This window comes from Capra hircus, chromosome 23, assembly GCF_001704415.2.
Source record: "Capra hircus breed San Clemente chromosome 23, ASM170441v1, whole genome shotgun sequence".
Lineage (NCBI taxonomy): Eukaryota > Metazoa > Chordata > Mammalia > Artiodactyla > Bovidae > Capra > Capra hircus.
This window is the reverse complement of record NC_030830.1, coordinates 29,849,656-30,920,651: the sequence shown is the minus strand read 5'-3', so window position 1 is coordinate 30,920,651 and position 1,070,996 is coordinate 29,849,656. Positions and strand designations below refer to the sequence as shown.

Here is a 1,070,996-nt window from a genome sequence, read left to right as displayed (position 1 = left end):
TGGCATGTTCCATCTGTCATGATTGCGTGTTTGCCAGCCAACACCCTTATGCCCAGCGCTGGGCTGTTGGCAAGGACTTTGAGGTGGCCAGTGTCTGGCCAAGGATAAACACATGCCTGGTTGAAGTGGAACCATCCAGAACAGTCCAACCTGAGCTCCATTCCTCGCCCCTGGAGCTCTGAGCAGGGAAGGTTGGGGGAGGTGGGAATGCAGGCAGACTTCTTGAGGGAGGTGACCCTCCTTCTCCATCTCTTCCATCAAGCTCACTGAATTTTTTCTTTTTGTTTGTTTATTTTTTGTATGTTTTGGCTATAAACCAAAGTGACTATAAAACAACCATTTCCCAACCAGGGATAGAATCTGTGCCCCCTGCAGTGGAAGCACAAAGTCTTAACTGCTGGACCACCAGGGAAGTCTCAAGCTCACTGAATTCTATAAGCAGTTCCCCAAATGCAGCACTTTACTTATTGTTGGCGATTATCCCTTTTATCTTTGGCTGCTGCTGTTGCTGCTTAGTAGCTAAGTTGTGTCTGACTCTTGAAACTCCATGGACTGTAGCTCCTCTAGGCTCTTCTGTCCATGGGATTTCCCAGGCAAGAATACTGGAGCAGGTTGCCAGTTCCTTTCCAGAGGATCTTCCCAACCCAGGGATTGAACTTGCATCTCCTGCTTGGCAGGCAGATTCTTTACCACTGAGCCACCTGGGAAGCCCTTTATATATGGCAGTTTTGTTATAAATCCAGATACAGCAACGTAGGAAGTAAAAGGTCAAAATGTCATTTCCCCTACTTCCTGGAATTCCAGCTCCCTCCCCCTGTAATGAACCCTCTTAACACTTTATCATGTTGCTGGGTATTCTTTTGGACATTTTCACATGTGTTCAACCTGTGTGAGTCTCTTCCTGGGTGCTCCCCCAGACCCGCTCCCCCCTGCCCTGATGGATGCTCTGCCTCTGCAGGGGATGGGTATGGCCACTGGGATGTTTATCCCCTGGCTGGCTCTCTCTCTCTGGCAGGTCAAACACTGGCTGCAGCCCTCGGCTGGCTGCACTGTGGGGCAGAACTCCCACCAGGAGCGTCTCCCCTCGGATTCCCATACCTGCCTCCTCCCTCACCCTTCATCCCTGGAAGTGGCTACTGGCTCCTGTATGCTTCATCATCCTTTACACCCATCAGTTCAGTTCAGTTCAGTTCAGTTCAGTCGCTCAGTTGTGTCCGACTCTTTGTGACCCCATGGACTGCAGTACGCCAGGCCTTCCTGTCCATCACCAACTCCTGGAGTTAACCCAAACTCATGTTACATCCCATAAAGAAGCTCTTTTATTATTATTATTTTTAAGACTCTTTGAGACCCTATGGACTGTAGCCCGCCAGGCTCCTCTGTCTGTGGAATTCTCTAGGCAAGAATACCGGAGTGGGTTGCCATTTCCTTCTCCATGGGATCTTCCCAACCCAGGGATCCAACCTGGGTCTCCTGGGTCTTGAACATTGCAGGCAGAGTCTTTACTGTCTGAACCACCAGGGAAGCTGGGAATAAGTATCCCATTGGCCATGACCCATCAGTTCAGCTCAATTCAGTCGCTTAGTCGTGTCCGACTCCTTGCAGCACACCAGGCCTCCCTGTCCATCACCAACTCCTGGAGTTCACTCAAACTGACGTCCATGGAGTCAGTGATGCCATCCAGCCATCTCATCCTCTGTTGCTCCCTTCTCCTCCTGCCCCCAATCTTTCCCAGCATCAGAGTCTTTTCCAATGAGTCAACTCTTTGCATCAGATGGCCAAAGTACTGGAGTTTCAGCTTTAGCATCATTCCTTCCAAAGAATACCCAGGGCTGATCTCCTTTAGAATGGACTAGTTGGATCTCCTTGCGGTCCAAGGGACTCTCAAGAGTCTTCTCCAACACCACAGTTCAAAAGCATCAATTCTTCGGCTCTCAGCTTTCTTCACAGTCCAACTCTCACATCCATACATGACTACTGGAAAAACCATAGCCTTGACTAGACAGACCTTTGTTGGCAAAGTAATGTCTCTGCTTTTCAATATGGTATCTCGGTTGGTCATAACTTTCCTTCCAAGGAGTAAGCATCTTTTAATTTCATGGCTTCAATCACCATCTGCAGTGATTTTGGAGCCCGAAAAAATAAAGTCTGACACTGTTTCCACTGTTTCCCCATCTATTTGCCATGAAGTGATGGGACCAGATGCCATGATCTTCGTTTTCTGAATGTCGAGCTTTAAGCCAACCTTTTCACTCTCCTGTTTCACTTTCATCAAGAGGCTTTTTAGTTCCTCTTCACTTTCTAAAGAAACTCTTTTATTAAACACCCCCCTCTGGTTTTGCAGGACTTTGACTGATAATAATATATTGTTTTGTGATCTGCATATATATGTGTATGTGTGTGTGCATAAAAAGTAGTAGCGTAAATTTATGTAAATCTACTTGCGGAATCTCAGTTCTTTGACCAGGGACTGAACCCAAGCCATGGCAGTGAAGTGTTGGGTCCTAACCACTGGACCACCAGGAAATTCTCTAAGTCTGCTTTTGAAGATGAGCATAGTATTCTATAGTATCCCATCATGGGATATGGATGTGCATTATTTATGTAGCTACCCCGCTACTGATGAATATTTAAAGCTGTGCTCAGCTTTTCTTTCTGATGTCTTGGCATTCCGAGTCGTATCTATGACTTCTTCCAGGAGCGTGAAGCATAGCATTGAACAGTGGAAATGAGCTGTGAGGTCCTGGGCTAGGCGCGTCACTGTCCTAAGCCTCAGTTTCCCCATCTGTCCAATGGGAATAGCATTCTCTATCGATCATTCACCTCAGAGGCACAGGATGGCCTGTGATATTGCTGAGGCCTCACCTTTAAAAAAATGTTTATTTATTTTTGGCTGTGCTAGGTCTTTGTTGCTGCGTGTGGGCTTTCTCTAGTTGCAGAGAGTGGGGGCTACTCTTCGTCATGGTGCATGGGCTTCTTATTGCGGTGGCTTCCCGTTGCGGAGCACAGCGGGCTTCAGTGGTTGCAGCTTGCGGGCTCAGCAGTTGCGGCTGGCAGGCTCCAGAGCACTGGCTCAGTAGTTGTGGCGCACAGGCTTAGTTGCCCCACAGCATGTGGAATCTTCCCAGCCCAGGGACTGAGCCTGTGTCTCCCACACTGGCAGGCAGATTCCTGTCCACTGTACCACCAGCGAAGCCCGAGGCCTCATCTTTGAACAGCTGATGTTGGGAGGCTGGAGTGCAGGCAGTGGCTAGCTAGCCACCTGGGGAGGCAGCGGATGGCCAGTGTCCCCACCTCAACACGGCCTAGTGATTGCACACTGGGAGGCCCCCTCCTGGCCACTCATGAACAGCCAAAATGATAATTTCTGGAGGAAGCCCTGAGAAGAAAACCAGCTATGAGGGCTAGAACTGAGACACAGAGAAAATGAAGATTCAGGGACAGTGCAGGTTCTTTGTCACAGGAAGTGTCCTGGGAGAAATGACAGGGTCTAGGGTCACTGGGAGAGCTTTGAAGAGGAAATGGGTGAATAGAGGGGAGGGTGTTTGTGGTTGCGAGGCTGTGGGAGACCCAGCCCCCTAGAGCTGGATTCCCCAGACCCCTGGTCCTTCCCTCCCCCAAGGCTGCAAGGCCGGGGCTCTGTAAGCATCTGCAGCCCAGTTGCCTGGCCGGGGCGCCCTTACCCCAGGGGCCGCGGGCCCTGACGTTGTCCCAGGGCTGGCACTCAGGTGAGCTCGGCCTCCCCTCTGCGGCCAGCGAGGGTCCAAGGGAGGCTCACTGGGACAACAAACAGCGGCCCTCAGAAAACTCCGAGAGGGCTCCATCCGGCTGACCCAGCCGGCAGCCACTGCGGCCCCGGCCAGTAGGTGTCGCTGCTGCCCCAGCGGAGGGCTGGGTGCGCAGGCTCTAGCCGTTCTGTGCCCGCCGCACAGGGTTTGCTTCTAAAAGGACCGGGTTAGAAACCTGTGCCCCACCGCTCGCATTCCCAGTCCCACCACCACGGTTTCTGCCTAAGCAAAGGAGGGAAACGCCCTCTCCTCTTTCCCTTGAAAGGCTGGGAAGGTGCCGGTAGAGGAGGGCTTCATGCAGACTGGTCAGCGCGTGCGGCATCACTCCAGGGCTGGTCCCCGGGGCGCCTCTGCCTGCTCTGCCCTGGGAGCCACTGGGGCGGGTGCCCAGAAGAAGGGGCATGGGGCACCACTCTTCTGGACTTGATAATCCAGCAGGCAGATGGATAAGGAAGGGGAGTTAGCAAGCGTAACAAAGAAAGGGCCCAGCCAAGGTCTGGTGGGTAGAGTCCATCTCCTTCACAGTCTCCCGAGGTGGTTCCCAGGGTCTTGCTCAGGTTTTCAGTCATTCCTCTGAATATTAGGAGAAAAGGAAGCGGCTCACCTGAATGGGGTTATAGGGTGACCACCTGTCCCATTTGCCCAGTACGGGAGGGGTTCCTAGGATGCAAGACTTTGGCGCTAAAACCCGGAAACCCCAGGGCAGCAGGAACAACTCCATCATCCTAACTGGGTACCAGCTACTTTTCAGGCATTGTCTCTTTTACTCTACATCAGTGGTCGTATTATCATCCCCACTGTACAGAAGAAGATACTGAGGGTCAGAGAGGCCAAACAAGCTGCCCCAAGCCTCAGATGGGAAGGGAGCAACTGGTGTTTGAAGGCGGGTCCACTTGATGGGCGTGTTTCTCTGCACCCCCTGCTTCCTGATGCCTCTGAGGTGGGTAGCTGAGCAGCGGCTTTCACTGGCCAGTCTGTGAGGCCCAGACGGTAGGCAGCTGTGTGTCGTGGGCACAGATAATTACACCGTGTGCTACGGTGATTGCCTGAGCCGGGGCGGCAGCCCAGGAGCTCCTCAAGGGCCTGGAGTTCTGGGGAGGCAGCCTGTTTGGAACCTGGCTGGAGACGGGACTTGGGTGGTTCTGGAAGGCAGGGCACAGGCAGCAGAAAAGTGTACGTGGAGCCAGGCTGAGGAAGCACGTTTGGGTTGACAAGGCTTGATACCACCAGATGGAGAGAGGCCAGGCCACACCGCTGAGAAGGCCCTGGTCACTTCCTCTACCCTCCCTGGAGCCCAGACATTTATCTAGAATATCTTCTAGTACAAGAATAAAAGCCCCAAGCCCGGTGAGCTCAGGCCCCAGGCAGGGGAACCCAGGGGCTCCGGCACCCCCTGTCCAGCTGTGCTGGGCAAGGGCTGAGTGGGCAGGAAGGAGCAGACCTGATGGAAGCTCACTGTGGTCTCCCTTTCTGGGCAGACTGGGGTGGCCTCGGCCACCTTCACAGCTCATCTTGAAATGTCATCAGATTCTGACAGAGAAGCTGCAGAAACACTCAGTCTGAGCATGAAAACCCAAATGAAGTGATTTACACAGTCCTAGATTGATTTGGTAGAACCGACTCTTGTGAGCCAGGCTGGATGCAGGGTTCAGGACAGTGTTACACAGACACGACCTAGCTCTCTTGTCCTCTCGCAAATCACTGCACCCAGGATGAGCGACAAGCTTATCAAGCCAGTTGCTCAAGGTGTCAACTCTCCACTCCTGGGATCTGCACGTGTCTGCTGAGCAGAGCTGCTGCTGCTTTTTCAGACAAGAGTTAGAGAAAAGCGTCCCCTCTGAGTTGGCACAGCTCTCAGCAGCACAGTTTGCAAGCGGAGTTAAGTCCCCACTAGCTCCTGCCACTGAATCCCTTTGTGCAGTGCACAAACTGTGCAACTGTAAATGGCAGTCTTGCCAACAGAAGCCTGTTTGTGTCAGGGATGGAGAAGCCCTTTGGGAGAGAATTCATCAGAAAGGAAGAGAGTGCCGGGCATGAGTGGGCCTAGGAGTGAAGCTGGAAGTATCAGAGACCTGGTGATGCTCTCTGCATCTGGCTCCCCTCTGTGTACAGAGTGGATCAGCTTTGCCTGGGAAGCACCCAGGAGAAGTTAGTTACTCAGGAAGATAAAGAGGAGGAAGGGCCTACTGGACAAAGGAATAGCAAATGCACAGAGGCATGAAAGCCCCAGGCTGCCTGGGGAGTAGTGAGCAAGGTGCAGACAGTGGGGGATGAGGTGAGCAGGGGCTAGAAGGTAGAAGGTAGGGGCCTGGGCTTCTGGGCTTTGTTCTGTGGTTGGAGCCTGGATGGGATGAGCCGAGCAGGGGCTAGAAGGTAGAAGGTAGGGGCCTGGGCTTCTGGGCTTTGTTCTGTGGTTGGAGCCTGGATGGGATGAGCCAGGTTGGAGAAAAGAGGGCAGGTGGAGAGATGGCCCTTGTCTTTGCAGGCTCCCCTGATGTTTACTCCTGTAGCACTGACAAGCATCCCTGGAGACCTCCACCAGTGTTGTGAGCTCTGTCTTCTGCTTATTGTGTTTGTTCCTGCTGAGCACCTTGGAAATAGAAGCTGGGAGCCTTCCTCTCAAGCAAAAAATGCTAAGTCTGGAGAAGCAAGCCCTGACCCCACGTGTGCGTCTATTGGGACTTACGGAATTCAGAGGGTGTGGTGGGGGTTTTGGAAGGAGCCAGTCCCCGTGGTTGGGGTGATCTGGCAGGCTTCTCCTACCTGCTTGCTGTGTGTGTGGACCTGAGGGAGCCACACACCCTGCCCTGGGTTCTGCCACCTGCAAGAAGGCACAACAGCTCCTACCCAGCCAGAGGACATAAACTACTCAGCTTCCTCCGGCTGGGTGGCAGTGTCTCAGGGGCCAGCTCCCACCTCTTGCCCATGTTTGCATGTGTACCGGAGTGTGGACCAAGGTTGATTTTACAGAGCCAACAAATTTTGCTATTTTCTTTTTCTCTTCAGTTCTAGTTTCACTTTTTTGGAAGGCTCAGCAAGGAGGCTGGAAAGGACTTCTTTGACTGATGCTGATCTGGAAAGGCTGAAGTTGTGTGGACAATGGCTAGTGGGCCAGGCTGGCCATGTCCCAGGGGCTGAGCCCCACGCTGGGCTGTTCCAACAAGAACTTCAACTGAACCGAACCATGACCCCGAATTGGAAAAACACTGCCTTGATTCACCGAACCCAAATTCGAATCCAAATATTATTATTTTTTGACTGAACTCTGAATTGAACTAATGTTTCTTTTTTTCTTAAATACCGACCAAGCCAGTTGGAACTAGACACAAACATATGTGTTTTCTGAAACTATTGAACCTGAACTTCAAAATAAGCTATCCGAGGGCGAAGTGAGACCTTATTTGCTTGAGACTGTCCTGTTCACAGCAGGCTAGTAGTGTTCCCTTGATGGTAGCTTCCATTTGTCCAGTTTTGCTTCTCATCTTGAAAAACTGGTGTATAATTTACATGTAGCAGGATGCACAGATCTTCAATGTACATTTTGATCAATTTTGACAAATGCATGTACTCAGGGAGCTCCCCTGATCCATCAAAATACAGGGCATTTGTCCCACAGACTTCCCTCTGTCCCTTCCCAACCCATCCCCATCCTCCTCCCCCACGACCACCGTTCTTATATCTGTTCCCTTTTGCTTCTTGCTTGAGGTTTCTAAACAGCCCTCCTCCCCGACTCTGGAAAGAAGGACAAATATGATAATACCCATTCTGTGGATGAGAGAACTCAGGATCAGAGAAATGCACATACTTTCTTGAACTCATAGAGCCAAGCAGTCACCGGGTTAGAACAACCCAGCTTTCTCGTCTCCCGGCCAGGTGCTCAACAATAGATTTAACGTCTCCCTAGGCTTCCTTAGGGAATGTACCCACCTATGGCTTCCAGGGCCCAGTGGGATTTGCTCACCCCACAAGCACGGCGGTTGCACCTATGTTTAAAGACTTGGCAACGAGGGTGTGTCTGGGTCCCAGGCCCCTGCAAGGGGCACCCTCTCTTGGGGCCTCTGTGCACCCCACGGTGGCAGCCTGCACCCGGGTGCCTGTCCCCTGTCTCCGGCCCGCCTTGTGTGTGGCTGTCTGTTGGTGTCTCTGGCTGCCTGTGTGTAGACCAACTGCGTCTGAGCCCCGTGGAGCAGTGTCTGTCCCCCTGAGCAGCCCAGCTAGAGAACATTGACCAGGTTCCCAAGCTGGCTCTCCTGGGGAAACATTTTCCAGGGCCTACAACAATGTTGCATTTGATTTGATTTCTTTCCCCCCTTTGCAGGCGATTGTGTGGTTTGGGGTGTTTTGCTCCTAGTTATAATCCAATAAAGGCCAGCTGCTGAGATTTTTCCAAGAGTGCCGCTTTCAACCGCCCTCGTTGAAAACGCTCTAATTTATTTCAGTCGCTTGTGGGAAAACCAGCCTCAGCTCAAAACAAAGGCGTCCTGTGCTGATGTAATTGCCCCCTGAGTCGCTCCTCAGGGCTCCGGGTCTGCTGGTGTTCGCAGAGGCGGGCCCTCGAAGCAGCATCCTTTCTTAATGGCGGAAGTCATTCTGAAGGACTTCACTGTCTTCCCAGCCTCTCAGGGGGACATGGGCGTCTCGACTCCCAGCGAGGATGGGGAGCCAAGACGTTCCCCGTGGCTTGTGCATTTCCTGTGGCTACAGGGGTCATCTGACCACGTTCTGTCCGTTTAGTAGGTAGTTGAGTCCTTCCCATTGAGGGGCTAGAAGTTTGGGTGACAAGAGGGAATTTTGGACTTGCCTGGTGGTCCAGTGGTTAAGAATCTGCCTGCCAGCGCAGGGGATGTTTGTTGGACCCCTGGTCCAGAAAGATCCCACATGTTGAGGAGCAACGAAACCCTGGAGCTGCAGCTACTGAGCCTGTGCTCTCGAGTCCGTGGTCCACAACAAGAGAAGAGAATGCAACGAGAAGTCTGAGCACCCGAACTAGAGAAGGCCTGCGTGGAGCAACGAAGACCCAGCACAGCCCAAAGCAAGTGCACGCATAAAATTAAAAAAAGAAAGAGAGGGCACAAAGCAAGTGCACACATAAAATTAAAAAAAAAAAAAAGAGAGAGGGCACAAAGCAAGTGCACACATAAAATTAAAAAAAAAAACAGAGAGGGCACAAAGCAAGTGCACGCATAAAATTAAAAAAAGAAAGAGAGGGCTCAAAGCAAGTGCACACATAAAATTAAAAAAAAAAAAAGAGAGAGGGCACAAAGCAAGTGCACACATAAAATTAAAAAAAAAAAGAGAGAGGGCATTTGACTAAAACAGATCTTCAATGGGGCCCAGATGTGGTGGAACCTTCAGGAGGAGGTTCTGGGCACTTTGGGGAAGGGGAAGAGGGAGAGAGAGAGGCAGGGAAGAGACACCAAGGTGGGAGGAGACCTACCGGGTCAAACCTGCTTTCAGCCATCCAAGCTGGTCTCTTCCGCCTCCCGTTCAGTCTGTGTGCCACTAGACCCCTGGCTAACGTGATTCCTGACCTAATCATCGACTTGGTATCATGGTGTCCAAGCGGCTTTCCTCTTCTGAAGCACAAGGACTTCCTGGACTGACGTCCAAAATCCAAAATGGTGGCCCTATGACTGAACGACGTGTGAATTGTAGAGAAGATTCTGATTGAGTTACAAGACGGGTGGTGCCACCTGTTTGGCTATAATTGTGTTTCCAAATGAGGGGCTCCAGGGAAGTGCTGTGGGGCTGGCTGCCTCCAAGGCCTTGTTTTTCATTTCATTTGCAAAGTGATTTCCATAGGGCCACAGAGCTCTGTTTTCTTTCAAGTCAGAGGAGGTCACATGCTGGTGAGCATTTGCCTGAGGTGCACTTCCTTGCTCTCGGGCTCCCGTCTCTGCCCAGCCATTCCTTCCTTAGAACCACCTGGAGGTGGCTGGAGTCAGGTGGCTGGAGTCTTGCACGGGTAGGAGCGGGACCTTGTCTGGCCTGGGTTGTTCAGTTGAGTTCATTGCTCAGTCATGTCCAGCTCTTTGTGACCCCATGGACTACAGCTTGCCAGGCTTTCCTGTCCATCACCAACTCCTGGAGCTTGCTCAAACTCATGTCCATCGAGTAGATAATGCCATCCAACCGTCTCATCCTCTGCTGTCCCCTTCTCCTCCTGCCTTCAATCTTTCCCGGAATCAGGGTCTTTTCCAGTGAGTCAGTTCTTCACATTAGGTGGACAAAGTACTGAAGCTTGAGCTTCAGCATCAGTCCTTCCAATGAATATTCAGGACTGATTTCCTTTAGGATGGACTGGTTGGATCTCCTTACTGTCTGTTAGTGAAGATTTAAAGTACTGGTGCGGTGTAGGCACGGAGGACACCCAAACGCTTTAGAAGTCTGGATTTCTGGGATTCACTGCCTTCAGAGATTCTGGTTCAGTCTGAGGTGGGATTCAAGTATCTTTTTTTCTTCTTAGCCTCACCACGAGGCATATGGGGTCTTCGTTCCCTGACCAGGGATTGAACCTATGCCCCCTGCATTGGAAGCTGTGAGTCTTATACCTCTGGATCGCTAGGGAAGTCCCAACAAGCATATTTATTTTTATTTCAAAAAATCTTGAAGGCTGCGTGTTCATTGAGAACGTTTAGAGAATTAAGAAAGTGTCAACCGTAATGGTTTCTTTCTCCCCACATCACACGGAACATTTCTGCACAACTCTAATCTTTAGTATTATACACACATTCCTTTCTGGAACAGGAACAGTAACACACACTCACTTTGGTGTCCTTTTCCTTTGGAGCATCATGAGCATTTTCTCGTGACATTCAATATTTTTTGAAAGCACGGTTTGTACCGGCTGTACGTAAAGGAATCTTTGTCTGCATGTCTGATTGCTTCCTTGAGCTGGGTTCCCGGGTGTGTGAAAAAGCTCCAGAGGAGACGTTGAAATAGTTCATTCCCTCGTGCTGGGTTCCACTCCCCCAGACCCACCCACCTCCTGCCCCTGACTAGGTGGAGAGCATTTGCTCATTTATTTCCTTTGTTTTATTTATTTTTTTAATATAAATTTATTTATTTTCATTGGAGGTTAATTAAAACCACAAAAGTGGGACTTCCCTGGCCATCCAGTGATTGAGACTCTGCACTGCCAATGCAGGGGTAAGGGTTGATCCCTGGTCGGGGAACTAAGGTTCCCATGTGCCCCACGGCACAGACAAAAAGCAGAAAAATAAAAGAAAATCACAGAAGCAGGGCATTCCCAAGGAGAACCAGTCAGACAATTTGAAGGTGTGTGAGACAAAAACACAGCCTTCCTGTTTCCCTTTAAGGCCCCACCATTGGTTTGGGTGCATCCCTGTCTCATCTCACTCTTATTTTTAGTAAGTTCTGTGCTGGGGCAGATGAGGAGCTGTTGGTGTAGGGAAAGAACAGGCTGGAATCTGAAACCCAGGTCCTGTCCCAACTCCGTCACTCACCGGCTCTGGGAGTGTGGGCGCAGTGGAAAGTCCCAGACTTCTCTTTCCTCTCGGCAGAGTAGGGATAATGACATATTCACTGCTTGCTCATCCAAATGCTGTTCTGGGTTTAGATTAGCCAGATTTAGCAAGCAAACAAACAAAACGACATAAAACCAAACAGGATGCCTGGTTACATTTGTGTTTCAAATGAACATCTTCATGGCAGCCTCCTCCTGGGATCACAGTGCCCAAGACCCCACTTCTTCGTGTGTGCATGTGCCGTGGGGATTGTGTTAAAATGGGGGCGTCCTATCTAGTCGGTCTGGGGTGGGTACCTGAGATTCTGCATTTCTAACGAGCTCTCAGGTGGTGCCCATGCTATGGTTTGGACCACGCCGGAGCAGCAAGATTTCCTTAGTTAGCATCGTGAGTGTCCGGAGGCTTTTTAAGGGGAATGGGAGGAGTCAAGGGGTCACAGTTGCAGTGTGTCCATCACTGACCTCCAGTCTGGTGGGCACTTTGACCATAATCACTGTAAGCATCAGACATGCCCACAGCACACCCAATGTCAGAGCTAGGAGGGCTCCCAGAGGCCGGCTGGTTCAGGACACTGAGGCTCAGAGCGGGAACCAGGGTGAGCCAGATGCCACGATGCTGCAGCCCACTCAGGCCTTTCCACGTGGGTGGGTCCAGGGAGGCTGGGGCCTGGCTGTCCCAGGAGGCCAGTGGCTGCTGAACCCCCGTCCCCACCCCGTCTGAGTTCCTTCTTCCTATGTCTTCCTGTGTCTCACCATTGTGACTGCAGAGCTTGATTCGAAGAGCTGACTGGGAAAGATGACTGAGGCCTCAGACAGCAAAGGTGCCCCTTACTGTGCAAAGAGGCCTTGGGAAATAGATTGATATGGATTTAATGGCAAATATTCATATTGGTTTCCAAACAGATTGCTGATCAAAGATTTTATCTGGGTTCAACTGCCAGGCCTTGTCTGATGTGGGCCTGACTAGTCATTGGCTTTGGCAGTCAGTGCTTCTTTGTCTTCTGCCTGGCAGCATGCCTGGTGCAGTCTCCCAGCCGAGGGGCCACTGACTCACTCCCTCATCCATCCATCCATCCACCCACCCGTTCATCCACCCACCCGTCCATCTATCCATCCATCCAGCAAATAGCTTTTGGAATGGCCCTAGAAGCTGTAGGGGGATGCAAGGATGAAGGAATAAGGAGGGTCCTTACCCTGAAGAGGAAGAGCTAGCTCAAGATGCCAGGCATGTTCACATCTTCCATTTCATCTGGTCTTCAAAGTCAGAGACTGGACTCTTGGGAGAGATGGTAGTTGAGCTGAGCGACCTGCATCCAGGTGACCACTTTGCTCTCCTCCATCATTTCCTGGGAGTGGTCTGTGAGGGGAGATGTTAAAGGCATTGAGTGGATGGGTACCTGGGAGGCCCTGGAAGCCACGTCAGAGCTCCCATGGGGAGCTCACATAGCGGGAGGCTCAGAGCCTAGGTGATTCAGGATCTGAGATGTGTGGGGCTGGCGGGAGAACAGCCTCTCAGCAACCTGCTAGTCCCTCCCGGGCAAGGAAAGGAGCCTGGGGCTCACACTGGGGAGATACTTGCCCAAAGTCCTGCTGCCACTGAGGGCAAGGCTGGGGCTGGGGCCTGCTTTTCCTTGAAGGCCACTTCCCTGTCCCGTTCAGAGCCTGAGTACTGACCTCCAGCTGTGGGTTGCTGTCCCTGCTGGATCCTGCCTGCTCCACCTGCCTCTCCTGCTGGCCTCCCACTGTCCAGCTCTCCATCTAGAGCTGAAATGCTTTTTTAAAGTTGTGACTTTGGGGTAATAACCTTGAATGAGGCAGGTAAAAGGTCATTCCCTTACTAAGCTGGAGCTTACTCTAGCCACTGATGGATTGTGAGGGCTGCTGAGTGCCCCATGAAGTGCAGGTGGGTGTCCAGGCAGCTGGGGGGCCTGGAGGTTCTGGACGGGCATGTTGAGGGGAAGAGCAGCTGTTTAAATGGAGTGTGAGATGTGTGGGCACGAAGGGAGTGAGGGCCAACCTCATTCACCTCACGGGTGCCCCCCATGACCTTTGCATCTGAGCTTGATCGTGTGGGCTCTTCCAGCGGCTTCGGTGGGAGCTGGTGGTGGGGAGTGGTTTCGTTGGCATCAATGCCTCACCTCCCACTCCAACCTGCGGGAGCTGGGGTGGCTGTGAGGGTTATGGCTGTGCTCCTGTGCCTCTGATTCTTGGAAGTGAGGCTTCCTGGAAAAACTTTGAGACCTAGAGCACTATTTAATAAAAATCAACACTCAGCAGACCCCAGCCTTGAGTTGCAGAGGAGTCTGAAATATTTCTGCTTTGCCAACAGCCCCTTGGGAGCATCTCCTGGGTCCACACACACACAGACACATGTGCTGAGGCCTTCACTTTACCTACCCTCTGATGCTCCTATTTCACAAATGAGGCAGGTGAGTGAGGCCAGGGGAGGCCAAGGAATGCATGTGCTTCCACAACCAGAAGAGGCTGACAGGGACCCAGCAGATCTGCTGACCCCAGAATTCAGCTTCCTCCACTTTGAATTTGCAGGATTTAGGTTAGATGTGAATTTGAGCAAGCTCCGGGAGATAGTGAAGGACAGGGAAGCCTGGTGTGCTGCAGTCCATGGGGTCACAAAGAGTTGGACATGACTGAGTGACTGACTGAACAATAGCAATAAGGGCAGTCATTGGAAGAATATTTTCCTACACTGATGGGTCTGATTCTGTGCTGGCCTTGGCAGCTGTTGTTTGGTGTAGACTGAGATTCTATCACTTGTCAATCACTTGGGTCAAGGAGGAAAGTGGGAGATGCAAAGTTGGGGGTCTCTGGGCTCTGCCTCTGCTTCTGTCTCAGTATCTCTTGTTTTACTGAACCAGCAATCCCCAACCTTTTTGGCACCAGGGACCAATTTCAGGGAAGACAATTTTGCCATGGACTGGGGGTGGGAAAGTTGGTTTTGGGATGATTCAAGTGCGTTACATTTATTGTGTATTTTATTTCTAATCTAATGCCATCACTGATCTGACAGGAGGTAGCAGTCCGAGGCCTGGAGTTTGGGGACCCCTGCACTAAACCTCAGATTCCTGGGAGGGAGGAAAGAGGAAGCCACCTTGAATCACTTCCTCCTGCTGCCTTTTTACACTGGGAAAACTGGGGCGTGGAAGGGGGCATTGGCCCCCAGGCAACTTCCAGGAGGGGGTTCCCTGGTGGCTTAGTGGTAAAGAATCTGCCTGCAATGCAGGAGACTTGGGTTCGATACTTGGGTTGCAACGATCCCCTGAAGAAGGAAATGGCAAGCCTTTGTAAATGGGAATAATTATACACATGTGTGTATGGCACCTGGGGCCTCCGCCATCCTGACTTGAGGCATGCGTATCTTTTGGGGCAGGTGATAGGCCTTGGGAATGAACAGTTCTTGGGGACAAGAACCAAGCTCTGAAGTTTTTCGGTCTCTGTCATGGTCTGAAAACAGGAGCATGTGCTGTACTCCATAGGGGCATCAGAGCATGTGTGCGATATTAGGTTTTCTGAATGCCCATAACTTAGTGCACTTGGAGAACAGGGATGTGAGACTTCAACTCCAGACCTCCAGGTGCCCCTGCAAAGTGAATGTTTTAGGGAAAGAAGAAGGTGAAAGTGTTAGGTGCTTAGTTATGTCCAACTCTTTGAGACCCCGCCAGGGTCGCAAAGCCTGCCAGCTTCTACAGGCCATGGGATTATCCCAGCAAGACTACCGGAGTGGGTAGCCATTCCCTTTTCCAGGGGATCTTCCCCACCCAGGGATCAAACCTGCGTCTTTTGCATTGCAGGCAGATTCTTTACCGTCTGATCCACCAGGGAAGCCCATGTTTTAGGGGACAGACCTCTAAAGTGACCTCTGAAGGAGACATCTGAAAACTGCTTATCTTAAAATGAGAGGCACCTCGACAACAATAGAGCTTCTCATTACTGGGGGAGGCGTGGACTGCAGTGAATCAGGGGTCCTGGGTCTAGGGCTGTGACAGTCTTTAACTTGGATGAGCCATGTCACTGTGGGCCTCAGGCACCTCCTCTGACATGAGGAGTGAGGCTACTCCATCTCAGATTTTGCTGTGCATACAGATCCCTTTGGTGTCTTGACGAAGTGCTGGTTCTGATTCAGTAGGTTCGAGGAGATGCTTCAGAGTCTGTGTTTCTGACCAGCAACAGGTGATGCCAATGCTGGTCCACGGACCACACCTGGAGGAGCAAAGTTCTAGGAATTACCGAGAGCCCTTTTAATAAGAACGTCATGGGCTGCAGTTTTCCTAAAAAACATTTATTTGTCTGTGCCAGCTCTTAGCTGTGGCACACTTGAGATCTTTGTTGCAGCATGCGGGGTTTTTAGTTGCAGCTTGTGAACGCCTAGTTGCGGCATCTGGGAGTTAGTTCCCCGACCAGGGTTCAAACCTGGGCCCCCTGCTTTGGGAGCGCAGAGTCTTCTTAGCCATTGGACTGCCAGGGATGTCCCCGGGCTGCAGTTTTGAAAGGAGAACATGGAAACTGGGCTTCCTCAAACTAACAGCCCTGGGCCCAGAGTTCACATACATATCCCACCAGGGTAGGCAGAGAAAGCAGAGGGTGGGTACCATTCAGCCAGGAACAGACACAGTGAGGGATGCTGTGAATGGGGGAAAAGACAGGAGGAGAGGCCTGGGGACAGAGAGGGAGGCAGGGAGACAGCTGAGGAGAGGAGGGAGGAATAATGGAGGCAAAGGGAAAAAGGGGGGTCCCAACCCTGCCTCCATCGGGATGGAGTGTGCAGAGGGTAGCCCTGCCTTCTTGGCGTCTTGGTCCCCCCAGGAGGGGGCGGTGACTCTGCCTCCAGCTTTAATCAGGTCTGCTTCAAGCCCTGAGGGGTCCCATTATTTTATTTCTCATGTTTATATTCGAAAAAAAAGAATCTCCCCTTCCCTCCCTCTCCCCTTCGCGTCCTTTCCCCTCCCCATCACTGGACTCTCACCAGCATCCCTGCCCCGACAGGAAGGACAGACTCCCCGCCCCCGTTAATCAGAGCCAGCGAATGATGGCAGTGAGTGAGGGGCGGGAAGCTACTGTCTGATTGAACATTAGTCATGCTGCACGCTATAGTCTCTAATGAGAAAATTACTCCAAATTGCCCCAAGGGATGGTTGTGATTAAACTATTTGCCTTAACTTCCTTTGCTAAATTGAACATGTGTGTATGTGCATGGACACACACACACACTCACAGTCATCCCCACCTAAGCCGCTCACCCAAAGCCTTGGAACATACTCTCCGTTCCAAGGTTTGGTTCAGCCTCAGAATTCCAGACAGTTTATTCCCAACCTGTTCACAGCTTGCCTTTCCCTGCTTCATTTTGAAGTCATCTAGGCCCTGAGGAGGGAGGGAGAAGCTGTCAGCATAGCCATAGGAAGCCCTGTCAAGCTACCCACCCACCTTCCCAAGACCTTAATTCTATATTCCCAAGGGGGCTCAGCTTCTATGGATGAATGTCTCCTGGGTGTCAGATGTCTGTCTTTTAAAAGGAGATTTGTTTTGCAGGCAACAATCTGGAACTCTTTTCAGATCCCTCTGTTTTCTCGGCTCTGAAACTCCACTTTTATTTGGACCTTCTTGCCCTGCCTGGGTTGGACCAAGCCATTCATACACTGCCCCTGTTTGTGGTTACAGGTTTTTGAAGTGTATTTCAAGAGAGAACCAAAGCATACTATAAAGCAAGGATTTGTAGGAACTGAAAAGCTTTTCTGCACAAGTTATAACATAAAAAAAGAACCCAGGTATCCGTGGTCTTGATTACTAGGACATTTTCACCCCACATCCCCCCATGCCTCTTCCTTCATTATTTATTAAAATTATTAAAAATTATTTATTTATTTGGTGAGTTGGGCCTTAGTTTCAGCACATGGGATCTTTCATTGCAGCATATGGGTGCACAGGCTTAGTTGCCCCAAGGCATGTGGAAGCTTAGTTCCCCTGCCAGGCACTGAACCCGCGTTCCCTGCATTACAAGTCAGATTCTTAACCACTGGTCCACCAGGGAAGTCCTGCTGCTTCTTTAAATTCTGGCCAGACTTCAAGGTTTAGAACAAATGTTTCCTTCTCAGGGGCTCCTTTCTGACCATCACCTCAAACGTACTTGGAAAAAAAAAAAGTGTTAGTTGTTCATTCGTGTCCCACTCTTTGCGACCCCATTGACTGCAGCTCACCAGGCTCCTCTGTTCATGGAATTCTCCAGGCAAGCGTACTGGAGTGGTTAGCCATTTTCTTCTCCAGGGGATCTTCCCCACTCAGGGATCAAAAGCAGTGTCCTGTTTTGGGAGGCAGATTGTTTACCATCTGAGCCACCAATTGAATCCTATCAACTTGAGAGAAATTGATGAGAGCCCAGGATTTGGGGTGCTTACGTATGCTCACACCTCCAATTGATGAGAGCCCAGAATTGGGGGTGTAATTGTACTTAAGCACTCCCAATTCTGGGCTCTCATCAATTTGTCTCAAGTTGGTAGGATTCAGTGACCATTCATTCAGTCTCCTCTCAGTCAGCTTTTGCCAGGTTATGCTACGTTAACGAACACCCACCATCCCAGTGGCTTACAGTAATAGCCTCCATGTCTGCTGCAGGTTGGCTCTGACACTGTCTATTCCTCCGGGATCCAGGCTGAAGGAGCAGCTTTTGTGTGAGACCTGCTCTTCTCACTGTGTGGGGGGTGGGAAGAGAGCACTGGGGACCCCCTTGTGGCTCTCACACTTTTGCTCAGATGTGGCACACACGACTCTCTCTACATCCTATTGGCCAAAGCCGGTCAGGAGCCTGATGGTCAATGGAGTGGGGAAGAACAATCCTATTGCCAGAAGGTTCAGTCTCAGCATCTCCACTCACGCGTGTGACATGTCCCGGGTGTGTATACAAACTGCCTTCAGGCTCACCAGCCAGAGCCGTTGGGTGTCTTTTCTTCTCACTCTGCCTTAAGGCTCTCAACATGTTCACTGGGGTCTTGGCAGTCACCACGTCTAATAATTCTTTTTTTTTTTTTTTTAAAGGCACACTGCATGCAGCTTAATATCTTGGCAGCATAAGATTCTGTCAACAGCTCTCTCCTCTCGGCTTCTAGAACAGAGATTTCCTATGGTGCTTTCTACTCAAGTCACCTTATTTCATGTCTTTGGGTCCATCTTTACTTTTTTTTTAAGAAAACATAATTCATTTAAAAATTTTTATTCATTTTGTTTTTGGCTGCACTGGATCTTCATTGCTGTGTGTGGGTCTTCTCTAGCTGTGGCGAGCAGGGGCTGCTCTCCAGCCTTGGTATGCAGGCTTCTGGTTGCAGTGGTCGTGGGCTGTGGTATGTGGACTCCACAGTTGCAGCTCGCCGGCTCTAGAGCACAGCCTCAGTAGCAGTGGCGCATGGGCTTAGCTGCTCCACAGCATGTGGGATCTTCCCAGACCAGGGATCGAACTGGTGTCCCCTGAATTGCAAGGAGGATTCTCAACCCCTGGACCACCAGAGAGGCCCTTCTATCTATCTTTTCAATTCCTTTAAGTGTTGTGGTTCCCTTTGGGTTGGGAGTTCTCTTCCTCTGAGTTAATTTTAATTTCTCTTCTATTCTCTATGATCATAAGCTTGTTTTCTCTGCTAAACTTGCCCCCCGCCCCCCTTTTTACAGTAGATTCGGTATGGCCACACCTCCTTTGCAGCTTCTATCCAGGGTGGAATCTAGCTCCCCTTCCCCGAATCTGGGCTGCCCTTGGGGCTTGCTGTGATGGATAGAATGTGACAGAGTTGACTGTGAGAGTCCTGAAGCCTAGGCTTTAAGAAAAGCCAGCTGCCACGAGAGGAAGCCAGTCCAGCCTGTTGGAAGATGAGAGGGGCTGAGAACTGAGGTGCCCTGACTGAAAGCCAGTGCCCATTGCCAGGCTTACAAGTGAGGCCAGCTTGAATGTGCCAGCCCAACTGACCCTCCAGCTGAAGGCAGCCCAGCCAGTGAGCCCAGATCCAGGCAGCAAAGGAAGCATCCAGCTAACCCTCCAAATCCTGAGCAATAATGAATCTGTGCTGTTTTAAGTCACTAAGTTTTGGGATGGTTTATGAGTGATAGATAACTGAAGTATCCTATGTATCTGGAAGTGGTTAATGGCACCACCATCTCACCAGTCTGCTGCTGCTACTGCTGCTAAGTCGCTTCAGTCGTGTCCGACTCTGTGTGACCCCATAGACGGCAGCTGGGAGTCACCCCTTGCTCCTCCCTCCTCCTTAGCCCCGCAGTCTGGTAAATCAACAAGTCTTAGCAAAGTGATCTGAGGGAGGAATGGGGAGTTGTCATTCAACTGGGTATTTGTTGTTCAGTCACTAAGTTTGTGTCCAGCTCTTTGTGACCTCATGGACCGAAGCACTCCAGGCTTCCCTGTTCTTCATTGTCTCCCAGAGTTTGCTCAAACTCATGTCCATTGAATCAGTGATGCCATCTAACTATCTCATCATTTGTCTCCCCCCTTTTCTCCTGCCTTCAATCTTTCCCAGCATCAGGGTCTTTTCCAATGGGTTGGCTCTTCACGTCAGGTGGCCAAAAGTATTGGAATTTCAGCATCAGTCCTTCCAATGAATATTGGAAAGGTTGATTTCCTTTAGGATTGACTGGTTGATCAATGGGTATAGAGCTTTAGTTTTTCAAGATGAAAAAGTTCTGGAGCTGTGTTGTACAATAATGTGAATAGACCAACTGCACTGCACTGAACCAATACTGAACTGCACACGAAAAATACCTAAGACAGTAAATTTTATACGCCTATGTTACCACATAAAAAAAGTGACTTAAGCGCCTCCTGATCCTGCCCCCTGCTCAGTCTTCACCCACCACCCTGTTTTCTTTCTGAGATGCAGCTCTGGTCCTCACACTTATTTGAAAACCCAGAATCTCTCCCACTGCCTTCAGGGGAAAATCCAAACTCTGTACCAGGAAATCAACCCTGAATATTCATTGGAAGGACTGCTGCTGAAGTGAAAGTGAAAGTCAAGTCGCTCAGTTGTGTCCGACTCTTTGTGACGCTGTGGACTGTAGCCCACCAGGCTCCTCCGTCCATGGGATTCTCCAGGCAAGAATACTGGAGTGGGGTGCTATTTCCTTCTCCAAGGCTCCAATACTTTGGCCACCTGATTCGAAGAACCAACTCATTGGAAAAGACCCTGATGCTGGGAGAGATTGAAGGCAAAAGGAGGAGGGGGTGGCAGAAGATGAGATAGTTAAATAGTATCACTGACTCAATGGACATGATTTTGAGCAAACTCTGGGAGATAGTGAAAGACAGAGGAGCCTGGCGTGCTGCAGCCCATGGGGTTGCAAGGAGTTGGACGTGACTTAGCAACTGAACAACACCGCCTATCCACCCTTGTGTCCATCAGCTTCTGCTCTGACTAATGTTCTTCCTCTGTCTCTGTGTGTTTCAGGCCCTTTATTGCCTCCATGTCTCCAAGCCCTTGCAAAATAAATTCTTTTTTTTTTTGGCCATGCCTTGAGGCATGTGAGATCTTAGTTCCTCTGACTGAGGATGGTTCTTATGCCTCCAGCGGTGGAAGCATGGAATCTTAACCACTGGACTTGTAGGGAAGTCCCTACACAAGAAATTCTTTCCACTGGAATATCCCCACTGCTTCCTTTGTTTTCTTTGCATTAAAATTATTGGAATATAGTTGATTTAGTTGATATAATGTTGTATTTCCTGCTACACAGCAAAGTGAATCAGTTATATCTATATCCACCCTTTCTCACTGTTTTTTTATTCAACATTGGCAACATCCACTGGGTTTTCAAAGGTTCCTATTTTTTAATACAATTTAACCAATATGTTCAAACCCTTATTTTTTTCCTTCATCCCTAATAATTGGCCTACTGATTTTAATTCTGAAAATCTAACCCCAATAATAATTGTTAGTGTTCACTTGCTTAGTCATGTCCCACTCCTTGCAACCCCAGGAACTGTAGCATGCCAGGCTTCCCAGTCCTTCACTGGGAGATGAGATCAGTTGACACTCATGTGCTTCCAGATATCAAGTAGCATGCTGCTGCTGCTGCTGCTGCTGCTGCTGCTAAGTCACTTCAATCATGTCTGACTCTGTGAGACCCCATAGACGGCAGCCCATCAGGCTCCCCCGTCCCTGGGATTATCCAGGCAAGAATACTGGAGTGGGTTGCCATTTCCTTCTCCAATGCATGAAAGTGAAAAGTCAAAGTGAAGTCGCTCAGTCGTGTCCGACTCTTAGCGACCTCATGGACTGCAGCCTACCAGGCTCCTCTGTCCATGGGATTTTCCAGGCAAGAGGACTGGAGTGGGGTGCCATTGCCTTCTCCAAAGTAGCATGCTACTTGTCTAAAAATAACTGAGTCACTAGATTTGATTGAAAATCTTGATAGATTAGCACAAAGTGAACACCTCTGACGACCACCACCCAGAAGATATGGAACATCATCAGTGCCCCAGGAATGCCCCCTCATGCCCCTTCTGCACACTGCCCCACCCTCCTTCCCCAAGCTAATCATAATCCTGGCTTCTAACAAACAGGTGAGGCAGTTTGCCTGAAGTTACATCTTGGGTGGGCTTTCCTGGTGGCTTAGTGATAAAGAATCTGCCTGCCAAAGCAGGAGACAAGGGTTGGATCCCTGAGTAAGGAAGATGCCCTGGAGAAGGAAATGCCAACCCACTCCAATTCTTGCCTGGGAAATCCCATGGACAAAGGAGCCTGGTGGACTACAGTCCATGGGGTCACAAAGGAGTCGGACACAACTTAGCGACTTAACAGCAACAACAACACATTCTGGGTAAAGGGACTGATGCTTTCTCTACCACTGGAATATGAGCCCCTAGAAAGGGTAGTGTTTCTCTGAAGGCAGTGACAGGAAAGCTGGGGCTGACTTCATAATTTGCCTCTGTCCTGGCCCTGACTTCACTAAGGGTAGGCTGGACATCTGTGTGTCTGGGGCTATGCGTTCTCAGTAAATGGAGAAAAGGCCTTTCAAGGAACCAATTCTCTTTTTATCTATCTCAGCCAGGCCTTAAGGCATGTGGATGCATTCATACACACACACACACACACCCCCTTCTCCCCATGATCCATCTACCATTTAAAGTCTGGTTATAACTGCAAGCTTCCTAATAAATCTCCCATCTCTCCCAGAAAGCTGTTGTGAATTCGGTGGAAGGAAAGCTTTTAAAGTGACCCTCCATTTAAGCCTGGTGTCAAAGCCTTGTGTGTTTTCCTTCCTTTTCTTAACTGGAAGGTTATGTGTTTCTTAGCTACTGGTCAGACTGGATGAGACTGCCAAAAAGCTTTCAGGGAATTTCCTCACCATGTAACAAATTTATGAGTCATATGAGAAACTGGGAAATGCTTCAACCAGCTGCCTCTCATTGACTCTGAGCCTCTTTTTTTTTTTTTTTTTTTTACAACACCTTGGTGCTGGGGCCTTGGATGGAGCCAGCAGAAAGGTTTATTATAACTGCGAAGGGCCTGACATTGCCTGGGAAGAAGCTGTCTTGGTCTCTCTTTTCATCTCCATCTCTTCTCCTCCCCAGCAGAAAGTTCTGTGAAATTGCTCAAGCACTGAAATGTCAAAAATTGTTCTCCAAAGGACTGCAGATGGATGGGCGGCTGGCTGGGTGGGTAAAAGCAGGTTTGGGGCTTTAGCCTCCATCTCTGCCTAGCTAACCAAGGGGAACCTCAAACTCAACGTGTCTGAAGCTGAGCTGTTGTGTCCTCATCTGTATGGGCTTCTCTGGTGGATCAGTGGGTGAAGAATCTGCCTGCTAATGCAGGAGGTGAGGGTTCTATCCTTGGGTTGGGAAGATCCCCTAGAGAAGGAAATGGCAACCCACTCCAGTATTCTTTCCTGGGGAATCCCATAGACAGCAGAGTCTGGTGAGCTACAGTCCATGGAGTCGCGAAAGAGTTGGACATGACTTAGCGACTAAATGGCAACAAATCCTCACCTGTACTTCCCTCCTTGTCTTAGAGAGTGCGAACGTCATCTGTGCCAGATTATATTTTCCAAAGATGATCGCAGTGATATCACATTCCATGTGTTCATCTGCAGTGTGATCTTCATTAAGAAGTAGAGTTAGAGACTTCCCTAATGGTCCAGAGATTAAGACTCTGTGCTGCCAATGCAGGAAGGGCGGGTTTGATCCCTGGCTGGGAGTCACACATGCTGCCTGCCTCCCAAAAAACTACAGTTTATTTTTCACCTGCTTGAAATGGACCAGGCCCTGTGACCCCTTTGAGTAATAGAATAGGGTGGGAGGGACAGTGTGCCAGTTTGGGACAGAGCCGTTAATTAGCTCACAACCCATGGAAGGGAGCTGCCATGTAAGAAGTGTGACTCCTCAGGGTCTACCATGCTCTGTGTGTGTGTACGTGTGACAGAGAAATAGACAGACAGACAGACAGACAGCCCAAGGAGCGGTCAGCATGAGTGAAGCAGCCATCTGAGGTGTGGTGCCATTTCCCAGCCTCCCAGCTGGACTGCATGGAGCAGAGACAAACCACCCAACCAGCTTTTTCCTAATTCCTGACTCACAAACCCACAAGCAACACAAGTGGTTGTTTCATGCCACTGAGATTTGGGGTTGTTTGTCTCATAGCAGTGGGTAGCTGAGACACCCTCTTCCCAATTGCCAGACCAAAGCCTCCTCACTCGTTCTTGACTTTGCTCTTTCTCTCACGATCACATCCAGTCTGTATGCATGTCCTGCTGCATCTGTCTTTAGACTGCATCCAGCATCCGACCACTTTGCATTGCTTCCCCCGCTGTCACTCAGCCCCGTCAGCACCTTCATTTCTCTCCCGGGTTACTGCAGCAGCCTCCTAGGTGCTCCCTTCCATCCACTCTCTGCAGAGCCGCCCAGGGATCCTGAAAAGGCCAAGCTGGATCTTGTTAGACCCAGTGGCTCCTCAGCTCTGGGACCCTCCGAGGGCGCCACCCTGCTCTGGCCCCTGACCTCATTTCCTAGTTCCCTCCTTTGCTCGCTCTGGCCCGGACACACTGACTTCCCTGTGGCTCCTCCGCCGGCTTCAGGCCCTGCATTTCTGGCTCCTGTTTGCTGGGATGCTCTTGCTCAGAGGGCTGCATGGCTTGCACGCTCACCTCCGCACAATCTGGATTCAGTCGGCACTACTGAAGCCCTTCTCTTGCTGCACCCACCCCACTCCGGGCACATCCAGTCCATGCCCCTTGCTTGCCGCTCCGGATGCCTTTCCATAACAGGCACCAGCCAAGGGGGCCACGCTGTCCAGCTGTTTAGTCCTTGCCCCTCATTCACTGCAGTGTGGATTCCATGGGGGCGGGGCTTGGTCAGCTTTGCCCACAGACATAAAGAACCACGCTGGCCACACCGGAGGAGCTCAACAACCTCTTGCAGCCTCCCCTCTCTCTGAGCCTCAGACTCTGGACTCCAAAATGAGGGAGATTATTGTCACTTTCAGGGGGTTGTGAAGACTAAATAATAACACTTACAACATGTGGCATCAAACCTGGAGCAGAGCAGTGCTTGGTAAACCTGAGGGTTTTCCCATACACCCACTCACTTCTAGCAACTGGCTACTTGGAGAATCTATTCTGGAAAGTCTGGGGACAAATTATATAGATTATATATATCAGTTATATACATAAATAGAATTATATAATGCAGAAAATATTAACATATTAAAATATAATGTATTTAAAAATTATATACGTATTTTATTCTTTATAAAAGGACATGGGTAAAATCCCACCTATTTCTAGTAAGTGATCCTGGCTCTATCTAACATTTTGTCTTGCATTGTAGTTTTTGTCTTTTTTTGGAGTTATTTATTTAAAATTTCATTTATTTTTACATTTTTAAAGAAATTGCAGTATAGTGGATTACACTGTCATGTTAATTTCTGCTGTGCAGCAAAGTGATTCATTTATATGTATATATGCATTCTTTTTCATATTTTTTCCATTATAGTTTATCCTAGGATATTGAATATAGTTTCCTATGCTACATAGTGGGACCTTGTTGTCTATCCATTCTTTATGTAACAGTTTGCATCTGCTAATCCCTAACTTCCAACACATCCCTCCTCCTGTGTTTTTGGTCTTTATTCCCTTCCAGAGTGATCATTTTAATAAGTTTACAACTGAGGTGATAGAGTGCATCCTATCAGATCTGTCGGTTACTGCCTGTCTCATCAGCTGTGTCTCCAATTCCTAGTTGGAGATGGAGTAAATACAACTGGCCCCCTTGGGTCAGTTGTCCATGCCTGGTCCAGGGGTGGCGGTGATGGTGGGAGGGCAGGGTCGCACAGCCAGACGTGCCCCCTCAGGCCATCTGCAGCTGATGTCACGGGGAGGGGCAGCTCCGAGGGCAGGGGCCTGTCTGCATGACCTTTCCTCACATTGGTCACAGACCCATGTTCTGCTGATGGAAACTTTCCCCTTGATCTCATGGTTCAGGGTCTAGGGAGCAGGTCTGACCCCCAGGATCAGCTCTTTCTAGCTCAGCAGCCCCTCACGATGTCTCCCACCTGCCTCTCTAACCCCTTCGCCCCTGGCCGGGAGGCCTTCCTCTTTAGTCCCTCTGCATCATGGTGTGGCCTTTCCCCACATTCCCACAGGAAACCGGCGGCACACTAAGAATAGGACAGGAGAGGAGGGTTTCTGTGCGGAGGTGTGGGTGTAGGGGATTGTGTTAGGACAGCCCAGCTGTTGCCACTGGGGGGCCCCAAGCCTCGCTCTCTCCTGTGCTCTGAGCGCCCGCCCGGGGCCTCTCATGGCTGGACCCAACCAGAGGCCAGAGGGCACGTGGGCATGGAGGTAGCCCAGGGGTGGTTCCCTGGGTCCTGGGGCAGGGGGAGGGGGCAGAGTGCATGGGATGCAGTAAAGGAAGGCCCGGGGCCCTCCTCTGATTGCTTTCCAGCTCCCTCCAAGCACATCCCCGCCGGGCGCTTGGGCCAGGAGAGCTTAAATTTCCAGTATCCCTTCAAATGAAGTCTGCCTTTTGGGGCAAAGAACATATTGACCACTATTGTTGGGAATTCTTGAGTCATAACTGACGGTTAATATAGAATCTGCAAGACACAGAGTTTGGACATTTTCCCCAAATACAGATCCTTATACTTGCTCCTCTGAAAACCCAACTGTGTACTCATCTGGTGGCTTCTTCCTGATTGTGGATGGTTGCGGATTGACATTAGCGTTAGGACTTGTTTCCTAAAGACGTTTTTTTTTTTTGTCTGTACCATGTGGCATGTGGGATCTTAATTCCCTGACCAGGGATTGGGCCTCTGCCCCCTGCATTGGAAGTGTGGAGTCTTAACCACTTGACCACCAGGCTTTTTTCTGATAGTCCGGCTCTATCAGTCTACTGTTAAGAAAGCAGAAGCCTGGGGAAGGGAAGCCATTTATTTTAAGGAGAAAGGCGTCTTCCTTTACTCTCTGCTACTGTGCTCAGTTGCTAAGTCGTGTCCAACTCTCTGTGACCCCATGGACTATAGCCTGACAGGCTCGTCTGTGATGGGATTCTCCAGGCAAGAACACTGGAATGGGTGGCCATTTCTCCCTCCAGGGGATCCTCCCGACCCAGGGATTGAACCCACATCTCCTGCATTGGCAGGCGGATTTTTTTACCGCTGAGCCAGCAGGGAAGTACTGACACTTCTGCTCACCAAATGTGTGGATGTTTCCTTCCCCAGTCTCTAAACCTCTGACTCCAGCCAAGTGTCCCACCTTTCTGTTCAGGGCTAACATATTCTCCCTGGAGTTAGCATCCAAACCCACAAGCAAGGGCTCAGTCCCACAGCCCTGGCCTCACTTCAGACTCCAGTCGAGGTCCAGGTTGTCACCTGTTCTTCTGACCAATTGATTATAAATCAGGGTTCCCACGGCCCCTTCCTTGGGTTCAATCATTTGCTAGAACAGCTCACTGAATTTAGGGAAACACTTATGTTTATCAGTTTATTGTATAATAGAGGATATGATAAAGGCTCTCAAGGATGAGATACACGGGGTGGAGGGGGGAGTATGGGAGGGGCTTGGAGCCCCACCTGCACCTTCATGGGTTCAGCAACCCGGAAGCTCTCTAAACTCTATACTTCTGGAACTTTAATGGAAGTTTCACCACATTGACTATTAATTAAATTTCCAGCCCCCTCCCCAGTCCAGAAGATGAGAAGTGGACCTGTAAGTTCCAACCATCAAATGAGTTGGTCTTCCTGGGTTCAGCCCCCATCCAGGAGACTGCTAACAGTCACCTCATTAGAACAAAAGATGCTCCTATGGCTCAGAAAACTACAAGGGTTTTAGGAGCTCTGTTCCAGGAGCCAGGGGCAGAGACCAATATATTTATTTTTATTACTTCACGCCTGTCCAGAGCCACACAGCCCAGCTGACGGCAGAGCTGGGACACCACCGCAGCAGCGCTAACCCTGTGCCCAGTGGGCTCTCCACTCCTTTTTTGTTTAGTTTCTACTTTTTGGCCTCCCTGAGCATCATGTGGAATCTTAGTCCCCTGTTCAGGGACAGAACCTGTGCTCCCAGCAGTGGAAGGGCGGAGTCTGAAATGCTGGACCGCCAGGGAAGTCCCGTCTCTCTACTCCTTGCTGCCGAGGGACTAAATGACACCGGGGAGGCAGAGGGGAGCCAGGCCCATCCTTCCCGCCTGCCCTGAGTCCCTTTCTTATTTCGTCTCATTCGTTCACTCCTCCACATGTTCCAGCAGTGAGTGAGTGATTTCTGCCTCCGTTATTAGGACTCCATTGTGTCTTCCCTCCTTCTAGACTCCTTCTCTCCTCCTCCTGTGTCCCGCTGAGGAAGGATCGAGGAGGGAGGGACAAGCTTGTAGGTGTTCACGGCCCTGAGATTTTGGTACCACAGAGTAAGCCTATGCTGACTAACACACAGCTCCAAATTGCCAGTTTGAGCCCCGGAGTCAGTGATGTAGGAGGCCTGGGGTGAGGCCTGAGACTTTGCCTGTCTAGCTGCTGGTCTGGGGGCCACATTTTGAGAATCACGACCCTGGAGAGCTTTGAATGGCCCCAGATCCTCTCGAGGGAGGCTGGGGAGATTCAGGGGTGGCCGGACTGGCGCTGCTTGTCTTCCTCCTGTTCCCTGTGCTGGCTGCTCCGGCTGCTGCCGAGTCTCCCTCGGTGGCTTCTGAGCCCGGAGACCTTTGTCTGCTTTATGGGACTTGGCGGAGCCTCAGAGGCTGAGGGTGGATGGAAAACTCCTAACATAGAGCACATCTGACTCTCGTGTTGGGGCGTTTTTTATTACTCATGGGGGAGAGAGCTCCACGTGGAAGGCCTACTCCCTGGCCTGCCGTAAAACTCGGTAATGAAGTGCAATGGTGTGGTTATGATTTCTCTGGGAGCTGCGCCCTTGCCCACCCTGGAGCCTGCTGGGGGTCTTTCTGAAAAGTGCTGGAGCTGGTGCTCGATGGCCCTGGTGGGGATCTTTATGCCCTGGGGCTCCCCATCCTGTGGGCCATTAGGGCTGGCCCCTGCCGGAAATGCCCTTTGAAGCTGTATCTCGTCAGGCTGACTCCTCTCCCCATGGGCTAAGTGACCAGGACGCCCACCTCGGAAGAAAACGTGTCCAGGTACAGCTCCCCGTGTCTGAGTAATGCGACATCACCTTTCTGGGTGCTGAATGTGGAAACAGCTTCCGTTCCCTGGTTGCCTGCCAGCTGCATCATCCCATTCTGTCTCCGCCATGACCCCAGGGGACCCTAAAGCACAGCATGTGCTCACTGCGTGCTCTCAGTCAACAGTTGTTCATTAGGAAGGTGGGAGTCAAACCCCGGCTCTTTCCTGTGCTAAGAAGCAGGGAGTGCCCTGTCCTCTGTCACGTCTGCCTCATGGCGGCAGGCTTGTTTCTCTCATTGCAAAGGTACCAAGAGCCAGGGCTTCAGCCTTTCAGGTTTGGTTGAGTGTGAGCCGGAAACCTAGCATGCGAGTGAAGGAGACACTGCTGTGTGTCTCGGTGGAGTCTTCCTTGTGGTGTGCACATAGCAACAGAACCTTCCAGAATTCCTCTTGCTGGGTGTTGGGGCCGCACTCTATCAGGGATGATATTAATATTCTTTCTTTCATAAAACTGGCACAACCAGCTTGAGGTGGTGAGGAAACCAGCCTCCAAATAGTCACCCTGCTCTCTGAGGACCAAGGAGGAGACTGTCCCTGTCCCTTCCTTTTGGGTTTCTCCAGATCTCTGCACCCTGAATCACACTGCAGACCACCCTCTTTTATCCTCTGGACATAATGCAGAAAGAGTCCTTTTTCTGTTTTCTTCCCTTAGCTGAGAGTGTCGAGACTCACCTATAGGAATTTACCAAGAAACTGAGGGTGGGGTCTTCCCTGGTGGTTCATTGGCTAAGACTCCATGCTCCCAATGCAGCGGGCCCAGGTTTGACCCCTGCTCAGGGAAGTAGATCTCACATGCCACAGCTAAAAGATCCTGCCTGCCACAACGAAGACCTGGCACAGCCAAATATATAACTATATAAATATTTAAAAGCCCAATGATCTGTTTTGAGACATAACCCATTCAATGAGCTCCAGAAGGGCCACATTTGGAATCAGTACCTAAAAATGAATAAACAGATTTCTAACGACTGGTTTAATAGAATTGGGGGATTTTGTAGTTACGAGGGAACTTAGAAGTCATTTATCTCTACACTCCCATTTTACAGAGGAGGAAATTGTTTCCAGAGAGACAGAATGGCTTATTTTTGGCTAGAGGGCGAGCTTGTGATGGAATAAAGATCAAAGAGCCAGTCTCCTACCTCGTGGGTCTGCAGTGCTTGGGACAGGGATAGAACCCCAGATTTGGAGTCCAGACATTTGGCCTGAGGTCTCTGAATGAATGACCCATTCCCCAGAGTCTGCCTTCTGAGCTTAATCATTGTCTAGACAAAAATATCATCCATTTGGGACACTGTTTATGTACAGTGTTAAATATTCTCAATAAAACTCAACGCTATTCCTTAAAACCTTGAGTTGGTGATGCTTTATAGCTTTATTCATTTCATTAATTTTGCCCCAGTAAACAGCTCTGGGGGATTTAAAGCCATGTGACTCTGTTTATTTCAGCTCCATGGAACTCTCAGATGCTCTGTCCATGGAACAACAAACTGGGGCACCCATGGAGCACTAAGCTTGTCATTCTGTTAGTCAAGCTTTTTTGATGTTTTGGTTGCATGGTGCAGAAACTCCCTTTGACTAGCTTAAGCAAAGAAGAATGATAATTGTGTAGAGGGACTATGGGGTACCTCACAAGTCAAGGGAAGACTTGAACAGTTAAGATCTGGAATGAAACTGGGCTGCCCTCAATGGCTCAGCAGCTGGAGTTCCTGGCTCTTCTCTTCGGTAGGCTCCCATTAAGACCACCCAGCCTCAAAGATTTCTGGCCAGTGTGTGCTGATACAGGCTCAAATTTTGGGGAAGCAGATTGTCTCTGACCCACTTTGGGTCATGCATCCTTCCACGGCTGTGACCAGCAGGCAGATCATGTAACGGAGCCATGACCTTTGGGGTTCGCTTTGAAATGTCTGGCCGTGCCCGCCTCTGAAGGGGCTTTCCAGGGAGTCACCCAAAAGGTGTCTATGGTGCTCTGTGAAATTCCGCCACATCAGCCAGGCTTGACCTTGGATAATGTACAAAGTCATTCCTACCACTTTACTACACAGGAAACCAGCATCCTTAACACCACTATTAACTCACTTGTTTTTACTTATTTTAAGCATGGAGCTTTGGGATGCTGGCCAAGACCTTTGCCTTCTTGGGATTTAGCTTCTCATCTGTCTAGTGAGGGATCATCCCTTTAAATTGTAATTTAACTTGTTGGCAGCTCAACAACCCCCTTTCTCCTGCCTGGCTTTGAAGATCCCATGCTGTGCATGTGAATACACACAAATATATGTGTGTGAATATGGTCTCTAGGAAGACATCATCGACGCCTTCTAAATTGCCAGAGTGTATATTCTTTTAATGTGAATGAACTAGCTCTGGGCTGAGCTGGTCATGTGATAGGGGTGGGGGTCATATGGATGGATTGTTAAAATTTCCAGGCAGGAAATTCAAAGGCTGGTGAATCTCTCTTCATGATGTATAATTGTTGGTGTAATTTAGGCTCAGACTGGAATTAACGGTTCTTCCAGGGTACAAACTGTAGCAGTAAATAGGGGATGAAGAGGGGTAGATGGGTTTCAGATAGAGAAGGCGGGATGAATGAGAGTGAGACTTCAGTTAATCTCAGAGGCTCCTTAAGCATCAATAGATATTGATACATGGGCTTAGATGAACAAAATATTTTCGAGGCTTGGAGGAACCCTCTAAACATCAACGGTTGTTTGGTTGCTAAGATGTGTCTAATTCTTTTGCGACCCCACGGACTGTGTAGCCTGCCAGGCTTCTCTGTCCAGAGGAATTCCCAGGCAAAAATACTGGAGTGGGTTGACATTTCCTTCTCCAGGGGATCTTCCCAACCAGGGATTGAAACCAGGTCTCTTGCTTAGTGGGCAGATTCTTTACCACTGAGCCAACTGGGAAATCCCATCAACAATTGGGAAAATGAAAATCTACCATACTTTATGTTACATCTAGGGTTGTGGGGGAGGTGATGGAAATGGAGGTGAGGAATGTGTCAGTGGAAAGGACCCATCTCAAGCTGGGAAACACCTATCACTAGACTCTCAAACATGACTTTGGTTCCCACCTATGAGGTGTAGTCCAACTCAAAGCTGAGTTTTGAACCATTCTAACCTGACTTGGGATCCCAGGTCAAAATCATGTAGTCAGACAATGATAACCAGACAGGTCCACAGAGACAGCACAACTTATTCCCAACACTTTCTCCCCAAGTTCTCCAAACTCCCAAAGTCATGTCTTTGGTAGTTCCACACAAGGAGGAAAGTTTTCTCTCTATGGTCACTAGTTTTTCACTATACTGGCTGCTGCAGAGACAAGCATCTCACCCTCATACACCCAACTACATTCAGGGTTCATAATTTTTTTTATCATGGAAGAGAATCTTTCCCAGAAACTTTCACAGACCTCTCCTTTTGTCTAATTGGCCAGAAGAAGTGGGTTAAACGTCACCTTAAAGCCAATCAGTATCAAAGGGCCCTGGATTGCCACTCCCGGTTCAGACTAATCCTACTTCATCTTCTGGAGCTGGGGGCAGGCAGCCCTCTCCTGAGCCCAAGGCTGCCCACTAGGTGTGTACACAGCAATATTGTGATCCATGTGTGCAAGATGAGGACATGAATGAGGAGGGCCAGTGGCTGACACAACTATTATGGCACGCAGTTTAGCTATCTCATTCATCCCTGGCCTGCCTGTGATTGCAAATAAACAGTTCATGCTGCTGCTGCTGCTGCTAAATTGCTTCAGCCGTGTCCGACTCTGTGCAACCCCATAGATGGCAGCCCACCAGGCTCCCCTGTCCCTGGGATTCTCAAGGCAAACAGTCCATAAAAGGTTCTGAAAAACATTTGTGTATGTATGTGTGTGTGTATGTGCGTGTGTGTGTGTGTAGCAGATGTGCACATATGACAGAAAGAGACTTATGACCCAAGGCCTTATAATGTTCCTTCCTTAATTAGACATGCGGAAATGCACCGTTTTTGCTTTAAAAGAAGTGTAATGAAGATGGATTATAGTTCAGGGTCTGATTGGAAAGAGCCAGGAACTAAGATTAATTAGCAGCAGCATGTGGTTTATTTTCAAGGTCGTTTTCACTTGGCTTCAGAAATCCTGGCGTAATATCGTCAAACTCTCACTGAACTTCTCATGCGTCACAGGGTGGAGGACTCCATATTCTTGGTTGTTGGGGAGCAGCATTAGCATTAGCCCTCCTGCATGACTGTCTGGGCCACCCAGTCCCTATCGTTTGCCTTGTCCGGTGTCTGTGGATGGCTATCCAAGCTCAGCTGACCCTCCCATTCTTACTCAGGTATGGCTTCAATAAGAATTGTTTTCCAGCAGACATTTATCAGGAAGTGTGTGGGTGTTGGGTTTGAGGGTGGATTTTAACTGCGCAAGCTATTTCAAGTCTCCTAAAATTCCGCAGGATCTATTCTTTTATTAGTGCTTAAAATTTCCAAGGATTTTCTGGAACATACACTGCTGCTGCTGCTGCTAAGTCGCTTCAGTCGTGTCCGACTCTGTGTGACCCCATAGACGGCAGCCCACCAGGCTCCCCCAACCCTGGGATTCTCCAGGCAAGAACACTGGAGTGGGTTGCCATTTCCTTCTCCAATGCATGAAAGTGAAAAGTGAAAGTGAAGTCGCTCAGTCATGTCTGACTCTTAGCGACCCCATGGACTGCAGCCTACCAGGCTCCTCCATCCATGGGATTTTCCAGGCAAGAGTACCAGAGTGGGGTGCCATTGCAACCACTCTCCGGAACATACATACACATACACAAAGACACAGACACAGACATACACGGCTTTAAAATAGCCCAGTCATTACAGTTCCTGTGTCCTTTGGAAGATTTAAACACTTTATGAATAACTCCTTAGTTAACACCCATGAGACAATCCCATATAGTCTTTTAGCTTTTATTTTCTCTCTTGACAGCTTTGCCTTTTCCTGAAAAAGACCATCTCTTCTCCTTTCCACCCAAAGGCTGGCTGTCAGCAGTCTGGTAAGCCCACTGGTAGATTCTTGCTGCTCTTGGGAGAAAAGCTGACCTCCTCACCATGGCCCACAGGGCTCTCTGCCTGCTCTGGCCCTCAGCTTTCTCCTTTCCTTCCCATGCTTCAGGCACACTGGCTTTCTCTGGATTCCTTAAATAAACGAAGGGCTTCTCTTGTGGCTCAGCTGGTAAAGAATCTGCCTGCAATGTGGGAGACCTGGGTTTGATCCCTGAGTTGGGAAGATCCCCTGGAGAAGGAAAAGGCTACCTACTCCAGTATTCTGGCCTGGAGAATTCCATGGACTGTATAGTCCCTGGGGTCACAAAGAGTTGGACATGACTGAGAGACTTTCACTTCACTAAATAAATGAATCTTTTTCCCACTTCAGAACCTGTTACACAAATGGTTCCTTGTGCCTACAACATTCTCCCCATTTGGTCATTGGCTAATTCCTTCTCACCTTCCAGGTCTCAGTTTAAATGTGACCTCATGGCTGTCTTCCTTGACTCTTCCAAGTGAGATCTCTTCTTTAAATATCTACCACACCATCCTGCATGGGTCCTCCATAGCACTCAATGCAATTTGCCATTATTTTGCCATTTTCCCCATGCTGCACCAGTCTTGGGGGGATCTACCCACCATCCATCCCCGTTTCCTCCAGATGATGAGCCCAGTTTTATTCAGGTGACAGCATGTTAAGTTCTCAGAGACAAAAACTGTTTTAACTGAAACCAGCTCTTCACGGCCACCCCACTTCCATTTGCGGGGTTGGTGTGGGAACGCTGTGAGACCCTTTTCCGGTCAATGAGATGTAAGAGGAACTCTCCAGGTGCTTCAGGAAGAGGTTTTCCTTCCTGGCAAAAGTGAAGGTAGCATGAGGAAAAGTCTTGTGTCCTCCAGCCACAGCTGCTCCGGGAGCTGTTGGGCAGTGGAGAGAGGCATGGAACTATGGTAGCCTTGAGGGGAAGGCTAAGGGAATCGCAGAGACTGACTCAGCACCCTGATGTTCCTGAGCTCCTGTCTAACTCAGAACCCAGACCTCAACCTCTACCAGCAGGAAAGAGTAGAGCCTGTGACCACACCACCTTGGAACAAGTCGAGTCCTGGCTCTATCACTCCCTCGAACTTGGGCAAAGTGCTTAACTCTTCTGAAGCTCAGTTTCCTCATCTGGAATTTGGGGACCATACAGCACTTCCCTTGTAGGAAGGATGTTAGGACTAAACTTCTGAAGAAAACATAGAACACATGCTGGTAGGCAGTAAGGATTGCATAATGGTTTGCTATTATGATGTGAGATCATTAAAATTGTATTATTTAAATCTCCAAGTAGGACTTCTATTACTTGCAGCCAAATGTATCCTAATTGATACACATGGCTAACAGCTATTACTTTTAAAAATATAATTTTATTTATTTATTTATTTCTGGCTACGCTGGGTCTTCATTGCTCTGCACGGGCCCTGTCCAGCTGCGGTGAGTGGGAGGCACTCTTTGCTGCGGTGCGAGAGCTTCTCACTGCGGTGGCTTCTCTTGTTGCAGAGCACACGCTCTAGAGCAGAGGCTCAGCAGTTGCGGCACACGGGCTTAGTTGCGCTGAAGCATGCGGGATCTTCCTCGACCAGGGATGGAACCCATGTCCCCTGCACTGGCAGGTGGATTCTTAATCACTGGACCACCAGGGAAGTCCCCCAGCTATTACTTTTTATGTCATGTCATAGTGGTCTTGTCTTTATCATCGGTATAGCATCAATGTCGCCATCGTTGTCATCACCAACGTCATTATCCATCTCATCATAATCACGGACACAAGCTTCTTTATCTCCTTCTCCTCCTTTTCTTCCTTTCCCTTCACCTCCTTCTTCATTGTCATCATCATCATCATCTCAGGTGATTTTGAAAACCACAGTCCAGATGATCACTAAGGTTTACCCACCACTGAGGTTTTAGGTGTCTCTGATCATTCTCTTTTCTTCCTACTGAGGAGTCTGCAGGGAAGGTTGGCAGAACACCTCAGCAGGAAGTGAGGGGAATTGAAAAGGTTCAATGCAAGCCAGCCCTAGGGAAAATCAGGCTGTGACCCAGGAAGGCTGCAGCCAAGAAATCCTACTGGGAACATAGGACTTGGGTCTTGAGGACCATCATCATGTCTCTCAACATTATGGCCATCTCTGCTGACTGTGGGGCATTTTAGAGAGAAAAATGATTTTCCTCATTGTCTCTCCCTTGAAAGCAAAGGCAATTGTTGTCTTAGGGGTGAATTTAGAAAGAACAGTTCATTCCATTCTGAAACACACACAACCTTAAAGCTCGTTTTATCCAAGACTTATTTTATAGTGAGGAAACTGAGACCCAGAGGAGGATAGTGTTGTGGTCAACTTACTATCCATTGGAAAGTCCTACTTGCTGTCCTGGAGAATAAACCCCATCAGGCTTCTTGCTATGAGGACTTTATAAAAAGCCAGTTCAATATGCTTACTATCATTTTTGTTCATCTTTTTGAAAGATGCAATGTGCCAGCAAAGTCCACTGTCAATATTTTTATGAACTCTGTGGAAAATATGATGTTAAAGGCTTTTGGTAACCACTTCATTAAGCTTGGCTTTTTCTAGGCCACCACAAAAGGTAAATAAACCCTAATGAGTAATATGCCCAGACTGAGATCCTGTAAATTATACAAAGAGTCAGTGCCTCAAAACATACTTATCCCCTCCACCCCATGCCCCAGGGGAGTCTGAGAAAGGTGATCCTAGTCCTGCATTGTACACCAAGACCTTCAGACAAAGACTATTAACCCGCAAATTAGATACTAACTAAATGAAGACAGAGTTTCCATAGACTGAAAAGAACTACATAGCATCAGTAATGCTGTAAAGTTAGCACTCGGCCAGTTGGCCTCCTATCAAAGCAGAATTCCCTGGTAACCAGTACACAGTGATTAGTGTGGGCTGCTGGGCCTAACACTGACACCCGCTTACTCTTTTTGCTCCTCCCACAAATTCTATGCTAGATGTTGGGGATATAGCAGTAATTAAGACAAAGTCCCAGCCCTCCAGTAAAGTGAAAGTTGCTCAGTTGTGTCCAACTTTTTGCAACCCCATGGACTGTAGCCAACCAGGCTCCTCTGTCCATGGAATTCTCCAGGCAAGAATACTGGAGTGGGTAGCCGTTCCCTCCTCCAGGGAAACTTCCCAACCTAGGGACTGAACCCAGATTCTTTACCACCTGAGCCACCAGCCCTCCAGGAACTCGTCTTTTGGGGAGAAATTGCAATATAAGTGAATGGACTATAATCCTGGGGTGCAGTGGGGATTGGTAGGAGAACGAACTAGTCCATATTGGAGAAGCAGAGCCAAGAATACATCCTCGAAAGGACTGTAGAGTTGAAAGAAAGAGCTCCTTTTAAAACAGGAAGAATTTGAGAGATACAAGATAATGGGAAGGAGCCACTGGAAAAGAGAAAGGATTAAGGGCAGTTATTGGTCTGAGGTTCCTTAGAAAGGGGAGGGGAGGGGAGGTGGAGCCAGGTGGAAGGAAGTGCCTTAGGAGGAAGGAGACTCTTGCCTGTGACACAGATAAGAAGGAGACAAGGGCGGACTTGGATGCAGAGGAGCTACAAGACAGGGAACCAGAGGTGGAGAAATGGGAAGATGTGACTGCCTTGGGTGAACCAGGAGGTGTGAGCATCTTTGAGGAGGGGGGCTGGTGAGAAAGTGAAGGGCTTTCTGTGAGGGGAAAGTTTAACAAAGCTGTTGGGAAAAATGGTCATGGCAGCCGATTGTGTCACAGAGGATATCTACTGGATGGTGATGGGGGCACTGCTGTTGTTATGGACCAGAGGGAAGAGTGGCACCAAAGTGAGTGGTTTGGTGGGTTTCACTGTATTCAGCAGTGTGAGTATAGAAGCAAAGAAACCTGGCCCTTCCCTGGTGGTAGAGTGGCTAAGACTTCATGTTCCCAATGCAGGGGGGCCCAGGTTCAATCCCTGGTCAGGGAACTAGATACCATATCACAACTAAAAGTTGTCACGCTGCAACTAAAGATCCTGTGGGCTGCAACTAAGATGCAGCACAGCCAAAAACATAAATAAATAAGTAACAATAAATATTAGAAAAAGATAAAAGCAGGGCAGCTTGCCTCAACCTAGGATTAGCTTTTTCCAGGTGGATCTAAGGGAAGGAAAAAGTGGGGCAAAGGGATTAAGAGTTTTTGTAAGACAGAGGCTGGTGATGAATCATGATATAAAGAAGGGAACAGAAACAGAGGGTCTGATGTATTAGAAGAAATGAAGGAGCTAGAGATCCAGGGGTCTCAATACAGTTAAAAACAGATGCTGTGAGATTAGTGGAGGAGAACAGGTGTTTTCCTCCTAGAAGAAATAGGTCTTTGTTGACAGAGAATGGGCTATTAAGAACTTAGGTTCCAGGTAATGGTGAGTTAGGTTTTTTGGGACTCTTGCCTGCTGAAAACAACCACGAATGCTGGATAAAATATAAAGTCAAGTCATCTTCTTAAAAGTAAGATCAGGATCAGTAAAAAGTACAAGATAGTAAGGAATTACCAGGTCAACATTTAAGGAAAGAAAGAAGCCAGAGAGGTAAGGGAACAAAGAATCTGCTTTTGCCCTGAGGGAATTTGACATTTTAGCAAATCCGAACCTCTGTTTTATCTGATAAAGTTAAGTCAAAGGCCAGTAAAAATGTATCGAGTCTAACAGAAAGCTCTCCCCATTATGAGTGGGCCTCCTAAGAAGCTTTAAAGCAAGTTAACTGAATTAAACCATCTCTTACACAGTCTTGCAGCTCAGATTTGTACTACATGAGTAGTCCAGGGAAATTCAAACCTTGACCTTGCGTTAAATCTCAGTTCTAAACTAAGTTTACCAGATATATATCCTCTACAAATAATTTTTCAAGTATTATATAATGACTAGCACACAGTCAAAGATAGCTAAATAACATAAAAATATATACCAGGAGCAACCCACAGATGTAACAGATTTCAGATATTATTATCAGACACAGATTTTGAAAAAACTCTGCTCATTTTGTTTAAAGAAGTAGAAAACCAGCTGAAAAGTATCTATGGGGAATGGTAAACCATTAATTAAAAAGGACACACATTTGAAAATCAAATAGAATTCTTAGAATTAAAAAATACAATAACCAAATTTCAGCATGATCTCTTTGATCAGAATAGAGTAATCAAAATACAGAATGATCCACCTTCTGAGCTGAGTGGTTACTAGTGTTGACATTGTTCAAAATGTGGCCAGTGAGAGCTTGTGGCTAAGAGGGAATGGAGAAGTCATTCAGAGCAGCTGAGGTGATAAAGGAACTGAGAGGGGAGGAGGGTGGGTGGATTGTTCATGTGACCTGTGAACTCATCCAGAATCAATGGCAAGACTTGGGGTGAGGAGACAGGTGCCGCTGGATGAGAGAATAGCTATTAGATGACAGTGAAGAGAGCTAGAGTGGCCTTGCCAAGTGAGATGGAAACCCATCAAGGAATTCAAACAGGGGTGGAGAGGGAGTGATCAGGAAGTGGTGTTGCTGAGCGAGGAGATAGATCTCATTTCTGTGTCAGGAACTATGTCTGCTAAGTCGCTTCAGTCGTGTCCGACTCTCTGTGACCCCATAGAGGGCAGCCCACCAGGCTCCCCCATCCCTGGGATTCTCCAGGCAAGAACACTGGAGTGGGTTGCCATTTCCTTCTCCAATGCATGAAAGTGAAAAGCGAAAGTGAAGTCGCTCAGTCGTGCCTGACTCTTAGCGACCCCATGGACTGCAGCCCACCAGGCTCCTCCGTCCATGGGATTTTCCAGGCAAGAGTACTGCAGTGGGGTGCCATTGCCTTCTCCCAGGAACTATGTAGTGTCTGCAATTTCACCTACTTATAAACTGTTAAGACTGACACAGCTTCATGGATGCTGGCAGAACATTTGAAATTCCTGGGTCAAAGACAGGATAGTTTATTACTCACAGCAATATCAGTAATCAGAGGATTATCACTTGCATTGATTCTTTGAGCCCCAGTTCCTACAGGGTGATGCAAAGACTGTCAAGTGATACATATATGTGAAGAAAGTTATGTTTCAGGAGAGGAATGCTGAGTTCAAAGGTCAAATCTTTTATAATAAGCCATAGCTTGGCCTTACTTCTTCTTTGGAGGCAGACACAGTCTCTATTGTCAGATTCTGGTCACCACACAAACATCTTGAAAAGAAAGTTCAGAAGGAAGGAAGTCAGTGACACTGCTGGAAAGATGTTCTGTAAGATGAAAGATCCGTGGAGGACTATCACATATACAAGCCTCTGGTCCACCAGGTATGAGGAAGAATGGCTTTTACTTTACAAGACTCAAAGGAAGTGATGTTCTCAGAGGCCAGCAGGATTTTAGGTAAGGCCAGGAGAGGAAGGATATTATGAACGTCTATGAGAAAATTAAGAATTTATGGAATGTGTTCTACCCATTAAATAAATCCTTAAAAGCAGAATTAAATAAAATCTTAAAAATAGAGGTGCTTATTGGATCATTAAAAATAAAATTTTGCACCAGAACTGTGTTTGGTATAACATAACATAATACAACATTGTGTTGCAGTGTGTTCCAGAAAAGACAGAGTGAGAGAGGGGCTGGCCACTGGACCAGAAACAAGGCAACCTGGACAGTGGCCCAGCTCTCCACCAACTGGCTGTGGGAAATCGCTTTCCCTCCCTGGTCATCATTTGTTCATATAAAATGAGAAGGAAGGAGATATTCAATACTTTTGAGATCTACCCCCCCCTCCTTTTTTTTTGAAATCTCTCTCTCTCTCTCTTTTTTTTTAACACTAACAATCTATGTTGTAGCAACCGACTTCAGTATTTTTGCTTGGAGAATCCCATGGACAGTGGAGCCTGGCAGGCTAAAGTCTATGGGGTTGCAAGAGTTGGACATGACTGAGTGACTAAGCGCACGTGTGCACACACACAACACACACACACATCTATGTTGTCCATACTCAGAAAATCAGGACTCTAAACACAATACCTAAAGAAATTCTCTATTTACCAGAAAACCTCACTTTTCATCCAGGCTGAGGAAGAGTTTAGTAAAATTTAAAAAGATGGTTTAAATAAAGTAATCACAGAGGTAGTGATAACCATGACTATGAAACAGAAGTTGGACAATATGGCTCCCAGTCTGGTGCTGCCCTTCATTTGGCTTTGGATGCCAAAAGTATCCATGGCTATTATTGCCTAGACAGTACATTTATTTTAACTTTCTGGAGAGTCAGACTGACCAACTCTGATTTCCTAATATAGGAGTGCACATTTAGCGCCTCAGAGAGGCAGCATGCGTCAGAGAATGAATGTGGGCTTTGGAACCCAACAAACCTGGGCGTAAATCCAGACTCTTCCACTTACTGGCGAGGTAACTACAGTCCGCTACTACTTTGTGGTGTGCTCCACACCCCTCTCCTTTGGGAGCCGTTCTGGAGGCTGCTCCCGTGGCTTAGTGGGAAGCTGCATATCTCATATGGTCACGCCTTTCTGGTCACAGCTGATTGGTTAAGGGACGGGTATCCGGCCCAAGCTGAGCCAATCAGAGTCTTTCCCTGGGATTTCTGAAACTGAAACTGAGTAATGGAGTCAGTCTTCTGCTAACCAATGCTGTGGATGACAGCCAGGAGGGAATGTAGGCAGATGCTAACTGCCACGTGCATTGGAGCAAAGACGGGAGGTGGAGAGAGAGGCCCAGGGTATCTGAAGCCCTGCTTCTGGTCACTCTCAGGCTGCCACCCCTTGCATGGTTTGCTTCTTAAACACGTGATTGTACAGGTATCCCTTACTTTTTGAAAGTTCACTTTACAGTACTTTGATTTTATGAAAGCACAGCGTTAGTACTTGTAATTGCTAACCAAGAGAAATCTGAAGAGGATATTTACTATTATGAAAAAGGGGGAAAGCAAAAATAGCGTTCAGTGTTTGTTTTGCAGAGGCAAATTGTAGAGGCAGCGTGTACCGATGAGAGTGGCTCCACCAAGCTCCTTCCCTGGGAACTACGCTCAGCTTCTCAGCAGCATATCGCCATAGCTTTGAACTGTGTCTGTGAGCGTCTGTGCTTTATATCGATTTATTCTGTGCATCCCTAAAGAAGATGAGCCCCAAGGTAATTGCCTCTTTGCGTTAGCACTAATTTTGGACAGTGAGGGGAACTTGTGTCTTTGGAAACATTGAGTCCCTTTGGTGTAAAGTTGGCTGAGTTGGCTTTAATCATTTGCATTTCAAAGAAGACTGACTTGTTTAGAAATCCTGAGCAAGGAACTTCATTCACAGTTCTTCAGTTTTCTGATTTATAAAATGGTAAAATTGGGATAAAAATGTATAGTAGGGGTAGACAAGCTGATGAACTGACATAGCTTATGAGAACACTTGGCACCATGTCTTGCCAGTAGGTAAGCTCAAGAAATATTAATATTCTTTCCTTTTTGGCCTTTCAGGCATCTGGGGTGCTGTTTCTTTCTTCTTTTTAAAAAAGTTTATTAAGCAGAAGATTTACCTATTTTTTTGACTGTACGACTTGCAGGAACTTAGTTCCCTGACTAGGATCAAACCCGGGCTCCCTGCAGTAGAAGCATGGAGTCCTAACCGCTGGACTGCCAGGGAATTCCCTGTTTTAAGTTAACATTTATTGAGCACTGATTCCAAGCCAGGCATTATGCTTGGTGCTTAGAATGCCTACTCTCAGTTAGCCCCACAATCATCCTAAGATGTAGCTACTATTAACATTTAGCTCCCCACCCCACCTGTCTTGTGCCCAAGATTGGTGGCTGTCCTTTGAGGCATCCAGCAGTGTCTCAGCACCAATAAGAATGCATGCCTCCTGCCCTCCTTGCACTCTGGGACAAGGCTGTGCACATCTCCATCTTACAGATGTGGAAGTGATCATGAAGGGAATGGATAGGGGGCTATGAACTTGTTCACTGGAGTTAAGGACCTTCAACTCCACCCAGTCCTACACTGCCTAAATTTCAGAGTAGGTGGGTTTGGACAGTTTTAACACAGATGTGAGAGTAAATATTCAGAACTTACTACCTTGACAAGACCTTTAGGCTGGAAACAGGAGACAGTTCCAAGAAGGCTCTGTTGAGATAACACAAGCGTACTATAAGGGGTATTAAGGGGTGCTATGGGGAGGGAGGTGCCTACACCTCTTGAATTTAGCATCCAGGAGGAGACCCTCCTTCACCTGGTAGAATCCCCTGCTCCCCTTACAGAGTACAGCCTTGTCCCAGAGTGTGAGGAGGGCAGGAGGCATACATTCTTACTGGTATTTAGACACTGCTGGCGGAGAAGGCAATGGCACCCGACTCCAGTACTCTTGCCTGGAAAATCCATGGACAGAGGAGCCTGGTGGGCTGCAGTCCATGGGTTTGCTGAGTCAGATGTGACTGAGCGACTTCACTTTCACTTTTTACTTTCATGCATTGGAGAAGTTAATGGTAACCCACTCCAGTGTTCTTGCCTGGAGAATGCCAGGGACGGGGAAGCCTGGTGGGCTGTTGTCTATGGGGTTGCACAGAGTCGGACACGACTGAAGCGAATTAGCAGCAACAGCAGCAGCAGCAGACACTGCTGGATGCTTCAAGGGACAGCCACCAATCTTGGGCACAGGATAGGCAGGGTGGGGATCCATGAAAGACACTGGAGTGAGTTCCTAGGGAACACGAGGAATCGAACTGGGGCAGCTACCAGGATGTGGTGAGGGATGGGGGAAAGCTATTTTTTAAGATTTTCTTGAATTTGGTGATCAGCTGGACACAGGAAGTAAAAGAACGTGAGGATCACAAAGTTATCAGTTTGTAGATAGGTGGTTTTTTGGAAAGACAGAGAAAAATTCCTGAATTTTACTACTGTTAAAAGTAATAATAATAAAGAAATCAAGAAAAAGCAAACCATCAAACCACAGCGATCAATCAGTGGTGTGTGGCTAAGAACCGATTGTCATGGGACTTCCCTGGTGGTCCTGCGGTTAAGACTTTGTCTTCCAGTGCAGGGGGTTCAAGCCCTGCTCCGGGAGCTAAGAAAAAAATCAAAACATATTGTAACAAAATTCAATAATGACTTTAAAAATGGTCCACATCAAAAAAAAAAAACTTTTTTAAAAAAGAGAAATTATTGTCATTTCTGGTTTTGGAGGCACAGTGCACCATACACTTCTGTACTCACCATTTTCCACCTCCTTTCTGTTTACAGCTGGTCCTTTCTGGATGCTCCATGGTTCTTCAGACCCCAAGGAACAAAGCAGCATGACATGACTTTTCAGCGGCCTGGTTTAGAGCTTGGGTGGTAGAAACAACAGAGTTTGAGGGTCCTGCGTCTGTGTTCTTGGGTTGCTATGAGCCGGCTGTGGGATCACCGCCAATTCAGTCTTCTCTCTGACCCGCGCAGGAAAGTGTCACCCAGACTCCTTAGTGGCTGCCTCTGGGCCTGCTGAGTGGGAGTGGAACCTACCTGTGTCCCCCCCCCCCCCCCCCCCCCCCCGAAGAGGGCCTCCACTTCTGTCTTTAAAAAAAAATTATTTATTTATTATTTTTGGCCATGCTGGGTCTTTGTTGCTGCATGCAGGCTTTCTCTAGTCGTGGTAAGTGGGGGTTACTCTGCATTGCAGTGAGTGGACTTATTGTTGTGGCTTCTCTTATTGCGGAGCACGGGCTCTGGGTACACAGGCTCTGTGGGCTTCGGTAGTTGTGGCACGTGGCCCTAGTTGCCCCACTTACAGCATGTGAACTCTTCCCAGACCGGGGATCAAACCAGTGTCCCCTGCATTGGCAGGTGGATTCTTATTGACTGTACCGCTAGGGAAGTCCCTCCCTTTCTGTCTTATACCCTGCAGACTGTAAATAACATTAATTTTTTTTTAAAAACAAGTCTCTTTTAACCCATGGATGAGACTGTATACTTAGAGTAGTGTCTTGCAGAGCTCACATTCATGGGTCCTCTGGCCTTGAAGGATTGTAGCAGCAGTTAAGCGTGACTTCACCATGTGCGCAACCGGAGGCTCCTTAGGCCCCAACTCTCCTCGTGTGAATTAAGCGCCCTTAGGTACATGCAGGTGGACGTCAGAGCAGATGGGGCGCGGGGGGTGCTGACCTGGCCAGGCGGGCGGTTTGTACCTGCATCTGGTAACCATTTCCTGTGCACTCCCTGGGAAGCATCTGCTTGCTGCTGGAAAGGACTGAATTTCGCTTTCAGCATAAAAAGACAGACATCATAAGGTGTAGGGTTACCTGCAGGCGTAAATGCGGATGCATGGCATGTGAAATACAGATTCTAATCATCTTCAGTGGGTTTTTGATGTGCTGGTTGGAGCCTGGCTGTGGGCCCAGCCAGAGTCCCTGGGGCCACCCCTGCCCAGAGGTGTATGAAGGGGAGAGCTGGAAGGAGCTGGTATTGGGGCTCATGGCTGGATTGGGAGAAACAGTCCCTTCCAGAGAGCAGGAGGGGTCCCTCACACATCTCTCATGGCTGGTTCAGGCTGTCCTTCCTGCCCGGTCTGATGTCCCTGCTCCCGAAACACACCTTGCTGAGTCTTGGTTGGCTTCCTTACTCAATGGGTGTGATGAGTGCTCCCTGGAGGCCGCTCCTCCCTGCCCCGCCCCCATTCTCAGCCACTCAGTCGGCTCCCATCGGGACTGTCTAGAATATCCGGGGCTGGGGTGGGGAAGGACCTTCCCCTGTAGGTCAACCTTCCCCAGCACGTGATCCCAGAGTGCTGCCATCTCCACCTCTGCTTGTGCCCTCCTTCCTGCCCTGGCCTGGCTTCCACTGGAGATAAATCTCTCCTTACCCCCACTGACCAGTTGAGGAGGAAGCCATTCAAGGTCTAGAGCTCCCTAAGCAATACCCCATGTCTCTGAGTCTATTTTGCCTGTTTTAACAACCCTCCCCAGACAAGCCCTTCAACTTCTCCCAGTTTTCTAATGAATTACACGCATGCTACTTCATCTGGAGTTCCAGACTCTTTGCAAGCTGGACTTATCCACTCTGCCAGCCTCCCTTCCACATTGCCTCTGCTCCCACCGCTGCTTCAAGGCAACTTGCTGATTCCTGAAGGTGCCCCAAACCCTGCTTCTACCACCATGCCCACTGGTCCTGTGTCTGAGCTGCAAGTGCTGGGAATAGACCATCCTCCCAGTTCATCTCTGGGGCCGAACTCTGGGAAGCTTCACGATCCCTCACACGCATCCTCTCCACTTTTGTGGCATCTCATCATCTCCAGCTTCCTGCTCTGCATCCTGGGGCTGCATCCCTGTATTCCTAATGGTGCCTGGTACATAGAAGGGGGAACCTGAGTTTATCCACTGAGTAGAAATGGGAGGGGTGAACCGTGGTTCTGTGAATGGAGCATGAATTGTCTTTCCTATGGCAGTCGTACACATTCCACCATTGGTCCAGGCCTTTTAAAAAGTGATGGTCACTCTTCTTTAGGAATTTCTTCTCCCACATCTCTGGCATCTGCATGTCTTCCATCAGCTCAGATTCCTCTGCAGCAACCCCCGACCCCTGACCCTCTCATGGGTGGTAATGAGAGCTGAATTTCTCTTTGCTTGCCTCTGTAGGGGACACAATCTGTGCCCTGTCCCCCACCCCCGCCACTCACCATTCCCATGCACTGGGGGCCAGCTGCAGCATCTATCCACAACTTGCTGCCTGAGGGTTGGGCTGGAGATGCTGGGGCATCTGTACTCCAAGGAGCAGTCTGGAGTGTGTAGCCATTCCCTCCTCCAGGACATCTTCCTGACCCAGGGATTGAACCCAGGTCTCCCAATTGCAGGCAGATTCTTTACCATCTGAGCCACCAGAGAAGCCCTGTTGATGCCAGTGGTGTATAAGTACCCCAGCTCCCTTGCCCCTCAGTGGGACAATTCTGAGACCTGTCCTACTCAGGGTCTTTGAGGTTCCAGTGGCATCAAGCCCCAGATGCCTCCAGAAGCCACCTCTCATTGCTATACCCCTTCCTTTCCCTGCCTCACTTCCCTACTCCCTGACTCCCGCTTCCTGGGATCACCTCTCAAGTAAACCACTTGCACCCAAATCCTCATCTCAAGCTTCACTTCCAGGAGAACTCAGCCCAAGGCAGTGTCTTATTCTCATTGCCAGTAAGATGGAGACCCAAATCTTTTGCCTGGCACAACTCCATTTCCAGACTGGTGGTTTGGCTCCTTTTGCAAGGGTGAACTGGCTAAAGATCTCTTTGCTCTGGCCTGCTCTCTGACCACCAGCCTGTAATTAGCGCTGGCTCCACCATCCCCATCAACATGCAATCTAGTTCCCTGGCCTCTTTACGAGAGTTGCTCAGTCTTCCCAGAACAACGTGACCACCCACCCCCACCCCCGGCCTCTCCTCCTCTGGCCAGAACATCCCACAGCACCCAGCATGACCAGCAGCTCTTCCAGGATGGTGCTCACGGCTGCAGTCATAGTTGGAGATGCCCTTTTGCCCCTCACAATGCATTGAGGTCTCACCACCCCAGTGGTTATGGACACGTAGTCACCGTCTGCACCTGGCTTGTGTGCATAAGAGACTACCCATCTCACCTGGACACCAGCTCTGGAGAGACGGGGCCCAGATCCCTAATTCTCTGTGTTCCCTAGAGGCACCTGCTCAGTCTGAACAAATTGGGGTCCAGAAAATGCCCATTGATGACTCAGCACCCCCTTAACCAACCAAAGCTATTGGGTCAGCTAAAAAGACTATTTGAGTTTTTCTGTAAGATGTTATGGTTTCCCAGGAAAGTGGATTCCAGAGAAGGAAGACCAGAATAGAGCAGGAAGGTGGAGGTTGGAGGAGGGAAGAAACAGAAAAAATGTGTGAGTCATAAAGTAGCAGGGAGCTCTGCAAACCATTAAGTAATTAACCAAAGTGAAATATCAGAGCGCCCAGCTTTGGCTGCTGTTACAGGGTTGCAGCTGCTTTCAGAGTTTGATTGAATAAAGTATTTTTATTAACTTCACATTTTGCTTCTAATTTTTCCCCTTGTTCTTTCTCATTGTGGGACCCTCCTGTTCCTTGGCTCCTCGACTTGGTGATAGGCAGTGGCAGGGGCCGCCCTCCCCCGCCTTCCCCACCCTCCTCCCCGGCCCTGCCCTGGTTCTTCTTTCTCTGTGTTCCGAATACCTGTGCCCATAAACTTTCCCATCAATGCACACTTTGGGGCTACAGATCAGGCTAGAAGGCAACTCCTGGGGTGTGATTGAACTGACTGTATTCTGGAGCCCACTGGACCCTGACCTCTGGCTGTGAGGCAGACATTCAAGGAGGAGGGAAAAAATGTAGAATCAAAGAGGTCATAAGATGTCCAAGTTCACAGAACAATTAAAAAGGGGCAGGGCTCCTACTCAGGCTTCCAATTTCTAAAACCTACCAACCAGCAGTCACTGTAGACCCCAAACCCTTCCCCACTGCTGAGTTCCGCTGCTTTGGTTCTCTCTCAGGTCCTCAGACGATGGGGTCCTCACCTTCCAGGTATCTCTGCCACCTTAGTTATTTTCCCTGGAAACAAACCTGATGTTCATGTTCTGTTGCTTGAAACTCCTCAAAGCCTCCCTAGTGTCCAGAAACTCAAGTCCAGATAAGACCCTGGTGGTCTTAGGTGCTTCTGGAAACATCTCCTTGATCATCTCACGGTTTCCTGAACAAGCCTCCTTTCTTCATGCATCCGTGATGATGCAAACATGCGGGGTAGGAGACCCCACCCTGCCCTCCCTCTCTGATCTGCCTGTGGACTCTTCCTCCTTCTTCAAGGCCGAGTTCAACATCAGCTCCGTGGAAGCTCCCCCTCACCCCTTTGAACAAACACATCCCTCTGTGCTCCCAAGAGCATGTATATTGTTGCCCTTTAAACCCTGGCCACTCACGAGACACTGCTCTGAGAAAGCAGGGACCACTTCTCATTCAGCCCAGGGCTGCCAGCTGCTCACAGGAACAGCCAACATACCAGACACAAAATGCTGCCACCTCTTTGGGGAAAGTTGCTGTAGGCTGTGCTCCCGGGGAAGCAGATTCTGAAAAGATGTTTGAGCGCAGGATGTAGAGTGAGGAGGGCCCTGAGTGCCTGGGATGGGAGGAGAAGAGGGAAGCAGGCATGGGCAGGGGGAGAAGGTAAGTGGCCCCATGGCGGGCTCTGCAGCAGCATGGCCCGGGTTGGTGTAGACTTGCTTTTGGCTGAAGTTGTCTCACTTCCCAGGACTTCAAATGGGTCACTCATGGATGCAGGCTGCGTGGAAGGAGGCTCAACTTCCGGGAGAAAGCTTCCAGCAACTGAGGGCTGCCTGCTGTCCCCACCCCCAGTAGCTGAGGATGTAAGTCTGTGGACAGAGGTGCCTTTTTCTGGGGGAATCAGATATGAAGCAAAGGGTCCTTTTGTAGCGATCCCATGGATGCTTCTCAGAACACTGTTTTCAAAAGCATAAGATAAAATAGTAAAGGATTACCAAAAAAGCCAATTGTACTGAAATAGTTATATGCATGGTGCTGAAGCTGTTTGTGTCATTACAGACACATAAAGTGGCAAACACACCTGTTCCTGCCTTTATGGTTTCATCTGAGTATTTTATGCCCCCTGATTTCTCTCTTTCCCAGGTCCTCCTAAAGCCCGTCCTTCAAGGTCACACTCAAATGCCACCTCCTGCATGAAGTCCACCTAGACTGCTCCAGTGTGGCCTATACTAGTTTTGGCAGAGCACAATGTTTGCTCTTGTTTCAAGACATGTTCATCTTTTGCCCAGAGATTATAATTCTTCATGTAAGAATAGCATGATAATAAAGGCAGTAATGGCTAGCTGAGGTCCAGAGAGGTTAAATAACTTGCTTAAGGTTACATAGTGACAAAGTGGCAGAGCTGAGCTGGATTGGAGCTGCCTGGCTCTGAGCACTGTGCTCAGATCAGCTGTGTCTTCTCCCTGGGTCTCTTGCACTCCTTTGAGTCTTCTATTAGAAACTACTCCACTGGTCGTTCAGGTTGGAGAGTGGATGCGAGGGCAGATGAAGGGGTATCTTTAAAGAGGGGCAGAGGGGGCTTGGTACCACTCAGATCTCAGCTTCTCATGCCAAGGAGACTTGGGTGCCAGGCACCTGAGGTCAGATCCACATCCCCCTCCTCCCCCCACCAACCCCCGCTCTTCTCTTTAGTTCTGCAGCCCCGAGAACTTGCTTCGTATCTTGTTCTGAGCTCAGACATTCGTCCAACTGTTTCTAACGGCTTGCTGCTTCACATGAAACCCCATCCAGGTAATTTTCCATTTCACACTGCAAAGAATAATAGCCCGGGGGCTCTTTTTATAGGAAAAACTCCTCCAAGTAGAGCAAGCCTCCACTCCCAGGCAGACAGCAGAAGTCTGCCGGGCAGCGGTATCTGCAGGAGCTGGAAAACATTAACTCCGCGTATAGATTTCCACTCCTCCCTGGCTACTCCTCGCGGTGATGAGTTTTGATATTTCCTGGCCATCTGAATCCACTTCTGTCTCTTTAATCACAGGGCCCTGCATCTCTTTGGGCCCTGCCTGCCTGGCCTCCCCGGGAACTTGGCATGTGCTGTTGCTGAGGCTCTCCAATCCTGCTGGAGAGATTCAACTCAAACTGCCTCCAGAAAGCCTTCTGTTTCTTTCTTACAGTGCAGCGGGGGGCGAGGGGGTGGGGTTGGAGGGGTGGGTGGGCAGGAGGGTGAGGGTAAGGAGGAGAGTGATGTTTCTGAGCATTTACTATGTGTTAGATGACAGTGACGGGTGTTTTGGGGTCATAAATTATAATTCACATACTCTGTAACAGGTTGGTTTCTCAGAAGTGGATGTAGAGTTGGAGTTTGGGGAACAAGATGTTTAGGAGGGATTAGGATTAATGGGTAGGGAAGCAGAATGTGCAGAGGAAGTAGGTGAATTGTGACCCAGGTCTGGTGGAAGCACAGAGCAATATTTCCCCCCTAGGAGTGTCCAGTGGAGAAGGCAATGGCACCCCACTGCAGTACTCTTGCCTGGAAAATCCCATGGATGGAGGAGCCTGGTAGGCTACATGGGGTCGCTAAGAGTCGGAGACGACTGAGCGACTTCACTTTGACTCTTCACTTTCATGCATTGGAGAAGGAAATGGCAACCCACTCTAGTATTCTTGCCTGGAGAATCCCAGGGACGGCGGAGCCTGGTGGGCTGCCATCTATGGGGTCGCACAGAGTTGGACACGACTGAAGCGACTTAGTAGTAGTAGTAGGAGGAGTGTCCAGTGTTGGACCAAAGTGGGCCAGTACTGTGCGGGCCCAGAGCCCCCACATCTGCTTCATAATTGGATGCAGGCTGTCCTGGGAGGGGTGCAACTTTGGGGAAGGGGGACAGCTCTCTGCAGGGAGCCAGATCCTGAGGAACTGACAGCTGGGGGCTATCTGCTGACTACCCCCAGAATCAAGGGCAGTATGTGTTCCTGAAGGGGGAGCTGGGAGTTGTATCTTTGTGTCTGCAGTTTACAAATGCAGTCTTCATATCCTTATTTTACAGATGAGGCTCGCAGATGGCACGACAATCACCAAGGTCACACAGCTAGCAAGAAGCAGAACTCAAGGCTGTTTGAAGCTACACCTCATGCCTTTCCCATGATATTGTGCCCCAGGGGCCTGGGGGAGGAAAAAGGAGAATAGTGTGAAGATGTTTAACGTTTGTTTCCTTTTTAAAAATTTTTTTAAAAATTGAAGTATAGTTGACTTACAGTGTTGTATTAATTTCTGCTCTACAGCAAAGTGACTCAGTTATGCACATATATATTAATACATTCTTCTATATATTCTTTCCCATTATGGTTTCTTCTAGGATGTTGAATATATTTTGTTGGCCAGAAATTTTGTTCGGGTTTTTCTGTAAATGAAATCCAGCTTCTGTAATTACAGAGAAACTCAAACTTTTTGGCCAACCCCATAGTTCCCTGTGCTATGCAGCACCTTGTTGCTTATCCATTCTATGGATCTACTAACTCCAAACTCCCAGCTCATCGCTCCCATAGCCCCCCCGCCTTGGCAACCACAAGCCTGTTCTCTATGTCTGTGAGTCTGCTTCTGTTTTGCAGATAAGTTCATTTGCGTCATATTTTAGATTCCACTTATAAGTGATATCACATGGATTCGTCCTTCTCTTTCAGACTTACTTCACTTAGCACGGTCGTCTCTAGTTGCATTCCTGTTGCTGCTAACAATTGTTTCTAGAGTTGTCCATCAGCATTGTTCCTATGCAGAGGGGGCAGAAAATCTGCTTTGATAAGCAGATAGCAACCCGTATAAGCCCATGACTGGGATGGAGCTTCACGACTCCAGAGGCTGGCACAGTTGTGGAGGTGGTAGGCATTACACTGATCTTCCAAATGTGTCTGGAATTTGCCTACATGGAGGAAGGGGAAAAGTTCTAGGTAGCAGGTACAATGAGCAAAGTGATGGGAGTTAGAACTGAGAAAGTCTCACAGGGAAACTGGGCAGCATAGCTTCATTTGAGTGGAGCAGTAGGATCCCTCAAATACATGAAAGGCAAGTGGGGAAAATGAAATTCAGCTTCCTTCTATTGAATTCCACAGGCTTTTCTTGAGTATCTACTAAATGCTAGGCAGCTCTCAACTCAGCCAGCCCCAGTGGACTGGAGGGCCCTCTTCCCCACTTGGTTGACGAGGCCTCAGACATCAACCTACTGTCTGCGCTTTGGAGCTGGGAGGCCCACGTCCCCTGTGGGATGTGGTCCTGCCTGCAAGGAGTCACTGCAGGAAGGCTGATGAGGTCAGCTGCTTGAGTCCCCGAAGAGCCTCTTCCTTCAGGGAGGGGACCTTGGAATGGATGCTGAGGGCAGCCATTCCATCCTCAGCACCAACTGTCTGAACCTGTCAGAGGAGGGTAAGGGGCTGCTTTTGCCTTGGGGCTCCCGGGAGAACGCAGTGAGGCAGAAACCAGCCCTCACTCCTGTGAGGAGCCCTCAGGGAGAGGCCTGGGTGGGGGCCCAGCCAAGGTCGGGTGGGGAGGTGGGAGAGTGGATACCAAGGAACATGTCCCCTCCTAAAGCTTCCAGGCAGTGAGATTTCACTCACCTGTAAAACAACAAGAAAAATGAACAGAAAGCACAATTTAGCTTGAGGACTTCCAACTTTTTCTTTTTCCCAGTAAGAACATGGGGAAAAAAACCCCACTGTAATGGATTGAATTGTCACTCCGCCTCCCACTTCCTCCTGCCCCCAATATATTGATATCTTAGCTCTTGGTACCTGTGAATATGACCTTTTTTTGAAATAGGGTCATTGCAGATGTAAGTAGTTAAGATAAGGTCGTGCTGGGATAGAACGGGCCTCTAATCCAATATGACTGATGTGTTTATAAAAAGGGGAAACTTGCACTCAGGAAAGGGAAATGATGTGGAGACCCAGGGCAGAAGGACATGTGAGGACAGAACAGAGATTGGACTGATGCAGCTGCAAGTCAGGAACGCCAAGGATTGCTGGTCAGCAGCAGCAACCGGAAAGAGGCAAGGAAGAATTCTACCCAGAGCCTCAGAGGAAGCCTGGCCTCGCTGGCACCTTGATTTTAGACTCCTGGCCTCCACAACTGTGAGACAATAAATTTGTGTAGTTTAAGCCAGCAAGTTTGTGGTATTTTGTTATGGCTGCTGCTGCTGCTAAGTCACTTCAGTCATGTCCGACTCTGTGTGACCCCATAGACGGCAGCCCACCAGGCTCCCCTGTCCCTGGGATTCTCCAGGCAAGAACACTGGAGTGGGTTGCCATTTCTTTCTCCAATGCGCGAAAGTGAAAAGTGAAGTGAAGTCTCTCAGTCGTGTTTGACTCTTAGCGACCCCATGGACTGCAGCCTACCAGGCTCCTCCATCCATGGGATTTTCCAGGCAAGAGTACTAGAGTGGGGTGCCATCGCCTTCAGCCCTAGGAAATTAACATGTGTGCATGCGTGCTCAGTTGCTAAATTGTGTCTGATTCTTTGCTACTCCATGGACTGCAACCCGCCAGGCTCCTCTGTCTATGGAGTTTTCCAGGCAAGAATACTGGAGTGGATTGCCATTTCCTTCTCTAGGGGATCTTCCCCACCCAGGGATTGAACCCATGTCTCCTGCATTGGCAGGTGGGTTCTTTACCACTGAGTCCCCAGGGAATCCCTAGGAACCCAATACCTCCAGAGGAGGATTCACACTGGTGTCCCTTAAATGCCTCTTGCACCATTTAAAGCTTTTAAAGCTACACTTCTCAAAGTGTGTTCCGTGGAACGAGAGTTCCTTGTGATGTTAATGGACGTTAGGTGGAAACATGACTTTGTGGTAAAATATACTTGAGAAATACTGGGTCAAACAGTCTTAAACAGAGTCCTCCTCTGCAGGACTTTTCAGAAGCTTTAATATGCAAAAGTGCATTGTCAATATGGTAGCACTTCCCGAATTCAGTTGGTAGTGGAATTTGTTTTTTCCCTCTAAAATATGCTCAGTCTCCTGGGATTATTTTCTGAAGAATACTCTTTGGGGACCACTCTTCTAGAAACCAGGATTCTCAAATTTTCCATGAAGTACCTAGCAGAGTACCTTGTGTAACTTCATAATTAACAGTTCTGCTGAGGCTGATGGTCCAGGTGCTGTGGGCATCGATGGTGCTGGTGGTGATCATGAGGATCCAGGTCATGGTTATGATGGCGACACTGGTGAGAAGGACATTGGTAATGAGGGTGGGTGGTAAGGCATACCTCGAGTAAATCCCTAGGGAGAAAGGGCTTCCAGCTCAGAGAGGTCTTCTGTATGTGAATGACACCACTAGGCTTTGCAGAGTTAAAGACCTGGGCTTAGTGGGAGATGGTCCTGGAAAAGCAACGGTGCAACCCAGGGAGGTTGATGGGCCTGGAGCCAATAGAAGATCTTAGCAACATGGGAGACCCACTGAAGGTGTACAGCCTTGATTCCTGGAGCCTTTCTCAACATGAATAAAAATAAAAAGAATATCTTTTCCAAGACTGGAAGATTCCTGCTATGGTGAATTGTAACGTAGTAGGGGATGCTGTCAAGGCTTGTGAATCTGTTAGGAAATGAAGTGGAAACACGTGTGTTTGCCTCTTTGGGCTGTGTTGTTTGGAATGGCCCGTTCTTAGCTCAGTCACACTGGAGAAGGTCAGATGAGTTACAGCCCTCCAGAGGGACCGAGGGAATTGTGAAGGCAGCAATGGAGGTGGAGGTTTTTTCTTTCTTTTTTAAAAAAATTCATTAATTAATTAGGCTGCTCCGGGTCTTAGTTGTAGCATATGAATTCTTAGTTGTGGCATGTGGGATCTAGTTCCCTGACCAGGGATTGAACCTGGTCCACTGTGTTGGAAGTGTGGAATCTTAGCCACAGACCTCCAGGGAAGTCCCATGTGATGGAGATTTTGAAAAGACAACAGTATTGCCAGTATTCATGGAGGGTGGATGTAAAGGATGCTGGTGGTGACAGGGTCACAGTGAAGGTGAGGACAATGCTCCTGGTGACCGGAGTGCTGATGGGAGTGACAGAGGCAACGGTGGAGGTGGGTGATGGGGACAATGATAGGGACATCCCCAGTGTGATGTTGGCAACAGTTTTCGAGGAATCACTGCATGCACCGTGCACCGACCAGAGTCTAAAGTGACTCTGTGGTCACCTGCTTCCTTCCTTTACAGGTAGGACAGGACCCAGGAGATGCAAGCTGGCCTGATAAGCGCAAGACTTTGCCTTGGAGGTACTGAGTTATCTTCTGTGTAGAAAGCTGGCCCTTCACTTTCTCCATAAGTTAACTCCATAAACTTTCTGCTTTGCCAATTGTAGGTCATCAGCCCCACAAGCCATTCCCGCCTGGAATATGGAACTTGAACAAATAAATCACTCTTATTATTCACATCGGCAGCAATGTCATCATTGCACGGGAGTCCAGACCTGGGCTGACCTACCCAGGGGACGCGGACGGCCCCCCTCTATATTGTTCAAAGCCCAGCACACCATGATTCAATAGTGAACTTTTAGACAGAGGCCCCTATATCAAAGTGACATAATTTAATAGCACTCTCCTCTCTCATCAGAATGGGGCTTCTCTAGGGGTGGTAGACATACGGCTTCCTGGGGAGAGGGGGATGACTCTCAGAGGCAGGTTCATGCCCTTCCCCTACGAGAAGCCGGCTGTCAGGTCCCCCGCCTGTAAATTCACCAGGCCAGCTACTGACAGCTCTGCTCCCCTCCTCTTTTACATGTCGGCTCTGCCTGACTTTAAGGAGGAAATAGAAGCTCAATCTGGATCTGTGTCTGCTGGCAAGATGGCTGCCTCTAGGCAGATTTTTAGCATCTTGAGTAATGCATTCTGGCAAGGGCTGCCCATTTATTGCACTGGCCAAAAAAGTCGTTCGGATTTTAAACATCTGATGGAAAACCCGAACAAATTTTTTGGTCAACCAGTACTTATCACAGGCTTGTGATTTGTGGGTCCTTGTTCTTCCTTGAGGGACACAAATGCTTGGCCAAGGCCTCACTGACCATTTATGGACATTCACCATACGTCCGCAGCTTCCTCGGCACAAATCTGAAATCAGGGCATGTAATTAAAGCCATTGCCCTGCGTTTCTTCATGTTTTTATGCAGGGGATGCAAAGTGATAGTGGGGTTGCCCTTTTTGATCTTTTCTGGAAGGAATTATTCATTTCATTTTTTGTGTGTTTTTCCCCCCCTCTGGGAATGAAATAACAATTCCAGCAACTTCTGGAAAACATCTGAGCTAGTTAGTAGAATGTTAAAGCAGGCTGAACATCTCATTCATAGATGTATCAGGTATTTTCCTATGACTTTAAGTGGCTGTGGATGTCCTTTTGGAATTCTAGTTAGCTGAGGGATAGGGGTCTAATTCTAGTTAGCTGAGGGATAGGGGTCTACGGAAGGCTTCTGTTTCAATGTTCTAGGAATGAAAGTCTTGGGGGGAAGTTGCTGTGGCTTAGTAAGTTAAAGGGACTTTCCAGGTGGCGCTAGTGGGTAAGGAACCTGCCTGCCAATGCAGAAGACAGGGTGGCATGCTGTACTAAGTACTTTGGATTTCCCTGGTGGCTCAGATGGTAAAGAATCTGCCTGCAGTGTGGGAGACCTGGGTTCAATCCCTGCTTTGGGAAGATCCCCTGGAGGAGAGCATGGCAGCCTACTCCAGTATTCCTGCCTGGAGAATCCCACGGTCAGAGGAGCCTGGTGGGCTATGGTCTATAGGGTCGCAGAGGCAAACATGACTGAAGCGACTTAGCATGCATGTAGTAAGTTAAAAGTTCTAGAATACATTGGAATTAGGTATTTTGGGTTTGGAATGCAAATGTGTAATATAAGAAGAATGTATGTTTTGGGGTCATTTTAGGTGTAACTCTGGAAGGCAGAGCCCGCATATTTTGGGGAATCAAGGGACTAAATGAATGTGTACAACGGTTTCAATAACACCGGGTAACACAAAAAATACGCCACCATCCTTACAGTAATTAAACTCCAATCTTGCTTTGTTTCTAAAATATCTCAAAACATAGTATACTGGGACATGAAGGGGTGCCAAGACGATTTTTGCAGTTTCAGTTGTAGGAACCCTGTGGTTGATTCCGCAACATCTATTCACCCAGACAATTAGGCAGTCTCAGTGGGTCATGCTCATTCCATTCCACTTCCTGGGGATTGGCTCGGGGCAGGTGTGAGCCGTTTGAAATGAAATGAATGGGTCAATGAGACAACGGGGGAGAAGCTCGGGGCTTCTGGAAAAGAGCAGTCGGTCACACCGCCCCTCTCCTTTCACCTTGCTGGATGTGAACAAGGGTGTATTTTGTGCCGGGTGCTGTTGGCAGCCGTTTTGAGACCATGAGGGGAAATAGTATTGGGATGCAGCCAGCTCTACTGCCGAGAGAGCAGAGAAGGGAAAAGAGCTTGGGTTGAGGGGCTGAATCTGTCTCCACTGACCTCTTCCCTACCTCTGGACTTCCTTCTGTGAAACATAATGCCGTGATTATGTAAGTGAGTCTGAGAAAGTGTTTCTGTTACCTGAGAGGAAAGCGTTCTGACCCACCTATTTAATGATTGTGTGCTTATCATTAACGTCAGTAAGCTAAGCTCTGAGGAGAGAGAAACAATGGAGTCCATGTGTTGTCCCTGATGTTCAGAGCTCTCAAGTGCTTATTGGAGAGGTGATATAACTACACGGAAAGCCACAATGTATTAAGTGTTAAATTGCGACAGAAGATACTCCCAAGGCAGGGCTTGGACAACTCTTCCCATAAAGGGTCAGATAGAAAATATTTTTATTTTTGTGGGCTGTATGGGCTCTGCTGTGACTGCTCAGCTCTGCCATTGTAGCACAAAAGCAGCCAGAAACAATGGCTACAAATGAGTGTAACTGTGTTACAATAAAACTTTATTTAAAAGAGTAGGTGGTGGGCCAGGTTTTGCCTACACCTGCTCTAAGGGAATTCATAATCAGCAGGGGATTGGGGTCATGGGATGATTCCTGGAGGATGTGGGTGCTGGACAGACAGAGTGGACATGTACAGCAGTCTGTCTAGCGCTGGACAGACAGCAGTAGACCACGCCATTCTACAGTCTACAGATGGAATTCAGAAAGGAAAGAGCCAGCGTGTATATCATAACCACACCTGACTGTCTCCCTGGTGATCAAGCCAATTCTGCAGTCCTTCTTCCTCCACTTAGCAATGATCAGGCAAGAAAAGAGGAAATACCCAGGGGCCACACACAGGAAGAGTCCCTCCCAGATCTGTCTCCTGCCCAGAGGACCAAAGGTGAGTCTAGGCACGCAGAAGCACAGAGCAGGCAGCCCCAGCGGGACAGACATGAGACTCTTCAATTCAGAAAGTTGAATTGTCTTGGGGGGACAGGGCTGGTTCAGAGAGCTACCTCCTCAGGATGACCTTGAGGATGGCTGGGCTTTGAATAAGAGGCAGGTAACATGGGCAGGTGGGAATAATGCTGAGCAGAGACGTGGAAGGGACCCCTCTGTGGTGTGAATGCACCTCTATAGGGTGACACCCCATAGGATACTCTGGATGACACCCTCTTAGGCTACACTGGGAAGTTGTTCCCCTGATCCCTTGAGACAAGAGCCTAAAGTTTCCTTTGAGGAAGTATCTAGACAATGACACCCATCAATACTGACCGACAGGTAGAGTTGTCATTGTTTAGTTGCTAAGTTGTGTCTGTCTCTTTTGCAACCCCATGGCCTGTAGCCTGCCAGGCTTCTCTGTCCATGAGATATCCTAGGCAAGAATACTGGAGAGGGTTGCCATTTCCCTCTCCCAGGCATCTTCCCAACCCAGGAATTGAACCTACATCTCCTTCTTTGGGAGGCGGATACTTTATCACCGAGCTACCAGGGAAGCCCTATAGGCAGAGACTGGGAGCTATTAAATCTGAAGAACATCAGTGGGGTTTATGGGTCCTGCGGATGAGTTGGTAGGGGCAAAAACCTACCTTGTCTAAGTGTGGACCAAGAAGGGTGATGAGAACATCACAGGAGGAGGATGGGGAGGAATGGGAGGGGAGAGAAAGGCTTAGCGTGAGAAGGAAGGTGCCTCGTTCTTTAGGACTGAGTGCAAGTCCATCCAGAGAGCCCAGGGTCACACTTTGAGGAGTCGGGGAGGGTGTGCATTCCTGCTGCTGGGAAGGGGCTCTGAGAGGAGGCTGGAGTTTGCTGAGGGGGAAGGATAGCCTTATCTGAGATGGACAGCATCTTTCAGAATGGTGAGACCCAGCATGCTCCCCACCCTCAAAGGCTACAACTTAGGGATATAAAAATATTCTACCCCTGTTTTCCTACTTTGATGTGTAAACACGGGGCAATCAAGTTGGAGAGAGGAGAAAGAGAAACCACACTGTGGAGTAATATCCTTTTGCAAAGAAATACATATTTTGGAAAAGGGCTGAAACTTGTGGAAGCTTTAGAAGGGTGTTTTCTTTTCTTATTTTTAAGAACTCAAGGGTTTTGGTGAAATCAGTGTTGTTTTCTCAGGCGCCCAAATGAATGAATATAGGCACAGCTTCAGAGAGACAAAGGAAACCATAAAAATAGCTTTCTAATTATTGTCTCCTGTCCCCAAACATGGCTGTCGAGGGCTGGGTGATGCCAGCTCCCTTTCCCTAACTGGGGTCCGCTCTGCCTGTCCCCAGCTGTCGTTCCCTGGCTCTGCCACTGCTGCTCTGGTTTCGTGGTGCCCTTTGCTTCTCTCTCTTTTTGTCTTTGTTGACTTTCACGAGGAGGTGGTTGTTTCTCCTAACCCTCCTCTGCTTTCTTTAGGTTTTGCATGGTTTTCATCTCCTGTTCAGCTGTCTCTGTCGGTTCCCTTACTTTCATTCTGCGGGGCTGTCGGTGACCTGGTTCCAATGAGGCAGTTGGGTTTTGTCCAGCTCCTGCTTCAAGCAGGCCCTCAGACTTATGTGGCTGCCATCTCTCCCTGTGAAGGTTTTTAGATTTGTTTTGTTCTTCGTCTCTTCTATATGTGTTTCTCCAGGCAGGAATATTGGCTGTTTATAAATTTTCAGGAGTGCTTTTCCTTTTAAGGTGAGAGACAGGCTTCTGAACTTCTTGGGCTGAGACCCATTATCTGTGAAATTCTTGCTTTGATGACTGGCAGATTTCTGAGCCATAGGGCTGGATTTCCAAACCTGGCTGGCCCCTCAAGCTGTGGTATCACCCTCTGCTTGTGGCTCTTTCTAGACCAGAACCTTCACAAAACAACCACTTCGTTTGTGCAATACTTTGCCTCGTTATGCCTGCATCTTTCAAACTGATCAAGAAATAACACAACCTGGATCACAACCCGGAAGAAATAAAATTCTCCATTATAACACAAACAGTTCTTCATTGAGTTATTAAAATATAGCAGCTGTGTGACACAGATGGAAAACACGTACTGCACGTCATCCTTATTATTTAATACTAACCCCTTCAACCTTCACTATTCAAAACAGCATCCCTTGGTGGGGGGTCTTCCCTGGTGGTCCAGTGGTTAAGACTCGGTGCTTCCACTGCCGGGTATATGGGCTTCGACCCCTGGTCGGGGAACTAAGATCCTGTGTGGTCACATGGTGCACTGCAAACAAACAAACAAGAAAAATGCAAGTATGAAATATACACCTGGATTTGAGAGACTTGGCATCCCCCCCAAAAAAGGTTAAAATGACCAGAAATGCATATTTCTGGTCAGAAATGCATATTTCTATCTTTAGAAGTCAACTTCAGCAGATGGAGATCCATGACACCTTCCAGAAAATCCAGTTGTGGCTCCTGAGAGTTGAGAACGTTTTTGACTTCTCCCAGACCCATTCTGAGCTTCCCAGATGGTGTTAGTAGTGAAGAATCTGCTTGCCAATGGAAGAGACGCAAAAGAGATGTGGACTCGATCCCAGGGTCGGGAAGCTCCCCTGGAGCAGGACATGGCAACCCACCCCAGTATTCTTGCCTGGAGATTCCCCTGGACAGAGGAGCCTGGTGGGCTACAGTCCATGGGGTCACAAAGAGTTAGACACGACTGAGGTGACTTAGCAGCAGCAGACCCATTTTAACCTGGCTCTCGCCATCTTCAGCTTCCTCATGGTTTCAGTAAAGATAAAAAAGCATTTACTCTGTTGTGTTACAAAGATTTCTTTGAGACTCGCTGTCAAAGTTGATGAGGAGGAGTTAATTCCACGAGGAGGGGGCTTCATAAAGCACTATGGCTCTGGCTATTCCCTGAGTGAGCCTCTGAGGGTGGAGCTGGCTATTTTGGACACGCTGCACTGGGATCTCTCTACTGGGACACCGCTGGACTTCTCGGCCCCATTCCACTCCCTGGTGGCCCTGGGCTGGCCCCGTGTACAGGGCTCGCCCTGGAGGCATCCTTCTCTCCAGGCCGCCTCCCTGACCAGGCAGCTGAAGCCCCGAGTCCCTGGCCACCAGCTTGTTAAAGTTCAAGGGCTCCACACTGACCTCGGTCATCATCACTTTAGAATTGGGCAGGCTCACGCCCGATGCTATGCTCCTGCGTCTGGTCTGCTAAAGAAGGCGCTTTAGGCATCAAGCATTAGGCAGTTGAACCACTACAAGGAACTGGTAAAACAGCAGCTGACAAGTGTTCAGTTCTCCTCCTGCACAGACAACTTTCCGTTTCCCCTGCAAGTCTTGGTGCCCTTTAGAGCATAACGGCAGTCCCCCCTGCCAAGCCTTCTCTGTCCTGTATGCTTCCTGGCTCCCACAGCAAGAAAGAAAAAAGGCACTGAAAGAACAGCTGAGAACACACCTTAGGTCTTATCGTCATATTGCCTCGAGACCTACCGAATTAGAATCTGCATTCTGCTTGAGAGAATAGCATTGAAACACATACATTACCGTATGTAAAACAGGTGACCAGTGTGAGTGTGATGTGTGACGCAAGGCACCCAAAGCCCGTGCTCTCTGACAACCTGGAGGGATGGGGTAGGGAGGGAGGTGGAACGGGGGAATCAGGATGGAGGGGACACACGTATACCTATGGCCGGTTCATGTTGATGTACGGCAAAAACCGTCATAATATTATAAAGTAATTGTCCTCCAATTAAAATAAATAAAATTAAAAGAAAAAGAGAAAACATCCCTAGGTGATTCCTATGTAAGTTTGAGATGTCCTGCTTTTGTAACCATTAAAAACTTTAAATGGAGCCAGATGCCAAACAAAAATGAGTGAGGAAACAGAGTATGGTGGATGGCACTTACAAATGCCCCATTAGTGGCAGCAACAATGAACAATGTGTCTATTTTTGTTTCAGCTTGATGGAGCCCCATACCGCGATGATTGAATGACAAGGTGGGGCTCCTACTAATTCCTGGGCAGCTGGTCATCTTTCCTTCTCCATGGAAAGGTCTCTGGAGGCTCTTCTCTGGCCTTGGTCAGAGGCCAGCTCTGTGTCCTGGTCTTCTAAACTCAATGCTAAGATCCAGCTTATCTTCTTTCTTGTCAGCAAAACCTAGGGTGACAGATTCCCAGACTTCTTCCAACATTCATCCAGTTTGCCCATCGGCCATCTACTCCAGGGGCTTCCCAGGTGGCGTAGGGTTGTAAAGAATCTGCCTGCCAATGCAGGAGACACAGGAGATGTGGGTTCAATCCCTGGGTTGGGAAGATGCCCTGGAGGAGGAAATGGCAACCCATTCCAGTATTCTTGCCTGGAGAATCCCATGGACAGAGGAACCTGGAGGCCTACAGTCCATGAGGTCACAAAGAGTCGGACACGACTGAGCAACTAAGCACACAGCACGCAGCCTTCTACCCCAGAGGTGTTTAGGATGACTCTCAACTTCTTTGCTGACTTGTTGAGGTGGGTCACCAAGTTCCCCCTGCTACCCTGCTCCCTGAAACAGGACCTAAAACAGATTTCATCAAGGCCATTGTTTTTTGCTTATGGTCAATGCCAACCTGAGGGATCCTACTAGGAACCTGGTAGGAAAATCTGTGTGATTAACGTTCTTCCTTAGTTAGCCATGTCAAAATCTGTCACCGATAGCCTTATTTCCCCTGCCTCATTTATTTCCTTCCAGGGCCATATGGTGGTGATTATCAATCTTTGGGGAGTTGAAATACCTTGTCATTATTTCTTTGATTCCAAGATGTGCCTCCCTCCAGCAAAAAGGAAAAAAAAAAAAGATCACAGTATGGCATTTATTTTCAAAATGGAAGCAAATGAAAATTAATTTCACATTGAAATCAAGAATTCAGGTTGTCTCTTGAAATGGTGACATCCTGACACTGAGAAACATGCCATAAAAACTCCAAACTGTGCGAAAGGAAACTGCTGGGGTTCATCATTTATTTCTTCCTTGTAAATTGCAGTTTTATGCTGATAAATTTATTTACTTACTCATTATATATGTTATATTATATATTGCATATATATATATGGCTTTGTCAGGTCTTAGCTGCAGCATGCAGGATCTTTTTTACGTAATGTGGGGGGACGGTTTCTGTTGTGGCACACGGGCTTATTTTCTCCCTGGGTTGTGGGATTTTAGTTCCCCGACCAGGGATTGAAGCCAAGTCCCCTGCATTGCAAGGTGGATTCTTAACCACTGGACCACCAGGGAAGTCCCAGGTATTTATTCAACCTCTGACTTACCGCTCTTCCTCAGCCCAACCTGTGTCTTGTTCAAGAGGCGCATTAAAAACTGTGATCCTTCTGTGCCCTTGCATTTGCCTGTCTTCATCTGCCTTTCCTTTAAGTAATCCTATGTCACATCCTCCCTTTGCAAAATGGAAAGGTACCAGTGCAACATGTCTCACCTTTCCGCTCATGTTAAAATGTTTAGCTGTAAAAAACCTAGACAACCTGTGCCCCAGGGAAACTCCTGAGCATGATGAGCACCAGAAACCTTGTTCGTGACAGTACTGCTGTCATAGCAGAAGCCTGGAAACTCCAGTATTCCTATAAGAGGATGCACAAAACATCAAGATCTGTTATTTGCACCATGGAATATTAGACACCAGTGAAAATGAAAGACAATACAGCTACCTGCAATAACATGGAGAAATCATAGAGATGTATGTGTTGCTAAATGGTTGTGTTGCTAAATGGTTGTGTTGCTAAATGCTAAATTAGCATGTGTCGCTAAATTGCTTCAGTTGTGTCTGACTCTTTGTGACCCTATGTGTAACGTGTGACATTACACATAGGGTCACCCTGTCACCCTGTCACCTGCCAGGCTCCTCTGTCCATGGGATTCTCCAGGCAAGAAGCTGGAGTAGGTTACCATGCCCTCCTCCAGGGGATCTTCCCCACCCAGGGATTGAAGCCGCATCTCCTACGTCTCCTGCATTGGTAGGCAGGTTCTTTACTGCTACTGCAACCTGGGAACCCTAGAGACATGATAATGAATGAGAAAAGCAGATTGCAGAGTACTGTATATCATATGTAAAAATACATATAATTTATAATTATATATATATTTCTTTTTTATACAGCAACTCAAAGACTAAGAGAACCCCAAGTATAAGGTAAACCATATGTTGCTTGGGGGTAATATGGACATCTCTAGAGCTGACCCCTGTCCTGTTATCCTCTCCTGCCTGGCACATGGGAGCATCCCCTTGCAGTGGAATTAGCCCACGTGACTAGTTCTGTCAATGGGCCATGAGTCACAGAGGCTTCACTTGCAGCTGAAGTAATCCTGGGGGAGCCTCCTGTTTTGATGGAGTCCTGCAGAATAAGGCATCCTGGACTGTGGAGGACATGTGACACTTGTTCTGGAAAGCCAGCTGCATCTGCAGTGGATTTTGCTTGACGCAGAGACAAACTGTGGCTGACGTTTCAAGTAGCTGAAGTGTTAGGCTGCTTCATGACTGCAGTGGGACGTGGCCGGTCCTGGCTGGTCCAGATGCACACAAGAGCTGTGAGAAAGGTGAGGATGATGATCAGCCCCCAGTGGAGGATGTGGCTGGCTCCTGGGGGAAGGCAAAGGGATGGGGGCCCGGGAAGAACACACAGGGATGACAGAGGGAAGGCGACGTTTGGTTCTTAAGCCGGGTGATGGGGTTTTAGATGTTCATTTTATTAATTAAAAAATTTTTAAAAGAGAATGGACTTGTGGACATAGTAGGGGAAGGAGGAGGGGATGAATTGGGAGAGTAGGCATTGAAACATATACGCTATCATGTGTAAAATAGCTAGTTACTGGGAAGCTGCTGTATAACAAAAGGAGCGCAGCCTGGTACTGTGTGACAACCTAGAAAAGTGGGAGAGGTGGTGGGAGGGAGGGAAGTTCAAGAGGGAAGGGACATATGTATTCAGTTCAGTTCAGTTCAGTAGCTCAATTGTGTCCGCCTCTTTGTGACCCCATGAATTGCAGCACGCCAGGCCTCCCTGTCCATCACCAACTCCCGGAGTTCACCCAAACTCATGTCCATCAAGTCGGTGATGCCATCCAGCCATCTTATCCAGTCATCCCCTTCTCCTGCCCCCAGTCCCTCCCAGCATCAGAGTCTTTTCCAGTGAGTCAACTCTTTGCATCAGGTGGCCAAAGTATTGGAGTTTCAGCTTTAGCATCAGTCCTTCCAAAGAACACCCAGCCAGGACCGATCTCCTTCGGAATGGACTGGTTGGATCTCCTTGCAGTCCAAGGGATTCTCAAGAGTCTTCTCCAACACCACATCTCAAAAGCATCAATTCTTCGGCTCTCAGCTTTCTTCACAGTCCAACTCTCACATCCATACATGACCACTGGAATAACCATAGCCTTGACTAGATGGACCTTTGTTGGCAAAGTAATATCTCTGCTTTTGAATATGGTATCTCGGTTGGTCATAACTTTCCTTCCAAGGAGTAAGCATCTTTTAATTTCATGGCTGCAGTCGCCATCTGCAGTCAGTTTGGAGCCCCCCAAAATAAAGTCTGTCACTGTTTCCACTGTTTCCCCATCTATTTGTCATGAAGTGATGGGACCAGATGCCATGATCTTAGTTTTCTGAATGTTGAGCTCTAAGCCCACTTTTTCACTCTCCTCTTTCACTTTCATCAAGAGGCTTTTTAGTTCCTCTTCACTTTCTGCCATAAGTGTGGTGTCATCTGCATATCTGAGGTTATTGATATTTCTCCCAGCAATCTTGATTCCAGCTTGTGCTTCCTCCAGTCCAGCATTTCTCATGATGTACTCTGCATATAAGTTAAATAAGCAGGGTGACAATATACAGCCTTGACGTACTCCTTTTCCTATTTGGAACCAGTTTGTTGTTCCATGTCCAGTTCTAACTGTTACTTCTTGACCTGCCTACAGATTTCTCAGGAGGCAGGTCAGGTGGTCTGGTATTCCCATCTCTTTCAGAATTTTCCACAGTTTATTGTGATCTACACAGTCAAAAGCTTTGGCATAGTCAGTAAAGCAGAAATAGATGTTTTTCCGGAACTCTCTTGCTTTTTCAATGATCCAGCAGATGTTGGCAATTGGATCTCTGGTTCCTCTGCCTTTTCTAAAACGAGCTTGAACATCTGGAAGTTCATGGTTCATGTATTGCCAAAGCCTGGCTTGGAGAATTTTGAGCATTACTTTACTAGCGTGTGAGATGAGTGCAATTGTGTGGTAGTTTGAGCATTCTTTGGCATTGCCTTTCTTTGGAATTGGAATGAAAACTGACCTTTTCCAGTCCTGTGGCCACTGCTGAGTTTTCCAAATTTGCTGGCATATTGAGTGCAGCGCTTTCACAGCATAATCTTTCAGGATTTGAAATAGCTCAACTGGAATTCCATCACCTCCACTAGCTTTTATTGTAATGATGCTTTCTAAGGCCCACCTGACTTCACATTCCAGGATATCTGGCTCTAGGTGAGACATATGTATACTTATGGCTAAATCACACTGTTGTATGGCAGAAACCAACATAACATTGTAAAACAATTATCTTCCAATTAAAAATACATTTTTTAAATTTAAAAATATTAAAATTAATTTTTATTGGAGTATAGTTGCTTTACAATGTTACGTTAGTTTCTACTGTACAGCAAAGTGAATCAGCTAATGTATACATATGTCCCCTCTTTTTTGGATTTCCTTCCCATTTGGGTCTCCACAGTTCCCTGAGCTATACAGTAGGTTCTCACAAGTTATCTGTTTTATACATAGTATCGATGGTGTATATATGTCAATCACAATCTGCAAATTCATCCTCCCCCTTCCCCACTTGGCGTCCATACATTTGTTTTTTACGTCTGTGTCTTTATTTGTTTTGCAAATAAGATCATCTATACTGTAGGTGTTCATTTTATAATTAGGCTTTATAACTGATATATGTTAATATAAGCGCCAAATATCACACAATAGAAAACAATTTAAATAGTTTAAAAATTGAGCAGCATGAAAGCCAAAATCTCTGTGGCAGGTAAATGGGGATTCACTGTAAAATTCTCTCCACTTTGCTGTAAACTTGAATATTGTCATAATAAAGTGTTGGCTGAAATCCCTAAATGGCTAACAGTTACATTAAGAACTTACAAAAAATCTTACCTATAATTCAACTACCCCAACACAGCAACTATTTTGACTTTTTAAGGCCCTTATCTCTGTGAATACAATGTTATCATAGTTGTGGTCACTATGTATTCATAGTATTTTATGGCTTGCTTTCTTCATTTAGTATTTTATTATCAACATTTCTCTAGCACTCATGCTGTTTCGGTGAGTGCATTCATGCTTGTGGAATCCCTTCTGTTCCATGCAAATGTGGGTATCCCATAAGCCTTAGTTAGACTCCAGAAGCCAGACACTTTTAAACTTGATGAAAAGAGTTGTCAGAATCTCTAAAGTACTCTGCTCCTTCTGAAGTTTCCTCGGAAGATGTTGTGTCTGTCTGCCACTATTGTTCTCTTCAGATAAAGGGAAGCTTTTGTGTTTAAGAGATACAAGTTAATTATTTACAAAACAGATACAGACTCACAGACTTAGAGAAGGAACAGATGGTTGTCAGCGGGGCAGGGTGGGGGCGCGCGGTGCGGAGGGGTGCGGGGATGAAGAAAAGGGATAGTTAGAGAGTTTGGAATGAACATGTACACACTGTTATATTTAAAGTGGATAACCAACAAGGACCTACTGTATAACACAGGGAACTCTACTCAATGTTATGTGGCCGTCTGGATGGGAAGGGAGTTTGGGGGAGAATGGGTATATGTATATATATGGCTGAGTCCCTTTGCTGTCGACCTGAAAACTTCCAACATTGTTAATCGCCTATACTCCAGTATAAAATAAAAAGTTAAACAAAACAAACAAACAAAAAGACATATCAGGCAAGTGATAAGTTAATCACTCAGTCATGTCCAACTCCTTGTGATCCTATGGACTGTAGCCTGCTGGGCTCCTCTGTTCATGGAATTCTCCAGGCAAGCATACTGGAGTGGGTTGCCATTTCCTTCTCCAGGGTATCTTCCCTACTCAGGGATTGAACCCAGGTCTCCTGCATTGCAGGCAGATTCTTTGCCAACTGAGCCACTGGGGAAGCCCCAGGCAGGTAATGGCCTTCCTTCAAATCATTGTTGCATGCCCACTATGTGTTTGCCTGAAGAATTTGCTGCCTTTCCTTCTAGACTTATCTCCTTTAATTTCTCTGCTAGTTCTATCTCATCACCATCTCAAAAACAGCCCTGAATTAAAATCTCCACAGGTATAAGCTAACAGCCTGCTCAAAAAATTCATGCGTGTTTGGGAGCATACATTGTTTCTCTTTTCCAGGTTGTAAAAATTATTCATACTCTTGGTAGGTATTTCAGGAAATGAAATGAAATCCGCCTATCTTTCTACCACCTCAAGTTAGACTGCTGCTAATATTTTAGTCTTTTCAAGAAATGTACTTTTTTTTTTTTCTTTTAAACAGCATCTCTGCCTGAAGACAAAGTGTTAAAAACCAAACCATTCCTCTTGTTTGGTCTCTGCCCTGTGCCCACATGTCCACAGCCCTGATGAAATTAACACCAGTGCCATATGGACCATCACTTTTTATCCATGCAGTAGCTGTAACAAGAAGTCTTCCCAGCCATCATTAAGATATGATTTAATATGTCGTCAAGCATATAAAAGTCTCCTCCACTCAGAATAGCAAACAGCTGTTCACCATCTCCAGTGAGCCTGGAGCCAGAGGAGGGAGACTGAGCGATTGGCTTTCTGGGCAACTTCTGGGCTTCTGGCCCTTCACCGGGAGGGCAGACGGTTCCTGGAGGGTCCTGGCTGAAACCACGAGCTGTGCATTTACCTGAGGCTTGGGCATTTTGGCTTGGAACTAGAGAGCAGTTGCTTCTCTCTCTCTCTCTGCCTGACTTTTCATGACAGCGTGGCTGGTAATTTACAATGGAAGGGTCAGGGATTGTCTAGTTCTTTGTAGGTTTTTAAAAGTAGCCTGTGTTCTCCTCTGAAGGGCATAATGCAATTAAAAAAAAATATATATATATATCTCAGAGAAGGCAATGGCAATCCACTCAAGTACTCTTGCCTGGAAAATCCCATGGGCGGAGGAGCCTGCTAGGCTGCAGTCTATGGGGTCTTGGAGAGTGGGGCACGACTGAGTGACTTCACTTTCACTTTTCACTTTCATGCATTGGAGAAGGAAATGGCAACCCACTCCAGTGTTCTTGCCTGGAGAATCCCAGGGATGGGGGAGCCTGGTGGGCTGCCATCCGTGGGGTCGCACAGAGTCGGACATGACTGAAGTGACTCAGCAGCAGCAGTGTATATATACACATATATTTGACTGCGCCAGGTCTTAGTTATGGTATGCATGCTCTTTAGTTGAGGGATTCATGCTCCTAGTTGCAGCATGTGGGATCTAGTTCCCCGACCAGGGATTGAACCTGCATCCTCTGCATTGGAGGGTGGATTCTTAACCACCTGACCACCAGGGAAGACCCCATAATGCAGTCTTAAGTGGGGTGGATTTTGTGACTCTGGGGGTTTCATCCACAAAGATCTGGCTTTGCCTTTTCTGCCCCAGCTTCATTCCCCCAAGTTCAGTTCTCTGCCATTCCACTCCTACTGGCTGTCATCTTGCCCTCTAATCCTCGGCTGCCCTCTGGGAGGCCAGCTGGGTCTCTTGATCTACCAGTCGGAGGACTGGATAGAGCCTCTGGCTTGGAGCAGTGCGTGTCGTTTCATCCACCAACCTTTGGGAACGCCTGCCAGGGGCTTCGGATGGTAGCAGAGAGCATACAAATCATGGAGCAGGGGACTGAAGCTGTCATAGCAACTCCTGACATGATAGTTGAAGAAACCCAAAGCTGCCCCTGTCGAGGGCAAGAGTGGGTGGGTAGGGAGCATTTACTGAGCACCTTTTCTATGCACGGCTGAGTGGGGCAGCAGCCTGCATCAGCCCTGTGAGGCCGATACTCACTGTTAACCCCATTTTACAGCTGGGAAAAGTGAGGCTAAGTGACTTGCTGGACACTTCCAGCAATTGTTAGCCCTGGCATCTGAATCTAGTGCTGTCTGACTCTAAACCTGGTGTTTTCTATGCTCTCATACCACAGCCCAGAGCTCATACATATTCTCCCTGGACCTGGGGTGTCCTGCTGTGGCCGTGGCATTCTTAACCATATAATTCACCCAGAAATACAGCTCCCCTTCTGCTTCCAAAACACAATACCCCTTGACCGTGACCCTGTTCTTCCTGTTTCACACATGTGTGCCTTTTTGCGGCTCATTTTCCTCTGTTTCACTTCAACCTCATGGATCTCTGCGCAAATATTCTAGAGTGGGAAGTGATGCTGGCGTGGTGGTGGTGGTAGTGGAGGCGAAGGGTCCCAAGCTTTCCTTGGGGAGGGGGGACACTGGTCAGCCTTTGGTTGCCTCCATACATGCCTGTGGTGTGACTGTGGGTGTGCGATGGGTTGTGTCAGCCCTGCTGGTCAGGGAGTGGGTCTGTGGCTGTACCCTGGCTGACCTGGCTTTCCACACGTTTTCCCTGCAGTCACATCTGTCTCTCGCTGTGGCAAAGTGGCCTGAGTCTCATTTCCTTTCAGATTCCTGAGGGCAGTGTCCGAGTCTACTTCACTTGGGTGCCACCAGCGAATCAGGAACATTCATCCCATTAGCAACAGTAGACATTTACAAAATGTATTTAAATTTTATTTTTTAATTGGAGGATAATTGCTTCACGGTGTTCTGTTGGTTTCTGCTGTACATGAAGTGCATCAGCTATGAGTACACACACATCGCCTCCCCCTGGAGCCTCCCTCCCACCGCATCCCACCCCTCTGGGTCATCACAGAGCGCTGAGCTGACCCCTGTGCTGTGCGGCAGCTCCCCACTAGCTGTCTGTTTCGCACATGGTAGTGTATGTCGGTGCTGGTCTCAGTTTGTCTCCCCATTTCCTTCCCCTGCTGTGTAAGTTTGTTCTCAACCTATGCATCTCTATTCCTGCCCTGCAGATACGTCCATCAGTACCACTGTTTTCTAGATTGCAGGCAGATTCTTTACTGCCTGAACCACCAGGGACGTCTATAGATATGCATTAAAGTATATTTGTTTTTTTCTCTTTCTGACTTACTTCACTCTGTATAACAGGCTCTAGGTTCCTCTACCTTACTACAACTGACTCAAATTTGTTCCTTTTCATGGCTGAGTAATATTCCATTGTATATGTATACCACAACTTTTTTATCCACTCATCTGTCGATGGACATCTAGGTTGCTTCCATGTCCTGGCTATTGTGAATAGTGCTTCTATGAACATTGCAGTACATGTGTCTTTAACAATAGACATTTAGTGAATGAATGAGGTGGCTGTTTTCTACAACCAAGCTTCATGGGTGTATACTTTTTTAGGGATAAACTATAGGTTCTTATTAACTTTTTGGACTATATTTTAGGAAAAAGTTCAAGGTAGCAGAAGAATAAAATGAATCATTTTGACTATAACGAAGAGTGAAATGAATGCTCTTGTACTCATCGCCTAGATTTAACAAATATTAATAGCATTTGCTCTAGTTGGTGTAGCTCCCAGAACCCAGGTTTCTTATCTGTCCAATGGCAACAATGATACCATCTTGTCCAGGGACATCTCATCCAGAACTTCAGAGAGATTGTGTCCACATACAAGCTGAGCCTCAGCACCTTTATAGTTGACTCTTCACCCAATCCTGTGAGACCTACAGAGGGACCCCTGTGTGCCAGGCCACATGGAGGGCACCCATCCTTTTCAGGTGAGGAAGTCTTGGTCTCCTTCCTGGAGGCATTCACCCCCAGCCTAGAGAGGGAAGAGACATGTAAGGAGATAATTGCATTGTGATGCGTTAAATCTAACACTCCATATAATTGATGGACAAAGTGAGAAACTTTGGGGCTTCCCTGGGGCCCCGGGGCCTGAGACTCTGCACTCCCAATGCAGGGGGCCTGGGTTTGATCCCTGGTCCGTGAACTAGATCCCACAGGCCGCAGTTAAGAGTCTGCATGCCACAACTACAAGATGTGCTGCAAAGAAGAGTGAAGATACCATGTGCTTCAACTAAGACCTGGGGAAGTCAAGTAAATTTTTGTATAAAAGGGAGGTGGACCTTGGAAACCTACAGTCTCATCTCTAGGGAACTTGACCAGCTCAAACCTGGGAAACTATGGCCACAGGGGGCCCCGAATTCCAGCTTTATCATTACTTAGCTGTGTGATCCTTAGCAAGTCCTTGCCCAGTTCTTGACAGTTTTCCCTTCAGTAGATCAAGGGGTCAGGCTGGAATATTTCAAAGGCCCCTCCAGTTCCAAGTTTTTAGAACTTTTCACCATAAAGTATTTAACCAGCTTCCTTTCTGCTCTCTTATTTGCTTGTAACTTCCTCTCCAAGCCCAGGACCTGGAGGAATTTCCAGCCCTGTCCCATGCCAGGGACAATTCCCCCCCAGTCAGGAATCCCTCTGGTGGAGCAAACCCATGTCCCCACGGCAGCCGTTTCCATTAATTTCCTTTGACCTGTCCTTGGGGGAAGCTCATGATGACTGGTAATTCTAGCTAATCCTTTAACTAGAAAAAGGAAACTAACCATCTAATAGGCAGAATGAGAGAACGACTTGGCACACTGTCTGCAAAATGTAAACCAAAAATCTTCCAGAACGTTCTCTGGGAGGCCGCAGCCATTAATGCCCAGGAGCTGGCTACTGCAAAGCCCGTCTCCTAGCGGTGGGCACACTTGAGCGGAGCCAGGGGTGGGCACTGGCGGCAGCAGCCCCCGCTGAGTTTCCCTCTCTGCATGTTTCTTGCAGAATTGTTTTACTTGGTGAGGCTGAACAGCTCCAGGCCCGTAAAAGGCTTTCTGACATTTCTCTGAGCAGCTGGCCTCCCCCCTGTTTCAGGAGATGTCATGGTTTATTAATTCCTTGCAGAAGCAATAAGAACTGGGTATTGGCTTAATTTGGGGCCAATTTACTGTTATGGTAGAAAAATTGGCTCTGTCTCCTTTTATTCAACATGGGCCCTATAGTTTCTCCCTTTACGCCTCCTGTGCAGGGCTCTCCCCTCCGCCCCCTTCGAAATGTGTGACCTCAGGCCATGAGTTAATCTTTCTGTGCCTCTGTATCCTCAATATAAAACCTGGATAGTCACAGCATATATTTCATTGTTTTGAGTGACTATTAAGTTACCGAGTTATTTTAGGATATCTCTCTACCAGAGGCTTTAAGAGTCAACTATATACATATATTTTTTTAAATCTGGAAGTTTCACACCAAAATGCAGATTTTCAGTTTCTTGTAAAAGAGAGGAAACCATGACAACCTCAGTTGATGATCCCACGTAGATCGACTATCAGGAGCTGATTAGAGATGGTTCCCCTTAGAAGCGGTGCCCGGTGTCTGACCAGGGCCCACCCTTCCTTCACGTACTGTCTGGCCCCCAGGCCTTGAGTCTACAGTCTGGGGTTCCTCTGTTCTCTCAGGCTGGTCTGGGCATGCGTGCTAAGTCGCTTCAGTTATGTCCTACTCTCTGCAACCCCATGGACTGTAGCCCACTGGGATTCTCGGTCCATGGGATTCTCCAGGCAAGAATACTGGAAGGGGTTGCCATGCCCTCCTCCAGGGGATCTTCCCAACCCAGGGATCGAACTGTACCTTTTATGTCTCCTGCATCAGCAGGCAGGTTCTTTACCACTAGCTCCACCTGAGAAGCCCAGGCCAGGCATAGATCCACATAAATAAACTCTCTTTAACCCCCAAAGTGGCCCAGAAATGTCCTTCCGGCTTCACCTGTCAATGGTGGCAGGCAGTTATGATCGCTGAAGAGGAAAATCCAAGCCAAAAAGAATATCTCCTGGGGCAAATCTACTTTTTTGGATTGAAGATGAAGTTGTAATTTGGAGGCAGAAAATAAGAACAGAATAACACTTAATCGTATCAGGTCTTCCCTTTTCTTATCTATTACACCATTGTTGAGTCCAAGCAGAAGATGTTTTATGGGCATCCCATTTAATCTATTATCATCCTGCCAACTAGGCAGGAAGGATTGTTCCTATCTTGCAGATGAGAAATGTGAGACTCTGAGAGGCTGGGGAACTGGTACAGGGTTGCATCATCAGGAAGTGGGGATGGCACAATGACACGGCCCTCAACTGTGAACTGGGCTGGACAAACATTCTTACCTGGCTGGGGCCGGGGTGGAGGCAGGACGGGTAGGGTTCCCAAGGCATTTAGCATCCCTGCCGACACTGTGCAGGTGAGGATGGGGGAGATTTGGGAGGAGGGTGGGAGTACTCAAGGCTCAGAGCGCCTATGGGCAGTGGTTCTCATCCAAGAGTGACCGTGCACCCCCAACCCCGGGCACACGCGGCAATGCCTGGAGACATATTCAGCTGTCACGACCTGGGGGTGCTACCAGCACCCGGTGGGTGGAGGCCAGGGATGCTAGGAATCATCCTAGTCTGCCCTTGATCCTCTTTCACATCTACCAGTCTGATTCTAAGATGAATTGGAGGGTCATTAGAAGACCGTCTGCCTTGAAACATGGTCTATAATCATCTCATCACAGCCTGAAGCCCAGAGGCTCCTGTGAAGGGTACACTGCCTGGAGGAGGATTTATGGAACAAAGAAAGAATGTCACACTGGAAGGGACCTTAAAGGGCGTCTAAGTAAATCAAAAAATGCTTGCTCCTTGGAAGAAAAGCTATGACAAATCTAGATGGCATATTAAAAAGCAGAGACATCACAGCTAACAAAGGTCTGTCTAGTCAAAGCTATGATTTTTCCAGTAGTTCTGTACGGATGTGAGAGTTGGACCACAAAGAAGGCTGAGCACCGAAGAACTGATGCTTTCAAACTGAGGTGCTGGAGAAGACTCTTGAGAGTCTTTGGTTAGCAAGGAGATCAAACTGGTCAATCCTAAAGGAAATCAACTCTCAACATTCATTGGAAGGACTGATGCTGAAGCTCCAGTATTTGGTTACCTGATGCGAAGAGCCAGCTCTTTGGAAAAGATCCTAATGCTGGGAAAGATTGAGGGCAGGAGAAGAGGGCGACAGAGGTTGAGATGGCTGGATGGACGTGAGTTTGAGTAAATTCCGGGAGATGGTGAAAGACAGGGAGGCCTGGCATGCCGCAGTCCATGGAGCTGCAAAGGGTCAGACACGACTGAGTGACTGAACAACGGCAAGCAAATACTTCCGTTGTTTTGATGAGGAATCTGAGGCCCAAAGGAGAAAGTGTCTTTCTAGGGTGACAGTCAGCTCAGCTGATCAGAGGGACACCTAATGTCCGAGGGACTGAAATGCAGGTGGTCAGATGCTATTCAGGAGAGGTGCAGGCAGCGCTGTGTGGGCATTCAGGCTGCAGCATTGCTTCCACCGCCCCCAGCGTCTCCATCTGTAACGGAAGTGGAGGAGACACAGGCCTGAGGAATTTCCAGGTCAGTTCTCACCTTGCCTAGGGCAGCAGTCCTCATTCTCCTTTCAGTGCCTGCATCTTCTGGAGGGTCTGTTAAAACCCACATTGCTGGGCCCCACCCTGAACCCCTCATCTAATAGACCTGGGGACCCTGAATTTCTAGCAAGTTCCCAGAGGATGCTGATGCTGGTCTGGGGACCACACGTTGAGAACTCTGTTCCAGGAGAATGTGTAAATTTGAGATACTGATTCCTGGGAAGGGTATGAAACACTGCCTTGGATTGGGCTGCTGCAAATTAGGTGGGGGATCCCAGAAGACCCTAACCCCTACAGAGGTCCTCACATTTTGATCAAGAGTGGGTCTGTGTGCCCACACTTGGTGTAGTAAGTTCTGAACTCAAGTCTGGGAAGGCCGCTCTACCTCAGGGGCAGCGTCACCGGATATTTATCTTCCGAAGTGGGTCACACTTGAGTGTGCAGTGAGGCAGTGCTAATAACTAGGTGGAAACAGAAGGCTTACCTGGGGCCCGTGAAAGCAAATCAAGCCGTGGGAGGTCAGGTGGGCAGCTGGACCTCTGGGGTGATGGCGGGGCCCAGGTGTGTGTGTGTGTGTTAGCCACGCAGTCATGTCCCACTCTTTGTGACCTCATGGACTATAGCCTGCCAGGCTCCTCTGTCCATGGGATTTCCCAGGCAAGAACAGTGAAGTGGGTTGCCATTTCCTCCTCCAGGGGATCTTCCCAACCCAGGGACTGAACCCACATCTTCACATTGGCAGGTGGATTCTTTACCACTGAGCCACCTGGGAAGCCCAGCCAGGCCCACCTGAAGCCTTAAATCTCCCCCAAAAGCCTTTCAAAGGACTTCTTTGGTGGTCAAGTGGTTAAGACTTCACCTTCCAATGCAGGGAATGTGGGCTGGATCCCTAATTGGAGACTCAAGATGCCACAAGGCTTGCATTCAAAAAACCAAAACAGAAAAACAGAAGCAACATTGTAACAAATTCAATAAAGACTTAAAAAATGGTCCACATCAAAAAAAAGAAAATCTTAAAAAAAAGCTTTTTGATGTGGCTAAGTCATTTCCATGGGGATCAGAGGAAGGGTTGGGGCTATGCTGGCTATCCCAGAGATTTCCAGGGAGGCCTCAAAATATGCAGAAGAGAAGCCAGCCGGGCCCTGAGCCTTGCCACCATGCCATCCAGCAGTGACTGGTCAGCACCTTGGAGGCAGGCGGGGCCACTGCTCCATGTCACCAGAGCCAGCCTCACCTGCAGTCCTGGACATCCCAGGAGTCAGGGCTAGAAGGGCCTTGGAGATCCACGCAGGGAGGATGTTGGAAGTGGGCTCTCCCAGCGTGTAAAGGAGACTCTGAGGCCCTGAGGGGTTGGGATGAGCTCAAAGTCACCAGTTGGTCAGGAGAGGGAACTGAAGCAGGTTTTCCAGGTCAGAGATCTTTCTATTGACTTTTATATATAGATATCTTGAACTTGGGCAGGTACGTGCATTCAAAGGGACACACTGCTAAATGTTCAGTGCTGTTGCTTAATCGCTCAGTCATGTTCGATGCTTTGCGACCCCATGAGCTGTAGCCCGCCAGGCTCCTCTGTCCATGGGAATTCTCCAGGCAAGAATACTAGAGTGGGTTGCTGCGCCCTCTTCCAGGGGATCTTCCTGACTCAGGGATTGAACCCAAGTCTCCCGCATTGCAGGTGGATTCTTTACCATCTGAGCCACCAGGGAAGCCCAAGAATACTGGAGTGGTTAGTCTATCCCTTCTCTGGAGGAACTTCCTGACCCAGGAATCAAACCGAGGTCTCCTGCATTGTAGGTAGATTCTTTACCAGCTGAGCTACAAGGGAAGCCCAGACTGCTAAATATTAGGGGGGCAAATATCAGCTCAGAGCAGGCGACCCTTCTGTCTAATGCAAATATGGAAATCGGGCTGATGTCAAGCTGAAACTGGCATGTAGTTCAGTGAAGATCTGTGTTGTGGTTGGGTGCCCGTCTACCTCTACCTTTGACACATACTTCCTTCAGATGTGAGTGTTTTGGATCTTCTTTGTACTGCTTTTCACCTCTGTCATTTTGTGTGAGGTGATGGCAACAGCAAGGAGGCTAGGGAGGAGGGCAGGCCACATCCCTCACCTTCTGGAAAGGCTGTGTGCTCTAGACCCAGGCCAGCAGGAAAGCCAGCCCTGCCACCAGGGTCCCCAGCGGGGACAAGTGTGTAGGGGTGGGAGGTGTCATGGGGGCGAACCCTAGGCCCAGGCAGCACATGGCAGGGCATGGGGGATAGACCTGGGCTAGAAGGGGGTCGGCTCACGGGACCAAGCTGGGGGGAAGCGTGGGAGTCCTACAGATCAACTTGTCATGATGCGGATGGAAAAGCTGAAGCCCAGAGAGGGGAAGGGATTTGCTCAAAGTCACCCAGAGAGTTATGAGCCTGGACTGTAGTCCTCTTCCCTGATGTCTGAAAGAAAAAAAGAAAGTGAAAGTGAAGTCTCTCAGTCATGTCCAACTCTTTGCCACCCCATGGACTGTAGCCTGCCAGGTTCCTCCGTCCATGGGACTTTCCAGGCAAGAATACTGGAGTGGGTTGCCATTTCCCTCTCCATTCCTGACTTCTGGCCCAGGCTTATTTCCAGCGCATTTCACTAGCCAGGCAGGAGTCTGGGGTGGGTCTGTAGGTCTCCGAAACATTCAGAAAGTAGAAGGTGTAAGGAACATACGGGGCTTTGTTTCAAGCTGTGTCAGGAGGGTGAGTCACCACCTCCACGCCACCACAAGATGGCGCCTTGCCCAACATAGGCAAGGTGGTCAGTATATGGTTGTCAGTTAAACTGTGTAATAGCACTATTTCCAAAAGGTTTGTCTAAATGGAATTGTTGTAACTTTAACCTGCCTTATAAGGCATCTGAGTGCAAAGAAAGGAAAGGAACTAGGGGGTCTTATGTGCTCTATACGTGAGTTTTCTTTTCTTTTTTAATTTAATTTAATTTTTGGGTTGAGCTGGGTCTTTGTTGCTGTACTCGGGCTTTCTCTCGTTGTGGTGAGCAGGGGCTACTCATTGCGGTGGCTTCTCTTGTTGGGTTCTAGCCCCAAAGCTTCAGTAGTTTGGGCACATGGGCTTAGTTGCCCCAAGGCATGTGGGATCTTCCCGGACCAGGGACTGAACCAGAGTCCCCTGCACTGCAAGGCGGATTCTTAACCACTGTACCACCAGGGAAGCCCAAGAGTTTTCTTTTAAAAACATTATATTGTTTTGTACATTATCCATATTTGTATGTTTATAAATATAGTGCACATTTACTGCAGAAAAAACAAGTCAGCAAGAAAAAAAATTTTTTTTTTTTAAACAATAACATGATGGGACTGTGAGGTTGCTTTTTGAGCTGGAATATTCTTGAAACCTTAACTCCCTTCCTCTGGCAGCCGACCTCATTTTGGTGTTCCCATCCCCATTCTCTGTCTCCTTGGCATTTTCTTTGAAGAAAGGAGCCCATGAAGAGAACAAGTGCCAGCATCTGATCTTGTTTCTGATACGAGTCCAGCTTAGGGTAGGGCTGCAGCGTGCCCGTTGTTGGGCTCAGATGTGTGTTCCCATCTTCTAGAGAGTGAAACCAGGGTGTCCCGGGAGACCACCCCTGAGCCTGACCTGCTCACAGATGTGCCTAGTTTGATCCTTGCCAGCGCTCCCCACTACATGGCATCTAGGGCTTACAGGAGGGCTTCCCTGGTGGCTCAGATGGTAAAGAATCTGCACAAAGCGGGAGACCCAGGTTCGACTCCTGGGTCAGGAAGGTCCCCTGGAGGAGGGCATGGCAACCCGCTCCAGTACTCTTGCCTGGAGAATCCCATGGACAGAGGAGCCTGGCGGGTGACAGTCCATGGAGTTGTGTAGTCAGTCACGACCGAGAAACTAACACAACAACAATAGGGCTTAGAGGAAGGAAGCAGGTTGTCTGGGGGTCTGGGGGGCACCCAAACCATCCCAGACACTGGGACTCACTCCTATGGATCCACCCTACGTCATAAGCCACAGAAGTGAGAGCATTCTCCACGCACTGGTCACATCCTTTCTTGCAGTGCTATTAAGGAGAGGTCCCAAAACAGAGCACACACCAGCCCTTGCAAGCTGTAACTCTATGAGCTGTGCTGACATGGCTGACCCAGAGAGTGATAAGGCTCTGGCAGAGGTGGGTTGGAGGACTGGATTCACCAGCCTTTCAGCATGACCTACAACAGGCCGCAGCTTTACTTTTCCTGGGCCACACTGTCCCTCTGCAATGCGGGACAATACCCTGGCTTTCCATGATCCATTCTCTGGGACACTGCTGGTCCCACAGTAATGAGAGTTGAAGGTTGCAACGGAGGGGCCATGCCACACAAGAAGATTTCCTTTCCATAAGCTTGAATTAGCATGAGTTGTTCTAGGATAGATGGTTTTTCTTCCCTTCCTTAGCCTCCTGTATCTTGCTGGCATTTCCCCCCACCCCCAGTTAGCGGCAGCATCACTGGCTCCTCAGGACCCCCACCCCCCGCTGCAGCTCCCCAACTGTCAGCATTCACTTCTGCAGAAAACATAGGTGACAAACTGCTCACGGAGAGTCCCACCATCAGATAAGTCAATGTGGGAAAGTAAGTTCTTCTGGAAGAGAAACAGATTGTACTTGGGAAATTAAATATTCCTTAGAGGAGAACAGGAAACTTAAAATTCCAGCCACGGATTTCCGAGGAAGGCTCACCCGAGAGGTGACATACATCCCCTCTTTTTTTGGATTTCCTTCCCATTTAGGTGACCGTGGCTTCCCCGGTAGCTCAAACGGTAAAGAATCTGCCTGCAAAGCAGGAGACCTGGGTTTGATCCCTGGGTCGGGAAGATCCCCTGGAGGAGGGAATGGTTACCCATTCCAGCATCCTTGCTGGAGAATTCCATGGACAGAGGAGCCTGGGGAGCTACCTACAGTCCATGGGGTGACAAATAGTTGGACATGACTGAGCAACTAACACTTCACTTAGACCACCGCAGAGCATTGAGCTATACAGTAGGTTCTCATCAGTTACGTTTCATGCATAGTATCAATAGTGTATAAGTGTCAACCCCAGTCTCCCAATTCATCCCACTCCCTTTCCCTCCAGCCTAGTTAGTATCTGCATGCCCCCCATTTTGGGGGAAACTGAGGCACCACAGGGTGAGCAGTTGTGAGCCTGACATTCTGAATAGGGCTCCAAATGTGCTCTTCTTTGCTTGCCTTGCAGGCACATGCTCGTGCGCGTGTGCGTACACACACACACACACACACACACACACACACACACACACACTCTGAGTTTTACAGCTCTCTAAAATTTATGAGGAAGTCGAGTACCCGGAGATCTCTTAATTAAGCGGCCTTCCCCTAGGAGAAAGGAAATGGGCTTCCATATTCTCAGCTCCGACATCAGATCGCATGATTTACTACCCAAGGCCTGCGTTTCTCCCCAAATCAGCTCCTCTATAGCACAAACATCTATCACTTTGAAGGCGGTTCAAACACCACTTTCCCCTTCTCCTCCCCCTTTCGCAGTGCCCTCTGGGCCTTAGCACTTCCTCTGATCTGCCCCCTTGCCCCAGAGGTTCAGGATCAGGCTGCAGTGCTGAACAGACACCCTACTGTAGCCGCCCAGGAGAGAGGGGAAGCCCGAGCCCAGGGCTGGCACCAAGGGTCTGCCCTCATCCATGGAGGAATGGGGGTGTGTGTGTGTGGGGGGTGGGCTGGTGCCCAGTCCTTCCTCACAGCCCCCCGATGGCTGCCGATGGCTGCCATGAAGATATATGGGTTTAATCAGGCCCCTGACAGGTAAAGACCTTAACAACCAGGACAGTTTGTTCTCCCAAACTTTGAGTATCTAAGCCCAATGTTTACTTTGGAATTGAATGAATAACATTGTTCTGGGAAAGGAAATTAAAAAAAGCAGGCTTGTAATTTACAGTAGAGAAGAGAGAGACCTGGAGGTCTTGTCACCCCCCCTTCCCCGCCCCCCAGACCTAGACCCCACCTCCCGCAAACCGGCGCTCTGTGTTTTTTGCTGTTTTAAACTTCTAAACACACCACAACCAACGAGCTCATCTTCTCAGCGCTGCCAGGAAAGGTCTCAACATTGCCAGGCTCCCTAGAGCTGCCAAGAGAACGCATTGCTTCAAGGCAAAGTTTTTTTTTCCCCCTCCTGTTAAAAATCAAAACCAAATGCCACTTCAATTCCAGATTCTGTGAGATCCATTCAAAATGCAGAGTGAAGGGGGATGACCAGGGTGGGCCAGAGGTTCACCTGCCCCCTGCACCCTGGTCAGGAGAGAGTGACTGCCGATAAAGAAAGAAGATGGGGAAGGAGACCAAAAAGCCAACCCTAGCAAAGGGCACCCCTCTCCTGGGGTCGAGGAATCTTTTCACTGAGGAAAGTCGATTTATTTTGAAATTCTTGGTGTGAGAGTAAGGCAGATCTCCTTGGTATCTAGCGTCTAGAAAACTCCCAGGGCCTTTCTTTGAAGAGAGACGGCGCGAGCACCTCTTTCCGGTGCTAAGACTCGGAATAGTGGTTAGCCGCAGTGGACATCAACAGCAGCTAGGGGGCGCTCGAGACCAGCCTGTTTCCTTCAAACAGCCGGTTCATTTCCAAGTGAAGCCCTGCTCTGATAGAGACCAGCTCAAAGCCCTGAGATTTCCCCCTCTCTGTGGAGTTGCCCCCGAAAGTAAGACAGGAGGAAGGGGTCTGGGCACACAGGCTGCTGATCTGGGGAAGGGGGGCCCTCCAGCTCCTGGCCTGGCCTCGGACAGGGCCATCTCCCTCTCCTGTCCGCCTCCAGACACCAGGGCCTCGCTGGGCTGCCCGCCTGCCCTGCCCACCTCGGATGCCTAGGCTTAGCTAATTGATGGGGGGAGACCACTTTGAACATTTCAAGGCCTGGTCAGGGGCCAAGTCTCATTACTTAGCTTCAAAGTCAGAAACTCCATAAAAAGTTCATTGGTGGGGCTGACTGTCCAACATTGTCCCAACGGAACGGAACCCACCACGGCACCCTGGGCCTCCTGTTTTAATGTGGGGTGAGAACACGTGTGTGGTACTGGGGTGGGGGGTCTGGCGGGGAGCAGGGACCCCAAACTGAACTACATTTTCTTTTCTCTTTTCAAACACCAGTTACGAAAGAAGTACAACCACATTACACAAAATTTGGAAAACAGAAAAGAGAAAAAGAAAATATTTCAGAAGCCCACACCTTAATACAACAATAATATTTCTCTCTGGGCATTTTTCTTATGTACAATTTTATACACTACCCATTAGCACATGCGTACAAAAATGGCCTGTTTTTGCCTTTTTTTTCTTTCCTCTAAGCATTAAATCTTAAGCATTTCCTCACTTCTTGAAAACCAGTATTTTAAGTGGCTGTGTGATGTTCTGTTCTGGTAATGTGGAATAATGGTTACATATTTAGGTTGTTTATAGTTTTACTTTTAAAAAAATAAATAACACGAACATATTTATATTTCTCCATGATTTGTTCTTGAGTTTACTTGTTTAAAAAGTAACATTTTTCTGATTAGGAAAGTTGCAGAAATTAATATTTTTTTAAATGTGGAAAACCTGGGAAAGTATAATGAAGTTAATAAAAATTCCCTGTAATTGTTCTGCCCAGAGAGCATCCCTGTTAACCTTTGGGTGTATTTCCTTCATACAGGTATATATGAGAAACAGGGTCATGCTGTACAGAAGTTTTGTAGGTCCCTAGGGCCGGGAAAATAAAATTGGCAGAGGAAATATTATTTCCAGGAGAGATTCAATGTGTGATATGTGCGAATTTGAAACTGGACGATGTTTTCATTCAGAACGCTCAAGCTGGGACAGACCTGTGTACCGTGAGGCTGAGAGGACGCCCTCGAGGGAGGGCGGCCCGTGGTGGGGCTGTGTCCAGCCCCAGGGGGCCTTGCCAGGGGCTGGGGTCGACGGCAAGGCCAAGGCAGGCGTGAGCAAACGCACTTTCCTCGTTTCTTTTGACAAGCGCTGCTGAGCCCCTGATTTATGGGCACACTTCACGGGACACTAGTAAACGTCCCATAGTATATTTTGTAAGAGTAATGAAGTCTCGGTAACCCCAGCCCTCCCCGCAGCCTCGGCTCATAAATTTCGTCCTGCGAGAGGGCTGAGCCTGCCGGGTGCTGGGCGAGGGAGTGGTCGGCAGTGGGTCAGCAGAGGGGGCCCCAGGTCTGCTGCCCCCTCGCCTCCAACTTTGTCAGGAGGAGGTGGAGGGTCTTGCTGGGCCCCCACCCCAGCCCCCGCTAGGCTGCAGGCAGGTCTAGCTCAACTCTGAGCTCTCCAAAGGCCGGAGAAAGATGAAAAGTTGAGTCAGGGAGCTGGAAAAGGAGGGGGAGAAATCCCAAACCATAATTGTGCCTTTCCTTCTGCAGCTCAGATTACTGGCCCGGGGGCTGAGGGGCGGAGGGCTGGTTCTTTTTTGACTACTGTTTCCCTTGAGTTTGAAGATGAACCGTGCATGAGATGAAAGGAGATGGAGGGGCCATGGAGGTGGGCTGAGTTGGGGGAGTGGGGTTGTATGGGGACCACCACCACAGACAGGGAGTCAGAAGCCAGGCTTTCCCTGGGCTCCAGAAGTGCAGTGGGGGTGGGGAGGGGCTGGGGTCCTTACATTCCACCCCCAACCGTGAGGACACGGACAGTGCAAAGGGCCAGGGCCAGGGAATCTGTTTGTTGCTCCACCGAACAGCTCCCCGTACTGAGCCCACCTCTCGCGTGTTTGGTTTAGAGCTCTGAGTTGTCTCTTGCATTTGTTTAGCTCCTTTCCCCAGGTATTGAGGGCACAAAGATGAGTGAGACGCAACCCTTGTCAAAGTCACCGAAGTACAAGCTAATCCTTTGTGCCTGTCGTGTGCCAAGCACCGGGATTGATTCATTGACTCCTTGCAATGCCCAAAGAAGTAGGCATTTTATTACCATCCTTTCAGTGTTACCCAGACCCTGAGAGGTTAAGCGGTCCACCCAAGACGTCCTGAGTCAATGCTCTCCGGGATCCTGGAGTCTTATGAACCCGGACTAGGCAGGCCCCTCAGACTTGACCGCCAAAAGGCAGGTTAAGCTATAAACTAGGAAACTGAAGCTCAGTAAGGAGAAGTAACTTGCCCAAGGCCACACGGTGAGGTAGCAAGGTTGAGCATTAGAGCCCAGTGGCCAGACCCCAAGGCTCTACTGCCTAGCTGCCTGTAAGCCCATCTGGATACCCCTCACCCATAGTCTAAGAAGACAGTAAAGTAAGAACAAATTTTTGACGTCTGGGAACTTCTTGTTTGTGATGAACTGCACTAGGTTCCCACCCTGAAGACCTAGAAGAAAGCGTAAAGAAGGTGGTTTAAGGAAAGGATAGGAACTCCCAACCAGCAAGCTGGGAAACATTCTTGAAACAGCGGGGTGGGGAATGAGTTTTGCAAGGGAAACAGTCAGATTTTAGTAACTGGAAATTTCCCGCATCTATCATAGGGAGTTTACCAGTTTGCTCACATAGACTCACAGCCCTGGCATAACTACCTGGAGCAGCACGCCCTGTGTGACCCTCTGGGGCCAGCAGGCACTCTGGTGCACAAGTGACCAACGACCTGAGAGCTGGTGTCAGAGCCTGAACTGCTTTGCCTGCAGGACACTTGCTTCCAGGATTATTCTGGGGCCCCAGTAGAATTCTCAACCCTAAAAGCTGTTGCAAGAGCCTGAGACAGACCTCGATGACTCAGAAGTGAACTCACAAATAAAATCTGATTTTGAAAGGAAAATGCCTGGCCTGAACCAACAGTGGTTGCTTTCCAAGTTGGCGAGTGTGGGGGTGCTGGGGCTCTGTTTCCTATTAGGATCGTCCTGTGCTTTCACACTGGAGAAGGGCATGGCAACCCACTCCAGGATTCTTGCCTGGAGATTCCTCTGGACAGAGGAGCCTGGTGGGCTACAGTCCATATGATCGCAGAGTTGGATGCGACTGAAGCGACTTAGCAGCATGCATGTGCTCTCACAGAGGGAAAACCTGGCTCATGCGGGCTGGTCCCCCAGCAGCACCAGATGAGGGCCCTCTGTTGGGAGTCGAGGACCTCCGTATCACCACCAGCGGTGGCATGCCCCAGCTCTGCGATTCAGATGCAAGATAAGGGTGAGGAGACATCTTGCAGCCCATGAGGGGAGGGTGGGTATTTAAGACCTGAGGCCACCTATCCTCACTGCAACCTTGGACAAGCACACGGGGTTATGGCCGTTTAAAGATGAAGAGCCCAGGCAGGGGTTCTGAGACTCGCAGTGCTTGGAAGGTGGGATGAACGACTCGCCGACAGGAATTGCTGAGTCAGTACAGTAAGTCCCCTCAGATGAGTGAGTTCTGTTCCGAGAGCGGGTTTGCAGGTCCAATTTCTTTGTAAGTCCAACAAAGTTAGCCTGGGTACCCAACGAACACAATTGGCTGTATGGTACTGTACTGTAACAGGTTTATAATACTCTTCACACAAATAATACATAACGCACATGAAAAATAAAGAAAACATTTTTAATCTTATGGTACAGGACCTTGATAAGTACAGTAGTACAGTACAACAGCTGGCACACAGGGGCTGGCATCGAGCGAACAGGCAAGAAGAGTTACTGACTGGAGGAGGGAGGCGCTGGAGCTGAAGGATCGTCAGCAATAGGAGACGGAGGGCAAGCTGCCGTTTCACCTACACCTGACTTTGATGGCACAGGTTCTGGCTCCTTGTTGGAACCAGAAGCAAGTGTGCCTCTTTGAAAGTTCTCGTCTTGAAGGCTTGTATGTAGGGGGCTTACTGTGAAGAAATGCAAAGACCGGGGTGAGAAGCTGTCTCCAGGGGATCCGTGTTGGTTTCCTCCTTTGTTCCTCCCCCTGCCTCCCCTCTAGCGTGGGGGGCCCATGGAGGGGCCATGAGATGTGGTGACGGAACCTGGATGGTGAAGGTTTGGGGGACCTGGGTTCTGGTCTCAGCTTCAGCATTAACTGGGTGACAGAGAACAGCCTGCTTCCCGCTCTGGGCCTCATTTCTTCACCTGGAAAGGGAGAGGCCCCAAGAACACCTTTGAGACTCGCAGTTAGAAACTCCGGATCTCTTAGGGCCCAGTGTCCTCGTCTGCTGAGCGCCATGCCTCTTAGGTTCGCCTTCAGTGAATATTTGTAGAATTCAGTGGTGCTCCCACCCATCTCGCAGAGATCTCACAAGGATCACACAAAATGAGGAAGATGAAAGTGATTTTCTCACGCAGCTGGAGGGCTATTTGTTACCCTCGCAAGGAGAACGGCGAGGAAAGGAAACCCCAGCTCACCCCTTCTGCATTCTTTTTGGGGACACAAGGGAGTGGGGAGCGTGCCCCCGGCAGAAGCAGACACATTTGTGGGATGTCTCAGTCTTTCAAACTTGCACCCCCTCCTGACGCACAATCTTGTGCCCCCTCTTGATGTTTTTTGAAATTTCAGAATAAATGACATAGGGACTTAAAAAAAAAAAAAAAACCAATGGTAATTTTAGATCATGCTTTTTTCCAGGCTTCTCATGACCCCTTGGGGAGTCTGATGAACACGAAGCAGGCTCTGAAAAATGCTATTTTTCATTCAAGGCAGGTGTGGAAATTGAGTTTTTCGGGCATTGCCAGTGATTCTCCCTGGCCAGCTGTCCTTGGTCATAATAGAGAGGGTCTGAGACAAAGCTGTGTGCCATTCCACATACATTTCTTGATATTAATAATGAATGTGACTATCATTCTTTATGATTCTGTGCTTTTCCACTAGACCACACTGCTTTTTTTTTTTTTTTAAAAAAAAAACAACCTTGTTTTATTTTATTGAAGCATAGTTGAGGTACAATATCATGTGAGGTACAATATCATGTAAGTTACAGGTGTATAACATAGAGATTCACAATTTTTAAAGGTTATATTCCATTTATAGTTATTGTAAAATATTGGCTATAGTCCCTGTGTTGTACAAAATGTTCTTGTAGCGCATTCTATACCTAACAGTTTGTACTGTTTAATCCTCTCCCCCTGTATGGCCCCTCCTCGCTTCCTTCTCCCCATTTCCCTCTCCCCAGTGTTTGTTTTCGGTTGCCCCTCATAGCATGTGGGATCTTAGTTCCCTGACCAAGGACCAAACCTGTGCCCCCTGCAGTGGAAGCCCAGAGTCGTCGCAACGACTGGATCGTCAGGGAAGTCCCATTCTCTCCCCACTAGGTAACCACTGGTTTGTTCTATCTGTAGACCACACTGTTGTTTTTTTTTTTTTAAATTAATTTATTTATTTTAGTTGGAGGCTAATTACTTTACCGTATTGTAGTGGTTTTTGCCATACATTGACATGAATCAGCCATGGGTGTACATGTGTTCCTAATTTTGCTTTGACGTCTCAGCAAGAGTGAGTTGCAGGCGCCTTAGGAGGTGTCTCTGCTCATCATTTATTCCGTTCATTGCCTGGGATTCATCTGCTCTTCTTTGCCCCTCTGTTCACCTATGTGAGCCAGCGCTTCCTTGGTGTCTGTGACGTAAGAGCATCTCAGAAACGGCCCGCCCTTCAGGCACTTAGACTTGTTTAGAGGAAACCAGATGGAGACCGATCATAGGTAAGTGATTAGGTGTCATTATATGGTTGAGTGCCTTAAAACACAGGCTCTCTGTCCAAGGTAACTATTTTTTCAACTTTCTCTTCCATTCTCTAAGGCCAGAACAAGTCTGGTTTAATTACCAACATGGGCAATTTGTCTAACCTCTTTGAACAACAGTTGATTTGAAACCAAGGTTGGGTGAGATGGTGTTTGAAGCCTCTTCCAGGTCTGGTCTGGGGGTTCTGGGGTGTTCCTGTCTGCACCAGTGGGGCTGAAGTCCTTTGTCTCTGAAGCCTGCTGCTCCCAGCCTGTCTGGTTAATTCTGATGGCGCCTCCCTGCTGACTACCTGACCCTTTGCTTTTCCAACTTCTTGTCACTTTTTTTTCTTCTGTCTTTAGGGAAAAAGTGAAAATAGAAGAGCTGACATTTGGAGGACACTGTGGGTGGCCTGTAAGGGGGATGATGAGGTGGAGGACTCCGGGGGGAGGGGCACACCAGTGACTCACGGGTCGCCCGGTGGAGCCATGTTACATCACCACGGCCCTGCCCATGGCCAAGAGACCTTCGCCATACCTGCTGTGACTCTGCTGCCAGCTGGCTGGATCCAGTCACTTGCAGAAGGCCTCCCGAGAGCTCAGGGCGATGTTGGCTGTGAGCAGACGGGGACGGGCTGTAGAGACCCTTCATCTGGCAGATGATGAAGAACTCCTCAGGGGCTGTGGTTCTCACCACCCTCAGGCAACCAGCCCAGAAAACCCTCCTTTCTCCAGGTCCCCTCCTCCTGGCCCTGCAGATTGAGAACCTTCCGACCCTGAGCCTCACAGGGCACGCCCAGGCACACCCTCGGCAGAGTGAGTAGCTGCTGCCTAGCACGGCGCCTGACCACACGATTGGTAAGTGGCCAGCAAAGGTCCGCTTAATGAATGACTGCTTCAAACCCACACATAATAAGCTAAGATGGTTATAAATGAATAGCAATCGACAAAGCACTTTTTACATGTCATTTCTTATTAAGATATCTTTACTTCTTTCTGTCCAGGGCTCAGTGTTTGAAGACCCAAGGATGAGGAGTGCTCTTGCCCTGGGGACAGGAGAGCCTGGAAGCCACATCACCTCCCTGCGCCTCTGTCACCTCACTGCGCAGGCTGCGGAGGAAACCCCTGCAACCTGGCTTCTCTTTCAAGCCCATTGGCAGAGGGGAAGTGTCTGGGGTGGTCAGCGTGGAGGGCCTCCTGCTGAGATGTCCCACACAACCAGCGACATCCCATTCTCTCTGGGATTCAGGCCCCCCAGCCCCACGGTCCTGGGATCATCCAGGAAAGCTTTTGTTCGCTCTACTACTACTAATCCTGCCAAGGGGCGACCTGAAACAATGAGGCCAATCTCCCAAATTCCTCCAAGATGGCAAATTTCTTGGTTTTTCTTTAGGGTCTCAGCTTAAATGCCTTTTCATCAGGAAGCCTTTTTAAACAAAACAAAACAAAACAAAACAAAACAGTAAGTTAATTTGGCTGTATAGGGCCTTGGTTGCAACACGCAGAATCTGTTGCACTGCTTGGACTCTCCATTTGTGGCCCGTGGGCTTGTTTCATGGAATCTTACTTCCCTGACTAGGGATCAAACCCGTGTCCCCTGTATTGTGGGTTCTTAACCACTGAACCCCCAGGGAAGTCCCCAGGAAGCCTTTTCTGAAGACACTGAAAGAGAGAGCGGAACAAACAGACGACTGGCAGGAGGAGAAATCCAGACAGCGAGGCTAACAAGGGACTGTCTGGCCGGGGCTGAGTGAGCCAGGAGAATGAAGAGCTTAGTGAGCAGCCACAGACTGGGCCACACTGGGCCACTGGACCATGGGAGGACACCGGGTTTTATCCTCAGTGCTGTTAGGATTCGTTGGTGGCTTTTGAGTGAGAGTGATATGATTTGGCTGCCATGTGGAGAGAGGTGCCCCTGTGGCACACATCCCTCACTCCTCAGAGCTGTTTTCTCCAAATCCTATTTCACTGTCTTTGTCTAGCCACTATACATTTTCTGCCTTGGACCCTGGGAGATTTCTTCTGCTCATTACTTCCTGCCTAGAAGCAAAGCTTATGGACAGAATCCTCCCTCCCACTTGCTTAGATCAGCATCATTTGTCCATGTGTTTGTTCCTCGCAGTTCAAATTTGTACTCTGCAGCAGTCAGACTATGTCTTACTCTTTTGTGATACATATACAAATACAGTGTGTGACCCATAGTTGATTTCTATTTAGCTCACTGTTCAGTATGAACAAGTGAGTTTCAGGTAAAGCAAAAGAAAAGTTCAAGGAGGTCATCCTACTCGCAGGATGGATTCCAAGGTCTAACAATCCTTTCAGGTGATCTAGTTTGGGTCATCTGTGCCTAGCTTCCCCTCCACTGGGAAACTGTTCAACTGTTCTTGCAAGAGTATCTGTTGCCTCTAAGAAATCCCACGAGACAGGAAGGGCATAACTGCACCTACTTTGTAGATGCAGACGGAGACCCAGGGAGGTTAAGTGTCAGGGCCACAGCCAGATGGCTAGTGGAGCCGGGCTTAGCTCTGTCCAGCCCAGTACAGATTTACTGATGCCTCTCATGGTTCAGGGCCTGAGTCTTCACATAGAGAAGTAAGGAGTCCTTGTCCTCAGACGCTCACAGTCTTACAGCGGAGACTGATACTTGAACAGAGTATTTGCTCTCAGTGGGGAAATCCCTGACACACTTTTCTGATCCCATGAGCTGCCTCTGACCTGATTCAAGCAGTAAAAACAGTGTCAGGCCACAGCAGTGGACCCCAAACCTGATGGATCTTTGGAACCATCTGGACAGCTTTTAAAAAACACAGATTCTAATTTATGGGTCTAAAATGGAGCCCAGGAACCTGTGCTATTGAAAACCAGATAATAGGGGACTTCCCTGGTGGTCCAGTGGCTAAGACTCCGTGTTCCCAAAGCAGGGACCCCAGGTTTCCATCCCTGGTCAGGGAACTAGATCCCGCATGCTGCAACTAAAGATCCTGCGTGGCCCAGTGAAGACCTGGCACAGCCAAATAAATGAACATTAGTGCCGTTCAGTCGCTTGGTTGTGTCAGACTCTTTGGGACACCACGAACTGCAGCATGCCAGGCTTCCCTGCCCTTCACTGTTTTGGGGAGTTTGCTCAAACTCATGTCCATTGAGTCAGTGGAAAAAAGAGAAAACAGGTACTACTGATGGGCAGGCAGGTTTGAGGCCCTGTGGTGCAGTGGATTTGGTTTCAGGACAATAATAATCAGATCTGCAGGTGTTCCGAGGGGGAAGAAGGCACATCTCCCACGGCCTCCGCTTGCTAAACCTCCCCGGGAACTTATCTTCCCCGGACTGCCCCAGCCTTGGGATAGGCCCGCCGGCTCTCTCGGATGTCCCCTCCTCTGCTCTCTTGGGCCCCACTTACATGCTTTCCTCATATTACTGGTCACACCCACTAGTCTTAGGCTCCTTTCCCAGGTTGCAAGCAATGAAGTGCTTTTGGGGAGCCGTTCCAAGGGTAGAGTCACGCCCCTTCTTGGGTGACAGCAGGTTCTAATCATTTCCTCCTCTGAATGTCCACCACCCCTCTGTCTGGGGTTTCAAGAGGCTTCCACTCTTAGGATGTTTGTGAACAAGTCTGCTCTCCCGTGGAGCCAGTAAACACCTGGAAGGCACATCAGTTGGGGGTTTAGGTTTGGACCCTTTACCTCCTCCAAGTCTTGGTTCCAGTGTTACCTTCCCAGTGAGGCTTTCCCTGACAACCTGTTTAAACCTCACCCCTGCCTCCTACATGCTCCACCCCCCTGACTCTGCCCAAATCCCCCCATAGCACCTACCACCTTCTATGTCACTACATCACTTGTTTATTCTGGTCCTCCTCTCTTTCCTGACGATCGGGTATAAGCTCCCAGGAGGCTTCCTAGTGCCTCTGTCTGTGGACGTAAACATAGCAGGGTACTTCACACCAAGTAGGTGCTGTAGGAAGACGTGTGGGATGAATGGATCCTGAGTAGGCCCTCGCATGAAGTGGTGCTCTCTAAATGCTGTATGGTTGGTTGGCTGGCTGATAAAGCCAGCCAAGTTAATAGAACAAATCCATCTCCTCTTCTGGAAGAGGCCCTGGACAGACAGCCGAGGCTGGCAGACACTCATTTCTCAAGGCTGATAGAGGGAGCCTTGTTGAGATTGTCACAGCCTTCCCAACTGGACTGAAAAATGCCTTTGGAATCAGATGCTGGGGAGCAAGACTCCAGCTCCAAGACTTCCCAAGGAGCTGGAGTCAGGGCTGGCTCCCCAGCCCGTTCATCAGCCTCGGCGCACAGAGGAGAGGCCTTCGGCTGCCAAAGACTTTGTTTTATTGTCACGGCAGTTGGCTCCTGTCTGCGTGGGAGCTGCCAGGGCAGCAGCCATCAAGCCCAGGACGCCGGGCTGGGGTAATAATAGCAATTCCATAATTCTCGCTCGCTCCGCAGCTGAAAGGAGGGATGGCTGGAAATGGCTGGGAAAACAGGAGCCCGGCGGCGGCAGCAGGAAGGGGAGCTGGTACAGGCTGTTCCCTCTCCCTTGCAGACCTGGCCTTGGGACGTGGCTCACGGACCTGCTTCCAGCTCACTCTCAGTTCAGTTTTTCCAAAGCTTGTCACAGAAAGAGGGCTGGGATGTTATTCTTAAGTCTTGGGGATAGTGGTGGGCTCTCAGGTAGGAAATTCTGATATCATCTTGCAGACCCCGCCACAGACAGCCTGCATCCCAGGCAAGAGGGTTTGCTGCTGAGGATGCATCTGAAACCCTGCTTCTCTTATGTGTCCCTTTTGGCCATTGCGCTGAGAAATTCCCCCAGAACATTTCTTGCCATCCCTGGGCTCCGAAGCTCCCACATGTGTCTGAGATACCCCTGGGGTCTAGCTTTGGAGTTGGCAGGCCTATTATACCGCCTGGCTCTCTGGGAGTTGCTGAGCTGTTACTCTAGCTCCTGGGTTAGGAAGAGGAAGTAACTAATGTCCTAAAACCTGTCTTGTCAAAAATCTCCCTGCGGCACCTGGGGGTAAAGCCAGAATTGAGAGCCCAGAAGATTTTCCAGCTAAAGTGTCTGTCCCAGGTGCTGGACAGGAAGGCGAAGATGAGTGAAAACGGGTCTGCAGAGAACGAAGCAGGTGGCTCGAGTGAATGTCAGTAGCTGTGGAGCCTCAGTGCCTAGACTGATTTATCCATTCATGCTTTGTTCTGATGTCTCCAGGCTCTGCTCCATGGCCTTGCATCTGGCTCTGGCTCTGTGCTCAGCCCTCTGGAGTGACATGACTTTTCCTGATCTCCCTAGGCAACACCTTCTCAGCCTACATGTCCAGGAGACCGAGTTCAGGTCAGCAAAAGTTTGAGAAGTGAAACTTCCCTAAGAGAGAAGGAAGGAAGGCAACTCTACGAGGAGAAGATGCTGCTTAGACTAGCAGACATCCTCTCATCACCACTTAGATGGAATCTGAGGTCAGGCTCTTAGAATCTTTTCTTGATTTTTGACCATGTTTGGGTATTTGCAGAATTCTTGCCTGATAGACTTGAACTCTTATGGAAAGGAAGGCTCTTGTCCAAACTTATCTCACTAGCTTGCAGATTTGCCTACGAGCCTCCTCTACATGGATCTGGTCACACCTAATTAAGGCAGATGGCCAGGGAGACCATCCTGAGCTCAGAGGAAGGAACACTCTAGGACAGCTGGGATGCTGCATAAGGATGTTGTTATTGTGGCAGCTAAATTCCACATCTTCATAGTTGCTAACAGAGACTACCATTTGTTCACCAAAACGTTTCCTTTGTCTCCTGGCCACAGGAGGCCTTGTTCTTCCAGCCTCTTTCGAGTTAAGTGTGTCCCTGTGACTGAGTTCTGGCCAATATGGCTAAATCGTACCGCTCAGGTCTGGCCCATAAACGTCACTGTAAGTCCATCACCTCTCTTTCTTATCTGCTTGCTGGCTGGAAAGGGCCCAGCAGAGGACTTAGAGTCCTAAGCGTATGGCAGAGACACAAGGTGGAAGGACCCTGGGGTACTGCATGGCTGCGTAGAAGGCTGCCCACTGGCTAGGAACGTTTGCACTGGACTTTGTGGGAGAGAGAAATGACCTTTTATCTACTTATATTTATTTATTTGCTGCATCAGGCCTTAGTTCTGGCACGTGGAATCATCATTGCAGCACGCGGGATCTTTTTTATAGTTGCAGCGTGTTGGATCTAGTTCTTCAACCAGGGGTTGAACCTGTGCTTCCTGCATTGGGAGTGTGGAGTCTTAGCCATTGTACCACCAGGGAAGTTTCTGAAATGACCTTTTACTGAGTTAAGCAGTTTTAATTTCAGGGATCGTTTGTTACAGCAACTAGTGTTATTTCCCCTGACTTATACAAACCCTTCAGGGAGTGAGGAACTGGCTCATGATGAAAGTGGAAGAAAGGAAAGAAAACCCGACAGAAGTTCTTCAAGGCAGAATGATTGGAGCTTGACCGCTTCTAAGTGAGTCCTGTGTAATATGAAGTCTTCCTCATATGGTACTACCCCTGCCCCAAAGGAATCACTTCTGAAAGCCATGGCTCTCTGAGTTATCTGAGCACCCCCCTGTGAGGTGCTCTTTTGAGAGAAGAGGTAATGAATCACTAACTGGATAATGTCAGGGATCCTTCTGAGGCTGAAGAGATGTTTGTAAAGAGGGCAGAGTGATAGAATCACAGCTTCTCTATCCTGGGAGTGGCTAGGAAATGGGGACCCTACGTTACTGATGGGACAGAATTTGGCACAGATAATGGGCAAGAAGTTATTACATTAAGAGCTGTGACAAAGATGGAAATAATGCTAAGATTTGAGAAGGACCTGATAGAATGTATCACAGGGTATTCTCTGATGGTCCAGTGGTTGAGACTCCATGCTTCCAACGCAGGGGACCTGGGTTTGAGCCCTAGTCAGAGAACTAGGGAGAAGGCAATGGCACCCCGCTCCAGTACTCTTGCCTGGAAAATCCCATGGATGGAGGAGTCTGGTGGGCCGCAGTCCATGGGGTCGCTAAGAGTCGGATACGACTGAGTAACTTCACTTTCACTTTTCACTTTCATGCATTGGAGAAGGAAATGGCAACCCACTCCAGTGTTCTTGCCTGGAGAATCCCAGGGACGGGGGAGCCTGGTGGGCTGCCATCTATGGGGTCGCACAGAGTTGGACACGACTGAAGTGACTCAGCAGCAGCAGAGAACTAGATCTCACATGCTGCAACCAAAAAGATCCCACACGCTGCACCCCAGAACCTGGTGTGATCAAATAAATTTTAAAAAGAGAGACATCATTACAGATCTGAAATCCCAGTCTCGTTATCTGACTCTATATGTTCATTCATCTCTGCCTTGGGCTGAGAACACTCGATTCCACACAAGAGGTGCCCAGAGGATGTCTGCCCCTCTGGGTACCATCTTCTCATGGAGTTGTCTTTCTTCCTCCTTCCTTGGGAGAGCTTCATTTCTCAGACTCTTATTACTAAGACCCTCTCACCTTTCCAGTGATATTTCAGCCTTTGGAGGACAGATGGATACTCTGGTCTTGGCCTTATTTAATCATCTTTACCCTTCAGACTTTCAACCATTTGTTGATTTATGTTCAGGAGAGACCAGTATTTTAGGTCACTGCTTTGGATAGTTCCTGCTGCTTTTTGTTACACACACACACACACACACACAGGTGTTCATCCTCTAAAATATTTCGATATAGTAGTTAAGAGAGAGTCCTCTGGGATGTAGTAACCATTCAATGAAAGAAGAAATAGTGTTTTCAACAAATGATGCTGGGACAACTGGATACTTACATGCAAAAGAATAAATCTGGACCCCTAGCTCACACTATATCAAGACCTAAATACATACAAAACCTAAAACTTTTAAACTCTTTGAACAAAACCAAAAGGCAAATCTTTATGTGCTTGGGTTGGGCAAAGCCTTCTTAGATACTATATCAAATGCACAAGCAACAAAATAATAGATAAATTGGACTTTCTGAAATCTAAAACTTTTGTGCTTCAAAGCACAGCATCAAGAAAGTAAAGAGAAAACCTACAGAAGAGAAAATATTTTCAAATGATTTATCTGATGAGGGGCTTGTATCCACAGAATGTATAAAGAACTCTTACAATTCAACCCATTTTTTAAATGAGTAAAGCATTTGAATAGGCATTTCTCCAAGGAAACAAATATATATATAATCAATAAGCACATGAAAAGATGCTCAACATCATTAATCTTTAGGGAAATGCAAACCAAAACCACAGTAAGATGCTATTTCACATCTACTATGTTGGCCATAATCAAAACAGTGGAAAATAATAAGTGTTCATGAGGATATGCAGAAATTGTAATCATCATACATAGCTAGCAAAAATTTTAAATGGCTAAAAACTTAAAAATGGTACTGATACTTTGGAATTTGCAGTTCCTCAAAAAACAAACAAACAAACAAAAACAAACCACCAGCACATAGTCAACACATGACTCTATGATTCCATTCCTAGGTATACCCAAGAGAAAAGGAAACACACCTCCACACAAAAACCTGTACACAAATGCCGGTAGCAATATTATCTGTATCAGCCTCCAAATGGAAACCCAAAGTCCATCAACTGGTGAATGGATAAACAAAAGTGGTATATCTATACAATGGAACATTAGTTGGTCACTAAAAAGGAATGGGGGTACTGATACATGCTAAAACATGGATGAATTCTGAAAACATGCTAAGAGAAAAAAGCCAGTCATAAAAGGTCATATTTCATGATTTCATTTATATAAAATGTACAGAACAGGTAAATCCATTGAGACATAGTATAGATTAATAGCGCCCGAGGGGCTGGGAGATGGAAGAAATTAGGAACCATCTGCTAATGAATACAGGGTTTCTTTGCGGGTAACAAAAATGTTCTGGAATTAGATAGTGATGATATTATGCACTATAAGAGGGTTAACTGTATGGCATATGAATTGCATTTCTTTATATCACTGCAGATGGTGACTGCAGCCATGAAATTAAAAGATGCTTACTCCTTGGAAGAAAAGCTATGACCAACCTAGAGAGTATATTCAAAAGCAGAGACATTACTTTGCCGACCAGGGTCCATCTAGTCAAGGCTATGGTTTCTCCTGTGGTCATGTATGGATGTGAGAGTTGGACTGTGAGGAAGGCTGAGTGCCGAAGAATTGATGCTCTTGAACTGTGGTGTTGGAGAAGACTCTTGAGAGTCCCTTGGACTGCAAGGAGATCCAACCAGTCCATTCTGAAGGAGATCAGCCCTGGGTGTTCTTTGGAGGGAATGATGCTAAAGCTGAAACTCCAGGACTTTGGCCACCTCATGCGAAGAGTTGACTCATTGGAAAAGACTCTGATGCTGGGAGGGATTGGGGGCAGGAGGAGAAGGGGACAATAGAAGATGAGATGGCTGGATGGCATCACGGACTCGATGGACGTGAGTCTGAGTGAACTCCGGGAGATGGTGATGGACAGGGAGGCCTGGCGTGCTGCGATTTATGGGGTCGCAAAGAGTCGGACACGACTGAGCGACTGAACTGAACTGAAAGCTGTTTGGAAAAGAGAGAGGGGAGAAGTCTTTGGAGCCATACTACTTGAGTTCAGACCCTCGTTCCTCTGATTACTCCCTGGTGAATGATCATTTATCCCCGCTGTGCTTCACTTTCTTCCTGTGTAAAATGAAAATAATAGCAATACCAGCCTCATAGCATTGTGAGGGTTACATGAATTAATGGAACAACTCCTGGCCCAGAGCAAGCACTCCATAAAGCGTTAACTGCTATTATTATCATGGCTATTTTATTATTATTATTTTTGGGCCACCACGCAGCATCTGGGATCCTAGTTCCTTGACCAGGGATTGAATCTGTGCCCCCTGCCATGGAAGTGCAGAGTCTTAACCACAGGGCAGACAAGGAAGTCAATGTTGTTTTTATTATTAAGGACCTATGCCCTTATGTGTAATGATGCTGGTCATCTGTGCATAAATCGAGAGCCAAAGAAGACTTATGAGCAGGGAAGGCTTGGTTCAGAGCGATGTCCACAGGCAGAACCAAGGCTTGGAGATCTGAGTAGCTCCCATATTGAAAGAACGACTCATGGACTTGTAGAGCACTTAGTACATCCAAATACACATAAATACAGAGTCTGGCTCCAGATTTTTGGCTGGAGTCCATCGAGAGTTATGAATCCCTCTTTGAACAATGGCAGCTATTATTAAAATCTAGAGGCTTTGAATTGGATGCTTTCTCCAGCCCAGACACTGATTCAGAGCTGCAACACTCTAAATGGCGAGGCTAGAAATTGATGCTGCTTTTGAGCTGATTTATGGAGAGGTTTCTTGATCTGGGTCAAGTTCCTGCAACATTTGGAAAGTGACGACTATAGTATCATTATTTCCCCCAAATGACCAAAATTATAGCCGGTAACTTGAGGCCAGTAAATTTCCCTGCAGCAGATGTTAAACTCTTTTAAAAAGATGATTAACAATGGGAGACTTGGGCTGTATGGCAGAGCAACCAATAGGGTGGTGTGGCTGAAGTCAACGTGTGAGGTAAGAAGCACATCCAGACCCCCATGGCGTGGTGGGGAGCCCAGGCTGAGACTGTGAGAGCCCACAGGTTGTGATGTCAATCAAGCCTGTGGTCCTGGGTGGCTCGACATGTGGTGCTGTGACCAGAGGCCCAGACTGGGTGTTGGGAGACCCCGGGCTCGAGGCTTCCTTCTGCCAGCAGTGTGACTCAGGGCTAACTATTTCCCTTCTCTGGGATAGAGTTTCCCCTTGCTTTAAAATGAGAAGGGACCACATTCAGTGATCTCTAGGGTATTTCGTGAGTTTTAGACTGATTTGTTTGATTACTTAAGAAGAAAGCAAATAAATCATTTGTTAGCTGCCTAAGAATCTGTGCCTTTTTTTAGATGAAGTGACGGCAAAAGAACCAAATGAGTTAGTTGTACAATTATGATGATGCTTGTTTCACATCACCACTGCCAGAAAGTATGGGAGTGAAAATATGAGTGTACTCATATGTATTCTCAGGAAGTATGAGTATACTCACCCATGCCACCGGTGAGTATGCCAGAAAGCATAGGGACGGGTTTCCCTGGTGGTCCCATAGTTAAGAATCTGTCTGCCAATGCACGGGACATGGATTCGATCCCTGGTCTGGGAAGATCCACATAATACGGAGCAACTAAGTCCATGTACCACAACTACCGAAGTCCCCACACGTAGAGCTCCGCAACAAGAGGCGCCGACTCACTGCAGCTAGAGAAAGCCCCTGCTCACTGCAGCAAGAGAAAGCCTGTGTGCAGCAGCGAAGACCCAGCACAGCCCCCAAATACATTTTTAAAAAAGACATAAGGATGGATCCAAAGAGATCACCCTGGGATACCCAAACCAGGTTTCTGGGTTCGGACACAAATGTTTGCTGGTTGAGGACAAGGCTCCATCCAACATTCCTTGAGAAATGTTATGTAGCTTTTACTCATTTTTCCAGTAGATAAGTTCTCTACCTGTTCATCTCTCCTCCCCTTTCCTGAAGGTTTGTCATCTACCCAGGAGATTCGTGGATCAACTACTTGATATGTATACCCATCCATATACACATTTGTTGGTGAGAGTTGAGTGGTCTTCTAACGAAATTCTCCAATGAGGGCATCTTGAGACCCCCTTCTTCAGCATTCCAAGCTCTCTAACCACGCTCCCAGCTTGAGTCCACCAGGGAATGAAAAGGAATTAACCCAATGGATAGGATCATTGAGACCCTTTAGAAAAGTTTCAGAGGATCTTTTCTTTTTTATCCCTTGTCTCTTCCCCCAGCACTAAGGGGGAAATGGCCCAGATCCTATATCTCATAGCATTTCAGACACAGGGCTCTGGGGAGTAGACTTGAGTTGGTCCAAACTCCTTCTACTTAAGCATTAAGGAAAGGGCTTTGTTTGACTGAAGCTTCTGAATAGCAAAAACACTTTTTTTTTTTTCAATCTTAGGACCGAAAATCCCAACAGAATTTATCAGCTCTGTGCCTGTCTCATAAGAGGGCTTCTATAGAGAGGCAGCTTCGGAAGCAGCAAGGTCTTAGGCAGAAATCAGGTAGAAAGCCACTGTCTCTTTCTGAAATTCATCTCTTGTCTATTTTTCATATAACCTAGTCCAACAATGTCTGCTTTGTCATCATCAACTCCTTCTTGACATTTTCGTAAACGGGGAAACTTTATGATAATCGTTAGTGACTAGACACAAGGAGTTCACTTTTCCTGTGGATCCTTGCTGCTTCCAAGGGGCTACATCTGCAGTTGCTTTAGCTTTGCCCTGGGTTTGCTTTCGCGGCTGACTAATGAGTGACTCTGGGGGTGTGAAGTAGAGAGAGAGAGGGCGGAGCTCTACTGAATCCTGATTGGCTGAAACCTGGCTGCGCTCTGACGGGCAAATGTCCATCAGCCTCACACATTCAAGGCAGCTCATTGCGGGGTGACAGCTCCAGAAGGGAAATAAAGCTGTGCTTAATTTATCTTTTACATAGCATAAAGAAGCTCTTAAAACTGTTCTAAGCACAGAGCCAAAAATGTCTGGTTCAATAGATTCTGCACTTGTGCATTCCGCAAAACACAATGTCTCTCCTTAAAAGAAGACACAAATATAAAGGATACCTAGATCGTGCAGTTCGTGCAAACTGCCCTTTGTGGATGCTGTGGAGGACGATGCCCGCGAAGGGTGGACACTCCCCATCCCTATGCTGGCAGAGCTGGGACCGGGTTTACCGAGGCCTGAGGTCTGCAGTCGCCTTGCACACCTTACAAAGGGTATAGCCTCTGATCGTGAATACAGCTGAGTCTTCATTGAATGACTGAGTTACTCAGAGATAGAATTGTGAACAGAAATAATCACTTAAAGGAGTTATTGAATTTGGGCTGAAGGTGAACTGACCCCAGGGTTTATTCTGGAAGCTGAGCTTTTAAAGGAAATGCAGACCATTTCTCTCGAGAGTGGAGATGTCTATCATCTTGATTTCTAGCTACCTGAGGGTTTTATTACATTGAAGACTTGGAATGGGTGGGAGTGGGTGGTTGTAGAGCTAGAAACACAGGCAAAAGTCAAGTGTAGACATAACTAAGAGTAGCCTTGGAGATGTATGGTAGGGAATTTCTCTTGTGGTCCAGTGGTTAAGACTTTGCTTCCGAATGCAGGGAACTAAGATCTCACATGCCCTGTGGCCAAAAGACCAAAACATAAAGCAGAAACAATATTGTAATAAATTCCATAAAGACTTAAAAATAAATGAGAAGAGTGTTAGAATTATAGATCAATTTGCAGGGTAGGCTTACCATAATAACATAAACAATAAAACAAACAAAAAAAGATGTATGATAAGCTCAGCCTCCTCTGGCATGGCCCTCTCCCTGTCACCCCATCCTTGGTTGCACTGGGGGGATGTAACATTCAGAAGAATTTACCAGCTGAATGTACCACAGTGCCTACCTGCACCCCAAATACAGAGAAGAACTTCCTTCAGAGAAACTAAATAGGAAAGGGCCCTCCTATTCCATTAGGGTCCTATATCTCTTAGACAGTTTCTGCATCTTGTTTTTTCTTTCCTTCTGGAACTCTGATTAGAAATGTTCGTCCTCTTTATTCTTTTGTTGTTGTTGCACTGTGAGGTATGTGGGATCCTAGTTCCCTGACCAGGGATGGAACCATGTCCCTGTGTATTGGAAGCATGGAGTCTCCCAATACAGGGACCGCTAGGAAAGTCCCGGCCCTCTTCGTTCTATCCTCCATGTCTCTTAATGGTCTCTGGTCCCCAGAGGTGTTCCTTTGCTCCAGACTCCTCTGCAACTTCTGCTTTATGCTATGAAGTGGAATACAGACATTTCTTCTTGCACGTTTTAGTTTTGACTCCCTAACTTGACTGCAAGTCCCTTGAGCAAGTCCCTTGAGGACAGAAAACCCATCTTATGTGCCATTTGTATTCCCATGGCACTTGGGTCAGTGCTTGATATAGTAAGTGCTCAATAAATGCCTTGTTGATACAGGCCCATTTGTTCATGCTCCCCAATTGTCCCTAGCCTGAACTTACACATGTGACCGCATGGGATCCAGATGGGACTACTGGACCAGGGCACACCCATCCTTTCTCCATCAGCCCTTGGAGGGTACAGTACTCTGCTCCACTGGCTTCAACTGACTTCTTTTTTCTTTAAATATTTATCTGGCTGTGTTGGGTCTTAGTAGTGGCACACGGGATATTCGATCTTTGTTGCAGCACATGGGGTGTTTGGTTGTGGCATGTGAACTCCTAGTTGCAGCGTGAGAGTTTCAGTGTTCCTGACCAGGAATTGAACCTGGGTCCCCTGCACTGGGAGCGTGGAGTCAACCACTGGACCACCGGGGAAGTCCCAGCTGACTTCCTTTGCCTTGCACCTTTACCTTCACAATCTTTCCAGCCCTGGGAACTTACCTCTGTCATGGGAACTCAGCCTCTTGTCGCCTCAAGCCAGCTCTGTTTGGCTGCCGCCCAGTCTTAGAAATACGATCCCCAGGGCACACCTTAGAACGGTGAACAGCTGAGAACTACTTCTGAACATCAAGTTAGAGTTTGACATGTGACTCTACTGGCTGTGAGACCGTGGGCTCAGAGCCTTAGTTTCCTTATCTGTAAAACGGGAAGGATGCGGTGAAAAATAATAGAGGTAATGAAGGTGAAAGTCCTTGTCAAATGTTGGGTACAATTATTGTCTGCAAAGCAATGTTAAATGATGGCTGTAACCATTAGACACAGGAAACAGAAACTAGTTTGTACCTCAGCTTTGGAAAAATAAAGTTAAACTGTATTTTCAGTCTGTCTTTTAAAAGATTACTTTAAAAAAACTCTATCAGTCTGACTTTGATCAAAAAGTGCTGAAAGGAGAAAAACCAGATTTTTTTTCTGAGCTGCAAAATAAAAATTTTTAAAAAGAGAATTGAGTGGTCTATTTAAAACTGAGCACCTTGAACCTATTTGAACCCCCATGTTCCCTTTAAATCACATTGCTCCCAAGTTAATAGGTAAGATTACAGTCAGGAAGAATAGAGTAACAGGAAATAAGGGAGAGGATTTAAAACATAAAAAGTGTCAGGCTTCAGAACTTCAAGAATGCTGAATTCCATCTCAGGTCCCAGCATCCTGCCCCCTAAGCCTTTGGTGAGGCCACTGCCCTTGCGAGGATCATCTTCTCTCACATGCTTGAAATCAAAGCCACATGCAGACCTTGCTGCTCCACCTCGTGCCCTCCTCCAGCTCTGCAAGCCAGTTCCCACTCTCCTTGGGGGCGGGGACACCCGAATCTCAAAGCTTTTGCAAGAAACAAGTTCATCCTTGGACACTTAGAAACTCTTATGGGAGCAGAGATAGAAAAAGTGATGTCATTACAATGGATGCCCTTTGCCTTTTTAAAAAATGAGTCTTTGTTACAGATTCAGGCTCATTTCTTCCCAACCACCTAGTGCTCTGGGAGGTGAATAGGAGAGATTAACTTCCCATTTTACAGATGAGGAAACAGAGACTGAGTCCCAGTGCTGGTAAGGACCTGATGTGGAATGATGGCTCAGGTTTCCGTCTCTTATTCTCCTGGGATTATTCGGAGTGCAGTCACAGCACCACCACTCATGAAAAAATGACCCTAAGAGCATTAAAAATGCCTGTAAGAGAAACAGCTGCAAATCCCATTTTGTTGATAGGAACACTGAGGCCCAGGACTTGCTTGGTGGTCCAGTGGTTAAGACTCTGCTCTTCCAAAGCAGGGGGCCTGGGTTTGATCCCTGGGCAGGGGACTAGAATCCACATGCTGCAACTAAGAGTTCGCAGGCCACAACTAAGACCTGGTGCAGCAAAATAGATAAACAAATAAATATTTTTAAAAATGTCTGTAAGAGAACCACATGTATATTCCATTTCACTAATAGGAACTGAGGCCTAAGCACTTACTCATGGACCCACCCCACAGAGCGTCATTTTCAAATCTGGATTTCATGACTTTTTTCCCACTCTCAAAATGGATTTAATGTTATGGATACCAATTCTTCTAAAAAGTAGAAACCCAGGCTTGATATTTCTGTGAACTAGAAGAGTTAATTAGCAATTGAAATTGTAGCTTTCAGTCACCGAGTTCTCCCCATTCTACAAAGCCCTTTCGAATCTTTTGTCTTATTTGGTCCAGACACCCCAGTGCCGGTGATGTCAACTAACCTGGATGTCACCTAGCTTCACGGAAACTGGTGATCTATGGTGTTTTCTACAAATGCTCACATTTCACAGACTGAGAGGCTGGAAATAACAGAAATTTATTCTCTCACAGTTCTGGATACAGGAAGTCAGAACTCGTGTTGGTTGGGCACTCTCCTCCCCCCGCAAAAGCTCTAATGGGAGAGTCCTTCCTGGCTTCCTCCAGCTTCTGGCAGCTCCAGGCACTCTTTGCCTCATGGCTGTATCACTCCAGTCTCTGTCTCTGTCTTCCCATGGCCCCTTCTCTGTACGTCTCTTAAGGATGCTTGTCATTGGCTTCAGAGTCCACTCTGATAATGCAGGATGGTCTTGAGATCCTTAACTTAATTTCATCTGCAAAGGCCCACTTTCTATACAAATCCACGTTCACAGATTCTGCGGATTAGCACGTAGGCACATCTTTCAAACCCTTGCAGAGGTTTATGTGTGTTACACCATCCAATCCTCAAAGGGTGGTCACCCTGTGGGATAAGTAATAGCAGTGTCCTGGTTTTACAGACGAGGAAGCAGGCTGAGAAAGGTCTGTAAGTGTCAGAGTCCTATGGCCAGTCAGAGGCAGCGCTGGCACATGAAACCCAGCAGGCGACCCAGGCTCTGCCTGCTACTCAGTACCGCACAATTCTTTTTTAAAAATTATTTTCAATTGGAGGATAATTGCTTTTCAATATTGTGTTGGTTTCTGCCATACAACAACATGAATCAGCCATGGGTACACATATGTCCCCTCCCTCGTGAACCTCCCTTCCACCTCCCATCCCATCCCACCCCCTCTAGGTTGTTATGGAGCACTGACCGCCACGCGATTCTGCCTGTTTGTGATGCCTGCCAGAAAGTCACTTCTGATAAAGAAACCAGGAATTTGGAAACTGTCCTTGGCCGGTGGTGGTGGTGGGGGGTGTCCTAGAAAGGAGAGACGGTTTGGCCATGGAGGCAGGGCTCTGACAAAAGGGAGGACCAGGCCTTGGGGGGATGATGCTTGTTCTGACTGTGAGTATGTGTGTGTGTGAGTGTGTGTGTGTGGGTGACTGGCTGGGCACACACTGCCCTCTGGAGCAGTGAGGTCTCACCCTGGCTTGTGTGGGTTTCTGGCTTGATCTCCTCCCTGCCATCTGCCACAAGAGCAGGTGTGGATCTGTGGTGCCCTGGGGAAGGGAGGGTGAGCCACGGGGGTCACATGAGGGCAAAGCCACCCTTCCATGCTCATGTGGGATGAGACTGGAGCCCTCCATGAGGCCTTTAGGGGAGGGCCCGGTGGTTTCAGGCCTCAGGAGGTTGGAGAAGGTCACCTGGGATGTGGAGGGGCCCCTCTCCTGCACGGCTGACTGAGGGGACCGCCCTCCTGGGAGTGTGGGGAGGACATGCCCACAGGAGAGGAAGCAGCCCTCACAGCTGGCCATCCTGGGGCCACCGGCAGCTGCAGGGGGTCCGGGAGGATGCCTTTCTCTGCCCTTCCCTTTCCTCCGCCCCTGGGCTCTTCTGGGAAGGAGAGGATGTGAGGGCTGGAGCTGGGCAGTGAGAGCTGGCTTTGGTTTTCTTGGCTTCGTCCCCCTGATGTGCTGATCTCCTGTTTTCACCCTTACTGCCACGTTGCCCTCTAAATGGGAATGTGACCTTCCCAGAGAAAGGTGAGGACACCCCAAAGAAAGCCTCCCAGGCCCCTAAACCTCTCCTGGCTCCTCTGGCTGGGTTCTCACTAAAGGCTGCAGGAGGTCACCTACAATGGGAGTTTTGTGGAAAAGAGAGTAAGTTTTGTGACAGCCCCTCGTAGACCCCATGGTCCTACATACACACCAAGTGTTGCTGATAAGTCACTTCAGTCGTGTCCGACTCTGTGGGACCCCATAGATGGCAGCCCACCAGGCTCCCCCAACCCTGGGATTCTCCAGGCAAGAACACTGGAGTGGGTTGCCATTTCCTTCTCCAATGCATGAAAGTGAAAAGTGAAGTGAAGTCGCTCAGTCATATCCGACTCCCAGCGACCCCATGGACTGCAGCCTACTCCTCCATCCATGGGATTTTCCAGGCAAGAGTACTGGAGTGGGGTGCCATTGCCTTCTCCAACACACCAAGTGTTGAGGTGTCTCTAATAGCTGGGCACCTGGCGCAGTTACCCTGGGAGCTGGGCTCAGTGGTAGCAGGGGAAGTCAGGGCCAAAGGTCAAAGAGACCCAGTGGCTCCATCTCACTCTGGTCTCCATGACATTGTCCCTGCGGACCTGGATCCTGATGCCACTTGTCTGGCCATGTGGCTTTCCTCTCTGGTGATGCCTTTTCCCAGATGGAGCAAGCTAAGGGGCTCACCTGGCCCCATGCTAAGCTGGGAATTTTGACTGCTGCCCGCTCCCTGCTCGCCCTAGCAAGGCTGCCTGGCTCCTGTGTGGGAGGTGGGTGGAGGAAAAGCAGCTGATGAGTTGACATCCTGAGAGTTGGCAAATAGGGCAGAGATGAGATGGTTTTTCCAAAGGCTATCGCAATTCTGGAGAGCACATAGTCCAGGTGGGCTAACTGTGAGATGGACAAAGGCTGGCTAACTGGACTGAAAAGTTCCTGAGGGAGAAATAAGCCTTTTTTTGTGCTAAGTCATTGAGACTTGGAGGTTTACTGTGTGGCTGCTAGCATTTATTGCCTTGATGAATATAATCATTTACATCAAAATAGTCCTTTCAGTTACATAGTATCACTTGCTTTTCAGAAGAACCCTAGGAAGTTTAGTTTCCATTCTTCTCATTTTACAGATAAGCAAACTGTAACAGAGACTTGCCCAAGGTAATAGAAAATAAGCAGATGGGACTGTTGAAAGTTAAGCGAGCACGTGCAGGGGGTGATAAGACTGATATGAAGGAGTTACCCGCTTCTTAGAGATCTAGGTAGGGGGCCAGGTTGATGGTGAGGTAGAAGAAAGGAAAGAAGGGGAGTTTCAAGAAGAATTTTGGCTTCTTCTTCCATAGCTTTAGCCTCATGGCCAACTTGGGACCCTTGGAAGGCAAGGGTGAGCCTTGGGAAAGACCCCCCAGTACCAGGGAGGTAGGACCATAAAAGTGAGTCTCTGGGAACTCATATGCCTGGTTCTCCGAATAGGAAGATGAGTGGCAACAAAACCACTGAGACTTTGCACAAAACAAAACGCGGCGGAATGAAGCGTGCAAGGGATGTACTGTCCTGGTGGTGCTCCCCGTTCTAACCAGGCTGTCATTGCTCAACCTGCTTTGGGCCCTCTTTGGGGTGTGCCTGTTTGCAGCCACATCCTTTATAGGGAAGCCACGTAAGTGCTGGTTCTGTTTTTCTCTTTCTGTACTGTTTTAAATTTATTGTTAAAATAGATTACATTTATAAGGTTCAAACTGATGGCTCATGGTAAAGAATCTGCCTGTGCAATGCAGGAGATACGGGAAGACGCTGGCTCAATCCCTGGGTGGGGAAGATCCCCTGGAGAAGGAAATGGCAACCCACTCCAGGATTCTTGCCTGGGGAATCCCATGGACAGAGAAGCCTGCTGGGCTACAGTCCATGGGGTCACAAAGAGTTGCCCATGACTGAGTGACAAAATGACAGAATAGGGTCCAAACATTAAGAAAGATTTAAAGGTAGAGAATAAAAAGACATCTTCCGCCAATGATCCCACCCTTCGATCTGACAGGTCACCACTGTGGCTAGTTCATTATTCCCACTTAGATTTTATTTTGGAAACTTGTGGGATAATTGAAATCCATATTATTTTTATCCTTGCTTTTCTTGTGAATACTGTGACACTATGCCACATCTTGCTTTTTTTCACTTCTTACATCTTGGAAGTATTTCCCATTCAATAACAACGAGCATAAAGATCGCTGCCTCTTTTTTCAACAGATGTATATGTTGTAAGAGGGCCACAGTTTGTTTAACTAGTTCCCTACTGACTCACGTTTAGTTTGTTTCAATCTTTGGCTATTACAAATCTTCAGGCAATGAGCATCTTCCACATATGTCATCTTGCAGGTATTCAAGTACACTTGGAGGGTAAGTCCCTAAAAGTGGAATTGCCGCGTCAAAGGATATATGCATTTTGTATTTTGACAGATACTAAATTGCCTTCTCTAGGGGTTTATTGTGACAATTTTTATTCCCATCAGCTGTATGTGAGAGGGCCATTTCCTGCACAATTCTACCAACAGAACAGGTATTCAAACTTTCAGACTTTGGTCATTCTGATAGGACAAAAGTGAAATGGTGTTGATTATAATACGTTTCTTTTATTATGAGTGAGGTTTTAATGTATTTTCAAATGCTTAAGAGAGATTTGTAGTTCTCTAAAGAAATTTTTTCCTGTTTCTATCCTTTACTTATTTTTATACTATGTTATTTGTCTTTTTCTTAATAATTTGAAGGAGCTCTTTACTTATTAGAGATTAGCTCTTTGTCAATACTACCTGGGGATCGAACCCACATCTTCTGCGTTGGCAGGAGGATTCTTTACCACTGAGCCACCACAGAAGTTCAGTTTCTTCCTAGTTTGACTTAAAAATATTCTTCTTGCTTAGAATCTGTTTTTGTCTTTTTGCCACACAGAAGCTTTGATTTTTATATAATCAAATCACACTTTCTTTTTATAATATGGATATTCTAATAAAGTTAGAAAGGCCTTCTCTAACTCCCAGGTTTTTAAAGAATTCTCCCACGTCTTTTCCTCACAGTTTTATAGATTTATTATCTTTTAAGTTTTGGATCAATTTTGAAATTTTCTAATTGAGGGAGTCCAAGTTCACTTTTATCCAACTTACTAGCAAAATATTCCAATGCCATTTATTGAATAATCTAGCTTCTTCACCAATGATTTGAAATACCACTTTTATCATAACAAATTCTATGTTATTTGGACCCATTTGTGACCTTTCTATTCTGTTCTATTGGTTTATCTATTTATGTGCCAGTACCTCAGTCATTTGAAACACTGAATATGTTTTAACATCTGGTAGAGTAGAACCTTCTCGTTTCTCTCCTTTTCAGCTATGTTGATGTTATTCCTACTTGTTTATTTCTTCACATGAAATTTAGAATCATATAATTGGTTCAAATTGTCAGCATTTTTGGGGGGAATGCATTAAATTAAAACAGTAATTGAGAGATTGACATTGCATTTTGATACTGAATCTTCCTCTCCAAGACTGTCTTGTGAGTTTCATTTATCTGAGTCATCCTTTTGCCTCTCTCAGTTCTAGTCCTATTTACAGAGGGAAGGCCTTTAGGAGAGGAAAACATTTTTCAAATCCACAAGTAGGTCTGATCGGTTCATCATGACAGCAATGGCTAAGGGCCTGGCTAGATCTCCGTTCATCTCTCTCTGGGCCAAAGCTCACTGGCTTCTCCCTCCTGTGGTGTTGGGTTGGGGTTTTGCGGGGAGAGAGGAGGGTCTGTCAGCAACAGATAGAAAAAAATGCAAGGGAGAGGGTGATGGAAGTGGGGAGAGAGACACCATCTGGGTACCCAGAACTGAAAGTCAGCAATGTCGGACAAAGATAGAAAGAAAGGGCAGGCATGGGGGTTGCGGGTTACCGGTGATATCTGCAGGAAGGTGGGGAGGAAGAGAAACTAGAAGGGCAGCAACAGCAGAGGATGGGTGAGGAGGGGGAAGAGGAGAGGGAGGAGGGGGCAGGAGAGGGCATGGAGGTGGGGGAAAGAGGAAAGGACATCTGGTCAGGAGCACACGCCTGTGAGGCCCTAAGTTCACCACAGCCCTTCCAGGACTGGGGTGGTGTCTTCAAGTCAACATCTTTTCTTATATGCAGTAATTAACGTACATATAGAAAAGTGCATTGGACTTCCCTCATGGTCCAATGGTTACGATTTCACCTAGCAATGCGTGAGGCGCAGGTTCAATCCCTGGTCCAGGAAGATCCTACATGCAGCAGGGCAGGTAAGCCCATGAGCTTCAGCTACTGAAGCACAAGCCTGGAGCCTGTGTTTTGCAACAGGGGAAGCCACTGCAATGAGAAGCCTGTGCACCGCAATGAAGAGCAGCCCCCATCACCACAACTAGAGAAAGCCTGTGCGCAGCAGCGAAGACCCAGCGCAGTCAGAAATAAATACGTAAATAAAATTTAAAAATTAACCTTTATAAAAAAGGTTTAAAATGTAAATACACTGTTTACTGAATGAATATGAAGTCAGCTTCCTTTCAGCTACCACCAGGTCAAGAAATGGAACATTTACCAGCATCCCAGAACCTCCCTTTATATGTGATCACTGTCCTGAATTTTTATGATCAGCAGACAACTGCTGTTATAATAAAGAAAAAAAATGTTGAAAAATTCAAGACCAGGATTGAAATGCACTAGAGAGGGGACTGGAACCCAGGCTATGAAGGGACACTGTTTCCAGGACTTTTTCCAGCTCCGGATCCCTCATGTGCTCCAAGCCTTGTCTCCCTTCCCCAGAGAGAGATATCTGAGAGCTCTCCCTTTGTGGGTTTCATTCCAGGCCATTGAGCAGTGCCCCTGGGCCCAGACAGCCCACCTGATCCCTGGAGGCAGGGACCGCGAGTAGAGCTTTTGGCAAATTATCCAACACAAAGGGCACAAGGCAAGGCCCCTGGTGTTTGTGGGCAGAGCATTGGTGTGTGTGTGTGTGTGTGTGTGTGTTAGCCATGCAGTTGCGTCCGACTCTTTGCTACCCCATGGACTAGAGCCCACCAGGCTCCTCTATCCATAGAATTCTCCAGGCAAGAATACTGGAGTGGATTGCCATTTCCTTCTCCAAGAGCATTGGTAGTTCTGAAGTTTGACTGGTCCAGGGAAGTAACTGGAAAATTGCTGAGGCTCAGTTTGAGTCACTTCTGCCATGGGGAGCATGTGGGAGGGGGGGTCACATGAGCAGCCAGCATCCCTGTTCTCCTTTCAAGGATCTATCTTTCGACTTCGTTTCTTGTTGAAAGAAAACCTTCCAAAGAGAAAGCGTGGCTTGTAATCTACAAGGTGGTGACCTGGGAGTGGGAAATAGGTGCAGAAAACTCCTGGTTCATAAAGCCTGGGGCCTGTAAAGACACTTAGGCTTTTTGGAGTTGGAGCATTTGCATCTGTGCTTGACCAGTCAGGAAGAAAAAAGGATGTGGCCCCGCTGTTGGAGTCGTAGGAACCTAGAGAGAGGTGCCAGGCTGGGTAAGGTCAAGGCAACAGGGACAGACTGAGGATGCTGAGAGTGCAGCCGGGGCAGGGAGGTGGCTCTGGAACAAGAGTGTGCCCGGGGCCAGTCTGCCTGGGTGTAGCTGGCCTCATGGTGAAGGGGCTGGCCTCTTGGCCTAAAGATACCACCAGGGACAAGGTTGAGGCCCGTACTCTCCCCCATGAGGACATTTAGGAAGGAACCCTCATTTCTTTTTAGGTAACGAAAGGACCAAAGTCATTCAGTTCCTTCATGTTTCCATGCTGACCTGAACTGAGGACAGTCTGTGCCTATGCAGTGGTCTGTGAAGAATCTTTGTGGGGTTCTAAAAAGCGCCCCCTCCCAGGCTCCTTAACATCTCCTCATCACCCTTTCAAAATCTGAAAATGCCCACCCAAAGTGAAATCTTTGGCTTGGCAATGTTTCTGGAAAGCTTGTAATCAATCAATCCCGTGCTCAAAGCCACATCACAATGAGGTCCACCTGACCACCGTGTTCAAAGCTGAGTCCAGTCGCTGGAAACTTCCAATTCCCCTTATCCTGCCCTATTATTTTTAGGCACTTAACATATAATACGGGAGAAGGCAATGGCACCCCACTCCAGTACTCTTACCTGGAAAATCCCATGGATGGAGGAGCCTGGTAGGCTGCAATCCATGGGGTCACGAAGAGTTGGACACGACTGAGCGACTTCACTCTCACTTTTCACTTTCATGCATTGGAGAAGGAAATGGCAACCCACTCCAGTGTTCTTGCTTGGAGAATCCCAGGGACAGGGGAGCCTGATGGGCTGCTGTCTATGGGGTCGCATAGAGTTGAACACGACTGAAGCAACTTAGCAGCAGCAACATATAATACCCTTTGCCTGTTTATTATTTTTTCTCTCCTCCTACCAGAATATATGCTCCAGGAAGGCAGAGGTTTTTGTCTACCATATTCATGGATACCGCTGCAGCACCTAGTAAAGAATCTGGCATGTGGTAGGCATCCAGCAAACCTCTGTTGAATGAGCTGAAGATCTAGAAACTGAGGATGCTGAGGTTGGGATGGAGCTTTTGTAGTATTATAATCCACAAAACCTAAACATTTTTTTTTTTTATAGGTTTCTCTGGTGGCTCAAATGGTAAAGAATCTGCCTGCAATGCAGGAGATGTGGGTTCGATCCCTGGGTTGGGAATATCCCCTGGAGAAGGGAATGGCAACTCACTCCAGTTTCTTGCCTGGAAAATTTCATGGACAGAGGAGCCTGGTGGGCTACAGCCCGTGGGGTTGCAAAGAGTCGGATACGACTGAGCGATTAACATGCACACATAACCTTTTTTAAGTAGGAAGGCTTCTTTTAAGCTCAAAACATTTCATAGATACCTATATGACAGTAGCTATGCTTGAAAAGTACAAAGTACTTTTAAATGAATTTCTCCTTTATTAATCTATAGACATTTGAGAAATTGTATGTTATATTCTCTATTTATGTCCATTTATGTGACATACCAACATTACCTGACATATGGATTCACAAACTGTTTGCAACAACTCCGAGGGCACAAAGGGCATGTAAACCAGAGATAAGACACATGTTTACAGAGGGAAGGCCTTTGGGAGATGGAAACATCTCCAAATCCATGGTAGGTTTGATCTGTTTAACATGACAGCAAGAGCTAAGGGCCAGGCTTGGTCTCCATGTGTCTCCCTCTGGACCAGAGCTCACTGACTTCTCCCTCATATGGTGCTGGGCTGGGATCTGTGGGGAGAGGGGAGGGTCTGGCAGCAACAGATAAAGAGACCAGGGATGGGGTGGAGGTGGGGAGAGAGACACCATCTGGATATCCAGAACTGAAAGTCAGCTGTCTCGGACTAAGCTAGGAAGAAAGCGGCAGGCATTGAAACTGTCAGAAACTGTGAACAATTGAGCACTTTCTGGCTCTTAAGCTATCAGAGAGCTAGACACCAAAGGTTTAGAAAGGCTGACAATTATGTTTTGAGTGGAGGGATGAGCCTGGGCTTTGGAGCTGTCAAGAGTGGTTCAGATTTTCACTCTGACAAGGACATTTACGTGATCAGGGAGATCCTTCTGTCTTTGCGTTTGGATCAGAGAGAGGAAATGTGATGGTGGGGTCAGGTGCCGAGCAGAATACCTGGGATGTCCAGATACTCAGCAAGTATTCCTTCTCCCTAAATGGTCTGAGGGAGGAGCAGTGTCCAGGGAGGCCCCCACTGAAGCAGGGATGAGGAGGTGCTGAACGATGGGCTGAGAGTGTCTTTTCCCGGGCAGATGGGGTGAGCTTCAGTGGTTCAGGGGATTGGGGCTCTTGGGGTAGGGGGTGCAGGAGAGAGTTTTTGCCTGGTTCTGGAAGTATCAACTTTGGGCGGAGAAGCCGAGTCCCTGGATGCATTTGCAGTGGGTGAGGGACGCAGCAGTCCCCACAAGTGGGAACCATGTGTGCCATGCTGAGTAGCTGATGAGACTCAGTCCCCTAATTAGAGAGAGAGAGTCCTGTTTGAAGCCTCAAACTGAGACTCTAATTCTAATCAGTATTTTAATTCCAGTACATTTGGCAAAATAAAAACAGCTGTGAAGAGAGCCAGGGAAAAAAGACAAGCGAGCTCTCTTCCTTGCCTTTCAACCCTCCAGCTTTCAGAGTCTTTTGGGCATTTGGGCTGCTTGCTTCTCCCCCCTTCTCTTCTAGACTTGTCAGGGAACATGATACCTGCCCACAGGCCTGTGCTCCCATCCCTTGACCTCCAAGAAACCCTCCGGATTCCCGACTGGGGCCGGTCCTCTTACGTTGCTCTGTACGAGTGTCTGTCATTTCAGATGGGCTCTGTGTCAGGTCCAGTCACACAGGCGTGAGCCACAGGGATGGCAGCAGGTCTGTTTTCAAGAGCTTGGGCTGTGAGTGAGTCACAAACAAAACCAGAGAACATGGCCCATCGCCTCAGAGCACCACTTTCCAGCTACTGATGGGTTTGGCCTTGGTCCTCTCTGTTTTTGTGGGTCAGGCGAGAAGTGTCCACTTACATAGGATGTGATTTTAAAGAGCTCAGAGATGTTCAGCTATGCCTTGGTCTGAAGTAGAAATTCTCCTTCTAGGAGACATGCCTTCAGGTCAAGAAGGCTCTTGTCAATTAGGGAACGAACTTATGGTTATGGGGGTGAGGGATGAAGGGGGAAACTGGGGGAAGTGATAGGGAGTTGGGGATGGACATGTACATATTGCTATAGAAAAATAAAAATGTGAAAAACAACAACCGAAAAAAGAAAAAAGACTCTGGTCGAAAAGGAATAGCTGTTTTATCATGAGGAGGAAGCAACCTCTGAGCAGGCTTTTATATTTTTGGAGGGGGAGGGTCCATGGTAAAGGGCAGATAACACAGGACAGGAGCCTTTTGATATGCAGGTGAGCAGAGGAAAATCCCTGCCGGTGGAGGAAGTTCCTACTGAGAGGAGCAGCTTGGGGACCTGGTAACTAGCAAAACTGTGTTCAGAATTAATTACAATACACTTTTGGAGGAGGAGGGGATGACAGAGGATGAGATGGTTGGATGGCATCACTGACTCAATGGACATGGGTTTGGGTGGACTCTGGGAGTTGGTGATGGACAGGGAGGCCTGGTGTGCTGCAGTTCATGGGGTCGCTAAGAGTCAGACATGACTGAGCGACTGAACTGATACTGATTGAGAATTACAGAGAAGCAGTAAGTCCCGATTTTACCAGCTTCACTGTGTTGGTCGGCTGATTGGATTCAGGGCCATGCACTGGTCCAAAAGTTCATGGAGCCGAACCTTGATGACTCTGCCAAAGCTCTCCTATTGTTCTACTGTGTTCTATCAGGGAAGTGGAAATCCCCTTTCTGTCTCCCCCAAATTCAACCTAAACATCAGTACTTAATCCTTCCTCAAGGCTCCATGTTAGAGGGAGGGGTGATGATTTTTCCCCTTGACCATCCCTGCAGGGTAGGGGCAAAAGTGGTATGCATGCCACTTTGGTATGTTCTCAAGTGGGCGAAACCTGGTGGTCTACAGTCTCTGGGGTCGCAAAAAGTCAAACATGACTGAGCGACTAACATTTCCACTTTTTCAAGTCAGTGAATCTGCAATCTGGTTTTGCTCTACCAGGGACATGGGGTTTTCCTGGTTGCTCAGGTGGTAAAGAATCTGCTTGCAGTGCAGGAGACCTGGGTTCAATCCTTGGGTCGGGAAGATCCCCTGGAGAAGGGAATGGCAATCCACTCCAATATTCATACCTGGAGAATTCCATGGACAGAGGAGCTTGGAGGGCTACAGTCCATTGGGTTGCAAAGAGTTGGACAAGACTGAACGACTAACACACACCAGGGAAATTAATTCAACACAGAAAGCTTGAGCTGGCTCCTGCTTTTTGATGATATAAAGTAGGACTCTCTCAAAATGAGGGCTTCTGTGATGGCTCAGCTGGTAAAGAATCTGCGTGCAATGCGGGAGACCTGGATTCAGTTCCTGGGTTGGGAAGATCCCTTGGAGAAGGAAACAGCTACCCATTCCAGCATTCTGGCCTGGAGAATTCCGTGGACTGTATAGTCCATGGGGCCGCAAAGAGTTGGGCACAACTGAGAGACTTTCACTTCTCAAAACAAAGTGTGTACTTTTTCAGCTGCTAAGAGGGAAGTAAATCCATCAAGGAAAGAATATTTAAATATTCTCAGCATTTCTCCTGTGCAAAGCTCTATGCCAGCCCTGAGGGGGATATAGGAGGAATAGTAGTTGTGGGTGGGTGGAACAGGGGGGCACACTTCCTATTGCTTGCAGTGGTCCTGGCTTCTACCAGTAGTTGTGATGTAATTTTATTTTTTTTCCTTTGGTTTCAAGTTTCTGTGTTTTGGGATAACTGGTCACATAGCAGTAGATAACTAATATAGGAAGTGAATGGTAAAAGGAGAAAAACATGTAACAGAATCTGATGTAATTATTATTATTTTTTTTAAAACCGATTGATTAATTTCTTTGGCTGTGCAGGGTCTTCCTTGCTGCACACGGGCTTTCTCTAGTTGCAGTGAGCAGGGGCTACTCTTGGGAGGTGAATTTTTAACCCTGGACCACCAGCGGAGTCTTGATGTCATTCTTATTAGCTCCTTGTTTTAACCTCAGGGGCTCCCTGGCTTGGACCATAAATTGTATGTTCATCTCTAGTGTGAACATGCTGCTGGGAGCTCACAATCTAGTGAGCTCGTGTTCCTGGAACGAGTAAAGTGAGATAAAGCTGGACTGTGGGTGGGGAGTGGCTTATTGGGAATCCGTGTGTGTCCAAAGAGGGCACCAGCATTCTGCCTCCATTAGCTACTCAGATTCCCGCAGGACCTCCAGGTGGCATGGCTGCAGGGCTTCCTAAGCATCTATTCCATGTTGGTAGCACCCTCTGGAGACATCTCTAGCATCTGTGGTGTGAAGGGTGCCTCCTACAGTTGTGTGTTGCGGTGCCCTGGGTCTTGGGTTTGGGAGATGCTGAGAGGTCATTGTCTTGTTCCAGGTGTTCACTCTCATCTGGGAGCCTGCCCTGTGCATCTTCACATATCATGACACAGGGTCATGCAACAGAGCAGTTTTCCATTAAAGGGGGATTGAATAGAACCATATTTAACCCTAATATGAGCCCTTGAAAGACCTTCGTGGTCTGACCCAGTGGTTCTCAACCATGGCTGCTGCTGCTGCTGCTAAGTCGCTTCAGTCGTGTCTGACTCTGGGCGACCCCATAGACGGCAGCCCACCAGGCTCCCCCGTCCCTGGGATTCTCCAGGCAAGAACACTGGTGTGGGTTGCCATTGCCTTCTCCAGTGCATGGAAGTGAAAAGTGAGAGTCAAGTCGCTCAGTCGTGTCCAACTCTTAGCGAATCCATAGACGGCAGCCCACCAGGCTCCTCTATCCATTGGATTTTCCAGGCAAGAGTACTGGAGTGGGCTGCCATTGCCTTCTCCGCAACCATGGCTGGGGAGACATTAAGGTGATTCCTGTTCCTTTCAAACTTATATTGAGTTATATTAGCTGTTACATATTATGAATACTAACACACTATTGGTCATGTCTTTGGCTGATGTGATTTCTATCTCTATCTATCTATCTGTCTATATGTCTATCCATCTATCATCTATCTATCTATTGGTCTATCGACAATGGAATACTTCATGCTCAGATGCTCAGTCATGTCTGACTCTTAGCAATCCCACGGACTGTAGCCTGCCAGGCTCCCCTGTCCATGGAACTTTCCAGACAAGAGTACTGGAGTAAGTCGCCATTTCCTACTTCAGGCGAGCTTCTTGGCTGGGATTGAACCCTCGTCTCCCTCATCTCCTGCACTGGCAGGTGACTTCTTTACCACTACACCACCTGGGAAGCCTGACAATGGAATACTAGTCAGCCATAAAAAGGAAGGAAATCCTACCATGTGAACTCAAGCACGCAGGCTCCAGAACCCATGCTTCGCTTCTGCCCAAAGGCAGAGTTTATATCAAGGCTAGAAAAGAACTGTACAACTTGGGACATGGACACGGTTTGCCATGGAGCCCGTCTTCTCCCCCACGGCTGTCCCTTCCCTTTGTGATGGTCCAGAGACCCAGAACTCTTCAACTTCTCCATGTTCCCACCCCTCGGCTCTGCTGTGGCTGGTGTGGTTATAGGCACTCTCAATACATCTTCTCATCAAATCCTCCTGGTGATTCGTGAAGGTGACCATCCTCTCTCTCAGTTGACAGATGAAAAACAGCCCTTTTCGGGTCACGCAGTATGGATTTCTTTCCCTCAATGGTCATGTTTTCTGGTGGGGGATGGTGGCAAATGATGTTCTATGTCAGAGAGCAATGTGACCAGAAACTCAGAGGCATCATCGCCCTTTGGGGAATCTGCAAGTGTTACAAGGCTGGCGTGTGGTCAGAGGAGACCTTGGGGAGAGACATGGCCCAGCCTGTCCTCTCTTTGCTCATTTCAAGCCCAGAAGGCTGTGGTGACCCTGCGGGTCCTGTACCAGCTTCCCAATAGTACCTCATGTACCTGCCCTGCTTCTGCAGTCTTCCCGTTTACCTCTGGGTCTGCATTCAGAGTGGGTTAGGGAGACTAGTGGGCCCGAGAGTGGCGATGGGGGTTTTCTAGGCCTGAATTTCCAGCCCCTCCTCTGGGCTACAGTGAGATGTCACCCAGTCTCTAGTGACGCTGTGTCACTAGAGGTCAGGGTGTGAAGGTACCTCTGTTTGGTGAAGAAGCAGCTCTTGGGAGGGGTTGTTAGATCCAGGTACCTTCTAGGAGGGGGCTGGGCTACCTGGGGGCAGGATGGAGATGCTCAGAGACACATGGAGGCAGAAGATGGAGTAGTAGGTTGTCTCTAAAGGGGAGGAGGTTGGAGGAAAATGCAAGTGGTCATGGCTCCCTCTTCATTCCTAATCTAAAGGTTCTTAAGTTGAGTGAGGCCTAACCAGCCAGGGCATCCTTGCTAGCTCCCGTTTTCTCTCTCTCTCTCTTTTTTTTTAGTGTATTTTTATTTATTTATTTGGCTGTGCCAGGTCTTAGATGTAGAACATGGGATTTTCGATCTTTGCTGCATCACGCAGAATCTTTAGTTGCAGCATGTGGGATCTAGTTCTCTGATCAGGGATCGAACCCAGGCCCCCTGCATTGGGAGCACAGAGTCTTAGCCACTCGACCACCAGGGAAGTCCCCCTAGCTTCTCTTTGAACTCACTTCTGTGGTTTCCTTCCTGGCTCTCTAGGGAGAATCCACATGATCATTATGAGGCTTTTACCTTCCAATTCTCTGAGAGTCTTTGCCTCAGTGAAGCAGAATCTCGGAACCCAAAGACCCAAAATTTCCAGCCGATTTCTGATCGCCTGATCTCTGCTCTGAGGTGGAAAACCTATGGATTTCATTATTTCCAAAATGTCCACATTCTTCCTCCCTCTTTCCTAAAGAACACGAGAGTCACAGGTGGTGGCTCTGGTCCTTGCATCTTGGCTAGGCAAAGCCTTCATCTTCAATTCAGAGGGACCCTGGGGCAGCCAGTCCTCATCCCAGAATTTCCAAGAAGTCTCGATTTCAGTCTGCTCTGTTGGGAGGCCACATGTCAGGCCAGGGCCAGATGAATGTGTCCTGATTTTTGTGTCAGAAAATATGCTCAGGGTAACTGGAGAGAGAGAAATTGGAAAGGACAGTAGTTGGAGCCCAGTCCTGGGCATGAGGTGGAAACCACGGAGAGGCTCCATTTCAGTTTGCTTAAGCAACGGTAGCTATCACAGCCTATCAGGGTGGAGGGGCCGTCAACGTCAAGGTCGTCTGGTTCAGCCTCGGTCTTTCCATAAACACGTCCTGGTGGCTTTAAGCACGGCTGAAAGTCAGGCAGAGGCAAAGCTACACACTGGCTGTGCCATCTCCTAACTGTGACCTCGGACAGGACACTTAGCTTCCAGGTCCACAGTGTGTAAACCTGGAAGGATAACGACACCTATGCTGCAGGGTTGGTTTGAGGGCTAAACAAACAAAGGAATGGAAATGGGTTAGCCCGGCACCATCTTCTTCCTTCTCTTCCTTGCTGTGTGCCCAGCACTGTGGAGACACCCGAGTGAACAGGGTGTGCGGTAAACACTGCTCATTGCCTGCTCTTTATCCACGCTTTCTCCCATTTCCCCTTCTCTGCTTCCTCTCTTTCTTCCATAATGGACCCTGGTTTATTCAGGGTGGCAAAGTATTCCTCCAAAGACCACTATGTCTCAGTTTTTTAATTGACTCTTCGGGGTGGTCACGTGACATGTAGGTGGAAGTCAGTGGGTGGGATCTAGCAAGATTCTTTAAAAGGCGATGATGGAGTAGCCACAGGTGGAGTAGCCACCTGTGCCAATGACGTGGCAAGCACGATGACAAAAGCCACATGCTAAAGCAGAGCAGGAGGAGGGAGAAGGATCTGGGCCCTTGACAGCAGAGTTGGACAAGTAGGAACCATACGTCAAACCTGGTCTGCCACCTGTTTTTGTCAATAAAGCTTTATTAAAACACAGCCACGCCCATTCCTTTATGTATTATCTGTGGCTGTTTCCACATTACAATGCAGGATGGAGCAATGGTGCCAGAGTCTGTGTGACTGGCAAAGCCTAAGCTATTTATGGCCTAATTTTCTCAGAAAAAGTTCTTTTTAATGGCACTAATGCATCTTGAGCCAATTCTGGATTGCTTATCTCCGAGTGTCTTAGTGGTGGCAATATAAATCCTTGCATATATCATTTAATTTAGTGGGTATTTTGCTTTCTGACTCTGAGATGAAATAGGAAAAAGTGTACCACCCACAGGATTGCTTTCAGTTCTGCCAAGATGTTGCAAACTTCTGCTAGAAGATTCAGAATAAGTGTATCTGTGAGGTTACAAGTAACAGAAAGGTGGCAAGTAACAGAAACCCCCTCTAACTGATCAAAGCAGAAAAGATATTTTTAGACAGACTAGTAAAGGTTTGAGAACTGGTGTGAAAGAGGGCAGGTACTAGGCAGTTCAGGGCGGGGGTACCAGGAATCACTCTCTCCCTGAGGCGGGAGGTAGAGTGATTGATGGAGCTCTTGGCTATGGTAGGGAAGCACCTCTGTTAATGGTCCCTTTGCATAGTTCCATGGGAGAAAAGTTCATTTCCCAAAAAGGAATTAGGATGCTACTGGAATGCCAAACCAGTGAGGGGCCAGCACAGGGAGGATAATCTCTGCCTCCAAAATCACCCTGTCATCCTTATGCCAGAGCCAGTTGGTTCCCTCTTCTCTCCTCTCCCATGATCACAAAATTTCCAATTTCTCAGCAGGTTGCATGGCCACCCAGAATAAGGATGAATTTCCCAGTTTCTTTTGTAGCCAGAAGAGGGCATAAGACTATGTTGCCCAGTAAAAACATAGTATAGTGTTAGTTTTCTATGGATGCTGTAACGAATTACTAGAAAACGTGTCAACACAAATTTATGCTTCCACAGGTCTGGAGGTTTGAAGTATGACATAGATCTTACTGGGGGAAGAAGGTGACAGACAGAAAGACTGCGTCCTGGGGGCTCCAGAGGAAAAACCTATTCCTTGCCCCTTCCAGTTTTGGCCACATATCTTGCCACCTGCATTCCTTGGCTTGTGACCCTCTTCTTCCATCTTTAAAGCCAGCGACATTGGGCCAGGGCTTTTCATGCTGCCATTTCTCTGGTTCTGACTCTTTTGCCTCTCTCTTCCACCTTGAAGGATCCTTATGATCACATAAGGAGCTAATCCAGGAAAATCTTCCCATTTTAAGGTCAGCTGATTGGCGACCCTGATTCTGTCTGCAACCTTTACGTCTTTCTACCATGTAGCATAACATGTTCACAGGTCCCAAGGGTGTCTTTGGGGGCGGGGAGGTCATTATTTTGCCTACTGTTCATATTGATGGTGGTGACTATGGCAACCACTTGTAGAAGCTTTCTGCATGCCAGGTGCAGAGATAAACACTTGACATGAAGTGTCTTATTTAATCTCACACCACTTTGGTAGGTAGACTTCTAAGATGGCCCCAGAGATCAACCTCCTTGTGCACACATCCTACATCCCTCTTCTTTTATTTATTTGGCTGTGCTGGGTCTTAACTGCTGCATGAGGGATCTTCACTATTGAATGTAGAATCTTGCTCCCTGGTCAGGGATCGAACCCAGGCCCCCAGGACTGGGGGTGCAGAGTCTTAGCCACTGGCCCACCAGGGAAGTCCCTCCCTCTTAACTGTGGGCAGAACTGTGAACATGACAGAATGTTAGTCCTGTGATTAGGTTACATAATAAGGCAGAAGGGATGGGCTTGCTGATCCCATGACCAGGTTTTATAAGACTTTGACAGGGAGAGAGTCTCTCTTGCTGGCCTTGAAGCAGTGAGCTGTCATGTTGAGAAGGGCCAGTGGGGGACGCAACATTGGCAAGAAGCTGATGGCAACTTTCAGGAGCCAAGAGCAGTCAGGCCCGAGAGCCAGCAAGAATACAGGGACCTCAGCACATAGCTGCTGGGCGCTGGGTCTGCCAACACCTGAATGAACTTGGAAGAACATTCTTCCTCAGAACCTCCAGAGGAGAACTCAGACTGGCCAACACCTTGATTTCAGTCTTGAGACTCCCTGAGCAGAGGACCCTGCCTGGATCCTGATCTACAGAGACTGTGAGATGAGGAATATCTGTTCGAGGCCACTGTGTGTGGCCATTCCTTTTGCACTGATATAGAATGAATACATCTCATATGGAGAGAACCAAAGCTCAGAGAGAGCTAATGGACATGAGTCTGAGCAAACTCCAGGAGATAGTGAAAGACAGGGAAGCCTGGTGTGCTGCAGTCCATGGAGTCACAAAGAGGAAGACACAACTGAGTGACTGAACAATAGCAACAAAGCCCAGAGAATTTAAGGAACTTGTCAAGGTCAGAGTGCTAATAAGATGCAGAGCTGGTATTCAAACTAAGGTCTGTCCCCAAATCTGAATGTTTAACTTCTGCTGCTTCCTGACTGACAAACATGAGTAATAGTTTTGGTGGTATTTTTTGTTTGTTTGTTTGTTTGTTCAGCTCTGTATGGCATGTGGGATCTTAGTTCCGTGACCGAGGGATAGAACCTGTACCTTCTACACTGGAACCACTGGACCACCAGGGAAGTCCCAAGCGGTTAAAAAAAATAATTTTTTTTAAAAAATTCTACAATTTAATTGTTAAGCTCTTCACTTGTGCCTGATAGAAACAATTTCTTTTCTGGCTTTTGAAAATGAAATAATGACTTTTTAAAAATTTCTGTAATGAGATAGTTCACCCATTGTGTACCACTTGAGCATTTCTGAGCTTCTGCTGGGCTTCCCATTGTAAAGTGATGCTCTTGTTTTGAACACCATGGCACCAACATTTAAATCCTGAAACAAGCTGGATGTGTGGCCAGATTTAGGGTAGAAACTTTCATTCTTTCAACCAAACTTCACATTGACAAAAGCTACAAAGCCGCGCCAGTGAGTTCACTCAGTAAGTCCATACAGTAGGCAAGCCAATGTCTTGATCTAGACTTAGAGAAATATTGACATTGCACAGAGTACATGACAGATGTGGGTCCTTTGGAAGGAGCCAGACACAAATCAGTTGAAAAATGTTACTGAATTTTCAGTAATTTTTCATTGGGAGGAATTTTCTCTACCACAGATGGGAAAAACATGACCACTATCAACAACTTCTATGTTAACAAGAGGCCCTCCTGTTGGAAAGTTGGGACTCCTGCTCCTTGGGGGTGGGAGTCATGGAAGCCCACCTCTGCCCCCACAGCCAACAGCTGATCAGAAAAGTACAGGTGTTCTTTGTCCTGGATTCTTTGCTCTGCGGCCTATGTCTTTCCTCTTTGCAAGATGTGCCCATCAGCCCTTCTGATATCAATACCACCTCACAGTTTTCTGAAGGGACGTTTGAAGGAAGTCATTGGGTCCTCCTGAGTGATTTGTGGCTTATCTGTTGGGGTGATTGGGAAGCGTGTGAGAGAGCAAAGCTTCTCAGTTGATGGCTGTTAAGCCCTGTTAGGCGCATAGTAAGTGCTTGGTAACGCCCAACCTGGCTTCCGAGTGGCTCAGAGGTAAAGAATCTGCCTGCAATGCAAGAGATGCAGGTTCGATCTCTGGGTCAGGAAGATCCCCGGGAGGAGGGAATGGTAACCCACTGCAGTGTTCTTGGGATTACTCCTGGGAAATCTCATGGACAGAGGAGCCTGGCAGGTACAGTCCACAGGGTCCGAAAGAGTTGGACTTGACTGACACGACTGAGCATGTAGGCAGGCACTCACAACCCCCAACCCAGGGGAGTGACTTTCAGATGGCTAACCCGTCTGAAGCACAATAGGCCTGGTCTTTCCCCCTACAATGACTTGTTCCTTTAGGGCTTGGAGACACTAATGATAATTAAGGGACCCACCCCAGCTGACTCTCTTTAAGTTCCTCTGTTTAGAAATACCACATTTGTGGCTTCAAATATATCAAGAGAACCTGAAAAATAGGCAATTTGGCCAGATTTCAAACCCACTTAGAACTCTGGCTGTAAATTTAGCTGTGATCTGGAAACTTGAGTTTCAAGTTCCCCTTGTGTTGGGCAAAGGTTGAATTTCAAGCTATTGAACATTTTATCTGTCCTCATCTTTCTGACCTGCCTAAACTTCTTGCTCCCTTTTCCCAGATGGTCCCCTGGCTGTTGCATCTTTCATTTGGCCACTGCTGTGACTTCTCTAGAATTCTTGCCTGTTTTTCCTGACTCAGACCTTGCAGTGTGTGTCACACACAGTCACCCTTGTAGTGTGTATCACTGAGTGTCACTCAGGCTTACCTCCTTGGCTAGGCGGCAGACCCCTGTGGGTGGGAGCTGTCCTCAGGCCGCCTTCTTTTCCCTCAGTGAAGCTTGCCCAGGGTCCAGCCCATCGGGGTCCCAGTTAAGGCTGGAGGGTTGTCCTGTTGTAAAACTAGACACTTGGAGAAGGTGTGTTTCAATCAGATTTCCAGAACCTTGGTTTTCTGATTTGGTAAGTTAAATCATCAAAAGTAAACAAGTACACAAGCAATGCCAAGCTCTGGAGAACAGTGGTTTGAATGAAGAAGAAGTTTACACAATCTAATACAAGTTCGATGAAAACCAAGCCAAAATGAAATCCATTCAAAAAAGCCTCCCCTCAGTCCTGCCATGCCAGTACTGACTGACCTGTTTGTCTCCATTCTGTGGGAGGTAAGGGACCTATATGTTAGAATTTGGTGCATGGGCAGGTCTAGGCTTCAGTTCCCATGTACTTTTCACCCCTTGAATCAGCTTTTTCTTTATTTATTTGGCTGCCCTCGGAGAAGGCGATGGCACCCCACTCCAGTACTCTTGCCTGGAAAATCCCATGGACGGGGGAGCCTGGTGGGCTGCAGTCCATGGGGTCAGTAAGAGTCGGACATGACTGAGCGACTTCCCTTTCAATTTTCACTTTCATGCATTGGAGAAGGAAATGGCAACCCACTCCAGTGTTCTTGCCCGGAGAATCCCAGGGACGGGGGAGCCTGGTGGGCTGCCATCTATGGGGTCACACAGAGTTGGACACGACTGAAGTGACTTAGCAGCAGCAGTAGCAGCCCCACGCCTTAGTTGCAGCACGTGTGTATTCTCTGGTCTTTGTTGTAGCGGGATATGTAGTTGTGGTGTGTGAACTCTTAGTTGAGTTGCAGCATGTGGGATCTAGTTCCCTGACCAGGGACTGAACCTGGGCCCCCTGCATTCGGAGCATGGAGTCGTAGCCTCTGGACCCCCAGGGTAGACTTCTTCACTCTGCTTTTGAAGACAGAGAGGGTATGCGTTTCCTACGGTTGCCATCACAAAGCACCACAAAGTGGGTGGTGGGGGGTGCTTTAACAACAGAAATGCATCATCTCCCAGTCCTGAGGCTGGACTGGATCAAGATGTCTGCAAGGTGGGCTACTTCTGAGGGCTGGGCGGGACCGTCTGTCCCCGGCCTCTCCCTTCGCTGCTGGTGGTTTCCTGGTGATCACTGGTGTTTATTGGCTTGCAGAGTGCTGCCTTCATCTTCACGTGGTGTCCTCCGTGTCTGCGTCCACATTTCCCCCTTTTCGTACAGATGCTAGTCATATTCGATCAGAGGTTCATCCTAGCCTAGTATGAGCCCATCTTCACTGATCCTGCTCATGGCAAGCCTGCTTCCAAATAAGGCCACGCTCTGAGGTACGCTTGCCATCACAGGAGCACTACTTGGGGTCTTATTTGCATGCGTCCTCTGACCCACCTCAGAGGAGTCAGGTCTGGGTTCAGAATGCAGCCTTGCCATTACCAGCCCAAGGCCCCAGTGACTGCCTCCTTTTTGAGCTTTGGTTTCTTCGTTTGTAATGGAGCAAACACTAGAGCAGAGCCTGGCACCCAAAAGACCCTTGAAAAATGGTGACAGTTATTAATGTTGTTACTTGTGAGTGAGGTGTGGAGAGAGGGAGAAGCTGTGGAGCTATGACCTCTCTGCTGACTTCCAGGAGCTCAACACGAGACACTCCCCAAGTGGGATTCCAGACTGTCTAATAAACATCATGTCTTTTGGTCTGTCCTCATGGCACCTGTGGTGCTAATGAAGACTCTGGAGAGTCCCTTGAGCAGCAAGGAGACCAAACTAGTCAATCTTAAAGGAAATCAACTCTCAGTATTCATTGAAAGGACTGATGCTGAAGCTGAAGCTCCAATACTTGGGCCACCTGATGTGAAGACTCACTGCAAAGACCCTGATGCTGGGAAAGACTGAGGGCAGAAGAAGGGGGTGATAGAGGATCAGATGGTTGGATAGCAACACCAACTCAGTGGATGTGAGTTTGAGCAAACACCAGGAGATAATGAGAGACAGCAAAGGCTGGCATGCTGCAGTCCATGGTGTTGCAAAGAACTGGACACAACTGAGCAACTGAACAACAGCACAGCAACCTTGGAGCTATGATTCTTGGAAACTGGATCCCTCTGAGAAGCTAACTGAAGCTGTGGACTCTCTTTCCCAAACAGCATACATTCATGGACTGCATAAAGTTAAAGATGATTTCAAAAGGTTTATGGTTCCTCTTCAGCTCATCCATGGAGGCTAAAACCCCTTACTGGAGAGGCAGCAACCTTAGAAATACCTTTGTTCACTTAGTAAACATTTGCTGTGTGATTGCTGGGTGCTGTGGGAGGGGAGTCAGGGAAAGGGCAGGCAGGAGACGTTTCCCCAGGTTGCTCATGGGCATCTAGAACCATAATAAGGAGTAGAAACGACTCACCCTTTGGGGAGAAGTGTAGCTATACTTATGTGAGAGTTCAGAGCACAGAAATCGCTTCCAGTGTGGGGGCGTGTGAAATAAACAAGTGTGCTCAGTGATGGGAAGGACATTGTATTGGAAAGTGAAAGAAGAATAAGAGGTTGACCTCAAATGATATGTTGGCTTTCCCAAGGTACACGCTCTGACAGTTCACACAAGGGCACATGTGTTGTTTGCTTTCACCTCGGTGTAACAAGTTGGCAGATTCTCTCTGATGGGAAGCCAGATACAATTCATGGTGGCTTCTTCGCATATAGTCTTCTAACTCAGTATCACCTCCATTACTGAAAGCACACGTCATCTTCTTGCACAAAACACACAGGACATTGAATTTCCTTCTGTCTTCAGGCTTCACCTCTGTTAGGAGGGAGTGTCTCACCAGCCCCTCCTCTCCCCAGGGTCAATGTCACGGAGGAGCAGAGAGCTCAGCTTTCTGTCCCCATTGTAATCAAAGGTCTCAGATGCCCTTAGATGGCTTGGACCTGGGAAGGGCACTAACCCCAGTAGCTGAGAATCACCTTCCATTTCTCTCTACCGGGAGAAGAGTTTTCTTCCTACCCTGACCTCCTCTCTTCTTTATCCACATCCCACGAGTGGCCCAGAGCTGGATTCTTGGGGTCAGAGATCATTCTGACATGCTGGGTTTTTGGAGGCCCATTCTGGTCTGGGCTTTATAGAGTGGTCGTTGGCAAGATCTTTATCTCAAGTCATCCCAGAGTGAAAGGACAGGAGGATGTGGTCGGGGAACCCACTTCACAGAGAATTTGGAGACGAACACAGCAGCAGCAAGCTGGCTTTAAATAGAAACTACAGTGTTAGGTTCCCACTGTCAAAATGAGTTTGGGGCAGCAATAAGTTAGGACAATGATTTCTGCTTCGGGCTTGGCCACGGATTTACAATGTGATCCTGGGTAGGTCAATTCCCTCTCTGGGACTCCATGTCCTTATGTGTAAAAGAAACCAGATGAAGGTACCTTTCAGAGCTAAAACATTATGATGCTATGAAAAGGAATTTATTTTAAATTAACTACGAATCTAAGGAAAAGACTCAAAACCTCCCTTCCCCAGGCACACTCAGTTCTTCCTTCACTGAAGTTGATCTCTTCCGTGTCCCACTCCCGAACACGACGCTCATTAGAAAGCTGACTTAGTGGCTCAAGCAGCCTTCCTGGATCCCATTTCTGTTTTAGCGGAGGCCTTGGATATCATTACCCGAGGTCCCTTCAGTAACCGGGGTTGTGTAACTGAGTTGCAGGCAGGCTCCTGGGTCACAGAACGGTCCTCCCTTCTCCCTCCTTTTTTGGCCCTTCTTTCCTTTCAGCAGATCTCAAATTGAAAGCTTCCTTTGCAGGAAGCCCTGTGTTATGCCTGGGCTTCCCAGGTGGCTCTAGTGGTAAAGAACCTGCCTACCAATGCAGGCGATGACATAAGAGGGGTGGGTTAGATCCCTGAATTGGGAAGGTCCCTGGAGGAAGGCATGGCAACCCACTCCAGTGTTCTTGCCTGCAGAATCCCATGGACAGAGGAGCCTGGAGGGCCACAGTCCATGGGGTCACAGAGTCAGACACGACTCAAGCAACTTAGTACAAGCAGAAGGGAAGATACACCTTCAGGGTACTAGAAGGCAGGACCCCTTTCCAGCAGGAAAGAGTGGAGCCCTCTGAGTCCTGCTGTGGTCCTGCTGGGTGTGGGGGCCGGAGGAGTTCTAGGGAACTTCACCTGGAGTCCCCGGGTATTCCCTACCAAGCCACAAGGTAAGCTAGGCAAGTGTTTCTCACTCTTGAAACTCCCCCTTGAACGAATAAAAGGCTCTATTCAATTTCGATATTTTAAATGAGAATCTATCTACTTTTGGTTTCTTACTTTTAGACCTTCTTAGCTGGATACTGTGAACAGAATCAAACCTTCACCCTAATGCATAGTAACTGCATGCCTCAGGTTTTCAAGGGTAAACTGAGGAAAGGCAGAGCTCCCTCTCATGGTGCACCTGAGGTCCAGTGATTTTTTTTAAGTAAATGGCTTGCCTGGAAAGAGCTTGGTTAATAACAGTTATTATTCTATAAATCACCAGTTGATTGTATCATTGATATTTTCAAGGCGATTGCTTTATGGAGAGCAATTGCCCTTCCAGGAAGTGGTGCCAAGACTGTCAGGCATCCTAATTTCCTGGATGTGAATTAAATAATTTCTCTTCCTCTGGTTTATCACTGGTGGCAGGGCTTGTACCTGATTGGGGTGGTCTTCGCCCCATCCTCCTACCCCCATCCTCCCTTGACTTTCTTCCTTCCTCTTTCCCTATTTCTCTTTTTTGAAGTTTGTTGGGAGTTATTTCAGTATTAAAAGACTACACACACATTACAGATAACTTGAAAGAATAAAAAAAAGGTTTTAAAAAGTAGAAATTAAAAAAAAACAAACACCCATGGCATCCAAAGAAAAATGCATTTTGGTATACTCCCGCTTTCTATTTTTTCATTGTTTTGAGTTTTGCCATTTTCTTCTCCAGGGAATATCATCTATATTGGCTATAAAGATAGCCAGTTGGAGAAGGGCATGGCAACCCACTCCAGTATTCTTGTCTGGAGAATCCCCATGGACAGAGGAGGCTGGTGAGCTACAGTCCATGGGGTTGCAGAGAGTCGGACAAGCCTAAGCGCCTAAGCACATAGCCAGTTGACGGGGCACAATGCTGTGGTTTAACACGCCTCCCTTTAAGGCTGATTTTACCTTCTTTCTAATTTGTTGTTTCTAGTAGGCGGTGGCTGGGCAACCCGGCCTGTTAGAATTGCATGTAAAGTAAGAATTAATCAGACTTGCTACCTTTTGGGAAGGCCTGAGGGGCTTTCCTCAGGAACTTTGGGTTTGACTTCTGTGACACATTCTTCAGCCTCTCAGAGGTCCCCTTTACTTTTACGTTTTCAGTTCTTGATTGAGATCTGTATGGTTGAGATGATCAAATAATTGACCGATGGAATATTACTGTACTAGTGAAAATGCTAAAATCTGCCTTTCTCCCTTTAGAGAAATTGTTTCCGTAGAGAGATGGAAGAATGCAGTTATTAGGATCTGCCTGTGTCCAAAGCCCAGCCCGTCTGCATCCTGGCCAGGTAACCTCAAGGACCGAAAGCAAGCTTCAGCCTCTTTGTGCCTTGGCACTCCTCACATGAGATGGCAGTAGCATCTATCTCACAGGTTCTGGGTGGTGAATGAATTAATCCAGGTAAAGCACTTAGGAGAATGCCCAGAGCTCAGTAAACTCCAGTAAGGGTTTGCTATTATTTTGTATTTATCTGCAGACAGCATTTTAAAGTTTCTTATTAACATCTCTGATCTTACATTTAGGTCTTTAATCCCGGTGTTCACTGCAGCATTATTTACAACAGCCAAGACATGGAGGCAACCTCAACGTCCACCGATGGATGAACGGATAAAGAAGATGTGGTACGTCTATACAATGGACAGTTACTCAGCCATGAGAAAGAATGAGATAATGCCACTTGCAGTAACATGGATGGATCTGGAGATTATCATACTAAGTGAAGTAAGTCAGACAGAGAAAGACAAAAATCACATGATATAGCTTATGCAGGAAATAGAAAATAAAAAAGTGATACAGAGGAACTTGTTTACAACACAGAAACAGATTCACAGACTTAAAGAATTAATTTATGCTTACTGAGGGGAGAAGTGGTGGGGAGGCACAGATTGGGAGTTCATGACTGACATTTATACACTGCTAGATTTGAAAAAGATAACCAACAAGATTTTTTTAAAAACCCAAAGTCAGAATATGAGTCATTTCTTCATATCGTATTGTGACTTACTATGCTTATATACTATGCTAAGTATTTTCTATACACAAAAATTGAAAGAGACTAGTTTACAGAAAAGATACTTTTGAAGGTAGTTGTTCTTTCCCTTATTGTTTATATTCACATATTAAAAGAATACGTATTTTCAAAAACATTTTTCCATTGTCTGTATAGGCTTTTTCTTTTTTTTTTTTCATATTTTTAAAATTGGGGTATAATTGCTTTACAATGCTGTGTTAGTTTCTGCTGTGCCTCAGAGTGACCCAGCTATATGTATACACATATCCTCTCTGTTTGAGCCTCCCTCCCACCCTCCCATCGCACCCCCTAGGTCACCACAGAGCACAGAGCTAAACCCCCTGTGTGATACAGTAGCTTCCTACTAGCTATCTACTTTACATATGGTAATGTATAATATCAATGCTAATCTCCCAACACATCCCATCCTCCCCTCCCCCTCATGCGTCCGCATGTCCTCCTCTGTGTCTGTGACTCTATTCTTGTGGGTTTTTAAAAGAGTCTCAGGAGCAGAAGGAAGAGGCAGATTCAAGGGCAAGGCCTACAAAGAGAAGGAGCAAGGTGGGGAGAGCAGGGCAGTGGGCCCAAGGTTGACATGGGGGCACCTCGGCCCCCGAGGCTGGGGAATGGGTGGTGCTCTCAGGGCTCTCTAGACACCACCCAAATTGGGCCAGAAAGTGAGAGTCAAGGCCCAACAAGGGATAGGGGACGAGATCTGAAAGTCAGAACCTGAAGGAGGAAGGGGCTGGGGTCTGCCCTCCCCCTACAGGGTCACCGCCTAGGAGGTCGGGCAGTGCAGCATCTCAGGGGGGTGGGTGGGGGAAGTCTAACTATAGAATTTGCAGCTTTCCTTACAAGAGATCCAGCACAGTTGCACTCTGGTAATGGAAGCAAAATTTAAAATATGAGCAGGAAATAAAATTAATTTTAAAATATCTGAAAACATGTATTTTGTGACTCCATCCAACTGGCCGAGCTCAGCTGGCTTGTTTTTTCCCCAGACCGACTGATTAATAGGACAGAAATGAGGAGGTGTGAATTTATTTTGGACCCGGGTGGAGAGCCAGGGGGGCGCTGGCGTCAGCCCACTCAGGCTAAATCTGCATTTTCAAGTCCAGGAGGGGTGCCCTGCCCACCTACTGGATATCCTGGGGAGGAGGGGGGTGGGGGAGTTGGAAGGGCAGTGTGTCGGACTAAGCTCCTTCTCAGCAAGCTTCTAGAAGCAGTCTGTCCTCTCCCTCTCTTCTGAAAGTAGAGTCGTGCAGGCCCAGAGGCAGCCGGGAGACCGGTGTACCCTGGGGGCCTTTCCCTGGCCAGGCCATGGACATGGAGCTGCCTCAGGAAGGGAGGTGCAGACTGTCAAGCCTAAAATGCTCCCTGGGATGAGGTGGGAGGACAGGCAGGCACTCAGGGAAATAAAATAAAACCCCTCTGGGCTGTTTTCTTCACTGAGCATGGAGAATCATTTAGCAGCATGAAAGGTGGTTGGGAAAAAGTAAATAACCTTCCAATGGGGAAAGGCCGCTGTCTGGGAGGTGGAGAGTCAGGCTGCAGCACACAGCATTTGATCTGAGTCGAAACTCTGAGGAGAGGTTGATTGCGCCGACATGCATAATTAAAAACAAAGACATCTTTAAGACAGATCTAAGTCGGCCTCCCTGTCCCTCTCCTTCACCCTGGAAGTCCCCATGTCCACCACCCTCCCCCCGCCCCCCCGCCCCCCCCCCCCCCCCCCCCGCCCCGTCTCCTTTTGCTGGAAAAGGCCGGGAAAACACCTTCCAAAGTAAAATCATTCTAATGAGAGAAGACCTGTTCTTCAAGAAGCCTTGGCTTAGAGTTCATAGCTCCATAAGACGTCCCACACTCGGGCACCAAGTCGAGGGCACAGAGTTGCACTGCGAGCTTGGTCTTCTGTGTGATTAGTTTTACAACATCCTCAACGAAAGGCAGATTTTCTGCTGCCTGATTCTGAATGGACGCGGGGCTCTAGTGCTTCTGGATCTTTCGGCACACACACCCGGGTGCAGGGAGGGATCATGATTGAGCAGGACACACCCCACCTGCAGAACGTGCCGGAGTGGCCGCTGCACAGGGCACATGTGTGCCCCCAGGAGAGCTGCCTCTGCCAGAAACTTCTTCGTGAGAGACAGATGTGCTCTGCTTCTCTGTTACTTCATTTTTAATATTACGTATTTATTTGGCTGCTTCGGGCCTTAGCTGCAGTATGCAGGTGCTTTCATTGTGGCACTTGACCTCTCTAGTTGCAGGGCACAGCTTCAGTAGTTGCACAGTGTGGGGTTACTTGCCCCAGGACATGTGGGATCTTAGTTCTCTGACCAGGAATCGAACCCACACCCCCTGTTGCAAGGTGGATTCTTAACCACTCGACCACCAGGGAAGTCCTTATTAACTTCATTTGGATGATTGAAATTTTCCTCAACCCAAAGGGTAGGGACAGTGGTCTTTTTTGGGATATTCCAGAAATCTGGAAGAAAATACGATGGTATAAGTTCATTTATTTTGGGCTCCAGAGAAACTGATTGTTGTGCATGTATGTCTCTGTGTGTGAATATCTGTGTGTGTCTGCATGTGCAGGCATGTGTATGTGCGTTTGCATGTATGCTGGGAGGATGGGGAATGCTGAGAACTTCCAGAAGCTCCATTGCCCTTTGTCCCAGAATGGCCAGGGCTGCCCAGCATTGACTGGGAGCCATTCGCAGGAGAAAAGGGCTGGTTGTTTGGTCTGTAATGACCAGCCCCTGCCCCATCCAGCATACGGTGGGCTCCAATTAGGGGAGCTGTTATTTGCTTCCCCAGGTTAGTTTAAGAGGCAGTAAGGAAAGGCAGAGCTCACCTCACCTAAGAGGCAAGCAGGGTAGGTAGCACAACAATCCAGGCCTCAAGGGGTATAAACCCAGACTTGAATGCCACCGGCCACTTTTCTGGCAGTGAAATCCTGGAAAAGTTCCCTGGCCTCTCTCAGCCTCAGTGTTCTCATCTGTAAATTGGGCCAATGACTTCCATGCTATGAATTCGTGTAAGTGCAGAGTAGGAGAGAGCGTGCTGCTCAAGGGAGGAGACCACATTCCCCTCTTCCACCAAGTCCTCCAGGCTGCTGCTGCTAGGAATGGATTTGGCAGAAGGAAGACTTAATTCCCTTTTAGGAAGCCTCTCTCCTAGACCCTGGTTGCCTCCCTGGCCTTCCACCCAGCACTGGGAGCTGGTGGAGTCTGTCACTCAGGTCCAGGAAGGATCCGGAGTAGGTGTCCAGTAGGACAAGAGGCGTGTGAAAGCTCCACCTGGCGGGGCACCTGGTGGGGCATCACTTTGTAGCCTGAGGGGGTGGGCTGCCCCAGAGACAGACTCCCACCCACGTCTCAGCACTGCTTAGAGCCAGCCCTGGGTCAGTGGAGTTCGCCCACCTCCAACACAGATGTTCTCAGCTCTCCACACCCCCACGCGGACTCCCTCATCCTCTGGAGAACTTCCTTTGCTCCAATCTGATGCTGTGACTGCCCTGAGCAGCCCCCACGGGGACAGTTCTGACACTGTCCCTTAGCGGCTGGCATTTTTAGATGCCAGCACTGTTTGTTCTTGGAACTGCCCTTTTGCATTTTGTCTGATTTCCCCTGGAGCCCCTGGGACCTTGACACCCAGATAAGGCTGTGCCACCCTGGAAGAAGGAAGCCAAAAACAGGAGTCCCTAAACTCCAGTACTTTGGCCACCTCATGAGAAGAGTTGACTCATTGGAAAAGACTCTGATGCTGGGAGGGATTGGGGGCAGGAGGAGAAGGGGATGACAGAGGATGAGATGGCTAGATGGCATCACCGACTCGATGGACGTGAGTCTGAGTGAACTCCGGGAGTTGGTGATGGACAGGGAGGCCTGGTATGCTGCAATTCATGGGGTTGCAAAGAGTCAGACATGACTGAGCGACTGAACTGAACTGAACTGACCCAGAAATGGTGGAAAGTCACACACAGTTGCTTGGGTGAGGTCTGCAGGGTTAGCGTTGATGGTTTGAAGTCCAAACCTGGACCTTAGGATATTGAAGCTTAGTCCATTGTCAAGTATTTTCAACCTGTATTTCTTCACAGAAAACGAATTGGATGTAAAACTTCCCTCCCACCCCTCACCCAAACTTCTCTGAAGTTGGGCATTTGACATTGATTTCCCCAGCTCAGTATCAACTATAGCATCGCTGAAGAGCACCAAACTGCTATTTAGACATTTTAAAGATGCAATTTGAGTTCCAGGCAGGGGAAAGGGGTGGATAAAAAGGGATTATATGATAATGATATGGCGGTGGAAGCCTGTCAAATAAAGTGCATTTTCTCTGGTGGGCAGGCTATTTCTGGAGCCGGGCATGGGTCGCTCTGCTGAAGGATGTGTTTATCCTAATGGGAAGCAGGGCTGAGCTAGGCCGCAGCTCCCTGCACAGTTCTTAAAGTCTTAAGATACCGCAAAGACATCTGTGGTATCCAGAAGACGCATTTAGTCTGCCCTGGCCCTTTCAATGTGTGCTGGCTTGGCTCTGACAGGAGCCAGAGGAAGGCAGGGGGACGTCTGACAGCAGAAGTGGGAGAACGTGGGTCCGTTCAGACCTGCCGATTAAGGTGCTTTTGGATACAAGGAACAATGCAGTTTCCTATAGGATCTAACAGGTAGCCCAGAGCCAGGGCTCCAGGCAGGGCTTTATCAGGGCACTGACTCCTGTAATGCTGCCTGCTCTGCCCTCTTGTAATTCTTTTCTTTAGGCTGACTCACCTCATGGCTGCAAGGTGGCTGCCGGCAGCAGCTCTGGCACTTGCTTCGTTGGTCACATCCAGAGGAAAAAGACAGGAAACCTTTTTCCTTCAGTTTGTGGTCAATTTAAGCCACACCCTGGACTTATAGCAGCTAGTAGGCTGACATCCTGAGTTAATTGGCCCCGGGGTTCTGAACCCCATACTTACAAAGAGACTTAAGTCTTTGTTAACCCTGACTGCTGGGATCAGATTCCCCTGAGGCTCAGGCACTACATGAGGGTGGGGTAGGGATGGGGGAGGCTTAACTAGACTCTGTAAGGAAGGCGGGGGAAAAATGGCGAGTTGATAATGAAAGCAGTTAAGCAATGGACAGTATTCCCAAGCAGAGAGGCAGAAGACTTGTTCTAACAGAGACCTGGTCTGGTCTGGCCTTCTGTCTCACAGAGCTGTCAGAATCAAGAAGATGCTGGCGGGACTTCTCTGGCAGTCCAGTGGTTAAGACTCCGTGCTTCCACTGCAGAGGTCTTGAGTTTGCTCCTTGGTCAGGAAACTAAGATCCCGCATACGGCACAAAGCAGCCTAAAGAAAAAAAAGAAAAAAATTCCAAATAAACTCTTTTCAAATTCTGTTGAAAAAAAGAAAAGACAGAAAATAAAAATGTGAAATAGATGTAAATAATGTGTGTTATATAGATAAGGTACACTAAAGTATAAAATATATATATATGAACTTCATGGATCAATCACCTCATACCTCAGTTTTTTGTTCTGTAAAATGGACACAGTAATACTGACTTATCATCCTTTGCAAAGGGTACAAAATTTCATGGATTAATTCCAGCCTTTCTAGGGACCTGTGAGACGACTCTGACCGACGCTTGTTTTCCCCCACAGTGGGATGGTGATCACTCCAATCCCATGGTACCATCTCCACATCCCACCCCAACCCAGCTGGTCTCAGCAACACTCCCTTTGAAACATATGAAAATCTGACTTCTCAGAGTTGTCAATCACTGTCCCAACTACCACACTGGGAGTTTGGCCTCGTGGATCTAAAACATGGAGGCCTTAGACTCACAGGGAGGACCCGCCTCTTCCCAAGAGTTCCAGGTGGGCACTGCTCAGGACCAGTCACAGTGATGAAGCTTGGCTGTGAGCCTGAGATGCTATGGATGGGACGGGCTGGAGCCTGCTGGCTGAGTCCCAGGATAGAGCAGAACAGGTGTCAGACAGAGGGATGGAGGAGAGGTGTTTTAGAGTGTGAGGCCCAGTGTTGGCTGGGGGGCCTGGGAAGGCACAGGTGGGTATTCCCACCCTGCAGCAGGACACTCTGCTACTGTTGTCAAGGCAAGGCTCATCCCAAGCTGAAGTAATGGCCACAAAGCTGCAGACTTCCTGTCCCGAGGGCCACCCCTGGAAGTGGAACTGGTTGCTCTGCAAGGCACAGCCTCCGTTCTCATGGGAGAAAGCCAGCGTTTTTGTTTCCCCAGAGGCCCGCAGGCCAGCTCCTCTGTACCTTTCCACTTCTTCCAGGGCTGGTCTCTTCTCATAAGGGAGTAGGCACTATAACATGCACACACGCGTGTGCGCACACAAACACCCCCTCTCCCAGGTCTTACCTGCCCTGCCCCCCTGGCCCCCGCACATGGAGAGACTGCACTCCACTGTGGACGTGGAGGGGCAGACCCAAAGGACACGTGTTCCCCTTCTCTACCTACAAAGAGACACTGACCGTGGGAATTCTCAAAAGGAAGAGCAGTAAGGCTCTTCCGCCTCAGGCCCATTCAGGGTATAGTCTCTCGGCAGCTCCAGCCGGGGGCTGAGAGCTTTTGGGGGAGCTCTTAGAGCTTCTGGGCCCCCGTGGTGTCTGGTACAAAACAGTGACTGTAGAAACTGGAAGGAACCGGGGGAGCCTGTGAAGCCAGGACAACCGGCGGCTCGGCAGAGAGGGACGGGGCCCACAGAGGAGTCTCCTCCGCCACGCGGCCTGTCCCCTGGAGCCTGCTCCAGGGTGCACTCTGGGGCTGGGGTAGGGTCGCTGAAGCCCCAGGGAAAGAGACAGTACCTGAGAGGAGCCTGGAGAAGCCCGAGGGCTCCGAGCCCCACCTCTGCTCCCCACAAGGTGGCAACAGCGCTTTGCAGGAGCCCTGGCTTGGGGTGGGGGTGATGTCCAAGCACACTCTGAGGACCAGATCTCACGTCCTGTGCCCTGGTGGTCTGAGGAGTCCTTCGAGGTCTTCAGGTCATTTCACCTGGGCCTGAGTGTGCCTCTCCTTCCTGAGTTAGTGCCTTAACTCCATCGGACTGGGCCCTGCCGACAGGTTCTGACCTCCCCACTCCCCTTCAGCTCTTCCATAACCTCAGTGGGAGTGGGGGCAACACCAGGACACAGGCCTACTCTCTGAAAGGGCCAGTGGGAAGACGAGCCAGAGATCAGCTCCCCACTAGACCACAGATGAAAACATGTAAGTTAGTACCTCTGGCTGGCCTGACCGTGTGTGCCCAGGACACAGCTGTTCACGGATGTCCAAGAAGCCGCCCCTGCAATGTGGCAAACTCCCATGAGGAGCCTTAACATGTCCTCTGCCTTGTGCTGTCTCTGCTCTATGGGGGTCCTGGTGAAAGGTGGGCTCTCTTATGTGAAAATGAGCGTCTCTACTCATCAAAGGCATGGCAAGGGACCCTCTGCTTGCTGCCCAAGAGATAGACTTTGGGGGCAGCTCTGTGGTCAAAGGCAAACAGCAAACATGTTTTTTGTTTAACTTCAAAAGCAATACATATGTTGTTATTTTTTACTCACTATTTGCATTGTGTCGACTCTTTGCCACCCCATCGACTGCAGCGCACCAGGCTTCTCTGTCCTCCACTATCTCCCAGAATTTGCTCAAATTTATGTCCATTGAGTCAGCGATGCCATCTAATCATCTCATCCTCTGCCGTCCTCTTCTTCCTTTGCCTTCAATCTTTCACAGCATCAGAGTCTTTTCCAATGAGTCCAATGTGATCCCCTTCATGGATCGTAATCTTGTTGTGGCAAAGTGGCTTGTGTAACTCAATGAAGCTATGAGCCATGCCGTGCATGGGGAGTTCTGACAAAATGTGGTTCACTGGAGGAGGAAATGGCAAACCACTCGAGTATTCTTGCCGCGAGAACCCCACAAACAGTATGAAATACATATGTGTGTGTGTGTATATATATACATATATACATATCTGATTTTATTTATTCACCAATTCCGTTATGTGAATTTGCCTACTCATTAAAATTTATTTGTAACCCACAAGTTAATAGACGTAGTACTTTTGTAGCCATTTGAGGACATGGGCAGAGGGGCAAAAAGATTTGAGTCACTCACGGGCACGTCCCCAGCTGAGGTCAAATTAGGTGACATTGTTTCATACTGTTAACAAGGATCCTCCTCCATTTAACATTTTTGTGTTTTTTTTGTTTGTTTGTTTTGTTGGTGATTTTGTTGTTTAAAATGGCTCCCAAACGTAGTGCTGAAAAATCTGCCTAGTGTTCCTAAGTCAAAGAGGGCTGTGATGTGCCTTTCTGAAAAAAGGAAAAAAAACATGTGTTAGGTGAGTTTCATTCAGGTCTGAGTTACAGAGCTGTTGGCTGTGAGTTCAGTGTTAATGAATCAACAAAATATGTTAAGTAAGGTGTCTTTATACAGAAACACTCATAAAACAAGGTTATGGATTGATTGGTTGATGAAAATATTGTGACGAGAAACCTGACCCCACATTTCCCCTCGAGGCAATGCTCACTGTTCTGTGTTCCAGTGTTTGCATTTTGTAGAACATAACTACTGCAAATAATAAGAATTAATAAGAATTACCTGGAGATAAATTTATTCATTCATATATTCAGCATAAAGATGAAAATAATATAAATACATATATAAATATAAAGTAATAAAATACGTAATCTCCCCTTATCCACTTTTCTTCTCTCATCCTGTTCCTGTCTCATAGGAAACCATTATTAACCATTTGGGATATACCCTTCCATACCTTTCTCTATTAAATTACATGCTGAAATATATGTATTATGTATAAATTTATAAGTCTATTTTATGAAAGGAATTATGCATGGATACATGACCCGCCTTTTATCAATTAGGTGATGGTCAGCAAATTTTTTTCTGTAAAAGGCCAGATAGTAAATATCTTCTGCTTTGTGAACCAGATGGTCTCCGACACCTGTACTCAACTTGGCCACTGCATTTCAAGAAGTCAGCTGTAGACAGTATGAAAGTGAACAGGGGTGACCGTGTTCCCATAAAACTTTATTTATGGACACTGAAGTTTGAATTTCATATAATTTTCATGTATCACAAAATATTGCTCTTCTTTTGATTGTATTTCAACCATTTAAAAATGTAAAAACCATTCTTAGTTTGCGGGCAGTACAGTCACAGACAGGGGCTGGATTTGGTTTATGGGACTCACTTTACTGACCCCTGATATAGATTATATGTTGAAGATCTCTTCCTGTCAATACAGGGCAATATACCTCATTGTTTTAATGGCTGCCTTGTATTTCCATTCCATGAATTTGTTTCGATTTATGTAGCTATTTTCCTTATTGATGAGCATGCAGATTATCCCCAATATTGTGCTATAACAGAATATCCTTGTGCATACATCTTGAGGCATATGTGAGTGTTTCTACGCAGTAGAATTCTAGGATTGGAGCTCCCAGTCCATTCTTCTCCATTCTACCTCCCCCTTGGCAACGGCCCATCTGTGCTCTTTGTCTGTGAATCTGTTTCTGTTTCATAGATAAGTCCATTGGCTACCCTAGCTTTAAGTAGGAGAGCGATATGGTTGAATTTGCTTCATTCTGGCATAATTTGTTGTTACAAGAATAATTTTAGATTCAGAGAAAAGTTGCAAACATAGTACAGAGGTTTCAGTTTACCCAGTTCCCCCTATTATTAAGGACTTAGATGGGTTTGTCAACACTATGAGAGTCACATAGATATATTATTATTAATTATGCTTCAGACTCTATTCAGACTTTCCCAGTTTCTCTACTGATGTTCGTCTTAAAAAGAAAAACGTGTTCATTTTTGGTTGTGCTGGGTCTTCATTGCTGCATGAACTTCCTCTGGTTGCAGCAAGCGAAAGCTACTCTTCCTTGTGACACGTGGGCTTCTCATTGCAGTGGCCTCTCTTGTTGCAGAGCACACGCTCTAGGCACACAGGCTTCCGTAGTTGCAGTCTGCAGGCTCTAGAGCTCAGGCTCAGCAGTGGTACTCTGAGCTAGTTGCTCCGCAGCATGTGGGATCTTTCCAGACCTGGGATTGAACTCGTGTCCCCTGAGTTGGCAGGCAGATTTGCACCCACTGCACCACCAGGGACATCCCCAGTGCTCTTTCTCTGTTCCAGGGTCCCATCCAGGATCCCACATTTAGTAGGTCTGTTTTTAGGAAGATAAGCAGTAGTTGTGGTCTGCAGAGTGGACTGGAGAGGCCCAGGTCTGGAGGCCAGGGGACCTGGGAGGAAGTTGGGCAAGAGCCTGGTGTGGGGGTGTGGAGGTTGAGGCCAGGCTTTCCAGTTGTTGCAGAAGGGAGCCGGGAGGGGAGATACAGACCTGAAAGGTTAGTGATTAGGTCACGAGGTTGACTCAGTGGGACAATCGATGTAATAAAGTGAAGTTGAAGTATCACCATGTGTGGCTTCCTGCTAAATCTCATCCGGCAGACGATCATTGAGCCCCTATTAGGTGGCGGGCCCTGATGTTCTCCAGACACGGGGCTCTGGGTTCCACCTGCCACCCTCATACATCTCCATCTTTAGCCTGGTTTTCCCATTTCACTGCCTGGGAGTACACTAAAACCAAACTCTACTCCTTAAAAGAAGTCCAACGCTACAAGAATTTTCACAGCCTGTTCTTGCTGCTGCCAAGAATATATATTACCAATTTCCAGTGGAAGCTCAAATGTCCCTTTGCAATAACCTGGCCTCCAGGCACGAAGTTCAAGGGGTCACTACAAGTTGGGACTATGCCTGGGGGACTGATGGCCATGGTGCCTGGTGAGAGCTGTGGAGGGGAGATGGGTACCAGGCAGGGATGGACCCTGAGACCCAGGGAGTCCTGGGTGCTCACTGCCTTGGGTTGCAGCCTGGGGTTAAGGAAAAAAATCCAGAGAAATCCTGGTTGGCATGTTTCTAGCCCAGATGGAAGAGAAATAGGACAAACTGCTAAAAAGGTTCCAAAACCAACACATGAGAAGTGCCTGCTGCCAGCAAATTCGAGGTATGTTGGCACACACAGCAGAAGAGAAATGTATTCACCCTGTTGGAAAGGGGAAGACAGAAGACGGAGGGCTGTTGAGAGAAGGCGGGTGCTCCTTGCCAACCACCAAACGCCAGCTCTGGGAGAAAGCTGCTGCTTCCAAATGATCGAGCAGGACTGGGGCGAGCCAGAAGGAAGGGGCGCAGACAGCCAGGCGACAGGCATCTCGCGAAGTGGGGCTCGTGGCTTGTCAGCCCCACTCCCCTCGGTGGTGCCCTCAGCCACTCAGTCCGTCTCTCCCCCACAGTTCAGGAGGCGTCCTCTTCCCATTTTCTTCCTGGCCTGGCCCTACCCTCTCAGGGGCGCTAATGGTAAAGAACCTGCCTGCCAATGTAGGAGACCCTGGAAACTCGGGTTTGATCCCTGAGTTGGGAAGATCTCTGGGAAGAGGAAATGGCACCCCGCTCCAGTGTTCTTGCCTGGAAAATTCCATGGACAGAGGAGCCTGGCAGGCTATAGTCCATGGGATTGTAAAGAGCTGGACAAGACTGAGTGGCTGAGAATGCATGCCCTTCCTCAAAAGGGCTACCTCTCTTCCATCTTCTGATTCACACTCTGCCCAGCTTTGAGGGCACGTCTCTATAGACTATCCATACATGTAGGATATCTCCAGCATTACAAATCTCATGTTATCAAGGGGACTTCCTTGGTGGCTGAGACGGTAAAAGCGTCTGCCTACAATGCAGGAGACCTGGGTTCAATCCCTGGGTCGGGAAGATCCCCTGGAAAAGGAAATGGCAACCCACTCCAGTATTCTTGCCTGGAAAATCCCATGGACGGAGGAGCCTGGTAGGCTACAGTCCGTGGGGCTACAAAAAGTCGGACACGACTGAGACTTCACTTCTCTTTACATCAAGGGAGAAGCTAGAAAAACATCTCTAGATGCCAGTCGCTTGTGTTGTGCTTGACGGGTCCACGTGCACACCAGTCCTAACCCTGGAGTCACCCAGTGTCACTTCCACCGCACACTGTACCTCAGTGAGTTAGGAGTGAATTACAGAGCTGGCTGGATTCAAAGGGAGGGGAATGAGGCGTCATCTCTTAATAGGGAGGGAGTAAAGAATGTGAGGATATGTTTTAGAATCACCGCCGACTCCAAATTCCAGAGAGTGAAGTGATTTCCCCAACTTACATGGCTAATGGGTCAATGAGCAGGACCAGGATTGGAGCAGGGCAGCCAGTGGCTCACTGCCTTCCTAATGCCCAGTGTTAAAATACTGAGAGAGGGACCTCTCTGGTAGTCCAGTGGTTAAGACTCCATGCTTCCTAGGTAGAAGATAGGAAGTTAGTTTCCTTCAGGTCAGGGAGCTGAGATCCCACATGCCCCATGGTGTGGCTGGAAAAAAAAAAAAAAAGCTATGTTAAAAAATATTGAGGGAGAGCCAGATAAGGGGGTCTGATTTGGAGGGTTTTCTTTAGAGGGTTACCTCATTTTTAATCTACCATAGATCCTTTGGACAGGAAGATACCCAAGGATAGCTAAACAAACAAGCAAACAAGTGAACAAATCAGTAGACAAACATACACTTAATGAATCATTGCTAGTGATAACGCCTTTTTACATTTGCATAACACATGGTCTAGGCCCACGTTGAATGGCTTGTCCACGATCCTAAAGCAAGTCAGTTCAAAAACAGAATTAGAGCCAGAACTAGGGGTCCAAATTCTTTTTTACGTTTTATTTTTGATTTATCTTTGCTCTGCTGTGTTGGCAACACCACTTGGGTAGCCCACTTACTGCTTTATGAAGATATTCTTATAAATATTTTGTCTTTTCTTGAAATAGCAGCAGAGGTACCCATCACGGACTCCTGGGCAACTGCAAACAGGATAAGCGCTGGGTAGCATGGCTCTGGCTGTTACCAGGCAGAGGAAGGGTTGGCAAGGTTAGGGGAACTGCAAGTAGTGCTGGAGCTATTAATAGCTCCCCAGTCTCATAGACTCAGAAACTAAGGCTGGGTGCGCTGATGGGCTATTGCTTAAGTCCTTTGATGATTTAGAGAAGGCTAGCATTCAAATTCAGGTTTCTTAATGTAAAATCTGGATTCTACCCCATCCCCTCTGCTCATATCTTGGATTCCTGTGTGTTTCTGAAGTGAAAAGCAAACTGGTTTTGAAAAAGCTAATCATCATTCCTCTTTGCAGAGACCCTGGAGGAGGTATTACTTTGGTAACTTACCAAATCAATCAGTCAATATGTAATTGTTGACCACTGTCTTTGTTGTGTTGATGCTATGTACAAAATAGATACCTGGAGGAGGGCATGGCAACCCACTCCAGTATTCGTGCCTGTAGAATTCCATGGACAGAGGAGCCTGACTGGTTGTGGTCCACACGGTCACAAAGAGTTGAACACAACTGAAGCAGCTTAGCACTCATGCACACACACGTAAAATAGATAACTAATGAGAACCTACTGTATAGCACAGGGCACTCTACCTAATGCTCTGTGGCGACGTGCATGGTAAGAAAACACAAACAAGAGGGGATGTATGTGTATGTGCAGCTGATTCACTCTGCTGTACAGGAGAAACTAACACAGCGGTATAAAGCAACTACACTCCAATAGAAATTTTTAAAAATAAACACTATTTTATTCTTTATTTTATTCATTTTAAAACATTTCTTGGCCTTTCTGCATGGCATGTGTGATCTTAGTTCCCTGACCAGGGATCAAACCTGTACCCTTTGCAATGAAAGTATTGGACCACCAGGGAAGTCCCTGACCATTGTCTGTTGACCCAGTTTGTGCTAGGTATGGGTGATCCTGCATGTAAGATCTTGGTTTTTACCACTTTTATAGTGATGCTTCCTGGTGTCAAAGCACTTTATGAATCCAACCTCACAGAACATGCCATTCTGTATTGATCACGCAGATGACCCAAAATAGCCCAATTTCGCAGAAATCACACCTCCACCAGTACTTTCTAGGAAAAATAAATAATTAATAGCGGCTTACTTTTCTAAAACACACACATACATATGACGGCAGTGAACTGAAGCACTATTGGAAAATCCGAAATGTGTGGAGGCTTTCTAATTAACAAGATTATTTCCTGCAAACTCAGATGGAATATCCTTTCCTGCTTCTTCTTTTTTTTTTTCCCTGTAAAATAAACTCTCTGCAAGAAATGTGAAATTTATTATGAGAGGGAACGTGCTAACTATCCAAACATCCTAGTCAGTCTGAGGAAACGAGGCCATGATGACTTGGAAAACATGTCCCTTTACACACACACAGCCATTCACACGTGGCCAGGCTCAACCCATCACCCTGGCCAGAGTCAGCCCCTCAGCAGACTCAGTCAGCAGGGGGCATGTCTGCTGAATCAGAGCAATGCCGAGGTAAATCACCTCCTGGATCTCTTGCTCCCACCACCAGACTAATCCAAACTGCAGCTCTGTCTATAGTACATCCTCCATGACTTTTCCCAGCCAAGCTTTCAGTGACTCAAGTTCCACCATGTTCCCTGGAGGGGTTACGCTGTAGCCAAATAGAACGAACTCACCATTTGGAATTTTTTCCCCTTTGATTGAATCTAATTTTTCCTTTCCTTCTTTTCCTACTGTCATGTTCTTGCTGGATCCCTTTGGACCACCCACTGTGCCTGCGCTTTAAATGTGTAGACTGGAATTTCCCAAAGTTAGTTGGTCTCTGACACACTTTTTGAATTGTCAGCAGTTTATGGCTGTGGCACTGGCGTCCCCTCCCTCAGATTCAGACAGGTTCCAGGCTCAGCCCTCTGTCTGCCCACACTGTTGACCCTCTAATATGTACACATGCAAACATTACCTCTTTGTGCCATCAGCTCTCCTCTCAATCCTTGAGCCAAATTTAGCGTGGCGCAGTTAAAAAAAAAAAGTGCAGAATGTGGCAAAACAGGAAGAATGTCTTTTGAAATCCAGAAATGGTTAGGCTGTCCCAGGTGAGAATCACTGTCAAATATGAACCTAAAGAAAGCTAAACTCTAATTTACCTAATTTTTTCCCCTGAGGCATTTTTTATTCTTTCTTTAGACATCCTGCTTAGCACATTTTGAAATTGAATGACAAGTTTCTAAGTCTTCCTTCCAAACTTGAACCCCAAATAAACTCTGTCTGGGCTCAGATAGTAAAGAATCTGCCTGCAAGGCAGAAGACCCAGGTTCTACCCCTGGGTTGGGAAGATCCTTTGGAGAAGGGAATGGCAATCCACTCCAGTATTCTTGCCTGGAGAATTCCATGGACAGAGGAGCCTGGCAAGTTATAGTCCATAGGGTTACAAAGAGTCAGGCATGACTGAGCGACTAACACACACTATAATCATAGGAGAATAGAATCTTTGGCTGCTTAACTTAATCATAATATGGGAAATAAGCCCGATAAATGACCAAAATATAATGGTGGTGGTTGTTGTTTAATCACTCAGTTGTGTCCAACTCTTTGTGACTCCACGGACTATAGCCCACAAGGCTCCTCTGTCCATGGGATTTCCCATGCAACAAGCATACTGGAGTGGGTTGCTATTTCCTCCTCCAAAACATATATAGTCTGGTTTAATTCCAAGACATAATACAAAGCCCCTTATACAGTTGAGAAAACTGATGCTTAAAGATGTTAAGTAACTTGTGACAGTCATAGACTTGGAATTAGAGTTCAGATAACTGGAAAACATAACTGCTACCAAGAGAAACAAAACCATCTTGGAATGGAGAAGGTAAAGATGGAGGTCGGGGAGGAACCAGGCACACCCTCTCAGTTCAGCAGGTCTGCATTTCTGTCTGCTGTTCCCCCACGCTACACACAGAACCATGTGTGTCAGACACATTTTCAGGACCCAGGGACAGCTGTTGGGTCCAGATGTACTCATCTGCATGTCACTCACATAGATGTCAACACTGCCTCACAATTGGCTGGTCCAAGTCATCAGGTGTAGGCGGTCATGGGTAATTAGGACTTTGTCTAAAGGGAAGACATCCAGACCCGGGCCCCAGAGTGGTTTTGACTTTGCTTTTAATTTTGAAAGTCTCATCAGGGCTGGAAAGGATGCCAGTGGCTCCATCCATCACTGAACTTGATATACCAAACACATAGTGAGCATGAATGACTGGAGGTGCCTGCCTTGAGATAGACAGAAAGAGTTCCAATTCCGGGGCTGCCACTTAACTTTGGTAAAACTCTGTTTTCAGAATCTGTTCTCTGTGCTTCAATCCCCCAATCTATACAATGGATCAGGATCAAAACTATCTCTTCTATTCCTTTCTCAAAAGTATATTGCCCCCAAAGAACAAAATGGAGCTGTCCTGCTGTTTTTGCTATGTCATCTGGGAGCAGGCATGTTTCCCATTGATTCTCCAGTGGAGGAATGAAGAGGTTTTGGGCTTCAAAGCCTCCCTGAAGCTCTGAACCTCCTTTCAGTCCCAGGAGACTAGTGCTCAGGGTGCCTGCCCCATCAGCATCCTCTGAGGTCCTGCTGCTTATGACATGCCTCATCTCTGAGCATCCAAATTCCTCACTTTTTATCTTTGCAGCTCAGCTCACATTCTGAATCTGTGGCTTGGTGTCAGTCCTAAGCTGTGGTGCATTCTCAGCTATTATGCCCCTGCCCCGTTTCCTCTTTCCCTACCTTTTGAGACTCTGATTAGACACATCTGGGTCCTTTTCACTCTATCTTCTATGGCTTTTAATTTCTTTTACACTTTCCACCTCTTTATCTCCTAAGGTTGCCTTCTGGATAATTTCTCCAGTTCACGTGGCCTTCCAGATCTCGAAGTCTCTCTTTGTGTGCTGGTCTGCTGTTTCATTGTCTCCACTGAGTTTTTGGTTTCTATTTTATTTCATTTCTCGACTTTCATTTTCTAGAAGTTCTCTCTTATTCTTTTACAAATCTAAGGACCCTGAACTTATATTTTAAAGGTTCTCTGCCATTTATTGAAAATCAGTTCTATTTCGTTTGATAATTCTCAAACCAGAAGGGTTTGCAGCCTGATTCCACTGTCTGTCGCTGCTGACTCTCCATCTTGGTACCTTGTTTCCTCATACTGGGGCTGAATTTTAGTTGCAAGCTTCTCATCTTCTGTAGAAACTGCTGGAAATACTTGGCAGCCTTGGGAAAACGTGAACACCTTCAGAAAGGATTTCTGTTCGCTTCCTCTTTAGTCGTCTAGTCTGGGATCCCCTGGAAAAGAAAATGACAATTCACTCCAGTATTCTTGCCTGGAGAATCCCATGAACAGAGGAGCCTGGTGGGTCACAAAGAGTTGGACACGGCTTAACGATTAAACAACAACAGCAATGTAGAATGAATTCAGGCTACACAAGATGTTTGGCTTGTAGCTCTCAGGAGAGGTATTTCCTCCTTTGCTCCAATACCAAACTTCAAGATAAGCAATTTTCCTTGCAGGTATTTCCTGCTCCCCAAATCTGGGGAGGAGGTTGGATTTTTTCCCAGTTCTTCTTGACACTAAATGTATGGCCCTTGGCTGTTCTACTTCTATGAGATGTCTCCTACTAGACTGCCTACCTTGGACAGACCTAGGTTTGGTCTCCTACCCACCAAACCTCATAAGGCTCCAAACATCAACTTTCAAGTTCACCAGGTCCAGAAAATTCCTTCAAGGCAAATGCTGGCTTCAGTCCTCATCTCACCTTCTGAGTTTCGCTTTCATTTATTTACTTTTATAAGCCGGAGTATTCCATACTTTCTTGCTAACTCATGGAAAATTTGAAAATAGTAAAAAGGAAAAAAAAAAAAAATTTCCCTGCCTGTGTTTTGAGCAGGAGGGCTAGCCTGAACACCTGATCTACCTTATTGCTAGAAGCAGCAGTCTCAGTTTAAATCCTACCTTTTCTAGGAAGCATTCCACAACCCAGGATTTATCTCAAGGATTCAAGGATGATTCGATATCTGCAAATCAATTAATATGGGTAGCATATTTAGATACTGACATGATAAGAATTGTGGTCAGAGTGGAGGCTTCTGTGTTTAAGTACAAACCAATGCCAAATTCTAAATGTAAAGAAAGAAAAGTGAATTGAATGAATCTTAGCTCTCTATGACGTGGATTACTGTGCTCTGTAAAAAGCTGCCATTTGATTAGACACATGAAAGAGCTTTGTCTGAAGTCTTTCCAGGATCTTCAACATTTATTCATTTTAAAAAATCCATTGTGCACCCTCTACATGCCAGGCGTTGTGCTAGTCAGGGGGTCCAGTGGTGAACAAAACAGACACGATCTTTGCTCTTGTATGGCATGCAGTGTGTGTGCGCGTGTATTCATGATGGGGACTGGGACCCGAGACTGGGCAAGGGCGGGGGATGGCCAGGGAGTGGGTATGGGGTGAGTGGCTGAGTCATCAGCAAGAATAGCAGGAAGCCAGTGCCTTCTCAAAAATACCTAAGCCAAGCCCCACTCCCGGAGAGTATGGGTGGCCTAGGCACAGGCATTTTTTAAAACTCCCCAGATGATTCTAGTGACTAGCCAAATTCAGGAACTGCTGATGAATTGGTAATTCAGGGCAGAATTTCCAACAAGGGGTCCTGGGAATGGGTCACAGAGTACAAGTGCTTGGTCCTCTCAACCTCATTGCTGAGCCCGGTGTGGGATTGCCAGAGCCCCCAGAGCCCACCTCAACAAGCAGCCTCATCTATTTGCCTCCCTGCACCATGCCAATGTGGCACTTCCTATGTGTGCCATCACATGAGAAAGGGTCTGAGCTGGAATGTCTGTACGGTAGGATTTGGCTGAGATTGGCAGAATGATCTGGTGAAAAAAAATTAAGAATTCTGGGTCAACCACCCAAGAACTGTGTGAGCTTGAACAAGTTATTTAGCTTCTCTTGGCCTCAATTTCCACATCTGTAAAATGTGTCTGACACCTACCCTGCATGCTTCTTATAAGGATTAGAAATAATACCTGCAAAGCACTTAGCCCAGGAGTTGGTTCATACAGGCCTGTGTTTAATGTGGTAGCCATAGTCATTGATATGCTTACTATGGTTGGAGAGTTCTATGCAAACTTCCACCAAGGCCAGAGGCAAAAAAATAAGACTGAAAGAGGAAAAGATGGAGCTGGGTAGGCATATGGGAAATGGGTTCCTTGGGTCGCACAGTTACAGGCTGTCCCGGGTGTCTCTCTCTAGGGTCCTTGTGGGGTCCAAGATGAATGCGACAATAGGAGAATTTGTGGGACATTTCTGCCCAAGCCTGCCACTCCTCTGCGGTTTCTAGCATGTTCTTATTTCAAAGTCACTGGAGGAAACCTGAGGTTTCTCTGGGATGAGTCTGCGGGCTGTGGAAATCACCTAGGGTCTTCTGAGTCAGGCTTCCTAGCATCAGGAGAAGTTGGATGAGAATCTGGGCAGAAGCTGCAGGTCCTGAACAGGATCTGGTTCTTCTCTCTGGGACAGGAGAGAAGGAAGGAGACTTGGGCCTGGGGCTGAAGCTATGGGCTCCACGGCAGATCCAGCCTTGGGGCAATTTCTGGAGGAATGGCCGCAGTGAGACTGCAGGCTTCCCAGGTAATCAAGTCTCCCACCCAGACACTGACTGCAGTGTCCTAGGGCAATGACGGCCTGAGAAGCAGAGGTGATCGGGAATGCCAGGACACCTGCCCTGATCCTGAAGGACTGCCGGGGGTGTTCCCAAGGGGATGATGGCTGCTTGCTTTGCAGAAGGCACTGGTCACATCACAACCAGATTCGTGTCCGTGGCAAGTTGGGCCTCTGAGGTTCATCTAGAGAGTTATTCATGGGTTGTCTTCGTCTTTCCATCCCTGATGAACCACCCATCTCCAAGGCCTCCATTTCTTCTCTTGACACGTCCTTTGCATCTTTCTTGGTCTCTTTTTTTTAAGATTTTGTTTTTTGATGTGGACCATTTTTTAAATCTTTATTGAATTTGTCACAATATTGCTTCCGTTTTCCTTTTTGGTTTTTTGGCGATCAAGCATGTGGAATCTTAGCTCCCCGACCAGGGATTGAACCTGTAGCCCCTACATTGGAAGGCGAAATCTTAACCACTGGACCACCAGAAAAGTCCCTTGGTCTGTTTCTCCATCTGTTATATGAGGGAGATAATCATGACAAGGTCTGTGTAGGTGCTCACCCCATACAGGGTCCTGCTGAGGCTCCAGTCCTCACTTGACTCCCAGCCTGTGCTCCTTCCTAGACCAGACTTGTCTCTTCAGGAAGACCGTGAGCTTCTCGAGGGCAGAGGCTGCATCTCCCATGTCCTGGGCAGCCCCAGCACCGTCTCCTGTTGGAAACAGAATCAGCCACGAGTGTTTCCTGTGCTCCTGCCAGAGATGACAGCCAGCGGCCTCCCCGCCTTCACAGAAACCTGCTCTTTCTCGAAATAAGTCTGCTAGACAGCGGGAGTCTCGCCAGCTGGGGGTGACCAGGCTGGGGTCCCTTCTGGAGACACTGGTCACGAGAGGGGACCACCATACTTGGCCGAGCTGAGCTAAGCCCCCTCCCGTGCTTGGGCGCATCTTCCCGTTTCCATGGCACTTACTTGGTGGGGTTTCTGGGAGCCCTCCGGTGGACAGTGTAATCACATCCCAGCCTCGTCAAGGGCTTTCTCATCCCTTCTCCTCTTGCTCTTTGATAGTTCTGGGACCCATGTATGTTTTTTTTTTTAATTAAAAAAAAAAATTTCCTGGCCAGAGCTTTCTGTCTTCCAGGAAGGCTCTCCCATGGTGCGTGGGAGTGGGAAGCTGCCCGGGGGGGCCTGCCTGTGGTCAGTCTGCTCTCTCTCCTCCTGGAAGCCATCCTCTTTGACTCACCTCTCCCTCCAGGGTGACTTATACTTGCCTTGACCAGCCAGACCCCATGGGAAGAAGTCTTGAAGAAGCCCATGGCTTCCAGTAAGCTAAAAAGATACCTCAAGAGGGCCTTGGCCAAGACTCCCTCCATCCCTGGCCTGGCCCCTCACCTGCTCAGACCTGGGAGTGGGACCAGGCTGGAACCTCCACTCTCCACCTGGAACCCATTTCTCCTTCTGATTAATATTAAAATCCCAGGGCTTCTCCCCATAGTCCGAAAGGGTTTGCTGAATGGCTCTTGTTAAGAATGGGGATTTTTTGTACATGGGTGGCTTCCTCTGGCCCAGCAGACGGGCCCCCTCTAGTCCAGGCCCTCAGCCAAGAAGATTCTGTGTCTGCGTTTGTGAAAACCATAGTTTCTTACTCTTCCTATAGGATGCCTAACAAGAATTTGGAAGAGGATAGTTGACCCTCTCTCCCTCCTGGAGAAATGCATGGAGGAGGCTGGGGCAGGGGCCTGCGAGATGGGGCTCTAGGCAGGGAGGAGTCCCAGAACCTGAGGTCCCCCAGGGCTGCACTGGGAGAGGCCAGATTGACTCGGGAAGGCTGAGCTCCACCAGGGGGTCAGCTCACAGGATCCAAGTTCCGCCCCCCTCCTTGCCCTGTCCTCAGACCAGTGGGGCCAGAATGACCAGAGAGGGTTTGAGACCCCACATGGGAGGCCAGGAAAAGGAAGAGATGGGACCCTGAGGGAGAGACAGCAAAAAGCCCAGGCACAGAGAGGCCGCAGAGGGAAGACAGAGGGCCTCCCACAGCCCTGCAGACTCTTGATGCGACTGGAGCTGGAACTCAGCCTTGGAGTCAAGATGGTGAGGCCCAATGGAGCTTCCAGTTCAAGCTTGACTAATGGCAGCAAGGTTGCTACACTCCCTCGAACGTCGGAGCCTGTGATTCCATGTCTGTACTCCACGTTGTATTCCCCACTCCCGCCCTGGGGAGTCCAGCAGGCCTGCGTCCCCTTCCCGCAGAGAACACACAGCCTACAGCTCTGACAGACTTTGTTCTTTGATCCCTGAGAAAGTCTCAGGTTTCCACAGTGTCTTTCTCAACCTCACCGTGGCCTTGGTTTCCTGGGATTTTGTAGATGGGACGTGCCCTGATATCACACAGTTGGGACCCTTGTCTACGTCCCTCACCCTTGAAGCTCTCCCCCTCCCCAGTCACACTGGCAGCGGCTTTGCCACCAGCCACACAGCCTCTGTTCTTTCTGCTTTCCCACCGACCATGGCCTTCACGGAGGCCAATCCAAACCAAAGACCCTGCTCTGCGTCTGTAACTCGTGATCCATCTCCCTGTTGGCACCCCTTGATCTACAAATCAGCACCCCCACCCCCACCCCCAACCCAATTTAGGGCTTCTCCACTGTTGAAAATGAAGTGGGTATTTGAACAAAAAAATAAATATCACTGTATTAGATTACAAACCGAAGTCTAAAATAAATCTCCATGAGTCCATACTTGTATAAATAAATGACTGAGTGAGTAAATAGATGGGGCAAAGAGACAAATCTTCCTACAGAAAAACTCCAAATACAACCTAGACGTTCCCTCCTCCTGGAGGAGGAGCTTAATCTGTCCCCTCTTGGAGTGTGGGTGGCTCAGAGTGTCAGTGAGGAGCGGGAGGGGGCCGCTTTCTGGTGGAAGAATGTAGCAGACACCACGGTGGTCGAGGTGAGGTCAGCCTCACCAGTGGCGGTCATGGTGGCAGCATGTGGGCCTGGGGTGATGGCTTGAGGAGGCCGCCTTACCTCTGTGGTTTTCTCCCACACCCAGAGCCCCCGTCTAGTCATGAGAAAACATCAGACAGACCCAAATTAGGGGGCCTGCTATAAAAGGCCTCCCACCACTCTTCAGAAGTGTGAAGGTCACGAAACACAAAGTCAAGACAGAGCAACCAGCCCGGCCCGGAGGAGTCGAAGGAGACAGGATGACTAAACGCACTGTGCTGTCTTGGATGGGATCCTGGAACAGAAAAAGGACATTTGTGAAATATCTGGTGCAATCCAAGTGGAGTCTAGAGTTTGGTTAATAGGGATGCACCAGTGTTTCTCAGTTTTGACAATTGCACCATGGAAATGTAAGATGATAACCCAACACCCAGTGAGAAGCACGAGGGAACACTCTGTGCTATTTTGCAACCTTTTTTTTTTTTTTCCCCCCAGCAAGTCTAAAATATTCCAAAATAAAAAGTTTATTTAAAAAGACGGGGTGGACTAAACAAGAGCATTTCTTTCTTTCGTGTGTGTGTTTGCTTTCTTACACAATTATAGAAACACAATCTCATTAGACAGGATTCAAACAGGCAGCAGTTTACAAAACAGGACCTGAAGGTCTCCCTCTTCATTATCCAGCCTTCCATTTACATCCTCAGAGCTGATACAGTCAGCCATGGCTCAAACCCGGGAACTGACTACACGTAGTCTTTACAACAACCCTTTGAGGTAGGCACTGCAAGTCCCATTTTTAAAGATGGAGAAGCTGAGGCACCTGTCCTGGAGATTAAGGACCTTGGTCAGGGTAGGTAATAGGTGATAGAACAGGGATTGGAGCCCAGGTAATCGAGCACCAGCACCCATGCTTTAAGCACTTAGAGAGGAGACACCACTTCCACTGTCTGCACCCAACCCTTGGACACACACACACACACACACACACACACACACACACCTTGCTATTGGGACTAACATCCATGTTGTTGACGACTTACTTTTTAGAAGGCATAACTTTACTTCCGTTGCTGTGCACCTTCTGAGTACGTGTCCACACCTACCACCATCTTCCCTAATTGCTCTATGCTAATGGTTTTCAGCCAGGGGCAATTGTGCCCCCAGGGCTCACCTGTCAAAGTCTGGAGACATTTTGGGTGCGGATGCTACTGGCACACAGAGGGATGCTGATGAACATCCTGTAATGCACAGGACCGTTTCCACGTTGTTATTTTGGTCCGGGATTATCTGGCCCCAAATGTCGATGTTGCTGAGGTTGAAAAACCCTGCTCTATGGCATTCTGTGGAAAAATCAGACAATTCCTAGGTCCCTCCCAGCTCTAACATACCATGTGAATGCGTATCCTGTCATATGCACTCGCTCTCTGCTTCCATCATTTGCTGCAGTGGACTCACCCGCTCAACATTCTTCACAGAACCAGGGCGCTTCTCAAAGCCACGCACCTCTTGCTATGCATCTCACTTTATCCTCAACCGAACCGCAAGCTCTTGAACAGCACTCGTTGTGTCCCTTCCTGGATCCATCTTGGGGTCCAGCACGCTATGCATGGTGGAAGAATCAGGAACTTACATCACTCTGCTTCCGGAAGAAATCTCACTATTCAAGGCGATATTTTACCACAGGACCTCCCAGTCCTGGCTCCAAGGTAAAGTCACCTGGAACTCGAAGTAAATAAGATCCAAGCCCCTTCCCAGCCATCAGTAGAATTACCATCTCTTGGGTTGGGTCTGCACTTCCTCATTTTCAAAAAGTTCCCTCAGTGATTCCAAGGCGCAAGCATGGAAGAGAACCAGTGGGCTGGTGAGTTCCCATTGCAGTTATCACAAACATCTGACCTGGATTCTTGTGGTGCTTAAGATAATGCCTGGTGATAAATTCGTGTCAAGGAAGGGGTCATGCCCAGTGTCTTTTCTCTAACCCAGGGCTTCTCACTCTGTAATGTGCCCATGAATCACTTGGCATCATGTTAAAATGCAGACTTAGACTTCAAAGGTCTGGGGTGGGGCCTGAGACCCTGCATTTCTAACAAGTTCCCAGGGGAGGCTGATGCTGCTGGTCCAGGGACCACACTTTAAATAGCAAGACTTTACTTGTAGTGTCAGTGGCTAGGAGGCCTTCAGGCTGCTTCCCAAACTTAGGCTATGAAATGTTTGCTCGTTCCTTGGCCAAGCACCCGGCCACCCTCTTGGAAAACTCCACTCAAGCACAGCTGAACTGGAACAAGACTGAGGAGGAATGGCAAATGTTTACCGAGAGTTAGAAAATAAAACCGAGGAATAAAGCAGGAATGTGACAACTCCTAACGCTTTAAAAACAAACAAAAAAAACCCCTGAGCAACCCAACCAGAAACTTCAGGGGCCCTTCCAGTTTTAACAGCCTCGCCTCCATGTCCATTAGAATGTCAGCTAAGATCCATCAAGAGCGCAATTTCCTCTCGCAGACCGGGGACCTCGTCTCTGCTGCCCCAGCCACACTCTGTTCTCCATCAGTGGGATTTACGCATATGGAACCAAGTGTGGAATTGGGCCCATTACATTTCACTTCCTACATCTGACATATTTAATACCTACTTTTCAAATAAATGAAATCCCTGCTTAGCGCTCGTCTGGAAAGGTGCAACCGGTTAACGGGGTTTTCATGGGCAGTTCTGGCCATACATGGTGGTTCTGGCCATATGAGGTGGTTCTGCCAGACCCAGTGGTCTCTTGAAGAGTGTGCAGTAACAGCCTTCTGGAATTCGAGGGATAAGGTTATAGTGGAACAACTTTTATGGGCCAAGGACTTCCCTGGTGGTGCAGTGGTAAAGAATCTGCCTGTCAATGAAGGAGACGCAGAAGTGGATTCTGTCCCTGGATCAGGAAGATCCCTGGAGGAGGGCATGGCAACCTACTCCAGAATTCTTGCCTGGAGAATCCCCTGGACAGAGGAGCCTGGCGAGCTACAGTCCATGGGGTCATAAAGAGTCGGACACGACTGAACACGCACGCCGATGCCGCATTTTTTAAAATTATTTACTTATTTCATTTCTGGCTATGCTGGGTCTTTGTTTGCAGTGAGTGGGCAATACTCTCTAGTTGTGGTGCACAGGCTTCTCACTGAGGTGGTTTCTCTTGTTGTGGGGCAAGGGCTTTAGAGCACCTGGGCTCCAGTAGTTGCAGCTCACAGCCTTAGTTGCTCTGAGGCATGTGGTTTCTTCCCAGAACAGATATCGAACCTGTGTCTCCTGCATTGAAAGACAGATTCTTAACCATTGGACCACCAGGGAAGTTCCACAAATGCATTATTTTAATAAAGTTTCACTATAAAAAGAGCTGCTCTGTGTCAGAAATACCATTGCTTATGCTGAGACACGTATGTGTTTCGAAACTGCTCCGAGAGAAGTTGCTAGAAGACACTGGGTGTACACACCTACTTTCATGATCACTTGCCTTCCAGACCCAGAAAGACTCCAGGATCTTGAGCTTGCAGAATGTAACAGTGATGGCTTCCCCGGTGGCTCAGAGGTTAAAGCCTGCCTGGAATGAGGGAGACCCGGATTCGATCCCTGGGTCGGGAAAATACCCTGGAGAAGGAAATGGCCCACCCCAGTACTCTTGCCTGGACAATCCAATGGAGGGAGGAGCCTGGGCTACAGTCAGTCCATGGGGTCGCAAAGAGTGGGACACGACTGAGCAACTTCACCTTCACTTTCACTTTCATAGTTGGCTTAGCCTGAGTTGATCCTTCAGGTCTTCACAGCTGTTCTGAACTGATCCTCAGTGAATGACTTAGCTCAGGGGACTGGGGCTTGGACGTAGGTGGCCAAGGGCAGAGTTCATCACCCTCACTCATTCCACCCTTGCTGACAGGCTACTGCACCACCCTGGGTTGAGGTAGATGTTCCACAGGGTGTTTGGGCTGGGCCAGCCTGGCACTGCAGAAACTGGAGCTTTTGGGAAGAAGAGTGAGGCAACCCCACTCCCTGTCCTCCACCCCAAGGACCTGTGGGCAAGAGCTTATTTGTGTAGAGTCTCAGTTTGGGGCTGATAAGGAAGTGACATGTGGTCAAGTCAAGGAGGAGAGAAAAGTAGACAGTGGAGGGGATACTGTGCATTTCCTACTCTTGATTTCCTAGAGAAGCCGAGAAGCTCTTTTCAAGACCTGCTCTGTGAGCTCCCAGGACTCAAGACCTGCTGCCTTTTAGCCAGGAGATAGGACGGGAGAAGGCAGCGTTCACCATACCGCCCTTTTATCTCTAATTCCAGACATTTCTAGCCAGAGCCGCTTCTGCAGTGGCAGAGGCTATGTCCTGGCCAAGCCTGTCTTTAAACCCAGTGTCTAGGCTTTGGGTCCTGGAATGGGCCAAGTGAAGGTGAGGTGGTGGTGGGGTGTCCCATGGGTGGGCAGGGGGAACTCTGTGAAAAACCTGGTTCTCTGCTTTGGAATATTTCCTTTTGGCTGTGCATATAGGCTAAGGACACACCAGAGTTTCTAAGAACAGCATACTTAGAAAAATGAAAAGAAAAACCTGGAGAAAAAGTCATCGTTGTGATGCTGTTGCTGTAAAAGTCCTCGAAACCTCATTTCAAGTTCAGGGCTCCCCTCACCCACCTGCAAGCTTCCCATCACCTGGCTGCACTGGTCCGGTTCCTATTCCTTCTGCAGCTGGAGGTGCTGGAACCATCTGAGCGGCTCCCGACTAGAAGACAGATGGATGGACCGCCCCGCCCCATCCCAGCCCCGACACAATAACAAACAGCCCTGTAAAAAGCACTTACATTTATGAACTGTTTATAAATTTACCGACATTGATTTATGACCCTTGGCTGGACCTGACATTAGACTCTTCAGGGGTATTTCTTTCTTTCTGCCTTTCTCTTTGGGATTTTTTTTTTTTAAGTGTTAATGTTACAGTTCACATTCTTAATATAGCCGCACGCCTGGAACTAGGCGGAAGACAGCTGGGAGCCCAACCAATGAGCCATGGGCAGGAACCGAGATGTGATTTATGCCCAGGGCTGGGGCTGGGGCAGAAAGCCGCTGCTGGTTGGTTCAGAGACCAGCCGCTGCTCCAGGAGGAGATCCCTGGGTTCAAGGGATATTGGGAGAAGCAAGAAAGGACACACTGAATCTAGAGCTGTGTGGACCTCATCGCTTCCTAGATATGTGACCTTAGGCAAGTGACCTGACCACCCTGAGCCCCAGTTTCCTCATCTATGTAGTGGGGGCAGTAATTCTGACCTGGCATGGTTGTTACAAGAGTACAGGAGGTGATGCCACTCAAAGTCCTGGCTATGCCTCCCCTATTAAGGGGCTCAGTAAATGGGGATGAGCATTAGGGGGCAAAACTCATTTGAGCTGGGCACACTGGCCTCTGGAAAACTCTTCAAACAAGGCTTAGTCCACAATGACTTAGCTTATTATTTATCAGCCAGTTGGTGTAAAGTTGGGAGTGAAGCATGCCTTTAATCTTTCCAATGGAGATGTGATCAGAGTCACTACTCACAGTTTGGATTCCTCTTCCCAGACCTGCAAAGGCTGAGAAGCTTGGAGGAAAGTGAGAATGAAGACTTCCCTCCACCCCCCACCCCCACTATAGCTCTGCCCAACACCCCACACACACTAAGAAAAAAGCAAATATTACTTTCATTGTGTCCTAAACTTTATTACTTATGTAATCATCTCTATCTCCCTATGTCTGTTGAGGAAGGGAGGAAATGACATTTATTGAGCACCCTCAGTGATCCAGAACCTGGCAGGACTTTTGATTTATCTCATGGACCCTCTTAAGTGGGTATGCTGCTGCTGCTGCTGCTGAGTCACTTCAGTCGTGTCCGACTCTGTGCAACCCCATAGACGGCAGCCCACCAGACTCCCCCGTCCCTGGGATTCTCCAGGCAAGAACACTGGAGTGGGTTGCCATTTCCTTCTCCAACGCATGAAAGTGAAAAGTGAAAGTGAAGTCGCTCAATCGTGTGCGATTCTTCGCGACGCCATGGACTACAGCCTACCAGGCTCCTCTGCCCATGGAATTCTCCGGGCAAGAGTTGCCTTCTCCACTTAAGTGGGTATAGTTTTCCCTTTTTTCTGAGAAAGAAACTGAGGTTCAGAGAGGTGAGAATAACTTATTCATGATCACACAGCTTGTAAGTGGCTGAGACGAGAGGGAAACCCAGTCTGGCTCCTGTTAATCCTTTAGCCCCAGATTTCCTTTCTCTCTCTCTCCACATATATATATATATATATATATATATATATATCTTTAAAACAAAAGAAGCATTGACTAGGGGGGTGCTTGGCTTCCCGGGTGGCACTAATTGTAAAGAACCCACCTGCCAATGCAGGAGACGTAAAAGACTCGGGTTTGATCCCTGGGTCGGGAAGATCCCCTGGAGGAGGACATGGTAATCCACTCCAGTATTCTTGTCTGGAGAACCCCATGGACAGAGGAGCCTGGTGGGCTACAGTCCATGGGGTCACAAAGAGCTGGACATGACTGAAGTGACTTAGTACACACAGGGGGACTCTGAAAGTTCCCTCTGCCCTGTGAGAAGCAGCCCAGGGCACAGAGTGTCCGCTGGGGCAGGAATGTCCTGTGAACAGGCTGTGCCTGTTCCCCTGCTGCAATCCAGGCCGACTCCACCTCTCACCACAGAACCTAAAAGAAGAGCAGGAAAAACAAAGACAAAAACAAAAAGCAAAAACCTCCTGTTCTTTCCACTCGGCCAGAACCCACCGGCAGTGAGGCTCTTGGACACCAGGTGGCGCCCAAGTAAGGCCGAACGAGGAGCTTCAGGACAGGCTGAAAGAAACAGGGAAAACAGCGACCGCAAACTCAGATGGAGAGGATCAAGGTGACGGATGGCCAGAGACGTGTCCTGGCTCAGGTAGGGTGACCCTTTGGTGAGGGACTACGTGAGAGAGCGCTGTCTCAGCATCAAGCCCACGAGGCCACTCTCCTGCTGTCCCAGGCAGAGTGACCGGGCAGGAGGGGTGGCCACAGGGGCCCTCCAAGGCAGGTGAGGTGGACGGGACACTGAAGGTGCGTGGTGCGAAGCAGTCCTATGGTTTACCTAAGACATCTCATTCCCGGTCCTTTCTGCTCTGGGTGACCCTCCATGGTGCCCTGGGTAGACACCAGCAGATAGATGCATGTGCTTACATCCGAGAGGTCCTCCTTAGACCACAAGCCTCTCATCGCAGTCCAGGGAGGTCAGGGGAGGGGGCTGCCCCTCTGGAGCAAGGCTTTTCTATCCACCTCCCCCTCCCCTCTCCCACTGTCCACGGAGCCTTGATTTCTTGACTTCCGTGTGGTACCATGTTTGGGTGCAAACATGGACATCTTGGGTCCAAGGGACATAATAGCCCCCCAAACATAGCAATGTAGCTCAAGTGGAGAAAGGACAACTTGGTGTGTCCATATTCCCCCCTCTTTTCCCCATCACCCCATTACTGGCACTACTTCAGCCCTTCCAAGACATGTTAATTTATCACTGAAAATAGTCTAGAAAACGTGATAGTCAAGACGATGTTTCCCAAACAACTTCTCCTGGCCAGAAATGGGACAGAACTCCTCTGTCAGCCTACGTGTTCTAGGGTTTGGTTTAGATGATAAGATCCCCCCAGGTGCATCTTAACTTCCTAGGGGTTGGGGGCGGGAGTGGTAGCTCTCTTCCACCCATGGCATGCCCAAAAGGACAGGCCCCTGCCACCTAAGTGTCCCCATTCCTCTCCATCTTCACGCTGTGGCTTCTAGAACCAGAGTCTTCTAGTCTCAAAGAGAGACTGAGTTTGTTTAGAGACTTGTTAATTACACAGCCAAGAGAAGGAAAGGGAAGGAGAAAAACTCATGAAAATGTTCATTTAAAGGTAATTGCTGCCCATACTCTTACTAATTGAAGTCGCTCCACCGGTTTTCACTTATGTACCTGTGTGTATGTAAGATGGGATACTGCGCAGTATGAACTGAGCCACATCACAACCTAACGATCTGGAAAATCTCGGTTTAATAAACAAAGCTGGCTTTGAGTTACTCAGGAGAAACACCCATGCGTGCACGCACACACACACTCAGGCACACACACACACTCACACTCCCAAAGCACCAGGATCTCAAACCTTCTGTACATGTCTTTCCCTCCCTCATTCAAATTACACACAGTCTCCGTCCCTTGCTCGCTCTCTTCCACTCTCTTTCTCTTATTAAATTTATTTTTAACAGTACCTTAAAAAAATAAACACACCCCTCTGTGCCACTCCTATGCCAGGTGCAGCCAGGGGCAAATTTTTACAGCTGAATTACATGACCTGAAATACGGAGCACATAATGAGGACATTGAGAGACATCCATCCATAGCGCGGGGCCAACGGCTGGTGTATTAACATTCCTGGATGGAGCAGTAGCTGGGGCAGCAGTGGAGTCAGGCCTGGAGCCCTTACTCAGCATGAGGAATTATATATATCTTGGAACTCTTTCCTGAACCTAAACATTATTGCTGAGAACGGCATAACAGTGTGAGCTGCCACTGCTCTCCAGCCGGGGCTTGCTTACTGCCGCAGATGTGAATTTGCACGTGAAGCTGAAGGGAAGCCACCAGACCCAGCTCTGGTCAGGACAGGGGCAAGGATGCAGCGGAAGTCCTTGGCTCTGGAGTGGGGTTGACATGGCAGTGGATGAAGCTTGGCCCCCTGCAAGCCCAGGCTCCGTTACCCAAGACCCCTTGAAAGTGTGATGGGTTTCTGGCATCTTGTGAGCCTGCTCACTGTAATGACCAGGCATTGCCCTGGAACCTCTCGTTATCTGGAGTTCAGATCAGAGACCCCTTGAACTCAGCCATCTGTGACCACCGCAAGAGCTGGGAGAGACGGAAACCATCAAGCTACAGGAATTACAGAAATAACAAAGATGGCTTTTAGTGTGTGGCCCTTCCTAGATAGACATTATTTATTCGACCTAAAATTTACAGGTGTGTGTGTCAGTCATTCAGTCATGTCCGACTCTTCGTGACCCCATCTCTGTCCATGGAGTTTTCCAGGAAAGAATACTTGACTGAATTGCCCTTTCTTACTCTGGGGGATCTTGCCAACCCAGGGATCAAACCCACGTCTTTTGTGTCTCCCGCACTGGCAGACTGACTCACTCCCACTCTATCATCATAGCATGAAATTCATCGCTAACCACTTTAGAATGAACAATTCAGTGGCATTCAGTGCACTCAAAAGATTGTACCGCCATCGCTTCTGTCTAGTCCCAAGACATTTTGATTTCCCCCAAAGGAAGCCTCTTACCCATTGAACAGTCACTCCCCACCCTCTGCCCCAGTCCCTGACAGCTTCTGTTCTATTTTTTGTCTCCAGACTTACCTGTGCCATGTTTCCAACGTATGGAATCGTACACTGTGCAACTTCTTATGTAACATACAGATTTTCAAAACCTTCTCTGGATGTATAACATGCATACAGCCATGGATTCTAACTGTACAGCTTGGCAAATTTTCATAAACAGCACACCTAAGCAACCACCACCCAAATCAAGAAACAGAATGTTATCAGCCCCCAGGAGCCCTCCATTCTACCCGCCAGCCCTAACTCCTCAGGGAGAACCATCCTCTTGACTTCTGTGTCCTGGATTACTCCTGCCAGTTTTTGTGCTGATGTGTGTGGGGTGGAAGATTTCCCATCTTCATGGCTGTGTAGTATTTCACCATGTGGCTACATCAAGATTTATAGATCTGTTCAACTGCTGATGAACATTTGGGTACTTTGAGCTTCCAAGCTTTTTTTTTTTTTCCCTTGGCTGCAGTGCACAGCATGCGGGAATCTTAGTTCCTGGATCAGGGATCAAACCCGTGCCCCCTGCAGTGGAAGCATGGAGTCCTAACCACAGGACCACCAGGGAATTCTCCCAAGCTGCGTATTTTTAATTGACATTCAAGTCCAAAAGCATGTTGAGTGGATTTCTCAGACAGTGGCAGTTGAAAAGCATCAAATCAGAGGAGGTGGGGATGTGTTGGTAGAGGGGGATGGACTAACTGGTCCCTGAGGTTTCCGTGGCTTGGACACAGTATGGTCTGAGGCACAGTAAGAGAATGCAGAGTAGAAGCAAAGCACCTCTGAGCATCCTCTCTCTCAGTAAACTGGGGACCTTTATGGGGAAAGGGTGGTGGAGTTAGCAAAGCTCAGACCAGTTTCCCGGCTCCAGTCACCGTCCTCCCAGCCCTTCTGGACCCCGGATAGACACTGCGTCCTCTGTCCGCAAGGGCAGATCTCCAGCCTGCCTGCCCGTCCTGTCCTCTGTAATCTATGTCGTGCTAAGGGACAGAGAGCTGGGCGCACAGTGGGAAGGAGCTCTGACTGATTGGATAAATAGCAGTCTGGGGGCTGCTAGAGGCAGTGTGCTGTGAATCTGGGTCTGCCCCAGGCTCACAGTCCTTGGAGAGAAGACATGCTGTGAGTCTGCTGTCCATTTGGCCTTGGCCAGACCCAGGGAGACACAGAAGGTGATCTCCAATACATCCCCTTACAGTGTGGCTAAGACACATTCTCAAATTACCCCACTTTAGAAATTAATAGCACACCAATATACATATATTTATATATACATGTATATACACTATACACATATATGGCATTGAATTGTGCCTTTTCCTGTTATGTAGTCTGTTCTGTTAGCTACACAGCTAAGGCAGGCTTTGCATTTGCAGGTTCTGCCTGGTCCAACTCTATTTCTGGAATGAAGGTTTGGGGCAGCCACTTTGAAAACAAACAAAAGATTCAGGTGAAAGAATCCTAGCCTGCAGGCATTCAGACCCCTCACCTCCCATGTCTATGCAGTTGGGATCAGGGACCCCTGGCTCTTTCACGTCCATCCTCGGTACTAAACACAGTATGTATGGGGAAGTGGATTAAATGCCCCCTGACCCGAAAATTTCTTCCAGGTATTATTCCCTTTGTGGGGAGGGAAGATGACTTTGGGTGTAGATTTCCCAAGACTAATTTCCTTTCCCATTATGGATGCTGTAGGATGACCTCACTGCCTACCAGCCCTGCGGACGTTACATCTTATCTCTCTAGGGAGCACAGGGAGAGCCCAGAGCAGGGGCCCGGTTTCTGGGTGACCTTGGCTCTTCTCACTGTTTTGTCTACTCTGCTCATCCTTCAAGGTACAACTTGTCTCCGTTTCCTGGGAAACCTGTTCCATTCCACCTCCTGCAGCCTGGCTATCCCCGGTCACTCCCCTGGCCCTTGGAGTTGCGCTATGGTTTGTCTTCCCTCTGTATTTCCTTTCTCCCTCCCCAAACCATAAGCCCCTTAAGTTGTAGGAGGAGGGGTGAGTGGGCCACATCTTCTGCTGGTAACTCAGCTCCCATCACAACCCTCAGCAAGCCACAGGGCCTCAGCTAACCTTTCTGTAAAAAATTAATTTTTTAATTTGGCTATACTGGGTCTTGGTTGCAACACTTGGGATCTTTAGATGCAGCATGCAAACTCTTATTTGTGGCATGTGGGATCTAGTTCCCCGAGCAGGGATTGAACCTGGGCCCTCTGCATTGGGAGCATGGAATCTTAGCCACGGTACCACCAGGGAAGTCCCTCAGTAGACTTTTTGGTTGTTTATAACAACGGCACAAAGTAATGGTGTGCTTGGGGTTTTCTACGGTGATACGTTTTTAAAATTTATTTATTTTTAATTGAAGGATAATTATTTTACAATATTGTGTTGGTTTCTGCCATACATCAACATGAATCAGCCATAGGTATACATATTGCTGGTCGAGGCTTTTAAATTCAGCATTCTGGGAAACTGAAGGCCAGAGATGGTAAGGAGTTTTGAGGCCAGTATCATTTCCTCTGATGGTTTATGCGGGCCTGGGACCCTCTGTTGAGTACCCCTGGTGTGGCTGTGTCCCAGTGGGGAAGGATGCTTGGATCAATTAGCAATGTCTGCTGTGGGCAGAGCGGTAGGGAGTAGAAAGTATGCCACAAATTTGCCATGCTTGATCTCATCCAACTGCTTCATCTTACAGTGGAAGAGACGGAGGTGCAGAGAGGGGAAGTGACTTTATCCAAGGAAAATCAATTTCCTAAAAGGACTTTGCGCTCTGGGCGATGAGCTAACACGTTGGCACCGTTCACATGCGGCTGTCTTGAGCGCGGTCTCCCTAAGACCGTCTTCCGCTTCCCTTTGAGGTGGTGGATTTTGACACGGGAAGACATATTAGGAAAAGGCATGACTCAGATCTTCTGAAGCCGCTGAAGAGCATATTAAGCCATCGACAGCTTTTTCTGATTTTCGGTTTTCTTGCAGTAGTCGAACTGAATTTTTTTTTTCTTTTTAATGTAAACAGATTTTCCCCTCTGCAGCCAGCCAAGCACCCCCCAGTGAATCTGTTGGAGTATGGCGGCTTTTATGACTTCAAAACCCAAAGACTTGAAAAAGGCAGCTAGATGTCATAAGAATTTGTGCTGCTTCTGCTGAGATCAGTCCCTAAGGTATCAGCTTGGATTTTGCTCCCTTCGTTCCTCGAAATTGGCCATGCCCTGTCACCTTGCCTTGAGTCTACTTAGCCTTGACTTTATTCTGAATTATTTTCACAACGATTATCTGAACATCTCCTGCCCCAGTGGACAGTGAACTTCTCAAGAGCGTAGATCGTGATCTATTTATTTCCATGTTTTCCCCACAGCCCAGCAGACTGCCTTGAACTCTGCCCGTTCATGAATTTATTCCTTCATGGATGCCCACATGCAGAAACCATTTGTGGAGCGCCTACCTTGCACTGATTAGATTTTCTATGGAAAGAACTGCTGGGATGAGATGGGCCATGCAGACACCATTGACTGTTAAAATTCGCATGGAGCAAGGGCTCAACTGAATGTGATGTCTCTTCACATAACTTGATGCCTTTTACGGTGGTGAGCTCATGAACACAGGGTCCCAGAGGGATCTGATTCAAGGGCAGATTTGGAAAAGCTGGGGAGAAAGTGACAATAGTTCTTTGAGGCAAATAATAATAATCATAGTAATCCCAGCTACTATTTGCCTTCTTTTTCTGCTTTTGTTCTTTTACCTATTTTTATGGGAAAACTTTCAAACACACGCAGAATAGAGAGAAGAGTATAATGAACTCTGTGGCTCTATCAGACGTCAGTGGGCTTTGGCTTCCCTGGTGGTCCATGGGTTAAGACTCTGTGCTCCCACTGCAGGGGAGGTGGGTTCAGTCCCTGCTCAGGGAGGTTCTGCATGTGCTCAGTCACTCAGTCGTGTCTCACTCTTTGCAACCCCATGAACTATAGCCTGCCAGGCTCCTTTGTCCATGGGATTTTGCTGGCAAGAGTACCGGACGGTGTCACCATTTCCTTCTCCAGGGGATCTTCCTGATCTAGGGATCGAATCAGGGTCTTCTGCATTGGCAGGCAGAGTCTTTCCCAGTGAACTACCAGGGAAGCCCCTGTATGCTGTGAGGTGAGCCCCCCCCCAAATTACTTAATTAAAAAAAAAAAAGAGATCAGTGATCTTTAGCTCATGACCAATCCTATTTCATCTTTGTCTTACTCTCTATCCCCTGCTCTGGATTATTTTGAAGCAAGGCCTGGACACCCTAGCATTTGATTAGTATGTTTCAATAAACACTGATAAAAGAAAAGGGATATTAAAGATACTTGTAATGCCATTACATGGAAAACTTAGCAATGATTCCTTAATAACCTCAAATATATAGATCTGTACTGTCTCATGAATGTTTCCTTTTTATTTTTCAACAGTTGAATTTTTACTTGCTTGACTTGGTATCCAATTAAGGTCCATATATTGTGACTGGTCCATGTTTTTCAAGCCTCTTTTACTTCATAGCAATAGTTCTCAGCTAAGGGAAACTTCCACAACAAACTGTGGAAAATTCTTAAAGAGATGGGAATACCAGACCACCTGACCTGCCTCCTAAGAAATCTGTATGCAGGTCAAGAAGCAACAGAACTGGACATGGAAAAACAGACTGGTTCCAAATCGGGAAAGGAGTATGTCAAGGCTGTATATTGTCACCCTGCTTATTTAACTTCTATGCAGAGTACATCATGAGAAATGCTGGACTGAATGAAGCACAAGCTGGAATCAAGATTGCCAGGAAAAATATCAATAACCTCAGATATGCAGATGATACCACGTTTATGGCAGAAAGCGAAGAAGAACTAAAGAACCTCTTGATGAAAGTGAAAGAGGAGAGTGGAAAAGTTGACTTAAAACTCAGGAAACTAAGATCATGGCATCTGGTCCCATCACTTCATGGCAAATAGATGGATAAACAGTGGAAATAGTGACAGACTTTATTTTGGGGGGCTCCAAAATCACTGCAGATGGTGACTGCAGCCATGAAATTAAAAGATGCTTGTTCCTCGGGAGAAAAGTTATGACCAACCTAGACAGCATATTAAAAAGCAGAGACATTACTTTGCCAACAAAGGTCCATCTAGTGAAAGCTTTTGTTTTTCCAGTAGTCATGTATGGATGTGAGAGTTGGACTATTAAGAAAGCTAAGCACTGAAGAATTGATGCTTTTGAACTGTGGTGTTGGAGAAGACTCTTGAGAGTCCCTTGGACTGCAAGGAGATCCAGCTATTCAATCCCAAAGGAAATCAGACCTGAATATTCATTGGAAGGACTGATGCTGAAGCTGAAACTCCAATACTTTGGCCACCTGATATGAAGAACTGACTCATTTGAAAAGACCCTGATGCTGGGAAAAAGTGAAGGCGGGAGGAGAAGGGGATGGACGACAGAGGATGAGATGGTTGGATGGCATCACTGACTCAATGGACATGAGTTTGAGTAAACTCCGGGAGTTGGCGATGGACAGGGAGGCCTGGCATACTGCAGTCCATGGGGTCACAAAGAGTCAGACACGACAGAGTGACTGAGTGGAACTGAAGGGAAACTGCATCCAAGGGGTACTTGGCCATGTCTGGAGGCATTGTTGGTTGTTGTCACTGGTTGGGGTTAGGGGGACGCTACTGCCCTCTAGTGGATGGAGGCCAGGGCTGCTGCTCACATTCTGCAATGCTCAGGATGGCTCCTGCGGGCAAGAATTATCTGGAACCAATGTCGAGAGCATTGACACTGAGAAACTCTGACCTGAAGGTTCCACCTCTCTCTCTTTTTTCTTGTGATTTCTTGGTTGAGGAAAGCAGTCTGTGGAGGCCTTGCAGGGACCGTCGCTCTGTATCTGCTTGATGTAGTCCAATATATCCTTCTGAACTCTGAATGTCCTACAGCCTGATTCAGTCTCCTCACATCTTCTCAGGGTGGATTCTGTGCCCTGGCCCCTCCCACTCAGAGACATGGTCCCCAGTGGTACCTCGGTGGTAGAACCCTTTGCCCGCATCCTGCTGGGTCTTTGTGCTGTTGGCTGTCCTGCCCCGCACGCGGGGTCTGCCTGTGGACGCCACCGCAGGAAACCTCTGGTCACAGGAGATGCACTGACGGTGGGCTCGGGCTCTCCGCGTGGCCCCATTTGACTTCCCCGTGCATCCTTCTCCCAAGAGGCCAAGTCATCCTCCAGCTTAAGCAAAACATCTGTCCTTTTGCGGTTTTGAATTTGACACTAAGAAACTTGACATTTCAAAGCAGGTTCCAGGAATTTAAGTTATTCTTCATCAAATTAGCCCTTAAAACAACCTGGAAGGTCTGGTTTCTGCAGTGGGCACTCTGTTCGTCGGTCCCCAGATCTAAACCAGGCATTTCGCGTACACCTCACCCTGCATCCCCCACCACTTGTCCAAAAGCTAGCTTCCAGCCACACCAACACTTGAGGACAAAGCCACGGAGACAAAAGGGGAGAACAAGACTCCTGCATTGTGAGCAAAACAGCTCAGGGCTCTACAATTTAGTTTTTAAGATGGGAGAGGCCCTCGCCCAATAATTGGACATGAAGTAAGACAGTCAACAACAGTGAGAGGTGAGAATTAACAGCAGAAGAACAAACAGGACTATTTTAAAACCCCAATGGTCTGAGCCTATTGAGGGTGGAGATAAGTAGCCTTACTCATGTAGCCCCAGGGTTGTAATTACTACCACCCATCATCAGAACTGAGGGCGCTTTTTCAGGTGAAAGAGTAAGAAAGGAAGGGAGATGGAGCTTACAGGATGGAGGGCTGACTGGTCTTCACTGCTCTGGGTGCTGAGGAGCAGAGAGAAAGAATAGCCTTGGCCCTTAAAAAGTTCCACTGGGCGCACAGGCAGAATTCTAGTAGATAGCGATGAATTTCTTTAATGAGGAAGCCCCCAAGCAGGTGAACTGAATGTAATCTCAGAAAGCTTCCTGGAGGAGGTTGAAGAGGAGCAGCCAATACTTTGGCCACCGGATGTGAAGAGTCGACTCGTTGGAAAAGACCCTGATGCCAGGAAAGACTGAAGGCAGGAGGAGAAGGGACTACAGAGGATGAGATGGGTGGATGGCACCACCGACTCAGTGGACATGAGTTTGAGCAGGCTCCAGGAGATGGTGAAGGACAGGGAAGCCTGGCGTGCTGCAGTCCATGGGGTCACACAGAGTCAGACACAACTGAGCAACTGAGCAACAACAAGCCAAGTAAAAGAGAGATGAAAGGACCCAGTCACTCTGACCTGCTGGGAGTGTGGCCTGGAGGGAAGGGTCAGGGGGAGGGGAGCTGAGCTAGGATGCTCTTTGCAGCTCATTAAGCACTCAAAACTGGTCCTCGAAGCGAGAGGGAACTGTGAAGACTTGAAGCAGGGGAGAGACGGAGGGTGATTTACATTTTGGAAAAGTTATTTTGGCGGAAAGCATCAGGGAGAGAAGAGGAACAAAACAGAGGTTTACTTAGCGGTTGGCGGTGACCCACGCCAGCAAGGGAGAGTATGCTCGCAGCGGGTGGAAACCCAGTGGAGGGAGAGGGGATGACAGGATTATCTCATATCATCTTCCCCACACCCCCGGAGGTCAGAACCTTCCCTCTGTGAGGAGGCAGACTCCTGGAACTGTCAAGGTCGGAGATAGTAAAGGACACAGTCTGGATCTGGACCCAGCTCTGACTCCCAGCCCTAAGTCTGCCCCAGGCCACCAGGGCCATACTTCATTTTATGCCTTTGAGTTAAATTGTGCTCAACACAATCAGTATGCAGGAAATAAGGCAGAAACACAGTCTGTTTTAGAAAGATTTCCATAAAGCAAAATTTCTAAGGGCATTGTGAGAGGACTCAGGAAGCTGGTGTTTTCAGGCTCAGTGGGGAGGGTAGAAGCTAGATTCCAGCCACTGGGAGCACGGGTGACAGAGGAATGACAAAGCCTGTCATTCCTGGGGCAGGACCGGGGTGGGGGGTGGGGGGTGGGGGGGGGCGTCAATGCGCAGTGAGCTGATCCCCACCCCCACTAGAAGGCTTGTCCCTGACCTAGAGACTCATGGAAAGCCGAAAATCCTTTGGGAGAGAAAGGCTGGTGTGGGGTGGCCTTCATGGAAAGCACAGACTTGGGTCCTGCTGTCCCAGAAGTGGTTTCCCTGGCAAAATCTGCCTCCATCAAACCCACCACCCAAGGGGCTCTTATTGGAAAGCATGGCAGTGCTGTGGGCAGAGAAGAATGGAATGTTTCTGCCTCTCTCTCTCTCTCTCTGTCTGTCTCTCTCACACACACACAAGTGTACACACACACACACACACACACACACAATCTTTGAAAATGTAAAAAGCAAAGGGAAACTGTCTCTTTGCACCATCTGGCTTGTTCTTTAAATAGCTCATTCCAAGAAAGAACTCTGCTCTCCTTGCCTTAATTTATGTTTCTACCTTTCCCTTCCAATAGGCCTGCAGAAGGGAAGGGGGAGGAGGGGGCAGGTCTGATGCCGTGCGAGGATTCGGCAATGGCTTTGGTATGCTGCTGCCTACACAGCAGTATTTAACCCAATTACAGGATAATAAGGGCTCAGACAAATTATCTGCAAATAGATATGTCTATATGTAAACCCTCACATTTGAAACATGCGTCTGGGGCCAAAGAAAAGTTAAGCGCTTAGCCAGAGAGGGACTGAGCTGAGCTCACAGCTTTTTTTCCTCTCCCCCAAGCCCTGTATATGGAGATATTTGAGTTAGATAAATAAGAAATCCCAGGTACAGACTAGACGGTCCAGCCTTGATGCTGTCCAGATGAACAGTTTGGCTCTGTTTGGCTCTGAGACTGTTGGTATGGCGGGTGAAGGGGGGTTGTCAGTGCCTGCCCAGTGACCCAGGGGACCGAGGGGCTCTGCCGCTTGGCCCACTGTGGCTCTCACATGGACTGCAAGCCCTCTCCCCACCAAGGCTGCCCGCCCCCTCCCAGAGCCACTAGATGGGCCTCCCCAGAGAAATGCTCACGAGCTGTCCCCAGTGGACTGGCTTCAAGCCTCATAAGCAATGGCAGTGGGCTGGACTGGGAGGGCATGGGGGCAAAAGTGGAAAGTGCAAAGCAGCTGAAGTTTGCATTTTATGGTTTTAAACAATCAACCAATGTTGCAAGAGCTTTAGAATTTCACTTTACAGTAGAGCAGGAAACTGAGGTCCAGAGAGAACTGACTCACTCAGGCCACCCAGCTGGCGAGTGGGGAAGCTGAGACAGAACCCAGGCTCCTGGGCCCCAGTGCCAGGCCCTCTGTAGGACCCATGCTGCCCTTGAAACATGGTTGGGATGGTTGAAAACAGTTCCGGGCAACATGACTCTCTTCTGAGAACACAATTTAAATGAGAAACTGAAATACACTTTCTTTTATTTTTTCCTAATCATTTACACCTAGAGGAAAAAGATTTTAAATATGAGGTATATGACGTGTGGGCTTCCCTGGGGCTCAGTAGTAATGAATCTGACTGCCAGTGCAGGAGATGTGGGTTCAATCCCTGGGATGGGAAGATCCCCTGGAGAAGGAAACGGTAACCCATTCCAGTATTCTTGCCTGAGAAATCCCAAAGACAGAGGAGCCCGGTGGGCTACAGTCCATGGGGTCGCAAAAAGAGTTGGACACGACTTAGCAACTAAACAACATATGTACAAAAAAGTGGAGATTGCATGAGGCAAAATTCTTTGTTACCATGTCAGGGGCATGTTTGCATATGTGTGTGTGTGTGTGTGTGTGTGTGTGTGTGTGTGTGATTGCATGTGTGTGTGGTTGCATGTGTGTATATGTGTGTGATTGCATGTGTGTGTGGTTGCATATGTGTTTGTGTGTGTGTGTGTGTGTAGGTCTGTGTGTGTGTGTATGAATGGGTGTTCCCCTTCCACCCAGCGTTGTGATGTGTGAACCATCCTGTGGGTGTAACAGTTCACACCTCCAGCACGTGTCTCCATCTGCCCCACTGCGGCTTGCCTGCCCAGAGTTCTCTCCATTATGATATATTCTGCTGCACCTTAAAAACTGTTTTCTTTAGACGGGCTGTTTGCTGTTTTATATGGGGCAATTGACACCAGCCCACATCTAGGCCTTGGAAAATAGTTTTGGTTCCCAGAGAGAGGGAGGCAGGGCAGCTTTAACAGTCCTCCCAGCAGTCGGGCTTCTCCTGCTAAAGACACCTTGACAGTTTCCCCTGTCATTTCCAGGAATGTCTTAGATCAGTTTGAACATCTGTCAGGCTTTGAGGATGGTCGTGGCAGGGTCTGGGGGTAGGCTGGAGAAGGTGGGGGATGGCGGTGGAGAGGAGGAGAGGAGGGAACAAATCCAGAGGCCCAGGCTCAAAAGTCCCTCAACCTGAACTCTTGCAAGATGACCCCCCTCCCCCCACCAAATCTGCCCAGGCCTCCTCTTGCTGGCTTCTACCACCTGCTTTTAGTCCCAGAGTTTTCAGTGCATTTCAGTTTCCAGAGAGCAGGCCCTCAGCTGAGCACGGAGCAGGCCGGAATGGTAGAAAGACCTGGGTGCTGTGTTTGTAGACAGGAGGCCTGGTTTTTGTCGGGCGTGAGGAGGTGCCCAGGTGTTTTCATGTAGCCCCCAGTGCAGGCCTGGCTGGCTGGAGTGGATTTCAATTCTCCTTTGCCAAACTACACTTCTGAGAGGTGTCAGATATCGAAAACCTCTCCCCCAAGCCAAAGCAAGCATTTGGGGGAGGAGAGACCCAGGAGGGGGGCAGGGACGGTAAGAGAAGATGCCGGTTTAAAAAAATAAAAAGGAAAAAGCAAAAGCAGAAAGAAAAGTCTCTTCACATAGTGTTCCAAGTTGGCTGTTTCTTTTTAAAATAATTGGTTAAGCCGTGCATAAAGCCAGGTAAGTCTGCTCTGCATTGCAAAGGAGCCTGGGCGGACCGTTCTTCCTGGCATGGCTGGGGTTTGGGGAACCAGAGCTCTGCAGGACAAGGGAAGGGGCTGTGCCTGGTGACCCAAGGTGACCCGTCCCTTAAGGGACAACCAGGGGGAGAGAAGTGGCAAGAGAAGGTGTAAGGAGAGGGAGGGAGGGAAGGATGCAGAGGGGAGGAAAGGAAGGGGAGAGAGAGATAAAGGAAGAGGGGGTAAAGGCGAGGGTGGGGACAGGTCTCAGGCCCCTGCCTACAGGGACCCCAGCTAGATCTCATGCGTGCAAGCCTCCTCCAAGCCTCAGTCCTTAAAAATCACTAACTGTTGACTGCTGCCCTTTCCATAGGGTTCAGAATTCTTCCCTCTAATGACTCATGAAAGCATAAAATTAAGACATTCTGGGAAGCCAAAGGAATCTGGTTTAAAATGTGTGTTTGGGGAATGGAAGGCATTAAAAGAATGCTCGTGTCTGGACCATTCTGTTGTTTTCTTCTCTTGTTTTCTCTTCAAATTAATGAATGAGTCACGGTCGTCTTTAGGCCCGTAAAATGCTGCAGAAGGGAGCCGACCGTCTCATTTTCTCTGGCTTTTCCGACTCTTCAGACCCGCTGCTGTTTCCCTTTTCCTCTTTCTCTGTCTCCTGAGAAAGTCTCCTTCCCATTAATAAGCAAGACTACTCAAGCCCCCTTCTCCTCCCTCCTCCCGGCCCCAGGACCAGACCGCCCACCTTGAATAAAATCCAGCCAAGTTACGGGGATGTGCAGCCGGGTTCTCCCAGGCCAAACCCAGACCTCACCAGGGAGGGTCTCGCTGGAGCCCAAATTCTCACAACCAGCTCTGCTTCCTCCCCTGGGTTCTGCCTTCCAGCAGCTCCCCAAACCAAGGGCATCCCTTGGAGGGGGGCGGGAGCAGGACTGGCCCTACTCCATCAGGGGGTTAAAGAACAATCCCTTAGCTTCCAGAAAGTGCAGAAAATGTCTCTCTCCTGTATCTTAAAGAACTTCCACCCAAGCCCACTCTCTGGACCTCTTCTCCCAGCTACCAAGACTGCCCCCTGCCCCAGGCATCACTCAGCCACTGGGCAGTTTAGAAATAGTCCCCATGGACTGTAGCTCGCCAGGCTCCTCTGTCCATGGGATTTTCCAGGCAGGAACACTGGAGTGGGTTGTCATTTCCTTCTCCAAGGGATCTTCCCAGCCCAGGGATCGAACTGACATCATTGCGTCTCTTGCGTTACACAGATTCTTTTCCACCTAGCCACCAGGGAAGCCCCAGAAATACTCCACATTCCATAATTATTTCTCGAGGGAGCCTCTTCTTTCCTCTGCCTCCACAAAAACACCTCTTCCCTTATGGCTGGCATCAAGAATGACTCTGATAACCTGAGGGGAAGAGGCAGGTCTCACACCTAAACAGCCCCATAGAGGACTCCTCAGCAGAGCTTCCCCAAAGCCCTGTGTCGTTACTGCTGATGGCATCCTGGGCCTGCCTCCTGCATGGGTTTCTGCAGCCTCTTAGCTTCTCTGGGGATAGGAGGGTGAGGGGACCACAGACTTATTTTATGGAACACCCACCATGCGCCCAGATTTACATCTTTTTTTTTTTTTTTGACATTAATACAATTTGGTAATGAGTTTGAGGTCCTTTTAATTTAATTTTTTGGCTACACCCTGTGGCATGTGGGATCTTCATTCCCCGACCAGGGATTGAACCCATGCCCCCTGCCTCGGAAGCTCAGAGTTTTAACCATCAGGAAAGTCCCCAGATTTTACGCCCCCACAGACCCTGAAATTGCATCACGGAGGCCTGTAAGCCGTGTGGAGGTTGATGGGGAGCCCAAGCAAGGTCACCTGCCTGGTTCACACCTGGCCTCGTCAGCCTGCAGGGCAGAGCTGCCTGCCCTCTGGGAGCTCAGAAGCATCTTCCCAAACTCTGACTCATTGTTCTTGTTCAGAAGACAGAACTGGTAGCATCCAGAGCCCACTGTCCTCAGGGACCCGACCCACAAACTTGGCCCAAGGAGAGCATCTTGGAGCTGAAATTGGGCCTCTGTACACTGGTACCAAACTGAATCTTGGAGACAGTCTTGGGTGAACTGGAAGAGACCCCCATAGAAACCTGCTCAGTTTCAATCTTAGCTCAAGGCTAGGCAGCCTCCTTTGCTAAGATCAGACCTGCTGGGGAGGGATGTTGGGGGAGAGGACGTGGGGGGGCCAAAACCCTCCCCCTTCTCTCTCTCACTCTCCCTATTCCAGCAGATCTCCAAAACCCTTGGTGTTGGTGTGCCCAACATTTACAAAGAACATTTATGCCTTATTACCAAGTTGCCCTGCAACAACTATGTAATGATTAAATATGTATCAGATTCCCCGCGCTGTAAGTTTGATCTAATTACAACGCTGCAATTCTACATACATCTATTCTGTTTTTGTAGGTTCTTGCCTGTTGAGTATAGTCATTTGCTCAAAATAAATTGAGGGAACACTGTTTACATATGCCAGTTGCAGAGCCAGGAGAGAAAAGCTGATGTTTATGCAAGTTGTGATTATAAAATAATGACTGTGTTTTTTCAGCAAACAGACTAGGACTCTAAAGACATTCCACTGGAAAGCTCCCTCTTGTTCCAGGGAGGCTGCCATTGCTCAAGTACCGGTGGCATCGCTTTTGGAATGGCCTTCAGAGTCCATTTGTGTGGGCCACGTGGAAAAAAAATAAACCACTCCGCCCTACCTCGTTATTGACCGAAAAATTCTATTAGCCTGTTTGATTACTCACCTAATTCCCTGGGATGGGCCTCAAATGGCTTTCAATTGCTTCTAAATATCAGATCAAGCCTCAAATAATGAGAACTAGCAATCTTTGGAGGACATTTCCAAGAATGCTGAGCAGACTCCGGGAGCCATTCCAAAGAACTGCAATCCCAACAGCGGGGTTGGAGGGTGAGGCCAGTGCTGAGCTGAGTCCTGAAGGGCAGGGAAGCTTTGAGTGACGATGCAAGCCCTCAGCAATTTACCAAGTGCTTTCCCCCCAATTCTTTCTTTGCAGTCTCACAATCAGGGCAAGTGTTATGATGATCACTCTGTGACAGATGAGGACTTTAAAGCCCAGAGGAAATCATATGTCTTAGTTACAAAACTTGCAAATAAATAATAGAATCAGGACTTGAAATCAAGGCTTTTTGTGCCTGCATGCACAGCACCCACCGTCCTCCTATGCCCAAAAGCATCTCAGGAAGCAGAAGCTAGTCAGCTGGGCCACTTGGAGGAGAGGGTTCCTACAGGAGGAGAGCTAAAATGCAGGCCAAGGCAGCAGGCTGAGCTGGCTTCTGGGAGGTCTTCAGAACAGAACAACAAGCATGGCAGACACTCTAGCTACTGGCTAGAGACCAGTGCTGGGGACCACACAGGTCCTGCAGCCTGACATGTTTTCTCCAGACTCGGATGCCAACCCCGCAGGCTGGCTCACTAAACATCTGCTCCCCAGCCTTCCTGAATCCTAGGATCTGACCTGTTATAGCCAGGGTTTCTGATGATGGCTGAGGTATGCCAAGTGGTGGTTCATATATAAGGCATGGAAGACGGCTGTGAACAAGGTGAGGTGGCTGCTGGATGTGGGGACATCAGATTCCCCGGAGGAGGCATTTGTTGTTTTTTTTTTTTTTTTTTTTCTGCAACCATTTTGAGTAGTCCCTAACGTCACAGGTGTGGAGTTTCCACAGAAATTGTCCTGTGGCGTGGGTGAGTGTTGCCTCAGTCTGCATTGTTCCCAGCTTGGTTCCCTGGCCTTCCAACACATTTTATAAACTCTCCAATATTCTCGAATACATCCTTTTTCTTGAAAGTTTTTTTAATTAAAAAATTTCTTATTGGAGTATTGGGAGGCTTTATTGGAGTATAGTTGATTTACAATGTTGTGTTAGCTTCAGATGCAATGCAAAGTAAGTCAGTTATACATATTCACGTGCTGTGCATGCTCAATCACTCAGTTGTGTCTAAATCTTTGTGACTCTATGGACTGTAGCCCGCCAGGCTCCTCTGTCCGTGGGATTCTCCAGGCAAGAATACTGGAGTGGGTTGCCACGCTCTCCTCCAGGGAATCTTCCCGACCCAGGGATTGAACCTGTGTCTCCTGAATCTCTTGCATTGCAGGCAGATTCTTTATGCACTGAGCCACCTGAGAGGCCTGTACATATTCACATATTCACTCTAATAAATCCTTTTTCATGTGAATCAGCTAAAGTGGACTCTGTTGTTTGCAACCAAAACCAACTAAGCCCTCAGATCAATCCATCCTCCTGTTCATGGCACAGATTTTTCTTCAAACGATTTATTCAGCATTTACTGCATTGGCAGGTGGAGTCTTTACCACTGGCACCACGTGGGAAGCTTGTGCTTTGCTGTACATGTTTATTTGATATGACAATTGCCTTGTGATATAATTACTCCCACTTAGAGAAGAACAAACTAAAGCTCAGAGAGGGTAAGAAACAGAGCTCAGGCCACACAGTCAGATGTGGACAAGATTTTTGATTTGTCTATCATGCCATGACCTAAAACTTGCAGGGTAGCTTTGAAGGACTGGTGGGTTGGTGATGGAATGAAGGCATGTGTATCTTTTAGAGAGAAGAGGTCCAGTATGCCAGTCTGGGAGCATTTAAGGGGTCCTGGCCGCACAGCTTTTAGAGGCCAAGGAGGTTAGAGGCCAAGGAACTGAGGGAGGGACTGGAGAAGAGGCTAAGGCCACTCTCCTGGGGAAGTCTTTCGACATGTGCTGTCTTTGGGTATGCCTTGTTTTCTAATCAGTGATCAATTTTGTAAAAAGGGGACCAGATTCCTGCAAATTGAGACCTATTTATTTTTTGATAATGCTGAGTGGCATGTAGGATCTTAATTCCCCAACCAGCGATCAAACCTGCGCCCCCTGCAGTGGAAGCAAGGAGTCCTAACCACTGGACCACCAGGGACGTCCTGAGACCTACTTTAAAGACCCTGGGAGGGCTCATTATTCCCAGGACAGTGGTATAACTCTTCTCTTTGTTACAGAGAGTCTTCTGTAATCATGCTGGCCCCTGAGTTCTCCTTTGCATTGGTAATTCCAGATTTTCACAACCAGCGACCACATGGGGCCCCTTTCCTCCTCTGGAGTCTTGCCCAAGCCCTTTCCTTTGCTCTCTGGAAAAAAGACTGAGGCTAGAGGTGCGTTAGCATTTTCATTCCAAAACTTGCCTTGTCCTTGAAGCGGGTGAATTCTCATGTTTCTGGAACAAGGATCTTGAAAACCCAGGGCTTGCTTCTTCTGATTAAGTGACGAGGAACTGAAAATATGGAAAGCAAAGATTTATGTCAACAGGCTGTGTGTTCTCACTCCCGGTTTCTTCCCCAAGAGCCCCTGCCCAGCAGGTGTGGGGCTGGCCCACAGTCAGAGGGGCACTTCCGGCAGCCGGCTGACCTGGGGTAGCCCTTGGGAGGGCACTTCCCCCCTTCCTCACCTTCTTGGTTCCTCACCCTCTTCACTCCATTGCCCCCTCACCTCTTTCGTGGGCTTTCCTTCCCTCATTCCCTTACTCTCTCACCCCTCACTTTCTGAGTCTCTTTAGCTCTGCTCTCTTGTTCCTCCCTCGCAAAATTCTCATCCCCATCACATCCCTTGCTCTTCTAATGACTCCCTTCCTCCTTGGGCCCTCCACCCCCTCAGCCTCTGTATCCTTCACCTCCCTCGCTCATCCTGCACTGCTCACACCAGCTCCCTCGGCCTCCCTGCACCTTGGGCCCTCCCCTGGGCTACTTCTCCCCTTCATCTGTAATCTTCTGTTAGAAACAATACACTAAAGCCAACTTCTTGAAGATTTTGGCTATGATCATTTCTACAGCAATTTTTAGAAAACCCAGCTGAAAAAACGACCTGTGAACGCTCAGTCAGGTCCGACTCTTTGCGACCCTATAGACTGTGGCCCGCCAGGCTCCTCTGTCCATGGGATTCTCCAGGCAAGAGCACTGGAGTGGGTTGCCATTCCATTCTCCAGGGAATCTTCCCAACCCAGGGATCGAACCCAGGTTTCCTGCATTGCAGGCAGACTCTTTACCATCTGAGCCAAGGAAGTCCAAAAAATGACCTGAAGAGTAAGGAAATAGTACATTAAGGAGTGTAAGGTCTGAATTGGTCAGCCTTCAGGAGTGGTTTGATCAGGGTTATGTTTCCATTTCCCTGTGATCCTCTTGGCTTAGCCCTTTTGGATGGCTTGGCTTCACTGAAGCATGATTTTCCAGATGCTGGCAAAACAGTTGCAACATTTCCAGGCTTCACATCCACATACCACACCATGGAGAGCAATAGATATAGCTCTCCTGCCCCACCTCACCCCTAGATATTCAACATGAGTCCTGTACTTCACTCTAATTGGGCCAACCTGAGCCAGTCACTGTGGCCAGGAGGAGAAGGTTGCACTCTCCTTGGCTTAGGCCTAGGTTCCTTCCCACCCCTGAACAAATCACTGTGGTGAGGAGGATGAGACTGTGGTGCTTGGTTTATGGATGTGGGAGATGGAATACTTCCCCAAACAGGGTTGCCCCATGTGGGAGAAGGCTGGAAGACCATCACATTGTCCACCTCCCGAGGGAGCTGATCTTAGATATAATCTGATCCAGAGAACATGGGTTTTAGGTCCTGACAGACCTGATTTGAAGTTCAAATCACTGAAGTTTGAAACATTTGGTCAATTACTCTCAGGTTAAGGAAGGTTTAATAAGTCACTTAACTATAATGAGCCTTAGTTTTTTCAGCTGCAAAATGGGCATAATTCTACCTACTTTCCAGAGAAGCAATATATGCAGATCTGTATGATGTCTGGACACCACAGGCATCTGTATGTGGTAGTAATAACACAGATGTTTTAAGCTCCTGAGCTCAGGCGCAGTCTCTGTCCCCTGCCCACCCCGCTATTGCCCCTGCTGGAAGGAAGAAGCCCTTTGAGTTGCATTTGAGCCAGTGAAAGTGAAAGTCACTCAGTTCTGTCTGACTCTTTGCGACCCCATGGACTGTAGTCAGCCAGGCTCCTCTGTCTATGGGGATTCTCCAGGCAATAATACTGGAGAGGGTTGCCATGCCCTCCACCAGGGGATCTTCCCAACCCAGAGATCGAACCCAGGTCTCCTGCATTGCAGGTAGATTCTTTACCAGCTGAACCAACAGGGAAGCCCAAGAATACTGGAGCGGGTGCCCTATCCCTTCTCCAGCGGATCTTCCCAACTTGGGAATTGAATCGGGGTCTCCGACATTGCAGGCGAATTCTTTACCAACTGGGCTACCATGGAAGCCAGAGACCAATACAAAAAGCCTCAGGGAACCCCCTGAACCTTCCCAGTCCTTCTGGCATCCGGTGAGGCAGGGACCATGGAGACAGAGCTGATCGCCTCATCTGCTACCTCAGGGCATCAGAGAGAGGTGATTCCATGGGACACAGCCACAAGACTGGCAGCCACGAGACTTTGAAAACCATGCTTGCTTCCAAAGTACCAAGGAGGTTCTGGGAAGAAATAAAGGAGCAGTCTTGAGCCTGGACATGGATGTCATGCTTCAGTAATGAGATGGGCGTTGGGCTTGGACAACCCTGGTTCCAGTTCCTACATGGGTTTGTTGTGAAGACTGAGTACAGTAAAGCATGAAATTAACCTATGACTATGTCAAGGAATAAAAGATTACAGATAAATGTTATTTTTAATTATGAACAAATTCAAACAAAATATTTGTATTTGAAGGGTCTCTCTTCATTACATCTCTAATATTCTAGGATCTTTTTTTATTATTAAATCTGGAGTTCACTGAGATTTATAAAATGCTCATACTATCTTTTCAGTTCATTGATGTTCCATCAGGATGTATTCGTTCAACCAATATTTACTGAGCACTTACCAGTGACAGGTGCTCTGCCAGGAGCTGGAAATACCGTGAGCTGCCATGTATGGTTGTGTACCTTGTGCCCTGTACCATTTCAAGTGTCCAGTCACACCCTAATGTTTGTAAGTGAGCCCCCACTCCAGGAATTGTGCTGTGCATAACCTGTACAGCTGCACCAAGTGCTCTACACTCTCTATTCAAATCATCCGCCGTTGTATAACTGAAAACTCAGATTCCTGCAGCAATGAAAAAGTAAGGAGTACGATGAGATTTTTCATCAAAGGAGGGCTTGGAGTAAGGGCCACACCAAGCAGGACCTTATTGATTGGGTTAAAAAAGCTGGGTTAAAAACTCAAAGCCTGAGTTTTTATTCCTAAAGCAATGAGAAACCACTGGAGGATTCTTTAAAGGGGAGCAACACGATCAGATTTGCATTAAAAAAAAACAAACCCCGCTGATTGCCATGGAGAGAATGCATTATCGAAAGTGCAGAAACAGAATCGTCTGTGAGGCTTTTATTGGGGAGACATGGTCATGGCTTAGATTAGGATGGCAGGAAAAACAGAAAGGAGGCGTACATTCAAAAGTTGACAAGTGCTAGGTTGGGAGGGGACAGGGAGGACTCAGTGAAGAATGGTGAGGAGTTTTTCTGAGAGGAGAAACCTGGGAGGAAGCTCATGTTTGCCAGACTTCCTAATAAGATCTGTGAAGGTCTTTACGCCCATCCTTGCGTTCCCATGCAGCTGAAGGTTGTTGTTCAGTCACTCAGTCGTGTCCAGCTCTTTGCAGCCCATGGACTGCAGCACATCAGGGATCCCTGTCCTTCACCATCTCCTGGAGCTTGCTCAAACTCACGTCCATTGAGTCGGTGATGCCATGCAAGCATCCTATCCTCTGTCGTCCCCTGCCTTCAGTCTTTCCCAGCATCAGGGTCTTTTCTAATGCGTTGGCTCTTCACATCAGGTGCCAAAGTATTGCACCTTTAGCTTTAGCATCAGTCCTTCCAATGAATATTCAGGACTGATTTCCTCTAGGATGGACTGGTATGATCTCCTTGCAGTCCAAGGGACTCTCAAGAGTCTTCTCCAACACCATAGTTCAAAAGCATCAATTCTTAGGCTTTCAACCTTCTTTATGGTCCAACTCTGACCTCCATACATGACTACTGGAAAAGCCGTAGCTTTGACTATATGGACCTTTGTCGGCAACATAATTTCTCTGCTTTTTAATGCACAGCTGAGATACCTGAGGTCTAATGGGCGAGCAGACTGAGAGGAGTATGGAAGGATGCTTGGGGACAGAACCCCAACCCAACAGCCCTGCTCAGAAGGACGCTGTGATCTCAGTGAGGTCAAGATCATGCCGCTGTCATGATCTGTGCTGAGAGCCTCAAACTGAGCAGCAATCCTCACCCACAGGTGACAGCAAAGCCAGCATCTGAATCCCCCAAAGTGCCTTAATGGAATCCTGCCCAGGGTGATGGAAAGATGAGTCAACCCCAGGCACCAGAAGTCTGGGAGGATTGAACCAGCCTCAGGAGTTTACCTGTTGGAAAGCCTGTTATTAGACTCCTAAAGGGCCTTAATCCAGCCCGCAGAGGCGCACCCTACCTATATGCAAATCTCCTTTCCACCCTTTACTGTGGGGCCATTAGTCACTCGTGTCTCCTGGCTTCCAAATGTAGTTGTGCTCTGCAGAAATGACCTGCGGTGGAGCTGGCACCTCCGAGGACAAAGGTCACATACAGATCAACTGCTCTGCTTTTCTACCCACGAGATTTGACAGAGGACCGCTGCTCAGGACCCGGCAGACAGGCCACCTTCTCCTGGACAAAGGCTGGACCTCTGAGCACCTCTCTTTCTAAAGCTTGGCTGTGGAGATGCAGACTTAAGCTTAAGAGCTGGGCTGGGTAGAGGGGGCCTGCTGGATGCTAGATAACCCAATGGATGATATTTCCAAAATGGCCTGCACTCTGGCACCTCCGGGGGAAAAAAAAAACTCCAACTGTCAGAGCCATGCCTTACCAACAAGTTCAGTCTCTAGAAAAGAATGACAGTAGGATGTAGGCTTTCAATGAAAGAGTCCAAAGCACTTGCCTTTTATTGTGTATTATTTCTCAGTTCGTTTGCTCATTCACTTACTCGATCATTCAGAAAACATGATGGAGCACCAAGTATGTGCTGTGTAGCGTGCTGGAGAGAATGGGTGAGTGGAGGCAGCAGGGTTTGTATCCCAGCACACTGAAAGCAAACAGCGTCTCTGCCCAAGGTCTGTAAATTTTCACCTGCTGGCCAGATGTGTCCCTGTTCCCAGCCTTGAGGAAAGGTGCTTTTGATGTTTTAAATGAACAGTACAGTCCTTACTATAATAAATAGCCACCCGGCAGGAATAAGGGATGCTTTTGGAATATGTAGCCAAATAAAATATCAATGACGAACTCAAGCCCCTGCAGCTAGGGACTTCCCTGGTGGACCAGGGCCTAAGAATCCGCCTTCCAATGCCAGGGACATAGGTTCGATCCCTCGTCAGGAAACCAAGATCCCATATGCTGGAGGACAACTAAGCTGGTGCGTCACAACTACTGAAGCCGATACACCACAGCTAGAGAGTCCCTGTGCCAAAACAAAGGATCCTGCACTATGCAATGAGCACCCTGCATGCTGCAACTGACACCCAACACAGTGAAAGAAATACACATATCTTTTAAAGAGACCCTGTGACCAGGTTTCTAGAATGGGTTATTAAGGGAGGGCTTTGCCTACACCTAGAGAAAGTGAAATAAAAGTGAAAGGGTTAGTCACTCAGTTGTGTCAGACTTTTTGTCACCCCCATGGGCTGTAGCCTGCCAGGCTCCTCTGTCCCTGGGATTCTTCAGGCAAGAATGCTGGAGTGGATAACCATGCCCTCCTCCAGGATCTTCCCAACCCAGGGAATGAACCCATATGGCCCATATTGCAGGCAGGCTCTTTACCATTTGAGTCCCCAGGGAAGTCCCATGTCTAGAGAAGCAAGTAGTAAAAATAATAGCTCATACTTGGGCTTTCCGTGCTCCATCAAGCCTCATAACCACCCTATGAAATGGGCACCATGGTTACTTCAACTCTGCAAGTGAGGTTCAGTGGGGCAAAGAGAGGTTAAACAGCTTGCCCAGCGAGTGATTAAAACATACAGCCCAACCCACTCTGAGGGGGCCCAGCAGCAGGGCCTGGGCCTTAACCACTGTACCATACTCTCTCCCCGCAAGTGCTTCCTGGAAGGAGCCTGACCCTCTAGAAGCAAGTATGTCAGTCCATTCACACTGTCTTCCTTGGCTGAGTTCCAAAATGAGCACATCAGTAGGAGAAGAGACTGTTTCAGGATGAGACTGAGAACTCTATCCATGTGCTGGTACAGTTGGGTGGGAGGGTGACTGTTTGAACCACTGTTTTCATGGGGATGCAGTGACTGGATGGGTGTCAACCCAGAGGGCACTTTCTGGAGGAGAGCCACACTCTAGAACGTTGGGACCAAGCATTCTGGCAAAGTTGCCCCCAGCTCCGTCCTGCTGAGCGTTTCTGTTGGTGGCTTGGATGACAAGTGGAGTGGCTGTCCCTATGCGCCAGTAGAGGCCAGATGGAGAGCCAGGGGGCCGCGGAGATCTCTGGTCTTTCAACTTGGTGGTCTCCCTGAAGGAGGAGGAAGAGAGGAGGTGATTAGAAGCTTTGATGAGACAACTTTCGGAAACAAAGGCGGTCACCACTTAGCATAAGGGGGCATTTACTGGAAGGTTGACCCTGGCTGGATCCATGAGGATGCTGGATTTGCGGTCTTCTGTCCACGTCCTAGACACTCTGGAGCCTGGGTTCAAATCCCATAAGACCTGACTGAGTCAGCGGAAAGGGTGTCTCACTCAGCCTGTGGGCGATTTCCGGTGATTGGATCTCTCAGCAGTGATGCAGACGTGAGATCTGTAAGCAGAGGCGAGGTTGGGGCAGGGGGTCAGCCTGGATGGCTTGCTTGCACCACCACCCTTACTGCTGAGAACGCCTGCCAGCCTGCTGCTCAATCCGCTCCAAAGCCTTGGCCCAAAGGCAACTGGGTCACTGCCATTTGCAGATTAGCAGGAATTAGTTTACGGTTCCCAGGCTATAGAAGTGTAGAATGGAGAGCAGGTAGTGTATTTTTTTCTATAAGGTTAAGGAACTAACCAGGGCGCTGGCTGCCATCAGGGTCGTGCAAGCCAGCTGGGAGGATGTATCAGTTCCCGGTGCTGCTGTGACCAAACACCATCAACCCTGTGGCTCAAAGCAACACCAGTGATCACCTCCAGTTCCCTAGGTCAGAGGTCCAACACGACATGGCTCATCTGAGAGCCTCAAGGCCAAAGTCAAGGTGTCTGTTGATCTAGGCTCTATGTGGACCTTGGGGGGAGGTTCACTTCCAGGGTCATTTAGGTTGTTGGCAGAATCCATTTCCTTGCTGGATGCCAGCTGGGAAACTTTCTCAGCTTCTGAAAGCCACACTTTCCCCGTCATCATGTCCTCTCCACCTACAAGTGACAACAGTGGGCCAAGTTCTTTTCATGCTTCGAATCTTTGCCTTTTTCTGCCGCATTTCTTTGACTCCAGTCAGAGCAAGTTCTCTGCTTTTGAGAACTTGTGACTAGAATGGGTCACTCTGATAATCCAGACTCATTTCTCTGTTTTAAGGTCCCTGACCTTAATTACATCTGCAAAATTCCTTTTGCTATGTAACAAAGAACATTCACACGTGTAACATTAAGAGTGAAGGTCATAGGGGCCAAAGTCCTGCTCCCCTGCTCTCCAAATTCTTACTTCTTTTGTGACCAGTTCATGGTTCAAGCCTCTCAGAATGTAGGCTTCTTGCTTATTTAACAGTTGGGTATACTGTATCTGTCAAAATGCCCTTTTAAAATCCACCTCCTCCAGGAAGCCTTCCCCGATTGCTCCAGCTCTACCTTGTTGCCCTATTATTTGGTGTCCTTTAGCAGAGAGGCTTTCACTTTCTACCTGTGGGGTTGGTTGCTCTGTAAGCAGCCTCAGGTTAACTCACAGATGTGCAATCAGACTTGCCAAAATAAGCTTCTCAAGGTCAGAGAGTACATCTCAATATAACTATTATTATTATCATTATGATTTGTAGCTCTTTAAAAAGGATAAAATGAAGTTGGGCACTTGGTGACAAGACCTAAATGCTTAGTCAATTACTGTAAAGATGTGACAGTGAATTCTAAAAAGGAGGCAGAAGAGGGGTGGTGTGAACCTGGTTATTTTTATCTCCCTATCCGAAGTGAGGGCTTCCCTGGTGGCTCAGATGGTGAAGAATCTGCCTGCAATGCAGGAGACCTGGGTTTGATCCCCAGGTTGGGAAGATCCCCTGGAGGAGGGCATGGCAACTCCCTCCAGTATTCTCGCCTGGAGAATTCCCATGGACAGAGGTGCCTCGCGGGCTACAGTCCATGGGGTTGCAAAGAGTCAGACATGACTGAGTGACCAAGCACAGCACATCCAAAGTGGGGATGCTGGGGGTAGAGTTGTTAAACTCAGGTCCAGCCTTGGCTTCCCAGATCTTTCAGTGACCTGCTGTGTGGCCTTGAGCATTTTATCCTAATCTCTCTCTTTCTCTGAGCTTCATCTTTCTCTTCCCTGAATGAGGACACCAAACCCACCTCAATGAAATGAGAGCCCCCAGGGGTGGCGCCCAGCAAGCACAAGGCTGCTCCGAGGCTCTGCCTGTGGCCCTGTCTTCTCCACATTGTTCTTGGACTTTGTTTTGCTCGTGGTTGCTTCCCCAACATCGAGACCAGGCTCTGCACACAGTAGGTGCTTAATTTTTGCTGAATGGAGAGACCTGTGGTGCATCCAGCTGTCAGAAAGTGATTGCTTCCTTTCACAAAAGCAGTGAGTTTGCCAGGGGCCTGTCCCACCCCCTCCCTGCGCCTGCAGCCCCACATCCAGCCGGGGCCCCTCATTCATTCCCCAGCGTGGGCTCTTCCCCACATGACCCAGGAGCTGCTGGCATCCCGGACCAGGATTTACGCCCCGCCGCCTGTCCCCCTGCCGGGCAGGCTGCTCTTTCAAGTCCATGCACAGTCTCTGATCCAGCTTGTCCCTGTGCTCTGCTCCCAGCGCTGCGGTCGCTGGGTCATCCTGTGGTTTGCTGAAGGTCAAGCCTGGAGCAGTCTACATTTTCTTAAGCAGAATCCAAATGCTACCAGCTGAGAGGCCTCCTGGAGGGCACTGGCAGTGAGTCCTTCCTTCAGCTGGGGCCCACCCCTACCCCACCCGCATACCCGCAGGCACCCAGTGTGGAAGGGCCCCTCTCCTTTTATTTCTTACGCTGCAACTCACTTGCGTGTCAGCTGCTCTCCTGACTCTGGAGAGGCAGGCTGGGCCAGCAGACCTGGGTTCACTGGGGGTCCTACATCTTTCCGGAAAGAGTCAGGCGGGGCACCTTCTAGTTCCCCAGGAGGAGAAGGGGAGCCCTCAGCCGAGGTCGGCCCTTTCCTCACAAGCTCGATGGCAGCATCCTTGGCGGCTACCGCCAGCTCTGTCCATCCTGGGGAGATGACTGGGAGAGCTCCTCGGCCGGAAGTCAGCGACGCCCCCCGCCCACAGCCTTCAGATCCACTGCGCCTCTGGGCTTGCCTCTCCAGCGGACAGCTGTCACCCTTTGAAGGCCATCAACAGCGGCTCCGGGAATGGGAGCCAAGAGGCCAGGCCCAAGCTCTATCCAGGTTCCTGTGTGTCAGTTCCTGCCCCTCCGCCTTCTCGTCTCTCCCTCCCGCCCTCTGGCTTGCAGAGCCAAGGCTGGACTCCAGCCACGACAGACTTGTGACCGGAGGGCCAAGCAGCTGAGGTGAACTCCAGTCAGTTGTGACATCACCCTTGTTCTAAAAACCTCCGCTTTGGCTCCTCTGACGAGTTCACATCCACTTTAGGGTTTGGCTCCAGAGCCACTGGTCTTACTTACTCCATATTACCTAAAAAGAGCTACTTAAGTTCTGCAAACCTCCCCAGCCGCTGAGGTCAACTGCAGCTCGTGTAACGACCATTCCAGCATTCTGGGGGAAAGGACAGGGCCCGTGATGCTTTTGGCTCCTTGGAGCCCTTCTGCGGAAATCCCTGCAACCACCAACCAAGTATGTCTCAAATCTTCTTTAAATATGTTCGTATTTTCAAAACATAGAAAGCAAGAGCGGAGCTTGGCTGCTCGCAGGCCACACCGGGAGGAGAGAGGCAGAACTCACCCCTTGCCACTTGCATCCCTCCTGTCCACAGGATCTCGTTTTCTGCCTGGAGCCACTTATTGCTGTGCGTGTAATGAGCTTCATATGATCAGGTACTTGGCTAGTGAAGGTTTGATTCTTATCTTTGGGGAGGGGCCAGTAAGGCTACAGTAATGGCAATAAAGCAATATTTCTGTAGCTCAGAACTGTGACAACCCAGTCCCAGGTCTCTCCCTCAGCTCCTTTATTGCAGTTATCCTGGCCATTCCGTGACATCTTTTTTCTTTTTTTTAATTTACTTATTTGGCTGTGCTGGGTCTTCGTTGCAGCATGCGGAAACTGTGATCTTCATTGCGCCATGTGGGATCTTTAGTAGCAGGATTCAGACTCTTAGTCGCAGCCTGTGGGATCTAGATCTGTGACCAGGGATTGAACCCTGACCCCCTGCTTCGGGATCGCGGTATCTCAGCCCCTAGACCACCAGGGAAGTCCCTCAGTGACATCTTGTGTCTTGGCCATGTGGGTCTCTGGCTCCACGGCTGGAGACTGAGGTGACTCAGTGTCTTTTTCACGCACGGCTCTTCTCGTGACATCAGCCAGGAGCTCCCAGATTGCTACCCTCTGTCCCAGCCCTGTCTCTGTCCTGAGTGCTGATGGACTAAAGTGAGCAAGCATCCTTTCCCCCCTTGACAGCCCCAAGGTGACCAGTCTTGACCCAGTGACACCATCCTTTTTCTCTCCCAACCTCCTTTCTGTGGAACTCTGGTCTGGGGTGCAGATAACTTGTGTAACAGGGCTGTGTTGGAAGGCTTTGGGTAAAGGAGCATGAAAGGAGAGGATGATCTGAGTTACACACATTCTAATTATTTTAAGAATTTCCCTGCTCCTCTGGACATAAACCATTGTCTTTGCACCAAGCACATACATTTGTATCTCACTTCCCTTGCAGAAATGAAGTGAAGTGAAAGTTGCTCAGTCGTGTCCAACTCGTTGGGACCCCCATGGACTATACAGTCCATGGAATTCTCCAGGCCAGAATACTGGAGTGAGTAGCCTTTCCCTTCTCCAGGGGATCTCCCCAACCCAGGAATCCAACCCAGATCTCTCACATTGCAGGCAGATTCTTTACCAGCTGAGCCATCAGGGAACTTGTAGAAGTGACACTCAAAAGTGACCCAGTAGTAAGAGCACCTGGGGGGATTTTCAGCTCTTCCATGCTCACATGGAGTCTGACACCTGCACTCTGGATGAGTGTGAGAAACAGTCCTATTGCCTATGGTGCTAAATGAACTCTTGGTATTCAGCACTGCTCAGGCCCGCATCTCTGGAAAGCAGGGCTGTGAACTACATTTCCCAGAATCCGCTGTCAGCAGGCATCCCATTTATATTCCGCAATGACACACTCCTCTGAGAACTGGAAGAGAGAGGGGAGGCACTGACCACATGCTTCCTCCAGCCGTGGTGGGCAGTCACATTGGTTTGGGCAGATGTGGGGTTTTGCAGCCACCTCCGGTTTTTCCCCTGTGATTCACCTGCCTGCCTGCTATGGGTAGTCCTAGTAGCCAGAGCTCTAGAATCAGTAGTGGTTTCCTGTGGTAGTAAATTCCTGATGTCCTAAAAGCTGGCAGTGCATGTAGAGCCAGTGCCAGCCTTCCCGTCCCTGCTCATCTTTTCAACTGTGTTATGCACACTCAGCTCCCTGTATCCCCGTATCAAATCCCTGTTTCCGCTTGAATTACATAAATCGGATTCTGGTTTTCTGACAGATACGCATATTCTATATCCTTCACACCTTTTCTGTGAATAGAGTCCCGATCTTAGCAGGGCAGCCATGTCCAAATGTTATTCTGACCAATTGTTGTTGTTTAGTTGCTAAGTCATGTCTGACTCTTTTGCGACCCCATGGACTGCAGCCAGGCTCATCTGTCAACGGCATTTCCCAGATAAGCATACTGAAATGGATAGCCATTCCCTTCCCCAGGGGATCTTCCCAACCAAGGGATGGGACCCACATCTCCTGCATTGAGAATTCTTTCCCAACTGAGCTACCTAGGAAGCCCATTTGGACTGATAAACCACAGCAAAAGTCTACTGGAGATATGGAGGAAACATTTTGCTTTTCTGATACCAGTATTGCCTCTTTTTATTTGATCTTTATTCCTATTTTCTACTTTCTGGTTATAATTTGAACTTCGTGGCTGTCGGTTCAGTAGCAATGTTGTGATCAGCAGGGAAAGGCCAAGGAAATTGCTGAGCCCTCGGCCTTGGAATCCTTAACCCCTGAACTAATACTAGGAAATTTTTTTTTTCTGGACTTCTTGTTTTGAGAGGAAAAAAAATTCTCTTTAGTTTATGTTAGTCACCGTTGACTCATGATTTCTGTTACTTTTAGCTAAGCTCAGTCTTCGCTAACACTGTGTAGGAGGTGCCCAGCTACTTCATCTCTTCGGGAATCACTGTCAGACTGGGCCTTGTTACTTCAGGCGTGTTGTGATAGAACTTTACAGAAAATTCCTTCCAGAGGCTTCTTGGCTTCTCATCTGAATAAGCCCTCTCAAGCTGCTTCAACCCAGGCATGTCCAGGCAGGTTTGCACCCACAGGATGTGGGCTTCCTAGACAAACTTTCCAGCATTACAGCATGTATGGGACTTATCTAGAATCTCTTAATCAAACAAACTGAACTCTAAAATAGAACTTGTCTTACTTTCATCACTCCAAGGCCAAGGTCTACCTAACAATCAGAATAATCTGTTATATAAAACCAGGGGCAGAAATCTACACAAATAGACAAAATAACAACAACAAACCAAATCCCCCACCCTGCGCCCAAAAGGCACTCTTTCAGGTCTTATCATAAAAAAGAACCGGCCTACTTTGGAAAAAGTTCTAATTTATGTGGGTGATTAATATAGGAGTAATAATGACAGAGAAGTATGTATGCTTTTGCAAGTTGATGATTCTGCTTATTAAGGGAAAAAAGTAATTTCGTCCTAAAATGCAGAGTTTGATGGTTCCCAACATAAAAGAAGATGGTGGAAGGAGAAGACCTCTATGAATGGAGGAATTAGTAGAACTTTTGTGAAAAGAGAATTTTATTTGCCTTGAATTATAATACCTACAAATAATGAGTATCAAAATAGGCAATGAAAAGTAAAATGTAAAATTTTGCTAATACTGGCTAAGTTTTATGAGCTTATTCATAAGATGTTTTTAAGATACAGAAACCTGTTATGCATTTACTGTGAATATAATATTAATGCAAAAGTCAAAATTTTGTTTTCTTTTAGCCGTGGTGACAAATTGGTCTTGGAGTACCCAGTCTGCTTTTAACATGTGGTATAAAATTTTTTTCTTTACCTAGAGAGCAAAGATTTCATATTTTAGAATGACTTTGTGTACTTAGTGCTTCCCCGATCCCCTAAGCTTTTGATTGTTTTTAAACAGAGTAAACTACAAGACTTTCTTATTTTTCAACAGAGCTAAGTTCTCAAGACTATCTTCAAGTTTGCTGGTTTGTTAGAGCTCACAAAACTAAGAGCAGGTTATAATCACAGCTAAGGTTTCTTACTGAAAAAGGAAACAGAAGGTTTCCCTGGTGGTTCAGTGGTTGAGAGTCTGCCTGCCAATGCAGGGGACATAGGTTTGATCCCTGGTCCTGGAAGATTTCACATGCCAAGGGGCAGCTTAGTCTGTGCAGCACAGCTATTGAGCCCACACACCCTACAGCCCATGCTCCACAACAAGAGAAGCCAGCACCCAGCAACCAGGGCCCAGCACAGCCAAAAATAAATAACAAACAAATACATAATTTTAAAAAAGGAAATAGAGCAAGACAATAGGAAAAAGACTACTTACTGCTTACTGTTGACTTAGAATATTTTACAGACCCAGAAAGACAAGCGTTAACCTGTATAAAATTAAGATTGACCCAAATGATTATTGTCAAATAGCAGTGTAAATGAATTTGGTCCAGAGGAGATATAACTGTTTCTATCTTGTAGAAAAGAAAACTCCAAACGTTACAATGTTTTTCTGCTCTGTGGGTTATTAAGCAGTTATGTTTCTAAATTAGTCGGTATAAATAGTTTGCTCACTCCAGTTTTCTTTGAATCAGTCTTACTGTCTTACTGGTTCTGCTGATATGTGCTCACTTGAAAGCAAACAAAACCCTGAAGACTCAGAATGAAAACACATCAAAGCTGAGATAAGTTTTTTAATGCTCCTTTGAAAAATATCATACATGTGAATCTTCTGACTCTGCAGGAAAACAAAGAAGATAGGATATTAATCATCAGCTGTAACCTGGAACATCTCCCAACCCCATGCAACAAATCCAAACAGAATGTCTTATGAATACTCGTGAAATATTAATACAAAATCAACCAGATAATTTATATTGCTAGAGTGGGAAACAATTTACAATTTATTTCAACAAAAATGTGACTAGCTCATTTAGCTAGTATTGGAAATGGGGGATGTTAAGAGTGCTCAGAAATTGCACCATTAAAAACTGAAAGTGCTAAACACTTAACCATATAATCAGAATGGCAATTCTCTTCCATTCAAGTTCAAGATCCCAATAAAGAAAATTTGAGATCATCAGGAAGAAAGTAAGAGATTATCAGGGGTCAATTTTATATAAAAAAAGCATTTGAAATCATCAAAATTTGTGGAAAAAAGTTTATCAATGACTGTCAATAAAGAAGTAAAAAATTAGGAATGACTATTAATTAGAGGTGGTAGCAATATCAAGTGGTTATTTAAAATATACCCAGAATTTTCAGATATAAAATATCTAATAGACTTCAGAAACAGTATTTTCAATAAGGTCATATTATTATAGTCTAGTTTATGGTCATGCTTGTTATAAAACATTTGCCTACTAAAATACGTAACTGCTTTTTGGAAAACTTACACATCAAAGCAATAAAATGTCAATCATGGTTGACAAAGCTTCAGCTCTTTCACACTGAAGTATTGTTAAAAATTTACTTAAATATGTGAAATTTAGGACTTTGAAATTAGTTTAATAGATTTTATCTATCTGATGGAACTTAAAATAATGATGTTTGAAGTAATATATCTAACTTTATCATCAGTGTTTGAGAAGAATAATTTTTCACTGAACAATAGTTATATGAAAATCTCATTGGATTTCGTACAGAGTACCAGTATAATGCTATGGAAAGTTTGTGATATTTCAACCAAGATTTTAGGAGAATTTCCAGTCTGATTTAAGTTGGTAAGTCACTGTGTTCAATTATCTTTGAAAGATGCAATGGAAGATGTAAGTGGGATAAATCACTTTAAATCTTTCTACCATAAACTTTTATTCTTCAAAAAAAAATACGGTTAGGGATTGAATAATACATTCAAAGAGCTTAAAACTTAGAAAGTAAAAACTGGAGGAAAACTCGAGGGGCCTTCTACAGTTTAAGAGCTACAAAAGCAGATTGAAAATTGTGTCCAGATTTGGATTTTTTTAAACAGAAATTATGGAGAGCAATAGTGGAACATTTTGAAAATAATTTTTTAGAGATTCAGATTTAATAAGTGATATCCTAACAGAAAAGCCAACATTTGGCCTCTCTACACGGCTTGCAGGATCTTAGTTCACTAGCCAGGGACTGAACTCCTGCCCCCTATTGTGGAAGCCGAGAGTCCTAACCACTGGGCTGTGAGGGAATTCCCATACCAATTCTTTTTTGAGCTTTATAAGAAAAAAAAAAGTTTCTGTGATGGTTAATTTGGGGATAGTATATTCAGATAAATACGAGAAACTAGGGGAGCAAAGCGGAAGCTGTCACGAAGTGGGTGACCCTCTGGTTTGTCCCCAGAGACCCTCCTTCCTTCTCTGCTCTGCTCTCTGTTTTGGCAAAGCTGACCCTATGGGCTCGTCCTGCTTCTGGGTACTCAGCCTGCCCCTGGGGTTTGGCAAGTTGGAGAATCAGTAAGAGATCTGAGAAAGGGAGGGTCGGAGTCCAGGTGATCATAGCGGGTTCCTTCCCGGCCTGGGGGGCGGCAGGGGTTGGTGGTGGAGGGGAGAGTCTCACTAAGGCCAGCAGCTGCTCCTCCTGCCCAGTTCTCTCCTGAGATGCTGGCGTCTGCTCACGCCTCCTCTGGCCTGGGCTGGGTGTCTCCCCACTGTGACCAGCTCTTGGGTGCTGCACTCTTTCTTCCTGGCCACACTTCTAAGAGTCACTTCATTTAACTCTCCCCCAATCACCCAGTTTGCATGTGCCATCTGTTTCCTGCTGAGACCCTAACTGATTTGTATCCATTTGAAGCAACAAAAAAAGAGAGTATCTATTCCAAGGGAGAATGAAAAACTATTAGATTTTTTAAAATTATTTATTTTTTCTTTGGAAGGACTGATGCTGGAGCTCCAATACTTTGGCCATGAAGAGCTGTCTCTTTGGAAAAGACCCTGATGCTGGGAAAGATAGAAGGCAGAAGAAGAAGGGGGTGACAGAGGATGAGGTGGTTGGATGGCATCACTGACTCAATGGACATGAGTTTGAGCAAGTTCCAGGAGTTGGTGATGGGCAAGGAAGCCTGGCATGCTGCAGTCCACGGGGTTGCAGAGTCGGAAATGACTGAGCAACTGAACAACAATTAAAATTTTTACTTTTTATACCACTTGAAATGTTACTTTCCCTTTACAGTTATTACAGATTTTGGCTATATTCCCCATATTCTTGAGCCTGTCTTACACCCCATACTTTGTACCTCCCACTCTCCCACCTCTTTATCTCCCCCACGACGGTGATCACCGGGTTGCTCTCTGTGAGTCTGCTGCTTTTCATTTATCTCCGCTAGTTGGTTCTATTATTTTAGATTCCACAAATAAGTAATATCATAGTGTGTTTGTCTTTGTCTGACTTATTTCACTTAGCATAATGCCCTCAGAATCCATCCATGTTGCTTCAAATGGCAAAGTTTTCTTTTTTTATGTCTGAGTGGTGTTCCATTGAATATGTATACCGCATCTTCTTTGTTTATCTGTTTATGGACCCTTTAGGTTGTTTACCTGTCTTGGCAATTGTAAATATTACTGCTATGAATGTCGGGGTGCAGGTATCTTTCTGAATTAGTGTTTTTGTTCTTCTCAAGATATATACCCAAAAGTGGAATTGCTGGGTCATATGGTAGTTTTGATTTTAACTTTTTGAGAAGCCTCCATACTGTTTTCCAAATGGCTGCACCAATGCACATTCTCATCAACAGTGTACAAGGGTTCCCTTTTCTCCATACTCTCATCAACATTTGTTACTTGTGTTAGATTTTTTTTAAAGTAAAACTGTTAGACTGTTTTTAAAAGGAAGAAAAATATCTATTGTTTGACAACAAAAAGTGAAAAATGTAATTAATGTTTATGTTCTTTCAATTGATCGAATCCTGAAGTATGACCAAATAATATTTGGGTGGATGACAAGCAAAACTAAAAAGATGAGGCCAATTAATTAAATATGACATTCCAATGAATGATTTCATATGATTCTTTCAATAATAGAGATGTAAAATGCATAACAGTCAGCACTACAGTTATAATATATAATGACTGGTTGTATATTTTTAATAGTGTCCAGGCATCTACCATAACCATCCCATCCCATATTAGAGGGTGTTCCTAATATAATAATAAACGATAGATAGCAGAAGCCAAGTTAAGTAGGGGAGTACATGTGCTTAGTCCCTCAGTCATGTCTGACTCTTTGTGACCCCATGGACTGTAGCCCACCAGGCTCCTCTAGTATCCATGGGGATTCTCCGGACAAGAATGCTGGAGCGGGTTGCTATGTCTTCCTTCAGGGAAATCTTCCCAACCCAGGGGTTGAATGCAGTCTCCCACACTGCAGATGGATTCGTTACCATCTGAGACACCAGGGAAGCTTAAATTAAATAATACAATCCATATTTTTTTTTTTTACAAAACAATATTCCAGTTTCTTTTAGTCATTGTCCGGTGTTGACACATAACCACGTTCATAAAACGTAGGAAACAGTCAAGGGAACAGGATCCATGATTTCTTCCAGGCATAGGTCGCCAGGGGTAGAAATGGACTCGCCATCTTTGCTGGAAATGGAGACCCTGGACTTCAAGCCCAGGGTACTGTACACGGCTGTAGGGGCAGCAGGCCTCGTGGGATGGCAGAGAGTGGACCTGGAGAGAATCTGCTCCCTAGGTCTCTAGGAATGGGCTTCCCTGGTGGCTCAGTTGGTAAAGAATCCGCCTGCAATGCAGGAGACCCCAGTTCGATTCCTGGGTCGGGAAGATCCGTTGGAGAACGGATAGGCTACCCACGTTAGTATACTTGGGCTTCCCTAGTGTCTCAGCTGGTAAAGAATCTGCCTGCAATGCGGGAGACCTGGGAAGATTCCCCTGGAGAAGGGAACGGCTACCCACTCCAGATTCTGGCCTGGAGAATTCCATGGACTGTATTGTCCATAAGGTCGCCAAGAGTGGGACACAGAGTGTGTCTTGAGAGTGTGTGTGGCTGTAGGGGCAGCAGGCCTCCTGGGATGGCAGAGAGAGGGCCCCTAAGAGAATCTGCTCCTTAGGTCTCTAGAAATGAAAACACCTCAAAATCGGTGATACCCTGCCTCACCACCTTGCTCCTCCCGGGAGACCCACGTTCCAAGTCTGGGAGAGCTGTCACGGGCCACAGGGATGCTGCCTGCTCTGTCAGATGGGAACCTCACTCACACTTCTTGGTGGGTTGACTCCGAGCCCCACCAACTCATGGGGAACACTGCACAATCCTGGAGTGCGACCTGGAGGGACATGGCCCGCCCTGGCCTCCCCGGGGGCAGCGCACTCCGGATGCTTGCCTGTAGCATAGGCTCCACCAGACCTGCCGGGTCTGATGAAGTATCTGAATGACAGGGGCTCCCAACACATGGGAGCTTCTGATGCACACACAGTGCAGGAGGCGTGGCAGGGGGGCACGAGGGCGGGGGGGGGGTGTGTGCCCGGCGGTGCAGGCACGCTGGCTGTGTTGTGCCTGCGAGGCTGGTCTCCAGCTATTCCTTTCCTGATGGCCACTCCTGGACCCCATAGGGATTCCTTTCATGCTGGAGTGTCGGAAATGGGATCTCGAGAAATGAAAAGCTCATCACAGCCAGGACCAAGAGGAGGACAGGACCCTAAGGAGAGTTCGCACATTGCTTCAACTCTGTCTCCTACCCTGGGAGGCTGGAGGGATGTATTCCATGTATTTATGACTTAGAGTCTCCCTCCTCTCTGCTCCCCCACCCCACATACACATCAGTCACGCTCCTGTTTTAAGAATGTTGCTTACAAGTTGTTTGAATGTTGCTGTGATGATGACATCCTCGCACACTGGGAGGGGATTCTCTGGGGGGCCCAGGCAGCTGGAGTGGGTAATAGGAGGGGGCCGACAGTTGTAATCCTCCTGTGACTGCCGAGCACGAAGAAGCTGTCAGCTCTTCAGGAACCATGGTGACAGACAGCGGCCACCCCACGAGGAGGCTCAGAGACAGTTCAGGCAGGGCGGCCCAGGCCCGTGGTTTGGAGATGCGTCTTGGCCTAGCCTGCTGTTGGTGCCCAGCCCTGGCATCAAACCCCCTCGGAGGTGGGCCAGGGCTCCTCTCCTCAGGTTGCTAATTCTTGCATCACCTCTGGAAAGAAAGGCAGACATGGGCAGTGGGGCAGTGAGCTCCCCAGGGTGACTCTGCTGGGCATGCGTGACTCCTCTCCCAGGGGAGGGAAGTGGAGGGGGGGACAAGGCATCACCTCCACTCTCGGGTGACAACCACACACACGAACATGACTGCCTGGCTTGGTGGGCGTGGAGGAAGGGAGTAGAGGAAAACAGCCGCCTTTTCCAGCCATGTCCGCTGTTCCAGAAACCTGTCCCCTGTCTGTGGTGGCAGCTTGGCTGTCTCACCCTCCCCCATCTTCCCCAGGACCACAGTATCCTTTTCCTCATAATAAGGACCACAGCCTCCACCCTGCACCAGGAAATACCAGGAACCACCAGGAACCACCGATTCACATCTCTCTCCTCAGCCTTGTCTGCTCTCACTCCACCCACGCATTTACTCAGCATACTCTTTGAGCACCTACTGTGTACCAGACTCAGCACACTTATTGAGCACCTACTGCATACTAGACCCAGGAGGACTAAACCTTGAAAACTCATGAATTCCGACTGATCTAGGTCCAGATTCCAGCTTGGCTGCTTACAAGTGGTATGACTCTCAGTACTGCTTAACTTTCCTGAGCCTCAGATTTCATAAAAGGGGGACCATCACACATGCCTTAGGACGCAGTTGAGAGAATCAAGAGAGATGATACTTGTGGGGTTCTTAGCAGAGCCAGCAGCTACTCTTTCTTCCTCAGTTCTCTTTTTCTTCCTCGAAAGAAGATGAGGTGAGACCCCAGATGCTGCCTGGTGATGAGCTGGGATAAAGGAACCTATGTGCCTCATGCAGGAGGATCTCGCTGCACCTTGATTGTGACCCTTAGGGTTGGAGATGTCTTTAGACACTGTTACTGTTGTTGTTTTTTTTTCTTTTTCTTCTCTCTCTTGTTTGCAAATGAGCCAATCAGGACACAGGGAGGTGGCAGCTTGCCAAGCAGTAGAGCAGGGAGCCTGCTGAACGGGGCCAGACAATCTGGTTCAAATCACAGATAGTGCATGGGTTGCAAGGGTGCTGGTGCTCAGGGTCTTACCCCGTCAATGTTCACCCAACTCCTCTGAAGCCTGGTGCTCATCTCTGTGCTGTCTGAGCGGTGAGATTGCCGGCAGGGGACAGGGCACCAAAGGCACAGGACTGAAATGCCATGGAGTTTGGCAGTGGGGTCTGTCACTGTGATTCCTCCTTGTTAAACCATGGGCACCTTTGTGCTGACCGAGACGACTGTCACATTGGAGAGAACAGGAAAGAGGATGTTGACAAAACTAGTGACTTACCGAGTGGCCCAGGGCACCTCCTCTCCTCCTCTTGGAGCCCAGAAGCTGTGCCTGGCAGTCATCACATTGCTCCGGGATTTGAAGGGGATAATATTGAAACCAGGCAAACCCACTTCAACTCTAGACCATCTGTTGGCATTGCACTCCTTGGTTGCTTTAGGCCAGACTCTCTCGGTGGTTACCCTGGGGGTGCCTGGCAGGTGAGGGGTGGCTCAGGCCCTTGCTACAGCCCACATGCAAGGCAGCTGTGGGGGTTGAAAGCACATTTTTGAGAGGAAAATCATTTTCCTTCGACACAGTCTGGCAGCTGGAGGAGATGGAGGTCTCTGACCCAGGGGTTTTCCAAGCCGGCTCAGACTTCTGACTCCTACGCAGTGTATTTCTGCACCCAAAAGGCAGTGAGGGAAACCTAATTCACCCACTCACTGTTCTCAGTTGGGGCTCTTGACAAACCGCCAAGTTACCCATCTTTCCGACCTCTCCCTGGTGTTTTATGCTGTTTTGCCTGTCAGTGGTCCCACATCACATCCCAACCCTATAAGTCATCCCAGAAAATCAGGGGGCTAGTGAGCCTCTGCACTGGAAAAATCAAGAAGCTTGATTCCACTGGTCTTTAGCTTTTTTTCAGTAGTTTTGTCAAAAGAAAACGAAATAACCAGGAACAGTACTTTTAAAGTTCAATTTTATACCATTGGTGTATTATACAGCCCATAAATGAGCATAGGGGTTCCATTTTGATGGACTTGAGAACTGAAAATTCAGGATTACAGCTGACGGTTATAATCACATTGACATCAGCATTCAATTTCATTCCCAACTGTTGTTGTTGTAGGCGATTAAGAAGATAAGTAGTTGCAAATAGTAATTGTTTTTAATTAGCTTCAATCTTAGGGTACCCTTCAATTAAACAGAGATGGCTAAGAAGCATCATTTGAGGTCTGTTTAAAAACAAGTTCACCTGTCTCTCTGAGAGTTTGGGTGAATTGGCAAGTTTAGAAACCACAGACAAGTTTACTTAGAGTCATAAACATGCTTTTCATGTCTGTATATCTCAGTGCCCAGCACAGCACCTGGCTTGTAGTAGGAGCTCAATAAATGTTTGTTGAATGAATGAACAAATGGTCAGTTTGTTTGATGTTTTAATCCCTAGTCTGTCTTCCTACCAAGCTTTCCACTATGTCCTCAGTGAAGATGATGATATTGATAGATAGATAAAAGGCAGATAGATAATTGATTGATAGACAAAATAGAGGATAGATGGATTGATCGATGATAGGTAGATAGTGTTTGATTGATAGGTGATAGGTAGATGATTGATAGATAAATAGGTGAGTGATGATTGACTGATGATACATAGGTAGACAGATGACTGATTGATGATGGACAGATAGATAGATAGGGATGGCAGGTGGTACTAGTGATAAAGAAACTGCCTGTCAATGCAGTTAGATGCCAGAGACAAGGGTTCAGAAAGATCCCCTGGAGGAGGGCATAGCAACCCACTGCAGTATTTTTCCCTGGAGAATCCAATGGACAGAGAAGCCTGACTGGTGGGCTATGGTCCATAGGGTCACAAAGAGTCAGACGCAACTAAAGTGACTTTGCATGCACACACGCTAGGAGTGTCTCAGAGTCATCCTTGGAAGAATGAACTCTCACCATCTAGTGCTGTCAATGAAGAGCCCATATGTACATGTTCATACAAAACCTTAACCTCTGCAATTGACCTTCATCTTATTAGAAACCACATTGCCCAGCCTCCCTTGCGGCTACATGTGGCCACGTAACTAAGTTCTTTGGTAGAATATGAGCAGAACTGAGGTGTGTAACTTCTGCATCACTTGCTTACATGAAAATGAATTGCCCCCCACTTCTACTATGACAATAAGTTGCCTTGTTCCCTGTGAGTAAGAGCTCTAACCACCTGAATGAAGACAACTCTCCAGAGGATGGCAGAGCAAAGCAACAAGACAAGGAACCTGGGAGCCAAGTGACTGTGTGGAGCAGAGCTTCCCTGCTGGCCTGGACCCTTCACCTCCAGGCTGTCAGGAGACAAATAGCCTTCAGTCCAATTAGGCTCCTGGTTCCAGCAGTTTACACAGCCTCCATCCTATCTACTACCCCAGTCCAGGATATACTCCTTAATTACAATTACTTTTTGCACAGGGTATATTTTGCTAAAACTATGAAAGGCAAAGTCGGGATATGGTATGTGGCACCTAAGAGGAAAGGGCTTCCCTCCTAGCTCAGCTGATGAAGAATCTGCCTGCAATGCAGGAGACATGGGTTTGATTCCTGGATTGGGAAGATCCCCTGGAGAAGGAAATGGCAACCCACTCCAGTATTCTTGCCTGGGAAATCCCATGGACAGAGGAATCTGGCGGGCTACAGTCCACGGGGTTGCAAGAGTCGGACACGACTGAGTGACTTTCACTACTACTACTACTACCCACCCAGTCATCCTAAAGGAGATCAGCCCTGGGATTTCTTTGGAAGGACTGATGCTGAAGCTGAAACTCCAATACTTTGGCCACCTCATGCGAAGAGTTGACTCATTGGAAAAGACCCTGATGCTGGCAAGGTTTGGGGGCAGGAGGAGAAGGGGATAACAGAGGATGAGATGGCTGGATGGCATCACCGACTCGATGGACATGAGTTTGAGTGAACTCCAGGAGTTGGTGATGGACAGGGAGGCCTGGCGTGCTGTGATTCATGGGGTCGCAAAGAGTTGAACACGATTGAGCGACTGAAATGAACTGAACTGAACTGAACTACTACCCAAGAGGAAAAATTAGACCCCTCTCTCCCAGGATTCAATCTTTCCAGAGATGTGTAGAAAGGACCAAGGTGGTGAAATGCCAGCAGAAGAGCAGGTGGTCTTCAGGGATAAGGAAGAAAAACACCCTGGCGGTGGGGGTGGGGGGCAATCCTCATAGGTCTTCCATAACCCATAGCTCTGACTACTCCCCTCAGTCCCAACTAAGTTGTAACCTCAAACAGGACAGGACAGCCTTTCAAAGAAGCAGTATCTTTAAGTCCTTGTCATCCCAGAACTCCCCTCTGAAAGAATTTCCAAGCATTCTCTCTTTATGCAGAGACAGAGTGTGGGGGCCGTGTATGTGTGTGTGCGCATGTGAATTGGTACATGTGTGTTTGCGCATGTGTGGTGCTGTAAGCGCTAGCTAGAGAGGACTGAGGTAGAGGTTCTAAGAGGCCGCCCTATGGAAGCTGTGTTCTAACCTCCGTGCTCTAAGTGTGCCAGTGGCCCAGCTATTCTGAATGGTGACTCTCACACCAGACTTGGCTTTTCCCCAGACCTCAGCAGACAGCACCACTGGGTAATGCCCCCAGGGTGCAGGTCCCCTCTGCCCAGCAGGCAGCCCCTTCTTGGCCTCAATGTTCTATCTCCAACATAAAAGACCGTGGAGCTGGTAGCGCAGTTCCCTCGCAGGTCCTCATGATTGTCCCCTTCCAAGGGCCTAAGCTTTCCCCTTTGATCTTTCTGAAGCTGACACAAAACCCTGGGACTTCCACCCGAGTAATAGAATCAGGCGGAAGGAGACAGTACCAGACATGCTGACAAGCCTTTTCGGCTGGCTTTGGGGTTGGATGTTCAATGAGAGCAAATGCTGGAAAAGCTGGGAAATAAAAACGGAAAGATGCAAATAGGCAGAGATTATCGCTGAATTCTTGTAATTGCCTTACAAGTGCCTCTGGAGGGGTAGACAGTGACTAAGGAGGGACTCTGCCATGGGATGACGATTAAGCCTTGGCAGGCGGAGGTGCGGTTTAGAGTTGGTCCTGAACGAATAAATGTTCCAATCCATTTTTTTTTCCTATCGCTGGTTTTGTCAGTTTTCCTTCTCCAGCCCCCACCCCACAAGCTTGTCAGGCGTGAGTCAGAAAGAGGGTGCTGTGGATCCGGGGAAGCGGGCTGGGTCCCTTTCGCTTGGCTGATCCCCAGGTGGAAGCGCTGGGTTGGTCCCAGATCTGCCCTAACCAGTCACAGGAAGGGACAAAGCTTTCCTCCCACCTCTGTAGGCCTCTCTGTCCTCGTGGGAAGGGTGATTCCAGTCACCTCTCACCATCCCTGTTTGCTTGTTTTTCCTTTTACATGTGTGCCTGCCCCAAGGTTGACCCCAGCTATGAAGCTCACACAAAGGGTCATCGCAAGGGTCCTGCTGAGGCTATGAGACCTCCTGCAACCCAGGGAGCAGTGTCCGCCTCTTATCTGGGGTTGACCTGACTTGTCTGTCTGGGTGAACTTGGACATGGTACTGAGCTTTAGTGTTTTAATCTATAAAATGGGAGTTGTGAGTACTAACATTTACAGCACTGTGGATGGACCTTGAGGGCATCATGCTAAATGAAATGTCAGAGAAGGACAAATACTGCAAGGGATCACTTACATGTGGAATTTTTTATTTTATTTTTTGGTGTGGACCGTATTTAAAGTCTTTATTGAATTTATTACTATATCGCTTCTGTTTTATGTTTTGGTTTTTTGGCTGAGAGGCCTGTGGGATCATTGCTCCCTGACCAGGGATGGAACCCATGCCCCCTGCATTGGATGGTCAAGTCTTAACCACTGGGCCACCAGGGAAGTTCCTGGAATTTTTATTTTTAAGTCAAATTCACAGAAACAGAGAGTAGAAGTGATCGCCAGGGAATGGGGGTGAAGGAAATAGGGAGAGGTTGATAAAAGGGTACACATTTTCAGCTGTATGATGAATAATGTGTAGCATGGTGGCTGTAGTTGATAACACTGATTATGTAACTGAAATTTGCTTAGAGAGTAGAACTTAAATGTTCTCAACCCCTAAATTAAAAAAAAAAAAACAACAGTGATGATGTGTTAATTAACTAGATGGGAGGAATCCTTTCACAATGTGTATATATATATATATATATACATATATATATATATATAAAATCATCTCAATGTACACTTTAAATATCTCACAATTTTATTATATCTCAATAAAGCTGAAAAAAGGGGGTTGGAAAATTAAATAGAATGTTCCACATAAAATGCGTAGCATAGTGCTTGGTTCAGAGTGAGTGCTCAATTAACACTTGATACTACAGCTGTTTTTTCCTGACTTCTTCCCTCTTGACAGCCAGATACAGCCTCTGGCTTCTTTAACATCCCCTTGGCCTCTGACTCTGAAACTTAGAGTTGATTTTGGTGAAGATGGCGTGTCACATCTCTGAAAGATTTCCCTCCCATGTGTAGCTGCCGAGCATTGCAGTAGCCACTCTGCACCCTTATTCGCAACTATTTCAGCATTCTTACAGGCAAGGCATTCAGTTCAGTTCAGTTCAGTGGCTCAGTCGTGTCCGACTCTTTGTGACCCCATGGACTGCAGCACGCCAGGCCTCCCTGTCCATCACCAACTCCTGGAGTTTACCCAAACTCATGTCCATCGAGTCGGTGATGTCATCCAGCCATCTCATCCTCTGTGATCCCCTTCTCCTCCTGCCCCCAATCTTTCCCAGCATCAGGGTCTTTTCAAATGAGTCCGTTCTTCACAACAGGAGGCCAAAGTATTGGAGTTTCAGCTTCAACATCAGTCCTTTCAATGTACACTCAGGACGAATCTCCTTTAGGATGGACTGGTTGGATCTCGTTGTAGTCCAAGGGACTCTCAAAAGTTTTCTCCAACACCACAGCTCAAAAGCATCAATTCTTCGGTGCTCAGTAAGGCATTCGTTTTTTTCACTTTACAGAAAAGGAGACTGAGTCTCAATGAGAATAACTGAGCTGACCAAGGCCACACACTTAGAACATGCTGGAGCCAGGATTTGTACCAGTTGGGTCTGGTGCCAAAGCGCACAGAACACCATTGTCCTCCATGGGTACCAAGTGGGCCCTTCCAACTTCACTATGCCCTCTGAGACCAAGTGTGCAATGGCCGACTTGGGTCAAGTGCATAGGACGGGGCTTATGAGTTTGAGGGGACCCAGCAGGCCAAATGCCTGACTCTGGGCCTATGGACCTCACGCTCCAGGCAATGGAGCCAGCCTGCAGGCTGGAGTCCTCCCAGGAACACTTGGAGAAGAAATAAAGACATGATTGGTGACATCAAGCCACAGACTCACAGAAAGATGATGGAGCTTCATTAAGGTGGAATTTTTAATTTGGACAGACGCTGGCAAGGAACTGTATCTTATTGCTGTCTAGAAACTTGCCAAGCAAATTAATAATGTAAACAGGATTTCCCCAAAGAACCTTTAATCCATGTAATCCTTTCCAATTCAATAAACATTTCATAAGTGTGTTGGAGATACAAAACTGAATGAATCTTTCCCTTTCAAAAGGAGCTCACAGTCTAGCCCAGACACAAGCATCTAAGTGTTCATACACAGACACACACAGACACTCTCTCTCTCACATACACACACACACACACACACACACACACACAAACACTACATTAAAAAATTTTTTTTAATGAAAAAAATCAAGCTGTACATGAGCACAGTGATGAGAAGGAGGAACTGGGTTTGGCAAGGTCGGAAAAAACTTAAGCATCAGTCAACTATTTTAGAACACACTCCCTTAAAAAAAAATCCCTTTAATTTGAAAGATTAACTTAGCAATTAGAATTATTCTCATCAAGTTGGATATCAAAGCAGGAGATCAAAAGGCTGATACCACCTCAACTTTAGTAAGCTTAGTAGAAATTATTCCATCAGTTTCAAATAATACGACTTCCCTCTCCTAGGGTTATTCTAGAATGTAGATCCCTATTTAGTTCAAACACATGGTCCCCTCAGTCCAAGTTAGTCCAGCTTTTCTGTGGGCCATGAGTGAAAAGCTTCTGTTTTCCATTTCTCAGGGGGTCCCAGAGAACTCTTTTGCAATGAACATTTCCCAGGAAAATGTGGAGAATATGGTACAGAGGGATTCAGGGTTAGGATCAATTGGAGGGACTTCCTTGAGGTCCAGTGACTGAGACTCTGTGTTCCCAAAGCAAGGGGGCTGAGTTCAATCCCTGGTCAGGGAACTAGATTTCACATGCTGCAACTAAAGGTCCTGTGTGTTGCAGCGAAGATAGGGGATCCTGCATGCCACAACTAAGACCTGGTGCAGTCAAATAAATAAATATTTTTTAAAACAAGGATCAAATGGAGAGCATATTGGATTGTACCAAAAGGATGGGAACTGGACCACAAACTTGGCATTTAACCAGATTTCCTGGAGGACAGAAGGGGAAGAAGCTGGGTGAGGATGTTAGTCAACAGTTGTCCATGTCTGGAGGCAGGGTTGGCAAGAGGCAAGACCAACAGAGCAGGAAGAGGCTTTGGGTCTGAGGGATCTACTTTGGAAGGTTGTTGGGTGGCCATGAATCCTCCATGACAGGATATTGGAGCCACTGGAGGTCAACGCAACCAGTGGGCTCCCTTAGTGGTTACCACTCTCCCCTCCCCCCGCTCAGCCCCACATGCCTGCTCCACACACCCCCTCTCTCAAAACCCAACATCCCTCCTTGAAAGTTCACCCGAACCCTACTCCACTGACTCAGCAGGCTGCAAAGCACGGAGAAACCCTTTGGGGGAAATCCAAGGGCCAAAGCTTCTTATTCTGAGAACCTCCCACCACCGGACGGAAGCAGAGATCATGACACTCAGCACTTTTCAGCCACCATTCCTCTCTCCCGAGGTGGCACCCGTGGGGGTTGGCGACTCTGCAGCTATTTTTACCCTCAGATTTCCGGAATTGCCGACTAATCTTGGTTACAGGCCACCACAGTCAACGCCACTCCATCCACAGCAATCACAAGAAACCTCAGGCACAATGTGCAGCTGTGCACGGCCACACTCATCCTTCCTCCGGACGTCCGACCCCGGCTATGGAGCCAAGCGCCAAGGCCTCTGCTGGATGGAGAGTGGGAGTGGCGGGGCTGGGCAGCTCCCTCGGGGCAATCTAGCATCAGACGTGATATGACACACGTCGTAGCCAACAAACCCTGTCAGTCGGAGGAGGACCCCAGAGTCCAGGATTGATGTTTTCAGCTTTCAAAGGACCTCTAGGTTGAGTGTTCCCATGGTCTGCGGTGGAGCCAGTTCAGTAGCCACAAAGAGTCACTTTCTTGCTCTAATCCTGTGTTAGTAATCACCAACTGGACAAAGGTTCCTTGCCCTCCTTGACCTCTCACTTGTGAACCTCCAAGCATATTACCTTTTGTTTTCCATCTTCGTGTCTTTCAGTCTACAGACCCTCTCAGAGGTTCCAGAGGCTGGTGTATTTTAAGAAAGAACTACTTTCTCGGTGTAGATGGAAAAATAATGTTAAAGCTGGAGAAAAGTTTGAAACCAAGATAGGATTTTCCTTCTGCCTGTGAAAGAATCCTATGAGTTATAAACTCCCACTCAAAGTACTTTGGGGCTGGCAGTGAGGAGGTGTTGAAGGATAATGAGAATCAACATTGTAATCTCTTCTCCAACGGCAGCTGAGTGCTAATGGCTAGAAAACAGGCGAAGAATAATTTCCTATAATTGTTAATAATGGCAATTATTATTGTAATAAGGATAATCCTGTCTGAGGCCAAAAGCTGGCCCTGCTGTGTTCTCAGCCTTCTCCTGGGAGGAGGGCCTCATACAGAAAATTTCTCTTACTCTTCATGATCAAAATATTGTCAACCAAAAGCCACTGAATACCCAAACCACCATCTTCTCCTTCTGCTATTGACCAGTGTTGTTTGTTTAAGTCTCAAAACACCCCTAAATTACAAGGCCTTTCCCCATCAGATTTCCCACAGAAAATTAACTTGGATCAAGAAGGATTCGGAGTGGGTCGGACTTGAAATCCGCCTGGCTCGGACTCGAAATCCGCCTGGCTCAGGGAGCTCAGATGTTGGCCCATGGCCCCACTTTCCCAGGTCCACTTCCGGTGACCGTTCATTGCGGGATTTGCCGGGCAGACGTTCGTCATTGCAGTTACTGAGCTGGGACACACTGGCTACAGAGATATACCAACCCACCCAGCAAGGGCATAGCAGGGCTGGGAAGGCCTGGCCAAGGTGGGGAGAGAGTTGGAAGGAAGAGAGAAAAGAAAGTTACCAAAAAAAAAAAAACCAAACAGACTTGATATACTCACTATTTCATCATGCAATATTCAAATATTAGAACCTTGGCCCAAAATAGCTGCTCACTTACTGCCTTTTCCCTTTGCCTTGGCTCCAAGAAACACGAAACGAGAGGTAGCTGAACAAAATGCCTCATTCATGAGAGTCTGGCGGATGCAAGCGAGTTCATGACTTGATAATCCCCGACAGCCCTCATTAAATCAGGGAGCCGCAGGTGTGAAGGCCACTGGGGGCGGGAGCTGGAATCCGGGCCAGAGCCCCGGGACGCTGTCAGTTGAGGGACCTTGTCAGGCTGGGGCAGCTTTCCAAGTTGATAAGGGAACAGTGCCAATTCAGAATGAATGCTTAAGGCAGAAGTCTCTTTCCACGGCAAGAAGTCAGAGGCTGTTCTCTTAATCTGATGTGTGTGCATAAAGGCTGGGTTTCTTCAGCGAAACTGAACTCCAGACACCCTAAAACTGGTGAAAAGGGGGAAAAAATCTCCTGGTGGGCAGGGGTTCATACCTCTTCCAGGCTTTACCCTCATCATTCAGAACTTACCTTCCTCTTAGGGATCAATGTCAACTGCTGCTTTCTGCACACCCGCTTCAGGAGACAGCCTTCTGCTCTGGCCAGCGAGAGAACACCTCCACCCGGGGAGGAGGGCCTCCCCCAGGGACCCTCCCTCCTCATCCATCTCAGACAGAGTTTTATTAGGGAAGGGAGTGCACTTCAGGGCATGTTTGTCTGACAAAGGAACAGGTTTATGGGGTGAGTTGGGTGGACAGGATTAACTGCCACCATTGTAGTGTGATTTTAGGAATGCCTTTAGGAAAATTTGAGGTCAAAACCATTTCTCCCACACTGCCTTTTTGTCACAGATCCCTAAAACCCCTCAGCTGAGGATTTTGGTAAATTACAAGTACTAGTGAGAATTGAAACGCCCAAGGCTATTTCTAATATTACAAGGTACCAAGAGGGAACATCAAGGAGTGAAAGAAACCAGGTCCCCCACTGCAAGCTTTGATTGACAAGGCACAATCACAAAAGAGAACTGACATCTAAGACAGCTTTTGACAACCTCTTTGAGCCTTAGTTTCTTTATCTGTAGAATGGGGATGATGACAACAAAAATAGGACCTAGCTCCAGAGGACTGTCAAGAAAATGTAATGATGTCCAGAAATCTGCATGACTGCTTCAACATTATATTAGTCAAGTGGAAACTTCCTATGACACCATTTTCCAGGGCAGTACAACCTTCCAAGTGGTTTTGGTTATTGACCTATATCGACCCAGCAGAGGATGGGCCCCAAAGATTTGACTTTTGGGAGGTCTCAGAGTCAGTTGCTCCAGAGAGGAAATCCTGGCCTCTGGGTCTCTTGGTACACAAATTGTCTTGTATCTACGGGAACATCAGATTTGCAACTTCAAAATATACTTTTATACCTACACTTAGTGAAAATGCCTATTACTAATTAACTTATTCACCTGGTTACCTAAGATAGCAACCAGTATTTGAGGAACTGGGAGCAAAAACACAGGAGTCATTCAAAACAATCCAAACCATTGAAATTCAACCACCATGGCAACACACTTTGCGAGCAGACAAGAAAAATGTAAAACTGAAGCTCTTTCTAATGGCTTTAGCTAAACAAAATAAACCTAGAGGGGAAAATAAAATGATTTCTCCCAACTAGAGTTTTTACAAGGGGAGAAAAATCAAATGCTTTCCTAAAACTCTACAAAGCAAACACAACCCTTCAAAAGTCCATGAGAAATGGCAGGTATTTCAGTGATTAAGTTCGAGTGGACAAGCAAGAAATGTTTCTGGAAAACTGTGGGGCAACAGGCATGGACAGCCCTCGTCAGAATCATCAGGGTTTGACAGTATTAGAAATGCAAGCCTGGAGCTACAAACTTGAAACCCAGGACTTGAAAACGGAATCCATTCTTGCCCCTACTCTCACCTCCCAACAGAATAAAACCCTAATGTCCTCAGAAAGCTATAATGTTGAGAAATAACAGGCAAAATATTTGAAATCATTAACATTTACTGGGCTTTCCCTCTCTGTTTTTCTAATTGGTCTTTGTGTCATTTGCTAGGGCTGCCATAACAAAATACCACAGACTGGGTGGCTTAAGCAACAAGAATTTATTTATTTTTCTCACAATTCTGGAGGCCGGAAGTCCAAGATCAAGGTGTTGGCAGGTCTGGTTTCTCCTGAGGCCTCTCTCCTTGGCTTGCAGACAGTTGCCTTCTTCCTGTGTCTGCTGCTGCGGCTAAGTCGCTTCAGTCGTGTCCAACTCTGTGCGACCCCATAGACAGCAGCCCACCAGGCTCCCCCGTCCCTGGGATTCTCCAGGCAAGAACACTGGAGTGGGTTGCCATTTCCTTCTCCAATGCATGAAAGTGAAAAGTGAAAGGGAAGTCGCTCAGTCATGTCTGACTCTTTGCAACCCCATGGACTGTAGCCCACCAGGCTCCTCCGTCCTGGGATTCTCCAGGCAAGAGTACTGGAGTGGGGTGCCATCGCCTTCTCCCTTTCTGTGTCTGCACATGGTCATCTTTCTGTGGATGCTCATCCTTGGAGTTTCTTTGTGTGTCCAAACTTCCTCTTCTTACATTGACACCAGTTAGATTGGACTAGGGCCAACCCCGACAGCCTCATTTGAACTTAATTACTTCTTTAAAGGCCCCATCTTCAAATACAGTCACATTCTGAGGCACTGGGGGTTAAGACTTTAACACATGAACTCGGAGGGACACAATTCAGCCCCAAATACCCTGTTCTTAATCTCTCTACACCTTTGCACTGGGAAGGTTCTGCTGGGGGCTCTCTTGCCTATTCTCAAATATCTAATAAGTAACTTCTATGCGTCTGTTTTAAGCGATGGCAACAGAAGAATACTATTCTTGCCCTCAAGGGGTTTTTATTCTAGAAGTTGGAAGGATATATGACCTCAAATGCACATAATTTAAAGGCAATCTGTGATAAACACCATAAAAGACTAGGGCAGAGACTGACAAACTTCAGCCTGAAGTCCAAATCTGGCCTGCCACCCGTTTTTATAAGTTTCTACTGAAACACAGCCATGCCCACTTATGCTTATGTTCTTTTTGCAAAGTTATGTAGAGGGTGTGATAACCCACTCTAATATTCTTGTCTGGAGAATCCCATGGACAGAGAAGCCTGGCAGCTACAGTCCTTAGGATTTCACAGAGTCGGACACAACTGAAGTGACTTCACATGCATGCATGTAGTTGTGACACAAAGATATTTATTATCTGGCCCTTAACAGAAGCAGCTTGCTGAGCCCTGGACTAGCATAAAATCTGATCTGAGATGAGAGACAGAAGGAAGCCCATCTGACTGTTGTCCCCAGAATGTGTGATTTAAGCTGAGCTTGGAGGGATGAATAAGTTCAAGCAGTTGAGGTGGGAAGGGAGTTTCAAGCAATGCGAAGAGCATGAGCAAATGGTGAGGGGGGTGGGAATTCAAGGCACAGTTGATGTCTGAAGGTCTTCACCCTTAGACATCAAGATAGGAGCCTGGACCCCTCTCAGACGGCTCTGGAGCACCTTGGAGGGTTTTGGCTAAGGGGCTGACATGCAGCTAACACACCATGTGAGAGGCCTGGTGTGAAATGCACAAATGAATTAGACCCAGTTCCTGCAATAAAGTTATGACTCTAATAAAGGGAATAAGGCAAGTACCGGAACAATGACAGGACTGGGCAGAATACTGCCTCCACGCTGCTGCTGCTGCTGCTGCTAAGTCGCTTCAGTCCGACTCTGTGCGACCCCATAGACGGCAGCCCACCAGGCTCAGCCATCCCTGGGATTCTCCAGGCAAGAACACTGGAGTGGGTTGCCATTTCCTTCTCCAATGCATGAAAGTGAAAAGTGAAATTGAAGTCGCTCAGTCGCCTCCATGGGGTGAGCTTAAATTCAGAAAGCGAGGTTCAAGCAAAGTCAAAGTTGATGATCATGTTGAGGACGGATTATTGATGATAGTAATGATAGTTCAGGGACGTCCCTGGTGGTCCAGTGGCTAAGACTCTGTGCTCCCAATGCAGGGAGCGTGGGTTCGATCCCTGGTCAGGGAACTAGATTCCACATGTGGCAGCTTTAAAGAAAAAATCCTGCATGTTAAAACAAAGACCTGGTGCAGCCAAATAAATTAATTAAAAAATAAATATTAAAAAAATAACGATAGTTCAGGTTCATTCAGCCTGTCGGGTAAGTCAGGTCCTCTGTCGCCTGGTCTGCACTCACTGCAAGGAGCTCCTCGTATTATTCCAATTAAGTGATGAGGAAACAGAGGCTCAACTGAGAAGGATTCACACCCAAGGTAGCTGTTGCTGCTGCTAAGTCGCTTCAGTTGTGTCCAACTTTGTGTGACCCCATAGACGGCAGCCCACCAGGCTTCCCCATCCCTGGGATTCTCCAGGCGAGAACACTGGAGTGGGTTGCCATTTCCTTCTCCAATGCATGAAAGTAAAAAGCAAAAGTGAAGTCGCTCAGTCGTGTCCGACTCTTTGCGACCCCACGGACCGCAGCCTACCAGGCTCCTCCGCCCATGGGATTTTCCAGGCAAGAGTACTGGAGTAGGGTGCCATTGCCTTCTCCACCCAAGGTAGAGAGAGAGCCAAATCACTGTAGTAAGAGGGGAGGAAGGGAGGCCCTGATAAAAGACTTTTACAAAAGTCCATGTTTGCAGGGCTTCCCTGGTGGTTCACTGGTTCGGAATCCACTTGCCAAAGCAAGGGACATGGGTTCCATCCCTGGTCCAGGAGGATATACCACATGCCGCAGAGCAACTATGCCCAAGTGCTGCAGCTCCTGAAGCCCATGCTCTAGAGACTGCAAGCCACAACAAATGGAGCTCCTGTGTCCTAGGGCCTGTCCTGCGCCACAGCTGAAGCCACAGTAGTGAGAAGCTTGAGCCCCACAGACAGAGAGTAGCCCCCGCTCGCTGCGACTAGAGAAAGCCTTTGAGAAGCAACAACGACCCCGCATAGCCAAAAATAAATATAAAAAATTTTAAAAAGTCTATGGTTTGCAGAGAAGCAAACAGAAAGATTTAGGATTCATGGTTTATAGTTAGTATCTGAGTAGTCTCCAGTTCTTGAAAAAATATTTCCAAGTGTAGAAGAATGATCGATATGACTCAGTGTGTGTCCTTGGCTCCGACATGTGGTTTGTGAAGAATGGATTCCCTGCTGTTCCTGTGGGTGTGACATGTGCCTCCACTCTACACAGGGCCACAGTGCTTCCGGGAGAGACGGGCAGAAGGAAAAGCTAGTCCTTCCAGGGAGAGTTCAAAAGAGATGCAGTCTTCAATTCCATGCCAGTAGTGTGTGCTCAGGCCAAAATACCTTCTGCTTATGTTTAAATGGAAAAGTCCCTCTGACCCCTCCCATCATCACTGGGGCTACCCTGGAGGCTGCCATGGCTCCTAGAGATGCTTCCAGAAGCTTGTGCTGGGGTCCAGCGCATCAGGGAGGAGGTCCCCCTCTGGGCAGTGACTCCAGTTGGCATTAGAATAGATGCCGCACGGTCCAGATAAGAGGAGGAAGACAGCAGGGCCACTTGGCTCCACCAGGGTCCTGATCGGACGGTCGGGAGCTCCCCCCATGGCCCGAAGGGACACAGAGAGAGGACCAAATGCGGGAACTGAGTAGCTCTTGGCTTCCCGCCACCTCCTGGGTTCCTCACATACCACCAGGTCCTAAATGACAAGCTACAATTACAGGAAAGCGCTAAAGTTACAAGTTGTTCTAAACACTCTTCAACAAAGAATATTCAGTGAAAAGGAACCCCAGGCAGTTATAAACCTTTTTAGCTGTGTTGAAACCATAAGGTTTGCATCCAAGAATGTGTTGTCTGTTTGAGGCCAGCCTTTATTCTTTCCGTCGGGTGCCAGTGGCATGCATTTCAAATGAGCGGTTGTCTGTGGCCCCAGAGTCTGTGGCCGAGGCATATCTAATCGGGTTGAGCAGCCGTTCATCCCAGCTGTCAGCTCACTGGAAATCAGAACACTATCTGCAACCACACACAACTCGAGGAGAAGGTTGGAGCTCGGAGCCCCGAGCCTCCAACTCCCCCCTGGCCCGACTGGGGCGGCCCCTGGTTTTTCCTTTTCTTACGTGACTATGTACAACAGTAGCAAAGCTATTTTAGGGATTAAAACAGCTAATTGCAGATTTCCATCAGGGCCAGCCGCTCAGAACCCAGGTTTGGAGAGCACGTTGGTGGTCTTTGCCTGTGGGATGGTTTTTTCGGTTTGTTTGCTCGAGAGGTCGTTGGTCCACACCCCAGACCCACAAAGCTGTTAATTGGAGGCTCTTCCATGTGAGCTGCTTGGTTCTGGAAGTAAGGAATTTGCTGGAATTTAGTGTGAAATAGCGTGTGATGTTTTTTTGGCCCTAAAAGCATGGTTGGAAGGGCCTTTAAAAGTCATCTACTCAGCCTGCTTGTTGGATAGATGAAGAAACAGCGGTTCAGGGAGGCCCACAGCCAGTCAGGGGGCAGAAGTGGGAGGAGGCTTCAGCTTGGAGAACTTCCTTTCTGGTGCCCTCTCTTCTGAGTTGTCTGCACAATTCTTACAGGTCACTTAAAAGCTTCAGAAAGGTAGTGAAACAGGCTGGTTTACATCCAGGCCTTTCCGTGTACAGCAAACAGCACGACCTGGGGCGAGTTATTTAACCTTGCAGAGCTGTGCTTGCACCCTTTATAAAAAGGGCATCATATCAGGTTGGTCAGGTACTTACATGAGATCTTGATACTTAGTGGTCCTTTGACAGTGCTCAGTAGCCCTATTACAAGTGTCGCTCTGTGTGGCTGCTTTTGCTGAGATTGACTGCAGATTCTTCTCCTGGAGAGGACGCACTGGGAGTTGGTTTTCCTGCCGTGACCCCCTCCAGCTTCCAAAGCTCTTCCTGTCTTTTCTGAGAGGTGATCTCCACAGGGTCAAGGAACCCAGTCCTGAGAAAGCTGGGGGCCCTGGGGGTATCAGAGAAATTCAGGAGAAAAATATATTATTTTCCACCAAGAGATGATGAAGGTCTCATTTATTTTTTATTTTTTAAAGTAATTAACTAGAATTTAGAAAGATGGTAATGATGACCCTGTATGTGAGACAGCAAAAGAGACACAGATGTGTAGAGCGGACTTTTGGACTCTGAGGGAGAGGGAGAGGGTGGGATAATTTGGGAGAATGGCATTGAAACATGTATACTATCATGTAAGAAACGAATCGCCAGTCTATGTTCGATGCAGGATACAGGATGCTTGGAGCTGGTGCACGGGGATGATCCAGAGAGATGATATGTGGTGGGAGGAGGGAGGGGAGTTCATGTTTGGGAACTCATGTACACTCGTGGCGGATTCATGTCAATGTATGGCAACACCAATACGGTATTGTAAAGTAAAATAAAGTAAAAATAAAAATAAAAATAAAAACTTCTAAAATTAATTATTATTATTATTTTTTGGCCATGCCGTGTGGCTTACAGGATCTTAGTTCCCCGACCAGGGATTGAACTCAGGCCCAAGGGAATGAAAGCACCGAGTCCTAACCTTTCAACTGCCAGGGAGTTCACTGAACTGAAGGTCTCATATATATTCCAATGAAAGTTAGGCCTGTGACTTCCGGGCCTGTCTTTTCTGTAGAGCAGTGTAGATGTGCAGGATAACGTGCTTACCTCCTGTTTAAAGTCCACGGCCTCTCAGAGGAAGCAGTTTGCATCTCTCCCTTATCAGCCTGGGGATATACTTCAGAGTGCAGCAGGCAGTAGCCTGGGAGGGCTTCCCTCCTCCAGAAAAAAGCATTGCTTTCTCAGGAGAGGTAAGAACAGCTTCCTGCTTTGCTCTCTCCATCCTCCCCCGCCGTCTGGGGACCCAGGAGGACTCAGCAGGTCCGAGGAGCCTGGAAAACCAGGGCAAATACAGGACACGGTGGAGACCACTTGCCCCTTCCACTGCATGAGGACAAGGTGAGAAGTCAGCTACCTGCAATCCGGAAGAAGGTCTTAACCAGAACCCAGTCGCGCTGGCACACTATTGTTGAATTTCCAGCCTTCAGAACTGTGAGAAATATACTTCTGTTTTTCATAAGCCACCTAGTCTATGCTCTTCCGTTACAGTAGCCTGAAAAAAATGAAGATAACCTCTTATAAACTAGAAAGAGATGGGTACTCCCTCAACCTGATAAACGTCACATACATCAAATAGCTATAGTAAACATCATATTTAATGAAGAAACTTTAGTGATCCCCTTTAATACTGGAACAAAACAGGGATCCCACTATTGGTGCTATGACTTAGCAAAGTATGGGAAAAACTGCAACTACCCCCACCCACCCAAAAAACATGCACAGTGGAACAAGTCAACAGTAAGAAAATAGCTATCCTTACATGAGAAAAAATAAAAATCAACACACAAAACTGATAAGGATGGTTCGCAAAGTTGCTAGATTAAAAGTTTAACTTACAAAAAAAATCAACTAAATAGCATTTTATGCTAATAGACAACTAAAATATAAGAGAAGATTAAACATGATTGTTACTAACAGAAAAATTGAAGTATCCAGGACTTAATTTAAAAAATATGCCATGGAAGAAAGTTAAAGTTCTTTTAAGAGATACCAAAGAAAATCTAAATAACTGGGAACATTACTCCATACGCTTGGTTGGGATGGCATAATATTATAAGGTTGAAATATCTCTTCCAAATGATCTATAAATGAAATATGATCATAATATATAAAAATCTGTTGTATTTTTAAAAAACTCAATATATGTATTCCAAAATTTTCTTGGAGACAGAGACATCCACAGATAATTATGTCAACAGAAGATGAACAAAATAGAGAGACTTGCCTGACCCAGCATCAATATGTATTACAAAGGAAACCCAAATAGAAAAAAAAAATAGACAAAAGACGAGAATGAGCAATTTACAGAAAAGGGACACCCAAATGACTAAAGAAACATGGTGGGTAGGAAATGCTCAAACATCAGAAATGAGAGAAATTCAAGCTGAATCAATGATAGTGTATCACTTTACACACCCTGGGATGTCAAAACTGAAGAGCTAGTTGATGCCCAAGTTGCATGGATCTGGGGAAACAGGAAGTTTGTGGACTCCTGGTGGAAGTGTGGATAGGTATACTCATGCTGGAAAACAACCAGCAACACTTAGCCCGTGAAGTGTGTTCATGCCCCATGTCTCAGTGGTCCCACTCCTGCATGCGTCCCCAGGGAACTCATCCTCCAAGTCCATAAGGGAATATGTACGAGAATGTTCACCTCAGATTGTCATGGAAGCAGGAGGTGGAGGTAACCTTGGTGCAGACGAGCAAAGTGGGTGGACACATGCTCTGAAGTACTGCGTAGCAGGCAAGCGTAGTCTGGTGCGGCCATGTCTTAACAGCATGGTGTTTAATGGGGGCAAATGCTGGGAAACAGAATGAGGTTCTCAGACCACATTATTTATATAAATAAATATTGGCATGCTTAAATGCAGGACTGTGGGTTTAGAAGTGTGCATACAAGTGCACGGATGCACATGACACACGTTCGAGAGTTGCCTCTGGAAGAATGAGCTGGGGGCAAGCAATGGACCAAGGGCTAGACCTTGCATATGTGCCAATGACAAGTGCTGTGAACTGGGTGTGATGCTCTGCACTTGAAGTCTCTAACAAATTCTAAAATGATTTCTGTTCTTAGATCTTTGAGTGAGGGTCTCTGAGTTATAAAATTCTCCTAATCTCTGGATTATTGGAAAAAATCTCTATTTTCCCTCTTTGAATGACAGCTTTTCTGTACATAGAATTTTAGGTGGAATTATTTCCCATCAACAGGTTTAGGTGTTGTTGCATGTTTTCTAGCCTTTATTGTTGCTTAAGGAAGTCTACCATCAGTCTGTTATTTCTTTAAAGGTATTTCCTTTCTAGTTGCTTTTGTTATACTTCCATTGTCTTTGGTGTTCTGCATGGTGATTTATTTTTTATCTAGCTTGTTTGGAACTCTGGTCCATTTCAGGGACATAATGCAGACACCCTGATAAAACCTGGGACCTGAAACAAGATCCCCCCTTCTTGACCCGGGCTGGGACAATGCTGGATGGTGGGGGTCATGGTATGTACTATATGCATGCACCATGGTGTAGGTGTGGTGTGGGTACCAAGGAAGGAGCTTCCATGCGAGAGCTGAGAACCAGGGTCATGTGAGTGCCTGGACTAAACTGTCCTCTGCAGGAAAGCCTGTGACAGGGCTCCTTGGTGCCTGCAGAAATGGACTCCTGGCTGCTGCTCAGGCTTGACCATCCTCGTTTTTTTAAATGACAATCCGAGTGGCAAATTGTCCGTCCATGACTGTTAGAGCTGTGGTGGGTGTGTGTGCACTCTGGCCTCACTGCCCACATTCAGGTCCTGGTCCCACCCCCTCCTGGTGGTCTGTCTCAAAAGGCTTAGTGAGGGCTAATGGACTTAAGCCACAGAAGACATGTAGAATGGGGTCACGCCCAAGAGCTATTTGCGCTTATTATCGGGCAGAAGAAAACAGTGGTGGTCATGAGCCTTTGCTTTAGAATCAGGCCATCTAAGTTTGAGTCTCAAATTTTAATGCTCAAAAAGGAATCTAACCTCCTAGACCCTCAGTTTTTACGTCTGTAAAATGGAGATTAAAAACACCTATGCTTAGGGTTGTTACAAGGAAGAAGGAAGGGGAAGTGAGTAAAGAGCTTAAGGCTGAGTTGGGCAGGACGACATCCACACACAGAAGGTACAGTAATAACAAAGATGGTGATGACCACCCTTAAGGAAACTGAGGCTTTGAGAGGTAAAGTGGCCTGTCCAAGGTCACTCAGTCAGGAAATGACAGAACTAGCTCTGGAACCAGGCTCTTCTGAACTTCCCTCAGGAACTTCTGCCCCAGAGGCCACTGCAGCCTTTGATGTCCCACGTCCAGGAGATTTGTCTTTGCGATGGAGTAAGGGGCAGACCTGTTTTGAATCCTGAAGACCTTTCACTTTGGGCCCATAGAAGCCATCCCATCTCAGGAAGCAGCATCTTGAGCTAAATTTAGAAAAGTGAATTTCCAGTTTGGGGACACCTTGAAGGAGAAGTGGATGTTTAAGAGGGGAAACTCTTTTGGAAAGACAATTTAACTAGAAAGAGAAAGGAGGGAGCTGGGAGAGCAGGAGAAACACAGCAGAGCCTCTGGGCAACGGACTGAACCAGGAGGACCTTAGGGCTGAGCTGGGGCAAAGATCTCAGGGAGACCATCTCCCTGCCCAGGGAAGCCAGCCGAAAGTTCCACCTGGTTTATGCTACTCGGACTTTTTCCAATTGCCATGTGGAACTGCCAACATTTTCCACATTAAGAACAAATCAAAAGAGATTTTTCACTAAGCGTGAGTTAGGGGGAGGGAACGAGAACAAATCAAATTCATGCAAAAATAGAGGAAATTAATTTTTAAAAACTCCAACCAAACACCCTGTAATTTTTAGTGATTTCCTTTCAGGGAAACTGACCACTGTCACTATAAACAAAACAGAGAATAAATAAATAGAAAGGGAAAGAAGGTTGTGTGTGTGTGTTTTTTTTTTTTTTTCCTCCTGGCCTCCCTGATGGATGGTTTATAGAGGCCTCAGGATAAAAGTCAGCCTTTAATTGTTCCCAGATGGTGCCTGCTTTTGCCTGCTTTGGTGTTTCCCCGAGTCTCAGCCCCAGCCTGGCAGACACGCTGGTGGTGACGGCTGCCGGACCCTCGTCCCTTGGCGGTGACTGCAGCCAGAGGCAGAGGGGCAGCAGAAGGTCGGGGCCCTTGGTGGGAGGGGCAGATGGCCACAGAAACCCTGTTAACATCATGGAAACGACAAGCCACGAGCCAGTGCCCTTCAGAGTGGCTGGGCTCCTGCCTCTGTCCCTCCGAGGGGCAGTGTGCCTCCTTCCTCATGGGGTCGCCTTTCTTACTTGCTCTTCACCATGCTCTAGGGGTCCACGAGGTATGGCCACTGAGGAGGGGCATGGTCAGGCAGAAATCCTCTCCTGACTTGGGAGAATTTTGCCTTCTTTTTTAATGCTCAAAAAGCAATCTAACCTCCTAGACCCTCAGTTTTCATGTCTGTAAAATGGGGATTAAAAACATCTACCCTTAGGATTCCAAGGAAAAAGGAAGGTGAAGTGAGTAAACAGTGGTGGCCTCTATGGTGGCCTCTGGACTGGTTATTATGAGCAGCCTCCAACCCTTTCTGAAATAAGGCAAGGTATTTGTCGTAATTCGAGGAACCATCCCGTATCATCTTTGGTCCTGTGGCATTGGGGCTGGAAGTCTCCATGAATCACCCTCAGCTGGTACCATCCCACCTTCTAGGAGCCTCTCATCCCCGGCTGCACCCCCTGTATCTCTGCTGCCTTTAGCACGTAACTCCTGGGTGGTCACTTGGGACGTGTCTGCTGTCTCCCTCTGCACTCCTGACCCTGCCTCCCAGGAATGCAGCCCAGAACCCCGCGTGAGCCGGTCCCCTCCTGATTCCTTGATGACTGGGACTTAGTAAGAATGGGGGGTTAGGCACACAGTCAGGGTCTGAACCTCTATTCTCACCATCTCGGCTCCTCTCCTGACTGTGTGTTAGGGATTCGGGTGTTTTGACAAGATCAGACGCTCTTCTTTGCCTAGGAAGAATTTGAAAATAACTTCTTAGTTGTTGAATATCTCTTGCAAAACAAATAGCATGATGAGTTGGGGTAAATGAATCAGAAACAGATGGATAACATTTATCTGAAATACACAGAATTTCAACCCAGAGGGAAGGGGTGAGGAGGGGTAGCGTTTGGGGTTTCCATGAGCCCAGATACAAGGAAAGGGGTTCGAGCCACATGAGGGATCCAACCGGCTCATCCAGGAGCCTCCAACACAGGGCCTACAGAGGCTGTGCATGCAGACCTCCGAGGAACGTGGTTATCAAGGACCAGAGCTGCTATCAAGTTTCTAAGACATGGCTTCTGAAAATAAGCTGTTCTAATTTACAGTATACCTTCTCCTAACAACGCCCCTGCAGCACATGGCCCCGTGGGAGATGGAAATCATTTTGGAGATAGCCAGTTGCTGAGTTTGGCATCCGATCTGCAGCATTACATGTGTGGAAAGAGACCATGATTGGTGGGATTGGGAGTGCTGGGGGGCAGGGGCGGGGGCGGACGCATCAGTGGTTTCAGCAAGAATGCGAAAATACTATATTTTGTGACAAAGTTGCTCCAGGGCAGGCAGATTGCTCACAAATCGGTTACAGATTTCCCTGAAATATGTATGGACTTCCACGCAGAAGGAAGGGAGTTTGGGGCCCAAATGCATTTGGGGTTTTGTTGGGCTCAAAACTGGGAGTGGAGTTGGAGACAATGACTCGGCCCAGCAGTGGTCCCTGGGCCAGCCCTCACCCTTCCTGCAAGCGGGGCCGTGCTGGTCCCATATCCTCAAGAGAAGCTATTGCCCTCTTGGGTCTCCATTCCTCCAGGGTGTTGTTTAGTACTCAGTCGTATCCAACTCTGTGCCCCCATGGACTGCAGCATGCCAGGCTTCCCTGTCCTTCACCATCTCCCGGAGTTTGCTCAAACTCATGTTCATTAAGTCAGTGATGCCATCCACCCATCTCATTCTGTCATCCCTTTCTCCTGCCCTCAATCTTTCCCAGCATCAGGGTCTTTCCATGAGTCAGCTCTTTGCATCACGTGGCCAAAGTATTGGTGCGTCCTTTCAGTGACTATTCAGGGTGAGTCTCTCCCAAATCCACCCAAGTCTGTGACTACTGCCACCATGCCACCTTCATCAGAGGAGAAGCCTGCTTTCCAGTTTGGGATGTGATGTTTTGGAAAGGATGGCAGAATGGAAAGTGCCTGGAGGATCACTCAGAATCTGTCCTGAAGTTAACGTTCTACTGAAAATTTTAGACGCTCCTTCATAGGCCGAACTGTGGTCCTTCCTAGAATGTCAGAAGTATTCATCAATTGATTGATTCACACTGAACACATCTAAACTGGGGCTCTACTTTCTGCTACTGTCTTACCTTTTTATCTAAGAGTTTTCTTTTTTTATTTTGTCATAACCTATGCACATTCTCTCATATACTTTATTTTGTTTCATTTTTTTGGCTGCACTAGGCCTTTGTTTCAGTGCTTGGGCTCAGTAGTTGCAGTCCTAGAGCTTAGTTGCCTCTTTCCATGTGAGATCTCAGTTCCCCAACCAGGGATTGAACCTACCTCTCCTGCATTGGAAGGTGGATTCTTAACCACTGAACTTCCAAGGAAGTCCCTCAGATTCCTCCTTGATTGTTCCCTCTTGCTCATTCCTCAGATCCAGTCTATCAGGGAAGCCCCAGAAGTGTAACTCCCAGACCCCCAGGGTTCTTGAATCCTCCAGGTCACCAGCATCTTCTGCCTGGGCAACCTCCATCCCCTCCAAGATGGCCTCCACCATCTCCACCCGCTGTTTTGCCTGCCTTTCTGCCACACAGCTGCCCCAGGGGCTGCTTCTCTTCTCAAAACATAATTCAGATCATGATGCATTTTATGCATTTCTCTGCACAAAATTGCTTAACGGCTTCCCATTGTAGTTAGAATTAAATCCAAACTTCTCACTGTGATGGTTAAACCTCGTATGACCTAGCTTCTGCTGGGAAGAGTTCCCCTCTGTGCTTCACCCTGGCTTCCCTGGGACCCAGCTACACCCCTCTCCTTCCATCCGAAGCCCTCTCAGACACACATCACTGGTTCTTCCCACTTCTTTTGAGTCTCAGCTTAAAGGATTTCTCCTATTTGTTCATCGCAAATAATAATGATCCAAAGTCCCAAGACCTTGATGGAAGTCAGCCACTAATTAGAGTAGAAAATAGGAAAGTTTTCTGGCTGTTGATCTTAATTTCTGTTTAGTTTTTGATACTTCTTAGCACAAGGATGTGTTTGTATGCACACCCATATGCATGGACACACAACATCAACTCATGACACATACATTACCTGCTGCCCCCGGTGAGGACTGCATTGCTGAAGAGGGGCTGGTGAGAGCAGGGCTGGGGCTGGTGAACAAGTACTCACAACGGAAGCAACTGTAACCCCGGACCCTCCTAGTCCAGGAACCCCTGCCATGGTGGTCTTGTGAGTGAGGGCTTCTCTGCTCTTCCCGATAGTGGATGATCAGGTCCTGGGACCCTGGCTGGTCACTGGTAAGTGAATTGGGAAGCATGTACACTCCGCTGCACCCGGGGGAACAGGACCATGTTGTCCAATCTGGATCAACCCTCTGGAGCATGAAGGGGAGAAAGGACGGGAGGAAGGCTGACCTAGGACAGATGAGGAGCAGGGAGCCAACAGGGCATTTGACTCTTTCCTCTATGACCGCTCCCCATTATAAAACAATACACACTCCCTTGGACACTTTTAAACACTACAGAAAACTAACATCTTTGGGGAACAAATCTCCTAGAGCCCTTATCCAGACTTGTGGGACTTCCCTCGTGGTTCAGGGGCTAAGAGACCACACTCTGAATGCAGAGGGCCTGGGTTCAGTCCCTGGTTGGGGAATTAGATTCTATATGCTGAAACTGAAGATCCTGCATGCTGCAAATAAATAAATACACAAAAACTAAAGAAAACCATTTTGTCTTTCATTTTGATGCATTTATTCTCACCTTTTCTCTGTGCAGCATTTTTTTTCCATAGTATTATACAGCAGCCATTACACTGCGTATAAAACTTTCTGTCCTATTTTTTTTTCATTTACCCTAAAAAATGTTACTGTCACCAAGAATATCATGATTAAAGGGGTAGATTCAGTTTATCTTTCCCCACGATTGTGAATTTATCTCTCATAGTCAATTATCACACACCATTACACAGTGATTAACAAATTTTGCATGAAAGATTTAGGACTACTTTCTCAGGATAGATTAGATGGATTCTTTCGATTAAGCTAGTTATTTTAACCTGTAATTTCACATTTGTTTAGTTCATTGTGGTCAGTAATGATTTTTAAGCCTCTTTTTCTTTTGATCTCCTTTTGTTTTCCCTTGATTCTTTATAAAGCAACTTCCAAATGGTTGCAGGAGGTCTCAGCAAGATGTAGCTGCTCAGCAAAGTCTTTCTCTCCTTCTTCCGGGACACAACTAGGCCCATTTCCCAGCTTGCCTCACAGGGAAGGTGTGTCACTTGGTTGAGTTTTAGCCCATGCAGTTCAGAGGAAGTGAGGCCTCACACTTCGAGGCCTGATCGTAAAGTCTCCTATGTATGATTCACCATAGTTTTCTCCTTCTATGAGACAGAAGGACCCTGGGCCCCTGAAGGACATGGAAGAGAATCACACTGCCTTTCTGAACAGTTGTATTTATGTGATCAAGAAATCAGCGTGGAGACTTGCCTGGTGGTTCAGCAGTTAAGACTTCGAGCTTCCATTGCAGAGGGTATGGTTCAATCTAGGCAAGATCCCACATGCCAAGTGGCCAATAAATAAATAAATAAAGCAATGATGAGTCAAATTTAAGGAGAAAGAATTTTCATTTAAAAAAAGAAATAAGCTTGTATTTTGTTGAGACAGTATATGTGAAGGAAGTGTTAGTCACTCAGTCATGTCTGACTCTTTGAACCCCATGGACTATAGCCCACCAGGCTCCTCTGTCCATGAAGTTCTCCAGGCAATACTAGACTGGGTTGCCATTTCTTTCTCCCGGGGACTTTCCTGACCCAGGGATAGAACTCAGGCCTCCCACATTGCAGGCAGATTCTTTACCTTCTTAGCCCCTGGGGAAGCCCTGAGACAGTGTGTGTTAGTCACTTAGTCACGTCTGACTCTTTGTGACCCTATGGACTGTGGCCTGCCAGGCTGCTCTGTCCATAGAATTCTCTAGGCAAGAATACCGGAGTGGGTAGACATTCCCTTCTCCAAGGATTGAACCCGGTCTCCTGCACTGCAGGAAGATCCTTTGCCACCTGAGCCACCAGTGAAGCACTGTTTGGGTCTAATCATCACAATTTAGCCCAAACTCACCAATATACATCTGCCAACATTAATGTCCAATGTTCGATGGTTCCAAGCCCCTATTTATGTGAGTGGAGGACCTTACCCTCCTCACTCAGGTGTTTCTGGAGGTCTGATCTCATGCACAGGAATGATTCTGCTCACCCTTAACCACCTACCTCTCCAAGGAATCCTCTCTCCTTCTTTAAGGTTAATAAAGCATACTTGTTATCAACCACCCAGGGGTGTGTGTGACCTTGGAGGTGAGAGAGTCTGGCACATGCTTTGATTTCCTCAGGGATAGGTATTGTTGGAGGCTCTACCTGGCCAAAGGTTTAGGCACCTCTCCTGAACTGCCCCCTGGGAGGGGCTCCATGGGCCCAGAATGGACCCAGAGACTGCTGGACAGAGCCAGGCAGTTCTCAACAGCATTGCCCAAAGCAAACACTAGGCCGCCTTGGGCTTTCCTGATGGCTCAGCAGTAAAGAAACCACCTGCAATGCAAGGGACAAGGTTTGATCCCTGGGTTGGGAAGATCCCCTGGAAGAAGAAACAGCAACCTACTCATATTCTTGCCTGAAAAATCCCATGGACAGAGAAGCCTGGTGGGCTATAGTCCACGGGGTCTCAAAGAACTAGACGCTACTGAGCAGGAGCCCTAAATAAAACCAAGCCTCCTTAAGCCTCCTTACGGAGAAGCAGGTGCAGGGAGGCAATGAGAGCCAGAGATGCAGCAGGGGAGGGCGATGAGCAGAGGAAGGCAGCATCCTCAAAGTTTCCAGGAGCTCCGGAGTGGGGCCTGGGGCCTTGCTCATGGGAGCTGAGGGGTCTTCCAAGGTGCCAAATCTGTTTAAACATGTGCTACAAAATTATAAGCTGCTATTTCCTGAGCTGCCTCATTTAAAAGCCCACATCAATGAGTGGGTAATAAAAATATCATTTCATATTCCACATATGATGAAAGCGTCCTCAGTGCCAATGTTTCCGCTGAGAAGCCTCTTGCCCTGTCCGACTTATGCAGCTTCCCAGTCCACCCCTGTCACGGAGGGAGGCGCGCTGAGCTGTCAGATCCAGCTCCGGCGGCTCAACAAGTCACAGGCGAATTCATCTGTCACCTCCCCGCATCCCAGTTTCCTCTTCCATAAGATGGGGACAAAAGTGGAACCCATCTCATAGACATTAGGAGGGCTGAATGAATAAAATCATCCTAATGCCCTGAAAGACAGCTCCTATTCTAAGAAATAGGCTTTCTCTGGCTGAATTCTCCAGTTTAACACAGACTCTGACCTTATACTTACCAGATACCTGAACCAAGCAAAATAACCGTCCGATTTGGAGAGCACTTTTAGGCTTTGTTTTTGTTCCAGTTCAGGTTTTTTATTTTCATTTAAAAAAATTTAGACAGGTCCAATTATTTTCTCTTTTTCAGAGTAGGTTCGCTGGGCTGCTGGAAAATCTTTGGTTTGGTTAGCGGGCAAACTCTGCAAACTAGCTTTCGGGTTTGGTTTGGCTTTCAGCTGAAGGGAGCAGCTTGGGCGGGTTCGGGGGCCCACAGTTTGGTTCAGCTTAAAGCCTGAACATAGGATTTTTGATCCTCTTTCTCTGCTGCTCACTGGAGTGTGCCCAAGAAGAAGGCAAAGCGATGCTCTAGAGAGAGAGGTTGGCTTGTCTGCAGAGCCTGCTGGCTTTGCATCAGAAAGTTCCTTGAAAATCATGGCTCCTTGACATCTTGAAACACGGCAGCCTTAGAGGCGTCAGAATATCGTGTCCACGGCTATGGAAGGACCATGGCAGAGGCAGTTTCGGTTTTGCCTTTTATATATATCTGCAGCATAAAAGCTTTACTCCCAAACCCACAGGCATCTGGAAGGACCTGCAGCAGAACCAGGTCCTAACCTGAAAGTTCAGCAGATGTTTGCTCTACATTCATGTCCATAGATGTAATTGAACTTCCAACCTCACGCTCTGTGAAAACTGCTGAATTGATAGGAAATGTTGGCATCATGCACTAAAAAAAAATTGCTTCTAGACATATTTTCCCAACTACTTTGAACCAGAGAGGTTAAGTGAGTTTCTAAGTCATCATGCAGCGCGTGAAGGCAGGAGGCATACCTGCCGAGTTCCTCCGGTCTGCTCTGACCTCCGCCGTTTCCTTGTCTTCAGGAGGGTGGATGCTGGTCTTCCTAGGATCCCTTAGTTCCTTGGTAAGTCCATGACTCAAGAGAGAGTTTTCAAACTTTCTTTTTGGGTTATCTCAAAAACTGAACAGAGATTTAGGTCCCCAGCAGAACAGCAATTAGTAAATGAATGTGCTGTGGTTTTATTTATATCATGTTCCCAGGGCTGATTCTTCTCCCCAGGGATTCCTGTGTCCCCCAGGCTGTAAGCACAGAGAGGGGAAGGCCAATGAAAGGTAAGAACCCAGTTCTACTGGCACTCAACTGTTTGTCAGGAAGGACCCCCTCCTAAGTGTTTCTGGGAGTCGTCCCCACAGACACAGCCCATGCCCTACAGGGCAGCGGTTCCCTCTCCTGTGAGACCATCGAAGGCTCCCCCTCACTATGCTGCCTCCAGATTTTGTTGGTGATACATCTTCTGTTTGTCTTTAGCCTTCTATCTTCTCAGGTCCCGGAAGTGAGTCGGTGTGTATTTCACTGGTGACAAACCAGAGTCACAGATTTCAAGCTCATGCTCATTCAGAACCGTGGCTTCCCTCTGACTCCGGCAGGTGTTTTGTTAACTGGGTCACATTGGTCCCCAGGAGCTGCCTTGTCTCTTGGGCTGTGTCCCTTCAGGTGTTCCCTGTGGTCACAACACCCAAAAGATTCCCAGTTGCTCCTGAGGCCACCTCTGTGTGTCCTGATAAACGGCGGAGTGGAATGTTAGTCGCTCAGTCATGTCCGACTCTTTGCGAACCCACGGACTGTAGCCTGCCAGGCTCCTCTGTCCACGGGATTCTCCAGGCAAGGATACTGGAGTGGGTTGCCATTATGGTTGTGGGTAAATAAAAATACCATACACTTACAGCCTGAGCTATCAGCTTATGAGGTGGATTTCTATCTACCGTATGAAATAAGTGATGACAGAACACACTGTAAACTAGCCATGCTCTGCCAATCACAGACCGACTGGCCAGAAATCCACCTGCCACATACTCTCCTGGCCGGCATTTCCCACCTTGCTGTGGTCCTTATTTGGAAGGTGTTGGAGGGTCTCTGGCCCCTCCTGCCTTTCATCAGCCTGAATTATCTACTGACAAAAATCAGGTTTCTTTTAACTACTTATACATACATACATACATATGTTGCTCAGTCGTATCTGGCTCTTTGCAACCTCATGGGTTCCAGCCTTTCCCTTCAGGGTCTCTCCTGCCCCACAGCTGCTCCCGTGTCCCACCCTCACCCACACCCGGGAGCAGCCCTCAGATCCTCCTCTCATGCTATCATGGATCCTGCCAGTTTGGGGTGTAATTGTCATTTCTAGAATGTTGTCCAGGGGTGAGACTTATTCTTTTTTAAAAAACTGTTAAATTGCATAAGAAAACACTAATACCAGTATTTTTAATATGTAGTTGTTTTACAAGAGCTTTGAAATTTTCAGTTGAAAAATGACTACAAAGTATGGCTGTGTGTCTGTCTTAGTTATGAACGAATCTGGTCCTGGGGTGCACGTGGGGTCTTATAAGATTATAATCATCAGAAGTGGTCCTGAAGCACATTAGTTCGAGGATATTAAAGCCAAAACGTGCAAATATTTGGATATTAGATTTCTTTCCTCTCTGTATTTCTTTTTAAAAAGAGATTTATTCTGATTAGGGTAGATTGTCTACAAATACAAACAATAACAACTCTTTCCACATGGATGGGCAGTGAACACACGTGCTCAGGCTCTTCAGTCATGTCTGACTCTTTGCAACCCCATGGACTGTAGCCCACTGGGCTCCTCTGTCCATGGGATTCTCCAGGCAAGAATACTGGAGTGGGTTGCCATGCCCTCCTCCAAGGGATCTTCCCCACCCAGGGATCGAACCCACATCTCCTGAATCTCTTGCACTGCAGGAGGATTCTTTACCGCTGAGCCACCAGGGAAGCCTGTGAGTGGTAAGACGGAGGGTCTATTCTTTCTCTCTTGAATCTGGGCTGACCTTGTGGAAGTGACATTCCGGGACTTCTGAGCTGAGGCTTCAAGCAGCCTGACAGCGTCTGCTGTCCTGAAACTCTGGACCACTCATGTAAACTGCCCATCAGAGAGAAAGGTTCCTTCAGCCCTGGGGCTTTTCCAGCTACAGTGCCTGAAGGGTCCGGCACGTGAATGAAACTTTGATGATTTATTCAGCTTCAGCGCAGCTTCTGAACTGTAGAGTCAGAAGCAAATCAGTGCTTCTTGTTTTAAGCCACTAAAACATGGGGTAGCTCGTTATGTAGTCAAAGATATGGACACACCATCTGTAGCAGGCTGATTGCCCTGGCAGCTTGCCTATGACTTAAAATTTACCAGGATGTTGTGAGAAAATTTGCATAAGGAATTCAGGAGCTTGCTGGGTGAAATCAGAAGGAAACCTCAGTCCCTCTATGCAGAGATGTCAAGTTGTGGACATTAGTCAGGATGGACTTAAACCCCAGGCTATAATCCAGGGACACGGGAGTGTGTAGCCTCCAGAATTAAAACCAGTGGAGAGGCTGTGAACAGGGCTCAGGACCCTCATTAACAGCCACAGTGCTTCCTGCACGAAGGCAGTGGCCACATCACAGGGAGTCTCTCAATCCCTGCATAGCTAGGATGTGGCTATGGGAGCAGCCAGACTGACATACTGGAGTTTCCTTGGCATACAGGGCAGGGAGGTGAGAGAGGGAGGGGCTTGAGAGGCAGACTTAACATGCTTCAGTCTCAAGCACTGCCTTGGAGACACTCTTGGAGGGGTGGTTGTATTTTGACTCCCAAACTGTGAAGTCAACTATTCCAGGTGTATTCCTATGACAATTTTCAGGTTAATATTTCATCTTGAGATACTTCATCGTGAGGAGGAAAAATCTATTAAAAAAAAAAAACAGAACAGTAGCAAGTTGTAAAGGAATATCCTCCTGTTCACAAACAATGTCACTCTTTCTTCCCAAATACAGAGTGTGTGGAACGGAGCACAAAGAAATAATTTTTACTATATGAGGAAAATTGTTTATACTGTCCCACAGCCTAGTGTTTGAAAATTGCCCTCACTGAATACATGAATGGTTAAATTATTTATTTTTTTCTAAAAAACAAAGACTCCAAAAGATGAGTGATTTAGGCTTTTCCTCTTCTTTACTTTCTCCCCACCTCCCCACCCCCAACCCAAATCAGCAAATCAGAACACACCTCCACCTGGCTAAACTTGAACTCCATCGTGCTTAAAGGAGACAGGGCTGACAGCCCAGGGACTTGAGGGTCCCATTAGCAGTCATCCACACCCATTACCCTGTCTCTCTGGATTTCCTTTCATGCCACAGTTCCAACACTCCTTGCAAAGGCAGGATCTGAAATTTGCATGCAGATCCTTCTTGATAGTAAAAATGCTTCAAGATGTGGTTGGGAGGACTGAGTGGTTGACTTTTGAAGTTTTGAAAGGCCCTTCCTGGTCTTGGCTTCATTTCCCACAGTGGAGAGGTATCCATGGTCTGTCCTTCAGAAGAGCAACCCTTCACCTCCTCTACAGTGAGGGATTCCCGGAAATGACCATGTGACCCGGAAGGTGATGTTCTCCGGAGTACTTGGAGGTCAAAACTCACAGAAGGGGGTGGGGAACAAGGGACAGCAGAGCGCGGAGTGTGTGAACCCTATAAATTCTTGTCCATGTCTTTCATCCTGGCTTGAGTTTATCCAATGACCAAAGATGGACTCAGGGTAATGGGGAGGACATTTACCTGCCACACCATCAGCGTGACTGGAAGGTGGGCTCACATATGTTAGATCTTTTCCTTTAGCCTCAACCGGGCAAGCTTCTAGGATTCTCTCCAACAGGGATGCTTCTCCAGCACAGGTCTTCTTAACCTGCAGTTAAGATTTCAAGGGGCCCCCAGTTTTTGGATAAGAAGAAAAAACATTTTTTCATTTTCTCACCTCAAATGGAAGTTTAGCATTCTTTTTCTTTTTTTAATTGAGATATAATTGACACAGTATATTAGTTTCAGGTGCATAATATGATAATTTCATATTTGTATGGATCATTTGAAATGATTGCCACAGTAAGTCTAGTCAACAGCCATCAAACACATATTAATACATGCAAAACTGTTTTCCTTGTGAGTAAGAAATTTTAAGATCTGATCTCTTAGCAACTTTCAAATACACAATATAGTATTATTAACTATAATCACTATGCTGTCTATTACACCTCCAAGGACTGTCTAATCCAAAAAGAGGGTGTCCAATTTCTTCTGAAGGCGTCCCATACAAAAGAAGGTCACTCCTGCAGTCAGCCTGGTTTATAAATTGGTCTACAGCTACAGGAGACATGAGATGTTGGGGTGTTGGGGCTGGGGCAGAGGTGGAGGACCACCTGAGAGACAAAGGTGGGGGCAGGGACACGATCAGGTACCACTATGTCTGTTTCAGAAAATCGTAGTGATGTCCTGGCAAGTCCCATAGGTCCTTAACCTTGTGATGCCCAGTGTCCCTACCTCCTTGCCTCCCAAAGTCAAGGACAAAGAAGAGACTTCAGCTATTCTTTTTTTTTTTTTTTAATACAGAGACTACAGGTTAGTGCAGCCAACCTCAAAGGCTTGTTGCTTTTTTAAAAAGAAATTATTTTTTAATTGATTTTTGGCTACACTGGGTCTTCATTGCTATGTGTGGGCTTTCTCGAGTTGTGGCGACTGGGGCTACTCTCTAGTTGTGGTGCTCAGGCTTCTCATTGCAGAGGCCTCTCTCACTTCGGAGCACGGGCTCTAGGGAGTGCAAGTTTCCGCACTTGCGGCGCTGGTGCACAGGTTTAGTTGCTCCATGGCACGTGGGATCTTCCTGGACCAGGGGTCGAACCTGGGATCGAACCTGTGTCCTCTGCGATGGCAGGTGGATTCTTTACCGTTAGATCACCAGGGTTGTCTTACTTTGGCCATTCTGAACAGGGTGGTTCTGCCAGCCAGGGGTTCATGACTGGCACTTAGCAGGTGGTGGCCACAGAATGTCTGGCGCCTGCCATTCCTGAGACTGCCCCATAGAATGAATTGGTCCTTGGCCTGCACGACTGTCAAGCATCCAGCTTGGACAGTGATTCCTGGAGGTGAAAACCCTGCTTTTCTCATCTTATTCCAGAACCCAAGAAATTATTTTTGCATGGCTTCAGAGCACATTAAATGTTTTTCAGGAATGTGAGCAGTACCTAAGATTGTATTTCAGCAATGTTTAGGATTAATTAAAATTTGTCCCTGATAGAAATGCAGCTGGGAGGTTTTGAACCCCAGGACAACCCACTCGCATACCCGTGCACCAGTATTGTACCTGGCTCAGTGTGGTGGGGTTTGAGGGACCAGGCACGAGTGCCGCCGTGTTCCATCTGGGCTTCCAGGATAGTCTCGCCTGGGCATTCGCATGTGGCAACCCACATTGATTTGTCATAAATTGCTTTCTTTCTTTTTTTCTTTCACAGTAGAGATGCTGACCTTTTGCAATTTTGTGTGTAGATACAACTACCTTTTCCCTCCCTTTTGGGGCAGTAAAGGAACATTATGAAATGTTCGTAATAGGGAAGAAGCATTGCATCTGAGAAGGTTGAGAAGCCTTACTCTGAGAAAATGGCAGTTTCCTTCTTTTCCTATGAATTGCTGGATTGCAGCGTTGGAAGAGAACTTGGTCACCTGGTCCTGCCCCCGCCTCCATCAAGTGCTCAAATCTGGGTGGCTGGAGTGAGGAGTGGGAGCCTTCCCATCATCTCTGCTTCCTTCCTCCTCTGATGCAGCCAGGATAAAGCAGATCCTGAGATGCCCCAGAAGGACCAAGGACCCAAACTCCAAAAGTCTTACAGTGTCTCAGAAGGAGGTGTTACGGCTACTTGGGTCCAAGAGCCACTTCAGATGTCCAGTGGAATCTCCAGGCACCAGTGGGAGAACCCAAGCCTGCTTGCCAAGTGGAAATACTCAATTCTCCAAGGCTCAGTTCTTATCAAGGATCCCAGAAATCCAAGCTGTGGACAAAAACCCCATGGCTCAGCATGGCTCCTGGTAACCAAGTCTGATTCTCAAGAAGCACTGGGCTGGGTGGAGCTGAGTGGACAGATGGGCTGAGGTCAGTGCCAGCTAGAGAGCAACTAAGCAAAGGTGTCAACTCTTGGTAGTTTAATCTAGAGTCAAGCAACTCCAACTTCATATTCTAGGATAAAGGGACTGTGTCAGAAGGAGGGCTTCTGCCAAGGCTTAGCCCCATGTTCTGCTGACACAGTGACCCCAAAGCTGCCTGGACAGGAGGAAGACACTGGGAGAAAACACACCTTCTGCAGTCTGACCGTGTCAGCTCGCTGCACGCTGGTCCACACTCCATCCTCCCCCATCCTTTCTCCCCCTGCCCCCTCCACCCCACGAGTTTGCAACTCCCTCGTCCTGCCCCACTCCCTGTGTGCTTTCCACGGAGGCTGGACAGCCTTCTTCCACCCCTTCCCGTCACCCCCGGGCTGACACAGAGCCCTCTGTCTTCCTGTGGAATGCAGTAGCGATTCTGAGCCTGGTGTCGAACAAGGAGTCCAGCTCCCGCTATAAACTTTTTATAGCTTAGGAAAATAAACATGTGGTTTAAGGTCTTTGCATAGGCAGTGCTCGCTGAGTTTGAGCTTGCTTTACAGAACTACGAAAGAAAATACTGGTAGAGCTAATAAATTTCCGAGCCAGCCAAGGGACAGTAGTCCAGAAATCTCGGGGAAGGTTGATGGTTTAAGAGATAAAAGGAGGAATTATCTCTGCAGCTGTTCATCTCGTCCACTCCTGCTCAGAATCTGCCTGCCTGAGTGATGGGACCAGGCTCCCGTGTTCCCTGGGGCTGGGAGCCAGTGAAGGGATGGGGAGTCACAGCATTTCCCGGCTGCTGCCAGAGCCCGGGGAGATAACTTTACAAATGGGGAAGGAGGCTCCAGAGAGAGGAAGCGGAGGAAGTGATCTGCGAGTCACACAGCTTATTAGAGCCGGGAAGGGACTACTTCTCCCTCAAGCAGCTTTCCAGGCATCTGGTGTGTGTGTGTGTGTGTGTGTGTGTGTGTGTGTGTGTGTGTGTGTGTGTGAGCAGGTAGCACTCTGAATGCACATGCACGGAGCTGGGCAGCAGGGCTCTTTCTGAGGTTTACTTCCCAGGTGTGTGGAGGATCAGAGGCCCTAGGAAGAGGATGAGTGACCAGGAGGTTTCCAATTCCAGCCTTGGGTAGTAAGGACAAAAATAATAATAAACCTTACTCCCATTGCCATGTATTAAGCATTGACTCTGTGTCAGGATCCGAAGTCACTTCCTTGAACCCTCACAGCCCTGAGAGGCCAGGATGACCACCCCTCTTCAGCAGCTGAGCAACCCTGGAAGTCACTTTCCCACCATCGTCTGGCTGGAAAATGGCAGAGCCAGGGGTCAAATCCAGGCTACCAGACTCCAATGTCTGGGCCTCAGTTTACACAGCCAGTAGGAGCAGCCCAAGGGGAAGACAAGGAGGTCAGGTTATCAGGTTAGACCCAAGACGATGCACCCTTCTCTGGGACAGCCAGGCAGAGGTGAAGGTCCAGAAGGGAGCTGGGCATCAAAGCTGGGCAAGTGGATTTGGGGTTACCTGTTACAGAGTGGGAACGCCTGGTGTGTAGGCTGCTGGAGGTCAGGTGGAAACCTGGGCACATCAGCAGTCACAGGCAGGCGGAAGGCTCCTGGGGCTTTGGAGGGGACTTGGCTTTTGCTTACTTCCTGGGGGAGATGGGGGAGGCCACACCCAGAGGATACATACGGAGGGTATCCAGGCTCTCAAGGCCAACACCATTGCTCTCCAGGAAGGATTCTAGGCCATCCCTGTGGCCCATGAAGACATGGGAGGGCATATATTTGTCCCTCTGCTCCTGTGCCTTCTAGGGACACTCATTCTACCCAGGTCAGTCCAGGAACATCTGAACCTCTGTGTGTGTGCGCGTTTAGTTGCTTAGTCATCTTCGACTTTTTGCGGCCCCATGGACTGTAGCCCGCCAGGTTCCTCTGTCCATAGAATTTTCCAGGTAAGAATACTGGGAGTGGGTTGCCATTCCCTTCTCCACGGGATCGTCCCAACTCAGGGATTGAACCTGTGTTTCTTACACTGGCAGGAGGATTCTTTACCACTGAGCCAATTGGGAAGCTATATCTGAACAAACAACCCTAACACTGGGCCTGCCCTCTGCACCTGGCATGTCCACTTCTAAGAGTTTGTTCAGAGGACATAATCAGGGACAGGGAGGATATTCATCACAGGAGAATAGATGCATGAAAAATTCCAAATCCTATAAACGTTTCATGATAAGGGATCCTTCAAAGAATGAAATACATGTAGCCTCTAAGATAAATGATAGAATGCATATGACCAATATTTTTGTCACAGTGTTAAGTTTTATTGGACAGACTGTGAACAGTATGAATAGCTTGAGACAATTTTTTGGGCGGAGGAGAATGGACATGTGTGGAATTTCAGTGTCCTCGCCAGGCAGTTAATAGACTTCTCTTTGGATGCTGGGACTGTAGAAAGTGAGGTTTCTCTTTTTCTCTTTATCAGATTTTGCAAGGTTCATTTGTTTCTTTTTTATATCTAGTAGATTTTATTTTTTGTAGCTTCCCAGGTGGCTCAGTTGTAAAGCAGGAGACATAGGTTTGATCCCTGGGTGGGGAAGATCCCCTGGAGGAGGAAATGGCAACCCACTCCAGGATTGTGCCTGGGAAATCCCATGGACAGAGGAGCCTGGTGGGTTACAGTACACTGGGTTGCAAAGAGTTGGATACAGTTGAGCAACTGAGCACTCACAACACATATATTATTTTTGTAAGTTGGAAAAAGTTCTTTCTGTGAGGATTCATCATAAATAATATTAGCACATGCTTGCCTGGTGCTTATTTCTGACCAGGGCTATTTTGAGTGCTGTACAGAGATTCAACCCTCAAGACAATTCAGATGGTGGACTTGGGGCTCAGGAAGCCCGGGCAGGTGCCTGGGCAAGTTCACAGAGCTGGTGCACAGCAGAGCTGGAGACTGAAGACAAGCCATTGGTCAGCTAGGTGCAGGCTCTTGACCTCGGCACGATCCTCCAGCTTCCTAAGGACCGCAGAGTGTGGGAGGACCTGCACAGGCTGCTGGTGGTAGTGCTCCTGAACGCTCAGCCTCTGTACACCGGTGCCAAATCAAGTCCTGGAGACAGAGTTTTGGGTGAAGTAGAAAAGGATAGCTTTATTGCTTTGCCAAGCAAAGGGAGACACACCAGGCTTCTGCCCCCCAAAAACAGTGTGTCTCATCCCCAGAGAACTTGATGAGGGTTTTTATAACCTGGGTCAAAGGTGGGGTCTCTGACAAGATTAGGGTGTGAGCAGGGTTTGCACTCCCTTTGTCGCGTCTCAGGTGATTGGTCTCCTAGTCTTGCTGAGCTTCTCTTTGTTCCTTTCAGAGGTAAAGAATCTGCCTGCAATGCAGGAGACCTGAGTTCAATCCCTGAGTGACTCAGAGATCACAAAGGCTCGTGTCACTGTAGAGAGGACGGAATTGAGGCCCAGAGCTGAGAGGGCTTGTTGGAGGGCACATGGGTTTTGGTTCATTACTGGGGCCAAGAAGCCCCAGTTCCCACCTCAGTCTCTTCCTGACCCCCAGTGGGGCACTCCAGCTCAGAGCTGCTTTGGTGGCCAAGCCAAGCTGGGTGGAAGGGGACAGCTCCTAGCAGGACTAAGAAAGTGCACATAGCTGAAGCAATGCTATACACATTAATCTCTGCCTCAGAGGACACACAGGCTGCTGCGTGAGTGTGGACATCAATCCCGCTTGAAGCAAACCATGTAAAGCCATCCTAGGCTGGGTAGAGGGGGAGGGGAGTTCTTTCTGAAAGTAGTCAGCCCATCATTTCCTCTCCTTCTTGGTTGATTTTTAAAAATTTATTTATTTTCGGCTGTGCTGGATCTTCATTCCTGCACCCCAGTTTCCTCTAGTTGTGAACAATGGGGGCTACTGTCTAGCTGCGGTGCGCAGGCTTCTCATTGTGGTGGCTTCTCTTGTTGTGGAGCACAGGCTCTAGGGAGCCCGGCTTCAGCAGCTGTGGCTCACAGGCTCAGCAGTTGAGGCTCCTGGGCTCTCGAGTTGCAGTTGCAGTTCAAGTTGCACTTGAACAGCAGTTGAGTTGCTCCAGGGCATGTGGGATCTTTCTGGACCAGAGATTAAAACCCGTGTCTCCTGCATTGGCAGGCAGACACCAGGGAAGTCCTCCTAGGAGATTTTTAATCTGAGTATGTCTTCCAGGGAGCCTTCCCTTCAGCACACATTTGAGGAAATGTGTGTTGTGCACAGACTTACGCATTTACAGGTGGCCTTTTCCCCATCTGGCTCAGCCAAATCTGGAGGGGGTAGAGGGACCCCCTGGCCTGGGACCTCATTACAGACACTGGGCCCACATGTCCTCCCTGAACCCATCAGTCACTTCTCTCCGTTTTCCAATTTCCTTCCTGGGACCAAGTGAGGAGAGCCAAGACTGTGGGAAATCCTGTGAATCCAAGACACATCTGGAACAGGCTGGGGGGCCTGGGAGGCCATGGAGCCCAGCGTCATCACGTCACACGTGCAGGAGTGGAAGGGCAGGGTTTTCTCAAGGCCTGGAGCTGGTGGGCTCCCTGCCAGGAGATGCTCCTGGCAGGTGGGTGGGATGAGTTGCGCCCCGAGGTATTTTCCTCACGCAAGGTTTCAGTTCTCAGGTCGGGATCTTGGCTCCCGAAGGGAAAGTCTGGTCCAGGCTGCTAGAAAACCCTCAGCAGCTGCAGCCTTGCCCTCGGATCGGGCGTGGCTGGTAGGAAAGCAGGCTGCCAATAAATGATTTACAGCCTGTTCCCTCATGTTTTACAGTTTCATCATTTCGTGTCGCAGCCCAGTCTCCAGTAATGGGATCTGCAGAGGCATCCGGCTCCCCAGACTGCTGCCCCAGGGAGAAGCCCGGGGGGATGTTCACTGTGGCCCTGTCATGTCTCAAAACTGTGTCCCAGAACTTCTATCATGACTGCCTTCCTACACCACCCTCCCGCCTGGAGGGGGTAGAGGGAACCCCTGGCCTCTGGGACCTCACTGCAGACACTGAGCCCACATATCCTCCCTGAACCCGTCAGTCAGGGAGGCTTCCTTCTCACCTTGGACTCTGGGGGGCCTCTGAGCTCACACTGTTCTGGGCACTGAAGGCAAGGAACTTGGGAGTCCTGGGAACATCGCGCAGGAGCCCCGTCTCACTCTTTCGCATATCATGCAAAACCCCCAGAGGAGTCCTCCTCTACCGTCCGCCTGAGGATTCTCAGAACCTTTCCATGGTGGGCACATAAATGACGCAGACCCTGTGGAAAACATTTCAGGACTCCTTCAGAAAGTTAGACACAGTGATCCCTGGTGGCCCAGTGGTTAGGATGCTGCACTTTCAAAGCAGGGGGCACAGGTCCAATCCCTGGAGAGTGAACTAAGAGTTTACATGCTGCATGGCACAGCCAAAAAAAAGAGTTAAATATAGAATTATTGTTGGACTGCCCTGGTGGTATGATGGATAAGAATCTGCCTGCCAATGCAGGGGACGTGGGTTCTATCCCTGGTCTGAGAAGATTCCATACGCTGTGGGCAGCAAAAGCCCATGAGCCGCAACAACTGAAGCCCGTGTGCCTACAGACTGTGCTCCACAACAAGAGAAGCCACCGCAATGAGAAGCCTGTGCACCACATCAAAGGGGGTCCCCGAGCACCCCAGCTACAGAAAACCCATGCAGCAGCAAAGACCCAGCACAAACAAACAAACCAACAAGAAGTGACTTTTTTCATTAAAAAAAAGAATGACTATGTGACCCAACAATTCCACTCCCAGGTATTTAAGAATTGAAAGCAGAGACTCAAACAAATGCTTGTACAGGCATACAGCATAATTCACAGCAGCCAAAGGCTGGGGGAAAATGTTCAATAGACAATGGATAGACAAACTCTGGTATCTACATACAAAGAGATATGAGTCAGCCTTAAGAAGGGATGAAGTACCGGCATGTGCTGCCACATGGATGAGCCTCAAAAACATTACGCTCCGTGAAAGAAGCCAGACACTAAAGCCCACGTATTGTAGGACTACCTTTATACGAAACGTCCAGAATACGTAAGTCCACAGAGACAGAAAGCAGACCAGTGACGGCTGGGGGCTGGGGGGCGAGGGGCAGGGGGTGACTGCTTAAAGGCTGCAGGGTTTCCTTTCGGGGTGATGGAAATGTTGTTCTGGAACAACAGATAGAAGTAATGGACGCAGGAGAGTGTGAATCCAGTAAATGCCACTGGACTGCACCCTTTAAAACGGCTCATTTTACGTTATGTGAATTTCACTGTAAGAAATTTTTAATCAGAAAACTTCTCCCACTGCCTCCAAACCTCACTGCACCCTGGCGTGTACGTATGCCGTCGTTCATACCTCCAGTTGCTCACCCAGAACTCCAGATTCATGACAGGAGGTGGCTGCGGAGGCTGTCAGGGAAAGAATTCGGACATGGGCCCATAATGGGGCCGGGGAAGGGGGCACAGCGCTGTTCTTAGGCAATGAGGGCAGCTCCCGCCCCGCCGGCTTCTCTCTCCGAGTCCCCGGGCCCACTGTCACCTGGCTGTTTTGTGTTTGTGGTTGTTGGTTCTTGCTGTGCCGGTGGTCGGCATGTGGGACTTTAGTTCCTTGACCGGGGATGGAACCCACACCTCTGGCCGTGGGAGTGCAGAGTCTTAATCGCTGGACCCCCAGGGAAGTCCATCACTGTGTTTTGAGGGATAGTTAGCACATGTAATGCTGGTGGCTGAGAACTAGCGGAACAGAGAAGGCCTCAGGCACATTCTCTGTGGCTCACAGCAGGAGTATTTGAAGCTAGACATTTGGCTTGGGCTTCCAAGCTCAACGGCTGGGTCCCCTAACTCCCTAATAATCACCCACCTCTTTCAGGAGGACACTCCCCTTGTCACTCCCTTGTCACTCCCTTGCTCCTCCCCTTGTCACTCTCCTGAACTTCTCAGGGTTGTTACTATGCCCCTGGTGGCACCTCCTCCTCCCTGACAGGCCCTTTCCTCATTTTACAAAGAACCACTTCCTCTGGAAAGACCGCCTTCCAGCCTGGGCCTCCTTCTTGGTATTTACTCTACCCAGATGGGAATGGAGGTTGGTCATCTGATTTGAAAACTCCAGGATCAGACATGCTTTGCATTTGCTCCTTGAGAACGTCAACTTCATCTTTTTCATTTATTATATCTTTTGCGCTTGGTTGGTATTCAATAAATAATAGTTGGTATTTAAATGCAGACCTTCATGTCAATGTATGGCAGAAACCACTACAATATTGTAATTATCCTCCAATTAAAACAAATAAATTTTTTAAAAATAATAAAAATAAATAAATACAGACCTGCAGTTTGTAGCTCACTCATCTGACAGGGTTTCACATTGAGCTTGTCAAATGGGTGATATGACCTGGGCCTGTCCTTGGACTGGTGAATACCACTTCTTTAGGAGGAAAGCATCTCCCTGCAGGGCCATGATGGCAAGAAAGATGGAGCAGGGAGGCTCCATGGGGCAGGGGCTGTGCCAGGGACACCCCTATCCAATCTCAAGGTGAGCCATTCTTGGCAGGGCTCTCAGCCTCCCCAGAAGAAACCCCCAAAGAAAAGTACTGCTTTGGGGACTTCCCTGGTGGTCCAGTGGTGAAGAATCCACCTTGCAGTGTGGGGAACTCAGATTCGATCCCTGATCAGGGAACTAAGATCCCACGTGCCAACGAGCAGCTAGGCCCACACACCACAGCTAGAAGGTCTATATGCTGCAGCGAAAGATTCCAAATGCTGCAGCTAAGACCCAATGCCCAGTGCAGCCAAATAAATAAATAGAAAGTACTATTTCCCAGGAGGGCTGAGAGCAGAGGGCTGAGCTGCTGTGGAAGGTTCACATATTTCCCTCTTTAGATTCTTAGTTATGCTTCCTATGACATCAGACTTTGGATTTGGAAAAAGATGGCCTCCACGTGAAGTTGAACAAGGAGGCAGGTGGGCCCTGGCAGAAGGTGGCACACCAGAGCACTAGAGACAGCCAGACTCTGGGATATCCTCTCTCATGCAGTGGTTTTGAAACTGGTTTTCCACTTAGGAGGAAAAAGTCCTTTGGCTGCACTTTAAACTAATGCAGAAGATTCATTTTGTGGGGAGAAAGGTTAAGACATGCAGCTCTGTCTCTCTTCAGCTTCACGTGTTGGGGGAAGGAGTTTGGACTTGGGGTGGGGGGTTGGGGAGAGCAGGCAGGCGGTGGGGACAGAGGAGGTCGGCCCAGGCTTAAGGCTGCTGCTGAAACAGGGGTTACTGCCTGGGGGAGAAACACAGAGATGCAGAGAACGAGGTGGGAGGGGAGGAGAGAAAAAGGAAGAGGATGTGGGCAGGGTGAGAACCAGGAGGCCTACCCCCTCTCCCCCGACTCTGTCCTCCAGACACTAACTCTTGGGCTTCCCTCTCACATATGGGCCTAATTCAGGTAGAGTGAAAACTTGCATTGCTCTGGTTAAAAATTATTGCTTCGGATAATGAAATCTTCGTCATTGGAAACTCCAAAAGAAAAAGAAATTAAAAAGGCCTTTGGAGCTGTGACTTATGGGCAGCGTGGTGATGGCAATGAATTCATCATCCCATTTTCCCGCATCTGACCTGGAGGACAAACTTGATTCATACCCGGGCGGTGTGTGTGGGTCCCCAGGGGCAGGGTGGCGGCAGGGTTGGCAGGGAGCCGGCGTGGAGGAGCTCCCGGGGCCACATTGGGGGCTGGAGAGCCAGCGATAAGCATCACCTTGGCATGCTCAGGCCCCAGGTTTCCCTGAGGATTTGCCCGGGCTGTCAAAACATTTCAGGGAGGTGCAGAGGTTGTCTGCTCCTACGGAGAAAATCCCATAATAGCTCCATGAAACGGCTGTTTTCCCTTTAAACCGTCAACCTCACACCCACATAGAAATCTCCCAGACAAAGCAATGGTGACCTGCAGGGGCGAACAGTCTGGCTGGGACTGGTCCTCTGACTGTGGTGCTTTTCATCTGAGATACACAGTGCTTACAATTTCTTTTTATTTTCATTGATCCCCGCCTCCCTGCAGGCAGATGAAGGATCCCTGAGATGAGAAGCTTGTGGAGAGTTAAGGTCTCCCTGCCAACCCTCCCAGGCCTGCTTGCTTTCCTTCCTCCTGATTCCTCCACCCTGAATCCTGTTGCTTGAGGGCCATGCCTGGCCTTCTGTGCCAGCCCCTCACCCCAGGACTGGGCCGGGTGGCCTTGGCCTAGACACCCACCGTCAGCTCTCTAGATCTCAGGATTGCCTGTTCCCTCCCAGGTTCCCTGGGTCATGCAGACTGCTTCCAGGATCCACCTATTCCTCCTGCTGCCCTTTATTCCTCCAGAGTAAAGCCTCAGCCAGGTGTCAGCCCAGGAGGAAACGTAACTCTGTGTGAAGACAGATCCCCATGGGATCCCAGCTCTGTTTCTTGTCTGCTGTGTGACCTTAACTAAGTTGCTTAGCTTGTCTTAGCCAGCCGAAATGTCCTCATCTCTAAAGAATGGTATTTTAAGGGACTTCCCTGGTGGTCGAGTGGCTCCATGCTCCCAATGCAGGGGGACTGGGTTCAATCCCTGGATCCCACATGCTGCAACTAAGACTTGGTGCACCTAAATAAATAAATAAATATTTTGAAAATTAGTTAAAAAAAAAAAAAAAAGAATGGTACTTTAGAGGAAGAAAAGAGCCATTTCACCACAACCGTCTTCATTTTCACTTAGGAAAGGAACAATCTTAGTTTGGGAAGACGCAAAGATGGGACATTAAGGGTGGGGGCTCCCCAGGGGAGGCTGAGGGAAAAGGATGGCTAGAGAACATCTCAGTCTATATAACAAAGGACCAGGAGGTGGTGATGGGCATAGGTGAGAGAGGGCTGCAGCCATGAGGACCTGAAGCTGAAGGGGAGGACAGATTTCAGGGACTTCTTAAGCACTTTAAATTCCACTGTTTATTTTCTTGGCAGTTTTGAGTGAGATACATGGTTCTTTCTATTGCCCCTGAGTCTTCAGAAAAATCTTTACACCCAATTTCCATGCCTGGTTGTATGCAGAGACTTGGGGTTCAGGGGAAAGGGTCTTTCCACTTCTGGGTCAGTACAGGGGAGACATCCTGGGAAGAGCAACAAAATGCAGAGAGGAGGACATTGCAGCCGAAGCTCAGAATCAGAATCAGAGGAGGCAGAATAAACATGAATCTCCAAGAACTCCCAAAGGCTTGGGATGGAGTGGGTGGTGGGCTGGCACTGGACAAGCCTACCAGGTCTGCATCATAAGGGGCCAGTGGCCCCAGGGGACATCAGGGTTATGCCACCTTGCAAATCTTGGCGGGGATTCATGGGTAACAGTCAGTCCTAAAGGAAATCAACCCTGAATATTCATTGGAAAGATTGATGCTCAAGCTGAAGCTCCAATACTTTGGCCACCTGATGCAAAAAGATGACTCATTGGAAAAGACCCTGATGTTGGGAAAGATTGAAGGCAGGAGGAGAAGGGGACGACAGATGATGAGATAGTTGGATGGCATCACCAACTCAATGAACATGAGTTTGAGTAAGCTCCAGGAGTTGGTGATGGATAGGGAAGCCTGGAACACTGAAGTCCATGGGGTCGCGGAGTCGGACATGACTGAGCGACTGAACTAAATAGAGGATGAGATGGTTGGATGATATCATTGACACAATGGACATGAGTTTGAGCAAACTCTGGGAAATAGTGAAGGATAGGAAAGCCTGGTGTGCTGCAGTCCATAGGGTCACAAAGAGTCGGACTCGACTTAGTGACTGAACAACAACATGGGAATTTGTATTTAACTGCACAGCCATTGTCCCAGATGGGACTCTGGCGGTCGAGTCCGTTCGTTGTCTCCCCTGCCTGGCCTTGGCTGGACAGTGGGGGTTCTGGCAACTTCTATGAGGGACAGACAGCTGTGTGGGCGGCTTCCCCAGAGCTGGGGATTCTGGCTGGTGCATTAATGCCTCCTGACAGTGCAGTCCCCCCACTGCGGCTGGTGAGTGTCAGGCCAAGTCTCAGAAAACAAATGGAAGTGATTTCCGCTCATTCCTGCTGAGGGCTGGCACTTCAGGACCTGCCGGTTATCTGAGCAAGCGAGAGCTGCCAAGGAATTCCCTCCTATCTGAGTGTTTGTCAGGCAAGGCCCCTAGGAGGGGCTGAGCAGCCAGCTCCTGAGAGGGAGCTGAATCCCCCACTCCAGCTGCTAGGGGGGGCAGGGGGCTTCCCCTTGCCCTGGAGGATGGGGTAGAAAGGGCGGTCCCTCTTGGACACAAATATCCTGGGTCCAGATTCGGGGCTAGGAGGGAAGCCGGGTGCTCAGGCCCTCCCCTCGCCCATGGCCCTGAGCCTCTAGGAGGTCTCATTTGGTCTAATGCACAGACAGGACAGAGGCGAGGAGGGCTTGACATAGAGACAGAAAGAGACAGCAGGCAGCTCTTGGCATAGAAGGACCATCAAACCCCATTTGATCTGTTGTAAATCAAATTGAGTCTGACCCTTAATCCCCACTGTGACTTGGATAGGGGGATGAGTTTCTATTGAGCTGACACAAGGATCAGAGAGTTTATAGAGCAGAAAGTGGGGCAGGGTCCTCTGTAGCTCCTTGATTGTGGCTCAGAATAGGAGGCGCTCACATCAGGGTCAGCTGGGACGTCTGCTCCACCCAGGGTGACTAACTTGTCCTGGTTTACCCAAGAATTTCCCAGTTTAAGCTGTGAAAGCCCTTTGTCCAGGGAATCCCTTCAGTTCTGGGCAAACCGGGATGGTGGGTCACCCTCTGCCCATCTCCATCTCCTAGATGCGCTGGGTGACTGTCTCTTTGGGCGGTCCTGTCACCTCCGTGGGGTGGGGGTGGCAGGCTACAGGTCCTCCTGCCTAGACGAAATCCACAGGCTCCCTGTATGGGCCCCCCTCCCACTGCCTGATCCCCTTAAGTTTCTCCAGCTTCTAGAAGGCAAAGGCCCAGAAGATGGGTTGCTCCCAAACAAGCTACACCCCCAGCCTGCATGGTCACCCTCTCCAGAGGGGCAGGAACAGAGAGGCTGCCTACCTGCCACCAAGAGGAATAAGCACGACACATGTGAATGTCCCAGCAGCTTCCCCTTGCATACACCGCTTCAAATGGCTCAGACCAGATTGTTCAGTTCAGTTCAGTTCAGTCGCTGAGTCATGTCTGACTCTTTGCACCCCATGGACTGCAGCACGCCAGGCCTCCCTGTCCATCACCAACTTCTGGAGTTTACTCAAACTCATGTCCATTGAGTTGGTGATGCCATCCAACCATCTCATCCTCTGTCATCCCCTTCTCCTCCTGTCTTCTATCTTTCCCAGTATCAGGGTCTTTTCCATCGAGTCACTTCTTTGCAACAAGTGGCCAAAGTACTAGAGTTTCAGCTTCAGCACCAGTCCCTCCAATGAATATTCAGGACTGATTTCCTTTAGGATGGACTGGTTGGATCTCCTTGCAGTCCAAGGGACTCTCAAGAGTCTTCTCCAACATCACAGTTCAAAAGCATCAATTCTTTGGCGCTCAGCTTTCTTTATAGTCCAACTCTCACAATCATACGTGACTACTGGAAAAACCATAGCTTTGACTAGACAGACCTTTATCGGCAAAGTAATGTCTCTGCTTTTTAATATGCTGTCTATGTTGGTCGTAACTTTCCCTCCAAGGAGTAAGTGTCTTTTAATTTCATGGCTGCAGTCACCATCTGCAGTGACTTTGGAGCTCCCCAAAATAAAGTCTCTCTCACTGTTTCTCCATTTATTTGCCATGAAGTGATTGGACCAGATGCCATGATCTTAGTTTCCTGAATATTGAGTTTTAAGCCAACTTTTTCACTCTCCTCTTTCACTTTCATTAAGAGGCTCTTTAGTTCCTCTTCACTTTCTGCCATAAGGGTGGTGTCATCTGCATATCTGAGGTTGTTGATATTTCTCCCGGCAATCTTAATTCCAGCTTGTGCTTCTTCCAGCCCAGCGTTTCTCATGATGTACTCTGCATTGAAGTTAAATAAACAGGGTGACAATATACAGCCTTGACATGCTTCTTTTCCTATTTGGAACCAGTCTGTTTTTCCATGTCCAGTTCTAACTGTCGCTTCCTGACCTGCATACCGATTTCTCAAGAGGCAGTTCAGGTGGTCTGGTATTCCCATCTCTTTCAGAATTTTCCACAGTTTGTTGTGGTCCACACAGTCAAAGGCTTTGGCATAGTCAATAAAGCAGAAGTAGATGTTTTTCTGGAACTCTCTTGCTTTTTTGATGATCCAATGGATGTCAGCAGTTTGATCTCTGGTTCCTCTGATTTTCCTAAATCCAGCTTGAACATCTGAAAGTTCTTGGTTCACGTACTACTGAAGCCTGGTTTGGAGAATTTTGAGCATTACTTTACTAGTGTGTGATGAGTGCAGTTGTGCAGTAGTCTGAGCATTCTTTGGCATTGTCTTTCTTTGGGATTGGAGTGAAAACTGACCTTTTCCAGTCCTGTGGCCACTGCTGAGTTTTCCAAATTTGCTGGCATATTGAGTGCAGCACTTTCACAGCATCATCTTTTAGGTTTTGAAATAGCTCAGCTGAAATGCCATCACCTCCATTAGCTTTTTTCGTAGCGATGCTTCCTAAGGCCCACTTGACTTCACATTCTATGATGTTTGGCTCTAGGTGAGTGATCACACCATCGTGATTATCTGGGTGGTGAAGATCTTTTTTGTATAGTTCTTCTGTGTATTCTTGCCACCTCTTCTTAATATCTTCTGCTTCTGTTAGGTCCATACTATATCTGTCCTTTATTGAGCCCATCTTTGTATGAAATGTTCCCTTGGTATCTTTTTCTTGAAGAGATCTCTAATCTTTCCCATTCTATTGTTTTCCTCTATTTCTTTGCACTGATCACTGAGGAAGGCTTTCTTATCTCTCCTTGCTATTCTTTGGACCTCTGCATCCAAATGGGTATATCTTTCCTTTTCTCCTTTGCCTTTAGCTTCTCTTCTATTCACAGCTATTCGTAATGACTCCTCAGACAACCATTTTGCCTTTTTGCATTTTTTTCCCTTGGGGATGGTCTTGATCCCTGCCTCCTGTACAATGTCAGGAACCTCCATCCATAGTTCTTCAGGCACTCTGTCTATTAGATCTAATCCCTTGAATTTATTTCTCCCTTCCACTGTATAATCATAAAGGATTTGATTTAGGTCATACCTGAATGGTCTAGTGGTTTTCCCTACTTTCTTCAATTTGTCTGAATTTGGCAATAAGGAGTTCATGGTCTGTGCCATAGTCAGCTCCTGGTCTTGTTTTTGCTGACTCTATAGAACTTCTCTATCTTTGGCTGCAAAGAATATAATCAATCTGATTTTGGTATTGACCGTCTGGTGATGTCCATCTGCAGAGACTTCTCTCGAGTTATTGGAAGAGGGTGTTTGCTATGACCAGTGAGCTCTCTTGGCAAAACTCTATTAGTCTCTGCCCTGCTTCATTTAGTACTCCAAGGCCAAATTTGCCTGTTACTCCAGGTATTTCTTGACTTCCTGCTTTTGCATTCCAGTCCCCTAGAATGAAAAGGACATCTTTTTTGTGTGTTAGTTCTAGAAGGTCTTGTAGATCTTCCTAGAATCATTCAACTTCAGCTTCTTCAGCATTACTGGTTGGGACATAGACTTGGATTACTGTCTATAGACCAGATGGAGTGTGCGCTAAATCACTTCAGTCATGTCTGACTCTTTGCAACTCCAAGGACTGGGGCCCGCCAGGCTCCTCTGTCCACGGGAATTTCTAGGCAAGAACACTAGAGTGGGTTGCCATTTCCTCCTCCAAGGGCTCTTCCCTACCCAGGGATTGAATCTGCGTCCCTTAGTTCTCCTGCATTGGCAGGGGGGTTCTTTACCACCAGCACTACCTGGGGTGGCTGCAATTTAGTGTTGTCACAAAAAGGGTTTCTTGGGATCTGTGGGGGCATGGCTCTTTGAACCCAGAGCTTAGAGAAGGCTCTTAAGCTGCAAAAATGTCACCTCAGGGGACTCCAGCCTTCTCCCTCAACACTCCACCTGTGAGTGGTGTTTCTCACTCTCTGCCTCTCCCCTGATCGCATGGACACAGTGCTTTAAAGCTGTCAGAATCAAGACCAGGAACCTCAGTCACGTGTGTTTTATTACTGATTAGAGGAATAATCCACGATATAAGACAGTTCTGGACAAGGTTCGGAAGCCAGCCAGAGAGAATGATGCTTGTTAGCAGAGTAACATCATGGCTAGTGAGAGCCCACAGGCAGCGGGGAAGGGGCAAGAGTGGGCCAAGGGGCCAGGCCAGGCCTTGCCTGTCCACTGACAGCAGACAGATGTAAGGGGGGAAAAGCTGGAGGGGAGCTGTTTAACGCACTTAAGAGAACATATAGCTTTTAAGCTCTTTAGACACGTTGTTGCCCTGTGATCAATGGATGTGTTCATTCCACCTCGGTCTTTACTGTTGCACCAAAGGCAGCACTAGGCTGTCCTCTGGCCGAAGGCCTGTGTCAGGCTCCTTTCTGTCCTCAGAGCCAACAAGCTGTGTCTCTTTAGACAGTGTGTGATTGCTTTAAGAACAGTCTGTAATTGAGCGTCTTTACACATTCATATCCAGTAGTTCACAGGCAGTAGGCCCATCACCATGGCCACCCAGGAGCCCCCAGGGCCCCTCTGGTTTCCAGCGCCACGGAAGGGTGAGGGGGACATGCTGGAAGATGTGGTGACATCACCCTCAAGGGGTGAGGGACGTTTCTGCGCACCTATAGCTTCCTGACCGTCGGGCTTGCAGGCATCACCTAAGAGGTGACGGGATCCTCTATGAGTCCCCGGCTGGGAGAACCTGGTCCCCCTCCTCTGTGGAGGAGATGTCCTTCCTTTTACTTTCTGAACTTAACTCCGCAGTCCCCACTGCAGAACTTCTCCTACTAGACTCTTGGGGGTGCTGCGGGGTATAATGCAGGTGCCGGCCTGCCCTCCCTAGTCCTCACCCCACTCAGCGTCATCTCTGGAGGGACTGGGCCCCAGGCTTCCTGTCCTCTCCTCCCACTCTTCTTGCTTAGAGCTGCCCTTCTCTAAATGAACCACAGGCCAGTTCTCTGGAACCCGATAAAAATCACTCAGCACACTGGCTGGGATTCCCAATTCTCCTTCCAGGTGCCTGGGAGGGTTGCATGTCCCGGCCCCGCAAAGCCAGATTTGGGAGGTGATGCTGAGTGAACTCAAGAGGAACCTGTCACTTGGGGCAGAAGCATTGACGGCCAAGTGGTGCGATTCCCATGCCCGAGTGTCCCCTCTGCTGTGGTGGCCACCACGATGAGAGCAGGAGCTGGGGAAAGCCGCTCAGCCCCCCCCCGGGCACAGGGTCTCTGAAGCTCACTCGTGACCCGGATGAAGAAAACAATGAGAGACAAAGAGTCTCCCAGAGAGCCGATCCAGTGCTCTCAGAGAGCAAGGTGAGCTTCTCCAGAGAGTGAACTTGGGACCTAAAGGGGACATGACCCGTCAGAGGGGCGGTGCCCTCAGGCTGGGGCCCCGGCATCCGCTCGGGTCTCCCCTCAGGGTTGCAGCGCCATTGTGCCCCAGGCCCGTGGGTACCTTGGGGATGTGGGGCAGACAACTCATCAGGTTATCAGGAAAAGCCACACAGAGCCCTGGCCAGGGGCTCCCATGCATCACCACCAGACGCCTGTAGGGGACCTCCCGTCTGTCTCCCCAGGGAGGAGGGGACTTGATTTCTCACGCGATGGGGAGGGTGGGTCAAACATGCTGTGAGCAGAAATCAGACTATCCATGACGAGTGCTTCCCCACCTCCTTCTGAGCACCTGAGGGTTGTTCTCTCCTGGCAGCGCAGCCTCATGGCTTGCTCCGGTCAACAATGCGTGAACGGAGGTGAGGAGGGACCCTTCTGGGCAGCACATGCTCACCGTTCTCCAGCTGTTCCTGTGTGGTGATGGCAGGCGCTGGTCCAGATGATGGCTGCTCCATCAGCCCGAGTCCAGTGTGGTGACAGTCTAGAGCTTCTGGCCCATTGTTTTATGAGCAAGAAATAGTTGTGCAGTGCAGCTTGTGGGATTTTAGTGCCCTGACCAGGAATCTAAACCAGGGCCCTTAGCAGTGAAGGCATCGACTCCTAACCACTGGACCACCAGGGAATTCCCTGGGTTTGTTCTAAGCCACTGAGATTTTGGTTTTACTGGTTACTATGGCATGATCTATTCCATTTTGACTAATACTAACACGTACATGTCGGAGAAGGCAATGGCAACCCACTCCAGTACTCACTGGAAAATCCCAAGGACAGAGGAGCCTGGTACGCTGTAGTCCACGGGGTCGTGAAGAGTTGGACATGACTGAGCGACTTCACTTTCACTTTTCACTTTCATGCATTGCAGAAGGAAATGGCAGCCCACTCCAGTGTTCTTGCCTGCAGAATCCCAGGGACGGGGGAGCCTGGTGGGCTGTCCGTCAATGGGGTTGCACAGAGTTGGACATGACTGAAGTGACTTAGCAGCAGCAGCAGCAGCAGCAACACATACATGTATTGCTTTATTGAACAAGTGCTGATTTACTATGTGCCATCCTGAGTCCAGAGGACATGGAGATTAATAAAACACAGTCCACTGCCTTTCAGTTGTGCAGTACACACACTTTCAGGGGCTCACCATTGGGTAAAGGAAACAGGGCAGAAGACAAACATTTTCCGTTATTCTTCCACCTGAGACATATCTGCAGTAGACATATCTGCAGTAGGCACTTTTCTGACTATATTCTGGTGATCTCTGCCATCACCCTTCCATCCAGACTCAAAGATCCTGGAGGATGGGGAGAGGTTAGAGGATGCGTAGATGGATGGATGGAACCAGAAGGAGCTGGTCTGATTGAAGAGGCATCTTCTCAGGGCCCATTCTGTATCCTTTCTCCACCCTCTATCAAACTCTGCAGCAATAGGGACAGTGGTGTGGTCTTTCTCAGGCATTAGCAAGCCTGATGTTATTGAGGCAATGTGTGTTGTGCGTGGCCTCATACATTCACAGGCAACCTGTTTCCCTCCCGGCCCAGACAACACGGAGGGGGTGGCGGGACACCCGGCCTCAGGGACCTCACTGCAGACACTGGCCCCACACATCCTCCCTGGGGCAGTTCCAGGAAGCCTTGAATCTCTCTTCTCTCCACAGTTGCTTCTGACAGGATGGGAAAGTCTTTTAGGTTGGACAAGCATATCAGCATGCAATTTTTAAATGTTTTGTTTGCTTCTGAACACAGTTCAAAGCCATTCACTATAACAGTATGTTCTGTGGTAGATGTTACAGTAAGAACAAAATGTTGAGGGATTTTTGAGAGTCTGGTAGGATAATTTCAGGTGAGACTGAAAGAAAGTGAAAGTGTTACTCATTTCAATTATGTCCGACTCTTTGTGATGCCATGGATGGTATAGCCTGCCAGGTTCCTCTGTCCGTGGAATCCTCCAGGTAAGATCCCTTCTCCAGAGGATCTTCCAGACCCAGAGATCAAACTCTGGTCTCCCTCACCGCAGACAGATTCTTTACACCGTCTGAGCCACCAGGGAAGCCTTGGGTGGGCCTGGATCTCAGGTAAATTGTGGAGTCTGAACCATGGTCTGCCCTTTTATAACGGTTTCCCCGATCCATGCTGGGTGCTGGAAATGATACTGGGTGGGAGATCAGGAAGTCTGGATTCTTTCAGGACCCACTAGGGATTAGCTGGGTGTCACCATGTGACCCTTGACCTTGATCTCCTCCTCTGTGGGAGTCCAGGGTCATAAATGATGCCCTCTCATGGACAGGCCCAGAAGTCTAAAGTTTTGTGATTCATACAAGAGTAATATTTTAAATTTCAAATTGAATGTTACTTAAAGATTGAGCAGATAACACAGTCATGTGGTTCAAAACAGAATAATATTGGACTTGCTTGGTGGTCCAGTGGTTAAGAATCTGCCCGGCAATGCAGATGACATGGGTTCAGTTCCTGGTCCAGGAAGATTCCATATGCCATAAGGCAACTAAGCCTGAGAGCCACAATTACTGAGCTTGTGCGCCCTAGAGCCCATGCTCCGCAACAAGGGAAGCTACCGTGAATGAGAAGCCTGTGGACCGCAATGAAGACCAGCACAGCTACACGTAAACAAAGTAAATAAAATTCATCTATTAAAAAAACAGAGTAATATGAAAAGATAAGCCATAAGAAGCCTCATCCTATTCCATCCTCATATATCACATTCCCTTCTTCCCCATCAAGAACTGTGGAGGGTCTTAGATTTTACTCTACTTGTGAGCTAACAAGTAACTCTGCCACTTTTTTTTTTTTTTTTAACACAAACCAAATTTATTTATTTATTCATTTATTTACTTGGCCACCCAGCACCCACATGGGATCCTAGTTCCCTGACCAGGGATCAAACCTGCGCCCCCTGCCTTGGAAGCAAGGAGTCTCAACCACTGGATTGCCAGGGAAGTCCCACTTCTGCCACTTTTCAATAGCAGAAGACCTGTGACAACTGGGGTGAAGGAGGCAGCGAGCCTGCTGCTCACACTGGTCCTCCACAGCCCCCAGGTGGGTGCTGCACACGCAGTGGGTTTGCCTCACAGTTGAGGAACCCCAATCTCTGATTCTGGGCTGAGAATAACACACCTGCCCAATCTTTGCCCTGCTGGGAGACTTTATCTTAATATTATTAATATCAGATAGCAAACAAACTGCTCTGGAGAGGGACACCACCTCTATCTTCTGAGGCTATTTCTACACAAACATCTTTGAAAAAATAATTCACGGCGAAACTGTGTCCAACCTCTGGTTAGAAGATAAGCAGAAATTTGTCTTTCAACACCTTCACTCCAACCATCTGGGTAACGTCTCTTCCTAGTTTCTCTTTTTTAAAGATATTTTTGATGTGGGCCATTTAAAAAGTTTATTGAATTGGTTACACTATTGTTCCCGTTTTATGTTTTGTGTGTGTGTGTTTTTTTTTTTTTTTTGGCTCTGAGGCATGTGGGATCTTAGCAACTCGACCAGGGATTGAACCTGAACCCTCAGCACTGGAAGGAGAAGTCTTAATCAAGGGACCACCAGGGAAGTCCCTCTTGCTAGTTTCTTTTGTTTCTTCTCAGGGTGTCTATAGGCAACTGTAAGCAAATATGTATGTTTTTAAATCTTAACCTGTTTGCTGCATAAAAGCAGATCACTGTACCCATCATTATGCACTTTGCTTTTTTAAATTTACCAATCCGAGTTTTTCCTCATTCTTTTTTACTTATGTAGAGTAGCCACTGTATGCATATTACTTAGCCAGTCCTCTATAAATGGACAATTTTTGCTGTTTCAAAAGAGGCTAGAAAAGGTGATCCTGAACACATGCCGTTTAGAATTAAAGAAGGGTTGACTAGTAGGCCAAATGGTCACTGTATTGTAGTTTAGTTAGGTATTTTTAAATTGCTCTACATAGGCATTGTACCATCTTGTGCTTTCACCAGCTGGGTCAGTCAACAGCCAGGGCAGTCCTCTCAAGAACAATAAACAAGCAGGAAGCAATGGGGGGCAGAAGGAGAAGGGGACCACAGAGGATGAGATGGTTGGATGGCATCATTGACTCAATGGACATGAGTCTGAGTAAACTGTGGGTCTTAGTGAAGGACAGGGAAGCCTGGCGTGCTGCAGTCCATGGGGTTGCAAAGAGTTGGCTGCTACTGAACAACAACAACACAGTTTCTCCTCCCTCTTCCAATCTTGCAGGCTTCTTCTAGTGCCCCTAATGGCAGAGGCTGAGAGGGAGTGGCTGGCAAAGCCCAGTGTCAACAAAGTGGAAGAGAGAAGGGGTGTTTGGAGCTGAATAACTTAATAACTGGCTGACCTCAAGGCGTGTTGTCAAACATTTGCCTCTTTGCCAACCTGATAGGTGAGAAATGGTATCTCAATGGACATTCCTCTTACAATGAGTGAGACTGACCATTTCCTTATATATGTTGTAGTTACTGTTTCAGTCGCTCAGTCCTGTCCAACTCTACAACCCCATGAATTGCATGGGGTTGTAGGACAGGCTTAAAGGACAGGCTTCCTTGTCCTTCACCATCTCCCAAAGTTTGCTCAAATCCATGTCCATTGAGTCAATGATGCCATCCAACCATCTCATCCTCCGTCATCGCCTCCTCCTTCTGTCCTCAATCTTTCCCAGCATCAGGGACTTTTCCAATAAATCGGCTCTTTGCATCAGGAGGACAAAGTATTGGAGCTTCAGCTTCAGCATCAGTATTCCAATGAATATTCAAGGTTGATCCTTTAGGATTGACTGGTTGGACATCCTTGCTGTCCAAGGGACTCTCAAGAGTCTTGTCCAGCAACACAGTTCGAAAGAATCAATTCTTCGGCACTCAGCCTTCTTTATATCCATAGAGACTCTTTATATTCTCTTTCTGTGAATTTGCTGTTCATACTCTTTGGCCACGCTTCAGTTGGTAACCTCTTAGTTCAGGTATGCATGGGTGGCTGAGCAATTCCCCACCTAGAGTGTGTTCATGTCAAAGAGGGAGAGGGCGACTTCTGTTGGTGCAGTGGTTAAGACTTCACCTTCCAACATAGGGGGTGCAGGTTTGATTCCTGACCAGGGAGCTAGAATCCCCAAAGCCAAAACCTAAAACAGAAGCAATATTATGACAAATTCAATAAAGACTTTTAAAAATGTTACACATCAAAAAAAAAAAGAAAAATACAGGGACAGGAACCTAGGGGAATGAAACACTTCTGGGGTAATTTTGGACATGGTGAAACCCAGCCTGGGAGGCCATAAAGGCCTCCAAGTGGTCCCCACTGTTCACTCTCTTAGTTCAAGACTTTGTTCCTTGTGTCAACAGGCCCTGACCTGGAAACTGCCTGTGACTGCCCCCTTCCCCCACTGGAGTGGTCCCCTACCACCTTGGTCTGTGGCTTGCATGGTGGTTTGCACGCCTGTGGTCTCCTAGGTGAGCCCTTCCAAGACACACGCCAGCCCCCTTTTTGGATGTGAAGTACAGGTGGTCTTGGCCAATGCTGCTTCCTCAACTGACTCACCAGGGTGGGAAATTCTTTCACAAAGCAGGTTTTTTTTTTTTTTTTTTTTTTTTTTAACCTGGAAAGTCCTGGAGAGTTTTACTCAAATTCAGGGCTTGTGGGCTTGGAGGTGAAACACACTTTCCCAAGGGGAACAGAAACCTGCACAAAACGGTTAAGTCACACAACAAGCTGGGAAGCCCCGGGACTACTCACAGCTGGGAACCAGGGTGGGGGCAGACAGCCCGCGAGCCTCCGAGAGCCCATGCATGCCCCTCACACAGGGAACCTCAGGCCTCCAGTCACAGCCTGCTCACTCTCCGGTAGAAGAGCTGCCCCTCACTGAGTGACCACAGTGAGCGCTGTGCAGCCCCATGGAATCAGGTGATCCATGCAGGAAGCCTGCAGCCAAGTCCATTGCTTGGGATGAAGGCTGAGGGGTAGATGAGCGTGCTGAGGTAGGAGTGGGGTGGTGCTCACTGAAGGAAGAGACTAGGGCCTCACTCAGGCAACCCCAGGGGACTTCCCAAAGGCAGTAAGGCTTAAGCGTGGCCTGCATCAGGGAACGGGGGAGAAGATGGACAGGTGAGCCCTTGGGGTGAAGGTGAGAAACTTCCGGATGAGGAGGTCACGTACCATCTGTGTGGGGACAGGCCTGGTGCTGCCCACGGGGTCTCCACCATGGCCGGAATTAGCACTGCATGGAGGGGCTCAGCACCACGCAGTCAGAACAGGAACCGAGGGGACTGACCTCCCGACCCAGAGCTGGCCAGAGCTTCAGCCAGGGATGGGTGGCCTGAAGCCCTCTGACCTCGGGTGTGAGGAAGGGCGTTTTATCCCCATTTCATTGTTGGGGAAACTGAGGCTCTGGGAGAATAAGTTAGGCTGCCCAGGTGATGTGAATGTGGACCTTGAGCCCTTAGTCATTCTGATAGGCTGTTTTTGGTCAGACATAGATACACCTCTGTGATCCATATACGGTCTTTATCTGATGTGTCTCCCTTTATCGCATCTTGCTTTCTCATTTGACAATACAAGATGCCTATTTTCCTGTATTAGTAAGTTTTAACGTTAGCAATTGGATGCGTGATTTACTAACCAGTTTCCTGTCATTGTTTCCAACTGTTTTCTCATATAAATGAAGCTGCTGGAAACACAAAAAGCCCTGTGCACATCCAGAACAATTGCTTTAAAGCAGCCCTGTTCAAAGGCTTTTGATATAAACTGCCAAACTGCTGGGGTTCCCTGGTAGCTCAGCTGGTAAAGAATCCACCTGCAATGCAGGAGGCCCTGGTTCGATGCCTGGGTCAGGAAGATCCCCTGGAGGAGGAACAGGCTGCCCACTCCAGTATTCTTGGGCTTCCCTGGTGGCTCAGCTGGTACAGAATCCCCTGCAATGCGCGAGACCTGGGTGAGCCCTGGGTTGGAAGATCCCCTGGAGAAGGGACAGGCTGCCCACTCCAGTATTCTTGGGCTTCCCTAGTGGCTCAGCTGGTACAGAATCCCCTGCAATTCGTGAGACCTGGGTGTGAGCCCTGGGTTGGAAGATCCCCTGGAGGAGGGACAGGCTGCCCACCCCAGTATTCTTGGGCTTCCCTGGCGGCTCCTACTAGGGCTGTAAGAGTTTATGTTCCTGCTCCCACAGGAACAGCTATTTTACAACACCCTAGCCCATAATGGATTTGTATTTCAAAATAAGCCCAGTGATTTGCTGGGTGAAAATCAGTGACTTGTTTTAACTGGGTGTATTCCACTCCCAGCGAGGCAGGACATGGTCCTATAGATCTGTCATCTCCACTTGGGTGGGGGTGGGGTTCTCTCTGAGTCTCTGTGTTTCCTACTTGAAATGATAAAGTGGTGACACCAGATACATTCTCGGGTCAACAGAAGACTCCAAGGTCCCCACACTCTAAATGCCCCAAGAAAACTCTCCTAATTGGGCCCCAGGTGGAACCACTGAAATGTTCTTTGCTTGGCCCCTCTGAATTTTTTTTTCTTTAACACAGGATGAAGAAAATTCACTGTTTCTCTTGGGGCTTATCCACAAATTGTCACCAGGTACATAAAGCATCCATTGCATACTCTCCTGTAGGAAAGAAGGAAAAGAAAAAGAAAATGGAAAACATGTTTTGCTCTCAAAACTGTAAGAGATTCTTGAGCAAGGACAAAGTGAACGGGGAACGTTTGGAAATGAGGTCCTTTCCTCCCTAGGGAGGGCACTCGGAATTTTCCTCCTCCTCCTCAGGAACTGGATTGTGGCCTAGGAGGTGAGGATGGAAACTGAGTTAACAGTAGAAAATGCTGGGCTCTGCCTCCTCTGGCAGGCCCACTGTGGGCAGCTGCAGAAATTACTGTCCCAGGGCCCCCGCCGAATGATCCAGGCTCTGCGCTCAGGATCTCCTAGGGCAGAGCTGGCCCTGGTGGCAGATTCCTAAAGTGGTGCTAACATCCTCCGGCTGGAAAGGACGCAGTCTGGTGGCACAAGGGGGACAGGTCTCCCTTGACCTTCTCTCTGTGGTGTTGCGTGCCTCTCTGGAAGCTTCCACATCCGTCTGGCTCACATTCATCACCATGCCCTGGATGGGTCCCAGGATAGCAGGGGCACAGGCAGTGAGTTAATGGAGGGGGGACTCTCCTGCTCTGCCCCTGCCCCACGGCTGAGCCAGCTACCCAGAAGCAATGTGGGCATCTGCCAGCTGCTCTTAGTGAAGGATGTTGACAACCGACTCCATCTAGTAATATTCCTGGCTCAGCAGACAATAGTGTACAGTAGTTGAGAAAGAGCTACATCACTTACTACCTGGGAGCTTTTCAGCAAGCGACTTAAACTCTCAAAATCTCACTTTGCTCACTTGTAAAAGTGTGGATAGTGAAGATTCTCACATTCTATGCAGGCTGGCCATCTCGGTCAGTGGTAACTTCATTCCTCCAGTTTGCCTGGATCAAAACCTTATTGATCCGGACTTCCCTGGTAGTCCAGTGGTTAACAATTCACCTTGTGATGCTAGGGACTCAGGTTTTATCCCTAGACAGGGAACTCAGATCCCAGAGGCTGTGGAGCAGCTAAGCCCGCACGCCACAACTAGAGAGCCCGAGTGACGCAGCTCCTGAGCTCATGCGCTACGACAAATGAGCATACAAGATGCAACCAAGATCCTGCCTGCAGCCACTGAGGGCTGACACAGCCGAATAGATGGATAAATAATTTTAAAAACAGCTTAGAAACTTTATATACATCTTCTAGACCCTTCTCTAGGATTCCTTACCCAATATATCTTCTCATCAGTCCTCTTATCAAATGTAGCCAGGGTCTGCTGGCTTCCTTTCTGGTCCAAACCAACATCATCTCTCGCTCACATCACTTTATTAGCTTCCTAATAAGGCCCCCATTTCTGCCCTTGGCTCCCCACCCAACAACCAGAATGATCCCTGTTAAAGGGTAAAGTTAGCCTCTCTCTTGTGTCACTTGTTCTGGGGGAAGCCAGCTGCCATGTTAAGATGACACTTAAGCAGGCTGAGGTGAAGGCCAAGAGGTGAGGAAGGCAGACTGCCTGCCAACACCCACGTGGGTGAGTCATCTTGGAAACAAGTCCTGCCATCCCAGGCACTCCTTCTAATGACTTCTACTTCTGCTAATATCCTGACCAAAACTACACGTGAGGTACTGAGCCAGAACCTCTCAGCTAAGCTCCTCCTGAATTCCTGAACCCCAGAAACTGTGTGATAATAAATGTTGGACTCATGGAAATCAATAACTAATACTGATTTGGGGTACCTGGAAGAGGGGGCGGCTGCTATAACAAATACATACAAATCTGGGCATGGCTTTGGAACCAGGAAGTGAGGAGAAGCTAGGAGGACATTGATAAGGGTGTAAATAAAAGCCTGAAGTGCTTGGAATAGTCTGGATGTTGAGGAGGCTACTGGTGAGAGCTTAACGGGAAACGAGGAGCATGTTATTAGAAACTGGATAAAGGAGGATCCCTGATATATAGAGGCAGAAAGTTTAGCAACAGTGTCGCCTGTAGTTATTTGGTAATAGAGATGCACCTGATGAGCTGGGTGAGCTAACCATTTCCAGCTGAAGTGATAAAGTTTCCCTGATTCTTCCTGTTTGTACTAAAATACACAAGGAAGCAGATGCACCAGAGGAAAGATTAACTAAACCACAAGGAACTAAGATTTGATGATTTAGAAGTTTTCAAGAAACTCCAGCAGGGAATTCCTGCTGTTAGGACCTGTGGTTAGGACCCGGCACTTTCATTGCTGAGGGTCCGAGTGCAATCTCTGGTCTGGAAGCTGAGATCCCACAGACTGTGTGGTGTGGCCAAAACAACAACAAAAACTTCAGCATCCAAATGATTATAAAGTTAAGATATATCTTTCAACTAAGGAGCAAATTGGACTTCCCTGGTGGCTCAGATGGTAAAGAATCTTCCTGCAGTGCGGGAGACCTGGGTTCGATCTCTAGGTCGGGAAGATCCCATGGAGAAGGGAATGGCAACCTGCTCCAGTATTCTCACCTGGAGAATTTCATGGATGGAGGAACCTGTGGGTACAGTCCGCCGAGTCTCAAAGAGCCGGACAAGACTGAGCAACTAACAAAGAGCAAAGTGTGCCAGAAAAGCATGGTCAAAAAACAAAGCCGTGAATGTGGCTGTAAAGTCCTCTGGGAAAATGTCAGAAAAATCGACGAGAGTGCCTTAGAGTACCATTCAGCTAGACCAAAGGTGTTCTAAAGTGTTTAAGGATCTGTCTCACAGATCCTTTCCATCAAACAATGGGGGTTCTAAGAAGCTTACATGCAAACTTATTTATTGCAGTAGAAGAAGCTAGAGAAGAGCTTATCTCAAAGGGATTTTTGTATTTGGCTTTTGTCTATGGAGAAAAATCTCAAGATCATTCATAGGAAAGCCACAAATTTTAAAGGATAATTACATCACAAAAGTATCTTCAGGTTGGACTGAAATGGACAGAGACGGTACAAAATAAATAGAGGTTTGGACCACTAAAGTTCTACTGGCAAGAAAGAAAAAAGATAAAGGATGACTCAGAAGACAAAGCCGAGAGCTCCAGAGAGTAGAACTAAGAGCCTAGACAGTAAGAACTGAGGAGAATCATTTCCTGGCAGAACTTGGACTGAATTCTTATCAGGAAAATTTCTTTATTCATTTTTTTTTTCTTTTTGGCCATGCTGTGCATGACCAGGAATAGAACCATCATCATCTGTGTTAGAAACTCAGGGTCTCAACCACTGGAAGTCCCTCAGGAAAATTTCAAAAATTTCTCCACTGGATTTCAGAATTGCTATGGGCCAGTGACTTCTTGGTACCTCCCATGTCCCTCCTTTTGAACAGGAATGCCTGTAGTTATTCCTACCATGTTCCAACATTGTACGTTGTGGGGAATAACTCGACTATCCTGTTTGGAGATCTTAAAATAGAAAGGTATTGCGTTCAAGGAGCTTACCTAAGGAATTACATTCAGAAGTCTCATTTGTACTTAGCCCTCATTTAGATGATGAGATTCTAGACTTTAACCTGATGCTTTCTCGGGCATGAGATGTGTAGGAATCTTGGGAGGGGATGTGGATTTGGGGGGAGGGCAAAGGGAAGGTTGTAGTCATCAGTTTCAAAGATGCCCGCCCTGTTAGGAGGCACATTGCCTGAAAATGCCTGGAATGTTTGTTACACCTGCCCCTAGTGGGACTCATAGTACCCCTGACTGATACTGTGATACAGAATGATCATTTCTTTGCCTCTAAGAGGCATAAATAACCTTTCTGTGTCACTCATACTCCAGAGTTCTTCATGGGATCAGAGTGAGGCTGGACTTCAGCTGAACCCATCTTTCTGCTGAGCTTCTTCCCCTGTCCTAGCCGGCATTATTCATTCCCTCAAGAAAACACATCTGCATAGAATCCTTGTCTCATGTTTTGCTTTGATGAAATCCAATTTACAGTACCTAATAATTATAAAATGGGGCTGATCAAGATATACTCACTCTGTGATGGGATTTTGGAACATTTTGTGAGGTCATCATGGATACTAAGAAGAAGAATGAAACAGCCCTGAATGTCAAGTTCAGGGAATTCTCATTGAGGTAACATTGGCAGTCTTTGTTGGTTTTGTTTTCCTTGTTAGACTTCAGGAGTGGGACAGAGGTAATCATGAGCTCTAGTTCACAGTGCACCATCTTCACCAACCTGAGCAAGGCCCTTCTCATTGTATTTCATTCCATGTCCACCTTCTCTCTGACTCACATTTTCATTCATTTCCAATAGGTACTCACTCCAATGTGTTGGATCAGTTCAGTTCAGTCGCTCAGTCGTGCCTGACTCTTTGCAATCCCATGGATTGCAGCGTGCCAGGCTTCCCAGTCCATCACCAACTCCCAGAGCTTGCTCAAACTCATGTCCATTGAGTTGGTGATGCCATCCAGCCATCTCATTCTCTGTCATCCCCTTCTCCTCTCGCGTTCAATATCTTTCCCAGCATCAGCGTCTTTTCCAATGAGCAGTTCTTCGCATCAGGTGGCCAAAGTATTGGAGTTTCAGCTTCAGCATCAGTCCTTCCAATGAATATTCAGGACTGATTTCTTGGATATCCTTAAATGTGCTTGTTTTTCTGATCTGAATGGGAGGGCTTCTGGGATTTTTTGAAAAAACAACAACAACAACAACAACAACAACAAACCTCCCTGCTGAGGGACTTCTGCAGCTTCTTTGTAGATGTTCTTTGTCAGACTTAAGAGTTCTATTCCTAGTTTGCAAAGAGCTGTTGCCTTGTCATTATGAATTTTTGAATTCCCTAATGCTTCATAAAGAGTTCATCTTCCTAGTCTCCTCAAAAAATTGGAGCAGAAGGAATAAATTTCTCTTACTCTATTCCTTGGTTTATACTAGAGAGACTGATTCTTTAAATGACTTACTGAACTCACCATAAAGCCTTCTGGACTGACGTTTCTTTTTGAAAATTAAACTAGTGATTCAATTTCTTAACTAGTTAGAGGTTTACCCAGATTCTTAAACTCTAAATCATTTTTATCTATTTTATCTGAATTTTAAAATTTGGACATAAAATGCTTCTTGATATCCTCCTATCTGTTTAATCTCTACACTATCTGCAGGTGTCTTGTTTTTCCCTCCCAAATAAGACTAGTGAGCTTTCAGATAGCAACAGAAAGCCTCCACACTCTTTCCACTACACGATAATGGCATCTTCGTGGAGACAGGCTGATCCTGGGACCTGCCCCACAGCTGACTGCTGGCCCGGGTGCAAGGCTGGGATGGAGCAAGGATAGAGCAGCTTGAGCAGAGTCAGCTTGAAAATTGTTAATCCAAGCATGAGGCCACACAGTCTCTGTGGATAGCCTGCAGCCTTGGTTTGGGGGTGGGGAGGGCTTGTCTGGGGTGGAGAGGAAACTCAAGTCCCAGGCACAGGCCTCCATCCTCTTGTTTGGTGCCACCTAATATTCTGTGCAGGGCCTAATCTTCCCCTCTCATAGTCCCCCTTTTGCATCACTGACCCTCAACTGACCCATCTCATTCCCACCCCCGCCCTGCTCAGGCCCCCTCCAATTTCCCAACATCACTGATGACTCAGCTCATGCCCAGATGCCCACTGTAGGGCCACCAGGGGTCCAGCATGAGCAGAGGGATGGGCAGGATGACAGGGCAGCCCCAGGGGCAGCTTCCTGGAAGATGTTTGAAAGACAGAGCCCGACTCCCAAGCCGGGTCTCCTGTGATCTTAATTTGTGGCTTTGTCTGATGGGATTCGCTTCCCTCTGCATCTTCGTCTGGTTTTTTATTTGGGTAAAGGATATTCTCCGCCCTTTCATGTCTGAGTGGTTTCCTCCTGCATATGTGTTCACTGTGGGGTCTTCTGCACGCCTGGCCCTGGCAGGGAGGGGTTGGGTGGGTGCTTCTTCCGAGAAGGGAGACCTCGAGGGGCGGAGAGGTCAGACAGACCGTCCCTGGGGCTGCCTCCTGGGGGGCCGCCCCTGCCCTGTGGACCAGCCCCACACATGAGTGAAACTCTCGCAGATTTCCTTGGACTTGGGCTAATAAGATTTTTCCTTTGAAAGGAACTTTCCATTGTTTGTTTTAAAAGTGAAATGAGCATTTTTTCCAACCACAGAGGCGATGCTGAAGGAGCCTGTAATTTCTAGGATCCAAGACTGGAACTTAAAAACAAGAAGAAGAAGAAAGGGAAAATTAAGAGAGTTTTCCAATTAAAATGGGTCTCTCCCTTCCCCGCCTCAGGCACTCCCTCGTCTTCCGTCTCTTTCAGGACATCAGCAGGGCTGGTGCTTCGCTCCTTCTGCCCCAAACTCGAATGAGCTCCGTCTTCCATTCTCTTTGTACTGCCATGCCCTTCTCCAGGGGATCGTCTCAACCCAGGGATTGAGCCCGGGGCTCCTGCATTGCAGGCAGATTCTTTACCACCTGGGCCACCGGGGAAGCTCAATAAAGAGGCACCTGTGACTAACTAGACATAGGGAATGGAGTTGAGTCTGAAACTGACATATCAATGCCACCCAGTTCAATGCACACCAACTAAGTGCCTTTCGGTTCCCACTGGACACTTGTCCACCACAGGGCCCCTGCTCTCCAGCAATGTACAGCCCAGTAGGGTAACTCGATTCTCTTTTTTCATTTGCTACAAACACTGTAGCAGATATTCACCACATGGAGCGACTCGAGCAACAGCACAGAATGGGACTAAATGGAGGAGCAGGAAGAGAGCCCGGTAACAGTTGTTTGGTGTTTTTGTCTATTTCTTTCTTCCTCCCAGAGCAAACCAGTGGGTGCTCACTGGGCAGTGTACCAGGGTGAGGAAGATGCAATCCCTGCCTTCGGGGGATGACAGGCTTTGGGGATGATAGATCCACCCACAAGTTTGGGTCACGGCAGCCAACGAAGCTCTAAGCACCGTGACAGAGATGAACACGGAGGCCGAGCAGAGGGAGGCTGAGCAGGATTCGGAGGAGCCCAGGGGTCTCCTTTGTGGGGAGAGGGGCAGAGGACACAGAGTTGGTATCGGGAAGGCTGGCAGGGCATCAGAGTGGCTTGGTTGGGGAAAGAAGTGAGGACCTTCCCCAGAGCTGAGGGCGCTGCCAGTCACTGTTCAAAAGAGCCCCAAGCCGCCCTGAGCTGAGTGCTCAAGTTCATTACCAGGCTCGGTTCTACCTTCCAGAGTCTGCCGTTTGGCTGGAAAGTTTATGAGAACTGGCTTATTCTCTGGTGTCTTGGCACTTTCCCTTCATGTCCTGATTGGAACCAGGGAGGCTGTAAGTGCAAACGTTTTTGTACCTTAGAGTAAATTCTATCTGCGTTCCTGGAGGAGGCCGCGGTGAAAGTGTCTCTTGTTTCCAGTGGCCTGGCTCTCCCCCCCTCAGGAGACCTGAATTCCAGGCCGGCACTACTATAAAGCTGATGAATGCGTGCCAGGCCCTCATCCAACCAGCAGCTCCCCATCTCTCCTCCTCTCCTTTCTTCAGGGAAAGGAAGCTGGATTTTTTTTAATAAGGTAATAGCACCTCTTTTTATATTTTCCTTTCATAAATTAGAAAGAATTGAAAGCAGAATAAGGCAGCAGCTTGGCATAATGGATAAATTACTGAGCAGGGTGGGAGTGTAAATTGGTACAACCACTTTTGGAGAGCGAATTGGCAAAAGCTAGCAGAGTTGAAGCCATGCCTATCCCAGAGCCCAGCGATTCCTCCCAGGAGAAGTCCTGGGAGAAACTCTGGGCCACGTGTCCAGGAGATATTATAGCACTGGTGGGGATAGCAAGACATTGGGAAAAAAGCATGGATGGGGGATGGAAAAATTGTGTCCCCCGAATGCTTACTGCAACATTATTTATAACAGTAAAAAAAAAAAAAAAAAAAAAGAGCTTAAATGTCCATCAACAAAGAGATAAATAAATCATGTGTCTGAGTAGTTATAGTGTTTGAACCAGCCTGGCATTTATCATCATGGTTCAGTCTCAAGCCCATAACAGCAAGATGCAGGATGTGTGCAGTGTTACACTGTTTATACCAAGTTTAAAAACATACAGCATGAATCTATGTACTGTTTATAGACCTATACGTGGGTTGCAAAAGTATAAAAACTCATGGGAATGAGAAACATAAAATTCAGGCCACGTGGCTCCAGCCCTCCAACCACAGGAGAAGGTAGGCTCTTGACCAAAGCTGAGCCAGTTGGACTGTCCACCCCGAGCCTGAGGACTCAATGCAGTGACTCAAGCTGATGGATCTGTCCATGCCTTTGGGTCCGGAGTGGCTGCTTTTGTCTAAGTGTAAGAGGGGTGTGTTTCATCACTGTCTTCACGTAGGGAAAGCTCCTGGACCGTTCAGTCCCATGTAAAGGGAGGTACCGGGGGCCTTCAGTCCAACACTACCTTCAGTGTGTCACTTCTGTTTGGGGAACTCCGGCATGTCTGGCACCATTAGATCCATGTAGGATGGGGCTGAGCAGTGACTTGGAGCTGGAAAGCTGCTACCCATGGAGACACTTGACTTGAATGAGACTCCCCACTGGGCTTCCGGGCAGGCGATGGGGACCCAGGCGTCTTGGGAGCTAGTTTGGCTGGCCCTAGGTAATGGGCTTGCCTCCATCTTCTCACTCTGGACCCTGCCAACTTCGCCTTATTTGTCCCATCCATTTCCCAGCCTGTGGATCAGCTGATCTCTGGGATCTGGTGGTCTCTCCCTCTCCTAATCATCTGGGCCATCCATCTAGGCTTATAGGATTAAGAGCTCTTCAGGATTTTGCCCTTTGTGTTTCCAAAATCTGGTTTTTGGAGACCAGTGGACTCTTTTGCCCCCACAAGAGCTTGACTCTCACCAATCAAAAACCCTGCCTTTCAGCACCAATGTTTTTGTTGTTAATGTCAGAAATCTCTTTTCCCAAAACAGGCCTTGATGATTTCTGTCTGTTTCCCTTCCTTTTGATGAACAGCCCCAGTATTTTCTGAGACAATGGATGCCACCTACTGAATAGCATCCAGTCCAAGGACAGCAACTTGTCCAGCATGTTATCACACCACACAAGGGAGGGAGCGCTGGGGCTCTCCCTTGCGGACTGGCAGCAGGAACTTGCTGTGCTCTTCCGGTTAACTTGGCCCCGGCGGCATCCCTCGTGAGGTCTGTGCCGGTTACTGCCCTGACTCCTTATCCCCAAACTGCCCCTTTTCTTTCAGCTAGTTTGAGTGAACAGTTACTTTTTCCCCTCACCTGAGGTGGTGTGAAGGGTCCAGGTGGCTCAGTTAACTGGAATGGGTGCCAGCCAGGCTGGTGACCACACAAATACTTTTCTTGGGGTGAGGTGCGGCCACTGCTGGATGGATACAAATTGTTCTCCCTCTCAGAGACAAGTCAGACTTCACAGTGACCTCCACACCAAAGACATGTGTGATATCAACGAGCGGGGCTTGAATTCTGCCATCTTTCTGCTACTGTTTCAGTTTCTTTAGCCAAGAAGACAAGGCCTGGGGCTTCCCTGTTGGTTCAGTGGCAAAGACTCCGCACTCCTAACGCAGGTGTTCCGGGTTTGATCCCTGGTCAGGGAACTAGACCCCACAGGCCACACAGCTAAGAGCCCACATGCTGCAAATAAAGGCATAAGCTCCTGAGTGCCGCCACCAAGAAACAGCACAGCCAAGTAAATACAGATACATACTGAAAAGGAAGAGAACACAAGAGCTGCATCTAGGGCTCAGTACCACAGCAGAGGCTCAAGAAACATTCTGTCAATGAGTGATTTACTTACTTTTTCTAGAGAGAGCCCTTTACTCCTGGTTTGGTCCATACAGAGTGCGTTCAGTACCACCCTGGTGACTGGGAGCACTTCTCCAGTCCACGTAACGGTGGTCTTCGGTGAGAGACCTCCGATCTCGTGCTATACCAGTAGACCACCCTGTCCTTGGAACTCTTCCTCCTCTCACCCACTCCCCACCCTTCAGTCATTTTTAAGAATCCTTTTATTGTGGAAATCTTCAAATGTAGAAATAAAATAGTATGATGAATCTCAAAGTATCTGTCAACTTCAACAGTTATTATTATTTTTCTAACCTTTCATCTATTCTTCACCACCATTTTTGTCCCCCTAAAACATTTTAAAACGGATCTGATACACATTTGTTTTCATTTACTGTTGCAACAAATGACCAAAACCTTAGGGCTTAAGACAGATTAATTGATTATTTTATAGATGTTGGCAGGGCTGAGTTTCCTTCTGGAGGCTTTCAGGGAAGATCTGTTTCCCCGCCTTTTCCGGCTTCTAGAAGCTGTGCACATCCTCCAGTTCTGGCCTTCTTCCTCCATCACTTATGTGATTAGACTGGACCCACTCAGCCTATTCTTCTATCTAAAGATTCTTCACTTAGTCATCCCAGCAAAATCCTCTTTGCCATGTAAACGGATTAGAATCTAAACATTTTGGGGGACTATTATTCTACCTGTCAAATAGGGACATCATTTAATTTCATCCTAAATAATTCAATGTCCATCTCTAACTCTTAAAGTATATCTCTGTGACATCATCACATTTTAAAAGTTTTAAATTAATTCTTTAATATCGCTAACAGCGAGCCCATATTCAAAGTTCCCTGATTTGTTAGAGTTGATTTGTTCAAAACCAACCAAGAACTACACATTGCACTTGGTTTTCATATCTCCCAATTTTTTTATTCCCCCATTCTTTAAAACCTCCACTGTCTATCACCACCCCACCTTTTAATTTTTATAATTACTGGTGGGACTCCACCCATAATCATGTGAGCCAATTCTCATAGCATTATAAATCTCCTCTTATATATCTACATGTATATCCTATTAATTTTGTTTCTGTGGACAATCTTGACTCGTAATACACATATAACATACCTAGGTGTAGAATTTTTTATATTTACCTTGAATTGGATTCTCTGAGCTTTTGGATCTGGATCTGGATCTGTGGTTTTGTGTTGTCATTGATTTTTCAAAAATTTTGGCCATTGTTACTTCAAAAATATTTCTGTTCTGTTCTTGCTTTGTTCTCCTTCTTATATTCCAATCACACATATGCTATACCTCTTGAAGTTTACCTCCAGTCCACAGATATTTTATTCACCTCATTTTCTTTTTTTTTTTTTCCATTCAACTTAAAAAACCAAAAGTATAAACAAAAACAGTTCACCTCTTTCTCCCAGCCCCACTCCTACCTCTGGCAACCACAGATTTGTACCTTTGATGTCTACAAGTGTTTTTCATTTTGGCCACATTGCATGGCACATGGGAACTTAGTTCTTCAACCAGGGATTGAACTTGTGCCCCTGCAATGAAAGCTCAGAGTCTTAACCACTGGACCACAAGGGAAATCCCTCTATAAGCTTATTTTTAAGTATTTCATACAGATATAAGAGATATCATATGGTATTTTTCTTACTAATCTTGTCTTCTCTGATTTATTATTATGCTTATTCCACTTAATGCCTTTGAGGTCCATCCATGATGTTGCAAATGGCAAGATTTTGTTTTTTGAATAGTATTTCTTTCTCTCTCCATATCGCAGTTTCTTTATTCATTCACTCACCAAAGGCCACTTAGGTTGTCTCCCTCCCTGCCTTCTTAATGCCATCTGTTTGATGGAGAAACCAGGTTGTTTGACCTGAAGCCCACGTTTTCGATGTGGCTGATTACTCTAATTTTTCCCTCTGTCTCCTGAGTTTCCTGTACACTGGTAATTAGAGCTACAAACTCAGATTCTAACTTGTCTGGTGACACTTCACACGGGCACATCGCATTGGGAAACCCACCATGTGCAGCTGCTCCACCTGTAGGGATGCGAGGATTGACTAGGGGGTTAAGGTGGTGCCAGCCTGACTCTTCCATCATAAAGTTCCCCATCAACTTTTATATTTGATGTATTTGATCTTTTTGATGTTCATATTATCCTTAGGCCAACAGACACCCTTTCAAGTAGACTGTCTTATGTTCTGTATTCTACTGAATAGACACATTAAAATTAGTCTTTGGTGGTTTCCTTGCTTTCTCATGCAAGATATCCAAAGCTCATCTTGTATATTTCTTGCCTGAGACCTGGAATTAACCATTTTGTCATGAATTTTTGGCTCCCTTATTGTGCGTCTCTAAATCAGACATAGAGACCACAAAAGTAGGAACTTATTGCTACTGGGTTATCAGCCTCTAAGCCTTTTCAATGGTTGTGGTTAGTTGCTCAGTTATGTCCAAGTCTTTGTGACCCCATGGACTGTGGCCCACCAGGCTCCTCTGTCCATGGTATTCACTAGGCAAGAATACTGGAGTGGGTTGCCATGTCCTCCTCCAGGGGATCTTCCCAACCCAGGGATCAAACCCAGGTCTCCTGCACTGCAGATGGATTCTCTACCATCTGAGCCACCAGGGAAACCCTTTCAATGGTTAGAGCTAGGAAATATGTTATTTCTTAAGAGAAAAAAAGAATTAAGGACTCATTAATTTTCCAATGTAACTTTCAAATTATAAGAAACCTACTAAATACACATTAAGATTTCTTTACAGTTCTTATTGTCCTGTGCATATATCTTACAAGGGATGTACAATCAGAATACTAGATTTAAAAAATGACCTGAAGCAATTCTTTTCTCTGCATAACTGTTTCACCATACAACATACAATTAAGTTTATTTGTTTCAGTTTGATTAAAGTATTCATTTATATGTTCAATCATGTATCTCCACAGTAGCTATTACTTTTGGGGACTTATCTACTTCATTGTTAGTTAAATTATCATTGATACTCCCCCTTTAGCAGGTAAGCTCCGCAAGAGGAAGGTCTCCTGTCTGTTCACTGCTTATATCCAGTACCTAGAATAATTCCTAGCACATAACGCACTGTCATAAGATGCGTGAGTGTAGTAATTGTCCACATATGAGAGTTCATCATCCCAACAATGAGAAGTAGGTACTTTTCTATTTTTAAATTCTTCTGGCCATGTGCCAAATGTGATCTTAGTTCCCTAATCAGGGATTGAACTCTTGCAGCGGAAGCTCGGGGACTTAACCACTGGGCTGCCAGGGAAGTCTCACAGAAGTAGGTATTCATATCCCCAGTTCATTAAAAGATGAGGAAACTAAGGCTCAAATAGGGTAATCACTCATTCAAGCCTTCTCATGAAGTAACAAGTGGAGATTTTAGTGGGGCTGGGCTGGTGGATGAGATCTTGGACTTGCAGTGATTCCAGATGGGGATGAATTCCACTACTGAATATAGAAACAGAGGCCCTAACTCTTTGTGTTTCTGGAAAAGGAAGCAGTTGCAAAAGCCTTGCAAATGATTACAGGAGGCAAGGCAGGCTTGCTGCCCCACTCCCATATCCTGGGCCAAAGTCAGAAAGCTTCCCTCTTGGATTTGCAACCAGAAAGAGGAATTCTCCCAGAAGTTCCTTGCGAAAGAAGGAGCACTGATGTGGAGTTGGAGACCTGCTTTAGAGATCTGGCTTCATGGATCGGCTGTGCACTCTGGGTGAGCCATGCAATCTCTGTGCACCTTGGCTTCCTCATTTGTAAGATGGGCTGAGGGGTCTCAGCTCTGAGCACCTCCCAGGGCTGCTGGGGGCTGAGCTGAGGCTGCAGGTGAGGAAGCACTGCATCTGGGAAAAGGGAAAGGCTCTCTAGGTAGAAGGAGTGTATTGTCCCTCCCTCCCTTCTCTTCCCTGCCAGCATTTAGTAGAAGTATGCTCCCCTCTGCCAAAGGTTTTCAAAGAAGTTAGTAGGGATACACTCACCCGGGAGAAGAAATCATCAAACAAAAAAACAAATAAGAAACAGGGAGTGGAACAGAACATTTGGTTTTTGGTGATGACTGACTGAAGTGGGAAGAAAAGAATCTTCAGAATAAACCAGGGAGTTAGAGAGACGCTGCTGAAGGCTGGAGGTGGGGTCACAGTGGCACCACCTCAAATCCTGCGAGGTAGGAATTAGCACCTCCACTTGACAGGTGAGGAAACTGAAGCTCCAGGAGGTAATGAGATGTGCCCAAGTGCGGAGAGTTGACCAGGACCAGAGCCAGAATGTAAAGCCTGGAGGGAGGCTCTCACTACTTCACCTTGCTTCCACGTCCAGGGGCATTCCGCCGACTCCATTAGGCTGTAGGGCTGAGAGAGTCACAGAGTAGTCAGTCTACGTCGAGGTCAGCTTCACTTGACTTGACTGAGCAAACACTGCAGAAACTGCATCCTTCCTGTGCTGTGTGCCATGGTACTTGGTGCATCGAGGGCTCGAGGAATAGAAGAGAAAAGGTTTCAGAGGGCTTTGGATGATCTGCAGGAAGATGGAGTGATGGCCACGCTTGCAGATACTGGTAACAGCCACAGGAGCTTGTCTGGGGCCAGTGGTTATATTCGGCTTCATGGCCTGAAGGCCAGAGAGGATTCACAGTTTCAGAAGAAAGAGGAGAAGCCTAGAGAGAGTCCACGAAAGGCTACCCGGATACACTCTGGGAGGTGTGGTAACAAAGGCTGCTATTTTACTTCCCTATCCTTGGACCAGGTGAAAGACTGACGCTCCTCCTCCTGGTTCCGTCACATCCAATTTCATGAGAGCTGGACCAGCTTGACAGGGGAGACTTGCTACAGGTTCAGCTTCAGCACAAATTTATGATAGTGCCCCCAGGCAAACCCACAACCCAGTGCAACTACAGCCAGATGCAAGATCACGGCTGAGCGCTTTCTAAGCTCCCTTGGAGAAGGTTGAGCGCTGCGGCCAGGTTCTATTATTTATTTGCTTTTTGGCCATCTGACAGTAGAAGGATTTGCTGCTGTTATTGTTTTTAACCTCTAGCTTTGCCTACATGATTCCTTGGAGTCCCTTTTCTGTCCGAATCCCATGCGGATCTCCAACTATTTCATGGTTCAATCTGTGTGGTCTAAAACCTCCCCCGACCACTGCACCCCAGACTTTCATCTGTAAAGTAACTATCAATCTCAGAGGCTTGTTGTAAAGATCAAGAAACAAATACATATATTTGTGTGGGTTGATATTTTAGATAACATTATGTACAATAGATGAGTTCTTTTAGACAGCCTTCTCTCTTCACTGGAGAGAATTCTGTCCCATTTTGATTCCCTTTTTCCCACTGTTATCAGAACACAAGATGACGAGAGTCAGGTGGTACCTGGAACTTCTACATCAAAAATCTGAACCTGCAACAACAATAAGGAGAAATGTTTTCCTCCAGTTTGAGAGAAAAACAACGATGAGTGCAAGTGACTGGGGTTTAATCATTATGTTTAATTATCTATTCGTTACATACAAATACTTGCATAACTTTAGTTTTGCCCTTGTTATTGTTCAGTCACTCAGATGTGTCCGACTCTTTATAACCCCACAGACTGCAGCAGGTCAGGCTTCCCTCTGGTTTGAGCAACCATCTCCTGGAGCTTGCTCAAACTCAAGGCCATTGAGTCGGTAATGGCATCCAACCATCTCATCCTCTGTCATCCCCTTCTCCTCCTGCCCTCAGTCTTTCCCAGCATCAGGGTCTTTCCAGTGAGTTGGCTCTTCACATCAGGTGGCCAAAGTTTTGGAGCTTCCGCTTCAGTCCTGCCAATGAATATTCAGGGCTGATTTCCTTTAGGATGGACTGGTTGGATCTCCTTGCAGTCCAAGGGACTCTTGAGGGTCTTCTCCAACACCACAGTTCAAAAGCATCAATTCTTCATCGCCCAGTCTTCTTTATGGTCCAACTCTCACATCCATACATGACTACTGGAAAAACCATAGCTTTGACTCAACAGACCTTTGTCGGCAAAGTAATGTCTCTGCTTTTTAATATGCTGTCTATGTTTGTCATAGCCTTTCTTCCAAGGAGCAAGGGAGGGCAAGGAAGTTTTTTCTTAGAGGAGAATAAGTGACTTGCATCTCTTTCCATCTTTTTCCTGATTGAGAGTTTAGCTCAGTTGACCTCCCTGTATAGTTCTCTCTTACATATCTCAGGTGATGAAACCTGGGGGCGGAGTGAACAGCTTGGGGAAGTTTGGGGCTTCTGTGGAGAGCAGCAAGCTGTTGCTAGGGAGGCTGGAGGGAGTGTATTTGTTTAACATCCTTCCTCCTGCCTTGTCGAGTCCAGTGGCATGTTATTTCCACTGGGTGGGAGCCAATGCCGAGTTCCTCCCTGTTGTGTCCAGCCTTGAACACTGCTCTGTGATTATGTTTCATCCAGGGATTAGCAAAACGCAGAGGGGAAAAAACCTGAGAAGGTGTTTGGCACAGGGCTCCGTGCTGTGTTAGCACAATCCTCGGGCATCCTTGGCTAATTGCAGAATGGCAACAAGCAGACGGGCTCAGACGCTTGTAGGAGCGCTTCGCCTTGGATTATTACCATCAATGGTTTATTTATCGAGTGTCAGGCTTTTGTGTGTGTGTTTTTGTTGTTTGTTTTTTATAGCCCCCTGAGGAAATGCCAAATAAACAAGCAGTTTGCACCGCCTCACCCTGTCCACACCATTTTTGAGCGATCAGAAAATCTGGGAGCAGGGAGCAGGCTGCTAAGGAGTCTTCCTTTGTGACTTGCCAAGGGTCATTATTCAGTCTTGAGCAAATCTGGAAGCAGTATTTTCTTTTTTTTAAGGGGATACTGCTTTGCTTAGCTGGTAAAAGCAGAAGACACAGCAATTCGTAGAGACTCCTGAAAGGTCAAGTTCTGCTACCAAAGACTTGCTTTTTTTCTGGCGAAAGAAGTGCAAAGGGAACATTGCTTCTTATTATTATTTATACATATTTTTAAGTCTTTACTGAACTTGTTACAATATTGCTCCTGTTTCATGTTTTGGTCCTCTGGCCAGGAGGCACGTGGGATCTTAGTTCCCCGATCAGGGATTGAATCCTGTCTCATGTTTTGGGCCTCTGGCCAGGAGGCACGTGGGATCTTAGTTCCCGGATCAGGGATTGAACCCTGTCTCATGTTTTGGTCCTCTGGCCAGGAGGCATGTGGGATCTTAGTTCCCCGATCAGGGATTGAACCCTGTCTCATGTTTTGGTTTCCTCCTGCACTGGAAGGCGAAATCTTAACTACAGGACTGCCAAGGAAGTCCTAAAAGGGACATTTCTGAATCAGCCTTGGTCTGCCCGAGGCCATCTCTTCACAGCTTCAGAAGGTTGGGCTGAGGGCAGTGGATGATGTATGAGGGGATGGCCAGTGTGCAGGGCAACTGAAGATGCTTCAGATTATTAGCAGAGGAGAGTCTGCAGACCCCTCCTCCTGTGGGCCTTGATTCATGGTAGGGATGCAAAGAAAGGCCTTACCCATTGCAAGAAAGTTTATTAATGATAAGGGAAGAAAGAAGAGAGAGATCACCTCAAGAGAGAGGTGGGCCACATCAAGGGAGGCAATGGCCCTGGAGGGCTACTGTACAGTTTTTAAGGCAAGGTCATTTGCATAATCCATAATTGTTGACTGACAATCTAGATTCACAGCTGCAGGTTATGTAACAAGATGCTCTACTGTGCATGTCTTTCCCTTAATTCAGTCTATCATAATTAGATACAGATATTCATGGAATCTTTATGTGCAGTTAATGAGTCTAGTTAAGAAGAGGTGACATGAATACACAGAAGAACTATACAAAAAAGATCTTCATGACCCAGATAACCACAATGGTATGATCACCCACCTAGAACCAGACATCCTGGAGTGCAAAAGTCAAGTGGGCCTTAGGAAGCATCATTACGATAAAAGCTAGTGGCGGGGATGGAATTCCAGCTGAGCTATTTCAAATCCTGAAACATGATGCTGTGAACGTGCTGCACTCAATATGCCAGCAAATCTGGAAAACTCAGCAGTGGCCACAGGGCTGGAAAAGGTCAGTTTTCACTCCAATCCCAAAGAAAGGCAATGCCGAAGAATGTTCAAACTACTGCACAATTGCACTCATCTTACATGCTAGCAAAGTAATGCTGAAAATTCTCCAAGCAAGGCTTCAACTGTATGTGAACCAAGAATTTTCAGAAGTTCAAGCTGGATTTAGAGAAGGCAGAGGAACCAGAGATCAAACTGCCAACACCCACTGGATCACAGAAAAAGCAAGAGAGTTCCAGAAAAACATCTGCTTCTGCTTCATTGACTACGCTAAGGCCATTGACTGTATGGATCACAACAAACTGGAAAATTCTTAAAGAGATGGGAATACCAGACCACCTTACCTGCCTCCTGAGAAATCTGTATGCAGGTCAAGAAGCAACAGTTAGAACTGGACATGGAACAACAGACTGGTTCCAAATTGGGAAAGGAGTACGTCAAGGTTCTATATTGTCACTCTGCTTATTTAACTTTTATGCAGAGTTTATTGAAATGCCAGGCTGGATGAAGCACAAGCTGGAATCATGATTGCCGGAAGAAATATCAATAACCTCAGATATGCAGATGACACCACCCTTATGGCAGAAAGCGAAGAACTAAAGAGCCTCTTGATGAAAGTAAAAGAGGAGAATAAAAAAGCTGACTTAAGACTCAATATTCAAAAAACCTAAGATCATGGCATCTGGTCCCATCACCTCATGGCAAATAGATGGAGAAACAAAGGAAACAGTGAGAGACTTTATTTTCTTGGACTCCAAAATCACTGCAGATGGTGACTGCCACCATGAGATTAAAAGACGCTTGCTCCTTGGAAGAAAAGTTATGACCAACCTAGACAGCATATTAAAAAGCAGAGACGTTACTTTGCCAACAAAGGTCCATATAGTCAAAGCTATAGTTTTTCCAGTAGTCATGTATGGATGTGAGAGTTGGACTATCAAGAAAGCTGAGCGCCAAAGAATTGATGCTTTTGAACTGTGGTGTTGGAGAAGACTCTGGAGAGTCCCTTGGACTGCAAGGAGATCCAACCAGTCCATCCTAAAGGAAATCAGTCCTGAATATTCATTGGAGGGACTGATGCTGAAGCTGAAGTCCCAATACTTTGGCCACCTGATGCAAAGAACTGATTCATTTGAAAAGACCCTGATGCTAGGAAGGATAGAAGGCAGGAGAAGGGGACGACAGAAGATGAGATGGTTGGATTGTATCACTGACTCAATGGACATGAGTTTGAGTAACCTCCGGGAGTTGGTGATGGACAGGTAGGCCTGGCATGCAGCAGTCCATGGGGTTGCAAAGAGTCTGACATGACTGAGCGACTGAACTGAACTGAATGAGTCCAATGGCCATCAAAAGTTACTTTAGCACACGATGGCAGATGTGCATGTGCTAGAGTAGGGCAAGTCCAACAGTCAGTGGTGGGAGTTTTTTCCCACTCCCTGACTATTTTGGCATACTGATGGGGAGGGGTGTTACAGGTGGGGCTGGTAAATTGCTTGTTGGGATTAGGCAGCCTTGGGACCTTTAGCTGAAGGGGTTGCCTCTCATTGCTCTCAGCTAACCTCATGACTAATAAGACTCTTACTTCACCCCAGACCTGGCCCTGCTTGCTGCGTGGCTGCTGGTCTTACATACACATTCACACACGGTGCTTAGGGAAGGAGGCTTCAGAACAAACACATGGCAGGGAGGAGGAGGGAGGGGGCCATCCTCTGTGGGCCCAGGAACCTGTGTGCAACAGCTTCTGCCCACCTCTCAGAACTCTAACTTTTACAGCCCTTCTGAGGGGCATGGGTGGGGTGGGGGAAGCAACACTTTAGCAGGTACTCATCTGCCCCCAAGCTGTTCCAGACCCAGGAGCTCCAGGGCAAATTCTCATTAAAACTCCGAGGCTGGTGGTTGTATTGAAATGGTTTGCAGCACAGCTGAGGGGTGTGTGAGGTCACCAGCTGGTCCCGTAAACACTGGATGGGGGTCACAGGCCTGAGAAAACACACCGACAACCCTGAGATGCTGAGACAACATGAGGAGAAGTGGGGAAGCCTTCGAGGTGCCCGGGACAGGCCTGGGATTGGAACATGTAGCCGGAGGTAGGGAATGTGACTGTGGAAGGCTTTGGTTGTTTGTCTTTGCAAGAAGGATGTGAGTTTGGCAGGTTAATTTGGTGAATCTATAAATCAAGAATGGTATTTGACTTGTAACCATTCTATTTACTGCATGTTAGTTTAACAGATTTCATAGAAAGAATTCACCTGTTTTTATAAATGTCAAAGAAACATCGGCTTTCCTTTCAGAGGCCACCTCTCATGCACTAATATTTTATTATTCTTGTAATATTACAAACTCACTGAGGACCGGACCAGGGCACCATCTGATGTGCCATGGTGTCCTCTGCCCCAGAGTGTGGCCCAGGATTCAAACTGGGTGACAAGGAGGTCTGATCACTCTCTCTTGTCCTGATAAGACTTCTCTGAACTTCTTGTCACTTGCTAATTAAGTGACTGAGGGCATGCAAGTGAACCCCCGTCTTTTGCCAACAGCTGAACAAGGTGGTTATTTCCTAAGACAAATGTGGGTAATGAACAGAGGAAAGGCCAGTGGGCCAATCAAGTTCTATAAGAACCGCATGCCAAGAGCATACCTTTCCATGACACATGCTCAAGGGGATGACAAACTGAGTGTGTCAGATGTGTCCTTGGAGTGGCGGTGGGTGGCGCAGTTCAGCACAAACTGCATCTCAGACGAGTTTCATTCCCCTCCGGTGCATCTCCAGAGTGTGCTGGTGAACTAGCCCGTCTACTTGTTTCTGGCTTCTCAGCACCAGTGACATCACCACTTAGTAAGTTAGGGAATCACAGCCACATTTCCAAGAATCATTCAGTTTTCTCATGAAGATTCTATAGGATTCCCACCGCCCCCGGCCCCCTGCCCCGCAGCAACAGCCTTGCCATAACAATGTTAAAAACAGACCTGGTAATACTTTTCACATTTGTAGGCAGTCAGGGCTGGATGGCATCACCAACTCGGTGAACTCCGGGAGTTGGTGATGGACAGGTAGGCCTGGCGTGCTGTGATTCATGGGGTTGCAAAGAGTTGGACACGACTGAGCGACTGAATTGAACTGATGAATGTTTAACAGTGTATATGTCCAGCAGATGTACATAACTTTAGAATTAGGCACTGAATTTTACAGAGTAATACCGAGGACATATACTTGTGAAAAGGATTTTTCAGAAAATGAAGCAAAAGACAAACCTTAGGTTTGGTTTACCTATGGGAAGTGAAACTTGTTAGCCGCTTGATTTTCTTGTAGGAAAGTGTTTGTTCAATGCATAGACCATTTAGGGGTAAATATATATGTAAAATGGAGAAGGGCATGGCAACTCACTCTAGTATTCTTGCCTGGAGAGTCCCATGGACAGAGGGGCCTGGTGGGCTAGGGTCCATAGGGTTGCAAAGAGTCAGACATGACTGAAGTGGCTTAGCATGCATGCATGGAAGCACTATGGTAATTTTCTGACCAGCCCTGACTAGAACTTTTTGATCTCTAGGAGTCCATCTGCCAGTGAAAGTTTTCTTGCTTTGGGGGTAACCATAGAGATGGAGATTAACCCTCTTCATCCCCCAGGCTCTAAAAATTATTTTGAACAAAATGTTTAAGTCAGGGGTTTCGTGTAGCTTAAATGAGTCATTCAGAATTTTATTGGTTAAAGTAGGCATATTTTTTCCTAGTAGACATAATGACATAACAGTAATAAAAATGTAATATTCAAGTAATTGCTGTAATGTAATTATAGTTTGGGTTATAAAGTAAGATTAGAGGTCTGGGATGGCTATTTTGTGGGTGTGTGTTTTAATGTCTGAATGTTGTCTTCGAGGGGCCTGTCCTGTCTCCTGGAATGCTGGTGCAGTCCATCACAGAACCAGGTGGCCAGGAGCCCGGCTGAGCCAGCAATATCTAGGGGTTCTGCTCACCCTGCCTGCCCTCTCTGGACATTGGCCTTCTGCCTGTCGCAAACACCTAACCATCATAGTAACTGAAAGCAGTGTTTCTGATCTTACGTAGACAGCAAAAGGCCAAGTAAAGAAGGGCAGAATCCTCACTAGGGGGACAAGATGCAGTTCAGGGGCCAACCTGGAACAGCCACCACTTTGCCCACCCAGTGCTGTAGCTCTCGGGTTCCCTCTCTTATCCAAGAGTTTGGTGGGGGTGGTTCTGCTGCTCTATGTCTCTGCTGTGCTGCAGGGTTAGCCTGATCTGGCTGTTGGAGGGGAGAACAATTTCATTAGGTCTCAACAAAAAGAGCTTGATTAGGTGTTTACCCAAAGTATATCTTACCAAAGGATTTGTCATCATTGGAGGCAGTCTTTGAATGGTTATAAGTGAATTTGTCTGCATTTCTTATTTAATGGCATGACCTTGAGAAAAATAAAACTCCAGACAAAGAAGTGCTTAACTATTTGTGAATCAAAACAATGAAAAATTTAATTAACAATACTTACAATGAACCATTGAAAGAACATCAGATTTTCTTGTTGTTACTAGTTTTCCTTTGTAACTAATAAGGAATTTGTGGGAAAATAACCTGAGACATTATTTTCCTGACAAAGGTCCATATAGTCAAAGCTATGGTTTTTCCAGTAGTCATGTAAAAAGAGTTGGACCATAAAGAAAGCTGAGTGCCGAAGAATTGATGCTTTCAAACTGTGGTATTGGAGAAGACTCTTTTGAGTCCCTTGGACTGCAAGGACATCAAATCAGTCAATCCTAAAGGAAATCAACTCTGAATATTCACTGGAAGAACTGATGCTGAAGCTAAAGCTCCAATACTTTGGCCACTTGATGTGAAGAGCTGACTCATTGGAAAAGACCCTAATGCTGGGAAAGATCGAAGGCAGGAGGAGAAGGGGACGACAGAGGATGAGATGGTTGGTTGAATGGCATCGCTAACACAATGGACGTGAGCGACTGAACAACAACTTGAGACTATGTAAATTTCTACTCCTTATCAGTCTTTCTCCCCCAGTGACGATCTTTTAATGTCATGATTCCACCCATACTTATTAGTTGGTGATTGATGGCAAAAAAGAGCTTTCACTTTCTTCCCTATTTATGTATGTTGTATGGACTCAAAACTATTTCTTTTATTCTACGGGTGATAACCCATTACTATAGTCAGATTTTCCCAGATTCAGCCAGTGGTAGTCTCTTGAAGTTCCCATTTTTGACATGTCCCTCTGGTTCTTTGAGCAATTCTTTGTTTTCTGGTGAGTTAAGATGTTTCAGGCTAATTTGTCAGGGCATCTTTCCTTGCCTCACTCCTGGAATCAGCTATTTCTCCAAAAAGCCTGAATATCAATGGGGAATGCTTAGAAACTAAGATCTGGGTACTAGACACGAAAGAACATCACTTGTGAAATGTGTAAAATTTACTCTTCAGTCTCAAAGAATTTAGGGTGCCTATAAAAAACCAAGTATCCAGAGGTAAAGGCTACCTTAGGATCTTGAAAGTTGGAATTCTAAAAGGAAATTAGCCTCTCATCTCCATATTACAGACCTGTGACCCGGGATGCCAATTACAGTCTCAGCAAACTGATAACATCTTTAGGCTTTTCTCCCTCTGAGCAAATACTGTTCTGTTGGGACTTCCTAGGTGGTGCCAGTGGAAAAGAATCCCCCTACAAATGCAGGAGACATGAGAGACTGTGGGTTTGATCCCTGGGCCAGGAAGATCTCCTGGAGAAGGGCATGGCAACCCACTCCAATATTCTTGCCTGGAGAATCACGTGGACAGGAGTCTGGCGGGTTAGTCCACGGGGTCGCAAAGAGTCAGACACAACTGAAGCGAACGAAGCAAGCTTCTAATAGCTCTGCTGCTGCCGCTAAGTCGCTTCAGTCCTGTCTGACTCTGTGCGACCCCAGAGGCAGCAGCTCTAGACATCTGTTAACTCACGGTTGAATCACAAATCAACTATGTAGACTATTTCACAAATTTAACGTCTTGTTAACACCTGTGACTTTAAATACCCGTGGTCTCTAAATGTTCTCTCTTAGGCATGAATCTCACACTGACAAAGGCTGGCTGTGAACACAGGCAGCTACCTGCGCGTGCTCGCGCCTCTCGGCAGTGCGTGCGGTCCTCTCAGTAAACAGTGCGGAGAGTCCTGTTCTGCACCCTGAGTCTGTGGTCCTGTGTTCTGCAGTGGTGACCCCTGAGCCGGGGCCTCGGGGAAAGTGGAGGGCCAGAGAGTTGGGCGTACAGCATTTCCTAACTCCTTTGAGGGAAGTTGAGGGCGGGCAAAGCGTGGGATCTGACTGATCCAGGAAGAGTTGCTGGCTTTTACTTGGCATCTACACCCTCAGTGCTTGAAAAATGTTATTTTTTCCCTAAACTTCTATCTCATTAATCTTGCCTTAGGAGTGATCTAACCCTGTTCGTTGGGTATGCTGCTTCTATTCCAATTAGCATATATTTCCATAAGTGTTGAGAGGAGAAGGGGATGGAAGAGGCAGAATTTCTAAACTATTGACCTTGGAAGGACTTGTACGAAGGTGTGTCTGACATGAGTGTAATACAACTGAAAAGCGTAATACAACTGAAAACGCTCTCGTAAATGGTAAGTTATGGTTGGCTCTGATGATTTATGCTAAGCAGAATAAACTATGATGGAAACATAAAATATTTCTAAGCTTATACTTTAGTCACTCAATACACATAACACTCAATTTTCCTCTTTAAAAAATAGATATTTAGAGCAGCAAGAATCTCCAGAGGAAACAGGGTTATTTACTATCTTTGTGTTTGCCATGTCACACATTCCAAGTTGAAGAGCTGGAAATGCTTTCATATTCTCAAATGAAAGGGCCTGTGTGATGCCCCCATTTAAATATAAATCCTACTATTATTAATATATGATCCCTACCATTACATTAAGTGACTTTCCACTGACAATTTGAAGGGGGAATGTCAGAAAAGGGTTTCAGCAGCCAAATTGTTCCATTGTTTAAGTATTGACAGGCCAGTTGCCTAACCAGAAAATGCAGAATTAAACCAAGGAAGCTTATTTTGAGAGCAGGTCTGTCGCCATCTACAATATGTAGGACCAGGAGGTAAACAGGAAGTACTGAGCTGTCTTGGTTTACTTCTACAGGCACAGAGTGAAATAAAATCAGTGTTTACCCAATGGGAAAGCACAAAGCTGGTACAGAGAGAAATGCTATTTTCATGCTTCTAAAAAGGTATTATAAATAACACAAAGTTTCAAACCTATAATTAAAAACTTATTTTTAAAAAGCTTTGATTAGGCTCCTTTCAAAAATAGAATTCTAGGTGGAAATACATTTCTTAAAGGTTGACTTCCATGCTGGTTTCCCTTAATCCATTCTAATGCCCTCTTTAAACGACAGACTTCAACAGTAAAAAGTATGTCTCAGAATCACTGAGTAGAAGTTCAGTGCTCCCACTTAATAGATGGGGAATCCAAGGCCCCAAAGTTAAAGTAATTTATAAAATGTCAAACAGCCAAGTAGGGGTAAGGGGGAATTTAGGATCTGAGTTACTCATGAGAAAAATTAAGGACAGACTTAATTGCTCAGTGTCAGACACAAGGACACAATCCTGTGGTAAAGGGGCTAAATGTATTGTTGGTGTCCTTTTGGCCAGAAGACAAAAGAGTGGTCCTGTGGATTCAAACTGAGTAGGCACTCCCACCCACCTTCAGAAAGGACAAGACCCTTTCTTCTTTTGGTGTCAAAAGCCTCAACTGAAAAATGAGGTGGTTCTGCAGTTCTAATATTGTGAAGTTGAGAAAACAAAGAACTGGAAAAGGTGACAGGACTCAGGGAAACACAGAATAAAGGAATGGAAATTCAGATATTATTTTGGGTGAGAGTAATTCATAATATTTAAAAGTCTAGTAGGGTTGTTTGAGGTCAACTAAACTTTTAATAATCCAGTTTTCGGACAAACATCAACATGCAAACCAGGAATAGCCTACGAGAAAAAGGGGTAAAGTACAAGGTCACGCAATTCAAAAACAACATGGATGCATGGCCAATCAGCTCAGTTCAGTCGCTCAATCATGTCTGATTCTTTGTGACCCTGTGAACTGCAGCATGCCAAGCTTCCCTGTCCATCACCAACTCCCGGAGCTTGCCATCCAACCATCTCATCTTCTGTCATCCCCTTCTCCTTCTGCCTTCAATCTTTCCCAGCATCACGGTCTTTTCCAATGAGTCAGTTCTTTGCATCAGGTGGCCTAAGTATTGGGACTTCAGCTTCAGCATCAGTCCTTCCAATGAAAATTTAGGACTGATTTCCTTTAGGATGGACTGGTTGGATCTCTTGCAGTCCAAGGGATTCTCAAGAGTCTTCTCCAACACCACAGTTCAAAAGCATCAATTCTTTGGCACTCAGCTTTCTTGATAGTCCAACTCTCACATCCAAACATGACTACTGAAAAACCATAGCTTTGACTAGATGGACTTTTGTTGGCAAAGTAATGCCTCTGCTTTTTAATATGCTGTCTAGGTTGGTCATTGCTTTTCTTCCAAAGAGCAAGTGTCTTTTAATTTCATGGCTGCAGTCACCATCCGCAGTGATTATGGAGCCAAAGAAAATGAAGTCTGTCACTGTTTCCATTGCTTCCTCATCATTTGCCATAAAGTGATGTGACCGGATGCCATGATCTTAGTTTTTTGAATGTTGAGTTTTAAGTCAACTTTTTCACTTTCCTCTTTCACTTTCTTGAACAGTATGAAAAGGCATGGCCAATAAACACATTCAAAATGTTCAACCTCAGTGGTATTAAAAATGCAAATAAATGCAGTGGTCAGACTTCCCCTTCTTCAAATTAGAAAAGATTATAAAGGGTAATAATACTTGGTGCAGGCACAAGGAAACTGACTTTCAAACATTGTTAATGAGAATATAAACTGGGAAAACATGACTGGAAGACCATTTGGCAAGCCACAAAGTCAAGAAGTTCTACAAACTGCAAGAAAGGTAAATTGAGAAAACAAAAACACTAATTCAAAAAAATATATATACCCTAGTGATAATTTTGCAATGTAAATAAACATCAAATCACTATGTTGTACACTTGAAACTAATATAATGTTGTATGTCAATTATATTAAATAAAAAAAAATCAATGCAATGTATCACCCCCTCAACCTTGTATTATCTCTAAGTATGCAGAAAGTCCAGTTGATAAAATTTAACACCCATTCATTATAAAAACACTCAGGAAACTAAGAACAGAAAGGGACTTCATTCAGTATGATAAAGAGCAAAGAAAATCTTAAGAGCTAATTTAATGGTTAAAGACTAAAGGTTTTTCCCATAAATTCAGGAAAAAGGTAAGGATGTCTGTTCTCAACATGCCTATTCAACAGTATACTGAAGATCCTGCTGCTGCTAAGTCACTCCAGTCGTGTCCGACTCTGTGCGACCCCACAGACGGCAGCCCACCAGGCTCCCCCGCCCCTGGGATTCTCCAGGCAAGAACACTGGAGTGGGTTGCCATTTCCTTCTCCAATGCAGGAAAGTAAAAAGTGAAAGTGAAGTCGCTCAGTCGTGTCCGACTCCTAGCGACCCCATGGACTGCAGCCTACCAGATCGTAGTCACTGCAATAAGGCAAGAGGGAAAAACAAAAAGGGTACTGATTAGAGGGCTTCCCAGGTGGCACTAGTGGTAAAGAACCCGCCTATCAATGTAGGAGACATAAGAGACAAAAATTCAATCCCTGGGTCGGGAAGATCCCCTGGAGGAGAGCATGGCAACTCACTCCAGTATTCTTGCCTAGAGAATTCCATGGACAGAGGAGCCTGGCAGGCTACAGTCCATGGGGTCAAAGAGTTGGGCACAACTGAAGTGATTTAGCATGCACACACACACACATACAGATTAGGAAGAAATAAAGCTGTCTTTATCTGCAAATAACATAATCATCTATGTAGAAAATTCCAAATAATATACAAACAAAAACCAAAACAACCCCCCTCCCCCAACTATTATAGTTAATAAGTGAGATCAATAAGGTTATAGGAGAAAAGGTTCACATAAAAATTGATTTTATTTCTATATATTAGTAATGAACCAGAAAGTAAAAAAATTTAATCTTTCTTATAACATCATATATGAAATATCTATGGATAAATCTAATAAAGTATGTACTGGATTTACATTCTGAAAAACTATAAAACATTGATGAGAGAAATTAGAAAAGACCTAAGGAAATGAAAAGTTATTCCATATTCACTGATTAGAAGACCTAGGATTAGAAAGCTAAAGGATTCATAAGACCTGATTACATGACTTAGTAATCAAGACAGTGAGGTACTGTTTAAGGAAAAGCATATAGATTATAGGAACAAAACAGAATTCAAATGGACCCACACATATATGGACAATTGGTTTCAGACAAAGGTGTCAAGATAATTCAGTGAAGAATGAATAGTCTTCAAACAAATGGTGTTGGAAAAATCAGATATCCCATGTGCAGGGAGAAAGAAAAAAATCTTAAACCTTACTTTGTACCATATACAAAAATAAACTCAAAATGAACCAGATACCTAAAAGTAAAAGCTGAAATTTAAAATATCAAGAAGGAAACATCAGAGAAAACCTTTGTGAGCTTGGGTTAGATCAAGATTTCTTAGATAAGACACAAAAAAGTATGATCCATAAAAGGACAGAAACTGATAAATCAAACTTCTTCAAAATTAAAAACTTCAAATCTTCCAAAGACACTTTAAAGAAAAGTCAAGACCCAGAGAAAACATGTGAAAACCACATTTCTATATCTAGACTATAAGAAGAACTCTAATGCTGTAATAAGGAAACAAGCAATTAAAAAAAAAAAAAAGGACCAAAGGTTTGAACAAATACTTCAACAAGGAAAAGAAAAAGATGATAAGTGAATACATGCAAATACTTAGTTATCATTAGTCATCAGAGAAAAGCAAAGTAAAACCCCAATGAGTTACCACTCTTTGTTTATTAGGATGGCTAAAATTGAAACAAAAGAACAGAATAGATCACAGCAAATGCCAGCAAAGATAGGGAGCAACTGACAACGCCAAGGGAAGGCAAACGGTTGAGGCATGGAGTCAGACAACAAGCCAACAGGACAGAAGTGAGACGAACCAGAGGACAATGACATGGGCATATTGTTGCAAGAATCTGCAGAATTAAGGGCTGATCAATCATTCATGCGGTTTGGAAAATACTGATGGGACGTGTATTAATGTCAGGCCCTTGCTCTAAGCGCTGAGGACACAACAGTGGGAAACACCGACCATAATCCTAAATCTTGGACAGTTTACACTCTAGAGGGAGAAGATAATAAGCAAAACAGTAAGTCTGTCAAACGGTATGGAAGTATTAGTGAAAAAAGAAAGCAAGGAAGCAGATAGGGTGTGTAAGGCAGAGGCTGGGGCTTCAGTATTTAAAAGAGGTGGGGGTTAGAAAAGGCCTTACTGAGAAATCGGTGCTTGATGCAGGGAGGGAGCCAAGAGGAGAGCTTTTACAGGCGAGTGCTATTAACACTGAGTTCTCACAGGGTACTCAGCTAACACCCATCCACTTTGTTGAGACCCATTTAGTTTCCACAATAATGACATAAAAAGATGCCATTTAATGTGATAACTGGTTATGACAGTTTATAAAAATGATTTATGGGGTAAATATAATCTTCATTTCAACTGAACAAGAAACATTAGAAATTCAACTGAAAGAAAACCACACACTTCAATTTACTCTGAACTATTACTTACCCCTCCTGTCTCAAACCTGCCCCTCTTTCAATTTTCATTATATGTGACTCTAAGAAAGCTGAGTGGCACAGTTTAATATTAATAAATTTTGGAGTATTAGCTGGGAAAGTGGGTTAGAAAAAAACAGGAGGAAATAGCCTATTCATATGAAAATAATAATCACATAGTATTTATTGTCTGGGATTGAAATGTTTCAAATATGCAAAGCAATAAAATGTCAGGAAAAGCAAAACTTCCTAATGTTAAAAAGATCATAAATTTTCCCCAAAATAAGACATGTGAAAAAAGTTCAGGTGATACTTTATGTCAAAAGAGAAAAAAAAAAAAAACAAAAAACCCTCAAATCCAAGCTAAACAAGTTTAAAACCTTCAGAAGCACAACTTACCACTGAAGGGCTATGGAGACAACGGCAGTTACTGTCAAAGCACAGAAAGCAGCAGTTATCTTTTTTTTTTTTGAGCTTGAGAATGACTTTTTAACAGGAACAAAGTCCCTGACCTAGGCATTCTGTAACATGTACTTCTGCTATATCTTGAGTGAAAAAAAGATATGTAATGTCAAAGAGCTACCAGGATTTCAGTGTCACTTACAAAGAAAAATTTTTTAAACATTTATTTACTTGTCTACACTGGGTCTTTGTTGCAGCACTTGGGAATGTGATCTATGTTTCCGCAGTGGCAGCCCGTGGGGTCTAATTCCCTGAACAGGGATTGAACCCAGGCCCCAGCATTAAGGGTATGGAGTCTTAGCTACTGGACCAGCAGGGAAGTCCTAGTGTCAATTTTAAATGAATTTGTATTTTATAGATCACAGTGGCATGTATGCAAATGTCTAAAGTAGAGTGATCCCTATGTTGGCAAAACACGTAACATATTTAGTCTATAGATAATTTAATCCAAGTGTCTCTTGCTCCTTTAAATCAAATCCCTTTTGTAATTCCTTGGTTTCCCCCAGATCCTTGTCTCACTCTTTGGGAACTGTCAATCCATGTTGGTTGCTTTGGATTTCATAGGTGCTAAAATTTGCTTTTGAATCAATGAATGAATGAATAGAGATCAAGAAAGCAGACATTCTAACTGCCAGCTCCTTTTGGGTGAAAAACTGTTGCTTCCAGTTCACAAAATCTCATTATTTCCAATCTAAATAGATCTTCATATTTACTTGAAGTTCAGTGGACATGTTACCTTAGGGAAACCTCATCCTAAAATGGCTCACTGTCTTTGCAGTAAACCAGTGGGAGGCCCAGCAGGCTTTTAAGGATAGTGCTACAAACAAAAATGGCAAGTGAGCCTGTAAGTCTAGACTCAAGCCGGCATGAAGGTTCTGAGGTCTTTAGTAGTATACAAGTGTGACTGAGGTTCCCTTCCTGTCTGAGGTCATTAACCCCTTCAGATCGAACTGTAGTCTGACTGTGTGTTCAGTCGATCAGTTGTGTGCAACTCTTTGCAACCTCATGGACCATACACAGCCCGCCAGGATTTTTCCAGGCAAGAATACTGGAGTGGGTTGCCGTTTCCTTCTCCAGGAGATCTTTTTGACTTAGGGATTGAACCCACATCTCTTCCATGTTCTGCGTTGGCAGGCAGATTCTTTACCACTGAGCCACTTGGGAAGCCTGTAGTCAGACCCTAAAAGCCACAAGAAACCTGACTCATGGCCTGCTTTGAAGTGATTTCTCTTGAGATACTGTGTTACTGTCATTACGAAAAAGGCTGGGATCATCTATAGTTCTTGAGATTTGAAGCCAAAAGCAAACAAGTATCCATAGAAGATTAAACATAGACTTAACCAAAAAAAGAAAAAAATGATGTTTAAATGCCTATTTTCTTTTCTGTCAACCAACCAGTAGATGTTTATTGAATACCTAATATGTGCATGTGGTGATTACCAAGAGGTATAGATTTAAGACTTGCGCTCAAGAAATTCTTAATCTGGGGCAGGCTACAAAATACATGGAGAGATGATTAGGGACAGAAAACAGAAAGTATAGAGACCAACAGGAGCATAAAAAGCTCAGAAGACGCATAAGGCACCGTGCCCTAAGGCAGGCAGGAAGTTTTATGGGAAGGAGGCCACCTTGCAAATCCAGGAAAAGGCAGACGGATTTTCCATACGGTTCACAGACACGTGACTGCATATTTCAGGGGAAGGTACCCTAAGACCTTTCACGTTTCCACATGGGCCATGTGGCAAGGTTCTACCTCACTCGGCAATCGTCCCAGGGACATGACAAGATAGCCAGTCTAGGGAGGGGCTGTCACAAGGAATCATCTGCCTCCCTGGTTCTGGAGACACATGAGATTTTCTACCTTGACCTCCTTTTGGGTATGGATAAAAGCTGGAAAACTGCCTGGTGGTTTAATTAGAGTTGGCATTCCATGACTCGGTGACCCACCACTCTTATTTTCTGTCATCTGGCCCCTAGATCTGGTATCTTCCTGTGGGATTAGGACCATGGAAAGTCTTGTTTGGTTTTTCCACTGTGCCAGGTCTTAGCTGTGGCACATGGGATCCAGTTCCCTGACCAGGGATTGTACCTGAGCCCCCTGCATTGGGAGCACGGAGTCGTAACCACTGGACCGCCAGGAAAGTCCCAGGACAGTGGAAAGCTGACACCATGCTGATCTTGCTGAGGCTGCCACGTAAGTCCCAACTTCCAGCACCATCTGGGCTCACTGTCTCTTTCCAGGCCAAACCTATGGAAGTGTGGCCAGCCAACCTGCAGGAGTCACTGCTGCTTAAGCACTGCTCAACGGATTGGCACATACAGTCTGGAAGGAGTGATGGGAAGAGGCCAATGTACTGGCAGGTGAACTAACTTCTCCCAAGTAAAGTGGTTAGCAGAAGAAGCCTGCGGGTACCTAGTACCACAGGCTGCTGCACTGCTAGAGGACAGCTTAACAAATAGAAATTTGAAAGTGACTTGTTCTGAGGCAAAACAGACCTAGGGCTGAATTAAAGAAGCTGCTAATGAGAGAGGAAAACCATCATTTCTAATGCAAATTGTGTTCAGCAACTTTTTTTCCACTTCCTTCCTTATCTCTGTCCACCACTATCCCACGCACAAAATTACACATCCTGGGCTGGGAGAAACAAGACTGTATCACAATTAACAGGCAAATACCTAAAAGGGGCATTTGTATAAAGTTACAAGGGGTTGCTGCGTGTACTTCTGGATCGGCCACTGCAAACACATGTAAACATGATGGGGATTGTTTTATAACATGAAATAGCTTGTATGAAAGCATAAAATAGTAGCCTGTGTAATGAGAGCCTTCTAGAGAAATCTGGTTCCACAAAGGAGAGGCTTTGTATACACGGATCTTTGGGAAGTTTTCCTCATAATTTGTACAGGGATTCTTAGTATGTGTATTGATCCTATGTATTTATCTTAAGGTTCAAGACATCACAGAGGACTTGGCATCATTCTATATAATTATAGTCTGTTATACATTATATGATATTCTATTATATACATAATACTTGGCCTCAGGGAAGGAATGTTAAGTTAAAATAGAATTTTCTTGTAATCAAGTTGTTTGGTATTGAAAATACTTCTAAGTTCAGGGCAATTCTGTTATCAGAAATCTTTAGTACAATACACGTGGTATAACACTGGTTCAGACCATGAGCTTTGGGGTCAGAGTGTTGGGTACTAAAGCTAGCTCCGTCCTGGGCACTTCTGCCTAAGGCACTGAACCATTCTTTTTTTTTAATTATTTACTTTTGGTGGCACTGGGTCTTTGTTGCTGTGCGTGGGCCTTCTCTAGTGGTGCGTGTGGGCTTCTCATGTTGCAGAGCATGGGCTCAGCAGTTGTGACACATGGGTTTAGCATGTGGAATCTCCCCGGACCAGGGTTCAAATCTGGGACTCCTGCACTAGCAGGCAGGCTCTTAACCACGGGACCACCAGGCAAGTTCAAACCTTCAGTTCTTAAATTTGCTTTCTACGGGCAACACAGAGAATGACAATGCATCTCTCATAGTGGGGTTGTGAGGATTTAATCAGATAATCACATAAAGTGCTTAGGATACAGGGTGGCACATGGTGTCCTACGATTATTATGTAAAACGACGATTATTATGTGAAACACTATTAAAATGCTGATACAATAAATTATTTTTGATAGCAAGTTAACTGTTAAACAGTTATATAAGTAAACATCTTGCTTCTTGATTTTTCCTGTATCTTTTTCTAGTTTTATACTCTTTGGGAAAAAAAAAAAAAAAGGAACAGTGAAGATTGGGTGGTGATGAGCAGAAAAGAGAACATGAATATAATACCCTATACAGAGTTACAGTGGTTTCCAACAATGAAATATTGTATCTGGGTTTCTCATGACTTTGTAGGAATTGATTGTTTTAAAATATGCTTCAATTGCCAAAACTCTCATGACTTACGACAGCCTGAATATTTGATATTTTCTTCCAGAAAAAAAATGTAAGTCTCTTTCTTTTTTTTTTCTTAAGTGCTATGGTATCACTATCCTAGCCCTGACACTAGAAACTTACTTTAAGAGATATGACTTTTTTAATATTTGAGCTTTTAAAACCATCTGGCCCTTATTTAACCATCACATTTACATCCAATTCCTGCAGGCAGAGATTTGTTGTTTAAGCTTGGCTTGACGCCCTCTGCAGAAAGCCTTTCCTTTAATGAACACGACTCCACTAAAACTGCTAGAGTCCTCTGTCTGCCCTTGTTCCCCATCCCCCACCAACTATACAATAAGAGCACAGAAAGTTTCATCTTGTCTTTCAAACAAGAAGATAAAAATAAGAAAATAAATTGATGAAGAATCAGCTTAATGTGGCCGCCACTGCTATGACATATTCAACTTGATGCCCTTATATTATTTGCAGAAGTGTTTATGTACTATGAAATGTTCAGCCAGAGCATACAGGAAACTGTAAAATATTTTATAAGATGTATACATGGTTGATGGTAGAATTTTAAATGCAACTTGGGAAGGGTCTATCTAAATTCCAGGAGGGCAGATGAGGGACTGTTTTCTCTGTAGTGACTCAGTTTTACATAAGGGGTTATATGAACTGGAAAGAAATGCCTGATTTGGGAACTATATAAATTTTTTTTCATAAAATTAAATTTTATTATTTTTACACTCTCAGACCAAGAATTACCAGTTATGTTTATCTGTCTTCTACATGGTAAAAGCATTAAAAATAGATTGTTTATTATTTTATAGGAACAAAGAACATAGAGTAAGAAATAAGGAATTCGTCCCAAATACAGAAATTATATACACCATTAAAAATAGTTATGCTTCTGATGGTTTTTAAATAACAACTCTTGCCTCTAAAACTGGAACATTATTTTTGAATCTCAACTATTGCAATATGTGCAGACAGAAGGTTAATGACATATCCTCAAAATGGCATGTTTAGAAAGTTGCATTTCCAAATTCAGGTGAAGGGAGAAATATTTATTTTTTTTTAAATTTATTTTTAATTGTGGGATAACTGCTTCACAATACTGTGTTGGTTTCTGCCATACATCAACATGAATCAGCCATAGGTATACATGCATCTCCTCCCTCTTGAACTTCCCTTCCGCCTGCCACCCAATCCCACTCTTCTAGGTTGTTACAGAGCTCTGGTTTGAGTCCCCTGAATTATACAGCAAATTCACATTGGCTGTCTATGTTGCACAGTAGTGTATATGTTTCCACGTTACTCTCTCCATTTGTCCCACCCTCTCCTTCCTCCCTGTACCCTCCCCCAGGTCCGTAAGTCTGTTTTCTATGTTTACATTCCATTGAAGTGGTCGCTCAGTTGTGTCCGACTTTTTGTGACCTCATGGACTATATAGTCTGCCAGGCTCCTCTGCCTATGGATTTTCCAGGCAAGAATACTGGAGTGGGTTGCCATTTCCTTCTCCAGGGGATCTTCCCAACCAGGGATGAAACCCGGGTCTCCCGCATTGCAGGCAGACGCTTTACCCTCTGAGCCACCAAGGAAGCCCCTAATTGCTGCCTTGCATATAGGTTCATCAGTAGGTCTTTCTAGAGTCCATATATATGTGTTACTATATAATATGTTTTTCTCTTTCTGACTAACTTCACTTTGTATAACAGGCTCTAAGTTCATCCACCTCATTAGACCTGACTCAAATATGTTTCCTTTCATGGCTGAGCAATATTCCATTGTGTATATGTACCACAGCTTTCTTATCCACTCATCTGTTGATGGACATCTAGGTTGCTTCCATGTCCTGGCTATTGTAAATAGTGCTACAGAGAACACTGGGGTACATATGTCTGTTTCAATTTTGGTTTCCTTGGGGTATATGCCTAGTAATAAGATTGCTGGGTTATATGGTAGTTTTATTCCTAGTTTTCTAAGGGATCCAAGGGAGAAATACTTCTATTTCTTTTATCCTCATGTCTATAAGGCAGCATCAATTTCTCATAAGAGAAGTTATTTACTTACCTGATTTATTTCTTTTCAAATTTCATCTCCTAAGCACAGAGCTACAAAAATAGAAACTATTTTGTATATTCCCATTTGATTTAGAATTGAGCCTGACTTTTTATTTTGTTTAGCTTTAACTTTTCATTTTATGTTGTAGCATAGTTAATTTACAATATTGTATTAATTTCAGGTATATAGCAAAGTTAATTAGTTATACATATACATATATCTATTCTTTTTCAGATTCTTTTCCCACATAGGTCATTAGAGAGTGTTGAGTCGAGTTTCCTGCGCTATACAGTAGGTTCTTGCTGATTATATTTATTTTGTATACTGGAGTGTGTATATGTTAATCCCAACCTCTTAATTTATCCACTACCCTCCATCTTTCCCTTTTGGTAACCATAAGTCTGTTTTTCTGAGAGTCCGTTTTGCAAACACATTCATTTGTATGATTTTTTAAATTCCACATATAAATGATATCATATGATATTTGTCTACTAAGTGACTTATTTCACTTAGTATCCTCCTGCACTGCACGAGTCCTGGCTTTGATCCCTGGGTTGGGACGATCCCCTGGAGGAGGGCATGGCAGCCCACCTCAGTATTCCTTCCTGGAGAATCCCCACGGACAGAGGAGCCTGGCAGGACACAACTGAGCGACTAAGCACAGCGCACAGGATAATCCCTGGGTCCATCCAATGTTGCTGCAAATGGCATCATTTTGTTCTTTTTTATGGCTGAGTAATACTCCATTGTCTATACGCACCACATCTCCTTCATCCATTCATCTGCTGATGGACATTTAGGCTGCCTCCATGTCCTGGTTATTGTGAACAGTGCTGCAATGAACACTAGGGTGCAGGACCTTTTTGAAGCAGGTCTTCTTCAGATACAGGCCCCAGAGTCGGATTGATGGGTCATAGGGTAGCTCTATTTTTGGTTTTTTAAGGAACCTCCAGAGTGTTCTCCCTAGTGGCTGTACTAATTTACATTCCCACCAACAGTGTATGAAGGTTCTCTTTGCTCCACATCCTCTCCAGCATTTATTGTTTGTAGACATTTTGATGACGGCCATTCTGACCAGTGTGAGGCGATACCTCATTGTAGTTCTGATTTGTATTTCTCCAATAATTAGTGATGCTGAACATCTTTTCATGTGCCTGACTTCTTTTTAAAAATTGATGTACAACTGACATATAACACATTAGTTAATTAATATCACAGCCCATCTGAAGATTTTAATCTAACGCTTGTGCTTTAGAATATGTCCATAACCAGAATCATTTAAAAAATAAGAGTTTCGGGGCTTCCCTGATGACTCAGAATCTGCCCGAGATGCAAAGACAGATCACAGGTTCAATCCCTGAATTAGGAAGATTCCCCGGAGATGGAAATGGCAATGCACTCCAGTATTCTTCTCTGGGAAATTCCATGGACAGAGGAGCCTGGTGGGCTACAGTTTATGGGGTTGCAGAGTCAGACACGGCTGAGTGACTAACACTTTCACTTTCACCAAATAAGTTTAGGCTATTGTCTAAGACAAACATGCCATAAAACCCTGACATGTGTTGGTGACATCTAAGGCAGATCCAGAATGGGAGGGTATAAGACTAAACTGAGAATAAGGGACAATGAGTCTGGCCTCTGGTCTGTCACAGCCGCTGTTGAGTGACCTGGGGAAAGTCAGTTTCCCTCTCCAAGCCATCACTTTCCATCTGTAAAATGAGTGGATGTAGTCAATGGTCTTTAAGACCATCTTCTACTCTGACATTTTAGGATTCCACATATTTTAATCTTGAAAGAACAATTTATTTAAGTCACGATTTCTGAAACTTTCCTTTCATAAATCTTTTTTTCCCCTATACTCACTGCTTAAGGAAATTTTATTTCACTTCAAATTTAGCGTTGTGGAAAGAGTCAGAAAAAGAACCTAAGTGTAGACAAGAAAAAAAAGAATTACAAATATTAATATTGAGCAATTACGGGGACATCTAGGCTGGTTCAGGACAGACATAAATGACCTTGTTTTATTCTAAATTCAGCTCATTGGCTTATGATGAAAAGTGAAAGGTTATTATATGGACTTACTGGGCAAAACCAGATTTTATAAATAATTACCTGTCAGACTGTTCAAGATAGACAAACATACGCCAGACCAACAAAAACATAGACCTGTCATATTTCTGAGAGAAATGTACGTTGAGTCTTCCTTCTCTGGGACTATAAGGAGATCAGGTAGAATAAAATGAAGGGGAAAAAACCTAAACCTTATATTTTCTGCCTTGTGCATACTTTAAAATGTATAATGTGGGAGAGGAGGAATTTTGATGTGAAAAATCAGCTCCTGAAGATTTTATACATCTATGAGCGTGGCACAGAAACCAAATACAATAAATGCTGTCATTTAAAAAAGTTAGGATGTTTACTGCAAGCTTATAATTTTCTGTGATTAGGGACGCCAAGAAAAATAAGAATGATGATAAAAAGAAAAGTTTAATCATACATTTCACCAATCACAGATGGAACATCAAAACCCTTTGGCAATTTTTTGATATTATATATCTGTGTTTTGTTGTTGTTGTTCTTGACATGAAGATTTTTTCCAGAAGGACTAACACAGAACAGGTAAATGATAGTTCACAAATGTGAATGAAAAAGTGAAAGTGAAGTCGCTCAGTCGTGTTCGATTCTTTGCGACCCTACGGACTGCAGCCTATCAGGCTCCTCCATCCATGGGATTTCCAGGCAAGAGTGCTGCAGTGGATTGCCATTTCCTTCTCCAGGGGATCTTCCCGACCCAGGAATTGAACCCGGCTCTCCTGCATTGCAGGCAGATGCTTTACCGTCTGAGCCACCAGGGAAGCTATTGTGGCACAATCCCATTAGCTGGGTCTCACTGTGATCTGGTCATAGCAGGAAAATCCTTCACGCTTCTCATTTCTATTTTTATTAATTCTTGACAAAGGTTGTCTCAGTGCGTGTAGAAACTACAATAAAAGTAAAATTACGCAAAACTCATCAAGTATGAAAGAGATAACTTCCTTTTTTTGCAATTCAAGTTGAATCAAGATCTGTATATTACTTCTATATTCGAGTTTGTTTCCAAGAGTGACAGTTCCTCATTTGTTGGAGAGAGTATAGATGACAGAAGGATGAGTCAGCTGCTAGAGCAGCGAAGTGCCCAGCCCACACTCAGTCTAGGAAGAATAAGAGAGTGAGAAAACCGATCACTCAGCTGCCCTTCCACTGATTCTAACTGCTTGGCTTCTAAACGGGTATGGTGTATGTGAGGGGTGGGCCTGGGGATCCAAGGGACAGGGAAAGGAGAGAAATGAAGACGGGAAGAGTTCTATGAGGGAAAAAACACACCACAGGCAGATACTTGGAAAGCTGGGCAGACGCCGTAAGAAGGACAGATGTACAATACGTGGGGTGAAGGGAAGAAAAGACAGGAACAGACAGTTCATCGGGCCTATCGGGTCTTTGATTAGTCTGAGTTCACAAGGTGGACAAGTATCTGTAAAATACATGAAGATCTAGTCACCAAATGTCAGAAAGTAGAGTTGGTGGGACAGTGCAAAGGGAAATGTGACTGTCCTTTTAATTGTGTTTCCTTTGTCCCAAACCTGGATTACAAAATGCATCAAATAAAACACAGACTAAACACTGAGAAAAAAAAAAAAAGACCCTGCTTTTAAGTTATGTGAGCTGAGAGCAGCTCTATTCCAAATTCAAATTGCAAAATTGCATTCTTGTCCACCTACACACCACCCTGAACATCCTGCCATTAATTGGCTAAATGGCCCATCCAGTAAACAAGACTAAGCGTTGAGGGGGTTGGAGAAGGGCTGGAGTCAGTCAGTTGATAGTCACAACAAACCAACCCACTCCCAAGGCTGTGGAGAGGGTAAACTTGTATTTTATTTTGCCCAAGGAGGGGAACAGAAATCACCTTAATATAACATTGCCTTTCCTGTTGCCGCAGTCGCAGTCACATCAGCAGGCCAGAAAAGCCATCCCATTCCTGCGGTAGGCACTCTGTAAAGAAGAAGAAATCTGCAGTGAATTATCACATCAAGTCAAACCAGGAAAGGGGGCAAAAGAGCAGGCAGCACTTTCTTCCTGTTTTGGGGCTTGGCTGGCTACAATCTAGTAGGGTGCTTCATCTGAACACTGCTGGTGGCCAAGCATTAGCAACTGCTCTGTTAAAAAGTCAGTGTGGTTAACAAGTGGTTAGTGATTCTATTTTGGGGGAGTGGGAGAAATGTGAAATAAGACATCCCATTTTGTTAATTGATTGGGCTTGGTTAGGCCAAAGACATGTTGTGTTGAATCTGTTTGTCCTTTAGAAACATGTGTTCTCTATTGGACATGCCCAAGAATCACTTCTAACTAAGTATCTTAATAGTCTATAAATTACTGACTCATTATATCCATCCCAGGCCTAATTTATAGTCTCAGTAAAAAGCTATGGGAACAGATAGTAATAGAGGACCCCTTACCCAATATGGTGCTAAGGAGTTCTGTACATTATAGGCATTACAGAAAATTTGAATCTTACATAATTTTATTATGCATATATATATATAGATAGATATTCATGATGGGATAAAAATATACCCATAAAAGAAAAATGTAATAATTTTTGTAATTGTAATAATGTAATATATTCCAGTAAAGAAAGTAACACAGCATAATAATATAATATACTCCATAAAGAAAGCAACATTTCCCCTCAAGAGATATATTTTGTATTTCAGAACTGGAAGAATCGGGCCATACAGGGCCTTTCACAATGAGACATACAGTGAAGCAGAACTGAAATCCAGGATTTAGGAATAAAATTCCTCTCTTCACCACCATAGTTTTCATTAGTTAAACTTGGACCAGCCACCTTCAGAGAATTTGTAAACTTCAATTAGATGAAAATTTTCTATAATTTATTTTCAGAAAAAGGGAAAAAAGACAAATCCTCATAACATCATGAATTTTTTGTTCTTTTAAGCTAATAATTCTGGGGTTGTTCTGGAGTATATAAACTTTCAGTCCAATAAATTTACCTTCAGCAGCCATCTTACAGGAAATACAGAATAAGCTTTTATGATTAAGATAATGTTAGGAATGTGCAGAAGAGTTTAATTCTAAAAAATGATTATTTTTAATTATACAGAAAAAAAAAGAAAGGTAAAACCCAAGTTTTTGACAAAGACTTCTACCAACATGAGGTGAAACAAAAACGGTTTTCTGAATAACTTTCTCTTAATCATAAAATTCAATTAGCTTCAAAACCTTCCCTCCAAATCTCCTGCATATACAGGATTTACTATGGTTGTCAGGCTTGGAAGCCCTGGTTGAAATTTCATTAGTGGGCTGTTACACAGTTCACTCTGGATCAGCGTATCAAGGATGAGAAAACAGATCCCATAGAACTCTTTGGGGCTCGCTCTGTGAGCTCCATCTTACCACTGGGCTCTCTGCGTCATAGGGCACTTTTGGACTGAAGCACACGTGCAAACAAAGGCTAGAAAATTCTAACTCGAGCTCCTAAGACCATGCACGGGAGAACAGTGGAAAATGAGCTCCTTGGAGAGCCACAAATAACTTGCAGGAACGGATAGGGTGTCTTCCCACAACCACAGGCAGGGGAGCCTCAGGCCCTGAAATAGCCCCTTCCACCACGGCCGCCTTCGAGAGGCTCACACCAAAGTAATACTTTCTGCTTCTTACCCTTGATATTTCACGTTTTACAACCACTGTGACAACCTTCAACATAAGATAATATTTAAAGCCCAGGGATGGTTTACATGGAGATAAACAGACCTGGGAGTAAAGCTGGATTCCTCTTCAACATAAATGGCTGAGGTGAGTCTTGCTTGAAAAAGTAATCTTGGCTCAGGAGAAGACCAAGTTTTGGCTGAGCCCACCTGAGAAATTACCAAGTTTAATCTTTCCAGGGTGGGTGATATGAAATGGTTTACTCCAGTGTTGAAAAGGTCTCTTTTCACCTTCATAGGTGAGTTAATTAATGCTGTTTGCAAACAACTAAAAGATGACAGGCTTACTGAATAACAGAGGCCCTCAAGTTTAATAAGAAAACCAAAGTTTAGAGCTGACCCGGATTTCTGGAATAAGTTCTTCCTATTCTAATTCTAAAATAAAGAAGGACCAAACAGGCATGTGTAATTAGTGAAGCGCAGTTTCAGCAAACCAGTCCCCTAGGGTCCTCCACCCCGAGTCACTGCTTTTTCCTTTTGATGTATAAAGGATGTATGTTGTCTGTCTGTGTAGGGCAATTATGGGAATGTCCCAAATTTGGCATCCCTTCCAGAGTAAGCAACTTGAAAGGAAGATGGATGGAGACAACTCATCTTTGTGTCAACTGTGAATTTCTCTCTATTTGTGCTGCGAATGCTGAAACTAAATTTAAACATTGCTTGGTGTGAGGGCCTTCCAGAGGCCATGTTCTCATGAAACACTCTGCGTCCCACTCACTCTCTATTGTTAGATATTGTGAACAATTCACAGACACTCTTCGTAAAACCCAGACCTTGAGCAGAAAAAGCCAGGACCTCCCCAACTACTGAAAAGTATAAATTAATTAATAACACAGACTCCCTCTCCTCAAACCAGCTCTGACTTGCTATATACCACTTAAGCTTCATTTCTGATTTTAGAGTTCTGTTCTCAACTATTATTTACTTCCATGTAAATGTATTGAAAAGTTCAGGTATTTTAGTATCTCTCAAAGTACCAGCAAAGAATATATGTATACATGTATGTGTGTGTGTGTATGTATGTGGCCTCCCTGGTGGCTCAGATGGGGTCTGCTGGCAATGCAGGAGACCCCGGGTTCAATCCAGGAAGATCCCCTGCAGAAGGGAATAGCAACCCCCTCCAGTATTCTTGCCTGGAGAATTCCATGGACAGGAGCCTGGCAGGCTACAGTCCATGGGGACACAAAGAGCTGGACACGATGGAGCGGTGTAACACTTCCACATATATATATATATATATATATATATATATATATATAATATGTATTTTAATTTTTTAAGGACCAATTGTAGTTCTTAAGTCTTTTTTCCTAAAATTGGGTATCACGTTATCCCCCATTTTTGACACTCTTTTTTATTGATTCAGCTCCAAATTATGACCTGTTACTGGAAGCTCAATCTACCTGGATAAGCAGACACAGATTCTACCTGCTGCACTGGACACTGGTGGGGTATTAACTCATAAGTGTGTACCTTTAATATAGGAATTTAAAAAGTCTGTGTGCGCAGGGGCAATGAACACACTAGGGAAAACATTTAAATCCCAAACTGGTTTACTTTTGCTTATATGGTTCATCATAATTGCACATTTTAAGGAATACAAATTAACATTAAAAAGGAAAAGGTTAATAAATATCTTAAACAAAAAGAAGATAAATATGCTACAAAGCATACCCTGCAGTTCCAAGTTGAATATGATTGTGTGTATATGTGTTGTTTGTGCCAGTAGTCTGATTAGTAAGACTTTAATTACAGATAAAACTATCCCCTTCAGTTCAGACCTACACTTTATTTTCACTACTGCACTTCCTGATTTATTCTGCTTTTTAAAGTAAAATAAAACAAGAATTTCATTGTAGGGACAAGCATCAGCAAGACGGCAAACTAGGAGGTCCCAAAGCTTGTCTCCCCAACAAAACAATAAACAACTACAAACAGTCAAAAAATAGCTCTGAATTACAACAAAAAAAGTATGACTATACAGAAAAGTGTAGGAAGCATTTTATTTGCATTATTCACCCATCCCAGTCCAGAGGCGCTCAGTACAAAGAGTGACCCACCTTGGAGGGATATCATCCCAGAGGACAAGGAAAGCAGGAGATTCCCGGCAAACTTCCCTTCCCCAGTGCTGTGGACGTTTGCAGTGTTTGCTACCAAGCACCCCCACAGGCATTACCAACAAAGAACCCAGTCATTGAGCTGCATGGAGTCCCCACTGCTGTGTTTCCTTATTGGGGCTGGAGCTGTCTCTGCGGTGAGACTTGCTCCCCTGTGCCTCACTCTCTGGGACCATGATGCCATAGCATCTCACCGTTGATGGGAGTGAAGCTACTGCTGCTCTCTGTACCCTGCCTCCAGGGTTCTGCAGCTACTATCAGCGGGGCCCAGATGCTGCTTTCTGTTCCGCTCCTGGGTCCTAAGTCATGGCATTGCTTGCCATCACTGGGCTACACTGATACAGCTCTGCGTTCTACCCTTTGGGTCCTGAGTCATGGCTTTGACCTGGCATTGCTGAGGCTAAGCTGCGGCTGCTCCGTACCCTGTGCCCTGGAGCCAGAGGCAGGACTGGAACCCACCATCCCCAGGGTGTGCCATTGCTGCCACCCCACAGTTTGTGCCACTACTGTATCTCCCCATCCTGGGGCCACGAATCGCTGTGGCGAGTCCCAGGGACTCAGACCCTGGCTCTGCGGAAGAGGCGCACATGCCTACCCTCAGGCACTGGTACTAGCATCACGGCAACAGCACTGGCGCACCGGGACCAAGGAACTGCCCCGTGTGCCTGACGCCAAAACCCCGGCTCCACTGCCACTGAGTGCCAGTGTGCTCAGTCTGGTGCCAAGAAGGATCCCTTTGGCTAGGAATTCCTCCCACAGGCAAAAAAAGAAGACCCCCAGCAGCCTCTGTCATTGAGGACCCCAACAGCTGTAGATTCCACTGCCACTGGCAGGACCTCTGTGGTCTGGGCCACTGAAGAGCCCCGCAGTCTTTGCCAAAGTTGACCTCAGCTGCCGATGGAGCTGCCTGGAGACTATGCCACTGTGCTTTCCCCAGCATCAGAGCTGCTGAATTCCATCCAGCCAGAGATCTCACAGACACTTTCAGGTGAAAATCCTTCTCTTCCAGAGTCAGTCTGAAAAGGCGGAAAGAGATGACTGCCCCCTCAAATGCGCAAACATCAATGCAAAGCTACCAGAAACAGGAAAAAGCAAGGAACCGTACTACCACCAAAGGAGCTCAGTACTTTTCCTGTGACTAAGACCAAAGAAACAGGCATCTGTGAGTTACTTGAAAAAGAACTCAAAATGATTATCTTAAGAAAGCACAGTAAGATTTGTCTGTCAGAAAGCTGACTGACTGAGTTGTCTGAGTTAGTGAACTCAAGAAAACAATGCATGAGCAAAATGAGAAGTTCAGTAATGAGACAGAAATCATAAAGAGTGAAACGAAAATTCTGGAGCTGAAGGGTGAAAAATGCAGGAGAGAGCTTCAAAAACAGACTCAATCAAACAGAAGAAAGAATGTGCCAACTTGAAGAGACATTTTTTGATATCCATTAAGAGGAGAAAAGAAATAAGAATGAAAAAAGGGTGATAAAAGTCTATGTAAATTAGGGGATATCATTTAAGTGAAACAATATAGTCAGCTCTCATATGTTAGTCACAAAACAAGGTTTAACAAACTTAAGAACACTGAAATCCTATCAAGCATATTTCCCAAACACAATGAAACTAGAAATCAATGATAGGAGGGAAGCTCGAAAATTCACAAATATGTAGAAATTTAAAAAACCCACCTGCATGGATAAACAATGGGTCAACAAAACAGTCAAAAGGGAAATACAAAAATTTCAAGAAAAACAACAAAAAAAACCCCTACAGCATACCAAAACGGGGCTGCAGCAGAACTTCTAAGAGGTAAGTTTATAGTGATAAATGCCTACATTAAGACAAAAGGAAGATTTTAAATAAATCTAGCCTTATATGTTATATAACCTTATATGTTTCAATTATCCCTCAATAAAGCTGGAAAAAAATGGGGAAAAAATCTCATTATAGCAGGCCTCAAATTCACTTTTAAATACTTCATTTCTCAAAGGTCTAAGACAGAAGAGTTTTGTTCTATTATCTGAATTCTTATAAATTTGCAGAATCTGATTTCAGCAACTCTTTATTGAGTTCCAACTCTGTGTAAGCCACTACGTGCTTGGTGGTACAGAGGACTCGAAGATGAGTGACACAGTCCTGCAGCCACTAGAGCTTCCAACTGAATGTTAATGGTTTAACCACCACAAGTAAAATGCATTGAGGGGTCACTCTCAAGAGTGGGGGAAAAAAATAAGGCAGGCTTTTTGCTTGCTCTTCTACTTTTAATCACAATATTTAATTTCAGGTAAAAGGCATGAGATTTGTATATTTCTTAAAGTGGAGGGGGCAAATATTAAAAAAAATACTGTACTTTTAAAAATTGGCTTATGAAGTATTCAGTAATTTCATGTCCATGTCTAATTTAGCATTACCACAACTATTAAAAAGAAAGGTCTTATTATTCTCCTTTTTAAAGTGATATGTCTAGGATTCAAAATCCAAGACCTGTATTCTTTTCATTATACCATCATCTTATACTAAACAAAAGAAAACAACTCCTCCTCTCCAAATCTAGCTTAATTTATTCCATCTAGATTACTGTAGACATATCTATTCTCCTAGTCCTAACAAACTCAAGTCTTGCTAAAGGTCACTTAAATTAAAACTGTACTTCAAAGATTTAAACTAGATTAGCTTGGCACAATCCTTGGAGTGCAGAGATGGGACCTGAATCTAAATCGTCTTCAGTTTGGAGGCACTCTCAACTAGTGCTTATTTTCCAGACTAATTTAAAGGTTAATATATAAAAATAATAATAAAAATAAAACACTGTGCATCCAAATAACTTGGGGGAGCTTTACAAAAATAACAGATACTCTGGCTTCACTTCTTTAAAGTCCATTGGTCTGAGCGGAGTTCGGGTTTGGAATGTTTTAAAAGCAATCCAGGGACTTTCCTGGTGGTCCAGTGGTTAAGAATCCACCTAGCGATGCAGGGGAACGTGGGTTCAATCCCTGGTGAAGGAACAAAGATCCCACACGCCCTGGTGCAACTAAGGCCACAGGCCCCAACTACGGAGCCTGTATACCACAACAAAAGATCCCACATGTTGCAACTAAGACCTGAGGCAACCAAGTAAATAAATACATTTTGAAAAAAAATTCTTCACTTTGACCTGGATGCACAGCGAGGGCTGAGAACAACAGTGCAGTGGGTGAGCGCACCATGAACAGGACTCCAAAATGCTTCTGTCAACAAATACAGAACTCTTTCAGTCTGTCACGATTACACATTAGACAGTGTTTCATAATGGGAATCCTAATCTTAACATTCAATACAGAAGAAATAGAAACTAAGGTTTCCAACTGCTACATTTAAAGCGGATAAGCAGCACGGACCTACTGTAGAGCGCAGGGAACCCTGCTCAGTGCCCTGCTGCGGCCTGGATGGGAGGGGAGTTCGGGGGAGAGTGGGTCAAGTCTGCACATGGCTGAGTCCCTTCACTGTTCACCTGAAACTATCACAACCTTGTTTGCTAATCAAGTATACCGCAATACAAAATAAAAAGGTTTTAAAATTCAGGTTTTCAGACGTGCCTTTTATGAAGAGAGCAGACAGGCTACCTGCGGCCCTCTCACTTCTGACTGTGGGCCACGTGCAGACCAGTCATTGTTCTTCTCCTTCCCAGGAGCCGGGATGCTGCTGTGAGGGAGCGCAGCCCTGCAGCCCGCCACACCACGTTTAATTCCATAATGGCAGAGGGATTTGGAAACTAAGCCTACTAAACCATGTTGAACAAATCTTTTGCTTACATCTAAAATCAAGGAACAATAAAACTTTGGAATTGCAAAGTGTCTTTGAGAACTCCTCTAGTCCAGTTCCTAATCTAACAGATGAAAAAACTACTGCCCAGAGAGAGACACACAGATCTGTGGTCAGGGGGCAGACAACCTAGGATGGTCCTCATTCTGCCCAAAGCTGTATGTTCAGCTTTTCTGACCTTAACGGGGAAAACAGATGTCAGGGGAAAAATTGTTTTTCCAGATAAAGAATCCTTGGGAGCTGAACAAAAGTGAAGGGGCTGGAGGGAGGGAAGGACTTCATTGTCCAAAACAGGACAGCTAAGTAGTTAGAACAATACACGCCATGATGAGCTTTTAGTTCTATGCCTGCCTCTTCGGCTATCTGATTAGCTCTCCCTTGGAAAATCACTTAATATCCCCCAGTGCCCCGGTACTAGTTTTTAAAAAGAGACAAACTCTCAAAATAATTAAGATCAACCTGGCTGAAAAGTTCTGTGGCAAAAGCACACACCTTTAGAAGCTTCACGGGAATGACACACCATTTATTTGCGCTCAAGTCTTTCTAATAAGTCTGTGCTCAGTGTCTGATTTAGGGTCAAGCATACAATGTGGCCTGCCTGGGTCGGTTTGGAGTTGGCCAATTTGGGCTAAATCCAGGAGAGAAAGGACAATAAAAAGATTTGGAGCCTACATTCACCCTTTCCCAAACTACTGTTAACTCCCAATTAACTAAATGTAGGGTAGACTCTGCATTTTGGATGATTTGCGGGCCACAGGAGCCACCCTGGTTACCGAGGGCCTGGTGGTTTCTCAAGAGCTCTCTTCTGCTCCATGGGGATGCAGAGGGTACCGAGGGCAGAGGTTCTATGACTACTGGCTTGGCTTTGCTGGAGGATGTGGTGGGGGAGGCAGTGGGGTGAACTGAAAGCAACAGGCTTTCCCCGCATGCCTGCTAAGTTGCTTCAGTCACGTCTGACTCTCTGTGATTGGGCTCCTCTGTCCATGGGATTCTCCAGGCAAGGATACTGGAGTGGGTTGCCATTTCCTCCTCCAGGGGATCTTCCCCACCCAGGGATCGAACCTGTGTCTCCTGAGGCCCCTGCATTACAGGTGGATTCTTTATTACTCAACCACCAGGGAAGCCCACAGGCTTTCCCTAGTCTTTTACTAATGAAGTTAACCTAAGTGTTCCATTTATTGGACTATTCAGTTGAGTGGGGGATGAGGGTATGTATGTCTCTGAATTTCATGTATAAAAATGTTAATTTCATGTCTAAAAATGCTGTTTCACAAGACAGCTACATTAATTAGCCCACCTCACTCCCAAGTTACTGTCAAGACCAACTGTGTTTTTATCTCCCTTTTTCTATCTCTTCTGGCAGCAACATCGGAGTCTACATCAGTTTGTTTCAAATTCCAAGGCCCCCATCAGCCCCAATTCAGCCCTGCCCTCTGTGGGGTCACTGGATTCAGAGTCCAAGCCCCCTCCCAGCTCCTCCATTTGCTGAAGGAGGTGACTGTGCCCTGAGAGGCATCTTGTTTCGCTTTAATACTATAAATCTTTGAACCCCTGGAGCTTCATATCAAAGCTATGTAATAGCTCTTTAAAAGATAAAATATGCCCCCTTTTCTTGCTACCCTTGTGTCTGCGTGTGGGCAAGAGATTTAATTATAATGAATAAAACTGAATGGTGGTCTGAGACTCTTAAAATCAAAGTGGGGATCATGGCTGAATTTCATTAGCAAACATAAATACAAATAGGCACATCTTGTTTGTACCAATGCCATGTGACTTTCCCCCTTTTGATAATTTCATTCTAACTCTGATAAATTTCAGAGAATCTAAATTGAACCATATGATGTATAGCACTGTAATATGCAAAGCTCTTCATTAAACATGTTCCTTTTTTGAGTACTTCCCCATGTTATAAATATCCTGTGAAAATCATGGAGGGCAGTTTGTCAGACAGCAGAGCCTTGATTTAAGACAGTGAAGGGAGCCCTGCCCTCTAAATAAGAGGTCTTCTCTGGCTGGCAGAATGGGAAAAAGACATAGCATTAACTCCCATTCTATTCCAAGTAACTGTGAGCCTATAAATCTTATGGAACGTGTCATTTTATGCATGTTTTTCTCTCAGTCTGTATCATATTCTTCTTAAAAGTTATTCAAGCATTCTGGATATAAACATCTCTCAATTAAAATTAATGATTAAAAATTACCATTTCTAATTGCCCAAGTCATCTCAATCAAATTATATGAGATGTGTTAATTTCTTTGCTGTCACTGAGCAAAGTAATTACATGGTTGATGCAAACAGCACTGTATTTTAGAGATAAGTTTTTTGTGAATGTTATTTTTAGCAATTTTATGAGTCTAAATAGAAGTGTACCATTTCTATGCTTAAACTAGTCTTTCCATGATATTGTATGCACTTAAATACATTTATGGTAGTAATAATTTAATCGCAATAATATTAAGGTTTTTTTTCCTTCCACCTAAATTATAAACAATTAAAACACAAATTTCCAAACTATTCCAAGCTGCAGACACATGTTATGTATAAACAGTATCAAATTGGCAGAAGTTAGTCATCAAAATCCCCAAGGCAGGCAGCGTGGGCAGGCAGGGTGGGGGAGAGAGGTGCTCAGTATAACAACAGTTAATTCTTGTTTTTCTTGTTTGATTCAAAGCTCTCCAGGAGGCAGGAAGTTGCTATTTTATTTGTCTCTGTATGTCCAGGGTACAATCCAAGGTACAACGTATAAGTAGGTGCTCAATAGGTAAGCATCTAATGCATTTGATTTGCAAATAGCTTAGTTTCCTCTGGACAATGGGAAATGCTAACATGTATTCACCATGACAGCAGGGGCTGAGATATTGTCAGCTCCAAAAAAATCAGGCTTAGACTAAATGCTTATCATTTCACCAGATAATCGTCAGCAGCAATTAGTAGGAAAAATAAATTAGTGACCTTGATAATTCAGTCATAAGCAATGCTGCAGAGAGTTACTCTGATGTTAGTTCTCAGTTCCCACTGGGAGCATTTCTGGGCTTCTCATTACTGTTATCTGCCAGGAGTAAAAACTTTTGCAGCAATGGAGCCAACTGCCTTGTGTGCCAGAAAGAAAGAATCCAAGTCATCTAAAACAACACTATTGAATTGTTTTGTTGCATCTAAACATTTTAAGTTCCAACATTCTGTTACTGAAAAGCTTACGGTAGTATAAAATAACGTTTTAACAGTCTTGGTTAGGTGGCAATGTTACTCAATTGTATTTTCCATTTTCAAAGTTGTCAACAATGACATAATAAAAAGTAAAAGAACACTGCCTCAGTGGCCTTTGCTATGTCAAAACATACAACATGAGGAATAAGTACATGAATAGCAACAGCTGTTTACCAATGGTCAAGGCCCCAATTTAGAACAGTAAACAAATTATAATTAAAGTTCTCAAGAATTTTTAGAAGAAAATGAATAATAAAATTACAACATAGAACTATCAGGACACAGTCGCTAACAATGAAAATCACTGTGGTAGCCACCTGAGAAGGTATATTTTTGTATGAACCTGTTGTCATTCATTCATTTAATAACATAGGTTGCAAGATGCAGTGGATACAGCAGTGATCTTAGAAGTGGTTCCTGCCCTTCAACGGTGAACAGTCTAATGGGGGAGACATAGTGAATGAAAAATGACAAAGGTAATGGGAATCACGAAATGAGAGTAGAGTGTGATGGGACCAGTAGAGGTGGGTGGTGATCAACCATGCTTCTTGAAGGAAAAGACATTCAGCTGAGGCCAAGCTGGGGATGGGGATGAGTGGCGAAAGGGCCAGACAGAAAAATGTTCTAGGTTAAGACCCAGAGGAGAGAGAGTCTGACTTATTTTCAAATGCCAGTCTATAGGCTATGCTTGTCACAATAAATATTAAGCCTAAGACTCTAACCCACACCACCTACCACTGAAGGGTTTATCAAAATTCAGGGAAGAAACGCTCATGTTATATAAACGTTCAACCGATTCTTTTGAATCACCGCTTTAGAGCCTGATATAATCTCTTTAACTGGAAGAATTGGAGGACTTCTGGTCTCTGATCCGGCACAGAAGTCTGGAAGTTGCCCTCTGTCCTTGTTTACTCAAGTGAAAGTTGAACAAAGTGAAAAATCAAGTACTCTTAGATCCAAAGGACAAGTGAAGTCACAGGGCAAACCACTGCCCTTAAAACAGAGAGAAAGACAAAGAGTCACGACTTAATGGAACAGAGATCTATAAGCAAAAACCTCTGTGGGAACCAGTGCTGGGGTAGGGGAAACCGAACTGTAACTGACAAACTGCTAAAGCTCAGTGTGGACAAACCTGGGCGCTAAAACTCCAGGGGGACTCAGACACGGGTGGGGTGGGGGATGGGGAAGGGAACCACACTTGTGAGTTTTAGCTCCTGGAGGTCAGCTAGGTTCTCACAGTGACTATCACAGAAAAACCTCTTCATGCTTCCAGCGGAGGGAGGGTTAAAAACATTCTGAAATACACCAAAGCATTACGTTCTTCTTAATAAGGTCTAAGCACAAGAGAAATAATTTAATCAGAGCTTAACCTGCCTAAGGTTTATAAGAGCGTAACTGACCTGGGCAAAGGGAAATACCAACTGTGCACCGTGGTCATTCTAATAGTCTGGTGGGTGCGTGGGGCACTAAAAAGCACCCGTGAAGCTACAGTTCAGAGGCACAGGCTCTGTAAGACTAAGACCTACTCACAGCTGCATAGCATGTCTCCCCTCCATCCACATTTTACCATCACAATAATAAAGGCCTATTTTTCCAGCAGTTCCTTTAACCCAGTACATCATGTCTGTCTAACTAAGACAAAATTACAAGGTATAATGAAAGGTAAAAAAACAGTTTGAAGAACACAGCAAGCATCAGAACCAGACCCATTTATGACTGGCATGTTGGAATTAACAGACTGGGAACTTATAACAACTATGATTGAGACGGTTGGATGGTGTCACTGATTCAGTGGGCACAAATCTGAGCAAACTTCAGGAGACAGTGAAGGACAGGGAAGCCTAGTGTGCTACAGTCCATGGGGTTGCAAAGAGTTGGACATGACTCTTAGCAACTGAACAACAACAGCAACAATGATTAGGATGCTAAAGGCTCTAACGGATAAGGTAGACACCATGTCAGAACAGAAGAGCAATGCAAGCAAAGTGACGGAGATTTTAAGAAAAAGTAAGAAAGAAATGCTAGATATAAAAACTCCATTGTAAAGGAAATGATGAATGCCTCTGATGGGTTTATTAGTAGACTGAATAAGACTGAGGAAATAAGCTCTGAATTTGAGGATACTGTACGAGAAACCTCCAAAACTGAAAAAGCAAAGAGTGAAAAAAACCAGAAAACACAGAATAAAATATCCCAAAACTATAAGACAGCTACAAATGGTATAACATATGCACAGCAGGAATATTAGAAGAAGAAGAAAAAAAGAGAAGAACAGAAGGAATATTTTTTAAAATGATGACCTAGGATTTTCCCAAATTAATGTTGACATCAGACCATAGACCCACGGAGCTTAGGGAACACCAAGAAGTATAAATAAAGATAAATAAAAGAGAAATAAAGATCTTCTCATACACACAAAAACTGAGGGGATTATTTTCTAGTACTTCCGTGCTTATAGGAAAATGTTATGAGGAAGTTTCCAGATACAGTTCAGAAACTTGGGTATAAAGAAAGAAAGAACAGTGGAGAAGGAGTAAGCAGATCGGTGCAGTCACTGTGGAGAACAGCGTGGAGGCTCCTTAAAAACTAAAAACAGAGTTACCATGTGATTTAGCAATCCTACTCCAGGGCATACATCCGGAAAAGATAAAAACTAACTGGAAAAGATCCATGCACCCCAGTGTTCACAGCAGCACTATTCATAGCAAACAAGACAGGGAAGCAAGCTAAACGTCCAGCAACAGATGAACAGATAAAAAAGACGTGTGTGTGTGTATACATACACACAACAGAATACTACGCGGTCATAAAAAGAATGAAATGATGCCATTTGTAGCAATATGGATGAATCTAGAGATTATCATACTCTGTGAAATAAGCCAAAGACAAATATCATGTATCACCTATATGTAGAATCTAAAGAAATGATACAGATGAACTTATTTACAAAGCAGAAGTGGACTCACAGGCATAGGAAACACACTTAGGGTTACTAAAGGAGAAAGTGGGGAGGGTTCCACTAGGAATTTGAGAGTAATGGACACAGCACTATATATAAGATAAACATAAGGATTTACTGTACCGCACAGGGAAATACATTCAAATATCTTAACCTATAGTGGAAAAGAATCTGAAAAAGAAAATAACTGAATCACTTTGTTGTACACTTGAAAACACTGTAAATCAACTATACATCAAAAAATATAAAAAAACTTTAACTGCTGGGTACTGACTTCTCAGCGACAGGCATGCCTTCTCCATGCCTTTGTGTCTCCTTCCCTAATTGAGTGTGGAAGGCACTATGAACATACTTTTGTCATATTAATTGCCATATTTCTATAATGGAGTTGTGTTAATGGAATTTGCCACAGACATTTACAATCTACCTCAGCCATCAAAAAAAAAAATCACCTTCAAGTATCATAAATAACCAGTGTGTTCTCTAGTGTGAAAGATTAATTTGAAGAGAGCTAGCATATTAAATGATTAAATCCCTGAGGATGGAATCATTCCAAATCAGATACATAATCTCTATAGCACCGACAGTGCTCGTGTTATTAGGCATTATTCTAATAAACCTTAAAAGGTAAGCTTTTTGGGGATTCCCAGGGGGCACCAGTGGTAAAGAACCTGCCTGCCAATGCAGGAGGCATAACAGATTCAGGTTCGATTCCTGGCTCAGGAAGATCCCCTGGAGTAGGAAATGGCAACCCACCCCCGTGTTCCTGCCTGGAAAATTCGAAGGACAGGGTAGCCTGGCAGGCTATAATCCATAGAGCCACAGAGAGTCAGACATAACTGAGTGCCATAAAGGGCAGGCTATTTGGGTCATAGTAACGAGAATACTGTGCTGGCCCAGACCAGTCCTATTCCACCATTGTTCGACTCTGCTGTTTACTGGTCATATTGTTAAAAATACTGAGAAGGTGTAGGTTTAGCACATTAAAAAAATGTTCTTAATTTCACTTTAAACAGTTATTACCGTAAAAAATACTTTACATAGAACATTTTGTTTTATTACTCACCAGATAAATTAAAAAACAGGCCTTCAGAAGGCCTATGAAAAATTCAGCACCAATCCTGGACCAGGAAATGAAGACAGAGATTCTTGTTGGCGAAAGTTGAGATCAGAAACATCCTTCCAAAAGACTGTGGCTGTCATTATTTCAAGAACTCTTAACCATGATTTCTTTAGGAAAGGCTGAATGAATTCTACCTTTATGTATTCTATTCATCGAGCACTCCAATGGAATGCAAGAAGGCATTCTATAAAGTAGAGCCTTGGGATATATACATTGAAATTAATTCCATGAATCATTTCAACCAGGATTTAGGAGAAGGAAGGGAAGGCTCTTTTGCACATGAGTTTCTGTCCGTCCGTCTAGTCCATGTGGTGGTATCAACGACCGAATGGGCAGGTCCCACCACTCCCAGGGTCCACTGGCCTCCAGTGTGTGCGGCTGGCCTCTTCTCGTTCCCCACAGCCGTGGGAGGTGAGGGGAGGTAAGCTAATGCATGAATAGCTGCCAGGAGAAAAGATGGGAGGGAAAAAAAGCTAAAGAAATATAGTATTTCAATCAAAGTCTGAAATTTGTAGAAGTGGTTTTGGTCTCCATATAGTAAAAATATTTATCCAAGAAACTCCTACTCGGGTGTGAACATCCTACTTCTAGTGGGATTTTGCTTGGCAAAGGGCTGTGAAAGAGTGGAAGCTAATACAGAACATGTCTATAAACAAATTTATTTAGTTAGTACAGACTGACACATTCGCTAGAGGATTTCAGCAATTACATGTGTAAAACTATTTCCTACAGTGGTTTCCTTTTGTGATTTTGCTAATTTATTCAATCTAGGCCATTTTCACGCACTGACTCTTATAAGCCATTTAGCCACACAGGCCGAAATGAACATATGGAGACTATGCCTTCTTTCCAGTTTTTCATGTAAACATAATTACATGGTGATATTAAAGAGTCAAACTTATAATGAAAAAAGAGTCAAGCAAGGTTGTAATACCTTAAAACATAACGTTGTAATCTAACTTTGGAGAAGAGAGACTTGGAAATTTTGGCTATGGTAATATATATCAAAGTGTCCAGTAAAATGTGAAGCCTTATGTAAGGGTAAGGGTGTTTACATTTATGTTCAACATGTATTATTATTCCAGTTATAGCTAACAGTTCAGTTCATTTCAGTCTCTCAATCGTGTCTGACTCTTTGTGACCCCATGAAGTACAGCACACCAGGCCTCCCTGTCCATCACCAACTCCCGGAGTTTACTCAAACTCAATGGCAACCCACTCCAGTATTCTTGCCTAGAGAATCCTGTGGACAGTGGAGCCTGGTGGGGTGCTGTCCATGGGGTCACACAGAGTTGGACACAACTGAAACGACTTATCATGCATGCATGCATGCATTGGAGAAACAAATGGCAACCCACTCCAGTATTCTTGCCTGGAGAATCCCAGGGACAGAGGAGCCTGATGGGCTGCCATCTATGGTGTTGCACAGAGCTGGACATGACTGAAGCGACTTAGCAGGGGCAGGGGCAGCAGCAGCAGCAGCAGCAGCAGCAGCATGTCCATTGAGTCAGTGATGCCATCCAACCATCTCATCCTCTGTCATACCCTTCTCTTCCCAACTTCAATCTTTCCCAGCATTAGGGTCTTTTCAAATGATTCAGTTCTTTGCACCAGGTGGCCAAAGTATTAGAGTTTCAGCTTCAGCATCAGTCCCTCCAATGAATATTCAGGACTGATTTCCTTTAGGATGGACTGGTTGGATTTCCTTGCAGTCCAAGGGACTCTCAAGTCTTCTCCATCACCACAGTTCAAAAGCATCAATTCTTTGGCACTCAGCATTCTTTATAGTCCAACTCTCACATCCATACATGACTACTGAAAAAACCATAGCTTTGATTAGATGGACCTAACTGTTGGCAAAGTAAAAAGGCAAAAAAATAGGACACTGAAAGATGAACTCCCCAAGTCAGTAGTGCCCAACATGCTACTGGAGAACAGTGGAGAAATAATTCCAGAAAGAATGAAGAGACGAAGCCAAAGCAAAAACAACACCCAGTTGTGGATGTGACTGGTGATAAAAGCAAAGTCCAATGCTGTAAAGAGCAATATTGCATAGGATCCTGGAATGTTAGATCCATGAATCAAGGCAAACTGGAAGTGGTCAAAGAGGAGATGGCAAGAGTGAACGTCGCCATTCTAGGAATCAGCGAACTGAAATGGACTGGAAGGGGTGAATTTAACTCAGATGACCATTGTATCTACTCCTGTGGGCAAGAATCCCTTAGAAGATATGGGAGTAGCCATCATAGTCAACGAAAGAGTCCAAAATGCAGTACTTGGATACAATTTCAAAAATGACAGAATGATCTCTGTTCATTTCCAAGGCAAACCATTCAATATCACAGTAATCCAAGTCTATGCCCTGACGAGTAATGCTGAAGAAGGTGAATTTGAATGGTTCTGTGAAGACCTATAAGACCTTCTAGAATTAACACCCCCAAAAGATGTCCTTTTCAATATAGGGGACTGGAATGCAAAAGTAGAAAGTCAAGAAACACCTGGAGTAAGAGGCAAATTTGGCCTTGGAGTACAGAATGAATCAGGGCAAAGGCTAACAGAATTTTGCCAAGAGAATGCACTGGTCATAGCAAACACCCTCTTTCAACAACACACGAGAAGACTCTACACATGGACATCACCAGATGGTCAGTACCGAAATTAGATTATAAGATGGAGAAGCTCTATACAGTCAGCAAAACAAGGGCAGGAGCTGACTATGGCTCAGATCATGAACTCCTTATTGTCAAAGTCAGACTAAAATTGAACAAAGTAGGGAAAACCAGTAGACCATTCAGGTATGACCTAAATCAAATTCCTTACGATTATATAGTGGAAGTGAGAAACAGATTTAGATCTGATAGACAGAGTGCCTGAAGAACTATGGACGGAGGTTTGTGACATTATACAGGAGACCATCCCCAAGAAAAAGTTATAGCTAAAACAACATGAAATCATATGCTTGGAGAATTTTAATTTTTAACAAATGTATGTTCATTGAAATGCATATTCTCAACTCTAGAAGCACTTGGATTATAATTCTCTAATTATACATATTTCTATTTGAGAATGTTAATTTAATTCATTATATTAATTAATAACTCCTACCTTTCAAACTGTGTTTTGGTCATTATTATTGTAGATCCCATAATGTCTTACATTTAGAAGCTCAATAAATATTTGGTAAATAAGTAAACCCCATGTAAACTTGGGTAGTCCTCATGTAAAGAAAACCAATACAGATGGACACTTATGAATTAATTTCACACTAATTATTTTACAGATTGAGAATTTTTATTTCTCATATATATATGATAATATATTTGTGATTAATTAAAAAAAAGGCAGAGTAAATTTTCTTAAATACAGGAAGGGTACCATGTGAAGGCAGAAGTGGAGACTGGCGACATCTATAATCCAAGCACCAAGGATTACTGGTCATCACACAAAGCTAGGAGACGCCGGGAACAGACTCGCCCCTCTGAAGGAACCTGCCCTGCTGACTCGATTCCAGACTTCTAGCCTGGAGAACTGGGAGATGACACACGGCTGTTGTTTCAAGCTGCCTAGTTTGTGGTACTTTGTCAACAGCACTCTTAAAAAAACAAAGGCAACTCTCTTACATTAACTATGTTACTTTTATTGATCTGTATGGTTTTAACCAAATGGCCTGGAAACTAAGGTCATTGCTGAAATCTTTAAAAACCTGTCAGTCTAATTGGTAGGAACAGCTGCTTTGTGGAAAAACGCCACTACTTTTCTGGCCTGAGAGCATCAAATGAGATGAGCTCTGCTTCTACTGGGACAGAACTTTTCCCTTCTGGTTTTCACAGCAGGTATGGAGTGGGAGTGCTGTAGGCACCTGAAACAAAGTATACGCTTAAGCAAGGCTTTCCTAAATGATAGATCTAGGGCAGAAAGAACTTAAAGTGATATTTTTCAAGACAGTGGCATTTTTACCTCAAACACTGCATAAAAGTATAAGACGAGAGAATATTAAGGTACTGGCCCTCAAAGGAAAAAGTTGAGATATTTTTAAAGTGAAGTTCCTGATAATGGCCATCCATCACACCACAGTCCTTTGCTTCAAGGCTAACCTAATAACTGAGATCAAGTTACTTTATTTTTGGCCTACTGAAGCCTAGGATCAGTAATTCTCATCTTTATAATGTGTAAGGGAATACTAAAAACATATATTATGGTGAAAAAATTTGTGTATGGGGAGATATTTGAAAAAATTTAAAACACATATGGAAATTATACTTCTGGTAGCCACTGACTGAGAAAATAGGTACTGATCAAAATCCTGCAATGACGGGTTTAGATGAATGTTATTTACCACAACAGTACCTACAACAGTTGAAAACACATTAAGACGTATCAGTTATCCTTTCTATAGACAGTGCTTATGTGTCTTTAGGTCTGGGGATGACTATAAGGCTGACTATAAGGCTCTTGGGGAATGCAGATTCACAGGTTTGAAAATGCCTCCCCCAACCCCCTCCCACAAAGAGGGGAGGATGAACTGAGAGAGTAGCGTTGCCATATATATATACATATATACATGTTGACATATATATACATACACTACCCCATGTAAAACAGACAGCTAGTGGGAAGCTGCTGCATAGCACAGGGGGCTCAGCTCTCAGTGCTCTGTGACGACCAAGAGGGGTGGGAGGGAGGCTCAAGAGGGATGGGCTATATGTATACTTATATACATATAGGGGATATATGAATACTTATGGATCACAATAAACTGTGGCAAATTCTGAAAGAGATGGGAATACCAGACCACCTGACCTGCCTCTTGAGAAATCTGTATGCAGGCTAGGAAGCAACAGTTAGAACTGGACATGGAACAACAGACTGGTTCCAAACAGGAAAAGGAGTACGTCAAGGCTGTATATTGTCACCCTGCTTATTGAACTTATATGCAGAGTACATCATGAGAAATGCTGGACTGGAAGAAACACAAGCTGGAATCAAGATTGCCAGGAGAAATATCAATAACCTCAGATACGCAGATGACACCACCCTTATGGCAGAAAGTGAAGAGGAACTAAAAAACCTCTTGATGAAAGTAAAAGAGGAGAGTGAAAAAGTTGGCTTAAAGCTCAACATTCAGAAAACGAAGATCATGGCATCCAGTCCCATCACTTCATGGGAAATAGATGAGGAAACAGTGGAAACAGTGTCAGACTTTATTTTGGGGGGCTCCAAAATCACTGCAGATGGTGACCGTAGCCATGAAGTTAAAAGACGCTTACTCCTTGGAAGAAAAGTTATGACCAACCTAGATAGCATATGCAAAAGCAGAGACATTACTTTGCCGACTGAGGTCTGTCTAGTCAAGGCTATGGTTTTTCCAGTAGTCATGTATGGATGTGAGAGTTGGACTGTGAAGAAGGCTGAGCGCCGAAGAACTGACGCGTTTGAACTGTGGTGTTGGAGAAGACTCTTGAGAGTCCCTTGGACTGCAAGAAGATCCAACCAGTCCATTCTTAAGGAGATCAGCCCTGGGATTTCTTTGGAAGGAATGATGCTGAAGCTGAAACTCCAGGACTTTGGCCACCTCATGTGAAGAGTTGACTCATTGGAAAAGACTCTGATGCTGGGAGGGATTGGGGGCAGGAGGAGAAGGGGACAACAGAGGATGAGATGGCTGGATGGCATCACTGACTCGATGGACGTGAGTCTGAGTGAACTCCGGGAGATGGTGACGGACAGTGAGGCCTGGTGTGCTGCGATTCATGGGGTTGCAAAGAGTCAGACGTGACTGAGTAACTGAACTGAACTGAACTGATGATAAACATTGTTGTACAGCAGAAACCAATGTACACTTAGAGCAATATCCTCCAATTAAAAACAAATTAAAAAAATATAGAAAGAAAATGCCCCGCAGCTTACATCTGTTTATTCATTAGCTCACAAGTATTTACTGAGTGCCTATGATGGCTCAAGTAGTTACTGTTCTATGTGCTGGGGGCTCATCATGAATATACTAAATCTGACTTTCTTGTGGGTAAGACAGTCAATAAGTAAATACATAAACATAATGACAGTTGTGTTAAGTACTATGAGAACAAACAAGGTAGGGTGGGGGGACAGACAGCAATGGGATGGGAGCAATGTCACCGTATCTTTGATCTAGTGACATTCACAGGCCTGAATGAAGTAGAGGAGGGAAGCCACGCAGATACCAAAGTTGGACAGCTTATGGATTGCAGGAGCAGTGAGGGGTCGGGCAGAACTGAAATTGTATTTGGAAGGGAAAGCCCTGTAAGACAGTGGCAACACTGAGAATATCTTATCCTCTTTCCTGCATTTTCTGTGCATGTGCTGAATGAAAGGTACCCAGTAGGCTCTGAGGACCTGGAGCAGTGATCCAGTCACAGTTCTAGTCACCAGGATCTTGCTTTGGGTCAGGGGGAGGGAGCGGGGAGGAGTCACTTAAGACGTACCCATGTATGCCTGTATACGAATGCGCATACACGTACACATAAACTATCCAACGTGACATTTTCTAGAAGGATGGTCACAGTCCAGCTTAGTCCCAGGTGAGTGACAGATCCATAGTTTACAAAAAAAAAAAAAAGCTGTTTTCTGGAGTCTGTCCTAATGCTCATGCAAGGGCTGACTGTGAGCTCTCTAATAACACATTTGCAAATAAAAAAGACACTATCTCCCAATGAATTTCCAATTAAAAAAAAAAGTCCCTCAATACAATTCAATCCGTTAACGTATCTTTCTTCAGAGAAGGTCAGATTTTGGTGATGCATTTTCCTCACAAAGTCCCTTAAACCTACCAGTGCCACGTGGCGTGGGAAAACGTGCACTGATCTCATCTCCATGGTGAAGTCATCCGGGAGGAAGAGATGCTGTATATCTGGGGCACTTATCTGAAACTCTGACTTAGAGCAGCATACAAAACTCACTTTTATGAGGAACTCAAACCTGCCACTTTAACTGAGGTCTCAGAGCACTCACTGATCTATAGCAACGAATACAAACTCAACAAGAGGCACTGGGGGCTTCAGCAACTGTTGAGCATGCTAAAGCATCTAAGTCAGAAAGTCCTATCTAAAGTAGCTTGGGTTAAGTAATAAATGTGGAAGTTCTGCTTCCTCTAGGAAAATGGGTAACTGGTATCAGTTTAATAAGAAACCTGTGAGGACATGAGATCATGAGGCTGCTCAGTGCTCCCCAACTGGAACTATTTCAGTATAAGGAAATGACTGGAAAGAGAGTGAGAGAGAGATCACCAGCCATAAATCAATCAAAGGCTTCTCATGCCTTCATATACCCATTTAAAAATTATATATATGCGTATGTAAAGATTAGAAAAAGTTTTAAATGTGAAAAATGCTAGCCATATAAGAGCAGTCTGATGGTCAAGGAGATTTGATTACTGCGTGGTGACAGACAGGCCTGCTTATCCAGTTTCTTGTAAGATACAAGGGGCCCATGTATCACATTACCACACAGCAACAAGAAAGGTTATTATGGTAGTGACTATGAATAAATGCTCATATCAGAATGAATCATATTAAATGTACAATGATGTCACTTGTTTTTGGTGTGATCAGAGAGACAAAGCTCAATGAAAAAGACCCAAGCTCACTGACTTTTGAAAAGAAACATGCTTGTGGAAGAGTACTGTTACCTGGGCACATTGTGGCCACTGAGATGACAAGATGAATTAGGTAAGAAAGTACCCAATATTGCTAGAAACTTTAGAAATATTAACAAATAAAAGTCTGGTTTCAGGACAGTTATACTTTGGCATGCTAACAAAATACTTCTTGGTGGCAGAAACTATTTTAAGTTAGCATCCTAATGATACACATAGAAAGCCTTAGAAATTCCAAGAAGGCATATACACATAAACAGAAATAGAATGAAAACAATAGTGTTTTCTAATCTGATAAAGAACATCTTACAGCTAACATCATAGAAAAATCCACAGCTAACATAAATTTTAATTGTGCAAATTAGAACACATTTCTCATAAGACCAGAAACAAAGCATGATATCTACTCTCAACATTCCTCTTCACAATCAATACCAGTGAAATAAGAGGCATACAAACTGGAAATGCTTCAATACAGCTGCCTCTATTTACAGACAGTACAGCTGTCTACGCAGAGAACAGCAAAGAACCTAAAAAACAAAAAAAAAAAAAACAAAAAAAAACCATAGATACTAGAACTACTGATTTTAGCAGGATTTCAGAATATAAAGTCAATATAAAAATGAATTTTATTTATGTATTTTAGCTATGAACAAGTAGAAATTGAAATCAAAAACAGTGAAAAAACATGAAATACACAGGGAAAATTTTAATAAAATACATGTAAGACCTGTACAATGAAAATTACCAAATACTGACAAGAAAAATTAAAAAAAAAGCAACACTACATAAATGAAGAGATATACATGTTCATGGATCACAAGGCAAGGCAATATTGTTAAGATACTCTCCACAAAGGTATCTACAGATTCAGTATAATTTGCTTCTGAACTCCACCAGGCTTTTCTGTAGAAAGTGACAAGCTGATTCTAAATGAAAAAGCAAAGAAACTATTAACTTTTAATAACTTTTTAGTTAACTATTAACTTTAAACAGCCAAAAAATCTTGAAAAAGAATGAAATTGGAAGACATGTACCACCTGATCTCAAAACAAGTAGAAAGCTAAATTAGTTAAGTCAGGGTGGCAATAGCACACATACAAAGATGTAGCAGAACAGATGCAAGAGTGTCAGAAAGAGTCACATGTATGCGGTGCATTTATTTTCATCAAAGATAACTCAGTGAAGGAAAGGATAATCTTTTCAAAGCTCAAACAACTGAACATTCATATGCAATACCCCCAACCCCAAACCCTTAACCCTACCTTATACCAAATACAAACAGTCATCCCTTGATATAAGTGGGAGATTTACCAGGAACCCCTAAGTATGCCCAAATTCGACCATGCTCAAGTCCTGTAGCTGAACCTCAGTATCCATCGGCAGAGTCAACCAACCTCAGATGGAAATTTAGATCTTTGGTATGCTGACTCCTCAGATATGAAAACTACACAAGGCCAGCTGTATACTATTGAAAAAAACTGCATATAAATGGACCCACATAGTTCAAAATCCTATTATTCAAGGGTCAAGTGTATTAACCAGGAATGAATCACAGACCTAAGCATTAGAAACTATAAAACTTCCAGAAGAACAAAGGAAAAAATCTCTATGACCTTATGATAAGCCAAGATTTCTTAGCTAACACACTCATACACAAAGACAAAAACTGACAACTTGAACTTATGGACAAGTTTTGAACTTCAAAACTTATAGACACAAGAGAAATGAGAACACGCCCACATAAAGACTTATAGTGTATGCTTATATATTTTAATGTAAACTTTATTTATAATTGCCCCAAATTGGAATTATCCAAAATATCTATTAACATAGATAAAGAATGATTATGGTTCACAAACAACACGGATGGGTTTCAAATGCATTGTGATACATGAAAGAAGTCAGACTCAAACTGGTACAAATGTAGGATTCCATATTTATATGACATTCTAAAGGCAAAACTATAGGGTCAGAAAACACACCAGTAGTTGACAGGGTTGGGGATGGGAGGGGAAAAGATTAAGACTTTTTTCCTGCAGCAATGGAAATTCTCTATATCTTAATTATGATGGTTATATGACTATATATATAGTTGTCAAAACACATCAAACTATATACTTTTAAACAATGTATTTTATTGTATGTAAATTATACTTCAGTAAAATAAACCAAAAAAAACCCACCCCAAATAAATATGCTTTTCTGGGGATGGTCAGGATTTCTACATCACAAGCAGGAAGAATATTTGAACCTGAACAGTGTCAGGAAATGAAAGATGACACTTAGTAAGCTTCCAAGTTTATGACATGGCAGCATTCTGTTTTCATTAGAAGGGTGTAGTTGAACAGAAAAAAATATGTGGCTACAATTATTAAAACCAAAGTTAAATGTGTACATATTTATAAAGTCGACTCAATTTGGCAAAAATTAATTGAATGCCTACTATGTATCAGGTACTGGCCGAGGCACCACGTGGGAGGAAAACAGATGTGGCGTAAAACAGCATGTCCAGGGACACAAGTGTAGTCGACTGAAGCCATCCACTCACATTCTATCACTGGAAACTATTAACAGCCAGTAAAAAGCCCTGAAACTGCATCGCTTGGTGGAATGCCTGAAATCTAATTCTGGATAACTGTCCTTTGATACAAAATACATGAAACACCAGGTTTTGAAAAATTGTTCTGGACCATCTCTGACTCTTGCTGCTTTTCACCAATCTGCTCTCCAACTTTGCTCCTTTCTGCACGATAATTTTTGACATGCCAATCATGAACTTTTCCTCAACTTAATGCAAAAGGCTAGTTATTAATAAAAATACAGCAGCTGGGTTCACTGATCTCTTCAAAAGGCAGACTTAAATATTCCAAGTGAACCACAGATGACAGTGACAAGATGCTCAATAGTATAGACACTGGTGAGGAACTTTAGAGCCCAACAATAAACCATGTGGAGCAGACAGCAAAAGAAACAGAGAGCTTTTAGAATCCAAGAAAACTGGGGGAAGGAGGTAGGAAGATGGAGAGAAGCATATATATACTGCTGGGAAACAAGAAAGGTCTTTGCAAAGAACACGGGAAGCCTGGCTTTTCTGAATATTTTGTCTTTCCCCAATCGAGAATATTTTTTAAGGAGTAAAGAAGAATAACTTTACATACCAGGAATGGAGTTTTTAGCATTACAGTTTCTTTGACTTTCTTGGCTTTTTCTGTGTTTAAAAACAGAACTTTAAAACACATAAATGTGACTTTTTCCTGGTAACTGATGTTAAGGATCAGACTGAACCTCTGGGCGTAAATCAGGACAATGCTCTGGGAACTGGACCCGGAGCACAATGAAAGGCAAATACTTTGTTTCTTGTATTTTATTTTGGGACTGTGCTAACTACTATATACTTTTCCAAATGCTGATACAGTTATTTTGCTAAGCATAAAATGCCACTGTCTTTCTTGTGGAAAGATTTTTTTTTGGCATTTCTGTAAATGACCTGAGACTACAAGTCTGGTCACAATCATAGTGTCTGCACATTAAAGGGAAACCGGCCATGATTAGTTATAACAACTCAGATTAGCCGTTAGATAAATATTTACTAGAGGGAACAAGAATTGTGAAAATAACACTTAATGCTCATGTTTATGTATACCTATTGCCACTTGACTCACTCGACAGCTATCATATTACTGGCTGAAAACTCACTTTTCAAGTGGAAACTTAATCTGAGAAGAGTTTTGTCACTCCCCTCTGCTTTTTCTTCTCCTGCTCTGATTTTCCACCTGGTGAGATGTCAGCTAAGCTCCTATAAGATGATGCTTGGAGGCCTGTCGGTCCCACCCATCTTCATTAGACACATAGACGCTTCTACTGTTGATAGTTATCTCTTTGGGTCCATAATTTCCACCATTGTACCTAGACTTTTGGAGATCTTCTTTTTTAAATCTCTCTAGCATAGTGATTTTTCTCACTAGCAGCTGATGGTGCCTTAGAACCACTTGGGAATCTTATAAAATCCTATGGCCCAGATGGCACCCCTAGATAACAGATTTCTGGAAGTGAGGCTGGGGCATCAATTACAACATTGAATCCAAATGGAGAACCACTGATACGGGAGGGGAAAGAAAAAATCAAACCCTCTTATGTCTTTCAGGATCATTCTGAGTTTTAATTCCCTGCTGTCTGCATCCCTTGTGATTCAACAAAAATATTAAAACACTACAGTTATATTCTGTGTACACGGGGGCTTCAGTTGGTAAAGAATCTGCCTGCAATGCAGGCGACCTGGGTTTGATCCCTGGGTTGGGAAGATCCTCTGGAGAAGGGACTGGCAACCCACTCCACTACTCTTGCCTTGAGAATTCCATGGACAAGAGGACCTGGTGGGCTACAATCCACGGGCTCACAATGAGTCAGATGCAACTGTGAGACTTTCCTTTCCTTTCCTTCTGTGTACACTGTTGTGTGAATATCTGCAACTGGCTTTTTCTCACCAGGGTTTTTCTGTCAGTTGGCTTAGAACCTTTTCCATTATATATTAAAGCAGTCCAAACTGCTTGCTCTCGAGACGTTTTCCTTGATCGGCGCTCATCATTTAGTTTGGACTGGCACCAGTGGGTTTTACGTGCATCTTTGCACATCTTTGGTCTATGATTGACAAGGTCTTCCTAGTAGCACTCCCTCACCACAATTCTGGAGAGCGGGTGGGATTATTACGCCCATTTTAGATGAGATAACTGGTGGAGGGAGGTTAAATGACTTGTCTAAGCCTCAGAGTTCAGGAAGGACCGGGACGCAGACACAGGCAGGACTGGCAGCCAGCACATTTAACTCCCCGCCCGGTACAACTTCTGCTTTCACTCCACTCGGCCTTCCTCTGAAGAAGAACCGAGGTGAGTCAGAGACAGCTTTCTTGTTATCCTCTGACTCATTTCAATTCAAATGTGACATCAGGAGCTAAGTTATAGCTGAAGCACTGGGTGCCATATATGGAATCAGTCTAATGTAATTTAATGAGGTGCCCGGAATATAGTATGTGGTCAACAAATACCTGTTGAGTGAATAAATACACAAAATCCTACTTACTTGTGGCAAGGTATATCACCTTTCTATAGAGAACAGCTCTGGAGATAAGCACTCCAAATGAATCCCGGTTTTCATCTTGGTTTGATCTGCCTATAACCCTAAAGATATGGAGGCAGGGTCAGAAAAAGGAATTCAGCATTCAGGCTGAAGTAGTCTTGGAGGAAGACAGAGGCAGACTAATGGACAATAAGACACACAGACACGGTTCTCTATTCTTCCTATCTGGAAGAAGAATCTCAGGAAGTAACTAAATATATGCAGGAGAAAATATTAACAACAGCATATAAAAAGCTACATATTAAATGAAACTCACAGTGCAGGAAGAGTCAGGGAGAGCTATTATGGCAGGTCAACCAGATATATGATGTGAAGCACAACTGCAGAGACTGCATGCTCATGTATTTATGAAAGCGATTTCATAGTGTTGGTGATGTATTTAACTGGGAAAAAGATAGTATGTATTTGTGATAATGCCCCCAACACACCTGGCCAGAGGACCACCACTGACTGACATTTAGAGGCATGCCCAAATGCCACTTCCTCTTCAGACATTTCCATTGAGAAGTTGCAAAGTGGATATGAGGCTAAGAACTGGCCAGAGATGATGTGAGCATCAAAATGCTAGTAATGATGGGGCAACTTCTAAGAAACTGAGTCAACAATTTTGAAAAATTATTAAAGTAAGATGTATGAGCTTCCCAGGCCAGGTGGCGCTAATAGTAAAGGACACGCCTGCCAATGCAGGAGTCTTAAGAGACTCGGGTTTGATCCCTGGGTCGGGAAGATCCCCTGGAGGTGGGCATGGAAACCCACGTTAGTATTCTTGCCTGGAGAATCCCACAGAGGAGCCTGACGGTACAGTCCATGGGGTTGCAAAACGACCATGGCCACAACTAAAGTGACTTAGCTTGCAAGATGCATGAATGTTCAGATTGGATAGTAACAAAGCAAAAAGTGATTTAAAGGGGCCTAAGGGTTGATCTCATTACTGAAAAAATAAAACAAACTAAACAGAAAATTGTTTGACTCATAGTCTCCCCACTTCTCCTTGTTCGTTTTTCTTGCTTTTCAGTTTTGTTTTTTTTAAAGTCTTTCAGAGTTCCTGGTGGGGCTTTGGAGACACACACACTTCTTGAAATATATTAGGCAGGTCCAATCCAGATGTATGTTTTTTGAATTAAGACGGCTTATTTAAAGCAATAAGAAGCTGCCACAGAGTAGCCAAAATTATAGATATTAGGGATGGAAAGGACCTATTAGATCATCACATCTGTCTCCAAGGGCCAGCGCTGGAGAAGCAATCGAAAGAAAATGACCCAGTTGCTCCAACTGCTCTCTGTGGTTAGCAAGACAAAAAAACATTTTCAAATAGAAATAAGTCTTGGAAATTTATGACTGAAATGCTGAATGCTCTTTCTTTTTAAAAAAATTATCTTGTCAATCAAAGTCTGGAGAAGCTGGGCTTTTTTGTTATTGGTTTTATATACTATCCATCCACTTACCTAAATGCATCTGTATTTGTGTGTATACAGAACACATACAGGCACTGTGGAGTCACCACTTATGGCTTTCAGTCACCTTTTGCGTAGTCACAGATATATTCCTAATCAGCTACTGACTCATCTAGAAGTACAGATTCAGATTATGTTCCAGATTTGCTAGTGCATGAATCACTCCCGTAGACTAAGTCTTCTCTTTTCTGGGAACTCAAGATTTAAGGAGGGGTCTGACCACTGGCAGATGATGCACACAAACCCTGAACACAGATCCTGGGATAGAATTCTAATAGATACCAACGTCAAGGTCATGAGGACTTCTCCATGGGCAGAAAGACCGGAGCAAGGAAGAGCTTTTAGCTTTCCTTGCTGGAACACTTCCAATCATTTTGAATGACACCTTTCCACGGGACTTTTCAGATATAATATTTTTGAAGAATTTGCATAAAAAATTTATATAAATACAAGAGTAGGATAAAGCAACGTAATTATATAAGGATTAAAGAGAGTCTCCCACACTGGCTGGGATGAGTAGAATGTGGGGACACATGAGATCCTTTTTCACTGGGAAACAGGAAGTCTTGAAAGGACACAGATGTGACTCAGGGCAGTGAGTAGGCCTGTGTTAGTATCTACCCCAGTATGGCTGGCAGCAAAGAAAGACAAAAGGCAATTATGGGGAAATGAATCCAACCTCAAACTGTTCTACCAAAACACTCATTCTCTAAAACCTGTGCTGGCTATAATTGAATTATCAGTGAGAAAAGTGTGATTTCTTTATTAAGGAACCATTGCTGAGTGGCTCAACATCTCATTGAGGAAACTTGTCAAAATATTCTCTAAAGAGTCTTTTAAATTTCCATCCTAAGGCAGACATATTGTCGCCTTCTAGGTCCTTAAAATAAAAATGTGATAGAAATAAGTTTTTAAAAAGATTCCGTATGGTTTACTATGCCCTTGTAGTAAAAATACATAAAAGTCTTAAATTATGAAACACTACAGCCCCTTCTCTAATTAATTCAGTTGATGAAATCTTGGTGTCTGGAGTTATTTCTATAAAAAGCTGGGCATCAAGCCCTTAGTCAAGAATATAAACTCCTACTGAACACTGTCTATGGGAAAGTTTAATACTGACTCACATCATTTTGACTTGTCAGGTCTTTTCCAGGAACTTAACCTGCCAAAGCGATGCAGACTGACTTCTTGTTAAAAGAAGAGGGGCGCACAGGCATCTCCTATGAATCTGGACGCCAAAGGAAGTGGGAAACCCATCGTCATCGGACATTTGAAGACCAATCCATGGTAATGATACCACATCTCCTATTCTCCAGCCTTGGGAAACTCGGAAGGCCTTTGCTTCTAGTTTTTATTGTATTCAAGTGAGGAAGGAAGAGGCTCAGAATCAACTACTTAGAAGCAGCTAAGCCAGAAGAGGAAATGGGCACCTGAGGAAAAGCAGTTATTGGTGACACCAGACAAACTCCCCACTACAGTCACTCTTTCCATTCTGATTTCTTTTACCTGTCGACTAGTTCCACTCTTCTGTTTTTCCCCTAATTATGCACGAGGCATGGCTGCGACATGCTCAGACTCTGGTCAGCTTCATTAACCTTCCTGAAAGCTACACTGTGGAGCTATGAGTCTATACATGGCAGCCATCTTAAAATGGCTTTAGAGGTCGAGTTTTAGCAAGGCTTTAATTCTGCATTTTTAACTTAACTTTTGATTGTAAGGCTGTTAAAGGACTGAATCCTTTGAAAAAAACTGAATGGAGAAGGAACCCTCTCGTCTCCCATGCCTCGGCTTCCTCTCTCTACACTCCCTTTCCACAAGAAATAGTATTTATGAACATCAGAAGAGAATAAAGACATTTAAAAAGTGATGCTATGTTTACCCATTCTTCTAGTTTGAAGAACACATTATTTTCACAGAAGAACAGCTATGATAAATTCTCTATTTTTTTTAACCTTTTAGTGTTTTATTAAACAAAAGGATGATTAGCACACAAATAGTCTTGTTCACCCACAAAACTCACAATTAATTTGCATAAAGTAAATGCTGCCTCCTAGAATTTTCCTTGGTGAGCTGACCTTCAAGGAGGCAGAGGGAACGGATGCTGGAGCATTACTGCTCTACCTGACAATGTGATTTCACCCTTTATCTTTGGGAGGTTCCCTTCCACTAACTGGTTCAAAATTATCCTGAACAGAAAGCTTTAAGTTGATATCCTAAACATTTCTAAATAATGTCCCAGTGGCTGTAGAAAGTATTTTACCCAGTGGTTGCCTTGCTCTTCTGGAGACGAGAGAAATCCGCTTTGTTTCTTTAGATAATTATAAAGGCTAGCATACTGCGTTTCCTCTGTGCCAGGCACTGCTCTGAGCACCTTACTCATACGAACACACTTGATTCTGACAATAATCCTATGTGCTGGGTGTTACCAGTAAGGCTATATAAGGTGCCCAAGGCCACTTATCCACTGAGCAGGGGAGCCATGATGTGAACCTAGGCAGCTGCTCCGGAGTCCATATTCTCAAACTGGATGTCATCCTGGCCTTGAATCACTGACACCTCGGGAAGCTCTAAAATCATCACAGAAACACGTACTCACTGAATGCACGCATGTCACGAGCACATGCTGAGTGCTGACTCCATCCCTAACCTCGGGCTGTGCTCCAGAGGCAGAAGAGTGAACACAACTCCGACGCCACTGGCATGGTGTCCGGTCGTCTCAACCAGTGGACAGTCGCACCATGCTTGGGGCTGGGATCTGCATGTGGGGCGAACTATCGGGTTGGCCAAAAGGTTCACTTGGTTTTTCTGTAAGATGTTATGGAAAAACATGAATGAACTTTTTGGTCAACTCAAAACAAAAGTCAAAACAGAGGCGGCCCCAAGTAGGGGAATAAAAATGAATGCAGAGATGGCAATAACAGGCCAAAAAAGAACTGGCTGAAATCAACTTTCCCAAAGCAAAATACACTGTGCAACAACTCTCTGCAGACTCTCAGAGTAGCCTTTGAACTTGTCTCCCTTGTGCGCTTGCTTCTGGCCTAGGGGACCTCTCTTCACAGCAGATGATCCTTTATCATCTTCCTGGAGTAGGTGAGAGTCAGTGAGTGACTGTCACTACTGACCTGACTGATTCCAGTCCCAAGTCAGGAAAAGCTAACACCAAAGAGTAGATACCATGAGTCATTCAGTTTCTCGGATGAACCTGGTTACTACGTGGTGGGACTGTGCAGGGGGGCTGACATCACTGAACAGCTTCCTCTGCAGAGGATCTTCCCCCATCCCCATCTGCTACCTCCCCTGGCCAGGGTGCTCCTTTCTTCTCTTTCTACCTCTGTAGATCTGGTTCCCACTGCCAGCCTCTCTTTGCACCTTGTCCCTACCCCTGTACAGGACCAAAAACTACAAGTGTAGGCATTTAAAGTATACCTAAAGAGTGATTTAGAAAAATATTATTTATAGAAAAGATAAAAAGAAACATTTACCATTTAGATAATTCTTTTATCTCAGAGATTTTTCTAACAGAATCTGGGAACAGGATCAGTTCAGTTCAGTTCAGTCACTCAGGATAGCTCTCTTTAAATATCTGAAGGTCTAGCTTATGAAAGAGGATTAGCTGTCTCCCTGAAGTTCCAAGAACCACGCCCCCCCGCCCCGAGATGAAAACAGTATTTCCTTATCTGAAAGATAAAAAATGAACAAGAGGAAGCACAAAATGTGTTCTTGATGGGGAACGTGTTAGAATGAAAACCACCACGGAGTGCATTCTCTTCCATCCAGCTCCACAACCCGCAGTTCTTGGGTTATCAAAGCACACTCAGGCCTGAAGGAGAAACTCAGGCTTTGTGATTTCAACACTGACGCTCCTTCCATCACGTGGAATTGCACATAAACATGCTGCACTTTCTCGAGAGGGTCAGAGGACACTGCATGCTGAACCCTGCCCGCTTTTGCCTGGATCGCTCTACCGTGGAGGAGGGAGCTGGGTGGTCTGCAGCCCCATCTCTCGGGCTGGCCGGTTCTGATTGGCAGATGCTTCTTTCTATCGAGATGGTCAGTTTTCATCTCTTAGGCTTGATGGCACACACTGTAACAGATAAGGGGCAGCAGACATCCTGTCTCTGGGGCACTCAGAAATGAATGCAAACTAATGCAAAACAGAATCAGAAGGCTTTTTCCCCCCTTATTTTGCTCTCCTAATGAAACTGTCACTTTTAGTCACAGAATGGTTTCTTCATATCTTTCCGCTACTCCTACTGTGCAGCCATAGGTACTGACTTGAAATGCGTTGTATTTGACTCTTCGTCAGTTCCAGTTTCTCAACTATTGCACGGAATCAAAAATTAATATACAGCAAAGGCCGCTATGACAAGAGATGGTGTATGGTTTTGTCAGCATATGTACATAAGGCAGATAGATGTCAAATATTTTCATACATCATATACACCCCTTATAGAAGTGTTCACATTTCCCCCCATTTTGGTTTAAGGACCGCCTTTAGGTCCCTACCCACTGTGCTTCCTCTGATCGGGGACATTTATGATTGTCTAAAAGGCAGTCATTTATATGTCCACTACACTTAATGAAGATTGAAGAGCGTCTACTGTCTCTCACCTGGCCTACTCAAGCTGACTGGCTTTTTAATAACGTCAGTGAAAGTTGTGTGAGGAAATAATATTCTACAGTTCGTGGGTCCCTGGGGAGGAATATGGTCATTCCCAGAAGAGATTCGGACTTTGCTGAATCTGCTACTTTAAGAGTAAAACAGGAAGTTCAGTCCTCTTTTATTGTACCTTTTTCGTTTTTGAAAAGCTGCCCAAATAGTTCCAAGTCGACTTGAAGCAAAGTTATTCATGTCAAGAAGCCAAGATCTTTCTCCATGGTTTGCTGAATGAGGAAGGAAGAAAATGGTTTGCACTCAGCTGTCCTTGGCTTCTTTGGCTTGGGCCAAAGCACCAGGAAGGAGAAGGAATGAATAAGTGAAAGAGCTGGTGTTTATCTTTTAACGAAATCATGATGTTCTGTGCTCAGCTCCGGCAGTCAGATGTGGCCGTTGCATCTTTAAGACAGGGAGTCTCTCCTCACAGAGACGACACCCTAATTATAGTGCTGCTGCCGGAGGGAGCTCACACATGCAAACCATTATGTAAAATATAATTTCTTTTTCTTTAGGAACACTCAAGATCATTAGACATGGTTTCTTCAATGCTAGAAAATCAGGCCAAAAATGAAAACAAACAGTTTCAAGTATTTGCAACATAATTCCCGCATGCATTTATGGAAATAGAGTAAAAGTGCCCTAAAATGTGGTTTGACATTTCATGCTGCCCTGGTATTTCTATTTTGCCAATTCCCTACCATGTGTTCTCTTATCCTATATCACTTTAGTTTCACTGTATTTCAAATATTCATTGAGCAACAGCCACAGTTATTACCAACTAGCTGTGCTTGGAGGGAGCTAGTGAACAACAGGAAGCAGCCCAGAAGCTTGTTGTAAATTAAACAAACTCCTTGTAAATTAAACACAGTAACATATGAACACAAATGCAGGGCATGACAACATGACATAACTTTTAAAAACAGCAATTAAATGCATAGCACTGCTTTCCCTAATGATGTGCTATGCTAATTCAAGGCTAAGGTGATGATTCTGTTGATTTAACAGTTTAACATGGAACTCATAAATGAGAATAAAATCTGTAATAAAGAAATCTTGGAGACTATAGCATTTATGAGTATAGAATTAGGTATGTTATTATATAGGAGAAAGATATACATTTCAATTCAATCCATTTTCTATATCATAAACTAACCCGAAACATTTCAATTTTCTATATCATAAACTATCCCAAAACATTTAGGCTGAACAGTAAGCAGTCTTTTCAGGCTGAAACAAATATATCCCTTTCTTAAATATTCAGGTTCTCAATGGGATATTGATTGGCAAATGATCTTTTTCGTTTTTCTGGTCTGTTTTGCTTCTTTCACACTATTTACCTTTTTAATCTTTTAAAAATAGATATTCTGAAAATACAATAGAAAAGACATCACTTATAATATCTGTATCAAACATAAAGTACCTTAGGCACTTGCAAGTTTGAGCTGAGTAAGAGGACACAAGCAGGAAGAAAAACATATTCTCTGAACACAGATGGGTTTGCTGAAGGAAAGGAAGGTTCCGTTTGGGGGAACAGCCTTGCTGGAAGGGAAGGGATTGCCTACAGCAATCTTTTGCATTTACTGGTTTACTCTGTCCTAGATGAAAAAAATATCCAGGTCAGTTGGGTTGATGTCCATGTTTTTAAAGTCCATGCTCAGTTCAATATTAACTGCCTTTTTTTTTTTTTTTGTGCCCGTTGATTTATTCAGATAAATATGTCATCAAGCTTCTACCATCACAATGCTATAGCTATTATTATGTGGCATTCTGAACAGATTTTGTTTCCAAGTTTTTTACTTTATTCCACAGGTCAGTTTTCTTTAGTTCATTTTTCCTACCTAGGACTTTTGATGTATAAAAACACCTTTACGCATGAAGCCACTTCTGTACAGGACAAAAAGCATTATAGTTAAAATTCCTTGATAGTTCAGTTCAGTTCAGTTCAGTCACTCAGTCATGTCCGACTCTTTGCGACCCCATGAATCGCAGCACGCCAGGCCTCCCTGTCCATCATCAACTCCCGGAGTTCACTCAGACTCATGTCCATCGAATCAGTGATGCCATCCAGCCATCTCATCCTCTGTCGTCCCCTTCTTCTCTTGCCCCCAATACCTCCCAGCATCAAAGTCTTTTCCAGTGAGTCAACTGTTGGCATGAGGTGGCAAAGTACTGGAGTTTCAGCTTTAGCATCAGTCCTTCCAAAGAAATCCCATGGCTGATCTTCAGAATGGACTGGTTGGACCTCCTTGCAGTCCAAGGGACTCTCAAGAGTCTTCTCCAACATCACAGTTCAAACACATCAATTCTTATAGTGCTCAGCTTTCTTCACAGTCCAACTCTCACATCCATACATGACCACTGGAAAAACCATAGCCTTGACTAGACGGACCTTAGTCGGCAAAGTAATGTCTCTGCTTTTGAATATACTATCTAGGTTGGTCATAACTTTTCTTCTAAGGAGTAAGCGTCTTTGATTTCATGGCTGCAATCACCATCTGCAGTGATTTTGGAGCCCCCCCAAATGAATCTGACACTGTTTCCACTGTTTCCCCATCTATTTCCCATGGAGTGATGGGACCAGATGCCATGATCTTCGTTTTCTGAATGTTGAGCTTTAAGCCAACTTTTTCACTCTCCTCTTTTACTTTCATCAAGAGGCTTTTTAGTTTCTCTTCACTTTCTGCCATAAGGGTGATGTCATCTGCATATCTGAGGTGATTGATATCTCTCCCGGCAATCTTGATTCCAGCTTGTGTTTCTTCCAGTCCAGCGTTTCTCATGATGTACTCTGCATAGAAGTTAAATAAGCAGGGTGACAATATATAGCCTTGACGTACTCCTTTTCCTATTTGGAACCAGTCTGTTGTTCCATGTCCAGTTCTAACTGTTGCTTCCTGGCCTGCATACAGATTTCTCAAGAGGCAGGTTAGGTGGTCTGGTATTCCCATCTCTTCGACCCGGATAATCACGATGGTGTGATCATTCATCTAGAACCAGATATCTTGGAATGTGAAGTCAAGTGGGCCTTAGAAAGCATCACTACGAACAAAGCTAGTGGAGGTGATGGAATTCCAGTTGAGCTATTTCAAATCCTGAAAGATGATGCTGTGAAAGTGCTGCACTCAATATGCCAGCAAATTTGGAAAACTCAGCAGTGGCCACAGGACTGGAAAAGGTCAGTTTTCATTCCAATCCCAAAGAAAGGCAATGCCAAAAAATGCTCAAACTACCGCACAATTGCACTCATATCACACGCTAGTAAAGTAATGCTCAAAATTCTCCAAGCCAGGCTTCAGCAATATGTGAACCGTGAACTCCCTGATGTTCAAGCTGGTTTTAGAAAAGGCAGAGGAACCAGAGATCAAATTGCCAACATCCGCTGGATCATAGAAAAAGCAAGAGAATTCCAGAAAAACATCTACTTCTGCTTTATTGACTATGCCAAAGCCTTTGACTGTGTGGATCACAATAAACTCTGGAAAATTCTAAAAGAGATGGGAATACCAGAGCACCTGACCTGCCTCTTGAGAAATCTGCATGCAGGCCAGGAAGCAACAGTTAGAACTGGACATGGAACAACAGACTGGTTCCAAATAGGAAAAGGAGTACGTCAAGGCTATATATTGTCACCCTGCTTATTTAACTTCTATGCAGAGTACATCATGAGAAACGCTGGACTGGAAGAAACACAAGCTGGAATCAAGATTGCCGGGAGAAATATCAATAACCTCAGATATGCCGATGACACCACCCTTTTGGCAGAAAGTGAAGAGGAGCTAAAAAGCCTCTTGATGAAAGTGAAAGAGAGCGAAAAAGTTGGCTTAAAGCCCAACATTCAGAAAACGAAGATCATGGCATCTGGTCCCATCACTTCATGGGAAATAGATGGGGAAACAGTAGAAACTGTCAGACTTTATTTTTTTGGGCTCCAAAATCACTGCAGATGGTGACTGCAGCCATGAAATTAAAAGACACTTACTCCTTGGAAGAAAAGTTATGACCAACCTAGATAGTATATTCAAAAGCAGAGACATTACTTTGCCGACTAAGGTCCATCTAGTCAAGGCTATGGTTTTTCCAGTGGTCATGTATGGATGTGAGAGTTGGACTATGAAGAAGGCTGAGCGCCGAAGAATTGACGCATTTAAACTGTGGTGTTGGAGAAGACTCCTGAGAGTCCCTTGGACTGCAAGGAGATCCAACGAGTCCATTCTGAAGGAGATCAGCTGTGGGATTTCTTTGGAAGGAATGATGCTAAAGCTGAAGCTCCAGTACTTTGGCCACCTCATGCGAAGAGTTGACTCATTGGAAAAGACCCTGATGCTGGGAGGGATTGGGGGCAGGAGGAGAAGGGGACGACCGAGGATGAGATGGCTGGATGGCATCATGGACTCGATGGACGTGAGTCTGAGTGAACTCCGGGAGTTGGTGATGGATAGGGAGGCCTGGCGTGCTGCGATTCATGGGGTCGCAAAGAGTCGGACACGACTGAGCGACTGAACTGAACTGAACTGAACTGAACAGTGACATTGGTTGTAACATATTCTGCCTATGTAGACAAAGTCAAGGGCCCCAGAAGAGGTAAAATCAGTAACATGTTTTCCCCTAGTTTTAGGTCATATATGATGACATAAAGCCAAAGGTAAAAGAAGAAAAAATAGAATCTGCAGTTGAAAATGATTTAAATTTGCTAGTTTCCAGCACTTTTGGAATATAGCCAGGGTTAATTTGGATTAGGCCTGCATTGCTCTAACCTGAAGTGGCCTAAAAAAAATAGACTTGATAGAACGAGGTTAAAAAAAATTAGAAAAAAGTCCACCTTTTTTTGAGTTGTGTGTAACTCAACACAACTGACAGTCTGTTCTCCAGTGGCCTAGCCCTGAATCAGAATGTTTTATTTGTGTCACTCTAGAAAAGCGTGATACTGTGTCTCAGTGAAAGGTATTTGTGATGAAAATAACTTATAGGCTAATCCCAGACTCCGTAAGGCAAATGCTCACAGGAGGGAATAGACCTGTTTTCAGGGAGAAACATTTTTAGAGTTTGCTGGAGATTTTTATTTCAAAATCTCCAAATTCAACAATTCTTCAGCCTCTGTAAACTTTCAGATGGAAAGCTCCAATATTTAGAGTAAATAATGTCTAAGCTTCCCCTTCACAGCAAGTTTTCTTTTTCTCCCCTGTCATAAGAGTGTTATATCCTGGCAACTGAAATACAGAACCCCTTTGTAGTAAAGCTATCACACTATACCACTCAGAATGTGTTGCTAATGAGGTTATTGCTTAATAGAACCATAGAAGGACATTGAAAAAAATACCCTGACAAATGTGTTGACCAAAGGATGCCAACAACTCTCCCAGGGTTCTGTTCGAAATTCAGGGATTTTTTTTTTTTTAAGTAAAAATGAACTTTAGTGTATGTGAAAAATCATAACATTAAAACATAAGTCCATTTATCTTTTAACTATTTTTCTAGTTCTCTTCCAAAATTTTACTGGTTATTAAAACACTGCTGTGTAAATAAAAATGTTCTGCTTTATAACTCACCCCCTATTTCTTGTCCTTACAATATAATAATGTCATTGTTTGTTATATCACACTTCTCCTTAAAGTAGTAAGGCTTGATGTGAAGGGCTTTAAATAGCAAGCTGAGGAAGGGCTTGTGTAGGAAAATGAGACTGGGGGATCAGATACAGAAGGGGAGTTCAGAGAAGGACTCTGAAAGACTTCTACAATTCTGAGCCTGGAAAGAGTTTCTATATCATGATTTTCACAGAGATAAGCAGAGCTCTTCATAAACATCCTCCTATCTGCTAGGTGGGCTGTCCAAGGTTGAGCTGTCCATTAATAAGGTCATGGGGAATGCATTACCAGAATATCAGTGAAGCCATTCCAATTCCCAAATTGGGAATATAGCTGCAAATAATTTAACCCATTTCATTAGCATATATCTTTTGCCTAGATGAGTAAAAATGCCCACTTCTCTTTCGAGAGATTCACAAGCAGTTTCTTCCTGTACCCAACTATTTGGAGTCTTTAGGACCACCAAAAATGAGAGCTCATGGCAGTCTATAAAATGTCAGCACTCTCAAAGATAAAACACATGCATTATAATTAGAATCACAGACTGTAGGAGCTGGAATGGGCCTTTGAGGTAATTTAGTTCAATCTTCTCATTGTACAGTTGAGCTTGAGTGACTTATCCTAATGTTACCCAGCCAGTTAATGGCTGGACTGGGAGTAGAACCAGGTCTCCTGACTCCTACTCCACTGCTTTTGCCATTAGGACAGGCTTCAGCCATGATATACTATTTAGACAAGGTCAGTAAACCCAGGCACTATCAAGACTTAATGGGAAGGGATTCTAGTAACAAGGGCCCTTAACAGAAAACTCCCTGTATCTAATTCCTACATGTTCAAGTTGAGGGGTAACTTGGTACTCTTTCAGCATGAAAAGGCAAAGGTAACTGTATAAACTGGATCTGAAATGTAAAAAAGAATCTGAAATGTTAAAAAAAAAAACTTGCATAAAAATTAATTTAGCATGTGGTAAATGGAGAAAATGGACTCTGCCTTGGACATTTTCTTTGTCTCATATATTGCCCCTGTGTTAACAGGAGTGAGGAATTTCTCTTGCATGAAGTAGTCTTTCTCCAATGAATGTATGTTATAAACCAAACTCTTTCCACTGATGGCTAACTTGGGAATCAACAGACTTGGTTCCGTTCTGGGCTTTTCCAAGAATTAGTTTAGATACTCTTACTTCCTGAGTCCCAGTTTTCCAGTCCACAGACTGAAAAGGTTGTTTTTTTATTTAAGTGTGAGGTTCTATGACAGTCTCTCAGGAGTTGACAAAGAAGCCAGGGGAAGAGTGCAGGGGAGGCCAAGCAAGGAAGTTCTGAGTTTTCTACCCCAACCTCAACTGGGCAGTTCTGCTTTGATCTGCTCTTAATATTAAGTTAATATGGAAGATTTTGTTTGAAGAACAAGTTAAGTGGTAAAGTTTCAAAACTACCAAAAAGTTGAGTACAATATTCCTTCTAACTCTGTTGGTCACTCTCCAGCTTAAAAGTCCTGCAACTGCACCCCATCAAAGATTAAGTCTAAGTTCCCAAAGAGCATTTCTCCCTGCCTCAGTCCCCACCTCCCCTCTTCTCCTCATCTCCAGTCATTCCCACCACATGCTTCATGTGTTAATGTTTCCAAGTTGCTGGTCATTTTATGACCATGCAGCGCTGTTTCACGTCTCCTTGGATCTCTGTTTTTGCTCCTGTTCATTCTGCATCTCTCCCCTCTGCTTGACTAAACTCCTCTTACCCTTCAAATCTCAGCTCAGGAAATCTTCCTTTGTGAAGGCTTCTCTGAAATGGGACCAAACTTGCTTCTTAAATGGGACCAAACTTGCTCCCATTTGGTCTTATGAAAGATTATCAGAGCAATTAAACATTATAATGAAATTATATAATTCTACCCTGTCTCTTTCAACTGGGCTGTAAACACCTCATGAGCAAGGTCTTTTTCTTGTACATTTGTTAAAATTGGAAGAAGAAATAAAATAACTTGATCAAAAATTTTACTTTCAAAAATTCTGCAAAAGGCCTTGATGATGCACAGCTTATTCTCTTGTTAAAAAACCTATCCAAGCTAATGAAGAACTGAGTCTCCAAAAGGATATGACTGTTGATAAGAAGCAGTAGGAAGGTTCAGCCAGAGATAACAGCACTCTATTTAGTAATAAAAAGTGTTTCAAAAACTTTCCTCAAAGGAAAAAAAAAAAAAAACACTGGAAAAAATCATTAATTAAAAACAAAACTTACTTGGTTAGAAAGCCTACTTGGTCTTAGATCTCTTTCTTTTTTCCTTTTAAAAAGCAAAACAGAACACCCACCTGAGAGTCCTGAGGGCAAACCTGGGGGCTTGGGAAGAGTTGTCAGTTTGGTATAGTTCCCACTGAGGATGCTGCTGCTGCTGCTGCTGCTAGGTCACTTCAGTCGTGTCCGACTCTGTGCGACCCCGTGCGACCCCATAGACGGCAGCCCAGCAGGCTCCCCCGTCCCTGGGATTCTCCAGGCAGGAGTACTGGAGTGGGTTGCCATTTCCTTCTCTAAAGAATGAAAGTGAAAAGTGAAAGTGAAGTCGCTCAGTCGTGTCCGACCCTCAGCGACCCCATGGACTGCAGCCTACCAGGCTCCTCCGTCCATGGGATTTTCCAGGCAGGAGTACTGGAGTGGGGTGCCATTGTCTTCTCCAACTGAGGATGCTAATGACACATAAACCTTTCATATGTCCTCACTTCCTCACCCTTGATTTAAGGGGTGCTGTGGTGTGCTTAGCTGCTCAGTTATATCTGACTCTTTGCTACCCCATGGACTGTAGCCCACCAGGCTCCTCCGTCCATGGGGATTCTTCAGGCAAGAAAACTGGAGTGGGTTGCCATGCCCTCCTCAAGGGGATCTTCCCAACTCAGGGATCAAACCCAGGTCTCCCACATTGCAAGGGGATTCTTTACTATCTGAGCCACGAGGGAAGCCCAAGAATACTGGAGTGGGTAGCCTATCCCTTCTCCAGGGGACTTCCTGACCCAGGAATCGAGCCAGGGTCTCCTGCATTGTAGGTGGATTCTTTACCAGCTGAGCTACCAGGGAAGCCCGATTTAAGGGGAGTTGGCACAAAAAGTCTGCATGAATCATGTTTTATTGTTGAACTGGGCAGTTAGGAAGAAAGAAAAGATTAACAATGACGAAAGCAGAAGGTTTCAGTGTGAATCACAGGAAGTTCAGTCTTTTTCTGTACCAGCTGAGGTGACAACTCCATTTATGGTCCAGAGGAAGCACGAGAAGACTTGAAACCATTTGTTCGACTCATGTCCTAAAACAGTGCTCTGGCCTCATGTACTTATTATTCCCCGCAGCCTTCAGGGGTTGCTTGAGTGGAAGTTCTAAATTATTCCTCAGTTGGTAAAACATTAGCTCCCAGTCAGGCAAGTAGGAAGGAGTGATTAAAATCAGTATAGACACAAATCATTACCTGGGGCTGCTCTTGAGTCAGAGGAATAACACGTTTAGTCAAGAGAAATTCCTCAGTTACAAAGAATATCCAAACACCTAGGTATTCTTAGATATTATGGAGAGGACAGTCAAAGGAAGCATTATTGAGGTCCTTTAACCACAGTTACTAAACAGTAGCAACTTGAAGATTCTATTTCTCAAATAAAATGAGTTAAAAGTCACTATAATTACTGAAATTCAGGCCACAGATGATTAATCTTCAAAGAACCTTTTAGCTTGTTTCTTATAAAGGAAGATGCAACTTTTATTTTTAGTAAAATACACAAGATAAGTATCTACTAAATGGCCCATCTTCAGCTCAGAAAAAATTAAACCTCTTCCACTACAAGATGATTCAGCTAGTCTGAATTCTAACTTCCCTTGCTATCTCTTCTCACAAGTACCTTTTATTTCTTAAGAGGTAATAAGCAATCCCACCCCAATGCTGATCTATAGTCTCAGCTTGCCTGCGCAAGCCTGTGTCACACACGTGTGTGACACATGGTGGAATCTCATCGGTTCACAGTCCTGCAAAAACCACAACCCCTCAACTTTCGAGAAAGCAAAGGCCTCTTAACCTAAGTGCACATTAGCTGCTGGCTCGGGCAGGCTGGATGATATGGAGGCCTCCGCAGCGGGCAGGCGCACCACGGCCAGGCCCTCATTAAGCTATTGAATTTCATTCCAGTAACTGTTCAAGTACATTCTTCATTGTACCAGAAAGTGTGTTTGTTTGATTCTGGTACTTTGATGTCCCCCCATCTACTCTTCCTCCATACTCCCTCATCCCTCACCCCTGTTCTGGTACTTGTTCCTATGCTAACACACAAAATATCAGTAATTCTCAATGGGTCTCCTGGTCATTAGTGCAAATTAGTGAGGTTTTACTGAATATGGTCAGGTTTGATTTGCCAAGTTCTTTTCCCGTTAAGGTTTTAAACCCATGTGTATTTCAAGGGAAATCTAATTTGTAGGTTTCGGATTCATTTACACTCAACTCACAAACGTGGTTCTGTGAGTGCCTCCATAGCCAGTGGACAAGAAGCCACAGGAGCTGGTTTCCCTTCCTTTTAACAAGTTCTTGTTAGAATGTTTGCTTTGAAGTAGGTATTTGGATCATGCTGGAAGCAAATAGAACTAAACCCCAAGAAAATGTAGAGTAAAATTTAAAAACCAAGTTCAAAATGGGTGTCTCTTGCCCCCAATTACATGTTTTAAAGACAAAATTCTTAAGCATAGAACCATCCATTTCAGCCTTTTAAGGATGATGTCACCACCTGCCTGCCCAGAGGAGGCCGCACTTCATGATGCTTCCGTCTTGCAGGATGACAAGGGAATCGTCTATGAGTAGGTGACTTTCTCTGCTCAGTCTCTGCCCCATGAACTCTGGGCAGCCCCTGGGCAGCTGCTGGGCCACCCGCTCTGCTCCACCATCCCACTGGGACTTCACTGGTGGCATCTTCTCAGCTGCCATTTCTGCCCATGGGCATTCCCACACCTACTGACTCCTGCCTGTCTCCCCTTCTTAGCTAGCTCCTTAGTTCTTTCTTAGCTCCTTAGTTCTTGTACTTCACCCCAGCCACAGCTTCTTGTGCCCCACTTCCCAAGAGGACAGAGTCCTTGTCATCCGGTCATAGATCCCTAATCTGCTTTTTGTCTGAGGTCCTCAACTGTGGACCAATTGCTGCAATCCTGGACCCTTATTCTTTGGCTTCCCGGCTGGGCTTCTGTGATGATGGCTTCCTTTCTATCTATCTATATCACCCCATGGTAGACCCACTGCTGATTTGGGTTCCTGTGTGTCACTCTGATTTGCTCTGAATAAAAGGGCCAAATCTCACCGATGTTTCTACTACCCATATCCATCGGCAGTAGGATGGGAGTCTTCAGGAGACCTCTTATCCTTGCAGATGGCAACAACAGTGCTTAAAAAGGCAGACCCTCTCTAGCTGTGTCAGCTCTTGTCCAAACATCAAAAGTAAACAATTCTCCACACTGAGAATATGTTGGTTTGCCTCCCCCAACCCCCCACTCCAAGAGTGTCTGCCTGGAATAGCATATCACACCCCAAGAAGTGCAGCAATTCCAAAAAAGTCCTCTACCAGCTGTCTCCTGTACAAACAATTCCTTCCAGGCCTTGGGAGTTCACTCCAAGTGACTTTGGAGAAAAATTGCCCTGGATGCTGCTAAATACTGGGATGACTCATTAAGACAGTGGTGAGCTCTGAGTGGTGAACAAAGAGCTGAGATATGAACCACTAAGAGCAACTAAGACTCCAGCAGATTCAGACAGACTTTAAATTGCAACTGCTCTGAGAAATCTACAAGTAATTCAGGGACTAGAAAATGAGGCCCGTGGATATATAACTACAAATATATATATAAAACATATAGCTGTATTATATAGTTGTGTTATATTATTACTATAAATAAAAGCAAAAAAAAAAACCAAAACCCCCAAACTAAGCCAATTATGGATGCCTATGAATGAGCAGGGCTTCCTCAGGTGTCTCAGTGGGTAAAGAATCTGCTTGCAATGCAGGAGCCACAGGAGATGCAGGTTTGATCTCTGGGTTGGGAAGATCCCTGGAGGAGGGCATGGCAACCCACTCCAGTATTCTTGCCTGAAAAATCTGATGCACAGAGGAACCTGGTGGGCTATAGTCCAACCAGGGCTGCAAAGAGTCAGACATCACTGAAACTATTGAGCGCAGGCACATATGAATGAACAAGCCCTTTACAAACCTGCCTGGAACCCTTTACGCCCACACTTTAGAGAAGGCAGTGCATGATCCATCAGAAGATAATCATTCTCTCACAGCCACCAGTCAGAGTCTCTAGAAAGGACTTTCGGATGCTAATGCTAGTCATTCGTTCATCTCCACTCATTCACTTCCTCATTTATCCATCTTTACAAGGTGACAACCACATGTTAGGAGACACTTAATGTTCTCTCTTGGTTGAGAAAGAATTTCTAGGGATAAGAGTAGAGAAGAGAAGCATCTTTTTCCATTTCTCAACCCTCACATTTACAAATCAAAGCAAAAGTAGAAAGCAAATTATTTTGAAGTCCATATATGTATATGCTGCTGCTGCTGCTAAGTCGCTTCAGTCGTGTCTGACTCGGTGCGATCCCACAGATGGCAGCCCACCAGGCTCCCCCATCCCTGGGATTCTCCAGACAAGAACACTGGAGTGGGGTGCCATTGCCTTCTCCCATATATGTATATAAAAGTACTCAAATGCCTATAACCTGTTTTTTTCTAATCTTCTGCCAAATTTGCTTTTTAAAAAAGAATTGTGACATTTTTCATTCTCTTATTTCTCAACTCTTTTTATTGATTTAAATAATGATGCTTTCACAAAGTATATGTTATAACTAGCCTCTACTAATGGAGCAATGCCCCTTTTCTCACAACATAACTCTTTCAATTTAACATATATAGAACACAGCATGATTTAAAATGATGATCTAAAAGAAAAAAACATTAAACATTAGTAAATAAGATGAATGCTTAGGTACTGGTGTTTGGAACATAGTTTGAAAAGCTTCAAACAAAAAAGAGGTGGTTGATGAATGGAGAGTGGACAGATCTGTAAGAAAATAAGAGGAGTAAAAATATTAATTGTGGATACAGGTGGTGGGTATATGGGTGCTCACCATAAAATCCTATCAACTTGTCTATACGCCTGTGTGTTTTATGCTACAGTTTCCATAATAAAATACTGGGTGAACGGTTCATCAAGAAGTCATTTCCACTTCTATTTCTTTTACACATTTGTTGAGGGTACATTTATTATTTCTCTAATTTTGGAAGCTTGTGAAATTTAACATTGTTTTCTTTATAACCTAAAAAGGAGGATAGTGAGTTCAGACCACTTGAAATGAAGAGAGGTTCTAGAGTGAAATATCCAGAGGAACTTCTATGGATTAAATTGTGTTTCCCTCTCAGAAATCCTATGTTGAAGCCCTATTGCCCAATGTGACTGGTTTTGGAGGCAGAACTTTTAGGAAGTAATTAAGGTTAAATGAGGTCATAAGGGTGGGGTCCTAACCCCTAGGATGTGTGGTTTTATAAGAGGAGGGGAGTGGGAAAGACCATGTGAGGTTATACCCGGCGAGTAGCTACATGCAAGCCAGACAGAGAGCTCTCACCAGGGGCCAAGCTGGCCAGCACTTGGATCTTGGACTCCAGAACTGTCAGAAAAGAGGCATCTGTTATTTAAGCCACTCCGTCTATGGTATTCTGTAATGGCAGTCTGAGCTGACTAATACAGAGCCTGGAAGTTAAACATCTGTGGATGTTTAAGAAGTCTGCATGCAGTTAACACAGAGGGAGAAGAAGATCTGAATCAGTTCATTCAGAACTAGAATGATGGAATGTTAGAGCTGGAGGAGGTTTTAGCAACTATGTCATCAAAATGCTCATACAGATGAGGGAACAGAAGCTCACAGAGGTCAAGTGATTTGTCTGAGATCCTTCAGGGAGATTAGTGGCACAGCCAAAGAGTTTAAGCCCAAGCCTCTTGACTCCTGCTCTTTTCGCCACATGACACAGCTTCAGTAAATCAACACCCCTTGAGCCAACTGTTAGCAGCCAAAAATCTAATTTCTTTTCTCCTACTGAAATCTACTTCAAGAATTTAGCCCCATTTTTTTTGGACTTTGTACTTTTTTTCTCTCCTCTTACATTACAAATTCCCTGGTGGCTCAGATGGTAACGAATCTGCCTGCAGTGAAGTAGACCTGGGTTTGATCCTGGGGTTGGGAAGATACCCTGAGAAGGGAATGGCAACCTACTTCAGCATTCTTGCTTGGATAATTCCATGGACTGAGGAGCCTGGCGGCCTATAGTCCATGGCATTGCAAAGGGTCAGACACAACTGAGCAGCTAACTCAATATACCCTACAGTAGTCCATATCAATTTACTCATACAGACTTCTACAGAGAAGTCTTCTGAACAAATACAAAATATGTATGGTTTTCCAGTAGTCACATATAGATATGAGAGCTGGACCATAAGGAAGGCTAAGCACCAAAGAACTGATGCTTTCAAATTGTGGTGCTGGAGAAGACTCTTGAGAGTCTCTTGGACAGCAAGGAGATCAAACCAGTCAATCCTAAAGGAAATCAACCCTGAATATTCATTGAAGGATTGATGCTGAAGCTCTAATACTTTGGCCATCTGATGCAAAGAGCCACTTCACCAGAAAAGACTCTGATGCTGGGAAAGATTGAGGGCAGGAGGAGAAGGGGGTGACAGAGGATGAGATGGTTAGACAGCATCACCGAATCAATGGACATGAATTTGAGCAAACTCTGGGAGATACTGAAGGACAGGGGAGCGGGGCATGCTGCAGTCCATAGGGTACAGCAAATAGTTAGACACAACTTAGCGAAACAACAACAAATACAAAAGTATACACACAAAAACCAACATTTAAATTGAGACAAATGGTGACTCAATTATTCATCTGCAGGAGAGGCCTGTGTGCCCAAAGATAGCATAGGTGTACATTGGAAGGAATCTTACTTCCTAATAGTCGCCTATTATAACACATAAAGACATTCTAGAAAAATAATAAAAAGTATTTGTTTTCCAAATTAATCATTTATAGTCTAATTTAGCATAGTATTATATCTTTATAACATTTAAAATATCCATTTTGATAAAACATTCTCATAAACAGGCCAAGAAAACCAGGTTAATAAGCCTGTGTGTTTTATAGGGCAATAAAATAATACATTTTTATAACATTTAAAAATAATATAAATATAAAATTGAACAATATAATAAGTGAGCATTATTTTGTTAAAAAAGTTATTATAGAACATTTTATTTAACTTTCCACTAGGTAAACGAGAGTATGGAAGATAAATACTCTTAATGATGTGGATACAATGGAAATATGGCAATGACGTCCAGAAATGGTAATAACCTATTAGTACCAGTTGATATTTAAAAATTTTTAACAATTTTTAAATTTTCTGCATCAACTTAGCTTCAGCTACTGAACTGGGCCACAAAACAATCCATTCCATAATTTTTCTTTTTATATTTATGTCTACAACTGTATGGTGTATTTGTGAAGTAACTTGATTCATCACCACTGAGTCTTTTCAAAAGACTGTGTTGCAAGCTCTGAAGATAATTACCAGAGAGTAATTTCAAAAATATTTTGAGTAAAGACAGCATTGTTTAAAATTGGAGAGCTACTCAAGGACATTTTGTTTTCAAAGACACAGCCTTTGAGAAATAACGCCTTGGTTATATTTGAAAACAAAACAGGAAGAATAATAAAACTAGTCAAATCACTTCTAGTTTCTTTTTAACATGGCTAAGATAACGCTGGGGCTTCCCTGGTGGCTCAGAGGTTAAAGCGTCTGCCTGCAATGCGGGAGACGTGGGTTCGATTCCTGGGTTGGGAAGATCCCCTGGAGAAGGAAAAGGCAACCCACTCCAGTATTCTTGCCTGGAGAACCCCATGGACGGAGGAGCCTGGTAGGCTACAGTCTAAGGGGTCGCAAAGAGTTGGACACAACTGAGCGACTTCACTTCACTTCACTTCAAGATGATGCTGGCATTGGCTGGGAGTGTGGTGTATTCCTAACGCAGTAACTGCATAGAAGACAATGAGATCTTGCTTTTCGAGCATTCACCCAAAGCAGAACAACACTTAGTGGAAAAGACTAGAGAACAAAGACTCTACTGTAATCTTTGCACTGTGCGGCATGTGGAATCTTAGTTCCCTGACCAGGGATCGAACCTGCAGCCCCTGCATTGGAAGCACTGAGTCTTAACCACTCGACCACCAGGGAAGTCCCCAAAGAATCTATTTTAAAACCGAACCATTACTTACTGCTTTAACAGCCTATACAATAAACAATGGAATTCATGCCTCTTATCCAAATAAGTGAGAAATGAGAAGATGTAACTGAGGTAGGGTAAAGTGAGTGATTATCTCACAGGCAGTGTCAGCGCAAGTGAGGCAGCTCAAAGAGTTCCTGGGAATTAAGTAGGATTCTCTTCCACCCTCCTAGGTGGTGACGCCCTGGTGGGACCTAGGTTTGAAGGAAGTGTTGCCATATGTCCCACAGACTCAAAATCCTAGGGGCAAATACCACCCCATCTTTCCCATTCCTCACTTTTTTCTGTAAGACAGTCTTGGCAGCACTGTTTAGATGCTGTGAGAATCAACTCTACATTTAAAAAATAGACAATGTCTGAAAGATATACGCACGAACAATGTGGTTTAGTAGAAGACCTGAATTCAAGCTTCAGCTCTCCTACTGTGTGATCTCAGAAAAAAAAATGATGACCTTTGATGAATCACAGCTTCCTCATCGGCAAAATCATCATCATCATAAACATTGTCAACACCATTGCTAAGACTTATGGAGTTCTGACTGCATTCCAGGCAATGCTGAAAGGGCTTTCACATATTTTAACTCACTTAATCCCTAACAAGTCCATGAGAAGGTACTACTACTAGTCACATTTTCTACATGAGGAAGCTGAGTCATGGAAGTAAACTGCCCAAAGAGAGCTCTTATTCCATAGGGTGGCTCTGAGATCAAATACAAAATTACTAAGATGATGGATGAAAGGGATCTTTAAGATCATCTAGCCTTAGAAAGGAAAAGGGGGCGACAGAGGATGAGATGGTAGCATGGCATCACTGACTCAATGGACAGGAGTCTGAGCAAACTCCAGGAGATAGTGAAGGACAGGGGAGCCTGGCATGCTGCAATCCATGGGGTCACAAAGAGTTAGACATGACTGAGCGACTAGACAACAACAAAAAGCCTTAAACTCTAACTAAATATGAGGCCTCTGAGGTTCACAAAAGAGCTTGTTAACTGAAGCCATCAAGCCTCTTCTAGATTTTATTCTAATGGCCTTTTAAAAGTACTTCTCTCCTTTTCTCTAAGTAATTTTCATGCATTCTTTCACTTACATGTATAACATTTCTCTAGGGTAGAAAAGTCAGAACGAGTTGTCTTCTGCTTTTTAAAAAACAGGTTAGAAGACTCAGCGTACCTCAAAGTCAGCATGGAGTACAGCTGGACAGGTCAAGGTCAGATGTATGACAGTGGAAACGACAGCACGATTAGGATGACTCTGATTACCACCTCATTAACTGCACCCTGATTCTCGTTAGGTCACTGTGCCAAAGCCTCTTATGCACATTCTCTCATTTACTGCTAAATGTGCCTTTGAAAGTAGAACTTGACATGTTACTAGTTTTAAAATCAGAGAATGGCTGAGCCTGAGGTTGAAAAAACACAGACTTTCTGGAGTCAAGATTCCAAATCCCAGTTGTGTTGACTCAACCCAAGGTCCTACTACAGAGGAGAAACTGAAGGCTAGGCTGATGACGTGGTTTGGGGTTTGGGCTGGACGTGGAGAACAGAAACCTCCTCTCTGTGGAGGAGACGCACACAGGTCCTAACTCTTTCAGCAGCATATCAGCTTTATTTGTCAAAACGGATTTTTAAAAACAATGGCTGGATTACCCTACAGTTCATTAGTCATCATACAGAAATCCACTGTGATGAAAATGTTCACTTAAGATTTAGTGGAGGGGAAACGAACTTGTTCAGCAATTCTTGGCTATAGAAATGCCCTCCTTTAATATCACCAGCTATTGGAAGCAATGTGCCCTAATCTTCAGTGTTGATACTTTTGGAGATGAGATGAAGTTTCTGACTTGGTGTCGTGTTTTTGTTGTTGTTTGTTTTTTAACTGAGTCCAAATTGCTCTTTTCCCAAAGACTGTATCCTGCATGGGTTGCTGTGCAGCCAGCTTCCAGGACAGTCCCTGGTAATTCTTGCCCCTTGGTATTCCTGCCCTTGCATGGCTCCTCCCACACTGAATCAGGATTGGTAAAGCTATTAGCATGACCCTTAGGTAGGGTGCAGAAGGCCCTTGTGATTTTCTCCATGCTCTCTTGGGTTTCCAGCTCTGGAATAAGCCAGTTGCCATGCAATGAGGACATGTAATCTCACAGAGAACTGAGATCTCCAGGCAACGGCCAGCACTAACCGTGACAGCCATGTAATAAGCGAGCCACCTTAGAAGGAACCATCTGACTTCAGTCAGCACCTGGCTGACAGCTGACTATAATCTCATGGGAAATCACAAAAGCCAGGCTCAACCCTACTGCTCCCAAATTCCGGGCCCATAGTAATTATGCGACATCAAATGATAACTGTTGTTTTAAGACACTGAGTTCTGGGATTGTTACAGACATCACAGATATGACACAGTAGATAATGAGTACTGTTGCCAACCTTGAGAGCAAGCAATGGCTTACTGTGATTCTCTTATCATCCATAAACCACTATCATTCCATCAGTTATTACAGACCCAACTACTATTAACAATCACAGCTGGTAAAGGTCAGCAGTTACATCATTACATTCTGATTTATATTTGGTTGTAACAGGCATTATTTTTTGGGGAGGTGGTATTTTTCAAGGTGATCATATGCAAGATATGGCTGTCTCCATTTTCTGAGATGCTGACTTCATCAGCAAAATCCCCAATTTGATACAATTACTGGTAATATATGTTTACTGTGCTTTCTCCAATGTTAAGTTTGAAAAAAAGAGAAAAATTGCTTAGTTTCTAACTTTTTTGAAGATAAACTCTGACATAGTGGCTCTGACTGTGGGCAGTGAGGAAGGACCAAAAAGAAGAGACTTGGAAAGAGCAGCAAGAAACAAAACTCTGCCATAATGCGTTCAGCAGTGACTTCCCAAAGCAAGACATTTAAACAACTCCCCATGTGTTCAAAAGGCTTCATTTCAACCAGTGCAGAAATGTAGCAAGAATTTCAGAAAGATAATTTAAAACTAAGCACGGGGCAGTGGATCTCAATTCTAGACGGTAAAGAAATGGTACACGTGAATTCATGGAACTCACCTGGCTGCCAAAAGTTTGATATTTCACCTTGGTACTATGGGGAAAGTATTTAAGAGGACTGCCAACTCGGCCGTCCTGCTTCTTAAATTAGACCCATTTGATAGTCAAGGAAAGCTACCTTCACACTCCAGAAACTCTTCACCACAAGTCAGTTCTGTGCCTGGGACTGGGCAAAGAATTGCATTGCAAAAAGGTAGGTTTATATAACTCCTGATACATTAGATGGCAGTGCATTAAAATACCTGAGTAAAACCTTAAAAATTCATCAAGATACTTTATTTGTAAAAGTTCCCACTGGCCTGGCTTTTACTCTGAGCTTCTATTTTCTTTAAAATATTTTAAAATAGGTAATACTTGCAATTGGTTTAAAACTTCAAACTATGGCAAACGTTGACATTAACTAGTATGCCTCCCTCTCATCACTGAACTCGTCAACAACTACAGTCACCTTCCAGACGATTCTCTCCATATAGAAGCATCCAGTCCAGTCCAGTGTTAGTTGCTCACTTGTGTCTGACTCTTTCCGACCTCATGGACTGTGTAGCCTGTCAGGCTCCTCTCTCCATGGAATTCTCCAGACAAGAGTACTGGAGTGGGTTGCCATTTCATTCTCCAGGGGATCTTCCTGACCCAGGGATCAAACCCAGGTCTCTGGCACTGCAGGCAGATTCTTTACCAGCTGAGCCACCAGGGAAGCCTATTATATACAAGCATCAGTTCAGTTCAGTTCAGTTCAGTCGCTCAGTCGTGTCCGACTCTTTGCGAGCCCATGAATCGTGGCACGCCAGGCCTCCCTGTCCATCACCAACTCCTGGAGTACACTCAGACTCACATCCATCGAGTCAGTGATGCCATCCAGCCATCTCATCCTCTGTCGTCCCCTTCTCCTCCTGCCCCCAATCCCTCCCAGCATCAGAGTCTTTTCCAATGAGTCAACTCTTGGCATGAGGTGGCCAAAGTCTGGAGTTTCAGCTTCAACATCATTCCTGCCAAAGAAATCCCAGGGTTGATCTCCTTCAGAATGGACTGGTTGGATCTTGCAGTCCAAGGGACTCTCAAGAATCTTCTCCAACACCACAGTTCAAAAGCATCAATTCTTCGGCGCTCAGCTTTCTTCACAGTCCAACTCTCACATCCATACGTGACCACTGGAAAAACCATAGCCTTGACTAGACGGACCTTAGTTGGCAAAGTAATGTCTCTGCTTTTGAATATACTATCTAGGTTGGTCATAACTTTTCTTCCAAGGAGTAAGCGTCTTTTGATTTCATGGCTGCAATCACCATCTGCAGTGATTTTGGAGCCCCCCCCCCCAAATGAAGTCTGACACTGTTTCCACTGTTTCCCCATCTATTTCCCATGAAGTGATGGGACCAGATGCCATGATCTTCATTTTCTGAATGTTGAGCTTTAAGCCAACTTTTTCACTCTCCTCTTTTACTTTCATCAAGAGGTTTTTTAGTTTCTCTTCACTTTCTGCCATAAAGGTGGTGTCATCTGCATATCTGAGGTTATTGATATTTCTCTCCTGGCAATCTTGATTCCAGCTTGTGTTTCTTCCAGTCCAGCGTTTCCCATGATGTACTCTGCATAGAAGTTAAATAAGCAGGGTGACAATATACAGCCTTGACATACTCCTTTTCCTATTTGGAACCAGTCTGTTGTTCCATGTTCAGTTCTAACTGTTGCTTCCTGACCTGCATACAGATTTCTCAAGAGGCAGGTTAGGTGGTCTGGTATTCCCATCTCTCTCAGAATTTTCCAGAGTTTATTGTGATCCACACAGTCAAAGGCTTTGGCATAGTCAATAAAGCAGAAGTAGATGTTTTTCTGGAACTTTCTTGCTTTTTCCATGATCCAGTGGATGTTGGCAATTTGATCTCTGGTTCCTCTGCCTTTTCTAAAACCAGCTTGAACATCAGGAAGTTCACGGTTCATGTATTGCTGGAGCCTGGCTTGGAGAATGTTGAGCATTACTTTACTAGCATGTGAGATGAGTGCAATTGTGTGGTAGTTTGAGCATTCTTTGGCATTGCCTTTCTTTGGGACTGGAATGAAAACTGACCTTTTCCAGTCCTGTGGCCACTGCTGAGTTTTCCAAATTTGCTGGCATATTGAGTGCCCCACTTTCACAGCATCATCTTTCAGGATTTGAAATAGCTCTACAAGCATATGCATACATAAACACATATAGATAGAGACAGATACTTTCCTCGATTACTCCTTTTAAGTAATAACAGAATATACCTTCTTGTTGCTTTATATATTAGGTGTTTTTGGTGGTTGTTTTCATTTGGTTACAAACATAATTTTGGAGATTATTTTTCTATTTTTATTGTATGTTAAATTCACCATCCATTATTTGGGTATATTTTTGGTCATTTGAGGATTCTCAATCTATTTATATACCAACATTGAACTGTGAGTTACTAAAGCTTTGTGCTATGTCTTAATATTTGGCCTACCTGATTAATACTCCTTCTCCCAATTATAAGGGGTTTCTCTGGTGGTTTAAAGGTAAAAGAATCCAACTGCAACACAGGAGATGCAGGTTTGGGTCAATAAGATCCCTGGAGAAGGAAATGGCAACCCACTCTGGTATTCTTGCATGGGAAATGCCATAGACAGAGGAGCCTGGCAGGGCTCTAGTCCATGGACACGGGGTCGCAAAGAGTTGGTCATGACTGAGGGACACAACAACAGCAACCCCAAATTTTTTTTTTTGAGAATTTTCCTGGCTATTCTTAGATATTTCACTTCTAACCCAGTTATATCACTTCTATACATATACCCCAGATATATCACCTCTAACCCCAGTTTTTAAAATCAAAATTTGAAGTAGGATTGGTTATTCAGTCCATCCTCTACTTCAAATTTTGATTTTAAAAACTGGGGTTAGAAGTGGTATAGCTTAATATAAGTCTCACACAATCTTATGAAGTAGGTACTCAAGGTTATGTCTTACCATGTGAGTTAACATATAGACCAACTATCTTGAGTTTACATTTATCTAGCTCACAATTACAAATGTTCAGTGTTATCATCTCCTTTCTTCTTCTTAACTGCTCTGGGACTCAGAAAGTCCTGTTATGACTCACATTACGGATGGAGAGAGGCTCATGGACTTGTCATGGCTGGGGGCAAGGGTTCTTCCCACTATACCAAAGGCAGACAGCACTGGGATTCTCCAAGGAATATTTTACAAACAGGGATGGTTTTCGTTTTAGTGCCATGCCACATTTTAGAAATGTTGGCAGACCATCAAATTATTAAACTTTTAATGACGTTTAAAACTTAATAATACTGGCATGAACACAGCAAAACCTGAACTCTCATGAACTGCCGGTGGTAGAGTAACCTGGCACAGCCCTTTTAGAGTGCACCTGGGCAACACAGACTAGAGGTTTTAAAAGTGTTACAGAGGAAGAAGCCTGCTGTTGCAATTCTGGGCCAAAGCCTACACCTCCCTCCACCGTGAACGCGGATCCTTTCTGCAGCTGGGCCTACGCCCCCCTGGCTTCTGAGTGCCTGTGGCCATGGCTCATCCCTCCCCCGTCTGCTGAACCTCTCTTCCTCTCCCTCCTCCTGGCTCTTTTCTCCTAGACCCTGACCTCAATGAAGTCTCACTTCTCCTCTTTCCCAGCCTTTCACATTAGTTTCTAATTTTTATGTGCTTCTCTCCCTGCTTCCCAATCTGACAGCTTCTTCCAAAGTTTCTCCACTACATGTCCTGCTGGACACAACTGCTTACCCTATGTAGTTTATATGTCAACTGAATAAACACTGTTCCCCAAGTTAAAATTAAGTGAGAAGCTTTTTCAGACAATGCTTATCCCCTTCCTCACCCCAGAGAATTTACATAGCTTTTCTAGAAATAACAACAAAACAAATAAGAGATTCATTGAAATGATTTTCTTGTAATAATAACCCTGATCTATAATAAACAGAAAATATTTTCTACAGAAATCAGTTTTAAGATGATTTGTGAAAATTCTCCTTCATAATCAGGTGAGTATTTTTATTCCTTTGTTCAAATTTGCTTTTGATTTAGAAAACAATTTTCTCTTAAAAAAATAACTTTTTAAAATAAGTGAATCAGCCAAATTTAGATATAACTTTTGCATAAGCTTTGGCTAGCATTATTCACAGTAGTCAACAGTTCATACCGAGTAACTTGTGGACAGTGCAATTTAAAATTGATTTTATTTTCCTCCAAAGACCTTGGTTTATTCTTGATCTGAGAAACTTGTGTTGGTCTCTTTATGGTTCATCTTATACCTGCTCAAAATTAAGTCAAATCACTTCACCTGTTCTTAGTCAGCATTCCCACCATATGTTTGACAGTGATTGCAAGGTCAAATTTGATATCCATTTCATCAAGATGTTCTTTCTTTGGGTACATCCAGAAAAAATCATAAGTAACCTTCAAATTGTTCCAAAGAATGTCACTGTTTTTGACAGAGTTGTGACCACAACTTATAGTAACAAATTCGAAAAACTTTGCATTGTACAAAGCATAAAAAATACACCACTGGCATTTTCTCTGAATTCTAGCCTGTATATCTTTTCCTTTACCAGTTGTGTGAATACCATTATGATGGGCCTTACCCTTGATATGTTTTTAAAGTATTTAAATAAAATTAAAATTTCTATTTTAGTTTTGAAAATTTAATGGAATCATATCATATATTTTATTAAAATAAATATATTTGCAATTTGAATATTTAATGCCCATCTAATTAGTTGCTAATAAACAGAAAAAACTAATATGTTTCATGCATTTATTATCTGGATCTATAAGACATATACACCAGCAAATTTAAGAGTAATATGAGTCATACTGTTTCTAAGTTTATTTATTTGTACAGGCTCTAGGGCACTAGGCTTCGTAGCTGCAGCTTCCAGGCTCTAGAGCAGAGGCCCGACAGCTGTGGTGCAAGGGCTTAGCTGTGCCATGGCATGTGGGTCTTCCCAGACCAGGGATCAAACCCATGCCTCCTGTGTTGGCAGGTGAACTCTTCACCACGAGCTGCCCGGGAAGCCCCAGTCATACTCTTTTTCAGCCAGCACATGCAACCACTGTGGACACTGTGTCAGTTTATGAGTATATACTGAATCTTGAATTAGAACATGAAGAGAAGAAGGATTTGATGAGCGAATCTGCCTTTTCTCTTACTTAAAAACTTATGCAGCTCAAATCCTCCTCCAACTCAGACTTACATAACACCCACCTAAGACTCTGGCTAGAGCACAATCCATAGACCTTCATGTCATTTGGCAGCAGCTGCTTTTTTGGGGGGTGAGGACAGTGAAAAAGAAATACATATATATATATGTAACAAAACATTCGCCACTGTAACCATTTTAAGTGCATAATTCAGTGGCATTATGTTTACAAAACTAAACAACTATCACCACTGTTTCCCCAAAGTTTTCATCACTCCGAACAAAAGGTCTGTACCCATTAAACAATAATTCTCCCTCTCCTCCACCCCTGGAAACTTCAAATCCACTTTCTGTCTCTGTGAATTTGTCTTTTTGAGCTATTTCACAAAAGTGAAGCCATGTAATATCTGTCCTTTCGTGTCTGATTTATTTCACTTAGCATGTTTCCAAGGTTTGCCCATGTGGTAGCAAGAATCAGCACTTCATTCCTTCATGGGCTGAACAACAGGCCATTGTCTGCATAGACCACATCTGCTTACTCATCCGTTAGTGCCTGCCTTTTGGCTCAGGGCGTGGCGGTGAACGGGGCCTGAGCAGTGTTTGTGATAGGAGGTTCTGCACACAACGTGGGGTCGAGGGCAGGAGGCCTTCCCACCAGGCCTACAAGAGCACCAAGACGCACAAGAATCACTGAGGGAGACTCTTGATGAATCCAGCCATACAGTTCCCTCTGAATTCCAAAAGCACTTGCAATCGATGAGGTAAAGTGACCATTTATCTGAAGAGGGAGTTCCTGTTGCCCTCCCTACAACTGAACTTCAAGCTCTCTTTCTAGTCCCAGGCATTGGTGCTGGTAGTTGGCAGAGGTGCAAATAAAGACTGGCTCTCAGTGCCCATTCCTGTGAGAGGTGCCGGCACTCAGCAGGTGTTCATTTTTTTCCTTCCTCTCTTCTCCTGTGTCTAACATGGCACTAACCACATACCAGGAGTTCAAAACTATAGCTGCTTAATTAATTAACTGGAACATGATTTCTTCTGAATAAAATATGAGAATTACTCATGAACTTGATTCTTCCTTGTTCATCAGGGGAATTGATTTCCCTGCCCAGTGAGAAGAGGCAGACCAAACACAGCCCTCAGGAAAAAGACAGAGGCTGCAGAGAAGTGGTTTCCTAATTACACACGGGAGGGTGATTTCTTCTGTCTTCCTTCCTGATCTTATCTCCGTCTGCCTCTGGAGAGGAACCACCATCCTTTTAGCTGGCAGCAGGACGTCAGGACATACTCATTTGTGCTATTCTTCCTTTGTTACTATCCTTTAGTTGTTTACTTTCTAAGTCGTATCTGATTCTTTGCAACCCCATGATCTGTAGCCGGCCAGGCTCCTCGATCCATGGGATCTCCCAGGCAAGAATACTTCAGGGGGTTGCCATTTCTTCCTCCAGGGGATCTTCTCAACCCATGGATCAAACCTGTTGATTAGCTCGACTGGCAGGCAGATTCTTTAACACTGAGCCACCAAGTTAGTCCAATCCTGAGAATTCTTTTATTTCTCTCAAAGCAGAATTGCAGTATCCCTGTGGATGTCTGCTTTTCTTTGGCATAAAAAGAAAGACGACTTCTCCTTCAGTGAGGTAATATGAAGCTGCATCTTTATACCGCAGGTGACCAGAGATTTTATTTAGCCTTATAGCACAAAATACTATCTGCTGGGAATGAATTTCTTAACGGGGCAAGAGAAAGGTTCCCCACTAAGAATGCAGACAACTACAGTCTGTGTGGGAACCTGACATATTTCATGACAGCATGTGAAGCTGTTATCCAATGAGAAAACAGTTCTTCCAAATTTGAAAACAAGATGTCTAGACTCTTTTCCTAATTGATGGCCATGCATAAAAATGTATCATAAAAATGTGTCTGAAACTGTACAGCAGCATACCACTAACAAAGGCACTTTTATCAGAAAAGTTAGGCTGTGTCTCTGGGAATTCATAATCATCTCAGTAATAGCCGTGTCTTAATCTCCAAATAATTCGGCTATTTTGGGTTCTTCAAATCTTGTTTTCTAAGTGGTTATTTCTGGTGCCTATAATTTTTCAGTCAAAAGCTTCCTGAATGGATAGTGATAATTCAGTGCCACCTCTATCAGGGGATAGTTTCATATTTATAATTCCTGTCATTAAAAAACCTATCTATTGACTATCAACTGTAGCCTACCTTAAATGTTATCAGTTTAATTGCTCATAAAATAGCCATACCAGTAAAATCTGACTTCACCCATGAAGAAGGATTTTCTCTAACAAGGCCAACTCCAAAGCCCAAGAATTAGACAATGCTTTCTTGGATTTAAACAAAACAAAACAAAACAAAAAATACCCCCAGAGCAAGAAACTTGTCAGGACTTCCCTGGTGGTCCAGTGGTTAAAAATCTGCTTTTCAATGCAGGGGATGAGGGTTTGATCCCTGGTTGGGGAACTAAGATCCCACATGCCACTAAGCAGCTAAGACCATATGCTGCAACTGCTGAACTCACACACCACGAGTACAGAGTCTGTGCGCTACAGCCAAAGATTCAGAGTCAGCTCCCATGATGGCTCCAGCATGATGCAAGGAGCTAAGCTTCATACTCTCTCAGTGCCCAAGGATTCTTCAAAACATCTGGTATATAATTACCCGCTGAAAATATTCATTTTAAAATAGATACTGCTCATGAGGTGACCTGGGCATGATTTTGCCTGAGATTCCAGGGGAATCAATGATTAATGCTGGATACTAATAATGAAGCAACCATATCATTTTTATGGCTCTGCAGTGATCTATATACTGTTTAATATCCATGTTTTTCTAGTGGTCATGTATGGACATGAGAGTTGGACTATAAAGAAAGCTGAGTGCCAAAGAACTGATGCTTTTGAACTGCGGTGTTGGAGAAGACTCTTGAGAGTCCCTTGGACTGCAAGGAGATCCAACCAGTCCATCCTAAAAGAAATCAGTCCTGGGTGTTCATCGGAAGGACGGATGTTGAAACTGAAACCCCAATACTTTGGCCACCTGATGCGAAGAGCTGACTCATTTGAAAAGACCGTGATGCTGGGAAAGATTGAGGGCAGGAGGAGAAGGGGACGACAGAGGATGAGACAGTTGGATGGCATCACCGACTCGATGGACGTGGGTTTGGTTGGACTCCAGGAGTTGGTGATGGACAGGGAGGCCTGGTATGCTGCGATTCATGGGGTCGCAAAGAGTCAGACACGACTGAGTGACTGAACTGAACTGATCCAGTTCAGGATATACCAAGTTCAGGGGCCTAAACCTGACCAGGGAGATTAAGATTGGACTTTGTCCATTGGAAGGCTGTTCTCTCTTCAGACCATCATTTCGCTCATCTGTCCATTCACTCATCCATCTTTTATGATGAGCTCCAAATAAGCAAAGGCCATTGTAATTCACTAAGGGAGATACAAAATTATTAAAACACAGTCCCTTGGTCTATCTAGGGGTAGGCAGACCACAAAATACAAAATATCTTGGGGAAAGTGGGTCAAGGTTCAAAATTTGTCTCTGAAGGAGAAAACAGTTCAGAGAGAGTCAAAGAAATAAGGAAGTGGAGGGATTTGACACTTCCTACCATACCCTGAATCACCAGGAGCTCCCTGGGCCTAGATCTATCCAAGTGTGAAAAGGTTTCCTTCTCTAGACCTTGACCCCTAAAAGAAGTATGGGCGTACACAGAAGCTGTCTCAAGATTAAAGTGGAGACAGTGACAAAATTCTTCCAAGCAACTGTGAGAAACACTGCTACCAAAATTAGAAAGGGCCTCAGAGAGTTTGTTCATATAATATTATAGTATTTTTCTTTCCACAAAGGAGAAATAGAGAAAAATTCTCAGTTTAGGTTGGAAGAAAAGAGTGTAAGGGCTGGATGCTGAAATAACCTGGGAACAGTGATTTCACAGTTAAATTCTTAGAAGGTTGTAGAAAAACAGTATAAATTCTCATTTATCTTGAAAAACTAAAGGAGGCAGGTCCTACTAAGATGGACTGAGAGAACGGACCAGGACTACAACTTAAAGTATCATCACCAAATGATTTTGTTGAATTATGAATCCTTTCACCCAGATACTTGAAATTAAATTTTCACATGGGTACAAGACATATTTTAAGAGAGGTCAGTGACTGCTATCTGAAGTTTAGGATTTAGGAATCAGTGAAAGCAGGAATAGGAACCTTTCTAGGTAAAGGTCCTTTCTTGATCCTCAAGCTGGAAACTTGCAATTAAAGCCAGTTTGCGATGTACTATATCTTGCATTCTTTCAATCTAGAGCTTCCAACTTCTCTAAGCTCTCATTCCTGGAAAAGCTTTTGGCAGTCACTTTTTGCAACCCACAATTTCTGTAGCTTTTCATCTTTTTACCATACCCTTTTTGCATCTAAGCCTCACTTCCCATATGTGGTCAGTAATGCCACCACCACCGGAAGTAAAATGGTCCTCAACATGGGCCTGTTTGCCCACACGGGGGCAGAAATGTGGGGCAGGAAAGGAGTCCAGCGGTCATGGAGCTCAAGATACTCTGAAACTATAAAGAGCACATTATTACCCACTTTGTACACGTGAATATAGACATGAAAACAGCAGGGAATTCTCTGAAGGTTACAAAGAAAGACAATCAGTGGGTCTGGGTCTCTGCCTCATAGTCACATGTCAGACTGGATCTCCTCTGCACCTTTCAGAAGGGCACACTAGCCGTGCCATTTCTACTTCTGTGTTCTACGAGGATGACAATGATTTAAACAAAAAAACCTGTGTTTGCTTTGGGGAGCATGTTCTCTGTTTTAGGCATAGTGCTAGGAACTTTCAAGTGTTACTACTAAATATTTGCTAAAAAACCAGTTATTTTCATAACTGATTAAACTGGGGTTCAGGCCAGTCATCTGACTCCAACTATCAAAGACAGTAGAATGTCAACTGGTGACTTAACATGAAATAGTGTCAGTGAAATTTGGTTCATTTAAGATATTCTTTTAATGTTTATTTATTTAGGATAGTCTAAATTCTACTATCTTTTAGGCTGTTGGAATGATGAAATGGTATTATACATTTAAAACCCTTAGAAGACAATGTTTTAAAATGAGGCTACTTACGTGTATACATGCACATACACATAAATTCTACCTGTCAAAAAGACTACATAAACACACATATACATTTTGAATAGAAGTGACAGTTTAATGCAAATACTGGGCTCACATACCTGGCACTGATTTCCCATGCAGTCCCCCACATCTCTGAAAAGCACACCAGAAGAAGGGCTGACTAGGCTGTGCCAGCGTGACTGACTGGTGAGCTCCTGAGATGTCTTTCGCCTCAGCAGGACACAGGGAGTGCCACATAAACTCTCAGGAGGACAAATGAAGCCTCTTGAGTGTTTCAGAATAAACACCTCCAGGCTTGCTGGGACCACAAGTAAAGGTGCCTAGAAGCTCGATCCTTTGCTTCCAACAATTTGTGAGCTATGACACTGAGATCTGTGTAATCCAAGCATTTGAAATGCTTCCGTGCCATTTCAAGTATAATCATGAAATTTAAAAATACTCCCCTATCACCATATAGAACAGAAAAAAGTCATTCTTTGCAAAGCGTTTTTAAGTTAGATATTTGTATATCTGGAGATCAACCCTGGGATTTCTTTGGAAGGAATGATGCTAAAGCTGAAGCTCCAGTACTTTGGCCACCTCATGCAAAGAGTTGACTCATTGGAAAAGACTCTGATGCTGGGAGGGATTGGGGGCAGGAGGAGAAGGGGACGACAGAGGATGAGATGGCTGGATATCATCACTGACTCGATGGACGTGAGTCTGAGTGAACTCCGGGAGATGGTGATGGACAGGGAGGCCTGGCGTGCTGCGATTCATGGGGTCGCAAAGAGTCGGACACGACTGAGCGACTGAACTGAACTGAAAAGCTATTTTTAAATTCTATCAGTATTGCTTTACTCTGTCAGCATACTAACCTTCCCAGTTATTTAATATTAAGTGATTAAGATTACCCTCTAAAGTATTAAGATTACCCCCATGGAGAGAGCTGGTAACCTGCAAGATCAAGTTAAATGGCATATTCAGTGACCAGTGAACTCCTAGAAAATTAGTTTAAAATGATGCATCACTTTGTCAAACTGTCTTAGGAACTAGCTTTTTAGGATCTCTCTTTAGAAATATGAAACCCCTCAAAACCATTACCACAAATAGCCAATATCCAAAATAACTGCCAAGCCACCTGCCTTTCTCCAGGAAACACCATAAAACTCACAAGTTAGTAAAGCTTTGTAGAGCCTACAAAGTCTCGATCTTTCTGATGAAGTTTACTTATTGTTTGAGAGACTTTATTTCCCCTTTTCTGAGCCATGAAAAGTCCCCACATCAGGTTCAGTTCAAGATACAGGCTTACGTGTACAAGAAGGTCTCTGAGCAGAAGGGGATGCTGAAGAACACCTCTTTGTCACTTTGGTCTTGGCACAGTGTTTCAGATGGTATTCATCTGGAATAAAGAGATCGATGACATAACACGTCCAACCCTCCTAAGTGGCTGGCTTTACTAGAAGTGGGTAAGGGCAAAAAGATATAAATTCATCTGTCTGTATGCAACCCAAAACATATCAGCTCGTCTTGGAGTAATTTAACCAATAAGATGATTTAGAGGACAGTTCAGTGGCACCATTTTTGGAAAGTAAAAGCTTAGCAGAAGGAACGTAAATCAAAGGTGACTGGCAGGTAAAGGATATATGCAGCAATCAGCCAAACCATGTGCATACTGGCACCAATTCAATAAGATCATTTATAAAATTTTTAAGGCAGGAGTATACAAAAGGGGGTCTGGTGCTAACTAAATCCACAGATAGCTTACATGCCACTGAAATAAACACTTCCAGATGCGGGTGTACAAAAACCTTTCACAGAAAGAAATGTTTTCTTTCATAAAGCTGAAGGAGGGACTCATAGCGGGGAAGGGCAGAGAAGCCTGAGACTGAGCTTCTTACAGATGGTTGTGTCGGTGAGCAGGGAGTGTAGGGTGAGGATGAACTGAGCATGGCACGTCTCCACTTAGAAGCATCGCTATCATCGCTAACATTGGATTTAGGTAAAGGTAAAAAGGCTAACAGTACCGTATTCCAGCATCCTCCAAAATCTGCTGTCTGAGTCAGCGCTGCTCCCATTACTTCCCTGAGCCTTTATTTTGGGGGAGGTGATGGAGACAACAGGTTCACACAGAGATGGAAGCCACTAACCAACATTTAGAAAAAAGATGCTCTGGTTATTTGCACCAGCACAAAGCTATTGGGGGCATGGCTTTAATGATGAAAACATCTCCAAAATCTGGCCAGATTATAGTCATCTTTCAGGAATGCATGACCAAATTCATTAATGGCTTAGAGAGTCAATTTGTCCACCCAAACAGCATAACAATACATGGGACTTTCTGGTTATATATCTAAACACTCCCGGAAGTTCAAACAAAGTTAGAATGCCTGTGTATTTTTATTTTTTAAAGGTTCAGGTGAGCCATGCATTGAGCTCTCCCTCCTTCCCCTAAGGACAACCCCTTGAAATTAGTTTTCTTGTTGAATCTTTACGCTAATGCAAATTCTCTGTAAGCATCTGGGTAGAGAGCTTATTCTTGAGACTATTTCTAATTATCTGCTTTACGCACTGACCTAAATCACAAACTTGTCATCTGTCATTCTTCTTTCATTCCATCATTCTACTTGTGCTTTATGGCAAAAATCTCTTGAATAGAGCCCCGTCTTCTCTGCTCTCGGTGTCACTGTCTCGACAGAGGCTGTTCTGTCTTCTGGCCTGTAATACTGTGGTGGCCATCTGATCAGTCTCTTTGCCAATTACATCTCCTAACTCCAATCCCTCCTCCATCCCATAGCTGGGTTACTTTCTTTTTTTTTACCCAGAATTCATGTTTGTTCATATGAATGCCTTGCTCAAAAACTCTAAAATCGCTCTCTGCTGACCATACCTGTTGTTTACAAACAAATTTTTCCAATAAAATCTTCCCGAAAACTCAATGTATATGACAGATATAAGCTGATGTGTACTATTTAGGGAAAACGCTTTATTATTCTGCAGAAGACCTGTAAACTAACCTGGGGTTTCTGTAGAGCATGATTAGATAACCGCTGGCCTGAGTGATGAAGTCCATATAAACTGGCCTGGGATTCAAAATCCCCCTCAGACTGTCGTCAGCCGACCTTCAGCGCTTCACCTGCTCTCAGTGCGCTTCAGACTCAGCTCCTTGCCCTGGTCCAAACAGCCATTCTGCCTTCCTACAATGTATTTTCCCTCATTTTATTCCTGCTGTTCTTTCTGCCTGAGCTGTCTTTTCACAGTTCTCACTCATTTCCTTTACCTCCGTCTCATAAACTCAGTTCAAATGTTAGTGGCTCAATGAAGCTTCCCTGACTTCCTCAGGCAGACAGTGGCCTCTTCAGTGTGTTCCTCCCCCCAACCCTACCCCCGCAACACCAACCACAGGGCACGGCTTACACGCGCAGCTGAGCATCTCCTTCACTACATGGAACATCCAGCTACTCATCTCCATACAGTATAGCCCCCTTTCAACAGATTTTTAATACACGTTTAGCAACTTTTACTGAACTATTAAATGGAGATCCCAGAGCTATAAGGATCTCAGGCCATGTGGGGATGTTAACCAGCAGCACTTCCACTTCTAAATCATGGTTCAATTGTACCAATGAGGATTCTATCAGATGAATGGTTACTATCTAAACCAAACCAAGAAAGCAAGTGCTATCCTTTGCATGTGAAGGGTAGCTCATGCTATCAGGAAGGCATATACCTCGAGCTGCTTTTCCAGCGCTGGCAGATGACAGAGTGACTTGTAGCAGTGCAGTCTTGCCTCCTTATTCATTCTGCCTTTATCCACTTGTGAACCGGTTGTGTGGGTGCAAGATGCTGCTGTCACCAAAACCGGAAGTGAGGTTCATTCACTCACATGAGGATCAATTCCTAATACCATCTTTAGACAGTGGCTTCAGAGAAAAGCACAGTATGGAACTCGGGCCTGCTTCTTCCTCCTCTCCTCTCTCTTCTTTTCTCTCCTCTTCTCCACACCCCCTGTCTTTTCGTTAAACACCAAAAGCTTGCTTCAAGGAGGAATGCTTGTCAACTACAACTTATTTACTTATTACGCTCTTAACCTAATTAGTCCAGCATATGAGAATGGGTGTTTCAGGTTAGATCAGGAATGCAGAATTAAATCAGGGCCAGAAAAATAGTCCTTAACTTCTCTCCTGGAAACTATAAAATCGGCATGAGTGTTTGAATTGGAATTGACAGGAACCTGCAGGTCGGGCTGTGAACTTCCGAAGCCAGAGAGGCAACTCAGATACTCCTTCCCTGGTCTTTCCAGCAGGGGCACAGTTGCCCAACTGCCACCTTGAATGCACCTGGGCAAATTCAGAACCTGACCCTGGGCTCTGCCCTCGTGACCTCTGCCAACTCATCAGCCAAAATACTTCCAGATCTGGAGAGCCTACTCCATATCTTGGGTATACGCCCAGAACTGCAAACGCACTCCAGTCAGGTGGGAGAGCCTCTCCAGGTGCCAGGGCAAGAATTAACATCTGACTGACATATGGGCTATGAATTTTCTCTTCTCACAGCTTGGGGTCATGCAGAGGCGGTGTGTGGGAGTGGAATATTTGATCTGTGCATACACAGCCTGGGGGATTTGGTTTAAATCAAATCATAATTAAAACACCAGTCAGGAAAACAAGGCAAAATTATTTTTTTCCTGCATTTTTTTTCCTACCTTGCATACAGCCTTAAATATATGTTGGGCACAATAAGACCCAGGTATCAGTTTCATTTTTGGAAGGTGTAAATTTTCCACTAAAAACAATCCACTTATTATGTTGTAGGAATTAACTCTGCAACGACATCAGTAAATTAAGTGACAGTTCAATGATTGTATTTGGGTGACTAAAGTATGTAACCCTATTTAAGAAATCATCAAAAAGTAAATCATCTCCACTTCAACAGGCTCTCATCATGGTTGTCTGGAGGGAATTTTTGTCACACTATCAATAAAACAGTACACGAATGTTTTACTTAAACCAAACACGCTATGACTGTTAGATGTTTCTGGCAATGGTTAATAAAGAATCTATCCCAATAAAACTAATGTGTTCTTCTCTAATATTCATCTACTTTAGATATAAAATATTAACTGAAAAATTTAAATGATATTTTTGCTAGGTGAACCTTGGCAATTTAATATATTGAGTTTATGTCTAACTCAATGTTTACAATCTTATTTATAGACTTAAAAGGAAAATTTCTTGCCATTTTAGGCCATACTTTTTAAGCTCAGAAATATCTCAGCTTAGTTTAGTTCCTCCCAACTAATATTTTTGCTGCTTTCATGAATTTATGAGTTGAAAGAATCCTGCGAATTTTTAAAAGAAAAAATAATTTCCTGTCGGGAGTCACTCAAAATATTTTTCTATTCTCTCTCCATTCTCTCAGAAGATTGCAAAAACCTAGGAACTACAATAACACATTCAAATCTCAAGATGCGGTCCTTTTAGAATATTCTGCTCAAAAAGCTTCTTAGTTGTCAATTACTGCTTCTTCCTTGCACTCATTTCAAACTCTTCCTCTAGTCTCCACCATACAGCCTGCCTTTTACAATGAATAGAGATAAGTTAACTTCTTAAACTACTTCAAATCCATGACCCCCACTAGAGAACTCTGATTGTCTCCTTTTCAAATTATTTTCTTGAAAATTCTAGGATTCTCTGCAGGATTTCTAGGGGCCTCTTAGATGTTTGATGTGAATGCCCATTTACAATTTTTTGTGCTACTCAAAATAAAGGTTCTGTCATCTTGTGTTTTATATTTGAACTTCTTGTAAATGTTTTGTTGTTTAGGAAGCTATGTCTTGGAATTCTGGCCTTTCAGGTTTTTGTTTTGATATTCAAAGCAGTCCAAGTATAAGGAAAATTGCACAAGTCAGTATGCCACCTTTGGCATACAGTGTATACAGCCCATGCTGAATAAGTGTGAGGTTCTTACTGCTGATATTAAGGCAGATAAAAAGCAAAATGTCCCTGTTTACTGAAGAGACAAACCAGCTGTTAATAACACCAGAATTTTTCAAAATGGAACTGGGTAACTCTTTGTAGACAAATTCATGGGCTGTCCCAATGTTAAGTTATTACTGCAGAATGCTCAGATGACATAAGACCTCTTGTCCCTTCTCCCTGAATGCTATCTGATGACTAAGAAACATTAAGTAAACATATAACATGATTATGCCAACTCTACTTAGCAATATAGAATAAGACGCTGTGACAACAGCAGAAAAAGTATTGGTAATGAATTCACCAAATCTGGCTTCAAGAGACAAAGACAAACAAATCCGACCCTGAAACTTTGAACCCCTGGAGAAGAGAAAGGTGACCCACTCCAGTATTCTGGCCTAGAGAATTCCATGGATTGTATAGCCTATGGGGTTGCAAAGAGTCAGACACAACTGAGTGAGTTGCACTTTCACTTTAAATAGCTTATACATAAGTTTTAAGACACCTTAAAAATATTTCCAGAAAACCATGAAGAGTTATGCTTGAATAAGAAATCCATATATTGATTCCCTTTAAACATAATCAGTTTAAAAATGTCACCACTTATTAGATATTGTTAGTGAAACAATTTTTGAGCAAAAAAAAATTTCTTAGTATTTCTCTTTTGAGGCAAGATGATTATAGGTTTGTGTTGATCATTATTAAAAACTGTTATATTTGTGAAATTTCTTAATGCTTAATGTAAATAAAATAAAATGTGGAAATAAAGTAGATACTGTGATGAATATAATGTTACAACATAACTTTGATTTTGAAACATCTTCTCTATTCCTATTGAATGAGATTTTCAGAGTGGATCTTCTACGTATAACAATCAGATTTCTGGAATATTTGATTAAGAAACCCTTCTCTTATGGAGCATCTTTTAATTCCTCTTGGAACACTTGTCTTCTATGCAATGTAGTTGAGGAAATGCTATTTCACATTTTCACAATAAGACCACTTAAATAGTTAAGAATAGAGGCCAATATGCAAAAAGAGAGTTAATGAGGAAGATTAGTGAGGATTCATTGAAGCCTGTGATCCCTGTGAGCCACAGAGTATTTCTATTTAGCTCTTGTCATGATGTAATCTTAAGCTGGTTACCTAATTTTTCTCTAAATATCAATTTTCTTACCTATAAAGTGGGGAAAACAACACTCATCTTGCTGTGTTGTAAGAATAACACAAAGTAAATGAAAAGTTCCTAACAAATATTGTATGTTATTAATCAACTAATACTTTTCTGATTCTAATGACTACCTCTCAAGAAGCTTTCTAGTATTCTCACTACTCCATTTCAAACGTTCTCTCCCTAAGTAACCCTCAAGTGAATACTGTGTTAGTTGAATCATTAGATTTCTAATATTCAACTGCTTATGACCTAAAGAAACCATTATTTCACATAATTTGACATAATAAATCTTGTAATTAACATTTCTGCCCCACTTTATTTTAAAATTAAAAACTAAATTTAAAAATTTACCCCCTTTCTAAACAATGCTCAATTTTAGGTTATTCTTATATGATAAATATGTGTGTGTGTGCGCTCAGATGCTCAGTCATGTCAACTCTTTGCGACCCAATGGACTGTAGCCCACCAGGCTCCTCTGTCCATGGGATTTTCCAGGCAAGAAGGCTGGAGTGGGGTGCCATGTCCTCCTCCAGGGGATCTTCCCCACCCAGGGATCGCACCTGCGTCTCCTGCACTGCAGGCAGATTCTTATTTACCACTAGCGCCACCTGGGAAGCCCCAGATGATGATAAATATGCCACACATCAAATTTTCTTTCTGAGAACCAGTGGCCCATACCTATGAAAACGTACTTGGCTCCAACCTAGTGACAGATTTAGTACTTACACAAAATATACTGAGAAATTTTTACTTCCAGTTAAAAAATATTCTTAAAAAAATATTTATGAATTCATCCCCAATTTCTACTTGGTATTTACATTTAAAAATTAATATTTTATAACATTTTATTTTCCAGGTTGAACACATAAGATGCAGACAAATTTTATGTGCTCAAGACATAAGAATTATTCACGAATGTGAAATTCCAGATCAAAATAGTCAAAGCAATCTGCTATGCCACTTCTGTTTTTAAAAGTTTAACATGAGGAATTCTTAAAGGAAATTTCTTGTTTTTGACTTTTATTTGTCTATTGTGAATATTTCTGAAGAACCAATGATATGAGAGCATCTCCAGCATCCCTAATAGACATAACACATCAAAGTAAATGGCCACAAGGGAAGAGTAGTCAGCTTAGAGACGAGAGGCTGGATGCCAGAGCCAGCCGGGTCATTCACTTACAAGGTGCCACTGGGTACAAGGCAAAGCTTCTCTGAGACTGAATTAAATGACTTTCTCAAGTCTTTGTTGCTGTTTAGTCATTAAGTCGTCTCTGACTCTTGTGACTCCATGGACTATAGCCCACCAAGCTCCTCTGTCCATGGGATTTCTCAGGCAAGAACACTGGAGTGGGTTTGCCAATTACTTCTCCAGAGCATCTTCCCAATCCAGGGATTGAACCCTCATCTCCTGCATTGGGTGGCAGGTTCTTTATCACTGAGCCACCTGGGGAGCCCTTTTCTTAGCCAGTTTTAAAATGTTCAGCCAAATGTCTCACAATTTAAGACAGCCGAGTGGGTTTTGAAGCCACTCACTTCTAGGGACACACTTAGGTACCATTCATATAAATGACCATGCTTAAATGAGAAATTTTAGTTTTACTATTTTGCTTCAGTGGAGAGCCACCCGGTAATGTGTAAGTTCAGGGTGAGGGGTGAGATAGTTTTCCACTGTGAATATCATTCAGGAGAAACTAACATATATAGGCATTACACATGGGATTATGTCATCCCCTTGGTGTACATACTTTGCTTTCTCTGGCTTTCAAAATTACAGACCCGGTTTTCTGTCAGCCATTTCCAGCACTTCTCACTGAGCACTGGGACTGTGCTTCAGAGGCGGTAACCAAGGGCACCACCCACTGCTTGTACACAGCCAGGATCTAGAAAACACACGTCTGACCATCTTTTTAGTGACAGATAACACAGTCCACTGAGTTATTCTTTGCAGGTATTTTCTTTAAGAGAAAAAACCAAAATGCTCTAATTGTAAAATCTACTTCATTCACAAAATTTTAAAATGCTTTCTTGTCCTTTGACCTGAAAAAGAATATTCTAAGGTTAAAAAAAAAAAAAAAACCATTACCAAAAGCATTTGAATCTTTAAGGCTGCAAGGAAATACTCTTCTGTTACACAATTAAATTCAATTAAAACAATTAAGTACCAATTAACTGTCTGATAGAAAAACTCCTTTAAAGCTTTTGCTATACTGTTTTTTTTAAGGCCCTAAAAGTTTCTTAATATAAGTTTTATTTTATCCTTTACTTTTTTATATTTTAATTTTCTAACATACTAGCATTATTTGCATAATTGGTAAACTGAGGAAATTTTTAAAAGTGAGAAAAATGAGACTAGTAATAATTTATGCTTAAAAATTATACCAACTGTGATATATACAACAGCCTCTGAAAACCTTTTTACAATAATTTACACAAATATATAAATTCATATAAACTGAATTTGATGAAGCTTTATAAATCTGAGGCTGTGCCATTTGTTCCATAGATTTCTATTTCACAGGAGCTAGGAAGCAAAACCTAACTTGTAAGCAAAAATCAAGTGGAAACTATGGACACTCAGTTGCTGAGACCTTGTCTTTCAATATGAGAGTGGTGGTAAAAAAAAAAAAACAAACTATTATTGTTCTTCAAGCATGATTAACTCAAAAAGTGAAAATGAACATTCATTTATTCCCAGGGACAATAATCTTTAAGTAGCGTTTACATCTTGATGGTAAAAACTATAAGTCTGTAAAGAAGTCACATTATAATTCAAATTTTAGTTTCTTCTAGGATTACAAAGTGAGGCTTCTGTGTGTGTGTATCTGTGTTTGGTGGTGGGGGAAATGGTTTCTACTTTACTCCATTTGTATTTTTACCTGATTCTTTTTTAGCAAATATACTCCAGCTATTACTGCTACTTCCACTATTATTAATGAAATACATTAAGAGCTTGTCACTTGTCAAGTTCACAGTGCCCCTTAGATTCTATCATGAAGTATGTTCTATTATTAAGCCCATTTTACAGATGAGGTAACTGAGCCATAGAGAGGTTAAGGAACTTCCTTAAGGCTACTTTGCTAGTAGGTGCAGAGCTGGGATCTTAATCTTGGCCGTTTGGTTCTAGGGTCAATCACCATGCAATATAACTTCACATAATGCCAACTACAATGAGTCAAAGGATAAGATGACAAGCATCAAAATGTCTCAGGATACCCCAGTTTGCTAAGTACTGTAATGACTACAAATTGCAGGCTCTGAAGTGATTTTCAGAATCATTTAGGAAAAATCAATAATTTAAAAAGGTAAACTAGTCCTTTTAAATGTTCTTTAGTATTTCAGATAGATACAGAAGCTAAGTTACCACCAGAGAAGATCAGGCATACAGCCATGGGAAAAGTTGCAAAAAAAAAAAAAAACACCTAACTTAAATTAACCTCAACTTAATCTCAGTTAATCTTTTAGCTTCTAGGTACGATACTCTCTTCTGATCATCTGCAAAGGATTGAGAATAAATGAAAACACTGAAAAGAAAGAAGTCACCGAGGAAAACCAACATGCCAAAGGCAATATAGCTGTAATTGGCTGCGTGGGGACTGGAGGAGTGTCTCCACAGCCCTCGTATGAATGGCAGGAAACTGCTGTTTCGGTCACACTGTCCCCTCCCTCTCCAACCCAGCGGCTCCTCAGTGCAAAGCACTGCTGTACTCCTTTCTCCCCTCCACCATACACGGCTTTAATCACTCCTTTCTTCTACCATTTCAGCCAACTATTCCCAAGGGGAAGAATTCACTTTCAATTCTTCGTATAATGAACTGTATTCCTGAAATCTGTAATGGTGTAAATTTGTACAATCATTTCACAAGTCACACAGTAGAGGACAGAATGATGCCACATCAAAAGCAGAATGCTTTTGGCTTTACTGGTTGACACTGGAATTCAGTTTCCAAGTAACCCACTGGCTGTCATTTTAATTCTCCAAATTAGTCTCATAGTTTTAGGAATTAGCTATACATCAGTCAAGTTATGGGTAGTCTAAATGAGGTATCTCATTTATATACATCATTAGACAAGCACTTTATGTGCAGAATGACATGCTGCAAAGACAGAATCTCTATGTTTCATAAATATAAACTAGCTGTTAATGCGATTTTAGTTTACAAAGGAAATTTCATACTGGAGGTAAGTTAGCTCAGTCTTTCTGCATAATTTAGGTCCAGTCTAAGCTTGCTAAAGACGCAGCCCACATGCCTCCTCTCCTTTTAGGAGCCACAGCCCAAAGCCCAGGAAGCAAAGTGTCCCTAAAGCAGCATCATATATCATCTCAGGGAGTGGACATCAGGGAACTCAGCATCAGCATCCTCCCAGCATCAGGAGAGTCTCCTCTTAACAGTTGAAAGTATGAGGGAACCAGGACTGGTGTTCACACTGTTGGCATATGTAGTCTGCAAATCTATTCTACTTTAAAGAGAATTTTTAACTTTAAAAGGCAGACTTATGTATTGTAATACATAATACTGCCTGGTCCTACTATTCATGATAGACAATGGAGTGGATATATCGCCCTGTGGGCTGGGCAGATCCTTACAGTCCCCGTAATGGAGTAGACCATTCAAGGCCTGAGGCGTGAAGAAGACTCAGTGTCTGCCTGTGCTGCCTTCTCTCCCATCTCTGTTGACACCGTTCATCTGCTCTGGCAGTGGTTAAGCGGGCCTTCAAGATCATGGCTTATTTGTTCTATTTTCCAGATCTATTTACACTAAGCACTTTTACATTGAATTATTAGTTTAAAAAACCATACTGATTATATGTTTATTAGACAAAAATCAGCTTAAACTATATCTGAATATATATATATATATATTCTGAATATTCCAAGTATATTTCCTGCCATATACTACAATCTTGGATTATAAAAGCAACAATACATGACCATCAGATTGAGATACAGAGGAATGAATATATATTTATACACAGACACACAGACACACAGTGTCATCAGCCAAGATGGTTCTCATGTGATCTGACCAGTGGTTTTAAAAACAAAAAAACCTGAAGAATTAAGGAGCTTACCACCACCACCACTTTCGTTTGAAGAAACATCACAGACCTTATGATCAGATTTCCCCTTATAGTAGATACATTTTCCTTTATGTAATTTTACCCATTACTTTTAGTAACCATTTTAGGTTATTTCTCAAAATCCCTGAAGCTCTTTGCTACCCTTTAATTAGTTCTAGATTATTATCAACTCTGCCTTTTTCTTCTCTCTCTATTCCATTGCCTCAGACTATTAGTCATTATTTGGCTCTTATCTATGCATCTGAAAATTTTAATCCTTTGTTATAAATTGGTTCTTTCAATTTCAGTTGGTTTTTAAATTCTTCCAATCAACTCATATTTCTCTAAATCTCATCTTCCTTTTGGCTAATCACTTAAAATAGTCTCACTTGTCATGTAGGAAAAAAAATAAAACAAGAGATACAGACTTCATTCTTTCAATTGTAAATAACCTAGAAACTCTCATGCAAAAGGATATACTGCTTTTTATATTAATATAAATATGAATCACATATATGACATATTTAATACATTAACCAGAAGTGGAAATAACTGTCACCATTATAGAAAGCTTCTAGAGACAAAGAAGCTCTGATACATTCTTGCAGTCATATTGATAATGCATATGATTAACAATAATCAATGAAAACAAAGAATGCTAAGAAAGCATTCTCTTTAACTGAAACACAAGAAAAAAGATGATGAGATAATTTAGAAGAAATTATGACTTCTATCAACAAATAATAGCAAAATCCACTCAGGAAAAAACATATGCTATGTACGTATATATGTGTAATGTTACACATACATATTCTGCTTTAGAATGTTAAAGCAGATGTGAATACAAAAAAGTGAAATAAATGGTGAATTCTACTGTGCTTTAGTCATAAATCAAACCTAGCTTTCTGAAAATCAAACCAATGCCTTATAAACAGAGAAGGACTTGGAGAAAGTTATATTAACCTGAATAAAGATTTTTCTTAAAAGAGCCATAAGATGAGCATTTAATTAACACACATACACACACTCTTTCTTTAGGCTGTTGAAATATAAAGTCTTTAATTCTCCATTAAAAAAAAAAACAAACCTTGATTATAAGCTTTAAAACCATTTGAAGATGTGGAAGACTGTCTGCCTTTCAGCCTACTTCAAAGCCAGTAGCGAAATCATTTCTTCTTCTTCCAACTCAAAGTATGTTTAGGAGCAGAACATCTGATAGAAGTGGTATTGCCAATCTAACCAATTTTAAAATATAAAGCGCTTCTAGCAATATTTGGATACATATAATTTGACAAAAAAAGTTTTATAAACCTAAGCTTTGAAAAATAGAAAATATAAGCCCCAAGGAAAAAAAAAGCATAATTTGTAATTGAAAGAAAATAATATTTTGTAGAGAAAAAAACTGTTCTTCCAAAAAGAGACAAAAATGACTAACTCTTATTTCCCAAGAGAATTATGCCACTTTTATACAACAAAATTACAGCTACCACAAATTGCTTTCAACAATTCCACTGCTGCTTCATTTGACCACTTGAAAATCAAAATTCTTTCAGATTATAAATATAACTTTTTATAACTCTGTTATTACGTACTGTGAATGGGGAAAGGGGGCCAATCTTGTGGCCATAGCGTCGGATGGCCTCTCTGATGTGGCTGGGCTGGATGGCATCGCTGTGAGCCTCAACACCACAGGCCGCAGTGCTCTGCGACAGAAAAACACATAAATTGTTACTAAATCAAAAACACACAACACAACTACAGTGTATAAAATATGAAAATAAACTTTTATAAAATGGACGGTTTTTTCCCTTAGGATGCACATCAGTGCTGCCATATACTACATCTAACAAAAAAAATTCCATTAGCAAATCAAAGATGACTTTTACATGACCCCTTCCAAGCAGACCAACCAAATGCAATTTTTATGCCCCCAATATTTCACCTAGGCCTGCATGTCAAGGTACAGGAGAATAGAGCCAGTTGTGAGCGGTTGAAAAGTGTCATGTGAGCTTGCTGAAAGAACTACAGGAAGCTATTTTTTTAAACAAACATTTATTACTATAAATGTTTCTTGGGAGCTTGTTGGATGTATTTCTGAAATAACCTGAAAGTCATCAATTTTAAAATAAAAAATGTAAAATTGCTATATATTTATTTATAATACAGGGGATGGTCATAGAAAATCATTTCAACTTGGCTCCTAGTTTTCTAAGTGTCCTCTGTGCAAAAACAAAATAAAATAGAAACTATTACTTTAATCTGCCTCATCTGTAAAAGATAGGTTTGAAAGTACACAAAGACACAAGAATGAAAAAGATTATTTGCAATAAGAGTATGGATCTCAACTCAAGAAATGGATGTAACATGATTTTAAACAAATGAAACAGAGGTATTATGTTTGTGATTTAGTTGTAGGCTCTGGCTTCTCAAATACCTTGGTCTAGATCCCAGCCATCTCAGTTACCAGTTCTGTTAAGTCATGTACGATACTTGTATTTTAGTTTCCTTATCTATAAACAGGATAATAATTTTAACTGTTCTATAGGGTTGCTGTGAAAATTAAATGAGTTGATATGTTTGAACTCTTAGAACAATGCCTGACATATGTTAGCTATCAACAGCAGTAGGTTATTATTTAAATTAAAAACAGCACATCCGTGTTCTTGAAATGATAAGCTAATTTACTTAAAAGTGCAGTAGGTACCAGATGCCAAGTCATCAACATTAAAGAATCAAGGGAAAGAAATAGTAGCCCATGTATTACTTATCACTCTCATTGCAGAAGTACCATTCTCAGAATTCCTTATAGAGGTATATTCAGCATGACCTCTATTGAGAGTGAAATGGCAAATCTCATCAAAATGAAAAAATACAACCATGTTTGATCCAACAATTTCATGATTTCTAAGGATTTATCCTGCAGATATATATTATACAGGCAAAAAATAATATAGATAGCTAGATAGATAGTCACTGCTGTACTATCTGAATTAATGAAGCAAATGTTCATCAAGGAGAGAACCATAAAATCAATTATGATACATTCATTCAATGCAACAGAAACCACAGCAACCACCATAATGAAGGAGGCAGCTCCATATAGATTCCTATGGAGCTATCTATAAGACACACTGTTTGAGAAAATGCCAGGTGTACAACTGGATAACCATGTTATCAGCTTTTTTTTTTTTTTAAAGGCTGAACAGTATATGCTCATTTAAGCATAGGTTATCTCTGCAAAGACACCCTGAAAATTAGTAACAGTGCAGAATTTCTTTCTCTTGGAGTACAGATGGGTATCTGGAGCATACGGGTTAGAAGAAACATTTTTCACTGTATATCCTTCTGTGACCTTTAAATATATTTTTTGTGCCCTTTGCGTGTTGTTTTTTTTTTACTATTATGAACTAGTAAAGTAATTAAAACATTCCTACAAAGAGCATCTGCTAATTATTCAAGCTGAACCTGAAATAAGACTAAAATATAAAACGAGAGCTTGATTATTTTTAATTATTTTTAACAAGATTTGAAATAAGCCAAATAGGAATATACTCTAGAGTATCTTTCTCAATTTCATTCCAACAATACCCTAAATAACATAACTGCTGTGCCCACAATAACAAGGATTAAATTATCTTAACCCCTCACTTTGGCACTCATATAAAAGTGCACACACAGTTTTTCTTTAAAAAGAAAAAATGCTTTCTTGATTCTATCCCAAGTACTTTGTTCCAACTGGAGTATATTAGAATAAATGCAATTACCAAGTACCTGGTAAGGCTAAAGACTCTTCTGTGAGTTGGGCTGGCCAAAAAGTTTGATCAGGATCTTATAGACAAGCCAGAATGGACATTTTGGCCAACCCCATACAACACGGGGACATTAAGAGGGCAATATCCTGCAGACTAAGGGGGTAAGGGGTTCTTCCAGCACTCTTCTCTGTGAAAGCTCCTTTCTCCCTGAAAAGTGGATTTATTTCTTTGCTACATGGCCACTGAAGAGGGACTCTTCCTTTATTTTCCCAAGTAAGTTTGATTTTGGTATAGAATATGTTGGTCAAAATCTCCCAGAACTTCTGGCATGGAGATCCAATCGACTTCAGAACACTGAAGAAGGAAGTGTAAGTTAGAAACCACTTGTGGCTGCTATTTGTAAGATGGCAGCAAGTAAGCCATCCTGTTTGAATCATGTTATTGCTAAAAAGAAGAAGTTACCTTATATAAAGGACTTCCCTGGTGGCTCAGATGGTAAAGTGTCTGTCTACAATGAGGGAGACCCGGGTTCGATCCCTGGGTTGGGAAGATCCCCTAGAGAAGGAAATGGCAATCCACTCCAGGATTATTGCCTGGAAAATCCCATGGACAGAGGAGCCTGGTAGGCTACAGTCCACGGGGTCGCAAAGAGTTGGACAAGACTGAGCGACTTCACTTCACTTCACTTCACTTCACTTCACCTTATATAAAAATAAGAATATTCAATTTTGTGAAAAATGTCATTAAAGTTTCTATTTTGCCAGTTTCTGGCTTATCTGCTATAATTAAGCCACTGCAAACACCAGCATAAGTTACCACATGCACTTCTGCACCCTCCTGATTTTCCCATTGAGTTCTTTGCAAGGAAATCTTTAAATCTCAAATGTTGTGTCTGCAGTATTGTTTTCACCTCAAAAAATACCTTCTCATTTCTGTAAACATCCCTTCCCTCACCAAAGTACTAGTAATCTAAGTTCAAAATTCATATCAAGTTTAGAATTTTTACTTCAGCACTGACTTCATAAATTTTCTAACAGTCTTCAAAACTGTTTCAGGAGGATTAGCATTAAATTTATGTATTTGCTACACTAATAAAAATATTATGTTATAAATACATATGAAGACTGTTAGATTTATATCTCAATTTAGCTTTCTCATTCTGCTTGAGCCCACATCTTGGAATATTCTTTAAATTTTCAAAAATGAAACCCACATGTTGGACAAAATACTGAATCTTGTTGTCTATAGGGTATTTGTCAGAATTTCTGTGGGGACTAAACTAATTTCCTAAAGTCAAGAACGAGGTGCTTGGTAAAGTTCTTCTTCATACATCAGGTGCCCCTCCCCCGGCTGTATTCATATTCCATTCTTGGAGTCTTCCATTTCGTTTTCAGTTATGTCTTTTTATTCAGAAGCTGCTGCTCAACACTGGAAGCTGAAGTATCGCATGGAGTTCTCCATACTTCCTGTATCTGAGCATTGTCCCTCTTCCTTCCTTGCTGGCTTGAACTGAATAAAATTCTTTAACAGTTTCAACTCTCAACTGCCGTACAAGAAGTTACACTGAAACTTCGGTTGCCTCAGAATCTCTTATCTGACTCTTTTCTTCCCAACATAAAACCTGTTGGGAAGAAACAACTTAAAAAAAAAAAATCCTTTCTCAGCTTTCCCCTTGCCAGGTAATGTAATATTTAAGAAGGACCTGGGATCTCAGATAACTCTCTTACTCTTTTCACAACTACGTCTTCTGTTAAACTTGATACATTAGATTCTACAGAGGTGTAACAGAGGAGTAATATGTATCTCCGATCAGAGCAAGTGAAAGGTTCAGTTCAGTTCAGTCACTCAATCGTGTCTAACTCTTCCCGACCCCATGAATCGCAGCACGCCAGGCCTCCCTGTCCATCACAATCTCCTGGAGTTCACTCAAACTCATGTCCATCGAGTCAGTGATGCCATCCAGCCATCTAATCCTCTGTCGTCCCCTTCTCCTCCTGCCCCCAATCCCTCCCAGCATCAGAGTCTTTTCCAATGAGTCAACTCTTGGCATGAGGTGGCCAAAGTACTGGAGTTTCAGCTTTAGCATCAGTCCTTCCAAAGAAATCTCAGGGCTGATCTCCTTCAGAATGGACTGGTTAGATCTCCTTGCAGTCCAAGGGACTCTCAAGAGTCTTCTCCAACACCACAGTTCAAAAGCATCAGTTCTTCGGCACTCAGCTTTCTTCACAGTCCAACTCTCACATCCATACATGACCACTGGAAAAATCACAGCATTGACTAGACGGACCTTTGTTGGCAAAGTAATGTCTCTGCTTTTCAACATGCTATCTAGGTTGGTCATAATTTTCCTTCCAAGGAGTAAGCATCTTTTAATTTCATGGCTGCAGTCACCATCTGCAGTGATTTTGGAGCCCAAAAAATAAAGTCTGATACTGTTTCTACTGTTTCCCCATCTATTTCCCATGAAGTGATGGGACCAGATGCCATCATCTTCGTTTTCTGAATGTTGAGCTTTAAGCCAATTTTTTTCACTCTCCTCTTTCACTTTCATTAAGAGGCTTTTTAGTTCTTCTTCACTTTCTGCCATAAGGGTGGTGTCATCTGCATATCTGAGGTTATTGATATTTCTCCCGGCAATCTTGATTTCAGCTTGTATTTCTTCCAGCCCAGCGTTTCTCATGATGTACTCTGCATATAAGTTCAATAAGCAGGGTGACAATATACAGCCTTGACGTACTCCTTTTCCTGTTTGGAACCAGTCTGTTGTTCCATGTTCAGTTCTAACTGTTGTTTCCTGACCTGCATACAGGTTTCTCAAGAGGCAGGTCAGGAGGTCTGGTATTCCCATCTCTTTCAGAATTTTGCACAGTTTATTGTGATCCACACAGTCAAAGGCTTTGGCATAGCCAATAAAACAGAAATAGATGTTTTTCTGGAACTTTCTTGCTTTTTCCATGATCCAGTGGATGTTGGCAATTTGATCTCTGGTTCCTCTGCCTTTTCTAGCCTTAATACCGACTTCTGTCCCTCACTGACCACATGGATTGATGTATGATCAGAGTGGGCAGGCAAGTGTCTTCTTTCTCCTCACTCTTGTACACAGAGCTCTCTCAGTTCTTCAAGTTTATAGAGGATTTCTTTTCATATGAAGCTGGGCTACTCCTTGGCAAAGGCTATATAGTATTATACAGTTAAATACAGTTAATTTTCTCATTCCAAAATTTAACTGAGATGTTGCATAATCTGTCATTCTATGTAAGTAGGAAGTGATTTTTTTTAAACTAAAGAAATTAACTAGAAAAGGTATTTGAAAAGAAAACAATAAAGAATCACCAAATTCAAAGATTCATATATTATAAAATTTGGAAAAAACATAAGATATTACCTATTCTAAACTTTCCCAACTCCCCACATTATAGGTGATACAGTGAAGATAAGGGACACTCCCAAGATTAAAATGACAGTATTAAGATATGATTATACATCAAGTCCCTTGGCTTTTAGTACCATCACAGCTGAGGTTTCCAGTGAGCAAAAAATCAAAATATAGCAAGAGCTTGAATATGGAGTAGGAAATGGTAACCCACTCCAGTATTCTTGCCTGGAGAATTCCATGGACAGAGAAGCCTGGTGGGCTATAGTCCACGGGGTCGCAAAGAGTTGGATATAACCGAGCAACTAACACTTTCACTTTCTTGAATGTAGAAGATGTGGATAAGTAAATTAAAAAAATAAATGATTTTATATATGCATAATTACCAGGTTAATTATAAATTTCTACGTAGTTTGTAAAGCAAATCCACTGAAGATGTCCTTAAGTAATATCTTATACTCTAGTTTTAGTTACTGAATGAGTTGGGGAGCACTATAGCCGAAATTCTTTAGAACTACTTTACAATACAGAAGTTCCTTATTGTTTGGAGTTTCTCTTAATAAATAAGCACTGAGATCTGTCACTTTGAAAATAAAAGGGGGAATGCAGATATGAGGATGAAATTTAAACCTGCTTTCCATCAATTCTAAGATTATATCTTGGCGCAGTTCCATTAGTAGTAGTGGCAAACAGTTTCTATTGTGCCAACCAACTTGTAGAGAAAAGTATAAATTTTGGACAAATTATAAAAAACAAGTACCTGAAAGCAATAGAGTGATCTAACCAGGACAAAACCTGAAAGGGCGCGCACTATATATAGGAGAAGGGAATGGGTAGGGGTTGGTTTTCTGTTTTTCTGTTTTAGCCTAAGGGTAGGCCCTAGTCAGTACAGGGTCACGGGACCTTAGAGGCATGAAGTACTATAGCTCAGAGTTCAGGGCAACCACAGTAGGTGTAAAGAGAAAAAGAAAATCCCAAAAAAGGTCAGAATCATGTATACTATCATGTAAGAATTGAATCGCCAGTCTATGTCTGATGCAGAATACAGCATGCTTGGAGCTGGTGCATGGGGATGACCCAGAGAGATGTTATGGGGAGGGAGGTGGGAGGGGGGTTCATGTTTGGGAACGCATGTAAGAATTAAAGATTTTTAAATTAAAAAAAAAAATAAAAAAAAAAAATAAAAAAAAAAAAAAAAAAAAAAGGTCAGAATCAAAGAAAGGAAGACAAATATGCAGTGTATAAATTTTACCCAAATCTTTGACTAACTTCTAAGCTATTCCTTTGTGGGACTGAATCCAAGAAACCAAGGTAAAACTAAATAATGGAAGAGAGGGTCTAGCTGCTGAAGAGGCATTTGAGTTTGGAGTTTACAGAGTTCCATCTAGAAGAGTAAACAGTCTGCTTAACATACATATGAACACACCACCACCAACTCTTCTCATAGGAATACTACGGAACCTGAAATCTCTACAATATACTACTCACAATGTCCAGCATATAATTTAAAATTACTAGACATGCAACAACACAAGAAAGTGTGACTTATACTCAATGGAGATCAAAACAATCCAGATATTCATCATATGAGAATTTTAAAACAGCTATTATGAAATAAAGGAAGTTAGAATAAAAAATAACAATAAACTATAAAAAGAAATCGGAAGGAAATTATAAAACTCTAAACAAAATATCAGAAACAAGACATTAATGGATGAGTGTTAAGACTGAACTGACAGTAGATAGAGTTTGGAAGGGAAGATCAACAGAAGTTATTCAACCTGAAGAACAGAGAGAAAAGATTGAAAAGGAAATTAAACAGAGCTTCAGGCACATGTTGAACAATATCAAAGTAACTAACAAAAATATACCTGGAATCTCAGAAGGGGAGAAGAGAGAACATGAGGCAGGCAAGATATCTTAAGAAATAATAGCTGATAATTCCCCCCTCAATTTAAAAGTATTCAATTTTCAAGAGGCCCAGAGGATTCTAAACAGAAAAAATACAAAAGAAAACCATATCTATGGATATCATGGTCAAACTGCTGAAAATCAAAAATAAAGATATTATTTGGAAAACATCCGGAGAAAAATAGAACATTACAAATACCAAAAAAGGCTACAAAATCTTCTGACATGTGATTAAAAGCAGTGGCTGCAAATATTTTCTCCCATTCTGTGGGCTGTCTTTTCATTTTGTTCATGGTTTCCTTCGCTGTGCAAAAGCTTTTATGTTTAAGTGGGTCCCATTTGTTTATTTTTATTTTCATTACCCTATGAGGTAGGTCAAAATAGATCTTGTTTATATCAGACAGTGTTCTACCTAGTGTTTCCCCTAAGAATTTTATATATCTGGTCTTACATTTAGTTCTTTAATTCATTTTGAGTTTTTGTGTATAGTGTTAGACAGTGTTCTAATTTCATGCTTTTACACATAGTTATCCAGTTTTCCCAACATCACTTACTGAAGAGACTGTCTTTTCTCCATTGTATTATATATTTTTGCCTCCTCTGTCAGAGATTAGTTAAGCATAGGCATAGTTAAGCATAAGCGGGTTTATCTCTGGGCTTTCTATCTTGTTCTATTGATCTATATTTCTGTTTTGGGGCCAGTACTATACTGTTGTGATTACTGTAGCTTTGGATAAAATGATATGATCATTTGGGAAAAAGTTCTTGTAGTTTCTTTAAAAACTGAACACATAGCTACTCTATGATCCAATAATTTCATTTCTAGCTAGTAATTTCATTTCACTTACCTATGAAAAATGAAAGCATTTGTCCATAAAGATTTGTACAATAATGCTCATAACAGGTTTATTCATAATACCCCCAAAACTGGAAATAGCCTAACCACCAAAATGAGAATGAGTAAACTGATACGAAGCAACTTACTCATCAATAAGGAAGAATGAATTACACTTGTACTTAAAAACACAAACTTTAAAAACACCCTGAGTGAAAGAGATTTCACACACAAGAGTATACACATTATATTCTCTTTGTATGAGGCTCCAGAAGAGAGAAAACTAAAAAGTCAGAACAGTGTTTGCTTTTCTGGGGATGGTGATGAGATTGCCTGGAAGAGGTGTGAAAGAATTTTCTGAACTGATTGTAATGTTATTTTTTTATCTTGAGAGGGTATATAAACAATGAATTTATATATCTGTCAAAATTCAGCAAATGGTATACTTAAGAATTGAGTGGTATACTGTATATAAACTTTACCTTTAAAAAAAAGTATAATGTATACATTATAAATTTCTTTATAATTATAAAGAATTATAATTTCTTTATAAATTTCTTTATAATGTATACATTATACAAAATTATGTGTTTTGGCATGAATTATACTGATGCCTGCAGCTTACCTTTTAATGTATTAAAAAAAAGAACTGGTGGATGGATAAAAGAATAATCAGATGTACACATAAAGTAAATGTAAATATAGTAAATATATTAAGTACAGTAAAATTTTAATTACAGAATCAGATGATAGATATATGGTATTCACTCTACATTCTTTTAACTTTTTTGTATGTTTGAAAATTTTTTAAATAAAATATTAGAAAATATCAATATCTTGCTGTAAACTGGCTGTCTCTAAAATCTGATTAGTGAGAAACAGAACACATTTCCCGTACCTGTGAGCTCAGTTAAGATTTCCCCGTGCTGTGCTGTGCCTAGTCACTCAGTCACGTCTGCCTCTTGGTGACCCCATGGACCATACCCTGCCAAGCTCCTCTGTCCATGGGGATTCTCCAGGCAAGAAGAATGGAGTGGATTGCCATGCCCTCCTCCAGGGATTTCCTGATGCAGGGATCAAACTCAAGTCACCCAGATTGCAGGTGGATTCTTTACCATCTGAGCCATCAGGGAAGCTCCAGAATACTGGAGTGGGTAGTCTATCCCTACTCTAGGTGATCTTCTCAATCTAGGAATTGAACTAGGATGTCCTACATTGCAGGCTGATTCTCTACCAGCTGAGCTACCAGGGAAGCCCCAAGATCTCTCTTTGCACCAAAAAGAAAAAGGAAAGAAAAAGAAATAGAAAAATATCACTAACCTTTTTTCTTTTCCTTTGTTTGGTCTTAGCTGAGTCCTGTCCAGCACTCCCATTCCCTAGGGATCCTGATGTGGTCTTCCCCGAGTGCTGTGAGCCCATGGATGGAGCCGTTGGTGTAGGAGGAGGTGTGTTCTCAGGAGAGTCTGGATAGGGCTTCATGCAAGACCCCTGTTCAAAAACATGTGGCTCTGGAGTCAGGCAACCAGAACTTCCACTAACATTTAATTTAGATAGCTCATTAATTCAACAGTATTTAAAAGTTACAAATACAAAAGCCCAATTTATTATTATCCAGTCCACAGAAATGATGCCATCATCTTACCCCTAAGGGTCTAAATATATTAATTTCTAATATATTAATTTCTAATCTGTCTGATCATTCAGATAAAAAATAGGATTCCTCGGATACAGCTTCCAAAATTTCTGCTGATTCAGTCAGATACAGATATTTTTACTGAGAAGTTTTGTCAGTATTTCAGAAGTACTCAAAAGGAAGTTCTAAACTTCCCCCCTAAACAGGATGCCTTTCAGACATTCTCTGTATCATGGTGACCAGCCTTCACTTCAAGGCGAAATAACTCAAACTCAGTGCTTTAGGGTCACTGTAGATTTATCTCTAGCTCCTCCAACACCTTCTTCCTTCCTTCAGAATATCCCTCATACCTACCTGCTTTCTTTGACTATGCCTGCAAGTCTGCTCTCTCTCCCTTGTGGAGGTCCTTCAAATATTTGGAAACTGTCTATCTCACAGTCTCTTCCCTTCTACAGGTCAAACACCTCAAGTTCCTTCTACCACTTATTATGAGACATGCTTTCAGGGTCCTCCTCCCACCCCTACTGCTCTCCTTTAGATAGCCTCCACTTTGTCAACGTCCATCCTCTAGGATGGTGCCTAGACGCTGAAACAAAACAAAAGATATTGTGATGTTTCCTTTTCAGTACAATATTTATCATTATAAGAAACTTTTAGGCAAATAAGTCTTTTTCATATATGGTATTTTAAATCTATATTTTCCTGATCCTATCAAGTGTAATAACCATGCTATCTACAGACCTATAGTTCTTTATAATGTATTTTAAAAATTATGCTAACCTTTGTAAAACATTTTGCTGAAATTCAGATACTGTTTTCAAGAGTATTTCTTTGATCTGCTTGCCTAGAAACATCAAACGAGAAGGAATAAACCTAATGTGGCATGAGTTGCTCTTAGGAAAAACAAGGTAATTCCTAGAGATCATTCCTTCCAGAATATAAACCATATGTTTGAAAAAAAACTCTGAAAAATTAACTCAAATTAATATTAACCTTGATAATCTGAGAAACCTAAGCTTAACTAGCTCAGTTCTTTATATGGCTAGTGTTCAAGAATGACAATTATTAAAATAGAATGCATGTGATTAATTCCATGCCTTGTGTTTCTAATCCAATTGACTGTACACAGCACCTCCATTTGGATCTTCTTAAAATACCCTTTTGAACTCATCACTCCTTAGCCAAGAAACTTTGAATTCTTCCTTCCCTAAGCGTCTAAGGCCTTTATTTTCTAACTTCCTACTTCCCTTCTCAATGACTCCTTGGCTTGAATATTTTAATCAGGTTTTTTCCTCCCTGTGCACTTATGCTGCCTCCAAAGCCTACAGTGTCTTCCCCACTTTTACCATCTCATCAAATTTTTATCTTTTCTTCAACACTTAACTTCTTTGCTGAAGTTTTCTTTCATTATCATTAGGGAGCTGCTTTTATCTTTGAACTTTCTATGACACTCATTTAGAAATCAGTACATAAAATCTTGAATTGTCTGTTCATTTATTGCTTTGCTTGTTTTGCAGAATGTTTTATCTCCCTGAATACAGATCATATTAGTCTCCAGAGCCCCCATGGGTTCCTAACCTGGTAAAGTCCCTAAACCAGCCCCTTAATTGTGTTTGCTGACCTGCAATGCTGATGAATAGGAATTCCTGGCCTAGAGTGGTCATTTCTGTGTGTTGAATCAGGTAATAAAGGGCAGAAAGACTTCCAGTTCCTCCAAATGTTCATTTTGACCACTAGTCACATTGGAGGAGGAGTGTCTGGCAGGCCAGGGAAATGCTGGAGGCTTGTATCGACATATTTAGCCAGGATGCTTTCTGAAACGCCTGCTCCCACCTCCCAGAGAGCCCAGGAAGTTCAACACATACAAGCCATCTCTCTTAACTGCTGGGTAGCTGGGAGCAGCAGCTGTGGTTGCTGAGCATTGCCCAGGGCAGCTTGGCCACCCTGGAGAATCAAGAAAGTGGGGGGGGGGGGCGTGGGAAATACAGTTTTCCTAGCCACGTAAGCAATCCCTGAATGTTAAGGGAAAACTAGGCTTGTTACGTTCACTGTAAATTTCTTTAATTAGAAATGTTACAACAAATTTGTCTGATGTTAATGAAAAGCATACTTATACACATATTCATAAAGTGAACACGTACCAAAGACAGTTTAAAGGGTGTTCTTTGACATCATAATTTGGGTTTGTAACATAACATAAAGAAAACAAATACTGTTTAATCAACTGAGTGTGCTTTAGGGACTTTTAAATCATGTTCACTGATGATGATGTATAACCTTTTTCAAGAAAAAAAATGGATTTTTAATGGGCATAAACATTTTGATTTCTACTTTAGTTCTAAGCCAATCTGGTTCCACAAGGGGCATAAAAAGATGTCATACTTTTGGCTTGTAGTAAGATACAGGCATATATCTTTATATATCTCATAAGTATTTCAGAGCAGAGACACTTAAACATGGAGTCCAGTGGGTTCACAGATCCTTTATATTCATGGAATGGTTTCAGAGAGTCTCTGAATGCCCTGAAGTTGTATACAAAATGTGCAAATGTATTTACAGAGAAAGGATTTACAGTTTTCTTCAGATTCTCAAAGGGGCTTAGTAGCCATTTTCAGGTTATAGGTTTCACCTAACTTGATCTGAGGCTCACTTCATATTATACATGTGAATGTTAACCAAACCTCCTTGCTGCCCTCTTTATGGTCATTAGGTTGAATTATATGAGACTGATGTTTATGTTAGTATAAAAAAAAAAAAGATTGTTTGCAAATTCATTAACTAGATGTTACATTTCTGGTTTTTAGGCACATGCTGTTTATAACAATTATTTTTTATGCCAAAAATGATACATACTTATTATACAAAGCCTTAAAAGTTGGAAAGAAAACTTCACAGTTCCCACAGGTGGGGATCCCAGCAACAGTAACTGAATATAGAAAGGATGTGATTTTTTACATGATTGGATCAATCAAACCACAAAGGATACATGGAGCCATATTTCTTTAAATCATGTTTAGAGATGGATCCATAACTGGAAAGTCCAACTATCAATAATGCCAGGAATTATCATTACATGAATAAAATAATCCTTTCATCTTTGAAGCAAAAATTAAATACATAACTTTTCTCCATGTTATTCAGTTAACTAAACCAAGTGTTCATCTCCCATGGAAATGAGAGATACTCTTTCACTGAAGGGTCAGGAATGCTAAATAAGGCTAAAAGAAGGTGATAAGATCACTGCATTAAGTGGACTGTTAGGGCCTGAAACATAGTAGGTATTTGTTTGAATGCTGAATGTATTAAGATTCTGTGACTGAATCTTTTTTCTTAGAACTACTAACATAAATATCAGACATGAGGAAAAAAAAAATCCACAGACCTGTCAAAGCCAGATTTTTTAATACTCACCTCCACAGAGTTGTGGTACTGAATGAAGGTGGCAGAAATGGCATGGCTGAAGGGGTCTCCTGCCTTGGTTACCATGTCCTGCCTCACAAGAAGGGCCAGATCCACTAACTAGAAGATCAGAATAAGCAAGTCACAGAGCTGGAAATAATCACCAAGGTGACCGAAACGGTAAAACTACATACAAGCAACTATATCCCAATGTTAGTCAGATGGTCTGCCTAAAAAAATCTGTATTGTGGACATAAATGTATGCTTTCATGGCTGGTAAGCGGACCTACTCATGAACATAAAGGATACAGTCTAACCTCCTAGTGGAGTGGTTCTCAAAGCTTATAATCTCCAGCGAAACATTTTAAAATACCGATTTCTGGGTTCCATGCTCTGAGAGTCAATAATAATTCGGTATGGCTGCTCTAGGATGTAGCTTAGAAATTTACATTTTAGACAAGAACCAAGGGGAAGCTGATGCTTGCAGTCTGAGAACCAGGCTCTGAGAAACTACTAGAGGACAGTGATTCCAGACTCAGGTTTTGGTAAGCACTCAGTGGATGGTACATTTCTAGAGAGGTATTTTTCAAAGTCCAAAAGTAATCTCTAAGCAAGAGAGATGTATACTTGGAATTCAATGTTGACGAAAACAAGTTGTAAGAAACAGCAGTCACTTTTGCCTAACACCCACTGGAGCTGAGGATGCAGAGAAACGTAACTGGCCTAAATTTCAGCAAATAGTGAGATTATCATAGAAGAGAACTCATGGCTGTTTTCAGTCCTGGTAGAGCAGCAGGCAGAAGAGGAATTGATCAGGGACAGGAATAAGGGGAAAGCAGCTACATATAGCTTGATATGACAGATTCAAGTTCTTACCTGTGCCACAGTTTCATACGCTAAATATGCTAAAATTTCCATAGCAATAACATTGGGCTTTATCTCCATACTACCGCAGTCCAACCAGTCTCGAAATTTGGACCCTTTTTTGGCTAGTCATTAAAAAAAAAGTAGAGAATATTTAGTTTTTGAAGTGTTTTAGTACTGCATATTACTATCACAAAATGAAAAATATATCTATTGAAAACAATGTGTATAAAATGCAATTAAAAAAATCTTATTAGTGTTTAGATATATTCTAGTCCCAAGAATGCCTTTACACACTTGCGTCTTTCATATCTCTGCTGCCTAAAAGTATGCTAAACCACTGAATGCTTAGCACTTCTTACAGTGTGTTAGAATAGGTTATCACTGACCATAGATTCTGTTCAAACAATAGTCAGAAGAATCACTTGCTTGATGTAACTTTATTCTTATGGAAAGAAAATCCTGCAAGAAAGAACCTGTGATGAAAAAAGGAACACACGGAAATGTATTTTTACTACCTTTCAAATTAGGTCTATTTCTTGAGTAGGCTCGAAGTTGTGAATTTAGAATTAAGTGGAACAAACTGATATCTGGCCTGATCTAAGTCTGTGCTTACATTTTTTTGATGAAAAACGTGTCCAAATCCTTGAGTGTGATTCTCAAAACCACCCAGAATGATTCCAACCTGCCTTTATATTATTCCCTAATTAAAATGTCACCTAGGCTTGAGTTAATCTTCTTTGTGTTGACCCTTGCACGGGATACTCTCCTATCACTTGGCTTCATTCATATGAATCCTGCCCAGGGCCACAGACACACGATCCCCATTCTAATCATTTACTGAACTCATATCAGAGATCCTTCTGTGTCTGCTTGTGATTTCACAAGCCACATTACAAGTTTTGTGGGTCAATACCATGCATCTCGTCTCTCTGCATACCTAACAGTACTGAAAACACAAGGAATCTTCTGGTAGGTATCTCGAAACCACCACAACACTAAGCAGTCTAATGTGACATAGGGCCTTCATTAGATAATACTAACTTAACTAGTAATCTAGAGGAAAAGATTGATAGTGAAGATTTTATCACATCTATAACGTAATCATCTTAAAAAAATCCACTGATTATTCTTTTGATTAATCTGGTCCCACAAGTCTGTGAAACACTTAATGGTAACTCCAAGCATGATGTTTTGATCCTGAGAGATACAGTTCTCTTGGATTCCACATACAGAGAGTTTTCTGTGAAATAAATCACAGGAGATATTAAGTCCTGCTATTGAAGCACGTATCCAAAGCTGTCAGCTGTGGCCGAGTTACAGTGATCCCCACCAAAGCTATCTCCCTAAAGGAACCAATCTTCCCAGTGCTCTCTGACAGGTAACATTCCATCTAACTAGGAAGCTGCAATAGCTCACAAACACTTGGTTCACATCTGTGGAATACTTCTGAAGTTAACAGGCAGCAATTTGGCACGATCAATAAAATGTACCTTATTCATTTCTCTCTTTGACAGACAGTAACAGGGAACCTGGTTGGGGCATAGACTTGGATTACCATGATACTGAATGGTTTGCCTTAGAAAGGAACAGAGATCATTCTTTTATTTTTGAGATTGCATGCAAGTACTGCATTTCAGACCCTTGTTGACTATGATGGCTACTCCATTTCTTCTAAGGGGTTCTTGCCCACAGTAGTAGATATAATGGTCATCTGAGTTAAATTCTGGTCCATTTTAGTTCGCTGATTCCTAGAATGTCGATGTTCACTCTTGCCATCTCCTGTTTGACCACTTTCAATCTGCCTTGACTCACGGACCTAACATTCTAGGTTTCTATGCAGTATTGCTCCTTACAGCATCAGACCTTGCTTCCATCACCAGTCACATCCACAGCTGGGTGTTGTTTTGCTTTGGCTCTGTCTCTTCATTCTTTCAGGAATTATTTCTCCACTGATCTCCAATAGCATATTGGGCACCTACTGACTTGGGGAGTTTATCTTTTGGTGTCCTATCTTTTTGCCTTTTCATACTGTTCATAGCATTCTCAAGGCAAGAATACTGAAGTGGCTTGCCATTCCCTTCTCCAGTGGACCACATTTTGTCAGAACTCTCCACCATGACCTGTCTGTCTTGGGTAGCCCTACACAGCAGGTCTCAAAGTTTCACTGAGTCAGACAAGGCTGTGGTCCATGTGATTAGATTGGTTAGTTTTCTGTGATTCTGGTTTTCAGTCTGTCTGCCCTCTGATGGATGATGGTGAAGGAAAAGACCCTGATGCTGGCAAAGATTGAAGGCGGGAGGAGAAGGGGATGACAGAGGATGAGATGGTTGGATGCCATCACTGACTCAATGGGCATGAGTTTGAGTAGACTTCGGGAGCTGGTGATGGACAGGGAGGCTTGGTGTGCTGCAGTCCATGGGGTTGCAAAGAGTCAGATATGACTGAGTGACTGAACTGAACTGAACAGGGAGACAGGTATTTTGTGTCTTTGCTCTAAACACTCGATTTTACAAGTGAGGGAAAGGAGAGCTCTTGGTCAGATCTGTCCATCTATGCAACAGAATGGGCAGCTTCCTTGTTAGCTCTTCCGCACTGAGAAGGCAGAGGTGAGGACCCTGGGTGTGTCGTGGTATCCTAGCACCCAGAAGAGTGCCTGGCATTAGTGTACTCACCATAAATATTTCTAGAAGAAATGAGTGAGTGAATGAATGAAAGAATAAACAAATGATAGACAGTTCTTTAATAAAAGGACAGGATCCAAACTTCTCCATACATCAAAAAAAGATGCACAGAGGTCCCATAAGACTACTTGGTGTCACTAAGTTGCATCTGACTCTTGCGACCCCATGAACTGTATAGCACACCAGGCTCCTCTGTCCATGGGATTTTCCAGGCAAGAATACTGGAATGGGGTGCCATTTCCTTCTCCAAAACCGCTTGGGTTACTCCTATTCCTCCAACAGGTAAAGATTCTTAGGTAATTCTGACCCTGATACATGGGAAGGACTGTTTCAGAGATGGATCCTTCCAGGGTAAAAGTGGGTCCAACACAAGAGGCATAGATACCTCCAGTCATGATGGTTTGTTTTTACCAGATCTGAGGGGGCTTCAGACTCAATGAGTTCCTTTTCCTTCGTCCCTCTTCTCACTGTATCAGGATTAAGGGTAATCCTAGAAATTTATCAACTTATTCAGATAAGTTGATATCAACTTATTCAGAATAATAATGATCAATAATAATAATAATGATCAATAAATGTATCAATTTATTCAGAACCTTGACCAAAGGTCAAAAGTTCCTAGGATCATCCTCTTTCTGATACTCCCTGGTTTTTAGCCTGTGTTGGAAATAAACTTTACATAATAATTTCATCTGGAAATGTAAGGTTAGTTAATTCTCATATACTTTGTCTTTCTCGTCAGTAATCGTGGCAAAATTCATTCCATTCTCACCTCTCACCCCTCCATGTTATTTCATTATTTCTGCCATATCCCTTTTCACCAGCCTTTAAGTCCTGACCCTTCCCTCAGGGCTCTCTGTGATGCTCACTGTACTCCAAAGAAAGCCTTCTGCAACTTCTCTCTCTGCAAAATCACTGTTATTTGGGTGAATCAAAAATAGCCTTCCTAAGAGGGCATGGTTTTCTCTGGAATTTTTTCTTTCCCTAAGATTTTTTTTTTTTTTTTTGATGTGGACCATTTTTAAACTCTTTAGTGAATCTGTTACAATACTGCTTTTGTTTTATGCTTTGTTTTTTTGGCTATGAGGCATGTGAGATCTCAGCTCCCTGACCAGGGATCAAACCCACACCCTCTGTGTTGGAAGGTGAAGTCTTAACCACTGGACTGCCAGGGAAGTTCCTTCCCTGGAAACTTCTAGAGTAGGGGTTCCTTCTTTCTTTCCTTTTATACCTATTTATTGATCAGCTATAAATAGGGATGGTGTCATAGCTCAGTTGGTAAAGAATCTGCCTGCAATGCAGGAGACCTGGGTTCGGTTCCTGGGTCAGGAAGATCCCCTGGAGAAGGAAATGGCAACCCACTCCAGTATTCTTGCTTGGAGAATCCCATGGAGAGAGGAGCCTGGCAGACTACAGTCTATGGGGTCACAATAGTCGGACACGTCTTAGTGACTAAAGAGAGAGAGAGATTGATCAGCTGCTGCTTGCCAGCCTGTTAATTTCCCCATATATTGTACGGCCTGGCAGCAACATCTTCATTCTTTTCTTTTCTCCCACAGGGAAACCATAAAACAAGTAGACATCAGATTTCTAACCAACAACAGAGGCAAAAAGACAATGGAATCATGTTTTAACCAATAACTATTAGTCTACAATTTCCTACTTAACTAAACTATCAGTTAAATATGAGGACAAAATAAAGTCATTTTTTTAAGACAAAAAGGAGTGCTTTAAAGTACTTTCAGAGGCTTGGGAAAAACAAAATTAGGCTGAGATGAAAAGTTCAGATACAAGTATACCTTGGAGATACTGTGGGTTTGATTCCAGACCACCACAATAAATCATATATTGCAACAAGGCACATTACATGAAATTTTTGGTTTTCCAGTACATATAAAAAGCTATGTTTAAACTATACTGCAGTCTATTAAGTGTAAAATAACATCATATCTAAAAAAATATACATAGCTTAATTAAAAATAATCTTGTTTGAAAAATGGCACCAATAAGACTTGCTTGACACAGGGCAGGGCTGCCACAAACATTCAACTTGTCAAAAGAAACACACTATCAATGAAGCACAATAAAGCAAAGACCGATAAAACAAGGTATGCCTGTACTTACCAACTTAGAGACATTTTAGGCCAGGAATGTGCTTTAGAAAAATTAAGGATCGCAACTAACAGCAATAGAATAAGTAATATACAAAATAGTTTGTGAAAAATGGAATCAAGAAAAGCCCATCAATCCGAATAAAAGGAGGAAAACCAAATAAAAAAGCACAGTAAATTAAAAACACAAATAAGATAGCATATATAAGCCCCAATGTATCAGTAATTGAATATGTAAATTAAACTCATCAATTACAATACAAAGAGACTCTCATTGATTAAAAAGAAAATTTAGGTATCTGTTTACAAAAACCACACATGAAACAATGGGGTTGAAAGGACTGGAAATAGGTTTATCAAATTATAACTAAATTAGAGCTTTGTGAATTAATATCAGATTTTAAAAGACTTTTAAAGGGAAATGATGATCTGACTTTTATAAATATAAAAACAAAACACTGGTGAATGGGATCAGGGTCCTAATGGTAAAGCTCACCCTCAGCCTTTATAAGTTACAGACAGGTCATTTTTAAATGCACCAGTAGCCTCAGCTAGTGAGTACTACGATTAAATATTTAAAAAGACACAAATGGCTGGATCACAATTCCTGAACCTTGGTCATGTATCAGCAAACGCATGAAGAGTCTAGTTGTGGAACTGCTGACCCCCTAGGACTGAGCATTCTCAAAGACAGTACTGTGGCACAGAAAACAGATTCTCCCACTAAGGCTTCATGATGAAGTACTGTGGGCACTATATGAAGAAATATTTTTCAATGCCCAAATCCCTCTTCTTTAAAGAAAAAAGAATTGAGCATAAGATACTCCTTATACTATAATTATTTTATACAGAAATGGAAAATATTAATTTTTAATCTACTGCAGTTTATTATTGTTATGAAGCAAAAAACTCAGTTATGAAAAATCAGATTTTTAAACAAAAGAGGTATTAGGACACTACATGTTTTAGTGTGAAATACCACTTGTTTCTTTAAGTAAATTAAGAATGATCCAAAAAAATAGTTCAATAGCACTGAATGTTACTTTATAAAATGGAGATTTATACTTATAAAAGACTTGAATGCCATTTTTAAACCTAAAATTTACAATACAAAAACCTCTCATTTGCTGAAATTGCCATGATCTGAAGTGTCATTTACTTAATGCTTCACAGATGTATGATGCCAAATTGTTAGTCAGACTGCAAAGTATATTTAGTCAGGAGGAAAAAAAAAACCCTTCCCAAACATGTTTTCCTATATTTTCCTGACATTTACATGGGGTGCTATTTGAAATGTGTCATTTATTTGCACTTTATGATCTATAAATGAAGCTCTCATTTTCTTTTTCCAAATTGAATATGCTGTTATTGTGACCACATAATAGCTTGTCGTTTAAAGACACCATTGTGTCTATGATTTCTCAGACAAGGGTCATGCGCTACTTTGTCATATTTTTAACTGGACTTTTCATCACACTTACTCTTTGACCTTTACCCTCAAAGCCTTAGTCATCACTGAACTGTTGCTGTAAGGATGTTTTTCCTACACAATCTAGCCCACTATTTATCACAAGCCTTTGTGTCCTCTTAATAAGCTGTGTGCAGGGGTGGGACGGCACTAATTTTACCATCGGTACAAGGTGTGGACTAATGAACTTGGCTAACAGGGAACACGCACTACGGCAGGAGGTTATAGGCGAAGACAGAAGAGGCTGTTGACGTATCCTATTGTGGTAACAGGAGTATGCACGCGTGAAGGGGAAGCTGCGCATTTATTAACATTAAGGGCTTTTAAATGTCGTGAGTGTACCACCACAGCCCACCATGGGTCAAGCACAATCAGCCAATACCAGTGCAAACAGGACTAAGAAACCGAAAAAGAAATTTAAACGGGAATATTAAGGAAAATGGAATTTTTCTGACTAAAAGTAATGTGAATAATTAACATGGGTCTTTGTGTATTACCAGCACTCTTTAAAACCTCTTAATACTTAGAACTGCAAAACAGCAGAGTGGGTTAAAACCTTTTATGGGTTCCCCTACAATGCAGAGGCTGTTTCCATAACAGTTATAACTTTGCATGTATGTATTAAATTCACCAATTTCTAAGGAACAGAGATTGTGTTGTACTTTCGTGTATCTGTAACACATAATCTCTTAAACATATAATGAAGCCAAGTTAAATGCTTACTTACAGAAACTTAAGTGTCGACTTTCACAGAATTCTGCATATTGAGCTGAATCCATAACTCGAGTTTGTCTTTCTGCTCTCTGATAGATGAAAATAAAAAGACACACACCCAAATTTAAATCAAGCAGACTATTATATGTTTTCACAGCTTAAACTCAAGAGCATAAATTTCATTTCCTTTCCTTACTTTAGGTGAATACTTTAGTACCACTTTAAACACCACGATACACAAAATTTTGATAAGTAACAGTAGTTTTGAAGCTTGCTTGTTTTTTAAGTAAGGTTTAAAAAGCCATTTTCCAGTCCTCTGTTACTTTTACTATATTGGAAGAAAAAAATACTAAAGGACCTGACTTAGACTGTGCACTTCTGAATTTTCTTTAACTGTACCAGTACCACCCTCTTAAAGAAAAAGAAAACTGTGAGGTGATAACAAATTAAACAGAAAATTTGTTATTAACTTTTACTGCCCATCTGCCTTAAAGCTGGGGTTTTTCAACATTAACATAGGAGTCAGCAAATGGAACCCATATAGTTCCCCATAGAACATGGAGCCAGAGCTAAAAAATCCATATTTTAAATTGCAAAGAAAATCAAGAAAAAGGTAAACACAACACAGATCCTTTAATCTGCGTCCAGGTATGATTCACAGTTTGATGTAGTTTCATTCGTGGGTTTTTGGATTCAGTATAGCAGATGTTTGCTGCTTCACTGTCCCACCAGAGGTAGGATAATTATAATTCATCCACAGTTTGGTGGGAAAGAATATGACCGCTTCCGCTTCCTTGGCAAAGGAAGCATTTTGAAATGAGACAGGCTGGTACTTCTTGGAATGAGTTTCTGGCTAGTAAAGGAAAAAAAATTCCCTGAGATTTAAGAAAAAAATTTTTTCTGCATTGGAAGGACTTTTAGCAAGTTTTCTTTATCACAGTTGGTAGACTACATTAAGTACCACTTCTGATGTCTGTGGATATTTTTAAGGAACTGAAATTATTCTTTTTTGCATTTTGTTAGATTTGGGTGGTTGGACAACTTAATTCCAACAATCCAACAGTTAATGGAATGAATAATGGTGTGCTAGCTGCAGCGCCATACAGAAAAGATTGTGTCTGTGTGTGTCGGGGGGGGGGATGTTAAGGCAAAATCTACTGATTACTGTGGTTCCTTCTAAGACTACCAATTATTGTTTCCCTTCCTTCTCTTCCTCTTCTCCCTCCTTCTCGTCTTTCCTTCCTAATCTCCTTGATACATACTCACAAACATATATATGTGCTGACACAAACCCAGGCTTCTCTATTTATCCTCTTGGTTCAAGTATTCTTTTCGGACACTTGCAAGTAAATATTACACCCACACCTGTGCATGTATGTGTACATGTACCCTGGTGTGCATGTATCTGAAACATCATGTTTCTGGAAGGGTATATTACTGAATTTTTATGCACTCAGAAGTATTTTTTTGATACGATTTAGTTTTGTCCTTTTTAATGTATCTGATACATGACTCAATAAACATTTACTAATGGAAAATGGGAAGCAAGGAAAGGATGATTTATGTGCTTTGAACAGTTCAAATTAGTTACTAATGTGTTTATTACAAAAAACCCTCCCTCTGAGACTGATATCTTTAATTTATGTATATATTATGTATGCAAGTCGGTATATGCATCTGACTGTTTGTGTCTGACTATAGCAGGAACCTCTCAGGTTTGAATTTACAGCTCCTAGAAAATATCTGCAGAGAAGGCCCTGGCACCCCACACCAGTACTCTTGCCTGGAAAATCCCATGGACGGAGGAGCCTGGTGGGCTGCAGTCCATGGGGTCGCGAAGAGTTGGACACGACTGAGCGACTTCACTTTCACTTTTCAGTTTCATTCATTGGAGAAGGAAATGGCAACCCACTCCAGTGTTCTTGCCTGGAGAATCCCAGGGACGGGGGAGCCTGGTGGGCTGCTGTCTATGGGGTCGCACAGAGCTGGACACGACTGAAGCGACTTAGCAGCAGCAGCAGCAGCAGAAAATATCTGACACGTGGTAAATGAGAATAAAACACTTGTGGAATAAACAAATGCTACCATAACTGGTCTACCTTGTGGGCAAATTACCATAATGCCGCCAGTCCTTGATTATCCAGGTGTTCTCCAGGTCTCCTCTGCTACCCACCAGCTAGACAGCCTCACCCACCAAACACACACTAGACAGAAAGGACTCAGACAACTACATAAAAAGCTCCTGACGAGACTTTTAATATTAACTTTTCTGGTGGCTCAGAGGTTAAAGCATCTGCCTGCAATGCGGGAGACCTGGGATCGATCCCTGGGTTGGGAAGATCCCCTAGAGACGGAAATGGCAGGAGAATCCCATGGACGAAGGAGCCTGGTGGGCTATACAGTCCACAGGGTCGCAAAGAGTCGGGCACGACTGAGTGACTTCACTTTTGCTTTTCTTTCTTTCTTCCATAAGTTGAATATTTAAGACCTGTCACCTACATACAGGCAGGCCTAGAGAGTGACAGCTGATGTATGTTATTAACAATTCCTTTAGCATCAATGCAGAAACTTTCGATTGGGAGCCCACGAAGCTACTAGATCATGTACAGAAATTGCTTACCGAGTGCTTAGCATACAGCAAACACTCAATGTGAAGCAGTTGACTCAACAGTGAAGATTTATAGGCAGTACGAAATCCTGGCACGTTAGAGCTAGAGAGCAGCTTGAAACTCATCTTTTTCAGTCTCCCTCATCTTATACTTGATCTTAGCCAAAAAGGCAACAAAGCTCTCTCATTTCAAAGGTAAAGAAGCTGAGGTTCAGAGAGCAATGATTTGCCAAAGGTGATCAAGTGAGAATTGAAGTCCAGGACTCTCAATTCCTTGAAGAAGCCTATTTTTTTTTTTTATTATTATAAAGAGTTGCCTCAAACCTACAGTAGTTTTTAATCCAATATTTTTCTTTGGGATCATCCTCTATACATTATCTTACTAAAATGTATCACAGAGTCACTGTCACTAACATGCCCAAACTGTTCTTAAGAAAATGAAATTATGAGGCCCTGAGCGGCTAAACCACCATCACCACAGTCGCTCAGTCATGTCCAACTCTTTGTGACCCCGTGGACTGTAGCCCGCCAGGCTCCACTGTCCATGGGATTCTGCAGGCAAAACTCCTGGAGTGAGTGGCTGCTTCCTTCTCCAAGGGATCTTCCCAACCCAGAGATGGAACCCGCGTCTCCTGCATTACAGGCAGCTTCTTTACCGCTGAGCCACCAAGGAAATCTGTACTTACCTTGGTTGGCATATCTCTTTAAAATGCTACCACTTTGTACGTGCCTCACAACATGAAAGGGGTTGGGAAGCCCTCCTGCTAACATCCTCAGAATACACGTGATGGGACACTGGCATTCATGCTTTTTACAGCATGGTCCAGTGTGATCAACAGGAAATTAGAGATGTTTACTGGGAGCTGAGGATGAAGAAGATGATTCAGATTCGCCCCTCATGCTAATTTTTCTTTACTTGTCTCTCTTCCCAAGGAATTGTTTCAAATAACCAAAAAAGGGGGACAAATCTGACCTCATGAAAGCATCCAAATGATTTAGCATCTGATTATACTATCTCCTAATCTGACACTATCACCTTAAACACTGAGAAAGTCAGAAGGTATCTAACCTTCACGGACTACATATTCTTTGCTTCCTTAATCTCAGTGTTGGCCACTGCTTAGCTTGGACTCACCTGGGCCTCAGTAAACATTTGCTGGCTGGCTGAACAACTGGGCAGATGGACGGGTGAACTGAGGCAAAAGAAATGCATATAAATCCTTGCTGGCTGATCTACAAACAGGAACTATAATATTTGTGATCCAACTGTACAAATTTCAGAAAGAGTAGGCAACTTTTTTGAAGCCAAAGACCCATGAAAAACAAGATGTTGGCCAACAATGAACTAAGGCTGGCTCTTGTTTTCTGTGTTATCTTAATTCCACTTTCCCTTCTGCTTCTCTTCAGAGCACTCTCTGTAATCCACACTAAAGTGCACGTTGGCAGTCCCTTTTCTTTTCCTGGAACTTTAAGAAATCTCTGGAAAAAGATGCAAGGGGGGAAAAATCATAAGCCTAATAAATAACATGACCAAACAAAAAAAACAATGCCTGCTCTTTAGACAGAGCAGCACGATAACCTTTAGGATAAACAGTTTTCATAGCTCCATTTTACAAGCTGAGCACACTGAGATGTAGACAAGTTAAAAAAATTAAAGCATAATGTTAATAAACAGGCAATGCTGCCGCTGCTAAGTCACGTCAGTCGTGTCCGACTCTGTGCGACCCCATAGGTGGCAGCCCACCAGGCTCCCCCGTCCCTGGGATTCTCCAGGCAAGAACACTGGAGTGGGTTGCCATTTCCCTCTCCAAAGCATGAAACTGAAAAGTGAAAGTGAAGTCGCTCAGTTGTGTCCGACTCTTCGCGACCCCATGGACTGCAGCCTACCAGGCTCCTCCGTCCATGGGATTTTCCAGGCAAGAGTAGTGGAGTGGGGTGCCATCGCCTTGGTAAATCTTGGGTGGGTCCTGAATGACCTACTGCGGGGTAGTATCACTAAATAATCATAGCAGACTAATCACAGCTTTTTTTCATCCTGCTGCTAAGTCACTTCAGTCATGTCCGACTCTGTGTGACCACAAAGACAGCAGCCCATCAAGCTCCCCTGTCCCTGGGATTCTCCAGGCAAGAACTGAACATCCTCAAATGACACACATTCTCCTATCTCAAGACTCTCATATGAATGTCAGGTCAAGTCTGCATTACTCATGCTTTTGTATCTACAAGTCCAGTTCGTCTTCCGCTTAATCTGGCTCTTCTACCCAATCCTCCCTTTCTCTAGGAATCAGCAGTGCTCCGAACATTCATAACAATATGCTTCATACTCAGAGGCTTTTCTGCAATTGAACCTTACTAGTACTACAACATAGCAAAGCACTACCGGGTAGGGGCATACATTTGAAAGAATTATTACCTTGAAAGAATTACTTCTAAAATCTTCAAATGCCCAACAATGTTTTAAAATCTACATGAAATCACTTTTTAAAAAGGTAAAAGAGAAGAGTAATGCTAACAATCATTCACCTCATTATCAAGCTTGTTGGTCTTTCTGGTTATTGTACAACAAAAGGCAGAATTGCAAGGCAGGTAAATTTACTTTCTGGGTCCTACTTGAATGAAAACAGGGGAGCAAATATCCCTACAAATGTGTATGTAGTATAATTTGTTCAATACCTGAATGCAACAGACTCTCGGTATATATTTGTTAATGCAAAGTTTCAGTGTTTGAAACTTTGAAACTTTGTTTCAAAGTTTTTACTTCAGTTGATGTGAAATTGCTTGCATCTTTGAAAAACACTTTCAGTGACAGCAACGACAATCACCATTTGCCCTGCATGTTTCAGTTTGAGGTATGAGGCTGGATTCCTTCTGTAGCATGCAGTTTCATTTAAATTCTCTCATGCTTTCACTGAAGCATACGTAAATGTTACAGAAGCTGTGCACTGGCGTATCTCTCGGCGGCTTCTCAAGACACATGACTTTCTTCAGCAACACAGAATCATAGAACATAACATTTAAACCAAGATGAAAGCTTATCTGCTTTCACTTCTACCTTGAATTAAAAAAAAAAAATCTTATTTTGATGACACTTAGAAGTCTTACAAGTGAATTGCAAAGTCCTTTCTGGATGGAAAACGCTAAATGCCAATGGTAACCTACCAAATACCTTATGTTAGACAGGAATAGGTTGCTGAACTTGAAAGCTACATACAGAGCAATTGCAGCAGCATCCAGCAACATGACAACACGTTAACTGTGGAATGCTGATGGTGTTCATGTTTGCTGTGGTCCACAGCAGAAGGATACTCAAAGATCAGTAAACAGCACGGCATCCTGAAGAATCTCAGAAACCACATACATTCCCAACTCACTGTAAAGAAGAAAGCTGAGGTCCAGAAAGGTTATGGGGCTTTATCTGGATTACTGCAGAGGCAACCTGGTGCCCAGGTGAGTGCTGGCTCTGCTTGCTGGGTCAGTTTGTAATTTATTGGATTCCCCTCCCAAGAGTTGAGCATGTTTCCTGCAAAACATCTTGTAGATTCCCCTGCTTTTAATTGCCCACTGCAATGCTCGTCAGTTTGGGCCTGGAGGACCGCAACCGGGTTCTGCTGGTGCCTTCCAAATATTTTAACTCTCCCAACCCACCTGGGCACAATCACTTTAAACAAAAACAAGGAGAAAAGACCTAGGCACAGAGGTCATCCTTTGTCACATCTGCCATGTTCAGCTATCCCCTGCCCCTCCCTCATGACTGTGCTGGACATCCCCTCTCCCATCCCCATGGCAACTTAGCTCCTTTTCTTTCAGCATAATCGTCTACCAAGTTTGCCAACAAGATCTATCACCTCTTTTAGCAAGTTTTCCCTCAAGATCCCAGGCCACATTGCTTCCTCTCTTCTAAACCATACACGCTCTTCTGGCTAGTATCATACCCCATGCACTTCTCTGTGTGTGCTGCTTCTGCCTCCAGGGATTATAGCTGCAAGAATGTACCATTAACTGAAAAAATCAAGCTGAGAATTAGAATGCTGTGTGTCTTGATCCCATTTATGTTGAAACACAGAAGTGTCTGCACACAACATACATACATGTTTGCAAACATCTGGAAGTATACGCATTACGCTTTTAATAGTATTCATCTCTGGGAGCAACATTAGAGGGAACTTTTACTTTTTCAGATACACATTTCAGTAATTAAAAATTTTTTTCTTAACTGAATTACAATTAGGGAAAAAAGAGATTTTGGAAAGTAGTGAAATCTTGAGTTACAGAAGGTCATTAAATAAAAGTCCATGTGCTAAACCATTATCAAAGCGATGACTCAAGAGGCAGAAAGTCACAGAGAGACAGCATTAGTTGGGATATATGTTCTCAGAGAAAGTGAAGGAGGGTGAAAAAGGAGAATGTCACTGTGATGTTAAGGGAGCCAGTTCAGAATTCTGGTTGGTGTAACCTTGAAATCAAAAGTTCATTTAAGCCTGACCCAGAACTTTCTCTGAATTATATAACTAGTAAAGTGAAAGTGAAAGTCACTCAGTCATGTCCGGCTCTTTGTGACCCCAGGACTGGAGTGGGTAGTCCTTCCCTTCTCCAGGTGATCTTCCCAACCCATGGATCAAACCCAGGTCTCCCACACTGCAGGCAGATTCTTTGCCAGCTGAGCCACAACAGAAGCCCAAGAATAACTGAGTAAAGATACAATATATTTCCTAGCCTAAAAATAAAGGTTTCCATTGGTATTGATTTCTTCCCCCAAAGTGATTTTTATAATCCACCAATTTTATATGCCCAAGGTATTAAGAATGTATTATCCTAGTTAAATGAAGTTTCCTGAAGAAACAGCTATAGATTCTAGGAGAACATTCAAGGAATTTGAAAAGAATTTTTGTGCTCAAAATAAGTTAGTAATTCTCAGTAAATATAAAGCATCAGTGATTGAGAAATACTCAGAAGGATATTTGTGATATTATTTCATAATAGAGTTGTTTCAAAATATTGGATTTTTTGGTCTGTACTCTGGGTTTAAACATATTACTGTTAATATAGGATTTTTTTCTTTTTCCTATATTTTAAACTACAAAGAATGAGCATGAATGATTATATAAGGAAAATATAGTTGTTATCAAAATCAAAATACTACATTTTAAATTGGGGTAATTTCTGCTTCACATTTTAAAATCTGAATTTATTAGCTAGTAGTGGAGAAAATTATTCTCAATAAAACATTTCCTGTCTTGGGATAAAATGAGTGCTAGGAAAAGTATCAATTAAAAAAAAAAGGAATATAATTGCTTTACAATGTTGTGTTAGTTTCTGCTGTGCAAACAACTGTATCATTTTTTCCCATTAACTTAGTACCAAACAACCTAATCCCATGTTTAGTTGTAGACCCTCATGTAGTATTAGTACTAATGTTTACTGATGTTTTCCTGAAATTGTAAACAGGCTTTGTAATAACTAAGCTGGCAAATAATATAAAAAGCTATGTGAATTTCTGTTCAAACTAGCTCTTTAAAGTGACAGAAGATGGACCTCTTTTTGATTTTCCTGATTGAGAGTTCTATAACCTTTTTTGTGGTTTCTATTTGGCTGTATATCCAAAAGTGAGCATATTAGATTAATATATGTAAGCTCTTTAGGTATTCTGAATAATTCTTCTAAAAATTCTCATAGGTTTATGTAATATCCAGATGAGTTGACATGACTTTTTAGAGTCTAGCAAATACACGAGGACATAGTGAAATATGTTGGTTGTTTAGGGCAAAAATTCACAACTGGAAAATATGTATGTTTGTTCCAACGATTGCACAAAATTTACTTCATGCTTTCTCTTTCACCCTGAGTTAGATCAAATTCTTGAGCAGTCCAACATATGTACTGAACTCAGGCCAGCTTCACTTACATATTTTTAAAAATAAAATCCTGCGAAGCAGGGAGACTGACATTGCAGCATAGGCCTCACATCCTTGTCAAGGATATAGGGAACTCTGTAAGAGCAAGAGAGCCTTCCTTGAATTTCCCTGTTGTTACTATGTGATACATCTGAGTATTTTCAATGAAGATTTCTTTAATATGTGAAAAATTTTTTTTAGCTTACTTAATTCCTTCTAAGCAAGTTCCAGGAGTTTTGCCTTTAACATATACCTGGAATGACTTTTCATCACCTTCCACTTTCACTCCTACTTCTCTGGTCCAAGCCATCGTCCTCATCTCTCCCTTGGACTACTGCAATAATCTCCTTGTGGGTCTTCCTGCTTCCACTCTGCCTCTGCTCCTATCCCCAACCCTGAGTCTTGACTGTGCACTAGCTAGAGTGATCGAGTTTTCAGTTTCAGAGTTTCAGAGTTTTCAGTTTTCAAAAACTGAAAATCAGATCATGCACTTCCATGCAGCTATTCTTCCCAATATAAAGTAAAATTTAAAACAAAAAACAGCTTCTTATCACATACAAAATAAAAACCAAAATCCTCAGAATGGCCCATAAAGCCCCTACACAATCTGGTTCCCTATTACTCTCCGACCTCACCTTCTACCACTGTCCTCACTCCAGTTACTTTGGCCTATCCTGAACTTTCTTGAAAATGTCAAATAACATTTCCATACCAGGGTCTTTGCACCTACTACACTCTGTCCAGAACGTTTTAACCCCATATCATTGTCTGGCTTGCTCCCTCAATTCCTTCGGTCTCTGTTCCAAAGTCACTTTATACAAACTGTTTATGGCCACTTAATACAAACTAGCAGCTCCCTCAGGTCACTCTCTGTCCATTACTATGCTTCATGTTTCTTCCTAGCTCTTACTACCATCTGCCACAGTAATATTACTCTCTTATTTTCTTGTCTATTTCTTTCCAACTAGAATGTGAGGCACCTGATGGCAGAGATGTCTACTTAACTCAGTACTAAGTTCCCAGTTTCTACAGAGCTTGACATACAGTAGTGTTTCATAAATATTGGTGGAACAAACCCATATATACTTTTTTTCTACATTCTTTTATAATTATTAAAAAAAAAAAATTTGGCTGTGCCATGAAGCATGTGGGATCTTAGTTCCCCAAACCAGGAATGGAACCTGAGCCCCTTGCAGTGAAGATGTGGAGTCTTAACCACTGGACTGCCAGGGAAGTTCCTTTCTACAGTCTTTATAGAGAAAAGTTAATACTAAGGCAAGGGTTCTCAGTCTTGGTAGTACTGACATTTTGAGCTGAGTAATTCTTTGTTGTGAGTCTGTTCTGTGCCCTGAAGGATGTTTAGCAGCATCCTTGACCTCTACCCACTAGATGCTGATACCATCTGCCCACCACTTTGTGGGCTGTGAAAACGAAAACCCAAACATTGCCAAGTGTCCCGCTGGGAGCAAAATCACACCAGATGAGGACCACTAGTCTAAGGGGAAGCGGACTAACACTGGTTGACTCACTACTATGTGTGTGTGGGTGTCACACTTGGTCTTTTCATTATCTCTTTTAATTTTTCCAATAATCTCAATGGGCAGATACGATTCCTGTTTTTAAAATGAAGCATCTATGATCAGATATATTAGGTAACCTCATCTAAGTTTGCTAAGCAGGTAAGAGGCGTGTACATTCTGAAGCCAGGTCTGTCTTATCCCAAAGTCTATGCTGATTTTTTTCCTACCTTAAAAGAATTCTTTCATTGGAGTATGGCTGCATTACAAAGTTGTGTTATGTCTGCTGTGCAGCAAAGTGCATCAGTTACACTAATGCACAAATTCCCTCATTTTGGGATTTCGTTCCCATTTAGGTTACCACGGAGCTCCGAGCAGAGTTTCCTGAGCTATATGGTAGGTTCTCATTAGTTGTCTCTTTTATATATACCAATAATTGGATTATAGGCTTTTAGTATTTGCTCTGTTCCATAAATTTGGTCCTCCTCTTTGGGGGGTTTCAGTATACAGCTGCAGGAATTTCTCTGACTGACTTCTATGCTTGTCACTTTCTCTTAAATCCTTTTCACCTCTTTCTTCATTTCTTTTAGAATTCTGACATTTCCACCTTGTAATATTCTATTCCTGTTGAGATAGGATTTTTACTCTGAAGCCTCAGTAATGAAACTGCTAAAGCAGAGGTGACAGAGGGGAGGGAAGGAGTCTGAAGAGTCAAGTTGCTTTCTTCTCTACAAGGTATGTTTCAATCAGACACCAGAACCGCAGGGCAGAACTTGGAAAGCATTGGGCTCTCCCATGCTGCCTGCCCTTCAAGGGATGAGCACTGTGCCTCCACCCTATGATTTCAAAACAGGGGCCACACCATGCCTGGGACTCACAGGATGACCACGATACTAAAGGAACAACTCACCCCACACATCAGTCAGTGACCTTTTAAAAATGTAATCATGTTGTCGTTTCTATCTAACTCCTCTTTAGTTCTGACATCACTGTGAGGTACTGCATGCTAAGACACTTCTTCATGTCCGACTCTTTGTGACCCTGTGGACAGCAGCCCATTAGGCTCCTCTGTTCATGGGATTCTCCAGGCAAAAATACTGGAGTGGATTACCATGCCCTCCTCCAGGGGATCTTCCTGACCCAGAAATCAAACCTGAGTCTCCTGTGTCTCCTGGATTAGCAGGCGGGTCCTTTACCACTAGAGCTCTGTTAGAAAAACGGCAGGCTTACTTGTGAGGATAGACAACATAGAGCTCCTAAAGCAAGGACCAGGATAAATGCTACTCCTTTCAATCCTTCTGAACAAATACTCCAGGACCTACCCTTGCCCCCCATCACCACTCCCTACTGCAAAGCTACACTATTGCTGCCAGAAACAGCAGGGATAACTGGCTCAGTGGTGGATCAGAATAACCAGTTCACAGTCTCTGCCTCCTACAATTTATGCTGATGCTTTCAATCTCTTAGTTTATAAAATAATTTAAAATTTGGCACTTCATATAGTAAACCTTAAGTACTCTAGCTAAGAAGGTATTCTAATAAAATGGTTAAAATTTTCATTTAGTAATTTTCATCTGAAGGAAAACAGTGCTGTAAAAAACTGATAAATAGGGGTGTAAAAACCCATGTATAACAATAAATTTGAATCACACATGCTTTACAAAAATTCAAAAGAAGAAACTATGAAAAGAGGAATAATGAAGTCTACTAGGCACCAGTGAAGAAACGAAGTTATCAGCCTAGGAAAAATTCTCAAGGGACTATGTGACAGAAGAAAAAACAGGCTTTTACAACTGGACGCCATCTGAGTTAAGATTAGAAACAAGACAAACCAAACTAAGTTGTTTATTTCCCTAAAGAGAATGCTCTTAACCATTTTCAAGCTGACGTTTCTTTTCTCATAATTGGCTGAGCTGTTTTCGTGAGTCAGAAATGAGCAAGTTCATCAACAGAAATCTGCCACAAAGACTGATGTAGCTGCAAGCATGAGTTAACCCCAAACAAAAAGAAGAAAAGGATTTCCTGACGATGCCAAGGTTTAATCACTGAAAAAACCCAGAAACAGACTTGACCAAATATGACTCTGATGAGAATTCAAGGGCATTTTGGCTATCCCAACTGCTTTGGTTTCAAACATAATAAAAGAAAAATTCTTAAATTATTAACAGGAAAAAGCAGAAATATCTACACATTCAAAAAATTGTCTATTTTTACTTCTACCTTAAAAACTCTTACCTAATTAAAAAAAATTTAAAAAAAAAACAAAAATAACTTTAAATATACTTTAAAATAACTGCAGGTTCAAAATCTTAGAAAGATAGAGTCCCGTAGGGCCTTATCTTCTGAAGAAGCCTTGGATGTATTTAAATTAGTATTTCAAGCAGCCTGAAAACTATGATAGCCTCTTGGGCTTCAAAGAATGCAGAACAGCAAAATCCCCTAGAATCATAAATGTAAAACCTGTAATTATGGTTATTTAACAAAATGGTTTCTATTAAGATATTTGATGATGAAATTCCCATCCTCAGATGTCGGTGCCCAAATTTTAATCAGCCTTTACTCATGAGTAAATGTATCGTTACTGTTATTTGATTAAATGTCAGTGGCCATTAGGCTGGGTTTTTCAGAAAGAAGGCTTAACGAAGGCATGCCACAGAGGGTGTGGAACGGATTACAAAGGAAGGAAGAAAGGAGAATTGTTTTGGTAACTGGTGATGTTTAGCAGTGCTTTACCTTACGTGAAGTAACCACAAAGACTTTAAGAAGCAAAGATAACCTTGGCAGCAAGAAGAACGGGAAGACCGGAGGTGGTGAAACGGTGATGTCAAGTAAGGAAGACTCAGCCCAGAAGGGCACCAGTTTTGAGCTCTATGTGTATTGCTTTACTTGTTGATTCTCCTGACAACTGTCTGGGGTCAGAAGGTCAGCTATTATTACCATCTCCATTTGACCGATGAAGACACTGGTGTCACTGAACCTCTGTGGCTTCAAAAAAACAAACCAACTAACTTCATATTTTGAAATCATTTTAATTTACAGAAAACTTACAAAAGCAGGACAGAAAGTTCCTGTGTACTTTTCCCCCAGCCTCACCAGCCCAAAGACTCCTTGTCCCTTCTGACCTCAGAAGCCAAGTGGGGTTAGGGTGCGTTCACTACTTGGATGAGAGTGTTGCGGCTTTTCCTTAAGGTAAAGGCATACTGCTAGGGAGTTAAGACTCCTTCTTCAAAACCAGGACTTTTTCCACTATGATACTGATTGCTAGAACAAAACTTGTCCCTCAAACATTCTCTGTCCAAATATGGATAGAATTCTCCAAGTAAATTTTACCCAAGTAACATTACCCAAAGAATGCAACTGGACATTAGTGCCGCTCCAACTTGAGCTCTGTGTAGCTTTGAGAAGACTTAGAAAAGCCTTCTAATGCGAGCAAGACATTTAACAAGATACAAGGGGACAAATGTTATGGAACTGTCTCGTATAGTCCCTTCTGAAGATACATGCTACATTTCTAGAGTCATTCTACTGGGTGACAGCAGGCACTGTCAGAAAATAGCCCAATAATTTAATCTTTCATATGTGTTGCAAACTCTTTGACTGGTTCTGTCTCCGGTCACTGTGAAAGGAAGACTGTACCTAAACTATATTCCATTTGTATGCATGTGCACAGGAACTTAGCCTTATTGTACATTTTTATAAAGATTTTGTCAAAGACAGATACCGTTTTTTAGACACACATGTGCTGGGCACTGAACTAGGTACGTTACATGTGTTTTCACACATCCTCCTCAACAGTTCTAAGATGTGGCTTCAGTTACGGAATCTGAGAGTCAGAAACATTAAGCAACTTGCCTAGGATACTAACAAAGATACCTGGGGCAAGACAAGGCATGGAACCGTGACTTGAGTACCAAGGTCTGTCTGACCTCAAAGCTGATGCTCTGGTCGTAATACCATGCAGTATGAAGAGAATCTCGGAAGGAAGACAGGTGCACTGCAAACAGCTCGGTGAAAGATTTTTTAAAACACTGTCATTCTGTGATAAAGGCTTTTTACTCGTTGGTGATGACTGACATCACTGACTCAGAAAATGATGCCAAGGAAACAAACACATTGATAAGCACCTTGAGAATAAATAGTGTGTGTGTGTTTGTGTGTGTTTAGTGTAGATTTTAAGTGGGAAACATACTACAGTGACCTAAGCATGTTCTCATCTGTCTTGGAAGGTCAACCCTTTTCCAAAGAGTAAGAAGCAACAAGAAAGCTCAGGGTGAAGGTGAGGTAGGGAGAGCAGAATTTAATTAGCTGGTCAGAGAAGTCCAATAACCCTGATGGTTAGGGGGCAACAAGTTTCATAACCAGATTGCCCAAATGATAGAGGTGAATTAAAAACACAACCAACAACACATAGACAATGTTGAAATGAATGATGACAAGCCACACAATGAAAATATGACCTTAACAAAACAATATATTAAGGTTCTTCATAGGACAAAAGTAATCCTCTAGAGTTGTTTATATGGTTGCTTTCTTGGTACATTTACAATAAGATAAAATAAACAATCTGATTTGTATATAATTTTTTTTAACTTTATTGTAGTATATGGCCAATTTACAATGTTGATTTCTTCTGTACAGCAAAGCGACACAGTTTAAAAACATGTATATACACATACACATTCTTTTCCAGTATACTGTGTCACAGGATATTGAATATAGTTCCCTGTGCTGTATGGTTGGACCTTGTTGTTCATAAATTTTTTATGGGGGGTTTCCTGGTGGCTCAGTGGTAAAAAATCTGCCTGCCAATGCAGGAGATGTGGGTTTGATCCCTGGGTCGGGAAGATACTCTGGAGAAGGATAAGACAACCCTCTCCAGGTTTCTTGCCTGGGAAATCCCATGGACAGAGAAGCCTGGCAGGCTGCAATGAGGCTGCAAAACAGTCAGATACAACTGAGTGACTAAAGAACAACAATACCAATTTCTAAGTAATACTCCTATAGTACCACCTCAGGTATCCTGTAAGTATAGTTAAATGAAGCGTGCCTTTGCATAACCTCTTTTGCATAATGTTCTTTAGAGGACGTAGAAAAACACACAGCCCAGATGGTACTTATTTTCTATAGCACAGTATTTTAATTTCTTAAGTAGCAGGATGGATATTTTGATTAACAAACAAAAAATATAAAATCAAATCCTTTCCTATATTTTCCTCTGGAATTTAAGCAGCAGGAAACATAGTACTAAATGTTGAATGACTTCTTCAACCTTCTGATGTTGATAAGTTTTGATAAACAAAACTGTAATTAACATTAGACTTATGCCGAAACACTTTTGTCATGGTGTTAAAGTATTAACACTCATCGCATGGCTATGGCAATTCTTTGAAAATCACAGGCTGCATGACAGAATATTCCTTCAATATGAAAAACAGATTTAATCACTTTCTAGAAGTATATTCTCAATTTTATCAAAGTCTCATTCACAGGTACTACTAGCTAAGTGTTTTTGGCTGAATATAATACAATTACAAATTATAGATGTTTAAACAAGACAGAAATTTATTTTTCCTCACATAAGTGAATTCTAGAGACAAGTAATTCAGGCTTAACATAACTGCTTGCTGATGCTGTGAGAGCCCCAGTTACTTCCAACATTGGCTCTGACATTTTCAAGCTGTAGCTTTTTATTTTTTTCCATGCTTTAAAAGTTATTTATTTACATATTTATGCATTCAGTCATTCGTACATTCATTTCCCACCACCTCATCCCTGCTTCACTGAGATATAATTGATGTATAAAATTGTGCAGGCTTTAGCTTTATCTTCATGATACAGAATAACTCCAGATAATCACATCTGGATCAAGTAATCAAACATAGGAAGATAAGAAAAGAGGTATACCCCTCTGCCCCTTCTATTTAAGAAAACCAAGAGAAGTCCAAATAGAAATTTATGCTTACATTTCACTGGCCACAGCCCAACGGTATGACCCAACCTAGCTGCAAAGTAAGAAGAGGGGTGTGGTACTCTGGATGCCAACAGCTAGAAACCAGGTCCATAAAGGATGATGGATACAGCATGGTGAGCAGCTGTCTCCACCGTGCTGGTGTATATAGTTATTACACATTTATGTGATCTATTATATTGATTTCTAGACCTGATTTTTAGCAGTCATAGTGGCCATGAATGAGCTTAAGAGTCAGTATTCTCTCTCATCACAATACTCACCAACACTTTTTTTTAATGCAATTTATATACATTTTTAACTTCAGGGAATGCTTTCGAGGACAACACAGAGTCAAACAAGTAACTAATAATATTATCTTAACTCCAAAAAGACTGAGATACTCCAGTTTAAAAAGAAATAGATTTACCTGCATTTATCTATTTGCACATGACAGACAGCATAAAACAAGTCAAATGAAGGTGAATGACTTAACAAGGGGCTTGACAAACGATTCACTATAATGGGTGCTTCTTCAATACTTACCATTTTTAATCTACACATTCTACATAAATGTTGACTGGCAGGTAACAAAAGCAAAAAACTTTGCTTTTTTACCTGTCCTGTCCTAACAATTTACTGGAATCTTAGCTACAGCCAATGAAAAGCCATCCATCTCAAACTTCATCAATGAGAGAAAAGACAACTGAAGCAGACTTGGGGGTGGGATGATGGCTGAAGTGACCTTGAGAACAATGAAACTTGAAAGTAATAAAGAGTATCTTGAGAGACGGATATAAGCAAATGTAGGATGGATTTTAATGAAGACACTTCGCATCTTAATGAAAAACTTAAAATTGAAAAAAAAAATAGTGCATACTTCTTAGGCAGTTCTCCATTTATGCACTGTTTTATTTTGATGATAAAGATATAAACAGAAAGCAAATAAGACAACATTCGAGGAGGTGTATTTGAAAAGGAATGGATAGGGTATATTATAGGGTTAATACAATTCCAATCCAATCTCTATATCCGCTAAGTCAGTAATTTTGAGTGGTAACAGCTTTTAATCATAATCTAAAGCTCTGATATATCTTCTTATATGACCCTGAGATACATTCTATTCCATCAGAAAAATTCTAGAGTGGCCAGAGAAGAGAATGCTGACCCATGAATCAGAAGACCTGTATTCCAGGTCTTGTTTTGTCTCGAACACGACATGGGAATCTCCAGGTTAAGCTGCTTCATCTCACTGTGACTGAGTTCTGTCTCCTCTGTATTGTGCTGATGTTCTGTAATTCCATGTGTATCCTGTACCTTAGTGAAGTCCTGAAATCTTTAGAAATACTTCAGAGCTATAGATTCTAAGATTTAAGAGAGCAGACAACCTGTGCAAGTCCATACTAGAAAATAGCCTCAGTGTATTTGCAGTGATTCTAATATAGAAGAAACATCACTGGAAGAAACCAAGAGGTTCCTAACTCCTGGGAAATAGCCAGGCATTTCAAAACAGAAAACGTGTGTCAAGTCACTTCTCCTGCAGCACTGATATAGCTATTTACGGCATCAACTTTTGTTATGCCTCCCTTGACTCAAACAGAAGGGCAATGGACTTAGGAAACCAGCAGGTCTTGTGATATGGATAGCTGAAGAGAGACTGTGGCATTCATAATGATCTGTACTTTCATTATAGATGGAGAAAAGAAAAGAATTCAAGGTACATCTTTTCAGGGAAGTTAAAGGTTAGGAAGATCACTACCACTATGGCTTCAAATACCTCCCCCTCAAGATGCTCCTTTCTGTAGTGAATTAGGTCTAATACTCATGAAATTTGCAAAAAGTACAAACCACTATGCAATTCACGTGGAATTCATATGCCTATTAATTTAAAGAAAAAAATAAGTACACAGTGAAAGCTATTAGTTCTTTTAAGAAAATTATGTATAAAAGACTATAATATTCAAAGATATACACATGTTCCAGCTGGTTTTAGAAAAGGCAGAGGAACCAGAGGTCAAATTGCCAACATCCGCTCGATCATAGAAAAAGCAAGAGAGTTCCAGAAAAACATCTATTTCTGCTTTATTGACTATGCCAAAGCCTTTGACTGTGTAGATCACAATAAACTGTGCAAAATTCTGAAAGAGATGGGCATACCAGACCACCTGACCTGCCTCTTGAGAAACCTGTATGCAGGTCAGGAAACAACAGTTAGAACTGGACATGGAACAACAGACTGGTTCCAAATAGGAAAAGGAGTACGTCAAGGCTGTATATTGTCACCCTGCTTATTTAACTTCTATGCAGAGTACATCATGAGAAATATTGGGCTGGAAGAAGCACAAACTGGAATCAAGATTGCCAGGAGAAATATCAATAACCTCAGATATGCAGATGACACCACCCTTATGGCAGAAAGTGAAGAGGAACTAAAAAGCCTCTTGATGAAAGTGAAAGAGGAAAGTGAAAAAGTTGGTTTAAAGCTCAACATTCAGAAAACAAAGATCATGGCATCTGGTCCCATCACTTCATGGGAAATAGATGGGGAAACAGTGTCAGACTTTATTTTGGGGGGCTCCAAAATCACTGCAGATGGTGACTGCAGCCATGGAATTAAAAGACGCTTACTCCTTGGAAGAAAAGTTATGACCAACCTAGATAGCATATTCAAAAGCAGAGACATTACTTTGCCGACTAAGGCCCGTCTAGTCAAGGCTATGGTTTTTCCTGTGGTCATGTATGGATGTGAGAGTTGGACTGTGAAGAAAGCTAAGCGCCAAAGAATTGATGCTTTTCAACTGTGGTGTTGGAGAAGACTCTTGAGAGTCCCTCCCTTGGACTGCAAGGAGGTCCAACCAGTCCATTCTGAAGGAGATCAGCCCTGGGATTTCTTTGGAAGGAATGATGCTAAAGCTGAAACTCCAGTACTTTGGCCACCTCATGCCAAGAGTTGACTCATTGGAAAAGACTCTGATGCTGGGAGGGATTAGGGGCAGGAGGAGAAGGGGACGACAGAGGATGAGATGGCTGGATATCATCACGAACTCGATGGACGTGAGTCTGAGTGAACTTCGGGAGTTGGTGATGGACAGGGAGGCCTGGCGTGCTGCGATTCATGGGGTCGCAAAGAGTCAGACACGACTGAGCGACTGAACTGAACTGATACACGTGTTCTTTGAAAATAAGAACAACATTTTCAAATGGGTATCTGATCACATAAACAGATGAGCATAAAGGGAAACCCGTGATCAAATAAATTAGTGTAGTGTGACACTTTTTCCTTGTACTAGTCTATACAACGTCGCTTGTTATATTAAACTGGACACTCTATGAGAAAGGTCATTGATAATTTGATTATAAGGAAATAAAAGTGAGGCTTCAAAAATGTAGGCAAATACAATGGACATGTTTTAAACTTCCTTTAAGAAAGTTAATGTTTATTTCCCAACATTAACAAAGGCAGTAGATGCTTTCTGTAGACAGGGAATGTGAATATACCTTTGCATATTCCTTAAGAGAAGCATATCCTTTACCATTAACTGAAGAAAAAATAAAATCCCTACCAAGTCCTTATTAAAAAGAAGTCAGAGTTGGTATGTCTGTGACAGTTTAAAGAGCATATTATGTGGGAAAACAAAATAAACATTTAACCTGGCCAATGAAAATGGTTTTGGAGTTTCAACATTTGGCAGACAGGTGGAATTAAATTCAAGTCAAGTATTCAGAGAAACTAATATAGTATTTAAATATTTGCTTAAGTAATATAGTATTTAAAATAACATATTTGAAGAAATGTTTTTGTTGAAATGTTTTACAGTTTTAAGTGAGGATATTTTTAAGAGAAAAGGCTTGACTGAAGAATATTTTACTTTCTTTGTCATTCTGGGAACTTTAGTGGGATTTTTATATTTACTCTTTTATTAGCCATGTTCTTTTAAGTCTAAGATAACTGGAGAGTATCCGTTGTAGCTTTTAAAAGGAAATTAGATTTAGATTAAAATTATATAATCATTTTTGAAGGAAGACACTGAGAGTCTCAAAGTTGGATCTAGCGAATGTGTGTGCAGGCTAGAAATGATGAGTGGACGAGTGGAGGGCTGCCTGGAGGTAGTGAGCGTCCACGGCACTGGCTGCCTCCATTGCTACAAGGTTGCCCTACAAGCCTCCACAGCTGAGTGGTTACTGTGCGGCCCTGCCTTCCAGCCATGTGGCCAGCTACCTGCCTGGTCACCCAAAACGAACCAGGTCAATCAGAGGCCATGTACTGAGATTTGAGATTCCTATCCCAGAGGGTTGGGTCTGCCTCTCTCCAGGTGAAAAAGCTAACTTGGGAGTACGTGCTCGCAGAGCGTTACCCAGGCGGTAAAAAATGTCAATCAACTCGAAAAGAAAAATGAAGCCTGTGCAGAGAGAGAAGCAGGAGATCAGAAGCTGTGAACAGAACGCTGATTTCATTGGTACCTGCTTTGCAGTTCCTGAGGCCCAGCTATATTTCCTTTGTTGGGTTGCTTAGAAGATACAGATACTCTCACGATAAAATTTGTCTGTATGCAGAGCTCAATATTTTTCTAAACAACGTATCATATGGGTTATAAGTGAATTTATAAATTTAGCTTGTCATTGCCTGCCTCTGAATGAATCCATGGTGTCTATACACTCTGTACACCAATTACAGAAAGAAGAGTGGCAACTCTTATTGACGTGTAACTCCCAGAATAACTTTGTACTGTCATCTTGAAAAAAAAAAAAAAAAGGATCTCTTTGCTGTGCGTAACCAACACTTCTTTTATTTAATAGCACAGTAAATTAATATACATCTTTAATTTACCACCAGAACATTGCCAGCAGCTTGGACATAAATTATGTAAAGTCTTGAATGGAATCATTAAGTCCTTTACTCAGTAGGGAGTATGATCATCCTAAATAACCTTATAAAAACAACTTAGGTGGAGGTGCCAAAATTTTTTACTGGCCTCTGATACTAGTAGTTTTGTTACCAGAGAAAACAAGCTGGATAAAACAGTTTCTAGAGATCCGAAGCAGTTCTATTGTACTGAAAATTCGTGAACACATAAAACTTAACTTTTAAAACAAAAATACGAAATCTTCCAACTTAAATCCTAAAAGTGTGTTCTGAATTCAGGCTGCACCTTCTCATAGAAATATTGTTTTAAATGGTGCGTAGGTTCTGAAGTAATCTTACAAAAACCTCTTTAACCCATATGTATCTGGACTGTATCCAGTTTATGTAAGGATCAGAAGAGGCATAATTAATTAAGAGAATTTGGTCCTTGTCCAGAATTATGCAAAATTATAAAAACACAAAGCTGACATCTTATTTTATTTCTGAAACATCAACCTCCTAGAATATCTCTCTTGAATCTTCTCTTTCCCAAAGAAATAGAACATAGCACATCACGTAATGTTCTCTACCCTTAAATTTCTCTAAAATTCAAGGGGTAAATACCTTTACCCCTCGCTGACCAAAAGTCTTTAAAGAAATCCCTTTCAGCAGATGATTAAGAGGTAAGCAATGTAATTCACATCAATATGTAAATAACCAAGTGTCCTTGGCCCTGCAAGTATTTTTAAACATTTTGAAAGAAGAAACAGTGCTCTCTCATATCAACCATGGTTTTGAAAATCGTGGATTTAAGATAACAAAGATTCACATTTGTAAAACAAATATGATAAATCTCTTATCTTTTAAAATATGTGATTTTTTTCAGCCATTACCTGAAATAGCCAAAGAAAAGCAAAAGTAAAGCAAATAAGCTTCTTTGCCTTGAAGCTCGGGAGGCTAGTAACCATATACAACTCAAGGAACTGCTTCCAGATCAATTTTTCCAAGATGGAAGAAATAGGACACTTTTCTGCTATTTTCCTTTTCCAGAACAGTGCTTGCACCCATGAGTTTTCCTTCCTAGCATTTTTACCTTTTAACTGTGATCTTCAGCAAGTACTTTAGGGTCCTCATTTGCAAACAGAGGATAATAACAGAACTGATCCCAAGGGCAGACAGGAGCTGATGTCTGTGACAAGGTTTAGAACACTGTGTGGTGTGTACTAAGTCTACACAGGATTCTGTAGTTATCACTACTATATCTGTTTCTCTGGTGTATTACATGTTTTGTCAAGGAAACAACTGTATTGGGAATACCATGTCCCCACGATCTAGTACAGGGGCTGGCACACACACAAAGTAAAAAAATGCTACTTCATTTTTAAGGGCCATAAACTGAGACGTACAGATTTATGCTTCCTCAGAATTTAAAAATAACCACTGAAAGAATTACGTACAGGTTAACTCTGAAATTACAAATAAAAAAGAATTAATGAGAACAGGTGAGGAAGCAAAACACTGAGGAAGAATAAAAGAAGATACAAATGCATGTGCTATGTAAATAAGGGTAATATCATCAATTGAAAGAAATTAAGGGAAAAAATATTAATATACTGTTTAAGACAATTATACCAAACTAACTGGTTCAGAAAGACTAACATTAAAGACAGGCAAAGTTGTAACAAACTTAGGTGTTCACTGGAACAAGAGATCCAGACCTGGACATGCTGAAGGCTCTATCAACAAGATGTGATAGAGCAAATGTGGAGATGCAAGATTTCCATGCCACAAGAAATTAAACAGTAACTTAAAAGGCATCTACAAATTCAAACTATTTTCTAAGTAGAAATCAGCCAATAACTAACAGAACTGTCCAGAGAAGTTATTTAATGGATCAGAGGAGTGAACAAGTATATGCTATCATTTGAAGATGCTAAACTGTAAAATCTTATAATAGCAAATACACAAGAAGTGCATAGCATTTATTGCCAAATGTTCTGAACTGACAACTAGAGGGAATAAACCAGTGGTCACAGATGGTATTGGTTCATCTGAAAAAAAATCTGTTCATTAAAATTAAAACTGATGCTCAGGATCAGCCTGTAGACATATCTGAACACTGCAGGTAAATACTGAGGCAGTGTGGTTAGGAGAACTTCTACAGCTAGAGCTGTGGAAAAGCCACTACTCTAAATTAAACAGGAGATTATTCAAACAATGAAAACTATTTGCAACTGGAAGGCACCTTAAAAGGTGTGTTGAAGAATTCCTGGTACAAAACCTTCATAAAGGTATACAGCTTTTTTTGTAATCCTATGTAAATGAGAAGAAAAGACTAATTTTATATACCTGGAAACTGCATTCTTTTAGCAGAAGAGAAAAAATTCAGGTTGTCCAAAGGATAGACTAATAATATTTACATATGTCACCTATTAATTCCCCTTATTTGGACAAATAGTTAATGAAAGTTTATAATGTTCAAGCCACTGTGCTGGGTACAGACGATATGAAAGTACAGTATGCCCATGCTCTCAAGGACCTTATTTAGTAAGTCAAACTAAGCAAAAAACAACTAGTTATAATCTTTCACATACTAAAATATCAGAACTCAGATGCGGCCAGATGGAGAAAGATTAACGGAAGGGAAGAAAAGATGAATGCCTATTTAGGGAACTGCAAGTTCAAGGGGCTCCTTAAATAGTGTGGGGTGGTGATGGCAGTGTGCGTGTGTTTGTGTGTGTGTATACATGTGTGTTTCGGGAAGTAATATGGGCAAAGAGGAGGAGCAGGAATGGTGCGAGATGAACATGAAAAAGTTTGTTGGGGCCATATTATTAAAGATGCATGAATAATGTGCTAGGGAGTTAAGACTTTTCTACAGAAAACGGAGTCAGGAACAGCAGAAGCCTGGCAGGATCTGATCTGCCCGTTGAACCAATCCTTAATAAACAGGAGAATTCCTAACAGCCATCCACATGCACCAGATTACATTGATCACTAAATATTTATAGCTTACTCCAAAATTCCTATTTCTAAATGAGGAATACAATGATCTAAGGGTAAGTCTAATTGCTAATGCAGCTTGATTTGCATGATTTACCATAAGGTGGTGGCAACAATAAGAACTGATCTTAAGGCAGCTCCTTAGCAAGGATGCAAATAAAGGAACAGAAGGAAATTACCTAACCACACAATCAATGATAGTCTAATTCCACTCAATAAATGATGGCATTGAAAAGACAAAACTCTTTCCACAGAATACATTTATTTTCATATTTAGAAGGACTGACTTGTTGAGATTAAACCAGAAAAGATAAATAAAAGCCAGGCTACGTAACAAAAATCTGCCCACCTACTGTGGGGAATTCGGGTGAAGGAGAAAGAATAGGGAAACATAATCTACAAAATATTCAGGACAAAAATATTTTGGTTATTACAACAGCCACAATTTGAGAACTATAAACATTAAATGTAAATTAGTGGTAAGTCCTGTGGTGTTCTTAAACTCGATGATATTTTAAAACTCTTCTCTGCCAAGGTGTTTTATAAACAAGCTAGCAGACTGATCTCTAAGGAAATCCTTGAAATGTATCTTTTAAAAGTAAAGGATTTCATTTTCAAAAGGGTAAGGTGAAATTATTTGAGAAAGAAAATATTGATTGATTCTATTAAAAACTTAATTGGACAGTGTCATCAGAGGTGTTAGGAGGAAAATCAAGACTGAACAGTGCAGCCTACAAAGTGCACTTAACAAGACTCAACAGTGTGGTGCAGCAAAGCCGGGGAGATACGGATGGTCGGTTTGCATCACTGCTGTGCATCTTTCCCCCCAGCAAATGATGCTCTACTTTACTGAAGCTGAAACTTCTGGTGAGGAAGGTGGAAGTGGATGGCCATCACTGTTTCTGTATTTTACTACCAAGGCCAGATTTAAAATACATACACTGTCTCCGAAACAAAAGATACCAATGGACGTCGGATGGCAAGTCCTGATTTGGGTTAAGGGAAATATGACTACTATGAATACTGCTTCAATGCTGTCACCGTGTATTTTGCTCCTTAATAGACTAGGCAGGGAAGATATATTTTTTTTTTCAATTTTACCCAGACATTAAATAGTAAAAAATCCTCAATGACTCTGAAGGTGGAAGATGATACTTGGAATGTGATACTGAATTTTTTTAATCATAGAGACGGTAGTTGTTTATTTGACTGATTTTGCTCTAAAATTTTTCTACAGTTCAGCTTAATCCAAGAGATTAAGCATCTTAAATGTGAGAGAATGATCAAAACACTGCTATCATCACCCAACCACTTCTGGTTTCACAGCTGGTACGTGGGGCACTCTGAGCAAAACAGAAGTCTGACTTTACCCTAGTTCACAGCTCATAGTTCACATGGATAAGAAAAGCCTGAATGAATTCTTTGAGGAACATCTGTCAAATCTGATGTATTAACCTACAGGATGATAAGGACGTGGGTAAGAGTTAGGGAATATTCTATTGTTATGAGACTTGTAATCTACTCTTCATGTCATTGATTGAAATATGTCTTCTCCAGATGTTTTACTGCAATGAATATACAGGTCTCTACCATTCCATAATCAGTGTTAGTCCCTCAGCTGTGTCCAACTCTTTGTGACCTCGTGGACTATAGCCACCAGGCTCCCCTGTCCCTAGGATTCTCCAGGCAAGAATATTGGAGTGGGTTGCTGTTTCCTTCTCCAGGGGATCTTCCTGACCCAGAGATCAAGCCCAGGTCCTGCACTGCAGGAATATTCTTTACTATCTGAGCCACAAGGGAAGCCCAATAATCTGAAGGTGGGGATAAAAAGTAGTTTGACAGAGCTGGAAATTAGTTTCAGAGTTATATATCATACCAACCTTTGGGTTCTCCTAAAGTCATGTAACGCTCCCTGGTCTGCAGTTTCTAGGCCAGAAAAATATACACTAAGTTACATTAATTCTGCTCTGTGCTAGCTAGAATTACCAAAGATTTTGGGGGTATTTCTATTAGTATTCCCCGAAGAACAATTTCACAGAGTATTTTTAGATTATCTGAACAAAAGTTACCTTGAAATGAATAAAAAAGACACAGTGATGTGTTCTTTTGATGAATCTCTTTCAGAAACGGATCCTGACTATCACACTATTTTACGTTTCAAAATGGACCCTAGTACTATTATTCTGTTTTGTGTCCTCTTCAACAAACCACACTGAAGCTAGTTGTATAAACCACTCTGAAGTTAATCACAAAATATTTCTTGAAGAAGACATGTGCTTTACTTCAGAATAAACAAAATTTCAAATAATACAGCAAGTGAAATAGAATATACATGTCTTCATCACACAACAAATAATCTACTAAGAAGGTTCAAAATTCAAGACCAAATACAGAAATAGTCATAAAAATGCCAAACATTTATTGAGCCTGTACTCCCCTTACCAGTGTACTCAGCTAGCTTTTGATTTGCCAGTTATTACTAAAGGCCTGTGAGGGCAGAAACCATATTTTGTCTTTTTTATAGTTGTAACTTCAGGACCTAGTACAGTGACTGATTTACAAAAGAAGCTCAGACAAATGCTGAATGAATTAAAGAGTGGAAGGACGGATGGATGGATGGTTTGCCTAAAACCAAAGAAAATGATTTCCACTCATTCTAACATGCTGTCTCTAAGGGAAAAAGTCCCAGAGATTTGAGCAGAGAGTCAAGATTATGACATATCTCCTCTGCCAATTCTTACACATAATGAGAGGTCCTTTATCCTTAAGGACCTTTGTGTCTGCCTTTTCAGCACCTATTCCTTCTTCTTAAAGCTGCAGGGACTCATGCTTTTACAGAGGTTAACTGCCCCCTCTTTGGAGATGGAGCATATGACTTAGGCTAAGCCAATCAGAGCATGGTCATCCTATCAGTACAATTCAGATGGCACATGAGGTCTTATTCAACTTTCAGTCAGTTTTAAACAATCTTTAAGCTGCCTCAAATTTTACGTATTCCATTCTACTTTCTTTCTAGATTCCAGGATTAGGCCTCTGAGTTAAAAACAAACAATAAACAGTCACTGGGGATTTTCAGCACCCTAAGCTGTTTAAAGGCTGCCCTTTGGTGAGCTCTGAACTTTGGTCCCCTGTTTATTTTACCTTTTTGAGGATTAGTCAGAAAGTAGAGAATTTACTCAATTTTCTTTTTAGTGTTCCTTATTTACACCTCCTTCACAAACCCTAGCAGCTCATTAGACAGGATATTTTACTTGGTTAATGAGTAGAGCAGCAGGGTCTTAGCTGAGGCTCATATGTGAGGCTCTTATGTGAGTCACCACAGGTCCTTTGTTAAGAAAATGCAAAGCTACCTGCAGGCTTTAGTGATCCTTTCTTGGCCTTGGTTGATAGTCACATTTAGTTGATTAGATCTCAGAAGACTGGGATGCAAGAAACAGGATCAACAGTCAAGCACACCTGGGTCTTTCTGGCGGTGGGTAGAGGGGGTCTGAAAGGTGCTTGGAGGGGAGTTGTATTTATATGTATTATGCTTATTATTTCCCTGCTTCTCTTTCCTAGTCTCTCAAATATACTAAAGCAATTCTGAACATTGTTTAATCTACACTTGATAATTTAAGAGGGGTCTTCAGAGGTCATGGGTCATAGATCTCTACTATTCATTCACCAAAGTGTTGGTGATGGGGAAAGATAAATGGAGTATGAGTTAGTTAACTTAATATGATGATGGACTAGCAAGCAGATATAAAAAATGGACATAAAAATTTAGACTTTTTTATATTTCAAATATATAATACTTAACGAAGCAAATGATGAGTAAAACACAAAGCCAAGCACACACACAAATCAGCTGAAAAGAACAGGAAAGAACTCAGTTTTTCATACGCTTCCTCAATGTTTTGAGAAAAAGCTAGGGTCCCAAGAGAGTTTTTATGTCTATATATTTCTTTTTCTCTTCTCAATTACAGTTAAATGAAACAAAAAAGAAAAAAAACAATAATAAGCTTTGTTGGTAGGTCTATACCATTTTCATACGTTCTAGGGGAGAAGGTAGTAAACAAAGTTTCTACAACTGTAAGTGATGCTTAGAGGAAAATTGAATCACTGAGTGATGCCAGGACTGATTACTCTACTGCACTTTAAAAGCCAGGGATTGCAGTCTGTGAGTCCAAAGTGGTTTCATATGGACTGCCACAGTTGTGGTTTACGCTTGAAACTATAACCTGTCAAATTAGAAGCAGGCAAGGACTATGCTCTTAACGGTTCCACTTTCTACTGTCTACAGTTTTGTCTACAAGTTCAGCATTTTTTATCCAGTTTAAGTTCTGTTATTTGGATGAATAGAATCTCAAAACTACTCTTTGTTATTTTGGTTAGAGATTTTAGTTATGATTCAAGGCTTGGAGAAGCTGGCAATCTTAACTTTTCTTGTATAGATGAAGCTGACTTTGACTGCAATTGTTTGTATCAACTATTGATATTTTATTATCCTGGTCACCACTATGCAATATATAATATAACTATAGGGAAGAGAAATTTAAACCGTATGAGCTCCTAAGCTTTTTCTGCCCTACATTTCCAAATATTTGATTCATTTGAACTTGTACCTTACTGACTCATCAGTTTTCCAGGCCCACAGTAGCCTGCTATTATGAGCTTACTGTTACAACATGCTCCATTTCTCTTCTTCTCCTTGATTGTGGAATGCCCTTCTGGGCAATAGACTTGGTTGACAGAGATTTTCCTGTCAAAATTGAAAGAGCTACTTGTTCAATTTCACTAATGTTTTCTGTATAGTCCTTTCTTAATAAATTTTTCTTAATGCCCATTTGTATAATGTAAAAATGTTTAAAACAATAAAGCATAAACAATATTTGCTCTCTGCATAATGCATCATAAGTAAAACCATGCCACTAAACAATCATATCCTGTTTAGGCCATAATGACATCAGAAATATATGTTTATCATCTGCTTTGGACAACTGAGCATGTTTTTTGCCCAAGGCAAAGCTGAACTAAAATCATTTGCAGTTGCCTCAAACCAAGATAACCACACATTTCTAAGGTAATTGATACCTAAGAAGAACACTGCCTTTAGATCACAGCTCATGATCTAAGCATACTAATTCTTGAAAGAAGGCTGTTAAATTTTATAAAGCATGGATGTCTACTGGACTTCCTCCAAAATTTAACATGAAATAATTATATTTTTAGCATGCATAGAGACTATGATAAAGTCAGCACTTAGCACAATCTTTCAGAACTCTGGAATTACCTCTCTTGCCCAATTTAAAGAGAAGGGGAAAAATGGAGGGTTTTTTTTTTTTTTTTAAAAGCATGTAAAAGCATATAAGAATGATAAGAATAACGCCTTATATATTGAAAGGCACTCAAATGAAATCAGTCACTACTTTTGTTTTTCCAAAGTATAATATTTAAGGAAACAATTTTATGAATAAATAGCTAGGGTACATAGAAGGCATACAATTTTTCTTATCCATTGTTAAAACATGCCCAGGGAATCCAAGCACTTGTCACTGACATTGCTTTACAGCAATATAAAGCATGTAATTGCCCTGGATACTACCTTAGCCGGTGAGGCCAACCATAGCCTGCAACTACATGCTGGAAAATATAGCTCTTCATACCATATGTCAACACAAAAGCAGTAAGAATTAGTTTTGCCCACAAAGATAACTGGACGGTTTGGTACAAAAACTAAGTAAATTATTTAATTATAAACTAGCTTTTATGGAAGAAAATAATATCAGTAAAAGTAAAATCCAGAAGGAAGCTTAGGGAAATCTACTCATATTCAAAGGTGGAAACAAAGAAACAGGGGACTGAAGCTGTTTCCCAAAGTCAGCTATGAAGGCAGAGTTTGACATCCTTCCCAGGACTACTTCACTGCACAATGCTGCTTCAGACATGAAACCACTGATCTGGACAATTCAGACAAACATTTAAGGGACATAAGAACAGAATAATCCAGTATTACACACATTGCAATGGTTCTTCTGTTACTCTAACAAGGGAAGCATGTACTATACCTCCATTCTTTCTTGTTTAACTTCATCAATTTCATCATCTTCAAACATTGCCAAGAGTTCTCCTGTTTGGTCAATAGAGTTGAGAAAGTCTTGAGCGATTTTCTGTCTTTTGTTTACATTATTGCTGCCACTCAATTTGTCTTCATGAAGATAAAGGAAGGAAAAACAAAATATTCTTAAATAGGTTTACATCAGTCCTAACCATTAAGTATGGAATACTGCATATAAAATTCAAAATTGGAATTCTCTCAAAATAATCTTCCAAAGGAGAACCCTTGTATCCAAAAAAAAGCATAATGTCTTACAGAACTGAATCACCTACTTATGTCATGAATAAGATTGAGAGAATAATACCAAATAATCAATTGCTACAGTAAGTATTTATAGATTGATTAAAATTTCTTACCAAAAAAAAAAAAAAAAGCCTGTCAGATTTGGAAAAAGAATCCTGCTATGGCAAGCCCAATTGAGAAAATAAAAACAAAGACATAAATAAAAGGCATTAGGATTGCAACTTGAAATTAAAAGAAGAAAATACTAGGTACATTACTATGACAATCTATGTAAAATCTATGGGATGAGATTTTACTCTTTTTCTCATAAGAGATAAAACTATCATACTTAAAAGCAAAACAAAACTCTAAGAAGGTAACTGCAAAAAGTCAGGAAGGAATGTAACATATAATACGTAATTAGTACAGTTTAATACACAAAGGTATCAGTGTGACTTAGTAAGAACTGGATTATTTTTTAATGTGACAAATTACGTACTCATATACCAAATAAAGACAACCCTAACATTTTAGAGTGAGAATAAAAACTGTCATTCCCTGCTCCAATACAACTTTGTTATCACCCACCTATGTTGCTACTATCAAATATACTACATATCTGTATGCTACAGACTTGACAGTACAGTTATATATATTAATATAATTGCTAACACAGTCATATTTTCTATTTACCTACATAATTACATTTATAGATACCCTCTGGGATGTGTGTGTGTATGCATGTGGATTTAATTTCTACTTGTTTCTATTAATATAATTTCTATTTCTTAATTGGTATCCTCTATTTTGTGAGACACTGTAACCATACCTTTCTTTTGTTATATTTACAAATGGTTTCCTTAAGTCTTTTGAACATATTTATCAGTTCAGTTCAGTCACTCAGTCATGTCTGACTCTTTGCAATCCCATGGACTGCAGCATGCCAGGCTTCCCTGTCCATCACCAACTCCCGGAGCTTACTCAAACTCATGTCCATCGAGTTGCTGATGCCATCCAACCATCTCATCCTTTGATGTCCCCTTCTCCTCCTGCCTTCAATCTTTCCCAGCATCAGGGTCTTTTCCAATACGTCAGTTCCTTGTATCAGGTGGCCAAAGTATTGGAGTTTTTTATACTCCAAAAAATTGAATGTATTTATAATAGCTATTTAAAGTTTTTGTCTGTGAAGCCCAACATCTGGACCTCCTCAAAGGTACTTTGTCTTATCTGCTTTTTCTTGTCCTTTTTATGGATCATATATATCTGTTTTTTTGCATGTCTAGTATTTTGTTGTTGTTGCTGTTGATGAAAATGGATATTTTAGGAAATATACTAGAGCAACTCTAGATAATAATTCCCTTTCCATCCTGGGGCTTGTTGTCATCATTTGCTTGTTTTTTTTTTTTGTTTGTTTGTTTGTTTGTTTAGTGACTTGGCTGGACTAGTGCAAATAAGTCTCTTTTTTAGCCTTCAGTGTTGCTCTTCAGATAGCACAGCCTCGAGCATGTGAAGAGCTTACTCCACCACCAGGAATGATTGCGGTTTTTAAGCAGGTTCTCTTTTGCTGTCACTTTTCTCTCCATTAAGTTTCTGGCTGGTCTGACTCTATTTGTATCATACACAGCTGTTAGCTTCCACTAACTGCTGGCTGAGAGTTCTGCTGTTTCAATAATACTATTGAGCACAAATTGCTCCACAGACTGATCTAAATAATTTGGGTCACTCTGCAGAGTCAAGGCTGACCAGGCTGTAAGTTTTGCTCTGACCCCAGGAGGGGGTCTTCTTAGCTATTGCTCTTCTTAGCTACTGCTTTCTTTTGTCAAAACTTTAAGCTGGTGCACTGTCTTCTGTGTTGTTATTAGTATCAGAGTGACCAGCTTCCTCTTATTGGTTCACCACCAGGATCTCCATTGTTTTAAAACACTCTTAGTCAAGACCTTCCAAATGCTCTTTTCCAAAGAGTCAGTCCCTGCAGGAAGAGCTGTAGAGCTCTCTGCTATTAAGGCTCTCTCTTACTGGCTGAATCTCTGCACTTCTGTACTAAAGCTGGAGTTGGGAAGAGCAGTACTCCAAGAAAGCCTGTCCTGGATCTAAGAGGGGGGACCTCGTTAGAGATTCAGACTCCTGTCTTCAAGGCTTGTCTCTTCTGGTGTGAAGTTTACTCCCTGTGAGCAAGTCAAGATGTGAAGAAAGCAATGGCAACCCACTCCAGTACACTTGCCTGGAAAATCCCATGGACAGAGAAGCCTAATAGGCTGCAGTCCCTGAGGTCACTGAGAGTTGGGCACGACTGAGTGGCTTCGCTTTCACTTTTCACTTACATGCATTAGAGAAGGAAATGGCAACCCACTCCAGTGTTCTTGCCTGGAGAATCCCAGGGACTGGGGAGCCTGGTGGGCTGCCGTCTATGGGTTGCACAGAGTTGGACACGACTGAAGGTGAACTCCGGGAGTTGGTGATGGACAGGGAGGCCTGGCGTGCTGCGACTCATGGGGTCGCAAAGAGTCGGACACGACTGAGCAACTAAACTGAACTGAACTGAACTGAAGAGACTTAGCAACAGCAGCAGCAAGTCAAGATGGGGCAACCTGAGAGCTTCCCTATTACTAGAGGATGAGTGACAGTCACAGTCCTTGTAGCTGTGCTTGCCTACACAGTTGAAGTTCTGCAACACAGAGCTGAAGAAGACAAGAGAGGCTGACCTCCTGCCCTTCCTGGGGTGAAACTGTCACCCTAGATTAGGGGGTAGAGAAGCAGGGGCCCAGTGTTCTTGGACGCATGTACCCAGAGTAAAGCCTGTATCACTTTGAGCTGGGGCACCAGGGTAGGAAGGGAGGAGAGAGGTGATGAGAGCAGACTGTGGCTCAAAGGCAACAGATTCTCACTGTTCTTAATGAGATTTAGTAGACTGTTTCTGAATATGTTTCTCCATTTGCTGTCTGCCCTTAAGAACAGTTACTAGAGATTTTATTTTTTATTTTATTTATTTTTTTTAACTATTATTTTTCTTCATTCTCATGAGTTAAATGTGTTTCTTTGGGCAAAGAGTCTACCACAGTCCTCACTTGGCCATTCCAGAAGACCCACTTCAGTATTAAATGTATTTTACCCGAGCATTTTATTTTATAAACTGTATCAACTACAGTGTACCCTTGAAGAACACAAGTTTGAAACACGTGTATCCACTTAAACCTGGATTTTTTTTTCCACTAGATGCATACTACATGGCTCTACGTGGCTGGAGAGTATGGGGACTCAGAACAGTGTATATGAGGGCCAATTGTAAAGTTTTTGGCAAATTTAACTGTAGAGACAGCTGGCACCCCTAACCTCCATGTTGCATAAGGCACACGAAATTACAAAATTTAAATGATAAAGTGGAGAGGTTTGAAATAAATTGAGGAGGAGAGGGCATCAAACTGACATATGACAGTGTGAGTAAAACTGAATACTAGTCTGAGGTTCTTGGTGTTCAAAGCATCGTATTAACAGCCATCATTGATTCAGCGGCAGGAGTGTATCAGGTGCTTCTCATATATCATATTGAACTGTAATGGCCAGTAATATAATTTCTGGCTTTCAAATGAGAAAAGTGACCCTCAATGATGCTTCTAGAAGGAAAGCAGAGAACCGGGATTAACAGGAATTTAGGTCTGTTTGCTCCAAGTCTGTGTTCTTCATGCTCACCATAAATGAAAGCATTTAAATTCATTTGGAGAACTATTTTGCAGGAGTTAAATTGTATGAGAACTGTAGGAATATGAAGTAGACAATACTAATTAAATGTTTGATCAGTATTTTTTTTTTTTTTGACACAGCTATTACTCTTGCGGATCTGTTGAGGATTAATGAAAGTAACTGGTCCTCTTTCAAAGTCAGTTAACTCTTTAGTTGGTTCTGAGCAATTTTCTGGAATTGTCCTTAATACAGTAGAGTTTGTTTAGCTACTTTATCACTAGCAAAGGATACCACTATACAGTGACCATATTCAATACAAAGTAGATGTGTTATTTCTAAAAACACAAACATTTATTTTGATTAGTATTATTTAGTAATTATCTGTTTTCAGCTTATCAGTATTTGATTTTTGCAACATAAATATTTTTTCTAAATATCCTAAAACAGGGAATTAAGTTGGAAAGTCAGCTAAGGAAAAATTCCCACTTTGTGTCAGATTTCTGGTTAGATTTCAAACAGCCCGAAAATAATAACATTAAAATGATGTGACTTTACAGTATAAAATATATCAGATACTTTCTATAATAAATTAACAAAAAACCATATGTGTCAATTTCAAAGATATAATAGTTCAGGCTCCCTACATTCACAACAGAAAAATTATATTTGCTAAAATCAATTATGTTTTAAATCGGCACAATTTTCTCAGTTTCATGATATTTTGAAGTAAAGCAGGTTATTTTATTAAAAGAAGAATAAAATAACAGATTACTCTGAAGTCACACAATTGGAAAAATCACAAGATTTAAGTACTGACTATATAAATACTTGGACAGTTACTAAACTACATATTTAACAGAAGGACATACATTGAACTCTGATGGGAGTTATCTAAGCTAACTCTGTATAAATGTGTCATCGGCATACAGGTGTCACATAAGTTTTAGTTTAGTGCTTTAAGTTACCTTCCAGAAGATCATCCTCATCAATGCCTTTGACAATCTTTGATTTGTAGTCTCGGAAAAACATGTATTTTAGCAGTCTTCTAAGTTTTTTCTATTAAAAATATGAAATAAGTAAAGAAGAGACTTTACACATATATTCATTTTAATGATTAAAATCTACTATGATAACTAAATCCCCTTCATGGATCACAGCCTTGTCGTGGTGAAAGGGCTTGTGTAGCTCAGTGAAGCCATGCCATGTAGGGCCATACAAGATGTAGAGGTCACAGTGGAGAGTTCTGACAAAATGTGGTCCACTGGAGGAGGGAATAGCAACCCATTCCAGTATTCTTGCCAAGAGAACCCCATGAACAGTATGAAAAGGCAAAAAGATATGACACCGGGAGATGAGCCTCCCAGGTCAGAAGGTATCCACTATGCTACTGGGGAAGAATGAAGGGCAATTACTAATAGTTCCAGAAAGAATGAAGCAGCTGGGTCAAAGTGGAAATGATGTCCAGTTGTGGATGTGTCTGGGGGTGAAAGTAAAATCTGATGCTATAAAGAAAAGGTCAGGGGAGCGTGGCGTGCTGCAGTCAGTGGGGTTGCAAAGAGTCAGACACAACTTAGTGAATCAACAACAGCAACAAGAACACTGATAACTAAATAGAATAAACTTGTACCCGAGGACCACTGGAAAAATACAGCAATTCTCAGCATAGTACTATGAATATAAAGTTTAGTCATCAAATTCAACATAAAAGCTACAACACAAGCATTTTTAAAAGCACATTTGATTTGAAGGTATTCAGATACTCCAGAATCACAATTAATTTTATTTTTTGTTTTTTTTTTTGTTGTTGTTAAATTCCTTCTGAAGATTGCGATAAATATCACATTCTCCACAGTAAGCTGACAATACTGTCTTTGTGGAATTTTGTACACCGTCAAGACCAAATTTCATTTTTTAAAATGATTTATAAACACCTATACAAAAGTTTGCAACAACTGTTTGAAGAAGTCAAGCACTTTCCTTTTTTATTTATTTTTTTTAATTCCCTGAGAATCTTTTATTTAGAAGAGTTGGCTTATGTTTTATATTTCTGGAAAACATCCTGTAATCTGAGAAACGTATTTTTTATGAAACTCAAAGCTGATGAATGATAGTTGAGGCTTTTTTAGGTTTATTAGAAGACTACAATACCGCTTAACTTTAAAAGTAACTGATGTGTGTGCTCAGTCGTGTCTGACTATTTGTGGCCCCATGGACTGTAGTCTACCAGGCTCCTCTATCCATGGGATTTTCCAGGCAAGAACACAGAACTGGTTGCCAGTTGTATGCTTACACTTAGAGTAGATGATTACTGGGTTCTGGTCTTCAGGTTTAAGATTCCTAATGGCAGCTGAAACATATTTTACAAAGCTCTTTTACATGCATTTTATTTGATATTTTTGATAGCCCTGAGATACAGACAAACATCATCATCTTTTTTTATATATAGGGAAACTGAGGTTCAGGATAGTCTCACAATTAGAGCCAAGCAGGGCCAGAAGGAACACATAACCTTTGAACCTCAATCTCCTTATTTACAAGGTAAGTAAAGTACTTACCTGAGAGGAATATTGTCAGAAATAAATCAGAAAATGAGTGAAGCTGTCTAGTGCAGTATGTAAACTACAGTGGGCAGTCAACAACTTCTACTTGAATATAAACTGGAATTATTAAGAGAAAAAACATATACCTGGATCCAGGTCTTTGCTATCCCTCCTTTCTCTTTGCTCTGATTCCATTCAGTACTTTAGATTTGATTCTGTCTTATATTACAGTTGTGTAAACTACTTTAAATTCTGTTTGGAACATGTCAGCATATAAAGAAAATTATTATTTGGAGGAGAAAGATGAGAACACTGGCAACTATCATATTACAGCTATGTTCCTGGTTGCTTAAAAGATTCTGATTAAGAGTCCTTCTGGCCAGTTAGAAGGGCTTTGACAATTGGTATATGTCCCTGAAGGGTCCATAGGATTTAAAACGTTGACTCCTCCAAGAGGTAGGAAAAAGTGTTGACGTGGACTACTTTTTGTGCTGGCCTGATTACCTCTGTTGATGAAAAAGAAAAACCTACGGGAGGTATTCTGCAAAGGACTGATGCTAACTCCACTGTTACCCAGCTGTCTTCATAAAGAACTTGGCTCACAGTCTCTGCTTCTCCAAGGGCACATTCAGGCTCCTTCCTCTCAGCACCACTTCCTGTATGGTGCCTACTTCTATGTCTTCCTAGTGAAGTTACTAGCTCCTGAATAGCCTTACTCTTCACTATCTCACTAAAACCTTCCTTCCTATTCACTTCCAGAGCCATCATACTAATCATGGTTTGCCTTGATTACTAAGCCTGCATCCTAGTTAGTTCCATTCTAATATAATTGCATGAGTTTCAACCTAGGCAGAAAACCTCCATTCCACCATATTTTACAGACTCTCCCTCTAATCGCACAACCTTAAAACACTGTGTCTCAAAATGCTTCTTCAACTCAATGATACAGATTTCTTAAACCAGATTATAGCTTCTTGATAGTAAAGACATTTCTTTCCTCTTTGTAGTCCTCATACCACATAAGAGTCAATGAACTAAAAATTCATAAAATTTCATGGTAGATTGGTGGAGGTGCAGTTTGTATATCCCACTGCATAAAGAAGAGAAAATCCTTCATCCAAGTTTAGTCAATCTTCAATCAATTAGAAGGAAAGGTTTTTATGAATATTAAGTAATGGGTATCAGAAAGACAGGATATCCTGAAGGTCAGATGGGATGCCTTCGGATAAAAACCTGAGCCACAAACATACAAAAATGGTGAAAGAAAAATCAGTAAGTGTAATTAAAAGACCAGGGGAAAACAACGGAGAAATGAAAGATGGAGCATTAGGAACTAAGCCCTGGGTGCTCATCTGGGTTAGCAGCTACTATAACATGCTGTGGTTACTCAGCTCGTTTCTCCACATGTAAGGACCTTCTAGATGAAAACTGTACTAAAAACATGCGGAAAGTCAAAATGTTTTCAACTAGCTACTCATGGAAGACAGTTATGACAAAATTATATGCTTAAATAGTTTAATATCAGAGTTCAAAGACAGATCTCTAGCAAATAAAAAAAACCTAAGTAATAAGAGTATATATTTTATGCTATTGCAATTCATCTTGATTGATTTGCCTTTTCCTATTAACCAGTGTCACAGAAAAAACTTTGTATTTCAAGTGAAAAACTACTCTATGAACATCTACAATCCTGTATAAAATTAGAAAAATAAATATGCCATTTAGTTATATCCCAGTTACCAGAACAAAGTACCCAGTCAAGATCTAGTGAATTTTATGTAGCAATGAAAATGTCTAAATAGATATGTTAAGGATAAGTGAGAATTAGTTGTCAGCAGTTTTATATAAGTGCCCTTGTCCATGTAAAAAAAAAAAAAAATCAATTCTGTTGTAGTAAACCATTTTGTTGTTGTGCAAACTATGATTTCCAAACATGAGTTCAACACTTATGATTCCAATATGGAAGCCATATAACAAGGGTAGCTTCCTTACATAAGTGTAATTAAACACAAAGTATGGCATTTCAATACAGTGAAATTCTTTTACATTACCTTATCCTTGCGCATCAGAAACAGAAGATCTTCGGCAGAGATTACTCTTGCTCCCCGAAGCTGAGAAACTTCAGCAGCTTGCTGTAACTAACAACAAAGGAAATTTTTCTTAATAATCTAAATTAAATATACTACAGTCATGATGTCTCAAGAGAGATAAATACACTAAGAGTTAAAAATCTTTGGGGATCACTCAACAATCACATTACTGCTTTAAAAAGCAAAATGTCTTATGTTTAAAGGTATAAAAAAATGCAATTAACTTATATGCCCACCTGTAACAGAAATCCTTGATTTCTTTCATGCAAAAGAAAAATCAAGTGCAGCTTCCAGAAATGCATTAATGCACCTGAAAATAATTTTATGAAATTTTATCCTCATATCCATGTGAGCAATGGTTTTGCTCAGTATCACTAGTTGAATAACTATATTATTAATCTGAGCTCCCATGCTGGTATGATTTGAAATAGGCCCATTCAGAACTTTAAAAGATCAACAAAAACAGTAGCTGTTTCTAATATCCAAAGGAAAAAAAAATAGTTTTAGTTTTGGCAAGTCTTCAGTGGGCAAAGGATTCAGTCCATAAATCATAATACTGGACTGCATTAATTTCTTTCCACACTAATCACATACACACAAAAAGTTAACTGTATCTGGAATGCACAACACAAAACATACTGCATGAAAAGTTAGATTCCCCCTGAAATGTTCATTTGGGCTGTTCTATCTACAAAGTTGAGAGTTTTCTGGAATTCAGAAGTCCCAGAAACACAATCTTACTTGAAAATGACCTGGAAAATAAAAGAATGTGAAAAATGATAGTTCTATTTTTTTGGCACAGGCAAAACCAGTTTCTTATTTTGATTAGTTAGGAGGAATATAAAATACATCCAGCTGAAAAAAATAAAGATGCTGGAGAAAAAGGTACAAAAATGTGCCTGTAACTTCTTCCAAATTTGATCAATGGTGATTGCAGCAAACCAACTCTATCCAATATTATAAAAATATTTACATATAAAAGCTGTTCCTGAATGCATCTTTCTTTGAAAGGAATAAATCTAACACATATTCCTAAGAACTAATCTTTAAAAAGTGACACACTGTTATCTTAACAATTACAAAGAAATCAAATAGTGCATTTGTACTAAAGAAATTCTGGATGTTCAAGCAATTTTGCTAAGTAAGCTTCCAACCTCGTCTAAATACACAGACTATGAAACAGACTATAAACTCCCTATGTGTCAGCCTTACCGCTGAATTTCCTGGATACTGGTGGTTGGTATATAAACATAATTCTACCTAAATATAGAAATTTAAATTTAACTGTGAACCATTTAAAAAGAAATCTTGGGGGAAAGGTTTTTAAAAAGATGATATATCTGCCCAGAAAGAAACTAAGTTTTCAGTAGGAAAAATGTGAACATATTTTTCTAAAAATTGGAAGAATGTCAGGGAAATACGTGTGCATGTGTTTTTTTCAAACAAAAACATTTCTGTCACAGCATAAAACACACACAATCAATGTGGAGCAGAATATGGACTCAGCATCCATTTGTCTGGACACATACAGAGAACTGGAAGGCCACACTATCAGGTAACATTTTTATTTTCTCAGACGAAGGATGGTATTGATTTGAAAACTTGAAAATACTACACAGATATAAGCAATTTTTTCTCACGTTAAGGAAAGCTCAGGATAAGTATACATCCCTAAGTAGTCTTCCCAATAAATCAACTATTTATCTACTCTACATATAAATAATCTGTATTTATAACACTCTCCAAAATGTTAGTTTAAAAACACACTCAACTAGGGAAAATAAAAAGAAAATGGAAAATAAAGACTTAGAAGAGTCAGCCATTTTAAACATCCTTTCAAAACCAGTACACAACTATCATGGGATCCGGAATTTATGTCTCAGTTATGTTGTCATAATTTAGCAGGAAAACTTTATCTTTAGGTGTTGTCTACGTTATTTACTTATTTCCCTCATCTAACCTGTATCCTTACTAGCACTGGCTCTACTGGTCACCTAACCTGTATCCTCACTAGCAGTGGCTCTGCTGGTCACCTAAACTAGTATCCTCACAAGCACTGGCTCTGCTGGTCACCTAAACTAGTATCTTCACTAGCACTGGCTCTGCTGGTCACCTAACCTAGTATCTTCACTAGCACTGGCTCTCTGCTGGTCACCTAACTGCTGGGAGCCAGCGTGAGGAATCCCGCCAGTGGCAAAGGTCATGAGGAAGGAAGCCCGACAAAACGCAAAGGCGTGACCTGACTTCAGGGGTTCCTCCTGGGTTTTCCTGAACATCTACCCCCCAAAACCAGAGTCTGCCTGCCTTATTGTACTGTGCTTTCCACTCTTCTGACATTCTCTGGAAAAAGTTAACTCAGGGCTTCAGTTAACAGTCTCCTGCATATGAAAAGAATGTTTCAGCTCAAACCCCTTTGATGGCTCTCTAACTTGCCTAATAGTTGGGGACTTTTACGACTTGTGGATTGTTTACAGCCCCCAACCATGAGAGGCACAAAGCTTAAAACATCTTAAAGATATAGAGCCTTTTGGAGCTAAGAATTAGTTTGGTGAAGAGTTTGTTGAGTTAATGTTTGCCACCAGGCCTCCATATCCTTTATCTTTTAGGCACCTGGGAGGATAGTAATCAATGTAAACGGGATGCAGAAATAGGAATATAGTAGTTTTTGATGTTAGCAATACTAGACTTGTGAGTTAATTAACTTTCTCTTTGTTATAAATCACTGTACTTCTTTCACTGTTATAAATTGCTGTATCCTTGCTATGTAAGAATGTAACTTTATTTAGTGCTTTCTGAGAGTGGCACCAGACTTTGGGAAGAACACCACAAACAAGTCTTCTGGTTGACAAACCTTTATCAGAAAAGGGCTGTAAAATGTTAATTGGCCTTCTGGCCAGAAGATGATGTAAATCACCTAAGACTTGTGTATACAACTAGGTATGCAGAGAGAAAGCCTGGTCTCAATAAGAGTCAGGGCTGCTGACGCTGCATAATTTTATATTATCCATTGATCTCAATGTACAAAAAAAGGTATAAAAAGACTTTACAACAATAGAGGATGGGCCAGTCACTGGAAAGACTGGATTCCCCGGTGTCTTCTTTACTCTATTTTCAGGCTGAATCCCCATCTGGAGCGGGGAGGCTCACCACGTCTACTTACTTGCCCTGGCTTCTAAGATCCGTGAGAGAGGGAGCCTAAGGTGGGGCACCCTCCGCTGTACAAATGGGCACCGGTGGCCCAACGTAGATGGTACAGATCTCTTGTCCTGAGGTTTTATTAGCTTTCCCCGTAAACCAAGTTATTCAGCCTCGTTTCTCCACTGAATTTTCCTACTATACTATTTCTTCCAAATCTCTTTTATATTTCTAAAGAAATAAGTTTTCCTCACCTATGCGATCCCTGCTTCAAATTACCCTGGATCCACCGGGGCAGGACCCTGGCACCTAAACTAGTATCCTCACTAGCACTGGCTCTGCTGGTCACCTAAACTAGTATCCTCACAAGCACTGGCTCTGCTGGTCGCCTAAACTAGTATCCTCACAAGCACTGGCTCTGCTGGTCGCCTAACCTAGTATCTTCACTAGCACTGGCTCTGCTGATCACCTAAACTAGTATCCTCACAAGCACTGGCTCTGCTGGTCGCCTAACCTAGTATCTTCACTAGCACTGGCTCTGCTGATCACCTAAACTAGTATCCTCACAAGCACTGGCTCTGCTGGTCGCCTAACCTAGTATCTTCACTAGCACTGGCAATGCTGGGCACCTAACCTGCTACCCTCACTAGCACTGACAATGCTGGTCACCTAACCTAGTACCTTCGCTAGCACAGGCACTGCTGGTCACCTAACCTAGTTCCCTCACTAGCACTTGCCCTACTGGTGCTCTACAAGAAGCCTTGAACCTCATGAAGTGAGTCCTCCAGCTGAAAGTTATCACAGTGTCACTGCAACAAGCCCATCTGACCCTGACATGTCCCATGCTCCAAAACAACCTCGGCCACAGTTTCACCTCCTTTTCTCTGCTGACGAAGGAGAGCAAGCTTGTTAACTAATGACAGTGTTCACACTCAAGTGTGCACTGCCCATTGGCTAATTTCAAGACATTTTATGAGAGAGTAAAGCTCCTCTTCAACAACACAAGCTTAAAAAGCAAGTCAGCAGGAGGCTGGTTCAGTTCCACTGGACACTAAGCTCAGGATCAAGTGCATTTAGTGTGAAAACAATACTAGAAACAGAAAACCAAGTCACAAAATATTTCTAATACCTTCAGCGTCAAAAAAGAAAAAAAAAGCTGATTCTATATGGTAAGAATCCCTTAATTTTTTTCCTTGAAAATAAATGAAGTTGTACTTCATCATTCACTGTGGCAAGGCAAATATTTCTGGCAGTATTAAAAATGACATGATAGTCCATTTTATGATTTTTTATTACAATGGAAGTGGCATACATTTAATTGTATTATAGAATATACAAGAACTGACAGGACAGAGGAATATTTTAAGACCAGTAACTAGTTGAAAGAGTATACAGAATAAACTTTATACAGATAAAGGGATGGTGACAGGAATCTTATAGAGATTTATTTGTAACTCAGTAAAATATTTTGCTAAAAGATATTATTCTGCAATAGCAACTCATTTAAAGCACTGATTTTTTTCTTGATAAATATTATTTCCGTTCTTTAGTGTAAACTAAAAATACTACTATACTTAATGGTTTAAAAGAAAAATATTTTCCCTGGCATATTAACACTTATCATGTTTGCATTTTAAATATTTTGCAATGGTTTATTTACAGGCTGTGCATAAAGTTTAAACTTTACATGACATCTTAAATGTCTCATCTTTGATCCCACAAATAAATCTCTTCTCAATTTCGCACTGCCATCAATGATGCTAACATTGGAAAATTCTTTCTCACTCTATTTTATTTTCACTGATTTCCGTTGATTTTATTGTTTTAATTGGCTCGGGATCTTGAATTTGCTGTCTGTTTCCACAGTATTCATCTGAACCTAGGCCTCTGGGTTTTTGCTTTGTTGTTATCAAGTCATGTTCAACTCTTTGCAACCCCACAGAATGTAGCCTTACAGGGTCCTTTGTCCATAGGATTTCCCAAGCAAGAAGACTGGAGGGCATTGCCATTTCCTTCTCCAGGGGATCTTCCTGACCCATGTCTCCTGCATTGCAGGCAAATTCTTTACCATTGAGCCACCAGGAAAACCCTGGAGCTTTTGCTTACTGCTTTCTAAACTTCAATGTCTCCAAATGGTGATGTATCTTACTTAGACTAAGTGTTGATCTTCCTCAAATATAATGTCCATAACTCTTGTTCTAGGATCTGTGATAGTCCACTGTTACCTGACTTCAGTGTGGTTTATAAAGATCAACTCATAGATATTCCCTATACTTCATTCTTATTATTTTGTTTTTCTGTCATATTTTTCTACATTTATTCTACCGTAAGTTCTATTCTGTCTTTATGTCCTTGTGCACTTGTGCCAGTTCATTCTATGTGTCAACCTAACTGGGCTACCATGTGTCCAGACATCTGGGCAAACATTCTGAGTGTGACTGCGAGGTATTTCGGAATGAGAGTAATATTTGAATTCCTAGGCTGAGGAAAGCAGATTGCCACTCCTCTCCACCAGCCCCTGCTAATGTTCAGTTCAGTTCAGTTCAGTTGCTCAGTCGTGTCTGACTCTGTGCTACCCCACGAACTGCAGCACGCCAGGCCTCCCTGTATATCACCATCTCCGGGAGTTCACTCAGACTCATGTCCATCGAGTCCGTGATGCCATCCAGCCAACTCATCCTCGGCCGTCCCCTTCTCCTCCTCCCCCCAATCCCTCCCAGCATCAGAGTATTTTCCAATGAGTCAACTCTTTGCATGAGGTGGGCAAAGTACTGGAGCTTCAGCTTTAGCATCATTCCTTCCAAAGAAATCCCAGGGTAGATCTCCTTCAGATTGGACTGGTTGGATCTCCCCACAGTCCAAGGGACTCTCAAGAGTCTTCTCCAACACCAGAGTTCAAAAGCATCAATTCTTCGGTGCTCAGCTTTCTTCACAGTCCAACTCTCACATCCATACATGACCACAGGGAAAACCATAGCTTTGACTAGATGGACTTTAGTCAGCAAAGTAATGTCTCTGCTTTTGAATATACTATCTAGGTTGGTCATAACTTTTCTTCCAAGGAGTAAGTGTCTTTTAATTTCATGGCTGAAGTCCACCATCTGTAGTGATTTTCAAGCCCAAAAAAGTAAAGTCTGACACTGTTTCTACTGTTTCTGCATCTATTTCCCATGAAGTGATGAGACAAGATGCCATCATCTTCGTTTTCTGAATGATGAGCTTTAGGCCAACTTTTTCGCTATCCTGTTTCACTTTCATCAAGAGGATTTTTAGCTCCTCTTCACTTTCTGCCATAAGGGTGGTGTCATCTGCATATCTGAGGTGATTGATATTTCTCCGAGCAATCTTGATTCCAGCTTGTGTTTCTTCCAGTCCAGCGTTTCTCATGATGTACACTGTGTAGAAGTTAAATAAGTAGGGTGACAATATACAGCCTTGACATACTCCTTTTCCTATTTGGAACCACTCTGTTGCTCCATGTCCAGTTCTAACTGCTTCCTGACATGCATACAGATTTCTCAAGAGGCAGGTCAGGTGTTCTGGTATTCCCATCTCTTTCTGAATTTTCCACAGTTTATTGTGATCCACACAGTCAAAGGCTTTGGCATAGTCAATAAAGCAGAAATAGATGTTTTTCTGGAACTCTCTTGCTTTTTCCATGATCCAGCGGATGTTGCCAATTTGATCTCTGGTTCCTCTGCTTTTTTGAAAACCAGCTTGAACATCAGGAAGTCCATGGTTCATGTATTGCTGAAGCCTGCCTTAGAGAATTTTGAGCATTACTTTACTAGCATGTGAGATGAGTGCAATTGTGTGGTAGTTTGAGCATTCTTTGGCATTGCCTTTCTTTGGAATTGGAATGAGAGCTGACCTTTTCCAGTCCTGTGGCCACTGCTGAGTTTTCCAAATTTGCTGGCATATTGAGTGCAGCACTTTCACAGCATCATCTTTCAGGATTTGAAATAGCTCCACTGGAATTCCACCACCTCCACTAGCTTTGTTCGTAGTGATGCTTTCTAAGGCCCACTTGACTTCACATTCCAAGATGTCTGCCTCTAGATTAGAGATCACATCATCATGATTATCTGGGTTGTGAAGATCTTTTTTGTACAGTTCTTCTGTGTATTCTTGCCACCTCTTCTTAATATCTTCTGCTTCTGTTAGGTCCATGCCATTTCTGTCCTTTATCGAGCCCATCTTTGCATGAAATGGTCTCTTGCTATCTCTAATTTTCTTGAAGAGATCTCTAGTCTTTCCCATTCTGTTCTTTTCCTGTATTTTTTGCATTGATCGCTGAAGAAGGCTTTCTTATCTCTTCTTGCTATTCTCTGGAACTCTGCATTCAGATGCTTATATCTTTCCTTTTCTCCTTTGCTTTTCGCCTCTCTTCTTTTCATAGCTATTTGTAAGGCCTCCCCAGACAGCCATTTTGCTTGTTTGCATTTCTTTTCCATGGGGATGGACTTGATCCCTGTCTCCTGGACAATGTCACGAACCTCATTCCATAGTTCATCAGGCACTCTATCTATCAGATCTAGGCCCTTAAATCTATTTCTCACTTCCACTGTATAATCATAAGGGATTTGATTTAGGTCATACCTGAATGGTCTAGCGGTTTTCCCTACTTTCTTCAATTTGAGTCTGAATTTGGTAATAAGGAGTTCATGATCTGAGCCACAGTCAGCTCCTGGTCTTGTTTTTGTTGACTGTATAGAGCTTCTCCATCTTTGGCTGCAAAGAATATAATCAATCTGATTTTGGTGTTGACCATCTGGTGATGTCCACGTGTAGAGTCTTCTCTTGTGTTGTTGGAAGAGGGTGTTTGCTATGACCAGTGCATTTTCTTGGCAAAACTCTATTAGTCTTTGCCCTGCTTCATTCCACATTCCAAGGCCAAATTTGCCTGTTACTCCAGGTGTTTCTTGACTTCCTACTTTTGCATTCCAGTCCCCTAGAATGAAAAGGACATCCTTTTGGGGTGTTAGTTCTAAAAGGTCTTGTAGGTCTTCATAAAACTGTTCAACTTCAGCTTCTTCAGCGTTACTGATTGGGGCATAGACTTGGATAACTGTGATATTAAATGGTTTGCCTTGGAGATGAACAGAGATCATTCCGTCATTTTTGAGACTGCATCCAAGTACTGCATTTCGGACTCTCTTGTTGACCATGATGGCTACTCCATTTCTTCTGAGGGATTCCTGCCCACAGTAGTAGATATAGTGGTCATCTGAGTTAAATTCACCCATTCCAGTCCATTTTAGTTTGCTGATTCCTAGAGTGTCAACGTTCACTCTTGCCATCTGTTGTTTGACCACTTCCAATTTGCCTTGATTCATGGACCTGGCATTCCAGGTTCCTATGCAATATTGCTCTTTACAGCATCGGATCTTGCTTCTATCACGAGTCACATCCACAGCTGGGTAATGTTTTTGCTTTGGCTCCATCCCTTCATTCTTTCTGGAGTTATTTCTCCACTGATCCCCAGTAGCATACTGGGCACCTAATGACCTGGGGAGTTCCTCTTTCGGTATCCTATCATTTTTCCTTTTCATACTGCTCATGGGGTTCTCAAGGCAAGAATACTGAAGTGGCTTGCCATTCCCTTCTCCAGTGGACCACATTCTGTCAGACCTCTCCATCATGACCCGCCTGTCTTGGGTTGTCCCTCAGGCATGGCTTGGTTTCATTGAGTTAGAGGGCCGGCGGCAGGGAGGAGCAACCTGAGGAGCGGTGGCTGCGCAGGCACAGGAGGGCCTAGAGGAGCTATCTCATGTTGAAGGTCAGGAATGGCGGCGGTAAGGAGATAGATACCCCTCGTCCTAGGTAAGGAGCAGCGGCTGCGCTTTGCTGGCGCGGCCGTGAAGAGATACCCCACGCTCAAGGTAAGAGAAACCTGAGGAAGATGGTAGGTGTTGCAAGAGGCCATCAGAGGGCAGACACACTGAAACCATACTCACAGAAAACTAGTCAATCTAATCACACTAGGACCACAGCCTCCTCTAAATGCTAATGTTAGTGAGCCTCAACCAATCAGCTGAAGAGGGATCTCCTTCTGCTTACCTGCCTTAAACTGGGACTTAGATCTTTTCTAGCCTTTTGACTTGGACTAAAATATCTCCTGTTTCTCAGGCTTTTGGACTTGATCTACAGCCTGCTTCCCCTGGGTCTCTGGCTTGCCAACAATGGAACTTGGGATTCTTAGCCTCCACAGTCATGTGAGCCAATTCCTTATAATAAATCTATGTACAAATACACACACACACACATATACATGTAACCTATTAGGCTATGGTTTTCCCTGTGCTCATGTATGGATGTGAGAGTTGGACTGTGAAGAAGGCTGAGCACCGAAGAATTGATGCTTTTGAACTGTGGTGCTGGAGAAGACTCTTGAGAGTTCCTTGGACTGGAAGGAGATCCAACCAGTCCATCCTAAAGGAGATCAGCCCTGAGTGTTCTTTGGAAGGAATGATGCTGAAGCTGCAACTCCAGTACTTTGGCCACCTCACGCGGAGTTGACTCATTGGAAAAGACTCTGATGCTGGGAGGGATTGGGGGGAGGAGGAGAAGGGGACGACAGAGGATGAGATTGCTGGATGGCATCACCGACTCGATGGACATGAGTGTGAGTGAACTCCAGGAGTTGGTGATGGACAGGGAGGCCTGGCATGCTGTGATTCATGGGGTCAGAAAGAGTTGGACACGACTGAATGACTGAACTGAACTGAACTGAACGTATTGGTTCTGTTTTTTCTGGAGAATCCTAGTATAATACTATACTCAAGTTATAAGGAATTCTTGAATATTTATGGGATACAATTTCATTGTTTTTGTTTTTCCTCAGAGACTCATCTGGGGTCTGACAGATTCTCTTTAACAGTTCCATTCTGGATTATTGTTCTCTTGATCTCTTTTGTTCTCACTTAATTTACATTCTTTCTTTCAGTAGAGCACATTTCTGGAAGTTTCTCTCTTTTGTTTTTAAGCATATTTGTAATAGCTGCTTTATAAAATCCCTGTCTGCTGTTTCAACATCTGGGCCATCTTGTAGTCAGTCACAGTGTTGTCTTTACTCTTGGCTATGGATCATGTTTCCCTGTTACTTTGTATTTTAAGGATACTCTGTGATTTTATCTGAGCTATTGTAAATGATACATTGTAAGGACTCTGGGTTCGGTTATGTTCCTCTAAAGAATAATGGTAACTTTTTTTTTTTTTTTTGTAATGACACATTGTAAGGACGCTGCCAAAGCCTTTGACTGTGTGGATCATAACAAACTGTGGAAAATTCTTCGAGAGGTGGGAATACTAGAACACCTGACTTGCTTCTTGAGAAACCTATATGCAGGTCAGGAAGCAACATTTAGAACTGGACATGGAACAGACTGGTTCCAAATAGGAAAAGGAGTACGTCAAGGCTGCATATTGTCACCCTGCTTATTTAACTTCTATGCAGAGTACATCATGAGAAACTCTGGGCTGGAAGAATCACAGCTGGAATCATAGATCACCTCAGATATGCAGATGACACCACCCTTAGGGCAGAAAGTGAAGAAGAACTAAATAGCCTCTTGATGAAAGTGAAAGAGGAGAGTGAAAAAGTTGGCTTAAAGCTCAACATTCAGAAAGCGAAGATCATGGCATCTGGTCCCACCACTTCATGGGAAATAGATGGGGACACAGTGGAAACAGTGTCAGACTTTATTTTTGGGGGCTCCAAAATCACTGCAGATGGTGATTGCAGCCATGAAATTAAAAGATGCTTACTCCTTGGAAGAAAAGTTATGACCAACCTAGACGGCATATTGAAAAGCAGAGACATTACTTTGCCAACAAAGGTCCGTCTCATCAAGGCTATAGTTTTTCCAGTAGTTATGTATGGATGTGAGAGTTGGACTGTGAAGAAAGCTGAGTGCCGAAGAATTGATGCTTTTGAACTGTGGTGTTGGAGAAAACTCTTAAGAATCCCCTGGACTGCAAGGAGATCCAACCAGTCCATTCTAAAGGAGATCAGTCCTGGGATTTCTTTGGCAGGAATGATGCTAAAGCTGAAACTCCAGTACTTTGGCTACCTCATGCCAAGAGTTGACTCATGGAAAAGACTTTGATGCTGGGAGGGATTGGGGGAAGGAGGGATAGGGGACAACAGAGGATGCGATGGCTGGATGGCATCACCAACTCGATGGACGTGAGTTTGAGTGAACTCCGGGAGTTGGTGATGGACAGGGAGGCCTGTCGTGCTGCGATTCGTGGGGTCACAGAGTCAGACACGACTGAGCGACTGAACTGAACTGAACTGAAAGACTGGTAACTTTTTTAAACAGGCAGCTAACTAAAATGAATTCAATTTGTAGTATTTACAGTCTTCCTCCAGTGGTGGGATACAGCTGAAAAACACCTCTTATAGCTTCCTAAGAAAAGATGTGTGGAAAACAAAAGTTTTAAAGATTCTATATGTCCAAAAATCATTTATGCTACCCTGATATTCAATTTATAATCTACCCAGGTGTAGGATTTGAGATTTAAAATAATTTTTCCTCAGAAATTTAAAAACACTGTTCCATCATCTTCAAACTTAAAATGTTACTGCTGAGAAATTCAGTTTGTTTGTTTGATTCTGAAACTCTTCTGTGATTCCCCTTCCTGAGAAACTTTTGCTATTTTCCTCTTTGTACCAGAATTTAAAATTTCATGCTGTTATGCTTTGATGAGGCTCTTTCTTCACATATTCTCCTGGACACAGGGATATTTTAACTCATATATTCTTGTCCTCCAAGTCTGGAAAATTTTCTTAGATTACTGTGAAAATTTCCTTTGTTTTCTGGATTCTTTCCAGAATATCTATTAATTGCATGCTGGTGGTCTTTGTGTGGGGGGTCTCTGAATTCCTTCTATTCAGTCTCTCTGGAGGTGAACCTACACTGTTTTGTCTGAACGGCAACGGGGCAGTTGACTGCCTGTGTGGTTGTGTCCGGGCATGGGAATAAAACTGCTCCATGACTTTCTACCGATTATGCTCTCGTGTTTCCAGAGGGATCTGAGTCCTGATTTGTCCCCCCACGTTCCAAGCTTTCATCTTCTTCAAATATGTTAAACATTTAGCATTTCTATCCACTTTTAAGAGTCCATAATTACTTGATATATCTCATCTGCTATTTAATATCCCATTTTCTTGATCTTGATAGATTTATACTTTTAAAAATTATTTCGCTGGCATTCAGTTGGGTTTTTGAGAAGGTTTGGAGACAAGCAATGTTTCACCCATGTTTAAATGGAAGCTGATGTTCTCTTTATATGCTGACATTTACTAATTGTACTATCCCATGCTTCCTGCCTTTTATATATCATCTCATTTAATCCTCAAAACAAACCTAAGAGAGACGTCCAGGTACATAAAACTGGGACTAACTAATAAATGGTCAACATTAAGCCATTCATCTCTCTGTCCAAGATTAATTTCTTATTCAGAACACAGGAAGGTATGATCACTAAATAGTCTTACATTGCATAGAAAATCTACCCACAAAAACATTTATTTGCCTTTGAAAACATTTTCACTGCTGGCAAATAAATGGTTGCCAGAAAGAGGTTTGGATGAAAACATTCAAGTCAGTTGCTTCATGGAGACACAGCTTAAGGACTGAGAACTCAGCAAGTGTTAGAAAGGAAATGGATTTGTAACTAAATGCAGTCAACATTCAGACTATTATAAATGTAAGATATTTGGCTTAATCCATTCCTATCATATAATCTCCTTGTTCTATTTTGGTAACTAGTCTTCCACTGCCTTAGACATTTGAAACACAAACAAGTACATAAACTGGTTAAAAGATGTGCCAAATGTTTTAGAATTTCATTTTAACTCTTCTTTTTAGAAGATAAGTCAAACACAGTCAAGTGTTTAAAAAATATGAACAGGCTATAATTATCGGTATCTCATGATTCAAATAATTCATTTTTATTTATATATGCATTTCAAAGAATGACCAATGACAATCAATACAAGCTTGGAAAGCTTAAAAAATGTCCAAAAAGAACAGCAATTCTGACAAGAAACTAATTCTTTGGTTATTCTTATTTAAATGTGAAAGTGGTAGAAAAACAATCATTTGAAAGTTTTCTTTTAAACTATTTTGCATGTAAGTTATTTGTAAGTAAATTTCAAGTTTAAACAAATCAAGTTTTGAGGGCAAAAAAGATATTTTGAAAAATTTTTAAGTTGAAATTAAACTATTAAAATAGACTATACTTTAAATATATGATGAAAAATTATACCATACTATACTTTAAATATGGAACAACAGACTGGTTCCAAATAGGAAAAAGAGTATGTCAAGGCTGTATATTGTCACCCAGCTTATTTAAGTTCTATGCAGAGTACATTATGAGAAATGCTGGGCTGGAAGAAGCACAAGCTGGAATCAAGATTGCCCGGAGAAACAGCAATCACCTCAGATGTGCAGATGACACCACCCTTATGGCAGAAAGTGAAGAGGAACTAAAAAGCCTCTTGATGAAAGTGAAAGAGGAAAGTGAAAAAGTTGGCTTAAAGCTCAACATTCAGAAAACGAAGATCATGGCATCCGGTCCCACCACTTCATGGGAAATAGATGGGGAAACAGTGGAAACAGTGTCAGACTTTACTTTTGGGGGCTCCAAAATCATTGCAGATGGTGATTGCAGCCATGAAATTAAAAGACGCTTACCCCTTGGAAGCAAAGTTATGACCAACCTAGACGGCATATTGAAAAGCAGAGACATTACTTTGCCAACAAAGGTCCGTCTAGTCAAGGCTATGGTTTTTCCAGTGGTCAAGTATGGATGGATGTGAGAGTTGGACTGTGAAGAAAGCTGAGTGCCGAAGAATTGATGCTTTTGAACTGTGGTGTTGGAGAAGACTCTTGAGAGTCTCCTGGACTGCAAGGAGATCCAACCAGTCCATTCTGAAGGAGATCAGCCCTGGGTGTTCTTTGGCAGGAATGATGCTGAAGCTGAAACTTCAGTACTTTGGCTACCTCATGTGAAGAGCTGACTCATTGGAAAAGACTCTGATGCTGGGAAACTTTGGGGGCAGGAGGAGAAGGGGATGACTGAGGATGAGATGGCTGGATGGCATCACGGACTCGATGGACGTGAGTCTGAGTGAACTCCGGGAGTTGGTGATGGACAGGGAGGCCTGGCGCGCTGCGATTCATGGGGTCACAAAGAGTCGGACACGACTGAGCGACTGAACTGAACTGACACTTTAAATACTATACTATACTAGATTATAGTTAAATACTATATTATTAACTAACTATAGTAATGTTATTTAAAATTTAACTATTCACTATTTAACTATTAAAACTGAAATACTCTCTACTTAAACTAAAATATCATTAGAATTGTACAAATATGGCAGGAGATCTTGAGCTTGTTCAGTATTATATACAACTATCTTTTGGTTAGTTGATAACTAAAAAATAGTACTGGTACAAATATGTTTCATTTGCATTTCTTAAAATTCTAGAAGCATAAAACTTTTGGTAGCCTATAAAATGTATACTTTCCTGGTCTACATTTCATAATGTCTCGTTTTTTCCCCTCTGCTTATTTCCTGCCATCTTAGTGCCTCCTTCTGTTCACACTTTTGAAAACGGCATCTACCAAAAGAACTATAGTTATTTCTTATTTCCCCAAAGGAGAGAATAATAACAGATATAAGACTCAGTTAATTACTTTTCTGCAGAACACCACCTAATTTTTCACGATAACTTGGTTTCATTTTACCCTAGAATGTTTAGGAATAAACATAGGTCTTGTCCTAAATCTTCATGTTTAGGCCAGGGTATTAAAAGCACTGAATTACACCAGACCACACACAGACCAACATAATGACCGGAAAAACTACCAAATGGAAAGAATAATGCTACAGAATAATCATGAGGAATGAGAAAAACTGATTTCTAATTTTATTTCTATTGCTATCAGCATTGTTTTCACAAAAGCAATTTTACCATTTTGTCTCTGTTGAGAAAATATATGGACAAAGTGCCAACTTTAGAATTTCAGAACTGCAGCTTTTCACACTGGGTCTCAGAACTTAAGCAATGAACAAGGAGGGCAAGGGTGTGCTATGAAATTCAGTTAAAGTTTGGTTTTCTCTGTCAGTACAGTGTATCTTGAAGAGAGTTCCAGAGAATTCAGACTACTGCCTCCATTTTAAATCTCACTAACTCAGCAGATTGTCTCCACACAAGGCACTATACACACTGACTCCACAAGTAGTTTAATTAAGAAGCTTTAGAAAATCATTACTTCAAAGAAGTTTGCAAAGCCTCCTTAAGTTTTTTCCTTTCATAAGAAATTTTAAAATGCTTATGGTTTGATGTTTAAGGGAGGTAATAACGTGCAGTATACAGTAAGCCCTTAGTAATGGCTATCTCCACTTATTTAGAAAGAAGAAATTAAATTTCGGTGTCATCGTAAGAAAATTTGTAACTTTCAGGCTACCACTGGACCATTACTTAGCACTTATGACTTATTTTACCATAAACAAATTTAGGATGTAAATATTTATGTGGATAAATTATATGTATATTACTTATATACATATAACTTATATATACACAGGCATATACACATAGATTTATATTTGTATGTATTAACACTCTCATATATATGTGCGTATATATCATTAGAACCACTTCTTTACAAGTTTTAAGAAAGTAATTCTACCTAGAGTTCAAGTGGAAAACTAGATGGACTTCTTTTGATAGATAACTAGTAGTTTCTCTAATAAATTCTCTTGAATCAACTCACCATGAAATACACTGTATGTGTCAGTGTGCATACGTTCTGAAGCTATAGTTTTGAACGGAATAGCTGATCATTCTAATTCTCAAGTTCTTCAAGTGGGAACTGAACAGATGTGAACAACAAATGAGCTCCAAAGAGCCTCTGGCTTTTCCTTTCTCATTTTAGTATTTAACACTAGGTATACTGTACTTTTGGCTCCATGATTAAGCACTTGCATCAATGCGAGAAGAAACAAAAAAGAAGAATCACAAGGAGAAATAGTACAACTTAGTGAGAGGCACATGGGAGTCGGTTTGCAAAAAAAAATCCTCTTAGTCATACCAGTGGAAAGGACAACCCATCCAATTAACTGAGTGTGGCAGGAAGCAGGAGGCTGGACTATTATTTAACATTAATGACCTATTTTACCAGAATGTTTGCCATGGTACACAAATAAGCAGGTGATATAATTATTCCAGCATCCTACGCAATAGTCCCAGATACATTTGAAAGCCAAAGCCAATTGCAAAATGGGATTAAAGCAATGCAATTACTAATGTGTAGAAGAGACTCCTCTCTATCCATTTCCAGTGTGCGCTATGCCTTTATCATGTGGTGAGCAGAGGTAATTTGTATACGCTTCCCCCTTGGTCTCTAAGAGAAAGTAGCTCTTATTCAAATTTTGTATTCGAACACTGCTTGCATAGGAAAACCCATCAAAGTTGTATATAGTATTTATCAAATTAGCTGTAGGAGATGCAAACTAAATGAAAAGTCAAGTTTCCTAGGCTCAGATGTCAGTCCTGTGTTCCACTCAAGAATTTTAAAAGTTACTAAAAAGGGCTCAAGAAGGTGATACACTACAGATCTTGTTACACTCCCAGAACACTGTGAAGATTAGATGAAAAGATGTGGAGCACATGCTTAGAGAGGGCTTCCCAGTTGGTGACTTGGGAAGAACCCCTGGAGGAGGGCACGGCAGCCCACTCCAGTATTCTGCGATGGAGAGTCCCATGGACAGAGAAGCCTGGTGCTCCATGGCCAGTCCATAGGGTCACAAAGAGTCAGACACAACTGAAGCAACTCAGCACACATGCACATTCTTAGAGACCAATTAAGTACTCTACGAGCATAAGATACGGCGTGGGGGTGAATAATGTGGAACAGCAGTCTATACAAGAAAAGAAAAAATTTCACTGTTAATTCAGCAGGCACAGAAAATTGTTTCAGATTTGCGGCAAAAACCCAAACCAAGATATTCTCAAAGGACTCATTCATATCAGACAAAAAATGGTACAAACTTCAACAATACTCACACCATCACATCCTGAGAAAGCAGACAGCATAGAGAAGACAGAACCCTCGTCCTTCAGAAATGCAAGGTAGGTGCCCCACCTCAAAGGTCTCCTCTAACTCAAGCAAAGACCTAACCACTCCCTTCCCACTGTGCTTCCTGGGGACCTTGTAGGACTTCAGCTGGCTTACTCCTTATCATCCTACTTGGTAAAGATCTCTTCACAAGACAAAGGCTTTCCTTCCAGAAGTGGAAGGAAACGTTCCATTAAAAGGTAAGCTTTTCATTAAAACATATTAGAAACAAGTGAAAGAACAGTGAAGCAATTTGGCAAAAGTCACGTGAAAGGAAAAGGTGCATGACGGGCGCGTGGAAACTGGCACAGGGACTAGGGGCTGAAGGCCGCTGACCCTGAGGTGAGCTCTCAGTGAACGTGGCCGGCAGCCAAACATCACGGAGACCCCGCTAACCAAAACACACACGCCTAGGAATGATACCCGTTCTCTTGTAGGGATGTTAAAAGGAACCAGTAAGGAAGACAAAGTAAACGCAGAAAAGATAATGCCTAAAACAATTATCAGGCCCCCAAATACTAGTCTTTTATTTCCTTCTGTGGATTCACAAGGCAGTGATATTACTAAAAGAGAAGTCATGGAAGGGTAACCCTTCAAACTGTAGTCACACAGATGAGGTTAAAATGAAGTAAGCATGGAGGTTAAAACCCTATGAGTTAATCAAATACTAGGCCCTGGTTTGTTCAAGATGTATTTATTGAGCACCTGAAAGTGAAAGTCATTCAGTTGTGTCTGACTCTTTGAGACCCCATGGACTATCAGTCCATGGAATTCTCCAGGCCAGAATACTGGAGTGGGTAGCCTTTCCCTCCTCCAAGGGATCTTCCCAACCAAGGGATCGAACCCAGGTCTCCTGCATTGCAGGCAAATTCTTTACCACTTGAGCCACAAGGGAAGCCCACGAATACTGGAGTGGGTAGCCTAGCCCTTTCTCCAGTGTACTTGACCCAGGAATTGAATTGAGGTCTCCTGCATTGCAGGGGGATTCTTTACCAACTGAACTATCAGAGAAGCCATTAAGCACCTAGTATATACCAACCACTGGGCTTGGAAGTGTATATTATGCTAATTAGAAGGAAAGCAAGCAAGCAAACAAGAAAAAAAAATGGTTCCTAAACTCATGGATTTACAGATCATGCTTATTTTTTTTTTAGTAAAGATGCATAATAAATAACAGCAGATGTTACAAAATTTTGATTTAAAATAAGTTAAACAAGTTAATGCTGAAAATCAGAGCTGAGTGATAGGTACCATAACTCATACCCTGTGTTGAAAAGCACGTCCAGCTAACACCTTGGCAAAGGCTACACAAGGAAGCCACACACTACACTGAGGTTACTCACTGGGAAAGAGTCCCAAGACACTGCTACGGATCATGCAAAATATAAGAAAGAAATCTAAAGAAAATATCCCAACTAGTTCTGTCAGATATTAGCCATGATTAATTTCCAGCCTAAAGGCAAATCAAATTGCCTCCTAGTCTCTAAATCAGGACTTGGAGAAAAGCTCACGTTTCAGAACTTACCTGGCAGAGTCTCAGCTAACATATGTGTGCTTGCAGCATCTCTGGGGATGACCCATATGGGATCATTGATATTTACTTGAATATGCGTTTATCAGTCAGGGGGTTGGAATGAAAAAGATTGGCAAGTTAAACTGGGTAACTGGAGAAGAGAGGAACTGCTATGAAGTAATTTTTAGCAAGAGAAACAAGATGCAGCAATGTATAATATAGACTCATTTTTTATTTTAAAAAAAGCAACAATAGGGACAAACCTTGTATATGTTAAAGTTTCTATATATTTATACATACATAACCTAAGTATACATAAGTATATAAGTTATAATGTACATATATAACTTAAATAAGTGTAGCATCTAAGATAAAAATATAATTTGAAGAGGCATGATTTTTACAAGTTTTAAATATCTATTTCTCTTGTTATAAAAGCTGAAACTTACTTGATAAGGATTAAGTTGGCAACTAAATTACACCTCACTGTAATTTTTTCAATGTTATTTTAAACATTTTTAAATGTTATTAAAAATTGTAGCATTATTTTCAGTGTAGCATTTAACTTAGATTTAACCACTAGATATTTCCAGAAAAAAATTATGTTTCTGTTCTTTAAAGTGTATTTTAATTAACATTCATTTTCCAAGAACACTGATTTGAAAGGGCTATTTCACTTCCCTCTAGTGCAGAGAAAGGATCCCATTTAAACTTTTGAAGGGCACAGAAAAAAATAAACAAGTCTGCTGAACATAATTTCCTTTTTATTCCTTCTGAAAAGTTATGAAATAAAATCTATTATTTAATTACACTGGATCAAGAAACAGGAAGAAAAAGATGCATTTAAGTCACAATACTCCTAAAAGAATAAATTACTATACTTCCTCTGGGAAGAAAAGTGTTTTAATATATGGATAGGCATTGCCTAAATATTTCAAATCTACTTTCCTAAGGTGTGAAAGGCTTTCAACAAAAGTCAACAATAAAACAGCCATGTAAAAATTGAAGGAAGAAATTTTTAAAAACCTGCTTGCTAGGATTATTTATAAGTGTCCTGTAGTATTAAAGAATTTAGGTTTTGCTCTGAAATGTTTCTGTCAGTTTACTTAAAAAAACAAAAACACTCTGATATGCACAGCTAGAAAAAATTTTATTAGACAAGTAGGATTAATCTTTGCTGTGCTTGAGTAAAATTTACAAGAGGTCCCAAATTTACTACAATGGCTATAGAAATAAGAATAAAGGCGTTCAGTTTTTTTTAACATGCAGCAGGATTTTGGAGTTGGTCAGACTCTAGCAGGGCACCAGGCATATGAGCAGAGATGCACAGATCAGACAGGATCACTGCCTTCATATATGATCTGCAGCAGAGATCAACAAGCTCTTTGTGTAAAGCGTCAAATAGTAAATATTTTCAGCTTTGAAGGCCACTCTGTTGCATCTACCCAACTTTGCCCAACTTAGCACACAGCTAGCTACATGTTCTATGAATGAGCATGGCTGTGTTCCATGGAAATACCATTTACAAAAACAGGCAAAGGGCCAGTTTCATCCATGTGTCTTGGTTTGCTGGCCCCCAGTCTAAAGCATTATGGAGAAAATATAAAAATGATACTGTGTTACAAAAACAACGCTATTCTATAAAGTAAAACAAAATAAAAGTAGCACTCAAAACCCAACAAAAACTTGAGTTTAAACACATGCTTCATATATGGAAATGCAGATACAGAATAGCTGGGAAAACACATGATTAGTTATATTAGCTATTCACAAGTTTCGATGTGATCTTATAAACTATTTTATTAAAAAAGCTTTTAGAGCTTTTGATCTTTACTTGCAAAGTGTATACCTGTAAAATCCTATCTTCTAACACTTTTACACAGACTATAAGCACCTAAAACAAAAACCTTTTTCAAATAGATATTTGTACTCTTGAGCAACACACTAAATGCTGTATTTCTACTATATTCTCCTGATATGATCAATAATTCTGCCGAATTATGGAGAATCACAACTTTAAGATGTATAATTAATTAAATATATTGACAGTGAGAAGGAATCCAGAATACAAATCCACAAAGAGCCAACAGCTTTAGATTTGTTACACTGATATTAATTAGCCCTCCTCCCTTGAGAGATTTTCCCTTCCTTTGTATGTGTGGTCAAAAAGTTAGATGTCAATCTCTTGATGTGTTATTTATTTCTTCCATTCCAAAAGTGAGTTAATTTTAGCCAAGTCAATTTTAGCCAAGAAATCTCAACAGAGAACAGGTAGTGATTTCGTGTCACGTCTTACAGAAGCAAGACTAAAGCAAGCTCTGGCCTTCAATTTGTCTTCACTCATTCATTCTCTCAACAAATATTGATCGAGTGCCTCCTAGACATTGTACTCTGTGCTAGGAACTAGGTTGCCATATTGAAAAAAATAGCCATGGTCTCTGTCTTCAAGGAACTTCCATTATGACCAGGAATGAAGAAATCTATACGTTAAAGATTTATAAGTCATAATGATATAAGGGAAAATTGGATTGTTGACACGGGAGACCCCTATATTACACAGAGGTGTCAAGGAATGCCTCTCAAACATTTTAGACATTCAAGCTGTGAACTGAGACCCAAGGATGACAGGAATCTAGTCCACAGAGCACTCGCTGGTGAGAGAGTGGTGAAGAGCAGCATGCAGGCAGGGGAAAACATGCTCAAAGACCCTTCGACAGCAAAGAACTTGGCTTGAATGAGAAACTGAGACATGACGACAGTGAGTTAAAGAAGAATAAAAATGAACAAATGAGGACATGGAAGGGCAGCAGTCAACTCATGCTGGCCATTGTAAGACGTGTGAATTTATTCTAAGTGTAATGGACACCACTCAAGAACTTTATGCTGGGTGACCACATTGATTTATCCAAATTGGGACCTTTTGTTACCATGAGGGCATTATGAATAATTGCACCTGGATAACTGACTCAAATGATATTGTCCTACACAGAACAGCTACCAGGTCTGCCTGCATCTGAAGAACTCTTGCTGCTGTGAGGAGAAGGGATGGCAGGGGGGCAGAGGTGAAGCCAGGAGGCCCTGGCTCCAGCCAACCCTCTAAGGGAGGGTGGGGCGTGACGTCGGCACCAGGACTGGAAGCAGCAGATGGGTATTTTGGAGGAAGACTCAACAGAACTTCTTGATGTTTCATCAATAAGTTTATTCAAGGATAAAACTGGCAAAATGTGAAGTACTGCTGATAGGGATGAAGTATACCAATGACTAAACAATACTTTAGAACTTTTAAAGATACAATGAGTCTACCACATAATATAAAACATTATAAAACTATAATCCAATATGTGCATACTATCTTCAGTAATTTTCCTTTTAACTATCCCCTTGTATACCCAAAGTAAACATTTATGCAAAGTACTAGCAAATGTTGATATTAAAAACAATTTTAAGAAAAAGTGATATCCTTATGTAAAGCTAAACTCAGGTTTCCGGATATCTGCTTCCTTAATCTACAAAGATAAATGTGCTCAAAAACAGATAGGTTTTCTTAGATTTGGAATACTTCATTAATTTACAAGTCTGTAAGTTCAAAGTTTAACTCAGATGCATTTCTTTATAAAACTTAAAAAATAATAAATTAAAAATGACAAACTTTCCAAAACAGAAAGATGCTTATGAAATGGAAATTTCAGAGAACACAAAATGCAAAGAGAAAACACTGTCCTTTCACTATTAAAAGACTTTTAAAAAGTCAAACTTACTTCAAAATTCATTTAGTCTAAGTCACCCTTATGGCAGTAACACAAGTAGAATGCCTAGGACATGGTTACTGCTTCTTATCTGCCGAGACTAGGGAAGGCACTCTATGTAAGGTATTATTAGGGAAAACTTGCCTTTAGTGCTTAAGAAACTACTAGGACTAAGTTATATACATGTAACTATTTTTATTAAAGAATTATCCCATAGTCAACATTTTGTGCTAAAAAGGACTTTACGAAACGGCATTATTCACCTTATCCTCTTACGTATCTCTACCATTTAATATTAGAATATACCTTCAAAATATTTTTGCTGAATGAATGAATGAATGAATGTATACAGCATTATTCTAGAATTATTTCAACATGGTATAATAAATACGTCAACATTTTACAAGTAATTTCAGAGTTGGAAAATAACTTGGTTACAGTCTCACAGTTACTAGGTGATGGCATCAGTGATAAATCCAGGCCTGCTGCTGGGTTGTAGGCCAGATTATCCTACACTGTCAAGTGAAAGTATTAGCTTAGGTTCTCAGACGTGATTTCTCCAGTATGAAAACAGAGGCACCACCCTCTAACCAGATGGAGAGTTCTTATAAGGCATGCAAATTGGCGTTTCACTTAAAAAAATTATTTTAGTGTTTCAAATGGGTAATGAAGGATTTCTCAAAGGATTTCTTGCTATTTCTAAGGTAGCCATCCTCAGTTTCACTCGGTGGATTATTTCATGAGAGGAAAAAAGAATGCATGGGCCACCAACCCTACCTATACTCACTTGCCACTGAAAAAAAACCTCATCATTACTCATGGGAAGAATGGCATCTGAGAAAATACTTTAGAAATGTCATTAAGTAAATTATTAATCCAGGCCATAAAACAGACTAGAGACACTGTCATATTACAAGCCTTAGAAGAAACCAGCTGGCAGACCACCCAGAGACTCCGAGGAGCCCATCAGCGGTCTGTGGGGACCACACTTTGAGAACCAGTGTTACAAGAAATGAAACTGCTTCCTCTTCAGTAATTCAGGAACTCAATTCCCCCCCTCCCCTTAGGGGAACACACTGTCCTTGTACGCCAAAAACATCAAAGTATTAAAGACCTCTAAATTCTTCTAAAATACTGTCATAACCCCAAACTACCTTGTTTATGGGATGTAGTTATACAGTTGTAATTAATAAGGCAGTGAACTTCTGTGTGAACATGTGTATCTGTATAGAATACACACACATAAATGCAGTTCTTACTTAGCTTTTTAGATTTCTGCTTTAACAGTGGAACCATCATCATTCTGAAAAAATAGAACTTACTATATAATACATGAATTTTATTAGATATACCTAACAGAGTGTTTTTCAGGATATACTGCTAAATATTAAAAAACAACAACAAAAAGGGGCCAAAGGTATATAAGAATACTATCTTTGTGGAGATAGCTGTATTATTTATATAATATACATACATATGTATGTGTGTGTATATACACACATATATATCCGTCTATGAATATGTGCATATGCACGTGTTATATACAGGCTTCTCAGGCGGCTCAGTGGTAAAGAATCTGCCTGCCAATGCAGGAGACACAGGTTCCATCCCTGGGTTGGAAAGATCCCCGGAGGACAAAATCGCAACCCACTTCAGTATTCTTGCCTGGAAAATCCCACGGACAGAGGCGCCTGGCAGGCTACAGTCCATGGGGGTCACAAAGAGTTACCACTGAGTGATTAAGGACACACATACAGTAGAGATGTATCAGTATCACATTATATTTTTAATTTGCATTTCCCTAATGACTAATGATGTTGAGTATCTTTGCATGTGCTTACTGGTCCTTCACAAATACAAGCGTTCTTTCGTGAAATGTCTTCATGAGTTTTCTGGTCCATTTTTCACTGGATTGTTTGAATTTGTTTGAAGAAAACGAAAATGTCTTAGGTAGAACACAAAGGGGAATTAACACACATGCAAGGAAATGATTACTGTGAAATCTAAAAACAGGTCAGGGATAAAGGCAGGTGTTTACTGGAGAGCGGAAGAGTTTAAAGTGAAATCGTAGAGGGGGTTCAGTTATTGTTGACAAGGTCCCAGGTACGACCATGGGAATTCTGGCTGAAGCAGGCTGGAGGACAATATCATCAGAGGAGAGGAAATGAAAGTGAAAGACAGGGTATTGCAAGGATCATGTATATAACTACTGAAACGACCAAGAATTAAAAGGGGAGTATGATGGACAGAAGGAAAATGAACCAGATCTTTTAATATATCAGAGGGAAGAACCTAGGTACTTTTTATGGAATAATATTTTAGTCATAATAAGGAGGTGAAAAAAAGGTTTTTTGAGGTGAGTCAGTGAGAGAAGATTTAAAACACATTTTCTGAAATGGGATAATTAATAGGGTGGGAGAATTATGTCATTGTGGAATTCTGAGTTTTAAAAAGTGTACTTAAAATAAGGTTGTTATGTTTTTCTTTGTCATATTTGATTCAATCAGAAATTCAAATTAATATTTTAAAAGATTTGGTTTCTCAGAGGTGTTAAGAGCTAAGAAAGATTGTTAAACAGATAGATGTTCATACCAAGTTTCCCTGAAAGGTTGTCTAGAAACGTGCTGAATCTAATTCCCAAATTATGGCATGAATATACTTCAGTGGCTCTGCAAAAATTCAGTCATCCAAATGGCAGAATTCTGTACAGACTGCATTTCTCAGGAGATGATGACTGTCAATATAATTAAACACCGTTGACGCAGACACTCTTATTTAACCAAGTTTAAAGCAATAGCAAAACAAAAACCTCTACATAAATACAGCTCTTAGAAAATGCCCCATTATTACTAACAGACATTACCTTAGTCCTGCTGTCAGGAGAAACAGACCCATAGACTGGCTGTACTTACCTCATGCTCCTGAGGAGATCTCCAGCGCACTGGACACTACACCAGAGGCTGGGAATGCAGAGGCGATTAAAATGTGGTCCTCATCCTTCGGGAGGTCATGTTTTGATGTGCAAGACAGACCAGAAAGGAGGGGTGGGAGAAGAGTACGAAGAAGAAGAATGCTCTAGGCAGAAGAAAGTATAAGCAAGGCACAAGACCTAAGTGTGTGTGGGTGAGTGAGTGAGTGAGTGAGTGAGGTGCAGGCAGAGAAAGTTGGGAGTAGGAGGGAGGGGAACGGGGAGAGGGCGGCAGAGAAAATAAGTCAAGGATGACTTTATGGTTTGCAGTTTTATTGACTTGCTAAGAGGCAGTATCCTCACATGAGAAATTAAACATCTATAGGCAAAGAGGAATTTGAAGGATAAGCTAAGGAATTTGGTTTCAGATGCATATGTGAAGTGCTCATAAGCGTCTAAGACTAGAGAGCGGACCCAGACACATAACATAGTTGGTAACAAGAGCAGTGCCTGACATCAAGCATTTAGGGCCTATACAGTGCTCGACCTTAGGGAGCAAATATATCTGAAAGGCCATGTTAGAAGCACCTGCAGAGATCTTTGAAACCTCACACATACATATACATTTCTTTTATTTAACCCTAAGGTCCAAACCCTTCGGACTAAAAGAAGGGCCTAACTGTCACTGAGAAACATGGAGAAGCGTAGAGCACGACTCCAGCTGCTCTCCAGTTTCTTCACCCTTTTCCCCCTCATTGTTCTTAGCTCCAGCCAAACTCTTTATTCACCGCTTACTAATTTGTAAAGTTGTTCAAATGCACATATTCACACCTATCTATTTCTCTTGGCCTTGAATGTTTGCCCTCTTCACTTATCCATCTTTTCGCTTGAAATCTTATTCAAAACTCACCCCCAATTTCCTACCCGTTATAAAGATGTTTTTGATCTTGTAAGAACATCTGCTCTCTCCCTCTGCTGAGTATCTAGCTACCTTGAATTCTTCTCTTGTACTTCGTTTATTGCTATAATGTTTCATAGAAACGAGATGAGAAGCATCAGGCAGGCAGGGTCTGTGTTGTGCTCATCTGTGCTTTGTTTTCCTTCAACATTTAGCACAAGTTTTAGAAGATTGAACTGGAACACATTCTATTCAGAAATTAGAAATTAGTGATACTTTTAAAACTAGCATTTATTACAATGTAAATCCATAATTTTTATTATTTTAAGTTTTTGCAATGTCATATGTGTCGAGCAGTTAAAAAAATCCAATATATATGAGTATACAAATCTATATTAGACCAATATTTTAAATAATATCCACATCTAAAAGAATTCTAGCCATGCTTTTATTCACTATTCTGAGTTGCTAAATTCTGAGTTACATTTCAACAGTATAACATTCTGAGCAGGGGGAGAGGGTGGCTGGGCTGACACGTTAAAGGCTGTGTTTATATATTAACAGCATGCATTAGAAGGGGAGCTAGAATTGAAATCCAGGTATCACCACATGGACTAATTTTACAGTTGCAGGAAGGGACTGAGAAAAAAGGATGGATCTGTGGTCCTAATACTACTTAGATTTATAGACCCTTGTAAATTGGCACAGCATATTTGGCTTGGTTTAGGAAGCTTGGGAGGCAGAAAATGTAAGTATGATTCATATAAGTATATGTAAACTATTGGAAGGAAACAGTATACTCGAAGTTGCCTCTGTATTTCCTAGAAAGTTCCTGTTATTTTTTTAAGAGTAACTGTTTCAGCATTATACCAAAAGAATCTGAGATATATGAGTAAAGTGGGAGGAAACCACAAAAAAATCCACAGTTTAACAATATTATATTTTGTAGAGAACCCTTTAAAAAAGTCACTGAATTGGTTTTATTTTTTGAATAATATCTGAACGGTAATATTGAGCCACCTTCTCCTCTGAAGGTTTTAGGTAACTTTGTTTTCATGGTTTAGTCACTCAGTCCTGTCCGACTCTTCATGACCCCATGGACTGTAGCCTGCCAGGCTCCGCTGTCCGTAGGATTTCCCAGGCAAGAATACTGGAGTGGGCTGCCATTCCCTTCTCCAGGGGATCTTCTTGACCCAGGGACAGAACCTGGCTCTTCTGCATTGGCAGGCTGATTCTTTACCACTGAGCCACCAGGGAAGCTCTACTCCAACACAAAGGGACAACACAGTGACTCCATTTCTCCTGCTTAATCATGCCTAGAGAGGAGACTACCAGTAGCTGCTGGCGGCAGTATTTGTTAACTGCTGGGAGAGGGAACTTGTTCAGTTTCCTTCAGCAAAGTCATTCAACAAAGTAGTCACATGTCAAAGAGCCATCAGATTAATGCCATGTACCAATACACCATGTTCTGCTGGTACTAACAGTTTCCAAAAAGGACTTCTAACAGGTTTTTAGGTTACTGAATGCATACAAGAAAAAATCTGCTCATTTTCCTTGGCTATTAATCTACTAGCATATCATTATTTATTTCATATAATCTGGAAATTTAAGAGGAAAAAGATCACTGCTTATCCAACAAACCCATTGTATCCAAGGAACAGTCATTATCCAGACAGGAGTTAAAACATGTTGAAATTTATGAGAATTTATAGAGCTTCCAGATCAAAAAGTAGATTTCTCATCTTTTCAGACCACCCCAAAGCCAGTCTGTAAACTACAGGATCAATCTATTCTAATTCAGTGTTCAGAGACATAAGTTTCTGCTGAAGGGGTTGCATGCATGGACAACAGCTGGGAAAACGAAATCCTTTCATCTCAAAATGGAAGCAATTTCTTTTTACAAACTGGAGTGATGACATGGAAGAACTGTCACAACCAGTGTACAGCAGGACGCCCATAAGTTCAAAACCACCAATGAAATCACAGGAAATGAAGCAGATGTATAAACAGCAAACATCTGAGCCACACAACAAATTTCCTATTCCTATGTCTTCTCTTGCCATTTATTCTTAACATAATTAGTATGTTCACTATACTTAAACATGATAAAGAGTAGTAAACTCATGATTGAAAAAGAAGTTCTCAGTATTTTATTTCTGCTACTCTTCTAGAAAATGAAATGAAGAAACGTGGATAAAGTAATAGAAAGATATGTATCTTTATTTCAGGCAGGTTCTTATTTGGCAAGAGTTTCAAGTTTTATTGAATGACAGGAATAACAAAGCCCTGGTTAGAAGACATATGGGAAATCCACATTTTTCTTTATTTTGTAGGACAGTGAACTGAGGATTCTGGAGGTCAACATCAAGAAGCTCTAATCTACATTTTTAAATCGTTGTTCAAAAACATTTAGAAAAAGCTACAAATGTCACAAGTGAGGAAACTACCTAACTGAATAACATTATTTGCCTGTTTTTGCTTTGCCCAATGGTATCCATTAAAGACTGTTAACCTGCAAACTCAGTCCTTCCTAGGCATGGAGCCAATGCTATCTTCTTAGGCATCGGCCAGAAAGGGTAAAAGAGAGGTAAAAGAGATTACCTCTCTTTATAGAGCTGGCTATCAAGCACCAATAAATTCAGGCTTAATTCAGGGAATACCAACAGCCTCTGAATTTCTTCTGTAGGTCTAGGCATCAGGCATCTTTGTCCGATTAAGCAATATATACTAAATATTAAGCAATATATACCATATTAAGCAATATAGGCCAAACATCTAACACTGCAAGTAAGATCACCATTATTTGAGCACTAAGAAAAAATATACACTGCCAATTAAACTGATACAATGCTTTCTTATTGGTGCTACTCAAAATTCGGGCCCTGATCAGCACCAGACCACAAACTGCTGTCAGTATTCAGCAAAATAAGAGAAAATGAGTGTTTAGAAACTTTTATAATATTGTGACATCACTATGATTTTTTTAGTATATTTTATAAATGTGGGAAAGGTAAAAAAATACCAACAATAAAAATAAAAACCAGACTTTTCCTCCAAATAGTTTAAGAAGCACGGACTTAGAACTTTGACTCTTCTGAATCTATGTTTGATGCCGAGTCATTTGGAATCATGTTCCTCTGTTATCAAGGCTGCTCCACAATCAGCTCCTGGGTTTTAATCTCAGACAGGGAAAAGCACTCTTCAAACTCGGATCCCCTCTCCATCTTACCAGAAGGATTCAGACAATGACATCTGTGTCACTATACATCACTAACCATTCAAACATCAGAAAGCTCAAGGTTCAAGAAAATAATCGCAGAGTTCAGAAAACAATGGTATCATTTATTACTCTGTCATCTTTAAAATTTCTTGATGCTCTCAACTCTTCATTTTTCCCAATACAAGTTTGCAAAAAATTACTTTCCCCCATGTCTGTTTTTGTCCCTTGTAAACAACATTCTGGCTGACACCTCAGCAGACACTCTTCATTATCTACATAGAAGATGTGTGGAGAGTCCACAAGCAGCGTTATTTAAACATTCAGATCTTTGGAGCCCAAACAATGTAATTAATCACATGAACTCAACGCACTCTAGAAGCTCAATTTTCTCCATCTTCTATTTATATTGATTTGAAAAATTCATTAACCAAATTATCCTAATATCTAAATATGTTCTATTCATTAATTAGGCATTGCCAAAAGTTTAGAGCACATAGTCTACTCTTGGACATTATTAATGGCTACTTTTTGTTTCCAAGTTATATAAAAAAGCCATACACGTTTATCATGGAATGTTTGGAAACTATAGAGAAGAACAATAAGGATAAAAATCACCCTTAATCTGAAGATCAAATTAATTATAATTAGTTTATAAATTGGGTAAGTCTAGGGTGAAAATAGACTACTCAATAAAACAATTATTTTATTTGAAAAACTAGAAATCAATGTTTTCCTAACTTTACTTATGAGAGTCATTAAAATGTTTCTAAAATGAACACAGAATTCTAAGAAATCTTAGAAAAGCAACTGGGCTTCAATCATCACATTATACTCCCACACCTAAGATACATCGGGGCATCATGTTATAACAACTCAGCTAAATAATTTTAGAAAATATCTAAGATCTTACAGCTTGTGGGGTTTGTGTCTTTACACTTAATTTTGAGAAGAGCAGGAAAAACAGATTAACTGAGATTCTGAGGAGAACTTTAAGACAGCAGTTAGATACAAATTCACCAAAAGTCACTCCATATTGACAAACAGGAGTAACTGGTCTAAGAGTACACAGATGGAAGAGAACAGAAAAGTAGGCTGCACGATGACACGCTTGCTGAAACGATACGGGCAGGTCCAGTTTAATGAATTCACTAGTGGACAAAGTGCAATTAAACTCAAAGGAGCTAATAGAAATGGCATATTGATGACTTACACAAAATAGTTTAAAAATCATATGGTCTTTTATCCAGCACCCAAAATGTTGGTGAAATATGGCTAACAAATGTGCATGAGAAAAGCAAGCTCCAATATTTACCTTATTCTACAAATAAAAATCAATTCAATGTACATCACAGATTTAAGCATAAAGTCAATAACCATAAAAATATCAGAAGAAAAACCTAAGAGAGAATTTTTATGACTGTGGGATACACAAAGTTCATCGGAAAAGCATGAGAAGTACAAATAATCCAATAAAAACGGGCAGAAAACTGAAAAGATATGTCACAAAGTGAGACACAGGAATGGCCAACAAACATATTAAAAGATGCTGAATATCATTCAACATGAAGGAATTAGAAATAAAAATCACAGTGAGATAACATTACATATCCACTAGAACATATAAAATAAAAAGACTAACAAACCCCAAAAGAGTTAGATGCAAGAGTACATTCTGTATAATTCCACTTATATGAAATTTAAGAAAACACAAGTTGATCTATGGTGACAGATTGCCTGGGGGCAGCAGGCAGGTTGTGACTGGAAATGGGAATTTCCTTCAGTTCAGTTCAGTTCAGTCGCTCAGTCGTGTCCGACTCTTTCTGACCCCATGAATCACAGCATGCCAGGCCTCCCTGTCCATCACCAACTCCCGCAGTTCACTCAGACTCACGTCCATCGAGTCAGTGATGCCATCCAGCCATCTCATCCTATGTTATCCTCTTCTCCTCCTGCCCCCAATGCCTCCCAGCATCAGAGTCTTTTCCAATGAGTCAACTCTTGGCATGAGGTGGCCAAAGTACTGGAGTTTCAGCTTTAGCATCATTCCTTCCAAACAAATCCCAGGGATGATCTCCTTTAGAATGGACTGGTTGGATCTCCTTGCAGTCCAAGGGACTCTCAAGAGTCACCTCCAACACCACAGTTCAAAAGCATCAATTCTTCGGCACTCAGCTTTCTTCACAGTCCAACTCTCACATCCATTCATGACCACAGGAAAAACCATAGCCTTGATGAGATGGACCTTTGTTGGCAAAGTAATGTCTCTGCTTTTGAATATGCTATCTAGGTTGGTCATAACTTTTCTTCCATGGAGTAAGCATCTTTTAATTTCATGGCTGCAATCACCATCTGCAGTGATTTTGGAGCCCCCCAAAATAAAGTCTGACACTGTTTCCACTGTTTCCCCATCTATTTCCCATGAAGTGGTGGGACCGGATGCCATGATCTTCATTTTCTGAATGTTGAGCTTTAAGCCAACTTTCTTACTCTCCACTTTCACTTTCATCAAGAGGCTTTTTAGCTCCTCTTCACTTTCTGCCATAAGGGTGGTGTCATCGGCATATCTGAGGTTATTGATATTTCTCCTGGCAATCTTGATTCCAGCTTGTGTTTCTTCCAGTCCAGCGTTTCTCATGATGTACTCTGCATAGAAGTTAAATAAGCAGGGTGACAATATACAGCCTTGACGTCCTCCTTTTCCTATTTGGAACCACTCTGTTGCTCCATGTCCGGTTCTAAGTGCTGCTCCTGACCTGCATACAGATTTCTCAAGAGGCAGGTCAGGCGGTCTGGTATTCCCATCTCTCTCAGAATTTTCCACAGTTCGTTGTGATCCACACAGTCAAAAGCTTTGGCATAGTCAATAAAGCAGAAATAGATGTTTTTCTGGAACTCTCTTGCTTTTTCCATGATCCAGCGGATGTTGCCAATTTGATCTCTGGTTCCTCTGCCTTTTTGAAAACCAGCTTGAACATCAGGGAGTTCACGGTTCACATACTGCTGAAGCCTGGCTTGGAGAATTTTGAGCATTACTTTACTAGCGTGTGAGATGAGTGCAATTGTGCGGTAGTTTGAGCATTCTTTGGCATTGCCTTTCTTTGGAATTGGAATGAAAGCTGACCTTTTCCAGTCCTGTGGCCACTGCTGAGTTTTCCAAATTTGCTGGCACATTGAGTGCAGCACTTTCACAGCATCATCTTTCAGGATTTGAAGCAGCTCAACTGGAATTTCATCACCTCCACTAGCTTTGTTCATAGCGATGCTTTCCAAGGCCCACTTGACTTCACATTCCAAGATGTCTGCCTCTAGATTAGTGATCACACCATCATGATTATCTGGGTCGTGAAGATCTTTTTTGTACAGTTCTGTGTATTCTTGCCACCTCTTCTTAATATCTTCTGCTTCTGTTAGGTCCATGCCATTTCTGTCCTTTATCGAGCCCATCTTTGCATGAAATGTTCTCTTGCTATCTCTAATTTTCTTGAAGAGATCTCTAGTCTTTCCCATTCTGTTCTTTTCCTGTACTTTTTGCACTGATCGCTGAAGAAGGCTTTATCTCTTCTTGCTGTTCTCTGGAACTCCGCATTCAGATGCTTATATCTTTCCTTTTCTCCTTTGCTTTTCACCTCTCTTCCTTTCATAGCTATTTGTAAGGCCTCCCCAGACAGCCATTTTGCTTGTTTGCATTTCTTTTCCATGGGGATGGACTTGATCCCTGTCTCCTGGACAATGTCACGAACCTCATTCCATAGTTCATCGGGCACTCTATCTATCAGATCTAGGCCCTTAAATCTATTTCTCACTTCCACTGTATAATCATAAGGGATTTGATTTAGGTCATACCTGAATGGTCTAGCGGTTTTCCCTACTTTCTTCAATTTGAGTCTGAATTTGGCAATAAGGAGTTCATGATCTGAGCCACAGTCAGCTCCTGGTCTTGTTTTTGTTGACTGTATAGAGCTTCTCCATCTTTGGCTGCAAAGAATATAATCAATCTGATTTCGGTGTTGACCATCTGGTGATGTCCACGTGTAGAGTCTTCTCTTGTGTTGTTGGAAGAGGGTGTTTGCTATGACCAGTGCATTTTCTCGGCAAAACTCTATTAGTCTTTGCCCTGCTTCATTCTGCATTCCAAGGCCAAATTTGCCTGTTACTCCAGGTGTTCTTTGACTTCCTACCTTTGCATTCCAGTCCCCTAGAATGAAAAGGACATCTTTTTGGGGTGTTAGTTCTAAAAGGTCTTGTAGGTCTTCATAAAACTGTTCAACTTCAGCTTCTTCAGCGTTACTGGTTAGGGCATAGACTTGGATAACTGTGATACTGAATGGTTTGCCTTGGAGATGAACAGAGATCATTCTGTCGTTTTTGAGATTGCATCCAAGTACTACATTTTGGACTCTTTTGTTGACCATGATGGCTACTCCATTTCTTCTGAGGGATTCCTGCCCACAGTAGTAGATATAGTGGTCATCTGAGTTAAATTCACCCATTCCAGTCCATTTTAGCTTGCTGATTCCTAGAATGTCGACGTTCACTCTTGCCATCTGTTGTTTGACCACTTCCAATTTGCCTTGATTCATGGACCTGGCATTCCAGGTTCCTATGCAATATTGCTCTTTACAGCATTGGACCTTGCTTCTATCACCAGTCACATCCACAGCTGGGTAATGTTTTTGCTTTGGCTCCATCCCTTCATTCTTTCTGGAGTTATTTCTCCACTGATCCCCAGTAGCATATTGGGCACCTACTGACCTGGGGAGTTCCTCTTTCGGTATCCTATCATTTTGCCTTTTCATACTGCTCATGGGGTTCTCAAGGCAAGAATACTGAAGTGGCTTGCCATTCCCTTCTCCAGTGGATCACATTCTGTCAGACCTCTCCACCATGACTCGCCCGTCTTGGATTGCCCTGCGGGCATGGCTTGGTTTCATTGAGTTAGACAAGGCTGTGGTCCTAGTGTGATTAGATTGACTAGTTTTCTGTGAGTATGGTTTCAGTGTGTCTGCCCTCTGATGCCGTCTTGCAACACCATCTTACTTGGGTTTCTCTTACCTTGGGCTGGGGTATTTCTTCATGGCCGCCCCAGCAAAGCACAGCCGCTGCAACTTACCTTGGACAAGGGGTATCTCCTTACTGCCGCCCTTCCTGACCTTCAACATGGGATACCTCCTCTAGGCCCTCCTGCACCCGCGCGCAGCCACCACTTCTCAGCTCTGTGGGCACAGAGGGCCTAGAGGAGCTATCCCACGTTGAAGGTGGAATTTCCTTGAGGAATGCAAATGTCAGTCTGAGTTTGGGGTGACAGTTACATGGTAATGCAGAATTGCCTAAGGTCCCTGAACTGAGGAACTAAAATGTACATTGCCTTGTGCTAATTTTATATTCACAAATATGTATATTAACATATCACATACATATATGCATTTATATACACTCTCTACATATAACATATATATAGTCTAAGAGAAAGACTGAATTTAACTAAGTCTTCTTTGCACAGAGTAATTTAATCAACAAACATACACTGAGTTCCTAGCAGATGCGACGTTACTTGTTTTTGTGTTAAACATGAACATATCTTAACCTGACTTAAATGTTCCAATACAAATACTATGTTTAAAGTAAAACACTCTGTAAATCTCCCTCCTAAGGAATGGTAACTTGTCAGTTCTCTGATGACAACATTGTTCAGTGCTTTTTCTGCATCCAAGATATCCCATATCTTTTAAAAACAGAATAAATTCCTATCTGCAAAAATGAAAACTACAAGTATAATACTTTAATAATTATTAATGTTTGCTGTCAATATTACTCTCTATTTATGTACTTATATATTTTCAAATACTTTTCTAAAGCTAGATAGTTAACCAAGGTCTGAGAAAACAACTTGTAGAACAGATTGTCGAATCTTGGTCACAACTGAAATGGTGGTATACTTGGATGGTTAGAATTGACCTTGGCTTCCCTGCCTAAATGAGGTTTGTGAGCAATACTTAGGTTTCCACAGACTAGAACATTTTCAACAAAACAGTGCTAATCACTTGCAAGAGAACCACTGAATTTCAAAATTTTTCTTTGGTAGAGAAATGCTTACTGTCTCCCACCTAGACTGTAATGCTTGAGTCATTTCATTATCTGCTGCATTTTCTTGATAGGAAATTCCATTTCATGATCGCAAAAATCCTCAATGCTGTTGTTAAAGACATTTCAAAATTATGTGCTATGACAAACTCCTGTGCTTCTTTTGTCATTTCGAAATATCTATGCATAAAACAACTGCAAGTTCCAGGCAGAAGAAAATATTACTAAACATACACGACATACCAAAAGTAGGCAAAATATGGTCCAGAATGTTCTGATTTTTCTAAATTTCTTAGTTCTTCAGAATTTAATTAAAGGAAAAAGTCATCTTGATTTAAAGTTCTCTGAATCATTTCTTATCATAAATAATAATGATCTAAAGTTACTGTGCTCCCATGTACCTAGAATTATAATAAATGCCATGTGTCAAAGAGGGTATTACTAGAGTAATTTTCATTATCTATAGAATTAGTTCCCACAATACATTTAATGGCCTGTTATATGTTTAGCTGGCTAGTATCTACATCTACTAACCCATAATTTTATATTAGAAAATTATAGATCAACCTACTGTTTTTATTTTGACTACATCCAAAATATATTAATTGTGGCACATACAGTCAATAAATGAACCATTATTTCTCCAAGGTGTATAAAATACATACATAATGATGCCAACTGCATTAAATTTCCCTGCCAAACAGGAAAACAATTAAAGTTGTGTTAACTATAAAATCAGGATTACATTTATTTTAATAAAAGCAAAAGATTTACCTTATTATTTTTTTCAGCTTCAGATATGCAGTTATGTGAATGGTAACCTAATGCTGACTGTATAAAATATGAACTACGCAGAGGTTTTACAGCTGGTTTTGATCAGCTTCCTTTGTTTAACATTAAAAGTTAACTTCCAGAAGATACATACAAGCTACAGGTAATGGTTACCAGATGGAGATGTTCTTCCTGTTACTGTGTCTGATATCATAAAGAATACGCCATAAGAAGGGGAAAAAAAAAACGTGGGCAGAGATTCTGATGTTTTCTGTGATAAAAATAGACTCTTCCCAACTAACGCTGGCCAGCAAAGTCAAAGACTCTTTACCATCAGAATGCTGTTGTACTTTTATAAGAGTACAATAAGGTTATATTCAGCATATGTGGCAAAACTTTTACAAAATTTACATAAACACTGTTAATTACTAGCTCTTCTTTCCCGTCAAAATACTTAAGTTGCAGCCTATTGAGTAACATTAATGTTTTATTACTCACAATCAGTTCTGAACAAAAGGTTTGCTCCCCACTGCATATGCCAGGCACCCACGCCATGTCCTGCAACCAGCTAACTTACCGTCAAGCCCTGGGAGTCTAAACGCCCTGTTTCCTGCCAGGGGCCCCAGGCAAGAGTCTCTCGGCCCCAAGCTATTGCATGTACTGATATTAGGCTATTATCTGAAAACAGAATGAAAAATAAGGTCAAAACTTGAAGAGACTCTCAATTTCTTTTAAATGTGATCTCATAGTTTAGGTTTTTAAATTTCATTTCCTTTCGCTTCAAGGATGCTTATTTTCCTCAAAATGGAATACTCATTTTTCTCCTATCTATAACTTCCACTATCTAACTCCAAAATTATTTCCAGTCTCTATGAGATCAGATATCACTAATTCCTAAGCCAGCACAAAAATTATTTCCTTTTAAGGCTTTTCCTGATTCTTAGAGGAAAAATTAATTTTTCCCTCATTGAACAACTATAACATCTCATATATTACATCTTCATTAGTAGTATATTCATCCCATAATGTATCATATCCCCTGCTGGACTATATATAACCTCTCTAGTAAGGCAGAAGGCATCCTATATGGTACTTTTCGAAGGTTTTAGCCCTCACTGTACCTCTAAAGCTCAATATAAGACATTCTGATGAACTCAATACAGTTGAGCAAAGGAAAGACTTAAAATAAGGTATTACTTTGCTTTTTGAGACTGTCTAAATTATAAAATGAAATAAACATTAAATCATTTTGTAGTATACTAACATGTTGAGTATCAGAAAAGTAAATCATACTATATTAAAATTCTTATCCTAAGTATATCCAACAAAAATATGCTCATCAAAACACCTGTACAAAAGTAATATTAATAATAGCTCTAATTGGATTAACCCAAATATTTACTAAAATTAAAACTGATAAGTTAATTGTGCTGAATTTGTACAATGGATGCAGCACTATTTTACAATAGCTAGGACATGGAAGCAAGCAACCTAGATATTCATCTACAGATGAATGGATAAAGAAGTTGTGGTACATAATACACAATGGGATATTACTCAGCTACAGAAAGGAGTGCATTTGAGTCGGTTCTAATGAGGTGGATGAACCTAGAGCCTATTATACAAAGTGAAGTAAGTCAGAGAAAAACAAATACTGTATATTAACCCATATATATGGAATCTAGAAAGATGGTACTGATGAACCTATTTGCAGGGCAGCAGTGGAGATGCAGACAGAGAGAATGGACTCATGGACAAAGAAGAGGGTGGGATGAACGGAAAGAGTAGAATGGAAACATATGCATTCAGCTCAGTTCAGTCACTCAGTCATGCCCAACTCTTTGCAACCCCATGGACTGCAGCACGCCAGGCTTCCCAGTCCACCACCAACTCCTAGAGCTTGCTCATACTCATGTCCATTGAGTCGGTGATGTCATCCATTATGATATGCAAAATAGATAGCCGATGGGAATTTGCTGTATGACTCAAAGCTCAAACCAGTGCTCTGTGACAACCTAGAAGAGTGGGATGGGGTGGGTCGGAGGGAGGTTCAAGAGGGAAGGGACATATGTACACCTATGGCTGATTCATACTGATGCATGGCAGAAACCAACACAGGATTGTAAAGCAATTATCCTACCATTAAAATAAATTAAAAAAATTATACAATGGAATGCCATTGAGCACAAGAATAAATAACAATTGATCACAACTATTGTGATGAATCTCACATGATGAGTAAAAGCAGCTAGATTCAGAAGAATATACACTGTAAGCTTTCATTTATATTATTAGATCCATTAGAATAATACTTATCAGGTTCAATAAACTCCTCCCTTGATACCAAACCCTCCCTCAGTCTTTGACAGTAAAGAGAATGCTGATAACAGTTATGCTGGGATGATGGGCACCAACTAGGGCTTCCTGAGCAAGCCAGGATGTGTTCACATTTTACAGCAAAAATCCTCTCTAGCTTAAGTATCACATCTGCCTTCACTTTCTCATCTTCAATTCTCTGGGTAATTATTTTGAAAAGGACTTTTTTTCTCCCACCATTGAATTGGACCTATTCTTGTCACATCTTATCAAATGCAACAATCAAGTTTCCAGTTGGCTCAAGGAGTAAAGAATCAGCCTGCAATGCAGGGGAAACAAGACACTTGGGTTCAATCCCTAAGTCAGGTACATTTCCAGGAGAAGGAGATGGCAACCCAATCCAGTTATTCCTGCTGGGAAAATCCCATGAACAGAGAAAGCTTGAGGGCTACAGTCCACTGGGTCGCAAAGAGTCGGACAGACGCATGACTAAGCAGACGCGTGCACTTATGACTTAGACTTAAGTCTTCATTTTAGTCAACTTCTCAGCAGGATCTGAAACGTCTTCTCCTTTGGCTACCAGGATGCCATACAGCTCGGGCGTGTGGGCCACCTGGCTCTGTCTTTATGGCTTTAACCTGTGAATGTTGGGATACCTCCCGCGGCCACTCTCCAGTCATCTCTCTTTTTTCTCTTCTCTTCCTAAGTGATCTCATACTATCTTATGACTTTAAGTATCATTTATACGCCAATGACTCCAAAATTTTTATCTTTAGCGCCAATCTCTCTCATGAATTCAAGTCCTCTATTAAACTGCCTACTGGAGTCCTTCACTTAACTGTCAACGACACTACTATACAAAGGTTCATATAGTCAAACCTATGTTTTTTCCAGTAGTCATGTATGGATGTGAGAGTAGGATCATAAAGAAGCCAGAGCACTGAGAACTGATGCTTTTGAACTGTGGTGTTGGAGAAGACTCTTGGGAGTCCCTTGGGTGGCAAGGAGATCAAATTAGTCAATCCCTAAAGGGACTCAACCCTGAATATTCACTGGAAGCACTGAAGCTGAAATTCCAATACTCTGGCCACCAGATGTGAAGAGCCAATTCATTAGAAGACTCTGATGCTGGAAAAGACTGAAGGCAGGAGGAGAAGGGAACAACAGAGGATGAGATGGTTGGATGGCATCACAGACTCAATAGACATGAGTTTGAACAAGCTCTGGGAGAAGGTGAAGGAAAGGGAAGCCTGGCGTGCTGCAGTCACAAAGAGTTGGACACGACTAGGCGACTGAAGAACAGCTACTTAACTTTAACACAATCAGTGAATTTAACATATAAATGCTAAATTTTGGCCCCAAACAACTATTCATCTAGCTACTCAGACAAACATTCTAGACATCACTTTGATTTCTTTCTTATCTTCACATCTAATAATCCTGTCTGTGAGCAAGTCCTGCTCATGACCATACCTTCAAAACAAAGCCAGACTGGATCACTTTTCACCACCAGTGTGAGCTACCACAAACCACATGAGAAGCTTCTTAACTAGTTAGTCTCCCTGCTTCCACTCCTACAGCCAGCTACAGTGATCTTCTAAAAACCTTAAATCATCAAGAAGGTTCTGGGGATTCATTGTACACCAATGTACATGTGGTTGAAAATACTGTACTTCAAATTCAGAAATTGTTGGAATGATGAAGTGAAAGAATTAGTGAATTTACTTCCCTGGACAAAAATACTTATGAAACCCATGTGCTTAGTTTTAAAGTCAAATTCTAGAAGATCAATAAAATACCTATACCTGGGAGCACAAATCCATTCCCTATTTATAAACTTCAGTAGTTTCCCATTAGACTCTGAACAAAATGCAACTCCTTAGCAAGATTTATCAAAGTAATTCAAACCTTTTAAAAGCTTCTGTCCTACACAAAGTTGAAAAGTGAAAGTGACACAGAGAAACACAATGCCTACATAATCATGACCCTGCCTACATTTTACATCTCCTCTTCTAGCATTTGACCCCACTTCCTCCACTCCAAACACCCTGAGATTTCTGTTTCTGAAACACATTTCAGTCTTAGGAACTTTATACCTCCTGTTCACTCTGTCTGGAATGATCTTCTCCTAAACTGCTGTATGGTACTCTATTTAACATTATTTACTTTTTTGCTCAAATTTCACCTCCCTCAAAGTAATCTAACTTTCCCTTTCCCTTTTCTTATCCTTCATGATTTTCTTTATAGCAGTTAACATTATCTATTCATTTACTGACATTATGTATTCATTTAGTATCTTTCTTGAACACCAAAGAAATTATCTTTATTATTTATTGATTTATTTATTATTTCATATTATTTATTCATGTATTATCTTTCTTTAACACCAAAATACAAGCTCTATGAGGGCAGAGGCTTTGTGTGCCATTATATCCCCAGTGCCTGAAACAGTGCTTTCGCAAGTTTCATTGGTAAACCTTCGATGAATCACTGAATGATGGAACCCCTGTGAAGCCAACAATTCCATCCAGTCTAACTCTACCTTGTTATACACAGCATAATTGAGGAGACCGGATTTTACTTATATCAGAATCCACATAATTATACACTATTTTTAACAGAGTTCTACCTTAGGAGTAGCAATATAAAATTGCAGTAGTTGTAGAATATTTTACTCTTGGGCCTGATAAAACATTAAACCAGAAACTATTCTAACATAACTGCCTGTCCCAGCCGTTTCAGCCAATTTTTGCACCTGGAACAGAAAGGGAAAAAAACCAGGTGAACTTTCACTCTGTTACATGTAAGTGTGATGCCTTTCTTTTAATTTTATTTGAGCTTCTGAATGAAGCAAGTGATTTGAATAAAAGTGGTGCCAATGAGCTTACACAATAGAAAAGCACAACATGCATTGTCTTTAAGCTCCTGGAAAAAAGTATAATTTGAAACTTTACTGTCCTGATTTAAAAGAGAAAAACTGAAATATTTCATTAAGCATTCTGAAGTATCTCTACACAGAGAATCACTATATTTATGGACATAATTTACTACTGCTCCAGTTTTCATTCAACTTAATGTATGCTAATATTCTGAATTAAAATTTTCATGCCATTTAAATCAAAGGAAAACTATGTGCTCCACAACGGTTACCGACTTCATTACTCATTTTTGCTTTATCTGACAAGGTCCTTTCATGTCACATGTGTTAGAGTACAATTAAAGGGACTGGGCACCACTTTTCTAAGAACCTGGTTGATCTGGAGCTGAACTTGATAACCCTGAAAACACAACTTGAGAAATGTACTGTATATCTTTAGTCTTATCATTTCTGTTAACCAAAACATTACTAAGACCTCATTAAACACCTTTTTCCTGCATCAAAAATAGTGTCTATCAAATAGCAGATGATAAATAAATTTAAGTTATGAATATTAATTATATAATAAAGATGTGTTGTGCTATGTATAAAAAATAGCTTATGAGACAGAGTTCCCCTTTCAAAGTTCTTCAGTTCAGTTCAGTTGCTCAGTCGTGTCCGACTCTTTGCAACCCCATGAACCCCAGCACGCCAGACCTCCCTGTCCATCACCAACTCCCGGAGCAAAGTTCTTACATTACCTAAAAACATGATTATTATTAACAATAAATCTAATTCAATTATGATTACCTCCTATGTTTAAAATGTTTGATTTTTACTTATGAGAAAAATCACAGTTCACTGAAAGATACATTTGTGTTACTCAAACACTCTGAAATCTGTAGCAAATTAGGAATGACTTGAAATTTACTCTTTGTCACTGACTTTGTAGATACTTAAGCAAATTAAATGTTCAAATTTATTTAAAATTTTCAACTTAACCAATAATATCATTCCCTACATTCATGAAATATATAAAAAACAAAATGAATAAATTTCACTATTTGCACTGACCACCTGGATTTCTGGTTTAACAATTGCTTACTACATAAATAAATTTTCCCCAACTTATATACACGTTTACTTAACTGCAGATAATTTGATACTAATCTTCTAGATCTTTAAACTTTATTACCAGAAAGACTGGAGTACTTAAATCATCCTTAGGACTTCACAGGAAATAGTAAACATATAATACCACAAGGTCACTCAGCATGGTAACTATAGTTAATAATACTGTATTGCAAGCTTGAAAGTTGCTAATAGAGTAGATCTTAAAAGTTCTCATCACGAGAAATAGAAAAAAAATTTTTAACTATGTATGGTGACAAATGTTAACTGGACTTAACTGTAGTGATCATTTTGCTATTATTATGTTGTACATGTGAAACTAATATAATGTATGCCAAATAAACCTCAATAAGAAAATCAGAAACAACTCAATCTTGCTTCATTCCTGTCCAACGAATAATATCAAATCTTCAATACTTACATAATTAAATGTGATTTGTTACCTCTATTGCCTAGGAACCAAACTCACATAAACAAAATCATCCCCTTGGACTTGAAGGAACTGTGTACATAACAAAGCACTGGGGTCTTAAGAATTTTGGTTTTAAAATCCACCTAAGTTCCTCTCACCTTTAAAACTCTATCCTTCACTGAGTTTTGCTGTGGTCAAAACAGCCTCAGCAATTGAGTCATGTATATAACTAAGAAAAACTATCTCACTGGTGTTGAAAATAGGAGTTATTGATTTGTGAACAGGTGCACTGCTTAAAAACATGTTTTTTATAATTCTAATTCCAGAGCTATTAATAATTAAATAGTTCCAGAGCTATTAATAACTACATTTTGATATTTAAGATATCAGAAAGAGTGAACACTAGGTGTCAGTGTAAGAAATGGAAAAATATTTTTAAAAACTTGTTTCCAATCAGGTGTATAACAAAGAAATCAAAAACAGCTGTAACCACATTTACTTATAATTGCATAATTCATTTAACAAGCCAATCTTTCTTTCAAACAAAAATTCCTGTTCCAAAACTATCAAGAGTTTAATATCAGATTAAGCTGATTATTAGAAGTTACAAGTCTTTTTGTAACTTCAGTTACATAAAGCACAGCAAGTAATTTTACTTTTATGGATACATATTTTGAAAAATGGTGTTAAATACAGGTATAAGCCTAGAAGTATTATGTTGCACGATTTCAGTTGGTGAAAAAATATTTTAAAAAATAATAAAGCTGGATGATTAATTTTAAAATACTGAATTTTAACTTTTTCTCTGAAATCTCCTATATAAATGCCAAGGTGTTAGAAGGTAAAACGCATAAGGGTTGATTCACAGAAAATAGAACACGGGAAGGATGTCTGACTCTCCCCTAATCTTGGCACCGAGAGGTTATAACTTAACTCTGAAGGCGAATTTGTTGCTACTGTTTAATCGCACAGTCATGCCCTCCTCTTTTGAGACCCCATGGACTGTAGCCTGTCAGGCTCCTCTGAGCATGGGTTTTTCCCGGCAAGAATACTGGAGAGGGTTGCCATTTCCTTCTCCAGAGGATCTTCTCCACCCAGGGATTGAACCCACATCTCCTGCATTAGCAGGTAGATTCTTTACCACTGTGGCACCCAGGAAGCCCATGAATGCTAATACTGATAATAAAAATTGCATCTATTAATTCTAACAATATTTCAGATAAAAAGCTCTATATTTGGTAAAAAGCTTACTCTTCAGAGTAAAGACTTTCAAAACAGGTTTTGAAAGATCATTATTAGCAATAAAAGTAATAAATATAGTGCCTCATATTTTAAAAGGTATATTCATATTAAATAACTGATTCTGGCTCAATAATAATTATACAATAAATTAGCACAGTGCTCATTTTGGGGGCTTGGACTTTCGTTTCTGTCCTCTGAACCCTCTCTCACTGACCCATTTATGCATTTCTCTGTACTATCTCTCCATGTTGCTACTTACTTCATAAATCTTTCCATGTGTTTTTCAGGCATGTTGGGTAACTTTTTCATACAGTATTCTGCAAGTTACTCACTTGTGGGAAAGGGAAAAAACTAAACATAGTAGTCACGATAAAATACAAAATGCTGGGACCTGAAAAATCATTTAGGAGAGCATTCACGGATTTGATGGAGAAAAATAAATGCTTTCAGTCAACACTGTGCTCCTGTTTTCACTTTCACTTCTAGTTAGGTTACGATTTCGAATTGCAGTCATAAGATGAGAAAGCATGAAGTTTATGGAAGTCTTCTATGCCCCAGGATTCAAACAAAGGCAACTTAGACCACTTTGTATCTAACAGTTTCTTCTCAGGGATATAATGTTAGATGGGAATAGACAAGGAAGGAACCGGGAAATCCACATATAACAAATTATCAAAACTGATACCTAAGAATTTTAAGATATTTAAGTATACCAGAAGAGAGAGGTAGGAGAAATCAAGACAGAACTGTATGTAGCAAGACATTCAAAGTCAGGAAAGTGGCCCCAGAAATACACCCAAGCTCTCTTTTGGCTCTTTAGTGCCTCTGCCTTCAACACTGTGTTATTCCCATTGTATAGATTTATGATTAAATTTATGGCTGGCATTAATGAAATCATGTTTTCATCAGCAGTTGAAATCATTTATATAAATCATTTTATATAACGCCTATCAAGTAGGTACATTCCTACAGATGAGTAAACCAAGTTTCAGAAAGACTAATGCTCAAGGTTGCACAACTAGCAAGTTAGGAAGCCAAAATTCAAACCCAGGGATATGTCTCCAAAAGCTTTCCACCCTACCAGCATTTCCCAACTGAAGGTTCAAAAACTCTTGTGGGTTTTGCGAACGTAACCAGGAGAGTCACACTTAGAACAGTGATTAGTAAGAGAATATGTCAAATTGGTACATCTGAATGTACTAAGAACTCATACTTCTATTAATTTTTTATTCAGATAAACACTGATATCGGTCATAACAGATTTGATCAATATTTTGTGTTGAATTTGTTTATTCTTACAGATATGGGATTTAATTTATAGACAAAATAGATTACTGTTTACAGATAGCAAATATAGTACAGAAACCTGTCACCATCGAGGTGGTAACATTCCTGCCTAAATATTAATATTTCAACATTCTTCTCCAAACAAACCTTTCTGGAAATGTCATCTTGAGTCCTTCACTGTCCTATATAAAACAGCCTGGTTATTCTATCCACTTTAGTGACTATGCTGCTTTCTGAAATTTGCAGTGCCCCAGCAACCAAGAGAATTACATAAAAATTTCTCAGTTTGAAATTTAATGACTTTGAATATCTTAGTCCCAACCTTTTCATTCCTTTCACCAGTACACATTTAAAGAAACATTTATATTCCAACTAGAAATCCACATAGCTTGATCAAGCAGATTTCATATAAACCAATGGCTAAATTTGAGTTCTAGGCAATTTATCTGACATTTAAAAATCGGAATCCTACTCCTGAAGACATCTAGAACTTAATTTCTTAAAGCCAATGATCAACAAGCAGCAAATGGTAAATTCCCAGAAAAGTTCACATTTTAAATATCTTTTTTGAGTATGTTTTAATCTCCTCTTTCTTAACATTTAATTACCTTTGTCCAGAGATCTATCAAATGATGCCACTTTCACATTACAAAATTATTCATCGTGCTGAGAATTTTTTACTGGTTATAATGACCATTTCTCATGTTGAAGAATGTTACTTTTTCTCTTTACAGATTTAAAATATGGGATATCTTTAACGGAGACTTGATACTGAAGTTTTATTTTCCACAAGGAAAGAAGACTCTGCTTTCTTATCTTGGGGCTCCTCTCTGCTAACCATTTCTTTTTGTTCACTATTCTCCACAAACCTTCTGCAGAATATGAATCTATTCTGGAAACAATACTCTTCACTTCACAGAATCACAGAATACTCAAAATTAGAAAGGACCTTAGAGATACACAGCAAATTCAACCACTAAGTATCCATAAAAGAATCAGAATTTTTCATCCTCCCCAAACTCTCTGAAGAAGAAATCATTTGAATTTCATATCTCCTACTTTATAACCTATGTGACTTCTGTCAAGTTACTTAATCTTTCTGTTCTCCAGTTTCCATGCCTACAAAATGAAGATATTTTTTAACTCCCCAGGTTTATTGTAAATATTAAGTAAAATGTTGATTTTAACAGATGTCATTTTGTCAATGTGTGCACAGATTGAAACTTTAAAAAGAAAATATATTTTTAAAATTTCATTAAGGAATTGCTAAATCAAGGAATTCGTATACAAAGTTTGGGGGGGGGGGAAAGTTTTTTGATCTTTTAAGAAATATATGCTGTATTATATATAACTAAATTTCCAGATTAAAAAAATAAACTTTTATTATTGAGAGGCATCTTTATAAGTGTATCACATGCTATCTTTACTTTCTAAAGAGTATTCTGAATGTACCAACTTTTCTACTTGTTGCAAGCCTTAATTTTGAGTATTAATCATCACGCTTGTTATATGTAAGAGTGGTTGTCTCTGCAATCAATGAACTTTATTAGCAGATGTTAGGTATTTCAATACATACTTTCTGTAACATAATTTATAAACTGTATTCTTACACCAAATAGATTCCTATAATTTTGTTTTTAAAGCAATCATTTTCTCTTAGCTCCAACACTTTCACAACCTCTTGCTGCTGCTTATTGGTACCTGTCTTAGTAACTAATTGCCTTGATCCTCACCATTTCTGCTGCATCTACTCTACTGGAAAAAAGAAAAATCTATAAACTTCTAAATTAAAACCACGAAAAAATGAGCATGATTTTAGTGAAGTCTACTGCCCTTCTGTTCTCCACTGTCAGATTTTTAGCTGGATTAGAAGTGCAAAGTTGTGAGAGTGGGCACCCTTGTCTTGTTCCTGACTTTAGGGGAAATGCTTTCAATTTTTCACCTTTGAGGATAATGTTTGCTGTGGGTTTGTCATATATAGCTTTTACTATGTTGAGGAATGTTCCATCTATTCCTGCTTTCTGGGGAGTTTTTATCATAAATGGATGTTGAATTTTGTCAGAGAAGAAAAAGAAATAAAAGGAATCCAAATTGGAAAAGAAGAAGTAAAACTCACTGTTTGCAGATGACAGGATCCTCTACATAGAAAACCCTAAAGACTCCACCAGAAAATTTCTAGAACTAATTGATGAATATAGTAAAGTTGCAGGATATAAAATCAACACACAGAAATCCCTTGCATTCCCATACACTAATAATGAGAAAATAGAAAGCGAAATTAAGGAAACAATTCCATTCACCATTGCAATGAAAAGAATAAAATACTTAGTAATATATCTAGTTAAAGAAACTAAAGACCTATATATAGAAAACTATAAAACACTGGTGAAAGAAATCAAAGAGATAGATAGAGAAATATACCAGGTTCATGGATCAGAAGAACCAATATAGTGAAAATGAGTATACTACTCAAAGCAATCTATAGATTCAATGCAATCCCTATCAAGCTACCAGTGGTATTTTTTCACAAAGCTAGAACAAATAATTTCACAATTTGTATGGAAATACAAAAAACCTTGAATAGCCAAAGCAATCTTGAGAAAGAAGAACTGAACTAGAGGAATCAACCTGCCTGACTTCATGCTCTACTACAAAGCCACAGTCATCAAGACAGTATGGTACTGGCACAAACACAGAAATATAGATCAATGGAACAAAATAGAAAGCCCAGAGATAAATCTACACACCTATGGACATCTTATCTTTGACAAAGGAGGCAAGAATATACAATGGAGAAAAGACAATCTCTTTAACAAGCAGTTCTGGGAAAACTCGTCAACCACTTGTAAAAGAATGAAACTAGATCACTTTCTAACACCATACACAAAAATAAACTCAAAACGGATTAAAGATCTAAATGTAAGACCAGAAACTATAAAACTCCTAGAGGAGAACATAGGCAAAACACTCTCTGACACAAATCACAGCAGGATCCTCTATGACCCACCTCCTAGAATACTGGAAATAAAAGCAAAAATAAGTAAATGGGACCTAATTAAAATTAAAAGCTTCTGTACAACAAAGGAAACTATAAGCAAGGTGAAAAAACAGCCTTCAGAATGGGAGAAAATAATAGCAAATGAAGCAACTGTCAAACAAGTAACCTCAAAAATATACAAGCAACTCCTGCACCTCAATTCCAGAAAAACAAACAACCCAATCAAAAAATGGGCCAAAGGACTAAACACACATTTCTCCAAAGAAAACATACAGATGGCTAACAAACATATGAAAAGATGCTCAACATCACTCATTATCAGAGAAATGTGAATCAAAACCAGAATGAGGTACCATTTCACGCCAGTCAGAACGGCTACGATCCAAAAGTCTACAAGCAATAAATGCTGGAGAGGGTGTGGAGAAAAGGGAACCCTCTTACACTGTTGGTGGGAATGCAAACTAGTATAGCCACTATGGAGAACACTGTGGAGATTCCTTAAAATACTGGAAACAGAACTGCCTTGAAAGTGTGAAAGTGAAGTCGCTCAGTCGTGCCCGACTCTTAGCGACCCCATGGACTGAAGCCTACCAGGCTCCTCCATCCATGGGATTTTCCAGGCAAGAGTACTGGAGTGGGTTGCCATTGCCTTCTCCGAGAACTGCCTTATGACCCAGCAATCCCACTGCTGGGCATACACACCGAGGAAACCAGAATTGAAAGAGACATGTGTTCCCCAATGTTCATCGCAGCACTGTTTATAATAGCCAGGACATAGAAGCAACCTAGATGTCCATCAGCAGATGAATGGATAAGAAAGCTGTGGTACATATACACAACGGAGTATTACTCAGCCATTAAAAAGAATACATTTGAATCAGTTCTAATGAAGTGGATGAAACTGGAGCCGATTATAGAGTGAAGTAAGCCAGAAAGAAAAACACCAATACAGTATCAGTTCAGTTCAGTTGCTCAGTCGTGTCTGACTCTTTGACACCCCATGAATCGCAGCATGCCAGGCCTCCCTATCCATCATTAACTCCCGGAGTTCACTCAGACTCACGTCCATCGAGTCCGTGATGCCATCCAGCCATCTCATCCTCGGTCGTCCCCTTCTCCTCCTGCCCCCAATCCCTCATAGCATCAGAGTCTTTTCCAGTGAGTCAACTCTTCACATGAGGTGGCCAAAGTACTGGAGTTTCAGCTTCAACATCATTCCTTCCAAAGAAATCCCAGGGCTGATCTCCTTTAGAATGGACTGGTTGGATCTCCTTGCAGTCCAAGGGACTCTCAAGAGTCTTCTCCAACACCACAGTTCAAAAGGATCAATTCTTTGGCGCTCAGCCTTTTTCACAGTCCAACTCTCACATTACTTTGTTGACAAAGTAACGTCTCTGCTTTTGAATATGCTATCTAGGTTGGTCATAACTTTTCTTCCAAGGAGTAAGCGTCTTTTAATTTCATGGCTGCAATCACCATCTGCAGTGATTTTGGAGCCCAAAAAAATAAAGTCTGACACTGTTTCCACTGTTGCCCCATTTATTTCCCATGTGTGATGGGACCAGATGCCATGATCTTCATTTTCTGAATGTTGAGCTTTAGGCCAACTTCTTCACTCTCCACTTTCACTTTTATCAAGAAGCTTTTTAGTTCCTCTTCACTCTCTGCCATAAGGGTGGTGTCATCTGCATATCTGAGGTAATTGATACTCCTCCCAGCAATCTTGATTCCAGCTTGTGTTTCTTCCAGTCCAGCGTTTCTCATGATGTACTCTGCATAGAAGTTAAATAAGCAGGGTGACAAAATACAGGGTGACTTGATGTACTCCTTTTCCTATTTGGAACCAGTCTGTTGTTCCATGTCCAGTTCTAATTGCTGCTTCCTGACCTGCATACAGGTTTCTCAAGAGGCAGGTCAGGTGGTCTGGTATTCCCATCTCTTTAAGAATTTTCCACAGTTTATTGTGATCCACATAGTCAAAGGCTTTGGCATAGTCAATAAAGCAGAAATAGATGTTTTTCTGGAACTCTCTTGCTTTTTCCATGACCCAGCGGATGTTGGCAATTTGATCTCTGGTTCCTCTGCCTTTTCTAAAACCAGTTTGAACATCAGTAACATGTATATATGAAATTTAGAAAGATGGTAACGATAACCCTGTATGCGAGACAGCAAAAGAGACACAGATGTACAAAGCAGTCTTTTGGACTCTGTGGGAGAGGGAGAGGGTGGGATGATTTGGGAGAATGGCACTGAAACGTATAATATCATATACGAAACGAATCGCCAGTCCAGGTTCAATGCATGATACAGGATGCTTAAGGCTGGTGCACTGGGATGACCCAGAGGGATGGTACGGGGAGGGAGGTGGGAGGGGGGTTCAGGATGGGCAACACGTGTATACCCGTGGCGGATTCATGTTGAAGTATGGCAAAACCAATACAATATAGTAACTAGCCTCCAATTAAAATAAATAAATTTATACAATTTTTTAAAAAGTGCAAAGTCAGTAAGATTTTATTGAAAATAAAACATTTTCTTCAAAATTAGTCTCAAAATATTCTTAATATGTTCTCTTAAGCCTTTTCTAATTGAAACATTTATTTGGAAGACCTTATTTCTCTTTCCATTCTTTTTAAAAATTTAAAATCAATTTTTTATCAATCTTCAAACTTAACTAACATCTTTTGAGTTTCACATTATCTATGTGACTTAGAATTTCAACTTACTCTAGAGATGTACCTAAGATAGTTCATTCCTAAGAAACAGAATGTGATATATAAATTCATTAAGAGACATAAAAATGACTAGAAACATTTGAAACTATCAGCATAAACAAACTGCTCCATATCACAATTGGTAAAATAATATTCCTAATAAAAATGAGGATGAATGTGAGTATCTGAAGGGATAAAAACATTTTAAAAAATGAACTATATTTTTATGTGTAGACTAATATATAATACTAGAATCTGAGAAATTATATCTAATTATATCTATATATAACATAGTTATATAAATTATATCTAATTATACCTATATAACACATAAGGCAGAGTTAAATTGTGTTAAACTAAGTTAAAAAGCTATACAGAAATAATAATGTGATTTTTTTTTAACCCTGGAAAATGGACTATATATCTACAACAAAATAATATATAAAAAAAATTATAGGGTATTGGTTGGCACACAGTAGATGTTAACTAATTTTTATTTCCTTTTTCTCTGGGTAATTTTCCATTTATCAAGAGAAACAGCAACTCCATTAAAAGATCTAGGGTTACAAATAAATAAAAGACTTTCAAAGACCTTGGGAAAGATACTGGAGGATAGGAGTCTGAAAACAATTTCTTGGTTCAGATACAGAAGAGAACACAAAATCTGATGGGTGAGAATAGAGCAGCTGGGAGATATTTGCCAACGTAAAAGGCATTACAAGTAGAAACAGATAGAGAAGGAGAGCTCACTGTCTGCTCATCCAGATGGGAGGTTAGTCAGTCACTCTTCATACCAGCAAAGCTTATTCTTATCTAATTTACATAATTAAAGATTATTAGACTAACTCTGTGCAGAAGGCAATGGCACGCCACTCCAGTACTCCTGCCTGAAGAACCCCATGGACGGAGGAGCCTGGTGGACTGCAGTCCATGGGGTCGCTAAGAGTTGGAGACGACTGAGCAACTTCACTTTCACTTTTCACTTTCATGCATTGGAGAAGAAAATGGCAACCTACTCCAGTGTTCTTGCCTGGAGAATCCCACAGACGGGGGAGCCTGGTGGGCTGCCATCTATGGGGTCGCCCAGAGTCAGACATGACTGAAGTGACTTAGCAGCAGCAGCAGCAGCAGAATAACTCTGAAAACCAATTCATCAGTTCAGTTCAGTTCAGTTCAGTTCAGTCGCTCAGTCGTGTCCGACTCTTTGCGACCCCATGAATCGCAGCACGCCAGGCCTCCCTGTCCATCACCAACTCCTGGAGTTCACTCAGACTCACATCCATCGAGTCAGTGATGCCATCCAACCATCTCATCCTCTGTCGTCCCCTACTCCTCTTGCCCCCAATCCCTCTCAGCATCAGAGTCTTTTAAACATATTTCAACAGACTACATCATTTACTAGTTGGCTGATAAATTTATATAGTGAAAATCTAGTATGACTTTTAAATGGAATGCTAGATAATTATATTCTATGTATAAAACAAAAAGCCCTTTATGATATTTAACTGTGGGTAAACAGGGAATTAAAAGTAGCTATACAGTCATCAAAAAACGTGGGTTTTCTTTTTGAAATGCACTCAAAATGGATACTATCAAAAGCATATTATTGACAGCATAAAATATCAAGTCAGTCACACAATTTCTAGTTGGCACAAATCTGTACCTATTTTAATTCAGTGATGCAAATCAATCTGGAGAGAGGATATTTTATGAAGGAGCTGCCTGTCTTTGGTAAATCTGAAATTCTTGGAAACTATGCACTAGGCATTTAATAGGAATTTCAGCCAGAACTGAAACTTCAAGCACAGGTCAGAAATCCAAACTTGGCACAGGAGCCAAGAAGCCAAGCAGAGCTTAGCCTGAGCTAGATAACAGGATTCTAGCTGACCAGCAGGAAATAAATGAAGAACACCAAAGGAAAAGCCTTGACACTCATGGAAAGGAGGCAAGGTACTGTTTTATAACTCCGCTAAGAAAACCATGTAATATGAAACGGTGCTTTAAACTAACTGGAACTGTAAACAGTGTATATTCTGAGATTCTCTTACCTTGAATTCAATAATTGACTATTAGCAGAATAATATATTCTAGTAGTAGAATGAATACGTCAAGGCTGTATATGGTGACCCTGCTTATTTAACTTATATGCAGAGTACATCATGCAAAATGCTGGGCTAGATGAATCACAAGCTGGAATCAAGATTACGGGGAGAAATATCAACAACCTCAGATATGCAGATGACACCGCCCTAATAGTAGAAAGCCAAGGGGAACTAAAGCGCATCTTGATGAAGCTGAAAGAGGAGAGTGAAAAACCTGGCTTAAAACTCAACATTCAAAAAACTAATATCATGGCACCTGGTCCCATCACTTCAGGGCAAACAGATGAGGAAACAATGGAAACAGTGACAGACTTTATTTTCTTGGGCTCCAAAAATCACTATGGGTGGCGACTGCAGCCATGAAATGAACAGATGTTTGGTCCTTGGAAGAAAAGCTATGACAAATATAGACAGCATATTAAAAAGCAGAGATATCACTTTGCCAACAAATGTCCAAATATTCATAGCTATGGTTTTTCCAGTAGTCATGTATGGATGTGAGAGCTGGAGAGTAAAGAAGGCTGAGCGCTGAAGACTTTATGTTTTAGAACTGAGGTGTCAGAGAAGACTCTTGACAGTCTCTTGGACAGGAAGGAAATCAAACCAGCCACTCCTAAAGGAAATTGACCCTGATTATTGAACTGATTATTATTGAATGATTTATTATTGAAAGGACTAAAGCTGAAATTCCAATACTTTGGTCACCTGATGAGAAAAGCCGACTCATTGGAAAAGTCCTTGATGCTGGGAAAGATTGAGGGCAGGAGGAGACGGGGACGACAGAGGATGAGATGGTTGGATGGCATCACCGACTCAACGGACTGAATCTGAGCAAGCTCCAGGAGATGATGAAGGACAGGGAAGTCGGGTGCTCTGCAGTCCATGCAGTTGCAAAGAATACGACACAATCGAGCGACTGAACAACAACAACAAGAAGTAGAGTGAATATACTACAGGAGGAAGAAGAAGATATGTTGAGAGCAGAGAAAGGACTGGAAATTCTTTCCTTGTTGGGGGTCCTCTAGGTTATGCTGTGGCAAACTACCCAGGCGAACTGATGGGAAAGTGGAGCTAAACAGGCAGTCCACTGAGAATATGCCCATTTTGTGTAGCAGATTAAAAATTAAATATCTGTCAACTGCAATATTATTAAATAATTTTATTTAATATTATTAAATGTTATTAAATATATTATTAAATATATTTAATTATATGTAATATATTATTAAATATCTGTCAACTGCAATGTTATTTTTTTTAAAAGAGGAAATATAATACTATATCTGAAGGCATGAGGTAGTAATATATGAGAGAAAATAGGATTCATTAAATAGAAAACATTAAGAACAATCAGAAACAAGTAATGTTCAAAACAATTAGTAAACTTTCTACAGTACATTCTTTGAAAAGAAAGAACAGAGAAGTCAATCACTTTTTCATAACATAGCATGTTGTGTATTGTGAGCCACTCTGTGTGTATGTGTGCACATGTTATGTGCATCCCACAAAAGAGGTGTGCTTTCAGCATGTTTATGCTAAATAAGCGGTGCTTCATTTCCTCAACAGTAGAAACAGACAAATAAGCCAAGAATTTTTTTTCCCAGAGGGTATTTGTGAATTTCTCTGTCCCATCCATGTAAACACAGATGGTTTTCCAGTGTGCTGAGCTACATCTCCACGCTCTGACTTAGCACAAAGTCTGAATGTTTAGTCAGCGAGAAGACTGTTTCCACTTTGTGATTCATTAGGTCCCCATGGTACCTCTACTTCCTTTATTTTATGCAATCACAAATTATATTAGTTTGTCCTATTTTGATAACCCTACTAATTGAAGTCCTGCACAGGAAACTGTTATTACTATTTTAAAACACACTCATAAACCATGGCTGAGGTGACATAAGGGACAGCCCCACAGAAGTGGTGATGAGAACTGAGCAAGTGCCCTGCGTTTATCTACCAGGAAGATAAACCGTCCAGTGAGGAAGCATTACACGCAAGTAGAGTGAGGAAGGCACGACTCGGTGAATGCTAACACAGATGGGAGGTGTAAGCGATCACTGTGGACACACAAATTTGCTATTAGTTTTCGTAACTAAAGACCTTTAGAATAACCCTGAGAAACTGGTTCTGATGTGGAAACACAGGCCAACAGACTGAAGAACTTCCTGGCTGCCTGGTAGATTGAGTAGTGGAAATCCAATGTGATTCTGAAGTGGAATGGTAGATAGTTATATTTTATGTATAAAATGTAAAGGGCCCCCTGATATTTACCTTTGAATGAATTTTTAAAAAATGAAAGCAGCTACGTAGTCATCAGACATCATGACAGTTTGGGAACTTGCAAACATCTTATTATTGACAGCAATCATAAGAGCAAGTCTGTCACACAATTTCAAGTTGGCATAAATCTCTACCTACTTCAAACAGAAGTGTAGACGACCCTGTGGAGTGGGAGAAGATGGAAGATTAGGATATGAAAATGTCTGCATCTTTCTGGAAAATCTAGAAGAACATTTCAATGAATTTTTCAATGTATTTCTAATCTAAATCCTGGTATTAAATAGCCCTGTTACCTTATCATAATCCATTATAATAGTGACCATTTACTATTACTAACTTACAGAAAGTTAGTAATACTAAAATTACTAGCACCACTGAGTGATTAAGCACACATGTGTAAAATCTATAACTAACTGAGAACCTACTGCACAGCACAGGGAGCTGTGCTCTCTGCGGTGACCTAAACCAGGAGGAAATCTAACGAAGAGCGGACATATGGATACGTGTGACTGATTCACTAGCTGTACAGCAAGAAACTAACTAAATACTGTAAAGCAACTGTGTGTGTCTGTGTGTGCACGCGCGTGATCAGTCGTGTCTGACTCTTTGAGATCCATGGGCTGTAGCCTGCCAGGCTCCTCTGTCAATGCGATTTTCCAGACAAGAATACTGGAGGGGGTTGCTATTTCCTATTCCAGAGGAGCTTCCAGACCCAGGGATCAAATCCACACCCTCTTGAATCTCCTGCATTGGGAGGCAGGTTCTTTATGACTGTGCCATTCTATTCCAATAAAAATTAATAGAGAAAAATCCTGTGGCTTTAATAATCTAACATGCTCTCTAACACAGTCAGAAGTTTTATACAGATTTTAAACTATATGCTTTGGATTTTCTTCCCCTTTAAGTTTCAGATATGACCTAAATCAAATCCCTTACGATTATACCATGGAAGTGACAAACAGATTCAAGGGATTAGATCTGATAGAGTGCCTGAAGAACTATGGACAGAGGTCTGTGATGGAGGCAGTGATCAAGACCATCCCCAGGAAAAAGATGCAAAAAGGCAAAACGGTTGTCTGATGAGGCCTTACAAATAGCTGAGAAAAGAAGAGAAGTTAAAGGCAAAGGAGAAAAGGAAAGATATACCCATCTGAATGCAGAAGTCCAAAGAATAGCAAGGAGAGATAAGAAAGCCTTCCTCAGCGATCAATGCAAACAGAGGAAAACAACAGAATGGGAAAGACTAGAGATCTCTTCAATAAAATTAGAGATACTAAAGGAACATTTCATGCAAAGATGAGCATAATAAAGGACAGAAATGGTATGGACCTAACAAAACCAGAAGATATTAAGAAGAGTGGCAAGAATACACAGAAGAACTATACAAAAAAGATCTTCGTAACCCAGATAACCATGATGATGTGATCACTCACCTATAGCCAGAAGTCCTGGAATGCAAAGTCAAGTGGGCCTTAGGAAGCATCACTACAAACAAAGCTAGTGGAGGTGATCAGAGAAGGCAATGGCACCCCACTCCAGTACTCTTGCCTGGAGAAATGCATGGACAGAGGAGCCTGGTAGGCTGCAGTCCATGGGGTTGCTAAGAGTCAGACACGACTCAGCAACTTCACTTTCACTTTTCACTTTTCTGCATTGGAGAAGGAAATGGCAACCCACTCCAGTGTTCTTGCCTGGAGAATCCCAGGGATGGGGGAGCCTGGTGGGCTGCTGTCTATGGGGTCGCACAGAGTGGGACACGACTGAAGCGACTTAGCAGCAGCAGCAGTACTGGACATGATGGAATTCCAGTTGACCTATTTCAAATCCTAAAAGATGATGCTGTGAAAGTACTGCACTCAATATGCCAGCTAATCTGGAAAACTCAGCAGTGGCCACAGGACTGGAAAAGGTCAACTTTCATTCCAATCCCAAAGAAAGGCAATGCCAAAGAATGTTCAAACTACCACACAACTGCACTTATCTCACATGCTAGCAAAGTAATGCTCAAAATTCTCCAACCTAGGTTTTGCCAGTATGTGAACCGTGAACTTCCAGATGTTCAAGCTAGATTTAGAAAGGCAGGGGAACCAGAGATCAAAGTGTCAACATCCACTGGATCATCAAAAAAGCAAGAGAGTTCCAGAAAAACATCTATTTCTGCTTTACTGACTATGCCAAAGCCTTTGACTATGTGGATGACAACAAACTGCAAAATTCTGAAAGAGATGGGAATACCAGACCATCTGACCTGCCTCCTGAGAAATCTGTAGGCAGGTCAAGAAGTAACAGTTAGAACTGGACATGGACTACAGACTGGTTCCAAATTGGGAAAGGAGCGTGTTAAGGGTGTATATTGTCACCCTGCTTATTTAACTTATATGCAGAGTGCATCATGTGAAATGCCAGGCTGGATAAAGCACAAACTGGAATCAAGTTTGCAGGGAGAAATATGACCTCAGATATGCAGATGACAACACCCTTATGGCAGAAATCAAAGAAGAACTAAAGAGCCTCTTGATAAAAGTGAAAGAGGAGAGTGAAAAAGTTGGCTTAAAACTCAACATTCAGAAAACGAAGATCATGGTATCTGGTCCCATCACTTCATGGCAAATAGATGGGGAAATAATGGAGACAGTGACAGACTTTACTTTTGGGGGCTCCAAAATCACTGCAGACCGTGACTGTAGCCATGAAATTAAAAGACACTTGCTTGTTGGAAGAAAAGTTATGACCAATCTAGACAGCATATTAAAAAGCAGAGACATTACTTTGCCAACAAAGGTCCATCTAGGCAAAGCTATGATTTTTCCAGTAGTCATGTCTGGATGTGACAGATGGACTATAATGAAAACTGAGCACCAAAGAATTGATGCTTTTGTACTCTGGTGTTGAGAATCCCTTGGACTGCAAGGAAATCCAACCAGTCAATCCTAAAGGAAATCAGGCCTGAATATTCACTAGAATGACTGATGCTGAAGCTGAAACTCCAATATTCTGGCCACCTGATTTGCAGAACCAACTCACTGGAAAAGACCTTGATGGTGGGAAAGACTGAAGGCAGGAGGAAAAGGGGACGACAGAGGATGAGATGGTTGGATGGCATCACTGACTCAATGGACATGAGTTTGAGTAGGCTCCAGGAGTTGGTGATGGACAGGGAAGCCTGGTGTGCTGCAGTCCATGGGGACACAAAGAGTCAGACAGGACTAAGCAACTCAGCTGAACTGAAAGTTTCAGATTAAGGTATTAAGTAAGGGCCTTCAGGAAAGGAGTACAAGTTTCTTCTGGTTTCTTCTATATTATATATTACCTTTGACAGTACACTATCAAAGCATTTGATAGATCACTCTTGCATTAACAGCACTAAGTCATAGGAGAAAAAAAGCATATAACATAAAAAACTTCTTTATTATTTTTCTCTATGAACATCAGAGATGTATATAATACTGTTCTCACAGTTTTTTAATTCCTTTAAAAAACATCATTTTCTTCCAACATTAAAAACTGAAACTGGAGATGGGAAATATGTCAACAATATGCTGTATAACTCCATCAATGCTGAATACTTTTCTGGTTAAGTATTTTCTGGTTTTTGCTGGTTAAAAAGCAGTCTGTGAAAAGACTACAGGTAGAAGTGGCTCCTTAGCTCAGATTTCCATTTCAAAATTCATACCTATGTTGTCAACCATTCCAATTTTAATGTTTCAAGAGAAGCCAGAAATCCTAAGTTTTTGTATAAAGGTGATCTAATTTTAAAATGTTGGCAACTAAATTTGTATCTTAATATACTGCAAGTGAAATCTGTAAAGATTCTACGCTATATCTTTGTACAGCTCAAGAGCGTATTACCTCTATCTTGATGCTTACTTTCCTCAGTTAAGTTTAATAAATATATGTTGACTCCTATGAAAGATTTAAAGTATGTTTTTTATAGAGATGAGTATATACAAAAGCATGAAGAACTCTAGAGTTGTACAAATTTGTATCTGTGTGAATACTACCATTATCAGTTATGATAATGTTTTAAAAATTAGTTTATTTTTAAAATAAAAAACATCAGTTTATTTAAACTAAAACAAAAACTTCATTCCAGTCCACTCCCTGACACTGTCAGCCACCAATCTGTTTCTCTGTATCTACGAGCTTGATTATTTTTATTTTAGATTCCAGTCAGAAGAGAGCTGTTATGGTACTCGTCTTTCTATGCCTGCCTTATTTCACTTAGCATAACAACCGTGAGGTCCATTCACAGTACTGCAAATGGCAAGATTTCATTATTTTTTGTGGCTCAATAATATTCCATTGTGTAGCTACACCATAATTTCTTTACCCATTCATCCACCTATGAATACACACCTTGTTTCCATATCCTGGCTACTACAGATAAACCTGGATGTGCATATGTCTTTTTGAGTTAGTGTTTTCATTTCTTTGGATAAATACTCAGGACTGGAATTGCTGGATGATTATGGTATTTCTGTTTTAAATTTTCTGAGTAACCTCCATACTGTTTTCCATAGTGGCTGCACCAATTTACAGTCCCACTAACAATGCACAAGGCTTCCCTTTTCTCCACCTCCTTATCAACATTTGTTGTTTATAGTCTTTTTTGACAACAGCCATTCTAACAGGTATAAGGTGAAATGTCATTGGTTTAGATTTGCATTGTCCTGATGGTTAATAATGGTGAGTATCTTTTCAGGTACATGTTGGCCATTTTGATGTCTTCTTTGGAAAAGTGTCTATTTAGATTTCTTTCCATTTTATTAATCAGACTTTTTTTTTTGGCCACTGACTTACATAAATTCTTTGTATTTTTTAAATATTAGTCCTTTATCAGATATATGATTTGCAAACAGTTTCTCCCATTTAGTAGGTTATCTTTTCATTTTATTGAGAGTTTCCTTTCCTGTGCACAAGCTTTTTAGTTTGATGTAGTCCCACTTGCCTTTATTTTTGCTTTTGTTTTTGTTGTCAGATTTAAAAGATCATCACCAAGTCCAACGTCAAGGTACTGGTCTGTTCTCTTCTGGGCATTTCATGGTTTCATTTGACTCTTTAATCCATTCTGAGCTAACGTTTATGTACAGTGTAAACGAGTACCCAACTTCACTCTTTTGCATGCAGTTCTCCAATTCTGGCTTTTTGTTAGTTTGTTTTCATCACTAAGTCGTGCCCAACTCTTGCAACCCCATGGACTGTAGGCCACCAGGCTCCTCTGTCCGCGGGATTTTCCAGGCAAGAACACTGGAGTGGGTTGCCATTTCCTTCTCCAGGGGATCTTCCCGACCCAGGGATCAAACTCGAGGCTGCTGCATGTCTCCTGTACTGAAGGCAGATTCTTTACCACTGAGCCACCAGAGAAGCCCCAAAGGAAACAAACAAAAACTCCAATTTTGTTTACTTTTCTTGTGCATTAATTGACTATGTACATGTAGAATATTTCAGGACTCTAATTCTGTTCCATTGAGCGATGTGTCTGTTTTATGTCAATACCTGGGTAGGGCTATTTTGAAAAAGATATGAAATAACAAGTGCTGGTGAGGATGTGGAGAATATGGAAACTAGTACTTTAAATCTGTTGTGCTATTTCCTCCTAGTCTTTGTATTTTCATAAAAATTCTCTGATCCTTCAAATCATTGTTCCCCTATCGTAATAAATCTGGGTGCTTTTAAGATTTATGTCTCTCACAGTCAGCAGTTTGAACATACATTTCTTTGGGCTTATCCTTTTTTTGGAGTTTGCTCAGCTTCTTAAGACTACAGATTTATATATTTCAGTAAATTCCAGATGCTTTCAGCCATTATGTAATTATAGATAAAGCCTATTTCCAATAGCAAATAAGAAGATTAAATACTTAGGAATATATCTAGTAAGAAATACATGAAGCCTATAGATGAAAAAGATCAAAACACTCATGAAAGACACAAAAATAGTCTTGGCAAAATGTAGACATTCCCTTTCCTTAGAATGATTCAACATTAAGATACAATTCTCTTTAACTTGATTTAAAAGTTCACACAATCTCTATAAAAATACCAACAAGCTATTTTACAGAGCTAGAAATTTTAAAACTAAAGTTCATATGGAAAAATAAACATATAAGAATAATCAAGAACATACTGAGATAACATTAAAAGGGGTATCTAGTCATGAGAATCTTTAAGATATATCACAAAACTTCTACAATTAAAAATGTTATATTAGCACATGCATAGACAAATAAACCACTGGTATAGCTCAGTTGGTAAAGAATCTGCCTGCAATGCATGAGATCTGGGTTCGATTCCTGGGTAGGGAAGATCCCCTGGAAAAGGAAATGGCAATCCACTCCAGTATTCTTGCCTGGAGAATCCCATAGACAGAGGCGCCTGGTGGGCTGCAGTCAATGGGGTCGCAAAGAGTCGGGCATGACTGAGCAACTAACACTTCAACACACAGAACATGAAATCAGAAATAGATCCCCCCAAAAAAACCAAACAAACAATAAAAAAGAAATAGATCCCAATATATATGCTAATTTAATAAAGACAGAGGCATTTCAAATCATGAAAGTAGGTGCTTTCTAATAAATGATGATGGTTAGGAAACTAAATGTTAAAAATGAAACCACACAGGTACTAAAAGACAGTATGGATGAAATTTCTCTAAAAACTCAGCATAAGAAAGATGTTACTAACTATAATTCAAAATACAAAGGAAATAAAAGATTGATGCGTTTGACTACATTAAAATAAAAATACTTGTATGCCCCCCAAAAAACATGTTTTATGTTTTTTGTCATAAAAACAAAGTCAAAAGAAAACTGCACAGCAGAAGAATATACCTGTAGCATATGCCCCAAGCAAAGGACTGACATGCCTAACATTTATGAGATACAGGACCGGAAGACTTGATAGGAAAATGAGGAAAGGACGTGAAATCATTTCTAATGGCCAATGCTGGAATAAGAACTGAGCAATAAACATAAATTAAAATATTACATAATGATTATGAGTAAAACTTAAATATACATTAGTCCATACATATGTACATTAAACATTTATATGTAATGGTGATAAAGGATAGCTATTCCTTTCAGAATAACTGCAACTTAAAAAGATAAAAGGAGAGAAGGAAAAGTATACCCACTGATGAATGTTAAATAAGCAATTTTTTTTCAGAGAAAGAATATTTGCATAGTCACAAAATATCTCCCACAAGATACTTATTAACAAAAAAAGGGGGGGAAAAAAAGTAACCTCATCATAGTGGAAAAACTCAGCACATATCACCTTATCCAAGTTATCAAGGTTAAAACTGTAATAAACATCAACAACATGAATCCACTGACACGATACACAGAGAAGTCCATCATTTCTGTGGTATTACCACCAAAAGGCGCAGTCGCATTCCAACCATAAGAAAGTATCAGACCAACTGACAAAGAAGAGCATTCTACAAAATAACTGTCTTGTAATTTTCAAAAACCTGTACGTCATGAAACACTCTAAGAAAAGACTGATCGCAGACAGAAGACCACGAAGACCTGACAGATCTCTGCAGTGAGTTACCCTGGATTGGATCCTGGAACAGAACAGGGACATTAATGGGAAAACTGATGAAACTTAAGTAAGCTTGGTAATTTTATTACAGTATGATAGCACTGCTACTCCTGGTTTCGATAACTGTAGCACAGTTATACAAGATGTTAACAGAGGAAGCTGAATGCTCCCTGAGAATTACCTGTACTATTTGCGCAATTCTTCATACATCTCAAATACAGGGCAAAAGATCATTTTTAAGTTCTAAAAAAACTACACTGATATAAAGATTTAAAAACAGACCAGTGTTATCAGGAGTGGGAGAAAAGACTGATGACACAGGGGTACAAAGGAATGTTTTTGGATGATGGAAATATTTCTATATAATGACTGCACTGCTAGTCACATGACAATACTCAGTCGACAAAACTCACTGAATCATGCACTGGTGAAATTCCGTTACAGGAAAATTATATTTCAATAGAGATGACGAAAGAATTTGAAATGTTTTTTAAAAAGACATTTAAAAAAAAAGTTGGGTTGCAATGCCAATCTAAGTAGAACACAGAGCAGAGCTACCAAATAAGACTACATGCTCTTACCAGGTTAATTAACTGAGTGTGCACTACATCTTCTACCAAAACTGCTGTTTCATGAAGAGGCCTCCGAGCATCACCTAAAGAAAACCTGCAAAGAAAATCAATATGCCATCATTAAGAACTGTAAAACTACAAAAGGCAAAAGTGAAAAATATCAATGATAATACTCTGCTTAATAAAGTACAAACTGTTCTCTCAAATGACAGAGTAGGTTCATAATTTTCTATGACAAAGAATTACATCTTTCCTACATAAGCTGAAACTTCCAGAGAAAAGAACAGAGTCATCAGTGTTATTTGTTGATTCGTGTGGGCATCTTTGAGGGCGTTTACTATTTCAAAATGCAAAATTTTAACAACCAATTCATTATATTGGTAACCAGAAAATTATGTTACCGTACTCAAACAACTAATATAGTTGGCCCTTCATATCTTCACATTCTGCATCCTCAGATCAACTAACCATGAAACAAAAATACTTGAATTAAAAAAAAAAATCCAGAAAGTTCCAAATAGCAAAGCTTGATTTTGCCATGTATTGGCAACTGTTCACATATCACTGACACTGTATTTACAATTATTTACATAACATCTACTTTGTACTAGGTGTTATAAAGTAATCTAGAGATGATTCAAAGTATACAGGAAGATATTGCAGGTTAAATAGAACTCACTATTCTTAACATAAGGGCTTCTCAAGTGGCACAGTTGGTAACGAACCTGCCTGCTGATGTTAAGAGATGCAGGATCGATACCTGAGTCAGGAAGATGCCCTGGAGTAGGGAATGGCAACCTACCCCAGTATTATTGCCTGGAAAGTTCCATGGGCAGAGGAGCCTGGGGAGTTACACTCCATGGGGTCTCCAAGAGTCAGACATGTCTGAACGCACGCACATGCATACACACACACACACACACACACTTAACATGTTCTCTACCATTATGAAACAGCTGGTCTGACAGAATGATGAAATGGCCTTTTGAAGGCTGAGCGACAGTGCCAGGAAGGTGGTAATACCTTGTAGAGCAGAGGTAAGGTTTTCCAGAAGACTATACAGCCTATGAATCAGCATCCAATATATGGTGCAGTTTCTCCCACGCACAGAATTCACAGGTCTAGGAATTAAGGGGTGGTAGAGAGAGGCACCACTCATCATTACTTCTAAAGACCCACTAGCAAAATTGTTGCTTCCTGTTCCCATGGTCTTATGAGTTGCTAGCCTAGAGGTCTTAATTCCAGAGGGAGGAATGCTTTCTCATTTATTCCATTGACACAACAATTATTCCATTGAATGAAACTTAAGACTGCAGCTGAGTCACCCTGGGTTCCACATGCTTCTGAATCAACAGGCAAAGAAGGAGTTACTGGGTTGGCAGGGGTGAGCGATACTGACTCCCCAGTGGAAACTTGACTGGTACTCCACAGTGGAGGTAAGAAAGAGTAAGTCTGGAATACAGGAGATCATTCAGGATGTCTCATAGAATTTCCATGCCCTGTGATTAATGTCAATGGAAAACTACAACCCAGTCCTGGAAGGACTACTAATACCTCAGATCCTTCAAGAATGATGGTTTGGGTTTCCACCAGTTAAAGAACCACAGCTAGCTGAGGTGCTTGCTAACGGCAGGGGAATACGGAATAGGAAATGGGAGAAGGCAGCCATTAATGCAAGCTACAATCATCTAACCAGTTACATAAAAGGCATTGTAACGATCATTTTGTTATGAATACTTTTTTGTGTGTGAATAATTCTTTGTGTGGTTGTTAGGGAAATATCTTGTTTCCTTCCCTCTCTTACTCCCTCATCATGTAACATAGAATGTGTTGGACTTACAGTATTTATATCATAGTATTTAAGCTAGGAATATTAAGGAGAAGTATTAATGTCACTCATGGACTTAACCTCATCTTCTAGGAAAGGGGTTAGTGCAATTTCAACTGTGTGCTGGAAACTGTATCATCTTAGGCACAATTGTGACCCTGTTATTATCTTTATTTGGAGACTAAGTATATTTTAAGGAGATATGGGTGCCAAGTTGATATGGGTGATGGTTAATTTTACGTTTCAGTTTAACTGGACCATTAAGTGCCCAGATATTTGGTTAACATTAGTTTGATATGTATTTGCAGTTATTTATGCATGAGGTTAATTAACATATGAGTCAGTAAACTGAGTAAGGCAGACGGCTTCTCCAATGTGGGCAGGCATCATCCACTCTGTTAAGGACTGAATACAACAGGAGAGGAGTAACGAAGAACTCAACTTCTCTGTCTGCCTTCAAGCTGAGACACTGGTCTTTGACTGCCTTTGAACACACTGGGACACCATCAGTTCTACTGTTTCTCAGGTCTTCATACTGTAGTTTTACCCTCCCCTCATCACATTCTGGGGCTTCCCCAGTGGCTTAGATGGTAAAGAATCTGCCTGCAATGTAGGAGACTCAGGTTCATTAGATCCCTAGGTCGGGAAGATCCCATGGAGGAGGGAATAGCTACCCACTCCCGTATTCTTGCCTGGAGAATTTCATGGATAGAGGAGCATGGCAGGCTACAGTCCATGGGGTCGCAAAGAGTGGGACACAACTTAGTGACTAACACTTTCACGCTTTCATCACGTTTTATGTTTTTGGTTTCACAGTATACATTTTTTTAGTTTGTGTATCATTAACAAATTACTGTAGTTATTATTTCTACTACTTTGGTCTTATAACCTTCATACTAGATGTTTAACTGATTTACCCACCATTAAAACATTTGTGTATTCTGAATTTAACCAGTAGAATTTGTACTTTTATATATTTTACTACTACTAACTAGTATCCTTTCCTTTAGTATCAATGAAGTTGCTTTGACATTTCTTATAGGCTAGTTTAGTGGTTATGAACTCCTTCAACTTTTACTTCCCTGGAAATTCTTCATCTCTCCTTCAATTCTGAAGGATTGCTTTGTTGAGCAGAGTTCTTTTGGTTGTCAGGAAAACAAGAGTAAACCATAAATTTTTTAATACAATTAACTATATAAAATCTGAAAACAGAAAATCTAAATGATCATCTCAATAAATGTGGGAAAATCACTAAACAATTCTTTATGATAAAGATTTTAACAAATGAGGAATACAAAGAATTTTCTCAATCTGATGAAGAGAATCTACCAAAAACCAGATAGGAAATAACATACTCAGAAGCATTCAAACATTCTGAAATTCAGGCCAACATAAGGATTCCCACTATTACCACTTTTAGTCTATATAATACTAAGATTACAATTACAACATAAGGCAAGAAAAAATTTAAACTATATGAGCACTGCAAAGAAAAAACTAAATTGTTTTTATTCATATAATCTGAATATCTACAAAGAAAACTCAAAATAATGGGGAGACAAATTATTTCAATAAATACAAGCCAGCAAGTTTTTCAATTATAAGAGCATCTACATAGCATAATTAACACAAAGGCAGAATGAACTCACTGAAGCAAATAATGTAGTGTTGGGAGCGAGGGAGATAGGGAAATGATCCTTAAAGGGTATAAACTTCCAGTTATAAAATGAATAAGTTCTTAGAATGTAACATACAACATATGACCCAGTATTATATTGCATGCTTAAAAGTTAAAAGAGAGTGAGTCTTAAATATTCTTACCACAAAAATGAAATAGTAATTGTGTGATGTGATGGAGGTGTGAGCTAAAGCTATGGTGGTAATCATTTTGTAATAAACAAGTGTATCAAATCAACATAAACTCAAACCTACATATCAATCATATCTTAATAAAGCTGAGGGAAACAGCACACAAAATGCAATTAAAATATATATAAATCGACTAAACTTTCTGTGAGAGAGTCAAGAGACAAGAATAGTCAAGAGATATATATATCTATTTTATGTGGACTATTTTAAAGTCTTTATTGAGTTTATTAGAATATTGCTTGTTTTATGTTTTTTGTTTTTTTGGTCACGAGGCATGTGCAATCTTAGCTCGCCAACCAGGGATCAAACCTACAACCCCTCCACCGGAAAGTGAACTCTTAACCACTGGACCACCAGGGAAGTCCCAGGACGCTTCTGAAGTATAAAGCGGGAGGAGACAGCCTACAGGACTTACTAGAAAGCCAGAGGAACTAGTGATGGTGTGCTACTGGTAAAAGGACAAACAAACCAGCAGCAGAGGAAGAGCGTGAAAAGCCCCCGTTAGAGGATAAGCTCCACAAAGGCAAAAGGCGTCTTCTATGTTCACTGACATATTCAATATTTAATTGTTTGGACTGCCCAAACAAAGTTTCTCTTTGGTTATTTTAGGTTAACTGAAATCTCACACAAAAGTACAAAGTTATCAAAACATCTGCTTCTGCTTTATTGACTATGCCAAAACTTCTGACTGTGTGCATCACAGAAAACAGTGGGAAATTCTTAGAGATGGGAATACCAGACCACCTGACCTGAGAAATCTGTATGCAGGTCAAGAAGCAACAGTTAGAACCAGACATGGAACAACAGACTGGTTTCAAATTGGGAAAGGAGTATTTCAAGGGTGTATATTGTCACCCTGATTATTTAACTTCTATGCAGAGAACATCATAAGAAATGCCAGGCTGGATGAAGCACAAGCTGGAATCAAGTTTGCAGGGAGAAATATCAATAAACCTCAGATATGCAGATGACACCACCCTTATGGCAGAAAACGAAGACAAACTAAAGAGCCTCTTGATGAAAGTGAAAGAGGAGAGTGAAAAAGTTGGCCTAAAACTCAACATTTAGAAAACTAAGATCATGACATCCTGTTCCATCACTCATGGCAAATAGATGGGGAAACAATGAAAACAGTGACAGACTTTATTCTCTTGGGCTCCAAAATCACTGCAGATGGTGACCACAGCCATGAAATTAAAAGACACTTGCTCCTTTCAAGAAAAGCTATGACCAAACTAGATAGTTTATTAAAAAGCAGAGACATTATTTTGCCAAAAAAGGTCCATCTAGTCAAGGCTACGGTTTTTCCAGTAGTCATGTATGGATATGACAGCTGGACTATAAAGAAAGCTGAGCACCAAAGAATTGATGCTTTTGAACTGTGGTGTTGGAAAAGACTCTTGAGAGTCCCTTGGACTGCAAGGAGATCCAACCAGTCCATCCTAAAGGAAATCAGTCCTGAATATTCATTGGAAGGACTGATGCTGGAGCTGAAACTCCAATATTTTGGCCACCTGATGCGAAGGACTGACTCACTGGATAAACTCTGATGCTGGGAAAGACTGAAAGTAGGAGGAGAAGGGGATGACAGAGGATGAGATGGCTGGATGGACTCGATGGACAGGAGTTTGGGTAAACTCCAAGAGTTGGAGATGGACAGGGAAGCCTGGCACGCTGCATCATGGGGTTGCAAAGAGCCAGACATAACTGAGCAACTGAACTGAACTATCAAAAGGAAATAATTAACTCAAAGATAAAACGATGAATTCAATTCACATCTCTAGTAAAAAGAATATTTTTAAACTACTTTTTATATTATTAAAATGTATAAATAATTACCAAAGTTTTATCTCATGGTTTTATAAACTTTTCTTCTAAAAATGATCATCATTAGTATAAACATGTGAAGTATCTAAAATCAGCCAAAGATATAACTAGGGATGCGACTTTGATGAGTATATTATTTTAATTTTCAGGGTTGTTAGTTCTCCAGCTTTAATTTACTTGTTTTCTCATATTACTTCTGCCCACTTCTTTTCCCCACAAATAGAAAGCTAGATATTGTCCTAATGGTTTTTGTAAGACAGAAATGAAAGCCATTGTACCTAGCCATGCTGCTGCTGATGCTAAGTCACTTCAGTCATGTCTGACTCTTCACAACCCCATGGACTGTAGCCTACCAGGCTCCCCGTTAATGGGATTTTCCAGGTAAGAGTACTGGAGTGGGTTGCCATTGCCTTCTCCAGTACCTAGCCATAGTCACCTCTTTTTGCACAGTACATATAATATTTTTCAATCACTTAAAGACAGAATCCAAGTAACTGGTAAACTTACACAAATCTTTTTACTTTCTACCCCCATTATATCGTACTACTCACTGATGCCTTGACTGACTTGTCTTGGGACTATTCCCAAGCAAAAGGGTCTGATGCTCAATTGCTTCACATACTGCCTAGATGCCTATAACACCACCAATATTGCTGGTGAAGCTTCCACTAAGGGTCTTTCAGGAAACTTTCCTGAAAAAGTTGTCTCTCCCTTGGTCTTCTACAGCAACTTCACTGCTATAACACACAAGCTTCTATTTTAGTTTTCATGTAACTTTGATAACTATGGTCACAACAAGCAAGACAGTGGCTTGCCTTCTCACCCAAACAGGTCTGGTTTTTATTCAATCCCAGAATACAGTGTCTCAGTGGGCAGCTGGACTTGGGCAGCAGATTCTGTAATTCCCACTGCATAATGAAAGTATGAAAGAAGCATGACTATCCACGAGGTGAATTTATACTTCTTATTCTGTACACTTAGCCAGAGGAGGGCATATGCTGAACAAAACCACGCGACACCTTTCCAAAAAGTCTGCAGAACTTACCACTAAGCCTTTCAGTACTTTTGTGTGTCATGTGTAACCCTAACATAGTCTAAAATGGGAGATATTCTTTATATAGACATCTATTAAAGTAAAAAAAAAAAAAAAACTATTATTAGACAGTGCCGAGTAAAACAGAGTAAGAACTAGTTACAGAAACATCTCCAAAATACGGAAAACAAAGTTTTAAAAATATACACCGAATATTACTCCAGTCACTATGTGTTTCCAAAAACACAACAAAATCTTATTTCGGTAGTTTCTAACCTCAGTTTAAAAAAAATTATGTGTTTTTTTAAAAGGAAGGAAGATGCCAGATATTTGCTATCTTACTCTATGTTAACCCCTATTGGACATCTTTGATTAGTAACTTATGCCAACATTTTCCCAAGTGTATTGGTGATACACTCTCAATGTGTCTGAAATTTCTAATACATTATTATTTATCATAATCTTGGGCTAACTTCCAGATCCTATGCAAATGTATACATCTGATGATGTATCTATCTACAGACCCATTCTCCTAACATCCACTTATTACCAACTGCTGAAAACTAATCAACTCTAAATTCTGTTTTTTAAAATAATTATAGCAGACTTCAGCTTTTAGAGCAGCTAAAGAAAAACAAACTGGAAACTACAGAGAGTTTTCTTTTATCCCCTCATCTCTCCCTGCATCCAGTTTCCCCTGTTATTTGCATTTTGTATTAGTGAGCCAGTATTGACTGATAAGTTGTTATTAGCTTGAGTTTACAGTTTACCTTAGGGGTAACTCTGCATGAGATTCTCTATTAGTTTTGACAGATGTATAATGATACGTATGCACTATTACACTATCGTACAAATGGTTTCACTACGAAGCCACTGGGGTTGGCCTATTCATCCCTTTTCTTCTGTAATCCCTGGCAATAACTGATCTTTTCACTGTCTCTGTAGTTTTGTCTTTTCCAAAATGTCATATAGTTGCAAACACAGAGTATGTGATCCCTCAGATTGGCTTCTTTCACGTAACATTATGAATTTAACATTCCTTCATGCCTTCATGGCCTGATAACTCTTTATTTATTAGTAAATAACATTTCATTATTTGGATATAGCATGATTTGTTTATACACTTATCTACTAAAGGACATCTTAGTAGCTTCCAAGTTTTAGCAATTCTGAATAAAACTGCTATAAACATTCATTCAAGTTTTGTGTCGATATAACGTTTTCAAGATCTTTGGGTAAATAACAAAGAGCATGTTTACTGGACCATATGATCAGAGCATGTTTAGTTTTGTAAGAAACTGCCAAGGTGTCTTCCAAAGTGTCTGTACCACTTTGCATTCCTATCAGCAATGAATACAAGTTCTTGTTGCTCCAGATCCTGTCTGGTATTCGGTGTTTTGGACTTCTGTCATGCTAATAGCTATCTAGTGGTGCTTAATTATTGTTTTAAGTTATAATTAATTCATTAACAATGTATGATGTGGAGCATTAACACCAAATTAATTTAACAGCTGTAACTGTAAGAAAAACAAACTTTTTCAGCAAGCATATACAATGCGTGTATTTATCCTTTTTAAGTCATACAAACATACATGTGATATTAGTACAGTGACACAGCATAACACAAACACAAAAGAGAGATTTCAAAGAGGTAAAAACGGATCAAACAGTATTTTTTAAGTAAGTATCATTTTATTTGGGCTTCTCTGTGGCTCAGTGGTAAAGAATCCACCTGCCAATGCAGGAGACGCAAGAGACGTGGCTTCAGTTTCTGGGTCAGGAAGATCCCCTGGAGAAGAAAAGGGCAATGCACTCCAGAATTCTTGCCTAGCAAATTCCACTGAGAGAGGAGCCTGGCAGACTACAGTCCATGGGATCGCAAAGGAGTCAGTAACAACTTAGCAACTAAACAACAACAATTATTTTATTTATTAAAATGAGAAAAAAATTTGCTCTGATTAAAAACAGATATAAATAGAGAATGAACTTATGGTTGCTGATATGAAGTATGAGGGTAAGAGATAGGGAGTCTGGGATGGACATGTACACACTGCTATATTTAAAATGGATAACCAACAAAGACCTACTGTATAGCACAGGGAACTCTCCTCACTGTTATGCGGCAGCCTGGATAGGAGGGGCGGGGGGGGGGTGGGGGGAGATTGGATACATGTATACGTATGGTTGAGTCCCTCTGCTGTTCACTTGAAACCACCACAATGCTGTTAATCGGCTATACCTCAATACAAAATGAAAAGTTTAAAAAAACATATAAATTATTAGCTTTACCAACACTTCCAGTTTGCCTGAGACAGGGATTTTGCAATTTATTTTCTACCAAATAAATCAGCTTAATTAATACTAAAAGCCAGAAAATTTTATTTTTTAAGGCAATGAATGAATAATACATAAAGTTTGTATACTATTGACTTTCAAACAATTATCTTGTTATTTTAGTTCTAGAGTCCCAAAAAAAGCACATGGGGAATTTACCCCCTCATTTGGAGATTAAGTTTTTCCATGTTGTGGAGCTGAAGACTAAGTTCATGTAGTCAGTGGGGGAGGAGTAGAGACCCAGAATGAATGTCACTGTAGTCACTGCCTCCACTCAAAGAAGAAACAGCACCCAGCTGAATGAGGGGCCAGAGACGTGAGCCGAGAAAACACAGATACAATTCATATGGCCAGTACCCAATTAGGAAGATTACAATAATGAAGCTAAAAGTCCCACTACATCCTGGTCATCAGCTACAAAGAAGAGGCAATCAGTTATGATGAAAAGAAATTAGACTGAAAGTTAGATGACCTGGTTCTGGTTCCTACTCTGTGGCTAAGAAGTACTGTAACCTCGGGCAAGTAACATTTCTGGGGACCTCGGTTCCTCAACAATGAAAGGAGGGGACTGGATTCAATGATTTTTAAGATGCGTTTTCAGATATTTACTTTGGACTATGAAAGTCGCTATAAGCCTTAAATCCCTCAAACTTCTTTAAGAATTGAAAGAAAACTATATTTTAAGAAAATCACTTTTATAACTCTTGTAAGAAAGTTAAATCTTACTAAACTGAGTAAACTGGGCAAAAATCATGAAATTAAGAAAAGAAGAAAAAAATTTGAATGGGCAACAGAATGAAATAAACAAATAAAAGGGAAGAGCAATAAAGCTACAATTTATTCTTGTCCTATAAGTGGAAATAATTTCCAAGAAGCATTCCACTGCCCCCTTAAAAGAGAATAAAACCAAAACAAAGGAGTGCCTATATTAAGGGAAAGTATCACAGAGTTTTATATTATTCACTTTTAGTATATCTGACAGGGTCAGCTTTTGAGTCTAAAATACTTGTTTTCAAATTTTCAAGCCCTGATTAAGAACAGGACTGAGTAAGTTCTAATTAAAGAGATTCTTCGATTAAAGAGATCCTTTCCCAATTTGTATGTCTGTCAAGGCATTACACTGGACACTTTAGCTTACAATTTTGTCAATTATACTTCAGTAAAGCTGGGGGTTGGGAGGAGGGTCTGAAAAAGAAGCCAAGGAGGTAAGTTTAGTAAAAATCTGTGACAGAGAGCCTGCTAGAGCAGTCCAGAAGAACACCAGGCCCACAGGCAGATCTGCTCATAAAGATCCAGGAACCAAACTTAAAAGGACAAAGAGACATTTCTTCACTGCCTTGCGTGCGTCTTTTTGGATGCTGAGTTGCTTTCAGTGCTTACCACTGGCTACAAACTCTAATGTGGTTAAATTATTCTGGATACTGTGGTTAAGTAATTGCTGTGGTCTTGGGAGCTAGATGCTTTTTTTTTTTTTTTTTTTTTAAATTACTTCTGGTTTTCTGAACGTTTTCTACCTCAGGTAATCGACATTACTTTGGAATGGACCACTGTGACTACTGCTCGGTATTAGAAGGCCCTGGGTGACTTTCTGTCCCCAAAAGAAAGTTTCCTTTTTCTCTTCAAACCACTTATTTGATTATACTTTTATAGGCTAGGTATTACTATAATACCCAGGAATTTCTCCTAACTGGAATTAGAGTGAATAGCAGGCTAGAGCCCGAGCATACACTCCAGTCAGCTAACCTGGCACCAGACAGCACATGCAAACACAGACATCATACTGTTATGTCATTCTTACCCAATATTTGTTGAGACTGATTTATCCTCTGTCCAAACGGGGGAAAAAAAGTACAGAAGTTTGACCATGAGCAGTCATTTAAGGCAATCAGACAGTCATAAACACACGCTAATTCTCCTTACTCTTCAATTTTTAATACCACTAACCTTTATAACTCTATGAGATTATCTACCTGTTTTCCAACAGAAGAAATGAATCCAATTAGCAATGGCTCTGAGAAAGCCAAAGTGACAAATAAATTAAAATAATCAAACAGCTAAGACAACAGTTTTTCTAGATATGATCTTTTTTCATTCCTTGCTTGATTTTCAATATCCATGCTCTTGTCCTTTAGTTTAGCATATATTCACATGTAACTAAAATGAACTTTGAGAATTATTTTTAGGATTTTATAACCTTCCATGAAGTAAGTATAAATATCTTAAGACAAATGGGCTTCTCTGGTAGCTCAGTGGTAAAGAGCTAATGTAGGAGACGTGGGTTTGATCTCTAGGTTGAGAAGATCTCCTTGAGAGGGAAATGGCAACCCACTCCAGTATTCTTGCCTGGGAAATTCCATGGACAGAGGAGCCTGGTGGGCTATACAGTCCAAGGCACTGCGAAGGGTCAGACACGACTTAGCAACTAAACAAAAACATCTTAAGAAATAAGAAAAGCAAAGATTATGAAATTTTCATTATGATATGAAATTTACAATACTGATGGGGAAAAAGATATACAAATACATACATTTGTTTAAAGTAAAAGTTAACACAGGCTAAACCTTTGAAAAAGCATTTAAATAACCTACAAGTATTCATTACTATAGGCATTAATACCCAATCAACAAGTATTTACTGAGTGCCTTGAATGTAACAGGCACTGTTCCACCTGCTTAGGATACATCGATGAACAAAATAGGTTAAAAAAATGAGCAGAGTTTGCATTCCAATGAGGAAGGGATACCAAACAATATACATGATAAATTACTAAGTAAATGGCTTATATGATAAAAAGATGACAAAGGAAAAAAGAAAGCATAGAACAGAATGAGGAAATGGGACATGTAGACACCAGAAGGGAGACAGGAAATATCAAAATGGACATTTATTAGTTTCTGACATGTGAAAGAAATGGCTTTTAAGAAATAGGAAAGAGAAAAAAATCAGAAACCTAGGTTAAAACCAAATGCTCACCTAGGAAAGCTCCTCTAGAGTTATGAGGGCATGAGGCATAGAATTGTGCCTCCGAGGAAGTTTATGAAAATGGCCTCATATCTGTATGAATTTCTTCTAACAATCCACAGAGCAGTTTCTCTCACATATCCTGCATTCTGAAGAAGCAAATAGCCCTGTATTCAAACTCAAATGCACAACAGCATAAAGCGACAGATTTTAAGCACTCCTTATTCCAGGACAAAAAAGAGAATGAATGAGAAGTATACCAATCTTTGCATGTTAGGTCAGCGAAGGACCTAAAAGATTGAGTCCATCTTTTCTAAAGAGAGGGAAAATAAAGGTCAGAGAGGTTAAATAACCATCTCAGGGTCACAAATCCACTTACAGGTTATTTCGTCCAAAATTCTTTTTCTGCAATACCATGTTAAATGTATAAAAACTGTAACAAATTAGACAACTTAACCTTCAATGCTCATTTATCGAAGATTATGATTAACAAAAATAATATAAAGGAAATTTAGGTCAATTACTTTATAAAACTAATTTTCTGAAGCTTTTAGAGAGATATATAATAACTTCAAGCAAGTTATTTTTAGTCCCTTAGGCTCTTGAAACATTAAATCACACAAGGATTTAACTATCTTATAATTGCCGAAATGTAACAGTAAAAATTAACTTTCTATAAGATTGGATATAGACACAGCATAATAACAAATTTCACCCAAATTTTCAAGCATATTTCATGGACTGGGTATCAGAGATTTAAGAAAGTTAAAGAGATTTTGCCTATGGCATTAGCCATAGTAAACTTGAGAATTACATGCTCTAAGATGGTCACTTAAAGATAAGAGAATTTTGCACCATACAGATATTAAAATAACTAGCAAAATGTGGCACACTATTTCTAGCATCTCCCAAATTGATGTTGCCCAGAAAAATAGTAATCTGTAGTTAAATAAATTTATGAAATAACTTGTATTTTATTCTTCTCTAGATTTGCAATGCATGTTCCTATTTTAGATACTCTGAAGAGTTCTGGAAGAAAGAAACTTTTGGTTTTTAATGTATTTACTGTGTATGTAATCATTTTTCTAAGCCCACTTAGTAATAAAGCATTGAAAATCAATTCAGGCAACACTGACATGAGCAGAAAGAGTCTAGTATGACTTAAGAACTTCAGTGATGGGATCCAAATATGCTGCAGGCTAAGGTGCTAGAACTGCAAGGCTGCTCAATTTTAAACAAGGAAGTCATGGTGCTGATAATAACAAGTAGTTGGGTTTGTCTCATTTAATCCCTTATTCGATAGATGCCCACTGCGGTTCTCTATGTTAGGCACTGTGTGGTACACAACTGTGGTGCTGGAGAAGACTCTTGACAGTCCCTTGGGCTGCAAGGATTTCCAACCAGTCAATCCTAAAGGAAATCAACCCTGAATATTCATTGGAAGGATTGTTGCTGAAGCTCCAATACTTTGGTCACCTAAGGTGAAGAGCCGACTGGAAAGGACACTGATGCTGGGAAAGACCCAGCAAAAGGAGAATGGGCGGGCAGAGGATGAGGTGGTTAGATAGAATCACCAACTCAATGGACGACAGGGGAGGACAGAAGAGCCTGGTGTGCTACAGTCCATAAGGTTGCAATAGGGGAGGACAGAGGAGCCTGGTGTGCTACAGTCCATGAGGTCGCCAAGATTAGGACATGACTTAGCGACTGAACAACAACAACATTAGGCACTGAAATTTACACCAGCTGAGAATTTTTAAAGTTGCCACAAACTAAGGATTTCTCTGTAGCTATGGTAAGGAGCCACCAGAATCAGATTAAAACTCACCAGATCACCTAACAGTGGCAGGTCTTCACTTCTCAAAGTCAATTAGGAATAGACTCAACTTGCCTCTAATGTGCCAACCAATGCATATCAGTCTCATCTGAGCAACCTCGTCTACAGATGACGTCAGCCTCCAGGACAACACTGATCCCTGAACTTCGTGCGTCCCCAAAACTCTACATAAGGTCAGCCATCTTCCCTGCTGAGGACTGTGCTGGACCAGCATATATACCTCTCTCCACTGTGGTCATAAAAATAAATCTAGTTTTCTCTATTTCAGATACTGAATTTGAACAGTGGTCTCATAACACTATCACACAGTGTTGAGAAAGACTGCTTTATGACCATGTGAGCCTGACCCCGTATGCTCTCTTTTTTCCCACTTTTTATTTGGAAAGATTTCAAGTCAACAGCAAAACTGAAATGAAAGTACAGTGGACACCTAAAACTCCAGCTAGTATTATCACTGTTAACACGTTAGCACATTTGCTTTCTCACACATGGTTATACAAATGCACACAAATGCACATTACACACTACACACATATGTACTTGAATCTATTTTTCTTTGAACAGTAAACATCTCCTGAGTGCTTTACCTGTGCCTGACATGAATGATGCCATTGAAACCTCTGAAAGATGCAACAACCCCCTATCACTATGCCGGTCCCTCCCCATCTTGGAGAGACATTTCTTACAGTAAGTGTGGTTCTATTTGCTCACTTCCATACACGGGGCTTAGTTTTGCAATCAAGAACTAGATAAAATATCCAATCTATCTTTTATATAACAGGTTTTTCAAAAATATGACAAAAGTTTACTTAAAAATTTTTTTCAGGTAAGTAGAATTTTTTTAAATAGTTTAATTGAGATACCATTTTTATACCATAAAATTCACATATAAAGTGTACGATTCAATGATTTTTAGTAAATCTGCAGAGTTGTACTACCATCATCATAATTCAGTCTTAGAACATTTCCATCTTTCCAAAAAGATGCCTCCTGCCGAATTACAGTTAATCCCCACTCCCACCCCTGGCCCCAGGCAACCACTAATCTACCCAAAGAAACCTCGAACCCCCTTCTACTGTTCTTCAAGGTTAAGGATTCCCCATTTCTTATCATTTAGGTCTCTACTTAAGGGGCATATCCTTGGAAAGGCTTTTCCCAATTACCAGCACTTCCAATCCTCACTTGAATCAGAGCAATTAGGCATTTATGTGACTGATACATGGAGGTCCTATCCAAGATGATTTCATTTGATTGAAAAGGTTCCAAAATTTTTAAATAAACAAAAGGAATGAAAACCTCTAAGTGTTTAACAAGTCATAAGCCAAATATCAAGTCCTGTAATCTAAGAGATATCCCTGAGACAAAAGATTCACTAAAGAATGCCTTGTGAGCCAGCAAGAGTTGAACCAACGACCAAGCTGCCTTTGTCTGGACTATAATTCTCCATCTTATCCATAAGAACATCTTCTTGAAATTTTGTACTCTACTGCCATGGCATTACTCTATCAGGAAGGGAAATTATTTTTACTCCAGTATGAATTGTTAATTCATGTAGGTTCCTACTCATTACAGATCCCAGAATTTTTACTGAGATTGATGTCAAATTCGCAAGGGTGTAATGACTAGAAATCTCCCTGCCCCCTTCATATTTTTAAATGAAGTAAACTTGTGCCAAAATTATAACTTAATTACACTTCCTTAAATAGCATTCTAGAAAAACCACCTGGTAGTAATTAATACCACTGTTGTAAATAATCTCACTCCTAATGTACTTTTATTTCCAGGATTTAATTTATCGCCCCAAACAATAGCTTCAGTCTCATATACTATAATACTGACTAAATAAATCTGTAAATTAAAAAAATACAGAAAACAGTACAAAATTGTTATATTACCAATTAAGCAACTCAGAAATTAATTGTGCAAATATTCATGACTGCCAACAGGAAAATACATAATATATTCCAGTTGCAGTGCATAATACATTCCATTTGCTCCCTCACAAAGGGCTTCAGTTTCAATCAGGAAGTGTACAAGACAACTGACTTTCTTAAATATGTAAACTGGCCAATGATCAGTCACTTTTGTTCTGACAAAATTAAGAAAAAGTTTATCTCTATTTTCCACAATTTTCCTCAAATCAAAATGAACTGAGTATGCCCAGAAGAAACATATTTTAAGTCTGTTTTCAAGAATATTGATAAAAAAGTGATAGTGAAAATTGTTAGGACAATTATATATAACAATTTTAGCGGGAATAAATAAATAGGATATAATAAAAGATCTTTTGGCTTCACCTTAACATTTTGGCATGTATAAAGAAGATCCTTTTTTATAGATATTTACACACATTATCAGTGAAAGTTATTCTTTAAATAAATAACATTATGAAAATCTTAGTCCATATTTCTAGTAGCTTACAATAAATAATGTGCAGTCTTCTAAATGTGTGAAAAATATTAATGAAAACGTACCAACTATCAGCCAATATATTATTAAGTATCTTCACGAGGAGTAGTTCCATAGAAGCAAATAAAAATAGTTAAGGCTTCTCCGATGCCTCAGAAGGTTAAGAATCTGCCTGCAATGCAGGAGACCTAGGTTCAGTCCCTGGGTTGGAAAGATCCCTTGGAGAAGGTTATGGCAACCCACTCCAGTACTCTTGCCTGGAGAATCCTATGGACAGAAGTGCCCAGCAGGTTACAGTCATGGGGTCGCAAAAAGTCAGACACAACTGAGCGACTAACACACACACACAATAACAATATCAATAAAATACAACTTACCACCTAGGGTTAAACCACCATAGAATCCTACAACTTTCAAAATTCTTTGCTTTGTATGTAAAAACCTTTGAAATCTGACTCTGCCTTTTGTTCTGGCCTTACTTCCAGCCATGTATTCTTTGTTCCCATGTGACATATCAAAACTATTTGAAGAGAGCTGACCATACAATGAGCTTCACATCTTCTGGCCCAGTAAGTGATGTTCTCTCTGGCCTCTGATTCTTCTTTCATTCAAATAATTATTCCAGAATGTAGTTCAAGGGGTACCATCCTTGGAAAGTTCTCCCTAATCCCCATGTAATTTAGATGCTCCTCTGTGGTATATTGCATTGATAGCCCTATCTTTACCACACACTATATCCATTCCCATTGCTAAGAAACTTCGAGTACTTTTATACTAGAACTCTGAGCTCAATCACGTTGTATGCTTTGGCCAACAGGATATTAGCCAGCAGAGGTTAAGAAGCATTAAACATTTCAAGTTGTGCTCTTTGTACACTGCCAGTGCTATGAACATGTGCCCAGGCTAGTTAGCGTGCTGGCAGACTAGAGAAAAAGGGAGCAGAGCTGAGTCCGTCCAGGTCTCCCAGCAGAGGCACCTGAGACCAGTCAGATGGCAGGAACCAGTCAAGACTAGGGGAGCTGCATAATCTACTGTCCCAGACATAAACACGTGTGCTGAGGTTTTACTACTGACGTTCTGTGGCTTTTTGTCATGCAGCACTACTGTGGCAGCAAATAACAGGTCCACCCTCCTAAACGTTGCCACAGCACTTATCATAGCACAATTACATCACACGTTCATAGTGACTCACTCACCTTTCTCCTCTAGACTTTAGAGGAGAGTAAGTCTTATTTAAACCTGTATTCTCAGTACCTAACACAAGGCCAGATGCATGTGGACATGAAATACTAGTTTGGGAAAATATGGGGGGAAAGGCAAAGTAAAAGGAGGGAAGCAAAAAGGAAGGAAGAGAGAGTAAGAAGGCAAAAGAAATCATCAAGAGGATTATTGCGTTGAAGAGGAAAAGCTTCATATGGAAAAGCATAGAGGTGATGAAGGACAGCTGTTGAGATGGGGTTTACCTCCCATCTGATTACACTGAGATCTCAGATTCCCAAGAATCTTCTCCTCCATTCTCCACACTAAACACTGGTCAATTCAGTTCAGTTCAGTCACTCAGTCATGTCTAACTCTGCGTCCCCATGGACTGCAGCACACCAGGCCTCCCTGTCCATCACCAACTCCTGGAGACTACTCAAACTCATGTCCATTGAGTCGGTGATGCCATCCAACCATCTCATCCTCTGTCATCCCCTTTCCCTCCCACCTTCAATCATTCCCAGCATCAGGGTCTTTTCAAATGAGTCAGTTCTTTGCATCAGGTGGCCAAAGTATTGGAGTTTTAACTTCAGCATCAGTCCTTCAAACAAATATTCAGGACTGATCTCCTTTAGGATGGACCAGTTGAATCTCCTTGCTGTTCAAGGGACTCTCAAGAGTCTTCTCCAACACCACAGTTCAAAAGCATTAATTCTTCGGCACTCAGTTTTTTTTATAGTCCAACTCTCACATCCATACATGACCACTGGAAAAAACGAAAGCTTTGACTAAAAGACCTTTGTTGGCAAAGTAATGTCCCCTCTGCTTTTTGATATGCTGTCTAGGTTGGTCATAACTTTTCGTCCAAGGAGCAAGCATCTTTTAATTTCATGGCTGCAGTCACCATCTGCAGTGATTTTGGAGCCCAAGAAAATAAAATCTGTCACTGTTTCCCCATCTATTTGCCATGAAGTGATAGGACCAGATGCCATGATCTTAGTTTTCTAAATATTGAGCTTTAAGCCAACTTTTTCACTCCCCTCTTTAACTTTCATCAAGAGGCCCTTTACTTCTTATTTGCTGGTAGAACAGATCAAAACTGGAAGGCACATAGGTAGCTGCCTCTTAGATGAAATAACTATAATTCATATGACTTGTGAATATGATGTTGGCAGGAAAAAGCCAATAACTTTAGTATTCTGGCCAAGAGCATGGAGTGGTTTTACATATGTAGTAAAAGATACCAGGGCAGAGAATCAAAGGGTGTATGTTTGAAATCTTAACGTTTTCACATGTAGACGTAGTAGGCAGAACTGCAAAGATGCCAGAGGAAAAGGGCCCCCATTTTTCATTTTCTCCTGTAATCCCACATACTAGTTCTTCCACACCTTTTTCTAGAGGGGTTTGGTTGTACTCCCTCAATTCGCCACCACTTTTTATCACCTGTTTAATACCATTGTATCTTTTAAGGTCTTGATCAAATGTTTCCCCTTCTATGAAATTATCTCTAACACCTACCCAAGGAACAACTAATTATACTCTTTGAATTTATACACGCATATTTATAGCATAAGAACATTATATTAGCGGTAATGGCAAGATAATGGAGACTTGATCTTTCTCATCAGTATGAAATGAAAGAGCATATACTGGAAACTCAATAATGTTTACTGAATAAATTAGCACAAAGAAAAAACATTAAAAACTGCATTATAGTTGGTATGCTTTGGGAAATAGGTAAAAATTATTCAAAAAAGTGTTAGATAATATAATTTTCTCACAGCAGCAGATATAAAAAAGAAAAAAAAATCAATGCGTCTGAAAGGACATAGGATTTATAGTTACCATAATAATAGAAATGAGGAAAAGAACAGTGAAAGAAATCTGTAATACACACTGAGGATTCACTATTTGTTAGACACTATTAGGGCTTTTCTGGTGGCTCAGTGGTAAAGAATCCACCTGCAGTGCAGGAGACTCGGGTTAGACCTCTGGGTTGGGATGATGCCCTGGGGAAGGAAACGGCAACCTACTCCAGTATTCTTGCTTCAGGCTTCTCTGGTGGCTCAGATGCTAAAGAATCCGCCTGCAATGTGGAAGACCTGAGTTCGATCCCTGGGTTGGGAAGATGCCCTGGAGAAGGGAACGGCTACCCACTCCAATATTCTTGCCTGGAGAATTCCATGGACAGAGGAGTCTGGCAGGCTACAGTCCATGGGGTCCCAAAGAGCCAAGACACGACTGAGCGACTTTCACTTCAGACACTACTGAACTGACTTAACTGTCAAAAAGGCCCATGGGGTAGGTACTGTTATTTCCATTTCTATACTTGAAGAATGTAACTAGGTTATCCAAGGTCATACATTTAATGTATGGCAGAAATAGGTTTCCAGTTCTTACCAGTCTAACTGCAAACTTTAAAAATCAGCCCATGGACTGTAACACTGTCTTCCACAGGAACTGAAGGGACCTGATATGTCATTTATTTAGGGCTTCCATAACAATAAAAAATAAAATAAATAATTTTATATAACTTCAGTTCTTCGCTTTCTGCCATAAGTGTGGTGTCATCTGCATATCTGAGGTTATTGATATTTCTCCCAGCAATCTTGATTCCAGCTTGTGCTTCATCCAACCCAACATTTCATATGATGTACTTTGCATATAAGTTAAATAAGCAGGGTGACAATATACAGCCTTGGCATACTCCTTTCTCAGTTTGGAACCAGTCTGTTATACCACTCATGTAACACACACACAGAGTTTGACAAACAGAGTAATATCCCAAAAAACCTCAAACCATAAGAACTTGGCTTCCCCAAATAACTCGAGGTTCCCATAGAAGAATTCACGCTTCTTTTGTCATACACAAATTTCATATCTCAAACCCCTTGGCAAATCTCTGCTTAGCCTTTACAGACAGAATTCTTAGGCAACTCTGAGAGGGAAAAACGGAAAGTGTTCTGCTCTAGGGGCTCCCCAGTGGCTCAGCGATACAGAATCCACCTGTAATGCAGAAGACACAGGAGACTCAGTTTGATCCCTGGGTCAGGAAGATACCCTGCAGTAGGAAATGGCAACCCATTCCAGCATTATTGCCTGCAGAATCCCACGGACAGAGGAACTTGGTAAGCTACAGTCCCTAAAGCCGCACAGAGGTCAGCCAAGACTGAGTGAGTGAGCACACACGTGATGCTCTATGCCCTGGAGCTCAGAGACTCCCAAGATTGAAACAAGTGTACCATCTGTCTCCCTCAGTAGAATAAGGAATCAGAATACTGGATGACACAAGCTGAGTTCTCTCAGCTTCAGGAAGTCCCCTCCGCATCCAAAAGATAAAAGCTAAGAAATTATGCTTAGGTGATTGTCAAAATGTATTTCACAGGTGGGTGACTCAAAATAATACTAAACATTTCAAATTAAATTCTTCATACTGTACTATTCAATTCTTCATTAAATTCAGGGAGCTAGTTTCTACTTAGGGATCTGTTCTTAAAACCCTAAGTGGAAAAAATTAAGTGAAAAAGAGAGATTTCATTTTTTAAAGATGAAAGAGATTTCATTTTTTAAAGATGAAAGAGTGCCAGAGTACGAAAACACTACTTTCTGTATACACAAACTTTAAAAGGAAAATGCCAAATTAATCTGGTTACTCCTACTATATTTTCATATAGGTATATTCACTATATTTCACATCTTTATTACACTGTTAAAATGCAACAGCCTACAACAATCTGTTCCAGATTGGGGTGAAAGATGGGAATTGGTGAGGAAGTAGGAAACGAACAAGGTTGTCTGTAGCACTTTTAGTAAATGTTACAGAAATAACACATAACAGAAAAAACCATGGTTCAATTTAGTATAACTACCTCAATTTTCTTAAACTGACATACACTTTACAGCTAAAGGTCTTACACATTTTCTCTCTAAAACACTTAATTTAAGAACAATTTGGCAGCACTTTTGGAGTAAAAATTATATTTATATTTATAAAAATATATATGTATTTAAATGTATAAAATACTGGTATTTAAAATGTCTCTTTTTTATCAATTTGCCAAGAAAACAAAACAAAAAATTTTGAAAGGGCACTAAAAAAACCAGCATTATTCTAGCAACTAAACTTCCTCCTAATGTCTTAAGGCTAAATCACCACGCAGATAATTAAAACAGCAAAGACAGAGGAGACGGTCGCTCTTATCCTCATAAAGGAGTTTTGCTTTTAATTTTTGTGAAAAATAAACAAAATGGGTGTAATGTTGGAGAGGAGTCCCATCAGAAGGAGGGATTTTTCAAATTTAGACGAGGAGGAGCACTTCATGTGTACTTTCTAGGTTTAAACCACACTGAACACTAAACTCCTGGATCCGGTCAACAGAATGACGATCCTGAGAACCTCACTAAATTCTTTCATTTTGGATTGCATACTGAAGATGAAAGGAGGAAATTTAAGGGCCTATATGCGCTCTTCTTTCAGCTTTCTCATTAATATGTTGGAAGAACTGGCGTAAATTTATTTACATCAGCGAAATATTCTAGGTATGCTACTTCGTTGTTCAACACACACACAGAAACATCTTCATTTACAGATAAATTTAATTGCTTAACAATATTCAATGAACTATAATCATTCTCCCACTAAAAGCAGAGAAATAAATGTGAATAACACCGAGTCCTTATGAACTCTAAAAATATATATAGCAACTGGCATATGAACATAAAAATACACGAGTACCACTATCCCTTTTAGTCAAACGTAAAATTATATTATCTACTTTTTCTTTCATAGGTGAAGTAGACTAATAAACTATTGAGAATAAAGTACTGGTAAACAGAGGGCCAGCGAGCTTTTTCTGTATAAGGCCAGGCTGTAAATGTTTTCACCTTTGTGAGCCTTGGGGTCCCTCTTGCGATCACACAACTGTCACTGTAGCACCAAAGCAGCCACCGACAGTCCATGAATGACGGAAGGAGCACAGCTATATTCCAGTCAGACTCAGCAGTCATTAAAACCTGAAAGTCACATAATTGTTAACGTGCCACAAGATACTATTATTCTTCAGGCTTTTTCCCAACGGTTTAAAAATGTAAACAGCATTCTTAGGTATACATGATACACAAAAACAAGCAGCCGCCAAGCATGCGGCCCGCAGGCTTAGTCTGCCAACTCTTGTATAACCAAGCACCAATACCAAATATTAATAATACATGATTTTAGAGTGACTCCAGTAGGTACTGACTATAATTGTTACTGGTGTTGAGAGAGGAGAAAAGAATACAATTGAACAATCAAGAAATACTCCTTTGAGTAAGAAGAATTTGAACTAGGACTTGAGCTGATCTAAAGATGGTGAGAATTCATTTACTGCAGCTCCAATCTAGTTTACATGTGCAAGAAAGCCGTTTCACTCTCTGGGGAAAAAAAAAAAAAATCACTGTTTACTCAAAACATGCAGAAAACAATAAGCAATTAAGCACAATACTGTCCAAGCTGTATTTAGAGCTTACCAACTTTTTAAATATTGTACATTCAGATTTAAAATGGCAAAAAAATAAACAGTCAGGGGTTATCAAAAAAGATATGTGGAAAAAAAGAAAATTAAAAAATTAAAAAGATAGGTGTAGGTCCTCAATCCCAGCACCTCAGGATACGATCGTTTTTGGAAATAGGGTTTTTACAGAAGTAATGAAGTCAGAATAAGTTCACTAGGTAGGCCCTAATTCAGCATCCTTATAAACGGGAGAAATCTGGACAGAGCGACAGACACACGGAGGGAAGACCACATGAAGACATGGAAAAGACAGCACCGTGACCGGATTACTACGTCTGCGTCCTAAGGCACGCCAAGGACGGCGGGCAAACACCAGCAGCCACAGGGACAAGGAGAGATCCTCCCTGAGAACCTCCAGAGAGAGAGCACGGTCTCATTGAGACCTGAATTTTGGAGTTTTAGCCTCCAGAACTGGGGAACAATGAGTTTCTGTGCTTTTCAGCCCCCTAGTTTCTGATTTGTTAAAGAAGCTCTACAAAACTAAAATACAAACATAACAAAGTATTAAGGACATTTTTCAATTTTTAAGACTATCATTACAGTACTCAAAACACATCATCACATAATGAACAAATAAAATATTAAGTCTGAAATAAAATAAATGCTACATTAAAACTGTCACGTTAAAAGTAAATTGACTTTTTACTATACAGCATGTGGAACTCTGCTCAATGTTATGTTACAGCCTGAACAGGAAGGGAGTTTGGGGGAGAATGGATATATGTATATGTATGGCTGAGTCCCTTCACTGTTCACTTGAAACTATCACAACATTGTTAATCAGCTACACCCCAAACAAAAAGTTTAAAAACAAATTAAATGGACTTTCTTTGCATGATACAGATACTAAACAAAGCATTCCTTATTTTGTTTTTCCCTCAGTACCTCAAACCAGATGTTCTTTGGCTAAGGTGGACAGCTAACAAGCAGACAGAAAATCAGAGTCATACTTATTTAGCTTGCTGCCTCCAGATGTCAGGTGAAAGCTTCCTGAATGAAGCAGCTGAGTAATTCAGCTGCTGCAATTAAGGGCCTTGGTGTCCTCAACATCCAAATGGTATATTTCTCATTAGGCACGGGGTGCTCCTGAGTAATTCAAGAAATGACCGCTAATACCACCTTCTTTTCAAATGGGGGTAACATAAGCAACCAGGAAATTCATTTGGATCCAAGTCAATATTTCTCTTTTTCAAGATAGGGCTTCACATTAATGAATAAAAGAAACCTTTTCCTCAAGCAAACAGAAGCATAGCTACCTTGCCCAGGAGCTCTTTCTTGCAGAAGTTACGCTATAACATTTTCATTAAGTGGTCTGTTACTGCTTTAAACATGAGCACCGTCATACTTCTTTAGGAAAAAAAAATAATAATCAGGGTATTGTCTTGGATCAAGGCCACTCAGTAAAAATAAAGTTGGTCAGCAACATCAAGGCTACCACAGAATTGTTAGACTGCCTTTTTGTTATTTAAGAGTATACATTAATCATTTAACTTTGGCCTATACAATGTAGAATATTTTAAGAGTATTAATAAGAACTCAAATTATAAGATACCACTTCTCATCTTTACCCTATGTTTTAACAGAACATCTCTGAAAATATGAGTTTATGAGGAATGTTAAAGAGAAAGCTGATGGATCTAGGCCAGATTTAGCTGTTAAAACTCCTCATTCTGTTTTTCCTTCTCAGGTTTCCCATTTATACCAACACTTTATGAGGAATCTTTTCTAATCTGTTTTCCCAATGTACTATTTTCTATAATGTGTAGAATTAAAACAATGTGGTAGGTTCTCTCCAAGCCATTAACCATGGTCCCAAGATTATAATGACCTGTAATGTACTAAGATAAGAAAAACTTCTCAGGGCAAATATTAGAGTTGGGAAAATATATAGAAAGACCCTAGTGGTGGTAAATTAGTAGAGGGATACAAATTCGGAGACAGAGATTCTGTTTCTATTTAAAGTAGAAGTGAGGGTTTCTATAATCCATCAATAAAACTTATACTTGAGTTCAACAGGATTATCTTAAGATGTGGTCAGGGAGAATTCTACCCTGAGACTCAATGTCACAAACACAACTACATCAATACTCATCACAGGCACATAAACCAAATCATCCACTCTCCTGAATAACACCATTCAGCCCTGAGGGGAAAACTTCTCCACATTTCTGAAAACAGAAGCCTACTGCAACAGAATGCCATGAAAGTTTGCGGGTTGTGTTACTACTGATAAGGGAAATGCACACTGCCCTGGGGAGTCAGGGGGATTAATTGGTAGAAATGCTGAAGTTCTCAAATCTTCTTAGACAGCATGAATGTAAAAGATTCTGGCACTACAACGTACTATTTTCACAAAGTGCCAAGGATTCATTTTCTCGCTTCTCTTCCTGTTCTGATTTGTGATTTTAGGTATATTTATGATGACACGTGGTACACGGGCCTTCATTTAAATTCTTACACTATGCCCTACACATTTTGGGGGGCAAGTTTGAACAAAACCTGAATCAGACACATGATGGTTCAAATAAGGTACAATTTCTATCTCATTTCTAGCACAGATTCACTGTCTGGTAAGTAAAAAGAATGAAGTATGTTTAGAAATTTGGGGTAAAAAACATTAAGAACTACTGACCCTAATCTATTCCAAAAAAAGGGATATCTTTCCTGTTTTTAAAGATTTCCAGTAAGAGGTAGTCCAAAGCTGTATTATTATTTATGACAAAGTTTTCATTTCCAGTTTATTTGTATTTCATCCATTAAAAAAAAAAAAAAGTTTGAAAAAGCAGATTTGCACAGAATGTTGGCCAAATTTTCAGAGAGACCCAAACATGATCTCCCAAATATGATCTTACAAACTTTCTTAGTGTCTCTGAAGTCAGATTTATGCATTTCAATGTCATTTAGGAGACCAAATTTAAATTTCTGGAATGCTTATCAAGCATGGTAACTGAAAACTTGAACTAAATTCACAAGTGTGCAAAGAAGTAAATATCCATTGGAAAAAAAATCCTGATTTACAGGGTGGCCCATTTAAAACAGTTCCTATTTAATAATGTGGCTGTGTACAGGGCCTCTTTTAAATGGGCCACCCTGTATGAAGCTTAAGTCCAAGATAAAAAATGTCCTCCCTTGAGAATTTTTAAAAACCAAAAACACTGTAGGTTTAGTGGTTATTTTTAAGGTTTTAGATGGTTTCTTTGGACTCCTTTAGAACTGAAAAAAGATGGATACACATTTTAAAAATGAAATGTTACAACCACACATCTGTAATGAGAACCAGTGCCAGTGGATATTTTTAAAGCAAATTAAAATGGTCAACTTTTTTTTTAAACTTAGGCAAACAGCTGCTACACATACAGTGCACAGTAACTACTTTTCAGCAAAAGTTCAGAAGGAATTTCCTAATGAAGATTTATAGGATGTTCTGGGATTGATAATTAAAGGTTCCCCAAAAAAGATATGAATGACAGCATCAGAAATGTGAGGGTTAAGGGCATTGAGCATGCCTGTCCTCTAAGGGAAGGGCCTGGATAAAAAATGCACAGTAGTCATCGCAAAGGGAAATTAGGATGAAATAGACGTGGAACAAAGTTCTACTGTATATCTTTTCTCTACTGAATTCAAAATGTTTCTGTAAAATTCTACAGTGATCTCTAGTGTTTAAATACCTCTGTAATTTAATTTTGTCTCTTAAAAAGGGGAGAGGAGAAAGAAAAGGCTGGCCTGAAAGAAACTAGATAAAAGAAGTTGTGGGCTCTAAAGATTCTGACTTCCACTCTGTACCTGATTTTAGTAATGCTTTTCCCTCCAAATCAATAATAATAATAATAACACAAAGCCTGCCATCATACTAAGTGCCAAGCACTCTTCCTACACACCTGACATCATTAAGTTATTTGATCCCTACACCCTACAACAATACTGTGCTATGAGGTTAATACTGTTATCTCCATTTACAGGTAATCTCACTAAGCAATTAAGTGATTTGCTCAGAGTCACAAACACAGTAAAACTGCCTGTTATGATGCAGGTTCCAGGGTCAGTGTTAAGTATTAGGCTATTCTGGATCTTCAAATAGAACAGAAGTTGCACAGTTCCTTGAAATTATCATGTTGGCAGAATCGTATTCTGAACATGACATACTATGCCTCCTTAGAAGGGAAGCAGCCACCACATTCAATTTCATTCTCAGAGGTAGCTCATTTATTCAACAAATATTTATTGAACATCCTATTGTCATAAGGCAGAACACAATGAATGAATGAAACAGGAACTTACCCTGATAATCGTAAGAGTACTCAGGTTGTACCTAATTGGGATGAATGCTTAACCTTAAAGGCAGGTATCTATTGACAAGCCAGCAGATAATATGGTGGACGCACATATCAGCTTTGCCATACATAATAAAGTACTACCCGGTTATATTTATTCTCTTGGAAAGTTGACAAAGTCAACAGGAAGTAGAATAGGCAAAGTAAAGAAACACAAGAGTGAAAGCAATTCAATCCAAGTAAGCAAAAAACTGCAAGACAGAAAAGAGGACAGTGAAGAGGAGGACCACAGCCAGAGAGAGAAACCACAGCAAGCACACGGAGAACCAGAGTGGAAAGAAGCTCGAGGATCCTGAGCTGCTACAAGGTGCACACAGTGGTACCCCACTATACTTTTAATCTACATTTTCCTGGAGATTAATGGTGTTCAGTAGTTTTCACGTGCTAATTGGCATGCCTTCCTTTGTACAATGACAAGTCTTTTGCCAATTTTTTTTTTGGTTTGCTTATTTTTTTTTTAATTGAAGTGTGATAATTAGATACTCTGAATACAATTCCTTTGTCAAACATAAGAACTGCAAGTCTTCATTTCCTCTCAGTCAGTGACCCACCTATTCATTTTCTTCAGAATGTGTTTTCAACAGATCCAGCACAATTTGTTAAAAGGGTATCCTTTCATGGTTGAACTACCCTGGAATCTTTGCAGAAAGTCAACTGGCCATCTATATGCCATTATTTCTGGACTCTCCATTCTGTACCACTGAGGTACATATATATCTTTCTGCCACTACACACTGTCCGGATTACTCTAGCATTTCACTTTTTAGTGAGTCCAGAATTAGAGAGTGCAAAGCCACCAACATTATTGTTTTCAAAAACTATCCTGGCTGTTTTCTGCGGACATAGAATTTTAGAATAGTCACGTCAATTTCTATTTGTAACAAAGCCAACTGTGATTTTGACTGACATGACATTCAACTATAAATCAACTTGGGGAGAAGTGACAATAAATTGAAGGGGTGTAAGTCTTCATTACTTTGCCTTTTTTCCGCTCAGAAATATTTTGTAATTGTAACTGTATTGATCTGTCATATTTTGAATTTATTTCTATCGTATTATCTTAATGCTATTATAAATGGGCTATATTTTGAACTTTACTTTTAAAACCACTTTACTGAGATATGACTTATATTTAAAAATCTATACATATTTAATTCATTCAACTGGATGAACTGGAGATAAGTATATATCCATGCCAGGGAAACCATTCCCACAATCTATGCCATAAACATACACATCATGTCTGAAAGTTTCCTCCTGTCTTTTTCTTACTTTTTTTGATGACAAGAACACATAAAATAAGATCTATCCTTTTAGAAAAAATTTAAGCATACAATGCAGGATAGGTACTATGCTATATAGTAGATCTCTAAAAATTATTTTTATAATAAAAATTCTGTACTATTTGATAATACCTCCATGTTTTTATCTCCTGCCAGTCCCTGGCAATCACTTTCAACTTTCTAGGTCTATGAGTCCAACTGTTCTAGATTCTTCATATAAGTAGTATAATGTAGTATTTCCCTTTCTGTGCCTGGATTATTCACACAGCATAATGTCCTCCAGATTCAACCATATTGTTGCAAATGGAAGGATTTCCTTTGTTTTTAAGACTGAATACTAGTATAACTGTATGTATGTCCTTATCCATTCATCCATCAATGGTCATTCCGATTGTTTCCACATTTTGGCTATTATAAACAATAAATTTCATTTACTGATTCTATACTGCTTGGTTATAAAAATATATGAATTTTCATTTCTTAACTGTATACCCTGTGATCTTAATACATCCTTTTCTTAGTTTCCAGTAGTCTTTAAACTATTATTATTACAATCATTCTTTAGCATTTTCTATATATAAGATTATATAATCTGTGAATAAAAACAATTTTACTTTCTTCTCAATTAGAATGTTTCTTTTATCTTCAGTTGCCTTCCTGCACTAAGACATTCAGTATTACATCAAATAGAAGTAGCAAGAGAAAAACATCATGCTTGTGTTCTTGATCTTATAGGGAAAATGTTCTAATATATTAACTATGATACATGCAGTTTTCATAGATAATCTTTATCAGTTTAAGCATATTTCCATTTATATTATCTTTTTTCTATATCTATTAAAATAATTATGGTTTTTATCATATGTAGTATTAATATAGAGAAATATACGAATATATTTTCTTAATGTTGCAACAAATATACATTGCTGGGATAAATTCTTTACAGTCTTTACATATATATTGCTGGATTGGATATGCTGACACTTACCTAATAATCTTTGCATCTCATGTTCAGGAGAGACAATAATTTCTAGTTTTCTTAACATATTCTGGTTTGGGTATCAGGATAATGGAGTAGGCAACAAAAACAATGCTAAAAGGCAAACTCATAGCTATAAATGCCTATACTAAAAACAAGTAAGATCTCAAATCAATAGCCTCCCTTTACAACTTCAGTAACTGGGAAAAGGACAAACTAAACCTCAAACCAGCAGAAAGAGGGAGATAACAAAATCAAAGCAGAGAATAATGAAACAGAGAAAACAGAAGCAAGTGTAAAGAGTCAGGGGGCTTCCCTGGTGGCTCCACTTGCCAGTGCAGAGGTGGGCTCGACCTGTGATCCTGGAAGACCTCACATGCTGTGGAGGGACTAAGCCAGTGCACCACAACTACTGAGCATGTGCCCTAGAGCCCATGAGCCACCACTGCTGAGTCACACGTGCCGCAACTACTGAGGCCCATGTGCCCTGGGGCCTGGACTCCGCCAGAGAAGCCACTGCGGTGAGAAGTCCCCATACCGCAACGAGAGAATAGGACCCGCTCCCATAACTAAGGAAAAAGCCCTGGAGCGATGAAGACTCAGCATACTCAAAAATAAAATAATTTTTTTAAAAAAGTCAATGAAACCAAAAGTTGGTTCTTAAAAAAAAAAAGTCAAGAAAACTGAAAGCCCTGAAAGTAGACAGACTCAGAAGAGAGAGAGAAGACTGAAATTACTAAAATCAGAAGAAAAAAGTGGAGACACTGCTACAAATTCCAAAGAAATAACAAGGATTGTAAGAAAGTACTAAGAATAGTATGCCAATAAATTGGATAATGTAAATGAAATGAAAAACTTCCTAAAAACATAAAACCTATGCAGGGTGAATCATGATGAAAAAGGAAATGTGAAGAGACCTGTAACTAGTAAGGATATTGAAAAATTAATAAAAAATCTTCCAACAAAGAAAAGTCCTCATGAGTTCTACCGAACATATAAGGAACTAATGCTAAACCTTATCACAACTTTTCCAAAAATTTAAAGAAAAAGAAACACTTTTTAACTTGTTTTATGAGGCAAGCACTATCCTGATAAAGACACTACAAAAAAAGGAAACTACAGACCAATATCCCATATGAACATTGTTTGCAAAAATCTTCCTCCCCAAAATAGAAGCAAACAGATTTCAGCAGCATATAAAGAATTATATACATCATGACCAAGTGGGATTTATTCCTGGAATACAATAAAGTTCACCAAAGAAAATTCAATCAATGTATTATGCTGTACTGACAGTATGAAAGGAAAAGTAAAAACATATGACAATCTCAAAGGACGCAAAAAGAAAAAAAGTACTTGACAAAATTCACTAACAGGATAAAAACACTCAATATAATAAAATACAATATAAAAAAACACACAACAAGCATCATACTCAATGGTGAAAGACTGAAAGCATTTACTCAAAGACCAAGAATAAGGCAAGGATGTCACTTTCACCATTTCGATTCAACATAGTACTAGAAGTTCTAGTAAGAGCTACAAAGCAAGAAAAAGACAGGAAAGGCACCCTAATTGGAAAGGGAGAAATAAATCTGTATTTTTTTTTTACAAATGGTATGAGTTTATGTATAGAAAACCCTAAAGACTTCAAAAAGAACCTGTTAGAACTAATAAATGAATTCAGTGAAGTAACAAGACACAAAGTCAGTGTACAAAAATCAGGTGCATTTCCGTGTGTGTGTGTGTATGTGTGTGTGTGTGTGTGTGTGTTAGCTGCTCAGTCATGTCTGACTCTTTGTGACCCCACTGAGTGCAGCCTGCCAGGCTCCTCTCTCCACTGAATTCTTCAGGTGAGAATACTGGAGAGGTAGTCACTCACTTCTCAAGGGGATCTTCCTGACTCAGGGATCAAACCTGGGTCTCCTAAATTATAGACAGATTCTTTACCATCTGAACCATGAGGGCATTTCTATACATAAAGAAAAATAATCTGAAAAGGAAATTATAAAATCACTTCCATTTATAACAGTCTCAAAAAGAATAAAACACTTAAGAATTATCTTAAGGCAGCAAATTAAAGACTTGCACAATGAAAACACCCACCGTGAGTAACTCCTTTTGCCTCTTCACTTGATACAAGTCCCTGTATGCCAGCTATTGCACTAGACTACTGTACTTTTCAAGGTACTGTACTAAAAGGTTTAAAATGTTTTTGTTTTTACACATTATTGTGTGAAAAGTATTATAAACTCATTACAGTATAGTACCATATTGCCAACTGTGTTACTTTGGTACCTAGGCTAACTTTGTTGGAATTAGGAACAAATTGGACTTACGAACACCCTCTTGGAATGGAACTCATTACTTAGTGTATTATTAAAATGTCAATAACACCTAAAATGACCTACTTTAAATACAATCCCTATAAAATTCTAACGTTTTTATGTAGAAATAGAAAAACCTGTTCTAAAAATTGTATGGAATCTCCAGAGGCCCTAAACCATCAAAATAATCTTGAAAAAGAATAAAAGGGGAGGACTCCTGATCTCAAAACTTATTGCAAAGCTGCAGTAATCAAAGCAGTGTGGAACTAGCATAGGAAAAAACACATTAGACCAATGGAATAGACTAGACAATCTAGAAATAAAGCCTCACATGTACCCTAAATTCAATAAAGGTACCAAGACCACTCTATGGGGAAAGAGCAGTCTTTCAACAAACAATACTGGAAAAGCTGGATATTCATATGGTAAAGCATAAAGGCAGATCCTAAACTATATACAAAAAAATTAACTAAAAAATGGATCAAGAGCTTAAACATAAGATTTAAAACCATGTACACCATTGGCAGATATGTAAAATGGAAAACACTATGGAAAACAGAATCGTGTTCCTCAAAAAACTAAAAACAGAATTATTACATAATTGGGCAATTCCACTTCTGGGTATAATCCCGAAAGAACTGAAAGCAGGGTCTCAAACAGATATTTGTATGCCTATGTTCATAAAAGCATTATCTACGATAGCTGAAATATGGAAACAAACCAACTGTCCATCTACAAATGAATGGATAAAGTGAAATACGGTATATACGTAACAATGGAATGCTATCCAACTTTTTAAAAAGGCAGGAAAATTCTGTAGTAAGCTAACATGAATTAACTTTAAGGACATCATGCTAATGAAACAAGTCAGATGTAAAAAAGACAAATACTACAAATATTTTTATGAACAACTTAGTAGTCAAAATCATCATAAACACAGAAAAGTATAATGGTAGATAGCAGAGTGGGGGAAGGGGAGAATGGAGCTGTCACTTTGTGGGTACAGAGTTACAGTTTTACAAAATGAAAAGAGAGATGTGGGTAGATGGTGGTGATGGTTACACAATAATGTGAATGTATTTAATACCACTGAACTGCATACTTAAAAATGGCTAAAATGGCAAACTTTATGTTATATGTATTTTACCACAGTAACAAATTAAAGATGCATATGCAGGAAAATAGGAGAAATGCAAAACATATACTTTCAGATATAAAGGCTATTTATTATAAAGATGTTGATTTTCACAAGGTTAATCCATGAATTCAATATAATTTCAAATGGAAGCAAAATGTATAAAACTACCCTAGGAGACTTTGAAATAGATCAATGAGGAAAGGACTATCTTATATCAAAATACAGTATACTTAAAACAGTATAACATTCAGAAATATATAAATGTTTTGTAGTAACCTTTCATGGCATTAAACATGTCTCTCCTTTGCCCCACTTGTAACACTGGCAACTTTACATTTACTGAATGGCTGTCTCAACTGCAAAGGTATTCCTACTTTGCAACATATCATCTGATACACAGTAGGTACTCAAGACCTATTTGCTCAGTGAATGAATGAATAAATAAATGAAAGGAAATGGAATACAACAATATCACCAGGTATATATAAGAATAATACAGGTATTCTCAAGTCAATGAGGAAAGAATGGATTATTCAATTAGTGGTACTAATAAACTGACTAGCAACTTAGAAAAAAAAGAGTTAGCTCATAAGCATACATCATTTATAAAAATATTTTCAGATTGTTGGAAGATCTAAATGTCAAGATAAAACTATGGGCAAAGAACAAAATCAAATACCATTCTTAACTCATTACTTTTTAACAATTGTAATTTAGCTAAACATACAGAATAAATATAATTCCCAAGAAGCAATGTGAAATAGAGAAGAACAAGTAAATTACAGCTTTAGTTAAGTATTATTTCATCGTAATTACAGTGACCAGACATTTCAGGCTGGTTGGAACAATGTTCGATTTATTTTCCAGTCCTAGGTACTGGCAATTTCAAATCTCCTCTAAAATTGGATCTCTGTATTCTATGGAAGCAGCCCAAACTGAGAGGTAGGAAGTTTAGACTCTTCAGACTGTTTGCAAACCTCTCATTAACTCTGATACACAGACTGTCAGATAATAGTAAGGCCTTTTTCAATTCTATTTTCCCATTCAAAATTGCTTCAAAAGATGACTTCAAATGGCTCCATGTCTGTCTCCATACTAAACAGGAACAAAAGCAGAAAAAAAGCCATGGAGCTCATCTACTTCAAATGTTTTCCCTACTGCCTGATAACCTACTCCAAAGTCCAACCAAGGAAATAAGTGACAGAACAGAACAGGACAGAAAAAGAACCCTCTTTTTTTCTTCTTTCTTACATTTCTCTTTGACCGCTGGACCTTTCCTGAGACCAATAGACTTTATATATATTACATTATCTGAAAAAAAGTGTTGATTGAAAATTGCTGTAATTCTACAAAAGACTTATCAGATTAGCATTTCGTCATTGGTGACTGTTCATGGGGGAGAAAGAAAACAAATCCAAATGTACTGGCATCCTATGCTTTGGAACACCCTGATACCTGATGCAAACAGCCAACTCATTGCAAAAGTCCCTGATGCTGGGAAAGATTGAGGGCAGAAGGAGAAGAAGGCATCAGGGGATGAGATGGCTGGATGGCAATACTGATGCAATGGACACGAACTTGGCCAAACTCTAGGAGATGGTGAGGGACAGGAATGCCTGGGCATGACAGGGCGACTGGACAACAACAACGCAGAGTGACTCATCTGAATTCACAAAAATAAACTTTAGGATGGAATTTAAATGATGCACCTGAATCCATACAAGTAAATTTAGGAAACAATTCCTTTCTTACAGGAATTTTCTTTGCTTTTCAAAATTATTTAACACTGCCTAGAGAAGTATCACTTAAGAAATTAATAAAACTATAGCAATAGAAATACCGTAATTCAATCCTAAGAAAATATGAAAAAAAAATGGTATGACTGTTATCATCTCTTTTCAAAAAAGAAAAGTAAGACTTAGAAACAGAAGTCTCATGAATAATAGAAGGGTGAGAGGGAGCAGCCTCCTAAAAGTACACACATACACACAGTTAGTGGTTATAATCTTCATCTGCTTACTTTCAGCACTTCACTGCTCAGCCTGCAAGACTCGCTTAAATTGAGGAGGCAGTGCAGAAGTTCTAAACCTGAGGAACAAACGATTTGAAATAAATTCATTCTTTTCTTGCTAATACTCCATATAACTTGTTCAGATCCTCAACCCAGATAGTGTCCTGCAGTCCTAACTTCAAAAAGTGTTTTGAAACGTAAATTAATAGTCTTTTCTTTCCCTAGTGGAAATTTTCCTTCCAATATAGAATATTCAGAGCAGGAGAGGACAGCCTCACAAACTTGAATTTCTGATTATCTCTCATATTTGAATCATTTTCAGTGTGAAAATGAACTGCACCACATACTTAGTTAAAATGCTCATGGAGATTCACTCCTGCATGATAGCAGAGCAACAAGTTCTTCTGCCATCTCCCCCACCTATACAGCTTAACAGAAGTGTCAAAACAACCATTTCAGCATTCAAAAAATAAACCACAGGCTTACAACAGACTGAGAAGTGGCTGTTCATAAAAATCACTGCACTGTGAGTAAGAATGGAGAAGGCAATGGCAACCCACTCCAGTACTCTTGCCTGGAAAATCCCATGGACAGAGGAGCCTGGTGGGCTGCAGTCCATGGGGTCGCGAAGAGTCGGGCACGACTGAGCGACTTCACTTTCACTTTTCACTTTCATGCATTGGAGAAGGAAATGGCAACCCACTCCAGTGTTCTTACCTGGAGAATCCCAGGGATGGCGGAGCCTGGTGGGCTGCCATCTATGGGGTCACACAGAGTCGGACACGACTGAAGCGACTTAGCAGTGAGTAAGAAAAGCACGAGGTGATCTTCCCGAGGCTTCTGACAAGCTCTCAGCTCTGTACATGCAGTAGTTCAACTAGGGCAAAACAAGGTAAGTAATTGGAAATTCACCTGCTGCTACTGAAGAGGATATCACTTGATCTAAAACGTTGTCAGTGAAAATGGTGACCTTAGTGGCACACGAAGGCCACTCTCCCCTAGTTGTTTTTCAGGTAATCAATCAACAGACTGGCAGGCAAGCAAGGAATTTAATAGGTAAGTCTGGGATGTGAGACAGCCACAAGGGGCTAGATGAGATCAACAAGTATCCTGCACTGACTGAGGCTGATATATGCACAGCAGAGAGTGGAGTGGGGTAAGCCACTCATACATCTTTAGTAAACAGAACCTGAGGTAAGGCACAGAGAAGACACAAAAGAACCCAACAGAATATAAGAGCCAGGAGAAACTTAAAAACATCAAGAACACTGAATGTACCCTCTAAATTACACAAAGATCCAAAACTAGACAGAGGAAGCCTTACTAGCTCAAACTATTTGAGTACAGTTTCTGACCAGGAGCTGCCTGAAGAAGCTAAGTAGAAACAGAGGAAAACATTTAGGTAGCCACGCTTAAAAATGAAGAGAGTTGGGGAAGAAAAGTAAAACAGAGAGATCAGTGGCCACACAGTTTGGGTGGAGATTCAGTCTAAATAATTACCAAGTGAAGTGAAGTCGCTCAGTCGTGTCCAACTCTTTGCGACCCCGCGGACTGTAGCCTACCAGGCTCCTCCGTCCATTGGATTCTCCAGGCAAGAATACTGGAGTGGGTTGCCATTTCCTTCTCCAGGGGATCTTCCCAGCCCAAAGACTGAACCTGGGTCTCCCACACTGGAGGCAGACGCTTTAACCTCTGAGCCACCAGGGAAGCCCTAATAATTACCAAACACACAAGCAAAGAGAACAACAAATCTCAGGAGAAAACCCAGGTTCTAAAACTGCTATGAAATATTATCTAAAATGTACAGTATTCAACAAAAAGAAATTATAAGGCACACAAACATGAAACAAGGAAGCATAACCTATTGACTCAGGAAAAAAAAAATCAATTGAAGCTACCTCTAAATGTTGGGTTTAAGAGATAAAGATTTCAAAGCACCTCTTTTAAATACATTCACAGAACTAAACATTGTCACCATGATTAAAGAAATAAAGAAAAGTAAGACAACAATGATTTACTAAATAGAAATCATAAGAAAATATTACTTAATAAACAATGGAAATTCTGGTGCAGCTAAGTATAATAACTGAAATGAAGAAGACACCAGAAGGATACCATAGCAAATCTGACCATTCAAAGGAAAAAAAATCAGTGACTCTGAACTGGTCCTACAGAAATTACCCATTCTGAAAAACAAAGGAAACAATGATTGATAAAAAATGAACAGACTCTCAGAGAACATAAAGTATACTAGTACAAGTCTTCAAAAGAGTATCAGAAGTTGTCAGAGAAAAAGAAAACAAAAATATTTAAAGAAATAATGGCTGAAAACAAAATTTGATGAAAAACATTAACCAATACAACCAATCTCAACAAACTCCACACAGGATAAACCCAGAGATTCATAGCTATACATTTTATATGTCAAAGACAGAGAAAATCTTAAAATACCAAAAGATAAATGACTAGTTCCATATGATATTAAGAGCTGATTTCTCAATAAAAAGAAAACAAACAAACAAAAATGATGCCAGGAAGCAATGGAATGCCATGTTGAAAGTTCTAAAAGAAAAATCAATCAAGAATTCTATAGCCAGTAAAACCATTTTTCATAAATAAATCTCCAGATAAACAAAAACTGAGAGAATGTGTTGCTACCAAATCTGTCTTGTAAGAAATAATAGAAGTAAAAAAGTGAAAAGGAAACCTACAGAATGAAAGAAAATACTTACAAATCATGTATCACATAAGGGGTTAATATCCAGATAGACGGATATAAAGAATGTGTGCAATTCAAAAAAAAAAAAAACATCCCATGCTGGTTTCTATAAAGAACAAAGAAACAATAAATTTTGGCCCCAGAGAAGACACACAAATGGCCAACAGGTACACACCAAGATGCTTAACATTAGTAATGATCAAAGACTTGCAAATCAAAGCCATAATGAGATATCACCTCACACCTGTTAGAATGGCATCATCAAGCAGACAGGAGATTAAAAAGTGTCGGCGGAAGTATACGGAAAAAAGAATCTAGTACACCGATGGTGAGTATGTAAACTGGTACAGCCACCGTGCAATACAGTATAAAGATTCCTCCAAAGTCAAAAACAGAACCAGCATATCATCCATTACTCTCATGTTTGGATATACATCCAAAGGAAATGAAGACAGGATCTTGAAGAGATATCCGTACTCCCGTGTTTACTCTTTATTATTCACAACAGCCAAGACATGAAAATAAAACTGTCTTTTAAAGGATGAATGAATAAAGATATAGTACATATATCACAAAGGAATATTATCCAGCTATGAGAAAGCACTGGCCACAGGACTGGAAAAGATCAGTTTTCATTCCAATCCCAAAGAAAGGCAATGCCAAAGAATGCTCAAACTACCGCACAATTGCACTCATCTCACATGCTAGTAAAGTAATGCTCAAAATTCCCCAAGCCAGGCTTCAGCAATACATGCACCGCGAACTCCCTGATGTTCAAGCTGGTTTTAGAAAAGGCAGAGGAACCAGAGATCAAATTGCCAACATCTGCTGGATCATGGAAAAAGCAAGAGAGTTCCAGAAAAACATCTACTTCTGCTTTATTGACTATGCCAAAGCCTTTGACTGTGTGGATCACAATAAACTCTGGAAAATTCTAAAAGAGATGGGAATACCAGAGCACCTGACCTGCCTCTTAAGAAACCTATATGCAGGTCAGGAAGCAACAGTTAGAACTGGACATGGAACAACAGACTGGTTCCAAATAGGAAAAGGAGTATGTCGAGGCTGTATATTGTCACCCTGCTTATTTAACTTCTATGCAGAGTACATCATGAGAAACGCTGGGCTGGAAGAAACACAAGCTGGAATCAAGATTGCTGGGAGAAATCTCAAAAACCTCAGATATGCAGATGACACCACCCTTATGGCAGAAAGTGAAGAGGAACTAAAAAGCCTCTTGATGAAAGTGAAAGAGGAGAGCGAAAAAGTTGGCTTAAAGCTCAACATTCAGAAAACGAAGATCATGGCATCTGGTCCCATCACTTCATGGGAAATAGATGGGGAAACAGTGGAAAGTGTCAGACTTTATTTTTTGGGGCTCCAAAATCACTGCAGATGGTGACTGCAGCCATGAAATTAAAAGACGCTTACTCCTTGGAAGAAAAGTTATGACCAACCTAGATAGCATATTCAAAAGCAGAGACATTACTTTGCCGACTAAGGTCCGTCTAGTCAAGGCTATGATTTTTTCAGTAGTCATGTATGGATGTGAGAGTTGGACTATGAAGAAGGCTGAGTGCCGAAGAATTGATGCTTTTGAACTGTGGTGTTGGAGAAGACTCTTGAGAGTCCCCTGGACTGCAAAGAGATCCATCCAGTCCATTCTGAAGGAGATCAACCCTGGGTGTTCTTTGGAAGGAATGATGCTAAAGCTGAAACTCCAGTACTTTGGCCACCTCATGAGAAGAGCTGACTCATTGGAAAAGACTCTGATGCTGGGAGGGGTTGGGGGCAGGAGAAGAAGGGGATGACAGAGGATGAGATGGCTGGACGGCATCACTGACTTGATGGACGCTAGTCTGAGTGAGCTCCGGGAGTTGGTGGTGGACAGGGAGGCCTGGCGTGCTGTGATTCATGGGTTCGCAAAGAGTCGGACACGACTGAGCGACTGAACTGAACTGAACTGAACTGAACACTATAGATGAAAGATTAAGGCTCAACCAAGACAATGGAGGTAAAGGACAAAAGATGAAATAAATAATGTCAGTTAGCTAACAGAAAGATACACTGTTTTAATGAAGACATTTATCATTATAGAGAAAATTAAGCAATAATCCACCTACAATGAGGGAAACCTGGGTTCGATGCCTGGGTTGGGAAGATCCCCTGGAGGAGGGCATGGCAACCCACTCCAGTATTCCTTCCTGGACAATCCCCATGGACAGAGGAGCCTGGAAGGTTACAGTCCATGGGGTCACGAAGAGTCGGACACGACTGAGTGACTAAGCACAATGCAGCAAGCAATGATCACACACAAACTTTCTACCATGTACTCCCACAGCAAAGCAAGGCACTGCTGTTGATAGCAACTGGAATTACCAGCATAGGCTTCAGTCACCTTGCTTGCTTGTTCTTGTGCTCAGTTGAGACTCCATGGACTGCAGGCTGCCAGGTTCTTCTGTCCATGGAACTTTCCCAGGCAAGAATACTGGAGGGGGTTACCATTTCCTACTTCAGGAGATCTTCTAGACCCAGGGATTGAACCAGCATTTCTTGCATCTCCTTCATTGACGGAGGGATCCTTTACCACTGCCCTTGAGTCACCTATAAACAGCTAAATCTATACTCCTATGGCTATGCATAACTAGACAATAACATCAATTCGTATATTTTCACTTTCCTCAGGACAATTTCTGCAGAGGATATAGGAAAGTGCTTCATTTTTAACAAACATATATCATATTCTAAACTTAGATGCACACATTCACTTAATCCTCTCCCTAACCCTGTAAAAGTTCAACACTATTATCCCCTATTTTGAGCTAAGCCATTTCAGTTGTGTCCAACTCTTTGCGACCCCATGGACTATACAGGCCACAAGGCTTCTCTATCCATGGGCTTCTCCAGGCAAGGGTACTGGAGTGGACTGCCATGCCCTCCTCTGGGGGGTCTTTCCAACCCAGGGGTCAAATTCGTGTCTCATATCTGCTGCATTGGCAGTTGGGTTCCTTACCGCTAGGGCCACCTGGGAAGCCCCACAGGAAATCAAGGCTCTGAGAGGTTATGCAATGAGTCAAAGGTCACTAGACAACACAGTTCGTTCTGCTTTAACCCTTATTTTGAGAATGTAAATGTGTTTCAATGCAACCGAAATAGCAAGGAACAATGTGAGCATAACTCACATTTCGTATTTGCTTACAAGCGAGTTCATTCAGAAGAAACATACGGTAAATACAGAAAACTGCACCCCATTTTCTTTCACCCCCATGGCACAGAGCCATGCTGGAATACACCAAAAGCACACACCACAAACATCTCTGTACCAGCTACCAGTCTACCATGTGAGATGTGAAGCACATCCACTCACATCTGGTGTTACCACTTTCCTTTAGATTTCAGTCAGCTTCCTTCCATTACTCACAGGAACTCACAGTGCTGCAACCACTTCCACAAGGGAGTAACGTATTTCGCAATATTAAGTGTCAAATGTACTGCAATATTTGTTTGTTAATCTTTTAACATTTATAACTTTTTTATTATCACTGACAAGTCTCTGAGTATTGTGCTATAATCTCATTTTCTTATAAATCCAATGGCTTTCCGTGTGTGATTTTGCATAGCATGATGATTCTTTTTAGCAACGAATATGTTGCATTATAGCGAAACTCTGCATTACAGCAGAAACTCAGTGGCATCTAAGTTTGCTCATATCAAAGTCAATGATCTTAAGTCACAGGGTCACCCACCTTTATTTATACACTCACTCCAAACTGTTAGCACGTGATGCGCTTTGTGGACATCTTAAATGTCCAATTCTCTTTTACATGAACTGCTGTGACTATACACATTCATTCATCAAATTCTTCAAACCAAAGGCCTCAGAACCAATTCTGACTTTTTTCTTATGGTCCACTTCTGATATGTTAGTAAATATTGCCAAATACCTTCAAAACATTTCTAGAAATTGGTCACTTTTCACATCTCCAAATGCTACTGCCCTAGTCCAAGCTACCGTCATCTCCAGCCTTGGCTGCTACAATAGCCTTCTATCCGGCTTTTCTGCTTACACCTTTGTCCCATCTCATGTCTTCCCTTCACAGCTGTGTGTGCTTAGTCACTCAGTCGTGTCTGATTCTTTGTGATCCTATGGACTGTAACCCGCCAGGCTTCTCTGTCCATGGGGATTCTTCAGGCAAGAATACTGGAGTGGGTTGCCATGCCTTCCTCCAGGGAACCTTCCCAACCCAGGGATCAAACCCAGGTCTCCCTCACTGCAGGCAGATTCTCTACCATCTCAGCCACCAGGGAAACCCTCCTCCACAGCTAGAGTGAGCCTTTTAAGAAGAAACACATTCCTCCCTAATCAAAGTCCTCCAATTACAAAATAATAATAATTATATATATATTTAAATAAAATCACTACTCCTGGCCATGGTCCACAAGGTCTGGCCTCTTGGCTCTTATCCACTTTTATTCCTTCTCTCTTACCTAACAGTCTTCTTACTGTTCCTTGAACAGTCAAAACATGTTCCTACCTAAAGGCTTTTATATTCCCTATTCCCTCAGACGGGAGCTGCTCCTTCCCCAAATATTGGCATAACTTCATTCAGATTTCTGCTCAAATATCACTTTTCAAGTTGGTCTTTCTTGGCCACCATACTGAAAGTAGTCACTTCCATCATATTGTATCCCTTTGACCTGCTTCACTGTTCTTCCTAGTACGCAGCACTATCAGATATATCATATATATACTTATTTGCTAAATACCTCTATGACTAGAAGGTAAGCTTCACGAAGACAGAAACTTTACCATGCTCACAACTGTAGCCCCAGTGGCATGGAAGGTATACAGTAAAATTTATTGAATGCATTAGCTCTTAATTAGGACATTAATAGAGACAAAAGAACTAGTCAGAACTAGTCACTTAACAGGGACCAAGAGACAGACATCATACTGTATTTCTCACGTTCATTAAACAACTTTAAAAAAGTATACTAAGTAATAGAATATAGAGAGACTGGTGATTAAACCTTCATAGGAACTATATCTATATTATTCACTATTAAATGGAAAATGACTGTGCATATTTGTATTACAATAAAGACAGGTCAAAATTGATTGATAAACATTTAGAAAGTACTATATTGTATGAGTTGCCAAGTCCATACCTTCATAATTAAAAGTTTCAAAAACTCACTCACTCCATTAGACTTAGTTCTTTCCTTACTAACATGAGACGGGGATTTTTCTATAACCCCACCCTGTCTAACCATGTATTTCCATGAATCATCCCTCAGCATACAAAATGTACTCAGACAATAACTTGTAAACATGAATATTCTTTATATAATTCATCTACTTGTTGTTGACAAGTTGATATAGAAGAGTATATCCATCACATAATTGAAATTTCTAGAAAATTCAATTTGATTTCGTCTTCATATTTAGAATCATCTTAGAATAACAGATTCTTTATTATGAGGAAATTATGAAAAAGAGAGGAAAAGAAAAGACTATAAAGATTATCCAGCTCAGTGATTTTTCCTTTTTAAGCAGCTGGAATCCTGTCCTTAACTGGAATCTTACATGAAAAGCCCAGTATGTAAAACTTAAACCGATACATTTCAGGCATGGGATGGAGGGAAAAGGATGAGTTGAGAACGCAGAGGGACTTTGAAATCCTGACTGTTTATTCCCCTAGGATTCAATATCCATTCTATTTACTATGAGTATCTCTAGGAAACTCCACAGGACAAAACACCTCGTCTAGTCAAAGTGCTGGTTTACAAGCAGATAAGGAAAAGGAGGTGATGAGGAGAGGACATTAATTTCTCATAAAGAGTAAGTAGATTTTGTGTTACAAACAAGTGGTTGAGAATGCTGTTTTTCAATGAATAAAAGAAAGACTAATGGACAAGACTGAGATCCCAGGATCAACCACGCATTAGGGCAACAAAGTTAGATAGTGGATAGTATGAAGCATTCTGCTGAAGAGCATCAGGAAAAATTGCCTTCAATACCCATCAGAGGCCATTCTACCCTGAAGTGGTCAATTTTCACTTTTAAAATATTCATTATAGCAAATAATTCATCTCACATTGAAACAATAAAAGTAAAACCAAACAATATTTCTGAGAGTAACAAAATATTCCTAATTCTTCAGCATGACAGAACATAGCTTGTCACAAAATGGTCAAGAGAACAGATCTCATGACCAATAATTATTCCACCAAGCTACATGGACCATAAAAAACCAGCTCCTTTTGCATATGTAACTTGTTTCCCTCAGCGCTCCAGACTAGCTCAGCCGAAGAAACCCACATCCTAAGCCACAGAATAGAGCCACCTGGCCTTGTTCTTATCACAGGATGACAAAATGCTTTCAGTCCCTAATGTCACGCAGACATCCTCAACATTTGTATAAAGTTTTTTAACTAACAAAACTGTTGCATCCTTCCTGAGCTCAAGAATGGTCAAAAGGCTCGATGCAAACACTTCTTTGGACATTCATCACCACATTTAAAGGCACAGGCTCAACGACTGACAGACATTTCAAAACACTATCTCCATTTTTTCCCCCCTTTTCTGTTCGGCTTCTCGCATGAGAAAGCATGAGTTCAAAAAGTTTCTGGGATCTCTCTGCTTCTAAAAATGTTTAAATCAATGCAGCTTTGCCGTACTCATTCATCACTCCAAATAAAATATTAGCAATTTTATGAGCATGACAAGAAGCAAGTTTTTTTTTAATGCTCCACTTCCATGACAGGGTCAGAAACAAGTATGAGAAAATAAGATACACAGCATGAGAAAGTATCCAGGGCTTCTTCAATATATATGATAGAATGTGAGTTCTTTGACTTTTGATGAGAAAGATGTTTGGAATAACTAACTTGAAAGAACAATATGCAACTTTCTTGGTTAAAAAGTGTGAGTAATTCTGTGGCTTTCTTTTTTACCTACTCCACATGGTTTGAAACCTCTTAGTCTCCCGACCAAGGAGGGAACCCGGGCCCATGGCAGTGAAAGCGCTGGGTCCTGACCACTGGACTGCCAGAGAATTCCCCACTGTGACTCTGTAATACCCTAATTTCTACAGTACTATGAAAAGAAAACACAGGAGTCAAAATATGTACAAGTCGAGATACAAGTACAAAGAATTTAACAGCCATCATCATATATCCTGGCCTCTGCTGTTTTGGTCAGAGAATACTAATAAGTAAATGGAATTTCATTTTTAATAATTTTCAATGAAAATGCAATTAGCTGGTTTGATCCCTAGTCAGGGAACTAGATCGTGTGTGTGTGTGTGTGTGTGTGTGCGCGCGTGTGTGTGTGTGTGTCTGTGTGTGTGTGTGTGTGTGTGTGTGTGTGCGCGCGCGCGTTAGTCACTCAGTCATGTCCCACTCTGTGACCTCACACTCTATAGACTGTCAGGCTCTTTGTCCATGAAATTCTCCAACCCACTGAAGTGGGTTGCCATTCCCTTCTGCAGAGGATCTTCCCAACCCAGGGATCAAATCCTGGTTTCCTGCTGCAGGCAGATACTTTACCATCTGAGCTACCAAATCCTGGGGGCCTAGGTTTTATCCCTGGTCAAGGAACTAGATCCTACATGTTGCACTTAAAGATCCTGCATGGCCAAATAAATAAATAAAATATTTTTTAAAAATGATGAAATTTTCATTTTTCCTTCTTTCAACTTCAAAGGATTATTATTCACTTCTATTACATTTATAGATACCACTGTTTTTAGAAAGGAGTTTTAGTAATATCATAATAATTTAGAAGGTTTTACAATTAATATAACTCAAAGTGTGGAAGTTGCTCAGTTGTGTACAACTCTGTGCACCCCCATGGACTGTAGCCCACCAGGCTCCCCTGTCAATGGGATTCCCCAGGCAAGAATACTGGTGTAGTTTGCCATTTCCTTCTTCAGGGATCTTCCCAACCCAGGGATCACACCGGAGTCTCCTGCATTGCAGGCAGATTTGGCAACCCACTCCAGTACTCTTGCTTGGAAAACCCCATGGATGGAGAAGCCTGGTAGGCTACGGTCCATGGGGTTGCAAAGAGTCGGAGACAACTAAGCGGCTTCACTTCACTTCACTTCTTTATCATCTGAGCTGCCTGGGAAGCCTTGGTAGCCTTAACTAAAAAAAACGAATGTTTGTATTGGTTTTGCCATACATTGAAAAAAAAAAAGAAAAAGGAATGTCAATTTTTATGTTTTAAAATGTCATACTATTTTTATTTTTTTATGCAGTTTCCAAAAATAAATGTATGATTGAACATTTAACTTATAATGTAAGTAAAATTTTCTCATTCTGGATGAGTCATTCTCAAACCTTAAAGCACATCAAAATCACCTAAAGATCCAGAAAACATATAAGTGCCAGAACTCCAACCCTAGGACATTCTGATTCAGTTGATCTGGGTGGAGTTCAGGCATCAATATTCTTAAAAAACTTTTTTAGGTAAATCTAATATTTAGTCAGTCATGAGAATCACTGTTGTAGATCCTGACCAGCATTCTAAAATTTAGCTTTCTAAAATTGTAACCTTTGAAAACTACTTAATATATTTATTTTATAATCTCAATCTGTAACGCCATCACACCTCCCAAACTTTGATCTACATTCATTTCTTAACCTCTACATTCGTTGTTATTAAATAAAGTAAAATGGATTATTTAATAAGGAATCTTCAAATATCCTTTTTTGATTATACAGTATACACATTTATTTATCTGTAACTGTTACACAAAATTCTTTCTAAAAAATTATCTAAGCCATAACACCATTAAAACTTTCATTACTAATTCTTCCTTTTAAAATTGAAGTACAGTTGATTTATAATATTGCGTTAGTTGCATGTGTAGAGCAAAGTGATTCTGTTATATATCTATTTTTTCAGACTGTTTTCCATTTTACATTATTATAAAATGTTGAATATATTTCCCTGTGCTATATAGTAAATCCTTGTTGTTTATCTATTTTATGTATAGTAGTTTTTTAATCCCATACTCCTAATTTAGCTCAGCCCCCTCTTCCTCTTTGGTAGTAATAAGTTTGTTTTCTGCATCTCTGAGTATATTTCTGGTTTGTATGTAGGCTCATTTGTATTTTTTTTTTAGATTCCATCTATAAGTGATATAACATTTGTATTTCTCTGTCTCACTTAGTATGGTACTTTCTAGGTCAATCCATGTTGCTGCAAATGGCAATATTTCATTCTGTTTTATGACTGAATATGAATCCATTTTGTGTGTGTGTATATCTCATATCTTCTTAAACCAATTGTCTGTTGTTGGACTTGCATTGTTTCCATGCCCTGGCTATGATAAATAGGGGCAAAAGACCTAAAGAGACATTTTTCCAATGACTGCCAGCATCACCAGAAGCTAGAAGAGAAGCATGGGATAGATTCTCCCTCCCAGAGCTTGCAGAAAAAAAAAAAAACAACCCTGCTGACACCTTGATTTAAGACTTCAAGCCTCAAGAACTATGAGACAATAAATTAATCTTCTTTTAAGCCACCCAGTTTCTGGTACTTTGTTACCAGCTGCCCCAGGAAACAAACATAGTACAATTACAGTTTATGAAACCAAGTAGTATAAGAAGTATTTCATATTTACAAAAAGAGGGAATTTTTTTTAATTAAGAAAAAGAGACAAAAAGGCAAATAATAGGGATCCTGATGAAGTTCCAAGATTTATTGTTGATTCCGTTTCTGCAGCTATAAAAATACCAACTTCTTTCAGGATAGCTCAGACTTGTGAGAGCTGCTGTGAGGACAATTTGATTCTCACACACAACACACACAGTTATTAGGTATAGTTATCATAATGTTGAGAATTGCTCTTAAATTATTCCGTGTGAGTCTATTACTCCAAAAAGAAGTATAAATTTCCCAAAGACAAGAATTATATTTGTAATCCCTACAGAAACCCAATATAAGGCTGAGTAAAGACTCAATATAAAATAAATACTTGATTTAAATTAAATAATCAAGTCAGAGCACTTAACATAGCTTATCCAGCAAACTATATATGGTGGTGGTTTAGACACTAAGTCATGTCTGACTCTTGTGACCCCATGAACTGTAGCCCGCCAGGCTCCTCTGTCCATGGGATTCTCCAGGCAAGAATACTGGAGTGGGCTGCCATCTCCTTCTCCAAAGAATCTTACCAACCCAGGAATCAAACCCAAGTCTCCCACACTGCAGGCAGATTCTTTACCGAGCTATGAGGGAAGCCCGATCTGTGTGTGTGTGTGTCTGTGTGTGTACACACAAGGGAAGCCCCAACTGTGTGTGTGTGTGTGAGTGTGTATGTGTGTGTACACAAGGGAAGCCCCAACTGTATGTGTGTATACACAGAGTGAAAAACAGCTCTTACAATACTGTATCAATAAACTCACTGTGTTCTATCTGCATTGCATCTTTTTGATCTTGCAATAATGTTCAAGTTTATCTGACACACACACTTAACAAAAACAAACACAAGTTTTACCATGAAATTAATGAAATTAAGCTTCATGTCGCCTCATTTGCATTCACTCTTTCCATGGGCCTGGTGAGATCTAAGATACACGGTTATATGGTTTCATTTAAAAATCAACATAAGTAAAGCATTTTCATTATAGTCAGTTAAGAAAGTTGTCACCTTCCATATTAACTTCCCTCCATGACAGTTCCCTCTTGTTAGTGACTCTGAAGTGGCCACAGGCAGTTTTAAGAATCTAGCTAAGGGAAGGATGAAATGGGGGTACCCTTTGTTTGGGTTAGTGTGATACATTTAGTGGCTAACAGTCACTTCCTTGTATGGTTACTGTAGTTGTCAGTATATAACAATGGCTTCTAGAAATAGCCCTGTATCCCACTGTACTGATTCATGTATGAAGGTACGAAGCCAGAAGTCATATCATGGCATAAACACGCGGAATAGCTCCTGGCACCACTATGTAGACAATGTGAGAATGGCGACACACATCCCACCACTGCCAGGCACCTGGAGGCAGACCCGACTAGTTACCGGGGCTCTCACTGGGGACCATGGCTTCAATCTCCAAGGAATAAGAGCTCGCAGAGGGGTTCAAATCCAAGTGGTAAGTAGTGTGGCTCTCGACTTGACTTGGTGTCCATCTCTAATGCCACATTTCACAATCCATAATGGAGTATGTAAAAAACTCTCTGCAACTGTGCCGAAGTCCTGCTTCCACACCCCTACCCTCCCATTCCCACAGAAGGGTAGACCAAGCTGTCCCGTTCTCCAGTCTTTTGGCAGGTGGCCAAGCCTCTGCCATTCAAGGTCAGTATGCCATCCAATCTGACAGCACGCCAGATCTGCTCAAGCTTGTTGGCGCCGTAACAGACCCACTTTCCTAGGATGCACGGCAGCACTGAATCTGGGGAAGCCGTCCTTCCTTGTGGTGAAAGAATCCTGGGACTGTTTGAATGTACTGGCTCAGAGGACGTCTTATGAAGTCACCATCCAAATACTTAATTGGCTGCCTGCCAGTGGAGCACCTAAACCTCCATAGTCAATGAGATCTTTCAGATATCTGCAGATCAAAACTGTCATCCCACAGAAGGGATCTACAGAGAGGCGGTCACCATCACTGGATCTACTGTCATCTATAGCCTCACCCAGTGTCTGAACATCAAACCTTCTTCAGAGACAGGCGTCACGGAGACTAGTGAGACCCACACAGATTCTCCCATAAACCCACAATTCCCATACTTTCCAATCAGTTAGCAATTCCATGTTTGTTTAAACAGACTAAACATTTTTAGTTTCCACATAACTCTACCAGAAATTTACAATTTTTAAATGAAAGTATTTTAATTCTTCTCTTTGTTTCACTAATAACACTGAGATCTATATTTAGCTGTTGTTGTTCAGTTACTCAGTCATGTCTGACTCTTTGTGACCCCATGGACTACAGCAAGCCAGGCTTCCCTGTCCTTCACTATCTCCCGGAGTTTGCTCAAAATCAGGTCCATTGAGTCAGTGATGCCATCCAACCATCTCATCCTCTGTCACCTTCTTCTTTTGCCTTTGATCTTTCCCAGCATCAGGGTCTTTTCTAACCAGTTGGCTCTTTGCATTGTGTTGCCAAAGTTTTTGAGCTTCAGCTTCAGCATCAGTCCTTTCAGTGAATATTCAGAGTTGATTTCCTTTAGGATTGACTGGTTAGAAACAGTTTTATTCTAAGCTTGCTTCAGAAATTGTAAGATAGAAATACTCATACATTTCCTTTTGGTTCAGAAAGGTCAGGAATTTTTTAAAAAACAATGATTACTCTAAGCCTGTTCCTAGAAAGTAGAAACAGTAGTGACAGTTTAAAACATACATACACACACAAAAGTACAAGAAGGTCCGGTTCAGTTCAGTTCAGTTGCTCAGTCGTGTCCGACTCTTTGTGACCCCATGCATCGCGGCACGCCAGGCCTCCCTGTCCATCATCAACTCCCAGAGTCCACCCAGACTCATGTCCATCGAGTCAGTGATGCCATCCAGCCATCTCATCCTCTGTCGTCCCCTTCTCCTCCTGCCCCCAATCCCTCCCAGCATCAGGATCTTTTCCAATTAGTCAACTCTTTGCATGAGGTGGCCAAAGTACTGGAGTTTCAGTCTCAGCATCAGTCCTTCCAATGAACACCCAAGACTGCTTTCCTTTAGGATGGACTGGTTGGATCTCCTTGCAGTCCAAGAAACTCACAAGAGTCTTCTCCAACACCACAGTTCAAATGCATCAATTCTTTGGCGCTCAGCCTTCTTCACAGTCCAACTCTCACATCCATACATGACCACTGGAAAAACCATAGCCTTGACTAGACGGACCTTTGTTGACAAAGTAATGTCTGCTTTTTAACATGCTATCTAGGTTGGTCATAACTTTCCTTCCAAGGAGTAAGCGTCTTTTAATTTCATGGCTGCAGTCACCATCTGCAGTGATTTTGGAGCCCCAAAAAATAAAGTCTGACACTGTTTCCACTGTTTCCCCATCTATTTCCCATGAAGTGATGGGACATGATGCCATGATCTTTGTTTTATGAATGTTGAGCTTTAAGCCAACTTTTTCACTCTCCTCTTCCACTTTCATCAAGAGGCTTTTTAGTTCCTCTTCACTTTCTGCCATAAGGGTGGTGTCATCTGCATATCTGAGGTTATTGATATTTCTTCTGGCAATCTTAATTCCAGCTTGTGCTTCCTCCAGCCCAGCGTTTCTCATGATGTACTCTGCATAGAAGTTAAATAAGCAGGTGACGATATACAGCCTTGCTGTACTCCTTTTCCTATCTGGAACCAGTCTGTTGTTCCATGTCCAGTTCTAACTGTTGCTTCCTGACCTGCATACAGATTTCTTGAGAGGCAGGTCAGGTGGTCTGGTATTCCCATCTCTTTCAGAATTTTCCACAGTTTATTGTGATCCACACAGTCAAAGGCTTTGGCATAGTCAATAAAGCAGAAATAGATGTTTTTCTGGAACTCTCTTGCTTTTTCTATGATCCAGCGGATGTTGCCAATTTGATCTCTGGTTCCTCTGCCTTTTCTAAAACCAGCTTGAACATCTGGAAGTTCACACGTCACGTATTGTTGAAGCCTGGCTTGGAGAATGTTGAGCATTACTTTACTAGCATGTGAGATGAGTGCAATTGTGCGGTAGTCTGAGCATTTTTTGGCATTGCCTTTCTTTGGGATTGGAATGAAAACTCACCTTCTCCAGTCCTGTGGCCACTGCTGAGTTTTCCAGATTTGCTGGCATATTGAGTGCAGCACGTTCACAGCATCATCTTTCAGGATTTGAAACAGCTCAACTGGAATTCCATCACCTCCACTAGCTTTGTTCGTAGTGATGCTTTCTAAGGCCCACTTGACTTCACCTTCCAGGATGCCTGGCTCTAGGTGAGTGATCACACCATCATGATTATCTGGGTCATGAAGCTCTTTTTTGTACACTTCTTCTGTGTATTCTTGCCACCTCTTCTTAATATCAGAAGACGGTCCACATCCCTCAAATTAGGTATACGTTCATAAGTAACAAAAGAAATATGGGTCCGAATGATTCATTTATGTTCCAGTCATCAGAGAAGTGAAATAGAATTGGAAAATATTCTTTGAAATGTAGGGACTCTAACAGCTATTATCAAGCATGGCAGGTTACTTCTGAAATGGTTAAAACCGAGGTCATTAATGAAGACACTTAATGTGTTTCTCTTAAACAACCATCTGGCAGGCTGAGATGTGTCTTTATGTTCTTGTCAATTAAAATACAAACTTACTGATTGCTTATTTTGAAAAATTGTTAGCATTTTAGAGGTAGGTCTCCAAACAAGGGAATTAAACCTTTCTGGAATGTTAAAAGGGGCTTTAACAGAAAGATAGATCTGTGGCAAGTATTTGAAGGAATAGCACAACAGTAGGGCTTTGGAGCAGAAGAGAAAACATTTTAAATGCATGACCAAATGTTTTCTTGAAAATTGGTCTAAAATTAGATGACCAAAAATATAAGTACTATGTCTACAGTCTAGAGATATAAAGATTTTCCATAAAAATGAATGAGCACAACACACATAGATTCTGCAAGCCTAGCAAAATCTGAAACTAAAAATATTGTTTTAGCTGGTAAAAACATTTTTTATATGTAAGTGAATTATGGTGAGTTTCCTAACTGCCTGAAATGAATACTGAATTGAAACAAAAATAAAATTCTGTAAAATTTGTATGTTTAAATGAGAAGAGTAGAATAAGAAATTCAAGTAACTACAAAAGAAAAAAAAATGAAGACAGTAAAACTACTCACATACACAAAGGAGGTATAATTCATAGGAAAGACGATGCTTTTGTTATACAAGGAAAAATCTAGATAAGTAAAGATTCTAGTCTAGGTCTTGATGAGAAACACTTTCTACAAACAAAATCCTTTAACCAGTCCACAAATTTTCCTGCCTCTGAAATAGGGTCATGTTTAACTAATAAGTTATGGAGTCAAGAAGGAAGCATTACCTGGGCCTGGCTTGATAAACATGACTCAGGCCACAGAAAAGGAATCCTGGTTCATAACCACATTATAAATTCTGCATTAACTCCACCCACCTCAGGAGACCTGACAACTAAGCAGGGCGGTACTTTTCTACAAGCTCACACACCAGTGATATCTCCCTGCTGTGAGGATGGGGTTAGCTGCTCACCAGGGACCACCTTAAAGTTTTGCTCTTCAGCCCCATGCTTGTCACCAAGTTGTCAGAGGACTACTGCCACACTCTGCAACTCAGGGCAACACTCACTTCAGAAGAAAAAGAGGGATGTGGCCCTGGACACTGCGCTACCTTTATCGCATACAGCAAAAGCCCTACAGGAGACTTTCACTTACTACTTATTAGCTAGAACTCAGTCACCTACCCACCTCTGACTATTAGGGTAATTGGAAAAGTAAACACAGTTGATCCTCATATTTCACGGATTCTGTATTTGTGAATTCATCTACTCACTGAAATCTGTTTATAATTCCAAAATCAATACTTGCCGTGTTTTCACAATCATTCACGGACATGTGCAGAAAAATCTGAGTTGCCGATACATGACACCCTGGCTGAGGTCTGACAAGGTGAACCTGTGCCTTCCCTTTCAGCTCCTGCACAGAGGTGACCACAGGAGGGGGATGGAGCGGGGCCGAGGAAAGCAGGGCGAGCTGAGGAGGGTGTGAATCCTAACTCTGGGGCCTTCAGTGGGGAAGCCTTGGGGAACTGAGTTAACACTCGGAGCCTCATTTTCTTTTTTATAAAATAAAGAAATTCGACTCAAGATGAGTTGTTTTTAGGACTTAAGATTACAGTCTGTGTGAGGGGTGTGCGTTCATGTGTGTATTTCCCTAGGAGCAACAGCTGAAGGTTTCTGACAAATTTATAGAACCCTCCTTTTGCCAATAACAAGAATCAACTGCACGTACCTTTCCCAGCCACTTCTCTATAGAGGTAGGCAGCAAAGGGCTTTGGAAGCGAGTGCAACCTAAAAGTGTCTACGTCACTGATGACTCAAGAATGCTTTAAGGTGAATTTTTCTGCCTCTGTTGTTTGCTTGGCTTATGATTCACTGCTTCTCAAACTTTCCACAGAAGCCCCCTCCCACTCCCACAACGTCAGGGGAGAAGAACATGCATGCTGGGCAGTTTGAGGAGTATGCCACAAAACAGCTTGCCATCAACAGATTATTTCTCTGGAGATTCATATTTTATCATAAAAATTCACCCCAACATATAAAATTTATTTTGGAATTCTGCTTCTGCTTTAGGATGCAGAGAACCACAAGAGAATGTTATTCCAAACTTAAGAATGAGAAATCTCCAAATAACCTATAAAATCATAACTTTTCTTGAGCCCATTAGAGAACTGAGGTTACAAGGCACCAAGTAAACAAATTCCAAAGAGTAACCAGAGCCTCTCAGGAAAGACAGGATGCACACTGTCTCACCCCTGATGGAGCACAGGAGAAAGCGGTAGCCCCATAAAAGTCAGGAAAAAGAAAACAGGTCAAACTGTCATCAATTTTAAAGGGTGAGTATGGGCCTCAGCGGGCTTCCCAGGTGGTGCTGGTGGTAAAGAACTTGCCTGCCAATGAGGAGACCTAAAGAGACCTAGGTTTGACCCCTAGCTGGGGAAGCTCTCCTGGAGGAGGGCATTCTCGTGAAGAATCCCCACGGATAGAGGAACCTGGTGGGCCGTAGTCCCTAGAATCACAGAGTTGGACACAACTAAAGTGACTTGGCACGCACACACGCACACACATTGGCCTAAGTGGTACATATAGAAAATCCCAACCACCTCCTCAGACCATTATCTTAAACCAAACAAAAACTCACACTACTAGGGAGAAGCAGAAAACCCTCTTGGGCCAGACTTCAGTGTCTGCTAAAGCCCAACACCGCACAGATACAAACAATGCAAAGTCTGATTCCACAGGAGGGTGCGCCGGTACACAGAGAAGGCCACATCCTCAGGTCGATGTGCACAGGGCCACCTAAGATTAAGGCTGCACAAGAAGAACTGAGAAACTTCCATCCTGTCCCTACCACAAGCCCCACAGCCAGTAACAAGAAAAGGCATGCTACTGCAGGGAGAAAACAACAGAGAGAGATGTCTCCTCTGTGATGCAGGCATCTCTGTGTTGAAAGAAAAACCCACCAGCACCACCGGCCCCACCATAAGCACAAGGAAGCACCAGCTCCCAGTGGAGGAAATCAAAGGCTGGGGACCTAAACGTGGTATACTCAGTTATGTCTGACTCTTCTCTGCTTCTCTCTCTGACTTCAAGTCATTCAATCAATTGTGTGATTTGAGAACCTTACTGTGGTCTGTAAGCCATTTTTTGTTGTTGTTTAGTTGCTAAGTTGTGTTTGACTCTTTTGCGACCCCACAAACTGCAGCCCATCAGATTCTTTTGTCCGTGGGATTTTTCTCTGCAAGAGTACTGGAGTGGGTTGCCATTTCCTCCTCCAGGGGATCTTCTTGACCCAGGGATTGAACCCGCATCTCCTATGTCTCTTGAGCTACAGGCAGATTCTTTACTGCTGATCCAATGCATAAGCCCAAAGGTGGCACAGCCACAACAAAATCCAAACTCTGCTCAATGGCTGGTTGACTCAAGCACCCACTCATAACAGCAGAAGAGGTGTGCCCATTTCTAGGAGCAAATACCTATTTAGCAAAATACTACTGTTCTTCTATAAGCAGTATACAGTATTCACTCACAATTATGAAACACACAATAAAGCAATTACACAATAAGCAATTGTCAAACAATAAAGCAGACAACAAACCCAGGATCAGAGATGATACAGATGTGGGGAACACTACATAGAAACTTTAATACCTATACCTATATGTTAAAGGTTCTGGTGGAAAAGAGCACAACATGCATAAACAGATGGGGAATTGCAAGAGAGGGAGGGAACCTACAAAAACAACAAAAAAAGTCAGGTTGGAGAGCTAAAAAACAGAATATCACAGATTAATTCCTTAGTTGGGTTCATCAGCAGTAAGGATAAGAAGAATAGCTAAGGTAAGAATCAATAAACTTGAAAAGGTGAACAGAAATTAGCCAAGCTGGAAGACAAAGGGGGAAAACAAAAAAAAGAGAACAGAGAACCCTAGAGCCATGGGATACTATTATACGGTCTCACATACATAGAAGTGGAATGAGAGAGAAGAAGAAATAAGTTTGATACTGAAGGAAAACAGTTGCAAAACACATATACGATAAAGAAAGAAAACTCTCTTCCCCAAACACACACACAAATAAAACCAATAAAAACTGACCAAAGGATGTGACACTTGACGGAAAAAGATATTCACACGGCCAGTAAGCACACGAAATAATGCACATTATCATTACTCATTAGGGAAATGAAAATGAATACCATGATTATATGCCATTACATATCCACTAGAATGGCTAAAATTCAAAAGCCATAATACCAAGCACTGGCAAGAATGTGAAATAAGTAGAACTCTCATGCCCTCTTGGTGGGGAAGTGAAATTATATGACCCCTTCCTTTGGAAACTACGTTGGCAGATTTTTTTATATAGTTAAACACACGTTGCTTGGCCAAACAATGCCACTCCTAGGTTATTTAACCAACAGGATAACCAAGGCTGTTAAAAAACAGCCTTAAATTGGAATCGTCAAGAGTACACTAAGATCTCCGAGAAGATACAAGCCTGTCACCTAAGACAGCGCCTGGGCAAGATTCTCCAAATGGGTTAAGAGCTTTGAATGAATAGGAATTGCAGGCACTCTTGAAAGTTATGACCAACCTAGACAGCATATTAAAATACAGAGACATTACTTTGCCAACAAAGGTCCGTCTATTCAAAGTTATGGTTTTTCCAGTGGTCCTGTATAGATGTGAGAGTTGAACTATAAAGAAAGCTGAGCACCAAAGAATTGATGCTTTTGAACTGTGGTGTTGGAGAAGATTCTTGAGAGTCCCTTGGACTGCAAGAAGATCCAACCAGTCCATCCTAAAGGAAATCAGTCCTGAATATTCATTGGAAGGACTGATGTTAAAGCTGAAACCCCAATACTTTGGCCACCTGATGCGAAGAACTGACTTACTGGAAAAGACCCTGATGCTGGGAAAGACTGAAGGCAGGAGGAGAAGGGGATAACAGAGGGTGAGATGGTTGGATGGCATCACCAACTCAATGGACATGAGTTTAAGTAAACTCCAGGAGTTGGTGATGGACAGGGAGGCCTGGTGTGCAGCAGTCCACGGGGTCGCAAAGAGTCGGACACGACTGAGTGACTGAACTGAACTGAAACCTTCCTTTCCACCTTTAACCTCACGCTATGGCAGGGAAGGAGAGAGAAGGAAGTGACGACCACAAAAAGTGTGTGTCTCAGGTATACCAAAGTGTGACGCTCTCTTGGCATATCCCTTGGACCTTTACATCTGGCCCCACTGCTCTCAGTGGGCTTGCTAAGTGATAACTAAGCACTTCAGTTCAGTTCAGTTCAGTCGCTCAGTCGTGTCCGACTCTTTGCGACCCCATGAATCGCAGCACGACAGGCCTCCCTATCCATCACCAACTCCCAGAGTTCACTCAGACTCACGTCCATCGAGTCCGCGATGCCATCCAGCCATCTAATCCTCGGTCGTCCTCTTCTCCTCCTGCCCCCAATGCCTCCCAGCATCAGAGTATTTTCCAATGAGTCAACTCTTCGCATGAGGTGCCCAAAGTACTGGAGTTTCAGCTTCAGCATCATTCCTTCCAAAGAAATCCCAGGGTTGATCTCCTTCAGAATGGACTGGTTAGATCTCCTTGCAGTCCAAGGGACTCTCAAGAGTCTTCTCCAACACCACAGTTCAAACGCATCAATTCTTCGGTGCTCAGCCCTCTTCACAGTCCAACTCTCACATCCATACATGACCACAGGAAAAACCATAGCCTTGACTAGATGGACCTTAGTCGGCAAAGTAATGTCTCTGCTTTTGAATATGCTATCTAGGTTGGTCATAACTTTTCTTCCAAGGAGTAAGCGTCTTTTAATTTCATGGCTGCAGTCACCATCTGCAGTGATTTTGGAGCCCCCAAAAATAAACTAAGCACTTATCTTCCCTGTAAAGCTGCTAAAATCTGTTAAGAAACTTTATAAGGGTCAGTTTTGGTAGTGTGGCCAAAAAAGCAGCGGGTAGGGCCTGATGAATTTTGTTTTACTAATCTTTTCTGCCTGTGCTCATGTGCTAAATTAGCTGCTTTATTTTTCTAAAGTCTTAATCATTTGCATCTTTTGGTCAGACTCAACATTTATTACTTTAGGGATTTTGGCATAGAATTTAAAATCCTAGGAAGGAAGAGACTGGTGATTTTGGCTGATTTTTTTCCTTTCTGGCTGGAATAAGGAAAATTTAGATGATGGTGAAAACACTGAGAGAAATGTTTACTGAACTTTTTGATGAAACATAGCAATAGCCTGACTAAGGTCTTGATTCTGACACAATTGAAGCTCCCTTCTCCCATCATATGAAACTGTATCCCTGATCATAGTATTAACAATACCTTTGGTATTAGTTTGTGATTAGAGCATTGTTTCCCTGTGTTCCTCAAGATACTACTGCTTTCTAGGACTTCCACAATTTATGCTAAGAAGTACTTCAGTAGAGCTGAAATTGCTCATAAATTTGCTATCGTAAGTATTAACAGCATGATTAACTATCTGTGAGAATTTTCTTAGTCCCATGCTTCTCAAACTGGAATAGAGGTACTTCTATCTCCCATGACAACAGAAAGTCATAAAGCAGAAATGGCATACCTTCAGTGGGCCTCAGGTTTACTCATTATGTAATTTACAAGGAATTTTTTAAAGCCAGATTTAGTGAGGTATAATTTCCATGCAGTAAAATTCACCTTTTTAAATGTACAGATTGAGTTCTGACAACTGAATACTGATGTATAAATGCCACCACAATCAAGACAGAAAATATTTCCATCATTCCCACAAGCTTTTTGTGCCTTTTATAGAAAATTCTGGCCCCCATATTTGCTGACCCCTGATCTGTTCTCTGTTCCTAGAGTTTTGCCTTTTCTAGAATGTCATAATAACAAAATCACAAACTATTCTTCTATGGCTACATTTTTTCATGGAGCATAATGTCTTTGAGATATATTCATGTTGTGGTTATCCATAATTGGTTGCTAACCTGTATACAGATTCCACTGTATACAGGTACTTTGTTTATTCTTTTATCAGTTGATGAACACTGAACTCTTTCCAGTTCTGACAAATTATGATGAAGTTGTTATAAAGATACACTTCCCTCTGCCCCTAGGATATCCTTATGTCTCACTCCCTTACTCTTTTCAAAACTCTGCTCTAGTGTCGTCTATTCAAAAAGGTTTTCTCCGACTCCTCTATTTGAAACAGCAGTTCTCACCACTCTCTGCTCCCTTATCTCCTGTTCCACCACATCTAAGTGCTCAGCAATACCACCATTTGCATTACACTTCTTACAAAAAAGAAAGACAGAGATCGTATTAGTCAGGGGTCTCCGGAGAAACAGAGACAATAGGATTTGTCTTTCCACAGATATAGAGAAACAGAGCCAACAGAATATAGTTACGTAATTTTAGCCCTGAAATCTAGCCTAACTCATTCATTTACAGAGAAAAACTAAGCCTAAGATAGTGATGTCATCTAACATTAAGTCCACTACCCTTTTAACTACTCAAATGTGATCTTACTATATGAAATAACAACTACACACAAAAAGCAAAACAAAACAATTATTCTGAGAAGACAAAAATCATTCTAAATTATAAAATTATTCTAAATTATGCAGAAATTATGTAGAAAAGGATATTCATAGCCAATATTATAAGAAAACTCCCTGAAGACTGATTTTTATTCAATAAATATTCTTGAACACTGGCTAGAACCAAAGGTGTTACATATTACAATGTTTAGAGTATAACTGGATGTTACATTATTCCAAATACTAAGCATTTATAATTAAGTGAATCACTAGTCATTTAATAGGCACCTATCAAGTGCTTATAATTGCTCAGAGGTTAAAAAAATGTTACTATCTTCAGTCTCTGTTTTGAAGTTACTTAAAAGTTTTTGATATTGGAGCAAAAATCTTTAAGCATTTGACATGACCACAGTCTCACAAGTTTGAAACAAGTGAGAAAAAAAGAGGATTTTCCAGTATTAGTGTAAACATCCAAACTCGGAAGTAACTATGATAAAGTAGGAAACAACAACAACAACAATAACAACAACACGGGGCCTGAGGCAGGAGACCAGAATCCGGTCTGGGCTCTGCCATCAACAGTCTCTGGGCAAACCAGTTCACATGTCTGGGCCTTGATTAAAACAATACAATAAAGAAGCTCTTTACTATGTGTGTTAATCACAATCATCTCCTCAGAAGCTTTATAAAAACGTGCCCTGTGCAACAGCCACCTCAAAACCACTCAATCAAATGACCTGGAGAAATCTGTGGAAAAGCCCTTCAGATTATTCTGCTATGGCCCCCTGGTCAGCGGCCTATGGTTCTTTGCACCCTCTAACAGACTCATTCTGTGAAACAAGGTTTTAATATTTTCTAGCCAGAACAAGAATGTATTTGAAATCTCTTTGCTTCTTTCACAGTAAATAAGACTCATCCTAGTATTTCAGGAACTGTGGTCAAAGTATACGAAACTGACACGAATCATTTAAGAAGAGAATCATTTAGATGCCCTACAGTGGAACTTAGTTTAATTTACAAAGTTAAATTTCAAGCCAGTATATAAAGTAGATGCTAAATAGAATTATTTACTTTGAGTCTGGCAACTCAAAATAGATCCCTAGGGCACAGTCCCAGGAGGTGGGAACAGGAAACTGACCCCTGGTATGCTTTGAAACTTCCCACTCCTATCTTTCAACACAGGAAGTATCACCAGTTGCCTCACTGTGATTAAGGAAAGGCTATGATTTGGAAAACAACTCTTGGTAGAAATTCAGGGAAGAAATTTACCCTTTCATAGGGCATAGTGGCAATAACATATTTGCTACAAAAGATGGATTGGTGGAAAAAGAAAAAAAAAAGAAAAAGTAAAAGAAAAAAATCATTTTTGAACAATACTACAGCAGTCCTACACTGGGCACAAATGTGAGCCACACGGAACTGCAATCAATGTCTTTAGGTAGGATCTTTCCTTACATTTTTCCTGACTAGAACAAAATCAGGGGGCTTCCCTAGTAGCTCAGCTGGTAAAGAATCCACCTGCAATGCAGGAGACCCCAGTTCAATTCCTGGGTCAGGAAGATCCACTGGAGAAGGGACAGGCTGCCCACTCCAGTATTCTTGGGCTTCCCTAGTGGCTCAGCTGGTACAGAATCCCCTGCAATGCGCGAGACCTGGGTGTGAGCCCTGGGTTGGAAGATCCCCTGGAGAAGAGAACGGCTGACCACTCCAGTATTCTGGCCTGGAGAATTCCATGGACTATACAGAAAAAAAATCATAGCCTATGAAATTTTCCTCAGTCTCCATATGTAGAGCATTTCCCCTCTTTTCTACAGAAAAACCTTTCTGACATCTCCACCCAAATGAAATACTCATGTTTATTGACTAAGTCCACAAATCTTTTGTAGGTGAAAGGAGTTCAAGGAAATTCTGAACTATTTTTTCTGGAAATTAAGGCAAATCTGTGCAGTTTATCATAATCTTTAAAAAGTTTATTAGTATAGCATCACTGCCTTTAAAAGGCACATTAGTATAGCATCACAACTCGGAAAACTGGTGATTTGGTTTGGTTAAGGTTTCTTTTCCTTTAAAATGCTGACTATGAAATTCTCACTTGGTTTTCTGTCCAGAATGTGAAAATAATTTTCTTTTACTTAAGGTGGATCCTACAATTAGTTATATTTCCATAGGGCCTCACACTTCCCCAGCTACAGTTGTCACTTCCGACTAGTAACATAAGAAAGATGGGGAACCTTTTGTTAATTTGTTTTTTCCAATATGCAATGGAAGATCATACAAAATAATTCTAAGATATCATGAGCTCAATATTCATTAAGATTAATTTTTAAAATAAAGACATGTTCTTAGAGAATGTAGAGAACAACATGGACCTTGGAGCCTAACATCTTGTTGGTATCACTTACTAGGTGTTACAATCATAGGCAAGTCAATTAAGATAATAACACTCCTGCATCAATCTGATGGTAGGATCAAGAGGACACTGTACATCGCCACTGCTGTTTCGTTGCTCAGTCACATCCAATTCTCTGAGACCACATGGACTGTAGCCCGCCATCCTCTGTCCATGGGATTTTCCAGGCAAGAATACTGGAGTGGGTCTCCTGGATATCAGAAATCCTCTTATCTTAGGGGAAGTTGCTAAGGCATGTCAAACTCTTTTGCAGCTCCATGGACTATAGCCCGCCAGGCTCCTCTGTCCATGGGACTCCCCACACAAGAAGTGGGCTGCCATCTCCTCCTCCGGGGTATCTTCGCAATCGAGACTGAACGCGCGTCTCCTGTACTGGCAGGCGGATCCTTTGCCACTGAGCCACCCACCAGAGAAGCCCATCCTGCACATACAAGGCTCTACAGATAGTAAGCTATTGCACACATGTTAGCTGCTGGTGCATTTTAATTTTTATTTAGAAGTGAATCTTTAAAAGTCTCTGTCCAGTGAAGATTATCAATAGTACGTTCTTATGGGTTTTCTTCAAATTTCAATATACCCAAATAAGCCCACTCCTATCACATCTGGTTGCACTATGAACCCTGAGTACTGTGACCTCCAGAAGAACTGTTCACATGTAAAATCTCTATTTATATTTTTAAAAAATATTCAGTTTTGGTGCCTATATTAGTTTTAAGCATCAGCTTTAAGGAGATCAAAACTGGAACAGATTTTAATCTCAGGACTCTATCAGAAGTTCAGAGACAAAGAAAACAAAACCAAAAAAAAGGCAACTTCTCTGATGCTATTAGCAAAAACAAATACCTTATTTAACATGTTATAAAACGTATATGAATTTACACCTTTAGTTTTGTTCTGTTTTATAACACAAACAAGACAAAAATACACTTAAGAAATATTTGCTAGAAATAAAAGCAATACTAACATTGAATAAATGTAAACAAACATGGCAAGCAAGCCTACAGAGAAATCAGTACACTCTATTTTTAATCAAAACCCCAAACCACCATGGCATTTTTACGGCTTAAAACTGAAGAGGACCTTTCAAACCAGTGCCCCCAACTCGAACAGTGAGGCACTTCAGACTGATAGAAGATCACAATCTAAGGCAAGATCAACACGTTGCTCTTATAAAGTGTAGACAACTATTTGAAATTATCCCTTCCTTGTAAGGCATTCACAAAAATGGCACTTGCTTTTTTTTTTTTTAAGTGATGGGATGGGATTCCAACAGAATATGATCATTTATTTTCTTATTTTTATTATGTACAAAATATTATTCTTAAGTTACCCTGTATATATCTGTACTACTCTTCATCTAAGATTTTAAACTGCTTTAACCAAGGGTTCACAACTTTCTTTTGATTAACAATGGACTCAATATATTAAAAAAAAAATTCTGAAGATATTTTTAAAATTTTAGTTGTTGAGCAATTGCACTAGGAATCCTTCAACTCTGATAAAAGAAGCTATCTTAAATTATTAATGAGACAAGTTTCTTTATCGAAAACTTTCTGATCCAAAGACATGATGAAATAAAAATATACACAAAGCATACAGATTTCCAGCTGTTGGACAGGGCACACATAAATAATCACATGTTAAACATCCGGATGCTGCACACTCAAGAACTCGGGGGGTAAATTCCTCGTGGTTTTCTTAGAAAAACACTGTTTAACATCTATTTACCAAAACAGGACTCCTCTTAATTCTCATTTCTTCACATGTGTCTAAATTTACGGTTGCTACTGGAAATATTATAAGTCTACATGAACTTAAATAAAACATCTTCCCAGCTATTCTGAGCACAAATTTAGCACCAATGTAACATGTACTAATATAATATTTTGATAATTACAAACATAGTTAGGTAAGGCTCATTTATTAGTAAAAACAGCTAACCACCCCGCAGTACTCAATATATGCCAAGTACTATGCTAAGAGCTTTGTAAGCATAATCTCATTTAATCTATAAACAGTAGTGTCCCTGTTTTACAAAGGTTATCCACTTCATCCATGGTCACATAATTGCAGGATCCAGGTTCAATCAGATCTGCTGCTGCTGCTAAGTCGCTTTAGTCGTGTCTGACTCTGTGCGACCCCATAGACGGCAGCCCACCAGGCTCCCCTGTTCCTGGGATCCTCCAGGCAAGAACACTGGAGTGGGTTGCCATTTCCTTCTCCAATGCATGAAAGTGAAAAGTGAAAGTGAAGCCGCTCAGTCATGTCCGACTCTGTGCAACCCCACAGACGGCAGCCCACCAGGCTCTCCCGTCTATGGAATTTTCCAGGCAAGAGTACTGGAGTAGGGTGCCATTGCTTTCTCCATCAATTAGATCAGTTCTACCCAATTCCAGACCTGGACTCTTACCACTACAAGACAAGCTATTTTTCACTCAACGTCACCCCCGTAAGGTATGATTCTTCTTAGCAGTTCTAAACCAACCGTAAACTGTGCTTTCTCAGTGGGGGCTTAGAATCTTAGTAGTTTGGGGAGAACTACTGTCAGCATCCGAGGGAGAAAGGACCACAAATATATTTCAAAAGTCCTACAGATAAATGCTTTAGAGACAATAACACACCTTCAAGGCTGTGTATTGTCACCCTGCTTATTTAACTTCTATGCAGAGTACATCATGAAAAACGCTGGGCTGGAAGAAACACAAGCTGGAATCAAGATTGCCGGGAGAAATATCAATCACCTCAGATATGCAGATGACACCACCCTTACGGCAGAAAGTGAAGAGGAGCTAAAAAGCCTCTTGATGAAAGTGAAAGAGGAGAGTGAAAAAGTTGGCTTAAAGCTCAACATTCAGAAAACGAAGATCATGGCATCTGGTCCCATCACTTCATGGGAAATAGATGGGGAAACAGTGGAAATAGTGTCAGACTTTCTTTTTGGGGCTCCAAAATCACTACAGATGGTGATTGCAGTCATGAAATTAAAGGACGCTTACTCCTTGGAAGGAAAATTATGACCAACCTAGATAGCATATTCAAAAGCAGAGACATCACTTTGTCAACAAAGTCTACCATCTAGTCAAGGCTATGGTTTTTCCAGTGGTCATGTATGGATGTGAGAGTTGGACTGTGAAGAAGGCTGAGCACCAAAGAATTGATGCTTTTGAACTGTGGTGTTGGAGAAGACTCTTGAGAATCCCTTGGACTGCAAGGAGATCCAACCAGTCCATCCTAAAGGAGACCAGTCCTGGATGTTCTTTGGAAGGAATGATGCTAAAGCTGAAACTCCAGTACTTTGGCCACCTCATGCCAAGAGTTGACTCATTGGAAAAGACCCTGATGCTGGGAGGGATTGGGGGCAGGAGGAGAAGGGGACGACCGAGGATGAGATGACTGGATGGCATCACCGACTCGATGGACGTGAGTCTGAGTGAATTCCGGGAGTTGGTGATGGACAGAGAGGTCTGGCGTGATGCAATTCATGGGGTCGCAAAGAGTCGGACACGACTGAGCGACTGAACTGAACTGAATGACGCCAAGAGCAAAATTCAGCTTAGCTGTCTCTTTCGTAAGGGAAGGGATCCCTGACGCCCTACTCTGTATTTCTGTGCCCCAGGCTCCGTCGTACTGCACTGTCACTGTCTAGCTTATTGTTCTAATCACCCCACTGCCTTCTGCCTTTCTATCTTTGCACTTCCTATACCTTCACAATTTACTAGAAAATAGAACATCTGTATCAGACCTTCCTGGCTCAAGTATCAGACAATCAGGATTCCACAGTTATAATCTCTTATCGTATGCCATCACGGGCAAAACTATCCGGCGATAGCAGACTACCTTAAGGTTGGTTGCTCCTTAAGATCATAAGGGTATTCTAAGTACATTACCTCAAAAAGTTTGACCCCTTTCTTGCTAAACTGTAATACATGCTCTAACGCTAAGAAGACAGAGACCATGATGCATTTTAAGAAATGCTGGGCATGAAAAGTGAGGTGAGTGAGTGGAAAACTGATCCAACATGAACATCAACTGCCATCATGGTGCATAATGTAAACTGCTTAAATGGGTTTTCATTTTCATAAGCTGTCAAACAAAATACCACCTTTGCGAAACACTCTAAAAGAAGAACACAGGAATAGTCTGTAGTAACAGGCTCTATTTAAAATAAACATTTATAAAAATGGTTTTTACATTATATTTCACCTTCCTAATGTTCTGAAACTGAATTATATTCTCCAAACGTTTTGATGAACTACCTTTAAATATATATATATGTATAGGATGCTGAATTAGGTACAGTAAAAAGATGAGTGGTAGGAACTGTGGGGCAGGAAAGAAGGAAGACGACTGAACAGTCCCGGGGCATACTGAGGACAGTGAAAGTATTCTGTATGACACGGTAAAGGTGGACGCATGTTATTAACCATCTGTCAAAACCTACAGCATGTATATGTAACAGATGGAGCACACCAACACAAGATGCTAATGACAGAGGAAAAGCAGGTAAGGAAGAGCAGAGCGTACCTGAGAACTTTCCTCCACTCCTTTTTTGATAAACCAAAAAGTTTTTTTTAAGTCTATTAATTAACAAAAAATAGTTTTGGAAACAGTTAATGGTGATGGCTGCATAATACTGTGAATATAGCTAATGCCACCAAACTGTACACTTAAAAAATGGCTAAAATGGCAAATTTCATGTTAGATCTGTTTTACCACAAATCAAAACGATTAGAGACACTCCTTGTCTGATGAGAAAATAATTCAGTGATTCCAGGGGAAAAAATGCTAGTAAATGAATCACAATCTGCAGAAATCGGTGAAATTCTTACCAGAAAATATTTTCAGGAGACACTACTCCACTATAATAAGAACAGTAAATTTTAAGTGTTGCCGTGTTGACAAAAGCAGTATCTCAAGGGACTCTGGTTCTGTCATGAAGGGAAGCTCCATACCTCCCAAGTCTCCTCTCACAACTAAAAGACCAGAGATGTCACACAGCAAAGCAGCACAGGAAGCGTCCAAAAGGTGGAAAGGAGGAGGCTGCCTAGAGACCTTGCCCCTGGGGGAAAAACATGGTGGTGTGTGCCCTGGGCCTTCTACTGGCCCCCGGTGTCGCAGGCAGGGCACAGCTGGAGACAGCCTGTGTGACCTCCAAGAAAAGCTTCTCCTCCACCCACCACCCGGCCAAGGACCAAGAAAAGGGCAGACCAACAAAAGGACCAATCACCCTCCACTTACCAATGGAGAAACCACTTTCCCCTTCCAGCAGACCAAATGAGAAGCGGAAGTTCGAAACCCCACCCAGTCTACCCTTCGCACACAGAAGCAGTGACTCCGTCACCCAGCAGCGGTCAGTCAGACAGCTGGACAGGCAGGCGGACCTTCATCGTCCCCCGGGGAGAACCAGGGGTGCGGCTACCTCCCTTCTGGCAAACGGTCAGTGTTGCTCCTTCTCCTTAGTCCCCAGAATGCCCCCAAGGAAGGAGCATCTGCAAGGAGGAGCAAAGAGCTGAGCCTCCTCCCCTCCCCAGCAGCAATGAGATGTGTAAGAAGGCAGTCTGAGCAGAGCCAGTCACCAAGATTAGTGCCGGCCAAGAAAAAGAGGAGACGGACTGAGACTGCACAACTGATGAGACAGACCGAGACTGCACAAGGGCGGACTCACCGCTGCTCCACCTTTCCTGGCTCCCAGGGTCACTGAGACCCAGTGGGGAGCTGAATCTCCATGCTCACTCCACAGAGCCGAGCAAGGCTGGGCAACACTCCTATTCCCCACTCATCTCGGATCAGTAGTGGCTGGGGGAAACAGAGCCCCACACTACTGCGAACTCACAAGGCCCAAGGAAGGAGTGGATGCAGAGCTGGTTGGCACTCCACTCCCTCCGTCTCTGCCCTGGTGGTGGCAGGCTCAGCAGGAAACTGACACTATAGCTCAAATCTCCAGGAGGAGAAGGTGAATATCCAACCTACCAACTGCTTCTACTTTTGCTGTCGGGGTCCTGGAGTATGGAGTCAGGGGGAACCTAGTGGGCATGTGAACATACACAAATATCCAACCCTCAGCCACGTCAACAGGAAGTCTAGCTGTCAATGTATGGCAAAACCAATACAGTATTGTAAAGTAAAATAAAGTAAAAATAAAAATTTAATAAAAAAGTAAAATAAAATAATAAAAAAATAATAATTAAACAGGCTCAAGAGTCTCATAATACAAAACCAGGATATAATTTTAGAAATCACTGCCATACCAAGAACCAGGAAAGCACAACAGGAATGGGAAAACCAACAACAACAGTCAAAGCCGAGATGAATCAGATGTTAAAACTGTCTGACAGGATTTTAAAGCAGCTGGAACACATGCTTCAACAAGCGATTAAAGTTTTGTTAACACAAATTAATAAGATTTTGAAAATAATGAAACTAAGTATAGAACTGAAAAAAATGATAAAAAATAAACTTACTGGATGAACTCAATGCTACAGTTAACATGCCAGAGAACATCTTTAAGCCCAGATGGCTTCACAGAAGAATTTTATCAAACATTTAGAGCAGAATTCATATAGATTTTACATAATCTGTTCCAGAAAATTAAAAAGGAGGGAAAATGTGCACATTTATTTTAGAGCTATCACTCTGATACGGAAACGAAAGGAGTCTAAAGCACAACCAAAACACAGTACTAAAAAGGGAGGGCGAACTATAGACCAGTATTTCTCATAAATTTAGATATAAAAATTCTCAACAAAAGATTAGCAAATCAAGTCCAGCAATATATAAAATGAATTTTACACAATGACCACTGCAGTCTATCAGGTACACAAAGCTGGTTCAATATCTGTAAATCAATCAGTGTAATCCACCATGGACTTCCCTGGTGGCTCAGTAGTAAAGAATCCGCCTGCCAATGCAGGAATGTGGATCAGTCCCTGGGTTGGGAAGATCCTCTAGAGAAGGAAATGCCAACCCACTCCTGTTTTCTTGCCTGGGAAATCCCATGGAGAGATGGGCCTGGAGGGCTCCTTTGTCCATGGGGTTGCAAAAGGGTCAGACACAACTTAGTGACTAAACAACAAACAATTCACCATATCAAAAGATTAAATAAGAGAAATTATAAGATCATGTAAATTGATGCAGACAAAGCATCTGACATAATCCAGTATCACTTCATAGTAAAAATTTTCATGAAATGCTTTCCTCCTAAAATGAGGAACAAGGCAAGAGTGTCTGCTCTTATCTGTCTGATTCAACAAAGCATTGCAAGTGTTAGCTACTACAATAAGACAATAAAAAGAAATAAAAGAATATATAAATAAGAAACAAATAAATAAAAGTATCTTTAACTGGAAACGATCCTTTACATAGAAAACACCAGTGGATTTGCTGATAAACTGTTATAACTGTTCTAAGTTATTTCAGCAAAGGATACAAAACTAACACATAAAAATTAAATTTCTATTTGCCAAAAAGAAACATGTAGAAACCAAAATTAAAATATTATGTATAATCACACAAAGAAAAGGAACTGTTTTTCTATAAGGTTAACAAGAATGGCATCTATATGCAGAAAAATAGAAAATGCTGAGGAAAGAAATCAAAGAATAGGTAAATGAAATGGAGAAACACATCATTTCCATGTATGAAAAGACACAATACAGCAAAGATGTCAATTCTCAAATTAATCTTTAAGTTCAATGCAATTGCCATCAAAATCCCAACAATGTTACTTGTAGGCATACAATACAGCTAATTCTAAAATTTATAAAGAAAGGAATATGTCTTAAAAATAAACCATTTAAAAAAACTAATAGAATAGAAAAAAAATCACTCTCTCTGCTCTTCATGCCTACCACATGAAGCAAAGCAGTATGGAATTGTCAAAGAAATACATGCGCTGGGCAACGGAACAGAATCTAAACCTAGGAGTAAACATGCAAAAAATATGCCCAACTAATTTTTGAAAATGTTCCAAATACAATCCAATGGAGAAGAGACAAATGGCCTTTTCAACAAATGGTGCAGGAACATTAGAGAATCCACTGGCCAAAAAAGAAGAAAGAAATTTCAAACTACACCTCACAAAACTTAACTCAAAAGGGGTTACGGACCTTAATCTAAAACCTAAAACTATAAAGCTTTTAGAAAAAATAAATATAGGGGAAAATCTGCAGAATAAAGGAATAGTCAAAGAGTTGTTAAACTTCACACCAAAAACACAATTCATACGAAGAAAGTTTCATAAACTGGTCTTCATTCAAAATTCAAAACTTTCTCTTTAAAAGGCTCTGGTAAGAGGATGAAAAGACAAGTTACAGAACTGTGAGAGAAATATTTGCGAAGTGCATATCTAATAAAAGATGACTATCTATGAAGAACTCTTAAAAATTCAACATAAGCGATCAATAATCTAATAATAAAATGGAGCAATCATTCAACCAAGAGGAAATATGTGGAAAACAAGCACAAGAAAAATGCTCTGCATCATTAGTCATTAGTGAAATGCAGATGAAAGTCATAAAGCAAGGCCATTTACACACCTATTAGAATGCCTAAAACAAACAAACAAAACAATAGCAGCACTCACTGTAGGAAAAGCTGCAAAGAAACTAAATCTCGGTCATCAGCATCTGGATCCCTCATACATTACTGATTGGAGTGAAGAGCAGTACAGCCACTCTGGCAAACAATTTGGCAGTACCTAGTAAAACTAATCATCCAATTATTATGACTCAGCAACTGTATTCTTAGGCATTTACCTCAGAGAAATGAAAACTTGTTTTCACACACAAAAAATCTGTACACAAATGTTTTTAGCAGTTTTATATGACAGTCTCAAACTGGACGCAATCTGGATGTTTTTCAGTAGATGAGTGATTAAATTAACTGGTGCAATGAAATACTATTCTGCAATAAAAATGGACAAATACCGACAGATGCAACTTCAACTGCTCCAGGAAATTATGGTGAGTGGGGAAAAAAAATCCCCAAAGATTTCATATTGTATGTTTCTGTTTATATACAATTCTTGAACTGAAAAAACTGTAGAAATGGGAAAGACTAGTTGCTGGGCGTAGAGCAGATGAAGGGTGGGAGCTGAGGCAGCGGGTATGCCTCTGAAAGGATAACTAGAGGGGTCTTTGTGGTAAACCTTGGTTCTGGACCTTGATTTTGCTAGTATCAGTATGTTGAACTACAATTTTGTAAGATTTGCCACTGGGGAAAATGGGTAGAGGGTGCCAAGGATCTCTCTGCATTATTTCTTAAAACTGAATGTGAATCTATTATCTCAAAATTAAAAGTTTAATTTTAAAACTCCAATATAAGTTTTAAAGCCATAATAAGATCTTAACATATAATGTTCCATTATTAGCTTCAGTAGAAGATATTTACAAAATGGGACATGCAGTGTTATTTTGGGTAGGGGAGTATTATCTTTCTTTTTTTTCTTTTTTCACTAAAAAAAGTGGCGAGGGAAAAATGGAGAATATTTTAGAGCTACAAACAGGGCCAAATCATGCATTTGCACAACTCTTCAAAATTTTCAGAGGTCTTGAGAACATATAATCTATGAAGAGCTTTATTACAACATTGGGTCTTAAAATTAGAGGGCAGATAATTTAATTCTAATCAAAAAAATTAACAGAAAAGAAGCAACTTGACCAAAGTTGGTGGCAAAGCCAAAATTAGATTCAAAGTTTACAAGCAAGGCTATTTCTAGTTTTTTTTTCTACCACATCAATTTCTTAGTCTTAATTCAAGAGCAATATTGTTCCATAAAATACATGTTTCAAGTATATATTCTGTTAATAGTTGATTAATCATTAAAAAAAAAAAAAGAGTGTCTTATTTGTATTACCACATGTTTTCTAGGCAGCTGCTGCTGCTGCTAAGTCGCTTCAGACGTGTCTGACTCTGTGCAACCCCATAGACTGCAACCCACTAGGCTCCCCCCATCCCTGGGATTCTCCAGGCAAGAATACTGCAGTGGGTGGCCGTGTCCTTCTCCAATGCATGAAAGGGAAAAGTGAAAGTGAAGTCGTTCAGTCGTGCCCGACTCTTACCGACCCCATGGACTGCAGCCTACCAGGCTCCTTCATCCATGGGATTTTCCAGACAAGAGTATGGGAATAGGGGTGCCATTGCCTTCTCCAAAATTATTTCTGAGTAAACTATAAATAGAAAATAACTACAATGTACAACACTTTATAATGACTTAAAAGGACTATTTACATTTAGAGTATATATTTTAAATATTATCAAAATGGAACTTAAAAATAACATATCAACTTTATTAATTATTACACAATTTATACAAAAATGTTAAGGATTTCCCCCCCCCCCCATGATCATAAGGACACCTGTGATCAACTTTTTTATAATTAGCTGACACACATTCATATAATACTAATTAATTTTATTAGCCCAAAAAACTAAGTGAAATATAACCCCAAATAATCACCATCCACTTAGAAAAACAATTAAATACTATCTAGGCAGAGACATTTATAAACATCACAGAAAACACATGTGCATGCAAAACGTGGAACTCCGCAACTAGATTTTACTCTGAGATTGTTAAATGTTACTTTTAAACACACACCACTAAAAAAGATGACTTATATTTCTCCTAAAATAGAGGCATTGTGATTAATAGAAAACACTGATTAATAAAAGTTACATACATGAAATAAGAACAAATATCACTTTAAACAGATTTAAGAGGCATTTTACCTTTGGTAAGTTAAAGCAGATATCTTAGAATCAAGGATATATGATATTTTACAGAATCCTCTAATTCTGGGGTTGAAAAAAATTAGTGTTCTTTATTCTAGGCAAATGTGAAACGCACATCTCAAATAGGTTAGATAATCTGCCCAGTCACAATCACAAATTGATTAGAAATTAGAAACCAAGGCTCTTGACTCCTAGCAGCCAGTGGAAAATTTTTTTGTATAAAACAAATACTTTAAAAGATACATCTTTTAAATGGTTGAACCAATGTCTTAAAGTACTTCCTATAAAGTATTCTTAGTGTCTCAGTTCTATTAAACACTCTGGGACATTTTCTCTGGTGAGTTCTTTTTAGCAGACTGCCAAGAATGATGTCAAGCAGCTTATGAACTATGGGTTTTCTTTAGGGGTTTTATGGCTTAGGTCTTATGTTTTAAGTCTTTAATCCATAAGCAAAAGCCTATGGTAGATGTAAAAAAGATTCAGAGATGAAGCAAAGAACAAAATACTGGGCCTGTACTCCTAGCTTACGTTCTAACAGAGATAACAAAACAAGTGAAGAACAAACAAATATATTAAGACAATGACAGGCAGGAATAAGTGCAATGAAATAAAATAAAATAGAGTTATGGGCATACACCCTGAGGAAACCAGAATTGAAAGAGATATATGTACCCCAATGTTCATTGCAGTACTGTTTACAATAAATAGGACATGGAAGCAATCTAGATGTCCGCAGGCAGACCAATGGATAAGGAAGTTGTGGCACATATACACAATGTAATACTACTATAAAAAGGAACGCACGTGAGTCAGTTCTAGTGATGTGGATCAAACTGAAGCCTATTATACAGAGTGAAGTAAGTCAGAAAGCCAAACACCAATACTGTATATTAATGCATATATATGGAATTTAGAAAGATGGTAGCGACAATCTTACATGCAAGACAGCAAAAGAGACGAGATGTAAAGAAAAGACTTTTGGACTCTGTGGGAGAAGGTGAGGGTGGGATGATTTAAGAGAACAGCATTGAAACATGTATAGTACCACACGTAAAACAGATGACCAGTGCACAAGCAGGGTGCTCAAAGCCGGAGCTCTGGGACAACCCAGCGGGATGGGGTAGGGAGGGAGGGGGGAGGGGGGCTCAGCATGGGGGCACACATGTGCACCCGCGGCTGATTCATGTCGATGTATGGCAAAAACCACCACAATATTGTAAAGTAATCATCCTCCAATCAAAATAAATTAATTAAAATTTTTTTCAAGGAAATAAAGTGAAAATCTTCCTGGGAATTAAAAAAAAATGAGAATAAAAAGTGATGAGTATTATATTAACTAAGATGGTGGTCAGGGTAGTAATTTCAGAAGGGGAAATACTAGGGAGAAACCTGGGTATAATATCACAAATATTGGAAAGGATCAACTAGGAAAATTCCAGGAGAAAGAAGCAGTAAGTGCAAATGTCTTTGGTGGAAAGTATGCTAGACGTATTTTAGAATCTAAAAACCAATTTTCTTGTACTCGTTCGTATCTCTTTCCACTGGGCCCAGCATATACTTCAGAGCTTACCACTATTAAACCATGTTACTCATTCTTACAAGAAATTTGAATTCATCTTGTAGCAGTCTTTTTATTCTGTTTTATGAGTGGGAAAAAAAATTCACTGTATAATAAATCCTCTAAGTGGCTAATTACGTTGGCACTTTCTTAGAAGGAACTTTTAAAGAAAGGTTAAAGGTCATTTGCCTTATTTTTCCAAACAAAATAAATTATATTAAACAAAAGCAATTTGTATGTTAAAAACACTAAGGAGAAAAATAAAATCCTTTAGATAGTTTACTGCATCACTTAAGGCTTTGGTGGCTCAGATGGTAAAGAATCCTCCTGCAATGTTGGAGACCCATGTTCGATGCCTGGGTCGGGAAGATCCCTGAAGAACGGAATGGCAACCCATTCCAGTATTCTTGCCTGGAGAATTCCATGGACAGAGGAGCCTGGTGGGCCTGTAGTCCAGGGAGGTGCAAAGAGTCGGACATGACTGAGCTATTAACACTAACTTAAGGCTCTTATCTAGTTCTAACACCCATTTGATAAAAGTTTGAAATAAACAGTTCTCTCCATTTCCTCCTTTCTTTCAGAAACAGTTTTTAAAAACCAATAAAAAATAAACTCAAAATGGATTAAAGATCTAAACATAAGACCAGAAACTATAAAACTCCTAGAGGAGAACATGGGCAAAACACTCTGACATAAATCACAGCAGGATCCTCTATGACTCACCTCCCAGAATATTGGAAATAAAAGCAAAAATAAACACATGGGACCTAATTAAACTTAAAAGCTTTTGCACAATGAAGGAAAATATACGCAAGGTGAAAAAACAGCCTCAGAATGGGAGAAAATAATAGCAAATGAAGCAACTGACAAACAAGTAATCTCAAAAATACACAAGCAACTCCTGCAGCTCAATTCCAGAAAAATAAACGACCCAATCAAAAAATGAGCCAGAGAACTAAATAGACATTTCTCCAAAGAAGACATACAGATGGCTAACAAACACATGAAAAGATGCTCAACATCACTCATTATCAGAGAAATGCAAATCAAAACCACAATGAGGTACCATTTCACGCCAGTCAGAACGGCTGCTATCTAAAAGTCTACAAACAATAAATGCTGGAGAGGGTGTGGAAAAGGGAACCCTCTTACACTGTTGGTGGGAATGCAAACTAGTACAGCCACGATGGAGAACACTGAGGAGACTCCTTAAAACACTGGAAATAGAATTTCCATATGATCCAGCAATCCCACTGCTGGGCATAAACACAGAGGAAACCAGAATTGAAAGAGTCACATGTAACCCAATGTTCATCCAACCCCTGTTTATACTAGCCAGGACATGGAAGCAACCTAGACGTCTGTTGGCAGACGAATGGATAAGAAAGCTGTGGTACACATATGTAATGGAATATTACTCAGCCATTAAAAAGAATACATTTGAATCACTTCTTTTTTTTTTTTTTTTTGTGAATCAGTTCTAATGAGGTGGATGGATGAAACAGGAGCCTATTATACAGAGTGAAATAGGCCAGGAAGAAAAACACCAATACAGTATACTAATGCATATATATGGAATTTAGAAAGATAGTAACGATGACCCTATATGTGAGACAGCAAAAGAGACACAGATGTATAGAACAGTCTTTTGGACTCTGTGGGAGAAAGTGAGGGTGGGATGAGAATAGCACTGAAACCTGTATATTATCATATGTGAAACAGATAGCCAGTACAGGTTCAATGCATGAGACAGGTTGCTCAGGGCTGGTGCGCTGGGATGACTCTGAGGGATGTGACCGGGAGGGAGGTAGGAAGGGAGTTCAGGATGGGGAACACATGTACACCCATGGCAGATTCATGTCAATGTATGGCAAAACCACTACAATACTGTAATTAGCCTCCAATTAAAAGAAAAAAAAAACAATCATTTTTGAACCATCCTCAACTAGCTACTACAACATGAAAATAAACACATATCATATGTACTATAAAAATTTATCTATGCAGTAAAGGCAAAATACTCAAAGAGAATATGCATATGAAGAAATGCAAAGAACACTCAGTTCAGTTCAGTTCAGTTCAGTCGCTTAGTCGCGTCTGACTCTGTGCAACCCCATGAATCGCAGCACACCAGGCCTCCCTGTCCATCACCAACTCCCGCAGTTCACCCAGACTCACATCCATCGAGTCGGTGATGCCATCCAGCCATCTCATCCTTGGTCGTCCCCTTTTCCTTCTGCCCCCAATCCCTCCCAGCATCAGAGTCTTTTCCAATGAGTCAACTCTTCGCATGAGGTAGCCAAAGTACTGGAGTTTCAGCTTTAGCATCATTCCTTCCAAAGAAATCCCAGGGCTGATCTCCTTTAGAATGGATTGGTTGGATCTCCTTGCAGTCCAAGGGACTCTCAAGAGTCTTCTCCAACACCATAGTTCAAAAGCATCAATTCTTTGGCGTTCAGCTTTCTTCATAGTCCAACTCTCACACCCATATATGACCACTGGAAAAACCATAGCCTTGACGAGACGGACCTTTGTTGGCAAAGTAATGTCTCTGCTTTTCAATATGCTACCTAGGTTTGTCATAATTTTTCTTCCAAGGAGTAAGCGTCTTTTAATTTCATGGCTGCAGTCACCATCTGCAGTGATTTTGGAGCCCAAAAGAATAAAGTCTGACACTATTTCCACTGTTTCCCCATCTATTTCCCATGAAGTGATGGGACCAGATGCCATGATCTTCGTTTTATGAATGTTGAGCTTAAAGCCAGCTTTTTCACTATCCTCTTTCACTTTCATCAAGAGGTTTTTTAGTTCCTCTTCACTTTCTGCCATAAGGGTGGTGTCATCTGCATATCTGAGGTTATTGATATTTCTCCTGGCAGTCTTGATTCCAGCTTGTGCTTCTTCCAGCCCAGCGTTTCTCATGATGTACTCTGCATAGAAGTTAAATAAGCAGGGTGACAATATACAGCCTTGACGTACTCCTTTTCCTATTTGGAACCAACCTGTTGTTCCATGTCCAGTTCTAACTGTTGCTTCCTGACCTGCATACAGATTTCTCGAGAGGCAGGTCAGGTGGTCTGGTATTCCCATCTCTTTCAGAATTTTCCACAGTTTATTGTGATCCACACAGTCAAAGGCTTTGGCATAGTCAATAAAGCAGAAATAGATGTTTTTCTGGAACTCTCTTGCTTTTTCCATGATCCAGCGGATGTTGCCAATTTGATCTCTGGTTCCTCTGCCTTTTCTAAAACCAGTTTGAACATCTGGAAGTTCACGATTCATGTATTGCAGAAGCCTGGCTTGGAGAATTTTGAGCATTACTTTACTAGCGTGTGAGATGAGTGCAATTGTGCAGTAGTTTGAGCATTCTTTGGTATTGCCTTTCTTTGGGATTGGAATGAAAACTCACCTTCTCCAGTCCTGTGGCCACTGCTGAGTTTTCCAAATTTGCTGGCATATTGAGTGCAGCACTTTCACAGCATCATCTTTCAGGATTTGAAACAGCTCAACTGGAATTCCATCACCTCCACTAGCTTTGTTCGTAGTGATGCTTTCTAAGGCCCACTTGACTTCACATTCCAGGATGTCTGACTCTAGGTGAGTGATCACACCATCATGATTATCTGGGTCGTGTAGATATAAATTTAATCTTTAAGTTTCAAAAGCATAAATGCTCTAAGAGATAACTAAAAACCAAAAGAAAGATGTTCTATTTTTTCCTCACCATGTTCATAAATCATAACTTGGCATTACAGGCTCAGAGTCTTCAATCAGAAACAAAACCTTTGAAATATCAGTCTCTAAAGTAAAAAATATAAATTTTAATGTGGTTATATTTCAGGTTCATTTCAGTTCAACTAGTGAAAAATGTTAAAGTTCTCATCAGTCCAAAATTTCAGAGAAACATAGTTCCTGTTTTTCAAAGCAACCCTCAGAAAAGCTCACATGCCAATTCTACTCATTTCAGCAGATCCATAGAGGAAACCATAAGATGGGGTTTAAATAAGAGAACTGCTGTTAACCACTTATCAGAAAAGGTAAATTAATATTTTTGTATCAATCTCCCAGGCTAAAAGACCACCCAAAGACATTTTCACTGGACAAAACTTATAAAATCAAAGAGGAAGTCCTCACCACCAAAGAAAACAATACTCTTTCAAGGGGAATTTATTTGTGAGACAAATCAAAACCTTTAAGCTTCAGACTCTTTTTTTAAACAAGAATAGCAAAGGATTTTATTTTGATTGGAAAGCCATTAAATACTATTTTCCTTGATATCAAAAGCTATACGTAACACAGCTAAACATGGACAATAATAACAGAATTTTAAAATTCCTGTATTCTCATACTAAAAATCACACATTTTAACTTTTTTTTTTTTTTTTTACATTTTAACTTTTTATCTTCCCTTTGGCACTAGGCCAAAAGAATTTTCCAGTGCATGCAACTTAAGAGCATCATTTTCCTCACTACTCTTCTGCACAATAGCATTCTGAAAGCTGAAGCAAATGTTCTCCCAGAAAGGTTCCATCATGGAAAACTGCTGGGATCACTGCAGTAAACAAATAAAATATGTTCCTTTACTATAAAAACTTGCTTTTAAAGATTTACTATGCATTGCTAAACAAGTACTAAGATAAAGTATGAAATGTATTTTCCAAAATATATGACAAAGAAATAAAAACTTAGTATGTAAAAAAATCTATTTATATCTTCAAAAATATTCAAGTTTCATGGAATATAGTTTGAGAAATGCTATCAAAAGTGCAAACTGAGAAGGATGAGGAATTCTAACTGGCCCACAGGAATTGGTAGGTTCAATGCAGAGCTTCCCAAAGTAAGACACAACGAATGGCTTTCGCTTTCAAACTTTTAAGAAGGTTTTGACATATGTAAACTCTGTAAACAGGCCAATTCTTTGTGCTAATCTTTGTGAAAATATACTTCATAGTTAAGTAGCGGAATTTCTTGGGTCATTCTTAATAAGTTAAGAGTAGGAGAAGGCAATAGCAGCCCACTGCATTACTCTTGCCTGGAAAATCCCATGGATGGAGGAGCCTGGTAGGCTGCAGTCCCGGGGATCGTTGCGAGTCGGACACGACTGAGCAGCTTCGCTTTCACTTTTCACTTTCATGCATTGGAGAAGGAAATGGCAACCCACTCCAGTGTTCTTGCCTGGAGAATCCCGGGGACGGGGGAGCCTGGTGGGCTGCCGTCTATGGGGTCACACAGAGTTGGACACGACTGAAGCAACTTAGCAGCAACAGCAGCAGCAGATACTTTAGAGATAGAGATTTTAAAAACATGGAGACTCTGTGAGTGAAAATTTTTAAAAACATTGAAAGGCAATGAAGAGACAAGCCCCATTCTGTGGGAAAAGCTTTGAATGATACATATGTGATAAAGGACTGGTAAGCACAAAATACAAAGAATTCTTAATACTCAATATTACGAAAACAAAGATTTCAACTTAAAAATGAGCAAAAAAGATCTAAACAGAGAACTCAACAAAGAAGACATCCAGATGTCAAACAAGCATATGTTACCAGGGAAATGCAAATTAGAATGAGATACCACTATACACCTATTAAAATGAGCAAAGTTCCAACACATGAGTGCTGTCAAACACCAAATGCTATTAAGGATGAGGAACAATGAGAAGTTTCATTCACTGTGGGTGAGAATGCACTATGAGAGAGCCACTGCAGAAGTCAGTCTGACAGCGCCTCACAAAACTCAACATACTCCCACCACAAGATTTAGCAATATGTTTCTTAGCATTCAACCAGTGAGCTGAATACTCACATCCATACAAAACCCACACACACATGCCTAGAGAAGATTTATTCAACACTACCAAAACATCACAGTAACTAAAGTGTTCTTCACTAAGTGCCTGGATAAACACACTGTGGTACATCCAGAGAATGAAATATTATTCAACAGTAAAAAGAACGAGCAATGGAGCCACAAAAAGACATGGAAGAAACTCCAGTGCATATTACTAAGTGAAGAAGCCAAACCAGAAAGTCTACATACTGTATAATTCCCACTACACGATATTCTGGAAAAAGGTAAAACTATGGAAACAGCCAAAAGGTCAGTGGGTGCCAGAGGTTCAGGGGAAGTGAAGGGAGGAACAGGTAGAACAGAAAACTTTCAGGACGGTGAAACTACTCCATAATGAAAGGTAGCTGCCATTATCTATGCTGATATAGGTTAAGGACTTTAGTTTATACTTGTGTATTAGTACTATCTATCCAGGCTTCCCTGGTGGCTCAGAGGTGAAGAATCCACCTGCCAGTGCAGCAGACATGGGTTCAACCCCTGATCCAGAAAATCCCTCTTGCTATGGAGCAACCAAGCCCAGGTGCCACAACTACTGAGCCTGAGCTATAGAGCCTGGGAGCCACAACCGCTGAGCCCACGTGCCCTAGAGCTGGCGCTCTGCAACAAGAGAAGCCAGTGCAATGAGAAGCCCACCCTTTACAAGGAAGGGAAGACCCCGCTCGCTCCAACTAGAGGAAGCCTGTGCAGCAACAAAGACCCAGCCCAGCCAAAATTAAAACAAGTAATAAAATTATACATATATATATATATAACTGCCTATTCAATTTTAATTGAAATGCGGGGTCAGGGAAGCAGTGGTGGTAGAGGAGTATATGGCAACAACCCTCTATACTTTCAGCTTAATTTTTCTCTAAACCTAAAACTGTTCTTAAAACATTAAGACTATAAAATTTTAAATAACACAATAAAAGCAAGCATTTCAAGTAAGAAAAAGTAATTTCTTTTCAAATTTTATGAAATTATTACTTTTAATGAATCACAAATTCTACAATAAGACTAATTTTTAAATATTTTTGTCATCTACTTTAGCAGAGTAAGAAAGAATAACATCCTAGTGTCCAAGGATCAAAACAACTCAGGCCATGAAAGTAAAACAATAAAATAAAATACCTAGTGTCTTAATTGGTGTCATCAAATAATTTTACACCCGCTATAGGTCTCTGACACTTTTTACTGCAGTCACCTCATCTTCACTAAATTTACTAAGTAAACACATGTCAGACACTGGTACATTCAAAAGGGTAACATCAATTCACAGGAAAAGCTACGACACAGTAATAAGTTCACTTGTCTCTTAGTCCAGCACTCCCATTCTCTAAATTATTTCTATTTAGATTTTTTATAAACGTTTTTCCCAGGGTCCCTCCATTAACTTCTGCAGACAGACATTTGAACTCTTACTCAATTTTAATGAGTCAATTTAATTCTCTTGGTCTTCTGATAAAAGGAGAAATCAATGTTCTAATTATAGCATTATAGAACACAGTTCTATAATAATATTAACTTGGGTTAACAGGGTTTTGTCATCTAAGTGCTTATTATATTGGTGATAACTATTTACCACCAAAAAGAACAGAGCAAAATTTTCATTCAAATATCTGTTACAATAAAAATGGTTTACTTTCTAATGCCTTATAGGTACATGCAGTGAAAATATTTTAGTTAAATACACACATATATATACAATCAAAATCAGTTCTCCAAACTGACATCAAAGCTACTATAAATACATATTTGGTTCTAGCAAAAATATATCATGGTTGTATGCAACAAAACTAATGGACTGCAATACAAAGTTAAGCTGAATCTGCAACAATGCTTTTATTACAGTGACTTAAATCAACCCCATTTACACCAAATCTCATCCTGAGTAGTATTCATCTAATTTCACACTACTTTGTGATTTTTACTCCAAAAGAGGTTGACTACTCATTTAGGAAATTTATGTGTCCATGATATCAGGTCACGAAAGATATACATTAAAAGGTTTACACTACTGTGAAAAGACCTGTAAATAGTTGAATAGTGTCTTTAATGGAAGACTTCCTAATTCTTGGAAACTTGCAAGTTTCCAATAATTTTCCTGCATGATTAACTTTTGTGTCAATAAAAAATAATGAAGTGGCAGCCAAAACCTGTTTAACTGTAGTGTGATAATGGGAAGTTGGAAAAGGGAACGTGGGATGATGTTAATTCAATATGCAAATAATGGTCAAATAGGGTCAAGATACAACTCTAGACAGACTTCATAATAACTGGAATAGACAAAAGTCATAGGAAATTGGGTTATTCACCCAAGTGAAAAGACAGCAATGATCAGAGCTTTCCAACCATGCCCTTTGTATCTCCTATGCAACTGGGTCTAAGTGCATAGATTTCAACCCTCTCAGCCTGTGGAATGGCTGGCTAGGGCCAGGGGTACTCAGGCTCCCCACTGCCTGTCGTCACCTGTCAGGACCAACCTTGTGCTTTTACATTCCATGGCCCTATGAATACTAATATTTTTACTTGTGGTGTGATGTGCAAAAAACACTGCAAATGCCTGAAAAAATGTAACCAACTCTTACACCACAGCAGTCACACTGAGGAAGGGGGTTTATCCAAGAGTGAAAAATCTGTCACATTAAATTAAGACCATTAATTTGATTGTTATTGGTATTATGGATTTAGTTTTAATCTCTCAATGTTTAAAATGTATCATTATGTAAGATTTAAATGCAGTAAGAAGTTGCTATCTGTATGTTTATGTTTGTATGTATTTCAGGAATGTTAGCATAACAATGCCTCACATTAATAGTGGGATTGGGTAGGATTTCCTTCCCCTTTTTAATGGGATCTGGACAAAACACAAGGTTGAAAAGCACTTGGTCAGTGGGTCTGGAGTTAAACAGCTCTGGCCTTGAAGCTCTGGCCTACCACTTACAAACTTTGTGATTTCAGGAAAGCTATTTACCTTCTCTTTGAGCCTCAGTTTCTCTATTTGTAAGATGATGATAATTCTTATCCACAGAAGGGTCTTTGTGAGGATTCAAGTCTAAAACGTGATTAGCCTGGTATTTTTTTTTAATTTATTTTTTATTTAAGGATACTTGCTTTATAGAATTTTGCTGTTTTCTGTCAAACGTCAACATGAATCAGCCATAGGTATACATATATCCCCTCCCTTTTGAACCTGCCTCCCATCTCACTCCCCAGCCCACACCTCTTGCTTGATACAGAGCCCCTGTTTGAGTGTATATTCTTGACAAACATATGCTGGTTAGCAGGGAGAGCTGACTTTAGAATGCTAAAAGTACATTTCACATACAACGAAAGCATAGTTTTAATTTAATTTATCCATCTTAGATAAAATACAATGGAAACCTGACTATATATATGTGACCATATTCCATCTTTAAAGGGGATAGGGGACGGCAATATTGCTTTAGAAGGACTCCTACCATTCTAAAAATACTGTCCCCGCAGCTGTTTAAAATTTATTTTTTTAGACCATAGCACCACTGTTTGGTTGTTTCCAATTTCTAAAACCACAAATAGTAAAAGTGTACTCAGTCTACTGCAAACATAAATAGCAAATGCACGCTTCAGCACTTTTTAAAGGATATGGAAATTGGCAACAAAAATGCAGTTCATGTTGAAAATTTATGACAGCCCTGCCATATTTCTTCAGAAATACAATCAGGTAAAAATTAGGAAGATCTCTACCAGCTGGGTGGTATTTTTATGTTTTTTTACTTATATTTTCACTAACTGAAAGACTTTCATTATGCAACTTCTGGCACTTGATAAAATAGAGCAATAGTACCTTTGCTAAAACCACAGTTTCTTTGGTTATGTTTAGCATTACACAAACATCTTTCACCTTAGATATCCTTTTGCATTAGAGTGTTTAATTTTAAATTGACTAAAGGGAATTTCTTTTTTCAGAATATTATGCTTTCTGGATATCATTAGCACAAGAATTGTATTTTTATAACTTCTCGAAAGATTATGTGTGTTACAATTATTAGGCATTTGGTTCCATAAAAATATTGTGAGAACTACTGCTAAAAGATGAAAATATGAAAGTGATTCAGGGAAACATAGACAGGGCTGATTTACTGTGATACTATAAATCACAAGAGAAAACAGTCTGTTTCAGAAAATATGTAAAAAAAGAACAACATGGATTCAGTGCCTCTTCCCTGATACGGTTTATCTAATATAACATATCCTCAAGCTTCTGAGACAGAGAAAGGAAAATCATTCTTGTACCAAATGTTGAAATAAATAATATTTACTGTGAAACTCAACAATGGAGAAAAGAGTTTTGTCATTAGGACAAATTCTTCACTACTCTATTTCTTATCACAGTATTTAAATTCCTGCTGCTACATACTGAAACTGGCTTTTAAATACCAGGGCTAGGAAGAGTGAAAGACCATGCGTTAATCTTTTGATAAAATTTTTAAAAAGCTGAATTAGTACTGAGTAAACAAATGATTAAGTAGAGGAGAAAATGGCACTTGGTCATTTCAGATAACTTTTCCTTTTAATGAGATTTTTTTAAAAGAGCGATTCAAAAGCTGATGAACAATTACTCTACATTTTCTTCTTAGTTGAAATAAAAAAAAAAACTGCCAAGGAATTTTTTAAATGGCTCTTCTTTTTCATGGTGGTCCCTCTTTATATGCATTTTTACTAAAAATACTTACTATGAGATATTTTTAAAGAGTCACTGAATATATGGCTTATTCAATGGGATGAAAATTATCATATCTCTTTTATATGTTTTATAAAGCCAAAAAAAAGGAAAAATTTAAATTAAAATAGGCACTGTAACAAAACTACAAACTGAATGAGAAAGACAAAAGTTCTGTGGTATTTGCAGAAAATGAAACTAGTTATATTTCTTAGTTTACTGAAAAGAAAATAAGAAAGTCAAGACTATAAAACCATTATGCTTTGAATTTTTAAGTCCCTATGTGTTATATAAACATTGCTCTTTCCCTCTGTCTTGTAAAAGGCATCTGATTTTTGCGAGACAATTGCTTTTCTTTAAATTTACACACTGGGAAATGAACCTAACTGCTAACCAAATCTAAAAAATATTCAAATTACATCATAAATTAATAAACTTACTATATTTTTCTCATCTACAATCAGCACCTACTGAAACTGTGAACTTAAAAAAGCATTCAGACTTAATTTCTTACTCTGAATGCTATTTAAATACTATGAACTTTATAATACTCTATCATTACATTTCTAGATATCATCTAAAAACATTTCAAAGTTCTCAACTTATCTGATATATTTTCTGCTAAATAAGGTATTATCTGAAAGGTTAGTGACTCTGAATTGTCCATTACTACTTTAAGATGACACTTAATCATATTTTCCTAAAATAAGAGATGGTCAAATCAATATGAAAGCTACAAAGAAAATAATATTTTTTAAAACAGCTTTTCAAAATAGGAATATATATTCCAGTGATGCAATTTTCTGAGTTGAAATAGGATCACTTTTACAAAAATTTTAAGAAGCTGTCATTTTTTATTCACCAAAAGTAGAAAAAAGACAATAAAAGAACAAATGTCCACCTCAGCTGCTACAGCCACAGGTTCTGAAATGGAAAGAAGTTAACAATCAAACAGTAGCAGCTTTTGGAACATATAAACATTGTAATTTAAAACTACAAAGTCTCCTAATGTAACAGTTGTTTATTAAAAAACATATTTACAAAGTTAACCAAAAGACAACAGAGAGAAAAAAGAATGAGTCTTGACATTACAATAATTAGCTGGAAATTTCATTTCTGAAACAAATCAAATTTTAGAACTTGGGAGTAACCACATACAGTGAATCAACGTGTCACCTATAATAATACTGATATACTGAAAAAAACTTTCATTCTTAAGAGGGGAAATAACTTAAGATTTTGAGGAAAATTTGGTTGATCTTATGTTAATTACAATAGACTACATGAATGTTTTTTACTACATAAAGAGCTATAACTTTTTAAATTCTATAGATACAGTCCTTGAGTTACTCTGAGTGAAATCACACTATCTTAAATTATAATGTTTGGAACACTAATGTTTCAGTTATTGCAACAGTCCACTTATTCTTTTTTGAGTAGATACATTAATTTCTAATCATATCTTTTATTCTAAGCTCTAAATAATATGGAATTAAATAACAGAATAATCCAAGAGAAACACAACAGACAAACTGATTACAACAGTTTATTTTCTGTACTGTTACTTTCTTTACAAATATTTGTGGTATTTTATAACATTAAAATCATAAGAAAAGAAATATTAAGTGCTTATTAAGGCTGCTGTCATGGGATACTAAGGGATGGAATATTCTAAAAATCAGAAATACAAATAATTTTATATTTCAAAATTTATTAACCTAAGGATAATAAGATGCATTTATTTAAAAAAATATTTTAAATCTTGTTATATTGGATTAGAGTACGTATATAATTAATGAATACCTCTAATACAGAATTAAGTCTATTTTTCTTTGTCAGAAAAAAAAAAAGACTTCAACTTAATTTTAAACAATTTTATCACACGATTACACAACTTAAAGCGTGTCCCAATAATGTAACCTGAAACCTACTCTGATATCTGAGGAATTACCAATTAAAGCATGAATCTTCACAATTCAGCAGCACTTTAAATAATTTTATGAAAAAAAAATTATTTGCACATTTACTCTTTAACCACATGAAAAACATTTCCTGGGCTTCTTATAGTGAAAAAAATCACTTGTTTTGGAATAAAGTATATACCAAAAATACTTGGTAATCCAATAGACTATTTTTCCTACATTATGGTCAGGCAAGAAACCCTACCAAATATTGAAGATTGACATTTGTAGGTAATTCAATAGTCAGATGATGATTCTTCAGTAGTTTCACAGTAGCATAATTTTTCACATTACTTGAAACCACTGTTAAACCTATAACACATTTTCTGTTTCGCTATGGGTGTTTTTTCTATCTTTAACTCTAGAAGAAATATCTTTTATCTGTCTACAGTACAAAAAGCATTCATAATTCAGAAATGTTTTCCTCTTTTGCAATGCTTGACTTTGAACTCAAGATTTCTCAAAGATCAGTTAAACATTAAAAAAAAAAATGTTTCTTTAAGACCAGAGCCTTATTTATGTGAGTCTGTGGCTTAACTGACAAAAATTTTTCTGTTCCAAGCAAAGTCAGTCAGTTTACATATTAAAACACCATAATCTAGCTTCAATTCATATAGATATCTTTGAGGGAAGACAATAAAATATTATTGATGATATTCTTCTATCAAATCACAGACTATAACAAACATTAATTACTGTGTGACAGATAAGAGATAAAAATAAAACAGATTGATGAGAGGAAATAAATACTTATAGTTTTAAAAAGTAATCAGCAATAATTCATCTGTACATTTATATAACACATTTATGCAAGTTTCTATTTAACTCAGCAAATATTAATGAAACTCTAATATGTGAACATAGTGAGTGCCATGTTTGATCAAATGCCATAGGTGATCATTAATAAGCATCTAGAAATTTGTTCTCTAATTATACAAAATACTGTCCATATAATTGTCATGTATATTTTATTGCCTTCTTAGAAATTAAAGTTACCAATATTAAGTGATAGCTAAGCCACCCAATGTTAAATGAAAGCAAGTATAACATTAATGAAAAACATCCACACTCAGAATGTCCAGTAAAACAGCTGAAGCAGATCTAATTTTGACTCACAATTTTTAAAAATTTATAAATTTTCAAGATTCCAAAATCATGATTCCAATATTGATTTAAATCAATATTTAAATGCAGCTAATGTAACAATCTTACATTTTTGTTGATAGCACTTATTACATGCAAGGTACAGATGTTAAACACTTTATATTTTTGCACTTAGTTAATGCTCAGAACACCCTTTCATTTTATAGATGATGAAAAGTAAGTTACTCACCTAGAAGTGAGTAACTTACTAAAGGTCACACAGTTATTAATTGACAGCCTATTGGTTTCTAAGTTCATGCTCTTGAGGTCTATCCTAATAAGTAAGCATCACAGGAAAATTTGACTTTTTAAAGTTGGAAGGAAAGTGTGATAGTCATTGACTTAATGCCTGAATCCAATATGTAGTGGATTATTATAGGAGCATACATACACAGCTTAAGTCTGATATGAAATTATTATACAGTTCTTGTAACAAATGGGCATTCTATACATTATTTATTTTCTATATTCAAAGGAATAAAATCAAATGTTTACCTATCCTAAAATTTGAATAGTCCTGATCTAAACAATCATATATGCCCATATACACACAAGCACATATATACTAACTTCCTTAACAGAATATAAGGATTTCAATATAAATTTAATAAACTTATTAAATTCAAGAATAAAAATATTTTCTGATTAGTAATTTAAATAAAATGATTAAATACATATTAAATTGCATTTTGTTTACTGAAATTCTAATATGTACATTTAAATGAATAATAACAGAAAATATAGTAACCATTCACTTTATTTTTTAACTTAATTTAATTTATTTATTATTTCTTTACTGGCCCCACTGTGTGGCATGTGGGATCTTCATTCCCCGATCAGGGATCGAACCCACGACCCCTACACTGGAAGCACAGAATCTTAACCACTCACCACCAGGGAAGTCCTTCAGTTTATTTAAATGTGAACTAAAAGTTACCCTTTTCAACTCGATTATCCTGCATTTTAAAAAACTGAAGGCCATTCTAGAATTTAAAGCAAGAATTGCTAAATGCAAATACTCTTGTTCAGCAATTCCCCTGAACATCTTATTCAGCAAGAATTCATTTCTAATTGCTCAGGCTCTTGTCCACTTAGGTAAGGCACTTACTTTTCTTTGCAGTGAACAATGTTTCATGTTTGGCTAAATATAGGAAGTTACACCACCAATGGAATGTGAATATCTATAATGAGAGTAAGTTACTCCATATTCCCATTTTGAAAAATAAATTAATGTATCAACACACTCTATAACATTTATATAAACTTTAAAATACTAGCTAGCTAAAAGTGAAAAGAACATATAATCGGGCTAATTTCATACCATGCATAATCATTCCTCACAGAATTTTTATTACACAGTATGGAATGGATTATAGTAAATGTATTTCACACATGCTATTTCTTATTCAAAAGGAAATACAGAATAGGATATAGAAAAGTTCTAGCCAAATCTTCATTCAGATCCAACATTCACGGACGCCACTGTAATTGAAAGACATTTCCAAACAGATAGCTGCGGACCTCATTTTCCTTTAAAATAATATGTCTTTCACATCTGTTCCAAGTAAAACATTCATGTTCTTAAACTTTACCAAACTGCCTTATGCTTAGTTTTTAAAATATTGTAGTTTTATTTTGTTTTACTTTAATTTACAACTAGTTAAGCTCATAAAATAGAGTTCAAATTTTCAAATTATGTTAACATGTTAAAAAATAGTATCATATGCATACCTAATCAATGTTTTACATCAGTTATTTCCAATGTTTCTGAAACTCTACTTGATTTTAACTGACCTTCATACAACTTCCTAAAATGGGATACATTATATACTTTAAGATCAATGTGAATTCACTTTTAATTTCCCTTTGACTATATCTTCTCAAATAGAATCAAAGTTTGCAAAGAAGATACAAAAATGAATTTGATCAGTTTCAAAATTTTACTTTTCTTTTGACCTACTCAATAATTATAAATTAAAAATAAATATGCAGTATTAAAACATGGCCTAGGCATCCTTGAATTAACGATGATACTCTTACTGGAATATCTACAAAATTATATTTCAGATAATTAAGAAATGAGTTCAAAAAGTTTCAGATTGAGGGTGTATTAAAATCAAAGTAATTATTATGAGAGAAAGGATAAAGAGAAAAAAGGAAAATAGTGAAGGCCGTATGCACTTCTTGATGAAACATTTTAAAAAGCAAAAATCTACAACAACAAAAATTTAAGATTACTATTTATCTAATAGTAAATTCAAAAGTTTTTACAACATTAATGGAAACTTACTCAGATTGGTTTTAAACAATTATCTTTTCCAGAAAGCTGTCAAATGACCAATTTAGGAATTCTGCCTAAATACCTTTATCCATAAGCCTTTCTTAACAGCTAACTTCATAAAGTCTTTATGCTATCACCTCTCCTCTCAAGAAAATCCCTATTTTGAAATATCTTTCGATTCAATTTAGAGTATTTACCTAGATAAGGAAATTAATGGTTCTCAACAACATAAATACAACACTTATAAACCAGATAAAATTGTATGTAACATACTGAAGAATGAATTGTTATAGCAGAGGGGTATTTGTACTTTTTACTCTGATTTTCAGATGCAAACATTCATAAAGCAGAAAGAAATGACAGTGCAAATTGGGCACACCCTACAAACGTATGTACATGCACGTAATAACAGAGAAAATTACAAAGCAACATCAAATATAAGACTGTAAGACAGAGAATACAGAAATACTGATAACATCATCAAGGATGGTAGATTCCAAGATGGAAGTTTTGCACCATGGTGTGGAGGAAGGTTTCAATTTGAATTAAAACCCAGGAGAAACAGTCATTTTAAGTGCGTAGAAAGCGAAAGTATTAATTGCTCAGTCATGTCTGACTCTTTGCCACCCTATGAACTGTAGCTCTCCAGGCTCCTCTGTCCATAGAATTCTCCAGGCAAGAATACTGGAGTGGGGAGCCATTTCCTTCTTCAGGGGGTCTTCCCAACCTGGGAATTGAACTCAGGTCTCCCACAGTGCAGGCAGATTCTTTGTCTGAGCCACCAGGTAGAGAAGGTCATAAAGGCATGGAGGAGATGGTGATGAACAAAGGTACGGAGGGGAGAGAAGGAACAGAAAAATGATATGGGAAAGCAGCTTGAAAAACAAATAAAAAAGGAGGCACAGGCCATGAAATTAATAAGTGACATTAACATTTATCCAACTAGTCAGATCAAAATCTAAGGTGTCATCAATGACATGTTCTCTCTTAAAATCTGCAGCTCAACTGTTACCAATTCTTGTTAACTCTGCCTCCCAAATAGATCTTAAACCGGTGTTCATCACTAGCTCCCCAGTACCAGCCCCCACGGTCTCAGACACAGCATCTCGCACCTGAACTACTTCTGTGGTCTCCCAGGTGGTCTCCTTGTATCTCCTGGTCCCCATTTCCATCCCACCCTCACAAGAAACCAATTCTCTGCCAGGTTGGTCTGTTTAAAACGTAAATCAGGTCACTGTACCCCCTCACTGAAAAACCTTTCAGCGGATTACCAGCACTCTCAGAATGAAGTCTACCATCTTCAACATGACAAGCACTGATTTGGTGCTTATCTGTATTTTCAGTTTGACCTTGTTCCTCTCCAGCCTTACATGAGCCCCTGCCCTCCCAGGAAGGACTCCTCCCAGTTCCTCAGACAAAACCTGCTCCCTTGTCTCTTTATCTCCAACAAGCCCCACTGTAACATTCACAAAGAAGTCCTCCCTGATCATCCCTTACCTGAGTCCCTCGACAAAGCGAGATATTCTTACAAGCTCAGATTAACTGGTACTTCTCTGTCACAACACTCTGTGGATTACACTTGAGTTATTTGATGGCTTTTTATTATCTTTTAAGTGGTGGCTTGCTATAATAAACTGCGAGGTTTCATTGCGAAGGGACTCTTTAGTATTCTACCATTCTCTAGGGATGACACAAAAGTGGGAAATAATAAAGACTTGCTAAATGCTAAGTCAAAGAGACACAGGAAGATGTTGACAACCAAGAGTCAGAGGATATAACAGATTCTCAGGTCACCAGATAGTCAACCTAGAAGAACATTTATAGATGATTTACTTCAGTGGTTTCTGACTCTACTCATCAGCGCCCTCAGATTCAACAAGATGCCTCAAAGACCAGGAGGAGGACCAGCCAGCAAGATGCTGGTGTCATCTATCACCAACTGCTGCCTTGGCTCCAACCAAATCAGATTCACTCTCATGCATTTTTACATATTGCGTCTTCATATAACACTTCCTTTGGGGAAAAAAAAGAGAAAAGCTTGAAATCCTCTGCCCTAAATAACTTCTGAATCTTAACCTGTATACTCTATCCATTCTTATTAGAGTCCTTCCTCCAGCCACAGCTCCTAACATCGTAATATCCTGATAGAAAATGCCCTGGTAACCCTGGTTAAAACCTCAGATCATCTTAATTCTCTGCTTCCCTGATTCTTCTATATCCAATCAATCACCAGATCCTGGGATTCGTCCCTCCTCTCATCTACCCCTTCTCCCCCATTACCACTGCTGCCAGACTAAAACAGACCTAGATCCTTCTGTTCCTGGAATTACTACAGCAACATCTTATGCAGCTTATGCTCAACCGCTCAGTCATCTTCGACTCTTTGTGACCCCATGGACTACAGCCTGCCAGGCTCCTCTGCCTGGAATTCTCTAGGCAAGAATGCTGGAGTGGGTTGCCACTTCTCTTCTAAGGGACCTTCCTGACCCAGGGATTGAACACACATCTCTTATGTCTCCTTCATTGGCAGGCAGGTTCATCACCTGCTAAGCCATCTGGGAAGCCCTCTAATGCAATTTACTTAACTCCAATCTCCCCTTCCTCAAAAACACCCATGTTGGACTCTCTTCCACACAGTACTTTCATTCTATCCATAACAGAAAATTCCCCTGCCTGATTTTAAAATCCTCCTTACCTGTCCAAACCACCTATTTAACCTTCTAGACTTCCTATTTCTTAGCTCAGTTTTCTCAAAAGTCCATCGTTATCACTCAAGCAGGATGCATGACAACTCTCTTGTCTGCCCATCTAAACCAGAGCTCCAAAGCTGCATGGCCTAAGTGATCAAGGCGCATTCGACACACTGAAGGAGAATTTTGTGCTCTTAGTTTGACTGACACAAATTATAGGAGCAATCTTTTATACTGGAACATTCTTTGTACTTCTTAGGTACATTAAACCTTGGCATAAAATCTCACAATTACACAATGAAAAATTACTAAGGTTATGAAAGAATTAGATAACATAGAGCCTACAGTCTGCATTTTACAGATGAGGAAATGAAACTCAAAAAAGTAAGCCACACAGCAAAGTTAAGGATAGGCCAGGAATCAGACCACTAGCAGCTCGGCTCACCCCTTTTTCTTCTAGTCCGGCTCTATTCCAACTATCCGCACAGGAGACCTCAGAGTGCATGATGAGGACTGGGCTCTAGACTCGGACTGCAGGAGTTTCAACATAGGTCATATCATTTACTAGGAAAGGAAAAAGGCAAAAGAACCTGATTCTCCATTATAGCAATTTTTAGCTATGGTCTTCCTACCTGTGTGGAATGGTAACATTCATTTAACAAAGATTTACTTCGCTCCTAACAGGTGCCGGGGATAGAGCAGGGGACAGAACTGACTATTCACTTTCATGAAGAAAATACTCCAGTAGGGTAAACTAATATGAATGAATGAATAAGTTAAATATTTAGAGTGTCAGACAGTGATGAATAAGAAAAATAGGTGAGAAATAAGGAAGGGAAGGGTATATACCTCATCATCATTCAGGGGACCAGGAGATGAGAAGCAAGCAAAAACCAAGAGATGAGCAGAAGTGACTAAACAAGGTAAAAGAAAGACCAGAAGAGTGAGGTTCTTCTGGATAATGAATAACGTCTTTCCACAAGAAAGGTGATCAACTATGTCAAATGTTACAGGTCAATGAAGGTAAGTACCAAAAACTGACCACTAGATTTAGTAATGCAGAGGTCATCAGGGACCCTCAAAAGCACAGTTTGGGTGGAGTGATAGAAGCAAAAATTTGAATGAAGTGGCTTCAAGAGAAAGAGAAGGTAACTGGAGACTGTGAGAACAGACAACTCTTTGGAAAAGTTCTGCTAAAAAGGGAGCAGAGCAACGGGAATGTTAAGAACGATGCAGGATCAATATGCTGTGGTTGCTACTGTTGTTTATTGTTTGAGAGTAGAGGAAATTTGTGCAACTCCAAATGCTGTTGATTAGCAAAATAAAAACTACAAATTCCGGTGCAATGTCTTTGAGGAGGTGAGAGAAGATAGAATCAAATGCATATGTGCAGGGGGTTGGCCTTAGATAGGAGCACAGATAGTTCATCCATAGTAACAGTCAGGAAGTGGGCATAGACAGAGATGAAGATGTATATTTGGTGCTGGGAACTTATTTAAATTTTCCAGTAAATACTTTTATCATCTCAGTGAAACAGAGAGCAAAAGTTAGCAACTGAGAGTAATGCTAAAAGAAGAGGTGCTGAATGTTTAGAAAGAAAGGAGAATGTATAAGAGGGCTATTTTTAAAAAAATAGAATAGGGAATGAACTGGGAGAATCAAAGTTTGCAAAGCACAAGTTGAAATTAGTGGTCGTGATATAAATCAGAAAAGTCAGTATCGAGTATTTTCTTCAGACACACTGACTTGTGCCTATGTAGAGCCAGCCTAAACACAGAGTGGGCAGAAAGGTGAAGTTAATTCAAGGAAGGAGGGAAAGACGAGCAGAACACCTGAGGAGGGAGAAGGAGGAGCAGCAACAAAGGCTCAAGAGTTGCAGGTACTTGCATTGTGCTGATGATAATGACAGGGGAGACTAGAGGTAGGTAAAGGAGCAAGACAAGAATTCAAGAAGGGCAAGAGAATGAAAAAGTATGCAGATCAATGGGTTTCTTAAGTTGGGATAGTAAAGAGGTGTGCTATAAAGAGAAACAGTGCTGATCAAAGAGGGCAAGTCTTGAAACTGAGTTTATAAAATAGTTGCCAATATTGACAATAACAATATTAATAATAGGACCAGGGAAACTGGTAGCTAGACAAATGACAAGATGTTTGGACCTAGAAAGCATCCACTTGTTATCTCAAAGTTCTAACCAATTCTTCACATCTCTAATATCACCGTTTGAAGCCACACAACCAGCGACCTATCCTGAACCCTATGTTTTCAAGAATCTGCTCTGGCCCTCTTTCAGTTCAGTCTATGGGAGCCAAGAAGACTTGCTTGACCCAAGCCTTCATCCCCCTTTCTAGAATATGCTCCGGATACCAGGACCCTCAAACACCCAGATCAATGTCCAAAGTCCAGATTCAGAACCTATGCAAATGTCTTCCCCAGATCCACCTTCCTGAATACTCTCCATACCCTCCTTGATGCACCGTTAAATCTGAGGGACAGCCAAGCGGAGACACAGGGGTGGGCAGAATACGAACATATCAGCTGGAGTACCCGTATCCATGCAAGCAAGTCCTCCAGGACTGGGAGGGAGAACGCAGGAGAGTGGGCTACAATGTGAACTCTTGTCCTGGAACCCACACATATTCCTGTTAGACTCACACATCTTAGGCCATTCTGGCTTATACGCCCATCACTGCATTCAAAGTATTCTCTCCAAAGGCACAAGTAACCTTTTTTTCCTCCCAAACACAAGGTAATTTACCACCTTTTATTTTATTTGATACTATTGACAACTTCCACTCAGAAAATCTTTCTTGCTGGGGTTTTGGGACCTTTCTTCTGGTATTATTTTCTACTCTCTAGCTATTTCATTTGGATTACTTTATTGACTTCTCTTTCCCCAAATGATCCTTAAACATTGGTGGGCCGTTGGAGACTTCTTTCAGTTTTCTTTCCTCCCTCTCATATTCTCACTGAGAAAACCAACCGTGACCACAGCTTCAACTGCTATCCATACTGATGATTCTGAAACATTTATCTTCAGTCCCTAAATATCCTTGATCCATATTTTGACTGACTACCAGACTGTCAATTTTGGAAGTCCTAACACGTATTAAATTTCGCTTGCCTCAAACAGAAGACACCAACTTACCCTGTAAATGGGCAATGACTTTTACATTACTTGTTAAGACTGATAGCATCACCACCTCCCAAGTCTAAAACTCATTCTAATAACTTCTGAGTTCACAGCCACTCACCAGTCCCATGAATTCTCCTTCTTCAGTATGTTTCAAATTTTTGCATTTTTCTTCAATCCAACTGATGCCAACTCAATACAAGCCCTTGGCATGTCTCACCTGGGCTTTTTGGACACAGTCTCATAACTGGTTTCCCTGCCTCAAAACCCATATGGAGCTGCCAAAGCAATTATTCTGGAAACTCAGATCTTGACTATTTCCATCCCTCTAAGTAAAAATCCTTCAATACTTTTTATTACCTATAACAGTGCTTCCCTATCTTTATGGCATTCCTGTGTATTTCATTAACAGTTGAAATAATCAGCACCCTGCTGCTGCTGCTAAGTCGCTTCAGTCATGTCCGACTCTGTGTGACCCCATAGATGGCAGCCCACCAGGCTCCGCCGTCCCTGGGATTCTCCAGGCAAGAACACTGGAGTGGGTTGCCATTTCCTTCTCCAATGCATGAAAGTGAAAAGTGAAAGTGAAGTTGCTCAGTTGCGACCCCATGGACTGCAGCCCACCAAGCTCCTCTGTCCATGGGATTTTCCAGGCAAGAGCACTGGAGTGGGGTGCCATTGCCTTCTCCGAATCAGCGCCCTGGCACTACTATTATTCATTCACATGCTCCAGGGTGATGGGGCAAACTGTCTGGGAAGCTCTGACCCACAAACGAAATCCAAATTTTAAAAAATTTTTAAGTTTTTAATAAATTTATAACAATTTTTAAAACTTAATTTAAAAAATAAGTTTATATAAGGTTGATCAAGAAAAAGGAAGATACAATATTAGCAATGAAAAGGGCAACATTACCACACAGAGAGAAAATACCATAAACACCTTTAGTAAGATGTATCTAAAAACAAGGCAAACTGGACAGTTTCCTAGAAAATAGCAATTTTTAAAAATGAATAAAAAACAAATAGGAAAACAGACCCACGGCTGTTCAAGACACTCAAGCTGCAGTTAAAAAATAAAATCAAACCAAACCCTTACTCCTCTATAAACACAAACATACAGACACACACACAAAGGCCGTAGACAGTTTTATAGCTGAATTCAATAGAACTGTCTACAGATAATCTTGACCTGATATCAAAAGTTCTAGAGAGGTGCTGAATGGGGAAATTTCTCTTATCTACTAGAACTGTATGTGGCTGTTTAAAAGGGAGACGGGCACACATAAGAGTTTTGTTTGGTTTGTTTTGTGAAATGAGAAGTCCAGAGGTAGGTGACTGCTGATATTGGTTAATGGCTATATTATTCTCCTACTGCTGCTGGGAGTAGGCGTAAAACAACGGGGAGGCTTAAAATAACACAAACGTAGTATCTTAACAGCTGTAGAGATCAGAGGTTTAAAATGAGTTTCAATGGGATAAAATCAAAGTGACAACAGGCCTGCATTCCTTCTGGAGGTTCTAGCTGCCGTTCACAAATTCTAACGGTTCCTGTGTGCAGTGCTATGGAAAATAGGATGGCAGCTCCTTAAAAAATTTGAAATAGAATTATCATATGACCCAGTAATTCCACTTCTGGGTATACATCCAAAATGATTGAAAGCAGAGTCTCAAAGAGGTATTTGTACACTCATATTCACAGATGAGTCATTTGTAATAGGTAAATCATGGAAACCACTCAACTACCCATCCAGAACAACAGAATAACATTCAGCATTAAAAAGGAAAATTCTGACACATGCTACAACACAGATGAACTGAGGCCATTAAGCTAAGTAAGTCAGTCAGTCACAAAAAGACACATACTGTTATCACTTCACTTATATAAAGTACTTAAAGGAGTCAAAATCATAGATATGCAAATAGAATGCTGGCTACCCAGCACTGGGGGAGGGAGAGGATTGGAAATTATTATTTAATGGGTTTCCGTTTCACAAGATGAACAGAGTTATAAAGATGCATGGTGGTGGCAGTTGAGCAAGATTAGGAATGTATTTAATAACACTGAACTATACACTTAAAGATGATTACGAAGAAATTTTATGCTATGTGCACTGTCACAATAAAAAAATTGAAGAAAAAATTAAAAAAAAAATTCATTCACACACAAACCAATTTAGTCATACAAATGCCACTCTCCTCAATACTGTAAAACAGAATAGTCAGAAAGAGAAACAATTCTGTTTGCCACGTAATTCAATTATGTACAGTCAGAATATGCTCAGCTGGATTCAGTCCTCTCATGTTTCAATTAGCTTGAGAATCTCACCACACAGTGTCTATAGATTATCCTTTTTTCAAACAATAGGAGCCCTCAACACAAGCATTCTGGTGTTCAACTGAATCTAAAGCAAAGTGCTAGATGAAGACTAGAACAAACATATATTACAAAATGGGTTACTGTCTATAACATACAAGAAGTCATTTAAATTTAAAATGAAAAAGATCAATGCCTTGAAAGAATAATGAACTGTTTGGAATTCACAGAAGAGAAAACATAAATAGCCAAAACCTTTGAAAAAATGTTTAAGTTCACTAAAAAATTTGTAAATTAAATGCACAATCATTCTACATTGGTGATAATAAAACAGATAAACACTATTGCTGGTAAAGCTGTTGCAGAAACAAGTTTTCATAGCCACTATTTTAATGAATATAAACTGATACATTCATAAAGCAATTTGGTAGCATTAACTACAACTTTAAATGATCAATTTTATAGTACCAGTGGTTTCACTTCCACGTATATATCCTATGATAATAAGTTGAACAAATTATTAGGAACAAAGAAGCCTATTAAGTGTTAGCTAAATATTTAAAAGCTGGAAACAATCCAAATGTCCAAGAGACTGCCAAGAATAAATAACAGAACTATATAGACATAAAACTAACAAAGGAGAGTTGTAATGACAAGGAAAGATGTCCACAACCAACACATGATTTAAAAAGGTTTTATGTTTTTGCTTCCAAGATTAAGTTTATTTATCTTCCAGATTATAAAGATAATTTTGAAATTATACTGAATATTTATGTACAGAAAAGAGTAAAAGAAAAAACCATCCAGAATTCTTTTACCAAATAATCTTCCTGGATCACTAGGAAGATTTTAAGTCATACAAAAATTATTCCAAATTGAGAATTAAAATAAAACTTGCCTTTATTACAAAATCACTATCATTTTAACCTAAAGATCTCTTAAATTCTCATACAAATTAATATACTATCGAGAACACTGAAAGCTGGTACTAGACAGGATTTATTTCAAAGTTTCTAAAATTCATCTAAATTTACAAAATTTACCAAAGATAAAAATCCTATCAATGATGTGAATAACTATGCCAATACAACAGCATTCAAAAGACTTTTGAGATTGTGAAACTTTAAAAAGAGAGTCAATAGACTGAAAGCAATTAACTCCAGGAAGAGATTTTAAACAATAAAGCAATGTATAAATGAGCAAGCATAGCTCACAGCTACAGTATCAAACGATTCAGTGACCACCCAAGTACATAACAGCTCAGAAGAAAGAAGCGGGTTTTCTACAACACCTTATGAAAAAAATTTAAATATCTGACCACACACATTCCCAACCCATGTAGTTACAGAGGAGCGAAAATAACAGGAAAAATGATATAAAAATGAAGAAAAGTATAAATTATGCCAAATGGGAGAATGATTTGATAGATGACAATCAGAAAATTGATGATAAAAAAAAACTAATGAAAGGAAATCAGCATTAACTGAAAGAAATACAGAAACTTTTGTCTAGACATGAATTTATTAATTTAAAATATTAAAAATACAGAAAGTTTTATCATACAGATACTCTGAAACAGAGAATGCTATCGCACTCCAGACATTTGTGAAAATTCAGAAAAAACACATTTGTGAGAACATTATGAATAGTCAATACTATCTGTTTATAAAACGGAACGGAAGTCAAATGCTTTCATGACATGAATATCAACAATTTATATAATCATAACTTACTACCAGGTTCCAAAATTCACAATTAACTATTTACAAAGTTAACAGCCATCACCTTACATAGATATATTGTCAAAGAAACAAAGTGCCAGTTAATTTAAGAAACTCCAAAACAAGAAAGACCTTTAAAAATCACACTATTTTTTGACATCTCAACTGGAAAATATTACTCTTTCACTTATAAAACAATTGGTAGAGAAACATTATAGATTAAGTATAAACTGTGTTTATTATTAATAAGAATCTATTAGTTGAGATCAGCACAGATTACAACACTTTGATCTTCCCTTAATGTTAAAAAATGTATGGAAAATAGTTATTACTCATTCTTGCCATCATTATTTCAAAGCTAGGACTGTGTAATCAGACGTGTTCTTCCGGCACTTTCCTACAACCCGAAAATATTTTTGTTCATTGTCATCAAGTACAAAATATCTCATTTGTCTAAGAATATGTTTTAATATTCCTCATGCCACTAAAGCATATAATGTCTTTAGTATATACTACATTTACTTTAAAAACATAATCTCATATTTAAAAACAATAAATAAAGGAATCTGTCTTTGCTAATTGACTAAAGAAAGTCTGTCAAAAATAAAAGAAATGAAAAAGAAGGAACATTAGAGTGCAAGTAAGGAAAAAATAGAAAAAGCAAAACTACGGGTACATACAATAGGCCATCACTCCCCCAAGTTTTATAAATCATATTTGATTTAAAACAAAATCTTTACCACATCTGATACTAAATTTAAAAAGGAGAAAGGTAAAGGGGCCTAAATAGAAATAAGGCTTCTACATGTCACTTGAAGTAAAAAAAATGTTGGTAACAGTAACTTAACACAGCTCATATAAGTATTATCATACTCTGAGCAACTGCTGTGAAAATCATAAAAGTTATGCAAAATACACTCAGAACACTCAAAAACACTATCTAAAACCCAAGATGGAATCCCCAGAAACGTTCCAGTACATATAGAAAAGTCAGAAAAGAAAACAGAGAAATGAGAAAAAGGAAAATAAACAAAAGTAAGAAGAAAGAAAAGCTATCACACATTAATAATTAACTTAAATGGAAATGGTAACAATTCACCAAAACAGCAGTGTCTAAAAACATGAAAGTAATTTTTTGAAAGCAGAAGCTTGAAAAAAGACATACCTAGTAAACATTAGTCAATAAAAAGGAGGAATAACTATATTAATATCAGATAAACTAAGATTTTAGAGCAAAGAAAGTGGCAAGAGGCAAAGGAAGATATACATAATGATATACATAATGATAAAAGGATCAATCCATAAGGAAGACAAAACAGTCCTATAGAAGTTCTCACATCAAAAAACAAGTGTCTCAAAACATTTTGAGGAATCTTATTTTATACTGTACCACTGAAATAGATAAAACAATCTTTAAAAAGAAGAAACAAATTGTATGAAGACTCATTCTACTTGATATTAAGGACTATTTTTAGCTACAGTAATTAAGACACTATGATACTGGTACACAGAGAAACACAGAACAATGGACTGGATTGAAACAGGGAACATGGATATAGACACAAACAAATATGGACTACAGTGAAGTGAAGTGAAGGCGCTCAGTCGTGTCTGACTCTTTGCAACCCCGTGGACTGTAGCCTACCAGGCTTCTCCATTCACGGGACTCTCCAGGCAAGAACACTGAGTGGGTTACCATTTCCTTCTCCAGGGGATCTTCCCAACCCAGGGATCGAACCTGGGTCTGCCGCATTGGAGACAGACACTTTAACCTCTGAGCCACCAAATACAAATCACATCATGGAGAAATTACAGCCATTTTAACCATTTTAACAACTGCTGAGAGAGCATTTGGACACAGCAGGCAAAAAAAATATACCTCAACCTCATGCCTTAAACAAAAGTTAACTCAAGCCCAATCACAGTACTAAACAGAAAACATCAAAATTTAAGGGAAAAAAAAATAGGAGAAAATCTTTGGGATGCAGGGCAGACTTGATACCAAAAATATGATTCACAAAAGGCAATATTATAAAATGGACATCATAAAAACTAAATCTCTTGCTTTATAAAGGACTCTACTAACAGGATTAAAAGACAAGCAACAAAATAAAAAGGAGGGGGAAGAAAAGTATTTGTGTACCACATATCTGACAAAAGAACTAGTATGTACATCTGAAAAGAACTCTCAAGTTCAAGAGTAAAACAACAAATAATCCAATTAGAAAATAGCAAAGGGTATCACTTCACAGAAAAGGATATACAGATGGCAAATCAGCCCACGAAAAGATGTTCAACACATTATCCATTAGAAAAACACAAATAAAACCCCAAGATTATCACCGAATGTGTATTAGAATCTCTAAAAAGCAGTGTCAATATCAAAGGCCAGCAAGGATACAGATACATCACAATGTGTCACTCACATATTGTTGATGGATGGTGGCCATGAAATTGAATGATGCTTGCTCCTTGGAAGAAAAGATATGACAAACCTAGACAGAGTATTAAAAAGGAGAGAGATCACTTTGCCGACAAAGGTTTGTATAGTCAAAAGCTATGGTTTTCCCAGTAGTCATGTATGGATGTAAGAGTTGAGCCATAAAGAAGGCTGAGCACTGATGTTTTTGAACTGTGGTGTTGGAGAAGGCTCTTGACTGCAAGGAGATCAAACCAGTCAATCCTAAAGGAAAACAACCCTGAATATTCATTGGAAGGACTGATGCTGAAGCTGAATCTCCAACACTTTGGCCACCTGATAACAAGAGCCAACTCACTGGAAAGACTCTGATGCTGGGAAAGATTGAGGGCAAGAGGAGAAGGGGGTAATAGAGGATGAGATGGTTGGATGGCATCATCAACTCAATGGACATGAGCTTGAGCAAACTCTGGAAGATAGCAAAGGACAGGGAAGCCTGGCGTGCTATAGTCCATGGGGTTGCAGAGTCGGACACGACTGAATGATGGAACAACAACAACAATTTACAGAAAAATAGTACAGATACTCTGGAAAACAGCTTAGCAATTTCTTTAAAAAACTAAATATGCAGTTACCATATGATCTAGCAATGCTTTTGACATAATTGCTAGATTATATGGTAAGTCACAAAGTAGCAAATATTTTAAGCTTAACTTTAAGAATGCATTTACTATTTACTTGCTGCACAAAATGCATTTACTTGCTGCATAAAAATATTAATAAAATCAAATTTAGCATTCTATTTAAGAACTTACTATGATGCTCAAAATTCTAAGTTTATTTTAAATTTCTTAACCAAAAACATTACTATAATTTTATGAATATCACATATTTATCAAGATTAAATTACAAATCATAAAATAAGCCTAAATATCTGAATTGAAAAATATATACTATATACATACTAAGTTTAGGAGATAAAACTGACAATCTACCAAAAACAAAATTCTTGAACCAAATTGCACAAAGAATCAAAGGTAGTATCTTTTCAGTTAGAACTCATTATAGGATTCACACATAATATAATCACATAAAACATAAATATGTCATCTTAAAATTAATCAACAGCATTCTTACCATACACTATTTCTGAAGCTTTCCCCTTTCAATTGTATAGCCTAATTAAAAACGTTGTTGTTAGCCATATGTAAGCATTCCCCCTAAACAGCATGAAATTCTCTCAATAGGATTATTAAAGGATCTACACTACTTCATGGTTTGAGTAGAACAAACTATGACATGGTAAAAAAAAAAAGTTTCTCCCTGTGTGGTTCTGCCACCACCCACATACAAAATTTACTATTAAAAAAAGAAAAAAGCACTGAAACTTCACACTACACAGCATCTTGGCACAATTAATCTCAAACAAATTAAATCTCTATATGTTATTGTCATTTCACAAAAGGACAAACAGGGCTACAACAGTCAATTAAAGCTACACCAGATTTTACAGAATATAAGCAAAAAAACTGGCTTACTATAATGTCTAACATATACATTATAATAAATTTTGAATGAGGAAAGAGCAAAAAGTTATTCATAATTATGTATCTTTTTGAACATATACAACTTTCCAACTGTTTGGCTCATTTTTAAACAATTTTTAATAATCTACACTGTGTAAAGGGATGTTTATGTCCTTTACTACAAGGCCAAAAGAACATTTAGGCAAAAACAGCTACCTTATTTAATCTACATGGTTTATGAAATTTCTTATATGCCTTAATTTTCAAGGCTGGGGTTCAATACCAAAGCACAGTAAGATCTATTCAATCATACTGTCAAAACTAATCCCAACTGTGATCACTACTGTTTTACCATTTACTACAATTAAAACTTTTGTATGCATTTCAAATATGGTGAGAAATGAGCTGGTTGGAATTTACCACTATCTTTTCCCTTCTATCTTCCTCTTCCTCATCACTAGTACTTAGCTAGTATTTATTTTTTAACCCTGATAATTACCAATCTTGAAAGTTTGTCTCAGGTCGTTTATTAAGAATGCATAGTATAATTCCACTTCTTCACAGAAACTGCAACATGGTTTTAATATAACTTAGCTTCAAATATTCATGAAAACCTGACTATACCCACATGTCAGATATGTCCCCAAAAGACACACAGACATACAGCCTCCCCTCTCCCTCTTTCCACACACCCATGGTGGTTTATTAGTGAAACTAAAATATACAACTAAAAAACTTCCTGTTTTACATAATGGGTAACCACTGCAAATTATTTAGTACCATTGGAGGGAGTGTAAATTCATTCCGGTGGGAGGTGGGGGGCGGCCAGAATGAAAGACTATCACCTTCATAAGACTTCAATATAACAAAGTAATCATCAGATATGTGAGAGTAAGCACTAGATTTATTGAGCACTTGGAGCCTGGTGGGCTGCCGTCTATGGGGTCGCACAGAGTCGGACACGACTGAAGCAACTTAGCAGCAGCAGCAGCGGCAGCATTTTCTCAATAAGCCTACATACTATTGCTATAATTTCACAACAGATGCATCAAATCCAGGAAATAGTGAACTCTTTTGAGTTGAGTGTATTAAAACTACAAATTCTGTTGCAAAAAATATTTGTTTTAAGGCAGCAAAATTATTTTAGCTTTCTATCATTGAGTATACACTATGACTTTATGTAGAGTCATAGTTTTGTATACATATATATACATATACACACATATATATATGTATATGACTTGTTTACTCAAATACAGGGAAAAATAAGAAAAAGTTTAGCCTGCATGATGATTGAATGTGCTGGTAAAAGACGCTTAATACATTTTCAAATTGTATTATTTTGGTCTCTTTAATGATTTTTAGTTTATGAAATTAAAAAATACTGAAAATACTCTCCAGCTACATTATCATAAGCCTATTTAATTAAATGAAAAGGAAACAGTAAAAGAAAATACCTATTAAAAGTAGAGCGATCTAAGGACAGTTCTATACACTATATCCATACAGTTGTTCCAAGAAGCCAAAATTCTTACATTTTAAAAACAGGTTCATACTCAAGTTACATTTAAAAGGCAATTCAATGACTGAAGGAGACTACAATGATGTCTTCAAAACAGAAGAATTCTTAGAATTAAAATAGTTACAAGGAATTATTTGTATTATATATCCTAGAAAAAGAATTCTCCTTCCTCTTAATATTTATAAGATGTTAATTAAGTTCATGTTTTCTTTAATCCTATGAAGTTCATGTGCTAGTCCCTTCAGAACTATGTTAAGCTATTTAACTCAGTTTAGATCTCAGCCTTAAAAACATACAAATGATTATTAGGAAACAAGATATTTCTCATTCAAAAAAAAAAATTTGCGGAGTTTCAACTACTACGTTTTTCTGCTAGTTTTAGACTGATTCCAAGACAGAAATTATATTTTGCTTTCAGTTTTCATTTTGTCTTTCAGATTTAAAACTTAAATATTAGGGTGAGGGAAAGATGGACCAGCCGCTTGTTGCATTCCCTGATCACAATTAGTTTTTTAGCGAGATAAGATACCCAGATTCACCTAGCAGATTTATGCTATGAATAACAGATGAAGGTAAGAAATAGAGAGACAAAAACATAGGTAACTGGTTACATTACTAAATAGCTCAATGTAGCTATTCCTTAATTTACCATTTTGTCTGCCAAGACTAATTTCTAAAAAACACACTGAAGTTGTAGATCACTTTAGGTAGGGCAGTACAACTAATGTTTTCAGATGGGATGATGGAAATCTGGTGGGTGGAAAGAATATATTCCAAAAGAATAAAAAATCTTTTCTATCTTATTTTTAATCAAATAAGATGGATGAGGAAGAAAAACTAAAACAAAACAAAACATCTACACTTTAAGTACATCTTAAGCCTCTGACAATTTGAAACACAATTTGAAAACACACAGTAACAACGATGCCATGGCAACAGCATATGTGAAGGAGTGACCTCTACAGAAAGTCAGTAACTTGCTTTTATTATTTTCTGCTTACCTTCTATGATGGTTAATTTTGTGTGTCCATGTGAAGGTGCCAGGAGGTGCCCAGATATTAAATTGAACATTATTCTGGGTGTTTCTGTGAGGATATTGTCAATTGAGATCAACATTTAAATTGGTAGACTGGAAAAAGCAGAAAGCGCTCCATAATGTGGGTGGGCTCCTGTAATCAGGTGATGGTCCCAACAGACCAAAAGGCTGACCCTCCTGCAAATAACGAAAACTTCTCCCATCTGGTGGCCTTTGACTTGGGCCTACCCGCTCCCTTCCAGAGAGCCTTCCAACTGAAACATCAGCTGTTCCCAGTTGTCCAGCAGCTTCCAACCTTACTTGCCAGCCCCCATCAATACATGAATCAATTCCTTATAATAAATCTCTTCCTACACATACACGGCCTATTGGTTCCAATTCTCTGTAGAACCCTAACACATCTTCCAAAAATAAATTCTTTACAATCAGTTTATCAATAGGAATATTGAAACTTCTGACACTGTGACAAGAAATAATTCTACACAGAAGTTATTTTACTTGAGTCAATGAATTAATAAGCACTCTAAAATGTGCTAGGATGAATACTAACATTTAAAAATATATATAAAATCAAAATTATAGTCTTTTGTTATATAAAAGTCATGAATTTTAAAAAGAGTAAGCTTTTAAAGATATTACTGATTTTAATTTTTACTTATTACTGCAGTAACTACTGAAGTAACTACTTGTTTAATAAACTTGAGACTGTTATGTATCACAGCAGGGACTACAAACCTTTAAAATCATTATTTCTCCTAGGAGAACTATAAATCCACTTACACTGAGAAAGCAGTTTTCTGATTTAGGTGAGGGTTTCATTGAGAGGTGATATTGCCTCCTGAGCAGGTATACACAGAATGAGGAATATATACGTAAGTCACGCATTTGGCTACAACAAAATAATATCTGACACATACCTAAGCCCTTACTAGAAGTCCCTCCAGATACAGATGGTGTTCTAAAAACTTCATATTTATTATGTCATATATCTTCTTCAACAGCCTCCAACCTTGATGACATCATCAGCCACATTTTCAATATGAAAAATCTGAAGTCAAATACTTCTTTTTCAAAAATACACAGCTACTAACTGGCTAAACCTCCATTCAAATCTCAGATTGACTCTAAGCTTACATTGTTCACACTACACTACACCAACAAATTACCCCAGAGAGAAATATGTTACTTTCCTGTAAATCTTTTAGAACAGTATGACTGAAATTATAAGTTACTTTCAAAATTGCTGCCCTTTATTTTGTACTCAGGGACATCACTTAAAAAAAAAAAAAAGAGAGAGAGAGACAATCTCAAATATGTCTTACTGTTCAAAAAAATGGTTTGGCACTCCTTGAAAGATAGTCACTGTATCTGTACCAAATTCTAAAACAGCTATGAAGTTATAACAAGTATTCTCTTCACAAAGTTGTGAAAAGCTACAAAAACTATAAACATTTTCCTTTAAAATGTTCCTATGTATTTTCAACTCTTGGATAAAATACATTATTGAGTAAACGGTGATGCACTGTTCAATTATTTAAAATTCTTTAATCCTCTGGTAAACTATACCAAAGTTGTTGAATAAAAGCAGATATAAGACTCCAAGTTTCTTATTTTTTACGGAACTGAATACTTATTTTCAAATTTAACAATTACTGAGACTTTCTTAATCTTTGGTTGAAATACTATATATTTTGTTTTCCTTGTTCACCTAGCTTAATCACTATCTCTACAGTGAAACAATGTAATATTATTATACTTGAAGATTTTAAAAGTGTAAACAAATTATAACTGGGTATCAAGTTACTACCTTACTATTGAATTTATAATATTCTTCATTTAAATGACAAGTTTTCTAAGGAGATCTCCACTGACTGGAAGCTTCTCTAGGGTACAACAGATTTGTATAAAAGTGAATAGCTGCATGTTTTTAAAACCCTTAAAAGCAGTTCAGTATAATACAAAGGCCTTCTTAATTAACTATAACAGCCAAATAAACTAGACATCTTGCAAAATTCTGCCTTAATCTCCTCAATGGGAAAAATATCTCCCTTGGGAATTTTTTTTCAAATTTAAACAAAGGAAACAAAGTATCTTAAATTATAAAGTGAGAAAGGAGTGAAAAGGTCCTAGGAAAAAAGCCATAACACAGACCAACTAAATGGCCAAAACCCAAAAATTTCTCCTTATAAATACTTATGAATACTTGCAATACCTGAAAAGTTTAAATTATTGGTAAAGGACAAACTACATCACATCCTCTATATGTATTTTCACTTGATGAACCAAAATCCAGAATAAATTCTCTACTGAAACCTGCAAGGCTCAAAAAGCATCACTTCTGAGAAAAAAGTCTGTAGATCCTAATTTAAATATTATTAGGGAAAAAAAAAACTTCTCAGAAACTGTAATATATTTTTGGTTTTCGAGGAACTACCACACCGTTTTCAACAACTGCACCGTTTTGCATTCCTACCAGCAATGCACAAGCATTACAATTTCTTCACATCCTTGCCACGGCTTCTTCTCTTCCCTTTCCCTTTTTTCTTTATTTTTTTGTTAATAGCTATCCTAGTGGACGTCAAACGGTATCTTGTTGTGGTTTTGATTTGCATTTCTGATGATCTGTGACGTGGAGCATTTTTTCATACTCTTACTGGCCATCTGTATATCTCTTTGGGAGAAGGTTTTTGCCCAGTTTTTAACTGGGTTGTTTTATGTTTTTTGAGTTTTATTAATAGGAATTCTTGATATTTACTTCTGCATATTTACTTCTTTGCATATATATGACTTGTAAATCTTTTCTTCTACTCTGTGGGTTGTCTTTTCATTCTATTGATAGTATGCCTTGGTATACAAAAGTTTTTAATTTTAATGAAGCCCAACTTGCCTATTTTTTCTTTTGTCACTTTTGGCGTAATAACCAAGAAAACGTTGCAATAAATTATGACTCATCTCAGGAATGCTACTTTGGTTTAACATTTAAGTATCAGTTAGGGTTGGAAGACTCACTATAGGTAACAATTAGTCCCAGATTAATCCATAGGTTTAAGGCAAACTCAATCAAAATCTCGGCAGGAATTTTTACATAAAAAAATAGAAATAGATAAGCCACTTTTAAATTTCATACAGAAATATAAGGAAACTAGAACAGCAAAAAAAAAACTGTAAAAAAAACCCAATAAAACTGGAAAATTCATTTTAAGAGGTTTTTGAACTTATTATAAATCTACAGTAATCAAGATGGTACAGTAATGGAGAAAGGATAGCTCAAATATCAATTGAGCAGAAAAAAAGTCTAGAAATAGACCCACACAGCTAATGTCAATTGATTACTTACAAAGGTGTAAAGGCAATCCAATTTAAAAAAATGACAGGCTTGTCAACAGTGTTAGAACAAATAAATATCCATAAGCAGAAAAAAAGTAAACTTTACCTCATACTTAACTCATATAAAATTAATTCAAAATACACTTAAACATATAACAAGTGTACTATCGTATTATTAGACAAAACAGTTAAAAATGCTTGCAATCTTCAGACAGGCAAAGAGTTCCTATATATAATATCAAAGGCATAATATATAACAGGAAAAATTAACAAAAACTGGACTTAGTTGAAATTAAAGACTCTGTTCTGTAGAAGTTACTGTAAAAGGCAAGAAAGACACACTCAAACTCGGAGGAAATATTTTCAAATCACATATTAGGCAAAAGACTTGTGAAGGCCTGGTATTCAGGATATATAAATAATGCTCAAAACTCAAAAAAATAAGAAAAGCCTCTGACATAAAAGAAGGTAACAAAGAGGATAAAAAGGAAAGCAAATGAAGCAGAGAAAATAAAGGCTCTAAAAGAATGTTTTACATAATCATAAATGTTTGTGGAGATATGATATCACACCCATTAAGAGGAAAAGGAGGGCTTTTTTTTTAGTAAGTAAAAGAAACATTCAGGGAATCAAAAAAACTCTTGGAAATTAAAATTATGACCAAAACTGTTTAACTGAATAAAAAGTTTAGAAGATGAAGTTAAGGATAAACTAGAAAGTAGACCAAAAAGTTAAATGGGATAGAAAAAAGAAAACTGAAGGACCAGTTGAAGAGACCCAACAGTTGAATAATAGCAATTCAAGAAAAGAGGGGAATAAAGCCTGAAAGTTGAAGGAACAGGTGGGGAGAAGGAAGGAAGAAAGAAAGAGAAACAGACAGAACGCTAAGCGGGGAGGGAGAGAGAGAAATTATCAAAACAATAATTCAAGAAAATTTCTAAGAACTGAAAGAGTACCCAGCTAAGTGGATGAAAAAAGATCCATACTATACCAACATTATCATAAAATACCGGAACACAAAAGTTAAAGAAAAGATACTAGAAGTATTGAGAGTAAAAGGACAAAATGGTCAGATACAAAGGCTCCCAGCGCTGCATGACATGAGCCTTGTCAGTAGCAGCAACAGCAGAAAATAGTGGCAGAAAGGTTACAGGATTTTAAGGCAGAATGGTTTGCCACTCAAAACCTACGTCAAAAGATCTGAAAAGGATACACAAATGATCCGAAATGCATGTCATGCGTTCCATTCTCACTTGGCTTTAGAATTCATGTTTATCTTTGAACAACAGTTAACATCTCAATCATGGTTTTCTAAAGCTAATGCTGAAATCAGTCTCTTCTTTAAGTGGATTCTAAATGACTACGAAGGAAAGCTGCCAAGAAAAGTGCTCAATGCCAGCTGAAAGACAAGAGTAAGATTAAAAATTTGTTGTGAGTAATCCCCATGTACAGCTCATTACGGAGAAATTTATGCCTGTCAGATTCCATCAGAACATCAAGCCAGTGACAGAATTTTCAAGTCCCCCAAAATCCTCTTTATAATAAAGGCTACCCTGAAATCGGGAAATTTAAATGGATACATTTGATAGAAAAGATGAACTTTTCAAGTATAACAGAAAAGGATATGCTTCATAAAATATCACCATCTGATATTCATAAAACTGAATGATTATTTCTTTAAGAAGATCAAAGTACTTCTACATACCTCACACAGGTATGTGAAGCCAGAAGGCTTCATATTACCACTGACAAAAGTCAGGTTAATTGAATGAACGAGCATGATGGTAAACTACAGTGTTTCCTACACTATGCTATATGGCTTCCAAAGGCTTAGATATTAGCTTTTCTTAAGTATAAAAGACAGGGCGTTCAGATAATAAAGACCATCTAAAAGAGAAGATAATCAGACCTTTATCTCAAATAATCTATTTCAATAAATTATATTTAAATAAACATTGTATAGGGCAGAGGAATAGGGAGTGGAAATGAGAGAAGAAAAAAAAAAAACCACTAAATGACTGGTGGTTTTAATAAAGGTTTAATAAAGGGACATGCCTAAATTTAACTCTAGGTCCCAAATTAAAAGGAGATTGGTTACAACAACATGTAAAGATTTACTTTTTCTCACCTGTGTGCCAAATACTGTACTACAGACATCTCCCTCAATCCTCATTAACAGCCATTAGTTCCATTTTTAGACAGGAAATTATACTGAGACAGGCTAAGAAATTTGTCCAAGATCACAGTTAATAGGGAGAGGGAGCTTCTGATTTAATTCTACAGCTGATGTTCTTCTGATCTGAAGCAAATTTGTATACAATGTTTAAATGAGATTTTATACTTGCACCAGAATATGTTTATATTGCTGTGAAACCCATAATACGTCTACCAAAATAATGAAATAACAAAGATGCAAGGCAAGTGGTATTGCTGGTTGTCTCTCTGCTGTCTTTTCATCCATTATCAGTTGAGTTCAGTATTTACCCATTTCCTACTAAATGATAAACACTGCTCTGGTGCTCAAAGTTTTCTCCAGAAGAATTTCAGACCTGGAAATGGCAGAATAAAACTTAAAAGATGTGAATTGGGAAGGATTAAAAGTTCTAAGGTACAAATTGGCACCTAAGTGGGGGCAGGGGGTATTCCTCTCAGAAAAGGAATACCAAAAGACGTGACTCTTAAATCAGTTCATGGCGTTTATTTATCCATTCAGTCATGCTTAGTGGTAAGTAACAAGATGGATACTAGTGAATAAGTAGTGTTGGGATTACGAACAAGAGAACAAAATCAGGGATGATGTATCAGAACATAAGAAAATAAGCCTGGAAAGAAAATATTCTAAATCTTATATAGATTATTCCTGGGAGAACTGGGTTCAAGGCCTAATGAGCATTAAAGCAGACCAAAAATGCAACATGTGCGCCCACCATCTTCAATGAGATATTCCTATCAGCTATGAGGTGACTGAAACTAATGCTATCGAAAGTATTCACCAACCAGGAACCAAAGTCAGTAAACCACGAATGATAATGTTATATGTGACATTTAGATTTTGAAACTTCTGAATGAAAATCGTACTATAAACATGCAAACATTATTTCAAATAATAAAGTTAAAAAGCGTTGAAATACAAAATGGAGAGAGTTAAAAACCTTCCCTTAATACATGGAGTTCTTATAACTCAATAAGGAAATATAAACATCTCTCTCTCTTTAAAATGAGTAAGAAATAACAAATAATTCACAAAGAAAATAGTCTGTTTGAAGCAAGTGCCGGAATCTCTGTCTCTCTCTCCCTCTCTTTATATATGTATGTGTGTTTAACATACACACATACCCACACATAGATATACACACATGCACACACACACATTCATATCTATACCTATATCAATATTTGAGCAATATACACCAAACAACAAAAATTATTTTAAAATGCTGAGCTCATTAGTATTTTGCACTTTAAAAAAATATTTTAGATCTGCCTTTTCTCTATACATAGATATGTACTACTTTTATAATCAGGAAACAATAATGACTTCCTCTCTATACAGCAACTGAGGTAAAGGACTGAAACAGGTAGCTAACAGCATTCTAAACATTTTTCTACTTCAAGCAGAATCTATAGAAACCCAGGTTGTACTAAATCTACAAAAAGAGGCTTCAATCATGAAGCGCTGACAAGCACAAGACAGAAGCAGAGGAAACAAGCATCGAAAAATAAGTCAATTTTATTGCTGTTACTGAAATTGGACCTTAACATAAAATCAAGACTACAAACAGATATATACTAGAAAAGAATCATGATCTAGTGTCTATAAGTTGCTATACACAGTTTTTGATATAGATTACTGCTTAGTTTTAATAGATCAATAGATTATTCTGTTTGCAACTGAAACTGCTTTTTTTTTTTAATTTTAATTTTTTTTTAATTTTTTAAATTTTAAAATCTTTAATTCTTACATGCGTTCCCAAACATGAACCCCCCTCCCACCTCCCTCCCCACAGCATCTCTCTGGGTCATCCCCATGCACCAGCCCCAAGCAAGCTGCACCCTATGTCAGACATGGACTGGCGATTCAATTCTTACATGACAGTATACATGTTAGAATTCCCATTCTCCCAAATCATCCCACCCTCTCCCTCTCCCTCTGAGTCCAAAAGTCCGTTATACACATCTGTGTCTTTTTTCCTGTCTTGCATACAGGGTCGTCATTGCCATCTTCCTAAATTCCATATATATGTGTTAGTATACTGTATTGGTGTTTTTCTTTCTGGCTTACTTCACTCTGTATAATTGGCTCCAGTTTCATCCATCTCATCAGAACTGATTCAAATGAATTCTTTTTAACGGCTGAGTAATACTCCATTGTGTATATGTACCACAGCTTTCTTATCCATTCATCTGCTGATGGACATCTAGGTTGTTTCCATGTCCTGGCTATTATAAACAGTGCTGCGATGAACACTGAATTCCAGAAAAATAAACGACCCAATCAAAAAATGGGCCAAAGAACTAAATAGACATTTCTCCAAAGAAGACATACGGATGGCTAACAAACACATGAAAAGATGCTCAACATCACTCATTATTAGAGAAATGCAAATCAAAACCACAATGAGGTACCACTTCACACCAGTCAGAATGGCTGTGATCCAAAAATCTGCAAGCAATAAATGCTGGAGAGGGTGTGGAGAAAAGGGAACCCTCCTACACTGTTGGTGGGAATGCAAACTAGTACAGCCACTATGGAGAACAGTGTGGAGAACAGTGTGGAGATTCCTTAAAAAATTGCAAATAGAACTACCTTATGACCCAGCAATCCCACTGCTGGGCATACACACTGAGGAAACCAGAATTGAAAGAGAAACTGCTTATTTTTTAATTAAAAAGTATGAGAAAGCATTCAAAATAAAGTATATTACTCTACAAAAATAAAACATCAATTAAGATTATTTCAAGAAAACCTAAATCACTTCCTGCTCTCTCTGATTAACGAATGATTAACCACAAACTATTAGCAACCACAGTCCTGTTCTCAGCAGTATAAATGACATTAAAATTTAAAACACAGCCCAAGCTATAAGCAAAGAATTTTTAATTCAGTGATTACATACAAACCCAAATTAGACATACAGATATTAGCATACACAAAGGCCAAAGGTAGTCAAGTCTCTAAGTATAAAGAGAAGATGACAGCTAACATGCAATGAGACAGAGCAAGCAAGATCACTGTGTGCCTACTCACTCAGTGGGGCCGACTCTTTGCCACCCCATAGCCGCCAGGCTCCACTGTCCATGGGGATTCTCTAGGCAAGAATACTGGAGTGGGTTGCCATACCCTCCTCCAGGGGATCTTCCTAACCCAGGGACCGAACCCAGGTCTCCCGCACTGCAGGTGGATTTTTCACTTTCTAAGCCACTAGGGAAGCCCAAGAACACTGGAGTGGGTAGTCTATCCCTTCTCCAAGGTATCTTCCCCACACAGGACTCAAACTGGGGTCTCCTATAGTACAGGTGGATTCTTTACCAGCTGAGCTACCAGGAAAGCCCCTAGTAAGATCACAGAAGGTGTTATATCAATAAGATGACTTCAGCTTCAAGAGACAGATCGGAATCACACAACTTATTTTATCACATAAGTAGCTCCAAAGCAAGGTAGCCCGAGTTCTTTCCAACTCTAGAATCTTCTCTCTTCTGAACAGTGTCTCCCTCCTGACTAGCTAGAGCTCAGGGCTATAATTAATTTTTAGCATACTTATCATTTTTTGAACTCTTGCTATAAGCCAAGCACTATTTTAAGAACTTTAGCTCATTAATTTTATTTCTTACAACAGCCTATAAGGTAGCCTCATTTGCACCAGTTCTACTGAAATATAACTCACATATCATACAATTTTCACTGATTTAAACTGTACAATTCAACGGCAGTCATCATTATAGTCAACTGTAGAAAAAGAACCCTGTAACCTTTTTAACAAGAAAAACTGTGGAAAATTCTTAAAGAGATGGGAATACCAGACCACCTAATCTGCCTCCTGAGTAATCTGTATGCAGGTCAAGAAGCAACAGTTAGAACCAGACATGGAACAACAGACTGGTTCCAAATAGGAAAGGAGTACGTCAAGGCTGTATGTCACCCTGCTTATTTAACTTATATGCAGAGTACATCCTGCAAAATGCTGGGCTGGATGAAGCACAAGCTGGAATCAAGATTGCCAGGAGAAATATCAATAACTTCAGATATGCAGATGACTCCAACCTTATGGCAGAAAGCAAAGAGGAACTAAAGAGCCTCTTGATGAATGTGAAAGAGAGTGAAAGAGTTGGCTTGAAACTCAGCACTCAAAAAACTATGATCATGGCATACAATCCCATCACTTCATGGCAAATAGGTGCAGAAACTATGGAAACTGAGAGACTTTATTTTCTTGGGCTCCAAAATCACTACAGATGGTGAGTGCAGCCATGAAAAGACACTTGCTCCTTGGAAGAAAAGATATGACAAACCTAGATCGCATATTAAAAAGCAGAGACATTACTTTGCTGACGAAGTTCTGTATCGTCAAAGCTATGGCTTTTCCAGTAGTCATGTATGGATGTGAGAGTTGGACTATAAAGAAAGCTGAGCACTGAAAAATTGATGCTTTTGAACTGTGGTGTTGGAGAAGATTCTTGAGAATCCCTTGGACTGCAAGGAGATCAAACCAGTCAATCCTAAAGGAAATCAGTTCTGAATATTCATTGGAAGGACTGATGCTGAGGCTGAAGCTCCAATATTTTGGCCACCTGATGCAAAGAAGTGACTCATTGGGAAAGACCCTAATGCTGGGAGAGATTGAAGGCAGGAGGAGAAGGGGAAGACAGAAGATGAGATGGTTGGATGGCATCACTGACTCGCACATGAATGTGAGCAAGCTTTGGGAGTTGGTGATGGACAGGGAAGCCTGGTGTGCTGCAGTCCATGGGGTCACAAAGAGTTGGACATGACTAAGTGACTAAACTGAACTGAACCTTTTTTATCACTTGGAAATGAAACTTTCTGTAACCTTTAGCTACCACTTCCCATTCCCTGTCTTATTCTACCCACAACTCTAAGCAACCACTAACCTATTTTCCATCTCTGTAGATTTCCCTATGCCAGATCTTCATATGAGTGGAATAACACAGCATGCGGTCCTAGGTGACTGGCTTCTCTCATTTGCCACATTTTCAAGGTACAGCCATGTTGTGGCATATATCAGTACTTTGGTCCTTTTTGTGGCCAAATAATACGTTGCATTGATACACTGTGTTTTGTTTGTCCACTCATCCTCTTTGCTATTATGAGCAATGCTGCTATAAACATCTGTATAAAAGTTTCTGTGCTGATGTCTGTCTTCAGTTCTCTTGGGTATATACTCAGGATTGGAACTGCGAGGTCATTTGGTTAACACCACATTTAATAATTTAAAGAATTACCATACTATTTCCTAAAGCAGTTAAACCATGTCACATTCCCATCAGCAGTGTATGAGGGTTCTCATTTCTCTGTACCTTCATCAATATTTGCTGTTGTCTGACTTTTTTATTTCAGCCATCCTAGTGGGTGATGAAGTGGTATCTCACTGAGGATTTACATTTCTCTAATTACTAGTGATGATTTTTCCCTAATGAATGATGTTCCATGTGTATGAGCCCCATTTTTACAATAAGAAAAACTGAGATTCAGAGAGAGAAAATACACTTCTCACCGGCAAAAGCTAGGAAGGGAAAAGCTGGGGTTCAGATGCAGGCAGCATGGTTCTACAGCCCAATGTCTTACACTATAACGCTGTGTAATTTCATGCTTTCCATTCAAGGGAAGCCTTTTCCAGGTAATTTGTTTTATCAGTGAGGGAACCTTCGCAAGGAGCCATTCAGACTTCTCTTATCTCATAGACTATGTCTTGGTCATACAACTCTTCCTAAACCAATTACTGTAAGAATAGAGTCATCATTACTGGTTTAGATTAGTCAGGATTTTTGTGTGAAATCAGAACTCTTTAAGAAAGAAAGAATGGCTCTTACTCAATCAAATCAAAAGTATCTGCTACAAGTATATATGGAAAGAAACAAAACCTCTGATTTTCTTGTTTATTCAACCTCAGAAATGAGTGAAGTTACCAGGTTTAAAAAGTTACCACTTAGCTACTACTGTGCCAGTGTTATCTGTATGAGTGAATGGATAATTATAATGTCAGTCGCTGAGTAAAAGACTTCAATTAACAAAGAAAGCAAAGAAACCAAGACTTGCATTAGGCTGAAATCTGACTATGGAAAATTAAGTCTTAACTATAGAACCAAAGGATTAAATATGAAACATTTATTTGTACATTTTCAAACAGCCAAAATATAAATTAACTACAGTTTAAAGCTGGAAAATGGCAAATAATCATTAATAAAATGTAACATTTTAAATTATAAGGCTTCTAAGTCTCTCTTCCAACAAAATGCCACTATAAAAAAAGTTTTCATTCACTTTAAGGTTCTGGGAGGCTCAGATAAGCTTTCCTCAAGAATGTAAAGTTTAACTTCAAATAATTTTAAGTACTATTTTATAATACTTTAGCAACTATATTAGCAAATAGATTTCATATATCATATTTTAAATGTAGTACTAATTCCTAATGGACAAATGGTTTTCATTTTCCATACTTTTTATAATATATTACTTATAAATTAGAATGTATGTTCCAAAAATGATATAATACATATTAGCATTTGCTCCTTGGGAAGAGATCAGAAAATAAGATGAGTTTACCAGATCATACAAACATATATTAGAAATACTTTCAAAGTATTTATGTTGATCCCTCACCAAAAACAAAAAAACATTTAAAGTTGGGAGAGAAGCTGAATAAATAATTATAAGCCACGGCTGCCTTTAGATAGAAGGTTTATCATTTAATTATAATGCTGATCATTTGAAAGTATCCAAAATGTCTCCAGCATTTTAAAGAGCTAAGCAGAGTTATTTTTAAAATCAAACATATGTGCTTTTTCTGTTTATGTCTTTGGAAAGAACATTCTGTATAATGAAAAACACGACCAGATTTTTCACAGTACATCACTATAAAACCCTGTAATTGACTTTTGGGGTTGGTTTACTCTATATCTATTTTTGACCACATAGAAAACAGCAATGATGTGGTGAAAAGCCCAAAATGTAAGTCCCATTGCAGGATAAGACTCCATCCTGATTAGTACAGAAGTATCATATTTATGCTGGGAAATGTGCCCATTTGAAAAGAGAAAATTTCAGTGCATAGGAGCCTCCTCTTTTTTAATCAAGCCATGTAAAAACTAGTAACTCTGAGGCCTGGTCTGGGTCTTAGCTATATGCTGCTGTACACACCGATATTTCCACTGAAGACAGCTTAATATTGATGCTCAAAACCGATACTGGAAATAACAGGTACATTTCTGTTGGCTAATCTAATGGAAAATAACACTGCAAATTAACTATTAAAGCTATAAATTAACACTAGATAGTTATTTTTCCCCTGTCTTAATAGAGATTATATGAAGAATCTCAATAGAGATTACATGAAGAATTAATCCCCTCCTAAAAACTCTGCACTTACTCAGTGACAAAACTAACTTGTCATTCCTAACAAAAGCACTGTTTTCCTTCACTAAAAAGAAGTCTAAAATATCTCTGAATGAGCTCTCCTAGCTTCAATAATAAAATTTACATATTAGCAAGTAAAATAACCTAAAAAAAGGAGATGGTGTATGGCTTAAAAATCAGCCTGTAACACCTACCACAGATTTATCTCCTGTGAGTTGACTCAACCATTCCTTTCTCTCAGCAAATAAACTACATTCTATGCAGGGTACTGCAGGAGAGTTTTTCAAGAGCAAAGTAAAGGAACATGTTTTAGACGGAATCTTCCAAATTGACATCCTGCCCACTTTTGGTAGGTAGGTATTAAAGGGTCCACAGCACTTTATGAATTAGCTGTGGTTTACCTAAAAATCATGGCCAAAGCCACCATGGTCACTGCACGTTCAATTTATTCCTATCAGAAATCAATGTACCTTAAAAAAAAAAAAAAAAGGCTTAGCCTATTTAGGAAAAACTCAAGCTAAGTGACAGCATTCTAGCAGCATTGTTGACTGAATGGCAATATATCATTGTAATGTCTAGAAGTATACGGAATGATAAGTCAAATTTGTATTAATTTTTATTGTTATATTTAGGTCTTTTATAATATAGATTATTTGCCTTTTATTCTACATTTTAATTGAACCAATAAAACAATGCATTAACACTAACTGTGTAAGAATATTTAATAGCTTTCACCAACTTCTTGGGTGGCACAAAGATGTTCACAGAATCCTCCCTAATTTATGAAGAACAGAAAACCCCTGAAAAATCCTTTTATGAATTACCTATACAAAAGATCATCTGAACAACAAAAGAATTTCTTACCAAGCTGAGTAAATAGCCAAACAAATATGAAAATCTGACATCTGATTTTCCAGTAAGAAATATGTGAAAGGCTTAACTGAGCTACATGGGAAGTCACCAAGATGAGAACTGGTGGGAAAGACCTGACCCAGTCTGTTCAGTCCTGATTCAATTCCTTTCAATAAATTCCTCATCTGAACAAATCAAATTGTCCACCACTATATTACCTGCATTACCAGATAATCCAGCTTTTATTTAAAGTGTTTTATGCACATTTTGAAACTGTTGTGGTGAAGGAAAATGGTGGAAAGTTCACCAATCAACTTTTTTCTTTCATTTGCTAACTTTCTCAAGAAAATCAAGCTAATAACTTTCTCAAGAAATTCAAGCTAATACTAAGGAAGGAAAAAGAAAGTATCTTCCCAATAAATGACATAAAGAGTAATACTGCTGCTAAGTCACGTCAGTTGTGTCCGACTCTGTGCGACCCCAGAGATAACAGCCCACCAGGCTCCCCCATCCCTGGGATTCTCCAGGCAAGAACACTGGAGTAATAAATTGGACTGAATAGTTTCTTCAAAATCACTGCACGGGGCCTTTTACTGGAAAACCTTCCCACTATATTAGCATTATAGTTTATAACTAAAATTTGATTATTATAAAATTATTAAAACATTATTAAGTCTAAACCAGGAGCCTGGAAATGCCTAAATTTCAACTGAAAGAAAACTTAATCTAACTGCTACAAACTTGTAATGTTACCAAGACATTTTTACTTTCTCCATGTACACACTACTGTGTATAAAACAGATAAACAACAAGGACGTACTGCATAACACTTAATGTCTTACAAAAACCTATAATGAAAAAGAATGAAAAAGAATATAGATATATAACTGAATCACTTTGCTGTATACATGAAGTTAACACAACACTGCAAATTAACTATATTTCAATTTTAAAAATGGCTAAGAAAAGTCCTCTTACAATAGTAAGACAGAAGTAGAAAGAAGAAACTGTAAGACTTTTAACAACATTATAAACCAACCAGACCTACAGATATCTATAGACCAACCCAACCAACAACAGAATGCACTTTCTTCTTCTTAAGACTAACAGAACATTCTCCAAAACAGACAAAGTGCTAGCAACAACACAAAATAAGTCAATAAATTATAAGCAGGTAACATCATACACAACCACAATGAAGTAAAATTAGAAATCACTAAAATCAATAAAAGACAGAAGATTGGAAAATACATAAATATGTCAAAACTAATTAACATGCTCCTAAACAGCCAATTGGTCAAATTTATAATTTACAATAAAATGATAGTGTTAGGTATCTGTTGTGTGCTCTTTTGTATTGTATGTATTCAATTCACTTACAGAATACAACATTAATCAAAAGAACAAAAATTCTCGAGGAAATCTTAAAATAACTGTATATATGTCAAGGTAAACTTTAATTATAGCAATTGCCTTCTCAGTCAAACACATCATAGGGGAAATTTCAATTCAAATTAATTTTTCTTTTAATAGGTAAGTTCATTCTATTTTCATTTATCATTCTGATATAAGCAAATCAGGTCTTCTCTCACTTAAAAATATATTTTTTAAACTGGTTTTTCTATTTTCTAAATTCCCACCCCTTTCCCCTTTCTCTCTCTTTCTTTTTAAATTTCCCTGGAGAATATTTCTTGCAGAATAGGTCTGCTGGTGATGAAATTGCTTAGTTTTCCTTTGTCTGAGAAAGTCTACAGTATTCCCTTTTTACTTCTGAAGGATAATTTTTCTGGATATAGAATTCTACATTGGTGGGCTTTTTCCTTTCAACACTTAAAATATTTCACTTCTCTTGCTTGCATGCTTTCTGATAAGAACCCTGTTCATTCCTACCCTTGTACCTCTATAGATATATTTTTTCCTTCTCGCTTTTTTCAAGATTTTCCCTTTGTTTTTTTTTTTTTTTTTTTTTTTTTTTGTACATACTGATTTTTGTGTTGTTTCGGTGGGATATACCAAGAGGTATGTGTGTATGTGTATTTTATTTTTCTAGATACACTCTGGGCTTCTTGGATCTATAGCCTGTTGTCTGTCACTATTTTTGGAACATTCTGGCTATTATTACTTGAAATATTTCCCTGTTCTCTCTCCACCTTCCAGTGTTTCAATAACGTGAGTGTTCTGCCTCTTGATATTACATCACATTTCTTGGATGAACTGTTCTGTTTTTGTTTTCATGCTTTTTTCCCGCCTCTTTGCATATCAGTTTAGAGAAATTCTATAGACCAATCTTCAAGTTCACAGATTCCTTTTTTGTCTCTGTTGCATCTACACATGAGTCCATCACAGGATTTTTCATTTCCTTTACAAAAATGAATTTCAGTTTCTTTACCATTTCGTTCTGATTCTTTCTTAGAATTTACAGGGCTGCTTCTTACAAGTTGTCTACTTTTCCCATTAGAGTCCTTAACATGTTTGTCATAGTTATTTTAAATTATTTAAATGCCCTATTTGATAATTCCAATATTTATGTCATATACAATTTGTTTCTGATGATTGCTTTTTTTCTCTCTCTGTTTTTGCCTTTGGCATGCCTTGTAATTTTTTCTTGATAGCAAGGCATGTCATATTTGGTAATAGTTACTGAAATGAATACCAATACACCCTTAACACAAGAGTTTGACTTTGCTTGCTTTATTAGTAAGTGCCAGAGACTTCAAATTATTCTAATCTTCATGATTTTGTCTCATCTTGAATTTGGGCTTCCCTGTGGCTCAGCTGGTAAAGAATCCACCTACAATGTGGGAGACCTAGGTTTGATCCCTGGGTTGGGAAGATCCCCTGGAGAAGGTTAAGGCTAGCCACTCCAGTATTCTGGCCTGGAGAATTCCATGGAATATAATAGTCCATGGCGTTGCAAAGAGTCAGATACAACTCAGTGACTTTCACTTTCAGTGCTGCCCCTTATAATATGTCTGTTTCTTGGAGCTGTTTTTCCTGTAATCTACTGTTGTGATATTGGTTATTGATTTGAGATCTTTCTTCCTTTTTAATGTATTTACAGCTGTGAATTTCTCTCTGAGCACTGCTTTTGCTTTATCTCAAAAGTTTGATACTGAGTTTTCATTTTTGTTCCTCTAACACAAACTTCTCTTTGTTTTTGTTTTGAAAAAACTTCACTCTGTTCACCTTACTTCTCTTGTTGTAAGCACCTATTTATTCTTTCTCATTTTAAAGTAATACTCCCAGGAATGACTAAACTTGTACTGAATTTCCTTTTTGATTCTAAATAAAATAATTTGGTAGAGAAGGCAGATATAAGGATATAAGTTGTCTTAGCAATCATAACTTTCAAGTAAGCAAGAAAGACACTGAGCAATACTGATAATACCTTTAAGTGCATTAAGGTTAAAGTCAAGTAATTTTTTAAAACTGTTAAATATACAAAGCACATCAAATTATGCTTTCTACCTTCTGTCTTTGGAAATAACCTTTCAGAAAAAGTACAAATGATGTCACATGGCCATGAAAAACCACATAAGATTTGTGTGGTCCTTGCAGCAATCCAATGAAAATTATAACCATTTCTTTTAGTGGACAGTTTGAATATATTATACATGCAGGAATATTATGTTTGATCAATTAATACCTTGAAAGTAGTTAAAAACAAGACTACACCAAAGGAAAAAAAACAATGTGTATGTCAAGAAGACAGAAATAAGTTAAAATCTACCTTCTCAAGGTGATCAAAAATGAACTTATGTATGTCTTTTGCCCAAATATAAATCAAACTTCTTTTCTTCACAAAATTATCCTTTAGAAAAACAGAGTTGTCTCATCTTAGAATCCTAACAAAGGATCTCCTGCTGCAGTGCACTCTACCAAGAGATTTTATTTAGAATCAAGAAGTATAATTTGGGAATCATAGAGTAGCCTGAATCAATCTCACACAACACTAGTTCTGGAAGCTTATAAAAGCCACCTAACAAAATTAAGATTTAAAAAATAAAGAGAGAGAAGCAACAAAGAAATTCAATACAAGCTTAGTCATTATTTCTGAGAGTATTACTTTAAAATTAGAAATGCTAAATGTTACTGTAAAAGAAAAAAAAATTAATGCTAAAAAAATGTGAAAGTACTTATCATGTAAATATCACAAAGAATAAATAGGTACTATGACAGAGTAAAAATTTCTAATTATTACATTAAATTATGCTGTACCTCAATCCAGAATGAATAAAGATCATATACACTGTGTGTGAAATCTTAAAAACATCTCTAGCCCTGATGAAAACATTAAATCAGGTGCATGTGAACAATTTGAAGATTCGTAAAATTTAAATGGGAAAAATCACATTTCTAATTACTTTTATTTATATATTAATTTAAATTCTTTTCAGTCTTCTCACACAGTGAAAAGAAAAATCTGCCTTATATCCAAAGACACTATACTCAGCTATATGTACTAATTTAACAGCGTAAGATAAAAAATGTTTTTTCAAACATAACAGAGATAGCCGTCATGGAAATCCTCTTTACCAAAACTGTTAATAAATTTAATACAATAGTATTAATGAAAAGGCTGACTATGTCACACATATTTCAGATTCTAATTTATAAAACAGGTCTAGAATGAAAAAAAATTTTCTTTCCCTTCTCTACCATATTCATACATAAATATTAATACATATATGCATATGTTTTTACACATGCATGTAAGTGTAATGCTTTTATTTTAAGCTTTAAAATGATCCCAACATAAATTTGAGAGTGTCAGGGTAGTTAATTGATATTTATTCAATTAAAAGTATAAATTAAAAAAACTGAGACATTAAGGGATGGTGACTAGGGGAATTTAGTTAATATTCACTAATCACATAAGAGTCTAATTAATTTATCTCCCTTAAACTCTCAAACTGTGGTAGTTTACATAACAGGTTCCATGTTTCCATCCACAACACTGCCACAGCCTCACTGTGGGTGGAGTGTACTTCTCTGCCTTTTGACTTTAAATCGGCCATGTGAACTTTTTTTGCCAGTTGATAAATGGGCAAAAGTGACAAAATGTGCCAGTTATAAACCAACGCCTTACAAGGCCCTCTTGAGACTCTGCCATCACCAAAATAAGAACATTCCTGAGGTACCTCATAAAATAAAGAGGAAAGCGAAGGGGACTACAGTCATCACCCCCCACCCACACATCTACAGTCAGAATCAGAGCTGCTTAGGCCCAGTCAAAGACCCAAACAAATAGGCAATAATAAATAATTGCTGTCACTGAGTTTTGGCATGTTTGCGCAATAGCAAAATGATTTATAGGTGGAGTCCTTATACTCTTTGGTGCCAAGTGAAACATCAATATAAAATTATTCTCTTTCCATAGAATCAAATACCTTGATTTCCAAAGTTATAACCAAACAGGAATAAAATCTTTAAACACACCACTGAAAAAAAGTGGACTTTTCCTTTCTCTATCTCTCATAATTAGATGAAGTCATAATCCTGCTACTGTGACAAACAGATTCAGAAACCCAAATAATTTATTTCTTATGACTCCAGTAAGGGTTTCCCTAGAAGCCCAGATGGTAAAGAACCTGCCTGCAATGTGCGAGACTCTGGTTTGATCCCTGGGTGGGCAAGATCCCCTGGAAAAGAGAATGGCCCCTAGAGAAGAGAATGGCTACCCACCCCAGTATTCTTGCCCAGAGAATCCCAAGGACAGAGGAGCCTGGTGGGTACAGTCCAGGAGGTTGCAAAGAGTCTGACACAACTGAACAACTAACACACACACACACACAACTCCAATAAAAACTTTTAGAAAAAAATTAGAGGTATGCAAGCAGCACTGTAATTAATAACTGTAAATCATCTGAATTATGAAAATTCAAACAAACTTTAACAGTAAATGATGTGTTTTTCCATTGCTTAGCATCCAAGTAAACACACGGTTTGTAAATGCGTTTTCCTAACCTGGTAAAGGAAAAAGCACCTCATCCAATGTAGAAGAATATTTTTAAATGAATGATTAAGGCAAACTGGAGATCATTTGAAATACAATTTCTCAAACATAACCACCACACATTCTTATAGAAGACAACGGACATAAGAATTTTTCTCTCATTCTAGCAATAAGCAATTATAGAAATGTGCAGTTCACCTACTTTAAAAAAAGTATTTAAAGTAAACTATTAGAAACAGATAAAACCCCAAACTATTCAACAAAACGAAAAAGCTAGATAACTAAGAAAATCGTTGTGATAGTTTCAGAAGGAAAATTATTTCTGATAACCTAGTCTGGGTTTATTAACTGAACACAGATCTTTGTTTTGAACGTCATATCAGTTAAAGTTAAGAGAAAAGCATATTGGCCCCCATTGTTTTACCTAATAAAATGAAGCAGAACAGTCAGGAAATATAACTTTTTTCCAAATCTTCAAAAGGGCAGTGTCATGCAGGCCTTTTTGACAGAGAAATGGGAGCATTATAACTGAAGGTCACATGCTGTAAAGTCATTCCTCTAAGGACCCAAATAAGTAAAGCCTGGGTATCTCCTACAACCATCAATATACCCGAGGAAAAGACAAAGAATGAGAGCAGCATTTACTAAAACGTGCTTCAGGGTACATAAATGCAAAACACACTAGTAGGTATAGAGAAAACAAAAGATAACTAAGGTTGGGAAACCCAGAATTAAAAGTCTCTCCACTGCAGGACTGCTCAGAGCGTTTAACAGAGTACATACAGTGGCAAGCACCAAAAATACCACCTTCCTCCAACTTATTTAACTTGAACAACTTTTCTTCAAGAAGCACTTGAAGGGACACTTTACTCAGTGCACATTTAAGAAAAAATTAATGTAGAGGAAAGACTAGTTCCTTAGACTATGCCACTTTAATAATTAAAGTCAACATTATTTACTACTTTAACATTAATACTTCGGTCGTCAGGAAATTATATTTTAATTATAACATCTCTAAAGATAAAAAGCTTTTCCATTTTCCATCAGTTTTTCTTATCTTTATATTAAACTTGTAATCCAATGTGACATTATTTAATAATTGTTTATTCTCATCTTTTGGTTCTTACAGTAAATTTTTAACAGCAACTGAATCTAGTTTGGGACTCTCCATTTATCCCATGATTTTATTTTCAGATTATTATTACATAAAGATAAATTATAATACCTCACAGAATTTTCACTACTAGAAATAACTTCCTACATTATATATAACTCTTTTTATATTACTGTGTAACAACACTATACTAATTATTTTTCCTTGCCAATAAAGGACAATTGGATCGGTCATCCAATATCTATAATTAGCCCTTCTTATCTGTCTGGAATGATGAGGCTAAAATAAATGTACAGAGACTTCCCTGGTGGTCCAAGGGCAAAGACTCCACTCTGCCAATGCAAGGGCCCGAGTTCGATCCTTGGTCAGGGAACTAGATTCCAACTAAGACCTGGCACAGTCAAATAAATAAATATATATATTTTTTAATTTTTAATAAAATAGAAATTTTAAAAATAAACATACAGTTTATGAGCTACAACCCTGAAGAAGAAACAATTTAGGCACCAGTAAAAAATAGATGCGAATGACTGGGAGAGTTGCTTCTTACCTCTACTACCTATTAATTTTCATCACAAGTGGATCTGGAGGGGCAGACACCAGAAGAGAATTTAAAGTGATACATAGTAATACAAAAGGAATTCAAGCAGACAGAGATTACAGGGATCTGATTAGCTTATCACCTTACAGGGACTTGGAAATACACAGTTCTTGGTAGAATTCAAATTCTATGTGCTGAGATTTATGTACACAATACTGTGTACATAAGTACATAAGACTCTCTTATTAGTATATATAAATTAATAATATTTCAAGCCTATAGAGGTCTTTTTCTAACTATGATATAAAATACAAATCAAATACTGACCATATTAAGTATGAACTGTTGCCCTTTAAAAGTTCCATCATTATTTAATTCCATGAAGGTATTATCAACTATGAAAATAAGTAGGTGGGAATGTATAATTTGAAAATATTTGGTCAAAGAAAAAGCCCAGTATGACTAAAACAAGATGGCAAATGACTTCATCTTCTTTTGGAAAATGACCTCATAATGACAACTAGCTAACCAACACTAGCTTCCAAAGCCACTAAGAGTAGCTTACAAAGTCACAGCTGTTATTTTTTCTGACAACTAGAAGTTGATTTCATTTTAAATGTCATTTCAAAAGAACGGAATGATTTCTTCAAAGCACTACAACTCATGAGCAAGAATTATATTGAGAAGAGGACAATGATAAGTCTGTGACTTGTTCAATAAAGATGACTGTAACGAATGACAGAACGACCCGTTAAAAACACTTGAGTGTGGCATTCCTGGACAACAAGCAGGCACACTGAGGCCCATAAGTCACTCGTGAGTAAGACAGTAAACACACAAAGGGCTTATTCTGACCTGTAAGCAGTAGAAAAATAATTGGACAGACAAAAATTTTTGATAACTAGCTTATTTCGTAAGTAAAACAGATGAAGATTTGAATAATCTTTCTGGAAAAACTATTAAAATAATTCTTGAAATTTAAAACATTCAGATCCCAAATACAACTGTCACTAATTAAAATTCTGTGGAATTCGGTTTCTCAATTATTCAAAAGCCCGACCTGATGGAGCCCCTAATATGTCTGTAATCTCATCTTCCACTAATTGCCCACCCTGCCTCTACTCCCTCCCTTCAGAGAGATACAAATGAAGGTAGGTGTGGGGATAAACTGTGACTTAAATGTAGACCAAGGGAACAAACAGAGATTACCATCCTTAAAACAATAGAAGATTTCAGGGTAATGCAAGCAAGTACACAAAGTCTTTCAGTATCTAAAACTATCTACTTTTCAGTCTCATCGCCCACCAACCTTTCACAGGTATCAGTCAAGGGCCCAGTGTAGATCCTGCAGTTCCCTTAGAGTGGCTGTGCTCTGTCAAGCCTCTACGACTGCACATGATATTCTATCTAGATAGTGCATCTCTCTGGAGTTCCCAAACATCTCCCTGAAAGACCCCACAGTGGCCACCACGTCTGTTACAACTCTGCCTCTTGCCTCAACCCTGGGGCTCCAAGAGTCCTGAGATACAATCCAGCACAATGTTTAAGAGCCCACAGACTTGGGGGCCAACTACCTGAGTCTGAATCTTTATCACAAACTGCACTAAATTCTGTATCATTCTGGCAAAGTCCTCATCTCTCTGTGTCATGGAGTGTTTACATGTGAATCTTGATAATGATAGCTTTCATATAGATTTGAGATGTAAATGAGTTAATGCATATAAAGCCTTAACAAGTATGGAGCCAATGCAAGGAACACTTCAAGTGTTAGCTATAATTACTGTCTTAAAATTTAGTTTAAGTATCACATCCAGCCCAACTGTTACCCCATGAAGCTAAGTAAAGTACCCCATCTCTGTCATCCTTAGAATGTTTTGCTCATCCATGGATCAGTACTACCTAATAGACTTTAATGTGCTTTATCCATTCTGTATCTCCAGAGCTGAGCACAATTACTACCACATACTGTAATCAGTACAATGAATGAATGAAAAAAAAAATTAAGCAACAGAATATAAGGCACATGGTTTTAAAGATAGGAAATACAGCAACAAGCAGGACTATCAAGCATGGTTAGAGGATTTACACCCTGCGCAAAAACACTGGCTAAGAGAGCAGGTACAGGCTTGTCTTGGGCAAGGCAAAGAACACCAGGATAAGAGAGTGGTGGTGGTTTCTGCTTTTTAATACAAAGATGTCATCTTCTTGTCAGTCTGTGCAGTCAAGCGTTTTTAGCCCAGAATGGGACTCTTGCCCAAAAAGAACACATTTCCTAATTCACAGAAAGGATGAACGGACAAACAAAATATAGCATATACATATAATGGAATTCAGCCTTTAAAAAAACAATTGTGGAACACACTACAACATGAATGAATCTTGAGGACATTACACTAAGGGAAATAAGGCAGTCACAAAAAGGTAAATACTGTATGATTATACTTATATGAAGTACCTAGAATAGTCAAATTCATAGAGAAAACAGAACGGTGGTTGCTAAGGGAGGGAGGAACGAGAAGTTACTGTTTAATAGGTACTGAATTTCAATTTGAGAAGATGAAAAAGTTCTGGAGATGGATGACAGTAATGGTTAGACAACAATTCAAATGCACTTAAGACCATTGCATTATACACTTTGGTTAAAATGGCAAAAATTATGTATAGAGAGAGAGAGAGAAAAAGAGAGAGAGAGGTTTGCTACAATTTTTAACAGTTTATGAACATTAATAAAAACTTTTGTTGTGCTGAGAATGTTTATTTTCTTATATTATTTTTTGGTTAAATGACCAATGCATAACAGAGATGAATGTTTCTTTCATCAGAAAAAACAAAGTTATGACATACTAGTCTCAATGGAGGGGGGTGAGAGAGTTAGCGTTTGTCACTATTTTTTTCAATTTTTAAATTTTTAATTGGAGGATAATTACTTTACAATATTGTGTTGGTTTCTGCCACACATCAACAAGAATCAGCCATAGATACACATTGTCCCCTCCCTTCGACCTCGTACCCCATCCCACCACTCTAGGTTGCCACAGAGCACTGGATTTGGGCTCCCTGTGAAATTAATAAAATTTAAGTCAAATTTTTCTTATTTCCAAAATTAAACTACATCTTCCCAACTTAAACTGATTTATTCTATTACCTGTGGCAAATCTGCCGTAAGTAATTAGTTATTACTTGTGTATCTTGTAACTTCTTAAAACTAATAAGCATTAATTTTGTACATTAAAATAATACACTATTCAGAGTTAGATACGCTTCACAAAGCTTTCCTATAATTTTATCTTTTTATGGCTGAGAAAGACTGTTACATCTGCCTTAAAAAGTTTCCAGGTTAATATTACAATGGTCATGCATTTATTATACAAAATTGGGGGGCCTCAAGTACTCGTTTCCTACTAGAATTTATGTAATACTGTTTTCTAAAGAAAACCCCTGTGCTGCCATCAGGGCATTCCTAAACTCACCTCCTTATCTGGCACATCTAACCTCTGCTCCTCAACCTTCATGATATGATGTCAAATATGTTTCACCTTAACCTCAAGGTACGAGTCACTACTCAACCAGCAACCAAGGTCTGAAACCTATATACCTTTTAGGAATCATCACTGAGATCTGAAAATAACAATACCTATTTGTGCTCAGTTTCCTAGTCCTATGTGAGAGGTTCTCAGGTTTAGTAATGGTTCAAACTGTAACAAGAGCTAAACTTCTATGTTTTGTATGCATTTCACATACAAACCTAACTCCCCAACCCCATCCTCTTTTCCTACTTTATATTCCTTCTGCCTCATTTTATTACTCATTCTTAATGTATTCTATCTTGCAAGGCTGTTTCCACTTTTAAAAGTCATTTAAAGTTCTTTTTGGAACAATGAAGGATATAAATAAATAATGCAGCTTTCATGAAAATATAAACTAAAATCTGAGATCTCGTCCTGGCTCTGGGAATTACATACACAATGGGACTTGAGTCACTTAGTCTGAGGGGGTGAACATCAAGGATCTCACCAAATGTAATATTTTGCTCTTATGATGACTATGTACATTTTAAGAACGTAATCTATGAAATACTACCTAATCATTATGTGCATGCTAAGTCGCTTCAGTTGTGTCCGATTCCCTGCGACCCCATAGACTGTAGCCCACCAGGCTCGTCTGTCCATGGGATTCTCCAGGCAAGAATACTGGAGTGGGTTGCCATGCCCTCCTCCAGGGCATCTTTCCAACCAGGGATCAAACTGTGTCTCTTACATCTCTTGCATTGGCAGGTGGGTTCTATACCACTAGCCACCCAGGAAGTCCATCTAATCATTAGTGGTATTATATCCAAAAGATATAACAATAATTTATTGAGAAGTCAGATAATACATTAACATAGACATCTTATAAAATATTTATGCATACTTACCTTATCCATATAATTACCTTATCTTTAGTTCCAAAAAAAGAGGTAGCTTTGAGAAAATATCCATCAGTAATACCCAAATTGTGTTATGTGTGGTGAGTCTGACTGCTGAGGGGGAAATAATAACTAAATATGCTTGCTGAAAATTTTTAAAGAAAAACTATATAAGTCAATTGTTAACACCAGTACCAAGACTGAGGTATGAATTTTTAACAGTAACAATTTCTTACTTAAATATTGAAATATAATTGTCTTTCTTTGGACAAATTCTATCTCAATTTACAAATTATTTGGGAAGCAAGAAGGACTCTTGTTTTCAATTATGGACAAAAAGGAAGACAATGCCTGAGATAATATGACCTGTAACTAGCCCAGAAGGAGTGAGACAGACTGTCCACCAGGCACAGACTGTACTACATCTACAGTAGTGCAGGCACTCCTGAACTGCAGCAGCCTAGAACCAAAGTACCCCTTCTAGACAAGGACAGGACACTGACGATTTCATAAAAAGGCAGGAGTGGGAAGCAGAATGAGAGAAAAGGCTCACATTTATTTTGCATGTATTCTCTTGGGTGCTGTTTTAAATAAAATTATCCAATAAACATCAACAAAAAATACTGCGGTAGGTCTTCTCTCTTTTGAAAGATAAGGATAAGGCAAAAACTAAGTTTCCAAAAACTTAATTCACACAAAGCTGAAAAGTATGAAGAATTATACCAGACTTCAAGTCTATCCAATTTCAAACTCTCTGCATACTACTGATTCTAATGTCGAATCATAACAGTGACTAACACTAACTGAGGGCTTATCCTATATACTAAACTATCCCACAGTATCATGTCACAAAATCCCACTGAGAAAGATGCCATGCTACTCCCAGTTGACAGGAAGGTCAGGAAAGTGAAGTACCCAGCATTCAGTCCCATAGACTTCCCCAAAAAGTCTTATTCAACCTCTACACTGCAAGCAAAAGAGAGAAACTGCAAAGACTGGCCTTCAGAAAGTAAAATCTAGAAGAGATATCAGAAACGCTTTCTGGTCTAAACTCCACTTAAAAAATAACTCTTCTATACCAAATTCTAGTTAGCAAAGAAGGTGGGTGGATCTGGGTTCCAATCCTAGACCCACTACCTATTGGCTGTATGAGCTGGGTCAATTCTGGGCTTCTGCTTCCTCATTTGCAAAACGGAGATAAAATAAGAAGCTGCACAGCTGACAAAGGAATGATACAATGAATGAATGCCCCACCTACTACAAGCGAAGCATCATGTTAGGGGGTACTAAACTTTATCTCATTTTAGCCTGACAATAATCTCTCAAGATGCTTTATCATCAGTTTTAATGATTTCAGATAGCAGCTCAGAGGTTATGTGGTTTATCCAAAGTCACAGTTACTAAGTGATAGAAAAAAAATGTAAATGGTACCCTTCAGAATTCAAAGATAATACAGCTTTCCTTATATCAATGTTATCACCAAGTAGAACAAAGAGTTCTCAAACTATTACTTGTTCTCTTAGAAGCCAATCTAAACCACAATTAGATTATCAATCTTATGACCTTTCAGCAATCTAATAGTAATTCTGGACATACAGTATTTCACTAGATTCTCTAGACTCATGACAATCAGCAAGTATCACTGATATGCAAATTCCTCTCAACTGCCAAGGAAAATTCACTGTGATTCTCTCCCCTTGCCTATTCTTCCATGTAACAAACATCTGCAGTAAAAACAACATGGATAAAACTTTGGTGATACCAGAAACCACAAACTCACAGAAGGCAGTGAGAGAGGAAGGTGGCAACGGCAGCTGCTTTTGCTGCCATTCAGTTCAGTTCAGTTGCTCAGTCGTGTCCAACTCTTTGCGACCCCATGAATCGCAGCACGACAGGCCTCCCTGTCCATCACCATCTCCCGGAGTTCACTCAGACTCACGTCCATCGAGTCCATGATGCCATCCAGCCATCTCATCCTTGGTCGTCCCCTTCTCCTCCTGCCCTCAATCCCTCCCAGCGTCACAGTCTTTTCCAATTACTCAACTCTTCACATAAGGTGGCCAAAGTACTGGAGCTTCAGCTTTAGCATCATTCCTTCCAAAGAAATCCCAGGGCTGATCTCCTTCACAATGAACTGGTTGGATCTCCTGGCAGTCCAAGGGACTCTCAAGAGTCTTCTCCAACATCACAGTTCAAAAGCATCAATTCTTCGGGCACTCAGCCTTCTTCACAGTCCAACTCTCACATCCATACATGACCACAGGAATTACCAACTCCTAACTGCAGGACTGTGGATAAGTCACTTAGCATTCATGTACTTCCATTTCTTTATCTCTTGTGGTGTTGGGGACCTACAATAGCACTGTAGCCCTGTGCTAACTGGCTTACATACATTATCTAATCACATTCTTAACAAAAGTCCAAGGGTAGAGGAACTACCTTGAAAGTCCTTTGGGCTGCAAGATCATCAAACCAGTCAATCCTATAAGAAATCAGTCCTGATTATTTGTTGGAAGGACATGCTGAAGCTGAAGCTCCAATACTTTGGCCACCTGATGAGAAGAACCAACTCACTGGAAAGACCCTGACGCTGGGAAAGATTGAGGGCAGGAGGAGAAGGGGACAACAGAGGATGAGATGGTTGAATGCCATCAACAACTTGATGGACATGAGTTTGAGCAAGCTCTGGAAGTTGGTGATGGACAGGGAAGCCTGGCGTGCTGCAGTCCATGGGGTCGCAAAGAGTCAGACACAACTGAGTGACTGAACTGAATCTAGAGGAAGTACTATTAACCCTATCTTATAGATGAAAACAGGGAGGTCGAGATTTATCAACCAATCACACCATCCTAAAGCTACCCTGGTTTAAAAAATCTAAAGATGGATTCATAAACATTCTATATAGAGTCTCTTTAGCTGCAGTAGGAATAGGCCTTTTTGCTATTCAAGCCCAGGGACTTTTGCTTTTATTACTAAAAATATAAAAGACAGTCCTACTTTCTATTACCTTCATAACCCCTCTCACTTAAATTATTAATGATACGTATAATTTTAAAATTTTAACATCTACTTTCCTGTGTAGCTCATCACCTACAGAAGACCCAGCACATCCAGACATCCCATACTGAACGAGTGACTCAGCATAATTTACTTAACCGGTTCCTTGTATTAGGCACTTTACAAATATTATCTAATTTAATTTTCACAATATTCATAAAATGATTATGCCCACTGTAGAGATGAAGAAGCAGAAAATTTCAGAGGTTGAATCACAGAGTTGATCATCAGCAGAGCTGGGGCTAGAACACAGTTTTGACAAAGTCCAGAGCGGTTAGGTTTCTACAGCCTCACGCAGTTCTCACTCTGAAGTTCACGAAACAGTTTTACAGAAAGGTGGGGTTTGTGAAAACTTGAAGGATGACCAGGACTTCAGAAAGTGGATACAAGGAAGCCAATGGAATAAAAAGAAGCACAGACAGCAAGAAACAACTTCAGGATATAATGTTTAGCGCTGTTACCTAGAACAAGCATGTAACCTAACTATATAAAAGTATCTAAACGGTCTGTAGTAATAAAAAAAAAAATTTTTAAGTACTAGAGTGAATAACTTTGGAGACAGGGGAATGAGGTCCTAATTCATAAGACCAAAGTAGGGAAGTTCTGAGTTTAAACCAAGTTGGAAAAATGGAAGGAAAAGAAAGGATACAGAGAAACAAGTGATAAGAATTTAAAAAACGAAGGAATCAAAGACAAAATAGCAAACTGAATGACTGGAAGAATGATGGTGCCAATGAAAAATTTTGTTTTCTACACTTCAACAAAGCACATGTGTAAGTTTCATAATCAGGAAAAACTAAAATTCTTTCTTATTTAAGTTTAGTTACTTAAATGAAGGAAAAATGGATTGAAGAGGAGAATTAAAGATGTTTCACAGTTAATTTCCACACATCTGTGACTTCAGAAACAGAAGTCAAAAACAGAAACAAACCTTACAAGATATGCCTAACATATGTAGAGAATATTTATTAAAATTTTATCTAATTCTTAATGACAAATAACTCAAAAGTCCAAAACAATACATTGTAAAACATACACAGCTACTCAGTCTGCTCAAATGAGAAAAATATATGACTGAAGATAGTAGCATACTCATTATTTTATGAACTAAATGATAAATTTTGAAAATTTTATATATTGCAAACTAAACCAATTTAATTTCTCAAAACTACCTACCAAAATGCCAGAACTTATCAACATTTTTTGAAATCCCCAGTTCTATATTTAAATTTCCTAACTTTACGTTGATCTCATAACATATCTACATTATAATTATATTTTTAAAATTACTTACCCAAACTTAAAAATGATGCCGCCAAAATATTGTTCATTTTAATCTTATGGCTTTTGATTATCCCTGGTAAAAAGCCATAAAAATCACAGAAGTTTCCAGTTTAAAAAGCATCAAAATAAGTAAAGATGCTTCACTGAATTATATAAAGCAATGATATTAAGCTAATGACTATTTAAAAACAAAAGCAGTAACAGGTTCTAAAACAGGTAGCCCCTGAAATAAAAGAAACCTTAAAGTAATTGAAGATCCAAAACACCAAAAAAAAAAAAGGTGTTAAATATACAAACTAGAGAAATAACAGTTCAACCATATGCAAATGCTATAACACCTACAAGAAGGAATATACATAGCAACTAAAACGGTATTACAGAGATTTTAATATATTTAGAAAGCACACCACAATATTAACTTAAAAATTAAATTAAAACATCACATACATACATACATCTGTATGTATCAAATACATACAAAAAGAAAAAAGACTGATTTAAAATTTTATCTCTAGGAAAAAGAATTACGAGCGCCTGCCATCTATGGGGCCACAGAGTCAGACACGACTGAAGCGACTTAGCCGTAGCAGCAGCATATTCTTCATATTATGCAACATTTTGCCATTTTTCTAAATTAATATAAACATGATTTACAACAAAGCCTACCAATGGCAATTTTAGTGAATGCAGCCCTTCAGCCAACAAACTGGCACTGAAAACGAAATAGTTTCTCAGCCATCTTATACAGAACCTGTTATCAAGAATAATATATTTTAAAAGTAAAAAGGGATAACCAAAAACTTAATACTGTAGGCTTCAATTAGTTTGCCCAATGGTTGATCCTAATCTAGTTTTATGATTCCCTTTCTACAGATGTCTTGTAAAAACTAAGAAACATACCCATGATTTAAACCCAATTTCAGTTTGAACTGCACATCACAACATAAAAAGTAAAGGTAAATGTCTGATACTCTGTAATATGCCAAATATTTTATCTGCCAAGTTATTTAAATGATCCTTACAATCTTAGGATGAGTATTAGTTCAATTTTAAAGAACAGTATGGTTCATAACCACAAGGCTTGCCACAATCAAAGAAAAGAAAGGATAAGAACAACAGTCACTGGATCATGCAGAAAGCAAAGGAATTCCAGAAAAACATCTACTTCTGCTAAAACTTAAGACCGTGTGGATCACAACATACTGTGGAAAATTCTTAAAGAGACAGACCAGACCACCTGACCTGTCTCCTGGGGAAACCTGTATGCAGGTAAAGAAGCAACACTTAGAACTGGACATGGAATAAATGACTGGTTCAAAATTGGGAAAGAACTACAATGCTGTATACTGTCACCTTGTTTATTTAACTTAAATTCAGAGTACATCAGGCAAAATGCTGGGCTGGATGAATCACAAGCTGGAATGAAGATTGCCGAGAGAAACATCAACAACCTCAGACATGCAGATGATACCACTCTAATGGCAGAAAGTGAAGAGGAACTAAACAGCCTCTTGATGTAGGTGAAAGACTAGAGTGAAAATGCTGACTTAAAACTCAATATTCAAAAAACTAAGATCATGGAATCCAGTCCCATCACTTCATGGCAAATAGAAGGGGAAAAAGTGGAAGCAATGACAGATTTTCTTTTCTTGGGCTCCAAAATCAGTGCAGACAGTGACTGCAACCATGAAATTAAGATGCTTGTTCCCTGGAAGGAAAGCTATGACAAAACTAGATAGCATATTAAAAAGCAGAGACATCACTTTGACAACAAAGGTCCATATACTCAAAACTATGTTTTTTTCAGTAGTCAGGTACAGATGTGAGAGTTGGACCATAAAGAAGTCTGAGTGCTAAAGAATTGATGCTTTTGAACTGTGGTGCTGGAGAAGACTATTAAGAGGCCCTTGGACTGCAAGGAGATCAAACCAGTCAATACTAAAGGAAATCAATCCTAGATATTCACTGAAGGACTGATGTTGAAGCTCAATCTCCAATACCTGGACTACCTAATGCAAAGAGCTAATTCATTGGAAAGACCCTGATGCTGGGAAAGACTGAAGGCAAAAGGAGAAGTGAGTGGTACATGATGAGATGGTCAGGCAGTATCACCAACTCAATGGACATGAATCTGAACAAACTCCAGGTGTTAGTGAAGGACAGCCGAGCCTGGCGTGCTACAGTCAACAGGGATACAAAGAGTCAGACACAACTTCACAACTGAACAACAAAAATCAGAAGAAGCATTCTTCATTTCTTCTACAGTGGTGGCTTTTTGTTGCCTTATCCTCTTCCTTAAATTTTTTTTATCTAAAAGCATGCCCTCAGTCACTTGCAAAGAATTCTCATCTTAGACTACTATCAATTCCTTGAAAGACATAGGCTACCAAAACTTACACAATGACAAATATATCACCTGAATAGGACAATATCTATTTTAAAAATTGAATGAATAATCTTCCAAAACAGAAAGAACCAGGCCCAGATGGTTGCACTGGTGAATTCTAGCAAATTTAAGGAAGAAATTATCTGCAATTCTCTACAATCTGATCTAGAGGGAATACGTCCTAACTCATTCTATGAGGTCACCATTCTCTATTACCAGACAAAGACATTATAAGTAAGGAAAAATACATAACAACATTTTCCATGAACATAAACAAAAAAAAAACTCCATAAAATTCAATAATGTATAAAAAGAAGTATTCACCACAACCAAATGGAAATTGAGAATCAACATATCTAATCCATCATACCAAAAGACTTAAGACCATATGCTCCTATTGATACATAAAATTTCACAAAATCCAACACCTATTCATGATAAAAATTCCCAGTAAGTTAAAATTCTTCAACTTGATAACAAATATATGCAAAATACTCCACAGCTAATGTCATACTTGATGGTGAGAAACTAGATGCTTTCCTCCCTAAGATCAGTAACAAGACAAGGATATTACCTTTCATCACTCCTATTCAGCATCATATGAGAAGTTCTAGCTAATGCAATAAGCCAAGGAAAGTACATGAAGGTATATCAATGTTCAATTACAGCATTATTCACGATGACCTAAAGGTAGACATAATTCAAGTGTCCATCGACAAATGAATGTATAAACAAAATGTGGTGTGTATACAGAACTCTTAAAAGTCAATTTAAAAATTCTTAATTTAAAGTGGGGGAAAGATCTGAACAGATACCTTCCTAAGAGATATAAATGGCAAATAAGCACATGAAAAGTTGCCCAACATCATTTGCCATTAAGGAATTACAAATTAAAACAATGATGAGGTATCACTACACACCTAGCAGAATAGCTAACTCAAACACTGAGAACAGCAAAACCTGACAAGCAGGGAACAATGGAAGCTATCATCTTTACTACTATGAATACAAAATGATACAGCCACTTTGGAGGACAGTTTGTCAGTTTCTTACAAAGTTAAACATGATCTAGCAAACAATCTAGAAATCGCATTCCTAAGTATTTACTCAAATGATTTGAAAACTTACACCCACAAAAAACCAGCACTCATATTTACAGCAGCTTTATTCACAACTGCCAGAAACTGGAAGAAGCCAACATTTCCTTTAATACGTAAACTGATAAACAAACTGCAGTATATCCATACAATGAAATATTTTTCAGAAGTAAAAAGAAATCAGCTTTTAAGTCACAAAAAAGACACAGAAGAAGCTAAAATGAACACTGTTAATTCAGCCTGAAAAGGCTTAATTTTGTATGATTCCAACTTTATGACATTCTGAAAAAGTCCTTTAGAGAGAATAAACCACCAGTTGCTAAAACAGTTAAGACGTTACACTTTGTTATGCATATATAACCAAAATTTTATGGCAATTTCTAGAAAAAATATTCTGTATCATACTGTAATAATGGATATATATAACATGAGGCATTGGATCAAGCCTCAGAACTGCACAACATAAAGAACGATGCCCAATATAAACTACTGACTTTAGGAGATAACATATCAATACTGGTTCATCAATTATAACAAACAAAGCCCCATGAAACTCCAATACTTTGGCCACCTGATGTGGAGAGCTGACTCATTTGAAAAGACCCTGATGCGGGGAAAGATTGAGGGCAGGAGAAGAAGGGGACCACAGAGGATGCGATGGTTGGATGGCATCACCAATACAATGGACATGGGTTTGGGTGGACTCTGGGAGTTGGTGATGGACAGGGAGGCCTGGCATATTGCGGTTCATGGGATTGCAAAGAGTCGGACACGACTGAGCGACTGAACTGAACTGAATATTAGCAAGGAAAGTTGAGGGCTGATGGAGGCATATTAGGAACTCTGTACTTTCTGTTCAAATTTCTGTAAAAATAAAAATGGCTCTAAAAAATAAAACCTATCAAGTTTTTAAGTGGTTCTTTCTCACATTTCCAGTGTTTAGCTTTATAAAGATTTCATACAGTAAATAACTACAGATCAATGCTGTCATATATACCAATCACATGGAATAATCTCTATGCTCTTCCAGAAACATGCAACCTTTAGGAGTTCTAATTTTTTAAAAAATATTAGTTGATAGCTAAAAGGACAAGAACTCCAAAAATTTAAAATTGTACAAAGAGAAAGCAAAATATAATACATAAATCTGTATATAACCATTAAATTTTAGGCAAGGTTTTATTCCTCAAAAGTTAATCTTCCTATTAATGAACATTATAACTTTAAATGCCAAAACTTACGAATTAATTTTGGATAAAAATCTTCCCTAATATTAAATATTACCTTAACTTTTAAAACAAAGTAAGGTTAATAAACTGTTCCTCCTGTTTGTTAAACTACTTTCAAAACAGTGATACCTTTTAAAAACTATTAAAGTAGATAAGGGAGTTTGAACTCATTTAAATGACCTTGGAGGATGCTTTTTGAGGCTTCTGTTTACTTCCAAGACAGGCTAGTCTCATGACTTGCCATGATTTATGTGTCTGTCTTATAATTAAATATTGGGGAAAGGGGAATAAGTGTAAAAACAATCATGTTAGAACTTTATAATAAATGAGGATAAATAGGCAAAGACCAAGAGCTTACAGGGGAGAAAAAAGTGAGGGAGACTGCTCCTTTACAATAAAATTTTATGAATTTTATATAGTACTAATTTTTCAACTGTCTGATCCTTAGTTAGGTATGTAATAATTGGAATTGCTTAAAATAATCGTGGCTAAAATAAGGTATTTAAGAATATGAACTGTAAACTTCTGCTTAAAACTATATCATTTTGGGACTTCCCTGATGATACAGTGGCTAAGACTCCACGCTCCCAATGCAAGGGGGCAAGGTTTGATCCTTGGTCAGGGAACTAGATCCCACATGCCACAACTAAGACCTGGGGCATCCAAAGAAATAAACAAAAATAAATACTTAAAAAAAAAGACACTCATTTTATATATACTTAATTTATTTTAAAGTATTAACACATATTTTAAGTATTTATATACTAAGTATTAATACCTCATTTATTTTAAAGTTTTAATACACTATTAATTTGATACACTATCAAGTTCAGATCAAAATATGGGTTCAAATGGTCTTTACCAATGAAAAACAAATAATGGGTCCTTTTCCTGTTCATCTGTTGTAATCATCATCATCACCCAATAGTCAGTCTAGGTAATGTAGATAAATTCTCAGAAAACTAGTTTACTTTGGATATGTTTCAGAGATTAAGTAATATCAAAATTAATTATTCCTTTACTCAGATTTAAATTCAAATATAAATAAAAAAGAGAAAATAGTTCAAAATCTCTAACAAGATTTTTTAAATATTTTATGCTTGGGCATTAAATCCAGAACAATCTGAAAAGAAAACAAATCTGTGGATAAAAGTCACAGGAATCTTATCATTACTTTTAAAAGCATTTTTACATATTTTAGAAGCATCCAATTAATAAACAATGACATAGTAACAACATATTTTAAGGCTCAAAAACCTCTAGCTTATTGGTCTAGACTTCAGTTACTATAATACAGATGAGTAATTTTTTAGATGGCTATTTTCAAATTTAGCTTATCTGAAGAGTACATCATGCAAAATGCTAAGCTGGATGAAGCACAAACTGGAATCAAGATTGCCGGGAGAAATATCAATAACCTCAGATATGCAGATGACACCACCCTTATGGCAGAAAGCAAAGAAGAACTAAAGAGCCTCTTGATGAAGGTGAAAGAGGAGAGTGAAAAAGTTGGCTTAAAACTCAACATTCAAAAAACTAAGATCACGGCATCTAGTCCAATCACTTCATGGGAAATAGATGGGGAAATAATTGAAAGAGAGAAAGACTTTATTTTGGGGGGCTCCAAAATCACTGCAGATGGTGACTGCAGCCAGGAAATTAAAAGACACTTGCTCCTTGGAAGAAAAGCTATGACTAACCTAGACCACATATTAAAAAGCAGAGACATTACCAACAAAAGTCCATCTAATCAAAGCTATGATTTTTCCAATAGTCATGTATGGATGTGAGAGTTGGACTATAAAGAAAGCTGAGCGCCAAAGAATTGATGCTTTAAAACTGTGGTGTTGGAGAAGACTCTTGAGTCCCTTGGACAGCAAAGAGATCCAACCAGTCAATCCTAAAGGAAATCAGTCCTGAATATTCACTGGAAGGACTGATGCTGAAGCTGAAACTCCAATATTTTGGCCACCTGATGCGAAGAACTGACTCACTGGAAAAGACCCTGATGCTGGGAAAGACTGAAGGTGGGAGGAGAAGGGGACGACAGAGGATGAGACGGTTGGATGGCATCACCGACTCGATGGACATGAGTCTGAGTAAGCTCCAGGAGTTGGTGATGGACAGGGAAGCTTGGCATGCTGCAGTCCATGGGTTGCAAAGAGTCAGATACAACTAAGCTACTGAACTGATTTTCAGAAATAATTTACCATTTCCAATTTACATTTGCCACATATAAATTTGTGAAAATTATTTGTTTTAATATGAACAGAATTCCAATGTAAAAACAAAACTATAAACTAAAACCTAAAATTGCTATATATACCCCAGGCTATTCATATTCACTTAAAAAAAAACTTACTATTATACAAATAGATGAATTTTCCCCATCTATCTGATTTCAGTTTGAAATCAAACCCCCACACACTTTTTCTATAAAATGTTTCACCTTTCAGAAGTTATTGTGCTCAGTTGTGCCTGACTTTTTGCAACTCTGGACTGTAGCCCACTAGGCTCCTTTGTCCATGGATTTTTCAGGCAAGAATACTGGAGTGGGTTGCCATTTTCTCCTCCAGAGACTCTTCCCAAACCAGGGAGCAAACTCGATTCTCTTGCATTGGCAGGCAAATTTTTTACCCACTGAGCCATCAGGGAAGCATAAAATAAACAGCAAAAAAAAAAAAAAAGTCCTTCACCTGGACTCACCAATTGTTAACATTTTGCCACATGTGTTTTCTGTAAGAATTTGATTAAGTATAGTACTGACTTCATGAAAATAACTCATCATGAAAATAACTCATCACATACCTATTTAAGAGTAAGGATATTTTCCTTTGAATGTGCACAGCATTATCATGCTTAACTAACATTCCATGGTATCATCAATATCAAGTCATATTCCAGTTTCCTCAAATATCTTAAAAATGACTTACAGAGCTTTTTTAAAAATCTAGCATCCAATCAAGGTTCACATACATGATCAGTTTCTGAGTGACAAGGACCAAATTTTTCTTTCAATAATCTTTTGGAGTATACTATCTTCTCTCTTCTTTCCAAAAACTTGTTCTCTAGAAAAGCTGTAGGAACACAACTTCCCCAGACCTTTCCTGCCAGAACCATTAGAAATGGAAAGGTATTGGGATAATGATGGGAAGGAAATTAAATTTCCAATTATCTCAGTAGATTCTGTTTTCACTATGAAAATATTTAGAATGAAACCACAATCTTATCATAGCTGATTATATTTTTTATAAATATATACCAAGCCAACATCCATTGATCAAGTGAGAAGTCTTGTGACCAAGACATGCCAGGACTTAAGAAATTAAGTTTCAACACCACTATCACGAATACTAGGAATCATGAATAACTGACTATCCAAATACTGTATCATCTTATAAAAAGAAGCAATATTTTATAAAAGTCTAAAACGTGCTCTTTACTGGTCACTGAAAAAGCCAGTTTTAGAAGACAAAACATGCTTTTTAAAGAAACATGGTGAATTTTTAGAGTTCACCAAGTTAAATAAAGTTTTAATCATCCCATAAAAAGACTAAATAGCTTGCATATTATGCTTATGCACTAAGAAACTGACTTCTTTGGCAATTTGTTTCAAAGTTTTCAAGCTTTTATTTAAGCGCAGAACTTATATTTTGAACAATGCTTTATTACACCAATATTGCTTTATTATACCAGTATTATAAAAATACATACTCCTGAATAGCACAAACCACAAGTTTTTTCTTATTAGGAATACAAGTAAAGTTTATAAATATTTTCAAATTCTTTCATAATTTATTTAATCTTTAAGTACAAATTGAAGCAATTTTTGACTACTAAACTGACTGCGAAATTGAGATTTCCAAGGGGAATACCATCAAATTTATAAAAACAAAAAGATCAGTATTCTAGTGATTCATTTTCAATATATTCTCTGCATTGTTAATTATGGCTGAACTCAAAGTATTTTCCAGTGTAAATTATACACAAATAGAGACCTAAATCTGCAACTCCCTTTACAGAAACCAATGAAAAATCTATACACAGCGATGAAATTGGCATGCAAATAAAAGAACTGTCAAGACATGTATCCCTAAAAATAAGCCTACAATAACTATTTTAAAGGCTGTGTGTGGTCTCACCCATATACTTTGGCAAGATGCACTTTCTCCAACCACAGCTAGATTCATCCGAATGCAGGGGCACTGGAGAGCCTCTGTCTCACCTGTCAAAGCTGAAGAACGTGGTTCTAAAGACCACCATGAGTCCACGGAGAAAAGCCACAGCGCTACAGCTGTTATTGATAAGCAGTCTCTACAGGAGAAAACACTTCAAACAATTAAACAAACCATCCTTAACAAAGATACAGACAGGCAGACAATACACTAATGTGAGATGACAAATACCGTGGCAGGTCTGAAACAGGAGCCATTTCCATAACTGGGAATACTAAGAAAGAATCTTCCAAAACTAACACTAACTTCATAGTCTCTTCTCTTCTTTATCTCCCACAATTACTATACATTATTTACCAATTTGAAAACTCTCATCTTCCCTTATTTAAATATCTGAAAATCCCCCTTATAAAACCTCGAAATTCATCTAAATTACTAATGTACTAAATTCATCCAGATTACTAAAATCTGACAGTTAAGAGCATAAGAAATTAAGACTTAAAACAGAAACTCTAAGGATATTAAAACCTGTTTTTCTTTTATAGACGATGTCTTCATATTTTTTTCAATGACATTATAGAAGCAGTTTTTCTGCTTCAGACTAACCTCCCTTTAGTAAAGCATACAGACTGGCCAGGTAAGCTATAGGTAGGTTACGATAACTAAGAGCAAGAAAAACAATTACTTTGGAAAGAAAATTGCCTCCAATGAACACTTTGAACCACATGTCAAATCTGGCAATAAAAACCAACTTAAAATGCAAAGAAATATACCTTGCTGGGTAAAGAGTTTATATAAATATGATGAACATCTCATAATTTATTTTTCTTACTAGATGACAATGTTCTCGAACCTCGTATAATACTGCAACAATTCAATCAAAAAAGAAAAAAAAAGTGCCCTTTTGTGCCTTTTCCAGGAAAGTGAATATCCAAAAAGTTCTCATTATAGGAGGGTTTCACCTACAAGCGAGACCCATAGCACAAAGGCTCCAATGTGCTATGATGTCCCAGTTTCATTTACTATAGTCTCTAAGTAGAAAGGTTCCAAAAAGATTAGTTTCACTTTTCCCTAGATATATTTAGTACGTTAACTAGTATCGCAGGGATATTATTTTTCTTTGGTTTTGTCAGTAGCATGTTTGATATAAATTTTATTAAGTGGTAGTATATGTAACATTGCATTGTGGGTAGGAGTTTCCTGCTTTACCCTAGCCACATCCTCAGCTGTCATATGAGCATGTTTCCCATATTTTCTGCAAGTTCTACCCTTTTTTTCTCCTTAGAAAAGTGACAGCAATAGAAGATGAATTGTTTTAATAATTATAAGAAACATGAATTATTTATACAGTAACATTAAACAAGTATGGATCACTATGTACTTTGAAAAACTGTCCAAGGGAGAAAAAAGTAATCCTCACAATTAAAGTCCTAAATTCGTGTGAAATAATGTTAAAGTAAATTAACACTGAGGAAGGACTTAAAATTGTTAAAAGAAAGAAAATCTCTGCAATCAGATGCCACCACCACCTAACAAATGAGGTGTACTATATCAAGCTATAACGATAACTCGCCTTGACTGTCAGTAGCTGCAGACCTCCTACGTATTCATTAGTGAAGATTAATGTCAATATCGCCTACAAGGACCTTAAGAATCTACTTCGAGATTTTATAGAAATGTCAAAACAGAGAAAGAGAAACCAAAAAAGCCTAGAGGAGAAAGGGAAGAAAGTGGGAGGAGTGGAAAGGAAAAGAGAAGGGGAGAGAGAGAGACAGAAGTTAACTACTTTCTCTTCTGGCATCCAATTTCCACATCAACTCACGGTCAGCCAGAAAGCTGCTTATACCAACCAAATGAAGTTGTTCAAACAATCATGGAAATGGCAGTGTTTTGGGTTTTCACAAAACTGAAAGACACTGCAGAGGAAAACAAAGAGTACTCCCATTACAAAAAAAATCACATTTTATACAATACATATATATACACACACCACATAAATGTTTTAAAGTACCACAAAATAATATCTTGTACATATATACAACCGCACATATGTGTGCAGTTCACATGGATATATATCCCATTAAAATAAGTAGAATTAAATCTCTCATAATCATAATTTAAAATATTAATAAAATTATATGCATTTTACTAATATAAACATTTTTCAAAGCATCAATATAAGATCCAATAAATTCTATATATGTCTCAACAGCTATACATTAAATCCAAAAAAACTGTCAAAAAAATTGCCACATACCACACTGAAACAACAAATTAAGAAAATTCCCTGTTAAAATCTCACAATCAATGAGAACATTTTAAGCCAAAATAGATTTCTACAATTTATACAACTCCTACATCAAACCTATTTTGCTTCTACTGCTCTCAACTAAAAGAAAAAATAGAACAGCAACAAAGAGAAGTTTAAAACAATTAAAAAATACACAGAAATGGACACAAGACTGAAAGTGATAAAATGATTATAATAGGATCATTAATTCAGAAAATTTTTTAAATGATTCAAAAGGTAACAATGAAGCTATATGTAATATTTAAAACATTACAGTGTTATATCATCTAACAATATAGAATATAAAAAGTTCAACCAATGTTGACAAACTTATTAAACATAAGGTAATGGGAAGCAAAATCACTTCTGTGAAACTGTTTTCAAGTTCAAAGCTATAATTTCCATGACATTATAATACATAATTTATACAGCAGACTTAAATTCATTACTTACTTCAACATAACAAATACTCATATATCCCTCGAAAAAATGAAGTTTTGAGGGTCTTTAAAAACCAGACAACAACAAAAAAAAACCTGTGGTTTTCATTTCTGATGTGAAGCATAATCAAGAGCTTTATCTGCAATGACTCTGCTGAGTCAGTCTCTCTTCATCACATGTGGTTCAGTCTCTCTCCATCACATGTGGTAAGCTATTTCTAATGAAACAAACGGTCAGTTATCAAACGTGTACCCGTTATCACTATTGTTTTCAAATTTTTACCCCAAGGTAATATTTACTCCAAAGCGGATAGATTTTCAATTTAGAAAAAGAAAAAAAATATATGTATGTGTTTTTGTGTGTGCAGATAATGAATATATAAACTTTAAAGCTCATGACCTCATATGTTCTCCAGTCAGAATGAGATGGGCCTCACCCAGAGCAGAAAGGTCACAGTCAACAATATCTACTAAGCTATTAAGCAGTAAGAGTGCTTTACTCTGACCGAAAAATTATGTGCAGAAGGGTTACCTGCAAAAGAGAACAAGCAGTTGAGACACATAGATGTTAGAAATTATTCAAATACATACACAGTTAATTTAGAGGGTCAAAGTACACTTAATTAAAAAAAAATATTTTAAGGGAGAAAATACTTAGCAAAAAGTTGGGGTTAAAAGATGTCACAGAATCCTAACTGGGAAACTCAATGTGAAAAGAAAAAAACATTTATACTTATCAGACTACTACATTTTTCTCAATTGCCTAATTCCGCACTATTGTATGAGCATACAGAATTATGCTTGAAAACTCCACAAATTATATGGACAAAGTTGTCTTTTAACTTACTTTAGATATTAATTAGAGCTACAGATCCCACTGCACGCCTTATTTAAGAAAGAGAATCAATGAATGACTTTTCTCTTTTTGCACGAATAACTGCATGTTAAATGAAATCTTTTAGTTTTCAATGTAAAATCTGTTTTTGGGAGATACATGATGAGGCACGATAAATCTGTATTTTGAATAAAACACTAAAATATTTCTTTTATCACTAAAAGTTTATTATGGAAAAGTTCTAGACATTTGAATAATAAAGGATTAAAGTCATTTCAATGTACTCTCAAGTGTATTTTGGGGAAATTATTTTTTCTAAGAAACTAACGAACACGTTAGTACATTTATCTTTACCGAATATAAACCAAAAGCAGATACTGAAGTATGCTAGGGTGACCACACAAAGGGGCATTTTGGCTTTAATATCCTCCTTAGTATTTCCCAGCCCTACCCCATTAAACACCCTGAATAATGTTGTGTAATTCACTGTCTCCGCCCACCCTCCCAGTCATTTACTTCATGCCACTCCTGGTTACTATCACACCAGGAAGAAGTCTAACATGCAAATTCAGAGTGGCGTGGATAAATGGCCAAAAAATGCCTAGAAAATTGGTCTGTTCAGCTTGATAATTTTTGTTGAAAAATACCCCATCGCTCTCAACTGATGAAAACAGGAAGCTCTATTCATAAATATGAAGTTCTCTGCCTATGATATATAATCATCCTAACAAGAAAATGAGTTCTATACATACATGTCCAAAGGGGCAAAAAAGGAGATAGTTTCCCAAAGATGTTTCCAATTTTCTTCTGAATCAGAATTAGCAAATCGAGACGACTCACATACTCTGTGTGCATTATTCCTTACTACACACAGCATTTTGTAATTTATTTCAAAGCTTCTATTATAAACAAAAAACACAGCTTCTGTTAACCCACTCCATTCTGAGCTCAGAGAAATCAATAACATTTAACAATCTAAGTTACAACATAAGAATTTTACTTTATATTTGTATAAGATTTGCTATCAAAGGCTCTGTTAAAGCTAATATCCAAAGAAACTATTTAAAGGATTATACAAAATGAGTATATTTCCTTAAAAAATAAAAAATTATTACAAGCATAAAGAAAACTAAGATCCATCCAATAAACTTGGGCTGCTATAATTCTTGCTATTCATTTTTATAAGATACTCAAACTAGCCATGAGATAAAGGTAAATGTAATACAAAATGTACCAATTATATTTCATCTTTATTGTAGGAGCCAGCATCCAATATTGATCATACATAAACTAGACAGACATGATTTAATATTTGTAAAGGAATTCCCAGACTAACACTTTCATGACAGCCAATTTACAGTCAAGCCCAGCAAGCAGTTTGCAACCAGACCTTAAAAAAGGTAAACTTTTTTACAATGAGTTACAGATTCACGAGTTTAAGAAGACAAGAAAAAGAAAAACAGGACTCCAATCACCCAGCAAATATGAAGCAGACCCCAGAATGTGATACAGTCCAAAGATGTAAATTATTGTAAATCATCACTGTTGTTCAGGATTTCACACACCGCCTCTTGAGCCAATTTTGCTCACTTCTCCACAGACACAATAATGAACTAAATAAAAGGAGGAGGCACCAAAAATATAGGGGTGGGGGATAGAAAAGAAAGCCCCCAACTGCAGAGCTCTGCTCCACAGACGCTTAACCTTACAGGAGTTTGGGCTCCTTCAGCATTTGTATTCTATCCAAATCCTCATGAGTCACAAAAATTAAAAAGCTATATCCTTCTGGATGCCAGGAAGGGCCTTACCACAAGCCTTTTGTCAGAGGGAGAGAGAGAAAGAAAGAGCATGAGCAAGGGGGGGAAGCCACAGTGGTAGGCAGTCCCACTTGACTGTGAGTACTGTGAGGTCACAAACCACATGATTCTGTCTCTCCAGTAATAGTGCTTGCAAAAAAAAGGAGTTTGAAAGCTTTTGCTTTTTTGGATTGTGTGAATGCTTCATTCGCCTCACAAACAACCACAGAACCACAAGTGCGGTGCAAACTTTCTCCAGGAGGACAGCAAGAAGTCTCTGGTTTTTAAATGGTTAATCTCCGCAGGTCCCTACCAGCCACCGAGACCAACAGAGTCAGTGAGTGCTCTCTAAACCACAGTCTATGCAGTAATAGTAGGTCCTTCCAATATTTGCTCATTCTCTTTTTTGTTTTGTTTCCTTGCTTTTCCCATGCTACCAGCTACATAATTTCTTGACAGAAAAAAAATAAATATCAAGTCTATGTACTGCAGGCATACTGTAAAACTAAAACAAGGTTTGGGTATGGTTTGTGTTTTCAGTTTAAGGCTGCAAGCAGAATTTACAACAGAGGGTCCAAGTTCTATCTGAAAAAAAAGGAGGGACTATGGCATCAAACAGCCTCTTCAGCACAGTGACACCATGTCAGCAAAACTTCTTTTGGGGTAAGTGTTATCATATTTTAAAATCCTATCAGAGATGAACCTGTTAAACAGAAAGGTATGTTGCTCGGATAAACTTGCTAGCTTCGCCGGCTAACATTATATGAAAGGTCATAATGATGCTGTTTTGTTGCACTGAAAGCTGAAAAATGAAATTGCAGTACAAATGTGCTTCTGGCATCTGTAACTTATCTACTTCTCGGGCTAATGACTTGAAATAGAAAAAATTAAATTATCTCACATTAGTCTAAATGTTTTCTAGGGTTATTGAGATGAGGTAGCCGAAACAGTAAAGCAAAGTTTAATACTCTCATTAACCCTCACTGAAATAAAATTAGACACTAAATTAGTCAAAGTATTGTGAAAAGTATTCATTCCGGCAGCTCCCAATATTTGAGCAAACTTTAAAAAGGAAGCAATTTTACAAAATAACAGACCACAGAAGTATCTTGACATTATACTCAAGCATGCAAACAGAGAAAGAAACCTGCAGTATAACTAACATTTTAACCAGCTCAACTAAAAGATATCTATTTATAATTTTAAACTGTATCATAAGCTATCTGCACAAGCTTGTTTCTAAACAATTTTACAGAACTGAAGCATACATTCAAAAAAATTATGATAAGTATGTAACAGCCATTTTAAAAAACTCTTTATAGTTGCCCAGGAATCCAAGATATTAAAAAGCTCACAGACGTCTTCAAAACCTTACATGCAATCATAACTTTCTATACAATTTTCATTTACATCTACACACTATTACCCATATGTAGAACTTGTTATAAACCCACAGCAAACATTGAAATGTCTAGGATTCTTTTAATCATATTCTTGAACCTACCAAATGAGTTATCGTTTAGTCTCATAAAAAAGAAAATTCTGTAAGGATACTCTGCATGATTTAAAAGAGCCAGACCAATTAAGTCATGCTGGACTTTAAATAAAACAGGCATAATGTAGTATTAATATTTAATTTCCAGTTAGTGTTGATACAGAAAGTAAACTACTTTAACATTCATCAGCCAAAGTGGTATTATAGTAAAATAGTTAAACACTTACAAGATTTTCTTTATGATGTCCAACATGTTCTCTAAGACAAGTTTATAAAATTTTCTTTTATCCCTTAAAATAAATCCTTTTGCTGTGTATACCTGTATTAACTTTGCTTTATAACTTACAACTAACGATTGGAGTCTCCTTTACTCCTCCTACTTCACACATTTTAACTGGCTACCAGAGGATCAGTCTTAGTTTCGGTCAAAGAGAAATAATTAAACCTGAAGGAGAAAAAAGGTTTCTCTTAAAAGGGTGAGGAAATGTACTATGTATTTTACCAAAAAATGTAAAACTGCTGTAGTGACTCCTCAACAGCTCTAAGTGGGCCCCCTCGGTTATAACACATCCAATATAATAATCACAGATTATTTTTTTAATGTAATGGAAGGTAATGAGCATTACTGTAAAAACTTATACATTAAGGAAGCAGAACATATACACAACTACACTGCATTAACAACTCTTATAATTATAGTTTCTACATGGAAACTTTTGCTATACCTACTCAAGAAGTGGGGGGAAAATGCTTGAAACAATTGTTATATGGAGGGATAACTTGAAACAGGCACCTCAAGAAGTTAAGTTACTCTTCACAATATTACTCTGCTTTTAAAAAAAAGAATGAGTTTTCAAACCAGATCAGGAACACAAATTTCAAGCACTATTTCAGCATCAGATTTAAAGTTATTAATATAGTCACAAAAAATATGTTTAAATGTTCTTTATTCTATCATGACAGGGAGTCTTACATTTCTGTAACATCCTTTTAACTATTTCTATAGTAAAATTTGCAAAACTTGATCAAGTTAGAAACAAGGCATTAACAGTGAATTAGATAATCTTCTATCACATGTCATATATGCTTATACATCATAACTTAAGTCTTCTTCTTCTGCAAAGTGGAATTTACCCCTTCCCGCACCCAAACAGTATTGGAGAGCCTGAATACAGAACATAAAATGAACCCACTTCACCGGACTAATTACAGGTGGGTGGTGGACAGAAGGTACAGGGTATCATCACATTACAAACATTTCCCCCTTCTGAAATCTATCTGAAGTCTGAAACCTCACTTTAGGCTTTAAATGTTTACATAATTGATCACCAAAATAACCTAATGAAATGTCAAAAGTATGTACTTCAATTTTGTAAAATACTGTTAAAAGTTCGGGCTCTTCCTAGGTGAGGGACAAAGCTGACCAACTGTTTCACCTCAAAATAATGAGGGAAAAGAGTGTGTGTGAGTATGTGAGAGAGAGTGTGTGTGTGCATGAATTTTCAATCTGCGCTACTCAAAATCTGTTCATTATTTATCATAAATGAAGTCTGTTAAAATAAATAGATGTAACTCATGTAGCATCTTACCATTAAAAACTTACTTATGGAAATATATCAGCTGACAAACAATTTCTACATAAAACTTTGCAACTGATCATAGTGCCGGACAGAACGTGATGTGTGAACACTGACTTCCAAAACAATACTTGTGGTTCATATCAATGATAGTGACTTTATAGTTTCAAGATTGACTAGCAACAAAGTGTCACAACTTGCTTCTAAAATAAGAGAGCTAAACTCCAAAATCCAGGGATCTCCCCTGATTTAAAAAGAACATACACAGAGGATCCACTCCTATTAAAAACTAACAAGGTTGATGCAATTTCCAAAGATACTTATTATGAATTATTTTACATAAGAGTAAATAAGCATAATTTTACATGAAAACTGGTAAAGATTTCACATTTAAACATTATAATATTTTAGAATGTAAAAGATTTAAAAGGAATCGGAAATAAATTTTTGTTAGTCTATGTAAACCTCCTGATAGTCTTTAAATCATAAGAAAGCATGAAATACACATGGTTATATTATGATATATTCTAGTCATTTTAAAAGAAGAAAAAATTAATCTATTCAATTACACCCTTCAAGCTAATCACTGATAGTTTGACTTATTTAAATCAGTCATGCTAATGCTAAATTCAGTAAGATAGAAATGTTCCAGTTTGTTAAAAGAACACTGAAATATTTGATGGTTAAATAAACTGCAGAGGGGGGAAAAAACTAACTCATTGAAGGCAGTAAGATTTTATCAAACACACAGAATTAATCCTTATTGAATAGAACCATTCACAAATCAAAACTCACTGTACTTCAATACTTCCAAGCAGCGCTAATCAATTACAAACCTTTTCTAGTGCTTCAAAACTCATGTGCTTTCAATTTTATACACTGGTGGTCCTCAAGTACTGTATTGGGGCTGAGTTAAGACATTCTGTATCACAACTTTTTTTCCCCCAACAAATATTCATCTAGAGGGCTTTTTTCCCTTCTCAAGAGCTGCTCACATGAAAACTGTAATATTTTTATACTGTACTTCTTTGTTGAAGCAAAAGGTTAGGGGTTACCTAAATACCTCAACTGTATATACAAAAAAGGGAAAAGGTAAGTATTCATATAAAAAAAATCCAATGGGACTGGATTATTTATTTTTGCATTTCCTATGATTAATGATGCACCCATGCATACTTGAAAACTAATGGCAAAACAGGGTAACATCTCAAACTCCTCTCCAAAGCATACAGATACCAGCCTCCATGCTGTTCTAACCTTTGTTCCAAGAAACTTACATGGGACAACTCTAAGTCAACAGGGAGGTCATACGAAGCTCCTCAAAAGAATCAAGACTGCAAACGCAATTAATTACCTAACAAAAGTCTTTAGAGATAATTTTACATTAAGCTTCACTGGAACAGTCTACCTCTACACTGGGCCTCTGTAAAAATAACACACATATGGTCAAACAGGCAAATACCTTCAATATGAAAAAATTCTTCCCACGAACAAAAAACTGCAATATGATTAAAGCATAACTATTTTTCCTAGCTATTCGCCACACAAAACTTATTAGTAAATGGGTGCTAGCAAAATCAGTGCTAATTTACACAGTCTTCCTATGAGCTAGCCAGAATGCACTACCTATTTCTCCTAGGCCAGTGAATCCACTGAATACAAATTTTTATCCAAAAAAAAAAAAAAAGCCTGTCATTAGTCTCCCATAATAAGGATAACAATGAACTCCACACTCAAGTATTTTCTAAAGAGCAAAATACTTTAAGTTGTCTAAAGTACATGGAAATGCTTCAAGAAATATGAAACAGTTAGTTTTAAAACAAATTGTCAGAGAAGGAAGTCTCACATAATGAAAATATACACCCTGATACAATCTATTGTCATCTCAAAGTTTATGGAATTCAGTCAATACGTATTTTGTTTAATGTGTTACAATTCAAAAAATAACGGGGAAATTCTATACCTTATTCAAAGGGAGCCTCCTTACAGTTTTAACCACAGCTGACCACAAGCTTTTGTCCATTTAATAGCAAGCACACATACATTCCCACATAATTTTTTAAAGATCTGTATAGCAACTGAGATTAAATGCTCTTTTATTACATTGTATACAAAAATCTTCATCTTATGGTGAATTCTTCAGAATTTCTCTCCTTTATATTATTTACTAAAGACGTAGGATTCAACTTTGGTACAGTGCTGAATGTAAGCAACATTATATCAATCATTTCGGGTATTTACTGTTGTTGTTGAACAGGATGTTAACTCTAAGGTATATTTTTTCATAAATATGCTGTCTTACATAAATAAAAACCTCATCATTCATCAGGATATTTAAGATAATTCAAAAATAAAATGAGCTGTAGAATTGAGTCCTACATAAGCATTTAATACATGCAGTGAAAAAAAGTTCATTATTTATACATCTCCTATAAATACTCTGTGTTCTTGTTACTACTCAGAAGTCCAACAACCAATATGCAGTTCAGAACTAAAACTCATACCAAGTGTGATTTTGGCTCTAAGTGATTTTCAATTTTCTAATCAACTGTCTACAAAAAAAGGATTTCTGCACTATACAGACATACATTAAGCGAATGCAATTTTAATGATATTTAAGATACTTTAAAATTAGATGTAGTGATGTCAGAAAATTTAACAAGCTGCATGATTCCCAGGCATGTACTTAAGACTATGGTGGCCATTAGTTTAAAGTCTGTCATCTGCATGACTTCTATTACCATCCCTTAAGAAATTATACATAAGAGTTACATGAGAGAAGTGACAGTCCTAACAAGGTACATCTACATAGCCTGTGCAAGGCCAGTAACTTTTACCACAAAACCAAATAATTTTACTTTACTTTTCAATTTTATTATCAGAGGTACCTACTGAAATTATTATACCCTTACCTATAAAAACATATTTACATTAAAGACTTAAAAGTTTAAAACTCAAAATTTCAAAACACATTTACTGGTTTGTGAAAATTATATGACTCACAAGCGTGCCAAACTTTGTTTATACTACTCCTTATTGTTAGCTATGTCTTGCAGTCAGATGTCTAGCAACTAAATCCATTGTGTGGTTTGGTAAAAGCACGAGCTGAAAAAAGGAAATAAAGGAAAAATGCAAGCCAAATCACAATAACAGTAAGATTTAAATAATATATATGCACTCTTTCTTTAGAAAAATTCTAATAATGATGTTGCAGTATTCCACAGAAACTTCCATTGATATGGACATAGTTTTGTAGAGAGGCGTGTATTTGCCACGTATAGAAAACTTCAATTTCTTTAAATTATGAGAATTTTAATATGTAGTATACGAATTTGCCTGGGCATAGGCATGCATATACATCAGTGCCTAGAGAAACTTGGGATAATAATTGTAAACCAGGAAGAAAATAATTATAAATTAGTTGAGGTATGGTTTGAAGTTCATTTGGAAAGACAATCAATTACTTATTGCATGTACACTAACAGAGAAATGTTAATCTGTAAAACCAACAATAGAGATTAGGCATCTATTAGGCAATACAAGATGAAAATACACTTGTAAAACACAAAGATGTTATTTTCCAGTTATAAATTTACATTAAAAATTGATATCAGTTAAACAAATTATTATATTTCACAAGGGAAAATATGAAATGCAATTAATCTGTTAACAAATACCCATTTACATACATTATATCAAAGAATAATTCTGGCCTGGTGCTAAACAGGTATATTTTCTACATATTTACTCACTGACAATATAATCTAGGTAAACAATATGGCACGGTATTACTTTTGCTATTTTGATAGTAATAATTATAATTAATTTTATTTCTAATTTTTCTACTGAAGTTCCCAATTTAAACTTCAAATTTCCAGGATAATCTTCAAGTGAAAAGGTATCATCATTTCTACCAAATGATTAAAAACTACTTAAATGGATCCAAGTAAAGTGAATTCACTATGAAACTGAAAAAAAAAAAAGGGCTGTATTTTATAATTAATATTTTTTATCCCATTGGTTTTACTGTATTAGCATAATCTGATCCCAGAATTAGACACAAGGGTATCCAAAAGTTACAGTGTGCATGTTCCTTTTAATCAATAAAAATTTTATTATAAGAATTTTTTGTAAATACAGCTCAAAGAAACCCTATTTTTTGAAAAGTGAATTCTCACTTTATTTTATAAATTTCTGTCAGATTACAGAAATCTGCATTATACTAGCACAGAAAGAAAAGTTCTTTATGCTAAGAATCTACATTATTATCAATCACTGTGCTTTCCATAAAACATATAAATGTAAAACTATACAAGCACTTCTTCCAAGGACCTTAGCACCGAATTCAAAAATAATAAGACATCATAAGAAGATGTCTACGAGAAATTTCTATTAAGGCAGTAGCATCCAATATCAGGCAAGATAGCTGGTTACAAAAGGTAATCTAGCAAGATTAATTTTTACTTCTCATGAAATTTGTAAAGCTTTTCAGGTAATTCAGCTTTTGACAAAATGCAGAAAAAACTGCTACTGCTCTTACAGAGTTCAACACAAAAATAAAAAGATTTAAGAAGGGAATCCATAAACCAGATATACTGACAAAGACAACGCACTACAGAACGTCTGTAAAGCAATATAAACATGAAAGTCAATGTAATCCAAACCTCTGATCACCAATCCAACCTTCTCTCCATAAGCAGAAACTCCTCTTTCTCATATTATTAACACTCCAGTGTTCACACAGAATTCTTTACATTCCCTCACTTGTTAAAACTAAACACACATAATATGTTCTCTATTTTAGGAGGAAAACGAATAACCTTTTTAAAACTTTTTACCACAAGTATCCACCTTATTTTTAAATGCCATTATCTAACCTAGATTGAGATAATCAGTATTGTCAGAAGATCATCACTCTTAATTTAACAATAAAGATTTAACAATATATTTCCCTTATAATATGTGTTAAGCGGATTGCAGAATATTTTAGTGTACCAATAGGACCAAGGAAAGCACCTAAAGAGATTTTTTTTTAAATTATCATACACAAGTATCTAGAGAGAAAACTGAGTTACGTGATTATAGCTTATTTTATTTTCATAAATATTCTTATTTTTAATATGATAAATCAGAATATATCAAGAGAGACAATAACTTTTTAAGAGAGCAAAATATTTGGCTTAAATTGCTAAATTATTTCATTATTAAGTGGTTAACCATTCTATATAAATTTATATCCACAAAAAAAATTTTTACTGAGACACAAACTATTTTCTTAGCTAGGAAATGAAATCATGTGTTCCAACAAATAACAGTATTTTCGATAAAGTAGTTATGCACAAAGTAAATATGTGTTACATGTACAAGATTAGAAATTTTGTATAATGAAACTACATTAATATATGTAACTCAAATTCTCCACTTCAATTTAAACCTTATTCTGCCAAACACATGGTCAATTCATTGTGCTTCCATGATCAGAAAACATCCAATATCCTGAATGCTGTTTTAAAGGAAACTTTAAGAAAAATTACCTTATTATTATAAGCTGACAGTTATTTTTTGAAAAGGAGCTGTGAAAAGAGTATGATCTGAAAACTTACACATGAACTTAAAACTTACACACTCAAACATGAAATGAACAGGAGAGCAGGAAGCAAACGCATAAAATAAAACCCTAGCAACAATACCACACTAAGAAATCAACACTGAGCAAAGGAGAAGCACATACGCTTTTTAAAATAAATGCTCAAATGTAAGCTTGGCTTCTGAACTGGTCAAATGAACAGATAACATCCCAGTGACTACGGAATTTTCTTCTAAACTGGCAAGACTAAAAAGAATCACATCTCGTTCCTAATTTTGCAATTATAATGTGCGAATCTTTCTTTACTCATAAGACTACCATTTATTCTAAACTGGCTGGAAAGGCTCGCCCATTGCATTTTTCCTGTACGTACCTCTTCCTTATCAATTATGGTGTATCTTCAGCTTTCGGAGAAGAGGGAAAAAAAAAAAAAAAAACGCTTCGAACTTGGAGTTTAAAACATATCATTAAATCAATATTCACAGGGCTACCCTAAAAACATTCATTTCTAGAAGGTCAGAAAATCCTACTTTTTTTAAGCTGATGCATCTGCACATAGAAAGCAACTTTTAGTGAGTTCTTTTGCTACGCCATAATGATCTGCTCCAGAAACTCAAGGGTACCTAAAACAACGGGCTACCTGTTCTAGCCATGCTTAGGAATGTGTCCAAATCATTTTTATTGATTTAACCTTTATAGGAATGCTACATATCCTCAGAGAAAAACATTTTGAATGTATTTATAATATGATACACTTCTGAGAAACCATGAAAAAGAAAGCTAAAAACAAATCTAGATACTCCTCCACCCTTGGTTGTTATGGGTTTATTTTTGTTTACTTTAAACACTATCAACAGACCTAAATATTACATAATTTTATTTAGGAAAACTTACTTTGGCACCCCTGTAAGTAGAAATAAAAATTTATTTTGGAAAAAAAAAAGTGCATTTAAATAAATTCTAACTTTAAGAAATAAAATGCCTGATGACAATGATGTCACATCTACAAATTTTAACAGATTCTAAATACACCTTTTATACTCGAGTTACATATTAATCATGGAACCTACAAACATATCAAACTTAAAGAATTTAGTCCTTATTGAATAAGCTAGGTTGTACTCTAGTTTACATTCTGAGAGTTTACAGAGAAAGTTCTGTGTTGCCTATCTCTCTAGCTTTCTGCAAGCAGTACTTTATTAATGGCTTCAGCAGCTAATGCCTGCATTAGTTATGTTTGCCAAATAATAATTCACAATATTATGCTTCCTCATATTATGGTTCATCATTCGTTAACTTGAACCTCACCTCTAAAGGAGTTACACTTTCACTGCAAACTGTTCTCTTAAAAAGGCAAACAACTTTTGAGCATTTCCAGATGTAGCACTCAAAAAAGAAAAAAAAAGAAAAAGAAAAATCATAGGCAAATTCTCAAAGAATTCTAAAATTATTAACAGAAATACAGTAAAACTGAAGTTACTACTTATTACTTCAATAATAATCCATAAGTTTAAGAGCTGAGTGTACTCCTTATCAAATTAAGAAACTTATGATAGAGGACTAATGATTTCAAATAGCTGCCAGCAGATAAAATAAGCACAGTTCAGTTTGAGACAAGATTCAACTGAACTGGAATTTCTGAAAGTCTGACAATCACTGAACATGCAAGAATAAAATCATAATGTTATCTTTTTCCAACAGTGAACGGATTTTTTGTGGATAATATAAATTTGGGTTTGGCTACACTACTTTCATTGTGATTATTTTTATGAAACATTCAAGCATGCATAAGATTATGCTAAACTAAAATTAATTTATATGCAGTCTACTTCTCTGGAGCAGGGTTGGAAGAGAGTGAGGCAAGCACGCAGGCGCCTGGGGTTCAGACTTTTAGGAGATCCTAACACACAGCCCTGGAATGAGTGCTTCCTCAAACACTGTGCCCTGGGCACAGTGCTTGCCTCACTCTAAGCCCAGGTCTGCTCTAGAGCCACACGGGCGTAAACCATCTCATGAGATATGTTCTGAGCAAGGTATCATAAACAGAAATTTGGTAATATAAGAGTAATAAAATTATAAATAAGGTTCTATCTTTATCTGATTTACATGTTTCTAAAAAAAGAGAAAAGGAACCACTCCAGCTTAAATGTAAATACTTTTTTAATGATCATATTATAATGAGTAGTTACAGTTCTGAGATGGCACAGATTTTCTTCAAAGGAGACTTGTATTTGCCATAAAAACCTTTCAAAGTAAACTAAGCTGCCTTATTGCTTAATTAAAAAAAAAAAAGACTAAGTATGTTCCATTATGGAGTTCATAGCGCTACACTTGAGTTGTTGCAGGCCAGTGACACCCAGATCTGATTGATCAACAGAATCACTTGAGGAACAGGTCTTGGGAAGGGGAGGGGTGAAGAGAGGATCTTGGGAAACTATTTTAAGCCAAGCTTCCAGGTAAATTAGCCAAGTTTGGGAGCCAACAGAAAACTTATAATAAGCTAGAGACACAAATAAGTTATTAAGACAAGTGGTACATATATAAATTTCCAAACTGTCTCCCCTATAAACATTTGTAAAGTTTATTTCACAAATCAGATAACATTCAAATTTCAGTTTGTTACTTTCCTGCCTTTCCTTCAAGTAGAGATGTCAGTCAACACTGATGTGTCCAACAAGTAACATCAAAAAGGAAAATGAAGTCAGAAGCACAGACAATTCAATGAGATGAATACAGCCCCCCAAATTAATATATATTTTAGGTTTAAATAAATATTCTATGTATATAATTTCAATCTATTGTGAAAATCTAATATTTTAAACTTTAAATTCATTCAAGTTCACAGTAACATATTTTAAGAAAATGTATGTGCCCAACATACCTTCATGATTTTTAATTGAAACTCTATTTTGTTTTTATGTTAGCTTTTCTTTCTTGAATGTTTATTGTGTAGGGCACTATGCTAGACCCTTTATAAACATTATTTCCTTTAGTTCTCTCAACTCTCTCATATAAGATGGGTATTATAATTATTTACAGATGAGGAAACAGAAAATGAGGTAATAAAATCTGCCCACGTCACACCATTGAAGAACTGGGATTCAAACCCAAGCTTCTCACTCTTAATTACCACCTTACAATGTTATTCACAACCTTAATGAAGTCAATTCATAATCCCCAGTTTCATCTGTAAAGGTGTTACTTCTCAGTAACATGAAGTTTTATTAAATTGACAATATACAAAGAGAGAATCTTTGCATCTCGAAAGTCTCCCAAAGTGTAACTTTTAGTAATACTGATCAGCGAGGATCAGAAAGATTAAGAACAAATAAAACTGAAGAGGATGCCAAGTGATAAGGTTAGGTCAGGTTTAATCAGAAGATGAAAATTCCAAGCCAATAAAGAATTCTTAACCTATCATTAGAATCAAAAATCTTATTTAATGTTCATACCACACAGCATATACTTCACATGATATGAACATACCATTTTAGGAGTTAAAAATTGAGCTGTTAAATTGAAGATAAGGAATTTACAATCTTTCTTCTTTATAAAATTTAAACAATAATCATTTTAATCACAGGCTTTGGCGTCTGTCAGATCTGGAGTCAAATCCTAGTTCCTGTAACTATCCACAACATTCCCTTTACCAGACCTCACTGTCCAAACTAAAAAGGTCTATATGGCCACACTTAGGCTAAGTGACCTAGGTAACTTTAATTTCTAAGTCTTATTCTAACTATAATTTCTTAAACTCTTCCTTGATCTCTTACTTGAATCTTTGATGCTCCCAAATATCCACTCATAAGGGTACATTTTTCTTTACCTACCAAAGAGATTATGTACATGATTCTAGGAAGTAAATCTTTTGCCATGCACTGTTCATCCCAATTACATCCACAACCATTTCTCCGTAATTATTTAAGACAAAAAAATCTTAGAGAAGCCACAAGAGAGCTCTAGCTGCTTTTTTTTCCTGGCAGAGGGTAGGAATAAAGCTGTGAGACTACATTTCTCAATCTATATGGCTCCACTGAGAAAAGATGCATTGACCAGAAGCCACAGGTGATGACAGGTAGATGAGACATTTTTGAGAATAACAAACTAAGAAGAGAAAGCTGTCTGAGCATTTACAAATGTCAAGAGACTTCTCCAATCTTCTGCAAACCAACAACTTCAGAAAGCCTAAATAAGGCACGAATCACTTAGTAAAATTAAATAAACACATGCAAGTATAAAATCATAGATACTACATTAAAAAGGAAACATGCAAACTGGTACCCTATCTCACAATGGTGCCAAGTTAAAAAAAAATTTTTTTCAGTTAAAAATAAAAGCTAACAGGGTCAGATAACTTTATTGACTTTAAACTGCACAAGTATTCACACTGATTTCATCAAAGTCATTAAAAAGATGTAAGAAAAGACAAAAGGTTTTATGTGCAGTCAAAATAGTCAACCAAGGAAGCAGAAGAGAATGAATTGAAGAATTACATGGTGATTTAGTCATTATTAACTAGTAGAAAGAAATCGAGCCTGGATGTGAAAAACACGGGCAAGTTAAAGAGATAACACAAAGAAACCAGCAGAATTTGGCAGCAATCATTGGGAGGGACCAAGAATAAGGACAATTTGTAGCTGAAGACAGAGTGGTGAACTTGTCAATGATTAAGAGAAAAAATGGGAAAGGGTAAATTAGAGTTTCGCTATGTCATGATTAAAGTTGCAGTTAATAGGAAAAAAATAGGTGTACACAACACAATTTCAATTTTTAAAAAATTATACATGGGTGTGCATGTGTATCAGAGGAACTCAAAATTATGTTTAGATAACAGAATTATGAAAAACTTTGTTTTTTATACTTCTAATATTTTTCCACTAAAAAATGAATAAATATTATTATTTTTAAAATTTAGTTGACAGTATGCTTTAACGTTTAAAAAGCTTATTTTCCTGAACCCACAGAACAAATTTGCTACTGGGAACAATGTTGGGTTTTTTGTTTTTTTTTTATCCCATGCTCAAGCTGTAAGAAATGAAGTAAATTCCCATAATTTAAAACTCTTTATGTGCAAAAAATCAGTTTTACAAAAACAACAGAATCTCATGGAAACATGACAGATCTAGCAAAGGTTCTGATATCTTTTAAGTTTAAATCCCAGTCACACCAATTACAAAACCGTTAGCAAGCTACTTAAGATCCTTGTGCCTCAATCTCTTCATCCTAAAAATATTACCACCTACCTTGCGTTTTCTGTGAAAAGTAAGACAACACATGGAAAGTACCTACAGCCAATCAGAAAAAAAAAAAAAATCACTGCAGTTATTACACATAATCAACTTTCCAATTCTTAAATCCTCTTCAAAGTCTAAGTCTGACTACTCAGTCTAAAGGGGTGGGCTGAGGGGAGGGAAGGGAGACTCAAGAGGGAGGTGATAAATGTATATAATTATGGCTGATTTGTGTTGCTGTATGGCAGAAACCAACACAACACTTATGTAAAGCAATTTTCCCCCAATTAAAAAATTTTTTTTAATTTTTTAATAAATAAATTTGACTACTCAAGAGTGTGGTCCACAGATCAGCAGCATCACCGTATATAAATATGCAGAACCTCAGGCCTCAATCTTCTGAATCAGAACCTGTATTTTCACAAGATTGCCGGAAAAAACAGAATGTGACAAGCCCCATTCAAAATAACATTCAATGAAGGTGTTACCAGCTCCCTGAAGTTGTCCACTCCATTTCTGTTCCACAGTTTGTCTGATGCTGAGTGAAGAACACCTCCTTGTTCACTCCTAATTACTAATTCTGAGAGACTTGCTAGAAACTGACAGAAAGACTAATCATTTCCACTTGTAAACATAACTTTTCAAACCTAAAGATAACTCTCATGTTCACCCTTCAATTAATGCACCTTGCCTGAACATGAAGTGGATCCGTGGTACATAACTCTCTCTTGTAAAACAAGGTCTTTACGAATTCGACAAATTCAAATTGTTTAATAACTCGACAATTACACTGTATAAATCATTAAGCTGCACAGCTGTGTTGACTAGATTTCAGGCTGTATTTACCCATGTTGTACACGAAGTACCACCACAAACTTCTCCGTTCCTTACTGAAGGTTCAAAACACTATCTGGCCCGTGTTCCTGAGATGGCTCCCCAGCAGCCCTGGCTGCGCAGAGCTCGGGAGGCATGGCTATTGCTGAGGGCAACCGTTTGGCTTCTAGTGCTCACCTGCTAGGCGGCTCCTCAGTCAGGTCTTTAAGAACCCATTATAAAATCTCAGAGGCCTCGAACTGACAGGGCTTCAGACTCTCATTTTGAAAACTAATTACTCCTTTTGATATTTTTATACTAATATTTACTGTTAAGTATTTTAAAATTGCAGGTGCCCAGTCGGGTCTTTTTTTCCATTTCCAATCAGCTGAATGAAACAGGCAATACAGAAGACAACTGAATAGGTGAAAAACTGTCAGATGAAATAGCAATTCAAGTTCCTCAATTTAGAGAAATGAAAGGCAGAGGAAGTAGACAAGAAAAAGGATGTTTGCGAGGTCTGGGCCATCTCCTAGATTCAGTGGCACACTAACAGCAGTCAGACTCTTATAGAGTTCCTAGAAATTCATCTCCTCTGAAGGATTTCTTAGGCCACTTCGAATACAATCTTCAACTCTTTTACTTCTTACACAGCTGAGAACTCCCTCAGTGACTCAGACTCAATTTCCCCTTACCTACATACTTATTCTTACTCTCCACCCTTAGAAATGACATGCCCTTAGTTGCCCATTCAGGTACTGTTTATTTCTTTTCATTCTCCTATCTGAATTCTCTTTTCATTCATATCCACACGACCACTGGCTCAGATTTCAAGCTTCCAGTGGAAGGTCCATACGTGTACATAAATTTCCTAAAGCGGCAACACTTAGGCTCGGGACATCAATAGTGATAGAGCCCACAAAGAGATATGCTTACCACAAATTTAAAATCCATTAAAAATTAAGAACAAAAGCATGTCAACTTTTCAGATAAGGAAGTTGTGTAAGATTCAGCATTTTACTCTTGGCTAGAAAGAATTAGAGAAAAGAAAACTGCACATGAAAGGTGAACTGGCCTTAAGGACAACAAGAGGGATAGACCGAGTGAATGGAGAAAGGAAGCTCATTTAAGAAATGAAGAATGTGATGAGCTAGACAAGGGAGACAGTAAAACAAGTGGAAGTTGAGAATTTTTAAATTTGAAGTATAAGGGACTGTTTGTAAGCAGGGTAGTTTAGCAGTTGCCATGTACTATTCTCTAAAGCAGGTTTCATTCTTAGGAGTCTCAGAACATCTCCACTGAACCTAACAGAATCCGAATCAAACTGATCAATGTTAATAAGAGGGCAGTATATTAAAATGTTCCTCATGATCAGTATCTACTTCCTCAGCACACCTGAATATCTAATAGGTAGCCCCACAGAGAAAACAAACTTAAAAATACAAAGCATGATAACCCAGCCAGGATATTAGAAATTCATAGTGAAAGACTAATTATAGTCACAGGACATAGTCTCAATAAATTTTTCCTTTTGATTTCTTTACAGGGTTCAGTTTTCCTGTTTTTTCCCCAAGCTTTCAACCTCACCCCCAATTTTTCTAGTATGATAGGATTTTTAAAGGACTAAGCCACAAATGTAAAATCTACTTACAGGGTCATAATGATGTAAAACAAAGCAGTTTTTCAGAGTTTCAGTTTCATCACTTATCACACTGAACTGTATATGGCTTTTCCAAACTCTCTATGGCTTTTCCAAATTCTGTGTCTGCCATATTTATTACATTCTGGAGAGAAGATTATTTTTAACAGTACTTCCTGGCTAGCAGAAGGCTGTTCGGCAGACAGTATGGTAGAAGGCATTTTTTTCCCACTGAGACTCTGCATAACCACAATCCTTCTCAATCCTGGTCTTTAGGGAGCCACTAATAAACAATAGGAATCTATTCAAGCTTTTTCACCATTCCATGCCTGAAGGTTTATCCTTCCATTTAAAATTCAATTTCTTCTTCCTAACTTTCATCTAACTATCCTCATTTCTACTGAATCCTGACATCTATCTTTTGAGTTTTTCCTTCTGCAGCCCTAGAGCTGTTTTAAGAAGGCACTAACAGAGGGCAGTGATAAGAAGTAGAAAAAGTAATGAAAAAGACAAGCAGGCGGAAGAACTTAATTCTAAAGCATTCTACTCTCCTGCATGGCTTTAAGAAAACTAACCACCTCCTCATGCCCTAGTTTACCCATCTGCGAAATAAGAGGAAAAATCCACCTTACCTGCCCTGCCCTCCATGGATGTTTTGAGATGTTAATGAGATAAATACGTCAAAGCTCAAATAAATATCTCAAGAATATCATATGAAGTCACTATAATTTAGTACTATTAAAAAAAGATAAGGTCAAACCTGAATATGCCAAAAAAAAAAAAAAAAAAATGCTTGTGCCTTTAAATGGCAATAGAGGACATATGAGGGCTTCCAGGTTGGCCAGGTTTTTTGTTGTCGTTGTTGCTGTTTTTTAACCAAAGAATTACACTTTAAAACTTTCAGCAAACCAAGCAGTTTTGAAGACTAAATTTTGTGATACAATATTCATTAAAAATTATCTCAAAGTTACTCTATCTATACATTCCCCTAGCTCAGTGGGTCTTCTCCCTTTTACAATATAACCATCAATAAAATATACATGAAATAACTACCATTGTACATTTGTTTATAAATAATATACATATAACCTTTTATTTACCTTATAAATTAGTCACAAAAAGACATGAAAAAACATATAAACAGAAGTCACTTAATATTTTTTCCCTGAACTCTACTTTAGATATCACGGCTCTAAGTCAGTAGTTTCAAATTTCTTTAAGCTATGGACCTCTCTGTTCCAACATCAGATTTTAAAATGCAAACCCAATCTATGAGACAAATAAAGGCAGAGCTACCCTGACTAAAGCGGGATTAAGGGAACAGGAACCTGGAGGTCCGTGATGAAACACCTACAGTTCCAGAAAGCACAATTTGAAACAACTCATCTTGAGATCAGACTTTCCATTAGCCTCTTTAAAAATAAATAAATACGCTTTTACTTAATAGCGCTGTTTTCCTTAGCTGGACGTCAAAGATGTTATGAAGAATCAACTGGATACTTGATATTATATTTACTGCCGGTATCCAGTTAAGAATATTGTCGACTACATAATAAAGTAAGTGTCCCCACAGGCTTCCAAGGAAGAAAATTCTCTCAGGTCTCAATACCAATAAACATTAAACTCCAAATAACTGCTATGAGTTATATCATGGACTGTGAATCTAGTTTCTTTTGAGACAGTATAGTACACTAACGTTATGCTTTCCTATTTTCTAGGAAGCTTAACAGTAAAACTTGTGCCCCAACTCAGCAAACAGAGAGGGACTTTATTATACATATCTCACTGCATTTATACCACCGGTACTAATTTTGCATCTCTTCTCCGTTTAGGTTTAATCTTGATTTTCGTTTTTTCTATTCTATTGTAAACAATTGTGACAAACTCTTCTAATTGTTTTGGGATCAGCTAAGGTACAAATGATAAAACTCAACACTCAAACTTGCCAGCTGGCACCATCAGTTTCTAATTCCTCCAGAATAGAAACCCTGAAATTACTTTGGTATCTAATGCACTAATTCCATCAGCCCTCAATACCTACAATCTAGCCTTTGCATTATCACTTAAAATCATGTCCTATTCTTCAATCACTGTCATTACCACTCAATTATACTACTACAATGCTACGTTCATCATGCTTTTTTCCTTACTCATAGTGTTCTCTACCTATCCTCATTGCCAGCCTCCCTCCAGATTTCCACAATGCCAAACATTAGCCATCCTTGAAGACAGAGCACAGATGACATTATTTTAACAAACTCCAAATTGAAAATCCCCTTAACCTACCTCTGTATTCCCAAACTCTAGTATACCTGTCATTTTTCACATACTCATCTTCTATCATTACCTGTTTCTGTCTGAGACTGTTTCTCTATTTACACATACATGTAAACATACAATTCTTCTTGACCAGTGACCGTGAAGCTTTTTTTTTCAGCTGTAAAGTCCATTTTTCACATAAGATGGTGTGAGAAGGCCTAGTACGGAAAATGGACTTTTTAAAGGTGCTTTTCTGGTTGCAAGGGAGAAAGACTAAGAAGATAGCTAAACCTCACACTCTGCAGACATCTTCACAAAGCAGAGACCACGGCACACCAAACCGTAGCCTCTGTGAAGACCAGGAGTGTACTCAAATTATTCACCATCTCCCATGTAGGAAGGCAACACTGTGTAAGATCAGATAGTCCTGGGATCAAATCAGAGCTCTGTTCTCTATGCAAACCCTGAACCTCTCTGAACCTCTTGTGTAAAATGGAAAACCTATCTCATGTGACGACAAGAGAAAAGACACATCAAAGTCACACTTCGTACCGAACACACACATCAGTGCAGAAAAATCCCCATTCTGTTTCCTCCCCACACTTTCCTTCCATATCATGTACCCAAATGTCTGTTATACAATAGGAATTAAATAACCATTTCTGGAGTGAATTCATGAGTAAGTGGATGACTTAATGAGTGAATTAATGAGTAAGTGGAATAGGTGAGCAAATGAAAAGTTGTCTTAACAAAACACAAAAAGACTTGGAAGAGGGATTTGATAATAAGAACAGAAAATATATAAAATACTACATAAATATAATAATACTATACAAATACTGTAAATGCTGCATAAAATATATACAAATACTATATAAAAAAGGAAACTACCTCACAAATAACTTTGAAGTCTAGAAAAGAAAATAAGCAGTATTTTATGTATTTAAAACTAGAGACTTTTCAATAAAATATTTGCTATCAAGGAAAGGAGCTAAGATTTTTAAGGCTCATGTGTGGGTAATACAATATCTAGCTAATACCTAAACTCAATTTACATCCAAGAGCTCAGAAATAAGAGCTATACTACATTAAACTATAGTGAATTATCATGTTTTTTTAATGAATTTTATCTCACTGATTTATGTATGACTGTTGTGGAATGATGTTCCGATTTTCTTTTTTAAATGTGTTTCCTCCTTTCTCAAGTTACAAATGTAAGGTTCTGCAATTGTATTTAAAATCTTTTGGAGGTAGATGCACACAAAAGAAATACCTCAACACAAATCACCATGACATATAATGAACCCAAAAGGAATAGGCATATATCACTAAAGGCAAGATGTTAAGTTCAATAAAACAAAATCTGACCTTTAATATTTTTTTAAATTGGTTAATAAACATAAAATGTGGCAAGGCTTAAGTCCACATATTTTTAAACTCTTCTGGCATCCTTGGGGGTCTGTCCACAAAAACCACGGGGTATATACAAGCTAAAAACAAAAAAAAAGTCAAACAAAAAGAAACATAAGCCTGTGGGATTGTCATTTAAATATACAGCTGAAATCTAAATGATTTTTCCGTATTCACAAAACACACCCAAGAAATTTCATGCCATGTATAAAAATCAGTAAATGAAAAGTAATAGTGTAAAAAAAATAGGGACACTATTAGCACAATACTCTCACGGATAAGCTACAAGTCAAGATTTCATCTTGTTCCTTAAAATTGAAAAAGAAAACAGATCAGCAATTAGATTATAAGTCTCTCTTATAAAAATTTCACTCCATCAGAGCAACAAGGTTAAAGAATGATTTACCAAATTTGACTCCCAAAGATGACTCTAACAAAATGCTTTTAATGTGACTTCATGAAATATGTAAAACCTCTTCCTTCTCACTACTTACATGAAGTCTAAAGTCAATATATTATGAAATGAAACTATTATAAAATTACTAGCATTCCAAAAACAGATGTAGATCTCACTTGAACACTGTAGGTCTATTTATCAGTAAGTAATTTTGTATACAAAGTATGATTACAATTTTTTTAAAAAATTACAGATGCCTAAATGCTGAAATAATCAAACATAACAAAATTGTCAAAATGGTTCTCTGAATAATATTATTTCCTTTTTTTCTTCTAAAGATTTCAAAATCTCTCAAAAGTGTTATCTTTACAATGAGAGTAAGCTATAGAAATACAAACACCTATACATATGCATATCTGAACGTATGTGTCTGTAAATGTCCTACTCTAGTCTAATTTATAGAAACAGCAGGGCCCTGGTGCAAAATGAGAAAACATAAAATAGGAAAGTAGCTCATGTAATCTGGTAATTTAGAAAATATCCTCAAGTCTCCCTAATGTAACATGGTAGTTAAGAGTCTGGCTGTAGAATCAGAAAGACCTAATGAAATCCCAGCTCCACCACATAATAATTGGGAAACTGTGGCAAAGTTATTTAACTTCTTTGATCCTCAGTTTCTTCATCTGAAACTCGGGAAAAATATTATCCAACTAACAGGGCTAGTAAATGAAATAATACATGGAAAGATATGAGTGCATAATACCTATAAGTGATTTAGTGATGATAGTAATATTTCCTCTTTCTATAATCTTTGTGGAGCCCAAACTCCTGCCAATCCTTCAGGGTGCAGCTTATATGAACTTCCTTAGAGAGGCTTTCCCTGAATTAAGTTCCCACATTTCACAATTTCAGACTGACCTGTGCATTTTCTTTAATAATTGTCAAAATTTACTTATTTATGCAAATGAATCCACCATGCATAGCATACCATATATATTTAGTAAATTATAAACTAAGTTATGAATAAAAATGTTCAAATTTGTAATCTTCCCACTGATATCATAAAATTGTGTCTCTATATAATCAGTGGGATCTTGATTAGAAATATTATTGATTGTAATATGGATGGGGGATCTACATTTGAGTTTAGTACTTCTGCACAACTACAGGTAGGAAAGCAAAGAACATCCTATCACCAGGATTTCAGTCTATCTCTACACTTAATCACAATGACAGAATCCCAGTAACCCTCTACATTTTATCCTTTATCTTCCATCATTCAGTCTACTAAAATAAGGGTTAAGAAAAGTGGCTGGCTTTTAGTTTACACATAGAGTTTTCTTTTAGTCCTCACCTGCTAGAACTACGATTAAATCAACTATTCACTGTAAGTCAGAGAGCACTGAGAGAGAGTGCGCTGTCTCTCAAAGTGTGGTTTCCAGACCATCCATACCGGTATCGCCTCAGAATTTACCCGAAAGGCAAATTATTGGGCTCACTCTAGATTCACTGAAATCAAAAGCCTGGAAGTGAAGCCCAGCAGTCTTATAGTTAAGCAAGGCTTTGAGGTGATTCTAATGCACACTGACGCTTGAGAGTCACCACATTAGAAGATCTAGTCTTTGTAAGCAGTAGACTGTTTCACTGATTTTCATCAAGTTAATTTGCTAGGCTTTATAGTTCATTATTAAAATTCTAATTGGAGTATAATCTCTAAAATCTGAGAAACAGGACATGTGTCAGAAATATAAAACAGGTAATCAAAGAAAGACTGCTTAATACACTGTTCTATCCACATAAGTTGCATAGTCAATTCATGATGTACCTGTTCTCTTTTATTAGAAAGTAACTCCCTCTATATCTCCTCCTAAAAAGATTCTTCCTTCAGAACCACTAATTCCAAATAAAGTTAGAAGGTGACAAAAAATACAAACTGTTGTCAAAGGTTTTGTAAGTCACAGGAAAGAGACAATGAGCTAAGCAAAAAATGTGATTATTATTCTACAGTATTACTTCTATATGTAAAGATAGACACAATGAAGCCAAAGCTTCAAGTGGGTTCTAGATTAATCTTTATTTTAGAGATATAATTAATGATAATAAACTTCCATAACAAGATTATAAACATGGTTTAATGATAGAAAACTTGCTAACATAACATATTAGTAGGTCAAATGTGAAAAAGGCATACAATCATCTCAAAGATAACCTTTCTGGCATCTGATAAAACTCAATGCCCTTTCATTTTCTTTTTTAAATTCAGAAATATACTTCCTCAAAGTGATTTAAACCATTTTAAACCAAAAGTCAACATTATGCTTACCAGTGAACAAGAAAAACATTTCCATTAAAATCAGGAATAAAAGATCCATTATCCTCGTTCTTAATTATTGATGTTTTGGAAGTTCTGACTTAAACCCGTGAGTGCCTGCTCAGTTGCTCAGTCGTGTCCAACTCTCTTGTGACCCCATGGACTGTAGTCCACCAGGCTCCTCTGTCCATGGGATTTCCCAGGCAAGGATACAAGCGATGGTTGCCATTTCCTCCTTCAAGGGATCTTCCCAGCCCAAGGACAGAACCCACGCCTCCTGCATCTCCTGCACTGCAGGCAGATTCTTTACCACTGAGCCGTCAGGGAAGCCCGTCTTAAACCCTTATTTGCGGATAATACAATTCTCTTCCTAGAAAGCTCAGGAGAATCAAATAAAAAATTAAGCTGATTAAACATTAAGAATTTTTTCATAGTAGGATTACCAGCAATATGTAAACATACACAGAACTAAGTCACAGGTTCAAGTACATAAGACTGTAAACTGAAAAAATACAGTTTTAATACAAAAACAACAGAACTTGTGAGAAAAAAAAGAAATAACAATGGTATTTCTAACAGAACTAGAACATAAACTCCAAGAGATTGGGGGTGAGGGGTGGGGGTGGGGGTTATTGCTGTTGCTTTATTCACTGCTATATCCTCAGCCCCTAGAAGTCTGCCAGGAAATAGACACTCAAAACAAATTTGCTGAATGAATAAATGAAAAGCATTAGCATTCAATAATCCTTTATATCAAATGAGTTCTTCCTATAAGTGACAGAACTGCTTGTTAGGAGTCCACATGGAGACCAAGAGTTTGCACCAGAATGTACGTTACTGTGCACATCATTTAATTTTGCCAGTATCACAAGAAAACTATCTCAATGAAGAAAACAGGGGACTGGTTTACAGTCTGGCTCAGGCTACTTACCTTATAAAAGACAACGAGGAACAGTTCTCATACTGGTTACACTGAGTGGCAGGCACCTCTTTAGACTAAATGTTGGGAGTCGAAAGGAGAAAAAAAAAACTAACTTCAAACCAAAGAATAAATTGTAAAAAATCATGTCTGGCTGCTGAAATGTGGTTATAATTAGGTCACTGTGTCTTTTAAAGGATACTTATGAAACATGAAAGCAACAAAAAATTTTAAGGATAATTTTTTGTCAACTGAATGTCAGGTTCTAATCAGGAAATTCAGACATCTCAGTAGTGTCTAAATGAATGAAGCCTTTATACTTTCAGAGCAGTTTATAATAAATGATCATAGGAATTAAGGCACATGGAGAAGTTATGCTCTAAATCAATATAAACACTTCAAGTATATGCCTCACTCCTCACTTTAAAGTGGGTCCAATATTGTAGTGTCATCTCAAATAAACAAGTAAAACAAAGAACTGAGTCAGTGCTGGTGGTTTAAAAAATGAAGAACAAGTGAAGAATAGTCAACTTAACTCGAATTTATAGCAGACAGGCTCTGGGAAAGTAAACTGGACTGATATTCAGAAGACCAGGTATATCGCCCTGAACACCAAACTAACTTACTACACAGTCTAGGGCAAATCACCTCACCTCACTGTCCTCCAGTTTCTTCAGGAGTAAATAAAAAAAGACTCTAAATAAAAAAAAGACTCTCAGATCTTCCACTCAGTCTAAGTAATGGATACTAGCCAGATTCCCTTCTTCCTGAATAAAGGCAGATAAGCGATCCTACAAAAATATGCTTAGGTTCAATTCTATCTATAAACCTACAAAGTCAAACTAGATGTAAAAAGTATAGACATGTTATATAGAGATCTGTACTGAACACCTATCTATCTTCTCTGTAAATAATTTATACAATCTGGTTCAAGCCACAAAAGAAATCTTGAGAGATGTATATGTTTGAGTTTTACAAATAAAATTCGCAGCGATATAAGAAATAGAACTCATGGTACTTACTCAAATTTTTATGACTCCACAACATCATCCTTCTTTCATCAAACCAGATGTGACACATAGCCACAATTTTCTAAGGACACAGCAGAGGTTTCAAGCAAATCAGACACTCAAAATATAGAATGCTACACACACACACACAAAAAATGTTTTTCATGCAATGAAGATGAAGAAGAAACTCAAGTAAATGTCGGAAGAGAATAAAGGGAATAATATAACTTCAGCTCTAAAGTTAGTAAGAAAGCAAAACAGACAAGGGATGAGGGACATAAATAATAAATTTATCAAGTTATAATCTCCAAGACCCATGGAGATTGTCCTCCTAAATTATAATGTCCCACCCTGAACACAATTTCCTATTCATTCTATTAAATTCAGCACCTATTAGGTACCTCACATGTACCAGGTACTGTAAAATAGAAAGTTAAAACAAGCTCTGGTTTCATGAAACTTACAGTGGGCAAAGAAACAGGCAAGTAAACAGATCCCTGGAATACACTAACATAAGGACTTCTTTAAAGAGCATACTATTAATACAAGGTGCCATGGCACACAGAAAGGAATTAACAAGATTGGACAGCCAGTGATGTCTTCTTGGGGGATGAGCTGTCCAAGCTGATATTTTCCATTTTATTGTATTTCCTATTCCTCCAGTTCTCTCAATTAATCTTATACTTTTCTGACTTTTAGATTTCATTAAACTTTCCAAACCCTTCTCCCATTGCTGAACAAATTAATCGACTTCATTCCTTTCTATTCCATCTCACCCCACTAGCCTAGGCTCAGTGATTAGAACCTCTAACACCTTGAATTTCAATATTCTTCTGTTTTTAATTCCTAAATCAACCCAATCACCTTTCTTTTCCAGTCCTATGCCCAGTAGTTGAGCACCGTCACAGAAAAGTATACAACCTTGCTGTTAGAGCCCTTCTATGATTCAATGGGCATGAGCTTGAGCAAACTCAGGGAAATAGTGGGCAGGGAAGCCTGGCGTGCTGCAGTCTGTGGGACCACAAAGTGTTGGACACGACATAGCAAGAGAACAACAACAACTTGTCAGAGCCCTTGACAACTTAGGCAACACTAAGCATATTCCTGATGAGCTTTCTCTCCCTAACTCCACTGCTGCCATTACAAACCTTTAACACTCTCAAGCTTCCCTACCTCCCCATCCCTTCCATGCCAACTCCAGTCACTGGCCCTGCCTGCTTCTTCAAAATGGTATGAATGATAATTACGCATAGCTGAAAATATGACTTCACACTACTTTTATGTGTTAAAAAAGTTATGCGTATTGAACTAACCCAGCAATCTAACATCCCTAACATTGTTTCATTATGAGAACAGATTTGGTCCCAACAAAGGACTTGCAAATAAACTCTGACCTGCTACCTGAACAATTTCAGCTACTAAAATACAACCAAAAACCAAAAGTAAGAAGTATACCAACTCTCAAAACTGATAACTAAGTTTACACACCAAAGATCAAGTGACTTTTCTCAGAAGAGAACATGTATCAGGTTTTCCTAGAGTATGACTTATTTTAGACACAAATCTGATAAATTTAATTTCTAGTCCATAGTAGCCAGAAGCAGCATTCAAGTGTGGGGGTGGGGAGGGGGACTGGGTGGCAAGGTGAAACCCTGCCAGAGTACAACATGACAGCAGTAAAATTAGCTGATGCAAACGAGGGAAAAACCGTAAAACTCAACCACCCAAAATTATAAATTCAAATAGCAGATCAAAGTAGGACTACTGATCACAGGAGCAAACTATACTTTATGCCTCAATGGTATCCTAGGGCATCACAATGGTCCAAGTGGACTGTAACACCTGATATATTTTATAATGAAATTTCAGTTTAAAAAAAAAGTTCAAATTATACCTGGTATTCCATCTGTACATAATCGCAAACATGCTATAATAACCTTACCACAGAAATATTTTCATTAAAATGGTCAAAATAAAATCCATTTTATCACTTGGATTACCTCATGTATTTATAAAATAAATATACTAAATATATTTATTCTCTATGATATATATGGCATAGATGCCTTGGTTTTTAATTCTAATAGAATACAGTTGTAAGCTAGTCTTTTGTTTCCAATCATGCTCTTCACCCAAGACAATAATTGTACAACTGAAAATCGAGGCGACAGTCTGGCTGATTGTTATACACTGCAGACACAGCACAATTCTACATTCACGCAAGTAAAACCAACACTAAAGGAAACAGTTCTTCAGCATCTCTAATCACACAATAGTTAACCAAGTCACTCGGTAGTCAGTTTCTACCCAGCGTTGTTTCAAATAAAATTTCTAAAAGTAAAATTATTTCATTAATTGACTTTAAAATAAATCACACAGACCAATGTCTGAAATTTGAGTATACAGCAGAAAGCATAAAAAGAAAAGAAAAACGAAACTGCTTAGAATTTGCACTTAGAATTTGCTTTGGAACTTGATAAAATGATCCCTTAAAATTCATCTGGAAGAATAAAAATAGGAAAAGAGACAAGAAATATTTTAAAAAGAGAAGTTATGCAAGTGACCCTGAACTGTAATACCAAACATTAAAACATATTAAGAAGCTATAATAACTAAAGTAATGTAGTACTGGCAAAAGAAGAGACAATTCAATAGACAAAGCAGAAAACTCAAAAATAATAACTCATTATCTGATAAAGGTAGCATTTCAATTCTGAGAGAAAAGGGAGGTTTATATATTTGTGGTGGTGAGACCACTGGCAAGCGAACTTAAAGTAAAAACTGTTTTGACTCAGAACCCTCCCTGGCACTGTACGACAAAATAATGGATTAAATATTAAGCTGTAGAAACTAAAAGCCTGAAACATGAAAAGTACATGATGATTTGTACAAAAGTTGCGGGTAAGACTTTCTGTCAAAGTGAAGTAATAAAATAAAGGCAGATCTAACCACACTGAAAATGAAAACAAACAGGTTAAAAAGAAATAAACCTGATGGAAACCAAAAGATGAAGGGTATGGGGGGCTGTGGGGAGACTTCTATATTATGATCAATAATGGCTTTATGTCTTCAATATATAAAAAGCCCATAATAATAAACAATGGGAGGGAAAATGAGAAGTCAGTAAAACTGTGCTCAGATTGTGAACAGACACCCACAAATGAAGAAATACAAATGGCCAAAATAATTCCAAACTCAGTAGTCAAAGGAAAGTTATTATGTAAAATAGTTAAAAGAAAAGCACAATGTTTTTACTGTGAAAATGTCAGAGATGGAGAGGGGTACTCTCATAACTGTTGGTAGACATGTAAAAAGTCCAGTTTCCCTGGAGGATAAATTAAGAAATTACTATCAAAAAAGCTTTTAGACTCAGAAAAAAATCTTCTTCTAAGACTTTTATATAAGATATTAAGCTTCCATTACATCATTTTCAATAGCGGTATAAAAATTGGAAATAACCAAATGGTCCAATAAAAGAGGATTAAAAACATACTAGATATCATATAATGAGTTGTTTAAATTCTGTATCAACAGAATTTCTTGTAAGGAGGAAACATATAATCATAGGTAAAAAATTTTAATTTCCTACCCAAAATTAGTAACCACTCTCTAATATATTTTCAGCATTTACAAATCCATTTTTATTGAGTATCTTTTTCAACAATTAATTCTGACCTTCATACACTTAAAAATAAGTTTTCAAAAGCTCAGCATATTTAAAATAAAAATAATGAACTGACAGAATGCTATGCAACATACTGCTCAATTTTATATACCTAACCAAAAGTTTTGCAAATCCAGGTACATGAAAACAAGCACCCAAAACTCACAATGCTGTTACACACTCAGTTACACAACTGGCATGACAATTAAGTGTGATATAATATACTCAGAACAATAATCACCAATAATCACAGGATTTTCAGAAAGACTAAATATAAATATATTAAGTAAATTCACAGAAGAACATTTTTAATATTCAGTATTATCCAGACTGCCTACAAAACAGAACACAAAAGTAATATTAAACCTCCTCATCAAATCTGACCTGTCAAAGTAACCAAAAATTAACATCCCCAAATCACTGAAAAACTGTGAGACAATGACAACCCAAAAAAGGGAGGAGTAAAAAGTTAATGGATGTCAGCGTTAAGAGTAAATACAAAACAAAATAATGTAATATGTAAAATGTATTTTTCCAATTTCAACAAAAATATAAGCATACCAGAAAAGAAGTATTTCGTGTTATTTATTTTCCATATTTCTTCTGTATTGTCCAAAATGGGAGCCATTTACTACATGTAATTATTTAAATTTAAACTAATTAAAACAAAGAGCAGAATTCACTTGCTCTGAATTCTGTAGCTCAGTCGTCTTGCTCAGTTAATGTACTCAAAAGGTACCTGTGGTTAGTGGCTATCTACTGGCGAGTACAGAAACAGAAATTCCCATCACTACAGAAAGTTCTCCTGGACAGCATGCTATATAATATAGACAAATTAATTTTTTCTCTGTAATTATAAAAATTTTCTCCATAAAACTGCAAACCTTTCTCCCTACACCTGAAAAATTTTTATAAACTTCCTAAATCAACAGGTTGATGATAATCATTCTTTTAAGTACAGTGATGATAAGTACTAACAGGATATTGTTTCTCATGTGCCAGGAACAATAAACATGGGCCAGTGTTTTTCATGTGCTCTGACTCAGTACCTCACTTAATTTTTATATAAACTGTATAAGGTAGATACAAGTCTACAATGCCTTGTCTGAAAGCAGTATTTCAGAATTCAGAAGTTTTCAGCTACTACTACACAAAAGCCATATACTACATAACTCTTGAGGGAAGCACTCAAGAGCACAGTAGAATGTATGAATATTAACATGAAAGGTAAGCAAGTCAATAAATAACCATCAATCAGTTAGGTCCTGGTACTGCCATCAACAGAGAAGGCAATGGCACCCCACTCCAGTACTCTTGCCTGGAAAGTCCCATGGACAGAGGAGCCTGGTAGGCTGCAGTCCATGGGGTCGCGAAGAGTCGGACACGACTGAGCTACTTCCCTTTCACTTTTCACTTTCATGCATTGGAGAAGGAAATGGCAACCCACTCCAGTGTTCTTGCCTGGAGAATCCCAGGAACGGGGAGCCTGGTGGGCTGCCGTCTATGGGGTCACACAGAGTTGGACACGACTGAAGTGACTTAGCAGCAGCAGCAGCAGCTGCCATCAAAATAGTTCAGAACAGGTGTTCCCACTGACCAGCATTAGTAACTGCACTCACACAGTACTACAGTCTCAGAATGACAAATCCATGAATTCTTCCCGACAGGCCCGAGGATTTTCATCACGGAATTATTAAATGACTCTCATCTCCCTGAATTTCAAGCATTAATTTCTAAGACTGAACAGAATTTTTTCCCTCTAGTAATTATGTATCTTAAAATAAAAGGCCTAGCTATCTTCTTTTCATGAAATAATTGATAAAGATATTTAAATACAAATTCAAAACTGTATTTTGTCACATTTATAAAATGATATGCTTTTTCAGTGCAAGTACTTAACTCAATTGGATTGAGCAATTTAACCTTATTTCATTTCTAAAAGGAAAAAAAGTATAAACAACCTTCAGCTTCACAGTGCTTTTATGTTCTCAATCAACTTTTGCACATTTTCTCACTTTCAGGAAAGATTATGACCAATTTTACGTTACAATTTGAAAATATTCATTATTCTTATATTTATAAACTAGTGTATATCTTAAAGCATTCCAAACTGATGAATTTCACAGAAAGTACAAAGATAAGTTATACGCTTACTTTAATGAAATTTAAATATCAAGAATTAAAATAAATCATTTAATAGTGACAAAATACAAAAGTAGGACAGATATTTAACTACTCAACACTATGGCCATGTTTAAATTCAAAATTATGAAATATCACACATATAAGCATCCAGTAAGGAGTACATAAGTATTAAGTTTCTATGAAAAATTATACTTTCTATTGGTTCTGATACGGCCTTGCTTAAAAAGATCTGGTGGTTAGACATAAGAAATTGAAACAAATTGAAACAAATGCTATAATATGAAAATACAAATTAATCCAATATTTATTATAAGAATTAGACCTCATCACAAATAACAGTAACCAATTACTCACCTTTCCCATTATTTCTTCCTTATACCACACTAGTCACACGTAAGTTGGTAAAAGTTCATTTGTAAACTAAATTTTGTAAATCAAAATAAGTTTTATTAGTTGAAATGTAGCTTAGCATAATTTGTTAAGAGCATGGACTCTGGAGTTAGACTTCCTGTTTCAAACCAAGGTTTTACCACTTGCTACAATGGCAATTTTTGGTGTTACAAGCACCTGTGTCTCAAGTTTCCTCATCTATAAAAGGGAACAACACTTGTCCTCAAAGGGTTGTGTGAGAAGTAAATGAAATGGTATGTGGAAGTGCTCAAGAGAATGCCTGGTACACACAACAGCATTTGCTATTATCATTGGCCTTATGAAAGCATCTCTGAAACTGTAATATTAATAATATTAATGTTACCACTTATCACGAGTAAGAATTTCTTTGCTCCAGCCTCCTGAAAAACTTAAATACACCAGGGAAACTCAGTGTTTGAAGGAACCCTGTGGCCGTTTAACACATGCTGCTACTGCGACTGCTGCTAAGTCGCTTCAGTCGTGTCCGACTCTGTGTGACCCCATAGACGGCAGCCCACCAGGCTCCTCCGTCCCTGGGATTCTCCAGGCAAGAGTACTGGAGTGGGTTGCCATTTCCTTCTCCAAAATTGGTATGTTTAATACATACCAATTATCAATTCATATATTTATATGTTAGATCCCTTGATAGGCAGATTAAGGTATGGATAGAACTAGGAACACATTCTTTCCCAACTCATTTCTTAATGTTATATAATAGCCAAATGATACCATTCCACATACACAACTGCGCCCTTACTCTAGTGTAGCAATGTATATATGGTTATTGCTATTTATCCCAAAATTCCCAAGAGAAGAAGCAAATCTTACTGAGAAAACTACTCGTTCATTTTTGGACACACTAAGTTTGAGCTGCTAACAGAATACTTAACGGATGTTCCAGAAAGCAATCAGGAGTACAGACCTAAAGTCAGGAAGGCTACACTCAGATCATCACTCCCCACTTTGTATTACCATGGAATTTTTCACATCCTATCATGTGACATTCATTCACCTCCACAACCCTTCTCTATTGCTACACTATCTCGAAGGCATTCAGGTTTTGCCATACAAGGGCTCAATAATGTTGCTTTTTTTTAAAAAAATGCAAAATTTGCAGAATAGTACAAGTAAAAGAGTGAATTTCATTGTCTATAAAGAAAACTCTGATTTAGAAAAGACTTTTTTCACCCTGTGGAGTTTAGATAAGGATGAAATTTCACTTGGAAGAGTTCTTAGAAAATATAAGTAGCATCAAACAAAAACCTTTTTTTTAAATTTGGTCACATGAGAATTACTAAATGCTACCAAGCAATGAAACCTGACATTATCACCAGGCCTATAAACCTGCAAGAGTACAATATAACCAAGCAAAGAAATTTATGAGAGTAAAATAAGGAAGAAAAAATGAAGATTCCTTGAAGTGTGTTTAAATTAATTTATTTAATAAGTCATTCAAAATACCTGCAATGTGGGTTGAAAAGATTTTACTTTCTAATTTACAGGCTACTTGAGTTCAATAACTTTAAATGAAAAGCCTCTGAACCCTTTCTAGAATGTATTATTCAAAAAGCTGTGATAAGGAGCATAGAGCAAAAGTGTTAAGTTACAAGCATAGGTAAGGTAAAGCTGCTGTCATTTCCAACCCCCCAGGAACTGTTTGACTGCCAATACTTTTGTTTAAAATCTGTGGAAGCATGTTCTAGAGAATGCTGCACTCAAAGTATTTCTCACCCAAACCTAAAATATGGTCAGTCCTATCAAGCCTCTAATAGGAAGACAGACCAACTGCCAGCTCTGTATTTAATAGCAGATCCTGACAATTTCATTTGTGCCAGACAACTAGACACCTTTCAGTGAAGCCATTCCCTGGAAATGACACTACAATATTGTTACTTATTTAGAGGTCATGCAGTCAAGAAAAAACAGCTCATTCCTGGTGAATGGTTGGGGAAGACAGTAGCTGGAGAGGATTAGAAGAAGCAGCACAATACACACTGGCTTAGAAGAGCTGTGAAAATGCAGAGGAAAAAAAGTAAAGATTCACAGAATCAAATTCCTACAACATGAAATAAACACAGAGACTTAAGGCTTCCTTTTCTTATTTAAAATCACATAAGCAAGGATCAAATGCATATTGATTCTAATTTTATATAATCAAAAGCCTGAAAACATTATGCTATCAGAAAATATTGGTAAATTAAAAAAGGATTCCCCTAATCTTGGCCCCATTTTCCTGTTCTATGAAGCAATTCATAAGAAGAAAAAAATAACTTCAGACTATAAATGATGAATGTAACTATTAGGAGTAGCTTCTCTATGAGGTCTGAAATAGAAGGAAAATGTACATTTCTTCCAAAGCTGTGGCCAACAATAACTTTTGCATTCTGAATCCAGCTTAAGCACATTAGTTGGGAAGATCTTTGCAAAAGTATTTAATAAGAAAGTGCTGAATTTAGCTTTTATTTTCTTTTTTTCTCAGTTTTCTTAAATGGCCTACAGTCTATCCAATGCACTAAGTAGAACCTCTTTTAAGTATAAATGACAAAAGGAAATACAGCTTTCTTCTTACAGAAAGCTGTTTTTACAGATCAGAGGTCGTCAAACTTTCTGTAAAGGGCCACATAGTAAATATTTTCAGCTTTACAGGCCATATGGTGTCTGTCACAAATACTCAACTCCGCCATGAAGCATGAAAGAAGCAACAGATAATAGATAAACAATGTCTGTGACTGTGGTCCAATAAAATCTCATTTTTGAAAACAAGCAGCCAGTCTATGGCTATAGTTTCCTGACCTCAGCTATAAAGCATGTTTTTTCACCTAATAATAAATACACTGTTTTAATAAATAATACCAAATTTGAAATACGATAGCTTAGAGTTGCTTTAAAATAATTTCATTTTAAAAAAGTGAGGAGTAGGGAAAAAGGTTAAAGAAGACTGGCAAAACACAATTACTGTTAGTCTAAGGATGGATGTATGGAGTTTACTATACTATTCCAATGATTTTATGAGTTTGAAATTTTCAAAATTAAAAGTTTTTAAAATTACAGAGTAAATTAATGAACTGGCTCTACAGGAAAATGAATTTCCTTGCTTTATATTATAAACATTCTAAAACATGTTTAGTAGTTTTTAAACGTAATTAACAGTACAACATAAAATTTTAGCGTAAAGCTACTATGGTTTAGTAACTGGTTTAGTCAATAAGTCCTGTCTGACTCTTGCGACCCCATGGACTGTAGTCTGCCAGGCTCCTCTGTCCATGGGATTTTCCAGGCAAGAATACTGGAGTGGGTTGCCATTTCCTTCTCCAGGAATCGAACCCGGGTCTCCTGCATTGCAGGAAGATTCTTTACCGACTGAGCTACGAGGGAAGCCCCAAAACTATAGCTAAAATCTTTAAATACACAAAGTGTATACATGCATAAGCCCCTAAAAGTTTCCATAATTTAAAAGACAGCCTAACTTCCTACAACTCCTAAATTAATACATTTAATTTAGTCTTATCTTACCTAACAAAATGTGTTACCAATTTTTGGTTTTAGAATATAATTATTTTATAGGGTATATATTACTTTCGTTAACATATCATAGGCTTATTGTTTTTCACATGAGTCATTTTCATTAGTTTTAAACTCTAAGCAATAAATCATAATAGAAATAATTCACATAAACAAACACTGCTTAAGGTCTTCAATAACTGAGAGTTTAAAAGGATCCCAAGACCAAAGTTTGAGAACCTATGACTTGAATGTTTCCAATGCTGTTTAAAGTATGTTTACCAAGCAACTATTAGATACATGCTCAAACTCATTTTTCTTCTGAAGGATAATCATCACACACGGGAGTTAATCCACTATGAAGACTATCAATATACACCCACTTAAACAGAAACATTCTTTTAAAATTGCTGGGTATGTCATGAATAATGTAGCCACAGGAAAAGAAGATCTCTAATGTGCTGTCCCCCATATGCAGAAAATTGTCTCTTGAACCAATAATAAAGAAAAGCTAATATGTGCCAGCAGACATTTCTAATAAATCTGCTACCTCTCATCAGATCAAGTTATGCAGTCTCAATGAAAGAAGCCAGAAATCAAGCTGAAAAAAGCCTTAGGAAAGAAATCTTAATGAATACGCAATATCTGAAAAAAGAAAGAAATGTATTTTTTAAATGTCCCAAGTTTTTTCTCCAGTTCTTAAACACAGAAATATTATCAAAACTGAAAACCAAATGAGGCTCATGGAATGATGATGACTGACATTTGAGAAAAACTTGAGAACTCTGTGAAAATATTCCCCACTAAGAATATACTCAATGTCAAAATTTTCTAAATCTAAAATACCATAAACCATCCATAATACAAATCTGGGTAGATAATAATTAGGGCACAAATGTCTACATGAGTATTCATTCTTTTATGAAGATGAACCAATACTTTTGGAATACAGTATCACTGTTGCATTTTTAACCAATTTGCCCCTTCTGTACATGGCTATTTAAAATGTTATCAGACTATTTCATTTTTTTACTTGACTACAAATTTTCAAGTTAACTTTTATAAGTCTTGGTATTTCTGCTGTCTTCTGTCAACATGAACAAACTTAAAAGAGTAGTAAGTGAGACATACAGCCATACTCACATCATACTCTGCAATTCTGCGGTAAAGCTTATTGACTTCCCTGTGCTTCTTCCACTGCTTGAAGGGGCAGCAGACATGGGGCTGGCTGCAGTATTATTCATCTAAATAAAAAAGAGAACCCAGCTTACAAAATGTATTTAGCTATAAGTAAACGCATAGAAAATGGAAGCAATTATAAATTACTTCAAAAATGACAGAAATTTTTTAAATTCTGATTTGCCTTATGTAAAAATCTGATTTATCCATACTTGTTCTTTATTAAAATCAAATAAAGCCAAGGTAGAAAACTGCTTAGTCAAATATGGTATCAAAAAATTGCTTGTGTGAAAAACTTTTCATTACATATTTTACAGTAAGTATTGGGAGAAATATACTCATTAAAGTATTTTAATAGAGCTCAGTGGTTTTCAAAATGTGTTCCAGGGAGCCCTAAGATTCTCTGGCAATATTTCAGTAAGTTTCCAGTTTCAGTGAGCTCTCACTGTCCATCCTAAACACAAGAACTCTGATCTTTCTATTTTATATATTGGGGTTTCAAGTAACATTTTATTTAAAGAAAAAGTTGCACAGCTGTAAGATACAAAATTACAAAACCAAAACATGACCTAATTCCCATTTGAACCACAGCCAAAAATACAAATAATAGAAATAAAGCCAAATAGTAGATCAGAAATTAGCACTGTGATATGTTATAGTCTTATGGTTAAATAATACTCACCAATTTAAAATGTGATTTCTTTTCCCAATAAAATTAAGCTGATGCATAATGGGAAAAATTAGATGCCAATCCTAATATACACCATTTTATTTACTGTATGTGGCAGTCCCATAAATAAGAATTAGTGAAAATAACATTTAAGTAATAAAAGTAGATAAAAGCCTTCGCTTTTATCTCAAGGACACAGTAAGTGCTCAATAAATGTTAGTTAATATTTTATGTTTATATAAATTTTTCAATACTATGACTTTCTTTAAAAAATAGTTTGCAGAGTTAAAGAAGAATTAACAAATCTAAAATATATAATAAAATTAAGCAGTACTAGGAAATGTTAAGTATAATAAAAATAACGAGGAGTTAAGAGTCAGACCGCCAAGGTTAGAAGCCTAGCTCCACCACTTCACTAGCACTTGGGGCAAGTTCCTTCATTTCTTTATACCTCAGTTACCTCATCTGTAAAATGGTAATGATAATTGTAAGGATTACAATTATCAGGGTTGTTGTAAGGATTAAATGAACATGAACAAAGCATCCAGAACAGTTCTGAGCAGTCAGTATACAATGTTAACTATTGTAAACAGAAAGAATTCAAGAATTCTCCCTTTCTTGATGTGCTAAGAACTTTTATATGACAAATTTAGATTATCCTTACTTCACCATCACAAAGTTTAAGTAACTTGAATCTTTTCACTAGAAGACCTCAATATAATTCAACAAATATTCATCAGTTTCCTTATAAAATAAGTTCTGTTCTCACACTGACATCAGTGCTGCTACTAGTCAGCCTGGCTCAAAATCTCAAGTCGTCATCCTTGATCCCTTCTCCTGCACCCTAAAATTTGCTAAGAAGTCAAATAAATTCTACTTTATGTTTCTACCTCCTCCCTTTCTTGTTGAGTTCTATTTATAGCTTCTTTCTTGCATCTCAGTTCACTCTCCATACTGCTGTCAAATGTATTTCTTAATACATCCTCTAACCTGACCACTTTGGTGGGCAACAGAGACTAAAATTGATCAAGGAAGCCTGAACCAGTCACTCACTGATGGCTGAGATGGAAAGTCGGAGCCCCAGGAGTGAAAGAGAGTGGGCTTCCCTGGTGGTTCAGAAGGTCAAGAATCTGCCTGCAATGCAAGAGACCTGGGTTCGATCCCTGGGCTGGGGAGATGCCGCAGAGAAGGGAACGGCTACCCACTCCAGTATTCTGGCCTGGAGAATTCCATGGACTGTACAGTCCATGGGGTCACAAAGAGTCAGATGTGACTGAGCAATCTTCACTTTCACTTCCATGAGTGAAAGCTCAAAAAATTAACTACTACAAACTACTGTCTGAGATGGACCACATATGAAGCTTCTGATAAGGCAAAAGGACAGAGACTTAAGGCAAGCATAATTATAGCTGGGTAGCCAGATCTGGAACATCCCAATATCATTCCGTGGCAGGACCAACTCTCTGCCAACATAACCCCCTCTCTAATCTGAGGGGCCTAAGGGCCAGGCAAAATTCATCTGACAGAGAATGTAAGAGCAGAGAAACAGAAAGAAAAAGGTTTCACTCAAACTGAGCCTGAAAACCAAAATTCTAAACTAAAGAAGCTAATGCTATGAAAAGCCATCGATCTTTTTAAGCCTAAATTTGTCCTGTTTGTTCACAAAGACTTTTGGTGGGAGAGGGGAGGGGGGGATAAGTACTTTTTTTTTTACAAGTATTAGAGAGAAAGAGGAAACACCATTTGGAACTCAGTTTTTTTAAAAAAAAATTATTTTATCATCAGTCCAAGACTGGGGAAAAATAAGACAGGAAAGCAAGTACTTCCAGGAACAGTCCTACAGAATCAGGACACATTGATTGAAAAAGGAACTTGGCTATCCTACTGAACCTAGAAAATGTTTCCACTTGTCCCAAGAGAAACTGACAAGAGATAGGACATCCTGGAGAAGATGTTAAAGATTACGTGTTAACCCCACCCTCCAAAAGCAGTTATGATTTAGGCTGACTCAAGTCAGATCTGAGGGCATGCCATTCTGTGGGACTCTCCTGAGATACTGCCAGAGTAATTTTCATTTTGCATATCCAGTCACCTTGCTTTAACACTCTCTGAAGAGGAGACATTTCAGAAAGTAACTTCATAGCAAAACTCCAGCTTTCTTAGATTGTGCCCCTACTGCAAATGTTTCATATCAAGAGTATTTATTAGTAAGAGGGAAAAGGTCCCAATTCGTTTATTATAACCATGATCATCCTTTCACAGTCAAGTTATTTAATTCTTAAATCAAACAGGTGGATAACATTTTTCTTGACATAATGAGCTGATAGTGCATCAGAATCTTTAAAATTATTTCCTGTGCCCACATTTTGTTTGATGATGGAGATAATTAACTTCTTTAGACATTAACTTTTTAACACATCAAAGTCCTATCATTCCAATGCTTTATTTCCTATCTCCCAGACATTAAAAAAAATAAATGTCGGTTAAAAGCAGAAGCACTCAAGTCAATTTTCTCTAATAAACATAGTTAACATGGAACTGAAAACCTACTGTAATCTTCTCAATGGGTTAATGTCCTACAGTTGTTTTAGCTTTCAATTGAAATGCAGCTGTTTGCCATATTTTACAAAATGAATTCAGATGTGCAGATGGAGACCTAGATTATTTCAACATGCCACAGTTTAAATGTGAACTCAAGGAATAAGTTCATCACTGATTAATACTTATATTTAAACCTGATCATTAAGCCAATAGCCAATATTATATCACATCTGTAAAATTCTGTTCCAGAGTAGAAAAACTGGTATATTTTAATAAAAATAATGGAATTTAAGGATATACCCCTTTTCTTAGAAAATATCATGACAAAAAAATTTTTTTAATGTAGTAAAGTTATACATCACAAATGTGAATTAAGCAAAAATGTAATGAAACTGTTACTCGGTTTCTATTTATAGCTCATATTTTTAGTGACTAAATGACCAAAGAAATACCATGAAACATCTTTAGCTTAAAATACCTCAGAGTTGAAAACTTTACTACTAGTTAAAACACTCTCAAAACAATGTCAAACTCTGGATTGTGAAATCCATCAGTCTAGCCATTTATTAAAAGATAGCAGAATTTTTTGTTTCACTCTTGAGAACAATTAATTCAGCAGACCTCTGTACTGATTCTGAGCATCTAAGAGTCTCGATTTCAATCATTCATAATCTGAGCATCCCACGTAATATAAAGTAATAATCCCAAATAATATAAAGTAATAATGTGCTGTTATAATCAGAACATTTTCATTTTCATAGAACTCCAAAGGCAGGAAGAGATTATGGTTAAACCAATACTATTACACACTACATTTCAGCTTTATTGCTTAGAAAAAAAAAGCTCAAGTTATATCATGATATAAATTTCCTCCTGCTGTGAAAAAGAATACCAAATGATCATTCACTGAGAATATAAAAAAATAAAAAGGCAAATTAAAATGTGCAAAATTTTAAAACTTCTATGTCTAGTTGGGGATAACACAATAGTAATTCCAATATATTTATACACACCCCAATTCAAGTTAATACATACTAGAACTTGGTAACAACAGTTAACTAATCTCTCATTTAGTTTCTTGATATGTCAAGAATAATTTGTCTCAGAGGAGTATTGTAAAGAAGACAGTGGCTACAACATATGAGCACTCAAAAAATACACTTGAATTGAAAATATCAAAACACTTGTAAAGTACGAAAATTCCCTCTAGACAGATTATAAACTACGCTTATATGTCTCAGTTGGCTACCTGAGCAATTTTTTTTTAACCTACTGACAAAGAAGCTGTGCCACACTGGTCAGAGACACGTGAAGTTCTATTATTATATTTTTTCTTTAGTTTCATATTAATGTAGGTTTCTACTCCACGCGCTTTTTTTTCCCATATGTTTTCATATACAGTACTCTCCTTAAGAAATACTGAGTCTCTTAAGTATTAACTCTTAAAAGAGTTTCAAAAAAATTTTTATTTTTGCAAAAATGTTTCTTACGCACAGCCAATCTGCCTGTCAGATCATCCTAAAATACGTGACATCCAAACCCTGACAAAATGGCAAGCTCACTTTTCCAATATCAAAAACACTTGTTTCTACATAAAATAATACACAATTGAGTGACAATGGTTAACTTTCCAGATATGTGCAAAAATTTGGAATCAATTATACTTCTAATAATAAGAAGTAAGTATATTTGACAAGGATGTCAAAAAAGGAGATCTCTTAAACATCAAGATTCTCTTCCAGTCCAGACTCACATTTTAAAAATATTAAATCTTATGAGAAGTCCATATTAAGTACAAACAATTCAATAAAATATCTCATGTGGCTAAAAACACACTTAACGTGACTAAACAGAAAAAAGGAGGGGGGCATTTTCTGGAGGCATGTAAAAAAGAGATGAGTTTGCATAAGCATTTCGGAATTTATCTTTCACCTGTATTAGCTCACATTTGTTCAAAACTTTCCTATTAGGCATGATTCCCCCCCAACTAACAAAGAAGGTTAAGAGTAAAAGCACTGGGCAGAGGCCACAAATCTAACACACAGAAAAGCGCTCTGATCTTAAATAACCCGCAATATTCAGTCCACCTACATACATACAAAAGTTCACCCATCTTCTACCTTAGTGCCTTAGTTTTAACACACTAAAATAGGAATTACTGAGAAGTAGTACCAAGGGACGTGTCATTAAGTTTTCTTAGAGACTGACAACTGTAAAAATTAAGTTCAGGAATTCTTTGCTTAAAAGTAAACCTTAGGCAAACAGATAAACAACCATAACTATAATGGGCAAAGTATAACTATGCACATTGGCAGATGAAAAAAAAAAGTGAAAGTGTTAGTCGTTCAGTTGAGTCTGACTCTTGGCAACACCATGGACTGTCGGGAGGGGGGACCAAAGACATCGGAGGTTCAGAACTACAGTTTGAAAATCACTAATTTCATCCAAATCCCTCGTTTTTCAGGTGAGGATACTGAAGTCCAGAGGGGTTTCTTGAACTGCCCAAGGACACATCACTATTTAGCGATACAGCTGGGATTAAAACTGAGGTCCCCTGACTTCTGGTCCAGAGTTCTTTCTACTATCCCACAAGGATCACACAAATAAAAGTTGGTTATAATTAACTCACAAGTCCTCCACAATGTGTCTGTCATAGTGAACTTTGTTGTGAAGTATCTGTCTATGCCAACTCACGGTTTAGCAGGTAAAGAGCTGGGCTCTGGAGTTCAAATACAAGCTCTAACACTTACCAGGTGACCTTGGGCAAGTCACATCACCTCCCTGCCTCAGTTCCCTCATCTTTAAATAGGAGATTAAAAATACTCCTCTCATAGGTGACATCAAGTAATGTACACAAAGCACTGAGGACAGTGCCTGCTACCTAGCAATACTTAGTTCATCATGATGATGACAATGATTATGAACCCAAGCAAAAGTACAGTTTCTTGAAAACATATCCCAAAGTACTACTATTAAACATGTATATCCTCAGAGAAAGAATACTATGCTTAGTAGTCTTTGAAAGATTCAGAAACAAATTAATATGAAAAAAAAAGTGAAATATAAAGGATTCAGTCAAAAAACCTCTACAGCATTTGAAATAGCAAAAGCATACTTTAAGCTTTTTAAGTAATGTATATTTGTATATTTTATAATTTTAAAAGTTCACATATTTACTGCCCTGTGAAAATTCAAGGAACACAACAGTTTTTCAGCAACTAATACATACTATATGCCAGACAGAATGTTATTTTCATATTCACAAACTTAAACTTCAATATCCACTATTAGTCAGATATTATCAGAGGCAGCAGTGTAAACAAAGAATCTTACATATCCATTCCAGAAAGTAAAGACTCATCAGTGCCACCTATTAAGTGGGAATGACATCTTTGGATAAATAAGATAGAGCATTAGTTTGGAACACACGAAGTGCCCATGAAAACACTGGTTTTTCCCTTAGTAGTTAGTATAGAGTTGTTTTGTGCAGGGAATATACTGGAAACAGATCAATTAAGCACCATTGCTGGGACTTACAGTATTATTTGTAAAAGAGAATGATCTTATGTATGTGCTGATTCACAAATTAAAATACATGCAGTTTTTGCAGATTTAAGGTCAGTCTTTACTGGAGGTAGGAGGTAGACCAGTTGAGACTAAACCAGTTAAATTAACATCTGAAAGACAAGACAATTTACCCAGTTCTCATCTGAAGCCTCCAGTAATCCTGTGAGGAGGTAGGTTAAGGTTGAAGTGAATTCGCTCAGTTGTGTCCGACTCTCTGCGACCCCATGGACTGTAGTCTATCAGGCTCCTCCGTCCATGGGATTTTCCAGGCAAGAATGCTGGAGTGGGTTGCCATTTCCTTCTCCAGGGGATCTTCCTGACCCAGGAATCGAACCCGGGACTCCTGCATTGCAGGCAGACACTTTACAGTCTGAGCCACCAGGGAAGCCCTAATTCTATTTTACTGATGAGGAAATTGAGACTCAGAAAAGTTAAACACCTCAACTGAAATCATAGGGCAGAAAAGGTGTATACCTGGATTTTGAAATTAGTTAAAACTAATCCAAAATGCATCTCCAGATCCATTACTCGATCAACTTAAGGCTAGAGCAGCTAATACTTGCTGAGTACTTACTTCTGTGCTTTGCTGCACCCAGCCCTGCACCCAACACATCACACCGGTTACCGCATTTAACCCTCAGCAGTGAGGAAGCAAAACAAATGTGTCTGACTCTCAATATAAGTATTTTAATCCACTACACTATAAATTCAATTAATACAATAATGCATAAGATTGAATTATTATTCTTTACTATTTAAGTGAAACTAGTCTTTAACGCGGTAAGCAGATTTCTAATTTCATTGCTCAATTTCACCATAAAGTAAAACAGGTATAACAAGAATACTCAGTGTTCTGATTTGACTGGCATGGTCCAGCTTTCTTTGCAGATTTTACAACAAAATATTTTTTTAGAGAAAACCAACAATCAAAGTACCCAAGATTGCTAGCCAATTATACTGGTAAAAGTAGAAATTTTTAATGATCAGTGGCTTAAGCAGACAGGTCACTTGCTGGCCTTATTCTAGACAGCTCATGTGTTATTCATGCACAGAAGCAATATCTGTCACTACTTTAAAGTGAGTACATTTCTGAGACCACAGTACATTTACTCCTCCTAAAATTATATACTCCAAATTTCAACAAGTTTAAAAGGAGGGTGACCATATTATTATGTGGACCCAACTGGAACATTTTTTAAAATGAAAGGATCCCTATTAATAATTATGCTGAGACAAACAGGCTCTAAACCATGACTGACACAAAAAAAGCAGGGTATACAGTCACCCTACATAACAGCAATCCATTTGATTTGTATGTTACAGTGTATTCTCTGTATATGCTTTATTTATGAGCTTCAAGTTTTTGTTCCAGATCCAAGGATAATCATCAGCCTTGAGACGAAGGGTACCACTCTACACACACCAGGCCATAGTTGAGGGTGTGTTATCTATAAATAAAGTGGGGTTTTTTTTAAGGTTTTCTTCAAAACTTAACTTTATAAACATTTGCTTGAAAAAAAAATTTTATTTCAAAGAAAGAATCCTTGCAAAATACTGCCAAATTTCAGGCTTATCTCTTCAAGAGTTTTGAATACCAATAACCACAAAACTATTGCAATGGCCCAATGCTCAAAGTTTACTATTATAATTTATCAAATTATTTCTTATATAAAAAGTTAATGAAAAACACCATCTTTCAAACTGAAAAAACTTTAGGAATGAAAGAGTTGAAAAGTTTTCACTGAAAACTAACTGAAGTGATAAAAGATAGTGGACACCCAGTCACAATACAGTACAATAATGGTTAAAGGAAACTCCACTTAATCTCCAGATGAATCTGGCATTAGCTGTACAACCTAGGAGTCAAAAGAATGCTTTGCTTTAATTTGCAAGCTGTAAATAAGTATTAACAGACCCAAGCTTTGAACTACAGTATTTGAATGAAAGGTATTATTTGAATGTAATTATGATTCCCTAAGGCAACAAATGTTCTAAGAACTGGCTTCTCCAACTTAAAATTCAACCAAATCAAGAATTGGAAAAGGTCTCAAGGCCTGGATTCTAGACCTATGCTGTCCAACAAGGCAGCCATTAGCCACAAGCCGCTATTTATATTTCAATTAATTTTGTTTGCTTAGTTGCTAGGTCCTGTTGGATTCTTTTGCAACCCCATGGACTGCAGTCTTCCATGGGATTTTCCAGAGAAGAATACTGCACTGGGTTGCCATTTCCTTCTTCCCGACATCAATTAATTTAAATAAAATTAAAAATTAAATTCCTAAGTGCACCAGCCATACTTCAAGTACTTAAGAGCCACTTGTGTCTAGTGCGTACCATATTAGGACAGCAGAGATTATACAGTATTTCCATAACGACAGGAAGTTCCACTGGACAGGGCTGCTCTAGATCTTTTCTTGAATGTTCCCAGAGACAAGAAATGCGCAATAGCACACTAAAGGGCACTTTATTTTTGCAAAATAGTAACTATCAGGAAATGTATTCATAACAGTCAAATCCATCCTCTCTCAAACATACACCAGAAATTCCACGAGTTCGGTACTCAATTTGGTCTTCAAGTAAATCTTCATAGACGAATTTAATTCTATTTCCAAAGTTCTATCCCTCACATACACTAAGACTCTAGATCTTCCCCTCCCAAATAAATCCATCATCATTTCTTTGCAAGGAAATATTGGTAGCTTAAAGTCTTATAATCTCACGGAGTTAAGCTCACTTATTCCCCTGTACATTAATAACACATTTCCAGGAACGCCTCTGAGCGCCACATATTACATTCCACTGCCCCCTAAAAATCGAGGCCAGTTTCATTTTTTCACTTAGCCAGGTCACAGTCATTCTGAATTCCTTAAAACAGAGAGATAAAAATGACAGGTAATTAACAGGTAATTGATCAGTGCTCAGAGCTTGCAATAAGCATTTAACCTGTATTATCTCATCTAATCCTCACATTTCTGAGCTAGGTTACTACTACTCCCACTTGACAGACCAAAACACCCAGCCAAAAACACGCTAAATAATTTCCCCAGGGATCACAGATGTGGGCTCACCCCAGAGAGGAGGGAGTCAATCTTTTCCTTTTCCAGGATGCTATACTTCTTCTAACACTACCTAACTCTTCTTCCACCTCGCCCATAAAGCAACAATTTCCTTCTTTTAAGAATTCTTTCCCCCTAAACACGGCCTAGATGACAGCCGGAAGGTGCTTAACACACCCAGCGGTACCCGCTCTCACTCGCCCGCCCAACTCCCCTGGCCCCACGCCCACCCGCCAACGGGGAGGAGTCAAGGCCAACTCCACACTCCGCGGGGGAACCCGGGCGCCTCGCGGGGCCGGCGGCTCTGGAGACGCTGCTTCGGCTCTACCCCCGGCCTCCGGCGCGAACGCCCGGGACCCCCCGCGGCCGCCCCCCGGGGACAGGGGCCGGGGCGGGGCCCAGACACGTGGGCTCGGCGCCCCTCGCGACCCCAGCCCTCTCCCCCGTCCTCCCCCGTCCCGCCCCCGATCCCCCTACAACCTCTGCTCTAAGAACACTTGTAGACACGGCTGCGCGTCCCGCGTGGAGAATGTGGGGTTAGAGATGGTGCGGTTTCTGCGGCGGCGGCCCGGGACACGCTTGGAAAAGGGCGGGGTGGGGGGCTGAAAGTGTCGAAAGGGAAAGGGTGGTTCGGCGGGGACGTGGTCGGGGTGGGGGGGGGCAAGATGGCGTGAGCCCGATTCTCACTGTGGGGCGGGGGTGGCGGAGGTGGAGGAGGGAGGGCTACGATCGCCCCCACCACTCTCGGCGCGGGCGCTGGCGCATGCGCGCTCGGCCAGGTGGCGCGCGGTCTCCTTTCCCGAGCCAGCCACTTCCGCCACACTCGCTGGGGGCGGGGCTTCGCGGCGCGCGACTGCTGCCGCTTTCCCTAAGGCCGTGGTTCTTTGATCGCCTGGCTGGCGGGGGGGCGACCCCGAGCCACGCCGCGGCCTTTTTAGGACGAGGGCTGCTGGGATGAACTGAACTGGAGGGTGTTCAGGGCCAACCTTGGACTCCTTTAAGAATGAGCTGAGAGGGCTGGGGTTTTCGAGGGACGGAGGAAGTTTATTTTCAACTTCAGGGCAGAGATTGGCCTCTCTAACGGTTTCCTTCAGAATTGGGATGAACCGGGGTCCCAGCGGGACTGTGCTTTTAGGATGGTGCAGGGAAATGGAAAGATCGGAAAGGCTTGCTTCCCCAGAGACCGCTCGCGGTGCCCGTTTGAGGGCAGGGGACCCTTTCTGGGACAGTGAAACATCCGGTCTTCCGCCGGCTCCCGCGTATCACCACTCCATCCTTCCCTTACAGGCAGTGGAAGATGATACCCCGCAGCGACAATTCCCCCCTCCTCTTTTTAACATTTATCGACTACGTTTTGATTGAAACCGTTTTGCTATTTCAAGGCTTCTTGATGCATGATCCTATATTTATTTTTCCTTAGAATTTTAGCCTCCTTCTCCTTATTTTTAAATCTTGACTCCCACTTTTGAGCTGTTCGTCCTGTCCTCTCAGGATTGATACAGATATATTTCTTTAAATAATAGAGTCATAAGAGTGACTTGAGTTGCTTTCCTTATTTTTCAAAGATTTAACTACTAACCTTCCAGTTTTTTAAGCGTTACTACTTCGGTTAATTTCTTGCCGGTGAATATTTGTGTTCTGAAATAATCCCTTCCTTCCTCCTATTTGCTTACATTGTTTAAAATAGCAACTTATTTGATTATTTCCTCTGTGGATTGTTAGTTGAGTCCTCTGTTAATTTCGTGTTTAGGTCTCTTCAACCTCCCCAACACTTAAATACTTGCCAAATAATTAAAGTTTCAAAAGAATAAATATGTTTCCGATGTAAAAGCTCACCATAATGTGTAAATCAAGGCTCAGTTCATTGGTGCACGAAGTGTAGACTTTAAGGGAAAGTAACAGAAAATTGTCATAATTTCTTAGGAAGGAAGACTGGTTTATAAAATTGTTGAAAAACCCTTTCAAGTACATTAGCAAGAAAATAGAAAATTAAGAGAAATACTAATATTAGATCTACAGAAATAGAACCCAAAGGAGATCATTTCAATTAAAATTTTGTTCCATCAGTGTTGCCATACTGATATTTTCATAGGAGTTTTACCTGCATCACATGGGGACCAGATTTAATCTAGTTTTCAGAACAGTTCCCAGACTTTACTCTCAAGCCACTGGTATCTGACCTACATATGATCACACACAATAGGAAAGGTGTCATGGAGAAAAGAAACTGAGTTAAACAAGGTTCTGGTAGAGGGAGCTCAAAATTTCACTCTTAGGAAATTGTGACATGCTGTTCACAAAGATCTTACCTTTGAAGTCACACGAATTATCTTAATGTTCCTACCTCCTGGAATCTGTTAAAATCCATTTTATAAATGCAACTTAACTATCATTTTGTTTGTAGTTTGAGAGCACCCCTGTCCACAAAGGGTCAAAAATACTTTTCATTCAGTTAAAGATCCTCAGTTATCAATACTACTAAAGTATCTTCATTATAACAAAGCTAAAAGAATGACACCAGTGCCGATAAGATGTTGATGATTACCAGCTTTCAGAAAAATACGTGATTTCCAAACATGTGGAGAAAACACACCAGGAGACCAAACTGATTTCATCACACCACAAAAAAGTCTTCATCCCTTGAACAAAGCCATTAAAGGAAAACAGCATTGCTACTGTAGATTTTTACATTCCTCTGGCATATTAACCTTACTATAGACTCACTAATGCAAACAGAAAGGGTATATATCTAAGCAGAAATACTTCTTGGCATCTTAAAAGATGACTAGATTGGTTAGGTAAGAAAAGAAGCCCTAATCCTCCAAATAATAGCAGAGGCCATGCATACCATGGAACCATCTCTGTGAGAAAGTGACTTCTCCTCCTGTGAATGCCGTGGAACAGTTCACTTCAGGTGAGCTGCAAATTCTTAACTCTTATGTGACCCATGACTCTTAATTATTTATTAGGATGCTTGTGGAGACTTTTTCTTTATCATTTTATCAATTATTTTATCCTTTGCTTAATTTGCTTTTCTAGTGTTTATATAGTCACCATGGAAATAGACTGGGTAAGACTGCATGTTGTTTAGAATTCCATATTGTAATTGTTGCTATAGTCAATTAATTTCCTTATACTAAGAACAGGTTTTCAGTGGCAATCTCAGAGTTACTTTGTTTTAATCTTAGAAGTTCCGACCAAAACAGTTATTCAGTTCCATGGTACCTGGGAAAGTCATTTTGTATCTTGGGGGCTCAGTTTTCATAAGTGTAAAATAAGGCAATCAAGCCAAGTAAAATACAATCTTGTAGCCCTAAAATTCTGTGCTTCTTTTAAATAGGCATGACCAAAAGATGGATCTTAAAGGTTTGCAGAATAATTTTAGCTTTCATATTTATGCTTCCAAAAATTAAGTAACTTTGTCAGACTCTTGCTTTAGGCCAACTTGAATGTTCAACTACGTGCATTTTAAAAGACCAACAGGGAAAGGTATATATTAATCAAATTTATTGAAACACTGGAGGAGGTGCAGCAATAATTATATTATTCCAATTATTCTATACAATAATACACTATTATTGTATTATATACAATATACTGTAATCAAATTGGCTTCCCAAACCTTTCAATTATATTCATATATTTCAAAGTAGGAAGAGTAGCAAAGTGATGAGAGAAGAAATACTAAAAGCAGCTAGTAGAACTGTAATCATGATCCATCCTCTTAGGAAACTCTCACTGCAGGTTTAACATTCCAGGATCTTTTAAAATTAGTGCTTGGCTGCTAGAAAATGATCATGTTTTCAAGATTCTGATGGGAAGAGAATCAGAGAATATCAGGGTTTCATTGGGCCCCTGACCTCTCTAGACCTATGGAAACTTAAGTTGCTCCATTGCCATGGAATCTGCTATATAATACCTCTTGTATTGGAAACAACTTTTACATTTCTACCTTTGAAAATAGGATCTATTTGTTGAGAGTTAGTAACAGGTGCTAATTATCTTATTTACTCAGCAGTTATTTATGATGGGTCTATAGTGTGCTTGGCACTATTCTAGGAGCCACATATAGCAGTGGACAAAACAAAACTCTGTGCCATCATCAAACTCACATTCTAGAAGGAGTTGGACAATAAGCGAAATGAATACTCAAATTATATAGTATATTAAAAGGCCATTAGTGTTAGAGGTGGAAAAATTATACGAGAGAGAAGAGATTATAGAATGAGATAAAGCACAGAAGGAATAAGAGAATTGTGATTTTTATATTGGACTAGCAGGGTAGGGCTCACTAAGGAAGTGTTATTTGAATAATGACTTGAAGAAAGTGAAGGCGGTACCTGTAGATGTTTAAAGAAAGAGAATTCCAGACCATAAGAACAATGCACGCGAAGGCCCTGAAGTGGGAACGGGGTTGGTAAGTTGCAGGAATGTCCAGAAGGCCATGTTAACTGGAGAAGAATGACCCAGAAAGAAGAACAACATAATGTGAGGTCATAGAGGAACCAATGAAAGACTCTCAAGTGTTCTGAGACACTGGAAAAATGACTTTGCCATCAACTGAGATGGAAAGGACTGGGGAGAGAGTATATCTCGTGTATGTATGAGATCAAGAATCCAATTCTAGGCATAAATGAGTAATGAAGTACAGAGTTTGTGTTATCTTTAGCATTTTTGCCATCCTAAGTTCTCATGAAAGTGAAGGAAAGTTTGTACCTCTTTTAATAATAATTGAATTTCTAATCCTGCTCACACAATAGAAGCCCATCTAGACCTGTCTAATATATGTCAAGGAATATTTTATTTTTGCTTTAAGAAGATGTGAGGAAAAATTCCCTGGCAGTCCAGTGGTTAGGGCTCTGTGCTTCCACTACAGGGGTCACAGGTTCAATCCCTGGTCAGAGAATCAAGAGCCTGAAAGCAAATGGCATGGCCAGAATAAAGGAATAAAAGAAAACAATAATTGTTTTTCAGGGGATGAGGAGAGAGGGTCTATCAGTACCTGAAAATAAAGTGGAGAATTCAGTTGAGACAAATATACAGAAACATTCAGTTTGACAAAGTATTTTCATTAAGATATTTAGATGTAAAACTGGATCTAATTCAGGGAATTGTTTGAGTAATTGTCTCCATTTTCTATTATGCATATACATTAATTTTTCTATGAAATGTGGAAAGAGGAAAATTAATCTGTACCATGAGCGCAATAAACCACAGTATAGCTAGTGCAGCTTGCTGTTCCTGGTTCACCCTCTGAAGCTGGATGCAAACCAGTATTGAGTAAAGAATGCTCAGATCAACTGCTAGTGACCAGGAGTGAAGAGTGAAAGTGTTAGCTGCTCAGCCGTGTCCAACTTTCTGCCACCCTGTGGACCGTAGCCCACCAGGCACCTCTGTCCATGGAATTCTCCAAAGAAGAATACTGGGGTGTGTGCCATTTCCTTCTCTAGGGGCTCTTCCTGACCCAGGGATAGAACCCAGGTCTCCTGCATTGCAGGCAGATTCTACCATCTGAGCTACCAGGGAAGCCCAGTGACCAGGGGTTTATATCAAAAAATTTAATCAAGTTACTTTACTTTTATTTTTAGTCTTTCATGGATGCATCAGAAGCTATATTCTCTTTCCAAAGTATACTTAAAACAAACTCATTAACCCAAAAAATATGGGCTTCTATGCCACCCTAATCCTAATGCTAAATTTTCCCAGTGGCTCAGCTGTAAAGAATCTGCCTGCGGGAGACCCGGGTTCAATCCCTGGGTTGGGAAGATCCCCTGGAGGAGGGCGTGGCAACCCACTTCAGTATTCATGTCTGGAGAGTCCCATGGACAGAGGAGTCTGGCCACCTACAGTCCATGTGGTCACAAAGAGTCAGGCAATACTAAAGCAACTGAGCACACATATGCCTCTTATTAGTATAATAATTTGTATTAAGAACGATATAAACTTCAGAGTTTTGTTGTGACGATTGCCTGAAAATGTACACAAGGTGACTGGCACATAATAAACACTTAATATGTCTTCTTTTTCATTATTACTGTTAAGAAGATGGATGACTCAAAAAACCCAGCCTTGAAAAGTGAATAATTGAACAAAATGAAAAAGGGTAATTTAGGCAAAGGGAGTAACAGAAGCAAAGCCAATGTGTTAGAGGGAATTGCAAGCCATCCAGCACACTGGGATCAGTGTGTAAAAATGGGAGCCAGAATCTTGGGAGGGGACAAATCAGAGAAAGTCTTGGGCGTTGTTTTATGGAATTTGGACTTTATCTGATAAAAAATGGGGAAACTTGGAAATATGTATCTTAATGACATTATTAAATTTGCCTGTTAGGAGGTTGGCAGTGATGTGCAAGAAATATTGGAAGGGGGAAAAATTGGAAGAAGTTAATTCAAGAAAGAGATGATATGGGCTAGAGCTATGTCAGTGGACTAGGAAATGATAGAACATGACGGATGGAAGAAATACTAAGGAAGTAGAATATAGAGAACCAAAATATAACTAACTGGTAAGATATCAGGATGGAGGTAAGCCACAAGAAACAGGATGATTCCAAGTTTCCTCAAGTTACCTAGAGACAAGTTAGTCATGTTAAGTTTAAGGTCATCATACGAAATTGCAGGTAGCTATAAAGCAATAGCCAACTGGACACTTCAGACAGAGTGGTGGAGATAGAAGCCGGAATAAAGTCTGGAGTTCAAGAGGGTAGATGCCCATTGGGAAACAGTAGCACACAGTATGTCGCATCCCACACATGTCACGTAGATGTCGAATTTAGCCCTGAAACGTTTTGGCCTGAAAACGTTCTCCTAAAGGATCTGTGGACACAACTGAAGCCAAGAGAGACAATGAAATGCCGAGAAGAGTATGCACAGAACAAAGACTGGATTCTAGACACCCACATTCAGTAGGACAGGGAGAGGAAGAACTCGTGAAGTACACTAAGGAAGCAGTATTATGGAAACCAGGAGAGCCGGGAGTTTCAAAGAGAGATGAACAGTACTAAAACGAGTTAGCTGGATTTAGCCCATTCAAAACGACGTTTGGCAAAGCAGCTCCAATACAGTGGTAGGATTCATAATTTGTGCTCGCCCTCAGTCATGTCCGACTCTTTGCAACCCCATGGGCTGTGAAAATGCCATTGGTAGTGATAGGGGTTGCATTGAATCTATAGATTGCATTTGGTAGGATAGTCATTTTAACACTATTGATTCTTCCTACCCAGGAACATGGAATATCTCTCCATCTGTTTATGTCATATTTGATTTCTTTCATTAGTATCTTATAATTTTCTGTGTACAGTTCTTTTGTCTCCTTAGATAAGTTTATTCCAAAATATTTTATTCTTTTTGTTGCAATGGTGAATGGGATTGATTCCTTAATTTCTCTTTCTGATTTTTCATTGTTAGTATATAGAAATGCAAGTGATTTCTGTGTATTGATTTTGTATCCTGCAACTTTGCTAAATTCATTGATTAGTAATTTTCTGATACTATCTTTAGGGTTTTCTATGTACAGTATCGTGTCATCTGCAGATGGTGAGAACTTTACTTCTTTTCCAATCTGGATTCCTTTTATTGCTTTTTCTTCTCTGATTACTGTAGCCAGGACTTTCAGAACTACGTTGAATAATAGTGGTGAAAGTGGAAACCTTTGTCTTGTTCCTGATCTTAAGGGGAATGGTTTCTGTTTTTCACCATTGAGAATAATGTTTGCTGTAGGCTTATCATATACGGTCTTTACTACATCAAGGTAGGTTCCTTCTATGCCCATATTTTGGAGAGTTTTAATCATAAATGGGTGCTGAATTTTGTCAAAGGGTTTTTCTGCATCTATTGAGATTATCATATGGTTTTTATCTTTCAATTTGTAAATATGGTATATCACATTGATTGATTTGCATATATTGAAGAATCCTTGCATTCCTGGAATAAACCCAGCTTGATCATGGTGTATGAGCTTTATGATGTGTTGCTGAATTCTGTTTGCTAAAATTCTGTTGAGGATTTTTACATCTATGTTCATCAGTGATATTGGCCTGTAGTTTTCTTTTTGTGTATTGTCTTTGCCTGGTTTTGGTGTCAGGGTGATGGTGGCCTCATAGAATGAGTTTGGAAGTGTTCTTTCCTCTGCAATTTTTCTGAAAAAGTTTTAGAAGGATAGGCATTAGCTCATCTCTGAATGTTTGATAAAATTCTTCTGTGAAGCCATCTGATCCTGGGCTTTTTTTTTGGGGGAGATTTTTGATCACAGCTTCAATTTCAGTGCTTGTAATTGGGTTGTTCATAATTTCTGTTTCTTCCTGGTTCAGTCTTGGAAGATTGAACTTTTCTAAGAATCTGTCCATTTCTTCCAGGTTATCCATTTTATTGGCATATAGTTGTTCATAGTAGTCTCTTATAATCCTTTGTATTCCTGGATTGTCTGTGGTAACTTCTCCTTTTTCATTTCTAATTTTGTTGATTTGACTCTTCTCTCTTTTTTTCTTGATGAATCTGGCTGAAGGTTTGTCAATTTTGTTCATCTTCTTTACTATTGTTTCTTTCATTTCTTTATCATTTATTTCTGCTCAGATCTTTATGATTTCTTTCCTTCTTCTAATTTTGGGTTTTTGTTCTTCTTTTTCCAGTTGTTTTAGGTGTAAAGTTAGGTTGTCTCTTTGACGATTTTCTTGTTTCTTGAGGTAGGATTGTACTGCTATAAACTTCCCTCTTAGAACTGCTTTTGTGGCATGCCATAGGTTTTGAGTTGTCATGTTTTCATTGTCATTTGTTTCTAGAAATGTTTTGATTTCCCTTTTGATTTCTTTAGTAACTTGTTGGTTATTTAGAAGCATATTGTTTAATCTCCATGTGTTTGTGTTTTTTACAGTTTTTTTCTTGTAATTGATATCTAGTCTAATAGCATTGTGGCTGGAGATACAAATTCAATTTTCTTAAATTTACTGAGGTTTGATTTGTGACCCTAGATGTGGTCTAGCCTAGAGAATGTTCCATGTGCACTTGAGAAGAAGGTGTATTCTTCTGCATTTGGATGGAATATCCCAAAGATATCAATGAGATATCTAATTAGATACATCTACTGTATCATTTAAGACTTGTGTTTCCTTATTAATTTTCTGTTTTGTTTGACATTGGTGTGAGTGGGGTGTTAAAGTCTCCCACTATTATTGTGTTACTGTCAATTTCACCTTTAATGTCTGTTAGTGTTTGTCTTATGTATTGAGGTGCTCCTATGTTGGGTACATAGATATTTACAATTGTTATGTTTTCCTCTTGAATCGATTCCTTGATCATTATGTAGTGTCCTTCCTTATCTCTTGTAATCTTTATTTTAAGGTTTATTTTGTCTGATATGAGGATTGCTACTCCAGCTATCTTTTGCTTCCCACTTGCATGGAATATATTTTTCCATCCTCTCACTTTCAGTCTATATGTGTCTTTAGGTCTGAAGTGGATTTTTTGTAAACAGCATATATATGGGTCTTTTTTTTTTTTTAATCCATTCAGCCAGTCTGTGTCTTTTGGTTGGCACATTTAATTTGTTTACATTTAAAGTGATTATTGATATATATATTGCTATTGCCATTTTCTTAATTGTATGAGGTTGATTTTGTAGATCTTTTTCTTCTCTTGTATTTCTTGACTATATAAGTCTCTTTAACATTTGTTGTAAAGCTTGTTTGGTCGTACTGAATTCTCTTAATTTTTGCTTGTCCAAAAAGCTTTTTACTTCTCCATCAATTTTAACTGAGATCCTTGCTGGGTACAGTAATCTTGGTTGTAGATTTTTCCCTTTCAGTACTTTGAATATATCCTGCCATTCCCTTCTGACCTGCAGAGTTTCTGCTGAAAGATCAGCTGTTAAAGGTATAGTGTTTCCCATGCATGTTATCTTTTTTTTTCCCCTTGCTGCTTTTAATATTCTTTCTTTGTATTTAGTCTTTGTTAGTTTGATTAGTATGTGTCTTGGCATGTTTCTCCTTGGGTTTATCTTGTATGGGACTCTTTGTGTCTCTTGGATTTGATTGACTATTTCCTTTTCCATGTTGGGGAAATTTTCAACTATAATCTCTTCAAAAATTTTCCCATACCCTTTCTTTTTCTCTTCATCTTCTGGAATCCCTATAATTAGAATGTTGGAGCATTTGATATTGTCCCAGAGGTCTCTGAGACTATCCTCAGTTCTTTGCATTCCTTTTACTTTATACTGCTGTTCAGAAGTTATTTCCACCACTTAATCTTCCAGCTCACTGATTTGTTCTTCTGCTCCAGATATTCTGAAATTGATTCCTTCTAAAGTATTTTTAATTTCAGTAATTGTGTTGTTTGTGTATGTTTATTCTTTAATTCTTCTAGGTCTTTGTTAATTTATTCTTGCATTTTCTCCCTTCTGTTTTCAAGGCTTTTGATCATCTTTACTATTATCATTATTCTGAATTCTTTTTCATGTAGTTTGCCTATTTCCTCTTCATTTATTTGGACTTCTGTGTTTCTAGTTTGTTCCTTCATTTGCATAGTATTTCTCTGCCTTTTCATTATTATTTTTTTAACTTATTGTGTTTGAGGTCTCCTTTTCCCAGGCTTCAGGATGAATTCTTTCTTCCTTCTGGTTTCTCCCCTCCTAAGGTTAGTCCAGTGGTTTGTGTAAGCTTTGTATGGAGTGAGATTTGTGCTGAGTTGTTTTTGTTTTTGTTTGTTTTTCCTCTGATGGGCAAGGATGAGTGAGGGGGTAATCCTGTCTGCTGATGATTGGGTTTGTATTTTTGTTTTGTTTGTTGTTAAGATGAGGCATCCTGCACAGGGTGCTACTGGTGGTTGGGTGATGCCCAGTCTTGTATTCAAGTGGTTTCCTTTGTGTGAGTTCTCACTATTTGATACTCCCTAGGGTTAGTTTTCTGGTAGTCTAGGGTCTTGGAGGCAGTGCTCCCACTCCAAAGGCTCAGGGTTTGATCTCCTTTTCAGCACTGAGGGAATCTGGAAATAATTTCTGTCCTTTTGGTTTTGTAGTCGATGAATTGGGCCAAAGTGTCAGTTCTTAAGTTGAATTTCCATTTCTATGGTTATTTTCTCTTTCGGCACTGCTGCATAAATGTAATTTTGCTGCAATGAAAACACTGGCTTAAGTAGTTGGGGAGTTCTGTGGGATTAAGTTAGAGCTGGCATTGGGGTACACTTCTCAGATATAAGAGTTGATAGCCTTAGAGGATCCCAATGATTGGCTTGTATATGAGTGCCTATTAGGAGCATCTCTTAGTTTTCATTACTTTGTTGAAAATCTCGTTATTCTCCTTAAGACTGCCTCTTTGACAGCAAGGTATCACTCATGTGTCCGTCCATGCCTCTCATTCCCCAAACCTCTGCACCGTGCATTCTCACCTCCACAGCCTGAATCCCTGCTGCAAGCTCCACTCCTAAACAGGAAGTTTTTGATCAAAAGTCCAGGAAGTGGGATGAACCTTAAAATAGAAAAGGATTAACTGGAAGAAAAGAACAAGAACTTGAGGCAGTTCATACCCAATGACCCCAATTTTGAGATTCCCTAATATTTGAAAATAACTTCTACAGAACTTGTGACTTCCCCCAACTAGAAAGCAAGTGATAAAGCAAAAACTTGGCTACTCAACCATATTCTAGTCATTTTTTAGTTACATTTTTCATATCATAGTATAATATATTTATTCAGAACAATATCCTTCAAGATTTAAAAACTCTGCTGGTTTCTCTCTGGAAATGGATGTCATACATGATTAAAAAATCTGAACCAAGAGAATATTTTATTTCAAGTTTTACCAAGAGAATTCTGTTAAACATTTTTGCTTCTCTACTCAATTTCTACTTTTATATTAGAAATAAAATTGTTCTTAACTCAGTCAAAAGTATTCAGTAACTCACTGTATAGCAGCAGTTCTCAATTATGCTCCTGCAATAATCACCCCATTCTAATTAATGGTAGATGGGGAGAAAGCATACAAGTTGAATCTTCTCAATTTTAAGTTATTCTTCCATAAATTTTTCTTAAACTTTTGGCCCTTGTAGCTGATTATTTTGTAAAAAGAAGTGCTAATAGGTTACAAAATAAGTGAACAAATAGTAAATTAATATTAATAAAACTTGAAGTTAGCCAGTCGTACTTCATTCAATAGTTTGTCTATAATTGGACACATGTTCGTGACTATAATTTTTATACTACATACCAAAAATACAGTCCATTTCTACTACCATTGTTCCAACAGTGTTGCCTTTGCTCAAATACTTGGAACCTAACTTAGAACTACTTTTGGAATCTGGAAAGATGTTCTTTTGAATACCTTAAACAATGGGAAAGCCAACAGTCACAGTCTGGAAGAATCTTAAAAACTTATTTTATAGCCAAGGAGGTAGGTGGGTGATCAGGCTGATTTATCCAGATGTGCCTTGCTTTAAGAAATATGAGGCTCCCCTGGTGGCTCAGTGGTAAAGAATCTGCCTCTCAATGCAAGAGACGCAGGTTTGATTCCTGGGTCGGGAAGATACCATGTGTCATGGGGCAACTAAATCCATGCACCACAACTACTGTGCTCTAGAGCCTGGGAGCTGAAACTGCTGAGCTCACTCACCCTAGAGCCAGTGCTCAGCAACAAGCAAAGCCACTGCAATGAGAAACCCACTCACCAGAGCTAGAGAAAAGCCCTTCCACCAACAAAGACCTAGCACAGCCAAAAATAAATACATATATAAATAAAACATTTTAAAAAGAAATATGACATCATATGTGGAAATCCATATGTACCATCTATAGGTGCACAGAGCAGATGACAGTGAGATGTTTCTGTAAGTACTGATAAGACTAATCTCTGAAAGTTAGTTTATACAATAAACAAGTAGCAGATCACAGAAGGGATATAGATCAACACAAGCCTTAATTGTAACCTGACTAAAATACTAGATCTAAAAATAGGTTAGTAAGTTACAAAGCACAGAAAAAGCAGAATTAGAAATTGGCATAGCATATTTTTATATGGTGGAGGTGAATGGGAAAAGAGAAATGAGTCAGGCTTTCAGAGTCCTAACATCATTCAAGGGAACAAATTAGATAACTAACTCCTCTTATGCTGATCAGCAATCTTTGGATATTGTTCCAAATAATATTATGATCAAGTTGATTGTTGTCGTTCAGTCTCTCAGTTGTGTTCAACTCTTTGCGACCCCGTGGACTGGAGTATATCAGGCTTTCCTGTCCTTCACCATCACTGCTCAAACTCATGTCCACTGAGTTGGTGATGTCATCCAACCATCTCAATCTCTGTCATCCCCTTCTCCTCCTGCCTTCTATCTTTCCCATCATAAGTGTCTTTTCTAATGAGTCAGCTCTTCCCATCAGGTGGCCAAAGTATTGGAGCTTCAGTTGATAGGATCGAGCTGATACTATGGTTCATTCCAACCAACAGTTATATTTCCTCACTACAAATTGATAACTCAGCATTTAAGTTTTAACGCTGGTCTTATATGAGTCAGGGTGAGTCAGCTTGCAAACAGGAATAATGTTACCTGGTAAAGGTTGGGACCAAACCCCAAACTCCACAACTCTACTGTGAGAGGCTCACACAGCCCTCCTTGGCAGCACCCCAACCTGGAGTCCTGCCTTCCTTCTGAACAACTTCAGGAAACAGATAAATTAGCATGTGCTTATTCACTTCATAAAAGGATCAGTTGCTTTATGAAAATATTTTAAAGCCCAAGGAACTTAAAGTGGATGTTATTCAGTCACTGAGAAATGACTTCTGAGTTCACTCAGAAATTCTTTAACCTTCACATAACTAGTCTTGATGGTGCAGTGGGATTGAAATGTGAATGTATTCAACAATCTAACATTTGAGAAGCTCAGCCATTAAAGAAAGGAAGGAAACAAGATGGAAGACGGAAATAGTTACGGTGCAAGTAGAAAGAGTTTTGGTTCTTTTTTTGTTGGGTTTCCCCCTCATGAAAAGGACATTAGATTAGGAAAAAAAGAAATAAGGAGCTGACAGAAACCTGTGAGATAGCCATTGCGTAGATGAAGTGGAATCCAGGCTCCCTAAGAAGATTGGGTTTGTGGGGCAAAGGATGCAGGCATATCTCTTCTCTGGGAATAACTCTTTCAAAATTCCTCTGAAATATTAATATAATATTTAGGCACTTCTTCGAAATGCACAGCTTTATTACTAGAGAATGGCTTTAGACTCTCTTTTCTCTGATCAGCTATCTCTCAGCTTTTTATTTACCAAATATGACTTAAGTTTCTCTCACAGTTAAAGAGGAAGAAAGGTGTGATACCTGTCCTAGAGGAACTTACCCCTTAACAGGAGAAGTGGACTTGTAAACAAATCATTTGGGGTTTCATAAAGGTAGAGCATACTATGGGACCAATGAGTTTTACTTTTTAAACATATAAAGAATACTTTAAAACTACTTAATCCACTTGATTAGAGGCTTTTGTCTTCACCAGCTTCCAGTCCTAACCTGCAGGTCTCAGTGTAGTTAATAGTTAAGCTTTTACAAATAAGTCCAATCAGTTAAACAGCAAGCAAGTCATTTGCTTCAACAGGATAAACAGTACCACACACTCTAGTGAAAGTCGCTCGGTCATGTCTGACTCTTTGCCACTTCATGGACTGTAGCCTACCAGGCTCTTCTGTCCATGGAATTCTCCAGAGAATAATGGAGATTGAACTCAGGGATTCAGGGATTGAACCCTGGTCTCAGAATTTGAACCCTGCTCTCCCGCGCCGCAAGTAGCTTCTTTACCGTCTAAGCCACCACGGAAGCCCACATACACTAAGGGATTCAGAATTATGTTATTAGGCTTTCCCTATAGCTCAGGTGGTAAAGAATATGCCTGCAATGCAGGAGACCTGGGTTCGATCCCTGGGTCAGGAAGATCCCCTGGAGAAGAAAATGGCAACCCACTCCAGTACTCTTGCCTGTAGAATCCCATGGACAGAGGAGCCTAGCAGGCTACATGACTTAACCATTAAACCACCACTACAATCCCTGCCTTCAAGAAATCTGCAGTTCATTTGGAGAGCTAAAGCTAATAGAGCATTTTATTTTTTGTTGTTTATATTTAAATATAATTACCTTATTAAAGGGGGAAATAATTTGGCTGTACAGCCCCCTGCGACAATTCTACCATATTCTCCAGATAGGAGAGATTTTAGGTCAGTGGAGGGGAAGTCAGAAGAAAAAGAAGGGAAACCAAGTAGTTGTCGTATTAATTAGAAAAAACAAAACAAAAAATCCTTTACACTTTGGATCCATGCTCCAGTTTCCCTTTGATTATCTGCACTGTGATTACAATATGCCTAGGTGGTGTAGGTTTGGGGGTGGGGCGCTATTTCTTCTGCTTGGTGTCCTCTGAGATTGCTGTGGTTGGTCTGTGGTTGGTGTCTGTCATTAATTTTGGAAACTGCTCAGCTATTATTCAAGTATTTCTTTAGTCTCTTTCCTTGAGCCTTCTTTTTCTGGTATTCCCATCACAGTTACGTTACACCTTTTCTCATTGTCCCACAGTTCTTGGATACTCTGTCTTAATTTTTTCATTCTATTTTTTTCTCTTTGTTTTTCAGTTTCTAGTGATATATTTTCAAGCTTACTGAAATCTTTCTTTGTCTTTGCTGAGCCTATTAAGGGCAGTTTTCATTTTGATTGCAGTGTTTCGTAATTTTTTTAATTTCTAGCAATTCTTTTTTAATCTTTCTTAGCATTTCCATTTTCCAACTTACATTAACTATCAGAGCTTACATTGTAGTCCACTTTTTCCATGATAGCCTTTAGTGTATTAATCATAGTTATTTTAAATTCCCATTCTAATAATACCAAAAATATCTTCATCATATCCAGATGCCATATCTTTGTCTGGTTCTGATCCTTGTTTTATCTCTTCAGATTGAATTTTCAGCCTTTTAGTGCTCCTTGGAATTTTCTGCTGAAAGCCGGACATGATGTATTGGGTAAAAGTAAGAGAGGGCATTCAGTGTATGAAGTTTTCTGTTTAGCTAGGAGTTAGGCTGTGTTCACTGGTGCTGCAGCCGTAGTGTCAGAGGCTACAATTCCTCTAAGGTCTTTATTTTTGGATCCCCAAGAGGTGCCTTCTTCAGCAGGTCTGAGGCTTGCAGTTCTTTGAGTTGCGATTATTTGACTGTGTGTTTGTGCATGCTTAGTCATGTCCAACTCCTTCTGTCCATGGGATTCTCTGGGCAAGAGTGCTCGAATGGATTGCCATTTCCTCCTCCAGGAGATCTTCCTGATTCAGAAATTGAACCCATGTCTCCTGCGCTGGCAAGCAGCTTCTTTACCTCTTGAGCCACCCAGGAGGTCCTATAGCCTATGATTACATTTCAGGTTTCCAGTGAGCCTGTGTCCCTAGGCTGCAACCTCCCAGAGGACTCATTTTTCCTCCCCAAGTTTGCTGCTGTTCAGTCGCTCAGTTGTGTCCAACTCTTTGCAACCCCGTGGATTGCAGCATGCCAGGCTTTCCTGTTCTTCACCATCTCCTAGAGTTTGCTTAAGCTTCTGTTCGTTGAGTCAGCGATGCCACCCAGGCATCACATTCTCTGTTGTCCCTTTCTCCTCTTACCTTCAGTCCTTCCCAGCATCAGGGTCTTTTTCAATGAGTCAGCTCTTTGCATCAGGTGGCCAAAGTATTGGAGCTTCAACTTCAGCATCAGTCCATGCAATGAATATTCAGGGTTGATTTCCTTTAGGACTGACTGGTTTGATCCCCTTCCAGTCCAAGGGACTCTCAAGAGTCTTCTCCAGCACCCTACTAAGTAGCTTAGAAGGGCTAGAGAGATCTGGAATTGGGTATGTCCCTTCCTCCAGATACATAGCTAGAGGAGGCTGGAATTGGGTATTTTCTTTCCCTCAGGATTTCCCTGGTGGCTAAGCTGGTAAAGAATCCACCCACAATGTGGGAGACCTGGGTTCAATTCCTGGGTTGGGAAGATCCCCTGGAGAAGGGGAAGGCTACCTACTTCAGTATTCTTGCCTGGAGAATTTCATGGACTATAGTCCATGGGGTTGCAAAAAGTCGGACATGACTGAGTGACTTTCACTTTCATTTTCCCTCAGGTCAATTAGGCTTTGGTAAAACATTTTATCTTGGAGGTAAGCTAAACTATCTGTCTCTCCAGTGTTTGGGGCAGTGGTTTGCCCTGCAACCTCAGTTCTCTGATGGATCTATGAAGAATTGTTGATTTTCAATTGTGTTCAGCTTTTTTCTATTTTTGTGAGGATGGGAGTGACAACTTCCAAGTTCTTTATGTGTCAGACTGGAGACTGGAAGCCTACTCCAATTTCATATATAGAAATAATCTATGAATTGATGTTACTGTTGTTTAATCACTAAGCCATGTCCAACTCTTTTGGGACTCCCAAGGATTATACCATCCAGGCCCATCTCTCCATGGATTTCCCAGGCAAGAATACTGGAGTGGGTTGCCATTTCCTTCTCTAGAGGATCTTCCCTACTCAGGGATGGAAGCCGTCTCTCCTGCATTGGCAGGTGGATTCTTTACCACTGAGGCACCAGGGAAGTCCAACAATGAACATTAGAGCCCTAATTTCTATCAGTTGAAACCACTCTGATAGAAATTAGTATCTGATAGTATCTGGTGGTAGAAAGACACACTGTTTTATGCTCAGATATAATTTTTAACCTGAATGCTGAGTCTCCCAATCCACTTGAGTTCTATTTACTCAACTGTAAAGTGAGGGTAATATTCACTCTTCCTAAATCAGAGGCTTGCTAGAGAGTAAAGGAAGACTATAAGAGAAAACCTTTGGACAAGAAGGTTATGTCACAAAAAGTCAATGAAAAGGGCAACAGTTTCTACGGTTCTTTATACTATAGCCTATAAAGGTAAACATTTCAAAAGTCACACACTATTTAACCCAAGAAATTTTTAACCACTATATTAATTATAAAAAGATTATTTGCTTTATGAAACACCTTAATTCAATAATTGCTTTAAAATTAAGATAAGAGTTTAAAGCTGAGTAGATATGATCAAGTGATGGGTAATTATAAAGCTATAGTACAGGAAACTCCCATATTCTAATTTACTCCATAATTACATATATGACAATATAAACTTTAATAATATGTATAATTATTATATGTTATTGAATACATTTGTTTAAATATTATATAAAACAAAAAATAGAGTCCATATTAATAAATACAATATCTGAGATTATCAGTTACATATTCATCTAGGATTTTTCTTAATGTTTTAAAAAATTTGTTTTTGTTTTTTTTATTTTGATTAGGATTTTAAAATAAGTCTTATTGAGGTATAATTTGCATATCATAAATATACTTATTTTTATTGTATAATTCAATGGTTTTAAGTACATTTACCATGTTGTGCAACTACCACCATAATTGAGTTTTAGAACATTTCATCACCCCAGTAAAATCCTTTATGTGCATTTATAGTTAATCTGTAACCTTAACCCAACTCTGATCCCTACCTGCACCTTGTGCAGAACTTATGCTCTCCCCCAAACGCCTGCACGGTCCAGGAAGTTGATAATCTCGTGCTCACCTCTAGTTCTGACTTCCCGATTCCACCAAATTTGACTCCTTCCCTTTGTCCTGTATATTCTTTTATCTCAGTTTCTGCATCTATTTACCCTTGGAAGTCAGCCAGTTTTTTGGACTTCTGTTATTTAAAAACACCATTCTTACAAGGCCTCTTTGTGTAAAGTGAGCTTTACTAAAGGTAAGGAGACATGAGGAATTACAGTGCTACAACACAGATAACTTAAAATTGAATACAATACATCCCTGTTTTGAAAATGCCTGCAGCTGTACTGTCTGCAATTTACTTTGAAATTCTTTTTTTTTTTTTTTAATAAAGATGAACTGCTGGAGAGATAGAAGGATGATGGAAGTACAGATGTGTGATAATAGAACATAGAACATGGGTGGGTAATTAAATGGGTGTTTGCTTAAATATTCTTTCAACTTTGCTATTAAAAAAATTTTTTTTCATAATCAAATATTAGGCAAAACAAAAATCCCTTAAGTCTCTCTGCCAACTCATTCAGCCATTCATCCTGCTCTCTCTCTTTGATTCTGGACTATCTCTTCAGTGGGAAAACCCTGCCAAAATTTTCTGTTTATTTCTAATGGAAAGCAGTTTAGCCTTCTTTGCTGAATTACCTCTTACTGTTCGTACTCTTACTGTCTTTTCACCCAGACTGCTTAAGATCTTCCCCTCAACAGTGACCTGCTTAAGAATTCTTTAAGAATAAGAACCATCTTATACATATTTACATACTCTCTCTCTCCATATATATATATGTGGTCTCCTCTGATGGCTCAGATGGTAAAGCATCTGCCTACCATGCAGGAGACCTGGCTTTCATCCGTGGGTCATGAAGATCGCCTGGAGAAGAGAACAGTACCCACTCCAGTATTCTTGCCTGGAGAATTCCATGGACAGAGGAGGCTGACAGGCTATAGTCCATGGAGTCGCAAAGAGCAGGACACGACAGAACAACTGAACAATGAAAAAAACGACAATATGTGTATATATAAAGCACTGTGTAATTTTTTTTTATGTGGACCATTTTTAAAGTCTTTATTGAGTTTGTTACAATATTGCTTCTGTATTATGTTTGGTGTTTTGGTTATGAGGCATGCGGGATCTAGCTCCTCAACCAGGGATTGAACCCTCAGCCCCTGCGTTGGAAGGCAAAGTCTAACCACTGGGCTCCACGGAAGTCCCTATGTTTATATACTCTCAAACAGATCTAACAATCCCTTATCTAAAAGAGATCTTGAAAACATTAAATAAGGACACACGTTAAATTAGCCTAAAAATGTTGGTTTAAGCCCTGACTCTCTCACTAACTGTGTGACCTAGACTCACTGCATAACTTGTCTGAATCTATTTCCAAGTTTTCTAATCTGAAAAAGAGGTTTGTTTTTTTTTTTCTTGATGCCTACCTGATAGAATTGCCCTAAGAACTGAATTGGATAATGTGGGCTTTAAAAAACTAGAACCAGTAATTGAACAACTGGATAATGAGAGGGCAGAGCCTGTTTATGTGTCTGACTGTTGGGGGTCCCTGCCTTTCTGGCTAATGAACAACAGGAATTCAAAAACCAGTATATGTTCCTCCTGTGGCAGCTCAGCCTCTTCCGGGGCTTTCCTTCTCCCTTTCCCATTTCCAAGACTAGTGACAGCTGTCTTCAATGAGCTACTGTCCGGATGGTTCTAGCACTGTTACTGTCCACAGCACCCACTTGGCACAAACAAATGTCATACATCCTTATCAGTCCAAACAGTGGTAATGTGGATACCCAACTTCCCTTTTTCTTCAGCTTCAGGTCCTAGTGTCTTGGGTTCTGCTAGTTACTTCTGGAGCATCAAAAAATATCCAACTCAACACTTTGAAGCACTATGAGAAATAACTAGGTGATACAAGGTATTGGCTAAAGTGAAAACAATTTAAGCATCCCTTATCCTCTTTTAACTTGGCTACTTCCTTAGCTGATCTGTATACAAATGGGAATTTTAAAATAATTGTTCCCTCAGCAACCAGCAAATTTTGCAAATTGCCTTTACTGATCTTGGAGTTGCCAGAATCATGTATCACGAGCTGAATTATGAAAGACCAGTCAATACCAGGATGTCTTCCAGACACAGTCATTTGAAACCAAATTTTAAAAGAAGAATGCAAAAGAGGTTAAAGGTCCTGAAATGACTTCACCTAAGTTAGTTAATACACACTAACATTTTATATATTTCTCAGTGAATATTTTAGGAATTATAAACCTCAGAAAATGTCAAAAGACAGTAATCGGTTATACACAGCATATTTTAAAAATCTGGCATATAAAAATCAATACTTAAATATATCAACTTAGGAGTCTTTTTTGCGAAGTCACTTCAGTCGTGCCCGACTCTTTGCATCCCTATGGATGGTAGCCTGCCAGGCTCCTCTGTCTGTGGGATTCTCCAGGCAAGAATACTGGAGTGGGTTGCCATGCCCTCCTCCAGGGGATCTTCCCGACCCAGGGATCAAACCCATGTCTCTTCTGTCTCTAGCATTGGCAGGCAGGTTCTTTATCACTAGCACCACAGAGGAAACCCTCCAAGGGTCTTTTTTGGAAAGGCATAAATGTAGATTTTTTTTAAAAAAAAGGACCTCTACCACAATGTCTGTAAAACATTTTGGTGGACCTATGAGATTTTAAAAAGTGGCCCATGAACCGACAGGACGTTTTTCTTCTTAGGGTTATAAAACAAAAGGATATAATCATGACAAATTTATAGTATGGATCTAAGTTCATTACACTACCTGTGTCATTAACACAAAAATAGGATTGAAGAGCTTCTTAGTTTTTCTTCAGTGGCTGGCAGTGGGCTCAAGCTGTCTTCTTCCATACTTATTAATTTTTATTTTCCTTATAATCGATAGAGGTGTTGCATCTAGCTGATCATTGTTAGAGACGTAGTCTATTCAAGGAACCAGAGATGTGACATCTCTGCCACATTTGATCATCCATATTTGAATACTTGTATTCAAACGAGTATATATTGGGTGCCCGCTGTGTGTCAAGCACTGTAACAGATGCTGTGGATTCAGCTGTAAACAAAACAGACAGACCCTCTCATGGAGCTGATGTTCTAATTTATACATTTGAGCTGGGGAAAGAGGGAAGATGGATTATAAGGAAATAAACAGGTATACCAAACACTGAACTAGTAGTTGTTGTTGTTCAGTTGCCCAGTCGTGTCTTATTCTTTGTGATCCCACAGACTGCAGCACAGCCACCCAGTCCCTCACCGTCTCCCGAAGCTTGCCCGAGTTCATGTTCATTGTATCGGTGATGCTATCCAGCCATCTCTTCCGCTGATGGCCTCTTCTCCTTCTGTCCTCAATCTTTCCCAGCATCAGGGATTTTTCCAATGAGCCATCTGTTTGCATCAGATGACCAAAATACTGGAGCTTCAGCTTAAGCATCAGTCTTCCAGGGAATATTCAGGGTTGATCTCCCTTAAGATTGTCTGGTTTGATCTCCTTGCTGTCCAAGAAACTGTCAGGAGAGAAATGGATAAAAATAACACAGAAGAATGGATGTAAGGGAGCCAGCTGGTGAGGTGAGGGGTGGGGGGATGAATTGCTATCAATATATACAGTTCTGGGGAAGCCTCTCGGAGAAGTGACATCTAAAAAGATGAAAGAGGGAATTCCCTGGCAGTCCAGGGGTTAGGTCTCCTGTCCTTCACTGCTGAGGGTATGGGTTCAATCCCAGGAGCTAAGATTCCACAAGCTTCCCAGTGTGGCCAAAAAGTAACAAAGGATGAGGGAGTGATCCATGTAGATATCCGGGAGAAAAGTGCTCTGAGCATAAAGAAATACAAGTGCAAAGACTTCACTTTCTTCAGATTGTCTCTGACTCTGAGAGATCCACATCCTCAGTCTCTGGCTCTCAGCCTCCTCTGCACATTTCTGTGGTATCTCTCCTTCTCCTTGTTTAGGAAAACAGCCTGCATGCTGAATATTTTTTGCTTCTCGCTCTCTAAGAGATCATCCATTCTTTTTGATAGTGTTGCTATCAATTGACATTTATTAATTCATTCTTTAAAATATCCATGCAATGGAACAGAATTTCCAATTCTTAGGATACCTGTCAACAACATGCTCAGTTCAGTTCAGTCACTCAGTCGTGTCCGACTCTTTGCGACCCCATGAATCGCAGCACGCCAGGCCTCCCTGTCCATCACCAACTCCCGGAGTTCACTCAGACTCACGTCCATCGAGTCACTGATGCCATCCAGCCATCTCATCCTCTGTCGTCCCCTTCTCCTCCTGCCCCCAATCCCTCCCAGCATCAGGGTCTTTTCCAATGAGTCAGCTCTTCACATGAGGTGACCAAAGTACTGGAGTTTCAGCTTTAGCATCATTCCTGCCAAGGAACACCCTAGACAATCAACATAACAGACCAACTTGATTAACTATTCACTGCATAAAAAGAAAGGATTTTTATATAAAGAATATAAATCCTCATATTTTAGCCAGAGGAAGATTCTCTGCATTCCAGAACCAGAACATAGCATTTTGAAAGATTAGATTTCAATACTTCCTTCATTAATGTATTTTAAGATCAAGAAGGCTAAACAGTTACAACTATAAGAACTAGCAAACTTGGAAAAGATTTCAAAAGGTCATCCATTTCATCTCCCTACCTCTTGGTGGATCAATGTTGAAGCTGATCTGGTCATTGAAAAAATGTTCATTGAGAGGTTCTACAATTTCCTTTTGTAGTCTGATTTAGCGAACTGAGCTGATTTCGAAAAACATTGATTCACTTACTAGCACTTTTTGTTCATGTCCACACCCCTCTTTAGAAAGCGTTCCTCTTCATCCACACAAATTCTGCAATGATTTAATATTAACTCTCCATAAAATCTTACTGGTCCATAGAGTTCACTGCTATTTTTTCTACCTCTAATCTATACTATTTATTTGATAATTAAATGTGAACTGTCATTTCTTTTATAAAGTTACATATACAAGTTTTATTCAGCATTTCACTACTGTAAATATCGTCTCTCCATTCATCCTATCACTACCAGAAAGGCAAGAATTGGAACCTAAACAATTGTTTTGCTTTAGCACAGTACTTCTTGTAGACAATAAGCACCGATAAATCATTGTTCAACTTTGCACTGGAGCTGGCTTGCATCATTTCATTTTGCTAGAGCCAATTGTGCAGATCCCTTTCCTGCCCAGTGTTGGTAACATCATGTTTGTAGCTTAAGGCCAATTGTGACGGAAATATTTACACTATAGAAATTGGCAGATGCTACAAATCAATGGCTTGGGTTTGCATCTGGCTTTACACTTACTAGTCATATGACATCAGGTGAACGATCACTCTGCCTCTCAGTCATCTGACACCACTCTGCCTCTCAGTTTCCTTTATCTGAAAAATAAGGATGTTGAATTATCTACATATTTCATAAAGTTGTTGTAAGGAGTGTATGAGTTCTGCATGTACACTACTTGGGAAAAAATCATGGTACATGGTAAGTATTCAGTAGCTGACAGCTTAATTTTTTATTAGATCATCTAACGTCCTATCTCATAAATCCTCAACTGCTCTGTGAAGCTTTCCAGGAAGTCTGCAATATAACCATGCTCTATTTATGCAACGTCATTTCCCACAGTGCCTGTGCTGTATAGAGGAGGACACACTCTTTGCTGCCTCAGTGAAATCTTCTTCACTTACGGCCTCGATAAGGGGACCTGACATGGGATGAAAATGTTGTTCTCTAGATACTTACAGGAGAAGGATCGTTGATAGAGAGACTGGGGCTAAAGCAGGAGCTGGTTATGTTCTAGCATCCTGACTTCTCGGGCAAAAGTTAAGCCTCACTTACCACAGGATCAATGGGAGAATATAAGATTCAGTATTATATTTAGTTATACTGCAGGTTAAATAGGCTTTCCTGGGCCAGATGAGAATTTGACCAATATTTATAATATTGTTTTATGAGAAAAGTGGTCCCAACTCCCCAGAATCCTTTTGCAAATAAAATTTGGGAATATAGTTCTTTTGAATTGTAAACTTGAAAACTAATAAGTTGATTTTTCTGGGTTAACTGGTTCACGTGGGATTTGACTAAAACCTTTCCTTTTCTAGTGTACTGAATCAACTAATAGAATAACTAATAGTATTTAAAGATAGGAAAAATAATGACAGATTTTCCAAACCAATCTGCAGCCCAACCCAACAACTGGGAAGTATATATGCTTTAAGCTATAGACTTTGGCACTCAGAACCATAGAATTTTTAAAAATAACTTTTATTAAATATTAAGTAGTGTAAAGAGGATTTTATAAAATATTATGGCACATACAGAATAGCAATACAATGAAGAGTTGTGTATCTACCACCCGAATATGAAATAAACTATTTACTGATACCTATGAAACCCTGATCTGGTCGTTGATCCACTTTGGAGATAACCACAAGCTTTAATTTCAGATTTATTGTTTTCTTTATAACAAATGTTAGTTTCTCCAATATATTATTTAATTTTATGTTATTGAATTGCATATAAATAGTACCACACTTAATAATTCTTTAGTAGATGGTTGCTACTTTCTTTTTGAACTTAACTTTGATAAACATACAAAAAAGTGTGCACATCATGTGTGTGCTGGTTGTAGAATTTCTGCAAGTTATTATATCCATTTGACCTTGACTGAGGTAGAGAAACAGAGTGTTATCAGCATCCCAGAAGGCCTATAGACACTACCATCCTTTCTGTCTGGGGTAACCGGTATCCTAACTTCTAATCTTGTAGATTAGTTTTGCCTGGTTTTGAGTTTTTTATAAAGAGAAACATATAATATGTACTCTGTCACTTCTTTTCCCATTCAATATTTTTTATGAGATTAATCCTATTTGTTACATATAGATTGAACTTAATTCATTCTCATTGCTCATAGTATTTCACTGTGTCAGTAAATATAATTTATCCATTCTACTGTGGGTGTTGGTTGAGTAGTTTTCTTTCTGCTTATTATGAAGAGCATGGCTATGATTATTCTCCTCTGTCTTTATACTCAAGCAATTTGTTGTTTTAGTTCAATATTGGTTTCCTGAGTTGCATCTATATGTCCTTTTTGTGCTCAGTCACATGTGACTCTTTGCAACCCTGTGGACTGTAGCCCTTCAGACTCCTTTGTCCATAGAATTTTTCATGCAAGAATACTTGGGGGGGGGGTTGTCATTCCCTCCTCTGGGGGATCTTCCCAACGCAGGGATCAAACTCACATCTCTTGCATCTCCTGCACTGGCAGATGGATTCTTTACCACTGCACCACCTGCGAAGCCCCATATTGTGTGTGGTTGTTGTCTGTTCATTTTCACTGTAGATAGTTCTATGGCATAAATATTCTATGTTTATCCTTTTACTGCTAATGTTCCTAGTGCTGCTATGAATATTCGTTTATCCGCCTAGAGCGCATGAGCACAGGTTTCTTTCAAGAATAATTTACAAACTGAAGTACTAAAGCTCCTTTCCCCCAGTATATTTCTAGTCCGAAACTTTTGTGTTGTTGTTTCTTTTTTTTTTGGCTGCCCTGCATGACATGAGGGATCTTACTTCCCCAGCCAGGGATTGAACTCACGGCCCCTGCATTAGAAAGTAAAGTCTTAACCACTGGACAACCAGGAAAGTCAGTCATTCATTTTTTTTAAACTTTAATTTAATTAAAAACTGAGATAAAATTCTATTACATAAAATCCACCAGTTGAAGTGTAGAATTCAATAGCTGTTTAGTTTATTCACAAGGCTGTGTCATGATCACCACTATCTAATTCTAGAATATTCTCCTCACTCCATAAAGAAATACCATACTCATTGACAGTCATTCCTTTTACCCCTCCCTCCAGCCCCTGGCAACGTCTAACATACTTTCTGAATTCTGGACATTTCCTATAAACAAAAGCTTACAAGATGTGGTCTTTTGTGCCTGGCTTCTTTCACTTAGCATTATGTTTTCAATGTTCATCTATGCTTGAGCATGGATCATTGCTTCATTTCTTTTTATAACTGACTAATATTCCACTGAATGGATATACCACATTTATGTATTTATTCAGCAGTCAGTAGACATTTAAGAACTTTCCCCATCTTGACTATTATAAATAATGCTACTACGGATATGTGTACAATTTCTGTGTGAATGTATGCTTTCTTTTCTCCTGGATATAACTGCTGCGTTTTATGGCAATTTGATGTTTAACCTTTAAAGAAACTACCAAGCTGTTTTCCACAGTGGCTACACTGTTTTACACTCCCATCATCAGTGTTCTAACCTCTCCACATCTTCTCCAAAAGATGTTATTGTTCATCTTTTCTACTAAAGTCATCCTACTGGATGTGAAGCAGTATCTCACTGTGGTCTGGATTTGCATTTCCTAATGACTAATGGTGTTGAGCCTCTTTTCATGGGCTTATTGGCCATTTGCATTTCTTCTTTGGAGAAATGTCTCTCAAGATATGTTGCCTATTTTTAAATTGAGTTGTTTTGCCTTTTCTCTTGCTTTGTTGTGGAGTTATGAGTTCTGTGTCTATTCTAGGTTCTAGACTCTTATCGGATAAATGATTCAGAAATATTTGCTCTCAATTTGTTAGTTATCTTTTCATTTTCTTAATAGTGTTCTTCAAAGTCCACAAGTTTTTAATTTTGATCAGGTCCAGTTGCGCTAGTTTTTCCTCGGTTGCTTGTCTTTTGGGTCTCATATCTAACAAACCACTGACATCCACAGTTACAAGTACTGATACTTGAAGTTTCTTTTAAGAAGTTTGTGGTTTTAGCTTTGACACATAAACCTTTGACCAAATTTGAGTTACTATTTGTACACAGTGTGAGACAGGGGTCTAACTTCGTTTTTCTACATACTGCTTACTCAGTTTTAGGTTCACACCTGTGCTGGGCACTGGTTTGTCTTTCCTTTCCATGTTCTGCTGTGTATTTAAGGCAATTACTTTTCCCAGGCTCTCTAACCCTTCTAACCACTAGCTCCCAGTAGGGTCAGCCACTGGAGGCACTAGTGGAATTAGAGAGCTTCCCACTAGCACTACTAGTAAAGAATCCACTTGCCAACGCAGGAGATGCAAGAAACGAGGGTTCGATCCCTAGGTCAGGAAGATCCCCTGGAGAAGAAAATGGCAACCCACTACTGTATTCTTGCCTGGGGAAGGAATCCCAAAAAGTTGGATGCAACTGAGCATGCAGACACGCATGCAGAGGACAAATAGGAAGGAAAGAAGCCAGAAATGTCTCTCCTCATTCAGCCTCAGGTAGTACCTCTAGCAGTTGCTGCATTGCCCCTGTGACTCCATCGTACACTAAACAACTCTTCCCTTTCTGGTTCTACATCCTCAATGTGGTCCCTCCATGCTCCGGACTGCTAGGTGGCCCTGCATTCTGTTAACAAAACCTACTCTTGCTGTTGCTGTAGTTTGGAGTTAGAAGGAACTCCTGCTGTTGCTAACCTCTGAACTGCTTCATATTCCCTGTTGCCTTCTCAGCTCTTCCATAGCCTGTAAATACCTTTATTAAATTCTCTCTGTTGAAAGAAATCCCTGGGAATGTTTCTGTTTTCTTCACTGGACTTTGATAAAACATCTAACATTTTCTATTACAGGCTTAAATAGCTGTCAAAGATGCTATTTCCAGTGTATTGTAATTTTTTACTTTGAAAAGAAAACCTATACATCATTCTTTCAGATATATTCAGTGCAAGATAAATGTCATAGTGATCTGAGACCATTTATATGAAAAAGATCCTTGTCAGTCAAAAGGTTTTCATTGTTTCCTTTCATCCTACTTCTATTACACATCCTGTACAGACAATGTCTTGATGTAATAATATTTTATGCTTTAAAGTCTTCAACCAGTCATGCTGGACTATTTTCAGCAGCAAAAACAGGTACATAATTAATAGGTACATAACTTAGAAATTGTTAGCTTCTTAGGATCTCCACAAACTGGAAAATTCTGAAAGAGATGGGAATACCAGACCACCTGACCTGCCTCTTGAGAAACTTGTATGCAGGTCAGGAAGCAACAGTTAGAAATGGACATGGAACAATAGACTGGTTCCAAATAGGAAAAGGAGTACGTCAAGGCTGTATATTGTCACCCTGCTTATTTAACTTCTATGCAGAGTACATCATGAGAAATGCTGGACTGGAAGAAGCACAAGCTGGAATCAAGATTGCTGGGAGAAATATCAATCACCTCAGATATGCAGATGACACCACCCTTCTGGCAGAAAGTGAAGAAGAACTAAAGAGCCTCCTGATGAAAATGAAAGAAGAGAGTGAAAAAGTTGGCTTAAAGCTCAACATTTATAAAACTAAGATCATGGCATCCAGTCCCTTCACTTTATGGGAAATAGATGGGGAAACAGTGGAAACAGTGACTGACTTTATTTTCTTGGGCTCCAAAATCACTGCAGACGGTGACTGCAGCCATGAAATTAAAAGACGCTTACTCCTTGGAAGAAAAGTTATGACCAGCCTAGATAGCCTATTAAAAAGCAGAAGATGTTACTTTGCAACAAAGGTCTGTCTAGTCAAGGCTATGGTTTTTCCAGTGGTCATGTATGGATGTGAGAGTTGGATTGTGAAGAAAGCTGAGCGCTGAAGAATTGATGCTTTTGTACTGTGGTGTTGAAGAAGACACTTGAGAGTCATCCCTTGGACTACAAGGAGATCCAACCACTCCATCCTAAGGGAAATCAGTCCTGAATATTCAGTGGAAGGATTGATGCAGAAGCTGAAACTCCAATATTTTGGCCACCTGATGTGAAGAACTGACTCATTTGAAAAGACCCTGATGCTGGGAGAGATTGAGGGCAGGAGAAGAAAGGAAAGACAGAGGATGAAATGGTTGGATAGCATCACTGACATGAGTTTGAGCAAGCTCTAGGAGTTGGCAATGGACAGGGAGGCCTGGCATGCTGCAGTTCACGGGGTCGCAAAGAGTTGGACACGACTGAGCAGCTGAACTGAGCTGAGCTAGGTCCATACGTTTCTAATTGTTAAAATACTTCTGGTTCGAGTTATTACACTATTAGTATTCTCCTAGTATACAGTTGATGAAAACAACATAAATATATTATACTCTTTTACAAATAATTATTGAATGTGGCTCCCCTGGTAGTTCAGTGATAAACAATCCATCTCGCAATGCAGGAGATGCAGGTTTGATCCCTGAGTCAGGAAAGATAATGGCAACCCACTCCAGTATTCTTGCCTGGCAAACCCCTTGGACAGAGCACCCTGGTGGGCTATAGTCCATGGGGTCGAAAATTAAGCAACGACTTGGTGACTAATGGAATGCATTGCTTATGTCAAATGAAGTGTTGCTTTTGGTGTCTTGATTAATGAAAGTGCTATGTGGCAGCCAGGAGATTTTTAATACGCCCTGGAGCAAAACACAGTAGGAAGGGAAGATGGCCAGGACGTGACTTTTCTTTTGTGAAGTAGGAAAAGGGAAATATAAAGAGAAAAAATGGGAAGCACAGGCAAGTTCCCAGGCAGATTGCTTTTAGGAAGAAATACATATTTAAAATCCTAAAAGATGATGCCGTTAAAGGAATGCACTCAATATGTCAACAAATTTGGAAAACTCAGCAGTGACCACAGGAATGGAAAAAGTCAGTTTTCATTCCAATCACAAAGAAGGGCAGAGCCAAAGAATGTGCAAATTATCATACAATTTCTTTGCTAGGAAAGACTGAAGGAAGGAGCAGAAGGGGATGACAGAGGATGAGATGGTTGGATGGTGTCACCAACTTAATGGACATGAGTCTGAGCAAGCTCTGGGGGTCGGTGATGGACAGAGAAGCCTGGCATGCTGCAGTTCATGGAGTCGCAAAGAGTTGGACAGGACTGAGTGGCTGAACTGATCATACATTTGCTCTCATTTCACATACTAGTAAGGTTATGCTTAAAATCCTTCAAGGTAGGCTTCAGCAGTATGTAAACCAAGAATTTCCGGATGTACAACCTAGGTTTAGAAAAGGCAGAGGAACCAGAGATCAAATTGCCAATATCTGTTGGATCATAGAGAATGTAAGGGAATTCAAGAAAAACATCTACTTTTGCTTAATTGACGACGCTAAAGCTTTTGACTGTGTGGATCACAACAAACTGTGGAGAATTCTTAAAGAGATGGGAATACCAGAGCACCTCACCTACCTTCCGAGAAATCTGTATGCAGGTCAAGAAGCAACAGTTAGAACTGGACATGGAACAACGGACTGGTTCAAAATTGGGAAAGGAGTATGACAAGCCTGTATACTGTCACCTTGTTTATTGAACTTATATGCAGAGTACATCATGCAAAATGCTGGGCTGGATAAATCACAAGCTGAGATCAAGATTGCTGGGAGAAATATCAACAACCTCAGATATGCAGATGATACCACTCTAATGGCAGAAAATAAAGAGGAACTAAGGACTTCCCTAGTAGCTCTGATGGGAAAGAATCTGCCTGCGATGCGGGAGACCTGGGTTCAGTCCCAGGTTGGGAAGATCCCCTGGAGGAGGGCATGGCAACCCACTCCACTATTCTTATCTGGAGACTCTCATGGACAGCGGAGTCTGGTGGGCTACAGTCCATAGGGTTGCAAAAAATTGGACAACACTGAGCAACTAAGAACAGCACAGCACAGCACAAAGAGGAACTAAAGAGGCTCTTGATGTGGGTGAAAGAGGAGAGTGAAAAAGATGCCTTGAAAGTCAACATTCAAAAAACAAAGATCATAGCTTTGGGTCCCATCACTTCATGGCAAACAGAAGGGGAAAAATTGGAAGCAGTGACAGATTTTATTTTGGGGGCTCCAAAATCAATGCAGATGGTGACTGCAGCCATGAAGTTAAAAGACATTTGCTCCTTGGAAGAAAAGCTATGACAAACCTAGATAGTGTATTAAAAAGCAAAACATCACTTTGCCAGCAAAGGTTAGTATGGTCAAGCCATGGTTTTTCCAGGAGTCATGTATGGGTGTTAGAGTTGGACCATAAAGAAGGCTGAGCACTGAAGAACTGATGCCTTTGAATTGTGGTGCTGGAGAAGATTTCCCAAAAGTCCCTTGGACTGCAAGTTCAAACCAGTCATTCCTAAAGGAAATCAATCCTGAATATTCATTGAAAGGACTGATGCTGAAGCTGGAGTTCCAATACTTAGGCCACCTGAGATGAGGAACTGACTCATTGGAAAAGACCCTGATGATGGGAAAGACTGAAGATAAAAGGAGAAGAGGACAACAGAGGATGAGATAGTTAGTTAGCATCACTGACTCAACAGACATTAATCTGAGCAAACTCTGGGAGATGGTGAAGGACGGGGAAACCTGGCATGCTGCATGCGGTCCATGGTGTTGAAAAGAGTTGGATGCGACTTAGCGACTGAACAACAAAAATAATATATGACTTTGAGGATATTGAAATTAATTCTTAAAACAATTTGTGTTCTTGGAAAGCTCATCCTCTGTTGTCCTGTAGGGGTACATGTAACCCAACATTATACGGGAGATTACCTTGATGCAATGGTAGCCTCTAAGAACAATAAGGGAAACTATTTGTCATTAAACTAAAGGCTTGTGCTGTGATTAGTCAGTCAGTCATGTCCGACTCTTTGTGACCCCACGGACTGTAGCCCGCCAGGCTCCTCTGTCCATGGGGATTCTCCAGGCAAGAATACTGGAATGGGTTGCCACGCCCTCCTCCAGGGGGTCTTCCCAACCCAGGGATTGAACCCAGGTCTTCCGAACATCTTGTGGATTTTTTACCTCCTGAGCCACCAGGGAAGCCCGAACTAAAGGCTTACAGACCACATTAAGATTCTCGAATCATGCAATTGATTGAATTAATTGAAATCAGGAGAAGCAAGAGGACAGAGACGATGTAGATGGTTACACTTTAGGGTAGGGCGCATTGTTTGAAATTATGCAAAGCTTGTGTATTCCATCTCTTTTTCTAATACTATAACATTCTGCCAACCGTGTGACTACCAGTCAGAGTTGAGGTCTGTGCATGAGTGTTCTGCAAGAAGGAAGGTACCTAGAACCAGTACCCATTTGCTTATGGTACTCCTGGCCATTGTTGTAGCTTACCAATTAGATTGATGGGCAGCTGCTGAGTTTATTTGGCAGAGGACACATGGGCCAGAACGAATGTCATCAATGGGATGCCCATTTAAGATCTTGAGAATATTGAGTGCTCCATATTTATTTAGTGTGTTATGAATGTTTGGTGCTGTTGGTCATTCTACCCCTTCCAGTGGACGTTAAGCATGTTAAGCTCTGTTTCCTTTATGTCTTCCATAAAGAAACATGTCTTTGTTCCATGTCTTACAAATGACTAACTTCTATATCGTTTCATCTATCCTTATTTGTTTCTCTTATTTTCTAAAGTAGGATGAGTATTTTTAAATATTCCAGCAAACAGCATTACACTGCTAGTTTGAAGACCACCGCTACAGCAGAAAGTATTGATCGCTGAGCATTCAGGACACAGGGCAGTGTGAGGTGGCGGAAGCTCTGCTTCCTTACCTCTGTGCACAAGCCTTTCATTTATTTACTCCAGAATAACACGCAACATATCATTATTTTCTATGTGTTTTCTAACTAGGGTAGATATTTAGGTGTGGGGTTACAAAGTTATGGAACATATGTGCAGTTTCAGCTTTACTAGACAATGCCAAACTGTGATTCCCAAGTCTTTCCCTGAAATGTATGTTCTCAATAAAGTGTCAGAATGAGCTGTTCCACATCCTAATCAGTATTTGATCATTTTAGACAGAACCAGAGGATTTAATAACACAAAATGTTCCTATTTTATTTTACTTTGTTAAATTAATTTTTATTGGCATGTAGTTGCTTTACAATGTTATGTTAGTTTCTACTGTACAGGAAAGTGAATCAGGTATATGTAAATACATATCCCCTCTTTTTCGGATTTCCCTCCCATTTAGGTCACCACACAGCGCTGAGTAGAGTTCCCTGTGCTAGACAGTAGGTTCTCATTAGTTCTCTATTTCATACACAGAAGTATGTATACGTCAATCCCAGTCTCCCAATTCATCCACCCCCACTTTCCCCCTTTGGTGTCAATTTGTTTGTTCAAAATGTTCCTATTTTATTTATTATTTTTTTATCTATAAAAAAGTTCCTATTTTAAAGGACAGAAAACTCAGGTCTAAATAAAATTTCAAATAAGTTTATTCACTGACTCATGTAGGCAAATATTTATAGGCACTTATCGTATTCCGGACATTACGCTAAGTGCTGGGGATGAATAATGAACAAAGCCAAGCCCTGCCCTCAACGGCAAAGGAGAGTAGGAGATGTATGGAATGGGGTTTTTCATAAGATATGTTTATTTTCAAATTTGGGTTTCACCTTTTAACCCCTGTGCTTGTGGCCAGATGGTACAGGGTTTTATCCCTTGTCCCATATGATAGCTGATATAGAACCACTGAAGGGTTTCAAGCCAGGAAATGATATGGTTGAAATTGTATTATAAAAAGAGACCTCTTTTGGAGGGAGGTCCAAAAGGAAGGGAATATCTGTATATGCATGGTCGGTTCATTTTCATAACACACCACTATAAAGCAACTAGAATCAAAATTAATTTAAAACATTTTTTTAAATTAAAAAAAGAGAGTCCTCTAATAGGAACATAGAGAATGATTTAGGATTGAGGTGGGTATGAATGGCACCAGGAAGCTAGAAATCTCTTGCAGTTGAGATTCAAGGTGATAGAGGCTTGAACTAAGGCACTGGTTATGGAGATGGAAAGAAAGTAGATATGAATCATACTTAGAAAGTAGTGTTAATAGAATTAGGCGAAAGAGTAGAAGTGGAAAATGATGGAGAAGACTAGTTTATCTTGATACCCAAGTTTCTGCCTAAAGGGGAATATTCATTCATTCAGTCAACTCATGTATACTGGTCACATGCTACTAATATAAGCCAGGCTTTATGCTCGCTGCCATATGCTGCCGTGTTATATCACTCCAGGGAACATTATTCACATTGTTATACATGGACTACAGTAGGAATGGAATTCCCTGGATTTCTTCAGTGGTGTGGTTTCAGATTATTTGTGAGCCAAACATAGTCGCTATCATTACGGAATTCACAATCCTGAGAGGACTGGGAATATTAATAAAGTGGAGGAGATATAAGGACTGTGTACAGTGGGCTTTGACAGCATAAATGTCCCTTGTTTCCCTTTCTGCTTGGAACAATGAGCTAGGTATACTGGACATATTGACCTTGACTGTTTACAGAATGAATCTTCAAATGGAAATTTCTGTGAGGTCATAGGACATGATGGTCTGGAGCCCTTGTTACAGGTTTTATGGGGAGTTAGCTAAAAAGATGTGCCAAGTACCCGCCCCATTTTGCACTGCTACCTTCTCTTCTAAGATGTGCTGAGAAGAAATACACTTACATGTGGTCCTGTTGCTCTGCCCCTGGAAGGGAGTTCAGAGGGAAGAGACCAAATCTCCACTCCAATATAAACCTTCTGAAAGTTTTTTTTTTTCTTTCAGTGGCTCCAAATTTCATGCTCCCCGACCAAGAAGAAAAGAAAGTTGAGCAACTTGTATTAAAATTTTCAAGGCCACATAGATTCTGATCATTTCAAGGGAGAAGTGAATGAATTAAAACAAATCTCTTTTTCTTTTCATATATGTGTAATAAAAATCACAGATGGACTGTTTAGACTTTAATTTATTTCGATATAAGCCATCCCCTTTTTTCAGTGACAAATGCAAAGCAAATTTCCAACTATTTTTTATTCCAGTTTTTAAAATTTTTAACACTGACAGTTGGAAATATTCTACAGAAACTTTAGCTCTGAATGGAAATGCTTTTGCTGGATCTCTGATGAGAGAGAAATTCTATGACTGAGTTTATAAAAGTTTGTAAAACAAAGTTGAAAACTGAAAAACTTTCCAATTTTAAGGCTGACTTTAAGATGAGTTGTGGTTCTTATGTATCATACCTCTTGTAATTATCTCCTTATTAATATTTTTTCACAGTTCAAGTTTTATCATAGATACTTTTGAAAAAGGTATTCTTTTTTCTGTGAATAATACTATCAGTAGTAGAGAAGCCATGATTAAATCTCAAATGACAATACATAATAAACTGTAACACCTCAAATCATTTCCATGTTTACAGTTATGGGCACACTATAATAATATGCCCTTTAATAAGGATGAACTGCTGTGAAGAAGTTAAAAACAGAACAAAGACTAGTTCAATGAAACTACTAGATGCAACCCACATTTTCAGCAATCCTAGAGAAGAATAAGCTTTAAACTAAGTAAATCAGATAAATATCTGAAACAATTCATCAGTTTCTTTTTTACTTGACTATAATGAAAATAGTATCATCTAATAGGATTTTTAGATTTGTTGATTAGCCAGGTTCATATAAATCTGACCCAAAGGCAGAAGTCATAATCTTAATTAAGATTTGCCAGGCATAGTCAAGTAGAAAGCTTTAAAGCATGTGGAAAATTGCTATTTCAGGATGCTTAAGAGTCAACAAATCATGGTTAAACCTCAAATCTGGCCATAAAAAACTAAAGAAAAGTTAGAGATTTTACTTAGGAAATAGAAATAAATATATTCTCTTGGCAAAGATGTAAATTAACAGAAAAAGAACTGCATTGAGAGAGGAAAGAACAGTAGCCAAGTAAGCCTGTTTTTAAAAACGTCTTAACTCTCCTACCCCACTACCACTTTGCGGAAAGTTTATTTCCGCCACGTTGGCACTAGTAGGAAATGTCTTTAATACAATTGTTATAAAGATTTGATAATGGAATCCATTTATTAAAAGAATCCAGTGAATTTAACACCAACACAATACTTACAGAAATGAAAAATAACAGGCTCTAACTATATTGTGTTTGCAACATATTTAAGTAAAATTGAAGATAGTTCTTCTAAAAACAGAGTTAAACCTCAAAGTAGGCATATTTCCGCCTTTTCTAAAATTGCATAATAAAAAACGGATGATGTGTATTTTTGTTGCCACAGAGTGATAACCAGGTATACACAGATTTACCCTTACATATTATTATATTTTTGAAGGTCAAACTCTTCTGTTTTATCTGCTATTGAAACCTCTGTTAGGTACTGAAAGTTATAATGTGTGTTCTTTTCTGGGAGAATGTAGAATTATTACAATTTGTATTTGTCTTTAGGAATAGATTTTAAAAAAGGAAAGATGTTGAAAAGCAGGGAGGTCAGGAATCGCTCTGTAAGTTCCATATCCAAGAGAGCTGGGCTAGGATTAGGATGGCCTTGAATAGAAAATTTGAGGGCATTCCAAGAAACCCATTATTCACGATAATATATTCATGCAGTATTCTCAAAAATCAAATTTAATACCAAAAGATCCACAATAAGCAAATTATGAGTCAAACTTTAAATAAAGATAGGATGGGGACTACCCTGGAGGCCCAGTGGTTAAGAGTCCTCGCTCCCACTGTAGAGGGCACAGGTTGAATCCCTGATTGGGGAACTAAGATCTCACATGCCACACAACATGGCCAAAAAATAAAATAAAACAGGATTGGACCCTGTTTTGCAGGCTCTTCTATCTCACCCTCCTACTGGCCCTGCTCAGAGAAACTTCCATTTAACTCTTCTGTTTGGACCAAGAATGGGCTAGAATAATTGGATGAGGACCAAGAGCAAGGCTTCTAGAAGCAGCTTAAATATTCTCCTTCCTGTATATGTGTACAAAGGTAGGGATCATGGCACCATGGCCCTTTGTGACCTAGCTGTAAGTAGTTTAGCCAGCGTTATTTTCCTACTATGTTACAATATTCCCTTCTAGACAGGATAGTCCCTTTAACTTTGCAACACTTTTTTTCCACTTTGACTTAACACTAGATTTTCTAAAAATACATCAAAGACCTTTAAATCTGCTCAGAAGCAATAATTAAGTGAATTTGGGAAATAGTATGTTCTAGTTTCTTTTCATGGAGTTTCAAGATGCATATAGCATATTAAAAGCTGGGAGAAAATTGGCAAAACCATGTCTATTTATTTTGCTTCATCCAATGTTTGTTGGTTTATTTTACAGTAGAATGATAGCATTGCCTAGTCTCTGACTTCAAGTACAGTAAGTCAGCATCATCTACTCTGGCTCCCTGGCTTTCTTGGGTTGGCAGCATTTCGCTCTCCACATCTTGGGAGATACCTATCCACCTTCCCTGACACCAGCTTTTTTATCAGATCTAGGCATGGGGCAGCTCTGGAATTTTTGTGTGTGATTTTATTAATGTAAAATTTTTCACTTTAGTTTTTATTTGAGTGTAGTTGCTTTACAATGTTGTATTAATTTCTGCTGTACAGTAAAGTGAATCAGTCACATATACACATATATTCCCTCTTCCTTGGATTTCCTTTCCATTTAAGTCACCACCGAGCTCTGACTAGAGTTCCTGTGCTATACAACTGGTCCCCATTAGTTATCTCTTTCATTCATAGCAGTGTATATATGCCAGTCCTAATTTCCCAGTCCATTTCATCCCCTACTTACTCCTTCAGTATCCGTACACTTGTTCCCTATGCCAGTGCCTCAATTTATGCTTTGCAAATAAGTTTATCTATACCCTTCTTCTAGATTACACATATATGTGTCCTTATAGGATATTTACTTTCTCTTTCTGACTTCACTCTGTGTGACAGGAAGTCTCTGGGTCTATCTGTGTGTGTGCTAAGTTACTTCAGTTATGTCCGATTCTTTGAGACCCTATGGACTATAGTCCACCAGGCTCCTCTGTCCATGGGAGTCTCCAGGCAAGAATGCTAGAGTGGGTTGCCATGCTCTCTTCCAAGGGATCTTCCCTATCTAGGGATCGAACTTGAATCCCTTATGTCTCTTGCATTGGTAGGTGGGTTCTTTACCACCAGTACCACCTGGGAAGCCCCTAGATCATCTACATCTCTGTAAATGGCGCAATTCCATTCCTTTTAATGGCTGAGTAATATTCCACTATGTACGTGTGTACCACATTGTGGACTATGGGATTTCACGAGAGACATCAAGAGGACTCTGGGTAGAAAATATTGACCCATTTAACCTATACTCTCTTTCCATTCCATACCTTCTCTTAAAAATATACATCTTTTTTTTTTTCTTGCCATCTCTTAAAAATATATGTCTTTTTTTTTTTTTTTTGCCTCTCTGTGCAGCTTGCAGGATCTTAGTTCCCCAACCAGGGAATGAACTTGGCCCCAGCAGTGAAAGAGCCAAATCCTAACCCTCAGATCACCAGGGAATTCCTAATGTCTTCTAAGTGTAGATTTATCCTACCTCTTAGGTAGAGATAAATTAAATAGATGTAATGTTGGAAATGCTCATCTTATAATGACTCAAATGAAGTCACCCAAAATGGAAACCACTGTGAACAAGTACATTTTGGAGGATAGAAAATGTAATCCCTACTCTATCAGTCTGGAAAAATTGAGGAAAACAAGACCACAAAGCACTTTTTAAGAAATTCAAATATTTTGTATTTTGCAATAAGCTCTTTTAAATTATGTTCACTAGTAATTTGAACAAGGAAAGTTTACTATAAGGAATTATTGACTATAACAATGGATTGGAGTCACAAGAAATTGGCTAGGAAGAAGTCAAGAGAATTCTTAAGACTATAGGAAGAAGAGCATCCACTACCCTCAGGACTGAAATAGCATAACCAAGAAAGAGTTGCCCCTCCCCACCTCCTGAGATACCGATCTCATTGGGAGAGCACAGCCTTGACTCACTGTGGGGCACAGAAGTTGCACTGGTGGAACTTGCTAGAAATCTACCCTCTAGGGTGCTAGGGAAAGCTGTTTCCAAGTAGGTGTCTTGCCAGAGGCATGCCATTACAAAACAAAGTTGGGAGGATGCTGGGAGAAAATGCTGGGTGCTGCTGGCAGCTGGTTGTGCACAACAGGAGCCTGGTACTGGAGAAACCAACTTTGCTAGAGCAGCTGAGCCCTGGGGAAGTGTATATCGCAGGAGCTGTGAGCTGAAGAAGCTACACTTGCTGGGTTGCGGCAATCTGCTCTGTTGAGCATGAGAACCAGGAAGCAAAACCATTTCCCTCTGTAATGTTTCTCCAGTGCCCCCTACTGACAAAATGGTGATGCCAGTGGGTAAGAAGAAATATTTAAAGGGCCCAGATCCATTTTCACAGAGCAGGTAAAAGAGTTGACTTTGGACCTGAGAGGCAATACGTTGATTATTGGCACCCTCAGGGAAGAAAAATGATCTAGAGAAAAATTGTGACTTATAGGAGTGTGATGAACAGATCTCACCCAACGGCTTCCATGGTGGCTTAGACCTTAAGGCATCCACCTGCAATGCAGGAGACCTGGGTTCAATCCCTGGGTCGGGAAGATTCCCTGAAGAAGGAAATGGCAACCCACTCCAGCATTCTTGCCATGGAGAATTCCAAGGACAGAGAAGCCTGGCAGGCTACAGTCCATGGGGTCTCAAAGAGTCAGACACGACTGAGCAACTGACACACACACACAGACACACACACACACAGACACACACACACAACAACAACAACAGGATAATTTAGGGGAATCATGTGAAATGAAACAAAAGTAAAGAATCATCGAGTGTTGATCATGGCTAGATGGGAAAAAGAAAGTACTTTTTCTGCGAAAAGTCTAGTTCAGGAACTCCTGGGGGAAAACACTGGAGACAGAGTTTCTGGGTATGAAATAAAGAGGAAAAAAATAATTAGGATGGTGACCCAGAACTGGCATCCCCTAGGACTGCAGCTAAGAAAACCAAGTTGGATTATTTCTATTCTGTTCTTTTTTCCTCTTCTATTTTTCTTGACTTTCTTGTTGGGAATTCAAATTTCTCGGACTGTGCAAAGGCTGATTTTGTACTTCTTTATACGGACTAAGACTGTTAGGATTTTTATTTCTTACCCTGATGGAAAGTTGGAGAGAGGGGACAAATAGTTCAGGCTACCATTCCAAAATCTAGAGTGAAACTTCAGAATTGTAGGCAGTGGGATTAGAGTTGGATAGCAACATGCCTTGGTGTCCAGAAGGTAAAATGCAAGCACATCAATAAAGAAATAGATTACTATGGGAAACCTTATTTTAGGGTGTTTTTAGGTGCTTCATCACAGACTTTTATAAGGTTTTACATAGAATTTTCCACTACTTCTTGGAGATCACTGCCACTGACACAGGACAATTGCCAACGTCAAAATACCAAAGGGCTGATTTAAGAAAGTAAGTTTTATTTCTCTGACTTCTAGGTAATAAATGAGATTCTTCTTACAAATTATGTTGTCGCCTCAGGTAGAGAGGGTGTCATTTAGGAAGCCGATCTTTTTGTCAAACATAACATGTACCGCTCTAGTCCGTGTCGCTCCTGGCATACAATTAGGCAGGTGCTCCAAAAATGTGGAAGATCACATGGCAAGCGTAAGCCTTTTTATGACAATGCTGCACTCTCTTATAAATGCCTGAAAATGGCCCATGGGAATGCTAACTGGAGCAACAAGGAAAAGTTTACGATGCTAAGCCCCCCAACTACAAAACACTTCATCTCTTGTTACAGCCATGCAAATTTTTATAGGTTCATTGACAAAGGGGAAAACTGAGTGAGTTTACAACAAATCAGACAGTATTGAACTGTATAAAAATTCAAATTAAAAAAGTCAGAAAGCTTTGGGACCACATAAGTTATGAAGCTAACTGTCTTAAAAGTATAAACGTGCTGTGCTTAGTCACATCTGACTCTTTGCTACCCCATGGACTGTAGCCCACCAGGCTCCTCTGTCCATGGGGATTCTCCAGGCAAGAATACTGGACTGGGTATCTTCCCAACCCAGGGATTGAACTCAGGTCTCCTGCATTGTGGGCAGATTCTTTATCATCTGAGCCACCAGGGAAACCCAAGAATACTGGCGTGGGTAGCCTATCCCTTCTCCAGGGGAACTTCCCGACCCAGGAATTGAACCAGGGTTTCCTTCATTTCAGGCCTTGTGAAAATCTAGTAAAGCAGAAAATTCTTGGTAAGCTCATTTATGTTTCTTGTGTAATCGTTTGTAGAACAGATGGAATAAACCTATGCAAGCCTTATGTATTTTTTTTCATGTTCAAATGACATGTACATTTCTTTACCCCTTGCTTGCTCATCTGTGCAGTTAATGTACTCCCACTATGAAGGATAGCTGAAGATGCTGACATATACAGGTGTGCTAGACGAGGGTGCTTAAACAGCTAGGGAAAAATTATTAACTCCTCATTCTCTGTTTTGGCACGTCCAAAATGATTAAGTGAAAAATATTAGTCTAACTAACATTTTATACAGAAAAGTAGCTTACTCCTTTCTGGTGCTGTATCCTTCTCAGGGCAGGGATTGGCAAATTTTCTCTGTAAAAACAAAACAAAACAGATATTAAATATTTTAGGCTTTGCAGGCCACGTAGTCCTTTCCATAACTACACAATTGTATGAATAGAGCTGTGGACACTGAAATTTGAATTTATATCAGATTCATATGTCATGAGTATTATTCTTCTCCAAATTGTTTTCTATCTGAAAATTCAAAAATCATCCTTAACTTGTGGATTGTACAAAAATAGGCTTTGGGCCAGATTTGGCCTATGGACTGTAATGTGACAATTCTTGGCCTAGTGGCAGTGCTACTTCTACAAGAGCTGAGTGAATTTCATTCTCACAGTCCAAAGGAAAACTCTGTAAAGATGGTTCTGTTTATAAGGTTTTCCCATCCAACCATTCAAAACTTTAGCAGTCATCAGTATGTCATGATTTTTCACTGCATGTCTGAAAGGTTGTCCCACTTCATCAACTGACCCACTGAAAACTAGTTTATGATTTTACAGTGGCTTTTTCACTTTTTATCAAGAAAAAGTATATATAAAATGATTTAGCAATTAGAAGAGAAAACCTGAATGAAAGAAGCACGGCTTCTGGTCTTGGTTTTGAGAACTCAGTTCTTTGACTAGATAAGTAACTTGACTTTCATATCTCATTTTCTTTGTCTGGAAAGTCAGGATTTCCAGATGTTGTTACTAAACAGTTATATTAAATGTTAAAGGAGATGGAGGGGAAAATTATGCCTGTATTTTCTGGAATAGCTACATGTTCAGAAAATGTGTGTATGTTTTTAAATGCCATAACATACAACAGAAGAGAGGCATATTTCTGGAGAGGAACCTAGTGGGTGATTTCTTCTGAACATTTTGAGGTAGAAAAAAAAATTAAGCCCAAGAGTGAGCTCATGCAAACTATAGCACAAAATACACACATGTAAAATTTCACAGCTTCCCTCTGTGCCTACTATTACCAGGAGAGGTTCAGTTTAGGGGTCTGTAAAAATGTTTTCTTCCTTTAAGAATAACTCTCTGAGCCAAGACATCATCAGCTCCAGGCTCAGTCAGCTCCAGTTGAAAGTGTGAATGTTCAGCAAGAGGATATTTTTGAAAGGAGACTGAAAATCCGCTGTGCCAGACACCTGAAACGTTGTGAGGGTATTCAGTGGAAAATTTCATTTCCACATTATAAATAACTGTAGGATATTTTAAGGGATCCAAGACTAGTAACTTCCAAGAGTTGCTTATATTAGCTCCACTGAAATGTGAAAAGAAGGGAGGATGTCCAAGGACAGGCTATAAAGCTGAATTACCGGATATGATTAATTAAAATAAATAATGCAACATTGATTAAATCACCCTTAAAATCCCCAGTCAAAGCACCCAAACATTCAGGCCTGCATATTTTGCTATCCACTAAGTAAAACAAAACAGCAATGAGGAAAGAGGAAAAGCCCCCAAAATGATTACTTAAGTTCAACTGCTCTAGAAGTTCTTATTCAAAAAAGAACCCGTCTGGTCGCCCATATTCGAAATACTGACTGTCACTTAGTGTCACCACATTTTCTGGTAGTCACTGGTTCTGCGGATTTCCAGGGAGAAGGACAACCCCAGAGAAGGCGGCATAACACCGACTGTGGTATTAATAGTTACTGAAATTTTATCTCCCTTGACCACAGAAATAATCAGCTTCCGGTAACTTCTCTCTTCCTTTGCAGCCCCTACACATTAAAAAAAGGCAACAAACCAAATCAGAGATCTTTGATAGACTGAGGTACAACGTGCCCAAAATAAAACTCCCGCTGAAAGGCAAAAAAAAAAAAAAAAAAAAAGAAGAAGAAGAAGAAGAAGAAAAAGCCTTGTGTATGAGTTGTGTCTGTCTTTCTGTGTCGGCGTGGGGATGTGTGAGCGTGTGTGCCCCAGTGCATGTGACTAAGTGGAGGCAAGAGTCGGGGGAATAAGATAGAAAATTAATGCAAGCAGTCTGGTCTCTCTTCTGTCTTTTTGAAGGGTAAGCCTGGCTTCCCTTTGCTGGTCCGCTGCATGCGGCTGGGGAAGACCCGACCCTCGTTCGCGCCGGCGGCGCGGTGGTGCCCAGGGTTAGAGCTCTCCCCTGTGACCGAAAAGATAATTTAAAATCGCACGCGCCGGAGACAGCACCGTTCCTCGCTGCGCATCAAGTCTGTAGTGATAAGTGGGTTCTCTCATCCCGAGGAGTAGGTTGGGCAGGGGGGTGTCCTAGCAGGTGATGCAGAATGAGTCACGCAGGGGCGCGGCGGCTAGGCTCGAATCTGCAGGGGTTTGGGAAGGAGAGGCGGGAACGCGGAGAGAAAATTGGGGAAGAAGTCGGACGAGGGAGGCGTGGAGTTGTCGATGGGGAAAGGGAAGGTAAAAATAAGCCCCAAAGAGGAAAGACGGAGCAGTATCCCTTGAACCCCATCCTTACCCCCGTGAGGGAGCTTGCCTAGCCTAGCCATCCCCGCCCCCGCCTCCGCTCCCACGGTTGGAAGCCCTTAGTCGAAGGAGAATCTTTTTAGAGGGCATCTCTTTAGTGGTCCCCGAGCAGGCAACTGAAGCCCTTGATGTTCATCTTGCTCTTGAAATAGGCTCCAGAGTCCTGGACAGGCACCGGGTCCCCTCTGCCGCGGCCCCCACTCTCTCTCTTCCAGGCCCTTTCAAAGACTCAGACCCCCCCAATCGCCGGCTGGGCGCGTGGAAGCGATGTTTTAAAAACCAGGAGGCTGGGTCGTGGCAGGTCGCTACCAGGGTGAGAGAGGCGTTTGCGCAGAGCAATAAAAACGCCGATTAATGGGTATGTGAATTGGTTTAAATAAGATGGAGGGGGTTGAGAATGAGTGATGACTCAACTATCTTCCTGAATACTCCGAAGAGGAGGCACTGTAACTTTTCATTTCTTTTACAAGGTCGCTTATTACTGTGTAGTGTCAGTTACCCTGTTAGGCATCTTTGAAACGTTGGCAACGGATGATTCTTACAGACACGTTTTCAAGCTTTGAGAGGTTTAAAGGAGATTGACAGCCAGGAACTTAGAAGTACAGTTAGAGGAGGGGAAACAGCCCGGTGCCCCCTTCTTAGGGGTGCAATAGCCTCAAGCGGATTTCCCGGCTTCTGCGGGCGCCGCACATTGTTTTATTTGTTTTGAAGGCTCAGAGTTTGAGGCTGGTCGGAGACACCCACGTGCTTCTGACTCTCATCAGCGTAATGATCGCCTTAGCCAGAGTCGTGTCTATATAAACCACAAAAACCTAATCATTAGAAATCCCAGCCTCCAAAAACCACATTTTAGGTAAAACTGCTGCTTTTTTTCTGCGCTCCTTCATCCTCTCGACCACAACTTTTTGGGGGATCCAAAGTCGCTTTTTAAACCCACATTGGGAAATAAATACATAAATAAATAGCCATTGAAACATTTTGAATATTTTATTTTGTACTTTTAATTTTTTTTTCCCCCGGGAGTGGTGGGGGAGAAATTAAGACCTTAGACCTAGTTTTAGATGCAGAATAGACAATAAAAGTTTGAAATTCATGGAAAACTGCTGGGGTTTTCCCCCAGCGAGGGTTTTTGCAACTTATTTTAATCATCAAGCTGACAGTTTTCCAGTGCTTAAAAAAACTCATCCTTGTTCTCTAGGAACGACTAGTTTGAATATAGAAGGAAAAAGTGTCCAACACCCACTTGCGTTTCTAAAACTATTTTGACAAGTGTCCCCTCCATCCCAAATTTTTGTGTCACTTCAGTGAAAAAAAAAAAAAGAAAAAGAAACACACCCAAACCCTGCAAAATCTTTTTTTTCCCTAGGGAGCCGCTCCGGCAGAGGTGGGGGGGGGGTAGGGTGGGGGAAGGGTGAAGAGTGCTGAGAAGTCAGCACAGACGCTCAAGAATTTTCCTTCCTCCTCTCCTGAAGTTAAAACGAAAAATAACGACAGTCAGATCAGCCAGCGGCTCTCTGGCATCTCAGCTTCAATCTCCCTGGACCAAGAAGGGGGTTCCTTGTCCTGGGAGGAGAGGGCGAGAAGCAAGAAGACGCGACCCGGCGAGATCCCGCTAGCCCGGGGCCGCCTCTCTCGGCTTCCGAAGCTGCGCGCGGCGTCCCGGGGGCTCCTTCTCGCGGCCGGCGGGCGGCGGCAGCGGCTGCGATTCGTAGCCTCGAGATCCGTTGCCCCGAGATCCGCTGCCCGCGACTTACCTCCTGGCACCTCGAAGCGCGAGGGTCAGGGGAGCTTTGCAAAAAGCAGGAGGGAGTGGATGCGAGGAGGTGGCGGTGAGAGGGCGAGAAGAGGAGAAGGGAAAGGAAAGAGCCGGACCGGGGAGCCGGGCTGGCAGCCGCCGCGGGAGGAATCTGAGCGCGCAGCCGGCGCGGGGGGAGCGGCGGCCGCCGCGGAGGAGGCGGCGGCGGCGGCGGCGGCGGCAGCGGCGCGGGCGGGCGGGCGGCGGCGAGGACGCCTGCAGCCGGGTAGCTGCGCGCGGCGCGGAGCGGCGGTGGCGGGCAGCGCGCGGCGATCCTGGCCTCGGGGCTGGACTGCTGAACCCACTGGGCTCCACCGCCGGACTCGAACTGGGAGGGGGCGCCAGCGCACCCAGGACCTGGTGCCCCAGGGGGCCCCACTCCAAGTTGCTGCAGACTGAAGCCTCCCGCCTGCCCGGGCCAGACACGTCCCGGTGCTCGTTCGCAGCTGCCACCCCGGGTGTTCCAAAGGCTCCATCAAGACCTGCGCCTCTCGGGTCTCCCCAACCGCCAAGCCGATTGCTCCGCAACGCCGCCGCTGGCTCCCGTCAGACTCCGCCCGGCAGTCGGCTTCATCGAACTTGATTTCTCACCTCCTCAGCCCCATCACCTCCAGCCCCTTTTCCCCCGTCTCGCCTCCACCCCCCCAATTTCCTCCTCCTCGCCCCTCATTTCCACCCTCCTCCCCCTCCCCCGGCCACTTCGCTAACTTGTGGCTGTTGTGATGCGTATTCCCGTAGATCCGAGCACCAGCCGGCGCTTCAGCCCCCCCTCCAGCAGCCTGCAGCCCGGCAAGATGAGCGACGTGAGCCCGGTGGTGGCTGCGCAGCAGCAGCAACAACAGCAGCAGCAACAACAGCAGCAGCAGCAGCAACAGCAGCAGCAACAGCAGGAGGCAGCGGCGGCGGCGGCGGCGGCGGCGGCGGCGGCAGCGGCGGCCGCGGTGCCCCGGTTGCGGCCGCCGCACGACAACCGCACCATGGTGGAGATCATCGCTGACCACCCGGCCGAGCTCGTCCGCACCGACAGCCCCAACTTCCTGTGCTCCGTGCTGCCCTCGCACTGGCGCTGCAACAAGACCCTGCCCGTGGCCTTCAAGGTAAGAAACTGCGGCTGCCCCCAGCCCCACCCCCGCCCCCGGCTCGGCGCCGCCGGACCTGCCCGCAGGCGTCTGCGAGCCCGCGGGGGCCCGGGTCCCGACCCGGGAGGCCTCCAAGGCTCGTACCTCGGTGGCTCCGACCTGAGGGACCCCCGTCTGGCCCTTTTCCTCGGGATGCCCCAGCTGGGCTCGCCGCGTTGGTGGTCCCGCACAGATCCTTCCCTCTCCCACTTGTGCCCGAAGCCACCACCTCCGCCCGTGTCCCCTCTATCCGTTCATCACCCCTGGAGCCTCCCGGCCAAAGTCCCGACCCACTCCTCTGAGCCGCTCTCCCCTCCCACAGGAATCCCCCGGTGCCCACTCCCGGAGCCGCCGCCGGGACGAGCTCCACCCCGCCCCCCACTCCTCCGGGGCGAGGATCCCCGGCGTTCTCCCCTGAGACTCCCGCGCCCAGGTCCCCGGCATCCCGGCTGAACCCGACCGCGGGCCGCCGCGCCGCCCCGCCTCGGGATTCCGCGGGCTCCTACCCTCTCCTCCACTCCCTCCCGAACGCCCTCTGCCCGTCTCGGCGCCCCATTCTCTGACCGGCTTGCGCCTTGGCTGTCCCGGCCCCTCCCGGGCTCGGGGGCCAGTGTTAGTGGGGTGCCGGCGCCGGGCGTTCGCGCCCGGGGCGGGGCGCCGGGTGCCGGTTGCTGGCGGCGGCGCGTGGGCCGCATTACGGGTGTCCAAGAGGGTCCGGGCCGCATTACGGGTCCCCAAGAGGGTTAGGGACTCGGGGAGCAAGGGATGGGAAGGCGGGACGGGGGCGTCCTCAGCCTGCAGACCCTCGCCGATTCCCGCTGCAGAGGAAGGCGGGGCCGCCGGGGTCGCCGCGCGCCCGGAGGCGGGGGAGCCCGGGAGTCCCGGGAGCCAGACCCTCGAGTGCGAGGCGGCGCGGGCTAGTGGAGGGGGCGGGGGCTCGCCGCGCCGCGAGGCTGAAGGGAAACCTGCGAAATGCCTTCGGCTCGCCCGCCTTGAAAACTGAGGGGACACTGTGAGATTTGCCTTATTCTTTCTTTTAAGGACTCAGACCCCAGAGGTCCCTCCCGCTTCTGAAAGGTCGTGGGAGGCTCGGGTCCGCGACCCGGGCGCCGAGGCAGTGACCACCCCCCCCACCCCAGGCTGGAGAGCAGCCCCCGCGCGTCCTGCGGCGGCCTCCTCGGTCCGCCTGGCCCGTTAGTTTGAGGGCGGATGTCAGCAGCCGGAGTCGCGGGCAGCGGCTCGGCAGGTTGAGGGTCCGGAGTCTCTCTGCGATGCAATTGGGGTCCCCCCGTGCCCGGCAGCCCTCGCCCCCTCGCAGAGCGCCCCGGGTTGCTGGAGAGACGGGGTACCCAGGCCCTTCCTCCTCGAGGGATTAGGCGCTTGGGATGGAGGGGGCGGTGAGCCAGACGCGGAGGAGAGGGCTCGCAGAAAGATGCTTCCGGTCCAGTCTAGCCTCTGAACCCGCGAAGGTGGGCCTGGGTCCCCTGGGTTCTGGGATTGTGGAGAGCAGGGTAAGCCAGGCCTTGGGGTGGGGTGAAGGGGGGAGGGAGGAATCCCGCCAGTTCCTCCCTTGTGGACCCTGGGGCCAAACTCCCACGGGCCAGTGGCAGTTCCCTGTTGTTGACCACCCCCCTGCGCCACGCACCGATTCAGATTCCGTGTGTGGGTGGGGTGGAACGAAAGAGGAGTCCAGGTCAATTAGAGCTGGTTATCTCGCTAGGTCTTCTATCAGAGCAGGAATCAGAATGAATTATTATGGAAAGGGGATGTTGCATTCTGAGGCAAGTTTCATTTTGCAGTTGGCTCAAGAAACGTGTGTTTTAACCGTCCCATTTACAAACCACCCGTTTTGTAGGTTAAGCGTTCCTTCCTTGAAATATGGAAAGCTCAAAATATAGGCGAATCGTAGAAATGTGGATTTTCACGTGAGAGGTATCTTTTACAATTCATCGTCCAAGGGTCCAGAATTTTCTAATTAGCCTTATGTGAGAGTGGAAATTTGTTTCCACCTACCTCTCCCTCCTCCCCAAATCCCCTCAAAACACAAACAAAAAGCCCTGGATGAAAACAGCAAATAATAAAAATAAATAGATATTATATATGTAAAATGCCAGAAGTCAGGATATGAAAAAATTAAGGCTCTAGATGTTTGATATTCTGCATTCCATTAGTTTTGCTAAACATGGTTTTAAGGTATAAATGTCTTGAACTATACTCTTGCATTTATGGTGCTGAATTGATTCTGAGCATTAATACTTTGACTAGTAAAGGCTCTTTTTGGCATAAAGATAGAATGCAATTTAGTTTGAGCTGTTCTCAGATGTTTTGGCTATCTTTAGGTTTTCTCATTACCACCCTTTTAAAAATATTTTGAAAATAAATTGCTTTCTCTGTTATTCATCATACTTATTTTTAATTATAGAGTAATTTTACTTTTAACCAGTAAACAAAACCATAGATAACACATGGCCATATTGAGTTGAATGTTTTAATTTGTATTAACTGAAAGATAAATTGAATTAATGTAAATCTTGACTTTCATGTTTTCCCACCTCCCTAAACTTGTGTTTAACAAAATTCAAATAGTGGTGGACAGCTGACATCCACTCAGTATAGAAGTTTTGTCTCTATTGAAAATAGATGTGTAGATGCTTGGAACATCCAGATTTTGACAATATTTTTGTTTGTTTGTTTTCATCTGGATGTTAGTAAAATCAACCTCTTTTTACCTTACTTTGGAGATAAAAGCCTGTGAGCGGTAGACTTTCTAGACTCTTGCGACATAATCAAATACATCTGCAAAGAAGAAGTAATATGAAGAAGTCTCAGTTTTAAAAGTGGTGACAGCAATTTGGCTATCATATTCAGAGCTATGTACAAAGTAAATTATAGCGTTGTTGGGTAGATAGCAGACAGGTAAATATGTTTAATGTAGAACTTAATTGTTGAGAAGTCTGGTATTCAAATCAGTATAATATTTATTGAGCCCATATTTTATGCCTGTGACACTGAGCTCTACAAAGTAGAAGATCAGAAATGAATTCAGTAGACTGTATTTTGATATGTTAACTTAAAACAGTGCTTCAAAATGATATTGGTAGTGTATTGCATTAAGACATGTCATGTACTAGCGTTGTTCATCTGATCTTGTTTTGGAATTATACGAGAGTACTTAATACACTGACATGTAAAAGTGCAGAAACAACGTGTATGCTTTAAACTATACCAAGTTGTTTATTAGCATTATATTTTTAACAAAGTTCTGCAGTTTTGAAATGTTCAGTCCTCCCAGGTGTCAAGGAAATGGAAATAAATATTTTTAACGTTTCTCTCAGGTGTATGTCACTGAAAGCTTAAAATAGTTAAGGCATACTATTAGAGGATCCCAGGCCCTTTCTGTCTTGGGTAGTTGCAGTGATGAGAAAGCGATATGCAAATTCATTGCATTAGTTAATAGTCAGGTAGAAATAGTGGGGAGAACGTGTTAGCCCTGTAGCCAGTAGCACCCTTGTAAGTTAGGAGTCTGTCCGAATTTTCATCCTGAAGCTTGGTGTTCAGGGTTCGTAGCTCAGTTGCTTTAAATAGCTTCAAGCTGAAACACTATGCAGAAATTTTAAGTCCAGATGTGTGTTTTAAAGTTAAAAGTAGTGTATTGCACTGCTTTAAGTTAGTGAACACTGGTCTGTATATTTACCAGGATCATATGTTTTTCTGGCAGTGTTAAAGAAAGAAAACACATTTTTCGATATATGATCTATTGCTCATAGTTAATTCTGCATGTTTAATAATACCTTTCGGTATTTGTCACAAGTAGGGTTTCAAAATGATGGAGCAATTTCTATTTGCAAATAATTTTTTCGACATCATTGGCCATTTTTCTCTTCATAAGCAAGTATGTAGCTAATACCTAGTTGACATAGTGGGTTGTATTTTCCTTACATAATTAGCGATCTTATTTTATGTTTGTGTCTTTTTAATGTAATTATACCTAAACAAAGAAAACAGCTTATTAAGCCTGTTAAAACTTTGCTAAACCTACTCTGAGTTGCTGTGCAAAACTATGTACATCATAATAGATCTCAAGTTGTTTGAAGAGAGACTTATTTTTGTGCTATGCCTTTAGATGCAAGAAAAATTATTTAAAATTCAAAATATTAGGATTGAGTAAATATAAAACTTACTGGTAAGATAATGGAAACAAATAGTTTTAGATGGAAAATAAATAAAAAATTAAAAAAACTTATATTTGAAAACAGGCAGGGTAAAATGTCATTCATTATTTTTGCCCCTTTGGGATTGCTGTTTTTATCTTTTTAGAATTCCAGAATATCCATTGTTAGATGCTCTAAATCAGCCTGATACATGGCTCATGAATTTCTGGCTTAAACTGAAATAATGCCCATCAAATTTCTCTGACATATAGTATAAAAATTAAGAAATGTTATTTTATATTACATTTACTCTTTTCTGTACAGTTCAATCAAGTTTTTCTAAGTTCTAGGTTAGAGTCTAAAAGTAACTAATATTTGTGAAACTTTGTGATAGTTTATTTAAAGTGATCTTTACATAATTGCCATAGGAATAAAACTTTTCCTTTTTGCAATTACTCCCTTACCTTTCTTTTTATTCCAAAGATAGATTTGGTCAGATTCTATCTTGAAAAATAATTATATTTCAATTTTGCTGCAAGTAGAATGTGCCCAAGTGATATTGGTCTTGAAGAGCAATTGATTAGTGAAGACTTGACTTCTATCTATGGAAATGTCATAAGCAATTTAAATTTCCACATAATAAGACCACAAAAACAATTTTAAGGGCCTGAGTTAATTCTCCATTGCTCCTCTTTCAGAGTAGCTCACAGATGTAGTCAGAGGAACCCTCATAAAAATTTTCAATAGCATTTTTAGAGTTAAATATCCTTTTACTTTATTTTTCACAAGCTCTATATCATGTGATTTAAATGCTTGTTATCGTGAGGTGCGCTAAATAAAGGAACTTCTTTCTCTGTTCTGAAATGTCAGGACACAAAATTACTTCCCTCTTCCCCATGAAGTTTCTTGAACTGGTAGATTTTATATTTGAAAAGCACCTAGAAAAGTAACTGTTAAAGTTTCATCACAAATTATTCTTTGCAGAACAGAACTTTTGTATTGGGTGATGTGGAAACAAAATTTTGAGTGCTAAACTAACTAGTTAAAAGGTGATTTTTGAGTGCTTTCTACCCCTTAAAATGTTTTGTATTGCTTGGGTTTGGTGCAGATGAAATGTGTAAAAATTTCTTGATTCTTTTGGTTTTCTTTTAGATAAACACAGTTGAGAATCTCCAAGGGAAACTTTTTAGCTTCAGAGATCTGCTTCTTTTTTTTTTTTTTAAACCCTCAAACATATGATTACACTTCTGATTGATATAAAATCAAATATATTCTCTGTATCTCCCTTTTTTCCCTCAGAAAAACATTAGTCAATCTGATGTGGTAGAGTGAATAGCAGAAAAAAAAAAAACCAAAAACAACAAATAGATTTGGCTACTAAAATAGAATTCAGCCAAAACAGGAAAAGTTATCACTATATCTTGTTAGTTAGCATTTTTTTTTCCAGGCCAAGTTGTAAGCCTCATAGAAGACTCACACAATTTGTGATGACCTATTTGTTTTGTTATTAAATGTGATACATAAAACATACCATTATTTAATATGGCCATTATTATACTGCTTAAGCAAAGAAAAGTGGATTTATGTATTTCACTCTTAGGGATCTTTTCTTTCATATTTTCCCATATTGAATCAATTTTCCTTTTCTTCTAACTAAAAAAAATCCATTATATTAAAAATATGCAGTAAAATAATAATGTCCCAGAGCTCTAAAAAATCTTTATATTGGGGCAGATTTCTTCACTTTTTTTCTGGAAATTTCACCAGCCTGGAGTCAAACCCATCAGCAGTCCTATATCTCTCAACAACACCAAAAAACATCTCAGGACATGAAGTGAAGAATTACATATTGAATTGAACCCTTTAAGGATGCTTATAAGGAAAAGCCTGTGTTTAGCACACAGCCGACTTGGAACAGAAGTTAGCCTGCTCATCTTACTAAAAGCACATCATTGTAATTATACTCTATACTTATGGTATATCTTCTGCATTTTACAGACTTAAAAAAATTATCTCCAATTTATGTTGGAAAACTGTAGTTTCAGGAGATGAAGTTACTTGCGATCATGGCAGAGGGGTAATAGAGGTGGGGGTAAAGAGGAGGGTCTCTTGATTTTTGGTGCATTAATTCTCTTCTGAAGAGTCCAACTTTTCTGCCTTCATTAATACACTTACTGGTTCCATATTTACTTTGACATAGAAAGCCACACAGCAGGTGTTAAAACACAATATGCTGAGTGTAAAAAATGTCAAGCATTCAAATGAATACTGGCAAACACAGTCAGTTATTTCAGTATTTTTCAGATGTGCACATTTTTGGCCTTGTGAATTTGAAAAGTTGATGAGTGCTTTGCCCCCGTCAGGGGTACCGCGTTACCTGTGTTCAGTAGCCGCTTGAGGCACTATATCAAGTATGCAGGAAGGAAGTCATGCTCTCATGGGATTTACCCTTGACCTGGGAGACTTCTCAGATTGAATAGAGTAACCGTATATTCCGGGTAAAGGACAGTGGGCATGATTCCCTCTCCTCTGGGACGGAAAAAGTTGTCAGAAAACTAGTTTGGAGCAAGGGCATATTGCCTCTAGCTGGGAGTGCTGACTCAAACTTTAACTGGTTCTCTCACGGACTGTTGGCGGTGGGATGTGATGCTCTTTATGGAGCTCTTTCATTTATTCATTTCAAAAATATTTATCAAACACTTAGTCTGTGCTAGGCACTGTTTTGGGAGCTGAGAACAGAGTGGTGAACAAGGCAGATGAAGGCCCCTGCCTCTTGTAATTTCTAGTCTCATATAACCTGGGCCCCTAGAGAGAGTCTCTTAGCTTTGGGCTAGCGTATCAAAGGGAGTATGATGGTCATTCCTATATGTACATTGAAATGAGGATTATTTGAGTACAATGGGATGCTATAGAAGTGGGTTCTATAATTTGAGGACAGCTTTAAGATTTTAAACCGAATAGCAGAGTATTAAAGGAGGCATGGATTTCTTTGGTGGCTCAGTTGGTAATGCATCTGCCTACAATGTGGGAGACCTGGGTTCAAGACCTGAGTCAGGAAGATCCTCTGGAGAAGGAATGGCAACCCACTCTAGTACTCTAGCCTGGAAAATCCCGTGGATGGAAGAGCCTGGTATGCTACAGTCCATGGGGTTGCAAAGAGTTGGGCACGACTGAGTGACTTCACTTTAAAGGAGGCATAGAACTGAGAAACCCTAAAAGAACAGTAAAGGTGAAAAAAATATTGACCTTTTTTTTTTTCTTTTTGTTTGTTGGGTTGTTTCCCTGGCTGGAGCCAAGGGCAGAGTGGAGGGGTGTTGGAGCAGGCTTCCTTGGTGGGGGAAAGGCAGTTCTAAAGTATAGTGATCATGTCTGTTTCATCATGCTGTAAGAAATCTGCTTTAATGAGAGTTATGTACGAATTGTATTGGGAGCGTGGAATTAAATGCTTTGGTTTGCTTTATGGACATCTTGACAAAAGAGGGAGGAATGGAAGGATGAGGGTAATATTTGCCAGACAGGCAAGCACACGTGGGTATTGTCATTGGAGGGTGATGAGGTTACTGTAGTTGGAGCCTTGGCTTACTCACTGCAAGGGCATCTGGAAGCCGAATGAGCAAGAGATGGAAATCATCTGAATATTATAGGATCCTGGAAGTTAGCTGTGAGAAAGGATATTATTAAGAGGCAGGCCCTTGGTAATAGGTTTAAAAATAGTGTGTTTTATGTATGACAGCAAAGACTCTGCACCGACAGTCCCTTCCGGGCTCCATGTTAATCAGAGGCACCTATTTGCAAGTTAGCTGACCCTGGTTAAAAATGTGTTCCCTGGCAGCAGTGAAAAATGTTTATTAGCCTCAAAGACTGATTATTCTGGATCTTGACTTTTCCGAGTTAGTCGGCTGCAGGTTAACTGCTGAAGATTAAGGAGGCAAGTGTGTCATTCCAAGATGGCAGATGGGATGAGACAGAAGTTTGGCTAAAGGTGCACTTTCTGTCTATACCACTCATGTGTCAGTGATCATTTTCAGCCTGTTACATGTCTTTATTCCTGTACCTAGACTTTAAGCTCATGATAGCTTTGTATATTCCAATGGATCCCACTGCAGAGTGGGCATTCTGTCATGATTTGCAGTGTGATTGAACGCTGAATATCCAGCTCAGAGTAAGTTGATGAAATGTAGTTCTGGATACCATACCACATTTAGACTTCCCTGTAGTCAAGAACTGTAAGGTTTCCCCTAAATGTCTTATCCCATGGAGCTGACCACACTTCCTTTTTTTGGGTGGGGGCTATGATCTGGCTGAGACCACACCTCGGGGAGCTCCACACTGCAGACAGGCAGTGCCTTAATATGTACGATGCAGTCTGCACATGGGGCATCAGCTTTCCTCCTGTGGTATAATTCCTATGGACAACTTAACATGGGGATTTAATAAAAATGTACATGTATTCTGTGAAGAGTCCAACAACAAATGAAGGAAACTTTTGCATGCCTTTGAAATGGGTGGGCCCTGAAACGCTGGTCTGTTTGAAGTGGCATCCGAACCCGTATGCAGATGCCTCGTTCCTGTCTGCCATTCCTGGACTAGAGCACTAAGTCCTGATACAATGCATCCTTTACGATGAGACTATATTCTCAGTTCTTCAGCTTTTCTGAGATGCCACTATTGCTGCTATCTTTCCTGTTTTATGTAGGTGGTAGCCCTCGGAGAGGTACCAGATGGGACTGTGGTTACTGTCATGGCGGGTAACGATGAAAATTATTCTGCTGAGCTCCGAAATGCCTCTGCTGTTATGAAAAACCAAGTAGCAAGGTTCAACGATCTGAGATTTGTCGGCCGGAGTGGAAGAGGTAGGTCTCTGATTTTTCATATGGATAATGGAATAAACACTTTAGGATCCTCTGATGAAATGTAGGCTAAGTCTGTATACAAATCAGCACCTTCTACTGAATAGAATTACTGAAAGTTTTCTTTAAATACGTCCAGATGAGGTTGAGTGTTTTAGTGAGTACTCAGGCCTTTTTCATTTGTTTTATGATATTGAAAATTCAAACAATGTTTTCAGAAGGACCAGTTCCTAATTTCACTGGGTGTGAGCATATGAGGTGGAAGGAAGAACAGTTGGAGGTTCGAGTTCTGAGTTATGAGGAGCCAAATAACTGAGTACATTCAGTGGCAAAGGGCAAAGAAAAGGGAGCGCATTGGATCGATTTCCTGGTAATATCAATTTTGCTGTAAGTTGTAGCAAGGACAGCTAGCATAATGCTCTTCACTTGTCACATATGTTACCTCTGTAGGATTTAATTTACTCCTATAGGAACTTATTTAAAAATCATAGGCTTTTATAGAAGGCTTTTCATTTGAATAAGTGAATAATGTATTACTTATGTTAGAATGACTATGTGGAATTGCCTAGACAGATGAATGATTGGGACTCTAAATATTTCCACATTATTTAAGAGTTTCCACCATCCATACCCCCCATTCAGATATTAGGAATCTTTAAAAAGATCATAAAAGAGAAAATAATCCCTTTTAGGGTTTTTGTAGCTGTTTCATAAATGCAGTTAATATATATTTTTTTAAAGTCTCAAAGAAAACCAGTATTTTGGCTTTTATTTACTTATTCTATGGCAAGACTTTTAATCATCATTCATTAGAAGTTTTATGTTCATTTACTGATTGATTGAATCTGACATTTCCATTTTAAGTATTTTGATGAGAAGAGGGAAAATAGACCACTTTAGGACTGGAGTGAAATGAATTATAAATAAATTATAAAGACCTGTGGAATGACTTTAACCCAGGTTTGTGTTAGGAAATGAGAAGCATCAATTTTTAAACCATGTCCAATAATTGCCCTTTAGTTTGGATCAGATGTCAAATTATTACCATTGTAAAAACTTGATAAGGGAAATTCATGCAAGACTGTTTCCGGTGAGTAGTTTTAGTTTACTTTCTAGGAACAGGGCCAAGAAGTTGTACTTTTTAACTTAAAAAAAAAATGATGCATGCTAATGAGATACTGTCACTGAAGATTTGAAATAAAATGAGAGCCTCTGGTAGAATCAAAACTCAAGGGGTTATCTTTGCATCAGGTTTAGTTCACTTTCATTAAAAGGAAAAAAAAGATACATCTTAGTCTCACTCTTGACTGATTAGGTGTAAAGCATGTATGTGTATGTATTCATTTTTCCCCTCGGTTACTGTGCAGGCCCACTGTACAATTCAAATTTCTTTTTTTCTTGTAAGAAGAGGAATTTGAACATGATGTATCTTCTGAACCTGTATCTTCTGAAGGGCATCTTTCTTCTAATGTAACATTACTTTGTTGAATTTTAGTGTTTAAAAGACCAGGCGCTATACATCATTTTACAGATACAAACTAGAGTTTTCATTTATCTTGCTTTTGTATGATATAGATGCTGCATAACTTTTCTCTGATCAGTTTGAGCAGAAACTATGGCAAAGTGATAGTGTACTTTGTAAACCCTCAACATATTTATTTAAGAAACTTCAAAGAGAAACAAAGGGTGTGCACTGTTTTACTATATTGGCTTTCTGAGTTTTGGCTGGTTTCCCAAATAGCAATTTTTATATTAAAAAAAAAAAAAGACAGACTTAACTGCTTGCAGACTTTTCACGCATGGAAGATGAAGAAAGCTTCTTTTGATGAAGTGTAATTATGTCCAAACAGAGCTGACCCCCTCCCCCTATATTTCTTATGATCTTAACTGAAGAAAGTAGGATTTTTCCTTTGAAGCAGCCGGGACTTGGTGGAGGATCTGAAATGCCACAGTCTGCTGCCAGAGGCAGGATGGAGAAATTGGTCCAGACTTGTCTTCGAGACTTAGATTGGGGGTGGGGGGAGCGAGTGGAGAGAGAAAGAAAAATTGATGTATCACTAATAATAGATTTTTAAATCAGGACATTAATATTATATGAAAGGAAACAGTAATATCAAGCTGAAATGAAGAGGGAAAAAGGACAGAGAATATTGATGAGATACTACCCTTTGAAAAGAAAAAATGGGTCAGTTCTTCAGTGGCAGGAAATCCTTTAACCTGCCTGTGTACCTGACCTGCTTCTAACAGTCCCTTTCCAGCTTCCTCTTTGATTTTCACACTTCTTTATTTCTCTCAAGTTTTAAAGTCTGGGTCAACAAGATGCTGCCATTGTATTCGCTGCCCAACTATTTACATTTTCTATTTTCGGTATGGTAGCATTAAAAAATGAAAAACCAGCAAGTTCCTCAAATGCTACATTTTTTCATGGGTAGAAAGATACACTCTCAGGAATTAGAAAAACTGTTTTCGATTTATAAAGCAGTAACGTGGCTACTTACTTTGGCATCATGGGTTATCCGAGGACCACAGCTTTTCGAAGTGCTTTGGAATACGAGTAGAGCATCCGTGAGACTTGCATTCGGTGCAGAGTGGCTTACATTTTTAAATTGTCTTTTCTCTTTTTCTCTGTTATATTTTAAGCTAAGTATGGAAAGTGACTTCGGTCTGTAAGTTTCCTTGGTGTGCTTCCTCACTTTTGATGTCAAGCGAGTTGCTTTTAATGTACAAGCACTTCTAAACACCTGTAGTGTGCAGAGCATGGTACTTTGTCAATTCTGGATACAATCTGTGCTTATAGTCTTAACTTTCCCCACTATTTCTGACAGCCCCTCGGGCTAGGTTAGAATTGTCTTTCAATGACAGGTCCTATGTGTATCTCAGAAAATATATGACTTGAGGACATAATGCAGAACTAGTTCCTAGATGAAGCTAAGGATGCTACAATGAGTTGTCTAACGAGTGAGCTCCCTAAGTAAGAGCTGCATTTTTTATCACTTATGGAGAGTAGTAAACAATGGGATTTGGATTTTTTTTTTTAATTTAAGGGAGGAAATCATGAATACTCATGTAAACATTTGACTTCAGAAATGTATCACTGTTTATAGGGACGAGAGCAAATGACCCAGTTGGGTGATAGTTTCTGGAACCATTAGGTTCACGTTCCTTCTGAAGGGGCAATAAGAAGTGGGAGGAACCGCCTTGTCTTTTGTTTTAGTTGTTAAAGTCCATCTTGATTCTTAGGATTTGATTTTAGAAGACTTCAGTCAGACTTTCATATTGGTTTCCTTTCTCTCAGACCCAACTCTTTTTAAAATGAAGTCTTTATAGAAAGTCGGTTCTGATGTGAACATTGGATGGTGAATTTTATATTCCGCCTTCTTTTGCTCCTATGTGAGGTGTTTCTATGAATTGTGGAGAAACGTCAGTGCATTTTAATATCCAGAGTACATTGTGAAAGTCTCAGACAGCAGTGTTCTCAGAAGTGTTTTAGGTAAATTCACGGGCACTGTCTCTTGCGGTTATTAAGAGTCATTAAGGACAATTGAGACGTGTACATCCTTGGTTTATGAAGATTCGTGCCATGGATGACAACTGTCTTCTAAGCACCACTCTTGAAGCACTGTTAGAAACACAGTCCTGGCTCACAGGCCGTTGATCCAACCCAGAATGGATTTTTTTTTTTTTTTTATGGTTTAATGCAAATTAACTTTCAATCTAGGAGTTCAGCCCATTCACTCCTCCAGATCTTCCCATTGTTTTAAGGTGCTGATCTGGATCCAGTGACTTCCTATTTGACTTTCTAATCTCCATTTCTGTAGGCTTTCAGTTTTCTGTGAGTAGTTCAGACTCCTGGCTGCCTTATTCTTCTGGTTAGTCTTAATGTTTATAATAAATCCTTTGTTCCCTAACCAGATAATTGAATTTCTTAAATCCATATAACATTCAATATATAATGGATAAAATACAGAATATCAGTGACACTTTAAAGATAGATGATTTCATCATTCTGGCTGACATACTTCATTAGTAGATTTATATTTGTTTCTTGGTCTGATAGAGCTGTTTGGGACACATGTAGCAATAAATTACCTATTAGTTTCTAAAAATGTTCTCTAACAAAGTCAAAAAGAAGAGCATTAATTTTAGGGTCTGGAAGACTTGGTTTCAGATCCTGATTTTTTTCCACTTATTAGTTGTGTGGTTAAATTAGGAAGATTCTCTGAGCTTCGCTTTCCTTATTTGTGAAATGAGGGTGATAAACCTGAGTGGGTAAGATTAAATGAGATAATGTGTACGAAGTGACTGGCACTTCACTGGTTTCTAATCAATATTCATTTTCGTCATATTTCCCTCCCCCTCCCTTTCTCTCTTCCCTGCACCTCCCGCCCCCCACCCCCCTTCCCCCTCCCCCCCAGCCCCTCCCCGTACCTTCTTGGCCTTAGGGTAGCCAAAGAGACTTAAAACTATATATGCCTAGTAACAAATGATATGTGTCTTAAACATATTTTAGGAACTTACATGGTCTGGGTTGAAAAGAAAACCCATTCACTGGACTTGACAGCCAAAGGCCTGTTCTACATTAAGCCTCCTCTACAACCTGTTCCATATTAAGCTTTGAAAAGATTGCATTAAACTCTGTGTTGCTACATATTGTTTAAGATTTGTGTTTTGATTTCATACCCTCTGCTTTCAGTAAAGGGAAAAACAGTCTGCGACCAAAAAAAAAAAAAAAAAAAAGGCAAAAGGAAAGGAGCTTTTCAAAGCTCTGTCCCAGGAGCAGGCTAAATGAATTCTCTGGCCTGAGATTGCTGAATGTTTTATTGAGTCACTGCTTCACGCCCACCTTTTCCTGTCTTGTAACAGTTTGCAGTTTTGACTATCTGACATGACTAACCGTCGCAAATCTAACTGATTACAACTGTCAGTGAGTCTGGGTAGCAGAGTCTGGTATCTTCTTCTGGAGAAAGCAAACAGCCAGATCTGCACCCAAACTTTTCCCCATCATTTTTGCCACCCTTCCCCCTTCCAACCCCCCACCCCAACTTCATCACCTTTTTTTAGCTCATTAATTTGAAACATCAAATGTACTTTTTCAGTGAAGCACAACCTCTGCTGAAAGCAAGCATTCATATTTACACTGGGAGATGTCATGTACATTTACCAAAAATAAGTTACTGTCAGGGAGTCATTTCAAGATGGCTCTTAGATGAGGAGGTATGTTAGGGAAGGGGTGGGCAGGGAGGAGAAAAACTTTGTTCCAGTAATGATGAAATCATCATACCACAGGCACATTAAGGCCAGGACGGGAGACACTGGCTCCTGTTAAAATGATTCCCATAAGAATCTTACTCTTTCATCTTCTCATTGTAGTGCAGTTAAGCAAATGAAATGCTAAAGCCATGTGAAGTCAATAGCATAATCAACAGTGATTTAGTATTGTTCTCTCACGGGGTCATGACCTAATCCTAAATAAAGACTTCTAAAATTGTCTGCTGGGATGTGTTCCTGATGTTGTAGAAAAACTGAAAACAGAGAGAACCCTCTTCAAGTGGTCCAGAGTTTTTGTTTGCATTAGAGCTCTTGCTACTGAGCAACTCTTTTTTGAAATTGGAGCCTCCCTGTACAAGACTGCCATGAAGATGAGGATTTTAGTGCTCATGAGCTTAGTAACTCCCTAAAGTGGCCATCAGAGGGTTTCTCATTAGAGTAAGGAGTCTTGACCCTTGTTCCTGTTTGGTTACTTCTTCGGAGATGCTTAAATGCAGTGTAGACATAGTACTGCCATTATATCAATACTGTCTTTTTATATTCACTGTGGATTTCCCCTTTTCTATCTGCAGGCAAGAGTTTCACCTTGACCATAACTGTCTTCACAAATCCTCCCCAAGTAGCCACCTATCACAGAGCTATTAAAGTCACAGTGGATGGACCCCGGGAACCCAGAAGTAAGTGCTTGCCTTCCTATTGGAAATGGGAATAGAATTTGTGGAGACCCTGTGAGGAATTTATCCAAGATAAATTAGTGCTACTTTCACCTGAAGAGTTACTTTGCCAAGTTTGCTATCTGCATATGTTTTTACGAGGGGCAATTAGATCTTCACAGTTAGTGGAAAATCAAATTACACTTTTCACCTTTGCCTCAAAATTGCTAAGCCCAACATAACTTTGTGAATTTCCGTTACTGTAAGTTTTTTTGCTAAAAAAATTCTGCTCATCCACTGGACACAATAGATGAGGCAGAACAGACCCACGAGAGCTGAGGAAGAAAACAATAAACTGCAAAATCCTGAGCTTAGTCAAAAAGCTTTTGCGTGTGTTTCCCATGGTCTAAGAATGTGTTTTAACTTTTTAACTCGCCCACTCAGTTCCCTTTATAGAGAGCACACTGCTTAATTACAAAGAATTTATTTGCAAATGATAACTTGCTTGATTGTTACAACACTGTTGTTTGCTCATGTTCTAGTAATTGCCATAGATAGTTTCTTTAGCAGATAGAGTCAAGCCCGATTTAAATCCACCTTGGTTTTTCTGTCTCCTGGGACATCTGGAAGGTTGAACCAGCATCATTTGAAGGCAGTGCCCATCATCCATTTGGGCTAATATGCATTTTCCTCTTAAATCTAAATTAAAACAGGTTTGCTCCCCCCTCCACCCCTAAAACTGATTTGAACATACTTACCAGAGCCGAATTTAAATATGTTTAAGGATTAAAGATTATTTGATATATACAACCTTAAAAATTCTGTGCCAATGGGAACATCATACAGAACTCCGCCTTTGATGAGTGAATCCACTGGAGATGTAGCCATTGTGTTTGGAGAGTTTAATTTGGCTTGTGGTGGAGGGACAGCTGGCAGAAATCTTTGTTATATAATGATACACCTGCCAAGACAATGGCATAGCTTTTCTGCTCCTAAAATCGAGAGCAAAGGGCTGGTGAAGTTTTGCCTCCCCTCTGCCCCTGGGGCCGCCTGTCCTTGAGCCATGGGAAGACGTGTTGCCTTCCGCTCCTCTCGCACTCTCTTCTCACGAAGGCTGACTGCTCACCCAAGCTAGGGAGGTTTCCTGCCTGTAAAGTCAGTCTTTGAGGTTCTTCTTTTCTCCTTCTTGCATGTGTATGGCGTTCTTCTAGGTTTCTCAGCAATGAGAACGCTGGCTCTGTCTGCTCAGGTTAGGAGTGTCCTGTTAGGCGGTGGCCACACACTCATCTCTGGCTGCCCTGTCTCTGGTCCTCAGGGTCAGCAGTCATGCAGTGCAGGTGAGTGAATCAGCCTAGGGCTATCTGGCCTGATTTCGGATTTTTGCCTGACTTTTCTGGACCACTCTCCATCTGGAACGATGGTTTAGGATGGAAGACATCTAGCATTTTATCAGATTAGCCCCTGAGTTCCTGAAAAGGCAGGGACATCCTTCTTAATAATGCACCAAGCAGGATGGTAGTCTTTTCATGTTTAACACGACTAATACTTATCTTGTAAAGATGTTTCCTGCTGATCTCAGCTGCTTTTCTCAGTTCTTGGAAAAACCATCATTGTGTGTGTGTGTATGTCTCTCTCTCTGTGTGTATATCTCCAGATGCTCACAAGTTGATGCTCAGACTTGATGGTTGGGAGAGGAAGCAGGGGAAGGTGGGTGCTGCCTCATTCTGAAAGTGGTGACAAAAAGAAGGAGGTAGAATAGCTTTGGGAGAGTCACTTCTCTTTCAAGCAAGGGTAGTATCACCTCATTCCCAGGAGGCCATTGGCAGAATGAACAGTTGCTAGGCTCAGTCCCTGTAAAGACAGAGAACTGCTCTGAAAGCAGTGAGAGTTAGGGATAGAGCAGCTAGTATGCGTGTGACCTGAGTTTAGGCTTTTGATGCTGCTGAAGGTGCTGGGGAGAAGCAGATATAGAAATCGAGTGGCGGACCACTGCCCTAGATCTGCTCACAAACCAAAAATATCTGTGGAGATGCGATGTCGTTTCTCTGACATCACAAGGTGACTGGCCAAACTCAGTGTCTGGCTGTGTCTGGTATCAGTAACATTTTAATCCTACAGCCTGTATTCTCGGTCCAGGGTTATTTCCTTCTGCCCTGCTCTTGGCCGTCTGAGCATTGAATGTTTTGTAAGTAAAACCCTCTTCTCAATATTGTTCTTTAGTTTTGAGACTCCCAGGTGTGGAAAATGCCCAAGATTTTAAATTTCCTTCAACTGTGAGTTGAAGGCTTTTAATTGATAGGTGTGTGTATAATGTTAAATGAAGAATCCTCTAGAACATGAGTTGGCAGACTTTTTTTGTAATGTGCCAGATAGAAAATGATTTCAACTCTCTGGGTCCTGTGATATCTGCCACAGGGACTTAACTCTACCAGTGTAGCTCAGAAGCAGCCTTCAACAATACATAAACAGATGGTAGTGGCTGCATATCAATAAAACTTTATTTACAAAAATAGGTTGGGGGTGGTCAGATTTGGCACACAAGTTGTGGTTTGCCAACCACCGCTCTAGACTTCTTCAAAGTGGCTTATTTTCTCAACCGTTAACAGAGAAGAGCTTTAGGAAAAGGCTTTCCTGAGGGGAGAAAAAAAAAAAAGACAGTGAATTCAATTGTTTTAGCATCTTCTCCCACAAAATTTTAATTCTGTAAGTAATGGTTGTCATTGAAAGACTGTACGTCTGTTTCTTACTGCGAAAGTTTGAAGGGATTGAGTATTTTTGCTCTCTTGGTCCTGTTAATGGAATTTCACTCCTTCTTTAGAAGATACAGTATAAGTTGAAAAGACTACTTTGGGCAGATGAGCTGTTTGTACAAGGACAGGTTCCAGGTTAACTGGTTGGGTCTTCACTCAGCAACAGGACAGTGATTAAGGGTGTGGGCTTTTGCATCAGGCTGTCTGGATTGAAAGCCTGGGATGCCGCCATTCACCAGTTGTGTGGTGATAGGCAAGTAACCTAAGTTCTCTTGGCCTCAGTTTCCTCCTCTGTTAAAGTGAGAAAAATAATTAATAATAAAGTGAGAAGACTAATAATAGTGTCTTCCTCATCCATTGCTGCAAAGATGTTAAGTGATGTCATGTATCTAAAATGCACAGCCCAGGGACTGTCGGGCAGTAAGTGCTCAGTAAGCATGAGCTATTATTACATCAGTTTCAGCGTCAGAAGTTTGCTGTAGTTTTTGCTTAGAGTACACTTCCAGGAAATAGATACCATCTAGCTTCTGTTCTCTCGGGTAATTTTTTTTTTTTTCTTGCAGATGGCTTTACTAATTTCTGCTTATTAGTAAATGACACTAATAAGTGTTATAAATTGTGCTGGAGCAGGTATTCATGCTGCCTGGGGACAGCTGGGCAGACCTGATGATAAACAGCTTGTTTGCAGCAAAGTCCAAGAGAGGATGCGAGGGCACTGATGCCGCCCTCGGAGGCCCCACTTATCAGCCCATCTGCCAAGGCTTGCTTTTCACTCAAAAAATCAGAAAGGTTTCATCCTTCTATGTTTTCTGTCTCTGGCAGCTGAACGGGTACTGTCACATCACAAACAACTCCTCCTCTTAATATACACATCTGGCGCTGGCAGTTGGACGAACTTCATAAGAGCGCATGATCATCACTCATTACAAGATTAAAAAGTACCCCATGGCATCATTGATGTTTTTTAACTTTGATCTTTTGCAGTTGTGATTCATCTCAGTTATAAAACTTCCCTTTAAAGGAACACAGCCGATGACTTATTAGAACCTTCATCTTAAGTAGCGTAAACATGAGAACGGTACACACATCTTTGCAAAATGCCATTTATTTTCTCTGCCGGCTTATCAGTTTAAGACATGACATCATACTTAAGATCCCAAATTTGTCAGCCTTGTGTTTAGGCGAGGCATTTTGACCTTCTGTTGGCAAGTTAGCTCTGAAGAGGTACTGCCGTATGTTCACCAGCAGAAGTCAGGGGAGCAGCAGCCGCTCCAGTAATGCATTTGGATGCCTAACTCATTCAAACATCAGCTTCTATTAGGATCTTTTGTTCCACGCATGCAGTCGCTTCCAACTGCAGTCCTTTTGAAAGAACTTGTCCAGGAAGGTGAAATCTTGCTCAGTGGTGTCATATTCCACTGTTGCGGTTCTGAGTTAAGGAGGAAGAGTGATGGAAGGTATTGTTGGCTGTGCAGAGGATGGAACAAGTAAATCACCCTGCACAGTCGGAAGTCTTTCTGTTCTCTTGCTGCTCGGTCAGGTATCTATTGCTAAATAACAAGCCATCCCCAAACACAGTGGCTTAAAATAGCCACCAGGGAATTCCCTGGTGGTCCAGTGATTAGCACTCTGTGCCTCTACTGCAGGAAGCCCAAGTCTGATCCCTGCTCAAGGAACCAAGATCCCGAAAGCTTCCTGGTGCAGAAAAAAGTAAAAAAAAAAAAAAAGAAAGAAACAGCCACCAGTTTATTATTTCTCACAACTCTGTGGGTTGACTGGGGTTCATCTGGATGGGTTGTCTATGGTCTTTCTTGCAGTAAGATGGCAGCTGGTGCTGGAACATCCTGATGGTCTTAGTCCCTCGTCTGGTCCCTTCATGGGGTGACTGGAAGGTTACGCTCAGCAGGAAGGAGGCGACAGCTGGGCCTTTCTCTCTCTCCTATAGTTCCAGAGCCTCACCTTCTCCATGTGGCCTTTTCTATCGGAGTCTGACTTCTTACGTAGCAGCTCAGGGTTCGTTTGGGTGCAAAAGTGGGAACTTTCAGGCCTTTGTAAGGCTTCTTAAGGCTCAGAATTGGATTAGAGTCACTTCTTACATATTCTATTGGTTAAAACAAGATACACGTGCAGCCTGGGCTTGAGGGGAAAAAAATTTTGCAAGATGAATGATGGGGATAGTGGTTCACTGGACCACCAATGTCACCTACTTCCATAAGTGCTTATATCGGAAATATCATTGCCGCCACAGGAGAAATAATTTTTTGAGGTACCATTTCCTGAAAAGTCTTCTGACTTTTTATTCTGGAAGACATCTGAAGTTCTTCAAGGTCACTCCAATTTCCAGTGCTAGTAGCTTCACTCTGAATTAGACCAGTTTGGTAATTACCAGATGAATGAGGGGTGGGTGATACCTTGTGGCGCTTGGTATCAGCAGGTCAACATCAAGTCAAGTCAGATCAGTCCTCTTATGGGAGAAGAATATTAGATATTTGAACATAAAGAGGTTATTTGCCTTGCTTGGCAGCTGGGCAAATCTGTAGCCAAAGTATCTTCAGTTCAGTTGAGTCGCTCAGTCGTGTCCGACTCTTTGTGACCCCATGAATCGCAGCACGCCAGGCCTCCCTGTCCATCACCAACTCCCAGAGTTCACTCAGACTCACATCCATTGAGTCAGTGATGCCATCCAGCCATCTCATCCTCTGTCATCCCCTTCTCCTCCTGCCCCCAATCCCTCCCAGCATCAGAGTCTTTTCCAATGAGTCAACTCTTTGCATGAGGTGGCCAAAGTACTGGAGTTTCAGCTTTAGCATCATTCCTTCCAAAGAAATCCCAGGGCTGATCTCCTTCAGAATGGACTGGATGAATCTCCTTGCAGTCCAAGGGACTCTCAAGAGTCTTCTCCAACACCACAGTTCAAAAGCATCAATTCTTCAGCGCTCAGCTTTCTTCACAGTCCAACTCTCACATCCATACACGACCACAGGAAAAACCACAGTCTTGACTAGACGGACCTTAGTCGGCAAAGTAATGTCTCTGCTTTTGAATATGCTATCTAGGTTGATCATAACTTTTCTTCCAAGGAGTAAGCGTCTTTTAGTTTCATGGCTGCAGCTACCATCTGCAGTGATTTTGGAGCCCCCCAAAATAAAGTCTGACACTGTTTCCACTCTTTCCCCATCTATTTCCCATGAAGTGATGGGACCGGATGCCACGATCTTCGTTTTCTGAATGTTGAGCTTTAAGCCAACTTTTTCACTCTCCTCTTTCACTTTCATCAAGAGGCTTTTGAGTTCCTCTTCACTTTCTGCCATAAGGGTGGTGTCATCTGCATATCTGAGGTTATTGAGATTTCTCCCGGCAATCTTGATTCCAGCTTGTGTTTCTTCCAGTCCAGTGTTTCTCATGATGTACTCTGCATATAAGTTAAATAAGGAGGGTGACAATATACAGCCTTGACGTACGCCTTTTCCTATTTGGAACCAGTCTGTTGTTCCATGTCCAGTTCTAACTTGCTTCCTGACCTGCATACAGATTTCTCAAGAGGCAGGTCAGGTGGTCTATGGATCCTCAGATAAACAAGCCTGGTGGTTTTATGCTCTCTATCACTCAGCTTTACAAATTCTCCCTTGCCAGTACACCTGCAAATCTGATTCCAAATGAACATGAATGGGTTTCTAAGAGCTTCCGTGTGCTGTGCCCCAGGGAAGTAAATCATAGTTACCCTCCAGGAGAGACCAAAGCCATCATCTGTATCTTTGCTACTGGGACACTTTTGGTCAGTGCTGGCCACCTACCCGTCCTGAGCTGGGGAGAAGGGGAAAGCCCTGCCTTTTCTTTCCTACGATCTGGCTCCTTTCCTGCAGGCTTGGAGTGCATGGCTGCAGCACTGCTCTGCTTAACTCCTTTTATGACTTCAGCAGGGCTAGCGCTTAGGGGATGGAGAACCTCTCTGGGTGTGCAGGATGCCCTGTGTGTTTCAGGGCTGTCTCAGCACTCGGCTTCACCAACTTGTCAGGCTTATATCCTGCAGCGAAACTGTTTTCTTTTCCTGCTTGCTTCTTGTCACCTGTGCCCAGTTCATTGCACGTTTTTAATTCTTTAGAGAACATTTTATTATTATTATTCTGTTTGCAGAGGTTTTACCGTATAAACTGAACATTTAAGACAGACTTAAATAAAACAGTGATCTGGGCCCTGAAGCATCTCATTTTTCTCCCATGCTGTTCCACCCAGTTCATTTAAAAAAATTTGTTTTTAATGAATATTAAAAATTTCCATAAAGACTATTTTTGTTCAAGTTTAAAATACTGTTGTTGTTCACTGTTCTTTAGTTGCTCAGTTGTGTCTGACTCTTTGCGACCCTGTGGACTGCAGCATGCCAGGCTTCCCTGTCCTTCACCATCTTCCAGATTTTGTTCAAACTCATGTCCGTTGAGTCAGTGATGCCATCCAACCATCTCATCCTCTGTTGCCCACTTCTCCGTCTCCTGTCAGTGTTTCCCAGCATCAGGGTCTTTTCCAAAGAGTCTGCTGTTCATATCAGGTGACTGAAGTATTGGAGTTTCAGCTTCAGCATCAGTCCTTCCAGTGAATGTTCAGTTTAAAATATATCTTTCATTTATTTGTTTAATTTTTGTCCATACCCTGCAGCATGTGGGCTCTTACTTCCCTGATGGGGGGTCAAAAGCATACCCTCTGCATTGGAAGGTGAAGTCTTAACCACTGGACCACGAGGCCAGTCGCTCTCTCCAGTTCTCCAGCCCCAGAAAGGGTGGCAAGAATCATGGTCTTGGCATTCGCTATTCCTCGTTGCAGATGGTGTCAGTGGCAGCTGGCTTTTATCCTCCACTGCTCTTCACCCTGGTTGAGTGTAGGAACAGACTTTTAATGGTGCCTGGCCCATGATCTTTGCTTATTTATCAGTGGTGGATGCTGATATAGAGCTTGGTCAGATGTGAAAAAGGACGGGAAACATGTGAAGTGTGTTGGATGAAGGGACAGCAAAATTGTTTGAAAGCTGTTTGGTTTGTCTGGACACAGTTTGTGTGTTCACATCCTTGCTGTTTGTGTAGACAATTTGAGAAATGCTTGATAAGCCTCATACCACATCCCTGATGCCGCAGGCCTGAATTTTAGTCTCTGGTTGGAAGTGTTAGTAAAAAAAAAAAAAAAACCCTTAACATTTTTTAAATGCGAAAACAATTTTTTTTATTGAATGAAAGATTCTTTAAATTCTATAGGGCTTTATGATTTTCAAATGTTTCACATACATGATATTTTTTAAAGACTTTTTTTTTTTTAATGTGGACCACTTTTTAAAGTCTTTGTTGCATTTGTTACACTATTACTTCTGTTTCATGCTTTGATATTTTGGCCACAAGGCATATGGGATCTTAGATCCCTGACCAGGGATTGAACACACACCCCCTGCATTGGAAGGTGAAGTCTTAACCACTGGACCACCAGGGTGGTCCCTACACATGGTTTTTTATTGTCCCATAATAACCCCTTTTATTCCCCCCTTACCCTGCATGGCCCCTCCCCGCTTCCTTCTTCCCACTGGTAACCGCTAGTTTGCTTTGTGTATCTGTGAGTCTGCTTCTTTTTTGTTTTATTCACTAGTCTGTTGTATTTTTTAGATTCCGCATATAAATGATATCACACAGTATCTGTCTTTCTGTGTCTGACTGACTTCACGTTGCATGATGCCCTCCACTGCGAAAACGCCCTCCACTGCGAAAACGCCCTCCACTTCTTGACTTGAGACTTCCTGTGGTTCTTCCCTGACTCTGAAGTGCCCAAGGAGTGGCAGTGAGGGGTCCATGCCGCATTTTGATATTTACAAGGCAGCAACCACAAGCAGCAGTTTGATGGTCATAAATATGTATCCTTTGGTTACTAAGATCCAAACCATCATTGACCACCTTTGACTTAAGAGAATAATCACCGTTTAAAAAAACTGTTCCCTTTCCCCTTTTCCTTAAGGAGGATGGTGAGGGAGTCAGAAGCGCTGGTGGAAGTTAAGTCTGGTGGTTGGTGGAATGCACTCTTGAGAGGAGCAGTTTTAAATCTCTTGCAGTACTTTTTTTTTTTTTTTTTTTTTTCTGTTGACTGACTGTCAGGAGCTGGGAAGATGGCCAAGAAGGAAATGACACATCGAGAGGCATTCTGTGTTGTGCAATATTCTGTGGAACTGATGCAAGGCTATATGGCCTGTTTACACATTCCTTCGCTCGCAGACTGCAGGGCAGTAATTGAATTCAGCAGCACATGGCATGCTGCAGCAAGGAGCCAGGCCTTCACATCCTTTCATGGCAAATTATCGCAGCCGTTAAAACATGCTCATGTCCCTCCTTTGCACTCTCCCCTGGCTTCTTAGTTCTGAATGTGCTTTCTCACTGTATGGGACGTGTGTTCACAAGCAGCGTGGCTTTCCCAGGTAGAGCTCCCTGTCCACAGACTCAGTTCCCATTGATATATTTACTTCTCACTAAATATAGCAAGCAGCCTGGCAGGTTTTCAAGCTCTATGTGCTCTCAAAACACACCGATTGGACCCAAGTGTGTCACCAGCTTATATCTCAATGGAAGTCAGAAGTCATTCATTCTTAAAACAGTGCTAAATACTTAAGAGAGAGAAAAAATATTTTTTTGGCTTTATTTTATAAAAAATAAATTTTCCTTCCTGAGAGAAAGAATTTCCAATAGATCACTGAACTACTTCTATTTTGTTTATACTATAGCATTTGCTTCAGGAAGGGCTGGACCAGAGGAAGATAGGGAATACTTGAGAATGACAGAGAAAAAAAGATTCGTTATGTTGCTCTTCATATTCATGCTTGTCCCTACCTAGCATGCTATAGGATACTTCTATAATGTCAGCTAACATCATAGTCTTGTCATAGACCTGTCTTTAGTCTTCATATAAAATCTCTGAAGTTTTTATTTAGGCAAACGTGGAAAATAATTGCTCACTCTTTCGAGAAACTCTTGGAAATTAAGCCAGTGCATAAAAAGTACATAAATCAGCAGTATTAATTCGAGGTCATATACAGAAGACTGTATTAGGGATGTGGTGCTTAAGTATTAATTGCAAAGGAAGAGCTCCCTGTTCCTCTCGAAATTTCTCTGCTGCTGTGCTCTGGTGGTGGGACTCTGCTTGCAGACGAAAGTACTTCATTAAAATTCAGGAGTATGGCTTATGTCCAGACTCCTCTAAGAAAGGTAACTCAGATTTAAACTTACATTAAGATAAAAAATAAGTCATCTCGAATCCTTTATTGGCAGGAGGCTTGGGAAGATGAAGGGAGAATGATCAACCAAGTCCTTGTACTAAACGTAAACACAGAGTCAGGTGGGCAGGCCGGGCCTTTGCTGGCCTTGAAGGCAGTCATCGCCAAGTTTAAGTGTTCAGTTTTGCTGCAGGTCGGCCCTAGCAGTGTGGATTCCTGATGTCAGGTCTCATGCAGGATTCTACAGTCTCATGGTGTGAAGTTTTGAGTTTTATATTTCCATATTTACCCCCTTTGCCAATATTTCCCTTTTATAGAGTAGTTCTCATTGAGTTTTGTTCTAGATACGTGCTGACTCTTTCCTCTCCTGGTTAGCAAATTATCATTCAATTTCTGATTTTCTTTTAATTATCATTATTACTATTTTAATGTATCTATTTGTCTCAGTGAAATTCATTATAATCTCTGTCCACGTCAGATAATAGAAGAACCTTACTATACTTTTTTTTTTAAAGATAATTTTTATTGGAGTATTGTTGCTTTACCAGTTTCTGCTGTACAGCAAAGTGATCAGTAAAGTGAAGTACTAGGACTGTAGCCCACCAGGCTCCTCTGTCCATGGAATTCTCCAGGCAAGAATACTGGAGTGGGTTGCCATTCCCTTCTCCAGGGTATCTTCCTGACCCAGGGACTGAACCCAGATCTCCTGCATTGCAAGCAGATTCTTTACCATCTGAGCTCCTGGGGGAGAGATAGAATCAAACTTACGGTTACCAAAGGGGAAGGGGAAGGGATAAATTAGGAGTTTGGGATTAGCTTGTGCACACTACTATATATAAAAATAGATTAAACAGCAAGGACTGACTGTATAGCACAGGGAACTATGTCTTTCAATAACCTATAATGGAAAGGAATCTGAAAAAGAGTAAATATTGATCTATCTATATATCTGTTATACACAGATCTATATTATATATATCTATACCTATTATATATCTATATATCTATTACATATCTATATAGAAATATATCATAATATATAATATATATCTATATAAAACTATATTATATATCTAATATATCTGTCACATGATGTATATACTCTTTCTCAGATCCTTTTCCATCATACATTATTGCAAGATATTGAGTATGGTTCCCTCTGCTATCCAGTAGGTCCTTGTTGTTTAATCTATTTTATATGTGTAGTATTGTGCACAAGTTAATCCCAGACTCGTCCCTTTCCCTTTGGTAACTGTAAGTTTGATTCCGTCTCTTCTCATGTTGTTGTCTGATATTTTTATCTTTGTTTTATGCTTCCTGAATTAGTCATCTTCAGTACTGAAACTGTTTATTTCATATTTGCCTGTATGTTTATCAGTTTATTTGCTCACCATTCCTTCCTACACGTGGGTCCTTCCTTCTGGATTTAGTTTTCTTGATGTCTGTTCTTTTGTAGTTCTTTCAGTGAGAACCTGTTCAGGGTAGACCCAGTTTTTGTTCCTGAAATGTCAGCAGTTGTGGCCACTGGCTGCCCGTTTGGTGTGGTGTGAGAGGCACCCTGTGGAGAGTCCAGCTACTCTAGGGGCTGGGGAGCCACACTCCCAGCCATTCTTTGGGCTGAGACTTTCAGGCGGCCGTGATCAACCTAGTGGAGTAGCGCTTAAGGGAGTGGGACCCAGGGCTTCCATGGATGATGGATGAGGGAAAGAGGGGTGCTCTGAAAAGTCCAGGGCCAGTGAGGGGAGGGGTGGTGGGAAGAAATGTTCCTGCAGACAGAAGGGGCGAAGACAGGAAAGGGGTATTTAGGGAGACGAAACTCAACTTTCAACTTCCCTGTTTCCTCATGGTCAGGCCCTTATGGTGCTTTGTAACTTTCTATCCAAATTTATGGTAACAAGCTCCGTCATTGCACTTGACTCTCTGAGGTCATCTGGCTGCTGCTCATTGAACAACCGGAGCAGCACTTCTTAGATGTTGTATCCACCCATTTTCTGTCATTTTAGTGAGAGTATAGGATTCAGAACCAGAAGATGCTTCATTTACCAAAAGATGGTAAATCAGTCATTAAATGAAGCAGGGGAGAAAACAGATGTGAGGACTAGAGGGGCATGGTTTAAGAGAGCTGGGTTCACACTCTTGGGAAGAACTCTCTGTAGGCAAAGTGGATGGAGGGCCTCCAATGTCGGCTCTGTGCAACTTTCATCAAAGTGGCTGGTGGGGAAGAGGTCAGCTGACACTCACGCAAGCTGGCACTTTCCGCCTTTCCAGGAACCCTCGCACTCTATATGTAACTTGTGTGACATGCATCTTCTCGTCCCTTACCTTCTTGACGTTAATTCTCATGAGCTACAACTTGTGTGACAATGCTAGCATGTATTTTGCTAGGCAAAGCTCAGAGTGATTTAACCTGGACTCTATGCCTTCTTAGGGCTGGCCCTGAAAATTATTCATAGAAAAACATGAGCCCTTTAGAGAGATTATGAAGGTCCTGAAACACTGTTACACCGGAAGTGAAGAGAAATATAGATGTGTTAAAAAAAAAAAGAGTGATTGTGAAGTCTAGGTTACTAATTCTAGAGCTTTGGTTTCTGTTTCACCTCCTCACCATTCACTCTATTCTACAAAAACAAGTTACAGTGTTTTTTGCTCCATGAGGGCTGTTTCAGAGCAGCGTAATGGGGAATTCATCTGTAGGTATAGTTTGTGTGGAAGCTGTGGATTCAGTTATAGTTGAGGAAGGGGGAGGACTTGAAAGGTCCTCTTCTGAGATCTCAGTGCCATCTTAGTGACCCTAGGCAAATCCCTACACTGCTCTCCAGTTCAGTTTCTTCATCCTTTCAGTGGAAGTAGACATGAAGACAGCTTCAGAGTAGCTGGGAGTAACTTGCAAACGATCATAAACTACTTGGCACACATGAAGGGCAACTTAAATACCAAATAGTAATTATATAGCGCCTTTCTGCCAAGGAGTTCCAGAGGCTTAGACATTACCTCACTGGTTCTCTTTATATCCCTTTGAGGAATACATTATGCCTTTTACAGGTGGGTAAACTGAGGCATGGGCACTTGAAAACTCATTTGCTGCATGTCGGTCTCCAAGTCAGCAGATGATTTATGGAGGTGGGCAAGGAGCCCAGGTCTCTTCCTGTTTGGTTATTCACTGCTCAGACTCCCTGGTGCTTTGTCATTAAAGTTGTAGAGCTCCTGGTACCGTGCCCAGGATATTCTTGATTGATGCTCTGAAGTAGTGTTACCTGAGAGGCAAGCCTGGTGATGCGGCAGCCTTACTATGTAGTAAAAAAGTCCCCAGGTATAGCCTCATACACAGAAGACATGTATATGAAATCTGTGTGTGTGTGTAGAGTCAATACATATGTTTGTGAAATGAATCGTGAATTCATTAAGATGAAAGTTCACCAGAGCTTAAAACATCGATAAAGCTCATTAAACCTTACAAAGAAAAAAAAAAAAAAGGGCTTCCCTGGTAGATCAGATGGTAAAGAATCTGCCTGCAATGCAGGAGACCTGGATTCTATCCCTGGGTCAGGAAGATCCCCTGGAGAAGGGAATAGCTACCTACTCTAGTATTCTTGCCTGGAGAATTCCATAGACAGAGTAGCCTGGCAGATTACAGTCTATGGGGTTGAAAAGAGTCAGATACAACTTAGTGACTAACACACAAACACACAACCTTAAAAAAAAATCACTCAACTAGAAAATACAGACAAGGCCTTGGAGGAAAAGTTAGAGAATAAAAATTAATCAAAAGAAGGAAATGTAAAAAATGTCCATAATCCCATCTCCAAAGATTTCCACTGCCAATGATAGCCTGAATATTAATAAATAATATTCATCATTCATTAAATTTCATAGAAGTTAAATGCTAGTGCTTCTGTGAAGGGATCAGCCATGAAGACGTAGCACCAGAAAGATGATGGAATACTACAAGAAGTGTGAGTGTGTTGACGCTGAAAGGAGAGAGAATTACTGGAAATGAGATTAATTACTTTAAGGAGCAGAAGGAAGACAGTGGGACTGACCACAGTTTCCAGTTTTTGAATGTCTTGGAAGAGGCAGCAGTTTTCTCTCTGTTGGGGGGCTTTGGTCCTGGCTTTGCCTGAATGATTAACTAGATAGACATGAGAAGGGCCCCTTCCTCCCACCACCCTGTCTCACCACTACATGTACCACTCCTGAAATACCACCCCCATTTGTAACAGCTGACAGAGCCTTTTAAATCACAATTAGAGATGTTTATTCCTGCCGGTTTTATTGAGATATAGTGGACACCCAGCACTGAATGCCTATAAGGTCTGTAGCATAATGGTTTGACTTACTATGTCATGAAATGATTACTGCAATAAGTTTAGTCAACATCCATTATTTCTTGTTGTTATTGTTCAGTTGCTCAGTCCTGTCCAACTCTTTGCAACCCCATGAACTACAGCATGCCAGGCTTCCCTGTCCTTCACCATCTCCCAGAGCTTGCTCAAACTCATGTCCATTGAGTCAGAGATGCCATCCAATCATCTCATCCTCTGTCGTCCCCTTCTCCTTCTGCCTTCAATCTTTCCCAGCATCAGGGTCTTTTCCAATTAAAAATTCAAGAAATAGAAAAATGTTTTTTTTCCTGGTGATGAGATCTCTTAGGATTTACTTTCTCAACCACTTTCATAGATCACATATAACGATGTTAATTATATCACTCATGTTGTATGCTACGTCCTGGTACGTATTTATCTTATAACTGGATGTCTCCACCTTTGTAAAACATTTTTTTTTTTCCAGCTTTTTAAAGAGAGCTTAAGAATAGCCTGTCTTATTTAATTTACTTTTTTATTTTTGGCTGCACCCTACACGATCTTAGTTCCCCGACCAGGGATCGAACCCACATCCCCTGCGTTGGAAGCGTACAGTCTTAACCATTGGACCGCCAGGGAAGTCCCCTGGAAGTCTGTACCTTTTACTACCGTCGTGCAATCCCCCTCCCCCCAGATATATTTTTAAATGTAAATATTTCCAGCAGTGGAGATATTGATTCCTTCAAAAATCAAATGTGTACCATTAGCCAGGTTCCAGGCATACAAAGCAGAGCAGACGCGACCCCACCTTTGAGGAGCCTCCATTCTACGTGCCAGACAGAAAGAAATGGGCAAATGAACTTTTATCTGTAATTGCATCTAATTGCAAGTTGTGACAGTTCTGTAAAGGGAACTGATTTAGTAGTAAGGAAGGATCGGGAGCCTGTTCTCGAGTGTTCTGGAAGGGGCACAGCTTCAGAGCAGATACGTGAAGGTGAAACAAAGCCAGCTCTAGGAAGAGTGGAGAAGAGGCTTCAAGGCAAAGGGTGCTGGAGATTCTTTTCTGAGTTAAGACTTTGAGGACAGGACCTTCATAGATGTTATCAGTAAAGCATAGCATATTTTAAGACATTTTTCGGTTAACAACTTGGTTTAAATAAGCGTATCTGATTAGGTAGATACTCATTGTGTAACAGGATCATTTGGGGAAAGTGGATTGAGAAAGGCTGTGAAGAGCTCTGGTGAGGAAGAAAGAGTAGGAATAAACACTGGTTCCCAAAGAACACGTTTTCTTTAAAGAAGGAACTGTAGGAGCAGGTTTGCACCAAAAAGAACCCAAACAAAGCGGTAGGTTTCCTATTTGAGTACATCCTGTGGGGTGTGTGTAATGCACAAAAGTCCTGGGCTTTTGGAGACGGCGAGAAGCAATTCCAAAGGTGAGCTGGGTTTCAAGACATAAGAGCAACGTGGAAAACATAAGAATGTTTAGCGAAAAGCATTGATGATGATTAAAGGATTGTAAAATTGAACCTATAAGGATAAGTTGAAAGACTTGGGATTATTTAGCTTCAAGAAGAGGAGACTAAAAAATGACTTAATAACAGACTTCGAAATTATGAGGAGTTATTAGGCTGTGTATGGTGACCAGCTGTTTTGTTTCTGGCATAGAGACGGCGTAGGTTTTCACTGAAGCATAATAGATTTAGGTTAGATTTAAAGAAGAACTTCTGGACTGTAAGAACTGTTAAATAGGACAGGTCACCGAAGGCTGAGGATTTTGACTGGAGGGCTTCTCCTTCAAACCCCTTCCCTCTTCGTGATTCTCTGCGTGTTTATCAAGTGCAACAAAGTGCCACCTTTCTGCTTTTAAAATCAAAGTCATGATTTCTGTTTCCCATTATAATTCTGAAGCTCAGAGTCACAGAGGTTTGTAGACATAAATGATGAGGGTAATTTGTCTTGCTTCAATGGCCATTAGAATCTTTAATTGAGAAAAATATGACGAAAAAGAGGAACAGATCTGCCACATGGCAAAAAAAAAATTGTTCTTGATAATCACAAGAGATGCATGATTAAGAATTTGGGGCCGCGTGAGGGTGAGATCGTTTTATCCTTAGAAAAACTCAGGTTTGTTTGACTTGTATATGCCAGATTCAGAAGGTAGAGTTCTAGGAAGTCGATTCATTTTCCTCTGTTCCCTCCCTACTGGGAGAAGTTAAAAACATTTCCAGGTGACCCCGAAGTTCATATAACCTGTAGCTCAAGAGACGCAATCCGAAAATCACCCTCAAGGAATTTATCGGTGCGGAGAAGGAAGGAGAGGGGAAATAGGCAGGATTTATTTCTGAAAACAGAAACCTTCATGCATTTAAAAGCTGGCAGAGCAGGGGAGAAGTCGAGCAGAGCGAATCTGAGAAGGGCTGACTGTGTACGCCGTTGCTTTCCACGGTGGAGCTGGGGTTGCAGGGGAGCCAAGAGTCCCGCTTCCTGGGTTAAGCTTTCTCAAGGAAGCCAAGTGTCAGGGTTTTCATTTTAAAATGTATTTCTGAATCCACTCTTTCACTGATTAAATACCTGTCTGAGCAACTTTTGTAATAGTAAATTAACCCACCTGCAGATGGTTGGATTCAAGCATTGATGCAACGGTGAAAAAACAAAGCTCACACACATAGTGTTCTCAGATGGGTTCTTTGTTTTGAGCTAAGTGGATATAATTTTCTCTAAAGGAACAGAAATAATCAAAGAGACCAAAGAAACAGACTTTGAGACAGGTGACGCGACTGGGAAGAAGGTTAGGTGGGTGTGGTGCTAAGCTAGAGGAAAGGAAAAATACTCAGAAAACATATTTTTCTTTCCTCCCAAAATAACTTGCGCTCCTTGGTTCATTAAGTACTTTTAGACCCTTGAACCACTACACTTGACCTTTCCAAGGCATCGCTGCCCATTGGAGAGCCACCCACAGCCCGCGGTTGGGTCAGAAGTCACAACTCGTTTCCTTTTACTGGCCTCTTTTCTTCCTTGTCTGTGATATTTTCTTAGTGGCTTTGGCACTTTGGGACTTGATTGAGTTATTTTTGTGATTTCTACATTTGGGTGTCCCTCACGCCCTGATAATTTATTTTCAAAACCCTATTCTGAGGGTTTTTAAAACCGACAGCTGTCTTTTCCATAGGAAAAGGGGACCTAAAGGGGGTCGGTGGCCCTTCTTTTCTGCTCTCGAAGCCCAGGGATGGATAGTGGGAAGGAAAAGCAACTGACAAGAGGTTTGGTTTACTCCTATTGTGAAAAAGAGTGCTCTTCTGAATCCTTCTTTGTTAGGGGAAAAGCCTCTTCATTATACATACGTGGGCAGTGGAAGGGCACTTGTTCTTTATTTTCTGTGATCGTTTTGAAATACTGTGAACTGGGGCTGACTATATTTCCCCAGGGATTAAGCTGATTGTGTTGGTTTAGCTGAAGCAGCAGAAGACCCATTGGTGTGTCCACAGAAACTATATGGCTGTCTGTCCTTTTGTGAGTTTCTTTCTTCCCTGAGGACTTGACTTAATACTTGTGAACCAACCTCCCCTTCCTTTAGGAAAGCTGTGATAGAGACAGACTGAGAGCTTTCAGTGGTCAGTGCTTCGTAGAACCCGGTGCTTCTTAGTACCCAGACGTGATTGAACCTGTGCCCCCTGTGATGGAAGCACAGAGTCTTAATGAAAGGACTGCCAGGGAAGTCCTGTGGGCCTCCTTTTACTCTATGCTGTGTTGATTCTATATACTGTGAGCTTTGAGGCCACAGTTCCTTGGTGGAGCCAAGTATCTGGAAAACCCAAAATAAGACACGTGCCTTTCCTCGTTGCTCTCATCCAGTCCAGCTAGGAGTTGTACTGGGGATTCGGTTTGACTGTAGTTGGTCTGTCACATGTTGGCCCAGTGCTGGCGTGCAAACAGAAGTCAGTACTAGAATAGGACGCGATGTAGCTGCACCGACCGTCCGTTTTTTGCTGTGGGTCCACCTTCTCCCATCAGTGACAGCTCAGGAGGAGCTCTTATGTGGTGGGGACTCACCACTTCTGCTTCTCTTTTGTTGGGGGAACTGAAATAGAATAGAAATTTGCAACGGAATTGGAAGAAATCTGACACTGAAAGATGAGATGTCGCTTTTGCAGCATGAGATTTGTGGCACACACTGACCAGAGGAAGGAAATCTGATGATCTAGATAGATGCCTCTGGTTGTTATCACTTTTGCTGTGTGCCTCTCAGCTAGGCACTCAACAGGATAAGCCAAATACATTGGTAAATAAAAACTTTTATGGGGGATGGGGGAGAGCCTTGAGTTTGAAGGAACAGGTGGCATTTCTGGCTCATTTATATACATCTCCTTTCATTCTTTTTGAAAAGGTAATAATTTGCACCAAAAATATATTGGAAGCCAACTTTTTTTTTTTTTTTTGCTACTACAAAGAGCTTCTGAAGGCAAACTAGAGGCAAGTACTATTTCTAGTTCTATCCCTGATACTGTCTGACCAGTTCTGGGAGTGGATTTTGGTAGTTTTCAGCTTGTGTAGTCACACTAGTCTCCTCTACGTTGAGTCAGACTATTGGATGACTCATGGTTTGTAAATTATAGAAAAGAACTGCGTTTTAAAAAATTATTCTTTGTACAGTAGAATCTGAAATTCCAAGACCTCCACACACTTAACGAGGTACCTCTAGCAAAGCAATGAAATTCTAATGTTGATACGTAGACCCTTTCGTTCATGATCACTTTGGTAGTTTAAATAAGTTAACCTTAGGAAGAAAAGTCAGCATATATTTATGCATACATGTATCCTTTATTTCTACATTAACTGGGCAAACATTAATAGCCAGACTGCTCTGTGTCAGAGCCTCTGAATGCTGGGGTGCTGATGGAATAACTGAGAACCTGACTTGAAAGAGCCACAGCAAGATCGGGAATCGAGCCTAAGGGTAGTCACGGTATTTTTTGAACACATCAGGAGGTAAAGCCATTATTTGTGGGGAAGATGAGCAGGGTCCCAGCTTTCATTTTAGTGACTTAGAAGTTTGTGATTTACTTGTACTTTGTTGTCAGCCGTCCCCTCTCTGGCCACGTGTGCGTCTCCTTATAGCCTTCAGGGCCCTCATTGAGAATTCAGTCCCTCCATCTCTGACTTTATCTCAGTTTATCCCATCGTTCCTTTTTCTTCCCTTTTTCGTCCATCACCAGACCTGCTTCCTGCCCAACATCTTTGTGCTCCCTTGCTCTACATCACTTCATCTGATTGGAACAGAGAAGCATGGCTCTGCCTTAGAAAATAGCCTTCCAAGTACATTTGATTCGAAGAAAGGTTTCCAGAGCTGAATGATTTTTTTTGTTCAGTCACCAAGTCGTGTCCGACTTTGTGACCCCATGGACTGGGGCCCTCCAGGCTCCTCTGTCCATGGAATTCTTCAGGCAAGAATACAGGAGTGGGTCGCCATTTTCTTCTCCAGGGGATCTTTCTGACCCAGGGATTGAACCTGAGTCTCCTGCATGGCAGGCAGATAGTTTACCCATTGAACCACCAAAGCTGAATGGAGTGTAATAAAACTCATCTAATTTAAAATATGTATGCATCCTGGGGGAGGGCTGGGGAGGACAAAAATGAATGTTCATTAGTTCATGAGGCTCTGTGCTGGATGCCTTATGTCTATTAACTTCTCTTTTACAAATGAGGAAACGGAGGCCTCATGGGGGTCGCATTAACTGACCCACGTCCTTCGTGCTAAGAAAGTCAACTCTGTTTTATGACTTCAGGTCCATACTTTTTCTGCTGCTTAAAAATTTTTTTTAAAATTTTTGGTTGCATGGTGAGGCTTGTGGAGTCTTGGCTCCCCAACCAGGGATTGAACCCAGGCCCCAGCAGTGAAACCACAGAGTCCTCACCGCAGGACTGCCAAGGAAGTTCCCTTTTCTGCTTGATAATAAAGGCTTTGAATATCTGTGTGTAATTTGGAAGGGAAACTTTATAGAAATTTCTGTCAGAGGTTAAGACAAAGCTAGACTCACATATTTGTTGTAGTTGTTTGAGTTGTCCTTAGTTCATGGTGAAATGTGAAGGACTAGGGTGCGAGGAGTTTCTTGTGACCACCAGCCATGCAACCTGGGACTCCTCTGAGCCTTGCTGAGCTCTGCCTCACCATCTTTTCTTCTTAGAGAAATTGGAATTATTAAGTCACAGGAGATGAATATTCTCATGTACTATAGCAGACTTGTCTTTTCCTGTTCGTTGTGAATGCCACCATGGATAAATGCTCTGCCATGGAAGTATTAATACTTTTATTTTTTGGTAGTTTAGATTTTGTGGAAAGTATGTTGATTTGATGAAAACATATGGGAATGTTGTGTGAATACGATGTTCAGTGGTGCCCATTCTTTCTTCTGACATTTTATTTAAATGTTTGTTTATTTGACTGTGCTGGGTCTTAGTTGCGGCATGTGGAATCCAGTTCCCCAACCAGGGATCAAATCTGGGCCCCCTGCATTGGGAGCAGAGTCTTAGCCCCTGGACCACCAGGGATGTCCCCTTTTTAAATTTTAAATACTTTTTTTTTTTTTTTTTTTTAAGCAGAGGAAGGTTTATCACAAGGCCAAGCAAGGAGAATGAGTAGCTTGTACTCAAAAACCCTGAACTGAAAAAACATTTATTTTTAAGATTTATTTTTTTAGAGCAGTTTTAGGTTCAGAGCGAAATTGAGAGGAAGGTACAGAGGTTTCCTGTGTACCCCCTGCTCCCACACACGCACTGCACCCCCTCCACCAGAGTGGCACTGGTTACAGTTGATGAACCTGTGTTGATTAACATGTTGTTATCACCCAAAGGCCTTACTTTACATTAGAGTTCACGCAGTGTTGTATTTTTTGTAGATTTTCGCAAATGTATGACATGTGTCTACCATTATAATTTCATCCTGAGGGGTTTCACTGCCCTAAAAATCTGAGCTCTGCCTGGGCATCCCTTCCCTTCTCTCCTCAAACCCTGCAATCTCTGATCTGCTCACTGCCTCCACAGCTTTATCTTTTTCATAATGTCATATAATTGAAACCACACAATATGTTGCCTTTTCAGATTGACCTCTTTCTCCTAGTAATATTCATTTAAGATTCCTCCCCGTCTTTTCATGGCTTGATAGCTCATTTCTTGTAACGCCAAATACCACAGTCTGGATATACCACAGCTTATTTATCCACTCACAGTAATATTGGTTTTAATTTAATTACTATATAAGCACATTTGTTGTAAATTTCAGAAAACACAAACAGGATGAAGAAGAAAGTAAAAGTCACTTGTGAAATTCAATGCCAAAGATGACTCCAATTTATATTGTGATGTCTTTACGTTTAATATTTTCCTAAGTGCATGTTTTCTGTACATGCATAGTTGTTCACACATTTTATTTTATAAGATTTTGCTCATATCCTCTAAGCTGATTTTATTTTTTTACTTATTAGGAGGAATTGGGTTCCACTTTGATTTTTAATATCAGAATGGTAAGTCTTCTGTTTAGTAAAGATAAACATTGTGAAAATTAGCTTATAAAATTAGTGTAAAATTTCCTATTCTGGTTCCTTTAAAAATTTTATAGCTCACGGGATTATTTAATCTCCAAATATAGTTGCCTGTCTCAGAAAATAACCACTATTTGTACTCTCTCTTCCTTGCTTCCGCTTTTCTTCTTGTCTCTTTCTCCTTTCATCTGTACTTTGTTTTATAGGTGCTCATGTGATGCCCTGTACGCTAAATGACTAAGACTGCTATGCTGGGCACCACAGTCATGCTTTGAGGGTCTCTTGAGTCTCTTTTCAAACGTCTTAGAGGCTCCATCTCCATGTGTCTTCCTTCCGAGTGGTTCTGTGTGCCTTAGCTTAGGATCTCATATGCTATATTTGTGTTGTTTCCAAAGTGTATGTTAACTTAGGGGCTTCCCAGGTGGCTCAGTGGTAAAGAATCCACTTGTAATGCAGGCGACTCAGGAGATGCTGGTTCGATCCCTGAGTCAGGATCCTGGAAAAGGAAATGGTAACCCACTCCAGTATTCTTGATGGAAAAATCCCATGGGCAGAGGGGCCTGGTGGGCTGCAGTCTGTCCTTAGGGTCACAAATTGTTAGAGATGATTGAGCAACTGAGTGCGCACACACACACACACACACACACACACACACACACACACGTTAACTTCTGATTTCATAATAACCCTGTGGAGTAGGCTGAGACAATGTCATTTTGCAGGTGAGGAAGAAGCCTTGAGACGTTAAGGGACTTGCCCAGGGTCACACATCTCAGTTGAACATTTAATATTTGAAAACAGCTTAGTCTGACTCAAACAAAATTCAAGAAAAGTTTCCTGCTGAGAATTGAAAAGAAAATGCAGAAAACATTACCACAGTCAAAAAAAGTTTAGGTTACTCTAACTAGAAAAATTAACTATTTTTTATGAGCCTTTTCCCCCCTCAAAGTAAGTAGGAATTAAATACAAGTTAAAAAAAAAAAGCCAATTTAAACCAATTAATGAAGGAAAACAAATGTAGGGAAAGAGACGATCTCTTCAGTGTAGCAGCTCACGCATTATCAGGACTGGACGGGAAAGACAGCAGTTCATCTTCCCCATCAGCAAAAGCCTACAGGGAGAGCTCAGACAGCAGGTAGAACTGTTGTTCATTCTCTCCTGGCCTGTCTCCTTGGGACTGAGGGTGTCTGGTGAAGGGCAAGTGGAAGGAAGGCCAATACCCGGCAGTGGCTTTTCCTATTTCTGAAGTTCTAGAAGTGTGAATATACCACGTAGATTCAAGCTTCTTAGAAATCTCTGAAATCTAACACATCCTCAGTTCATAAGGCTATCTGAGAAAGGAAGAAGCATCCTTCGCAGATGTTTTGTGTTAAGCTACTTTATCTACCTGGAACTATCATTTGAATTATTATTATTTTTTATTCAGAGCTTGTGAAAAGGAAACCAGCCTGTCTAGTGTCTGACTTCTTATGTAAGTTGGGAGTCTGTCCCACAGAACCAAGCAGAAGAAATAAGCCAGGGTGATGATGCCTTGGCTGAGGAGGGCCTGTGATGGAGGGGAAAAAAGTAAGAGGCTTAGTCAGTCTTTGTGGTCCAGAGCTCTGGGAAAGTTTGCAGAGGTCATTCTAAAGTGTGTTTCCCCTATTAATAAGACAAGGAAGCTTATAGGCCTGGACTAGGACAAATAAAGATGCTCTGATCAAATGATAGAGACAATGATGTGTTCTAGGGTAGGAAATTACAAACAATCCAGAGACTTCCCACTGGCGGTCCAGTAGTTAAGACTCTGTGTTTCCAAGGCATGAGTTGTAGATTCTAGACCTGGTCGAGGAAGTAAGATTCTACATGCTGGGCGGTACAGTCAAAAAACAAACAAGAAACAAGAAAACAATCCCCCCCCACCCCCCGCAAACAACAAACAGTAAAAACAGTCTAGTGTAACTCAGAGGCAGTGTACCTTAAAGATGTTAAGCATCTTAAATTCTTGATGAAACTATAATACAGAGAGTTCTTACCTCGCTGTTGTAATGTTGAAAAACCACAAAGAAATAACCGAGTTCCTAAGGAACCAGCTATGATAACCTCCACAAATTATACCTTTGTTCAATGCCAACTGTGTGTTCAATGGCAAATACAGTATGCCCGTCTTTGGTTTCCAGTCCTTCTTGCCATGTACATTAAGTCAACAAAAATAATTTCTTGTTTTTCCTCTCTGATTAAAAAAAAGAAAATTCCATTAAAATTATGTGAATAGCCGACTGCTAGCAGAACCTTCTAGTAGTTAGCTTAATGAATCTGTCAGGCGTCATGTATTCCTTTTGTTGATAAAACTGATGGGTAGTGATCTGTGGCAGGACAGAGTGGCTAGTTTGAGGAAAGATCTGGAAACATTACCAAACCTCCCAAAGCCTTGAAATTCCAGAGCGGCTGCTCTCTTGTTAATGATTCTGAGTCTGAAGTCAGTGGTGCCACTGATGCAAAGGCTCATATTCCTTCCTCTCAGAGCAAACTTATCCTCAGGGATGTGGGGCTGCGTTCTTTGGTTCTGAACCCTGACAGGCACCTGTAGCTTTTTTTCAGTTAGTGTTTGTTTTTTTACTTGGTGGCTCAGGGTCTGAGTTACGGCATGTAGGGTCTTCCATCTTCATTCCACTGGAAGTGTGGAGTCTTGGCCAGTGGACCACCAGGGAAGTGCCAGCGCCTGTAGCTTTGAACTGCTACCTACTTCCTTCTTTCTGGGTTAATTCCCCTCCCTCTTTTGTATGGATCATTCTTCAGTTCATATTTCTTTCTAGATTTCTTTAGTTAAAATCCCACATTTCCTCTTTAACCTTAACCGCTGTTCTCCTATCTTTTAGTTGAATTTCTTTCAGCTTGGGTGCTTGCCTTAAGGGTCTGACCTATTTATAGTTATTTACATTCTTTTTTTTTAAATTCCACATACATTATGGTTTTTCGTTTTCAATCTCATACCACTATATTCCTACAGGGCTGGGGTCTGTCAGTTCATTTTCTTCATAAAAATCTGCACCCAGAATTACCTAAAAATAATGACTTGCTGAATATCCTTGAAATTCTGGTCCTGCTTTTCTCTGCATTGCTCAAATCAGTCAGACAGCCACAGTCTTTACTGAGCACCTGCTGTGTGCCCACAACTATACCAGTGACATACACATTGCAATGTAAGGCAGAAGGTTCTGCTCTTAAGGAATTGAAATATGGTTCAGATGATAACACTTGTAATTACTAAACGACTGGATGGTCTATACTTATTCATTTATGTGATATTATCATATGTTCATTTCTTCAACAAGTATTTATTAAGTCCTGCTATATGCCAGAAATTTCTTCTAGATGTTAGGGGGAATGTGTGTGTGTGCTCAGTCGTGTCCAACTCTTTGCAACCCCGTGGACTGTAGCCTCCCAGGCTCCTCTGTCCATGGAATTCTCCAGGTGAGATTACTGGAGTGAGTTGCCATTTGCTACTCCATGGGATCTTCCTGACCCAGGGATCAAACCTACATCTCTTGCATCACCTGCATTGGCAGGCAGGTTTTTTTTCCACTGTGCCACCTGGGAAGCCCAATTAGGGAGATAGCCTGGAACAAAGGAGACAAATTTCTTTCCCTCATGGAGCTTGCTTCCTATTGGAGGAAGGAGATAGTAAGCAAACACATACATATATAGTATGCAGATATGCAGGGTGGTGATAATCACTTTAAAGGAAACAGAGGCAGGGTCAGGGGATAGAGATCACCCCTGGGAGGTGGGTCCTCTTTTGTGCAAGTCGGGCAGGCCTTGCTGATGGATAACATTTGAACAGAGACCTGAATTAAGTTATACATTTGGGGAGGGATCCAGGCAGTGGAATATGAAGAGCAAAAGCATCAAGAAGCTACTTGGTGTGTTGGTTTTTAATTTTTTTAAATATAATTTTATTTATTTATTTGCCTGTACCAGGTCTTAGTTGCAACACATGAGATCTTCGGTCTTTATTGTGGCATGTGGGATCTTTATTTGAGTTAGGGTTAGACTTCCCTGGCTCAGATGATAAAAACATCTGCCTACAATGTGGGAGACCCGGGTCCGATCCCTGGGGAAGATCCTTCAGGGAAGATCCCCTGGAAAAGGAAATGACAATCCACTCCAGTACTCTTGCCTGGAAAATCCCATGGACGGGGAAGCCTGGTAGGCTACAGTCCGTGGGGTCACAAAGAGTCGGACACGACTGAGCGACTTCACTTTCACTTTCACTAGGGTTAGTTGTGCCATGCAGACTCTCAGTTGGAGCATCTGAGATCAGGTTCCCTAACCAGGGATCAAAGCGGGACCCCTGCATTGGGAGTGTGAAGTCTTAGCCACTGGACCACCAGAGAAGCACCCCCTTGGCATGTTTATGGAGGGGCAAGATGGCCAGTGTGGCTGTAGCAGAGAGAACGGGGAAGGGTCAGGCCACGAGGCCAAAGAGGGAGCTGTGGGCAGAGGCTGGTGCTGGAAGGCCCAGATCATCTGGGTGTAGACTGTGGATCTGGAGTTCAGGCAACAGAATGGATCTGGAGTCCTATTTGGAGCTGTGAGACTGAAATAAATATTTTTAGATAGAGAAGGGAAGAGGGCCAAGGACATAGCCCTGGGGTGGTTTCCAACATTTGAAAATTGGAACTGGGAGAAGGGACCAACGAATGAAACTGAGGGGGTGCAATCAGCGAGTAGGTGGAGCCCCGAGGAGTGTGGTGTCCAGGAAGCTGGGGACTCAGTTCCGGAATAACGTCACTGACAGTGTCAGATACTGTTGATTAGGTTTGGCCATACGGAAGCCATCGGTGATCTTGGCAAAAGAAATGTCTGTGGAAGGACAGGTTCACAAGATGGTTTGATAAAGTTTAAGAGGAAACGGAGGACAGGAGGTAGGGAGAAGGAATTTTTAAAGTTCGCAGCCTTTCTAAAAAGGTTTTATGTATTTATTTTTTGACTGTGCTGGGTTTTGGTTTCTGCAGTGCAGGGTTTCTCCAGCTGCTGCTGGGCTTCTCCTGCTGTGGAGCATGGGCTCTAGCGTGTGGGCTCGGTAGTTGTGGCCCACGGGCTTAGTTGCCCCACAGCATGTGGAATCTTCCCTGTCCGGGGACTGAACCCTGGTCCCCTGCATTGGCAGGAGGATTCTTAACCCCTGACCCTTTAGGGAAATCCTAAAAGGTTCACAGCCTTTGAGAGTGTTCTCCAGAAGGGGATCATGGAAGTGGGGAGGTCCCGGAGGGGGAGGTGGCACAGTCGGGAGGACCTTTAGGACTTTGTTAAGGAACTGAAGCTCCAGGGCCCCTCTTTCAGGGGGAAGTGTCCTTGACAAACTCTCATCTCTCGAGGCCTTGGCATTGTCAGTGGAAAAATGAGGATAATGAAACCCGCCTCTAATGGTGATCATAGGGAATCATGTCTAATAAGTTTGTTATTGTAAGCTGCAACATAAATGTGAGAGTCTTAGCATCTTTAGTGTGTGGTAGAAATCCTAAAGCAAGATGAAATGACTTGGAGGAAGCTGAGTGCCGAAGACAGTGAGTGTGCATGACTGGGTGAGTTGAAGACCTTCACTGAAGGCACCAGGAAGGAGGGACTGTGCGGTGTGAGGAGGGAGCCAGCAGAAAGGCCCGAGTGGGACAGAGCATGTGTGGAGAGGAGGAGAGGAACACCCAGCTGGATGGGGAGACTTGGGTGGAGGATGCAGGACCGGGCGGGCTCCAGAAGAGTCTGAGCGGATGGGGCAGCAGGAGGGTGGCTCTGGGGGTTTGCCAGCAGGAGAGTTGGAAGAGGAAGGCTTGGCATTTCTACATGCAAGGATGGCAGTAAATTTTGCCTGTCTACGGAAGAGGTCCAACATTGGGAGGCAAGGGGGATGTTTTCGTTTGGTGGGGGAAGCAGGAGGAACCAAAGGCAAGGAGGAAACAGGAGGTGAGGAATATAGGGGGCCAAGGAGGCCAGCTGGAAAGGTCCTTCCACGACCCAAGTGTGATGAGAGTCGGGCTTGATTGAAACCTCTTGTTTGGGAATATCTGTGCCTTTTAAGTCCGTGTGAACCCTGTGGAGAAGGACAGTGCAGAAGGAAGGCGGCTCCATACAGTCGGCAGGTATTTACTGAGCACCTACTGTGTGCTGCTGCTGTTCTCGGCCCTCCTCTGGGCCCTCTTCCAAGCGCCGTTCTGAACATGGACTGCATACCCTTGGTGGCAGGAAGTGTGTGGGAGGAAGCCCAGTGTGAGAGCACTGGGCTTAAGTTTCCTTTTCTTTTCATCTTTGTGTTTTGTGAGGGATTATATCTTACCAGGATCCTGTGTATTCTTCTGTGCCTGTCATATAGTTTGCTCCATCAGTCTGTAACATCTGTTAAATGAATTAGCCATATTAATCTCTTGGTGCAGTTTAAAAAAAAACAAAACACAAAAACGTGATGTGTCAGTAGACATTAATTACGAGTCTTAAAAATGTTCCCATGGCAGCTGCGGTTAGAATGCATGATCTGAGTTGGCTTGTCAATCTAGAATACTATTAAATTCAACCCCCCCTCCACCATTCGTTTGACATTCATACAAGTAAACATTATAAATAGAAGATATTAACTAAGATACATAAAACGTACAGAGACACACGGATTCAAAATAAAGGGGAAAAAAAAGGTTCCATTTCTGACAATCTGTCTTAAGGAAATTGGTTTTAATACATGAAAGGTTTTAGGGCTCAGTGAAGGGCACTACAGAGTTATTTATATCAGTGAAGTAAGCTGGTTTCTATTTCTAATCCTGTGGGAAGTGCTGGTGTGATCCTTACCAAGGGAACAGGAAAGCAGGGGGCCTGGTCCACCCTCATTCACTGCTCCTCCTTGGTGCTGGTGAGCCTGTGAGATGACCACGTTCCAGTGGCGTAGAAGACCATCTGATAGTGTGCCTGGAGAATCAGGTGAGAATGGACAGACACATGAATAAGAGAACTCTTAAACTGGCTAAGAACTAGCTTTAAGCATGAGATAATGAACACTCTCTGATTGGTGAACTATAGTTTTAAGTAATTCATCAGGACTAGGGCGCTGGTTTTAATGGCTTGTTTGGTGACAACACGCAGCTATTCACAGTAGAATTTTATAGACAGTGTCCTTCTAATTGATGTCATTAAAACGAGGGACCTGGATTTGGGTTCTAAAGCAGACGTTCAGTGGTTCAGATTAACTTCAAGCAGTGGTTTCAGAGGTTGAAACCAAATGTGCACAAGAGTAAACATTTCCCTTTCAGAGCAAAATAATTCGAACACAAGTGAGTAGGCATCAACTACAGGTTAATTTTGACAGTGATGTCCAGAAAGCATCACCCATCAGCACACTTTTTATGAGCCATTGTCTAATATCGTGTCTCTGTGGTCCTGTCGGAAAGAACCAAGTTACTTGCTTGAGCCCAGACTTGTACTGAGTGGCCAGAACCTGAGGCTGAAGTCAGCTGCATCTGGAACTGTGTGAAGGATGCATTGAAACAGGGAGCTTCTTAGAACTGCGGTCACTGTGGATCTGAGCCGAAACAGGAGCGTATCACAGCCAGTTTCTCTTTCTATCAAGTATTGATCAGTGCCTTTTAAAAGGGCAGGGGTCTTCACCAGATGGTTTAGTTCTGGGTCATTTCCCTGTCTTCCTGTCTGGTTTTATGAGCATAGGAAACAAACAGGGTGATACCTTCTACTGGAAAGAGAACGCATGCCCTTGCTCTCCATTAAAAGTAAAATCTTCTGACCCAGAAGCAAGAGGAAAAGTCTATACAGGAAGTATTTGTATCATCCTCAGGCATATTAAAGATGGAGTGAATTGACTAAGTCAGTGAAAAACACTCTAAGGTGGGTTATATGTTAAACACGCTGACATGAAGGCATTTTACGTTCCCATATTATTCTAAAAGGATGGAGATATTTCTTTTCTAGCTGGGGAGAAAAAAAAAATCTTTCCCACATTAGTCTTTATTTCATTTAGCATATTGGATATTTTTTCCCCCTTTTGTCTTGCCAGTAGAGTTAAAACTGATGGATTCCCTCCACATGTGTCAAAGTAGTAAAGCAAAGAAATTGATACAGTGATGCTCACATTTATTTAAGTACCTTTTTGTTTCTTTTTTGCTGCACCTTGTGGCACGCAGAATCTTAGTTCCCCAACCAGGGATCGAACCTGTGGAAGTGCGTAGTCCTAACCACTGGATCTCCAGGGGAGTCCCAGTGCTTTTTTTAAAACACTAATTTTTTTCTCGTTTTACTTTTGTTCTTTGTTTTTTCTCTGTGTAATTATTCCCTGGCAAGAAGAGGTAGCTCAGTTTGTTATTCTTCTTCAGCCAGAAGAATACAGTGAAATATTTGCATCCAAATCTTTATTTTCTCCAGGAAATTAATTAATTAATAGGAATGTTTTTATCTTTATTAACTTATGGGATAAGACCCACTGGACAACGAACTGGACTCATGGTGAATTGTGTTAAAAATTAGAAAAATGTTCTCAACAACAGAGATAGCTGAGCTCCCAAACGAACATCTATAGGTTGCTTATCAGGGACTAGGTCTTTATATCCTAATGTACAGGTACCCGGCTCAGTACCTGGCAAGTGGTAGTCAACTCTAATGTTTAGAAGGAGTAAATGAACTGTGAAGTGATTGCTAAACCCAAGAAAGCACCCCACATATACGCATTTACTTTTTTCCCTTTAGAGTACTTGGATGATGACCTGAGAATAATGTGAAATGAAATGCAAATCCTTTGTTTCATTTTGATCAGTGTCAGCCTCCCCAGGCTGTATCTCCAAGTGGCCCCTGGTTGGCATGAGCTGCCTCAGACTAGATTTTTGTGTCCTTTCCTTTGCTCTTTACAGAGCTGGAAGAACCAGCTGAGACCAGTGTCCCAGCATTATCCAGCACTTACTCTTACCAAAAGTAGAGGGATCTCTTCCCTGAGAACCTGTAGAGGATTGAACAGATAGATACAGCCTCTTGGTTCAGTTTGCTCATTTCACCCTAATGAATGTCATCATATCCTTATTTTGATAACTTGAGGCAGCTGACTGTGTCTCAGTCGGATTTACGGTTTTTAAAATTTGTCTGGACATGGCCTCTGCAGGACGTGAATCGCAGTCTCTCTCGTTGCACATGGGGACCCTGTCGGCCTCTTATGCATCTGGGACCTTTGTCTGTAACATGGCTGCACCACTGCTTGTAGACACGAGGGGAGTCTAAGGAGGGCTTCACTGATGCTTAGTGGGCAAGATCTGCTCTCTTTTGTACGTATAAGAGGTTTATAAGCTCTAAAGAGTTTATGTGTGGCACTTTTTCTTTCGTCTCTGCTGTGGTTTCTTATTATTTACCCAGTGGCTTTGGGGCCTGTTTTTGAACTAAGATCACCTGTGTTGTGACATGTTTATAAGCCTTGGCCAGGCCATTCCTTATGGGCATTACATAGGTACTCTGAAAGCTCCAAGTTCCTATGGTGATTCTAGTTGGGGTCTTAGTTCTGAGAAAAACACACTGGAGACAGTGAGTCCCCAGAGTCACTGGAGGTGTCCCCTGGTCACATGGAACACTTTCAGATGGGCCCAGTGCCTGGCCAGCTGGGCTCCCCTGGACACAAGATCCTGGAAGTCCTTCTCTCCCTGAACCCCGTACTAGTCTGGTGGGTAACGTGGGTCAGGCTTCCAAGATCAGAAGAGGCTGGTGGAATGGAAATGTTACTTATTATTATTATTAATTTATTTATTTGACTGTGCCAGGTCTTAGTTGCAACACGTGGGATATAGTTCCCTGACCAGGGATTGAACCTGGGCCCCCTGCACTGGGAACTTGGAAGCCCCAAAACACTGCATCTTTTTAATCCTTTCTTTTGAAATATTCCTCTCTCATGGTTGATTACATGTCCTTTAGGGATTTAAGGAGCTTCCCAGCTGGCTCAAGTAGTAAAGAATTCACTTGCCAATGCAGAAGCCACAGGAGACATAGGGTCAATCCCTGGGTCAGGAAGATCCCCTAGAGGAGAGCATGGCAACCCACTCCAGTATTCTTGCCTGCAGAATCCCCATGAACAGAGGAGCCTGGTGGGCTACACTCCATAGAGTCACAAAGAATCAGACAAGACTGAAGTGACTGAGCACATTTAGGGGTTTTATGCGACGCATTTAGCAAGAGAATAAATATCGCTGGTCACGAGAGTCTTATTCTTCAAGGGCTCTAATTTTGATACCACACTTACCCTGTGGATCATTATCAATACTTTGTTGATCGGAGCTGGTGCAGATTATTCAGTCAGTTAGGAAGGAACTTGGACTTGCTGGTGTGGTCACTATGTTGCTAGCTTTGAAATTTGTGCTCCATTCTGCATCTGTGGTAGCTTAGGAAAGCCACTGCATCTTCCCGTGCCTCAGTTTCGTACTTCTTAAACTACAGCAGGAACACTAATCCTGAGATATTAAAAATGCCAATAATAAGACCTTATGTTATATAACATTACAGTTCTATGACTGAATGTTGGTGTGATCTCAGTTTAAATGTGGGACTTCCCTGCTGGTCCAGTGGTTGAGACTCCGCCTTTCCAATGCAGGAGGTATGGGTTCGATCCCAGGTAGGGGAACTAAGATCCCACAGGCTGCAGGGTGTGGCCAAAATTTGCATACATAAATGAATAACCCTTGTAAATGTGAAAGAAGAGGAAAGGACTTGGAAAAGTTAAGGAACACGACCAAGTCTTCAAACCCACGGGGTTGCAAAGTCAGGACTGGAATCCAGTGCCAACATCAGGGCCTGAGCTCCTGCCAGGAGGAGACGTCATTGTGCAGCGGCTCTCAGGTCTCTTGAGAAGGTGGCCAGTCTGACTTTTGGTACCTCTTCATGGGTGGGCGTGGGCATGGGCTTCCCTCGTGACTCAGATGGTAAAGAATCTGCCTGCAATGCAGGAGACCTGGGTTCCATCCCTGGGTCAGGAAGAGCCCCTGGAGAAGGACATGGCAACCCGCTCCAGTATTCTTGCCTGGAGGATTCCGTGGATGGAGGAGCCTGGTGGGCTACAGACCATGGGGTTGCAAAGAGTTGGACATGACACTGGTGGGTGCCCTTCAAGTATTAGAGTGCTCTGCAGTCTGTAGAAGGAGCCTCCTAGGAGTGGACATTTGTTTTTCTGTCTTTCAATTTCAGGGAGGGATAAATCCTGTTTCCACGAAACAAGACTTTTGTTTTGAGGCTTCATTTCCTACCCAATGTGATTTGTCCCAGGGGCTCATCAGAGAATCTTAAAGTCTTACCTAAGGCCACTGAGGCTCACTTCATTTATTTAACAGATAAAGAAACTGAAAACCAGTTCCTGCCACATTTTTTGTTTATCAAGTCAGATTTGCCTTCCTAAGACATCCCTTTTCTTTCCTCCTTCTTTGAGCGAATACCTTCTTTCCCTTCTCTCTAGCCACCCAGCTTCTTGAAAGAGCCTCTTGGGCTTATAACCTCTGCTTCCTCCCATGCACTCACCTCTGGCTGCCTCCTCTCCTGGTTTCCAGCCTTGGCCTCTCCAGGCACTGACCCTCCTGATTACATCCTCTGCCCCTGTCCTTGGCTTCTGCTGGATCCTACTCAGGCTTCCTCCTGCCGGTCTGACTGCTCCTCTCCCTCTGGCGCTTTATCTTTTAAACTGCCACCTCCTCCCACAAGTCATTGTCACCCAGAGCCCTGAACTTGGCTCTCCTTTCTCTGTTTCCTTGCCCGCTCATCTAAGCAATCACTTTGATTTTGTGATCAGCCCCTAAATCTCTCTCTCATGTTTCAAGTCTTTATTGAACCTGCCTCAGTATTGCTTCTGTTGTTTATATTCTGGGCTTTTTTTTTTTTTTTTTTGGCCTTGAGGCACTGTGGGATTCTAGCTTCCTGACCAGGGATTGAACCCATGTACCCTGCATTGAAAGGCAGAGTCTCAACCGCTGGGTCATCAGGGAAGTCCTCCTCTCCAAATCTTTCATCTTCCTTCCTAACCATCTTCAATTTCCCCATCTTTATATCCCTGAAACAAATGCCACAAAATCCTTTTATAAAAACCATCCCTTCCTCATGTTGACATAGGAATGGGAGTGACACGCCAGGGTCACTCACTGCTCTTGTTGCCCTCAGTCTCTTTCCTCTTAAAGTCTTCTTTGCCCAGAGGCTTTGATTGTTTCACCATGATGGCTTTCCGTTGTGTCACCCTTGTGGGGCTCTAGTTGTTACCCCATCACTTAAAGGTTTCTCAAAGCCACGATCATCTTATCCTTATGTGTCTCCTCTTGGCCCTGTCTTATCCTGACGTCTCCCTCCACTTTCTTACACACTTTCTAGTCCAGTAGTTCTCGGATGTATTAGAGCCAGCACCATTTTTTTTTTTTTAATAACAAAACTCCAATAATCTTCCTTTACTATTCTGAAAAGAAATCATGATTTTCTATGTCTATCTAGATACATCTATCTACCTATCACTTCCAAAAAATTAATACAGTGTTAGGACTGAAGTATAAAGGAAAGGGAAAAACCAAGGGACTTAATTTAAAACAAATTATATTTATATATTTTAGTATCTAAATACTTGGGAAAGAGTAGGGTAGAAAACTAATGAACTAAGCAGCTGCTTGAACGTTGTATTGAACCATCTCACGTGTGGCAGCTACAGATTAAGATTGATCCGGATTGTGCGTTAAGAGACCCAGACACCCAGAATGACATCACTGTTAAAGGTTTTGTAAAATGTACAGCTCTTGGTAAAATTCCTAACCAAAGTATATTCTCTTCCCTTGACTTCTGGGTAGTTTTATTCCTAGAAAATCCAGTGTGTTAAAACTTCAGGAAAAAAAAAAACTTTATGTTTAAGTAGAGTTAGGTTGTAGGGTCAGGTAACTATAACCAGATTTTTTCACCTACTTGAATGCCTAATGGATTTTCCAAAAGTCCTGAGGGATGTGGGAAAACTGCATTGTGTAGGACTGTCCCATGCATCGCAGGACGACTGACATCCGAAGTCCAGTAGTGCATCTTCAATGATGTGACGGTCAAAACCAAGCTCCCCCCGGGGCTGGCGCTCTCTGTGAGAAGCACGGCTATAGCCGAGCTGTTGTTACTGCTCCCTGAATGGGCCTGGGCCTTTGCTGATTACACATCTCTTTTCATGCTGTGCCTTTTGCTTTCAGTATGCGTCTTCCATTTCCATCTTTTGAAACCTCACCCACCTCTCTAGCTCAAATGGCACCTACTCCATTAAGCTTTCCTTTAGGAAGAATGTCTGGCATTTAAAATCTTGTAACACTGACTGCAACACTTTGCTGTTTTTAAAATATATTGCTTTGGGTTAGTTACTTATGTCTAGGGCTTCCCTGGTTGCTCAGCTGGTAAAGAATCTGCCTGCAATGCAGGAGAGCCCAGTTTGATTCCTGGGTTGGGAAGATCCCCTGGAGGAGAGATAGGCTACCCATTCCAGTATTCTTCCCTGGAGAATCCCCATGGACGGAAGAGCTTGGCAGACTATATTCCATGGGGCTGCAGAGCGTTGGACACTACTGAGCGACTAAGCACACACTTATGTCTAGGTATTATCTCACCTACCACCTTGTAAGATCCTTGAAGACCTAGACCATATGTTCAGTTCAGATCAGTTCAGTTCAGTCGCTCAGTCATGTCCGACTCTTTGTGACCCTATGAATCGCAGCACGCCAGGCCTCCCTGTCCATCACCAACTCCCGGAGTTCACCCAAACTCATGTCCATCAAGTCGGTGATGCCATCAGCCATCTCATCCTCTGTCGTCCCTTCTCCTCCTGCCCCCAGTCCCTCCCAGCATCAGTCTTTTCCAATGAGTCAACTCTTCACATGAGGTGGCCAAAGTACCGGAGTTTTAGCTTTAGCATCATTCCTTCCAAAGAACATATATTCTTCAGTGTTTGTAGCAAAGTACCTTATACATAGTACATACCCAACTAATGTTTATTGGGTAAATGAATGGATAGTTTGTAAAGAATATTGGTAAGAGAAAAACAAAATGAGAGACTGGCTCTGATTCTAGTATTTAAAACTTACTTTTTAAGTGATATTTACATTTTACCTTCAGGCCATAAATTTCCCACAATACAAGTTAATGTCAGAAAAGCACACAAGTCTATGGGTCTGTAGGTTTGATCTGCATAAATATTTGTGATAATTTATGATGTGTGTTTGTTGGGATTATTATTAAAGATAAGACTGTTCTCTATCCAGAGTGAGAGTTTGGAGCAGAATTAAACCAGCGTTCAAACATTGTAGAGAAAATGTGGATAAAGTGCCTCTTTTTCATTCAGTTCTGAAATGTGCAGATAAAATCAACTTTTGAAGTCGATCAGGATGCTCGTGCAATTTCCCTCGTTTTCCCTCTTTACTCTGAAACCTCAAAACCACTATGGGTAATTCCCTCAAGATCGACTTCTAACACGTACGCTCTAAAGAGTAAGCAAGATTTCCAAGAACTGAATGCCTTCAGCTTTTTCTCTTCTTACTCCATTTTTTGAGCATCTGTCTCCAAGGACATGAGCTTGGAAAGCCCAGGGCTCACTCCCCACCCACCTTTCATCTCTAACTAGAGGCGCATGAAGCATTTGTGCAGTCTCTCCCGCCACGGCTTCACTTTCTGTCATCTTAACTCCATCACCAGTCCTCGGCCCCCTAACAATATCCGTATGAAAGAAATCAGACCCCTTCGACAATGAAAAACACATTTAAGCTACTGCACACCACCGTTGCCACTGGAAAAGTAGATATTACTTTTTGCTGTCAATCTAGCTACAGCACTCTGGCAAACTGTAGTTTTGATGGTTGTGTCTTCATGTGTAAAATTACGAGTCAAGCCATGGGTGCTCATCAACACAGGCATTGTTACTGTGGAGGATGGTGAGAAAATGAAAAACTCTTTGTTTACATCTTTTTTGAAGCAGAAAGTATTTGTCTTTGAATGCAAAGGCCATGTAAAGTAATCCAAGAAAGTGATACGGTCAAATGACACGATCAATTTTCATTCTTTTCTTTCCATCTCTTGACTCATGTGCATTTGAGCATATGATAAATCATGATAGAAAAAGCTTTGACTTTGTCCAAACCCACCAATGAAACACCAGCTCTTCTTGTAGGTTTGGAAGATATAATAGAGAGTAAAGATGAGCTCTGTCTTCAGGGACCTCGTGTAGAGTTGGAAAGTTGAGAAATACTTGCGGGACTTCGTGTAGAGTTGGAAAGTTGAGAAATACTTGCCAGGGGAGATTACAAAGAAATGTATATAATACATGTCAGAGGAGCGACACTGATCAGAGTTCTTCAGATTTGGGGGACAAGATCACTGTGGACGCTAATACTCAGAAAAAACATTGTGATCTCTTTCTGAGTCCACGATGGTCCTTTGATCAGACTGTCTTTCTTTGGTACCTGGAATACATCTCTTGGTCACTAGGCATTTCCACTGGCGCTCAGACGCTGTGTCTTCTGTAACATGGAAGTAGGGCATTAAAAATGTGCTGCTTCCAGGCCTGTTCCTTTTCCTAACACACCTCTTTGAAGGCATGCCCCAAACTCACTGTCGTTTTTACATTTGTTAGCTCAGGACTCTGGCAGGTACCCTGGCTTTTGGGAGGGCAAAAGCTTCCATAGAAATGAAATGGATTCATATTAACTTCCTACCTCTACCACCCAGGGAAACTTTTATACGTTTTGTGGATTCAAGTCCCCGAAATAGAGATCTAACAAAGACATACATAATAATGGTATTGTGGGAATTAAAATGGTATAGTTCTTCCGTTCTGCCAGTTAGAGCCTGAGGAAAATGGAAAACCAACCCAGGAGCTGTCCTAGGAAAGGGGGACACTGGACTGTCGGGAGTCGGGGTGCGAGAATACTGTGGCTTCCCGTTCTTTCGTTTTTTTTGGTTGTGCTGGGTCTTCATTGCGTGCGTGAGCTTCTCTCTAGTTGTGGTGTAAACCCACGGCATGTGGGATCTTCGTTCCCTGACCAGGGATTGAACCTGTGAGCCCTGTATTGGAAGGTGGATTCTTGAATGCTGTACCACCAGGGAAATCCACATACCTTCCCATTCTTTTTTAGCAAAAGTGCCTCAGGTTTTAAATTGGGGTAGAGTGATTCCTAGGCATTGGCTTCACCAGATTTGTTACATCAAAAAGCAGATCCAGACTAGAGGAATTCCTGACTGTAACAAGTACGTATGGCTTTTGTACAAAATTGTTACTGTCTGGGTGATGTTTATGGATGTAAATCAGAGTATTATTCTATTTTAAAATTCCTATTAAGCAAGGTTCGTGTAATGTGCTTTTTTTTCCCCCTCTCCGGAACTCAAGCAATGCTATACACCTGGTACAGGCATCTTCAAAGCATCTTCAAAGGCAAGAAGGTTGTGTCGTATTATTCCATTGCTATTGGAAGCTGGCCGCTACTCTCCGTCAGTGGTTAATTTTCCAGGCTAGCCTTCTTTTTCTCTATTGAGCTCTGGCCTTTTACTCTGAAAGAGACACAGTAGAGGCTGGCTTTATTTATTAGGCTCTGTTCTTGCTCTATTGTTTCAGCCAGTATACTGTCACAGTAAAACTCGGGTCAGTTCAGTTCAGTTGCTCAGTCATGTCTGACTTTTTGCCATCCCATGGACTGCAGCACACCAGGCTTCCCTGTCCATCACCAACTCCTGGAGCCTACTCAAACTCATGTCCACCGAGTCAGTGATGCCAACCATCTCATCCTTTGTCGTCCCCTTCGCCTCCCGCCTTCAATCTTTCCCAGCATCAGGGTCTTTTCCAATGAGTCTGTTTTTCGCATCAGGTGGCCAAAGTATTGGAGTTTCAGCTTCAGCATCAGTCCTTCCAATGAATATTCAGGACTGATTTCCTTTAGGATTGACTGGTTGGATCTCCTTGTAGTCCAGTGTTTTAAGAATGGCTCAGTGGGTAAAGAATCTGCCTGCAGTGCAAGAGACGGATTTGATCCCTGATCCGGGAAATTCCCTGTAGAAGGGAGGAAATGGAAACCCACTCCACTATTCTTGCCTGGGAAATCCTATGGATGAAGGAGACTGGCGGGCTCCAGTCCACAGGGTCAGACATGACTGAGTGAGTCAGAGAGACAGAGAGACACAGAGAGAGAGTTAAGGAAATAAATCTGATCAAGGAAAGTAAGTCATATATATATATATTTTAATTTAAGAAGACTCAACTAAAACCTGTTTGGCAACATAGTTTTCAGGCATGGTGAGGCTGTTTCCTGTTGTTTCTGTTTTTAAGGAATTTCAAGATTTCCAGTTTGTTTAACATTCCCTTGGATTGTTCGAAACGAAAAATGCCTTAGTGTTGGTTGGCGCAAAAAAAGAGATGTAAAAGTCTTCCTGGAAATGAAAGTGAGTTTTGTCTGCTCAATCCATCAGTAGATAGCAGACACAGGGTCAAACATGAGAAACAAAATCTAGGTCTGGGGTGTCAGCAACAGAGGCAGTTTCACTCTGGTGTGTATGGTGTTGGAATTTCATTTCGTCTCCCCGCAAAAGAGAACAGCCTTAGGTTTTTCTCCTGTTGTGCCAAGAACTCCATCCCAACCTTTCGATATATTCTACAGACCACACACAGGAACAGGGCTGTCTGTCATAGAACCCAGATGCCCAGCTGTGGAAGATATTCTTTCAGCAGCATCCGTCTGTTTCTTGGCACGACGTAGAGGCAGTCTAAAGAAAACAGCCCTGGCCTGCCTGGTGCTGAATACTGTACTGCTTCTATCTGGCTCGCGGTCTCTGGGTCTGGACACTGCCTGCCGTACACGGCTCTCTGTCTCTGCCTCTCTCTGGTTCAATTTTGTAAAATTCCTGTAGACATCTCCAGAAATTTACTTTTTTTTTTTTTTTGGTTGTTTCTCAGCTGATTCAAAGAGAGGTGGTAGGTATTGGAAGGCAAAAAGCGCTAATATAGGGGAAAGAGGCTCTTTCTACAAAGTGCCAAGAATGCTGGCAAAATGAAAAGTAGTTTTCCTGGGTTCCTGTTCAAACTCAGTGATCTTTAATTGCCTGAAAGGGAGAAATGAGTTCATTTCCTAGCCAACCACTATAATAAAATTCAGATTCAGGGGCAACCTGGCATATTCTGTTCTTAGGGGAATATTCTTAGGCTTAAAGGGTGGTCTCCTTTGAGATCGCTATACTTTAATGATTGTGTTCTTTGGTTGAAGTCTTTATTTTTACAGCATTTGTGTTGTTCGTCTTTGGCACTGGAAGGGTTTTATTTTCCTATGATTTTGATTTTATTTTTAAGATTAGCAGTTGAACGTTGTGAACATTTACTTAAGAGAGTGGTTCCCCTTTCCTCCCCGCCTCCCCTCAACAACTGCCCTCCGCCAGCCCTCCTACCTGCCAATTGTGTCTGAAGTAATTTCCCAGAAGTACCGCTGTTGACTTTGGGAGATGCAGTATTTCAGGTTCTCAGTGTCTGTGTGTGTCTGTCTATGTGTGTATTTGCCCTCCTATCTGACTGATAATTAGCTGTTACTTGCAAGCTCCGTTCATCTCCTGCCTTTTTCCTGACCTGCTCAGAGTATTAACACATGAGAGTCAAAGTGGGAGAGCCTTATGCATGGCGACAGGTGCTAATCTTCAGGGAAATTTCCCTTGCATTCTACCCATTAAAGGTACGGTGCATAAAAATGGCTTAATGTCTCTTTGAAGGTGTCAGCAGGCATGTGTGGACCACACAGAATGGGTTTCACTGAGAGTAATAGAGTGAAATTGTCTGCATAATTATTTTCCTTGGATTGAGAATCAGCAGCCCTCTTTGGGTTCAGGAAATAAACCTCTGTTAAAACCATATGGCACTATTCTCAGAAGAGATGTTATTACAGGGCCACTTCCCTCTGAAATTTTGAGTCAGGAGTTCTTGAAAGGAGTCACATATGTCTGAGAACCAATGTCAAGTTTTCCGCCTCCAGCTCAGTTGTGAAAAAGTCAGAAGTTCTCTTGCCTTTTTCACAAATGCCATCGTGGTCAACAGGTATAAGGTCTTGGGACGAGGCCCCCAGAGCTGCAGCGGGTCCAAACATCTCAGGTATAGACGCTTTGAATTATTATCTGGGCCAAGGGATTTTGTTCTTATAAGAAGGGAAAAAAATGCTCTTAACGCAGTGAAACGTGTGATTTGTTAACCCCAAAAGCACATCTTTTTTTTTTTTTAATGTTGATTTTATTTTTTTGCCTGCGCTGGCTAACCACTCCAGTATTCTTGCCTGGAGAATGCCACGGACAGAGGATGGGCTGATACGCTACAGTCCATGGGGTCGCAAAGAGTCGGACAGGACGGAGCGACCAACACTTTCACTTTCATGCTGCTTGTGGGATCTTAGTTCCCTGACCAGGGATGGAACCTGGTGGAAGTGCAGAGTCTTAACCACTGGGTCGCTGGCAAAGTCCCCTGAAAGCACATCTTAAGATCAGGATAATTTCATTCTGTCTGCCCAAACCTTTAATGCAGATTCAGTTGCTTTGCAATTTTTTTTCCCCCTTGTCCAGCATCAGTGGCTATAACATTTTCCTCTGAACTGCTTGCCACAGTACTGATGTTCCCCGGAGATCACTGTCTTGGAGGGAAAGGTAAAGAATTAGAGTATGGTTTGCATAATGGCTAAGGGAATATTTAGGTGGAGAACTAGGTTGGTAAATGTGTTAACTAATGCTCGTAATACTTTTATATTATACATGTATGTGTATTTCAGTATTTAAGGACACAATGCAATGTGTACATTGTGATGACTCACTGTGCATTTTATCTTTTTTGAGGAGGGCAGGCTTCCTGTCTAGTGTTCGCTGTAAGAGGAAGAAAAGTTGATATTTGTTCATTTTTGTTAGTAAGTCTAAAATAGGATAAGAATCTGTAGAGCTTTTATCTGGCTCTTGGAAATACTAAGAAGTTTGGAAGTCTCTTTAAGTGTCAGACTCCCAGAGAGCGCTTCATAGATATTAAGTCCAAATTTTCATTTCTTATCCAGAAAAAGAAGGCAAGATATGTGAGTTTACGGGGCTTTCCTATTGCCTTGAGTGTTTTTGTAATGAGGACTGTTTTTGACTAGAGAGAATGGTTATTAGCATATAGATTCTCTCAGGCGCTAGCCCATTTATTTATTCAACAGACACTGATTGGGTACTTTTAATTGGTGTATAGTTGCTTTGTAATGTTGTGTTGGTTTCTGCTGTACAGGAAAAGGAATCAGTTATACATATGTCCCCTCTTTTTTAGATTTCTTTCCATTTAGGTCACCATCGAGCACCGAGTAGAGTTCCCTGGGCTCTACATAGGTTCTCATTAGCTGTCTATTTTATATATGATATTGGTAGTGCATGTGTGTCAGTCCTAATCTCCTGGTTCATCCCCCCCTTCCCTCCTTGGTATCCATAAGTTTGTTGTCTACATCTGTGTCTCTCTTTCTGGTTTGCAAATAAGTTCACCTGTACTATTTTTCTGGATTCCACATATAATGATATTATCATTGGGTTTTCTCTTTCTGACTTACTTCACTTTCTTTGACGGTCGCTAGTTCTATCCACGCTGCAGATGGTACTATTTTGTTCCTTTTTATGGCTGAGTTACATTCCATTGTATATATGCACCACTTCTTTATCCATTCCTCCGCCGATGGACCTTTAGGTTGCCTTCATGTCCTGGCTATTATTCAAGCATGGTTTTGGAAGTCCTAGGTACCTATATGTACTTTAAAAAGGCCTGTGGGGATACACAGATGACTTAGTCATATAGATTGCCCAGAAGGCAGCTCAACCTGATAAGGGGAAAAAGCACGGGTGTTAAATGACTGTGCCTGTGTGATAGAAAATGGTAGGAAATGAGAAAGTGGCATAAGATAGGCATGAGCAGGTGGCAGCCACAGTGAAGGGGAGTTCAGGAGCAGCTTCAGCTTGGCGGGTGGAGGGAAGGCTTTATGCATGTGAAGTCCTGGGAGCCGGATTTTTTTTTTTTTAGTATTATAAATTTATCTATTTTTGGCTGTGCAGGGTCTTTTTTGCTGTGTGGGGGCTTTCTCTCGTTGCAGTGAGCAGGTCCTACGCTCCAGTTACAGTGTGTGGGCCTCTCATTGTGGTGGCTTCTCTTGTTGCTGAACTGGGGCAGTAGGTGCACAGGCTTCAGCAAGTTGGCACATGAGCTTAGTTGCCTCATGACATGCGGGATCATCCCAGCCCAGGGATCAAACCCATGTCCCCCTGCATTAGCAGGCAGATTCTTAATCACTTGGACCGCCAGAGAAGCCTGTGAGCTGGATCTTGACTATCAGTAGCTAAACTTACTGGCAGAAATTCCTGAATATTAAATTCTAGGTAGATAGATTGTGACTTTCAGAAGACTTAACAGTAAATCTCTTCTATTTTTATAATTGATTAGTACCTCCCCCCTCCTCTCCCCCGCCCCCCCCCCCCCCCGCCTCCTGCTAAACCGCCCCCACCTCCCAATCCAAAAGCAGATATCTCTCTGTCTTGACTCTTTGCAGACCGATTGAGGGAAGTTACAGCCTGGCACTTTGGCTGGGGTGGTATTTTTCAGTTTTAATTTTCTTCTACATTCCTCTTTATTAATCCTTGACATTAGGGCTCAGTTCAAATAGCGCTTTGCCTCTTGTAGATACTCAGTTGAAGGTAATTCAGTGGGACAAAGTAGATCAGGTAATTGAATTACCTTTTAAAATACACAGTGAAGTTTGTTTTTTCAGATTAGTATTATGGAATGAAAATTTGTGCTGTGAACTGGTACTTAAAACTATTGACCAGTCTAAGGCCTCCTTTCAAATTAACAGAAAAAAAAGCCCTTTGCAGAATCATAGAGGTGACCATCATGTTTTCTCAAGGGACATATAAATTGCTGTAGAATTTAGCAACCTCTGGAGTTCAGTGTCCATGTAGGGAAAAGGAAAAGGTCTTAAGATCTTCAGGCCAACTTGGTGGCTTAGACTTTCTTTTCAAAGTCCTTTGATATATGTTTATTAGTTAAGTTTGCAGTTCTCTGAATGCTATCACTCCTACTGTTTGTCCTGGCCCCCTGCCATGCCTCCATCCATAACAGATGGATTCTTTCCTTCCATCTCCATATACATTCTTCAGGGTTGGTTACGTTCTGATTGACACCGGGAGTGAGACTGCAGAAAGGGGGAAGGTGCAGAAGAAGGACTGGGTTTATTTGAGTTTGTTCCTATATTTCTCTTAAGCTTATTGGCGTGCCAATGGTAGGCTAAGAAGTGATCAAGATATACTGCTCCATGGGATTTGGGAAAGCTTTTTCTCCAAAGTCATGCTGGGAAAGATGGTTAGTTTTAGAGATTTTTGCTGTTGCTTCCTGTTTTGTCTTGTTCTCACTCCTCTGGGATGCTGGTTTAGATGTTCCCAGTGTGATATTTAGACTGGACCACGTTTTGGTTACTCTCTGACCTGTGCCCGTGATGGGTACAGAGTCACAGATTGTGACTTGGCCCAGAGGTGGCTGATTGCCGTGCAGTGGGGAGGTTTGAAAGTATTCCTTTAAAAAAGGAATGTTACAATTTTCCATTTTATAAAAGCGTGACCAAGATTGCACTCAGAAGACACTGCACACTCGCAGTTGCTGGTGAAGGTATTTTTTATTAAAAAGATACCCTGGAGGCATCTGGAAGTGTGAATCTCAGGTTCAGGAGAGACCAGAGATGCACTTGAAGCCGTAGGTGTATGAGGTTGCTAGAAGCCATAGGTGTGCATAACGTTGCTTGGGGAATGGATGGGTACAGAGGACATGGAAGAGAGTTCTTTTTTTTTTTACCACCGTGGCTGAATTAACTTTGTGCTTTTGGCCCTGGAACAAGAGGAGAGGTTGCTTTCCTGCCAGGCTTTCTTGGGCCCCTGAAGTAGCTGCAAGAGAGCGGCTCCTGGCTTGTGTTCGTCCAGGAGGAGGGCTGTCTCCACTTTGGTTTCCGTGGCACCACTGACCGCCTCCTCCTCCTCTAACTCCACCTGTTTACCTGCTCCTCTTGCGTGCTGACTCCTTAAATGTTTGGACTTCTTAGATTCCATTTTAGATACCCTCCTCTACTCATTCTCTATAGCCATTCTCTGGGTGACCCTGTCATTTACACGGGTGGCTTCAGGTTCCTGTGACCCCTGAAAATGCATCTCCATCCTCTTTGAAATCTCAGACTCATATTTCTGGTTTGCTTCCTGGGTATCTCTACCTGAGTATATCCCCTGGGTGCTTCAGGGGATGTCTCCCCAAATATTCCGGATTCCCCCACCTCCGCTTTAACCAAACTTCTCCACCCAAATAGGAATGCCCTCAGGTTTTCCAGTTTCTCAGTTTCCAGGTTCTCCACAGTTCATCTGTTTGACCAAGACAGAAACCAGAGGCTGAGCCTCCCCGCCTTACCTCTTACATCTTCTTGTTCTACTGTGTGGTCTGTTTCTCTGCTCTGTGTCTGAAATGCTTTCCTGCTATAATTGACACTTATCCGTGTTTATTTTCTGGTCTATAATATAAAAATAATTCCTTAACTGGTTTCATGCCTCAAACTGCACTGCCTTTTAGTTTTGTTTTCTCCTGTAAGTAAAGTGGTCCTCAGAAACTATAAATCAGCCCGTGGAGCACCCTTGCCTAAAATATCTCAGTGGTCCCCTGTTATTTACAAGATGCAGTTCTGATGTTGTGACATTGTGGACAAAGCTATTCAGCATCTGACCTGCCCCCACCGCCTCCCTCCCATACCCTTGTGGTTGAACCCCAGCCCCGCCAAGTTGCTCACTTTATACTTTTTTAACCTCTGTATATTTGCACCTGCTGTTGCTTCTGTTTGGAATGTCTTTTTCATCTTCATTTGCTTGACTGAATTCTACTCATCCTTTTAAGTTTATACTCAAGTGCTGTCTCCTCTGCAAGCCCTTCCTGTCTGCTCTTGAAAGTTAAGCATTTATTTATTTTTATTTTTTGTCTTTCTTAAAAATTAGGGTATAATTACTTTACTACGTTGTCTTAGTTTCTGCTCTGCAACAACATGCATCAGCTATAAGTATACATATATACTTTTCCTCTTGAAAGGATACTTATATCCCTTCCTCTCCCCAACCCTATCCCACCCCTCTAGGTTGTCAGAAAGCACCAGGCTATACAGCAAGGAAGTTAAGCATTTATTTCTCGATTCCCCCTTGCTTATTGAGACCTCAGTTATGCCGTTTGTCACATTGTTGTCATTATTTGTTGATCTGACACCTCCCCAAGTGCACGCTGAGCCCCTGATTTAGCGCCGTTCATGGTACATAGTAAGTGCTTAAGGGATTTTAGTTGAAGAATGAATGCTGTATTTGCACCATGGTTGCCCTGCGTAGGACATTTTCACCTTTATTACATTTCATCCTGATGACATCCCTATGATGTAGATACTTTGATCCTCATTTGATAGATGAGGAAGTTGAGTCATAGGAGGAAATTGAGTCATAGAAATGATAAATTATTTGCCTATAACTCTGCAATCGAGTTCATGGCAAAGCCAGAAACACACTCCCCATGTTCTGGTCCTTGTCAAGTTTGGCCCAGATTTAGATACGGGATTCTGCTTTTTAGTCAGCCAGCAGCTTGATCTTTTCACCGTTCCATTATATTACATTCACTGATTGTGTGTGTATGTAACCCATGGTGACAGGTAAGGCATCCGTGGCATCACTGATTCTTAGAATTAGAAGTTAGGTTGTCTGTTAGCTGACAGATGAGAAAATTCTGTACCCAGAAGTTCACAAGTTACTCTTAGCGTAGAATCCAGATCTCCTGATGAATAGTCACGGGTTGTCTTCCTTAATACGCATTGGGCAATCCTCCGTAACACTGGACAGAGCTTTATTGAATCTCTTGGACTTGTTTAGCCATTAGGCCAGTGGACTCTTAGGAAGGGCCTTCCCTTGGTGCAGAAAGGACATCATTTCTGTAACCATGAAGGGCCCTGAAAGCAGCAGCGCCCAGAAGAGAAGGAATCAAACGGAGATGCTCTTTCCCTGGGTTTACCCTACTTTCTAGACCGTATTCCTCCTTTTCCAGTGAGCTGCCTGGAATTCTTGAGTATGTGCCATAATGAAATAGAACCAAGGCATCTAATTAGGCTGGTGATGTGTTCAGTAATCAGAAGAGCCATGGTGTCCTGGTATAAGCAGACTATATGAACCTCAAGAGGACAGCATCCTACTCCTCTGGGAAGGGACATGGAACTGACGTTGGTAGTGACTCTGTCCCTTCACTGGGCTCTCCCTCCCTGTGCACATATATGTATGCGTATAATAGAGACATCAGTTTATAACCACACACATGCATGTATGGAAGTGCTGATACTTTATACATTTTATGCAGACCAAAGAAAAATCTTCATATGTCCTCACTGACTAGGTAATTCAGCATGAAGCCAGCAAACAAAAATCCTTAAAACTTTACATTTGCCTTTGGGGAAGGAAAAATGCTTGATTTTAATCATCTGAAGGTATTTTTTTTTAATATTTAAAAATGTATTGAACTGGTGCCTCTATCATAGTCCTTCATTGAGAGGGTACTGATGATGAATTCTGAAAAATGGAAACCAACCCACTTCCTTGGATTTGAAAAGCATGCACTTTTGTAGTCTGCTGTGCCTTGAAAAAAAAAGGTAAAACTTGCTATCTTCTAACTCCATTTAACACTACTTTAGATTCCTTTTTATATAACAATAACGTGATCCTACTCAAAATACTTGGCACCTTTTGTGACAGAGTGGAATGTAAGAACACTTTAGCAGATCTGAAAGCAAGTAAACGCTGGTTGTTTTGGAATGAAGAGGTAGAGTTTTCAGCTCTTTATTCCAAGTTTGCAGAAAATAAGAATACCGAGATTAACACAATAGACTCCCTTCATTACACACGACTGAACAAAGCAATTATCTGTCTATCAAGACTGTAGAACATTGTGCAACAGCATTTAGGAAGGGTGGATGGATGGGTGGATCAACGCTATTCCATTGGAAAAAGCTGCTGATCCACGAGGGAATTTTTCTGAGTTTAACTTGTAAACGGTTTTATTTTGGAGTTTATATCATGTTACCCTTGCAGTTTAGAGAGAAATAAGGTTGTTATTTTTTAATGTTGTTGATGGCATTTTTTAGTTCCTTACCCATCTGACTCTTATTAGGGGGGTTATTTCAAAGACATCTCCTGTTTAATCATGTTTAAACAATCTGTTTAAGACCTGTTGTATAGATATAAACACAATAGTCCTTTAATGTAGTAAAACAGACTTCTGACAGACACAGCACGTAACAGGCATCCATCCATTATTGCTTAAGCCGCTGTTCCTTCCACGCCTGACCTGAGAGGGTAACCACAGAGCTCAGCTGACAGCATTGGCCGCTCCGAACACTGACATACCCTGGATTCATGTCTAGGGAGCAGAGAATTGCGGAGCGGCAGACAATTGGAGAAGCCTTAGACCAGATTAAAACTAAGTACCTTAAATCTGTCTTAATGGCTGTGTTTACATCTCCTTCTTCTTCATTCCTTTAAAAAACTAATCAGGTTTCGCAAGCGTTAAGAAAACCACCTCTTCTTGCCAGCTGGACTAGGTCCAGTTTAAGCAAGAAATTCTCGGCCCCCCCCCCTTTTTTTTTCTGCTTTGTCTTTTTCTTTTTTCTTCTTCTGTGGTCTTCACTGCCATTCAGCACAGCAAGACCAGGCTGCAGGAGCTGGCTGACTTTTTCCTTGGGTTATTACTTTTTAACATTTTCTTCCTGTTACAGAAATGGGAAAATTGAAAATGATGTTCCTTGGCTGTAGCAGCAAATGTCAAGAGAGGAGCCCTTTGCACTTTTTAATTGCTTCTATGCAGTGCCTTTTTTTTTTCTTTGCTTGAAACACACACACAGTCACACAGCACATGCCCCAAAACTATAATAATGAAAGAGAAACAGGGAAGATCGCATGCAAAGGAAACGCAGCCAGGATCCAGGAATTGCGTGACAGTCTGTAGGCTAGTTGTCACTAGACCCTTTGAAGAATAATGCCATCCATGTTTAGCTGGATTATTGGCAAATAAACAGTGATGCTTTTTGTTCAACTATGGAAACTACCATTTCCATTGCCTGCAACGTTACCGTTAAAAAAATATCTTTACATCTCTCAGTGGGGTCTCTATAAAGGCCAGTAACGCAAAACTGTGGTGTGTGAGAATATATTATAGTCAAAGAAGGCAAAGGAAATGTTTTCAGAACTAACACACTCGAGTCTTACCAAGTTTGGGGAGTAATGTGTAGACATAGAGAAAGAGATCTTTTGTTCATTTCCCAGAAACTGAAGGGAGAGTTGCGGATTCTGATGGCCCAAGGACAGTTGTGGACATTGGCTTGTAATTAGCAGAACAAGATATGTTGTGATAAAACTGAGTCAATAAGACAGGGTATAATGTAATGAAATATCTGAATTATGGGTCGCATTGCTTTTTCTTCTTTGGTTCTTTCTAGGTCTTTTTTCCTTAGCTTTTTTTTTTCCTTCTTCTTTCCTTGTGTGGCAGCCTGGTGTATCAAGAAGAGAACCAAGGCAGGTCAGGGTCACTACCTGCTTCCATGACTTCAGACAAGTCACTGGGGTTTTCTGGGCATCAATTCCTTCTCTTTTCTCTTCTCTCTCTCTCTTTTTTTTTTTCCGGCTGCACCTTTTGACTTGCGGGATCTTAGTTCCCTGACCAGGGATTGAACCGGTGCCCCCTGTGGTGGAAGCCTGAAGTCCTCACCCCTGGACCACCAGGAAAGTCCCTCAATTCCTTTTCTAAAATAAAAATGTGATCTGGTGAAACCCACATTCTCTGCCAGCTCTGAAAAATTCAAATTCATATCATCTGACTTTGAATGGGAATATAAGTGGAGATCATTCCTTGGAAGCAACAGGCAGACAAAGTCAAGGATAGCAGGGGTGGAAGTGGAAAGAAAGTGCCAGAAAACTGAGAGGTGAAGAGGCGAAGGAGACTGGAGATGTCTTGGGACAGTGCAGAGGGGCTGTGCTGAAGTCAGCCAGGCTCCCTGTAGAGTTCTGTCTTTCCCGCCTGCAAACATATTACGTCCCCTCTTATATATTTCCATTTTGCTTTCATCTGGTCTTTCTTTACATTTTTAAAGTTCTTTTTTCTCCTTCCCTTCCACAAATTTCTCTTTCTTTAGGTATTTCAACTTATTTGACTCCTTTATTTCAAGAAACAGGGTTGTATGCTGAGCATATGTTGTATAGAGGTTATTCCCTGGTGGGTGACTGTCCTTTCTTGCAGATACTTTATTCTTTGATCATGGGAATTTGCCTTAAATCTAAAAGTTATAAAGGAACTTGCATTTATTTCCACACAAATTAATATCTCACAATTCTTTCATTTGTATGTTTATTGAAAGATCTTGAATTCTTTAACCTTTAGAAGGCTTCAGTTTTGAAAGAGGCTGTCCTTCAATGATCTCTCTCATGCTAATTATATTTAAAAAAATGACTCAATGCGAGTTTGGGAGAGTGAACTTTTTACTCACTGATCTAAACTGGCGCCTCATATTATTAAAATAAAGCAAATTCAGCTTTTAACATTTTTTTCTATGAACTGGAGTTCCTAGAATATTTCTATGTAGTCTATGGCTTAACTATGTAATTATGTCTCTTGAGTAGATTATGTTTTTCTTCCCATAATTATGTTTTTACCCAAGAGACTTGGAAGGCTTCAGACCTCTCTTGGGTGAAACTGTTCTTCTTCTCTTCTTTCCTGATGAACTCTGAATTCTACATGCTTGACTATGTTCAAGGGCTTGAAAGCGGGCCCTTGAAGATATGTGGTGGTGATTATGATTTTTTTTTTCCCTTTAGAAATTGGTTTATAGATTAAGAAGGGCCCTCAGAGGGAAGCTCTGTTAGTTCATTTTTGAAATGCCATCAGAGAAGAATCTCCTGGAAGGGGATTTGTTTATGATCTGTGGTCCTCTGACTGGAACCAAACACTAACAGTAGTCTAGGGCGGTCTTGTCTCACGGGCCATCCTATGTGCACGCTGGGGCCCCAGCCACACATCACAGGGCGCAGTTGCTAATTTCCAGCGGCTCAGAGGAGCTCCAGGCCTTAAACACGAACAGTTTCTTAGTCTGTTTCATTATTCTAGTCCCAAAATAGTTTTTGACCTGAACCAGACAGCATAGTCTTAGGAAAAAAGATGACTCAGCAGCCTTTCCCAGCAAAGATTAGAGACTCATCAATTTAACTGTGGGAAATGTTTCCCAATAACCAGCCTTTTTTCCCCTCTCCTCTCTGACTTTTACTGAACAAAAGGAGAGAGAATTCTAAATTCTCTGAATTCAGCAAGTATCTGTTGTGTGTCTTCTCTGTACTTAGACTCTACGTTCTGTGCTAGAGTGCTAGATGTAAGACATGATACTCATCTTCAGGTTCATAGTCAAGTCCAGGAGAACCTAAGATATGAGGGTTTTAAATTTTAGATAAATTCATGGAAGAGTGAAAGTATTAGTCGCTCAGTTGTGTCTGACTCTTTTGCAACCCCATGGACTGTAGCCCACCAGACTCCTCTGTCCATGGAATGCTCCAGGCAGAAATACCAGAGTGGGTTGCCATTTCCTTCTCCAGGGGATCTTCCCAACCCAGAGATCGAACCTTGGTCTCCTGCACTGCAGGCAGATTCTTTACCATCTGAGGCACCAGGGAGTTAATGCTTACTGAATGCCTACGACACTTAAGCATAACCACATGCAGTGGACAAAAAGCAGTTGTAGCTGATTTCAGTTTGCCGTGATAGAAACCAGAAGACTCACCAAAGCCCTCGAGACAGAAAAGAGCGGAACAGTGTGATGACCAGGTTGAGGCTGGGAAGGGATTTGGCCAATGTAGATGCTGCGGAGAGCCAATTCTGAGTGGAGGAGGAAGCTTGGGCAAAGGCATGGGGACTCTGAAGAACTGTGGGGACTCCAGTATGAACAGAGCTTAGGTTGGTAGCAGTACAGTTGGAGCCTTTGGAACAGAGCTTGATAAGGTACCTTGAGACCATCTTCTCCAGGTTCTTGTTTGCTAGGCTCAGGGGCTCTGCTTAATTCAGTAGACACTTTAAGACAATGGGAAGGGTTGGAGCAGCTAAGTAATGCCACTGTTAGGATTCAGGCACTAAAAGGACTTTAGGAAGTATGAAAACTGTCTCTTCATTTTTAGTCGGCTCAGGGAGTTCCATTAAACCCTTTCTGTGGTCATACAGAATCTTCCCTGGTGGCTCAGATGGTAAAGAATCCTCTTGCCAATGCAGGAGATCCAGATTCAACCCCTAGGTTGAGAAGATCCCCTGGAGAAGGGAATGGCAACAACCAGTCATTGCTGTTTCAAATATGCCAGCCTGTTGCCCTGGTGTCTTAGCCGCAAGTGAGAGGTTAGGCGTGATCCTAGTGGAAATGAAACCCAGGGGCACATCCCTGTAGATGGACTTGACCTGCAGATACTATAGGCATGGGCTTGACTGGATGGATGCTGGGGTCAAGGAAAGGGAGGTGGGAAAGACCTCAGCTGGATTTTGAGCCTGGGAGACGGGAAATGGTGATATTAATGGAAACAGGGAAATTTGAGGAGAAGTTGGTTGGGACTGTTTGCAGTGGCATGGGCAGGGGGTGGGGAGGTGTGTGAGGGAGAGGCGAAGAGCTTGTCTAAACATTACAAGCGTGACAAGGCTACAGGTCTTCGATTTTTAGACTTTCACAAACCACCAGTGAAATGTAGTCCTCTGAATGTAAACAAAGAAGAGTTTCACTTTTCTCAATAGTATTTTCATTTTCACACGTATGTAGGAATGCAGAAATTCAAGGTTTTTAATCTAGAGCCTCAGTAAAGTGTTTGGACCCAAACTTGGCATGGCTTCCCTAAGAACTGATTGGAGTTTGTCTCATCGTCTCTGTTACAGTGCTTTTGTGGAAAACCATCTAAACCAAACTCTCTTGGATAGAGTAAGGCTTATCCTTTGAGGTAAAATTCCAAGTAATTTCATTTGGAATTGAATTATGACTTTAGAATTCACCTGATTTGCAGCTACATGGACGGACCTAGAGATTGCCATACTGAGTGAAGTAAGTCAGACACAGAAGGAGAAGTACCATATGACATTCCTTATATGTGGAATCTAAGAAGAAATGATACAAATGAACATAAAAAACAGAAAGAGACTCACAGATTCAGAAAAGGAACTTACGGTTGCAGAAGGGAGATTGTTAAGGAGTTTGGGATGGTCATATACACACTGCTATATTTAAAATGGATAACCAGCAAGGACCTACTGTATAGCACCTGGAGCTCTGCTCAGTGTTATATGGCAGCCTGGATGGGAGGGGAGTTTGGGAGATAATGGATACATGTATATGACTGAGTAGCTTTGCTGTCCACCTGAAACTATCACAGCATTGTTAATTGGCCTCAATACAACATAAAAAGTTAAAAGTGAAAAAAAAATTAGTAAATTTAGTCAACCTGTCCCCTAACCCCTCTCTGTAAACACTCCCTCAGGTATCACTTTCAGGGTAGAGAGATTAGGATTGAAGGCGTCATTTTTGTCCCCCCTCCTCACAACTGCTGTGGAATAGCATCCCTATTGCATATAACCTATTAACTGTGAAAGATTGTAATTCTCTCCCCTCTGCAAGTCCTCTCCCATCTTCCTTTTTACTGTCTAAGTCATTGTCTCAACACTGTTAGATGGTTCTGTCCTGTGGCTTGAGCCCTGGGATACTGGCCCAGATCTTATTCTGTCACTTATTTGTTGGCAGCGAAATTAGCTCACATCTTCCCAGACCCCGCTCTCCTCCAGGGAAGCCTAATGCATGGCCGGGGAGGCTCACAGATTCTAAAGTGTCACTTTACTGGTCAAGGGGTAGAATAATCTGTTTACAAGGACAGATTAACATATGTAAATATATACTGCATCGTTGAAAAGGATTGTATAGCTGTCAAACGAGAGGTGTCAAGTGATTTGAAGGTGGTTTGCCTCTGTTTAGGATAATATCACTTATATATTCAGCACCATCTTGATCACAGGACAGTTATTATTAGGGTCAGTTTCTATATATATTATATTATATATCATATATATTTATTATATGTAATATATAATAACTGTTCAGACAGTTTTTATCATTTGTCCTCCAGCTGGCTTTTCTCCTTTCTCTGCTTATCGAAATCCTCCTCCACCTTTGAGGACATAATGAGCTCATCGGTGAGGGTTTCCCTTTTCCTTTTAGTTAACACCAGTTGCTCCACTGCTCTTCCAATGGCACTTTGTTATTTTTTATCATGAAAAATTAAAAGAAATTATATTTCATCAAACCCCAGATACCCATCACCTTGTTTTATAATGAATAGCATTTTGCCATATTTGCTTCATTTGTTATTTTACTGAAATATTTTACAAGAAACACCAAACATCAGGACATTTAACCTATAATTATTTGTTCTAAAAGGCAAGGGCATATTCTTACTTAATTACCAAAAGCACCTCTTCCTTCATATTTTGAAATGGTCCATGCTAACAGTTCGTCAATAGATCCCCAGACTGTAGTGTTTCAGTGATTGCCTCACAGTCCTTTGCAGTTATATGTAATTGTTCCTTTTTCTTCCCTACTAGACTATGCGCTGCTTGAGGGCAAGGACATTGTCTTACACATTTACTCCCCCCTCCTCTTACTATGCCCGGTGAGACTTGGATGGTAGACGATCAGGACACACTGATTGGACTAACTGACCTGAATATGGGCGTACACTGGTTCCTGATGGATGCTTTAGGGCAGATCTGCCTGTTAACATTTATTTAAAAATTGTGTCTTCCCGATACCCGGGATGCAAGTGGATAGATACCTAATAAAAGAAGTGAGTGCTTTTATTTGAAAAAAGAGTTTATTTGGCTGTGCCAGATCTCACTTGTGGCACATGTGATTTCCATGTTCATTGCAGCATGCTGGTTTTTCAGTTGTGGCATGTGGGATCTGGTTCCCTGACCAGGGGTTGAACCTGGGCGCCCTGAATTAGGAGCACAGAGTCTCAGCCACTGGGCCACCAGGGAAGTCCCAAGCAAGGAGCACTTAAAACGATTTCAAATACTTGTGTAAAGAGAGGAGCTGTCAGGCATCATGCCCCAGTGACCAGCAAAATGAACCCCGCAGTGCCACGTGAGGATGGATGGGCTGTGACATGACACACCCCTTGTGAAAGGGGTACTCTTTTGTCAGTACACTTGGGCGTCCTTCAAGAGGGTGCTGTAGCCGAGGCAGTGCATCACGCTGTGGATACAGTGCAGAGAGCGTGAGGTTCTGACCGGGCTCAATCGACTTTTATAAAAATGGGCAAAATGGGTCACATCAGAGTGGCACGTTCGTTTTCATAGTTCACATACTACAGTTTCAGAGTCTTCATGGACCAGTTTCAGATGCATGATTTTTAAAGCAGAAGTTCTAATGGCAACATTACCAACTTTCGCTGGGGGTGAGCCGCGCCCTTGGACTGAAAGAGCCAGGCGGGGAAGAATGGGACCATTAGACTATTGGTTGATGACTTAACGTTCCTCATGCGTCTCTGCTCTAGAGATGTGTGAATGCTGTGACCTTTCCATCACGCTTTCTTCTTGTGCCCCTGCGTTTGTTGCAACAAAAGTCACATTCAGCCAAACACACTAAACTTTTTGAAAGAAATTTGTTCTGAAAACTCCTTTTTTTTTCCCATTTGATATTAATTTTTGACCTTGATTTCCCTTGAGTCCATGATGATGTGCCATTTTAATCTAAAATAAGCTGGTTGGCCATGAGAGGGAAAAGAGCCCTGCTCCAGCAGTCAGAAGACCTGAGTTCTCATCCTGACACTAACTATGTGACTTTGGGCAGGTCGTCTCCCCTCTCAGGGATTCAGTCCTCATCCATTAAAGAAGTGCATTGCTCTAAAATTGAGTCTAAATGATTTCTCTTGTCCTTTTCAGCTCTGTGATTCTAAATCACTTGCAGCGATGCTTAAGAATTATAGTGACGTGTGGACATAACAGGAAGTGGGGTGGGGGAGAGGAGGGTGAGACAAACTGAGAGAGTAGTATTGATACATGAATACTACCATGTGTAAAGTAGAGAGCTACTGGGAAGCTGCTCTATAGCACAGAGAGCTCTGCTTGATGCTCTGTGATGACCTAGAGGGGTGGGATGTGGGGAATGGGATAGAGATCCAAGAGAGAGGTGATGCACACACACACACACACACACACACACACACACACACACACAGAGCTGATTCACTTGGTTGTACGGCAGGAACTAGCACAACCTTGTAAAGCAATTATGTGCCAATAAAAAGAAATCAAATTATAGTAAGAGCAAATGGGACATTTTCAGAAAGCAAGAAGCTTTCACTTAAATGAATGTTCTTCAGGGAAATTTCTTAGGAAGCACCCAATAAAGGCTGGTCTCTAAAAAAGGAGCCTAGCCCACTGGATTCATGCGATTTCCAAACAAAAAAGGAAGACTTTTTTTGGAGGGTGGCGGGGAGGAAGATAGTGCTGTAATATAATATCCTGAGACAGAAAAAGTTCTCTAAACCAAGATACTTATCTAAAAAAGGAGACCATTCATTCATTGTATAAACGTTTATTGAGCACCTATATGATGGGGATTAAACTGGGTTGTGAGGATATAGTTGTAAACAAGCCAGAGCACTTGTCTTCATGAGGCTCAGTCTTGAGATGAATCAGTGCTTGAGATGATTACAGATTGTGATGACAGCCATCAAGGGAGTTGAACAGGGTGTGCTCAAGTGGGAGGGAGCCTACTCTGGGTCTGGCAGGCAGGCACCCCTCATAGGAGGTGGTGTTCACCTTGAGGTCTAAGAGATGAGAAAGAGTAGGCTGTGTGGAGAATGAAGGGAGAGCGTTTCAGATGCGTGATTTCTTTAAGCAGAAAATGGAGAGGTCCTGGGATGGGACACTGGAGGGAGACAATGGCGATGCCCAGAGAGACCTGACGGGGTCCTGAGCCAGGGCTGTGCTGGTGGAAATGAGAGAACTGGATAGGTTCAAGGTAGACTCTCAAGCTGGGAATGGCAGGACTCGATAATGGGCTGAATGCGGGGTTTGAGGAGTAAGGGGAAGTCAAGGATGGTGTCAAGGTTTTTGGCTTAAGGGACAGAGTGGCTGGTGCCATTTACTGAGGGGGGGCTCTTAGGGAGGAACAGGATTTCTTGGAGAAAAGAATCAAGATTTTTGTCTTAAATACACTGCATTGAAGATACCTTTGAAATGCTTCAGGGGAAAGTCAAGTAGACAGAGGGATGCACAAACCTGAATCTCAGGATAGAGGTCAAGGTTCACTGCAGCAGTGGGGGAAGGCATTGGAGTGAGCTGGTGGTCTTGAGCTCGTGGGGCTGTGGGATCATCCTGGGCTGTGGCTCTCTGTATCGGTTGCGTGATGGACTATGTGGTGAGCTTTTAAAGAATAGCCTTCCCAGGACCCTCTTCCAGAGCCCCGGGTGTAACTGAGCTGATGGACATTCATATTTTTCCAAGCTCCTTGTTGCTGCGATTGCTGTTTAGTCTCCCAGTTGTATGTGACTCTTTGTGACCCCATGGACTATAGGCTGCCAGGCTTCCCTGTCCATTGAATTTTCCAGGCAAAAATGCTGGACTGGGTTGCCATTTTTTTCTCAAGGGGATCTTCCCGACCCAGGGATCAGACCCAAGTCTCCTATGTTGCAGGTGGATTCTTTACCACTGAGCCACCAGCAGCAGCAATAGCAACAGCAGTTACCCATTCTTCATAGCTTTCTCCTGCTTGGAAGATCCACTCTTTGGTTCTTTATCTTTTTAAACATTTTTTAAAAAATAATTATTATTATTTTTTGGCCATACCATGTGGCATGTGGGATCTTCGTTCTCCAACCAGGAATCCAGCTCACACTTGCTGCAGTGTAACTGCAGAGTCTTAACCCCTGGACCACCAGGGAAGCCTTCCTTTGGCCCTTCAGATGACATTTGGTTCTCTCAGTACCATGGCAGAGTGTCTGTCCTTGATTTAAGTCAGTGCACCCTTTGTCCTCCGGGTCCTCGATTTCTGAAGGGATGTCTTGGGTGCTGAGGGTTTAAGTACCTCTTCTTTCAGCCTGTCATTCACGTGTCACGCTGAAGTGGTTTAGTAGTAGCAGGTACTTGTCATGGTTGAAAGATGAAGCACCATTTGGCTTCTGCTCTTCATTCTCCTACAAGGATTCTGTTGTGGTCATGGTGGTGGCTGGGAGGGGCAGACATTCTAGAAGGAAAAATGCAGGGTTTTCTGTACAGATGCAACTGCAGATAGACGTTCCCTGAATTACTGTAGGGTGTCTGCAGATACTTGGTAGTAGCTCATCTTTGAGGATCATTTCTGAAAGGTCATTGAGGCTTTTCAGATTGCACCTGCTCTTAAATTTCTCATACACGCGTGCTCCTCGAAGTCCTTGATTCTTGCTTACGACCTCCTGTCACTGCCCTGAAGCGCCAGAGGAAATAAATGTGTCCTCACACACCTGTGTGCTGAGTTCACACCTTATACGGACTCCATGTGTGGCGTGCACGCCCAGTTGTGTCTGACTCTTTGCAGCGCTGTGGACTGTAGCCTTCCAGGCTCCTCTGTCCCTGGGATTCCCCGGGCAAGAATACTGGAGCAAGTTGCCATTTCCTTCTCCAGGGGATCTTCCTGACCCAGGGATCGATCCCTTGTCTTTGGCCTCTCCTGCACTGGCAGGCGGGTTCTTTACCATCTGAGCCACTGGGAAAGCCCCCACATATGGTCTCCATGAAAACCTAATGAAAGGTCTGTAGAAAGCAGAGGCAAAGCTCATTAAATTTTCTTGTGACTGTGGCCCCCATAAAGCCCCACTATATAGAGGAACCACGTGAGATCATGGAGCCCTCCCTTCAACCCTCAGGGAATCTGCCATTCCCAAAATATGGCCTATTAAAAAAATAACTTCCAGAGACAATTCCATAAGCTTTCTTGTTAATGTTTACAGCTGTATCAACACCACACCAATACTTTTTCTTGGGTATGTGTATGAGCAACAGAATCCATGGATCTAAGTGTGATGAGTACTATGTAATTCTCGAATTATGAACCTTGTTAGATTCAGCAAAGTGTATTGATGGAAGTTTGTTTAGGGTAATGGGTAAGCTATTAACTTTGTGAATGAATCCTTGCTGCTGCTTCTGCTTGTCTTGAAAACCAGCCTGACGCCTTGCAGGGCTTAGTCCTCAGGTCCTTCATTCTGGCAATCTGAATTTTTTCAGTCCTTTGTAGCAGCTGAGAGAGGAAGGGAGATGCTAGGATCCACCATGGATGGTGCCACGCAGTGTGTAGAAAACTTAATCTACTAGGACCTGAACTGCATCCTGATCCAGGCTGAGGTGGTCAGTAGCTGAGATCCGCGGGCTAGTTGCTTTATCTCTGTAGGCCTCAGTCACTTCATCTGCGAGCACTTTTCTTTCTGGGGCCTGGAGGCTGTTTTGGATAGTCTCTGAAGGTCCTTTGGCTCATACGGTAAAGAATCTGCCTGCAATGCAGGAGACCCAGGTTTAATCTCTGGGCCAGGAAGATTCCCTGGAGAAGGAAATGGCAACCCACTCCAGTATTCTCGCCTGGGAAATCCCATGGACAGAGGATTTCTGGCAGGCTACCGTCCATGGGGTCACAAAGACTCAGACATGACTGAGCAACTGACACACACAAAGGTCCTTTAGATTTCTACAGTCTATTTGTAATCTGGATAAAATGTCATAAATGGTGGGGAAAACAGCCATCAGTAAACAATGAGCTTTCCTAGTTTGTCCTGATCATTTTTCTCCCAGTTTTGGCCCCTCGATTGTAGCAGGCCCCAGACTTAACACTGGCAGGAAATAGGGTGGTGGGTGCACTTCAGTTAATGGGCCTTAGTTGGAACATGTTTGGCTGTGAAGGCAGCTACACTCCTATTACCAATCCTTGGCTTCCTGTCTGTTTTCTTTGGGCTGGGTAGGCAATGAAAAAGGAGACAGGAAAATACATTTGGGGGCAAATAAAATAAGGAATTTGTCTTAGGAGGACAGCTTATAGTTGGGAAATTCTAATGCTGGGCTTAACCCTGTCCTGATATATCTCTTTTATCCTGTACTAAGTGGGTGAGGAGGTGTTCTTGCTACTTGTAGAATCGACCTTCCCATTCTCAATGGCTCTTAATAATCTGCCTTCAAGGTTTATTCGATTATGGATAGTACTGCCGATGCCCTGAATTTTTTCCTGCAAATTCTTATTCTAGTCATCATCTTAAATGGCTCTTCTTTAAATTAGCTTCAGTTACTTAACATTTTACTAAACTGTTGGGGCAACATACTAGGGCTTCACTGGTGCAGAATATGAAATGTATTTCTTGTTTAGCCAGTAGACATAATGTTACTTGTTCACCACAGTCCCATTCTATGGATTTATAGTAAACTAATGTTGCATCAAGATTCAGATGTTTTCCTGTTAATACCTGTACCAAGGCAATACTATACTCTTTGCTAAGAATGATTGGATGATTTTTTTTAAAGTCCTAGTATCTTGATTGTATTTCAGTTTGCATAGTTCTTTAATATCTAGAATTCCCTTGGATTTTATACTCGAATAAACTAGAAGAGAGGCAAAGCAAAGTTTTTGTTGTTGTTGTTTTTTCAAAATAATGGATTCTCACATTCCCATGGTAACCCAAAGGGTATTTTTCAATTTCTCTTACAGAACCACAGTACTCGATTTAAAATAAAAAAGCATTCTCTCTGATCAAACGTAGTTTATTATACACTTTTAGGCTTTGGCATATCACAAAATAGCCACATTCCTCTCGAGAATTTGAGTTTCCCTGCCTGTTTTTCTGTTTCCCTCTTAAAGGGGTTCTCAGTTTGAGTTTTCATTTTTCAGAAAGGAGTCGCCATAAGGTACAGTTGTAATGTAAAAAAGGAAAAGTCACTTATGGTCATCACGGAAATGTCCCTTTGACAAGTGTGTTTGTCTCTGCCCCAAGTATGGCCCAGTATGTGTTCCATGCATAGACTCAACTTTCATGGGGTGTTTCCACCTTCTTAAAATGAGCAAACACAGTCCCGGACATGGTCACCCTTCCCAGCCTCACCAAGAGGCCAGAGAGGGCGCCCAGAGAGTCCCTTTTGGGCTCTGGTATCCAGACCTCACCACTGACACTGGGCCCCGAGTCACCCCTCTGGACCCCTCAGCTCTCCATTCAGAACCAAGCCAGGGATACTAACCACGGAATGATGTTTACAAAGCCCTTTGAAATGGAAGACATTATACAGATGCTTCATTATAAAGATCAGTATTGCAAATTCCTTGGCTTACCCCTGCCTCCCCCCAGTATGTATGTTCACGTATCTATTTAGCATGGTCAATTGTTCAGCTAATTAATATGCTTTTATTTTATGATTTGCTATTTCCAGGGCACAGACAGAAGCTTGATGACTCTAAACCTAGTTTGTTCTCTGATCGCCTCAGTGATTTAGGGCGCATTCCTCATCCCAGTATGAGAGTAGGTGTCCCGCCTCAGAACCCACGGCCCTCCCTGAACTCTGCACCAAGTCCTTTTAATCCACAAGGACAGAGTCAGATTACAGGTAAGACAGACTCCTAGGTCTCACTTGCGCAGACTCCGGCAGGCTGGGGGTGAGGGGCTTCCAGATGAGACGCGTTCACTTCACAACTCCTGGAGCTGGGAAATGGCTTACGATGAAAGAGATCGACACTTGAAGATACTGACCTTCTTCTTTTTCTTTTTTTTTTTTTCTTTTTAATAAAAAGCAAATACCAATATTCACTAACTTGGGGATGAAGCTTGGGGGAAGTCTCTATGGATGCTGTCCTCCATAGTGATGTCAGTCTGAGCAGAGGTGGGATGGTTATACCATGCTCTCTGGGAGAATGTGTGTTGTGTTTCTCTATATTGTGTCCAGGTGGTGTGGGGGATAACATCACACCCTCACTATTAGAAAATTAGTGTTACCGGCTCAGATTTGGGCTTAAGTTTCTTACATGTACAACTGTTTCATTAAGTGTGCTTGAACACTGCCCAGGGCTAACAGGAAGTCTTGATTGGTGGTTACAAGGCAAGACCAAGGAGCGGCTCCTTGGGCAGACAGAACCCCACCCCCGCCCCCGCCCATTCCCCTTGAGCTCCCGTTCTTCACGCGACATTTCTCTCCATGCATTCCAACGTGCTTCTTGCTCTACTTTTCTTCTTCAAAATGAACGTCAGCATCGCATTACAGACTAATCATTCGCATTTGGTGCATTAAGACTCCCAGCTCTTTTTCTCTTTTTAATCCTGTCTGGCTTGGGCAGATCTTACTGTAGGACTAGTCTGATTGCTTTTATGTCATGGTGATGATAAAAGTGTGCTAATCATTGTACATCTTTAATTCGCCATCACAGTACTGAGAGCAGCAAGGAACTCATAGATCATCTAGTTACTATTGTTGGCAGAGGGACCAGCTGAGAGGGAAAATGATTCAGAATAAAATGTATGATAAACTTGGATCACTTCAAAGGGTTAGTTTTTGTCTGTAGCAGTTAGGTTTTGAGTGTCCTTAGTGGTTTGTAAGCATAATTGTTTATAAACAAAATGACCTGCCTCTGCTTCTCTCCTGCCCGTATTAGATATATATCTTCTTGGATATTTACTTATGTTTCTGTGGGTCTCTATTAGTCTGAAAATTTGGGTATGCCTGAGTATATGTGTTTAATATAATATAGAACTATAAAAATAAAATATCTAAGCACTGAAGAGAAACAGATACCTGTATTAGGGAAGATCCTTAGAACTCTGTGAAGAAGAATCATGTGTTAGATTTAAATGAATCTCCAAATGTTGAAATGTAGAGTCAGGTGAATGTATTCACTAGACATGGGTCCTTGATAAAGATGCCAGGGGGAAATTCACACTAACTTGTGAATTTGAAGCTTGTGGCTATAGGTGCTGATGCATTTAAAGTAGTGGACTTTTTAATTTTTTATTGATGTATAGTTGATTTACAGAATTATATTAGTTTCAGATGTATAACAGTGATTTTAAAATTTTATAGATTATACTCTGTTTATAGTTATTATAAAATATTGGCTGTATGCACTGTGCTGTACAATATATCCTCATAGCTTATTTTTTACATGCAGTAGTTTAAGTGGTGGATTTTATATTAGTGATTAAGGGTCATAATAGCTGTCCTTTTGTCTTTATAGGAATCTTTAGATTCTGTGTGTGTGTGTGTGTGTGTGTGTGTGTGTGTGTGTGTGTAGAACCATATGTACACATATATAAATGTGTTTATACGTGATTTGGAAGGACTATGATGGCTATTATGATATATATAAGGAAAATATATGTTCTGTGATTTGGCAATCCCTGGGTTCTTTAAATGTGTGATTTTTGTATTCTGATCCTTGGTAGTGGTTTAGTTGCTAAGTCATGTCTGACTCTCATGACCCCATTGACTGTAACCCACCAGGCTCTTTTGTCCATGGGATTTTCCAAACAAGAATACTGTATTGGGTTGCCATTTCCTTCTCTAGGGGATTTTCCCAATCCTGGGATCGAACCTGTGTCTCCTGCATTGCAGGTAGACTCTTTACCACTAAGCCATCAGGGAAGCCCAATGTGATCCTTAACTGTTTACTAATTATATTTTGCTAATGACTGATGTCTTTAAAATGGCCTTTGGAGCTTGTGTGTTGTTAGATTCCTTTAAGAAGAATCTATTTTCTTAATAGTGATCATGGTTGTATAATCACTATGAGTTCTCCCACTTGCCAGCATAAAAGTCAAGTTGAACTCCCAGAAGAGCGACATGAAATTAGGAATTATAAATTGAGGAAGTCCTAAGCCTTCAATGTTTCATGTTAGTGTCTCTTGCGGTTCCTGGGGCTCAGGGTCCTAGCCGTGCAGTGGGCTGGCTTCTTTGCAGCGCTGGTCTGGCCTGTCACTGTCGAGGTCTTAAATGGCTGTCGTTCTGCCTGAGGGCCCAGGGCCTCCCCATGGTTTCCTGAGGAAGTTGCTTCCTCTGTACCTTTTTTTTTTTTTTTTTTAATCTTTCAGACATTGGTTGCCTGTCTCTGGGTGCTAGGAAACACCTAGTCTGTCAAAAATATCCACTTCTTTTGATTCAGAATGTGGTGATAATGGTGGTGATAACTATGTCAGGAGATATTGCTCATGATAAGCACTATTGTTTATTTATTTATCTCTGCCATGCCATGCAGCTTGTGGGATCTTAGTTCCCTGACCAGGGATCGAACCCAGGCCCTCGGCAGTGAAAGTGCTGAGTCCTAACCACTGGACCACCAGGGAATTCCCCATAAGCACTGTTTTTAAACTCAAAATGCTCTCTGGACGGGTAAGCTGCATCTAGAAGGAGTAAAAAGCTGACTCAGCCCCTGGTGGACTGGGAAATCCATCTAACTTTGAGGTGGGCATTCTGCCATGCTGTTCTTCATTCCTCCAAAAAGTAGTTATTGAGTGCTTTCTGTTTGCAAGACAGGGATGTAAGGGAACAAGATAGTCTAGTCTCTCTTTGCCAGGGGTTTGTGTTTTGGTGACATATAGTCAGCAATTGGGTCAAGCTTTCATGCAAGATAATTTCAGATAATAGTAAAAGCTTTGGGAAAATGAAAGGAGGATGAGAGAGAGAGAGAGCAGGGCAGAAGCTAATTTTGATTGGAAAGTGGGGAAACGGCTCTTTGGAGAGCTTTGAGGATGGAATTTCTGGCCAAAGGGAACTCAGGCCAAATCTCTCAGGGAGCTGCAAGTGTGGTGCGTTCAGGGGACAGGAAGGTCCTGGCAGGTGGAGTGGAGTGAACGAGGGGAATGGGCAGTGGCTGGATAACGGAGAGTCTTCCAGGCCCTGTTCAGGAAAGTGGGTTCTATTCTGAGCACAGAAGGGTACTACTGAAAGATGTGAAGCAGGCAAATGACATCATCTAATTCACATTAAAAACAATCTGTTGGCGTATAATTGCTTTACAAAATGTTGTGTTAGTTTCCATTGTCCAGCACAGTGAATCAGCCATATGTATACGTATATCTCTTTTTTTGGATTCCCTTCCCATTTAGGTCACCACAGAACGCTGAGCAGAGTTCCCTGTGCTCTACAGTAGGTTCTCAGTAGTCATCTGTTTTACTCACATGTGTTTAAGAGCTCACTGTGGCTGCTGTGTGAAGCACGGGTCCTAAGGGGGCAGAGGCAGGAGCAGGGTCATCATTCAGGAAACAGCAGCAGGAACCTGGGAGGGAATTAAGACTGGTTGCACTTCTCCTCTTTCTTCAGAACTCAGATCAAGTGCTGACGCCTCTGTCAGGCCTCTTCCAGCCTACCCAAATCAAGTCCAATCTCCACACCACTGTTGGACACGGTGACAATTCTGTGTGTGCGTGTCCATCTCCTCCATCAGAATTTTCCAAGTGCAGGGCTATGTTTTACTGATCTCTGTGTCCCCACTGTCTTTGGTGGTGCCCAGTGCTTGGCGACGTTAGATTTGGTGAAGAATGAATGAGCAGGTGTTTGACTTCTTCAGGAAGGGTGACCGGTTACTATTCTGGCCCAAATCTTTTTCGTAGTACTTCTTTGAGTTGGATTGCTATTAGCTGCTGTGTGCCGACAGTCCTGCCGTGGTTGCTGTATATGGTGTAGCAGGCATTTCTCACAACGGGTCTATGAGCCAGGTGGTGATGTGAAAACTGATGGTCTGAGAGGCTCAATAACTTGCTCAGAGTCCCACTTACCCTCTAGTGAATCATTAATACCGGAATTAGGGCAAGATCCACATGGCTGGAGGACCCTACGCACTCAACCTCCAGCATCTTTGGGAGGCTGAAGTGAACTTCTCTCCTGTCCCTGTTTCCTCCCATTTCAGGCTTTCATTTGTGTAGCTCTTTACCATTTGCTGGAGAAGGCAATGGCACCCCACTCCAGTACTCTTGCCTGGAAAATCCCATGGACGGAGGAGCCTGGTAGGCTGCAGTCCATGGGGTCGCTAAGAGCTGGGCACGACTGAGCGGCTTCACTTTCATGCATTGGAGAAGGAAATGGCAGTTCACTCCAGTATTCTTGCCTGGAGAATCCCAGAGACAGAGGAGCCTAGTGGGCTGCTGTCTGTGGGGTCACACACAGCTGGACACGACTGAAGCGACTTAGCAGCAGCAGCAGTTACCATTTACAGACTAGTTTTACACAAAATTCTTACTGAAGCCTTAAAGCAGTTGTGAAAAGTATGGTTTTTTGCAGGTAGAGGAAAAGGACTCTCAAGAAATGTGTTGCTCTAGGCTTTTGGCGCTAGTTTAGTTGACTTTGAGTTCCAGACTCTTAGTGGGCAACCAGCGTCATGGCCATTGAATTGGGCAGGTTGCTGACAATCTGACACGTGTCCTAAGGGACCAACATCTTCCTTTCCCCCTCGGATATTTTTTAGGACCCTCAGGGACAAAACGTTCATAAAAATGATGCATTGTGAATATCTGAATTATGCTTTAAAAGGCAGCATAATTGTTTTTGATAGTTAATGGACAGTTATATATGAACCTATATTCAAGGTAACCTTTTTAGGGGTATCTTGAAAAAAAAAACGACGTGGCAGACATCATGTAGAATGATGTGGTCTTATTGATGGTTTCCTTGACGGAAGTGAAGTCGTTTTCTGCCCAACTTCAGTCTGATTCTGTGTTCCCCTCCTTGGCAAACACGCTCCTTTAAGCATTAAGAGGACCCAAGAAATAGAGACACAGGTGAAGAGAACGAACGTACGGATACCAAGGTGGAAAGATGGGGGTGGGGTGGATTGGGAGACTGGGGTTGACGTGCACACTACCAGTCCTAAGTACAAAACAGGTGCTGCAGAGCAAAGGGAGATGCACTTGGTGCTCTGTGGTGACCTAGAGGGGGAGGTGATCCGCAAAGAGAGGGGGTATGTGTATACGTGGCACTGATCCACTTTGTTGTACGGCAGAAATTAACACAACATTGTAAAGCAATCATCCTCCAATTAAAGTTGAAGTAAAATAAATGTTAATTAAAAATGAAGGAGAATCCCTGCCAGCTGGGTTTCGCCCAGGTTGATAGTTGGCTGTCTTAGCCCTCAGTCTGCTGGGCTTGCACTGGAACATTTATTAGCAAGGCCTTTTAGACACAGGGGAGCACAGCGTCCTATTCGAGTGCCCAGTGGTCCCGCGATTCTTTAGTGTGAAAGGAGTTGGAGGTGAAGTGGGTGGGGCTGCAGTTTCTGTGGCTCTGAGTGTGAGGAGGGTGAGCCCACGGCGGGCGCAGTGACTGGAGCCGAGCAGGAAGCGTGACTGTGGGTGAGAAGAACTGTAGGATGTGGGGAGTGGGAGTCTGCTGAGGTCTCTCTCCTGCTTTTCGACCGCTGTGGTCCTACTCACCTAGAGGCGTCTTTTGTCTTAAGGAACTGAAATCACCACACTCAAGACAGGTGGTTGGAAGTACCATTCTTTCACTTGGGTGGTGCTGAGCTTTCATTTCTGAGGTTACTGTGGAGTCTTGTCCTGCCTCCTTCCTTGGAGATCTTGTGGGCAGAGTAGCCAGGAAAATCTGCTGCGACCATGCACATGTGTGAGCAGGAAGGCTCTTTAGAGGAGGTTGCCCGTTACAATCATCATGAAGAAACAGCATAAGTCCTGTGAATGAACACGAGTTCAAATCTCTTTTCCTAATAAGGAAACATGGAGTTCAGGTCCGGCTTGTGCTGGCTTTGAAGGATAAGGCTCAGTATGACCCTGTGAGGGGCTAGCCATCAATGTGCCATGTTGTCCCCACAGCTGTTGACATCATCCATAGATGAGCTGCCTAAAGGTCCCTGGACTTCTGTTGGTTGAAATTCCCTTTTTAAATGAAGATGCTCTGGCCTTATTATGTTTCTACAAAAAGATGAGAAGGGTAATGTTCCAAGAAAAACGAAGTTTTTGAGTTCCAGAGTCTTGTCATTCTCATTTCCTCCTGTCTGGAATGCATGATGCTCAGTTACTATCTAGTTTTGATAAGGAGAGTCCATCTCTGATAACACCTCACTCTCTCCTTCCCTAAGACTGTTCCAGCTCTAGCCTGACTTTAGGACTGTGCCCCGTGGAAGTCTGTGTTTCTTTCTCTCCTTTGTTCCCAAAGCATCATCTTTCTCTTTTTACCTTGAGCTTTACATATATGTCTATATATGTACATACATGTATTTGTGTCTTCCCCTGTCACTCATTGCCTAGGGACCCTTCTTTCCCCTTTTTGCCTTTTGCAATGGATTCTGGGCAGAATGATCAGAACAGGAGTCTAATAATGACATATTCAACCTCCTGGACTAACCCAGGAGAGGGGCAAGTCAGGTATGCAGTTATAGGATGCTCTGATGGTGTATTTTGATGTTGAATTGTGGATGGGTACCCAGGGCTTCAGAGTCAGAGTATATTCTACTATGTAATATTAATAGCAGCAACATATTACAGATGTTATCAGTTTGAAAAGTATTTTCATTCCATTCTTTTTTATTTTAATACATGCAGAAGTATTCCAGGAATAAAATTGTATGGCACCATTCCCAGTGAAGACCATCAGATTCTTTCCAGGGCTTTGTTTATTTTGATAAGGACTTGCTTTTTTAGCTGTTTGAAAACGGTTGGCTGTAACAGTCTTTAAAGGACAGATTTCACAGCAGAGTCAGTATTATGAACCCTCTTTAACACATAAGAAAACTGAGGTGTCAAGAGTTTCTGGAACTCTCAGGGCTGAAATTATAAGTCAGTGTCCTGGGAAGGTAAAGTCTGACAAGGTGGTTTCAGGTAGGGAGGATGTAGGGAAAAGGTTAGGAGAACAGTATACCTTTGGGGCTTGATGTCAGCAAGGTGAGTGGGCGGGGAAAGGAAAATGACTTTGAGCATCACTGAGGACCCAAGGAAGGACAGAGATGTGAGGAAGAGCCAGTCAGCAAAGTTATGATTGTCTCCTGCAGGGGTTGCAGTTTGTGAATAGTCGGTGGGAATGGCAATTTCTCGTGGAACTCTGTAGGACTTGGTGCAAGTCAGGGAAACAAGAAAGATGTGGAACCTCTTACCAGTGTCTGGGAAGGTTCTAGAGGTTGGTAGGTTAGAGGAAAGACAGAAGAATTTCTGAAGAGGATTTGGCTCATCTTGTGGCCTTGGAGAATGAGCCGCGGCCCAGGGGAGAGGTTAGGAGGAAGGATGGGGAGAAAACCAAGCTTCATTTCAGGTGGGAAGTAGATGTCCCAGGGAGAGGCTGAGGGTGGATGGGAGCTCTTGGCTGTCCCTTAACCATTCCTCCTGTGACAGATGGAGGTCCCGCAGCTTGCTCCGTCTCCTCCAGGGTTCTGGGCTGACCCCACCTCGAGAAGACACAACTCTCTAGCACTGTCTTATCTGGGGGTAGGGGTTCACGTGTGCTCTGTTAATACATCCCAGGACTGTGTTGGCTTTTTGTCACCCCATTGCACTGTGGTGTGCAGGCCATGGAGAAGGCTTGCTGCATTCAAGGCAGCCTTCCTGGGCCTGTCTGGGAGCTGACCGGCTGCAGCTGCACTTTTGTCCTTTGCCAGTCTCATTGTGTCACTTCCACCTCCTCTTTCCATCTCGTAGTTATTTTATAGCTCTGATTCCTCATCCGCTATGTTGACTCTCCCTCCCCATTTCATCTCATCTTGAAGCTTAGGAAAGTTGCTTTTCACCCTTCAAGACTTTGCTAAAGATGCTGAATGTCACTAGGATTGTCAAGCCCTCGAATATACTACTGTGTTCCTCTTTCAAAGCTGACCATGACCCGTGTCAGTGATCACTTTCTGGTGGGCCTTTTAAGTACCTGTGCATCCCATTAGAGGTATATATCTTGCTGAGGTCAAGATGCACAGCAGATAGAGGACCTTTCCCTTAACCTATTGCTCAAGTAATCCTGGGAAACAAGTTTTTAGTGAACCCATCCCGCTTTCTGATTCTCACTTTGGGGATCAAGTGTGAAGCGTTGATTGTACACAGGCTGTCAAAAGTGACTCCAGTGTTTTTAGTGGGCTGCAAGCAATGATTCCAAAATGCTAGTTGCAATTTAGATTTTACCAATAGCAATGCCATCTCCAGAAAAGGTAGATGGAGTGAAATCATGTAAAAGTACAATTATGTAGTAAACTTAAAAGGCATTATCTTCAAATAATTTAATAACTGTCATATGGACAAGGAATCCCAAGTGGTGAACCTAAGATTAGGAGTGAACAGAGTTCCAGGAAGACGTGCTTTCCTTCATATAAAGAACTTTGCCGACCCTGCTGTGTCACATAGAGGCCCTTTATCTGCCAGTCTCCATACATTCTTGCAATTTTGTGAGGCATAATTCATCTTGGAGCAGACACTTGAATTCATTTAAAGCCGTAGGTTGCTCTCTCTTATCTCCTCACCTGTCTTGGGCCTTCATTTCCTCTTAAGCATGTTTGTTCTGCTCGTTCTATTTGGAGATTGTTCTTCTTGATAGGGAAGATTAAATCAAGTAGTGTTGGGTAATTTTCCTTTCTAACTGTCATCAGTAAAAATCATGCCCATTGTTCTCCAACTCTGGCGTCTGTTAGCATCTCCTGTGGAACTTGTTACAGGTACAGAGGCCCAGGCTTTACCCCTGAACCAGAAGGTATGAGGTGGAGCCTGCCCAGATCGCAGCTGCAGGCCCCAGGCCCTTGACCTGGGGCTCACCTCGCCCACCCAGAGCCAACCTGCTCCAGGCCAGGCCTCTCAGGGGCTCATCCCCCTGGTCGGGCCACGTGCAGAGGCAGCTGGGTGCCTCTGGCTGCTTCCTGGTTCCCTGGGTGCAGCTCCTGAACTCCACCCTGGCCTCCCTTCCAGCTGCTGTTTTCCCTACACACCCTTCCCTGTGTGTCCAGTCCTGGGCTGGACTTCTGCCCTGTTTCTATTGTGATGTTGTCAGAGGGAGATTTAAAAAGATGCGTATCTGATGATGTCATCCTATACTTAAAAACACCCCTGTGACCTTCCACTGCTCTTAGTATAAAGACCAACCAACACCTCTTGCGTGGTCCGACAGGTTCTGCATAGCCTGGGTCCTTCCTGCCTGTTTTCCAGCCTCTTCTCAAACTGTTTTGAACCTTCTGTCAGTCATCCAACCACAATGGCTTTCTCACCTCTTCAAAAAAGAAACTGTACTACCTCTGTCTCCAGAACTCGGTATATGCTGTCACTTAGCCTGCAGGCCTTTTAACCCCACCTGAGTATCCTCTGGACTTCTGCTTGCCCTTCAGTTCTTGGCTTAATCATTACATCATTAGAGAAGCCTTTCCTGGCCCCCAGGCATGGCTGGAGTCCCTCATGGCACATTCTTACAATGCCAAGGACATCTCTTTTTTAGCACTTTATCACAGTTATATGATTAGTTGATTAATGTCAGTCTCTCCCACCAAATTGTAAAAAAACTCTATTGAGGGCATGCAGACTCTTTATTCACCATTCATGTCTCTAGAACCTAGCAGAGTACCAGAGTAGGTGCCCAATAAATATTTTCTGAATGAATGAATGAGTGAGTGATGGCAGACAGTTCTTAGAACCACAGATAATAGCATCATCTATCCGACAAAAGGACTCACCATGCCTGAGGACCTGCTGTGACACTCCCACTGCTATAAGCGCACCCCCCTGGATGTGAATAGCCTGAATTGAACTTGAATTTACTGCATTCAGTTCAATATTGTGATTTGAACGAAGGTCACGTCCCCTGGCCAACACCACGTCCCTGTCATTTCTCAGATTCTGGCCATACCTGCTTGTGACTAGTTCCCTTTCCTCTACTGCCTTTACGCTGAGGCCCTAGACATGCTGCGGTTGAGACCGGGTTAGCGGTGACGTATGATATGCCCTCTTGTTTCTTCTAGTAGGTTTTTCTCTGAAGTAAGGAAATTCCCTCATTTTCTGTAGGGCAGTGATGAGTTCCTTCCAGCCCCAAATTGGTGAGACTGAAAAGACACCTCTTTTTACCTTGTCTTAGCTTCCTTCTGGTTTTTCTTTTACTAGTTTGTTAGAGGTTGTGATGTCTTAGACTGTATCATTTCTCATTCTCTCTTCCACTATTGTCTCTTAAGATTCGTGGAGATTCATGGAGACCCTCTCCTCCCATTGTTTGTATTAACTCCTAGTGCCTGGTGTACCCCGTGAGGCATCTGGTTTTATCCAAACAGATTGCTGCTTTTTTGGTCAAATTTCAGTCTTTTTTTTTTATTTTTAAATTGGTGTGTAGTGGTTTTACAATGTTGTGTTAGTTTCTACCTTACAGCAAAGTGAATCAGCTTTACATATATCTCCTTTTTTGGATAGCCTTCCCATTTAGGTCACCATCAGAGCATTGAGTGGAGTTTCAAATTTCAGTCTTAAGCTCTGTGAATCGGTTGGGTTGGTCTTCTGCCAAGTGATTCTGGCCACCTTGGTCAGTTGGAGAGAACCCTGACTGGGGACAAGGAGGGAGGTCAGAATCCTGCTTTTGAGGTCTTCTGTGATGACATGGGTCACAAGCTGTGTGATGAGAAGCACCCTGAGTGTCAGCTCCCCTCTCCCAGCCACCCCAGATCAGCTCAGCAGGGCTTCAGTAATTTCTGGTGCAGCTACCATCTCCAGAAAGGACTGAGTGTAGTAGGGTACCCAACTTTGCAAGTGGTTAGCATCACAGCATTTTATCTTAGGAAAACATCTTAGAGACCATCCATTCTCATGTTACGCCTGACAACGACGACACTCAGAGAAGGCGAATCACTGGTGTTTGATTGCACAGTTAGCTCCAGAGGCCCCCCAGCCAGGGTTCCTCTTGCACCCCAAGAAGCCTACTTTTGGACCATGTTTCTTCTTGGTCAAGAGAACCAGAAGTGAGTGGGAAAGCACATTCTAAATGTCCACTTAGTTATTAGCAGGGTTATTAGAAAAGACATGGAACTTAACATTTTTAGTATACATGTTAGGAAATGTGAATGAATGGATATGAATGAATGCATCTATTTGTATTATGAATGATAGTAATATGACAGAAACAGCCTAGGATAGGAAACTGTAAATCTGCTCCCCTCCATTGAGATTATTGACTCTGACCCCGGTTGCAACAGAAAGGCAAAATCTTCAGGAGAACGGTCTATGCAGTTCATGTTAAATACCCCAGTTTTCTGAAGAAATATTTGGGGTTTTTCCAGCCTGAGTTGAGTGCCATTGAGGGGGAAGTGGGTAGAGGAGAAGGGGTGGGAATATGATGCTCTTCAAACGTGATGGTCCCCTAGTGTAGCAGGTGCTCCCTGGGGGTGCACGGTCTGGGCAGAAACCGCTGGCCACTGTCCTGCCACGTCACCCAGCAGCCCTCTGGCAGCACAAACAGGAAGGAGCCACTTGTGCGCTGGTTTGGGCTTGGCCCCGTTGGCTAGTTTCCTCCCATCTCTGCGTGAAGTTGAACACCGTATCCAAGGTGTGCCCTGTTGTGAGCAGTTCTTAGGAAGCAGTCCTTTCACACCTGTAGGTGTCTAACCAGAGTGTTTACCGAAGGGGACCTGTTAACAGCAACTCCTGAGTTTCCATATGTACCTTTCCCTGGGCTTTTTTTTTTCTTTTTCTAAATTTGTTTTATTTTTTTGGCTCAGTGGCATGCAGGATCTTAGTTCCTCAACCAGAGATGGAATTCGCATCCCTTGCAGTGGCAGCACAGAGCTGCAATCACTATATCCCCAGGGAATTTCCTCCAAGGGCTTTTCTAAAGCTCTCTGCCCACTCTTCTCTCCCCACGTTATCTTATTCATTAAGAAAAGACCTGTTCTCCTAGAGTCACTTGTTTTTCCTCTGGTGCTTTTTTAATTGACCTACAGTGTTTTTTTTTCCTAACCATCTGCCTCCCCCTTCCTCTTATTATGACCCTAAGTGTTCGGAGTTCAAGTGTGTAGACATGAAATGTAGTTTCTCAGTCATTTGAAAAGTCTGGGTACTCTTAGATCCCATGACTCTTTACAAATCATTTCAGGAAATGCATGACGCTGCTTCATTTTCTCCACACCCATTATTAAATTTCAGAAACTATGGTCTAACTCAAAGGAGAGATCTTGCTTTTCTCACACCCACGGTTTAAATAAATGCTAGTCTCCATTTCTACCTGATAGAGAGACCATGTGAGATGCATGAACCACTTCTCCCCCAGGTAGCATCAGTTTCTGAGCATCTTCCGGGGATGTTTTCTTTGGTACTTTTATGTTCTGAGGTCTGTAGGATGTGAGGCCAGTCTCCAGGTAGCCTAAGCCAAAGGAGCACCACTCTAGAAGGAGCTCTGATAAGATCCACAATGATATCAGGGCACCATGGTTCATGTCTATCTTTAGAGCTTTTAAAAACACACAGGTGCATGCTTTGACAGTTTTTGAACTAACTTGTCATTTTATATCTGTTAGTCTTACTCTCCCCACCTGCTTGTGTAAGCTTTTGCACAGCAAGAAATGTCTTTGGGTTTTTTTTTTTTTTTTTAATCTATTCCTTAGACCATCTCACTGCTCTGTAGGTTACAGAAGCTGTTCACGAGAAGAAAAATGGATAGTTTGCCAACTCACCAGAATACCATGTAAAAACTTCTCTCCCCACCCCATCCCGAAAGCCCTTTCAAGGGTGGCAGTTATGACCATTGGTACTTTGGAGATGAGAAAGGGACAGCTAAATGAGAACCTTGTGCTCAACTTACTGAATTGGGAGAGAAAGTGCAAAGTGTTGGGAGAGAAAGTGCCAAGTGTATGCAGGTCCCTGGGTTTTGGTGTCTTTTTATTTATTTACTTGTTTTATTTTTTGTATCTTCACTCTGTATTTAATTACTTTTGGCTGTGCTTTGAGGCCTGTGGGGTCTTAGTTCCCCAACCAGGGATCAAACCTGTGCTCCCTGCAATGGAAGCAGTCTTAACCACTGGACCACTCGGGAAGTCCATCTTTTTTTTTTTAATTAAAAAATTTTATACAGTTTTTAAAGGTTACTTTCTGTTTACAGTTATTACAGATTATTAGCTGTATTCCCCCTTTGCTACAAAACATCCTTGAGCCTGTCTTATACCCAATAGTTTGTGCCTTTCTGGTGTCTTTTTAAAGTTCATCCAACGGACGTTGCTTCAGCTAGAAGCTGAAGGGATTCCTTTTGTCAAGTGGCGTGACTGGCTCCTTTTTATTTACCCGGCACTCTTCGTAGCTAGACTTGGTCCGCTGACACGGAGGAGACCACGATTTCTTCTGCACGTGTGCAGCTGTAGGTCTGAGGTGTCCAATAAGCCTGACCTCAGAAGCCAGGTGCTAGTTGCGAGTGTGAGTCCCCAGTTAGACTCGGGGCTCTTCTCTCCTCGGTCATCCCCAGCGCCTCCAGGAGCTCAGCCCTAGGTCTTCTCTGCCATTGAGTCATTGTGATCAGTCACATCCTGCTGTGAGCACGGCTGCCCATTGTATAAGGAAGACCTGATTTTCTCTCTCAAAGTTTATGTTACAGGTCAAACTTGATTATCACCTCTCTTTAAGTAACACCCCCCCCCGCCCCCGCACACACACACCTTTTAGGTGATAGGAGAGAAACTTGGGGAAAAATAGGGGTGGAGACCTATTAAAATGCTCATGTGTTATTTCATATTTCAGGTTTCTCAAGCACGAAAGAGTATGTGCCCATAAAAAAACCCAGCACCCAAGGTCTTGTTTTACAGTGATCATATCTATATAAAAACATCTGTCAGTGCTTTGAATGTCTGGAATATGGTAATAAAAATAATATTGAGGCTGTTTCTGTAGATTGCAATAGAAAAGTACTGAATTACTGTTCTTAAAGCACCCTAAAGCTAAAGTGTAACAGCAGTTTTGTCTATGAAATAGAGTTCAGTTATTTTCTGAAAACTCATGGGTGTTCATAGGTAATTTCAGATCACGCAGGATGTGATACCAAGACAGTGGCTTGAGCCTCTGAGACCCCCAAATCAAGGATATTCTTATTTGTGTTGGGCTGGAAGGACAAGGTACTTCCTTCCATGTGTCTGTAGACTTGACAAGACTTTTAGTGTAACTCTGGATGGAGCAGAGGGAAGGAATGCATTATACTAGCCTTGTGGGGCCCAAGGTAGATGAAGATGATTTCTTGTTTATTAATGGTTAATTCGTAGGTTTGTCTTAGACCTAGGTCCTACACTCACTATTCCCTATTAGTAATCTTAGGATTGATGCCTAAAAACATCTGTCACCTGCTCTGAGTCATCCAAGTTCAGAGTCAATCTCAGAAGTCTCAGGTTTCTTCAGGAAGTTGAGTTCAGAAATCATTGGTGAGATCAGGTTAAGGTGACTTTTCTCTATTGTCAGCCTTAATAATTGTCCACAACAAAGCAAATATGCTGTAATCATATATTTATAAGATTACATTGTCTTAGTGGTTGGGCATTTAGGAAGTCAAGTTCTTTTATAGCCATTTTTTCCCCCACTAACAGTTTGAAAAAAGTTGACGCATACAGTATTAGAAAAGACACTAAACAGATTAGGATTTCTTGGTCTAGGAGAAGCTAGGATGAAGAAGGAACGTGACTCAGGTTAAATGATTGTAAAGGCTATCGAAGTGACCAGATATAGTCTCAGGTATAGTCTCCAAACGGCAGACTTCAGAACTGTAGGAAGCTTTCTAAAAATGGCCTTTTGCTAGAATAAGAGGTTATGGGCTTGGAAACATAAATACAGAACGAAGGCTCAGTAAAGGAGATGCTTAATAGTAGTGAACATTTACTGGGTTCTTTCCATGTGCTAAGCTCTTTCCTACATGACCTCATTTAATCTTTAAAACAACTTTAGGAGGGAAGTCTTATTTATCCCCATTATACACATTAGGAACCCTGAAGTCAGATAGGTTATATAATTTGTCCAAGATCCCACAGGCCAGAAATGAGGGAGCTGGGGTTGATGAGGCCTCCTTCACAGGGTGTTAGAGAAAGACTGGGGTATTTGGAGACCAGTCCTTTTTTTTTTAAGATTGCAGTTCCTTTTCGAAATGCCTTAGACTAGATCTAGTAAGCCCCATACGGCGGTTCTTGTGTTTTGTTTTTCGTTAGTAACTCTCCTTCTTGTTGTTCAGTTGCCAAGCCCTGTCCTATTCTCCTTAAGTAGGTCTTTATCATAGAATCTTAGGATGATGACCTTGAAAGAAAGATTGGCCAGCCTGCAGCCTATTCTTTGAGAGACAGAAAGCAAAGATAGATCTTCTCGCTTATTTAGGGATAGTGAGAAGTTCTTTTTGCTAACGCTGGAAATCTTCAGAAAGGCCCTCTACTCAAAGGATAGTGATCCTTTGATAGTTCAAGTGTGTATTCTAGCAGTCAGGAAGTTTATATCAAAGCTAAAACCTCATTTGACACAAGTTCTTTTATAGCCTAAGGGGAAATTAGAGAAAGACTAAATACTACTTCTTTATAAAATCGCATTATTCACTCCAGCCACCCCGGACGTTCATGCAGTGGTTGTTTCTTGAGCACCTACTATGTGCCAGACATTATATTGAATTGTGATGAGTCTGCTCTGGAATGTCTTTAAGACTAACAGTAGACAACCCAGCCACGCTGGATAGTTTAGAGTCAGATTTTTTTTTTTTTTTAAGATGTGGACCATTGTTATAGTCTTTATTGAATTTGTTACAGTATTTTTTCTGTTTTATGTTTTGTTTTTTTTTGTCCTCTAGAGTCAGATTTTTAATTTTTTTGAATAATGCTTAGCCATTTGCTCTGTGTTATTTAATCCTTATGATACTCTCTGAGACTGTGTTATCATACCCATTTTACAGATAAGGAAATTAAAATTCAGCCACATTAAGAAACATACCCCATGTCACACAGCAGGGCCTTGGCCATGTGATGTGAGCTCCCACATCCCATGAGAATAATGACCATTTTCATGTAGTACTTTAGAGTTTTCAAAAGGCTTTTCTTGTGTTATTTCATTTAATTCTGTAAACAAAAATGATAGTAGTTATACTCATTTTCCAGAGAGCAATGATCATTTCTATTTATTGTATACTTTGTATGTGCCAAGAGTGGCAGACAACCTACTGGATAAGGCCTAGTCCGTGTAAATGCTCACAGAGCCCTAATCAGCATCCTGATTCCCGTTTTCCAGGTGAGCCACTGAGGCCCTCAGAATCTAAGTGACTTGCTCAATAAAGTGGGGAGCTGTGATTCAAGCCCCAAATTGGCTGTCCAACTGGCACACATGAACTCTTGGCTATGTTCACTTCACCATGCTATGCTGCCTCATTTTCTAGACGAGGAAACCGAGGTTCAGAGGGTTAGCTAGTACAGCCAAGGCATCCAGCTCACACATAGCTGAGCTGGGACCCCAGCTCAGATCCTCTCATCAGAAAGGCCCCTTGTTTCCCCTTGTACTGAGCTGCCTGTCAGCTTAAGGAGAAATGCAAAGCTGTATCTTCCATTCAAGCTAAGTCCCCTGATTCCTTTGTGACATGTCTAAACATCAGTGATTTTAGTCATTCTTTAGATTTCTTTGTGTTTCCCCCACTTTTAGGCAGAGAGCCCTATACTGCTGGTAACATGCTACAGTATGGGAGTGGAGATACAGATGAAACTGCTTGCTCAGAAAGTCATCCGGTGATGTTAGATTATCTGAGTCCCATGTGCCCTGCTCCTTTTGCTGTGTGGTTCTTGTCCTTTGTATCTATTAAAAATGGTGCTTGAGGGAAGGCCTTGTCTTTGTGAGACTGCTTTCTGATGTTGTAAGGAATGCATCTCTTTCCATCTGAAGATCATTTACCATTTATCTGAATAGCAAATGACATTAATGGTTAAAACAAGGAAGTATATCTGTATCAGATATATAACAAGGATCAGGTTTGAAATGTTGCCGATCTATTACAATGTCAACCTTGAACAGTTTAAAGCACAAAATTTCATTACTTGAACGATTAAAAGGAAACGTCTCTGTGAACCATTTACGATAGTATACTTAAATTCAAATTGCAAACTCAGGTAAATGTTCCTTAAAACAGAATTGGATGAAATTTTTCTGTATATCTGTTGATACAGTAAACATTCGATAAATATCCAGATGTATTTAATTATTTTGAGTCAAAGAAAGTATGTCCCATTTAGATAGTCTTTAAATAAATTGTTTCTGAATTGAACAAATAAACAAGAAATAGCTGAAACTAAATGGCTTTGTACAGAAAAACTGAGAGGCTTTAAAGGAGGAATGATCTCAGAAAAAAACCCACATCTTGTTATCCACTTTTTTTTTGGTAGAGATAAACCTGAATTGACTCAAATATATTTATTGTTTTCAAAAATCGAGCTTTCCATTTTCAGAGGCTGATAGGTGATATGGAATAATTTAAAAATTAAACCTATTCTAAATGGATTAACTCCAATTCAGATGTATTTTAATCATGAAACAATTCCTGTGTCACCAAAAGTTTTTTTAAAAGGCAAGAATTAATATCACTGAGCACCTCCTGTGCTAGCCCTCTCTGCATAGTCGTCTCATGCAATTTCCACATCTCTGTGATTCAGATATTATTGCTTCCCATCCCCTTTTACAGATGAGGAAACCGAGGTTCAGAGTCACTGAGTGATTAACCCAAAATCACACAGCTTAGAAATATAAGTCTCAGAACTTGAACCTAATTCGACATGTTCCAAAATCCATGGCTATTCTGATATACAAAGCTGTTTTGAGAACAGCCTGGTGTATTGGAATTTTTTAAAATTAAGAAAAAGTGAACTTCGCAAAAAAAAAAAAGTTAAAAGAAATTAGCTTATGATTCTTTGTGTATCTCCAAAAAACTCTGTTAGAGATACATTGAAAGATATTACTAATTCTCAGCCGTTCACTCTAACCAGTTGGTTGCCCATTGGTTTTATGATTGTAGTGACTGTAGGTAACTCCAGGCCACATTCCAAACATGTGACATCGTTTAAACAGATTCCAATAGGATTAAAGACATTTCCCTGTTGTGTTTTGGGTTTTTTTCTTCCTGTCAGAAACTCATGTGCTTTACATCGAAACTAGATGGTGATAAAGCTTTTCTGTTCTTGGTTAGTTTTGAAATTAAGTTTTGTTTTTTTCTTAACGGTTATTTTCTGGGGTAGCTTTAGCGTCAGAATAACATAACTGTGCATGCTCACTTGCTCAGTCGTGTCCGACCCTTTGAGACCCCATGGACCGTAGCCCTCCAGTCTTCTCTGTCCATAGGGATTCTCCAGGCAAGAATACTGGAGTGGGCTGCCATTTCCTTCTCCAGGGGATCTTCCTGACCCAGGGATCGAACCTGTGACCACTGAGCCATCTGGGAAGCCCAACATAACTGGCTCCCTTCTTTCCTGTTGTACTTATATGCTGTCCCCTCTGTGCTCATCTCTGCCCCAGACTCCTCATCCCCATTGACCTGCCTGGGATGTGAACTGTGCTAAAATCACAGAATCATGTATTTTTTAGAACCAGAAAGCACGTCTGAAGGATACTGACTGGATGCGCAGCAGCAAAAGGCACCATCTCTCTGCTTTTTAATCGAGTAAATTGTTCCAACATTTCTTTTTAAAAAAGAAATAAGTAATACATGTTCATTGGAGTAATAAATTAAAAAAAAACAACACAGAAAACAAAGAAAATAGAGTTCAACTTTGTGAAGATACCCAAAACAGATTGTTTTCTAAATGACTGTTAGTCTTTCCAAATAGAAATATTTATGTGTGAGGGAGACAAATAGTCCTTAGGCATGATGCATTTTGTTACTTTCAGAGAGACTCGGAGTCTAGAAAGCTGTGCACTCCGCAGGGCCTGTAGGGTGGGGTTGTGGGAAATTTGTCGTCCTTGTGTAGTCTGATTTTTTTTTTCCCTGCTTTATCCTTTCTAAGTTTGGGGTTGTGTGTGTAGGCCAGAGTGGCTGGTGTGCTAAGGATTTTCTTCTTTTTCCCAGACCCCAGGCAGGCGCAGTCCTCCCCGCCCTGGTCCTATGACCAGTCCTACCCCTCATACCTGAGCCAGATGACTCCTCCATCCATCCACTCCACCACCCCGCTGTCCTCCACGCGGGGCACCGGGCTGCCCGCCATCACCGACGTGCCCAGGCGCATTTCAGGTAAAGACCACACTTGATCTCAGAGCCCACTCTGGTGCAAGGGTGGGACTGGGGCTGCAGGGTGGGCCCAGCTGTCTCAGCTACGCTCACAGTAAACTCTCTGTCAGAGGCTTGTGGACAGGGGTCCCACAGCTGCAAACCAGGTTTTCCGAATTACAGGGCTAGTGAGGGCTTGAACTTAAATTGAGGTCAAGAGCCTGAATCTCCACCAGACATGGCATCCTTTGCTAAGAGGACACTCAGTGTCCCCAAGGTTCAGTCCTGCTGAATTGCATCCCCTTCGGTTGGCGCTGTCTCCCAACTGGGGCCTTCTCCTGAGGGTCTTGTGCCCGCCCGCCCAGCTTTCCTCTGCTTGCGTTCCTTTCTGTTCCTAACATCTGCCTGAAAGCCAAACTACAGCCTGAAGGCACAGCCCTCTGTTTCTAGAGGCTCTTAAACACCCAGGAGTTCCAGGTAGCCAGTTCAGAGAGAGAGAAACTGCACACTTCAGATCCCCGTCAGACAGACAGGAGTCACTCCAAGGACAGTGAGGCTGCAAGAGGCTTAAAGGGCCACGTGTTGTGGCCTCTGAGCAGCCAACTCAAGACCCAGGCAGCACCATGAATCACACAGCTCACTGCTGTTGCTGGCAACGTGGCAGCCCCCAGGGCTCACCGTCCTCTCTTCCCAAGGCACCATGAAATTCTGTGACTCATGGTGGGGGTGTGTGTGATCAACATCCTGGCCTCACCTCCCCCCTCTCATAGAGCGTTTGTCCCTGGGAACCAGAGAGTATCCACGAAGATGTCAGATTGACAAGTGGAGGAAAGTTAAAGGCTCTCGGCCAACCCTCTGAGTCCTGTGAATAAGAAAAAAAAAAAAATCTGTCATATACCCCCTGCATCCGGACTGCAGCCCTACCCCCATCAATTCAGATGCAGCCCTCCCCCGCTCCCCCCCACCCCCTCCGCAAGAAGCACACATGGTCGGACCCTCTATGTGTCCGACACTGCTCTCAGCGTTCGGGCTCCATGCACCTATTTGACTCCTGGCCAGGTTAATGCCTTTCTTTCTTTCTCTTTGTGTTTCTGTCTCTGTTTTCTCTCCCTCTCTCCTTTTCTGCAAAAGCTCGAAGCCGGTACTCGCTCCGCCGGGTTGCACCACTGGCAAGCTGATGGGCCGCCCGCAGGCTTGCAGGTTGCGATTAGCTCAGACTCCTTTATTTCTTTCAACTTGGGAGGAGGGAAGGCTTTGTTTCTGAAGCGAATGGCAGGAAAGGGCTCTCGGGTCCTAAGGCCTTCACCTTTTCTGCCACAGACGGACTCCCGTAGGGGTGAGTAGGGAAAGCAGGGGTGGGGGGGGTGGACGGGAACCTTCAGAGTCTTGGGAAAACCACGTGACCCTTTCTCATTCCAACTGCTGTTACTGTCATGAATCATATGGTGTTTATTGGGGAATCTGCAGAGTATAGAACCGTAGCGATCACTTCCCTTTACTGGAACACAACTCCCTCCTTTAGGCAAACGTCAAGTAAGGACACAGGGAAAGGATGAGGGAAGCAGGGGTAACCAGGGCTGATGCAGGGTCACAGGGACAATGTCGGATGGTGTTGAGTTAATTCTGGTCCTCCCTTACGTATTTTAGGCTGAGTCTGTTTTTGTCTTACCTAGGGCCAAGGTGACACTTTACCAGGACAGATTTGTGCAACTTTGCCTCTGTTTAGGGTTCTCTGGGGCTTCTGTCTGTCCAACCCTCTGTGGCTGAAGCTGTTCATCCTTTGGCTTTACCTGGAGGGGAAAAAAAAAACCTCAGGGAGAGATGGCAGCTTTAGAGACATTTATCTCCAGCATTTTCTTTCTGAGGTGTATTCAATGGGAAAACGTTGACAATAACACTGGAAAAAAAAAGCTGCCTAAATGGCATTTTATCATTTATCATGTGTAATATGGAGCAGCCAGGTTATTTGGAGGCAGTTTAATGAGATCTACTGAAAACATTTGCATGAACGAATATGACACAGCTTTTCTCATTTCACGGAGGAGGCAGAGACTGGTTTATTATCCAGCCATGTATTAATCTGAGGCCAAAGGTAGGAACGGGCTTCTGCTTGAAACTGGTTTAAACCTGAGTTTAGTCCAGTTTCTTCCTCCCACCCCAAACATCTCTATGAGTTGTTCCTGGCAAAGTAGCATGGGGCCAGGGTGGGAGGTTCTGTGTAAACATGAGAGCAAAGAGAACAGAAAATCCCTCTTGTCAGCGTGTAACGAATCAGGAAGAAAGAACTAGATGTCAACTGTCAGGGAACCAGAGGAGCCCTGCTTCCTCTGACCTTGCTCTTGGGTGCGGGGCTGCATCCACGCCCCAGAGCACTGCCTGGTGGACTACGGGGCCAAGTCTTCAGGAGTGAGCCCCATCTCCAGTTCCCTTGGGACTGGTTCTAGGACACTCCTTGGACAGAATTCTGTCTCATAGATTCTCAGCTACCACATTGCATACTTTCTGTCTTGTTATTATCCCCCTCAGTATCGAAAGGTGTCCCTAAGTTCTAGGACGCTATGTCTCTATAACATGGACAGCTAAAATATTAACCTCTGTTGCCATCTCCAAGCAGTTCTGTGTTCACTTTTTGAGATGCTTTCCAGAATAGTTCCTGTTTTTTTTTAGTGTAGAGCAGTCTGTTCTCATCTCCCTAATCAAAACATTCTCATATGAGCTTGGGTGAGAAAGAATACAATTCATCACTTACACAGTAAGGGTGGAGGTCCAGGCCCAGGTTTGAATCCCAGCTCATATTAGGCAAGTTTCTCACTTCTTGGAAACTTTTATTATTGGTAAAACGGGGATATAATATTTAGCTCTTAGGGTTACTATGGGGATTAAATGAGATGCATAGGTGTAAGTGTTTGGGCAGGCCTGACACACCATATGTGTGTCACACAGATTGCAGCTGATATTAAGGAGCTGAAAGTGTTTTGTAAAAATTGTATGTCTATTTATAATTTGTAGGCAAGCCCTGACTTAAATGAATCAGTTGATAAAAATCTAAACTTTTAAAGGAGTTATTTGCTTTATGAAATGGGTGGTCACAGAGTATATTTAAAACAAACAAACAAAAACTCATGAAATATTTAAATAAGTTAATACTGTATGGCATTCATACAGCACTTAACACAGTGCCTAACACATAGAGTACTCAATAAATATTTGTCACTATTATTATTCCATAGACTAACTATGAATTTTCATAGAGCTAAAAGAAATTGGGAGGCATTCACAAAAGGTCAGTAAAGCACTAAGAGAAAATAACTATTCATTTATGATGTCAGAAGACAGAAAATGTTAAATTACACTTACATGTAATTAGGCATGCTAATGTTCTTTTCCAAGGGATCATAAGCATAAAAGTCACCAGAAATATCTTTCAGAAAGGAATATTCCTAAGGAAATTCCATTTTATCCGAGAAGACCATTGCAAAGAAATACCGCAATTTAATCTATTTAAAGACCTTCAGAGAATCCAGCTTTACAACTTCCTTTTTTGTTGTTCTTTCTTCTGAGTCATTTATCAAGTGTGGCTGCAAATGCTCAAACTTAATGAATGACAGTAAAGACAATGATACTATACCGTATATACCCTGTTGTTGTTTAGTCACTAAGTTGTAGCCAACTCTTTTGTGACCCATTGGACTGTAACACGCCAGGTTCCTCTGTCCATGGAGTTTCCCAGTCAAGAATGCTGGAGTGGGTTGCCATTTCCTTCTCCAGGGATAGAACCCACTTCTCCTGCATTGACAGGTGGCTTCTTTACCACTGAGCCACCAGGGAAGCCTGTATATATGTCCTGTTGGTGGTGGTGGTGGTATTGTTTGGTCGCTAAGTCACGTCCAACTCTTTGTGATCCCATGGCTGCGGCTCCAGGCTCCTCTCTCCTCCACTATCTCCCAGGGTTTGCTCAAATTATATATTCTGTAGTTTCCCCCACATCCTTTATGGAAGCAAGGAGTAAATAAGATGATAAAGATACATTACTTGCAATCCCTTCTTTACTGCAAATAAAGATGCAAAACCAGACATCTCAAAGTTTACAGGGGGCAGTTCCAAGATTCAGGAAATATTTCTTTAACCTTGAGTAGCCTTCAGTACTATAAGAAGAACAATAGCAGCAGTTATAAGTTTATGGCTGAACAATAAAGTGTTGTCCTGTAACTGACTAATAGGGCCGACCTTATTGTATTGAGTTTAGATTATATCCAGCTGAATTATAAAAATCAAGCGGAAACCAGTCTAGAGAGATCTAATGCCAAGAAAGCCCTTGAGGGTTGGTTCCTCTCCCCACCGAACTTACAATGATAAATATGGCCTTATCACATAATAATTGGGATTTAAGTAGCAACCCCATCTAAGAGTCCATGGAATTCTCCAAGCCAGAATACTGGAGTGCGTAGCCATTTCCTCCTCCAGGGGAACTTCCCAACCCAGGGATCGAACCCAGATCTCCCACATTGCAGGTGGATTCTTTACCAGCTGAGCTACCAGGGAAGCCCTATAAATGACTGATAGGGTTGACCTTATTGTGTTGAGTTCATATCCAGCGGAATTATGAAAATCAAACAGAAACCAGTCTAGAGGGATTTAGTGCAGAGGAAGCCCTTGAGGGATTGGTTCCTCTCCCTGCCATACTTACAATGATAAATATGGCCTTATCGCATAATAGTTGGGATTTAAGTAGCACCCCTGAACACCCAGTGATTTTACGTATTCTCTTATTTCATCTTACATGATTGTAAAAGAACATTCACCCTACAGAGGTAGCCAACGTTGTTTCTCACTGATTCTATTAAAGAGCAAGGTGTGTGGGAAGGCAGGGAGACTTGACAACAAACCAGACCACTGCGTGGCTTCATCACTGTAATACTGTTATCACTCGTGGCATTTTTGATGTTCAAAGCACTTGTGAGGCTTAACACAAAGATTATAATTACTTTTCTGGAGCTCGTTAAAAAATAGTATGTAGACACATAATTACTGACTTTCAAAATGTATTTTATGTAATTATACTCTTACGAAAAGATGTCTAGCTATTTATTGAATCTTATTCTTTGACTTATGAGTCAGAGTATGAGCTATTGTTAGCCTTCTAACGGAGACTGTACATAGGTTTATTCATTGCAAATAATTCCTCCCATCTCACCCATAAAAGTTAAGTACCGTGTTTGGGTGGGTGGGTGAAACAGAAAAGAGTACCTTTATTACTTTGCCAGGCAAAGGGGGCCACAGTGGGCTAATGCCCTCGAGACTGTGTGACCTACCCTGGGGTGGGTAGTGAGGAATCTTATAGCATGCAAGGAACAGGGCATGATCAGCGCATGGATGTTCTGATTGGTTGGAGGTGAGGTAATGGGGAGTTAGCATCATCAACCTCCTGGTTCCAACCAGTCTAGGGTACACAGACCCTAGAAGTATCTTATGTGCGTGCATGCTGAGTCCCTTCAGTCGTATCTTGAAAGTCACAACTCTTTGTGACCCTGTGGATGTAGCTGGCCAGGCTCCTCAGTCCATGGGATTCTCCAGTTAAGAATACTGGAGTGGCTTGCCATGCCCTCCTCCAGGGGAGCATCCCAGTCCAGGGATCGAACGTGCATCCCCTGCATTGCAGGCAGGTTCTTCACTGCTGAGCCACCAGGGAAGCCCTGAGGTATCTTAGATTAGCCTAAGTCTGTACTGCTCTTTGGCATTTTTTTCTGTGGTCTTGGTCGTTGTACCCTTGGGCCTCTGTGATCCTTTTAGGAAGTTTCTTAGAGATGTAAGACACATGAATTAGATATACAGGATCATATATGTTGTCTGCCTTGGGGTCCCTGGGAGAGACCAATACAGGTTATATGGATGTTTTTTCTTTACAATTGTAGGGTTATTTTTACATAAGACAGCATTAAGAACTATAATCTTTTTGAAGATCTTTTTTTTTTCTGTTTAAGCAAGCAGTCTTGAATTTATTCTTTCAAAATATTTAAATATCAACAAATGCCACTTGATCAAACTATACAGGACCACTAAGATGTCTCCATTTTTGTGACTCTTGGTTGCTAAACTATAATATTCCCAAAAGTCAGCAGAATAGGGGTTAGTCTGATAAAGAAAGTTCCTAAAAACTATTTTATTACTTCTACAAAATCTAGAAATTGCAGAGGAAAAACTCCATTTGATCACTCAAGGTCACTTGGCAGGATTGTTTCACGTCATTTCAAAGCCAGCAATGTTTGATGTAGTTCATTTTTAAATATCCCTTCTATAGCTGAGTTTCTGTCAGTTCCTCTGGTTTGAGGGTTTGAAACCAGCAGCTTCAGTAATGTGCCAAGTATATGTGGATGTCAATTTTAGCAGGGCCTCTCTTAACTCACAGGAGGGAGTGACGCCTTCAGAGAGGTTAAAAGGAAAACTCCAGCAATTAAATCAGAAAGGTAAAGAAACTATAATAAAACACTAGACCATCTACTTTTTACTACAGAACTATTCCTTTATTAAGACCTACCTGTTCGGTAGACACACCTCTGCCATCTCAGCCACGGGCAAGTAATTAAGTTTAATAGGAGCCACTCTTATTTTGAAGAAGTTCTCTGTTTAAAGCCACAGAGGGGGAAGTTATTAAATTTAATGGACCCTAAACAAAGGCAAGCCCTGTGTTACCAAGTGAATATTCAATATTCTTCCCTATAATATTGACTGTGATTGGTTGGGTTATTTTTGCATTCTGTTAGTTAAAACTCATCTTGCTTTCTTTAGAAATAGGATATTTTCTGACACAAGCAGAGGGTATTTTTATCTTATTGCTGTAGGCCCAGTTTCAAGGGCATCCCTGGACCTCAGCTGAGCATAATTTTTGAGTTTCTGATGCTGAGGATACAAGAATGATTTCCATTCCTATGAGATTGATTAGGGATAGTTGGCCCAGCTCACAAAGTTGACAAAATTTGGTTGTGTGACTAGTTACTGTTATTTGTAGCTAGAATGAGCTACCAAAGCCCAGGATGAACCTGGGTACAAGGTTCAACTGTGACCGTATACGTGGTTCGTGTCGATTGTTTTCAGTGAGGGTTTATTTTTGATAACACGTATAGCCACCCACACATGGAGAAAAGACTCAGTAATGAAAGCGATCATGCTTAGGCGGGGATGGCAAAAACGTGGTTACATATTTTAGTGAAAGATTTGCTGTAATCCCTTTCTTTTCATAGAAGTTTGGGTGCTTGAACCTAACTTGAGCAAAAGTATTAAAGTTAATTTTCGAATGACGCCGTGGCTTCTGTGGTTCACCGGGATCCACGTGAGGGTGGAGGCAATTGAACTTGAGGAAACCTGAGTTTTGGTTTCATTGTCACTAAAGAGTCTTTGCATCTTTCTCAAATATGTCAGTTAATTTATTACACCTGCATGGTCTCGTGTAAGTGAGTTACTCAAAACTGTCCAGCCACTTGTCTCAGAGGTTCTTCAGGGAGTATGATTGTGTCTGTCCAGGGATTTGTTGTTCTTAGGACTTTTGGTAAAGAAAGCTTGTCTGACCTGATAAATGCTAGTGGAAGAACTAAGTTATGTCATTCCTTCAAAAGAGTAGAAACATACTATCATGTATATTTGTTTTTAAACTAATGCTTATTTTTTAGAGCGGTTTTAGATTTCCAAAAAGTTGACCATAAGGTACAGAGTTACTATATCCCTCCCCAACACTATCTGCACCAGCCGTTTTTTCTTGTCATTAACATTTTGCTTTTGTTTGGTACATTTGTTAACAGTTGACGAACCAGTATTTGTACATTATTATTAACTAAAGTCCATAGTTTACAATAGGGTTCACTCTCCGTGTTGTATGCGCCTGTGGGTTTTGCCAAATGCTTAGTACCATGTATCCACCATTACAGAGTCACACAGAATAGTTTCATTGCCCTGAAAAGTCTCCTGGGTTCTACCTACTTATCCCTCCCCACCTGCCCTCTTCACCCCTGGCAGCCACTAATCTTTTTCCTATCAGTATATATTTTTAAAATGTATTTTACTTTTGTCTGCTCTGGCTCTTTGTGGCTGCATGCTGGCGTTCTCTGCTTGTGGAGAGTGGGGGCTACTCTTTAATTGTGGAGCACGGGCTTCTCAGTGCAGTGACTTTTCTTGTGAAGCACGCGCTCCAGGGCCCACAGATTTCAGTAGTTGCTGCATGCAGGCTTAGTAGTTGTGGCTCACGGGCTTAGTTGCCCCTCTGCACATGGAATCTTCCTGGACCAGGGACCAAACCAGTGTCCCCTACATTGCAAGGTGGATTCTTAACCACTAAATCACCAGGGGAGCTCAATGTCTGTATATTTTTGCTGTGTCTAGAATATCATATAATTGGCATTACAGTAAGTAGCCTTTTCAGCCTGGATTATTTCACTGAGCGTTATGCATTTTAGGTTCCTCTATATCTTTTCATGGCTAGATAGCTCATTTCCTTTTGCCGCTGAATGATATTCCATTGTAAGGATGTTATTAAAAGCATTCAGGCCATTCTCCCTGCACCTCTGAATACTACCACACCATTTCCTCTTCCACTAATATTTGTTCCATTAAACACTTACTGAGCACCCACTATATGCCGTAACTGTGCTAGGTTGTAAGAATACTCAAGAACATGTAAGACACAGGCTTGTCCTTGAAGAAGCTGACTTAGTGATATTTCTTTTTAGAAAGCATTTCATGCATTCCTGCCTGGGGGAACATTTCCTCTGTCTTAGCCATTGTCACCAAATGGCCCAGATTATGGCTTTCCTTATCTTTGGCTCATTTTTGAATGAAAACTTTCTTCTCATAGGAATAGTTTTGCTCGTAGGAACATTTACTATTTAGGTGGTTGTTCCTGTTGACTCAAGTACTGAACTGGCCCAGCTAAAAATAACAATCCATTTATGTGGCTACTTAGCTGCCTCCCCAAATACCCAACTCTCCTAGGTAACTGTGTTAGTCACTCAGTCGTGTCCGACTCTTTGCAACCCCACAGACTGTAGCCCGCTAGGCTTCTCTGTCCATGGAATTCTCCAGGCAAGAATACTGGAGTGGATTGCCATTCCCTCCTCCAGAGGAACTTCCCAACCCAGGGACTGAACCCTGGTCTCCTGCCTCACAGGCAGATTCTTTACCGTTTGAGCTACAGGGACGTCTCTCCCAGGTAAAGGATGCTGTTTATGTCCCAAGAATGCCTGGTGTTCTTCACGTGTGTTATGCTGTTCCAGTTTTAGGCCAGCCCACTTTTCTGCACTGCCCAGACAGGGCCGGGCTAATCCTTCTCAGGCATCTTCTTCCCAACCATCCACTTTCCTCCAGACGAACCACTCTTTCATCCATTTCTTTGTACTGGACACACCTCTAATGTGTATGTATCTTCCTTTGATAATAGTTAGATTACATGCTTTCACCCTCTCATAGGAGACAGGCTTCTTCAAGGACAAGCCTGTGCCTTACATGTTCTTGAGTATTCTTATAACCAACCCAGTTACGGCGTATAGTAGGTGCTCAGTAAATGTTTAATGGAACAAATATTAGTGGAAAAGATGACAGGGGAAAAACGAAAGAAGATAGGGAACTTCCTGGTGGTCCGGTGGTTAAGACTTTGCCTTCCAATGCAGGGGCTGAGGGTTTGATCCCTGCTCCGAGATCTCAGATCACACATGTCACATGGCCTGGTCAAATTTAAAGAGAAAAGAGCAAATTAAGAAAAAAAAAGGGGGGGGGGGAGATGGGCATGTGGGAGAAAATTAGAAGTAGAAAGGGAAAAAGGAAAAAGAAGAAAAAACGTTTTTATTCACCTAGGACAACAAATAAAGGGCAAAACAAGAGAAACTTTTGACTGATAAGGACAGGAAATAGCACAGTAAGAGTGTGCATGAGCGGTGTATATTTTTATCTCCAAGTCTCTCTGAAATGTGTTTCACATTTAGAACACATATCAAGACTGCATCTGTTTCCAGAACTTGCTGCTAACAGTTAGTAATCATGCCAAAACATACTTTAGGTCCAGCTTGAAACCAAATGATCAAATAGAGTTTTTGATTTCTAATTTAGAGTCTGACATTAATTATAGCTGTCATGTAGTAAAGTGTCAAAGTCTTTTCTGAGAAAACGATAGAAATTATATTAACTAAGCCATAAACTGAAGCAAAACTCTTCCTCAAAAAAAAAAAAGCAACAGATCTGGTTTGGACAACTATCATTTCTCATAAAGTCTTATCTTCTGAATTTTTCCTGTTCTCCCCTCTTCTTCTCCCCTTTTTAAACTCTTGTTGTACGATGAGATTTTGTGACATAAGACCTCACTGTCCTGGTCAGTGGTCTTTGGGCAAACCACACTTTCTCAGTGGCCCTCTTGAGGCCTGGCATCCAGAACCAAACTCTTTCATTCTCAGCCCCTGTTGGTGCCAGCTAAAGTGGCCTTGGTTCTTTGGTGACCATGTTACACTGTTTTCTTATGGATCTCTTTCTGTCAAGCTGCATTTCTTCCATTTTTTTACTTTTTCAGGTTTTTTTTTTTTTTTAGATTCAAGTATGGAAATTTATGGTTATTCCTGTTGTGTGTGTTAATTGCCCAGTCATGTCTGACTGTTTGTGACCCCATGATCTGTAGCTCACCAGACTTCTCATGTCCATTTCCAGGCAAGAATACTGGAGTTGGTTGCCATTTCCTTCTCCAGGGGATCTTCCAGACCCAGGGATTGAACCCAGGTCTCCTGCATTGCAGGCAGATTCTTTACTGTCTGAGTCACCAGGGAAACCCACTTATTCCTGTTAGGTTTTATGTTATTTAATTCAGGTAATAGCTTCTGCCTGTCAGGAACTTTGAATTTTTATTAATTTCATCCAATATATTGGTAGTAGCCTCTTTCTTTCTATCCTACCTGAGATGTCTTTCCTCAGTTCATTTCAGCCATTTCAAGTCAGTTCAACAAATACTTGGTACATGACTTAAAATGTGCTTAGGCAGGCAGTGAATGAAAAGACATTGTCCCGGGCTTCAGGAAAACTTCAGTCTCATTCAGAAGACAGGATGGGAATATGACATGGTTATATGATGATACCAGCCCACATGGATGCCAGAATATGCAAAAAACGCTCAGGATTTTAGTGAACGGGGATCTCCTTTGACCCCTGCATAAACTTAAAGTCTTCTCTTTGAGGAAATTAAAAAGCAATTCCCTTCTGCTCAGATGATATTTTTATTCTGAATTGCTTTGACAATTACATTTTCAGCTGAAGAAAAGATTACACTTGTTGACATGTGTGGTTTCATAATGTTTCTTAAGACACGAATATACAAGATCTTGTCTTTTCCCAGCTAGATTGAAAGCTCCCATAGGCCAAGGACCTCGCCTCCTAATCCTTTGCTATCTCTCCAAGACTTCAACTAGATTGAAGACTCCCCTTAGGCCAAGGAACTGGCCTTCTTATCCTTCTCTGTCTCTGTTACTCCCTCTCTGCTGTGCATGTGGGTACTCATGGGAAGTTCTTGCCTACAGAAGAGAGGTCAACCCAATAGTCCAGGCTGCATGCCTCAGGGTTGATTATGCTCTGACCGTAGTTGTTGTTTAGTTGCTAAGTCATGTTCTTTGGGACTCCATGGACTATAACCTGGCCAGGCTCCTCTATCCGTGAGATTTCTCAGACAAGAACATTGGAGAGGGTTGCCATTTCCTTCTCCAGGGGATCTTCCTGACTCAGGGACCAAACCCAGGTCTCCTGTGTTGGCTGGTAGTCTTTGCCACTGGGGCACCAGGGAAGCCCATATTTAGGAATTGGCTAATAGATCTAGAAGTGGGTTTATATAGGAGACTAAGGACAATTGTCATTTACCCTGATTTCGTATTCCATATATACAGATATGGTCCTCGCACATGATTATATCATAGAATTTTCCACTATCATCTTTTAAAGTGAAGGAATACAGTTAGCTGTGTGCTGTAACATGTATATGCACATATGCATGTAGTCATCTGTTCCCTACATTTAGAATGAATATACATGTAAATATCCTTGACTGGGTCTATTATTTGGAATATTAATATATATCAGCAAGACCGCTGCTGCTGCTAAGTCACTGCAGTCGTGTCCAACTCTGTGTGACCCCATAGACGGCAGCCCACCAGGCTCCCCCGTCCCTGGGATTCTCCAGGCAAGAACACTGGAGTGGGTTGCCATTTCCTTCTCCATCAGCAAGGCTACTACTTTTTTCAGGAAAAATAGGACCATTGAAACCCCCATGTTTTAGTATTATTTTGTTACTTTATTGAGCATTGACTTCTCTGTGCTGTGCTTACTTACTCAGTCATGTCTGACTCTTTGCTACCCCATGGACTGTAGGCCGCCAGGTTCCTCTGTCCGTGGGGATTCTCCAGGCAAGAATACTGAGGTAGGTTGCCATGCCCTCCTCCAGGGAATCTTCCCAACCCAGGGATTGAACCCAGGTCTCCCACATTTTGGGTGAATTCTTCACCGTCTGAGCCACCAGGGAAGCCCATGATTACTGCAGTGGGTAGCCTATCCCTTCTTCAGGGGATCTTCGCAACCCTGAAATTGAACCAGGGTCTCCTGCATTGCAGGCAGATTCTTTACCAGCTGAGCTAGCAGAGAAGCCCTTTGACTTTTCAGGAAGTATTAATTGATCACTGCTTGTAGAAAAAGGGAAAGAGAAATTGTGTGATAATATTAAGTTAGTTTTTAGATTTGTTAATACATAGAAATAGTTGTATGGGGAACTTAGAAAGATACATTTAAAGAGGTAACTAAACAGGTAAAAAGCTTTTTTATAATTTAAATTTTATATGATAAAATGCAGATGATGGCACTTTAGCTTGAGTTCAAAGTCATTTTGGGTTTGTATTTTGTTTTGAACAGTTTATTTTCAGAAACAAACAAACATATATTATTAAACTAGGTCAGAATATAAGTGAGTTGGTGTGAAGCAAATCTAGGATCCCATTTGACTAAAATGTCTAAAAAAAATTTTTTTTTTGATGTGGCTCTCAAGAAATTCAGGAATGTCTAGTCTATGAAAGTCATGTAAATTAAAAGTCTGCTCAAGTGACATTGTCCCTGAATATCTCAAAGGATTTCTTCACCAGGAAGGTGTCATATCTTTTCTAGAGAGACTTTGACCTTCAGTGACCAGCTTAGAACCAGCCAAGCATGGTGGACTGGAGAAGCCCAATGTTTCTGTATCCAAACATTGACTACAGCTCTCTCCAACCCAAACGGTCACCATTCCAGCTCTCTGTTGTCATTAATAATAATGCTGTCATTAATGGAATAATGATAACAAATATGAGGATGGTTATAAACACTCCACCCTATGACAAGGAGAGCAGTGATTCATGATAAATCAATAATATACCCACTGATGTGGTCACATCCACATGTAATTAAAAAGAACCCTTTCTAAATAACAACTACAAAGGAAATAAAACAAGCCTTGGAGAAAACAAAAAAGTCTGATAATACTGTTGTGGTACTCATTATTAAAAATAACAAACTCGTCAGCTCCCATACTATACCTTGGGAAAACAGTGATTCTCAGTATTACCTAAAGATATGTTGGAGAATTGACCTTAAAGATTCTGAAAAGGAGAGTTTGACCTCCTGGGTGGTTAACAGAACAAGTTCCATTTTTTTTCTGACCTTAGAGGTTAATTGGTTGTCAAGGGTACCCTACCTTTGAAGCATTAACTGAGTCTTGGTTTTAGATCCACTCTGACAATCTCTTTTAATTGGTGCATTTAGACTGTTGACATTTAAAGTGACTACTGATGTAGTTGGATTCACATCTACCATATTCGTTACTCTTTTGTTTGTACTAGTGTCATTCTTTATTCGATTTTTTCTTTTATTCTTTTTCTACCGTTTGTGGTTTTGAGTGTTTTATTTGATTTCCTCTTCTCTCCTTTCCTAGCATATCAGTTCTGATTCTTTTTTAACCTTTTTTGTTTTTTGGTCATTGCCCTAGAGTTTGCAATATACATTTGTGGCTGCTCCAGCTCTACTTCCAATAACATTATACCACTTCATGGGTATTGTGAGTACCTTGCAATCTATAAACATTTGCATGCAGGTTTTATGTAAACATAAGTTTTCCACTTCTTTGGGTAAATGCCAAGGAGTCCAAATACTGGATGGCATAGTAAAAGTATGCTTAGTTTTGAAAGAAACCACCAAATTGTCTCCCATTGTGGCTGTACATTTTGCATTCCCACCAGCAATGAATGAGATTTCTCATTGCTCACATAATCTCTGTGTGCCTTTATATTTAAAGTGAGTTTCTTGTAGATAATGTCCAATTGGGTCTTGTTTTTTGATCCACTCTAACCATCTCTGTCTTAACTGATGCCTTTAAACTACTGACATTTATTGTGATTATTGATATACTTGGATTGGTTTCTCTTTGAAGGGTGAGTAAAGTCTCAAATAACCTATTTAATCTAGCAAATGATTGAAACATTTAAATCTGGGACATGTACCTCCAAAGAGAGTAGAACCCAACAGTGATAAAAGTAGCAGTTGTTGAGTAAAATTGTGTTGAATTGACTTGGCTTATCAGAAAAACATTTCTTGAAAGGCCCAGGCATATGGCATGGTGATTAAATTCTCAGAGCATCATTGGAAGTGTGTTGGAGACAGCACTCAGCTGGGAATTGAGGAACCTGGCGTTTAATCTTGGATGTACCTCTGAGTTCTTAAGCAAGTCACTTAATTTCCATGGGTTTTAGTTTCCTCAGGTGTGAGGTGAGTTAGTTGGGCTAGATATTCATAAAGCTTTGAATGTCTGTGATACTAAAATAAGGCCTGAAAGCACATAAGAAAACTGGATACTGCCACCTATAATAAGAATAAAGGCTTGATTTATGAACTAAATTTATAGAAATAAATACTGCAGATGTCGAAGAAAGCTTTGTCTTGTACTTCAGTTGATTCTGATGAGAAGCGACATGAGATCCGGTTAATTAATGCCAAGGTACATTCAGACCTTACCCGCAGCTGAGCTTCTGTACATGGTGAAACCTCATATATGTGCGTGTGTGTCAGGGTCTGCAGACAGACTCTTCAATTTAGAATTAAGAAACTTTATCTCATTGATGTTTTACACATCCTTGCATGGCTTTATGCAGTGTATCTGTGTTACATCTCTTTACTTGAGGATGGTTATAATGAAGTACACTTTATCTCATTGGAGAAATGAGAATCTTGTAAGCTAAAGGTTATTAAAACAAAAGAGCAGGTGAATTCTGTTAATAAAAGAATACATGGAATCAAAAGACCAGACCTTCTATATTGAAGAAATTAGATCTATATAGAGATTATATATTTAATGATTTATTTAGACATTTGTATTTATGACAAATATATTTATATTTATGACATATATATTTATAACAAAATTCTGTTTAGCAAAATATTGCTATCACAGTTTTTTATGTCTGTGTGATAAAAACTTTACTAATGTGGTGATGAATCAGAGAAAAGCTCAGAAAGCTTTTTCTACTGGTATATGATGTGGTGATTAAACATTCAGTTTTTGGAGCCAGGCCTCTTCACTCACTAGCTGTGTGATCTTGGGGTTATTACTTAGCTTGTCTGTGCCACAATTTTTCCATCTGTAAAATGGGCTAATAATAATACTACTACCACTAACCTCAAAAGGAGGACTAAAAGGTAGCTAATATATGTAAAGCCCTTAGAATAATGCCTGGCACACAATACGTGTTAGCTATTACTAGGTAAGGGTAGGCAGTTGAAAATAAGAAAATATTATCTATGGACATGTGCTGTGAAAAAGTAAAGTAGGGTGACGTGATGAGTAGGGTGACATTTAAGCTGAGACCCAAACAGCTAGGAGGCGTAGCCCTGTGTGATCCCCCAGGCAGTGGGGAAGGCTAGCGCTCGCGCCCTCACCGGGGAGCAAGGCGCCCAGCAGCTGCAGATGTAACAGATAAGATGCGTCAGAGAGATGGGCTTTGGGTCATGCGAGGTCTCGCTGCTCAGAATTAGAAGTTTGGATTTGCAGGGACCTGCAGTGATGAGCCACCATAGATTTTAAGTAGGGTCAAAATATAAATGTGTTTCTATCTTCCAAAGGTCACTTTGGCCTTTTAGGGGAGAATTGTTTAGGAGGATGAGGGACAGACCAAGAGCGTGGCTGGGAGGCTGGGGCAGTCGCTATGGCAACAAGATGGTGGTTTATGCTCAACCTGGAAGGGTGGGGATGGAGAGACTGTGGATTGGAGGGGGGGGAGCGGTGGTATCTGCCTGTATCATCAACATGTTTTAATCATACTCCCCCCCGTCCCCATCATTCATTTACTTTGAAAGGAAGAATATTGCATCCTCTAAAACCTTAATGTTTATACACTGTTCCTATACCCTGGAGTGAATCGGTCATTCAGGAATTGCTTGATTTATTAGGTGAATACAGAACCACCCACCTGGAAAATTCAGGCCAGCAATCCACTCTGAGAGCTGAAATGTTTGGTTTGGGTGTTTTCATTGACACATTAATTTGATTATTTCCAGTAGCTCCCTTTCCTTGGCACGCTGCAAACCCTGATTGCGGTGCAATGAAGTGCAATGATGAGATTAATTGGGGGGACTGACCAGCATTGTATTTTGTCCTCTTAAAATGTAGGTAGTGTGTTTTTATATCTTTCATTGCCTTTATCTACTGCTAAGTCACTTCAGTCATGTCCGACTCTGCGACCCTATGGAATGTAGCCAGCCAGGCTCCTCTGTCCATGGAATTCTCCAGGCAAGAATACTAGAGTGGGTTGCCTTGCCCTCCTCCAGGGGATCTTCCCCACCCAGGGATTGAAATCCAGCCTTTTGAGTCTCCTGCATTGGCAGGCAGGTTCTTTACCACTAGCACCATCTGAGAAGCTCTATCCACTGCTATACACGGCTTTTAAAGATGGAATGAAATGCTATGCTGGGGCTTTTAGGTGATCACACAGAAAGCGTGTGGCAACAGCCCTGAAGGGAGGAGACCCCCGAGCGAGGGGCTGGGGGCTCGTTACATCAGGCTTGCAAGCCCAGCTCCTGCATCTGAGACAAGGAAACCTGGGTGAGACACCAGCATTTGTCCTCCCTGGGAATGGAGTCAACAACCCCACACAGCTGCTTCCCAGAGGACTGAAAAATAAAGACATGGCTTAAATTGGGAATAACTTGAGTTGATAAGAGGTGAGGGACTTGTTCTAAGCAGAATCTCAAGCACAGGCTAACATTAACGAAGGAATCTTCAAATAGCTGAGACACTTGTATTGCCATTGTAGTCAGTGATTACTCCCTTCTCAGATATCCTCTAACCGAACCTTAAAGAGTCTTCTCTCCCTCTGCCCCCAAACCTTCCATCTGTGGTTCTAGAAATTAGCTTCCAGATCTTACAAAGATAAGAGCGCTTCTTAACAATTCCTGTTTGAAGTCACAAAAATCCTGCTGTCTGTGGATACCGGTGACCTCTTCTTCCTGCCATGCCAAAGGACAGAGGGAAGCATCCTAAAACCATTACCACAATTTGTTAGCTTTTTATTATTATTATTTTAAAAATTATTTTCTAAGAGAACTTATTTTAATTTTATTTATTTGTTTGTTTGGCCACGCCATTGCAAGGCATGTAGAATATTAGTTCCTTGACCAGGGATTGAACCTGAGCCCCCTGCATTAAAAGCACACAGTCCAAACCATGGGACCTCAGGGAAGTCCCTTGTCAGCTTGTTTTAAAGGAAAGGAGTGCAGTAAAATCAGAATCTAGGGACCATATTTCTCAGTGACCTAATTACTTAAAATTTCTTTGATGGATTTATATGGAGTTTTGGAAGCTCAAAGAACTCAAAATACAGTACAATTCAAAGGGCATCAGCATCGCCTAGGATGGGATGACAGAATCATTCCAGGGGCTCTGAAAACATGCTGGATTGGAATTCTGGATAAGAGGTGGGCTCTTCCGTTAGCTTTGGAACCTAGTTCTTACCTTCCTCTCTGGCTTTGTCTAGACATGGCCCAAGGAGAATGGAAGCCAAAAGACTCAGTGTAAGGAGGATGCAAGACCAGAGGGAGAAACACCAAATAACAGGCCACTGGAGAAAAAATAGTCACTTTTTAAAAAGAATAAAACTTAGAGACAACATGGTTTAGAGTGAGGGCTGTTTTCGCCCCAGGAGCCAGGAGGTCTGAATACTGATGGTGCGGCTTGCTTCCTCATCAGATGAGGGGTGGTCTTGACCAGGCTCATGGTTCCCTCCAGTTTCAAGACTTTGGCCCTGTTCTTTTTTGCTACAACTCTGCAGTATTATGTTGAAAATCACTGGGGCTTCCCTGGTGGTCCAATGGTTGGAGACTCCATCTGCCAGTGCAGAAGACATGGGTTCAATCTGTGGTCTGGAAAGATCCCACATGCCCCAGGGCAGTCAAGCCCCTGCTCCTAGATCCTGTGCTCTGCAACAAGACAGTAGCCCCCACTTGCTGCAACCAGAGAAAGCCTACATGCAGCAATGAAGATCCAGCACAGCCAAAAATAAAGACATTAATAAATTAATTTAAAAGAATCACCACAAAAGCGGATAAGGAGATATATAACTAGACCTCTATTTAGGGACATTGATTGGCACTAGAAACTTGGTGATCTGGTTGTATTTCAGCCCCAACTCAGATCCTCTCAACTAGTATATAAAATGTCAGCTTGAAGCCATAGCTTCTGCCCTGGGTCCCTGCACGTGGCCACCTGACATTGCCCTGCTGTGTGCCATGTCCCCCGGTGCCTAAAAGAGGAAAAAAAAAACCAATTTTACCAAAGCAAACCCCATCCAAGGGTCTTCCTTCTAACATTTTAATAGAGATAACATTTCAAATTGCAAATAACAGAACTTCTAGTTAGAAGTTGGGGAAAAAATCTGAAAGTTTGTGAAAGTCGAAAAAGCAAGGACCAAGTAAGGTTATGCAGATGGCAAATTGCAGCCATTCACGCGGAGGTAAAATTTTGGATACTGAAAAATATGGCAAGTAAGCTCTAACAAACAGAACAAATAGGCAGGTTAGCACTGAGGAAAATGGGAAGAACAAAGAGATTTGTACAAATAACCCTGCGGGTTGGGACTGTAGATTTCAGCGGCATCACTCTGGGTATGATGAGTACCGTGACCCAGTGCAGTCTGAGGACGAAGAGGCTCTAGCAGCTCGTCTGGCTTAGGGGATGGTGGCCTGAAGGCTGAGTTAACCAGGAGACATGGAGACCCTGAGACCAGGAGACGCAGGCGCCCTGAACGTATGAAGAAAAACTGAAGACACCACCAGGAAGAAGGAATTGTCCTCGCGATGGGGAAGCTTGAAATCTGCCGCTCTCATTCAGCAACTGGAGGAATAAGAGGAAACTGAAAAGACCCAGGATGCACCCGTCGTCAATAACAGTGGCTTTTCCAATGGCAGAAATGAAAGCCTGTGGATAAGGACCTCCCTGGTGGTCCAGTGGCTAAGACTCTGCGCTCCCGATGCAGGGGGCCCTGGGTTCAGTCCCTTGAGTTCACATGGTGCAACTAACTATAAGATCCTGCATGCTGCAAGGAGGATCGGAGATCCCTTGTGCCGCAACCAAGACCTGGCACAGCCTGTAAATGAATATTGAAAATAAATAAATAAAGCCTACAGCTAAAGAACGCCATGTTACAACAAATTAGGTGCAGAGGCAAACGGGAAGGGTTACAGCAACTATGTCCAAAGGTGACAGTAAAAATAAGGGTATACAGAAAACCTCAGGATTAATAATGATGATATTTAGACAGTGTTTTAAATCTATAGAAAAGACGTTCACAGACATCCTCATGTAACCTCACAGCAGCTCACCAGGGTACCGATGCTATTGTAGTCCCTGTTTTGCAGGAACTAGGGGCTCAGGGGCATTCAGAGACTTGATCTCTAGGTCACACAGGGAAAAAGGGGGAGATGAAGCCTCAACCCCGAGTCTTTGGGCTCCAAGTGTGCCTTCCCCACCGTGCATGGTCATAGGAGTCTCTATGTCAAAGCCAGATTTTGCTACAAAAGCCTGTTGAGTGTTATCCTCAGGGATTTTTTTTTTTTTAAATCACATCCAGTGTATTCTCAGGGAACATAACACCAGTCTTCCGTACTAAGTAGGCAATATCCATGCTTGAAACAGATCAGATAACCCAAAATAAGGTAAAATTTACCAGATTCCTACCAGAAGCAACAGTGGAAATAATCTACCTTCTGATTTTTGTAAATCTACCTTTTATTGTAGAGACTAAAAATGCATATATTAATGAAATTTTAAAACCTGAAAGTATATATTTTTATATGTGGGGGCAAAGAAACTTAAGCTACTTAAATCATGCAATATATCCTACCCTGCAAGAGCTGGAAAGGTGGATATAAATATTGTTACTTTAATTTCAGATAAGTCAGGTCCAAACAATTCTCTGAGAGTCTAGAGCAAAGAAGAAAAAGAAATAGCTTACATCATATCTCTCGTTGAATGTATGAGCCTAAAGTGAATTTTAAACCCATTTCCTGCTAAAGTTAATGGCGAAAAACTCTTAAAAAGCTGATGGTGTTCGCGTTTTCTTTTGGTTTTCTTGCAAACTATTGTCAACAATTATACTTTTTTTTTTTACTACATTTTCTAATCAGCACATTGTATCTAGAGGGGAACCGGGTATTTTTCACACAGTAGACATACCTCATTAAAAAAACTGTAATACTCTTTTTCATCTTTCTTTAGAACAGTATTTCTAATAGAATTTTTTAAGGTACTTTTGGAATTCTCAAGGTTTTGTAATGTGTAGCTGAATCAAAATTTTAGAGCTGGAAAACAAGAGAGACAGTTGAGTCAAGTCCTGTCATTTTACGATGAATGTGTGGGGTCAGGGAGAAGGGGCTCCACCACCATCACCCCGCCCATTGGGTGCAATGCTGGCTCCAGAACCTCAGCCCGACTGCTAGTCCAAGGCTCCAGAATCCTATTTTCCTTCGATGTTGTTTTTTTGGCTGTACTGGGTCTTCATTGCTGTGTGTGGGCTCTCCAGTTGTGGAGCTCAGTTTTCCCCTCGGCATGTGGGATCTGAATTCACCAAGCAGGGATGAAATCTGCGCCCCCTTCATTGGAAGGTGGATTCTTAACCACAAGACCAGCTGGGAAGTCCCTCCTGCTACATTTCTGATAGGCCACGGACCCTTGTTTGTTGTTGCTGTTGCTGTACCTGGCCATTTTGATCTGAAAAAGATATCCATGAATTATCTCTTTTGCCCCTTCCCTATTTTCACCCTCAAATTAAATCCTTATGAAGAGGCTCAGTAGACTTAGCCCCACACCTGTGACAGCACCATCTCTCTCGACCAGTTATCAGTTGTCTTGGGCCGCATCTAGAGGGGGCTCGGTGGACAGTATTCCCAGGCTGGGGAAAGTAGGGATCAGGTCTGGGGCAGGCAGAGAAATTCCACTGTTGGGGGAGCTACCGTTGGACTGTTAGCTGTGTTTGTGTTTTTGTGTGTTTCTCTCAAGGATACTGAGCTGACCAGGCCCTCTCTCTCTCTCTTTTTTTTTTTTTTGGTCATCAAAACAAGTAGCTCCTCTCAGACACCTTAATACATAATTAGGTGTGTCTGTTTACACTTGGGAGACAGCGGGCTTCATGTCCTAAAGAAATACAAGGAGTCTGGGAGTAGCCACAACAGATGTTGACATTGTCCATTTGTGGCGAGTTTATGACTAGCACCAGGAGTAAACACAGGATGAAACCCCTCTGCAGGGGTGGGTGGGTGTGTTGAGAGGGTAATGTTATCGAGCAGAGTAGAAAGTGAAAGGAAGTCCTTTTTTCTTTTTTCTTTTTTTTTCAGTTTGCTCTAGTATTTGTTTATCTCCTACAACAAGGAAAATTTCACTATTTGGCTTTGGCTGTTTGAAGGCTTTTGCCAAATGCTTGACAATCTGTAAGTTTTGATTTGTGTCAAAAAACCCACTTTGAGAACAAGGTTCTATGTAACTAAGATGTGTTTGTTTTTGTTTAAATCACTCAGAAGAGAAATCATCTCTTGTCTATTGTGAAAAGAGAGGTTTCAATCAAAGGAAAATTCTCCATATTCTAAAATATACAAACAGCTCTTTGAAATGGATGCCAAATCAAACTCTGAAAGGGACATTTCTCTTGCAGAAGTTTTGAGTTAATTCCGTGTGCAGGGCTTGAGTGGGAAAGCTCAGACTGTCGGGGGAACGAGTTATGGCCAACAGTGTGTGTGGACTGGGAAGTTACAGAAGGAGCATTGCATCGAGACAGTAGGAAGAGTCTTGTACATGGTTTTAGGCTAAATCCTAGCAAGTGTCCTTTTCAAAGTGAGTCAGGTTTTCAGTTAAATAAAAGGTAGTACTTTGGTTCCTGATATTGGTTCCTCCAATGTGGGAAGGCATGTCGGTCATCACTTTAAAAAAAAATTTCAACCGAAACGATCCCTGCTGTTAAAGAAACACCATCTTTCCGCCTGTCAGGACTTCTCTTAGGATAAAAAGTAGTAGATGCTAATGAGACAAGTCTAGTGGGGAAAAGGGACACAAATTAGGAAACCTGACAATTTCACTCCGGCTCTGCCACTAATTGGCTGCATCCACGAATCACTGCCTTTTTTCCTTGGCCAAGTTTCCTTATCCGTTGGTACCTGTCAGTTGGGCTTAAACCAGATGTATATAAAAACAGTGACAACCTGAAAAGCAGTGTATACATTTGAGGCATGCTTTTTAAATACAGTTATTACTTTTGAGACAGGAGAGTTGGCTTGGGACTGAAAAAGAATAGCTCGTAGGATAAGGGAGCAAATGCAGGGGACAGGTTAGAACGAGAGATGCACCCAGAAGTGGTGGGCAAAGCAGAGGTGTGAATCTAGAACTGACCTGAGCCCTTTAGGTGCAGGTAAACCGTAGGTGTAGTAGGTCAGGAAAAGCAGGTGGCTGAAGATGGACCGGCAGAAATCAGAAGGCACAGGCAAACTGCAGTTAGAGATGAGGACTTAGGGCAAACCTGGCATCACCATCTCTTTTTCCTTACACACAACGCATTTAAAAACTTTCCAGATGTCACTCTTGAGAGGAGCTACAGTGCATTTGCAGATACTTGTAGATAGGCAGGACAGAGTTGTCATTCTCAAGGAATTTACAGGCTGGTAGAGTGGTGAGGTGACTATAGGCCCTCTGCACGTGCATGCCTGCCTGGAAGAGACAGACAGATGAAGAACGGGGTGGGGGGCGGGGGTGGGTGTGCCGAGGAGGGAGGGGTCACTCTGGGCTAAAGCAAGGACACAGGAAGATGACTCTTGCACACCGAGGGGGATTGTGAGGCAGATTTTGCAGGCTGCTTAGAATCTCAAGGAACTGAGATAGAATGAGCGTGGGGACACTGAAGGCTGAGAGAAGACTGTAAAACCAGCGCCTGATCAAGGGAAGATAGAAGAGGGTGGACAGGACAGAACCCAGACAGGGGTCCAGTCTGACTGGATCGTAGAGTTCCCAAAGGACAGTGAGACGAGACTGGAGAGGCAGGTTGGGACAGGACTGTTCCTCCGGCAAGTGTTTGCTGTGTGCCTAATGGAGAGATCTAGACATGTACACAAACCTGAGGAAAAAGCGTGACATGAAGTCACAGAACGCGTAGGCAGTCACCCACAAGGAAAGCCTCAGGAGCCAGAAAGTCGGAGGAGACAAGGCTTCGGGAACCCAGATGAGCCATCTGGGCAGCAGATACAACACACGCACAAGTGGATCTTGATTCTGGGGCAACCTTCTGGTCACAGCCAGGAAGCCTCTTACAGGGTCTTCATGGACGGGAACCCATCCCAGGGCCTGGGCAGAGGGGGCAGGTCAGCGGATGCATCTGAGTGGAGCCGGGAGCAGGGGCATGGTAAGGCTGGGTCCCGCAGGACACGGCTTGAGGCTGAAGCCTGTGGTTTTGATCTCAGATTAACGTGGGTCGTGTGAGGCCTGGGAGAGCTGGTGGAGCTGACTCGGAGACTGAACCAGGGCATTTTGGTCATCTGGTTCGCGTTCCAGGTCTTGGGGCATTGGGTGGTTTGAGTCACAGACATTAAGGTTCAAGATGGCTTCAGGGCTGTTGGACCACACCAGGGCGCTAAGCCCTTTGAAGGGAATTTTATTTGAAGAAAAACTGTGCCCCGAGCTTGTCAACGTTTTAAAGGATGCTCCCTCTGAGGTGGCTGCCGCCTGGAGACTTCCTGGGTCAGCGCTCGAGTCAGTCACAGGGAGAGTCAGGCTGTGCTGATGCCGGATTTAGAGGGGCAGATCTATTCTGACTTTAAGAAGGGGAGAATCGAGCCCGATCTGAAAACACAGTCTGTACACTTAGGGGATGTTGGAATGTGGTCGCTATGGTGATTATTTGCTCTCCTAGCCTCCTTTTCCCACTGCAAGAGGCATGTTTATTTTTACAGAAGAGTTTGGTTGGGTCTGGCGCTGGGTGTGTGGAGTTTAATCGGGAGCTTCCAGGATTCTGATTCCAAACTCACGTTTTTCCTAGCTTGGACCCCAGTTTTTACATTTTCCTTCTTCTCTGGCTCTTCTAATTCAAATAATACCATATGAAGGGATACCCTCGTGAGTTGGAGATGTTTACCATTTGCTGTGTACTTTTGCCAGTTCTCACTTACAAGAGTCTTATCCAGGGAGAGAACCTGAGGAATATAAAGTGTGACCTGCTTACAATCACTCAGAACTTCAGTGGTAAAGACCATGTGGGAATTCAGAGTCCGAGTGGAGCCCTCAAGATAGGGATGAACAGCCAATCTCCCAGTTCCATATCCCATCTCTGCCTCCACCCCCAGGACGGGTAGTTGATAGCACTGTTTTCATCATTGCCCTACAGGTAGGCATGGCCTCCAATATGTTAGCACTCTCAGAAAAATGACACTGAATCTCTGCACACTGCTATATTTAAAATGAATAACCAACAAGCTCCTGCTGTGTAGCACAGGGAAGTCTGCTCCATGTTATGTGTCAGCCTAGATGGGAGGGGAATTTGGGGGAGAATGCTGCTGCTGCTGCTGCTGCTAAGTCACTTCAGTCGTGTCCGACTCTGTGCGACCCCATAGACGGCGGCCCACCAGGCTCCCCCATCCCTGGGATTCTCCAGGCAAGAACACTGGAGTGGGCTGCCGTTTCTTTCTCCAATGCATGAAAGTGAAGAGTGAAAGTGAAGTCGCTCAGTCGTGTCTGACTCTTAGCGACCCCAGGAATGGATACATGTTTATGTATGGCCAAGTCCCTTTGCTGTCCACTTGAAACTATCACAGCATTGTTAATTGACTCTGCTCCAACACAAAATAAAAAAATTTTTTTAAATGACACTGAATCTCTGAACAGTGGAAGGGACTGTGGCAGCGGAGCCCCCCAGGTCTGGGGCCAGGTTCTGGGCCACCATTTACTGGTCTGTAACCTTGAGGAAATCTTTGAGCTTCAGTCTGTCATCCATAACGTGGGATCAGTGACACCGTCTCCCTTCCTGGGTTGAGGATTTAATGCTCTAATGTGAATAGACGTCTTTCATGGATGCTCCGCAGGTGGGATCCTCAAATCTCTTCCCCATTAGTAAAATCTGTGACAGCACGAGATGCTGGTACTACAGAAACACCTGGAAGATCCCTATGGTTGGAACAAAGACTGGGCTATTAAGCACCAGTCCATTCTGGTCCCCAGCCCATCCTCATGGCATTCCTAAACAACATACCATGCTTGAAAGATTCTCCCATTGAAGCACCTCAAAGGGCAGAGGGAACTCTGGAGCTCCTCCCGCACACTCTGCTCCCCCATCTGCTGACATAACCCCAAACCACCCAGCTCCTGCCTGGAGAGCATTTTCATGTCATGTGAATATTCCTCCATGATATGCCTACTTTGGTTTTAATATAAAAATAACATCTTAATTTACTAATATCAGTAATATGTCCTTAAAAAAAAGAAAGAAAAAAACTCCCCCATGTATTCCCTTCTTTATTTCATGCCCTCCTATCAGCTAGGCTTGGATGTCTAATATATAACATCTCAGCCAGTTCATAAATTTCTGCTTTTAATATAGTCCTGAGTTACCACTAGCACAGGCCACAGGAAAATACCAGCCTGTCCCTTCTAAATTCAGGCTTTTTGGAAAGATTAACTTAGGAACAATTTATCATTTAGTTGCAATTTTTAAAATAATCTTAATTGGCCACATATGTTATCAAATAAGAGTGGGTCTTCCTAGCCTCTGCCTCTGTCCACGTGGGCCCACCCCACACGTGCGCATGCGCACTCCACGTTGCCAGGATGTCAGAAAATTAATTATATCACCCGAGGCAGATACAGTCACAGGAAAGCCGCCCCCTGATCCAAGATAAGATTACTGATACCGAAGCTGTTATTTTTAGGAGGGAAAGGCTATGCTTTCCAACCTCCTTCCCTCTTTTTCCTAGTCCCTCGTCTCTTAATTGTGGCTCTATGTTTTGGTAGCCATAAGTCATTAGCGGTTTTTAATTTCTCTGAAACTGAAATAAGGTCTGAAAGGGTGGATTTGTCCCTTTTTTCCTCCTTTTTTCCCCTTCTTTTTTTTCTGGCTAATCGGAGGAACGCAACCACATCTGAAGCCACTTGGCTCATTATGAATTTCATGGAAACTGATTCTCTGAAAGTGTTTCCATATGTGTGTTCCCAATATATCCCATCCTCTCTAAATGGGAGCACAGACGTGTGCATGGGCTGGAAATGGCTTCAGGATGTGACAGAGCAATCATATGACCGCCGCGGCACCGTGGGTGGCCTCTTCTGAAAGACACGGTGTCCTGGGTGCTGGCCTCCTTCCTGCTGCGGATCTGGTTTCAAAGACTATCCACCCTTCCTAGCCTTTAAAAAGTTCTTCATCAAGGCCTAGCGAGAAGAGCCCTCTCGTGTTTTCTGTTTTTTTTTTAAGCTCCGTTTCTCTCCCCCTGCCACCCCATCTTTTGGTTTCTTCCTCCTCTTAGCCTCCCTCCCTGTGCACGCAGGAACACACACGCTAAGCATCTAACACCTCCCTCCCCCCCTCACCAAGAGGAAATATATTATTCCAACAATATCCTCAAAATTTGGGTGGGTTAAAGGGATGGTTGAAGTTTTTGAAAATTGCCAGGTTGTACTTTTTTTTTTTCTCCCCCTTTTTCTCTCTTTCCTTCAACGTAGCATACTTCCTTAGCCTTGGGATCAGCTGGTCTCAGAATCTGTGAGCGTGCAGTGGAAAAGTACAATTCATTACAACACGGAAAATAAATATTTATACTGGATAGTCGAGGCACTTTTCCTCTCTTTTGCACAACTATGGAGCTTGCTGGTCTGACCTTTTATTATCTTCAAAAAATCAATTTCAGATTCTCATTTTTCTGCTTTCTTTCCCACCAGCCTGACCCATCACATTTCTTCCATGTGGGGTGTAGTTTTCTGACTGATTTAATGAAATTAAAAGTAAAATTAATTGAGTGATCAATACTTGATCATTTTAGTGTGAAGGAATAAATTCAGGGAAAGAGAGAGAGTTGATGTAAAATCTCTTAAAGCCTCAGTGTGGAAAATGCAAAGTAATCTTCTGGGTAGAGATGAAAGTTGATTTTTAGATAATGTTTATACAGCATTTCTGCTTCTGTCATGTTATCTGCTTGGGACTATGCTAATAGTTCATTCATTTAGCAGATTTTTTGGAAGTACCCATCCTTTCTCAACACCATACTGTGGAAATAGGGCGGATCTCAAAGGAGGATACATGGTTCTTCTTCCTTTGCTCTCCCGTTAGTTGGAAAATGGAAATACTTCTCTAAATACCAAGTACTTCTAAATACTCTAACACTAAATATTCTAAGTACTTCTTTAAAATACCTTAGTTGGAAAATGAAAATATTTCTCTAAAACCAGTGACAAAATTTTTACCACAGAGTGGTGAAATTTACATATGTAAATGTCCTGAATATATAGGGTAAAGAAAAGATGATAAGGATTTGTATACCTGAAAGTCCTTGTGTGGTGGTGAGCTTTGAAGGGCCTGCTTACAGTACCCGGGTCTGGCAGACAGCAGGGAAGTAGCTGTGAGTCTGAGCATGCACAGAGCCACAGTGAGGGTCCTACCACAAACAGGAAGGTTCATCCTGAGCAGCGTGAGATGTGACCTTGGAAGGGTAGAACAGGAAGCTCTGACGATGCCAGTAGTTTTACCATTATCTTTTATGTCCGCTTTGCAGAGCTGTTCGGTCACACCTGGTAAGGGGTAGCCGTGACCTGTGCTGGGTTGGCGTGATACCCTCTGGTTTTTCAAGGCCTTGCACCTGCGTGGCCTGAAAAGGTGGAAGATTTCCCCGGTCTGTGTTTGTTTTCAGAGAACTCAGATCTAAGGCCGTCGCTCTGTGTTTTCCTGCTGGCATGCACTGTCAGGGCAGCCGAGGGGGAGATGTTCACGCTGGCCTAGGACAGAACTGCATTTTCATCTCAGGGTCATGAAGATCCACCTGTCTCCAGGCTGCCACTTCTTCATCTATAAAGGCCATCCGCAGTTCTGGGTGACGCTGACATACTGGCTGCATCTACTGTCCAGAAATTCAAACAGGATGTGAGCTTTACTACTACCCACTCCAAATAAATGACAAAACCTTAGTGGCAGCAGTTACCCTGGGGTCCTGGGGACAGGAATGTGCCGTTCACTGTGCACTTGTAACCTGGCCCTCTTTCTCCTTTCTCTTTTCTTCCTCTGACTCCCCAGTGCAGACTTAACATAGATACGGGCTCTCAGGATACTGGACACAGCCCGGTGGCATCTGTTCACTAGTGGCAACTACCATTGGTGGGCCTCTGTCTGAAACGTGAAGTCAAGTGATGTAGTGATGTTTGGGGAGAGCTTTGAACACCCTTTAAAGAGAGTTTTATGAGATTTCATAAGTTAGGAATTGTATTTGAGTTACATTTAGGTCTGATGCCACCATTGCTGAATGCTTATTATAATATCTATTTTCTTAATGCATCAAAAACATACCAGCTGTTGCACAGAGTTCTTGAATCCCTAGCCCATTTGCCTTGTTCATTGATTTATTCATCCATTCATATGCTTACATTAAAAAAAATTAAGCTCTTACCCTGTAGACTGTTCTGAGGGATATGAGAGGAAAATAAATCATAAACCTTACCATCCAAAGTTTACTTTGTAGTTGGAGAGCACAGGCTAAGAAACAGCTAATAATTCAGTGGCTGAGGGCCCAAAAGAGTGATATGGAAAATAAATGCTGTTAGAACAGGAGTGAAATAGGAAATTATATAATAGAGCAGTTGGGAAGGCGGCAGCCGAAATGTAGAAGGGGAAGAAGATGTTTAGAGGAGAAAGGCGCTGCTTCTTATTCCAATAGAGAAGATGCTGCAAGGCGGTTAATGAAAAGTGTTATTGTTTAGTTGCTGAATCATGTCCAACTCTTTGTGACCCCATGAACTGTAGCCTGCCAGGCTCCCTAGTCCCTCGGATTTCCCAGGTAAGAATACTGGAGTGGATTGCCATTTCTTTCTCCAGGGAATCTTCCCAACCCAGGGATCAAACCCACGTGTCTTCTTCATTGGCAAGTGGATTCTTTACCACTAAGCCATCAGGGAAGCCCTTAATAAAAAGTACCTGGATGTTATTTGAGATTTGGTGAAGTGATAACTCCTACCATTTAAAAGGCTTTCATGAAGCTTTGAAGTTAATACCTTATTGCTGAGAAGTCTGATGGCTTTTCATACAGTATATGTTTGCCTTTGCATTAAAAAAGGACAGAGAAGTCTGCATTTGTCAACCTGTGTTCCGCCTGGACTCAAGGTCCCTGGTCCTTTTCTATGTCCCGACCAGCCCTCTGCAGTTGGGATGTGTAAATTCCACTCCCTAGCGGAGATGGTTCCTGGGTGTGATGTTTCCTAGCTGAGAGCCCTGAATGGCAAGTACCCCAGTCAATATTCTTTTCAAGCTCTTATCTCTGTTGTTTTTAGCGCTGTCTTGGCCCATCTTCAACCAACCAAGCCATAATGGTTTGAGTGTCTACTGAATGAGAAAATGTATGTGAAAGTACTAGGGAAAGAAACATCAAGCATGGTTGTTACTAAACCCAAAAGGGGAAGATGAATGAGTATTAGATCACTGCTGCTGTGGCTCCCTCTAGTTAGGAGTCCAGCACAAGTCAAGATAACTAGCATTAGACAGCAGCATGTGGAAGGCGCTGAGTGGAGGTTTGCGGGCCACAGGAACCAGAGATCAGAGTTTCTCTTTTATTCTCCCTTATCTTGGTTTCACTCCTTCCCCACCGCACTTTCCACTTGCTCAGAAGACGCGAGAGACATGGTTGGGTAAAAGCAGGCTATTTCCTTTTTCCCCATAGACTTTGGAGGGGAGGGGCAAGAAATTTTTACTTTTTAAAAAATGGTTTTCACAATGATTAGACTTTGCATTCACTGAAGAATAATCAGTGCTTCCTTTTCTTTCCTTTTGGCTGTGCTGGGTCTTCGTTGTGGTGCGTGGGCTTTCTTTGGTCTAGCATGAGGGGTTAGTTGCCCCACAGCATGAGGGATCTTAGTTCCCCAACCAGTGGATTCTTAACCACTGCACCACCAGGGAATTCCCAAGGAATTTTTGCTTTTAACTTTGATTTTATTTTTATTGGAGCTTCATGGGCATTTCATCAATATATTCTTCCCCAGGTATATTAGATTGTGAAAAATTGCTGCTGCTGCTGCTGCTGCTGCTGCCGCCGCCGTTTCAATGAGCAAGTTTCCTGCAGCTCTCTTTCTGATAAGGAGAGAAATCTGCAGGTCTCTGACTTTGGCAGGAGGTGCAGAGGGTCATTCTGGAATAAAATGCATCTGTAGGGAACCATCAGGTCCTAAGGGAATCAAGCCCTTGACCTTGGTCTCAATCAGATTACACCATGAATAACTGAATTAATTGCTCACTGTTTAGCAAATTAGGTCAGCAAGTGCTGAAAGAGTTTTTAAATAGTCTCCCAAGGACGGTAACTCTCTTTGGGGGCAACACGTGGGCACCAGAAGAACCTACTTAAATATTTTTAAGCAAATTTATTTCAGCATATAGAACTTTTAAGGCAGATATGTATATATCTGTATCTGTGATTGTGTCAACCAAATTCCTTGAGGGTGACTAAGATTGAAGAGAGGTTAGAAGTCTGAGAGGTCTTGTCTAACTGTGGTTTTGCCTCTCTGGAGCTGGGTGATTTTGTAGAGTAAATGGTTCCCTTTCTCTGTTTAGCGTCCCTATTTTTCAGTGGGTTAGATTAGGATTATCTAGACAGTAAAAGAGGAGTTTGGATTTTTGTCACCAGAATACCCCAAACCAGCAGAGGAGGATAAATGGGTACCTTAGGGAACCTGGGGGCATAGTCTAAAGCCTCCCAAGTGCAAAATTTTATTGAAATCAGTTTTCATTTGTCTAAAAATTCATCTAAGTGTTCTAAAGCTTTACAAATGGAAAATTTTGTTGAAACAGTTTTTTCGTTTGCCTGAAAACTCACCCAAGTGTTGCGTGCTGCTGCTGCTGCTGCTGCTGCTGCTGCTGCTGCTAAGTCACCTCAGTCGTGCTAGTCCATATCATGTTCGTGTTTACCGTACAGCATCCGCTTGTTTCCAGACTGAGTAAAGCCAGCCTGTTGGGAAGATGTACCATGTTTATCTTGGGCTTCAAGTAACTCCTGGCAGTACTGGATTTATTTAATCTGTAGGTTGTGATCTGGAGTTTTAAACCGGCTCTGGGGAGCTCTCAGGCTACAAGGCAGATCACTGGGGCAGTTACTGAGCTTTGGCTTTATGTTTCTAAAATTAGATTGGGGTAAGAGTACTTCCAGAACTCTCCAGGTGTTCATCCTTATCCTTTTAATAAATAGATATTACATTTTCTTTAGTTGATATAATATCTAGGTCTGTAGATGGTTTGTAGTTGTATGTATTGTGGTTGGTGATGTGGGTATGAGTAGTTTAGGACACAAAGATCGGAACAACCTGAGAAGATGGTCTAAAAGAAAAACTGAGTTCTTGTACAGAAAAGAGATTAGAAGTATAGAAAGAAAATTTAGTTATAGCATTTGTTTCTGTAATAATTATTATAAAAAATAATTGACAGTTAGGAAGGAGTTTAAGTTCTTTCTTTTTAAGTTGAGGATTCAGTCTCCCCACCACTGATTATTATATAAGAGATCTCACGTGAGACTGCAACAAGTTGTTAAAATTTCTTCCTACAGAACGCATTGCAGTGTGACACAAAATGACTAAGCAAGTTCTAGAGAATCATCTTTTTTTAAGCTATAAAAATGGCCGTATAATCCCTTTAAAGTCCACATCAGCTCTCTTTGCTCAGAAGGAGTTAAATCCTCAAGACCTGACAGTCTTAAGTGACTGGAAGCCATTGGTGAAAATTCTATAAACCTAGCGGAAACCTGTTGCATTGTGTTCTATAAACCACAGCCAGAGCTCATTAATTGAAAAATGAATGTCAATTTGCATTAGCCGGCATCTCTAAACCCAAAAGGTACAGTGATCCCGGCATGTGATGGATAATAAAAACATCAGCCAAACGTATCAGGTAAAATCGAGAAGTTGGGGGTAAGGGGCGGAGAGATAAATTCAAAGCCACATTGGAGTTTACTGGCAGGGTCCCACATAAAGGGTTTTAATAGGGCTTCTGCATTAAAATAAGGGAAACCACATGGAATTTTAATTATAAGGACAGGATATTTTAAGTATAAATACAAGAAGCATTTTTTACATCGATGAGCCTATTTGTGTGAGCTCTGTGCTTCTGTGGCGCAAACGCTGCTGTTTTAAGTGTGACTGCTTTCCTTTTGAAATTGCTCACGTTATTCTGGTTTCTCTCACACGAGCTGAGTGTTGAACTTAATGCGTCCAGAAGTGGCCTGCCTACACCTATTAACTCTCCCGACTCAAGTTCACCTAGATGCCCTGCGATGAAAATGGGGCTGGCCGAGAGCATCTGTGGTCTCCATGCCGGGCCTGTGTCGTGTCAGGCACTACAGAAGCCCGGGGCAGAGAGATGGCAGGTCTCATCTGCGCTACCGTGGGCAATTCTGTCCGCGTCCCTCCTTGCACCTTTTCACACTTGAACTTGTCAGCATTTCGTACTTGGGAGGGGTTAGGGAGAGGCCAGTGGAGGATGGAAGAATTTATCAAAAGCAGAGAGCAACTGCCCAGACTGTGCGAGTTTTGGTTTGTCATCTTGAAAGTGTTTGCTTCCGGTATTAGAAGCTAGCTGCTCACCAGCTTTTCCCCCTCTGCTTATGGGGCCTGTGGATTCCGGGAAGGTTTACTGTGAGGGGTGGGAACTTCCCAGCCTCCCCTCCCCCTCCCCCAAGGCAGTAGCTTCTCCTGCTGTCTTGGGATTCACGGTGATAGAATGGTAGAACCAGAAGGGAACTTAGAGCTCATCCCCTCATTTTACAGATGATGACACTGCCACCTCTGACTTCTGCCTCTGGCCTTCCACTCTCAGTAAGAAGAGCCAGGCAGGTGAGACTTTTCACAATTGCTGGGTTGGGCTGGGTGGGGTTGTCTGGCTGAGACTGCCCGATGAGTGAGAAACACTTTTGTTAACGACATATTGCTTTGAAGTAGACACTTTTAGTTATCAGTGCCTACTAAGGCACTTAACCTGAGCATTTTACAAAGAACACAAGGCAGTGTGTATTTTAACAGAAATGAACAACTCTCGATCAGCACCTTGAAAGAAGAGGATTGGGATACTTCCTTTAGGATCCGAGAACGGGGGCTAAATAAAAAGGAAGCTGAGGAAGTACCTGCTCACTAAGGCCTTCAAGAATTACCAAGTGAGACTTCACTGGTGGTCCAGTGGTTAAGGTGGCCCACTCAACCTTCTAGTGCAGGGGACAGAGGTTCGATCCCTGATGGGGGAACTAAGAATCCCACATGCCACGCATGGTGTGGCCAAAAATTTTAAAAGAATACTGAGTGTTTTCCCTTATAGATAAAAGTGGTAGGAAAAGCAAATACATGAGAGCCAAAGGATTGGAAGAGTTCAGGTGTGAACAAAATCTTTAAGAACACTGGTATTATCGAAGGCTGGTCACAATTCTGTCAGTGTTAGAAATTCATAACCCAGTCTTTAAAGATCACAACTAGAAGTTTTTGGCATTTCCGAAAACTAATTTCCACATGAAGTGGTTTCTAACTGTGGTTTCATAAGTTCAGTGCCAGAAATACCTATTAAGAAGGCATCTTGTTAGTTTTAGAAGTTAAAGGACCTCATGTTTTAGGGGAAAACTGTCTTTGCTTCAGGTTCCCAGTTCAAACTGGCCTGCAGCTAATTCTGTAGGAGGTGGTATATGGGCCCGGTAGGTGGATGGTGAGATGCCCTCCTGTTCTTTCTCCTTTCCAGGGAGCTTTTCCCCAAAGCTGCTGTTGGCATGTGGCCTTAAGCAGGTCTTGCTTCTCCCGTCAAGACTTGACGTGCAGTGATTGCTAGGTGCCAGCCACTTTCAATCCTGCTAGCTTAGGACCCTCAGCAGTTTCTAAGGGTCAGACTCTTCCTATATGACCCCAGATACATAAGCTAGTTCTAGAAAACATTGAAATCTAATTTGATTTTCTTTTTGAAATCAGTTACTAAGATGAGGAAAAAATACATAAACTGATTACGAAGATGAGGATTTTACATTATTTTACAAGTTCAAGTGATAGGCCCGTGTTAGGGAATCTTTTTTATAGTCCTTCATTGATGAAAGGACCCTACTAAGAGTATCAATACCAAAACGGATCATTTTGGAATTTCTTTATTATTGGGTGAGAAAAAGAAATGTGTCAGACTTAGTATAAAGGTCACTTCCAAATATCTGAGGTGCCACAAGAAACAGAAAGGGAGGAGAAAAAAAAAAATCAATGAGGATTCAGTCTTAAAGTCTGGTGAGTGAAATCTGTCTCATGAAGTATGGGGTTTACATGCACAACTTAGCACGTATTTGGGTTTTTTAAAGCCCTTTGGGATTCTCTGGGGCGGTGGGGGGTGGGGTGTGTGTGAAGAACTTGAGGCTAAAAGACTGTAAAATGAAAAAAGGAAAAAAAAAAAACCAAAAGACTGTGTAGTGACTGGTGCATTTGAAAGTCTGTTTGTGGCTTGCTGTTCCATTGGGGAAAAGCTAAAGTTTTCTTTTTTTTTTTTTTTCCTTGTTAAAAAAAAAAATTCTTTCATGATTTTAACTGATATTTACAGATGTTTCCCCCCCCCCCCCATCTTCTGTTGTAATTTTTAGGTGCTTCAGAACTGGGCCCTTTTTCAGACCCCAGGCAGTTCCCAAGCATTTCATCCCTCACTGAGAGCCGCTTCTCCAACCCACGAATGCACTATCCAGCCACCTTTACTTACACCCCGCCAGTCACCTCAGGCATGTCCCTCGGTATGTCCGCCACCACCCACTACCACACCTACCTGCCACCACCCTACCCCGGCTCCTCCCAAAGCCAGAGCGGACCCTTCCAGACCAGCAGCACGCCATATCTCTACTATGGCACCTCGTCAGGATCCTATCAGTTCCCCATGGTGCCCGGGGGAGATCGGTCTCCTTCCAGAATGCTACCGCCGTGCACCACCACCTCGAATGGCAGCACGCTATTAAACCCAAACCTGCCCACCCAGAACGATGGCGTTGACGCCGACGGAAGCCACAGCAGTTCCCCCACCGTTTTGAATTCTAGTGGCAGAATGGATGAATCTGTTTGGCGACCCTATTGAAACTTCCTCAGCAGTGGCCCCAGCGGTCTCGGTGGGGAGCCACATCCCCAGTGTATCGACATATACATATATAGAGAGTGCATATATATGTATATCAACTCGCTATCTACAAAGTGCCTGTTTTTTAAGAAAATTTTCTTTTCTTCTTCTTCTTTTTTTTTTTGGCATTCAGTCACTCTGTCACGATCTTGCAACCCTAAGAGGGTAAATCTTGTAAAGCAAAAGGCCCAAGAGAGAGACAGTCCTAACCAGGTTTCAGATCGTTTTCTATTTAAACATGTACCTTTGCAAACAAACAAAGGGAAAAAAAAGAGTTATTTTTTTGTTCGCTGTTGTCGTTTGGTCTCTTATCCTCAATCATCTGTTCAGAGAGGTGGACTCCAAGTCCGGGAGGAAGAGCAAAGCCGCTTCCTCTCTGTGTTTTGAAACCACACGTCCTTACGGTTCACGGCGCCGCAACATGTGGACCAGTGCCCTGGGCAGACCCGCTTACAAAGCCGGTCCAGGTGCCTGCGAAGGGAAAAGAGGCAGAAAGGAATGCTTCCACTCCCCTGCCATCCATTCAGAGTAACTGTTCCAAACTTCTGCTTTCATACTTTCTGCAAGTACTCTTTTGAACTGTTTGGTTCAGTTGTTTTTATTATTATTTTTTTTCCTACTTTAAGAAAGTGACTTCAAAAAAATACTGATCAGGATAGATTATTTTATTTTACTTTTTCATACTTCTTTTTTCCTTTTCCCATTGAACCAAAAGGAAATCCAATCCTGAACCACCTGCCCCCTCCAACCCACTCCTTCTTTTATGCAAAACTGAAAATGGCAATACCTTATTATAGCCATAATGGTAGAGATAGTGTTTGCGTTTGGCTGTGTGTTATTTGTCTTCTTTTTTTTTTTAAATTATGAATATGTGTAAAATCTGAGGTAACTTGCTAACGTGAATGGTCATATAACTTTAAAGATATATTTATAATTATTTAATGACATTTGGACCCTTGAAACATTTCTTAGTGTATTGATATGTTGACTTCGGTCTCTAAAAGTGCTCTTTATTAAATAACAAATTTCTTCAGTGGGCTAGAGCCATATCTGAAATATTGCTAAGCAATTTCAGTTCATCCAGGCACAATGTGATTTTTAAAAAATACTTCCATCTCCAAATATTTTAGATGTAGCTTGTTTTTGCGATGTATGAAGGAATTGATATGTTTCGTTCTTTTCAGATCTTTGATTGCCTCTAACACAGCTTTGCCTTTTTTAAAAAAATAGCAATAATTAAGAGATTTAAAAAGCAACCCTGAGTCCTTTATCACTTATGTTGCCCTTTATCAGCATAAAATGCTGGAGTGATGTGGTTTCCTAATTTCTTTGAAATAGTGATGACTCTCGTCATATTAAAAGACAAGCACAAGTGAATCCTTGAACTGCAGAATGGCGTTCTGTGGTTTCATAGTTAAAGCAAAACTCAAAATTGCCAGGCTTCACGGTGAAGACACAGTCAGCTTAAAGCCACACACATAGCTGAAGGATCAGTCACAATACTCAAGGTACAGGAGAGCAGAACTGTGCCAGGGAGCCTTACTCAACCCGCCTTACCCAGACAGTAAGTCAGGGGAACCCAAATCTGCCTTAGCCTGGGCCCCACTGGCAGCTCTCCACAGAATTTGCATTTAAAGGAGCAGAATTAAGTCATTGTCTTCTGAGAGCAAGGTCATCTGAAGGAGCAGGCAAGTTCCAACAGGCAGCTGAGAACACACAGGCTGTGGGGACCCATACACAGCCTCTGGTACTCGTATTTCTCACCTTGGAGGATGTCAGGAAGGCAAGGCTTGGTGGAATCTGGTATCTACTACTGCGTGTGAACTTGAGCTGAAGCCCTCCTGTCGGTTGCACTCTGAGCTCTCCTGGTCCTTAATCCAAGCCAGGACCATGTCACGACACCACCAGGCAGATCCCCACCCACCTCCCCCACAGGTCAGGGCTCTTTCATTCAAAATCTGTGCCCCCCTCCTGCCACCCTCCCCCCCGCCACCCTAAGCAGAACCTGTTAGAGATTTGCCTCCAGCCCCCAGAAGCCCCTCGCTCCCTGGTCGTCCCCCAGCCCACTTCATAGACCCACCAAGCATCTCGGGACAGCTCAAGGGGCATTGGACCTGTGCTTCTTACCTGGGAATTCACCCTGACTCCCCCTAATAAAAATCAAGGGGAACACCAAACCAAACCAGACCAAGACACTTTGCCTTCTAAAGGTTGTATACCAAGTATGCCTAGATAAATAAGCCACTTTTCTGTTCCTAAAGATGGAAGTAGTAATGGATACTATTTATTGTTTGTATGTGGTAGCTTGAAGCACACCACCGTCCATTTATTTTTAAGTGTAAAATATGTGTGTTTGTTTCAGCAGCACTTAAAAAAGCCAGTGTCTGGTTACACATTTCAATCTTAATTAATTGACATAAAAATGTTATCTCCAGTGCCAGCTGTACCCTATTTAATAAAAAAGGTACTATATCTGTACATTCTTGTTTAATGTTAAAAGGGCTTTTTTAAGTTTACAGTACACATACTGAGTGACTTGAGGGACGCTTTTGTGTTGAAATGTTAGTAATGGCTGCAGGCAGCAACCCAGAAACACTTTAAAAGTTTTTTTTTCTCGGGAAAAATTCAAGCACTTCTTCCTTCTCTCTTCACTCTAACCATTTCAATGGGGCAATTTATATTTCTTAGATCAAATTTGGCCCTTTTTCAGCCTGGGGGTTAAATTTTGCTTTTTTTTTTTTAAAAAAAGAAGTCCTTAATTTGCACTGAGTCACGTGCATGATTTGTGATTTCAAGATTAAAACAAAGCCTTACTGCTACTATGGAACCATGACCTAGCCAGCACTGTACTTTCTTCAGGTTAAAATGACATGGTTTACAATGTCACCAATATGGCTACTTTTTAAAGAACAAAACAACATAAAAAAACCTGTTTTAACCTGTGTCAGAGTTCCAGATTAGGTACCAAAGATTTTTAGATTTTTTGTGAAATGACATCCAGTTTAGAACTCCAAGATTCAACAGATTAGCTGTGGTTCACGCTTCAGGCCGTCTTACCCCGACCAGGACCTTTTAAAAGTGAGCAGAGAACTGCACACCATTAGGCCCCATTCATTGTGGAATCAGAGGGGAGGAGATGGGTGTGCTGGCTGAAAGAGTTCCCTCCATTCCCAGGAAAGCGACTGACTCAGACTCTAGGGGAATATGTGAAAACACAAAGCATTAGCAAAAACAATAATTATACCTATGACATTCGAAGGAACCGTAATAAATAAATAAAAGATGACTTTTTCCCAAACCTTGAATTTGTTGTCCTTAAAAAAGATAATGCCTTTGAAACTTATTTTCTATGTGAGAAGTTTTTAGATGTTTGTTTACTTCATGTTTACAAATAACTGTTTGCCTTTTCATGCAGTACTTTGGAATATTATCAGCCAAAACCATAACGTACAGTCATTTCTTAGGTATTCTAAATAAAATTCCATTTTTTTTGGATATGCTTTACCATTCTTAGATTTCTGTGGAACAAAAATATTTGTAGCATTTTGTGTAAATACAAGCTTTCAATTTTTATTTTTTTTTCCAATCGCTGTTGCCCAAGACTTGCTTTCGTGCACGTATTGTACAAATTCTGCTTTGTGCCACAGGTCACGATTGTGGATGAGTTTACTCTTAACTTCAAAGGGACTATTTGTATTGTATGTTGCAACTGTAAATTGAATTATTTGGCATTTTTCTCATGATTGTAATATTAATTTGAAGTTTGAATTTAATTTTCAATAAAATGGCTTTTTTGGTTTTGTTATGTGTGTACACTGGGTTTTTTCTCATCCGCGGCTTCTTCTCTTGTCTGACGCCTGCTCCTGTCTACACCTGGGCACTTATTGGTCATAGGACTTGCCAGGGCTGGATGAGAGCAGAGATCCTATGTTATTGGTGAGAGGAAAAGCATCTTGGTAAGCGCTGGATTCTGCTTTGGACCTAGGTTTGATCCCTGGGTCGGGAAGATCCTCTGGAGAAGGGAATGGCTACCCACTCCAGTATTCTTGCCTGGAGAATCCCATGGATAGAAGAGCCTGGCAAGCTATAGTCTATAAGGTCGCAGAGTTGGACACAACTGAGCGATTGACACAGAAATGGGTGGGTGAAGAATCTAGGAGTGCACTCACTTCCTTATCAGACTGTTGTCTGAAGGAGGAGTGCTCACCCCACTCTTGGGTAAAGCCCCTTGTTCCAACCAGGGGACCAGTCAGGGTGGAAAGATAGCAATCTCGATGGTTCCATGATTCTCATCTCCAGGCACATATATAGGGCCAGCAGTGAACCCTTGACTGTAATCACAAAAGCCGCCCAACCATAGGAGGGTGATCTGTTTTCCTCATCACGTCTCTTTGGGGTTCCTAAAAAGAAAGTCAACCAAAGACCAGGATGAGTAAAAACGGACCTTGGCCTGGGGAACTCTAGCCTCAGAAAAATTCTGCTAGTAGTGACCTTAACTCTAGTTTGGAGACTTTTATTCTGGGCCACTGTTTATTTTTGGTAAGTCCCTCCTCTGCAAGAAGGTCGAGGGCCTGGGTTAGTGTGGTTGCTTTCTTTCTGTCCTGTGCTGTCTGTATGCCTTGGCTTATCACACTTTCAGGGAGAGACAGGGAAACCTCAGTACCTACGAGCATGACCACTGGCTGGGGGCCCACGTCAAGCTATGAATTAGAGGCTGCCTTTTAGATCTGCTCGTTCTTGCCTCTTTGGCTCTGTTTTCTAAAAGAGCTTAGCAACCGCTCATTTCTAAGCCTAGGAGACATCCCTAAAAGCACTTGGGGTGAGCTTAGGCCGGGGAACTTGTTTGCAGCTCTTTGAGGATGCATATTTATTTATCCTTGTAAGTTAAACATCTGTGTGACTTTAAAAGGCATTGCATGGGAGGTGGGCACGGTGGCTCTCTTGGCCATTCCAGCCTTGTCCAGTGGCAGCAGGGTTTAGGGTGCATCACTGTCCTCCTCGGGGGTCTCAGCTTCTTGGTTTATGGAAAGGTGCTGAGCTAGACTTTGGTGCTGTTGACATTTCAGGCTGCATAATTCTTTGGCGTGTGTGCAGGGAGCTGTTCTGTGCAATGAAGGATGTTTAGCAGCATCCCTGGCTTCTACCGGCCATTTACCACGAGCAGCTACCCAGTCCTGATGGTGAAAAATGTCTCCAGACATTGTCAGATGTCCCCTGGGTGGGGCGGGGCCGGGGTGGGGTGCAAAATTGCCCTGATTGAGAACCATTGGGCCAAAGGCTCTAACTTCTTAGGCATTCTGTACAGAACCAGTGTAAGAAGACATTGCTCATTCGAACAGAAGAATCAGGCAGGACACCTAGGGACTTCCCAGGGAGGCATGCCCATCACCCTCTCTCACCACCTCACCTGATGGCACCCTGAGGTCTGCATATGTCAGGAGACGGCTTCTGGCTCTCCCTTCTGCACTGCCTCCCTCCTCCCCGCTTCACGGGCCGTGTAGCCCTTGATCAGCACAGCTGTGGGGCTTTGCTAGGACTGTCCAGCTTGGCTGTGTTCATCGGGCTCTCTGTTTCTCACTGGAAACAACCGGCGGAAGAAGAAAGCAATTTCTCCAGCGTTTTTGACCCTTCGTGCCCCCTGCCCCCCAAATATTGAATCATCAGACATTTCTTAGAGAGTGGGTGTTTCCTGTTAACTCAATCCCAGCCGAGACCAGCCCCATAAACACCTCAGCTCTCTGTCGCAGAGTTTATTTGGCTGGGAAATGGGTATTGCCATGTAAACAGGAAGCCCCCTGAAGTTATTATCTGCAGATGCGGTTGAAGAGCCACATGTTTATATTTATGGGATTTGAGAACAGTCTGGAAAGGCCAGAAAGGAGGTAGAGGAAGCACTCCTCGTTCACTGGGAGGGCAGGGCCCGGAGATCTTCGCAAGCTGACTTTTCAACCCCTTTGGAAGCGGGTGGTTAATTGCACTGACCCAGCCGAGAGCCACGGAAGAAATGGAGGTACCGGCTGGTCTGATGTAAGCAAACAACCCTACCTAGATGATCAGGTTAATGGGGGTGCAATCCAGTTTCAATGTCTGTCGCAGTCATTTAAAGCTAGTTTAGAGACTTGCCCTAGGAAACAAGGGTTTTTTTTTTTTTGGTTGTGGGGTGGTTTGTGATAAGATTGCTATTTTGTAGTCTCTGAGTTTTTCTGGGGGAAGTCAACTGACCACCTCTGTCTCAGTGAGCGCAGGCCAGCTTCCCTGTGAGACCCCAGGCAGACTCATGCATTAGCTCCTCAAGTCAGCTGAAAAGGCCTGGGAAGGATGCCTTCATGGGAAGGTCTGCACCACCTGAGCTCTCTGGGGGTTGGCGCAGAGAATGTGGGATAGCAGGGCAGCTGGCTTCTCCCTCGCCCTGGGTGACCTGGCCACTTCTATCCCTTCTCCACCACCTCTGCTCTTCCTTCCTGGGCTCTCTCCTCGGGCCTGGAGAAGATGCTGAAGGAAGGCCAGGTAGTAACCAATACATGGACAGGTCCTTATTTAAATTATGAGCTCTGAGCAAAGACAAGCACCTTTTTTTGTAGTTGCCCCAGGGCTTCATTGCAGTAGCCATTCAATTGCGAGGCTTTGAAAATTGAATTTTTAAAAAAATTCATCAAAATTTAGCCTAGGATCCACTGCAGATGTAAAGGGTAATACACTAAGTGGGGTGTGTGTCTGTGTGTGTGTGTGTTTGTGTGTGTGTGTGTGTGTATGATGGGTACATGCATGCCTGAAGGGAGGGAGAAGGAAGGAGAAGGGGGAAGGGATGGAAAGAGGTGCCAGAGCAATCTCTCAGGGAAAGATGAGGCTCGGTGCACACACAGATGCCCCTTGACACAGCATTTATTTGCCTCAGATGTTCTTGCTCCTGCAAACTCTGCAAAAAAAAAAAAAGCACACCTTCCTCCCGCAAGCAATTATTCTTCCTCAAATAGGTTATTTAGAGGGGACCGGGGACACCGGCCGCCTCCCTGAGATGTGAGAAGCACAGTGATGCGGACGACTAAGAAGGGCTATTATTCATTTTCGTAAAGCATTTTTATTCACAAGCGTTCCATGATTCAGCCGGCCCTGCTATCCTGACAGACATGCTCAACCAGTTGGAAAGCAGAAAGATCAAATTTCTAGAAACCCACTGAACGTTTACTAAAACTTACCTTATTTATTTATTTTTTTTAATGATCTTGTTGCGATGATGTCTGACCACTCGGTGGGGTTTTCTGAAAAACCTACTTTATGTCTTAGCATCACAAAGCTAGCTCACTTCGTGATTGCCATGCTTTGTTCCCGGTTCTGTGTCACTCCACAGCCAATAGGAAGGGAGGAATACCACCCCTGCCCCCCTGCACCCGCCCCCACCCCAAGATACCATCCTTATGGAGAAACCAAGACCATCTAGCAGAATGCTAGAAAAAAATGGGGGCTGGGGAGGGCCAGGGACAAGCTAAAGAACTTCCACACAAGCCCCTCAAGAACTAGTTTTGTCTTCACCACGCAGAAGAGGTCAGAACACACAGTTGCAGCCAGGTCTCCTGTGGCCCTGTTCTCCTACTGCCTTGCGGCATTTCTCTCTGAGAAGCCAAAGTCCCAGAGGTAAACCAGTGCAGGGAGGAAGATGGAGTGGGATCCACGGAGTCAGGAGATATAGGATACAGTGGCAGAGCCGGAGCAGGGTTTTGAGAGGTGAGGGTACCAGCAACTCCCAAAACACAATCAGATGATGCTGTGTAAAAAGTGCAAATGTATTATTTAAAAATAGCAAAAGGCCACACACAAAACAATGTGACGTGTGTAATCGTGAGAGCCTTGATACAATGGCTTTATGATTTAAATCTCCTTGGGCATCCTTTCCTTCTTAAATTAGATCATTATTTAATAACTGCTTCCATCTTTGACAGTGCAGCAACTCTAGCCAGTTTCACTTTCTGTTTCTCTGTGAGTTTCTTTCTATTCTTCTGCCCTAAAACGAGAGGAACCTTTTGTGGGACTTGTGATAGACTCCAGTAATGTCTTAACCCGATTCTCTTTTTCCTTCACAGTCATTTAATTTTGAAATCTTGAGCATCACAATGACCTTTCTCCTTTTTAGCCATGTGCCCAGAGAGTCTTTCTGGGTGTGGCTATGTGGGTGCAGAAAATCCAACTTCTTATCAAGATCTTATTAGTGGTTCTACAGATGAGAAAGGCAGAGATTATTACTGACTACTGACTGTAATTCTCTACCACAACTTCTGTGGCACACTGGGAACTCAAACCGTTTAGGAGAGACTTCTGGACTGACTTTCACTCTTCTCGAGCATCCAAGGGAGGGAAGGATCCAAGAGGGATGCAAGGCGGAACTTTAGCAAGGAGTTAAGTGGTTAATAGGAACTCAGTTGTTTTTTTTTTTTTATTGGCTAATAAAACCTCTCAGGGTTTTTCATATTATATGGTTCCTTCAGGCTTCTAGCCCAATGCTTAAAATAAAAAGCAAAAGATGAAAACAACAACAAAAAAGCTGGAGTCTGAATACCCATGCAGCCCCAGTCTTGTTTACTTTTTCATTTCCGCAGTTGTAAAAAAAAAATTTTTTTTTTCCTCTGGTAGTTCAACTTTATCACACTGAAGGAGCCGGGCAGTATTTGAACAACTCCAGCGATTCTTGCCTCCCAGTGAAAGGAAAAATTACGCTCTGTCTCTCTGTTTCGGGCAAGAGGAGACCGCGATGCGGATGACAGATGCATGGGGAAATTTCAAAATGAAAGCCTGGGATGGGGGTGGCGGGGGGCAGTGTTGGGGGAGAGCAGATATTGAACCGAAACCAGCTCTGGAATCCTGAATGCAAATATCTCTGTCCATTTCTTGCCAGTGGTGCTGTTCTCCCAAGGGAGCAGGATGTTCTTGTTTTTAATAATAGCCAGACCAGATGCTAAATTCTCCCCGGCAACATGCTGGAGAAGTGAGAAGGCAAGCAGCTGATTCCTGTTAAGATGAACACCAGGCGAATAAGCCAGAAAGTATGAGAATGCTCTGGAGGTTTTCGCTTTGTAAACCCCCGTTTGGCAGAAAGATCACAGAATCTGAGTTGAAAACACAGTGTGTCCTCCTGCCCCGGTGCCTCCTCCACTCGTGCTGCCTGCTGGGGGCCTTACTGCCTTCTGGCCATCCTGCCCTTCCCTGAGTTCTCCAGAGCACCAGCTCCCAGGTCCCCGAGAGGGAAAAATCGGAAGCCCCGTGCCCTCCGGCTTTCACTGACTGTAAAAAAAAAAAACACAACACTCATCAACAGGAGGGATTTTTTTTTTTTTTACTTGCTCCTTGCCATAGAAAATAGTGAAATCCTGAACCTGAGCCAACGATTTTAAAATGGCATCTTTGTTCCATCTTTTTCGCTCTCTTCTTCCCCCTGTCAGAGTCCATCAAATCTCGCAGTTCTTATTTTGTTTTAGGGTCTGCCACACATGGAAGATGCTGCTTTCTTCTTTCCCAGGGAGCTGCCAGAGCCGCTGTGGGGCTCTGCAGGGCTGGGCTGACCACAGCAGACACTGACCCGGCTGCACACTGAGGCCTGCTCTCACCACCCAGGAGTTCTTCCCAGAGAGCAAGGGTGCCTGGTGCTCCCTGACTGTCTCTCCTTGGGGCTTTGTGCCCAAAGTCTCCAGCAGTGAGAGAAGGAATGGATGTTAGGAGCAGGTAGAGAGGTTCATACTGGTAATCAGGTCCCCAGAGTTCTCCTGGGGCTTCCCTGGTGGCTCAGTGGTAAAGAATCCGCCTGCCAATGCAGGAGATACAGGTTCAATCCCTGGCTCGGGAAGATCCCCTGGAGAAGGGAATGGCTACCCACTCCAGTATCCTTGCCGGGAGAATTCCATGGACAGAGGAGCCTGGCAGACTACAGTCCATGGAGTGGCAAAGAGTCAGACAAGACTGAGCCACTGAACAACACCAACGAAGTCCTCCTTACGGCTTTTCTTCTTTGTCCCCATTGTCCTCCTAAGCCCTGGTACTGCTAAGTCGCTTCAGTCGTGTCCGACTCTGCGACCCCGTGGACTGCAGCCTATCAGGCTCCTCCGTCCATGGGATTTTCCAGGCAGGAGTACTGGAGTGGGTTGCCGTTGCCTTCTCCTAAGCCCTGATACTTCCTTTTCCTGATTGCTGCTCCCTCCCCTGCAATGCGACAGGACACCCTAGCTACTATTTTCTCACTGTTTTCTTCCTCCATCGCTGTCTTTGCAGTTCGTTAGGCCCAGACCTCACTAGCATGACCATTCCAGGGAGAAGGCAATGGAGACAGAGGATAATTTACCTCTTTCCCCTCTTGGGATGGCACTGAAGGCCATTGTTTTAATCTCCTCTTGGGGAAAAGTCATATTTGGTATTGATAACCTGATCAAATAAGAATACTTACAAGATTTAATTTTCATCGCACACTTGACTGTGCCCTTGGCACTTGGCTGAATGTCTCATGAGACTATCTCAATCTTCCCAGCAACATAGGAAGAAGATAGTACTGTTTTTATCCCCATTTTACTGATGAGGAAACAGGTTTAGACTTGCCCAAGTGACACAGCCATTAAGACTCAAGCCTAGATCTGTATGATTCTAAAGACTGTGTCCCTAAGCTAAAATTTTAGACACACTCTCCTTTATCATCAGTGGAGAAAGTCAATGACTTAATGAGATATGAGGAAGCCTAGCAAAGTGTCTGTAGCATAATAAATATAAAACAGATGGATTCTATTAGAGTTACTCTTGTGACCCCATAGACTATAGCCCTCCAGGCTCCTCTGTCCATGGAATTTTACATGTGAGAATACTGAAGTGGGTTGCCTTTTCCTACTCCAGGGGATCTTCCTGACCCAGGGATCAAAACTACACCTTTTATGCCTCCTGTACTGGCAAGCAGATTCTGTATGGCTCAGTGGGTAAAGAATCCACCTGCAATGCAAGAGATGAGGATTTGATCCCTGGGTTGGGAAGATCCCCTGGAGTAGGACATGGCAATCCACTCCAGTAGTTTTGCCTGGATAATCCCACAGACAGAGGAGCGTGGTGGGCTACAGTCCACGGGGTTGCAAAGAGTCAGACGTGACTGAAGCAACTGAGCATGCACAAGCGTTATTGTTATGCCTAATGACTAAATTGATTCTGTTAAAATGTGTCTATAAAGATTCCAAATAGTTTGACTCTCAATACAGCTGGAGCCCCAAGTGGAATGCTTTTTAAAAAATATTCTTTGGACATTTAAAAAATGTTGCTCTTTCAAAGTAGTCTTTTTTAACTTATTTTATAGACTAATTTTCTACTGAACATCATGGCTAACTTTGGCAATTGGCTTATCATGGCCTCTTCCCTAGAGGAACTCAGAGACATCACTTAGCATAAAGGACAAATTTAAAATGCACGGGCACATTCAAAACAGAAATATCGACTCTGCCCCAACCTCAACCCTCAGTCTGTGATCTCTTCCAAGGTCTTCCATTTAGGTGTGTTGAGTTTCATGTTAATGTTGCTGCTGAAAAAGGTATCAATGAACCTAATCTGTCAGCATTGCACTCATTTAACAAGAGAAAGGCCCAGACCAAGAAATTCCCGTCAACTTCAATTCTTGCCTTTCCAAGAGTGGCTCTGGGGTCCTTCTTGCCACCTGACAAAGGAGCAGCACCCAGGTTCCCCATTTCTGAACTGGCATCACTAAGAGGCAGAACTGATCTTGGAGGCCCGAGGTCTGAGTTGGGATACCTGATGTGTACATGGCTTTGTGTACTTGTACAGAGGCCTGGAGGAGCCTGGGAATGGAATGTCAGTGTTTTCTGCCCTAAATCATCTAAATCTCTTTAACTGAATAAGTAGGTTTCTCTCCCACTGTCTTAAAGCATTTTACAGAATATTTCCTTACATCTATTTTATATGGAATTAATACCCATTTTCCCGAAATCTCTGAGAATGGAATGACCTCTTTCCCTTTCATTGTCTCTGCCTTATTTTCTTTTTTCTTTCTGGAAATATTTATTGAACACCTACTATAAGCAGAGCAATATAGTGGAAGGCTCACCCCCATTAAAAAGCATGTTGGCAAGCATCTCTGTTCAATTCATCCATCCCAATAGGAGATGTTTGTCATGCCATTCTCTGTTTAAGCAAATTCATGAATGTTTCAGGTTGCCGAAAACAGAGATTCAAACGTTTAAGATTCGTTTCTAGAGAGAATTTAGATAGTTTTGATTTCTGCTTACAGCCGGTTTCATTTCCCGCTTCCTAAAATACTCAAGTATTTGTAAGATACTTGACATCTATATTTAGTCATACAAGCCTTTCATTTCCACCATAATATATGGGAGAGTTGGTGTTGAAAAAGAGCTCTTCCATTTTCTCTTTCCTATTGTCACAGTCATGCAGCTGCATGAAGGGGTGGAGCGATGTATTGAAAGGGGGAAGTGCAGGGACTTCCCTCGTAGTCCAGTGGTCTGGATTCTGCACTTCCGCTGCAAGGGGCACCGGTTCAATCCCTGGTCAGGGAACTAATATCCCATGTGCCCTGCAGCACAGCCAAATAAGTAAATAATAATAATAAAAACAAAAGAAAGGGGAAAGCAGTAAGTGGCAAAAAAGATCTGAGTTCCAGATCCCTACTAACCAAACGTGTGACCTTGAACAAGCCACTTAACCTCTCTTGACCTTCTCCTGAAGTGTAGGCAGTGATATATTACCTTCCAGATGGTCTGCTAAGGTTCCATGCAGCAACTCTTACCTATAGATTTGGAGTGGTTTTCAGAATGGAGAAATTGTGGGGAGTTTTAAGAGGCAGCTAGAGTCTGCCTAGCATTAAGAGAGATAACGAGGTCCACTGTTCCTCACAGAATTGGCCAAAGTGGCCCTTTTGTGGAGGATTAGGAAATGAAATCCCAGAGAGGTCAAATCACTTTTGCAGAATCACGCTGTAGACGGATGAGGGGACGTCAAGGGTTGGAATCTATTTCCAAGCAGTTCTCAAGCTCATTGCCTGGAAGGGGCATTTCTTTCCTTTATTAGAGTAGCATCTTCTGCGTTATCCTTTCATTAAGCATTTACTTTTCTACTTTTTATAAACCTGTTTCCATTTGTTATTAACTTAAACTGATTCTGTTAAAAATTTCTTATATACATGTGAATTAATTTACAACATACGAACTCCATACCATACTCCAGCTGTTGTTCAGTCGCTAAGTGGTGTCCAACTCTTTGTGACCACATGGACTGCAGCATGCCACTCTCCCCTGTCTGTCACTATCCCCTAGAGATTGCTCAAATTCATGTCCATTGAGTCTGTGATCCTATCTAACCATCTCATTCTCTGCCACCCTCTTCTCCATCTGCCTTCAATCTTTCCCAGCATCAGGATCTTTTCCAGCTAACCTTATTGAAAAAGACCCATTATACATGACTTCATTAAAATCATAGGTAAAGATACCAGGTCTGACCTAGTGAGAAATTTGGTGTAAGAGGATGAATGTCATTCTTTCCTGAACAAAGATGATCTGTCTGTTGGCAACATGCTTCAAACTGATTGTCCCTTAGTGGATAAGAGGTCCCCTTGTCCTCGGTACTAAAGGTAGATGTCATGACCTTGCTGTGATCCAAGGTCTTTCTATTTGCTGTTTCATGCTCTGACTATAGAGAGGAGGCCACACTCTGGATTTCATTCACATGATCTCCTAGCCATCTAAAGAAATTAGCTAATCTTGAAAAAAGACAGATATTTCATCTCAGTTTTACCTTTTATCTGCTTACTATCTGAGTTACATTACAACCAACACATATCTTCAATTTTAAAGATGTAAGCAGAAAACCATGCTAGTGGTGCAAGGATGGCAGACACAGGTACCAGGTGTAGTGTTATTAGACAAAACTTAGAATGTGATTAATCATCTAATGCTTGTTCAGTGATAGGCACTGCCTTATTACGTCTCGTGATTGTGAGACACAAGTGCAAAGCCATTTACAGGGCAGAAGGAAGTGGAGGGCTAAGAAGAGGAAAAATCTGTAGCTTTGCCCTATCCCTTGCTTGAGAGAACAGTTGTTATTATTTTGCTTCACAACCCCAGACTCTCATGTGGCCTGGAGGCAGGGGCCATTCATTCAATAAACACTGATTGAACACTCACTAGAAATGATGGAAATGACAGTGAGTGAGACATACTCTGTGCCCTCAAAAAACTCACCATCTCCTCAGAGAGACAGAGAAGTACGCCTGTAAGTGACAACGCGGCACAGCAGTGCCACAGGCGAGCTGTGAACCAAGGGTTGTTGCTGTTTGGTTGCTAAGTTGTGTCCAGATCTTTGCAACCCCATGAACTGCAGCACGCCAGGCCCTGTTGGGCTTCCCTGATATCTCAACTGGTAAAGAATCCGCCTGCAATGCAGGAGACCCTGGTTCGATTTCTGGGTTGGGAAGATCTGCTGGAGAAGGGGTAGGCTACCCACTCCAGTATTCTCGGGCTTCCCTGTGGCTCAGCTGGTAAAGAATCTGCCTGCAACGTGGGAGACCTGGGTTTGATCCCTGGGTTGGGAAGATCCCCTGGAGAAGGGAAAGTCTCCCCACTCCAGTATTCTGGTCTGGAGAATTCCATGGACTGTATAATCCTTGGGGTTGCAAAGAGTCGGACACGACTGAGCAACTTTCACTCACTAAGCTTCCCTGTCCTTCACTATCTTCCAGAGTTTGCTCAAACTCATGTCCATTGAGTTGGTGATGCTATGCAACCATCTCCTCCTCTGTCGTCCCCTTCTCAATGGTAGAGAACCAAGGGTAGAGGAACCCCATACAGACAGCAGCCCCTGGGAGCGACAGGAAGATGACGCTTGAGCTGGATCTGGAACAATGAGTAATCAATTCCTTGCTGTTGTGGGTCTGCCGCCGAGCTTGAGTGTAAGCCCCATGTCTACCTTGCAGTGTGGTGCCCGGGAGCAGGCAGGCCCCCACAGCTCTCCAGGAGGAAAAAGAGAGTGATATGGCCATCCCAGGCTTGTGGCATTCTGTAGTGTTCCAGATCACATATCCATAAATAAGACAGGAAAGAGGACTTCTCAGAGGCTTTAGAGTGAGGGAGTTGGGTGAGCAGAATCAGAATCTCTGTGTGATATGAGTCTCACTTCAGAAACCATGTTCAATATCAGAATAATTAAAGATCCATGTTATCAAAATATACAGCATGAAGATAAAAATGTGCCATCTTAATGTTTAACTAAAGAAACACCACTATAAGTAACGTCGAGGGATGACAGCACAAAATATCAAAATTTCAGGACAAAGAGTAGATATATTTTATCTGATTGCTCAGATAAAATTGATTGTTCAACCTCTGCTACTAAGCGGATTGAAGTCTTTTACTTTTGGGGCCATGCCAGGGCATGAAGAATTTTAGTTCCCCAACCAGTGATTGAACCTGGGCCCCCTCCGTTGGAAGCACAGGGTCTTAACCACTAGACCACCAGGGAAGTCCTAGACTGGAGTCTTGGTGAGAAAGTGAGGATGATCTGGCTGAGACCTTTCAGCGTTCAGCAGAGTGACAAGTATAAAGGGTTGGGACACGTTTATGCTCTGGATGAGACCTATTCAAAGAATATCATGCGAGTTATGCTCATGACTGACCCTATGTAAAACTTTAAAGCAGGATTTGGGGATCTTCTCTACCCACCCCTGCAGATCCCTCCTTTGGAGGCCTGCCATGCCCCTGAAGGACCCCCATGGACCCTGTGTCTCTCCGTGAGCCCACACCATTTACCCCTGCACTGTGGACCTCTTCTTTTATAAGACGAAAATGTCCCGACACTCACCTTTAAGGAGCCAGTGTATTTGCATTTCAAGAAAGGTTTTTTTTGGAACCACTGAAACCTCACTTCCAAAGTCACATACCCAGCTCAAAGGGCAGAAAAGTTGCTTGGGATGGTTCTTTTGACATCTCCTGGAGCTGCTGCCTTCCTACAGGCTAATCCCTGCCTTGCCCCGTTGAAAGCCAACCCTCATTCTTCTTTCTCTCTCCCTCTTGCCTCAGAACCCTGCCCAGATGCCGTGAGGTGATAGGGGACCCGTGTTCTTAGCCACTGTGGGCTGGAGTGAAAATGAGGGAGAGAGTCCTGGTTCTACCTGAAGCTCACATCAGGGGGCCTTGCATTTTATTCCTGTCTCTGCAAGAGGCGGTTTATTGATTAATGGAACTTTATTAGACTTATTAGAGCTAATAAAACACATGCACACACACATAAATCCTTCTGTACCCCTCCCAAACCACTGGCTGGCGGAACGAGTTCTATTTCCAGCCCTGACATCTTGCCCGTCTGTCATTCTCCGTCCTGGCTGCATCAAGTTCCATTGGGTTTGAGTTTATTGGCGACACAGTGAAGTTTATGTTGTCATAGAAATTAGCCTTGATGGACAGGGATACGGCCAGGGGATCAGGAGAGCTGGGCAGCCTTGTGGTGTTGGCATGACTGAGATGTTAGGGTGCCTGGAACCTTCTCCAAGAAAAATCAAAGCTGGCTCTTTTGCAGCAGCAAACGAGAGCAACAAGACACTCCCCAGGGATGGACGCTGGGACGTGATTGTGAGCCGTCCAGCTCCCATTCCCCCCAACCCTCCTGGTGCCCCCCTAGTGCCAAAAATCCTTCCCCGAGCAATGGAGGCAGGGCTGGGAGGCCTGAGGTTAATCCGCCCTTCTGCAGTTCGTGGTTAGCTTTCGTAGGCTCTTGGCTGTTTGACAAAGTTGGATAATAATTCAATATTTCTTTCTGAAATACTTGACCTTATTGTTAGTTTTTGTGACAAGGGGAATTTAAAGGAGCTGCAAAAAATGCAAGTGAGTGTGGCTGAGAAAGGCCAGGGTACGCCCCTGACTAGCGCAGTTTCTTTTCCTGACGTCTATAAAATGTAGGTGAAAACAGGTCAACATTGATGTTGGCAAATGGGAAAACCAGTTCTATTGTTAGCCAACAAGCTTCAGATATAAATGTAAGTCTGGTTCAATCAAAACCACGTTTGTGCTTTCTATTAAAAAAAAAAAAGCCTATTTATATAGACACACGAAATAAAATATTCTTTGACCAGAAGGATTCTTTTCTGAGTATCACAAGGACTTGTTGGAATACAAGACTGCTTTCATTTTCTTTTTTAAAATTTGTAGGAGACACACTCCCAGTATCTTCCCTTCTCTTTATGTTGAACCAGCCAGAGCTGTTGAAGATTAGAATCATATATAAAGAAAAATTCTGCATTGCCCGATGTGGGGGCTTCTTGGAGATGGCTGGCTGGGGGCTGAGAAAGAAATTAAGTTATTAGGAGGTCAAACATACAGCCTGCCCCCCCAAGATTTGGCCTGAGTCTATCATTGCTTTTATAAGCTCTTCTCAAGAGGCTCATAAGACACGCTTGAGCTTACAAAGAGGATCAGGAGAGAAGTTTAGCCACTTGCCAAATCCAGATCGTGGAGGGTCGGTTAATTTTAGCCTACTGGGCAGCTCGCTGATTCTGCTTTCTCTCTGTCCTAGGAGCCTCTCAAGTCCTGTCCCGCAAGGAACTAGGAACAATCACATAATGTTGAACACGGGCTAGTTAATAGAACCCTAGAAGGATTTACTTTTTTCTTGTGAGATCATTTTTTTCCAACTTGGGGTGAAATTCACATGACATAAAATGAATCTTTCTGTAAAAAATATGTATTTATCTGGCCGTGTTGGGTCTTAGTTGCAGTGTGCAAATGTGTCATACAGGATCTTTCGTTGTGGTGCATGACTCTCTAGTTGTGACATGGGGAGTTCGGTAGTTGCAGTGTGGAGGCTTAGTTGCCCTTTGGCATATGGGATCTTCCTGGACCAGGGCTCAAACCCATGTCTTTTGCATTGGCAGATGGATTCTTAACCACTGGGCCACCAGGGAAGGGCCCGAAAGAACCATTTTTAAAGGGAACCATTCAGGGGCGTTTAGTCCACTCTCCACATTGTAAGACTGCTGCATTCCCATCACCCCACACAGATGCCATTAAACCCAGGCCACCTCTAGGTCCACTTTTGAACACAAGTTGGTTAGCTGTGTTCTTGCACAGAGTGCCGTCTTAGAGCCTCATGATTTAAACAAGGCTTGACTGTATTTCCAGAAAGGACCCAAGAGGAGAGAGGATTTGCTGTAGGGAGGACTGGAGGCCCTGGGCAGGGCAGGGCAGGGGAAAAGCGGGCAGGAGGGATGTGGGCACAGGGGAGGTCGCCTCTGTAATCACTGGGTAACCTGGAACCAGAGACGTTCTGAACTGGAGAAGGTGACCATCTGTTGGGGTAGCTGCTCCTTCTGAGGCTTATTTTTTGTCTCCTACTGAGGTGATGAGCCCTTTAAAATTCTCAGCATTCTCACTCTCTCGCATCCCGCGTCCCGTCTAGGAGGCCGTTTATTCCTTTAATTTGTGTTGGTCGGCATCCAAGTCTGGCACCAGGCAGTCCCCAGTGGAGAAGCCGGGAGGTGGTGCAGGCTCACCCAGGTTAGGGAGGGAGTGCTCCCCGGGATGCTAACTGCGAGTTGTCTCCTTCAATACACATCATCCTGCTGGATAATCATTTTCAAATGGCAAACAATAATAAAAGCTTTCCTCTCTATTGCTTCCAAGTGTCAACGTATCTACACAGGCTGTAGATGTGTGTGTGTGTGTGTGTGTGTGTGTATGTGTGTGTGTGAATTCTCTAAGAAAAAGAAGTTTGGAGGAGCATTTGAGTGTGTTGGAAAGGCTGAGAATCACCTCAGGTTGCTTTCCAAACACTCTACTGGTGGCTGACCTGGAACCTGGATCAGAGATAGAAGAACAAAAGTGTTGGGTGACTGTAATTTTTAATCCACATCTGGAGGGAGTTGGCGGGTTCTCTCCTGAGCTGGGCCCCTTGTGAACCTAGGGTGAGCTTCAAGCTGGGAATGAGACATGATGGGGGGATGCCAGAGGCTAGATATGGCTGCTAAGGATGTGTGACTGGATCTTGAAAGGAAAATCCCAAAGTCTTTGGCTGCAGAGTGAGAGTGAGGCTGATGCCCCCGTTCAGGGTGCACGTGTGTTTTGGCTCTACACAGTCTATCTCATTGTGACCCCTTTTCCTGGAGTATTTATTTTCCTTGAAGCGGTTGAGGTAACTTAACTGCTAAGAAATTTCAAACATTTTTTAATGTTAAGATATAGATGAATAAAGTATGGAATGCAATATGAAATTCATAGGAGTTGGAGAGATAAAACAGGACTCTGGAGAAATCTCCTACTTATAATGGGCTGCTGCTGCTGCTGCTGCTAAGTCGCTTCAGTTGTGTCTGACTCTGTGCGACCCCCATAGACGGCATCCCACCAGGCTCCCCCATCCCTGGGATTCTCCAGGCAAGAACACTGGAGTGGGTTGCCATTTCCTTCTCCAATGCATGAAAGTGAAAAGTCAAAGTGAAGTCGCTCAGTCGTGTCAGACTCTTAGCAACCCCATGGACTGCAGCCTACCAGGCTCCTCCATCCATGGGATTTTCCAGGCAAGAGTACTGGAGTGGGGTGCCTTGCCTTCTTTGGGTCAAATTCAGGCTGATGCCCCAGGGTTAACAGTTTGCTCTCTGCAGTCAGGCGAAAATAAAGGAGGAGTCTGGTGGGTGTTCAGGGCATTTTCCCAGAGGCCTGTGGAGTAGCTGGATCTTGTAGAATTTCCTCCCCAACACCCTGTCCTTGCATGCATCCAAATCCATCTCCTCTTACAAGTCTTCAGGTCTGCTTCTGTGCAGACTTCTAGCCATTCTGACTCAAGTGCTCAGTGACACTGTATCTTGTCTGAACCCCATGAGTTTGGTGCTCTAATCCTCTTACATTCTTTTGGTTATCTATGTTTCTGCTTAACCAACAGCATCACAGTTTAGTGGTTTAGAACAATAGCTGTTGTATTGCTCATGATTCCGTGGGTCAAGAATGCTGGCAGGGCTCAGTCCTGCAGTTTGGCAGGGCTAGCTTGAGCTTCCTAATGGCATGGTGGTCCCAGGGTAGTCAGAATTCTTCCAGTCAGGGCTTCTAAGAGGCACAAAAGTGGAAGCTGCATCTCTCTTAAGGTCCACCTTGAAGAGGAGATGGGCAAGGTCACTCTTCTACCACATTCTGTTGGTCAAAGGCAATCACAGGGGCCAGCCTTGGGTCAAGGGGAAGGGAAGTAGACCCCACAACTCTTCATGGCAAGAGAGGCATAGCCTATGAGCTTAACCCCTCTGTAGCTACATCCTTAGATATTACAGTTCTCAATGACCCCTCTCAGGGTCCACTGCAGTGGGACTTGGTCAGCATTTGGTGATTGTTTCAGGATCCAGACATCAGTGACAGGTGTGGGAGAAGAGATCTCAGGTGTGAGGCATCTGGATAAGGGGCATTCTGGCCATAGAGAATAGGTTTGTTTATCAAGAGGAGTCCCTAATATTTTGTCAAAAGGGTCATGATATGCTTTTCTGAGTCCTGTAATGGATCAAATATATGCCAAATATACTAGAGTCAGGGGACTCTCTTTATGGGGAAAGCAGAAGGTCACGCCACTTAACAGTTTTGCAGGGAAGAGCTGGGTGGCAGGATCCCTCTAGACTTGGCCAGGGCACCTGGGGGCAGTCAGGCTGGGAAGTCTGCCCTGGTTGTCACTCAAAGACTCAGCAAGGGTCCAAGAGCCACCCTTCCAGGAGAGCAGAGAAAGAGGCTATTGTTTCTTGCCACTTTAAGTAGCTGATGACAGTACAAAAGAATGTGGGTAGAACCTTCCCTGTTAACTATGGAGGATTAGAACCAACTGAAGAACTAGGCTCTTGAAGCCTCTGGGTGCAAAGTGTGGGAACCACTGTGGGGGCAGAAAGGGAGGGAGCGTCCCCGGGGGTGGCCCTGTTGATTCTAGAGTTCCATCCCTCCACCTCCCAGGGACTGAAACCTTCATCCCACTGGGTCTTGGTTTCCCAATAGGCAAAATGGGGACACTCGTTCTTAGGAATTTTTTGTTGTTGTTTGGAAGAGTAAATAAAATAACCTAAATAGAGGGCCCTAGCATAAGTATTAAATATTAGCATAGAATAAATAAATATTAACTTCTCTCTCTCCAAAATGTTAGAATAGGGAACTTGGATCACTGAGTCCAATTTGCGAATGACCAGACTGAGGCCTGGACTTGTTAACATGACTTGCCCAGGTTTAAGGATCACACTAGGGTTTACCCAGTGGCTCAGCGGTAAAGAATCCACAGGCAGTGCAGAAGACACAGGTGATGCGAGTTAGATCCCTAGGTCAAGAAGGTCCCCTGGAGAAAGAAATGGCAACCTGGTCCAGTATTCTTGCCTGGAGAATCCCATGAACAGAGGAGCCTGGCGGGCTGTGATCTATGGGGTTGCAAAGACTTGGACATGGCTGAAGCGACTTGGCACGCATCCTTATTTCCTCCTCTCAGCCCAAGGCTCCTCCTTGACATCTGAGTCCTTCTAAGGACGCGCAGTATTTCAGTTGCAATCAGTTCAGTTCAGTTCAGTTCAGTTGCTCAGTCGTGTCCGACTCTTTGCGACCCCATGAATCGCAGCACGCCAGGCCTCCCTGTCCATCACCAACTCCCGGAGTTCACTCAAGCATACTGCAACTCAAAGTGGCCGCTTTGGCCTTTATTCTTGGTAGTTTGCCCCATACGACCCCAAAGAACATTGGGGTAACCAGAAGAGAAAATGCTGGAGAAACATTGAAACTAAATGAGACAAAATACCACCTCCAACACTGGCAAATTTCAACACGAAAATCTTACAATTTTATTTTTTTATTTTAATTAAAAAATTTTAAAATAGCAAAACCATTTTGGATTGGGGTCTAGCCGATTAACAATGTTGTGGTAGTTTCAGGTGAGCAGTGAAGGGACTCAGCCATCATATACATGTATCCATTCTCCCTCAAACCCCCCTCCCATCCAGGCTGGCACATAACATTGAGCAGAGTTCCATGCAACAGGGCTTCACTGAAAGCTCGGTTGGTAAAGAATCCACCTGCAATGCAGGAGACCCCAGTTTGATTCCTGGGTCGGGAAGATCCTCTGGAGAAGGGATAGGCTACCCACTCCAGTATTCTGGCCTGGAGAATTCCATGGACTGTGTATAGTCCATGGGGTTGCAAAAAGTAGGATGCGACTGAGCGACTTTCACTTTCACTTTCTTTCCAGGCAACATGAAAATCTTTGAATAAAGCCATCCATTGAAATCACATTAGTTAGTCTTTGTTTCTCTATCAATTTCTTTTTATTAAAAAAAATTAATTGAAAGATCAGTCCAGAATTACAATAAAATAAAAAAGAAGATGTCTCTTTTTGTCTATCTCTCCTCTCCTGCTAATTCTACTCCAGACAGCTCTTACGTGGGTCCAACTTTGCCTCTTCTTCCATCAACAACTCCTAGTGGACCTGTTGCCTAGCCACCTCCCCCACCTTCCCTATCCCCTCCTTGAGAGTTAGGGCATTCAGTCTGTATAACTAAGTTTTCCAGAATCCCCAGTTTAGAGACGTGGTACTTGGGCCTCATCATCTGTTGCTGAACAACAAATCACCCCAAAATATGGTGGCGCAGGAGGTTGATATTTAATTACACTCGCAGATTCCATGGATCAGAAATTAGAACAGGCTTGTCTCCATGGTACACAAGTGGCCTCAGCTGGGAACATGTGAAGGACTGAGGGGTATCTTCATTCACTTGTTGGTTGCCTAGATTGGGCTGGATGAAGGGTTGTCTGCGCCAGGACCCCCTCTGGGTGTGGGGGCCTCAGGGTCATTGGACTTCTCTTGTTCTTGCTTGGCCCTGAGAACAAGTGTCCAGTCAACCTGGGGTGGGGGAGCTGCACGGCCTTTAATGCTGGGGCCTCAGAATCACATGGTGTCACTTCCACTGTATCCACTGGTCCTCGCGGTCCCAAGTCCACCCAGGTTCCAGGAGAGGGGATCCTGTCTCTCAAGGGAGGTGCATCGAAGACCCGGTACCCAGGGAGTTTAAGCCATCATGGACAAACGGTGATCCTGCTTTCTGAATAATGAGAGCTCACCAGCTAATAAAGGATTTTGGTGCTGTTTCAGGGGAGAAAGGCAGTCTTAAAGAGATGAGACTTGGACACTTGCTCTCTGGGGCATTTTAAAAGATTACAGAGACAGAATAATTAAAAATGGGACTACCTTGGGTAATCTTGGGGGAAAGTATGGCTTTTAAGCAGTTGATTGGACATTTTCATTCTCCACCCATGAGAGTAAGACCGTGCTGGTGGACCCCAAAGCCCTCACCCCAGAGGCTATGTGGTGATGAACTGGACTTTGTGTTTTTTTCCACTGACAGCAGAGGAAATAGTGAAAGTAAAAGTGAGTTCGCTCAGTTGTGTCTGACTCTTTGCAGCCCTATGGACTGTAGCCTAACAGGCTCCTCCGTCCATGGGATTTTCCTGGCAAGGGTACTGGAGTGGGGTGCCATTTCCTTCTCCAGGGATCTTCCCAACGCAGGAATTGAACTTGGGTCTCCCACATTGCAGGCAGATGCTTTACCCTCTGAGCTACCAGGGAAGCCCCAGAGGAAATAGTAGTGCAGGAAAGTCTCCTTAAAAGCAGAGCAGAGGGAGTTGTGGCTTCGTTTTGAGGGATGGTTGGGCCCCACCCTCTAGCCTTGCCCCCACCTGTGTACAGAAGGAACATGCTTTGTATTGAATCTGAAGAGGAGTCTTTGAAGCCCTCAGAGATCTTCGGAGCAAAGTGCTGGGTGAGGTCAGGGCATTCAGGAGATCTGAATGGAGGGAGGAAGGGGGGCTGGGTGTGTGCCAGCCGGGTGACCTTGAGGTGGATGCAGCTAGGGGGGTGCCCCACTCATGGCCAGGCAGCCCAGCAGCCGTGTGGTCCAGGACAAGACACCTGGTGTGCTGCCCCCCATCTCCTTCTGTGCCTGGAGTGAAGGGACCATTGAAAAGCTCGCATCCTGCTTTGTAGAGGGCACTGTGTTAGGCGCTGCGTCTCATTCATCTGTTTCATTTACTCCATGAATCCAACTCATGCCTATGAAGTAGGCTTTATGGTTTCTGTTTTATTTTATTTCAGTTAAGAGACTGAAGCTCATGAAAAACTGTTATTGTGTAATTGAGAAGTTTTGTCCAACTCTTTTGTGACCTTATGGAAGGTAGCCCACCAGGCTCCCCTGTCCATGGGATTTGCCAGGCAAGCATACTGGAGTGGGTTGCTATTTCCTTCTCTAGGAGATCTTCTACACACAGGGATCAAATCTGTGTCTCCTGCACTGCAGGCAGATTCTTTACCACCGAGTCACCTGGGAAGCTCTGACTATCACTGAGACAACTGGGAAACAAACAAACAAAAAGAATCAATTAACAAAAAGGTAACTTTCCAAAACTAAGTGTGATGGAAGATACTTGGACAAGGTAAACAACGATAAGCAGTCAGGTATGCGTTCGTGATAAGTTGCTTCAGTCATGTCTGACTCTTTGTAATGCTATGGACTGTAGCTCTCCAGGCTCCTTGGTCCATGGGATTCTCCAGGCAGAAATACTGGAGTGGGACTCTTTGTGATGCTATGGAGAGTAGCCCTCCAGGCTCCTTGGTCCATGGGATTGCTAACTGCTAAGTCACTTCAGTCGTGTCCGACTCTGTGCGACCCCATAGACGGCAGCCCACCAGGCTCCCCCATCCCTGGGATTCTCCAGGCAAGAACACTGGAGTGGGTTGCCATTTCCCTCTCCAAAGCATGAAAGTGAAAAGTGAAAGTGAAGTCGCTCAGTCGTGTCCGACCCTCAGCGACCCCATGGACTGCAGCCCACCAGGCTCCTCCATCCATGGGATTATCCAGGCAGAAATACGGGAGTGGGTTACCATGCCCTCCTCGAGGGAATCTTCCTGACCCAAGGATCTAACCCCATTTCTTACATTTCCTGCATTGGCAGACAAGTTCCTTACCACTAGAGCCACCTGGGAAGCCCAGTCGGGCATATTTATGTGTCAAATTAATATATAAACAATTCAGTTATCCACTTGTTTCTTTATATAGTTTAAAATATGTGTCATCTGCTGTTCTAGACACTGCAGATGATAAAGACAGATAAACAGTAAATGAAAAATAAAATAAATAACATAATGTCAAGTTGTGCTAAGTGTTTTGCATAAACAAGAAACGAAGAAAGGGGATAGAGAATAATGAGGTCGGTGAGGATTTTGTTTCACATAGCATTGCCAGGACTGATCTTTCTGAAGAGGTCATACTTGAATAGAATCCTGAAGAAAGTGAGTGACTAAGCTCTGACCCCAGGGGAGACTGTTTCAAGCAACAGGAGCTATAAGTGCAAAGGCCCTGAAGCAGGCCCATGCTTTGTTTTTCTTCTTGCACTCACACAAGGCGATCTTTATCAGATAATACATGTATTGTCTGTTTCTCTAGTTATAATACCCACGCTTGGCTCTAGAAACAGTGAGAAGGCTTATGAGCTTGGAGAGTAGTGAGAGAGCCACGAGATGGAAGAGACGGAGCCAGGACCAGTTCATGGACCACCAGTCAGTCGTAGGCTGTGATGGACTTTGGACCAGAGAAGCTGGTGGTGATGGTGGATAGAGGCCACGAGCTACTTTAGGCTTTGGTATTTTCTTTTTAAACCAACTTTTAATTTTGACCATTTTCCAATCTTTAGAAATGTTAAGAGAACTTTACAATAAATACTCTTCACTTAGTTTGTTCATCAATTCATATTTCACCATATTTACTCCCTCTGTTTTTCTCTCAGTCATTTTAAAGTCAAGTTGCAGATATCAGGATGCTTCACACCGAAACATTTCATCATGTATTCCAAAATACAATGATCATACCCATGAGACTTTGACCTATTGTATCATATGATATGAGTGAGTGAGTGAAGTCGCTCAGTCGTGTTCGACTCTTTGCGACCCCATCGACTGTAGCCTATCAGGCTCCTCCGTCTATGGGATTTTCCAGGCAAGAGTGCTGGAGTGGATTGCCATTTCCTTCTCCAGGGGATCTTCCCGACCCAGGAATCGAACCCGGGTCTCCCGCATTGCAGGCAGACACTTTACCGTCTGAGCCACCAGGGAAGACCATATATCATATGATATACGATCATTTAAATATTAAAATATATTATTTAAATATGTTACTATGTTACAAATAGTGAGCTATTAAATTTCTCAAATTGTCCCAGTGACGTTCTTCACAGCTACTTAAGAAAAACTCCAGGATTCAACCAAGGATCACATTTTGCATTCGTGTCTGTGCCTCTTGTCTTTTCTCATTTAGAATCAGCTCAGTTTGGTTCAGTCCTCAGTCATGTCTGACTGTTTGCTACCCCATCGACTGCATGCCAGGCTTCCCTGTCCATCACCAACTCCTGGAGCTTGCTCGAACTCATGTCCATTGAGTCGGTGATGCCATCCAACCATCTCATCCTCTGTCATCCCCTTCTCTTCCAGCCTTCAATCTTTCCCAGCATCAGGGTCTTTTCTAAGGAGTCAGTTCTTCTCATCAGGTGGCCAAAGTATTGGAGTTTCAGCTTCATCATCAGTCCTTCCAATGAATATTCAGGACTGATTTCCTTTAGAATGGACTGGATTGATCTCCATGCAGTCCAGGGGACTCTGAAGAGTCTTCTCCAACACAGTTCAAAAGCATCAATTCTTCGGTGCTCAGCTTTCTTCACAGTCCAACTCTCACATCCATACAAGACTACTGGAAAAACCATAGCTTTGACTAGATGGACCTTTATCGGCAAAGTAATGTCTTTTCTTTTTAATATGCTTTCTTGGTTGGTCATAGCTTTTCTTCCAAGGAGCAGGCAAGGAGGATTATAATTTAGAATAATCCTCTACAAACAGCTCAGTGGGAGATGAGTTTGAGAAGGCAGATTGGGACCAGATAATGGAGACTTTAGGTGCAAAGCTAGTGATTTGGGACCTCAAGAAGCCATTGAAAATTTTGGCCTATTGAAAGTGGTATTGTAGGATGGTTCATGTAGCTGCTGGCTACAGAATGGATTTGTCCTGAGAAAGGCCTTGTGGAAGGAACAAGTAAGATGATGACATTGGCCTGCATCCTCATCCTCTCCAGGCCCCAACCTCTTCCTCTTTCCTTGTTCTGGTTTCCAGTGCAAAAGCGCTGTCTCTGATGTTCCTCCTCTGCCTCTGGCTTTACTTCCATCCTCTGTTTCCTCTCTCCCATTTTCCTTTCTGACTTCCTTCTGCCACTCATCCTTCAGAGGCTTCATCTAAAATGTGGAGCCAAGTGCAGGGGCACCTGGGGTCCTTCTCAGGAAGGAGGAGGGCCCACGGCGCACCTGCCTGGATGTTCTCAAGTTAGAGCAGTTCTTGGGACTCCTCTGGTGGCTCATTGCTTAGCACTTCCACTTCAGGGGTCACAGGTTCAATCCCGGGTCAGGGAACTAGCATCCTGCATGCCATGCAGTATGGCCAAAAAACTAAATGAAAAAATAAATATCACTCCAGTCATTTTTTTTTTAAAGGACAGTTCTTTTTCAGAACTTGGAGGGTAAAAAGGGAAATGCCCAAACGCAGGAACTTTAGAGTCTGCAGTTTTAACCCAGCTTCCTGCCTCTGCAACGTCATTTCTTCCTTTCCCCAAGTGTTCCTGTAGCTCCTTCCCACAACTAGGAATCTGGAGAGTAAGAAAGCTTCAGACTTAGATGCTGTCCTCCTCAGCATGGACCGGTGGTCCTCTTGGGTCCTTGCCAGTCACGCCTGTGCTTCCAAGTGGCAGCTTCCTCCTGGGGTAAAAGGGGTGCTGGCCTCTGTATTTGAGGGCAGAGCAGGGGGTAAAGTCTGGACTACAAGTGGGATCCTAAGTGGGCACAGTGACCAGGACTTCCAGGAGAGCCCTTGCCTCTGCAGTCTGGTCTTGAGAAGTGACCCAGGCTGGAAGTATAGCCCTTGTTGGTGGAGAGACAACCTGGCAAACGAGTCTTGAGCAGGTGGGGGTTTGTGGGAGCCCCTCAAAGCCCACCATAGGTACACTGGCTACTCCATTGTTTCTCATTATTTTACCTGTCCTTCCAAAGTTGGTCAGTTTCATCACTCTTGCCCAGAGCAAAACCAAAAGCCCTATGTGTAGTTTGCCAATTTCTGTGGTGTAAATACTTCCTCTTTGGCCAAGTTCAAACACCAGTGTGATGTCACTATAGCCAGAACTGAGAAGTGATGGGCACAGCTGGTTCTCAGGGGCTGGTGAGAACTGGCTCAGGGCACTTTTTCTTTCTGCCTCTGCAAAAATACTTGGGAACTTTTTCTTTAGGGATCTCTGGAAGTCCTGGACTTACCATGTTTAAGCACATGTAGAAACCACAGATGCAGCTTCTAAGCGACACCTGGGAATGGCTTGTGCCTTGGGGCTACATTGCTGAAGTTGGAGGGCTCACTATTTCAGGTTTGGTGACCCTACCCCATGTGGCATCTGTTCACTGGAATGTGTGTGCAGGTCGCCATTATACGTAGTCACTAGGTCTGCGTTCTTGAAAGGAGAGTCCTGGTTGTCGCCTTCAGCAATATGATGAGAATTAGCTAAATATGGAGGTCTTCATTGCTGCACGCGGGCTTTCTCTAGCTGTGGCAAGCGGGGGCTACTCTCTAGTGGTAGTACGTGGGATTCTCCTTGTGATAGCTTCTCTTGCTGCAGAGCATTTACTTTACTGGGCCCTAAAGCATGGGCTCAATAGTTGTGACACATGGGCTGTTTTGTCCTGAGGCATGTGGGATCTTAGTTCCCAGACCAGGGATCAAACCATTGGCAGGGAGATTCTTAAGCACCAGACCACCAGGGAGGTCCCAGGAAGCTATGATTTAAATCTTGCCTGGACTTTGGGTAATGGTTACCCTCTCTGAGTTCAGTCCCCACGTGTCCTGTGTAAGATCATGGTACAGATTTCAGGAGATAATGCACACAAGGTATGCAACGTGTCTGGCACAGTGTTTGGCCCAGAATCGGTGCTTCATTCCTGATAACCTCAATGTAAAGAGCAACAGCCATGGGTATCTGAGGAAGCAACCCCTAAGTTATCCTCAGCCAGGAAGCCAAGAGGAAAAAGACTGGAAAAGGTGGATTGAGGAAGGCCCGACAGATGCTATGAGGACAGAGGATGAGATGGAATTGGGCAGAGAGGCTGTAACAGGCGTGAAGTCAGGGCCTCACTGGCCACCACTGCTCTGGCTGGTGGCCTTGGTTTCCCCCTTAACTCGGTGGTAGTAGCACCATTAGATGGTGCTGAGAGGAAATTGAGGAGGAAAAGTCCCCATAAATCGCTTTGTTTTCCAAGCAAAGTGTGAAGAGCCCTACATACGGCGCAGGTATGCACTAGGATACTGGATACACCGGCTGGGATGCACTGGATGGGATTTCCTGCAACCTTAGAGTCTACAGAAGCCAACTGGGATTTGGGCCCCCTCCTCAGTGCTCTGAGACTGAAATAGACTGGCTGTAGGAGCAGCTTGTTGGCTTAGAATGAAAAATGACACTTCATAAGCCAAGCAAAACAGAAAGAGCAGACGAAGAACTAGAGAAAACCAAGAGGGTAGTCAGGAAAACATCCCTTGAAGCATGAGCCAGGGAGGGTCAGGTCTGAAAGGACACAAGATCTGAGCCCCATGGAGTCCAGATGTTCCATTATGAGCCATTCAGTCAGACAAGCAGCGAGGCTGAGGACCTGCTGAGGGACACCCGTGAATGATGGAAGCAGGTGCTAGAAACAAAAGCACCTTTCCTCTCAGAGCATTCCTGAGTGATCTGTCCTGTCTGGGACCAGCTCTTAGGACAGATCCCCAAGGGCACCCCTCCAGGCATGGCAGCTGGATGCTAACCATGCACCCCATTGAGTTTCAGCATCTGGCTGCTCCACACCACCTCCAAGTGCTTCCAGTACAACCTGCTGATCAGGGAGTTTTGCTCTCTTATAATGAAAGATGTGGAAGTGATGCGGGATGGGGGGTGGGGCAGGGGGAAACCATGCGTATAGAAGGATACCCTCCTCTTAACTCAGATAAACTGGTGAGTCCCTGAGTACCAACTGCAGACCAGTAACAGTGGGGAGCCAACGGGCTAAGAAAGGAGAAGAAAAGTCAGGAAGGGTGAGTCAGGAGAGTCTCTCGTTCTATATGGGAGGCTGAGTGAAGAGCCGCATTCTCCATTAGGGTCCTTGGTACCACTCTGCCCTGGCTTGCCCTGCTAACTCTGGCAAGTTCCTCCTCACTCTTTAGGCTTTATCAATAGCTTCCTTATTAATAAAATGGTGATAGTGGTAGCCCCAGATGGCTTCCAAGTTCCTATAGAGTCCCTTCATTCCCTTATTTAACCAAGGCCAGTGCAAAGGATGGCTTTTGAAAAGTGCAGCGGTGGGTTGGCGCTCAAATCGGACAGCTAGCTAGTGTGGATGGAATACACCAGTATCTCCACCACCACCATCTAGTGCTTACCATTCCCTTAGTCCGAGTGGAGAACGGTGCTGGTTTGGGAACAATACGTGACATTCATATTCTGTTGACCACACCATATACCATTGGCACATGTTGCTAAAGAAGCCTTGGTTTCCCACTGCATCTGGGTTAGGTGTCAGGATGCTAAACTGCATCAAAGGAAGCCTTGAGATGAGCACTATGCCTGGGCGTGTTGGCCTTCATCTTGTATTTTGACCAGGCAAAGGGGATCTTGGGAAGAATTTAACTTGGAAGGGACTTCTGATCTTCAGAGGCGCCCAAAGATGGATTTCACACCTGCTAAAAAGTATCTTTCTCATGGGACAGGGACCTGCTTATCAGCTAACTCCTTGCTCACCTGACCAGTCAATCCTGTTACAATGTTGCTTAACTTGTAACATGGAAGTAATAATATTCCAAAGAAGTGTTTGAAAAAAATACCAAGCACAATGCAACTATGGGGTTATTAATAATGTTGTTATTATACATTTTGATTGATGAGAGTTTAATAAAGGAAAAGGCTGCCCTCCCTCCCCCATCCCCTGCCACAAGACTCATTCCCAAAAGTACATCTCAGTCCACACTCCAAAGACATTTCTTGGAATCACATCTTAGTGCGGTTCACCCAATAAAAAGTTCCTCTGGCTCCAAGTGGGCATGAAAGTTCATCACAACATTTGCCATCAATAAAAAACCAATTCTTTCCATATGCAAAGCATTACTGCTGTCGAATGGTTATTGAGTGATGATACCTGAGTGATGGGAATACAGGAACGGGGAAATGTACAAAGGGAAACTTCACAGGGACGCCAAATTGTAAAGATAGAAATGCTGATATCAGAGGGGATTAGCTAAGCTGAGCAGAGGATGTTTGCCTTCGCCAAGCGGGAAGGATGAGGGCAGCAGGAGAGACGGGAGGTGGAGAGAAACACGTTGACAGGACAGAAGCGGCGCTGCCTGTCTGATGAGTCGCCGAGGAGGGTGACATACAGTCACTGCAACAGCCCACAGCTGCATGTGGCCAGCCCTCCTGGCCAGGAGTTGGCCAAATATTATCTCCTGGAAAATTCTTATACAACAGCCGTTGCTTTAGAGCTCCCTTGGCCACCTAGAAGCCCTGGAGTTCGTCTGAGCCGCATCCATGTCCGAGGGGTGGGATGCGGGGCTGGAACCCCAGAGTAGCCATCTCTGAGGCTCCTGGAGAAAGTCAGCCTCTTTCAGAAGCCCAGCCTGCCGTCCGCCAGTCTTCCTGGCCGGAGCCTCCTGCCAGCTCCTTAATGCGGCTCTTCTTTCCACCACCTTCCCATCCATCTTCCAGTTTTGCCACACACGTTCACATGCTACCACTCACCCCACCCACATGGTGGCCATTCCTGACTGACCAAAAGGAATGTGGGTCAGAGAGGTGGACGAAGAATACGGCTCCAAGGAAGAGCTCAGTTGAGCGTGGTTTCTTCTCCTGCCGGGGGCAAGTGGTTTAGCTTTGCAGCCTTAGTTGTTTCATCTGTTAAATGGGAACAACCCTTCCCTCCCAGTGAAAGCAGATGAGGTCAAATAGTGAATGTCCTGTGTAAAGAGCTATACATATGTGGGGTAGGGGGCCCATAGTCCTGGCTTATCTGGGACTGTTTAGGGCTGTGGTCCTGTTGAAATCAGCAATGGGGCCCCATTTCATTCTCAAAAGTGTCCTGGTTTGGGTGCAAAGTCATATTACCCTGGGAATTGTAATTCCTGACAGATGGGAGTCTGGAGGGCCTAAGTGAACCTGGGAGCTCTCCCTCAAAGACCCCCCAGACCCCCAGCATCCTTGTCCGTTCCTCCTCTGTTGCAGAGCTGAACTTCATGTCTGCCAGTCCTGATCCATTTTCAAAATAAAAATTCTTCAGTTAGTTCGTTAAAAGAAATAACAGCCCCAATTTAATTTCAACAACGGCCTTGGAATGAAAAGACTACTAATTACCCTAATTAACCAAGCACATTAAGTGCACATGTTCAAACGAATATTAAAATGCCATCAATCTTGGTCCTCAAGTCCTCAAGATGCTGGAATGTATAAACATTTAGTGGAAGAAATTGTGACTTCGGAGAAAACACAAACAAAGCGGCCTGTTTGTTTGCACGACTGCCTGCTTGTGGAGAAACAATCAAGAGACTCGGAAAGACATGAGGGTGTCTCCGCTCCCCCCCACAACTTTATGTTTCCAATTATTGCCCAGAGGAGACAGAACAAAGAAGCTCCTATTTATAGCAAAAGTCTAAAGAGGCGGGAGGAAAAGATGCTTAATCATGAGAAAATACACTCCAGCATTGGCATTAATAAAATCAGACTGCAGTTTATCAGAAGTACAAGCCGTCTGCAGGGAAAAGAAATATCTCCTTCCGTGTCCTGACTCCATGCACAAGGTGGTCTGAAACCACTTTACTTACCAGCCAGGATGGGTGGCGGCTGATCCCTCTGGGGGAGACTGGTTTTGTGTGGGAGCCAGGTCTGGAGCAGCGCTGTGGGCTAGCTCTAAGCTTCAGGCTAGCCCCTGCCTCTGTACCTGTGACCAGCAAGGCCAGTGATGACCTTGGACAGCACCCTTCGGTATCTCTTAGATCTCAGACCTCTGGAGATGCTATGAGGGAGGAGGGAACGATGCTCAGGACCAGTGCTAGCTTCTTGGAAAAGATTCTGCATAATAATGTCCAAATGGAGGACTTCCCTGGTGGTCCAGTGGCTAAGACTGCATGCTCCCAATGCAGGGGGCCCGGGTTCGATCCCTGGTTAGGGAACTAGATCCCACATGCTGCAACTGAAGCTCCTGTATGCCACAACTAAGACTTGGTACAGCCAAATTAATTATTTAATTTAAAAATCAGGTCCAAATGACCACAAGGTTCAGAATCCCATCTTGTTTTGGAATAGATAACATGCTGCTAAGTCGCTTCAGTCGTGTCCGACTCTGGGCAACCCCATGCGATCCCATAGATGGCAGCCCATCAGGCTCCCCCGTCCCTGGGATTCTCCAGGCAAGAACACTGGAGTGGGTTGCCATTTCCTTCTCCAATGCATGAAAGTGAAAAGTGAAAGTGAAGTCGCTCAGTCATGTCCGACTCTTAGCGACCCCATGGACTGCAGCCCACCAGGCTCCTCCGTCCATGGGATTTTCCAGGCAAGAGTACTGGAGTGGGCTGCCGTTGCCTCCCCCCTCCTCAGCATGAGACAGCTGCTATCTCAGCCTTAGGAGAGGGCACTTGCCTTGTGTTACAATTTGCTCTCTTTCCTTCCCTCCCTCTGCAGCCTTTTCCTTCTCATTCATTCACTCCCTTATTCTTTATTTACTCAACAGATACTTTGAGTTCTTTAGAACTAAAATAATGTTCAAACTGTGCTCAATATCGTGATGAAGAAGCACAGTTTCCTGTCTCAAACATCCTACGATCTCATTGCAGAGACAAGACTTCCACTCCTGACATCTTTATTTTGATCGCTGATAACACACTTTCCATAATAACCGAGGCCTTATTATGAAAGACTCCATCTCTTTCATTTCTGTTATTCAGTTCTATTGATTTTACCCTTTCTCTAATTTTCCTGTCTTTTCTTGCCTTGATATTTCTACTGGCACGTCTTCAGAAATAGAAGGGCTCTCTCTCTGTTAAACAGAGTGAAATATGTCTGAAAGAGAAAAATATTGTATATTAATGCATATATATGGAAGGTAGAAAAATGGTATAGATAAACCTATTTGCAGGAAAGAAATAGAGACACAGATGCAGAGAACAGGTTTGTGAACATAGTGAGGGAAGGAGAGGATGGGACAAATTGAGAGAGTAGTTTTGACATATTTATATACAACCATGTGTAAAACAGATAGCTACTGGAAAGCTATATAGTGTAGGAAGCTCAGCTCGGTTCTCTGTGATGACCCAGAGGAATGGGATGGGGGGTGGAAGGAAGCTCAAAAGGGAGAGAATATACGTGTGTTTCTGACTGATTCACATTGTTGTACAGCAGAAACCAACAGTACCTTGTAAAGCAATTATCCTTCAATTGAAAATAATTTAAAAATAAATTTTAAAAAGTAATAAGACTCCTTAAATACATAAGTAACAAATAAGTATCAAGTTGGTACTTTGGCCAAGCCTTCTATGATTTCTATGTCACTGACCCATTTCACCTTTATAACAAAGCTTTAGACATCTGTTACTGCCATGCCCATTTCAGATGGGGAAACCAGGGCTCAGAGAGAGTCAGTGGCTTGCTCAACTCACACAGGTGAAGTTCTAGAGGGTCTGGGAAATGGCCAGTTTGGATACTGTTCTGGAGGCACCAAAAGTCATGATAAAGGTGATTTCGGGTAATTGGCTCCCTGCCTTTGGGCATTTAGAGTCTCCTGTCCAATGACTAGACAAGGTGGCTCCAGGAAGAACCTGGCTTAGGGCACAGAGGATGGACCTGCCCGTCCTATGCCAGGACCCATGGCATGGTTGAGGCACTGCCCTCTCCTTTTTTATAACATATCTGAAATTCCAAGATCCTTCCAGATCCTCCAGGGCTGTGGACTGGGAGTAGGGGAGGTTTTAGAAGAATAGCAAATGAGGATCTTTTTTCCCCATTATAATCAAATTGCCTTGTATTTTGGAGGTGCTGAAGGCTACAGTAGTGTTTGGTCCTCTGCTATGCCAAATTATTTCCAGGAAAGATACCAAGCAGGGGGTTACAATATAACTGGGGATTGTTGCAAACACTCCAGAATGTCCAAATAGAGAGTCTCTGCAGCTGGCTTAGGGTAGAAGTGACTCCTGCAAGGGCAGACTAGAACAAGCATTGTCATCATCATTCATTAAGTAATTTTTGCCTCTTCCTTCATCTTCAGGAACTCAATTGCTCTGACTACCCCTGACCTGCAGAAACAAGAAGAGTCAATGAAAACCATCATTTCTTTCCTTTCCGATTTTTCCTTCCCTTCCATCCCACATTTATCTCATTGGTCCAGACAATCATTTTAGTTGTTGCAATTTGTTTTTCTGATTCTAGGTGTTGTCTTCTGACCTCTCAATCCATCTTGCTGTCTGCTTCCTGAATAATAATCTCATTCTCAAGTGCCCCTGACTCAAAATTCTACAGTATCCCATTACCTATTTTTGAGTTTTTTTTAAAATCACAGTTGTTTTTTTTTAAATAACACTGTCCCAAATTCAAATAATATTGAGGTGTATCAAGGAAAACTACCTCATATCTATCTATTATCATCTATCTTTCCATCTATCATCAAACCAAAGGATGGATCTTTTGAGATTCTTTCTTTTAGTCTTTTTTAACTTTAAAATATTTATCAATATAATTCATGCATATAAAAACAAAAATTATTTAATAACAATAGAAGAAATCTTATAATGAAAGCAACAGTCTCCTACCCCCTGTTTCACACTAGCAAGCCCTGTTGAATCAAGGTCATGTGCTAAGCTTTTACATCACTTTGTGACATGGTGCTGCTTTGCATCACCTTCTTAATCTTATTTCTACCCTTCCTCAACTTGGACCAACTTCTTCCTCCATGTCAGTCTCTAGTCTAACAGGCTTTGTCTTTCAATTAGAGTCTAATCCATTTAAATCATTTGCAATAACTGAATTCTTTGTATTCATTTCTACCATCTTATATTGCACTTTCTGGTAATAAATACCCTGCTTTTCCTGTATTCCTTTTTCTTTTCCCTCTTTTGCTTCCTTGTTTTGAATTGATTGGTTTCATTCACCCCCAAAATCATTTCCAGTTCTTTTATGCTAGGTTAAAGAATGTCTAGGTTACCCTAGACATTTCAATATGTATATTTAACATAATAAAGTTGAAAATTAATATATTTAAGCTCTTTCCAAAAGGTAAAAGAAGCAAAGAACTCTTGAATTCTAATTGCTTTCTTCCAAATGTTACATGCGTTGTCCAGGATTTTAATTTTCTTTTAATTAAAAAAAAACCCTTAAATTATACCTTATTGCTCTTTTATACCATCAATATTTATTTAGGTTTAGCCACATTTCAACCCTTTCCTTTGCTCACTAAACTGTTTGCATTTTAGACCCTCATCCTAGGATCGTTTTCCTTCTTTCTAAAATGTATGTCCTTTAGAAGTTCCTACAATGAGAGTGTTCTGGTAAATTCTTTCAGTTTGTGATACTTTGAAAAAATTTTGCCCCTACCCTAGGCTTTGGGAAAATAGCTTTCCTCATTCAGAATTCTAATTTGTTGATTACTGGATACTAGTTGGTTGATATTAATGCATCTAATTTTCCCTGCTGTTCTTGAGAATTCAGCTGTCAACATGTCATTCTTTCCCAGATTATCAGCTTTTTCTCTCTGATTGTTTTAAAATCTTCTGTTTGTTTTCGCTGTTGTGTAGGTTCACTGCAATATGTCCAGGAATGGATTTCTTTTTACTTATCCTGCCCAGGGTTCTCTGGGCTTTCTTAATCCATGTACTGGCACCTTTCCATTAAATCTGGAGCATTCTCAGGCATTATCTCTTTCAGTATTGCTTTTCTTCATTGTCTTTATTGTTTCCTATAGAATATTCTCACAATTTCATATTTCCCATATTTTATTGATCACATTTTTCATTTCTAGAATTTCTATCTGATCTTTTATCAAATCTGGCCAGTTACGATAGTCTCTTTTTCCCTTTGCTATATCAATGTCTCTATGTATTTCTGAACCTGTTTGTCATACTAATTTTATAGTCTATGTTTGATTTGTCCCAGTATCTGTGGTCTCTGAAGATCTGATTGTAGACTTTCTTTCTCCAGCCGACTCTCACTTAGTGTGGCTCATTTCCTTGTGTGTTTAGTGACTTTTTAAAAGAAAGAGTTTCTTCTTGTAACTTGATGTGTAAGGATTCATTGAGGCCCCATTTAAGAGCATTTTTCTTCCAGTGAAAACTGGAATTTGCTGCTGTCCAGTGCCTGAGGATATCACCAAGTTAGAACCAGTTGAAACTAACATTTCACAGTTTTCTTCCACCTGCAATGGTTGTGTGTATTCAGGCCTCAAATTCATGAAAGTCCAGGCCTGTGATTAGAAATAGGGAAGGAGGATCTTTTTCTTTTTCTGCTCCACTCAGAGCTGAGGCCAAGAGGTCACGATCTCCACCTTCCTGTTCTGTGGGATTTGGGTTTCTCTGGTTCACTCGCTGAGAGTGTTCCCTGCAATATTTTTGGTCTCTGTTCTGATCTTTCACTCTGCTTGGGCTTTAGAATTTGTTCCTGAAGTGTGGGAAATGCTGACTCCAGCACTCGTTGATGCTGTTGGATTTTGGCTTGCTGGTCATTTCTGGGAAACAAAGAATTATTTCACTTTCTAGCCAAATCTGTCATGCACTAAAAATAAAGAATTTATATTTTACCTAGTACTCTTAGGAATTCTCTGAAAAGTCTGGTTGACCTTACTGTCAAAAATAGAAGACTTGGGACTTGCCTGGTGGTCCAGTGACTAAAACTCCACACTCCCAATGCTGGTGGCCTGGGTTCGATCCCTGGTTGGGGAGCTAGATCCCTCATGCCCCAACTAAGGGTTCCTACTCCACCACTAAAGATCCTGCAGGTTACTAGCAAAAGAGCATGCATGCTGAAACTAAGACTGGTGCAGCCAAATAAAAAAGAAATAGAAGAATTTACCTTTTTTGTGTTGGGCAGATTACTTCTCTGAGCTTTAGTTTGTTTCATTCAAAAAGTGGCATAATACCTGTATCATTAAGATTTTTGTGAGGATTATATAAGATACTGGATATAAATGCCTCCAATGTTGAAGTTTAATAAATGGTGATAATCACTCTTACATTTATTACATTTAACAAATGATGGTAGTCGCTGCTATTTTACTGCTAGTACAACAGCTACTAAAAACACAAAAGGGCCTGTCATTCCTTGGAGAATCAAAGAACTGGGAGAAAAATCAGTAATTTTAAAAGCTGTTACAACATTAGCTTTCTAAATATAATTCTCATGTATATGATGTGTGAGAGTTTTTTTTTTAAAACACCACCCTGAAGTAGTGAATCACATATCTTCTTGTAGGACTTGAGCCCTGTCCTGTGAGCTGTACCTTTGATAGGGGTATGTGTGTGGGCTGGAGGCGCGGTTCAGTCAATAACCAGTGTCAGAGTCCACAGTGGAAGCTCTTCCGCTCCCTGCAGCACAGGTGGGCAAGCTGAAAGAACACCATTTATTGGAAGAAAGGTGCTACACATATACAACAAGGTGTTATATTTGTTATTATTTCTATTTTAAATTATCCATTGAAGAAAGAAGACATGGCAAGAATTTTTAATGAGGCCCAGGGTCAAACTGGGTTCAGAAGCCCACAGGGACACGTGGCAGTTTTCTGACTGGGAGGCATGTGACCTTGGGCAGGTCCAGTAACCTCTCAGCCTTACTCCCCTTGTGTGTGAAGCAGAGTTATGGAACTGTGGTTTGGGGGAACGCCGACATCTCAAATACTATGATTCTCATCTCTCTCAACCCACATCCCCTGGACTCCCTAGTTCACTGGCTTCTAAGACGCACCATCACAGCTTCGCCAAAGCACACTGTTTACCGGGTAATGTCTACCCAGTGGCCCCCTTTCTCTTAAGTCAGAAACAGAAATAAGGGCCACAGTAGACACAATCCTTCACGTGGCTTTGGTCGCTCCTATTTTATGAGATGCTCATCTGTAGGATTGGAGCAGCTCTCGCCACCGCCTCCATTGCCGTCTAAGGAAGGGAGTATTAATAGTTGAACCCGGTAGCCTGTGAGTGGGGTGAGTCACGTGCAGAAGTAGGCCCACCTAGAGTCACCTTATAGTTGTGCTTCTAAGAAGACATGAAAACCAGATTGATCCTGCCAAGGGGACAAGGCTGTATCCCCCAGCCTAGGAGGAAACTCCAGGGAAAGAACCCACAGCCATGGTACATGACCTCTTAGAAGAAGGGGATGTCTGATGGACAGTGGTCTCTCTGGAGTCTGAAAATGGGTATCTATAAAGCAAAGACATATGTCTGTTGGTAGTGCACAGTGAGGAGCACACGTAGGTGCCCAAGGGAGGCAGAATACCAGCACCCCCCCACACACATACACTTCAAGCTTCAGCTTGGCTCGCTGGCTCCTGAGCTTCTGGGCGCTCATCTCTAACTGGAGATTGGAAGTTGGGACATGTGTGCTTCTCTATCCTCGTCTCCCAAACTTCCATCATTCAAATGTCACAGTCAAGATGTTGGTCATATTCCCTTACTATCTGTCTTTTTGGGCTTCCCAGGTCGTGCTAGTGGTTAAAAAAAAAATCCTGCCTGCCCATGCAGGATACTCAAGAGATGTGAGTTCAGTCCCTGGGTTAGGAAGATCTCCTGGAGGAGGGCCTGGCAACCCACTCTAGTGTTCTTGCCTGGAGGATCTCATGGACAGAGGAGCCTGGCAGGCTACAGTTCCATAGGATCACAGAATCAGATGTGACTTAAGTGACTTAGCACACACCTGTCCTTTTATTTCCTTAATATTTGCATTTAAGTTGATTTCTTTTTAAATTAAAAGATGTTTATTTTAAAAGGAAGCTTTCTGTGACTAGCAAAAATGAAAAACCAGTATCACTCAGTACAATTAGAAGTTAATCTTTCTTTCATATAACACATACCACAATGAAAAAAAAAAAAAGTGAGGTTGTTAAGTCCTTGCTAGGTACTGTTGTCTGTGGAACTCTGAGCCTGCGGTTTGCTCTCTTTTTGTTAGAGGTCAGATAAACTTAGTAGCACAGACAACTAAGATACTCTATTTGGTCCATTAAAGAAGATTGACAGAAGAGAAGAGAAATGGATTAAGTTTGTTGAGCCCTCCCACCCCCTTGTTGATCCTCTCCTCCCTTTTATTTTGTTTGTAGATTTTTTTTAAAAAATGGAGTATAGTTGCTTCACATTGGGCTTCCCTGGTGGCTCAAAGGGTAAAACGTCTGCCTGCAATGCAGGAGTCCTGGGTTTGATCCCTGGGTCAGGAAGATCCCCTGGAGAAGGAAATGGCAACCGACTCCAGTACTCTTGCCTGGAAAATCCCATGCACAGAGAAGCCTGGTAGACTACAGTCCATGGGATCGCAGAGTCGGACACGACTGAGCGACTTCACTTTTCACTTGCTTCACGTGACTGTGTTAGTTTCTGTAAAGCGAATCAGCCAGACATATACATATTCTATCTCCTCTGTTTCGGATTTCCTTCCCATTTAGGTCACCACAGAGCACTGAGTCGAGCTCTCCGTGCTACATAGTAGGTTTTTATTAGTTACCTGTTTTATACATAGTAGTGTTATATAGGGCTTCCCAGGGTGGGGCTAGTGGTGAAGAACATGCCTGCCAATTCAGGAGAGATGTGCATTCTACCCCTGGGTCGGAAAGATCCCCTGGAAGGGGGCATCGTAACTCACACCAGTGTTCTTGCCTGGAGAATCCCAGGGACGGAGGATCCGGGAGGGCTACAGTCCATAGAGTTGCAGAGTCTGGCATGACCGAAGTGACTTAGCATTCACGCACGCAGTGTATATATGTCAGTTTCAGTCCCAATTCATCCCATCCCTCCTTTCCCGCTTGGTATCCATATATTTGTTCTCTACATCTGTGTCTCTGCTTCTGCTTTGCAGGTCATCCGTGCCATTTTTTTAGATTCCACATCTATGCTTTAATATATATTTGGTTTTGTTCAGCCTCTTTTTACACGTATTTCACCATCCTATGAGACAGCTAGTCCCATTATTTCCATCCCTTGTCTAGCTAAAGGCACTCAGGCTGACAGAATAAATCACTTGCTCAAAGCACACAGCTAGTTTGGGCTGCAGACACAATGGGAATCAAAGTGATTGGTCACCAGGGTGTTATTTCTTCTCCGGTACTGCGAGTCAATGTTATTTAATGCTCTGACTTCACGACACCCAGAGCATTTCAGGTCCTGCCTACAAGCATTTCCTGCATCCTGAGTTATAGGGGGGAAATGCCTTGCATGAAAGCAAACAGCCTTGTGCCTGACACCCAGGAAGTGCTCCGTAAAGCTTAATTCTTTCTCTCCCCAATTCTCCTCCATGTGACAGGCCATCCTGAAGCCTGGCTCCAAAGATGCTTGTAGGGAAGGGGCCACTGCAAGCCGTCACAACTTGAATACACCTGCCATCATTCTCTGATGATCCACAACTTGCAACTTCCCATGGTGACTTGCTTTGCAGAGTGGACTTTCCAACTGGGGAGAGAATGAGCTTTTTTTTTTTTTTTTTTTTTTTTAACTCTATCTCAGTGACTGATGTAGGACCCTCTATAAATATTCACTGAATGAGTGAGAAAATGTTTGCTGGTTATTATATTTCTAATAATACTACCATTGACAATAGAATGGCTACATTATGGAGCTCTTACTCGGCGCTTGACCCTGTAGTAAACATTTCCCCTGGGCTATATTATTTTATTTCTGCAACAACCCTATGAAGTAGGTACTGTTGTCCTAGTTTACAGATGAGGAAGTTAAGGTTTGAATAGTCAAGTGAATGTTTGACTTCAAAGCCTGTGGGTGCTTCCAACTCTAGCTTATACTGCTCTGGAGCCACCAAGTAGCTCTGAATTCTGGTGAATTTGGTGGAAGATGGTTGGGCTCTTTGAGCACCACCTCTGACTTTACTGACGACTGGGGTCCCTGGCCTACAAAATCCTCAGCATGATGTAATGTTTCTCTGGCTTTGGTTTCAAACAGGCCTGAGTTCCGATTGTCCTCTGCCAGTTACTGACCATGCGATGTGAGGCAAGCTGCCTGATTTCCCTGGGCCCCTGTTTCTTCATCTTGGCATGGAATGTTACAGAAGAGTACACTCAGAAAGCACTCAGCACTCTGCCCTGGGTACTAGCTAGCATGTGATTGAAGGTATTTATTGTTATGGAGATGAAGCAAAGACTACCTTGGCTGGGAAAGAGAGGTCCTTTGGGCAGGAAAACGAAGATGGAAGCAGAGTTCTTCTGTCTCTGTAACTTTGGTGAAAGTGTCCATGGAGGCCTGGGAAAGCTGATCTCCTTTTTGGAAACACCTCTGGTGAGCAAACCGTCCAACCCCAGGGGCCCCCAGAATGAGTCTTGGCACCTCTGGTTGGTGGAGACACAGCCTCCTGAGCCAGGTGCCAACTCTCCTGGCTATTCCCTAAACGCCCAGCCTGCCGAGGCTGTGGCGTTTTAGGAAATGAATTCCCTCGCATGGCAGCCAGAGGCAGATGGAACACCCAAGAAGCACAGGCGGTGATGAAGTGAATGTGTGTGTGTGTGTGCACGCACGCATGCGTGTGTGTGCAAGGGGCCACACAGAGGAGCCAGGGGGCAGCCTGGGTCTGCAGGGAGGGTGGGCAGGAACTCCTGGGGCTGGTCTGGATTCAGCTGAGGCTCAGTCCTCTCCTCAGCCTGGGCACTGGTGGCACGGTCCTTCCCCCTGACCCTCCAAGTTCACTTTCTCCATGGAAGGTCCATTCTGACCTTGAGGAAGACTCTGTCAATCAAACATGGCCTCCTTTCCTCATCCATCCTCCCCACCCTACCACTCCCCCTTCCTTCCAATCACAGCATCAGCCCTCATTTGCCTGTTTACTTGATTTTGTGGGTTTTAGCTTAGATGTGGTTAGAGAGAGGTGGGGTCGGAGGACAGGCTCTCCACCCCACTCCTCCCCCTCTCCAGACAGACAGGTCCCGCTCGGGCTCAGAGACCAGCATGATACCGTTGGCACAGCAAATGGGGAAATTCTGATGTAGTTTCTCTGGGGTGGGGCCTCAGTATTGGTATTTGCTGAGAGCCAGGTGATTGAGAGCCACGTCTAGTTTCTGAAAGAACTGGGATGACTAACTGTACTTAGAGAGGGCAACTCACTAGGGAAAGTTGGGCCTGGCCCTAGTGAGAAGTAGCATAGCTTATTCCTGCATAAACATTAGCTAAGGATGGTTTGATTATCTAGAGCCCTTTGGCAAGTTTTTCAAAAGCTTCTTCCCCACATTTCATGACTGTGGACAAAGAGGATCTGTTTGCTGGGTTCTTTTGACTTCTGCCAAAATGGCGCTTGTTTTCAGCAAAGCCCTTGGCGAACTAGGTCGTTATAACACCCATGAAATGATTTAGCTCAGGTGGTGGTAGTGGTAAGAGGGACCAGCCAAGACCTGAAATCTCAGGGGTTACTCAGATCATTCCAGAGTCCTCCAGATGTTATTGAACCAGTGGGAGTCCCCTAGAATAATAAGCTCTACCCAATAGGATGTGATGGATCCTGGAGGCCATTCGGCCTACTAGGATAGCTGGAGGGGGTAAAGGGAAAGATGTCAGTGCTGGTTTTTTTTTTCTTTCTTTCTTTCTTTAATATTTATTTTATTTATTTATTTAGGCTGCAACCCATTTTTACGGGTTTCAGCACACAGGATCTTCAGCTGTGGCCCGCTGGCTTAGGTTCTCTGTAGCACTTGGGATTTGAGTTCCCCAGCCAGGGATGGAGCCCATGTCCCTTGCATTGCAAGGTGGGGTCTTAGTCACTGGACCACCAGGGAAGTCCCAGTGCTGCTTCTTGTCCACAGATTTATAGCAGAAAGGATGGGCTTAGAGCCTTGGTAAAACTCTGCAGGGGATTTTTAAGGAAAGGATGGGTTGTTCGGTGGGCGTGTATAGATGGTGAGGTTGGATAAAGTCAGGGTGGTGGTGATGTGGTGTCAGGAAATGCCAGGTGCACGCAGCAGGCCTCCAGGGGTCTCAGTTGTGAAAAGCATGAGATACTCTGATGAGTAACAAAGATACAGACGACTCCCTTGCCCCACCCCATCCCACCCCAGGCTCTTAGACCTCAGGGGCAGACTCAGCTCCTTAGTTTGTGGCCCAGTGATCTGTCAGAGGCTCTTTTGCATTTTACTGACTTTTCCCTTCTCCAGCAAGGTTACCAGCTCAAGATTCATGACCCGTCGGCGATGACCAACTAGAAAAGAATATGGGAAATGAGACCCTATCCACAAGACCAGCTAAGCCCACAATAAATTTGGGAATGAAGCTAACAGAAGATTGTCCAAAACCTTTTGGGGGATTTTTAATAACTCTTTCAAAGAATGTAAAAGTTAAAGGATGATATTATACCAGAATACCTTTAATGTAAATGAAAACACATACATTCCATTTTTAAAAAGGATAGAGACATACTCAAGGACTTCTGGTAAATTTTTAAAAAGGATAGAGACATACTCAAGGACTTCTGGTAAATAAGTGGAGGGTGATAGACATGTATATGTCATCTCATAACAAACCAGTTTCCTCAGCAAATGATTGTTGCTCTCTTGAATAGTCAAACAAAGCAGGCAAAGCTGGCATATTGTCACCATCATTATGCATGTCCTGTTTTGTAAACTACCAGCGTTTAGATTTTCTTGAGGGCATGGATTATTTCCATAGCACTTAATTCAGTGCCTTGCATATAAAAGATGCCCGATATATATTTTTATAAAAGTCCAATTAGAATTAACATTTAAACATGATAGAATATATGTTCTAAAACTTAGAACATGTATATCATAGAGAAAATTTAGGAGATGTATACTATAAAAATTTAGAAAATGCAGATAAGTCAAACTGTGTTAAATTCATCTAAAGTATCACCCTTTGTGGATAACTAATATGGACATTTTGGTTATGTGATTCCAGTTTTCAAGTAGGGTATTTTTAAATTTTAACTAAAAACTTTTCCTTTTATTTATTTATTTATTATTGAAGTATAGTTGATTTACAACGTGTAAATTTCTGCTGTACAGGAGAGTGATTCAGTTATACATGTATACGTACATTTAAAAAATATTCTTTTCCATTATGGTTTATCATAGGATACTGAGTTCAATTCTCTGTGGTAAACAGTAGGACCTTGTTGTTTAGTAGGGTTTTTTTGTTTGTTTTTCTTTTTAATGACCGCTGGATGACTTTTAAATTTTTTCATGTAGTAGTTTTGCCATTTTGTAGTTTGAGTGAAAAAGCATTTAGAAATGAATTCAACATATGACATATTCACTCTGCAAGGCTCTGTTCAGAGCTTTCGAGAAGGGAAGCACCAGCCTGAGGGCTAGTTTGCAGGCAGCTCTGGAGGAAGAGGAAGGGGCCAGCCAGGCCCAGCGTGGGTGTGCGTGGTTGACAAGGGAAGTGGTGCAGAGGGCAGCGAGCTTGTTCTGGAAAGAGCCCGATGTAAATATTTGCAGGTCACACGATCTCTGTCACAACGACCCAACTGTGCTGTTCCACTGTGAAAGCCGCCATAGATAATCTGTGAGCAGATGAACGCGGCTATGTCCCCATAAAACTTGATTTATGGACATAGAAGTCCAAATTTCATATACTTCTTGCAGTTTTCAGAGGGGAAAGGACCAGAGGCAAGTGAGAGCCCAGCAAATGGAAAGAACTAACAGAAGGTGGTCACAGACCATTGAGTGGGAGCGAGAGGGAAGGGATGTGGCTGCAGAGGCTTTAGCCCCTGGAAGCTGGGCTCCAGGTATTGCTAAAGGGTTTGAAGACATGGAGCCGGATCAGCTGGAAGCAATGTTAGTAGTGGGTCCATGTGGGCATGGCAGCGAGCCTTGAACTATGGCTCAAAGTGCTTTGGTCCAGAAAGTTTGCTTTCAGATTCTGCTGTACTCTCTCAAGAATACAAAGCAACCAGGAAAATAATGCCCCACCTTGGAATGCCCGAGAATTTTTTTTTTTTAAGTTTTTATTGATTTATTTACTTATTTGTTGTTTTTGGCTGTGCTGGGTCTTTGTGACTGCACAGGTGCTCGGGCTTCTCATTGTGTTGGCCTCTCTGGTTGCGGAGCGTGAGCTCTGGGGCATATGGGCTTCAGTAGTTGTGGCGCATGGATCTCAGTAGTTGTGGCTCTGGCGCCTGAGCACAGATGCAGTAGTTGTGGCGCACGGGTATAGCTGCTCTGTGCCATGTGGGATCCTCCCCAACCAGGGATCGAACCCATGTCTTCTCCATTGGCAGATGGATTCTTTACCACTGAGCCACCAGGGAAGTCACCCCCAAAATGTAATGCAACTAATGACGTGGGGGTGGATGGGAGCTGTGTACATCAGTCACTGCACAAGCAGGACGGATGGGGTTCATGCAAAGTCAGCCCAGGGTATGTCTTCCCCACTATGACGCTCTGCTGCACACCTGTCATTTCCTCCTCCAGGATCCATGACATTCTTATCAGTCCCATCCACCGCGCAGGTTCCCGATTCAAAAATCAGATCTCTTTGTCTACATGGCCTGTTACCTTCCTGATCCCTCTCATGCTGTTTTCAATGCAGTGAAATCTTCATAACTAGAGACTCCTTGTTTTCTTAGTAATTTCTCCTCTGCCTTTTCACACCTCCTTGCCAGCCTGGATGGCAAGTCTATGCAATGACCTGGATGAAGCTGGGGACATATTACATTTATTCTCATTTCACCGTATTCCACTGAAAATTGACACGTACCTTGATGACATGTGACACATCACAGCATCTACATGGGGTTGTTTTTCTGCCCCGAGTGCCTGATTTCAGCCTGGTTCCATGCACCTTTCCTCAGATTTCCTGGACATGGTGTTTTGGTGCAAATACCTGCCGATTTAACTCCATCACTCTTCTACTGCAAGGACGTTCTCGGCATTAGGACTGTGAGACTGGATTCCTCAACAGGGGGAGATATGAAGAAGTGACCTCAGAGGCAAGGTCTGCACCTTGCAAACTTGTTTAAAATTTTAAGCCGAGGGTTTTCCAAGAGGACTTGGTTTGCCGGCCTCAATGATGAAGCAATTAATACACAGCACATAAAACTGTCCACTCTGTTTGTTCTTGCTGTCATATCATCCGTCATGATGGCAGGAACTGACCTAATGAAGCAACCCAAGTATCTGTGTACACAGAGAAAGAGAGGGAGAACGGGGCAAGGGAGACAGGCACGCCTCGCCAATGTAACTCACATTTCTCCAAGAACACAACTCTTCCTAATGCTTTTCTCATGAACAGTTCAGGTCTTTCTGAAAAAAAAAAAAAAAAAGGAAAAAAATCTTTATGAAATTTTAGCCCCGTTTCTCGTTTCATTGAAAAACCTTTCAGAAAAGCCATTTTTCATACTTAAGACTTTTTCAAATCTCTCCTAACCAGTTACACTCCATATTGTATCTTTCGGAGCTGGTAACCATCCAGCGACAATCCTTAAAAATCCCTTTACAGTTTTAAAGGAAAATACAGGCTCTCATTTACCACTGGATGGAGTCAGAAAATAAAAGCTTAATGCCTTGACAGGCCTGGATATTTTTTTGAGGCCTAAGTCTGATTTATGGCGGTAGCCGGCAAACCAGGCTGGTGAAATATTTGCTGCTGCTCCCAGGGATATGGAAAAATGAAGTGTGAAGTTCTGGGGAGAGCAGGCCACAGCCTTCCAGTCACTAAACACTCCCACCAAGTTGGCAGAGGAACAGAGCCCTGGGCTGCAAGATGAACCTCAAAGGAATAGAGGGGGAGAGAGGGACCACGCATCGTGTCAAAATACTGCCAAGGCTTAACGCGCGCCATACATTTTGCGACACGGGGTAGGATGTTTATGAGGAGGGTTTAGGGAGGAAAGAAGAGAGAAACAGTTTCTTCCTCCCTTCTTTCTTTTATTTTCTTTACGGCTTCCCCGGAGGGGTTTCACTCCAAGTCGAAGAAATTAAGAGCAACCACGGGACTGTAGGAAGTTGCTTAAGCCCCCATCGTAAAACCGTTCAGATCGAAAAATATGATCTGGTTAGGGAGAAAGCACTGCCTTGCCCTAGGGCTCGGAGCTCCAGGGCAGGAAGACGGAGCCACCTCCTCAAGTCCCCAGAATATGAGCGCGTGGGAGCCGGGATTTTCATTCCCATGAAAAGGGAATTTCCTAGAGGCAAAAGTGAAGTGGGTTTTTTTTTCCCCCATCGAATGTTCTTGAAGTGAGTCATCACAAAACGCATGCCAGGTAAAACACTGGGGGTTTTGGTTTTGTTTTATCTTTCTTTTATTTCAAAATAAAAAGAAATAGACATGGACAGCCACTGCGGAGACGTGTTTTTAACTTCGGGTTTCTGAGGTAAAGTCTAAGAAACCCAGGCTTGTCGCAGAGGGCTTCATCTGCGCTTGGTGTTATTCAGAGGGAGGTGGGCGGGGGCCTGTGCAGAAGCAGGGGTTGATTTTTGTTGTTTTGAAGTGAAAAAGCTATCTCTTCTAGATGATAGTTTTGGATAAATCGAAGCAAGGAAGGCAAAGATGGAAAACATGCAATTCATCTCTTCTCCCCACATGAACTTATCCTTGGAAGATCAGTGTCGAAATCTGATTCATTTCAGAGCTAGAATGTGCTTCTTCATTATTATTTTAGAATTTTAATAACAGCATCTCTATCTACTGACCCAGAGGTTTGTGCAACTGTGAATTTAGTAGTAGGTCAGTGAAAACAGGCTCAGTAATTACAGAAATGCTCATACGAGTGAGCAACTGCCCCTCCCCCACCTCCTCTGTAAATCACTAATAAACACACGTACTCTCGCTCACACAGGCTCTCCCAGACACACTTGAACACCCCCACGGAAACGGCCTCACTCCTTTGCTTATCACAAAGGTAAACTTAGAGACACTCCAAGTCCATGAGCGTGTATAGATGGCTGCCCACCCTGTGTAAGGTATTGATGGGCAATGGAGGGGTGCTGGGGAGCTTGGAGTGGAATTCAAAAGCAAGATTCTGACCTGGACCTCAAGACATGTGCAGTTTAATGGAGGGAGAAACTGTTTTTCGATCCATTTACCTTGCAGTAAAACTTTATTGTGGTAAAGCCATAAAATGTGCTTTTCTTCCTCCCCACATTGGCAGAAGAAAACTCAGTGACTTGCCTAATGCCACCGGCAGTAGCGGCAGACAGGGCCGAGCCCGTGGTATGTGCCTGTGCCCGGCTAAGCAGTCCCGACACCCTATCTCCGTGAATCCTCGCCAACCCACTCAGAGGCTCCTCACTCTACAGATAAGGAGACGGAGGCAGAGGGTACTTAAGTAACTTCCCCAAGATCACTTTGCAGGGGAGTGTGGTGTGGAGATTCACCACCTCCTTCTAGAGTGTCCTTGGTCTCTCCACAGACCTGGGACTAAACCTTCCGTCTCCTGCCTCCTGAGCCACCGCTTTTCCTACCTGTCTCTCGTCCCCATGTTGGTAATGATGAGGTAGAACTGAAAACCAAAACAAAACAACATTTTACTCTCCTGTTTATTTTGAATGGATTTGGAGTGAAGAGACGAGGGGGTGCTTTGTAAAAATTAATGAATTACCTTTTGGCTGCGCTGGGTCTTTCCTGCTGTGCACAGGCTTTCTCTAGTTGAAGTAAGCAGGGGCTATTCTTCATTGCAGTGCCCAGGCTTCTCATTGTGGCTTCTCTTGTTCTGGCTCGAGGACTTGAGCGCTGGCTTCAGCACTTGCAGTGCCCGGATTTAGTTGCCCCATGGCATGTGGGATCTTCCCAGAACAGGGATCAAACCTGGATCCTCTGCATTGGCAGGCAGATTCTTAACCACTGGACCACCAGGGAAGTCCCTAAGGAGTGCTTTGTAAACCATTTTTGTTTATTTGGAAGCACCTAGATTTCAGGCTGAAGGAAGTTTGGAAATTTTGGAATATATTTCTATAAATATATTTTGGAATATATTTCTAAGCCATAACTAAAAAAAAAAAAATTCTGTGTTGGGAAACTGAGAAATCCAGGGCATGTACAAGGTGCCTGGACCTCCACGGTGGCTGCCCTGGTTTTTGGTAAGCGACATGCTGAAAGCAATCATGGAACTCTGAATTTCCTCCATGGCGACTGCCACACACAGACAGGCCTTAAAACACACACCCACAGTTCAAATATTTTAGCAAATGTCCTGGCTTTCCTCCACCACTAAAATGAAAGTGAAGGTGAAATCATTTGGGGGCCACTGGAGCAGAGTTCTCACCCTTGATAGCTGCCCATAGATTTAAATGCCTCACAGGAGACCCAATTAAACATGAGTGAGATCCCAACCCACCAAAGGATCGTATTTTCTGGCCATTTTCATCACTCACACTTCTCAGCAATTTAACAATGAGTTTAGGATATGACTTCTTCCCTTAGGCAACCCCCACCCCCACCCCTTTTATTTTATTTTTATTTGGGATCTGGAATTCTAGATGGCTCCAGTGTCTGGAAATACCAAAGGCAGGTTTTTCTCCCCAAGTAACCAGTGGCTCTCTGCACTCCCCCTGGTTTAATTATGAGCTGAATCACAAATGAGGATTGATGGGAGTCTCCGGATTTGGTTGAGAATGGTCATTCAACAGAGAAGGTGCTTGTTGAATGAATCGAAGAGTGAGTGAAGAGTGTTGCTCTTGCTCTTGGTCTTGCTCACGATCACTGGAGGAATAGAGGCAGGCGGTGGTACATCAGGTGTTCCTCACTGCTGGTCTCAGAATGACCCCTGTCTGGTGGGCTTGTTCAAGGACAGCATCTTCACTCTGTCGTATGCATCCTTCTGGGGGTACCTGGATTCTCCAGGGGCTACGCAGATGCACGTGGCTTTAAAGGCATGGGTTTTGAGTTTCTTCACTTCCATCTTTTCTAAAACTCACCAGCCTGAGAACATTATCCCTTTATGATTGCACTTCTCACATTTTACAATAAAAGATTCTTGTACGGGACAGTCCATGTTCTTTTGGATTCTGGGTGTGGGGCTATATTGAAAATGGCAAACACCTTACTATGCATATTTTTGCTGTTTCAATAGCCTTAAACATTGTTATCAATAGTAACAAAGAATCAATAAAGAGAAGACTGTGTTGAAGAAAAAAACATTCTCTCACCAACTCCAATCTCATTCCAGAGCATCACTCCAGGGTCTAAATGTCCTCTGGGTCCCTAAATAAAGGGACAATTTGAGCAGGCATTTTTGACAGCAAACCTTTTCCATAAATGGGATCACCTGAACCTGTTGTAGTAAGGGTTTGTTGAAACAGAGCTGAAGTACCAGTAAAGAATAACCACTGCCAGATGGGTGTGTGTGTGTGTGTGTGTGTGTGTGTGTGTGTGTGTGTGTGTCCAACTCTTTGCAGCCCCATGGACTGCAGACTACCAGGTTCCTCGGTCCATGGAATCTTCCAAGCAAGGATACTGGAGTGGGTTCCCATTTCCTCCTCCAGGGGATCTTCGCAACTCAAGGATCAAACTCTTGTCTCTTTCATCTCCTGCTCTGGCAGGCAGATTCCTTACCTCTGTGCCACCTGGGAAGCCTACATCCTTTATAGCTATCTACGTGTATGACGATGAAATGTAGATGTCATCTGAAAAGAGGAGTCTTAAAAATTTCTTTTGTGAGTGCACACACTTGATGATCCCTGATTCAGAGAAAGCTTGGAAACACAGATAAAGAGGACAACTCATTAATAGACGGAAAGGAGCCGGGATCAGAAAAATGCTCTCAACATTGCAGACATCTAAGCGGAGATAGAAACAAGTGAAAAAGATTAGGAGGCCTGGGGGTGAAGATCGGCTGCGTATCCTTAAACATGAATTTGTCTAATCTGAGATCTTGGTGAGCGGTCCTGTATAGAATGAGGACACCTGTAGCACTCAGGTTTGTTTGTTTCATCCCTCAGAACACTTTAAAACTTAACTTTCTTCTTACCCAATTTGACTTTCAGAGAATCAGGTAATCAGAACTTAAAAAAATGATTTGTTTGGATGTTCTTTTTTTTTTTTTTTTTTAGCTTGTCAGGTAGAGTATTTCTGAGTCCTGCCAAGAAGTCATTGTTGTCATGCATACATGTGACTATTCATCCCATTATAGGCCATAATGATATACTGTGTGTATTAAGTAGGTGATTCTGAAGTAGTTGGGTCAGTGGAGTGGTGAATTCCAGGAGGAAAAACTCCCCATAAGTATTTATGCTGAGGTACCTTGAGAAGAAAACCCCTCCTAAAACAGATACACTTTGAAGAGGCCTTACGAAAGTCATGCAGTTTGGTGCTGACGTTACTCCAGAGTCTGCAGTGTGTTGCTGCTTAATTTACTGCTACTGGCCTCCACTGCACCCCCATCAATCTGTCAGCCGAATGAGTTCTAATTATGCATCTTGTAACCCGGTGTGCTCTAGCACGCTGCGTTCAAGTGGGGATAGAGCTTCAAGATTTACTGCATACATGCCGGTAAAATCCCTGGGTCTCCAAGCCGGGGAGAGGGAGGGAAGGGGTGAAATCTGTACCCAGGCCATCACAGGCAAAGGGGAGCAGTCGGGCATGGCAGAAGAAGGTGAAGGTTCAGCCAGCGACTCAGTGCACTCTTAGCCTGACATAGTACAAAGTACATTTGAGTCTGTGCTTCAGCAGAGGTCCCTAACCTCCAGGCCGCAGACTGGTACCTTCTATCAGATCAGCAGTAGCATAAAAGATTAAAAATAAAGGCCACAATAAATGTAATGCCCTTGAATCATCCTCAAACCATCACCCCCTCCTGTCCGTGGAAAAACTGTGTTCCACGAAACTAGTCCCTGGTGTCAAAAAAGTTGCTTGGACAGTATATTAGCTCAGAATATACAGAAGCTATAGTCAGTTTGTTTGACGGGTTGTTAGAAGCTTCACTCCTGCTGCCAGTCTGGCTGCTTTGTACATTCTGCCCTCTTCTGAGGCCCATTTCTAGATGGATATGGCAGTGAGAAGGGTGAGGGAAGGGTTTAGGAGGGAATTGCCCTTTATTATGGATCTTTTTTTTTTTTTTTGCCTTAGTCATTTCCTTGTTCAGTTCAGTCACTCAGTTGTGTCTGACTCTTTGTGACCCCATGAACCACAGCACACCAGGCCTTCCTGTCCATCACCAACTCCCGGAGTCTACCCAAACCCATGTCCATTGAGTTGGTGAGCCCATCCAACCATCTCATCCTCTGTTGTCCCCTTCTCCTCCTGCTCTCAATCTTTCCCAGCATCAGGGTCTTTTCAAATGAGTCAGCTTTTCTCATCAGGTGGCCCAAATATTGGAGTTTCAGCTTCAACATCAGTCCTTTCAATGAACACCCAGGACTGATCTCCTTTAGAATGGACTGGTTGGATCTCCTTGCAGTCCAAGGGACTCTCAAGAGTCTTCTCCAACACCACAGTTCAAAAGCATCAATTCTTTGGCACTCAGCTTTCTTTATAGTCCAACTCTCACATCTATACATGACCACTGGAAAAACCATAGTCTTCACTAGACGGACCTTTGTTGGCAAAGTAATGTCTCTGCTTTTCAAAATGCTGTCTAGGTTGGTCATAACTTTCCTTCCAAGGAGTAAGCATCTTTTAAATTCATGACTGCAGTCACCATCTGCAGTGATTTTGGAACCCAGAAAAATACAGTCAGCCACTGTTTCCCCATCTATTTGCCATGAAGGATGGGACTGGATGCCATGATCTTAGTTTTCTGGATGTTGAGCTTTAAGCCAACCTTTTCACTCTGCTCTTTCACTTTCATCAAGAGGCTTTTTAGTTCCTCTCCATTTTCTGCCCATAAGGGTGGTGTCATCTGAGTATGAGGTTGTTGATATTTCTCCTGGCAATCTTGATTCCAGCTTGTGCTTCATCCAGCCCAGCGTTTCTCATGATGTACTGTGCATAGAAGTTAAATAAGCAGGGTGACAATATACAGCCTTGACGTATTCCTTTTCCTATTTGGAACCAGTCTGTTGTTCCATGTCCAGTTCTAACTGTTTCTTCCTGACCTATATACAGGTTTCTCAAGAGGTAGGTCAGGTGGTCTGGTATTCCCATCTCTTTCAGAATTTTCCAGTTTATTGCAATCCACACAGTCAAAGGTTGTGGCATATTCAATAAAGCAGAAATAGATGTTTTTCTGGAACTCTCTTGCTTTTTCGATGATCCATCGAATGTTGGCGATTTCATCTCTGGTTCCTCTGCCTTTTCTAAAACCAGCTTGAACATCTGGAAGTTCACGGTTCACGTATTGCTGAAGCCTGGCTTGGAGAATTTTGAGCATTACTTTACTAGCATGTGGGATGAGTGCAATTGTCCTGGAAAGTGTACTCTGTAATCTTGAGTTCCAGGGAGGCCCAGAGTATGTGTGTGTGTGTGTGTGTATGTGTGTGTATGTGTGGCATGTGGCATGCAGTTCTTCAACCCTGTCTCCTTGGGAAAGTGAATGCCTCTGATTCGTTTTTCTACCAGCTTGCTTTCTCTTGGGCAAGTCACTGATACTTCTTCTTTTTAATGCTGGAGTATTTTTCTTTTCATTTTGGCTGCACTGGGTCTTTCTCTAGTTGCAGTGAGTGGGCTCTCACTGTGGTGGCTTTTTGTTGCAGAGCACAGGGTCTAGGCACATGGGCTTCAGTAGTTGCGGTGCATGGGCTTAGGTGCCCGGAGGCACGTGGGATCTTCTTGGACCAGAGATCGAACTCATGTCCCCTTCGTTGGCAGCCAGATTCTTAACCACTAGACCACCAGGGAAGTTCACTGATACCTCTTAAAGCAGGCTTTGTGGATTTCTGATTGGTGTGCCACTCTGTACTGCTGGCTTCCTCTCCTTTCCCTCCATCTACCAGGAGATTGGGGAGGATAAGTCAGATAATGCCCATAAAAGGCTTTTAACCCCTTAGGAAAAATTTGTCTATGCACAAACACTGCATCCTATAAAAATTCCATGTGCGTTCATAGCCCCATCCATCCTCAAGGAGCCAGAGTGCCAGATGAGAAGGAATCCCGCCTGGCTACTGCTGCATCCACTGCTTCTGAGAAAGACAGAGGTCCTAGAGAGACTTTGCATGACCAGCTCCCCTCTGCCCTGATATAGATCTCTGTGAGGGGTGAGAAAAAACTTATTTGCTTCACAAACTCATTGACTAACTTTTTTTCTTCCTTGCTGTTTATCCCTAACTTAACCAGAGTCATAGCAGGGACTCTAGATGGTGTGAATTTGACCTTTGAAAAAGCCATAGTGCAGGTTTATTTTCAATTTTAGTATTACATCTCATTTGGTTTCAGTCTAATTTCTTTTAGGCTCATCTTGGCTTTGCTGGCTTAGAAAGCAAAAGATTTCACCTCTGTGCAATTCCATGGACTAAATATTAAGGCCCTGGAGTCTGTTTGAGACCCCAGGACAGGCCCCCAGACACCAGTGGAAAGAAATATTTAAATGACCCTAAATATATAAGACCTTAGGTTTCACGGGCTACCCTCAAACTCTGCCAGCTGCCCCTGAGCTCCTTTCAACCACGTCGGAAAGCAAGTTCTCTAAACAGAAAATGTAACCACAATAAGTTGTGTCACTTTGGTGATATATCTCTCAGAATATTATAAACTGGGTAGCTGAATTTTTCATTGCCTTAGAGATGTCCACAGCCAGAGATCTGAGGATAGAAAGTTTACGTCTCTCTCCATTAAGAAATTTAATTCACATTTTACTTGGTCCCAGCCTTTGATTAATACTTTGGATACGTCATGCTGCAGTCCTTAGGATTATGAAAAGTGATTTGTCTAATCTGCGTGTCAGTCTCCTCTGGGGTCTGCCTAGGGGAAAAAAAAGAAAAACAAGAAAGCAACAGTCTGTAGCTATTGATTTCATAGCATTTGCTTAGCATTTGCCTTTACATTCCGGCCAAGTCAAGTGGATACAGAGCAATTTGATCCATGGAGTGTGGCGAGAGTGTTGTCACCATCTACAGACCCAATTCATCTGGAGGATTTCATGTTGCACATATCAACACTGGAAGTGGGTTTTAATGAAATCTCTAGCAAAACGAAGTTCATAGAAAAGTGAACGTAAAAACATATGCTTATGATTCCAGCTGGCTGAGAGAGGTACAATCAAAGTTGCACAGCACTTAGGTCTTTGGTGCAGACTCTCGGCCTTGAATAGATGTTGCATGACCTGAGTCAAAGCTGGGCTGAAGGACAGTTGTGAAGGACAAGAATGTCTCAGGTCTGCACTGGTGTTTTCTGAATGTCAGCTAGCTCTTATCTCTCATCGGTTTTTCCTTTCTCACCCCGCTTTGACTCATTTCTCCAGCAAGGCAAAATCTCAACCTTTCTATCTACCTTCCTGTCCACAAACTGAATTTCTCCTGACCTAAGTAAGCTATTATTATCTCAGAATCACTGTTCTTCCCAAGAGACGGTTAACCAGTTGGAGGTACCCATCTACTCAAACAGATGTGCCCAAGGTGATGCATAGTCCTTACCTCAAAGTATTAAATCAAATGGGGAGGATTTTCATGGCAGTTGGTCAGGGGGATTAGCTAGAACAAGTGGGGCTTTTATATGTCTCTCCATTAGAACTCATAGGGTGGCCTGTTTTTTTTCAAGAGACATTTGGCCCTGCCTGGAAGGGTGTTTCATGCAAGCGTCTTGCTTTAATTAGTTACGTGAACCAGAGGGAGATGCAGAGGCTCTAGAAGTGAGCAGCATATGGAGCTCAGACTCTGGTGGGCGTGGATGGGGAGCCTGTCATTCTAACTAGAGCAGTACAGGCAGGGCTGAAAGAGTCTTGGGAAGTCACCCTTGCCTTCACCTAAGCTATATACTGAGGAGACTTGAAAAGCAATGACTTACTGCAGAATGAGATCACACAACCTTTTGGGCAACACATTTTGACATCTCATGAATCCTTGAAAGGAACAAGATTTTCCCGATGAGACAGAAATGTGCTTTCTATTGTTCGGTTTTGCTTTTTTCCCTTCAGTGAAAATAATAATCTAGTCCTTACCAGCAAACATGGATATCACTTTATATATTGTTATTTCAGCTCCTTTCTAGACCAAATAATCCCCAATATTTAAGTTTTCTACTCCTAAATCTTGCATTATTGTTATCAGTTTTCCCAGGGTTCCTCCCATGTTACTCACTTTATTTCAGCTGACACTCCAGGATGTTCAGTTGACATCCCAGTTGAAGAACACTGAACCATGTTCAACAGTAAGTCACAGAGCCTAAGGTCAGTGTTTGAATCACATCTCTACCACTTAAAGACTGAGATTTTCTAAGCCTCAGATTCCACCTCTGCACAATGGGCATGACTAGGTTTCACCCTCTCTCAGCATTTCGATGAGGATTAAATTTGAAATACAGTAGGACATTGCTTGGCACTTGGATGATGGGTTGTACATAATAAAAACAATTTGTATCTGCAGCATTTATGATCAAACCAAGTTCAAGTTTCTTGAACTACCAAGACCATAGTGACCATCTAGATCGATCATAGTATAACTGTTGAAAGACAGAGACAAACAGAAGACTTAAAAGTAGTAAGAGAAACAAGGCAATGTGTACCTAGGAAAAGCAATATGACTAAAGTTGACTTTTCATTAGAAATATTGAAAGAAAGTGATGGATGACAAATTCAAAGAACTGAAAGAAAAAAATCAACCAAGAGTATTATTATCCAACAAAACTGTCCTTCAAAAGTGACAATGATGAAACATCTTTCCAGGCCAACTGAAAAGTGCTAGCAGAACTACCTTATAAGAAATGACATCAAACAGTAACCTGAATTCACATGAAGAAATAGACCACTGGAAAAGGTAATTCCATAGGCAAATATAACAGACTACATTACATATTTTTCTCTTTTCTTCTCATATCAGATTTAAAATATGATGATATAAAACAATATTTCTAAAACTATATTTTGAGGCTTACAGAAAGACATAATATATATATATATCAAAAATAGCAAAAAGGAGGGTTATGTATGTAACAGAGTTGTATTGAAGTGAACTCAATATTGTACTGGAATTAAGTTAGTGTTAATCCAAAGAGAATTATGATAAATTAAGATATAAACTATAATCCCTAGACTAACCAGTCAGAGAATAATTTAAAAATCCAACAAAGGACTTGAAATAGCATACTAGAAAATACCTATTTGACACAAAAGAAGGTAGTAAAGGAGGAAGAGATAAATTACAAAGAGCATGAAACATATGGAAAACAAGAACATGACAGACACAAATCCAGGCATTTAAGTAATTGCATTAAAGGTAAATGGATTAAACCACTCCAATCAAAAGGCAGTTTTCAATGAAAAGTCCAAATATGTGCTATCTACAAAGAGATGCACTTTAGGTTCAAAGACACAGATAGGTTGAAAATAAAAGGATGGAAAAGATATACTTTATAAAAAGTAAATGTTAGAGAGCTACACTGTCAAACAAAATAGATTCTAAGACAAAAAAAAATGTTATTAGGCACGTGGAGGGACATCTTATAATGATAACTGATCAATTTACCAGGAAGACATAAAAGTTATAAACTTATGCACACCTAAGGACAGAGTCTCAAATATATGAAGTAAAAACTGATGAAATTGAAGGGATAAATAGATAATTCAACAAAAGTATTTAGGAGCTTTAATGCCCCACTGTCAATAATTGATAGGTAACTAGACAGAAAATTGGAAATGATATAAGACTTGAATAACACTACCAACCAACTTGGTTTGATCTATGGAACATTCCACTCAACATCAGCAGAATACGTTCTTTTCAAGCATACATGGAACATTCTCCAGGACAGGTTTTATGCCAGGTCATAAAGCAAACTGTTAATAAATTTAGAAGCTTTAAAAGATACAAAGTATTTTTGCTGAACACAGTGGAATTACATTAGAAATTAGCAACAGAAATACATATGGATAACCTCCAAATATCTGAAAATTAAATGACACGTCTCAGTAATCCGTGGGTCAAATGAGAAATCACAAGGGAAATTAGAAAATATTTTTAACTAAATGAAAACAAAAACACCATCAAAATTTATATGAAGCAGCTAATGTGCTTAGGAAGAAAATTTGGTTAAATAACAGCTTTGTTGAGATACATGTCACATTCCATAAAATGTGCCCTTTTAAGGTGTACAGTTCAGCGGTTTTCAGTATAACTGTGAGAGTTTTGCAACTCTTACCACTAATTTCAGAACATTTCATCACTCCAGAGAGAAACTCCATATCCATTACTAGTCACTCTGTATTATTCCCTTCCCCCGTTCCCATGCAAACACTAATTAATTTCTCTTTCTATAGACTGCCTATTTTGGATGTTTCATATAAATAGAATCATATGCTATGTGATCTTTTGTGTTTGCCTTTTTTTACTTTGCATATTTTAAAGATCCATCCATGCTGTAGTTTGTATCTTTATCTTACTCCTTCTTATGAATGACTAATACATTGTATGGATACACCACATCTTGTTTATCCATTCATCACTTAATGGACATTGGGATATTTCCACTTTTTGGCTAGTATGAATAACCCTTCTATGAACATTCACGTACAGGTTTTTGTGTAGACATGAGTTTTCCATTATTTGGGGTATATACCTAAGAGGAGAGTTGTTGGGTTATATAGTCACTCTGTGCTTAAACTTTTTAGAAACTGTCAAAGAGTGTTTCAAAGCAGCTTCACCATTTTACCTTCACACCAGTGATAAAGAGGATCTATGGAAAACCCAGAGCTAAACTAAATCCTATCGGTGAAAGACTGGAAACTTTACCCCTAAAGTCAGGAATAAGACATGGATGTCTGTTCTCATCACTTCTGTTCAATGTTATACTGGAAGTTCTAGCCAGGACAATTAGGCAAGAAAAAGAAAGAAAAGGCAACCAAGTTGGAAAGGAAGAATTGTAACTGTATTTGCAGATGACATGCTCCTAAATATAGAAAGGTCTAAGGAATCCATAGAAAATCTTTTAGAGCTAATAAACTAGTCTAACATGGTTGCGGGAAAAATATCAATATAGAAGAATTAATTATATTTCTAAAACACTAGCCGTGAATAATCCAAGAAGATATTTCCACTTACAATAGAATCAAAAAGAAGAAAGTACTAAAGAATAAATTTAAACAAGGAAATGTAAGACTTATCTACTGAAAACTATAAAACATTGTTGAAGGAAATTAAAGAAGTTGCAAATAAATGGAAAGATATTCTGTGTTTGTGGATTGGAAAACTTAATATTGTTAAGCCTATAATATTTCCTAAATTGATCTGCAGATTCAATGCAGTCTCTTTTTAAATTCCAACTGCCTTTCTTGCAGAAATGGAAAAGTTGATTTTAAAAGTCATAATGTTCCTTGGATTGTTATAAATTATGAAAAAAAAATGATTTTAACATTTTTGACAGTGTTCTTGTTGCTTTTATGGAGGAGTTGATTTTCAGAAGTTCTTACTCCATTATTCCATAACTGTTTCTAGAGGGAAAATATAAATGGATAATTTCCTCGTAGAATAAATGAACAAAATTGACTCTGAATAAGTAAAAAATTAATAGATCTATAACCATTGAAGAAATTAGAAAAAAAATAAAAAGCTAGTGGTTTGACCTGCTTATTCTAAGGGGATGTCTTTCAGCCCAAGTGGCCTGTGAGACTCTCCCTCTCTCTGTTTCTCTCTTTGCATGAGTTTTTGAACATGCGGAATCATGCTAGAATTCTTTCCATTTGGGTGACAACTCCTGGGTGGGTGAATTCAAAGATATGTGTCTAGTGGGAGGCTGGTGGTCTAATGCCCTCTAAAGGGTAGACATGGGGAGGGGCGTCATTTCTATTTTAAAATTGGTGCTCTAGGAGGGTGTGATTGTAGGAGTCATGGCCACCCTTGGGTTTGCACTTGAGGGGCTGGACTCCACTTACTTCCTAACTCCTAAATGTGGTGGAGAGAGGAGCAGTGGAAGGGGCCATGGGGATCAAGTTCTAAGCACGTCTCTCCAAGGGGAGTGCCTAGAAGCCTCCTGGGTGCTATGGAGGACTCCAAGAGGGTAGAGACAGCCTGAAACCTCCCAACCTCTATTCCAGGGCTGCAGGCTCAGCAAGGATGAATACATTCTGTGCCTTGCCTTAGGCGGTGTGGCCTGCTGACTCTTCTTAAGTTCTTCTGTGGAAGAGCATCTTCGGGAAGCTTTGTGCTGGGTTAAGATGCTGCAGTGGGGCCAAGCGGCCATTGTGTAGGTCTAGTCCTCTCCAGACTTTCTGTTCTGTGCAGGCTGGAAAAGGGTGGTGGGAGGTATCTCTCTTAGTGATGAACTGCAGGCTCTTCCTTGAGGAACTGGATAGGATAGTGTACACATCCCCTTCGCCTCCCCTCACCCTGGTTCCAAGAGCTTGTTGTTACTGTTGTTCAGTTGCTAAGCCATGTCTGACTCTCTGCAATCCCATGGACTGCAGCATGCCAGTCTCCTCTGTCTTCCACTATCTCCCGGAGTTTGCTCAAATTCATCTCCACTGAGTCGATGATACCATCTAACTATCTCATCCTCTGCTGGCCCCTTCTTCTTTTGCCTTCAATCTTTTCTAGCATTAGGGTCTTTCCCAAGGAGTCAGCTGTTCATATCACGTGGCCACAGTATTGGAACTTCAGGTGCCCAAAAGCCTGAAATGAACATTTCTGAAGTTTTACTCCCTATGAAAAAAGAGAGCTATTTTTCTGAGAACATATTTTATAGGAAAGAAGAAAGTTTAGTTAATCAGATGTTGGGCTCCTTAAGCGAGGATGGGGCCAACTTGGCGGGGGATAGTCATGGCAGGGAACCTGGGCACAGGTGGCAGGGAACGCTTCTTCATTTGATGGTGGTTGGAGGGTAGCTGGCCTGGAAAGGTGTTCTGCTAGCTGAAATGTTCCCAGAAAGGAGATTCACTAAAAATGGGTCATAGACAGTGTTCTAATCCAACCGCTGTTTTTCAGGTTGGGCGAGATAGATTTCATTTGATTGCTTTTGCATTTTCTTTTTATCTTAGATAAAGGGTGTGCCTGGTTTCTCTGCACTGAACAATGACCCGATTGTTAGAAACCTTGCTTACATGTATAGATGTGTGTGTGTTTTGCCATGACTCCTGTGTTTTGGAAGTCTCTGGGGACAGATGATATTTATGAATGATGTCCCAAGGGTATAATCAGGATGACTCATTCTTGGAACCAGTTTTATCCGTTAAGAGATGCCAGCTGCACCCAGTTCACAGCAGAACATACTTGAGATAGCTTCTCGCTCTAACCTGCTCCTTGTTTGGGGTCAGAAGGGCATATTTTCGAGGCCTTTCTACTTTTCCAGAGATTTAATTTCCCATGATGGAGTCCTGGGGACTTTCTGTTAAGTGTTTTGATAAGGTGAAGATGGTTACATAGTTGAGAAAAAATTGTGGTTTGGGATTTCAGAAAACATATCCCCATAGGCAGTTTTATGAGTTGCAGCATAATGGCACTAACAAAGTCTTGTATTTATTCTCTGTCATTCTTGAGGTAATACAGAAGAATTTCCTGATGCTATTGTCTCTGTATTTATAAGACATCAGTTAGGCAGGCAGAGTGGGGATTATTAATCATCTCTCTTCTTCTTACCTTTCCAAGAGTCACCACTGAAGGGGAGAAAGGGAGGTGATCACTTGTTACATGATGTTCAAAAGCCCCTCCGGTAAGGCAGGATCAGAATGGGAGACCACATTCTTGGGGTCTAAGTTAGTAAGCTTTCATTGGAAGTTCCACCCGATCCAGGCAAGCTGAAGTTGCTGAAGGCTTCTGAGACCTGATTCTAGACACAGAAGTGTGTCTCAGACCCCAGCCAAACCGACGATGCAGAGGGCTGGCCTCTGAATCTGACTGGGGTCACCTCATCTCCAAGGCATTTCCACTCATTGCCACTCGTCCTTTCCTGAATTTTCCCGCGGACGACCATCCTGGAGCACTTGGATCCGTCCCATCAAACTCTCTCTGTCTCCCCTACCCCATTTTCTGCGGTTCTTCATGACCACGGATTCATTTATCCTGGGGAATTTCCCTGTGTTTACTTTTTCCACCCACTTTGCCAAGTCGGACATGCTACCAGCACAAGGATTAGGTAGGCACTCCCTCCTTTTTCTGTGGACTCATCCTCGAAATAGCTGTCTGATCCCATCTCTTGGAGAGAAGGCAGGCGGAGCGTCGAAACACACGTCAACCTGCACATCTGGCCGGCGGACGGGCGGGCAGGCGAGACTGGAATTCCTGGACGGGTTCCTTGGTCTGTGGTCTCTAGGGATTGCTTGTTGAATAGCTCCGCATCACATCACTTCACAGATAAGGAAGATGTCATCCCCACGGCATCTCTGATTTCGGCACAAGCTTCAGAAAACCCCAAGCAGCTAATCTAGAACATGATGTTTAAAGCCGCTATAATCACCAGCCAACTTTGAACATGTGCCGCGCACATGCCTGCCTGCGCGTCCTAACTGCAACTCTCAGCTGCGGGAGTACCTAGGTGCACTCTCTCCCGGTGCCTATGGGAGGCGCTAGAGCTGCACACGGGGAGGCAGAGGATGTCACCACGCCCGCCGGTTGGAGTCTTCCGCAGGCACCGGTCTGTGACCCTCCTGGAGAGGGCACTGCGTGGAGATCGGGGCCCTCGATTCATTCCTCCCCACCCGAACGAATCACTTGTGAGCTCTTTGGCAAGTCCCCTCGCTGGGTGTCAATCTCCTTATCAACCAAATGGAAATCTCTTGACTGGGAAGGATCTTGACTGTTTTGGGAAACTGAGCCAGGAGTCAACTGAGGCAGGCTGGACCAATGGGTCAAACAGACTAACAAGGGAAATTTTAATGGGAAGAGATTTAACATCCTGGACACTGGTTCAAAGCAACTGTGCCAGGAAGTAACAGAGCAGAGCGGAAGAAGCAGAAGCAGGTGGGAATGGATGTTGGGTGTTTTAGTTAATAGCAAGCAGAGAGATGAGGATTCCTGAATAGCAAGTGTAAACACTGGTTGCCTTAGTAGAAATATAGTTCTCAAGAGAGTTGATAGTCATACTGGCAGGACCAGTGCTGGAGACTTGGGTTCTATTTGGGGCTTTATTCTTAAGAGGACAGTGACATCCTGGAGTGTATTTGGAGGAAGATGGACCAGCATGGTGAAGGATATGAAAGCCCAGGGCATCTAGGAAACAGCGGAAAATCAAGAGTGTCCTTTTCCATCTCGGGAAAAGGATCCGTTTAGCAGGACCTAGTGGCTCAAATGGTGAAGAATCTGCCTGCAATGCAGGAGACCTGGGTTCAATCGGTTCTGGGTCAGGAGGATCCCCTGGAGAAGGGAATGGCAACCCACTCCAGTATTCTTGCTTAGAGAATCCCTGGGGACAGAGGAACTTGTGGTCTATAGTCCATGGGGTCGCAAAGAGTTGGACTTGACTGAGCATCCAACACTTTCACTTTCAGCAGGACCTGGTAGTTGCCCAGAGAACCAACCAAGGACAAAAAAGTCAAAAAACTTCAGGATAGTAGTTGTGTTGTTGTTTTTTTTCCTCAGCTTATGGGAGAACTTTTGTTTCATTTTTCTCTTTTTTCCTTTCTTTTCAAACTTTCCCCCACCCACTGCTTGTAATATTGTTCCCTTACAGCCACCAGAGAAAATTTTATTTAGCGCAATGTAATATATTCATGTCATTAAAAAAGTAACTAGCCAACTCATTAACCAATCAACTGACCAGCCAAGTTAATAAAAAGTCTAAAAACAAACACAAACACAGGGAAAATCTCCTTGCCACCCTTATACTCTAGAAGGGACAGTTTGGCAGGGTCCTTAGAGCAGAGACTCTGAAGCCAGGCTGCCTGGATTTGCATCCCATCCCTGCTGCTGACTAGCTGTGTGGCCTTAGGGAAGTTACTTAACATCTCTGAGCCTTAGTATCCTCATCTGACAAATAGGAATAATGATGCAGGATTGTAGTGATGATGAAAGGCGTTCATACATGTAAAGCACTGAAGGGTAGCTCTTGGCTTGCTGTAAGTAAATTGCACATACATGTTAGCTTTCATTATCCTTGGCTTCATTTTTCTCTGTTCCCCCTTAAGTAACTTAAACATTTTTTTCAGAAAAAAAAAGTATTTATTTATTTGGCTTCATCAGGTCTTAGTTGCGGCATGTGAGATCGTTTCGCTTCAGCATCTGAACTCTCGTGATAGCGTGTGGGATCTAGTTCCCTGACCAGGGATCGACCAGGGAGCTCCCTGCATTGGGACAGAGTCTCAGCCACTGGACCACCAGGGAAGTCCCAAGTCACCTTTATTTTTTAAGTTTCTTGTATATTCTTTCAGAGTTTCTTGATGCACATATAAGCATATATGAATATCATTTTTGTTTATCTCAAAAAAATTCCAAAGTTAGTATATGGTACACATTGTTCAACACTAGGTTTTGTGTGTGTGTGTGTGTGTTTTCTTTCCTTTCACTTGATAGTATATCTTGGAGATTTTTCCACATCAGTACAAAGAGAACTTCCTCATTCTTCTTCACAGCTGCACATATAAGGAAGAACTTTCTAACAATTAGGGCTTGTTTTAAAATAGAGCTCTGTCACTGGGAGCATTCAGGCAAAGAGCAGACAGGGATGATGGAGCTGAGATTTATGTGTCAGCGAGGTAGTCAGGCTAGAATACGGCTACTGTTCCTCCAACTGAGATTTCCTGATCCTGTGTGTTAAGTTGTCCACAGAATTAAAGAGCAGTTAAAAAAACTCCAGAAACAACATTGTTGTTCTGTGTCTCTGACAGGGTTCTGACCTGGGGGTCAGCCAGCCCTGGCGGCGGTGGGGGGCGGGGGGTTGGACTCCAGAGGGATGAATGGGCCATCTCAAAACCCAGGGGCTCCCAGTCAAGGTCCCAGCTCATCCTCCAGCCCCATTGGGAGCTAACCTGGTCCGTCGTGATTACTTGGAAGGAAGAAGAATTCCATTCCAGAAGATTCCAAGCCATTCTTTGGTAGACACGGTCTCACTGGGAGGTGTCCTTCATGGTGACCCTGATCAGGGTTCTTGGCCTTCCCCAACCAATACAAATGGACTAGAGGTCAGACAAGAAATTCAGGTAAGGCTTTACTGGGGCTCCTGCCACACCAGGAGGGAGCAAAAACAAGTAACAGGTTTCCTTGCTTGTTCCCCAGGGAGAGGGGACGAGCTGGTTCCTTGTATGGGGTGAGGGTATCCAGGGGTTGTCAGGCTGGAAGAGTGACTTAGGTGGTTTGCCCACCCCTTGGGGGGTGTTGTGTGCAGGGGGCACTCTGCTTTTGTTCCCAACACCTTACTCCTGGCCCTTCAGAAGTAGCAGTTCTTTTTGTTACTTGGTATCTCACTGTCCAGAATTTGGCCCAACTGCGCATACACAGTTATTTTCAGTCCCTTACAGTTTCTTTGTTTTGAAGGCGCTGCCACAAAGAGTCCAGGTCCCAGGTCTCAGCCTGTCTCAACAGGACGCTAGTTTTGTGCCCCATTTCTCAGCCTGCAACTCGCCATCTCCGGTAGAACTTTGCTGGCCAGTATGACTGGGTTCCCAACAGGCATCAAAAACCCCAGGCCTTTCCTCCCTCATGCTCATTGCTGGGTGTTCAGTTTGAAAGGAAACAAGAGATTAGGTCAGCTTCCTTCTACCAGCAGCTCCCAAAACTGAAGAGTAAAGGTCTCCTGACTTGTGATTGCAGAAGGTGAGAAGGAACTCAGGGTGATTGCCCAGGTGATGGAAAGATCCCTCAGGTCTTAGGAGAGTCTGAAATGTCCCCTCATAGAAATGAAGCCTTTTTGCTCCACTGATCTATAAAAATGCAGGTCCCATTGAGAGAAACAACACAATCGTTTTTCAGGCACTGATTCCTTGGTGGGTAGGAATAGCTGAGAACAGAGCTCCCCACAGGGCACTCAGAGCAGGTAGCAAAAGGAAGCACAGGTGAGACTGCTAGGAGAAGATGCTAGAAACAGATGGAAAGGCTTCTGGGAGCTGGCCCTGTGCTGGAACTTTATGGATACAGATCCTAAAAGGAATCAATCGGTCTGCTTGTTAGGATTCTTAGCAGAGAATTAACGGCAGCAATGGTTAACCTTGCCTAACTCAAGGTTATAAATATTTTCCCCCATGTTTACTTCAAAAGTTTTACAGCTTTAAGTTTTAGGGCTAGGATCAATTTTGAGTTAATTTTGGTATGGAATGTGAAATATGGATCAAGGTTTTTGTTTTTTTTTTTAATACTGTATATTAAAAAAAACCACTTTTATTTATATATTTGGCTGCATCTTGCCTTAATTGCAGCACGAGGCATCTTTGTTGTGGCATGCGGGATTTTTCATTGTGGCGTGAAAGGTTTCTCTAGTCGTGGCGCACGAGCTTAATTGCCCCATGGCATGGGAGATTTTAGTTACCTGACTAGGGATGGAACCTGGGTCCCCTGCATTGCAAGGTGATTTTAAACCAGTGGACCACCAGGGAAGTCCCAAGTTTCATTGTTCTGACATATGAATAGCTAGGTATTTCAGCAACATTTATTGAAGAGAATTTCCTTTCTCTCTTGAAATGTCTTTGCACCTGTGTCAGAAATCAATTGGCCATATACCTGTGGGTCCACACCTTTGGGGGCTTCCTAGGTAACTCAGGGATAAAGAATCACACTGCAATGCAGAAGGTGCAGGGCACGGATGCAGGTTTGATCCCTGGGTGGGGAATAGCCCCTGGAGGATGGCACAGTATTCTTGCCTCCAGCATTCTTGCCTGGAGAATCCCACGGACACAGGAGCCTGGTGTCGGACATGACTGAAGCTGAGCACACACGCCATGTCTTTTGTGTTCCTGAGCCCCACTCTATTATAGTACCTGCTCAGGGCTAGCACGTGATAGGTGATAACTGCTTGGGGATATAACTTGACTGCAGGCGTTCACAGTTTTCTCATGAGACCCAGCTGAATGTGGCTGGGCTTGGAGACAGTAGGGCAGTAAGGAAGTCAGATGGTGTGAGGGTCCAGCAGTGTGCTGTTGTTCACACTGCTGGCTGTTGTTCACACTGACTCTAAAGGTTGGCACTAAGTAAGTCCAGGTCAATCTGAGTTCCTGAAAGATGCTATAGGAATCAGGTTTCTCACCAAGCCAGTAGGTTTCAGAGACCATGCCGGTTTGTGAAACTTAGGGCGAAAACACTCAAAACAACTGTCAACAGAGGTTATCGTTGATTCCTGGTAACTCCCTGTAGCAGTGATGTCCAATAGAAAGATAACACAAGTTATAGATATATCTTGACATTTTCTAGTAGATGTCTTTTAAAAAGTGAAAAGATACAGGTAAATCAATTTTGTAACATAATTTAACTTGACAGCTACAAAACATCATCCGACATATAATCAATATGAAATCATCAATGGGACATTTTGCATTTTTTTGAACTAAATCTTCCAAATCTGGTGTGTATTTTACAACTGTAGAACATCTCAATTCCAGCTAGGCAGCACATTTCAAATCTCAGTGGCCACGTATGGCCAGTGGCTACCGTGCTGGACAGCAAGGCTTCTGAACTTGCCTTCCACTTCTTGCTTTAGTTCACTCCCTTTCTTCAAATCTTTATTCCATAGAAAAGCTCTTCCCTCTGGAGTCCAGCTTCCATTCCCATCCTGTTTCCGGAAGGCAAAATCAAAGGAGGATAAGAAGATCCTGAGGATGGAAAATAGAAAAAGAAAACCTAAAACCGTATCAAGCAAAAGTTCACGAATCACATTTTACTTACACACACAGTGGGGAAGGGTTGGTGCAGAAGGCTTTGTGGTGTGTGGGCTCATGAGAACTAATCTATTGCTTTTCAGGGATTTTGCAAGCCAGCTTGCAAAACACAGCCATTAATGAAAATTAAGAGATATAAACTTTCCATTGACTAGAGTATATTAAAAACATAAGTAATAAATATACGATACACACTACTCACCACTTTCTAATTACATGACTCTACTTTGCCATCACCTCTTACGACTCTGACATCTCAAACCACTGTGTGATGCTGTGCTCCTCTTTCCAACTCTGAGTCATAACTTGAAACTGATAGGAGTATTTACACCACAGAAAATGGCAACTCTACCCCAAGATTTGCTGGTTTTTAAAACTTTACCATCATATCCCCGGGAAGGCTCTAGAACATGTCCATTCAATGAGATGAAGGATGCTTAGCACATTTTACATGTTCAGTCAGTGAGGTTGCTCTATTGATATTGAATGGAAATCTGAATAGTTTCCAAGAGGGAGAGGATGTTTGGTTTGAAACAGCCTGTATCATTTCTGTAACTTTTTTCCACATACCCCTGATGTTGGCTTTTCCAAGTGTTCAAGAGTGAGGTTGACCTAGAAGTTTCAGCTTACACTCAGTGGAGCCTTGATAATAAAGTTATTCTCTAAGTACTACCCTCATTCCCACTGTTCTAGAGCAGTGGTCCCCAACCTCGAGGGTCTCATGCCTGATGACCTGAGGTGGAGCTGACGTACTAATAACAGTACATAATGCTCTTGAATCATCCTGAGACCATCCCCAACTTGGTCTGTGGAAAAAAGTCTTCCATGGGACCGTTCCTGGTGTCAAAATGTTGGGGACTGCTGCTCTAAAGGATGGAGACAGAGAAAGAAGGCTTGACAGCCTACCTACTAGATATTCATAGCCATTCTCTCCAAGAGGTTTTCTTTCGTTTACCTACATTTTCTAACGTTTCTACAATGACATTCCAAGTTTTAACTAAGTTAATTTTAAAAACAACACAGAAGAATGTTTCAGCATCTTCAAAGACCTATTTCAGTCTTAGAGTGCTAAGAGTGGGGAGAAGCATATTAAACATGAGAGGGTTTCAGCTGGACTAGATGAGTCTCCCTGGATTCCCAGCGTTTGAGATGAATCAATTAAAAGGAGGCGAAGCAGGAAGGCTGCAGACAGGTCTCTGTGAGTCCCAGAGTATTTGCGTTGAAGTATCCTTCCTCCCACACGAAAGCCCCCATTCATCCTCACAGATGACATATGGGATGTCGATTAATGGATATGGATTTGATGTGACTTCATCTCTCTGCCAAACCAACTCACAGAACTAATTCCACTTTCGACTATGTTAAATGAGGTTTTAAAAAGTGTATTAGAGGATCACTTTTGAAGTCTTTTACCTAGATCAAGGGGTGCATTTGGGAGAAAACTTTGGGGACAACCCTTTCCCCATACACCCACGGTTGGAGCCATATTTTGATGTCTTTGATTTATAAGGGGAGAGGCTAGGGGGATCTGTCTTGAGAGGGCTTTGACTTTTAAGGGATTCAACTAGTTGAAACCTCATGTGCATTTGGAAATAAAGCTCTTTTATATCATAAAAGCTTGAAGGTGGGATGGGACCCCAGAGGTCAATACTCTCAACTTAAATTGGGTGCCTGAGTCCCCTCATTATGGCTCTACCCGGTTTCCATCTTTGCCTGACACACCTCCCATGACAACCCAGTCTATTTAAAGTATTGTCCATAGGAAGCTTGGTTCTCATTGATCCTGTGATGGACATCCATTGTTCCTTGGTCTAGAAGATGGGGGTAGGGACACATTTGGATGTAAGCTATTAAGATCTGTGTAAGAAAGAAAGACCATTTCTTGGTAACTTAATGCAACATGACCAGCACTCACTAAGCGATCCTTTATGAGCAAGGCTCTGATTTAGGCACTGTGGGTGATATAAAAATAAATAAAATAGAGGCTCCATCCACATGAAGTTCACAAGCCACAGTCTAGTGTGTGTGTTTGTGTGTGTGCACGTGCACACACGCTCAATCATGCCTGACTCTTCGCAGCCCCATGGACTGTAGCATGCCAGGCTCCTTTGTCCAAGGAATTTCTCAGTGGGTTGCTGTCCCCTACTCCAGGGGATCTTCCTGACCCAGGGATCGAACCAGTGTCTCTTGCATCTTCTTCATTGGCAGGAGGATTCCTTATCTACTAGCGCCACCTGTGAAGCCCCCTAATGCGTGCATACAACAGCTCAAACACAAGGTACAAGTTGAGCTGATGAAGGCAATGGGACCAATATTTGTCAAGTACCTCTGAAGGGCTGAGCTTGTCATGGGTCTCATGTAATCCTTGTGCCTTGTGCATTAAGCTCCCTAAACTGTATTTTCCTTACCTGTGAAATCAGATGTTGGACGAGATGTCCTCTGAAGTCGCTTCTAGCCATCACATCCCATGATTCGTCCCGCCTTTCCCGGTGGCCCTAGTCTTCCTCTCCTGGGTTGGGCTGGCTGGGGGAGCGGAGAGGCAGGGGACATGCTCTTTTTCCCGCTTCCTGTGGGATGCACTGTTGACTTCAAACCAGTTTGAACAAAGCACTCAGGAATAAACCACAGAGAACCATCTAGAATTGGCAGAGGATAACCCTATGACCCCAGAGGCCTTTTCCAGCTCTAATTTTTATGATTCACTAATTTGCTGCACCACACTCTGTCCGGGAATTCAGAGTTCAAAAAAGATGCAATGTAAATTGCTGGAGGTAATGAGAAGGTTGCTGGCACCGTGGGGCCAAAAGCGTGGTTTTCAGTGAAATTAAATACAGGGAGATATTTAAAGAAGCCAGAGCCTTTTTTTTTTCCCCCTGAGAGACTCCCATTCTAAGGCTGCTGGGGTAAATTTCGGGTTTTCGTTTGCAGTGGTGTGACTAGGTTTTTGCCCTGTTATGACTCCAACAGAGCTGCTTATCTGTTTTATAACCTCCCTGAAGCTCTCGGATGCAGACATGGTTGTTTAGCAATGAGTTCTGCTGTAATTAAAAGACAGTCACTTTTGAAGTGGGAGATGCTGTAGGAAGACAAGTGTGCTATAAATATGTATGACTTCTTTGAGGAAATTGCTTATGGCCAGGAGCAGTAACTTGGTATTCAAATAGTCTCATGACTTTTGGCACTTGCTACATTTCCCCAGCTCTGGGGACTCTTTATGCCTCTTTGCAGCTTTGCATTGAAATGATGTCATGAAGATAAGAGACAAGTGGGATGATTGTTCCAGAACTATGATATGGCCAGAAGACCAGTAACCCAGTAGCCTTTGGTGCCTATGGGAGTTCAGTGAGGCTTGGATTAGTGGGAGGATGGAAGGAGAGGGCCGGCCAGCCAAGTGCATACCTGTGTGGGAGGATAATGAGCAGTCAGTACAGCGGAAGCATTTCTTTCCTGGGTCCACATTCTGATGTAGCTATAAAGTGTACACCATGCATGCTTAATAATAATGTCTTAAATATCATAGAAAAAAAATTACCATAGAAAGGCACCACTTTGGAGAGTGGTCGGCATCCCAGTGATTTTCCCTCTTGGTTGGATCATGTTGCTGTTTTGGGGTTAGACATCAGATGAAGTGCACCTGTGTTTAGGGACCATGTTCTCTAACAAAATGTATCTTTAAATGTTGGGTTTGTGGGATTTCCCTGATGGTCTAGTGACTAAGACTCCTCGCTCCTAATGTAGGGGGCCTGGGCTGGATCCCTGGTCAGGAAACTAGATCCCATATAATGCAGGTAAAGGCTCCACATGCCACAGTGAATACCCAGCACTGCCAAATAAATAAATAAATAAATATTTTTAAAAAGTTGGGTTTGTACCCAGAACCTGCACTCAACAGAAGCACCTGAGGCTGGATGCCACTGAAGGAAGAGTAGATTCATAGCCTTCATCTCATACACTCTTTGCAACAAATGACTATGGAGAAAAACACCAGGCTAATGACTAGTATGATTTAAATAGTTATTTTCTGCTGTTACTGTCTATCTTTCTCTCATTTTCTTTTCCCCCCAAATGTGGAAAGTTGAAAGTGCAAGATAAATGGGTACATGATGCAAACAAATTGTGTAAAGATGAATGTGTATTATTGCCTTTGTTTTTCACAAGAATCCTACATAAGAAGTGATGTTATCCCCACTTTGCAGATGTGACAACTGAGGTTCATGACTAGCATAAGTTCATGACTAGTGGTGGAATTTGAACTAAGTTTCCAAAGCCTGTGCTCCTTTTTCTATGTCTAACAGACTGGATATATTTTTATTTATTTATTTTTAAGCATTTATTTGGCTGTGTCGGGTCTTAGTTGCAGCATGCAAGATCTTTGATCTTCGTTGCAGCATTCAGGATCTTAGCTGTGGTATGTAAACTCTTGGTTGCAACACATTGGATCTAGTTCCTTGACCAGGGATCAAACCCAGGCCCTCTGCACTGGGAGCATGGAGTGTTAGCCATGGTATCACTATGGAAGTACCTGGATATATATTTTTAAAAGGAGGATAAGAACATAGAAAGCACACGAAGGAAGGAAGGGATAGAGAAAGACTTGCAAATGAGAAACAGACATTTATGGAGTGTCTGTTACCTACCACTTACTGCATTTTGCATATCCTGTGCTCTAGGCTCTTAGTTCCCTATGGGTACTCTAAGGAATTATCACAAACTTAGTGGCTTAAACAACAGAAGGGCATTCTGTCACAGTTCTGGAGGCCAGGGGTGTGTAATCAATATTGCTGGACTAGGGGCTTCCTTGCTATTCTAGTGGTTAAGACTCCATGCTAACAATGCCAGGGGCACTGGTTCAAACCCTGGTCGGGGAACTAAGATCCCACATGCCATGCAGCGTGGCCAAAAAGGGGAAAAAATATTGCTGTGCTGAAATTGAGGTGTGAGCAGGGCCATACTCTCCCTGGAGGCTTGAGGGGAGAACCTGCTTCTTGCCTCTTCGGCTGCTGGTGAATGCCAACATTCCTTGACTTTAACCACATCCCTTCAACCTCTGCTCTGTGGTCACACTGCCTTTTCCTCCTCTCTGTGTGGCAAATCTCTCTTAGCCTCTCTCTTTATAAGGACACTTGTGATTATGTTTAAAACCCACTTGAATAACTCAGGATACCCTCTTCATCTCAAGAATCTTTAACATCTGAGAAGTCATTTTTGCCATATAAGGTAACATTCCCAGGTCTCGGGAACTGTGATATGGATTTCCCTAGGAGGACCATTATTCAACTGACCACACATCCTAATCATGTGTGTTCAGGAATGCCCTAAGCGAACAGCTTAGCCGTTTGTATATTTTGTTGTTGCTGTTGTTTATTTTTCTGATTAGAGATCATTAATTCTGTGCCTCACCTTTGAGGCCCACCTGGACTGAGAAAAGAGAAGAGTCATTTACCCCCTGAGTTTGCCTCGCATCAACCTGGTGGCTCAGAGGGTAAAGCGTCTGCCTACAATGCGGGATACTTGGGTTCTATCCCTGGGTCAGGAAGATCCCCTAGAGAAGGAAATGACAACCCACTCCAGTACTCTTGTCTGGAAAATCCCATGGACTGAGAAGTCTGATAGGCTACAGTCCATGGGGTCGCAAAGAGTCAGACACGACTGAGTGACTTCACTTTCACTTTCACTTTCACTTTTGTATTTGTGAAAAAAATTTTTTAATGTGTTATATGTGGTCGACCCCCATTCGATATATGAGGCTGAATTTTTGCTTTGGCATGAGGGTAATGTTCAGTTTAGATACTGAATGTATGGTTGCCTTGGGTCATGGTTTTTTCCAGAAGGCTACAACCTGTCCGGTGCCCACATTTTCTGAAAGCAGCAGGCTCACATTGCAGCAAGAGAGACTGGGCGAGCTCTGCAGAAGGGCTGACCGCAGAGGCATGGGAGAGGTTCGATGAATGCTTCTTAGTCTGATGGGGGCGTGAAGTTACAGGAGCTTTGAGAGGCCCTCAGAGACTGAAGCTACAGAACAGGAAGTGACTCGAGCGTGTTCTATGAGCTCTGAGTGGAGGACTTCAATTCAGAGGGGTGAGGAGGTGTGCACACAGGAAAGGGCTGATGGTTCCTCAGAATCTGAAGCTATCAACAGGATACTGGCACCATGATGAGGCCATGATGCAAATTCACAAGGGCCAGACAGCTCTTCTTGGGTATAGGAGGTGCTCCCTTGCACGGAAGGGACAGGTGCTGGCTCTGACTGGAAGATGTGTAAACCCGAATCCCAGTGATCTTTAGCAAAGGCTTGAAGTTCTCTTTTGACCTGAAAAGGAAGCACTCGGATGTCCCTCCATCTGAGGTGCATGAAAAACTTTAAATTCAGGTCATTCCCACTTTCCTCCCAAACCAGTCCTCTCTGCTGATGTGTCCATTTTGGACATTTGTACAAGGATTCTCTCAACCACTCGGGACTCAGTAATGATGCTGCATTCCCTTAGCTTTCTCCCTCAGACCCCTTCTTGAAGAGGCAGGTAGCCTAATCATAGGATCTGGAGAAGACAGAGAAACCAAGCACACAAACTGTGTTAGAATCAGGCTCTTCCACTTATTTGCTGTGTGACTTAAGATCTGCTATTCAGTCTCTGAAAAATCAGGATAACACAATAAATCCAACCCCACAGGGTTATTGGGAGGGTAAGATAATAGTAATAGTTATTATTGTTTTGTTATTCTTTCTCTTATAGCTTCCACTTCAATTCAGGCCTTAATCACCCCAAATCAGGACTATAATAGATTCCTTTAAATCAGTAATTTTCAACTCTTTTAACCATTACCCAGAGTGAAAATTTTATTTTTATCTCATGACATTAAAAACACTGTCACAAAGTGGAAATACATGTTTCGTAAAATACTGTGGTATTTTCCATTCTTTTCTCACTAATTGCATAAAGATTTTTGTTTCAGTCTATTACATTGATTTCATGACCACTAGTGAGTCACAAAAGGGGTGGGTCATGTGGAAGCCATTGTGAGGACTTTGGATTTTATTTAGTTAACTTGTTCAGAAAAGAACTCTATGGCTTATATATGTCTTAACCATGCTGTTAGATACATTTTCTTTTACATTCAAAAAAATTTTTTTTCTTTTTGCCTTACTGTATGGCATGTAGGATCTTAGTTCCCCGACCAGGGATCAAACCCGTGACCCTTGCATTGGAAGCTCGGAATCTTAGCCACTGTACCACCATGGAGGTTCCTACACTCAAACCCTGGTAGCTCATTTCCTAACTGTGAATCCACATCATTATCCTCAGTGAAAAAAATTCCAAGTTGTACTTTGAGAAGAAGACACGCCCAGGATCCTATCCTCACTTCCTCCAAGCAGTGTGGTGCCCCCAGGCCCCAGCCAACCTGATCTCTGGGTAACCTTTTAATTTGTGAAGAGCTTTATAGTCTCTCTCTGTTCATTCTCAGCTAAAAATAACTCACTGGTCCAGATCCATCACATTTCTGAATGCAGCTAGGGGATCATGTCTCCATGCTGGGGTGAATCTCACCCTCTGAGCAGTCTGACCTGACCTTTAACCTGTGATGCACTCAGGGCACCAGGTAACGTGGCACCTGTGGATTACCCGGGCTTTATAAATCGGCCTCATGCATGTCCTTAAAGGAGCTCACCATGTACAGCTCATTTTCCCATTTCACAGGCTTCAACTCAAGAGGCCTTGCAAACCTCACTGCCTTTGTCCTCCTATTTAAGAAATACTTCCTCCCCTAGACGCCTGTCTGGAGTGCAGGACATCGTGTTCCTCCCAAATATCAACAGACCTACAAATAGCGAGTCTTGAGTGAGGAAGGCTAAACATGCTTTAGCATGGCAGCGATTAACAGGCATTGCTACTCTTAGTTCTCCAAACAGCCCATGGAGGTAGCTGCTAATGTTGAGCTCCTTTTATAGAGGAGAAGATCAAGGCATAGAAAGGCTAAATACACTCTCTCTTTCCTTTTAGTATGCTTCAACACGGACAGAAGAGCCTGGCAGGCTACAGTCCATAGGGTCACAAAAGTGTTGGTCACGACTTAGGGACTAAACACAAACATAATATTTTAATAGGGCTTCCCAGGTGGCGCAAGTGGTGAAGAATCCGCCTGCCAATGCAGGAGATGCCGGAGACTCAGGTTTGATCCCTGGGTCAGGAGGATCCCCTGGAGGAGGAAATGGCAAACCACTCCAGTATTCTTGTCTGGAAAATTCCACTGACAGAGGAGCCTGGTGGGCTACAGTCCATGGGTTCACAAAGAGTTGGACATAACTGAGCACAACAACCAATATTTTAATAGTTAATATTGTCTGTGTCATGTGGAGATAACTTATGGACTTCATATATATACAATTCATTTTTTGGTTATGTTACATATATACTTCACTCATCATGTCACAGATGGAGGATAGATTTTTTTGCTGACCTTAAAGCAACACCCATTTATTAATTCACAGTTTGTTAACTCACAGAAGTCTGGGGACTCCGTAGGCTCTGGGGGAAGAATCTACTTCCAAGGTCATTCGAGGGTTGGCAGAACCAAGTTCCTTACAGGGATAACACTGAGCTCCCCATTTCCTTGCTGAATTTCCAACCGCTTTATGTGGTCTCCTCCAACTTCAGCCAGCAGGACAGATTTTTCAATAACAAAAATAGGCTGCTGGCAAATTTGAGCCTTATGTATATCAGTAGCATGTTTTTATAAAGTTTATTAAATTTTATACATTCAGCAATTACTTATTAAGTAAAACCCGTTAATGTCTAAAATTTCCCAGTGTTCACATTTTATAAAATCTTATTTTTTAAAAGAGTGCAACATAATATTCCCAGAACCTCTTCTTTGAAAGTAATCAAGGAATACTTGGTCATACCTCTTCTAAAAACGAGACATAGAGTCTCGTTCAGATTCAGAACAGTCTCTCAGCCTAACTCGGGCCGCATGCCCTGTGGTGCATCTGAACCGGTTACCAGAAAGGGAAGCAGGGCTGAGTGAAGTTGTGGAGGGTCATTTCCTCCTCAGTGTGGCTAACCTTTGCTCTCCCTTTCTGTTTTCTTTCTCTCTTCCTGATGGCCTGTTTTATGTTTTGGCTCATTTTCTCCATGTCGCTCTCCCTTTTTCTTACTTTCTCCCTCTCCCTCCCTCCACCAAAGAAAACCCAATATTGGGAAAGAATCTCAGGAGCACACAAGTATACATAAATGGCTAGTCTATGGCCCAGCACATTTGTTCATCCAGTATTTAGAGAGCGCCCCCTACAGGCAGACCTCGGGGCTGCGTGAGTTTATTGAACCACCAAATTGCCGTTATCCTCCTAACTTTCCTGGAGGTTTTTTTTGTACATAAAGCGAAAGCTGTAGTGAGTGCCTAGGATCTCATAACTCATTAATGGCAGAGCCGCAAGATAGACAGAAGTCCCCAATTCTTAGTGGCGTTGTTGGTCCCGTATAGCATATGGACTGTCTGATTTGCTTGTTCATAACCATCATGATTGGACATCATGGTGAACCTCTACATGGTCTTGAATCAAGAGGAAAGTTCTTGGGATGAAGGAAGCAAACAACTGGTGCTTTTTACTTCCCATCATACAGTAAGTGTCCTGCTTCAGTTATTTTTAAGGGTTACCCTGGAAGACACATTAACAGAGATGAATGATCACATCCTATAATCAACGTAGGGACCCAGGACAGGCGAGTTTTGATGAGTGGGGAAAATAAGAGGTAAAAGTTTGGAAAGGGAAACATATTTCTCGATCTGCAAAGCCATTGCATTGAGACTTCCTGGGCTTCTCAGACACAGAGAGTGGGCCCAGAGAACCCAGTGGGAGAGGATGGTCTTAGAACACGGCAGAGTGAGGCCCACTTCACAGTTGTCCATCCCACATCAGTCCTAACTTGCCCTTTCATTAACTGGGTTATTCTGAGAACCTTCCAGTTGCTAGTTCAGCTCTGAGACCGTGGGTCAGAAAGCTGCAGGACTGAACTAACTGGCCCCCGAGGTTCACATACTATCATCCCTTCCCGGCCCCGACAACCCAAGTGCTTCCAACTCTCCAGGCAAAATTCACTTTGCTTCTGGGCTGAAGCACCATGAGCACATTCTTGAACAGAGTCAGCCTAACAGATTTCCCTAAAATGAGCCGCTCCCTGGATGCCCTGGGAAGCCCTGTGACTACTGGGGGGATTAACACAGCCAGAGCAACGTGGCTCCGGTCCAGAAGGAAAATGTATGTGCTTTAAAAAAAAAAAAAAAAAAAGCTGGCTCAGAGTCTTGGGAACCCCATAATCAGAAGCATACTCATTCTGACGGTTTCAAAAGACCCAACACCCACCTCCATGCGACCTGGCGAGGGTTCAGAGAAATCCACCCCCTCTTTTGTCTTTGGGATGGAATGCAAAGAGCCATATAAGACTTCCTGCCTAGAAGGGAGAGAGGGGGCTGGCCTCTGCCACCTCGTCTCAGCCAAGTGGGGAGTGTTTAGAGATGGCTAGTTTGGGGGCTGTGATCTCAACTTATGGCACGAGCCATTCTGTGTTATTTCTGCATGGCGTCCAGGTCACGGCGAATCTGCCATCTAATCTTCATCCAGGTCTTTTACTGATTTATATTTTATTTGGTTTGTCTCCTGAGGCAGCGGTACTAGGAGTTTGGGGGTGTGGGTGGCTTCTGTCGGGACTGGACATGCAGAAATGGATCAGGAATGAAGACGAGGGGTCTAGGGGAGGACGGGGGCTCAAGAGGGAGGGCATATATAATTATGACTGATTCACGTTGATGTATGGCAGAGACCACCACAACACTGTAAGGCAAGTATCCTGCCCCCTCAAAGAAGAATAGGGGTCTGCAAGCCAAAAACTGTGAACTTGCTGCCCTCCAAGATCAATCCTGAGGCCCAGCTAGTGGATCTGTTATGGCAGGACAGGACAAACAAGTCTTGGAGATCAAGGCAAGCAAGATCAGGAACCCAGATAGTTGGGTACCTCAAAACAATAGCAGTGGCTGGTAGAAAATTCATCTCGAGTCTGAAGTAGGTGCTGAGTCATCTCTGGCTTCCTGAATATTTCTAGTAGGCTGGGCACAAGTCTGGGCCCCTGGGGAGTCTACCTTCTAACTTTAACAAGCTAGAGACCAAAGTTCAAAGTCTGGGGAAAGGGAGAGTCTTGCAGCTACTAACAGACATCTCCCTATAGTTTCTAACTCATCCTCTGCAGAGAGAGGGCTTTGTCTGGGGGTGTTGGGTTTGCAGGTCACTTTGCAAAGGAAAATGAAGGAGCCATCTGCCTGTAGTCTGTTGTGATCCATATTTTCTATCACTGAAAATGCCAGGGGAAGATTTTAAAATATTGGATCCACACTGAGCCAGCTTCGTGGGGGAACTCTGGGAAATGAATGTGTCAAACTTTTCCTTAGAAGTCTTGATTTCTTCAGAATTAGCTGAATCCTCGGATGAAACTGTTTTTGCGGTCTGGTCACAGGTTTGCAGGTCTGGTCACTTCTGCACACCCTGGTCCTGATCTATGCCCAGGGATGGGGTTTCAGCATTGCTCCTTGTAAGTCTTATTTCTGGCATTCAACTCTAATGATGATCAAGGGTGGATATTTAAAGAAGAATTTCTAGACCAGTGTTTTGCAGTCAACTCCTGAGGAATCCATCTGTGATTGCTTCCCACTCCAAACCAATCATCCACGTACCCATTCAGTCATTAGTTCAACAAGCAGAGGCTCATGAAAGGACTTCCACGTGTTGGATACTACCAGATGCTGAAAGCACACAGCTGATTAAGAAGGAAGAGGTGGAGCCATGACCTGAAGGGACCAGATGAGTGGTAGGGTCAGTGTCTGGCTTGGGGAAGGAGAAAGAGGGAAGATAAGCTCTTTTGAACATGTGAGACAAGGCAAGCCTTGAAGGTTTAGTCAGTAAGACTGATACATAGTCAGAACACACAGGGCAGTGAAAGGGGAGTCTGGAATGTCCAGTCCTGGAAGAGACTGGACTCTGGACTTTGAGAGGAAGCATACGGTTTCCTTTCTGAGGGTGCATGTTGCTGCCTTTCCTATATGAATGGCTTTACTGATGGGCATTGCCATGAGGTTGAACTTGAGCAGCCCAGCCTTATTTTTCTGGGCACCTCTACCCAGCTGACTTCAAAGGTTTAAGTCTATGATGAATTTATCTGGCTGGTGTGATTAGAGCTGGTCATTCTAAGCTAGAACCACAGACTCAGTCCAGTGGGGCCAGCTGAATTCCCTTTGTTTTAATGTTAAGGGCGGTTTTAATGTTAACGGCTAGAATAAATACACACATGATCACATTCGGCTACTAGACTGAAAGTTCCTTGAGGTCAGTAACATTATTGCCTATTACACCTCTCTGGGGCCTGGCAGGTCATATCATATGCTGGTGATTACATGAAAGCTGTGAATACTTTGGGTAAGACAGTGTGGAAACCCATTACTATGAGTAGAAACCCACTGCAATCACTTGAGAAACTCCTCTAGCATAGGTCTCTTCCTGTTGGGCACCTAGGGAGATTTGAATCAGTTCTATACATCTTTACCCACAAAAGCTGGGTGCAGAGTTATCTGTAAATTTTCCTCTTCTACAACACTTTGTGTGTCATTGACTATAAGTAATTTTAAAAACTAATACTAGTTCAGGGAACTTAGAAATCTTGGAAGGCAGTCAGTTTTTGGCAAATTCTGATCCCCAGGTTGAAAGCATCTGTATCAGCCAGGGTCTCTTGAGCAAAAACCACTCATGCAGAGCGTTTCATAGAAGAAATTTAATATGGGAAATTAGTTACAAAGGTTTTAGAAGAATAGCAAGAGCAACCCTGAAAGGCAAGACAACACTAAGATCAGCAATTACAGCTTACTCTTTCTTTCTGAGGCTGGGGGTGTAGAGGTGTTACCTGAGCTCAAGAGCCTGGATTACCTGTTGGAATCTGGTTTCAGGGGAAGTTTATGCTGAATAAGGGAGACTCAGCCAGAAGTATGGGGTGGGGTGGGAGTGTTCACTGTCCCCATGCCCACCCTCCAGTCTCTTTCTTGCCTGTGCTTCCCTTCGCCCAAACCAAGCAGGTAGCAGTGGGCAAGGGAGCCTTGCTAGTTTCCTGGGGTCACCTTCTCTGAATGTGAACAGAGAACAGGGGAATGGTAGGGACCAGATTTGAGGATAAATAGACAAATGACCAGCATTCATCCATTCATGTGGTTTAGTCGCTCAGTCATGTCCAGCTCTTTGCGACCCCATAGTCTGAAGCCAGCCAGGATCCTCTGCCCATGGGATTTTCCAGGCAAGAATACTGGAATGGGTAGCCATTTCCTTCTCCAGGGGATCTTCCCCACCCAGGGATCGAACCTGGGTCTCCTGCATTACAGGAGGATTCTTTACCACCTGAGCCACCTAAGAAGCCCTCATTCATCCGTAGATGCCCCCAATGCTCCTTGTAGTGTGGCTTTGAGGGAATATGGCTATACTCTATCTTGGATAAGTGGTGGCCCCTTGGGAAGGTTGTACTGAACCCTTTCTCTCTTTCTTCCCTATTTGGCCTTTCTTGGAAAATATGTAGGCTGCGTAGTGAAGCCACCGCACTCCCAAATTAGCCTCACCCTTGTTGCTGAAATGTGCATGGATGGAGCTCCTTTTAGGCAGCTCCTCATTAAATAAACACTCTCCTTCTAAGAGTGCAAGCTGCGGTCACCACGTTGCCCACACCAGTGGGATGGGAGTGAGTCCTTGGAAGAAGAGAGGAGTGGGGATGTGCTTTGGGGTTAGAATTCCTATTCACAGGTCTTCTGAGTCCTCATTCACAGGGACGGAGGCCAAGTAGACCGATGAGAGAGAAATGGGGAAACTGGAGTTCCATCCTGACTGTGGACACCATTGTACATACCTTGGAGGCATCCTGTGGGGCCCACTGGGTTTGGAGGCTCTGTGATTGTATATGAAGTCAATGCTCTGTGTCAGTTAGGGTTTGATCAAGGAAGCAAAATCACTATGGGTGATATGGTCAATAAGCGATTTTCTATTAAAAAATGATCACTTACCCATCTGTAGCTGGTGAAGAAATGGATGGAAAGCTCTTACCTCTGTGTCTGATGGTGGCCTGACATCACTGCTGGTCCATATTAGCAACTGGAAAGAAAAGCTTGGATGTGAAGTGGGGGAGAGCCTCCTAGAACCTGGGTGCGTCACTCATCACCTCTCATCTTAACTGTATGGCTGCCTTGTAGCAACCAGTGTCTGTCTCCATGACACTATATGCATGCCTGGCCTGGGACTCAGAGCTGCAGAAGGAGGCAATCCTGTAAGCCCTCCTCCAACAAGACGGGCTACTGGACCAGCGGCAACAGGTGCGGGCCACAGAAGCACTTGGTGCTTGACACTGCCCTTCTACTGAGATAGAGGCTGCTTCTGTTCCAGCCCTCAAATCCCACTCCAAGTTCTCTGGTGGCCAGCCCTCATCTGGGTCCATAGTGGAAAGGGAGTTCTGGGAATCCCAGTTATAGCTTAGCTGAGTTGACAGTGGACAAAGGCAGCATGTGTTGGAAGAAGACTGAAAACTAACGGTTGGAGCTGAGTTCTCTGTTTGGATCCAGAAGTGAGCTTTCCTCACCCCAAGGGAGAGGAACTATGTCTGTCCTTGGGGACTAGCAGCTGTAAGTCAGTGGCGTCCTCTCTGGGTGGCTCCTACACCAGAGGAAGTCTGGAAAGTCCTTGGAGACCAGGGGAGCCCTAGAGGACCAGTGTCTGCCAAGGAATTGGGCATGCAGGATGCCTCTCTGTCAGGCCTGGGAGAGCCTTCTTCAGGCTACCTTACTCCCTCTCTCCAAGATAGTTATAATCACACCTCCCCTCCCAGGCTGTTGGGAGGGTTCCTAAGTTAATGCTGGCAAAAGGGCTTTGAAGGTGAAGGGTGTGTCGTAAATGCTGTCATAATTGCACCCAGATGCCTGAGTCCAGATTTGCAGTCGCTCTGCTGACTAGCAGTAGAACTTGTTGGAGTCGGTGGTGAACTTTTCTCCCCCATGACATTTCTAAATATTTTGGTAGTCAGTTGTAAACAAGCCCATTCTGACACACACACACACACACACACACACATCAGACTTTCTGTTGGTGTTTTTTAAATGGTCCTTATTCCACTGAGCACGGTTGGTTCCCCTCTTTCTCCCTCATTTCTCTTCTGTTTGGGATGGCCAGACGAGGCTTGCTTTTCTTACACCTGCACCTGGGGAAGAGCCAGGAGCCGGTGTAAGACTTGTAAGACTCGGACATACCCTTTCAAGCAGCCTGCCTTCTTACCCGGTAGCTAGGACATTAACGTTTTTAGTCAAGATTGTCAGGATGGCAAACCTATTAGTCAAACACTCGGATTCTTTTCTGTTTGTTTGCTTTGTTGTTAATGATGAGAAATAATTGGTCCTTTCTACTAAACTTTTGACATCATGCCGCAATGCTACCACAGCATTTGCGTTTGTCTTTTTGACCTTCACTGTTTTCTTTCTTGTCCCAGTTGCTTCTACGTTATTATCTTTTTTTTTTTTCCCCTATGTTATCATCTTAAAGTCTGTAACAAGGGCAGCAGATGGTGATAATCCTCATAGCCTCTCTCCCTCTCTCTGAGAAAGGCTTTTAGTTTTCTGGAATCTCTGATACTGGACAGGATAAGATGGGCAAAGGCTAAGATGGCGAGGGTGGCCCATTTGATATACGTAATAAAGAGCTGAACCACAGAGCGTAGCAGGAAGAGAGACACGAAAGCAGGTGTGGAATGGGCATTTGGGAAAGTCTGGGGGCTGTAGAGAGAGAGGGAGTAAGTGGAGTTTTTGTGGAGGGAGCTCTGATGTGAGAGAACAAGCATGAACATCTAAAGAGGCTGATATTTGTTTGCTACGGTTGCCATAACAAAACGCCACAGACTGGGTGGCTTGAAAGACCAAAATTTATGTTCTCACAGTTCTGAGGGCTGGACATCCAAGATCAAGGTGCTGGCAGGGCTGGTTCCTGCTGAGGTCTTTCTCCTTGGCCTGCAGACGGCCGTCTCCTGGCAGTGTCCTCAGATGGCTTATTCTCTGTCTGTGCACCCTAGCGTCTCTTCCTCTTCTTTTAAGGATACCAGTCATGTTGGATTAGGGCCCACCTCATGATCTCATTTAACCTTAATTACCTCTTTAAAGGCCCCATTCCCCAAATACAGTCACTTTGGGGGTTATGGCTTCAACAGAGGATTTTGAGCGGGAACACAGTTCAGTCCATACAAGGGTCTTAAAGTTGATTTATTATATTAAACACGTTTCTTCTCCACCCCTAATTTGGTGTTTTCTAAAAAGAACAAAAGGACATTTAAAATTGCTTTCAAGTGTGTTTGTTTTCTATTGACTTGCTTTTAATATAGCCCTTACCAGGCCTGGGTCACAGGGGCTGTGAGTTTGTAGGGGTTTTTGTTGTTTAGTTGCTCAGTAGTGTCTGACTCTTTTGTGACCCCGTGGACTGTAGCCCGCCAGGCTCCTCTGTCCATGGAATTCTCCAGGCAAGAATACTGGAGTGGGTTGCCATTTCCTTCTCCAGGGGATCTTCCCAACCTAGGGATTGAACTCACGTCTCCTGCTTGTCAGGTGAGTTCTTTACCACTGAGCCACCTGGGTTATGTGTAGTTTTAGGCAACTCTCTGTTACTCAGTTTTCAAAGAATCAGAAGGTAATAAATAAATTTGATAAGAAAATCAGAAGGAACATAATTGAATCATTTGTAATGTGCAAGGCTTCATAGGAGTGAACTCACTCCCAACTATGAAAATTACATCTGTGAAAAATATCTGGATATGGTTATGCTGTTGAAAAAACTAATGCCGCGGAACAGTTTCGGTTTTCGTAGGTATAAATAAGTGTGGATAAGCACATGAGGTCTGTAGAATTAGAACACAGGTTTTCTTTTGCTATTAAGAAAACGAATGATGGCCTCAAATGCTGTGAGTTTCGTTTCTGATAATCATCTAAATGAAACCTGTCATTTAGTGACTGCCATTTGGAAGTATCAATAACTGTTTGAAAATAAGCAAACCACAAGCTGGCTGGAACAAAAAAGCCCATGCTACAGTAGAGTACTGGGCTTCTCTGATTACCGCTGGGAGCTGCTGCAGAGGCGCAGAAGGGCCCCTTTTCCAGGGCTTGGTGGGATGACTGCGAAATCTGGAGCAAATTTTGCCCAGGCTGCAGAGCCACGCTGGATGTCAGGCACATGGTGCTTGTCAAGGCGCTGTTCTCAAGGATCGGTGGCCTCCTGTCTTCAATGAGATGTGGGTCGAGAGTATGGAGAAACACATTTTCCAGGGAGAGTGAGCCTGTCTGTAGCCACCAGACACACCTGAGTGACTGCATTGCCTTGAGGCAGTTAAACGCAGGGTCTGACCCTAGATCATCTGCTGAGCCGAGAAATGTCTCAGAGCAAATGTTAGTGGTGCGGCTGGGGTGGGGGGTGGAGGTCGGAAGGTGTGGTCGGAATAAGAGGAGGAAGGGAGGAGGAGAAAGAGAGAGAAATGAGAGTCCTGTGTAGGGTGTGGATGGGAGAAGATACAGATCTTTTATTTATTCAAGGGCAATTTCTAGGTCAATCAAATCAACACTGTCATAAGGCTAACTTATGCTGTTGGACGCTAGTCAGATGTGGGTCCAATTTTATGAAGACTGTATAAGTGTGTCTACATTTCCCTGGTACAGGCCTAGTTTTTTTTTTTTTGTAAAGTCCTTATTATTTGTAATCCCTTTATATATGGAAGACGACAGTTCTCTATGGTTCAGGTGATTTAAATCTGGGCCTTTAGAGTCATGCATGATTTATTTGCACAAGGAAATCATATTTTCTTTGGAGCTTTTCAATGGAGGCATAATTACAGTGTTGCAAATACAGTGCTCTATTTAAGGGTCTGTCAGCATTTCCATAATAAACCTCTATTTTCAGGAGTCCAGAATATTGCCAGAGAGAGGGACACACACATGGAGGGACAGAGAGAGAAAGAAAACCCATCTAAAATATATGTTTGGTGGGGTCCGTCGGGGACTTGATTTTTCATCTAGATCTGTACACGTCTGCAACCACACGTTCATCTGTGTTTGTGTGGTGATGCCAGTTATGTGCCAGGCGTCTCTGGACCCTGCCCAGTGGGGCTTCGGCTTTAAAGCAGAATGTTCTGTGTTCCCGGGAAGCAAGCGGCAGCGCGCTGGGTGGCTGGCAGGCTCCCTTTCCAGACCCCAGCTGACTGCCAAGTTGCATCTCGGCTTTAAGAAAAGAAAACATTTTTTGCCCTTACTTCTGGTTTGTTTGTGTGTCTGTTTGTCTTGGTTAGCTTAGATATATGCTAAGTAGGATCTCAAAGAATAGTACTAATGGCATGCGTAGTAATAATAGCATTACTGAATATTATTTACCATTATTGAATATTGATATTATTATGAACAATATCAATATCATTATTATTGAATGATATTACTGAATTATTAGCTTGAATAATAATAATGATGGTGATATTATTTATTATGAATACTAGCAATAAAAAGCCCTTAATATTGCTAGTCTTTGTAGTAAACAATATCACCATCATTATTATTCAAAGCTGATAATTCATGTTAGTGTTAGTGTTAATTGCTCAGTCATGCCCAACTCCCTGTGATCCCATGGACTACAGCCCACCAGGTTCCTCTGTCCATGGGATTTTCCAGGGAAGGATACTGGAGTGGTTTGCCATTTCCTTCTCCAATAATTCAGTAACATTATTCAGTAATAATATTGATATTATTCATAATATCAATATTCAATAATAGTAAATAATATTCAGTAATATTATACATTCAATACTATTATTATGCATATCATTAATATTTATTATTTGAAATTCAACCTAGCATGTGCCTGAGTTAACCAAAGCAAACTTAAGTGCCCAATACATGCCTGGCACTTAACAAATATTATTTAATTTTCCTACCTTATAACAGTCCTGCAAAGGAGCAATTATTTTCCCTGATGTTCAGAGGATGCAGACAAGCTGAAGGAAGATGACTTGCCTTGGCAGAGTCACTTCAGGGTGACTAAGGCAGTCACCGAGTCAGGTCCTGGGCTCCACAAAAGTTGTAGGAAGCATCTTTCAAGCGGGAGGAGCCCCTTTAGAAAGTGAGACTAGGAGAGACGGGTAGACTCAGAGACAACACAGGCAGGACCAGAGAGGGCTGGGGGAACTGGCCAATCAGGAAGAAAGGTCTCAAAGGCCATTTAACAACTCCTGATGCATAAGCTTAATTGGTAATAGTGTCTCTGGTTGAGCCTGGATAAAAATATCTGAAGTTTTTTCGAGGCTTACTTTGTGACAAGCTTGCGCTTTCACAGGGGTTGTCTCGTTTACGTCCCAGTTTGAGCAAGGCAGAGAGTGAGTTTTATGGAGATTTGGATAAGATGCCAGGATTATATAACCAGGAAGTGGCAGGGTTCCCAGGTCTGGAATCCTGGTCCTTGCTGTGATGCTTTATGGCCCCGCGGGAACCAGTCTCTCTCCATTTGGAAGGTACATTGTGAATGGAGACAGGAAGCTGAAACTCAGGATCTTCTTGCTTTATGTGGGAGATCCTGTCTTGGAATTGCTGATGGACCCTTTCCAGGAGTTTGTGTGTTGGCATTTAACAGAGAGAAAGGTAATATACACCCCTGGCGCATGGGGAGGACGCGGGGACCAGCAATGGAGGCAGAGACCACCCTCCACACTGTGTTCGCAGCCAACCACTGGGAAACTATTTTGTAAACTCCCGATCCCTGGTGGGTGGTGTGATTTAATTCTTTTTCCTTCTCCTTTTCTGGGGCAGCTTTGGGGTTGCTAGTTCCAGCTGAGGCTAGAAGTGGTAACACAGCCCAGGGAGCAGCAAGAATGGGAAGATTTCTCACCGAGAAAAATGTTCTTCCTTCTTCTTGAAGCAAAATCAAGAAAGTGTATGGGTGGGTATTAGTTACTGAGGTGTCTTCCTGCTCTCAAAGCTGAGGGTGAAGCTCACACTTCTGAAGAAAGGATTCAAACAGCCTTTGGAAAGCAGAATGCATTTATCTTATTGGAAACAACTCTGGGAGGCTGCAAATTCTGTTCAACAAGTCTCTACTGAGGATCCTCTAAGGGGTCAGTGTTGTGTTATCTCCACAACGGATGTGGTTCAACTGGCATAAAAATCTGACTCTAGTGAGCGTTGGAAGTAAAATGGTGGAGAGGCCCCTTCACGTTGCCAGAACCTAAACACTCATTAGAGCAAATGCCTCATTAGTGCTACTGGGATTAAGAAGTGAAGTGACCAGTGTCCATTCAGAACCAGAGCTATTTACTTAACCAACCAATATTTATTGAGCAACTTCTATATGCTGGACCCTGATCTAGGAGCTGAGGATTTGGCAATGAACAGGCAAAGGTGGTTCCTGCTTTCATAGACTTAAGTCTAGATGGGGATCGAGACACTGGATAGATAATTATGTGCCCAGTCGAAGCTGACTCTGCAATCCCATGGACTGTAGCCCACCAGGCTCCTCTGTCCATGGGGATTCTCCAGGCAAGAATACTGGAGTGGGTTGCCATTTCCTCCTCCAAGGGATCTTCCTGACCCAGGGATCAAACCCACATCTCCTGTGGCTCCTGCATGAGTGGGCAGATTCTTTACCACTGAGCCACCTGGGAAGCCCCCATAGATAATTATAAAAATATATATATATATGTAGATGCTGCTGCTGCTGCTAAGTCGCTTCAGTCATGTCCAACTCTGTGCGACCCCATAGACAGCAGCCCACCAGGCTCTGCTGTCAATGGGACTCTCCAGGCAAGATCACTGGAGTGGTTCGCCATTTCCTTCTCCAATGCATAAAAGTGAAAAGTGAAAGTGAAATCGCTCTTCTCGACCCCATGGGCTGCAGCCTACCAGGCTCCTCTGCCCATGGGATTTTCCAGGCAAGAGTATTGGAATGGGGTGTCATACTAATAATTAAATAATTTATTTCAGTAATTTAACTAAATATATTGAAATATTTAGAAATAAATTCCATCCAAGTTGTGAATGTAACTAAACTTCTGAACTTAAGAAATACTTTACTAAGTGATTATAACTGTGATAAGCTCTTCAGAGGAAAATATGAGGTCCTATGAAAATGGCGAACAGAGGGGCTAGATCTGTTAGAAGGCATTCAGCTGCAAGGAACAGAAAACCAACAGTGACTTATACAAGTAGGGCATATTCTTTTTCACATAGCGAGAAGTTCCAAAGAGGGATTTGTTGGTGTTGGCTCCATGATGTCATCAAGGATCCAGGTCCTTTCCCTGCCTTCGCCCACCTTCAACATAATGGAGTTTTTATTCTTGGGCTTGTGGTCTCATGATGACAGAATGGCTGCTGAAGCTCTGCTTTCAAAGTCAGGAAGCACAGGGAAGGGAGTATACCAGAGGGCTCTTTTGTTGAACATCAGTGTATTTCATCAGCAGCAAAATTTCTTTCCCAGAAATCTTTCGGCAGACTTTCTGTTAATTCATTAGCCAGAACTGGTTTTTTTTTTTTTTTTTTTTTTAAGGGAAGACTATAGAAAAGACAAAGAGGTCAGCAATTACGTAGGTATAACTGGAAGTAACACTTGTGGAATGTGTTACAGACCACATTCATGGGTATTCAGTTGTGTGAGTCTCCCATCAAGTCTGTGAGAAACAGAGCAATTTCTCTGATGAAGATAGTGAGGCTTAAGTGGGGGACTTGCCCAAATACACACAGTTAGCCCTCCTATGGCCAGGGGTCCTCAGCTCATTCCTGGGTGCTTGCACTGCCCTGTGTCCAGGTTTTATGACAATCCTGAGCCCTAGGTATATTCTGAAGGGAAATGCAAGAGTGTGAGGGTTTGCAAAAAAGCAAGGGTTTGTTTTCTGAGATGTTTGCTTGGGAACTCAAAGTTTAGATGGTTTCTCAGATGTTTTCTTATGGCTGTCCCTGGGGCGACAGTCACATGGTGGGAACACAGTCCAGGAGGGATGCAAGAAGCTGTCTTCTGATAGCAAAGTCAGAGTCTCATGGTGGAGCCTTTGGGGTTCATTCTTGCCAGGATATAAAAACAGGTATAACAAACAGCATCTGCGGATGGGGCTGTGACCTCATTTCCAGACAACTTTGGAAATATTGATTTTCAATGTTTTTGAGTAACCCTCAACCCCTGGCATCCAACTCAGGCCAAAGGTGGGCTGTTTAACAACTGGGATAAATGACTAAATGTTAAAGACGCAGATTCTCATGGTATTTTAAAGGCACCCAGGGAAGTCATCGTGCCCGTCACGTGCAGCACCCTGATCTGGGTCCCCTCCCCAATCTCCCGGCAGGCCACGTGCGCCTGTCACAGTAGCGATGATGTCCTCGGCGGCTTCCCCTCTCCTCGCCATCTCTCTCGCCACTTGGGTCTGGGTTCTGAGGTTTTCTGTTGTCTGTTGCTGGCCTGGTGGAAGGAGAGACAGATCTGCTGGCTTGGGCTCATCCCATGAAAATCAGGATGGGCGGGATGCCCGGAGACGCACCAGCGTCCTTGAGTTACGCCAGTGGAAACACGAGTCATGTACCCTGTGTTGGAGGACGTGTAAAACTGACACCGTTTACCAGATGTTCCAGGATTTTACGAGCTCTACAAGACCTTCTGTTAAGTAACACTTATTTGAAAAAAAGCAAAGCTTGCCTGTTCTGAGTGGAAAGTTTTTGTTTTGGAGTCCTTCTGTTTTTTAATCTTTTGGATGAACTCGACTGCACCTGTTTTCACAGCAGAGTTCCAGCCTGCAAGGGGCCACTTCTGGTGAGTGACAGGCAGAAGAGAAGTATGTGGCAGGCAACCTGGTCCTGATTTAAAAGGCCAGAGACCAGAGGTCCAGGCTTATGGATGCAGAAACACACACTTACAGACAGGCACTCAGATGCGCACCCTCCTTTAAGGCAACAAACATGCTCCTGAAAAGTTGGATGTGAATCATGCATTTTTGTAGCCTCACTTAGGATATCCCTTTCTTGTGCAATAAGTTGATTCTTCAACAAGTAACTACCATGAAATTCACCCTTAGTGTTCATCTGAATTTTCAAAAAAGTAAAGTTGAGTAAAATGACATCCATCTTTATCACACGCCATGGAAAGCTGTGCATTAGGACTCGGCCATTGATCATAGCTGGTGTCTTGAGAATGTTATACCAGACGGTGAATGATTTTGGATAATTAGAAGTGAGAGAGAGCAAGAAGGTGCTCTGTAGGCACAGAGGGGAATTCTGTTTGGTAGGGTGGTACCAGCTGGGCCAGAACACGGCTACATGCAGAGAACAGACTGGAAGTACCATCTAAAGGGTCTTTGGGGTGTGTTGAAATCCACATAGAAACTACACCCCTTAATACCCCACCCTATCCAACTTGTTTTGGGAGGAAGAGGAGGAGGATATCTGGGGTTGTTCTGTTTGTCCTCCAGTCAGTATATTTTGAGGAGAACTCAGTTATAGCCCAGCAAAAATTTTTAAAATTATAGATAGCACCACATCCACAAGATAGAAATCTTCTGACTTTTTATTTTAATTTTTAGATAATTATTTTTTCTCAAGGATTTTTTTTAAAGTTTATCATAGGAACATTTCAATAGCAGCTTTTGTCTTACTTTTATTTTATTTTGTTTTGGCTGCATGGTAAGGCATGCTGGACCCTAGTTCCCTGACCAGGCCTTGAACCAGCATCCTCTGCACTGGAAATGCTGAGTCTTAACTGCTGGACCACAGGAAAGTCCCCGTCTTCTGACTTCTAATCAGAGATTACTTAATTTCATGTGTGTATCTGTCTTTGTCTCTTTGTCCAATGTCCATTGTCAAAATCTAGACTTTCCCCAGGAGTCGGGGCTTTTATCACCCTCTGCCCTTGGGCTTCCCTTGTGGCTCAGCTGGTAAAGAATCCGCCTGCAAGGCAGAAGACCTGAGTTCGATCCCTGGGTTGGGAAGATCCCCTGGAGAAGGGTACGGCTACCCACTCCAGTATTCTGACCGGGAGAATTCCATGGACTATACAGTCCATGGGGTCGCAAAGAGTTGGACACGAGTGAGCGACTTTTACTTTCACTGCTGTGTGGAGAAAGGTGAGTGGAGAAGAATTACAGTCCATGGGGTCGAAAAGAGTTGGACACAGGTGAGCGACTTTCACTTTCACTGCTGTGTGGAGAAAGGTGAGTGGAGATCAGGGTGGGAATATGAGGCAGCGCTGGTGTCCTACAGGGGAAGTGTTGAAGAGGCGGAGACTGGAGATAAGAAAAAAGACCGTGAAAGAGAAAAAGGTGTGTGTTATAAAAGAACACCAGTATGTATGATCTCCCACTTATACAGAAGGCATATGTATGTTCACAGACAGATATATAAAGAGATGGGTTACCAAAAAGTTAGTGGTGATTAACGACTAGTGGATTTCAGGTTAGTTTTAGTTTCTTATATTTTTCTAGAGTTTGAGTTTTTTGAATTGTTTATTCTTTTTGAACCAGAAAAAATGACTATTTTTAATGTAAACATTAAAAATAACAACAAGACAAAATCAACATACATTTCAGATCTCAAGGTGTCCCTCTGCTCATTTCCCCTCTAGGAATCCTAGATGCAGACTGGAGATGTGGCCTCCAGGAGAGAAGAGAAGAAACAGAGCCCTTTACCCCATGGTTGGGGCCTGTATCCTCTCTCTCTGGAGAACCAGGTGTTGATAACAAGGTGATATCTTAGCATCAGTATCATCCCTGAGGAAGCTGGGTTTGCAGAGGCTGTGGCCAGATGCAAGGCTTAGCCTCAACTACTTCCCCCAACATTGCTCTTTTCAACAGATAAGAACCACCAAGAATGCACATCACCACATAAAGCCAAGTTCACTAACTTGCTGTGGTGAGGGGAACAGGCCCTGAAGAGCCATGGGCATCTCAGGAGGAAGGGCTGGGGAAAGGCTTATTATAAGATCTGGGCTCAGACTGAATGATGGGCAGGGAGGAACCAGGGAAAATGAGGGCTATTCTGGATTGCAGGTGAACACGAAGTGGGGCCTGTTTAGTAAGTTAGATCTCAGTCATTTCCCAGGCAGGAGGAAAGAAGCAGGGTTGAGCATGTCATCAACAAGGCAATCACTAAAAGGTAGTCACTTTGTTTATGGCATGGCCTAGGAAGAAACACTGAATTCTGATGGCCTTGCCATGGGGCTTGTCTGAGGCTTTTGGGGAGGTCTCCATGTGATGAGGGGCAAGGCAGACTTTCATGTTTCTGCTCTCGGGGATCCAGGGCCAGCTGTGATTCCTGGAGAGGGGCACTTGGAAGCTGGGGTCTGATGGAGCCTGCTCTGTCCACAGGCCTGGCTCAGGGAGGGGGATAAGGATGGAATGAAGCTTTTGGACACAGGTGGTTAGCAAACAAGTACAGATTCCTCCAAACTTCCTGAAAGATCTTCAGGGTCTTTCCTTATAAGCCTGGGGAATCCTGCCTGGATTCCTCCTGATCCTGTACCTCTCTGTACCTCTGTCTTCTCACCTGTGGAGAGGGGAAATTATACCACCTTCTCCAACTAAGGGAGAAGGAAATGGCAACCCACTCCAGTATTCTCACCTGGAGAATCCCAGGGATAGAGGAGCCTGGTGGGCTGCCGTCTATGGAGTCACACAGAGTCAGACACGACTGAAGCGACTTAACAGCAGCAGCAACTCTAAGACCAAAATGGCATTGAGTGAGACGCACATTGTAAGCTCTAAGAACTTTTAACTTCAAAGAGAAAGATGTCAATATGTCAATATCTTTTACTTTTGTAAATTTTTTTTTTTTTCTGATGTGGACCATTTTAAAGTCTTTACTGAGTTTGTTATAATATTACTTCCATTGTACCTTTTGGTTTTCTGGCATTGAGTCATGTTGGAGCCCAGCTCCCTGACCAATCTGCATTGGAAGGTGAAGTCTTTAACCACTGGACTGCCAGAGAAGTCCCATGTCAAAATCTTAACATGGGGTGAAATCTTACTCTGTGTCTAGAAGCAAACAGCAGCCTCACGGCTGATGGCATCTACCTGCCTGGCATCCCTGGGCTCCTGGAGGCATCGCCAAGGCAGCTGCTTCCTGTTTCTCTTCCCTTCTCTGCTCACCCTACCTCGTCCCCTTCCAATGGACCCCTCTGACCCTTGACTCCCCTGTGGCTGCTCTCCCCTATAGCTTTCCATCCTGGACTCGGCCTTGGCCTCCTTCTCCAGGCAGGAGGGTGGAGGGCCTGCAGCCAAAGGGCTGGAAAGGGAAGGTCTGAGTCTTGGTCTTCTGACTCAGGCCACCAAGCTGCCGTGTGAATGGAAAAGAAGAGAGGCCAAGTCAACAGCAAAAGCAACAGCCGCGCACACCAAGTGGAGACCTTCCCTTCGCTTAGAGGGTGGTGGGCAGGCATGGGAAGGAGGACGCATTTTCCTACCGTAGAGCGGTGGTTGTTTGGGGCTGGGCTCTGACAAACTCTTGGAGAGCACCTCAGAACTGCAGATGAAGCCCCAGGTTGATCTCACTGGGGCAATTGCAGCGCTGCCAAGTATTTGTAGTGTCAAGAAATTATAAACCGTGCCGTTGGTCTGGGAGCTGGATGGAGTGGACGGGGTGCATGTGTTTGAGACAGCTTTGTGACTTGGTGACAGGCCTTTTTGATTCCCTTCACCTAGAAATCTGTTAGAATCTGTCAGAGGAAGAAATGAAATGTAGATGGCCCTGAACCCACTTCCTCCATTTCCTCCGCTGCTCCTTTTCCCCCTTATCTGGAGAAGGCAAGGATTTATTTTTTATTTTTTATTTTTTTGCCCCCTGGCGTGATTTGTATTTAATTATCACAGTTTAGATTTTCCTCTACCGCACTGGAAGCCCGAATCAGCTTCCTCTTCATCCCTGGACTCTGGAATAACATGGCTCCCTGTTAGCGATTATCCCTGCCATTTGGGAAGTCTGCAGCCAGCCCAGTGTAAGGCCTGATCAGTTTGCTTTAATTAAGCTTCAAAGGAGAACCGGAGTCTCCATCTTATCTGCAGTTTGCTCCTTTAATTCCTTTTCCACGGTGCCTGCTGTAGGTGGGAAGTGCCGCCTGGTCTCCGAATGGCGGGGGTTGGCGGGGCGGGTACCCTCCTGGTCTGGCCCAGCCTTGCCTGGTGAATGAATTTCTCTGAACCTCTTCCAAGGGCCTCCTTTCGATTTTCCCTGATTTCTACAGGGAACTAATTGCTAATGATCTTGAAAAAAAAAAAAAAAAATCCCCTTGAGCGTTTCTGACTACTACTAGCTCAGAAGGAAGAAGTGTGTGTGTGAGGGGAAGGCGGGGGGTTTGAGCGGGCCTAGCAGGAAGAAAGGGGGTGCAAGGACTGCTGCTAAGCCCATGACCAGAGAGCTTCCAGCAGGAGGCCTGTTTCCAGCCCTAGGGAAAGCATTTCACCCTCAGCAAGATACTCTCTTGCTGCCTCCCCATCCTTTTGTAGAACTTTCCTTGTGAAACTAACCGCAGTGTGTGTGTGTGGTGTGTACACCCACAGCGGCAGCTTTTTGTCCACCGGATGGAATTTTCAGTTTTTTACCTCCAGCCACCAGCTACTGCACTCCTGAGAAGGAACATTTGTAACCCAGCATTCTTGATGTGGTCCTCGATTAATAAACAGGAACCCACCTTTCGAGGCCGACGGGGGAAACAATTTTTTTCCTGTTCACCGCCCCTGCGCGTCGGGTCCATGAATGGGGGCTTTGAGAACTCGCCCTTCGGCGCGGCCACATGTCAAAGTGCTGCTCACACCTCCGCCGACCCTCCCCGAGGTGCGGCCGAGCCTCCACCCGGGGCCGCCCTGGTCCTGCGGTTCCGCGCTGGCCGCCCCGTCGGGCTGCTGTGCCAGGGCTGAGAGCGCCCAGGCTCCTCGCTGGGACCAGCGCCCGACCCACCAGGAAGAAGCTGGAGACCACCAGCATCCATTCCCCCCTCCCCCAGCCCGAAAATAACCGTGTTTATGTTTACTTGTCTGTGTACCCTTTTGCGGCCTTCCTCCCTAGTCACGTCGCTCCGTTGGGAAAGGTTTTGTGGTGAAATGTTCCTCCCTTCTTCTTTTTCCTTCCCTCTGTCTCCCCTCCTCTCTCATCTTGGCTTAGTGGGTCCTCACCCTCCCACGTTACAGCTTGGGGTTCCTCTGGCCTCTTCCCTGTCCGGCCCCAAGCTCTGAGATCTGGTGGTTTTGCTGGGACTTCAGGGAAGTCGGAGGCTGAGAACAATGACCTCCATCAGCTCCCTGCAGACAGATAGGGTGTGTAAAGGGCTGGGACTCCCATCTACAGATCTCGGAGTCTGAGACGGGGTTGATGGAGGCTTTGTGAGTTACAATCAGGATAAAGGAGCCGCAGCACAGAAACGGGAAAGGGCTTATCCTGAGCGCTTCGTGGCTGCCCCGGAGGGCTCTTCTGTCTGGGCTAAGGCACCTTCTCATCATCCTGGGCGTCTTCCAGTTGACTTATGCTGGGAACCGGTTTTAGAGCCTCCGTAACTGGAAGCACTGACCTGGCGGCTGGCTGGGGGAAGTCGGGAGGGGGCAGAAATGAACCCATTTCGCTCTTTCCTCCTCCCAGTGGTCCTGCCCTCTCGCTCCAAATGGACCAGCTGGGAAGATGGAGGTAGGGTCACTTGCATTCATTCTTGCCAGGATCAAAGGCATACTTGCTCGGCCACAGTCTCTGAGTTCTTCCCAGGAAAAGGCTTTGCAGAGGGGAAGGGACACTCGGGTCTAGTTAGAGCAGATGAGTGGTAAGCAGGTGGGGGCTGTCTTTTCTGTGATACAATTTGCAGCCCAGGTAGGGCAGCTCAGGGGCTCTCACCCTGAAAATTCTGTGATTGGAATCGAATGAGGTGGGACCTTTGGTCTCCTGTGGCCTCAAGTGTTGGCAGAGAGGGAGTCCAGATGTGATCTTCATGGGGGAGAGAGGCTGAAGAACAGGAATGGAAAGCTTTGGAGAAATGGAAGGGAGAGTCGTTTTCAGTTTTCTCTCTGCTGTGAATCTGAGAGGCCAACTCCTCTCCATGAGACAAGCCAGGAGGGAACCACTGTGCTCACGTCACAGATGAACACCCGGAGGCTCCACGATGCACAGCAAACACAGCAAAGCACAGAGCGTGGGTGTCCCCTGAGCTGTGCTTCAACTCAGTACCCAGAGGGCACTCAGGCCCATGGAGAGGAAGAGGAAGAAACAGGAGCTGGCTGGCAGGTGCTTGGTGTGGTTCTTAGAAACCCTGAACATTGCCCAGGGGATCTGCTTGCTTCCCACTCAATTCCCACCCTTCTTTGTAGGGACAGTGTGGGGGAAAATGAGGAGGACATGATGGGCAGAAGCACTGTCAGCAGTGATCCTGCCCCGGATGGCAGTGGCCACGCAGGTCCTTTGCAAGTGAGCTCTGTTTATAAAGCTTCCATGTCGGTGACCTGTGGGAACTGGCCTGGCTTCTCCAAATGCACTAGTCTGTTGGCTTGGCCCTGATAGTCCTCCCCACTCCCGGCCACTCTCCGACATCGCCAGCATTCCCTGGAAGCTAGCAGACCACCCCTCTCTTCCCCCTGACTTGAAGAAAGCAACACAGGGTGGATGTGTGTCCAGGTCATAGGGTGTTTGGGAGACATCCAGGACAAGGGCACAGGTCCCGTAGCTTGTCACACTGACACTACAGTGACCCCCAACCCCCATGGCACCAGGAGGTGAGAGCTGATTCATGAGGGGCTCCAAAGAAGTTAGACCAGGTCTAAGAAGGTGACCAGCAGGAGGGTGAGGGTTGTAATTAAAAGAGTCGTCCCAGCCCCAGTGCTGGGGCTAGACTTTTCTGGGCTTTGCAATACTGCTGGGGATGGGCAACTGAGGGGTCTGGCTTTTCAAAAGGACCCATGGTAGAAAGAACAGCTTTGGGTATCCCCTCACTATCCCAGGGCGAAACACACCCTGGCAAAGACCAGAGGGAATCCCTCCTTGGCCAAAGGGCTTCTTCCTCCTGAGACAATTAAGAGTTCCAGAAGATGACACATTTCTATTCTTCTGCCTGAGGAAGGCAGAGGTGTTGGGCTTTAATGAGTGCTGGCCTGGGCACCATCCTTGCTGGGTGCGGTACATCATTTGTGAGAAGAGCTGACGTCTACTGAAGCATTGATGGAAGCGATGTCAGTTCCTCGAAATAGCCTTCCAAAGAGGAGCTTTCGAGGTTAAGCAAATTTGGAAGACCCCAAATTCTGCACTCCTCTCGTCGTGATTATGGCAGCCTTTACTAAGTTAAGGTGCAGAGAAGTCCTGTTGTGCTTTGTTTAGCTCCGAATGTTTCAGCATTTCTCCACTGAAGTTTCCTGGTGCTCCATTTAACAGCCTCTGGGAAATGCGAAGTAAAACACAGTGAAAGAGAGTAAAATATAGATAAGGAAGACGAAAGTAAGTTTCTTCCCAAAGCTCATGGGATTGGAAGAGGAGATTTCACACGTGATGTTTTTCTGATTTGGTTTTGATTTCTGTGGGGGTGAATGCAACATTGTTGGCAAGGGGTGAGGGGTGGGGGTGCTTTATGACCCCCTAGACAACATGGCCCCTACTCTTGTCCTTTTTTGTTCTCAAGTGTTTACTTTTTTTTTTTTTGACAAGAACCATTTTTGAAGTCTTTACTGAATTTGTTACAATATTGCTTCTGTTGTCTATGTTCTGGGTTTTTGGCCATGAGGATGTGGGATTTTAACTTCCCAACCAGGGATTGAACCCACACCTCTCCCGCATCAGAAAGTGAAGTCTTGACCATGGGACCCCCAGGGAAGTCCCAACCTACTCTTCTCTTGTTGAGGAGGCAAAACACACACACACACGCACACACACACACACACACACACACACACACACACACACACACACACACACACACACACACACACACATACCCTAAGGTAACTAACTCTCCCTAACAGTATGGACTCTGGGAGGGGAGACTCAGGCAGGTGTGGAAGAGAAAGGCAGGAGGGGATGCCAGAGGGGGCCCAGGGGCAGGAGGGCGGCGCCTTGTTGTGACCTGTCCCCAGGCTCAGGCAGTGTGGGGAGGCAGCCCGTCTGGGTCCTGCCGTCTCTGGAGACGCCCCCTCCCCTGTAGTGAGGCCGTGAGCGGCCATCATGTGTCCAGTGAGCCTCACGCTGAAGGCAGAGTTCGGAGGACACGTGAGTGGCTGCTTTCTGTCACTTTGGGACTGTCCTGTGCCCACAGCCTCCAAGGCCTCAGGACGGGCAGGGGGAGTGGAGAGAGGCCATGTCGGGGGCCCCAAGCGGGGATGTTTGTGTGTGTCCAGAGGAGGAGGTGACACACTCAGGCGTGCCCAGAGGCCAGGCCGCACCTGTTGAGGCCACAGCTGCAGCCAGGGCCAGGGGCATTCTTGGCCGCTGTCTCACGGCCGCCCCAGCAGCTGCCTGGGTGTTTTCCCACATTCCACGTGGGACGCTGATGTCAGAAAGCCCCGAGCAGGGAAGCGCCTCCTTGGGGGCAGCAGGGCCCTGCTCCAGTGGCCCACACCCCGAAGGAGGCTCCTGACTCCTTTCAGAGAGTGTCTGTCCGGGAGGCAGAAGCAAATTTACCGACAAGGGTTCGGAGTCAAGTTTGATTTAAGTTATCAAAACGTCTGGCATGTTCAAAACAAGGGATGTGATGGGGAGCACAGGCCGAGGCGAGGCAGGGGTCAGAGACAGGAGGAAGTAGCAGGTTGAGAGGGGACCTGGGTCCAACCAGCTGGCTCCTCATCTGATAATTCACGTGAGGAGGGAGAAGGTTTTGGGTGTTTGAAGAAGCAAAAAAACAAAAGCAGGAGAAGAATTATTAATAGAATTTATTAAAAGATAAAGAAGAGCAGGCCAAGAAATGACTTAGAGGATTTCTGAAGCCCTTTTAGCTCACAGTCCTTGTTCTAAGTCATGTAAGACACAGGGATGGAGGCGGTGGGGAAGAGGAAAGTGAAAGTGTTAGCTGCTCAGTCATGTCCGACTCTTTGAGACCCCATGACTGTAGTCCGCCAGGCTTCTCTGTCCATGGAGTTTTCCAGGCAAGAATACTGGAGTGGGTTGCCATTTCCTTCTCCAGGGTATCTGCACAACCCAGGGACTGAACCCGGGTCTCCTGCATTGCACACAGATTCTCTACCTGCAAGGGGAAGAAGAGACAGGGACAGAACTCATGACCACGGAGCAGGACCCCACTCTGGAACTGTATTTTCTTCTCTCATGTAAATTCTTTAATCCCAGGACTTTAAAACACTGGACACATTTGCAACAATTCAACCTCACTACCTGCCCATGGGAGGTGCTCATTTTATATATGGGGTAACCCAGGGTTCCGGGGGTGAGTTCGAAAGAAAATGTTTCCAGGGCCTGCCAGTAAGAGAGACCAGATCAGGCTCAGAGAAACCCTGGCTGCCCCCAGTGCCCATCCCAGGGTTGCATCTCAGCAAGAAAACTGCAAAACAGATGGTAGATGGCCAAGGAAAGGTTCTGTTAGTTTAAAATATATGTGTGTGTGTATATATATATATATATATATATATATATATATATATAGTTATAATGAAAATAATTTCAAGTAAATCTACGTATTACATTTTAGAATGGATAAACAATAAGGTCCTACTGCATAGCGCAGGGAACTATATTCAATATCCTATGATAAACCATCCTGGGAAAGAATATTAAAAAAAGAATGTAAAATAAATGTATTAAATAAAATCTACAATATATAATAACATTGTTTAAAATTTAGAAATCATAGTTCACTAAGATTCAATTCCTTCTTACCCAACGGCCTCATTTAATTCTCTTGTTTTGCCTTCACAAGTCAGTGAAGAGGCAGCAATTCAGAAAAACATTTTTTTCCCAGAATGAGAAGAAAACTCAAGAGTTGTCTCTTTGGATGTTGGTGAGAAGATGAGAAGAGAAGGGAGGGGATTTAAGGGAAGGAGAATAAAGGGAGATGGGGTGAGGGGAAGAGGAAAATTACCTTCTTCACCTTGGTTGAAAGAGCCCCAGAAAATATTCATCTTATGTTTGCCTCAGAATGGCAGAAGGTGTAGGAGCTCTGAGACCTTTGCTTCAGACTGGAATTTTCCTTCCCAAGTTTGACTTTTTACAACTGAGAATGCTCTGGTCTTCCTGGCTGGGGGGGAGGTCTAAGGTGGGGAAGGGACTGCATAGGTGGGGTCGGGGGTGACTTCAGGGCACGAGGTGCCTCATTTTCCTCAGTGTCTAGGTGACTCCCTTAGTGTCTGCCTTTCGTTTTCTGCATTTGAAAGGGCAGCATAAAAACATTGGCCTCGCAACTCACTCAGTTCAGCCACTCAGTTGTATCTGACTCTTCGCGACCCCATGGACTGCCGCATGCCAGGCTTCCCTGTCCATCACAACTCCTGGAGCTCGCTTAAACTCATGTCCATCAAGTCGGTGATGCCATCCAACTATCTCATCCTCTGTCGTCCCCTTCTCCTCCTGCCTTCAATCTTTCCCAGCATCAGGGTCTTTTACAATGAGTCTGTTCTTTGCATCAGGTGGCCAGAGTATTGGAGTTTCAGGTTCAGCATCAGTCCTTCCAAGGAATATTCAGGACTGATTTCCTTAGGATGGACTGGTTCAATCTCCTTGCTGTCTAAGGCACTCTCAACTCACTAGGATGTTTAGAAATTCTTTGCACTATTTATAAAGTCTCCGTCTTCTGTAGCCCCATGGCAGGGTGTTAGCACACTATAAGGATGTTGATTCCTTGCTGTTTGCATAATGTATGACAGTTTGCAAAATGTTTCTACACCCCTTCCCAAGAACCCCGAGTGAGGCCAGGCTCCACATACAGTTTAGTGGTCACGTTTAAACATTCCGTGTGTATTAATTAATTAAAGCATAGTTGATTTATATTATTACCTGAGTTTCAGGTGTACAGCATAGTCATTCAATGTCTGTTTAAAACTTTACTTATTATTTGTGTAATTTTGGCTGCGATTCATCTTCATTGCCGTGCGTGGGCTTTCTCTAGTTCCTCCTCTTGAGCTACTCTAGCTGCGGTGCGCAGGCCTCTCATTGAGGCAGCTTCTCTTGCTGCAGAACGCAGGGCTCTAGAGTGCAGGCTCAGTGGTCGTGGTGCCTGGGCTTAGTTGCCCAGGGGCATGTGGAATCTTCCTGGACAAGGGATTGAACCTATGTCCCTGGCATTGGCAGGCAGCTTCTTTACCACTGGGCCACCAGGGAAGTCCTAGTCACTCAATATTTTTATGGATTATACTCCATTAAAACTTACTATAAGATAATGGCTGAAATTCCTTGTGACAGACAGTATGAGCTTATTGTTTATCTGTTTTATACAGAGTAGCTTGCATCTCTTAATCCCACACCCCTATTTTGTCCCTCTCCCTTCTCGCTCCCTTCGGATAAGCACTAATTTGACCTTTATATCTGTGAGTCTGTTTTGCGTATACACTCATCTGTATTATAGCTTAGATCACACATAGAAGTACTATCACAGGGCATTTGTCTTTCTCTGGCTGACTCATTTCATTGAGTTGATACTCTCCAGCTCCATCCATGTTGCTGCAGATGGCAAAATTTCATTCTTGTTAATGGCTGAGCAGTATTCCCTTCAGTTTAATTTCCAGGATCTTGTGAAAGATGTCATCGATCCAAATGCTCCCCCCGCCCCCCCAAACTCTGGAGGGAATTATAAGCCATCACTAGCAGAGACTGGCGTGGCTGGTCTTCACTGGCAAGCGATCTCTAGTCCTGGCAGCCATAAGTCACACACAAGATTGTAATTAATCGGCTGTGTTTGGCTGTTTCAGATTGCTTGTTAACATCAGTAAAACTGGACCCATAAATCTACCTGCCTACCTAGTCTGGCTCACCTGGACCTTGCAGGGGCTGTTCTAGGATCTTGTCAGAACATTGTAAATCTAAGAAATCATCTCTCTCCTCCACGCCTCTTCTCATCTCCATCGCTCCTGCTGCCATTCCCCCTGCCAAACCCTCAAACATCAAGACCAACAGACATCATACAAGAGAGCTTAATTCTGCAAAGGAAGGCAACTGCATCAACACCAATCTTTCTGTCTGTCTGAAGAATATGAATATCCTGATGAAACCGAGTTTCTTATCTCCTCTAATTTGGCAACAATGGGGAAGGAAAGTCAGGGGAGGGCAAAGGGAGGCTTACAGGTTTTCGTCCTCAGTTACTCAGCCAAGAGGTGCTTTTCAGGGTGTTCCAGGAGGGAGGGGGGGCCCTGCAAGTCACACCATGTGTCACAGTGCCTCACACTGACTCACGGCCAGATCTTGAGAAAAATTCACATAAGTCAGGAAATTCCCAGCGAATGGTCTCATCTCACCCTCTGCTGACCCTGCAGTTAGAGCGTAGGTAGGGTCAGGCTGGAGGGTGTTTCTTTAAAAAGGGGAAAAAAATCAAAGCACTCCTGTTGATTCTGCATGCCCGGGGCAGGGCAGGGTCCTAACAGGCCTGGCTGAAGACAGAGCATCTGCCTCCAGTCCCAGTGCTCTGGGGCAGCCGGCGCTGGTCTGTTTCCTCATTGGCGACTTTTTATTTTTGCAGAAGATTCCCTCCCCCGCTCTCCTTCTCCCTCCACCCATCCTTGGCTTTGTTTCTCCTTCGGGAACAGCATCTCTCTTTCTGGGTAGAGCAAGATGCCCAAGATCCACCCCCCTCTAACCCATTCCAATGGATAGGGCCAAGTTTAGAGTTGGGGCTGCTCATTTGAGCTTTGTGTGTAATTGAACCTGGCACAAAGGGTTATCATTAGGAGGGATGGCATGGGATGAAGAAAAAGGAAAGCTCAGACCCAAATTAGAAAACCTTTCCCAAGGAGACACAGTGGCATGGTATGGAGGGGTCCGATCCCTGAGGAATTCTCCAAGAAAGGACTAGGTATTAAACATGCTGAGGAAACGCATATGGCCAGTTTCTTGGCATTATTTGTGTCTGTGTTCGAGGGGTGGGCAACAGACACAGAGGCATCAGATGTTAAGACAGGCTCTGCTCCCAAGGCTGCATGGAATCCTGAGCAAAACAGGGTGATTTGTGTTAATAGATGTTTACCGAGCGTGTCCAGAGCCGGGCGCCACCATTTTGGTCCAGAGGACAACGAAGGTCCTGGAGGGTGCTGAGCCTTTTCCTCTGCTCGGCTACTGACCCAGGGACACCCCTGTCCAGAACCTTGCTGCTTCAGGCCTCAGGAAATGGGACCCTCCCTCCCCAACCCGCTCTGCGGGTGGGATGCTCCACCGCTTCCTCACTACCTGTGGGTCCACAGTTTGTCGAGGGGGCATCATAACAAGGCAAGGAGGTTTTCTCCCTGAAGTGCTGTCCCTGCTGAGCTGGTGAGTGGATGCATGCGGCCACTTGCCCGACCTCAGGGGTCCCGGAGCCTGGCCACGTGAAGAGGGCTGGCCAGCCCCTTGCTAGGGGCACGCACCGCCCCCGCCCAGCTGTCCTGGCTTCTCCCTCTGCCTGTTGACTCGCATCAGGGAGCTGGCAGCACGGGGCCCCAGTGATCCCCAGCCGCACCCCCGCCCCCCCGCCAGACTGTCTCTCCTCCCCGCATTCCTGGTGGCGTCCCAGCTCCCGGTGACCCCGGGTTCTAATATTCTTGGGTTGGTTCATACTACCCAGCTGGCCGTGCTCCGGGCTGTGGGCCTTGTTAAAGCCAAAATGCCGTCTTTTACAGCCTGGCTCTTTCCATCAAGTTCATCAAGCAGCCCGCTTTTTCTTTTCTTTTCTTTTTTTTTTTTTGCAAGCGAGATGGTCCCTTTGGTGAGCTCTCTTGTTGCTCTCTTGTTGTTGGGAGGGAAAGGAAGCCAGTAGGGAGCCTGAGCTGCAACAGGGTCTGGTCTGGGCCCGTGTTATTGTTATTTTTTTTAAATGATAGTTTACAAAAAAAATGAAGTTCAAAGGTGAGTGCCCTTCCAGGAGGAAGGATTAAGCTGGTGGATTTGGAAATTGTTCAACCCTGGAGGCATTGCTAGGGAACATAATCTATTTTGAATTTTTCTTTGGGAGCCAAAGTTGGTTATGGTGTGGGAATAGCTTTTGCCTTCTGTCTCTCCCTTCCTCTATACTACAAACACAGGCACGCCAGGGAATATACAGGTTGTACAAACAGCTCTTCCCCCAAATCACATAAAGACATTATATATAGTCACATGTCTCCTTCCAAATGGGTGTGCTCGTAAAGACACATAGAGATATCCCTCACACCCTATATGTAAAGAACAGCCAATTTAGAAGTTGGCAGAGGAGTCCTGTCTGAGTGAGTAGAAAAGCCTGGCTCAAGGCTTAACAAACAATCCCATAAAACCCACGCCTGCTTTTATTGAATGGCGACGCATGAAAGATCCAGGGTGGCCAACTTGAACCAGACAGGAGCCAGCCTTCATAGTATTGTCCATAAAGGGTGGCAGGAAGGTCTCTTTTTGTGGAAATTTAATGCATTCCTAGAAAAAAAAATTTTTTTTTTTTTGCTTCTAACACTGGTTGGCTGGGCTTCACACTTGTGTCTCTTTCTTCTCTAATATTATTTTAGCTCCTTGAATGGCCTAGAGGTTCCTTTTACATTTGGTCTTCCTACCTCCAGCCTCACCCCCTCTGTTCAGCCTCCACAAGGCTGGCTGCCAGAGTAATCTTTTAAAAACGCAAATCAAATCAATCACTCTCCTACTTAAAACCCTTCAGTGGCTTCCCTTTGCTCAAATTCAAATTCCTTAGCCTTCAGACAAGCCCCTCATTCCTTGTTGTCTTGTAAAGTCATTTCCTGCAAATCTCCCAACTCTGAGTACCCTATGCTTCTGCTATGTCAAATTGTCTTTCAGGCCACAATCCTCAAGCCTCATATTAATTTGACTCCCTCCATGTGGAATGACTCCCCGGCTATAAGTGGGACAGTGAGAGCATCTTGTGGACAGGATGTACATGCATGCATGCTTGTGTCCAACTCTTTGTGACCCTGTGGACTGCAGCCCACCTGGATCTTCTGTCCATGGGATTCTTTTAGTGCTGAACACTGGCAAGAATACTGGAGTGGGTTGTCATGCCCTCCACCAAGTGTTGGGGAATGGGGATAGTCCTTTCAACCGGGGATTCCAGAAAAGGTCTCTGGAGAAGGTGACTTTAAGTGAAGACTGAAGGAGGTAATGGAATGAACCATGTTGATTTTTGAATGGGGAGCATGGCAGGCAGGACAGCAAGTGCAAAGGTCCTGAGCTTGGAACATGTCTGATACCTTCAAGGATTTATTGCAGCAGAGTGAACAAGGAAGGGGTGGGGTGGCTAGTAGCCTGGCTGAGAACCTTGAGGCTCTTGAACTGAAACGATTCTCACCTGTTTTTGGTGGCCAGTGGTGCTAGTGAGAAACGGGGACCCCAAGGAGCTGGCAGCTTGGCTGTGAAGTGCTTGGAGGAATGACGTAACTTTGTTTATAAAAGCACAATGAGTCTAAGAGTGGATCTAAATGTGTCAGACTCCAGACTTTACTTTCTTAGAACCTATGTCCATGGTCTCAACAAAGCGACTTTAGAACTTTTCACCATGGTGATTGAAAATGGAGTGGTCTGTGATGCACCAATGTTTATGTCCAGGTCTGCAGAAAGGGTCTTCATCCTTAGGGGACTTTTGGGGGTACTGAACCTACATTGAACATTAATCTGTAATGTTCTCAACAATAACTTATGTCCTTCTCATTACGCTTTTACAAACAGCCCCAGAAAGGTCATCCATCAAGTGCTTGGATAAAATTGTGAATTAGGATGTTACCACGTTTTTCTTTTTTTTTTATTATTGTGGTAAAATATATAGGGGGTACATTTACCGTGTTGCCCATTTTGAAGCGCACAGTTCTATGGCATTAAATACCTTTGCTGTTAGGCAACACTCACCATTATGCATCTTTGAAACATTCTCATCCTCCCCAGCTGAAAGTCTGCAGCTGTTAAACACTAACTGGCTACTCCCCTCTCCTCCTACCCTGGGGCAACACCCTCCTCCTCTCTGCCTCTATGAACTTGACTACCCCAAGACCCTCAGCCAACAGAAATCATCTAATATTTTCTGTATCAGCTTTTGTTAATGGCTTATTTCACTCAGCATAATGTCTCAAGGTTTACCCACAAGTGCGTATCAAAATTTCTTTCTTTTTTAAGATTGAGTAAAATGGTCCATTATGCTGCCTAGGTGGCTTATTGGTAAAGAATCTGCCTGCAATGCAAAAGATGTGGGTTTGATCCATGAGTCAGGAAAATCCCCTGGAGAAGGAAACGGCAACCCACTCCAGTATTCTTGCCTAGGGAAGCCCATGGACAGAGGAGCTTGGCGGGCTACAGTCCATGGGGTCACAAAGAGTCGGACATGACCAAGCATGAGCATGAGTATTCCATTATGCAGAGATCACATTTGGTTTACCCATCCATCCGTGGACACATGGGCTCTTCTACATTTTCAGTTCAGTTCAGTTCAGTTCAGTTCAGTTGCTCAGTCATGTCCGACTCTGCAACTCCATGAACCGCAGCACAACAGGCCTCCCTGTCCCTCACCAACTCCCAGAGTCCACCCAAACCCATGTCCATTGAGTTGGTGATGACATCCAATCATCTCAACCTCTGCTGTCCCCTTCTCCTGCTCTCAATCTTTCCCAGCATCAGGGTCTTTTCAAATGAGTCAGCTCTTTGCATCAGGTGGCCAAAGTATTGGAGTTTCAGCTTCAACATCAGTCCTTCCAATGAACACCCAGGACTGATCTTCTTTAGGATGGACTGGTTGGATCTCCTTGCAATCCAAGGGACTCTCCAGAGTCTCCTCCAACACCACAGTTCAAAAGCATCAGTTCTTCATTGTTCAGCTTTCTTTATAGTCCAGCTCTCACATCTATACATGATCATTGGAAAAACCATAGCCTTGACTAGACGGACCTTTGTTGACAAAGTAATGTCTGTTTTTCAATATGCTGTCTAGGTTGGTCATAACTTTGCTTCCAAGGAGTAAGAGTCTTTTAATTTCATGGCTGCAATCACCATCTGCAGTGATTTTGGAGCCCAGAAAAATGCAGTCAGCCACTGTTTCCACTGTTTCCCCATCTATTTGCCATGAAGTGATGGGACTTGATGCCATGATCTCAGTTTCCTGAATGTTGAGCTTTAAGTCAACTTTCCCACTCTCCTCTTTCACTTTCATCAAGAGGCTTTTTAGTTCCTCTTCACTTTCTGCCATGAGGGTGGTATCATCTGCATATCTGAGGTTATTGATATTTCTCCTGGCAATCTTGATTCCAGCTTGTGCTTCTTCCAGCCCAGCGTTTCTCATGATGTACTCGGCATAGAAGTTCAATAAGCAGGGTGACAATACACAGCCTCGACGCACTCCGTTTCCTATTTGGAGCCAGTCTGCTGTTCCATGCTCTACATTTCGGCCACTGAGAATAACGCTGTCATGAACGTGGGCAGATAGACACCTCTGTCACTTCTTCCCCCTCCCCCTCTTTAAAGGTAGTCTTTGGGCAGGAGCACCTTCTGGCTGGTCAGATCAGGCTCTCTGCCTTCCCAACTACTGTTTTACTAAGTTGATTGGTGGTGAACACCTCTTCTCATTAGCCCAGCCTTCTGCCATTAGGAAATTGGAGTCTGGAAAATTCACCTGGAAGTAAAGGGCGATGACTTTTCTCATGTCACCCTTGGGAAGTCACTCATGTTTCTGGAGACAGAGACCAAAGATCTCCCCTGACCTGGGCCTTCTGATCCTCAGAGGGCGGCCCCATCCTCAGAGGCCTGGCACTCCAGTGGGTGGGCAGTGTTCTCCTGGGAGAGTTTGCAAGTACATCCTGGTCAGGGCTACTGGGCATCTCTTCAGAGGTCCTGGCCCATTGGCAGTAGCAGAGCCTGGATGAAGCAATGCCATGGCTTCAGAGGCCTCAGGCCAGCCGGTTCTACTCAGCAGCTCTAGCTATACTGCTGCTCTCCAATAGCTGGCCTAAACAGTATTTCCAAATGAACACAAAATATGCAAATTAAAAAAGAAATCTGCATAAAGAAAGTTCACATACTTTCAAAATGGAGAAGGCCCTGATATGAGCGAGGATGGAATCAACATGATGGTGCGGGAGTCAGACAGATACAGATCAAGTCTTGGCGGCTGTGGGCTTGGTCCAAACTACCCAAATTCTGTGAACCCCAGTTTCTCCATTTGCAAATGGCAAGAGGGTCACTGTCAGGGTTAAATAGGGAAACATATAAAAATTTCTTTTGTCGACTAACCCTTGCTATGTATTAGTGTTATATTATAGAAGGGGTCCTTTGGGGGAGTTCTCTGGTGGTCCAGTGGTTAAAACTTCGCCTTCCAAGGCAGGAAGTGCTGGTTCCATCCCTGGTTGGGGAGCTAAGATCCTAACATGCCTCACGGCCAAAAAAAAAAACCACAAAACATAATACAGAAGTGATATTGTAACAAACTGAATATCAAGACTTTAAAAATGGAGACAGCAGGCATAGAGAACAGACTTGTAGACACAGTATGGTGAGGAGAAGGAGGGATGAATGAAACAGTAACCTTGAAACATACAAATTACCATATGCAAAACAGATAGCCAGTGGGATTTGCTATATGGTGGAGGGAGCTCAAACTTGTGTTCTCCGACTACCTAGATGGGGGGAATAGGGTGGGGGGTGGGAGACAGGTTCAAGAGGAGGGGACACATGTATACCTACGGCTGATTCATGTTGATGTATGATAAAAATGAGCATGGTATTGTAAAGCAATTACCTTCCAATTAAGAGTAAATAAAAAAATAAATAATACATAAAAGTTAATAAGTCTTCCCTGGTGGCTCAGCTGGTAAAGAATCTGCCTGCAATGCAGGAGACCTAGGTTTGATCCCTGGGTTGGGAAGATCCTCTAGAGAAGGGAATGGCAACCCTCTCCAGTATTCTTGCCTGGAGAATTCCATGGACAGAGGAGCCTGGTGGCCTAAAGTCAATGGGATCACAAAGAGTCGGACACAACTCAGCGACTAACACAGTTTTAAAATGTAGGATGGCTGAACACCATCCCCACAGATCATGACTGAATTGGCTGAGGCATCGATAGGATTTACAAAGTTCCCTGAGTGATTTTAATAAGCAGTCAAGGTGGCAAATTATCAACCCAGAGTGTGGCCAACCTTGCACAAACGTAGGCTCTCCTCAGCCCTTGTCTCATCCTTGCAACCCCATAAAGTGCGTGCCCTCCTTCACATGTGATGACCGTGAGCAGGGTACTGAACGTAGTAAAGCCTCAGTCTCCTCCACAGTAAAATGGGATAGAGAGCAGAATCCAACTCGTAATATTCCGCAGAGACTAGAAGAGAGAACTCAGCACATGGCTTGAAGAGAGTGTGCACTCTGTCAATGCCAGCTCTTACTGGGGGCACAGTTAGTGTCAAGTCAGCAATCCCACGGTCTGCTTTGCAACTGGCCCTTCTCACCCCCTCCAGAGACACCAGCCCTGCTATCCCCTGCCCAGCTGCCCCGCTCCAGCTCTCTTGCTGAGCCACGTTCCTGGGAGATGCCTGGTGAGAACTTGAGATCACACTGAGTCAGAGGTATTTGTAGGCGTGACTCACCAGGTCTTAAAACCAGAAGATTGCCCTGTGGGCCTCATGACGTTTCTGGAAAATAAAAGGAGTGAATATTATTGGGTTGAGTTCATCAGACACTCACCCTCCCTTTTGTGTGCTGGGGTTTCTGAAAGCAGCAGGCAGCGGCCCAGCCAAGTCTGAACCATCAAAGGCCAGGGCCCGACTGCAGTGCTGAGAGATGTTGCTTCTCCTCCCGACAGGTTTCATCCTCTTCCCACAGACTTCTGCTTCCCTGGTTCCCCGCCCAAAGCTACCCCATTTCTCCTCCCTCCAGGCTCCTGAGAAAATGTTCCCACGGGCTGCCTCTACTGAGGTGTGTCAGAGCTGAGCTATGCTGCAGGGCTGGGTATGGATTGGGAAGGGGCCACGCAGACTCCAGAGAATAAGAAAGGGAAAGTTGCCTACAAGAGTCAGAATTTCTGGGGCCTGGCACTGAAGCACCAGCCAGGAGGGCACCCATTTCTCTGATGCCCTTTTCACCACCTCCTTGCATCCCTGCTGATAGTAAATCCTAAGGTTTCTGGGTCCCAACTGCCTCTTGAATCTGTCTACTTCCTCGCATCTCTAGTAAAAACCACTGTCATTTTCTAATTTCTCTCCTGACTTGTGTCCCCAACTTCTATTCTGTCTACTTCTTGCCCAACATAGCCAGGTGGACTTTTCAAAATACAAAACTGATCATCTCTCTTTCTTTCTCTCTCTCTCACACATACACGTTTAAAACGTGTTTTCCATTCCTCATAGGATAATGATAAAACCCCTTAACAAGTTCAACAAGGCCATGTTTATCAGGATTTGGTTTGGCTGTCAGTGACAGAAAACCCAATTTAACAGAATTTGAATAGATAAGGTTTTATTTTCTCATTAAAACAGCTGCAGTTGAACTAACTAGGATTGACATAGCAGTTCCTCTTAATTATCAAGGATTCAGTCTTCTGCTCTTTCATCCTTAGCATGTGATTTCTACCTCATGGTCCAAGGGGGCTGCTTGCGCACCAGCCATTGCAACCAAAACCTAGGCACAGGAACAAAGAATTGTACATAGCACTTCTACTGACATTTTTTCTGCCCAGAACTTAGTGACATGGCTAGAATTAGTTGGAAGAGAGGCTAGAAAATACAATTTTTATTCTAAATGGCCATGAACCAGCTGAAAAGAAGGAAGAAGAGAATAGATATCGAGCAACACCGGCAGTGCTTATCATATACTATGTCTCCTGACACCTACTCTCCTTCTGAGCTTCATCTCCCTTCACATTTCCTTCCCCTGGCCCTATCCACTCCCAGCACACTGGCTTTCTCTGGGAGTCCCACATACACTCCGTTCTGCCTCAGGCCCTTGATCATTCGTCAACATTTCCCCCTCTTCCTACCTAACTACTCATCCTTCAGAACTCCATTCCAACAGCATTTCCTCAGGGAATCCTCCTCAATTGGGTCAAACTCTGTCTCTTATTTCAGATGCTTATAGCATGTAGATTGTATAGCTATTGCAATTATATGCTTGTTTATGCAATTATTTGATTATTTTCTGCCCTCACAATGACATCAGGGTTTAGATCTGGCTTTGTACACCATGGAGCATTCTGCTCAGAATATTGTAGGTGCTTACTAAATATCTGTTGAATGGTATATTTATTGAATAAATATAGCTATTATCTTACATAAAAAAAAGAAGCTAGGACTCATGCAACAAAAAGTTTTCCTGGGAAAATGGCCAGAAGGGCCAGGGATACACAGTAGAGCCAGGGGAGAATTCTAAATGATGCATTTGAATCGAGTAAGATTTGGGGTTGGGGCTTCCCTGGTGGCTCAGGTGGTAAAGACTCTACCTGAAATGCAGGAGACCGGGGTTTGATCTCTGGGTTGGGAAGGTCCCCTGGAGAAGGGAATGGCTACCCACACCAGTATTCTTGCCTGGAGAATTCCATGGACAGAGGAGCCTCGCGGGCTACAGTCCATGGGGTCTACAAAGAATAGGACATGACTGAGTGACTTACGTTTTCAAGCTTTGGAGTCTGTGGTGGAGGAAACACTGACCTGGAGCTCAGGAGCCCTGGTTTCTGGTCTCAGCTCAGCCACCAATAGCTGGGCCACTGCCTGGAGCCAGTGAGAATTGATCAGATGCTGGATACAGTTTGAAAGCAGAGCCTACAATCACTACTGGCAGATTGGGTGTGGGGAGTAGAGGAAAGAGATGGGTGGTCCTGGGTGTTTGCCTAAACTAAGGGAAGGTCACTTACTGAGAAGGGGAAGGCAGCAAGAGGAACATGCTTTAGGGGACGATCAGAAGAGTTTATTTGCAAATGAATCATGGGTTCCAGTGGCCAGCTGAACATTTTACCTTGTCTGCAGGCTTCCCCCAGGGAAAGCCTATGCCCTAGGCTGGTGGTCTAAGTGGTGGAGACAGGGGACGCCAAGTGGGTGTAAAAAAGATAGGAAAGATCCACTTTCAAGGTACATAGTTATCAGCCAAGAAACGATTCAGTCTGACTCAGCATTGATGGAACAGAAAGTACTCAGAAGACCTTGACTTACAGGCTTAGGAGAAATAAGTCCCTTTCTGCTAAAGGCCAGTGGAGAGAAAGCATGTCCATGTGTGGTCATTGCAGAAAACTTTGAAGTTTTAGTTGAAACAATGGTGAAGGGCTTCCTTCCTTAAGCAAACTTCATGGTTCCCTCCCTAAGCCAGTGCTCACTGGTTCAAAGTTTTGCCAGAAAACATCAAACTAACAGCAGGAGACAGTTGCTCTTCCTTCCTCAGCGATCAATGCAAAGAAAGACAGGAAAACAATAGAATGGGAAAGACTAGAGATCTCTTCAAGAAAATGAGAGATACCAAAGGAACATTTCATGCAAAGATGGGCACAATAAAGGACAGAAATGGTATGGACCTAACAGAAGAAGAAGATATTAAGAAGAAGTGGCAAGAATACACAGAAGAACTGTACAAAAAAGATCTTCATGACCCAGATAACCATGATGGTGTGATCACTCACCTAGAGCCAGATATCCTGGAATGTGAAGTCAAGTGGGCCTTAGGAAGCATCACTACGAACAAAGCTAGTGGAGGTGATGGAATTCAAGTTGACCTATATCAAATCCTGAACGATGATGCTGTGAAAGTGCTGCACTCAATATGCCAGCAAATTTGGAAAACTCAGCAGTGGCCACAGGACTGGAAAAGATCAGTTTTCATTCCAGTCTCAAAGAAAGGCAATGCCAAAGAATATTCAAACTACCACACAATTGCACTCATCTCACACACTAGCAAAATAATGCTTAAAATTCTGCAAGCAAAGCTTCAACAATATATGTACCATGAACTTCCAGATGTTCAAGCTGGATTTAGAAAACGCAGAGGAACCAGAGATCAAATTGCCAACATCCATTTGATCATCGAAAAGCAAGAGAGTTCCAAAAAGACATCTATTTCTGCTTTATTGATTACATCAAAGCCTTTGTGTGGATCACAACAATCTATGGAAAATTCTTAAAGAGATGGGAACACCAGGCCACCTTATCTGCCTCCTGAGAAATATGTATGCAGGTCAGGAAGCAACAGTTAGAACTGGACATGGAACAACAGACTGGTTCCAAATCGGGAAAGGAATATGTCAAAGCTGTATATAGTCACCCTGCTTGTTTAACTTATATGCAGAGTACATCATGCAAAATGTTGGGCTGGGTGAAAGTAAAAGCTGGAATCAAGATTGCCAGGAGAAAATCAGTAACCTCATGCAGATGATACCACCCTTGTGGCAGAAAACAAAGACGTGAAGAGCCTCTTGATAAAAGTGAAAGAGGAGAGTGGAGCGAAAAAGTTGGCTTAAAACTCAACGTTCAAAAAACAAAGATCATGGCATCTGGTCCCATCACTTCATGGCAAATAGATGGGGAAACAATGGAAACAGTGAGAGACTTTATTATTATTTTTTTTTGGTACCAAAATCACTGCAGATGGTGATTGCAGCCATGAGATTAAAACATGCTTGCTCCTTAGAAGAAAAGCTATGACTAACCTAGACAGCATATTAAAAAGCAGAGACATTACTTTGCCAACAGAGTCCATCTAGTCAAAGCTATGGTTTTTCCAGTAGTCATGTATGAAGTGTGAGAGTTGGACTATAAAGAAAGCTGAGCGCCAAAGAACTGATGCTTTTGAAGACCCTTGAGAGTCTGCAAGGAGATCAAACCAGTCAATCCTGAAGGAAATCAGTCTTGAATATTCATTGGAAGGACTGATGCTACAGCTGAAACTCCAATACTTTGGCCACCTGATGTGAAGGACTGACTCATTGGAAAACACCCTGATGCTGGAAAAGATTGAAGGAAGGAGAAGAACGGGATGATTGGGTGGTATCACCGACTCGATGGACATGAGTTTGAGCAAGCTCCAGGAGCTGATGATGGACAGGAAAGCCTGGTGTGCTGCGTCCATGGGGTCGCAAATAGTGAGACATGACTGAGTGATTGAACTGAACAGCAGTAGAGACCACCTCTCTTATTCCCCTGATAGCCAAATGAGGTCATCAGTATTATTACTATCTTCATGATCATATAAGGCTTCCAGGTTTCTCCTCTATCCCTGATGACTCTAATTTCTATGATTGTGAACCCTAAGCTTTATTGTCAACTTTGTATATTTGGTCTATACCTTTGCTATGCCAGGTGTGGTCCCCAGACCAGCAGCACCCATGTCTCCTGGGAGCTGGCTAGACGTGCAGAGTCTCAGGTCCCACCCCTGATCTGCCGAATCACAAACTGCCCTTTAACAACGTCCCAGGGAAGTGGTCCGCACATGAAAATTCAGGAAACACGGTGCTAGATCATTCAGTGTGCTTGTCTCTATCTCACTTTACATGTGGGACTTCTATTTGATTAAATATAAAGGCCTCCTGCCTGCTGTAAGAGTTGGATGTATGACGCTTATTAACATCTTTTGCAAGTAAAAGCAGAGCCAAGAGTTTGTAGGCTTCACTTTGATCATTTTCAACTCACAGGAGGTAACATGCGCAGAAGTGTCTTGATTCTTGGTTTACAAAAGAAGATCATCACAGAGACTGGAGGAACTTAAGTTTCAGAGGAGGAGAGGCAATTCTGTGATGGCCAGGAGCAGAGAGTACCCATGCAGCTTCCAGCAGAGGAATTTGCAGGCACATGAGTGTCTCTCCTCAACTGTGGTCCCCAAGGAGCCGTTGCTTCTCTGCTCCCATCCGACCGGATTCCCAACCACACAGACTGGACCTCGGACCATCTGGGGTCTATGAGTCCTGGAAGGACGTGGTTGGGCGCTGATGTCAGGATGAGGGAATAAGCTCTCACCAGATGATTAGCGCTGCTCTGAGTCTCCGCCAGACCCAGATCCCACATGAAGCAACAGCTCACCCGTGACGGGCGGCGAGAGCACACATGTTCACAGGCAACGCAGAGCGTGTTTGCTCACTGGCTGTGTCATCATATCACTCCTCCCCCTCCCCCCAAGATAACAGGCTGGGGTACTCAAAGTGAGGTCCGCCTTGGAAAGCCTTGGAACCCCCTCAAGGGGTTCCCCTCAAGGGCAGGGCAGAAAGCTGGGTACCAGAGCTGCCAAGGAGGAGAGCCAAGAGTAGACACTCCAGCTGGAATTGGGGAGCAAGACCTGAGAGGCTTGGCTCCAGTAAAACTCAGAACTGTTTCCAGGGTGATCACTAGCTGTCTACCCAAAGGCAGGAAAGGGGTGGCTGAAACAGCTGAGCTAAGGTTGTTGGCATGGAGGTGGGTCCTTTGATCTGAGGTTGGTAAATCTTGTTACCATACCCTGTCGCAAAGAGCTGCCACCCACTTTCTACCTGGGAATTCAGGGGATTAGGGGAGAACTAGCAATAAAAGGCTTGTAGACGCTTTGCTTGCATCCCTCTGAACTGAGACCTGTGCTTCCAGCTGAAGACTTTTGAAGGCAAGTTGATCAGTCCTGGTAGGAACCTGGGGGTGGTGGGGAGTCACTGGGCCCACCTTCCCTGTAGAAATGAGGAAATAAAACCAAGTTCTCCAGGGCAATGGGCCTGGCCCATGGTTCCATGGCATTTTCTGGCAGAGTGGGAACCAGCAGTAAGATCTAGCTCCTGGCCCCAAATTCTCAGTTCCCCCTTGGAGCTTGGCTTGGTTGGGACAGTGGGCCAAGCTCTCTGTTTAACACACATCCTCTGAGGAGAGTGAGGAGGGGGCCCTCCTTTTACAGCCTTGACCTATTGTCCCTGGCAAGTCTGCCGCCTCCAACCCCTGACTGGAGCTCCCTCTTGACTTCCCAGCAGTTCAAGGTCTAGACCTCAGCGGGGGAGAACCTTACTCACCAAGATGCTTGCTGGACTCCATGGTCTCCCCTGCCTCCAGCTTCTTGTGTACCCGAAACCCACTCTTCCTTACTCCATCCTAGATCTGGGGGTTAGGAAATACGTTTCCACCTTCTAACTCAGCTCTTTTATCCCTAGCATGGCGCTGGGCATACAGTTGACAGTCAATAAAAGCCCCAGTGACCCTTTCTCGTTTCTTCCTTGCCAGATTCAGAGCCCAGCACCTTGGACTCCCAGTCTTCGACCACCCTGTTCCTCTCCTCCGAGGAGCCAGGCCCCTCCACCGCTGCACTGCCGTCCCCCTCGTCGTCCTGCGAGCCCTCGGCGTTCTCCCCGGGGCCCCCGGCGCTGCCCCACCTGCTGCCTTCGCTGCCCACCGCTCCCGCGCCCTCGGCCTCGGGTTCTGGCGCCCCTAGGCGTGCGGGCCTCTACTCGGTGGTTGCCTCGTCCCCGGAGGCAGCCTCGCGCCTCCTGGACTGGCTCCCCGGCGGCCCCTCAGCCACCCCTCCTGGCACCCGCGGGGATGAGCGAGATCGGCCGGGGCCCCGCGCCGCGCGCCCTGGCGCAGCTGGCAGGGAGGAGGGCGCTGAGGACCTGGGCGCCTCCCCACAGCCCTGCGCCCGGCCTGCTGCCTCCACCAGTTTGGAAGCCAATGTTGGGGACATCCTGGTGGAGCTGAGGACAATGAACGGTCACCTGGACGTCATCGCGAGGGCCCTCACCAAACTGGCCTCGTCCCTGGGGCCGCAGCCGCAGACCCCGCCGGATGCCCCAGATGCCAAGTGATGGGGCCGCCCTGCAACTGTGCATCCGAGCTCTGCAGTAAAGGGATCCCGAATGCACCAGGCATCCCTGCCGGAGTCACCTTTGAGCCCAGCAAACCCAGCAGAGGACAGGATTACTCTGCTCAACCTGCCTACGGGAAGGCATGGACCTCCCCTGGCATTTCAACCTGAAATGATGGTGCTTCTCACACTCTCCGCCTTGTGAGGCTTTCTCTCATACCCACCCGGGTCCTCAGAGCTCTCCTGGCCCTTCAAATGTCCTTTTCTTGTTTTGGTAAAGGCTTTGAGCTCCTGGCAGGACAAGTGCCCTAAGACAGTGGTGGGACACTGGGAAAGGCTCAGAGAACCATCCCTTCCCATCCCCACTGGTGGCTTCTGAGAATCGTGGAAGAAAGGCAGGTGCACAGCACATTACGTAAGCAGCAGCTCGAGGGCAGATCCAATGTTCTTCTTTTGAGTTGCTGATGCTGTATCTGATCTCTTGTGATTTTTTCACCTTTAAAAAAAAAAATTATTTTGGGAGAAATAAGTTTACTTTTTTCTCATAATAACCACATTTTGAGAGGTTTGGAAAACAGAGAAGTGAGAAAAATCTGATGTATTTGGAGAAGGGGGGTATTTAAGTCTTTCTTATGAATAAGAAAGTATTTTGTGTAATAAACGAGATTTTTGTATGTACTCTCTGGATGTTGGCTTTTCTGTGCCACGTTTCTGCCTTTCCCTGCTCTTTCTGTTCTCAGTTACCTGTACCAGCCCTCCTTTACTCCTTGGGGCTTATTTCCACTTTTCTCACACTTGTAAGAACAAGCTTTTAAAGGTTCTCGTGATTCTTTTCTAAAACTCCCAGACCTCCCTACATTTGGTAAATCCACCCATTTGCTTTGGAATTGGAGCAGAAACTGAGTCACTGGCCATCAGGGAGGAAGCCAGCATCCTTGGCCTCTCCCCCTAGATGCCCATAACACCACCTGCGCCAGTTGTGACGAACAAACATCTCTCCAGACTTTGCCAGTGTGCCCTGGTGGAGACCTGGCTGGAATTTCAGCAATCTGGAGGAACCTGTGCCCTCCAGGATCTGACTTCCCATAAGGAGGAGGGCTCTTCTCGCCTTCCTGCTTGGATTAGAATTTTAATGAAGTGCACTCATCTGCCAGAAGCAAACTGACTGCTCTTTTCCCAGAAACAAACCAGGCATTGGAAACCACACTGCACAGAGCGAAACTCCATCCCAAGCATTTGTAGGGCTCACAACTGGTGAGCTGCCTGGTGTCTGCCGTTTCTGGCACCCCCAGAGCCTCTCAGACTTGTGTGTGGAGAGCTTACAACGCAGGTTCTGCTTTGGTAGCTCCGAGGTGGGGCCTGAGACTCAGCATTTCTAATCAGTGCCTGGGGATGCTGATGCTGCTTGCCGGAAGACACGCTTTGCGTAGTTGTGAATAGGGGGTGTCTAATCTGGGGTTCCTGCTGGTTCCATCACCACTAGTCCCCAGAAACTGCTGTTTGTCTTTGTCCCTGCAGGGACCTGGATTCCTCAACCAACTTTCAAAGCAGCTCTTTGAGGGGACTTCTCTGTTTGAAAGCAAGCGTGTATTAGGTCTAACCACCCAGTTCTAAAAAAGTTTCAGTGGAGTTTAAATCAATTCAACAAGCATTTATTGGGTGTCTACAATGCCAGTGCCCCGGGGCACCCAAGGATGAATAGAATAAGGGCCCTGCCCTTCAGGGGCTCCCAGTCCACCATCCTGCATGGAGAGGGATTATCAGTTCCAGTGTGGAAGCAGCTTACAGGGGCTCTGGAATCAGCAGGGAGGGTGAGCATGATGGTCAGGAGGCCGGGCTTCTGGACGTTTGATGTTGGTAGACTTATTTAATCCCTCCAAGCCTCAGTCTCCGGATCTGTGTCAAACGGTGATGATGACATCTACCAATCAGAATCAGACACAGACGTGACGGCAGCTTTGCAGCCCCCAAAGTGCTGTCCAAATGCCACTTTTTGGTCAGTGGGCATCGTTACGTCCTCTCTCCTGGGTCTTGTATCAGGAAGGCGGGTAGAGTGAGAATCACATGCTGAGGTCTGAGTCCCTCTGGCTCTGAGGGACTAACCCCCACACCACCTTCGTTTTTTCAGGAAGAGAATTCCTGACTCAAAGGGACCAGTCTCTGTTCTACTCTTTAGCTGAAGAAACAGCTAAACTGGAATGCCAGCATCACATCTGGGAGCATCACCTTCTGGTCTTTACTCATATGAACAGTCTTTTCATTTTAACTGAATTCTTTTGCATGAGATTAGAAACAACAGCAACAAAATAAGCCTTTCCAAAATGAAGAGGGGCTGACGTATAAATCCTAAATTAGATAAATTTAGATATAGTGGCTGAATCATTTGATCAGAATCCCCACATATATGATTGAGGCTATCAGAGGAAGAAGCTGGCATAACACTGATCCCATCGGGTCACACTAGAGAAGTCTGAGCTCCCATTTGGGGTGAGTGGGGCTTTAGAAACTGAAAGAGTCCTTAGATCCCTGAGTTCCCTAGAGTAAGAGCTGTAGGGTTTTGGGAAATGGGGCTGAAGAGGGTTAGAAGAGCAGGATAGCCTTCATCTTGCAGAAGATATAACCAGGGAAATTTGATAGTTTCTGGGACAGAGGCATGGGGAGGGGAATGGAGTTGAGTTCAAACAAAATATCAATTTGAAGGAGCTGAGCAGAAAAGAGGAAATCTAGTTTTGTAGATTCCAGATTGAACATCCCCTCTGGAGAGCACGAACTTGCCCTGATACCTGCTTTACCCCAGGTGTAGGGTGTCGCACAGGTGGGGACAGCCTGAGACAAGCACACGATGGTTCAAGGTGGCAAGCTGAAGGCAAGCATAAAACCTATGGCAGAGGAGAGCAGGGTTAAGCCGAGGAAGGATCTGCCAGCAGTTACCAGGCTCATCTGTTTAAGATAGTGAGGGACCTGTTCCTGGAGGCATTCAAGCAGAGCCCAGTTGGAGAACTGGTGGTGCATCAGCAGAAGGGATTCTCCACTGGGTGGAGCAGGGATCTAAAGACTCTTTAACTTTGGAGTAATCCTCGCTTCTTCCCTATCTCTCATGCCTACATCCAATCCAAGACCATGTCACCTCGGTTCTACCTTCTAGAGAGTTTCATTATCCAGCCACTTCTCACCACCTCTACTGCTACTACCTGGTACAAACCACACTGTCCCTTCTCACCTAAGTTACTGCAATTGCCTCCTAAATAGGTTCCCTTCTCCTTCCCCTTTCTTACAGAGCAGCCAGAATGGTCTTTTAAAAATATTTCTGACCAGGTTATTCTTCCGCACAAGACTCTCAGTGGCTTTCATCTCAGAGGAAGAGCCAAAGTTTTACATAATCTGATCTCCTGTTACCTGCCTGATCTCATCTCTTATGATGCTCCTCCACTCAGGTCACCCAGGCCTCCTTGCTGCTCCTCCCATGCACTGGGCACACGTCTACCTCAGGGCCTTTGCACTGTCTATTTTTTCAGCCTGGACCACATATATCACATGGCTTGCTCCCTCACCTCCGTCAGGTTTTTGCTCAAACATCATTATCCTTTTAGAAGTAACCTTCTCCTAACCTTAAGCCTCTGATCTGAAGATGCCTTTCTTTTCCTCCTTTCTCGCTTCACATCAATTTCCACCCCACCCGCACTAGGTCTCCCTTTATTTATTGTCCTTAGAATGTCAGCAGAGAAGAAATCTGTTGTCTGTTTTGTTCACTGCTGTCTTCCCAGCATACTGCCTTTTAAACAACAAAAAAAGCGTGCTGTAAATGGGACCCATCAATTGTAACAATTCAGACAACACAGAAGAGAACAAAGAAGAATATAAAACTCACCCCAAATTCCAGCCCCAAGAGACAACTGCTGTCAGTCTTCTGGCAACTACCATATGAAACATCTGTGCTTCAACAGAAACACATCCATGTGTGTCCAGCTCTGCAGATCATAGTATGTCTGCTGTGTGTAGTCTGCTGTTTCGTTTGTTAACTTGATAATAGATGATGAAAATCTCTCTATTTAAAAAAATAGACATTATATATGAAGCAAGATTTACTTAGTCCATCTTCTATTTCAGCTTCGAGATTCTCACGGCCACAAGCAGTCCTGTAGTGACCATGTCTGGGATACACGTGTTGGCTTTTCTGTGACTGTGTTGTTTCTGTCAATTCCTAGAGCTGTGATTGTGGGGTCACAGGCTCCTGCTTCTTGTTTTAGATTGTTGCTGCCAATGCAGGAGATGCAGGTTTGATCCCTGGATCGGGAAAATCCCCTGGAGAAGGAAATCGCAACTCTCTCCAGTATACTTGCCTGAAAAAATCCTATGTACAGAGGAGCCTGGTGGTCTACAGTCTGTGGGGCTGAAAGAGTTGGACACAACTTAGCAACTAAACAAGTAGCTTCCCCAAGATTCCCAAAGGGGAAGTGAGTGGATGGTGGGTGGAACTCAGGGCCTTAGGCTGGTTCCATTCAGGATGCTGGAAAAGGGGGAAATAGAAACAAGTCTGCCTTCTGGATGTTGAACTTTCAAGTCAGCAGATGGGGGAGCAAACAGAGGTGCGTCACCACCCTGGAGGTGTGAATCTTGAATGGTCACTCAAATGGTGCATTAGTCCGGGTGTGGTCAGGAGATGGAAACCGCCTGGGTTCTGCGCGCAAAGGGGACTTATTCAGGAACCGGGAGCAAGGGTGTTGGAAGGCTGGAGGAGTGTAGAGGGGAAACTGCTGCTGCTGCTAAGTTGCTTCAGTCATGTCCGACTCTGTGCGACCCCATAGACGGCACCCACCAGGCTGGAAGGTAGGTCCCCAAAGACAAGTGATTGCAGGCAAGTGAGTGCTACCAGCCTTGGGCTGGAGATGCCAAGGGGACCCAGGATCCTGAATCAGTGTGATGCTACGGGCCTGGCTACAGAGCTGAGCTACTTCAGCAGGAACCCAGGAGCCACCCTGCCAGGCTGTGGCCCTTGCCACGGTCACCCTCGGCTGTCACTAGGGCTGTTGCTGCTGCCTGTCACCCTCCTCCCCTCTGAACAAGAACCACAGGGAGGAAAGGAGAGAGTTGCTTCTCCCCGCCTCCCACCTTCCCTGCCAGTGCCTCCTCTTCTGGGAACCTAGAGGGAAGCCCTTTGGAGGAAGTCTAGGAGATGCAGGGTGTGGGGCCTCAGCCCTTAGGACACAGAACAGAGCAAAGGAGAGCAGGAACGTGACTGACAACAAACAAGCCAGTGACAGTCTCAGCAGGGACTCGAGAGCTCAGTCGTGCCTGACTCTCTGCGACCCCTTGTACTGTAGCCCTCCAGGCTCCTCTGCCCATGGGATTTCCCAGGCAAGAATACTGGAGTGGGTTTCCATGCCCTCCTCCAGGGGATCTTCCTAACCCGGGGACAGAACCTGAGTCTTCTGCTTTGCAGGCAGATTCTTTACTGCTGAACAACTGGGGAAGCTCTGGTGGGCTGTTAGGCTCTGGATAATCATAGGTTAACCAGTGTTCATTGCCACTCTAGAGCAGGAAGTCAGCCCTGAACCATCTTCCCTTATCTATAAGACGTCTGCACGATCATTGATTGGGGTCCTAGCAGGTGCCTGGCCCTGCTATGTGCAGGACTGCATTTATGTCTCACAGCATGTGTAAGCAAGTTGGGAGCTAGGGTCTATCATGTGTATTTCATTGATGAGGAAATTGAGGCACAAAGAGGTTATGTGACTTGCTTATGGTCTCACAGCTGGTAACCAACAGGGCCTGGATCTGTCTCCAAGGCCCTGGCTGTGCCTGCACGCTGCTGCCTCTTACACTGCTGCTGCTGCTGCTAAGTCGCTTCAGTCGTGTCCGACTCTGTGCAACCCCAAAGACGGCAGCCCATCAGGCTCCCCCATCCCTGGGATCCTCCAGGCAAGAACACTGGAGTGGGTTGCCATTGCCTTCTCCAATGCATGAAAGTGAAAAGTGAAAAGTGAAAATGAAGTCACACAGTCGTGTCTGACTCTTTGTGACCCCATGGACCGCAGCCTATCAGTCTCTTCCATCCATGGGATTTTCCAGGCAAGAGTACTGGAGTGGGGTGCCATCGCCTTCTCCGCCTCTTACACTAGACTTCCCCTTTTCAGAAGCAGGTCAAAGATCCAGGACCAATGAATACCCTTTGGCTGATGAGTCTTCTCCAGGATGGCAACAGTATTGCTCTCTGGAAGTAACAGGTCCCTGAAAAATATCACAAAATGTTGGAAAATTGGAACAATAAATCATAAAACAAAAGGGGACTCCCCACCACTAATCCCTGCTGCCCCGTTATAGCACCAATGATGTTGTGTGCAGGGGGACTGGAGGATGAGACAAGGTACAGGAAGGAGTGGAGGAGGTGAGTTCGGGAGGGCTGAGCCCGCTCCGTAGTTCTGAAATTCGAGTAACCTTCGGGTCCTTTAAGGTCAGCATCACTGGCCACATCACGTGAACAGGGAGACTCAGCCATAATTGTGTTCTGTTTCCCTCACTCCTTACCCCCTCGGGCTACCTGGCTTCCAACAACCGTCTCTGCTTGGAGAACCAGAAATCGGGAGGATTTCTGCAGGTCTCAAGGCACCTGCATTAGAATCCTGTGTCCCGGAGGCATTTGCTAAGCCTCCTGCAGAGTAGGGCTTCCCGGGTAGCTCAGGTGGTAAAGAATCCGCCTAAGGACCGCCGCAAATGACAAGCAGGCTGACTAACCTTGGCTTTCATACATGAGGCTGGCCAGGTACCTGGCAGCTCAAAAACCATTTCCATAAAACAAATATGCAAAGCCTCTGATGGGGGGCCACCAGGGTATCACCCAAGGTTCCCGGCTCAGCTTCTTCCTCCAAAGTGCACCAAGGGCTATGTCTCTTGCCCACACGCTCTCCGGAGGGCACTGACTCTCCAGCCTGGCCATCTCTTCCTGGTCCCCTCGGTGCCCGGCAGCATTCGGGCAAGGAGTTGATGCTCAGAAATGTTGATGGAGGGAGCAGTCCCCGGGCGTCCAGCTTGGCAGCGGTGGGCACCACCTCCTGCCACCTGAGGGTTGCCCGGGGCCGCCTGGATGGAGATGAAGACCTGTCGGCTGGCCAGTCTGGTGCTGGCCCGGGAGGGAAGGTCATGACGACCTGCCTCCACTGCAGCTTCCAGGCCTCGCCTTTGCTTGTTTTCTGGGAGCCTCGGTGTCTGCCCACAATGGCATGGCTGCTTCAGCTGCCCGGATTCTTGGCGCGGTGTGCGGGCCGCATGGCTTGTTTCCGTGGTGAGCATGGCAGGGAAGGCTGGCGCTCGGGGCTCAGCATTCCTTCAGGGTCTCCCAGAGCAGGGCTACTGCCTGGGGCATGGGGAGGGGTTCTGCTCCCAGAGCGGGATATTCCGATGGTGGGGGGGGCGGTGATCACCTCAAGTCACCTCCGACCTCGTTGTGCTTTGTGCTGGCGTGAACAGATCCAGCAAATTTTATCCAGTCCTTTCTCTTGCCTCCCACTTGGTTTCCAAAAATGTTTGAGATGGCCAAATGGAATCGCGCATCCAGGAAGGAGATTGGATGACATCCGACCTGACCCCTGTCACTTTGCAGATAGTATAGGAAGGATCGTAAATGTGGAGTGGCTTGCTCAGGGGTGCCAGGTGGATGTCCTCCGCGCCCTGTGTTCTCTCAGCTGGCACTCTTCCTGGCTCCCCGGAATGAATCTTTCCATTGCTATATGAGCCGCTGGCCCGCCTCCTCCAGCTCAGAGGGGGCACTCGTACGCTCAGCACACACATGTACACACATGGAAGAGGCATCAACATTTTAAGATGAAAAGGACGTTTTTCAGTTTTCTAAACCAGGGATCAGGCAATCCTGGTTTTTAACTTTGTTCTTGTTTAGCTTGCTAACTGAGAGTGATTTTTAACATTTTGCATTTACATTCGAATCCTGATAAAAGAATAGAAGACAGAGACTGTATGTGGCCTGCAAAGCCAAGAATATTTACTCTCTGACTGCAGAAAAATTAAAAAGGTCTGCTGATTGCTGGTCTGGACAATTTATTTGACTGTTCATCCAGGGATGGTAAACGATCTTCCCAGGATGCTAAAAATCCTCTTTATAGATCGATCTGGTCATCTTTACAGGGCTTGGACTCTGAAATTTAGAATTTGCAGCTTCTCCCTTCATCCCCTGGAGAAGGCAATGGCACCCCACTCCAGTACTCTTGCCTGGAAAATCCCATGGACGGAGGAGCCTGGTGGGCTTCATCCCCAGAGGTCTGTGTCTTTGCTGAGTGGTGTCTTGCTGTTGCTAGATTTTCTCTTCTGAGGGTAAACCATGAGGTGACCCCCTTGTCTGGAAGACTTCCGACAGGGAAATAGGGGGTCAAGGCTGGCAAGACATTGACTGTTGGTACCCACCGTGGGGCTGCTGCCTGGAGGTAGCTTGAGAATGATGAGCTGGGGATGACCTGGAGGTGGGGGCTGGGAACAGAAACCTGCCCAGAGAGTGGCAAGAAAAATTTCTTTCCCATCAAAGGGAAACACAGAGATGCATGCTCTGTGAGTCTATTTCCTCTTCACCACGGCAGGCAGGCTACTCCACGAGTTCCTGTCTCTCCAGGTTGCTCATTTCTTTATAGTCACTGAACCAGAATAACCACAAGTCGAACCGGAAGCCCACGATAACCCGATGAACTTTTCGTGGCCTTGGCCAGGCGTCTCTGTGTGCACATTCAAATCCTGCCCTGGCCTCTCTCTGCAGCTGTGAGATCTCCAGCCAGCACCCAGCGGTGTCTGCAGCTCCGGCCTCGGGCTAGTAACTTCCACAGTCAGAGAAAGAAAGAGGGTGGGAGGGGGAAAGTGACAGGCAGTCGGAACCAGGAACGTTCCCAACTGTCGGAGCCGCTCACAGTCGTTAAAGATTTATGGGCAGGCAGTTTGGAGTTTAAATATAAGATGACACCAGAAGCCTTTAATGTACAGGGGAGCTTTAAGCATGATCTGGGAGCAGAAAATGGTCTGTGAACTCCCCTCTCCGAGATCTTAGAAGTTCTGTTCTATTGACTCCAGGCAGGGCTGCAGCCCCAGTGCACTTCACGGGCTCATAAATATAACATTATTGGACCAAAAAAAACCAATCCTTCTCCAACTGATTAGGCCCAGATTGGTCAACTCATAAATCAAGGCTGAATAAGAACTATAAAGTTGTGAATCAATGTGTCCCAGATCTCCAAACTGGAATGAAAAAGTTGGAATGAAATAGCTGGAGTCCTTCCAAGATCCTTCTTTTCATCCTTTCCTCCCACCAGCTCCGTATCTTAGAACCTTAATTTTAAAAGGCCTTTTTTTTTTTTTTTTGGCTTCTTGGGCTGCCTGCGGACAGCTTTTCAGAGCAGGAAATTCAGTCTAGAAGGGAGGCTGGGGGAACAGAGGCTGTCCTGTTGTGTTTCCGGTCAAGACTGATCTGAAGTTCCGCGGTGTCTCCCTGGCTGGGGTCTCCATGGCCTGAAGGCAGGAAGAGAGCAAGGCGCCCACCAAGTCACTGGCACACAGTGGGTGATCAGGTCATGTTTGGTTAATGACTGGGTGTTTAGCTCTAATTCCTTGAAGGGCTCTGAGCCCCTACATTGCATTACTAGAGGTAATAATCCATTCTCCTCTTAGAACTGCACGTCAGGTTCAGAAATGCCATCTGACTCTCCCTGTGGGACAGGGTCACCCTTTTGGATCTGGGAGAGAAAGCTGTATGCTATGAAGGCTGCCCCCCCACACACAGAGAGAATCCCATCGCAGCTCCTCTGAGTTCTAACGCAAAGTTTGTTTTCCAAAACTCCCTTCTCCAAAACCTGCTCTCATGATACCTTCCTGCCCCCCAGTTTGATGGCCCCAGTTGGGGGCACCATGCACATCCTTCTGCCCTCCTAAGGCCATATTGTTAGTGGTCTACTCTCCCGTGCTGAGGTTGCTTACTCTGCTCCAGTCACACCAATGTCCAATGAGCGTGCTGTCCTCTCCCCGCTGGGGAGGACACGCGCATGGTGCCATACACATCCCTTGAGTGATGGCCTCCAAACACAGACTCTAAGGGCTGGAAGGGACTTCAGTCCCACCCTGTTTCATCTGCTTGTTTGGGGAAACTGAGACCCAGAGAGGAGTAATCACTCATCTAAAGTAGAACTCAGTCCTTCTGCAAACCAGGTCACTTCATCGTGGGGCAAGCCTTATGCTAACTAAATTCTTGTCTTTCTCCCTGAGGGGAAAGACAGTCCTTGTCACTCTCTCCTGAAAGCCACGGTGTGAAAGCAACATTTCTATTCAAGTTGACTGTTTCCTTCAGACAGTTTCATTTCCCCCCGTGTTTTCCTCTCTCCTTACAAGGCCGTGAGCAGACAAGCGCAAGGCCCCAGAAGAGAAATTCTCCCCTCCAGCGTGTGCCCCTAGGAGGAATGGGGCCGAATGACAGCGCTCTTTGACGAATGAGCTCCATGTTGGTGTTTTAACACCGGTGGCCGCAGAAACCTTGCAGGATGTGTCCAGGGAAATGGATTTTGTAGGGTTAGCTGAGTCTGTACCACCCACCGCACAATAGCAGCTCTGTGCAGGAAGGCGGCTTTGAAACAGGCTTAGTTTTCCACCAGTTCCAAGTTTAGGCAAAGAGTCAAGTTCAGGTGAAGGAATTATTTCTGCTGCTGGAAGATCTGTATTCCCCCTCCTCACCCTGATGCCCCTGATGTCTGGCTCTCCCACCTTTTGCAAGTTCTGACGTTCTCTGTATGCTTTCTGGAAAGACATTTAACTCCCCAAACAAACTGTAAGGAATATCAAGATTGTGTTGCTCGGATGTATTCTTCTATCAGCAGACCTAAGAGTAAGTGCAAATGTGATGGACCCTATTGACTAGAGAACACTTTTTAGCCACTTAGTTCTGCTTTTAGCCCCTAGGTCTGAAGGCCCACATCCATGGAGGCGGATGGGAAGGACTGTAAAAATGGTTCTAATTCTTCATCCCTCCTGTATCCATGCCTTTGCCATGTAACTTTGCATTGACCTCCAAGGCTGCATCTGAGCTCAGCCAGGAGATTGTTTTGGCCAGTAGGATCAAATGGAAGTGATGTGCACTGGTTCCGAATCTAGATTCCAAGAGGTCATGTGTATTTCTTTTCATTCTCTTGTGCCTCTCATTGCCATGGCAACATGTTCAAGCTAGTCTGTTGAAGGAATTGACATCAGGGAGCAGAGCTAGGTCATCCCAGTTGTTCCAGATGAGGCCAGTCTAGATTAGCCAAGGGCCAGCCAACTCCCAGACATGGTAGTCCAGCCTAGATTAGCAGAACCTCATAGCTGACCTCCGGCTGACCCTAGATATTGACTCTTCCATGTCACTGAGGCTTAGTGATGGTAAAGACTGGGACCTGGGACTCTTTACTGCAGCGCTTGAACTTAGATAAACATCTCCTCAAGCAACAGAATACAAATAAAGGACCAAAGATAAATGCACGCATGCACAGTTGAGGCAAATTATGAACAGTAAGATACAAAAAGGCCCAAATGCAGCTGCCACTTCTGAGGTGCTAGGAACAAAAGCAGGGTACTGTGAGTGATTCCTGAACACAGCACCACCAAGGGGTGGGCAGACCGCGAAGCCACCTCTCAGGCCCAACCCGCCGATCAAGGGGAGTGAGGGATCAGCTCACCTGCCCTCGCGGAGCAAGCAAGAGCACTTGCTGCCTGTTTTCCCTTTCATGCTGCAGCACAAACCACAAGCCCCAGTAAAGCCATGCATGAATTTCTCATCTGTCCTCCGACCAATTTCTATTGATTAAGGAGATCAAGGACCCTGGTCAGTAACAGCAGAATTACTGTGGATATAGATGACTGATGTGGGGAATTACCTCTTAACAGTTTTTATTCCTCCCTTTAACCCTTTTGTGAATCAGCTGGTTACATATACCATCTGGTCTACACTGCTAGGTCCAGCCAGTATCCATTCATCCCTTCTTCCTTACTGTCAGAACCATGTGCTAAAAACTTACATTTACCAGCTTCCCCTGCAGATAGGAGTTGTCATGTGACACTCTTTTGGCCAATGAGAAGCAAATGAGTGGTGCTCCTTGAAGGGGTGTGGGGGTGAGGACACCTTTTGGTCCATTCATTCTTCCAGCCTGGAGTGAGAATGTGATGAAGAGACAGCACAGGCTACAAGTAGCTGAGGGGGAAGACAGAAAGGGCCTGGAACTCTGAGAGTGTGGCCATGGGATCTGTGCTGAGAAAGCCCTCGTTGGGGACTTCTAATTACATGAGGAAAAACAAGACTTCTAAGTTATTTTATGCCCCTGTTTCTCAGGCTTCTCTTCAATTTGTAGCTTACTGCAATTCTTTTTATGAACAAAACTGAAGTATGGTTGATTTACAACATTGTATTAACTTCAGGTGTACAGCGAAATGGTTTAGTTATACATATATATACACATATACCTACATATATATCAGTTTATTTTCCATTATGTGTTATTGCAAAGTGTTGAATTTGTAATTCTCAATAGCACTGACTTTGTCTTTGTTTAAATAATGCTTAGGAAAAAATGAGTAAAGATACATTCTAAAAATATATTACAACCTGGACCCACTGTTTAGCACAGGGAACAATATTTGATGTCTTGTAATAACCTATAGCGGAAAAGAATCTGAAAAAGAATATATATAATAATATATACTACATATAATACACACACACACACATATGGCTGAATCATTTTGCTGATGAGGAAACTGAGGTTCTGAAAAGTTAAGCAAACTAGTTCATACAGCAACAAAGCCTGGATTTGGATCCAGCTGGCCTGATTCTAAGGGGTTTGTACTTTGCCCTGCATTTTCCTAAGCATGTGAAATCACTGTTACTAGTGCAAATGTAGCTGAGATAGTGGTATTTGCCCACTGGTTCATGGGCTCCCCTACATTTCTCACTCTCGTGTCCAATTAGGTTGGGGCCATGTGATTGGTTTCTGACAACAGGATGTGGGCAGACGTGATGTACAACTAACCCAAGCACGGCCTGCAACAACATCCTGGCTAAGTCACCATCCATCTCCTCCTCTTCCATAATCCAGGAAGCCGGATGTTGAAGTTTTGGCATCTCAAGATGCAGGCAGCCTGGATCCCTGAATCACTGCGTGGAGGAACATTACCCTCAAGAGCCACCCAATCCACATTTAACTTTAAACAAGAAATGACTCTTAGTTGTATTCTTGGAGCATGGTGTTGCCTAACCTAACTAATATAGCAGAAATGACCAGAAAGATTTCATATATTTATTTTAAATAATTGCTTATACTGCACAAAATATTTTCTTGATCCTCCTAACCTTTTGAGATAAACAGGGATTAAAAAACTTGTTTTACAGGCTAGGAAACTGAGGCTTAGAGAAGTGAAATGATTAGCTCAGGACCACAGAGTTTGTAGGTGGTCAAACCAAGGTTAGGCCCTTGGTATTTTTCCCACATTCTGAAAATTTTATAACTTCCAAGTCTGATGTTATAAAAGCAAGCAGTAACCTCAGAGGGAATGATGGTCCCACTGCATAGAGTTCTGCAGATTAAATTAAACACCTTGAAGGACTAAAAGGCTAGGTAGCTAGTCCAGACAGGTGTAGTACATTCCAATGGCTCATATTCTTAAGTCAACAAGCTGCAGGCATCCTGTGGCTGCTCAGACTCCTGGGTGGCCCTGGAGTGGGGGTTCTGAGCCCAGCCCTCAAGCAGCCTGGTGTGTAGATCCTTGATCTGAATCATAGGTGTTGAATGAAAGACATAACGTTCCTTGCTCTGGATGAAAATCCTCACTGTCTGCAGGTGGATCGAGGGCCTGATTTTCCTTCCTCATCCCCACACAACAATCATTTTTTCCTTTAGAAAATTCTTCCTGGAGTACAAAATACTCCATTATCTCACTGAATTCTCTCAAAACCTGGTCATGCCTTTTTGGTGGGAAATTCAGAAAGGTTGATCTTGTCTGAGTTAAAGATGGGGTTCTGTCTCTAAGAATAAACTCTTAACATTTATTGAGCACATACTATGTGCAGGATCTTATTCAACCCTAAGTCTTCCCAGGTTGATATTATGGTGATTGTTCTACTGGAAGGGATCTGAAGAATGAGAGATGGAAAGCTTGTTCAAGGACACTCAGCTAGGAAGGTTCCCAGTGGGGATCCATATAGCCGGTACAGGAGTCCTCAACCAAGACAAAAACGAAGGAGAAGGAGGGTAATAGCATTCGTCTTCCCATCCTGTACAAGGGATGTGCCACAAAACCCAATAACTTCTGGTAATTCTATCAGCCATCATCAATTGAACACTTATAATATTCTACTGTAGTCTTTGATCTTTCCTCCCCTCAACAATTCTGTGTGCTTCCTTTACAGAGACTAGAGTTTCCATTTAGTTGACCTCTAATAACCCTGGTGGTGCAGATGATAAAGAATCTGCCTTCAATGCAAGAGACCTGGGTTTGATCCCTGGGTTGGGAGGATCCCTTGGAGAAGGGAATGACAACCCACTCCAGAACTCTTGCCTGGGGGAGAATTCCATGGACAGAGGAGCCTAGCAGGCTCCATGCGGTCGCAAAGAGTCAGACATGACCGAGTGACTAACACTGTCAATAACCTCTTTATACTAAGAAGAGGCTAGACCCACCTTGCTTAGGTAGCCTCTGCATGACTTTGTAAACATGGTTCTTGTCCATGTTCAGTTCCTTTTGCTGACTAAAGTCTCCAGAAACTTCCCTCCCTCTAGCTCCTGGAGTTCTTCTGCCATTGACCTGATAAACCGTCAATAGCTTGAAAGTGACAAGGATCTAAGCTACCTCCATTTGTGGCTATTTGGCTTCTTCCGTTCCTTGCCGTAGCCAAGTCCTTTTTTAGCACTTTTCCCTGTGACACTCAGGCTACTGTGACCGGGGACCATCCCCAAGCCAAGGGTCTCCAGCTGCCCAATGCCAGGGCACTGACCACTCTGCACTCTGTGTAGATGTCTCCTTGGAGTTGGGCATGGAGGTAAGATGCTGGCCCCACTCTTGACTGGTGCATTCATTCATTCAGAAATAACTTTATGCACTGCCTGTATCTCAGACATTCTATTGGCCTCTGAGGATGGAAAGGTGAGTCGGACAAGCTTGTCCTGGCTGATGCGACAGACCATCCACACTCGAGCCACTTTGGAAACCTGCCCATCACTGTCGACTCTCCCTCCTCTTTGCCCCCACACTGCAATCAGTCCCTGAGTCTCGTGAATTTTACCTTCAAAACGTCTGTCATACTCGTCTCTGCTTCTGCATCCCAGCCAAGAATCCCCTAGTCTAGATCCTTCATGCCTCTTTTGTTGATTGTTGGAATTTCCTCTCGGCTAGTCTGTTTGGTCCGGTCTCATCCCTCTGCAGCACTCTTCCACACTATTTCTTAAGAGATTCGCCTAAAATATACATCTTACTAAGTCACTTAGACAAACTTTCAAGTGGCTCCCTTTGGCCCACTTACCATGTGCAGAATCCTGGGTGCCCTTGCTTGCACCTGTCTCTCCAGCTTTGTGCCTTAGCAGATGCTCCTGACCTCCAGGCTGACTGTTCCACCCTTTGCACTGGCCTCTGGTCCTCTTGGTGGGTAGGGGTTTTGACTCTTCCTTCTGCACCCACCTCCTTCCCCCCCACCCCCCACCCCGACCTCTCTGCCTTTGCTCCCTGTGCCCTGCTTCATTTGTTACCCTGGATAACTGCTCCTGTGAGTTGATGAAGAGGATAACTCCAATATTCATTCTTCAAGGCTTATTTTAGGGCCCAGCTCCTCCAGAAAGCCATTACTACTTCCCTACCCACCCTCTGACAGGTGTTCTTCCTCAGCGGCTGGTGGTGCCCCTTGCACATCTTCATCATTGCTCCTGACATATGGATGGGTGACTGCAAGGAGATCCAACCAGTCCATTCTGAAGGAGATCAGCCCTGGGATTTCTTTGGAAGGAATGGTGCTAAAGCTGAAACTCCAGTACTTTGGCCACCTCATGCGAAGAGTTGACTCATTGGAAAAGACTCTGATGCTGGGAGGGATTGGGGGCAGGAGGAGAAGGGGACAACAGAGGATGAGATGGCTGGATGGCATCACTGACTCGATGGACGTGAGTCTGAGTGAACTCCGGGAGTTGGTGATGGACAGGGAGGCCTGGCGTGCTGCGATTCATGGGGTCACAAAGAGTCGGACACGACTGAGCGACTGAACTGAGCTGAACTGAACCGCTTCCAGTCGTCTGGCTTCCCTAGACTCTGGATTCCATATGGCGAAGGGTCAGGGTGCTTGGCACGCAGGAGGCTCCCAATAAATTCACTGAATGAATAGACAAGTTATCTGAACAAAATGGAAAACAAGGGGGACAGAAGGAGTGGCTGACTCCACCTGGGGAATTCAGAAGTGGGTTTAAAGAGAAGACATGTGGCTGTGTGTTGAAGGAAGCAGAAGAGCTTATAGGAGGGGAGTAGGAAGAAGGCTATAGTCCTGGAGTTGTTGTTCAGTCGCTCAGTCATGTCCAGATCTTTGGGACTCCATGGATTGCAGCACACCAGGCTTCCCTGTCCTTCACTATCTCCCAGAGTTTGTTTAAACTTATGTCCATTGAGTCAGTGATGTTATTTAACCATCTCATACTCTGCCATCTCCTTCTCCTCTTGCCCTCAATCTTTCCCAGCATCAGCATCCACCGCAGATTTTGCTTCCTGTTCCTGTGACTTTCGGAGAAAGCAATGGCACCCACTCCAGTGCTCTTGCCTGGCAAATCCCATGGACGGAGGAGCCTAGTGGGCTGCAGTCCATGGGGTCGCTAAGAGTCGGACACGACTGAGTGACTTCCCTTTCACTTTTCACTTTCATGCATTGGAGAAGGAAATTCTGCTGGCTTAGAGGCCTTAGCTCCAGAGGGAGGAAGGCTTCCACCAGCAAATGCAGTAATAATTCTGTTAAATTGGAAGCTAAGGTGGCTACAAGCCACTCTGGCCTCCTCTTTCGTCTGAATCAACAGGTACAGAAGGGAGTTACAGCATTAACTGGGGTGACTGAACCTGACTCCCAAGGGGAAACAGCACTGCTCCTCCACAACAGAGGTAAGAAAGAGTGTGTCTGAAATACAGGAGCTCCTTAGGGCGTGTCTTAATATCTCCATGCCCTGTGGTTAAGGTCAGTGGAAAACTACAACACCCCAACCCAGGCAGGACTACTAATGACTCAGACCTTTCGGGAAAGAAGGTTTGGGTCGTCCCACCAGGTAAAGAACCACAACCAGCGGAGGTTCTTGCTGATGGCAAAGGGAATACAGAGTAGGTAGTGGGAGAAGGGATTTATAAACACCGGCTACCATGTGATCAGTTATAGAAATGAAACCTGCAATTGTCATGAGCGTTCCTCCTGATTTTGTTACGAGCACATTAGTGTGTGACCCAGGAAATGAACTATATCACAGCTACTCACACATTCGTTGTCCTCTGAAGGACACAGCCTTCCTGATCGTAGCAGCCCACAGCCCCTAGCCCCTAGCCCCTAGCTGGTCTGCCCTGCGGTCACCTGATTTCTCTCTCATGGTGCTGGGCAGGGGCTGAGCTATTTCAAACAGCACGTCATCAACAGCGTTTGCGAAAGTGTACTGAGAATTTACCAGAGTGAGAGGCTGTGGGGAAAGATGAGTCAGCCACAAATTCTACCCGCAGTGGTTTTACAGTCTAGTAGCAAAGCAAATACGGTTTGTTTGTTTGTTTTCTGGCTTTTTTGCTGTTTTATAGTTACATTTGCCTGTATTGGTACAATGTTAGTACATGGTTATAAGAAGAGCAGAGGTGCCCCGCACACACCTGTTGGCATGGGCTGCATGGCCCCCGTACCCTGCTCAGGGATTGCTCATGACTGCCAGTGATCAGAAGCTGAGTTACTGCAGGTTCCTGCCAGCAATGCAGCATCCAGGAAATGGGTCCCTTCTGGGCTTGGAGGGCTGAGGTGTGAACGAACCATCAGGACCCCAAGGACCCTCTGCTGCCCATCCCCGCCCTTCTGCTCTTGCAGTTATTCTTGGTCATTTTTATTTGTTCCCGGTAATTTGTGTTAGAGGCCAAGCAATTCAGGAGACAGAATGGTGTTCTTGTGACAAGTGGCATTTCAATCCTAGGTTTTCAGGGGTTGTTATTCAGCTGCTCAGTCATGTCCAACTCTTTGTGAACCCATGGACTGCAGCACACCAGGCTTCCCTGTCCTTGACTGTCTCCCGGAGTTTATTCAAACTCATGTCCACTGAGTTGGTGATGCCATCCAACCATCTCATTCTCTGTCGTCCCCTTCTCCTCCCGCCTTCAATCTTTCCCAGCATCAGGGTCTTTTCCAATGAGTCAGCTCTTCGCATCAGGTGGCCAAAGTATTGGAGCTCCAGTTTCAGCGTCAGTTCTTCCAATGAATATTCAGAGTGGTATTTCCTTTAGGATTGACTGATTTGATCCCCTTGCTGTCTAAGGGACTCTCAAGAGCCTTCTCCAACACCACAGTTCGAAAGCATCAATTCTTTGGCGCTCAGCCTTCTTTGTGGACCACCTCTCACATCCATACATGACTACTGCTCTGAATCACTTTGCTGTTATGATGGAGGGCTTTGAGAAACCCTCCCCCACAAACCTTTGGTAGTATACATTAAGAATGTTAAAAATATGTGTGGAATACTACTTAGCAATAAAAAAGAAGGAGCTACTGATATGTGCAGTAATGTGAATGAACTGCAAAGTAATTATGCCAAGTAAAAAATCCAGAGGGAAAAGAGTCCATGCTGTCTGATCTGTGTACATAAAATGCTAGTTAATGCTAACCAGTCTGCAGTGACAGAAAGCAGGACAGTGGTGCCGGGGAGCGGGAGAGTGGAGTGGGCAAGAGATGCCAAAGGGACTCAGAGAGACTTACAGGGATGATGAACACATTCCTTACCTTGATTATGGCGATGGTTTCACGGGTGTGAACCCATGTCAAAAATGACAAAACTGTGCACTGTAGATACCTGTAACTTATCTTATGTTAGTTATACCTTAAAAGTGAAAGTGAAGTTGCTCAGTTGTGTCTGACTCTACCGGGCTCCTCCATCCATGGGATTTTCCAGGTGATAATACTTGAGTGGGTTGCCATTTCCCTCTCCAAGGGATCTTCCCAACCCAGGGATTGAACCTAGGTCTCCCAAATTTCAGGCAGACACTTTATTGTTTGAGTCACCAGGGAAGCCTTATACCTTAATGCATCTGTTAAAAAAACAAAGGTGTGTGTACATTTTGACCCAATAATTCCATTTCTAGTCAAAGTCCTAAGGCAATCATTGAAATGCCCAATTTAAGATCTTCAGCACATTGTTTAGAAAAGTGATAAAGTTCAATAATAAGAGGGCAGAGGTAAAAAAATAATGAATCCCTCAATAAATTCCAGATGATGATAAACAGTATACAGTATGCTATGTAGTTGTATAATATACTGTACAATAGTATATAATAGCATGCTATTCTGTATGCTTTTAAAATAGTACCATCTTATTTATTATGATAAGAAAACATTCACCCTGCAGGGCTTGGTATAAAACTGTTTGTTTACAGAACAGTGTGAACATTATGAGATCAAATGAATGAGACCCAGGAATCAAACCACGGTCTCCTGCGTTGCAGGTAGATTCTTTACCAACTAAGCTGTCAGGGAAGCCCATTATGAGATCGCAGTGTTACAAATGTTAAGGCATGTGTCCAGGAAGGAACTGGAAGGTTTGTGGATGGGTTTACAGGTTACAGTCCACGGGGTCACAAAGAGTCGGACACGACTGAGTGAGTTCACTTTCACACTTTCACTTTAGTTTTCTTCTTAGGGCTTTTATGTATTAGTCAAATTTTCTCCTTTTGAAATTTATCACTTTTAAAGTTGCAAAGCAAGAAAAAAATTTAGGGGAGGGGTGACCGCACCCCAGCCACTTCGTTCTCTGAGGCGGTTGCAAGAGAAGGGCCTGGCCCTCTTCTGTCTCTTCTCCAATCGATTGCTAAGTAGGTACTGTTCTTTGTCCACAGTGAACACCAGAGGCCTTGGAGACACCCAGGCTCAGGCCTTCCAATCCCATCTGGGTCCCTGGTGCTTCTTCTCTGATGCACAGTCAGCTCATATACACAAGGGCCCACTTGCTCCCTGTACTGCTGGTGGCAATAACTGAGCAAAGGATGCTTATGGCCAGCCTTTGGAGGGGCCGATCTTGGCCTTCCTGGCTCTGTTTCCTCTAGTCAAGTGCAACTCTTAGAATCCCTCAGAAAGTAAAGCATGAGCTAACCTAGGCTTGGCCAGGTCACGTGCCTATGGCCTTCCAGCAAAAACAGTAGCCGCAGGTGGCAAGACTGGGCGCATTTTGAGTGTACAGGTCAGTCTGCCTTTCCCCGACCTCCTGCTTCACTTTTTCTCCCCCAGTAGCGGAAGCTGAGGAGGACTGAAAGAAGGGCCCTTAGCTTCATGCTCATTGCAAGTGGGACAGCTTCCTGCTTGCTGCTCTCTGCATTGTGAGCTGGTCCTCCTGCTCTTAGTCGCTGCTCTGGACCAACCAGCTGAGATCAAGAAGTTTCATGCCAGGGGTTTAGCACACTTTGAAAGCACACCTGCTTGCTATGCCGAGGATGGCAGGGTTGGGAGCCCCAAGGTGCCCTGTCTCAGGTGGCTGCCACCCAGAGATTTGTTCCTGAATGAACAGTGGGACGAGCCAAGACTGGAGGGTCTGTGGTTGAAAACTGAGTGGCTAGTGGGGAGAGAGGCTTGGGGGCCAAACGAAGGTGTATACCATTGGCGCCCTGAATATGTGGAAGGAGAATCACATGATGGACGGGCTGCCTACCCTTGAGGAGGCTCAGTTTGCTCATCTGTAAAATGGGATGGGACTCAATCATTAATCTACATAGTCTCTAAATGCTGGTTGAGCACATACTGTGTACCAGGCACTGTGCTAGGGGATGGAGACAAGACAAATTCATTAGACATGGCACTTGGTTTCTTTGGGTTCTTTATGAGGTTGTGGGAAGGTCTGGGGAGGTTAAATATATGTTTGACTGATACATAGTAGATGCTCAAGAAATGCTACTGTTACCACTAAGGCAAGGACTCCTGTAAGGGATCAATGCCTGGACCTATGGCCACAAGGTAGAGGCTGGGAGACTAGCTCTGGTGCAAGTGCCAGTGAGGGTCAGCCAGCGAACCTTCAAAATGTGTGAGATCCAGGCTGGATGGGAGAAAGGTTTTGATTGGATGCTAGCAACATTCTTCTGCGTATTTATATACATAAGCTTATTGGTGTGAAAGGATGTTCTTCTTGCATATCATTTGTTCACGTAAAAGGCATTTATTCATTTCAAAGGTGTTTCTTCAGTGCTGGGCTTCAAGCCGTGGAAGAGATAAGGGATCATGACATGGGACTAGGGTCTCGGAGGCTGGTGGAAAGGCAAGTGGGTAACACAGACAAGGCGAGGGGTGGCCTTGGGGTCACAATGAGTGAGATGGGTCAGTGCAGTAGGAGCTCAGAATGGTATAGTGGGGCAAGAGTGATTTGGTTAGAAGATGGCAGGAAGCTGGGAAATATTTTACAGCAGATGCAAGAGTATCAGGCCTTAGCTTGGTCTTGTGGATCATGCCGCAGAGATGTTCAGAGAAGCGAGGGTATGGTTGGATGGTGTTCATTCACTTAACAGATCTCTGCTGAGTGCCTCCTAACACCAGGGACTTTTCTAACCTCTGGGACAGTGAACACGACAGAAAACAGCCCCTGCCTTCATGTAGTTTGCATTCTAAAAGAGGAAGACAAAAAATAACCCATGTTATATATAGTAGCTGTTCTCAAACTTTGGTCTCAGAAACTCACTCTATTCTTAAAAATGACTGAGGAACTCAGAGCTTTTTTTCTACATGCTGCTGCTGCTAAGTCGCTTCAGTCATGTCCGACTCTGTGCGACCCTAGAGACGGCAGCCCACCAGGCTCTGCCATCCCTGGGATTCTCCAGGCAAGAACGCTGGAGTGGGGTGCCATTTCCTTCTCCAATGCATGAAAGTGAAAAGTGAAAGTGAAGTCACTGAGTCGTGTCCAACTCTCAGCGACCCCATGGACTGCAGCCTACCAGGCTCCTCTGTCCATGGGATTTTCCAGGCAAGAGTACTGGAGTGGGGTGCCATTGCCTTCTCCATTTTTCTACATAGGTTATCACTATTGAAGATTACAACCCTAGAAATAAAAACTGATCAGTTGAAAATATTCATATATGAACATTTAAAAGCAACAATATGCTCATGACATTTGAGTATAAATAACATATATCTAGTGAAAAATTGCTATTTTTTCCAAAATGAAAATTTAGAGGAAGAGTGGCATATTTGATATTTTGGCAGAGCTCTTTATTTTTCTGACTGAATTCTCATCTGTTTCTGCACTCAGCCTGCGGTGGTATATTGTTTTGGCTGAAGTGGATGGAGAAAATCTGGCCTCACGTGGATAGGCAGTTAGAAGTTCCTATAGGAATATTTGAATAGCCTTTTAATTGTGTATATTCTTCTCTCATAGTACATCAGAACTCAACAAGGAGTCTTTTCTTAAAGGTTGGTTGCAATGTTGAATCTGAAACCATGTCAATATTCTATTTCCTTAAAATCTGTTGGTCTAGCGTGTACTTTCAATGGGTCTTTTACCCATGCCTTACTAATTGGTCATTTGTAAAGAACTGATTCGCCATGTTACGCAGATTCTTTCAAAAGTTCATGCCTTTCATGATCCAATACCAAAATTACATTTATTCATGTCATCGCCAATCTCATCAGAAAAAGCTTAAAGTTTTGGGAAGTAACAGATCCAAGTCTTCCAAAAATTCAAATTTTTGCTTGAAAACCAGTATTTTATCTTTGGCAGCAAACACCATCGGTTATTCTCTAGAAAATATCTGCCAAATACCCAAGTTGGAATGATCATAATTTGCCAGTCATTCTTTTAAGTAAAACACAGTCCATGAAAGAAGCAGTCGATTCAGCCTACAACTCAAAGCATCACACAAGGACAAAAATTATCCCTTCTTGGTAGGTAATAGAAGAGCTTGGTGCATATATCTCAGAATATTAGAGAGACTTCCCTGGTGATCCAGTGAGTAAGACTCTGCACTCACAATTCAGGGGACCCGGGTTCCCTCTGTCAGGGAACTAGATCCTACATGCTGTAACTAAGAGTTTGCATTCCGCAACTAAAGATCCCACGTGTCCAAACCAAGACCTGGCACAGCCAAATAAATATTTTTAATAAAGAATATTAGAAAGACATGTGCTCAAGGGTCAAGATTTAATAAAATGAATAGTCTACACTCATTTCTCAGGGATATTCTTATGTGAAACTAGAACCTTCTCTATTGTGAGTGGGGCAGTGAGAGACACAGCAACCAATAGTAGTTTGATGGGCCTGATCCGATTCATGCCAAGGTGCCAGCAGTTTTACTCAACACTGCCTTTGTACCATTGGTGCAAACGTCAACACACGCAAAAGGGCAAATAGCATTTTTGTGTTATGAAAATAGTTTGAATGAGCCTCAGAGAGCTTCAGAGTTGGTGCACCATGCTCTGAGAACTCCTTAGATGGTGATATATGCAATGGAGATAGTTGTAGCAGGGAAGGGGGATAAGAAAGCAAAGGAAGAAGGGTTCAATTCAAACTAGTGGTCAAGGCAGGCTTCTAGGAGGAGGTGACACTTGAGCAAAGACTGAAAGGAGGGGAAGGAATGAGCTTTAGGTCAAGGAATAAAAGACAGCAAGTGCAAAGGCCCTGAGGCAGGAGCACATTTGGCATATTTTGAGAACAGCAAGAAAGCCAGGGTGGCAGCAGGAATAGGTGATAATAGTGGTAGCAAATGAGGTCACAGAGGAGACACGAGTCAGACCCTGGGGGGCCCTCCAGGCCATCATAAAGGACTTGAGCTTTAATTTTAAATTGGCTGGAGGGGACCTCCCTGGCGGTCCAGTGGTCAGGAAGCCATGCTTCCACCGCAGGGGGCATAGGTTCAACCCCTGGTCATGGAACCAAGATTCTGCATGCCACTCAGTCAAAAAAATAAAATAAAAATAAGTAAATAAAATAGGCTGGAGAACCAGTGAAGGGCTCTGAGTGGAAGAGTCACATGATTTGTTTCTGTAGCAGAAGGGGATAATGCCGAATGGTAAGGGATAGCCAGATGCTATGTTCGTAAAGTTTGTACATTTATCCTTGAATACTACCTTGCATAGAGTAGGCATTTAAAGAAGTATGTTGGGTGGAAGAATATCCCACATTCCTGTGTCTATCAAGGTGCAGAGCTGTGTCTGTCAAGCAGCTTTTTGCCCCAGTAAGGAGCACCCCCAATAGCTCAATGGTTTAAAAGAGCAAACATTTCTTTCTTGCTTATGCTCTATTGCTTGGTTGCAGTTCTGGTGGAATGAGAAGGGGGGAATAAACATTTGGGGGATGATAACGTGATCAATAAAGGTCACTCTGAGGGGATGGTGTGGCCCCAGTCGGCTGGCTGAGTCAGTGTATTTGACTATCTCTTTGGCTTATGTGGCCCCCAAAGGCCATCTTACAAGAATGCTGCTGCCAGAATTGAGTCACTGGCTTGTACACCCAGAGAATAAGTGCAGAGTCTTCCTGTGATTCATTCCAAAAGAAGGGCCAAGAATTCATGGCCTTTTCACCCGAGGAGCACAGAGCTTATCTGGGAGTTACTCAACACTGCAAGTGTTACGTTTGGGGCCCCTGAATGGAGCCGTGCTCGGGGCTCCAGGGGTGTCTTGATTACAGTGGGTCCTTCAGCCACCGATACTGGAATCGTGTGATGGGGCAAGAGGCCATCTAACATCACAGACTCCTGGACCTACCTAAAGACCTTTGGCGAATGGGTCTGAAATTTCCAGCCTTTCTTACCCACTCTAAAAAGAAAGGGTATCTTAATGAAAAAAGTTAGAAAATAAGATTTTTTCACAAGCGCTTGCTTCCACTACTCTGCCCTGGCCTCTGTTCTCCTTGTGAATGCTAGAGATTGGACCTTGGGGTGGGTTCTTTGTATCAGGCCATGCCTGGGCCTGAGAATCATTGAAGACTTGGTGAGATGACTTCAAACTCTAGCGAACTTTCTTTCTTTAAAATGACACCATGACCCAGCCAGGTCCCCACCTCATGGACCAGCCTCTCAACTTCTCTATCTGAATCTGGCTGACTGCTTGTCTAATATTAAAAGGAAGCCTCTCCCAGACAACTGCATATGGCCCTTCCATGACCCCGTCCCTTTTACCTTGAGGCACAGCTTCTGAGTCTCAGCACATCTTATTTTTGAGAAATCCTCCTTAAAAATCTCTTGACTACCAGGACATGACACCCACCAGTTTCATGCTTGCGGGGTGATTCTGTGGGACCAGAACCATAGCCTTTTAACCATATCAGCTGATTAACTCTGGCTTTAGTCTGGCTCCCTCCACCCCCTCCCAACATGGGTAGAAGTGTCTTCTTTTCAGGTCTCACCAAGTTCAGGCAGCTCAGGGATACCTCCGTGGAGGCTGTCTGTGATCTGGAGTGATTTATAGTAGCACTAAAACCTCTCACAACAGGCAAATTAATACCCAGACACCTTTCCAGCACCTCCTCTGAGAGAGTGGTTTTGACGCAGGGCCAGGATGCAGGAGGCAGGACGCTTCCCTCCAAACCCATTGGGTGGCAGCCCCTGGGATCACACCCACCTTGGCCTGAAGTTCTGCACGCTCCAAAATTGGTCTTTGCTAAATATATATATGTATATATATATTTTAAACTTTATTAAAAAAATTTTTACAATTGTGTGTTGGCTTTTGCAAATAGGCCATAATTACACGTACACACTCCCCTCCCCCCGGAATTTCCCTCCCCTCTCCCGATCCCACCCCTCCAGGTCACCGCAGAGCTCCAGACTGGGCTCCCTGGGCTATGCAGCAACTAGTCACCAGCTTTCCATCTTATACCTGAAACAGTGTATTCGCGTTGATGCTGCTTTCTCCATGCATTCACTGTCCCTCCCCCACAGCATCCACAAGCCCAATCTCTAGCTACATCTGCATCTCCATTCCTTCCCTGAAAGTCGGTTCATCAATATAGCTTTTCTAGATTCCATATACATGATTAATAGACTCTTTGGGTCAGTTCTAGCCAGGTGGTTGAGCCTAGAGCCTAATATACAGAGTGAAAAGTCAGAAGGAGAAAAACAAATATGGCCTCTGCTTTTTGACTCAGTTTCTGACTCTGTCATTACTGCTCAGCTTTGATTTGTGTGAAGTCATTGTTCCTAATTAAAGGAACACCGAGGCAGCAGGCCTGGGTTCAGGGAGGCAGAAGAGTTTTGAGTGTTCTGCGCACTCCTTGGGTTTGAGCCAGGTTCCCATTTCCTTCTTGGAGGATCCCATCAGTGACTCCCAATCACTTTTCCTTTGGTGGACGTGTAATGTTCTGTGATGCAAATTGCTGATTCTGGTCCCACAGAATCACCCTACCTCTTCTAGGGTCATGATGAAAACTGATGAGACCCTCTCCGTGTCTCCCAGCAAAAAGACTCCAGAATCCTGGCAGTGGAAATTGTAGACAGCCTCAGCAAGGGAAATAAAAGTCTGAATGAGTTATCTAATGAGGACCCACATGTAGCACAGGGACCCCCATATTCTGTGGTGACCTAAGTGGGAAGGAAATCCAAAAAAGAGGAGATATCTGTATACATACAGCTGATTCAGTTTGCTAGACAGTAGAAACTAACACAACATTGTAAAGCAACTATACTCCTATTAAAAAAAAAAGTCCGCATTAGAAAGGGCTAAGTTTCAGAGATCTTATAAGGTAAAGGCATGCCTTTTAATCGGTGGGACTTCAATTTCCATATCTCTATGTAGGATGATTAAAAAATTTTAGATGAATACTTCAAAAAAGGAGCTAGAGAATGAACTGATTGCTGTTATGAAGTTTTTTTTCCCCCCTGCCAAGAGGCCAGGGTTAAGAATAGGCCTGTTATTTGCAGGGATTTTGTTTTGTTTCATTTTTTTGCCATGCCATGGAGCATGTGGGCTCTTAATTCCCAACTAAGGGTGGAACCCTCCACCTACCCCCACCACAGTAGAGTTGTGGAGTCTTAACTGCTGGACTTTCAGGGAAGTCCCTGTTATCTGTAGTTTTAATCTGTTGCTGTGTAGTTGCTAAGTTGTGTCCGACTCTTGCATCCCCATAGACTGTAGCCTGCCAGACTCTGCTTTCCAAGGGATTTCCCAGGCAAGGATACTGGAGTGGGTTGCCATTTCCTTCTCCAGGGGACCTTCCCAGCCCCAGGACTGAGCCCTCCTCTCCTGCATTGGCAGGCAGATTCTTTACCACTGAGCCAATGTTTTAGTAGCAACAGGTAAACAGAAAACTCACATTCTTCAAAATGTGTTCCCGCCTGGAGCTCCTATTGATCACAAGCAGTGATTAGCAAGAACTCACCTAGCGATTTGGTGACCCCAGGTTGCTGATAATGCCCTGGTAATGCCCAGGTAATCCTGTAGCAGTATGTCTAGTGTTCGGGAGCTGGAACACCAAGAAGGTCAAGATTATTGGTTCATAAGCTTGGCTCTGGTCCACTCTGGACCTTGGCTCCTTGTTCCTGACCCTAGCTTCAGAAATTCCTCTTCTATGAGTCCATCCTGGGGAGAGTTTCCCCAAAAGTGGCATATGTTGGGGGCAAGCCTTTGCAGACAGAGCCATTTGCTATCATAATTTAGAAATGCGCAGTCCTGGGAAAAATTGTGTTTCAAGAGGGGAATGAGTAAGCAGCTATGATAGTTTGATAGTTCCTTTAACGCAATACTGTGTGGGCATCACAAATGATGTTTGCTAAATCTGTATGATTACAAGGGAAAAGCTCACGATGGAGCAAAAAGCCAAGACTCTGATTATAACATGTTTGTAACTAGGTCAAGAGGGGAAACTCTCAATGGAAAGAGAAATGACAGGCAAGAAACAACCAAATGTTGCCTGAGGTTGCCTTTGGGTGAGAGTCTTACGATGTTTTCGCTTAAGCGTTTGATTTTACATTTTCTTTAACGATCAGTTACTGATTTTATGTTATTTATTTAAGATATTTATTTATGGCTGCACGGGGTCTTCCTTGCAATGCCCGGGCTCCTCACTGCAGTGACTTCTCTCGTGGCGGAGCACGGGCTCTAGTGTACACACTTTTGTGGTTATGGCATACAGATCTAGTTACCCCAAGGCATGTGGGATCTTCTGTGACCAGGGATCAAATGCATGTCCACTGTGTCGGCAGGTGGATTCTTAACCACCAGACCACCAGAGGAGTCCCAGTTATTGCTTTTATATTCTGTTAAATAGACACATGAATATTTATCTGTGCATATCTTTATTTCAAAAACTAAAGAACTGCATAGATTTGATGCTGAAATAGGACCTGGTGCCTCAGTGTGGGTGGTTGAGATCAGAGCTGTCGCTTTCACTAAGAGCTGATAGCTGTGCTAGCCGGTGGCAAGTACCTACAGGTTGAAGACGAGCAACATTATCCTTGCCCGGGAAAGAGGTATGTGTGTGTCAGCATCCAGAACCGTGGCTCTCTCTCCCTGCAGAGATGGACAGATGCCATTTCTGAACACAGTTGACCTTGTATTTGGTGTAGGATTCTTGAGGTCTAACTTGCTGAGGTTGTTGGAGCTTCAGGGAATACCTTAGACAAAGATGCAAAAGATGGATGGATTCCCTCTAGCCAGCTGAGCTACCCTTATCCTACTCAGAAAGCCAGCAAGTCCCCCTGCAGAACACAGACACCCTAGAATACCCAGTATCTACTCAGATAATAGATCCTGAAGCTTCCCAGTGACATTAGAACGGTCCTCGCCTCTTAGGATACAAATAGAGAAGAGCATTGGTGCCTATTCTGGTTGCTTGAAGCCTTGTGTTGGAAAAAATCATGAGCAAGTGTGGGGATTTAAAAAAGCCCGAGGACCCTCATCAGCATACTATCATCATCCAGGCTGGTGTCACGTGTGTGCGTTGGGCCCAAGGGGACTCTGAACTGGTCCTGGGTGTCTCGGCGGTTCTGCCTGCCCTGCTCTCGGCCCTGAGTGACCAGGATGGAAGGAATCCCTGAAAAAAGCAGCTCTTCTCTCCAGACTCTCCTGGACTTGGACACACTCCTGACCAAGCTTCCCTGCTTCTCACCTTCAGCCACCTTTGCCCTCCATCGGTTATCATGAAAACTGAACTGTCTTCCTTGAACCAAATCATTGTCCAGCTCCCCTTCAGTCCCTGGGTTTGCTGGAGGGCATTTCAATCGGCTTCATTATTCACTCATATCAGGGCAGAAATAAATTTTTAAAAAATGCTGAATTTTCACAATATTCATGCCCTGACTTTCAGACAAGTCCTTATTGACTCTTATTTAGCATCTTGTTCAAGACCTGTGTTGTCCAGGCCAGTAGCCATCAGCCACACACGGTTATTTAAATTTAATTTAAACTAACTAGAATTAGACAAAATGAGTAAAATTCATTCCCTTAGCAGAATTAGCCATACTTCAATGACTCAGTAATGGTAAGTTGATAGTACACAGAGGAATTTCCAGCATTGTGCAAAGTTCTAAAAGTTCTATGAAATTATATCATGATGTCTTCTATCTATCTGTCTATCTATTTTGGTTTCCCAACTCAAAGTAGATTAGGAATAGCAAATTAAGGGCCAAGGGAATGATGTCAACACATGACTTGATAAAGAAGGAGGAGATGAAATCACTAGAAAGTAAAACACTCATCTGTTTATTCAATCACTAAACACGTGCTCATTGAGCAACTGCTACGTGTCAGGACTAGTCTAGGTCCTTGAGCTACGTTATTGAGCAAAAAGGACTAACGTCCCTGTCCTCAAGGGCGGTATGGAACCCGTGACACACACCACTTTGAGGACGTTGAGTGTAGAGACCAAAAGCCTTGCTTTCTTCAGCATTCTCTGAAGGCCCCCTCTATTCACAATCCAGTTTAAAGACTGATGTTTATCTGGAGTCACAAGGAATGGTTAATATACTTTAAGAGGGTGACCAGCATGTATGTTTTAGAAAGGTGACTTTCGAAAGTAGCTAAAAGAGCTGGTTTCAATTATTTGAATCTGAATTGCCTATGCTTTTTTTCCCCCTTTCTAAGCTGGGTTACTGTCATTTTATATGTTAAGGGTGAGAAAGAAAGAAAGAAAGAAACCCCTGTCATTTTAAAAGCTCCTTCTTGCAGATGAATTTGCACTGACCTTTCTTTTCTTATTCCTTTTCAGGCTGATATAATTTGCTTTTCAGTTCTGTCACTTGCTACATATGATGCTGGATAAGTCATTTGAACTTTCTTATGCCTCAATCAGAAGGTGAAAAAGAAACAGAACTAACCTAGGCAAAACCGTCGGTGGCATACATTTTATCAACAAAGTGCCTGAGAACAAGTACAAAGCTTTTGAGAGTTTACTGAAGGCAGCAAGGGCCAGGCTGGACTCAACGAATCCATACGGGTTCTCTTTTTTCCCCCGTTTTCTTTCTCCACTCAAAACCCCAAATGAATTCTCTTCTCACCCTTTCCAACTGGTAGAAAACACAGAAGCCAAACAGTATTAAGTTTAAATATTTCCTTAGAGAAATAATTTAATTCTGGTGGTAAAAAAAAAAAAAAAGTGTCAAGGCAGGTGAGAAAGAAATTAAGTTCTTTGCAGAACACTCCAGGGTTTGGCATCCATAATTCTTCCAGGTGATAGAAGGAGTTCTGTGAAGCGAAGGGGAGGCATGCCTCTAAACTTCTTTTTAAAAGAGTAGGTCAGAAACCCTTAATTTAAAAATGATGTCACAGACGGAGTCCAAGGTCACTGATGGATGGGAGACAGGACAAGGCATAGAGGGAAAACACGGCATTTGGAAACAGGCAAACCTAAGTTAAATTCCAGCTCTGGCACTTATTAGCTTGGACACCTTATCTAAGTAACGTGTTAGTGTACTCAGTTGGAAAATACAGAGAGCTGGTGAGTGTACCTACCATGCAAAGCTATTATAAGCATTTAGTGAAATAATTAAGGTAACCCTAGCTGTTGGAACAGTTCAGAGCCAAATTCCAGTGGTTTTGTTTAATTAAAGTTTATTTCTGGTAACAGACTCCACAGGGAAATAGGAGGCGTTCCTCCACGCGGTGACTCGGGGATCTAGGCTTCCATCCTGTAACTCTCCCATCTTCTGGAACCTTCGCGTTCTCTGCCTTCAGGTGGTGAAGGAGAGAGTGGAAAAGCCCTATTTGTTTTCCAGTATCCTTAGAGGTGAGAGGCACCCACTTTGATCACATGATGTGATGAGAACTGGAGCCTCAGTTGGGTGTAAGGAGAGCTGAGAAATACAGTCCCAGCCTAGCAGGCTCTCTGAGCAATAACTCTGCACTCGGCAAGGGGTGCCCAATGTTTCTGGCCAACGCCCATCAGTTTTGCCACAAGGCTCGACAAATGGGAGCCAAATGGTTTCGTACGACACACAGCGACCGGTGAGTAGCGAGTGATCGTGGATAAGAACACTGTGTGCTGTAAAACGCTAAAGGATAAGAAAGAAAACGCAAAACTCAGATGATAAAACTAGATGAGTGAACTAGGTCATAAAGTTCAGTGGTATCTCAGACCATGTTTTATTTGATCCTATTGGAAACCAAGGAGAGTCATGTTTTCATAATCCATCAAACAAATATTTATTAGAGTGGCTCGAGGCAAGACATTGGGCTAGGCTTTGGGTGTAGGCTGGGAAAGGGGTACAAAGATGAGTAAGGTCTGGACTTGCCTTCAAAGAGTTGATATTAGGGGAGGGATGAAGGATGTGCACATTTGAAGAAACACAAAGACAGGCAGTGTGGGCTGCGCCCCAGGAAGGGCAAAGTGCCCCTTGAGAAAGGACAGGATGGGTCTCTATGCAACCCGATTCAGAGAACATGCCACCGTCTCTGCTGGCTCCACAGACCTCCCCCCTGCCACTTTGTTCTCAGATGTCCCATCTGCTCCATTTCTGCCCTCGTAGCTCAGAGTCCCGCTTTGCTCTGAGACCTTGGTGTGCCCCTCCTCCCAGGCAGGACCTGGGTGTCCACACTCCGTAACCTGCGCTGGCTCCCTCCCCCTGGCAGCTCTCCAGAGCTCCGTCCAGGGAGCAGTACCTCCTACGTATGGCCAGGTGCCCTGATGCTACCTGACTTCCTCGACTCTTTTCTATCTTAGGGTTGAGAGGTGGGCCATTTACTGGGTAAAACTGCATTTGAATTAGGTCTTAAAGGATGCATAGGATTTTGTTAAGTAGAGATGAGGCTTTTGTGCCTGTCATGCTTGATTCAACCGAAAGGTCTTCTGTTATTACTTTCTCAATGGATTAACAACTACAATCATTTTGGTGTCATGTGGCTCAGCTGGTAAAGTGTCTGCCTACAATTCGGGAGACTTGGGTTCGATCCCTGGGTCGGGAAGATCCTCTGGAGAAGGAAATGGCAACCCACTCCAGTACTCTTGCCTGGAAAATCCCATGGGTGGAGGAGCCTGGTAGGCTATAGTCTATGGGTCACAAAGAGTCGGACACAACTAAGCGATTTCACTCACTTGACTCATGTTTTTAGAAAGGCTGTTATACATCAGGCATTGTATTGAGGGCCGAGGACATTGAGATTAATAAGATACAGCAACTCCTGTGACGTAGGCAGGGCAGCTTGTATCAATGGCCAAAGACACTGAGATTAATAAGGTACAGCAACTCCCGTGGTGTTGGCAGGAGTGTTATCGCACTCATCTTATGGATAAGCGAGACTGAGGCTAGGGTGGGAGAGGTCATGTGACTTTCCCACTGTTAAGCAGGAGAGACAGGATTCCTCTCCAGTTCTCCTTAGCCCCAGTCCAGTGCTCTTTAACTGCACTGCAAAATACCATGGAGGGTCAAATGAAGGAGCTGCATTTTATCAAATTCAAGTGCGTTCTGTCAGGTATAATATGTTGTGAAAAGATCTGCAGTTTAGGACATGCTTAAAGTTAGACTGTAAAACCTTCAGCAATCAAACAACTAAACCTCCCCATCACTGTTTGCTACGTAACTGAAGGATGACGTTGATGAATTAACGGATGCATGATACCCTGCTCGTTCCTGTAATCGAAATGTGTAGACAAGTCCATACCCTGTCCGTTGCAAAGCAGGTGCTGACTCTGACAGTCTAGGCTGTAGTCTTGGGGACAAGAGGTCCTCCTCAGCCTTTACTCTTTTGATCCTCATCTGCCCCAGGAGCCGAGATCTGAAACACCTGGTGAAAGTGTGGCCGGCTCAGGTTAACCGAAACTGACATTTTATTTCAGTTCTGCTATTACTCCTGCCTCTCCAGATTCTCAGGGTGGGGTGGCGAGAGGGAGGGACCTTCCTTGTGAGACCACGGTAGAAGGTTTCACTCAAGAGGGAGGGATCTGAAACAGGGTGGTTTGATGAAGCAGGAGAAACAGGTTGTCCTAAGTACACGGGACAACTTTGAGAACGACAGAGCTGTGAAGCTAGTGGCAGGAATGAGGATAGGAAGCGGGGCACGAGCATGTTTGGGGTATTTATTGAGCAATAACTCTGTGGCCTTAAACACGAGCCAAACATTTGGAGCAACTAATAGCAATGCTGAGCCGCCATGGGCTGGGGAAAGAAATTAGAGATGTGGCATCCCAGATGAAAAACGATCAAGTTCACCGCTGCCCCAGGACTCAGAACCTGTCCTATGTGTGGAAACACAGCCCTTGTCTGGTTAAAAAAAAATGTTGTGTTTTCCTATTTGAGACCAAGCTGCAGCCCTTTCACCCTTGGAGGTTGGGCCTGCGAGGTATGAAAGAAGTGCTCTCAGTTCTAGCCCTGAGCACTTTTTGAAAAGACTGCTTTTCTTAAAGGCACCGTATTTTGAAAGGTAACACAAATCTATATTTGAGATTAGAAAAATAAATGAGCAGGAAAACAGTGCAACAGAAAGCTCACAAGGCCACTGGGATGCCTCCCAGCTTCTTAACTCTGGGTCCCCTCACCAAGGGCGGCGCCTCCACCAACAAATGCGCGAGCTGATGGGGAAGGAAATGCTTCTTCTGGCTCCACTGAAGAAATGGGAAGTTGAAGCAGGGCGCCCGTCTCAGATCACGCTTTAGGGGCTGCGGTACACACGGATGTCTGGAGGCTGGGTTTCCTGGTCTCTTCTCTTCCCCCAGAGTGTGCAGTGGCAGGGGTAGCCTCGTCAGACCCAAGTGGCCAGGAAGGTGTTGGGGTGACAGGTGTTTGGGGTGGAGCTTATATTTCGGGAGACTGTCCCGTTGCACTTCAATTCTCACTGTGTAGCAGCTTGACCAGTTGGATGCTATAGGGGGCCTCCCAAATGGTCAGGAGCCCAGTCTGGTCCCCGATCCAGGCCCCTCTCCACACTCAGCCAGAGTGATTAAATGGCAATCTGAGGAGGTCACTGTCTCCAAGAAAGCCCTTTAGCACCACCTGTTGCACTCAGCATAAAGACCCTGCTTTCCTCCTGCCGTGTCCTCGGGATGAGCATCAGGAGGAAGGAGAGGCTTCACTGGTGGAGTCACTGTGTGCTGAGCTCCTGGTCTGTGCCAGGCAGGAGGGCACAGCCATAAGCTAAACAGGCAACCCCCCAGCTCTTATGGTGCTTCCATTCCAAGGGGGTAGGAGAGGCAATAAAAAAACAGATACATGGCAGCTAACAGAACATCTGGGACTTACCAAGTGGCTCAGTGGTAAAGAATCTGCCTCCCAATGCAGGAAACTCGGGTTTGATCCCTGGATCAGGAAGATCCCCTGGAAGAGGAAATGCCAGCCCACTCTGGTATTCTTGCCTGGGAAATCCCATGGGCAGAGGAGCCTGGTGGGCTACAGTCCGTGGGGTGGCAAAAGAGTTGGACACAATGACTAAATAATAACAACAGAACATCTAGCATTATAGTATGTTATACTATAACATACTATAGTTATTGTTATTATTATAGTTATTGTTATTCCCCCAGCAAAGGCTGGAGGGAATACAGGATGGGAGTCAGGGAGGCTCAGAGAGCAGGCGACATTTAAAGTAGATGCTAGCGCCGTGGCTCTCTGAGGGGAAGGGGGTCCCTGCAGAGGGACGAGCAGGTACACAGGCCCTGGGGCTTCCCTGCCAGAAGTGTTCTAGGAGCTGTAAGATCGGTGTGGCTGGAGCGGAGTGAGAGGGGCAGAGAGTCCCAGGGATGAGGTCAGAGAGAAGCCAAGCCTCTGGGCCTTGCGGGCCAGGCCTCTGACGGGGCCTTTTACTGTAAATGAGATGGAGCCTCAGGAGGCGAACACAGCCGGGGCAGGATCCGACGTAAGTGAAATGGGATCATGCTGTGTGGACTTAGGTTAAATAAAAATCTCTTAACCCACTGGTGAGAACATAGCACTTAATAAATGTTCGCTGCTGTTGCTGTTAGGCTTATTAAAACGTGGTGGAGAGAGAGGATCACCAGGTGGTGAGCGGTTTCCTATGACAGGGATGCTACAAGCTAGCTCCTCTGGCTCCTCAACTCAAGGAAATCAGACTGTAAGAGTGTGGGGCTTCCTGAGCCCTGGGCCTGAAACTAGATGAGCAAGTGTCTAGTTTTGTGATGATCTTCCTCCTAGGGGGAAAGGCATGTTTTGAGCATCTCCTATATGTCAAGTGCTGAAGCAGATGCTGGGGATACAGTAATGAGCAAGATGGATGGGTCCCTGACGCATGAGTGTCACTGAAGTCAGATCTCCCTCCGGGTTGGGGGCATATAGGATAACATTCAACACACAGTCATGCACGTAATTGTGGCAGTCTTTCAGTGGTAAGTTAAATAAAAGATCAGGACACTGTGCCCTGGGATGCATTGCAGGGGGCCTAAACTGTTCCTCAAGAAGTCAGAAAGAGAAATATAAACATCATATACTGACACATATATGTGAAAGATGGTACTGATGAATTTATTTCAGGGCAGCCGTGGAGAAACAGACATAGAAAGCAGGCCTAAGGACACGGTGGGAGGTGAGAAGGGAGAGGTTGAGATGTATGGAGAGAGCAACATGGAAATTTACAATACCATATGTAAAATAGGTAGTCAATGGGAATTTGCTATATGACTCAGGGAGCTCAAACAGGGGTTCTGTGATAATCTACAGGGGTGGGACGGGAGGGCGATGGGAGGGAAGGTCAAGATGGAGGGGACATGGGTGTACCTATGGTTGATTCTTGTTGATGTTTGACAGAAAACTGCAAAATTCTGTAAAGCAAATATCCTTCAATTAAAAAAATAAAATGGCAAAAAAAACTTATAAGGAAAACTTCAAAAAGAAAAAAAAACAATAAAGGGATGAGTATTTGTTTTTAAAAAAGGGGGTGACTTCTCTGAGCAAGGGACATTTATTCTGAGAGAGGAAAAGTGGGAAGAAGGTGGCCTGACAGAAAGAGAGGTGGGATGGAACCCTGAAGGAGCAGGATGTCCTTGCAAAGGCCCTGTGGCAGGAAGGAGGAAGTGAATGCCCAGGGTCTGGAGAGCAGAGAGCTTGGGCAGAAGGAGGGGATGAGCTGGAAGAGGCAGGTGGGGCTGGTCAGGGGGAACCTTCTGGCAGGTGAGGATTGGGGTCTTCATTCTGAGTGCAACAGGTGGTGCTAAAGGGCTTTGTATGAGACAGTGACCTCACCCGATTGCCATTTAATCACTCTGGCTGAGCGTGGAGGGAGGCCCGGACTGGGGACCAGACTGGGCTCCTGGCTGGCGGGGAGGCCCTTGTAGCATCTGACTGGTCAACTTGCTACACAGTGAGAACTGAGGTGCAACAAGAAGGTCTCCCCAAATATCAGCTCCACCCACTGGCCTAAAGGCTCTCTCATTTGGCTCTAGCCTGTGTTAGGGTGCTGGTTTCCATCCTCCTCCATTTGAACTAATGCTGTTAGCCCTTGATGTAACTATCAGGGGTGCTGGACTCAGCCTGACTTAGAATCCTAATTCTGTCTCTTCCTATCTTGGTGGCTTGGATAAATCTCTCCGCCCACAATTCCTCATCTCCTAAAATGGGCAAAACTACACTTGCGAGGATTAAATGAAATAACGCTTAAGGGTCTGTCCCAATGTCTATAGAAGTGGGCAATTCACCAGATACTAGTTTCAGATTATTTGAATGAATTATCTAATGAGACTAGTCTCTTAGTTAATAGAGTAGTTTCTATTCCACAAAGGCCCCCGAGAGAGAGTGAAAAGCGTGATGGTACGAGGTATTGGAGACCATGACCTTTGCCTGAATGGCCTGCTGGTGCTCTGAGAATTAAAAATACGGACAATGTCAATGAGACCTGAGGGAAAGGTGGTGAACAAACACAAGATATGAAGCAGTTGCTCTTTCTGTATAAGCTAGTTTCTGAGATTAATAAACTCATTTTAAAAGGAACAAATACCAGCGAAATCCTAGAGGAAAATGGTCCCAGAGTATGGTAAGATCGTATGCCAATTTGTGCCGTTGTTCCGTTGCTAAGTCATGTCCGACTCTTTGCATGAATCCCATGAAATGCAGCACACCAGGCTTCCCTGTTCCTCACCATCTCCCAGAGTTTGCCCAAGTTCAAGTCCATTGAGTCGGTGATGCCATCCAACCTCTCATCCTCTGTCACCCTCTTCTCCTTCTGCCTTCATTCTTTCCCAGCATCAGTGTCTTTTCCAATGAGTCAGCTGTTCTCATCAGATGGCCAAAGTATTGGAGCTTCAACTTGTACAGATTACATATATGAGTGTTTGCATATATGTATTTATCATTCATTCATTCAACAAATAAGAGATGATCTCTTCTATTGCTGACAAGATGCTAGGTGTCATCTAACGGTGACAAAACTTGTCTACTTCTTCCTGTGGTCTCCCATGTCTATTTTTTCCACAGGAGACCATAAACTTTCTGACTTGATTCCTCAGTTAAAAACCAAAGGGCAGAACTCTGGTTTTTCAGTTTCACTTGGTATTTTAATTGTGCCTTTAAAACGTCACGATTTAATTGTGCATATCATCACCTCTTAAATTAGATTATCTTGAGAATTTCTGCTCAAATTCTTACCATTTAAAGTTTCAATTTGCAAACTCATTCCGATTTTTAATCCTGTTCATGATGAGTCCCAAGCAATTCCTCCGGTGAAGTTACAGAGGATGAAACGTGGCTCACAGCTGATTAAAAAGCAGACCACACACACACATGGTAGATATGTCAAGACTTGTGTCCCTAGGGCCACTGAGTCCCATAACCCACTTAAATCTCTGGCTCTGATCTTGAACATGAGACGTGAGGGGAGTTTGTGGGTGTCCCTCCATGATCACATACCTCTTCTGCCAAACACTCTCTTTTGACATCCCCCCCTCCCTGAAGAACATGTGATGGGCAGAATTGCGATAGTGCAGTAAATTTGCCAGCAAACTGTGAAGTATGAGTCACATTGCTATTCGTTCCGCAATTTTGAAAATCGCAAAATTTTATTAAGATAGAAACTGAAAACTCTTGAGTGTCACCTTACGAGGAGCCCTGACACTCACGTCAGGCTGTTCTTTTCACCCACTCCCCACAACTCTAGTCACGCTATGCTTCAGCTGGGAGGCACCCCCTATTTTGCACTCAGCAACCAGAAGACGGCCCACCCTAAGGCCTTCTCCAAAGGCCCTCACAGGCACCTCGCTCTTGGCCTGATCTCCGGCTCACCTGCCAGGCAGGAGCATGTGGTCTTGGAGATGCCATTTCTCCACAAGCAGCCCCTCCTACTACTCGAACTCTGGAGTCCGGCCCCCTCCTTAACCCAGCTCTGTCCTCGCCAGATGCATGTCCTGAGGCTGGGATCTCCCTGGCCTTAGAACCAGGTTTTTAAAACCTATTCATTATAATACACTAATACCTCACTTCCTCCAAGGAGGTGTTATCTTAAAGTAACCCTTGGTAGATAACACCTCAATGCAATGATTAGAGTTGTGTTTCATGGAATCCTTCCATGAATGTACCTGAGGATCACCCCATGGTGCCCGGAAACCCTGGAAATCCACCCCATGGGCTCTGATAGTATTTGCCTTCTACTTTGGGGCCACCCAGCGGGGGTCAGTAATGGGTGGGCTCTGGAGTCAGACCACCCTGATTTGAACCCCAGCTCCACTACCGACCAGCTGCTTAATGTTGGGCAGGTCATTTAACCTCAGTTTTGTCATTTGGGGAAAACTGAACAGTATCAGTACACTGTATCTGTCTTATGGAGTTGCCGTTGGACTAAACGAGTTAAAAACCTGGCACATAATAAATACTACTGAAGAATCTGCTATTATGATTTTACACGGGGCACTCTGCAGGATTTCATGTGGAGGAAGGTTTCCATTGCTTTAAAAAAAGGAGGGGGGGAAACAAACAAACAAAGCCCCAAACTCTCACTACCTTCACTCAAAATATGAATAACTTATTGGAATTCTGCCACCAAGGGTAGGTTTCTTGGCGCCTCTGAAATCCTACCTAAGTGTGGGGCCGAGCTGGCTTTGGGTCTGCACATAGACTGGATCAACCAGCTCACACCCAGCGTTCACACTCGGAGCTGCTGACTTAGAGAGAGGGCTTAAGTGTATGGTCTGGGGCGTTTCATTCATTCTAACACTCTATGAGGTTTTTTTTTTTTGAGTTATATTAAGGGAATAATATTAAGCTTTATTCATGATGCATGCTGAAGCTGTTTTTGCAGTATAGCGGTTTACACGTTTGCCTCACAATGCATGCTGAGTAATAGTCAATTGACTTACAATGTGACAAGGGGCCAAGTGAAGAAATGTTTCCTGATCTTCGGGGAGGGAGGTCAGACATTATCATCAAAGATCTCTGAGACATGCATGCTTCCTTAGAGAGCTTTGAAACCTCACACGTGGCTGTCACTCAGTGTTTGAGAGTTAGGGTCGTAAATTTCCAAGGACACCTGCAAATCTCTCCTGGTTCCAGAATAAGCATATATGTTGTGTTCTTTCAAGTTCAGTGCTAATTGTGCCACGACTTTGTGTATTTGGAATCTGAGTGCAACTATCATTCAGAGAAACTGTGGGAGGAATGTGGGCTGAAGAATTAGGCTCCTCCACCCCCATCTGGGCTTCCCTGGTGGCACAGCGGCAAAGGATCCATCTGCAATGCAGAAGACATAGGAGACTTGGTTCAATCACTGGTGGGGAAGATTCCCTGAAGGAAGGGCATGGCAACCCTCTCTAGTATTCTTCCCTGGGAAATCCCATGGACAGAGGAACCTGGTTCATGAGGTTGCAAAGAGTCAGACATGAGTGAAGTGACTGAGAACATGGGCATGCCCCCTCACACAGGTTGCTCCTCCTCAGAGCTGTTGCATCTGATCCCTGTGGACTTTTTTGGCCTCAAAGTCTCCTCCTCCACACCCCCAGGAGGACTTCCGTGCATGCCAGCTCTCCCATCTCAGGACCTTGATCTCCTGGCTCAAGGCAGAGTTATATACAACTAACAGTCTCTCCCTCTTGTGGGCTCGACAGTGCCCTGTGCTTACCCTACCCGGCACTTGTCGCTAGGCATGGTCAGTTTCTCATATTCCCTTGTGAGATTTTTGGAAACTGAGTTTGTGTCCAGTTCACTCTTGACTCTTCAGGGTCTGGCCCTGGGCATGCCACTGTGCTTAATAAAGGTTTGTGAGATGAATGAATAAACCAGTCCACTTTTCCATTTTGAGTGGCAACATGTTATTGATCGCTTGGCACACGTGTCAGAGCTAATTTCTTTTTAGAAAATCTTGAGGTTGTCAAACTTGGAAACCACACCCTTTCTTCCCTCCCTTTTAACTATTTGTGCAAGCTCAAGGTTTTTATCCCATGATAATGTAACTCTCACATGTAGGATTTAGACTTGGGCTGGGGTTAGAACCGTTAGGAATTGTGCTTCCACTGACTTGCTCCAAGAACATCTACCTGACCTTGACTGAAGAACAAGAATGGGAACCACACACATGCTGTTTAACACAATTGGGGCAATGCTTTCCCATCCTGGGGGCTGTTGGCACATGCCCCACACATACCCCCCACACACCCCACTCACTCTTCTATGATGCTTTAAATGAGGTCCACAATATTCCATGCAAGCATGCTCAGTCACTTCAGTCACGTCAGACTGCATACCAGGCTCCTTTGTTCATGGGGTTCTCTAGGCAAGGATACTGGAGTGGGTTGTCACGCCTTCCTCCAGGGGATCCTCCCAACCCAGGGATCAAACCCATATCTCCCACAGCTCCTGCATTGCAGGCGGATTCTTTGCTGCTGAGCCACTGGGGAAGCCCAAAATGGGCCATAGGGTCATTTTATTACAGTCAGGGCTGGAATGATGATGGGCCCAATCTCTCTGTTTCTGATTTTAATTTAGGAGTTGGGGCATGGTCTTTTCACAGGATTTCACTGGATCTGAGAAATATATGGTTTTTTGGTGACTCCTCTACCGTTTATACTGACCAAGTGACTTCAGTGACAGAACTCCATACTCACAAGTGCTATCAGAGAGAACAGGAAGGAAATTTTAGGGAAAGTGAAAGTGAAGTCGCTCAGTCATGTCTGACTCTTTGCGACCCCATGGACTGTAGCCTACCAGGCTCCTCTGTCCATGGGATTTTTCCGGGCAAGAATATTGGAGTGGGTTGCCATTTCCTTCTCCAGGAGATCTTCCCAACCCAGGGATTGAATCTGGGGTCTCCTGCATTGTAGGTAGACACTTTGCTATCTGAGTCACCAGGGAGAACAGCAAATTTTAGGAAGCTGGTGTCAAATGCCCCTGTGACTTTCTCTGGGAGTCAGTCTTAAATCACACGATTGTTAAACCTAAAGACATTCATGTAGCTTTCAGAAAGAGACAATTTTCTCATTTGTCTCTGCTTAACTTAGAAGGGCAAATAAAGGGCAAATAACTTGTGGTGTTATTTTATTTGCCAAATTAAGACCATAGCTAACATGTGAGTGCTCACTGCATGCCAGGCCCAGAGGTGATGCCTTCACACAGATTGTTTCATTGATGACTGGCAATACTCTACAAAAGTTGAGAAAATGAAGACTCAGAGGGTCTAAACGGCTTGTCTGAAGTTATCCATGGAGCTTCTCTGGGGGTTCAGTGGTGAAGGACCCACTTGCCAGTGAGATCCCTGGTCAAGGAAGATCCCACACGCCTCAGGGCAACTAAGCCCATGTGCCCCAGCTGCTGATGTCTGCATGCTCTAGGGCCCGTCCGTGTTCCACAGCAAGAGAAGCTACCTCAATGAGGAGCCACTTGCCTCAGCTAGACAAAGCCTGAGTATAGCAGTAGAAACCCAGCATAGCCCAAAATAAAACAAATAAATAAACAAAAAATAAAATTTTAAAAAATAAAACAAAAATAAAATAAATAAATTAAAAAATTTGAAACTGGAGCCGATTATACAGAGTGAAGTAAGCCAGAAAGAAAAACACCAATACAGTATACTAACACATATATATGGAATTTAGAAAGATGGTAACAATAATCCTGTATGCGAGACGGCAAAAGAGACACAGATGTATAGAACAGTCTTTTGGACTCTGTGGGAAGGGAGAGGGTGGCATGATTTGGGAGAATGGCATTGAAACATGTATGATATCATGTAAGAAACGAATCGCCAGTCTAGGTTCGATGCAGGATACAGGATGCTTGGGGCTGGTGCACTGGGATGACCCAGAGAGATGGTACGGGGAGGGAGGTGGGAGGGGGGTTCAGGATCGGGAACTCATGTATACCCGCGGCGGATTCATGTTGATGTATGGCAAAACCAATACAGTATTGTAAAGTAAAATAAAGTAAAATTAAAACAACAACAACAACAAATTTGAACAGTTATCCAAGCAGAAGCTCGTGAGGCTGGGATTTGAACCAACATCCAGCCCCAAAGCCTGACTCTTTCTTCCTTTTATCCACATGGGCTCTCCTAATGAGCACAAGGCATTTACCTCTACACTATGCCTGCCTTCTCCAGACAGATCAGAGCTTTAGAAAATATTTCAAGAGTTCTCACTCAGATAGATCAGCAAATACGGATGCGAACTATTCTGCTTGAGAATTTCCCCCATTTCTTGCTCCTTTGTCTATTCAACTTGGAAACCAATCTCAGGGAACGAAATCTCCCTACACCTACAGCACACGTTCTCATCCATTGCTTTAAGAGAGCAGCTGAGCTGCATACACAGCTTCAACTTACCAGGACAGGTGCCTCTTCTTTCAACAGAAGGGGCCCCTGCCAGACCGCCACCATCCTCTGCGTCCCTCCTCCCTTTCCTCCCAGCCGTGGAAAGTCGGGGGCCCAGTGATGCTAGTAAGGCTGAATCCAGGGACCCTCTTGAACCTTAAGCCTTAAATGGGCCATTTACAGGAAAAGAGCCCTTCTACAGAAGTCTCATGGTGAAGTTGCAAAAGCTGTGTGCCCTTCTGTCCCCCAAAACCCTCGCCATGGGTTCGCACAGCCAGGGGTCTTCTCGACATTTTTGCCCTCATCTTTACCTCTGAAGAGCTGAAGGGAGAAATCTGAGGAGCTGGAAATTCCGATGAACGCTGTGTCTCTTAGTTGTGGTGCTGAGGCCAGATGAGCCTTATTCTCAGAAAATGGTGAGAGATTGTGGATCAAGGTTGCCAGTCAACCTTCATCTAGGGAGAGGGACTAGGTCCCATGGTCAAAGTGGGAAGGAAAATGAGGCAATTAGGAAAAAAGTGAATGGGGGGAGGAGGATGCACTTTTATTTTCTTAAAAGTGCTCTGTATGGAAAGAGGCATATACAGCCAGGGGCTCATACAAACGTGGTGGACTTTGCAAGTTTGCTCCGAGGAAAGAGCAGGAGGGCAGAGCTGGGGAAAACCCACCTGGAACAGGAGTGAATTCTGAGCTGGCAAAAAGTCGTTGATCTTGCCAGGTTCCAACTTTTGACAGCAGCTAAGAAAAAGACATCTGAGAAAATAGCTTCGATTTTATAATTTGGAAAAGGGAACATTTCTCAGGGCTAAAGGCACAGAAAGGGCACGAGGGGCTTTCCTGGGTCTTCTGAAGGTGACTCATTAAGTCTGGGTGTCTGGAGACATTTGGGGTCCCGCATGGACGAAAAAGACACATTTCCTGCCCCGCGAGCTTGGGCACCCACTATGACACACTTAAGGCAAAAATCTGTCAGAAAATCGCCTCTAGGCAACAGCGCCCTCTACTGGATTCTTGCCTGGAGAACAGTAGCCCAAAGTCCCTCTAATCCCATGGCATCTTCAGATGCTTTTTCTGTACGTTAATACCTACCCTGATGGTGGCCTGGACACACACCCAAGAAAGATGAGACACAGTCCCAAGATTGATAAACGCATGGAGGATGGGGCAGCATGAAATTTTCAGACTTCAGAAGACAGAGTCGTTTCCCTGGTGGGGGGTTGAGGACTAGAGAAGAGTTATTTGCTCAAGACACACCCGGCTGGCAAAAGGCAGCCCTGGGGTTGAAACCCCCTCTTGGACACCCATTTTAGTGCTGTCTCGCCTGTGACAAAGTGGCCTGTAAATATTCACGGTGGTTACCTCTCGAGAGCGGTTCTGGTCATAGAAACTCAGGAACAGTCTAGGAGGGAGGTGGTTCCTTACACTGTTTCTCTCTCAAAGTCTCCAGGTCCTTGATGACCCACAGACCTGATGTGTGAAGCAGTTCTAAGCCCTGCCCAGCCACAGGTTCTGGACTCTTCTCTGTCAGAATCACTCCTAGACCAGTGCTGCCCAGTATTGGGTTGGCCAAAAAGTTCATTTGAATTTCCCCATAAGATCTTATGGAAAATCCATAAGAACTTTTTGGCCAACTCAATTAATGGTTTATATCCACATGGTCCAATATGGTAGCCACCAGCCACATGTGACTACTTAGCACTTGAAATGTGGCGAATATGAATGAAAACACTGAAGTTTAATTGTAATTAATTAGAAATTAAATATCCACATGTATCTTACCTAATGGACAATACAGTTTTAGAAGGGTCTGTTGACATGTGTCCTGTCACCTGGCCAACAAGATATAGTTTCCTTGTTTGGTGTCAACTGGTAATTATCAAGGCTGTCTGAAGGGCGCGGGACCCAGGGGGCAGAGCAGCTTGTACAAACAGAACTGGAAGCAAAACTCCTGGGGTTGTCATTTGTAATCTTGCTTCTACCCCAGAGAAGCTGCTCAGGTTTGGGAGAGATCTAACTCCCGCTATCTAATATCCTCACCTGTGAAATGGGGCAGGTTGGTGGTCTTTGTCCCTTTGCCACTAAGGAGGCTTTTCATTATTTTTTACTCCCCATGGATTTCCTGTTTAGAAAAAATAAGAGTCAGTGCTACAAACAGCATTCATTAAGTAGTCATTGTTACATTTAAAAATTATATACTATTGATTAAAACTTTTATCAGCATGAGCTAACCAGAGTGATCACGTTGAATGGATACAATTCCATTCAAAAGACACAGAGACATAATTAACCTGTCTAGTCTCACATGGGGCACTTGTTTGTGTTATGAGCAGCTTTGAAAAACAGTTAGAGAATCTCTAGCACCCCAATTATTGCTTGTCAGCACATTTAGGGGGCTCAGGGACCCAGCTCAGAACCTAGAAGGGATGCTCTCTGCATCCCACTGGGTCCCAGAGTTCTGAGGCTAAGGAGGCTTGGACACGAGGACCTGGGGCCGGGTGAGCTCGGGCGGCACCGCTTGTGCACATCTGGCCTTGTTTGGGGAGGGTGGTGAAACGCGAATGGGAAAGCCGTGCAAGAGGATTCCACCTGCTTCTTCCTTCTGCTTCTGCGCTCAGTCGCTCAGTCGTGTCTGACTCTGCGACCCCATGGATTGTAGCCCGCCAGGCTCTTCTGTCCCTAGGACTTTCCAGGTAAGAATACTAGAGTGGGTTGCCATTTCCTACTCCAGGGGATCTTCCCGACCCAGGGATCGAACCCAAGTCTGGTGCATCTCCTGCACTGACAGGTGGATTCTTTACCACTGAGCCACCTGGGAAGCTCCCTTCTGCTTTAGGGCACTGCCTGGGGGCTTCTGGGAGATGCTGGTTTAGAGCTGCCCCCAGCGACCCCATCAGGCTGCCTCCCTCCCCTCTGGGCACCGCCTCCACCAGCAGGAGATGGAGCATAAGGTGAAGGGCCATTTGCTTCCCAGCATGCGACCCTCCAAGGCTCGTGGAAGTGCCACAGAAAGGGTGGTGGGAGGAAACCCAGAGCAATGAGGCAGAACTTGAGACAAATTTACACAAGCAATTCTAAGGAAGCTCCTCCTCCCATCTGAGGGTCTCTGAGAGTCAAATGGTTCCTTTGAAGGACAAGCTTGCAGGTTGGGCTCACATCTGGGTAGCACCACGTTCCCTCTGCATCCCTACAGAGCATCCTAGCTGCTTTCTATGAGGGAAAAGATATTAGTCCGCTCTGTACGAAAGGAGGCAAAGAGCCCGTGAGGCCAAGGGAACAGGTGAGATCATGAGGTTATTTAGCTGGTGGATGACAGCTCTGGGATTCACACCCAGGACAGCTGGGTGACCTGAACCTGGAAGATACGACAGAGCCCTCTAAGGAAGAACACGACCTGTGATGATCTAAGCATCCTTGCCCCTGTCACCTGATACCATGCTGGCAAGGAGCTCCCTCTTCAGCTCTCTTTGGTACCCATATCATCAGCCCTTCGCTGGTGGTGGCCGATTTGTACATATAAGTTTCCATTCTTGAAAATTCTTTTTTTACCCTGTGTAATTTTATTCTCTCAAGAATGCCAGCCAGGAGATGGAGCCAATCTCTTTGTTCCCATCTTATAGATGTAGTAAACTGAGACCCAGGGAATGACAGGACTTGGACATTGATTTCAGTGGTTGAGTAAAAAGAGAGCTTTTCTGACTGGTATACTGGCCCTTTTGACCAAAGGGGCCAAGATATCCATCTTACAATGTCAGTATCCTTCTGACACATTCTGGTGTTGGAATTTAAGAGGTTTTTTTATCCAGTCTAGTTTTGATAAGGAATCAGTGCTCTGATCTCAGCAATTTCTGTGGTGCTGACAGAGATCCCCAAATCTTAAGATGCTTCCAAATTCTTAGGAAAACCAGATCTTCCCAGTGTTGGTGGGTGTCAGTGCGTGGTATCTGCATTAATCCTGCCTTTCAGGGACCTGGAAGAGGCCCCGCTTCTCTGGAGATCAGGTGCAAGGTTTGCTACGCTGCATTAATCAAAGCAGCTAGGAAGCATGAAGGTGCTTTGAAAAATCGTGTCACCCTGGTCTGGGTGAGGACTGTAGTAACAGTCACCCATCTTGTCTGTTCAGGCTGGGGCATGACAGAGGGCAGTCCACGGGGCTGTTTGTATGGACGTTCCTATTTATTTTTAGATAAACATTAACCGAGCACCTACTATTTGCCAAACCTTGTCTTAGACACTTGCATGCTTATCATCCCTTTGAGTAAGGCTCATGTTTAATTTGGGTTTTGTTTGGGGATCCTGCTTGAGCATCTGGAAAAGGATTAAAATAATCATAGCCCTCTCTTTTCCCCCTTCTTAACTTTTCAGATTTTATTTCCCAGGAGATGGTGTTCAGTCGTTTGATTTTACGATTGAAGATGATGAAGGACTCTTTTCTTCTTTTTTTAAACATTAAATGCTTGCCAAGGAGGTGTGTTCTATGGAGGGTGTACATCAGACTGGAATGAGAGTCTGCGGTGAGGGCAGCTTAACCGGAGGAGGGGGAGGCCACATTAATAAACTGAGATCATAGAGGAACAGGGGTGGGGAGCTCAGGGCTTTTGTTGGAAAGATATTAATGGGAATCATTCTTACATTCTTAGCTGAAGAAACTATTTGATCTCCTGAGCATAGCTCTGATGTCTCTTATGATATGTATTAAATGTAAAACCCCTTTCCACTCAGAAAGTCATTTGTCAAATCAAGCAGTTGGAAGTTTCTATAAAGTCCCAGATCCTCAGAAAGAAAGATGGACATGGCTGGTCCATCAGCAGCTGTAGTAAGACTGGGGAGTTATAATTGGGCTGGAGAAGGTCCTGGAGGAGGGGGGACCTTTGCAGCCAGTTCAGAGCCTCAGCACACGGTCTTTTGGGGTCTGGACTTCGTGGGGTTGGTGGGCAAACATGAATGGTGGGGTAGAAATAGTTAACCTGACAGTGATAAAAGACCCATTAGGTGCCAGGAACAGAGCAGGGGGTTTTAAAATCCACTTTCTCATCTAATGGGGACAGTGGTCTCATTGAATTTATGTTCTGTTTGAGGAGGGTACTTGAGCATCTGGAATAGGATTAAAAAGTCATATCTCTCTATTTTTCCCTTCTTAACTTTTCAGATTTTATTTCCCAGGAGATGGTGTTCACTTGACCATGGGTGATAACTCCTCTTTAAGGGCGTGGTGGGGTCGGGAAGGAGGAGGAAGAGGGCAGGAGGGTAGAGAGGGAGGGCCTTACACTGCCCTTGTTGCTGTTTAGTCACTAAGTCATGTCTGACTCTCTTGCAACCCCATGGACTGTAGCCCACCAGATTTCTCTGTCCGTGGGCTTTCCCAGGCAAGAATACTGGAGTGGGCTGCCATTTCCTTCTCCGGGGATCTTCCTGACCTAAGGATCGCACCCACGCCTTCCTGCATTGGCAGGCAGATTCTTTACCACTGAGCCACCTGGGAAGTCCATTTTGCCCTTTGGGGCACTCTATCTCATGGACAGACAGAGAAAATGGGCCTTCATTCACTGTCTTTTTGGGGTGCTCATGAAAGCTATTCTGGTCAAAACTGTCTCCTCCATTGGACTAAGATTCCAAACAGCTAGGTCACTGGGGTATCAGATCTGAAGCAGGAGCCACACAAGACCTCCTGGAGCCCCTGTTAAAAGGCCCCTAAAGTTCCCTTTGAGAGAAGACATGTCTGCCTGGCCCTGGCATGTAATTATTTCTCAGGTTCGTGGAAAACTTGGGGGTTGATTTAAATGAAAGGGATGGGGACCCAAAGTTTTACTGAGATCTCACGTCTCTCCCTGGGCATCCAGGGATCAGCAAAGACCAAGCTTTTCACCCGGAGCCCGTACACGTTTCATTGCTCCCTGCAAGTGTGGAACAGGTCCGTTTTGCCTCTTCGTCCTGACACTCATGAAGGCAGCAGGCTAGACTGATGACTTACAGGATGTTGGCGTGGCAGGACTGTTGCCTGTCTCTGGGATGGCCTGGCAGTCAGAGGAGAGAGACGAGGGAAAGGGGGTGTAGGAGAAGACCATGGCTCACCCACCTGATCCCCACAACCTACTGGACAGCCAGTGACTCAAGCGGAATTGTAGGAAAACCAGACAAGAATCAAAACCAAGCAACGCAATCTTCCTGGAACCTAAAAGGAGTAAGTTCTTTTGGGGGAAAAAAATAAGGTGAGCAATGGTCTGGTAAACATGATCCTGCACATGGATTGAGGTTAATATGCTTTCTCAAATGTTATGGGGAGGGAGGTGGGAGGGGGGTTCATGTTTGGGAACGCATGTAAGAATTAAAGATTTTAAAATTTAAAAAAAATAAATAAATCAATCAATAAAAAAACATACTTAAAAAAAAAAGAGTTTCTTAGGCATCGAGTGAAGTGCTTTGTATGAAATGTCTGATTTCCTCCTCAAAACGACCGTAAGAAGATACAATGAACACTCATTTTACAACTGAGCAAACTAGATCCAGATTTTCTTTTCTTCTGTTTTTTTTTAAAGTTTATTCTCATTTAGATTTAATAACATATTATCAACTTTTTGTTTATTGTTACTTAATGCATTCATTTCTTCTGTTTTCAATTTCTTCTTTCATACTTTCTTTTCTATGAAAATTTTTGATGACATTTTTATTGGCACACAGTTGCCTTACAGTGGTATGTTAGTTTCTGCTTTATGTTGCAGACAAAGGAGCAAGATAAAAACCCACAACTCCGAGAATGGACTTGCTCTTTGGAGGAGAAGATGTGGAGAGAAACAAGGGGTGAGGAGGGATGAGACCAGGTAATACTTCCACCCACAGAAGTTAAGCTAATGTATCCACTGGCCCGCAGCTTTCAGGATCTTATATTTCAATGGGAAAATCAAGACACACAAGATATCACAACTGATTACTTCTGATATATATGAAATGAAGAGAAAATAGGCAGATTTTCTAGTCTGTGGAATGAAGGAAGAAATAGGACCAGCAACATCTTCACTGGTACCATACAATATGAACAGTCTAGTAGCTTAAGGGAAACATGAATATGCCTGGTATTGAAGCCAGAGAAAAACATCTCTTGTGAAATACATGGATGATCCACTATCATCAAGCAGCACAGTATTAGACCATATTACACCCAAATCTATGCATTCAGATGAAGACTGGGCTATTAGACCTCTGCTCTATGTTAATGGTATCATAACTGGAGCTCCTAAAGGGAGGTAGCACTCACCCCCACTGGAGGGGATGTTTGTGTGTCGAAGGAAATTCTTCCTTCCTGGAGATGGTGGCTGACTTTTCCAGAGACACGGTCACAACTGGAGAGGTGACTGTCCTCCCTGGAGGCCAGTTGTCACCTTAGGAAAATGATTTTGATTCTTTAAAGGTCGAATCAGGTCTGGTGAATAAAGTAAACATTCAAACTGAACTGCTGAGAGAGAAAAGCAAGGCTGATTTCTCTGTACAGCTCAGAAGTCAACCCAGCTCCTAGACAGGAATTCCAAGGACGTTTTGGCAGCAGCCTTGGAATAAGCGTGCATGGCTTCCCGAGATGATAGCTTTGGGGTTAGTGTTCACTTGTTGGAGTAAGTTCTGATATATCAGAAGTAATCGGTTGTGTTATCTTGTGTGTCTTGATTTTCCCATTGAAATACAAGATCCTGAAAGCTGCGGGCCAAAGTCGATTCATTAGCTTAACTTCCGTGGGTGGAAGTATTACCCAGTCTCATCCCTCCCCACCCCTTGTTTCTCTCCGTATCTTCTCCTCCAATGAGCAAGTCCATTCTCGGAAGAGAATGGATTTCTCCAAAATTCTTGGAATCACGCCACTTCTCTACCTGCTTCCCTCCACATTCAGTCGGTCAGATAATCCTATTGGCTCTAAATTTAAAATATACTCAGGAAAAAAAGGCCACCTCCGTGGCTCTGATCCACGTCTCCCTTCCCGTCCTCCTTTTTGGGTACTTGGCGCCAGCTGCCTCGCTAGTCCCCTTCCCTTACGTCTGCCTTCTGTGGTCTGTTCACGGTCAAGCAGCCGTTCAGAAATCAGGTCACTCTTCTACCAGAATCCTACAGTGATTTTGGTGGGTGGCAGACTGATGGCCCCCAAACATCATGGCCTTATGCCTGGAGCCTGTTGTGCTACCTCACTTGGGAGAGGGACCCTGCCAATGTGATCAAGAGGATGGGTCTTCCTGGGGAAGGCACCCTGGGCCACCTGAGTGGGTTCAACTCTAATCCCACGAGTCCCCCTGCTTGGCTGAGGTCAGAGAAGTGGAAGTGTGGGCCTGGAAGGATGCTCAGAGGAATGTCAGGTGAGAAGGACCTGACCCCCAGCAGCTGGCTTTGAAGGTGAAGAAGGGTTCATGAGCCAGGGAATGACGCAGCCTCTGTAAAGGAGGAGGCGAGGGCTTCTCCCCTGAGCCCCCAGGAAAGAGCCCAGCCTCGCTGACACTTCGATTTCTGCCCAGTGAGACCCGTGTCTGGCTGTTGTCCTCCAGGACTGCAAGATGAAACATTTGAAATGGTTGAAGCCAAGAGGTTTGTGTTGTTGTAGCAGCAATTGGAAACTGGGTTAGGGTTAGGGACCAGAAGTGATCTGGTCCTGCCGTCTTTCTGGCTTCATTTCCTTCTGAACTGAACTGACCCTCCATAGGCCTCATTACAAACAGCGCCCCCTTCTGGCTGGTTATTTTCTGACGCTCTCACCCGGCTGTGTTCTTCACGGTGGTGATTACCATCTGACGCTTGCACGGACATACACGCTGATGTTTCTACGTGTTTGTTGGTTTTTTGTGTTTTTTTGACTTGTTATTGTCTCTTATCATCCTCTAGAAAGTAAGTTCAAAGAAGGCAGGGATTTTCACCTGTTTTTTCCCCCTCTGATATAGTGCCAAGAATACGGCACATAGTAGCTGTTCAATAAAAATGTTTTGAATGAATGAAGGTATGAACAAGGTATTTATTGTTCTACTCTATAAAAAAAACTTTGCTATAATGTACTGAGAATTGTCATCTTTGGTTGGACATAAAATTAGCCCTCAATAATACATTCTCCAAATAGGTGGCTTATTTCAGACAACTTAAATTTTTTCTTTAATGAGATTCACTGTTTGTATCTAAAGCTCAGAGGTAGAGTAATGTCACCCTGGTCCCTAAAAACTGCCAGGATGGCAACTTCAGGTCTTAGGGTTCCAGCCCAGCGGCCCCTCACTGACTTGAGGAGCTTGAGCAAAGCACGTTCTTCATTTCCTCCTATGTAAAGGGGCGGGGGGAGATGATAATTCTTCGCACGCCTTCTGCCTTGAAGATTTTCAGTGCCCATCGATTCTACCACTGCTTGAATCCTTCACGGTGGTTAACAGAAGGGAGGTTGCGGCACCATCTCTCCGCGTGCCTTTGAGAGACAAATACTCTTTTGTGCTCTGACCCTGGAAGCACAACAGACTCCTGGAGCGCAGGTAGGGTGTGGGTGTGTGTCAGCCAGCCAGTCAGTGTCATCAGAGGGAAGGTGGGGAGAAGGGATGGTGGGGAGGAGATGAACAAGGTAGGGTAGCCAGACGAGGGGGCAGGGAAGAGAAACAGGTCATGCCACAAAAGATTCTTACACTCTTGGATAAAGAACACTTTAAATCTGATTGAAGAATGTGAATCGGAAGCATGAGGAGGGCATGGCAACCCGCTTCAGCATTCTTGGCTGGAGAGTCTCATGGACAGAGGAACCTGGGGGTCTATGGTACATGTGGTCGCAAAGAGTCAGACACGACTGAAGAGACTTGGCACGCACGCCATGAGGGGCATATTGAAGGAGGCACGTGGCCGAGTTAGGAAGCTGGCCAGGAGCATGGAGGTTGAACTGACTTCTTCAGAAAATGGTTTGATAATATCTAGTAAAGCTGAAGATAGGTGTAAGCTATGACCCAGCAATTTCACTCTGCTCTGAACTGAACTGTGCTCCCCTCCCCAATTCAAGTATTGAATCCCTAATCCTCAATAGGATGTATTTGAAAAAGGAGCTTTGAGACATAGTTAGAGCTAGATGAGACTATGATGGTGGGGTCTTCATAATGGGGTTAGTGTCCTCAAAAGAGAGCTTGCTGTCTCTGCCATGTGAAGACACAGTGAGAAAGTGGCTGTCTGCAAGTCAGGAAGAGAGTTCTCACCAGACAATGACCATGCTGGCACCTTATTTTAGACTTTTAGCCTCTAGAACTTTGAGAAATAATTTTTTTCTGTTTAAGCCACCCAGTCTATGGTATTTTTTAAGACGTCAGCCCAAAGTAAGGCTTACCCCTAATATTTATACTCTAGAGAAACTTTTGCACATGTTCACTAAGAAATAGGTATATTCACAGCACCATTGTTTAGCAAAAGGTAAGAACAAACTATACATTCATCAGCAGTAGAAGCAAGCAAGAAATATATATATATATATGTATATAAATACATAAAATGGAAGGGCTTCCTTGGTGGCTTAGCTGGTAAAGAATCCACCTGCAATGTGGGAAACCTGGGTTCCATCCCTGGGTTGGGGCAATCCCCTGGAGAAGGGGAATGGCTACCCACTCCAATATTCTGGCCTGGAGAATTCCGTGAATAGTATAGTCCATGGGGTCTGTAAAGAGTTAGATACAACTGAGTGACTCCCTTTTCATACTATGGAATGTGATACAGCAGGGAAAATGAATATATCCCATTAGTCATATTAATAAAGATGGATCTCTTAAGTTGTAGAAGAATATGTGTAGTATGAACCCATTCAAATAAAGTGCAGAATTATGTACAACTCAATAAAATGTCATTACACATATCAATATCTATATTTATCTATCTAGATATACATATATATGCATATTTATATACATATATAGTAACACTATCAAGGAAAAGACAAGGTGAAGAAAAGAGAGGAGAGTGGGTACCCCAGAGGAAAAGGTGGAGGGGATGAGAATGGGGTGGATACACAAGTGAGTTCGAAAGCACCCAGAATGTACTGTGTTTATGGCTTGCGTGGTGGGGATTATTCTCCATACTTTCTATATAGTGCTATGTATGTGATTATATATACATATGAAATATTTCATCATTAGAAAAACAATTTAAGCAATGAAACAAAACATAATAAAGCCTAGGTTTTGGAGGTAGGCCAACCTGGGCTCTGCTCCAGGCTCCGCTGCTTTATTAACTTGGGGTCTGAGCATGGCTCTTCCCTCTGCGACTAATGACACATCCTCACAGGCATTGGAGGGGAAAACCAGGAATGAAATGAACAGAGCCCACACAGAGTTGGTGTTCAGCCATGGAAGGGATGCTGAGAAAGGTGGGAAGAAGCCTGTAAGAACTAGAAGGCTTTTATTTGGACTTCCCTGGTGGTCCAGTGGCTAAGAATCTGCCTGCCAATGCAGGGGACATGAATTCAGTGTCTGGTTTAGGGCGATCCCACATGCTGCGGAATCACGGAGCCCTGCACCATGACTACTGAAGCTCGCATGCTCTGGGGGCTCTGCTCCACAACAAGTCGAGAAGCCACTGAAATGAGCAGCCCTAGCAACGGCACCCCACTCCAGTACTCTTGCCTGGAAACTTCCATGGGCAGAGGAGCCTGGTAGGCTGCAGTCCATGGGGTTGCTAAGGGTCAGACACGACTGAGCGACTTCCCTTTCACTTTTCACTTTCATGCATTGGAGAAGGCGATGGTAACCCACTCCAGTGTTCTTGCCTGGAGAATCCCAGGGACAGGGGGAGCCTGGTGGGCTGCTGCCTATGGGGTCGCACAGAGTCGGACACGACTGAACCGACTTGGCAGCAGCAGCACTGAAACTCAGATGGTAAAGAACCTGCCTGCAATGTGGGAGACCTGGGTTCGATCCCTGGGTTGGGAAGATCCTCTGGAGGAGGGCATGGCAACCCACTCCAGTATTCTGGCCTGGGAAAATCCCCATGGACAGAGGAGCCTGGTGGGCTACAGTTCACGGGGTCGAAGAGAGTTGGACACGACTGAGTGACTAAGCACAGCCCAGCACCGAAACTAGAGAGTAGCCCCCGCTCACTGCAGCTTGAGAAAGCCTGAATCCAGCCACAGACTCAGCACAACCAAAAAACACGTAAATAAAACTGAAACTTTTTAGAGAGGCTTTTATTCGTCTCAAGATGATGAGAGCTATTGGAAGACGCTCGACAGGAATAATTAACCTGCGTGGGAAGCTTCATAGTTTGCAAACCCTTTCTTCCCTGGATCTGACAGCTGTGTAAGGCAAGCGGGAGCAGACACATTTTAGAGAGAGAGAAGGAGCAGCGCCTGTGACCCGCACCATCGCAGCAAGAGATGCTGCACACAGTGGCCTCAGGACCAAGCTGACCGTGAGTTAGCACAGCTGTCGAGGGTTTGGACAGCTCACTGAGCAAGCTTGACTCGGTGGCCATCCAAGAAGCCCTGCACCCCACAGTTGGGGCTTACATAGTCTTTCCTGTGTAAATGTTTATAGCGATTGGCCGTGTATCAGGCAATAACAGTTACTACGTTTCAAAAACTCAGGAACACGCAGGCCATGTTTTCTGACAACAGTACTGTTAAATTAGAAACCAAGAACAGAATAATAGCCCACATGTATTTGGAAATGTAAACATGGGGATCCAGATGAAATGACATAGATGCTGGCAGAGAGGTTAAATTGCTAGCACTCTTTGCTAAGCCTGGGCTGACGTGGGGACCAGGTCTTCATTTTGGAGAGAATTATTTTACTGCCGTTGTTGTGACGAAGGTCCTGGGTTCTTAATTTTCGTGGCGCTTTTCCTCCATCCAGTCTTCAAGTGACAGCTTCATGCCTTCAGACCAAAATGCATGCATGCATGCCTGCTAAGCCACTTCAGTCGTGTCCAACTCTCTGTGACCCTATGGGCTCTAACCCGCCAGGCTCCTCTGTCCATGGGACTCTCCAGGCAAGAATACTGGAGTGGGTTGCCATGCCTTCCTTCAGGGGATCTTCCCAGGGATTGAATCTGCGACTCCTGTGTCTCTTGCGAATGCGGGTTTTTAACACTAGCGCCACCTGGGAAGCCCACAGTATATACTGCTTTTACCAGCCTCTGGCCCATGACTTCTTTTCCCCATGTCCAACTCTCCTAGCTGACTGGCAGAGGTAGAAGAGAACACATATTGGCTGAAGGCTGGCTGTCTATTGGGGCTGGGATTTGGGGCACATAGATGAATAAAACAAAGTTCTGATCCACAAAGAGTTCACAGTCGAAGAAATGTTATTATATCTATTGTATTCATATATATATATGAAAGAGTGTAATCTATTTTCTACATTATATTCAATAGATTCATACATAATCATGGGAAACTCAGTCCAAGCAGGATACAATTTCAGGTGCATCTCAATTCAGGAGGAAGGGAGGAGAAAAGACCAGTGGAACACCACAGAGGAAAGAGATTCAAAAGAACCTGATTCCCTTGGTAAACAAATGCTCAGGGTGTGGGTGATGGAGACCCTCCATCTCCATGCCGGGGCTAAAACCTGAGAGACTGAACTCTAAGAAGTTTGAATTAGATTCTGTAGGAGAAGGGGAGTTCACAGAGGTTTTGTAAGGCAGTAAAGTGACAAGATTGATTTTTTTTTTTTAAGTAATCACTGGCAGAAGAGGAGAAGATGAGTGGGATGGAGGAGAGAACAGAGCAAGGCAGCCAGTAAAGGGGGCCTCTGTGAAGGTCGGGGTGAGGTGATGAAAGCATGATGAATGGATTCTAAGATGCTGGAGACCGATACTCAGTGCGTTATCCTCCCAGGAATTTTATACTTTGACAGGGGACACTATCTTAACCCAAAGGAATGAAACCATAAAGATGGCAATACCTTGGATGGTGGCAAGCCAGTTAGAGAGAGGTTTTGGGGATGAGGGGCCTTAGGGCGTCCCTTAAGGGGGTCCTTAAGGGGTCGTATAGGGGAGGGGGTCACAGCATTGTCTTCCATGAGATTCTTATTTGTCAACTCGACTCTTTGTCCATGTTGCATTGTGTGATAAAAATAGTTGTAGCAGAAATTGTATGGAAACATAATTCAACCAGATTTGAAACGGAAAGCTCTTTCTCCACGTACATCATCCAACCTTAGCCAACTGATTTTGAGAGCATCCACTTCCTCCAGGTGGTCAGTGCAATGACATGTTGACTGGAAACCTGGATTCAGCCCAGACCGGAGGCAGGAGGCTCTTCTGCCAAATCAGTCCTGTCATAGAAACTGATGTAAGGCTGCCATGCCTGGAGCATAGGACCAGAGTGGGAAGAGGCTTTGGGAAGGAGAGCCTTGTGCTTATGGAAGTCTCTATGTTGCTTTCAGGTCTGGGATCAGGACTCCTACTAACACGGTTTCTCCAGCCCTGAACAATCATGAACCATCCCTGCCACCACTTGAGTGGGTGGAGAAGGTGTTCGGTACCCACAGTGATGGAGATGCTAAGAAGAGTGGTCCTTTCTACATTTAAAGATGATGCTAGCCTATCTCTGCCCCCAGTGCTGGTTGGGTCTTCCTGTGGCCATGGGGACTGCTTTCCAAGAGCCATCCACACTCTCACCTGGCTTTTTTGTTGTCTACACACAGATATTATAAAGACAGCTGGCTCGGGTTGCAGGTAAGGGGAGGGTGCATCCATGGCTCAAGGGCATGACCTACCTGGGTATCCACACTTGGCCTTATAAACATGGCATCTTGTATACATTTACAGATTTTCCAGGCTCCTCCCTAGACTGGCCTGGGGCATCTCTCCATTCCTACGTGCTTCTCTCAAGGCACCTATGTGAATAAGACAGGTGTAACCAGCATCAACACGGCTCCCAAAAGGTGCAAGCCCAGATTTCCCTTGACCCTATTTTCATCAGAGGCCAGCTGACCATCATTGATGCCCAATTGGGGTCTAGTCACTTCTAGGACCAGAGTGAACTGGTAGCCCAGTTGGAGAGCCGCAAGCAGTTTGCTTCTTTCTGCAGCTTTCTTGGCTCTGGCCTTAACCTACCCTTGCAAAAATGGGTTTGTAGTCCATCAGGTTAAGCAGATGTGACAGAAGATGGATACTCTGGGTAAGGAAAGGGAGGGCTGGGGTCCAGCTGCTTTCTAATCTCTATAATTGTCGTATCCCAACAGAGACTAGGATGCCCCTATGCAGTCCAGCCAGTGCATGTGGTGGTGATCGGCCTCTGGCTCTCCAGAAAGCTAAAACTTGATGTGAAGGATACAGAAGCTGCCCAGAATCCTCTGTGTGCTTGGCTCAAGTGGCAGGGGAGATGGAAGGTAGGTTTGGAAGACGAGTGAGGTGACTGGCAGCATGCACCCTGGAAGCAGAAGATGCCTTTTTTCTTTCCTTCTTCCCTTTCTTTTCCTTCTTTCCTTCCTTTCCTTTCCTTTCTGTCCTTTTCTTTCCTTCTCTCAGCACTTAGGTGTTGAGAGACTACTTGGCTAATAACTTGAGAACTTCCAGGAAGATTCTGGAGAGTGCTGGACTACAGTCTTTTGAACTCTGGTATTTGTCCTTTGTTATGAAAGGGCTCACAGAAAGCGCTCTGCTTCTAAAAGTGCTCCAGCTCCCCCAGTGCTGTACCCCATTCCAAGGAGGATGAGAAAGACAAGTCCTGCGACAGTCACTCCTCATTCCCTGATCTCATCAGGCTTGGAGGATAACATTCTCTCTTCTGCAGCCTTCCCCAAATCAGACTTAGAATCCTGTAGCCAGAGGGACCCTGAGGAGACCCTTGAGTCCAAGATTTTCAACCTTAAAGACGCTTGCCCCCTAATGAGAGCATGATAGTTTTATGCCGACCAAACCCTGGTTCCTGCTATGGACAGGTCTGGGTCTTTTTTCAATTTGGATCTTTACTGGCTAAAGTTTTGTTGAACTTTGTGTCTTGTGGTGTGTAGTATGACAACAATAAAAAAAAATCAATTTCTGAATGTAAAATTAAATTACGGCAATGGGTATGTTTGTATGAAGGTTCATAGGCATGGAGTGAGGGGTTGATCCTGAGGTTGGTGGAGAATGCAACTCAGAACACAGCCAGGCTGCTCAGGTCTCAGTGATTCACAAACATCTTGACACTTATCGTCTCATCAACCCAGTTGAGATGGATACCCACAGTCCCATTTTTCAGATTAGCAAACTGAGGCTTGGGAAGTTGAGAGGCTTTCTCCAGGTGCCATAAGTCAGAAGGGCAGAGGCAGGATCAGAACTCATGACTCTTTGGCTTCAAAACCCAAGATTCCAGGTGGCCTGGGGATCTGTCACACCCCCGGGTGGAACCCTGGGTTCTGTCTTACCACTACAAGGTTGACGCAATGTCCTTAGTCCCTTTCCAGATGTAGCAGTTGGTTCAGATTTTCTCAGCAGGCCATCTCCTCCAGGTAAGACAGGCAGAGTAACAACATGCCAGGTAATGGGGCAGGGGACATGGTGGTGAACAAGACCCAAGTGGTCTCCTTTTCTCAAGATGCTCACTAGCTACCTGTGTGACATTAGCATCTTAGTGTGTCCGAACCATGGTTGTTCATCTATCTGTTAAATCACCTAACTTTCCCAAAGTCACACATGCATGAATGAAAAAGCGGGACTTGAATTCAGTGTGTGTGCACTCAAGGACTAGGTTAACCTGCTCCATCTGGGAGCAGGGCTGAGTGAGGAAACAGCCTGACCATACGTAGTCCCTTCAGTGATTTTGGAGGGCCAAGGTTTTATTCTGAGAAACTACACCAAAAGGTCAAAACTAGGACCTAGGTTCAGGATATTTACCAAGAGAAACCTCACATAAACTCCACTGCACTTCAAACGGCTTTCACATTTATTTCCATCAACAAACTAGACGGCAACCATGGGTAGACAAGAGGGCCTGGGGGCACATGCCGTCTTGTCTGGAATGGACCAGTTTCCTCTCACGGCCTCATCTACCCCTCATCCCAGCTCAGTCAGCGTGTCTGCTGCTGGCCATGTTCCTGTTTTGGAGCTCTCAGGCCTGATCAGTACAAGGGGCTGGAGCCACTGACTGGTAGTATGTAGTGCTGGTTACTAGTTCACTGTGCTCCAGAGAGATCCAGGAAGCTGATGCTTCCAGGGACCTGGGGGTCTGGGCTTGGCACAGTGAAAGGAAATGCTGATGTGATGGTTGAATTTATTGGACAAAAGCAAGGCATGCTTATGGAAGAGCTGGGTGTCATCTTTGTTACAAAGGACTAACCTGAAAATGAGAGGGGCTCATGCTTGCTTGAGGTCACAGATGAAGAAAATAGCACCAAGGCTTGAATCTGAGTGTCCCTAACACCTTGTCTCAACACTGGACTTGGATTCTGAAATTCTTGACTCCAGACTAGGCTGAAAACATGCATGCTTTGAAATGGTTGACTTTTCCTGTGAAGAATTCAACTTTGGTTTAACACAGAAGATACAATGATTTCTCTTCTGGGTCTGGGGGCTGTGTGTATCATCCTCCAGAATACAAGTCTGCGGGAGTGGGGGCTTCGTTCCTATGTGCAGGATGGGCTTTTTGGCACAGGTCAGGTGCTTGGTCCCCACAGGTCCACAGAAATAAGCCAGGCAACTTGTCGTATCCAATCAATACATAGTCCACTTAACCCAGGGTTTCCAAAAGAACATTGTAATAACCTGGGGCTCAGGAAAAGCTGTTCTGTTTCACAGAACATTAGAAGAAAGAGAGGTTCAGATGTAAGGAAAGGACTGGTGGACGCAGTGGAGGGAGGAGTTCAGTTCAGTTCAGTTCGGTCGCTCAGTTGTGTCCGACTCTTTGCGACCCCATGGACCGCAGCACACCAGGCCTCCCTGTTCATCACCAACTCCCAGAGTTCACTCAGACTCATGTCCATTGAGTCGGTGATGCCATCCAGCCACATCCTCTGTCGTCCCCTTCTCCTCCTGCCTTCAAGCTTTCCCAGCATCAGAGTCTTTTCCAGTGAGTCAGCTCTTTGCATCAGGTGGCCAAAGTACTGGAGTTTCAGCTTCAACATCATTCCTTCTAATGAACACCTAGGACTGATCTTCTTTAAGATGGGCTGGTTGGATCTCCTTGCAGTCCAAGGGACTCTCAAGAGTCTTGTCCAACATCACAGTTCAAAAGCACCAATTCTTCGGCACTCAGCTTTCTTTATAGTCCAACTCTCACATCCATACATGACCACTGGGAAAACCATAGCCTTGACTAGATGGACCTTTGTTGGCAAAGTAATGTCTCTGGAGGAAGGAGAGGGTAGGACAAATTGAGAAAGTGGCATTGACAAATAGACACTATCATATGTAAAATAGATAACCAGTGGGAAGGTGGCGTGTAACACAGGGAGCCCATAGATAACACAGACAGCTCCTGTATACACAGGGAGCCTGCGTGTAACACAGAGGGGTGGGATTGGGGGGAGGGAGCCTCAAGAGGGAGGGGATATGTACGTGTATATATATATATATAAAATGATGACTGATTCAAGCTGATGTAGAGCCGAGACCAACACAGCATTGTAAAACAATCATCCTCAAATTTAAAAAAATATATAGTTTCTTTATAAGAGGTGTTGTGAACAGAAAACTTGGAAACAGAAGCTGTTAGGAAGTGGTGGAAAAGTCAGGATAGAAGTGACACAAAATGCAGAGAGGAAGGGGAAGCAGCCAAGAACTCAGCTTTCAAAAGATCTGCGCGTACGTTCATTTATTCATATTACGCATCACCTTCTCTGGAAAACATTTTAGAGGACTAAACTGCCCAGAGATGCAGCAGAGGTGTGTGCCGTGTGGTCGGGAGGTAACCGCAGACCCAGACTCTCTGCCTTTTATTAGGGCTGTGACCTCAGGCTGGCTACTTACCAGCCAGAGTCTCCATTTCCCAACTAGAACATATAGGTCATCAAAGATTGAATACAGTGTATACAAAGTGCCCAAGAGGGTGACTTCCTGACTCACAATAGACCTCAAGTGATTGGACTCTATTATTATTGTTATTTTACTGAAAAGGAGAGAGAAGCCTCCTTGTTGTCATCACCATCAACACCACCGCCATCGTCACCTCCATCCTTACTATCATGACCATCCTTAGCATCATTGTCACTAATACCTGTTGTGTGCTCACTATGGGTTAGGCACTAAGGTCTTTATGCGCACATTTAATTCTAACAACTCCACAAGCAGAGATGTGAGGAAAGAGATGCAGAGAGAGGTCAAGTGACCTGTGGTCCCAAGACCACACAGCTGGGATGTGTCATCAGTTAAGTTAGGCGATGGCTCTTGCTAGTGTCAGGCTGTACATATAACCTGAGATGCCCTGGTGTAACCAGACCAGCAGCCTTCCTGCTGCCCAGTGACATACAGAATGCATGTGAAAGAATTCTAACTTCAAAGCTATATCCAAACATTGCATGGATGGCTTGGATAAAATATAGCATCCGCAAGCACCCTGGCCTTCGGAATACAAGTAGCCCCTTCCTCTCCCTGGTTGCTAGACAATGGGGGCACAGAGGAACCCCTATGATTTCCAATTCACTCCTTGTAGCCCATCATTCAACGTCCTTAGGCAGGCCAGTCATCTTGTCCCAACAACCACAGATGAGAGGCAGCAAACTTAGCACCCTTTGGCACTTCTACTATTGGAAATAAACACACAGCGGAAATCTCTGGTTAAAATGCATGCAATGTTCCTTTAAAATACACAGGCGTTTTCTAAGACAGCCATTTCACTTGGCAGTTGGACGTTCAAGGCTCCAAATTAAACAAGAGTGTTAGTGAATTGAGCCAATTCATCTGCTTGGTCCCAGTGTAAATGTATACACCAGTGTGGCCGTGGGTGTCTGTGTGCAGCCAGGGAGTGTTTACATGGTGAGAGTTGAGCCTGGATAGTTAGGATTTGATCCCTCCTTCCTGCTTCTCCTCTGGTGTTCAGCAAAGTCTATCCTTCCCTGTTCAGAGGTGGAAATGCTCTGCATGGGGTGAAGTTAACAGCCTAGCGTTTTGGCGCCTAGCTGAGAAACCAATGTACCTCTTATGATGGCCTTTTCCTTTAAGGTTTTGGGCCATTGCAACAGGTGTGGACCCCAGAACCTCATGAACTGAAGGAAGAGACTTGAAATCTCCTTCAAACCAAGCACAGGATTGGTCCTGTGCTTTAGAAAGACAATGGAGAGATTTGAAAGTGAAACTTCCAGTATTTGAGCAAAATATTGTCGAGAATCTTTAAACTTTCCTCACCTTCTAATCTTATTCCTTCTCCACATGACAGATGATGAAGCTGAGGCTCAGAAAGGTTAGATCACTTTTCTAGAGTTGCCCATGATGTAGTCGCAGATCTTGGATTCACACTTGGGGAGCCTGGCTCCAGTTGAAATCACTGTCTGCTGTTTTACCATCTGGAGATGGCACACTCAGGATTTCAGCTTCAGGGTGTCTTCGCTAAGGGCCGACTTTTTTTGGAGCAACTTTGAACTTGGTCAGATTAACTCATGTTTCTGGGTCTCAGTTTCCTCCTCTGCAAAATGGGGTGACATTACTCATGTGACTTGTCCTGCTGAATTGTAATAAGAAACAAAGGATATTGAAAAAGTGTGAGAGAGGGTTATGGAGATTATAAAGAGCAGTTAAGAATTATACTGGCTTCCCTGGTGGTTCAGATGGTAAAGAATCTACCTGCAATGCGGGAGACGTGAGCTCGATCTCTGAGTTGGGAAGATCCCCTGGAGGAGGACATGGCAACCCACTCCAGTATTCTTGCCTGGGTAATCCCATGGCCGGAGGAGCCTGGAGGGCTGCGGTCTATATGGTCACAAAGAGTCAGACATGACTAAGTGACTAAGCACAGCACATGGTTTGAGGGTTTTTTGACAATGGTGTGTTACCCTACTTAATCTGAATGCTAATGCTTCGATCCAAACCAATCCCAACTCAAATATGAGGTTATTGACACTCAAAGAAGAAAAGTGACTTTCTTAAGGTCTAGGACATAAGCCAAGATCTTCTGAACTCAAGCCAAAGACTTTTATATGATTCTTTTATGCTGAGAGGTCATAGGCTTAGGGGATGAACAATGTTCTTAGTTTATTTTATTAAGTCTCTCTGATCAGGGAACATAGTGACTTGAATGTGGAAAGGATTTGGTTAGGTTGCTCTTGACTGGATGAATCATGACTAGATGGAGAAGAGGATTTGGTTCACCAGAAACCTGGGGAAATACAAGTTCTGATTGAGTTTCTGATGAATCTAGAATCAGTCTGGAACAGAGAGGTTGAAAGTTTCCAGCTCACTCTCTTTGTCTCAGGAAGAGCTGTGATACACATCACTGAATCTTCATTGTTTGCCTGAGGATCTTACAATGTCTCCTAATCATGCAATTATGGAAATTTTAGAAATACAATGCATCTTGGAAATCATCTGATCCAGCTTTCTGCTCAGTGGATACATTCCCCACCACTATGAACCTCAGCTGGCAGCTGATAACCTGGGCCAACCATTTCCCTCTCTCTCACTTTCCAGAGTTGAAGTCAGACCATTTGAATTCAAGTGTCAAACTACAAACCTGTTCTGGTTTAGTGGTAAAGAACCTGCCTGCCAATACCGGAGACACAAGAGATGCAGGTTCAATCCCTAGGTCTGGAAGATCCCCTGGAGGAGCAAATGGCAACCCACTCCATCTTGCTTGGAAAATTCCGTGGACAGGAGAGCCTGGCAGGCCACAGTCCATGGGGTCACAAAGAGTTGGACATGATTGAGCAACTGAGCATATCAGACTATAAGAAATGCAACATTGAACAAGTTCCCAAAGTACTCTATGCCAGTTTCCTGATTGGTAAAATCATACTTTAATAGTTTGCTTTTTTTCACTTAGCAACACACCTAGGAGAGTGTCCATTTCAATATATAGAGCTGCATAACACACACATACACACTCACACACGTCCCCTCAATCAGTCCCCTATCCTATACTTTACTGCCTTTTTTGTCATTGCAAACATTCTCATGGTAAACATCTTTAAACAGGGGGGGAAAAAAAGCAGGGCCTGCTTCATAGGTTGTTGTGACAAACAAATCAATTCCTATAAAACATTTAGAACAGTGCATGGCACATAACAAGTACTCCATGAATGCCAGGTATGATGATTTTAATTTTTGTTAACTCGATGATTGGAACAGGAAGAGGTCTAAGTCTGGAATAAAGGAAGAGGAAACAAAGCAAGCAAACATGCAGCCTGTTGAGGGAATGTGTCCTCATGAATAAGTTTAAGAGTGAGCAACCTTGCAAACCAAGTAGAAATTTCTTCCTGCTTTGCATTCAGTAAGTTTGGAGGCAAGTGGTTCAGAGCATTGTTGGACTCTGTGGCCACAGGGATTCAGGCATCTTTAATCTGTATCCTCCGTCATGCGTGGCTTCTCTAGAATGTCATCATCCCAGTTTGCTGCTGGGGCTCTAGCTATGACAGCCACATTCCAGCCAGTGGAAAGGAAAAAGACTGGGGAGAGAGGTGGGGACAAAGGGCATAATTTGCTTTTAAAGCCACCCCCTGCAAGTTACACACACCGCTTTAACCTCCTTGGCCAGGACTGAATTATGAAATCACATAACAGCAAAGAAGGCTGGGAAATGTAGTCTTTAGTTGGGTGCCCCACAAAAAATCGTGCACCAAAGGACTACAGATGGACAGAATATGTATTAGGGGACAGTCAGTAATCATTGCTACAAGGAGTTTTGGATTTGGGGGAAAGGCTGTTTAGCCATCTTTGTCTTGGTAACAGGATGCCTTTGGGTTCAAGCTAAGAGTTTTGGATTCATACCTCAAGGATTTTCATTAAAAGTACCTCCATCTCCCCAAACCATTGCCTCTCTGAGTCACGGTCCAGCAAATCACTGCACAGGGTAGAGGTGTCCCCCTGCCCACAGTGGGTGTCTATGCTTTGGCCGTTGGCCCATGGGTTGACATTGAAGGAATCTGACTTGTGTCCACAAAATCCTGAGTATTGTAAGTCACAGGAATCAGATCCTGTGATTTCTATTGTCAAAGATGAACTTGATACAATACTAAAGCCCAGGTCAGACCTGGAACTTTTGAGATGCTTTTCTTCTAGAGACAAACTCATCGCCTTATTTGATCTCCTTAAGGTTTTTCCTCTAACCATGTAATACAGACCTTCTGGTCACTTGAAACATCTAGCAAATCACATTCTTGCTGTCTGTGGCCTGTCTGTATTCATTAGAGTTCTTCTTACTCCGGACCTGATCTTTCCTTCTCATTCCAATAAGTGATCCCTATCTAAAGTGGTTCCACGTGCTGCAGGAATTTTGTCAGGATGTACACTAATTAATTTCTGGAAATCAGAGTAACCTTGGAAGCAGTGCTTCCCTCTACATGGAGGAAAATCTCTCTTTTTTGCTCTCTGTCTCCTCACCTCGCTCCTTCCATTTGGAAATACCACCGAATGCGGGGCAGGAGTGTTGGCTACCCTGTGACCCATTTCCTCAGCAGAGACCTCAGAAGGCATAGGATGTTGTTTGGAAAGAAAGATGGCCTCAGTCAGACCTAGGGTGGCCTTGCGAGAGTCTCCTGTACTCACAGCCTCCAGTGACAGGCCATTTGGTTTTTGGGGGAGCTAAGCACATTGGTATGAGAGTAACTCCTCTTATTAGAAAAGACCGTGATGCTGGGAAAGATTGAAGGCAAGAGGAGAAGGGGGTGACAGAGGATGAGATGGTTGGATGGCATCACTGACTCAATGGACATGGGTTTGAGTAAACAGGGAGATAGTGAAGGACAAGGAAGCCTGCAATATTGTAGTTCGTGGAGTTGCAAAGAGTTGGACACAACTTAATGACTGAACAACAACAACTCCTCTCTGTGACCAAATTGTGGAGCAAGTGGAGTTGGCTTCGGTGCCCACCAGCTCCACTTCATAAACCTCCTTCTCCCTCCTGGGCTCCCTGTGTTTAGAGTTCTAGCTGCTTCTTACGCAGCCTGTCTTTGTCCCTCTCAAGTGTCTAACAGGTTTCCCATTCTGCTAAACATTTCTTAACCGCTTCATTACTAACTTTTCCCCAAACCACTTAGCACTTTTAGGGGAATGGGCCAGTTACCGGTGGAGGAGTCCTATACTAAATACATCAACACACTGAACCAAACTTGGAGTGACAACGTGATTTTTGAGGTAGTCAGACAAATGTTAGGAATTTTAAAAAATCATTAACATTTGCATCAAGAGTTTGGTGATTAACAACACCACAAGATTGTACAGATAATAGGTTGTGGAGGTGGGGTTCCAACCCAGATTCTCCACTGATCACCATCCCAGGCCCCAAGTGGGATTTCAGAAAGGTCAACAGAGTGACATTGGAGATGGGTGGGTCTTTCAGGGTAGGTCTTGCCCCTCCCTCAGTGACTGGCCCTCTCCCCCAGAATGGGCTTGAACTTAGGGAATGGGGCTCTAGGAGAGGCTAAAGAAATGGGAATTTGGGTTGCCAATTCATTTGAATCAGCTAGAAGGAAAGCTGACCAGGAATCACAGAACTCTAGAGGTGAACCAGGGGCAAGTTTTTGTAGGAGAAATTGGAATGAAGCTGGGGCGACCTTTCCACCTCTTTCTCCTCCTCGACTCAACCTGAAAGTACGTCAAATAATGTGGTTTAGGCTCCGTTTAACTTCTTTCAACCTGAAAGTCAAAATTTCTCTCCAAAGGAGGGAAACCTGCATGAACTGAAACTGAAAGAAGTGAACTCAGAGCCCTGTGAACTGAAACTGTCAAATTTCACACAGCTCCAGTTCATTTTTCTCCTCTCCCGCCCACCCCCACACCCCCGATCATATTCATTCAGGGAACAAGTCCGAGGTAGATGTTTTTCCAATTGCCAGGCTTGAAAAACCATCGACACAACAAGCTTATATTCTATAGCTACAAAAGCTAAACATGGTAAGGCATTACACTTGCTTTATCTACCACGGGGTTTGACATGCTGAACTTGTCAAAAAGATGATTCTTTTCAGGGTAGAAAGCCCGTCACATAGATAACTAAGCAAATTCCCAGTCTACCCGGGCTGTTGGAAGGAGTAATGCTTTCAGAAATTGCAAGAAAGTGTGTGCTTTCCTTTCTGTCCTCTTTGAATCAACAGTCTCTTTCCTCTCCTGAAAAGACTGAAACATCAGATTTACCCAAAGATGCTACTCAGAGGGCCTGACCCTCATGCAATGAAAGGCAGTTGCTGAGACCAGTCGGGCTCATCTAACACTGAAACAACCAGTGGGTGACCGTGGAATGTGATTCGGAGGTTTCCATCCAGGGCTTGCCTCCAAAATGTCTCTCCTGTAGCCCCAAATGCCCACCATTGGTGTCCCCAAGGGGGTCATCTACTCCAAGAAGCACACTGAACGTTGAAGGACCACTGCCAGCGTGAGCAATGCCCTGTCTCCTTTAGGCTACCTGGAGAGAGAAGAGTAATTTATCAGACTTAAAAAAAAAAAAAAATAGTGCCAAGCAGAAATTCCTTCATCATTCAGGTGGGTTTCTGAACCCCTTTTTGTATTTGACTTGAGTCTTCTGTCAATTCAGGAAGGGGCCTGAGGGGAGGCAGGGAACCAGAGGGAATGGAAATGAATATTTGTGTCTTTTGCAAAAGTGCTTCATGCTTGCCGTCTCAATTCATTTTCCCAGGACATGTTTAGCAATGGCTGTTCTGAAACAGAGACCAAGTCTAGGAAGAGATTGAACTGGATTCACACTCCCATCTTTCTGACTCCTTCCATAACTTCCATGCCTTCTTTCTGAAGGAAGAGATTTTCAAGATTTCCTAGGACAATCTGCCCATTTTATTGAGGAGCAAGCTGAGGCCAGAAAGGCCTCACCTGAAATCACACAGCTAGTTGATGTCAAAGGAGGGGACGACCGTGTTTCTAGGTTCCTAAAGCACAATTCTCTCAACTATACCCACAACTGCAACAAGAGGAATCCAAAGGCCTCTGCAAAGGCCAGTGAAAAATATCAGAGTATGACTATGGGGTAGAGAGGGGAATGATTTATATATTTTAAACATTATTGGGGGGAAATTACATATGAGCCTTCGTGCCAGAAGTTTTCATTGTTATAGGCAGAACATTTCAGTCTGTTGCAAAAGATGAACCTAGCGTAGTGATCACTGAAATTGGCTGTAAACAGATTCTCTGCAGGTATGGATTAAAAATACCAGGGTCCAGGTGTTTCTTATGTGTACCCAGAGATGAAAACCACCACTAAAACTCAGTAAGTGCGGTCCAATGGCTAATGGACCAGTATTCTTGCCTGGGAAATCCCATGGACAGAGAGAGGAGCCCAGTGGGCTACAGTCCACGGGGTCGCAGAGAGTCGGACACAGCTTAATGATCAAACAACAACAGGGGTGAAGATCCCATACTCCCAATGTAGGGGACCAGGATTCCATCCCTGGTTGGGGAGCTAGACCCCACAGGCTGCAACTAAGAGTTCACGTGTCACAACTAAAGATCTCATATGCTACAGCTAAGACCAAGTAAATAAATAAATAAATAAACCAAGTAAATAAATAAATAAAAATATTTGTAAAAACCTCAGTGAATCCTTGTATTAACTTCTTCATCTTTGAACTCAGCTTACATTAAATGAAAGTGTTTTGAAATTGTCATAATCCAGGCTATAAATTAAGATCCTACCTTTGGTCGGTGCCATCTGCAGAACTGCAGCAGACTGGCTAGACTGCAGAGGGGTGGCTGTGTCTCCTCGGCTGCATCACACTCGAGCAGGCATCATTCAGAACACGCAACAGTGGGAGAAGGGCTTCTGCTAGACGTACCCTCCTGACCCTCAGATTACATGATTTAACGTGTGTATGTACGTATTATGTCAGACATGCACATATATTTAAACATACAATATAGATTTCTGCCTATACCTAACTGAAATGATTATAGTTTTGTTTTGTTTTTTTCCCAAGAGTCCATGATTTTGAAGAAATGTGACATGATTTCTAGGGAGGTGAGGAGGGGAGGTTTCTTGCCTCTTTCACTGTCCCGGTGAAAATCTCACTCGGAACAATACATCTTCTGTGAAACACTCGGCACAGAAAGCCGTGGAAATAAATCTTTCCTCTCACCACTCGAGCTGAAGTCAAACCTAGTAGAGTACAGAGGCTTTGGGAGGATTGACACTCCAGGGAAGAGGGAAAAAGGTCCTGAAAACTGTATGAGTGGGGTGAGGGGCCAATGTAGAATGCCCTTCTAGCAACTGTGCTGTGGGACTGAGAGCCTGTGAGTTAAGGCAGAAAAGAATATAAAGACTCCCCTTAATAAATCTCCAGCTCTCCTACCTTTCATGCCCCTTTAGTGGAGAATCCTAAAGGGGACCCTGGGCTCTATCTGTCTTAACCTCTGTTTTACAAAAGGGAGAAACACACAGGCGAATTCCACCAACTCCTGGAGCAATTCCTGATTGAGTCTGGGGTGATGAGCCCAGCAGACTGGGGGGCTGGGTCTTAAATGGGGGGGTTCTCTGAGGCACCCCCAGGCTTCCCTGGTGGCTTAGCGGTTAAGAATCCGCCTCCCAATACAGCAGACTCAGGTTCAGTTCCTTGGTGGGGAAGATCCCCTGGAGGAGGAGATGGCAACCCACCCTAGTATTCTTGCCTGGGAAATCCCATGGACAGAGGAGCCTGGGGGGCTGCAGTCCATGGGGGTCTCAAAAAACTCAGACACAACTTAACGACTGAACAACAAAAAACACAACGGAGACAGTCCCACATTCTCCACATGCTCACATTCATTCAGAGAAAGTCCCTTGTTCTCAAAGGTTAGGACTAGGAATTCTGTGGAATTGATAGATGTCCTTTGTAAATTAAGGAGTTGATAGATGTCCTTGATGAATTTAGATAAGATTGCAAATCACGTGTTTTTATTGAATGAATTTTATTCTATTTTTTAAGGTTTTTAATTTTTTTTTAATGTGGACCATTTTTAAAGTCTTCATTGAATTTGTTACAATATTGCTTCTGCTTTATGTTTTGGGTTTTTGGCCTCAAGGTATGTGGGATCTTATCTTCCGGACCAGGGTTTAAACCCACACCTTCTGCATGGGTAGGCAAAAGCTTAACCACTGGACCACCAGGGAAGCCCCTACTGAATGAACTTTAAAATCACCTTCTCCATGGGGCCTGCCCTTAACATTCAGTCCCCTTTTCCAGGCTTTCTGTTCCCTTTTCCATAACCCGTGCTGCCTACTTTGTAGACATAAAATTGTTTACTTATGATGTTGGCTCTGCTGACTGCCCAGAAGCAAGGTCCTCACAGTGGCCAAAATCTTTGTTTGATTCACAGATGTCCCCAAGCCTCTAGCACCAATGGTCTGCCAGCATTTTTGACTCAAGAATGAATCAGAACCCTCATATGTGACGGGCACTATGCTAAGCGCTTTCTCAGTGATTCCATCAAATCCTGAAAATACCTTTCAAGGCGGGTTCTATTAATAACCCCACTTCATACAGGAAGAAACCGAGGCTTAACCAATTGAACTGATTGCCAGCCATTCGCCGAGCAGCCTGATGGGTTAGTCCCCCCAAAGGTCACTGGCAGAGACTCACCAGGCAGGCGGCTGCCCCCTGGCTGCCCATCCCTGCCCCTCTGTGGTGAAGGCCTGGGCTTCCAGAAATTTCTCTGAAGGAGAAGCCCTGTTCTCTGTGGTTCTTGAGGCACTGCTGGCCTTGCTGTGGGTTCCTGCCACCTGACGTTCCAAACAGAGGCATTTGCTAATTTCCTGGGGAAAGCTCCAGGCAGGCTTGTCCTTGGGTAAGCTGTTCCCAGTAGGTGAAAAAAAAAAAAAAAGGAAGTTTCCAGACCACCACACACTTGGAGGTTTCACTTTCAGGGCTGTGTGGAGCTGACCAATAAACTTCTGAGTTGGCGCTCTTTCCCCTGCAGCCCCTCCCTCTGCCTCTCTGCTTTTCCAGATTCCTGTGAGTATTTCGGTTAACTTTGGCCCCTCCTGTGTGACTGTTGTTCCACCACAGGTTAACGCGGGGCTTCTGGAGCCAAGAGGACGAATCTGAGTCACAGGATGGAGCTTCAAGCCCGAATGAGGTGCTGAAGCTTTTGGCTGGTCCCATCCCAGATATACACCCGCACATCTGGACGGGAGATCATGTGACAGCTTGAAAAGCCAGCAACATATCCTGGATACCGTAAAAACTAGGTTCTGTTAAATTAAAAAGGCTTTAAATACTGGCTCAGTTGGTTTGGGGAGGGAAGGGGTTTTTATTTTCCTTTCTCTCTTTTTTCATTGTTCTGGAATGCGTTGTAAGATTTGTGATTGCTGAAGATTTCATTTAATATTGTGAACCCATCAGATTGTGAACTCATTGTAAGGTTTTCGGGTAAGTTCAGCCAACCCTTCTCCACTTTAGTAACTTTGGGCATGGCTTGTCAATTTGGGGATTGGTACTTGGTATCTTGGTAAAAAAAAAACACAAACACCACTCGAATAAAAAAGAAACTCCCCTTTCTCACTTGCCAGCCCCTCACTCAGATCCCTCCAGGAAAAGTATCAAAACCATTGACCAAACCTGTCTCATTTTAGAATCTTTAAGAAGGATCCTATAGCGTATTATGCTGTAAGACATTACTGGTAAAGAGAAGTATCATAGTTCTCTTTGGAGAGAATCCAGAACAGACTGGAAATAAAGACTTTCCCGAGATGAATGGATGTGAAACACCAAAGTATGATCAAGACTTGATTCATGCAACTCAAGAAAAAAAAAAAATCTCTATTTTTTTTTCTTAAGCAAATAAAACATTCTTGTGTTGTCCACTGGACATATCTTTCTCCCTGATTTACCAAGATTGCAGAAACCAGGATTAAACAAGTCACCCATTCCAAAACCAAAAATCCGTTTTCTGAAATTATCAAAGGGAGAATAACTTTGGTAGCGAGCTAGTGATTAAAAGACAAGATAGGAAAACCGTGCTTCATTTCTCTTTTGAGAATGGACAGAGGCCCTTTCTTGGCTTTTGCGTCATCTTCTGGTGATGGCTTATCTTCTGATTTAAGTAAAAGTAGATGAAACAATATTGGTAAAATACCACCAGCTTTGGGTTTTCTTTGAAATATGTGAAATCATCTTATTTTCACCTATTTATTAGCTTTGTACTTCTTTTCCCATCATTGGACTGTCAGCATCCTGTGAGTCAGGACCTTGCCCGCCCCATCCTCTGTTGAGTCCTCTGCGTCACCAACACTGCCAGCTGGTTTCGATCTGGGTGTCTTTGTTTGCCCCTCCAGACACTGTGCCTCTCGTCTATACCCTTCCTCACCCGCTCTGTGCCCTGGGGCTGTCTCCTACCAATCGCGTCCACAAGGCTCTGTGATGGTTAAGTTTATGGACAAACTTGACTGGGTCAGTGGGCCCTCAGATAGCTGGTAAAGTGTTATTTCTGGGGGAGTGGTTCTGAGGGTGTTTCTAGAAGAGTTTAGCATTTTATTTTGATAGACCAAGTAATGTGGGTTGGCATCATTCAACTCATTGGGGGCCCAAATGTAACAGAAAGGTCAAGGAAGAGTGAATTCCCTTTCTCTCTTCTTGAGCTGGTGTGTCTATCTCTTCCCGTCTTCAGATGTCAGAGATCCTGGTTCTCAAGCCATTGGATTCCAGGATTTATGCCAGTGGCCCCTGATTCTCTTACCCCACTTGCCTTCCCAGTTCTACAGCCAGCAGACTGCAGACAGTGGGACTTCTCAACCTCCAAAACCACAGGAGCCTATGCCCACTGTCAAGCTCATACATGTCTGTATATACCCTGTTTGTTCTGTTTCTCTGGATAACCCTGGCTGACATTGGATCCAGCCAGTGAAGGCAACAGAGAGCATTAGCAAGGAGCTGGCTGAGTCCCTGGGCTGCATCCACAGCCCCTGTCAGCCCAGGGGTGGTAACACCTCCCTCCTTCTAGTCCCAGGGCCCCGTACTGTCTCTTGTAAGAGTCACTTCATTAAACTCAGAAAATGACTCCACTTGAGTTTATCTGTTTTCACCATGATCTGTGTTCTGCTGGGGTCATGACTGATGATACTAAGATTTATTGAATGAGCTAATGAGTAAGGCTTCACTGTAGTGAGCCACCCGTCTGAATAACTGCAACAAGCTGATTTGAGAGCCATTCCCTCCCATGTTCAGTTTTTGTTTTGTTAATTCTGTTTGTTTGTTTGGCTGAGTCAGGTCTCCGTTGCAGCTCGCGGGATCTTTCACTGTGGGCTGCGGCTTCTCTCTAGTTGTGGCGCACAGGCTCCAGAGCACACAGACTCAGTAGTTGCAGCACTCAGGCTTAGTTGTCCCATAGCACGTAGAGTCTGTTTCCTGACCAGGGATTGAACCTGCATTCCCTGCGCTGGAAGGCAAATTCTTAACCATTGGACTGCCAGGGAAGTACCCCATGCTCACCTCTTCAGAGACGTAGTCATTGCCATTAATTAATTCCAGGCTCCAAGGATATGCCAGAGTTGTTTTCCTCCAGCAAAACTCCCTAATCTGCTCTAATCACCCCCTTACTGGCTTCTCTTATAATCAATGATATGAACAAACAAAGCAGTTCACAGCACTTAGGAAGATCCATTATTGAGTCACCCACCTATTCATCCATTCATTTATTTATTCATCATTCAAGAGAATTTTAATAATCATTAACCATGTGCCATGCATCTAGGGATAGCAATTTTATTTCATCTTGCACGCACTGAAGAGAATTCTCAAGCAGTCTGAGCTCAGTATGAGCTTGGGAAACTGTACCAAGATCAATTAGTAATGTCTGCCGTGGACAGAGGAATAGAAGCACCCAGGATCAGTATATACAGGATCAGTATTTGCCACCCCTGTGTTAGATTCCACTGAGTAAGCAATAGATAAATAAAGCAATATAAACCTCAGTAACAAGATTACTTTCGTCTCCAGCTTTGCTGCTTCATGAGAAAACTGCATGCTTGGGATTCCCCTGGTTATCCAATGGTTAAGACTCTACTTCCATTGCAGGAGGCCCAGATTCAATAACTGGTCAGGGAACTAAGATCCTGCATGTCTCATGGTGCAACCAAAAAAAAAAAAGTAACTGCCAAAAAAGTAACTGTATGCTTGTTCAAGAGTTTCTGATACACAATAACTGCCTCCCCTCAAATACACCCAAATAGTTATTTGATTGTACAAAGGCATCATTGACCCGACAGGCTCTGTTTTCATTATTTACTGTCTTGATTGTGTTTGATGGGTTACAGCACACGATGAAATGAAAAGTTTTTCAATCTACTTGCTTGAAATGGAAATCATAGACTGCAGTGACCAGCCGGTCTCCAACCTTAGTTAAGATGAAGATTTTCTAGCTGATCTCATCACTTTTGGGTAATATGTCACAACCATTACTGGGGAGAAAAAGGCAACCTTCATGAAAACTTCCTGGATTTTCCTGATGAGGGAACACACATGAGGAAAGTTACTCCCCTTGGCTTCTCCTTCTTGATTATAGTCAATTTTTGTTTTATATCCAGCCCAACTCATAAGACACTGGATTTGACAAGCAGACTTCTTGAACTGAACTTCCTGTGTCCTGGTGCATTCCCCTGGGGGTGGAGGGTGAGGTTTCCTGATTGCCCTGTTTGGCACTTGATCCTCTTTCTTGATCGTGTTTCTTTAATACAATCTACTCAGCAGCCCTGGGAAAAATCACCCTCTCTGGGCCTTCATCTGACAGGAGGGGATTCCATAATGAGTTAAAAATTATGAAGCACTTACTTTGTGCCAGACTGTGTATTAAGTAAATTTAAATGTGTACACAATTCAGTTCGGTTCAGTCACTCAGTCGTGTCCGTGTACACAGTCAGAACTAAATTATTACACTAAACATGTAATAGATGCTTTACATCAAGGATCAGGGGTTTCCCTGGCAGTACAGTGGATAAGAATCCTCCTGCTCATGCTGGGAACGTGGGTTCTATCCATGGTCTGGGAAGATCCCATGTGCCACAGAGTAACTAAAGCCTGTGCACCACAGTTACTGAGCCTGCACTCCAGGGGCAGAGAGCCACAGCTACTGAGACCAATGCCTCAGCCAGCGAAGCCAGTGGGCTCAGAGCCTGTGCTCTGCAACGAGAGAAGCCACCATAATGAGAAGCCCACACACCGCAACTAGAGCAGCAACGTTGCTGCAACGCGTGCAGCAACGAAGGCCCAGAGCAACCAATAAATAAGTAATTTTTAAAAAAGAATCAGCAATGCTTTCTAGAAAGGACCCTACAGCAAGTACTTTCAGCTTTGTAGGCCATATGATATCTGCTATGTTTACTTAACTCTGCCACTGCAGTATGAAAACAGCCATAGACAATATGTAAACAAATGAGTATAATTGTGTTTCAATAAAACTTTATTTACAAAAACAGAGGATGGGTTGGTGGGAATGTAAATTGATACTATGGAGAATAGTGCGGAGATTCCTTAAAAAACTAAGGATAGAACTACCATATGACACAATAATCCCACTACTGGGTGTGTGCCCTGAGAAAAACATAGTTGAAAGAGACACATGGACCCCAATGTTCATTGCAGCACTTTTCACAATAGCTAGGACATAATAGCAACCTAGAGGTCCACTGACAGATGAATGGATACAGAAATCGTAGTACATGTATGCAATGGAATATTACTTAGCTGTAAAAAATGCATTTGAGTCAGACCTGATGAAGTGGATGAATCTAGAGGCTATTGCACAGAGTGAAGTTAAGTCAGAAAGAGAAAGA

General features: G+C 42.5%; 3 protein-coding genes, 1 long non-coding RNA gene and 1 other non-coding gene across 11 annotated transcripts; 2 read left to right on the top strand and 3 right to left on the bottom strand.

The window, feature by feature from the left end:
• LOC108633487 lies at positions 8,176-9,369 on the bottom strand. The gene is made up of 2 exons (XR_001917118.1): positions 9,226-9,369; positions 8,176-8,551 (listed from the first exon to the last, which is right to left on the bottom strand). It is a non-coding gene; the product is annotated as an uncharacterized LOC108633487 (long non-coding RNA).
• On the top strand, positions 54,574-61,995 carry CCNI2 (cyclin I family member 2). Its single transcript, XM_013973766.2, is given in 6 exon segments — positions 54,574-54,627; positions 55,613-55,671; positions 61,173-61,259; positions 61,494-61,881; positions 61,883-61,952; positions 61,955-61,995. Coding segments are annotated over 6 exon segments (699 nt in total).
• Positions 298,143-696,715, bottom strand: SUPT3H (SPT3 homolog, SAGA and STAGA complex component). Of its 3 annotated transcripts, none has more exons than XM_018038799.1 (13): positions 696,333-696,715; positions 685,983-686,083; positions 499,735-499,819; positions 435,814-435,900; positions 432,188-432,278; positions 427,273-427,412; positions 397,430-397,505; positions 390,452-390,564; positions 389,588-389,695; positions 385,864-386,031; positions 376,265-376,375; positions 299,291-299,376; positions 298,143-298,535 (listed from the first exon to the last, which is right to left on the bottom strand). In XM_018038799.1, the coding sequence occupies exons 2-12, from the start codon at positions 686,081-686,083 to the stop codon at positions 299,335-299,337; spliced, it is 1,122 nt and encodes a 373-aa protein (XP_017894288.1). In that variant the 5' UTR covers positions 696,333-696,715; the 3' UTR covers positions 298,143-298,535; positions 299,291-299,334. The 3 variants fall into 3 exon arrangements, with proteins under 3 accessions (XP_017894288.1, XP_017894290.1, XP_017894289.1); XM_018038801.1 differs by lacking the exon at positions 696,333-696,715 and adding an exon at positions 695,865-696,293; XM_018038800.1 differs by lacking the exon at positions 298,143-298,535 and having other exon boundaries at positions 299,242-299,376.
• RUNX2 (runt related transcription factor 2) lies at positions 650,691-994,546 on the top strand. Of its 5 annotated transcripts, none has more exons than XM_018038795.1 (8): positions 650,691-650,807; positions 651,011-651,133; positions 742,809-743,167; positions 752,036-752,192; positions 758,030-758,134; positions 819,466-819,639; positions 838,996-839,157; positions 993,312-994,546. In XM_018038795.1, the coding sequence occupies exons 2-8, from the start codon at positions 651,076-651,078 to the stop codon at positions 993,887-993,889; spliced, it is 1,593 nt and encodes a 530-aa protein (XP_017894284.1). In that variant the 5' UTR covers positions 650,691-650,807; positions 651,011-651,075; the 3' UTR covers positions 993,890-994,546. The 5 variants fall into 5 exon arrangements, with proteins under 5 accessions (XP_017894284.1, XP_017894285.1, XP_017894286.1 ...); XM_018038796.1 differs by lacking the exon at positions 993,312-994,546 and adding an exon at positions 874,492-878,810; XM_018038794.1 differs by lacking the exons at positions 650,691-650,807; positions 993,312-994,546 and adding exons at positions 872,669-872,734; positions 874,492-878,810 and having other exon boundaries at positions 651,061-651,133.
• On the bottom strand, positions 822,290-822,362 carry TRNAE-UUC. The gene has a single exon. It is a non-coding gene; the product is annotated as a tRNA-Glu (tRNA).

Coding starts and splice junctions, on each gene's coding strand:
- RUNX2 (XM_018038795.1), top strand. CDS start 651,076: ATGGCATCAAACAGCCTCTTCAGCACAGTGACACCATGTCAGCAAAAC. Junction 743,168..752,035: donor CCCTGCCCGTGGCCTTCAAG/GTAAGAAACTGC, acceptor TGTTTTATGTAG/GTGGTAGCCCTCGGAGAGGT. Junction 819,640..838,995: donor AGGACAGAGTCAGATTACAG/GTAAGACAGACT, acceptor TCTTTTTCCCAG/ACCCCAGGCAGGCGCAGTCC.
- SUPT3H (XM_018038799.1), bottom strand. CDS start 686,083: ATGAATAATACTGCAGCCAGCCCCATGTCTGCTGCCCCTTCAAGCAGT. Junction 389,696..390,451: donor CGTATGAAACTGTGGCACAG/GTAAGAACTTGA, acceptor CTGATCTTCTAG/TTAGTGGATCTGGCCCTTCT. Junction 299,377..376,264: donor GCCCCCTTTCCCCATTCACA/GTACGTAATAAC, acceptor TCTTCTTTACAG/AGTGCCTACCGCAGGAATGG.